General features: G+C 50.2%; 14 protein-coding genes, 5 long non-coding RNA genes, 1 other non-coding gene and 1 pseudogene across 78 annotated transcripts in view; 10 read left to right on the top strand and 11 right to left on the bottom strand.

The window, feature by feature from the left end:
* Positions 1–25,143, bottom strand: part of CACNA1C (calcium voltage-gated channel subunit alpha1 C) — a 360,468-nt gene extending 335,325 nt beyond the window's left edge. For 2 of the 3 annotated variants that reach the window (XM_072954552.1, XM_072954551.1), the window contains exon 1: positions 9,017–9,813. In XM_072954552.1, coding sequence (XP_072810653.1) covers positions 9,017–9,092 — 76 coding nt within the window. In that variant the 5' untranslated portion in view covers positions 9,093–9,813. Of the gene's footprint in view, positions 1–9,016; positions 9,814–24,602 lie in introns of those variants that run through there. The other variant, XM_072954550.1, reaches the window with a different exon arrangement.
* A 38,834-nt stretch (positions 25,144–63,977) lies between these two features.
* Positions 63,978–107,543, top strand: DCP1B (decapping mRNA 1B). 9 transcript variants are annotated; one of them, XM_072954612.1, is made up of 12 exons: positions 64,044–64,180; positions 67,334–67,460; positions 67,869–67,909; positions 71,303–71,430; positions 93,731–93,797; positions 95,695–95,830; positions 100,628–100,753; positions 102,246–102,944; positions 104,009–104,257; positions 104,949–105,065; positions 105,931–106,041; positions 106,349–107,543. In XM_072954612.1, exons 4-11 carry the CDS (start codon positions 71,334–71,336, stop codon positions 106,009–106,011), a joined length of 1,572 nt encoding a protein of 523 aa, XP_072810713.1. In that variant the 5' UTR covers positions 64,044–64,180; positions 67,334–67,460; positions 67,869–67,909; positions 71,303–71,333; the 3' UTR covers positions 106,012–106,041; positions 106,349–107,543. The 9 variants fall into 9 exon arrangements, with proteins under 9 accessions (XP_072810708.1, XP_072810709.1, XP_072810710.1 ...); XM_072954611.1 differs by lacking the exon at positions 64,044–64,180 and adding an exon at positions 64,208–65,953; XM_072954607.1 differs by lacking the exon at positions 67,334–67,460 and having other exon boundaries at positions 63,978–64,180.
* A 22,836-nt stretch (positions 107,544–130,379) lies between these two features.
* CACNA2D4 (calcium voltage-gated channel auxiliary subunit alpha2delta 4) lies at positions 130,380–203,096 on the top strand. Its single transcript, XM_072954442.1, has 37 exons — positions 130,380–130,473; positions 134,841–134,900; positions 136,413–136,575; positions 136,943–137,074; positions 140,980–141,040; positions 141,647–141,797; positions 142,524–142,598; positions 142,871–142,960; positions 143,054–143,167; positions 143,510–143,588; positions 144,556–144,689; positions 145,173–145,193; positions 145,707–145,769; positions 146,572–146,652; positions 147,266–147,340; positions 150,287–150,373; positions 150,857–150,928; positions 156,422–156,483; positions 157,449–157,516; positions 158,577–158,622; positions 158,702–158,799; positions 158,924–159,017; positions 165,693–165,788; positions 167,267–167,394; positions 170,569–170,649; positions 192,913–192,974; positions 193,807–193,851; positions 194,036–194,098; positions 197,537–197,607; positions 197,951–198,026; positions 198,375–198,427; positions 198,732–198,787; positions 199,074–199,094; positions 199,775–199,892; positions 201,257–201,369; positions 201,649–201,731; positions 202,410–203,096. The coding sequence occupies exons 1-37, from the start codon at positions 130,435–130,437 to the stop codon at positions 202,512–202,514; spliced, it is 3,036 nt and encodes a 1,011-aa protein (XP_072810543.1). The 5' UTR covers positions 130,380–130,434; the 3' UTR covers positions 202,515–203,096.
* LRTM2 (leucine rich repeats and transmembrane domains 2) lies at positions 173,288–181,291 on the bottom strand. Its single transcript, XM_031670805.2, has 4 exons — positions 181,233–181,291; positions 180,688–180,828; positions 178,154–178,744; positions 173,288–175,402 (listed from the first exon to the last, which is right to left on the bottom strand). The coding sequence occupies exons 2-4, from the start codon at positions 180,752–180,754 to the stop codon at positions 174,948–174,950; spliced, it is 1,113 nt and encodes a 370-aa protein (XP_031526665.1). The 5' UTR covers positions 180,755–180,828; positions 181,233–181,291; the 3' UTR covers positions 173,288–174,947.
* A 4,932-nt stretch (positions 203,097–208,028) lies between the features above and the next one.
* ADIPOR2 (adiponectin receptor 2) lies at positions 208,029–251,055 on the bottom strand. Of its 3 annotated transcripts, none has more exons than XM_072954605.1 (8): positions 250,726–251,055; positions 229,481–229,758; positions 218,279–218,398; positions 214,708–214,879; positions 212,274–212,460; positions 211,924–212,111; positions 210,158–210,351; positions 208,029–208,641 (listed from the first exon to the last, which is right to left on the bottom strand). In XM_072954605.1, exons 2-8 carry the CDS (start codon positions 229,670–229,672, stop codon positions 208,513–208,515), a joined length of 1,182 nt encoding a protein of 393 aa, XP_072810706.1. In that variant the 5' UTR covers positions 229,673–229,758; positions 250,726–251,055; the 3' UTR covers positions 208,029–208,512. The 3 variants fall into 3 exon arrangements, with proteins under 3 accessions (XP_072810706.1, XP_031526658.1, XP_031526663.1); XM_031670798.2 differs by lacking the exon at positions 250,726–251,055 and adding an exon at positions 249,073–249,374; XM_031670803.2 differs by lacking the exon at positions 250,726–251,055 and adding an exon at positions 249,073–249,371 and having other exon boundaries at positions 229,502–229,758.
* Positions 250,021–251,257, top strand: LOC140691303 (uncharacterized). The gene is made up of 2 exons (XR_012066906.1): positions 250,021–250,658; positions 250,994–251,257. It is a non-coding gene; the product is annotated as an uncharacterized lncRNA (long non-coding RNA).
* A 29,608-nt stretch (positions 251,258–280,865) lies between these two features.
* On the bottom strand, positions 280,866–361,724 carry WNT5B (Wnt family member 5B). Of its 3 annotated transcripts, none has more exons than XM_072954498.1 (5): positions 361,311–361,724; positions 295,718–295,865; positions 294,463–294,710; positions 289,686–289,978; positions 280,866–284,804 (listed from the first exon to the last, which is right to left on the bottom strand). In XM_072954498.1, exons 2-5 carry the CDS (start codon positions 295,795–295,797, stop codon positions 284,346–284,348), a joined length of 1,080 nt encoding a protein of 359 aa, XP_072810599.1. In that variant the 5' UTR covers positions 295,798–295,865; positions 361,311–361,724; the 3' UTR covers positions 280,866–284,345. The 3 variants fall into 3 exon arrangements, with proteins under 3 accessions (XP_072810599.1, XP_006210872.1, XP_072810598.1); XM_006210810.4 differs by lacking the exon at positions 361,311–361,724 and adding an exon at positions 320,092–320,501; XM_072954497.1 differs by lacking the exon at positions 361,311–361,724 and adding an exon at positions 297,398–297,500.
* LOC116276978 (U6 spliceosomal RNA) lies at positions 308,317–308,441 on the top strand (annotated as a pseudogene).
* On the top strand, positions 320,990–750,581 carry FBXL14 (F-box and leucine rich repeat protein 14). Of its 8 annotated transcripts, none has more exons than XR_012066878.1 (3): positions 320,990–323,074; positions 326,313–327,087; positions 327,496–331,150. XR_012066878.1 is itself a non-coding variant. In XM_072954484.1 (3 exons), the coding sequence occupies exons 2-3, from the start codon at positions 322,140–322,142 to the stop codon at positions 337,653–337,655; spliced, it is 1,062 nt and encodes a 353-aa protein (XP_072810585.1). In that variant the 5' UTR covers positions 320,990–321,965; positions 322,067–322,139; the 3' UTR covers positions 337,656–337,659. The 8 variants fall into 8 exon arrangements, 6 of the variants coding, with proteins under 6 accessions (XP_072810585.1, XP_072810580.1, XP_072810583.1 ...); XR_012066879.1 differs by having other exon boundaries at positions 326,313–327,736; positions 327,861–331,150; XM_072954484.1 differs by lacking the exons at positions 326,313–327,087; positions 327,496–331,150 and adding an exon at positions 337,524–337,659 and having other exon boundaries at positions 320,990–321,965; positions 322,067–323,069.
* ERC1 (ELKS/RAB6-interacting/CAST family member 1) lies at positions 378,920–673,748 on the bottom strand. 7 transcript variants are annotated; one of them, XM_072954473.1, is made up of 19 exons: positions 673,222–673,748; positions 643,576–644,392; positions 599,743–600,159; positions 589,351–589,425; positions 585,830–585,985; positions 584,496–584,579; positions 581,401–581,568; positions 568,449–568,616; positions 547,104–547,241; positions 545,717–545,857; positions 544,624–544,764; positions 538,750–538,943; positions 527,249–527,384; positions 513,526–513,657; positions 488,271–488,431; positions 440,508–440,652; positions 420,119–420,217; positions 401,055–401,243; positions 378,920–382,686 (listed from the first exon to the last, which is right to left on the bottom strand). In XM_072954473.1, the coding sequence occupies exons 2-19, from the start codon at positions 644,242–644,244 to the stop codon at positions 382,549–382,551; spliced, it is 3,351 nt and encodes a 1,116-aa protein (XP_072810574.1). In that variant the 5' UTR covers positions 644,245–644,392; positions 673,222–673,748; the 3' UTR covers positions 378,920–382,548. The 7 variants fall into 7 exon arrangements, with proteins under 7 accessions (XP_072810574.1, XP_072810573.1, XP_072810577.1 ...); XM_072954472.1 differs by lacking the exon at positions 673,222–673,748 and adding an exon at positions 667,193–667,301; XM_072954476.1 differs by lacking the exon at positions 673,222–673,748 and adding an exon at positions 667,038–667,258.
* Positions 667,574–701,953, top strand: RAD52 (RAD52 homolog, DNA repair protein). Of its 13 annotated transcripts, XM_072954491.1 has the most exons (14): positions 685,292–685,325; positions 686,637–686,707; positions 687,188–687,229; positions 688,528–688,626; positions 689,703–689,804; positions 690,185–690,278; positions 690,413–690,480; positions 691,826–691,944; positions 692,817–692,892; positions 698,790–698,986; positions 699,138–699,277; positions 700,295–700,378; positions 700,710–700,925; positions 701,358–701,953. In XM_072954491.1, the coding sequence occupies exons 4-14, from the start codon at positions 688,546–688,548 to the stop codon at positions 701,417–701,419; spliced, it is 1,239 nt and encodes a 412-aa protein (XP_072810592.1). In that variant the 5' UTR covers positions 685,292–685,325; positions 686,637–686,707; positions 687,188–687,229; positions 688,528–688,545; the 3' UTR covers positions 701,420–701,953. The 13 variants fall into 13 exon arrangements, 12 of the variants coding, with proteins under 12 accessions (XP_072810594.1, XP_072810590.1, XP_072810588.1 ...); XM_072954489.1 differs by lacking the exons at positions 685,292–685,325; positions 686,637–686,707; positions 687,188–687,229 and adding exons at positions 667,575–667,793; positions 678,857–678,922; XM_072954487.1 differs by lacking the exons at positions 685,292–685,325; positions 686,637–686,707; positions 687,188–687,229 and adding exons at positions 667,575–667,793; positions 678,857–678,944.
* On the bottom strand, positions 675,792–682,956 carry LOC140691287 (uncharacterized). 2 transcript variants are annotated; one of them, XR_012066882.1, is made up of 3 exons: positions 682,393–682,956; positions 676,684–676,994; positions 675,792–676,449 (listed from the first exon to the last, which is right to left on the bottom strand). It is a non-coding gene; the product is annotated as an uncharacterized lncRNA (long non-coding RNA). The 2 variants fall into 2 exon arrangements; XR_012066881.1 differs by having other exon boundaries at positions 675,792–676,994.
* WNK1 (WNK lysine deficient protein kinase 1) lies at positions 702,678–819,610 on the bottom strand. Of its 11 annotated transcripts, none has more exons than XM_072954462.1 (28): positions 818,185–819,610; positions 772,441–772,613; positions 763,201–763,421; positions 761,054–761,211; positions 749,114–749,202; positions 747,244–747,463; positions 745,680–746,013; positions 744,712–744,899; positions 736,662–736,745; positions 730,385–730,534; positions 728,769–729,224; positions 727,776–728,054; positions 726,991–727,088; positions 726,721–726,883; positions 726,206–726,322; positions 725,707–725,880; positions 725,483–725,540; positions 725,230–725,352; positions 723,329–724,752; positions 722,117–722,200; positions 720,490–720,567; positions 719,810–719,870; positions 716,684–716,760; positions 714,658–715,316; positions 713,817–714,016; positions 712,323–712,517; positions 705,901–706,088; positions 702,678–705,535 (listed from the first exon to the last, which is right to left on the bottom strand). In XM_072954462.1, the coding sequence occupies exons 1-28, from the start codon at positions 818,935–818,937 to the stop codon at positions 705,218–705,220; spliced, it is 7,122 nt and encodes a 2,373-aa protein (XP_072810563.1). In that variant the 5' UTR covers positions 818,938–819,610; the 3' UTR covers positions 702,678–705,217. The 11 variants fall into 11 exon arrangements, with proteins under 11 accessions (XP_072810563.1, XP_072810564.1, XP_072810565.1 ...); XM_072954463.1 differs by having other exon boundaries at positions 720,490–720,564; XM_072954464.1 differs by having other exon boundaries at positions 730,385–730,531.
* LOC140691288 (uncharacterized) lies at positions 716,755–718,362 on the top strand. The gene is made up of 3 exons (XR_012066883.1): positions 716,755–717,511; positions 717,664–717,799; positions 718,277–718,362. It is a non-coding gene; the product is annotated as an uncharacterized lncRNA (long non-coding RNA).
* A 998-nt stretch (positions 819,611–820,608) lies between the features above and the next one.
* LOC140691301 (uncharacterized) lies at positions 820,609–824,405 on the top strand. The gene is made up of 3 exons (XR_012066904.1): positions 820,609–820,884; positions 822,902–823,129; positions 824,070–824,405. It is a non-coding gene; the product is annotated as an uncharacterized lncRNA (long non-coding RNA).
* A 17,244-nt stretch (positions 824,406–841,649) lies between these two features.
* On the bottom strand, positions 841,650–911,210 carry LOC107034223 (uncharacterized). 4 transcript variants are annotated; one of them, XR_012066854.1, is made up of 10 exons: positions 911,038–911,210; positions 910,329–910,411; positions 906,358–906,409; positions 866,165–866,310; positions 854,721–854,825; positions 852,973–853,137; positions 852,681–852,776; positions 848,148–848,318; positions 847,002–847,627; positions 841,650–842,575 (listed from the first exon to the last, which is right to left on the bottom strand). It is a non-coding gene; the product is annotated as an uncharacterized lncRNA (long non-coding RNA). The 4 variants fall into 4 exon arrangements; XR_012066855.1 differs by having other exon boundaries at positions 847,475–847,627; XR_012066856.1 differs by having other exon boundaries at positions 847,538–847,627.
* A 3,996-nt stretch (positions 911,211–915,206) lies between these two features.
* Positions 915,207–994,398, bottom strand: B4GALNT3 (beta-1,4-N-acetyl-galactosaminyltransferase 3). 2 transcript variants are annotated; one of them, XM_072954849.1, is made up of 20 exons: positions 994,008–994,398; positions 935,111–935,214; positions 933,166–933,243; positions 928,320–928,415; positions 927,827–927,917; positions 927,372–927,472; positions 926,957–927,024; positions 926,029–926,107; positions 925,842–925,908; positions 923,724–923,867; positions 922,899–923,008; positions 921,983–922,083; positions 921,677–921,738; positions 920,253–921,036; positions 918,856–919,175; positions 917,999–918,152; positions 917,677–917,749; positions 917,163–917,316; positions 916,493–916,619; positions 915,207–915,718 (listed from the first exon to the last, which is right to left on the bottom strand). In XM_072954849.1, exons 1-20 carry the CDS (start codon positions 994,174–994,176, stop codon positions 915,610–915,612), a joined length of 2,991 nt encoding a protein of 996 aa, XP_072810950.1. In that variant the 5' UTR covers positions 994,177–994,398; the 3' UTR covers positions 915,207–915,609. The 2 variants fall into 2 exon arrangements, with proteins under 2 accessions (XP_072810950.1, XP_072810951.1); XM_072954850.1 differs by having other exon boundaries at positions 920,253–921,033.
* TRNAV-AAC (transfer RNA valine (anticodon AAC)) lies at positions 971,616–971,688 on the bottom strand. The gene has a single exon. It is a non-coding gene; the product is annotated as a tRNA-Val (tRNA).
* A 12,052-nt stretch (positions 994,399–1,006,450) lies between the features above and the next one.
* CCDC77 (coiled-coil domain containing 77) lies at positions 1,006,451–1,025,864 on the bottom strand. 2 transcript variants are annotated; one of them, XM_072954667.1, is made up of 13 exons: positions 1,025,784–1,025,837; positions 1,023,637–1,023,703; positions 1,023,102–1,023,157; positions 1,021,269–1,021,512; positions 1,018,734–1,018,876; positions 1,015,775–1,015,871; positions 1,014,845–1,014,917; positions 1,012,994–1,013,085; positions 1,011,942–1,012,090; positions 1,009,473–1,009,689; positions 1,008,258–1,008,383; positions 1,008,022–1,008,174; positions 1,006,451–1,007,325 (listed from the first exon to the last, which is right to left on the bottom strand). In XM_072954667.1, the coding sequence occupies exons 3-13, from the start codon at positions 1,023,137–1,023,139 to the stop codon at positions 1,007,179–1,007,181; spliced, it is 1,479 nt and encodes a 492-aa protein (XP_072810768.1). In that variant the 5' UTR covers positions 1,023,140–1,023,157; positions 1,023,637–1,023,703; positions 1,025,784–1,025,837; the 3' UTR covers positions 1,006,451–1,007,178. The 2 variants fall into 2 exon arrangements, with proteins under 2 accessions (XP_072810768.1, XP_006210882.1); XM_006210820.4 differs by lacking the exon at positions 1,023,637–1,023,703 and having other exon boundaries at positions 1,025,784–1,025,864.
* An 8,180-nt stretch (positions 1,025,865–1,034,044) lies between these two features.
* On the top strand, positions 1,034,045–1,100,093 carry KDM5A (lysine demethylase 5A). 3 transcript variants are annotated; one of them, XM_072954665.1, is made up of 28 exons: positions 1,034,045–1,034,604; positions 1,037,003–1,037,080; positions 1,038,205–1,038,327; positions 1,041,956–1,042,126; positions 1,044,115–1,044,249; positions 1,047,993–1,048,098; positions 1,049,300–1,049,391; positions 1,049,983–1,050,141; positions 1,051,190–1,051,309; positions 1,051,981–1,052,139; positions 1,055,150–1,055,331; positions 1,056,696–1,056,858; positions 1,058,558–1,058,677; positions 1,061,091–1,061,285; positions 1,065,701–1,065,882; positions 1,066,242–1,066,366; positions 1,066,798–1,066,948; positions 1,068,246–1,068,360; positions 1,071,018–1,071,373; positions 1,075,042–1,075,180; positions 1,077,487–1,077,666; positions 1,078,305–1,078,466; positions 1,079,970–1,080,521; positions 1,080,883–1,081,026; positions 1,086,257–1,086,416; positions 1,087,272–1,087,492; positions 1,089,320–1,089,730; positions 1,095,366–1,095,880. In XM_072954665.1, exons 1-28 carry the CDS (start codon positions 1,034,440–1,034,442, stop codon positions 1,095,408–1,095,410), a joined length of 4,911 nt encoding a protein of 1,636 aa, XP_072810766.1. In that variant the 5' UTR covers positions 1,034,045–1,034,439; the 3' UTR covers positions 1,095,411–1,095,880. The 3 variants fall into 3 exon arrangements, with proteins under 3 accessions (XP_072810766.1, XP_006210883.1, XP_072810767.1); XM_006210821.4 differs by lacking the exon at positions 1,095,366–1,095,880 and adding an exon at positions 1,095,903–1,100,093 and having other exon boundaries at positions 1,034,046–1,034,604; XM_072954666.1 differs by lacking the exons at positions 1,047,993–1,048,098; positions 1,049,300–1,049,391; positions 1,095,366–1,095,880 and adding an exon at positions 1,095,903–1,100,093 and having other exon boundaries at positions 1,034,046–1,034,604.
* A 9,800-nt stretch (positions 1,100,094–1,109,893) lies between these two features.
* On the top strand, positions 1,109,894–1,140,958 carry SLC6A13 (solute carrier family 6 member 13). Of its 2 annotated transcripts, XM_072954370.1 has the most exons (15): positions 1,109,930–1,110,019; positions 1,110,052–1,110,100; positions 1,121,105–1,121,239; positions 1,123,283–1,123,423; positions 1,126,538–1,126,622; positions 1,127,232–1,127,364; positions 1,128,134–1,128,268; positions 1,134,139–1,134,242; positions 1,135,210–1,135,334; positions 1,136,953–1,137,065; positions 1,137,363–1,137,500; positions 1,138,296–1,138,398; positions 1,138,851–1,138,951; positions 1,140,265–1,140,435; positions 1,140,735–1,140,958. In XM_072954370.1, exons 1-15 carry the CDS (start codon positions 1,109,930–1,109,932, stop codon positions 1,140,855–1,140,857), a joined length of 1,746 nt encoding a protein of 581 aa, XP_072810471.1. In that variant the 3' UTR covers positions 1,140,858–1,140,958. The 2 variants fall into 2 exon arrangements, with proteins under 2 accessions (XP_072810470.1, XP_072810471.1); XM_072954369.1 differs by having other exon boundaries at positions 1,109,894–1,110,100.
* Positions 1,140,959–1,143,111: the final 2,153 nt, after the last annotated feature.

Genomic DNA, 1,143,111 nt, shown 5'->3' with positions numbered 1-1,143,111 from the left:
TACATCGCCCGTGCGGAAGGTGCACGGGTGGCTCGGTAGCTGGCTGATGCACAGAGGCCTTGCTGCCTGCACAGATGTCTGGAGCGCCGACTCACAGACGCGCTCAAGCTAGGAAGGTCTCTACTGACGTGACCCTGGGCTCTGTCTTTGGCTCCAGATTTTTAAACACTGAATTAAAAATATGGACAAAGACAAATTTGTCAGTCGTGCTGCTGACACGAATCTGGGCGGAATTGCTGGCGAGCTAGAAGGCTGAACCAGGATTCGAATGACCTTAATCCACTGAAACTACGGGAACTTGTTTGGAGACCTGTCCACACTGACAGGATGAAACACAATATGAATGACTATTATAAAGTATGGTGCTTACATGAGAGAACGTCACTGCCTCGACAGAAGGCGGGGGCGGGGGGCTGGCTCATCAGCAGTTTATACGCCGAAGACCCTCGGGGCTGAGCAGGCTGTAACTCAACGTGAGTCTGCAGCGAGCACAGCTGCCAAGGAAAAGCAACCTTCCTCCTTCATCTGCACTCGGAGCCCAGCGTGAGGGGGCAGCAGGCTGAGCCCTCGGCTGAAGCCTGTGTCCCTCTGGGCAACAGACTCCACGAAGGACACCGGCAGAGTGCAGATGACCAGAAGAAGGGGAAGGGCGACGACAAACCACAGGAGAAATGGGAGAAGAAAGTAGGGCCAGAATCTCGGAAAACATGCTTAGAAGGAAGGAACACGGGCAGAAATCCAGGCGGCAAAACAACAGCAAATGCACCTCGTCCGCTCCAGGTGGGAGAGTCGGGGGCACAGCCGAGTCACAGGGCGGCAGGTTTCAACTCCACCTTTATCTCAGAGGATGAAGGCTATTCAAAACTGGAATGACTGCTTTGCAAGTCCGTGAGGCCCCCCTTCCTGGAATCACCAGGACAGAAATTAGATGCCCACCTGCTCAGGAGAGAGAGAGAGATGCCTGCAGTGGGCGGGCGGCTGGGCTCGATCGGTGGTGGTTCCTAAGCTTCTGGACTGCAAGGACCAGTGATGCCTTCTTAAAATTCGCTGTCTGAGCCATTTTCCAAAAATCAGCCACCATCTACTATCACCATCATTTCGTAAAAGAAAAGACAGAAGAAAAGAAAAAAAAAGGAGACACTAATGAACTCATCTACAAAACAGAAACAGACTCATAGATGTAAACAAACTTATGGTAATCGGGGGAAAGGGGGTGGGAACAGATAAACTGGGAGTTCGAGATGTGCAAATACTGCTGTACATAAAACAGGTAAAAAACAAGTTTCTGCTGCGCAGCACAGGGAGCTATATTCAATACCTTGCAGGAACTATAATGAAACAGAATCTATGTGCGTATATGCGTGACTGAGACACTTTGCTGTAGTGCACCGGACGCCGGCACATTGTAACTGACTATACTTCAATTAAAAATACAGTCATTTACTCCCCAAGAGCAGGGCTGATATTGTCTCAGCATGAAGGACAGTCTTTTACACGGAATAAACTTAAGTGTCCGGAAGACACACCTTGTTTTTCTCACTGTGGGAGGGCCAGAGGGACCCCCTTGGTCACGACGCCGCTGGCCGGTTCGCTGGCAGCCCAGCGCTCGGCGCCCGACGAGCACCTGCCGGCTGAGGGGCAGGGTGAGCGCGTGCATTTATGACACAGCCCGGCCCCCACGGCGGCCCGAGAGCGTCTCCGCCTCATCGTCAGTCAGCGCGCACTGACAGCTCTCGTGGCTCCTGGCACTGAAACGCGGGGCAGCAAGCGCCCCTGCCTGCCCCGTCCACTCTCCAAGCACCGAGAGTAGCAGTGCCCGATAGCCACGCTGGGCTTTAAGGTTTCAGAACAGTTTCCCGTGCTGTCACCTCACTCAGTTCTCCTGACAACGTGGAGACTGCTGCCCTGAATCTACAGCTGGAGAAACTGAGGACTCGGGCTGTCCCGCAGCCACCTCTGAGATGCGAGAGGGAGAACAGGGGCCCAGCTGGCCACCCCGCAAGGAGATGGGGCACCCGCCTGCCTCCAGCCAGCACCCTCGGGAAGGGTAACCTGCCCCCGCCGCCCTGGTGAAATCGAGACACTCTGTCTGAGCCACAGAATCACAGGACGTGGCTCAGCACCACAGCTGCCCCGGAACCCACGGCCAGGGTCTCCTGGGGGGAGCAGAGGGCTGGGAGGGTCCCTGGCTTCCATCGGCAGCAAGCACGAGGCTGTCTGCCTCCAGGGCACCATCCGTCCCCCAGGCCCGCGAGCAGGGCAGTGCAGGCCCCCCGGAGAGGGAGACGGATTGGATCTCAGGTCCACCCAGACGCACCAGAACAAAACCCTCACAAGGATGACGCAGTGAGTGAGACACCAGAAGCAGGGACCTAATGCACATCACACAGACACTAACCTAACGTGACCCAGGGCCCCCGTCCTTCCGTGAGCAAGCCGGGCGGCGTGCCGCAGCTGAGGGGCTGTCACGGCCTCAGAGCAACCGGCGATCTGGGGAACCAAACAGCAAGCCCACGATCTGAACCAGCCTAAGGGGCAAAACGCAACAGCAACTCCCTCCACAGAGACAAGCAGTTAACTTGGTATGCACAAGCAGAGGCGGGGGGGGGGGGGGCTCATGCAGACCTGAGAAGACGGAGCCGCTCCCCTCGAGGGCAGACACCAGGACTCCGAGAACAAGGGCATCCCGGCACCCTTCTGGAGCCTGTCGCTGGAACAGGGCCCCGGGGGCCGGTTTTCCGGCTGCCACCTCCCCGGGAAAGAGGCCTGAGCTCCGAGACCACAGAGCAGCAGGCGGGGCAGCTGGGCAGGCGGGTCCGGGCTCAGGAGCAGGCGCAGTGGCCGGTGGTGGGCATCCCACGCAGGTGGCTGGGCGGGCGTGCTGGGGCGGGCGCTCTGAATGCCACCATCCTCACAGCACATCTGGCAGCACAGGGCCAGGACGCCGTCCAGGCAAACGCTGGGGCAAGACTGCGCCCCGGCTGGAGAAACCAAGACGGAGAGCCGGGACTCTGCCGGCCTGCGGCCCGCGGTGAAAACACGGGCCGGGCATCAGGCCTGCAGGGCGCCTGCCACCGGGAGACCAGAGATTGTGACGGGGCCAACAGGTGCCCATTTACAGGAAGTGCAGCAAGTCACCTGCCCGGGGAGGCAACCAACCAGGGAAGGGCCCTGCGGGAGGCGGGGGCCGAAGTGAGAGGATCCAGGTGGCGCCGGCCCGATGCCGCGACGTGGGCCGGCTGTTGACCTCGGCAGGGTCGGCTGGGGCACGTTCACCCACCACAGCCTGGTGCCGGACGCTCCTTTGAGGGGATGGGGGTCCGAGGGTGACCACAGCCCGGCCTCCTCCCCTCACAGAACGGGAGGCCATCCCCACCCCCGGGAACCGCTCCCCCGCGGCTGCCGCGAGCTCAAGAACTCAGTGCACGGAACGTTGTTCTAGCCGCCGGGATGGGTGTCCAGAGTCAACGTCTGCACATCTCTCTTTCTGTTTTGCATTATGAAGGATTTCAAAAGGGAGTTCATCATGCCTCTGAGCAATAACAACACCTTAGAAGGCGTTCAGGCCTGGTCTCTGCACCTGCCCCACCTGCCGCTGATCTTCCACCGCAGTGCTGGTCGGTGCTTAGAGCCACCTCGTCCTCAAATCGCCCTAAACCTCAGTCTTCTTTTAAAGACAAGAAACAGCGAATGCTTCTTTATTAAGCGTGCGTCTTGGTGGCTCTCTCCGCCGCGATCACTTTAGAGGTAACAGCCCTCAGTCTTTGTCTGCAGGGAAAATGTCTCTTCATCCCGACTGCCGAATGCTAACGAGCCTGGCACAGGAGTCTCGCTGGGGAGCACCGAGCGCTCTGAAGCTACCACTTCATTGTCTCCCGAACGCGATGGTGGTGCAGATGACGTGCGCTGTCATCTGTCTTTCCCCACTGCTTGCTTTCAGGATTTTCTCACCTTCTTCGACTTTCCAGCAGTTTTCCACACTGAGCACCCCGGATGGGCTGCAAATCACCGTAGCGCACACTCACCACGCGGCTGCAACCCAGGAGCCAGAACCTTCCTTCCGTTTTAGGACGTTCTCGGCATTGTCTTCCAAAATGGCGCCTTCTCACCGTTCCCTGCTGTCCCCCAGCCGCTCAGACACACGTCGAGCCTTTTCCTCCTGTCTCCCGGCTTTCAGCTGCTCTTCACGCATTCGATCCTTTCTCTCTCAGAGCTGAACTCGGCCCGCTGCCCGGGGCCTAACTTCCGGTCAGAGGTTGCATCTCCCGCGCCGTCTGTGCTGGCACGCCGCCCGCTCCACGGAGCTCTACTTCGACGGCTGCTCCTTAGCTCCCCAAGCACTCCCGGGCCCTCTCCTCAAGCCTTCCCTGTTCTCATAGAGACCTGCTCTTTCATCAGATCTCCTTCTTCTTTTATCTCTTCGACTATTATAAACAGATTTGCTGTCGGGTCCCCCAGCCATCCTGTGAATATCCGAGACCTGGTTCTGTGTGTGGTAACAACACAACACACCCAATGTACACGGTAACCACTGTTACACGTACGGTTCGGGACTGTTAACTACACGCACGCTGCCGTGAGCCCAGGGCTTTCTCATCCTGCGAAAAGGACATCCTGTCCCGAGCAAACCCCACCCCCTCTTACCTTCTCCCCGCCGCCCTGGGCAGACACCGCGCCGGTTTGTTTCTGAGCCTTTGACCATGTTAGACCCCTCGTTTAAGTGGCGTCACACAGTCTTTGTCGTTTGTGTCTGGTTTATTTCACTCAGCATAAAGCCCTCAAGACTCACCCGTGTTGTAACTCATGACAGGGCTTCCCTCTTTCTTGAGGCTGAGTGACACCCAGCGCTCGGGCCTGAGCCTGCTCGGCTCTCATGACCAGATACAGCAGCCTGAGTGGCTTAAGCAGCGGGCTGCGTTTGCCCCCAGTTCTGGAGGCTGGAAACCCAAGACCAGGGTGACCGGCCCGTGGCGAGGGCCCCCCTCCTGGCCTGGAGACGGCCCCCTCCTCTGAGCCCTCAGAAGCGCGGAGAGAACAGGACCAGCCCTCTGGGCCTCCTCTTACGAGGGCACTGGCCCCACCACGGGGCTCCACCCCCGGCCCACCTAACCGCGGCCACCCCCGCAGGCTCCACCCCCAGACGCCGCCACAGGGAGGTTAAGGCTTCAACGCACGAACCTGGGTTGGGGGTGACAATTTAGTCCCAGCAGCGTGTACACATCATGGCTTCTTAATCCATTCAGCCACCAATGTCCCAGACAGTTTTCACGTCCACGTTTTAATCCTAACATTCCCGTAGTGAGCAAGCCGCATAGATTCAGACTCCATCCTGTGCGTGGTGCAGGGCAGTCCCTCTTCCTCACGGGTGGCAGAGGAACCCCCAGGACAGACTGCAGACGAGTTCCTCTCGTCTCCCCTTGCTGAACAGGAAGCTCCTGTAGGTTCTGGGCCTTACAGCAGGGCTCCCCTCCTGCTCCCGGCCAAACCGCCCAGGCCAGAGGCCACGCCCGGGGCCTCTCCTCGGACGCCGCGCTCCACGCCTGCTCCAGCTGGTGCCGAGCGCACGGCCCCGGCCCCGCGAACCTCCTCCCGCCGCGGCCAGTCAGAACACGCGCACCGACGGCACAGGGTGGTTTGAGGCTTAAACTACACCACTCCCGGGAAGTTCCTGATTCACGCTTGGCACTCCCTGCAGACTCCACAAACCGTGGCTACGTTTATTTCTAAACTCAGCTCAGCCCGACCAAGCCCAAACCACTGAACTTTCTCTTAAAAAAACTAGTAAAAATTAAAAAGCTGTAATATATAAGCTGGTGTACTTTGAACCGCCCATAAATATCTCTCCATCCTCTTGAAAAAGACAAGAGGAGAAAAAGTGAAACAGAAGAATCATCTAGAACCCAGCGCAAAGTCTGAACCCCAGTACCATTCACACAGGACCCGTCCCCCAGCGTGAGACGCTGCCTGGGGAATCAGCTACTGTCTGATGCACACAGACTGCACGGACCTCTCACCAACCTACGACACACAGAGAGCGCTCGGCCGTCCCCAGATCAGACTCCCCACTGACCGTACAGACACGAGTGTCATTTGTCCCTCCAGTGGGCAACGTGTTGGTGTTATGGTGAACATTGTTCAGCCTCACAGCTGAACGCGACTCTTCAGATGGTTCACAGGACATATACCCCCCCCCGCCCCGGCCGGTGCTGCTGGGTTCCACGGTGGACGGTCCACGCCTCACGTCTCAGTTTCGCTCTCAGTGGACAGAACTGCAGAGCAGAACCCGGGTGCTTCCAACACAGCCTCCTGCACCAAGGCCTTCCCGCCGGGCGGCCCACTTAAGAAGACCTGTTACATAAAGCAGGCCGCGTCTGAACTGAGTCATCCCATGGAAGTCAGCAACAGCCCAGCACTGGTGTGTCTGACTCCAGGATAAATGGGGATCAAACTGGGAAGAAAAGCCAGAGACAAAGCATTTTATGACGGCAAAGTGTCTGGTGCGAGAGATGTAATCACTGCACCGTCCACGTCCCGCGGAAAACCGTTTTGTCTAATGAATGGAAAACACACTTGGAGGGAGGGAGGGAGGGAGGGGGAAAGACATGCGGTCTGTCCCCCAGAGCAGCTGCTGCCACATGAGGTGCGCGGCCGAGAGGGAGCTAAGTGCACCCCTTCACTTACTATGTCCTCCTGGAGCGCATTCAAAGCCGGAACATGAAGGACGTGTAATATCCAGAAGTGAAAACAGCCCCTCTCAAGGCTGCCTGCGAGGCTCTGCCCTAAACTAGGCGGTGGAGCAGGAGGCCACGTCTGCGGCGGGCGGGCTGGGGGGGGCGGGACGCGAGGCGGCCGGGTGGCGGTGCTTCTTCAAATCAGGAGAGGCAGATCCAGGCTGGTCCCGTCTGGCTGCAGCGCAGACAGTGACGATTCCAGCCCGACAAGAGAAGACCCCAGAATAGGTGCTTACAGAGCAGGCCGCCCCGTGTCCCCGGGAAAGGGCCATCGTGTCACCGGATGTCAACCCCAGCGCTTCTGACCGACCCCCTCCCCGACTTTCATCTCTGAGCTAGCAGACAGACACAGACCAGAGCCCTTGGAGATTATTTCTACATATGCCCACCTCTGTCTACGCCGGAGTGGACGCCCTGCCCGCCAGCACTGCACGGCACAGGCAGACCCCTGCGCAGGCCCGCGCACACCCACTCCCCGGGGGACCTGGGCGGAGCACAGCCCAGCCCCTCGGACCCTGGGTCCTGCCGTCCGGAATCTGAGGTCTGGATGAGGCCTTCGCGCTGACGCACGGCCCAGGTGACAGTCTCCTCCTGCTGGGGTGGTCTGGGCAGACCCACGAGCATAAGCTACCAAGAAGACTCTCAAAGCCCAACAACAAACTCTCCAGAATAGAAGAGAAGCAACACGATCACAGCCCAGCTTTCCCAGAGCAAGGGCTCAGAATTCCAGCTCCTCCACCTACTGGCTGTGTGGCCTTAGGCCAATGCCTTAAGCCCTCTGAGCCTCTGTTTTCTCTCCTGTTATATGGGGATGAGCGGAGTTCCTATGTCACGAGCTGGAGGTGAGGAGTCCATGAGACAGTGCATGGGACGCACTCCGCCGCGAGCCACAGGGAGCGAGGGAGAGACCCCTGGCTGTAGAAACGAGGCCTGGAGGCCCGGGCTGGAGGGGGGCAGGGAGAGAAGACATCGGCCATCATGACGCTGAACTGTTTACAGCCGAAGGAATGCACAGCCAGGAGCTGATTTATGTTAAGTCACGGCCTCATGTCCCTGGATGTCTCCATGCCAGCTCCCCCCACCGCCTGCCATTTAAACACACAGCTCGATCTGGGTCCCCCCTTGGGTGTTGGCAGGTTGAAAGGCACTTCCAAAGCCAACCAGCTCGAGAAAGCCAAATACGGCCAAGCTCAGGCCACTGTAGGTGGACCAGGAGGCCGGCGGGCGCCGGGAGGTGGTGAGGGGTGACTCAGACACCAGCTGACGACTCCAGGGTGCGGGTGCCTGTGCGCTGTGTTCCCTTCCAGACAAAACTTTCCAGCCTATAACCCCGAATATTTTCTCGAAGCAGTGGGGTCTAATGCAGCGGCCTGTGGGCACAGGCAGCCTCTCCTGCCAGCGTGGACACTATCCTGAGTCTCGCACCGGCTCCCAGGCTCCGGCCCCCGAGGGAGCAGAGCAACGGGAATCGACTGGATGCAAGTCTCCTCCAGACCCAGAGGAGACTCAGAAAGTCCACGGAACAAAGGAAGGTGCTGGGGACGGGGCCAAGCCCTCGCCCGCTCGGGACGACCAGTCAGACCACCTCTGCCCGGGGATCGAGTGAGAACAAAACGAGGCATGAGGTGTGAAACGTTTCGAAAAACATTTAGAAAGACGGTAAAATGAAAACATGAAGTACCTCCTAGTGACCCCACGAGGAAAGTCAGACCGGAGGTCACAAGCTCTCGGGTGTGACCCACCTTTTAAAGCGTACCCGTGACTTACCAGCCTAGCTGAACAAACGTGAAAATCAGAATTTATAAAATGGGTACTTTTTTTCCCCTTTTTTCCCCTACATTATACCAAACACAAACTTCAACTGATTGTTTTTCACTGAACTGGCTTTGTTTGACAGAACTGACTGGATCACCCGGCTGTATTAACTAGGCCTGACCACCTGTCTGTCTCTCCCAGGCGTGGCCAAGATAGTAGGTGTGCCACACACCTTCCCTCCAGCCCGAGCCCGGGGCAGACATCACCAGTCAGTCCCCGCACTCTGCCCTGCGCTCAGGCTGCAGCCCTGCAGGCGCCACACACGACCTCAGACCTACTTGTCACCTTCGGCTGGACCATCCTTTGCCTGATTTAAAGGGAAGCCACAGGCTCAACGATTTTAGTCTTACTAATTCCTCCTGAACTTGCTGATGCCTGGAATTCCTGGAAAGAAAGACACAGCCTTTCACTTTGCAATGAGACAAAAGGCTGATCAGCAAAGACGTCAGAGAGAACACAAAATGACTTACATTTACACAGAAGTGCAAAGAGTTGATTCCAGCCTCCCTCCGAGCAGGGTCCTCCCGTGGGAGGTCTTCGCCGCATCTCTGAAGGAACCTTCTCCGCGCCCTCGAGACTCCCGGCCTCCGGGGCAGCAGCCCTCACCTCTCTGCCCCACGACTGCCAGCTGGTGTGGGGACTGCGCTGCCCAACCCTGCGGGATCCTGGGCACGACTTACAAGGGAGGGGAGCGCTGAGTCTGGGTAGGTCCCACAGCCGGCAGGAGCACGGGGGGAAGATGGCCGGCAGAGAGGAGCCCAGTGACCAGACACAGCGACTCAGCGCCCGCGTCTTCGTTCACACCGGTTTGCCCCCATCCCCGGGCCGCTCCACTCCCGGCCCAGCTTCTGTTCAAGGAGGTCCTCAACGGGGCCGGCGCGCCGTCCGCACGGTGGGGCTCTGGGGAAGCTGAGCGAGACGTCCAGAGTCCAGGGAGCCTGCTCCCTCCTCGAGCGAGTGTGCGGCCGCCGCTGAGCAGGCCCAGGTGACTCGGCCAGAGGCCCCCCGGAGCCCCGGGCAGGGTGGACAGCCATCCTCGCCGCCGCTTCCTCCCTGGGCCTCTGGGACCCAGCGGACGCGTGGCACTCGGCTCTCGGTGTCCGTTCTGTGTTTGTGCTGCCGTCAGGCGGCTGCCACGGCGCCAGCGCACGGAGGCACTCACCACACACTGACTGACTGATTGACTGACAGTCCGTCCCTCAGAGAAGACAGAACAGCAAGCCACCATGACTCACCTGGTCTGTGCCTCACGTACCTGCTGTACCTAACAGACACCGAATGCACAGGTACACGTTGTAACGCTCACCCAGCACAGCCTGTCTACCTGTGACCTCAAAACAAAGGAACCTCGCTAACATCCTGCAAGTTTAAAACACTCTGAACAAGCAAATCCCGGAGGACAGACTGGCGACCCTCCGGTGACAGTTAAAGGAGGGAAACCCTCCAGCCTCATCACGTCACACGGGGCCCTGAGAGTCTCCCCTCAGAAGTACAGTTTTACTAAACGAGCAGCTCCAGGGAGAATTATTTCACAAGTGGGGCAGGGGTATGTTTATAATAAGCCCTTCCGTGTACGTGTGATAATGAAATAACGGACATGAAAGAGCATTTAAGAGAAAGGGTAAAATGAGAAAGATGGATACATGTTTTAGTAGGAGTTTCAGAAGAATAAAACAGCACGACTGGGGGAAGAGCAATATTCGAAAATGACTGAGGATTTCCTAGAACTTGCGATGAAATGAATCCTCAGACTGAAGTACCCACCAAGTCACAAGCGAGGTTTTTTTTAAAAGTCAGGGCATTAACACAACACTGTGGAACTGCCCAAGACTGAAGATGAAGTGGGTGTGTTTCAAAAGTCAGAGCTACGAGCAGGGCTTACAGCAGGCTTCTCGCCAGCACCGGCGAAGGCCAGAAAACAGCGGGGTATCTTCAAATTGCCGAAGGACGGGGAGGGCCCGCCACAGACTGCGGCCCCCCACCACAAACACGTGCTCCTGTGCTAAGGAAAGAAATCCCGAGGGAAGGGAAGGGATGCAGGACGCCATAACCGTTCTTCACAAAAAGTTTCCTAGACGGGGGTGTGTCTTCTCAGTCACACACACTGCGTGGAAGACAGAGCACCCCAGTCCGAGCCCCCCATCACTCGCACACCGGCTAAGGAGATGCAGGGCGCCCCCAGGCCTTGAACACCCAGAGCCTCTTCACTGCTTTTTTTAAAATCACAGGGCAGGGCTGTTCCACACTCCCTGCCCTCCCCCAGGACATTCCTTCCGGCGGAAAGCTGAGGTCAGACCGGCTTCTTAAGCGCTGGCGTCTACACCGCCATCTCCCCGTGCACTGACCGTACACACAGGTTTCTCCTGCTGTCTTTCGAGTAATTCCCTTGCAATATTCAAGTTGTGGTCACTGACAAATGGGTTGAAAAGGATAAATAGATTCTTAATCGGGGGATGGGAGAACTGGACACAGGTCCTCGGACAAGGGGAAGGTGAGTGATTCAACAAAATGCCAGAGCAAGAGGCAGAGGTCACCTACGCACGGGTCACCCGGCGCCCGGACGCCTGCAGCCGGCCGGCCCGCCATCTGCCAGGGGTCTCAGGGAACGTCCACCACTCCCTCTGCTGCCTGCTGCTTCTCACGTACACGAGTGCACACCACAGGCAGAGCCTTGTCAGGGAACTTGTAAGCATTCGGCCCCGAGTGGCAAAGGAACCCCTCCCTAAGTGTCTCTGGTTTAGTTTCTGTTCGGTTACTTCTGGGCCTGCACACACGAGCAGAGACCTTTACTGCCATTCTGTCCTCTGCCATTTGATCATTTTATCCTTTCAAACAGACCACGACGCAACTGTAACCACGCAGGAGGCAAGGCCTGGCCCATCCACGGCCAGGTGCGCGTGAAGGAGGCTCCATGCCGGGGTGTCTGTGCCTGTCCCGAGAAGAGCCGTGTCCGTCTCTCGGGATGCAGGCCCGCTCCGTCCCTTCCCCCACCTCAAGGGCACTTGGTTCTGGTCATTTTCTCTTGGAGAGTTTCCTCCCTCCTCCTCCACTCTACCACAGCCAAGTCAAGCTCCAAAGGTCCGTGCCTGGGCCCCGTCATCTGGAGAGACACAGCTGACACTCTGCCCAGGTCTCCCTGGAGTTGGGGGTGGGAACCAGAGCACCCCACCGGCCAGACCTGGCAAGATACCGGGTGGAGGTCAGCAGTGCCCTCCAGGCTCCGGGGAATAAGGCCAAGCTCTGCAGGCAGAAATCCAGATGGGGCCACCCCAGGTGTCATGGAGCCAGTCCCCAGGGGCCATCGCAGAACGTCACTTCTGGGCAGGCCGACAGCACCTGGGCTGTTTCTCCAGCCAAAAACGGCAACAAAAGTGGCTTCCAGGCAAAGGCCTCGCCTTCCCCGAGTTATCCCACCCAAAAGTCAGGTCCATCTGAAGTGGAAGAGGTGGCGGGTGGGTACAGCAGCTGGAGAAGAGACTCCGGACTTGGGGCCTGGGTCTGTCTTCGCATTTCACCCGATGGGCAAGCAGGGACAGTTGGGCTGAAGTGCAGGGGCCCAGCCTCCCCGGCTCTGCAACCCCACCCCTCCTGCCTCCAGGAAAGGCCTTCCAGCCCATGCCCCTGCCCTCACAACCAGAGTCCCAGCACGCAGGACAGGGCCGGGGCAAGCCGAGGGGCACCTCCTGGTCCTTAACTCCTCCTGGACCAGCAGTAAACTCAGTGCCACCAGCAGGGGATGTTCTCACAGCACTCAAAGAGGGTGGCTGTCTTTTCATTAAACATTCAGGGTATTTGTCTCAATTGCAGGGAAATCCAGGCATGGCAAAGCTCAAATGGGATCAGACGTGAGACTTCCCAGTGATTGGTCACATTTCTGTCGTGGGGTTACAAGGGAGGGGAAGATATTTTAAAAATCAAAATGCTCTGTTCTCAGAAACGTGATATTCTGACATAATTATAAGGCTGTAGAATCACAGGGCTTAACACTTCGGGAAGGCTGGCCAGTTCTGCAGAGAGCCCACATCCCAGGCTGGGAAGCTCTGCTCGCGGGGTCGGAGCGTGAGGGATGGGGCGGGAACACCAGAGGCAGGTCTCTCCTCCCTGAGGCCCCGAATACCTCAGTATCTGGTCTTTGCCTCACGCCCCACCCCCTCAGTACCACCCAAGGCTCTTCATCCTCACTCACCTGCTCAGGTCTGTTTCTGGGGACAGAACCCCACTCCTCAGCTAGGGGTCACCCTTCCCCTCCTGTCCCGATCCCCAGCCTGCTGCCTTCATCCAGGTCTTCATCAATAGGGCCCCTTCATTTCCAGTCTTTCCCCTGCCGACAAATCCATCTCCTCTGTTTTCACTCACAGTCAAAATTCCTGGAAGAGCAGTCCACCCTGCACGCTCAGCAGTCACCCGAACCGTCCCGCAAGGTCCCCGATGAACCACGCCGTCAAATCCAGGGGGCTGCGCCCAGGCCCCGTCTCCCCTCCCACCACCCCATCCGATGGTGCTGACAGCGAGGACCCCGGCGCTCCAGGACCTTGCAGCAGTAAGGCCCTCCTCCACCTCCCTGACCCCTTGGCTCTGTCTGCTGTTTCACCTGCTTCCTGACCTTTAAACACGAGGCTCCTTCCTCAGTCCTACGTCATCCCCCTCCCCTCTGTTCTCTCTCCCAAGTAATTCCATCCATTTCCACAGCTTCAAATATCACCTTAAATGCACTCTAATTCTGTGTGTATGCTGAGTAACCTCCATCAGCTCTCCAAATCCGCCCCCTACCCTTCCTCCCAGACAGCCCCACCCACCCAGACAGCCCTCCCCACCCAGACAGCCCCGCCCACCCAGACAGCCCTCCCCACCCAGACAGCCCCGCCCACCCAGACAGTCCTCCCCACCCAGACAGCCCCACCCACCCAGACAGTCCTCCCCACCCAGACAGCCCCGCCCACCTAGACAGCGGGCTTCCTTGCCTTCTAGCTTTTGTTGAGAAGTCCTTCCCTCTCCCGCCTGGACTGTGATGGCAGCACCGGAAGTGCCCCCGCCTGTCGCCTTAGCGCCCCCGTTCAACCTGACCTTCTGGAAGAGTGGCTGCGGTCACACCATTCCGTTGCTCGAACACTCCAGCCAGCATCCTGCTGCCAACGGAACACGATGCGAACACCTGCTCCCCTTTCCTGCCTTGTCTCCACTTCTCCCGCGCGACCTGTGCGCTAGTCAGACTCAACTCGCTACCCTCTAAAATCCAGTGCACACGCCTGTCAGTCCATCATTTCTACTGGGGATGCGCCCCTCCTCCTCGACCTCAGTCCAGCCGGCCGTCACATAGCCTGTCTCCATTTGCTCGCCTGACCACATCGCCTCCTTCTTCAACCTGCAGCCTTTCATCTTCCCTCCTTGTAACATCAGGTGCGTTCTGCCCGTTGCCACCGTCATGGGTGTCCGTGTGTCCATCTGAGCCCCTGCTAGACTGCACGCTCCCCAAAGGGAGGGATAACTCAGGGGCTGTAACGCAGAAGGCCTCCTGGAGTCCAGAGACCTTGTGAGCAGCCCGCCTCACAGGCAGATGCTCATAGCATGGTGAGGGTGAGCGTCGTCCCCATTCTGGGAGGGGAGGACCAGCTTAGGGTTGTTTTCATCACAACTGGCATGAGTGTCCCCATTTTCAGGGCATTTCACAGTCAATTTATCCTGAAAAAAGGCTCCGTACCTCCTGGTCTTTCAGACAGCTGGGCACAGGTCAAAATGTTTGCCTTTTAAATAACTGAAAAAGAGTCACAGGATCTCATCCACTGCAGACCAAACATGACATCTGAGCCACTGTAATCCCCTCTGGAGTGCAGCCTGGATCCCCGGGAGGTCTGGGCAGCCCAGCGTGGTGACAGAGGCTCGACCTTGGAGAGACGCAGGGCAACGCTGCAGCTCTGGACAGACGCCCAGACACACCTGTGAGCAGGACCAGGGAGGGGACGGGAAGGCGGAGCCCAAGAGAGGGGCTTTACTAGCAGTTGGATTGAACTAAATGTGTCGGCAGGAAGGTGAGGACTGAACTTGGAGGACTGAAGGTGGAGACCTTCAGTATCTTTGGAGCAGAGGCTGCATCAGCCACTGCTCATCAGACGGCAGCTGCTGGGTTGTTAAACACCTGATTAGAGTTAAAATTCAGATACAGGCACCAGGAGCTCAGAGAAGACCTCATTACTGCCACCATGGATTTTCCTAACACCATATCCCCATCCACACCGGATTCCAACGCAAGGCAAGGGGCTCTCATAACTAAAAAACCAGCAATTCCACGCCTAGGAATACACCCTAAAGAACAGGAAACAAGGGCTCAAACAGACACCCATGTGCTAATATCCACAGGAGCATTATTCCCAGCAGCCAAAAGGTGGAAACAGCCCACGTGTCCATCAGTCGATGGACAGATAAGCAGAATGTGGTTGGTTCACACAATGGAATATTATTCAACAACGAAAAAGAATGAAGTTCTGACACCCATGACACAACACAGAGGAAACCTGAAAACACTGTGCAAAGCGAAACAAGCCAGACACAGAAGGACAAATACTGTATGATTCTACTTATATGAAGCACCTAGAATGGGCAAACTCAGAGACGGAAAGTAGATTAGGTGTTACTGGAAGCTGGGGAGAGGGAGGAATGGGGAGTCATTACTTTGAGGTTGCAGAGTTTCTGTTTGGAGTAAAGAAAGAGGTCTGGAAATAGTGCGGTGGTGGTTGGTCAACACTGTGAATATACTTAATGCCACTGAATTGTATACTTAAGAATGGTTAAAATGGAAAATTTCGTGACAGCATTTTATAATAAAAGTTTTTAAAAAGGTAATAATTGAAGAAGATAAAGAAGATATGGTATATATACATACAATGGTATATATGTGGGATGGAATATTACTCCGCCATAAAAAAGAATGAAATAATGCCATTTACAGCAACATGGATGGAGCTAGAGATTGTCACGCAAAGCGAAGTAAGTCAGACAAAGACAATTATCATATGATATCACTTATACATGGAATCAAAAAAAGATACAAATGAACTTATTTACAAAGTAGAAATAGACTCACTGATGTAGGGAAAAAACTGTGGTTACGGAAGGGGAAAGGAGAGGGAGGGGTAAAGCAGGAGTTTGGGATTAGCAGGTACAAACTACTATAGATAAAATAAACAAGGTCTTCTGTCGAGCGCAGGGAACTACATTCAATACCTTGTAATAACCTGTAATGGAGAAGAACATATACACACACAGACCTGACGGAATCACTGTACTGCGCCCCTGAAGCTAACACAACGCTGCCAATCAACCATACTTCAATTTAAAAAAGAGTCATAGCTCACATCTTCAGCTGTCCGTAGGTGTGGCTTACAGACTTAGCTTCAGGGAGAGACGGTGAGAGGAAATAAACCTTAAAACCACTTTTCACGTAACTGAAAGCACTTGATCTCACCTCCAAACGACACCCGGGTCCCTGACCAACCTCATGGGCTTCCCTTCAGCTGCATCCTGTACCACGTGGGCCACTGGTCCTGTGGACCACTGGTCACATGGGCCACTGGTCATGTGGATCGTCATGACAAGCCTTGATCTGAATGCAGGGGATGTGCAGCCCACAGGGGACGACACGGGTGCGCCCAATGACGAAACTACCCTCACCGTCAAGGACACCTGAGAATCCACAGTCAGATGTGGCTGCAGGGGCCGGAGGGGCAGTGGACTGCCAGTGAGGGGGGATGACTGTGTGCAGGCACCGGACAGCGGTGATGGTGGCACAACCCTACAAACACGCTGAAAATCACCGAACTGTGCACTTGAAAGGTATGGCAAGGTATCTTTTCCAGTAAGTGGATAACGTCTCCACAGAGACGTTCTCTAAAGATAAGCAAGTGCAGTCCAGGGGCTCAGCTGTCCCCAGACGCGTCAGAGTCTTGCAGGGCTGAGAGCGCCCATTCTCCCGGAGGAGGTTACGGGGCAGACTCTCCAAGAACGTGGTGGGGCCGGCCACGCCCCGACACGGTCATCTCCAAGGCAAGACTGGACAGATTGAGGTCCCCCTTGAAGGTCTGCACAGGGATCAGAAGGCCCAGGCAGGAACCTCGGGAACAAACCAACAAACAGCTCGGGAAGCGGACGGCGAGGGACAGGTGTGGAGCCACCACAGAGCCACCCAAGCCGGTCCCGCGAGGCTGGCTCGAGGTCGCTCTCCCTCGGCACCACGCAGAGAGAGGACACCAAGAACACATGCTCGGAAAGTCTGACCGACCTGCGTGTAATTCCCGCTCCAGCGCCGTCCAGGTGACCTTGGCCATGTTCCTCAAGCCCTCGGGTCCTACGTTTCCTCATGTGAAAAATGTCATTAATGCCCACCCCCAGGATGGGTGTCAGGACGAAACGACACCAAGTGGGTGACGTCCCACTCGATAAGTGGCGCTCTGATCCTGCCCCGTTCCACAAACAGCAGACGGCGGGTGTTCCGCTGCAATACAGGTTATTTTTACAGCTAAAGCTGAGCACATGGATGGCCCCGCAGATCACAGGACCAGAGGCGGGGGTGCAGGTGGGGTGGGGGAAGCAAGGCGCCAACTGAACCTCTCCTCTCCCAGCACCCTTTCTGAGGACGAGATTAGTTTTGCTTTGGGAAGCTAAAGGCTAGCCTGTCACTTAAGATGTGACATTCAAGCCCTCTCCTATTTTGAGAAGTGTCTCCAGACTCTGTACGGAACCGCTCCTTCCATCTACAAACCTCCAGCACTTTTGCTATATATATATATTTTTTAAATGAGTTTATTTTCTGAAGCCGAGGTTTACACTGAAGCAAAGTTTTCATTGCCAGGCAGTCTGTCCTCCTGTACCGAGGAGCGCTGTTTAGGTTTGGGGAATTCGTGTTGGAAAGAGAAGACATGTTTTTCTGTCCAGGCAGTAACCTTCCTGCTCTCCGTGGCCCTATCTTTAAATATTGGGACCCTCAGAGGACTCCTGGCCGGGCTGGAAGGCAGAACCGTGGAGCGTGGGCGGCAGGCAGGAGCCCGGTGCCGTGGCTGTGGGACTGTGGTCATGGCAGGTGGGCCGCCGCCAGGCTGGGGAAGCCCCGCCCCCCAGGTCCAGACGGTCCCACCATCCCGGGATCCCACTGGCTCGGGGTGGTCGACGCTTATCAAGGAAAATCAAAACACCAGGCCTCTCCCGACAGGTTTTCCTTCTTCTGATTACTCAGTATCAGCCAAACCCACTCTGTCTCTCTCCACTTCACATCCCCATCCCTGGAATTTTGAATAATGCCATCTATCCATCGCCACCTACAAAACTGTCTGGATGCTTTGGAAGTTGTTTCGGAGCATAACTTTCCCAAACTCCGGCATCTTGTCCTCCACTAAGAAAGCTGCCGTCCTCACGCACGGTGACGTCCCGTCCCCCTGCTCGGAGCCTCAGGCTGCCCAATGAGGCCAATGGCCTGAGGGCTACTGTCTCCGTCTTACAGATGAAACCATCAGAGCTGACGCCGTCAGGACTCAGAGAAAGACCCCGAGTCAAAGGGTGTGGCCCACGTCACTTTCTGGGGGCAGCCTTCCTTACTTGTGTTTTTCTCTTTCTTCTCCTTTTGCTAACTGACATCTCTGCAAGGTTTTAGCCCAACATGGATGATTTTGGAAGGAAAAAATATATATAAATGACTGAACATGACACAATGGTTACAAAGTAAGTAGAGCTTAATTGAGTAATCAAGTCAACATTTCTCAACATTCCTGCCCACAGGCAAAGCAGAGAGGAACATTCATTTACTGTCTGGGCTTTGGCTCGCTTCTCCAAAGGACAGGAGACAGGATTATTCTATTTTCCTTTCAGTGAGGTTCTAGCGGGCGGCACCAGGCATGGCCGAGTGAATGAAAGGAAACCCCTGTTGGCAAATGCGAGCTTGAATATTTCATGAAATTACAGCAACACTGTGCTCTGAGATGGTGGCTTCCTCCGGGGACCTCAGAGGCCACACTTCTGAGGGTGAGTCGGGCTCATTCCTGGTCTGTAAGCTAGAGACCAGGTCAGCCCAAAGGCCTTCCGGGTTCTGGGAGCCTCACGCCAGACCACGACGGCCCTGGGGGTGGTGGAAAAGTCAGAGGCAGGCCCGAGGGGATGCCCTCCCGTGCGGAGTTTAACCTCTCCTAACTTAAATGTCTCCCGGGAAGAGCGGGGGTCCTAGGGCTGCATCCCCAACCGGGAAGCAGGGGCCCTGACCTCCAGCTCAGTGGGCTCCAGCAGCGGCAGCCTGCCCGCCACAGCTCCCACCCTGCCCTGTGGTTCCGGCCTGTGCCTCTCGCCAGGCCGGCCGGCCGGCAGCCAAGCCGGCCAGTCCACAAACGAGCCCCAAGCCCTCACCAAGGGACCCCGACAGCACAGCCTGGCCTCCGCCCCAGGGCGCAGCAAGGAAGCCAGCAAATGAAGAGGCTTGGAGGTGCGTCCGTCTGCGGACGGACCAGGGATCTGAGTTTTGTGGGAGTTTCTTGCGGACACGTATGAACTTTGACTCTGAGGACTAAGAAATGTCTAAGCCTTTCCAGTGAGAGAGCCCCCAGACCCTGTCTCCAAATCGAGTGTCTCAGAAATAGCTTGTACCTGAGGTTCCTTCACCCACAAAACGTTCTGATCCTAGAAAGTGAGCTCCCAAAGAGACGTGCGTTTATCCTGTCTGCCTGACAGCCCTCAGAGGGCGTGGTCTAGGGCCGCCCCCCCCCCCCGCACACTCACTCACACACGCGCGCGCACACACACACACATGCGCGGTACGGCACCAGAGGCTGTCGTGAGGCGGCCGTGTTGCGGAGAGCTGGCCGGGCTCTGGGGGAAGGGCTGTGGGTCTGGGGTTCTGGCCGCAGCCCCTGCGTTGCCTCTGTTCAAACCAGATCAACTGTCCCCTTGGCTCCCTGGGGGTCTGGGAGGCGAGGCCTCTTCAACGTGTTTGCCTCCTGAGCTGCAGGCCCAACTGCGCTGCTTCTGACCCTCAGACCCCCACTTCAATCAGTTCAGGTCCACGAGCAGTAACTATGCCCCAGATCCTCCCCCAGACACCCCCCGGGAGCTGGGCTCTCCTGCGGCCCCCAGAGGCCCGGCCCCCGCACAGCTCTGCCCTCCCGGGTCCGGCCCCACAGTGCCCACACCTAGAACGCAGAGAGGCCCCAAGGTCCCCAGGCTCCTGGCACCCTCAGCCCCTTCCTGCCCAAAGCAGCTGCCTCAGAGAAGGCGGTGGAGGGGAGGGACCGGGGCTGGCGGGGTGTATGCAGGCGGCCGTGTTTGCCCGGGTCCAGGTCCGGCTCTGAGCCCCGACACCACCCCTGGGACCCGAGCCCTGGACCCGCCTCCTTCAGTTTGTCCCACGATGGCCTTGGGGCAGGGTGGGGCGGGGTGTCCCAGCACCCGGCCTTGGAACTGCGCTGCGAGCACTCCGTCGTCCCAGAGGGACCCGGTCACTTCAACTTGCTTTGCACGGTATCTGACCCCGAGGTTCCGGTAAACAGGTGTTTACCGAATTATCTCAATAATGACAGCCATGGCTGGAGTGCTGTTTCATTATCAGGATGTTTGGCACTTACGTCACTGAACACTTAGCACCTGGTACTTGGCAGAGCCGTTCCCGCGCCCTCCTCCTCAGAGCCCACCCTCAGCTGAGGCGACAGTGAGGACGGGTCCAGAAACAGACTGAACCAGCGTGACTCTCTCGCTCATGAGTCTTGTTCATCTCCAGGTGTTTCCCCGAACAATCTATCAGCTCCGTCTGGTCCAGATTGGAAAATAAAATTGTCTCCTGATTTCGAGTGTCAGGCACTGATTCCAGAGTCCCTGTGAGGAACAGGGGGCCCCACCGGTGGACAGGTCACCTCTGTGTGACAGACAGCTGGACACAGCAGGAAGGGCCTGCAGCAGCTCCCCACCACCCTCAGCGTGGCAGCCAGGGTCCTCAGACCCCCGGGAACTCATCCCAGCGACGGAGAGCCCCGAGCAAAGAGAGGACAGAAAACACCGGGAGCTGGGAAACCACCGAAACTCAGAACAAACCTCAGCTCCCTCCCACCCACCTGGGTCTCCCGCGCGCTTCTGCCGCGACCCGGCCGCCAGCCAGGCTCGTCAGCAGAGACCGGCTGTGACGTGCGCCCAGCTGCTCTGTGCTCTCCCCCCAATAAAGTTAGGGACACGTCCTCTCGCCTCTGAGATGACGAGGTCTGCCACGTGACAGACCAGGCTTCCAGCCCCCGCGCTTCAGGCCAGCCCCACCCTGGCCTGGGACCTCCGGCCCCTCGGGTCACCAGACACGGTGGTCGCCAGGGAGGAACGGCCGTCACAAGTGCAGCTGGGCGGGACGCTGCCCGCACTGCAGGACAGCGGAGGGCCGGGGTGAGGGGGGGCAGTCCAAGGTGGGTGCACTACTGGAGAGAGGGCTGGCGGTGGCCGGGACCCCCAGGCATGTGTGTGCGGGGTGCTCAGGTCTGTGGGGGTCTCTGCCCTGGGACAGGCACACGGAAGAGTCCCAGCAGCAAGACGTGCCCTCCAGAGCCCCTGTCCCCTCCCCGCCAGGGCCCGTCCTGACTCCCAGGCCCTGGGGTGCCACCTCCTGGAGGAGGCAGGAACCACACCTGCTCTGGTCTGGGGGCTGCGCTGACCCTGGGCCAGGGCCCTGGGGACAGCAGAGCCAGTGCTGGGTGGTGGGAAAATAGGTCAGCAGGGTCTCAGACCCCCACCCAGGCTGCTCCTGGGTCTCCTTCCACATTCGTCCTACACCCAGAAAAACCCACCTGGGGCAGCTTTAAGGCACAGAGGAAACTGAAGGAAGGGTCCCAAGTCATCACCGAGACCCAGGGGCCAGCAGCTCGCCACCTCCTCGCAAAGCCCTGTGCCCGCAGCACCGACCTGTGGAGAACCATTCACCCAGCGCGAGGCACTGACGGGGTCCAGAAGCCTCCGGGGGCACCACCAGGGCTCCTGTCTGCTGCCACCGGGTCCCCAAAGGGCACGGGGCTCTGTGTAATCTATTTAAAATAGCTTTCCCTTATTCGGGGGGGTGTGTGCACATTTAAATACTGTTAGCGTGTGCTCCCTGGAAATGATGAATAATTGATTCTTGTAATGCATTCTATTGTGTAGTGTCCTGACCCACTGGAAAGTACCTGAACAGCGCTAGGAATGGCATCTGGAACCTCGGGAGCCCTCTTCCTCTGGCCTCCTCCACGCGGAGTCCAAGAAAGAGGGGCCAGTGTCACACTCCCTCCAGCCCGCACCAGCGAGGTGCACGCAGCCGTGTCCTCTGACCACTGATCGTCACTACCATTACTTTATTACGCTGATTGCGGCTCTGCTGTGTTGCTGGTAGTGCTTTGAAAAGAAAAGCACAGTGTGTCTTCCAGTCTGGGAACATGTTTCCCCCTCTGCCTTGTCTCCAGCAGATAAGGGACATTCTGATGTTTTATTTGTTAAATGGTTGACTATTAAGAAACTCATTTGCTAGCTGGAGCCTGCAATGGAAAATCAGCCCCGAAAAGTGGGAGGCTGGCGTGGGACCAGAGCAGACCGGGTGCTGGAGGTGAGGAGAGGCTGGAGAGGCCAGAGAGTCGCTCCCAGCCTGAACCCGAGGTCAGGAGCCAGCCCTCGGGAACCTGTGGGCTGCTCCAACCGGCCAACCCCCGGTCTCCATGCCCTGACCCTACACACACACACACACACACAAAACACACACGCCCCACGAAAAAGCTGGGGGGAAAGGGCCGAGGCATGAATGCCTCAGAGTCTGTCTGGAGAAGAATGTAACCCCCGCCGTCGCCACCTTCTTCCCCTCTCTGCTCTCGTCCGCACCATCCAAGCTGCTCACTGGCTCCTCGCCCCCCGCTGTCCCTGAAACCCTGACCCCCAGCTAGGTTTCCTCACCCCTTTAGTTATGGAGGCCCAGCAGCCCCTTCCTGGTACATGTTCCCGCTCTTCTAGGTCCTCCCTTCCCCACCTCCATCCCCCTCCTCCCCTCCCGCCCCCAGAACGCCCACGGGGGGGGGGGGGCGGAGACGGGATCCTGGTGCTCCTTCACCGAAAAATGCATCCAGGAAAGGAGGCAAAACTGCTCCCGTGAATTATATAATCACTGCAGCTCAAAGAAGGGAGAGAGCTGGAATTCAGGTTGCCATAGCGTTTGCTGGCGTGCCGCGGGGAAGGCAGGCAGAGCTCCCGGCCGCGCTCACTCTCTGCCTTTCCCTCCATCTTCCTCACAGACTCGCCAGGGCCCGCCAAGGCTCCTACTCTGAACGTAGCCTGCTCCCTGCGTTCACGTGTGGGGAGGGGGTGCTGGGGTACAAAGGGGCCAAAGGAGGGAAGGAAGGAGTGAAGAAGGGTTTGTCCTGCATGGAGAGGCCTTGTGGACTGTCTGAAATTATCACCATGTGAACAATGATTGTGACCACCGTCCACGGCCATCATCAGTGGCAGTGAGGACGCAGCCCCCGGGGGTTCCTCTTCAAGGCTGCCTGAACTGAGCCGAGAGCCAGGAGGGGAGAGACCCACCCCCTCTTCACAGACATCAGCCTTTCTTTTGTGTCTCCTTGCCTCCCTCCTGATCCATCCACTACTCCAGCAGGAGGGGTACAGGGAGCAGGTGAGGGGTGGGGCACAGGGTGGAGAAATCCTGAGACAGAAGCTGCCCCCGTGACTCCAAAGCCCCGACTCACTCTAGAACCCACGACCCTTGACACAATTCTTTCCTCCAAAAGAGGCCAAAATCCCCTCACTGCCACCCAGGCTGGAAATCAGTTTCAGGACGGATGGAGACCAGGCAGGGAGGCTGCCTGGCGGCCTCTGGCTCTAAAGGGTAGGAGCTTGTCTGCTAACGGTGGGGATGGGGGCAAAGGAAGTAGGAGGCTGGAGAGAAGAGGCAGGGGGCTGCCCCTCCGCCAGGCCGGTCCTCCCAGGAGCACTGGAGTGCCCAGGAAGCAGCAGGACCCACAGCGACAGGTATTGAGAAGGAAGAGGTGAGAAGGAGGAGTGTAAACAGGGAGGCCTGGGAAACTGGAGGGAGAAAAGGAAGCGCCAGAGACAGAGAAAGCCATGGGGGAAGCAGAGACCAAGCCGGAGGCAGCCACACTCCAGCAGGACTGTCCCTCCACACTCCATCCTGACCGTAATTGCCCAGCAGTGCCGAAAAATAATAACTTGTTAATATGGGGGGGGGCGGGGGCGGTGAGGGAGAAAGTTTCCAGGAAGTGGGGAGTTGCCGGAAAGCCTTTTCCCCTCGCAGGGGGAGCTGCAGACACTTGATGCCAAGGATGGAGGTGCTGGGAAAACACTGGGCGACACTGTGAGCTGCGTGAGCTCGGCACACCCTTTTATTATTGCCTGAAAACCTGAAAAAGCAGAGCCCACACACCGCCCGAATCCTAACCGCTGACAACCTCAGGTGCTAGCCCACATGTGGGTGCGAATAGGAACACACGGGGCGTGGGCGCGCTGGGGGTCAGTGGCAGCGGAGAGGTGGGTGGGTGTAGAGAGCCGGGGGAGAGGGGCACAGAGAGAGAGAGATGGGGGGACGGCCACGGGGAGAGGGCGAGAGGCAGAGGGGAAAGGAGAGGCGCCCAGACTCTCGGCGGCACGCCGGCCGCCACCCGCCACCTGGAGCGCGCGGCCCGGGCAGGGGCGCCAAGCAGGGGCGCCGGCCGTCCTGGTGCGGGTGCGCGCGCGCGCTCCCAGCCGCGCCCCGGGCGAGGCGAGGACCCCGGCCCGCCGGGCCGGGGCGCCGCTGGCCGGGCCGCTGGGCTCTCCCGGCAAGCGCGAGCAAGCGAGGCCGGAGCAGGCACTTGGGAACTTTTCCCCTCGCCTGGCATTTCTCCGGACGCACGGCTCGGGGGCCGCGGGCGCGGGCGGGGGAGGGGCGGGGATTTTCCGCTCGGGCTCCGCGCGGTTCGGCCCGGGTCCCGCGGGCTCCCGGCTGCTCGGGGAGAAGGACGCGCGGCGGGGACCAGCCGGGGCCGCGGGGCGCGCGGGCGAGCCGGTGAGGCTGGCAGGCGCGGCGGCAGGGTCCAGCCTTACCTTGGTGGTTTTCCTCTGGGATGTACATCCTCGTGTTCTCATTGACCATGGAGCAAGAATTGTTTTAGGAGGAGACGAAGCCAACAAAGAGGAATGTCAAACACCCCCAGGCGGGTCTGCGCTAATCCCTCCTCCGAGGCCGGCGGCTTCCGTGCAAAATTCGAGGGAGCCGTGGATCTGCAGTATCTCTTCCTCCCTTCTGATGATTACCTGATTCCCATTATGGCATCAAACACCCAAAACTGATCCTTTCCACTACTGCCTCCTTCAGAGAAATTGTAATGCATCCTCAGCACATCCGGGCCCCTTCCAAGAATTCAGCACCGCACCTCTGGCGGCCACAGCATTTGAAAAAATAAATGGAGAGGCTGAGCGGGAGGCGGGAGGGGGAGAGGGGAGCACCGACCCCAGGACGGGAGGAGCCCGCCGGCCGCCGGCCCGAACCGTCTCCGCCCGCTCTCGGCGCGTCCTCCCCGGCCCTGCTCCGCGTTTTCTGCCCAAAGGTCCAGCGAGTCCCGAGGGCGAGGAGGCAGGAAGGCGCCGCCGCTCCGGGCCGCGCCGCGCGCCGCTCTGGCAGGAGCTGTTTCTGCAGAGGCGGCGAGAGGGAGCCGCGGGCAGGAGCGCGGAGCGCGGCGCTCACCCCGCGGCCCGCCGCCCCGCCCGCCCGCCCGGCGCGCCCCAGGCGGACGCGCTGAACGCTTCCAGATGTGGCGGCGGCGCGCGGGGCCGGGCGCACGGCGCGGGGCGCGCGGCGCCGACTTGGGCCTGGCCTGGGCCCCCACTCGCCCCGCCGCCCGCGCCTCGGCCCACATGCCGCCCAGACACACCCCTCGCGCCCCGCCCCGGCCCCCACGGCGGCCGGCGAGGCCTCGGGCGCGCAATGCCAGGAGGGGCTCCGATCCGCCCACCTAGAGTGTCTGCAGCTCGGGCCGCCGAGCAAAACGGCAGGACGAGCCGTGCCCCCGCGCCTGGGTCTGATCGATCCATGACTATCGGAGCGGCTGCACGAGTGGCGTGGAGAGGCGAGGGTGGGCAGGGGCGAGGGCAGAGAGAGAGGGCCCGAGAGGCGGAGCCTCGTGGCAAGGCAGTGGTGCCCAGATGTCTGAGCAGATTAATAGACCCGGGGCTTCTTAATTCCTCGGAGGCAGCCGAGCACGTGTGCTGCTAGGTTATCCTTACCTTCCCTTAATTATTCCTGCCACTCCGGCGGGAATCTATTGAGCGCCGCTCCTTCCCGGAGCGGCGAGCCTTTCTCCCCATCACTCGGGCCGCCGATGAAGGTCCATGGCACCCCCTGCAGGCCCGGGCTCCTGACAGCGGGGCTGCCTGAGCCCTGGCAGGGGCCCTTGCAGCTCCTCCACCTTCCTGCCCGCAGAGCCCCAGCACCGGCCCCTGCACCCACGCCCTGGGCGAGCCCGTCCATCCCCTCGGCAGTGGGCAACTGCCCACACCAGATTCGTGTCTCCAGCGCAGACCTCCCTTCTCCATCGCCAGGCTGCGCAGCCAACTCAGCCTGCACCCTGGGCTTGCAGGGACATCTCACACCTGCCAGGCCCAAACGCCAGGTTCCTCATTTTCTGTGCAAAACCTGCTCCTCGGTAGCCTCCCCATCTCAGCTGGTGGGGCCAAAAGCCTGGGTCGTTCACGACTCCTTTCTCTCGTGTTCACCGCTGGGCCTTTGGGAAACCCGGAAAAAACTTGGAAGTGACCACTGCTCAGCTCCCCTCCTGCCCCCTGCCCCAGGCCTGAGCCAGCAGCATCTTCGGCTGGGTTTCCACAGAGGCTGGCATCCCCGGTCCCCCTCCCCTCCTTTAATTGATCTCCATACAACTGTCAGACGACCCACCTGAAGGATAACGTCACAGCAGCCCCACAGGGCTCCCCAGTTCACGCAGTAAAAGCTGGGGCCTCTGAGCAGCCTCCAGGGACCCACGCAAATGGCATGTGCAGCTCTCCTTGGGTCCTCTCCACTCTCCCCCGCTTGCTCCAGTCACACCAGCTCCATGCTGGCCCCAGGCTCTCCAGTACCCCCCCAACACTGGAGCCCTTCGCTCTGACTGTCCCCACTGCCTGCGACATTCTTCCCTCAGACAGGCACCTAGTGAACTCCCTCACTTTCCTCAAGACTTTGCTCAAACCTCACTTTCTCAGTGAGGTTCACCCTGACCACCATACTTGGTACCGTCGGCCCTCAGGATCTGCGGGTTGTGAAATCGCAGGTGGATCCCCAGTTGGTTGAATCCGCGGATGCGGAACGGCAGATACAGGGGCCAACAAAGTGACACCATTTTATAAAGGGACTTGAGCATCCAAGGATTTTGGTGTGCGCAGAGGTCCTGCAACCAACCCCCATGAGCATCGAGGGGCAGCTACTCCTGAACCCGCCCGGCTGCACCCCACCGCCCTCAGCCTCCCTTCCCTTCTTTTGCCCTGTTATTAACCCCTGCCTAGCGTGCCATGTAGTCTGCTTACTCATTGATTGTACCGTTCATGGCCTGTGTCGCCCATTGAGATGTAAATCCCATGAGGGCAGGGATGGCTGGCCGTTTTTTGCTCGTCCGTGTACCTCAAGTGTACAGAACAACGTCTGGCAGAGGGTACTCAATAAACAGGAGTGGAGCGAATGGATGAATGAACACGCACCTGAGATGGTTTCAGGAGCCCCGCAACTCACTGCATCGAAACGCCTCCGCAGCCCCTGGTTGATGTCTAGAACTCACGGCTCCAGCTCCATCGTCTCAGCCAAAACGCAGAAGCCCTGCGAGGGGCATTAAGCCTAAGCGTCATCTTCGTTCTGCTGTGAGCAGTGGTCTAGATGCTGTTGGTTACAGGAGAAACGTAGCCTCTGCGCCGTTTTGGTGTGCTCGCACTCGATTTTCAAGCTGACAGAGAACATCAGGGTGGCGCAAACCCAGATACCTGCTCCGTTTCGCGTTTGGGCCCACAGGCCTGTGCTCCAGAGCCCTGGGCGCCTGAGCGTCCACACTCACGCTGCACCTGGCCTGGCGCCCCTTCACCCACAGGATGAACAGCGGCTAACGCCGCTGAGGGGGCCGCGCTGGGGCGGGTGTCTGACCGCGTTGCCTCACGGAATCCTCGTCGCAAGGAGGGGCTGGCGTTACTGTTGATTATCACCCCCACTTCACAGACGCGGAAACTGGTGCTTGGGGATTTAATTTACACGTCCAGACTCATCCACTGGTAAACGGTGGAGCCTGGACTTAGCCCAGGAGGGTCTGACTCCACACACGTCGGCCGGCACCGTGACCCTGCCCGCGGAGAGGGCGGGCTTGGGGAGGGCCGGAGTAGAGCCGTGTAGGACGGTGAAGCGGTTGCGGAGAGCGCCTTGGGGAATTCACTGGGCTTCGGATTCCGGAGAGTGGAGTGCACGTGTGCTGGGGGCTCGTGCGGGGTTTACAGGCAGGCTTTTCTAAAGGTAGGCGCTGTGTAAACCTAGCAAGTAAATATTACCTTCATGCCTCTGTAGTTCCATTTTTCACTTCTCTTTTCAGCTGTGAAATGTGTTCTTTCCCTTCCAGAAAAAGGTATTTCCTAAATATTTGGTCTTGCAACGTGCACCCATATCTCGGCTTCTGACTTTGGAACTCAGCCCTCGGTGCACCCTTTCCAGGTGGCAGGTTCTCAGCACGACAAACAGAAACCACCCTGAATTCTGCTCTGGGGATTCGGGAGACGGTGGGGGCCGAGGAGGGAGCCTCTCTGTCTCTTGCCCACCGTGATTCGACTCTGGTGAAGCTGCCATCTCCTCTGCCTCCCGTAGCTCCGCCTGTGCCCCCTTCCCGCCCGTGTGACGCCTTTCCTCCCCGCCCCCCCCACTACGTCCTCAGGGTCTGCGGAGAGAGAACCGTGTTCGTTTTTCTTCCTGCGCAGCGTAATGCTTTGTGTATTGGGACACTCAGTGTATGTTCAGTGCATGATTCACTCTGGAAAAGATTCTTTAATGTGACCACAAATATTTCCTTTGGAAGCAATTAAGAGCACACTGAATGCGCTACTTTGGTAAGAGTGAAAAACTTGGGAACAATCTATCCAATCAGAGAAAAGATCGGTTAAATAATAACATTAAGAGATCATTACAGTCATTTGCTCCTCACAACAGCCCTATGACACCCCCTCCCCCAGCTCTTCCTCCTCTGAGTCCTGAGCTAAGTGCACGCCTGGGTCTGAGGTCAAGGGCATGGCCGCCAAGTCAAGGTTAAAGAGGAGAGACAGCAGCAACACCACTGGCCCTCGGTCTCGCGTGTCCTCGGGCGCTCCTGGGTCACACCCTGCGCGCTTTGCCTCCGGACGCTGGCCCTGCTGATCCCCGGACAGCAAGGCACGGCCTCCGCAGACGAGCCACCCTGTCACAAGGCCAAGGTCAAAGGCCTACCACCGGCCCCGCCCCCAAAGCTCACGGTGAGCTGCTGCCTGGGTGGAACCTAAGGACGTGTCCCACCTTCTGCCCGGCCACCTGCTTAGGTGTTTTCCTGAGTCAGTGGTCAGTGCCCGGCACAGAGCACGTATTTGTCGAACTCATGCTAATGACCATCACTTAATAACATCTGCAGCTAAGAGCCTGGTCTTCGGAGACAGGCCAGGCCCAGAAGCAGGCTCTCCCCTCTGCGAGCTGCGGGGGCTCGGACGCCCGACTTCACTTCCCAAGGCCCCGTTTCCACACAGTGGAGCCAACAGTGGTTCCTCCTTCCGCGGGGTGGTGGTGAGAATTAAATCAGATAAGCCAGGGGAGGCACGTGGAACACGCATCCGGAACACGCATCCCAGCTATCACCATCCTCGTCCCCACAAGAAAGACGAGTTGAGTGGACTCTGCGGGCCCTCTCCTCACTCCAGCCCTGCCAAAAAGCCCGACCGCCCCCCACCACACTTCACGGGTGTAAAACGCCAGCTAAGTGGTCGGCTTTCTCCCCAAGCTTGCCAGGTCAGTAGTGACAGAGCTGGGACCTGAGCCCAAGGCTGTGAAAATCTAGAGGCCAGGAGCCGTTCCACGGGCCACCCGAGACATTTCAGCCCCGAAACTGAAATGGGGAGAGAAAGGCCTCGGAAAACTGCCCCAGCTCACAAGTCAGAGAGCGGAGCTGCGAGGGCGGGCCCTGCCCTGCGCCACTCGGCTCTCTCCTCAGCACCCGCTTGTCTGGAGCCCCCGGGACACGCGAGATCCCTGCAAGCCCCATCTCCCTCCCAAGGGGAGGCGAGGTGTCTGGGGTAAGGGGACTCCAGCCTTCATCCTGCCGTCTCCTCAGACTGCAGGGGTGAGCACAGGTGGGGACAGGTCCACCCTGTGATTTCCAGCCACTTGACTGCCGGAGCCCGGAAGCAAGGCGGTGGCCGGCCTGCCCCTGGCGACAGCCCTGCCCCCAGCGACGGCTCTGCCCCCGGGGCTGCTTGAGCCCCAGTTGTGGCTGTCTCTGCCTCCCGAGACCCCGGTCAGTCCAGGCTGAGTCCCACAGCAGCCGGGCCCCTCATCTGCCCAGCCAGGCCCCGGGGCCGCATGGCCGGCAGCCCTTTGCAAAGAAGCCAACGGAAGAAAAGAGCCAAACGGTTAAGATGATTTTCTTAACTACTCGCCAAGGCCCTGGGGAAGGCGGTTTTGGTTTTGTAGGGGTGACCTGCTGACCCCAAAAGGAACCCCTTCAACCCAATACTGCACCCACTTTGGAGGGGCTCAGAGGCCACCAAGAGCAAAGGCTGTTCCTACTGTGTTTGTGTCCTGGGTGTCAAAAATGACCACGCGCTGGGAGGGCTCAGACACCAGACATCTTTTGTCTCTCAGTTTCGGAGGCTAAAGGTTGAAAATCAGGCGGGGTCCCTTCAGGGGTCCCAGGAGGTCCAGGGTCCATATCCCTCTTCCACCTCCGGGTGGCTGCGGACACCCCTTGGCTTGTGACCACATCCCCCCCACTCTGTCCCTCCAGTCCCGTGGCCGCCGCCTCCTCTCCTGCCCCGTCTCACAGGGACACTTGTCAGGGCTCCTGGATAATGCAAGGTGACATCTTCCTCTCAAGACCCTTCAGGTGACTGAATGTGGTCACAGCCCCAGGTGCTGGGGATTAGGGTGGGGACACACATTCTGAGGGGCCACCACTCAGCCACCATCCCGCCTTAACTCACCACCCGCGTCTGAATCTCAAGTCCAACCTTCACCGGTTACGGAAACTCGGCGACCTCCCTCCTGCTCTCTCTCCCTGAGTCTTGGCTGCTTTGTTGGTAAACTGGAGATGGCGGGCATGTGCTAAGACGTCAGTGAGTGGTGAGTAAATCCAGCGGAGGCACCCCTTCCCCCCAGGGTTCAGCCTCACGTTCACAACAACTCTGTGGGGTAAACATCACTCCAGTTCTTAAACTAGAGGAACTGAACACCCGGAGGTTAAGTAACTGGACCACACAGCTCAGCGGCTGGGACTGGACCTGACTTGAGACCCTGGGGTCCACCCTGCTCCCAGCCTGCCTGACCCCTTCACCTTCTAACTGCTGCAGGCTGGAGAGAAGCTGTGTTCTCAGGTGAACTGGGCGGTGCCCCCTTGGGTAGGGCCTCCAGAGCGTTCCCCCTCTAACCAGCCTTGCGAATGTCCTGTCCTCTCCTCTTCCCCTTCCGGAGGCATCTGAGTTCACCATGGTCCTGAGAGTAAAGCCCTTTCTCCGGCCTACAGGAGTCAGATGTCAACGCTCCTGTGCAACCCACAGCCCCCCCGGTAGCACAACTCCTGCTCACGCCACCTCCCCGTCGATCTTTCAGCCGCTTCCCGCCTGTGCTGTCGCCTCTCTGAGCCCCAGTTCTTGTCCCACCTGCCCTCGGGTGAGCGACAGACGATGGCCCAGCCCGTGTTTACGTTCCGGAAGATTCCTTCCTGAGGGTCACTGTGCATCTGTCCCTCTTAGGAGTCCACGGCATCAACCTCCCGCCTGCCTTCCTACCATGTCAGGAATCACGGTCGACAAGGGGCAATGCCTGGTTCCTAAGCTGACGTAGGTCGGGGGACCCCTTGCCTGATATAATTTAGGGCAAGAGCAACTTAGTAAACACAAAAGGGTATTTAGTCCCTAAGATTCCCTTGTAACGATGGCGCTCCGTTCTGATTGTAATTTGAGGGTCTCCTCCGGGGACACCCTTGGGTCGGCCCACAGCAGTCCTCTCCTCGTGTGAAATCTAAAGCGTTCTGACACAGGCCACACGGGGAGGACTAATCCCAAACACCTACGTCCTCATAAGGGAAACCAGGTGCCCTCCCCTAAGCACACGTGGTGCTCGAGCTCCTGGTCACACGGCCTTCCGAGCTGCTGGAAGGCCGTCCTCCAAGTCCCGGGGAGGAGGAGTTACCCTCGTGACCACCGCCCTTGCAGTGAGTTCAGTGCCTCGTAACACATCTGGGTGCCAACTCAGACAAAGCCACCTCCCGGGACGTGCATGGCCCACAGAAAAGATGACGCCGGGGTGGTGACCACCACTAACCGGCCAAATGGCTTCCGTTCAACAGCCGAGCGGAGCCTGGCGGAACCAAGAATGTGGTGGTCTGCAAGCATGCCAGAACACTCCCGACTGTCTTTCCATATGACCCTGCAGAACTAGCTCTGTCCCCAGAGAGGTCTTAGGTCAAGGTCATACTTGAAGACAAGTGTCGTTCTTTCAAAGAGTTTACCGGCTCTGCCATGCTCCACACCAGGGTCAAATTTTTTGCCCTTCCGTTCAGTCCGACTTCTATGATCGTTGTTTGCAATGATATGACCTCATTATTTTACCATTAATCACCAGACCTTGGTGATCATCTTTTTCCAAACTGACGAGGGCTGCTCATAAAGTGAGACCTACAGGAACGTCTACTGCAGCCCCTCCCGGGGAGCGGTGAGCCAGCTGTCCTGACTGCGGCGGTGGCTTCGTGGGTGTGCACAGCTGTCACAGTTCAGCCAAGTGTACGTCTGAAATACGTGCAGTTCACTGTGCAAGAGTCACACCACAACAGAGGCGTTAAAAAATAAAGAAAGAAATTCTCCCTGTAAAGGGTTCGTATGATGGAGGTCCTCATGCCCAGTACCCCCGAACGTGACTGCACTTGCAGACAGGGCGCGTCAAAGACAACAAGAGGAAGTACTAGAGTAGACCCTGACCAGTGTGCCTGGTGCCCTCCTAAGAAGAGGAAGTCAGGACAGAGACAGTCACAGAGGGACGACCACCTGAGGACACAGAGGGAAGGTCTGCCAGCCAAGGAGAGGGGCCGCAGAGGAAACAGCACTGCTGGCACCTTGAATGCGCACGTCTAGCCTCGGGAGTGGTGAAAAAATACACTTCTGTTGTTTGAAAAGAAGACAAAACAAAACCAAAAAACTTCTATTGCAATTCAGTTCCAAGAATATTGTGATTTTTTTCTCCTCTGGGCACATGGGAGCATACGCTTCTCAGCCTGTGCGTGGACACACTGTTGGGCTGGTTCTGACCAATGACACATGTCGCTTCCAGGTGGAGACAAGGAGAGGCCCTGTGTGATGCTCCTGTCTCTGTCCTGCCACGTCACCTGGAGGGAGCAGCTGGGAGACAGAGGGACCCGCCGGCCTGGACCCCTGAGTGGCTTCGTGATGCAGAACCTCTCCCCTTGACCCCACCTGGACATGTGGTATGAGCCAGACACAAACTTGTAATTGAGCCCCAAGAATCTGGAAGTCATTGGCAACACGCACCATCGCCTGTCCTGACACACAGGCTGAATGAACTCCGCGTGTGACCCGCCTGTGACTGGGGGTTTGCCAAGTTCTGAGGCGTTGAACTGGCTTCCATACCCACCAGCACGGAGTCCGTCAGCGATCCTCATTCACGAGAGAGAAGGCTGCAGCCGTAAGGATCTTGTCGTGGGGGAATCGCAAGAGCATTTATCATCTATGTAGCACAAGATTGTTTTTATTTGTTCCGGATAAATCAATGACAGTATCCATTTCAACTGATTTTACAGATGAAATGCCCCAGAACACATCTCCTCCTTTAAACCTGCTGAGTGGAGAGGTGGATGTACGTCTTTGTTTGTACTGAGCAGCTTACGCAAACCAGCCTTGTGTGGGCGAATCAAAACCGGTGAACAGCTTCTCACGGGGGCTTGGAATGTGTTCGGAGCAGCTTATGGCGTCTGCAGACTGTTGTACGAGCACCCCGTGTGGAGCAGGGGTGGTTTCTAATGGAATCCGTCTCCAGAGCGTCTAGTTCCACACGCACTCGATCTTGACCCGACCGGAGGGTGACCTGGGGAGAGACTGTCCTCTCTCTTCTGGTCTTCCTCAGCCATCGTTCTCCCACACCTGTCACCCACCCCCACTCCCCATCCTCCCATGGTCCGTTTCCCGGTGACGGGAGCCCCTCCAGGGAACCAAGGAGAGAGGCATTTGAAACACTGGCGTCTAGAAAGCCTCCTCCCTTCGGGCCCCACACCCTCCAATCGTCCATCTCTTTAAGAGACGGATTTCTAATACCATTTAAAGTTTATATGAATAATCACTCTGAAAGCTCATAATGTAATTACGTTTTGCTCAGCTGTACATGAACAGTGTTTGTGGTGCTAGTTCAACCAGAAGAAATCTGTAGCACCAAGCTTTGTAGTCGCAGGAACTTTTTTTCTTTCAAATTTCTGTTTGTACGTCTCTTCTGGTTGCAGTGCAATAATGTGATCAATGGAAGACTTTCAAGCATAAAAATACGTTGTACAAGGTAAAATTTTATGGAGGAAATGGAATGGAAACACGTTTCTGAGAAGAAAAAGAAATGATGCAAAATCTTTGTTTAAAAAAAAGAGCTTTTATCTATTTCTGAATGGATAATAGAAGGTTTCAGATACCTCGGGGTTTATATTTCATTGGAAACTTTTTAAAGAGTGATGCAACAATTTTATTTTACTTTAAACTATCAAGAGCTACAAAGCACCAGAAATTGCATCATTTACAACCACTTAAACTTATCAGGAAAACTTGGGGATGTCAGCTGGGAACGCACAAGGAGGCACCTACTTTTTCAAGGCTCTTGTTGGGGGAACTCAAGCACAGGGGTGCAGAGGCCCGGGTCCAGCACAGCCCAGGCCCCCGGAGGCCCCAGCTGGCCCGGCCCAGCCTGCGTTTGTGCCGAATGGGGTGGGGGGCTCCTGGCAACAGGCGCATGCCCTGTAAGAACGTGTTTGTGCAGCAGATGTTCAGCCTGCTTCCCATGCTCACTGTCTTCCATCCCCAACAGGGTCCTGAACAATTTGCCTCCCTTCTCAAGGTTCCTACCCTGAGATCCTTGGAGAAGGAAATGCAGTGGCCGGTGGTCCCTTCACTCCGGGGGACGGACGCAGAGGATGCCTCGGGGGTGGCACTGCAAACACTGCAGAGATTGTGTTTTATTCCACGAGAGACCCGCGCAATTGTCAAGTATGGTTTTAATCGGTTAAGGCCGAACGGAGCCGGTGCTGGGACTTCACTGCCTGTGATTTGAGATTGAATTTTCTGAGCCTCAGAAGCACTGCTCCCCATCCTGCCCCCAGGTGGGTTCATCTGGCAGATCCGAACCTGCCGTGTTTTGGTTTACCGTCCAGAAGCCGCAAGGGTAAGGTGTTGGGATGAACTCTGGCTTCCAAGCTTGTGTCTGCCACCCCCAGCTGCGTATGTTCAGCCCTTGGGGCGTCGGTTCCCTCAGCCATCAACTGGGGAAGCCCCAGGGGAGGGCTCAGGTGCAGGATAAGGCACTGGGAGCAAAGGGTGTGGCGGGGAGAGCAGGCCTCGCCCCCGGGCAGGCGCAGGCTCACAGCACCTTTGACAGCCTGCGGGAGCGCCCGGGAGTCATGCCTGGTCCAGCCTAAGCACCATTAGCCATAATTCGAGCCCTTTTCTTCTTCCGTTGTCCCTCTTCGGAAACGGAGAACAGCACCCAGTCTCTACGGGCCTCACACGCGCTCTGTCTCCACGTTACTCAGCCTACGCCAGACCTCGATAACCAAGTTCCGCCAAATTTCTCACGAAAGGCAACTAAATTTCAACAATTCTATTCAGGTGGATGCTTTCTGCTGGAAAATCTCCCTCACAGCCCCGAGAGCAGACCCTGCCAGGGGAGGAGTGGGACTCACTAAGTCACTTCTGTCGAGTCCCTGCATCGAGCTGAGGCCCCGCCAGCAGGGACCCTTGGCAGCCGGGGCAGAACCCCCTCCCTTTCCCCAGCCTCAGCAAGGTCACCTGCGTGGGGACAGCGTGGGGCTAAAACATTTCCTGTACACAATGACCTCATTTGGGGCATCTTCAATAGTTTTTTAAATGCCCGAATTACGAATGTTTGAAAAAAAAAAACAGATGGAGTTTTACTGTCCAGCCTCAAAAATCTGCTGGCTAACTGTCTCACGGCCGAGGCCGTGGGGCGAGCCCCGCTGAGGAGGAAGAAAGGTGAGTGGAGAGGGGACGACTTGAAGGAAAAATCTGGTGCTGTCATGCCTTCAACAATGTGGCCGAGCCGCCAGCTGGTGTCTGCCATCCTTCCTCCTGCTCGTGGCACAAGCCCTGCCCTGCATCTCCAGAAGCACCCCGACACACACGCATCCGACACCTACAGGGCGTCCCGGGAACCCAAGGCCTGTACCCCCTGCCCTGGCACAGGGATGCTCTCTCCTGCCCATAGGCCCCGGGGTCCAGAACCACCCCTCATTTCTTCCCTCCCACATCCGGGGTGCCAGCCCCCACCCTTGGCCCCTGTCTGGCCTCCTTGGCATCCTGTACGTCTCAGCTCCAGCCACGTCCCAAGGCCACCTGCCCAGGTGGGTGAGGCTCCCCACGCCCACCCAGCCCCCCGAGAGCCCGGTGGTTATCCGCGTCGGAGCACTCGTTACAGTGTTTATTGTATCCGTGTATCTGTGTAACTGTTTGCCTCCTGTCTCTTCAACTAGACTGAGCATCTCAGGGGCGAGAACCGTGTTCCACTCGCCTCTACATGTCCTATCCCAGGGGCAGTGTTTGGCTCCCATTGAGAAACATGTGACAGATGGATGATATTCTGCGATCCCTGAAGGCGGTCAAGGGTTAACCCGAAGGAACACATCGCTGACGGCGCAGCTGCACGTGTGCTGCAGGCCGGCGGACGAGAGAGCTGGGGGCCGGGAGACCGGCCCTACATCCCTCGGTCATCTCACCGAAGAGCGTACAGGAAAGGCTGGACCTGAGCCGGTGCCTTGGCTCCTGGAAGCCCTCCTCTCTGACGGGTTAGCCCGGGAGATGCCTTTACAGGCGGGTCGCTTCCTTTGCCCTCTCGTCCGTATTCGCTGGGCTGCCTCGCTAAAAAGACCCTCTTCGGGGGGGCTGGGACATTCGTGAAAGTTTGGCTCTTCTTTCTCCCGTAAGAGGCCAACATGATGTGCGCTCACTGCATCTGCCTTCTGCAGATTCCGACCTATGAAAGCTGTGTTTACTGACAAAACATTCGTGATCCTTGCACTTGCCACTTCCCCGTCCGTAACGCCTGGGTTTATCCATGCCCTCTTCCCAGCATCTGGCTCTCACAAGCTCTTGTTGACAAAATTCACGTTTAGGGACTTCACCTCTCAAAGCACCTGGAACCAGGACAGTCCGGGAGTGGCTGTGCTGTTGGATCGGATCTCGGGGAAGTAACTGAATGAGAGAAAAATCAGGTCGAGCAACGAAAAGGGGAAAGTCTATGCAGGTCAGGTCTGTTCCCACAATAACTGGAAAGAAAAAGACCACTTGAAGATGTATGGCACTTGAAGTTCTCACCCGTCAAGGCACCATCCGCCTGTTGAGCACGGGCCTGAGTATCTCCAGCCACAGCTCCGGAATCGTGTCTCAGGGGGGCCCTTCTCTGGTGTGTCTCTGGCTTATCAAAAACCCTCCAAAATCCATTGCTTATTTTTAAATCTGGACTTTGTGTCTTAAGTGGCCAGGAGTTCCGAAATAACACAGATAAGAAAAAAGTCTCTGTGATGCGGCGCTGGGAGTTCAGTGTCGGTGACAGTGATGAGGACTGACGGCTGCCGGGCCATCAGGGGCGTCCTTGCAGGAAGGCCAGCCGCCATGGCATCAGGTTGGTGCTCACTCGCACAGTGTGAGCGGAGTGCTTGAGGAAGTCCCCCTACCCCCAGCCAGCGACGGTCTCCATCCGAGTGCCACGCTGGCTCAACTCCTACCAACAGAAATGTAAGCTTTGGGTGAGGCGGTGAGCCCCTGAGGGCCCTGTTGTAGAGTGTGGGGTCCCTGTGAGAAAGAACTGCCGGCTTCCAAGTCACTGAAAGGCAACAGGAATGATTTTCTTCCCGTCTCTGTTTCCCTGCCTGTGAAGTGCACAGTCCTTGCTACTGTCTGTCTGTCTGTCTGTCTCGGGTATTTTTCCAGAGGCGGGGGTGGGGGGCGCACACAGTACAGGGGATGAGAGTGGAAGGCAGTGGGGGCGAAGGGCGCTTGGATGAGAGGGAAGAGCACCTGCAAGCAGCGAGTGCTCCCCAAGACGGGCCAGGCCGGCGGCTCCGGTCTGCGCAGAGCCTGCCCCCAGAGTCCCCTGGGGGGACCCGGCTCTCCAGGGGGCGGGCCCAGGGCGCCTCAGTCCTGAATGTGCATTCAGACCGCTTAAGGGTCTTGTTAAGACACAGGCTCTGAATTCGCAGACCTGGGGTGCAGCCTGAGGCCCTGCATTTCTCCTACAAGCTCCCAGGTGAGGCGGATGCCGCCCGTCCCCAAACTTCAGGAAGTGGGAGGCTCTGGAGGGCTCGAGAATCTTCCCGAGGGGGCTCAGCGCACCCGGCGGGGCCTGGCCAGAGCCCAGGGCGAGCTTTGCTCCGGACTGGTGCCCAGTGAGAGCAGCCCCCGCCCGCCACCTGCGAGAAACAGGGGCAGCGCCCCTCCCCGGAGACCCCAACGGGGGACCCACTCTGCCCTTTCTCTCCCCTCAGAGGCCCAAGGCAACTTTTTGTTGTTTCCTTTTGCTTTGCTTTATTTAATTTAATTTATTTTATTTTTTGGGTGGGGGGGGGCAGTAGGTAATTAGGTTGGTTTGTTTGTTTAATGGAGGGACTGGGGATTGAACCCAGGACCTCGTGCTTGCTAAGCATGAGCTTTACCCCGGAGCTATACCCTCGCCCATATATATATATATATATATATATATATATATATATATATATATATATTTTAAGACTTTGCTTTTTGGAACAGTTTTAGGTTCACAGTAGAATTGAGAGGAAACAGCAGAGATTTCCAATCTACTCCCCCCGCACTGGTGCACAGCCTCCCCCACTGTTAACATCCGTCACCCGAGTGGTGCATGTTTTAACAAGGATAAACCTATATTGACACATCATAATCACTCGAAGTCCATGGTTTACCTAAGAGCTCATCTCAGGGCTGTGCGTTCAGTGGGTTTGGGCAAATGTGTAATAACATGTATCCATCATTCCAGTATCAGTATAGTATAGCAGAGTACTTTTACTGCCCTAAAAACCTCTGTTCCATCTCCCCCTCCACCTTGCCCCCAGTCAACCACTGATCTTTTCACTGTCTCCAGAGTTTTGCCTTTTCCAGAGTGCTATATAATCAGAATCATACAGTGTGTAGCCTTCTTAGGACCCTTCAATTTTAACAACTTCAAGAGTGAGTTGAGTCCTTAATATGCTGTAACTCTCAGCTAACTCTGGTATAATAATTCAAGAATAAAGAGAAATGAGGAAAAAGATTGCCTGGAGACTACACAACATACTACTACAAAACCAGTGGGTCAGTGATGAAATCAAAGAGGAAAATTTAACATGCCTTGAGACAAATGACAATAAAAACCACACAAAATCTACAGGATGCAGCGAAAGCAGTCCTAGGAGGGAGCTTCACAGCAACACAGGCCTTCTCAGAAAATGAGGAGAGTCTCAAACAACCTAACCTACCACCGAGAAGAATTAGAAAACAAAGAACAAGCAAAACTTAGAGTCAGCACAGAGAAAGGAATCATAAAGGTCAGAGAGGAAATAAATAGAGATTAAGAAAACAATAGAAAAAAATCAATAAAAACCAAGAGCTGGTTTTTTGGAAGGGTGAACAAAACCGACAAAGCCCTGGTGAGGCTCACCAAGAAGGAAAGCAAGAGGAGCCAAAGACACAAAATGAGAACTGAAAGAGGAGAAATAACAACTGGTAACCCAGATATACCAAAAAAACCCATAAGACAATACTATGAACAATTACATGCCAACAAATTGGACAACCAAGAAGAAATGGACAGGTTTCTAGAAACATCCAGTCCACAGACCCATCACTAGAAGTGAAAGAAGGTCTATTATTAAAAAAAACAAAAACAAAAACAAAAAACTCCCTGCAAACAAAAGGTTTTTGCAAGACCAGATGGCTTCACTGGGGAATTCTACCAAACATACAAAGAACTTATACTGATCCTTCTCAAACTCTTCCAAAAGATTGAAGAGGAGGTGACACCCCCAAATTCATTCTATGAAGCCACCATCACCCTGATACCAAAACCAGACAAAGACACCACCAAAAAGGAAAATTACAGGCCAATATCTTTGATGAATATAGATGAAAAAATTATCAACAAAATATTAGCAAACCGAATCCAACAATACATAAAAAAGATCATACACCATGATCAACTTGGATTCATCCCAGGGTCAGAAGGAGGATTCAACATATGCAAATCAATCAACGTGATACACTATACACTAAAGAAAGGACAAAAAGTGCATGATCACCTCAATAGATGCAGAAAAGCATCTGATAAAATTCAACACACATTCATGATTAAAAAAGAAAACCCTCACCACATTGGGTGTAGAGGAAACATATCTCAACATAATAAAAGCTATTTACAACAAACCTTCAGCCAATGGAATACTCAGTGGTGAAAAGCTGGAAGCCTTCTGCTGAAATCTGGAGCAAGACACGGCTGCCACGCTCACCACTTCTATTCAGCACAGCACAGGAAGTCCCAGCCGCAGCAATCAGGCAAGAAAAAGGAATGAAAGGGATCCAAACTGGAAGAGGAGAGGCAGGACTGTCGCCATATGCAGATGACATGATACTATGTGTGGAAAACCCTGAAGACTCCACACAAAAGTCACTAGAGCTGATGGACGAATTCAGCAAGATAGCAGGATACAAGATTAACATACAGAAATGTGTTGCATTTCTTTACACTAACAATAAAATGTCAGCAAAGGAAAGTAAAAAACCAATTCCTCTTGAAATCACATCCAAAAAATACTTAGGAACGTACCTGAGCAAGGAAGTGAGAGACTTATAAGCGGAGAACTGTCAAACACTGACAAAGGAAACTGAAGATGACTCAAAGAAATGCAAAGATTTCCCATGCTCTTGGACTGGAAGAATCCATATTGTTAAAATGGCCACACTGCCCAAAGCAATCTACAGATTTAACGTGATCTCTATCAAATTACCCATGACGTTTTTCACAGAACTAGAACAAATAATCCTAGAATTTATATGGAACCACAAAAGGCCCAGAACTGCCAAAGCAATGCTGAAGGAAAAGAGCAAAGCTGGAGGCATAAGCCCCCCAGACTTCAGACAGCACTACAGAGCTACAGTCATCAAAGCAGTGTGGTCCTGGCACAAAAACAGACCTATCGATCAATGAAACAGAATAGAGAGCCCAGAAATAAACCCACAGACTTACAGTCAATTAATCTTCGACAAAGGAGGCAAGAATATACTATGGAGAAAAGACAATCTCTTCAGCAAGTGGTGCTGGGAAAGCTGGACAGCAGCATGCAAATCAGTGAAGCTAGAACACTCCCTCACTCCATACACAAAAATAAACTCAGAATGGCTTAAAGACTTTAGTACAAGACACCATAAATCTCCTAGAGGAGAACATAGGCAAAACATTCTCTGACATAAATTGTAGCAAAGTTATCTTAGGCCAGGCTCCCAAGGCAATAGAAATAAAAGCAAAAATAAACAAATGGGACCTAATCAAACTTAAACGCTTTTGCACAGCAAAGGAAACCATAAACAAATGAAAAGACAACATACGGACTGGGAGAAAATATTTGCAAATGATGCAACTGACAAGGGCTTAATTTTCAAAATATACAAAAAGCTGATACAACTTAATAACAAAAAAGCAAAAACCCAATCAAAAAATGGGCAGAAGACCTAAATAGACATCTCTCCCAAAAAGGCATCCAAATGGCCAACAGGCACATGAAAAGATGCTTAAAATTGATAATTATCAGAGAAATGCAAATCAAAACTACAATGAGGCATCATCTCACACCAGTCAGAATGGCCATCATTAAAAAGTTCACAAACCATAAATGCTGGAGAGGGTGTGGAGAAAAGGGACCCCTCCTACACTGCTGGTGGGAATGTAATTTGGTGCAGCCACTGTGAAAAACAGTATGGAGATTCCCCAAAAAACTAAAAAAACAGAGTTACCCTATAATCCAGCAATCCCACTCCTGGACATGTATCCAGAAGGAACTCTAATTCAAAAAGACACCTGCACCCCAATGTTCATAGCAGCACCATTTACAATCGCCAAGATATGGAAACAACCCAAATGTCCATTGACAGACCACTGGATAAAGAAGTTGTGGTATATTTATACGATGGAATACTACTCAGCCATAAAAAAGAACGAAATAATGCCATTTGTAGCAACATGGATGGACCCAGAGATAATCATATTAAATAAAATCAGACAGAGAAAGATAACTATCATTTGATATCACTTATATGTGGAGTCTAAAAAGAATGATACAGAGGAACTTACTTACAAAACAGAAAGAGACTCAGACATAGAAAACAAACTTACGGTAACTGGGGGGAAAGGAAGCGGGAGGGATAAATTAGGAGTTTGGTGTTAGCAGATACACACTGCTATATATAAAACAGATTAACAACAAGGTTCTGCTCTACAGCACAGGGAACTATATTTGATAACTTATAATAACCTATCATGAAAAAGTGTATATATATATATATATATATATGTAACTGATCACTTTGCTGCACACCAGAAACTAACCAAATATTATAAATCAGCCATCTACAACCAGCTCCATAAAAGAAGAATGCCGGTCAGCAGACAGCAGGCCCCCCCGCAATGCCTGATGATCCGAGTGACAAAAGCAAGGGAAGCGCTGCAGGCGCGCATCCACCTGCGCGGAGGATTAAGATTCCTCGCGTGCCTAGCCAACAACGCACGCTTTCTCTCTGGCTCCTGAGAGCTGGAGGAGGCGCGGGTATCGAGTGAGCGGCAGGGTAACCTGTCCCGCGACGGGGCCCAGGCACTGGCCGAGCCGCGCGCAGACCAGGCCGGGCCCGGGGGGCGGAGCTGAGCGGCCCGGGGCTGCCCCCACCCCAGAGGCCGCGGGGAACCCGCCCCCGAGGGAGGTGACTCACGGCGCGGCTGGCTCCGACGCACGCATTCCAAAGGCAGCAGATGAGAGTGTTTTTTCAAAACTGAAGAAGCAGCGAACTCTGTCTCCAGCATCCTCTCGCTTCCTGTGGGGGCCTTTGTCTCTGCTCCGGGCAGACTCCGCTCCTGGGACCCCGCGTCCTCGCCGCACACCGTCCTGTCTGGAGAGGCTTCCCCCTCGGGTCACTGAGGAGTGGCCTGGAAGTGGCCTGAGGCAGTCCCCTTCCTGGGGGCCCGCCCTTAACGTAGCAAAGGGTGGGGTGCCCAGTGGGCTAGGGCCCTCCAACGGCGGCAGCACCCACAGACGGGACCGTCCCTGCTCTGCAGCGGCTCCAAAAGGCGCAGCTTTGAGTGGCCACAGCCCCCCAGCTGCCCCCTCCTCCCCAGGCCCCGCCCTGGGTCACCCGGGAAAGAGGCCTCCTGGGCTGGGTCTGTGGGCAGCTCTGCAGACCTCAGCGACAAGCTTGCCACCCAGCAGAGCACTGTCGTTCCCAGAGTACTGAGCTGCAAGGGACACCCGGGCAGCACTTTTTTAAACTCTTTGTAAAATGTATTTTATTTTACTTTTTCATTTGGGGGGTAGTTAGGGTTACTGACTTGTTTATTATTGAACTCGGGACCTTGTGCAGGCCGAGCACGCGCTCTGCCGCCTGAGCTACACCCTCCCCCGGCGGCGCTCTCAGCTTGAGAAGCCCTGGCTTTCAGGGCTGGAGTCGTCCTTGGGAACCATCCTTCACTCAACCCCCGTGTTTACCCATGGGGAAAATAAACCCCAGAGAAGGGTGTTGAGACAAAATCGGTGATTCCCAAGGCAGCACAAGTAGGACCAGAACCCGCCCACCCCCCACCCCCAAGCAGAAGACCCAGGACGGCTACCCACAAGGAGCGAGGCCTCAATCACAACCACAGAGCTTCAGAGGCGGCGGGAAGAACTCGCTGCTAATGAAGATGATTAAATACTGGAGCAGACAGCCACGGGGATTGTGAAATCGTCCTCCCTGGAGATCTTTTAAAATAGGACAGCTAACCATCTGTCTGAGATGCTTTAAGTACAGTCCTGCCTCGGAGGTAGGACAGCCATGGACAATCCCCCCCCCCCGCCGCCACATCTCGGGGTTCTGCGATCACACCTGATGTAGGTGCACCGCGGGGCCCCCAGGCGGGTCTGGGCTGCCTCCCCCGCTGGGACTCAGCCGCCAGGGCTGCTGAGAGGGTGGGAGGCCACCGAGCTCTGCTTGGACAGGGGTGGGACGGGTCGGCACCCGCACGGAGCAAAGGTGTCTGCTTCCCAGGGTGCCCTCCCCACCCCGCACCTCCCTGCCTCGGGAGCCCAGGGCACTGCAGCCCATGCCAGCAGGACCAGGGGACTCCAAGAAACGCAGAGTCACAGCAGCAAGTGACAAAGTGCAACCCCGCCCTCAGAAGAGAGAACTGTCCCCTGTTTCTTCTCAAACATTCACAGCAGCTCCAGTCTTGTGAGATTGCAGCTCCCTTCCAGGACCTCGGGGCGGGGGGGGTGTTGGGAGCATCCAGACACATTGCCCTGGGAGACAGGAGCCTCCGGGCAGAGGACACACCACCCGCGGGGCCAGGGCCGGGGGCCCCCACCCCACAGAGGTGCCCAGACCTTCCTGTGCCAGCGGGCAGCCCTGGTGCCCAGAGGCCCGACTGGGCAGCTGGGGGGCCTCTGACTGGCACCCCCAGGGCTTTTCCTCAGGCTGTCCCCCTCCTGGGGGCCCTGTCCTTCTCCCAGTTCTCACCCCCTCTCCACGAAGCTGGACTGGCTGTCCCCCGGCACCATGTCTCCCTAATAATTCTTACGCGGAGAATTAAAACCACCTGTTAACACGTTGCTCGGCCTTGCAGGTCCACAGACTCCTTGAGGGCAGGAGGGTCACTTCCCAGTGTCTACCCAGGGCCCGCTCAGAGCAGGCAGCCAGGAGGGTGCCGGCTGAGTGAGAGAGTGAGCGGGGCCTGCAGGCTAAAGTCACGCTGGACGGCGCAGCACGCCCTGGAGTGCTTCTGAAGGGATGGGATGTGGGCCCACTGCTTCCTCTGACTTCCTCCCAGCTTGTGTGTGGGGGTTCACTCTGCATCGAGCAGTGACACAGGGAGCTCCCTGGGGGCATCTGGTGGCCCCTCTTGTCACAGTGAACAACCCCACGGCACCCCCAACCTCGGCACCTGGGCCTGGAGGCCGCTGAGGGGCGGGACCCTGGCCAGGAGCCAGGTCTCCGTCGTGCTGAGGTCAGGCTGCTCCCTCGATGTCTCCCTGTGGTTCCAACCCAGTCCTGCGGCTTCACACGGCGGATGCGCACCCTCTCCCAGGTTCCGGGGAGACGCAGGGGAGGGAGTGTGGCCCGTGGACCTGGAAGGACTGGTATGTGAGTCTTCGCTGGGCCATTTGCTAAGTGTGAGTTTGGGGGTGTCACTTAACCTCTCCAGGCTTCAGTTTTGCCATCTGTGTAATGGGAGTGAGGACCCCCACCCGCCGGGGCTGTTGGGAGGACCATGGTGAGCTGGTAAACTTCCAATGTCTGAGACGCAACAGGTAGTCGAGGAGAGATGCTGCCATTATTAAAGAAACGTTATTAAAATTATACACTTGAAGTCCTCCTCCCGCTCCCTGCGTCTCTTCCTCTCCAGACCAGAACACGAGCTACCTTCCCACCCTCTGCCACCCCCGCTCACTCCCTGCCCAGGTTCCTCTCAGGACGCGCTACCAGCACTGGCCTGCCGCCCAGGCTGCTGTGACCAGCTCAGTGCCACGTCACCACCTTTGTTTCGGACACTCTACCTCCGTTGACGGAGCCCCAGGTGGTGCCAGCCTGAGCGGCAGCGGCCTCTGCCGTGGGTCCCGGGCAGCGCGGCCTGGTCCTCTCATCTCCGTGGTGAGAGGGACGCTGGAGAGTCGACGCTGGGGTGGCTCTGTGAGGAGGCGCTGGGCCTCGGTGCCATTTTTCTCATTGTTTTTGTGCGAGATTCCCAGAAGACCTTTGCCCTCACGATTACAGTAGGAGTCATACTGAGGGCCCTGAAGACAGTGTCCCCATCCCCACAAGGGCAGTGTGAGACCCTGGGAGACATGCAGCACGGGAGGATGAGGGTGAAGCCCGTCTTCTAGGAGAGAAGACAGAGTTAGAAGTTTGTGTTCTGAAGATGTGAGAGCAGCCTGGTCTGGAGGGGAAGGGCCGGTGCCTGAGCCCCCGTGCACTGCCCCAGGGTGGGTTTGCAGCCCGGAATGCTGCACCTGGGAACGGGCCCAGGACCCCTGGGACGGGCGTCACGTGGCAGCTGGTCGCGAGCCAGAAAGAGGGGCCAGCCGGAGGCGGCGATGCGGCTCCGCGCGGCGGGGGAGGCTCTGCCCACCCGTCCCCAGGGTTCCCAGGAAGTCAAGGACGGGGGAGCCCACGCACCCCTCCAGGCCAGCAGGACACCCCAGGGATGCCTCGGCTGCATCTGCCGGTGCATTCTCCTCCAGCAACCCCTCCTCAGCTCCAAGCCCTCTTGGTCAGCTTGGCAAGCCCCTCGTGTTCCACAAAGCCGGCCCCCATAAGCCAGCACTGTGGAGGAGCTCATGGGGAGGAAGCTTCTCTCTCTCCTGATTCGTGTTATTATTTCCAGCGCGAGGGCTTCAGCAGTTGTGAAATCCGAACCTAGTTCTATAAATACCTCTGATTTGAAAAACCACATTCCTTTTCTCGATTTCAAAATCTAAGCCTGAGACGCAGCAGCATCTCGTGGGCACGGACACGGAGAACACACGGCACGGCTGTCGGCACCGCCCCAGTGCTCGGTCCGGGATGCAGAGGACGACGAAGGCCACTAACAAGCTCCGCTGAACTGGGTCTCCTTTCACGCGTTCGGCATAAAGACATCGCGGCCGCAGTGAACAGCAAGCACGCGTAAGGACTGGTCTGGTTCACATCCGAACAGCCACACACGCGGCCGCCCTAACGACACGGCTGTTTCCAGCGGGCTTCGGTGCCCGTCACCTGTTCTGAAACGTCAGCCGTCCCCGCTCTGGCTGCCGTTACAGTCAAGATGCATCAGTAGGTTTAGTTGGTAAAGGAAGGAAAACAAGATGCTAACTCCGTTCTTTAAAATTCCCTTCCAGAGCAGCAGCGCCCGTCCTCAGCGCGTGCCTCCCAGAAGCACGGCTGGGCCCCAGGGCTGGGGGCGCCCCGAAACATGCCCGGTGACGGGTTGGCGTTCTTGCTGGGAACTGTCTGTGACCCTAGGAAGACAGGGTCATGGCGACAGCACCACTCGGACAAAACCTAAACCTGGGAAAGAACTCGGGGTGGGGGTGGGGCACAGGAGTGTTCAAGCTGTGCCCCAGAGCATGTCCTCCGTCTCCAGGCGCATGGACGCCAGAGGCAGTGCCCCCCACTCACGTCCATGTCAACCCTGCAGCGCAGGGGGCTCAGACGGGAGCTTGGGGCCACCCCCTTCTGGCCCCCAAACACACGCGCGCACACACTTACGCAGAAGGAGCAAGCGTTTGCCTTCGGGATGGAAGGTGACACTCACAGTAAGATGGGCAGAGAGCCTCCTCCCCCGGGCCTGTCATTGTTCAGGACGTCCCAGGAAGGGCTGAGCAGGACTCGAAGCTCTTCAGGGAAACAGAAACGAAAGGCCCCAAGAACCACTGAGCTCTCCCTGTGCTCTGAGAAAACGCAAGGCAGTGTGAGAACTGCGCGCCGCAGGGACAGGTCCGCCTCCGTGGTCCCCGGGGCCCCGGGGGGCAGGAGAGGACACCAGGTCAGCGGCACTTTGATGGGGAAACTGACACTGAGACGGAAGAGAAACCAGCTCAAGTTTATTCCAACACGAAGGCCATGTGAAACCAGACAGTAACCGTCCTCAGCAGGCCCCGTGATGGGCAGCTGCTATTTGGTTAAACCTCTGCCCCTCCTCACCCTGGACAGGGACGCGGGAGCGGGGCAGTGTCCGACCCCAGCCGGCTGGAGTGCAGCCTCAGATACAGAGCTGACTCTGCCCCGGGCCTGGGTTCCTGCAACCTCAGTCAGGAAGGGGGGCAGGGGGCCGGCACCTGCCGAGGCTGGTCCATTGCCGTTGAGTTTCGCAAGGGCAGAGGTCCTGACCCGGGCTGCGCGGCGGGAGCTTAACCGTGGGTGCACAGGACCCGCCCCAGAGGTGCTGACCCAGCCAGCTGGGCGCACAGCCCAGCATCGGGGTCTTGTCTCCCCCATGGGTTCCCGTGCATCCAGAACCGTGGCTGTGGAAGAAGGCGAGGCAGGCGAGGGAGAGGCAGAGGCCCTAGCAGACCGACGTTCGGACCTCACTTCCATAGGAAATAGGGTGGGAATGAAAAAGAAACTTTCTCTAGGGCTTGACAGGGCACCCGGCAGGGGAGGGGACAGGGAGACTGTGTGCTGAGCCCCCTCCTCATACGGCCCCCGCCCCGCGCCCAGGGGCCTGGCCCCGCTCTGTGCAACCCAAACCCACCTGCACACCAGGGGCTCAGGGCAGGAGCAGCACCAGCTCCTGGGTTTCCTGGACCGAGACCACCCTGGTGAGGAAGATGGAGTCCAGGCTGGACCCCAGGACGGGGGAGCATCTGACCCTTTGGCTAGTCCAATTCTGAGGGTGAAGAGAGGGTCTCTTTGGTGGGGGAGGACGAAGGATGGCCGCGGGCGGGTCAGCCGCAGGGCTCTAGACGCCTGTGTCACAGCAGAACAAGATCCCCTGTGAGCAGCTCACCTTAGGTGACCTCCAAAAGGTCTGTGCCTCCGTCCCTCCCTAACGAGGGATGGGATGCACCTCAGAGACCCACTTGCCTTCCAGCAGCGAGCACAGACCTGCGGATCCTTGCCTAACACAGGGGCCCACAGGGAAGGTCAAAGAGGCCAGCACAGAGCTTGCCTCCGCCTCGGGACCTGGAGTCCCGGGCAGTGTCCCCACCCTGCTGTCCTCTGCTGCTGGTCCAGCTGCTACTGACCTCACGGCTCATACAAAGCGCCTCGTCTCGCCCTTCCTGCCGTGGCTATGCTCGTTCAGGCTCATGGTGCCTGGACATCCAGCACTGCCTGCCCACAGCTTCGGCCTTGCGGAATGTGCCGGACGCCTGCTCCCGTTAGACCGCCGGCTGCCTGCCCGGCCCGGCCCTCGCCCCGTCCAGGCAGCACTGCCGCCGCCGCCCAGGCCCGCGCCCTGGGAAGATGAGCACAGATAACCTCACCGCACAGCCTGACCCGCACCGTGGGAACCAGGACGCGGGCCCCTGCGTGTGGCCAAGACGCAGACCCCCGGGCACGCCCGGGAGCCAGGGGGAGCCAGAGCTTACAACCAACCACGCGGCGTCAGGGAGGGAAGACGCCGCTGTCCTCGCCACAGCCCAAATAAAGACGGAACCCGTAAATTTGGCTCTAAAAATACGTTTTTGGCAAAATAATCTGTGGAGCTCTTGGTTTGTGAGAGTAAGGAAATTTTTTTTAATCTATGTTGGGCAAGATTTTATCTTGACAATGTTCCTTTAACTGATGTGAAATGTGGAGAAATTGACTGTAATTGATTCCAAGGAAGGATGCCAGAGACTCCCCAGCACCAGATCCAAGCTTAGAGCAGGACTCACTGGGCCTGATGCGTGTGAGGATGGCACTTTTCCTAATCTGCCCTCCACGTCTCAGACGTTCGTTCTCGCAGACCAGGAGCTCTCCCGTTAACAACCGGGTCACCCCAGCGTCGTGCCCTGATTTGACTCAGCGGCCCCGTAACCTGCCAGGTGAGGGTGTGGCCAGGACCTGCCAGCAAGGGCGGGTGACGCCGAGGGGCAGAGGCGGCGCTGGCGCAGGTGAGACTCTCCACTACCAGGTGGGCCTGTGCAAAACCCGGGGCCACCCAGGGGCTGAACTGTCCCCTCCCTTCGCCTGCTGTGGCTGTCAGCCCAGCGCCCCGCGTTCACTGAGGCCCGGGCACCAGCAGGGGCCCGTTGGGCTGGGCTCCCCCTACCCTTGGTCTCCTGTCCCGAGAAGCTGGGGGCAGGTGTGTCGCAAGGAAAGGGCCACAGCAGTGCCAGTTATCCCTGACCCACGTGTGGAGGGGAAGGAGACAGAAAGCTCTGTGACGGTCAGTTGGCCCCAGTTCAGGGGGGGCAGGGAGCCAGGGAAGCAAGGGATGGATTCTTTAACCGAAAGGCAACATAAAGATCATGAAAAGAACCAAAGAGCTGGTCTGAGCTGCAGTGTGGGTGGACACAGTGCTCAGCGAACAAGCCAGACACAGAAGTTCTCCCACCGAAGGGTCTGCTGTGTGAAAAGTCCAGAAGAGGTCAGGGTGGTGGCTGATGGGGGTGGAGAGGGGCTGCTGCGGGCACAGGGTCTCCTCCAGGAGGGGCCAGAGTGCCTTGGGTCTGCAGAGAAGTGACAGGCACACAGTGCGGTGAGTGTCCTTAGTGCCGCAGAACCGGACGCTGAAACCGGCTGATTTCATGTCAAGGGAATCTCACTTCAGTGAAGAAATGCTTCAAAGGCGACATGAACCAGAAGTGGTTTCGGGATGGACTGTGGCCCCGCGGGGCTGTGGGAGGCGTGTCGGATTCCCACTCTCCATTTGGAAAATCCGCTAAGGCTGAGCAGGGCATCCCCCAGCTCGGGGACATAAGGCAACGGCCTGGGACCCTGCCCCTCCCACCACACGGTAACCGCTTTACCAGACACGGGGTCGGCCTCAGCCGCCGTTTACAGAACCCACAGGCTACAGTGCGTCCAAGGGCGAGTCCCAGAGAGCCAGGCTGTGGAACGCCTGACAATACACTTTTATTTTCATTTATGTATGTACGCATTTTTTGTTTGCGGTGTGGCGGGTTTATAGCGTGTCAGTCTCTGTCGCACAGCAGCGGGACTCAGCCCGGCATGCGTATTCTCTTCCATCCATTCTAGGTCACTGCGAGGTACCGCATCCAGCTCCCTGTGCTGTGCAGCAGGAGTACGCGTGTGTTGTTTATGCATTTTACATGTGGCAGTGCCTGCAAATCCCCAGCTCCTGGTTTACCCCCCACCCCTTCATCTCCCCCGGTAACCACAAGTTTGTTTTCTGTCTGTGACTCCGTCTGTCTGTCTGATACGAACTTTTACACACAGGACAGTGCTTACTGCGTGTTTACCTCTGGCCACACCCGAAGTGGGAAGTCAGGAAAGCAGCCCTTCCGGAACTTCCTCCCAACGCGCCCCCGCTTGCCTGGGCAGGCTCCGTGCACTCGGGCAGCAGCGTCACCGTGGAGTGAAGACCTCAGAAAACACCTCTTCGTTGATCGAAGCCTGTGCACCTCAGGCCGAGAGAAGGAGACTCGAGCTCCAGACCAGCCTGTTCCTCGGCGTGACACCTTGTGCCGTCCCTGGGCTGGACACGCAGTGAGTACTTGGAGATCCCGCTCCAGGGGAGAGGAAACCCCTGGAAAGCCAGCTTCCCGCCTCTCAGTCCTGTCCTCCTTCCGAGACGCCTCACCACCCCTCCGAGAGACGATTCGGTGTAAATGGAGACCAGCGAGCAGGGAAACGCCAGGTCAGGCCGCCGAGGTCACGGGAGGGGCTGGGGAGCCGGGTCACTTCACGTGGTTTGGCCTTTTTCATCGCTGGCGCCCTGGGCTGGGCCACGTCCACTCAGAAGGGAGCATCTGCATTCAGCTGGCTTTCCTGAGGGACCGAACGCGGGCATCAGGGGAGCATGCATGCCCGCTCCCAGCTGGCCCCTCCGGGGACAGGCCGGAGCCCCGCTGCAGCTCTGGGGCCCGCCCTCAGCCCCCACCCGCCCGCATCTGGCCGCATCTGCCCACCTCCTCCTGCATCTGCCGCGGGCTGGGACGAGGAGAGCGAGGCAGCTCCGGAGGAAGCTCTCGCTCAGCAGGTGGAAGAAGTCCCTCCGGGGACTCCCGGAGGCTCGTTGTCCCTGTCAACTGCTATCATGTGCCCATAAATTTCATCTGACAGCAAGCACAGTGTCAAAGGAGCAGAGTAACAAAAATCAGAAATGCACGAGCCTCCCTGCCAGGCCTCGGCGCGCGCTCCGCGGGTCACAGCGCGGATGCCGGGAAGGAAGGGCGCCCCACTCAGCCCCGACACCCGCTGGGCTTCCCAGGGGGTGAGATCCAGAGCCACCGACAGGGAGCAGCTTCTCCAGGTCACCCCCAAACACACGAACCGTCAGACGCACAGCGCACTGCACGCCCTGCGCCAACAAAACAGACGGGTCATTTGCCAGCTGGGTTGTTTGTTTTCAACGCCAGACCCGGAACGGGTTACTGAAGTTCGGGGCTCAGTGTGAGACGGACACACGGGCTCCCTGCTCAAAATGTGTTGAGAATTTCAAGACGGGGGCAGCAGAGCATTAAACCGGGCTCAGAGCCCTTCCAGGCGGGGGCTGTCCTCGAAGCCAGCCCCACGCGGGCCCCACCCTCTGTTGCGTCCTCCTCTTCACCACGCAGAGCATCCTGTTTGTTAGGTCCTCTGGCTCTGGGTCCACAATACCTGCATGCAAATCCCCAATGCCTCTGGCCGGAGCCTGGGTGACCCTGAGCAAGGGGTCGAGCTCCCGGCCCCAGGTCCCCAGCCGTGAGCCAGAAAGCATGACACAGGAAGTGGTGCACGCGGAGCTCCTGGTAGGTAGTGAGCCCCCGATCGGCTATTATTATTGCTGCCTGGCAGGAAGCCCGAAGATCACGGATGCGCGGAGCGGTGGCTGGTGATCCGGTGATATGGGGACATCCTTCTCTGAGTGCAGCGTGTGGCTCTTTCTGCGCTCACTCGAGGCGCTGTCCTGCGAGAGACTTGGGTATGGCCCTGAGAGGTCAGATCCCAGTGGGCAAACACAGGTCTCGCAGGAGGAAAAACTTCCCAAGACACCGTCTGTTGAGACGGCCTCACGGGTCCTCCACCTTCCCGGGCACCCAAGGAGGCTGCGCCTCGTGCAGGTGAAGCGCCGACTTGTGTTGTAGGCAGATGGCCCCCAGGGGCCCTTCCACCCTCGGGTGTTGTGGATCCGAGGGGTTTCGCTGTCTCTCCTGCAGCCACAGGGCCTAATTCCACTCCCTCCACGGCTCCCACCAGAGCAGCCCCTCGTCGCACTGAAAACGAAGTCATCTGAGAGCAGTCAAGCAGCGGTGAGTGGTGTCCCCTCACGCAGAGGCCACCCCGTCCTGCCTCCGTCCCCAGCAGCTCCCCTCTGCTTCTCCCCTGCCCCTCCCTCACCCCCCGACCCCTCCATTCCGCACCGGCCCAGGGACACTGCAGACAGACACAGTCTGGAGCCACAGCAGTGACCCAGCGAGTCACAGCCTGGCCTTGGCTGTTTTCCCTTCAGGAGCATCCGCGGAAGTCAGGGACCCCGCCTCTCAGGAGAAGGGGGTGGATCTCACTCCCCCCTTAGGCGATGGTTAAGGGAGGGTTCGTGTTTTTTAAAATTAGGAACTTGGGGCGGCTGCTTGCATGCTCCTCAGAGAGCCAGGTTAGGCAGAGCCCCAGCGTGGCGGGGAGGGCCGGCTCCCCCGGCGTTTTACCTGGCGGCTCTGCTCACGGGTGGGTTTGAGCGCCGTGTGTTTCAAACCAGCCCCTGCCAGGTGTTGGTCAAACTGAACTGAATTTTCTTCCCAAGTCAGCTGAGTCACACTCGTTAAGATAAAGGGCCCCATTCACTCTGCAGCATCACCGCTCTCTGTGCAACGCCTGGCGGGGCTCCGGCCCGAGTGCGGGGGCAGGTGTTTGCCCGCAGCCTCGAAGGCCATCGTTCCCGGCCCTTGCTTTGACCCCAACTGCCCCCAGCACCTCCACTCCCCTTTTCCTAGAAGAGGTGTGCAGGGCCGCTGGAGCCAGCTCTCAGAGGAGCCTGTTACACTTTCAGAAATTGTGCAACCGATTGTCAAACAGAGCCAGCAGTAAAGCTGAATTTTATGTCCGCTTACAATGACACAGAGGACGTTAAGCACAAAGGGAAGAAGTACTCAAAAGTTGACCACTTCCTGACTATCCTACTGCGTCTGGCCGTGCTCTTTCTTCTGGAAGTTATTCACGTCCGTCATCTGTGTGATGGAAGCAGCCCCCACGCCTCGGGGTCCCTCTGCCGCCCCTCCCAGCCCCAGCCAGCAGTGCCAGGGCTGCGGTCCGAAATCAAGTCACAGGAGGGTACTGACAGCAGGACGTCAGCGCATGCGGCTCACCGGCCCTCAGCGCGGTGTTCTGTTACTTGTTGAGACTAGGGGTCTGCGGATTCCGGCCAGTGGTAGGCGCTTGAGCAAAGAATGGTGTTCATATTGTAAAGGGCCGTGAAAGCGTTCCGAACCTCACTTTGGTGGAGCCGTGAATGTCATGGCAGCTTGAACGGTGACCGATGGCTTGTCTCACCTGTGGTGCTGAGCCTCCACCAGCGTGCACGCCTCCGCCGTCCGCCCCTGGCTGAGAGTGACAGTCAGCAGGAGGACTCGAGGGACAACGACTTGGATGGCCCGCAGGCAGATGGACTCCATCGTCTGCCACCAGAGCCGTGTCAGCCCCACACACCCAACGGCAGTAAAATTATGTTTTGATTACAAGGAGCATCAGAGAAGGGAAAAAAAGACAAAAACAGCACCCATCTTCGCATCTCAGTGCTAAGTGGACACCTGGCAGTTATCCAGGTCACCAGACCCAGGGAGCCAGCCACACCGCCCCAGCCCTCCCCGCCCTCTGAAAGTCTGCTTGGAGCCTCACACGCTGCCTTGCCAAAATTGACCGAGTAATTACAAAATCTAACTGTGGCCTTTTATTTTTCTAAGGGCGCTAATTCATCTTGTGTCATCCTGAAAGCCACAAATGCTTGAGAGCCTTGAAGGCGCTGCCCTCATTTAAAGGCCAGCCCAGTAAGTATCAACCAACTTCTGTAGATGTTTGCAAAGAAGGCAGTAATTACGTCTCCGAGAAGCGAGCATCTCGGCTGCTCCGACCCCTCTTCCCCTCCTACCCACAGCGTGCCCCACGTTTCTGAAAACACAAGCGCCAGAGTCCCAGCCCCGGCCAGGCCTTCATATCGCCTCCTCCCCTCACAATTACTCAGTCTCCAGCCCTACCCAGTTTCCACACTGCAGCCAGAATCGTCTTTCTGACAATCTTCTGAAACTCAGATGTCGCTTCTCCTTTAAAAACCCTCCAGCTCAGCCCCTTGCCTGGAGAACAGACTCGAAATCCCAAAGTCCAAGCCGGGTCCGGGCAGCCTCCCCAGCACCGGGCTCCAGTCTGTCTTTCCCGAGTTCCATCCTCGACAAGCAGGCAGTATCTAAGTCAGCGGCTCCCACACTTTGAAGTCACCGGGGAGCCTGAAAAATCCTCGCGCCCAGGTCACGTCCCGTATCAAGTCGACCAGAGTCCCGGGGTGAAGCCAGCGTCTGGCCCCTTAGTTAACACCAAAACTGTGATAATTTTTTCGGTCATCCAGATTGCCTGGAGAACTAGGAACGGTTCTTAGAGCCATTTTCCTTTCACAAACCTATTGTCATAATAAACCCACGGGACAATAGCTTGTTTCAGTGCATCTCCTCCGTAAGCTTTATGCTCCTGGAAGACAGGGTCTGTGTTTAAAGTTTCTGTCTTATGGGTGATATTTAGACAGTATTTGGCAGCTCATGGACATCTGTGAATGAAAATTACCACTGGCCTTATCACTAAACAAAGGACCCTGCAGCCACCGAGTCATCAGCCACTCCCGCCCCCACCCCTGCCCCCGCCCCCTGGCCACGGCAGTGAGGGGAGGGAACTCAGGACGCAGACAAGCAGGCAGCCCAGCCTCTGCTGCCACCCCCAGCAGTGCCCTAGAGGGGACTCAGGACAAGGAAGAAAAGGACGCTGGCCCTGGAGAGCTCAGGTGCACATCGAAGGGTGATTTCAATGAGCCCAGACTCTTGCAGCTTCCCGTGTATAGAAAAGCACCAATTTCCTTAACTTGAGATGCCCGGCTTTCTTTAATTCATGGTAATCTTTAGGTGTTCCAACCACCTGGTCTTTGTTGCAAAAACCCCAGTATATCCCGGCTCCTCCCCCAGAGCCGTCTGAGGGGCCGCCCCCCAGGCTTGAAGTCCGCAGAAAGTCCGCCAAACAAAACATCATTTTCAACTTTCAGATGGTGCATTTTTTTCAGTCGACACACCCAACGGATGTTTGTCAAATGAAAGAAGAAATGAATGAGCAGATGAATGAATGAACGATACCACGCAGGAGACCCTGAGGTAGGATGACGTTTGGGAGGTCTTCAAGCTCAGGAGTGAGGACCAAGGCCGCAGGTGTCATCTCAAAGCACAAGGCACCCTTCACACCGACGGGGTCACCGTGGGCCTCGACAAATGACCACGCTGGGCAGAGCATCGCCCGGAAGTCGGGACCCCGGAGGCCCGTCCCGCTCCGCTGTTCACAAATCTCCGTCTCAGTCATTCATTTTCATTAAGTACTCGACACGTCTCAGGTGCTTTACCTGCATTTTTTCGTTGCTGTTTGGTTCTCAGTAAGAATCCTACAAAGTCACTGTCGTTAATAACCTCATTTCACAGGGAAGGAGACTGAGGTCTATGCGGGGTAAGCAGATTGGCCAAGGGGAGCCAGGTTTGAACCCAGGAGGCTCGTTCTTGGTACAAAGGTCGCCGCCAGGCTGCAGTCAGAATCACCCTGAGAGCCCCCGGCCCAGCCCCTCACCTGGGGGAGGCTCCTGTTTAAGGGCCCCCAGCGCTCTGCCGTGGCCAGGCGGAGGACCACCGCCCTGGGCTCTCCACTCCCGGCGGAGGGCCGTTTCCAGGGAGGCTGCACGCCCAGAGGGCACGCAGGCCTGTCTTGTTCTCTGCGGTGTTCGGCGCCTGTCCGGCTACAGAGCGTAGCGAATGTTCATCGAGTGAACGAGCGATTACAGGCTCCCTGACTGACGAATGCAGCGTACTTGCCGCCCGTTCCTCCTCGGGGACAGGGGACATGAGCCGCTCCGTGTTCTGCAAGAGCTCCCCCAGCTTAGGCTAAACGCGGCTTGTCTGGGCTAAATGAGGTGTTTGCCGCTGTTTTCTTACAGGCCCCTGTAATTCTTAACAAGAAAGCCAGACGCCGACTTCCGTGTTTGTGGGTCTTTAAAAAAGTATGAATTCCAGCGGAGCCAGAGGCAGCCACCCACCCCGAGGCACCTCCGGCGGGCGGGCAGGGTCACGGTCACGCCCCCCGGGTCTTCACAGCAGCAGCAAAGGTGGAGCTCCAAGAGGCCACTTGTCACCCACAGGCAGTGCGGACAGCACCCTGCCCTTTAGCCTTCGAACTAGCTCCAGGGGAACGGGCTGCCGTCAGGCTTTGTCCACAGAGGAAGCCGACCGCCTCTGGACGCCCAGACCCCGGCTGAAACCTCCTGTTCTACCGCCACCTCGAAGCTCAGTGCTTCAGAGAGCTCGCTCAGCAACACTCACGAGGGCCGCAAACCTGAGTGCCGCCACCTCCGCGTGACGGGTGAGGAAGGCTGGTCTGCCTTCAGCTCGATTCGCCCACAGTCACGGGAATGCAGCATGGCCCTTCCGTAAGCAGGCTGCCCTCCCGCCGCCCACCTGCCCTCCGGGGGGACCGGGTACAGACCCTGGGATCGCCGTGGTTCCTGCAGTGTGGACCTGAGTCCCGGGCCCGAGATTCCAAGGCAGCACAGAAATGAGTCAGGGGCCTGGCAGTGGTAATACCGTGGAAAATTAAGAATCGCAACCATCAGTGAGCTAATTCTGCACCTTGCGTTACCACGCTTTGTCCTGTGCCCGGGGTGTTTTCATGAACGATAAAGCACCACGTTTGCTCTAGAAGTGAGTACGGCGCCCCCAACCAGGATGCAAACCCTGCTGTTGCCAAGGGCTGCGTCACGGGCGGATCACCGTAGTCTCAGCCCTTCACACAACCCGTGCTCGGTTCTCACGACCCCCCAAGAGGCCGACCCGACCATCGCTCCTACTCTGTAGATGAGGACAGTGAGGGCCGAAGTGTCACAGGGCCCCCGAGGCGCCATCGCGAGGAGGAGGCTACAGACCCGGGCCTCTGACTCCAAAGCTCACGCTCTTGCTCATGACACGGCATTTGTCTCCAAAAAAGAAAGACGTTAAACCACTGGGACTAGAGTAAATTCTCTGTAGTTTAGGGAGATTGAAGGAACCCCAAATCCCAGAAAAAGCAGTCAGCTAAGGTGCTCAGAAAGATTTCTGGCCACGAAGGGTTCCCCTAAGCACTAGGCCAGGAATCCCGGTGACAAACGACGGTGACAACAACGCGAGTGGAGACACAGGTCAGATCCAGCCACGTAAATCCTGAGGGAGCATCGCAGCTCTCCCCTGTCCTGGAAGTTTATCTCGTTAAGAATGTCTCTCCAGCTGCTGGAGTGCCCACTGACGCTCCCTCGTCTGCACACCGCGATTTAACCCTTGACCAAATGTTACCTTTTATCGTCACTGTTTTCCACAGATACCGCTCTGCCTCCTTGACCAGATGGCAGTAATGTGGCTTCATCCTTTGTAGCCCTTTCCAATCTAACGTGTAGCTTACGGCGCACACACACGGGTGCCTACTGAGCACGCGGGAGGCTCTTGATGCAAGTTATGTGCTGATTTGTTAGACAGTACAGGCCGGGGATCAGCCAGCTTGGTCTGTCAAGGACCGGAGAGCAACCATTCCAGGCTTCGAAGCTGTCTGGTTCTGCCGCAGCCCCTGACGTCTGCTGCCGCAGGGTGAAGGCAGCCATCAACAACGCCACGGTGTGGCTGTGCCCCCATGAAACTTCATGGACAAAGCTGGCAGAGGGCCCTGGGCCCTGGCCCAGCAGAGACCAGCTCTGACTGGCCTGCGGGACGAGTCTGGGAACACCCTCAAGTCTCAGCACCACGGCAGCAGGTCCTGTGCCCCCTCAGGCCTCCAGCCCCTTTCCAGGGTCCCAGCTCCTGACCAAGCCGAGTGTTCTTCCAAAGCCGCTCACCTTGGACTTTACACAATATGTTCCTCTGGGGCTTCAGACATCAGTTTAGAAAAAGAAAAATCAATCACAAAGTGAAGATCGACCCAGTAGGGTGCAACAATAATAAATAATTAGAAAATTCTTCAACTGCCTTCCACCCGGGAACCTGACACTTTTCCAGACTGCTTCTCACTGAGCCCCGTGGAAGTCATCATGGACAGTTTCACCGGGATTAAAAATCTGATCGCCCTGCAGGAGGCCGTCTGAAGGACAGCAGGGATAAACAGCCCTCCCTCCCGACAGCGCTCGCCTTCCTCTGAGAAGAGAGACACAGCCAGGGAAAGGAGGAAACCCTTTCTCTTTCCTGCTGAAAGAATTCAGCCCTCAGCTTTGAGATAGCATCTAAAAGTCCTCAACCGGCTGCTGCCTTGACCTAATTTCAGTACACATTCAGACTGTTCAGGACTGTTTCTGGGCTGCTCTGCATGTTCGTAAAGATCGCAGCACCTGACGTGGCTGGAGGTGGCCGAACACGGCTCCACAAACCTGGAGCTGGGAGGCATCCTTCCAGCTGGCTCCCTCAGGACCCCACACGCCTACTTAATGTGAGAGGCAGCCCCAGATTCCAGCAGGCAATGCACTGACAATGCCTGCAGCCCTCCCGGCCCCAGGACAAGCCTCCGCAAGGTGAATCGGCCACATTAATTAATAGCACCCTCCGTCCCAGGACACGGAGGTGCGTGTGTTCCCAGACACACGGCAGGCGGGCCCTGCAGTGTCCTCGTCCCTCCCGCGGGGCAGTCAGGAATCGGAGGCTTGTCTTCTGCCGCTGACCCTCCCTCCCCCACCACCCCAATCCCAGGCCCTCGCTGTCACCAGGGGCTGGGCTCATACACATCGCAGTCCGGTCTCTGTGTCTCCTGCCTGTCATCACTTCGTTTGGAATCAAAGGCTCTTCCTCGTGTCGGAGCATGCTCTGGGCAGAACTGAAAAGATGTGATTGTTGAGCATAAAAGGAAGAGATTTTATGGGATTTTATGGGCAGAGAGAGACAAAGAGCGATGAGGAGAGAGTGTCCAAGGATTGTCGCCACTGAGAAGAGCTCTGGCCTCCCCAGGCCCTCACCCGGCCAGGTGAGCAGAGGCGTAGCCCAGAGCTGCGGGGCCCAGACTGAGGAAGTCCTGCCCTTCCTCCAGGCCACATCCTGCTCTGCAAAGCCCTGCCCATCAGGCCCTTTCCCTCCCCACATCTGCCCCTTCCCATTCCGCTCAGAGTTTCTCTGATGATTGCTTCAAATCTTAACCCCTTTGCCAACCCATGTAACACTGGGCTGTATCTCCTACGTTATTCCTTCCTCTGTTTGTGGACCTCCTGATAAACATGTCTTAGCCCACATCCTCTATCAAGTAACAATATTGGGAATGCAGTGCTCACAGCAGCACAAGTTACAGCAGCCAAGACATGGAAGCAACCTAAACATCCACGGACAGATGACTGGATAAAGAAGAGGTGGGCGGTGTGTGTGTGTGTGTATATATATATATATATATATATATATACATTTTATATATATATAAAATGCAATACTACTCAGCCATAAAAAGAATGAAATAATGTCATTTGCAGCCACATTGTTGGACCTGGAGATTGTCATACTGAGTCAAGTACATCAGACAGAGAAAGACAAATATCATATAATATCACTTATATGTGGAATCTTAAAAAAACAATACAAGTGAACATATTTACAAACCCGAAATAGACTCATAGACATAGAAAACAAAGTATGGCTACCAAAGTGGAAAGCTGAGGGGTGGGGGGATAAATTAGGAGTTTGGGGTTAACATATACACACTAGTATATATAAAATAGATAAACAACAAGGACCTGCTGTACAGCACAGGGAACTATATTCAATGTCTTGTAATAACCTGTAATGGAAAAGAAGCCAAAAAAGGATGTGTACGTGTATATGTATGTATGTAACTGAATCACTCTCTGTGCACCTGAACCTAACACAACATAGTAAGTTAACGATACTTCAATAAATTACAAAATATATGTATAAAGAATGAACTGCCTTGAGATCTAACCTGCTCCTTGTCACTTAAGCAGAAATCTGTTGTGATGATTTGAACACGGACGAGGTAATTAGTCAGTGGGCTTCTGTTGGAAATGATAAGGATGATGCTGGTAATTATAACAGTAACAGCCTTCTCACTTGCAGAACACTTTACACGTCGCAGAGCCTTCCCGGGTACATTCTCTTCTCACGTGAGCTCATGTACCCTACAAGAGGTGATATTATTATCCCCAAGTCGCAGGTGAGGTCACACAGATAAAAATAAGTTAAACTAGTTTTCCTTTCCAGGGAGCTGCCCTTTCTGCTGGGCTCTGCAGCTTAAAAAAGAAATGAAGCACGCCGAAAACTGATAACGCATAGCGGCGAGCCGTCCCCTCCCCTGGGAGGCAGAGGGCACCAGCGCCTCACCTGTGTCACCCCTCGGCATAAAACTCTGAGGATGAAGGACAGTTTATACAGGCAGCACAAACAAGGCATCAGAGGCTGCCTACGTCACTTTGGAGGCACAAACTCTTAGGGGCATCCTGGAAGCTCCTCTTTCCCCTTCATTTCAATACATCCTACTACTGGACAAATGCAAAATTTGGAAGGAACTTACACAGTAAAGAAATGAGTACTAATATAACTACTAGATATAAAATAGATAAACAACAAGTTTGTACTGCACAGCACAGGTGACTATGTTGAACATCTTGTAGTAGCTTATGGTGAAAAAGAATATGAAAATGAGTATGTGCATGTTCATGTATGACTGAAGCACTGTGCTGTGCACCAGAAATTGACTCAACATTGTAAACTGACTCTACTTCAACGAAAAAATACATATTTTAAAAAAAGAAAAGACTGCTAATAAAACAGACTGTGCAACTATGTTTCTAGACTTTTATGCCCTAAAAAAAGTCAGTTTATATTTGCATATCAACATCCATACATGGCCACAAAACCAAACATTTTTCAGTTATACCCCTATTTCCAAACAATGTGAACATCCTGTGTTCTTACAATTACCTTAAGTGGTGAATTTTATCTTAGTCATTCAACAGTATAAAAATCCTAGACCCAGATATTTTTTAATCATACTATAACTTTTAAATTCGAAGTGGTATACAACTTTATGCTACCAAGTGTTCGCATATATTTTATTTTATAATGAGAACTATAAAATAATCATGAAACCGCGAAGTCCCCAATATTTGTTCAAGGTGTCATGATGCAGCTTCTGGAAACCCAGTGTAAGCATGACCGCACTGGGAAAGCCAGTGGCAGTTGGAGTTTAGTGGATTTTAAAGACATTTGCCTATTTTAAATGGACTTTTACTAATACAGAGACTGCAACTTAGTATATTTGGATAAGTGATGATGGTGGCCTGATTTTACAAACACAGTCTTCAAGTGGAAATCAGGCAGAAGTCTGTCTTCAACCTAGAAGGTTAGCTCTTTAAGAATGGGGGTGGGGGGAGAATTTTAAAAGAACAAAGCTCTAGGGCCAGGACAGGAACAACATTGCAATGTTGAAGCTATTATGTATCTTCTTTTTCTGAGTGTGATGGCTAATCTTCAAGGGGTTTCCCCCTTTCTTTCTTGTTTTTCTTTGTAACAGGGAAAATTAAACAAATCTTTCCATTTTTTTCTACCTTCCTTAGAAGGTTAACTCCGAAAGATCAGGACTCGATACTGTGTGCCCTTTTACACCAACCTGGATCTCAGTAGTCTCTAAATTGTGAGCTTTAAAAAAAAAAAAAAGCTGACATTTAATGTGTAAATTCAACTAACTCGTGGTTGAGCTCAGCAGAATCAGCATTTACAAATCTCTATTCAGGACAAGGCATCCGGCCAAGAACTAGGGAGACCACGAGGGTGTATTACGCTCTCTGAAATTATCAAAAGGTAGACTTTGCCCCTAGACTCCAAGACTCAAAGATAAATTCCTTTATAAAGGAAATGTTAAATCTCTATTGAAATATTTTTAACAAAAATGTACATCCAGTTATGCGTATACCAGAGTGATAAACATTCACCTTTCTCCCAGGGTCTAACCAGCAAATCCCTCATCGCAGGCTTTCCAAATGCCCAGAGTCTCCTGAGGAAAGACTTTAAGAAGCTGTCAAGCTAACGGCAGTGGATACACATTTTGTAAACTTCTTATTCTCAATTTAAAGCTCAAGAACAATCACTGGCAACAATAATTACCCCTTGTTTTCCTGGAAGTGACAGGTGCATGTTACTTGTTTTCTAAAAAATGTCTGTCAAATGCCTGTCTGAATAACCAGTTTGTCCATCTTTCTTTCAAGTAAAAATAGGGTTCTGTGGAAATAGAAATAGAAACATTAATTCAGCTTGCATCTCAAGCACCCAAGTGTCTTCCTGGAGGCAAATAGGGCACCTCAGAATTCAGCACACGTGCTTTATGCATTCCTCCTGTTTTTCACACGGAATTTTAAAAGTGTACCTAGGGTTGAAATGTAATAAGATTAGTCATTTGTCTGCCTTCACGGACACTGTCCAGTGACACTGGCCTGTACAGCGTGGTGCTCGCCTGGATGCATGCTAAGACACCTGCACTTCCTCCCACCTGGTTTTTGCAGCTTCCGTGCAAAAGTCAGCACGGTGCACGAATCAGGTGCGTCTTAGGGCTGCCATGAAAACGGTTCTGACCCGGAAGACCCCCTGAAACGGAATCGGAGCCCCAGGGCGTGGAGGACAGCACTTCGAGAACCACCGGGTGTCCGCGCTCCGGAAATCGCAGTCCCCTCCCTGGCCGGTGCGCACGCTTGAAGCGTGTTCGTGATTACCGTTATCAGTTACGCGCGCCCGGCGTCCAGCGAGGCTCGGGGCCGCGGGACGCTCGCGCTCCGCGCGGCCCCGGGCGCCGCAGGACCGCGCGGGCGCCGGCGTGCGGTTGCCGTAGCAACGATCGCGGGGGCGCGGCGCGGCCGTCGACCAGCGACGCCTGCGCGCTCTGCGCTCTGCCCGGAGGGCTGCCGCGCCCCGCGGGCCGACGGGAAGATGGCGGCGGCGGCGGCGGCGGGCGGCCAGGCGGGGAAGGGGCGCGACATCAGCCTGGCGGCCCTCCGGCGCCACGACCCCTACATCAGCCGCATCGTGGACGTGGCCAGCCAGGTGGCCCTGTACACCTTCGGCCACCGGGCCAACGAGTGGGTGCGTGCGGGCGAGCGTGCGGGCGGGGCCGGGCCGGGGCGCGGGGACCCTCCCCCGCGTCCCCTGAGTCCCCGCGGCGCCGGCCCGCCCGCTTCGGGCCGCGCTTCCGCGGAGAGCTCGGCCCCGGGGGGCGGCGCCAGGCGCTCGGGCTCGCGCACCGCCGGCGCCGCCGCCGGGAGGCTTCCGGCCGGACGCGCTCGCGCGCCGCTCAGCCCGCCGCCCCCCGGCCCTCACGCGGCCGCGGGCGCCCTGCAGGCAGTGGCGCCCCCCCGGGGCCCTCCCGACAGTGACGACGCCGGGCAGCGGCCCCCGCGGCGGGAGGGAGGAGGGCGGTTTCGGCCCCAGGCGGCAACTGAGGAAGTTCCCGGGAGGTTTTACCCAAACGGGGCAGGGCCTGGAGGCCGACGAAGCAAGACGGGGCGAGGGGGCCGCGTCTCCCTGGTTTCCGGGGGAGCTTGTCGCCCGGGTTTTTGACTGCGGGACGTGGAGCGACGCCGTGGTGGAACTTAAAACGGTGCCGAGCTCCTCTGCGCGTGGCCGTTACGCTGCTCAGCAGAAATACGCCAAAGGCTTAGAGTCCCGACTCATGGAGGAAACCCTGTAGTAGAGTCGAGGGCCCGCGGTGCGTGGTTCTCTGAGCTCACTTGACCCCCGAGAGTCTGGGGGAGGCTGAGAAGTTGCCACGCCCAGGAGCGCGTTGCTCTCGAGCAACAAACAGTTGTTCCCTCTAGACTCTGGATGGGATCCACGAGACGCGCGCGTTAGAGTAGCTGCAGGTTATCAGACGCCCGGCCAAGCCCTCCCGCTCCAGCCGCAGCAGAAGGCACCAGTGTCGCAGGTCCTTGTTTACAGGAGTTAAGCCTTCCTGCTTCCTGGACTTGCTGCCTTCAGACAGCGCATAATTCACTCAGTAAAAGGTCATTCTTTCAAAGTGCTAATCTTCAAGGCTGTGGTAGCCCGAAGAAAAGAGAGAGAGAGCCCTAGTTTGGCTGCAGAGCAGTTGCTCGGGGAAAACAAGTTGTCACCCCATCTCCATGTGCCACCAGTCAGGAGCTGTTGAACACAGACCTAGTAGAAGTATCCAGGACATTCTTGAGGGCAGAGGAGAAACGCAGCCGATGGGACCCGAAGGAGGGGAGTTCTCATTGCACTGAAATAGATGAAGGCCTCATCAGGGAGCAATCAGGGGTGGACAGAGAATGAACTGTTTAAAGGAAGGATTAAGAAAGACGATGTCAGGACTGGAGTAGGAATTTTGGAACGAGACCTACATCCCACTGAGGGGAAGCCCACTCCCCCCCACAGTGCCTGTGTGTCAGCTGCAGGGTCTCACCCTGGCGTTACTCTCGCCTCGCAGCCCCCAGTGCAGGAGTTCTCAGCTGGAGTTGATTTTGCCCGGGGGCGACATTGGCAGGGTCTGGGGAGCATTTTTGGTTGTCACTCTGAGAGGGAGCATGTTACGGGCGGCCGGAGGTGGAGGCCAGGGTTGCTGCTAAGTGTCCTGTGATGCCTGGGACAGGCCCCCGCCACCAAGGTTCGCCTGGCCCGAATGTCAGAACTGCTGAGCTTGAGGAACTGCCCTGGAGTGACTAGTGTCCCGCTGTTTCTAGCTAGTGGTGTGAGCTCTGTGCGTCAAGATCATCTGGAGTTTTAAAAAGCACGGCCCACCAAGTGAGAGTCTCTGGATACGAGGCCCAAGCGTTTGATTTTGTTGAATGCTTCTTAGGTGACTCAGGTGCTACATCCGTGATCCTGGAGAGACAGACTTAGAGGGTAAATGGAGATTTACTTTTTCACTATTTTAACAGGATACTCAGATACAGATTATGTTGTTTCAAAAGTGTCAAATAGTGTGCCAAGTCTCAGTAATTTGCAAACTAGCACTATTTTCCATTCCACTGTTTTAAATTTTGAACTACTTAGTTTTTTAGCACTTGTTAGATTTTATAATAGAGTATAATATTAAGTCACTGAATTGTACTTTTAAGATTTAAGCTGAAATCCCCCAGAACTGTGAACTACTGCTTTAATATGAAAGTCTTCTTTAGTTGGAGGGCCTAAGGAGGATCTAATAAAATTTAGCTTTAACTATTCCCTAGACCCCCAAACCTGGGCTTTGCCCAGATGGAAAAAAACCTGCTTACCCTTTGGTAACTATGGAGGGACAGAGAAAATGAATGAGTTTGAGCTGTTTCAGCCCTAATAAATCACAAATTTACATTTCCAAAGCCCTTTTTATCTAGGTGTCATAGAGCCTTTGATGAAAAGTACATTTTTCATCAAAAGATCTGATTGGTGTAAGCTGGTTAACTCTTCAGTAGAGAAGCTGAGATGTGGAATAGTAAACTAAGAATTGCTTATTTTGAGTTAGAGGATAATTTCAGGAGACGCATGATGCCTTCCTTTCACAATTCTGATTCTAGATTTTTCAAAACTAAAATTGGGCATTAAAGTCTTTTTTTTTTTCCCTGAAGGAGAAGGTAATTTCTATTCCTGCTTCATTAAGGAAGAAGGGAAACAGGCCAGAAGCGACTCCCTTTCTGTGTGCTGATCTCTGAACGCCCTGGTTTGGATCTCTGGGGTGATCAGTGCAGGGTCAAATGCTGGAAGACAGGGAAGTGCTTTGTCTTCGTAGAAGTGATCACTTTACTTACTAGTAAATCCAGTTTAAGGACAATGGATTACTCGGGCCTAGAAAGGAAGGAGCAGGCTTCCAATGTTTCATGTGCCTTTTCAGAATTATCATTTTAATTTCACACTTTTGCTTCTGCAAAAGAGTATTTTTCACCAAAATTACAGAGTACTTAAATTTTGAATAACTTTGGTAATGGATGTGTAAATAACAAAATATTAAGAGGTTAAATAAAATGCTGAAATTAAACCATGTGAAGAGCAAAAATACATTTTAAACCCTGAGTTACAGTAATTTGATTACTAGTTAATCAGACAAATGGGTACTTAGATTTTTTTTTAGTATCTGAACATTTTCATCAGGGCCTGGGCTCCAGCCTTGGTAGAGCCTTTCCCAGTGAAGCGATAGTTTATCGTTTTAGCCTTACACCTTTCCCAGTTTCTCTCAGGCAGATTTCTTGAGTCTGAGCTTAGTAACTTTATTTCAAAGATCAGACTTGACTCTAAATATTCTGCACGCAGGAGGTGATTCATTTGTCAGAAAACGACGGTATCGTTGCACCCTGTGTGTCGTCAAAGAGTTACCGGCAGAGCCTCTGCCCTCCGGGTGACAGGATGGACAGGAGAAAGTGAAACCAGAGATGAAGAGGCGGGTGAGGGGCAGACACCAGTGGTTTCTGCAGGTCAGGGGTGGAGGGAAAGACAGCACATTCGCTGTGATTCTTTCCAGTGAAATCCCTGGGGCATATTCACTTTCTTATTGTTCAGCCAGAGGTGTGCTGCTGTCCCTGTGTTTGGTAAAGGGAGATAGTGATGGTTTCCTTTGTAAACGGTGACAGGAGAGGGTCCCTGCTGCCTGCTCAGCAGGGCCACACCTGGCGGGAAAGCTGCGTTCCTCCTTCCTTCCCCTGAGGGTTGCCCTCCTGTTGCAGAGACTGGGCCCACTGAAGCCGGACGGAATTCCTGTCCTCTGAGAAGTTTATGTTCTCTCCTGCAAATGCTTCCTATCGAAGAGAATAGACATATTTTGCTCTTTGTTTTGTTTTTATTTTTCTAGGAAAAGACTGATGTAGAAGGAACCTTATTTGTTTACACAAGGTAAGAGTGTTTTAGTTTTATAAAGAAATGGACAGTCTTCGAAATACTGTCTTAGCTCTGTTGTGTCACCCATCTTCAAGCGCAGTTTTATTTCGGAGGAGTGAAGTAATGGGATCTTAGTTTGAAGTTATCAGCAGACATAAGGAAGGGAGTGCTGGATAGTGTCATCTGTATAGTGTGATGAATACTAATTTCAGAATACAGTTTAACCTTCAGTATAAGTGAACTTAAATCTTTGTGTTCTTTTAAAATCAGTATTAAGTATTCTTTAATTCAAATGAATGTTACAGAGTGTTTGCATACAGTGCATTGGCAAGGATCTTGAAGCACATTATTAAGAATACTGGGTTATTTAATCAGTATTTGGAAGGGAGTTTTATTGGTCACGCCCACCCCTTGCCTCGTTAAAGAAGTATGAACTGAAAGATGTCTGAGGCCTCCATTTATAGTTAATGGAAGATGTTTCAGGATAGGGTTAATAAATTCATGTTTTGGGGTAATTTTTATCAGAAATTGTTAGTATCACACGTGCACAGAGATCTGTAGTGTGTGTATTGTCTTAACAGCCAAACCTTTTATACATCTGAGGTGTCGCAGCTAAAGCCCACTGCTGTCCATGGGTTACCGAGACGAGATACAGAGGCCTGGTACTCGCCTTCCCGAGGCCAGTGGCTTCACTGAGGAGACAGGAAGGGTGCCCGCACACACACAGCCCTGTCCACCTTCTGAGATAAGCCACAGTGTGGACTCTGGTGCAGGGTTTATACTGGTTGAAAGGAGTTAGAGGTTGACAGTGAGGGAGGAGAGGTGTTGTGACTTGGACTAGCAGACTGAGGATTCTGCACTCTGTCTTCTCAGCACTGGGGAGTCTGGGAGGTCTCCTAGTCGGGGGTTCGTGGCGTGGTGGCAGGACGTATGGGGAGAGGCAGGGTGCTGGCGTCACCAGGACACTGGGAAGATGGAGCAGGTAAGAGATGCTGAGAACGTGGAGCAGAATGACAGAGGCGGAGGTGGAAGGGTTGATGGAAAGACTGCAGGTGGAGGAAATGGTGACATTCGCAGCGGCGCTGAGATTTTGGACTGGAGAACTGAGAATGACAGAGTCACCGGCGGAGCAGAAAGACAGGAGGTTGAGGATCTGCTTTGAGGATCAGTTTAGTTTTAGTTTGAAATAATGATTTTGGAGTGACTGTGGGGCATTGAGATGAAGGCACGCAGGCCCCTGGGACTGGGCAGGGACAGAGAGGTGTGGAGTCATCTGCATTTATTTGGTCTTTGGAACCAGGAGAGAAGTGTTCTTTGAAGGAGAGGACGCTGATGGGGGTAAAGGTTGGGTTTTAGGGCCAGCAAGGATGCAGAGAGGAATCGGCCCCAGAGATACAGGCAGAGCTAGAGCAGCTCAGAGAGACCCGCTGCGGGCCCGGGGCAGGGACAGTGGGGCCTCAGGTGGGCGGAGGGGAAGCAGTGGGTGAATGAGGCCCGGGGGCAGGAGCTGCCCGAGGAGCTTGGCTTCCTCACAAGATGGCGGGAGTGCCCTGGAGCCAGCGGATGAGTAGTTTACAGTCTGTTCCAGAACATCCAGAGGCACGGGACATGCACTCCAAGAGCATCCTCAGTGGAGTGTGCACTGCTCTTGGGGTTCTGGGGAGTGGGAGGGAAGCCAGGCACAGGGTGTGCCTTCTCATTTGCTTCCCACAAGCGTCGCTCTTCTGAGAGGTGAGGGAGAAGGTGTGTTATTACTGCACATTGCTGACTTACTGCAGGGGTTAGTGGGGCTGAGTGGGGAAGACAAGCAGGGTATGCAGGTACCTTCTCTTTTGTACTGAAACAAACGTAGGTTTGCATGTTCAAGTGCTTCTGAGTATACTCTTGAGTCCCTGCTGGAGCTGTCGGGTACACAGACCTTTAAACCGAGAAGCAAGTCCTTCCCTAGTCCCTTAATCGCTTCCCCAAACTACCTGTGTAGGAATAAGAGGCCCCCCGCCCCCACCACCACCATCCAGTACCGGGCCTGGTGTGTGAGACTTTAGCTGGGTGGGGGGTGGCAGAAGCCTGTGGGAGTCGGGAGGGGGTTTGGGTGCAGATAATGGGGCTGCCGGGGTGCATTCTGACTTGTCGGTGCTGCTTTAGAAGAGCTGGCACATGTGTCCCCCAGCCGGCTCTGTGCACTGTGAGATGGAGAGCAGCCCCACCATCAGGGAGACCCCACCATCGGTCCTGTTGTGATAATGAAGCCCTGGAAGAATCAGACTGATTCGGTGTGAAAACACCTAATCCCATTTTAAAATTACGAGTTTCCTGTGTCTCCTCCCGTGTCTGTCTTTCTGTAATGCGATTAAGCCACTGGTGATTTCCAGAGGACCGTCCGTAAGAAAGCAGCCTTCTTCTCCCCCAGAATTTCAGTTGACATGATTGGCATGGTTATTCTGGTATTGGTTACATGGCCGCCGCCTGCCTTCTTAGTAAAGCAAAGTCGGCAAGGATCGCCTGCCGTCAGGGTTTAAATCGCAGGCCTCAGAAGAAGCCTGCGGGTGGTAATGTAGCTGCATTTTACTTCTTTATCGCATCAAATGGTTAGAGGTGAAATACGAGTGAGGCATAACCCCCTTTCCTTCCTGCGGAGCCCTGCGTTTCTGTGGGGTGGCCACCCTGAGCCCCAGCCCGAGTCACGGTCCTGCCGGCTTGTCCCGCCTGTGAGCCCGTGCGCTCCTGTGCCAGCAGAGGCCCACGGCTGGCAGCTGGCTGGCTCCCGGCGGTAGACAGGCGCACCTAGGCTTGCTCGCTTCTGTGCAGCCTGGGCTCTGCCTGCCGGAGGAGGCACTGAAAGGTTCTTGAATGAAATGAAAAATGAAAAGTCACTAAATGTCCCATTTTTATGGATGGAAGCTTTTATAGTAGTTTATCTGTGAAGCTGTTTGCTTTATATGGAAGAAAACTAAATATCTGCTCTTTGCTCTAAGTTGTGTAAACTTTTACTTACATCTCCTCCAAGTTCACTGACCAGAGTGAAATCGTTTCTCTAAGAAATTGGGCAGCTTTCAATTTCAGACCAACACTAACGTTCTCTATGGAAAAGTTCTTTACGTAGTTGTGATGAACGCTGTATTAACTGTCAGGAGTCTTTAAAAGTGTCTGTCAGTAATTTTGTACAAGATAGTTACCATCCCTGCCTTAAAGGCGCTTATGGCCTAGGTAGGGGGCAGGCGGTGCGCACACAGCCAAAGAAGTGGGGCTTGGTTTTACCAGAGCATCGGTGGTGGCCGCACGCCCGCATCCCACTCCCTGGCGTAGCCTGGGAGACAGGTGGCCGTGGGGACGGGGTGGCTGCGTGCAGCTGCCCTGAGACGCTCTGCCCTGACAGCTTGTCTCTGTCCCCGCCCTGGCGGGCGCTAGGTCAGCTTCTCCCAAGCACGGCTTCACCATCATGAACAGGCTGAGCATGGAGAACAGGACGGAGCCCATCACGAAAGACCTGGATTTCCTGCTCCAGGACCCCTTCCTCCTCTACAGAAACGCCAGATGTGAGTCTGTCTGAGCGCGGCTGGGGACCGTGTGTGACTGTCGCTGTCTATGTCTGTGACTGGTGGCATGGGGGGCACTGGTTAGCTGGGAAAAGCATACCTCGGGAGGGCTAGCTTCTTCCCTGGGGGTCTGCGTGGAGACGGTGTGCCTGTGCTGGTGGGACTCAACCACCGTGTGCTGGCACCTGAGCGGGGCTGGGGGGCTGGGGGGGGGCGAGCCTCCGGCCTGGCGGTACCACAGGTCCTGGGTCAGCGCTTCGGCCCGTGTGTCCCTTCTGACTGAGCGTGCGCTGAGAGGCTGGAGGGAGCGGCCTGTCTTCACAGCTACCGTCTTGTGGATACGTAGTAAAAGGAAAATCAAATCCAGAGAGTCTTGGTCACTGAGTTTAAGTCCTATCAGGCAGCAGCATGGTCCTTGTCGAGACTGGCGGGCGGCCCACAGACGGTGGGTGAGGGCGCGGGTGCTGAGCCCTGTGCCAGGCCGACTCCCAGAAAGACCCACGCCGAGAGCGTTTCCGTGCCCCTCCCCGCCGGAGCTCAGGGCACAGAGCCTGCCTGCTGCGTGCCGTTCAGTGCTGCCTCAGCAGTGAGCGTGATGCAGGTGATGTTCAAGGGTTCAGGCCCTTGGACTGTTGCGAAGTAGCTGTGGGGCCTCATTTTCATGCGCGCCTGCCACTCTACTCACACGTGACCAGGTTGTCGTGATAGGTGTCACCTATTTAGAGAATACAGTTACCTTTTTTACGAGAAAAAAATGAAAGCTGTTGAAACTATAGCATGACTTTGCTATGAAGTGAAAGGCGTAGTAACAGAGATTCTGATTCTGTTCCTGTTTCTCAGCTGGAAGGTGCAGTTTGGTCACTTGTAGGTCGTGGTGGTTTGGATTTTTTGTGTGCTTGTTGTTACGTCAGGGTATTTGTTCTGTTTTTAAGATTACTAGATTCTATGTCAGATTAATACATAATGCAAATCCTAAGAAAAACAAAATAGCCACAAAAATAAGCATTAAATAGATGAATATTAGTGGTTACAATAATTTCTGGTCGCTCTTACTTTGGATGCTCAGTCTGGCCAGTACGGATGTTTAAAATTCTTCCTGCAGTGCTACCTGTTAAGTGTCACACCAGGTGGTGTGGAGACACACACTCTTCAGTGTGGCTGATTTAACACTAACTTTCCCGAGGCCCTCGGGCTCTGTCTGCCCGGCTCTGCAGGCGGTGCTTGCCCCGCGGGGGCCCAGACTGCGGGCCTGGGTGGCAGCACGGCGGGTGCGGCCGTGGAGCACGCGGCGCGGCTGGGCTGGGCTGGGTTGGGTTGTGAGTGTCAGAGACCCACCGACTGTCACAGACTTGGTACAAAAAAAGTGTGAAAAATTTCTATAGTTTTCTATTAATTTACCAGGTGAAATGTAATATTTTGAATATATTGATTTAAATAAAATGTATTATTAAAATTAATTTCACCTGCATTTTTCTACTTTTGATTTGAAACTGCACATGTGGCTCCCGTTTGCGGTTCCCGTCTGTTTCTGTCGGACGACGCTGTTACGGGCCCTTCCCTTTACTTCACTGCATTTCACCGTCACAGCCTCGGAGGGCGGTCTCCCTGCTGGTCTGCACGTGAGGAGGCCGGGTCTCAGGGAGGCGGCAGCCCTGGTGGAGACCCGCTGCCCTGACTGCAGGCCCCCCTGTTTTCCCTCCACCAGCTGTGCCCTGCCCCCTTTCAGTGCAGGTGCAGGTTGAGGCGTGCTTCTGACGGACTTCCATGAGCAAGAAATGAAATCAGTTGAACAGCAAAGAGTGGAAGAGAATAGATCTGAAGCTTCCTGAGTTTATTTTGCTTTCTTTCCGCTTTGACAACTGGCGTGGCTTGACTTTGCAGTCGTTTGGTCTTAGTTGAGTGTATTTACAAAAGCCTTTTCAGTCTCTGACATCACAGGTTCCTAGAAGGTTTTACCCCAGGTGTTTTCAGAGCATCAGATACCTCTCAGATATTTCTAAATAATCCTGATTCTTTATGTAATAATTGCACGCGGTTTACATATTCTCTGAGGCTGCGTAAATTCATTCGTCACCCTTTGGACAGTGACCCCAGCTTCATTCAGGACTGGCTTTTAAGACCCTGCACCCTGAGATCTGTAGAGTCAAGGTCTCTGTGTGGGCCTGACGTTTCACTTTGGCCAGTATGTCCTAGGCCAGATTTGGACATTTCAGGAGGCAGAGTGGACATAGGCTTGTGGTGAGTGTTTTGTATTCACTGTGTTAGCATTAGTACCTACAGGGATAACTATCTCTTTCTAGACCTGGATGGGTTTATAAGAGCAAAATAAAGAGGTGAGAGCCTCAGACTTCCTTCATTTAATGAAAAAAGGTGTTTAATAAATAAGTAACTTTGAGTTTTGCCCAAACACAAAACGTGTGGTTTTATAATCTTTACATTAAAGGGCTTGTAGGGTTTAGGTTTTAAACCTGGTTGTCATAGAATTTGACCTGTTTGAGCTTTAGAAGTAGATGAGGTAGCTGTTAAATGAGGACAGAATTTTTTTTTGTTCCGTGAGCGTTTACTGTCTGCCGGGCACCGTCAAGGCTTTACGTGAGTTATTTAATTCTTAAACCTTTTTCCTGGAAACCCTGTTGTTCTTGTTCTAGAACTGAGACACCTGAGGTTAAAGGGATTACACAGTTTATGAGTGTCCATGACTGTTTTGAGATGGAAACAGCATCTGAACTGCACGTTTCTTTTTTCAAGCTGAGACTCTACTGTATCTCTGTTATTAGAAAGAGGAGTATCGAATAAAAACTAATGCAACAAAAAGCTGGATCTGACCGTTTCTTGTATAGTTTTACCCTCTAGTGACTGCTTGCTGTGTTTGCCGTTTCAAAACTAAGTAAGGTTTTGGTATGTGAGATGCGTCTTAGCAGTGTGTCCCCAGGTGTACCATAGCACTGAGGATAAGTTACAGGCAGCAGCCATCGTTTCGGAGCTGGGCCCCTGTGTTGATTGTATTATTGTCTGTGGTCACAGGACTAAAATGAAATTCCTTTGAGCTGCTTGATTTCGTTGCAAACACAAGCTTGGAGCTTAGAGCAAATCAGAAAAGGCAAAAATCAAGATAGTTAGGATCAAAGCTGTCTTAGAAAACTCAATTTTAAAGTGAATTTACCTTACTGGGCGGTTTTGTATTCATAAAGAAATACAGTTTAAATCCTCTATTGACATTTGTAGGACCTAGAAAAACTGCTATAAACAATGGAAAATGGTACACTGGATGAGAATGATAATTACTCGTCTTTGAAGTAGACGCTGTCCTAGAATTTCCCTTTTAAAGCAATTGGTTGGTAGACTTTTGGCTCAACGTGACAGATGGAACATACTTAAATGATAGTAAAGAGATAAAAAAAGATATAAACCCACAAGGGTGGAGGACAGAGTTCATAAAAAGATGAAGGACTGAACCAGAAGGAAGAAGACACGCTGTGACAGCTTTGGTCTCACGGTTACTGCCCTTGCCTCCCCGCGGAGGACGGCGTCTCTGCCCTGCTGACGTCGGACTGGACCATGTGACTCGGCTCCTCCCCCGCACTGACCCCGCCGGGGGTGGCACACAGTCACCCTCTGGACTCGGGTGTGGGTGTGTGGATTGCTCTGGCCAGTGGATGTGGGTGGGAGTGATGGGTGTCACTTCTGAGCAGACGCTGGAAGAGCAAGCTTGCGATTGGCCATGTCTCTCTTCCTTCTGCTGTGATGACTAACGGTGTGTAGGCGGAGGCTGCTCCTCCAGCCTGGGTCCTGGAATGAAGATGACGTGGCACAGAGGTGACCCCTGACAGACAGGTAATGTGTGTGAGAAACAAACCTTTGTCCGTGTAGGCCACTGAGGTGTGGGGCTCGTGTGCTACTGAGCATGACTTGGGCTGTTAAGGCTGGTACACAGGCCTTCCAGGAAAAGGGGGTCCCAGCACAGGTTGGAGGTGAGGGACCTTGGAGAGCAGTGGTGAAGAGCAGTCCCAGCGTGACCCCTGTGCAACTCAGCTAAAGAGGAATCTGTCGGAATTGAAGTCGAAAGGTGCGGGGCTTCGGGAAGCACATCCAAGGAAAGATTTACAGCTGATGGTAGCGGATTGCTTGACTCCACTGGGACATTACAGGCCCTTTTTAAGTGAGTTTGGTGATGATATAAGAACATTAAAAACTGAGAGGGGGAGAGAAGGAGGCAATTCTTAATTCCTGGGAATTAATGTTGTTCAAGAAGGGAAATAGGATCATAGTACTCGATGTGGCTCTGCCAATCCTAATTCAGTGATGGACACTGAACGTGAAATGACCTGCCCTGGAAGGATGGGGTGACCTGTGTGTCTGAATGTGAGCGTGAGAGCTCAGCCCTCCTTGGTGGATTTTTTTTGAAAGTCAAGAAGCAGTGTATACGTGATATATAGAGAAAGAGAAGTATGTGCCAGAAGGAAAGCTGGGTGGGAAGTGAGTGGAGGGCAGAAGTAGCTCGTGGACGGAGGCTGCTGTGGGGAGCAGTGATGAGGACTGTCCCGTCTGGGGGGTGGTCCTGCTGTTTGTTGTAAAACCTGGCCATACTTGATATTTAAAATGATAAGTTTTACTTTGATAAAAGTATAAATTTAGAAATATAATTGCGTATGAGAACACACTCATAAAAACAGTATTCCGTTGGTGGCTGGGTTTCTGAGTCGGCTAAAACCAGCGCACGAACACCACAGCGGTGTCCGGGTGAAACACAGCGCTGCTTCTGCAGGAAAGTTAACGCGAGAGCGCAGCTTGCTGCAGCCCTCACAGCGTCATCAGAGTGTCCAGGGTACAAGTGACTGACCGCACAGAGAACCAGGAGACTCTCACCGGCTCTCAGGAAAGGTCTGCCAGCAGATGGCCGCCCCGAGAGGCCCTGCGGGCTGGGGTTGGTGGTGGCTTTCGGACAGTGACTGTTGCTGTGCTCTGTGAGGGGGAGCTGAGTACTCAGCCGTAAGTGGGAGCGTGGAAATCCTCAGCAGAGAAGTGATATGAAAAAACCAATGGAGAACAAGGACCTACGGTACAGCACGGGGAACTGTATTCAGTATCTTGTGTTAACCCTTAATGGAAAAGAATCTGAAAAGAAGGATCTGTAGCTGAATCACTTTGCTGTATGTCTGAAACACTGTAAGTCAACTATGCTTCAGCTTTTAAAAGGAGGAAAAACTGTAACTGAATAATGCGGTGTTCAGGGAATGGCCTCAGTAGCACAGTGGAGACGCCAGAGGAAGGCGGACCCGGGAAGCGTGAAGTGACATCGGCAGACATTATCCAACCTGAGAATGTACAGGAAAAGACTTAAAAAAACAAAATCAGGGACTCAGAAACCTGTGGGGCGGCATCAGAAGGTCTGGATTTGTGTCATTGGAGTCCCATAAAAGGAGAAAAAGACTGGTGTGGAAAAAATGAAAAACTAATGGCTGAAAACTTTCAAAATTTGGCGAGACACAAGTGGATTCAAGAAACTCAGTAAACCCCAAACAGGGTGAACCCAAAGAAAACCATGCCCATAAACATCGGAACAACAGATTTAAAACAAAACAAAACTTAAATAACCTTGAAAGCGATCAGAGGAAAGGAATACCTCACACACGGGAGGCTGCTGTTCTGAACAACTGCAGATTTCTCTTAAGAAGCCGTGGCGTCTGGAAGGCAGTGCTGAACTGAAAGAACTGTCAACCTAGAGTTCTCTCTCCAGTGAAAATGCTTCTCAGGAATGAAGGTAAAATAAAGACAATAAAGGAAAATTTAAGGTATTTTTTCGTTGGCATAGCTGCTCTAAAATAAACGCTTAAAGTTCTTCAGACTGAAAGGAAGTGACACCAGAGACAAGGTCGAGCTGCAGGACGAAGGAGGAGCAACAGAAATAGTACACACTCGGGTAAATAGAGCAGACTTACTCATTTTCTACCCTCAGATGCTTTAAAATACAGACAGCGCTCGAAGGCAGAAGTCACAGCGTTGTCAGGAGGGGGTCCAGTGTTTGCAGGTGTGACGTGTGTGACAACTAGCGTTAAGGGCGGGGGAGAGCTGTAAACCTTTACATTTTGCCGGAAGTGATAAAGGAAAACCTGTAGTACTGTGATTCCCAGGGCAACCACTTCAAAAACTACAGGGACAGAACCAGTCGATAAGTTAAAATTGAATAACAAAAAAATTCCAGATCATCCGAAAGAAGGCAAGAAAGGAGGTTCCAACAAAGCAAAAACCTGGGAGGCGTGCCATGCAGATGCTAATTAGAGGGAAACCAGAGTGGCAGCGTTACTGTCAGACAAGGTGGACGACAGAACAAGGAAGTTACCGGGGGTGAAGAGGTGTGTCCCATAGTCGTAAAAGGATCGGTTCGCTCAGAATGCGTAACGGTCACCAGTGTATTTGCACCCAGCAGCAGAACTGCAACATGTGTGACGCAAAAAGTGGTAGAACCGAAAAGGAAATTAAAAATCTGCGATTGCACCTGGAGACTTCGGCACTCCACTTTCCTGTAATTGGTGGAATAAATAGAAAACAGCAAGGATACGGAAGACTTGAACAACACCGTCGGGTAACTTGGCATAATTGACGTTTATCCAACATTCCACGCAACAGCAGCGGAATACATGCTCTTCTGAAGGGCTTACGGAACAGTCCCAGCGCAAACTTTATCCCGCGTCATAAAACAAACCTCAGGGTTTTAAAGAACTTGAAATCATACCACGTATGCTCTCTGACCGCAGAGTAGTTGATCTAGAGATCAGTAACAGAAAGATGTCGGGAACATTCCCGAGTATTGTGACATTAAGCGACCGATTTCTAAATAACCCACGTGTCAAAGAGGGGGGGAAATTAGAGAACGCTTGAGCCGAATAGAGGTGGAAATACAGGTCAGATGCAGCTGAAACTGGGCTTAGAGGGGAATTTATAGCATCAAATCCTTATATTAGGAAAGAAGAAAGGTCTCGAGTTCAGGTTCCATCTTAAGACACTAGAAAGAGAAGAGCAAATTAAACCCGAAACAGGCAGAAGGGAAGGAATAAGGTCAGAAGTCAACGAAGTGAAAACAAAAACAACAGAGAAAGATCAGTGAAGCACAAAACCGGCTCTTTGGAAAGAGGCAGGAAAGCTGATAAACCCCTGGCCAGACTGATCGAGGGAGGAGGGGAGAGGGCACAAGGCAGCAGTGCTGGGAACGAGGGCCAGGCCTGTGCAGACACTGAGAGGACGGGGACCACTGAGCTCCTCCGCGCCCGCACGGTGACAGCTTGGAGGGGATGGACCAGTTCCCTGAAGAACACGAATCACTGAGCGGTGCCCAAGAGTGAGTCACCCAAGTAGTCCCATGTCTGTTAAAGAACCTGCGTTTGTAGTTAGACGCTTTCTAACAAAGCTAGCTCCAGACCCAGGGAGTCTCCCTAGTGAATTCTGCCAGACGCTCAGGGAAGAAATAATCCCAGTTTTACATACTCTCACGCAGAAAACAGAGGAGGGACAAATACTTCCCAACTCATTCTGATGCCAAGACGAGGCAAAGATGGTACAAAAACGGAAGTTAAATACCGATATCCCTCCTGAGTGTGGATTTAAAAAGTCCTCAGCAAAGTGCTAGCAAAATGACGTTTGTAGCAGCATTGTTCACAAGAGCCGACAGGTGGGGACAACCCACATGTCCACCAGCGGATGACTGGACAAAGAAAGCATGGCGTGTGCATACCCTGGAATACTACTCAGCCCTAGAGAGGAAGGAGACTCTGACACAGGCTGCAGCACAGATGAACTTGCAAGACACTATGCTCGGTGAAGTAACCCACTCCGGAAAGGACAGGCGTGGTGTGGTGCACTTAGCCAAGCTGCCAAAGCTAGGACAGTCAGATTCACAGACGGAAAGGAAAACAGTGATTACCAGGGGCTGAGGGAGGACGGAACGGGGAGCGTTTAAGGCAGACGGGGTTTCAGTCTGGGAAGATGAAAAGGTTCTGGGGACGGATGGCGGTGATGGTTGTGCGACGTTCTGAATATTCTCCATGTCACTGAAATGTACGCTTAAAAATAGTTAAAATGGCAGCTGTCACGTTACTTACATTTTATCACAATAAAAAAATGTTAACAAATCGACCCTTATCATTTGCATCTGGCTCGTTCCCTCCATGCAAACCCGCCGCTAGGTTTAGCTTCCTGGAGCACAAGTCTGATTGTCGTCGTCCTTCTCCGAACCTTAAATGCCTGCCACGCACCTCCCCATGTGCAGCTCGCTGTGGCCGGGCCACAGCTGAGCTGGGCGGCGGGTCTGCCGTTGCCTGGTGCACCTGCCCTCCCGCCTTCTGACCCGACACGAGTGTGTGCTTTCCCAGGACACTCTACCTTTTATCTCCATGCTTGTTTCTTCTTTTCTTCCCCTTGAATTCTTTTCCTTCCCCTCACCAACCTCTACCTGGTAAATTTTGCTCGTGTTTCAAAAGCAACCAAGACTCGACGTCCCCCCAGTGTTTTTGCCGCCCTCTCTCCAGTCGCGGTTTCTCGCTGCAGCTCGCCCCCCCGTGTTGGCTTTGCTGAGCGTTTGCGGAGCGCTTGCCTGTTGACACTGACTGCTGGGCTCGGGGAGCTCAGTGATGAGCAGGACCCAGCCCTTTCCTCTTAGCGCTTGCTCTCCTGGCACAAAGGCAGGTTCATAAACACATACGTTCAGGATAGCGTGCTAGGTGCTGGCCTGGAACCGCACAGCAGGCGCTTCCTAGTGCCTCTGTGTTCCCTTACGTGTGAGACTTTCCTAGTTTCTCTGTCTGAGCGCTCGCTCCTTCGAGGTAAGGTATCCCTCTCCTTCCCTTCAGCACTTAATGCCTTGCATTAAGTGTGTGCAATTAATATTTGCAGTGCATTGTTTTTTATTAGGCAGCCAGTAAGCTTAGCTTTATTCAAGGCGGCCAACAACGCTTAACCCAGACGGGCACGGCCATGCCTTCAGTTATCTTCGGAGCATTAGCCAACAGACAATGAGCAGACCTTCAGTGTAGGTGGCTCCTGCGTAGAGGTCAAAATACCAGATAGTGTTAGCCGCTTACATAGGAGTTACTCGGCTCCTCCAGGCTGATTTTATGTAGATACTAGTTGCATTTACCTAAAAGTTCTAGAAGTACCTGCAGGTTGTGAGAGTAGCGCACATCCTCATCTTGAGAAATTCAGTAGTTCTAGGAAGAGATACAGACCGTGGGAAGACACTGATTTTCATCCGTGTGAATGTTCTTTATCAAGCTGTAAGTTCTGCAGAACGTTTTCTAGAGTATTGCTTTCAACATGTTACCAAGCCATTATGCTTGATGTTTAAGCAGCTCGTTCACTACTCCAAAGCTGGTGCTTTACTTTTGATACACAGAAAGAAGTCATGTCCCTGTCGTGCAGTGGCCCTGCTAAACAGGGCTGTGCGACTTAAACAGTAAGGCTTCTGCTATAGTTACTTTATCTGAGACTTAAACAAGAAATCCTTTTTTTTTTCATTTTTGTAGAAGCAACTAAACTGTAACTATTAAATTAACTATTATTAAAAATGATTAAAAGCAGGTGTTATCACCAACAGTAGACTTAAATAGAATCTTGTGAGCATTTGCCATAAAAGAAAAAGTGATCAATTTTACCCCATCAAAAGTAAACTTCTGCTAAATTAAAAACTTCTCTTCCTCTGTTATACACGTAAACATGTGTTACCTTTAGGAAAATTAAAAGGCAAGCCACAGCCTGGGAAAAATGTTCCCTGTACACGCGCGTGCACACACACATAGGCACCTGATGTAGCACTTATATCCAGAATACATAAATAATGCTCCAACTCAGTCATGGGTAGACAAACGGTCCAGCTTAAAAATTGGCAAAATATTTAAGACACTTTACAAAAGAAGACACGTGAACAGCCAACAAAGAGATGCTCAGCACTGATCCCTGAGCACTTGCGAGTCATGTCCCGCAGTCGCCTCCCCCCTGCGTTGCTGCGCGGTGTGCCGCAGCATCAGCGCGTTGTAGTCTGCTCGTCCACTCTCCACTGATGGGATCTGAGTCACCTCTGGGCTTGAACCATCAGGAGTCAAGTTGCCATGAACATTCTGGCTCGTGTCCTTAGAGGGGCGTAGGACTCACTTGTTTAGGGTTTATACCAGCCCCCCATGTGTTGCAGGGGTTTGTTTAGCTTTGTGGATTCCTCTGGAAGTTGTGCCCATTCATCCTCCCTCCAGTGACGTATGAGAATCCACTGTTCCACGTCCTTGTCAACACGTGACATAATGTTGCTCCTTTTAATTTGAGCTGTTCTAGGAGTTCTGAAGAAAGATCTCGTTGTGGTTTTAATTTACACTTTGCTGTAACTGTGTTGGGCACTTTTTATGTCTGTTGGACGTCAGGTGGGTATGTGAATTGAAACAAGCGTGAAAATACCACATCATTTACTACAATGGCTGAAATTAAAAAGACTGACATTACCAAGTGTTAACAAGGATGTGGAGCAACTGAAACTCATACATTACTGATGGGAGAGAAATGTGGTACAGCTGCTTCAGAGAATTGCTTGGCAATTTCTTACACATATAAACATAGAATTATCATATGACCCAGCAGGTTCCACTGGTGGGTATCTGCTTAAGAGAAGTGAGAACATATGTTCACACAAAGACTTTTACACAAATCTTCATAGTAGTTTTATTCACAGTAGCAAAAATCAGTATCTACAAGTCAGTGTGATATGCCACACTAACAAACTGGAGAATAAAAACTGTGTGTTCATCTCAGTAGATGCAGGAAAAGCTTTTGACAAAATTCAACATCCGTTTATGATAAAAGCTCCCCAGATAGTGGGTGTAGAGGAGACACACCTCGACATGGTGCAGGCTGTGTGTGGCACGCCCACGGCTGACATCGCGCGCAGCAGTGGAAGGCTGAAAGCGTTTTCCCTAAGATTAGGAGCAAGACACGGGTGTCCACTCTTTCCATTTTTATCCCACATAGTTTGAAAGCACTAGTAGCCACAGCAGTCTGACAAGAAAAGGCAGTAAGAGGGATCCAGATTGGAAAGGAAGAAGTCAAACTGTCTCTGTTTGCAGATGACATGATGCTACATACAGAACGTCCTAAAGATGCCACCGAGAAAACTGCTTGAGCTCATCAATGGATTCGGTAAATTTGCAGGGTACAAAATTAATATACAGAAACCTATTGCTTTCCTATGCACGTTGGTATGAAATATCAGAAAGAGAAATATGGAATGAATCCTATTTATCATCACATCAGAAAGAAAATACCTGGGAATGAACCTGCCTAAGGAGGAAGAAGAGCTGTACCCCAAAACTGCAAGACGATGATGAGAGACGTTGAAGATGACGCAGAGAGAAAGATACACTGTGTTCTTGGGTGGGAAGAACTAATATTGTTAAAATGACCATGCGACCCAAGGCAATGCAATCCCTATCAAATTACCAATGGCATTTTTCACAGAACTAGAACAAAAAATTTTAAAATTTGTGTGGAAACACAGAAGACCCCACACAGCTGAAACAATCTTGAGAAGGAAGAATGGAGCCGGGGGAATCACACTGCCTGACTTCAGACCACACCACCAAGCCAGTCAGCAGAACAGCGTGGTCCTGGCACAGAAACAGACGCAGGCATCAGTGAAACAGGACAGAAAGCCCAGAAGTAGCCCCGCATACTGACAGTCAGTTAATCTGCAGCAAAGGCGGCGAGGACGTACAATGGAGAGAAGACAGCCTCCTCAGTAAGCGGTGCTGGGAAACGGGACAGCGTCTCATGAAAGAATGGAATTAGAACACTCTCTAACACCGTATGTAAAATAAACTCAGAATTAAAGACTTACGTGTAAGACCAAATACTACAAAACTCCTAGAGGAAAACATAAGCCAGGGAACACCCTTTGACATAAACTGTAGCAACATTTTTTTGGATCTGTTTCCTAAGGCAAAGGAAACGGAAACAAAAACAAAAAAATAAGCAAATGGGACCTAGTTTGACTTAAAAGCTTTTGCACATCAGCACAATAAAAAGGCAACCTACTGAATGGAAGAAAATATTGGCAAATGATGTGGCCAATAAGGGGTTAACAGCCAAAACACATAAACAGCTCACACAGTTCAACATCAAGAAAACAAGCAACTAGATAAAAAATGAGAAGACCTGAACAGACGTTTTCCCAAAGTCATGCAGATGACCGACAGGCAAGTGAAAAGGTGCCCAGCATCCTTAATCATCAGAGAAATGCAAGTCCGAACTGCTGTGAGGTGTCCCGCACACCAGTCAGAACAGCCAGCATCCGACGTCTGCAAACAGGAAATGCTGGTGGGGATGCAGAGGGGAGGGAGCCCCTACAGTACTGGCAGGATGTGAATCGCTGCAGCCACTGTGGAACAGTGTGGCGGTTCCTCAGAAAACTGAGAACAGAACTACCATGTGATCCAGCAGTCCCACTCCTGGGTATATATCCAAAGGAAACGAATGCACTAATTTGAAAAGATACGTGCCCCCCAGAGTTCATGGCAGCGCTGTGTACAGTAGCCAGGACGCGGAGGCAGCCTCGGTGTTCGTCGGCAGGTGGCTGGGTGAGGAAGATGCGGTGCAGGTGCGCAACGCAACGCTGCTCAGCCACAGAAAGGAGCGGAAGTTTGCCATTTGCACCAACGTGGGTGGACCTGGAGGCTACTACGCTTAGCAAACTAAGTCAGAGAGAGACAAATACTGTATGTTATCGTTTACACGTGGAGTCTGAAAAATAAACCAGTGAGTATACAAAACAGAAACAAACTCACGGAGAGCAAACCAGTGGTTACTGGGGGCAGGGAAGCAGGAGGGGCGGTACCGGGCGGGAGATGAAGAGGCACGGGCTGCTCCGTGTAAAACAGAGCAACTGCAGGGATCACCGCACAGCTCGGGGAGGTGCCGGTGCTTCATAACAACTGTACACGGACTGTAAGCTTTAAAAGTCCTGAACCGTGATTCTTACGTGTGCTCAAGAAACGTATATAACACTGTAAGTGAGCTCTGTCTCGGTTTAAAACAGTGAAACCGCCTGGTAAGTGCTCGTGTCTGGTCTTTCACTTAGCGTGACAGCCTGGAGAGTCACTCATGTTGCAGTTTGAGTCGATAGTTCATTCCTTTTTATTAATGAGCAAATTTCGTGGTGGTTATTCACCCACCTGTTGCTGGCATTTTGTGTTGTTTCCAGCTTGGAGCTAGTATAAATAGAGCTGATCTAAACATTTTAAAAGGGTGGTAACATTCCAAATGTCCACAGTAAGTAAGTGGATAAACAAATTTGGCAGATCCATACAGTGGAATAAACACTCCTTAGCAACAAGAAGGAACGAGCTACTGGTATGTCCAGCAACATGGACGGACCTCAGGAACATCATGGCAAGAAAAAGCAGCCACGCACAGAAGCGGGGTGCACTGACTGATCCCGTTAGCGTGAAGCCTGCGAACGGGCAAAACGACGTCGCGGGGGAGGGCAGACAGTGGCCGCGTCGCCTGGGCTGGTGGTGGAGGCGGCGCCGTTGTCAACTGGAGAGGGTGAAGGAAGCGTTTTCTGCCTTGTTCTGGTTGGTTGGTGACATGAGGGTATATTGTCAAAACTCGCTGAACAGAACACTTTATGTTCTGGTAAATACAACATACTTTATCTGTTATTTAAGCAACAGTGTATAGATTACTTCTCAGTGGAGACAACTGAGCCTCATAAGAGGAGACTTCAAAGAAATCAGTACTTAAGTACAGTCCTGTTACCCCCCTGCCCCGTTTTATCCTGGCATCTGTTAACTACTTTTCGTCCAACCCTGCTCTGCTCTCCTGAGTTGATTAGATGTTAATGCTAACTCTTCCCCGGTTTGTATCTTGGCTTCCTCAGACCGGAAATACGACTGTCATTAAAATGCGTCTTCAGGGCTGTAAACTGACATTCCGAAGCCTGCCGTGTGGCGTGACCTCAGCTGAACGTTCTGAGTGATTTGAGGGGATGGAAACGTTTGCTTTGCTTATCTCGCTTCCAGATCACTAGAAGGGCCCTGCCCGTCTCGTCTGGCTTGGGACGTCTGCTCTCTCCACGTGGTTCAGAGAGGAAGGGTGTCCTTTTGCTGCAGATATGAAAACCTGTACAACTTAATCTTTTCCTGAATAAAAGGTGTAGACTTTCCACCTTTTTTCCTGAGAGTCAGTTTCTTTAAAGTCAGTTTTCTAGCAGAGAGAAGTCTCAGCGCCTGTTCTGCAGTCCTGGCCCTAGAACAAGGTACGTGGTGGACGGTGTGATTTTAAAATGTAATGAGGTCTTTTCTCGATGGCTCTTCTAGCACATACTATGAGGTGTGCGCTTTAATTTCTTCCCAAACTCCCATTGAAGAGTACCTGTCTACACCCGCAGTAAATGACAGCAGTGAGGAAGTCACATTTGCAAACAAGGACAGGCCACAGCTTGGAAGCAGCACTGCTCACTAAGAATGCATCCTGTGAGACGCTGCTCGCCCGCCACACCGCCGTGAACTGGCTGGTTATCGATCACCTGGACTGCGGGGAGGCAGTGGCGAGAGCAGTAACCTGCAGGCCCTGTGGGCAGAGGCCTCGTGCTGTGTTTTGCTTGTATCCTGCGGATCCCAGTAAACAGAGGAAATGAACGGATGTGGACGAGGACTGGGTGGGTGCAGTGTGCTGAACGTAATTCCCAAGAGTCTCATGCTAATCCCGAGCTGTTCCGTGCGCACATGCCTGATGTTTCTGTCCAGCTTTGGGGATGTTCTGCTTGGTGTGACTGGGAGAGAGCCACCGAGCTGCCCAGCTTCCAAAATTCCTCCCTCCTCCCGACACCATGACGAGATGGAGCCCGTGCCCGCAGGAGCCGAGGCGGAGCTGCGCGGCCGAGGGCGCTCAGGTCTGCCTGTGCTGGGGGGCCCCTCCTGGAACCCTGCACCAGGAGCGGCCAGGGGCCCGCCAGCCCAGCAGAGTCCAGGACCTTGCAAGTTTATCATCTGTTTCCTTAACCTTGGAATCAGTTCAGGCAGTTATTACAAAAGCAATTTGAAAGGTTAAAAGTGAACCCTGTGTAAATTTATTACTAAGAAAATGAAAGCTGCGTTATCTGCCCACAGATAATTGAGTGTTTGTTTTTCCAGTTTGAGACATTTACTGGTATGCTGATAGCCTCAAATAGTCGCTCTTAACCTTCAGGGTCACAATCCCCTTTGAGCATCTGATGGATGACGTCCTGCCTGCGCGCACGCCCCCTCCCCCTCCCCGATGGTCTGTGTGCCCGGCCTTGTCCTGGGGGCCTGTGCTCCCCGCCTCCAGAACCGCCTGCGTCTGTACACTGCATTCGCATTCAGTCTCAGGGATGGTGTGTCCAACTCCTGGAGCCCCCTAGAGTCAAAACCCCCTGCCCAGCACGGCTGCTGGGCCCCTGCGACTGTGGGTGTGGCATGGAGGCTGCTGTGTGGCACCTTTTGTTTTGGGAGCCCAGTCTGACACAGAAGTCTACGTCTGGCAGAGGAGCACTGGATTCCAGAACATTTTCTGAGGCGCATAGAGCAGAGCGCCTTCCAGCTTTCTCTAGGGCTGTGTGCGTGGAAGCCTCAGTAGGTCTGCATAGGGTTCGTGTCTGTTCTCTTACAGTCTGCTTTTCTATCACTGGTTTTCATCCCCAAATCACTCAGAAGGTAGTTTCATGTAACCCATTTGGAACTATTGGGTTATTACTTAGCACACAGAAGGAAAAGTTACCGTGTTGTCATGTTCTCGTGGATTTGGGGGAAGAAAACAGGTTTGAGCAAGAACTGGTGTTAGCGTTTTCCTACAGACACCCCTGGGGCTCCTATTTAGTAACAGGACCAAACCGTGAGTCGACCACTTACAGCAGAAGGGGTTTGGGGAGAGTGGTGCCTGCTGTGCCCACCGCTGTGGATGCAGGTGGGAACGGAGAAAGTGCGGAAACTCCGACTCGCTTTCCTTCGGTCAGGAAGTAGCGCTGGGCTCTGCTTGCTCAGCCACTGCTGTGTGAGGCTTTTTTCAGTGATCGTGTGTTTTTATAGTGAGGGTGTTTCAACGAAGCTCTTCCTAATATTAGTAAACACTTGATTAAGTGATCTGATTGAAATATGAGAAGGTCTGTTTTTCATTGGAACAAGTTTTTGACCTGTAGAAATGTTGTTTTAAACATGTATTTCTCACAGAACTGCAGTTACATGAGACAAGACATACTTTGCTATATTGAGATTCATTTCACATGACACATTTTCAGTGTGTTGCTGGAAAAATTGACATTGCGTCTCAATCTTCTGTTTCAAGATAGTCGAGGGGCTTGTGAGTGTGACCCTCAGAGCGCTGTCAGCAGGCGTGATGGAATCAAAGTACTGGTAGTTACGCTCTGAAGAGGTGTGTGTGGTTTTGCAGATTGATTGCATTCTCTGAGCTCTGAGTTCCTGGTGCCTGACAGGTCGTCCGTCAGGCTGGCCTGTGGCAGAACTTCGTCAAAGTAAATACACGTGAAATGAGCGCGTGGTCTACACCCACGCAGTCCTGGACCAGTGGGACACCCGGCCCCGGGGAGCTGGTGACAGGGTCCCTTCAACAGAGCGTGTGCCCAAGACCCCCAGACGTCTGAGGCGGAGTAACTGTGAGTGAGGCCAGGAGGGCGCGGGAGGACGCGGGGAGAGCCCGGGCCGTGAGCCCCGGGGAGGGCGGGCGCAGGTGGTGGGCAGGACAGCGTGCCTGTGGACTGCGCTGTTTCACCAGGTCAGAGCAGCGGTGACGCTGGTGGAAGGTGGGACAGACCCCGATGCCGTAGATTCAGTTCAGCGCAGCGAGGGACTGTCAGCTGTGCCGCGTGCTGGGCCTTGCGCTCTCAGGCCGCCTCCAGGGCTTAGGGCCCTTGTGGGAGCGGTCGTGTGAACTTAATCACGGCACATGCTGTGTTTTCCAGTCCAGGGATGTACAGAAACCTTGGCAGCGGAGGAACAGGTGAGACTGCTTCACCTGGAGGACTCGGAGAGGGAAGACACCTCAGGAGTCCACGCTTTTATTTGTGGCCAGGGAGATTCGGGGATTAACCCGCAAGGTTATGGACCAAATGAAAATATGAAGTTAAGTGGCCAACAAAACAGAGCACGTTTTTCCTATTTAGATGTATTATTACTACCTATGACTTTTCTTCTTCCTAATTTTTTTAATGTTTATTTACTGTTGAATCTCCTAAAGAACATCCCCCTAAAATGAGCAAGACTAGGAAGTTAGTAAATAATGGAGAAGATGCCACGTGACCTTCTGTGAACCCGTGGGCAGTGCCAGACCCCGGGACCCCACTTCGGGGGCTGAAGACTCTGAAGGCTTGGAAGCTCTGATGACAACGTGCATTTGTTACAAATGGAAACTTTGTAAAAGAGAAATCCCTCTTTTTCTCTGAAGATCGTGAATTCTCATTTATAGCTGGACACACGCGTTAATTAAATCCACGTTAGTGTGATGCTTCCGCCGAGAGGCTGTTCTGCTGTTGTTTGTGGCATCACCTTTGGAATGAAGTTAGTTTATTTAGAAGGAGGGAGGTTGTTTTTACTTCGTAGTATTTGATTTTCTACTGTTTCCCCCAAAATGCGCATGAGGATTAGTCACCCATAGAGGAGAACCGACCTCTCACCTACTGTGAACCTTGCAGTGCTTGGAGACCACGGGACCCCTGATTGGTGAGGTGCCGCCAAGCTGTCATGTGAGGAGAGCCAGGCCAGGGCCAGAGATAACAGTGCTCTGTGGACTGTCAGGGCCAGTGAGGGTTTTGTTTTACAAGATTGCGTCCGTATCTGGCCAGTAAAGCGAAGGCAGAAGGTGCATGAGGGAACATTACTTTGAAGACATTACAGAACACACGGAGGGAACGCGTTTCTAGTGCAAAGCTTTCCAAATGGGGTGGAAGTACCGACTCGGCCTGGAGCGGCCAAGCACAGCCTGCTTCCCTTTGGCTGTGGGGCCAGAGCCTGCCCTCGCCCTGCCTTCGCCCTGCCAGGCCAGGCCAGGCCAGGCTGGAACCCGCTTCCACACTCTCCTCTCCGCTTCCTCCTTCCCTCGCCCCCACCTCCATCCATCCTTCCTTGTGTCCTTCTGAGAGTTCCCGTGAACCTTAGTTTAAACAACACAGATTCCCATCTCTTACAACCAAGCCTGCAAATCAAACAGGAAAACTGTTCTGGCACTCGACGTGTTTCACGTGTGTGGCGGGGAGGGGTTGAACCGGGTGAGGCACCTTTACGGGCGGACGAGGCCGTTGACCTGCATGGCTGGGCCGACCTCCAGCTCCACCATTTCATGGCTCTCGCCGTCCGGTTTTTTCACTCTCTTGTGATCTTTCGGAAGGGTAGTAGCCGAGTGCAGGCTCCCTACCAGATGCCGGCCGCTGGGCACCGCCAGTGAGCCAAGCCGTGAAGGCCTGCACTGGGTGAGGGGTACAGTCAGCCAAGGAATTCTGTGTTCGAGCACAGCCTCAAAAAACGAGTGTTTACACCAAATGTACGATTTGATGTTCTTGGTCCTTCCCCTGGGATTGTTATCGCACTCATCTGAGAAAGACTCTTGAAGGAAATGGGGTTTGAGGGGTTTTTAAATTTGGGGTTTATCCCTAAGTGCCCAGAAGAGGTTTGTGTAGTTCCCTCTGCTGGGTTTCCACGGCTTTCCTCGCGCACAGAGAGAACTTAAATGCCTTCTTTGCTGCCTACTGACTGAAAAATACGTATTTCCAATTTCTTCAGGAGAAATGGGTGAGATTATTTTTAAAGAGAGTGAGAGAGCGCGGAGGGCAGGGGAGGGGGCGTTACCAAGTCAGACACCTGACCCCCCCCACTTCAGCCTCACGGGTAGCAGTCGAGTGTCACCACTGACCACCCGTGTGCACATACGCCTTGTGCTCTGATGCTGCTCGGGTGTTAGCACGAACCCTTGTTAAGACATCACAAGCCACCTTCATGATTTGGAGTTGAAAGGTATCGGGTCAAATGTGGAACAAATGATAAATGTCATAAAACAACAGATTTATAGAAACATTGGGTTGGGACATAAACTAGACGACGTACATCCCCGAGGAACTTCCAGAATGGACTCAAGCACCGTGCTCGTAAGGATCAAGGGCTTTCCATGTATGTGTGTTTAAAGACATTTGATAGTCCCTCTGTGGCCTCTCAACTGGCCTCTTAAACTTTGATCAGCTTTAGAGTTTTCCGCTGGAGAGGTTTACAAAGAAGAAAATGCATTATGCGGCTCCCTCAGCTTGCTCTCGCTTGACTGTTGGACCGACAGTATTCAGACACGAAATCTAACACGGCGATTCCACTGCCCTGGTCGCCCCTGCCCTAGTCTCCCCACAGAATCAACAGGAGAGCGGCAGGTGTGCAGCAGGTGGTGTGACCTCCCCTGCGGCCTCAAAGGCTGCTTTTTCGATCGAGAATTTCCAAAGCGTGGCATGACCAGGGAAGTGCAATTTCAGGACATGGAGAAGATGGCCAAGAAGCTGTGTTCTTGGCGTGGGGAGCCACGTTCTCGCGTCACTAGACTGCTCTAGCGTAAATCTCAACCTGCTCTCCCTGTTTGCCACTCCGCGTTCGGGTTTCTTACCTCCAGGATGGATGTAGGAGCAGCTGAGCTGAGCCTCGTGCACCAGGGTCCCCGGGGAGGCCACCTCGGGGGCGGCCGAGCGGCTGGGCAGCGGCCGGTAGGCGGGTGTGGCGGGTGGGATGAAGGCTCGCAGCATGGCTGGGTCCCCGGGCTCCTGGCTGCTATCCCGGGAGCCTTTTCAGACCCCGACACCGTCCCCGCAGTGACGTCGAGCTCCCCACGAGTCTGCACCCCGGATCCCAGGCACAAGTGTCGGGTACAGTGATGGCTTCAAGCTTCAGAAGCCCAGAGCCACACTTCTTCTTCGGCTCTTTTCAACCTGGTCTTTTCCCTTCCTCCTGCAGCGCCTGCTGCCGGCACAGGCTGGCCTCACCCCGCGGCTTCCCAGGGCGCTGGGAGTGAGATGTGATGCTTTCTGTCAGCCCGTCAGCTCGTCACCTCCCAGACGGGCTCTGGTCTTCGTAGGTCACCACCCGCTGCTTGTGCACAAGTGATGGGTCTGTCAGGGCTGGAAGCGGGGCCCGAGAGCAGGACCTGCCATCGGAACGCACAGCTCTCTGCCCCTTCCCTGTGGAATGTGGCTCACGTTGTAAAACTATTTTAAGGAGGAAAAAGTTAGGCCAGTTCTGTGGTTTATCTTGGTGCTGCCTTTCAGTAGCCGGGACTGTTGGTAAATGTGTTTCACCCCCCTGGCTATTTAAATTTGACAAACTGCACTAACTGGGGTGAATAGAGCTGTTTCAAAATGAGCCATTTTAGTCTGGAGGTTATGCTGCTCTAGGGGTCAGTGGGCAGGCCCTGAGGAACTCCCTCAGCGCCTCGGACGCCCACCCCACACCCAGCCTTCCGTCCACCCACGCCGGCATCCGAGGGGTCTGTGCGGCGGGCTTCCTCCTCATGTCCGCGGCGACCCTGGCACCCTGTCCTTGCAAGAACCTAGCTCCTTGTGTCAAATGCCACAAATGCGCCGGGTGCCCCAGAACGGCACCCAAGGTACTTCTCCTTCCGCGTTGCGCTGACGAGGCTCAGGCGGCTGCTTTCCCTGCGAGCTGCTTCGTTACGTGGTTTCTTCCCGGCTGCCACTTTTCTCCTGGGATAGTTTTGGAAAATTCAGTCTCCAAGGAAAGGAAGTTTTCAGCGTAGCCAGATTTTGGTTTTGTAACGAGGATTAAAGCCTCCAAAACACACAACATATTCAGGTCTCTTAGTGGCTCAGTGTCAGCCATCGGTCTACTCTCACTCGGGAGGACGCAGGGCGGGTGCCTGGGGGGCAGCCAGTGCGGGAACCAGCATCGAGGGACCTGGGACAGCCCTGACCCAGTTCTGAGATGCTCGCTTAGCGATCTTGGAAAGAGAGAATTTCTTGTTGACAGTGAGGCTCTCAGCACACAGGCTTCAGAGCTCAGACGCTGTTTTCTCATGAGTGTCAGTGACTCAAAGAGTGACTCAAAAGACGCTGTTTTCTCATGAGTGACTCAGTGACTTCCAGGAGGACGCAGTAGTGCCCCCGGGAGAAAGCTGGGCTGTTGTCCCACTGGCCCCCGCACGTGGGTAAGATAAAGATTCTTGGTGCACTGATGACACAGAGTTACACCCGTGGCCACCTTTTGGCAGTTGGTGATCCAGACGTGTAGGACCCTTCCAAAGACGCCTGCTTGAAACAGCACTGAAACGACATCTCCTGCTCCTTTTGCTCTGAGTCTTCACTGACAAGAAGCAGAAACGCCACGTGGAGCCGCTGGTCCGGTGAGCAGGGGGAAAGGCTGTCAGAGTATCGCAGCTGTTTTAATGACCGAGTAATTTCATATAATTAAATACTTCGAAACTTTAAGTTTTTTCTGCCTTTTAAAAATCCGTCTTGCTGGCTTTCATGGCCCCGTCCATAGATTTTAAAGGTGTGTGTGTGGTTTCTGTGTCGTTTACGTGATTGATGCCGCCAGCTCCTCTCCCCGGTACCTGTGCGCGCGTGCTGGGACTGTTCGGCCTTTGCGGTAGAAGTGACGCGGACGGGCACGCGCTGACGCACACAGTTTGTTTGAAAATTGCTAAATGAATAGTGGCAGCTGTATTTGGCCACATCGTTCTCTCGTCACTAAGTCATTAAGCCATAGTCACAGTTAATCTGTCAACAGTTGCAAATACTCTGTGAGACGTTCTGAAGTGAGATTTATTACCGAGCTGCATCTTTCCCGCAGCCCGCTCCGACTCGGGGCTGGGAAGGCCAGCCTTTCAGTCGGCGCCTTCCTGGGAGAAGGGGGAGAGGGTTCTCGGCCTGATTGGTGTGTCAGGCTTCCGGATCCTGGAAAACGCAGTTGGAAGTGCGTGTGAGTGTGCAGGGGGTGGGGGCAGCGACGTCTCCGACCGCGGGTTAGAGCCCGATGCACGCTCAGCCTGCGTGCGCTCGCGCGGGAAGCGCCCGCCAGGTGCCTGTTGTGCTCGGGTGCTGTGTTTCCCGGGACAGCGTACTCTCGTGCGTGCGCACATGATGCCTCCACAGATTTCTTTCTCTGTGGGCCTAGAAAACTCCGGAGTTGGGTTTTCAAGCTTTAACTCTAAAGACTGGCTTCATTTATTCAGAAAGTATTTCCTTCAAGACAGAGAGGGAATTTCTTTCCATTTTGTGATTTTGAAGACGCTCATGACTTGTTCGGTGTGTTCTTTGCAGCGTCCATCTGCGGGATTTGGTTCTATGACACGGAGGAGTGCCAAAGGATCGCAGAACTAATGAAAAAGTAAGTGCAGCGGCTCGGGACTGGGCGGGCCCCATGCCCCGTGTGTCGGAGCGCACGTGCCACCCTGCGACCCTGCAGAGCACGTCCCGCCTCTTCACAGTGGCCGGGAACACGTCCGCTGTCCCTTAGTAAATGAAAAATAAACACAAATGACACCTTCTTACGTTCTGCGAGGTAAGATTTGTCCTGTGAATGGCTCACCTCACTTTTCCTGCGGGGGTGAGGAGTCGGCCGTGGGCACTTCCCAGAGGGCAGCGTTACCCTCACTTGTGAATCAGCCGTGTTACAGTCTGTCAGCGGATAGGACATTCGATGGCTGCTCCGGACTCTCTGGGGTCTCCCGCGCCCTCCCTGCCCTGGGGCTCCGCGGACCGTGCTCCCTGCCGGAGCTCACGGTGTCCTCCCATCACAGGCCCCGCGGGGCTCAGGACAGCCTTCTTTTCCGTTTCTTCGGAAATATCCGCGCCAGCGCTGGCTTGGTGCTCAGTAGACAGGCTCTGTCATGTGCCTCTTTTTCCATCACTCCTGTGATGCCTTGCGATTTGCCCATCTGTGCTCTGGACAGCGCCGCCCGCCCCTCTTGGCCCCAGCGTGGCCAGAGCGCGGCCCGCGTGAGCACCGTCTCCGGGATGGCCAGCTCTGGAGCCCTGGGAGGCCGCTGCTTCCTGCGGCGGCGTGGAGCCTCGGGACGGAATGCTGCCCTGTGCCTGCTGCAGCCGTCGTCCGCCTGCTGCCCACACGGGTTTGGCAGAGCAGGCCCGCCTGCAGAAGGGCCAGTGCTCCACTTTAGACCCCAGGTCAGTGGGGTGACGGCAGAGTGACCAGTGGGGCCTGCGGGAGCGCTTCCCACAAGTAAGGTTGGTTCCTGAGGACCTGCTTGTGCAGCTGACTTCGGGTAACTAGCTCCAGCTGCGGGTGGTGATCAAGAGATTCAGACTGGTGCTCGCCTCCACGACAGCCCGTCCGCGGGACACGCGTGTTGCTGTGAACTGCGATGGCAGCAGCAGCAGGGTTTTGTGGAGACTGACTGCACCCTGCGGCGGGGCTGAGTCAGGCGGCAGCCTCCTGCGGTGGGCGCCTCCCAGCGGGGGCGGGAGAGCGGCTGGTGGCCGGCTTGGAACCTGGTTTGCGTGGATTCCGAGCCCGTCTCGGTCAGAAGGACGCCCCCGGTAGGTTTGCAGACCTTTCACCATCAGCTTGGTGGCCGGGGTGACGGGCCGGGGCTGCAGTCGGCGCTCAGAGGAGGAGTGTTCTCTCAGCGTCCCTGCGGCAGCCTCCGCCCCCTCCCGGGCCTTCAGGAGGACAGCAGACACGCCCGCCGCTGTGCCGTCAGCCCCTCCCCTGAGGGGGTGTCGCGGCTGTGTTTCTAAGCTGCCAGGACCCACCTGGCTGTGACTCCCAGGCACTTGGGACGAGGGGCAGGGTCCCGACTGGCCGCGCAGGTGGCTCTGTGTTCCAGGACCCTTCACTGGGTTCCGCAGCAGTTTGTGAGCCCTCTCAGATGTTCTAAGTGCGGGGTGGGCAGGCTTTTTCTGGAAAAGCGCAGAGTCGGCTCTGTGGGGCCACAGGGCCTCCGTCCCCACGAGCCAGCTCCGTCCTGACTGCGTGACAGCTGCCAAGACGATGTGCGCACTTGTGCTCAGGACGTCGTTAACCTTCTGTGCCAAACGGGGCAGGGCGGGCAGACGGCCCCGCCAGCCCAACCCGCTCTGGCCTTGTGCGTGGGCTCAGCGCACTCAGGACCTCAACTCCCGTTTTTCCTCTTCAGTCCCTAAGCGGTCTGATCTCTGTTGTGACTGTAACGAGACAGAAACGCCTGGGTGAGAATTGGATGGTTTGAAAGGTGAGTGGTGTTGAACTGGCTTTTCTTGTGTGGCTTTCCCTTCTGTTTTTCTAGCCTGACTCAGTACGAACAGTTGAAAGCCCACCACGGAGCTGGAGCAGGAACCCCGCCAATGACCCTCAGTTCCAGAGAGGAAAAGGAAGTGGACATCGTACGGATGCTCGCCAGAGCCAAAGACGAGTACACGAAGGTGAGCGCTGTCCTGCCGGTGAGCCGCGCGGAAGTCCCTCCGGGGGGTCCGCCCACGGAGACGCCTCCGCTCTGCCTCCCGCCACACAGAGAGGTGTGGAAGACAGAACCTCCGCTTGCTTTTAGTGGCTCAAGCCTGTTTGCTTTTAAGTGGATTAAAAGGCAGCCCAAGAAATCAGAAGCCCTTGTACACAAATAGTCTCCCGTCAGCAAACGTACTAGACAACCCCATTTACAGTGACAACAAATCCATAGAAAATTCTTTGCGATCAAATCACCAAGAAGTGATTGTATGGTGAGTAATTATTGGCTGTCCTTGGAGGTCCTAAGACACTAGGAGTAGGAAGGAGGTCTGGCCCCTTCCTCGGAAAACTGGTGGTCAGTGGGAAGGAATTAAGCATTCGTGCTGCCTGGCCAGAGGAACCAGACTATCTGGGGATTCAGGATGAGGGACGGTCTTCTCTACCAGAGAAGCCAGCTTTAAATGTAGACGGGATGGCAGCCCTGGCCCCCGGTGCAGCCGCTGATGCAGGCAAGGGCCCTCAGTAATGTTAGTGGTGAGAAGGTGGGTGGAGACCTGACCAGGGAAGAATGGGGCCACTACCCTGGACCACTGTGCACCCTGCAGCAGCGTGACGCCAAGGACGCAGCACCTTGAAACACTCCTGCGCCAGGGCTGAGCCTGGACCTGAGTCCTAAGCGCTGACTGCCCTTTGACAGACAGGGTGACAGGAGGGGGCAGTGGGGCGGGAGGAGAGAAATGAAACGGCAGCGGGAAGCGTGCAGCAACGTCAGGGCAGCTCCTGGCCTCTGCGGGGAGCCAGCCAGCGCTGGAGGCTGAGGGCCTCCGTGTGCCCCCCGGTCACCCTCAGAGCCCCAGTGCGTGCCTAGCCCACCAAGGGCTGTGTGCCTCCTGCCCGCAGCCAGCAGGCACTGTCGCCCAGAACCGTCAAGCTCTGGCCCAGTTTCTGTCGTGTGTAGCCCTTCAGAACCTTGGAACAATACCCCGGTGACCTCACTGGGCTTCCTGCCGTGCGACGCCAGACACAGGAAAGCGACATTTTTGCCCACGAGGACCTGGGTGCTGTGAAGACGGCGTAGCACGGCCAGCAGCCAAGTCACGCAGACACTGAGCAGTTACTGCTTCCTGTCTTCTCCCTCCCTCCTCTCCACACAGACACACATGCACAGAAACCATGTAATTGGTGGTGTTTTACCTTCTTAAAAACCTTCTGGCTGGGGGGGCGCTGCACCTCCTAGCCAGCCACTTCTCGGACACGGGGCGTAGGTCTGGGCGCAGCGGCTGGCACGGGGCCTCCCTCCAGCTGCCCCACGCCTCAGTCGTCTCGGGCCACTCCTGCACGTCGGAGCCCCCGGAAGTGTTCAGACCAGCCCACCCCCAGGTGCAGGTCCCCCAGCGCTGGCTGCAGCCTCGCATCCCTCCCTCCTGCTCACCGCCCGACCCTGACCCAGCATCCTCCCCGGGGCCCCCGCCCGGGCCTCTGCTCAGAACCCAGCTCACGGACGTGCACGCGGCCCCGGGGACCTGCTGGGGGCCTCACTTTGTGCCGCCCCCACCACACGCAGCGTTTGCCTCGTTTTGTTTGCCCTGCAGAGTCTGCACGTCCTTTGAAGCCCGCTTTGCCCAGGTCTCTTCACTCAGACTGATTATTCCCTCCCCGACTTACCGGTCTGTTGCTCTAGAACGCGCCGTTCCTCCTCCGCTGTCACGCGGCGTCGGCTTCTCCCACCTCACCGTGAACCTGTTCGTTCTGTTCATCACCATCCCGCAGACTGGAGGCAACAGTGCAGGAAGTGGAGTCAGTGTGTGCACCCTGCTATTCTGTAAAATCAGCACGTGTTCTGTGCGTAACGTGAGTGGCTGCGGCTGTGAGCTGAACACCGAAGAAACCCCCTTCTGCCTTCACCGGCCAGGTGGCGTCCCGCAGCCACCCAGGGGGCCTGGCCGCACCTGCGTCGTCACCTCCCCCGGCCCGTGTCCTCGGTCTCTCACTGCCGGGTCCCTGAACCCTGGCCTCCAGGCACCCCACAACGTGGCCTCAGATGGTCCTGCCAGCCTCGTGCCCTCTGCTGCCACTGCCCCTACAAGTGTTTGCAGCTCCTCCCAGGCAAAGTAGCAGTCCTGCCTGCTGAAGGTGCCCTCCACCTCCCCCGCTGGCCCCTGTTCCCCTTCACCTATCAACACGCGCTCAGTCTTTGGAGGCTCACGTCCCTTTTCTTTGCTCAACATGTCACTTCTGATCCACCCAGCGGGCGTCTGTGCCGCGAAGCCCCGCTGCCTTCTAGCTGCCGCACGCATGTGCCATCAGCTCCCCCGACGCAGGCGCGTCAGGATGTGGGGGCGGCTCCCAGGCCCAGGGAACGTGATTTCTCCTCGGAGCTCTTGCTGAGGAGCGGGTTTCCATGACCGGAAGTGTCAGGAGCCAGAGCGATGCACACTGGGGCTGTTCTTACAGAAAGACGTCGCGTCTCTGGATGAGGATTAAACTCACTGACCTCTGAGGCCCTCTCCTGCGCTGAGCTGCTTAAACTCACGAAGACCCCGAAATGCAGGAGGAGGACGCCTTCTGGGCCGGAGGGATGCGGTGTTGATAGCGTTCCCGGTACGACTTCTTACGTGAAGCTAATAAAGTAATTGGGAAACCTCGTTCTGGCCAGTATTTTACGTTTGCCCCCCAAAGAAATAGCCGTCTGTGAATCTGCTGTGGAGGAGCAGGGCCTCTGGGTGGCTGGCACCTGCCCCGCCTCCGGTGGACGCGCCCTGGGGCGTAGACGAGCCGCGGGGACCGAGGCCCGGGCGGCGGAGCAGCGGCGCCGCCAGTTTAGAGCTGCACCTCCAGAGGGGCTGCTTTGTACTGAAGACTGTTGTGTGTTTGTGGTTTAAGGCAAGAATGAAGAGCTGTTTTCTGGATACAGCTGTGACTTATTTGTGAAATTAGACAAATTACTGTCTTTTGATGTTCAGCGAGAAAATTCAAGAGTATAAGAAAGAAGGTAAAACTACCTGTGGCCCTGCCACCCAGAGACGTCTGCTTTCAGGGCGCTGCCCCCCCGACCTCCCCCCCGTCACGTGTGTTCACGTGACGCAGCAGGGGCGCGGGGCAGAGCTGGTCGTGCTCAGCTTCTCTGTGAAGAGTCCACGTGCGCTTTCCAACTCTGCGTGTCTTTCCAAGTATTTGAAAGTCGTTTGGCAAAAAAAAACCTCAATCCAAAAATGGGCAGAAGACCTAAACAAGCACTTCTGCAGTGAAGACATACAAATGGCCAATAGGCACATGAAAAAATGCTCAGTATCACTGATTTTCCGAGAAATGCAGATCAAAACTACAGTGCGGTATCACCTCACACCCATCAGAATGGCCATCATTCCAAAGTCCAGGAAGGATAAATGCTGGAGAGGCTGTGGAGAAAAGGGACCCCTCCTGCACTGTTGGTGGGAATGCAGTTTGGTGCAGCCACTGTGGAAAACAGTATGGAGATTCCTTAAAAAACTAAAAATAGACTTACCATATGATCCAGTAATCCCACTCCTGGGCATATATCCGGAGGGAACTCTAATTTGAAGAGATACATGCACCCCAATGTTCATAGCAGCACTATTTACAATAGCCAAGACATGGGAACAACCCAAATGTCCATGGACAGATGACTGGATAAAGAAGTTGTGGTGTCTACATACACGCATACAGTGGAATACTACTCAGCCATAAAAAGTAATAAAATAATGCCATTTGCAGCAACATGGATGGACCTGGAGATGAGTAAGCCAGAAGGAGAAAGAAAAATACCATGTGATATTATGTATGAAATCTAAAAGAAAAAAGACACTAATGAACTCATCTACAAAACAGAAACAGACTCACAGATGTAGTAAACAATCTTATGGTTACCGGGGGGAAAGGGGGTGGAAGGGATAAATTTGGGAGTTCAAGATTTGCAAATATTAACTGTAACTCAATAAAAAAAAGTTAAAAAAAGATTCACAGACATTAAGTACCATATGTAAAAATAGATTTAAAAAACAGATTTCTTCTGTAGAGCACAAGGAACTGTATTCAGTATCTTGTGATAATCTTTAATGCAAAAGAATGTGAAAATGAACACATGTACATGCATGACTGGGAAATTGTGCTGCACACCGGAGACTGACACACTGTAATGGACTATACTTCAGTTTTTAAGTCATTTTTAAAAAAAGAAAAGAAATGAATGCAGAGACCTAAAAAAAAAAAAAAAGATTTGGGTCTGGAGAGGCATAGACAGTTAAACAACTGAAAAATGAGCTACAGATTTCTGAGCTTATGGATGTTCAGTCCTGAGCAGTTTCTCCGTGGAGGTGAGTCTTCAGTGGTGGATGAACGGATGCAGTGACAGACCAAAAAGGCCTAGTCACCTGGATGACGCAGCTCCCCGGTGGTAAGCCAGGCCCCAGGGGCGTCTCCGGCACTGTCCGTCCCTGAGAACTGTTCCACTCTCTGAGTTTAAACTGCCGCTTCTCAAGCAGAACCTTGCAGCCTTTGGGCCTGAGGTCCTGCAGGCTGACTGACACTGGGGGTGATGTTTTAGGGCACTGAATTGTGCAACTAAGAAAAATTAAATTTGAATTTGATGTATACTCAAGTATAGCTCATATCAGAGGAGATGGATTTCCCTTTGCACACGAAAACCTATTTTTTTTAAAGTACCAACTAGGTAAAATAAAGAGCAAGGAGGTATGTTCTTTTAAGAGGATTAAAGCTGCTTTTACACCAAAGTGAGGTTCTTCTCTCCGTTTCAGTGTAAGACATGCTCCGAGCCCAAGCCGATCACCAGCTCACCTGCCGTCCGCCACAGCCCCAGCCTCATCAAGCCCGTCCCGCTGAAGCCCGGCGGCCGGCCGCAGCGCCTCCCTCGGCCCAGCCAGGTGCCAAGCCCCCTCTCCGCCGCCAGCGCCCGGGGCACGGGGAGGGCCCGGGGCTGTTCAGCCGCTCGGGGGTCAGCCCAGAGAAGACATTTTTTTCATTACTAATCATTTGCTCTTCCTAGAAAGGGGTTGGGGTTTGTTTTTTTTTTCTCGCTTTTGGCATTTCCCATATTCTGTACTAATCTCTTGTGGATTTGAACTCCTTAGAGCATAAAAAGGTATCTTAAAACGGCAATAACCTAGTAAGTATCACGTCAGAGCTGACGTAGCCTCCCGAGGCCGATGGCTGGTCTCCCAGGCCCTGGGAGAGCCTCAGCCCCCGCCCCAGGGCTGGGGCTGCCGGTGTGCGCGTGGGAGCCCTGGTCCGAGGACTGGCATCACAGCACCCTGCAGAGCCTGTGGCTTGTCGCTGGGTTTGCATCTGGGATGCAGACACGACCGCGCTTCCGTATGTGTGTGTGTTTTTCAGAGCAGTGCAGCCTTAGCAGACTCGCTGACCTGCCCGTCCCAGTGCTGAGTGCAGGGGCACGGTGGCTCTTTCTGTTTCTTACGGTTGTTCCTCATTAAAGGTTTTTCCTAAGCACTTGGTTTAAACCAATTTTGAGAATGAACATGGAGCCAAAAGACATGAAGGTGGGAGGTGGGGGGGGTGCTCAGAGGCGGGTACTAGATAACGTGGGCAGAAATAACCAGAGGAGGTCAGACTGATGCAAGTCTTACATTGAATTTTTTTAAAGAATAAGCCTTTTCTAATCGTCTTTTAGCTTTGATTTTAAGTTTGTATTCCATGGAAATTTTCTGTTTTCATAGAGAAGCCAGTATGTGTTGACTTGAGAATGAAGCTCATGTTTTCTTAGCCCAACAATAGACAGCAGCAGAAAGAGGCACGGGTGGCGGGGCGGGAAGAGGGCGGGAAGGGGGCGGGAAGGGGGCGGGGCGGTGACCGGGCTGGAGTCGCTCTCTGGCGGCGGTCGTTAAAGCTTCTCTTCCGTAGTTGAAACGATGGGATTAGACTCAATGGCATAGGTTTCTTTCCAGCCCTAAACTTCTATAATCCTGTGAAAAGCTACGAGGAATTCTGACATCCTCCTATTTCTCCGTATTCTCAGCATTGTCTTATACTTCGTAGGGTTAGATGGATGCCCTGTTGAAGAGATTCTTCGCCCTTTAGTGTCTGTGGTTTTGTGCCATGGTGGTCCCTAGTCTGTGACCCCCGGGCCCATCAAGGGCCGCATGCCTGTGCTATCAGTTGACAGTTACTAAAGTCAGCAGCTGCCTTGTGAGTGGTAGGGGGAAGAATGCTGTGAAAATGTGTGGCATTAAAAAGTTCTCAAAAAAAAAAGCTTTCAAATTTGTAAAGTTTATCATTAAGTGTTTTCATCCTCTCTGACCCTTTGTGAACAGAAGAAATCATCGGCTAGTGAGCTCCGCTTCGCTGCCCCCACCCCTGCCCCGCAGAACCAGACTGTGTGTGTGTCTTTATTTTTTCCAGACCCCAGACGCTGAGCCCCAGCACCTGTCCCTGTCGGCTCTCTTTGGGAAGCAGGACAGAGCTCCGTGTCACGAGCCGGCGGGGCCTCCACGGCACCCCCCGCCGCCACAGGAGAAGATCCCGGTGAGGCCGGGGGCCGTCTGCTCCCTGTCCCACGAGGAGGCCAGGAGACCCTCACCCTCGCTGGAGGAGCAGCTCTGCCCGGCCATCCAGAAGCTCCTGGTCCGGGGCACCGACCTCCACCCGCTGTCGGAGCTGCCAGAGCGCCGGCCCTGTGACCACAGAGGGGCCGTTGGGGCGCCCGCCCGGCCCGGCTCTCCCCACGGCCCTGGGTCCTCCTCCGGTGTGCACAGCGCTCCCAAGACACAGAACCTGCTAGAGAAGCTGCGAGGCAGCTCCCGCATCCCTGCACCTGCAGTCCCACCGCCGCTGGCACATCCCCTCCCGCTGCAGACGCCGGGGCCCCGGGCGCCCGGGAGGGAGCAGCCTGGCGGTCAGTCTGCGGGCCCCGGCCAGGCCGCCCCGCAGGAGCTGCTGCGGAGGCTTCAGACAGTGCCACAGGAGCCTCCGCTCACGCCCAGCCGCCCCGCCTTGGCCGCCAAGTTCCCCGTGGCCTCCCCCAGCGCCAGTGCGCCCACCCCACTGGAGCCCTGGAGGGACCGGCCCCCTGGCACGCAGACGCAGGCTCCTCTGCTTCAGGTAGGCTCTGCGGGGGGCGCGTGGCAGGGCAGGGGCGGCCTGGAGCGCTGAGAGCCAACCATGCTGTGCACTCCAGCTGATCCGGGTGTGCACCTTCTCCCTGGACGTCCAGGGGGTCTTTGCCTGGCAATCCCAGAGCCTCCCTCTGCTCAGAGATGCTTCGTTCCTGGAATTCAGTCTTCATCTTACAAGGTTTGAAGGCTTGACAGGGACGTGGACAGAAACCCATATCTTTGACTTTGGAAACTTAGGGTGCTTTCAAATCATTCTGAGGTGCCAGACGTCTGACCTCGTCTGGTTATTTCCGCCCACAGTCGGTTATCCTGTGTTCGTTATCCAGTACCCACTTCTGAGCACTCCCACCTGCCGAGCCTGCGCTGCACGTGGGAACGTGGCCATGAAGAGCTGGGGCCCGTCCCCCGCAGAAGCCGCAGCCTGGGTGCTTGGGGTCAACGGAGGAGCATTTCACTGACCCTGGAAGCGGGGGTCCCAGTGGTGCAGCTGACTGAAGTCAGGAGAGGGGAGGTGTGCCCTCTGACCCCATGGCATGCACGCTGATTGCCCGAGAGGGGATGCTGTCATCTTCAGAAGTGTCCTGTCCCCCGAGGAAGGCGGCGCTCTGGTCGCCAGTAGCTCAGAGCAGGGAGAACGCCGGCGCGTTCCCGTTTTCCACTGCCTGTGGGGACATCTAGGGACGGGTCTGATTTTTTTTCCGTTTGGATTGGTACAAATTCGTTGAAAATGCATTGGGTTTAAAATTAGAAATTTCTCTCTATTTATCACATCTATCCTCATTGGTCCTTCTGCTGTGTTTTGGCAAGTGGCTTTCAGCCGTTCCTCAGAAATCTTGCCTTTTTTGAAAACAAAGACCATAGGTGCAGAGCAGAGTCTGTGTGTACGTGAGACCGAGGGCAACAGAGTCGGTCCTCCGGGTAGCGGCCCCGCGCCTGCAGCTGCGAGCAGTTCGCGTCGGGACCGCCTGCATCCGCTCTGCTGCTCCTTTCACGTCCCCCGCACCCGTGTCTCTGTGCTTAGTAACCAGCCATCTCCGGGCTCCCCCGCAGGTCCTCTCACCCCAGCGCGTCCCAGCCGCAGCAGCCCCTTCTCTGCTCATGTCCCCGATGGTGTTCACCCAGCACGCCTGGGCCCCGCCGCAGGACAGGGCCAGCGGGCTCTTGCCCCTGAGAAGCCAAGACCCAGCTGCCACCCCCACCGGCCTCCTCCTGCCCCTGCAGCCCTCGGAGCCACCCGGGGTCACCGGCAGCCCCCTGACCAAGCTGCAGCTTCAGGAAGCCCTGCTGCACCTCGTCCAGGTAGGAGCCCCCCACCCCCGGCCGCCCCGCGAGGCGCCCCTCGCTGGTGTCTGCTGGGCCGCCCTCCCTGCACCCCACGGTGTCTGTGCACGGTTCCAGAGGAAATTCAGAAACTGGCTCTGAGTGTCTCAGCTCCGGGAGGGTTTTCTCACTTGGAGGACTGACTGAGTCCTCCGAGCTGCTACCTGTCAGAAGAGGAGGCTGCAGTGTGTGACCAGGCCACCACGGGAGGGTGCTGGGTGCTGTGGGCCCAGGCGGGTGTCAGCCACACGCCCCACCGCGCCATGAGCTGAGAGCGAGGGTGAGGCTTGTGCGGGGCCCCGAGCCAGGCGCTGTCTTCAGCGCTTTGCCAGTGGTGTGAGCCCTTACACAGCAGTCCGCTGCGGTTTTCTGTCTTAGAGACCAGGAGACTGAGGCGCAGTGACTGGCCTGAGGTCCCTCAGCCAACGCACGGCACAGCAGGGGCCGCGTGGGGGCAGGACGTCGTGCGGGCGGGGCCGGGGACAACGGAGCGGGCGAGCAGGGCTCACCCTGGGCCCGCGCGGGGCCTTGACGAGTGGGGGCTTCTGCGTCTCCTTGGTTTGCGCTTTTGGTGTCTGGTTGGTAGAGAGTCTTTAATAAGGTTTTTGTGGTTTTGTCGCTTGAGTGTCAGGTGACTGAGAGCGCGGCCAGCACACTTTCTCCTCAGCAGGACAGGAGTCTCCGTCTTTGCAAAGGGAACGTGTCTCAGAGAGAAGGAAGGGAACAGGGCCAGCAGTCTGCACCTGCGTGTGGGAGCAGAGCACAGGCCGCAGAGGGCCGACCACAGGTGGCCGCCCCGTGCTGTTTCACAAATAAATACGAAGGTCTTTTCCACCTTTTTTGAAGCCATTCGTGATAAGTTCATGAGGACTTAGGTGGGACATCTGTAAGCGTCTCTGAGCAGTAAACAAAAAAGCCTGAAATGTAAATTAAAAGTCCTGGATGTTTCGGGCTCATTCCACTTGTGTTGTTCAGAGATCTCTGTGCAGAGTCACGACTCTGACAGCCGGGAGCAGCCCCTGGACCTGGCGGTTAGAGGTCGTGTGTCCCCCTCCCTGGGCCCGTGTGCCCCCCCACCAGATGCCGCACCTTAGATGCCCTCTTCCCGGGCGGGGGGCGCTCTGCTCTCGTGTCTGCCTGCTCTTAGGACGCTGTCCCGTGCGCGGAGACCGCGGAGGGAGACCAGGGCAGCCCGGCTCCCTTTCCCTGCGTGAGGACGACGCCAGCCCCGGGTGGGGGACGCCCCGTGAGACCTGGGCGAACTGCCCGAGCGTTCAAGGGTTTGGGTGGGAGAGAGATGCCTCTAGCATCAGAAGCAAAACCTCTGACTGGACCCGTGATTCCCTCAGCCCCTAGTCAGGCAGGAGAGGCCAGAGACCGCCAGCCCAGCAGCTGCCCGTTTGCCAAGGCCAGGGCCACGGGCAGCCAGCACCTGCTGCCTCGCCCGCTGGCCGCCGAGAACCGGCAGCCGAGCGTGCGGCCGGCCTGCGGCCCCCTTGTGTTCTCATGTGCCCCTCCACAGCCCCGGCTGTAGCCCAGACGGCTGGAGGTGAGCACCTCGGGCTGAGATGCCCGTCCAGCTCCCAGGCAGGGAGCCTCTGTGCTGCCCACCAGCGCTCCTTCCCGGGGGCTCTTTTGATTTTGTTTTCCAGAATGATGACAGCTTCTTAAATATCATCTACGAAGCTTATCTCTTCAGCACGACGCAGATGGCCTTGAAGAAGACGCTGTGACAGCGGGGCATTTTTAAACTCGTCCTCAAGGTCCTCCAGCTCAAGTTTCTTTCACATCAAATGCTGTTCCCCAAAATGTTTCTGCCTTTTTAAAAAGTATATGTTATATGAAGTAAAACGTTTCAGACTTTTTTCATCAAGGATTTTTGTAAACAGTTTCATCCTTCGGTGCACCTGGGGCTAAGAATTGAGTGGGTGGGAAGAGCCCTTTGCTCGTGTCACACGGCGAACGCCAGGCTCAGGCTGCCGTCCCTCACGTGTGCCAGGCTGTGTCCAGACACTTTGCTCCCTGTGGGAAGGGCTGCTCTGGGAACTTGTCTGCTTTTTTTACCAACAGCTCCGGTTATTCCTGGAACTCGGAATGTGCCAGCCGCCAGGTGGCAGTGTCGCCTCGTGACCACTGACACGCCCCGCCGGCCTCCCCGGCCTCACCCACCTCGCAAGTAACAAGTGAAGCCGTTTCCCAACAGAGTAGACCTTTCATTTGTGAAAATCAGTCAGCGCGTTTTCCCTGGGCCTTTGAAGAAGGGAAATTATCTCCAAAGGTGTTTCCCGCCAGTTTCTGGAGGTAGATGTCCTGGGAGCCCACAGACGGCCCATGTTTCCTGTGACGCTCCGTCCATCACAGCCAGACTAGCTCCTCTGTGTCTTCTGGACCCAACCAGCCTCTGCTTCCAAATGAGCTTTTGGTCATTTTCAGCAGAGTATGCCGAGAGCAAGGCCACAGAGGATTTTAAAGCCAGTTCTTGGCCTCCGGGGAGAAGCCGTGCAAGTCAGGCACAAGGATCGGGACACGCAGGCCGTGGAGCTGACTGACCGCGCGCACGGAGACGGGCGTCATCTTGGGAGCGCGCAGAGGAGCCCTCGCTGAGCTGTCCTCCAGGGGGTCGACGTGGGCACCCATCCCTGCCGAGCGCTGGTGACACACTCTTCAGTTCTACGCCCCGCTCGTGCTAGGCCCATAATGAGGCCTCTGAAGCCGCATGGGAGACAGCTTCGTCCTCTCCGGGAGGGCAGGGACGAGGCGGGGAAGAAGGTTTCCTGACAGCTTCTGAGCCCGGATGTGCACTGGAAGCTCCGAGCTGACGCGGGCACTTCTGTCCTGAGGAGCAGAGCGGGGCGGGAAGGGGCCTGGCACCCGCCGGCCACAACATGGCCCGGGAGCCTGCTGTGACCTCCCGATTCCGAAGGGATGGCTTCCTCTCTTCCTCCAACGTCTCCTACAAGGTCCCGCCCATGATAGACCCAGCGGCACACTCTCCAGACACGCGACGCTCGTGACCGCAAACGCAGCGTTTGGGCATTGGCACGAGTGGGGCGCGGCAGATGCACGTGGACCTGCCCTCCCTGGTCGGTGACTGCTCACCCCTGGGCAACATCAGCGTCCTCCACTGCTGGCCACCCTTTAAAATTGAGGTATTTTGAGAATATATGTGTATTCTTGACCTTAATTACATGTGCAGAGTTGCTTCCCAAGTGGGGAGAAATGAATTCCATTCAAAATTTTTCTAATACATTTGTGGTAGCAAGTGGCCCGTTTCTGAAATGTTATTTTTTAACTTGTTTTGTATAAATAGAAAGAAATCTCAGTCGCAGCACCTGCTGTGAACAGACAGATGTGCGCTGGGGCCGGAGGGTCGCCCCCCTGCCCGGTGTGGTCAGACCCACACCGCAGGCTTCACTGGGCCTTTTTAGGGCAACACCACGGTGATCTGTTTTGAAAACGAATCCTCCGTCCTTTATTGGAATGAATCACCTTGAAAGTGACAGGCCCAATTCATTCAGACCAAAGACCGCGGCGCCCTTCAAAGTGCCCCTGGAGACGGGGTGCCGGCTCCTCCGCGGGACAGCAGGAGCACGTTGCCCTGTGCAGAGGCCTTCCTGGAGGGTCTGGGAAATGCAGCACCAGAGTGAGATGTCACATAGAAGCTGACTTTCCTCTTTCCTCCTCTGACCCAAATTCTGGGCAGCAGCCTGAACTTCCAGGTGGAAAGGAGGCCTGAGACGGTCCCCACAGACCCACTACCCCGGCACCACCTTCAGCCCTGGAGAGGTGACGCCCGTCCATCCCGCCTGGTGCGGGGCAGGACACATGGCCGTGGTCAGAGGGACTTGCCCTCTGTCCGGGACAAGGGAGCTTGTCTGCGGTGCTGTCTCCTCACTTGTAGAAGGAGAGTGACCCGCGCCTCATGGAGTCCTCATGGGGGTTAAACGGGGCGTCACAGGGGACCGGCTCCTCTAAGTAGAGCATGGCCCCTTCTCCCCGCCCCCCTTCGTCAGTGCCGCTCACCCCTTCCTCCCGGAGGAGGCGCCCTGGGCCCTTCAGACGGAGATGTAGCCCAGCTGGTGTCGCTGCTACCACCCTGTCTTGTTGCAAAGCCAGAGAAGGAGCTGCTGTTGGAACGTACGGTCCTGGGTGTCTCCCCATGCAGAGGCCAGCTTGGAGATGACTGCGGAGGGAGAGAAACCCTCGTCAGCATCTTCAAGAACCTCCGGGTGCCCCACGGACACCCTCCCACCAGCCTGCTTCCAGCCCTTTCCCAAGGCAGGCCCCAGGCAGAGACTCCAGGCTGGTCACCGCCCACGGGACCCTGGCCCGGGACAGGCAGGACTCTGACTTCTTCCTCTGGAAGGAGAAGCTCCTCACCGAGGACACCCCCCCCCCCGCTTAAGGCAGTTCCAGCTGCTGAGCGTCAGGGAGGAAGCCAACAGCTGACCCCACAAAGGCCCGTGTCCCTGGCGTGTGGCACCGGGGACAGGAGGTGCCACATCAGGTCCAGGTCTCTGAACACCAGGCTGCACGTGATCTGGCTGGACATCACATGGACACAGGGCGGGAGCGGGGCCCGGAGCTGACCTGCAAAGACTGTTGTTTGTCCGGCGGGCCGGGAGCCCCGGCTGCAGGTGACAGGGCTGCTCACTCCCACCCAGAAGGAGGCCGCCTGCCTCTCCGCCGAGCCTGCTCTGCCCGGACGCGTGCCTTCTCTCTTTGCAGAGGGATCGGCCTACTTCCCAGGCGTGGAGCACGGAGCCACCTTTGAAGTTAGGTTTGCTGTGTGCAGTGGCGGGTCGGAGCCGCTCTGCTTCGTGGGCAGCTGCCTGGCTGCAGACTGGTGGTCTCCCCGGCATTTTGCTTAATTTTCAGGTTTCAAACCGTCGGCATCCCCCTCCCTCCTCCGGTTTTGGGGGGAGGGGCGGTTACAAGCACACGGTATGTTTAACTCACCCTCAAGTGCCTACGCAGGGCTTCAGCAAACTGAGCCACGAGTAACGCTCTGCAGCAGCGTGGAGCCCAGAGAAGAGGGAGCAGATAAAACTGTGCCAGCTGTGGTCCTAAAATGCCGGGGGAGCTTGAGAGCTGAGCGCTGCCAGCCATGTTCTCCCAGGGCTGGCGGTGCTGGGAGGCACTGGGGCTCCGAGCAGCCGGCACAGCCCTGCCAGGCACAGCAGGGAGAAGTAGACAGTGTCCCGGGTGGGCAGGGAGGGTGGGAGACCTGACAGCTATGGGCCAGAGTCTACTTGGGAAGGCGTGGGGGAGCGTCTCCGAGATGGGCGGGCGCAGAACCAGGCCCCAGAGCGGTGGCGGGGCTTCCTGGCGCAGGGCGCTGGGGGCGGCGGTCAGACCCGGGTCTGGAAGCCTGGGTGTTCTCGACGTCCCATCCAGCCGTGTCCCGGGAGTCTGAAGGACGCAGCCCAGTGAGAGGAAGCTCTAGCTTCTCCAGGGGGGTTTCTCACTTCCTGCAGCCGGCCAGCCGTCAGGCGTCTCAGCGCAGTGAGAGCAGCGCTGTCCGTGGAGGGGCTGGGGGGCCAGGGTGGAGACCAGTGCCAGGGCCTCACCTGGCCTCCTGTGTCCTTCCTCCACCCAGCCAGCGCCGCTGAGAAGCCCTGTCCTGTGAGTCTGCCGTGGGAACGTAGATGTGTCTCTGGGCGGAGCCCCGGCTTCCAGGCGGCGTTTCTTGCTGGACCCTTCCGCCAGCGGCTGGGGTGGGGTCTCCCCGCTGATCCTGGTTGCCTCTGGGGCTCTGCGGGAATCTGTGCAGAACTGGCCCCGCCATGTTCTGCCCACAGCACTCCCAGGTGTATGAGCTCCCTCTTTGGTCCTCTACTGTGTACCTGTTAGTCCGCCCAGCCTGCCCAGAGACCAAGGAGCTGTGGCTCCACTGAAAATCCATCCACGTGCCTGGCCTAGAGCGGTGTCCATCACTGCCAGAGCCACCGTCCCCTCTGGGGGACCTCAGCCCCGGAGCTGGAGAAGCTTCGCCCTCAGTGCTTTCCTTCTCCTCCCACCCCCACCTCCCTCCACTGGGAGACGCCAGAGGCTGCACCACGTCCTGGGGGCAGATGTCGTCCTGTCCTTCGGAAATGAGCTGCTGTTTACCACGTGCCAAGTCTGCGTGACACACGTGTGCGGAGACGCGCAGTAAGTGAGACCTGGCCCTGCCCGAGGTCTCACAGCCCAGCTCAGGGGAGATGAACTGTAAGACGGCCCGGGAGAGGCAGGGATGGTATGGCACAGCCGGAGCAAACGGGGGCTTCGAGAAGGCTCCCAGCCGGAGGATGCCCGAGCTAGTTTTTAAAGGTAAGACAAAGCGGGGGTTGCAGGGGGTCACAGCAGATCAAAAGCGGCAGAGGAGGGGGAAGGTGTAGCTCATTGGTGGAGCGTGTGCTTAGCATGCACCAGGTCCTCGGTTCACTCCCCAGTACCTCCAGTAAAGTCAATGAATGACCCTAATTACCTCTCTCCAAAACAAAGACGGCAGGGAGGCAGAAGGGCGGTGGGGGTGTGAGCGTGTGTGTCTGTGCGTGTGTGTCGAAGAGGCAGGGGGTGGCAGGAGGCATACTGGACAAAGAACGGACACAGGGAGGCACCGGCAGACCCTCAGCCCCTACTCCCCACTGCAGCCGGGGTGGGGGCGGGGGAAGGCGGGCCGCGGAGGCTGGGCAGCCTGGCCCAAGGCAGCGGGAGCTGAGACTTCAGGAATGGTGACACTTAGGAAGCAAAGCCGGCAGGGCTTGGCTGTCGCTCATCTGGGGGCCTGTCATGAAGCGCACGTGGAGGGGGGGTGGTTTCCGGCGTGGCTGGGCTGCTGACAGTGAGGCTCGGGGAGGAGCGCGGCCAGAGTCAGCAGTAATCCGATGGCGCTGACAGCAGCAGGAGCACCAGCTGGGGCCTCGCGTGCCGGATACCGCTCTCCGCGCTCTGGGGTTGCCTCCCGGCGCGTCACCGACACCCAGCGAGGCTGCGTGGCCGAGGAGCCCGAGTTCCCTTCCTCCTGACTGTGCCCGTCGGGCAGCCCATTCAGAGACAAGGCTGTTCTCTCGGGAGAGGGGGGCCCACAGCCGTGCTTCCCAAAGCCCACTCCCATGTGGGAGATGCTGGCGGCAGCACGGGGCCGGTCTCACGAGTAAGGGGATCTGGGTCCCCTGGGCCCAGACGGACGACCTCAGGGTCTGATCCCGACCTTCCGAGAGCGTGTGGCCCCCGTGTCCCGACCATGTGTGGCTCTCAGCCAAGTCTCTCTTGGAAGCTCCCACGCCCTTGGGCAGAGGGGCCGTGTCTCTGCGTGTTTCCCAGCCCCGCTGTCACTCCTGAGGGAAGCAGCAGCCGCTTTGCTCCGGGACCCACGGGTATTCCCCGGGTTTGATAGGCTGGGGCGGCGGGGGGCCGGGGACTGCCCCCGCCCGCCGTGAGTGCCGGGAGCCAGGCCGGTGGAGGCGGCTCGCTGCAGAGGCTGAGCAGGGCCCAGGAGCCCGGGCTCCTGCGGGCGCTTTGCCGTCTCCGGACGTCAGGGTCCCTGGTGGTCAAGCGCAGTGGTCAGACTTGGTGACAGAAGCAAGGCCTCGCTGGGGGCTTTGCTTCTCCAGACCCGGCACCCCTGAGCCCGGGGCTGCTGGGGCCGTCCCTGCCCAGAGCCAGCCGGGCCCTGACGGGGGATGCAGGCCCGCTGGGTCGTGACCCTGCCGTGGGAACCGGAGCAGGCACGGCCACAATGTCTGTCAGGTGAAGGGTTTGAACTGAGCGTGGCCTCTTCCAGCCCCGGCAGCCAGCTCTCCTCTCCTCTGGGGCTCTTCCTTTTGGGTTAAGGTGTAAGTCCAGGGACGGTCACTGCCAAAGGTGGCTGTGGTGCTGGGTGTGAAGTGGCCACCCCTGTCTCTGCCTCCACGCCCTGAACAGGGTTCTCTGAGGGACCCCGGGGCTTTGCCATCCCACGTGGCCTCTGCGTTGGCGCAATCAGGGATGCCGAGCAAGCTGTGTGCCTTTCCCGCCCCTCGGGGAGCCCAGTGTCCCCACAGCCAGCTCACTGTCGCGCGCTCAGGCCAGCCACGTGGCCCCTGCCTGCTTCCCCCAAACGCCTTCGGAGCTGAGCCTGAGACCCCCCTGTGACCTTGGCCAAGGGCACTGATGGTCAAAGGGGAGGGTGAGGGAGGACCTATGAGGTCAGGATCCACCTTATTGTTTCACGGCGCAGACAGGCCCAGACCGGAGTCCTGACCGGCCCAGGACGGGGCACCTTGTTCACGGTGGACCAGGACCCCGGCCTCGGCCTCCCTCCCCAGCACAGCACAGCTCTCTCCCCCAAGGGGCTCAGCGCTCCAACCTTCAGAAGTCTGTTTATTTATAAAACTGCAGCTTCTCCCAGCATCGGAAAGCGTTTTACAGGCATTAATTAAGGAAGGTTCACGGCAAGCCTGGGAGGGGAGGGAGAAGGGAGGGGTCTGGGGTCATCAGAGGACCAGCTTCCCTGCTGCTGCCTCTCCTGTCTCTCCCCTTAGCGTCAGTCTGCTCAGGACACGCGCACGTGGGCACACACGTGCACACGCACTGGCATCACACATCAGTGCCCCTGCATCCTTCGTGACAGACCTCTGCTAACTCCACCGTGACGGCATCTCCTGCACCTCCCGGGGCCCCGTCCCCTGTGGTCTGACCCCCACCAGGGGTGCCCCACCGTCATCCCACACCCCCGCCAAAGTCCTCTCCTGGGTGTCGCGCACGCTTCAGCTCAAGTCGCCCCCCTGCGGGGGGAGACCATCCTTCACCTCCTCCTTCAGGGAGGAGGGCGTGGAGGAGGCGGCAGGACCCAGAGGACTGCTGTCCTGGCTGCCTGGGCCGGTGACACAGCGCCACAGGCTTGGACAGCAGGCACTGACCGCCACTCAGGCTGGAGGCCACAAGGCAGACCAAGACGCCCCGTGGAGTTGGTTACCCCGAGAGCTTGAGGACGGCTCTGTTTCAGGCCCCTCGCTTGCCTCGGGGTGCTTTCTGGCCGTCTGCATGCAGATGCAGCGCCCCATCACTGCCTTCACCCTCCCACAGTGTCCCGCCGTGGGCAGCTGTCTCCACATTTCTCTTCCATAAGGACACCTGTCGTGTCGCATTAGGGCCCGCCCTGCTCCAGTAAGGCCCAGATCAGGTCACGTGCACAGGTCCTGGTGTGAGGGCTTCAGTGTACAAATTTGGCGGTGGGGCGCAGTCTTCCAAACCACTGTGTTCCTGAAACTCCACAAATTGGGGGTCCCTCCCAGACCAGCAGTTGTCACCAGTGGCCTGAGTGACTCACCAAAGAAAGGTTCCTTCTCAGACAGCAGGGTGTGGGCCGCTGACCGGTGGCTGCGGCTTCTCAGCTGGAGAACCGGGTGGCCCCTTCCCTGGCTTGGGCGTGCGCGTGCACGTGCAGATCGCCAGGCGCGCCTCCCTGGGTGTGGGGAGCCCTAGCCCCACGGCCCAGAGCCGGGGCCTCTGTCTTGTGCTCTTTGTCACCGTCGTGGACTCCCTTCTTGGCGCTGGTCACCAGCTTGGCCACCAGCTGTGGCCCGAGGAAGGTGCGGGGCTGCCGCCAAGTCCACACCCGTCTCCAGCCTGTGCTCGGGGCCCCGACTCTGCCTCCGCTGTCTGGTGCCTCTATTTCCACGGTTCCTCTCAGTCTCTGTCCCTCGGTCTCGGGAGCGCACAGAACTGAATTGCTTGTTCTCCATGGTGTATGCAAACCCCAGTCCACTCCCTTCCCCTCCCACAACCCCAGCCCTTCTTCTGGGCCCACATGCACCTCGTTGGTATGTTCTCACGAAGCGTGTGTTGTTTGGTGTGTGTGAATTCATTTTCATTTTCGTAGAGGTGTGACACACACACATCGAGCAGGCAGAGTCTGGGTTGGACAAGTCAGTGGATTTTGTAAAACACACACGTGCGTGTCTGGGGGTGTGGGGCGACCCACCCCACGTTAAGCTACAGAACATTTCCTGCCCCCCAGAGGGTCTCACGCCCCTTCTCCGTCAAAACTCCCAGCCCTGGAGTCCCAGAGTTTCCAGGGTTCCGACTCCTGTCTTGGTAAACCCCTTTCTCCAATTTCACATAAGTGGGGTCTTGGTGGCCTCTTCCACCTGGCCTCTGGCACCCTCTGCACGCTCACCTTTTATCCATGGCTTCGGTCTCGAGAGCCTTTGAGCTGCTGGACCCGCAGAGGGGCCTCTGAGAGGGGTCTGGTCCGGCTGCCAGGAACTTGTCTGTACACAGCCCTTGGTGCACATCTGCTCTTGGTCTTCACCCAAGAGCAGAGGGGTCTTGGGGAAGCAGGCACCCCCAAAGGGCTGCGGGCCGTGCCCCCTGACACCCCCCCAGGAGCACCAGCAATTCTAACGGGTCCCCTCTGGCGGGATGTGCAGTGTCCGGTGTAACTGCATTTCCCGGGTAACTTCGGGTGTGGAGCCCGGATGCCACACGCGAGGTCCTGGCCGCTCACGGTGGCCTTGGGGACGTGCCTGAGCTCTTCGTGGCCCAGCTTTCAGTGGGGCCGCCTGTGTGTCCGCGGGGATCTGTCTCATCCGCTCTGTCCCTGCGGGAGTCGCCCGCTGGGTAGAGGTGCCGCTCGTTCTGCTGTGGCCGTTTCAACCTTTTAATGGCCTGCTCTGACACAGTTATAAATGCCCTTAACTTTACCGATGTCTCCGTTACTGGTGTTTTCTTACGATCAGGGCTTTCTGTGTTTTAAGGAGCCTCCGCCAAGCCCTCGGCGTGCATTTCCAGTCTACGTCAGCAGCGTCACGTCATCAATCTCCCGTTTTCCTATTGCTGCCGCTTTTACTGTTCACCCTGCGCCATCTGCACGTTGCGTCTGCTGCTTCTAATCGCTCGTGACCCTCCGCCAGGTGACCGGTGTCCACATGGCCGCTCGTCCCGCCCTCCCTGCGCGGTCACTCCTGGTCACGTGGGATGGGGCTGCGGGGCCGAAGGCGCTCGGTCCAGGGAAGCTTTGTCCTCGTAGCGGGTGGCTGTGCAGAGCGTTGGTCCCCGGGCTGCCCTCTCCCTTCTCTCCACTGAGCGTCTCGGCCTCTGTGCAGGATGGCCGTGGAGGGGCTCCCAGACCCAGGCCGCCGCAGAGACCTGGGCCACAGGTCTGGGGCCCGGCCTGGGAACCTGCATTTCCCAGAGCTCCCTGGGGGTTCTGACCCGCATCCAGGCTGCTTCTACTCGGGAAGCACTGACTGAGCACTCACTGTCTGCCAGGCGCTGGGATAGTGGGCAGAGGAGGAGCGGGTGGATGACCAGCAGGAGGGCAGGTGGATGACCAGCAGGAGGGCAGGTGGATGACGGAGGGAGACTCTAAGGTGGGAAGGAGGACACAGGCGCCCGGGGCTGCGCCTTGTGTTGGGGTCGAAGGAAGGTCTCGCTGGGGGAGAAGCACCTGCGTGAAGGCCTGGGGGCTGGGGAGGGTCCGCGTGGGCGCCGGGGAGGCGCAGGCCGGTGCATGCACGCGCTCCCCTCCCCCCGCCGACACTCTGCTGCCTCGTCGCATGGGGGCTTCACCCGGAGCATCACTTGCTGTGCCCAGACAGTCCTAAAACCTTGACGGGGACATTCACTAGCTGCAGGCGGGCCCACGGTCCCCCAAGATCACACCACTGCCATCCTCAGGTCTGGGGACCCTTTCTCCCACCATGTTCTCTGGGGAGCTGGGCCCAGCCCCAGCCAGGAGGGGACTGGTGATCTGTCTGACCGGCTCGTGGCTGAAGGTCCTGCAGACATGAGCACAGGGTGCTGCCTGGCCGCGGTGCTGGGTGATCTCTGCAGTGAGTGCCCCTCACAGCTGGGAGATCCACGGCCTTACCAGGCCTGGTGTAACGCCTGGAACAATGGCAGCCACCCTGTGACCATGAGGGGAGCTAACTTGAGGTCAACCCAAAATACTGACGATTCCAGGGAGAAAAAGATGGCGGAGCTCAGATCTTTGGTGACATCATTCAGCTGCCGCCTTAATCACCCTGGAGCCACCTAGACTTCCTTTGTGGGACACTGAATGGCCGTTATCTAAGTCAGCTGAGTAGAGGTTTTCTGTTACTTTCAGCCCAAAGCACTAGCTGATACCCATTCCACCCCCACACCCCTGGCGTATTTAGGACCCTCTTTCGACAGCTCCCTGAAGATGTGGGCCAGGAAGAATCCACTTCCTGCTCCTGGGCCTGAGGCCCGCGGTGCTGGGACACGCACTGTCAGCAGGGCAGAGCCGGGGCGCAGGCTCTTAGTCCCCACGCCACCCTGGGGGCGGAAGCTCCTCGTGTGTCTGCCTCTTGGGCAGCCTGTGGGCTCACCCCTCCCCCGGGGCAGGGAACCACCATATCCTGGCAGCTCAGAGCCCCTGGCCTGCCCAGAGCCGGTGCCTGGTGGGTGCTCAAGAAAGGTGTGCTGGGCCCTGGGAAGACACGAAGAGGCTGAGGACAGGGGAGAGGAAGGACGGGGAGGGGAGGGGCGGGCAGGGGTAGCAAGCTGGGGAGAGAGGGGAAGGTTCCGAGACAGCTCGCAGGGAAGGTGCCCGGGGTGGGGGAAATCTAGGCTGTGAGCCAGGATGGAGACCAGCGGGGCCCGAGGCCAGTGAGCATCAGAGGCCCCTCGGGCACCGGCCTCCAGCCCCCTGCCTCCTGCCTCCTGCTTCCACTCTCCCACCTCTGCTCACGGGGGAACCAGGACCCGGCTTAGGCTGAGAGGGACGGACCTCTGGCTGTGAGGCTCCACCGGGACCAGCAGCTGCCTTTTGCTCACTCACCTCCATCTCTGTGTCTCCGCTCTGGAGTAGCTGCTGACGCAGGCGGTGGGAGGGGGGCGCCTGCTCAGGTGCGCCGGGGCCGCTGCAGGCGCTTCCCAGCAGCTGCCCTCCCCCTCGCAGGCGACTGGCCCGCGGACGGCGGGTGAGGACCGTGGCAGGACGAGGAGAGGCGGGATGGCCATGGGACTGAGTGAATGAGCAGGCGGGTGCTGCCGGGTGCGGGCAGCGAGAAGGGTGCACCGCCTCCATCCCGCGCCCCCCGCCCCAGGGAGGCAGGCACCACGGCCTCATTCTGTCGGGAGGAACTGAGAGTGCAGGAAATCTCGTTTCCTGCCTGACCTCCTGCAGCTTTGTCCCCCGAGGTAGCCAGGAGCCCCTTCCCCAGTCTTCCGAGGGGCCCAGTGCTGTGGGTTGCAACACTAGCCCACCCAGGGCGAGACCTGGGCCGTCCGGCAGGAGGACAGCGGCCAGTGGAGTGAGCATCCAACCATCGGTGAGGCCGGGCACCATCCACCAGCGTGCATGCCTCAGTCCACTTCTCACCAGAGACAAGGCTCAGTCCTGCTGGGGGATCCCCCGCGGGGTGACGCGGAGGGAGCTTCCTGAGGTCAGTGGGTCCATTTTGACCACATCAGTGTGGTGATAAGGTTAAAAAGGCTTCAAGGACGCCTAGAAGGAGACCTGGCCCTGCCAGGGACATCGCCCTGGATGTCAGCTGCACGGGGGCCCCGGACGAGCCTTCTGCCTTCCCAGAGTGCCGTCCAGGGGTGCTCTGAGCCACATCTCTGAGCAAGCTGCCACCTGACCCAGGGTCCCCACGGGGCTGGTTCTCTGTCTCCTGATTACTGTCGCCCCTGCTCTCAGGTGCTGGGGCCTGGGGGCACTGCTCTGGCCCAGCTCCCACCTGGCTCCTGTTGACACTAACGTGGCTGGTCCTCACCGACAGGGCCGGGTGTTGAGAGCTGCCTCCCCAGGGTGCACTGACCAGTCTAAATCCCAGCTCCTGCCACTGTGCGGACGAGGCAGTGGCAGGTCCCATCTCAGGCCGGGCCAGCTGCTCGCTCGCGCCCGGAGCTCCCGGAGGATGCTGTGTGTGCAGGCTGTGGACTGCCCCGCCGCTTCTGGGGCTGCAGAGAGCAGCTCTGGGTGAAGTGGACGGCGGGTTTCTAGGGGACCCACTCCGATCTGCAGGGCACCAGAGTTCACCCCGCTTTCCCTCCTCGACTGGCCTCCCTGCACAGTCCCAGCCTCTTCCTGCCCTGAGAGAGGCGGGGTCACTGGACCCTCTGGCAATGTGGTCTCAGTGAGGGGCCACCTCTGGAGGACAGTGGGGACTTCCCAGGGGGTCGACTTGGTTTGCACTTATCCACACAGAGAGAGGACCCTGGAAACGCCTGCTGGCCTGGCACGGGGAGGGTCGCCAGGTCCCCGCATGTGGGCTCTGACCGCCGCCTCCCCATCCTCTCACCTGCATCACCTGCGCCCAGCTTGGCAGGGGGTTCGACGTGTTTAGCGCACAGGCCTCCCGTACAGGCGCTGCAGACGCGCGCTGGCACAGGCCTCGCGGGGGGGGCCCCCTGCGCCTCTGGGGTTGGCACCTGCTTCCTCCCACAGAGATGCTAATGTCTTGTATCCAGTGCAACATCGAGTTTTCCCTTCACCTTCCTGTGTGACCCTGTCGTGTGAGAATCATATGTGTATTGTGTGGAGGTGACAAAATTAAGAGGTCAAAGGCCTGGTCCTGCAGGTGACTAGTGTCAGGGCAGGGACAAACGGAGGCCAGGTCCTCTGACCCCAGCCAGGTGCGGCTCGTTCCAGGGCACCAAACCGCTAAGGCCAGGCACCAACTCCCAGGCTCCCAGGCCCTGGGCCGCGCTGGAGGCCTCCCCCTCCCTGCCCTTCCTGGTGCAGCTGTGGCTTCGCCTCTGAAGAGGCGCCTGCCTCCTCCCCAAAGATGTCCTGGGGGGAAGGGTTATTACCCATCAATCCTTGCACAGGAAGAGAACTTACATGTAAATAATAATGTAAATACTAACAGGGGCTTTTTTGAGTGCCAGGTCCACTCATTCAAATTTTGCATAAGGTGCTGAGAGCTTGTGTAGAATCTTGTCCACTACTCGAGGGCATGAGGCAGACACTCTGCTCACTAGTCCCCAGCCTCCTGCTCCTCCTTGGGAACAACGCCTAGCCCCGAGCAACACGCTGTGACTCGTTAGACCAGGTGGGATCGCCCCGCTCTCATCTCTCCAGCTACCTTGCAGCTCTTGGTGACTGTGTGGCTCACTTCTGGCCAGTAGGTCAGAGCTAAAGTCTGCCAGCAGAAGGGGCCAGTGAGATTCTGGGGGGCCTTCCTGCTAAAAAAAAAGAACAGAAGAATCTGGCAAGGCCCTTCTCCTTTAGCCTGCCTTGAACTCAGATGTGATGTCTGGAAGGGCAGCAGCTGTTTTGTGCCAATGAGGCAACAGGCACGAGGATGAATGCAGCATGCTAAGGAGGGAGGGATGGAGAGAGGGAGCACCCGCACCTCGAGAAACACAGCCTGACTACCAACTGCCGGCTCAGGCTCCTGGCTCTGTGCTGACAAGTCCTCACTTGTCAGCTGGGCTTCCTGTCACTTGCACTGAATCCCTTCCTGCCTGACACAGGGTGTTGTCCCTATTGCACAGATAGGAAAAGTGGGGTGCCCTGGATGGCAGGATAAGGAAGCAACGGTGCTAGAGTTCATGTTATGGAAACAACAGGCCAGCCAAGAAACAAGCACCACTTGGAGGGCTGGAGTACTCAGATGTATTACGCTGGCGGGCTCAGAGGGCCTTCTGCTCCGAAGCTCTGAGCACCTCCAAGACGTGCGCATGAGGTTTTATAGGGTTAATTACAAGCTGGGGGTATTCGGCCAATTGGCATGTAACAGCTTTAGCAGCATCATTATCACAAAAGTGGAGGCAGGGAGGCAGCAAACCAACATTTCAAGGCCAGATACGTGTCTCTGAAAATCCAGCTGGCTAGCAAAAAACACGAGCAGGGAATCAGCAAACTGACACTTGCTAACTTAGGTTTACGAGTAGGCCCAGCAGAACTCAGATCAGTGATCCGGCACCTGTTACGCTGAGATTTGCAAGTAGGCCCGGCCCGGCTTTTCCTCCTCATTCAGACCCAGAGCCCCGGACACCAGAGCCCGAGCTCTTACTGTCTGTAAAGTTTGTTAAACAGATTACTCATATAAATAAGATTGCAAGGAAAACGTTTATCCTACTGAAAGGGTGATCGCAGGCTGAGAACAGATGGGTCCTCCCTGTTAAATCCAGCGCAGCGGCCCCCGTTCTCAGGGCTGCTCGGTCCGTCCCCGGCCATGGTCACCAGGATGGCCCCTCACGGGAGGATCTGGGACTCCTCAGGTGCTAGGCCAGCACAGTGGGACAGGGGCTCAGGGCAGCCTGCCAGGATATCACCCAGCCGAGCCCGAGGCCTCCAGTCCGTGGAGGAGCTGGGGCCGGTGGGGAGCCTCTGCCTGGACTCCCACCTGCAGGCACAGGCAGGGGACCCACGCTGGCCCCTCCCCAGCTCCCCCCGGAGACCCCTCCCCGAACTGCCACTAGAGCCCACTCGCGGGGCCGTGAACGTGAGCGGGAGGGAGATGCAGAGAGGAGACTCGTTAAGTCCTTTACCACCGAGCCCCCAGCACCCCGGGGCCCCTGGGCCGCCGCTTCCTGCTCGGGATCCCCCACTGCCCTGTCCTCCCAAACACACACACACACTTCCTCTGGCAGCTGCCTTCGAGGTAGTTACAGACCCAGAAGATCCCCCAGGGGCCTCTCCAGGCGGCGCCACCTGCCTGGCCAGCCTCTCATTAGCCGGTTACCTCTGCCCTGGCTCTGGTGGGCCTGGACTTTCAGGCAGAAGTCGGGCCTGGTGGTGGAGCCTGGACACCAAACAGAAGGCCTGAGCAATGGGGAGAACACAGCTGCTGCCCAGGGGAGAAGGGGGTGGGGGGCGGCCATGGGCTGGGAGCGTGGGGCGGGCGGTTCTGGAGGTTCTCCTAAGGCAGAGTAGGCAGGTTTTGCTGATGGACTGGACTGAGCTGGCGAGAGAAAGAGTTGTCACAACACTGTGAGGATGGGGTGGCCACTGGAATAGCTTTCTTTTGACTTCTGCAAAAGCTTCTTTGGAAGAAAGGATTCAATTGCTGAAGAGCACGTTGGGACATCCCTGACGGGGTCGCCTAACCGTTTGCAGGACCTGCCCTGCGGACCTGCCCTCCTCGGCTCCTCGCTGTGCCCTGGGGCAGGAGGGGGAGGTAGTCAGAAGCCAGCAGGGATGGAGCCTGCCTTCTACCTTGTTGTAGAATTCAGCCTGGAGCTGGGATTCCGTCCACCTGTCAGTCCTTCCAGTTGCTGGAGCAGAAAGCCAGAGAGCTGTGGGCGGTCTCCCAGCTTTGCAGTGCGAGGAGGTGGGCTGCTGGGCTGGGAGCGGGGGTTCCTTCTCTCCAGCTCAGTGGCTCTAACGGGGGGGGGGGGGCAGGGGAGCAGCAGCAGGAGCCGCGGGGGCAGGACAGGGAGCAGGGCGTGGGCTTCTGCAGCGACTCCGGGTGGGCCACCACCAGCTGGTTGCATCCCGGGCCCTGTGCCTGTGGGACAGGCACCCCGTCCAGGCTCTCGGGCCCGGGACTTGGTTCCGCTGTCCCTGGCCCAGAGGCTGCAGTGCCTGCGGTTTCCCCAGGGCCCCCCCATGCTTCTGTAAGTAGCCCCTTTATTAAACTTTTCCCAAGTCTGTTCACATGTGCCACCCCTTCCAGCCGACAGGCCCTGATGTCAGTGGGGGAGCCAGCCACACTGGCAGGCGGGAAAGCCGAGCACGGAGTGGACAGCAGGCGGGCGGGCCCCCAGGTGGAGCGCTGTGGGCCCGGGAGTGAGGGCAGCTGGTAGGAGGGGGCAGGGAGGCAGACGAGCCCCTCGTGATGGGGTGATGGGGTGATGGGCCTGGGCTGGGCTGGAAACTTTGGCTTTTACTCTCAGCAAGACGGCCAGCCACTGGGGCTTCCGAGCAGAGTGACATGGTCTGACTTGCATTGTGAAAGGACCCTCAGTTGCTATGTTAAGATTAGACTGAAGGGGGGGCAGGTGCAGAATTGGGAGACCAGCTGTTAGAGGCCCTGCAGGAAGTAGGTGGGACACTCACTCATAACAGGGTAAGTGGCAGAAAGTTTCTTTTGAAAGTATGGATGTAGAGGAAGCAGTAGCCCTGCGCTGAGGAGCAGCTGGGCTGTACCCTGCTTCCCAGTCGCATCCCAGTCGCAGAAGGGAGGCAGTTACTGCTGGAGTCTGGAGGGGTGTGATGGTCAAGTCCATGTGTCAGCCTGACTGCCCAGATGTTTGGTCAAACACCATTTCTGTCTCTGGATGAGATTAAGATTTAAATGGCCAGAGCTGAGCACAGCAGATTGCGCTCCTCCGTGGGTGGGCCTCGTCCCATCAGTTGAGGGTCTCGGGGGCACAAAGCCCGATGCCTCCTCTGAGTGGGAGGGAACTGCTGCCAGACAGCCTTCCAGCTGGGGCATCACTTTTCCTTCCTTCAGACTTGAACTGAAACACTGGGGCTCTCCTGGGCCTCCAGCCTGCTGGTCTTTGGACTCAAACTACACCCCACCCACTCTCCCAGGTCCCGACTGAAATGAAAGACTGACCGAGGGAAAGCTGGAACACTGTCCCTCCTGGTCCTTAAGAACAGAGCCGCACGTAAGCCGCCTCCCTCCCGGAGTGAGCGAGGTGCCTCCCTGGCTGACCGCTGGGGGCTGAGCCCTGGGCTCCCCGCGTGATGATCCCCTGCACTCCCGCTCTGGTCCCTCCCTTCACTCACTCCTGCTACGAGACCCTTCTTCTGAAGGAGTCTGCGCTGAAGCCCTCTGCCTCCCCTGCGGCCCCGCACCCCCCCACCACCCCTGGGGGCTCACAGGGCGCTGCCGGGGTCAGGGCTGACACGCTAGGGTTGGCAAGTGGCCACGCGTACTAGTGAGACGCGTTTTCGAGCCGCTGGTGAGGTGTCTGTCCCTGCGCGGCTGGGGCAGCGCCTTGCCCTCACCCGCTGCCCTGAGACCAGTGTGTTTCTCTGCGAGGACTTTGAGGGCTTCCCAAGCGGGTCTGAGGGGCTGGGGCGCCCAGGCCGCCACCGTGTCTGTGAAATGAGTGGTGAGACGTGGACAGAGCTTTCTGGCTGCAACCAGGCCCTGCACATCCGAGGTGGCGGCGGCGGCGGTGGTGAGCGGGCCCTCGACTGCGGAGGGGCCGGCCGGGGGTCAGGGACTCCCGTGGCGTGGGAGTGGTCTTCCGTGACAGGCAGAATGCGGACGAGTCCAGAGGTCAGAATAAGAGCAAACGTTTATTTAGAACTGAAGAGTCACTCCAACGACAAATTTCAAGAAGTTGATGAATACCCTCAGAATCACAAAACCTAGAAAAACCACATGTTCTTTCTGTTCATTAATTGACCAGCACGCCTCTGTGGTCCTTTTCTAAATTTGTGTGATTCTTGATCCCAAAAAAGACGCAGAATTCATCAGAACCCGGCATCCCCTGGAAGAACACAAGGGCCCGTAGAGGTCTCTGCCGCGGGGCACACCCTCAACCCGCGACGGGGACTCCCCGCTGGACATGCACAGGCGTTCCGTCACTGAACACCTGTTTCTCCAGGCACTTCTGTGTCGGTGGCAGCCCGGCGGGCTGTTTGGCTGGAACCAGCAGGTTCTGTCAGAACCAGGGCACCAGGACACATGAAGGCGTGGACTGTGGCCTCACGTGGTACCACCACTGGTCTGGAGCCACAGACACGAGACTTTTGATCAGATTCTGTCCTGTGCAATCCCGTCAGGAGGGACGACAGCGTGTGGCGTGTTTATAATTATGGACATTCAGCATCAGCTGCTTCCTAGCAGGAGAGCTGTCCGGCCTGGCCAGGCGAGAACCACGCCCCCTGCCGGCAGCTTCGTCTGACATTTGGAAGACTCCTCCCCAGGCTGGTGATAAAGAAATGTTCACCTGCTGAGTTATACGGAAGCCATTCTGGCTTATGCAAGAATCAACCCGGATTCGACGCTGGCTAAAGCAGCCCCTCAGACATACACTGTGCGTCTGCTTTAATTATTAAAAAAAAAAAGAGCACACCGAACGGAAGTAAAGAGTGTCTGTGTTAAAAACAGAGATTAGATGCCTGCCTTCCCAGGACGCAGCGCTGGTCCGCCTCTGACGAGAACCCCCGTCCCAGGTGCCAGGGCCACGTTGACTCGCAGTGTATGTGCTGAGCTGTTCTTCTTTGTTTTTTCCTTCCAACTTGAAGAAATGTCTCCCTGGCTTGTTTAATGTTCTTTATTCTGACAAGATATACAATGGCAGGGCAACGTGGGGGGCGGGCTTCCGGGCTGGTCCTCAGCTTGGCTCAAATGCATCTCTTTCCTATTCTGATTATGTATTGTTTTTCTGCATTTATTGAGGCGATCATGCGATTTTTGTCCTGCCTTTCATGGATCTGGTGGATCTCGTCAGTTGATTTGCATATGTTGAACCATCCTTGCATCCTGGGATGAATCATGGTGTCTGGTCTTTTCTATGTGTTTCTGGATTCTGTTTGCCAATATTTTGCTGAGGATGATTATTGATTGTTTATGGGTTATTTTGTTGTTTTGCCCTCTCTTCCTGCATACTGCCAGCGGGGGTGCTGCGGGACAGCCATGCTGCTCCTGGGGGTCCTGGTGCAGGGCCCGCGTCGCTGCGGAGTCAGCGTTCCCAGGAGGTGTCCTGCACCGGGCTGGGAAGGGACTGTGGGCTGCACAGGCCAAACTCAGCGTCTGCCCACTCGACTTCCTCCTAGCTGGACCCCCAAATGCCCACAGCACCCCCGACGTCGCCCGGCTAGGGGGAAGCTAGAGGAGAAGCTGAAATGGAGAGAGCCCAGAGCCTCAACCAGCGCTGGTGGAACTGCCTTCCTTTCATGCGTATTAGGGACACGTTCTGTGCGGGGGTGGGGGGGGCCTGGAGCCTCACCAACTTCCCAGAAAATGGGTTCCCAGCCTAGAACCAGAGCAGGTGAGATGTGGGGACGTGGGGGCCACAGGTGTGGGCGTTACCTCTGACCTGGCCAAAGGCAGCAGCCTGGACACAGGAGCCAGGGCCGAGCCCTCCCGCCCCACCTATCCCCTAGCCTCCCCGTGCAGTCTGGGATGACGACCTCGGCCGCCAGGATCACTCTTGAGGTTTAAGGGAGGGTGCGTGCCCGCTCGTGGTAAGCAGGGCACTGGGCCTGCGTCCGGGGCCAGGGCCACTTTGCTGTCCTCCACTTGGGCCTGGAAGGGTGCTCTCCAGGGCAGGTCTGCCTCTTTAAAGCAGGAGGGGTGCTGTGACCCTAGCGGAGCGAGCCAGCCCGGCCTTCTGAAATCAGGGTAATCCCGCTGAGGTCGCCTGCCCCTCCTCCTGCCGTCAGGCGGGGATTAGAGAAGAGGCCAGTGGATTAACCAGCTCATTTTGTCACAACTTCCCCGATGGCCCCTCTCCTGGAAGCCTGCTGCTCAGGTGGGGCGACCTCTCTGCAGGGCTGAGAGCAAAGCCCCGCCCCACCAGGCGTTGCTGCCGGGACCCACTGGAAGCCGAGGACCCCAGGCTTGCCGGACCCGGGAGGCAGAAGGCCTGGGGACGCGCCAAGGGTCTGGGTGGACGGAGCTCCTGGACTGAGGCTGCGCCTTCCTCCCCCCAGCCCGACCACAGCTCGGGCAGCATGCCCGGACCCCCCAGCGTCCACCTGGACCCCAGCCCTCAGCCCCCCAGCAGGATGTCCTCCCGCCAGTGGCCAGTGGCCTGGGCCTCCCTGCAGAAGACAGCGGTCCTCCTGTTCCTCCTGTGCAGCGCGTCCCTGCCCCCGACGCGGGGCCAGGCCCAGATTCCTCTGGAAACGTAAGCTTCAAAGGCAGCCCTGCCCACGAGCCCCTCTCCTCCCCCGCCCCTCCCTGTGACCTTGGTCTTCTGCCTCCCCTGCCCTCAGCCTGCCCTGGGGCTTCCCTGCCCGCTCACCCTTACTTGCCGTGAGACCTTTTCTTCACCAGCCTCTTCTCTTCCCCAAATCTCTGCCCTTTCGGAGCCCCACCCGCCCCTCCCAGACACCTGATGGTCTCAGAACCAATCATGGGCCACACTCCCGGGACAGGGTGGGCATGGGCCCCAGCACCTGCAGGGTGAGTAGGCGGCTGGAGTGGGAACTGTGCTGGCTCCAAGGGACCACTGCGGCTCCCCCAAGAATTTGGTAGGAAGTTCCCGTCTGAGATTCTGAAAGGGTAGAACGGTTCTAAACCGACCAACAGCTCCTGCACGCAGGAGCAGATGGAGCTGCGCTGGGGGGTGTCTCTGCTCCCCTTCCAGGCCCCAGCCCTACTTCCTGCCTCCAAGACCAGCTCCACGGAAGAGCCTGCTATCAGTCATTCACACTTCCGTATAAATTTAAATCACTGTGTGCCTCTCTGGTGGTTCCACTAAGGAAATCTGCAGTCTGTGTCAGGGCAGAGCACCCTGGGCCAGAGGGGCTCCCTGCTCAGCACGCCTGAGCCAGGCAGGCGAGTCAGGCCTCTGTCAACTTGCGCCTTAACAGAAGGGGAACCACAAGCCCCCCAGACGCCAGGGGTCTGTGAGGAGCTGTGCTGAGCACGAGGTTTGAGTGGCTTCTCTCCATCTAGTGGTCCCACCCCTGCTTTTTACATGCCTGGTGCTGCTGGGGCTGCGCTGGTGACCGCACAGCCACACAGTGAGGTGGGAAACCAGCCCAGAGAGGTCAGGTGGCCGCCCCAGTACATGGCAGCGCTGGACTGAACTCGAGTTGGCCTGGCCAGTGCCTCCCCTCCACACCGACTGCCCAGCGTGAACGCTGTCGTGGAGGGAGGTGTTGAGAGTCACCTTCACCCGAGCACACGCCAACTAATAGTAGGAGGCGAGCTCCCAGAGCGTGAAGATGGCCAGAGGCCAGGTCTGCACAGAGGGGACCAGCTGCACAGGGGCCCCGAGCGTCGGCCCCGGTGGAGGCCCACGTGCCCACGGCCTTGGAGCCAGGCCCCCTCCGGGCCCCTGACCAGCCCTCCTGCTGAATCCTTCCCAGTCCTCCTCCCAGACCTGCATCTCCCCACGCCTTCCCCTCCCTCTCAGTGCTCGGCCTCCACCGCCTGCCCGGCATCTCCTGCCCTCCAGATCTGTTCCCGCCGAGTCCCCAGAGAGCTCCTGGCCCAACCTGGCACACATCCCTGGCTGTGTGCCTCCCCGGCACTCCTGTTCTGGGCACCAGCCTCTCCCTACTCTGAATTGAAATTCTCTCCCCGGTCTGGGTGGTGCCTATGTTAACCCTGTCTTCCCCAGATGCCCCGTTCCCTCTGTCTGCCCCGGGATGGCTGGTGTCCCTGGGGTTTGCCGTCCATTCACAGACCTCGTGCAGAACACCCTCCCTGTGGGCCCACCTCCCCTCAGAATTTCAGCTCCCACCCACGTAGCGGTGCCTCTCCCTGCTACACCCACGTGCCATTGCCACGGACAGCTCTTCCCGAACATCACAGGAGAGTTTAGATTCACGTGTGTGTCTCTCAAGACGCAACGTGACTCGTGCCTTCTAGTGTTGGGCAGTTTGCAACCTGCCCGATGGCACCCGGCAGCCCTGCGGCGGGGACCTCACCTTACGTCTCCCAAGCTGCAGGCATCAAATTCCACCCTCCCCAACCTGTTCCTCTGGTCGTCTTGATATTATTCTTAATTTTATTCAGTAACACCACCATCAGCCCAACCACCCAAGCTCGAGACCCAGAAGTCATTTTGTCACCGAGCCCAAGCTCACACTGCTCACCGCATGACAGGCCAGTAAATCGGGAGACGAGGTGTTGGGGCAAGGACTAGCAACTTTATCGGGAAAGCCAGCAGTTCGAGGAGACGGTGGACTAGTGACCCAGAGAACCATCTTCCCAGAGTTAGAATTCAGGCTCCTTTTATACTAAAAAAGGGGAGGGTGTGGTTGGTTGGTGCAAACTTCTTGGTGTTGGAATCCTGTGTTCTTGCAGCTGTCCAAGTAGGTCAGGCCATGGCGTTCCCATAAACCTCCAGCAGGACAAGTGTCATTCTCTGTTCTGCAACTTCTTGATCTCTATGTGAATGGAAAAGTGTTACACTCATAAAGGCCAGAGCCTGGAGAGTGGGCCCTCCTGTCTATTTTGGGCCATAAGCAACATTCTTAACTTGTAGCAAAAGAAATAGATACAAAGGTTAAAGTACAAGAAACACCCAGTGCAGTGGGACTGGTTCTTCCCTGTTACAGTCTGACTCCTCTGTGCTCTTCGGGACTCCACCCAGCATTCTCTTCCAAACCTCTGCACCGAAATCCAGGGCTCCAGTCTGCTCACAGTCCTGGCACACAGTAGGGCTTCTGTAATCACTGGCTGAGGGTTGAGCAGATGCTGATCTTGCTGGAGAGGCTCAGACAGGGGCCTGCGCGCCCTCCAGAGGGCGGGGTCTTGGTGCACTTCTGGGGATGGGTCTCTCTGTACAGCTGCCCACCTGCCCTCCCTGGCCTCGCAGACGAGGCTCAGAGCCATCCCCTCTGCCCCCTTGCCTCGCGCTCCTGCAGAGGCTTCAGCAGAGAGTCCTCGGCCCACAGTGATCCTGCACAGGGCCACGGGGGGACTGGCCGTCAAGCTGCTGCGGCTGTGCCCGCCCTCTGGGTCCCCCCCTGCCTGGGAGGGACGGTAGCTGCTTGTGTGTTTCCTGGGTGTACGTCAGTGTGTGTGAGCTTGTGTGTGTGCACGTGTGCACGGCGTCCGTGTATATGTGTGTGTCTCTGTGTTGTGTGCACGTGTGTGTGTGTGTGTGTGTGTGTGCGCGCGCATCAGTGGGTGTACCCTGCGGGGAGACACTTGCTTCCTACAGGCATGTGTGTGTGCATGTGTGCACACGTGCTCTCCCACCGTCTGTCCGGCAGAGTGAAGCTATGGGCGGACACCTTCGGTGCGGACCTGTATGACACTGTCACCAAATACTCGGGCTCTCTTCTGCTACAGAAGGTCAGTGCCTTCCGGGGCGGGGGGGCCGTCGGCCAGGGGCTCTGTCGGGCGGCGTGTGCCTGCCATGGTGGCTCTCGGGGATTGCCCAGTCCAGTCCCCATTTCAGGCAGGGAACTGAGGCCCAGCACAGAGCACGTTGGTGGGGGTGGCATGGTCCGGGGACAACCGAGAGCAGCCTCAGCTCAGGTGCTGGGAAGCCAACACCAAGATGCAATTAGAGGGCAAGAGACTGTGTGGGGTGGGGGGAGAATAAAGGGGAGCGGGGCGGGGGGGCGGACCTCACACAGGCCTGATACTGGGAGCGGGAGCTCCCAGGCGCTGGAGAACCACCGAGGCCCCACCCTGCCCCTGGGCCGGAAGCTGGGCTCTGTCCCCTTATTAATGAACTGCTCTGTGCACAGACTGACAATCCCCTGTCCTCCCTCTCGCTTACAGCCACCTCTTGGCCCCCTGACATTACAGCTCCTGGGCCAGCACTGAGGATGGCTCTGCTGTCCCCTCACTGCCCTCCGGGTCCAGAGCCCTTTTCCCCGTCTGATTCCCTGCACGGCTGCTGGCGCCGTGTTCTAACTGCGCCTGGAAGAGAGCCTCAGGCTTTTCTAGCCACGCTGGTCCCCTCCCCAGGCTGGGTGCCCGCTGTCTTGGCCCCGGGGCCGTGGTGGCCATGCCAGCCCCGCCTGCCCCCCTCCCACGCCTGCTCCAACTTTCTTCTTTGCGCCCTCCGATCCAGGAAGGGGCTGGGGCCACAATTATGTGGCTTTAGAGGGTAAAAGCCATACGCATGGTGCATCTTACAGTTTTGGGAACTGGGTCACTCACGGCCAGACGGCACTCAGGGCTCGTGGTGAGAGAGTGCCTCTGTGGCCCCAGAGGGCACCTGCACCAGCCCCCCGGCCGAGATGGGGAAGTGTCCACACCTGCCCCTCTGAGAATGTGAGGGGCACAGATGCCACGGGAGTCGGGGAGAGACAAGCTCAAGCTTCACGGCCCCTGAGAGCAGCCCCGGGGGCGGGGTGGGGGGCAGCACATGGAGCCCCAGGCCCTGGGCGTTGGCAGTGTGACCTCGGTGGAGTTCACGACATCTCTGGCCTCAGCACCCGCCCTCTGAAGGCTGTGAACCAGCGGACATCTGATGAACTGACGAGCGGCATCGCCTGTTGTCCAGGGAGGTCGCGTGGGGAGGGAGGGAGGCACCTGCACAGGGCCCGAGTCCCAGGACGACGGTGCGTCATGTCCCCTGGACAGAAATACAAGGACGTGGAGCCCAGTCTGAAGATCAAGGAGGTGGACGGCTTGGAGCTGGTGAGGAAGTTCTCGGAGGACATGGAGACCATGCTCCGCAGGAAGGTGGAGGCCGTCAAGGTGCTCAGGCTGTGTGCAGGGGTCCTCGCCCCGAGGCCTGGGCGTGCCCCCTGAACCCTCCCCCACACCACGCCCCCCTGCCCGGCCGTCCCTGAGCCACAGACCCTGTAAAGAAGAGGTGCTGGGGCGGGGGGGGGGGCTGGAGCACGCGCCCTGCCTTGGGCAGCAGCGTCTGGGGCTGTGGGTGTGACCCGCAGTGTCAAGGACTCTGCATCACGACCTCAGGCTCAGGGATGGGGCAGAGCGAGTGGAAGAGGGCTCTGGAGTCACCGCTGAGTGGGTGGCGGGCGGAGGGTGGCGGACGGGCCGTAGGGTGAGAGCAGGCGAGGTGAGCTCCCTCCCTCCTCCTCCACCCCTCCCCCTCCTCTCCTCCCTCCCCTCCCCCTCCTCCTCCCCTCCCCCCTCCTCCACCCCTCCCCCTCCTCCTCACCGCCCCCTCCCCTCCTGCCACAGGGACTGGTCCTTCAAGGCACCCAGGTGCTGCAGTGATGGCGGCCCAGCCCAGGGGATTTCGTCACTGCACATCCCCCTGGCGTGGCCTGGGAGGGACGGGATTCCCTGGCATGAGGTGCCCGCCCTGACACCTGGGGGGCCTGGCTGGTGTAAGCCGCAGGTACAGTGTGGCTGGAGAGGCAGGTCCCTGTCTCCACCCAGACAGGAATCCGGCCACCCCAGACCAGCGCTGTCCTTTCGGGGGGCCAGGAGAACCAGAAGAGAGGAGGTGGGGCAGGGATGGGGGAGGTGCAGGGGAGGCGGGGGCAGCGCCGAGGGCCAGTGAGCCTGCCTGTGTCTCCCAACAAAACTCGGCGTCTGGGGGGAACCCAGTGTCATGGCTGCTGGGGCTTTCTTTTCCACCAGTTACAAATTGCAGCCTTTGTTCTCCAGGCTTAGGGCAGGGGCTCTTAGCATCAGGAGCCAGTGAGGAGATACCTGAGGGTTGCCCACAGCAGGGGGACGCTGACCCACACAGAGCTCTGCCCAGCGGGGCTGCCTGCCCCCTTCCATCTGCCGCTCTGGGCAGAGCGCAGACACTGGGGCACAGGGACGCACCCCTTCAGGGCTGGCCCTCCGGGGGCCAGAGCACAAGCAGTCTTGGGACACCTCCAGAGGCCAGGGCTCTGGGCCCTGGGGGGGGCGTGTCCTTCCTGTGGCCTCAACGCGGAAAACCAACCAAGTGGGCCTTTCTTCTGCAGTCCCTCCCCCAGCATGAACCCCAGCTCCCTGCTGGGGCCCACGGCCCATAGCCCCGGGCCCGTCTGTGGGGGGCCTGTGGGGAAATTTCTTGCAAAGCAGTGCCAAACTAATCTTTGCCAAGTGGAACTTCTCCATCATATCCTCAGAGTTGGGGGTGGGGTAGGGAGGCCCGGGTTGTCCTACCCAGTTCACAGGTGGATAAACAGAGCCCCGGAGGGTGGAGTGTTTCCCCCAACAAAGCTGAGAGGGGAGCTTGGTCTCCTTTCTCCCCCCACCCCCAGGTTTACTGAGGTATAACTGACAATCAAAAGTTGCGTGTATTTAAGGGGTAAAACTTGATCATCCGACATTCGTGTGCACTGTGCAGTACGCACCCACCCAGCCAGTCTCTGCGACCATCACCTCACAGTGACTATTTCCCCTCCTTCCCCCGCCCCCCAGGCTCGCTTTCTTTTTGTGCCAGAGGAGTGGGGAGCACACCCTCTTAGCAAAGGTCGAGTACGCCGTGCAACACTGTCACCTCGGTCGCAGGCTGTGCGTCGGTTCTCCACAATTTCTTCATCTGCGTAACTGAAGCTGTTCCCCAGACCAGTCCCCGCCCCCGCCCCCGCCATCTCCATCCTCCTGTGAGTTGCTGTGGTCTGACTGGATTCCACGTGTGAGTGACGTTCTGCAACATTTGTCTTCCTGCATCACGCTGGTTTCACCTGCATAGTTTTCCAGTTTCATCCGGGTTGTTGCAAAGAAGCAATTCCTTTTTTAAGGCTGAATAATATTCCATCATACATTTTGCACATTTTCTTTATTCAGTCAACTGTCCGCGAACAATTAAGCCGTTTCCACACCTCGGCTGTTGTGAGTAACGCGTCGAGGAACACGGGGTGCGGGTGTCTCTTGGAGATCCTGTTTAACGACCTTTGGATGTACACTCAGGAGTGGCACTACTGGGTCGTATGGCAGTTCTGGTCTTAATTTTTGAGGAACCGCCATACTGTTTTCCATAGTGGCTGCACCAATTCACGTTCCCACCAACGGTGCCCGAGGGCTCCCTGTTCTCCACACCCTCGCCAGCGCTTGTCATCTCTTCTCTTGCCCGTTCTGACAGGTGAGAGGTGGGCCTCACTGTGGTTCTGACTTGCATGTGCCTGATGATCTGCGAAGCTGAGCACCTGTCCCTCTACCTGTTGGTCATTTGTATGGCTTCACAGAAATGTCTGTTCGCGTTCCTTGACCATTTTAAAATTGGATTATTTGGTTTCTACTATTGAGCTGTAGGAGTTTCCTGTACCTTTTAGATATTACGCTCTTGCCCAGTACACAGTCCGCAGGCATGCTCTCCCGTTCTGTGGCCTGTCTTGTCGCTCTGTTGCTCCCTCGCTGTGCAGATCCTTTTAGTTGGATGCAGACCCACTGCTGTTTTTGCTGTTGGGGCCTGCGTGTTTTGTTCCCCAAACGAGAGACCAGTGTTGAGAAGACTTGCCCCTGTGTTTTCTTCTCGTGATTTCACGGATTCGGGTCCACACTGAAGGCGTTAGTCCACTTTAAGCTGATTTTCATGTGATGGGAGATGAGGGTCTCTTCTCATTCGTCGGCAGGTGGAGACCCGGTTTCCCGAACACCGCTTATTGAAGAGGCATTTTCTCATCATCGTGTGTACCTAGTACCCTCAAAGGCAGTTAGCCGTAGATGCAGGGGTTCATTTCTGGGCTCCCTATTCTGTTCCGTTCGTCTAAGTGTCTGTTTTTGTGCCAGGACCAACTGTTTTGATGACTGCAGCGTTGTGACAGAGTGTGATGCCTCCAGCTCTGTTCTTCTTGCCCGAGACGCTTTGACTATTCAGGGTCTTCTGTGGTTCCATGTAATGTTAGGACTGTTTTTTCTATTTCTGTAAAGAATGACCTCGGGGCTTGGGTAGGGACTGCACTGAACGTGGAGGCCACTCTGGGTAGACGGACATTTCAACGATATCCTTCCAGCCCGTGAGCGTGAGGCGCCTTTCCACCATCTGTGTTTCGTTAATTTTCTTTCTTCCCTTACGCTCTGTGATGCTGGCCTTTTTTTTTATTTAATTTGTGGTAAATACACAGAAAAGTTACCATTTTAAAGCGTTTTAAAGTGTTCAGGTCAGTGATATTAAGTATATTCACGGCGTTGTGCGGCTGCCATCCCTGTCTGGTTCTGCACTTTTCATCGCCCCAAACGGAAACCCCGTGAAACCCGAACCCACTGAGAGCCTCGTGCCCCGGCTCCTGGGGACCACTAGGCCGCTTTCTTTCTGCCAACGGACTCTCCTGTTCTGGAGATTTCATGTAAAGGGAATCGTCCAGTTTGACCTTTTGTATCTGGAGTCTCACTTCGCATCACGTTCTCAGGGTTCGTCTGTGTTTTCACAGCTGTCAGCGCTTCATTTCTTTTAATTTCTGAATAATATTCCATTGTGTGGATAGCCCACATTTTATCTGTTTATCCGTTGTCGGACATTTGGGCTGCTTCCACCTCTGACTACTGACTATACGCAGCTTGAATATCGCTACAGAAACACATACACACATTTTAACAGACTTTATTTTTTAAAGCAGTTTTAGGCTCACAGCTAAACTGTGAGGAGAGCAGGGAGAGTTCCCATTACCCCCGATCCCACGAACACAGCCTCCCTCACCATCGACCCCCCCGCCAGGCGGTACCTTTGTACAAATGATGAACCGCATCTTAGCCACCAGCGTGCACAGCTGACCCTGGGTTCACTCCCGGTGATGCACAGCCTGGGGTGGACAAAGGTACAGAGACACCTGTCCGCCGCTCTAGGTGGTACAGCGGAGTTTCACTGCCCTGAAAGATCCCGTTTTCCACCTGTCCGCCCCTCCCTCCCCACAGACCCCAGGCACCCACTGAGCTTTCTGCCATTGTCCCCAAGTTGTGTCTTTCCCAGGACGTCGTGTAGTTGGAATCCCGCAGCGTGTAGCCTTTTCAGACCGGCTTCCTGTCCCCAGTAAATGCATCTACCTTTTGAAAAGCTCCTGTGACTCCCGCTGCTGTGAACATGCGGGCGCGGGTTCTGGTCTGAGGGTCTCTTCCCAGTTCCCGCGGAGGCAGCCCTAGGAGTGGACCTGGCTGTGGGGGGGCCCTGGCCTTGTTCCCGCGGTCATGCTCCCCTTCACGTTCCCATCCCTCAGAATCTGGTGGAGGCTGCAGAGGAGGCCGACCTGAACCACGAATTCAACGAGTCTCTGGTGGTGAGTCCTCCGGCCTCCACAGCTCTGGGAGGGCATCGTAGCCACTGTCCCAGCCGCCCGAGGGCCAGGGCCGTCCCAGTGCAGGTTGTGGGGGGAGCGGGGCAGGAGGCCCTGTGCTCTTTTAACCCTCGCAGGTCTGTATGAACCTACAATGGTCTGATTGTGAAACACTCTTGAGTCTTTGAGAAGGGATTTGGGGGCCGGCTGGAAGCCAGGCTGCAGGCTGCCTCTGCAGGAGGGAAGCCTTGCCTGCAGGGACCCATGTTCTGGGGGGCCACCTGCAAGAGGGGGTGGTGCTGGTGAGGCGCCCCTCCCGGAATCTGGCCGCCTCAACACACGCCAGACTCTGGGGAGACGGAAGCAGACAATCTGGTGTAATCTAGACAATTTACACCAAACCCCGGGAGATTCCACCAGTTATCGGAAGGAAATGCGTTTGCCCCGAATCAGATGCTTGGGGGAGCCCTCCAGTGGTGCGGCCGCGCTCAGCCTGTCTGACGCCCCGCATCTGCCCCTCTGCCCGCCCCCTAACCCCGCAGTTTGACCGCAACTCCGCCCCCTCCCGGTCCCCCCGCGCAGTTTCACTGCAACCCCGCCCCCTCCCCGTCCCCCACCCGCAGTTTGACCGCAACTCCGCCCCCTCCTCGTCCCCCCCCCGCAGTTTGACCGCAACTCCGCCCCCTCCCCGTCCCCCCCCAGTTTGACTACAACTCCGCCCCCTCCCCGTCCCCCCCAGTTTGACTACAACTCCGCCCCCTCCCCATCCCCCCCGCAGTTTGACCGCAACCCCGCCCCCTCCCCGTCCCCCCCAGTTTGACTACAACTCCGCCCCCTCCCCATCCCCCCCGCAGTCTGACCGCAACTCCGCCCCCTCCCCGTCCCCCCCCAGTTTGACTACAACTCCGCCCCCTCCCCATCCCCCCCGCAGTCTGACCGCAACTCCGCCCCCTCCCCGTCCCCCCCAGTTTGACTACAACTCCGCCCCCTCCCCATCCCCCCCGCAGTCTGACCGCAACTCCGCCCCCTCCCCGTCCCCCCCCAGTTTGACTACAACTCCGCCCCTCCCCATCCCCCCCGCAGTCTGACCGCAACTCCGCCCCCTCCCCGTCCCCCCCCAGTTTGACTACAACTCCGCCCCCTCCCCATCCCCCCCGCAGTCTGACCGCAACTCCGCCCCCTCCCCGTCCCCCCCCAGTTTGACTACAACTCCGCCCCCTCCCCATCCCCCCCGCAGTCTGACCGCAACTCCGCCCCCTCCCCGTCCCCCCCCAGTTTGACTACAACTCCGCCCCCTCCCCATCCCCCCCGCAGTCTGACCGCAACTCCGCCCCCTCCCCGTCCCCCCCCAGTTTGACTACAACTCCGCCCCCTCCCCATCCCCCCCGCAGTCTGACCGCAACTCCGCCCCCTCCCCGTCCCCCCCCCAGTTTGACTACAACTCCGCCCCCTCCCCGTCCCCTCCCGCAGTTTGACCGCAACTCCGCCCCCTCCCCGTCCCCCCCACCCCCGCAGTTTGACTACTACAACTCCGTTCTCATCAACGAGAAGGACGCGAGCGGCGCGTACGTGGAGCTGGGCGCCGAGTTCGTCCTCGAGTCCAACGCGCACTTCAGCAACCTGATGGTGAACACGTCGCTCAGCAGCGTGCAGCTGCCCACCAACGTGTACAACAAAGGTGCCGCCGGACTGCCGGACCGGACCGGGGCGAGGGGCAGGGGTGGTGGGAGACGGCCGGTCCGGTCCGGTCCGGTCCGCACGAGCTGGTTTGGGAGGAAACTCGGCCGGGGCGGAGGGGCCAGCGGAGGAGGGGAGGCTGTGCGGGCCTCCCTGCAGGCCGTGCACGCAGTGTGTGTGCGTGCACACGTGCCTGCGCGCGCGCATGTCCGGGGCACGTGTGTGCACGTGTCTGTGTGCATGTGCGCGTGCACATGTGCGTGCGCGTGTCCGCGTGCGTGTGGTCAGCAGCGGAGGACTGGCTCACGGCGGCCGCGCAGCCTGATTCTGTTTTCCCCCGCGCTTCCTTCTACGCGCTCTCGCTCTAGACCCCGAGATCTTGAACGGGATCTACATGTCTGAAGCCTTGAACCCCGTTTTCGTGGAGAACTTCCAGAGAGACCCGACGCTAACCTGGCAGTATTTTGGCAGCGCAACCGGATTCTTCCGGATCTATCCAGGTGAGGACGCTGGGAGCATCCCCACGGTGCTCTGGGCCCCTTCTCTGGGGATAAGGCCACGGGGCCACTGCAGCCGGACCCTGGCGCGCAGACCCAGAGAGTGGGGGGCCCTCCCTTCCACAAGCACCTCTGCCCCCCACTTCCACCCCATTCACAACTGGTTAGTTAGCACTTTCAGTAAATAGCTGATGAACGAACAAAGAAACCATCAGATGCCTGGTAACCAGCCGGGAAGTGCCCTGCCTGGAGCTCTTGTCCTGTGAGACGTGGAGGATGGACGGGGGAGGGGGCTAAAACAATTCTGGAACTTGAGAAGGCCGCATCCTTACTGGAGAAACGCGGCAAACTCACCCACGTGCTCAACAGCAGGGGAGGAGATGTCGCAGGTCAGCCGCCAACCTAAGAGTGTGGGGAAGGCCCCTGGTCTCCAGTAAACAGAAGACAGAAGCGCCTCCCGAAGTTCCCAAGGGTTCTGCCTGGTTTCACTTCTACAATAATTCAGCCATGTCTCACTGCCAGCTGGCTTCATGTTCCAGCACCCTGGCCGGGACGTCTTAGCTGCCCTGCCCTCTGAGACAGCAGCCAGGCCGGTCCTGGAGGTGCCACGCCTCCCTCCGTACGAGCACAGAGCCCCCCCAGGGCTCACGGCAGCTCCAAGCCCACAACCAGCCTCGGTGAAGGAGTCCGCCCTCCTCCACGCAGCAGCCCTTCTAGTGCCTGAGGGCGACTCCCACGCCCCCCACGTCTTCCCCTGGGGGGGTTCCTGCCACTTCAGGGCTTCCAGGACCCTCAGCTTGTGTGCGGACACGCAGCCTGCCCGTTTGTGGATTGGGCCGTTGGCCGTTGCATGGTGCGAGCTCTCTGCGTGTTGTGGGTCCCCCCCTTCCGAGGGACACTGTTGGCTGTGTCCTAGGATACACAGCAGTTACTGCTTGTGTTTTTTGGTGTCATCGCAGTGTTTTCATTATTGTTTGCTTCTAAGTATTTTTAAATTCCCCTGTGATTTCTTTGATCTTCTGAGTTTTCTAAAAGTGTGTTTTCTTAATTTGCAAATGCAATAGGGATCTTGTACTCACCTTTTAATTATGAGTTTCCAGTTCAGTTGCTTTGCAGCCGGAGAACGTGGTGCATGTGGCATGGATTATATGACACTGGCTGGGATTTAGTTTAACAGCCTCGTGAGTCGGCAAGTTTGTAAACATTCCACGTGTGCTCCTGTAGAATGTGTGTGCTTTAACTGTGGGAAGAAAAATTCTGCTCGTGTCATCAGGTCAAGTTTGTTAGTCGTATGGTTTAGATTCTCTGCAGGTTTCTGCAGATTTTCTGCCTGCTTGGCCCTTGGTAGCTCTTGTGACGTTTTATACTGTTTGGTCTGATGTTCGTAGTGACACCAGTGTGCTCTTGGTTGGGGTTTGCCTGATGTATTTTTCCCGTCCTGTCACTTCTGGTCTTCTGTGTGGTTTTGCTCCGGCCATAGCTCTTTTTTGGGGGGGTAATTAGGTTTATGTATTTATTTATTTTTTGGAGGAGGTGCTGGGGGTTGAACCCAGGACCTCGTGCATGCCAGGCATGCGCTCCACAGCGTGAGCTGTGCCCTGCCCCGCTGTCCTAGCTGTATGCGTTGAACACAGTGTGTAGTTTTTAATCTTTTATCTGAACTGACCATGTCTCTTCCCACCCTCGGCACGCCAGGCGCGTTTCCATGCGCTGTTTTCACGCATTTGAATGTGCCTCTGCCTTATTGTTAACATTTCTACTTGTCCCTGTATCTTTATGTCCTTTTTCCTCTTTTTTATTTTGTCTTTTTTAGTGATTAACCTTTTCCGATAAGTCTCCCCCTCCGCCCTTGCTTCTCTTCTCGTCTGTCGGTTTGGAACGTATTCCCCTGTGTCTGTCCCTTAGTCACTAGCCCTGCTGTTCTGTCAGTCGTGTTTAACAGGCGATGTTACAGTTAAGTGATATTTTTACCCTCCTCCCAGTCAAAAAAGCACGTTAGAGCCCCCGCTCACACCCCGGGCCCTGACTTCCACTCCCTCCTCGTCTGACGCGCCCCTGTCTTTATCCCACAAGTGAGATGTGCTGGCTGTCATTTGGCACAAGCATTGCTTGTTCATGCCTGCAGGCCCTCTCCAGATTCTTGGACAGCAAGACCGGAGAGATGAACGTGGCTCCCACAGGCTCTGAGGCAAGAGAGCTTCTGCTGACAGCGGAGCTTGTGCACAAGGGAGAGGAGTTGAGAGGGTGTCCGCTCCCTGAGGGCTTCAGGGAAGGAAGGCGTTTTCAAGGCAGTGAGAGGCAGGGGACCGCAGGGGGCCCGATCAGCCTGGGCTCAGTCCTCAGGTTAGTTGGCATCAGGGTGAAATTTCTAGGACCATCAACCTTCTGGTTTCAGCCAGTCAGGGGTCTAGGTGCTGGCGGTTAGCAGTCTCCATCTGGGGGGTCTGCTTCCTGCAAGAACAACCTAAGACCATGTGCCAGGGACCTGGGAGCGCAGGGGTTCTGCTCTGGGCAGATTTGTATTCCCGCTTTTGTCCTCGGGAACCAGGTACGCACATCAGCGGAACAGAGGGCTCGCCTTTCACTCCTGCGGCTCTTTGGTTACCATATCAGAAGCCCCAGCTTCAGGTGCTCTGTCTTTGGCGGTCTGTCGAGCCCACGTGCTCGAGGCCGTCCCTCGGTCCTTTTCCACAACGGCTGTGCTCACGTCCTGTCTCCCAGCACCTGTGGGCCCCGGGGAAACACGCCGGGCCTGTTTCTAATGTGCTTGTGGGGCCTGACTTAGGAGAGTGTCCCCTCCAGGGGGCTGACTGCTCCCTGCCTGGCATTGAGGGCGCCCCGCCCAGGACCACCAAGGCCCCCGCGCAGGTTCTGGTCCAGAGCCAGGAACCTCACAGTCAGCGTCTCCTCCTCGGCGCTGTTCTAAGGATCAAATCCCCCCTCCCCCAACACCAGGTGCGGTGGGACAGTGACCCCCGTCACAGCCCCGCTGCTTGAGCTCCCGCCATGCTGGCGCTGCTCCCGCCTCCCCTTGGGACTCTGCTCCGTTTGTTTGTCTGGGGGCACAATCCCTGACAGCCCCTCCTGCCTTTGCAAGACCAGCCACGCCTCAGATTGCATCTAGGCTGAAGTTAGGGCCGTGGACCAGGAGGCCAAGAGCCTTCAGGCCTCCGTGACGCTGCCAAATGCAGCATGATACAGCCTCGCCCCCTGCTTTTAATCTCCTCGTTTTGAACCCACTGTTCCCCGCCTGAGAGTCTTTTCAGCTAGAAACCCTGTTGTGAATCACACGGGTCTTACCGGCACCGGGGGCGCATTCTGGATCAGAGGGCCGGGACAGAGCCTGCTCCAGCACCGCCCGCGGGTGGGTGGCTCCCTCGTCTGCGTGGCACCAGCTGCTGTCAGACCCTGCGGGTCCCAGGAGCCCATGACCTCAAGGAGCCCACGGTCCTATAGCCAGATCACCTCTCCCCGCAGCCAACAGGAGGGACGTGGCACTGACCGCCGATCCTGACTGGAGGCTGGCGGCTGGAACTCGGAGCCCTGTCCCTGTCCCACTCTGTCCTCGCGCTGCCAGACGGCAGTGATGTTAAATCAGAGTCACACCCCTGAAGCTTCCCCTTCCACACTTGCTGTGAAGTTTAGCCTCCCAGGAGCGCCAGGAGCCACGTAGGGGGTGGGGTCCCACCTGTGAAATTAGCCCAGCTCGGGACCTGGGCAGGTCAGCTGGGAGATGAGTGCCCCTCCGTATACCGGCCTGCCCCCTTGCCCGCTGCCTCCGTGTGCGGACTGTGATCTGCCGGTCCCACGCGCACTGCCTCGTCCGCAGCCAGCCCTGCCCTGGGGGTCCTGGCCATCCTGGGTGTCCGCCCCCAGCCGGGCCTCTGGAGCAGCCTCTGTTTCCCCAGGCATCAAGTGGACGCCAGACGAGAACGGAGTCATTGCTTTTGACTGTCGGAATCGCGGCTGGTAAGCGCTCCCGGCGGGGCCCCTGGTGCCGGCCTCTCTTCACAGCCTTTGCATTTTGCCTGGTTGTCCTCCAGTCCCTGCCCCGCGCCCACCCAAGGGCCAGAAGTGTGTAGCATTAACCCGAAGCAAGAGGAGAGGTGTGGCTGGCTGCACCCATCCACCCCCGCCTCCCTAGCGCTGCCTCCACTCAGGACTCCTCCCGTGTCTTCCTGCCCCAGCTCCTTCCAGACCCTGAGCTGGCCCCACATCACCCTCGGCCAGCCCTCCCCTCCCTGCAGATCTGTAACCAAGTTGGAGGGGGAGTTCGACTCCCTCGCTCCCTGCAGCCAGCCTCTGGGACCTGGGCTGGCCCGGAACAAGGAGGACAAGGGTCAGAACTTGACCTTTCCCCCACCTGACACGCCCACTCAGTGGGCACAGTCCCGATGGTTGCCCCCGAATCAGCTTCAGAACCACCGAGTCGTCACGGGACATGAGAAAACTGGGCCCCAACCTGTGCTCTGCGCACCCCGGGGCCGGAGCCAGAACTGGGGTCGCGGGAGACCGGGTCAAGGCGGTCTGGTGGCGGCTCTCCCACCGTCTGCTGTCCCTCCCTTCCTGCTGAAGGTACATCCAGGCGGCCACCTCCCCCAAGGACATGGTGATCCTGGTGGACACGAGCGGCAGCATGAAGGGGCTGCGGCTGACCATCGCCAAGCACACGGTCTCGACCATCCTGGACACTCTGGGGGAGAATGACTTCGTGAACATCATCGCGGTAAACACTCTGGACAGACGTTCATCCTCCCGCACCAGCAGGGCCTGTCCTTGCGGCCACTGATGCTTCGTGCCTTGGACGCCTCTCCCTCCTCTGAGGCTGGGCCCCACTAGGGTGGGCTTCCTGGGATCCCCAAAGATTCTGAAATGATGGAATGTGGAATGTGTCACGTCCACTTTCCTGAGTCAGTTTGTCCGCTGAGTCTGGGCTCTGAGGAAGGTGAAGGTGCGTCTGAGCAGATCCCGAGCTCGGCCCCATCCACATGCCCGTGCCCCCTGGAGGGGCCTCTCTCTTCCCCCTCCCCAAACTCAGACACGTTGTGGGTGGGGGGCAGCAGACCCCAGTCCTGCTTTCACAGCAACTCTCCGTCGGGACTATCCCACCCGCCCCAGACAGGTGACAAAGTGCAGGGATAAACAGAAAAGGACGGGAGAGGCAGGTTCAGGGACATCTGGTCTCTGAGCTCCAGGAGGTGGATGCCCTCAGCCAGCACCTGGGAAAATGCTCAGGGCCAGGATTTGAGGGAGAATTTTTAGAGTTAAGGCCCTGCTGTGCCCTCTACTCCCTTCTCTCTGCTCAAAAAAATTACCAAAATCATAGGGCCCCCCAAGAGCATTACCCAGGTTCCAGGTGGCCCCACCCCTGACCCCTGTGAGCTGTGAGCTTTGTCCCTGGGCCCTGACCTTCCACACTGACCCCGTGTGCTCTGCCCTCTGCCCTCTGCAGTACAATGACTACATCCACTACATCGAGCCTTGTTTTAAAGGGATCCTGGTCCAGGCAGATCGAGACAACCGGGAGGTGGGTGAGCTCGGTGCCAGTGGGCATCTCCTTGCAGGGGCACAGAAGGCCTCGCACCCGGCCACCCGCACCCTCTCAGCTGGTCCTGGGGGCCCTGGAGAAACATGAGCGGTGGGGGCCAGCCGGGAACTTAGGGGCTCGTGGAGGGATGGGTCCTGCAACCCTGCTCTTCTGGGCGAATGGCTCCAACAGCCCCTGAAAGCAGGACTGAAGATGCAGGTTCCCTGGCCCACGGACCAGCTGACCCTCCTCTCGCTTCTCGCCCATGCTAGCACTTCAAACAACTGGTGGATGAGCTGATGGTCAAAGGTGTGGGGGTCGTGGACCAAGCCCTCAGTGAAGCCTTCCAGATCCTGAAGCAGGTACTGCGCCTGACGGCGCCGGGAGCGCAGTGGTGGGAGGCCGGGTGCAGGTGGGCGGGTCACTGCACTGTGCCCCCCCCATTCCCCGCGCAGTTCCAAGACGCCAGGCAAGGAAGCCTGTGCAACCAGGCCATCATGCTGATCACCGACGGGGCCGTGGAGGACTACGAGCCCGTGTTCGAGAAATACAATTGGCCAGACCGCAAGGTTCCTCCCCCGGGGAGGGCGGGGCGGGGGCCGAGGGAGGGCTCTCCTCCTGCCCGGAGGCCGGGCTGCCCCATCCACGCACTCTGCCCGTGAGGTCCAAGCTGACACTCGTACATCGCAGTGACCCGAGGGGCCCCGTGCGAGGGGCCAGGAGAGAGCGCAGAGTCTGGTGGAGACAGGAGTTCGGGAATGCGGGCTGTGAGCCCCGCTGCACCTGGGCCCTGGGTCCTCTCTGATGGGAGGGGGTGAGGTCGCAGAACCCCAAGACCCGACTCCAGACTTCGGGATGGTCAGGCCCCTCGTGGCCTGGACTCCGGCTGAGCCCACCGTCCTCATCCCCAGGTCCGAGTCTTCACCTACCTGATTGGGAGGGAAGTGAGTTTTGCTGACCGCTTGAAGTGGATCGCATGCAACAACAAAGGTGAGGCAGGCCCCTGGCACCTCACCTGAGCGCAGGTGGGACGGTGTTGCCCAGGCCCCGCGGGACACATGAGGCAGACATAGTTGCCCCCAGAGCCTGAGAGATGCCCACCTGGCACCGCTGACTTGGGCCCCTCGATCTAAGCAGAGTGTGTTGAGCTCGCAGTGGGTGGGCAGACTCTCCCGGCCCCGAGAATCCACGTGGACAGGACGGTCCAGCAGGGGAGACTCCCAAGGGAGGCGTCATGACGGTACTGTCTGAAATGCGCTGCAGGGGGTGGGGGCACAGACCAGGCTGGGTGAGGGGCGTGTCCTCCTTGATGTGGGGTGTCAGGGAGGACTTCCTGAAGGAAGGGGATCTCAGGTGAGACATAAAGAAATGGTGGGAGTGAGTCAGATGCAGAAGGCAGGGAAGGGTGTTCAGGCCGAGGGAACAGCATGTTCAAAGGGTCTGAGACAAGAGATACTCTGGGAACGAAAGCCGCCCCATCCTCTGGAGCTGGAGTGAGTGTGTTGTGGGCGGGGAGAGCAGGCACCTGCTGAATAATTCACAGGATTAAATCCTTGTGAGGTGTTCACTCTTCTAAATACCACCTCAGCTGCAGCAAGGAGGGGACAGCCCCTCCCCACAACTGAGGACGGGAGTCAGAGGAAGGAGGGGCAGGGTGCTCGGAGACAGACCTGGGAGACAGAGCTGCGTGCGGGAGGGAGCGCCCCTGGAAGGCAGCCCTATGGGAAGCCGGGGGGGCAGGTGCTGCACCCCCGTTGAGGCGGTGCTGCTCCTGGGGTGGCTCCGGAGCTGGGAGGGCCCCTTGGGTTTCTCCCAAGTCCAGGCAGGGCTAGGCCTTCTTGTCCCCGCAGGGTGAGGGTGACCTTGTGGGGAGTGGTGCCTGGAGCCCAGGCTGGCGGCGGCAGTGGGGGAGTGGGGGCCCACAGTCCTCAGCCACGCGCCCGCACCCTCCCCCCAGGCTACTACACGCAGATCTCCACGCTGGCCGACGCCCAGGAGAACGTGATGGAGTACCTGCACGTGCTCAGCCGCCCCATGGTCATCAACCACCACCACGACGTCACCTGGACGGAAGCCTACATGGACAGCAAGGTGGGGCCCGCACCCCAGAGCGGGGGTCGGGAGAGGGGTAAGCTGGCCCTCCTCGGGGACGCTGCAGAGGGATGACATTCGGCCTGGAGCCCGCCCGCCCAGGGCCGCCCTCCAGGGACAGAGCTGTCTGCTCCAGACTCATCGCTTCTCCTCCCCGTGGTCCCCACCTCCCTCACTGTCCCCCCCCATCCCCGTCCTGGGAAGGAAGGAACCGACCAGGGGTTCAAGATACTCCAGTAACCAGGCGTCCTCCCTCCCGGGCTGAGTTTTCAAAGAGACTGCCTGTAGGCCTCACGCGGGAACAGACGTTGAGGGGAGACAGTCGGAGGCGATGCAGGGGGACGGGGCCTGCCTGGCTCTGCTCAGATCTCATCCCAGACGCAGACCCCGCTTCACGATGCTGTGTCAGCCAGGGTTGAGAGAGACCTGGAAACGGTGGATTCTGTGAGAGAGGAGGGTGCTTCTCCGCACATGAAAGCCCAGAGGTGGCTGATCAGCTCCCAGGCCACCGGGGACCCAGGCCCCTTCCACTGTCCCTCCCATCCCTCGGGTCGGCCTAGTCCAAGCAGCCAGTGGAGCCCTGGACACGGCAGCGGGTTCCAAGCTTCAGGTGGCGGAGGGGAGGGGCGCACCCCACCTTTGAGGGAAGCTTCCTGGGAGTCCAACCTGACGTCTCAGTGACCAGAGCTTAGTGCCCGGGTGACTCCTGGCTGTGTCCTGCTGCTGTCTGGGACGGCCCTTCCCTGCCGTGCGCTCGCCCTTGGCGTGGCCGGGACAGGAGGCTGGGTGAGCGTGCTTGGGAGCTGGGCTGTGGCCTCGGGGACTCTGAGACCCGCCCTGGCGACGTCAGCCTGGCCCTCTCCCCTCCAGCACCCCCGCGGCTCCCTCTGTGCAGGGAAGGGAACCTCCTTTGGGGGTTCTCCCGTGGGGAGGCTGACATTGTGGCGTGGGTGCCACCTGTGGCCTCTGCCCTCTGCCCTTCCCTGCTGATAGCCGCCCCCCCCCCCGCCCCTGCAGGCACAGAGCTTGAGCCTCCTCACCACCGTGGCCGTGCCGGTCTTCAGCAAGAAGAACGAGACCGTGAGTGGCCGCTTCCCGGGGAGCTGTGGTGTCTGCAGTCCAGTGGTCCTGACAGGCGCCAGAACACCCCAGAGGGTTCAGTGCAGATCCCAGGCCCTGTGCCCCAGTAGCAACCGCAGAGTCCCTTGGTCAGGAGGGTGGGTGCTGGACCCTCACTTCCCGAGGCTCCCCGGGGCTTCTGCTCAGCCGGCCTGGGGTTGTCCCCCTGCTCTGTTCCCGGGACCCTGGGCTCAGTGGGTCACCTGCCAGATGCCTAGCAGTCTGGGCTGGCTCCAACCTGTTTGTAAAGGCTCTGCTGGGGGAGTTCCAGGTTTTCCACCCTCTGCCTGGTCAGGAGAGTGCTCCTCGGAGGCCCCGGGCTTCAGAGCCCCCACGGGTCGGGGCCCCCGGATCCCAGTGCTTCGGCCTCTGCTGTGAGGATCAACGCTTTGTCCAACTTTGTGCTGCATCTAAATAACACAGCCTAACACTGGGCATTAACCCTCCCAGCAGCGGGGGTGGCTCCTGGGGCCTCTTCAGGTGGTTCCAGACTTCCATTCCAAGGAGCTCGGCCTCAAACCTGACGGCAGGGGGCAGAGTGCAGCTCACTGGTGGGGCACGTCCCGAGCACGCATGAGGCCCTGGGTTCAATCCCCGGTGCCTCCGCTGAAAATAAAGTAATTTAAAAACCGGTAATAACACTCAGAGGAAGGATCACGCAAGGTCCAAGTGGCCTCCCCTCGTGGGCTCTGGAGAGGCCGCGGGCCCAGTCTCGCCGCGCACGCGGGCCGCAGGGCCCCTGACGCTGACGGCTTCCTTCCAGCGATCGCACGGCATTCTCCTGGGTGTGGTGGGCTCTGACGTGGCCCTGAGGGAGCTGATGAAGCTGGCCCCCCGGTACAAGGTGAGCCTGGCCAGGCCCCCCAGGGGCTGCCCCAGCAGGCTCAGGAGCCTCCCTGCAGGCAGCGCGGCCAAGCCCACAGCTGGGTCGGGGCCTGCATCCCCCCCAGACACCCTGCTCCCCAGCATCCCGCCCCTGGATATCCTGCTCCCAGACATCCCCCACCCCCATCCCCTCCCCGACAGACACCGAGCACAGGAAAGCGGTGGGGGCCCCCGGGACCTGGGTTGCCGCAGTTAGGACATGCTCTGGGACCTTCAGCAGTTCTTTCCCGTGCTGGTGCCTCGGTTTCCCAGTCTGTTCCTCCCACCAGCAGCCCCGTTTTGGGAAGAATGAGATATTTGAGGTGCTCACAGTGCCAAGAGCACATGGCAGGCAGGAGCGAGAGGTGATGTGCATTGTCGCGGTTGCTCAGACCATAGTTTTGGGGGAGTTCAGACTGAGCGGAGAAGCACCGCCCTGGCTTAATCATGTTCTTGCTTGAGAAACTCGGTGCTGTGAGGAGCAGCCGCCCTCCCGCCCACGGCCCAGACCCCCCAGCTGCTGCCCTCCCGCTTGCGGCCCAGAGCCCCCAGCACAGAGGCCGTCTGATGCCCCGCCATCCCTGTCTCCGTAGCTTGGGGTGCATGGATACGCCTTCCTGAACACTAACAACGGCTACATCCTCTCGCATCCTGACCTCCGACCCCTGGTAGGTACCGATCTTGCCTTGAGATCTTAAGTATATGGGATTTGAGGGTAGCTCATAAAAACAGGTCAAACAGTGAATACACGTTTGGCTCCATTCAAGGACCCAGTGTAACGAGGGAAAAATTTGAGTCATGGTCCCTGTTTTTACATTGTTTATGATCCACCCGGAGAGACAAGGTGTCGAGCAGCCTCCAGGGAGCAGGAACGAGTGCGCAGTTTTGCCCGTGGGATGGCCGCTTCCGCTGCCGTCACCGCCTCAGCAGCCCCCGGGCTCCCTCTTGGAGTCTGCGTGGCTCCAGGAGCCCGGGGGCCGCCCCAGGGCTGCGAGCGCTGCGGTGCCCTGGGAGCGGCAGGGAGGGGCCTCCCGAGGGGGGAGCAGGGCTGAGGCTGCCCTGAGGTGGTCCTGGGACGTGTCCCTGAGACGCCCCCCTCCGCGCTCCCTCCATCCCGACGTGGGGTTCGGAGCATTTCCACCTGAGTTCAGCTGAGCGACTGAGGCCAGGAGAGGAGGCTGCATCCTTCCGCCCAAAGTTCTGCCTCCAGGACCCTGGCCCTGGCCTTGGCCGCTACCCACGCCAGCAACGGCCGCACCTCTCAGACGGCTCGGGGAGCAGGGTGCGGAGTTGAGGTCTTAGTGGCATCTTGGCCCTTCCCCTGCACCTCCTGTCCTGAATCGAGGTTGGCGTCAGGACAACAGCAGGGCACCTCTCCTGGCACTCCCCAGTGCTCACCCGCCCAGGTGTCACTGGAGAGACTGTTCTAGGCGCCACGCCTTTCTGTTCGGGTCGGATAGACAGAGTGACCAAAAGCCCCAGCTGAGCTCTTTAAGTCAAACTCTAGAGGTTTGGAACGGAGAGATCAGAGCAGCCTGGAAGCCACCCCGTCTTCCCAGTTCAGACTCTGCTGAGCCAGCGTCTGAACCCTTAATGGGGCACCGGCCTGGGTGGGGGTGCTGTGGGAGCGGCCCCAGAGCCCACAGAGGGACTCACCAGGGAGACAGCAGCAGCGCTGACCCTGAGCAGGGTGGGGGTTTAGCTCAGCCATAGGGCACGAGCTCAGCGTGTGAGAGGTCCTGGGTTCAAGCCCCGGTCCCTCCGTTAAAAAAAAAAAGCTGATTCTGGAGCCGACCCACAGGACGAAGGGGTCGAAAGGCATCGTCCCCACCTGTGTGATGTCGATGTTAGAGGACTTCAGCCAGTCCATTCACACTGTGGTCCCGCTGTGTGCCCGACCCTGCCATGCTCCGAGAAGGCTAGAAACAGACACTTACAGTCTAACTGAGGAAGCAGATCACAAAGACGAAGCAGAGTAACACCGCTGAAACGCGATCACATGGCAGCAGGGATGGTAAAGCCAGCAGGGCGAGGTTCCCACGGAAGGCGCGGTCCGTTCATGGTAGGTGTCGAGGAGGACAATTGTTGAGTTTAAAAATAACCATAGCAGAGGATTTGCCTGGTATTAACGCAGAAGATGGTCACAAGCCAGGCCTTTGGCCTGAAGTCTACATCAGTGCCTGGATGCGAGTAATTTGAGCAGAATCGTGACTTTCATGGGAGGAGCTAAAGATGACCATCCACTCCGTCAGGGTCAGGAAGTGACGGTGAAAAGGGTGTCGCTCCTCACTCAGCAGCGGCAGGTCCTGTGCGCCAGACGGCAGGACCGTGCCGTTGGCCTGAGTGTGGACTCGCAATGAGCCTGGGAAGGACTCGCCGCCCAGGCCAGGGTGGGAGGAGAGGCACAGGGAGGTGCCGGGTGGCAGGGGTGCTGCAGGTCTCCGGGCAGGTGAGACACCGGGTGACGCTTTCTTGAAAAGAGAGAAGACTGACCAAAGCAAGATCCACAGTGAAGGGGACTGTGGGGCCTTGTTCTGCGAAAAAGAGACCCTCTGGTTACCCCTTCGTTACCCTGGGGACGAACTGTCCTCTTTCCTTTTTCGCTCTGTCACTGAACTAAGCCGGGGAAGAGCTGCAGACTGAACAGCAGATGACGACAGTATCAGAGAGAGAGAGGGAGAAGTCAGGGCCGGGAATCGACAACCTTCAGGGGGTGGTGTTAGCAGTTCTGTGTCCAGCTGGAGGAGGTCTGCACTGGGCTCCGCGGAGTCTGTCTGTCCTTGGCTCCGTCCCATTCAAACTTCTGTCAGCAATATGGAAACAGAAGGCAGATGCCACGAAGGCTGGAAGCCGGGGCTAATACCCGAAGCGAGGAAGCGCGTGTTCAGAAGCCTTTCCTCTAAAGCCACGGGCGCAGGCGAGCAGGGCGGAATGTACGAGGGACGCGTGGAGCTGCCCGCGGGGCACTCGGTGCTCGAGCACGGGGCTGCGGGGCTGGAATGTGACGGGGCTTCACGGGGAAGGTCGAGGGCATTTAATCGGCTGCAAACCCGGTTTGAGCCGTCCAGGAAGGTGGCGGAGGCCGAGGCAGGGCCACACAGGTCACACACTGGGCAGACCCCATCTGACATACTGACTTGTCCTGGGCACTCCCTTTAGAGAGTGACGTGGACAGAGCAGAGCGTGTTCAAAGGGGGCTGCGGCCCCTGCGAACGGGGAACGTGTAGCTCGGAGAAGGGAAGTCCCGGGAGTGACAAGCTCCTTCGACAGTCTCCAGGGTTACCGGGTGGGAGATGTCTGGGCGGCTCGCGGGAGAGAACTAGGACCCTTGGGTGCAGGTCACGGGGAGACGGAGTCCAGCTCTGGACGAGGAAGAGCTCTTTCCTGGTCATGCTGTCCAGACCAGGGACAAGCCCCTCGAAGGCCAGGAGACCCTCTGTCACGAATGTCAGCCGGGATGCTCTGCCTTGGGTGGAAAGGGGCCCAGACTCCGCTGAGCAGTCGCCCAGATTCCCTGGCTTTACGAGCTTCCCCGACAGGCTTCAGGGAAGGGCTGGGACCTGGGCGGGGCCTCATGTTGGCCCTGTGTTTCTCCTCCGGGCCGGCGCCCTCAGTACAGGGAGGGGAAGAAACTGAAGCCCAAACCCAACTACAACAGCGTGGATCTCTCGGAGGTGGAGTGGGAGGACCGGGCCGGGACGGTGAGTGGGCGGTGGCGGGGGGGCTGGGCCGGGCGGTGGGCCCCGGGGCCGCAGGCTGTGAGGTCCCCCGACCGCCCAGCGGAGCCTCTGCAAGCCCGGAGCAGGAGCAGGGCTCTGGCGGGAGGTTCTCCCAGCGGGTGTGAAGGGATGACAGTGTCTTCCTTGGAGGCCGAAGGGGCTCACGTCTGCGCCACGGACTGTGAGTTCCAGCCGCGTTTCAGGCGCTCGCGGCTCAGGAGCTCAGCCAGGAGGACGTGATGTCTCAGGGGAGCGCTCTCCTGTGTCAGCCCCCTGGGAGCAATAGCTCGGCGAATTCCAGAACTCCAGCTAAAGGGAAGCTGGGGTCAGATCAGCTTCCCCTCAGTGCTCTACTCCGAGGAGCTGGAGGAGAACCGAGAGAGTTCCCGGGTCACCCCAGTCCGGGGCGCGGGCCTCCGCCGCCCCGTGCGCGAGGGACTGGTGGTGTTGTCTTTCCTCCTGCAGCTGAGAACAGCCATGATCAACAGGGAAACGGGCTCCCTCTCCATGGACGTGAAGGTTCCGCTGGACAGAGGGGTAAGGCGCTCACCGAAAGGATCTGGGGTCTGGTCCCAGGAAGCAGCATCGTGGTCAGCCGAGGCGTGGCGTGGCGTAGTGACGAGGGGCTGGGCGGAATTAGAGCTTGCGACCTGAGTGCTGGCTGGAGCCCGGGGGGCCTGAGAGGGGGCGCGGCTCCCGGGTGTCAGCCCCAGAGGGACGCCGGCCGGAGGGGCTGTCCTCGCCAACGCCGGGCTCTCAGGGCCGCTGCGCGAGGCAGCCGGACACCCCAGTCTTGACAGCTCTCCGTTCTCCCGGAGGCTGCCTTGCTGCTTGGCCCTGTGTGGTTTATGGGGAAAAGGGAGTCAGCTTTGCAAACTGTTAGCAGCTTCTGTAAAACGCGTTGTGTAGGAAGAGTCTGAAAACAACTGCTGCTCCTTGCGGCTGACTTTCACCCGCGGGAACCACAGATACCCAGGCACGGGTGCGCCCTCCGGCGCCATGCTGTCTCCCCAGACCCCCCGCCGTTGAGAAAAGCGTTTCCTCTTCTCTGAAAGGCTCCACTGCGTCTGCACTGACTCTGCATTGTCCTTGAAATATTTACAGATGTCACCTCCGCCCTCACAGTCACCCCCACCGCCCCCTCCCGCTGCCCGTCTGCAGCCATCTGTCGGCATCAACCAGACCCAGGTTCCTCCACAGACACAGCCCTCCGTGGAGGCCAAGCAAGAAGGCCCTGGGAAGGAAAGGCTGGTTCTCAGTGGGACCTGACTCCTTTCTGAGGCGTCCGCCTGCTTGCCGCAAGCTCTGGGCCGAGAGGGGCCTCCGTCAGGCGGGTGCGCAGCATCAGTGATGTCAGGCCCCTGGTCCCAGCTGTTCCTTCTCATCCTCCAAAAGAGCAGAGGTTTCTTCCACGTGTCTCTGCCTTTATCCCAATTGGATAAATGCCCCTCACATGCCCCGGGAAGCTCTCATCTGGCCCCGAGCTGCCAGGCTGTGATGGAAGTGCCACACACTGGGCGGAGGGCAGCTCCAGGGCAGACCCAGTGCTGCCGGGACCTCACCCAGCCAGCTCTTGAGGGGTGTGGCTGGTCGTCCCTCCTTCCCTCCCAGTCCGTGTTCTCCCACTGCTGTCACCTTCTCCGAGCCACCAAGGGATGGTGCTAACCAGAGCCAGGCAGTCTGAACTGAAACAGGATTATGTTTCCTTTCTTGACACACAGTTAAGAGAAACAGCAGTCTTATAAATGATCTAGAGATGACCTAGCTGTTGGGTAGAAGAAAGGCTTTAAAGTGGACTTGATAAACATGCACAGAGGACTAAAGGAGAAGATGGTCATCATAAATGAACAGATGGGGGATCTCAGCAGAGAAACAGGGTTTGATCAAAGACGTAGAACCACAACAAGTGATGTGAATAGAGCTTTAATCCAAGCGGGGAGACCTAATGAAGTAGTGGGAGCTGGTGAAGAATTCTTTGGAAGGAGAAGGGACGAAACAGAGGGACGTATTCGAAAAACAATGCCCCAAATGTCCAGAATTTAGTGAAAAACAAAACCCAGTAGACGCAAGATTCTCAGCAAACCCAAGCAGGATGAAAAACAAAGCCTGCGCTTAAGCTCGCCGTGGTCCACCTGCTGTGAACCGGAGTTAAGGGACAATCTTTCTAAAAAGCAAAAGCAATAGTGGAAGGAAACAGTAATAAGAATGATGGCCGAGTTCTCGTCAAAGCCAAGAACATGATCATTTTCAAATGCCGGAAGAGAAAAATTGTCAACGCAAATGAAGAGAGAAAGTACAAAGAGAGAAGCTGTCCTTCCCCAAAGAGGCGAAATGAAGACAGTTTAAGATGAAACAGAGCAGAGCTTGTCACTGCGAGAAATGCTCAAGGAAGTTCGCCAGGCAGCAGAGAAATGACACAGATGGGAACCCAGAGCAACGCAAGGAAATGAACAGCGCTGGAAATGGTAAACATGTGGGTTGAGATAAAACCTTATTCATTTAACTTCTCAAAAAGACAGCCGAGTATTTAAGCAACAATGTTGACGCTGGATGGTGGGGGTTGCCCTGTGGGAGGTGGGAGGCACGGGGCAGCCACACGTGGGGTCAGTTATCCCGTTACGTGGACAGATGAAGGCAGAACGCCACGTGGTCGTCCCGACAGATGCGGAAGAGCGTTTGACGAGACGTAACCGGGAACAGAGGGAACTTCCTCGGCCTGACAGAAGGCACGTAGGAAAAGGCTCACTTTCAATGGTGAAATATCCAGCACTTTCTCCTAAGACTGTGGGCAAGGTAGGGGGTCTGGTTCTGTCACAGCTGTTCACCACGGCACTGGACCTCGCAAGGACCCACCTTTGCCGTAAGGCAAGGAAGCAAAATAAAAGGCACAAAAATTAGGAAGGAAGAAGCAAGACTGTCTTCATTCACAGCAAGATGACTGTTTACATAGGAAAATCTCAAGAATCAGCAAAACAGCTGCTAGAACCAACGAGCGAAGGTGGCAGGTTCACGGAGCGCACAGTCAGCGTTACAAAGGTCAGCTTCGGGGGAGGGCACAGCTCAGGGGTAGAGCATGTGTCTAACACGCTCGAGGCCCTGGGTTCAATCCCCGGTACCTCCATTTAAAAAAAAAATCAATCGTGTTTTTATATACAGGAGCAAACATTTGGAAAATAAAAATATTTTCAAGTTCCGATTTCAATAGCATGAAGCAATATAAAATATTTAGGAGTAAATTTAACAAAGACATACAAGACCTCTGCACTGAAACTACATAACGCTGCAGAAAGAGCGTCAAAGAAAAAACTTGAATGGAAAGATATAGCCGTGTTTATAGGTCATAAGATCGACATTCTAAGTGGTCCGTTCTCCCCAGATTGATCTACGGATCCAGCACTGTCCCAAGCAGAACTTGCGCAGACTTCTTCTAGACATAGAAGAAGGTGGTTCTAAAATTTATATGAATATGCAAAGGACCTAAAATGGCCAAAACTATCTTGAAAAAGAAAAACCAACCTGGAAGATTCACACTGCCTGATTTCAAACCTTACTGCGAGGCTGCAGTGACCAAGCAGGGTGATACCGACATACAGACGCGCAGATGGGTCACTGGCGGGGAACAGAGGAGCCGGAAGCAAGCTCCGCGTCCGTGGGCTCTTCGTAAAGACAGCCGGGCAAACCAGTGGAGAAAGGAGAGTCTTTTCAGCAAGTGGTGCTCGAACAGCTGAAGGAATGAGTGAAAAAATGAACATTAAGCCATATCTCACACCATACACGAAAATTAATTTCAGAGTTACCATAGCTCCCAAGGTGAAAGCTAAAACTGTTGGCTTCTACAAGATGTAGGTGAAAATCTTCACAACCTGAGGTTGCGCCAAGATTTCTTAGACCAAACACCAAAAGCACTAAACATAAAATAGAATTTGATAAATTGAACTTCATCAAAAGGAAACAGTTCTGCTCATCAAAAGCCACAATTAAGAAGATGGACAAGCAGGGCGTAGACCTGTCCAGAATGTAAAGAACGTCTGCAAGTCATTAGCAAAGAGGCCAACAACCCGATGACAAACGGGCAAAATGCCTGCGCAGACGCATCGCAAGCGAAGAAACAGACACGACCAACAAGCACAGGAAGCGGCGCCCAGCAGCCTTAGTCACCAAGGAAATGCAGACGAAACCTGCACCAGCTTCCACTTCCCACCGCCAGCCGCGGCTGAAAAGACCGGTAGCACCAGGTTCTGGCGCGGACGTGGAGAAACTGGAACTCATGTTGCTGGAAGTAAAATAAAATAACTTGGGGGCATCGGCAGTGACTTGTACAGGCAAACACAGTTACCCGCATGGCCCCACAGACCGGTCCCAGGTTCTTGCCGAGAGAGATGAAAGCTCACATCCACGGGAAGAATGTTGACAGCAGTTTATTCATAAAAGCCCCAAACTGGGAGGTGCCTGCCCCCGGGGAGCGTGCCCGCAAACCGCGGCGCGTCCGCCCGGGTGCTTACTGCCCGGCCGTGGAAAGGAACACTCTCCTCACGCGCTCAGCCGCGCGGACGGGTCTCAGAGATGTGACGTGCAGCGGAAGAATCCAGAAACAAAGGGGCACGCGCTGTGGGAACAGGCACCCTCGTCTGCTGGCGAGTTCAGAACCGAGCGCCCACAGGAGGCCAGGGGGCTCATCCGGAGGGTGCGATCATCCGTCTCCGCGGCGGAGGGGCAGCTCCACGGCTGCACACGCACATCAGACCCACGTGTAATTTGTCACCGTACACTTACCCAAACTGATGGAATGATACAGTTAGATGTGTGCATTTCGCTTTTTTCTTCAATTAAAAAAGAGAGAGAAAGAAAAATTTCAAAGATGCTCTGTAGTTCCAAACTCAAGCCAGCCCCACCTGGAGCACAGGGCTCCCCAGCCCGTCCCTGCCCGTGCTGGCCCCCGGCCGCCCCCCAGAGGCTCCCAGGGCCGAGACGGAGGATCTGCCTGAAGCAGAGGGGGCGGGAGGGCACCCGGGGGTGCAGCCCTGCTGGGGGCTGTTGTTTCTGGTTTGGACCACACCTGGTTTCCAATAGAAACAAACCTTTTTTGCCAGCCCCTCCCCCTGCGTCCTGCTTAGCATCTTATTCCACTTTCCAAAGTGAAGAAGGAAAGTCAGAAAAGAAATGAAGGGGATGAGACAGCTCCCGAGCCAAGTGCAACGCCTGGCTTTCTTTCCCAAAGGCGGCCACCGCGTCTGGGGACAGCACAGCCCACAGGACGCCAGAGCCCAGAGCAAACCCTGCTCTTCCCGTGGGCACCCACCCGCTAAAACACACTCCCGCCACCAGCAACCCGTGCGGGGATGTGCTTGTTACTCCCGACGTGCAGACAAGAGCTGCGATGCCCAGGAGGGTGGAGCCACGTACCCAAGAGCATGCAGCCTGGAAGTGGCCGGCGGGGCCTCGACCCAGGTCTGTCTGTGCGTGTGCACTTGGCCACTGAGCGCAGCCCTGGCTGCCCTGACTGGTGTGAATCCAACTGAAACCTGAAAATTCACGGCAGCTTTGAAAGGAAACAGATGTCGTAACGGGCAGGTGGCCCTGCAGGGGTCTGTGCTCCAGAGCGAGGGAGGGGAAGGTGGGTTGTGCAGGTGTGCGCTCCAGCGGCAGTCTCCCGCGGGCCCACCTGGACCTCAGTCACGGCCCGCACCTCGCTGCCCGGCACTGTGGCCATCAGCCACCCAGACTCTCTAGATTTCAGTCTCTGTTAACTGCCATTAACTAAAACTTGAAACTTCCGTTCCTGAGTCACACGTCAGAGGCTGGTGGCCCCGAATGGGACGGCGTGGGTCTGGGGCGTGGCCTTTCAGTCGGGCAACCCCAAGGGCTGCTGTGTGCTGGCGGGTGGTGGCTCTGCCTGGGGCGTCACCGAGAGGAGGCGTGTGGGCGGCAGGTGGTGGGTAAGGGGGGAGCGCACCAGGTGTCAGATGGGGAGGGAGGTGATGGTTGGAGACCCTCTCCCCAGCAGGCACCCTTTCCTGGTGTCTCTTTCAGAAGCGAGTCCTTTTCCTGACCAACGACTACTTCTTCACGGACATCAGTGACACGCCTTTCAGGTGAGGGGCCCAGGCCTCACCTTCGGGGGAGGTGAGGATGGAACGGGAATGTCAGCAGTGCAGGTGGGACTTTCACGTCTGGGGGATTGACTCTTAGGCAGTTGGCAATTTTGTGGTAACAGAAAAAGACTCAGGTTTGCATTCAGGAAACTTGAGGTCTGCACCGGCTTTGCCAGTGTAGCCTGATGTTCAGTGTGGCCTAGTGTGCTGGGTCTGAAGCTAAACTAACTGGGTTGGAATCTTAACTCTACCACTTCCAGGCTGTGTGACCTTAGGCAAGTTACTTAACCTCTCTGTGCCTTACGGTCCTCATCTGTAAAATGGGCGTCATAATGGCTGCTTCTTGGCGCTATTGGGAGGGTGAAATGACATATTCTACTCAGAGATTTTAAAGCCATGCATTGTAAGATGGAAGATCTAACATGAAGATCTCTCAGGTCCCCTCTGACTTACAAATACTCAGCTTCAGCAGCCTGCAAACTGGGGGCAAATGGCCCTTCTCTCTGAAGCTCCTCATTTCTCAGTGAAGGGCGGCTCCCTGCCCTGACTGCTGACTGGAGCGCCTGCAGGTCACTGTAGAACTCCTGGCCCCAGGCCCTTGTTGGGGGTCACTCAGGACCCTGGAGAGGCGCCCAGGCACCAGTGCCTTCAGCGCGCCCTCGGTGTTGCCCACATCCAGCCAAGGGGTTGGCAGCCACATTCTTCCCGGAGGGAGAGAGCTTTCCCTTCCCTAGGGCCCTGAGAGGTCCAGGGCGAATCTGACTATGCCGGAAGCGGAGGGGGTTGGCCTGTGGCTTCCTTCTCAGGAAGAAGGCCCGTGACAAGACGCGGTGCTGTGTCAGCTTGGAAGGGACCCTGGGAGCAGGCGGGAGGGCCGGGGCGCACTGCCCTGGGCACGGGGAGGAAGCGGCCGGCAGCGGCGGGCAGGCGCTGCTGGTGAGAGCCGCCCCCTGCTCTGCCCGCAGTCTGGGAGTGGTGCTGTCCCGCGGCCACGGGGAGTACATTCTCCTGGGAAACACGTCTGTGGAAGAAGGTGGGTCAGCTGGTGGGCAGCTGGGGAAACTGGGTTCCCCTGGGACACTGGGTGGGCCGGTCGGACAGACTCCCGGGGCAGGGCACACGGCCCGCAGGGGTCTGTGTGCCCCGGGTACCCAGGGCCTGCAGCACCTGCTGGTCAGTGGAGGCTGAGACCTGCCAGCTGGTCCTCCTTGCTCTCACCTTCTGTGGAGGGATCTTTCTGGAAATCCTCACTGCGCCTTCCATGGCCTCCCACACCTCCTCCTTGTCCTGGCACTCAGCGTCAGGGTCTGCCCCGTGCATGCTCCCCCTGGAAATGCTCACCTCTGCTGCCCAGCCCAGTCCATCTGGATGCATCTGAGGGAGCCCCGTCTCCCTGGCGGCCTGCTCCCGCGTGGCCCTGCCTTCACCCCCCATGCCCCATGTCCATGCTGCCGGAGCGCTGCCCTCCATTGCCCCAGCAGCTGAGCTCCCTGGGCCTCCTCCTTCCTGTGCGTTTTCTCCCCTTCCCAGTTGTGCCCGGGCGCCACCACCGCAGGGGCAGGGGGCCTCCCTAACCCTCCTCCAGGTGAGGCCCACCTGTGGTCCAGGGGCTCAGGACCCCGGACTCGCCGGGCTTCCTGAGGGGAAGGGGCGCCCTCTGAGCTACCTGCCTGAGTCTCTGTGCATCCAGCACCACGTGCGGTGCCTCCACGCGGCCTTGGCACTCCCAGCCCCCTTTCCTCCAATTGTCAAACCTTAATTGAGCACCTGCTTATCTTTGAGTCCTGATGGGTGCGCAGGAGGGCGTTTGTTCACGCAGTCGACAAACACGTGCTGAGCACGTGGCTGTGGAGCTTACACAGCTGCGCGTGGCCCTGTGGTCAGTGGGTACGATGAAGCCAGTGAGGCCAAAGTCTCTGCTGAGGCCGGTCCTGGCTGGTGGGGCTCAGACCTCAGATGCGGGCAGCAGGAAGGGAGGCGCTCCAGGAGACACCCACCTGTGGCTTGAGCTCCTGCTCTGACTCAGGACCACGGCTCGGGGGCCCATCTTCAGCAGTGGGTGAGCACTGACCGAGCATGGACTCTGGTTTCAGGCCTGCACGACCTGCTCCACCCGGACCTGAGCCTGGCGGGTGACTGGTGAGCGGGGCAGGGCGCTGGCGGGGCGGGGAGCGGCCGGGGGTGATACTCTGAGTGATGGGGCTCCGCTGGGTTCCAGGATCTACTGCGTCACGGACATCGACCCCGACCACCGGAAGCTCAGCCAGCTGGAGGCTGTGGTCCGCTTCCTGACCGGGCAGGACCTGGCCCTGGAGTGTGAGTTTCCCTCCGGGCCTGAGCTCGGAACTTGCGGGGGCAGGGGCTGGGCGGGGGTGGGGGGTCCTGTCTGTGGAACTCAGATGGCTCAGGGAGGACAGCCGGCCTCCACGTCTTGCCCCAGGTGATGAGGAGCTGCTGCAGGAGGTGCTGTTTGATGCGGTGGTGACAGCGCCCATGGAGGCCTACTGGACGGCGCTGGCCCTCAACATCTCTGAGTACGTCCCGCCCGGGGGCCCCTCCCACCGCCGGGCCGCGTCCTCTGGCTTGAGATGAGGGTGGGAAGATGTGGGGGTGACGGCGACCTTCATGGCCCCAGCAGGCAAGGGCTTGGCACAGCGTCCACCGGGCACAGGTCCAAATTCCCCACCCCACACCGCAGCAGCTGTTCCAAGAACCCCTCTGGGTGGCTCCAGCTGTGACAGCCCGTTAGCCAAAGTGCCCTGGAGAGAGCGGTGCAGCAGAGGAGGGCCCGTTTCCAGCAGGTGAGGTCGAGGCCCCGTGACGGACAGGCTTGACCTCAGCGAATCCTAGCCCTCAGGGTTTCCTCTCTCCCTCCGCTCACCTGCAGCTGGTGCTCTGGCGTCTGGTGGGAAGGTAGGAGGAAGAGGTGGGGGATGTGAGCGTGCGTGTGTGTGCATGAGTGTGTGCACACGCACGTCGGGAGGGTGTCGATTAAGATGTTAATGAGGTGAACACAGCAATGAGATTCAGTTTCTGACTGACGAGGCCGGCAGAACTCTCCTGGACGCTCGGGAAATTGATGACTGCTGGCCCAGTGAAGACACCAGAACTTTATAGGAACCAGCACCTACTGAGAAAGCAGCGTGCAGAACGCAGCGCGCAGGTGCCACCGTTTCTGTTGAAGGGGGCTCACGTGTGAGTGCGTGGGTGCGTGTGTGTGTTCTATCTATGGAAGGCTCTGTGGGAGACAGTTCTCGTTGGTTGCTTCTGGTTAGAAAAAAATGGGTAACTGAAACGGAGGGAGGGGCACTTTTCACTGTCTATGTTTTGGGTACAATTTTGAACCATGTGAATGTGTTACGGATGCAAAATTAGATAAAACTAAAGAACGAAAAAGAACGCAGGGGGCCAGGCGCTGCCCCAGGCGCTCCGTGCGCTTTAGGCCAGGCGTCCTGACGGCGGCCCTGCAGCGCAGCTGCTGTCATCATCCGCGTGAGGTGAGGCAACCAGGGCAGAGCGAGAGGGACAGCCGGCCCGTCGGTGCCGAGCGGGACTCAGAGCCGGGCAGCCCGGTTCCCGGGTCCAGGCCCTCACGCCCGTGCTGCCCCGCCCGCTGGGTCGCCAGGTGTGGAGAGGAGGCCCGCGGTCTTTGTCTTCCCAAGTTCACAAGTTGGCTGATGCCTTTCATGTTGGGAAACATCGAGGAGCAAGTATTCTTATCCGGGGACCGATCGAGACGGCGCGGCACCGGCAGGAAAACAGACGCAGAGGTGGATGGAACTGACTGAGAGCACAGAAATAAATCCATGGGTACATGACAGCAGATACTTGAAAAAGGAGCGAAAAGCACGGAGTGGAGAAAGCGCAGCGAGACGTCGCTGAGGCTGGGATCACGGGGCCTACTGCCTGTGTTTTCTCCCAGGAGTTTTGTTTTTAAACCTTGTTTCATTTTTTCACGGAGGCACCAGGGATGGAAGCCAGGACCTCGTGCATGCTCAGCATGTGCTCTACCGCTGAGCTATGCCCTTCCCCCCAAAGCTGATAACCTTTATCTGTGCAAACCAAAGCAAGATAAAAGACATTATGTGAGAAGGCATATTTAGGCAAGCAAAAAAAAGTGTGACAACACACCTAGGCATGAAGCACGAGAGGTTCCCCACGCGTGCGCAGGAGACTCGTGGGACACTCCTGAAAGACACAGAAGCAGACTCGAGCAAACGGGAGACGCTCGGTGTTTTCGGTCAGGGAGACTCTGCGCTGCGGAGAGAGCGCCTCCCTGAGGAAACCTGTAAATTCACAGCGGTCCCCGTGCAAACGCCACCAGGGTTTTTCTGGATCCAGAGAAACTGATTATGAAGTTCATTTGGAAGACCAGGCGAGAACAGCCAGGAAAACACTGGGAAGACAGGAAGGCTGGTCCCACCGAGAGAGTGACCTGTGTTACAGAAGCTCTGCGGTTGTGAGGTGTGCTGCCGACCCGGGAGTGGGTGGGCAGGCCAGGGCGATGGGAAGGAAGATCCAGAAATTCATCTGGGTGCCGTGGACGCGGCACAGACACGCCATGTCAGCCCATCGAGGGAGGGGTGGACGTCGAGCACCGGCTGGCCCGCGAGCCACGTGGGGAGCGATGGCATCGTACGCATGCCCGGAGGACGTCCAGACGGGTCCAATCTCAGCGTGAGAAGTGAAGCCGTACAGGCCCCCAGAGAAGACAAGAGCCAGCTGCTCTGAAACCGAGGCGTGGGGGGCCTCTCCCCACGGCGACCCAGGATTCAGAAGCTTTAAGGGGACGGCTGATAAACTTAGCAACGTGAAGCGTTTATGTGGCAGAAAGTAAGAGCGTGAGCAAGGTGAGCAGAGAAATGACAAACTGGAAAGGTGCAGCCGCTTACAAACGAAGAAAGGGCAACTGTCCCTAAATCACACATTCGTGATGGACAAAGAGCCTCAAAACTAAGAAGCAAAGGACCGACCACGTGCATGGAAAGGACCAGGAGACGCGCTGCTTCACGGGGTGCCTGCAGCTGGCCCTGGACTGCAGGAAGAGTGCTTGGTCCAGCTCGTCGTGAGAGGGCTGCAAATCGGAACTGGACCGAGGTGGTCCTTGTCACTTAGACCGACCACCACCTACATCGGTCGACGGGCACCGTTACCCGGCTGCGGGGGGCCAGGCCCTTCGTGGACTGGGAGTCGGTGGGAATATGAAATGTTTCACAGCCTCTGGAGGGGCATCTGACAACCTAACAAGATGGCACATGCATCTCCACTTTGAGCAGCAGCCCCGCTCCTGGAACACATCCCAGAGACGTCACATGCCCTAATCAGCATGGCACCGTTTATAACAGGAACAGTTTGGGAGTAACCTGAATGTCCATCAGTAGGAGCCTGGGCGATGCACCTAAGGGAATACCACGTAGCCGTGAAAAGTGAGGACTCTCCCTCCTGCTACGGAAGAGCTCAGCTACAGAGAGAAGTATGTGTAACAGTCCACAGTTTTGTCTGAAGGAGGAAATGCAAATGTATCTTCACACACGTGCATAAACTTACACGTATGTGTGTGCGTGTGAACGTGTACAAGTCTTTAACCAAGTAATAAACCAGCAAACAAAAAAGTTACTTTCAGGAAGAGTGAAGGAGCAGGATGGAGACAGACGGACTTCGGGATACACCGTAGTTTGCATGTTTGACTTTGGAACCCTGTAAGTGCTTTACATTGTTATGTAAAGCGGGGGTGGGGGGGAGGGCATAGCTCAAGTGGCCGAGCGCGTGCCTAGCGCGCCCAGGGTCCTGGGTCCGGTCCCAGTGCTCCCTCCAAACGTGGGCAAATAAATGAACCTATTTCCCCCCAAATAAAAAACAAAATAAAAAGTAAAACTTTGAAAGCAAGTGAAGCAAAAAAACCTGGTGTGTCTCAAGTCCGTGCAGCAACCACACACACGGGGACTCCGTTCAAGGACCTGGAAACAGAACCTAAGCCCTCAGCAAAGAAAACAACCTGCATTCAGTCAGCCCCCCACTGGAAACTGAGTTTGCTGGCTATTCTCAGACTGCACGGTTCAGAGCAAACAGTCGTGTGTTAAAGTCAACGGGAGCAAGACTTCAGCCAACAAGAGGAGAAGGAAGGCTTCTAATTACAAATCAGAGAGGTTAAGTTTAGACTTAATGCGAAGTACGGATCGGAAACATCAGTGAACTCGTGACGTATTCTCCCTGAAAGAAGCAGAAGGGGGATCCTCATCGCTGAGAGGCCCACCTCAGGGCACCCCAGACCCAGGGCGGGGCTTCCAATGTCCACTTTACGAAACCCTCGTTAAAACGAGCCTGTGACCCCTGGAGTGCAGGACTGGGGCAGGTCCGGGGCGAAGACTGACCCGGGGGCATCCTTTGATCCCAGGGGCGAGTCACTAAGGACTAGTGAGATCGTGCCACTGGAGGAGGCCCTCGCCGGCCCGCCGTGGGGCAGTCAGAGCAGCAAAAGTGGTCGTGGCCACGCTGGATCAAAGCACAGGAAACGTGTTAAAATCCTGGGCTCACGGTGATACGGAAAAAAAGCTTACCGGTCAACCCTGGAAGATGGTAGGGAACCAGCTCACAGTTGTACAAACCGGTAAATAAATAGACACGACTCTTCACGCCGTGTCTCCTGTGCAAACTGAGCCTCAGGGTGACCGGACATTGAAGAGGGGGAGCTTTTCTCAAGTAAAATGAAATAAGAAGAAACCAAGGAATAGCCCTGCTCGGGCGGGCAGTGCCTCTTGACGAACACTTAGCGATACATTTCACCAAGGAGGTGAAAGATTCGTACACTGGAAACTATAAGGCATGTAAAAACCTGTTGAATGCCTGTGGACTGGAAGAATAAGTATTGTTAAAAGGTCGACACTGTACGGGTTCCAGGCAATCGCTGTCAAAATTCCAGTGGCATTTTCCATAGAAATAGAAAAAAACGGTTCTAAAGCTCGTGTGGAACCACAGAAGACCCTGAATAGCCTAAACAGCCTTGAGAAAAAGAGCAAAGCTGTAGGCATCATGTGCCTCGATTTCAAAGCATGTTCCAAAAGCTACAATAATCAAAATAGTATGTTCCTGGAAAAGCAAGCACACAGATCAGTGGAACAGAACAGAGTCCAGAATGAAACCCCATATATGGTTAATTAATTTACAACAGAGGAGCCAAGAATATACACTGGGGGGAAGGACAGTTTCTTCAGGAAATGGTGTTGGGGAAGCTGGGCCACTATCTGACGCCGCAATCGGAAATCAGCTCAAAGTGGATTAAAGACGTGAATGCAAGACTTGAAACACAGAACTGCTGGAAGAAAACGAAGGTGGTTAGCTCCTTGACGTTGACCATCTGTTGGATTTGACACCCAAAGCAAAAATGAGCAAGTGGGACTACATCAAGCTATGAAAGTTCCGCACGGCAAAGGGCACAAGATGAAAAGACACCGTGCGGAAGGGGAGAAAGTCTGTGCAAACTGTGTCTCGGGGGCTGATACCCAGGACATGTAAAGGATTCACACAACTCGTTAACAAAACGATCTGACTTTTTTTTTAAAAAAAAGGGCAGAGGAGCTAAGTCGACGTTCTTCTCAGAGGAGACCTACAAATAGCCAACAGAGGCGCGAAAGATGTTTGGCAGCAGCGGTCAGGGAAGCGTGGATCCAAACCGCAGTGAGAGACCGCCTCGCACCTGCCAGGCGGTAGCAAGTGCGCGTGGGGGCGGGAGTGTCAACTGACGGTCACGTAGGCTCCTCGGGCCGTCCGCTTCTGGGTGTTTATCCAGAGGGAAGGAAGGCAGGCACTTGAAGCGGAGTGCCTGTGCCCTGCAGCGTGGCTCACTGTAACCAGGACAAGGGAGCCTCCTGAGGGAGCACTGACGGCTGGAAGGGTGAGGAGGATGCGGTGTGTGTACTCGACGGAATGATACCCAGGCTTTAAAAAGAAGGAAGGCTTTGTTTTTTAGGGGGAGAGGTAACTAGGTTTATTTTTTGAGTGGAGGCGCTGGGGATTGGACCCAGGACCTTGTGCGTGCTGGGCAGGCACTACCACTGAGCTACCTCCTCTCCCTAAAAAGGGGGAAATCTTGCCACGTGCAACTAAATGGATGAACCCGGAGGGCGCTATGCGAAGTGAAAGAAGCCAGGTAGAGACAAGCACTGCAGGCGTCACTTGTACGAAGAATCTTAAAAAAACCAGTGTAATCGTAGAAACAGAATAGAGAAGTGGTTGGTGGGGGCGGGGAGAGTCGAGGTGCTGGGGCGGGAAGAGACGGGGTGCCGGGGCTGGGAGAGACGGGGTGCCGGGGCGGGGAGAGACGGGGTGCCGGGGCGGGGAGAGACGGGGTGCCAGGGCGGAGAGATGGGGTGCCGGGGCGGAGAGACGGGGTGCCGGGGCTGGGAGAGACGGGGTGCCAGGGCAGAGAGACGGGGTGCCGGGGCTGGGAGAGACAGGGTGCCGGGGCGGGGAGAGACGGGGTGCCGGGCGGGGAGAGACGGGGTGCCGGGGCTGGGAGAGACGGGGTGCTGGGGCTGGAAGAGACAGGGTGCCGGGGCGGGGAGAGATGAGGTGCTAGAAGGGGCACAGGCTCTCAGCGGTGAGGTGAGGGGGTCGGGGGCTCTCTGTAAAACATGGTGGTTCTGGTTGGAACGCTGGGCTGTGTGGTTAGGACTTCCCGTGAGAGCAGAACGTAAGTGTTCTCAGCAAACACAAGAAAGAAAGGCCCCTTTCACAACATGCCCGCGAGTCAAGCCACCGCGATGGACGCTTGAGCTACCACGGTGTGTGTCGGCTCTGCCTCAGTAAAGCTGGAGTTTTAAAAAGATGAGGGCCCCCACGTGGGGCGCAGGCCTCACGGTGCTCGGTGCTCCACGCTCCGCGGGGGCTTCCCCAGGCTCCTGGACCCCGCTGGCAGAGTTGTGAAGTCCGATGAGGGCAGCCTGCTCCTGTCACATTTCAGGGGCAAGGCGAGTGTGTGAAAGGCTGTAAACTGTGCTGCTCATGAAGGGCAACTTCTCTGCTTCCATGACAAACCTCTCCCTCAGTTCCTCCTGCCCTCCAGAGCCAACCCCCCCCCAGAGCTGAGTAAATGCAGAGGGGCCGAGGCCCAGGGATGCTCACAGCGGAAGAGACGGGGGACCCGCAGGTCCTCCCGGCCCCCCGTGCCCTCCCTGGACCCGCGGTGACGCCGCCTGCCTGTGTGCCTGCAGGGAGTCCGAGCGCGTGGTGGACATGGCCTTCCTGGGCACACGGGCCGGCCTCCTCAGAAGCAGCCTGTTCGTGGGCTCCGAGAAGGTCTCCGACAAGTGAGTCCCGCTGGGAGCCAGGGGACGGGGTCCCTCGGGTATCCCTGTGCTTTGTGGACAGACAGACCCTGGGCTCTAGGGGTGCAGGGGAGGAAGGGTTGGGGTTCACAGGCCGGGAGAGGCAGAGAAGTGCTCCCGGGCCTGGGCGCATCCTGGACGTGTCCCCCAGGGGAGGAGGGAGCAAGCTGGGGGTGGGGGGCAGAGCGCCTGCCTCTCTGCAAAGGAGGTGGGGTGGCTGGGCACCTGGGGGAGAACCGCCGGGCTCCCAGGCAGACTTGTCCCCTCAGCCCTGTGTCCCACCCACTGTCTGCCCCTTCTGGTAAATCCAAGCACTCAGCTGCGGCGCCATCCGGAGCGTCTTCTGAGACTCTGGGGCAGACCCACACTTGCTAGGAAGCAGAGGGTTCTGAGGAAGAGGAATTAAGTGGATCTCCCGCCTTCCCCGAGGAAGCATTCCTTCCAGGGCCCGTTACGGGTGCGGCAAGCGACTCAGATGGGAACCTGCAGGTTCACCCAGAGGTCTTGAACCACGAGGAATTTTCCTCCCCAGGCTCACCATTCCCAGTCCTTCCCCATCCCCTTGAACTCCCCCAGTCAGAAAATCACAGGTTCATGTCTTTGTGTGGCCGAGGTCGGATGGTGGACCACACCCAGCAGTGTGAGGGGAGAGTCTCGCGTTCCCTGCATCCCCTCCAAAAGGCTTCGGACAGACCTCCCCGAGTCATGAACCCAGCTGCCCCGAATGCACACCTCCAGGGGGCTCCCCTGCCGGACCCTGGCCTGGCTGGCAGCCCGGGCAGTGCAGCCCAGGCAGTGCAGCCGGGCAGTGCAGCCCACGCAGTGCAGGCCGGCAGTGCAGCCGGGCCAGTCGGCCTCTGCGACGCGGGTGCCCAGCCTCCCCAGAATCCACCCGCAGCTCTCCCCCACCGCGGGTTATTTACAGTCACTGATAGCCGGCCACCCACTCCGCTCCTGGGCCGTCTCCCTCCTGCAGGCTGCCGAGCGCCGGGGCCCGAGCCATAATTAGCAAGGTAGAACCACTCCGGAAAAGAAAGCCCGCACTGCCTGTCAAGGCGAGAGCCTGCGTTTCGGGGGAACTCGTGCCCCTCTCTGACTGTGCAGCCTCCTCCTCCAGACACGCCGCTTAGCCTGACAGGCAGAAATTAGGCTTTATCCGAAAGAAAGAAATCCTGCAGGCAGAGGCGTTCGCAGAAAATGGAAAGCTCTTCTGTAAGGCGGGCTCTACCGCTTCCTGTGGCAGCGTGCCCTCAGACGCACCTGCATGAGATTCTGGAAAGGGCGGGGTTGCTGGGGCGCGTGGCGGGGGCAGCACCAGCTTACAGGCTGACCTTTTCTCCTGGCAGCTCCTCCAAGGCAGAGGCGAGGGGCTCTGGGGCCCAGCCTAGATGACCTTGTCAGAACGAGGAGGAGACCGTGCTCCCGGATCTGGGGGACGTGCCAGACCTTTCTCCTTGCAGGGGGTTCCTGACTCCCGCGGACGAGGCCAGCATGTTCACCCTGGACCACTTCCCATTGTGGTACCGCCAGGCGGCCGAGCAGCCCCCAGGCAGCATGGTCTTCAACCTCCGCTCGGCGGAGGGCCCAGGTAATCCGCGCCCTGAGCTGCGGGCCGGGGGATGCGGCCTCCCTCCTCCCGCTGCACGTGGATGGGAGACAGGATGGGGACACCGGACAGAACGTCCAGGCCTTGGGGCCCTGCCTCCCCTCCTCACGCCTCAGCTCGCACCTTACCCTGCACTCCAGCGGGGAATTTCACTCTCTGGCCAGCGAAAGGAGATGGGGGCAGAGGGATAAATTAGGAGTTTGGGATTAGCAGATACACTCTGTATAAGATAGATCAACAAGGTCCCGCTGGGTGGCACAGGGAACTGCACTTACTGTCTGTAGTGAAAAATAACCTGAAGAAGAACATATGTATGCATAACTGAATGGCTGCTGCACACCAGAAACCAACACAGCACTGTAAATCAGCTACACTTCAGTTAAAAAAAATTGAAGAAAATCCAGCTGGAGCTAAGGGAAGAGGCTTGCCCCAGAAGTCAGGAGAGCTGGGCTCCAACCCCAGCTCCACCCAGGAGCGTGCTGGAAGCCGACCGCCGAGTCCGCTGTTTCTGAGCATCTGAGCATCTCTGAGAGCTGCTTAAAGCAGCCGGCTGAGAGGGGCGGCTTCACCCACGCGGGCACTGGGCTGTCCGAGTCCACTGCCTGCTACCGGCTCTTCCCCGGCGCTCCCTCCCCCGGGGTCTCCCAGGAGCGGCAGCGCTGAGCCCCGTCTGCTCCCCCAGCTCCCCTGATAGCGGGGCGCCTCCTGGCTGCCAGGCTGTGGGGGCAGGAAGGGGGTGAGGAGGGCGGCCTGGGTTGGGCGCCGAGGCCCCAAGCCAGCGCATTCCTGCTGTCCATGGGCCAGGGCCTTTCAGAGCTGCAGCTCCCACTATGAAAAATGGCCGAAACAAGAAAAGTTAGGTAGCTTTACCAGAGCACCAAGAAGATGGCAAGATGTTTAGGACGGGAAGGAGCTTAGAGGGCACATGGTCCCGACTCACACTTGCAGCGGCTGCAGCCCACGGAGGCCCCAAGAGTCCCCTCTGGGGGTCCTGAGCCGGAAAGTGAGCGGAGGTGGGGGCACGAGGGGAGAGGCCGGAAGGAGGGCGGCTGAGTGCACGTCGGATGCAGGGCCCCTCCACCCACACGCCCGCCCCACCGCCACTGGAGCCATCCCCGGGCTTCCGACCACGCCCCAGCTGACAGCTGGGGAGGCCCTGCCCCGGCCCCTCAGTGGCCACGGGCAGCACGTGCCCCCTGGAGGGAGGCCGCCTGCCCTGTCCTCCACCCACAGTGTCACTGCCCCCTTGACGACGCATTGCCCACAAGTAGCCCATCCAGCCTGCCAGCCTGTAAGACGGTCCTTCCCTCTCCCCACACAGGGAGAGTCTGAGGATCCGCCGGGGCCCCAGGGTCGGCTGGCCCTGCGGGTGGGGGGCTCACGTGACTGAGGCGGGAGGAGGGAGGGCCACGAGAGGCCCCTTCCCACACTGGACCCTTGGGAGCAGGAGGGGCCCACGGGGTCCTGGGAGGTTCTGTGGTGACGGGCTCCCTCCCGCCCAGGGATGCGCCTGGGAGCTTTTTGTGGCGGGAGGAGGCGGCCGGCGGGTGGGAACGTGGAGGCAGGGGGAGGAGAAGGAGGAGCCCAGGAAGGGACCCCGCACACTCCCATCTCCCCTGAAGAGAGAAAACAGCTTCATTTAATGGGGGCCCCGAGGAGGCAGAGGGGGCGCTGCGGGGTGAGGGGCCGGTGCCCCTCCCCAGGCTGACTCTGTGGCCCTCTGCCCACGTGGAGCTGCCTTTTGCAGTCGGTGCTGAGAAACCGGCCGGCACAGAGCAGAGTCTCCCCCGAGCCCCAGCGCCTCAGGCCTGTCCCCCCGTGTCCACAGCCCGCCCCTCCACCCCCGGTAGCCCGCTCGTCCACCCAGGCGCTGGGCCCGGTGGCCTCCGGGTCTCACTGGTGCTGAGATCCCCGATGTCCCCAGAGACCGCGTGACTAGGGCCCCACCCCTTCACTCCGGTGTTTCCTCCAAGCCTGTGCCTTTCTGTCTGGAAAGCAGCCAGCCTGCGGCCGGGGACAGCACAAGGCCACCCCATCAGTACCTCCTGGACACTCCCAGAAGCACCTGGGGAAGCCGGCTTCTGTGTACTGTGGTACCTGTGTCTTCATCATGGCAAGCTCCTAGAGTCAAGGACAACTTTTCACAGTGTCAGTTCCCAGAACCAGAGTCGTTTTCGGTCTCGGAGGTTCCTGGTTACGGCAAGGTGTGACGGGTAACCTTGCCAAAACCTTGGGTACGAGAAATGAGTGATCGATTTAAGTTCCGTGACGTCGGACAGCGTGAGGTTCTTGCGACCTGTCTGTTCGATGTGAAGACAAAGCACAGGAAAAACCGTGCCCCTTTCGTGGAGTTCTCAGTGATGAACGGGACCCGTAGACAAGGGTGCTTTGAAAAGCTAGTCCGGGCTGTACAGTTAATCAGCAGAGGACACATGCCGGCCGGCGCCCCTCAGAGCCACGAAGCCGTGTGACTGCAAGCGGAACTGCTGCCTCGACTCTGCCCCACGGCCTGACTCCCTCAGAAGGGGCGGGAAAGGCGACTCCAGGCAGGCTCGTGGAGCCGGGCGATGCCCCAGGAGTGCAGTGACCAGCCGTCAGCAAGGAAAGGCTCGGTGGGACCGCGGCGTGGGGGCTGCCAGGACTGTGGGCGCCTCGGACGCCAGCTCGACTGCAGGACGCAGCCCTGGTGTCGGGCCTCCCTGTGGGGCCGCCACGGTCGCCCTGACTCTTGACTCTTGTGGCTGAGGAAGGTCAGCCCAGGGTCAGCCATCCCCGCGTCCTGGAATGCAGCCTGCCCCCTGCTCGAAAGGGCCACTTGATGTCACACGAGCCTTCTGGGTGGGTCCCAGCAGGGCTCCCGAGCTGTAGCAGGCAGGTTTGCTGCCCTGGGCAGAGCAAACCCTCAGTGTCACAGTGACCTGGCTGTGACACTGTCCAGGCGGCCTGGTGGCTTCTGAGCTGCATGGAGAGTTGGGGGCCCCCAGCATGCAGGAGGCCCTCGGCAAAGACCAGCGGTCGCGGGCAATGGACAGGTTCCCGGGCGGCCCCTGACTGGCTCGAGGAGCGTCCTGACCTGGTCCTCACCTGTCCTCTCGGCCCTCCCCAGCCACAGCCCTGCAGGCGTTGAGAAAGTGACCCGGCCATTTCCTTCCCCAGAGAGCCCGGGCCAGCCTGTGGTGGTGACGGTGAGCACCGCTGTGGCCGTGACGGTGGACGGGAGGACGGCCATCGCAGCAGGTAGGCGCTGCCCCGGGGCCGTGAGGCCGGGCAGCTGTGAGTCTGGGTGGAGAACGAGGCGCAGGTGATGCAGGCGGCCCTGGGCGGGGCTGGGGCCACAGCCCTCTGGCTGTGCATCTTCCCTGGTGAAGCATGGGGCCAGAGGGCAGAGTCCTCCAAGCCATTTTGTTATAAAACCATGAAACCTTAACTCTAACGGAGTTCATGGTGTAAAGTGGAGCCCAGAGAGGTTAAGAGATCTGCTCAAGGTCACACAGGATCCAGGCTGCTCCCCAGGCTGCCTTCCCACCCTCTGCACGTCGCTTCCGCCTCCGTCGCTTCCGCCTCCGTCGCCTTGGGCCCCCGGATCCCACTGAAGGGGGCTGGGACTGGTGACTAGACCCCGGAGCCAGAGCCCCGGCGCCGGTCCAGCGTTTCCGTGCATGTGCTCAGCTAGCCTTCGGGTGATCTGGTTTGGCTCCATTTTACCGAGGACAAACTGAGACCCAGAAACGGCTAAGTTGATAAAGCTGGAATTAGAGTTCCACGGCTAAGTTGATAAAGCTGGAATTAGAGTTCAGGTCGCCTCTTTTGAAGGCCCCAGTTCGTGGCCCTGTGTTGCGATTGGGCCACAAAAGCCAAGAAGGGGCCCAGTGAGCCTCGCATGCTGCCCCGACTTTGTGAGGTCTGTGTGAGGAAGCCACCTCCTCCAGCCTCCACCTCATGTCTCTGACCCTGCCGTGTTTAGAACTTGCAAGATCCTCGGACCCTCAGTCAGCGTGGGTGCTGGGACCGGGCGCCTGTGTTGTGCGGGGCCACCGCCGCTGCAGGGGTGGGGGGACAGGACCCCCAACTCCCCCCCAGCCTGAGTGAAGGACTTGGGAGGAGCAGGCCGGCCAGGCGGGCTGCCACCTCGGGCTGCCATCCATGGGGCGAAGGCAGGAGTGGGTAACTCGGTCGGATTGCTTGGCACCCTCATGCACTTGTCACTGGAGTCCACAGGCTGCACTGCTGGGCACTTGGGAGGGGCCCACACCATCCGCCGCCTTTCTGTCCTCACCCTGGCCTGCTGACCCCAGGCCCCAAAGACCGTTCCGTGGCCTGGTTGAGCCTGTCCCCGACCTGCTCCCTCCACGACTGGCCGCCTCAGCACCGCGCACCTGGGGGGCCAGGGGAGAGGAGCATGCGGGGTCAGGCTGCCTCTGCGCTCTCCTGCACTCTCCAATTATTCGATATCATTTTAACTCAGCTCGAATTAGAGCCGGGAGGGGTTGCCATGGAAACCGTGTCCTGGTGCTGCCGCTTTAACTCTCTGCAGACAAAGGCTCTGATGCTCCGGGCGATGCGGCTGTGCTAGGAAAGGGATGAGGCGCAGGACACCTTTCTGCTTGGATTGTTTTCCAGTCTCCTCTGGCAATTTCCTCTTCCTGGCCTGTGGCTCAGCCTCCCTGACCCTGGGCCAGCTGGGCCCGCGGCTCGAGGAGGGGCTGGCGGCTCTGGCAGGCCGTCCCTGTGTGCACATGAACTTGCTGTGTGGCAGGCAGGCTGGGCGCACATCCGTGTTGTGCAGGGGTGGGGCCGAGGAGGGGTGGCAGGGCAGCTGCGGGGCCAGCGAGCGAGCGACGAAGGAGGACAGATCGGTCAACCTCTCAGCAGGTGACTTAGCAACAGTTTCCACAACCTTTCTAGGAACCTGCTGTTTTGATCTGGATCCGCCTCCAGTTCTCTGTGCCGACCAGGCCCGGGTTGGGGAATGTGGCCAAGCATGACAGTGGTGCCACCACCGTCTGCACGTGTTTCCCTGGCTCAGAGGCCCTGTGTGGCGGGGCTGCTGTCGGGCTGCCTGATGGCCCCTCTCCCCGGAGTTCCGCCTGCGTGCACACAGCCCAGCATTGGACCCTGGAGCGCGTTCCCCGGCCGTGCAGGCTGTGGCTGACCTCCAGCTCTGCTGTCCCTGCGGGACCACGGGAGGACCCTCTCCCCAGCTACCCCACCAGGAACGGGGGTAGGGACGGGGAGCTGAATGGGACCCCTTCCCCCTGGGGTTTGCTCCTGGCTCTCTGGGGTGTCACCAAAGCAGGGCTCCTGGGCAGGAGAGAGTTCCGTCTTGGTCTCTGAAGACATGACCCACGTAGCCAGACCGGGTCAGCCAGACGCCGGTCTGGCAAGGAGGGTCACTTGGGTGTCAGGTGGACAAGCAGCCCAGAGCCCTTGCCCTCTCGGTCACCTCCTCTCCTGGCCTCCATCCCCAGACCTTGGGTCTGTAATTCTGATTCTGCACCCCTTAGGAGGGGTCATATTTATGAACCCAGAGTGCTGTGGGCCTGTCCCTAGAGTCCGTCTGGAAAGTGCAAAGCGTTAAGCGGGTCCCTCCTGCACGTCTGCCAACCCCGGCGGCCTCCCTGAGGCAGGTGAGACCTAGTCGCCTCCACTGTGCTCAGGGAGCCCGCTGGCCTCCCATCAGGCCAGGGTCACCGGGCAAAGGCAAGCCCTCCACGCCGCCACTGCAGGGCGCCCCTCTGGCCGCGGGGCAGGGAGCAGGAAGGGGCCTCCCACCTCCCTCCTCTGCCCGCGGCCAGCTCTGTGCTCAGCCGCAGAGCCCTCCCAACCAGCCTTCGGCCCCCACTGGCCGCCCCCCAAGGAAAGCAGGATGCACATAGGAAAATACAGTCTTTATTGGTCTTCTGAAACAACAAGCCAGAAATATAGTTTTGCCTTTAAAAATCTCTGTCTCAGGCTGGAGACACCACCGTTGACAATGCCCAGCCTTCCCCAGCTCCCTTCAGACAATACCCAGATCTGGTGTCAGCCAGTGCCCCAAGAGAAGGGGGACTATGGGCCAGCCTGGTGGGCAGCCTGTGCCCAGCTCCCCCTCCCTGTCCTGCCTCAGACGCGTGTTCTGGTGGCCTCCCCCTGGCCGCCACCTCAAGACCTCCGTCCCAGAGCCAGAAACCAGCCTGATGCCCCCGACCCTCTGTCAGCCAGGGGGAAATCTGTGTCCCTGGCAGGTGTCCCCTGCAGAGGGAGCCCAGGGCTCACTCGAGGTCACACTCACCAGAAGGGGCAGAGCTAGGAAAGGACACTAGTGACCGCCCCCCACTGCATAGCTCACCCGCCCCCTAGCCCTGCAAGCACGTATCTCTGCCCCTTTAGTGTGGGTTGCAGGTAAAGGGCAGATGGGCCCCCGGCCTATGCTCTGGTTTGGGCTCCAGTCCAGGTGTCACGAAGGATTCTGGGAAGCCAGGCTGAGCTGACAAAGCGCTGAGAAAGGGACCCAGTTACTGATGCGTCTGAGCAGAAGTCGAGGTCCTTCCCCTGCTCCCGGGGCCCGCTTGGGACAGGTCGGCAGGCAGTGAGCTTCCGCTAGGGTGCCACCAGTCACAGAGCACGACCCAGTCCCTGCACGAGGTCGCAGGCTCAGGGATGTGGGGTTGGAGTAGGGGGCGGTTCTGGGGCTGCAGGCTACAGGCGTGGTATGTGGTGGGCCCTTGGGAGGCTGCTGTCCACATACACTGCAGCCTCGAGGCCCCTGGGCCAGTGTCCCTGGAAATCCAAGCAGGAGACGTGTGAGCGGGTTACCATGGTGACGGCAGCCTCCTCCAGCGGCACCCCGGGGCCTCTTGAGAGGCTCTGAAAGGAATTCTTGTGCTGTGGGTTCGGGCTCCTCCCCGTTGGCTGGAGAAGATTCACAAGCCAGCAGGAGGCTGTGTGGTCTGAGGGCTGGACAGAGACCCAGGGGGTGCCTGGCTCTGCTCCATGAGGCCCCAGACCTCTGTCCCCTTGTGGTTGTGTGTGTGGTGAGCTGAGTTTGTGTGAGGGTGATCAGTGGTCCCGGAGCCATGTGGTCGGGGATCCGGACAGACGGCTTTGGCGAGGGAGTGTTTCCAAGTGCTGGGTCCAGATGGCAGGGCTGGTCTGACTGCACGTGAGTACCAGCAGATGGAGGCTGGACCCAACGTCTTTCTTAGGAGAGAGTTACAGAAGTGGCCCAACCTCCACGCCACTCCATCCCCACCCCCTAAATGCAGACAGGGTGGGTAGGGCCACAGGTCAGAGCGTCCAGGCGTGATCACACCCGGGGCCAGAGGGGCATGGGGGCGCTGGGTCCAGGAGCCTCTGCTCACACACACATCCTTTCTGCCCTGTGGTCCAGTGCTTCGGTGGCCCCGAGAGGGGTGTGAGCCCAGTGGTGGCTCCCAAAGACTCGGGAGGTCACGGAGACAGGCGTGGCCCGTGTGCCAGCAGGCTGGGAGGAAAGCGGAAAGGGAGGGAGGCGGAGGGAGGGCTGGCCTGCTCCCCTGCCCCTCCTGCCAGGGCGCTCAGGCCACAGAGGACACCTGCTTCTGGTCCTCGTGCTCGCCCTCCGGGTCGCCCATCAGGGGCTGGCGCTTCTTGAGCTCCCGGTGGTACTTGGCCATGAGGGAGGCATAGATGCAGCCGTAGGCGGCGGCCACTACCATCATGATGCAGACGATGCCGCAGACCACCCCCGCAATGATCACTGTGCCAACCGCCCGCCGCACGCTCACCGGCCGCGGCCTCTGCTTCTGTGGGCAGGCGGTGCTGGGCTCCGGCTCGGGCTCAGGGCCCGGCTTGGGCTTGGCAGGCTCTGGGCTGGCCTTGGTGCAGGGCGGCCCCGGGACGTCCAGCCCGGCCGAGCTGCTCTGGTCCTCCAGCTGGGAGCAGTAGTCGAACATCTCCACGGGGACCACGCGCATGTCCCTCCCCCGCAGCTCCTTGGGCAGGGTGCAGGCCAGCTGGTCCAGGCGCCCCCCTGCATCCGGGAGAGAGTAAAGGGGGCTGGCCAGGTATCGGGAACCAGCACTCCCTCCCCAAGGCCAGGTCCTGACCGGAGGGCCCAGAAGGGCTAGTTTCCGTCGGCAGCGCCGTCAGTCCTGGAGTCGCGTCCACGGGAGGGGAAGGGAGGGGAGACTAGCAGTTATCAGGGCAAGGGCCGCGGAAAGGAGGGACGCACATCAGGTCATTACCCCGTGCGGACGTTGCATAGGGTGGACAGTGTCCCTGTTTCCACTTTACAGAGCAGCACAAACAATTCTGTCTCACCTGTTCCCCAGAGTCAAAAGCCCCAGGTGCCCTACCCGGCCCGCAGTGCCCGGTGCTCCTTGCCCCAAATTCCTGCTGACCCTGCTGTGACAGCACAGTGTCCTGACCCCCTGAGCTCTTCCCGCTCACACAGAGGACAGAAGTCAGGGCCTCTGCTCCTCCACGCAGGACCTTTGGTTGCCTAAGGTGCCTCCTCGGAGGACAGAGAGTAGCTGCCTCTTTAAGAGCAGGGCCGGACCCCATCAGCGGACACCCCTCCCCAGCACCTGGAGGGCAGAGGCCTCTTTGGAGGGAAGGTGAAGACCCCCACGGGTGGAGGAGGGGCCAGTGCCAACAGCACAGGCTCACCTCCAGGCCAAGCCGGACACCACCTGGTGGGGCAGGTGCAGAGCGAGCACAGGTGGGGGGGAGAAGAGCTGCCCAGACCCCCTGGAGGTCACAATTCTGGCCTCTTCCAGCAGCAGGCGCCAGCCCCCCGCTGAAGGGACGGCTCCTGCCACTTGTCACTGCCTGCGCTGCTCCCAGCCCGGCTGCCGCAGCTCCTCACACAAAGGACATCAATCTTTCCTGGGTGTTGGGGAAAACAGCCTTGGGTTTTGGTTTTGGTTTGTTCTTCTCCAAGGAGTGCGTTGAAAATAACTCTGCTAGTGAAAACTTCCTAAAACTTACACTCCCCTCCATGCCCCTTAGTCCCTGTGACCACGTGGAAGGCCAAGGACGTCCCCTGCGGATGACACACGGGCCTGGCCCTCCAGGACCCTGTGTCGCCCACTGCCTGCCGCACGGCTTATGCCGGTGAAGTGTGTGTAGGGCCCCTGTACCTGCCGGAGCTGGGTGCCGAGATGGGAAGGGCCCTTACCTTCCTGCTCCCAAAACCTGCGGTGGCTCCCGACTGCATCGCCTTGTGCAAACTACCTGACTCATTTAACTTCTTGGCCATGCGAGTGGCCCCTCAGGCAGCTGCTCTGAGGGTTCACCCAGGCTGTGCTGTGCAGAGGGGGCTGTGGCCTGGGAGCTACACCTGCACTCACCATCGCCTCCTCACTCACAGAAATGCGCACTCACCACGGAGACGAGCGCTTTACAGCGCTTCCCAGCGCCTGCTCGTTTGTAAAGTGTTTTCCATTAACTCACACATGAGACTGTCCTGCAAGTAATTAGATGGGAAACCACACGAAGCTGAAGAAGCTGGGGGCTCTGCTGAGAGCACTGGCGTCCTTTTCACATCGATCCATTCGTTCAGCAAATACTCAGGGAATGCCTGCTTGGGGCTGGGCACCAAATGATGTCTAATTAAGCCCGGTTGGTGTCATGAGGACAGCCCGCAAGCAAGCGTGCATGTCGGTTTTACCGGGGGCTGACTTCATGCTGAGTACCTTTCCGGACACTTGCCGTGCATAACCAACTTATCTGCATGATAATTCTCTGAGATACTCTTTTTCGCCCCATTTCACAGATGAGGGCACAGCCACAGAGAGGCTGATTGACTTCTCAAGATCACACAGCTAGTAAGTGGCAGAGCCACGAGGCCAAGCCAGATGTGGTGCTTTTGCCCCATGGGCTCACTCCTTGCCCTCCTTGTCCGTTTCACGGAATCATTTCAGGGGTCATCTTAGGACTCTCCCGGGTTAATGAAAGGAGGAAGGGAAAGAAATGGAAGCCACAGGCATTTGGCTTCTCAGTAAAAGCTTTGATAACAATGCTTCTTGGCAGAAGGAATTGAGATCATCAAAATCTGGTTTCACCTGTGGATTTCAATTCTGTCCCCCACCGCCCGAGACTGGGTATGTTGGGGGCTACGTTATTCAGAGGGCAGGGGTGGTCTTATTGCTCCTCCTCCAGTGCCAGGGAAGCCCAGAGGTGGAGGAAAGTTCGTTTCTGTGTGGTCACTGTGTGTTCAGGTCCATCATGAGACCTACGACAGCGAGATGGAGTTACCTGGAGGGAGTCTGAGGAGAAGGGAGGCTGGGAGCGTAGGGGCCAGGAAGGAAGCGGGCAGCGGGAGGAGGAGGGAGAGGATCACCAGCCCCTTTGCCCGAGGCTCCAGCTCAGGTGGAGAGGCTGGTGGAGAGGTAGGGCCACCTTCCCCAGCCGGCCCTGAGTCCTGGCAGCCCCAGGACCCTGCTGGGCGGGGCGACTCCCCGCCCCTCCCCTGCTGGGCGGGGCGACCTCCCGCTCCTCCCCTGCTGGGCGGGGTGACCTCCCGCCCCTCCCCTGCTGGGCGGGGCGACCCTCCTGCCCCTCCCCCTGATGGGCGGGGTGACCTGCTCCTCCCCTGTTGGGCGGGGCGACCTCCCGCCCCTCCCCTGCTGGGCGGGGCGATCCTCCCGCTCTTCCCCCTGCTGGGCGGGGTGACCTCCCGCCCCTCCCCTGCTGGGCGGGGCGATCCTCCCGCTCTTCCCCCTGCTGGGCGGGGCGGCCCTCCTGCCCCTCCCCGGCAGGGCCGGCTGGCCGTGCTCACCTCGGTAGGAGAACCACTCCAGCCAGTGCTTGAAGTCCCTCAAGTTGCAGTCACACTCCCAGGGGTTGTCCCCCACCTGCAGCAGCTGCAGGCTGGCCAGGGGCTCGAAGGTCAGCCGGTCCAGGCTCTGCAGGCGGTTGGCGCGCAGCGATAGGGAGCGCAGGGCCGGGAGCCCGTCGAAGAGGCCGGGGGGCAGCTGGGCCAGGCCGTTGATGGACAGGTCGAGGTGGCGCAGCCGCGGCGAGTGCTGCAGCAGGTCCCGGTCCAGCGCCCGGATGCTGTTGTTGCGCAGCTGCAACTCCGTCAGGTTCGCCAGGTCCCCGAACACCGAGCGCGGCAGCTGGTCCAGGAAGTTGTTGGATAGGTCCAGCCGCTGCAGGCTGGACAGGTTGGCGAAGGCCCAGCTGGGCAGGGAGCTCAGCCTGTTGTTCAGGAGCAGGAGGGTCCGGGTGGCGGCGGGCACGTCTGGGGGCACGGTGGTGAGGCCCAGGCCGCTGCAGTCCACCTCCAGGCTGCGGCCGTCGCAGGTGCAGGAGAAAGGGCAGGCGGGGAGGGCCTCCGCCGCGCACAGGGCAGCCCAGCAGGTGAGCCCTAAAGGGGACAGGTGGGGGAAGGAAAGCCACCGTGGGGTCACGCGTCCTGCAGCCGCCCCTGCTGGCTGGGTCACATCATGGCGGCCTCCAGCTAAGCCACCCGACGCACAAGTGCTTCCCGGCCACGCGGGAACATAACTGGCTGCCCTGCGGCTCTGCCACGTGAGCAGCAGATCTCCCCGGCCACCACCAATGTACACAACCGTGTCTGGGGCTGTCAGAGGAGCCTCCCAACATTCGGCTCCCGGGGTCGCTGCCACGGGGTGGAGTCCTTTCCAGAGAAAATGGCTCTGCTTCCCTCCCCACTGCTCCCCCACCTGGAGCTGCCCTGGGCTGATGGCCGGGCGTGGGACAGGGCCGTGCGGCTGGCCAAAAGGGCACACAACCCCGACCTTACAGCCTCCCAGTCCCACCCACCACAACTCAGGGTGAGGTGGGAGGCGAGGCCCACCCACGCCTCACCCAAGAGACCGCTGTGGAAATGGCGAGGGGGAGGTGCCGGAGGTGCCCAGCTCCGCTTCCACGTGGAGAACACGGAGACACAAGCCACACGAGTCGTGGCTGGGGACAAGCCCCATATCTGTTCTCACTCTGAACCTGCCCTGCCCCTTGGACTGGGCTCCCGTTCCCACTTCCTGCAGGACTGGCCTGTTTTGTCCCATGGGACCCCTCTGAGGAGCAAGCCTGGGGCTGCAGTGGGCGAGCGAGGAGGCGCTCAGAGAGCAGTCCCCGCAGAGGAGCTCGCCTCGTGGTCCACCCCTTCTCAGAGACCACAGAGCGCCCGTGGCTGTCCTGGTGTCACTGTGGAAGGGGAGGGAGGAGCCCACCCATCCCAGAGGAAGCTCGGGCCACTTGGCTCCACCCAGAGGGGCAGGTGCCTGGAAGGGACAGCCCTGGGTCTGTCCGGCATGGGGTCTGGTGTCTGGTTCCCAAAGGACAGGGCCTGGAGGAACAGCTGGGACCGCGTCCCCTTCCTGGAGGACTGGTGACACCTGAGAGGCACCCCGCAAGGCTGACACCTGAGCTCCTTTGTTCTCAAGGGGAAATGAGCACAGGGGTGGCTGTGGATGCCAACTGGAGGCCCTTCCGGCTTCCGGCCACCTGGGGTCACCTGCTGGACCGCTGACCCTCTTACCCCCTAAGCTGTCTGGGCCAGGTCAACCTGCTTGCACAACCTCTGCCCTGCGACCCCCGCGCCATTCACAAGTCAACATTCTTCAGACCTCACTTTCCCCAGAAAGACATTCAACCCATTCAGCCTCCCTATCAAAAGGATTGAGGTAACTAGAGGCCACTGTCCCCTCACTTCCCCCGAGGATCGCGGGTTGGCGTAAACGCTCTGGTGACAAGAAAGCATAACTGTTCTGTGAGGCTTTCAGTGATGCTAGGGGCAGGTTGAAAGGGGAGCCAGGTGGCCGGGGACCAGCTGCTCCACACGGTGAATAATTCAGGCAGCCGACCAGGCTAGGGGAGAGGTCAGGTGGAGGAACGTCCCTCGGGAGTGTCCCTCCCTCTCATCATGTGGCCCCAGGCAGACCTTGGCCCCTCCACTTTGTATTTTGTGAGACATCTCGGGGCTCCCTTCACCCAGACGACTTGCAGGAAGTGGACATCCTCTGTCTCCCCATGTGCATGGGGAGGGGTTGGACCCGATCGGTCCCTGGGGTCCCTTCCAGCACTGCGTCCCCAAGCCCACGCGGTCCCTCTGTCTCAGAGTGGGGGAGACTGATCCATGAGGGGCAGGACGTGCTGGGGCTGCAGGGCAGGAGCAGACCTACCTGGGGACACAGAGCTGCCTGTGGGGCCTCTGGCTCCCGGCCTGCCCCTTCCCCAGGTACCACCTGCAGGACTGCTGGGGCTCAGCCCTGCTTCCCAGAACCAGGCCATGGACACCAGGAGCATCACCCCCGCTTGCCCCGCCGCCCAACCCGCCGCACTCACAGGAGATCTGCCTCCACTGCAGGGCGAGCCGGGTCCTCCGCTCAGGGCCGCTGCCCGGGGCCAGCATGGTGGCTGCAGGCTCGCAGGCTCGCAGGCCCCGCACCTCTGGGGACAGGAGCCCCTCGGACCGATGGGTCAGTCCTGGGAGAGAGGGAGAGACAGCTGAGCAGAAGCAGGCGTCCAAGGCCCAGTCCAGCTCAGGCTCAGGGCGGGGGCCTGGTGTCTCTTTACAGCCCTCTCCGGTTCTTCTCAGCTATGATTCCCTGGGTGCGGGGAGAAGGGGAGGAGGGGGCCGAGAAGCCAGGGACCCGCGGTGTCCCTCAGTGACTGGGGATGCATGGAGGTAAGCGGGCATCCCAGGAGCCCTCAGGCAGGACAGGGCACTGAGCTCTGGGCTGGGCAATGCAGTCACTGTCCCCCCCAGCCTTTCTCTGCCTCTTCTTGTCTCCCTGGTCCATCTCTTAAGTGTGTCTGGTCTTCCCCCACGTCCCAGGTGCGGAAATTGAGGGCCATCTCTGCAGGCTCCCAGCCCACTGTTCCCTTACCATGGCCCCCGAGGAGGAGTCAGAGACCAGGCCGTGCATGGGGGCAGCCGTCGGGGGGCAGGTGAGGCCCAGGTCCTGCTCTGGCCTCCGGGCGGCCCCCTGCGTCCCCACCACGGTTCCCTGGGAGGTGAGCAGTCGAGCTCCGTCTTCCACCTGCAGATCTGTGAACCGCATCAGCTCAGGGGAGCCTGCAGAGTCTGCCCATGGCATGAGGGAGGGGGGCAGAGCAGAGCATGAGGACGCAGGGCAGGACTGGGGAGGTCGGGGTGCACAAGGCGGTTCCTCTCCCTGCGGGGACAGGGGAGCTCCCCCTTCTCAGGTGACCTGCCCCCCAGCCCAGTGGCACAAGTCCTCCCCTGATGGCCAAGGGCCCCATCACAGGGGTGGGAATGGGGACCGCGGGCTGCCCTGCCACTGGCCCAGGGCCCAGTGGGGAAAGGACAGAGTGGGATGGAGGGGCAGCCATGGTGGCCCCTCCTGCTTCTAAGGGCACAGCAGCCTCCCTTCCTTAGCTGCCACATTGGTCCCTGGCATCTCCTGGTTGCAGCCAGCCCCCTCCCCGCTCCCCCTCCCACAGCCGGTTTAATTCTGGGAGCCCAGGAGCCAATGGCAGAGCAGAGCGGATGCTGAGGAGGTGGGAGGAGCTGCTGGGGGCTCCGAGCTCAGCCTGGACTCTCAGCATCCAGCAGGGTTTCCCTCGGGCATGGAGGGGCCTCTCCTGTCTCCCGCCTCCACGCCCCCGCCCCTGCTTACAGCTGCTGCTGCCTCCCAGGGCTGCAGCCACCCTGCGGGCCCTCAGCTGTGCGAGCAAGGCTGCCTGCTCAGGGTGGGGGCGGTTAGGGAGGGGCTCCGCTGGGGGGCGCGCCGGGGAGGGGCTGTCTGTTGCTCTGGGCTTCACCCCTGCCCCTTTGGGGAGGCTCAGAGCCTTGAGGGGGCTGCAGAGCGAGTTGTACTGGCCACAGCGGGTAGGTGAGGGGAGCACCCAGTTCCACACGCTTTTAGGGGCGGAGGAGCCGCCCAGAGCAGCCCAGGGGCCTTCTCTACCTGCCCCCAGGGTAAGGCCCCCGCAGCCTCCTGGCTGAGACGCCCAGGTCGGGGTGGGCTCTGGGCTCGAATCCCCGCCGGCTGCCCCTGCCTGTGCAACCTTCACAAATGCCGTGAAAGCTCTGGGCCTCAGTGTCCTGGTCAGTCTCTACAAGTGATGACCGTGACACCCTGTCCTCCGTGAGATCAGTCTAATCAGGGAAGAGTAACAGTTGCCGAATTCAGGACGCCACCTTGGAAGACAGTCTAGGTCACTGCTCCAAGCCTGGGCTTGAGCCCCAGGGAGACGCAAGGAGATGGCAGTGCCCGTCCTCTGCAGGGAGGGGCAGCAGGCTGCAGCGTGACTGGGAGCCTCTCTCCTAGCCCAGCCTCACACCTCGGTCTGTCTCTGTTCCTGATCATGGGGTGCTCACACACAGCTTCAGAGACCCCCATCCCCAGGACAGCGTCCACCCTCCATGCCCTCAACCCTCCCTTCAGCAGGGACCCGCGTGTCAGGGGCTCACAGCACCCACCCGGCACCAGGCCAGTCTGCAGCCCCCAAGGCTCAGAGATGGAGACCAGCTGCCGGGGCCACACGACCGGGCAGGGACGTGACCCACTCCCTGGTGACTATCCCCCAGCAGTGTCCCCCGGGGGGGACACATATGTGCGCCGAGCAGGATGCACACACTGGCTCCCGACATAGCACGTGGTGCAGACACCCCCCCCACCTCAGGGAGCTGTGCAGCCAGGCACGTGCTGGTGCACACGCATGCGCGCATGCGTGCGCACACACACGCTGGCAGCCCTCCAGCGCTCCTTAGATGCCGCCACTCAGGCAGTTCCTGAGAGGCCCCAGCAGACGGTGCACGGGGACACCTCCAGTCCAGAAGCGGGGTCTAGAGAAGCCCCTCGGGGGCCACCCCTGACCCAGGACCCTTTCCACACTCAGACCTGCTTGGGGCTGCACATGCAGCCCAGGCCTCTCTGCCAGCCCCTTTTCCACCCGAGCTCTCCCCACCTCTGCGTGGGCTCCCCTTCCTGCCCCCCAACCTTCCCCTGTCCTCAGTGTCACCCCCAGAGTGAGCATCAGTCTGTGGAGGAGGTGGCCTTGAGTGTGGGTCCTGGCACCCCACCCCCAGCCTCAAATGATGTCACCTGCACAAAACCAGCCAGGCCCAGAGGCATCATCTGGAGGGGGTAGCCCTGGGGTCTCTGGAGAAACATGATGAAAACAAGGCCCCCCAGGTCTGTGCTCTCTGGTCACCACGGAAGTGCCCCTTGGGGGATACGGGGCCCAGCACGTCCTAGCTCCTGGGCCCTCTGCCTCCCAGCCCACCTCCGACCCAAAGACCCCTTCCTGCCCCCAGAAGCATCGAGCCTCACTGGGAGAAGGGTGACCTACATTAGGAGGCCAGGAGAGCAGCTGCTGGCAGGCGCTGGAATAAATTAACACCGTCTGGGAGGGAAGTCCCCACTGAGGGTGGAGAATGGGGGACAGAAAAGAGTTGAGGTGGGGGGTCTGCGGTCTCTAGGCCCCACAGCCTTGAGGGCACTCCTGTCGTGTTCCCGGGGGGCAGGGACACAGAAGGACAGACCCAGTGGGTCCCCAGCCTCCACTGCTGGGCTGAGTTGGGTCAGGAGGCTGTGGAACTAAAGGGAGCTGGGTGCCCCCCAGGACAGACGGGTGGGCGCCGTGCTCCAGCCCACCTAGGAAGTTCCTGCACCCAGGCCTGGCCGACTGGACGCGACTCTGCTTCTTACAAGATCCCAGGCCGTTCATGTCCACAGTCAAGTTGGAGAAGCCCTGGCTGGGCCACTTCTCTCCCGTAGACCCTGGCACCTCCCGAGAGGCCAAGCCAGGGAGTGGTGGAGCCCTGGGCGGCGTGGGTAGGGGCGGATGCTGACCACATCACCTCCTGCAAGAAGACTCTGGGGAGAAACCGTTACCGTAGCCACGAACACCTGTGTCTGCCTATGGTTTTCAGTCTCCCTAAGGCCTCTCCTGGGTCACAAGTGCTATTAACACCATTTTGCAGATGGGGAAACTGAGGCTTGGGAAATTCATTAACTTGCCTCATGTCAGGCAAGGGCAGAGTGCAGCCTTGGGCCTGAGTGGCCTGGTGACTAACTCAGCTGCACTTACAGGCCTCTAGGCGCACCCTGCCCGGTCTTGCTCACATGTAGAGGCTCCTGTGCAGGGGGGTGGGGGCTGCACCCTTCCGACTGTCCGTCCATCCGTCCGTCCAGTGCTTTGCAGGCCCCCAGCGTTTCCTGGTCCACTTTCTCACTGCAGCTCGTCCCTCCCACCGACAGGCCAGGCCCCATCCAAGCCGCCACCCTCTCCAGTGATGTCACAGATGCAGTCGGGGGTCTCCCCGGGGTGTAGGGAGGGGGTTTGTGTGCTGAGGGGAGGAGGTGGGCTGGGAGCACCAGGGAAGCCAGGGGCTTGGGAGGCAGCGGTGGGAGCAGAAGCGCCCACGAGCTCCTGCCAGTGTGAGTGGGGGTGCAGCACCCTGGAGACTCGGGGGTGGGGGCTGCTTCCTGCTGAGCGCCTGGCCTGGCCCTGCAGAGGCCCAGGTTAGGGTGGGGGCCCTGACCTCTGCATGCTTCTCCCCCACAACTCCTCCTCCAAGCAGGCTTGGCTCAGTTTCCAGCCAGAAACCTGCAGCAAAGCCACAAGGGCCTGTTGTCCCTGCCCATCCTCTGGTACTGCTGTCATGTCCACCCCTCCAAGTCGGTGTCTGAGCCTCAGCCATTAACGTCCCCTGCGCCTTGACCTGGGGCTCCTGACTCCTGGGACAGGGCGCTGGCCGGCTGCGTGCACCCTCCCCTGGAATCTCCTGCTGGTCAAGGGTCCCTGACCCAGGACAAGGCCAGCACCCCTTCACTCTGCAGAGAGGGGAAGGTCTCCGGCTGGTGAGAGGCAGGGCTGGGGTGGAGCCACTGCCTGGGACTTCAGGGGCGCTGTCTTCCCTCCACCCCAGCAGGGCCCAGAGGTACCGCTGAGCCCTGGGTCGGGGGACGGGGCAGGGGGGCAGGTGGGGCTGGAGTGGGTCCTGGCTGCTTCCTCCACCTGCTGCCCGACCCTGGCCTCCCATCTCTTCTCCGCTGACGCCCCCACAGCACGCTGCCCAGGCAGCACAGAGCAGGCTTTTAAAGCTCTGTATTTGTACTTGGAGCAGGCGAACCTCCTGGTTCAGTTTTAAACGCATGCCCCATCCTCGTCCCTGGCTTCCTGCAGCCTGGTTTCCTTGTCAGATGCTCCCGATGCCAGTCAGACCCCTGGGAGGCAGGACAGAAGAGCCCCTGGAGGCCCCAGGAGGGGTGCAGAGAGGCCTGGGCCCGAACTCCTCCCTCCCCTCCCCACCCCGGGGCAGCCCAGGCACCCCTGCGACCCCTCCCCGGGCCTCTCGGCGTCGGGGCCTGAAGTGCGGGCAGGGCTTGCTCATCCTGGCCCCAGATGCTGCTTCCAGACAAACCCCAAAGGAACCAGATCTGTCGCTCAAGAAACCTCCCCCCCACTCCCACCCCCGCCTTCTGCCACCCCCGGCTGGCTTCCCTGGTCTCCCTCTCTTGGCAGAGTGGAGCCTGTGCCGGTGGGGAGGGGGATGCGGCTGCGGGTTTCCCTCCCGGCTGGCTCCCCCGCCATCTCCACGTGCTCCGCCTGCCCCCCCCCAAGCCCATGGAGTTACCTAAGCTGCCGGGTGTCAATCTGAATCAGACCAGGCGATGCCCAACGCACCCTGACAGCCAGGTGCAGCGTCCCACCACCCACCCCAGACAGCGGACAGCGCACAGCGCAGCTCAGGGAGAGGACAGAGGGCTCCCTGGGAGCGAGCAGGGAGGTCCAGACTCCCGGTCAGACCACCTGGGTCCTGCGGTGTCCTGCTCCAGCCTGGGGGGCCGAGCCAGCACGGCCGCTGTATACCACCCACCCCTAAGCTAAGTGCACCACCCCAAGGCTTCCTGACCCCTCTGTAGGGAGAGGGGGTGTGCAGCTGGGGGACCCCCAGCCCTGGCCTGGCTCCCCACCCCCACCGGGCCTGGGCGGGCCGGGGGCCTCAGGGAAGGGCGGCAGGAAGGGCTGCGCGCCGCCTCGCCCTGGTCCGCTCCCAGCCACGCCCCTCCCAGAGGCTCCATCCCGGCCAGAGGGACTCGGGTCCAGCTGGGGAGGGCTTCTCTGCACCCCTGTCCAAGGACAGCCTCCTGAAGGCCATTACCCCAAGCTGAGGGTGTCCTGTAGCGAGGTCAGCACCCCAAGGGCCGTGCCCGCGCCTCAGACGCCAGTCCTCCAGCCTGCCACCCCCATCCCGCCGGGTCCTCTGTGCCAGCCTGTCACCAGCACCCGAGGTCCCGGGGCTGTCTGTGCCGAGCCGGGCGAGCAGGCGGCACAGGGCTCTTGGCTGGTGCTCCCCTTGCTGCAGGGACTGGTTTCCATGCCGCCGGGCTGTCATCTGGCACTGGCACTGCCTCCCCCCGCCCTTCCTCGGCAGAATCCCAGCTCCCGTCCCCAGCACCGGGAGGGCAGAGTTCGCCGTGTCCTGTGGCTGCCCAGATGTCCAGTCCTGAGCTCTGCCCCGGCCCTGGCAGTCGCCCCCGGGCAGGAGGCAACAGCAGTTGCCCGTGCAGGTGGAGAACCCAGTAAAGATGGGCCCGGTCCCCGAGCCCCCGCTCCCAGCGCCCCCCCGCCGAGCGCATAGCACTCACCTTCATCCAAACAAGCTCCTAGAATCCAGTCGCTCTGAGCCGTCCACTGAGCCCCTCCCGGGACTCCTGGAGAAAGCAGGCAGCTCCGTGAGCAGAGCGCGGCGGGTGGCACCGCGTCCCCGATCGCCTGCCCCCCGAGCAGGACCTGGCACGCAGCGTACCGGCGGCAGCGAGAGGAACGCCTGCGGCCGCCTCCGCCAAGGGGACGGGGCTGCTGGGTCAATGACACGCTGGGGAGGAGAGGGAGGGACGAGGGAGCCGCGGAGAGGGGAAGGCGGGGAGGGGGAGCGCGTGTGCGGAGCAGAGAGCAGGGGAGTGACAGCGGGGGAACATCCTGATGACAGCGACAGGCGCGCACACAGGGAGGCGGGCGCACACGGCTGCGCACACACCGGAGCCGCTCTCCCGCTTCTGGGGGGAAGCACCCCTGAACTCGGGGTGGGGGAGTTGTTTACCAGGTCCCTGTGTCTGCCGTCCCCACCTCCGAAGGCTCCCCCTGCCCCTCGCTGCCGCCCTCCTCTGCTCTCTTCCTCCCCTTCCCTGTGGGGACAGAGGCCCTTGGAAACTGGGTCTGAGTCCTGTTCAGAGATGGGGTGGAGTGTCTGCCACCCCTTCTGTACCAGGGGAGAGCTGAACCCTGCCCTCGCCAAAGGGGGACTTATTCCAGACAGGGTACCTGGAAGGGCCCTGGGGGCCCATCTGCCTGGCAGTTCTCTGGAAGCCCCCCACCATCACACAGAGCCAGTGTCACATGGTCACGCAGAGGTCACCGAGCCTCAGTGACCTAGACCGGGGCTGCTGGGGAGGGAAATGCAGGGGCTGCGATGGGGCCTGTGGGCGGAGGGCCCTGGGTGAGCAGACGCAGCCACTCCTCCCTGGGCCGGCTTCTCCGCTCTAGTCTGGATGGGTAGCCGGGGAGGGGAGAGACAGGTATGAAGAGCTAGGAGGCCTCCTTACCAGCCAATCAGGACGAAAGAGCTGGAGAAATCGATATTCCAAGGGGAGGCCAGTGTTTATCTGAAGGAGAGGAAGCCAGGGACCAAGCGAGGGGAGGCGCGCCGGAGCTGGGCCCTGGGCGGCCTTGCCGGCACCTCTTCACGCCTGCCCGGAGCGGGCTCGGGGCCGGTCTGCTGGGGGTGCCCCAGTGCCCCTCTTCCACGTCGCCTGCTTCCCGAGGGGTCTGCCTCTGTCGCCAGCACCGGGGGTGGGCTGGGAAACGCCACTGACTCGGGGCATCCCGCCTTCTCCTTCCATCTGCTCCGCCGGGTGCGCAGCGCCGCAGGGGGCTGGGGGAGAGCGTCTCTACCTCCCGCGATTCCCCGCCTCCTGCCCAGCACCCAGGTCACCCGCAGCCCTCCTGCCGCCAAACACAAGGCCTCTCCCCCAGCTGCAGGAAGGGTGCCTTCCCTGTGCCGGGAGCCCTCTCCTCGCCCGGGGGCCTCCTGCTCCCTAAAAGCGCAACCAGCAGGCGGGGCCTGTGCACGCTGCCTCTGGCCAGTGTGCAGCGGGCTGTCTTCTCTGACCCCGGCCACACTGAGGCTCTGACCAGAGGACGTGTGGCAGCTTTCTGCGGGTGGTTCGCCCCCCTCCCCACAGTGGGGACTCCTCCTCCCTTGGCTGCGTGGGGAGTGGGCCCAGAGGCTGGACGGCTGCTCGCTGCCCAGCCAGTAGCCGGTTGGTGGCTCCAGCCCGGGCTGCCCTGTAAGGAGGAGGCAGGCTGGCTGGGGTCTCTGGCGCCCTGAGCAGCAGCCTGCCGTCCACAGCTCGTGCCCCAGGGACGGGCCCCTGCTGCCCCGCAGCCCTCCACCCAGGTCAGCCCAGTCGGTGGCTGGGTGTCGAGGACAGAGCCCACAGGAGAGTTGCTGGGGGAGGACAGAGCATCCGACTCCGTGGGCTCGGCCCCCACAGGGAGGGAGGGCGTCTGTGTGCGCAGGCGCAGCTGTTCTGTCTTGCCGTCTGTGACGACACAGTGACAGCCAGGACGCGAGCACAGAGGTGCATCTTGATAAGCCGGCGGCCGCCGTGGCCCTACCAGCGCACCTTGTTAGCTTGTCTGCCAGCCCAGCAGACCTTGAAGAAAAGCTGCTTTGCAGGAAGCAGGCAGAGGGAAGGCAGGAGGCGGCCCAGGGAGGGGGGACAGGCTAGGGCAGGAGGAGGGGGTCTGGTGGCTTCTCCTCCTGCCAGGTGGTGCAGGTCGGCTGGGGACTCAGGTCAGGCCCTAACACAAGGACCCACCAAGCCCGGGCGTGGGGGACGGCAGCCTGGAGGGACAGAGGGCCTTGCCTGCCTGACACGACTCTGTCTTCACCATGAGCTCTGTCCTGTCTGCAAACCCAGTCCCAAGGGTTGTTCACTCCTGCACGCAGCAGGCTTCCAGGAGGTGCCAGAGCCAGTGGAATGGGGACCGGGGGCGCCCTGGCGGGTCTCCCAGGAGAGGTCTGGGGTGGAAAAGCACGATCTGGGTTGCGAGGCAGGCGTTGAACAGAACGATTTGAAATTACCTAAGCCCCGAGGCACAGCCGCCGGGGAGGGCAGGCCCAGTGATTGGCGAGGATTCCCGGCGCTCCCCTGCCCGCCCCCCCCACCCCGCTCCATTCCTCCACTGTGTTCCATTCCGCGCTGTCAGCATCTCACTGGTCTTGCTGGAGGAAGTTCTTTGTGTCTCACTTGAATCAGTTGTTGGGGGGGGGGTCCCTCCTGGGTCTTCAAGGGCACCGGAGCACAGCCAGCGCTCGAGGGTCCAGCCAGGCCTCTGCAGGAGGGCAGGCCTCCACGTGGAGGAAGAGCTGCGCCTGGGCCACACCCCGAAGCTCAGGGCATCGGCTTCCCAGTCAAGTGGCTGACTCAGTGGAAGCCATGAGTATTTATGTATTTAGCTCAGAAAGTATTCATTGAGCCCTGCCGCATGCTAGGTGCCATTCTGGGTGCTGGGATCTGAACTCAACCCCGTCTGCTGTAAGCCCCCATTCTAAGAGGCAAGACAGACCCTACCCGGGAATAAAATGAATGAGTCTTGCCACTTAGGAAACAAGGAGAGAGGTGACGGAGAGGATGGAGGCCCAGGGGGAGATCTGGCTGTCCGGGGAGGTCGGGCGCCACTCCGGGAGGCCGTGGCTGGGCTGAGATCTGATCACGAGAAAGCCGCCACGGAAGGTTCTAGGGGAGAGCACTCCAGGGAGCGAGGACAGCTGGTGCAAGGGCCCTGGGGTGGGAACAGCGGTGTGTTTGAGGGAGAAATCAGAGAGACTGGGGCCGGGGGGGGGCCGGCTCCCATGGGGTCTTGGAGGACAGATTGCAAAGGAGTTTAGATCTTGTTCTAAGAGCAGCGGGAGGGAGAGACGTGGTTTGATCTTCAGGGAGATCGCTCTTGTGTGGTGAACGATCACTTGGGGGTGGGAGGTGTGTCTGTGGCAGTAACACAAGTGACAGAGGTGTTGGCTTGGCCCCAGGGGTAGCGGTGGGGGTGGAGGGAGTAGAGAGTCGCAGCGGAACTTGGGTGGGGTGCGGGAAAATGATGACGGGTGAAGATGTGTCCCCGCCCCGGGTTAAGGGGGTCTCCGGAGGGTCAGGTTTGGGGAGGAAAACCCAGTTAGGTCTGAACACATGAAGTGTGAAATGCCTACAGGTGACCCAGGTGGGATGTCAGTCCGATGGCCTAAGTCCCGCAAGGACCCGCCGTGCCTGGAGCAGCTGGTGGCCCCGCAATGAGGTGGAGCCTGGTTTGGCAACATCCGCTTGGGGCCTCGCCATTTCCATTTCTCCCCAAGAACCTTACAAACCTGTCTCATCTGGGAAGCCTTAACCCCGCCCTCCCAGTACTCCTTGGGTTAGAATCAGAATTTCTTCCAGCTCAGAAGTGCCGACTCCAGGAGCCGTGGTGCTGGGCTGGTGCGTGGAGGGCAGAGTCCGCTGTGCCGAGGGCCAAGGACGGGGTGACCAGAGAGTCGCACACTCCAAGCCCCTGTGGGCGCCCCACCCCCGACAGTTGTTAGCCGGTTCCTCCTCTTTTGTGCAGCCTTTTTCTGCAGATGAGAGAAATCTGTGTGGAGTTCGAATCGAGGGTGGTCTTCACAGGAAGCACACGGGGAGCGCCGAGGGGCCTCCTGCGGCCTTAGAGAGAAGTGGGGGAGGGGAGGTGCCCCTCCCGCTGCGCACGCCTCACGGGCTGCACCGGGGCCTGTTGTCATCGTCCTGAAGGGAGAAGTGGGCCTGCCTGTCCCCTTCCTGCCACTCCTTTCACCCGCCTCTGACCCTGGAAGCCGCAAAGCCCCCGGAGCTCAGGGGTTCCTGCATCCCGGGGCCAGCCCAGGCCGGCCAGCCCCAGCCCCAGAGCTGCCGGGAGGCGCCAGGCGTCCTCATCCGTGAGCTCAGGGCAGCTCCGGGACTGCGCTGTCCGAGGGCGGCCAGCAGTATTTACATTTTCATTAATTAAAAATAAATTTTAAAATCAAGCCCAGCCTCATTTCAAGGACTCAGTAGCAATACGGGGCTCGAGGCTGCTGCGTGGGGCAGGTCAGAGCGGCCCGTCCGCTCACAAGGTCCAGTCAGACAGGGACGCTTGACACCTGTGCTTACAGCCCGGCCGGGAACACAGCGCCCCCGGCGGCACTTTAGGCCCCAGCCCAGCCCCGCTGAACGAGAAACCCTGGGGCCGGGTCTTCAGCAAGCTTCAGACGACTGGTGCGCGCTGCTGCCGGGGACCAGGGCCCCCGTGGTTCTGGAAACGTCTCCCGCACGCTCTCACTCGCGCCTCGGCAGCCTCTCGCTCGTCTGCCTCGCAGGTGTGGGTGTCCTCATGACCCTTCTCAGCTGCGTGAGCCCGGGGCCGTGCTCTGGCCCCTTGACCCTTCCCTGGTCTCCCTCCTTCTCCCTCAGATTTCCCTAGGATTATTCCATGTGCCGGGCTGGACCCCAGGCTGCAGCCCGCCCCGGGAAGTCGGAGTGATTGTGCTGGGGCGTCGGGCTGGCCGTAGGGTGTCCCGCAGATGAGGGGAACAGAGCCCTGATGGGGGCCTGGCCCGGGCCTGTCGGCCCCTTCCCCGCGGGGCCTCGGGGGCTGGAGGCCGGCCAGAGGAGAATCAGGTGCGTTAGAGACAACGAGGGGGTGGGGCTGCTTCTGTATTTAGGGGCCAGGTGCGGGCGAGGTTTCCTCGCTGTGAGGCGCAGTGAGACCGGGGCTGGTCTGCGTGTGCAGGACGCAGGCTCTCCGACCTGGGGTGCCTGGCCCTCAGCACCGTTTCGGTGTTACTGTCCCAGACGGTAGGAAGCCGGCCCTGTTTCTTTGTTCTGCTGCTTTCATTGTCACCTGGCTTGCTTTCTGTTCTTGGCCCCAGATTTTCTTAGCATCTGAGCTCCGGCTTGCTTTCCCCAAGCCTGTTGGGGCCCAGGGGGGCATGGCGGCGTCCGAGCGCGGCTCTCAGGGCTGGGGGCGTCTCCGGTTTCCTGGAGCCTCCGTGCGAGCCTGGTCAACCTAGTCCCCACCTGCAGCGGGGAAGGCGCCTCCTTACCGTGTGGGGACCCCGCGCAGGGACCGGGCGGAGAGTTTGCTGTGTGAGGCCTGAAGCTTTGGAAGCCCCCGCCCACCACCACCGCCACCACCACGGCCCTGAATTCCAGCCTCAGCCCACAGTCTGGTCATGTGACCTTGAACAACAGGCCGGTCTCTGCGGGAACGGGGAGAACGGTCTTCCCAGTGGACAAACGCTGGGCTCGCTGACCTCATCTTGCCCTGGGGCCCTTTCTGGAGACACAGCCACGGGCACCCCCCCACCGCCAGGAACCTCAGTTCACAAGCTGCCTGGTGCCACCTCCCCCCACCACACACCTGCTGATGCGCCTCTGATTGAATCTCTAATGGTTTCTCTCACCGTCTCTTCCCCCCCACGACCAACCCCTCCCCAAAACACACGCGTGGCCTTGCCCTCCCCCCTCCCGCTTCCTGCAGCCGTGGGCGTCCAGCTGAGGGTGGACTTCCTGCAGCGCACGTTCTGGGCGGCCACGCGGCAGGTGCGTATGAAGTCGGGTGGGGTCCCCAACATCTCCGCCTGAAGGGGGCTGGCACCTTCAGACCCGCTTCTCCAGCTGCCTGGCTTTCCGCCCCCTCCTGGGCCCTGGTCGGCTCCCTCCTCGCCCCTGCCTCCCTGCGCCCCTGCCCTCCTCGCCCCAGGGCTCCCACTGCCCAGACCCTGGCAAAGCTCCGGGCCCGGCCTGCCGCTCACTCCACCTCTGCTGCCCTCGCAGCCCCACTGGGCAGAGGAAGGCGCGCCCTCCCCACGGTCCCTGTCCCTCCACCACAGTCCAAGCCTTGACCATCGTCCCCCCGGGCATCCTGCTCTCCCTCCTCCCTTCCTGCTGCTCCTGCAGAGCCCTCGGCCTCCAGGGTGTCCTCACTGAGCCCCACCGGCTGCGCCAGCCCCGCGCTTGCCCCACAGCACTAAGTCTCACCACGAGTGTGGTCGGGTAGGGGGGCCGGGAGGGCGAGGAGGGCGCACCAGCCCAGACCCCAGTTCAGCCACCACGTCACCAGGACGACCAAGAACAGGAGCCCCACTTGGCTTCCAGCCACGTGGCCGACCTCTGCCCTCGCCCAGGCTGCAGGCCTGGCTTCCCCAGAGGACGCTGGGCTGTGTGCTCGGGCTGAGGTCACTAGCAAGGTCCTGCCTGCATCTCTGCCCTGACCCCCCAGCGCACAGCCCTTGAGCACATGCACGCACACATGACAGGTGCATGCTCTGCATGCCCACACGTCATACCACACACCGTGCACACACCACAGGGGTACCGCGAAACCCCCCGCCCCCCTCAACGATGCACAACCTGCCGCCCTCTCTTCCTCCAGTGTGGCGCTGCAGAGGGGCCGTGCCTGGAGAGCTGCCAGGACAGTGTAAGATCCTCCCTGGCGGGAAGCGGGGCAGCGGGCTGGGGCCCCACCGTGTCCCCACGGGCAGCCTCCTTCCTTCCCTGTGGGCTGGGCTCCACACAGGACGCCCCCTAGACGGGCAGCCGGGCGGGGACGGGGCACTGTGGTGGGGCCTGGTCTTGATCCCCCACCCCGGGCACCTCCGCAGGACCTGGACTGCTTCGTCGTGGATAACAACGGCTTCATCCTGATCTCGGAGAGGCCCCAGGAGGTGAGGGGGACGGGGGTGGGTCGCCCAGGGCCTCAACAGTCAGAGGAAGGCTGGAGGCAGCCCTGGCCCAGAGCCAGTCAGAGTAAGAGGCCTGACGAGAACGGAGCCTCTTCCTGAAGCCAGAGCCAGCCCCGCGTGGCCAGAGTCCAGGCTTTGAGACTCAGGTGCCCGGAGGGGACGTTGGTCTCTGTTTTGTCTCCTTCCACAGTTGGTAGAGACTAGCCCGCACCTTGAGGCCTGGGTTGTCTGTCTGCGGTCTGGCCCTGGGGGGCCTCCCCTGGAGTCCTGAGCCCCTTCCGCCCACCACAGACCCGCCCTTGCCTCCCGTCCTCAGGCCACTGTAACGAGGTCTGTGAGCCGAGGCAGCTCGTGGACCACAGGGATGGGCATCTCACTGTCCTGGAGGCCGGCGGGCCGAGACCCTGGCGCAGGCAGCTGGGGGCCCGCTGGGCCCTCCTGCGCGGAAGGGACAGGGACCCCTTGGTCCCTTTTCTGAGGCACCAGTCCCATTGTCCGGACTCTGCTCCCATGGCCTCATCACCTCCCAGAGGAGGGGCAGGTTCCAGCACGTGAACTCGGGGACTCAGGCCACAGCGCTGACCCCTGCTACCTCTGTGGGGCCGGGGACCGGGCCTTTCCGCTGTGTGCGCTCTCCCCGACTGGACTCCCTTGTGGAAACCGAGGGAGCAGAGGTCCAGAGATGCTCCCAACGCACAGCCTGGCCGCGCGCCCAGGCCTCCGCGGGAGGCAGCGTCCCCCCGGCCCACAAGGAGAAGGTACAGCCGCAGCTTTGTGTCTGCGGAGCCCCGAGGCGGGCCCTGTGTTTACGTAGCCGGAATCACAGCTTTGAAAAGGAGCCTGTCCAACCCTCAAGCGCCTCCTTGGACGAGCCAGGAGCGCGAGGCACGTGGCCCGGCGAGCTTTGCCCGCGGATCAGATGTGTGGTTTGGTTGCCTGGGCCTCTGTTTCCCCTCAGACTAAGGGCCTGGGTGCCAGGTGTGGGCTGAGGCCGAGGTCGGGGCTCTGGGCGGGCAGCAGGGCGGGAACCTGGCGTCGGGGGAGGGCAGCCGGGAGCGGGCAGCGGTGCTGGGGGCCTGGGGCGGGGCGCGGTGCCCGTGCGGGGGCTGTCCAGGCAGCAGGGGTGAAGGCAAGGTGGGCTCGCCTGCTTCCTCTGGGTGGGTGTCATGAAATATTATTAATCTCTTTTCCCCAGTCGCTTGAAAATAAGTACTCTTGGCTGGAGGACCGGCGTTGAGTAGGTGAGCCGGCTCGGCCGTGGGCCCAGCGCTGACCCTGCCGGGAGGGGCCGCCCCAGGAGCGCCAGGCAGGCACCCCAGGGTCAGGCAGCGCCCACCCCCACCCAGGCCCCCGGGTCACCCCAGGCCCCCCGGTCCTAGTCCACCCCGACCACACCTGTCTGTGGTCCTGAGCCCTGACGCCCCTGGGCGCAGCTGGCTGATTCCTGGTAGCAGAGGAACTGGGAGAGTGTTTTTCAGAAAGTCGCTTTATGCTTAGCGAACTTACTCTGATTTTCTCTACTGTTACTGTGTCTTGTTACATTTTATGTGGTTTTAAAAGTCGTCTCATCCTTTGTTAAACGGGGCGTGAGTGAAATGACATTTGGCTTTCATAGTCAGGCTGGGACCTGCTGGAGCCCCCACGTGTCCTGTCGCCCTCACCCGCAGCAGAGCCCGCTGCGCCCTCCCCACCCACCTCGGGGCCCAGCAGACGCGGGCCCCCCCCCACCTCTGGTGACGCTATTGGCCCCACTTTGCAGCAGAGAAGGAAACAGGCCCTGCGAGTTAAGGTTATTAACCGGAAAGCTCACGGCTGTGGGAGAGCCAGGCTCTGAACCCAGAGATGCAAGAGCAGTGGCTGGGGGAGGGGAGGCCCTGGAAGAGGCCTCCTGGGGGGAAGCCAAGCTCTGGTTGGGGTGCACTCCGGTGTGGGGAGGGCGGGGCTGGTGGCCCGGCTGCGTCAGGTAGACCCTTGATGCTGCTGTGAGGCCTGGACTGCAGGCCAGCGCAGGACGGAGAGGGGCGCCGGGCACGGACGCTGCGGCCACCGTCCGCCGTCCTGCTTTTAACTCGTCCATTCCACGGCAGCTACCTGCTTCGTAACCAGTCACCCCAAACCGGAGTGCTCAAAGCCCAAGACCCGTCGTGCCACGGCCTCCGTGGTGAGGGGGGGGGCCGGGCTCGGGCTCTCACGACGTCGGGGGCCTGAGCCGCGAAGGGGCCTCCTCCACTCGCCCGAGGGGGTGTCGGCCCGGTCTCACTGCCCCGTGGCTTCCCCGTGGCAGCTCCCTCACCTGGGTGTGAGCAGTGTGAGGTCACGGTCCCCCGGGACTGGCTCTCAGGTGACACCGCTGCTTCAGCCACGTCCTGTCTGCTAGAAGCAGGTTGCGGGGTCCAGCCTCCACCCAGGGGCACCAGCCTACAAAGGGGGTGAGGACAGGAGGCCGGGCTGCTGTGGCCTGCCCAGACTCGTCCCATCGCAAACTCCCCTCCCCAAACACACCAGAGGGCTGTGGCCTGGCCCCTCCCACCCCGTTCCTCCCCCTTCATCCCCGGCCTCCAGGTGTGGTGGGGGACCAGCAGCATCTGGAGGCTGGATGGAAATGCGAGTTCTCGGGCCCCACCCCAGGCCAAGAGGTGTGAGGTGGGCCCACCGCGTGTGCTGCAAGCCCTCCCTGTGCCCCGGCGGTGGTGATAGGTCGGGGACCACGTCAAGGCCTCTGCCGGCGGCTGCTGGTCTGACTGCCCTTTCCCACCTGGGCTCATGGGCCGTGGCAGGGCAGATAGTGTCTGCCAGGTGGTCTGTCCTGGAGGTCATGCTGTAGAGGGGGTGGCCCTCTCCAGCGTCCAGGAGCTCGTGCCTCCCCAGAGTCAGGTGTCTGGACAGCGGGGTGTTGGCGAAGAAGCCTGAAGCCAGGTCGGAGCTGGGGGCAGGCTTGTGAGGACGCCCTCTCCCAGGGCGAAGGCTCAGATGCTCCTCTCCCCCTGGTCCGTCCACTCACGGTCCTTCAGCAAATATGCAGACGATCGCCGTGAACTAGTCAGTCACTGCGTGGTCTATAGGGAGCCAGGAGGTAGACATCTGCCCGCCAGGGCCTCACTGTCTGGTAACGCGCATGCACGTGCGCACGCGTGCACACACGGTGTACACGACAAATCAAGTCTCACCTCGCCAGCGATTCACGGGGAGCGTTCAAGGGAATTCTGTACCTTTTAAAGAAACGCAAATTCCGACGGCAACACCGAGATTGATTTCACAGCAACTTGGAGCTGAAAAGCGTGGAGAGCCTATGGCAGGAGCCGTCCGGGAGAGGCAGCCCGAGGGCCGCAGCCCAGGCGCCTGCGGGGGAGACCCAAACCCAGGCGAAGCCTGGCGCTGGGGCCGGGGCCTCATCCGCGGTCCCCGCTCTCGCCCTCGCAGATGGGAAGATTCCTGGGGGAGGTGGACGGCGCCCTCGTGACGCAGCTGCTCGGCATGGGGGTGTTCAGCCAGTAAGTGGGCAGCCCCCCTGGGCTGAGTACACCCAGAAGAGGCAAGATGGGATGCTCAGGGGTCCAGGCCGACCTTGGATCCTGACCTCAGACCCACAGTGAGCCCCAAACGGCTCCAAAAGCAGCCTTTCTGCGGCCTGGAACTTCCCTGGGGTGGGAGGGGGGCTGAGGTCATGTGACCCCTAAAAGGGAAACAAGTTGCTCGCTCTTGGCCATTTCTGCACCTGGACTGCTGGTCACGTGGCCTCACAGATCCGGGTGAACGAGGCCCTGTGCAGAGTCCCCTGGGGAGGACAGGCTGTGGGGAGCGGGTCTGGCCTCCAAGCCCCGTGTCTGGTTTCAGGGTGACCATGTATGACTACCAGGCCATGTGCAGGCCCACGAGTCACCACCACAGCGCCTCCCAGCCCCTGGTCAGCGTGAGTGTCGCCCCAGACCGTCCCCACCGACACAAGCCCTCGGTCCCTGTTCTCTCGCCGGGCTCGCTCTGTCCTCTCCCCCCGCATCCACACTTGGCCGGCTCCCACCCCAGGGGCCTGGTCTTGGGAGCTTCGGGACAGTTTCTCTGGCATGGAAAGCGGGCTGTGGCCCCTTTCTGGCTTCGCCCCCTCATCCCCTGGTCCACAGATACCAGCAACCCCGGAGACATCACCCTGTGTGGTGATGGGCGTGGCCTGCCCCTGCAGTGGGAATTTGATGCCTCTACCGCTGGAAAGGGGTCCCCAGGAGCCCAGGCCTGGGGTTAACACTGTCTCCTCTCCTGCCAGCCCCTCTCTGCCCTCCTGACCGCTGCCAGGTGGCTGGTGAATGAGCTGCTGCTGTGAGTGAGCGGCTGGGGAACTCCTGCGGGGCTGGCTTAGGAGGGAGCCCTTTGAGGGGAGCTGCCCGAGGTCCCTGCGACCCGGGAGGAGGAGGGCGAGGTCCTTGGGTGGAACTGGCCAGGCGTGCGGGTGCACCCTCCCTACACGTGACGACACGGGGGGCCTCTCTGCTCACCAGGGCCTCCAGCAGCAACAGGGGTGTCCTGAGAGAGGGGTGGGCAGCGTAGGTTCCAGCTGCTCTGGGCCCAGTGCGGGGATGGGGGAGGGGGCCAGCTGGTCTCTGAGCTCCGTTCTATCTGACAGGTTCCTGCTGGAGTGGAGCGCCTGGGGCTCCTGGCGGGCAGATAGCGGAGCCGAGGGTGAGTGCCTACCCTGTGTGGGGGGGATGGTTCCGGGGGGCCCACTGCTCACATCCACCCTGCCGGCCTTCTCTCGTCACCTTTCCCTCGCCTCTGGGACACCACGCCATCTGGGACATGTCTGCCCTCTGACATCTTGTGTGACCTCGTCCGCCCCTGTGACATCATCTTGTGTGATATTGTTCACCCCACGTCATCCTGACCCCGTGTGACATCACAACCCCATGCCATCCTGACCCCGTGTGACATCACGCCCACCCCGTGCCTGGCCGCGGGTCCTGGGCAGCCAAGACCGTCTTCCATCACGGTAAGTAGGGTGGCGGGGCGGCCCCGGGGGTGGGCCGGCCGCTGTCCCAGGAGCGCATCCAAGGAGGCGAGCTTGCTCCGTCTCAGGACGCTCCTGACTCAGAAGGCCCCTCCCAGCTTAAAGCTCGTTCCCAGGGGGTGGGCACGTCACCCAGATCTTGTCCCACACAAGTGCAGTCCTTGCTCTCCTTGGGTAAGGGCCCTCAAGGCCTGAGGAGGACGGGGTGGTGGGGTCCAGAGGCCGTGGCCCCCAGGTCTCCTTAAGGAGCAGGAGACAGTGGGCCCCCAGCTCAGGTGCCCACCGTGCCCCCCAGGTGCTCAGTCGGGGGCAGCAGGTAGAGGCCCCGTGACCTGGAGGCTGAGGCCAGCGTCCTCCAAAGACCTGACATAAATTGAAAAAACGTCCTCCCTGCCAGCAGCTGGGACACTGGGGGAAACCGATCCCCTCCACCCGGGGCCTGGGGCGCCCCTCCCGCCCTGGACTCCCCCCACCTCCCACGGGCTCCCGCGCTCTGCAGCTGCCTGGCTGTGGCCTGGCCCAGCGTTTCTGCTCCCCTGCCCCCAAGTCCTGACTCTGACCGGGGAGCCACGTGCCAGTGGACCGGGCCGCTTCACTCAGGCATAGTGACCGCACTGCCCGAGGGGCCCTCCCCAACGCACGGCCCTGCCGCCTCCCCGCAGCCCACAAGCACAAGAAGCAGGGCGTGCTGCAGCCGTGCGACACCGCCTACCCCGTGTTCGTGCACCAGACGGCCATCCGGGAGGCCAACGGCATCGTCGAGTGCGGGGCCTGCCAGAAGTGAGTGGGGGCGGGGGGGGTCCGCACGGGGAGGACGGGGAGAGGGGGGTCCGCACGGGGAGGGCGGGGAGAGGGGGGTCCGCACGGGGAGGGCGGGGAGAGGGGCATCCGCACTGGGAGGGCCGGCTCCAGGGCCTTGGTCCCAGGGAGGAGTTGCAAGCTGAGGCTGAGGCTGGGAAGCGGGGACAGGGTCGGTGTGATGTCTGGGGGGCGGGAGCGGGGGTCCGGAAGCAGAGGCAGACTTGAGAAAGGAGAGTCACTCCCTCAGACGTCTGTCCTTGCAGAGGGGCGGGAGGGCCCGAGGCTTTCCCAGGTGCTGCTAGGACACCTGACACCTCCCAGGGGAGGACTCTGGTCCCCCTGCTCTGCCAGGGAGGCCAGGAGGCCTGGTTGAAACTTCTGTCCTGTGGACGCCCACTCTGCCCTCGGGCTGCCCCACACCGGGAGGTCCTGGGCCCGGAGGAAACGGCCTCCTCCAGGCTGTCCCCTGGGCTAGCGTGCCACCCACCAGGGTGTCCCAGAGACCCCAGATGGCAAGCAAACTAGCACACCTGAGACTTTGGCATCAGAGCCCGGCTCTGTCTGGCGCTGGTGTCTCCCCCACCACTCGGGTCTCACCGTGCACTCGCCTCGGAGGCTGGGAGTGCAGATGAGAAATGGTGTCGGGAGAGCCAAGGCCTTAGAGCAGACAGGCTGGAGGTAAGACGTGGTTCCACTGCTTCCCAGCCGTGCGACCTCAGGCACGCGGCTCCCCCTCTTCAGCCTCTGTTTTCCCTTCTGCAAAATGGGGATAATAGCCACCTCAGATGGTGTGGTGAAGGTTAAATCTATACACGTGTGTGCACGTGTTCTGCATGTGTGTGCGTGCGTGTTGTATGTGTGCATGTGCACCAAGTCCTCCACCCTGTAGGGAATACCGGGCAGTGGCTGTCCCCTAGTGCACCAGGCGGTGTGACTGCTCGGGCTCCCACCCGCCCCTCTCTCCCGGACAGCATGCGGGCCTGCGGTGCCACCTTGTGGCCAAGCCTAGCACTGCGCCTCCCCGGGCCTGCCCTCTCCGTGCCTGCCCAGAGCGGGGGTGGCCGCCTTGCTCGGAGGCTCCTGATTCATGGTTGTTGCCCCTGCATGTGTCAATAGCAACTCCTTTCACTCTCAAAACTGTCCCCTGTCCCAGATATTGGGGCTTCCTCATCTCCGGTCGGCTAGGAGGGCAGCTGTGCAGCTGCAAAGGCTTGTGGGTAAAGTGAGCCCAGCGGCCGCCACGGGCCGACCGGGCCCCCGGCTCCACGCCGCACCTGCCCTTCCTGCCAGCCCCGTGCCAGGCTGCATGGAGGGCGTCCGCCTCCCGCCGCTCTTCGCTGCAGGGCGTTCGTGCTGCAGCAGATTCCCCTCAGCAACCTCCTCCTCCTGGTGACGGACCCCACCTGCGCCTGCAGCGTCTTCCCACCCGTCTTGCAGGAGGCCACAGAAGTCAAATATATCCTCCCAGCCTCGGGGACACGGGAGCACAGGAGGGCAGAGGGGTGGGACACGTCGCCAAGGGGCCAGCCTCCCTTGCCACCAACTCCCCGCTCTCCCCACCCAGCAGGGTTGTCGTCTGCTCCCCGATCCGCCTGGGCCCTGGCGCTGCCTCCTGCCCAGACGCTGCTTAGCGAGGCAGCCGGTCCCACCAGGGGTCAGGTCTTCAGCCTGGGTCCCCCAGAGCCTCCAGAATCGGTTCCATCAAGTGTGTTCACCTTAACAGTGAACTCTGCACATAACGCCTCTGTCAAGTGTGAGAGGATGCGCTCCCAGAAGCTCCGCCGGCGCCCGGATACCTGCCACGCCTTCCATCCAGAGGTGGGGGCCGGGGTGGCTTCCACCCCCACACCCTCAGCCCTGAGCCTGTGCCCTTCAGGCACACGGATGGGTGCAGGTGTCTGGGGCATCTCCGTGGGTGACTCCGTGGTGTCATCCACCCGTGTGCACTCACATTGGGCTCCGTGTCATGCATGCAGTAAGTCGGCAGGACCCAAGGGTGCTTGTATAAGGGGAGCCACGTCTCCCAGGGTCCCGGCCCTCAGTGAGTTAAAATGCAGCTTCCCCACTGTCCTCACTGCACTTGGGCCCGAGCAAGGAAGAAACCATCACACGCGTGATACTGCTGGTGACCAGCCCTACGTACCCACCGCGTAGCTGGGTGCCGCCTCCGTGATGCGTCCTCGCTGGACGCGGCTGCCACACTTCACACTCATGCGAGATGCTCTGAGTCCAGAGCTTCCCAGAAGTCTTACTAAGACAAGCGCCCACAGCCACTCCAGGGCTGCAGGCCCGCGGACGAGGCTCGAGCCCAGCTCCGGGCTGAGTGGCCTCTACGCTCCCCTGGACAGCAGGGATCTAAGGTTGCAGGGTTTCCTCCACCTGTGGGAACTCCCCTCTCTCCCAGGTCTTGGCCCCTGTGTGTCCCAGAGACCCCCTCCCTACTGTCCTCCTCCTGCCTGGGGCGGTCACCTCATCTGGAATGTTCTGGGTTCGCAGGAGAATGCCCAGGACTGCGGCGGCACCTCAGACATCTCGGCCTCGCCCTCCCTGCTCCTGCTGCCTCTGTGTGCCTGGCTGCTGCCGCCCCAGCTGCTGCGGTGACAACTGCCCGGTCTGACCCGTTGTGACAAGGTGGTCCTTTCAGAGACATTCTAAAGAGTCAGCAGGTGTGGGCTCCAGCTCTCGGCAGTTGGGTTCTCGCCAGTCATTGCTCATCCCAGTCTTGGGCTGATGGTCCCTGCCTCCTGGGATTGCTGGACAGAACTGGACATCACTTCCCACAGACCTTCCAGGGTGTCTGGTCCATCACCCCAAGTCTCAATGGGCATCCTGCCCTGTGTCCTGCCTCCTCTTTGGGAGCCTGCCACGAACTCACCTTGGACCGAGACGAAAAGGTTTAGTTGCATCCATTTGGCACTTAAGCTCCAGAAGCCCAGGCCTGGCCGAAGGACGCTGCAGCTGTTTCTAATGAATCTGGTTCGTTAGAGTAGACCTGAGTAGACTCCAGGACTTCAAGGTTCTGAGACGGAGCAGCAGAGTGAAGCCACCAGCAGAGAGGGCAGGAGGGGAGAAGTGCCCACTGGAAGCCGTTTCCCCAGAGGGAGGTGTGCGGGGCGGGGGCAGCTCAGTCTCCTAGCTGCAGGTCAGAAAAGTGTGTGTGTGTGTGAGTGAGAGAGGTAGAAAAGGCAGGGTCTTTTGTATTAAAGTGGTTGCATATGATGTCCACAAACTGTTGCTATTAAAAAAAAATTGAAGAACATCTTTGCAAAGCCCTAACCTAAGGGAATGTTGCATTGTAGAAAGCCCGTAGGGTGAGATGCAGGCTGCCTTCGATTGGAAGAGGGTGTGGTTTCTGGGGCGGCGGTGGGAGCGGCTGCAGCCCCTCAGCAAGGCCCTGGGAAGGAGCAGGCAGGCCTTCGGGGCTCCTGAGGGCTGGCTCCAGACCCCTCCCCTGGAGGCCCAGGCCCCACGGTGGGGTTGGGGGGAGGTGCCGCCTTCTGGCTGTTCGTCTGCAGGAGAGACCACCTGACTCTCCCTGGGGCCACGGGGAAGGGAGCTGCGCCGGCACTCCTCCCCCAGGGTCTCGGCCGCAGCGCCCTCTGCCCGACCCCGCAGACCTGGCTCCTGAGAGGCTGCAGCCTCGGGGCAGAGCAACGTGAGAAGCAGAACTGCAGAAACGCTTGGTGGCCTCTGAGCTCTGAGTTGAGCTAACCTCCCAGGAGGAGGTCCAGCCTGGCCCCACGAGGGGCATGGCCAGCACAAGGCCTCGGGGGCCTCCCCACCTCCTTAGAACACGTCGCGATCTTTGTCATGAGCCTTCCGTGTCCAGGTCAGGGTTACTTTCATTGCTTTCCTGTCTGTGAGGAACCCCGTTCACAGCTGAACCCAAGCCTCGGGGAGAAGAGCAGGCCCGGGGCCCACTGGGCCAGTGGAAGGGGCAGGATGACGCCGGCAGGAGCTCAGTGTGACACGGAGACAACAGGCACGTTGCGAAGCCCTCTGGAGCAGGTGCGCTGTCAGCCCCGTGGCACAGACCAGGAGACCAAAGCGTGGGGTTAAACTGGCTCCGGGTGGGTGGATGAGCATCGTGAGGTTCGAAGGTGACGCTCGTGTCGCGAGCCTACAGCTGCCCAGCTGCGAGCTGCAGGCACTGACCACACTGCCGTCTGTCCCAGCGCCCATCCTCTGGAGGAGGGGACGGAGGAGCCCGTTTGGATGCCAGAGAGCAGGCAGAGGTCACAGGGCCCCCACGCACCGGGAGCCTTTCTCCCGCCCCCTGGCTGTGGCCGCTGCCCTGCCCCTCGCTGCTGGGCCCACGCCACCCCGCGCTTCTGGGGCATCATTGTCCAGATGGCGACTGCTGGTCTCCTTGGGACAGCAGCCCAGTCCCCCACCCAAGAAGGGAGCGCGTCTCCAAGTTCTCAGCTGTCACGGCCCCGTAACTGAACCACCAAGCTTGGAAAGTGCCGAGGCAGCCCCCAGCCTCTCCCTCTGCGGGGCCGGGAGGGGGCTGAGGCTGGACTCCCTCTCAGAGCCAGGGAGGGAGGCAGCTTCTGGTGAACTGCTCTCACCTGGGAGAACAGGGCGTGCTGGGCTTTGCCTTCGGAGTCAGGACCGGCTCCCTCTTCCTACTTCGGGGGAAAGACAGCAGGTGGCAGCCTGGCCCCAGCAGGAGAGCCGTGACCTTGACTGCAGAGACACCGTGGAGTCAAGGGGACCAGAGTCCCGAAGCCCCTTCTGTAAACACTGTCGCCTTTGGACGACCGAGAACACCCGGCACAGAACAGAGGACTGCTGAGCCCGCTGCCTGGCCACCTGGGTGTTTTAGCGGCAGCACCGTCAGGTAGACGTCCACGCGGGGCTGTGGTTCCCAGGGCAGAGGGTAGAGGTGGGGAGGGAGGGAGGGAGGGAGCAGAGCCGGGGGCTGGGCCTGTCTGAGGAAGGTGACCTGCCAGCCACAGCGTCTCCCTGAAGGAGGCTGAGGGTGTTTTCTGGTGGGGGGGGCTGGGTCACGAGTGCCTCTCGCCCGCATCCCCTGCCCCTGGCAGGCCTGGGCACTGTCCCCCGGCCAGGGCAGCAGTGAGGGGCTCGCCTTCCCCTCGCCTCGCTGGCAGGACCCGGTGGTGTGGGTGGCCTGCGCTCTGACTGGGCAGGATGTGCTGGGGACCACAAATTCTTCTCAGGGGATTCCAAAGCCAGGCCCGGGTTCAAACTCGCCCTTGTCTGCTTCCCTCCCAACATCCAAGGACATCCCGTGAGAAGGGGGCACAGAGACCACCAGGCAGAGACCAGGGAAACCACGGAAGGCGAGCCGGGGCCCATCCCCAGGTAACACGCAAAGCCCACAGTTGTGTGTAAAATGAGCAAGCTACAAGCCGGAAATTTCCCTGCAAAAACTAGGCCACCTGTGGCAAGGGCTGGGGCTGCCTCCTCTTCACTGACATGGAAGGGTCCACACCCCTCCCAGAACCTTCCAGTCAGTACGCGGAGCCCACCCAATCTGAATCTTTGTCTCAAGGATGCAGTGCCGCGCAGGGTGCCCACCTCCCGGGCTGTCTCCTCCCCTAGGAAACAGCAGTAGCACAGGTCCAGCCCTGGGGCGCCCGCCACAGGGCCCGAGGCAGCAGGAGCCTGGACGTGCCCCCGTGTGACCAGCTGTGACTTCTGTGGCCGTCAGCGCTGCCCCTTACAGCTGCACCCCCCTCCCCGTTCTGCACCTGGGACCCCGGTTATGATGGGAGCAGGAAGCTGGGGGAAGGTGAGGTGGGCGTGAGCACTGACTTAACTGCCCATCTTCATGCATTCTCCTGCCAGCCCTTAAAACTCATCAGGAAGATTAAACAGAAGCGCAAAGTAGACAAACGGTTAAGACTATCTTACTAGATGATCTTACCAATCAAAAGTGTCAGAACACACTTTCAACCAAGAGTACACGAGAGGCCTTTCAACAACCTGGCAGCCCGGAGCCCCCACTGCCCCCAAGGGTCCGCAGATAGCTGGTTCAGTATAGAAACAAGCCCAGTGCCCAGAGCGCTGGCTCTGGGAGCAACTCCCCAGGTCTTCACCTGTCAGTCCATGGAGAGCTTTTACAGAGCGGCCTCCACACTCACACTGGATGTTTCCAAGCAGCTCAAGCTTCAGCGTCTACATTAAAGCTGCAGCGAGGAAAGCTGAGGCAGGACAGAAACACACAGGCTCGTGTTCCGCTGGGGTCTTTTTATTAGACGTTGAGAACACAGCAGGCGGGAACGCCCACGGCGCGTGGGACCGTCACACAAACGCCTTCCTGGAACCCCAACCTTCAGTGACCCCCAAAGGGTGCTTTGTGGCTTTAACCATTTATAAAGGGGGAGGGGGAATACTGAAAAGGCCACTCCTCAAGGGTGAAGGGAGGCAGCTGCAGAGGTCCTAACCAGCCGAGGGCCCAGGAAGAAAACTAACTGCAGAGCACGCAGGCCCCGCTGCTGAGAGTAAGGCATCCAGGCGCCGGCCTGGGGGTCCTCAGCGGGCACGGCGGGGCGCGGGCGTGCGGCAACGCCACACACACTCCCCGGGGGAGCTGGTCACTGGTTACGTCTCGGGGTCAATTCCATGTTTCTAAGGGTTTGTGCTGTGTTGAACCAGGTCAGCTCCTGCTTGGGGGTGTGGGGCGACCGGCTTGGCAGCGGCACAGACGTCAGAGGGCGGCTCGTCATGTACCCTGTGTCCCAGACCGAGACTCGAGAGCGAGCCTGGCTTCGGATGTGTGCTGCTGCGCCCGCGGAACGTCCTTCCACGTGGCCACCATCCTGCTGGACCGTTTCCCGCAAAGGGTTGCAGTAATACTGTTCTCTCTCCTGGGCAGGGCACCAGCTCGCCCACGAAGCCTCTCACTGGGCCCACCCAGCACCCAGGGCGGTGACCGTCTTCAGGGCTAAACATGCTGGACCTCCTCCCAAGTTCTACAACGGGTTCTTTCTTCCTGGCTCCCAGCTTTTGATTTGAACTTGGAAGGGGCTAGAAAGGAGAAATACCGCCCAGGAAAACCCCACACCGAACCATCAGACCCTTCTCGTGTCCCCAAACAGCCATCTGAGGACGCCGCCCGCCACGCTCAGGGCCTCAGTGCTTCCGTCTCGCACCCACCACCCCGGGCTGTGGCTCGGTCGCCTGGAGTCGTGGCTGAGTGAGTGACCTGATCGGGCGATTCTGGCGGTCCACCTGTGAGCGGTAAGAGTTCCGTGAACCAGGGCCTCCCCTGCCACTCTGACCTCTTAACAGGGTGCCTCTGAGCCACGAGCAGTGTTTTCTTACTTCGATCCGCTCTTAAGAGACGCACCTTCACGGGTCCTACCAGACTCCCAGGCAGTAACACAGCATCTCCTCTTAAAACTTCCCACCACACTGTCTAGGGCTGAAAATGGGGACCTGGGCGTGCTGGTGACTCCAGGGTGGGTGCTGGGCTCGTTTCTAAGGATGGAGTGCCGAGGCACCGGCTGTCACCCAGGTTCTCCCCGCCCACGTAAGCGAGTCGGGAAGCACCTGGGCCTGTCACAACCCCTCCTGTGACTGGCTCCCTGCTGGGAACCATGATGCCAAGGAAAGGTCCATTTTTATTTCCAGGAGGCACAAGGGGAGCTGGGCAGTGACGTGAACAAAGGGAAACCGAGAGGGTGTTCTAGAGCTCCACAGCAAAGATACGGAAAGCCCTCGCCCCCGCCCGCCCCCTGCAGCCAAACAAAGTCAACACAAAGTTGAAGAGGACGCCAGGAGGGAACGAGGTGGGCCCATGCCGACAGCCCCACACTCCTTCCTCCGCTGGCCCCAACACCCTCTGCCGGCACGAGTGAGTTTCCTAAGCAGGTGGCTCTGCTCCTCAGAAAGGGCCACAGAGTAGAAAGCAGGCCAGGCTCTCTGACACAGGGTGAGCGGCCCCGTGAGCGCCGGGCTGCGCGCCCTGCCCCACCAGGGCCCAAGGCCTGCCGGCCTTCGGAAGGCACCTTGGTGCACGAGGTGTACATTCTGGGGCTGTCACCTGACCACCTTACAGTCACTTGTGCAAAATGGAAACAGTGTGTGGTACTTGCATGTTTCATTCTATACAAAAATTCTCCCTCCCTCCCCTACCCCTATGTCTTACACATTTATATAAATTTTTATTTGAACAGTAAGTTAGAAATCTTATTTACATTAATTTCTTAGTTCCCCCAAAAGAACGTCTAAAATCACAGTCCCACCCCTTAACAGAATATAAATGTTCACCGAAACTGGTCTGTATCATTGTCTGAAGGTGGGAGGGGAGAATGGACCTCCAGCCACGCCGTCCACAAAGAGCAGGCTGCGGCTCCGAAGCCAGCGAGCCCGGTCCGGCAGCGCCCCGGAGCGGCAGGCCCCAAGAACAAGTCAGGGCTGGGCCGTCTCTCCTCTTCTCCACCCTGTGAGGGATTTATTTTTGTTTTCTCTTCCCAGTCGCGGCCCACGCGGAGCCCTGGGGCGTCCCAAAGCCCACGATGCGGCTGAGTCGGCGCTCCTCTGGCTCTGGCGCCAAAGGCCGGGGAGGGAGACCTCCAGGCGCCGCCGGCACTGGTTCAGGGTCACAGTCCCTGGCCACTGGCAGGTGTCACAGTGCGTCCTCATCACTGCAGCCTCCGCCAATCATGAAACGGAACTCCTGGAGGTTTGAGACACCGTGGAAGTGAACAAAAGCGCCAGCAACCACGAAGATATGAAACAGCTGATGAGAGTGAAACTGGAGGGAAAAAAGGGGGGTGAGGACACAGACATTACTAAAGGTCGGCTGAAGACTCCAAGCGGTTCATGCTGAGCAGGGGGCACAAGCGGATGTGACGGAGCTCAAACACGAGGCACCCGCAGATCATGGAACATCTGTTAGGCATATCCCATACTGCTGTCCCCTCAGAAACCATGCTGTGGCTGGAAGCCTGAGACATGAGCATGTGCACACGGGATGCTGGAGGACCCAGCGGAGCGGGGCCGGCGCAACCCACAGCCCGGAACCCCAAGGACCCATGATGCCTGCAGGGGTGACAGACACAGGGCGTCTCCTCTCGGCCGTCGTGGACCAGAGCACTAGGACCACCCACGTCACGGACACACCGCTCTCCTAGGGGGGAGCAGAGGGGTCCCCAGGATGGCTGGAGGGTCAAGACATCGGGCAGCTAGTTTCCTTCGCTCCAAGGCACAGCGTTCCATAAACAAGACACGCCGTCAGGAGGGCAGGACAGCAGGGCCTCTGCTTCCTCCTCGAGTCAGAGGCCGGCCGACACACGTGGCCAACAGGGGTGCGTGTGGTGCTTCCGAACCGACTCGTTCTGCTGAGCACCAGGGCTCAGTGCACCAAACGGCTCTTCAGCCCTCCCCTTACAGCCTCCAAATGGAAAAGCACGGTGGCAGAACCACTCGGGGCAAGACTGACTTTAAAAGTGTGAACGAGAGGGATCCATAGTCACATCCCAAGAGAGACTTCCTTGGAGAACAAAGGGGATTTATTTTCCCAAAAAAAGGGGGGGGTGAGAGAAATTTCTCCTTATCAATGTCAAAATTGATGAGGCAATCTCAGAAGATAAATGGGACTGTCTGCAGTTTCAAAGATGGCCCGAGTGTTCTCTTTACTTCAAGTAGCCAGACTAATCAGCTTAATCTGTAAGCGGCAGTAACTGTCTGAGGACCGGAGGCCAGGACAGGCCCCGTCGCAAACCACACTGCACGTGTCCAGCCGTCTGCAGGTACAGGACGTCTGTGTCCTGGTCCTGAGGATTATCCTCCCTGCCTCACCATGAGCCACCATCTAGCTCTCCCACCAAACACAGGGAGAAGTCTCTCATTATATCACTGAATTTCGGTGTTAAAAGGACCTTGGTAAAAATCTGCTGCCTTCAGCTCCTCCACGAGGAAGCCCAGACAGAAGGACTAGCTGTGTGAGCACAGGACGGGGGCCCAGACTCTGAAATTCCACTCCTGCCACCACCCGCTGGGACGTGGGCACTGCATCTTCCCGAGAATGGGAAACCCCGAGAGCAGTGGCTTAGGTGACCCATGCAAGGTGCCCCCTCAGCCTGCCAGGCACTGGTGAGGTCAGCCACTACTGCACTGAGCGGCTGGAGACACATTCAGGAGGAGGAGGGAGGCTGGGATACAGATCTCGTGATGTTGAGTCTAAACAGTTTTGATGGTTTCACCTTCCAGTCTGCCAGTGACCCACTAAGAGAAGGCCAGACGCACAGAAAGCGCCCGACCACACTCACCCAGATGTCACACTTGCCGGGAAAGAAGCGCTCGGGGATGCGGGCAGCGTACAGGGCCGCCCCCGTGATGTACAGGCCGGCCATGAGCATCAGCCAGCCGATCTGCCCGATGGTAGCAGCCTTCAGGACCCCCTCTGCAATGACGTAGTGCAAGGTAGGGATGACTCCGCTCAGGCCAAGGCCCAGAAACACTCCTGCGGATCATCAGAGAAGAGCGCAGTGAAGACGCAGAAGAGAGAGGAGGGACCGCAGCCCCGCACCAGTGCCTGTGAACTCAGTATACTGCAACAGCAGCTTCCTGTCTGGAAGGACAAAGACGGTTCCGGCTCTGGGATTCTGCCCTGCAGACAGTACAGCGAGGCCCTAAAAGAGACCTGGTGACAAACGCACAGCGCCTCCTGCTGAGAAAGGCTGTCTCACAGGGCAGCGGTCTGCACGGGGGTGGTGTCTGGAATCACGTGGCTGAGCCTTTAGGAATCAGCTCTAGGAGTTTGCTTCAGTCACTCCTAAATGCTGCTTCCTCAGACAACGAACGTGTAAAAGGGCTCTGAATGCAATCCTCCCCTTGACACCACTGGCATTTGGGGGGTGGGAGGATGGGAAGTGCTACTGGAAGTTCCTATGGCCTGCAGAGAGGGACCTGGCGTGGCTTTCCCACCTCCCACGGCCCCCCATGTGTTCCCACCTCCTCCTCTTATCCCGTCCGTCCCAACGAGAGGGATCTGGGTGCGGGCTTCCGGCCTCCCACACGGCCCGGCGTCAGGGGACTGACTGCGCTGCGCTTGGGCCAGCGGACCCAGTCTGGCTCCGTAACACTGGGAGCCACCCCTGCCCACTGCTCACGGGCTCACAGAAAGGGGAGAGGAGAGTCACAACAGTGTCGCGGACATGAAGTTAATTCTAACTTCTAGGTAACCGCAGATTAACCATGGCTTGGGTTTTAGTACAAAACGGTTCAAAACAAAAAGGCTGAAAGGAGAAGTACTCCTTTTAATACTTCCTGTTCAACCTCAGCGAACACTAGGTTTGACACTGGGCAGAAAACTGAAGACACAGCCCTGGCTCCAAGTAGCCAGTCCCCAGTCCAGGTGCTCACTCAGAAAGGACTCAGCCAGGAGGGCCCAGCCAAGGCACCGGGGGCTTTTCACTTTCCACTGATCGCCTCTCAACAGGCATTAATCACCCCGAATATGAAAAGCCTCTTTATGCCTACACGGTGCCCGTCGGTCTGGAACACGGTCAGGTGGCACTGCAGTCCTCTCCACACACTTTAACATGAAAACACGTAACAGAACAAAAAATGACAACAACAAAAGAACTGATCGCTACAGAAAGTATACACAAGCTGAGAAGGACTCATCATTTTCCAAAGATTTCGGAGCCGCAGCCACGTGGACAGCATGTGGCCCTAGCCTCAGTCAGCATGAGCCCCCCAGCCCGGAGCCCCTCCGCCGGAAGGCTGTGAGCTGACGCGGGGGCACTACGACCACGTCAAAGCCCCACGACAACAGAAACGACTTTTTTTTAACTGTTGAAACGGGAGGTAATTAAGTTTTATTTTCAATTTTTAATGGAGGTACCGGGAATTGAACCCAGGACCCTGTGCATGCTAAACACACACTCTCGCCACTGAGCGATACCCTCCCCCAACCCCGACTTCATTTTTGCATCACGGGTACCTGGCGTGATGCTTGGCAAGCGGTGCACCTTTCATGAAGACTGGCCGGGGAGTGAGAGTCCAGCAGAACGCCCGGTCCTGCTCTTACCTGCTCTGACTCCCCGATACTGAGGGGTGGCGAACATGTCCCACTGGGAGACGATGATGGCTGCGATGCCCAGCACGCAGATGACGATCAAGTAGATGAAGCAAGGTTGCGGGTTACAGTAGAAAGAGTAATAAAGCCAAGGGACAAAGCTGCCCATGATCAGGAGGGCGATGCCGGAGTAATCCAGTCTAGGGCAGGAAAAAGAACCCCTCACGTTAAAAGGCCTGCCCGCCCGCACAGGGCCCCCCGGAGTCCCCGGCAGGCAGCACCCAGGACGGCCAGCCGCGCCGGGCGTTCGGCCCCGGCCCACGGGCTCGGCCAGGCCAGTGAGCGACGTCACAGGTACTTACTTAGAGAAGAGCCGCGAGACCCCTTCTGAGTGGCAGTAGACTGTGTGGAACAGCCACGAAAAGGAGAGGCAGAGGATGGCGCCCAAGAAGAATAATCCGAAGACCACCTTCTCCTGCAGCGGGGCCACGAAGGAGATGTTCGGGCGGAACATATAGAAGACCCCCAGGCACAGGAAGAGCACGCAACCTGGGGGCGGGGCGGGGAGGGAGAGGGGACGGCGTCACACACTGGTCATGCTTTCAGTCCTTCACAACCACAGCGACGCCTGAAGGAACTGAAGCTTATCCAAAGTGTTGGTCTACTTCAAACCTTGTCGGTACCACGTACTCCGCAGCCTCACAGGCCGAGTGCACAGAGTAGCATGTATCCGAGAGCAGAACCCAGAAAGGAAACGGACAGCGCTGCTGCCTCCCAGCAGACTGAACAAGCCCACTTCTGCCTCTAGGCCCAGGGGAAACGCCGTCTCTACAGCTTTTGGCATCTTGTGCTGTAGCCCAGGTCTCAAAGGCCCGCCCTGCATCTTCTTCGGCAGAGAGTGCTGGCTCTCTGCGGAAGACGACGGCTCTCCCCCACCCACAGCTGCCCAGGAGCACCGTGCTTCTCGGGGCCTCGCCAGGTGGCCCGGCAGAGCCAAGAGTTAAGAACGGTGAAACGCCTGTTTGGGCTGCTTCAGAACCGGTTCTTGGGTGTCCTTCACAGTAAGATTCCATGTTCTTACTGCTCAGGGGAAGCCTGATTAACGTACGACAGGCACAGAAACTAAGATGCTGAACACTGACTAAGTGATGCCGTCTGGTCCATTTAGTAAAACACGTGCCCCTGAGCTAGAAGTCAGCAGTGGAGCTCGTCTCAGTCTGCAGCCTCCTCCCACTCCGTCAGCAGGCAGGGACTCGGAGCACGAGTGGAAATCAAACGTGTGATGAGAACCCTACGTCAAGTGGGGGGAGGCCAGACACGATGCGGTATGTTCACAAGACTGTGCAACCATCACCACTGCTTAACTCCAGGACACTTTCATCAGCCCCAGAAGAAGCCTTCCCCTGTTCAGCCATCTCCCACTGCCCCCCGATGACCACTCGTCCAGCCTCTGCCTCTCTGGACTGCCCCACGGGGGCGCCCGTGTGCGCCGATCCCACGATGCGTGGCCTGTGTCTGGCTCCTCCCATCCCGGCTCATGTTTTCAAGGCTGACCCATGCTGTAGCACGTTACCAGCAGCTCGCCCCTTTATGCTCATCTATGTTCCGCTGTGTGGATGGATCACACTTTGTGTACCCTCAGCTGGTAAGATACTCAGGTTGTTTCCACCTTTAGCATTATTAGGAAAAATTCATGTACACATTTTTGTGTGACAATGTTTTCAGTTCTCCTGGTACAGACCTAGGATTAAACTCGGTTTAACTTTCTGAGGAACTGCCCAACCACTTCCTGTGGGGGCTGCACCGTTTCATAACCACCAGCACCGCGTGGGCGCGCCCATCCTCCCACACCCCGGCGGAGGAGCCATTCTGGTGGGCGCTCGGGGGTCTCTCGCTGTCCTTCCTGAAACAGCCCACGATGGTGAGTGACTTTTCACGTGCTCACTGGCCATTTGTGTGTCTATTCCAGTGCCTGCCTCAGTTTTAAATCTGAATTGTCTTTTTACTGTTTAGTTTTAAGAGTGCTTTACTAGTTAACCCTCACCAGGTAAGTGATTTGCAAATATGTTCTCCCCCATTCTGTCAGTTATCTTCCTATTTCCTTGTTAATGTCCTCTGACGCTCAAAAGGTTTTAATTTTGATAGAGGTTAATTTAGTTTTCCTTTGGCTGCTCGTGCCTTGGGTGCAAATTCCAAGTGTCACCTACTCTAGGGTCACAGAGATCTACACCCGTGTTCTTTCCTAGCGAGTCTATAGTTTGAGCTCTTGTGTTTAGGTCTCTGGTCCACCTTGAGTTAATTTTTCTACGTGGTGCAAATTAGGGCCCAACTTCATTCTTCTGCATGGGTGACTCGGTTGTCCCCAACCCCACCTATTGAAAAGACTCTCCTCTCTCCCACTGTGCTGTCTCTTCAATGAGCAGTCATGATCACTTTCTACTTTATGACAAACTTAATTGTGAAAATTCTGAGTAATGACTTTAGAAAACCAGCTTAGTTCTGTTAAGTAACTACCTTCCTCTCCATGCTCGTTAAAATATGCTACCTCCTTTTGTATGGTGCCTTTTCTTTGGCACCTGTTTTAAAGACATGTCTGAAAATCCAATAGAGAAACATACAACTTGGCTATAATTAAAATCACTGCATAAACCACGACGACCACAGAGTCAACCAGAGAAACCACATCATTAGAATCTAGAAAACAAAACCGGCAGATCCAAAATAAGTTCTCTCCTCACCCTCACCCATCGCCGGGGGAGCAAGGGTGAGCCACGTCACACCACTGCCCTTACATACCTAAGAGATGCGTCCAGATGTTACCCGTCTCTGTGTGAATTCGGAAAATGCTCCTGAAGCAGGCCCGGAAGGACGGCATGGGGGGCCGGTGTCCGTGCAAAAGGAAGTCGTTGTCCTTGAGCCAGTCTGGGAGCACGTCGTGAGGGATGACTCGCCATCGCCCTTCCCAGACCTGGGAGAGCATTAATTCAAACGTGCATTTGTCAGTGCTACAACGCTGACAACTGCCTCTTACCACATTGTTTCATAATGAGAAAAATGACTTACTTTTAGAAAGACAAATACATTCAAAAGGTATCATGTCCTATATTCTGAGTTTTTAAAAAAGACTGAGGGAAAAAAATATCGGGGCGGGGTTGGGGGTATTCTTAGGAAAAGCAAAGAGTAAATAAACTTAGAGAAAACACCCAGAAGAGTGATTTCAAGCTTTGTTCCAGTCTGGCTGGAGGGAGGGTGGGAGCCAAAGTCCCACCCACACAGATGCCCACCCTCGCCCCCACGACAGACCGCAGCTCTCCTGCTCCATGTTCCCTCGGCAGGGAAGGGACACAGCGTCACTCGTGTGCCCTGCTCTCCTCCCCCTCGACTGGCCTCCTGCCACAGCCAATACAAATGCATAGAGAAGACAGCGCAGGAGTCAGAAAATCTTGGATCCCTGCCATTAACTAGTTGCATGAGCTGTAAGTACAAATCTCAAGCCTCAGTTTCCTCATTTGGTAAGATGAGGACAAAAGCGCTTCAATCACTCCACTGAGCAGGTGTGAGGCTCAAAGCCCGTCAGGGAGCGAGCAGGCCCCAGCAGCCACCTGTCCGCTCTCCTGAGAGTTCACGGCCAACACTTGGGAGACTGCCCTTCAGCCCCCTCCCTGCCAGACTCTGAAGAACAGGGACCAGGGGTCCGCAAGCCCTCCCGAGAGCCTGCCAGCCTCCTGGCCCTGCTCCTGCCGATGTCTCTCTGCCCACAGGACACACTCCACAAGGGTCACATAGGCCAAAACTTGCAACTTGCTTCTGGGAGTGAGAGCGGAGGGAGATCTAAGGAGCCGGGTGGGTCTGCAGGCTCCACCGGGGAAATGACCGTCCCTGCCCCGGCTGTGACAGACACCGCTGGACCGCACCTGCCTCCGCTCCGCACTGCTGTCCTGCCCTGCTCCCCCTTGGCGCCTCCGTCATGGACATTTCAGAGAACGGACCCTCTGCAGGGCTCCAAAGTGAGGACTAGCAATTGAAGAACAGAAGTGACCTGTGACCCTCTTACAAGTCTCACCCTCCCCACTTCCCCTCTCACTTTCCAACCCGAATCCTCAGGCCTGTGCTAAGCCGGCCATTCCCTGCTTGTTCCTAACTCACAACAAAACAGATTGATGCCAAAAGACTACTGTAGCTTTTCCATGTCTACAGCTAACAGATCTACCACTTTCAACAGCGGCTGTTTAAGATCCTCCAAAGGACTTTCTGGAGAGAAAAAGTCACACCAAGACACTGAATTTGTAAACCTACTTTGAACCTGAGTTACTGCGGAGATGAGCTCTACAAGATGCCACTACTGTTGCACTCTGGGAGAATTTTCTTTTCTAAGAGGGAAGGAAAGACGGAACTCAGTCCTTACTCCCTCAAGCAAAGCACAACATGCGCACAGCTCTGCTGTGAGCCTGTGAAAGGCACTACTGTGCTATCACAGCCAGAACAGTCAAAAAGAACGCTGCGCCTCACTAGTTGCGTACGCATACAAGGCTGGAGCGGTCTTCCCCGTTATTCTGAACAAGCATTCCACCCCTTTAAAGACCCAGCGCGGAGCTGTGCTTTCAGAACTACTCTGCAAGCGCGTCCTCGCCGACACCACCCCCACACGGTCAACCTGCAAGCCAGGCCTGGACAGGTCTTCTCCTTCCCGGGGGGAAGGACAGGGTCACAGCGTAGTCAAAGATGTGCCTGTTTGTAAGCCTGACAAGGACAATGCCTAAATCAAACACCTTAGCGATGGTCCACTGGGCTTGTGTTGGACCACAGAATTTAATGCAAAAACCCACTCCCTACAGCACACCCCCTCCCCCACATGGCCTGACTGCTGGCGGAACAGCAGCAGCTGAAGGCTGGGGGAGGGGCTGAGGCCACTCCTGGGCAAGCGACAGCGCCTAAGTGATTTACTCCCCCTAGTCCGTGAGAAAAGCTTTTCCAAAGGGGATGCACACCAGCAAAGTGGCGGGATACACCATTTACACTGTCCGTTTACTTGCTTCCCGTCCAAGAAACAAGCTCCCGTGCCGTCAGGTGGAGCAGGCGCCAGGGCGGGCCGGCCCAGGAGCTTCCTTCTGCTCGCAAGCTGCCCAGGGAGGGTTACGGGAATCGCAATAATTTTTGTGACCCACTCATTTTTCTTCAGTAAATTACAGTCTGTAGCAAACAAATACCGTATTTATTCTCCCGTTAGCTGTTACATTAGAAAGTTTTATTTGCTTTATTCTCTGTTTTAGTTTAGAAGGGAGAAAAGACAGTCGGATCAGACACAGGACCCACTGGTCCATAAACATAAAAGCCCCTAATGGTCAGTCACTAAATATTCAACTTTGGGAGATTTAACACCAAGCTTGCTTTTTGAAAAACAAAGTGTATCTTTTTTATCCCTCTGTGCTAATTCTCCTGAGACAGTGATTACCAGAATGGGTCTACTGTTTTGCTTGGCTTTGCCTTCACCAATTTTCAAACACTGATTAAAACTTCCTGGGCCCCAAGTAGACCCATAAATGTTTAGATCCCTCCCCACCCACCCATCTCTTTGTCTCAGAAGGGATGCCTGTATTCAGACTGTAACACTCTCTTACGAGTTCTGGTCCCAAGTACAGTACTCTAAGGCACCTGGCCTCAGTTACTTCCAGCACCATCGTGAATGTAGGAAAACCTAAACTGACTTTTCAGGAACTAAGACCACATGCATAAAATGTCTTGGTGTCATAACACCCATAAAAAAGCTAAGTGCCACAAAACATTTTTCTCCAAATGATCAAGAGTTCTTCAGAAATACTCAGTAAGTGCATCTGTACACACAGACTGACTGACGCTGACTTTAGATCATGCCTGCCAGGGCTCCTGCGGCTCAGATGAATCAAGTGACCTGTACCAGTGTCCCTGGCCACACGCAGCCCCAGCTCCAGCTACCAGACCCCCGCAGAGGTCCTAACAAATCAGAGAGTGCACCAGCTGCGGTGTGCACTAGACTTGCGTGCGGCCTGACAACCTGGGGACCCCTACCTGAAGGCCCCTCGCTCTCACCGTCGAGCAGATTCAAGGGACCTGCGGATGGCACGTTAGGACCTCCAGGCATCAGACTCCCCCAGTTTTGTTTCACTGTGTCTTGTCTAAGTGGTCAGCAAGGCCTGTCAGCACGTCATCATGGCTGCTGCAGGCACACAATGTCCCGTGCCTGCAACAGGGCTTCAGTCTCGACACGGCTTCTGTCTCCGCTTCACCACACGCTGTCCCCTCCCCAGAGCACGCCAAGGGCGAAGGTACGCCCGGTCTCCTTAAAGGTTTCTGTCTGGGAAGGGCTGAATGCACAGGGTGGGCACCTTACCTTACAAACAAACTCCTCCATCCTCTCCATCGCGTGGTGGGCTTGCAGGAGGGGGGACATGCCCATGAACCCCTCGTCCTCCTGGGACGCCTCATCTCTGCACTCCTGCTCCTCCAGGCTCTGCAAGGCAATCACAGAAACCATCAGGGTTGGGACCAGGAGCCAACGGAGGCCAACAACACACTCTCCCTGAGGAACTGTAACGAAATTCTCTGAAGGTCAGAACAAGAACTCAGATGAGTAACAACACAGGAAGTAAGGTCAGTTTATCAGACAAGCATGAGCGCTGAAAATGAACGAGGGCCGCTTGATTCTTCTCTGACAGACAGATGGACTGTGACAACAGTTCGCCTCTGTTTTCAGTTATATTCACAGGCCACACAATACTATTACACGTATAAAGGTGACAGGTTACTGGGCGGGGGGAGTCTCCAATAATCCAGCGTTTCTCAACCTTTGTTTCACGAGGGTTCCACCTTCCCTCCTCGCCCCTGCCCCTCGAGCACGTTTCAGACTGCTTCCCCATCCCCATGAACTTTCAATTAACAGATGTAGTGTTTGTCTGTGTGCACTGCGGCCCTGTGGAGGGCTACAAACCGCTGTAATAGTTAAGAGCGTTTCACTTCCTGCAACCAAGCCACTGTCACCAGAGAATGCGCCCCCGCCCACAGCAAGTCCACCTCCTCCGACTCCCTTCAGCCCTTGGTCTGGGCTGCTCACCTGACAAGCCGCGCACAGCTCCCGTCCCACTGACTGATCTTGTTTACTTCATGTTTACAGAACTTCACGTTTTAGTGTGTCACTTCCTAAACTAGATTCAGTGTGTGTCTCTCCTTCCCCACGGCTCCCAGGACAGCTCTGGGCCAATATTTTATATACTTAGAAAGTGGCTGGGTTCATTAATGCTTTAAAAGCTTAAACAAATATTTACAGGGATAGTGTCTTATTAAATATAAAACTAAAATAAAAATTCCATTAAAACATCAATTACACAAAAACAAAACAGCATGAAATTAGACTGATTTTAAATTATTAAACATAAACATATATATATATAAAACAGCTCAAATATTTATGCATGTTTAACAGGTACTCAATTCTGAGAACACAGAGGAACAGAAACAAGGATTCAATCTTGATTCCCAGACAAATAAGTCACACCAGCAGTATCCATAAAACTACACGTAAGCACAGGGAACCACAGTTAAGTGCGTCCTGTACTATCCGAAGTGAACCTGACCGAGCTGCAGACAGTCTGAAACACCGACGTGGTTACTGATAGCCAGTTCGCGTGGAGAGCGAGACTACGTGCCCTTGGGTCGGTGGAGGACCGCTGACAGGGCCAGGCAGCCAGCCTCACTGGTGACCCTGCAGACCCAGGGAAGGAAAGCAAGGACGGGGTGCTCCCGGGGCAGGCACCCCCATCCCCACGTCTACAGGGAAGAGCAATGAATGGCAGGGCGCGGGGCAGGGGAGAAGGGGGCAGCTGTGTCTCAGCAGTGCTAATCCATGCTTACAAAAAGGAAACGTCCGGTTCAGAACCTAAGAGGTGTGGTCTCATCTGCATGTCAAACAGAGAACAGGAAACAAGCTGGCTTGCCATAATGGACTGAGTGAGTGAAGCCAGATAAAACCTGATTACTGATAAACTCTGTAATCTTTGACAAAATTACATACAATCTCTCTGAGCATCCGTCTCCTCGTGTGTAAAATGATTTTCTCGATACTGAGTCTACACTGCAGATCTGTTTTAAGGATCAAGGATAATGGACAGGAAGCTCTCTCAGGGCCTAGGACTCAGAAGGCCATCTTAAGTGGTGCCCTTTATTACGACGATGCGCAAGGTGCTGGGGACACTGGAGCAGGTGCCACAACCCAGTGGAGAAGACACACCCCTAAGCAAGGAACCACCTCAATGAACTGGTCAACGGAATGGAAAGGGTCTGATGACGCAAACAGAAAAGAGAAAAGTGAACTCCGGCACTGCTGGGAGGTTTAACAGAAAGGTAATATCCGAAAACGTGTTTCGAATTCACCAGTCAGACATGACAGGGGAAGCTAAGAGCTCGCATCCAAAAACACAGCGCTTAGCACAGCAGCGGCAAAAGTCAACGTGATGGGAGGCAAACAGGTCAGCATGGACACAATCCAAGTCCGAGTGCCTATGGACAGAGGAAGGACATGGGACGTGGCAGAGCCAGCAACAGAGTATCACTCAGTCACAAGAGCGCAGTCGTGGCTAAGCCCGAGAACAGCGCGCTCAGTGAAACGGGCCACACACAGCAACGCCTTCCGTGAAATACGTGGAGCAGCCGAACCACGGGCACAGAAAGTGAGCATGAGGTGGCCATGCACTGGGCTGAGGGAGGAGGGAATTAAGAGTCGCTCCTCAGCTCCTCTTGGGGCGATGAGAAGTCCTGGAAGTGATGGTAACGGCTGCACAGCACTGTGAATATAGCTAGCGGCACCAAATCGTGCATTTTAAAGAGGTCAGAATGGAAAATTTCACGTTATACATTTTGCTACAATCCGTTTTTAAGAAGCTCAAGGGGTCCACAGCGGCTTTATTCATAATGTCAAAACCTAGAAAAAACTCAAGTATCTATCAGGAAAAAACTGGATAAACAAGTGTGATATTTACATAATCGAATACTTCACTCCTCACTTAAAAATAAGGAACTACACAAAATCACACGGGTGAGTAGCAGAAACACGCCAAGTCAAAGAAGCCGACTGTGAAGAGACTGTGTCACTCAGATCTGTTCCCGCCAAGGCCAGCAATGAGCACAGACCCGAGCCGAGCTCCGCGTGAGGGCGCTTCCAGGGGAGGCGGGTAGAGGAGGGGTGCTGCCGGGAAGGGGCGGAAGGGAAGTTCCGAATGACGGAGACAATCCGAATCCTGACCTGCACAGTTGTCACACACACGTCCCTGTGCTACAGAGTTATGATTCGAGTTACTTTATTTTACTGTGTTTAAATTACCCCTCAATACAATGTTTGTGGAAATCATTCAATAAAATGTTTTTAAAAAAAAAACAAGAGCGAGGAATGGAGGCAGCTTCGGATACTGAGGGGCTTCAGACTTTGTCCTGCAGGCAAAGCTGAGCGTTTAGAGGACACGACGTGCGGCAAGCTGCGTGTTCCCAGATTTGCATTTGGAAACTATCTGGCAACAGAGGGACGGTCAGACTGAAGAAGGGAAGCAAAAAAGGAAAGAAAGAAATTAAGAAAATACTTTAAAAGTCTAAAGCAGTTTGGTGTCAACTAGGGGTAATTTTACCCCCACGCCCTTCCAGTGGACATCTGGCAATATTATCTGGGTTCATTCTGACTTGTGACAAGTGGTGGGAATGCTACTGGCATGTGGCAGGAAGGTGCCAAGATGCTGTTAAACATCCTACAAGGACAGCTCCTCTCAACAAAGAACTATGGGCCGGAGTATCACTAAGGGTTGAGAAGCTCGGATCTAAAGACATGAGGGGGGGGTCTGTACACCTGAAGCTGTACATGCCACAGCATATTTTACCTCTGAAAAAGAGAACCAGTGTGATAAAGATGAAAGGCCTTGAAGATCAGTCTAACATGAAAATAATTCATCAATCTGTTGGGCGTTTATCTGCTCTAGCCCAACTCAGTTCAACAGAGCACTTAAGTTTAACAAATACTTATAAAAGGGATTTTTTAAAGGTAAGTAAAATACAGTCTCTGTCTTGCATGAGCTTATCATCTTAACAGGGGGCTGAATGAGCCCCGTAAATGACCATAATAGAAATATTAATAGTTCCTTAATAGAAATAAGGAACATTCAGTTTTAAGACAGAGAGCATGGGGCCCAGGAAAGGCTGCATGAGGAACAGAATCCTGTAAAGATGAAATAAAAGAGGGAAAAGCAAAAAAATTCCATTTTGAGGAAAAGACCAGCTCAGTTCAGCCAAAACTTAGGATGCACTGAAGAGCACCATTGCTCTTAGACACAAATTACATACTTAAGCACTAGCTGAAGTCAGCAGACAAAGAGCCACAGAGATCCACATTCGTAGTACCACCCACAATTAGAAGTCAAAAGTCAAGGAATGGCAGGCTACCCAGGGCTGGACGGTCGGCCCGCCCGCACTCACACACGAGGACGGAGGTCTGGGGCCCCTACGTTAGCGCGACTTCATCACACACTCAGGAAGCTCCTGCCCAGGAAGGTAAGGATACAAACCAGTAGATATCTTTATCATCAGCTTTCGGAACTTCTCAAAAATTCACTCAGGTTGAGACTGCTCCATCAGCTCCTCGGTATAATAACTTGCTGAATTAGGCAAACCTGCTCACTCATCAAACAAATATTTGCTCACCAAGAGTCGCTTCACCAGCCCTGAACTATCACAGCACTAACTGCCCAAGGCCAACGTGCTCTCTGCATTGGAAGGGCTGCCTTGGACCACCGAAAGCCAGACCCCACACCCTGCAAACAGCCACCCACAGCCTCTCCTTTCTAAAACACCAGGCCTCTGCAGGGTGGGGCTCACTCTTCCTGCAGGAAGTGGCACACCTGGCTTAGTCCGATCAGCAGGGTATTCTGATGGTCTTTCTGGAAAGCTGACAGGTTGAATCCAGCCTTAAGTTTAGAAATCTGAAATGTGAAGTAAGGGTATTAGAACGCTGACTTCACTAACAACGTAACAGGTTAGTGGAAATCAAGAGTTCCACAAAAGACGGCAGCCGAGGGAGTGAGCACCACTGAGTGTGTCTCCGGGACTGCCCAAGAGTGAGTGCAGCGTCGGGTCTGCAGGAACATTCATCCTGGCCAGCCTAGAAATACGTGCGCTCTCGGCCTGCGAAGACTAGTCACCTCCATCAAAGCTTGATGGAAAAGAGCTTTAAAATCACCCAACTTTTTTTCTTTTTCTTGCAAAGCATCTCTGTCTGATCACAACTACATTTCCTAAGCAGACCTCCTCAGGAAAACGAAGTTAACAGGCAGACAGGAGCCTATTTACAAGTTAGCTTTCTTAGGATAAATACACAGCGGCTTTCTTGTAAGTTTGGTGAAAGCAGTTCAGTTCGAGAGAGTAACTCCTGGGCTGAATGAAGAAAAGTTGGCTCCTAATCCCCATTTATGAAGAATCTGGAGCAGAGAGGAAGAGGAGGACAACCATGAAGGCTGCTCTCTTTTTTTCAACTTAATACACCTTGAAAATTCACAGATATGAAACGAAGCCATAAAACTAAAGACTGGGGTAGCCTGGTTTGAAGCGGCTTTTTTGTGTTTTTGTCTGTGGAAACTTAACAAAACACAAACTAAAAACTTCAGCCAATACAGCGAAAAGAGCCAAGGCTCAGAGTCAGAGGCCCAGAAGTAACGCTCCGGCCACTCCCGGCACCATACAACAGCACACATTTCAAAAAGGACTTTGGATGGTGGAAGGACACTGGACAGGGATTCTAAAGGTCTGGATCTTTGGCCCCGCTAGTCGGGGCTTCCTTGCTAACAGACCTCTGACTCCTCACACCCTTCGCCCTTCACTCCAGCTGCAACGAACGTCCTGTGGCTCCCTCACCAGTGCACACCAGTGAGACTCCGCGCACGTCAGCTATTGTTACTACTGTTTCCTAAAAGAACCACGCTACTCTATCTTCGTGGGGGGAAGTAATTACGTTTATTTATCTATTTATCTTAATGGAGGTGCTGGGGACTGAACAGGAGCGCGTGGATGCTAAGCACACGCCCTACACTGAGCTGTACTCTGCCCCCCCCCCAATGCTGTTCTTACTTCTGGGTCTTCACATCTGCTGTTCCCTTTGCCTGGAAGGCCCTTCGGTCCTCTCAGCTAACCCTGCAACCCAAGTTCTCCCTCCCAGGTGCCCAGCTGCAGGCAGTGCTGCTCCCACAGTGCCCTGTGCATACCATCACACCGCACGGAGCACAAATGCACTGACTTACTGTTTCTCTAGCTAGACTATAATAAGCCGCTTTAGGGCAGAAACCATGTTTTGTCTCTATTCCCAGAGTGCCACCGCGTGGTAAAGAAACTAAAAGCATCTCTAGAAAGAATAAATGCATACATACATCTACTAAACAACTCTTGGTTTTCCTTGCACTATCACATTCTAGGAATCAAGTCTGGGTACTTGAAAGAAAATCTGTATTATTTATTAGAAATTAGGAAGTCAGAAGGAAAAGCTGGTGAGGGAGGAAACAGGCTAAATCAGTTCAATGTGGAACAGTTAAAGGTCCAATAAAGAGGTCAGTATTTAGATGACAGATTTAGAGATCACCTTTGTGAAAAGGCTGTTGCAGTCAAGGATGGCTGAGGCAGATGGGTAAGTTCAATATGTTTATCAGGATTTACTGCAGTCACATCAGGCAAGTACAAAGCAAGGTCAAGGTAACAGAACTACTGCCCACTGCACACTAACCCCACGCCACACACTGCGCTAAGTGCTGCACGCAGGGATCACACCCTCGTAACCACCTTCGGAGGAGCACTCCTATTTCCACTTGTTAATGTGGAGACCCAGGGCAAGCATGGTGAATTTAGAAACGGAAGCCAGGGCAAACTGCACGGCTCTAGGTAATACTTTGATTCCCGACCGAACGACATTCTCTCATGTGTAACGCTGTAGTGACTTAACACACATTCACTTAAGGTGACTTAATTCATAGTCAATATCTATCATCTATCTTTTCAAACTAATACTAAAAACACAACTGTTATGAAGGGGGTGTGTTAAATACTTGTGATATTTAAAGGAGGAGAGGGGTGACTGCCTGAACCGCGCTTCCCACCCCCAGGTGCACAGCTAACAGAAACACACCTGTATTCAGCAGAAGACAAGCCCCAGAATATTCAGAGATTCTATTTTTACAGCCCCAAACGAGACCGCCTTCAGTAGAATGAATAAATAAAATGCGGTATAGTCAAAGAAATACCAGAGAGCAATAAAAATTACTGCTACACCAAGTAAATACAAATGGACTTTCACAAACACGATGCTGAGTGAGAGAAGCCAGTCACAAGAGTAAATACTGAATGGTTCTAATGAATGAAGCACAAAAACAAGCAGAATTATCTACACCATTAGAAGTCAAGATAACACCACCTGTGCGGGAGGGGAGCAGGCAGACTGGGCCGGGTCGGGGGTGAGGAGAGCACTGCGGGTGCCTCTGGGAGTGCTGGTGGCACAGATGTGTCCAGAAGTTTATCCCACTACCCACTTACAATGTACACACTTTTCTACATGCACATACTTCAGCAAGGTTGTCATTGTTTTTTCTTTTAAGGACCCTCCCACTCAAAAACAGTGGGAAATAATTCTGTAGAAGAGAGCAAGGATTCAAATCCAGTCTCTCTGAACCCAAAACCTTGCTTTTTTTCTTTTACCAAACTGCTTCCTTGGAGATTATCTACCGGACAGAAGTGGCTTTGCCAGATAAAAGCAAACATGGTACAAGTGATAAAAGTAGCCATTAAATAGGGCCGCTTAAGCAAAGGCACCAAACTGGATGAATCACTACCACGCACCACGGGGTCTCCTTCCACAGCTGTGACCATCTATGGACACAGTCTTTTAAAATGTATTAAAGGCAAATAACCATTCAAATTACCAAATCACACTTCTGACAATAAATCAATGAAAAGAAAATCCAGCCCCCATGAAGGAAAAAAATGCATGATCCTCCAACAGAAGTCCCAGCATGTAACTCACATAAAGTCAATGGGGTCTCCATGTCCTGGCCTGTAAAACAAAGATGCAGCTGATACCCACTCCAGAAGGCTACTCTGGAAGGAATGAGATGGAACCCGCAAAACTGCTTAGAAAACTGCCTTGCACGGCACAAGGGCTCAGTAAGTGTGAGCTGTCGTTGCCCCTCTGATAAATGACACAGCGCATCGAGTCTATCTGGATTACATACATGAGTTAAGTTTCCCGGAACACCAGAATAGTACACCCCATATTCTCCGTACCTTTATTTATGAAAGCTGCCTGAGACAATTCTGACAAAGAACTCTGAACTGGCTACTTATAAGTTCATTCAACAACCATATGTTACATACTCACCAAGAATCAAAAACTGGGCAAGAATCTGAGGATGGGGCAAACAAAAGGCAAGATTCTTTCCACCATGGAACATACAGTCTACAAGCAAAAATAAGAACTAAACCATCTAATCACACACACGGAGAGAGGTACGTACTGTGGGGGAACATGAAGGCAGGATTAAAGACAGCAGTGCACCAGGACACAGTGGAGACAGAGATCTGAGAAGGGCTTCTCTGAGGAAGGGATACTTAACCTGAGCACCGAGGAGCAGCAGTAGCAGCAGCAGCCACAGGTATGGACGTGAGAACACCCAGGCCAGGGAAAGAGCCACGCGTGAAGGCTCTGCAGCTGGACACAGCCCAGCCCACTTAACGAAGTGAAGTGAGGCCAGGGTGGCTGCAGCTTGTGAACAAGGCAGAGAACGTTCAGCTCGCTTCCTCTTCCCCCAGGTCTCTGCGCGGCTGGTTCCTCATCATTCAGGCCTCACTCATCTCACGTGCTCCCCCGAGAGGCTTCCTTCTACCACTCTATCTAAAGAATCAGGGAGGGGACAGGGCACGGATAGGGGAGCACAGAGGGTTTCTAGAGCAGTGATGCCATACGGATGGACACACACCATTATACACTCGTCCAGACCCCTAGGATGAGCAGCACCCAGGGTGAACCCCAGCGTAAACCCTGCACTCTGACTGATCATGATGTGCCAATACAGGTTCAGTCACAGCAAACGTACCACTGTGGTGGGGATGCTGATCGTGGGGGAGGCGAGGCAAGTGCGAGGACTGGGCGTATGTGCAAAATCTCGTACATTCCCGACTTTGCTGGGAACCTAAAAAAATGCTCCTCTAAAAAAAGGTCTTAAAAATAAAAATTTCGGAATATGACACCAACAGCACTAGACAAATCACTAGACAAGTAGGACTGCGTCACACTGCAAAGCTCCTGCACAGCAAAAACAACTGACAGTGACAGGGTAGCCTGTGGGACAGGAGAGGACATCTGCAAACCACACATCCGACAAGGGGTAAACATCCAAAATATATAAACTCCTATAACTCAACACATACACACACAAAAAAGCCTTAAAAATGTGCAAAGGACTTAAACAGACATTTCTCCAAAAGCCACACAAATGGCCGGCAGGTGTATGAGTGGGAAGCTCAACCTTTACTAATCATCGGGGAAATGCAAATCACAACGGCAGTGAAATGCCCGGGTCACACCTGCCAGGACAGCCATCATCAGAAGGGCGAACAGTGCAGGCGCTGATGAGGACGTGCGGAAATCAGCACCTCGCACGCTGCGGGTGGGAATGTAAAATGCTGCGGCCGCCATGGAAAGCAGTATGGGAGCTCCTCAAAGAACTAAAGTAGAACCACCATAACCCGGTCATCCCACTTCTGGGTATTCATCCCAAAGAACTACAGCATGTTATCTGAAGAGAAATCTCGAGCAGGATTCGCAACAGCCAAGAGGTGGAAACCACCTAGACAACCATCCGTGGACGGACATACACGAATCAGTCAACTACTCTTCAGCCTTCAAAAAGAAGCCCTGTCACCTGGTACAGCACAGAACGAACCTGAGGACACTGCGCAGTGAGAGAAGCCGTCGCAGGAGGACAAACACTGCGTGATTCCACCTGTGCGAGGCACCTACAGCTGCCAGCTCACAGAAGCAGAAAGCAGGACGGTGGCTGCCCAGGGCCGGGAGGTGCGGAAAACGGGGACAGGGCTTCGGCCGTCAAGCTGAAGAGGTTCGAGGGTCTGCGGCACAGCAACGTGCACACAGCCAGCAATGACGGGCTGGACACACCGACATTCAGGGCAGGCGATTTCACGCGGCGTGTTCACTGCAGTGAAGAGAAAAGGGAACCCCAGCGGTAGTGCTTGCTGGCTGAGCAACTGCCCTGGCCTTGGGAGCACCTGAGGGAGACTCAAGCCGCTCGGCCTGGAGGGGGACGCGTCAGCTGCTACAACACAACGTTGTAAAAGGTCAACAAGAAAGCAAAGCCTTAATGCGGAAGGAAGTCCTTGCCCCAAGTATCTGTGAAACTTCTTTTAAAACAGTGATGCCAGTACGAAGGCCAAATCACACTAAACTTACTGTAAGCAAACCTTTTTTTAATCCTCTAAGTTAGGAATCTGTTCTGTGCAAGCAGGGACACACGTACACACAAGGACACAAGTCATCTTTCAATGTAGCACCATCTAGCCAAGAGTATAACGTTAGCTTACAGAGTGTTACCAAGAATACAAGAAGAAATACTCCGTTATTTCTACAGTGCTCTTGTGAAATTCTTACTAAAGACCTGGAAAGACAAGACTACCCTCTGGAGTTCAAACCAACACCCCTACTACCCACCCAGTGAGCTTATCTCTTAGGACGGTAGATGCAGTTCCAAGTAGAGGCTTTCAGTGCTTTTGACTACAAGCCTCAGTAAGAAATGTATGTAGTATTCATATCTAAAAACACATGCTTATCTACACAAAACTAAACAATTTCATCAAAGCACATAGTTTAAACGTATGTTACATGCGCCTCAATTTCTTTACCCTCTCTGCTGTCTAATTAGCACTGCTCTAGCACCAAAATACAGCTCACACAGTACCAATGGGCTCACCAGTCTGAGAAACACTGCTTTGGAAACACAACACAACATGCTACATTAACTGCAAGGCTCCGAAGCACAGGGCAAAATGACGCTCACACTGCGCTCCAGGTACAGCTGCCTGAGGAAGTGAGAAGCTGCTCTCTTCTGCGGGGAGTGAAAGACTAAAACCTGCCTTCTTTCCCCACAATTCTACTGACTCCCAAGGTATGCACTGGAGATAAACTCTATCTGTAGTTCCAGAAAGCAATTATTTTCTCCAAAAATAGAAGTGATAATGCCATCACCAAAGCGTTATAAGGGTCATACGGTAGCTACAAAAGCCCCATTTCCTGTTGTAAACAGGACAGGGCAGAGTAAGTACAGTTTTAAGTGTCAACAGAAGAGGTGTGACTAACACCTAGCTAATTCAAGAGTAAGAGACTTCAAACTATCCTGAACAAAACTCACAAACGTGCTCAAGGCTGCTTTTCAGGCCAGCCTCATTTTAGCAAAGTCCCCACACTTCTTTCAATATCCTCCCTCCAGCCACATTCCCACAAACTTGTTTTACTTACCATCCTTTTGCTTGCACTTACTTTCTTATGAGAGGAAGAAAGGGCAGCTGCCTCTACCACAGGCCCCAGGTCTGCGTGGCAGGCGCCATCCTCATCACTCCTGCTGCCATCAAGCTGGTGCCCCTTCCTGAGCCTTATGTCTGGCTCTGGAGTCCTGCTGTACCCCAGTCGGTGTTCTGCTGTCTCGTTCATGGGATACCCAAGCCTTTCTTACAAAGAGGTCTTTCTTTCTGTCCCTTCTTCTTGGGAGGATGGACTTTTAGGATAGTGAGGTGACCCTAAGGAGAGAAAGCTTTGAATTAATATATTTGACTGAGTGCTGGGAGAAGACACAGGTTGTATTACTATACATTAAAACTTGAATTTTCTATAATCATTAAGAACAATAAAATAATCATGTATTTTTTAAAAACCCTGTATTTGTTTTTTTTTTAAACCCTGTATTTGTTTACAGGAAGGATTGCCAGAATCTATTTTTAAATGAAAAAAGCAGAATACAAAAGACATGTTTAACATCTGCCCATTCATATTATAAAAATATTTAACTGCAAGTAAGTATACATGTACACAGAATAACTACTTAGATACTCAAAACTGTGTTCTTGGTACAGAAGCACACAGGGACGAATCTAGGAGTGAGAAGGCTTAGTTTTCATTTTGTTCTGCCTGTATTTTTTTTTTTACAATATGCCATACTTTCTCAATTAAAAAACATACCTAACTGCAGAAAGAAATGTATTGCAACTACGTTTTACATACCCAGTTTCATTTAAATCATCACAATGAACCATCCTGTTGTTTTTATTTCTACTTCACAGGTGAGGAAACCAAAATTCACCATATTTCTACGAAATAAATAAGACGACGTCTCTGACTGAAGTGGCATATATTATTGGTAACGTTTTGATCTAAGTTGCTTGATGTCTGAAACGCCAATATTTTTTACCTGCTTTGAACTCTGACTAGACTGCCCTGGAAGGCAGTACTCAGGCCTTTCACACCCCTGTGAGTCGCAAAAAGCACGATGCACCTAAATGTTTAATGAATACGACAGATGACATTCAAATGTTAAGTAGCAAAAAACACTTCCAGAAACCATCGCTATTTCTCTAAACTGGATTGCAGTAAGTTTCCTGGGAGCTTAATAATTAAATTAATAAAAATCCTTCGCCCTCTACCTCCTAACTCACAGTAAAAAAGCTTAAAATTTCAGAGATTTAAGTTACATATCCAAATAAGGTGATTATCACAGCCAATCCAACTGGAAAGACTAAAACAGGAAGAGGCCAGGGGACATGCTATGCACATAAATCCCATGAGATTCAAAATTCTTACTGGGGGAGAGAAGGAGCAGGGCAAAGTGGGAGGGCCTGGATGCCATTAAAAAACGGCAAAAGGTTAACATCTGCCAATCTCAAAACTCCCAAACTTAACCCCCCACCCCCGCCACCACAAGGCTGTTTACTCTGCCTGCAAGTCTTTGTTTTGCAGATGAGTTCATTAGTAGTGTTCTCTTTCCTCCTTTTTCGTTTTTGGATCCCTCATGAGTGATATCACACGGTACTTTTCTTTCTCTTTTTGTGACACATTGTAACTGACTATACTTCAATTTAAAAAAAAAAAAGGTAAAGGAGTGTCCATATATATGGGTACGTGAGACTGAGAATTAGCTCAAGAGTTCGAATTAGAGTAAGAATTAGCCAACTGTTAGTTTCATAAATCACTTTAGTTCACTGTGGATTTCTCCAGAGTCCTCTAAAGTTTTCAGAACAAGAACAAACACAAATCTTTAAGGATAAGCAAACCTGGGTATGTGCCTGTCACATAAGGGCCCAAGCAAGCACTCAGATCATAAACTATGCTATCAATACCCAATTCTGAAGGAGGAAACAATGCTAGTGATTTATATTTACTTATTTATTTACAGCTCACAAAGCTGTTTCACACCCACTTCATTGTGTTTCAGGGGAGAAAGAAGGACCTAACATTTATTGCAGATATACAGAGCTAAATTCTGTACAAAGAATTTACACGTAGTTTCTCACATAATTCTTACATTTAGTCGTCTGAGGTGTTCTACCCCCCCATCTGAGAGATGTGGAAACTGAGGCTCAGAGATTAGGTAACGTGATCAAGGCCGTTAGCCTCTAAGAGCAGCTGGAAAAATAAACTGTTCAGCTGTACACAGATAAGTGACTGTCTTGCTATGAAGAGTAAAAATTAGGGAAAGTGGAGCTAGGCTTTAATTCGCTCTAAGATTCTTAACAGTAAAAAGGAGTGAGGTGAGAGATGGAAAGTAAGATTCCAGAGTACCATCATGTGTTATCAGAAGAGTTCATCTCTTCCTCAGAAAATTCTCACTGGTCAAGATTCTATGACCACTATGTGGTATTACACAGAGCTGCGGCAGGGCGGGGCGAGGAACCCAACATGAACAGAAAGCAGCTGGCAGGAAGGACGAGTGGCTGAGGGGTACTCAGTCTATGAGCAGATGCGGAAATCCTACGCATCCCGACCCCTGCACCTTCAGCAAGGTGCAGATCTAAGGTCGTAAATTAAAATCTCTGGGAGGCCAGGAAGTGGTGATGAGGAAAGAAAGACAATACTACGGTAAGTTTTTCAAATTCCTGCACTGCCAACCACTTTCCTTGCCAGTTAATGAATGTGACAGAGGTCTTCCTTCCAGCATGGTTCTCTAAAGACTCGCCATCTGCCATGGATTTTTAAGGTTGTTTAAAAATTAGGATATCGAGTCTTCAAATTCTAAGGGCCAGTGGAGTAACGTCCCTTTGTACTAGCTGGGACAGAGCGAGTGGGGTGCAGCATTCTGCCTGGTGGTAGCACTTTCTAGCTCTATAATTAGATTACTCAGCAGTAGAGGACAGGCTACAAAATATGTCCCATGGTTTGTCCTCTGAAGGGAAAGTAGCCAACCTCAAGGTGACCTGAAAGTTGCACACTGAGATGATCCCAGTGTGGCCTGCCACTCCACGCTGAGGTATGCGTCTGAAGTTGGTGCACGCTACTGAGATTTCTGGTGTCAAGTTCACGCTCTCGCCTGACGGAACCGGAACCGCGTGCGGTGCAAGATGTTCTACATGGAAGCGTGGCTATGCTGCCCCTTGTCACCTCCGCTTTCAGACTCCACTGTGACGTCAACACAGTGGATGCAAATCTGAACTACTAACAGTGAAATGAGATTATTTTTTAGGACGGTAAAGTTTATTTCAACAATGAGACCAGCAGGGTTATTAAAGGTACCAGGTTTTCTTCTGAGCAGTAGCTATTTTTTCTCTTTTTAAATCACTATTAAAAATAAGTACTAGATGTGTTACCCTGACTGGCTTAAGTCTTTAGAGAAACCTGCTGGAAAATTTCTGTCACACTAACTGGCAAGGAAAGGGGTTGGACCTCTTAAAATTAACACTTAAAAATCTTTACTACAAATGACCGACAGACACATGAAAAAATGCTCAGTATCACTAATTATCAGAGAAATGCAAGACAAAACTACAATAAGGTATCACCTCACACCAGTCAGAATGGCCATCATTCAAAAGTCCACAAATGATAAATGCTGGGGAGGGTGTGGAGAAAAGGGAACCCTCCTACACTGTTGGTGGGAATGCAGTCTGTTGTAGCCATTGCGGAAAACATCACGGAGATTCCTCAAAAGACTTACCATATGACCCAGCAATCCCACTCCTGGGCATATATCCAGAGGGAACCTTAATTCAAAAAGACACCTGCACCCCAATGTTCACAGCAACACTATATACAACAGCCAAGACATGGAAACAACCTAAATGTCCATCGACAGATGACTGGATAAAGAAGTTGTGGTATATTCATACAAAGGAATACTATTTGGCCATAAAAAATGATAAAATAACGCCATTTGCAGCAACATGGATGTCCCTGGAGAAGGTCATTCTAAGTGAAGTAAGACAGAAAGAGAAAAATACCATGTATCACTCATATGCAGAATCTTAAAAAAAAAAAACAGACAAATGAACTTACATATAAAACAGTAACAGATTCACAGACATAGAATACAGATTTGTGGTTGCCAGGGTGGAGGTGGGAGGTAAGGGATAAACTGGGAGTTTGAGATTTGCAGATATTGACTGCAAATACATGAAGTAGATAAACAAGTTTCTACTGCACAGCACAGGGAACTATACTCAATATCTTGTAGTAACCGATGGTGAAAAAGAATATGAAAATAAATACATGTACATTCATGTATGACGGAAGCACTGTGCAGTACGCTGGAAATTGAGACAACATTGTAAACTGACTATACCTCAATAAAAAACTAAATAAATGAGTTAAGTTTTACAGTGATGGGGGAGAGGGGGGTCTTCAAAACAGCCCGCATCTATTTCTCTCCACTCCCACTTCCTGGTTCAAGGTGACGCCATCTCTCACCTGTCTGAGCTTGTATCCCACCCCCCTCCCCTCCGACCCAGCCCTCACACAGCCACAGCAGGCACAGTGGTCCTGACCAAAAGGCACGCCCTTGCTGGGGGCCCTCCAATGGCTTTCCTTTACACCTAGGAAACCTCCTGCCCGGCTTATAAAACCCTAACTGACTTAGCCCCTCTCTCTGGCCTCCTTCTGAGCCACGTGGCCCTCACCAACTACATTTCAGCCACGAGGACCGCCGCAGCTCTGAGGGCCCCGCGCAGCCTGGATGCCAAGGCCTGGGGAGCCCATGGCCCAGCTCTTCCCTGGGCTGGCCCCATTCCCACATGCCGATCCCAACGTAAAGGTCACCTCCTCAAAGAATCCTCCTCTGACCACATATCTCAGTCACTCTTGATCGCCTCACCTGTCCCTCTCCGTCACAGTCTGTCCCTGACACTTACATTTCTTTGCTTGCTAACGGTCCTCTCCCACGGGGCTGGAGACTGCTGAGAGAAGAGGCAGTATGCATCTCTACTCCTGCACGCCCAGCACCTGGAGCAGCCACTGGCGGACAGCAGGCGTACCCAGAAAACACGTGCCACGTAAGTAAGGAGCGGATTACCACCCCCACTTCAGAGTAATTTCATGGGCAGACACCAAGTTCCCTGACTTCCCCCATCTCCTGACACAACCCCTTTACTCTTCTCATTCATTAACTCTACTTCAGCACCTGTTTAGTTTCTGTTACAGTGCCCGTCAGAATTTATTCCACGTGCTTGTTCACGTGCCTGTCTTCCCTCCTGAACAGAAAACTTCTCATGGTCAGAGGGCCCTTTTTCGGAATCCATTTTTGTATCCTTCTGCAGGATACACAGAAGGATTTTAAAAATCCTTGCTGGATGGGGGGTGGGATGGGCAGTGACAAGAAAAGCCAACATGCAGTGAGCGTCAACTTCATGCAAAGAGCATTTCCCACAGATTCTCTCTTTAAACCCTTACAACAACCCTGGAAGATGGGTGCAAGCATTTCCTCCGTTTTGGAAATGACAACATGCCCAGAGAGGTTATAAATAACTGGCCTGAGGTAAGTGGCAGCCTGATCTATCTAATCAATCCAGTCTGCCTAACACCCCGTTAATGCTCTTAGCCACCACCTCCTACACCACCACGAACAAGCTGTTCTTGAATAATTGCATGACAGCACTTAGGTGACAAAACCAGGAGTTAACACTGACCGGACTCTGTGCTTTACAACAATATTGAAAATACTAAGAAACAGTCAAGAAATGGGGAGGAGCATGTAGCCTTGCTACATACCAAAAGCAATAAAATGACTGATTAAAAGTGAAATTCTACCCACCCAGAACATATCTGAATAGAAAACTGTCAATCAAAAAAACCTGGTAATTAGGAAAAGAATAACTGATTAAATGGGAAAAGTTCCCAACATATGTTACTAACTGACACAGTCCTTAAAAAATGGCATAGCTGACAAGTGAGAAGCAGCAACACCGATTTTTAACACAGGCACTATCATGCTTTCAGGTTCATAAAATCTTAACTGCTGTTAGCACAAGGAACATTTCCAATCAAACAACAGTTTTTGAAGATTATTCTGAAGTTGTAAAGACAGGCAACCTGCTGTGTCATTGACACTGCTTTCTTTCCTAGCATTAAGTAGGGCAACTTTCAAGTAAAATCACCAGGAACCTCTTCTAATTTCTAACTATCCCACGCACAGAAACCAGGCAAATCTTACCTTGCAAAGTAGAATGGGGGAAAGCCAGGGAGAGCCTGCCACACCGGTTCTTTCTGTGCTCGTGGAAAAGGCCCAACTTGAACCTTCCGATAAAGACTTCCAAAGTGATGAAAAGATATGAAGGGCTATCTGCTGAGCTGCTACGCTGGCCTTTCCACTGGATATCAAGTCCACTTTAGCCATTTAAAATCCTTCAGCAACGTTTGTCAAAATTCATAGAATTGCACATATGAGAAACGGCAAATTTACTAAGTGTAAACTATAGCTTAACAAATTTGACCTTTCAAAAACCTGACAATTACCATAAATGTGACCAGAACAATTGTTTCAATCTTCAGTTAAAAAATATATAAGTAGACTGTTTTGTCACGTCCCAAAAAGTACAAAGTCAAGTTCTAAGATATTGAAAAAAAACAAAGAGTCGGTCGGAGGCAGACGCTGAACTTCCTCTGAGTTTCTTGAGTCTTAGGACTCCAAGTTCAAACGCGTGATGTGGCCACCTCAAGAACAACAGACTTGCTTTTCAAGAACATGAAGTAGCTTAACTGCACTAAGCTGTCGCTCCACACCATCACGAAGCACCATTATGAAAGAGCTGCATGTCACATGGCAGTTTAGAACTCAAAGCAGATTGAAATAAATCTACACTTTCTCATTCAACATCAAATGCTCCAAATTTAAACCACATGAGCTACAAATCAACCCCCTGAAAAGCAGGTGTACAAGCAAAAGGACCCTACTATTATATTGAAGTAAGTAAACACTTCTTAAAACTTATAGTCCATAAATTAACTACATTTCTAATTTTTGCTAAAAAAAAAAAACTATAAAGGCAGTTTCAAGCACCATAAGGTAAAAAAACGAAGCTTTTCATTTAACAAATATTTATGTATAGTTTCTGTGTTGGGCACCCTTCTAGGGACTGATGATAGCTCAGCAATGAACTCATCAATATAAACATGTATTTCTAATATAAACACAATAATCTAATAATAAAGCTTACACAGTCAAATTAGTTCCCTAGTACCTTCAGAGACTAAGTGAAATTTTAACCAAACTCGGACCTATCTCCTGAGCAATATAACCTAAGCAGGGTCAACCACTAAAATGAAGGCATGTATTTTAAGGGATAAAAAGTCAATATTCCTCCAAATTCAGGCAGCCTAGAAAATGAAAAAGTGACTCAAAAATTTTAAAGACTTTAAGCAGTTCAAAAACTCCAAAGTGAACAACTACAAGAAAACAATGCTTTTCTTTCCATTCAAGTATTTATCAACTTAGGACAGTAAAAAAAATCCCAAGTCTTACAACCACCGGCTAGGCAGATGATCACCAAGTTGACTCGTCTCAAATTAAAATTTTACCTTATTTTCCAGTAGCAGGGCTTATGTTTAAGTAATTGTACCCATATTTAGAATGCTATCACCTCATCAGCTCATGCTGCCTGCTTACTTAAGGTCTGCTTACTGCATTTGGTTAGGAGCACTTTCTCCATCTATCCTCTATTAAGAAAGAGACTTCTAGCCTTCTCCCATTTGGCAGACAATCAAGTAAGTTCACCACTTACACTAGCTAGGTGAATACAATTTGTAGCAAAAGCACATACGCAAATAATGAAAAAGGTTACAAGAAAAACTGCTGAGACATTAAAGAAAATTATTCTTTAGGAAGCAAAGACTTGATAAATATCAACAGTGTCCAGTACTGCGTTTGGCCAAGCGAGATTCATCTTTTAGATGTATCGACCCCGTAACATTTAGAAGTACTGAAAGTGTTAAGAAAAAATTTTAAAGTAGAGTAATATTCTAAACTTGAATTTTCAAAGTTGTTCTGAAATGTAGTTCTAATATAACTGTAATATTTTTATTCATAGCTTTTTCGTCAGGAATGCCACATTAGGAAGAATCAAAGTTTAAACCTAAACATATTAACAACCCATACACAATGACTAACAGCAATAATAGTATTAATTCTTTCCCATGCCAAACTGAAACAGCTCCAGTCACCTGTCACATTAACAGCTATAAACATTCTTAGTTTATCTTTAGTTTTCGTAAATTCAAAGAATGATGCAAAGGGCAATAAGCCAAACATCAATTTCATCCCACTTTAACTGACACATGCCATCAACCACCATAGCCAACATGACACAAGTACACAGTCAAGTCCAATTCTCCTCATTGCCGCACAAGAGAAAACGGTGAGTACACAGATCAACTTCTGGGCAGGCTGAGCAGAAACCAAGAGCACAGTCTGAAAGAGGACATCTGTGCTTAGAGACAGGTATCGGGCTTGGCTAGGAAACGGTAAATCATCTGACGATACACAAAGTAAAACAGACATGCTGGTAGGTCAAAATATACTCAATAAAAACAAGATTCTTTTTATTTATACTAGTCAAGTGGTTTCCACTGTCTTCTACCTAAAAAGATACACTGAATATTTAGCATTATTTTTAACATTTTAAACTTCTCAACTCTACATGTCTTTCCACAACTATAAGCAGATACGGCAGGAGACCCCAGGAGAAAGAGAACCAGGCATGGCTTTCTTGACAGAAGAGAAGTCATTTTTAGCCTAAGCCATTTTGTGATCTAAGTCTGGCTACAGTGCTAGCCCTGGAACAAGTTTCAGTAATCAGTGATCTCTTACCAGGAGAGAGAAGTAAAAATAGCGAAGATAACGTATCAGTTGTAGACTCTCCCAGTTCTCTTTCGAAGGTAAAGGTTAGCCTGAAGCACTCAAAACACCAGATCAACTGGAACCTAAGGGATGGTGATGCTGGCCTTCTCTGACCCTGGTGACTTCAGTCAACTAAAGTGTGGACTCTGTGGACAACCCAAGCCCCTTCATGGATATGTAGGCTCCCTTAGCTTAAAACTTCCCCAGTTTTACTATGGGGTTGACACTGCTCTGGAAAAGATGCCCTGTGTTCTCCTTACGTGCTGCAAGTTACGTTAACAACTCCTCCTCTCAATCTTTGGCTTAACTGTGTCTTTTGGCTCAACACCTACCAAGAGGTGAAGCCAGCTGTTCGAGTAACACAACTATCCCGTCTCATTTGCTGGACAATCTCTACAGTAATCTCTGTGTATTCATTATTGTGCATTTTCCCATTAAATTCAAATGTACTTTTATGCTTCAAATTTAGAGTCGTCCAAACTTGTAACCCATCAGAGATAATTTTTTCTTACTCTATATGGTTTTTCCTCCAGAAATTTAGATGAGAATAAATTAAATTCCATCTGACTACTTATTAAAGAATTTCTGCATGCTCAACATCCAATCAATTTTAATTCTACACACTAGCAACAACTGAAAAGAAAACAGAAATATTCCCTCATTTACTGCAGCCCTTAAAATTAGGAGCAAGTCTAACGAATACACCCAACATTTCTATGCTGAAAACTACAAAACACTGCTGAAAGAAATTAAAGAACATCTAAATAAACATAAAGATATACCATTTTATTGGACTGGAAGACTCAATATTGTTAAGGTGGCAATTCTTCCCCAAAAGATCTATATACTCAATATAATGTCAAAAATTCCAGCAGGCTTTTCGGTGGAAACTGACACCAATACTAAAATTTACGAAAATGCAAAGGATCTAGAATAACCAAAACTTACAACAGAGCTACAGTAATCAAGGAAGTATAGTACTGGCATTAGGACTGGAGTAAGGACAGACAGACATCAATGTAACAGTACAGAAAAAGATTCTCATTCATTCATGGACAGTTTATCTTCAACAAAGGTGCCAAGGTAATTCAATGAGCAAAGAATAGTCTAGAACAACTGGATAGCCATACGGGGAGGGGGGGGCTGTACCACAAAATAAAATTGAAACAAATCATAGACCTAAGTATAACATCTAAGACTATAGGTCTTCCAAAAGGAAACACGGCGGCAAATCTTCACTGCTTTGGAGTAAATAAATAGTTCATAGGATACAAAAAAGCACTAACCATAAGAAAAAAGTGATAAAATCAGCTCATTAAAAAATTCAAATATCTGCTCTTAAAAGGTTCTGTTAAAAAAATGAAAGACAAGTCACAGAATAAAAGAATATATTCAAAACACACACACCTGACAAAGTACTTGTACTCAGAATATAAAGAACTTTTGCAACTCAATAAAAGGAAAAACAATTTTTTAAATAAATGTAAAGGGGGTGTCAGGGTAAAGCTCAGGGGTAGAGCACATGCTTAGCATGCACAAGGTCCTGGGTTCAGTCCCTAGTACCTGCATTAAAAAAATATAAACTTAACTGCCCTCTCCTAAAAAACAACCACCAGATACCACTTCAGTGAAAGAATGGCTACTTAAGAACACAACTAGGTCTCAGTATTCATGAGACCTAGTACACTGCTGATGGGAGAATAGCCCGATAAAAATACTATGAAATATTTTTAACAAAAAAACTGCCAAACACACACCACACAACTAAATTATGCTACTCCTAAGAATTTACCCGGGAACATTATACTGTACACCAGAGACTGACACATTGTAACTGACTATACTTCAACTGAAAAAAAAAAAGGATTTACCCAAGAGAAATAAAAACATCATGTCCAAAAGGCTTGTACATGAATGTTCGTAGCAGTTTTAATTATAATAGCCAAAAACTGGAAACCCAAATATCAAGGTAAATGAATTAACAAACTGCAGTGCAGCAATACTATGATGAATACCACCCCGCAATTAAAAAAGGAACAAACTACCGGCACACAGCAACACAGCTGAATCTCAAAAGCGTCCTAACGCTGTGGGGGGGGGGGCACAGCTCAAAGAGTAGAGCGTAAATCCAGTGCCTCCTCTATAAATAAATAAATAAGCCTAATCACCCCCTTAAAAAAAAACTACGCTGAGTGAAAGAAGCCAGACACTAAAGAATACATATGATTCCACTTACACAAAACTCTAAGAGACAAAATTAATCCACGCAGATCAGAGGTTTCCTTGGGCCAGATGTGGGTGGTTGGGGTGAGTGGACCACCTGCAAAGGGGCGCGAGGGAGACGACAGAAATTCTACATTTTGACCTGGGTGATGATTATCTGGGCATGTAAACTGTCAAGACTCATCTAACTGAATACTTAAAGTGAGTATATTTTATTGTGTGTAACTCATACTTCAGTAAAGTTCATTTTAAATGCTAAAACAATTGACACCGTTGAAGTTCATGTACGTAAGTGTAGATTACTAGGGAACGCACAGGTCTGTACAAGCTAAGCAACACAACATCATCTTACCAAGTAACATTAACTTCCTAAAGAGTCTTCCTTCAGTAAACATTCCCTAATTGTGATTCCCTCAAAGCGAAGTTAAACACAAACTAATTCATAACCATTCTGGCTTCTACAACCAAAAGCCTTCTCAAGTCCTACTTGAGAAGCACAGCACTGCCTATCACTACAAAATGTAGACGCTAACTTAGAGGCTATCAGGTGCCAGGTGAGGCGAGCTTTCATATACACTCTCATTTAACCCTGCCTGTTACACAGTGTTCCCCACTTACAAACGAGAGGGCTGAGGGTGAGACTGTTCAAGACTACACAGGTTACAAAACAGACAAGCAGAACCGCCCAGGTTAGGCCCTCCCCATCACACAACACTGCCTCCCACAGAGCTAAGTGGTTCCATTCTTCCTGGCCATGGGGCTATCTCATTAAAGGCAGGTGAACTGTTGCTTAATACTTACTGGAACCAATTCTGTACCAGGCTAAGTAGCTGGCCTTTTACCCATCATCTCATTTACTCCTCTAGCATCTTTATGAAATGGGGTCCCATTTTATGGATGACGAAACTCAGACTAAAGGAGATCAAGTCACAATGTTGTCACAATCAAGTCACGTCAGGGACAGAAACTTAAATTCAAATCTGTATCTGTCTACCTCCAAAGACCATGCCTTACCACTGTCCTACAGGGCTTCACTAAAGACACAAATAGCACATTACAGCCACTGGTCATAGTAAGTTTGAAGTGAAGTTCTCTGGTGTAAATATAAGAAATTTCAGCCAATATTGGCTTGAAACTTTAATGTATCATTTTCACCTTTTTTAATCTGGGCCTCTAGCAAAAAAAAGGGGGGAGCGGAGCTTTTATGTAATGCCCAATTTAAACAGTTCCTTAAAGTTTGTCAAGGGAAGATTTATCCCTGGAAAACTGGTCTTGTTCCTCCTTCCAGTTCAATATTACATATTTTACCATATTCCCATTTTTAACTCTGCTGCCAAGCAAATTCAAATCCAAATTTTACTCTTAGTCATTCAGTTATGTTGCCACCTGGGAACAGAATATATGCTTCCTCCTTTTCCTCATTTTTCTTTTATATATATTTATATATGTATATATAAAATTATACTTCTCAATCTTTTAAGTTACAGAAATTCTTTCTGAAATAAAATAAAATATAAATAAATTCCAAGAAAATAAAAATAACCCTTCTGTTCCACCACACCAAGGCGTCTGCACTGCCACCACTCTTCCCTGACCAAAGGAATGAGTGGGCAGTTACAACTAGGCATACATGTGCGCTAAACTAAAATTTCAGAACCTATACGATTAAGGTAAATATGCTACCAGAGAAAAACAACAGTTAGTATACCTAATATACTAACCAAAAAATGCCTACAAAAGAAAATGAGAAAATGCAAAGTTGGCCAAAATTCAACAATTAATTTTGTGTTTTCACACTCATTATACTTTGTATGCTTTGTTTTCTAGCACATGGATGTTGTGGAAAATAGAGAAGCGCAATAAGAATATGTGACATTATAAGTCAGATATGAAGAAAACTTTATATACTTGTTGTGAACTTTTGTTAAAACACATGAAATGTGCTTTCCCACAGGTGTTTTCGCCAGGCCTGAAGATATCCTGGCAGTTTCATGAACGTAGCTGCCCGCCTCGAGTCTGGACACCGACAACATCTAACTCAGCCAAGCGCAGGACCTCGCCAGCACACACCCCTGACACATGGTATGTATGCCCCAACAGAAAATGCAAAGCCATGGGCTACAGAAACGAATCCCCTAATCAATCCATTTCTTAACTTCCAGAACTGAAGACCAAATCACTCAGCAAATAGGGCAGGTTAGTCACTGCTAACAAACAGGTCCTGAGATAGTCTTGTCTCGTTTTAGAAATAAAGGATAACACAGAGAACACACACCAAGATGACAATTTCATGCTGCAATTTTTCCAATTTACATCTCAAAAAGACTTTGAAAAGGTTATTCTTAACAAAGTCAAAGCGCTTCACTAAGCAGTAGGTCCGAAAGAACACAATCCAACTTAGGTTTTAGAAAGAACATTTATTTGCTCGCCACCAGAACTGCTACAGACATGAAGAAAGCTGTGCACTCCCTACCCTCAGGAAACAGTCCTCTAGGCAGTCACCCGGATTCTTTCCACAGGGGTGGCAAAAATCACACTGCCTTCAAGGCCCAGGTAGGGAATCTAAATATGTGAGTGGCTCTATCTAATGGAGTAAGGACTAGAAAGAATAACTATAGAATTTACGTCCTACCTAAAGAGCAATTCTAAACCAACTTCAAAAGAAGGCTATCCAAAAACGCAAGAAATGTTTAACTGTTAATCAGGTAAAGATTGGGAAAAAAAAGAAAAGCTCACAATGGCATGGAGAAGCTAGACCTCCACATTTCTGGTGAGAGCTTATACTGCAGTGACCTTTCTGGATGGCAGTCTGGTAACATACACACATCAAAATGAAAAACATGCATCTCCTCCCACCCAGTGATTAATTAGACTCTTAGAAAGTTACCCCAAAGAGTCATCAATGGGCAACAACTGTACATACAACGCACATGTACAATATACAATAAATTTAAGCAATCTTAATATCCAGCAATAGGAATACCACTAAATTACGGTGCGCAAAGTCGATAAAAGAAGAAGAAACTATTAAAAGAACAGAGTGGATGCAAATGTATTGACCTGGAAAGCCACCCGTGAATGCTGATTCTTACAGCACACAACTATGAGCCAAGATGGCGCCATCTGCCACGTTCCCAAGTGCTATTTCTGGTTATACCTGGAAGCAAGATTCCAAGCCACAGCCTGAGAAGGGTTGGCTGGTGTCAGTGGTGCGGGTCTTCTGAGAACTGCTCATTGAGAGCCAGCTGCACCCAACATGTCCAGTAGAAATAAACACTAGCTGTCCAGCAGCGTGCAGCAGTTACAGAATAAAGTGGACCCAGGGTGGGGAGGGGGCACGGGTAAGAGCTCAGTGGTAGAGTGCATATCTAACACGCAAGAGGTCCTGGATTCAATCCCCAGTACCTCCACTAAAAAAAAGAATTAAAAAAATTAAGTGGACCCTCTGGCCTACACCGAGGAGTTTCCACAAAAGTAGAACATTCACCACAAATCCAATGTGGAGATTTTCAAATTGCAACCAAATAACCCAGCAAGGAACTGGCAAAGCTGATGATGTCTGCGGCACAGACTGGTCATGGCCACCCAGAACATCTAGATAACTTTCCTCAAGAACTGAAAGATCTGTTCTCCCACAGTTTCACCATCTTGAGTGCAAAGCTTCCAATAACATCTTCAGATGCTTCGATCTCATTGAGAAGAGGCTTCTTCAATCAAGGCCGCTAGAGCTCTCCTTTGAACCTTTACACTGCCATATAAGCTTCTAAGACTTGATGTACTCATTTTGTGGCTGATGAGAATAAAAGTACAAAAAAACAAGAATAAACTGAACACAGTATTGCAGACCTTCAGACACATGTTAAGGGATAGCAAAGAAACTGCAGCCAAGATATCGCTGGAAGTGATGACTGAGCGCTGTAGAAGAACACCTGAACTGATGCCAAGGCTGTCGATGATACCACGACTGCATGCTTCTCTGAGGTCACCAAAGTGCTAGCTGCTGCCCTGACATTCTTCCAAGGAAAGAGAAAACAAGCGGAACGGCTCAGGGACCCAGAACGCTGATGAGTGCACCACGGCGCAGGGGCTCCAGACACACGAAGGCTATGGAAGTACTGCAGAAGCAAAAGCAGAAAAAAGTCAGAAGTGTGTCACTTCCCAGCTATCCATTTGATTCATGAGCCCCAGGATTTCAGAAGAACTACTAAAGCAGCTGAAGAGCTATAAAGGAGACATCTGAAGTAAGGATGGTACTCATGAACCTTGTCTCCAGACTGGCAGGAATGCATGAAGCTATTTCTCCCTAACTTCTAGCCCCTGGTGCAAAGGTTTCCGCAGCAGCACCAAAAATAAGTAACAAGATCATTCCGCTGCACTGTGCACATTTCACACCACCTGGCAGTCCCAGAGACCATTCAGTCATTGCTCATGACCACGGCCACCCATTTTGTTACAACAAGAACTCTGGGGAAGTCATGACAGTAGGAAGCAATACTCTGGAAGAGATAAAAGCTCGATGACTGACAAACTTCCTCAAAACCTTGCCCAGTAAAACACACAAAGAATGGGATGATGTGAGGAATTCCAGGGTAATACCACAGAGGCTTCAATAAAATCAAGGGTGTAAGAGTATGAAGAATTAGATGCCAAACACTGCATTCCAGGAACAGACGTTCTGGAAGGTGAGGAAGAGAATGCTGAGAACGATTAAAAATGAAAAACAAAAAAACATGTGAGGCAATAACAGCCGTAGTGAGGAGGCAGCTGTCGGTAAGCGGGTTGACATGCACCACTCTTCTGATGAAGAACAGTAAGAAGTCTCCAAGAAGCTGAAGGCTTCCTGGAGGAGCCAGAATGTCCAGTCAAAAAATGTTTCACTTCAAAGACATTATTACTAAATGAAAGAGGCCAGTCTGAAAAAGTTACAAACTGTATGATTCCAACCAAATGATGTTCTGGAAAAGGCAAAGCTACAGAAACAATAAAAAGATCATGGTTTCCAGGGGTTTGGGGGGAGGGAGGAAAAGATGGAGCACAAGGGATTTTTAGGGTAATGAAATTATTCTATATAATACTATAGTGGTGACTACATGTCATTATACAGTTGTCAAAACCCATAGAATGTACAACATCAAGAGTGAACCCTAATGTAAACCATGGACTTTGGTTGATAATAATGTGTCCATGTTGGTTCATAGACTGTAACAAACATGCCACACTGATAAAGGATGTTGAGGGTAGGGGAGTGTATATGTGTAGGTGGGGAGGGCTATATGCAAAACTCTCTATATTTTCTGCTCAATTCTGCTGTGAACTTGAAACTGCTCTAAAAAATAAAGTCTATTAAAAATAATAATAAGTGTTTCATGGGTGGAAGATATAGCTCAGTGGTAGAGGGCACGCTAGGCGGGCACAAGGTCCTAGGTTCACTGTCGCAAGTGCCTCCGTTAGAGGGGAAAAGGTGTTCTTCAGAGAAAAGCACCGGTGCTACAAGATAAACTTCTGAAAAAAAGAAAAATAACTAAGAAACTTCCAAGCAAGTCTTCCATTCCAAAAAAAAATGCTAAATTTGTGTCATTAATCTGAATGTTAGTGAATTAAGACTGTTTATTTGCATTAAAAAGTCCAGAAGCACTGTATTTTTAAAACCACCCCAAAAAAGCACACTGCTGAACAATGATCGGTTTGATCCCACTTTAAAAGCTCTGCAACGACAAAAAAAAAAAAAGCCCTAACATGTAGATTTTAATTTGCAATGTAAAAATATTGGTTTAGCAATTGTAACAAATATGCCATGTAATGCAAGGTATTATTAATAAGGGAAAATGAAGGGTGGGTTAGATATGGGAACTTTCTGTACTAACCACACAAATTTCTGTAAATCTAAAACTGCTGTAAAAAATAAAGTCTATCAATTTTTTTAAAAAACCTGCATGTGTAGACAGATTTGCAAATAAACATTTATTTTGCAAATAAACATTTGCAAATAAACAGACAAAGAGAGCGAGAAAGCTGTATTTCCAACTATTATCAGTGTTTTTTTTCTACAGAGTGAGGCTGGGAAGAGCACAGGAAGAAATTTTACATTATATACCTCAGGACAGCCTAAGAACTTTCCACACTGAGCTGCACTCTAAGAGGCTCTGTAGCACACTGAGAGCCTAAGTCCTGGAACCATCCTGCATGGATTCTAATTCCAGCCCCGCCATTACCTAGCCGACAAACTTGGGCAGTTAATCTCTCTGTGCCTCAGTTTTCTCATGTGCAACTAGGGATAATGGTATGGTTACTCCTGGAGCTGCTGCAGGTATTAAATGACTTTACTACATGTAAAGGACTAGAAAGCTACCTAGGACGTAGTAAGCGATCAATAAGTAATGCTCATCACCGCTACCACCACCAAGCATCTATTATCCCTATAATCTTTTTAATGTTGACTGTAAGACAAATCAAGAAAACCTGGTTCATCAAGCCCCTTTCTAGTGAGATCTTCAATGCAAAAGTTACAATTTATTCAATAGCCAAATAAAAATAATCTGAGGGTTTTTAACAGATTACAAACCAAAACTTAGCAATATCATCATCCCACTTACATAAAACAATCACTAACAGATTCTGTAAGGACAATCACGAAAACAAATGCCTCTAGGTGCTGTCATCCTGGACAATTTTTACTTTCTCTTTTATACTTTTCTAATTCATTTAAATTTTCTATACTGCCTCTGCGTCATTCTTAATAAAGTAAAGTCTGCAAACTTTTTCTATTAAAGGCCAGACAGTAAATATTTTAGGTTTTACAATCCATAGGGGTCTCTGTCCCAACTCCTCAACTCCACTGTTCACCACAAAAGCAACCACAGACAATATACAAACGAAAGCATGTGTCTATGTCCCACTAAAAACAATTTACAAGAAAGAAACAAACAGGCAGCTGGCAGGGCGGGAAGCTATAAAGTTTGCCAACCCCTAAAATAAGAAACAAAATTGTTTTCTTTTTGGAAAACAAAATGTGATTTATACCAAAGAAAGTACATCAGCTAAACCGACACTATAGATGGAGGGAAAAAAATCTATTATTTATGAATAATGCAAGTCTAGGGACAGAAAAATACAAACCCTTATATACAGGCTGTGGAAATCCTCCTCTCATCTTTAGTGCCCCAGTAAGAGCAAATTTGCTTTTAAGGAGCCTAAAGTCTAGATAGGAGCATACACTGCTGTGTAGGCAATTATAAATAGAAGCCAGAAGAAATATGACTTTCATATTTAAACCAATCTGGAATTTCTTCAACTTTCATAACAATTCACCACCAAGTAGCTGCCACCAGCTACTATGTTTAAGTCCCAACTACTGATGAAATGATATTAGTTTCAGATCATCAGTCAGCACTCTTGACAAATTTGTGGGAAGAGATGAAACCATCTATGGACAACTAACAGCATTAGAAGTGAAATTTCTATGAAGTAAAATTAATGAAAAATCAATGTATGAAATTCTAACAGAATTAGGGTCAGAAAGTGGCGAGAGAAGGCATGCACGCGGCCTTTCATATGAGGACACTTCCAAATTCAAAACTGACAAAGTTTCTCATCTCCGTCCCCAAAATAAAGCTTTTGAGTTGGAAGAAATTATTTTTAACATTTCATTGGGAAGAGGTCAGATGACTTGAAATGTTTGTTATGACAGATTTCTTGGCGTTTTCAATGGTTTCTCTGGAGAAGGGGGAAGGGCTATTTTGGGCAGAGACTTGGGAACAACCTAAGGCTGAGAAACTCAGAATCTAAATATAAGGACATTAAAAGACCATTTAACCAAAAAAAAAAAAAAAGTGCCTGCAACCTGCAACGAAGTCAGCACAAGCGCAGCTGGACATCTGACTCCTCCTGCTGAGCGACCTCACAAGTTGTCAAAGCCCAGAGGCGGACGTAAACAAGGTCCACAGCCAGAGGGAAAGGCACCTACCCGTGCCCAGGGCGGGCTCTCCGTAGAAGCCCAGACCCGCTGAGGCCGGCGAGCAGCAGCCTCCAGAGGCGAACACCCACACACGCAGCCCAGAGCGGTCCCAGAAACCCGGCCCAGGACGCGGGCAACGGCCGGAGAGGGGCGTCCCCGCCGAACGTGCTGGGCCGGGGCCGGGGCCCGAGCGGAGCCCACCCCGCAGTGCGGCCGGAGAGAAGCGCGGAGGGGCGCTGCGGAGAGCCGGGAGACCCGGGAGACCCGGGACTGAGGGGAGCGGGGGCCGGAGGGGAGCTGGGGTTGGCGGGACCTGGAGCCGGGAGACCCGGGACTTACGGGAGCCGCGGGCGAGCCAGGCGGTGGGCGCCGGCCCGGGGGTCAGGAGGGCCGACTAGGGGACGGACACGCGCGCTCCCCGCCCGCGGCGCTGCCGGGACACCCGCCCTCAGCCCTCAGCCCTCAGCCCCCAGCCCCCAGCCCCCAGCCCTCGCCCCCGCCGGCCCGCCCGCCTTCCCTGCCTCCCTCCCTCCCCAAGGCGTCGCCGTCACTCCGGAGCCTCACCAGAGCTCGCCACGCGTCTCGGGATCCTCGGAACCGTGGCCGTCAGGAGCTGAGGGGAGCAGGGGGCCGCCCGCTGCCGCCGCCGCCGCCACTGCCGCGACCCAGCGTCCCGGAGTCTATTTGCGCCGCCGCCGCCGTGACGCGAATCGCACGAGGCGGCTTTAGCCAATGAGCGCGCTCCTCTTGCGCAGCCGCGCTGGCCCAAGCCGGAAGCGTCCGGCCCTCCGCTCCCGGGCCTGGTGCAAGTTGGGAGCCGCGGGTGGGTCCGGAACCCGAACGAGCGGCGCCCCGCGCCCCGGGACACGGAAGTCCTTTCGCCTCCCTCACACCGGAAGCGGGAACCGGTGCATCGGAAGAGGCGGGGCCTCCCGGCTCAGGGACGCTTCCCGGTCTCTATGGATACGGTTTACACGCCTCAGCGTCGCGGGTGGAGTCTTCGGACCGAAATCCCGAGCGTCACCCCGCTCTTGCCCGAGACTGTGATCTGTGCCCCACGACTCCCCAAAACGAGTGTGAGCCCGCTGCTCTGTAACTCAGGGCGACTTTTGAAGTGGTTCAGTGGAGCAGCAGAAACGAATTCAGCGATAAATCCTGCGTCCACCTACCCAGACCAGCGACCTTCTCCTTGCGACGTTCGGTTGAGCTCTCACCCCTTAGAAACTAGGGTCGGGTTTGATTGCATACTTACCGTATGAGAGAGCAGTCGGGTCGGCCGGTGTGGGAAGTGCTGTCTTCGCCTTCGGCTCTGAGAGGGACTGACCGCGCTCGGCCAGGCCAAACTCTGGTCATAGTGGCCAAAGGAAACCCGCGAGCTTTCGAGGACGCCTACGCCCCAGGCTTGCGCCTCCCTTGGACCGCAGCAGGAGGGAAAGAGGAGGCCGGAAAGCGTCACATACCACATAACGAAAGACCTGGGGGTGGGGGGCACGGGGGCACGAGGTCCTGGGTTTAATCCCCGGTGCCTGTGGGGGTGGGGGTCACTAAAATCGGAAAGCGCATGAGTAAGATGGTCTTAATACTGGTATCTTAGAACTAACTCCACCCAATTAGGCTCGAAAGAGATGAGATCAAGGCGGACAACCACACACGTCTGCAGCACGTCAGAAACAACACGAGCGTGTGTGCACAGCGACCTGACCCAGGACACCAAGTCACACAGGGCAAAGATGAGCACAGGGCCCACAGGCTGAATAAGAGGTCCAGTGAAGACACCAGGGATGCATAAACACAGCCTGTTCAAAGATCTCAAACCTTTTCTGCAGCCTTTCGGTGAAGGTTGACAAAAGCTTTGACAAAGTGCTGTACTCCTGGACGCTTCCCCTGAAACAGTCCTTTGGGGGCTAAAATACGTGTGAAAGAATCCTTTTCCCACCGAGATTTCACCTCCCACTCCCTGTCATCCAAACCCATCCCCACATCACTACCACCAGTTCCTCGTGCTCCCGATGGAGAAACAAGCCACGTCACTTCCTCAGAATGCTCACACCTTCTCAGCTAATGAAGACGATGCCACCACCCCAGGCCTGAGGGACAGTTCCCTGAGTGTCACATCCGTGGATGGCTTCACCTATCTCTCTTACCCTAAGGTCACCATTAAATGTTCCAAAGCAGATTTTTCAGGCCTCTCTCCCCAGCTGTACTTCAGTTACTGACCTTTATATGTTGTCTTCTGACTAGCCGTCCAACAACCAAGGGAGGGCAATTCAGTAAAATTCTGCATCCTCAGTATCAGCTTGGAGGTTTAAAATCTTTGTTCTCCCTATTCCGAGGATGTCACACTTCTCCACAGGAGGGTGGAGTACTTCCTCTCCAACAGCACCCAGAAAAGGGTCCTGTCCAACACTACTCCCCAGACTAGTCACCACCAACAGTGGCCTGTGGCACAGCCAGTCTTATGTGGTCATCTCTACAATTATCACAGGTTGTTGACAAGAAACTCATCCCTGGGTGACGAATCTTCATAACTCAGTTGGGGCCATCCCAGAATGAGGCGTCAGTGATGCTGCAGTATGTACCTGAGATGGTGATGCTGGACTTGCTCTGGGGACAGACTCAGCCTGCATTGTGATGTTACGTCAACAGCCAATGGGAACTGAAGAGGTATCCCCAGCGACAAGGAAGCAAAGGTGCAGCTTTCAAATTCTAAACAGTAAAGAAAGGCCTCTAGGCCCCATTGTGAATTTAAGCTCGAGGTCACAATTGGTTTTGTTGCTTCTCCTGTAACGAAAAGAGAAGTTATTTCATTTATTATTTTTCTTTCTTTTTAAATTTTTTCCTTGGATAGTCTTTTTTGAGATGAATTTTATTTTTTATTTAATTATGTGTGGGAAGAGGTAATTAGACTTTTTTTTAAATGGAGGTGCTGGGGATTGAACCCATGACCTCAGGTATACTAAGCACACAGTCTGTCACTGAGCTATACCCGCCCCCATTTATTGTTTTTCTAATCAGAGCAGTTTCTATTTTTACAATGAAAAAAAGACAAATTATTCTGTCTACAGCTGTTCAAAAAAAAATTACAAAGGGAAATTAACATCTTCATTATTACAAAATGCTTAAAACCAACCTAAACTCTTTTCTCTGCCAATATCTATAAGCTTTTGAAATATAAACATTAGAACCAAGGGGGGAAATCTGGGCAAAGTGGAAGATTAACTGTAAAAAAAGATAAGCCTAGAGAAAAAGAGCAAGGAATATTAAATCAGTCCCTGTGTTCGTCTCATATGTATGTTGTAGGGGAGAAAAAATTTCTTTCTACCCTCTTAGGTTCTGTGGCTGGCCTAAGCATTAAGCTGACATTGTTACAGAAATGACAGGCCAGTCAAGAAACAAGCACCACTCAGAGGGTTGGAGTACTCAGATGTATTACGCCGGCGGGCTCAGAGGGGCTTCTGCTCCGAAGCTCTGAGCACTTTCAAGATGTGCACAGGAGGTTTTATAGGGTAAAGTACAAGCTTGGGGTATTCGGCCAATAGGCATGGAACAGCTTTAGCAGCATTATCATCACAAAAGTGGAGGCAGGGAGGCAGCAAACCAACATTCCAAAGCCAGATATGTATCTTTGAAAACCCAGCTGGCTAGCAAAAAAACATGAACAGCAAACCAACGCTAATTAACCTAGATTTACAAGTTAGTCTAGCAGAACTCAGATCAGTATTCCAATACTTAGATTTGTGAGTTATCTTGTTAGCCCAGCCCAGCCTCTCCTTCACATTCCTAGACTTGTTAGACCAGCCCCGCTTTTCCTTCACAACAAAAGACATTAACAAGAGAAAAGCTTACAAATATATATAATGTTTTTACAGGCACACAGGAGTGAACAAGCCCTGAAGAAGCCATTAGAGCCAAGCGCTTATATATCTTTTTACACAAAGGACAAAAAATTGTGGGTGTGTGACAAGACAAAGGGGTTGTACTGTCAGCAGTAAACTGGAGGACCTATGGGTGAAACTAGCAGAAGGGTGGGCGTCCTTTAGTAGGTCTGGTCCATTGGGTTCTGATTGTTACGGAAACGACAGGCCAACCAAGAAACAAGCACCACTTGGAGGGCTGGAGTACTCAGATTTATTACACTGGCGGGCTCAGAGGGGCTTCTGCTCCGAAGCTCTGAGCACCTCCAAGACGTGCGTATGAGGTTTTATGGGGTTAATTACAAGCTGGGGGTATTTGGCCAATTGGCATGGAACAGCTTTAGCAGCATCATTATCACAGAAGTAGAGGCAGGGAGGCAGCAGACCAACATTTCAAGCCCAGATACTATGTCTCTCTGAAAATTCAGCTGGCTAGCAAAAAACACGAGCAGGGAATCAGCAAATCGATACTTATTAACTTCGATTTACAAGTTAGCCCAGCCCGGCTTTTCCTTCACATGATCAACTCCCAGCCTCTGATGCTAAGAATGTTCTACCAAATCATCATGTTGTACACCTTAAATTTATACAACGTTCAATGTCAGTTATATCTCAGTAAAGTGGGGAGGGGGAAAAAAAAGAATGTTCTCTTCCTGGTACAAGGAGTTACCTTTTCCGTGGGAAGTATTATGACCTGCTTTTAGGTAGAAAGGAGGAGGACAGAGAGCCCTTCCTGTATCTGCTGTTCCCAAGTGCCCTCGGCTCAAAATAATCCAGATGCCAAAGTGGCATATTTGGGGTTGTGTGATCTGAATCCTTTCAGTGTAAAACAGATAGTCAAATGAAGCCAGCTAATTGGACTCTGAAGCATTGGGACTGGATGGGCATTAGCTGCTTTGAAACTAATCTAGTCATCTCTACAGCAAAATTAGAGGGGCTTACATAAATGTCTGTATCCTGGCTTAACTGCATTGAAACTGATATCAAATTGCTATACTGATTTTTAAAAATCACATTAATCTTGTATTGGAAAGTTTCCATGGAGTTCAGTTTAAACAGTTAGAGAAACATCACAACACACTAAATTCCCATCTGTCTCGTGTTGTGGGACAAAGAACTCAGGACAAAGTAGTGCCAAGCTTCTTGTAACTGCGTAAATTACACTGGCAACTCCTCCGATGCCGGGGAGGTAACGCGGCCCTGGGGAATGAGCCTGAGAGCTTCCTGCCCAGCTGTGCTGCTGACTCAGGTCCAACTGCGGTCCGCGCGTTAGCCCTCACCGGCTCAGGCGTCTTCATCAATGAAGTGAAGATGCCCGTCCATGCATTTTTGAAATGGACAGAAAGGAAACACCCTGCCCGTGGGAAGGGGTAGAAAGGAGGTCTGGGAACTAAGAAGACGTCATCCCGATCAGTAATATGTTCATTCCGTCTGTAAGAGAAAACATAAAGCAAATGACAAAATGCTAAACTTGTATTAATCCTGGGCGATGTGGACCTGGACGTGTGTGAGCGTTTTTTCTAAACAGCTTTGCAGTTCATAAAGATAGGCTTCGTTGACGTTTACATGCAATAAGATGCACCCGTTTTTTGTGTATAAACGAATTCCTCCCATCAAGTTAATTAACATATCCACACCTCTGTATTAACTTTTTTTTTTTTTGGTGAGAAAATTTAAGTTCTACTCTCCTAGCAAATTTCACTTATGCAATCCAATGTTATCAACCATAGTCACCACGTTTCACATTAGATCCTCACACTTACTCCTCTTACAGCTGAACGTCTGTGCCCTTTCACCACTCTCTCCCTACATCCCCACCCCGAGCCCCTGGAACCCAGTCTCCTATGGCCTTTATTAGGCTGAAGTGTATTTCCCCCATACCAAGTTTGTTGAGAGTTTTTATCACGAAAGGATGCTGAATTTTGTTCGTTGCTGCTTCTGCATCTATTGAGATGATCATATGGTTTTTACCCTTCATTCTGTCAATGTGGTCTATCACATTGGTTAATCTGTGAATGTTGAGCCATCCTTGCCTCGTTGGAATAAATAACTCTTTTAATGTACAGCTGAATTTGGTTTGCTTGTATTTTGTTGAGGATTTTTGCATCTATGTTCATTCTGGATACTGGCTTATAATTTTCCCCTGCAGTGTCCTTGTCTGGCTTTGGTATCAGGGTGATGCTGGCTTTGCAAAATGAGCTTGGAAGTGTTCCCTCTTCTTCTGTTTCTTCGGAAGAGTTTAAAAAGGACCGGTACTAATTCTTCTTTAAATGTTAGAATGATCCAGTGAAACCATCTAGTTTGTTGAGAGGTTTTGATTACTCATTCAGTCTCCTTGCTAATAATCGGTGTGTTCAGATTTTCGTATTTCTTCATGATTCAGTCTTGGCAGGCTGTACGTTTCTAGGAATTTATCCACTTCTTCCAGGTTGTCCCATAAGTTGTTGTATAATTGTTCGTAGAAGTCTCATGAGCCTTTGTATTTGTGTGGAATCAGTAGAAACGTCTCCTCTTTAATTTATAATTTTGAGTCCACTCTCTTTTTTTTTGGAAAGTCTGCCTAAAACTTGTCTATTTTGTTTATCTTTTCAAAAAACCAGTGCTTAGTTTCACTGATCTTTTCTGCTGACTTTTAGTCTTTATGTCACTTATTTTCACGCTGATCTTTCCTATTTTCTTCCTTCTGCTAACTTGGGGCTTCGTTTGTTCTTTTTCCAGCTCCCTCAGGTGGAAAGCTAGGTTGCTTAATTCGAATTCTATTTTCTTAATGTAGGTGTTTATCGCTATAAACGTCCCTCTTGGAACTGCTTTTGCTGCACTGTGTAAGTTTTGGTATGTTTTGTTTCCATTTTCATTTGTCTCAAGATATTTTTTAATTTCTGATTTCTTCTTTGACCCCTTGGCTGCTCATTAGCATGTTGTTTAATGTACCCAGAAAGGTTTGGATTTGCCATGTTGTGTGCTGTTTCTAGATGTTTTGTAATTTCTTTGTTGTTTTCCAGATGTTTTGTAATTTCTTTGTTCCTCTCCTGTCTCCTCCTTTGTGATCCGATAACTTTCTCTGGTGGTATGTTTTGATTTAGTTTCTCTTTCTCTTGTTTATTAATTGAAGTACTGTTGATTTACAATGTTGTGGTAATTTCCAGTGTACAGCATAGTGATTCAGTTACACGTATATATTCTTTTTCATTATAAGTTATTTCTCTTTATCTTTTGTGTGTCTACTATAGGTTTTTGTTTTGTGGTTACCATGTGGCTTACATAAAACTTCTATAACCTGCTGTTTTAAGCTGATAACAACTTAGCTTCAAACATATAAAAACTCTGCACTTTTACTTCTCCTTATATTTCATATGATTGATATCAAAATTTACATCTAAATATGTGTAGATGCGAAGCCTTACCCTCAGGTAAGCAGCAGCTTCAAAGTGTGCGAATGGACCCCTTTCAGGGAAAGACTGGGAGACACCGGCTTCCTCTGCTCTAGGCCCTGGGGGAGAACCAGGCAATGACTGCTTCTGTGTTTGCCAAAATCTTGTGGGTCTTGTGGGTGGAAGCCTTACCGCTTTCAGAGCTAGGTGTTTCAGGGCCTCATCCCTTGAAAGGGAGGCTTAAAAGGTGGGTACTAAATGTCAGGCTTTGTTCCTCAGAGAGAAGCTGGGAATTCAGGGTTCGCTCCCACTGCAGGCGCTGTGCTGGGGGTGGGGCTCATGGTGACAGTGAGACAGGAGGGAAGGGGGCAGGGCAGAGCCACTCAAGGAAGCACAGCAATTTCACACCAAAATGGCAGATTCAACTCCCAGTTGGCCTTGAGGATTAAGAGGTTTAACTTCTAGCATAGCTTCAGCTTCGTTATATAGCTCACTGTAACAGCGTGATAAACAACATGCCTGCAGGCCCCGCGACAGCCCCAGGGCTGACCGCGAAAGGCCAAAGAACGGGCTTGGCCCAGTCCCTGGGAATGCCAGCCCCTTCCCCAGGGCGGTTGGATTGATCCCACCTGTAGGCGTGTGAAGCTACTGAGCCCAGAAGAACTGGCTACACCGCGCCTAGTGGCCTTTCTCGCTCCGTCCCCTTCGGAGACGCCCGCACTCTTCTGTGTGTCTCTGCGGCGTGAGCGCCTGCTTTCACTCTGACCTGAGCACCCAGCCCCCACACCTCTTTCCTGGCCTTTCTCTTGCCTTACACTCTATGCAGCGCGTCTTTCTCTAAACAAATCTACCTTAACTCAACGGTGGCCTGCACTTGAATTCTTTCCTGTGCGAAGCCAAGGACCCACACCCGGCGGGGCACGTCCCAGGGGCTCAGCCGAGACCTGGGACTTGGCCCTCCTCACGCCCCACACCCGTTTTCCTGCATCAGCAGTGTGTCTCAGCCTTTCCTGCCCATTTGAGTGTGTTTTCTCGTTGGCCTGAAGTGCAGTCTCTGGACCTCCTTAAGAGGTAACCTTCCTTCTTAATCTTGTAAGGGGTCACAGGTGACCCATGACCCACTACTTGCCTGTACTTGTAGATGTGGATTTTATAAACTGTCAATAATACATCATTTGACATGGCCAAGGCAGGGGTCTTTTGGCACTCCAAAACTAATTTTTGCGCACACAGAGAGAGCCAGCAGAAGGTAAGTCCTTACTACGTCAGTCAGACTCCTGGGTCCCTGAACAAGAGTGGTAAGAGTTTTTCTCTTTTCTAAAATTAGACTAGCAGGAGAAAATATTTATAGGGCTAGCTCCATGGATCCTTTGGCTTGGAAATACTTCTAAATTGTTCAAATTTCAGAGCACCCTCATCTTGATACTACTGTGCCTTTTACAGTCGGTATGCAGAAGGCCCAAAAGTCTTCAAAACTCCCAGACAGGCTCAGAGAAGGGTGTGCTGCAGAGGCGAATGAAAGACTGATGACGTAGAAGGTCCCTGAAACCACTGACGGTTGTCCGCCTTCGAGTCCTCATTCTCGTCACCCTCTGTCTGAATTTCCTTTCCACTCTGAGGACACTAGTCAATGGTTCCCTTTAGAAGTGGGGCCACTGGAGGCTGTAGGTGAGTGTCTTTAGATCCAAGGCCAAGAATCTCTTAAATCCAGGGATGGATTACCAAAATGGGGGGGGGAGGCACTCGTCTGGCTAAACTGGCTATAGCTGGTATTCAGAGCCTGATGGTAATTTGGGGGGGCCTTCTCCCCTAAGCTAAAGAAGGGACGTGAAACACTCCAGCAGAGTGAATGGGGTGTGTCGCTTCTTTACCATTAAGGCGGCCACCCAGCTCTTTGAGGAACTACAAAGGGCTGCCCTTGTTTTACAAATCTAGTCTTTCCAGGACCAGGGGTGTGGCTTCGGAAACGATTCAAAGCCCACCAACCCTTTTACCACTGTTGAGCCCTCCCCTATTTATCCTGCAAGGTTTCTAAAAAAATTCTGGCCTCAGGGGACCGCAGTTTCTCCTGGGGGGAGGTGCGTTTCTCCTCCTGTGCCTTTGAGATGCAAATACTCTATCTGGTCTTCTGGAAGTCTTAAGTCAGGCCATCTTTCAAAATGTTCCTTTTAGGTAAGGCTTATCTAAAGGGGAAAACAAAAGGGGGATAGTAAGTAACCTGGAGCTTGACGAAAGGGTCAGACAGAAGGACTTAGCCATCTAGACGGGTGACCCTGGCGTGCTCCACCTGCCAGAAGCCCAGTTTGAATCCAATCTCCTTTGTAACTGATGGGTTTTACCTTCCGCTACTTGATTCATGGCTGAAAGTTTGGAACGCAGTCTCCGCCCCTGTGTCTGTGTCTACGCGTGTGTGTTGTAGCTGCACGGCACTGCCACCATTCGCTTGCGAAAGAGCCCTGTTTAGTTGAGTTAAAGAAAATGAAGTGCTGATATGAACACTCAGCGACAATAAGAAACCATCCCAAGTGGGTTTCAGGTTCACGCGTTCTAGGGTTAACTAATGAACGAAAACAAGTGTCAGTTTGCTGGTTTCACGGATGCAGGCCTGTCTTTAGAGTCACCTACGTTAAACACAAGACTTCCGCTGTGCCTACGATCGGCAGGAATCAGGCTGAGAGAGCAGAAGCTCACTAACAAAATGGCTCCCCTGGTGCTAAGGCCGTTTTGCTGTCGGCTGATTCACGCTGGCACGCCTTGTGTTTCTTTCCGTTTACTTGCTCAACCGCTTTGCTAGATCAGCCCCCAACCTTCCCTATACATTCTTTACCCAGAGGCTGTGTTTCGGGAAGGTCACGGGCTGATGACCTCAGGAGAACAGACAGACCCTAGGTTTTCCATGACGCAGGATGGACTTATCAAGATTAAGAACACAGCACCCACAAGCCGCCCCGATTCTTATCGCTTTTCTGTTCCATCCAGTTTTTCTATTAAACCTCAAGATCTCAACCCCAAGATGGATTCAGAGTCTCTAAGCTGTTAGCCTGCTGGGACTCCCCTTTGCCTGGCAAAGCAATAAATCTGCTCTTGTCTGATTCTCCCAAAACTCTGTCTCCAAGTCTGAATTCATTTTGGGGGGCACAGAGGCCAGTATTTTTGGCACCAAAACTAGATCTTATTCCTGTTACAAAATTTGCCAGCAAGAAAAATGACATGTGGTGATGAAGCTGTTAGATAAATAAAATAGAACTAAATGAGACAAGAGCTTTTAGGTAAATTCTTAGGAATAATTATGTTTTGGGAACATCTGTCTAAAACAGTCTCTCCAGATCTTGGTAACTTGAACTTTGGAGTTTTGCTAAATTAAGTTAAATGACGAGAATTCATTGAGAACTTGTGTCCTGGGCTACTGTCCTCTGTAAGACACTGGGTAAACCCTCCTCACGGGCCTTACCCCGTGCATCTTCCCCTAGTCCCCAGTTAGTGAAGCCCAGCAGGACCCTGTGGGGTCCTCTCTGGTACGTACCCTTTCCATGGCCCCCATTTCTTGTCTGTAGGAAATAGGCTCCATTCAGCCTCCCGGATCTTCCCTGAGCTCCAAAGGGCGGATTCAAACAGTTGCTAATTAGGGAAAGGAGGGAATGCAGAAAGAAAGGAGGGGCAGTCAAGAAACCATAAAGCAGGGTCCTGCTCCCCCCTCAAGGGACACACATAACAATATATCTTTGAGTTCTTCCACAGGAACTAAGATCTCCAGGTGGAGGGCCTCCCTGTTACCTCACCACCGACTAATCAGAGAAAGTCTGCACACAGTGGACGAGAAGGAAGACTGATACCCTCCCCGAAATGCATTTCCCTTTAAAAACTTCCACGGTCCAGCAGACTCTTCAGAGGTGCTTCTTGGACATGAGTCTGCCTTCTCCCCAGGCTTCTGGACTCCTGAAAAAAGCAAACTTTCCTTTCCAACCAACACTTGTCTCTTGGCTTTTTGAGTATTGGCTTTTGAGGAGCCAGCAGCTAAACCTGAGTTCAGTAACATTAGTATCATCTCTGTGTAGTTTTAATCTGCCTTTTCCTGATGACAAATGATGTTGAAACTTCCATTTGCTTATTGGCTATTCTTTTCTTTTGTGACGTGTCTGTTCAAATGTTGCCCATTCAAAGGAAAAAAAGAAAACAAGGATTGTTTCCCTTCCTATCACTGGGTTGTAAAAGTTCTTTGCCTACAAGCCTTTTGCCCAAATAAGAAACAAGCAGAAAATATTTTTCCAGGTTACATAATATTTCAAAGTTACAACGGTTTGTCTCCATTTAGTCTCCCATTTGCTGTGGGGATGGAAACAGAAACACAAACATTTTCTTTACTTTAAAAACAGAGTAATAAAGCTTTGTGTTAGAAGGGACAAATACTGAGAAAAAAAAAGGGAAATAGAGGTGAAAATCAAGGAAAAAATAGTTTCATAAGTAATTTAGAAGCACCTGTGAGTTAAAAAATCTGCTCTTTATTAAAGAAAAATTCAAGACAGCATCTGCTCTGCTCAGCGACCACGTACGCGGTCACCCACACACAAAAACAGTGAACCAGAAAAAAAATTTTGTTGTGCTAAACTTTAAAGTTAATAATACAAAGAAGTTTATTAACCTATAACTATCTTGATGTACAGCTGAATCCAGAACTTACCACTAGGTGCTTAGTCAGGATGATTGGGTAAGAATTCTCCCATCAGGTTCCCTGGGAGGAGTCCTGAACCCGGGGACTTGTTTGCAGAAACAAGCTCCAAGAGCAGGCATTGGCTTGGAGGGGCGGGGAGTACAGCTCAGCGGTAGAGCGAGTGCTTAGCAGGCAGGAGGTCCTGGGGCCAATCCCCATACCTCCATTAACCAAAAACAAACAAACAAAAAACCCCAAAACTGGCATTTACTGTGGCGAGCATAGGATTGATCTGGAACTGAGTTCCGATGAATGCGACCCAGCAGTCACTGAGGACGGGGCTGTGGGCGGGGTGGCTCTCCTGGAATGTCTGCCCCCTCCCGGCCGCCTTCTCTATTTAATGCCCCATCAGGCAAGGTTAGCCCAGCCCGGGGTGCCTGTGACAGGCCCTGAGCCGGAGGAGCCTAGGAGAGGAGGGGGAGAAAGAACAAGAGAGTGGGCGCGGCAGGGCAGCCGGGGGCCCGGGGGCGCGGGGGCCGCCCCACGCTCACTGGGAACAGACGGACCCCTGTTTCTTCTCCCCGAGCATATGAGCAAGACAGTCAGAGCTTTCCACTCTCTCGTGGCAAAATCAACACCTGGACGGCTTGTTAAGGGTGTTGATTCTCAGACACTGTCCCCCCTTCACAGGGTCCTGTCCTCAAAAGGACCCACACTTGGCTCAGAATTTCAGGAGGACATCAAACCAAGCGTGGGTCCATTGGATTTGAAGGCGGGCGGACTGCCAGCCTCTGAATAAAGTCACTTGGCGCAGTATCTACTTGGCACTCTGAGAGCAGGGTTTCCCCGAGGGTGGGTGTTTCCAGAGGCAGAGCCCAGGGAGAGATGCAGCTGTCCTCACAAAGCAGATTCCTGGGGGCAGCGGCTGCGGGGACTGGTAATTACTTGTGCAAGGGGAGGGGTACAGAGAAAACTAGCGACCTCAAAAATAATACGTGGGGAAGACGTCACTCTCAGGTGTTTGAGGGAGGGGGTTGGGGGAGGGCAGAGCTCCGCGGTAGAGCGCACGCTTAGCATGCACAAGGCCCTGGGTTCAATCCCCAGTACCTCCATTAAAAAAATAATAATAAATAAATAAATAAATAAATAAACCTAATTACCCCCTCCCCCAAAAACCATTTAAAAAATAAAAAGGGGAATAGGTAACTGTGAAATTCAATTCTGTAAAGAAAGCTTTGCGCTCACACAGGGACCTCTTGTCTGTGTGGCCCACTGTTGTCTACGACAGTGTACCGCTAATAAACTAAAAAAAGAAAAGAAAAGAAAAGAAAACTCTGGTCCTTGAAAGCTGGAAAAAGTTAAAGACTTTTGGAATAAATTCTAATCTAATCTCCTTCGACTAACCCTTTCAGCAGTGGCTGTCAGCAGGTGGAGACGTGGGCTTAAAGTGTTTTCTCGGGCTGTTGGAGTATTTTGCAGGAGAGCTGGGAGACAGGAGCTTTAGAACCACAAATCAAAAGCCCCATTTCTGTGGGGAGGGTACAGCTCAAGTGGTAGAGTGAATGCTTAGTGTGGATGGGGTCCTGGGTTCAATCCCCAATGCCTCCATTATAGTAAATAGACAAATAGACCTAATGCCCTCCCCCACACCAAAAAACAGCATCTCGTTGTTTTGTTTTTTGGGGCAGAAGTAATTAGGCGCATATATTTAATGGAGGTGCTGGGGCTTGAACCCTGTGCATGCCGAGCATATGCTCTACCACTGAGCTGCGCCCTCCCCTGTCACCCGTTGTTTATCTCCAGAGGAGCCTCAACAGTGCACGTTCCACGGGGTCAAAAGCAGACCCATGTTCCTCAACAGATGTGGAGAGAGAGGCAGGAAGGAGAGGAGGAGGGCAGCTGTCTCGATGCCTTTAAGCCATGAGCTCAATATGATCGCAGAAGTAATCATCCAGCTTCTTTTTCACGGCATCCACTCACTCATTCACTTATTTCACAAGATTTGTGGAGTTTTTACTCTGGGACAGCAACTCTGCCACGGCCTCCAGGGCATGAGCTTAAAAGTGACGCTGGAACAAACACCCCAAACGTGAACTATGAGGAAGACCAGCTGTCACCTGGCGAACAAAAACAGCTCTTAGAGACGCAGGCGAAGAACAGAGAGAGGTTAAAGGAAAACCCATACAGATGTTGCAAATTTGGGGAGGCAGCGGCAGGCAAACTTCGCCTTCCTGTCCCGAATGACTCCCTCAGCCCTGCCCACGCTGTAGTCACTGGCTCTCAGGTCAAGTTGTTCGAGTTCTTCAACAAACTCCCTAGCTTCCTGGTCCTATTGCTGCTGAGTTTACTCATCAATTAACATGAAACGTGCATCTCCAACAGGCTGCTGTTCAGTTCAGTTCAGCCACGTAGGAACTAAGTTATAATCCAATCCACAGCAGTTTGGGGAAGGGAGTCTCACACACGGGACGTGGATGAGAATAACCTTAGAACACGCCAGGGCGACGTGAAGACAAGCGCAAACCCAGTGGGTCGCTGCTGCGCCGATCAGACGCATGACCCAGGAGGGACGGGCGACTGAACTGGCCCTCTAAAACCCGGAGGTGGGAAGCTCAGAGCAGTGATTTTAGAAGATGTTGGTAACCGCAAAAGGAAACAACGGGACATCACCGAAGCGGTGCCGCTGCCAAGAGCAGCTGTTTCTGCTCCGTCGAGCTGTGCACCTCCCTGTTTTAAAACCATTTGCCAAACCACACTGATGCGTGCTTTTCAAGCCTGGGTGCAATCACAGGAGAGTGCCGGCTGGCCCCGCGGCTGATGAGCAGACCTCGGAAACAGCAAGCCGAAGAATCCAGAATGTTGCGGAAAACGCAGCCTCTGTCCCCGATAGTGGAAGTGGGAGTCAGAGTCTGCGGAGGATGGAACAGAACAGCAGGTAGAGGGAGTCACGCAGGCTAAGGCCTTAAAAGACTGAGTCCATCTTGGGGTCGGGGGCTTGAGGTTTCCTAGAAAAAGACTGGATGGAACAGAAGAGGTGACAGCAGGCAGGGCGTTGCACGGCGTGTTGCATTCTCGTCATCTTGACAAGAACTTGCTGTTGTCGTGGGGGAACTTGGGGGCGCCTGCCCGTTTTCTTGAGGTTCAGTCCAGGACCTTCTTTCAAGCCCTCTAGGATAAAAGGATAAGGTATTCTAAGAAAAGAGTGCCCAGCGAGGGGCGCAGGTTAGTCATAAGTTCCGTTTGGCCGGAGGTGCAGGCCTGAGCAACTCAGCAGCCGTCTTGTTGGTTTTCTTTCAGGAACGCCGCTCCGTTGGAAAGCAGCGTAGCTCCAGAGGGTGCTGTCGGTGTCCCCGTGGGCCCCAGTCTGGTTAGTAATACGGCCACGCGTGGCCATTTCAGCAGCTCTGAGCCTTTGTCAGGCTCTACCCCCCGTTACGGGGACCTTCTTCTTGGGCTACTGCAGTAAGTTCCTCCTTAAGCCCCCTGCCATCAACCTCACCGCTCTCCACACTATTCGGGAAACTGCCGCCGAGACTAACCTTCCAAACGAATGAAAGAGAAATGACCTACCGATAATGCCACAACGTGGGTGAACCTTGAAAACTTCACGCCGAGGGAAAGAAGCCAGACATAAGGCCACATGTGATACAATTTCATTGGTAGGCAACGGCCAGTATAGGTAAATCCGTGGAGGCAGAAAGCAGGAAAGTGGGTGCCCGGGCTGGGGAAAGGAGGGCTGGAGAGTGACAGGTAAGGGGTGTGGCATTCCTTCTGGGGCAATGAACACGTTCCAGAATTAGATGGTGATGATGGTTGCACAACGTCGCGAATATACTAAGGACACCTGAACCGTCCACCTTAAACTGGTAAATTACATGCCTATAAATTACATCTCAATGAAAAACAGAAACAGCAAAAATTAAAAAAAGTCTTACCATGTACAGGCAGGGAGGGATCTTAAATATCACCTGGTCCAACTGGGTTGTTTTAGAGAGAAGGAAACTGAGGTCTAGGGGGAAGAAGAGACTTGTCAAAAGTGACTCACAGCTGGAAGCTTCGGGGAGAGCACGGCAGAGGCGGCGGGCAGGGCCTCTGATGCCAGGGCAGTGCCTCTTCTTTTTTCTCAGTTCTTTAACATGGACAAAAATCCTCAATCGTGAACAGAAATAGAGCAAACCCTGCCAGCTCCCTGTGTCCGTAACCCAGTTTTGTTCTGTTTTTAACTGAAGCACAGTCAGTTACAGTATGTCGATTTCCGGTGCACAGCACTACGTCCCAGTCATGCACACACATAAGTGCACTCGTTTTCATATACTCATAGCCCAGTTTTCGTTATAATCAGTACACAACCAGCTTTATTTCACCCGAGTCCTCATCCACTTCCTCGCCTCCCAGATTATTTTGACGGGTACCTCAGTCATCATATTGGTCATACATAAATACTGTAATAGGTGCGTGTTCTCATATATTTTACTTACATGATGTATTGCTCACACACACATATATGCACATGCCCACAAATAGAAAGATAGAAGAAATAGCAAAGACATAGGTAAAACTTCAGATAAATCTAAATATGCATTCACTGTATACACATATAGTATGTTGATAACGAATATATATAAAGAAAGTGGAACTGAGGTACCTCAGAAAATAGCAGGTAGGACAGGGCAGTGTGTATACATCCAAGGGTGCTAAGTCTCTTGTGTTTTTCAGGAGGAGATGAGGGGTGCTGAGGAACGTGATGAGCTCCTGCACAGCAACTAGAACACACGTACAGCAATGTTCACGGACCATCCTCTGCAACGGCAGGAGACCTGGCAACAGCCTAAGTATCATCAGGAGAGGAATGGATATAAAACATGGCAGCACTGTATATACAATAGCCAAGACCCAGAAGCAACCTCAGGGTCCATCGACAGACGACTGGATAGAGAAGCTGTGGTATATTTATACAATGGAATACTACTCAGCCATGAAAAAGAATAAAATAATGCCATTTGCAGCAACACAGATGGACCTGGAGATCATCAGTCTAAGTGAAGTAAGTCAGGAGGAGAAAGAAAAATACCATATGCTATCACTTATATGTGGAATCTAAAAAAAGAGAAAAGAGGACACTAATGAACTCATCTACAACAGAAACAGACTCAGACATAGTAAACAATCTCATGGTTAACTGGGGGAAAGGGGTGGGAAGGGATAAATTTGGCAGTTCAAGATTTGCACACATTAACTACTACATATAAAAACAGATAAAAAACAAATTTCTTCTGTATAGCACTGGGAACTATGTGCAATGTCTTGTAATAAGCATTAATGAAAAAGAATATGAAAATGAATATATGTATGTATATGCATGACTGGGACATAACGCTCTACACCAGAAATTGACACATTGCAACTGACTATACCTCAATAAAAAAAATTAAAAAATAAAATAAAATACGGTATGCACACACAGTGCAACACTGCGCATCATTAAAAGGAATAAACTGGATCCATGCAGAGTGACGTGCACAGATGTCAAAACACGTGACTAACACCAAGTTGCAAGACGACATAGTTGGCGGGGCATAACTCAGCAGCAGAGCGCGTGCTCAGCTCCAGGTCCCGGGTTCAATTTCCAGCACCTCCACTAAAAAAAGAAAAAGACGCAAACGAACTTAAAAACAAACAAATGACCTGAAGGGTAAAATGGCACTGATTTGAATTAAAAAGAAAACCTCGCAGGCTCCGAGGATGGAGGGAGGGAAGAGGACTAAGCCCGCTGGTGAAAGGGGTGTTTGGCTACGTTCATGCCATTTTATTCATGACGTTATATTTCTTCGGGGGGAAAAAAGGCGAAGTACCCGTGACAAAAGCGTAGCAGTTACAGACCTGGGGCTGGGGCGGGGGGCGGGGAAGGGGCTGCTGTGCTGCGTGTTTCCTGCGTTATCGTCTGTGCTTGATTTTTTAAAATATCTTACATACTTTTGAAGATGATACACAGATGTCTTTTTTAAAGAAGAATGAGAGAGTCTGAAGAGCAAGCTAACACGTTGGCCTAATGTCACCTACGTTGTGTAAACGGTCGCGCTAAGACGTGGGCTCCACGGGGAGCACTGCCATGCTCGCTCCCTGTTCCCCCAGGGTTAGATTCTGGCAAAGCTGACCCACGTTTTCTGATTTTCCATCCTCACGAATTCTACTCCAGAACAGAACTCAGGGTGAGTTGGAAAGGAGCGTTCTGTCTGAAGTAACGTCAAAGATTATATTACGAGTTAAGGAGAAATGTTTCTCTCGCATTCATTTTTTTTTTGATATTTACCGCATTCACAGTGTCGTCGGAGGCACAGCTTCTGTTTGAGATAACCCTGCCTTTGTGGGCAAGGGTGCAGCCAAACGCCAAGTGGACCTTTCCCCAGGCGCCCAGTGGGGTGGCCTGAGTGGCCTCATGCCTCAGAACCCCGTACTCAGCATCCTCCGATAACACACCGACCTCATACTGGTTCATCAACCAACATGGGTGTTGGCTCAACAACACATCAACCTTTGCACAAAAAAGTGTGACACAGTTGAAGTGAGAAACTTACACTTTAATGAGTAAATGCTTTTCAAATGAGATATCTCTTAACTTAATGTCATGAAGTCTAAACTTTTAGTGATTTTTAAATTATAGAGGGGAGGGTATAGCTCAGGGGTAGAGTGCGTGCTTAGCATGCATGAGGTCCTGGGTTCAATCCCCAGTGCCTCCACTTAAAAAAAAAATGATATGCTCAGAATACACACGGTGAATCAATGAATAAATTGCTGGGGTTCCCCCCCCTTGGCCAGTCTGGTGAAAGATGTGAACCGCTACTTGTGAGGAAGGAAGGGTGAACCCAGAGGAGAGCGAGTGGGGTGGGGGGAGGGCGCCAGCCTGCAGGGCTGTGGAGACAGCTGCCGCAGTGAGGACGGGCTGGCAGGCACCCAGAGCTGAAAGCCGGCGGGGACATGGGGTGTGCAGTGAAGACCCCTTGGCCTCCGAGCGAGGGCCAAGGAGAGCCGTCAAGGGGGCCACGCACCCCTTCTGTCCTGTTTTACCCCGGCCCCTCGGGGGGCTGGTCTCCTCCAGCCCCGATTCTCAGCCCTCAGAGAGGGATGTGCTGTTAGCACCTGCCTTTCCTCGTTCTTCCAGAAAGAGGGTCAGACTGAGGGTGGACGAAGTTAAGTGTCACTCCCAGCCTGAGCTTTGGAGAGAATGTCACCCTGGAAAGAGCCCTGCTTTTCCACCTTGAAGGGTCCTTGGTTCTGGGAAAGAGCAGAATCCCAGCAAAAGCCTGGGCCGTTTCTGACAGGCTGTCAGAGACCATCTGAGGGTAATACCAAAAAAACCCAAAGAACCCCTCAACGTTTCGAGGGTTCGAAGCGTACCCACTTGCCCTCACAGCCTCCTGTCCCCAGCTCCTACTGGGCAGCCAAACACACTGCAAGCGCAGTGAAAGGTCTTTGGAGGAAAGGCCCAGCCTGCTGAGCTGTTTTTGCTGTTTTGCCATCAGTCTCAGTGTTTGCATCCCTCGCGGCTCTGCGTCCGCTGCAGGGACCTTTACCCGCCATCAGGCCCGGGCTGGTCCCATGGCACGGAGTGGGAGGCTGTGGGTTCAGGGGACAGGCCTCTGTGGCACGCCGAGGGCCCTCCCATTGGTTGAGGCGGTGTGGGGTGATGGCCACAGCCACCTTGGCTCTTGCTCAGATGCTGATTTCAAAAGCAAGGACATCCGGGCCAGCAGATTGGGCCATCACAACAAGTTACAAAACAGCGCTGGGCTGGCGTCAGGCGACGGCAGTATCTCTTCCAGATACCAGGCACCCTCTGCCCCAGTTCCGCTCCGCGTCCAGGGATCAGGGCATGCCCTGACGCAGAGCTGGAAGAGATCTTGAAGGGCACTGGGGGAAAGATCAAAGAGCAGGCCTGCCAGCCACCTGTCCCTGCGCCAGAGGGACTTTGTGCAGAGGGCACGAGGGGGAAGGGTGTCCGCTGCGGCGCTCCTCCCTGGGCCCCGAAAGCAGACGTGGGCTTCCTGAGTGTTTCCGCCCGGAGTGCAGAGCTCTGAGACCCACTGCCCTCGCCACCTGAGCCTTGTTTTCAGTTCGGTTTTGTTGTTTTGTTAGTTTCCCGTGTATGTGTTGTAATGTCATGTTATATATATGTTATAGTAAGGTGTACTTGCGTGTGCATGTGCGTGTATGTATGTAAATGTCAAAGTGGCATTTCACTTCTGTCAGGAAACTTAGAGGAAAAAATATACCAGAGGGTTTGGTTAAGACCATGAGGCAAGGGAGGGAGGGCACAGCTCAGTGGTAGAGCGTATGCCTGGCAGGCACGAGGTCCTGGGTTCAATCCCCAGCACCTCCAGTAAAAAAAAATTAAAATAAAATAAAAAATACATAAATAGATTTAATTACCTTCCCCCTTAAACAAACAAGCAAACATTTTAAATAATAATGAACAATAATAATAGGTCTGCCTCCGCCTCTCAAGCTGCCTCCTGGTGCCCTCTCTGTCCTTCCAGCGACGGGTCACAGGCAGCAAGCACGTTGGGTGCCTCTTCACAAAAAAGACTTCGCCTCTTGTCCACTGACCTCGATCGCGGTTTTTGGAGAAAAAAAATACAGAAAAGTAAGCATGTCGTATCAGAAGTCCCCACCACCCAGAGCTGATAAGAATTGGTCAGAGCTGTTCCTTTTCCTCCTCACACGGAAGAAGTAAAATGTTACAGAAAACGTTGAAACACTCTGTGACCTTCACAGACCATGCTAGTCCCGTCCCCTCCCCAGAGCGCAGCGCCGTCATGAATTTGTCATCCCTTTCAGTAACTGTGCACACGTTCACGTGCACACCGCGTGCGTCTGGGAGCAACACATAGTGCCCTCTCGTGTGATTGCTCAGTGCACATCAAAACCAGGGTTAACACCCATCCCCTCTGCGGACAGGCGCTTAGATTCTTTCAGACTTTTACTCCCCAATAAAACTGCAGGACATTTCTCACGTACATCTTTGTGCACGCGTGTGAGCGGAAGCCTAGGATAATTTTGTAGAAGTGGGTCCGTTGGGCAAAAGGATGCACGCAGTTTAGATGCTGACAGACCAGGAAGTGACCCTAATTGTTACTCCCAACAACAACGCTGGGTTCCTTTTTCTCCACATCCTCTCCCCCAGCAGTTCATCAGAACTGCTCCTCTTTTCCTCTCTATTAGGTGAAAAAATGTCCCTCTGAGAGTTGGAACTTATATTTCACTTGCTATAAAGGCTTAAAGGAATGAACACCACGCGTAGGTCTTGGTTTCTATGGATTGTGACACCCGTTGCCCATCGTTTTGGTTGATGCTCTTCTTGACTTCTAAGTGTACTTCACCTGCACCCTGAAAATTAGCTCTTGGTGCTGCAAATATTTTCCCAGTTTATTGTGTATCTTGTGATTGGCCTGAGCTAATTCTGCCACATGGAAATGTTAAGTTTTTATGTAGCCAACTTCATGCCTCCTTACAGAGGCGCCAAAGTGATGCGGGTGTTCCTCTTCCCTCCTCTCCCAGCTTCGCGTTTCCCCACAGGATACCAAAATTAATCTCCTCTCTCTCTAACCTGAATCACCCCTCACGTGCCTGGGTGCAGGGTCAGAGCAACAGCTGGAGTTCACCCGGGGTGGATCCAGGTGAACCCTGGAAGTTCAACACGACCATGGAGGCTCCAGGTGGCCTTGAGTCAACTTTGTCCCGGTGTGTGTTCATGGGCTGTCCTAAGCACGGACACTTCTGGGGCTTTGTACAACCCAGGGCTGCCCGCAGCCAAGCTGATCTGCTCAGAGCCCCGGGACCTAGTCTGGCCTACACCCTGGAGGCATCACACTGGAGGCGCGGTGGACCTGGGACCATGTGACCTTTGGCTTCTTTCTCGTTCTTCTCACCTCCTTAAAGGCTCCCCAGTGGAGTCCAGCATCTCACTGGCAGAGGAAGGGGGGGGACAGGAATGAACTTCACGGTGTTGGGTCGGAGCTGGGATGCGGTGACCAGTGAGCCCGCACGACTCCCAGTATCGAGGAGGACAGAGCGAGGGACGGGGTGTGCGTCACAGGGCGGTAAGCTCGACTCCTCTGCGCATCCTTCAAAGGCCTCCCGTGCGCAGCCTGCCCCCTGCCCCCTGAGGCTGTCTCACCCGCTGTTTCCAGTGCTTCCTTCACGTCTCTCCCACCACAGATAAAGGCCTGCACAAAGCACCATTGCTGATGCATCAGGGACTTAAAAACGAGCCCGAAGATACACAAGACAGAGCAGGATCCTTGTCGTCACGGCCGAGTGGCTCACTCCCCCAACCTCCCCGCCGTCTGCACCTGCCGTGGCCCTCACGCCCTCCCTGGGAACCTCTGAGCCCTAAGCTCCATCCTCCGTGCTCCCCTCACCCCTCTGGCAGACTTCACTGAGCCCAGAGGTGTGTCAGCTCTGGGCTCTGACCTCTCTGCGAAGTGGTGCTGCTCCGACAGACACACGCAGGGATGGCAGCCCTTCCCGGGGCTGGGCCCTCACCAGAACGGGGCCATGAGCCGGTCCCAACTGCCGCCTCTAGGAAAGCGCTCCTCTCTCCCTCTGGAGGAGACAGCTTCCAGGTACCGCGATGCCCGAGCTTCTGCCACCTCCGTGGAAATGGAGATTTTGTGGTTGCACATGCCTCATGCCGCATGCACCGGCCATCTGACCTTCACTGGGGGAGGGAAGGTGTCCTGATCTGCTCACAATGAGGTAGGGGCTTGTGAGCGTCCCGCTGGCACTGGTGGGAAGAGAGCCTCTCAGGGCAGGTGCCACCCGTCGTTTGCAGCTTCAGAGTCTCCCCGGGTCTCCGGACTCCTGTGCTGCTTTCCCAGACAAGGGACCGGGCAGGCGGGGCCCCCGCTCCCGACAGTGACCAGACTGGCACCTAATGCATTTCTTCCACACCGCACACCGCCCTCTTCTGTACTTTGCCTTCTTTTCTTTAACTGAAACACAGTCGGCTTGCAATGCTGCATCAGTTCCCGGCGCACAGCACAGCAGTTCAGTCATGCAAGGACATGCTCTTGCTCTGCTTCACGGTAGGCCATTACACGGCACTGAGCGTGGTTCCCTGTGCCGCACAGTGCGGCCTTGTTGATCGATCTGATGCAGAGCAGTGTGCATGCACTTCGCTTTCCCAGCTTCAGGGATTCGTCTCGTTCTTTGTACTCCTCGGAGGGCTCAAGGGGACACGCACCAGTGGGGCAGCCGCTGCCCGCAGACGGCCTGGGGAGCAGCCACACATGATGGACGGGGAGGCAGACGCAGTGCCCGCCGTGAGGAGCTGCTGGCCTGAGAGGCTAAGCAGGGATGCGACGCCGCTCCGCTGGGAGGGGCTGGGCGGCGGGGGCCCCAGGCCCTGTCGGTGGCAGAGCAAAGAGGGGCCTAGCGACCGCCGTGGGGAGGGTTGTCTGTCTGGACAACCGTGGAGGAGGTCTGTCTGGAGGCCTTGCTGAGCAAGGTCTATAACTGTGTAGTGGGGAGGACCCCCCACCACACACACAGAGCCCACGACCTGGGGGCCTGGGGGAAAGAAGGGCCTTTTTACCCCAGAGGGTTCTAACCCAAATGGCTTCGTCAGGGAAAATGCAGAATTCAGTTAAGGTAAGAAGGAGTGAGAAAGTTTTAGGAAGAGTCGCTTAAAGCTCTGAAAGGCTGCGTTCCCCTGGCATCTTCTAGATGCTTCCCGAGGACCAGAGTTGGGTATTCCATGAAGTGAATGAAACTTAACCTCCAGGCCTCTTCCCTGCCCTGCAAGGCCCTGTTCATTAATTCTGTGTTTGTGATTTCCAAACTGCTCCCTGCCGACTGTCTGAGCTTCAGGCCACACAAAGGCTTACTCTGCCTCTGCCAAGAGCCCCGCAAGGTGGTGGGACGTTGTGCGCATAAGCCTCGGGGTGAGACGCTCAGGGGAGGGAGGGCTGTGGCTACCTCTGCCGTACGGGACATCTGAGCATCCTCTTCACAAGGAGGAAAACTTCTATTTTTAATCTCTACGAGGTGATGGGTTAAACTGAACTTGTTGTGGTTGTCATCTCAAAGTGTGGAAGTCAGCTCATCACGCTGTGTGTCTGTCACACTGCAAAAAACTGAGAGAAACACACATAAAACACTCCTTTACGTGCAACGCGCAAAACAAACAAACAAAAAGCAGACGAGGAACTATATTCAACACCTTGCAGTAACTGCTAATGAAAAAGAATGTGAGAAAGAATACACGTGTGCACGTGGGTGCCTGAAACACGACGCTGTGCACCAGAGACTGACACAATGCTGTAAACTGACTCTACTTCGATTAAAAAATAAGTAAAATTAATTATTCAAAAAAGGCACAAATGAACCAACAGAAACAGACACACAGACGTGGAAAACAAACTTATGGCTACCAGCGGGGAAGGGGATGGGAAGGGATAAACTGGGAGTTCAGGATTTGCAGATACTAACTACTGTATAGGAAACAGATAAATGACAAGTTTCTACTGTGCAGCACGGGGAACTATATTCAATATCTTGTAGTGACGTATAATGAAAAAGAATATGAAAACAAATATGTGTACGTGTGTGGAAACTTAATGCTGTGCACCAGAAATTGACACAGCATTAGCAAAAGCATGCAAAAAAAAAGAAACAGATAAGGAGAAACAGTAAGTGTTCTACGTGGCAGTGAAGTCCCTTCCTAGCACGCTGTCCTGGGCAGTATCTGAAGTTGTGTACTGTGACCTGAGCAGAGGGCACAGTTACTCAATGTTCTTCAGCTCAGAGTGGGTTAGGTGGCACGTTGGCAGGACACGTGACTGTCACACACACAGGGTGTGTTCCTCTCGGCAGGTTCGGACCAGCCGCCCCTCTGGCTCATCTTCCTGACAAACACGTGGGCTTAGGTTTCCAAGCACAGCCTGCTGTGCAGTGGTGACCCCGCCCGTCTCCCTGTCCCAGAGCTGTGACTGCCCAGCCAGCAGTCACCCGTACGGCATGTCCCCATGCCATGAAGGGGCATTGTTCTCAGAAAGAGAATCACTAAGTCAGTTGTTCAGAACTGGAAGGCTTTTCCCCGATAAGCAAGGGTCTGCGTGGTCTTCAGTATTCAGATCGGCCCCACGGGACTTCTTGTGTCCCTGAAATCAAGGACAGGATCGTGTGGCAGCAACCCTGCCCAGGGAAGCCACACTTCTCAGAAAACGCCTTCCAGCCTGTGCCCTGAGGTCCTGGCCCTTCATCACGGACCCTCTGCTCGGCTCCCAGCCCTTGTGGCCTGGGCTGCAGGCCAGTGAGGAGAGGACCTGGGGCGGGGAGGGGGGGCGGCCGGACCCAGCGGAGGGCGGAGTGAATCCCGGGACTCCTTTCAGAACCCGGTCCCTGTCCTCCACGTCTGCTGGGGGCCAGGCAGAGGCCTGCTTCCCTTCTGCTGCTGGTCTAGGTTTCTTGGCCCTTTGGAAGTTTCCTGAGGTCTTTGTAGCCTAGAAACAATGGAAAGCAGACTTCAAAACGGCTTCTCTGGGAGGGGCAGAGTGGTCACCTTCTCAGGAAAGACTGCGGCTGGCCCAGGGATTCCTGGGTCCACAGGAGGCCGAACAAACCCGGTCTGAGCCCTTGCCTTTGTGGTCGGCTTTGACTAAGGGACGATTCCAAGTCATAACCAGGTACTTGCTAAAAGAGCCTGCTTCCTTTGACCTCGCCCGCACACAAGCTGAGGAAGCAATGTCTCAATCTTCAAAAAGACTTTATATTTTACCGAAGGCTCTCACGCCTGTTGTTTTATCTGAGGGAGAGACACTGTTCTCCGCGTCTTATTGCTAAGGAGCCTGCCCAAGATAACTCGGCCGGAAGCCCGGGCCGTCTGTGCCAAGTCCGCGCCTCGTGGACGTGCGTGAGCGGTCGGTGAATGCCCCAGCGGGGCGCGGACGCCCGGTCCTGGGGCTGAGCCGCGTCTCCGGAGGCTCCGCCTTCTCTCTGTCTCCAGACTCTGCTGAGGTGTCCTGAACATCTAAGTGCCTCTTATGTGTTCACCTTCCCCCGGGAATGAGGCCTGCACCTCTCAGGTACCCGTCCTGCTGACAAAGAGCCTTTTTCTGCTTGGAAAGATTGCCTTTATTTCCATGTCGGTCCTTTTCGTTACCAAACAAAGTCTCTTTGGCAGAGAGGGAGTGGGTTTTTTGGTTTGTTTTTTACCGCTTTGTTGGGAAAATACAATCAGGGGCTCAGGAAACAAGGGACTGGCCCATGATGCCCACAGCCGACCTGACACAATAGCTCACGCAAGAGAGGGGTTGCGAACGTCGTCCAAAGCGCTTGCCCCCCTCTCGGGGCTCCCACACATGTCAGCAGAGCGGGGCAGGAATCCTGGTCTCTGGCCCTGAGGTTAAAGGGCGAGTCTCTGCCTCCATCAGAAAGTCACGCGGACTTGATAGCTTTATTTGGGTGAGCTCTCAATTTGTGCCCAAGCCCAAACGCAGCCCCGCTGAAGGCAGAAGCAGAGGTGAGCCCCGGGGACTTCCCTTAGAGAGAACTGAAGCCACGGCGGGCTCAAGCCAGCCGGTCCCGGGGCAGCGCCAGCGGAGGGCGAGCAGTGGCCGCCCCTGCCAGAGAAGACAGGACAAAGGCCAAGCTCAGGGCTCAGGTTTGTCTCCAAAATACATCCCTCCTCCTAGGAGCCTATAACGTGGTACCAGTGACCACAGAGGTTAGAGACAGGTCCAGGGAGCCATGTTCCCACGTCTTATATGGAGGAGGGTTTGGGACAGACTGTACTGATTTTAGTCTCTTGGGGAGACTCTAGTTTAGGACAGCCACCTTCCCCTCTCCCAGCTGCAATCTCGAGTGTGTAGACTCAGAGCTCCCTCTAACAGTCCTGCACATGCTTCCTCTAACCCACTCTTCTGCAAGCAGCCGTCTCACTGCTGGAAGGCCTGGGGTCGTCAGACCGAACAACCTGCCAGCAATCCCCAGACTCACTGCTGAGCAGAGAGCACAGACTCCCAGACCCCACCCCAGATTCACTCACTCAGCGTCTCCAGGACTGGGTCATGGAGTCTGAACTCTTAAATCTCCCCAGATTTTAACAGCCGGATGGAGGACAAGCCCTTAGGAAGGCCGTGAACTCTTTCCGTCCCGGCACCACCCAAAGCGGGAAAAATCACTCCTCGCACTGGGTCAGACTCGGCGCAGCCATCATCCAGGCTCTGCTCAGCGCCCAGTTCAAGTGTCTCCCATGAGGCACAGACACCATCTTGCTTGGTCCCGGGCGCCCTTCTCTCTGAGCAGATAGAGAGGATGGGGACCCAGAAGCGCTGGCGAGAGCTCTGAGTTTGCAGCCGGAAGCGGCCGACACCCCCCTGGGAAGAGCTGCCCCCTCTCACTTGGAATCGGAAGATCTCCCTCTGTCTCCTCCCTCCTCTCCCCAGGTGCCTCTGCCGCCCGGCTTTTTCAGAGCAAGTCTGAATTTTAAAGAGCACCACTGTTTCAAATCTCAGGCTCCTCAGACCTGGGGCAGGCAGTGGGGAGTATAAATTCGGGGAAGCGCCTGATGGAGAATGTCTGTTTCTCCACTGTGACGTCAGGCCTCCCGCCCCAGAGGGCCGCACGTCCCCACACTCCTGGTGCAGCCGGGCAGCAGGACAGACAGACCTTGCTGCTCCGAGACACAGGGTAGTCCCAGCAGCCGGGCCAGGAGGGCGTGAGAGCCGGCACTCCGGTCCTGTGAGCTCGGACAGCTCACAATGAAGAGACGCGCTCTGGGGCAGAAGGCCAAGCCCAGGGTCTGACTCAGGGACCCAGGGGATGTGCAACCCCTTCTTCCCAGCCTCATGCCCCCACCAGCTTCATTCCACTCTTTTCCTCTTGAGCTCAGATCCTGTAGGTCCAGGGAGGGGGGCACCCTTCTCTAATCCCTGACCCCTACAACCTTCACGGTCATCCCGCAGCTCAGGCCTCTCCTCCCAGGAGTCCATCCTCCTGCCTCCTGCCGGGGCCCTTCTCCAAGGGCCACAAGTCTCGTCTGGCCTGAGGGCTTACGTCCTTATGCTGTGTTAGTTACATTGCCAGAACAAATTAAAAATTTCAGACAATCAAAAACAAAAGCTATTATGGAAAACACTATGGAGATTCCTCAAAAAACTAAAAATAGACTTACCATATGATCCAGCAATTCCCCTCCTGGGCATATATCCAGAGGGAACTCTAATTCCAAAAGACATATGCACCCCAATGTTCACAGCAGCACTATTTACAACAGCCAAGACATGGGAACAACCTAAGTGTCCATCCACAGATGACTGGATAAAGAAGTTGTGGTATGTTTATGCAGTGGAATACTACTCAGCCATAAAAAGAATAAAACCCACCATTTTGCAGCCTTATGGATGGACCTGGAGATCATCATTCTAAGTGAAGTAAGTCAGAGGTGGGAAGAAAAATACCGTATACTGTAACTCATAAGCGAAATCTAAAAAAAGAAAAAAGAAGACACTAATGAACTCATCTACAAAACAGAAACAGACTCACAGACATAGTAAACAAACTTACGTTGATGGGGGCATGGGGTGGGAAAGGATAAATTTGGGAGTTTGAAATTTGCAAATGTTAACCATTATATATAAAAATAGATTAAAAAACAAATTTCTACAGTATAGCACAGGGAATTATATTCAATATCCCGTAATGACCTTTAACAAAAAAGAATATGAAAATGAATATATATGTATGTATATATATATATATATATATATATACACACACACACACACACACACACACACACGACTGGAGCATTTTGCTGTACACCAGAAACTGACACACTGTAACTGACTATAGTAAAAAAACAAAACAAAAACAAAAAACCCCAAATGTCTTGTGCAAAATGAACCCAACATGAGGCAGCTCTGTAGTTGACATGGAACGCGAGTTACCTGGTTCATCCTGCGGTCCTCAGCATGCCGCCCCGAGCTCAGCTCTCTGCCATCCTCTTTGCTTCAACATGCACGTCCACACCTGCTTTCATCCTGTGCAGATTCTCTGTGTCCTTAGCCCTACTCACCTCGTCCTCTTACTTTAGGTTCAGGATGGCCAAGTTCCCTTGACCATGTGCCCCATCAGAAGAAATTTCCCCACTCATCCCTCTCCTGCAAAATTCATGGTGGGAAGATGGGAAGATTATTGTACACCTGAGACTTAGAAGGAGATGGGCACCTCTCATTTCAGGTGACTAAATCCTGGGATTACCCAGAATCCACTGAGGAACCGGAAAATGCTCTGGAGTCAGGCAGCAGCAGTTAGCAGCTGTGTGAGTCAGATGAGGTTACTCAACTTCTCTGAGCCTTAGTTTTCCCATCGGTAATATGTGGATCATAAAGCCAGCCTTGCAGAGGTACTGGGAGAATTACATATGATACATGCAAAGCAGCTGGTATGCAGTGAGCACTCTATAAATGGTAGCTGTAATTATTACCTGCCTTTACAATGACGACATTTAAGCATGCAAGGTGTCTGTATCTGCTGTCTGAAAATGACTTGGGTGCAGGGAATAAACTGCGGTTAACACATGACACCCTCCAGGCCGAGCTCCTCTCTCATCTGGATGTCGCTATGGCCCATCTGAGCCAGGCTAGGCACTGCCATCTTCCTTTCTCACTCAGTCTTCAAAAACAGAGCTACCCTATGATCCACAATCCCACTCCTGGGCATGTATCCAGAGGGAACTCTAATTCCAAAAGACACCTGCACCCTAGTGTTCACAGCAGCACTGTTTACAATAGCCAAGATGTGGAAACAACCTAAGTGCCCATAGGCAGATGACTGGATAAAGAACCTGTGGTATATTTATATAATGGAATACTACTTAGCCACGAAAAGAATAAAATAATGCCATTTGCAGCAACATGGATGGACCTGGAGATCGTCATTCTAAGTGAAGTAAGCCAGAAAGAGAAAAAAAAAGACCACATGATATCACTTATATGTGGAATCTCAAAAAAGACACAAATGTACTTACAAAACAGAAACAGACTCACAGACATACACAGAAGACAAATTTGTGGTTATGGGGTGGGGGGAAGGGGTGGGAAGGGATAAATTGGGAGTTCAGGATTTGCAGATGCTAACTACTGTATATAAAACAGATAAACAACAAGTTTTTACTGTACAGCACAGGGAACCATATTCAGTATTTTGTAGTGATCTGTAATGAAAAAGAATATGAAAAGGAACACATGTACACACATGTCTGTCTGAATCACTATGCTTGCTACACTTTAGAAACGGACAGAACTCTGTAAACTGACTATACTTCAATTAAAAAAATAAAAAAAGTAAAGTCACACTGACCTAATCCTTCCAAAGGGAAAGTCTAAACCTCAGCCCTGCTGCTGTGCGGAGTCTTTTTCCGCCCTCGACCCGCAAGGACCAACTTTGGAACCACGGCGGGAGCCGCAGACCCCTGGCCGGAGCTGACAGAGCAGCGACACCGCGTGGCCGGACGCGAGAGCAGCCCGCCTGAGCGGGGCGGCCGGAGCCCCGCCCGGCCCAGGGGCGGAGACGCAGAAGGCGAAGGAGGCAGGAAGCGCGGCTCCTCACACGTGCGGGCGGGCCACTTCCGGCTCTGCGGGCGCTCCTTCCGGCCACAGCCCGAGGATTGAAGGCAGGATGGCGGGTGCTCTCGGATCCAGAGGGACGAAGGCAGGCGGGCCACAGGGCGTCTGTAGTTTGGTGCTTGCCGCCGCTGCCGCGCCCGGAGCCGGAGAGGACTCACGGAGACGTCTTGCGGCCCTCGGCCCTCGGGTGTTTCTTCTCGGCGGCGAGGACGGGACCTCGCAGAGCTGGGGAAGGGATGGAGGGCGCAGGGCTGCTGCCGTCGCGACTGTCAACGGGGAGGCGCTCGAAGTCGTTAGCGGGAGTGCCCGGCCCTTCACATCCCGCTCCGTGGGGAAAGCTACGGCTGCCGCGGGGCGGCGCGTCCGTGGGCGTGGCCCCGAGTCCAGCCTGGTGGCTGACCTCGGAGCTGCTTCCCTCCGCAGCCCCGTTACACAGAGGGCGGTCTCGTCTCATCCGCAGAGGGGGCGGGGGCGGGAGCCTGTTCCTCACACTCGCTCAGGTTTTCACCTCTTTGAGAAAAGTCTCAGGATTTGTCCCCCAATTCTGCGCTGTCGCGGAGAAGGGACTCCTCGAGCATGTCCAGGTAAGCACTTAGGGCTCGCCCGCAAGGAACTGGGACATGCGTCCTCCCACCCAGCGGTCAGCAGGGAAGCCCCGCCCCGCCTCCACGAATCCCTAACTTCCACCGAGGTCCTGGGGCGGTGGGAGAGCCAGGGCCACTTCCCGCGGCTGTAAGCTCGGTGCTGCCGTGACCCCCGCCACGAGGAGCTGGGTGCAGGGCAGAGTCAGAGGGCCCGGTGGGTCCTGGGACCCAGAGTTGACGGGACCCTCCTGAACCCCGATGTCACCTCTCTCCTTTAAGCTGGCTCTAGTCGATTTCTGTCACTTGCAACTTTGAGAGAACAAACTATACAGCGTGCCGGACAATCTCCTTTCCACTTGGTTTCCTCACCTGCTCAGTGAGAAGTATCATTCATCCTGCAGGTATCTACCGAATGCTTTCTCTGCTAGGCACCGGTTCAGGTTCTGGGAGACGTCGCTGGGGAACCAAAGGGCTTTTTAAAAAGTCCTTCCTTTGAGGCGGGGTACAGCTCAGTGGTAGAGTACGTGCCTAGCATGCTTGAGGTCCTGGGTTCAATCCCCAGTCCCTGCATTAAATGAATGAATAAATAAATAGATGGATAAATAAATAAAGCCTTCCTTTAGGAAACATTTCTTTCCCCAGAACGTCTCTGGAAATCCCATAAACCTATAGGAGAAGACAGACCAGCTGAAGGGCTGGTTGACCCAACAGAGCACAGCCCCCAGGCTTAGAAAGCGTACCGGAGCGCCCGGTCCCGCGAAACAATCTATCTCCCTTTTGGCTTTAAAATAAAATTAGGCTAAAGGGTTCAGCTTTCTGGGGTGTCTTTTCCGTCCTGGAGCAGCCGCTCTGACGGTCTGCCCCCACCCCCAGCCCCACTCCCGGCAAGCTCTCTCCACGCTGCCTTCCCTATCTGCTCTGGCTGGGGCAGCTTGCAGACCATTTCCAGTTACCGTGGGGAGCAGCAGAGAATACACATAAGTGACAAATTTTAAATTCGCAGCCAGTTAAAAACCTAATTCTAGCTGTCCCTTCTCCCAGGCCCTCGTTTATCAGAAGCCCCAGGTTCTAACTTCTGTTGCCGCCTGGGGCAGAGTTGCAAATGGACAGAGTGACGGCGGAAAGGCAGGCAGTGGGGGAGAAGCAAAGAGTGGGGACAGTCTCCCGAGGAGCACCTGGCGGCTCACGACCCAAGTGTGTGGGGTGTCCTGTCTTCCACGATGCCTGCCATCCGACCCCCACACCTGGGCCCCAACCTTCTCACCTTTGGGCAAGTTACCCGCAGTTCGTGTGGAAAACCAGGTGGTAAAGCGCCTTTACTTACTGTTTGGCGTCGTTGCAGGGCGGATTCTGACCGAACAAAGGCCTCACAAGACTCAGCGACCGTGGCCTTCTCAGCCCCCGACATTCCCTCCAGACACGAAGCTTGTCATTCCAACCGGAGCGCAGGGGCTTCCGGTAGACGGGCCCTGTGCTGCAGCGTCTCAGCCGGACGTGGTGACAGTTGCTTTTTCTTTCACATACCCCACGCCTCCAGCGCCTCTCCATCTCCTCCCCCAAATTAATGAAAACGTTCTTCCCTGTGTGCGTGGTGGCTGCGGGTGGGCGTGAGCGCACACACACGCGCGCGGCACACGCACTGAGGTCCCCAAATACACACGACCGGGGCCCGTGGGGCCTGGCAATGAGTCCGAGCTTGTTTCCGGACGGAAATGACCCCTTTCCCCACCTTCTTGGGATCCTGCAGCTCTCTGCCCACAAAACAGGCCTCTTCCCTGATAAGTCACTGCAGCTGTGACATCTCCGTCTGGTTGGAGCAACTTCGGCCACAGAGCCCTCGCTGGTGCCTGGAACTCCAGGGGACAGCAAAGCTTCAAGAAAGTAACAATGAGTTAAGGGAGGAAGCAGAGGAGAATTTCAGGACCAATCTAACTCAAGTAGCAAGTTTTGTTTCTCACCTCAAAAGACAGCGCGGCTGCCGACTGAGCGAGTCCTCCGATTAGACTTGGAATCCAGGTTTTGAGACGCTTGTCAGAAAGCCGTTAGGAACAGGGCCTGTCCTCGGCTCAACCCCGGCAGGGGCTGTCTTCCCGCCCTCCCATCTGCTTTACAGGGAGGCGGTCAGGCATGCCCTTCTCCGCACTGTATCTTGAAGACAAGGTGAATGCGTGCAGGTGGACGGAGCTCAAAAAATACTGCCTGATCTTAATCATAATGAATCTGTCGGCTTCCCTCCGCAGCCCTAGGGGGGACATTCCAGGGCAAGTCAGCTCTGCTCTGCGCCAGCATCCTCCCCCATCAAAAAGCCTCCCTGGGGCCTAGAACCACTCGGTCCGGGCGGGACATCAGTTCAATGAGATTGCACGTTCATACGTTTCATGTGCCAGGGATTCTGGGCTGGGTCGGGAATTAGGACCCGGCTGCCCGCCTCCCTGTGGGTCCTGGGTTAGCTCTCAACGACTGGGGGCCCCGTGGGGTCTCTGGACCACCAGCACAGAACCCTTTGGTGTTCTTGCTGAGGGTGCAGTGGTCCCGGCTCCACGGCAGACCTACACTCTCTGGAGCTGGCGGTCTAGGACTCAGAATTTCTGCATCATGCGAAGGTCTGGGGCCTGCTCAAGGTCTGGAGGGCCTTATCTGGGGCCCGGGGGCTGGAGGTCTGACTGCCACACTTGCTTCCTGCCCAAGCATGCCGTGGTCCTGAGCAGAAGCTCACTGGGGGCCGGTCTCCACGTTGCCGGCCACGTTCGCCCAGCATCGCCGGTCACCTCACAGACAGCTGCCCACTCACCAGGCTTCAACGAGCCCGTGACAACAACTCTAACTTCACCCCAACCTCTTCCAAGTCAGATAATTCTGAGACCTGTCAGTGCCCGCGACAACCACACAGGTGTCTGAATGTACAACCTGCTCCCCACGTTAGAAAGAAAACCTTGATTATCTGCCCCATGCCCTTGCCACAGCTCTGCAGGGGCCCTCGACGTGACGGGGGATCCATCTCCCGCCATGAGCAGGGGCATCACTGTTTGATTTTGCGGACAAGTCACTCTTGGCTAATTTCCTGAAGTGTCTGAGAATGAACTGGATCTCAGCTCTTAAAACACTTTGAGCAGCAGACAGAGGGTACCTCCCGGTCTCTAGACCACGGAGGTAGGAGGGGCAACAGTGATGCCAACCAGGTCTCAAAACCCTTAGAGGCTCCTCTGTAGATACTAAAGACTCAGCAGGACTTCCTTTACAATGTTCTGCAATATCGTTTGCTCGTTATAATCAGGTTAATTCTGTAATCTCATCTCTTCCCCAGACACAAACTTTTCCAAGATAAAACTGTTGTCTTTAGTGGCTATGGGTCACCCCCAGGCAGCGTGGCTCCACGTCTCTCCCAGAAACTCCTTCCTCCCTTCCTAGGATGCTTCTCCCTTCCTGGACCCCTGCTGTCCCAGATGCTCCAAAACTGGACATGGAAGACACAGAGGCCCGCAGAGGGCATCCCCGTGGACTGTGCGTAACCAAGAGCCGGGGAAGCAACTTGGAAGGAGGAAAAATGGGGCAGACGGGGGAGAGGAGGGAAACCTGGGGTTTAAGCTTCAATCTCTGAGTTCTTTTGCTCATTAACAGCTACCCTTGAACTCTGCGCTGCTCTCAGGGACGGGGCTTCTGCGCGTCACCTCGTTGATGCTCACGATGCCCCCCCTCCACCGCCGCCACCACCGGCACCAAACTAGAGCTCTAAAGAGCCTTGCTCCCCCACCCTCCTCCATTCGCGCGCCGTGTAGCAGGGCTCCAAGGATCAGATCGAAAATAGAAGGAGACCCAGGAAAGAGCTGTGTGTCCAAATAAGGACAGAGAGCAACTTCAGCGGAAGGCGTTTAATGTCAGAGGGAAACTACACCTGGGGCTGAGACTCAGCAGCCCCAGCCTGACCCAGCCTCCCTCGACGACGGGGCGGGACGGCACGGGGCCGGGGAGGCGGCAGCAGCTTCCCGGGTCGCTGCTCCCCGCGCTGGAGCTCAGTGCGACCTGCCCTCCGCCTGCACCTCCTGCTTTCTGCAGCTGGGGCCCAGACATTCAGTCTCTGTCTTTCCGGACGCGGCAGGTCAAACGACCCCTCCCTCTCGGTGTCAGGGAGCCAGAGGACGGCGAGGAAGAGCAGTTCCCGCCACAGCAACCGGCCCCAGGGCTGGCGGGGCGCTGGTCCCCCTGGGGTTCCCAGGTCAGAGACGACACGGGGCCTGCAAGCACGCATACGAAGGAACACGCCAGGCAGCACTGGGCCTCTTCCAGGACCAGTCGGCCTGCTGGACCAGACCCTGAAAACGTCCGGGCGAAGCTGCGCTCTGGCCGCCTTCCCCAGGACAGTCATCCACCCGACAGACTCCGGACACAATCATCTTCTCCATCCGGCTGCCACCTCTCCCCCCAAGGCCGGGGTGGGGGGACCGGCATGGTGGGCGTCCTCGCCAGAGGTGGGGAAGGACCCCTCCCCCCACGGGGAGGGGATCAGCAAGCCCGACCCTCAGGGACCCCCAGCACCTCTTAAATAAGCTTTTCCTTTCCATTCTCTTCTTTTAATGATTTACCATCCATCCCTTTATTTATACAAATATAAAATAGATTTATATAGACTTCTATAATATAAACTTCTGTGAGGCGGAGCGGAGGCGAGGCCAGGGACGAACGGGCCCCCGGAGCTACTTGCAGACGAACTGGTCCACGGTCTGCGCGCACTTCCTGCACCTGACGAAGCAGCACCAGTGGAACCTGCAGTGGCAGCGCTCCACCCGCACGCTCTTGAACTGGTCGTAGCCGCGGCCGCAGCACATGAGCGCACAGCCGTCCATGCCCTCTGACGTCTTGTTGCACAGCCGGCCCTGCGTGCCCAGCGAGCCGGTGGTGTCGTTGCGCAGGCAGTAGTCGGGGCTGGGGTCCACGTAGACCAGGTCCTCGGGTGTGGGCGGGTTGAAGCGGCTGTTGACCAGCTCCAGCTTGCCCCGCCGGGTGACGCGCACGGCCGCCGCGCTGTCGTATTTCTCCTTCAGCTGGTCCCCCACCTTGCGGAACTCGGCCAGCTGCAGCCAGCAGGTCTTGAGGCTGCAGGACCCCGAGACGCCGTGGCACTTGCAGGCTACGTCTGCCATCTTATACACAGCCTGTGGGGAGGAGGGAGACGGCGTGAGAAGGGGCATCCCCGAGGGAAGACGCCGGAGGGCGTCTGGGGTCGCCCCCGCCACGTGCCGGCGAGGGCTGGTGGAGCGTGCGGGCGCAGGGGCAGCTTCCCGACTGTATCCAAAGGTCTTTCCAGAAGAGCAGCAGCACATGGGAACACGCTGGGAGGTGACATCTGTGTCTGATCAGCCACCAGGGAGGCACCTGCCCTTCCTATGTCACCCATTTCTTATTCCTGGAAATTTGTTAGATGTGTCATCTTTACCATCAGAGAAAAAGGATACTTCCATCTTGACCAAAGTCCCAAACAAGGGAAGAGGGTTCAGCTCAGCTGGAGAGCACGTGCTTTGTGTGCCCAGGGTCCTGGATTCAGTCCCCAGTGCCTCTGTTAAGGGGGAAAAACATCTCAGACAAACAAAAACCAACAAGATGACTCCAGCTTTTACATGGTACAGAGCCCAAGTCAGGAAAAAGAGCCCAGACCATGAGCCTGAAACAGAGACCACTGTGCAGCACAGGGAAACATATATAGAACCTTGTGGTGGCTCACAGTGGAAGGGGATGTGACAATGAACGCATGCGTGTTCATGTATAACTGAAAAACTGCGCTCTACACTGGAATTTGACACAACATTGTAAAATGACTGCAACTCAATAAAAAAAAGTTTAAAAAAATACAAGGGATAAAAAAAAAACCCACAGAAACCACTGGCAGGGCCCCACTTAGCCGAAACTCTCCCAGTCCTGCCAAGCCCCCTAGGAACTGGAGGGCCCCTTGTTCTGTGTTAACAGCCGGCTATTAGCTCCGCATTCCCGCCAGGAGCCTCGCCATAAACCACATTTGTGACAAGGCCTCCCACCGGGAGAGGCTGTGACGCAGGGGAGGTGGGGGCCCCCTGAGATGGAAGAGCTGGTTGATAGGTCCACCTCAGGGGTGACTCCTGGGAAAGCAAATCCACCCGGACGTCACTGGACCCAGCAAGGGGAGTGGACCGGACCTGGGCTGTCCCAGGTCCAAGGGTAAAAGCAGGCGTGGACCCGCACGCCGCTCACCAAGCGCTCTTCGGCGACAGCCCATGGCCGCGCTGTGTCCAGTCCCTGGCAGCGGGCCCAGCCGTGCAGATGGCAGGACACAGACACAGGCCCCCGCAGGCCCCTCTCTAATGCCACAGCCATTGTCACCCACGGAGGCAGGACTCATTTGTCAGGGGTTTCTCTCGGATTTCTTTCCCAGAGTTCCCAGGCTGTGGCTGTGGAGGCCGCTGCAGGTGCAAGGAACAGCTTCGCTTGCACCAGCTTGCGTCACTACTGTCGAAAGTCGTCCTGGTTTTCCCCTGGGGTGGAGCTTCCCCCCTACTTTAGGGTGGAGAAACTGCCCCTCTGCAGAGGCTTAATGACCTGCACAGGGCCACCCAGGAGGGAGTCAGGAAGACCTTCGCTTCTGGCTCCAACCTTGGGGCTTAAAAAGGGATTAGGGCGGAGAGGGCAGGCCGGCCCCCACCCAGGGTTAGAGGCACCAGCCCTTGGCAGCAGCTCCAGGCTCCAGGCCCCAGGCGCCGAGGAACCTACCGCCCGTCCCAGCAGGCACTTCAAAGACGGGCCTGCAGTCACCCTCCCGGCACAAATCCCCTGGGACTGAGCCGGAGCCTGAGATTCCTTGGAAGTGGTCCTGGGCTTAGAGGCGGAAGTCAGGCATCTGGCGCTGCTGGGAGGAGGAAACATTAAGGGCCTAAAATTGAGAACCGCTAAGTGGCTGGGGGCGGATAGGCACCTCCCCCGGGAGCAGACACTTCGGGAGATTTGGGGAGGAAGTGAGGCCCCCGAGGAAGGACAGGAATTTCAGTAAAACCAACCCAGCAGGGAGAGCCTCACTGGACCTCGCTATTCAGACGTTCCTTCCACCCTCCCTCTGGGAAGACAGCCGTCATGCACACAGGAAGGCCTGTGTTCTAAGCATTTCACTGTGGCCAACATGGACACGCTCCTCCCGCAAGAGAAGGGGGAAACCCCAGCTTGGGGCCCTTCCTGTTCACTGCAAAAGCAACAGAATGTGTTGCCATTTTTCTCAGTTCTTGCCCCCAGCACAGCCCCCCCCGACCCGGCCCTCTCATGTCTCTCTGATGGTGTGACGGGCTTGGGACGGGCAGGAATGTCAGCTTTATCTGGAAGATGTTTGGCGGCCCTTGAGGGACAAGGCAGTGTCACCCCCCTGCTCCTGCCCTGAATATGCAAAATGGGGTCACTGGAGACCCTCAAAGGCCAAGAGAAATTCTTGCAAAGGACCCCGAAGATTTACTCTGCGGTCAGGATGTCAGATCCTAGATATTTCACTTAAAAAAAAGGATCAGGCTGTAAAACAGTAATCCAGGGAACGTTCATTCCCTGCCAGCACCGAGGGACTGTCTGTGAGGGTGTGAGGGCTGGGAGGTGGCGGGTTGGGGGCGCCTGCTCCCTGGCGAGGGTAAGAAACAGAGGGACAGAATTCTGCACCTGGAGCAGACGGAGGCTGGGGAAGACAAGGGGCTGTGAGGAGGTGCAGGGACAGGGAAGACGCAGAGGGGTGCGGGGAGGACCGGCCAGATAAGGGCTGGAAAAAGCAAACAGACAAGGGCGGCGCCATGAGGAGCCAGCAGAAGTGGGGTCAAGACGGGGCTGACCTGGCCCCTCTCCGAGAATGCCCAGTCCCCTCCGCGTCTGCCACGGTGCCCCCAGGACAGCAGAGACAGGCAAGCCCCCTGAATTTGACCTCTTGAAAGCAGGCCTCCCGGACTTGTCTCTGCACAGTCAGGTGCGCCCACCCCTGTGGAACGCACAGCAGGGGTCCGACAGCACCCCTGTCCTCGGGGACTGCAGCCATGGGGGGGACGATGCCTCAGAGAAAGTCTAAAACACCACACTGCACGTGAGACGCAGAGAAACCATGACCACAGGGGACAGGAAAGACCTCAGGAGCGGGTGGTATTTGAACTGAGATCTTGAAAAATAGGTGGGATTTGGGCATCCTGGAAATAAAATGGAGACTTCAACCCCCTTTTTTTAAAAAAACAGTCTCTTTCATGGTTACACACCCAGCCTGGCAGACAGAAGGAGGAAGTCCTGGGAGACTGAGGCGCCTCCACCGACACCCCAAGAGCGGAAGGTGATCCGAGGGCTCTGGGCTCTCTGCCTTGTTTACACACGAAGCCACAGATCAGAGCCACAGCCTGTACTCCCGACACCACTGCAGACGATTCCCACGGCTGGCCAGACAAAACCGGCCTCTGACGGCGGCTCTGGAAGGAAGACGCTGGCACCGCCTGATTCTAATTTCGACGCTGTCGCCCTGGTGATGGCGCTAAGTTTACACGCGGGCACCACGTTTTGCCAGCACCACAGGGTCCCCAGTCAGAGAAAAGGCATTTCTAGCTCCCTTTGTTTGCTGTGTGTTCCCACAAAACATGGGTTAAATTTTCTAAAAATAATATATAAACACTTTTTTAAAAAGTGTATCTATATCCTGTTGCTAAATCACCAATGAACCGTTAAATTTCTGAATTTAAAGAAAAAGAAATTGAACGAACAACAAAAAAAAGAAAATTAAAAAATAAAAAAGGAGAAATGAACAAAAACAAAAAAACAAAGAAATAAAAAGAATTTAAAAAAAAGAAAGCAAAAGAAAATTTCTGAATTTACTTTTGTTCCTCCAGGAACGGCTTTTCCGGTTTTTGAGTTAGCTCATCTTTGGCTTCACCACAGAATCTTGCTGGGGCCCAAGCCCGGCTTGACGCAGCTCTGAGTGTGAACGGCAGGCTCCCAGAGGAGGGCTGTGTGGTTTCCCGAGAAGTGTGTGGACTGTGCCAGGAGGGCCTCCGGCCACCCAGCTCTCAGGCCGCAGACCTCTCCAGGGAGCCCTGGACGCACATGTGCACTGGAGACCTGAACAGCCGAGGCAGAGCATCCCACGGTGTGAGCCCTCTGCTCCGGGGCCAGAGGCAGACTCTGCTGAGCAGCCTGGGAGAGAGGGGGCCTCCCGAGCAAGGCGCCGGTGGAGACGGCACCAGCTCTCCAGCACACGTGCAGGGAGCCCGGAGCCCCTGCCCAGGCGAGAAACACAGCTCCCCCAAAACCACACTTCAGTTTCCACTGAACTGGAGGCTCAGAAGACCGTGGCATCTTACATGAGATTGGTCGGACTGAGCCTTCGAAGTATGGGCACTTTCCACACTTCTGCTCATGCTTAAAGCCTGCGGGTGCATTTGCCACCAAGACCGACGCAGGCTTCTGGGGACGGGTGAGAGCAGCTCTCAGAGGTCAGCTCCGCCCTAGACTAGGTCTGGGGGCCTTAAGCTCCCAGTCGCCCCAGCTTCAAATCACAGAGGAAGGGGAATCAAGACAAGAACGCCTCTTCGTGTGCCTGGGACTGATGACAAGACGGCACCTGGCGGGGAGGGTAGAGCTCTGTGGTAGAGCATGTGCTCAGCATGCACGAGGTCCTGGGTTCAATCCCCAGTGCCTCCTCTAAAAATAAATAAGTAAACCTAATTACCTCCCCCCGGTAAATTAAAAAAAAAAAAAAAAAAGACTGCACCTAAATCCTACAGGGACAGACGGAAAAGTAAACGAGGTGAAGACAGGTGACAGCTGTGTGTGCCCTTTGGGAAATGGAACCTTTTGGAATCAGGGTCCCCGTCAGCAGCCTGGGTGAGAATCTCTGTGGTGGGACCCACCGCCTTCCTGGACCCCACCCCAGTCGCTGTGCAGCCCCAGCCCAGGAAGAGCCAGTGGGCCAGGTGTGCGTGTGTGGTGGGGGAGGGAGGCAGAGGCTGCCATCCGGGTGTGTGCTTGTGGGCAGGGTCTGCCATGCAGGTGTGGGGGGGTCCGCTTACCCTTCGGCCCGCCTCGTTGTTCTGCAGGTTCATGAGCACGCGGCCCTGCTCCTCCGACCCCTTGGCGAAGTTCTTCTCCCGCTCGCGGGCGTCCACGAACTCCTTGGCGAAGCGGTAGCCATACTCCACGTTGTCCCCGCAGCCCCCCCACAGCCAGTCCCGGGGCAGGTCCTTGGGCCGCGCCGTCCGGCTGCAGCCGCACGTGGACAGCTCACCCTCGCGGCAGGCCCGGCTGATGGCGTTGACCACCCCGGCCGCGCTCACGGCGTAGGTGAAGGCGGTCTCCCGGCTCCCTGCGGACAAGGAGACAGGCTGCAGGCCCTTCCCTCCTGCTGTGCCCGGGGGGCCTGGCGCTGCCGTGGCCTGAAGACCGCCAGGGAGGGGGCGATGCCAGGAGGGAGCACCTTTCACCTCCATGGGAGGCTCTCCTGGTTACAATCTGCCCTGGACCAGGAGCCCCTCCAGCCCTGACCTGTTGCAGCATTCATTCCGGAGAAGTTTACACACCAGTGGCTTCCTGGGGGGCAGACCTGAGCAGACGGGGGGTGGGCTTAACACACTTCTGGGACGGGTGGGACGGACAGAACGAGACAGGAGAAACAGGCCCAACAGTGCGATCTGTCCCGGCAAACACTTCTCCCTCGCAGACGCCAGGTCCTCACCCTCCGTGAGTCACACGCCTGTCCTTTGTACGGCTGTCATGACCTAGCTTGCCGGCGGCGGAGACCAGGAGTGGAAATGAACTAGAATTATGACTTCCGGAATCGTCCGAGCCCTCTCCCTCTTCCGTGGTCCACACAGCCTCAAACGCCACAGCCCTGGGGAGCCAAGTCCACGGGACGGTCGGCACGGTCTCTCTACACATCCAGATCGTTTACTTCCAGTGGAAAATCCAAACTGTGCACTTCTCTGTCGCCGTGGCCAACCACATAAAAACTCACAATCAGTGGGGAGGGCGTAGCTCACGTGGTAGAGCGCATGCTTAGCATGGAGAGGTCCTGGGTTCAACCCCCAGTACCTCCTCTAAAAATGAAGAAGCAAATAAACCTAATTACACCCCCCCAAAAACCTAAATAAATAAATAAATCACTCTTCCAAAAACATAAAAAAAAACCCACTCACATGATAGAACTTCTACTTCAATAAAAACTTTCATAAAAAGTAATACTCAAAAAAAAAAAACCTCAGCCACCAGGGAAATGCAAATCAAAATCACGAGACGCTATGAAAAAGAACATGAAAATGAACATACGGCTGTGCACGTACGACTGAAGCATGATGCTGCGCACCAGCAGCTGACACAGCACTGTAAACTGACTGCACCGCGATTACAAAAGAACCACGAGACACCACACCCACAGGGTGGCTCGAATCCAAGAGGCAACGGGTGACGAGCTGATGAGAGCACGGAAGACCGGAGCCCTCCGGTGCTGCCGGTGGCAACGCTGAGCGGGGCGGCTGCTTTGGAAGAGTCTGGCAGCCCCTCAGAAGGTTAAACATAGAATTACCAGCAATTCTACTCCCAAGAATATATCCGAGATAAGCAAAAACATATGTCCACACAAAAACTTGTCCGTGAACGTTCACTGCACCATCATTTGTAACAGCCCCCAAGTGAAAACAAGCCGGACTGCCCACCAGCAGGCGAACAGGCACCCGAGAGGCGGCAGTGCCCGTGCAGTGGGACGTCGTTCAGCCCGAAGGGTCCTGCGGTGCTGGGACGTGCACGACGTGGGTGACCCTGGAGTTACTGTGCTAAGTGACCACTCTGCACTTCGTACTGAACGGGCCACATGCTGTACGATCCCATTTATATGAAGTGTCCACAACAGGAAGATTCGTAGGGACAGAAAGGTGAGTGGTTGCCTCGGGCTCAGGAGGAGGGGGGAGAGACGGAGAGTGCCCACGAAGGGTATGCAGTTTCTTTGTAGGGCTGCGAAAGCGTGCTAGAATGAGAGAGCGGTGTCGCAGTCCTGTGAGTACACACGGAGCCGGGCCCTTCAGGGTGCTGAGCTGTGTGGCCTGTGAGTTACAGCCCGTAAAGCTGTAAGTGCTCAGATGGACTCGAGTACAGGGGAGGGGCCCTCAGCAGGGAACTGAGATTCAGTCCTGATCTCAGCGGTTAGACCAGGCAGAACCTCTGTCCCCACCTCCCCCTCTTCCGAGCCTGCACGGCCCGAGGTGGACACTCCACGGTCTGCAGTCACGGATGGGTCTAGGACGACCTCCCACCTGGCCCCACTGCTTGACTGTCTAGGTGCCACACGGCAAAGTTTGCAGCCAGAACAGACTGGCAGGTCAGCTTTTCTCCGTGAACCAGGGGTCAGCTTCTGGCAGGACGTGGAGGGGGAACAGCACGAGAGCAAGCGGGTGGTGCAGGAAGTCACGCTCAGGATCGAGCCATCGGGACTGACGCCTGCGCCAGTGTGAGCCATGTCCAGAGTCGGGTCCAGGGAGTCAGACGGGGGTACGACGGCCAAGGGGTCTTAGGGAGGAGGGCCCGGCCCCTCTTTGAGGGAGATATGCCTGAGAAGCCATCCCACAGTGGGGCCTCAACACCCCGACCTGGCATCCTGGGCAGGCAGGAGCCTCTGAGGCTGGGCCCACACCCACTTTCCAACCGCGGTGAGAGCTGCTTTTACAGCATCCCCAAGGCCACCCACTCCATCTCTTCTAAACGGCTCTAATCAGCAGAATGTTCTTTCTTAGAGTAAGCTGAAACACGCCTCTCTGTAAGCTCCCCCTGCCAGAGCGAGTCCCCCCACTTGACAGCCTGCAGCGTTCGAGAACAGCCAACATGCCTCTGCTGTTTCCCCCTTTCCGAGCTGCTCACGTCTGACTCCTTCCACTGCCCTTCAGCAAGCCTGCTCCTCCGAGCGGAGTCACCGCTCTCGGAACTGCCTTTTAAAAAAACGTTTCCGCAGCACTGGGCGTGATACTGCTCACCCTCTGGCTCTGAGGGTCCCAGGGCCGTGGGGCTGGACCCCAGTGGGTCCTGGGGGAAGCGGGGCCACTCCGTCTGCCTCCTTGGGTGGGGGGCATCCTCAGCCCCCAGGGCAGGCAGCTCTGCCTTCCTGTGGCAGCTCGTGTGTCTCTGGAGACAGAGGGGCAGACCTCGCGCTGCTCCCAGCAAGCAGGAGGGAACTGGGGCTTCCGAGTGGATAAGCAGCATGGGGGCATCTCTGTATGTGAACCAATCCGGAGAGGAGAAAGGCTAATAAAGCAAGCAGCCACGGGGCCACTGAGAGATCTTGCTTCTTCCCCGACAAGGAGACCGCAGGACAGCATCACGCCCTCTGTTCCACGGCGGCCCAGCCACCAGGTCCGTGCCTTCCGCCTCCGGGGCCACCAGGTGAGGGGCCTACCGCGCTCTGGGCCGCTCTGCTGCCCCCTGGTGGGGGATGCCTGCGGTGGCTCAAAGCGGGGAGGAGTCTTCCACTACGATGGGACTCCAGCGCCCCTGGGCCCAGCGGGAGGCGGAAGGACAGCTTCCTGTGCAGCACCGGCCTGCGCAGAAGCCGCAAAAGGGGGCAGTGCACAGAAGGCAAGCCGAAGGGCTCCCCTGCTAACAGAACAGGGCACGGAGGCACACCCCACCATGCAAACCTGCACCCCGTGTTTCTGCTCCTGACATCCCTCCTGCCCTAGAGTTCACCCCATTGCTTGGCCTTCACAGCAAGATAACACGTGAGGAGGATGTGGCCGACGTCTGGCAGACACTCGGTCCCAAGGAAAGGGCTCGGCGGCTGCCTCACTCCACACCGGGGCCACCCGAGGTCCCTCCCCGAAGACGCAGCAGGAAGAGCTGCTGACCAGGACTCCTCCCGGGGAGGGGGGCAGATGCCGCGTATTTGGGAAGGGCTGATGAATTCTGAGAGTCCCTCTGGGGCCCCAAGCCCATCGTTGTGGGACAGGCGCCCAGTCGCACTGTTGCAGGAACTCGAGAGCCTTCCTTTCACCGGCCTTGAGTTGATGCTGAAGGAAGACGAGAGAAGCCGGGTCCGAGTGTACCTTCCCGGGACCTTCCTTCCCAGCGTGGGGCAGGAGGGGGAGGGGCCTCCACACCAGGGGAGCAGAACCCTAGCTCCCCTGCTCCCTGCTGCTGGACCCACTCTTCGGGCAGAGCTCAGCCCCAGGGGACTCCAGAATGCCGCCTTTTGGGAGGGAGCTGTCCTGGGAGAACGTGAGCCCGGGAGGGTCGGGTCGCTGGGTTCTAACACCTCCCTTTTATGGCCCTGGGACAAGACCCCCGTCAAATAGGCCCGGATTTCTCAATTTCTTGCCAGAGAGGGGAGGATTGCATTTCAAAAGGACCCAAAACAATTAGACCCCAGCTCACACCTCCATGGAAGCAACAGGGTAGCCGAAGGAAGAATCCTCTCGCCGCTTTCAAATGAAAAGGCCGGGACTGGATCTGGGACTGGATCTGGGTCGGGTTAATGACACCACCACCACCAATTTGGCCCGAAGTTTCTATCTCTCTCAGGGTCCAGGTAGAAGAGGCAAAAATCTGGGGACACTCAGGGCTATGATTTTCAGTTCTCTGCCCACAGCCCAGGAGGAGGCCCCAGTGCTGAGACCGGGGGGCAGTGGTTGGTGTGGTGGGCCTCCGAATCCACCCTAACTTGACTCGGACCCTGTCCCCTGCCCAGAGAGAGCACAGGCGGGCAGGGAAGCCGGGGCCAGCGTGCTATTTGAGCTGCCCCTCCTTGCACACCTGCCCCTGTCCCCGGAGTGCTGGGGACCCAGCCCAGGAGAGCATAGTGGCTCGGCTTACCTATCTGCATGACCCTCCCGAAGACGGAGGTGTTGTCCACGGTGCTGCAGTTCCACCGCCGCTGCCGGAACTGGTGCTGGCACTCCCGGATGCCCGTCTTGGCCCCCTCCCCGATGTAGGCCATGTGCTCCTGGTACAGCTGGCACAGCTTCCTCTGGCCAGGGGAGAGCCCCGGCAGCTGGCTGCACACCGGCTGGGCACCGATGATGAACATCTCAGGTCTCTGCACCGGGTTCATGGCCAAGGACCTACAGTGGCGACGCAGAGAAGGCACAGAAGGGCCAGGAATGAGCACAGCCCGTGGGCAGCAGCAGGTCGCTCAGCAAGGTCACGGGGGCGCTCTCCACATGCAGGCCCTGAACACAGAGTCCCTGACTTCAGAGGGAAACTGAGGCATGAACACAGATGACACCAGAGATGTGGAGCAGGGAGACAAAACTGAGCATCTGGGACCAGCCAGGGGAGAGCGCTCAGAGCTGGGAGAGGCTTCCAGAAGGAGAAGCCAGAGTGGGGCTGGGCCTGCGGGGTGGGCGCGGGCGGGCGAAGCCACACCTCTGCAGGAGAACCAGCGGCTTCCCGGAGGAGGAGTGACCAGAGCAGGACTGGAGAGCAATAAATTCCTCTGAAGAGAGCTCCCCTGATGCCTCGAAAACCGAGGCCCATTTACATACACGACAGCATATTCTAAAATTGTCACTTCCCCGTCACCCGCTGGCCCCTGACCTGACCCCACTGTGGCAGTCAGGGCTCTCCCTTCGCCTCCCCCACCCACCAGGTAGAATCAAGTGTGAAGCTGGAGGTGGCTGCAGATTTGTCATCTGAACAAAAAAATGGGAGCAGAGCACAGACCACGCCCAGCGGGGGTTGGGGGGCAGTGGGGCACATGCCTGGCAATGACGGCAGCCTCAGAAAGACAAAGGAAAGCCACGCATGGTCCCGCAAACCCCTCATCTGGTCTTCAGGCTCGTAAACCAGGAATTCTCGCCCCCACCGCCAACAACAAAAAATCAATACCCTTATTGATCCAACAGCAACAGAAGAGCTATTTCTAACAACCCCCAGAGACGGAGGGAGGGCCACAGAAAGGGGCCGTGGACAGGATCAGAGAAAAGACCAAATGCCTGTCGGGGGGCCTTTGCATAACTCGGGGGGCTTGGGTGAGGAACAGAGCTGTCCCGGGCCTCCCGGGGCTGCTGGTAGAGGACCGTCCCTTCTCCGCCCTCCCACCCGCCTGGCAGGCGCGGCCCGCACTCACCACCAGGAGCCAGCTTCGGTCGGAAGCGGAGCCCAGCTGGCGAGCAGGGCAGCGGTGAGCAGGGCCAGCAGGCTGGGCATGGTCCACCTCTGCCCTCCCCAGGGCCCGGGGGAGACCCCGGGACTGACGGCTTCCGAGACGGGGCTCCCTGGAGAGGACAGACACAAGGGAGAGTCAGGGTGGGGGCACCGGGAGAGCCGGCTCCCCGGGAAGGCCAGCCTGTCTCCAACCTCCCCTCCTCCCTCCCTTCCTCGCCCCAACCTGGGGCCCCTGCTCAGACCCACTGCCAAAAGGAACAGGGAGCTGAGGGACCAGAAGAGGGAGGACACGAGTCCTTCGGCGGGCACAGTGTGGCCCGGGCAGCGCTCCGGGAGATGCTCTGGCTGCTGCCACGCACACCGCCCTCCTTCCAGAAGGCCCGCCCGCCCCTCTCAGGGGTGTACCTGTCTGACCGTCCTCGCCCACGTGGCTTGGTTTACAGGCTTCCCTCTCAATCTGCACCCTTCTCGCGCGAGACGCCTTCTCCCAGCCCCAGCCCACGTTCCCCAGGAGTGACAGCAGGAGACGGCGAGGACTGGTCACCTTCTCAAGGCCCCCCCCCTGAGAAACGCGAAGGCCGCCCCCAGAGCTAGGCCGGCGGGGCCCTCTCTGCGCCCTCCAGGGCCCCCGGCAGCGGTGGGCCCGCCACCCTCGAACCAGGCCGGCTGTGCCCAGGACAGCTTTCCCAGGGCCCTTGAAGGCCCGGTCTTCAAGGAGTGAGTCCCTGGAAGCGCGCCCCCTGCCCCCTGGGCCCCCCGCCAGGGCACGACCCGCACCCCAGAGCCCCTTCTTCCCGCGGCCCCTCGGCACCCCAACCTTCCCGGAACACGGGCTCCACGCTCCAAGAGCCCCCAGCTCACCGCGCAGTGCAGGGTCTCCTGGCTCTCCGGGAGGGGCGGCCAGAGCTCCGGGGCATCAGCCCAGATGTCGCGGTCCCGGGGCCACCAGGGGAGGAAGGTGGCCGAGCAGGGCCAGGGGAGCTGGGCCACCGTTGTCCCCACCCCCTCTGGCTTTTCTTCGGAAGGGAGGTCTCGGTGGGGGCGGGGGCACTAGCAGGCAGGTGTGTGGGGCCGGCAGGGGGCAGATCAAAGGGGGACTCACTCCTGCCCCTTTGTCATGCAGAGCCCGCTCGGAAATGAGCCGCCTCGCCGCCGACAACAGCTCCCACACCCTGCTCTCCCAACAGACCTCTTCTCCTCTAAGGAGGCCCCCACCCCCATAAATCCTCCCCGTCCCTCGGGGCAGGAGGTCTGTGAATGCACCGACTGGGACCAGAGATGGGGCAGAGATAGGGCTGGCACCAGAAGCTAATGGCTTTATGGAGGGGAGGGGGCCAGGGCCAGAGCCGGGAGGACACGAGAAAAGCTTCAAAGACTTTCCTTGTCCAAACATCCTCAACTCCACGACCAGCCCTTCTTGGGGACCGAAGGGGCCGAGCCACCCTCCTCCCTTGGTCTTCTCCCTCCCACACTCGCTCCCCAACAGGCCGGCCCCCACCACCCGGCCTCCCGCACCCCCCCTCCCGCCAAGTGGGTCCTAGTGTCTCCCGCCAGCGGACCGAGTTCTCTCTCCCAGGGGTGACGCTTCTGATCCCTGTGAGTCCCCCCCCCCCGACCCCGGCGTCTCTCGCCTGTGTCCCACCGTCTCATCAGGCTCTGTGAATCCCAGGTTCACCCGAGGCCACGCTGGGGACAGGAGTCACCACAGGGGATGGGCTGACAGAGCTGAGGCCAAACCTGCCCAGAGCCGCTAATCCGGCCCTCGTAAACATGAGCGGAGGCGGGCGTCTCCCCGGCAGATGTCCCCACCGCCGGGTGCTTTCCAGCAAACTCAGCTCATTCAAAAGACGTCGTTCAAAAACTAAGAAAAGAAGAAAAAGACCCAGGCCTGTGCGGTGGGGTCTTTCTCTGCCTCCCAGATGTACGGCCCCCTAAGGTGAACGTTTTCCCCCCAAAACACAACCCTCGGGAGACACTCTCTCCCCAGATGCAACCCCCCAGCCCCAGCCGTCCCAGCACCGAGCAAGCGGGCAGCCCTCAGCCTCCCTTGCTCCCTCTGCTTTCCTGGGCAGGGCTGGAGGGGAAGGGAAGCGTCAGCAGCTGGTCTCATGGGCCTGGGCTGAACGGCTGGGGAAGAGGGAAGCTGGGTCAGCTGAGGGTTTGACCTAATGAGCGCAGAACATGGCAGGAGGGGTCCAGGTCTCTCCTTGGCCGAGGGGGGCGTGCGACTTTGTCAGTCAGGACCCCTCCAGAGGGCCAGAGCTCTGCCCTACTGCCTCATGTATGCATGCATTCATTCATTTATTCAAAGCAGTCATTCATCAGATGTGCACTGGGGGCCGGTGTGTGCCACTCAGGGCTCGCAGCACCAGCGAGGGACAAGTAAGCACAAAGCAGGTCAGGTCCAGTGAACTGCGGGGAAACCCAAGTAGGGTCAAGGGTGAGGGTGATGCTCACCTTACTTAGGGCCCCTGGAGGAGCGTCTCCCCAGACCACTGGGCAGGATGGGGAGGTAGCAGGGCCACCAGAGCGTGGCCCTGCTGCTCATCGGACCCCCGTGCACACCCGGGGTCCTCACTGAGAGCACTGTGCCGTCACAACCAAAGGGCCGCACATTTGGAAGTGGGACTTCTCCTGGCTGGACTCAGCCACCAAGTTTCATTCCCTTAAGAGATGCAGTGAGGAGACCAGAAGAGGCACTCGGGCGAGTGCAGCCACCCCAGCAGCTCTGTCCCTGAAGTCGCATGTGCCGTCCTCACCCGGAGCAGTGATGCCGTGGAAACCCCGACCCACGGCACAAGCGCTCGTCAAGCTCGCTGGCCGCCCGCAGAACCAGCCCTGGGCGCTCAGGACTGGCCTTGCCAGAGTCGAGCCCCCAGGAAGTGGTGTCACCTCCCACACCTGCCCCCGGCCCCAGACAGGCAGCCCCACACCTAGAACCCTCCCCGCACCTAGAACCCTCCCTGCAAGCACAGGCTGTGTGGAGACTTCTTCCTCTGTGCCCCGAGGAGCAGCCGCGGCGTGTGGTCCAGAGACCGTCTGCCGTACGTTAGCGATGCTGCCACAGCGAAGCCGACGGCCGCAGCCACTCGGGAGGGGCCGTGTCCCCGTGTGAACTCCTAGGCGCTGTCCACGTGCCGCCCTTGGCGCGAGGATTTCTGTGGGTGGGGGTGGGGGGAGGGGTACCAGAGCCGCAGTCCCGAGCCCTCCCTCCCCTGGGCCACTCCGTGTCCTCCGTGGAGAAGGCTTGTCCTGGAGCTCAGAGCACCTGTCGGCATCTCCTGCGATGCGGTCCAGTCCCTTCCTCCTTGCCCACTTCCCAGTGAGCCCCCCTGTGGTCTAGCCCGTGGGGCCCCAGCACCGGTCTTCCCACGGCGCTGACCACACGCCAGAATATCCCCCGTTTGAGAACTCCCAGAGCTTCCCAGCCCCCGAGCCCCCACAACACCCACCCTGGCCTCTTCCTGCCGCCCATTCCCTTCCCGAATCTCCCACCACGGGGTCGCTCTTCCAATCTCCTCCTGCTCCCACAGCAAGGCCTGCCTCCCCCGCAAGACCACACTCTGATCCTCTTCCGGGGACGCGCTCTCCTGTCCAGTGACCCAACCCCAGGCTCCTCTCAAGTCCACACTCAAGGTCCACGTCCTCCAAAAAGCCGTTTTTGACTAATCCGACGCCAGGAGGCTCCTTCTCTGATGCGGCGTTACAGCACTTAGAGGACAGGCATCGGGTCTGCACCGCCACACGCGCTGCCTTGGAACCGAGCAGCTTCTGGCTTCTCCAGGAGACCCAGAGTGTCCCGAAGGCACAGACGTGCCCCACTTTGGGCCTGGCTGCCTTCTGGATGGGCCGCGCCTCTCCCTGCGCAGGGCAGGCCCCTTCGTCCTTGAGGGCGCACCTACAAAGAAGCCTTCGCTGACCACGCTCTCCAAAGGAGGCCCCCATCACCCTCTTTCCAGCTTCCTGCGTGGTCCTGCCACCGCAGTCACGTGACACGGGATGATCTGGCACGCTCCTCAGCTGCTCACGTAAGGTGTTGCTGATGGAGGTGCCCGGGGCCAGCGCGGGCACGTGAGAAAGCTCCCCGAAAGGCAGGACGGAGCTGTCCGAGGGACCGGCCACATCAGGATGGAGGGCTGGAGAGACGGGAGGGGCAGAGCGGGAAGAACACCTGAGGGTGTGGTTTGGTCAGAGAGAAAACCTCAGGTGCTTTCGGAAGAGTCGGAGAGATACTGGAATAAAGGAGGACTTCGGTAATTTCCAACGTTCTCAGAGCCATTCTTGTTCGTTAAGTTTACGGGTCCTTCTGAAGTCTGATCCTGAGCCCCTGCTGGGCATCCAGCACCCGTGGTCCAGGGAAAGCCGCATGACCAAACGCTTCTAGCTTCTTGGGGACCAGTCACCTCTGGACCATGAAATGATGGTTGAGTAAATCTTCCTGGAGAGCCGAGAAGCACAGGCGCTAAGATGCTGGTCGGCTAAGCCCTTTCTTGCAGTCCCGCCTGCTCGCTGTCCTCCAGGTCCCTCCGGACTCCGGGCCTGAAATCCCCATGTCCTTTTGACTCCTTCTCACCTTTACCCTTTGTGTCAAATCAACTGTCAAGGCCTCTGGGTCATGGCTCCATGATATGTCTTATACTTACCCCTCACTCTCCCCCCATTGTCACCGCCAGGCTCTGAGCTACTAAAAGAACCCGCTAACCGCCCCCTTTCCCACCAACAAACTGGGGCTCACACCCCATCTCATCTGTTAGGGGATGCAGTGAGCCCCTTCCTCACACAGCTGCTCAGTTTCCAAGGTAACAGCAGCTACAGGCTTCTCAAGTACGGTCCCCCTGCCAACAGTGCTGGAGTCATCTAGAAACCCACCAGGCACGTGGTCATCAGGCCCCGCCCAGGCCCACCGACTCTGGGGCCCTGAGGGTGCGGCCTCGCAGCCTGTTCTAGTAGGCCCTCCGGGGGCCCCTGATGCCCGTGAAAATGTGAGCGCCACGGTCACAGACCCACCCGGAGTAACGGGCAGTGGGTTAAAGCCCGAAGTTCTTCAAGTAACACCTCTACGTGTCTGTCTGTCTGTCTTTAATGGCAGATTTCCACATGCAAGGCCTAACACAGGCGGCTCCGCACCTGAGGGCTAAAGGCCCCCGGGCGCCACAGGACCTCAGCACGTGAAGACAGGCACCGTCTCAGATGGATAAATCCGGCCCTCACGCCGACGGTCCGTGAGCATGTAGGCCCTTGTAATTAATAACCTAAGAGTCACTTCAACGTGTTACTGACGGTTGTGGCGACGGTGCCTAACCCTAGGAATACATTAAAACCACTGAATTACACGCTTTGAATGGGCGACGTACATGGTAGGTGAATTATAGCTCAATAAACCTGTTACATTTTTTTAAGTGTTCCTGGCCGCGCAGCAATCTCCTGGAGGAATCCGCCCACGTGTGCACGGGGACGCGTCAGGAACGTGACAGCCTCAGACTGGAGGTCACACGTGTCCCGTCAACCACGTCTGGACCAACTCGTTGCAACGTGCTAGCGCCGCGCGGTGTCAGGCAATGACGAGGACGGACGGACCGCGGTCACGGGCAACAGCGTCCGCGCAGCTTCCAGGCGGGGCGCAGGGGCGCGGCAAGTCACGCAGGAGCGCGGAAACCGCGACTCCGTTCCCGGTGACACGGCCGTGTTCAGGCACCCGCACAGCAGGGCGTACCCCGGAGGAAGTGGCTGCTACAAGCGTCAGGACAGGAGCTTCCCTCGCAGGGAGGGAGGGGCACACGGGCTCCCGGGTGCCGGCGAGGCCCGACCCGCCTGGGCAGCGCGGCGCACTTGGCAGGGCACTTCACGGCGACGTGGAAGCTGTGGCCGCGGGCGTCTCTGCACAGGTGACGTCACACAACAAGAGCCATTGCTAAGTGGGAAGAACGCCCAGCGGCTGTGGGGCCTCGGTATACCATCTCCACGGAAATACAGCTGTCCTCTCGGGGGCACGCGGCATGCTCTTCTCGTTTCTCGTTTTTTGCTTATAAAGGGGTCCTCACACTCAGAGAGAGATCTCTGCGCAAAACGAATGCTGGAGATCTCAGGTGCAGAGACAGCCACGTGGGACGCCTGTCCGCGGGCGGGTGGGGTCAGGGCTTCTGCGCCAGCCACGCGGGCCCCGTGCTCGCGCGTGAGGCCTGGCCCAGCCACGCGGGAAGCGCAGGGAGCCGGGCAGCCGTTCGTCCCTTCCCCGCTCACGCCGGGAAGCCGGGACCCGGTAAAACCTCCTTCTGTCTCAATAATTACTATTTAGTCCTGCTTCTCCGGCACAGATTTCTTTTCATAGGTATTTTCCTCTTTAAAATATTTTTTAAGGGGAGACCACAGATCCGTGCTCGGATGTAGCCAAGGCTTCGTCAGAAAGCTCCACAGCCTCTGACAGACGCCCCAGGTGCCGTTTTCCTTCCCAGCTGAACTGCTGCAGCTTCTATAAATGTATTTTTTTTGTAAGGGGATCCCCAGTTCCATCACATCGCTTTTTATAGCCCTTGGGAAGTCTTGCCTCCCAGACACCCCGTGTCCTTTCCCATTGTGTCTCCGGCCTACAGGGGAAATCACGCCTTGGGGATGAGACGAGGTGGGTAGAGGGCGGGTAGGAGTGATGAGACCTTAATCCTGGCTTTTAGAGAAATGCCAAATTGCCCTTCCCCAGACACGCGTCTGTCATTCACAGTGATAAGTTTATCACGGTGACAAACTTGCCACCATTTGGGAAGCACAGAACAAGACCGCCCTCAACGAGGCGCAGGGCAGCTGCACACGGGGACAGATCCTCAGGCCACCCGGCCAAAGCCCGCCCCTCGACACTTCAGAGAAATGCGACTCCCCAGCCCCCGCGTGGCTCCCGGAGGGGCAGACCCCCGCGGACTCCGCATCTCACTTGGGAGAGCAGAGTTTTCTCCCCAAGCAAACGTCCACTGGAAGGTAAGAACGAGGAAGTTTTCCTTCTCTGGAACCCTGAGACGTCAGAAGCAGTTAAGAAGATGCTCTGAAGGTGCCCAGCTTTCTTCTCAAGGGAGCTGGGGAGCTGTCAGACGCTCCCTGCTTCCTCCACGTCCTCATTCTCACTGGGTCTGTGACTCTGGGTAAAGCCACTGACCTGGGCAAATGCCACCCACTTCTGCAAAGTCCTTGGTCTGGACAGAGTGGAGGACGCAGGTAAATGGAGTTCCAGACCCCCCTCTCGGGCAGGCCCCCGTCCAGGCCACGAACCAGTTAGAGTTGAAGTGTTTGTCTCATGCTGCCGAGTAAAGGTGCTCCTCTTTTTGCAAAATGAAGCGTATTTTAAAAGGACCTGGGAAAATTTACTATTTGAAAAAGCAGGAATCACCAACTGGCAGGTAACCAAATCTCTCTGGCTCACATGATATTTTTACATTTTTGGAAGACGCTTCCCTTGTGGTGGGGGAGGGGGTACACGGGGACTCGAATTTTCCACACTCCCCACTGGTCTCTATCGCATCTCTGCTGGCTGCCTCACACATCTGTTTAGCTTGTCAGGTTTGCAAAGCCTTCTAAGTGTGCCCCTCCGTTATTTAAAGAAATCTTATAGATCATATTTATATTATGTGTCTGTTACACATAGCAGTCATTTCAGCATATGAATAATCACTCTGAGCCCTTTACAAGTCTGGATTTGCACATACGGGGTCTTCTGAAAGCAGTTACACATACTGGTCCTTCTTTTTCTAAAAAATTCTGTCATTCCATCCCAGAAAGAGAGATTTTGCATAAATTATTGCCTCACATTACTCTAGTCTTTCTTTTTTTCCCCTTTTTTTTGTTAATGGAGGTACTGGGGATCGAACCCAGGACCTCGTGCGTGCTAAGCATACACTCTACCCCTGAGCTACACCCTCCCCACCCCCTGCCTCTAGTCTTCCTGCTCTCTTGGAGTCTGACTGAAGCTGCCAACCTTCTGCTCCCCAAATTGGCAATTTCCATTCAGAAAAACAGGATAGTGATTTCATTTTTATGAACAAGTGGGAGGTGCCTATCGCAGTGAGAAGGACATCACGGAAGAAACAGCGTGGATCCACCGGGCTTGACGGGGAGTGCCAGGCGCGGGGGACACGCCGAGGGTGGGCTGGCCGAAGGGGACCCTGCGGGGACGAGGCCCCGAGCAGCTTTCTAATGAAAACCAGGGGCAGAGAGCGCTCACCCCTGGCAGGAGCCCCCACCTCCTTCCTCACAGGGAGACATTCACAGCCAGGCAGCCTCTCCTCCCCTCGCTGGCCCGACACCCACAAAGTTTCCTTTCCCAGAACTAGGGCCTCCAGGTCAGGTTTCTGGGTCCCGCAGGTTCTGATCTGGGGGGTTCAACGACCTTTGCGGCCACCTCCGGAAAAAAGGTGGATCACCAAATCCGAGCCCAGGCAGGTGGAGGGGCTCCCAGTTCACTGCGGAGGTCCTTTCGTTTCTTTTTGGCTCCACCAGGCCTCTTCCTCGGGGCTCCCAGCCCTCCTGCTGAGTTGCTCCCCTGCTGCCTGCTACCCAGTGAAGGTCGCAGGGACAGAGGCCGGGCCGTGTGGTCCACGCGGCATCGTCGGGGCTGCAGAGTGAGGCGACACACAGACGCCCAGCCAGCTCCCAGCACTCTCCAGCCACCTGGGGAAATGTTAAGCATTCACCACATGACAGATGCCTATTGTGGGCCCACTGTGCGCCCAGCAGCGCGCAGGAAGGGACAATGAACACGGAAGCTGTCACTGTCCCAGGAGCTCAGCACCGCTGCCCTGTCCGCCACGGTAGCTGCCAGTCACTTGTCGCTAGTTAAGGTTAGAAGGACTTGACTTTAAACGCTCCTGTCTCAGCAGCGGCAGACACGCGCCAGGCGCTCGGTACCCACACGTGGCTCGGGGCCCCTGTCGGGGACAGGTCACAAAACATCTCCATCATCACCGGGAGTTTACGGACAGAGCTGGTCTGGAGAGGAAAGCAGGCAAGAAAACAAAGCATCGCCACCATCAGCAAAGCCACACGCACCACGTGAAACCTGTGAGTTGTGTCCAGTGTAGTAAGGGCTGTAACAGGGCTGGCACGCAAGAGGCCACGGGCGCCTCGGCGAGGACAGCGGCCGCAGCACCCAGCCTGGGGTCAGCACCCTCAGCTTCCTGCTCCAGCGCAGCCTCTGCTTCTCAGCCTTCCAGGTGATCACCGTAGGGGCATCGGGAGTAATGGCCCTTCGTCAGAACTCAGTGACTGGCTATTCTGTATCTGCTACTCACTGCAGAAAAAGCTCCTTCCCAGTGAAGACGCCAGAAAGTAATTCAGATGGAGATCTTCGTGTGACGCCAGCGCAGACCAGTGCGCCTTACTGAGCACGCTCAGCCCCGACCCAAAGCCGAGCGGGAGACACGTGCGTGCTCCTGCGGGGCGGGCAGACTCGGCCAGATCGCAGCGGCTAGCAGAGCGCCGCGTTAGGAAGGAGGCAGCAACGGCTCTCTGGCTCTTATCCTAGTAACTGCACCCAGTCATTCGTCCCAAGAAAGACAGATTCCTTCCTAAGGACGGGGTGCTTCACAATGGAGGCGGTACCTGAACTTGTCCCTCAGAGGACGGGCGGGACTCCCGCAGGTGGAGACGGGAGGGTGAGGCCCTCCCGCTGGGCAGAGGCGCAGAGAGGCCTGAAAACCCCTAACAGAGCTGGAGAATGACAAGAACACCGTTACAACAGTTTCATGTCCAAAATCCAACTGCTGCCAACAGAGAGAGGCAGGGAGGGCGCCAAAATTCAAAGGAAAACAGAAGTCATTCATTCCTGGTGAGGCAGGCGCTTCCTCCTGCCCCCCCCCCCCCACGGAAGAGCCTGGGCCCCCCTGCCCCAGCACTGGGGCCTCCTTCTGCGTCTGCAGGACACCCGAGGCGCTCGGCCAGGAGAGAAGCAGCGTCAGATGGGACTCGGAAACCTGGCCACCGTCTGCAGGTAGTACCACGGGTGGGTGAGGGAGGGAGGGCTGGAGGCTGGGAGCCGGGCTGCTGGTGGCAGGCGGACCCGGCAGAGACAGGATAAGGAGACCAGATAAGAGGGTGTGTCAGCCTGAGCGGGAGGACGGAGGGAGGCGGGGTCCCTGCGTCGTTGGCCACAAGGGTGACAAATGTCCGGGGCGGCACCAACCATCAGCATGGGCCTCCCAACCACCGGCCTCGGTCACGGCCAAACTGGATAAAGAATTCCGATGGCAGCGCGTCCGCGTGCGGCTCTGGGGAGAGCTCACCACCTTTACGCTCGTCCCCGAGGCGACACTGGGTGGTTGGCACAGGTTTGATCCGGGGGATCTGGTTCCCTCGCAAACACAGCATCAATTCGAAAGAATCGCCACTTGACTGAAGAAGCCACTGAGCGCGAAGGCGTGTGCACGTGGGATGAGTCAGCAGAAACGCCTTCACTACGATTAACAGAAGTTACAGTTCAGAGTGGAAACAGCTATGAACAACTCCCGCATTCCTGGGCATCTCTGTACTTGCTGAGATGGGCCGTCGCCCGTGACACCCACCCCCGCGCCCTCAGAGCTGCTGGCGGCAGAGCTGACGTGCTGGTCCCACGGCCCGATTACGTTTTCCAGCCTCTGCGGCTCTGGGATGCCATCAGATGGTCACGCGACTGGGTCCAGGCAACTTCCAGGCCTGGCCCTTCACGGGACCTCCGACAAGCAGTCCTCCGTGCTCTTTCTGGCAAGCACGGTGGCTTTCAAGTGAGGACTAAAGCCAGAGTCAGGAGACAACGACCCCACGGTCCCCGTGTTGCCAGCTGGGGAGTCGCCCGCCAACAGGGAACACGCACCTTGGTGTCCACGTGGGTTAGTAATGCACCCATGGCTTTAGAGCCAGCTTACACCTGGCGTTTGTCCGTTACAGGAGCTGTTGTTAACTTAGCGAACACAAACTCTTCCAGCCCTATGCTGCTTAGTAACAGACTCATCCACGCACTTGAAAAAATCCCCTTTTGGACGATAAACACCCTATGTGTGTTTGTACTTGCTCACGTGGTTTCCAAGTCTATGGAAGGGACTGCGACTGTGGATGGACGGCAACCGTCATTAAGATGGCAGAGAGGCGTTGCAGTGCACCTGAAACCAACACCGTAAGTCGACTACACTTCAATAAAAACATAAGAATTAAGACAAAAAAATTCAGAGAGGCGTCCAGCCACACAAGGACAGACAGCAAGCGGGGAGACGCCGCCTGATTTCAGCTCTGTGAGGTCGACGACATTTTTTCTGTCTGGGGAGACAGTGAAGCACATCACCACAGAGGGTTTTAAAAAGAAAAAAAGGCTGAATCCTGTCTTAAGCCATTCACCGGCCACAAGACCGAATGAACAGCAATCGCGTTTTGCTAGGGCAGGTCCAGCCCTTGGTGGCTGTGTGACCCAGACAAGCAGTGCACCTGCCCCGTACCCCGACTCCCCCCGGCGAGGATGAAGCCTTGACCCACATGAGCCCTAACGCCCCTCCAGCCCTGACACCCCTGGCAGCCGCTGACCCGTCAACCAATCCGGTTAACTTGGCTCATTAAGTCCATTGGGCAATTTAGTATGCTGTCCAAAGAAATTGTTTAAAAAATGTCCACCCTTTCATGAAGGGAAAGCCTGATGGAACACTGAGGGAGTTTTGGTTTTGAAAAACAAAGTGAGTTAAGATGTTAGGACAGTACCCTTAAACAAAAACCTTCCTTTGTGATGGGTAGGAAATACTATCTCATTTTGCACCCCGTTTCTTTGGTTATCAGCAAGGGTGTGACTTTCGGATGGCTATCAGCCATTTGTGCTTCCTCGTTCACAGGTCATTTCGTTTCAAGAGTAGAGCACTTGAGGCAGGACTGAAGTGGGGAGCGGGGGTATCAGTGCCCGAGCCTTCCAGCCAGCGGCCAGAGGATCTTGTCCAGGGCGGTCACCAGCTCCCCCGCCGGCAATGTGTGGCAATGTAGGTTCGCGCTGGGCCTCCCAGAGCACACCTGCCTCCCATTATGTGCTGAACCAGTGGAAGCAGAGCATCGTGGGCTCCATGTCTTCTCTCTTCCTGAGACAGCCCCACCCAGTGTCAAAAGGGTTACAAATTCCACCCAGGATCCGGAGAGCCCCTTCCGACTTGTCCAGGAGCAAAGATTCTACGGAGGAGCCCTAAACAGACACTGCCTGTGATGACGTGGGGGGCAGACGGGCCGGGGAGACCCTGGCTCTGCCCGGCTAATGCTAGCTCAAAGACGTGTTTTGGCCGAAGACAGCCTGTAACCCTGTAACTCGATGTGCGCTGCCATCACACAGAGGGTGGAGGTGTAGATCAGGAGGCGTTTTTTTGGCTCTGCGGTCTCCCCAGAGCCAACCCTGCCCCACGCTCACAGCCTCGCCCCGACGTCACCCTCTGCATCCAGGTGATGTCTGCACGTGCAGTGGTTCAGATGGTGGGAGAAAAGCCACTCTCTGCTGCCATCTGGGTTCCATCAGCAAAGCAGAACAACACTGTGGGTTTCCAAAGCAGTCAGAACCTTAGTTTACAGTAACAGATCTAAGCACTCCTGCAGCTTTTCCAGCCGTAAAACTGGAAGGATGCAGAGAAGGTCTGCGTCTTCTGCACGTGTCTTGGAGACCAGCACGGCCTCTGTGCAAGGATGACACGCAAATTCACGATAAGGCCTCTCTTTTATGTGCTCGTTATACTTCAACAAAAAAGTAGATTTTAAAAACTGACAGAGGGAAATTCTAATGAGGACCCTCTGCAAAAAATGCCGAGTAGCCAGTGCCCCCGGGTTCAAATCAAGGACACATTAGCAGGAGCGAGAACAAGGAGGAGTGTACCTGATCCTCTGCACAGGGCCCCAGCCTGGGGACGCCACCACCTGGGGCGGCAGTAACAGGCAAGACGGCGCGATCCGATGCTCTGATGCGCCACCAGCGGATGTAGGTGGTGGCTGGGAGCCCTGCCTGGGCGTCCATGCCCTCCTGGCGGCACAGGAGAGGCTGCCCCCGCCGCCCCACGGAGAGGCCTGTGCTTCTCACCCGTGGCTGAAACGAGTGAAAATGGCAGTGCATCCCCATGGCGACTTCCAGCTGAAAGTGACCGGACCCCTCGGGAAATCTCAGCGGGAAAAGGCGCTCGTGTTCATGTCGAGAGAAACCACACACACACCCTTAGAAGCCGACATCAGTGACCAAAAAGTCCACGGAAAACCGCACAGCAGAGCCCAGCGAGCGCGAGGGCCTGCCCGGCTCAGCGGGGAGAGGTGTGGAGCGCTGCGCAGAGGCAGCAGCGGGACGTCTGGCGTCCTGCCCGTCCCGGCTGCTCCCGACACACAGACCCACCGGTCTCGTCTTTAAAAGACAGCCTCCTTCTCCCTCTCTCTCCTCCAATGCATAGTAACCAAAGGAAAATCAGACTGAAAGTCAGCATTTATCCAGTGCCAACTGCATACGCTGCACCAGGGGCCACAGGGCGCGGGCGAGCAGATGCCCGCAGGTGACGCGGAACCAGAGGGTCCCGCCCCGGCTCAGGGAGCCCCGCGGACCAGCCAGGCGCAGGGAGGGCGAGGCCGGCCCAGGTGAGGGGGCGCCCGGGCCGGGGCCCCCGCAATGCCGGGCAGGGCTGCGGCAGGACCCCCACCTGTTTGGTTAGTCAGTTGAACAAACAGGATTTGGGATAATCTACTCACGGAAGTAAAGTCCCCTTGACCTGTTAAGCCCCCTCTGACTTAAACACCTTAAAAAAGAAGGAAACAAAATATACACAGAGTAACACATGCAAGACTTAAGTACACAGCTTGAGGAATTTTACACTTGTGTACATCCACGAATCCACCCCCGGATCCGGGTCCATGAACCTCAAAGCAGACCAGGCTGACAGGCTGCAGAAGGTGGCAGAGCAGAGCCCGGCTGGGCCTCTAACAGGCCTTTCTAGAAGCTGTTTTGTTGCTTTAGTTGGTGTTATTTTGATGTTGAGAGATAGTTTGCCCAGTTAGCGGAGGGGTTGGGTGGGGGTGGGGTGGTCCCCTAGAGAAGGAACTAGGAGACGTTCTGAACAGGACCAGGAGACGGTCACTCAGGACAGAACATTCTGCTTGCCCAGTCTTTCAGGATCCCCAACATCTAAGAAATGTTTAAGAAAACACTCAGGCTGCAACCTTTTACACTTTTTTGGGGGGGGGACTATTTTTTTCCTGGTAGAACAGCAATGGTGAACAATGTTATTTTCAGGTCTTCAACGCTCCCTTTTCCAGCTTTGTCTTAGAATTTGAATGATCAGAATTTAAAGAAAACACGATTTTTTTTTAAAGAAAGACAAAACAGCAAAGAAACAAACATTGGAACACGATCCATGTATCAAAATTGAATAACCAGCTCTTCCAGAGCCCTGGATAATTTTAAGATGTCCTGATGCTAAAAAAGGCAATTTTTTAAAAATTATAGTTGATCTACAACATTGTCTTAGTTTCAGGTGTACAGCATAGTGGTTGAGTATTTCTGCAGATTATACTCTATCACAGGCTATTACAGACAATGGCTGTAATTCCCCGTGCTATAAAGTATCCTCTCGTGCTCATCCATTTTGTAGCAGTTTGTATCTGTTAACCCCACACCCCTAATGTGTCCTTCTGCCCTTCAACCATGGGATTCTTTATGCTGGTGAAGGATTAAGAAGTGCTCAAATCTTATGCACTTCCTGTGTTACACTATGTAACACAGAAAAGCATTAGTTACATATTAATTTATATTGTGTCATAGCTTTCTATTGGTTTATGTCACCTTAAAAGTGTTTTTAATAAATGCTAAGTTTATAGTGAAAATTATGATGGTCAGATCTTAGCTGTAGCCTAAGGAAGCAGAAGCTCCATGTCTTTTTTGTTATTTGTTTTTAATTGAAGTATAGTCGATTTACAATATTGTGTTAGTCTCTGATGTGCAGCATAGTGATTCAGTTATACACACACACACACACACACACACACACACATATTCTTTCTCAGATTCTTTCCCACTATAGGTTATTACAAGAATGTATTGCCCTGTGCTGTACAGCAGGACCTTGTTGTTTATCTATTTTATATACAGTAGGGTGTATCTGCAAATCCCAAACTCCTAATTTATTCTCCCATCTTTTCCCCCATTGGAACCATAAGTTTGTTTTCTATGTCAGTGAGTCTGTTTCTGTTTTGTAAATAAGTTCATTTGTGTCATTTTTTAAGATTCCAAATATAAGTGATATCATATGGTATTCATCTTTGTCTGGCTTATTTCACTTAGAATGACAATTTTCAGGTCCATCCATGTTGCTGCAAATGGCATGATCTCATTCTTTTTTATGACAGAGTAGTATTCCACTGTGTATATATACACTACATCTTTTTTATCCTTTCATCTGATGACAAACATTTAGGTTGCTATGTTTTGGCTATTGTAAATAGTGTTGTTATGAAAATTGGGGTGCATGTATCTTTTCAAACTGGAGTTTTCTCTGGATATATGCCCAGGAGTGGGACTGCTGGATCATATGGTAAATCTTAGTTTTTTTGAGGAATCTCCGTACTGTTTTCTACAGTGGATGCACCAAATTACAATCCCACCAACAGTGGGATTTTCTCCACACCCTCTCCAGCATTTCCTGTTTGTGGACTTTTGAATGATGGCCATTCTGACTGGTGTGAGGTGATACCTCATTTTAGTTTTGATTTGCTTCTCTGATAATTAGTGATACTGAGCATTTTTTCACGTGTCTGTTGGCCACCTGTACGTCTTCTTTGGAGAGATGTCTGTTTAGGTCTTCTGCTCATTTTCGGATTGGGTTGTCTGCTTTTTTGTTGTTGTTGTTGTTGTTAATGTGTATGAGCTGTTTATATATTCTGGAAATTAAATCTTTGTCAGCCACATCATTTGCAAATATTTTCTCCCATTCTGTGTGTTGTCATTTTGTTTTGCTTATGGTTTCCTTTGCTGTGCAAAAGCTTGTAAGTTTAATTAGGTCCCATTTGTTTATTTTCACTGTTATTTCCATCACCTGGGTAGACGGCCCTAGGAGAACATTGCTGAGATTTATGTCAGATAATGTTTTGCCTGTGTTTTCTTCTAGGAGGTTTATAGTGTCCTGTCTTATATTTAAGTCTTTAAGCCATTTTGAGTTTATTTTTGTGTATGGAGTGAGGGAGTGTTAACTAACTTCATTGATTTACGTGCTGCTGTACAGTTTTCCCAACACCACTTGCAGAAGAGGCTGTCTTTTCTCCATTGTATAATCTTGCCTCCTTTGTCGAAGATTGACCATAGGCGTGTGGGTTTAATTCCGGGCTCTCTCTTCTGTTCTGTTGATCCATATGCCTGTTTTTGTGCCAGTACCACGCAGTTTTGATGACTGTAGGTCTGCAGCAGTGTCTGAAGTCTGGGAGAGTTACTCCTCCCAGTTACGCTCTAGGGAGGCGTAAGACCCAGGCTGCCGAGGTCCCGATGGGGCTCACTCACCTTCCGCTTTGCCTGCTAGGACAACTTCTTAGCTTATGTATTATTTCTCAAAGCACGTCAAACTTTTTTTTATTGAGTTATAGTCATTTTACAATGTCGTGTCAAATTCATGTCAAACTTCTAACACTTACAGGCATACGATCAGAGGACTGGGGAGCCAGGCTTCAGGAGGATCCCGAAGTCAGTGGTCTCCACTTCCCCGCAGCACTTCTGCAGCCACTCACGTGGTCCCTCTGCTTAGAACGTCTGATTTCCCTCCTCCGCTGTGGTTCCATCAGTTAGCACCCTCACCGCTCAGGGGCAGTGATCAGTCACACTCCTATGGGCTTCTGCCCACATCTGACTGTCCTTCCAAAGGCAGAGCGCTTCCCTGAAACCCGGGGTGCAAGGGGCTCCGAGAGGCTCTGTGGCCCCAGGGAGACCCCGGGACCCCAAGAAAGCCACTTCTGCACCTTACTTCTCCATCTGTAAAACCAAGCACTGTCCCTGCACGTCCACGCGGCGCCCTCGGAGCTCTAGAGGGAAGCGTGTGCCACCCCTGGGCTTCCTTCTCTCGCCCAAGTGTGCCCAGCTCGGGCTGGGTCCCCTCAAGCGGCCAAACCAAGGAATCCTTGACGGTCCAGCGGGCACAGGTGACTCAAGTCAGGTACTTGAACTTTTTGGCCTTAGCCGGTACATGAAGCTTAAAACTAAACAGTAAACCACAGACAAAGAACCTCGCTGAACTCTAGGTCTCAGGACTGAGACAAGTTGTTGTAGGAGAAACCTGGACAGGGTTTTGTGCGGTTTTCACGCCCTGACACGGGAAGTGTGGGGCAGGGAGGCCACGCTTGGTGTGCGACCTCTTGGGGAACAGCTGGCACTCAGGAAAGCAGCGTCTCGCAGGACAGACGTGGCTGTGATCTCCAGCTCCAGCCACCTTTTCTGGGGCGTGAAGAGTTAACACCAGCGAGGCTGGATTGTGGTTTTTTACCCCTTGAGATGGTGGCTGTTTTTTTTTTAACCTTTAACCCTATCCTCTTGGCAGAAAAGGGTCCTGGCTGTGAACTCGGGGCCCAACCCGAGTGCTCCTCCTCGGGGTCTGACCTCGGGTAAGAAATGTAAATGCTCCAAATGGGGCCTTCTGGCAAAGCCCGGCCGTTCCGGAGGGGAGAACCTTCACCCACCGGCTCCTCAGGTGGCGGACGGCAGAGTCCCAGGCCTGGAGTTACAGCCAGTCCTGAGCAAGATGGTCTCAGGCCCTCCTTGCCTTTGAAATATTTATCAAGACACGACAGACCCATGAGGATCCTGACAAAAATGACCTTTACTGGCGGAGAGGGCACAGCCCTCGGGCTCTGGGGAAGCAGTGAAGCCCGCGGCCCCCACGGGGAGGGTTTGGGACTGAGTCAGCCCTTGTGAGTCCCACGGCCTCTGCCCACTTCCCTTGGAAAAGAGACTTAAGCTGGTTACAAACAGTCCTTCTCCACCCCTGGGGCCTTCTGCACCGAAGGTCTGGAGAGGGCCGGGCGCGCAGGAGCGCCTCCGCTCTCCAGCTGCTCTGCCTCCCCCCCTGCCCAGCCCGTCCTCTCTGCAGGGGAGGGCTAGCCCTGCTCCCCTGCTCATCCTGCCTCTCTCCCCTGCCAGCCCGAGGGTCTGCTCCCCCGGAGGTCACAACACCAAGAGGGGGCTGTTCCGTGGAGAAAGGGCTAATACGGAAGTGACCACTAGAGGGTGACATGATCACACACAAGCACATTCCTCAAGGACCACGCAGGGCCACAGCCAGCCAGCCAGGCATCCAGCTGGAGCAGCTGACCACCCCCGGGCACCAGCACACACACCCGCAGTGAGCACACGCACACCCTCTGTCTGTCTGTCTGTCTCTCTCACACACATGCACACACACACACACACACAGACCTACCCTGGGTAATCCACTAGGGCCTCAGGCTTCCTGCAGGAAAGCCACCCCTCACCACTGCTCATGGAGGAGTCAGCATCTCATTCCCTGGCAACCACTGCTTTCATGGACCCTGCGTATCTGGTGTCACACAGAAACCGCATCCCACCATGGTGGGATGACACACTGACGTCGTTAGGGCAGCGGAGCCTAGCAGTTTGGAAAGGGGTCGCTGGGTCTAGACCTCGGAGCTCAAGTTCCAGTGCTGCTGGCTGTCTGGTCCTGAGCAAGTGACCCCTCTGGGTCGTGGCTTCCTGACCTATAAATGGAGGTGACGATGGAACCCACTTCATAGTCGTGCAGGTGAGCTGTTGTGAGGAGCTGATAAGTTTATACACGGAAAGACCGTTAAAGAACGGCCCCCACACAAGAAAAGCTCAATAAACGCCAGCCGCCTTCATGGCAGGAGCTGCTCTAAGAGGTCACCTCCACTCGATCCTCGCAAACTCCCACATACAGACACCACTAGTCCCATTTTACAGACAAGAAAGCCGAGGCTCCGAGTGGTTACACAGCTTGTCCACAGTCACAGAGCTGGAAGGAGGGGACAGCTCAGCAGTAGAGCACATGCCTAGTGTACATGAGGACCTGGGTTCAGTCCCCAGTATCCCCAGTTCCTCCATTAAAAAATAAATAAATACACCTAATTACTGCCCCCAACCAAAGGCGAGGGACACAAAGTCACAGAGCTAATAAGTGACAAAATCAAGGTTTTAACCCAGAATCCGTCTGACTGAGACCCCGTGGTCCTTGACTACATCACGGGGAAAACTTCGGACTGAGAGGCAAAACATGGTGGTTGGGAACACGGGCTTTTCTTTCCCCCTATGTTATCTTAACTTCACTACAAAGGGAGAGCCTTCAAGAATTATAATTATATAAATTACATAAGTTAACGAAAGTTTTAAAGCAGAAGAAGGAAAGCCGGGAGGTTCTTCCAGCAGCACCCCTGGGAACCCGCTGGAAATGCAACTCCTCGGGCCCCCCAGCCCTTCGGACCAGACGCCTGCCAGGCTGCTCTGACGCAGACTCAAGCTTGAGAACCACTGCTCCGAGCAAAGGAAAGCGTGCGAGCTGGTGGTGGAAGCCGAGGTCGGGGCCAGGGGACACACGTCCATCCGGGACCCTGTCTTGGGGACTGAACGGAACACGTGCCCTCCCTGACTCAGGAGGAGACCGAGGGCTCGCGCTCCGTGAAGCACCGTCTCACGATGCTCCCGTGTTGCTGTTTCCTCGCCTTTAACCTGCACGTTTCTTAAAAACAGGAAACAGCATTAAAAAAATGCTTAACTGTCAGCAAGTATGTATCTGTACAATTTGGGGGCACATCTGTGTGGCGCTTTTTTTGGATGGTATATTTATAGAAGAAAAACCAGAAGCAGCGTGGATGAGGTCCCTGCTAGGGGCCGGGCTCTGCGCCAGGACCCTCCTGCCCCGTGCGCGGGTTTTCTCAGCGAATTCTCCCAACAGCGCAGTGACTGGGAACTACTTTTCCTATCTCTAAAATGGGGAGACTGAAGCTCAGAGCATTTCAGTCACTTTGCCAGAGGTCACGCAAGGATCATGGGAGAGCCCGGATTCCAGTGCAGGACGTCGGAGGGCAAGTCTGCTGGAAACTTGGCTCCCCCGCACTGCCGCCTGGGGAGCCGTGATGTGCTCAGGGGCCTCGGGTCACAGGCACATCAGGGAAGCCCCCCTCGGGCCAGGGCCTCCCTGGGGGCAGGCAATCTCTGCATGGCTCCCCCCCGTTCCATCCCCCCCGGGGGTGTGCAGCACCAGGCTCTATTGTTGGGGGGGGAATGAGGAGAAAGCCAGCTGATTTAAAAACAACTATTTTCAAGGCAATCTCTGCTATGAAAACAGTAGCAAACCATGAATGAAAAATCTATTTATTTATTTTCTTAATGGAGGTGCTGGGGCCTGAGCCCAGGACCTCATGCACACCAGGCACGCGCTCTACCACTAAGCTGGTTCCCTCCCCCAGAGCCCAAAATTTCTACCTTCAGATGCCAAATTCCAGTTCCAGACACACAAGAGTTAAAATGAAGGCTTCTTATTCTTGAAAGAGAATTGTTTAAAAAGAAAAAAGTTAAGAATTCCTTGAAAAGGTGATTTTAAAAATTGACCGGATGCTTCAATACTGAGGAACCAAAACAATGTATGTCACTGTATGTTTGCTACGAGAGCGTTATTTCCCCCTAAACCAGTAAAGAAAACCCAGCCGGTTCTCTGCGTAAGGTGCCACCCCACGCAGTGGCCTTCCTCCCACCGACACCTGTTCAAATTCGAGGCGTCTCTGCAGTGGTCTTCGAAACTGAAAACACTATTTACCACCGTTACTCCGTGGGCACGTACACCCCTGACAAACAGGGTCACTGTTTTCTAGCGCATCCCTGGGTCCCGAGGCCTTAGAGGCAGAAACACCCTCTGCACCTTCGTTCACTCCAGGACACACAGTGGTGGTGCGCACCAGCTGTGTGACCACCTCCCGAACGATCGGGAAGAGGAAACCCACGCCGCCAAGCGCTGTGTGCTTGGAGACGGCTGGCTTTTAGTTTAGGGTTGTCGTATCTGCCTGTTTCGTAACAAGCACCTAGCAGCTTGTGAACATGAACAAATCACTGCTGATCTGTGGGGCTATTGGGCCAACGGCTCTGCAAGCCTTTGGTCCGGTGCCTGTGTATGAAAACATACATCAAACTCAACAGCTGCAAATTACACGTTTCACATGGCAACCCCATTTGCAGAGGAGGAGGAGAGAGTGTCCACTCACCTGGGGGTGATTATCAATAGCACCCCATTTCTCTTGCATGAGTTTTTCCAGCTTGGCACAAACTGGACTGTGACTCCAGCTACCCAGATTCAAGCCCGCATTTGCATTGGGGTGGATAAAGCCCTTGTCTAAGGGACACAGCAAACAAACAACTCGGGAGAGAGCGCACAAACATTTCAGGGTGTTCCTGGCAAGGTGCTGATGTGAGAACAATCGTCACCCACCTTTCCTATTTACTTACATCTTTATTTCAGGATGTTTGGTCTCTTTAAAATCTTTTCGTTTTTAATTGTGGCAAAAACACGTATAACATAAGACTTAACCATCCTAATCGTTACAGTGTACGATTCAGTAGTGTTACGTATATTGTGCAACAAATTTCCCAAATTGTTCATCTTGCAAAACTGAAACCCTATTTCCATAAACAACTGTCCCTCCCCCAGCCTTTGGCAACCACCCTTCTACTTTCTGTTTCTGTGATTTTGACTACTCTTCATACTTCACGTAAGTGAAATGACACAGTATCTGTCCTTTTGTGTCTGGCCTGTTTCACTTGGCATAATGTCCTCAAGTTTCCTCCATGTTGTAGTAGCCTGTGTCAGGACTTCCTTCCTCTTCAGGGCTGAATAATATTCCACCGTGTGCACAGTGTCCACATTTTGTTTATCCATCATCCATCAACAGGCACTCAGGTTACTCCCATTTTTTAGCTGCTGCCAATAATTCTGTGAACTTGTTATACAGATGTAGACATTCTTCACGACTCTGTTTTATTTTCTTTTGATATACACCCAGAAGTGGAGTTGCTGGCTCATAGGGCAGTTCTATTTTTAAGTTTTTGAGGAGAAGCCATACTGCTTCCCCAAGCAGCTGTGCCATTCTGCATTCCCACTAGCAGCACACCAGGCTTCCAGCCCTCAGCCTCCTCAACACTCGCCATCTTCTGTTTTATCAGCAGCAGCCACGCTCGTGGGTGTGAGGTGCGTCTTGCTGCGGTCTCGATGACTGTCTCCGTAGTGACCAGCGAGGCTGAGCACCTCTTCCTGTGCTTGCTGGCCACCTGTGTGTCTTCTTCGGAGAAACGTCTGTCCAGACCCTTTGCCCTTTACTCAGCCAGGTTATTTTGCTGTTGCTTCTAGTTAAGGCTTCTATTTGCAGCCACTCTCCCTCCCTGAGCCGTGCCCCAGGATACTCTCCTGCTTAGAACGTCTTAGGAATAGAATGTATGCTGTTCTCGAGAAATCTTGAAGTTGCAAAGTAGCTGGAAAGGCACCCTCTTATAGACCTCAGACGTCCACTGCTGTTGGTGGCCCAGAACTCCTGGAGACTTTCATCAAGATACTGTATTATTGTTTCTGCTCTCGCACACCACACAGCAGGCACTGTGCCGTGGGTACATTAGAGTTAAGATGAAACACACGCAACATATTTTAACGCCTTTGATCCAACACCCGCCAGCTAGACTCTGGGTCACTGTTTTTGGACACATATGTTCTTTTTTTTTTTTTTTGCTTGACACGTTTATTGTGGTCTGGTTCCTGTACAGTAAACTACACATATTTCAGATGTACAATTGGCTGAACTCTGATAGACGTATACACCCGTGAAACCACGACCACAATCAAGACAGCAATTTTCGGACTCCCAATTTATCCCTTCCCACCCCCTCTACCTCCTGGTAACCATGTTTGTTCTCTATGTCTGTGAGTCTGTTTCTGTTTTGTAGATGAGTTCATTTGTGGACACATACACTTTTGTTGTGGGGGGTGGTGGTGAGTGTTAGGTTTATTTATTTATTTATTTTTAGAGGAGGGGACTGAACCCAGGACCTCATGCCTGCTAAGCACGCGCTCTACCACTGAGCTGTACCCTCCCCCTCGCGGACATTAATGTTCTTGAATGAGGAGTTGAAAAGTGACAGGTCCCTTCGGATCTTCCCTGCCAGATCTTCCCTCTCTGTGAGGACGTCTGCAACCTTAAGTCAGACTGACCTTTGGGTTGGGCCTCTCAATTTTCCCAAGCCCCACTGAGATGAAAAACAAACCCTATTTGAAAAACAAGTGTTTTCAAGGCTCTTGGTAAAGCTTTGGTGCCTCTCCACACAGAACTACGTCCTCTGCTTCCGCAGTTCTGTGCTCATTCAGAAAACAACTCCACCTTGGCTACAGCTTGCTGAAGCACACAGGAAAACCTCAACGCACACTCACAACGAGCAGCTCCCCAAAGGTCTTCCAGGTCGAGATCCATCTTTTCCAGACAATCAGACTCTGGTCTACGATTTCTGTCCCAAATCACAGCCAAAACCAAAACCCCCAAGAAGCCAGTGCGTGCGGAACCATCCCTACTGTCGGGCCTGCATTTGAACAATGAGCATCTGAGGACACGGCGGGACTCAGAGAGGCTCCTGGTTTCACAGGGACTTGCTGTGGCAAGGATCCCTGCGGACTGTCCAGTCCGTCTGCCCCGTGTAACAGGAGGAAACTGAGACCAGAAAGGGGAGGTACTCCCTTGGTGCCCCGAGATGGCTCACCTGCTGCTTCTCGGCGTTTCCTATTTACTGAACATGAAAAACTCATATTGCTGAGAATCCTCGCAGTGTATGTTTGATGGCCTTCAGCAAAAGGCCCTGTATGAGTAAAATTCTAGAGTTCGACTGAAAAAAAGTTTTGCTAGAACGAGGAGCAGGGGGTCAGCTTCTAGGGAAAGTGCTTCCAGGAACTTCCGCAGGACTTCTCAGGAGAGCAGTGGCCTGTCTGGAGCAGGAGCAGGCCAGCTAAGCTCCTTCTCTCGCCTCAGCCCTCCTTTACACAGCCCCCCGCCGGCCCCCGGCATGCGGCAGAACACTGTTCCGTGCTAGGTAGGATTAAGGTGTTTTGGATTAAGACCTTGAGATCAACACAAACACATCCACAGAACAACAGGAAAAGCCACTTTCTCGAAGCGCTGAAGGCAAAAATTTAGGCAGCAGTGATGGGGAGACCCATGGCATAGCACAGATCCGCCCCAGGGGAGGAGTGCCAACCCACATGTGCCCCGGAACTGTGACCCTCATTGCCACAGCACGTGCGGAACCCGCGAGTGACCAACACAACCCTACATGATTTCAGGCGGTATGAAACTCTCTGGGCCTCTCACCATGTGCCACGTGGGAGAAGAACTTTGCTCCTTCATTTCCTGATCTAGGAACAGGAGAGGTGGGTGGATACGCTCAGTGAGTCTGGGCTCACTCGGTTCAGTACTGGTCTCTTGGGCAAAAGAGAAGTGGCCGAAAGTTGACCTCATCTACTGCATACGGCACCCACTGGTCACCTTGTTCAGGTCCTCAAAGAATCAATGACGCCATCTTCCGTTTCTGAATGCGGAATCAGGTTGTCTTGAATCCACAAATTCATTAAAAAGACAGCGAGCCATTTTCTGACTCAAAAATTCCTGGTTTGGGGGCAGTTAAAAGGAAGCTCTGAAATCCCGTTCTCTGGGCATTTAAGACCCGGGAGTCACATCCTAGAACGGAGCCTCCGTGGTCCCACAGAACACAGTTCGCAGGCCGACATACATCCCTGGAGCACCTTAAACCAGGTCCAGTCGCCATTCTGTTTTATCAGAAGGTAGGTCTGCAGTGGCGCGCACACACACCGGCCACAGCCCGCACATCGCCCGAGAGGCTGACGAGCCAGCGGGGCGTGCAGGGCTCCGGCGCGGCGGCCTCCCCGGGCGCGAGGCAGGCGGAGAGCCGCGGGGCAGCCGCCGGCGCGCGGCCAAGTGCGGAAGCGGAGGAAGCGCTGATGCAGGAGCCGCGGGGCGCGCACGGGCAGCGGCGTCTGGAAACACCCGGAACATGCTAGAAGGAAGTGGTCACGGCCAGCGCCAGAGCGAGGGCTGGGGGGGCCCGCGTCCGGCTGTGGGACGGGCGGGCCGAGCCGCGTCTCTCCGCCGTTCAGGGCACAAGCCCGCAGGGCGCGGAGCCGTGGGAAGCCGCCCGCGGAGGAGGACCGGGGTGGGGCCCGGCGCCGCGGGGCAACGGGGGGCGCGGGGCGGACGCCGAGCGGCGGCCGCAGCAGGAGGGTCTTGCGGGGGGAGAAAGGGAGCGGGGTGGGAGGCTGGGCCGGGGGCCGGGCCCGCGCGGAGGGGTCCAGGACCCGGCGGCCCGGGGCCCAGACGCGGCCCGGGCGTGGCCGCCGGCTCCCTGTGGGCGGCGGCGGCGGCGGAAGCGGCGGCCCGGCCCGGCCGGCGCCCCGACGGCGCGCACAGGGTTAACCCGCGGCGGGCCGGCGCTCGGTTTCCAGGGCAACGCCGGCAGTTCCGGCGCGCAGGCTCGTACCATCGCGCGCGCGCGGGGGAGCGCGGGGGGCGGGGGCGCGGAGGCGCGGAGAGCAGCGGGTCCGGCCCGGACGCCCCCGGCGCGGCCGCCGCTCGCCCCGGGTCGGCTCCGCGCGCGCGCTCCGTGCCGGCCGGCGCTGCCCCGCGCGCGGACGCGGGGGCCGAGCGCGCGCCGGCCCGAGGTCCCCCCGCCGGGGCCGCCGAGTGCGGGCGGCCCGCTGGCAGCTTTGAAAAGCGGGCGAGGACAAAGGCGGCCGCAGCCTCCCGGCGCCCAGCCCGAGCGCGCAGCCCGGCCCGCGCGGCGCCGGAGGATGCGGCCGGGGGCGCGGCGGCGGCGGCGGGGCGGCGCGGGCCGGGCGCGGCGGGGCTAAGCCCAGCGGGGGCCGGGCCGCGGGGGCGCCCGCCCGGGATGTGAGCGCCGAGCGCGCCGGGCGGGGAGGGCGGGCAGGGCGCCAGGAAGGACGCGCGGACGGGAGGAGGAGCGGCGCCGAGCCGGAAGGCGGGAGGCGCGTCCGTTGGGCCCGCGGCGCGGCCGGTCAGCCGCCTCGTCGCTCGGGCAGGAGCGCGGCCCGCGCCTCCTCCCCGGCGCCGCGGGGAGGAAGATGGAGACGCACATCTCGTGTCTGTTCCCCGAGCTGCTGGCCATGATCTTCGGCTACCTGGACGTGCGCGACAAGGGGCGCGCGGCGCAGGTGTGCACGGCCTGGCGGGACGCCGCCTACCACAAGTCGGTGTGGCGGGGGGTGGAGGCCAAGCTGCACCTGCGCCGGGCCAACCCGTCGCTGTTCCCCAGCCTGCAGGCCCGGGGCATCCGCCGGGTGCAGATCCTGAGCCTGCGCCGCAGCCTCAGCTACGTGATCCAGGGCATGGCCAACATCGAGAGCCTCAACCTCAGCGGCTGCTACAACCTCACCGACAACGGGCTGGGCCACGCGTTCGTGCAGGAGATCGGCTCGCTGCGCGCGCTCAACCTGAGTCTCTGCAAGCAGATCACCGACAGCAGCCTGGGCCGCATAGCCCAGTACCTCAAGGGCCTGGAGGTGCTGGAGCTGGGCGGCTGCAGCAACGTCACCAACACCGGCCTGCTGCTCATCGCCTGGGGCCTGCAGCGCCTCAAGAGCCTGAACCTCCGCAGCTGCCGCCACCTCTCGGACGTGGGCATCGGGCACCTGGCCGGCATGACGCGCAGCGCGGCCGAGGGCTGCCTGGGCCTGGAGCAGCTCACGCTGCAGGACTGCCAGAAGCTCACGGACCTCTCCCTGAAGCACATCTCCCGGGGGCTGGCGGGCCTGCGGCTCCTCAACCTCAGCTTCTGCGGGGGCATCTCGGACGCGGGCCTGCTGCACCTGTCGCACATGGGCAGCCTGCGCAGCCTCAACCTGCGCTCCTGCGACAACATCAGTGACACGGGCATCATGCACCTGGCCATGGGCAGCCTGCGCCTCTCGGGGCTGGACGTGTCTTTCTGTGACAAGGTGGGGGACCAGAGCCTGGCTTACATCGCGCAGGGGCTGGACGGCCTCAAGTCCCTGTCCCTCTGCTCCTGCCACATCAGCGACGACGGCATCAACCGCATGGTGCGGCAGATGCACGGGCTGCGCACGCTCAACATCGGCCAGTGCGTGCGCATCACGGACAAGGGCCTGGAGCTGATCGCCGAGCACCTGAGCCAGCTCACCGGCATAGACCTGTACGGCTGCACCCGCATCACCAAGCGCGGCCTGGAGCGCATCACGCAGCTGCCCTGCCTCAAGGTGCTCAACCTGGGCCTCTGGCAGATGACGGACAGTGAGAAGGTCAGGTGAGGGCGGCAGGCCCACTCCCCTCGTCCCGCCCTGCTCGTCCTGCGCCCCGCGCTCCCTCCACACTTACACGCAAACCCAGGTCACTGCGGCGGGCGCGGTGAGGACGGTGACCCGCAGCCCCGGGCTCATCCCCGCCTCCCCAGCCCTCCCCGCCTCCTCGTTGCGTCCGGGGCCCCTCTGCTGCCCCCGCTCTCCCCCTTTCCCTGAGGATGCAGTGATGGACTCGCTGCCCACCGCCCACTCCGCCCTGCAGGGGTCTGAAGGGCGGAGGAGCCGCTGTCTCCCCGCAGCGCCGCATTTGGAAATGGAGGTGGGGCGGGTGGGGGCGGGGAGTGACCAGTCCTTTCAGCCCCGGGGAGTTGAGGAAAATGTCTGCCTTCACTTAAGCTTTCATTTCAATACTGTGATCTGGTTTTTACTTTGCAATGTATAAAAGCAAGCCCGACTACAACGGCCTTGTCACCCTTCGTCCGCTTTGTAGCTAATCCCAGGCTCTCTGGTCACTCTCTCTTACGCTCCTCACTCAGCCCATTTGCATTGTCTTTTTTTGGTTTTTGAAGAAATTTGACATCATGGCCCCCCTTTTTTTCTGCTGAATATATTCTATATATTATATATATATAAATTATATATATATATACATATTTGTCTGGCTACCTCGTTTTAGTTTACTTTCTTCTCTGAAGCCCTGGAATTCTACGAGAGAGATATTTTGAGACTGAAACATTTGTGTGCCTGGACTGGAAAGATGCCCATTGGGTTTGTCCGTCTTTTTTGTTTTGGCTTCTTCCCAAACCCCATCCATCCATTGTACCCTCTGCCCATTCTGGCCATGATTTTCTTTTTTCTCCTTGTCCATAGGGATGTGAGGGCCCAGCGGTGTTCCTAAATCTTGACTTAATTTATAGCACAAATGTGTGGGAGACGTGAGAGTTGAACTGGGTTTTTGGTTTGGTTTTTTATTTTTTTGGTCTGTTTGAGATGCAGATTGTGTATTGAAAATGATGATTATATATGCAAATTCTGCCCCACCCCCACCCTCTTCCAAGTTTCCCCACGAGAAGGTCACAGCAGTGAGGCTTCCTGTCGGAGCAGAGGGGCAGACTTGACTTCGCCCCTGGGGGTGTACTGTGGAGGGGAGCAGACGGAAGTCCACGTCTTCTCTCTGTTCTGTTCATAAAAATGGGAGTTTGTGGGTTTTTGAAAATTGTTTCTAAATGGAGGAGTAAACGACGCTCTTTAGTTTGGTGGGGGTTGGGACTTGTGGCTTTTTAAAAAAATCACTTTTCAGTAGGATGTATATTTCTGTTGGATTTTTTTGTTTATTTTTTTAGAATCCTCCAGAGCAACATGCGAGACCATGGAGTTAAAGAAACCCAGAGACCTTTATCAATTAATTGTACTGTTTGTGAATTTGTATAAATAATAACAAAGATCCTCTTAAAACGTTTATATTCTTACAGTAAAAGGTTAAACTGATATTTATATAATAAAAGAGGAAATATGAAGTATGTTTTTGAAAAAAAACAAAAACAAAAAAACAGAAGCCTTGTATCTGTGAATTATTTTTAAGGCTGTGTGTTTGGGTCCATGCCAAAGTAGGAGGTGTGTTTGTGTCTCTGAAAGTGTAAGGCGTAGAGTCCGGTGCATCCTGTGTGGTGTGAGTAAAGCTCGTGGTTAAAAATTTATCCTGTATAAGGTTTACTGCTGACATCTAGATGTTCTGTTTCTAGAATGTGATTAGAATGGAGATATATATCATTTTTCGTTCTAAACTGTCAACATGGAAATTTAAAGAAACTGAACAAAATGAAACTTTTCTTCAACCAGATTTGTAAGAGTCACAATTTCACCAGGGTGGCCAGTCTTTCTCTGTGTGGACATGAGATCTAGGGGGGGTGTTCGAGAAATGGGTCATGAATGTGGAAGTGGGAAGAGAGCTGGGTTTCTGGGCCCTCGAGTGGGCGTAGGGGGGTGTGAATGGGGCTGGGGTGTGGTAGGGCTGCGGCCATTGTTGGGAAAGTTCAGGGCACTCAGCCATGCAGATGACTCTCCCAGTGTGTGTGGGGGGGTCCCGGTGAGGGGAGGAGGCCCCGGCCTCTTTAGCATTCTCCGCCAGGCCAGCCCCGCTTATTGGACCACTTTCCCGGGGGCGGGGAGGCCACCCGAGTTCTTGCACATTTGCATTTTAAGCATGTGCAGTGCTAAGGCTGAGATCCACTCCGGTGAGGGCTCTTTGACTGAATTCGGGGCAGACAGATGAATGCCAACAATTCCAGCAAAGAGTAAGAGCAGTCTGACAGCCGCGCTGGGGCTGCGGAAGCCGAGGAGTGAGAACGCCCAGACAGTGGGGTCATAGTCTTGGTTTCACGCAGGTCTGCCTCCACTGTTGCCGAGATTTTTTTTTTTTCAATACTGATCTCAGGAGGAGCTGATAAGAGTCGCATAAAACTTCTCCTGGATCGACACCTCTTTCCAGGAAGAGAGCTCAGACCAGGTTTCTCTCTGGCAAGGTTGTTTTGTCACATTTCCAAACTTGCAGCTCGGGGTTGTCACAAAAGCCACATTGTTCCTTCTTGGAGAGACATCACAGTGGGTCTAATGGAGCCTGACGCTAGATCCATCTTCCTTTTCTTTGGGGACGGTCCGGATCCCTTTCCTCCCTCTTAGGTTACAGAGCTTATGGCCTGGCCTGGGGGGAAGAAATGCGTGAAGGGACCTTGAATTAGGGTCAGCTTTCTCACTGAGCGGTCGCCGCTACCGCACGCGAAGGAGCTCTGAGACTGTTTCCTTCCAAGAGACTGTGGCTGTGCAGAGCCAGTCAGTGAAAATCTGGGCATCTCCCGTGTCAGGCTCTGCGCTCGCATGCTTTAATGTGAAAAAGTAATCCTGCCAGCTGTCACCAGAGGGTTCTCTGCTTTTCTGCTGTTTTGGTTTTTACTTGAAAGGTGACATACAAGCTTGACTAGAGGCTGGTAAATTCGAGTTCGGAAGTTAAAATCGTGGGTCCAGTGTCCTCATCCTGAACTGGACACACTTAAGAATGTATGTGGAGGGTCTCTGGGAAAGATGGATAATCCTCTCACCTTCATCTGTCAAGGCTGACTGCTGATCCCTCAACCTTTCTGGATGGAAAGAAGGGAATCTGGGTTGACAACCTATGGTGTGCTTTGCCTGGTACTTGTGAAACTCTCAAAGCAACCTGCTGCAAAGGTACCTTCTTTTCCAGGTCAGAATACTGCTTGCCGTAAGTCAGCCGCTCACCGAGGGGAGCCAGGACTCCAGTCCAGCTCCCTTCTGCTCCAGGAGAAGGCTCACTTACTGATTGCACCTTGGCTTCCAGGAAGGCGACCTCACGGAAGCAAGTGGTGGCAGTCTGAACACCATACGGACACGCTTATGCCAAGGACATCATTTAAAAGGGAATAAAAATGGATTCACCCTCACCATACCTACAAGAATGGAAGGAAATGCTTCTGAGGAGTAGAAGCACTGAGAATGTGCATGGATGCGCACTTTGCGGGAGGTGTGCACGTTAAAAGGCACTTGAGCGCAAAACCTGGTGCAGGGATTTGCAGAAACGTCAGGACTGAAAAGCCCGAAATGGGACTCGGCGTGGATGTTCTCGTCTAGAAGCGGGAAACCTCGACAGGAGCCTCTGCGTGGTCGTTGAGAAAGGGCTCCCGGGCCTGCCGAAGTGTCACGGGCGAGAGCCCTGCGAGGTCGCCGTGAAGACGCTGAGCCTAAGTGCGCTGCGGCCTTCGGGCCGTTTCTGCAGCCCCCCACCCCCGGCCCCGGCGGGCCTCCAGCTGAGGGTGCTGGGCGTCGCTGTGCGATTCTTCCCACAGGGGACAGCCTCCTGCACAGTCCCGCCCACTCCATCCAGCCCATGTTGGGCGGCCGTGCTGAGGAGCCGGCCTAACTTAACAACCTTACATAGTGAAGATTTGCGTCAACGACAAAGATCTGGAAAAGCAAGTGTCCCTTTTGTTGCCATTTCTTTTCAAAGGTGAGAGCTTCCTCTTGAACAGGGACGCATGACGCACGTAGACTGAGGCACGCCAGCCCCCACCCAGGTGTTTCCTGCCGCGGTTGCTTAGATCGCCGGCCTTGGAGTACAAGTCAACCCTTCACTTTTGACTGAGAGAACTTGAACCCAAGTTTTCAAAGGAGGAAGGGTGACCCCAGGGACCACGATGTTTCCAAAGACTAGGACCCCCTTGATTAAGAGATCGGATTTGTACAATGAAACTGACACCTCATGCCACTCCTGTCGGCCTCTGCCCCGTCCCTCTGCTCCAGGGCCCTGCTGGGGCGAAGGGGCCACAGTGAGTGACCGGGCGTCCCCTCTCTGCTGCCCTTTTCCCCTGCATCAGACATCACCCCCTTTAAACCATGAATTCTGGTCCTTTCATAGAGGCAAGACCTGAACGTGTGCACTGTGTCCCCCGAGGAGTCGGCGTGAGGCTTCTGGTGAAATAACGCACAGTCCTGGAGATCGGAAGGCCTCGGCCAGCCCTCAGCTGACGCGGGGCCACGCCGTTCCGTCAGGTGCTTGTTCAGACCGCAGCAGCTAGTTACATCTGTCGGGAAGCGAATGTTGTCAGGGGAGACGCCGTGCTTGGGTCGGTGCCGACGAGGGACAAGTTAGAAGTGAGGTCAGTGCGCAGCTGGAGTTAAGAGCCCGCACGCAGGCCTCGGGCAGAACAGCGGGTGTTTCCAGACAACTGGTAACGTCAGGTTTCCGCGGTCGGTCAGTTTCAGCCTTTTCCTCTTTCCCAGGGGTCGCCCTGCCACCGCCTGGTGGGGCGGCCTGTCCCACCCAGAGCACCTGCACGTGTGCAAAACCATGGCTTCCAGTGTCGGTTCCAGAGAAGGTCGGCCTGAGGTCAGCCCTCGAGGGCGCACGTCAGCATGCCCCCAGCAAGACAGCAGAAGTGGGATTCCCCTGCCCGCCCGGTGCTACCCAGAGAAGGGCGCACGTCCTCTTTGAAGACTAACACCTTCACGATCTCAGTCGTCTTCCATTTTGATCCTGTAAAGGACAAATGCCCCAGGCCCTTGTCCTCCGCTCTCACTGGTGAGCGGGGCAGCGTCCTGGCCATTCAGGAGGGGCATGACCAGCGAGCCGGGCGGGGACGTGGACAGGCTGGGCGGAAGTGCTGTCCCTTCCTCGGAAACCTGGTGGATACGGGACATTCAACTTTATCAACAGGGAAGAGGCTGTGCCCCGGTGACGCGGGGGGTGGGTGTCGGAGCAGCTGCCCCAGACCTTACCCACCACCTGGGCTGGTCCCGAAGCTGGAGGGGCTGGGGGCCTGTCCCGGGGCCAACACCTGCCCCCGCTGCTGAAGGGAGCTGAGCAAGAGCACGTCGTTTTCATTCGGAGTGAAAAACCCAAATGTTGAGTTACTATTTAACAAGCATTACAGGTTTTTCAAGGAGCCACAGAGCTCGTGTGAGGAGCTGGTTAATGGGCCTGGGGCCCAGGGTGGCCTGAAGGTAGGGTCCAATCGTCTCCTGTTGTCCTCGGCACCAGAGCTAGTGCCTCAGCACCACTCTGTCACAGACGGTGACACTCAGTGCAGACCCACCCATTGGTGCCTGCACGGCCTCCACCCTGAGACCCGCACGTCCAGAAACCACCAGGTGCCACCTCACGGGAACATGGGCTGTTTTGTCTTCACTCAGTGGTAAAATGTCTGGACTTCGCAGATGTGTTAGGGACAAATTCCTCTTGTCCAGAAAGAATTAAAGGGCCTCGTGTGTCATTTTACATGACCTTGCCCTCCGCAGGGTCCTGCCTGTTCACAGTGACCCCGCATGGATCCGGGTCCGAGTCACTGGAAATGGACTATGGGGAACTAGTTGAGGCCAGATTAATTTTTCATAAATTGTGTGGAATTACTCCAAAGGGCTTGCAAAGCATAGTTCTTCCTCCTCTAAAAAGATGATGAAAGGATTTACTACAAAGGTCTGTGATGAGGTTCCTCCTTAGGAAATCTTTACCCCAAACTCACATCTTCATGAATGCACGTGTACACTTGTGTAGCAACAGCTACCAGCTTCCATTCTGCTCTCTGGTTTCTAAATGGGGAGGAACCCCCCAAATTAGTCCTGATATTCCTTAGAATCTTTAGTAAATTGGACAGGTGGGCAAAGTAAAGGAGGAGTTGCCACAGTTAAACCCCTCAAATTCCTAGCGTTCTTAGATGGAAGATGGCGTTTTGGAGAGCTGTGTTTCTCCTGCCATGTTTAAACTGTAGCTTCAGCACTGAGAGCCCACTGCTATAAGCTCCTACAAAAAAAAAAAGAAGAAGAAGAAGAAGAAAGCAAGAAAAGAAGGAAGAAAGGCCAGTGGGTGTGCCTTGAGCAAACCCGATGAAAACACAAAATTAAAGTGACAATGTTTAGCTCTAGTTTGTTTCAAATGCACATTTAGACAGTCTCTGCGGAATCTACGAAAGCAGCACGGCCAGGTTCTGTGTTCCAGGTTTTGTGAAGCTCGCAGCTTGCTGCTGTAGGACGCAGAGAAGGTCCTGGGTTGTCTAAGCCTGGACTAGACGGCTGGCTGGCTTTTCCAGCCCTCCCTGACCCCCGTCCGTGCACTTGAGCCAGAAGCCGGGCCACCGTGCTCGGAGTCCACCAGCGGCAGTCAGCACAGGGTGACCCACAGGCAGGCAGCTGGCCTGTCTTCCCCCACAGAGCCCCAGAGGCACGGCGGAAACTCCCTACAGCAAGCCGGCACCAGATTCAGCGGCAAACACCCTCGTCGCGCTTGCCCCAGACGTGGAAATGACCGTGCAAGTGAGGGGACAGAGGTCAAGCACCGCGCTTCCCTGAGAGGCAGCGGTGGGATGTCGCTCCTGCCTCCTCCTGGGCGGTTCCTCGACCTCCCCATCCCCGCCGAGCCCCCTCCCACCCACGCACACGCCACTGACCCTCCCCCTGGGATGCAGCCGGGGTCACGTCCACCTGATGTCAGGGCTGGGAGTCCGGCTTTGCGCTTTTCTTTACCCCAAGTTTACTAGGAAGATTTCAGGACCCACTCTAAGGCGGAAAAGTAAAGGTAACGCAAAACGCTACGTATTTGTCTTCCACGTGCAAGAGGCAGTTTCTCCATCCACAGAGCCTGCGGGCCCTGCGTTCTGTCAGCAGGTGGCAGCATTGCCCGCGAGCTGGCAGCCCCGTGGGCGCCACGACCTGCCCTGACGGGTGCCCTCCGGTCGCCTCCCCACAAAGAAAGTCCCAGCATCAGCGCTGGCGAGAGGGGGCGCTCACGTGGCCGACGGGGGACGCAGCGCTTTTAAGTGTCAGTGGAGTCACCCAGGGAGCCCGGTGGGGGCACCTGGCTTGGGAGCAGGTGACAGATGCATCTCGTGCCGGACAGGACTCAAACCCCAACTTCTGGGGGTAGGTGAGGGTGCAGTGTGCACGCGGTCCTGGGTTCAATCCCCGGCCTCTCCACTGAAAAAAAAGTAAGTGACTAAATGAAACCTAATGCCCCCCACCCCCCAGAAGCGCTTACACAACTGGATGCCACCCTTCGGTCCCGGTTCGCGCTGCGCCTCTGTGCTTACGCCTCTCTGGGTCCGCAGTTCACCAACGTCAGCTTCTAGCTTTTCTTTAAGACCATCTCATACAAACCCTGTTAGATCGCCGGGTTGGGGGAGTTTGGGTAAACAAACGGGGGGACAGTTCACAGTCAGACACGGATACACCCATTTTAACAAGGAGGAGCAAGCGCGCTGGCTTTTTAAATTACAAAAGCACAAAGTGGACTGTTTGTGATGAAAACTCTAGAATCCTCTGAGGAAGAATGAAAATATTTAAGCATTGTTAGGAGTATTTACTTTTAGTTGTTTTTATGATCAAAATGAGTAACTTCATGGAACCTGCAGGAGTCTGTGAAAGGGAAAGGGCTAAGAGCCCCGATGAAGAGGCAAGGCTGCTGGAGCACCCGATCCCTCCCGCGGCAAAGAGACCTTAGGAGACGGTGGCAGAGATCAAGGCAAAGGGAGAGAACTTCTGGGCCAATTCGGCCAGATTCCATTAAATGCCACAACAAGGGACAGGCTGGTCTTGCCATCTTGGCCTTGATGGTCCGGCCTCAGAGAGTCAAAGGGCAGAGGGTGCAGGTGTGGAGGGAACGTGCGGGGAGTGGGGGTGGACGTGCCCGTGGCTGCTCCTGCCACGCCGTGTCATCAAGTAGGATGCAGACACCAGCACGGTGACATAGCTCATCTGTGGTTAGAAAATGGGAGGAGAGGAGGGAGAAGCTTCTGGAACTCAGGGCCCAGGCAGGAAGCCGACCCCGTTCCTGCCAGCATCCAGGAAGGTGGTATCAAAGCAGAAAACGTCCCAGGCTGAAAAATGCCGCTGTCAGTGACACACGGAACTAATACAGGCTCGGGGAAACGGCCTGAAGAAAGAAAAGAGGTGGCAGAGGAAAGAACAGTATCGCTCGGGCCAAGCCGTGGGGTCCAGGCGGGGAAGGCAGAGACACAGGGTGAGGAGGGGGCAGCACAACCGGCCTGGTCCCTGAGGAGCCAGAGCCATTTGGAGGCGGTTCTTTGATCTGCTGTCCCCAAAAGCAGCCTTCCTGGGCCCTTTTCTCCAGTTGTGTGACTCGGATGGGAGACAGAAATCCCAGCTGATGGGCCCCCAGGCTGGTGCTCGGAGCTGGCTGTAGGGCGGCGTGCCCCACTCCCAGACTGTGGCTGTTACTGCCCCACCCTCCGGGCCATCACTGTCAGGAGGAACCTCTGTGCTCCCCACTTCCCTCTCTGCAGGGAAAGCCAGCTGGCAGGCCAGCATCATGGGGAGACAGAGCTCAGGGTTCCCGGGGCTCTGGTGTGAGGCCCCTCACAGGGGCCCTTTAGGCGGCAGGTGGCCCCTGCCCTGGACCCTGCACCTCAACCCCCAGAGTCAGGCCTCTTGGCTCTGTCCTGACCCAGAAGTTCTGGCCAGCGCCCCAGTTGTCCCAAGAAGACAGCTTTTGTCCCAGGGCATTGCCCTGGAGGCCCCAGCCAGGTGGCCACAGACACAGGTGCAGGCCCCTCACCTTTCTCTGTCCTCTCAGTCCCCCCACAAAAGCACAGGGTCCGAGTGGCCAGCAGTGGTCCTTGCATGGAATCTGGCCTGGCCATGCCCTGGTCCCTGAGTCTATGGAGTTGGGGAAGAGGGCACAGACAGGTCTGTGGTGGGGGCCGGGATGCGGTGGCCACGACACGGAAGGAAGCAGGCCCAGGGCCTCCCCCCGCCCCGCTTTCTGCTGATGCCCCAGAGGGAAAGCCCCCAGGCCACCCCGAGGCCCGTGAGCCCCGACTCCCACGTCCCTTCCTGCTGCTGCACCTGCCAGGAACTCCCAGCATCCGAGCAAGGCCGCCAACACTTCCCCCCCACAGCCCTCCCCCGGGCGCCCACGCTGGCGCTAATCCACCCGCAGCGGCCCGCGGCTCCTCTCCCCTAAGCCCCTGATAACGGTTTTACTAAAATCCTCTTTGGATGGAAAAAAACCCCAGCTGGACATTTCAGGCCTCGCACAATGTACAAGCCCGCAGGTCCTGTACCCACCTCACAAAGGCCTCTAATCAAGTGGAAAATGTGCTGGAGGCCAGAGGTTGGGTCTGCAATTATTTTTTAAGGGATTATGGAGAAGAATAGGGGCGGCGAGGCCCTCCCCCGCTTTGTTTTCCATTCGGTCCAGTTCCGAGACACACAGGGCCGGTCACAGTTGCCCGGATCGCCCCGCACAAGGGCCTCACCGCTCCCTTCCCTGGTGGAAAGGTGTCATCTTTGAACACCGCAGCTTCAGGAAGATTTAGAGGGTTTGGAGGCAATCTGAAGGCCCTGTTCTGACCCCGTTTAAGCCCCTATTTATAAAACCACTGTGGAGCAGGCTCCCGTGTGTGGGGAGAGCCCTCACTCATTAACCTCTAACCCCGCTCTGAATGCAGAGGGGAGGGTCCCCACGCTGCTGGGATTCAGGGCATTCACGAGGGCTTCCCAGGCTTTGGAGGGCAAGAGGTCGTGTTCCCAATCTTGCCAGATAGCCTCCTCTTTATTTATACACATTGACCCTTCCCTCCCATGGAGCACATAGCCAGGAAACTCCTAATGCAAAACGTGGATTAAAAACACAAAACGAGAGCCATTTTTATCAGCCTATTTGGAGCTGCCGTTTAAAAGCGCACACCGCGGCGGGAGTTTGTCCTCCCCAGACACTGCGAAGGAACTTTGCTGAGGTCGTTCACGCCCGAACGTTCACGGAGGATTAACTGCTAAGGAAGAATGTTTCAGGCTGGCCTGAAGTCTTCATCCTTCTGTTTCAGCCCAGAGAAACTGCTCACCCCTCCAAACCGAGCTGGCCAGTGATGTATGCAGATACCCAGTTCAAAGGAAATGACCACAGATTCCTAATCTCATTCTGGGATGATCAAGGATTAGGCTGTTTGGATCTGAAAGTCAGAAGTCTGCGTATATTTCAAAATAAATACCAGGCTGAGTGATCATTTCCAGGTCCTTCCTTCAAAGTCCCTAAAATGCCTTTGGTCAAAAATAAAAACTGCAAAAAGCAAAACAATAACTCTGGTCTGTTTTCGTCGGTACTGACGCCTTCCTGACATCTTGCCTCACTGGGTTTCTAGCTCTCCCTCAGAAGAACTCTGAACAGTCCAGAAGCAGATGGAGAGAAACATGATTATTACATTTAATACGCTGCGCTCAGCCCTTGATGCACATGTCATACTGCCATTTTAAGTTGGTCTTCCCAGCTCCCTTGGTGGGTCTTACAGGAGGAAGGGACCATTTAGTTTCCCTAAAGAAAGCAAGTGAGGGTGGGCCCGCTGGGGTCCTCTCCCCAGATCGTGGCAGAGCAGTGGGTTATCGGAACGAGACAGCTTTCTCCAGGAATGAATCATCCTCACCCTGCTTTACATGAAGATGAGCATCTTCAGAAAGTTGAAGTGAGGCGTTCAAAGCACACCCGGACCATCTCTAAATTAGAGCCTGAGGGCTTCACTTCCAAGCTTCCTCCCGGAACACACTCCCTGAACCCCCCGACTCAGAAGGCCCCTTAGCTTCTGGCCCGGGCTCATCACCTTGTTCTGGTCTTACCATTATTCATACACTTCTCCATCCTCTTTTTTTTTTTTTTCCAATTGAAACACAGTCAGTTACAACGTGTCGCTTTCTGGTGTCCAGCGCAGTGTCCCAGTCATGCATACGTGTACATGTATTTGTTTTCATATTCTTTTTCATTAAAAGTTATTACAAGATATTGAACATAGTTCCCTGTGCTGTACAGAAGAAACTTTTTACTTCTCCACCCTCTTACACACTAGACTGAACAAAGTATCGGTTGTTCTCAAAGTCACTTCCTACCAAAGCCAGCTTGGGAGAAAGTAAAACAGCAACTTGGAAACAATAATGTGACAAAACAGTGACAACAGTGCACCTCGGAGTTTTCAGGGCAGAGGGAAATCTCAGTACTTCGGAATGGAAACATCTTTTAGATTCTTTAGATCACAAAGGTATCTGAAAACCAACTCTTAATTTTCCCATTCAAAAAACAAGATGAACATAATTGGAATTAAGAAGCAGAAAGTACAGGCTTTCAAGTTAATTAAGAGGAAAAAAATTTCAAGGTCTAAAAAGAGAAGGAAATTTTATCTTGAGGTTGAAATGTTATCGGTCCAGGAATGAATAATCCTCACCGTGCTTTAAATGAAGATAAACTTCTTCAGAAAGGTGAAGTGAGACGTTCAAGGGCATCGGAGACCATGGACCATCCCTATCACGAAGGAGGCATGAAACATTACGTCCCCAGGCCCCACCGGGGGGGAACCTGCAGGAGAAGCGAGCCTCCCTTCCCTACAGTATTTTCTCGCTCCTCCCCCCCATGCTCCCGGTCCCCCAGTCTGCACCTAACTCCTGCTCAAACCATCTCCGCAGTGCGGCTTCGTACTTCTGAAATTCTCCCATTCACTCGTTTTCCAGCATTACGGGCGCACTTATGTTCTGGTTCACCGAACTCTCTAAACCGCCATCTCCGCACCCAACGATCTCAGTTCCTATCCACAGACCCCACTGGGGCCCACGGCAGTCCGGACCCAGGCTCCCTGCTTCCCTGCCCTTCCCTCCAAGTCCGTCCCCGCTCCTCCCAACAGCCACGGGGGGTCCCTGAAACATGCAAACTGTGGTGTCCAGAGAGTGACACCCACATTCCCACAGCGGACTGGCAGCCTCACACCGAAGCTTTCAGATATAATTTTTAGTAAAACAGTCCTGCCTATTTGAGGCTGTTCTTAAAAACGATATATGAATTCTTATTTCAAAAATCCTTATTTTAAAGGAAAAGAAGAAATTAAAAAAAGAGAAAAAACTTTCTTATTTTAGTGGGGAGGGTACAGCTCAGGGGTGGAGCACATGCTTGGTACGCACGAGGCCCTGGTTTCAATCCCCAGTGCCTCTATCAAAGAAATAAACCTAATGACTCTCCCAATAAAAAATTTTTTAAAAAAACCCAAAAATCTTTATGCTAAAAAACTGTCCAGAATAGGAAAGTTTGGATGGCAAAGCTGCCCTCCATCCCTCCCTCCCTGGAGGTCCAGTGGCCGAGTCGGCTGTGTCCTTTGGACCCAACCCCAGCCTTCACAGCGGTGACTGCCCCCAGCCTGGGGCGGATCGCCTTCCCCTCCGCCCGTATAAGGTCCTGACACGCGGCGCCCGGCAGCCCGGTCAGGCCCCCGAAGGGGCCGCGGTCCCCAGGCAGCTTGGACTGCTGCTCCCTCGGTCTCCTGCTTCAGAACCCCGTCCAGCCCCTCTCTGGGAACCATCAGCGCGTTATCTACGTGGTGCTGACAGTCAAGCGGCAGGGCTGGGAGCCCTGAGCCCGCTGTTATCAGTTACGGAGCTAAAACGACGTTAAGAGCCCATAAAAACGCTAGCAAGTGCTCCTCCTGACCAGCCCATCGGGAGTCGGTTCACAGTCACAAGAGCCTGCTGGTTTACTGGGGTTAATTGCTAATTAAGAGTCAAAGTGCTAGAGCTTATGAACGATTTTTTTAAAATACGAATGAGGAGGGGCTGCAGGCTATCTCTCGCTTGGTGAACGTTTGTTTGGCAGTGAGCCTGGGGGGCCCCCAGGCAGGGAGACAGCCCCACCTCCCGCTCCCTGTAGGAGCCCTGCTCCCTCAGGTGCGAGGGAAAGAGGAGGACTTGCACCGGGAAGGGCTCCCAGCCCACAGCCTGGCTGGTCTGAGCCGCGGCCCGGAACCTGCACGTGCCCGTGCGAGCATCTCCTGTGTGTTTTTTAGGAAAAAAGTTGGGGGTCTGTCACTGCCTGGAGTTCCCAGTGCGGGAGGCCTGGTCGGCCGGGACCAGGAGGCAGAGCCGAGGTTTACATCGTCCAAGATGAAGTTCCCTCCAGCCCCGGCCCCCGCTCGGGTCCGCCGGGCGGCCTGGACTTTGTCAGCCCCATGCAAGCTGAAAGGACTCCGGGAGGTCAAGCCAGCCCAGGTCCTCGACTTGGATGATGATCTGCGTTGTCCTGGCTTCACCTCAGTCGCTCTGTTTTATTAGAGGGAAGGTTTGCGAGAAGGAAAGGAGTGGTGCGAAGGTTCCTCCTGCTGTTGGAGGCCCGTGCGGGCTGTGCTGAGGGTGGGCCACCTCCGTGTGCATCTCCGCGGGGACCCGACTCCTGAGTGGGGAGTCCCCTGAGCTGCTTCATGGAGATGGGGCCGGGACCCCATCCCCCAAGACCCCACAGAGGGAGACGGTTCAGAGCTCGTACCCAGCCTGCACATCGGGCTGGGGGGAGTTCCAGGGGCCAAGTTCGGACAGTCCCCTAAAGACGCTGCCCTGAGGACCACGCCCGGCCCCCGGCCTCCTCCACGTGCATGTGAAAATCTAGCAGACACGCCGTCACTGTCACTGCTCCTCCCTGGAGGCCCCAGCAGCCTTCGCGGGCTTACAGTGCTGCCAGCTCCGATACGCACGCGTATTTCTGGCTTTCTGGCTCTGGCAGTGGGAGCCTGGAGACCAAGGAGGAGGAGGAGGAAGACTTGGTCCCAGGGTCCCTGAGTGGAGCTGTTAGTGTTTGGTCAGAGGGCCACTAACCCCAGCCCTGCACCGAGACCTGTGCTGCGGCTGGAGTACTCAGGGCCGGAGAGAGGCAGGCAGGCGGAGAGGCAGGCAGGCAGGCAGACAGACTGACTTTCTTTTGGTCCAACTCTTATTCAGCATCTCCTGAGAAACTGAATTGCTTTTATCTCGAAGTGGAATGACGGACCCGAGCGAGCACGGGAGGAGAAAGCTGCGGGAATCTTAATTTTTACTTTAATGAAAGTTTTTCCTCCCTCGGGGTTTTGCTTCTCTGTCCATATGAGTCCATAGAAAGTATTTTTCTTAGAGTCCACAGTCTGTCCACGTTTGTTTGTACAGATTTTTAACGGCAAACGAGAGACAAGCAGGGAGACGTGGACGCTGACTGTCGTGCTCAGATGGTGCCTCAGATCTTTCCCGTCTGGCTCAGGAGCAATGTGTTCATCGGGACTGACCGCAGAGGACGTTTGAAATACACTCTCCAGTTCATCAAAGACGGAGCCTCGCTCCTCCCCTCCCCGCGGCCCGCGCCAGGTGCTCAGGGCGAGTGCGCTGCTCATCGGAGCCCCGGGGCTGGGACCGGCGGGTCCCCGGGCGCCCCCTCAGCCCCTGGCCGAGGCAGGACAGCAAGCTTCGCAGGGTTTAGTACCACGGAGGTCCCGGCTTCGGATTCCTCAGAGGAAGGGTGTGGCGACGCCCCCGGCCCGCCGGCAGGGTGGCCCTCCGGGGCGTGTGACTGTCCCTGCTCTGCCACCAGCCTGCGTGCACCCCGCCTCTGTGCACACGCTGCTTCCCCAGGTGTGGTCTTTGGACAAGGATCACCTGGGTGCCGGCCAAAAATGCATTTCTCAGGGGAAGGTTCACAGCCTTTCTACGCTATCCCCAGGGAGTTCTTCTAAAAATGTAACCAGATCACATTGCTGTCCTGGTTAAAAACCACCACCAGCCTCCTGCCCGGTGACAAACAGAGCCCCAGCTCCTCACCGCGGGACTGTGAGTATCAGAGCCCCAGGTGCTCCCAGAGCGCCCCGCCGCCAGCCCCCACCCTCCCGAACGCCAGCCTCTCATCCTAGCGTCACCTCTGTGCCAGGCACAGCCTGTGCCCCAGGCCCAGAGTGCTCTTCCGTCCGCCTGCCTCCGAGGCCGGGCTCACGTGACCTTTATGAGCCTCCTGTCTCTCCCCCGTGTCCCCCACGCTGTCTGAGGCCCCAGTATCCGCACCCCCGGCTCCCACCGTAACGTCCCCCTCGCCCTGGAAGGTTCTCCCAGTCGCGGCGGCCCGGGGGCGTTGGACTGACAAGGATGAAAGTGTGTATCATGTTTCTCCCAGGTGCCCGGCTCCGTGCCAGGGGCTGTGGGTTCACTGCCGAGCGAAGCTTGTTCCAGTCTCAGAAAGCTGACAGCCTCGTGGGAAGAGAAACAATTAGAAATTACCAGACTCTGTGATGAATGTGGTCACTGGGAAAGTCCCTGGGGCAGTTCGGGGTGAGGAACCCCTGTCAAGGGGCCCTGACCCAGCCTGGGGCCCAGAGAATGCCTCCCAGACCACGCCAGGGCCGACCTCGCCTCCTGGGCCTGCGGCGCACACAAGGGGAGGTTCTGGGCGACATTTATCAACTGAAGAGTCACCTCACTGGGGATGAACCTCAGTGCTCCGCCCAGACCTTGGACCCACAGGCCCAGTTATTAGCCGTCTCTATGCACGCGCGCCCCAGGCAGCTCGACCTAACCCTCTGAAAACTCAGCAGCACCCCCTCCCAAACCTCTCTGCCTGCCCGGACAGTCTACAGCCTCCGGAAGAGACACCTCGGCTGGGCCGAACAGGAGCCTGGACTTCCGTGTGGTCCCTCCCTCGCTCGTGGCAGACCCCGTGCCTGGCCAGGGCATCCCAGCCCGTCACCCTGCTTCACCCTGTCTCTGTCCGCACTACCTCGGCCCCAGCCCATCCTCGTCTCTTGGAACTCTGACCCAGCTCCCAAGAGTGATTTTTCTGATGCACAAGCCTGATTCTGTCACTTCCTCGCTCACACTTCTCCAGTGGCTCCTTCTTGCCCATAGGTTAAAACCTGAGCTCTGCCACACACCGTCTGCGGCCCTGGGTGATCTGGCCCAAAGCTTCCCTCCACGGCTGCTGTCCCACCGGCGCGCGCCCGTGGCGCTGAGTCCGGCAGTCCTGTTCTCGCAACACGCCACGGCCTCCCACGCCCGGCCGGCGCGCACCATGCTCTCCTCTGGGACCCGGGCAGGACCCCTGGACCAGCACAAGGGACCTCCTAAAGCACCAGCTGGGCTGAGACCTGAGAAAATGGAGGGTGCTGGGTGCATCTTACCGGTAACCCAAAAAGCTCAAAGTGTAACGAGCAGTGTCTTGATCAGATCAGAATGTTCCTATGTTGAAAGAGGCACATTGTTTGCATTAAAATATTCCCTGCACCTACGAGGAACTAACACGACATTGTAAACTGACTATATTTCGATTAAAAAAATGTATCAAACACTCCCTGCCCCCGATTACAAAGGTGCAGGAGGACACTTTCGAGGGTGAAGCAAAGTTCTGTGTCTTGATTATGGTGGTGACTCCACGGGGGATGCACACCTGTCAAAACTCGCGACACTGCAGACTTCAAATGAGAGCGATCTACTGAACATAAATTACGTCTGCATAAGGTTGCTATGAAAAACGTCCCCTCCCTCAGACCAACCACGGCCGGAGCTGTCCTGTCTCCCCTAATACACTCCATCCCTGCCCACCGGCCTGCCTTTCCTGACCTCCCCAGACAAACACGGGCGCCTTCTCTTGTCCCCTCAGTTCTAGTCACTCCGTCCCAACCTTGCTGGTGGGCCTCTGAAGTCCCCTTGGTGGAGGAATCTGCAGTCACAGAACTTAAGACCCCACAGAAATACGAGGCTGGGGGTGGCGAGGTCCCAAGTGGCTGGAGCACAGGACTGCGTGTGTCCTGGTAACCCCTGCTCTTAGCAGCGAATGTACTCAGGGCACAGCAGGTGTCCCACAGACGCCCGAGGAGCAAGCGGAGGACAGACACGCTCCTGGCCCACGGGCTCAGGCAACTCTCGCCCGAGGAAGACCGACGGAGCTGTCGGAACGACCACGGCGGGGCCAGTCCTGCACTGATCTCGCTCCCGAGGAACCTAAGAAAAGTCCAGGTTTATTAAAAAGTCACACGTTACTGTATATAAAGTAAACAACACGGACCTGCTGCAGAGCACAGGCAACTATATTCAGTATCTTTTTGTAACATAAAATGGAAAAGAATCTGAGAAGAAAACGTATATACGTACGTGTATGTGTAACTGAATCACTTCGCTGTGCGCCTGAAACTAACATTGCAAATCAACTACACTTCAGTAAAAAAATTGTTTTAAGTCACTTTTGAGAACCGCTGGGCCCCATGCAGCTATTTCAAAGTCAAGGAACCGACACACACGATGAGACTATTTCAAGAATCTTTTTAAAAGTGTTACTTGGGTTTATACGACTGATGAGCTACGTTCCCTGAACGTTGCTGGTTTAAGAAGCCAGTGTCACAGTGACAGCCAAACGTGGACGTGCTTTTAGAGGCAAAGACAAGGAGATCTGACATCTAAGTTACGCCCAAGCTTCTCAAGCAGTCCCCCGCCGGACGGTCATAGCAACGCGGGGCTGTCAGTGACAAACAAGAGCCAGGCAGGGTGGGGACAGCTGACCGGGTCGGCGGACGGGAGCTGCCGCGGTCGGGCAGGGACTCCCACCCCAGACGCAGCAGACAGGGGCGAGAGGAGCCGGGCCATGCGGCAGCCCGTCCTTTGGCCACCGTTCCCACAGCCACTCGGGAGACCTCCAAGGGGCTAAATGTCAAGGGAGGCCGAGGAGAGTTAATACCATGCTGTCCCCACGATCACATCGTCGAAGACTTACTGAGTGTTTAGAGTATTCCTGGACTGAAACGGGCAAAAAGTGGTGCAGAAACTTGGGCTTGGCTGCCTCGCTCATTCCATCCGCAGCTCAGCCCAGATGGCCCCCTCAGGCCTCATGGTCTTCACTTGTGAAACCAGACAAAATACTAGACGCTGCCTGTGCCACCAGGCCAGGAGGGGCGACAGGGCATCGCGAAGAGTGAAGCAACCTCGCCTCCGCGAGCACGTCCTGCAGGTGCCCCCAGCCCCGCACGCCCGGGCAAAGAGGCCCACCTTGCAACTGCCAGCTCCTGGGCAGGGCCCTCGCCGCCCACCAGAGTAGGAATGAATGCTCCCTGGGACGGCCCCCAGCCTGCGGCCACTCCAGCCCCCAGGGGCGTGTGTCCCGTCCAGGCTGAGCTCCCAGCGGCCTCCACCCCACCTGCCCCAGGGAACTGGCCGGGCCGCCCACCCTCCCTTGTCGCACTCTCCCACCCCTGACCTCACAAATCATTTCCCAAACACCACCACCTTCCCTCACCTTGGAAAGGAAAGAAAAATGAAAAGGGGGGAAAGATACGGCAAGAGGAAGATGGGATGAACTCAGGCTGCCCCGAATGGGGCCTTGGACTTACGTACACGGTCTCCATCAACACACACACGAGAGGAGAAGGCAGCACGGATCATGTGAGCTCGTACAGAGGTGAAGAGGCAGCCGTCTTTTCCTTTCAGCTCTTGAGAATTTCTGTGTATTCTTCACTCCCCACCCTTAGGAAAACGCTTTTAAATGATTATGGTTATATTATTAAAGGTAACTCCTCTAGATTGTTCTTAATGTCTCAGGACGACACTTCGTGCTGTCGGCCCAAAGTGACCTCCAGGAAGCACACTCTCGTTATGCACATATGTATGTGCGTGCGTGTGTGTATGTACACGTGTGTTATGCATGCATGTCCACAGATACATAAAATGATGGTCCGTATACTAATGGTACAGGTTTCTTTCTTTTTTTTAGTTTTTTTGTGGGTAATTAGGTTTATTTATTCATTGTTAGAGGCGGTACTGGGGATTGAACCCAGGACCTCGTGCACACTAAGCACATGCTCCACCACTTGAACTGTACCCTCCCCCAAGGGTACAGATTTCTGAGAAAGCAAATGGCGGTCACTCCGCGATAGCTGGCCTCGAAGACACCCACACTCCCCAAAGGAAGCGCGGTGGGAGGCCTGGCAGTCCCCCTCTGGGACACAGCCTGTCTCCGTGTTTCATTTGCCCGTCCTTCCCCGAAGCACTGTCAACCCCTTGACAAATCATCCTTCGTTACTGTTCCTGAGAGCCCCAATGGGGGAGAAATTCACTGCGTGTCTCACAGAGGCAACTCCTCTCCCGGCGGGCTTTTCACGTCCACGGAAGCCATTTAGAATTTATCCCGGCTTCCTTTTGCCCCGTCTGTTTGGTGTTTGTTGTCGCTTCTTGTTTTGTCTTTCTCTCTCCCTGGTTTTATAAACCAAGTGGGATCATTTTGCCCCATGAGTGAGGGGAATGCTTCTGAAAGAATAAAGATTGAAAGAGGACTGGGGTAGGAGACAGAAGGAGGCTGAGGAGAAGCAAACTGAGCCGGCTGGGCAGGGACGGCCGCCCTCCCGACGTGGAGGGCACGGGTGGGGGTCACCTTACGCAGGGACCACGAAGGACCACAGGGGACAGAAACAGCCCACATTAAGAGCAGGTCAAGCCAGTGACAAGCAAATGCCTTCCCAACATCCCGGCTCTCACGGCTCTGCGTTCCCTCGGTCCGCCCGTCCCAGCCGTGGGGACGGGACTCCGCGGCACCCAGCGGAGGCGCCCCCAGCTGCAAAGTTCTCCACTGCCCTCTTCCAGTGCTGTCTACCAGCCCCACCTGAGTCCGGATCTGACAGCCAACAGGTTGGAGAACTTGTCTCTCTCTCTTTTTTTAAAACTGAAGTAGAGCCAGCCACAATGTATCAACTGCTGTGTCGACTGCTGTGCACAGTGTATACGCAGCATCATTCCCAGCCATGCACATGCGCACATACAGTCATTTTCATGTTCTTTTCCATTAGATAACCTCGTCTCTTTTGCTGCTGTCTGCGCCCAGTCTGAGGACACTGCTCAGGACGCTCCCCCGCTGCCCCGTGGGCCTGCTGGTCCGGATCCAGAATTAGGGTCCCAGGGCATGAGCCTCCCTGCACGTGAGCCTGGCCGGCTCAGACCTGCAGTCTAGGGAGCCTGTCTGAAAACATGAGGCGCCGTCCAGGGTGTGGGCCCTTTGTTGGGAGACCTTACACTGAATGACAAAGGGTTAGAGGCAGTGACTGTCTAGTCCTGTGGCTTTAAACTTACTACTTTTTTTTAGGAAATAAAAGTGCTTTCCTACTAAAATCGTAAATTAAAGCAAAAGAAATAAAAACGTGTGTAGTTGAAACTCAGGGAGGGAAGGGGACCTCCTGACTGGCCCCTAAGGAACAACTGTCTCGAAAGCCGCTTGCTAGCACAGATCCCTCCACTCCACAGACAAGGGGGTGGGTGCACAGGCAGGGGAGTCAGCGGCCCAGGCCACAGGGCCCGGCCAAGCCGGCTTCCCGACGTTCAGTCCTCTGTCTAGTGTAACGCCCTGTCTCTGGGACTCTGTTCTGAGCCACGTGGAATTCCACTTGGCCCTATTAAGCCACGAAAATGCCTGACTCGGTGCTTTAATTAAAGACTCTCTCCTGTCCGCTTCCTGCCAGTGAGAAGCTGTTATAGTTCTTCGTACCACGTTAACTCCGACTGGTAATTCTGAGCTCCTCTTGGCAGAGTAATATGGGTCAGATTCCATTAAACACATATCACTACAATAAAAATTGTTTCTCAGATCCACCACGTGGTCCACAGACTCCAGTAAAATTTAATCAGCGAGAATTTAGTACTAAACTACAGAAGAATTTGGACAGCGTTTTGAATTTCGTTGTAAAAAGATTTGCCTAAATTGTATACATTGGCCTTGTGTTGGAAGATTTGATCCTTCAGACGGCAGTGGGCTTCCAAGTCCTTCACCATAAAAGTGGCTGCATGCTGTGGAATCTGACGCTGGGACGCTGCTGCCAGGACCCCCAGGATTACCCCCACCCCACTCACGCCCCAGGCAGTCAGATGTGACACGCAGTTGGCCGGCCTGGTGCAGAGAGAAGACCCGCCAGCCCTCCCCAGGCCCCCCAGGCCGCCCAGGCCTCAGCGGGGCCCCGGGGAGTGCACTCTGGGAGCCCAGCTTCGTCAGTAAGGAGTTGGGGCATTTACAAGACTGGAGAACTCACTAAAGCAATGATGTTCAAGGCAGTTTAAAACAGGGAAGACAAGTGGGAACTTGGAAGAAACCGGGGGGCTGGGGGGCTGGCAGCTCTGTGACCCAGCCTGTGTGTGCCCAGGGCGGGGGGCCCAGAGGCCGCGGGGAGGGGGTGATGCTCCAGCTTCTGGAAGGATCGGGCGCAGAAGCGACAGCAGGGGAAAGGAGGCCGCGAGGAACGAGGAAGTTGTCTGCACGGAGTATAAATTCAAGGCTGAGGTCCAAGCAAAACATAACATTGGGACGAAAAAAAATAAGAGAAACATTTCAGATGACAAAGCTGGAAGTCTGTCTCTGAGATGTGGCTTCTCAGATCTGCCTCTCACGCCTGGCGGCCAGAACCAGAGCCCTGTCATCTCTAGACACCGAGTCCCCGACGGGCGAGGCCCCCGGGGCAGATGGAGCCCGCCCACCGCGCCCGGGTCCTGGGTGGGGGATGACGGGTGTGGGGCCAACACGTACCCCGACCCAGGCTGCTCAGCCCTGAGCTTGGACCTGAAACCTGGTGCTGGAGCAGGTCACGCTGGGACACTCCCTGAACTCCTGCCCCGTTCCTGGCACTTCTTGCCTTGCAAAGGGAGGGGAACGCTAGCAGCACTGAAAGCACAGGGGGAAGATGAAGCCTTGGCTGACGTCGACTCACACTCGTCAGTGCGCGTGGCAGGAGGGCGCATGTTCCACAGGACGTGCCGCCCGGGCCGCAGGCTAACGGAGGCCGAGAACCAGGCTGAGGCTTAAACTTTGGGGCTTTTAAATACTTTGCCTCACACGTTGTTTTGCAGGGACCTACAGCCTTCTAGGAGGGTGGGGTGCTGACAACACGCAAATTCTGCAGCACAGCTGGAAGGGCGCTGGGGTTTAAAACTCACTTGTGCCAACTGTTTGCTGCAGGACCTTGAGCAAGTTCGCTCCCTCCTGGCCCTCAGGTCCCTCATCTGTAAAATGGGACTATTAAGACCTACTTCCTAGGGTTATGGTTGCAATAAATGAAATGAGGTGATGGCTGCTCCGGTGCCTGGTACCCAGAACTGACCAGGCAGCCTCCCGTGTGGGGGCCCCGAGCTGGGGCTGAGGAGTCAGAGATGGGCAGTGACCTGTCCCCTTGCAGCTCCCAGTGTGGCTGCTGGTCCGGTCCCCAAGCAGCAGCGCTCTCTGTGAATTGCTGTCTCAGTGGGGGTGGGCGGCGGTACCACGCAGGTTATGGAGACGAGGGAGGCCAGACTCTGTCCCTCAGCTGCTCACGCCTGATTGAAAAGGTAAAAGAGCCACATCACCGGATGGCTCTGGCCAACCACGTGACCCTGGGGACGGTAACACAGAGCCCCACTTCTGCGCGAGGAGAACCCGGAGGCTGGGTGGGACTCGTGCCTCGCGAGCCTGGCTGGGCCTCAGATCTCTCGGAGCTTTCCAAGGTGCAGCGTGCGTGCAGCCCCAGGACACGGACGCACAGCCGGGCGAGGGGACCGTCAGAGGTGGTGGAGCAGGGCCTGGACTGCTCGTCCTCAGGGCTGCAGGGTTAACCAGCTGGGGTGTACCCAGGGGTGCCTGGACCCCCCTCTTTACTCCTAAATACTCACTGAGTAATCAACGAGGTGTTGGGGGAAGAGGCAAAAAGAGGGACTCCTGGGGACAGGGGTGGGGTGACGTGGGAGGAAACGTATGCTCAGCCCCAGACGCACGAACTTCTCAGGGAGAGGCCCCCAGGGGCAGCTGGGACGCAGAAGGGACGCTCGGGAGAGAAGTCTGGGTGAAGACGTGTCGGGAAGTCCACCCAGAGATGATAGACCGGATGCAGTTAGAAAAGGTTACGTAGGAAAAGAAAACAGAGCTAAAGGCAGACCTGCTGTGATTTAGGGTCTCGGGAAAGAACAGAGGAGAGGAGGTGGACAAGAGGGTGACCCGGGAGGCGGGGAGGGGGGTCCAAGGAGGAGGACATGGCTGCAGGACACAGACGGGGACGGGACGCAGGTGTGACATGCTTCCTTCTTCCCTTCCTTCCTTCCTTTCTTTTTTTAAACATAAATCCATGACAAGTCTTGAATGGTTGGAAATAGAGTGGCTTTTGAATTTCTTAAATTCACAAAAAGGTTTTTTTTGTGGGGAAAAAAATGTGTTACCGTCTCTGTTAAATCATCTGGTGGCAGATTCTGCCTCCCTCACGTCGCAGCGGAGAGCGCTCGGGGAGGGACAGGTCTGCCGCTGTTTCACCCAGAAGATCAGGTCCAGGTGAAGAGCCGGGCTCTGATTCAGGCAGATATTCAAGTCAAAGCGCCAGACGGTTTACCCGTTTATTCATTCCTTCGACACAGGACAGACCACCTGGCACTGCCCATGAAGCACAGAGATAGTAAGTAAAGCCATTAAGGAGCTGGCGTCAAGCAAGGAAGACAGACACACTGACAGGCAGTTCGAAAAAATGCTCAAGACTTAACAAGAGAACCTTAAACAGCAGGAGTGCTCCACGGATGGACGCCCGGGGGAACCCAGCGCGAGCGGCCCGCAGTGAGCCTGAGGGCGGTGTGCGCAGCGACATGAGCCAGGTGCGGGAGGACGAACCGCCCCCGCCCCGATCCCACGGCGCCAAGGCCCCCAGAACAGGCAGGTCCACACCGATGGGAAGCGGAGAGCGGCTGCCAGCGGCTGGGGGAGGGTGGGGAGTCAGAGCTCAACAGGGTCAGGGGTTCAGTTTGGGAAGATGAGGAAGTTCTTGAAACGGATGGTGACGGGGGTTGCATGACAACGTGAATGCACTTATAGCCACAGCTCCGTGCACTTAAAGACGGTTGCAGCAGTAAAGGCTACGTTCTGTACACTGTCCCACAGTAAAACCCCACAGTAACGCGTGTGAAGCCATCAGGTAGTTGAATGCGCTGAAGGTCTTTTCCCAGGAGCCCCTGTCGGGGGGACGGCTACGTTCTCAGCTTCTCTGCCGGGCAGAAGACAGCCCAGTTTCTGTGCCCCAATTTGAGATCGAGCAGCCGCCCACGGAGCGAGCCCCGCGGAGGCCTTTCTGACGGTGACTCACGGGGACCGAGCTCTCACCCTGCACAATCAGGCGGCAGGCAAAGCCGACACAGCGCTCCGTCCCCAGGAGGGAGGGCCCCCGCGGCGGGACCTCTCCGCAGGAGACCGGCGCCCACCACAAGCAGGTGCGTGGTCCTTTCACTGAAGCTGCGCGTCCCCACCGACGCTAACGATTAACACCGGTCAAACAACTGAGCTCGGAACCGCCTTCTAATCCTGAGAGAAGGTGAGACTTCGGACCAAAGTCATGGAGCGAGACCGGTCCGAGCCGCTATGCCGCACGCTACGGATCTGCTAGTTTTTACCGCAGTTAATCAGCGTTTGCCTCTTTGAAAGTAAACTTTGGGTTCTACTTGACTCCACGCTCCCCTTCAGGAGTGTAAGAAGGTAGGAGCAAGAAATGGGGGGAGGAGCACTAAGAAGTCTACCACCCGAGAGAACTGCGACGAGCACGTTGCCACTGCAACTGGAACCTGTCCCCCGCTCGGCTTGCTAGAGTTCAGCCCCGGCGTGGGGCTGAGCACGCTCCCCAGTTACAGACGGCAGAGTGGGATCCGGAGGGAAGGGGCGGGCCTCTCCCGGCGCCGCACCATCTGTCTGCAGGGAAGGCAGAACTCAGCTCGGCTTGGCTGTCCGGGCGTCTCCGCCACTCCAGGAGCTCTCTGGACAACGAGAGCCGTCGCCTACTGCAGCCAGAGCCCCTGGCTGAAAACGCAGCCTCCTCTGAGATGGTTTCCGTTGTTCAGATGTTTGAGAGACAGCCAGAGCCTGGCCGGGGCACCGAGCGAACATCTGGGTGACGGGTTGGCCAGAGAACCACCCAGCAGCTGGAGGCCACGTGGGCGCTGAGCCCGCCAGCCCGCAGGGCCTCCCCGCGCCCCTCCACCTCCCTGCATCTCCCTGCACGTCTCCACCTTTAAGGCCTCCCAGCCCCTCCTCTGCCAGCTCACAGCCTCGCAGGGGCAGGTCATCCCTTTCACAGATGCCCCAGGGCGGCTCTGGTGCCCCAGGCACAGCCACCCACGGAAAGAGGCCTCTGCCCTCCAGGGCCGAGTCTCGTGTGGGACAAACTCAGCCAAGCGGTTGAAGGAAGGTGGCGTCTTGGGCGTAGGGTTCCCGTGTGCGAGTGTCCCTGGGGGCTTGGAGGAGAAGGCAGGGCTGCGGGGAGGCGTGGAGGCGCCCGGTGTGAGGCGGGCAGTGGATGAGAGTCAGCAGGGCCACGGGCCAGGGGCTCCCCCGGGGCTCGCCGGGCTTGCGTGTCCCTAGTGAGGTGGCTTCAGCAGGCTCCCAGCCCACTGGACCCTGCACTGACTCCTGCGTCCGGCTGGGACGCTCAAAGGGGCGGCCCTTGGCCTGCTCGGGGCAGAGCTGAGGCCACTGCCCAGTGTGCTGTCAAAGGCGCACAGGCATCTCCGAGGTGTCACCACGTGTGGATGCCCGGTCCCTGCTCATTGCCCCCGCCCCGCCATGGCACCGCCCAGACCCTGCGCTGCTCCGACTGGCTCCACAGGCAGGCGGGCTGGGACTCCCTTCTGGGGGCTCACCCTGCCTCTGAACGCGGCCCAGTTCTGGGCTGCAGAAAAAAGTCTTTAATTTGGTTGAAACAAGCATTTCTCCACCGTATTTGATCACACAATGCTTCTTCCTCCAAATACCTATTAACCTGGAGGGAGGAACACATGTAGGAAACACGTGCAGGCTTAGGCCACGTTCAGCCAACCTGCAGCCCTGAAAGCCACCACTCAGTGGGCGGGGACAGCCACCCGGCCGTCACAATCCTTCACAAGTATCCAGTCCCAGGAAGCCACCATCCGCCACTAAAGGCGACACTCCAGCATGCCTTCTACCACAGCTGAACAACTCGGAGAGCCTCTGCAAATTTCAGTGCTGCCAGACAAACACACACAGTGACGTAGCTGTCACTGCCTCTGAAGGAGAGCGCCTGGTCACAGTCACTCATACTGCTGTCACTGAGTAATGTCCCCAGCTGGTTCTGCACACACGGAGTTTAACTGCCACTTGAAATGCCTCCAAAAGAATGATTCAGACTTGAAACAGTTATTGGTACACAGAGAGGCACGGAAATCAAGCAACAGAAAGTATGTTGTATATTTGTAAATCAAATGCTTGTCCCTGAAGGAATGACCAAAATTCTGCATTTGATTGCGAACTGATAACCAAAAGCTTCACGGGACCTAAGAAAGGAAGATATCCAGGTGACGATGGGTCACTTTTTGCTAAGATGCTTATCACAGGCCAAGCAAGGCACCCGGGGCAAGGGCAAGGGACGGCTACCTCGGAGGAGACGGGAAAAACTGCCAAGCAAGAGGCCAGCGGCAAGTTCAGTGGTCCCTGGGACCCTCTGAAAGGCGGTGTCCTAGGTAATGGGCAGTGGTTTTTTCTTCTTTGCAACATAGAAAATAAAAGCACAGCATAAAACCACAGTTGTCAAGCGCGGCATCTCAGTAACTCTCGGTGTCCCCAGGCCACAACCAACACCTGCAGTTCCATTTAGTCAGTCATTAAGTCTGAACAACACGACAAGCATTTGTGCTCCAACAACGCAGAAGTCATTCGAGAAGATGAAACACGTTCACTTGAAGAAAACTATGTTTGCATCATTGTTCAACAGTCTCACAATAACCCCTCAAGCTGAGGCTCACAGCCCCTTTGGGGATGAGGAAGTTGAGGGTCAGAGAAGCCCAGCGCCATCTCCAAGGTGCCAGAGCTAACCGACATGCCTGCCGCGCAACGCGCGTCGCTGGGTTTCTCTTCTCCTGGAGAACAGTGTCCCTCTGGCACAGGACTGCCTCCGTCCCGTCTGCTTTGGCAGACCCTGGCATGGCATCCTGCCACAGGACAGAACCAACGCCTCCTGAATTCAGTTATCTCTCCCAAAGAACCCCTCTGTTTGGCACATTAGAGAGGATGGGGAGAAACAGGTGCCAAAGCAGGTGAATGAAAACGGTTGGTTGTAGACCCTGGACAGAGGTGGCCACGGGTCAGTGAGCGGAGACCCTCGCATGCCCTCTGCATCCCAAGCCTGAGCGCGGGAGGGGCGACAGAAACTGTCCCCAGGGCGTGTGGCAAGGAGAAATCCGCGAGGACTTGTGGATGGAGCACGCGAGATACGCCCACAGCCCCCGCGGCTCTGAGGGGACAGCAAGCAGGGGAGCAGGGTCAGAGGTCCCCTGAGACCACGGACTCATCCGTGGGGGACATGGGGGGACGGAAAGCTCATGAAACAGGACTGAGCGGAAACACTCTGGGGCCACCGACGGGCCGTCCAGAGACCTTGCAGAAGGTCCTGGTCCTGCTCCTGCTCCTGGGGCCATGGGTCTCCTACTGCCCATTCCAACGTGGGCAGTCGGGATAAAACAAAGGCCCCTACGGCGCCGGCCACGACGCTGGCATCTGTGCGCATGGGCGCTCCCTCTCGGCGGGGCCCAGCCGGCCGGCTCTCCCATCCAGACCTGCCAAGCCAGGACTCACCCACCTCATCCTCAACCCTCAGAGCACTCTCACCCCACACTGAGGGGCACACGGCACAGGGAGCCATGTGCCCGGGGTCTCTCACACACACACCACCTGCCCTCGGGACACGCGTCCCGCAAGCCGCAGGGCTGCCGGCAGACGGAGAGGCCAGCCCGGCACGGAGGCCCGCCTCCCTGCCGACCGTCGCGCCCCTGGGGCCCTGGAAACACGTTTCGGGATATTTAACAAGATGGTGCTATCCAGTTCAAACTTCGTGTTACCTCAGACCCGCCCCAGCCACCTCACAGGGGCACCGTGAGGCAGAACTACGTTAGCTCCAGTCCACGTGCACTTAAAAGGTGCCCCCGGGGGCCTCTGGGGAGAAGGGGGGAGGGGTGTCCACGACACACAAAGGTGAACGTTTCGATTCCAAAAGGGGCTCTTTTAATGTCAGAGGACTTTCACCTCAACCTTCTAAACCTGTACAAAGACACTGAGGGCACAGAGCTCAGGTGACTGTGGCATTTGAATGTCCCGAAGGGCCCGAATGCTGACCACCGGCGCCTCACTCGGCAGCACTCCCCGTCCACAAGCCAACTGCCCCCAAGGGAAGCCCCTAGGCTTCTGCGAGCCTGCAGCCCTAATGACACCTGCCGGTGACAGTCACAGGCTTTCCTACTCACTGCACAAGAACACGTTAAGTACTCAAATAATAAGACAGTTTATACGCTGCCAACCTATCGAGGCTGGGCTGGATTTTCTAACCACGCCCAGGTCACTTCCTCTGTTGACACCCAGTGCAGGATGTCTCAGAGACCTGCATCACCTCCTCGACACGTCTCAAACTTTCCCCTTCGGTGGCAGAAGCAATGCGTCCAGAAGTAAGGAACCCCCAAAACCCGAGAAGGTATTTGCAAAGCACTTATCTGATAAGATACTATGTATTAATAACTCTTACAACTCAGTAATTAAGAGATAAATAATCCAATTTTTTAAATGGGCAAAGGACCTGAATAGACATTTCTCCAAAACAGATACACAAGTGGCCACTAAGCATGAGACAGCAACGCCACTAGGCATCAGGGAAACGCGAATCAAAACTGCGGTGCGCCAACGCACAGAACAGGAGATGCAACACTGCAACGGCCACCGCAATGAAACACTCCGTGCCTGCCTAAGCCTGCCGTGACGAACACCACCGCTGCGGCCACAACCACAGAGACGTGTTTGCTCACAGTCTGGAGGCCGGGCGTCGGAGAGCAGGGTGCAGACACCGCCGAGGGCTGGGGAAGGCTCTCTGCCGGGCTTGCAGGCAGCCGCCTTCCTGCTGGGTCCTCGCAGGCAGAGGGAGAAGAGAAATACGCTCTGGCATCTTTTCTTACAAGAGCACTAATCACATCATGGTGGCTGCACCCTCATGACCATGGCTAACCCTGATTAACTCCAAAATGCTCCACCTGCAAACACCGCCACGTTGGGAGCTAGGGCTTCAACACATGAATTTGAGGGGAAATGATTCAGTCCACAGCATCACCCGCCAGGACGGCTACGACAGAAAACACAGACGATAACAAGCAGTGACAAGATGTGGAGACTGGAACCGCACACTGCTGGTGGCTCTGTGAAGTGGCACAGCCACTTTGAGAAATGGCCTGCCGCCTCCTCCCTAGGTTAAATGCAGGGTTACCAATGACCCAAATTCAAAACCAAAGATGAAACAGAAATGTGCAAGTAAATGAAGGCGGACTGAATTCGTTATCCACAGGCCTGCGGTATAGGAAATGCAGACGGGTCTCCATCAGGCTGGAAACTTGAGTCTCCAGGAAAGAATGAAGAGCATCGGAAATGGTAAATAAGAGTGTAAGAATAAAAGTGTTTTCTTTCTTCTCATAATTCACTTAAGGGACAACTGACTCCGCAAAGCAAAAGTAAGAACTCTCTAAGGAGGGGTCTATAACACATATAAAGCTAAAAGGTGTGACAGTTGGAATGATGCTCTTGTAAGTTGATCACTGTGCAGAGTACGGACTGTGGGCAGGGACTCAAAACAGACCTGACTGGTGAAGGATGCTGCAGTTCGCCCCAGGGCAACCACACACACACACACACAAACACACACACACGTCAGGGAGGGTATGAATGGAAAACAAATATCAACACGGCAACTTTAACCAAACTATATCAAAAATTGCATTAAATGATCCACAGCTGACATCACCATGGTAAGGAATGCTGACGTTAACCCCCCCAACCCCGAAGGAAACACTGACAGAGCATCACGCCTGCAACATTCCTGCCCAAAGCGCACAGTCACGACCCGCTCGTGAGAAAACACCAGACACCCTGGACTGAGGGACGGACATTCCACAAAGGTGCACATTCGGGTGTCGAGGTCAAGGAGGACAAGACAAACCCCGGGGCAGTGTCACGGATTGCAGGAGACTGAGAGAACAGGACAACTAAATTTCACGTGAGACTCAGGACTGGACTGGACTTGGGGCCACAAAAAGACATCAGGGAAAAGCCGGTGAAGCCGGAAGGGCATCTGGGAAGCACATGATCACACAGGAGCGAAGTGAACTTCCTGGGCTTGGTGACTGCGCTGCGGTTACGTAAAATGTTACCACTTGGGGAAAAGGAGCTGTTTTTGCAACGTTTCTGTTAGTCGGAGAGGATTTCAGAATGAACAGGTGAAAGATGGCATTAAATGTAAGCAGACTAAACAGGGCAATTAAAAGACAGAGACAGTCATATTAGCCAAAATCTAGAGAAACCCAAATGTCCACCCAAAGTGAATTCAGTGGTACAGACTCGGTTAAAAGGAACGAAGTAGTAGTACCTCAAACAGCAAAAGGGAAAATCTCACGCACTCTGCTGAGCAAAACAGTCCGACACCAAAAAGCTTGAAGGAAACGCCCCTGAGAATTCCGGCATCATTCTGTCCATGTGAAATTCTGGAGCGGGCGGAACTAACCCGGAATGATGCCGGTCACGTCTGGGTTTGCGAGTGGTGCTGGCCCGGGCAGGCCGGGCGGGGGGCCGGGGGTCCGGGCAGGCCGGGCGGGGGGCCGGGGGCCCGGGCAGGCTGGTCGGGGGGCCGGGGGTCTAGGCAGGCCGGGCGGGGGGCTGGGGGCCGGGGGTCTAGGCAGGCCGGGCGGGGGCCGGGGGCCTTCCCGGGGAGAGGAAACACCCTGCCCGGGGGGGTTGGGGGGCGCTGCCTGCGCTTGTCCGGACTTGTTGAACCGTACGCTTGACAACGTGTGGATTTATCGAACGCAATTTGTAGGTCAATCAAGTCGACTGAAAGGAAGAAGGAAGTTGCCGTCTCCCCAGCGCGGCTGTGGGAATCCGGGGCAGCACACGGAGCGGCGGAAGCGCAGCGTGGGAAGCATGAGTTCGCAATCGGGGCGAGGAAGCGCGGGGCCGGCGGCTGCCCGGAGGCGCGTCCTCCGTGCGCTTCGACCGCCTCACTGCGGAGAAGCGGTTTCGAAGCCGTCGGGCAGGGCTTCGAGCACGGTGATTCTGCAGAAACAGCGCGTCTGGAACCGCGAGGTCGCTGAGGTCAGACTCCCGCGGCAGCGCCCCCCCGCCCCCCAGGACCGAGCTCGCGCTGGGCTGCCCGGCGCCGCACGGCAGCGCCCCCCGTGGGCGCGGAGAAGCGCGGGCGGCGCACGGCCTCTGCGGGCGGGGGCCTGCTCGGCGCCTCCCGCGTGCCCGCTTGTTTAACCCTCACAACAGCCTCGAAGGCTCTGAACGGACGAGGACGCAGAGGGCCAGGGCGCTCGGGTCTCCCGCGCGGCGGCCGCCCTGCCGGGGCGCCTCGGCCGGGCCCCCGCGCTCCCTGCGCCGCAGGGCCGCCGTCTCAAGCAGCGCGCGCCGGGTTAGACTCGCTCTTTTGCGATAAGGACGCTCGCGTTCCTGCGAATGATCTTTTTTTGACGTGCTTCCCAACGCCAAGGCAGGGAGACAGCAAAACATAAAATGGAAACAAAAACAAACCCAAAAAGCCCTGTGCTCTGGTTATAGGACGTCACTTCTTTTCGATCCTTGGGGATAGGATTTCGCCTCGTGAGACAAGCTGCCGCAAAGTTTTCAAAGATTCTCTCCTAGAAACTGAGAACTAGGAAGACAGGTGCCAGCTGTGGATCTCTGTCGAGTCACCTGGGGCTGTGTTTTGTCAGTGGATTAACAAAGCCCTGGGTCACCTTTCCACTCCGCACACCCTGCAGGTGTGAGCGGTGACTTCCGCACACACTGTCGCTCGTAACCCTGCAGCAGCTCTGAGACAGGCGAGGGGGTGGGCGTGGAGGTTACACTGCGAATCCACCTATGAATGAGGAGAGGGAGCCTTGTCCACGGTCCTTAGGAGCACGGGGCAGACCCTGGACTTCACTTCGCAGGGGACCGCAGGGAGGCTGAGCACCCTTAAACATCAGGGTCCGTGGGACAGCTGGGCTTCGCCTAGAACTTCCGACCTCATTTCTAACTCTGTCCATGGATGTTCAACACGAGGTGACATGCGAAACACCCTCCCTACCGAGACAACAGATGCACGTTTCCCAGGGGACAGCCAGGCAGGCCCAGGAAGTGACAACGGGTCACCTCAGTAAACAGTGGCCTGTGACATTACCATATTTCGCCAAACCTAAGGAGCTACTGAAGCTGAAACGTATCAGCCACACCACTAAGAAGTCACGTGCTCCCAGTTAAACTGTGACACGTCGACTTGAAGACGCAGCCTGACCTCAGATACATTAAAACGCGTCTCGGTGTCGATGAAGTGCGGAAATTCAAGGCCAGTTTCTTCCAACTGGGGTCATAACCTTGTCAGGAGTCACTGGCCCATTAACTTATCAACACTGTTGAGCAGTAACGGCGCTGACCATGGGACCGCCGGTGGGAAGGGAGGAACAAGGTAGAGGAAGGTATCGCCTGCCTTCCAGGAACCCCCTCTCAGACTGGGTCCTTCAAGGAAAATTCCAGAAGCCTTGTAAAAGCAGCCGTCACAAAAGGAGACGAGAACATACAATGGAATAAAGACAGTCTCTTCAGCAAGTGGTGCTGGGAAAACTGGACAGCAGCATGCAAATCTGCGAATCTAGAACACCCCCTCACACCACACACAAACATGAACTCAAACTGGCTCAGAGACTTAAACGTAAGACACGACACTATAAAGCTTACTTTGGATTTGATTTCACAGAGGTGACCTTTTTAAGAACAAGAAAACACAACACGCCAAGGTTCTGAGTGGCTTCAAACACGGGGGTGGTCTAGGCGTCTGCTTAGTGCAGGCCACAGACTTGTTTGGGGTGCCGTCAGGGACACCCCTCCTTCTCTGCCAGGGCCATGCTCAGCCCCCAGCCTACGGGCCCCGTCAGAATCTCCCTACTGCCAGCACCCACTTCTTCCATCACAGCAGCCAGCCCTGAACACCTGTCCTCACCATCAGTGGTCATTCATGAGCTGGGACCCTCCCTTCCCAATGAGGTCACACTTCAGGGGACACAGTCCATGTCCACCTCCTTCCAGGACTGGTGAGCACATGTGGACACAGGTTGGGGTTCTGCTGAGGCCCCACGGGGAGCAGCCGCTGTGTCTGCAGGTGCGAAGCAGTGGGGCGGGACCGGGGCCCAGGTTCTAACAGCCCCCGCCCCTGCTCCCGCCTGTCCCGGGCCTGGGGCCAGAGGTTTGCACATGCCGACCCTCACCACGACTGCCCTCCTCGCAGCGGCCACAGGAGAGGGTATAAAGTTATGCTCCCGTTTACACGTGGGGGACCTGAGGCAGAGAGAAGCCCACCACGAGCTTCTACGTGCTGGTCACAGCCGCCAGTCCCACTCCGAGGCCCAGCCTCCACCGCTTTCTACAGCCTGTGGGCTCCGGGCAAACCTGCCAGTATCACCCAGAACCACCCCTCACCCCATCACCAGCTCCTGGTCCTCAGCACATGCGACATTTCCAGTCCTACACCTAAATACAAAATCTCTCTCTCTTTTTTCCCCCCTAATTTCCTTTTCCTTTCTTTCTTCTTTTTTTTTTCAGCGGAGGTGCTGGGGATGGAACCCAGGACCTCATGCATGCTAAGCACGTGCTCTACCCCCGAGCTGTGCCCTCCCCCCAATACAAAATCTCTTTGAAGGTTTAATGACTTTGATTGCAGGCCTTGTACCCCAGACAAGACTGGAATGAAGTATTTAGTAATTCGTTACTCAGAGTTTCCCAGGAGAAACTTCCTGATACGGGCGAGGCGTATAATCTTAGAGATGAGTTCACCGAGGGGGCCCTAACCTCCCTCAGCGGCGGGAATCCCATCGTCTGGGGGAGTCTGCTGGGAAGAGAGATGGTGGGGGCACGAGTGCTCAGCAGCCCAGCAACAGGAGCAGCGCCCAGAGCTCAGGGCTGCTTTGTGCCCCCCCAGCCCCCCTCCGGAGTCCCCTCTTGGAGAGGTGTGCAGAGTGAGACCCAGCAGTGGGCAGTCCCTGGGCTCGTGTCAGAAAAGCTTTGTTCTCATGGCTTTTGCTCCCCTAGCAGGGCTCAGGGCAAAGCTGCTGATCGGATGCCCAGATCACGCTGAAGTGACCTTCAGGGGCTCAAGTGTGTAAACCAAGAACCTACTGCCTGCAGCCCAGGCCTCGGGGAATCCAGCCCTAGCCCTTTATCAGCTGGTCAGACGGGAGTGACCTTGGAGAAGTTCCATTTTGGGGGTCCAAGGAAGCTGCAGAGGAGAGACGACACAGGGGCCCCCCAGGAACTCAGGCCCTGGCCCTCAAGTCCCGCAGCTGGAGACAGCTCACACCGGCCCAGGGGTGCTGACTAACCACAGGGGCCCCCAGGCAGAGCCCAAAGCCGGGAGCCCAGCCTGAGCCTGTGGCCGGACCATAGGCCCCGGTGCAGGACCGCGGCGTGTGAAACAGTGACTGTGAAAGCAGCCGCTGCCCCACGGGTGTGGACGGACCCCCGTGACTGGCTGGCCCCCTACCCCCGGGCCTGTCCACAGCAGAGGCGTTTCTCACACGGAACTGCTCAAGCTGCTGGAAACAATGTCGCATTAGAGCTGGCAGGGGCCTCTCGCGCGACCCAGTCGACACCCCTGCAACAGGAGAGACAGCCCGGAAGAGACGGTGCAGGGCACTCCTCCCACCCCCGAAATAAGCCCCCCCCATGCTCACAAGAGAGCAGGGCATGCAGGAGGGCGGGGTTCTCTGGGGTTTGCAGGGTTGGGGTGCAAAGAGAAATTCTGGGAAAATACCCCTGTGTCTTCGGGCCTGTAGTTGTTCAAAGGGTACCCTGAGGCCTGGGCTGGGCTGGTGACAACGGCAGTCAGCAGGGGGTCTTGGTGGCAAGGACTGAACTGCGGTTTCCTGAAGCCTCTGCGCCTGATATGTGGAGGGGTCTGGGGGAGGGCCTCCCGCCAGCACCAACCAGCCTCCAAGCCACCCAGGAGGGAAAGACTCGGAGGAAGCCGCGCGGGCAGAAGCAGGGAGGAGAGGGACCAACTCTGGAAAGTCTAGAAGAGAATTCAGGCAGTGCAGCTAGAAAAGATCCGACTGCAGCCACGGGGGCCCAGCGGCCAGCAGGGCGAGAGGGAGAGCCAGCAGGTCAAACTGGGATCAGGGGCTGGAGGCTTAAATTTAGCCAGGTGAGCAGAGCCGGGGGTGCTGGGAGGAGCAGCCATCACCTGCCCAGGCCGGTCAGCCTGTCCCCAACAGCAGGTCCACTTTCTGGGCACCGCCAACCTGCTGCCTGGGGGAGCCGACAGCCCGCCCCTTGGAGACTGGCAGGAGGCTGCTTCTGCGAAAGGCGGTTCAGTTAAAAGTTATACAGGTCCTTTCCTCGTCATCGCAGCCTCCGTTCCCAGCCCCTCTGCTGCGTTTCTCTGGACTCCGGATGCAGTTGGAAGACACTTAATAGAAACCAACCAGGGATGCCCTGGGTGACAGTGAGGGCCTTCTGAACTCTCCCCACCAGGGACTTCTAGATCTGTTGCTGCTGTGAGTCTTGAGAGACTTGAAGGGGCTACACAGCACCAACCAACGAGCACTGAAAACCCTGAGGACTGTGCTCAGGTGTGGGGATGGCGCACAGGTGGCGTCTGTTTAGAGGGTGTAGGGGATAAATGGCAGGCAGTCTGGGAAGGAGCTGGGGAGGATGGCCCCGGGGGCGGCGGCGGGCAGGACGGCTTTGCGGACACACTGGTGTTTATTTCAGCGAGGGCAAGGCCTAGCGCTTCACATGAAAACCTCCTCCCTGCTGGGGTTGCCGGCCATGGCGATCCAGAACCCACAGGACCACCCTAGGAGTGAACGTTAGAACACGGCAGCCTGGTCTCCTGACCTTCTTGGAGAAGAGCAAGCAAACCAACAGAACCTTTCAGCCGCCACCGGGGGAGACCCACAGGTGAATACAGCCCCAGACGTTTCCTTTTCACAGCATATGGCTCCCAGCAGTGTGGCTTAAGCTTTGGAGGTAGGCAACTTTTCAGAAAAGGGTTGTTTCAAGCAGATAAGACACCCTTGGAGACATGAGCACCACCAAAGGACTGAAGAGGGAGTGGTGTCAGACATGCTGAGCAAACGCTGACTCGCCCACTCATACTGGAGCATGTGAGGAGTCAGCACCCGGGAAAGTGGGCTGGTTCCTGACCCCTCACCCCCACCGCCCGCAGGTAGACCCCCAGGCTTCCCACCCCCGCGGCTTGTTTCCTCTAGGAAAGGGAGGGGAGCTGCCCTTGCCATCTCTGCAGGTCCCTTGCTCCCCGAACCCCCACCCCACCCCTTCGGATGCGGAGACCAGGCGCAAGTCTGCCTCTCTCCTTGGGCTTTGGACTGGACCTCAGCCCAGAGAGCCGGGCCGCCTCACCCTCCTCGCCAGCATGCGCAGGGCTCTGAGCACTGCCTGTGTTCCCAGCAGACACACCTCCTTCCTCCTGCTATTTATGACCACAAATCTGTGTTTCTGAAGATAGAAAAGATGCTATTTTGAGATAGAGGAGACCACCGCTCAGCTTTCCACCTCTCACAGGTTGTCAGGTCTGTGGGGACAGGCATGTGGGCGCGAGCTCGGGGCCCGGCACCCACTCATCCACACCTGAGACTGGGGCCGCGCCTTTGATGAGCAGACGCCACACCTGGACCAGACAGCAGCAGAGGGGCAGGATTCGGGAAAGGGTCCCCACTGTCCGAGGGCGTGGCCACTGCTCCCCAGCCCCTGTGTTGCCGTAGGGCCAGCCACAGAAGGGGGTCACCGTAGGCTTCCACCCCTGTGCCTGCGTGGGTGCTGGTATCTGACCAGGAGCGTGACGCTGCCCTGCTGACCCAGAGTTTGCTGCACCCAACTGACGGGTGGCACGGCCATCCCACCACAGCTCTGCCAGATGGGCACCTCCTTGGCCGCCTGAGCAGTTCCGGGCACTGGTAACAGAATCCCAGCCTTTCTCCTCCAAGCACCAGGCTGAAACTCTGCCCAGGGTGGCAGTGGCTAAAAGCTGCTACCAAGTGGCCGGGTGGCAACGCAGTGAAGATTAGGCCCCGCGGAAAGTGGAGAGCAAACTCGCCATCCCGGCTGGCAGCCACCTCGACTTCCCTCTCTGCTCGGAGCAACCGCTTCTCACTCACAAACTGCACGACCTCCCACAGCGACCTGCAGGATGAAACATCTGGAAACGTGGCCCTGACGGGGGTGCGTGGCCAAATATCCCCCGCGGCTCCACGAGAAGACGGGGAGAGGCCATCCGCGCTTCTCCCGGGCCCCGCGGGCTGGGGTGGAGACGCAGGGGGAGCGGGGGTTCAATGAAAGAAAACAGAGAACTCGGAAGACCGGCCGAAGACCGGCTCGAGCTTAGGCAGGAATTCAGGCACCAAACTAGCACGGCTCGCGGGGGTTAAAAGAATCCAGATGCAGCCCTCGCCACAGTCTGGCGGGTGCGGACCCCAGCTGGGGCCGAGCGAGCCAGGAAAAGCGCGCGGGAAGCCCGGGGGCTCGCGGCGCGGGGCCGGGGCCGAGCCTGCGCGCCTGGGGGCGGCTCCCGAGCTCCGCGGTCGCCCTCCCGGGGACCGAAAGCGGCGACGCCCGCCCGCCGGGAGGGCGGGGACCCTCCCTACCTGCCCGCTGGGGGCGGCCTGGGCGCGGCGAGAGCCCGAGGCCCCAGCTTTGTTCGGCGGCGGGGACCCCTTCCCTTGCGCGCTCCCCGACCCCGCCGCCCTCCCCCCGCCCCGGCCCTGCAGACCCGCCGCGGGCAGGGCTCGTCGTCCCCGGGGGTGGGTGGAGGTGGGGCCCCTCCCGGACCGCGCCTCCCCGCTCCGGACCTGGGCGCCCCGACCGGCCCGCGGGCGCGGGGAAGTTGGGCGGCGGGGCGCGGGCTCCCGTTCTCCGGCCGCCGCCGGGCTTACCTGCGCGTCCGCAGCTTGTCAGGCCCGCGGGCTCCGGCTCGCTCTCCGCCCGGCCCGGCCCTTCCAGCGCCCGCGGGGCCGAGGCGGCCGGGGACGCCGACTCTCTGCGCTGCGCTCCGGTCCCGCCGAGCGTCCGCCGGGCCCCGGGGGTCGGCCGGTCGCCCCCGCGGAGCCCGCGCGCCCTGCCCCGAGGGCTCCCGCGCGGCGCCCGGCCCGAGCGCGGCGTGGGGAGGCGGGGCGCGGGCGGCGGCGGAGCGGAGGAGGCCGGGCCCTGGCGCCGGGCTCGGGCCGCCGGCTGCGCGCTCCTCTCCGCCGCGGCCGGGAACTTGGGCCCGAGTTGGCTGCGGCGGTGGCGGCCGCGGCTCCGAGTGCAGGGCCGGCGCCGGCCAGCGGGTCCCGGGCCCCGCGCTCCGCCCCGCGCCTCCTCCCCGCCCCCGCTGCGCCGCGCCAACCCGCCCCCGGGGCTCCTCCCGGGCGGGACCCGGCCTCGCACCTGCCTCCGCCGCCCCGCGCGCCCTCTTCTCCTCCGGCCCCGACTCCCGGGCGCGCGTGGGGCTGCCCCCCCCGCCCCGGAGCCCCGACGCCCGCCCCTGGCCCCGGCCCCCTTTTTCGGAACTCGACCCCGTCCTCCGGGAGCACCTGGGGACTCGCCTGCGCCCCTGCCCGGAGCCCCCAACTCGGGGGCTGTGGGGCTGGAGGGTCTGGGAGCGGACTCGCTTATATCAAACCCTCCACACGCTCTCTCCTCCCCTGAACGCCCCCAAGGAGTGGAGCGATCTGTTACTCCTGCCTCGTAAACCCACCGTCCCCTCCTGGTCCCGGGCCGCTTTCCGACAGCGCCCAGCGGAGCAGTCCCTGGGACGCGGAACGCTGGTGCGGCGGGGACACAGTGGAAACGCGGTCCCAAGTGGGAGCTGTGCGTTCCCGCTGCTTCTGGGAGCGCAGGAGGGCTGCATGAGTCCCCAGTCACTGGAGGGAGTAAGTGCCTGAAAAGACACTAGCGCCGCAGCTCAGACGGACGCTCAAACATTTTTACTGAGGTCCCCAAGTCTGGGGCGTAAGCTGCCACCCGCACTGCTGCCAGATGGAGTAGCGAGGTCCCACGGAGGCAGAGTTCAAAGTCCAGCCCTGGCCCTGTTCCAGACCCGAGTTACAGGGCACCAACTGAGAGGGCCAGCATGGTTGAGGCCTGCCCCCCAACTGCCTTTTATTTTTCTTTTTAGGTTCTGAAACCCCCTTCTCTCCCCTGAATAGGAGGTCACCCTGCTTAAAAAATTGCCTTTGCATTCAGTGCAGTGAGAAAAAACAAAACAAAACATAACAAAAAACAGTAACAATAGTTGAAGGCTTGGCCTTTTCTTAATCAGTAACCAAACAGGGTGCCAGCCTTCTGCCTTCAGTGGGGAAGGGGACCAGGACCCTAGCGCACTGGGCTGGCCGTAAGGAGCCACTGTCCTCTGGGTTTTACAGTAAGGAGAGTGGGAGCTGTTCTAGCAAAGACGAGACTAACTGGAGGACAGTCTTCCTCAGAATTGTGCCGGCCTGGCCGGAGGCTCCCTGTGGTCTTCTCACCTCCTAGTGAACGGGGCTCATGAGACCAGGCCCAGTAACCTTCAACGAACGAACGGCCTATAATTCCACGGGGGGCCACCTTTACCAAGGGGAGCTAGTTCAAGGCTTTATCTCTAGGGACAGATGGGACGGGAGGGGAGCTGGTCAAATGCAGGCATAAAAGCTTTGAATCCACGTTGTCAGATTACAAATACGCTCCGTTCCTCTCCTCCCCAGAGTAAAGCATCAGTTCTGGGGTTAGGGTCTTTGTGGGAGGTCAAGGGAAGGACTTCTCCAGACGGTCATTCCAGAATGTGACCTGGGAGAATCTGGGAACTCACTTCATGCTCACATTCATTGAGCTCTCAGCACACAGAGATGGCTGAGACCGGGTCCCAGCCCCAGGAAGTTTAACGTCTAAAGGAATGAACACAGAAAGCGCCACTGGGCTTGACCCCAGCTGACTCTCAGGGGGAGAGCCAGCGACAGGTGACAGCAACGCCGCTGAATGTCCCTTGCGTGGTCCTGTACCTCCTACCCAGTCTGGGTCCAAGATGAGTCAGCACTAGGGGCCAGCGGGAGATGCTACCGCGCCCCCAGGAAAGGGGCTTGTGGCCGAGTAGCTGGGAAAGCCCTGGAAGGAGGGGCCCCAGCCCTGGGCCAGGTTCCCAGGGGAAGTGGTGAGCCCCACTGCCTGAGTCACTGACCAGCCGACTGCCCGGGAGTCTGGAGCCAGCCCTGCCGGCGAGCGCGGTGGGCCTGCGGACCCGTCTCACCCGTGTTTTGTCTGTGATGGCCTGGTAGGGTCTCCCGCCTACTCCCGCAGATAAAATACATCCTGACTTGGCATTTGTGGCTTAAACAAAGAAAGAAGCGGCAAAGATTGGGAACTATGGAAATCAGAGATGATTCCTGCTCTGTTTTTTTGGAGACACTGTTCCTCCCTCCTACTCATGCCCTCAGAGGCCACTGGCCACACTCAGAGGCCCCTTCTGAGCCAGGATGGTTGGAAAGTCATGAGGAGTCAGCCTCCTCCATTTCCTCAGCTCTCTCGGGCTCACCTGTCCTTCTGCGGGTCCATCTAGGGCTGACTCACCTAGGGAGGGGCTGTGGGTGCAGAGGGCAAGCCATTCCCTTCCCCAGACCAGTACCAGGAGGCAGAGTCCGGGCGGCATGGCCACTCCAGCTGGAGGAGGAAGAAACACCCTGATGGGGGAAGCGCCCCCCCCACCCAGCCTGCTTCTCTGAGCCCTTTCTAAGGTTTTTTGGGGGATGCACAGAAAATTCCTTGGGGGTGCCTGCCTGATGAGCTTTCAAAGCCAGAACAAGGTGAAGAGGCAAAGCAGGTAGCCTTCCCCCAGCAGCTGTCCCACCGGCACGCTGTCTGCTGTTCAGGGTTCATCTTGTGCGTGTTATCTCGATGCGCCTTGGGAAAAAAAGCCCCAAAGAGCCAGACACCGTCCACAGATCACCCCCAGATTCACGGTAGCCGAGACAATCCGGGGCGTCTGGGCCGGGGAATTCTGAGCGCTGAAGGCAGCAGGGCTGGCAAGAAGAAAACTTCAGCTGTCAGCGTGAGTCTGGCTCTGCACTTCGCTTGGAGGGAAAACGTTCCTGTGAGAGGCCAGCCGTGGAAGGACCCTGTGTGCGGCCGCCGGCGGCTGAAGCACGGACAACGCCTGCTGTGTGCAGGTAGGTTTCCTCTCGTTTGCTTCCTGTCAGATGGCAACAGCCGCACTCACCTGACTTGAGGGCTGTCCCGTGACCAGTTCTCCCCAAAGAGGGGCCGGGACCGTCCAGCCAGGGGCTCTCTTGAGGGAGCCAAGCCGGGGCTGCATGTCAGATTCACCGCCTGCGTGATCCTGGGCCTGACGCCGCCGTCTCTCGGCCCCATCTCCTCATCTGAACGGGAGTGGCGGTGCGACGGCCCCAGGGGAGCGAAGTCGGGTAACACAGACACGGGAACCGAGGGCCATGTCTTGCAGGTGCCGCAAGGTCGGTGACGTTAATGCAGTGTTGTTTCTCTGAAGTTGGCAGGACCTGACTTCCCACTTGGACAGTCGGATGGTGCTCAGACCCTGAACTCCTGGATCTGAATCCCCACTCTTTCTCCTACGGGAAGATAAACAGAATCCTAAACTGTCCCTTGAGTGAGTCACTGTGTCACAAATATCTCGAATGAGGCAGCTGAAGGTGTCACTAAACTGGCACCATCCAGAGACCCCAGCTGATGGGGATGGGGGAGTTAAGACCAAGAACCTGAGAGCGACAGAGCGCTGGAGGTCAGGGCGCCGGGCATGCTGCCCCAGGGCTCGGCGCGGAGTGAGGTGCTGCTTGGAGTCACCTGGACACAGAATGCCACGTTCCTTTTTGAGACGCCAGCATCCCCGTGTCCCTCTGGTTCCCCCTTCTTGGCTTTGACTGAGGTCCTTTTGTGTTCTGTATGGACGGACGTGAGGAGGAGGTGGGGACATGGCGCCCACCCCAAAGGGCTCTGCTGTCACGGGGGGACCAGGGGCCAGCAAAGGGGCATCCACTGGGGTCAGATGCCCCGGCCATAGGGCCCGGGTAGGTCACACCCCACCTCGGGGCCTCTGTATCCTGGCTGAGAGACTCCACGGTGCAGTCACAGGAGGGAGGGAGACGGTGCAGGTGGGAGACAGGAACGTGACCTCACAGACATCCCGTTGTGAGGGGCAGTGGGGGCGTTCAAGTGTTGACAGCAAGAAAGAGCAAGCTGGAGGGAGGTTAGAGGTCAGGGTAGCCGGAGACGCTCTTCCAGCAAAGTCCACTGATACACATGAAAGCCACACGGTGAGGGTCAAGGCGCAAGGAGGGGGAGCCCTGGGGTCAGCCTACAAGTTTAACTGGGAAGTGGTGGGGCTGGGAGGGTCACTTGGGTCAAGTGAGGTGGCCTTCACAGTAAGGGAGCCGTGGGCCCGCTGGAAGGCAGAGGGAAGAGCGAGGAGGGGAAGACATTCGGGGTGTTGGAACGGGGAGGGGCCGCTGGAGCCAGAGGAGAGGGGCTTGGAGCCCCGACGGGTGAGCAGGCCAGGCCTGGAGGAACCTTCTCCCCTTTTCTCCGGGGGCTGTGGGGGCGACACCAGAGAAGGAGGGAGGGGAGACGCCTTCCTGGAGGGTCTCTGGAGTGGCCCCATGGGAGACGCAGCTGAGCCTTGTGCCCAGGTGCTTCCTAGGGCCCTGACCTGCTGGATGTGGGTTTACCAGCATCTCCCGGGGAAGCCCGGTAAAGCACACAGACGCCTGGGCTGCACCCCAGGCCTTCTGAATAGGTGAGGTTGCCGTCTGTGACTCTAAAATCCCACGGGTGACTCTGGCCCCAACCCAGTTTGAGACTGGGCCCCTGGATCCAAAGGTCCACACCCAGGGAGGTCCCTCCCCGCTGAGCCCTGGGAAGTTCATCAATGTCCTCTCAGGCCCACTGCAGGGGAGGCGGGGGGAAGGGGGGGAGTCCACCTGCTTCCCCCCAGCCCGGCTCCTTCCCACCGTGGTGAGGCATCAGCCTGATGGAGGCTGGGTTCCGGTTCCACCAGGGTCACCGTGTTTGAGTGTTAACTTTTGCTAAACGCTGCTATTAGGGCTGATAATGGAAATCTGCAGGCAATCCAAACAGCTCAGGGGCAGTGATGGTTTGCCTCCTGACCTGTGACCTCCTGAATTCCGCCCTGTGAGCTGGGATGTGCTGCTGGCACTTTCCTGGCTGAAGCATTTGTTTGGTCTGAGAAAAAACAGTTGCAGCGCGGGAGCTGCCAGGGACACGTGGAAGCACAGAGCCGTGGTGGACCTCGCTGCCCAGTCGGGAGGCTGGACGTAAAGCACCCAGCCCCACGCCACCCCGCTCCCTGACCTTTCTCACTCTAGTGACACCACCTCTGGGTCCTAGTGACTAAATTCAGCGCCCAAGTTAACCCTGGGTGTTCGTCAACATGCCAATCAGTAAACTCACAGGAAGCAGCAAGGGCCGCCCGCCGCTGACACGGCTCTGAGGCCCGCCTCCCTGGCGTCCTCCTCGGCTCCACGCGGGGCCTGGCCGCAGAGGCCGAGGCAGCGGAGCCACAGAGCGGCTGAGACGACACCAGCGGTTCCCTCCCTGTCAAATTTCAAATGCGGGCCTTAAACACGTCCGATTCCGAGCGGAGAAACAGGTAAACGCTTTGACAGGCTGGGTGGGGGCTGGAGGGCGGCCTGCGCTTCCCAGACCTGAGGGGGTGGGAGGGGACCAGACTGGGGGGCCAGCGGGCTGGAGGGAGGGAGGCGCTGCTGGCGACCTCACCCGGCCTCTCTGACTCCTCCCCTTCTCATTTCCTTTCTGCCTTTCCCGGAGCCTGGCAACCACACCTATGTCCCGCCTGCCTCTTTCATCCGTGGGCTGCCATCTGTGGTGCATTGTAAGCCGGAATTTCTGGAAACGGGAAAGCTACCAGATCCACGGCGGAGGGACTCCACTCCAGATGGAATTTCAGGCGCCGCGCCATCTGAACGGACGAGATCCTTTGGGGCCCCGGGGTGGGTGGGGGCCCTGGGGACCTTCCAGCACCTTTCGGTCTTACCACCCAGGCGGCCGCCAGCCTCCAGGCCGCTCCCCAAGGCACTGTCCCTGCTCCCCCTCCCAGCGGTGGCAAGTGGCCAGGAGCCGTTTGCTCAGCTTTTAGGTTGAACTGAGGGACAGGACAGGGTCTCCAGAAGCTGAGCGAGGAGGCCCAGGTTACTGGAACCCCTGCCAGGCACCCAGGGCCCTCGGGGCTTCTACTGGCTGGGAGGGTTTTGAGTGTGTGATTCAAAGACACTTTCATTCTAACAATTACAGGGTCAGAAGGAATCCGGTCACAATCAGTCCTTTAAGACCTTCTCCCTTTGCACTTGGAGAACTCCGGGCATAGGCGGCTGAAGACAGCGACCCAGACGGGCAGAGGACAGTCACTTGCTTGGAACCCAGAGCACGTACACACTGACTTAGGTCCAAGCGGCGGCCCGAGAGCCTTTGATGTGGGGGAGAGAGGAATGAACAGGCGGGTTGGCAGCTGGGCCAGAGAGAGCGGGGACAGGGCACCTCTCTCTGGGGAGCAGCTGTCTCAGAGCTGCCAGAAGCGGGGGGAGCTGAGGACCTGAATAGGGACGTCCCGGGAGGGGCAAGGGCCCGAGCGGCCACGGCCTAGTCCACGCTGTTTGAAACAAAGGGTGTAGTCTCAGCCTTGTCCTCTGGGGGCCGGGGGCCAGTCGGCTGGAGGGGAGAGAGCAACCCCAGGGAGGGAGGAGCACAGGGAGGCCCCTCAGCTGCCGGGACCGGGCTCCAGGGTCCGTGAGGCCGGCTGTGCCAGAGATGGTGCGTCCTGCGCCCCTGCCCCCCCCCCCCAGGCTGAGACCCAGGTTTAGCTGCAGACCCCCACTCTGACTTTCTCCCCAGTTTCTGGGCTCAGGAGTGGCTGGCGGGCTGGTAGCAATAGAGGCTGATTTAAGCAGCTGAAGCCACAGGCGTACCAGGGCCGAGGTGGAGAGAGAGGCTGCCCCAACGCCCCGGCTCTCCACCCTACCCCACTGTCACCCAGGGACCGGAATCCAGGCCGGTCCCAACTCCGCAGACAATGGCAGAGGGGAGCTGGGCTGGAGACCGCGGGGGGTTCAGTGCTTTTGTGTGCAATCCGGGCAAGCTTCCAGGGAGGCAGGACCCCAACTACCCCAACTAAGAGCCGAAGGAGGGCAGGTGCCTCCCCCCAGGGGCTGGAGAAGGCATGCTTTTAGTAAAGCAATTCTGGGGCGGGGCCTGGAGCTCAGGGAACAAGCCCCTGAAGTGGGCTCAGGCCCCGAGAAGCAGGGGTGTGTGTGTGTGTGTGTGTGTGCTGTTTCCTCCTCTCTGGCCTCCACCCGCCAGAGGCTGCAAAGAAAGCAAAGACCCACCAAATCCCAGGGTGGGGGGCTCCCCCTAGTGGCCCCACAGACCCACTGGCTGACCCCTGGGGTCTTGACGGGAGGGAAGCAAGCAGGTGTTTGAACAAATCGAGTCTGGAGTGAGAGAGAACGGTCCCCTCCTGGACACGAGCCCACTGACCTGAGAAGACGCATCGGCGCCATGAGATCATAGCAGCGGTGCTCGCAGGGGCCGGGGGTCAGGGGGGTACAGCTCAAACGTCCACTGACGGACGGATGGATAAACAAAACGCGGTCGAAACACACAGCGGAACACTACTCAGTCTTAAAAAGGAAAGAAAATTTGACTCGAGCTGCAGCATGGATGAAGCTTGAAGACACTGTGCCCAGTGAAATAAGCCAGACACAAAAGGACAAACCTTGTGTAACTCCACTTGTCTGAGGGGCTGAGGGTAGTTAAATACAGACAGAAAGTACAGCAGTGGTGACCAGGGGCAGGGGAGGCTGTGTAATGGGGGCGGCTTCAGCGGACGAAGATGAAAACGTCCTGGGGACGTGACTGCACGGCCATGTGAACCTGCCCGACACCACCGAACTGGAGGTGGTTACAGTGGTGAGTTTTATCTTACATTTTACCATAATAAGAAAAAAAAACAGGAAAAAAGAAGGAACACTTCATCCATCCTCGTGGGCATAAGCACACCTTTTCCCAGAGTCCTAAACAGTTTCCCTAATCATCCGATTTGTGTTGAAATTTCCTGTGCTGGTCTCGGCCTAGAATGAGCTCGAGGGGCACTGCGGTCATAAAACCCACTCAGTCTGGAAGGATAAAGTGGGAGGAATTGCTGTGCTTGATGTGAAAACTTACAGTCCAGCTGGGGAAGCAAGACGGCAAGGTCTCAGGGGAGGGACGGACAGACCAGCTGAACCGAGTAGGGGGCCCGGGGACGGACTCGCAGGAAAACTCCCGAATGCCGTTGGCAAAGCAGCCAAGGGTAGTTTTTTCAACCCACAGACTAAAAATACGAGCCTTAACCTCAACCTCACACGTCATGCAAAAGTTCCCGTGCCCATCGCCAGCCACCAGGGACGTGCCAGCGACGTGCACAGTGCGCACCACTCAGCACCCACAGAACCTCTAAAGCGCACGTGGTGACACCGCCGCCCGCTGGCGAGGACGCAGGAAGCCGGATCTCTCGCGTGTCACCAGTGGGATGGAGAGTGGGGCAGCCCCCCCGGGAGAGACGGGCAGTTCCTTGAAGAACTAAACATACACTTCCGTACCACCCAGCAGCCGCACACCTGGGCGTTTATCCCAGAGAGGTGAAGACGGACGCTCGCACACAGCCCGCTCGTGGACGTTCAGAGCAGCTCCGTCCGCAGCAGCCCGAACTGGAGACAGCCCGCAGGTCCTTCAGCAGGTCAGCGCGTCCCGTCCACACTGAGCACGCTACGGAAAGGAACCAACGCTGACCCGCGTGACAGTCCGGGTGGATCTCAAAGGCGTTCTGCCGAGAACAGCCAATCTCCGTCTATTTGACAGTCTCGGAATTATAAAGGTGGAGAACAGACTCGGGGGTGTCAGGGGTTCAGGAGGTGGGCGGCAGGAGGGGGGCGAGAGAGAGAGAGATCTTTGTGGTGGTGGAAACAGTCCGTGTCTTGACTGACAGTCCGCACGTGATAAAACGGCCAGAACCACACACGCGCGTGCGCGTGCGCGTCCGCGTGCACACGCAGCCCGGGTAAGCTGCGAAGCCTGCATTAGCTCTGCGCGTTGCACCACCGGTGTCCTGGCTTTGATCTGCTCTGTGACATGTGGCCATGGGCAAAAACTGGGTGAAGAGGACAGGGGACTTTCTGTACCATTTTTCTAACTTCTTGCACATCTATTATCACTTTTTTTTGAAGATTAGGGGAAAACCCACTCAGCTCTTCAAGGGACAAGAGGGAAAGGGAAGGGCGTGCCGTGAGGCACTCACCCCGAGCAGGGCGCCCCACCTGCGGTGTCACCCAGCCCTCCTCGTGGTCCTGGAAGGACGTCTCCCCCCACTTCAGAGGCGGGAGACCAAGGCCCAGAGGGGAGGACTGTGTTTCCACCAAGTCTGTCACCTGGAAGCCCGCTGTCTTCAGGAGCAGGAGCACCAGTGAGGCCCGAGCCGGAAGAGGAGCAGTTACCGTCGTCCTGGATACAGGCTCCCCTGCGGCCTGAGTGGCTCGTCTGCCTGGGGTCCGGCTCCACGTCGCCAGGGGCAGCCCCCGTTGCCTCGCGAAGGCGCGTGTCCTCCAAACACCACGTTCGCCGCCTCGCTCTCCAGCCGCGAGCCCAGGGGCCACTGACTGAAGGCTGACCCTTGGCCTGGAGCTCAGGCTCACGAGCCCGCCCAGCTGCCCCCTTAGGAAACGTCCCCACGCCCTCCCTCCGCTCCCCTCATCGGGCTGGAGCCCCACAGCCAGGCCCACGGTCTTCAGCCCCACCAAGACCCAGCTAGACTCTGTCCTCCTCACAGACCACCCCCAACACCCAGGGCACCAGCCCTTCACCCCCAAGAACAGGGGTCTCCCTGGCACAGAGCAGGTGCCTGGGGCAGGCTTGTCCAATGAGTGACAGTGAGCTTGTCATGATGGCCTTGTGCCAACGTCCACTGTGTGTTCATAGGTCAGCTGTACCTGCCTCTCCAGCCTGGAGTCAGGGGCGCCCGGCTCACCCCCTCCGCTGGACGCCCACCCTCGGGACCTGCGCTGCTGTGTGGCGGGGGCTTGGGGACCAGCCGCCCCAGGTGGCTTCCGGCTTCTCTTCTCCGTGGAGAAGCGGAGTCCCGGTGAGCATGGCCTCTGCCGAAGCCCATCCGCCCACGTCTTTCCCATGGTCGATCCTCGGGTGACTATAACCCCCTGCGGTCGTGGTCGTGGTCGTGTGCCGCCACCTCGGGACGAGCAGATGCAGAGGGGCCTCGGGAAGCGTGAGGCTGGAGACACATTTGCGCGGCTGGTCGACCTCCCTGCCTCCCCTGGCCTCGAGAGCAGGCTGAGGCCAGGAGGGAGACCCGGGGACTGGGGACGAGCTTGGGTGGACACAGCGAGTCGGGAAGCACCTGTCCGGTCTGCTCTCGGCTCCGGGGCGCCTGCAGCCCTCCCAAGCCCGTCAAGGGGTCACCTGCCCGGGACCTGGCCGGCGGTTTCCGGCCCTTGCGCCCGCGCTCGGAGGCCTGGTGTCCGGACTCGCCGCCCAGGCCCCAGGCCCCGCAGAGCCCCCGGGAGACTCCTGCTCTCAGGCAGTAGTGGGTCCAGGTCACAGCTCCAGCGCCTGAAGTGGCCGGTAGGGGACGGAGGGCAGGGCAGGCCAGGCCGCGGCGGCGGAAGGGGTGGGTGAGCCCCCGGGAGCTGCGTCTCCCTTCCCTGCTCGCGGCTCTGCCGCTGGTCACACCCACCCCGGCACCAGCCCGGTGCCGACGCGCCAAGCACACAGAGCGAGCCTGTAAACCCCGGGAGCCCGAGCCACAGTCCAGAGTTGTGACTGGAGGAAAATTCGGGCATTTCCAGGCCACGGGGGGCAGACTACACCTTAGGGGCAGAATCCAGCCCACTGTCCGTTTTCGTATGACCCGCAGGCTAAGAATGGCTTCTACGTTTTTCAGTGATTGGAAAAAAAAAACTTTTAGAAAAGAATAGTATTACATGACACGTAAATATTAGACGAAATTAGAATTTCAGCTTCTCAAATAGAGTTTCACCAGGAGACACACAGCAGAGCAGAGACTGCGCATACAGCCTGCAAAGCCTGCCGTCAAGGCCTCCTGCAAGATGGAAGCGCAGGGCCCCTGCCTTAAGGAAATTTGTTAGGAGCGCCGCGATGGTCAGAGTGGAGCTCGGAGCAACAGTGGTGTCCCCTCGAAACCCAGGGTCCTGTGCGACAGCCGAGAGCTGGCCTGGCTAAACGTTCGCCACCAGCCTTGTCACAGAGCAGCTTGACCAGCATCTGCTCCAGGGGCTCGAACACCAACCGTTTTTAAAGGAAAAAAAAAAACCACTTCATGTTAATCTTCAGCAAAACATTTAGAAGAAGTTATTAAGGTATATCTGGACACATTTTGAAAAGAAATTATTAAATACGAGGACCCACTATGGCTCTTTCCTTTTCTGATGGGGTTGTCTGTGGGGGTGGGAGAGTCCTGGATGTGGGGGGGCCCCAGCCCTTCAGGCCAGCCTGTCGCCCCCACTCACACCCAAGTATCAGGGGAAGCTGTGACACTCGTCTCCTTCGTGCCTGAAGGCAAAATTTTGAAGTGTAAGTATCTTTGAGTTGTCTTATTTCTCAAGACACGACGGCTCCTTTGAAAGTCTGCACCATAAGCCTCATGGTTGGGTTGGGAAGTTATTTTTGAAAATTACTCCGCGATTATTTGGGCTTCTTCTCAAGCCATTTCAGAGGCCGGGCAGGAGGCTGAGTGCATATGGCGCTTTAATCAGATATGGTGACTAAACTGGGGGCCAAGCTCGGCAGGAGATGCAGTTTACGGGTGGCCCCCCGCATAACCCACAGGCTCCCACCTGTGCCTGCGGCTGCAGGGATCTGAGGGCCCCAGTGAGGTCACCGTTTGGAAGCGTCTTCTGCCATCTCCACTGGGTGACACCGGCCTTTTCACTAACATGTGAGGTGCAGCCTCCCCAGGAGGTGCCAGTGGGGTGTCCATAACTGGCTGGAGTAAACAGCCTGGATCTTTGCCATTTCCGGGACCTCAGGTTTCTCCCTGCGGAGGCTGAAGGGCCCGTGCCTGGCCTCCGGTTGCCCAGCTCCTGCGTGGACCCTGGGGGGAGACGTGCCCTTCCCTGCCTGTGGAGGGGGAGCTCCCCGAGCAGGGGGCACACGCTGGGGCCAGGAAAGACTGTAGTTGGTGTGTGATTCAGGTGGGGCCCCTGCACAGAGGGGCCCTGGGGCTGCCACCAAGTGGCCGTGGGACCAGGACCACAAAGCTTGGTGTTTCCAGACTGCCTTTTGTTTAAAGTGGGGGATTATCTGTGGGGTAGGAGAGAGCCCTGGATGTACAGCTCCGTGGTAGAGCACGTGTTTGTTGTGCAGGAGGTCCAGGGTTCAATCCCCTGTGCCTCCGTTAAGGGGGGAAAGGCAAAGTGAAGAGACCCTTTCCAGCTCTAATCACCTGTAAGTCTAGAAGGAAGAATTCTCTAACTGCCTCCGCGGTCGGATGCCTGCTCGCACCCTTGCGACGGCCTCCTCTGATTCCTTCTGGATTAGCTCAGTGCAGCCTTGCCCCCAGGACTGTCCGAGTTGGCAGTACTCGCACGTTGGGCCGTTCGGCTTTTCATAAACTTTATGATTTAAATCTTGTGCTCTTAACACCTTCTTTGCGAGCCTCAGAGGGGAACAAGAATGTGGAAGTTGTTTACTCATTTCCTTCGTGGCGGGGAGACCCTCACACTTGGCCAAAGCCTGTGTATACGTGTGTGAACAGAGTTGGGCTGTGTGGCTGTAAGTGTGTGTGCGTGCGCTCGCACACACACGCACACACTCAGAGGAAGAGGGGGAAGCTTTGGAAAAACTGGCTACATCTCAGTCCCCAGCAAGTACCCAGAACATCAAAGGAGCCCTTGAGCATAAAGACTTCCCCCCTTCTTTCCGAAGAACCAACACCTGCCTTAGACCCTGAGTCTCTGGCCCCACCGAGGTCGGAGAGGTAAGGAGGAAGCCTCGTCACCCTTCCTGGGAGCCACTGGAGGAAAGTCCGAAGACAGCCAAGGACCCGATCCTGGGGGAGCAGACGGTACGGCCACAGGGAGACTGCGGCCAGGCTCCCAGGCTCCAGGGGCAGGCCCCGGCGGCCCCCTCCCAGCCCTGCGCCCGGAGCCGCAGTGAGGCCGGGCTGCACCTCGCCCCGGCCTGGAAACGAACGTGACAGCAGGCGACCCGGTCTGGCCCGCAGGGGAGGTCACTTCCTAAACGGCGTCCGTGCTAGATCACGCCCGGCGACGGCAGCCGGCCAAACCGGGCAGAGTCAGAGCTCGCGGAGAGGACACAGCCGCTCCAGGCACGGGGCAACTCCCGCGGGGCACGAGGACGCGCCGCTGCCCGTGGGGACCCGAGGAGGGCAGGCGCAGCCCGTCCACGGGGGCCTTCCAGCCGCAGGCGGTGGAGGGAGTCCGCGCGTGCTCCCTCTTGTGGGCTGGATGGGGACCCTGCCCCCGGCAGGTTCCAGCCCACGCTGGGGGGCTGTGGCTGGACCCCAGTACATGACATCCCGGCTAAGGAATCTGGAGGCGGGCTCGTCTCCCGGGGCTCACGTCACAGTGACTAACAGGCAGGGGGCGGGGGGCGGGTGGACAAAGCCCACATTCAAGAGCCTGTCCCCGTAGGAGGGTAACGCGGCCCGGCTGACGGGCAGGCGCTCTGGCGTCTGGGGCTTTCCTGTGACGCAGACGCACCACGACGGCTGCTGCCTGACTGCCCGTGGAGGCGCTGCATCCAGGCTACGGCCAGACCCCCACGGAGAGTGTGCAGGGGGCAGGTGAAGAGGTTGGCGTCCCCCGGGAAGGCCTCCCCTTTCAGGCCTTGTCTTCCCATCTGTGGCAGTGGGCATTCTTATTTCTACTTTAAAAACGAGGACACTTAAGACCAGAGAAGCCAAGTGCGTTCTCCAAGGCCACGCACCCGACACGTGGCAGACAGGACTGGCCCGTCTGCCAGCTCCGGGCCCACTCGCCTTCCCGTTCAAGGCCGAGGTCCCCACAGGCCAAGCCCTACTTTGCCCTGGTTCCCTGCCTGTCCCCCCTGCCGGCCCTACAGAGGCCACCGTGGGGAGGGGCCGGGCAGCCCGGAGACGCAGTCCACTAGGCCCCACAGAACGCCCTGCGACAGCCCCGCTGACAGGAGGGCTGCGTGGTGGCTTGAGTTTTCTTTTCCCCTAAGGAGTCAGGTGACTCCTAACAGCTGCACGCTCACCCTGGCGTCCGTCCACACCATGATGCCCATCAGAGAGGAGCCGGACAGGAGGCCTCCAGCCGCCCGGCGCGCCGGAGCCGCCCCGGGTGCCGCCCCGCCCGCCCACAGCTCTGGGTGGAGGTCGCGGCAGCTTCCTTTGGAATAAAGTCATAGTAAGAGGAGACTGGGGTCTGAAAGACCCAGCAGAAGCCACCCGGGGTATGGAATCCACCACAGGCCGCGGCTGGGCCGCAGGTCCGTGTGGGTCGCGCTCCTGGGCATCGTGGGCCCTTCGTCCCCAGCCCTGCAGCCCTGCCCCCGCCGGGCTCGGGAGCCGAGCGGCCTGGCCTGATGGACATGGACCGCTTGCGTCCCAACATGTGTCCTTCCCGCCTCTGCGCCCTCGCCGGGGCCACCCTCTGCCCCCCACCTCGGACACCCCTGCTGGCCAGTTTGTCCCTCAGGGTCAAACGTGAAGGCCCGGGAAGAGCACGGCGCCTCCTCTGCCCCCACGGCACCTGTGGGGGCGCCTCCCCCGTCCCCGGAGAAGCGGCTGCAGGGCTGGGAGGCAGAGCGGGGCTGCAACTCCAGCTCGGCCGCTGACAGGACTCGGCCGTGGGAAGGCTGCCAGCTGCTGTGGGCTCTTCTGTGAAGTGGGGACGGCACGAGTGTGCAGCGGGACGGAACACGCGGCGTGCTGAGCCCTGAGCTGGCACCCGGACCCCGGAGGACAGTCCGCGTGTGCTCCCCAGAAGCGCGGCTGAAGGCGTGAGCACTGGACGTGGGAAATTCCAAGCACACGCAGCAGACAGAACAGGGCGAGGCGCCTGGTACCCCACACCCGGCCAGTCTCCCGCGTCCACGTCGGCTCCTCGCCGCCTCCCCAGCACACGTGCGGGCGGTTTCAAAGCAAACTGCAGGGGGAGGGTGTAGCTCAGCGGTAGAGTGCCTGCCTAGCATGCACAAGGTCCTGGGTTCAATCCCCAGCGCCTCCATTAAAATAAATGAATAAATAAACCTAAAAAAGCCACAGCAAGCTGCAGATGTGAAGAAAGCACCTTTACGCTTTATACCCTTAAAGGAGCAGCATAATCACCTGTTGTCCTCGTTACCAGTCACGACCTAGAGAAGGCTGAGGGCGGGGCGCGGCCAGGGCTCCAGGCTGCGCCTCCAGGGCCCCCACCCTGGACGTCTGGGGAAGCCTGTGGGTCCCACGCCAGCTCCCTCAGGACACGCCCTCACCCCAGGGCCCAGCCAGCACTTACCCGTCTTTGGGCCAGCCCGCGATGCTCCAAATAATTGTCATCTTCTCCCAACCCAGAGAAAAAACCACCTTATTGGATGGAGTTCTCTACATCACGTAGTCTCCCTGAACCGTGTGGTCTCTGCGTCCATCTGTCAGCGACTGAGTGAGGCAGCCCCCAGGGTGACAACAGACGGTGAAACAAGGATGGAAAGCCCTGGGAGCGGCTGCCCGGCGCCACGGACGGCTGGCTGCGGACGCCGCTGCTCGTGCCTGCGACTTCACACCGTGCAGTGGAACGCACGTCCTGCCAGGGCCACCGCCCCTGCTTCACGAAGGGGCAACGAGCAGCACCAGTCTTTGACCCCATGCCGGTGCCGTCCCCCAGGCTGGAGGGAGCGAACCGGGGCAGAACCCGGTGCGGGCAGAGCCTGTGGGGAGGGTGGGGTCCCCACGCGGCAGAGGGAGGGACCACGGCAGGCAGGCCACCCCTTCTCGGGGGAGACAGAAATGAAGCAGAAAACCAATTCTCATCAAAAAGCCCCCAGGAGAATTTCTTCCTGAGCATCGGGCCCAAGACAAACGCCCAAGCCGGACGTTTCCTGAGCAGACTCTCAGCCTTGTGCTCCCGGCCGATGCAGCTCGCACCCCCCAGAGCCCTGTCGTCCGCACACACCCAGCAATGCTCCGACCCCACCCTGAACAAACCCCTCAGGCCGTGCCCCGTGGGCGCCTGCTCTAAGCTCTGGACCACAGTTAGAGCTGAGACCCTGGCTCAGGCCTCGGGACTCGGGGCTGGGGGCTGTCAACCCCAAGTCCGCGTGGGAACCCGCGGGGCACACCCTCTGCGAGGTCACCCACCAGGCGCGTGAGGGCCAGGGGTGCTGCCCGCCTGTCCGCCCTCCCCTCACCCGGGCATCCTTGCTTCCCGGGTGCCCACCAGGGAGGCTGGCCCAGCTCACCTGGATTATCAGACTGGATGAGGCTCAAAGAAAAACACGGCACACAATTTTTAAATAACTTTATAATTTCCTGATGGATTTAGTTTGTGAATAAAAAAGAAAAAGATGAACAAAGTGTTTACAATAATTATCAAGGCCAAGTCAACTAACACAATTGCTCTGTGACGTCAGGGCCCGTCCGTGACGCGACTCAGGCCCGCACGCGCACACGGCGGGAGGCGGCGGTGCCTCAGCGGCACAGACACCACCGTCATGGCTGCTGCTGTCACCAGAAGGAACTCAAGCTACAAGGAGTCAGGCCCGGCGCTCCCCCCTGCAGCGTGGCTCTCCCTCCTGACGCGGGAGTCCCAGGAGCCCCGAGGCCGCCACCGGGCAGACGGGCGGCAGGGGCGGGGCTGCCCGTGGGGTCTGCTGCCCGGGGGACTACAACACTGCTGCGGTCGGGAGGGGCTGCTCCGGCCCCGGTGGGCCTGGCTTCGGCGGGGTCACTTCCCTTCCTGAACCCGGGCCTGCTGGGGCCCAGACAGCCCAGGAGACCCAGGCTCTAAAAAGCGAACAGCGAAAGAATGTAGGGGCTGAAGCCAGAAGGAACCGGGACCTGAGGCGGACTCCCTCACCTGGATTGCAGGCTCCAGGCCGGCCAGGGCTCGGTCCAGCGTGGACGGGTCACCGGATGGTATAGCACCAAGTGGGCAGGAGGAGGGGCTGCGGCCGTCCAGGGCTGCTGCCAGGCGTGGGGCTCCGGCGCCAAGACCGGGCGGCCGCGCGGTATCAGGCACACTGAGCTGGGACCAATGTGGGGCGAGGGGGGTTCTGGGCTCACAAATTTGGGAACCTCTAGCAGAGATCCTGAGGACGTATGGGCAAACTCTGGCACAGTCGGGACTCGGGGCCCCAGGTTCCTCCTCCTCTTCCTCAGCGGCCACCGCCTTCACCAGGCAGTCCACCAGCCTGACTGCGGCCCCGCGGCCTCCAGCAGCTGGCCTGGCTGCCCGCCCAGCCAACAAGGGAGGAGGGGAGGAGTCCGGCTGCCCCGCAGCTTGAATTCCTTTATTAACATGATGTTGGCTTGCATTTTTCAAAACACAGCTCTTTAATTTTTCAGCTCTACAACTACTTTTTAATATCTTAATAATCTCAACAACAGACACAGTGTAACTGCCCCGATTCTCGGAACCACACGGCAACACCGACAGGCAGAGAAACGGGAGGAGGTGCGAGGGGTCAGAAACCCGCTCCCTAAACCGCCCCTCCCCCGAGAGCCAGGAGGAGAAACACCCACAAGAGGGTCACAGACTCGCCAAACACGTTGGAAAAAACCAGGAGACGCTTGGTTAGTTTTGACACTAAAAAGTTTGGAAAGTTTTTGCTTAAAAAGAGTTAAGACAGCCATTTTGTTCAGAAGGATTTCCCTGTACGTGTTTTTCTTGCCCAAATATTCCCTTAGTCCACATGGTGCGGGGGGGAGTGCCAGATTCCTCTTAAAACGCTCGTCTGGTCTGAGTCGCTGCCCGAGAAGCCCAGGCTGGCAGTGATGGGCGGCCCCCGGGCCCTGCTCCTCTCCGGCTCTGAACCTCGCGGGCGGGGAGGCCGCAGGGAACAGGCCCACTGTTGCTGACGCGGGGTCCGGGGACTCAGGCAGTGCCCCGGGAGGGGCTTCGACGTGGTGACGTCCCCTCCATCTGCGCTCCCCTCTAGACCCCGGGTCAAGCGGTGGGGCTCCAGGTCAAATGCAAACGCCAATGCTGACTGTCAACAGTCGCCCGGAACTGGGTAGCGACTCCCTCTGCCCTCACTCGGTGGAGGGGCTGAGCTGATGAGCTGCTCCTGGAAAACCAAGCGGATTCCACCGACACAAGGCGCCAGCCCTGTTGCCACTATTGACGCCGGAGGGTGGTGGGTCCCACCTGCCTTCCTGGCTCTCAGTCTGCCACAGCCCACCTTTCCCACTTCAAACAGCATCGGAGCCCTCGTGAGTCTCAACCCAGAGACGTCATGAAGAACTCAGTGGGGACCCGGGATGGGGGGGTGACCCCCCCGAGAAGGTCGTGTTGCTTTTCTTAGTCGGGAGGCCCAGGTGGGAGTCCTCTCGCTCCCGTTATGACGACTGATTTGGGGCACAGAGCTCCTGGTGCTGAGGGGCAGTGGGACCAGCCGACGGGGTGGACGCATCTGGGGACACGGCAGGCAGCCTGCGTGAGTCAAGATTGCACGTCTTCCGTAGCAGCCACGAGGCTGTGTGAAACCATGAAGAGGTCGCAGACGGCAAACCTTGTGTGAGGGGAGCCGTGCGCTTAGCAATGTCGGCCCCATGAATGATCCAAACTGGGCAAGGCCCTCAAGTGCCAGAAACGCTGTCAACTCTGCCCCGGAGCGTGCAGGCGCGTCGCTGTTCACGTAAACTTCAGCCAGAGCCTCGCTCACCTGGGACCACACGGGCCCCAGAACCACTGAGATGCCAGGAGGGGCACGAGGAAGCACCGCAGAGGCTCCACCGAAGTCGGGGACCAGACAGAAGGAGTCGCCCAGACTGTCCTTCTCAGAGGCATGTGTCCAGAGGAACCCTGACCGGCTCTGGAGGGGGCATCAGGAAGGGCCGAGATGAAACGGAGCAGGAAGGAGGCGAGGGGAGCCCCGGCCCAGTGGGCAGGCGGCGGGGTCAGGATAGGATCTGACGGTACAGGGGTGTCAGCGGGACCGGGACCTGCCTGGGGCCACAGGTCGGCCGGCGGGGCCAGGCTGCCGTCTCTGTTCCGCTGTGGTCCTGCAAGGGTGGCGCCGTCTGTCCATCTCCACGTCGTGGTGGGTCACAGGGGACTCCACGACTCCAGCCCTGGCACCAAGGGCCTCCTACCTGATATGTGGGCAGCACAGCAAATACGTGGAATGGAGGTATCTGACCACGAATGGCCACCGCCTCCTGCCTCCCCGCTGCTGCACCCCTCCTCCAGCCAGCCTGCCTAAGAGGAGGCATCTCAGTCCGAATTTACAAGCTGAGTCCACCGGACCCTTCGAGGAGCACTCGACAGCTTCTTGCAGCGAGAGGCCGTTCCACACAGGGAAGCAGGGCAGCGGAAGGCCTGACCATGTAAGTTAGCGGGACAGTCATGGGCTGCCGGTGGGAAGCTGGGCCTGACGGCTGTGGTGACTGGACGGGCAGCACAGACTCTCTGGGCAACCAGGGAAGCAGAAAGGAGACCACGCAAGACGGAAGCATTTAGGCCGGCAACTCTTATCAGAGGACGAGTGTCTGCTGGGGGCCTGGCCGCAGGGGTGGTCAAAGGCCTAGATGTGGGGTAAGTGGTCTACTTCTTGGTGCCTGGTGACTTCTGAAGGCCACCGCCGTGCGTGGGGAAAATGCCAACACCTTCAGCCGGATTTGCAACTTTGGGGTCAATTTTCTGCTTTGCAACACGGAGCTGGCCGTGTTCCACGAGGTGCGCACAGCTGTGCAAAGAAAACACTGCCCACGACCGTGGCACTGTGAACGGCACACTGTTCAGGGTAACACAGCCCCCAGATCCTGAGTCACCAGATGGGATGCTGGAGGCAGTGAGTGACTCAGCCGCCTGCCCCCAAGCCCATAAATTCCACCATAATGAGAAATGCTGATCTGTGGAAGGCTCTTCTGGAAAAGACACCATCTATGAAGATGGGGGAGGGGAGGGGCGTGCCTTTTCCTGCTGACTCCACCAGGTGTGTCTCGCCGAGTCCCTGACCCCCCCCCACCACCAAGAGGCTTTCTGCACGGATGGGTGCCCGACGGTGACCTGCACACAGTAGGCACTTCGTAAGTATGAGCCAAATGAAAGAACGGAGGAAGGAAAGCGTGCGGGGTGAGAAACAGTCATCTGGACTAGAAGCAGCTTCCGGCAGAGCCTGAGGCTCTGGTTCTGCGGTGCTGATGAGGGAGACGTTTGGGAGAAACCAGCCTGACCCCAGGGAATCTTCTGAGAAGCAGAGCTGCGGGCGGGGATGACCAAGCCTGCTTCTCTTCCACGAGAGACAGGATCAGACAAACCCACTCAAAGGTCTTCACGGAGAGGGACTGCCCCGCCTCCTGTAAGCCAAGTGAGGAGAAGCGGGAGGGCCAGGGAGGCGGGGAGGGGGCGGGGGAGACACCAGCCTGGGCTCGGCGGCCCCAGGCCACCCCGCCCACCCACACGCCCCGCAGGAGCGGCACACGTGGAGAGCAGACAGGAGAGAACGGAAGTCACCTTTCTCTCTGTCTCTCTTCCCTCTTCTCTCTGCTCTCTGTTTTAATACTCATTTGGAGATTTTTTTTTTACCCTTTTAGGAGAAAGCACCTGTCGTGCGATTAGAACACTCAGCCCTCTGGTCCCTGGGGAAGCACTCTCTCCGTCTGAGTGGATTCCAGATCGAGTCCTTGGTCAAGGACAGAGGGAAGCGGGCTCCCCCTCTAGTCCCTCTGCAAAGGCAGGGCCGCCAGCTTCCACGGAGACCCAGCCACTCACCAGCCTGGACGTCGGGGGAACGAGTGCAGACGCGGCGGCGGGAGGAGAAAGGCGGAGACGGACTGGAGGGCCTAGCGAGGCGGGACAGATCTGCGGTGCGTGTCTGGTGCCCAGCAGCCTCTGTGCCTCCGTTCCTGGCTCCCGGCGTTGCTCGATGGGGCTGCGGGACCGGCCACCCCCATGAAGGGGGTCAGGACGACTCTTCCAGCGCGTTGACCACCTGCTCCAGGATGTCGGGGCAGTGGTCTGCGATCTGCTGCAGGACGGCGTTGGCGAACTCCTGCAGCTCTGCGTTGTCCCGCTCGCCCTTCTCCAGCTCGTCCTGAAGCTGGAGGAGAGATGGGTTCAGATACAGTGAAACAGCCCTCCGTGTGCTGGGTTAAGAAATACTGCTCACCAATAAAGAAACGGCATTCGTGCTGACGTGGACGGACGTGGAGGGCACTGTGCTGCGTGAAGCACATGCTGCAGGTACCACTGACACGTGGGGTCTGGGGAAAGTCAAGCCAAACCCATAGATACAAGTGAGCCTCTGTCTCAAGGGGCGAGAATGCTTGTTTATCGGGTTGGTTTAATGATTCGGTGAGATATCCACGTGCAGTGTAGTCACAATGCCTGGTCCACAGAAAACGCTTGGTGGGGGTTAGATGTTATAATTATCATGACCGTTGGTTTTATTAAACAGGTAAGATCACCCAGAAAGCTCATGTAGATTAAAATGCAAAAAGAAACAAATTTCAATTTTACTGTTGATAGAATCTAGGCGCTGGGCCAAGAAGCAGCACGCTGCTTTTTCAAATACATTGGCGAGCTGGGAAGAGGTCTAGCCATCTTCTTTCTACTGTGTGCTGATGAGAGACCAACACATGTGTGGGCCAGGCTTAGACGACATGGAGGCTGGGGGCACCTCAAGCCCTGGCTGCACCCTGTGAATATGAGTCTCTGAAACAGGGAAGCCAGGGAGGTCAGGGCCTGTGAACAGGTGCCTGTGAACAAAGCCGCACAGACTGTAACCCAGCAGTGCTGCTGGCTGAGACGGCTGCGACTCTCAAGTCCCTTCAACCGTGCAAAGTAAGTGGGGAGGTTACGAGGTGGTACTGCTCGAGTTTCTTGCCTTTCCTCTTTCCCAGGAATATTCTGGACAACTTTGGTTTATATCCTGAGCCAGAAACCTACACGTCACAAGTCACATATTTATTTCCGTAAAATATTTTTTATTCTAATTTGGCTTCTGTTAAATAGATAATCATTAAACTACCAACAAATACCATATAGTGTAATAACATTTTTTCCGGGTGTTTCATTTTTCTGATTTAAAAAGTATTACACATGCATCATAGACAATTTAGAAAAGCACCAAAAACTCACCTGTACTACGAGCGTTAGGAGACAACCACTGCTACGTGTTTTGTCACATATTCTTTGAGATTTTGTTTTCTTATACATACATGTAATTTTAGAAACAAAATGGCAATGATATTATACAGATTATTTATAAACTGATTTTGTTTTCACCTAAAAGTATACTGTAAGTCCATTTCCAAACCAAATCTCAAAGGCTCTGTTTGAAACCTGGTAATTGATTCTAAAATTTATCCTGAAGTGTAAATATACAGAAAGAGCCAAGGAGGTATTTCAAAGGCGGCTAAATGATGTGAGACTCTCTCTACCAGATTATAAAACACAGTATAAAAGCACACTAATTAGCAGAGTACTGTATTGATAAAGTCAAAGCAGTGGGGTTTAGAATATGAGCAAGAGGCATTTGAAGTCAATGAACTGTATTAGGTAAACTGGGCTCAGCCGTGGCTGGACTCCTACCCATGCCACACATAAACATAAATGTAAAACTGGCTAAAGATCTAAACATAAAAATCATACTGTGAATACACATTCTTCCCAAAGCACACATGAAACATTCTCCAGAACAGATCGCATGTTTGGCACAAAACAAGTCATAATAAATTTAAGAAGACTGAAACCACATCAGGGACCTTTTCTCCCCACAGGGGTGTGACACCAGAAACAAACTACAAGAGGAAAACCAGAAAATTCACAGATATGTAAAAATGAAGTAACAAGCAAATAAAAGCCAGTTGGTCAAATAAGAAATCAAAAGAGAAATTAAAAAAATACCTGGAGACAAATGAAAATGGAAACACAATATACCAAACTCATGGGATGCAGCTAAAGCAGCTCTAAGAGGGACGTTCATAGAAATTAATGCCTGCAATGAGAAACAGAAAAGACCTCAACTATACAACCTAACTTCACACCTCAAGGAACCAGGGAAAGAAGAGCAAATGGAGCCCAAAGTAAGTAGAAGCAAGAAAGAAATGAAACAGTCTAAAAAGACAATACAAAAGATCAACGACATTACGAGCTGTTTTTTTAAACAATAAACAAAATAGGCAAACCTTTAGCTGGACTTACCAAGAGAAAAGAGAACGCAGATAAATAAAATCAGAAATGAAAGAGGAGACATTACAACTGACACCACAGAAATACAAAGGATCGTGAGACTACTATGAACAATTACATGCCAACAAACTGGACAACCTAGAAGCAACGGATGAATTCCTAGCCAGGCTGCATCACGAAGAAACAGGAAATCTGAACACACCAATTACTAGTAAGGAAACTGAATCAGGACTCCAAGCCCTCCCAGCAAGGAACAGCTGGGGACCAGACGGCTTCACCAATGGGCTCCATGAAATATTCACAGAAGAATTAACACCAGTCTTTCTCAAACTCTTCCAAAAAACAGAAGAGGAAGGAACACTTCCAAACTTATTCTACGAGGCCAGAATAACCGATACCGAAACTAGACAAGGGCACCAGAAGAAAGGAAAATAGCAGCCCAGCGTCCCTGAGGAACGTAGACGCACAAACTCTCCACAAAATACTAGCAAAATGAACTTGACAATACATTCCCAGGCTCACACACCATAATCAAGTGGGATTAATCCCAAGGACACGAGGGCAGTTCAACGCCTGCAAGTCAATCAATGTGACACACCTCACTAACAAAACAAAGGATAAAAACCATATGATCTCAGTAGATGCGGGAAAAGCACTTGATAAAATCTGGCATCTATTTATGATGAAAACTCTCAACAAAGTGGGCACAGAGAGAACACACCTCAGCATAATAAAGGCCAGACATGACAAATCCTCAGCTAACATCACACTCAATGGCGAAAAGCTGAAAGCACTTCCTCTAAGATCAAGAACAAGACAAGGATGCCCACTCTGACCATTTTTATTCAACATGGAACTGGAAGTCCTGGCCAGAGTAATCAGACAAGAAAAGGAAATAAAGGGCAGCCAGATAGAAACAGAAGACGTAAAACTGTCAGTATTTGCAGACATGATATTATATATAGAAAATCCTAAAGACACCACCAAAGCAAAACAGAACTGGTAGAACCAGTAAACAAATTCAATAAAGTTGTAGGATACAAAATAAATAGACAAAAAGTCTGCTGTGTTATTATACATTAATAAGGAACTCAAAAGAGAGATTAAGAAAACAATTCCATTTACAACTGCACCAAAAAGAACAAAATACCTAGGAATAAATTTAGTCAAGGAGGTGACAGACTTCTACACCGAAGACTACAAGACACTGATGAAAGAAGCGGCAGACACTCTGTGTCCATGGGCTGGAAGAATTGATATTGTTAAGATGTCTAGACTACCCAAAGCAATCTACAGATCAATGCAGTCTCTATCAAAGTTTCAACAGTGTTTTCCACAGAAATAGAAAGTCTTAAAATTTATGAAGCCACAGAAGATCCTAAACAGCCAAAGCACTCTTGAGAAAGAAAAAAGCAGGAGGTACTACAATTTCTAATTTCAAATTGTATTACTAAGCTACAGTAATCAAAGCAGTTTGGTATTGGAATAAAAATAGACACACAGATCAGTGAACACAAAAGAGAGCCCATAAATAAATCCTCACACACATGATTGATTAATTCACGACAAAGGAGTCAAGAATATATAACAGAGTAAGGACAATCTCTTCAATAAGTGACGTTACAAAAACTGGACAGTCACACGTGAGAGAACGAAACTTCTATGCAACTGTGGCCAGAGCCTTACACCACACACACAAATTAACCCAGCATGCATTAAAGACTGGAATGTGAGACCTGAAACCATAAAGCCCCTAGAAGAAAACATAGGTAGCAAGTTCTTTGATTTCAGTCTTGGTGATGATTTTTTGGAGTGGATGCTAAAAGCAAAGGCAACAAGAGCCAAAATGAAGAAGGGGGACGACACCAAACTAAAGCTTCTGCACAGCAAAGGGAATCATCAAGGACACGGAAACGCAACCCACCACGTGGGAGGGAATACTTGCAAATCATACATCTGATAAAATGTTAATATCAAAAACATACGAAGAACTCATACAACTCAACAGTAAAAAAGCAAACAATCTAATTAAAAAACGGGCACAGGATCTGAACAGACACTTTCCCCGGAGAAGACACAGAGACGGACAACAGACGCTGGGCGACGAGAAGACACCCAGCGTCAGTGATCACCAGGAAAATGCAAATGAAAACCAGTGAGACGCCACTCACACCTGCCAGGCGGCTGTCATCAGAACGACAGGGGACAAATAGATAAACAAGATTATACTGTGTAGCACAGGGAAATATATACAAGATCCTGTGGTAGCTCACAGAGAAAAAAATGTGGCAATGAATATCTGTGTGTTCATGTGTAACTGAAAAATTGTGCTCTACACTGGAATTTGACACAACATTGTAAAATGACTATAAATCAATAAAAAATGTTAAAAAAAAAACCAAAAGCGACAGGAGACAAGCGCTGGTGCAGGTGTGGAGAAAAGGGAGCCCTTGTGCACTGTTGGCGCGAACATACACTGATGCAGCCACTATGGAAAACAGCACAGAAGTTCCTCAAAAGATTAAAACTAGGTCCATGTGATTCTGCAGTCCCACTGCTGGGTGTTTAGCTGAAGAAAATAAAAACACTAGCTCGAAAAGACACACGCAGCCCCATGTTCACTGCAGCATTATTTATAAAAGCAAGACGCAGAGGCAGCCACGTGAAGTGTCCAGCAGGGGATGAAAGGATGCAGACGTGGCGGGCGCACACAGCGGGCACCGCTCAGCCACGCGGAAGGGCGTGCGGCCACCTGCAGCATCACAGACGGGACTTAATGGCACTGCGCTATGTGGAGTAAGTCAGAGGAAGACAAGTGCTGGGGGGGGTCTCACTTACATCTAAGAAATCCCCCAGACAAGAGAACAAACTGAAACTGTAAATACAAAGAACTGACTGCTAGTTGCCAGGGGTGCGGTGTGGGCAGCGTGGGTGACAGGGGTCAGAAGGCATGAACCCCCGGTTGTAAGATTAATAAGCCCTGGGCATGCGATGTGCAGCACGGCGACTACAGTTACCACTACCGTGCTGTGCATCTGAAAGTCCCTAAGAGAGCAGATCTTAAAAATTCTCACCATAGGGTAAAAAAAACCTTGTAACTGTGTGGTGATGGGCGTTAAGCACACTTACTGTGGTCATCTCTTCGCAATATAAACAAACACGGAGTCACTCTGTTGTACACCTGAAAGGAGTGTGTTATCTGTCGATTATCTCTCAAAAAGTTATCAAATGATTATACGGAAAGCCACAGACTCTCACTGATGGGAATGCAGATTGGTGGGCAATTTGGGCTCTTCAACCAAATTTAATTTTATTTGTTCTTACCCCCAATAATTCCACTTTTAAGAGTGTATTCTACAGAAACAGCAGTAAGAAATTCAAGAATGTGTGCACAAGTGTGCTTACCAAGGAGATTCATAGTAAGAGCAGAGACTGAGTAGCAGCCTCAGTGTCAAACAAGAGGCGAGAGAGGTCTTTGGAAAACGTACGGGAAAGAAGCCCCAAACTACTGAGTGCGCGGAAGGGCTTTCTGTTTCATTCTACATACTGTTTGATTTAATACCGTAAGCGACATCAGCTTTACAATAAGAAAAAAAATGAATAAAATATTCAATATAATACAAATATTCACAGCCGCCTGTGCTTTTTAAACGTGTAATTGTTATATTCTAAGACAAAGAGAAGAGACAGACAGAGATGTATAAAACACTCGTTCAGAACGTGCAGGGCGGGAGGGCATAGCGCAAGTGGTAGAGCGCGTGCCTAGCACGTAGGAGGTGCTGGGTTCAAGCCCCAGCACCTCCTCCATAAATAAATAAACCTGATTACCCGCCCCTCCACCAAAATGAAATCATTAAACAATACAACAATGAATAAAATATTTTTTAAGAAGTACTGATTGGCCAGTGAAGAGGAATGAAGTTCTGATACACATCACAACGCGGGCCGTGAAACACTACGCTCGGGAGGGGCGGGCGCAGCTCGGGGCGTGGCAGTGCTCAGCTCGAGCGAGGCCCGGGCTGCAGCCCCAGCTCCTCCGCTAGGAAGACAGAGAGAAGAGCCGCCGAGCGACCGCAGCCCGTCAGAGCGCGCTGCACGCCTCCGCCCGGAGGCAGCTCCCGAGTGGGAGGCAGACGTGGCCGCGCGGGACAGGGCGCGACCGCGGAGCCGGGAGGGACGACCAGCTGCCGCGGAGGGACGCAGACGGCTGAAGGCCGGCCGCGGGGGCGCGCACGAAGCCCGCTGAGTCTTCCTTCCCAGCGGGTGAACTGTACGATGGGGGAATCACTGTGAGAGCGCAGCGACGGGCCCTCCGCGCAGAGCCCGCAGAGCCCGCGCCCCGGAGGGGTGACGCGCCGCCGCCTGCAGCTCAGGCGTGAAGAGCGCGGGGCACAGAGAAGAGGGGCGCTCCGAACGGCGGGCGCGGTGGGCTGCCAAGGCGCGGAGGCGGAGGCGCACCGGGCTGGGCCCGGAGGGCAGGGAGGCGGGAACGCCTGGGCCTCGACAGAAGCACCACCAGCTCTTCCCTGGGGCGGGCCAGGCTCGGCCTGGACCCCCAGGCACCCCCCCAGACCCCCCCACCCCGCCCCAGTGAAGCCACACTGGGCACCGCGCCGACTGCGGCACCTCGTTACCCGAGAAGCGGGGACAAGCTGGAGTAAGTTAAAAGAGAAACGGCAGGCGAGACTGCGAAGCTGGAAGGGTCACTTTCCGAGGCAGGATCGTTACGCAGCAGTGGACCCGAGCTGGCTGAGACTGAGACACGGAGTGTGATGATCACCTACAAACGTCCGGGCTGTGACAGGAGCGGGAGGAGTGACGGGTCCCGGGGGGGGGAGCAGAGCTAGAAGTGACGGGGGGTGGGGGTGGGGGGGGATCAGAGGGCGACCAGAAGGCTGTGCTTTTTCCGGCGTCTAATGAATCGTTTGCCCTTGGAAAGAAAGGTGTTTAAAATCGAGAGGATCAGAGGAATCAAAGCGCTGAGAGAAGGAAGTGTTCCTTCACCAGCGGGAGTTGCTCTCGGCCTGGCAGCCTTTCTCCGTCTCCAGGGGTCACGCGAGGTTTGCATTTCACCTGAAAGCGGCAGTGGGTGTGGGCTTGGGGAGCAGGGAGAGATTGCACCGGCTCCTGATCCACGATGTGCTAAAACTTCCTGTCTCGAAAAGAAACTCAAAGATCCACCTTCCTTGTGAGACTGGAATTACTTTTTAAAGGAGGGTTCTTGTTCTGACCTTGAACTGCAAAGCTTCCATCATCCTGAAGTCCGAGGAGGGCGTCTGGGAATGTGCCATGAGAAGTCTCGACGGGTTAGGGAGGAAAAACTGAAGACAGGTGTGCTTCACAGCACAGGTGTGAAAACAAGTCTCCGGAAGGATTAGTACCTCGTTAGTTTAAAATACTTCATTAGCATATCACACGTGGAAAAGGAGTTTTCTGCATGGTTTCAGTACGTGGCGGGTCCCATGGACGAACCAGGGAGGGTGTACCCAGCTTCCGACACTTGGTTTGCCAGACCTCACACAAGATACTCCTGTCTCCTTCTCCTGCGTCCCTTCTCCCACCAGCCTGTCCATCTCTCACCTCCTCCCCAGCGAAAGGCCCCTTTAGACTTCACACCAGAAAAGAATTTCCCAAAAGTACTAATATGTAATATTTGGGATTTGATGAAAATCTCATTACACCCTCGCTGCAATGAATCAAATCCTTCTCTCCCGCTTCCCTTCCTTGTTATAGGTACAAACCCAAGCTCGGCGGAGGTGAAACTGAGCCATCCGCCCGGATCGCCCGCCTCCTCACCTCGGCCAGCCGGTTCCACGCGGCGAGCTCTGCACGGACAGGCGCTGTCTCCTTGTTCACTGTCTCACAAACACTGTAAGTGCAGGGAGCACACAGGTTTACACAAACCCCCGCTACACAGATGCAGCTTTCTGTGCACATATTGAAGGCTTTGCATCCCAAGGCAAACAACAAGAACCCTACAAACATGTCCAAGGAAGTTCATTTCCACTAAACTGCAAGACAGACTTGTTCCCATGAATCCTGCAGACTCCTCCTGTCGCGTAAGCACTGAGGCTTGTAACTCAGCATCTTCGTTTCCTCCATGTAGAAAACGTCTAACACAGCCTTCCTCAAGCACCTCGGGCCTCTTTCTACTCAGCCTTAGCTGAACTGACGTGTCCCGGAGGGAGGGGCTCCTGAAGTAACAGACGCACAGGATCGCGCCTCCGGTCAGAAAACACAGCAGGAGAGACTCTGCTGAGAGAAGCGGGGGCGAGAGAGCCTGCAGCAGCAGGACCGCGAGGACCGCGTCCTGCGCGGGGGCTGCCGCCCTCAGACGCACCGGGATGGCCCAGGACCCTCGAGCCGGGCGGGCCGTCACTAGGGCGACGCAGGCAGGAGACACGCACCTCTGCAGGGCCCGTGGCGCTCCTGTTCTTCCACGCCGCCATGACTCGTTTTTTAAAATCCCTGGGTCAAAGGGTATACACTTTTTTAAAGCTTCTAATGTGTAAACAAACTGCTGAGAGTAGTTGTACTAACTTTCAGCCCCCAGGCAACAAATAAGGGTGACCATTCATTCCCCTGCCTCCCGGCCCCCTGGGGCCCCACCCTCCCTGCCCCCCCCCCCCCGCCCCTGCCAAGACGACAGCTCATCTGCAGTTCCTCATGGCTCTCTTCATTGGTAGTGAAGCCAAAAACAGAGGCAAAGCATTGAAAGATACATTTATTGGCCATTTCTTCTGTGAAACTCCTGGTAGCGCCCTTTCCAGGCTGCTTCTCTTGGCTGAGTCCGTTCCTCGCTGACCTGGTCGCAACCCGGATACAAGTGCTCACGTCTCTGCATCTGTTTCCTGCAGTAGCTTCCAAGCACTTCAGCCCTGGTTTGTGGGCACCATCCTTCCAAAACAGGTTGGATCAGGTTCGCTCCGCCCCTTCTCACGTCTTAGACAATTTCCTACCTAAAAATGGAGCCCAGACTCTTCGGCAGGGCGGCCGCCGTCCGGCCCCATCCCACCTCCCAGTTTCGTGTCCTGGCACATCCGAGCCACACCCCAACTTTGCCCTCCACTTTGATGCGGCTTTCTGGTCCTGGGCTGTGGACGATCTCTTCCCATCTCACCGTCCCTCCTGGCTGAGACCAGCCTCCCCTTTCGTCCGCGGACACTTCCCTTTGCAGAAGTGAATACTGCCAAAGTATGACTTCTGTCTCGTGTTTCGAGAGTTGGCTATATGTTTAATTCCCCACTCTTCGGCCAACTCCTCGGTGAATTCTTTTCACATACCAAGGCCGCCTAGCAAAACAGCCTGCACAGAGCAGACATCAAAAAACAACTGGAGAACGAACTAAAGGAACACATGCTAATCCTGGGGGAAACACTGATAACTTCCCAAAGAGCTTTTTAAGATAAATCCGAAGCATCTCCAAATCAAGACAGTGTGATGACGCAGACCTCAGGGCAGGGCACGTCAGCCTCGCACCGCAACACCCACGCTGCTGACAGTTCCCGAAAGACGGGCTACGGGACAAGTATCGGGTACGAAGGTGGCCTCCGGCAGGAATTCTCCGGCTTTGTCTGCTGAATGTTATTGTAATGTGTTCTGTTCTTAGTAGCTATTCCAGCCCTCACTGAACTCGGGGTAGTAATATGATTTCTAGAGGGACTCGAGCCAAGAATCACAGTGTAACAGCAACTCAATCTGGATGCTCAAAGCCACACACTGGAAGGGTGAGCCTCAGAGGTCGGGGTGCGGACTCCAGCCTCCGCGCTGCTCAGGGGAGAAGAGGAGCCCAACCTCACACCGACACAAACACGGCCATGAAAGATTGGCTGGGAGGGGAGCCGCTCGGGCGCCCTTCCTGCTCTCCACGGCGGGACGACCGTCCGAGAGCAGAGCTGGCGGCGTGCAGGAGGCTAAGGAGCGGGGCTGGGCGGGCGGAGGACCAGAAGCACAGCTGAGGAAGGGCTGCCTGACCGCTCGGCACAGGTCAGGACGTCAGAACCGGCGCGGCATCTCTCCAGAGCCACGGAAAGGCAGCAGGGGGGCTAGCACAAGTCCACGGAATAAGTGGGCCTCAAGAGAGAAAATTTCAAATTTTCAAATTACTTCCTTCAAAGTAGCCACTCTCTACTGACAGACACAAGGATGAGTTGAAAGCGGAGGACGTCTGGATGGGTTTAGAGAAGGGATGGTGACAAGGGACGTCGCTGAACGAATTCAGCCGTAGCTGGCAGTGACTCGGATTAACTCGTTTCTGTGGATGGTCTAGTGGTGAGCAGGAGGTTTGACAGAGATGCTCGGTGTGGTTTAAGCAGACGAGAATCTGCCCCTGAGGTTTCTAACAGTTAGACTCCGAGGTGTGAGCCGTGCAGGGGTCGACTGCAGCCTTCAGGGTGGACGGCCCAGCAGAAGTGGTCCTCAGGCCCGGCCCGGCCTGGGCTCCAGCCCAACCCCACTTACCCAAGAGGTGTGAGGACGTGACAGAAGCCGAGTGCGGATTTGTGAACAACTGGAATAAACTGCAGCCTATCTTGCCATGATATCCAACGAATAAAACATGAAACTTCAGTGGCCAGGTGGCCTGTGGGCACGGCGGGCGCTTCACGCCCATTCACTCTCCCACAGGAATTGGTCACTTTTCCACTTTGCAGAATCCCTCCAGCGTTTAGCAACAGGGAACGTCAAAGTGGCCTTTGAAGACTCTGCCTCACGGGCACTTCCCACACGTTACGGTGAGCTCCCAAGGGCCCTCTTCCCTGATGCTCAGGGCTGAGCCTGCAGCCTGAATTTCCGGTTTTCTTCCTGAAGTCTCCCCGGACCCCAGCTGCCCCCTGCTAGCGCCCGAAGCCACGGCCACCCTGGCCCCGGACTCCGTAGGCTGACGGGAAGTGGCCGTGACCGTGAGGTTCCTGCTGGGCTTCCCCACCCCCTTCCCGACCTTGCAACCGACTCCTGGCCGGCAATGCCTGGATTTGTTCTCACGAGGAGAGGCTGTGGCCGCTTAGACAGAAAGTAAGGAGATGACACTGCTCCTCCGTGACTGACCGCGAACGAAATGGCACAATAAAAAATTCTGTACACACACGATCCGCAGTCAAGGCTCCACTGCTGACTACACGCTCCTGCGCAGGGACTTCCTCAAGATCCACTGGAGATAAAGGAACGTCCTGCTCTCCTCCCCTCGCCACAGGCGGCCAGGCAGGAGGGACCCCCAGTGCTCAGGCCTCTCAAGGCAGGAAGATTTCAGTGGCACCCCGTTACTGTCAAGGGCGGCGCCCGGCACGTGGGAGGCGCTCCCTCAACAGTTGCTGCGTGGGTGCGCGCCGTGTGCCTTCGGGGACTCAGGTTTTTCAAAAGTTAAAAACAAAGCAAAAATAAAAACAAATCAAGAGCCTCCCGGCTTCCCGGCCACGGCGCCCACAACCCTGCGGTGACCCTGTGCTGACACAAGGCACCCAGGTCAGGTTTCCGCACCAGCCCCGCCCCCAGGGAGACGCGGGGCCTGGGGGCGGGCAGTTCCTCCAGCCTGGAAGGAGCCGCGGGAGCCCCCGGCCGCTCCCGGCCCTCACAGGCGGGAAAGTGAGGCCTGAGGGGCCGACGCGGCTCGGGCGGATGGAGCTGGAGCTTCAGGACAAGGCACGGGACATCCTTCAAGCCCCACCGGCGAGTGGGGGGCCCAAACCCCACTGTCTGCAGACGCACAGCTGCTCCGCAGAGAAAGAGAGGAGGCCCCCTGCCTCAGAGGAGGCTTCCCAGGGACCTGGTCTGGCTCCTAACCGCCAGACCTCCGAGGAGCGGCCAATCACTGTCACTCATCGGCTTTTGAAGGTCAGTGGCAGGCAAGGATTTGTGAAGGTCAACAACCGACAGCCGAGTGACCCTGGTGGATTGGGGTCAACGGTCTCCAGGACCAAGACACAGGCTGCTGGCACCTGTCACTCCAAAGGAACCTCCTTGGACACAGCAGGAGCTGGACCCAGGCACGTACAGGGACGTAAGGTCCAGTTTTGGACAGATATCTGCAGAGAAACCAGCACGAGCTTTTGCCGTCTGATCATTCTCGTTTGTACCTGCAGATGTTACAAACGCACTAACACCTCAATTTCTAAGAACCCACCTCAGTCTAGGCACTTTCAAGATGCTGGCTGCTCTCCTGCTAAAGCCTTCTTCCCCGGCTGAGATCACTGGAGTTCTACGTGACCTTCAGCCTCCCGGGTTACTCTCTTTCTTGAAAGGCTGTATCTTGATGCGGGAGTTACACCTTCCCTGAGCGAGAAGGGGAAGAGAGTGGGTGGAGGAGGAGACAGAAGACACGCCCAAAGAAGATGAACCGGGGACTAGAACAGGTTTACACCGGTCTGACTGGCGCCCTACACACTGTTTCAAGAGCCAAAGGAGTGGGGACTCCTGTCTCATGGAAAAATGTTCCAGAACACCAAAGGAATTTGATGCAGCAGCCATTCAAAGAACAAGCCAGTTGCGACTACAGTTGGTTACACTGATTTGCAGAATTGAAATTTGCTAAGAGTGCAGAACTTTAACAAAGGTAAGTACTGTGAGGTGATGACAGTGCTGGTTAGCCTGCTGGGGGCCCTGTCACGCTGTCCACTTCACACACCTGACAGTGTGGGGTCAACTGCACCCCAGTAAAGCCGAAAAGAAGGACCAAAGCAAGCACTTGTGGGGAGCTTCACGCAGCCCCCTGTGGAGAAGGTGCACCAGGTCTCGCTGTACTGGCCAGAATGGGGGGTGGGCTCCACCCTCAGAAGCGGCGGGGTGGGACAGGACGCCCGCCTGAGCAAGAGAAGATGGGGGAGTCGGGGGACCATCCGACCCGAGGCAGCTCCTGTGGGGGGTTCTCTCCATCGTGGGGGGCCCTCTCCATCACGGGGGGCCCTCTCCATCACAGGGGGCTCTCTCCATCATGGGGGGCTCTCTCCATCACGGGGGGGCTCTCTCCATCACAGGGGGGCCCTCTCCATCGTCGGGGGCCCTCTCCATCACGGGGGGCTCTCTCCATCATGGGGGGGCTCTCTCCATCACAGGGGGGCCCTCTCCATCGTCGGGGGCTCTCTCCGTCATGGGGGGCTCTCTCCATCACGGGGGGGCTCTCTCCATCACAGGGGGGCCCTCTCCATCGTCGGGGGCCCTCTCCATCACGGGGGGCTCTCTTCATCACGAGGGGGCTCTCTCCATCACGGGGGGCTCTCTCCATCATGGGGGGCTCTCTCCATCACGGAGGCTCTCTCCACCACAGGGGGGCTCTCTCCATACGGGGGCCTCTCTCCATCATTGCTCCATCAGCCCCAGGCCGGCTGCCCATGGTCCCCAGACAGGGCTTAGGAGTGAACTGCGTGGGTTCAGCCAACTGTGCCAGGGCAGGACAGGTGTTGGCAAAGCACAGCCCCGAGGGAGGATAAAGAGCCCCTGCAGAGACATTTTAAATTATCTGCTATTCACTCTCCTCCCCCCGAGGCAGCGGCAGTGCTGGGTCGGCACACTAGGCCTGGAACATTCAGGCAGCCGTCTCTCTCCTTGGGCTGGAAGGCAGCTGCAGGGGCACAGGGGCTTCGTGGAGGTGATCCTCTCCTGGGGCTGCAGGGGAGCAGGTCTGAGCTGGAAGGAGCCGTCCAGGCCCTATCGGGCCACTCAGTGTGCCTCATGCAAGAAGAAGGGGGATGTGGTGATGTCTGCCTGCTCTCCCGTGGTGACGCTCAGGAGTGAGCACAGCCCCTCCAGGCAGAACAAAGTGAGGCTGCAGCCCAGCTGCGCGCCCGAGCAGAGGGACGAGGAAGGCTGAGCCAGGGATGCGGTCTTCCCAGCACCCACACCTGCAAACACCCGGAGCACCCCACCCCGCGGCATCTAGGAACTGACACGAAGCCTGTGCTCAGTATAACCTTCTAAAAACACACACGACGTTTACGGCAAATGCAGTGTTAGCCCCCCCAAACTCACCAGGACCCAGTCATTGAGCTCTATGAAAATAACTAAGTTAAGAAATTTAAAATCTCAGACTGCCTGTGTATTTACTGAAGGGAGAGCCATGTGTCTGCAAAGTGTCAGTGGGAAATTTCCCACCACTGTCACAGCTCTGAGGCAGGTGACCTCGGAACTGCGGCTCTGCTCCTCGAGCGGCCGTCAGCTCTGTGTGAGCCGGTGCCAGGGCCGCAGTCGTGGAGACTGATGAGGTCGCCTGCCCAGCAGCTGGCAAGGGACTCGGGAAGGAGGCGGAGCTGCCTTCTGCAGGAGGCATGGTGTGGGAAACGGGGCCTGGAATTTCAGTTATGAGCTGGGATTCTGGAAGATGACGGACCGCGGTCAAGCGTGGGCTGCCCTAGAACACACAGCGACGCCTGAGTCTGCCGTCCTCAGTGCAGCCTCTCTGTGCCGTCACAGCATCCTACTCTGACACCACCTCCATCTGCTTTTTAAAAGAAAGCCCCTCTGGGGCTCCAGAGCCACACGTAAAACGGTGTAAGATTTACACTTATCTGAAAAATTACGGCCACGTCTCTCTTCCGATACCAAGTGAGTGGGGGCACGGGTTCAGTACACGGTGATGAACGGAAAGACAGCCCGTGTAGTCTGATACCGTTTATTTCAACTTTGTATCACACTGAACAACACTGCACCTCGTCTGTGGAAACAAACATGTACGCCAGAAGGTGGAAACGAGGCCTGTAGAGCTGCACACCGGTTTAGGGCAGTGGTGGCCACTGCAGGTGAAAACAGAAAAATGGAACTGGGCACAGAGAGGACTTAACTACATTTACCATTTAGAAAGTCTGAAGCAGAACAAAGCAATACTCGTTAATTCTGAGTACCAAGGTGATGCTACACTCATCCCCACACGTTTTCTGAATGCTTGGAAAAGTTCACGAACGATAACTTGGTACATGTAGCCACACGCAAGAAAGGGAGGAGCGTGGGGGCCGAGATCGGAGCTCAACGCATATGACGGAAAACGTGGCCACTGTAGGTCTTCACAGAGGAAACACTCTTCTGGAATCGTCTGCAAAAGAATGTTTGTGACCCAAAGTGTATATTTAACACTGTTCTCCTGGGTCACAACGTGGGTCTAGAGCGACAAGAAGACTGAAATTAAGAAACCCAGATACGACTGAGAAGCAGGGTCGGAAGTCCCACACTCAAGACCCCAGAACAAGGGACGGTTCCAAGGTGGCCGTGGGGCGCATCAGACTGGTTTTTAGTAAAACAGCAACTGGAAACGACGCTGCTGACCTCAGCAAGTTCCGCCCACGAGCGCTGATTCTCACAGCGCCCCGCCCACGGAGAGATGAGGCCGGGGTGGAGGAGTCAGGGAAACGAAGGCCAGAGAGACGGGCCGGAGCGGGGAGCAGGCGGGTCCCAGGCGCCTGGAGCTGAGGCGCGGGCCCTTCACGCCCGAGCCGCATGGACGCAGGAGAGGAAGCCCCGCCCCCGCCTGCGCCCCGAGTCTTGCTCTGAAACAGCCACACTGGGAGAAGGACAAGGGCCTGGGCGGCTCCTACACCGACAGTCAGAGCATCCAAAGCTACTGAGTGGCCCAGGGGAACCCGTCTTGAGTCAGCAGATAAATAATCAGCGAGGCGTGTGCTAAGCACTCCTTCCACACGTGGTTTGTGGCTTTAGAAGACAGACATGGGTCTGGCAGTGAAGAAACTCATCTAACTGGAGAATAAGAACCATAATTACGAAATACAAAACAATGGACTAGAATTCACTCACTCACTAAGTTACTGAGCAAGCACCAACCACCTACTGTGGTGCTGGTTTTTAAGATGAAAAGGACCCGATTCCTGCCTGCCGCAGGCAGGCTGCCTAGAACGGGAGGACAGACATGAAAACCAGTAAAACCCGAGCGCCACGGGCGCTCCAGGCGCCCCGAGGGGGCCGCACATCGGGCCAGGGTGTCAGGAAGAATCAGAGAAGAAATGAGGTCCGAGCTGAGTTTTAACAAGCTCAGAGTCCCATCCAGGGGCTCCCCAGGGAGACCGAGGGAGGGCAGCGCAGGCAGAAGGACCATCGTGAGCAACAGGGCAGGAGTGTGAGAACGGCACGCAGCCGAGCGGTCTAAGGGCTGCACATCGAGGAGAGGGCGAGACGAGGTGTGCGTGCAGCACCAAGGCCAAGGACCGTGACAACCGGTGCGCACCGAGCCCACCTGCCGCCTCCCCCGCCCCCCCATTCCTTCAACAAGTCTTCATGGAGCAGGCGCTGCATGCCAGGCAGCATTCTCCGTACAGGGGACACAGTGTTGAAAAGGTGGACGAGGCTCTGGTCCTGTCCTCACGGGGTGCCAGCGAGGGGGGCGTGTGGCGGTGAGGCACACGGGACGCACAGAGCTGAACGGCACAACGACGGGTGCGGGAGGCCGCAGCCCCAAAGAAGACACCCGTGGAACAGACCAGCGCGCATACTCAGCCGCGGTCAGCGTCTCATATCCTGGGCTCCAAAACCTGCAGTCCAGCCCCGACCACAGGAGGCAGGTCACTGTATTGCTACAGGTCACCTTTCTCAGGAGCCTGCATCGCTCCCTTAAGCTCCTACTTGGTGGCAGAAAATTGGTTGGTTTCCCCGCCGATCTTGAGCAGCTTCGGAGAAGCTTCCGGAAGGTGTGCTTAGCTACCGTGCTCCCTGACAGGTGACCCCTGGCACCGGCTCCCCAGGCGGCCCGGGTGCTGCTGAAGACGCAGCCTCTCATGCCTCCTGCAACACCGCAGGCAGCGGAAGCGCGTCTTCAGTCAGGCAGAGACGCGGCGACACTGGCGCGACCCTGGCACGGGAGCGGAACTGTCCTGGTGACTGTGGTAGCTGGACTGCAACGTCCCGGGCAGTGGCATGTCCACTGAAAAATTCTTGGTTTGAAATTTTCTATCTTGGTCTCACCCTGAAGATACATTTTTTTTCCTGAGAAAAGACTAAGTCTGTTCAGGCATATTTGAGAAACAGGACGGAGCCAAAACACTTTTTTCATTTCGAAGACAAGCTGTTTCACAAAGAAGTAATTTAATGCCAGTTAAGCTTCGGTGCACCTCTGTGTCAGGGTTCTAAGATGTGCTGCCTCGCTCCAAGATCCTGAAGCTTCTAAAGCTAACCAGCCATGTGCCTTTCAGTTGCATTTTTCCTATGTGGCTGTTAGTATCAAAAGGAGCTACCAGAAATCCATGTAATTCTGTCCTTTAAGTTTTTCCTTCTTTCAAGAAGAAAGAAGTGAAAATTTCTACGGAACGTGCGAATCTGAGAGGGAGGCCTTACCTTTCCCATCACGTAAGTAAGAATGGTAACTGGCAGGCTGTCGTTAACTGGGGCAGTTACGAGGCCGCGTCCACACCGCGGGGCAGTCAGTCCGGCCCTGACCCCGGAGTGCACGTCTCCACCTGCGGGCTGGCACTGCCACCTGTAACCCCGCCCCACGGGAGGTGTCCTATTCAGCACAGTCTTCCTTCACGCATTATGTGTAAACAAACAGGAAGCACTTGGCTGGAAAACGGCACAGCTTCACCATTCTGATGAAGAGTTTCAGCAAATTTGCACCCCCTGTGTCTCCTGGTTGGGGTGAGCAGTCTACGAGGGGCTGGGGAACCCCCCCGCTACCCCCCAGCTGCAGCTAGGAACAAAAGCGGCCTGAGATTAATGTTTTAAGACGGCTCTGTTTCTTTTCCTACTTTAATTTCTCAACGTTTACCCAGTTTTTCTTTCCTTCGCTTCCCACGTCTGCTTTCTCTCTCTCCTCATCCTGTTTCCTCCTTGTTTCTTTTGTTCGTGGTTTTGTCTCCAGCCTAGCCTTCTCGTTTCTTTACTGAACTAAACAAATCACAAATTGACAAAAAAGAGAACCGGTGGACTTCAGACAGCAGTAAACAGAAAATGCAGCCCAAGAGCGTAACCCAGACCAGCTCACCTCACAGGACTTGGTAGATTGTGACCCTCAGTTCCCCAGAGACAACTGGAGATTCGTCAAGGATCCAGACATCCCCACCCAGACTCCCCCGCAAGGGCACCTTCATTAGTGGCTGTCACTTCCGTGGACAGATTCTCCTGAGCCCCCTCCCTTCTAAACCAGCCCTTCCTGACTCTCGAGCAAGTCACGCAGAAGCAGGAGTAAAGCGGGACCTGCTTCCAATGCGAACTCCTAACGTCTGCTGAAAGACCAAGCATCGCTCAGAGCCTGGACTCTGCGCACCGGCCCCTCCGAGGTGGCGCCCCCCACAGTGGCCTGAGCAGCTGCCGGCTCTGCCAGGACGCTGCCCCGCCAGGCGCGAGGCCCACCTGTTCCCGGGTCATCTTCTGCAGCTCGCTCTCCCACGCGGCCTGGTCGTCGTCCAGGTTGTAGGAAGCTGGCGGAGTGAGTCCTCGAAGGATCAGGGGGTCTCGGTCGTGGCAGAGGGCTGTCAGGTGTCCGATGTACAGCTTTAGTTTGCTTCTATTTTGGTCAAGTTCTAAGAGGGGCTGGATGATCTGAGGTGAAAAAAAAGAGCCAAGGTCAGCCTAAAGCGTGAAGCTGGAATCTCTTTATCAAGTTCAAGTCCCCACATCAAAGACAACTGAACGAGACTAAAGCCCTGTAACCACCGCTCCTGCGATCTCGGGGGCGAGAGGCCGCGGCAGCCCCACACGGCTGCACGGTGACTGTCGCCCCCGGGTGCCGCTCCGGGAGCCGGGGGGGGGGCACAGGCACGCACACCGATGTGAGAGGCGGCTCCGCGCCCAGGTGGGAGGTGACGCACGGGCCGGCTCATTCTCACAGAGGTGGCATCCCTGACACAGAGGGACTCCAGGCACCGACGATTTCCCTCCCACCGGCCCGCGAGCAGGGTGCAGAAGACGGCTCGTGAACCGTGCTCCTCCCAAAGCCCGACACCACACACTGAGTGTGCTCCCGCCTCCCGGAAGGGAAGGAAGGTTCTGTCTGTGGAGAAGGTGCATGTTTTTCTTGGCCACGAGACGTGATGAGTGAACTCGTTACTGAATCTGCCTCGTCCTGGCTTAAGCTCCCTTGTTCGCTTCCCAGACACCACCTGAGGCTCATTTTAAAACCGTGGCTGATCGATCCTTACGCAACACCAAACACCTGCCCCTGGGCCAGGAGTGCGGTGAGGTCCTGTCCCTGCAGCCCTGGTTCTGTTTTTCTTGCACAGCGGCCTCTGCTACCTTTGTTTTGTGTTCTCTTTACCCTGGGTGAGTAACTGTCACCGTGGCTCCCTTTGAAAGCACAGTCAGTGACAGATGACTTCATCTGACGGCTCGCGTGACAATGCTCTGGCCCCGGTAGCCGGCGCCCAGCACCGATCAGGCCCGGGGAGGCTGGCAGAGCCAGGCCAGACCTCGCATCTCAGAGCGGCTGGACACACAGAGCCGGGGGAGCGGGCGCACCGCCATGACGCCGGCAGGTCCCCACCGCTCCTGGGGCGCCCCCGGTAGGGTCTGCACCTGCCGCGTTTCTCGCCAAAGGGACACTCTGACCCACACAGTGAGCATGGAGCTCACGGTCTGCAGTCAACAGACCGAGGCCCTGCGGTTACTTTCAACAGCGATGCTGATTTCCTCCTGGCCTGCTGGGATGACGCTCCTGCTGTTCCCCTTTGAAGAGTTTTTAAAATAAGTAAAGTTTTATGTTTTTTATTAGGAAATCAATACATATTTTACTCTGAAAAATATGGCGGGAAATATAAAAGAAATAATAAACAGCCCGCAGGTACTCTGTCAAGAACACTGCCTGCAATGTCTCGGGGATGTTCTCCCGAGCCTTTTTATAAACTTGCATAAACCAGCTCCGGGCAGAGCCCTGCTCATACCCCGTTTACCCCTGAACGTCCTGTTGTGAGTGCCACTCGTGACACGACGTATTCCTGGAAAAAATGATTTTTTAATGGTTGCCTTATAAATATATCACATTTCCTCTGCTTCTAATCCTATTTCCATGAAAAAATTAAGAGAGGGGAGAGCCAGGGCCAGGGCTTAGTGCTTCAAACAATCTTTAACCTACTTGAGAGACCAGAGTTCAGAGTTCAGGCCTATACGGTGCAATACAATACAGAAGCCGGAGCCTGGCTAGACAAGTCAGAGAGAGCGACTCAATTTAGCATTATTATTGTTTTTCAAACACACACACACAGTTCTCTAAGATTAAAGGTTAAGCACTCGGTGCGGGCGTGGGAGGCTCTGGGCTCTGCCGGGACCCCTCCTGGGCAGGCTCGTGGTACGAGTCCTGTGCTATGTATGGAAGGCACATGGACACCACCAGTCACAGAAGGGAGAGGCTGTTTCAATAAAGCAGAGGATGTGGCGAGTGGGGAAGTTGGGGAGCCTTTCACAAACAACACTAATCTCTCAAAAAAAGAACTGCATTTTATTTCCGGCCACGGATGCATATTCACACTGTAGAAAATGTAGAAAGGGTTCCAAAGCACAATCCTTCAAGGCAATTTCAAGGCAGTATTTCTCTCAATGCACGCAGACTTCACACGTCAGGAGCTAAACTGTCCAGTCCTGGTTCCCGCCGCCGCAGCCCTCAGGCTTCCGAGCAACGCAGCCCCATTTCATTTGCCATGTTTTTAAAGCTTGGCCTCCTCTAAGCTGCTTTCTGCACACAATGATTTAAAAAACCACTTTTGGGATTTTCACTGGCTTTGTGCAGCTTATTCCCATTCTGTGTGTGTGTGTGTGTGGGGGGGAGAGGGTAATTGCCGTGTGAGCTGGAAAACTGGCACAGAAAAGCACGACCGCTGAGGAAGACGACGACGTGATGAATGGTGGTAACGCGGCCGTCAAATTTCTTACATAAAATAGAATTTGGAAAGATCCTAGCTCACTGCTGTATGACTGGGAATGGAAAAATGGACTTTTCAAGCCCCTGTTCTTAATCAAAGATGAGTTTCAAATTGACTTAAATGTATTTCAGGCTGAGGTGCTATTGATGACAAAACGTAAGAGTGTTTTACACACCATGACTTTTCAAAGTCCAATCGGAAAGTTGGAAAGTCTTTTCCAGGATAAAACTTCATTCTATGCAACGGCCAAGATGCCCTTTCTTCTCATGTTGAAGGCAATAGCTTTTTTTTTTCAGTTGAAGCAGAGTCGGTTTACAAAGTTGTGTTGATTTCCGGTGCACAGCACAGTGATTCGGTCTCACACACACACACACACACACACACACACACACACACACACTCCTTTTCCTATTCTTTTTCACGATAGGCTGTTACAAGGCGTTGACTGTAGTTCCGTGTGCTGCACCGCAGGACCTTGGGAATGGCTTTTCTAGAACAAAGAGCGAGACAGTGTCCTAGGTGAGCGTATCTGACGCTGCCCAACTAGCACAGCTTCCAAATCTCTCCAAGAAAAACACTCACTCTGGCCCCTGGGACACATTGCACCAGCCAGTCACGTGGGACACGTCCTTATCTCTTCGTTCCTGCTATCCAGCTCGGCAGGCCGCTCGGGAGGGAACGTGCGTTTCCCACAAGGCAGAGCTGCCGCTGCATCATCCCGAGCGGGAAGCGGGACCCTCGCCAGGAGGAAGAGGACCCCTGATGAGACCCATCAGGGAGTGTCTCCCGTCTGCGTTCAAGCTCGGGACACTGGCGAGAAGTCTCCCCGAGCCCGTCACAGTGAGGCCAGGCCGCGCTGCTCCTGCAGCTGTGCACAAGCATAGCTCTGGGTCTCTTTTTGGCAAAAAGGAGTTGAAAGATGAACTTGTCACGATAACCTCTGCCTTTAGCCAACATCATGCCCCGAACGGCATTACTCCCCCAAACCTACGTTCACCGAGCTGCCAAGGGAAACAGTTTAAATTACAAAAAGGGATGCGAGGCTTCCGGCTGACGTCCTGGAAGCTTTATCTCTTCTCGCAAGGATTTATCTGCTTATGCGTCAGATCCTCAAACTGGCTTCAGAGGCCAGCATCTGATGACATGTGGTGACAGAGGACAGGGACCTCCTGGCATGTTTATTCTAACCTCCCTTCCACTTAAGCGAGGGTAGATGGCTGAAGGGCTTCTGGAAGACAGATGAGGTGCCCCTGTGTTGTTTGCTACGAGTTGTAACTGGCCATTCCACAGTATCCCACTTCTGCAACCCACTTACCTAAGAGATGTGAGCACATTTCCTGGGGCCAGGACGGGACACGCAATGAAAGGCCCTACCCGGTCAGTTCCAGGGCCTGCCTGTCTCCCCCAGCCCGCGGCTCCGCAGCAGACGTCCCCGCCGAGCGCAGGCTCCGGTCGCGGCACCTCGAGGTCACTTTGAGAGGAACGGTCCGCCCCGTACGGAACCTGACTTGGGACTTCAGGCCTTTGCCGTTGGGGCACAAACGTTCTACCGTTTGGAAAATGCCACTGTGTGTTAAGCTAACACTCATTGTTCACCGTGTTCCTGGCAAATTATTCTCCTATTTACTACGACGCCTCTGTGGCTACGCAGCGGTTCTGTGGTTATTCGCACCTGCTGGGGCCCCCGGGGCCGGGCGTGGCCGCCGTGCGTCAAGCGTACAAATGCCGGCAGAGCTCCGACTCCTCACTGGGCTACCGTCGCCGCCGTCCGCAACACCGGCACATCCAGAGTGTCTCGGGACAACTGACGCGCCAACTTCCCAGAGACGCCACTCCCTTCCTGACACCCTCGTCCCCAGGCCCGCAGAGAGCTAAACTCGGAAAAGCACACGAGGAGCCGAGGGAGTAAAACCCACTCGCCCCGCCTCAGAGGCTGCCTTCTCTCAAGGGCCGAGTCTGTCTCCTTGGTCACAATGTACTTCGGGGCCAGGAAGCCCAAGGACAGCGCCCAGGCTCTTCACAAAGGTTTGGCGCCTGGCGTTGCGGCCTCACGTAAATGCAGCTGCTTCGTGAAGGGCTGGGGCTCTCTGACGGGAGAGAGTGACTGCCATGCTGTCCCTGCTACGTGGATCGGGGGCCCTGCCCAGCAAGGCGCACGCAGAAGCGAGAGCACCTGGATCCTTCCCCCAGCACAGCGAGGGCGGGGCCCAGGCCGCAGCCGGCTGCAGCCGGCAGGGGTGTTAACCGATGACATGCATCCTACTCCGCACTGAAGAAAACCACGAAACAATCGAACTAACGTGTTGAGTGTATGTAAGAATCAAAACACATCCATTCAGGATTTATCTTTGTTCGGACTTTGGTTCTGGAGTTCACTTCGGGCAAGTCCTTGACTTGTTAAATAAACCTCTTTGCCTTGACTTGAGGCTGATTTTGACTCAGCCTTCACATATAAGGTTATAAAACTCAGCGATTTTTTTATTCTGAGTGGTCTCTTTTTCACGCCCTTCTGGAGCACAAACAGGGCTAAATGTTGGATTCCCTAAATGATGTTGGTGTTATGGTCCTTACTCACTTTTAATCCTAACAGATAGAAAACAAACGTGTATTCGAGACTAGCCCTCTGTTTTATGCTTCTGCCAGAGAGACAAACACACGCCTCGCAGCAGGTCTGCGCCCTTACGGCAACGATGAAGCCACCAGACTTCAGAAGGCTTTGTAGCATAAACCTGTGTGATCTTCACCAAAAACAAACCTTATCGTTCACTATGAGAATCTGGAAAGTTTCAGTAGCTTTAGGCTGACTTTGTACTTAGCTGGATGGCCACAGTCACTGGAAAAAAAAAATCTCTTTTGGGGGAAGTCAATAAACTTCTAAAATTTCATGAAAAGTTAAAAGGTAACCTTTTATGTTAAAGGCAAGAAAGTTCGGAGCCCCAAATCCCAACCCCTACTTCATCACCATTTTTCACGTGTGTCTATTTGACTCCCTGAACACACTGTGTAGAATGTGACAGTCTTACATTTTATTTATCTTCCAAAACAGAAAGTTGTGACAAACGCAGAACCCAGAATGACATCACTTACACCGTAAACAACCACGAAGCACTGCGAGCACCAGTTCTACGCCGAGCGGGGCGCCTTCCGCAGCTTCCCCTGCAGCCGACCGACCACCACCTGAGCAGACGGTGAAATATCTGGGTCGGGCAGTCACTTAGGCTCCGTTAATGTTCCCATTCCCCTCACCTGTCCCCTGGGGACCAAGCTCCTTTTTGACCACGTGGTCAGGCTCCTCTGGCTTCTCCACCGGCCCTGGCTTTTGGGTGTTCACGCTCGTCTCGACATTGTCCAGTTCTCTCAAGAATTCTGCCAAGTTGGTTTACCAAGAGTCTCCCATCCTCAGTATCTGATGGGGCGCCTCACCCTCCGCAGCCCCAGGCGATGTCTCCCTGCTCTGGCCTTAAGCGAGAGCCCACAGTTCTGCCGGGGTAGCCAGAACCTCCCTTCCCCCGACAGTTCCTCTTAGCAAGTGTCCACAGACCCCCCACTGCTCCCTGGCTGTCAGTCCCCACTTTTCCTTGTATTCAGAGCTGAGCAGTCTCTCCCCACTGCAGTGGCCCCCAGACTTGCCATGACGGCCCTGAGTGAGGCCTGCCTTGCTGCTCTGTAACAAGTGAGGGGACAATTTTCTTTAACTCTGGGTCAGTGAGAGGCACAGTGGGTACCACGGGGAGTCATTACACAAACACCTGGTGCTGGGACGGAGGCCACAGCTCGGGGGCAGGGCGCGTGCTCAGCGTGCACGAGGTCCTGGGTTCCATCCCCAGTCCCTCCAGTAACAAAAACCAAAACAAATGAAAAAGAAACACTTGGTTCTAAAAGTAAAACCGCTCTCCAAAGGTCTCCAGTTTAAAGGGCTTTATGGCCTGTTAAGGTGCCAGTGTGTCTCTGAAAACTGCCAAAGGTTAGAGGTTTGAAATATGCAAAAAAGTGGGACTCATTTTTAAGAATAACATGTAATAACCTCCCCTCAGTCTCACAGCTCAGAAATCTGCTGTCAACTTGCCTTTATGCCTACAGCATCACTCTGGCAAAACAAAGGGAAAAATCCCCTATTCTTGATCCAGATGTGGAGACAAAAAATTCTTTTCTCGGAGTTGCAGGCAGCCAGGTAACAGTTTAGACTAAAATGCATCTTGAAACCTGGGCTACACAGCTGCTCCCTGCATTGTGCCTAATTTACTCTTTATTCGTTAAAACCTGAATCGTACCTTAATCAGTACAAGAAACGCCACTCAGACAGAAAGCAGAGTGTTGGGGGCCAAGCGAGGGGGAAGCCTCCTGCTGAGCCCACCTGTTCCTGGCCAGGAGGGCGGGTGCAGGCTGCGGGCATTTCAAGTACTTGCTTTAATAGTTGGAAACTGGTAAAATACATGAAAATAAGGTCGTTCCCTAATAAATGGGAAACTATGGGGGGTAAAGTCTGGGCACAGGAAAAAAATAAGGCAAAAGGAGAAGAGAGGCTCACACTTTCTGAGCAGGAAAGCCAACTGAAGGCTGACGCTGAATTTAAAGGAAAAGCAAGGCAGGCAGTTGGCCACAGGCCGACGTGGGGCCTCCCGCTCCCCAGGGCCCACGCACTGGCCCCAGCGCTGACGCCGACAGCCCCCATTCTGACCCTCTGAGGTCTGGGCCCAGCAGCACTCCTGCTGCAGCATCAGGGCACTCGGTGCCATCGCTTCCCGCCCACAAGCCAGCCGGATGGTCTGAAAAGCAGCCCCGCGCCGTGGCCTGCCGGGTGAAACACAGGGGCAGCCTCATCACGACATTTCACCTTCTTCTGGATAAGGCACTGGGAGTGGAGGGGAGGCCAGGTGGAGCTGGGCGGGTGCACAGAGGGGACCTCCCGACCTTGCAGGCATCTCAAGAAGTAACAAAGGACGTGACCTGAGATGATAGGGAGCAGGTCCACTGGCTCCTTCTCATGGCTACAGGAAGACAGGACAGAAAGGAGACAAGGGTGATTATCAGACAACCAGCTTTGACAGCTTATCTGCACCCCGAGTGAGGCCAGTCTCTGGAGGACACTCTTCTGTGATTAGCAGTTATTTCCAGGTCGGGTTGAAGGGCTGTGTGTGCGCACGCGCGTGTGTGATAACCCGGGGCAGGCCAAGCCTTTGGTGGATTTGTAACCCCACCTTTGGAAGACAGGCCCCTGTGCCCTGACTCCCTCTGATCCAACACAGGGCTCACGAATCTGACTGAGGGCAGGTCTGACGTGGGGGGCAGTGGAGCAGGCCCGCGGGGACGCGAGGGGCAGAACGGTCAGGAGGAGGAAACCCGGCCGGCGTTCCGGGGGCGCCGACAGGGCGTCGGGGAGGAAGAGCAGAGTCCTCACAGGTGGAGAGAAGGGGTGCAGGCCGGCCCGGGGGGGTCCCGAGGAACCAGCGACGGGGGCACAGCCAGACGGAGACGCGTGAGGCTGCGGGATCCAGCCAAGAGTAAGCAGCACCCGGTACGGCTGAAAAGCGACCTGCTGGGGATAAAGCTAAGTTTGTGCAGAATCTCCGTGTTCAATTTACCCACCAGGCTCTGGCCTCACCTTCTCACGCTCATAAAAAAACTGCCACACACGTCGACCCACATCACAATCTTACTGCAATTTTAAAATTTATTTATTATAGTTTTTTTTGTGGGGGGGAGGTAATTAGGTTAATTAATTCATTATTATTACTTATTAAATGGAGGGACTGGGGACTGAACCCAGGACCTGGTGCATGCTGAGCACACGCTCCACCACTGGGCTGTCCCCTCCCTCTTGCAGCAGTTTTAGTGAGGAAACACGAAGGGTGGAGACCATGCTTCTGAAACGGAGCACCTAACGCATTATGGTGTTTAGAACAGGAGAGAACGAAAGGGTGACACGGAGTGCCCCAACTCTAGAAATCAAGCGAGAGGGACGGGAGGAGGCAGAGGCTCGGCCTCCCCTCCCCACGTTACCCTGCTCGCAGTGCTAGGGCCTTCCCCGGTCCCCTCCGGGGAGCACACTTCCGTGTCGTGGACGTTAACAGCAACAGACAGGAGGGCGGCTGTCCAGGCTTTGTGCGCGCTGCCCAGACACACGCAGCACAGCCTGGGGGGCTCCTCCCAGGCAGGTGCCCTGCGGCTCCTGCAGCTGCAGCCTGCTCATAGGTGAGCTGCTCCCGCTGACAAGACAGGAAGCCTTTCTCGGGTCACCCACGTGAGCAGAGTCTCCGCCACCTTACCCACCTATGCAGAACGCCCATGCCACTCGGCCTGAACGTTTCTGTCGCTTGTCTGCTAATGAACCACCCACACAGCATTTCCCAGAGTGTGTTTCAGACGATCTGGTGAGACCCGGGCTGTGGTTCTACGCACCGGGAGGTTTCGGCGTTTCCTGACCTCACTACCACGCCTGTCTCCAGGAGCAGATATTTCTGGGCCCGAGAATAAAGCAACACTCATGTGCTACATGAAACACTGGAACGTGTGTACATGCACATCCACACACCCACACAGAATGCGGTCCGGCGGGCAGGGACCAGGCTCCGCTGAACGGGATCTCCTGCACCCGAGCACCTCTCGGAGTGATGACGACCGGTACCTTCCAGGAAAGCACAGCTGTTTCCTGGCTGCCGCCCCATCTGCGTTAGGTCGGTTACTTCTCTCAAGAGACTCTTTGCTAGTCAGCCCCGGGGCGAACTTGGTGTCCTCCGCATCTTATGCTCTCAGCTAAGAACTTCACCTCCCTGAGCGTCTGTCTGGCAGGAGCAGCTGCGACGTCCAGCACCTTGCACCCCTGCAGCTGCGCTTCAGGCAGACCCAGGAGGGACGCTCGTCAGCGCCAGGGAAGGCGAGGCGACTGGCCGCGGCCATGGCCATAAACACGCCATCAAACACCTGCCACAGGTGGGAGGGCCCTTGGCTGGTACTTACATTAGCTACTGGGCATCCAGTCTCAGAGATCGTGGTAAAAAAGGCTTTTTCAGCCAGAGGTTGTCCTTATTGGAGATGTATGCCATGTGCTATGAAATCTCTGCACTGCATCGATGACTGAGGTGCTGCAAAGCGACAGAGCAAATTACTCCGGGGACAGTAATCCACGTGTCCGTCACACGGTAAGCTTCTTCAGTGCTCGCTCGCTGTTATTTCCAATAACCTGTTCTACCACCCGAAAAACGGGAGTAATACTGCTCGGCCGCGTGAGGATGTGAGTACTGGTAAAATATGAGTTATTTCTGACACTTAGATGCAAACGCCAATGACAAGACGGTCACACACGGCACAGGAAGGGGAGGCACGCAGAGAAGAGCCAGACAAGCGCCACCGCGGGCCCGAGGTCGGAACCGCACAGTCCCTGGACCCAGCCCAGCACCACTGCCTGTTTCTCTAAGTCCAGCAGCGGAGAACGGCTTTTCAAATGGTTGGGAAAAATCAAAAGAGCATTTGGTGACACGTGTAACTTGTATGAAAGTCCCATTTCATTGTCTGTAAACAGAGCTCCGTCAGACTGCAGGTGTGACCACTCATTACAGTTTGTCCGCGGCCGCGTCCCCACTGCAACAGCAGCGCTGAATGGCTCCGACAGCGTGTATGGCGCCCGAAGTATAAACTATTTTCCGTCGGGGCCTGTACAAGGATGCGCGCCAACCTCCGTGAAGACCTATTTCAGGTAACAGGGCAACTGTGATAGTAGAGAGGAGATTCTTCTAATTGTCTCCCAGATTAGTCAGGAAATAGTGTTTTTAAAAAATCCAATTCATAATGAGTATTACTTGTGTCAATAATAATATCAACATAAACAAACCGCTGGCGAAGCAGGAAACCGGACGGGCAACGGGCACAGGGACAACCCCGCACGCAGTCGCAGGAGGCTCTAACTAGGAACTTCGATCAGGACAAAATCCCTGACTGAGAAATACGATCATTATAAAATTTAAATATGGAAAATAACAGAAACTAAAATGATTCAGTAAAATAAGAATATTGAAAATGTTGGACATTTCCAACCACACGTATGGGAACGTGATAAAAAAATGAAACTGAATGGAGTTGCTGGCAGCTCAGCACATGCTCAGCGACGCCGGCAGAACCTGACTTGGATGCCCGTGGACAGAGCAAGGGCTTCTACTGGGTCAGGCGTCCTCCAGGGTGAACCCGTGTGAAGCCCGATCCGGCTCGCTCTGAGCACAGAGAAAGCGACCGCCTGGGCCGTCTCTGCTGCTCCTCGCCCGCCTTCTGACCTGCACGCTCGAGGCCGGGAGAGGCGGCCGGGCTGCGAGCCCCCGCCCGGCGTCACGGGCCGTGCGGCTGCGCCTCACCTCGCAGCTCCCTGAACTATGACTGGGCTCTCAGACCGCGTCCTCTGCCTTCTAAACCAAAGACGACTGGAGACAGTTTGGGACACTGCTGAGAATGAAAGCGTCTTGGTACCGAATACGTTCCCACGTCTCCACCGCTCCCATCACTGCACACTCAGGCCTCAGCACCTCCCCCCAGGACAAAGGAAGATGCTCTTAACTGGCCGCTGGCGTCCAACACAGTTCCCCCCTGCCCACCCTGCACAGACCGCACACAGAGGGCATCGCGATCTACCTGCTGCTGACCGCGCCAGCCTCGGCGCTTGCCACCCCGACTCCCGCCCTGATGCCTGCAGAGGTTTAAAAATAAGTCCACAGATGCTCTGACGTTCTTCCCCCGAACAGCACAGCCTGAGACACTCTGCCCGGAAAGGGCAGGACGGCCCTGGCGGCTCACTCTGACGGAGCAGCAGGTGGCAGGGGCGGTGGCGTGTGGCTTCCCGTTCCAGGTTAGAAAGACACCGCGGCTTCCTCCTCATTCCTTTCCCTGAAACCATTCATTTTGGGTCCGTGTGGTGAGGAACTGAAGGTTCCAGACAACAGCCGGTGTGAACCGCGGGTGAGCCACCCTGGGACGGGACGCTCCAACCCTGGGCAAGCTCTCGGGCAACCACGGCCCCGCCGACGTCTCGGCTGCAGCCCCAGCAGGGGCGCGAGTGAGGGTCACCCAGCCGCGCTGCCCCTGGGCTTGTGGGCCGCAGAAGCCACCGAGGCAGCGGAGGCATGCTACTCCTTCATGCTGCTGGGTTTGGCCAGATGTCTGGGACAGAGGAGTCCAGGAGTTCTCAGGTTGTGAAAACACGAGGTCAGGGGTAAACGCGTTGGCTCCCCTTCCGGAAGGCACAGCCGTGGGAGCACTAGACTGTAAACAGTCACCTTCTGACGAAATGACCGTGAGGATCTAGACATTCAAGACATTTCCATGTAACACCCAGAACGCCGGAAGGAAAATCTGAGTAACTTATTTCACATTCACAGGGACAGGAACCCAACAGTGTAAGAGTCTCCTGGGCTCGCCAACTCCCTCCCCGTGCAGAAAGGCTGTGAGTCTAGTCTCGAAACCGAGGAAGAAAGAGTGGTATGTATTCAGGGCTGACCACCTTTTGATGAAAAGAAATGAAGTCTTGCTAACAAGTGGTTTGCCTTAAAACCTGAATTTTCACCAAAAAGAGCCGGCCATCTGTTCTGAATATTTTAAAGGCTAAGCCTCCAGTTGTGCTCTGCTTTGATCTCCTGGGACAACAGGAAGACAGTGATACAGTCCAGCTACACCTCAATCAAGAGCGCTCATTTAATTTATCCCAGAAACGTGGACCGCCAGGCCCAGCTGGAAGCTCCAGCCTCGTCATCCCAGGATCAGGAGGGAGGAGGCAGACACATCAAGGGAGAAGAGCTGCTTTGTTTTGGACGATGATGTGTTTTTGTGTCTAAGAAAACATTCCTTTAACCCAAAACAGACAGTAACCCTAAAGGCAGAGAGAACGTGTCGAAAAACAACACATTAGTGAGCAGCTGAGGACAAGTTAATGAAAGAAACAGTGCAGGACCCATCGTAACCAAGACCGCTGTTTACCAGTTGGATAAATGTGGGTCCAGTCACATCCTCCAGAACATAACTCCCTAAAATAAAAACGTGACATAATAGGCAGGAGTGGGGCCTGGCCTCCAAACACTGGTACGAGAGGGGGCCCCTGGTACGTTAACTGAGGGGTGGGTAGTGAACTTGACGGTGTGTTCTCGAAGGCCCACTAAGCCCCGGCCGGGAAACCGATACACAGGAGCGGCGTCCGACTACAGGACAGCCTGTCCGGCTGCAGAGTAAGTTAAAGATTAAAAGTATCTCCTATGGATGCACAAAGCTTAAAAAAACACATGCAGCCTTTCTTCCAGGTAAAAACTTACCAGCTTTTCTTTCAGAGAGGATTTTTTGAGCTCTGCAGGGTCCCCGCATTCTCAGAGGCCTGTGCAAAGCAACTAGAGGGTGGAGAGCTTCGCTTGCACAAAGTGCAGGGGCATTTTTGTCGTCCAGGAAGAAGGTCCAAGTCACAAACACCACAAAGCGGAGGCGGCGGCGCTTCCTCGCGAGCCAGATGCTCAGTCACTGAGGCAAGAACCCTGGGAGTGAGCGCCAGGGACGCCTCACACCTGTGACTCAGTCTGAGAAATAAATCGGGGGGGGGGCACAGGACACCGCCACCTTAAGTCACTGGCAGGAACGGCACACACGCGGGCTGGACCTGTGGAGTGCTATAAATCGCGCCTCACACGAGCGCTGAGGAGGGTCTCACTCACGTGGCCAAGGGGCCTGGCCCTGCTGAGCTCACGTGACCACCCAGCCTGCCAAGCGCGGCTCGGAGCCACGAGGTGCTGGCTTCCGCTTCCCTCTGTCGCCTGAGAATCAGCCCAGGTCAGAAAGCTTCAGGAGAAACAGTCACCTGCCACCACGGATGCTTCCTGAAGGCGGCCGACTCCCACACGCTGGCCCTGGGGAGGGGTCTCTCTTGTTGCCCGGGTGGTGCCGGTCACAGCATCGGCAATGCCAGGAGAGGTTCAGAGAAGAAGACGAACTTCTTCTGCCGCAGGAAGACGGAGTTACTGGGACTGTGGGTTACTCGTGCAGCGAGAGGAAGGTCGCTGCGTTCAGGGAGGGGCGAGTCCTGCAACCGGGAGCGTCTCAGGATCCCGCGAATATTCCAGGACTGTAGCACAACCCTCCCAGCATCACCGACGCTGTCCTTCCTAAACACTGCTTTTTACTTATCGGTTTCCACAATCACTTCAAGAGCTGGGGGCTGGTGGAGAAAAGCAGGAACCTCAGCTAGCAGCATTTTGGGAAGAAAGGTTTCTGTTTTAACATCTTAAGTCTGTTTTGAAAGGGACGACTCCAGGTGTGCGCCAGTGGGAGGACGGTAGCCTGGGGAAGCTGCGGGGGGCCCACTCAGGCAGGACACCTTACATGGTTGGTTAAGGGTGCACATTTGTTTTTGTTTTTAAAATTAAAAAAAATTTTTTTGTGGGGGAGAGGTAATTAGGTTTATTTTATTTTTCATTTATTTTTAATGGAGGTTCTGGGGATTGAACCCAGGACCTCGTGCATGCTGAGCACGTGCTCTATCCCTGAGCTGCACCCTCTGCCACTGCCCTTCACTGAACACACCCGCGTGCCAGGCAGGGGGCCAACAGCACTGAATGCGTTATTCCATTTAACCCTCACAAGAACCTTTGCTGTGGGCTTTATTACTGCCATCTACCAAACAAGGACCCCGACGCGTCAGGAGAGGTTAAGTGACTCGTGGGAAGCTACACAGCCGCCAGGCTGGATTCAAATCGGGTCTTAAGGCAAAGCATGTTACTCACCCCCAAACTAAAGGCCATAGAACAGTGCGACTGCCGTACAGGGGACACAGGAGAAGACGTCTTGTCAGTCTCCCAGGTGGGACGTAGTATTACATGGTGAGGAAGGCGGCAGCCAGCAGGCACGGACGGGCACAGACGTGAAGGTGGAGCCCCGCACCAGCAAGGCACGGCCCCGGACTGGGTCACAGAATAACGTCACCCGCACCGCGCCAGCAGGGCGGCATCATGGGAACTTTTACCACTTCTATTTAGCAAACCTGTAAACTTACTTATTTTCCGTTCAGATTAAAATAAGAATCAGATGTCCTATCCAACCTCTGCTTCCTCCTTTTATCCTGGGAGCTCAATCCTTGGCAGTTCATACAGAGTTCATACAGTCTTGACTTACAAAATACAAAAATAAACATTCAGAAAGCCCTTTTAAAAAAAAAACAAACCAGAGACACGTGGAGCGGCAGGGATGCGCTGCACAAGGCGTCGCGCCGCCCGGGGACACGGGGCTCTGTCTCTTCTTCCAAGCGCAGGTGGCCATTTGCTCCACTCTGTCTTACAAGGGCCGCTTGACTAAATCCTTTCAAAGGAAGTTTCAATGACTCAATTGCTTTGACAGGGAATTCTTGATAAAATTCGAGGTGTTTTTCTCAGGAAAAATTCCTCAACATATAGGAGACTAAACTTTTGGGGACAAAAAGGCAGAACGCTCAGGGATGTAGCCTGCATCTCTCTTTCGCTGTTGGTTACAGTCTTTCCGGGCCACAGAAATACCTGGGGACTTCAACGTCACAGCTCCAAATGCTCTTTCTGGACCGTTATCCGCGCACTGCACTAGACGCTAATAACAGCAACGAGCAGTTATCGAGCGCGTGCAATTCCCGGGAGTAACGGAGTCAACGTAACAAGGACAAGGGGACAGCAAAGGCCGTAACAGCACGGAGGACTCGCTGGAGGGGGCTCTGCACGAAGCATTTCACGTACACTAGCTTATTAATCCTTCCAACGGCCTGTGAAGTAGGCACTGCTAATAAACCCACTTTTATAAAGAAACTGGGGCTCAGAGACTGTCACCTTCCCAAGGCCACGGTGGGTGGAGGAAGCCAGAGTCCAAATCTGCCCCCGACAGCCCGTGAAGAAAAGGAAGCGCAGAGACTAAGTGCCCGCCGGCCCCAGGTCCCGGCAGCCCCTAGATGCTGGTGTCGGGTCTGCTCCCAAGCCCACGCCCGTAACCGGGAGGCGCCACCACTTCTCAGGAAGCGGCCCGGCCCCACCCGGCTCCGCACGTCCATGCTCCTCTTCCCATCTGAGGCCTGACGGCGTCTTGTTTACTTATTTATTTTTTAACTTTACTTCTTAATGGCGGTATGAGGGACTGAACCCGGGACCTGGTGCGTGCTCAGCACGCGCTCCACTACTGAGCTGTCCCCTCCCCCGTGACTGCATCTCGAAGGCTCATTCCTAGCCTGCGTGTGTGGTGTCTTACAGAAGTTTTACACACAAAACATTATTTACATTCTTAACTTTGAGGAGGTAAATCAATCATCAATTCCGAAAGTTTGAAATTTTGTTAAGGAAACGTGTTCTCTGTGGAATTAGCAAGGAAATTGGGCAGCAAGTCAAGAAGAGCAATGTTTCGGGGTCACGCATGCATTTCTTTAGGTAAAACCCTTATAAGGATATTTACAGCACATTTTAGAAGATTTGAAATTGTATCACAGAAACTCCAGCTGTGGCGAGCTCCCGCAATTACACCTTGTTAAACCAATGACTGCCAGTATTTTAGCACAATAACGGAAAAAATCAATACTGTGACAGCTGAAAAGAACAAAACCAGCCGCATGTGCACACCTGCCAGGAGTGGCTCTCCTGTGGAAGACGAGAAAGGAGAGCAGAGACTGGGGAGCCGGTCCGTGTGGAGTCCTGCTCCTTCCTCAGCCTCCTGGCGGCGTCACCGTGGGGCTCGTCTGCTGTGACACCCGCGGGTTCCCTCCGACAGGCTGGGGAAAGGGTGCCCCACCCAAGCGAACCCTGTTCCTTGTGTGCGGGCGGCGGGGCCTCCTGCTGGGGTGCGACGAGAGGCTGTGTTCTCCCCGCACAGAAAAGGCAGCTTGTTTCAGGGGAGACTGGTGAGCGCCACTCCACCAGCGAGTGGCCGCCCAGGCCCCACGATGACGGGTGACGCCCCTCGGAGGGTGCAGGGCAGATGAAGAGAACGGGCACACGGGCCTTCCCAGCTTGAGCTCTGCCTGGCACGCAACACTCCGACCCACGGAGCTTCCGAGCTGGCACTGTGTCTCTCGACTTCTTTCGCGCCCTCAGGAGACAGTCACGTGGGAGGCTTCCTGCCGTCAGTGTCCACGCCTTCCCACAACTTACCTCGTCCTCCCTCCTGGCTGTGTGCGCCAGTGAGAGGTCTACACAGCACTCTGAGGAGGGTTAGCACCAAGACACAGGCTTCTCAGGGACACAGGCGGTGAGTCCAGGGGGCGCGAGGCCACGGGTACGTGTGCACCGAGTGATCATCATTATCACTCTGCCTGGGGAGAGGGCCTCCTCGGTCAGACCTCCAGGGCATCAGATCAAAGGGTGACACTGACACAGCTGGGCTGTGTTTTCCAGCCAACTGGTCTGGAAAGGAGGGTCCAGACAGTGTCCTGGCAAGTGTTTAACACAGCAGCGCTCCATAAACGAGCGGAAAAGGATTCTTCAGGCCAACCTGCAGGAAAGGCTTCTTCGCCTTCTTCACTTCTCTTTACTTCCAGGTCAGTGTGGGCGCAACGTCCAAGCCCTGGGGGAGGCCCAGGGAGGCCCCGGGGAAATGTGCCTGACCCTGAGAGTTCAGAGCATTCTTCTAAAGACAGAGACTGAAGGATTCAGTCCACAATACAGGTTTTTTTTTTTTAATTTTAAGACTGTGTATTATTAATTATCATAAAAGTACATCCCCAAACCTACTGGCAGAGTATCTGATTTTTCTCTTTCCAGTTTGATGCAAGTCACTGTGAACCTCACCAGGACACTGTAAAATCATGCTGGATAGGGTAGTTTATAAATAAAGTAACAACAGGAGAAACTCAGCTGTATGCCCTGGAAGTCCTCCCAGCGGTGCATAAAGGTGACTATTAGCGCAGAACAGGAAACAAGCACAAAGGCATGAAACCGAACCCCGCCACGGCAGAAGCACCGCACACACGGGCGTCAGCGGGAACGAGAAAGCAGAGGGCACACGGCAGGGTTTAATGGGTTACAGAGACACAAGACGTGAGGATGACCGTGGGAAGGAAAGAAGTGAAGGCAAGCAGAGAACACGTGTGTGTGGTTAAGGAAAGCTGTTTCTCACCGTTCTGAACAAAATGGCTGAACTAAGCACATCTGGCTGGCTATGCCCATATACCCTCCTCCTCATCCTAGGGAGGCATGGCCACGGGCCCCAGGGCAGCATGGGAACGAAAAAGAGCCGGTTAGTATTCGGAACAGACAGGAGCATCACGCGGCAGCAGAAGACGCGCCCCCCACCCCCAGCCCGCCTCACACCCGGTCCCGATTGGCCGCCGGCCGGCCGCTGCCCCCCCGCCCCGCGCCCTCCAGGACGCTGGCTCTGCCCAGGGCTGGAGCTGGGCACCAGGGTCACCTCGGAGGCTCTTCTCTATCGTCTGCCTTTGCCTCAACCTCCCCCACTTCTGCTTGCCTCCCACGACTCCCAGGCATCCGATTCCTCGCATTCATTAACAAAATCCGTTCCGAGGGAGAGACCCAGTACTTGACCTGCGTACCCTGGCACACGTTTAATTCCAGGTACAAAGAGGCAGGCCGAGAAAGCAAAACGCCTTCCTGGCAGGGGAAGCTGCTGACCCCGGCCGACAGCTCTCCCTCTGGCCGGCATTAGCGCTTGCGCTGTTGCCCCTCTAATGGAAGGCTCAGCAAATGTCATCACACCGCGACATCCCTTCTGAATCCTAGAGAATACTGCATTTCTGGTCGTACTGCTGCTTCCATCTGCAGTACTTCTCCTCCTCCTCCTCAGACACAGCCACGCTGTCACTTAGAGGAGACGCGGCGGGGGGGCTCCCCTGGACTCTTCAGTCATATGGATGCAATTACTTAACTATGATTCTTCTCTCTCAGCTCTACATTTTAAGGTTGAGCGTGATGGAGATGTTGAAATCTGATTTTTGACAATGGGACATGAGGTAATCTGTTCACCACTCCCCCTCATCCATCATATTCAAGATCTTGGGAGCGTTCCCTTCTTCCAAAAAACTGGAGTTGAAAACGGTTCCCTTTGGGCATCAGTGCCTCTTTGGCACTGATGAGACGCTGAAGGCAACAATTTAACAATGACCCAACCTGGAGGGAACCACCAAGGAAATGGAACGAAGAGACTAAGTTCCAGTCTCCACGTTTCACAGGTGATGAGCAGAGATGTTTAAATTTGCGATTAAACAGCAGGAACCTCTACGCTGAGGTGCGTGTGCCTCGCGGAGCTCACGAGGGAAGCTCTGCTCTCTACTAAGGCACTGTTCCTTCAGTAAGAGAAGCAGGACTGTCACAAACTCAGTATCTCTGAGAAGATTAAACTTTTTCTCATCTCAATTCAAGGATTCTTTATCGACCTCAAATCTTTCGAGTATTTCCTCTTAAAATACTCAGAATCATCCACTACCTTCCTATATAGGAACTGATTCTGTGTTTAGAAAATAACAGAAGAGTTTTCAGAAGCTGATCATTTTCATTTTTCTAACTTACGCCCCAGAAGCTGTAACATGCTAGTACAAAATACACGTAAATAAAAGCACACTGGTTTTCACGAAACGCTCAAGAGCAGTCTTACCTGGTCCGGGGAGGGTTTATGGTTGGCTTGGCTGGAAGGGGAGGGCTTGAAGTGGTCGTCCTCGTAACTGTCGGCCATCAGCTTCATGCGATTTTGTGTCTAGGAGGAAACGATTCGTAAGGTTAAATTTTGATAAAATCACTACGATGTGCTGTAAAGCAACAAGCGCCTTAGGGACGTCATAACAGATGAAGTGAATCCTGCCTGAAATAAATTAAACGTCGAATTTCTGAGGATACTGGGGGGAAAAGTTTAGGCACTGTTGGGGACTGAACTGTGTCCCCTCAAAATTCCTGTGGAAGCCCTAACCCCAATGTGACTGTCTCTGGAGATGGTCTTCAGGAGATTCAAGGTGAAGAGAGGTCTCAAGGACGTGGCCTCGTAAGACGCGGGAGAGGGAGGTCACTCTCTGTCTGCCGGGGGAGGACACAGTAAGGAGGAGGCTTCTGCAAGCACAGAAGAAGGCTCTCACCAGGAACCGAATCAGCCGGCGCCTTGACCGTGCACTTCCCAGCCCTGTAACGGTGAGAAACAAAGGTCTGCGTGGAAGCCACTCAGTCCGTGGTCATTCTGCTACAACAGCCCAAGACAGGCTGAGGCAGGCACCTCGACTGGTATGGGGATTTTGGAGGGGGATGGAATCCCCCCAAACTGAGCACTTTATGTAGTTTGTTTTTATTTTTTAAAATAAAGACTGGATCATACCACACACAGGTTAGAACTCTGTTAACTCTGTTTATCCACTTCATGATACAGGGGCCCCATTTTTCCATGTCAGCAAAAGAATTACTCATCCTTTTAACCAACTATTCCATTCTGGGGGGATGTTATACAATATACAGACTATAAATATTGGGGGGATAGTTAGCATTATCTGTAAATGGAATGATTAGCTACCTAGAAAATTCGAGAGAACCAACTGGAAAACTGTTCTAACTTAACAGTCAAGTTCAGGAAGGTGATCAGGGAGAGGCGACACATGAACATTCAACAGCCTTTCTTTACACCGTCAATAAACGATTCGGGTTTTGAAAAGGAGTCGGAGACTCTGAAATCCTGCTCTTCAACCCAAGACCAGAAGAGGATTAGCATCCTGTTGCTTCTTCTCCATGTTCACCAAAACGGAGGACTGGGCGGTGATTCTGTGCAGCTGGCTAATCAGAGCCCCAGATGAATGTGACACAGACACCGACAACACATTCTAGAGCGTTCACTTTGCAGAGCAAGCACTTCAGAAAATGCAGGGTACGCTACGCATAGAACCAAACAGCGACACTGTTCAACTCTGCAGTTCTAAAAGCACTAAAAATACATTTGCTATTATATGACCCGAGAAACGTTCACTGTAGCTAATCTAAAAGACACAAAGAAAAAAAGGAAAATCACTGCAAATGCGTCCCACCAGCGGGAATCACTGTTAACATTCAGCTGCACCTGTTCAGCCTCCTCCCCTATGAACACAAAAAGCAGCATGCTTCTCCGACTTCTTCTCTAACGCTTCTCTATTTCTGCTGCAACAGGCATCCCGAAACTGCTCCAGCTCACAGCACATTGTAGACCTGGTAGGGCATGTCGTCTCTTTCTGCCAGCTCTGCTCCGTCAGAATTTGATTGGGTATCTTTGATGCATTTTCTTCTTGAGATGAATTTTCCATGTTTTGTCTAGCTCCATAAAAAGTTTATAGAGACTTTTCTTTGGTGGTCCCCCCCCGCCCCCACAATGATGCCCAAGCAAGGGCTTTGCAGCCAAGCTGCCTGGACCCGGATTCCGGTGCTGGTAGACGTGAGCATCTAAGCTGGGCAAGCGGCTCAAGCGCTCCGAGTCTGTTTCCTCACCTTTAAACTAAGCGTAGCAATACCTCCTCCCCGTAAGGCTGCGGTGAGGTTAACCCGCTGAGTTAATACGAGGTGTGTCTTAGAATAAGTGCCCGGCGTGAAATCAGTACCCAGCAAAGCTGAGCTGTCACCACCGCTGTGAGCCTCTCTTCTCATGTCATTACGTATTATTCTAAAACCTAATTTTAATTGGCTGCCTGGTATCCAGCCGAATGGGTGTTTGACGAGCCCTGCACTGTTGGGCATCTGGGCTCCTTACATTTTTACCTGATACCCCACACACATTTCTAAGCAAATTCTTCCCTCGAGTGTGTAACCACAGCAAAGTAAGTATTTATCAACAAATTGTTTCTGATATCAAACTTCTCTTTTCTGAGATGACTTACAGCGACCTTGAAAACAGCTGTAGGGCAGTGTTTCTCACGTCACGCGGTACCGCGTGACCAGTGAGAGTCTTCTGCAAAGCAGCTCTTGGGAAGGGGGAAGGAGAGGGCAAAGGGGTGCACCCAGGAAGCCAGCAGCACCCTGCACGTCAGAGCAGCATCCTCGCCGCCGACCGTAGCAGGACCACGCGGCAGAGGTCCACGTGGACAGTCCTCACCTTGGAGCGTGACACACAGCCGCAACACCCGATGCCCAGGGCGAGTTTAAACCTTATAAAGAGGCCCAATAAAGCACCGCAAGTCCACTTGCAAGGCAGAATGTATCTCCAGTATTTCTCAGGAATGAGAATGAAAATCTCGCAGAAGAACTGATCACAGGAGACAGGTAAGACCCACGGTTACTTATCGGACCCACGGAAGTGAACGAAGAAACAGTCGTAACAACTTACTTCACCGTTTCCAAAAGACAAGAGGCTTATCAGTGTTTAGTTAGGGTTCCCGGGCCTGACGTTCAGAGATCTGGTGCGAAGGCAGCTCCCTGCAGAGCCGAGAGATCGAGCGCTGAGTCCCTGACAGCGCACAGGGCGTTCGACGGACGTTCTCCAGACCCTGCAACCGCGCTCTGCTCCCGAGGAGCTCCTGTTCTAAGCTCTTCCAGGACGAGGCCAGCAGGCAGAAGGAGCAAGCCCTTCACGTCTCACTGACATGGAAGGCACCTTATATCCAAATGTGTTCCCTCTCGGACCACGCCATGTGCAGAGAGCTCAGCTCCCTCGGTCCCATGACAAAGAGTAAGAGCGTTCGAAGAAAGGAGGGAGGAAAAAAAAGACAGGAAGAAACTTGCTGAAGTGAACGTTCTTAGCTGTAAGCGTGCATCTGTATCTACAGGGACACGTACCGTCCCAGAAGCAAAGGAGTTTGCCCTTTATTCCGCTCATCTTTTCTTCTCAGACTGAGATGTCGATGGCCAGACAACGTGGTACACAGACTACATTTCACAGAAAAACGCTTAGTCAAGCTAAGACACAGTGTGTGTTGGTTATCCGAACCCAGGTATTACAAGAAAAGGTTTTAATTCTGATCAGAGGTATCTGGTGGTTCACTCATCTTCACTTTTCGGTTTGGGATAACACTATTAGCCTCTCTAGAGAAGCTTCAGAAATAATGATACTTAGAAATATTCTGAGATGTTTTAGAAAACATCATAAATAAACCTTAACCTTACTAATTAGGGTTATTTCATTACTAATTATCTTTAAGAGAGCATTAAGATGATTTCTGCCTCCATTTGTTAGACCTTGGAAATAACTTTATTACAGTGAATACTAACTAAACTTTAATTTGCTGTATTGGCATTGGATAAACAAAATAGCATTATCTCTAATTAATCCAGGTTGGGGGGGGGGTCAGATTCAGTGCTGGTGATGAATTGAACCAAATTTCAAGAAATTACTTTGAGCTTTATTCTAAACTTCATTTCATGAAAAAAAAATCAATTGGCCATTAATTTCTCTTGAGTTGTTCATGTTACACACACTTGACTGCCGAGCATCTTTCCTGCTGGGGAAGTGCGTTTCCCGCCGCCCAGGCAGCTCTGGGAAGGGCTGACGGGAGCCGCGCAGGAGGAAGCGGACGGAAACAGGACCAGAACGAATAACCGAATGAGCCCCAGCGCGGTCGCGTCAGACCCCCCTCACCTCCTGCTCTATCTTCTCAACTTTTATCTCTGTTGTGTGTGCAAGACCCACAACAGAAACGTTTGTTTTCAACGGACTTTGTTTCGATTTTTAAATAGACGAGTTGGGTGGTTTAATTTCAGTCCTGATCAGGACTAAAACGTGGAGGGAACAGCCATCCCGTGCACCCTTAACGTGGTAGCAGACTCTGCGTCCTTCTGACACGGCGCTGCTCTCAGGGTCTGGCAAATAAGCACTAAGCTCATCTTGCACGTTTCCTGCCTCAGGTCCGGAAGTGGCCACTTCACCAAGGAGCTCACTCATTCAGGGGAGCCCAGCGGGCGCTGGGTGCTGGGTGCTGGGTGCTGCTAGAGTATTACTACTTCCTGGCTGTTTCAGTTGCAGGCTGGGAAAACTTTTTTTTTTAAAGAGGGAGAAGAATTAAGAATAAACGGTAATATTTTCAATTTAGATTTAAGATTTTAGATCTGAATCTTAAAGTTTTCATTTAACTCTTCGATTTTATACTTTATGTCTTTTTTCTATTATGCTGAAAAACCTAGGTTCCTAATAATGATGACATACTTACTTTTTATTTGCTTTATCCATTAACATAATTCTTTAAAAATACCAGTATCATATAGTTACCATTAATAGCTTTCGGGATAAACTTTATCATCTCTTTGCATTATTTTTTCTTCTCGTCGGCGTGTATCTTGCTGAGAACGTACAGAGAAACACCTGTACTATACGAGACATCAGCTGAAATGATCCCCTGCTCTGCGTGGCCACCTCAACAATTTAATAAGTAACTAGATTCGTTTGTTTCGGTTTGTTTTCAAAATTCAAGAACTGCTTCCCCCATTTCTGGTCTACTTTTAGTTTTGATTACGTAAAACATCCATATAATTCTAGAGTCAAACTATGTAACTAGCTACTTTCAGAGAAGACTTGCTTCCAAGCCTGTCTTCTCCATCCTACTCCCTTCCTCTTTTCACAGGAAATTTCTGGGATCAATGTCTAACTTACCTTTAAACTGGTCTTTATGTGACTGTAAGCAAACATGTGCTCTCACAACAATTCACGCCTTTACCCACTTTTCTTACCTACAAGTACAGGATTAAATACACTACTCTGCAGGCTGCTTTTTCATTTAACAATGTATTCTCGGAACTACAGTCAATATCTTGCAGTAATCTTTAACGAAAACGATTATGAAAATGAATATATGTGTGCATATGTATGACTGAAACCCTATGCTGTACGCCAGAAATTGACACACTGTTAACTGACTGTACTTCAATAAAAAATGACGAAACTCTCAAAAAACCCCAACATATTCGAGAAGTCACTCCGTGTCAGTGGAGATGGTTCTCGCGCCTTCGTGCGGCTGCACAGCGCTCCGCTGTGGATGGACGGCAACTGCTTGAACCCGTGCGTGTGCCCCTGTCGGACGGCGGGGTTTTCTCTAAGCTACTGCGACAACAAACACTGTCATAAACACTACAGTAGCCCACGCTGAAGTAACTTGTATATGTGTTATTTTGAAATTCTGAAGATGTATCTTTGGGACAGATTCCTAGAAGTGAAGCTTCTGGGTCAAAAGGTGAAAACACAGATAAACAGTTTTGCCAGACGCTGCCGAAGCCCCCCCACAGGAGGTGTGCACTTTGCACTCCCGCCAGGACGGTGCCGAGTGCGGGAAGCGTGCAGCCCTGCCCCCTGAGCACGCTGCTGAACTCCTGCTTTTGGCCGAAGGGCACCTCCGTTTGCCTGTATCTCAGTCTGAGTGAGGCTGAGAGTCTGCTCACGTTTAAAGACCGTCCACACGTCTTCCCTGTGATCTTCTGTTCACACCTTTCAGCCGCCCTCCACCCCCCGTGACGCTGTTTGCTTCTCAAATCTTAGGAACGCTCTTTTTCAGGGATATTTATTCGCCCTCTGTGACATGAGCTGCAATTCTCTTCTGTAGTCTGGCCTCGCCTTAACTTCCAGAGCCCACGCTCTCAACGACGGCTCTAACCTGCATCCACTGTCCTGCCTTAACCTTTATACTTTCTCTCTTTAGTTATTTTAAAATCTTTGAAGAAACATATTGCTTCTCCAGGATCTCAAGTCTTCAGAGAAGTAGGTTACATCTTCCTCTCGGCGGGCTGACTGTGAGCACGTCTTCGGGGGACTTCTGTCTCTCCACGGGAATACTGCGTGTCGGGGTTGCTGAAGGACCCCAGGGGAGACACTGCGACTGCCTCTTCTGGGCTCGAATGGCGCATCGATTCTTACACTACTGCTTCAGGCGGGAGCTTCCCACGTCAGGTGGTAGCACGCCCTTCTACTCAAAACCTGCTGGAGGGGCAGGCTCCTGAGTTCTGACATCTCCCAGGGGACGCGGGTCCTTCCCCGGGCCGCGTTCTTGCTCACGTACCAGCGGTAAAGGTTTGGCTGAGTCATCCGTCTTGCTGTCCCTCGTGTGGCACTCGTCTGACTGCCCTGTCCCACGGCAGGGGTTCAGTTCCCCTCCCCGGTTCACGTCATCCTACGGTCCCAGCTCCCTTCCCTGTGCAGACACTAAAACCCAGCCTGAGTCTAACTGGTCCTGACTGGTGATAATGCCCAGGGCAGCTGCTGCATCTCTGCCTTCCAGTCCCTCTTCGCTTTCGACACCCGCCGATCCTCCTCCCTCTCAGTGAGCGCCGTCTCGCACCGTGAACTCTGAGAGGCGGTCAAAGCTGATCTAGTACCTTAGGTTTGGAACAAAAGCATTGCGGTGCCATCGGGACCCTCCGTCAGACTCTAATAATGTGTCTCCATATCTTTTCTTCCCATGGATGGAGAGCCCGTGCGGCTGGGAACAGAAACTCACTCGCCCACGTGTTAACGCAGTTCCCGTAAAACCGCGGCGTGTGAGGTCCTTCACATACGCCTGTCAAATTCAAGAACCCAGTCTCCTCGGCTGGTTCATTTGGGACTGTACTGTATTGTTTTTCTAGCAATGAGCTTCGTATTTTGCAAGACTTTTCTACGAAATGACCTTTATTTAAATAATGTACTTTTCCACTTGTATTAATTAAAAATAGATACACTTACCAAACAGAGTTGCTCATAACGGTGAGAAAGCCAGCGTGACCACAATGAGCTAACCTCAGCCAAAAGGAAAGAAAACGGACCTTCCAGCTAAACAGCGGAGTCTTATCTCAAATAAAAACAACTGCTATTGTTACATCAGCTTCGAAAAGGACCCTGGGATCCAGGAGCTCTGGTTGACAAGCATTTATTAAGTTTTTTCCTTTGATTTCCTCACATGAGAAAGAGAAACTTTGATTGTAGATGTTCAGGTATTTATTTTGGTGCCCAGTGGGTTTTCTTTTTTTCTTAAAGCTTCATGTAATTTTCTTCTCTTATCTCAAGGGTACAGTGGACACACCACCATTTATGGTATTAAACTTACAGGGTATCTGCTCTTTCAACATTTTCTGTATTTCCTACCCAAACTCTACTTTTCTTCCCTCTTTTGGTGGAAAGCAAAGAAACACACCCCCCACACCGCCCCCAAAGTTTCAGTTTGCCTTTTTTTTTTCAAAGGAGCCTAGGTTTCTCCGTCTCATTATGATCATTCCTTAATTCTTAGCGAGGTCTGTGTGGGATTCCCAGCTTCTCTGACACAGACACACGATACAGCCGAGGGATTTTCCAGCAGAGGCCATGGATTTCCCTGAGCTGCAGACGGCCCTTCCAGCTGCCAGAAGGCACGTATCAGCCTCACCAGGTACCCTGATGTTCACGTACGACTAACACTTTCTGGGTGCCACGCAGGCTTTAACTCTGAACTTGGGAGGAGAGCAGCCTGCATTCTCTCTCTCTTCCTACAAATATTAACGTGAGGATGAAAATATATGCAGCGTTTAAAACAGAAAATACTTGATAAGAATTTCTATGCTATTCCTAAGTCTTGAGAGCGGTCCTGTTCCTGGCAAAGCCGTGGTGTGTGAACTCGGACCCAGAACCACAAAGCCACCAAGCTCTGGGAATGCAGTGTCTTGTAGGCCAACCTGCTCACGCTGACCCAGACCAACGCCTGACATGAGGCTGCGTGAGACCAGCTGTGCTGGACACTCAGCTCCTGACCACGGCCTGACTTCCAGCACGTACGCCTCACCCTCGCAGTAAACCGAAAGTAACCCTGTTCAGTTCTAATGCTGTAAAGATCACTTCTGCCAGCTGCATCTGCCCTCGAAGGAAACAGAAGTCCTACATTCTGCAAAAGAGGCAGAATGTTTCAGGACTATTAGCCGGATCCAGGGAGACCCATAATCACGGCTAAGGAAATAGGGAAGCACAGATGTTTGCTGTTGTTCTAGAAGCCAGTGAGCAGGCCGGGGTCCGAGAGCGTCTGCCAGCATTCAGGCTGTGGATTACACTCTCTGGGTGGCTAGTACACAGTAATTTTACAGATACAGAGGCCATGAAAGAGAGAAGTGACACTAAATGCCTTTACAAGTGACAGAAAAGACAGACCCCCCCCCTTCTTTTTTAAATCTCAGATGGTACAATTATTAATGGTGTTGGATATCTTTTTTGTTTGCTTACCTGCCGTATGTATCTTCTTTTGTGAACTGTCTGTTCAAACATTTTGCCCATTTTTAATTGGGTCGTTTACTTCTTTTACTGTTGGGTTGTATTCAAGTCTTATAAAGACACGCAATTTACATTTCAAAAAAACTCTTGGATAGTGTTAACCACAAGTTAACAAAATCATTTGCTTAAGGACCGGGCACAGACTACAGGTGCCAGTTACAGCGCATCCAGACCCAGCAACTTAGTGCTGCAAAGCAGGAAAGTTTAGTCTTCTGCCTTTAAATAAAATACCCCTTCCCTGGTAAAGGCAGATACCAACTTAAAGTTATTTAATGCTTTTTACAGAGAAAAAATCTTCCCTCTGTTTGAGGAAGAGCTAAGCAAGCAACGAGGGTAATCTTCAAGAATTCTAAGCACTTTCAACACACACGGAAAGAAGATACACTTCAGATAACAAGGATCAAAATTCTCAAAGGAAGAAGTTTTGAGGGACTTTTATGCTTTCTTTTTACAAAATCATGGTCCACGTGCGGAAAAGGAATGACTGGAATTGACTCAAGATACAAGTTAACTATGAACTGTACACCCGCGTGCACGAGCCCTGAAGTATCTTTAACCAACCCAGGGATGCGAGGCTGAGCTGGGGGCCACCACCCTCCTCCCTGTCCTGGGGGCCCACATCATAAAAGGATCTCTCTGTCCGCACGCGCGCTCACAGACTCACACGTGGCTGAAGGGTTAAAATCAGGACATAACGACATTGTCTCTATTTTCCAAAGTTACTTCTTTTCTTTTTTTTTTTTTGGTCATGAAACTGAGCGAAAATAGCTTTTAGTCTTTTGTGTAAAGGGGAAGAAAAAAGAAAACTGACATTTATTAAAATCAGGTCTTTCTTAAAAAAAAGCTTAAATGGTAAAAAAAAAAAGTATCTCAAATGATCTCATATACTTCTGGTTGTGGAAATTCTCCAGTTGTCATTTTAATACACTCAAGTATTTGAAAACCTTCGCTTTCCAGAAATAAACAAGAGGCATCAGGCCCAGACAGATCTTCGCCAGGAACGAATACCCACCCACTGAGGGTCATTTCAGGGGAACTGGTGGCTGAGTAAATTAGTGAAATGGGACAGCGAAGCTCATCTGCTGCGAGAGGTGTCATCTTCTAACACACGTCGGTACGTGACCGGGCAGTCGGGTGGCGATGACTGCGATTCCTAAAGAATCGAGTCATCTGAGTCCGGGCCCTGAAGTTCAGCTTCTGCCGGTCACTCAGACGTCTACCCTCAGGACGGAACCGCCGTCTGAGTAAGCAGAGGAGGCAGTTCTGCGCAAGCCTTCCTTCAGAAACAGGCGCTCGCCCTGACTCGCGCCTGCGGAGCCGGGGCGGACGCGCTTTCCCCACCCCCGCCAGCGAGGGCAGAAGCAACACGGACACTGCCTACACGCTAGACGCGCGTGTACAGCCACTCCCACACCAGCATCCCCTTAAGCCTCTTCTTTTCTCGGCCTCGATGATTTCCGTCGTCCTCCTGTTCTCAGGTGCACCGCCTCTTCCTTCTGCTGCTCAAAGTTGCCTTTGAATCCGGCTGAGTAAATTTCATTTTGGTTCTTGTACTTTTCAGCTTCAGAATCTCTCTTCGGTTTCTTTTTAGATTTTCTGTCTGTTTATCGATATTTCCATTTATTCACACATCATTTTCTTGATTTTTCCACATCTTCCTTTAGTTCTTTGAGCATCTTTAAGACAGTTTTTAAAAGGTCTTTCTCTGTTACATCTGCCATTACGTCTTTTTCAGGGATAATTTCTGTTGATTTATTTTTTCCTTTGAAAGGGACATACTTTCCTATTTCTTTGTATGTCTTGTGATTTATTTTTTTTGTTGAGTCCTGAACATTTGAATCTAATAATGTGGTATCTTGGAAATCAGATCTTTCCCCTTCCCCAAGGTTTGCAGTTTTTTAAATTTTTGTTTACTGTTATTATTATGATTATGATTATGATTATGATTATTTTGATCGTTGTAGGCTGTCTCCGTGCTGAGGATCAGCCTGGGGTGTGACCTTAAGGTCTTCTCGGGTCTTTTCTTAGCTTTCCCCTGGGCATGCATGGTCACTCTCCAATTTTCCTTACATACTCAGCTGTTTTGGAATGTCTTAGTCTTTCATGTCTGCCTCCCGAAACAGGAAAAAGCAAATAATGAAGGAGGCAAGAAAGGGCGCCAGGTCACCATTCAGCCAGAGGGGGGCCCTGCAACAGTGGCGGAGGGGCAACAATGATGGCGCCCGCCTCGGGTGTGCACCCTGGGGTCAGAACACACACCCCCAGTGTCTGGAGGACAGCGGCCTTGCTGCCCACCCTGGCTCCCGCAAAGTGTGCAAGCCCTGTTTATACTGCGTACCTGCCTGCCTCGTGGCTGGGGTGGGGGACGGGTGAGATTCTGGGTATGGATCCAACCTGCGGCAAAACTTCTTCCCATCTGTGGACACGTGACACTAGAAAACAAGGTACCAGTTTCTGAAGTACAACGGTAGGACAGGTAGGGACAGGGCAGGCGCACCCACTCCAAATACAAGCGGAGTCAAAGATGGCAGGCAGCTGGGCGAGAACCGGCCTGGAAAGCTGCCTGCCTGTCCTGCAGAGCCCCGCCTGGCTGGTTTCCTAAGTAGTAAGGCACACAGGGAGGCAAATGAGGAAAGCGGTTACAAAGATAACTTGACCTTAAGGGTCCTCCACTCAGCAGAGACTGCAGTGAAGGGATGCTGAACACAGCAGACGAGAGGGGTGACCCTGCTGCGTCCTGTCACTGGACTCAGGCCGACGACCGAGAGCCAGCCGGGCTCGCCCACGCGTCTAGGGGGGTCTTACCAGGCGGCGCGGCAGCGTGTCGGCTCTGCAGTCCGGGCACGTTTGTGAAGAACACACGGAGACTGCGACACAGCCCGGTCACTGCGTGTTTCTGATGAACTGGCTAGTTAAGAGCTACAGAGGCCTGAAACATGCACGTTCAAAACTGCTTTCAGAGATCCCATACTTTTAGGTTTGACCATTAGCAGGCTGCAATTTTATACAAGTCCGGGAAAAACATACCCAATTCAGAATGCCCTGTTCAGGAACGTGACTGGCCATACAATAAACTGAGCATTCTCTGCCTTGAAAACCAGCTGCCACAAATGTTATTCTAGTACCAAGCTCAACGACGTATTTAGTTAATTAAGCTCTTATATCGTATAAAGCCTGTGAAATACAGGGGGAGCCCTGAACCTCAGGTGTAACAGACATCCATTCTCTGCCCGTCAGAATTTTCTAGGAGCTTTTCAGTCTCGGTTTGCTCTTCTCGAGAAGGCGAACTGACTGATTCTTCAACGATTCTGCCATTCAAAGGGCATCTTAAACACTATGTAACAGTTTGGGGCCAGACTTCCATATGTCTGTCCGTGCATATATATAAGATCACAACAGTATTTTAATACCGGAATTACTTGTGACGGTTACTTAGTATTATCAGCACACAGGTTTTCAAACCTGGCTGCTTACAAATCGGTCTGATTTCAGCTACTCTAAGTTCCCAGTCAACACTCTCTACCTCTCATTAATTCAGACAACTATTTCTAAGAAAACTGTTGAAATGCGAAGGTGTCTTTTGATATCAGGTGGGGAAGAGACTCTGGCCTGTCAAAACTCTTGAGTTCTTAAAATTGAGCACAGCCCTTTACGGTACTTTATATATTTTCACTGTAAGTTAAAAATAAGGGCTTATTAAAGTTCTATTTATCCCAACAGAGAGTCACGGGGTCATTAATCATACGGCCAAAGGCTACCGAAATCTCTAACCAAAAACACATAATGCTGGCAACACACTTTGGTGTCGTGATCTGCAGTGACAGTGGAGTGACGGGATCTGTTCTGGACCCTGGCCCAGTCACTTGCTAGCTGTGTGACCCCAGGCAAACCACGCAGTGTCTCTCTCAGCATCTCCTCTGCACAACACTGGTGACCCCACGTCACAGGGCTGCTGTGAAGACTGAATGGGTCAGTTCACGTGACGCACCCAAAAGAAGGCTTAGGTCAATAAATACTATGATCTGTGAGCACTGTTTTCAAGAAAGCCAGGCCGCAGGACGGATGATGTAACTCGGCCATGCAAACGGCATTCCGGGACGGGTAACGCAGTTTATCTGACATCACGCCTCTCGTCCTTGAAGACGCGTATCATTAATTCCACATTCACTTCTAATAAGTATCCACGTTAGTTCAACAGAGACCAGCAGAGGCAGCAGGGACCGATTCTGCGGCGTACACTGGTCTGAAGTGATCCCTTCTAAGAGGAGTTTGGGGGAGAAAGGGGAACCACCCCTACACCAAGCCTCCTCGCGTTACTCATGCTTAACGAGATCCTCAGACCAAGGTCAAGGAGCACCGAAACGCAGCCACAAATCTCACCACCAGACAGGCCTGGGAGGAGGAGGAGGGGCGGGGAGGGGCGGGGCTCGCGGCAGGGAGCCCAGGCCGATCTACTCGCAGTCAGGCGATTCCAGAGGGCCCAGGAGACTCAGAGGATTCATACATTCCCGGTGGCATCATGAAAGGCGGCAGCCTGACACCAGGAGGGCCAGCGAGATCTGATGCTGGAAACGACGGGAAGGGAGAGTCTTACCAAGCTTTTGTGAGGAATGCTCCTGCATCTGGAACTGACGATAACGAAGATGGAACAGATGGAAGGAAGGAGGCTGGGAGGGACGTTCCCCACACCTCCCAGCCTCTGGGCCGCACCCAGCTCCAAGCAAGCAGGACTCATCAAAACATCACCTACCTCTTTGTGGGGAACAGCAAAGGTTTCGCGGGACAGTGAGCAACCAGGATTTTTTTTCCCGACTTTGAAATGCAATGCTTACGACTTTCATAAAATAAGCAAATTTCTACCGACAGAGCTAAAGAGTCCTTACATGTGTGCTTTCTTACGCTTCGCAACTGCTTCTTGAAAGACTCTTCCTAATGTCAGCAATTAGCAGACACTGCAGGTTCAGGTAAATGCACTGACTGGTCAAAACACGGGAAACACAGCACTCGCAGCTTCCAAGTTAATTTTCTCTGTCACCCAATAGACGAGGAGGGTAAAACCCAGGGAGGCGAGTTAGGGAGCCCGCGGCCTGATTCACTAAAAAGCAAACAAAGCAAAACGAAAAACAGGAAGTTAGCTGCCAACACTTGGGCATCAGGAGCCTTGTCAAAAGTACAAACTTTCAGCTGTGAGACAAGTCGGCCCCGGGGAGGTGGTGCGCAGCACGGCGGCCGCGGTCAACAGCTCTGCACTGTGCATGTGGAGGCCGCTGGAGAGTGAGGATCTTGGAAGGTTTCACCGTAGGAAAAAAAAATTGTAACTATGTGGTGATGGACGTACAGTGAACTCAACGTGGTGATCACTCCACATAGGTACACGCATCAAATCATTACGTTGCACACCTGAAGCGACTCTAACGTTACACGCCAATCATCTCTCACTAAACAAAGACTTATTTATATGGATTCTCTGGGGGGAAGAACAGACCTTGGGTAACACGGGGCTCCCGTGCTGCATGGCCACGAGGAGCTGGGGTGAAGAGTGGCTGCCTCTGCAGGCAGAGCACGCGGCCCCCCGTCCACGCAGGCCCCTCCCCAGTCTTCACACCCTCCTCACGCTCACTCCCGACGCCTGCCGGGCCCGCGCGGCCCTCGGGCACGGGGCTCTGAGGTATCTGACCAGCATTCTGGCAGCTGGGAAGCACTGCACACAGGCCGATGAAGATTCCACACTTAGTTTAACCGCAGTCAGAGCTGGAGCAGCAGGTACAGAAGGCAATCCCCACACCGAGGACCCGCCACGCCAGTGAGAGCAGCGCGGCCGAGAGAGAGCGAATCGCCAGCTGCCGGACAGCGGGTGGACATCCGTTCCCCCCATCACATTCAGCTCATGTCCAGTGGGCGATGAACGTGTGGATGAAAAAAGCCGAGGATGGCTTTGCTAAGACAAAGGGGAGAGAAAAAACAACTGATTGAGGGCTAGGAGGTTCCAAACTGCAGAGATGAGTATGGAGGTGAAGATGCAAGTTGAGACTCAGCCGGGGAAGCGGGAGGCAACTCTAGAAGGGGGGACAGTGAGCGGAGCTGGTCCTAACGTCCGTGATGGGTTACAGGGAGAGGCACGAACACGGAATACTTAACACACAAACCATCGGACTGAAGGGAGACAGGGAAAATGCTCACCTCCTGCTAATTATCCTACGTCAACAAGGGCTGCTGAACCATTAAACAGCGCCTGAGCCGTGACCTCCTACCCGTCACCTCTGGGGGTTGTGCGCCCTACCGAGACAGGCGGCTTCCACTCTCTCCGACCACAAAACAATGGTCACCATCAGGAGATGAAGCCCTACGGGACAGCGGGCGCTGACGCGAGGCTGCAGCAGACCCAGGAGAGAGCAGCTGGGCCGAGCACAGCACACAGATGGCGGCTGGTACCCTGGGTGCACGGTGGCCTGGTGCGCGAATGCGCCCAAGGCTGGTCTCCAGATCCGGACCGAGAGCCCTTAGAGACACGGACAGACGCCTGCTGCGGGACAGACGCCTGCTGCACCCTGCCTGTGCCCCGCAGCTTCCGCAGTGCTCACCCCGCCGCCACTCAGGCTGCGTACCTTTCCCTCTGTCCCCCAGCAACTCAGGGGCTCTCTGCAGCTGTCCTCCAGCACTGCTCTCCTTTTATAGGATGTAGAATAGTTTATGGTTCCCTCCCCAGCGCTGGATGTCACTTTCAAGCTAGTTTTAATGCTGAGATGAATGGCTTTTTCCAGTCGCTCCAGAACTGGCCCTTCCTGCAGACAACGCCCCACGAGCCCCTGGCGCGTCACCCCGCCCTGCCCACTGCGCCCCCTTCTCCAGATCTCCTTCTCCCTGGACACGCTGCGCGGCCCTCAGGCCCTCCCGGGAGTGGGGAGCACACCCTCTGCAGCCGGGGGAGTGCAGGGGGGACACAGAGCGCCGAGCTTCCCACGTCCAGTGAACAAGTACGCGCTATTTCCCAGCCTCGGGCCTTGCTCCCAAGCATAACGGAAACCGAGAGTTGTTCAGACAACATGGAATAACAACCATTTAAATCAGTTAGTTACAGCTCTTAAAATGAGACAGACTGAGCAACGGGAGACTCAGTGATAAACCACTGATCATTTTTGTTCAGTTTTCCTGGGTGACATCAAAGAAGTGTATCTTTTTTTGTCAAACCAGAAAATGCTTATGTGACAATTCCTAGAAATGCTGGATAAAGTGGTTGAACCTGCAATGAAAGGCGGTCCCTCTGCCCGCGCGGCTGTCACCGGCACCCAGGAGAGGGCGGAAAGTCCGCGGTGAGTCCCAGCCCTTTCGGGTGATCCTCTTCACCCCACGTGAGGGCCAAACAGGCCGGCCACGCAGGGTGGCTGCTGGCTTGGACCGCCTCCTCCCACCCACACGTCGGGGGCGGGGGATGAAGCCCCCTCCACTATCACTCTGGACTTGAAGTCCCCACACACTCAGGGTGCTCACAGCTTCGGGGGCTCCGGGCGGGGCTCGCAGGAGCGGCTGGCAGACCCGGAGGCCTTCCGGTCAGAGCCCCGGGGCCTGCGTCTCTAAGACACAAGAGCCACGCTACACTCCGCTGTTACTTTGTATTTTGTTATTTTGTAGCTTCGAGTTTGTGTCGTTTCTCCTAGTAATTCCTAAAACAAGGACAGATCACACTGTTTTTTTTTGTTTGTTTCAAGCTCTTCACAAGCAGATCGAGAGGGGAGCGGGCGGAGCATAAGTACGTACTTTCCCCGCGGCGCCGGGGCACAGACGCGCCCGTCGTGAAAACGGGACAGCACTGCGCGTGTTGCTCTAATTGCTAAATGACTTTTCTAACTACTGGCCCCCTGGGATTTCCACATAAGATGATGGTAAGGCTGAAAAGATAATTGGTTCTAATCCTGGCTCTGCCCCTCAGTCCTGATGGGAATTTAGCTGAGAAACGCAGTCTTTGGAGTTTCTGGGCTTCACGATACGGTGAGGGCGGCGAAGCAGCTGTGCCCAGCGTGTCACAGGCCACTGAGAAGTCGTAGCCGTTTTTATAGTTACTCTTCCTCTCACCTAATTCTGAGGTCAGACTAGCGCTGGACACGAGGAAGAGGCGTGAACGCAAAGGGGAAGCCACAGAACCGGAAAGGAAGTGCACGGAGCGCGTGCCGGAGTCACCACGTTCCCAGCACTGACCCTTCGCGCAGGTGGGCATTTAACGCCGCTCTTCAATGAGGAAAATGCAAGATTCAGGTCACCAGTTCGACAGAAAAGCTGGATTTCTTTCACATTACGCAAGAAAACACTCATTTCTCCCAGCTGCCCTGAGAAAGACGCCCTCCTCAGAGGAGCAGAGCAGTGGAGTGAACGCGGCCGCCGTCCTGAGCGGAGAGCGAGGACCACAGGTCCCGAGCCCCTTCGCTGCGTCCCCAGCGTGCGCGGTTCCGCTGGGGAACAGAAGTGGATCCAAATGCTCGGGGCTGCGATCTTACTTAAATTCACACTAACCCTGTGAGGGCATATAAAATGTGACGCAAATTTTGTAGATGAGGAGCGTGAGCCTCAGAGACCCACTCACCATCTGTGTCACTGGTGAACGGACCAGCCAGAGTCACAGCCGAGCCGATGAGCTCTGGATGGGGCCGCTCCTGGGAAGAAAGACGTTCGCCTTCCCTTCAGAGTGTCTGACATGCTGCACGCACCTGACGCATCTGAGACAAATGGGCGGACACAGTGGGTGATGGACACAGGGACGCGTGCTGAGGCTGCGGCGGGAGGGACGGCAAGGCCAGGGACCCCCTGCAGGGTGGTCTGGACAATCAGAACAACTGGTTAGACTCCAAATGTCTTTAAGGCAAGAAAAGTCCACACTGTCGGACATTAACCCTAATGCAGAGGATCACAAAATTGCAGCTGTAAATGAGTTTGTCTAGATTTAAACCAAATCCCTTCAACCTGCACTCAAAACACTTTAAAATGAAAAGCGACAAAGAAACCCCCTGGCCTGTCCTGAACAGGGGCAGCGCCTGACCTCCCGCTGACGGCAGCTGCGTCAGGGAAGCCCTAAGTTCTCGGGGTGGCAGGAAGGAAAAGGGGCTGAGACCAGGGCCGGCTGGCGGCCCAGAGACCCCCCGGGGCTGGTGCGCTGGCACCCACCAGCGGGGTGCCTGGTGGTGACAGCCGGGCCGCCTCACCACGTACAGTGGGAGTGCGGGCACCAGCACAGCGCCTGGACCTGGTCAGACCGCCGTTCCTCTTCCTTCTGTCCCTCGGGCCCGGCACCTTTCTCTGATGCGGCCTCTCCCAGGGCTGCTTTCCCATGACTGAGTCCTGAAGGCCCGTTACCCTGGGAGTCGGGGAGCAAACCAGGACCCGCCTACAGGTGACCCTCTAGTCTGTAACTCCCTTGTGCTTCACCTCCTTCCGAACTCAGAATCGCACACAAAGACCAAGGCCCCACCGGGCTGCGGCAGCCCCGTTTTAGGGGCGGGTCTGGTCAGCGCTGCCTGCTTCCTTGTTGGGAGATGGCCTTAGACTCAGGCGCATTCTTGCAACTCGACGGCTACAGCTTCAAGTTAAAATGACAGCGATGCCACGTCCTCTTTCCCAAAGCCACCCCTCGTCCAGAGGCTAGTGTGCACACTCAGAGAAGTTAAAGACTCAAAATGCCCAGTTCCCACTTGCACGGCGTCCCAGACTCATGCTGCGAGGGCGTGCAGCGCAGCGCTCCGGGGACGGGGCTCCGGGGGAGGCCACCGCTGTCCTCCTGCACGGCTTACCCCACCACAGGACGCCCAGGGCACACGGCCACGCGCAAAGGTACTCGGGACTTTCTGACCGCTCCTTTCTAAGGTTATAATTAACATCTTTACCTTTCACCTAAGAAAACACATGGTTTTGACAGCCAAGTAACCAGAAGCCGCTGTGAATGAGACACAGCGCTGGAGCTGCCAGGCTCAAGTTCTATCCTACGTGGTGTCCTAAGGAGGAAGGACCTCAATCACGTGTCTGTGGATGCAGGCCTAGCTGCTTAGGAGAACCGCTACCGCCCAATACGCGCACTCACAAACCAGGAAACGCCTTTCCTCAACACCCTCCAGCTTCACGTTACCAGCTTTTCTCCCTGACAAACATAAACTGCATATACATTCACTGCACGTCTGTCAGGGGTACAGTGTGACGCTTTAGTATGTGAGTACGTTGTGAAGTGATCACAGTGAAGCCAATGGACACGTTCATCACCTCGTGTAGTTACCTTTTATTCTATTTTATTTTTTTTGTGAGAACACTTAAGAACTACTCTCTTAGTAAATTCCAAGTGCACGACACAGTATTGCCACGCTGTACGCTAGGCCGCCCGGGCGGTCCTGCAGAACTGAAGCTGTACACTTGGCCTCCACCTCCCCACGCAGGGGGCAGAAATCTCCCCACTTCCCGCACCCCGGCCCCGAAACTACAACTCTATTCACGTTATCTGCGGCGATGAGCCAACCTCAGTGTGGACTGAGGGGCAGATGCCTCCAGTAATGAGCACGTTCTCCCCGTCTGACTCAGCAGGCACCCCGACACTGGCGGCGTCCTCCTCCTGCGACACGCATTTTAGACGCTGGCAAGGGTTTCTCTCACTTGCAGACGAGCAGCGAGCTGTCTCCTCTGCGCACCTGTCCATCCTGCACAAGGGCACCCCTTCTGGTACTTTCTCAGCGAAGTCAGGCTGACGATATTATTTATGTAATGACGTCTATTTCTAGGCAGCTGTGATGGTCCACAGAGGAAATACCTTTGCTCTGTAAATACTGATTCTTGCTAATCTGAACATTAACTGTCATGCTGTCGGTTGTGACTGATCCCCTCAAGCAGGAAAAGAGAAACTCCTTCACTTGAAAGACTCTTTCCTGGTCGGATCGCTTCCAGCCCAAGAGCAAATCTAAACGGCCAAGCTGCACAGAGCACGTGCGGGGGCAGGAAGGGGGCACCACAGAGGGCGCACGGCGCCACTGAGGGAAGAGCAGTGGAGAGGAGGAAGCGGCCTCAGACGCTGAAAGCCAGCTTTCTCCTATTCTAAAAGGGGGACGTTTTCTCCCCCCGCTTTAAAAATTGTGGTAAAATACACAAAACGTAAATTTTACCATTTTAACCGCCTTAACGTGTACGGTTCTGTCCAGTAAGTGCATTTCCAGCGTTGTGCAACCACCATCAAAGGGGAGATTTCCAGCTTTCACTTCACAGATGAAAGGCCTTGCGTAGCAGCGCGCATTACATTTGTGCAGGGTTTTAAGTGGAAAAGAGAAGGGCAAACCTTGCTCTCACCTTCAGAGTGCACCCGGCCCCAAATAACAGGAAGTCATTTAAATGAAAACAGACGTGGTGCCTTCGGTAGGAGGAATCTGACTGGATGTGAAAAACAAGCCTTTGCACCAGCGGGCGGCAGGTACCCCACACCCCTGCCGCCTCCTGGGCATGAGCCTCTGGACCCGGAGGTGCCACTAAAGGCCCCAAGAGCCCCTGCAGACACCCCAGAGCACTTCCAGGTACCACATGGGTGTGGGCGCTGTGGACCCCTGTGGCCTGACTCTCCTGAGAGACATCATCAAAAAACAAAAGCCTTTTTCATTTCAAATGGGCAGAATTTCACGCCGTCGTTGCAGAAGTTAAAAAACGTTCTCCTGAGATGTGTGCCATCTTCCAAACCAGTCCTCCTACCGAGAATTCTCCAGAGACTGTGAGGACTGAAGCCTCTGCCGGCGAGGGTGACCGAGACGAGGTGGGACGGGTAACCTGAGACCGCGACCTGAAGGCACAGGCCGGCGGGGACGCGGGGACGTGGGGACGTGGGGACCCGGGCGCCCGGCCCAAGGCATACCTGCTGCTTGAGCTGCTGCACAAGCCGGTCCTTCTCCCGCTTCAGGGCGGCCACCTCCTCCTGGGTCTTTTTCTTTGAGGACGAAAGCTCCAGGAGTGCGATGTTGGCGTCTTTCTCACTGATGGCGGCCAGAAGGGCTTCCTGCCTGCAAGAGAGAGAGAACGCCCAGACCCTGGTGAGGTGCGCACAGCCGTCCTCTGCAGTCACTGTCCCTGCCGCCCCCCCTTTGTGTGGGACGAAGCCAATGGTCCGTGTGGGCAGGAATCCCATTCGGGCCTCCCTGACGCTAAGCTTCTTCAGCAGGGGGTTCCACCAACCCCTTTACAGAGAGTTCCCACGTACGGCTGCAGTTAACTCGGAAAGTAAACAAAGCTCGTGACTTTTTTTTTTTAAGTAAGAATTAACCTGTCATTTATACATCTTACCCATGTGACTCATTCTTTTGATAAGTATTCTGCGGCTTCCAGGTAAACTGAGGCACCACGAGACCTGAAAACATTTTTATGTCCAGAACGTCCAGCAAACCGTAAATGTAAGGAACCAGGAGTGAGGACACCAGCCAGCCGCTCCCGGGGCCTGCGGGACGCCTACGAGGCCTTGTATCTCAACAGTGCAAACGAGTTTCCAGTCGAGGCTTTATTTGGCAATGACCTGCACACTTCTGAAGCAACAATTTAAACTTTACAGATTCCTTGTGGTTTCGCTACTTGTTGGTTCGCATCCAGAAGGAAAAGAAGGTGGGATTTGTCGGGGGGAGTGTTGAACATGAGAAACGTACAAGACACTCAGAATGCGCTTGGCGAACAACCTTACGGTCCAAACGCACCCCCCACCAACAGCTCACCTTTTCTGTACGTCATCTGGAAGGAGACGGGTCTGATTAACAGGAACTGTGTAAGCGGCCTGAGCTTTTGACCTGAGGAAATGCTGACTCTCACTGAGAAGGCACGTTAACCTTGCTTCTGTCTCTTGTTAAGATAATCGGGCTTCGACAGCAGGCATATGGAAGAGCTTGAGCTCAGCCACAAACTCGAAGCCTGTCTTCTAAGTATTCTGACGGGCAGATCCGGGGAACTCTGAGCACTAACAAACGGAGGATGTAGGTCCGTTTACATCACGGAAATGAGACCTGCTTAACGGGTCTCTGCTGCTGGAAGCGAAGATTCTCAGTGACCCCCGTGACTTCCCACTGTCCCCACTCCAGATGATTCTAAGGAATGGCAGATGGCTTGTCCCAGGAAGCTCTCGTCAGCACCAAAGGGATGGCGACGGTCTAAATGCATCCTCCGACCACTTGAGAAAGTATGTTAAGTGGAGAAGTGAGCTTGAGAGGGAAGAGGTTCAAGCTGGTCTCACCCTGCAGTTTCCTGCTGACATCTGCTCCCTTTGGGGAAGCCCGGAGACTGACACACGGGAAGGAGAAACGCGCTTTCTCAACCAACGGGCTGCACTCTGTGCGCCAACACTCAGAACCACATGTTCAGCAGCAGGCAAGTAACAGAAGATGAATGAGAAATAGTTACTCTGTCCAATTAGACGAAGTCACGAGAACTTTCGCTGAGTGCAAGATAAAAGGTGAGAGGATCTGAGTTCCAGTCTGTGCTTAAGGAAAGTGTCATCATATGAAAGAGTAAGAATTATTCTGCATTGTCAAAGCATCTCGACCAAATCCCAAATTCTTCTGTAAGCGACATGCCTGGCCAGCTAGTGTGGTACTGTTAATCTCTGGGGTAAAACATCACACTCCCAAAACGCAATACAGCAGGTGACAATTCAGATCCTGAATTTTAAGATAAAGTCTGAGCCACTGGAATAGTGCCTTTTCAATAAGACATATATTTTGAAGTTTTTTCTTTTTTCTATGCAATTCAAATAAAAATTTTATTTTGTGGGGGAGGGCAGAGCATGTGCTCAGCACGCACAAGGTCCTGGGTTCGATCCCTGGCACCTCCATCGATGCTATCTATTTTTATTGAGTGTTGGTGACATACTATGAACTGAACAGAAGCAAAGTTTCTCTCCCGTCTCCAAGGCTCTCACCCTCTAAAAAATGCCCTAACAGATGAACATGCCGCGGTCCTTTCCATTTTAAAACTGTCCTCGCGATACTGACTTCTGCACGTCTGCGTGCCTAGAAAGCGCAAATCGCAGTCAAGAAAGTAGAACGCCGCGCCTGCACGTTGTCCCTGTGACCGCAGAGGCCCCGGGTAACGTCAGGATCCTCTGTGGGCTCATCAGCTTCAGGTTTCTCTTTTGTTTCTGGAAAGGGACGGGGCTAGCACTGTTCTTTTGTCTACAAATTTGATAAATTTGAAATGGACACCATGGGGGAGAACAAACTCTTGAAAAAATGTGGAGGGTAGGCACAAATACTAAAGCTAATGAACGGGAACAGCCATCTGACTTTTCGGGAATAAGAAAAATCCTTGGTCCCTCAGTGTGTGTGACAGCAAAGAGTATGTGGTGTAGCTGAACTCGGGGGCTCAGCTTTACAGAGAGCACTCAGAAGTGTCTAAAGTCCAACATTTTTAAATAGCCTGCTTTTCAGAGGGAATGGAATTTAAAGTGAAAAAAAAGCAAACAAGAATTTTATTTTAGTGCCCACCTAGTAATGTAACTGCTTCTTTGAGAAAAAGATACTTTGTTTGCTTGGGGGGAGGGGGAGGTAATTAGGTTTCTTTGTGTATTTTTAAATTAATCTTTATTTTATTTTTATTTTTCGGTGGAGGCACTGGGGATTGAACCCAGGACCTTGTGCCTGCCGAGCACGCCCTCTGCCGCTGAGCCATACCCGCCTCCCCGAAAAAAAGATGCTTTCTGATAACAAAGTAATAACCCTTCATTGGAGAAAAGCTGAAAGATATAGAAAACTATAAAGGAGAAAATAAAAATACCAGAAATAGTTCCTTTCTAGCCAGAGCCAATTACTGAGACTGAAAGTCAGCTGTTCTAATACCAATACGGCCACTTCGGAGGCAACGCGCGTTGGTAGGGATTAGCGAGTGGCTTTGGAAGCTGTGCTGAGGCCTCTCCGAAGCAGAGGAACGCGCGCGGGCGGGACCCTTCTGACTCCATCTCCGCGAGTCCTGAGCCCAGAGGGAGAAACGCAAGCACACGGATGCGAAAGGGGGTACGTGTGCCCCAAGCCCGGGGCAAGACGCTCTTGCTGCCAATCACTCCCCTGGTCTGCGAGTGACTCCCCTCAGTTAAAGAAAAGGAAGAAAGAGGTGAGGGGACAGAACCTTTCAAAGTGACTAGAACCCCCTACTGCATGCTGACAGGCCCCCCGACTGCAGAGTGAGCAGGCAGTAAGAGAAATCCAGCTTTCAGCCACCGGTCTACCCCTCCATCCCTGGTGCTGTAAACTAACAGGTAAGAGCATAGGTAAGCCTGCCCTTTGACCTGCAAATTCTAACAGAATCAAGATGTCTCTAGAAGTACTCTGCGGTGGCATCTGAGCTTCGAGAAACAGGAAGGACCCCCCCCCCGTCCCCTCCCTCCTTCTAGCAAAATTCAGAAACAGGAGGCAGACATTCAAGGCAAATGGGACTCAAAATCCGCTGGTAATTCCTGGATGGTTGGGAACAGCGCGTCAGCCCTCTCTTCCCTGCACACGAGAGACACAACCAGTGTTGGAATGACGGTGGTTAACATTTAAGACGGAGTCCTCGGTAAGCGTGCATGTTTAACAGAAGCGCAAGACGGGGAGGAGTGTTCTGTCCCGGCCTGTGCCGCGTCTCCACCATCCGCATCTCTGGTCTCAGCACCACTCTCGCTGCCCCTGTCACTTTCATCGGTTTCCTTCCACATCAAAGGCTTTGTTTGGTCTTGTATGTGACCAGCTACCATTTCCCACCCACTTCTTCCTTGCTGTCCTCGAGGACCCTGTGTGACCGAGTCGCCCCCGTTTTCACTCAGGCTTACGCCACGCGCTCCACCCGGAACCCTGGAGCGCTCTCGCCTTCAGGATCCGGCTCCTCGCCGCCTGCAAGCTGCCCTGTTCAGCGTCTCCTTTCAGCCCCGTCACAGTTCCGACCCCACTGGCAGCACCCGCTCCGTCCAAGCCCTGCAGAACTTCGCACGGCCGCGGCGGCCGCTCCGACCGTATCATGTGGCGGGCTGACGTCTTTAAAACTTTCTTTCAATGTTTCTGAGTCTACTATTCTTTCAATTTATTGGGCTGCTAATTTTTGAAACTTTTAACTTTTTTCTTTTTTATTGTGGTAAAATACAGGTAACATAAAATTCACCACCTCAGCCGCTTTGAAGGGCACGGTTCGGGGGCGAGTGCACTCCCCATGCCTGCACCGGCTCCTGACCCTCCTCTCGCAAAACTCAAACTGCATGTGCTGAACACTCTCTGCTCCCCTTCCCCATGGTCCCAGCTCCACCCTCGACTTCTCGTCTCTGTGAGTCAGGCTCCTCTGGGCGCCTCACGTAAAGGGAACCGTGAAGCGTTTGTCCTTTGTGACCAGCTTATGTCACTTAACACACGGTCCTCAAGGTTCATCCCTGTGGCTGTGGGGGTGGGTGGTCAGAACCGCCCTCTTTTTCAAAGCTGAACAATGTCCACTGTATGCAGACATCACACTTTGTCCGTTCACCAGCCGATGGACATCTGGGCTGCTCCCACCTGCTGACTGCTGTGAATGCCCCTATCTTTAATTTCTAAAATACATTATTTTCCTTTCAGAGTCTTGGTGCATGACTGTGAACACCAGAAGCGCACAAATACGGTTAAGTTTCTGCATCGCATGTGCCTACACTGTTCACATTTTTTTTCTTTCCCTGCAGTGACTCTCCAGACTCCGACGTTACCTGCCAGTCTTCCTATTTGCCTGAGGCCTTCTTAGTTGCCGCTGGGGCACAGGCTCCATGAAGGCAGGGTCTCTGTCTGTCAAGCTCACTGTGCAGCCCAGGTGCCAAGGACAGTCCCTGCCGCGAGTGGGCAGTGCACAAACGCACCCTCCCTCTGGGGCCCCCGTCACCTGCGGCAGTGGTTCCCAAAAGCCCCAGTGTTGTCCCGTATTCTGAGCTGTGGGAACAAGCCCTGCCTTTGGTGATACAAGATCTACGTTATGCCACAGTGTAATAAACAAAGAGACAACGGACAAGGAAATTCTCGGCACGTGAAAGTCAGTCCTAAGTGCCTACCGAGGGGGGCGTCTGTGAGGGGGAAGGAGGCTGACTTGCAGAGCCCGGGAAGAGTTCAAGAATGAGTAAGTCCGTGGCTGCGGACGGGTGTGCAACTCACAAAAGTGTATCAGACTTGCTGGACAAACAGCGGTTCTCAAACACGACAGAAATGATTGCAAGTGGAAGTCTGTGCTCAGCTCCTGACCAGCCGCATCTGAACTTCAGAGGATGTCCAGCTATACTTTTAAGAAGCTTTCGGGGACGGGGGGGATAAATCAGGAATTTGGGGTTAACAGTAACAAGGACCTACTGTACAGCACAGGGAACTATATTCATTATCTTATAATAAACTATAATGGAAAAGAATCTAAAAAAGTTACATATTATGTGTGTGTGTGTATACATGTACATATATAACTGAATATATATACACACAAAAACTGAATCACTTTACCATCAATCAACTATACTCTAATTTTAAAAATAAATTGAAAAAAAAAGAAGCTTTCTAGGTAATTTCGAGACCTGCTACTTCACAGAAAGATGAACTAATTTAAAAGACCAGCAGTAAGGCGTTAGGTTTCCCTGATTCCCCACATCTTTGCCAAGACTGAGTTTTTAATATTTGTATTTACTTTTCCAAGTTCTTAAGTATATACAGACCCTTCCAATTCCACTGTAAAAGTGATCAGCTATACCAAACTCCTAAATTCTGAGGACAGTGCACATGCTCACAGTTGGTCATCGCTGGGCTTAGCGATGTCACGCACAGAGACCGCCGTGGCACGGCCCGGCCCAGCACAGAGACCCCCGTGGCACGGCCCCGCCCAGCACTGTCTGAAAGGCGAGCATTTTGTGACGTATCCACAGGCAAATCTCCGCCTATCTTCACTGCGAGGGCCGTCACAAGACAGACAGGTGAATCAGATCTTCAGCTTCTAAATCTCTGCCTTTAAAACTAGCTGTCAAGCCAAGGGAGTTTGTTGGGGATTTACTCAAATCCTATCAAAATCCCTCGTGAGTTATGTCCTAAACCCCGTGATTTGTGTTGGAAGTTGGGGGTGGGGGGGAGGAGGAATAGCTTTGCATGAGCCGCGACAGATAAAGTTAAGTGGTGGGTTCGCAGTAACACCTGGGGATGCTGTGCACAGAAGATTTGACGGCCTTTTCTTTCATTTTGTCTTTGCTATTTCATAACAGCATGTCCTTCGCCTCATGTTTGATGGTATAACATGAACAGCCATTTCAGAACATGAATCTCCCTCGTAAAGATACAGTCGCTTCAGAGCACGGCCCGCTGGATTCCGCTGTACTCACGCTTCGGGCTGTATCATTTACTGTGTCCTTTTTCCTTAGGAGGTTTCTGTTTCCAAAGGAAAATAACATCTTCTTACATTGCTTCTCTGAACCCAAACACCAGAACCCCCCCCATATTCAGACGTCTGTTCTGAGAATCACTGAAGGCTTTAAGCAGTTAATCCCTGCACTCTGTCACTGTCCCACTGTTTACTCAAACTTCTCCAGCCGTAGACGGATAACACGTCCCCACCAGCTGTCCACATGGGGCTACCGTGGGGGCCGCCTGCCTTTTCGTCAGCCTGCCCTGCACGCCAAGTCTGTCTGCTCTGACACTTGCTAGAACACTGCCAGTGGGATCATGGCCCTCGGTTCTCCACCTTCTCAGCACAACCGAGAACGAAGCGCGTCTTGATTTCACAAAAAAGCCAACATTACACAGAACAGCTAATGTTTGGATCTGGGGTACACTGACTGAAAAAAGTACGAACAGTTTCAGTGAGTAAATATCCAAACTCTTCAAGCCGTCTGTGAAGCATATGAAAGCTGCAAGGACACACGTGAGTGACTGCTGGAGCCACCGAGAGAGGACCGGAGATGTGGAGCCACTGAGAGAGGACCAGAGATGATGGGGCCACCGAGAGAGGACCAGAGATGCTGGGGCCGCCAAGAGAGGACCAGGGATGTGGGAGCTGCCGAGAGAGGACAAGAGATGTGGGGGGCCGCCGAGAGAGGACCAGAGATGCGGGGGCCGCCGAGAGAGGACCAGAGATGCGGGGGCCGCCGAGAGAGGACCAGAGATATGGGGCTGCCGAGAGAGGACCAGAGATGCCTGGGCTGCTGAGAGAGGACCAGAGATGTGGGGGCTGCTGAGAGAGGACCAGAGATGCCTGGCTGCTGAGATCATGAAGGTCACCAAGGCACTTTCTGGCCAGAACAGATGAAAACAAACTCTGTAACTTACTACCTTCCTGTGGTAATGATTCCACAATTCAATCATTCTTCTGCTATCAGTTTGTTGGCAAAAAACTGTAAGAACAACTCCTTTCCTGTGCATGTCTGGAAAGAAACATCTGGTGGGGAAATCCTGCAGGAGCAGGCGGCGACTATGCGTGCATCTGGGGGATGGACGTTACTACCGCCGGCAGAGCTGGTCTCGTCTTCCCTGTGTCTTCCCTTAGGCTCCAGGCACCTGTCAGCTGCCAGGCTCACCCTAGGAGGCACGGGCACTACACCTGCCTTTCCATCTTACACACAAGGGCGCATGGCCACAGGGGCACCGGGGGGGGGTGTAGACTCTTCTGATAAAAGTGTTTTTTTTAAGTTCTGCAGTTTTTCTGCATTAGTAACATTATTTTTAAAGGAAAGATACGTTCAAGAACAGCACAGCAGCCACCATCACTGCCTACCGAGCCACACATCTCCTTCCCAAAGACACAGGGAAGCGACAACTGAACATACTGCTTCAAAACAAGCTTTAGAATTCACGTGAACTAAAAGCGGGTTTAAAATTTTAACTACTTATTTTAACAACAGTCATAAAGATTTAAAACCCACAGAAAATGGTAGCTCTTCCTGTATGGTGACCTGGCCTCGGACCTCCCGCCCCTCTGAGGGGACCTCTGTCTGCCTTATGTTACAGCAGCGTCCACATCGTTCCCGTTTCGGAAACCTCATCAGTGGCATGAACCTCGTCACGTCCACCTTCAACTCAGCCGATTCCGATGCAGTGGTCGTGCTCGCCTGGTGCCTTGCTTACAGGGGAAATTCCGTTTTCCCAAGTGTCATTCACCCTGCGACTAGTTAGCCTGGCTGATCAGAGCAAGTGTAATAAGGACAAAATACATTCTCTGATTTCCAGTCTGTTTCACAGCAAAATTTTTACCTGTAGACACAGTTATTCTCTAGATCAGCATCTGTCAAAGTGTATTCCCCAGAAGCGAGGTGAGAGACACTAAAAAACATCCCGTGAAGAAAAATTCCCGTGGCCAGATAACTAGGAGGAACACTGAGCCCAACAGGATGCTGGCACAGAACTTCTAAGAGCTTCTTACGGTGGGAGCTACGCACCTTTAACAAGAGTGTGTTTTGGGGTGGGGGCTGCCCGGGTGCCGCCCGCAGGCCAAGTCTGTCCGCCCAGTATTTACGTTCAGTCCATGAGCAAAGAATGGCTTTTACATTTTTATGTGGTTAAAAAATTAAAGAAAAGAATAATATTTTTGTGACATAATATAAAATAATATTTTGCGAAAATGTGAAATTTAAATTCCAGTGTCTATAAGTGAAGTTTTTACGGAACACAAACATGCTCATTTGTTTATGTGTTTTCTACGGCTGCTCGAGCCCCAGAACAGGAAACTTAAGTGGTGTGACAGAGCCCAAAGGCCCACAAAACCCAACGTATCTGCTACCTGGCACTTTGCAGCAGAAGTGTGCCAACCCTGTTACAAACCACTTCCAAACTCGCTCGAATGGAACCCTACTTCCTTGTTTTCCGAGTGGAACACCCAGTTAATACCTTGAGACACACAGTATCCCAAGAAAACAGTCTGGAGAGTGGTGACTTAAGGATAAGCCAGTGGCTCTTCAAGAGACTGAATGAAAGAGTCTTAATGAGCAAAAGGGTAAAAGCCTGCCGTGACCATCATGCCGCCGGGATCACCCCACAGCCAGATGCTCCGCTCAGCACTTCACACGGATTAGCGATTAATCCCGACAAGCACCCGGGAGCCTGGGGAGGAGACCTCGAGCAGGCTGCTGCACCGACGGGCAGGAGTGAGAGCGGGTGCGGCAGCGCTCTGCCTCGAAGGTGCTGGAGGTAATGCGCGAGACCGGCGAGAGCGGGGCGGGGGGTGCGGGAGCGCTGGTGGAAGGAAAGTCTGCAAAGGGCTGACGGCAGTGGTCTGAGAGGCAGAAGAGAACAAGGAGTGCATGGGTGTGTCTTGGAAGCCAAAGAAAGTTTCAAGAAATAAGAAGTGATCAAATACTTCGAAGTGTTTACAGACACGTCCAGACAAAGACTGCGAAATTCCCCTTGGACTTAGCTCTTCGAACGTCACTAGTAGGTCAGTGCTGGGGCGGAAGCCACGCTGGGAAGGGCTGAGGAGTACACAGCCGTGAAGAAGTGGAAAGAGGCATAAATCAGTCCTTCAGGATGACAGAGAGCAAAACTAGAAGCCCCGGCTCTCAGGGCAGCAAAAGGCCTTACAGACCATCAGATCCACCCGCGAAAATCACGGCTCGGTTTCGTTCCGTTACATTCCTGTCGCGTGGCCCTTCCGTTCATGCCGAAGCCCATCCGAAGCCACGGAACTCCAGCCGCCCAGAGCCACCTCCGCGGGCTCTGACCCCTCCCCCTGAGAAGCCACTTTGTAAAGCCAATCCCGCAGGCTCCTCTTCGTGACTTCCTTAGTTTCATCCCTTTAGGCCACATTAGACATTTAGTCACTCTTCCCACATAACTGTTTTTAAAATACCTAGAAATGCTGGCCTTTCTCCTTAGTGCTAAGTGATTACTTGCCAAGCGTTTGTGACCACGGCGCCGTGGCTTCGTTCTTCCCCAAGCCCACGGACCCTGAAGAGAAGTCGCGTGGAGCCAGACCTGTAAGAACTGGCATTTCGTGGGCTGATTGGCGGATGGATTTCCGAGACAAGCAATTGTGTCCAGAGTTTTCATTTAAAGCAACCTGCAGGCTGTATCACGTGTAAAGTCCATCCTCTAAATCTCAGTTAAGTAGCGCCAATACGTGTTGAGCCTCCCGCCTTGATTATCTTGGAGGACAAAGTAAGACTTAAGAAATTAGTATGAAGGGTACTAACAAAATGTGGGTCTTCAATGGCTCTTTCATGATTAGACTGATATTAAGGCATTTTACTGGAATTAAAGTATAGCATCATCGAGGGCTGTTCCTGCTTGAGTCACACGAGACGTGATGCCACGACCCCGAGGACGGCATTATTGCTGACAAAGGGGCTTTCGTCTCCTGACTGGCTCGGAGCTCAGGGGTCTTTTCTGCCTGGCTTCTGGGGCAATCTCTGCAGAACAGGGGCCCTTAACACACCATCTGTCTGCTGCTGCCCTGGGAAGTAAGAGAAGAGAAAGCCTTTTGTGAAGGGAAAAAGAAAAAAAACATTGTATCTTAGTTTATAAGGTTCGCTACTTGATCTGCCCAAAGGCACCTCTGGGCAAGACTTAACTGCTTCTCTAACCTGAGAGTTTCGTCACCGGCAGAACTCAGAGACCGGACTGAGCACACACGCTTACACGGCATGAGCCTACACTTCAAAAAGAGAAACAGGTACTTCGAACAACATAGTCCTGTCTAGAGTAAACACACGTTGTCTCGCGCAGGGGATCATGAACACAGGAAGTTTTATGTGCATGCACTTTGAAAGAAACTGAAAGTAAAAGTAAAACCGTTACGGTCTCCGCCCCCATCGTCTCTCACCATGCGTGTTATTTAATTCTTGCAAATTCCTGTGACCACCGCGTTGCGCGCGCTTCCGGAGACCTGCTCGAAGAGGTGTGGGGGTGGGCTGAAGGGGTCGCAGAATGGGAGGTGATTTGGGGACCCACTGACAGGTCCAATTTGGTGTTTTCTGGATTAAGAAGGTGAATTTGAAGAACATTCTCGCCACAAAAAGCCACGGCTCTACGTCAAAGATAATTATACAAATTCACAAGCTGCACGTGATGACAGTCAGGCCAGCCGCCGTGTGGCGCCCAGCCAGCGCTCCCAGCCTGATGCTTCAGTCACCTGGAAATTTCTGATTTCCTTTCTTAGTGCCTTTTTAATCCTTTTCACTTAAAATGCTGTCTTCTAATCCTCTTGCCTCCGCTGCTTCAGCTCAGTTCAGCGCACACTTACTAAACGTCTTCTTTGTGACAAGGGTGACACTAACCACTGAGCCAAGACAAGCAGTCTTACAACGTCATCCTGAGAAATGGTCCGGGTGGGAGGAGCCGGGTGGCGGGCTGGGGTCTCGAGGTGGGCGGAGCCCCGGGGGGGCCACGAGGCGGGCACAGCCTCGGGCCCCCGGCAGCCCTGGGGAGAGCAGGGAACTTCCGCATGTCGCGTCGTGTCGGATGGAAACACGGCCGAGCGGGTCTCTGGGCCTCACAGGCGGTGCACGCCAGGCGCTGATTTACTTATCAACCAAGAAGGAACGGTTGCTTCCTTCTGAAAAGTTACTTGTAAAACTGGAACATAAACCCTCTCCAATCTGCCTGGTTAACCACTTACGTCTAGAAAGTACTTCCCCCTGCACTTCATTAATAATGTCTCTCCACTAAAATAAGAGAATCTTAAATTGTTTAAGCATATAAATCTTTGTGTTCTGGATACTTCCGCTGAAAAACAAGCATGTGTAATTATTTTATAAAATACATGCGTTTAAAAATTTCAAATAATAAGAGACTGAGAAGACCAGTCACAAACTGGGAGAAAATATGCAAACGACACATCTGATAAAGGACTGTTACCCAAAATACACAAAGAACTCCTAGAACTCAACGATAAGAACCTGATGAGAAACAGGCAGAGGCCCAGACGCCACACGTGAAAGCAGCTCCACGGCACCGGGCAGACGCGCCCGGACGCGGAGCGGTCCCACTGCACGCCTAGGGCACAGCCACCACCCGGGCCCCGACAGCGCCCAGTGCTGGCGCCCGTGGGGAGCAGCGTGGACCCTCACGCGCTGCTGGCGGAAGTGCAGACGCACGGCCCCCGTGGAAGACAGCGCGGGAGGCTCTCGCTCGGAAAACCAGACCTGTGCTGACCGCAGGGTCCAGCAGCCACAGTCCTCGGCGTTCACCCAGACGGCCGAAAACTTGTTTCACACAAAAGGCCAGGGCAGGGACATTTACAGCAGCCTTATTCACAACTGCCGAAACTTGGAAAACACCTTCAGTAGGTGAGTGGTAAACTGTGGCACACCCAGACGAGAAAATATTATTTGGCGCCAAGAGGCAGAGAGCTATAAAGCCGTGAAAAGCTGTGGAAGAAACTTTAATTCATATTACCAGTGGAAGAAGCCACTCGGCAGGTTTACGTACTACACACTCCAACTACACGACGTTTTGGAAAAGGCAAATTGTGGAGGCAGCAAAAAGCCTAGTGTTGCCAGGGGCTGGGGGAGGCGGGTGGAGCGCAGAGGACTCCCCGGCAGTGAGAACCCTCTGTGCGACACCGCCGTGGTGGGTACGTGTCAGCGCACATCTGCCAAAACCCACAGAACTGCAGAAGCACGAGCGGACCCCACGTGAAGCGCGGACTTTGGGTGACAAGGATGTACCAGTGCAGGCTCACTGGTGATGATCAACGTGCCTGCAGACGTCCCCGAGGGAGACGGTGCAGGGATGGGGATGGGGCAGAAAGGAGAACCCCAAGTGTACATACACGTGGTTTTGTGTTTCTCTCCAACTGTATCTCTCAGCCTTTAGTCAAGAGTCAAACAGACGCGAGCTTTATTTCCCAGGGTTCGTGTGGCTAAGGACTGTGAGCTCGGTTACAAGACGATGGCGAAAACGCACCATGAGGGGTTTTCACAGCATAAACTCTCAAGCTGTCCCGGAGTTTTCCCTTTCTCCCTCCTGAGAAATCACCGTCTTCCTGGCTCAACGCAGAGAGAATCTCATGTTTAAAGTGTATTAAAAATACCCTTCCTTCCGCTGAAATTTTGACAGAATCTACTGAGTTCTGAGAGCAAAGGTCAGGATTAGCTAGGAGACCACCACCACGAAACTGAGTCAGTTATCTCAAACAGACAGAACAAAATGAAATAAAAGCTGCTCCCCCAAACTGGGCAATCCCCGCCTCAGCCCCCAAGACAATGTTAACATAGTTAGATGTCTTATTATAAGCAAAGGTGAAGACGTTTTTACAGTTAACGTATGAAATCCAGGATGTAAAAGACGAGGCTCAGACCCGGTTCACATCACCACATGCACACGTGGTTCGCATGCCCGGCACTCATCAGGGCGCCTCCCCTGAGAGAAAAGCACCCGACACTAGAGTCGGGAGGGAGACCGTGAGGAAGGTTCGTGACACAGGTGCTCAGAGAGGATGGAGGGATGAGCCAGTAACAGCTACATAACTTCCCTTAAAAAATGAGTCAACATCAACAGCCGACTGGATAAAGAAGATGTGGTATATTTATACAATGGAATACTACGCAGCCATAAAACGACAACATAATGTCATTTGCAGCAACATGGATGTCCCTGGAGAATGTCATTCCAAGTGAAGTAAGCCAGAAAGAGAAAGAAAAATACCATATGAGATCGTTCATATGTGGAATCTAAAGAAAGAAAGAACATAAATACAAAATAGAAACAGACTCACAGACACAGAATACAAACTTGTGGTTGCCAAGGGGACAGGGGGTGGGAAGGGACAGACCGGGAGTTCAAAATTTGTAGATCCTGGCAGGCATATGCAGAACAGACAAACAAGATTATACTGTGTAGCACAGGGAAACATATACAAGATCTTTTGGTAGCTCACAGCAAAAAAAAAGTGACAATCAACAGATGTATGTTCATGTATAACTGAAAAACTGTGCTCTACACTGGAATTGGACACAATATTGTAAAATGACTGCAACTCAATAAAAAATGTAAAAAAAAAAAAGACTCAACATCAATACCAACATAACCAAAGTCTGAAATTACAACACAATTGGCTTCAAGGAAGAGCAGACAAGTAGTTTTAAAATCAACATTTATTTGTTCCTCTGAAGAAGAACAGCAAAAACAGAGGTGGAATGAAGTGGCAGTACACTTCTTAGGGCTAAAATGTAGGAGCCGGGAAACACTGCATCCTTAGCAAAAGGGGACCAGAGACAGGCGTTCGCGGCATATCACTCAGTGGAATGTTATGATACCATTTAAAATAATGATATAAATCAACATCAACTGATTTATAAAGATTTTCATACTTACTGCTAAGTGGCAAAAATCTTTATGTGAAGATACAAACAGAATGAAGTCTGAACAGTCATACAACAAACAATTGGCTAACTCTAGGGGAGAGAGAAACGGCCAGAGAACAAACGCTTCCGAGCTTCAGCAAAGACATGGACACACCCCCAAGTCCAGGAGTCTTCAGATTCAAAGAATCTTCACTTACAGTCAAGGTATTTCAGTAAATTCGTACTTCGAGGCCCCGTGTCCATAGCCATGGCAAACAAAGAGTGGTCTGGAAAGCCACCGCGGGGCTCAAACACAATTTAAACATACGTGTGGACCAGAAACGGAGAAGCACCAAGAGGTCCTAGGGCCGCAGCCACAGCCTGCCGGGAGTCCAGACCAGCCAGAGGCCGGGGTGGCGCGACTCTGATTCTCACAGGGGCACTAAACGCGCTTCACAGCAGACACAGGCTCACCACTCACACTAGGAGCTAAGATCCCCTGCCTCTCACGCATCCCCACGGGCGCTTGCTCTCTAGTTAGGACACAGAAACGCAAGGAGACGGCCTCAAGAACAGAAGCAGAAGCAAAACGTTTGCCGGCTCTGTGACTGCGTCTCTGTGAAGGCGTCACTGTCGCCCGGGTCAGAAAGCGGTACTGCAGCGGACATGCTTACGGTGCCACTGTTTTCAGGTGGCCCAGACAAAGTCACCTGTCTCTAGCAACACTGAATAAATTATCAGGCAGATAATTGCTAGACAAGTAAGTGGTACAGTTACACGACACAGGATGAGAGGGCATGAGACTGAAAGAACTAGTTACTACATCCTTAACCGGGCACATAACTAGGACTGCGAGCTCTGGACAGAGTGGAGGAGGAAGAGCATTAGAAGTGACAACTGCCGCTAATTTTCTGAAACACGAGAAAAAGCTGAGTCTTTGCCTTTACAGCACTGCTGTATGTCTCGAATGAAATGAATGAAAATGAAAGTTCCACTGTCGGAATTTAGGAGCTGAAGGCTGGAAGAGGAGGGGGGCAGAGGCCCTGGGCACCGCGTGGTGAGCCTCTGGTCGGAGTGCCCGAGAGATGCGGACAGAACAGAAATCAGAGCTTGAGGCGCACGGCTTACAGTCGCAGGGTGACAAAGGAGAATGGAGGTCGTGCGGCACCAGCCCACAGACCGGGAGGGCGAGGGAAGGCAGGCAGCAGGCTGAGGGCGCCACACCCGCGCTTCTGCAGAGTCAGGAGCCAACAAGAAGCACCAGGATGGGCCTGAAGTCCAGAGTGACAGAAAAATCCTCCAAAAACCTCGAAAAGAAAAAATAACTGACTCTAGGAGGTGGGACTCGGGGCAGAAGAGGCAGTTTTGATGCTTTTCTTACAAGTTCGTCTGTTACTTGATTTTTCACATGGCCGTGCATTATGTAAATTATACACCTTGCGAAAGAAAATAATGGAAAATGTCTGTCCTGTGAAAGGTGAAGCTGTTGTTCTCAGCCACAAAACAGAGGATACTGGTTTTCAGTCTTAGAACAAAGGCCCCCGCTTCAGACCCCAGCGCCGAGCCCACTGCTGCTGGCTCTGGGAGTTAAAACCCCCATCACAGCCCTTACAGTTTGCTCCCACTGGGAACCGCTAAGCTCCACTCCAGAAGCGGCTCGAGGAGGAGCCAAGAACCCTACAGACCTGCGGTCAGGAGTCGTGGGAGCTTCCGGCTGAAGTCCCCCTTGATCGCCCCTTTCCTTCAAACCCCACGCATCCTCCTCCTTAATCCGTCCTTCTTCCACCTCCTCAAACCCCCCGCACCCCCACCGCGGACACGCCCCCAACTCAGTATTTCCTGCCTGAACTTCTTTACCGCATCCTTTCCCAGTACCTTAATTATTCGCACATTTCCCCTGCTCCTCAGCTGGGGAGGTAGGAAGCAGCCTCAGGTGGCAAAGGGAGACCAAGGCGTTAGCTCTGTCCCTTCCCATTTACGGGCACAAGTGGCGAAGTGGCCCACCGTCTACTGGCCTTGGTTTCCCCAGACCTGTAACAAGTGCGCCCTCACCCAGCAGCTCTCCCAGAAACCAGCTCAGCACAGTGCGCGCCTGCAAAATGGGAAACAATGCAACAACTTGTTATTACTACTGCAGTACTGATTACATCTTTCTGTATACCAAATAGGATCTCGTAATAGAGAGCTACTATTAAACATTTGTGACGTGTGGTCAATTTGGTTTAGGCTATTATAAAATTATCTTTCAGATATTAAATGCAATTTTAAATACAACTTTTTTTCTTAGATTGAAAAAAGAAAGCCCAGCATTCATGGGCCCCTACAGATGAGGTAACATGCTAGGTGCTGTACATTCATCACCACGAGACACTTCTGTCCTGGCCGACTACAGGGCAGCTTACAGCATCTCGTCCACAGACTTGTGAAATGGTTTTTCCAAGAAACAGTACAGGAAAAGATTACGTAAAATGGAGCCTAGAGTAATGAGATTGTGCCACACTCTCCATTCTGGAGAGAGACACGTAGAAACAGAAAGTTCTACTTTCTGCTGGCCGTCTCTAACCTTTCCAAGAGGCAGAAATAATGAATTTTAAATAACCGTACAAAATTACCCTAATGAACTATTCATCAACAGGAAACAACCAAAAACACTCAGTTTTGTTGTTGTTTTAAAACATCTGTCCTTATAAACAGTTCCTATTAAACCTGAAGGGAGGGCTTTTTCTTTACGTTTAAAGACCACCTTTCAAACACAAAGACTTGAGGCACCTTGTGTCTCGTATTAAGAAAGACAGAAGAGACACTACACTCGTGCAAGACGTGCTGAGCGGTAACCCTTAGATTATTCCTTCATGAATATACACGTTGACTTACTCATGTTTGTTCCCACAAGAAAGAGGAATGAGTGATCGGTATGGTCGATGGTAAGAATTACACTGCTTAAAAATCTAATCTGAAAAGCAGATAGAATTAAAAGAAAGTTGAAGTGTATATAATATTCCCTTTACTGAACTGTCTTCCCCAACTTCTGCCCCTCTACTGCTAAACTTACAGGACTTTATGAAACATGCCCTCATTTATCTGCTTAACAATAAATTCAGTTGCCTTAGCTTCTGAGGGGTGTTCTCCTACAGCAGAGAGAGTGCTGGTTCAACAGAGCAAGAAACAAAGCCGAACTCGGCGGTCCCTGGCCAAGGTCCGCCCATTGGCGCAGCCTCTGGACCCATAATCACTTGGCATCGTTCAGCCTCTAGTCTAGTTACAAACAGCACACCCGGGGCTCCCCGAGTTTATCAAGGGAAGCTCTGCAGGAAAGGCCCCGAGAGCGGGGCAACGCACATCGATGCAGAACATCGACACAAACTGCTTTTATTTGTAAAGTTGTCTTTTTTAAAATGTGCTGTTGCGTTTTTTCCCTTGGCAAGTCTCCCAAAATGCTGGACCACGAGTGCAGATTAAAGACAGAAGGGAACGCTGAAGGGGACAATAAAGTGATTTCTAAAAATCCCCCAAAGTTCACGTTCTGCCTAAAACCGAAAAAGGGAGGCCTGAGAGCCTCCCTACGAACATCAGAAAGGCAGGCGCTTCACCAGATGGCAGCGAGCTGGTCTAGCGTGTATTTCTCGAGGTCAGCGGGCCAGCTTCTAGCCGCTCATCAGCCTTCGGATCACTGTGACTACAGTGCCTGACAACGGTGACGGTTTAATTTAAATCTCACAACAACCCAAAGAGTAGGTGTTACGTCATTTTCATTTCAGAGATGGGACAGACACAGTTAAATTAATTAACTTCTTCGAATTCACACGGCTAAAAGATGGCCAAGGTTTTTTTTTGCTTGCTCAAGTCTCACTTCCTTCTTTTTTATTTATTTATTTTTTATTGAGTAAATGGCCAAGATTTTTAACCCTAACTCTGACCTCCATCACCACATATCAACACTACCAGAAGGGATACGATTATTGGAAACAAGTTAACCTGACAAACTTGTAAGTATAAGAATCGGTTTGTTTAAAAAAACACTAGTCGTGGAAGAGTATGGTGCATGTCTCCACAGTCATGAGATTAGCAAAACCAGAACGCAGGGCTGCAAACTTGGTTTTTTCAGCTAATATACTGAAAGGGGTAAAAGAGATGCAGGGGAACTTAAAGCAGACTTTAGGGACACAGAAACCAGCCGCAACACATGGACTGACTTGGATGCTACATTCGACAAACTACACATAATCAAAGTACAAATCTTTTAAGAAACAACCTGGCAAATGTTAACACTAACTTTGATGAAAATAAAGAATTACTGTTACATTTTTTCAGCTGTGCTAATGGTACTGCTGCCATGCTTTTAAAAAGAACTCTCATCTTTTAGAAATAAATCCTGAATGATTCAGGATAAAATGATTTGCTTCAAAATAAAACAGAATGGGGAAGTGAGAACACAGATAAAATAGCCTTAGTCATAAACTGATCACTGTTGACGATGAGTTAACAGGCAAATACAGAAGGTCACTGGCTGCCTGCTCTCCTTTCGGAGATGCTTAAGGTTTCAGAAGGCGAAGGCAGGTCGCGCTGAGCAAGCCCCACCATGGTCCTCAGCCCTGGTTCTCTTTGCGCACATGCTCCTCTGTTCCAAAATAAAGTGAGTGTGGATGTTTAAAAAAAAAAGTAAAATAAAATAAACATTTCTATAATAAAAGAAAACCATGTCTTGCATACTGGAATCACACTAAACATTATTACTTGAATTATACTATCAGAAATTTTAATACTATCTTATACGTTCATCTGACTGACTTATTAAAAAAGAAAAATCACAGGAACAAAAAAACAAGTTGCCAAAGCAAAGGAAGAGAGACATACGGCTCTTCCCATCTAGGAGGAGGTGACAGTCCAACTCCCCTGTATGAAGCTTTCCTTTTCAGAAGTAAAGATTTTTGGCTACAAGAGTGTTTACAGAAGGAACAAGGAGCAACAGAGGATATCATACGTTACAAAATCAATATTTAAATTTTTACTACATATGACTATTGCCTTTAAGTTTCAGAGATTTTCAAAGCCCACCGTTATTCCATGTTTAGTAAATGTCCAGTAATTAACCAAAAATGTTCTGCACATTCACACGAAGCTGCCTGCTGCGTGGGCTACAGGGTGTGTCTCAGGCGCTGGCGCTGGTGGAGGTGGAGGATGCGAAGTGCGGATGGATGGACGGATGAAAAAGTAAGTACCTCACTGTTGTCAAACCCGGAAAAAATGGTCAGCAGAAGCAAAAAATGGATTTGGAGGAATGAGAGACTCACCAGCATTCGTAACTGGAAACAAAACTGGAAGATTTACTTTAAGTCCTGGTACTGTTTTCAGTGGAGTCTGGGATGGTTAGAAGCCGTTTCCAGAAATCCAACAGATAGGAGTAGCTAATAACTCTGGAATGTCTAATCTGGCACACTACATACAGTATCAGATAATTTTTTAGTACATGTATCACCCCCATTCCTGCCCTGGGTGAAATGTGGCCACAGCTCATTCTCTGGAAGTAATTCTCCCTCTCACGCATGCACACACGCACACACGTGCCCCAGCTGTGCACCGAGCCCGACATGCAACGCTTCCTCCCTGCCTGGATGACCCCAGCGACTGGACTCAGCCCTCCGACGTGTGTCTCCGCTGGTGTCCTAAGTGCCGAGCTGCACTGACAGGTATCCAGGGGCGTCTACATGCTGACCTGCTTGAAATGTACTCTGTTAAGAAGTATAAGTCTTGGCAGGCTCCAGAGTGAGGCGGGCCCACTGTCTGGGTTTCCTTCCTGCTCAGCCAGTAGGGCAGACTCGTGGGGTCATTAGCACCTCATCAGTATGTCCGTCAGCTGCCAATGCGGAGAGAAGACCAAGCCATTTACGAAGCCCTGGACTTTCTGACTTCTTTAAAGTAAAAGCAAATCCCTAACACATGGACATGTTTAAACCTACTACACCCACTTATCCATTTTAACTTATTGGATCAATTAGCTCAGCTCAGAATAGGAAATGACTTTGCCATTACATGGGCAGCATTCAAATACCCTGTTTCCAGGACTAAGAGCAGGACCGTCCACGTGGGAGCTGGGGGAGGGAGCTTGAAGCCCTGACTCGCGTCTGATAAATGCTAATAACTGGGGTTCAGATCTGACACAGGCTCAGAGCTTAAACTGTAGAACAGGAGAAGTGAAATCCTGGTAGAAAGAGTGACGTTAGGAGGTAGAAACGGCTAACGATGTCCTCGAGGTAAGAAGCAGTTTCATGTTGCACATTTAAAATAAGAAACAAATTGGAGTTTTGTTTATCTTGTCTTTCTGGAGAAGACAGAAACAAAAAGCAATCATCCCTTCTAAACAAAAGATTTTCCCAGTGTCTTCTCTATTTTGGAATGTGGGTTTAAGACTGTAATTTTTCTCTGGGTAAAACGTGGCCACACGATTTCTCTGCAACCACTGCACTATTCTTTCTGTCCACAACCGAACTTCGAAATGAGAATTACTCAGGTTTCAGACACTACACACTTACGCCCAACACTATGTCAAGGGTTGAACGTACACATTCCTTGAAAAAAATGTATCATACACCAACTTGGGCCCTCTTTTTTAAGGTAAAAGGTTACTCTACAAATGTAATTTTCTCATTGTGATGCTGAAGAAGCAGTAAGAAGGGAGAGGGAAGAAATAAGAGGCTTCTTAATTCCTCGGCTAGAAATCTCTTTATCAGTCCACTGCTGAGGCATGTAAACTCTCAACTTCTAATCAGCAGAAGTAAGGAACGCGAGACGTGGAACAAGAAGTCAGAGATCCTTGAACTGATCCAGCAAAACCAAGGATAGTTTGTCTTGGTTGCAATGAACAGGCAGAGGTTGGCAAACTGGAAGACCAAGTCGGAAACGGAGGTGTAGACAACGTTAAGCACGCTGAAATGGGAAAGCGACTGCGGGGCAAGTCACAGCGACCGGCCACGAGGACAGAGGCTGAGGACTGGAAGCTTGTGTCCGCTGGGAAGGTGCGAACCTCAAAGCCACCGCCGAGAGCTGTGGAATCACCACGGTGGGGTGTTTAAGCTGCATCTCGACACCCACCTTTCTGGGACGGGGTCAGTGTAGTGAATGCTTGATCCTCGGCGATCTCTGTACGCACCAGATCTTACCAAGCTGGAATAAAAACATGGACCAACAGGTTTTATTTTTTCTCACTGAAAACCCTACGCATGAGAACAAATGGATACAGCTGTTTCCTGGAATCGTGGGAGGGATCCAGTGGCACTCACGGCGGGTCCGGGCCCAGCTCTGGGGCGAAGCTGGCCTTCTGCCTGGGCACGAGTCGCTCCGCCACTGCGGATGCCAGGTTCCGGGAACGCGAACTACGAGGACAGAGAGGGCGGGAGGGAAGCGGCGCGCGCCGAGCCTTCGCGGGCCGGAACGGTGCGCTTTGCGCCTGCAGCATCCTGGCGGCTTTCCAGGGTGATGGAAGTTGGTTCGAGGGCACTCACCGGCCCGCGCCGCACCCACAGAGCGGGCGGCAGAGCGGGGCTGGCGTCCAGCTCTACCGGACTCCGGAGTCCGCAACTCGAAGAGTCCTGCGCTGGCTCACTGCCACTGCAGGCCCCGTTTCCAGCCAGACAGAGCAGGTGGCGGAGCCCGGAGGCCGGAGGCCATGCTGTCGGCTGGGGTGTTTGTGCGTCCGGGGCGGGGTGGGGGGAGGAGCTAGGAGAGCGCAGGGCTGGGCGGCGGGCCTCGCGGGGAGCGGAGACCCGGCTCGCGGCCGGAGACGGGGCTCCAGGGCTGGGAGGCCGCTGTGCGCAGCGCGCGCTGAGCGGGAGGCCGCCGCCCGCGCGGGGGGGAGGGCGCACAGCCGCGTGGCCCGCTCGTCGGCGCCTCCCCACGGGCGGGGGCTGCCGGCCACGGACACGAAGGGACGGAAGACGAGGCGTGGGCACCGCGGGCCACGAACAGCGGACACACGAGGCCGCGAGCAGGAGCCGGGAGGCGAGGAAACGCGCGGAAAGCGCCCTTCTTTGGGAAGTCGCCCTCTCCTGGGCCCGACACTCGGTTATTCCCGGGGGGGCGCCCCCCGGAAACCCTCCTTCGCGGCTGCAGGGCGCGGGGTGACGCGGCGAGCTCTGGCCGGCAGCCTGGCGAGGCCGCTGCCTGGCGCCGCCGCCCGCGGACACCAGGCCTCCCCGCGCGCAGGGCTGCCCAGGCCCGCAGCCCAGCCCGGGGGCGCCGGCAGCGCCCCTCGCAGCCCTCCACGGGCTGGCCTGCGGCTCCCCGTACGTACCGCGCCGGTTTCTCTTGGCTGCAGAGGCAGCCTTACCTGCAGGGCTCCATTTTTCCGTTTGACACCTTGGAGCTGATTTTCCTGCGACTACAAAAGAGCCCTCTCCGGGGCCTCTCGCACAATTACACAAGCACTCCGTTGTAACTCAGAAGAGGATTAATGACTGGGTTTGATTTGATTGTAGTTTTGATGAAGCCTGACTTTGTTTAATTTGTGACCTCTGCTGGAATCCCCAGGGCTGGGAGTTGGAAAATGCACACTGACCTACTGTACGCCCAGCAGCCTGCGCTTGCCAACTTACTTCATGCCTCATTAGCCACAAAAGCTATGAAATTTTAGTCCAAAAACAGCTTCGGTATGGGTACAAAATTCTGTATGAGCCTTTCTTTCTGATTTAAATATAGTAAGCCGATAACTGAGTCTACCCTGGTTATGCTCATGGGTCTGAACTGCAGTGGGCAGTTATCTCAGTAAATCATCAGACCCAGGCAAGTGACACCGTGATGCAGCCGCCCTGAATTCCTGAGGGTCGTAATTAGTGTTTGTGAAAGGCTGGGAAAAAAAGTCCAACTTTTTAGACTGCAAAAAATTACAGTATTCGTATATTCTTTAATGAATTTGTCTTTGGAATTAAAACCAAACGTACATGAATAAATTTATCCTAGTTTGTGTTAAATCTTGAAGATACCACCTCATGGAAAAGCGGCTGTAGTTTTAAGTTATTTACTGTTTGAGGATCAGCTGTTTATAATGTTTTTATGAGTAATTTATGATCCACAACATCCTACATGAGAGTTGTGCTTTCGGAGCTCCCGGGAAAAACAGATTATTTACACGAAACTGTAGAAGACACTCTTTGCTGTGACACTCAGTTCTGCTAGTGGATTAACTGAAAGCAGCTCATTAAAGAATGGAAAAATGATACACACAAGTGCACGCTGCTTCGCCAACATTCGATGCAGGCAAAGTCCGAAGCGCCTTGTAACCCAGTGACTGCATTCTGCATCGTCCTTTTTGGACCCTCTCAAATTCCAGTTCTGTTAAAGTGGGGCTAGTACTTAAAGACACTAGAAAGTAGCTTCTGTTTAAAACACTTTTAGATTAAAAACAATTCCCCTCCATATTCAATAATTATCTCACTTTTACCTAATTAAATAATTTTTAAACGACTTTTAACTTTTATCCTCTTTCCAAATTGTTCAAACTTTAGTTTCACAGAAATATTTTTTCTTACGAGCATGTCATTGGTTTCATATAAAATAAAAGCACATAATTACAATATCCTGAAGAACGGGAATAAACAGGCGTGGAAACAATCGTAAGTAGCTTCCAGGTATTGCTCAGCATGTCCGCTGAGCCGTGCAGGGTGCCCGGGGTGTTTGGGGTTCTCTGCCAGCTGTTCCAGCACGCTGTTAATCAGCCCCTTCCCCTATGTTTGTTACCAGTGGTTTTACCTTCTGGGCCTTACGTTTAAGTCTTTAAACCATTTCAAGTTAATTTTTGTGAGTAGTGTAGGACAGAAGTGCAATTTCACCCTTTTGCATGTGAATATCCAGTTTTCCCAACACTGTTTACTGCACAGACGTCCCTTGTTCCTGGTCCTAGCAGGAACCTTCACGCTTTCCCACTGAATATGATGTCAGCTGTGGTCTGGCATATGTGGCCTTTATTATGTTGAGGTACATTCTTTTCACCCCCAATATGTTGAGAGTTTTTATCATGAAAGGGTGTTGAATTTTGTCAAATGCCTTGCCGTTTCTTCGTCTTTTGAGACAATCACATGGTCTTTACCTTTCATTATTACCAGTGCTGTGTATGACATTTATTGATATGCATATGTTGAACCAACCTTACTTACATCCTAAGGATGAATTCCACTTGACCCGTCTAATGTGTTGTTGAATTTGGTTTGCTGATACTTTGTGGAGGATTTTGCATCCATGTTCATCAGGGATACGGGACAGTAATTTTCTTCTGCTACCCTTATCTGCCTCTGACATGAGAGGATGCTGGCTTTGTCAAATGAGCTGAAGAGTGTTCCCTCCTCTTCAGTAATTTTGGGTACATTTCAGAAGGAGGTTTAATGTTCATTCTTCTTTAACTGTTTGTAGAATTCACCAGTGAAACCAGCTGGCCTGCAGCTTTTCTTCATTGGGAGGTTTTTGATGACTGACTCAATCGCCATACTTGGGTTTTTGTTTTTGTTTTTTGGTTTTTTTGGTGGGGAAGGAGGTGGTTAGGTTTATTTACTTGTTTTTAGAGGAGGTACTGGGGACTGAACCCAGGACCTCGTGCATGCTAGGCCTGCGCTCTACCACTGAGCTGTCCCTCTCCCCAGTCACCATGCTTGTTCTTGGTGTGGTGAAGTTTCCCATTGCTTCATTCAGTACCGGCAGGCTGTATGTTCCTAGAAATTTATTCTAGATCAAGCAATTTGTAGGCATTTAACTGTTCACAGCAGTCCGTTATGACTCTTTGTATTGCTGTAATGTTGGCTGTCACGTCTCCTCTCTTACTTCAGATTTTGAGTCTTCTTTACTTCTTAGTCTAGTTAAAGGGCGTCTCAATTTTATCTTTTCGAAAGAACAGCTCTTAGTTTTGTTGATCTTTTCTACAGTTTCTCTGGTCCCTACTTCATTTATTTCTGCTCTGATCTTTGTGATTTCCTTACTTCTGCTAAGTTTTGACTTTGCTCTTCTTTTTCTAGCTCCTTAAGGTTTTGTAAAGTTAGGTTATTCATTGGGATCTTTGTCTTTTTCTAAATGCCGGCATTTACCTACATACCTATAATGCAGGTATGGAATCCTTTCAGCATTTCATGTAAGGCAGGTCTAGGGTGATAAACTCCCTCAGCTCTTGTTGGTTTGGAAAAGTATTTACACCGCCTCCAGTTCTGAAAGACACCTCTGCAGGATAAAGCATGCTCCGTGGGCAGCACTTTTCCTTCAGCAATTTGAATATATCATCCCATTCTCTCTGGCCTGCGAAGCATCTGCTGAGAAAGCCACTGACAGCCTCTGAGGGTTCCCCGTATGCGAGAAGTATTTACCTCTGCTGTTTTAAAAATTCTTTGTCTTTGATTTTAGTTTTATTGTTAATGTCTTGGAGATCCTTGTGGGTTGAAATTTTGTGCCAACCGATTCGATTCATGATCGTGGATGTCCAAGTACCGCCCCAGATTCCAGGAGTTCTCAGCCATCACACCCTTAAATAAGCCTCTGCTGCTCTCTCCCGCTCCTCTCCTGCTGGGACTCCAGCAACGCACACCTTGTTTCTTTGAACGGGATCTCGTAACTCACGTGGGCTGTCTTCACTTCTTTTTATTCTCTCTGCTTCTTCTGACTGGATGACCTCAAATCGCCTCGTGTTCTAGTTCTCCAGTTCTGTCTTCTGCTTGGCCAGGTCTGCTGCCGGAGCTCCCTAGGGAATTCTTCGGTTCAATCAACATATCCTTCAACCACAGGATTTATGGTTGATTTTCTTCGGTGCTTTGTTTCTCTGCGGAACTTCTCAGTTGTTCATGCATTGTTTTCTCAATTTCACTTAGATGTCCAGCTGTGTTTTCTCGTAGTTCACGGAATCTCTACGACGGCGATTGTTCTAAGCTCCCTCTCAGACAATTCACAGACCTCCACGTCTTCAGGGTCAGTCACTGGAGTCGTATTCGTTTCCTTTGGTGGGATCATGTTTCCTTGATTATTCATGACTTCCGTGGCCTGGCTTTGGAGTCGTGCAGCTCAGAAGGCAGCACTTCTTCCAAGTTCTACAAACCGGCTTCAGCAGGCAAAGCCCTCCATCAGCCCGCGCAGCCGGAGGTTCTGGGTGGGCGTCGGGCAGTGTCTGCAGCTGGCTGGCTGATGGAGGCCTCGGACAAACAGACCGGGCGCCTGTTCAGGGGTGATGAGCCTGGTGCTTGAGTCTGTGACGATGGGCGGGGACCCATGTTTGCATGGGATGACATGGAGCCTAGGTCCAACAGGGCCCACCAGGCACCAGAGACCACTGGGGTGGACCTGGTATTCGGGTCTGCAGGAGCCAAGCCAGTCCTGGGAAGAGCCAGCAGTCTTGTTTCAGAGGAGCCAACCTGAAAGCTGGGGCCAGAGGGGCTGGCGTATAGATTGGGTCTTCAGGGGACAGTCTGGGAGCCTGGATCTGTGGGAACTGGCCTCAAAGATGGGGCGGCTGGGATAGCACGGGAGCTGTGTGGTCCTGGCATGAGCTGTGAACCTGTGTCTGCAGGAGCTGGTCTGGAGCCTAGATCCACAGAGACCAGCCTGCCACTGGGGTAGCTGGGGGTCTGGAGCTTCGGGAGCTGGCTGAGTGCTGGGGGGGGGTCAAAAGCATGGGTCAGTGGTAGCTGGCCTGGCACTAGGTCCAGCTAGGAGTCTGGGCATGCAGGTGCCCACCTGGAACCCAGGTTCAAGGGGGCTGACTGTAAGCCTGGGGCCACAGGAGCCACCCCGGGCTTCAGGAGCAAGCTGGTGCTGGGATGTGCGGGGAGCCCAGGTTCACTGGAGCCCAGCGGGAGCCTGGGGCCACAGGGGGTGCCTGGAGGTACTGGGGCCTGGGTCTGCGGAAACACACAGGGAGCCCCTGAGGCTGCAGGAGTTAGCCTGCTGCTGGGGCGACCCAACTCTGGGGGCCCCGATGTAAAGCTGGGTGGTCACTTCACTCTCCTTGTCCCCCGGGGCGGGTGTCGTCGCACCAGGCTGCCTGGGCTTGGGGGAAAGGTGGTGGGGGTGGTGTCAACCTGTCTTCCCCGCCCTCCCCCGTGCATCTTTATTTCTGTGCTCCATGCGAGGCTGCAATCCCTCACATGATCCGTGGCTCTTGCGGAGGTATTTTTGTGCAGGGACAGTTGCTCACACTGATGCTTCTGGCAGGGGCAGGAGAGCCAGCAAGCCCTATGCCAGCACTTTGCTAACATCACTGTCATTGCTCAGGGAAGACCACTGCAGATCAGCTCAGGCTCCTCACCATAAATCTGACACCGTACACTTTGTTAATTACGTAACAGTTACAACTAAATTATGGTTTGCTTAACACGTCCTCTCACCACCAGAGTACAGGCAAAGGGGCTGAATAGCTCTTGTTGAAAATTATATTAGTGTCCAGTGCGGATCCTGAAGCACAGGTATTATTACAGACATTTACTAGAAGACAGGAAAAAGACACAAAGAACAGGGAGGAAGGAGAGAGGGAGGAAGGGAGAAGTGGGAAGCAACTCGAACACCTCCTGGGAAAGCTTCTCCGCCGTGAGCCTGTCTCCTAGAAACAAACCAACGCTAGCCCACCCCTTTTTGACATGAAAAGGGTGGGGTGTACACACACTAACACAGCGTAACTTAAGAGCCTGATGGAGTGCTGTGTCTCTGCTGGCTACCCCTTCACAGAGACGACCGACCGCCAGCCAACGGGGGGACGGCCTGGTGGAAACGTGCTGCTAGAAACCACTGCTGGTCAGCCACGCGCGGCCTCGTGCCCCTGACTCCACTGCACTTTGATAGAAGCAAATATGAGCAAACATACTAGTGCATCGCTGGGGCAGGAGGAGAAATCAGTGGTCCGTTTTCCTGGGGCTCAGTCACATGTGTGTTGGGTTTCCCTGAAACTCTAAGCTGCCCACGCAAGCGTGGCCAGTGAGACGGGCAGGGTCAGCTCCCGGTAGTTCGTTCCAGAAAGGACACCTGTGGGCAGAACGTCATGAGACCAGAACTTGACGATGGGCCTCCAGCCTCCCTGTGAAACGTTCCTATGCCTAGGGTAGCAGTTCTCACTCCGCAGTTCTATGCCTCCGTCCCCAGGCCCACGCCCTTGAGGGTTATCTGACTGGCAAGATCTGAAGAAAGAGGTACACGGGCTCATTTCAGTGCCCCTGCTCCCCTGTCTCGGGATCTGTCTGTCTGTGCAGAACATACACCCTGTCCTGCTCGCCGTCTGCATGCCGTGAATGCCGTGCTCACCCGGCTCTGCTCCAGTTCCCCCGTGAAATACCAGGGAGGCTGCCCGGCGGCACGTGTACAGTCACGTGCTGTAATCAGCTTTATAAAGATGTGAAGATAGTAAGACTGCAGCTCCCTTCTTCTGACTCCTCTGCTTAGCCCTCAGCTGGATCCAAACCCAGAAGGATAACTGTAGAAAATCCTTGGCAAGGACACAAAATTCAGCTGCTCAGGAGTGAAAATCCAGAAATCCGTCCTTTTCACCACGCACAGCACCGCTTTTAGAGGCTGAGACTGCTGTCTCTCCAATGTCCTAACCTCTGAGCATCCACTGAGATGCCAGTGAAAAGTGACACAGCAGTCGCTAACAGCCAAGGCCTGTGTAAGTGTTGCCCTCGTATTAACTCATTCATCCCCCTCAGCATCCTCTGTCAACATTAGTCCCCATGTGACAGATGAGGAAACCGAGTAACCGAGAGGCTAAACATCTAGCCTGCGGCCACACAGACAGGAAGTGGTGACGGCTGTTTTAAACTGAAGCTGGGCCCCGGAGTCTCTGCCCTGAACTAGTCTTCCTCAGTGTGGTGTGTCTTGAGGAGCAAGATTTAAAAAACAAAGTGAACGAGAATTAAAAAGAACAGGAAGTATCAAGGCGGGGAGGGTGTAGCTCAGTGGTGGCGCACGCTTACCACATACAAGGTCATGGGTTCAAGCCCCAGTGTCTCCGTTAAAATAAGTAAATAAATAAAAACTTAATTACCTCCCCCTTAAAAATTAAAAAAAATTTTTTTAAATAGAAAAAAACATAAAAAAGAAAATATCAGTGCACAAAAACCAGAGGTACTGTTCGGTTAAATGCTTGTTCCAGTTACGTGTGCGTGCACATGCGGGTGTGTGAGAGAGTCGAAGAGACAGAGAGGAGCAGGGAAGGGGGGGCGGGGAGAGAGAGAGAACAGGAGCAGGGAGAGATGTAAAAAGTTTTCCTACAGGCTCAGTCAGAATGTCTGAAAGCCACTGCTCTGAACCAACGTGCCGACGGTCTCCCCGTTGGTAGGAGAAGCGTCGCGGCTGCCCCAGGAACAGCCTCCCCGCCGCCCCTAGAGTCGGGCAGAGGCCCCATCCGCCCTGAACCAAGGTGCCATCAGTTCTCATCAGCTAACCTTAGTCTCTGCAGTACGACCGACTGTGCTTCCCAAATCGCTGAGGGCGCTCGCAGGGCGCCGAAGGATGCTGTAATTTCGGGGAGAAAAACGGTGACACCTGCCAGACCACAGACAAATCAGCTCGAGGCAGTTTAGGTTTCAACGCTGCATCAGACACACAACGCACGTCAGGACGGCCTTTCTTTGTGAAACTGAGCTCTGCTGGCTGCTGGGATGGAGAGCCCAGCAGAGCGACGACAGAAATCAGCGGAGAGCAAAACACGAAGGTGGCCGCGGCCAGTCTCCCCTCGAGACGTGCGACCCGCGCAGCGCCCAGCACACATGCATCCCACTAGCAAGTCACCGTGGTGATTCGGGGTGAAAAGAAAATGTCTCTTCTTTCAGTTTACGTACACTGTTATTTTTGAAGTGATGAGTAAATTGTTGGAACATAAATATTTAAACAGCCTAACTACTATTAGGAACTGTTACGGATTCATTTTGGCCTAGAGGTCATAAAAAAATTGCTGACTGTACTGGAACCAAGAAAGTCTGGGGACCTCTGCCCTGTGATGAATAAACACCACCTTCAAGGCGGCTACAAGACCAAGTCTAGCATGTAAGTTTGAAGAAAGTTTAAGTGCTCCTTCACTGTGTGCGTGTGGAGCAACAGGAATGGCTTTTATTTTTCATTAAAAACTCCTCATTTAATAGAACTGAATATAAGCTCTCTTCTCTTTATCTCAGGCCTTTACGTGCTTCTAATCTGCTGCAATCCTCTGGGATCCAAGGGGAAATTGCCTATGAAGATATTACTGCTATTCATGCAAGAAACTTCTTGCTTAAAAAAAAAAATTTCAACTGCAGAAATGTAACACTTGAGCAGCCGCTCACCTGCCATCTTGCCTCCGCTGGTCAGAGCCCGGGACGCCGCCTGACGCTACAAGCAGTACTGCCATCTTTCAACGATGACATAAGGTCTACGTATGCACAAGGAGCTTTCCCACAAATGTGAGCTTCGGGGTTCAACCCCTGATGTTTTCCGTCATGTTGTCAGTATTGAAGTGGGGTTTACAACGGAGCAGAGTGACCGCTGTCCCCACTGCATTACATCCACAAGGATGCAACAAGATGCCCCGACATTCATCTGAAACTTCTGATCAGCCTACAGTTCCGTTCGCTTCCAGGCCACGAGGTGCACGGTGCTTCCTGAGATGAAGGCCTCCATCGGCAGGACGCCCTCAGGAGGCCGAGCTGGAGGAACAGCACAGAGGATGCGATTCTCTAGCCTAAAGAGCTCGAGCTGAAGTAAAAACTCTTGGATGGCATGAAGGAATCATCAGCTTAACTGAACAGTGACTGGCGCCCACAGGACTGCTCCAGTATTAGCTTAAAATAAGAACAAAGCTCAGCGCTGGAATCTCCTCTTGCTTAAAAAGTGAAAACAAAGATGTGGCAGGGAGCCCCCGAGGCTGGACAGTGGCGGGCGGGGCAAGAAGTGGCCGCGACAGAGACTCCCTCCCACTAAGGGCTCCGCAGGGCTGACAGGAAAGGGCAGAGCCAGGTCGTTCAAACCTAACGTGCAAATTCTGCTCAATCCCAACTCTGAAAACCAACCAACAGCCAACCTAACGTGATTCCAGGGCCTGGAGACTCACTGAAGTGTCCTGTTCAAAACCACAAAGCAGGGGGTGCGGAGGTGGGGGTGGGGTGGGGAGGGCTGGCGTCTTGTTTTATGCACCACTTATTAAACTGGACTATTCCTCTTTTATTTATTGGCCCCCAAAATAAGTGGCCTGATTAACCAGCTGCAGGGGAAGAAAGAAATTTCGCGCATCTTTATTTTCAACACAGAGAACACGACGACGGCTGCCATTTGCTGGGACAGCTCATCTTCGTGACAAGAGAGCCAGGCACTCCTGAGCACTGGCGGGTACCAAGCAGGTTGTGACCCGGGCCGTGAGACGGCTGCTCCTGCTCCGGGGCCCATCAGCACTCCCCAGGATGGTGCCTGGGAAGGAGGGATTCGCCTGCTATCCCCAGACGAACCCTCCCCGGAACCACCACGCCCAAGGACTTCTATTGTTTGCACGGGATGGACACACCAGTGTGCGTGTGTGTTGTGCAATTATTTGGATGCTTTCTAACAGATGGAAAAGCAATAAAATGAGAGGAAAGCACTCGCTTAATTAGCACTGGCCCAGCTACCGTATGTACATGTACACGTGTCCCGGGAAAGCATCCCCCTGACTGGGCCCTCTTCCACATCTGAAACCACTGACAGCTCTGAACCAGACCACTCATCACAGGACGGCTTCGTCCCTCGAAAGAAGAGCTGGGGGTACACTTAACAACTCAATCCCGGGGTCTGAGAATTTTAGTACTGAGGGATTCACATTAAGCCTGCCTCCAAAATAAAAATAAAACAAATTTTAAAAATCAGACCTAGAAGTGAAATGAATGTCCTCCAGCACAGCCTTCCAGGGAGAAATGGAGACACACAAGCGCAGCGTGACTGTCTTATCTCTCCAGGAATTTGGAGCCAAAAGGCTTGATTCCGCCCGTTTCGACCTCGATGCGGAGGGGCTCGGCAACGGCCACGCGGACCAGGCCCCTTGAATGCCGCCTGGTCTACTTCCCGGCAGTGACCTCCACCCCCAGGCTTGGCACGGCTCATTTGGACAGCACACTGAGCTTCCTCTGTGAGCCGGCCCCCAGGGCTCACAGAGTTCAAGATATAATGAGATACGAAGGTGTTTATCACAAGGCGGAGTGGGACTCTGGGCCGGAGCAACAGGAGCTGGACATCGCGGGCAGGCTGGGGACAGAAAGGGTTGTTTTTTCTTTAGAGTATGCTGGAAAAATAAACTATTCCAGAAGACACACAAAGTTTCGGGAAAGACGACAATTTTTAAGCGCAAGTAAGCCTCCAACTTGCAGAAACTTAAGAGAACGAAACGGCATTTCAGAGGCAGAGACGGGGAGGGGGCAGCACACCTTTCTTTCATCACTGCCTCTTGCTACCTGTGCACGTAAAATTCTGGTTCGAGAGCCCTGTAATCGACCCCGTTCTATAGGAAATGGCAAACATCTTACACGGATGTTCTGTCTGAAAAGCAGCAATCAAAACCCTTGTTATGAATTCTGAAGGCTTCATGAAGGGAAAGCACGTACGTAAAAGTAGAGGCCCCCCAAAAACTTAGGACAGGAGAGAAGGGAAAAACCCTAACATTCTGAAAACAAGTTCGGCTTAAACTGGAACTTACACTTCTGACAAATACTATGAACTAAGCCAGCGTAAACGGACTCTTCCCTCTTGCTCCAAACTCACGAAAACTGCATGAAATAGGTTCGAACTGACAGCGCGACAGGAGGGCGAGCTGAAGTAGCCCCCCCCCCCCCGTGCCAGCACGAGGAGGGGCGGCGGGAGCGCCCCCGGGAGGAAGCCCGCGCGGGGCTGGGCAACTGGGCGGCGGAGGGCGAGGCGGGGCGCCTCCGGCTCCAAACCAGGCGAGGCCCCAGGCCCGGGGCGGGGACGGGTCGCCAGGAGGAGTGGCCGGCGGGCGCGCGGAGACTCGCAGGAAGGCTGGCCCAGAGCCAGCGACACTCGCCGCGCCACGGACTCAGCTGCCCTGAGGGAGCAAGGCTCCCGAGACCGCGGCCCCGGAGGCGGAGCCTGCACCCGAGGGCCGCGCCGCCTGGAGACAGGCCCGCGCGCGCGCGCGGGTGAGGGGCCGCGACGGGAGGCTGCCCGCAGCAGCGGGGGTGCGCGGGCCGCGCCGGGGAGCATCGCAGCGGCGGGAGCAGGCGCTCCGCCAGCGGGCCCCCTCGGCGGCGCGCTGGAACCCGGCCGCTAGGAGGCGGCGGGGGGCGGGGGGAGCCGCCCCGGGCTGCGCAGCCGGCGCCCCCCCCGCCCCCGGACGGCCTTCTTCATGCAGCCGTCCGGCTGCAGCCTGGCCCCGGGTGGGCGCCCTCGGGCCGGGCCTCGGGGGTGGGTACTGATGAGAGCGAGACGAGGAAAGTGGGCCGTCTTCCCTCCCAGACGTGGCGTGTGACTCCGCCTGGCCGACGGAAGACGAAGGGAGGTCCCCTGTGGAAGGAGGCAGTGGAGGACTTCCCAGAACGAGACCCAGCACTACGTGGAAGTGGTGACATCACCGCGAAGCAGGCTGAGGACAAAGGCAACGCACTGTCTGATGCCAGGGCCCTGGTCAGCGGGCGGTTTCACACCCGTCCACCGCAGCTGCACGGAGGCGTCCTCTGCTCACGGCTTGCAGACTGCTCTTTTCTCCCCACGATGCAGTGGTGCTGTGCACGCAGCACTGAGCGCTCCGCCCTGATTCCGTGGGATTCAATCGCCACACCCTGGATGGAACACAGACTAAGGGGGGAAAGCTCGCGAGCCCAGCAGACTTTACTAAACGCAAGGAGAAATTTCTACAGATAAAAATTTGGATATAGCTAAGGGAGGCTTAGAGAAAAAAATCACAGGCTTCTATAATAACTAAAAGTATTCAAGTCACTTGGAAAAAAATAAACATGGTAAATGTAAGGAAAACAGAAGGAAATCAGAACAGAACAGAAACTAGCAGCATAAAAACAAACATAAGCAAAGGTGAGCAAACTTCAATGTGGCTCCTGAAAAAGAAATACAAAACAGACGAACTTCTAGTAACACCGAAGAGAAAAAGGACACCATTCTCAGTGAAGCGAGCCAGGAAAAGAAAGAGCAATACCACACGATACTGCTTCCGTGTGGAATCTTAAAAAAGGACGCAAATGAACTCATCTACAAAACAGAAATAGACTCAGACACAGAGGGCAAACTCATGGCTACCAGGGAGGAGAGGGGTGGAGAGGGACGAGCCAGGAATCTGACAAGTGCATCTCCTGGGGGGTGAAGGGAACGTTAGCTGTCCTGATCGTGGTGGTGGCTTCACCGGTGTGTACCTCTTCCAAAATTCATCAGATTGTACATCTGAAGTATGTGTAGTGTACTGTGCAGGAGTCATGAAAGGTGTTAAACAGGTCATGCCAAGGATTCTGAAAATGGAAAAAAAGAGAGAAAGAAAGAAAAGAAAAAAAGGATAAAACTCACAAGGCATATGAATAAGAACAGGGCATAAACACAGCATAGACTTTAAAAGCACCCGCCAGTCAGCAATAGATTAAAGAATTCAAGGGAAAAAAGATACCATTCATGACAGCAGCCACTGAGGAATCAGGAACAAATCTAGCAGACGTGTAAGGTGTGCTGAGAAAGTGCACAAGATACTGAAGAAGGTCATGAAAGAAAAATAAATGGATAAACAGGCTACGTTAGCGGATGGCTAGACTCACTGTTACAAAAATACCCAGCTCTGCCTAAACTGGGCTATAAAATCAATGCAAATTCTTACCATGGTCCTGAGAGGGTTTTTTTTTTTTTTAAGGACTAGTCGGTGTCATCATAAGATTCCTATGAAAGACTAAAAGTTCCAGACAATCCTGAGTGCAGAATGCTGCGGAGACTTCTGGTCTACCAAAGCCAGCACTTAGAGCAGTGCCTGCAGCAGCAGTGAACCAGCACGGCCACGACAGACAGGCAACTGGTAATAACATACATTCTCTCCTCCAGGTCGTTCTGGCAAACGAAGCACCCCGCACATGGCCGTTCCCGTTCACCTTCACCCGCGGAACCCCACGCTTCACGCCGCACAAAGCAGTGCGTGTCTCAGTTCTGAGCTCTGTGACGCTGGGAAGAACACATCGTCTCAGCGACTTTTATCCACAGTGCTCAGCACCGTGTTGGAACATTTAGTAAGTCTAGAAACAAGGCATAAATAGTGTCAAATGCTCTAAAACAAAGCGCAAAGCGACAGGGGCGCTTGTGTCGACTGAGAAGATTTCAGGTTTCCTTCCAGCCACCGTGATCCGGTGTCAGCTGTGAGAAGGGGTAGAACCTAAGAGCAGAACCACGGAGAAAGCACTGAAGACAAGAACGGTTGTAACAGGGAGAATGCAGGTTTGAACAGTTTCTGGAGAACAAGAACTAGAGAGGGAAATAAAGCCAGAAACAGATCCAGGGACAAATGATGGAGAGCTGATTGCAACATGGAGCTTCTGAAGGTTTCTAAACGTAAGTCCAGCGTTACCAGATGTATGTCCCCGGTGAAAGTAGGAAATTCTTATTTCCACTGAGCAATTGGTTAGGAAAAAATGTTCTGAATAAACACCAGTACGTCAGAAAGGCCACGACAGTACTTTTACCCAGTTCAGATTCAATTCAGTGATGTGAATTATACCACACACCCCCAAAGATTAAAAAATAAAATAAAATAAAAGCTAATGAAAATGGTAACATGAGACTTTATCATATTAACCATGAGTATTTCTACTCTCTGCCTTTCAACAACAAAAAAGACAGTGAATAGAGATCTCGATTTTTTTCAAAAAGTTAATAAATATCCATACACATCTCTGAATCAATCACCCCCAATGTATAGCCTTTATTTTATCTAACTCTAAGAGTAATTCATGCTCATTATGAAAAATTAGAAAATTCAACAAGTATGAGAAAGAAAAAATCCCCCCATATTTCCAGCATTCAAAGAGATAAGTACTTTGAGCATTGGGTGATTATTCTTCCCAGCTTTTGTTTTTTGTTAAAAAATGTATCCATACACGCACAGAAAAATCAGTTTTATGCTGCGTGGGGGTCAGTCCTGCTTTTTTTTTTTAACATTATATCATGTTTCCCCAATTTGTTAGATATTCTTTGAATGAATCGATCACACTTTCATGAAAGAGAACTATCCTATTTTCACTGTCTCTTTTTATAACATTAACCCTCTGCTCCAGATTTTGAACACTGACTGGATAAAGGCAATTTGACACATCTGAGGATTACAAATATATTACAAATGAGCTAAGATGATGCAAACACAAAGAAAATACACACAAGCAAGACCGTAAGATAAAAACAAGAAATGATGAAAGAAAAGGAGGTTACGCAGGATTGATGTGGCCGAGGACAAAGGGACAATGACAGCATGACTGCCTGTCTGGTACCACGAGCCTGAGAGACAACCCCAAGGTGACCCCAAGACCCCAGCAGGCAGGTGTGTTCTGGTAGGATCACTCCCATGCGTACGCTGCCCCCTGTGAAACGAAGCTTAATTTCAAGATCAAACTGCTGGCCACCTCTGCTAGTTAGTAACCACCCTGCTCGAAAAAGCAACAGTATCTCTACCAGAAATGCATGGTCACAAACACAGTGAGAAGAAACAACCTAATTCCTGGTGGGAAACTGTACCAATGGCCATGGGGAGCTGAAAGTATGTCATTACACGGAAGAAAAGGCGATGAAGAAAAAGAACGAATCCAGCCGTAACCACTTTCATACGCACAGCGAAGAAGCCCTCTGCTCAAGGCAGGGGTTCATCTGATTCTCCTGTGACAGCGACTTACGTGTAAGACTGACATGTACATCACAGGTATTTCCCTTAGGACCTGTTCCCAGCCAGGTGATTCCCCATAACATTAAACCAGAGAGAAAAGATGAGCTCTGGAACTCAACAACGTTCAGTCCACCTGGAAGATCTAACTTGTAACAACAAACACTACTAAAGGCTGTTTAAAACAACCAGGAATTTGGTTATGTATCCTCTTCGAACATAATTTGAGAAAAATTTGGTACAATTCAAAAAATATTTACTTCATGCCAATACACTGGGTACTGTGCATGTTTCTCAGGATTCAAGATGAACAACACTTTCAAAGTCGAGAGTCTAGAGGAAGACAATAAAGCTTGCAAATAAACGGCTGTAAGACAATGGGGTAAATTCTTCAGAGACACAGACGTGGCAGAAATGTCACTATCACCTGCAAAGCTGCATACAGAACCCTATTCATGTAAATACCTTTTACCTGAATCATTCGAGTATTTTCATTTTCTTAATGGTGTCTTTTGAAGAACACCTTTTAATTTTGATGAAGTACAACTTACCAATTTCTTCCTTATGATTAGTATATTTTCTGTACTAAGAAATCTTTGCTTACTCCAAAGTTTCCTATTTTCTCCCAGAAGTTTATGGCTTTTCCTTTTATGTTGAGGTCTGGAATCCATTTTGAATTAACTTTTGCATGTGGTATGAGGGCCTTAGCTCATTTTACCCTACAGATATCCCGCTGTATCTGCATCATCCATTATAAAGATGAGTGTTTCCACACTGAATTGTATCAGTGCCTTTGACCACATATACGTGGGTCCATCTCTGCCCCCTTCACTCTGCACACCAGCCTTCGTGCCTGCAGCGTACCTCTTCATTACTGCCGCTTTATACCAAGACTACAGAGCAGGCGGTGCAAGTCATCTGCTTCCGTTCTCCTTCAAAACTGGGGTAGCCCTGCAAGAGCCACTGCAATTCGATATAAATTTAAGACTCTGACTGGAAGTTTCTACAAAAATCCTCCTGTGATTCTGGTTGGGATTGTGCTGCAAATAAATGTGGGGAGAATGAGCCGCTTAAAGTCTGAACAGTTCAAATCATGAACTAGATCCATCCCTGTATCTGTTTAGATATTTTAAAATTTTCTCTCAGTAATGTTCTGTGGTTTTCAATGTAGACATCTTGCACAAGTCTTGTTAAATTTACTCAGAAGTACTTGACGCATTTTGATGTCATCGTAAACAGTATTTTCTAAAATTTCAGTTTCCGTTTGCTCATTGCGAATGTACAGAAATACAACGGATTTTTACGTATTGCCCTGCTTAGACAGTCGTATTGTCTGTGAATAAAGACAACCCTTCTACTTCCTTTTGAACTTTACTGTTTCTTGACGTCCTGCACAACCCGGATCTCCGACACAATAACGAGCAAGGGACGGACGTGGATGTCTTTATGTCCTTTGCAACCTCTGGGGAAAGTGCCCATCATTTAGTGAAGTTTCATACACGCCCTTTATTGAGCTAAAGAAACTGCCTCCTGTTCTTGTACGTAAGTATGTTAAAAAACCTTCTGAACATCTGAGATAATTTAAGATTTTTTTCTGTACTGTTAATGTAGTGAACTTAGCTAACTTATTTTAGAATAGTGAACAAACCTTGCTTTCCAGAAATCAGCCTAACTTGGTTGTGACTCACTAGCTTTCTTCTTTAGATTAGACTCAATTTGCTAAGAACTTGCTGGGGAATTTTATGGCAGTGTTCATAAGAGAGACGGATCTATAATTTTCTTTATGTAATGTGTTTTTCAGGTTTAAGTGTGAGGGCAATTCTAGTCTCATAAAACGAATTACGAAGTATTTCCTTATTCCCTATTTTCAGAAAGAATTTCAGTAAGACTTGCACTACTTCTTACTTAGATGTTTAGTAGAAGTCACCAGTGAGCTAACCTGGGCCTGGAGCTTGCTTTATGGAAATATTTTTTATTACAAATTAAATTCCTTTGATAGGTACAGGCCTTGCTCAATGTTCTATTCCTTTTTGAGCCAGCTTTAATAAACCACGTTTTTCAAGAATTTTGTCTATTATACCTAAGTTATCAAATTTACAGACACAAAGCTGTTCAAAATACCCTCTTCTCAAATTCCCCTAGACCTGCGCGGGAAATGCTCTCTTACCCTCTTTCATCATGAATGTCGGTGATTCGTACGTCTGTGTTTTCCCCTTGGTTCCCCTAGGAAGGGGCTTCCCAACTTCATTAACTCTCTGAAGAACCGCTTTGTGGATTTTGTGTTGTCGGTTTGCTGTTTCCTTGGTTTCTGCTCTGACCCTTATTGTTTCCTTCATTCTATTTACTTTCATTTCCGTTGCTCTTCTTTTTTCTAGTTTCTTAGTGTGGAAACTCAGATCACTGAATTTAAACTTTCTTATTTTGCAAAATAAGCATTTAAAGGCACAGACTTCACCGTAAGCATCACTTGAGCTGTGCAACACAGAATGTCACTCATTCGGTTCAAAGCGACTTCTCAGATTCCTTATGACTGCTCTGAGCCATGGTATTTAGAATTGTGTAACTTAATTTCCAAACATTTGGGGGATTTTCCAGAAGTCGTATTATTAACTTCTAACTTAATTCCATTGTGGTCAGAAAACAATTCTGACATATTTCAGTCTTTGGAAATTTACTCAGATTTATTTTTATGGCTCAGCATATGGTCCTCACTGGTGAACATTCCATACATATTGGAAAAACATAAATATTCTTCAGTTATTGGGTGCACTACTCTATAAATATTGAACAGGTCAAGCTGACGCTCTTCAGAGCTTCTATATTTTTACTGCTTATTTCCTGTCCACTTATTCTATCAGTTTCTGAGAAACAGGGGTTGTAATCTCCAGCAGTGAATAATGAGTGTGGGTTTGTCAGCTGGCCCTTCCTGAGTTTTGAGGCTCCGTTACCAGGTGCATGCACGTGAAGGACTGTGATGTCTTCCTGATGATCCGTCCCCGTCGTCATTATGATGCGTCCTTCTTTATCCCCAGGGATGTTCTTCATAACAGGGATGTCATCTGAGATTAATAAAGCCAGGCCAGGTTTCTTATGATCACTGTTTACGAGGAACATCGCTGTCCACTCTTTGATTTCAGCCTGTTTGTGTTCATTGTACTCTATGTCCTGCAGACAGCACTGCCTTGTTCCAGTCCACCCCAGTACTCTCCCATACTCTCTGTTCATTAACAGGAGTGTTTAGTCCGTGTGACTGGGACACAACACTGGTATTTACACCTGATTTACATCCATCATCCACTTGCCCCTTCTCGGCTTCACTCCTCTGCTGTTCCCTTGCTGTCCTTTCTCTTCTGGGTAAATGAAGTAATTTTTAGTGTGTTTTGTTTCTTCTATTGGATTTTAAGCTTTTTGGTTTTTGGTTTTTGTTTTTGGAGGTTGCTCTACAGATAACATTACGCACCTTTAACTTACCAAAGTCTGCTCAGATTTAGAAACTGTAAGACTTCAACACGGATACTCTGTATTTCTCACCTCTCGACGTCCACAGCCTTACGACCACGAGTTCCGCCCGCGTATCTTCGGTGCTCTGGCTGTCCTACCTTTCACCCTTATGTGTACTGTAAACTCCACCTTGCACGGCTATTCTCTTTGCTTTAAACGGCCCGTTGTCTTTTACGGGAAATATGAGAGGAAAGAAGTCTTCTGTATGTATCTGCTTACTTACCACGTCTGGTGTCCCCACTCCTTCCTTGTGGGTTCACGCTCCCATCTGCTTTCATTTCCTTTCAGCTGGAAGAACGCTCATTAGCATTTCTTACAGAATGTGTTTTCTAGAGATAAGTTCTTTTCATATTTATCTATCTGGAAATGCCTGTATTTAACTCTACCTTTTAAGACTGTTTTTATTCGGCCGTAGAATTCTAGGCTGACAATTCCTCTTTCTGTACTTTGAAAGAAGTTTTAAATCATTCTGTTCCGCTCTCCAGTGTCTCTGACATGAACTCGGCTGTCCCAGTTTCCCTTTGCATGCTGTCTTTTTTTCTGCTTTTGCTTTTTTCTCTTTATACTTTGTTTCCAGCAATTAACTTACAACATTTACAGGTGTGGATTTCTTTGCATTTGCCCTGCTTGGTTTCACAGGTTTCTAGCATCTGTAAATACGTGTGCGTTTTAAAAAGACTTCCATTTTTTAGAGCTCCTTTAGATGAACAAAAACCTTGAGAGGGAGGCACAGAGATTTCCCATACACCTCCTTAAATCAATGTATTTTAAGTCAAATTAAAAAAATATTCCAGCCATTATCTTCACAAATCTTTCTTTCTACTCCCTTCTCACTCTTCTACCCTCTGCAGTGCCAGCTACGCGCACGCTGGCCCGCCTGATACTGTCCAACACGTCACGGAAACCCTGTTCATTCTGTAAAAATTCCTTTTCTCCCCGTTTCTCAGACCGGATAATTTCAGTTGATCTATTTTAAAATTTATGGTTTCTTTCTTTTGACGGCTCTAATCTGTCATTAAGACCATCCAGTGAATTAGTTAATTTTCAGGTTTAGAATTTCCATTTTTCTAACGGTTTTCCTTTCTCAGATGAGACCTCCTGCTGCTGTTTCACTGACGTTACATTTTCTTTTAAGTCTTTAAAGCGTGCTGGTCACTCTCAAATCCAGTACCTAGGCCTTCTCTGAGCTGCCTTCTGCTGCACGCCTTTTTCACTCTGGGCCATGTGTTACTGCCTGTCTGAACGTCCGGCGGTATTTTTCAGTCGAATGCAGGCTGCTGTAGATGACGCAGCATAAAGACGCTGGGCTCTGTCACTTTCTTCTGAAAGCAACGGTCTTTATTCCAGTAGATGATTCAGTTACTGCCTGGGCTCCTGGAACGTGTGTAGGCTTGGGTTTACGCTTTGTCGGGCTGATGTGTTGAAAGCCCAGGGTATTTCCCAGACCTCTCTGTCTTGATGGGATTCATCCTCCAAATTCTATCAACTTTCCTGGAGCTTTCAGTTTTGTTAAACTGCATCTTCAGTTCACGTAGCGCAGGTCACGATCTCTACTCCTAAAACCTGGGCTTTCTGTTATCTCAGAAAGATGCCTGAAGTTTTAATGTGAATTTTGCCACTTGGACTGGCTCGGAACTCCAGATTCCCCAGCACTGCTGTTCCACCTCTGAGTCACAATCCCACTTCCATCCCCACAGCAGCTCATCTCGGGTATGCCGCGGGCAGTCTCAGGCAGTGAACGTGCAGCTTGGCCCGCAGCCAAGGACCTACGGACATCTGACCCCCAGCTTCTGCTCAGTATACTGTTTATGTATAAATTACTTCTCTGGTTTACTCAGAGCATATACAGCCACAGAATCAAGGGATGTCAGAAGGTCACCTAGTCAGATAACCGCGTGATTTTTTAGACCACAGGAATCTCAGGGATGTAGGAGACCCTTTCATTTCAGAATGAGAAAACCACCAATCTGAAAAGTTAAGTGCAAACTGGATTTCCAGTTGTGAGCATCCTACTTTGCAAATATTCAGCCTGACCAATTTCAGAGTGTTTTTATTACTTTATCTTATTTAATCCTTGCAACAACCTCATGAGCTGGGTCTAAATATTATTACCCCAGTTTACAGGTAAGAAAACTGGCTCAAAATGTAAACACAGTCTTTGCTAGAAAGAGCACCTTACAGTACTCTTTCACTCAGAATCCTCAGGCAGGAAGGGCTTATGATTAAATAAATGAATTATTATTTCTACATGCAGAGCTTGAAGGAAGCTTTACCCATTTACAGAACGAGCAAATTCCTTGTATGGTACTTTCTGAGGGACACTGAGAAGGAAGGTCCTGAAAGGAAAAAATTTTTTAGGAAATCTCAAAGCAAAACAAACAAACAAACCCCTCATACTGGTATATTACATAAAAAAAAATTCTTAAAATGAGCACTGCAATTTAGGTTAAGGCAGTAGATTATCCACCTGCAACAGTTAACCCTTTAACTGTTTCATTTGTATTAAACAGAGGGACTGGGGTTGATCCCAGGCCTCCAGGAGAGGAAACAGTGAAAGGGTAGGAAAGAAGTGAGATAGCCATCCCCCTCCTTCACCCTCTGGGAGAAAGAGGAGGACCCATCTGCTTCCCTTCACCCTGCACGAGGGAGGACATTCCTGCACACAGACCGTACGCTGACGGGGCAGAGAAAGACTTCTAAACGCTGGAGAAGAGAGGGGCCTGGGGGGCCTTTGTCCGGAAAGCTCCGTTCGTGACTTGGTACTTAGAGATTACTCCAGTCATTCAAGACTTTTTATATGAAAAGATGATTAGGAAGCGTGAGTTTTTAAAGAATGTGGTTTCCTCTGTTTGGAAGTTACACCTGACCCTAAACGGTTAAAAAGTGGGATGGATTTAGGCTTAAGGGAGAAGAAAGGCAAGGGATGTTTAGAGTTTTTTATAACAGATTTCAATTCAGGTTACAAGAAAACAGAACCATTTCAGAAAGCCGCTTGTCCTACTTCTGCATCATCTGGTGAGAAGCTGAGCATCACGGTCAAAAGCGCAGGAACAGGGAGAGGCAGGGCACTCCAGTAATCACCACACGTATCGAACCCACCTCCACCCCTGACCTACAGCATCTCAGAGCCCCAGCTGCACTCCCAGCTCTGGTGAAGAAGGATGTCGGAAGAGCTGCTATCACACGTTCTGTGAAGTAGGCAGCACGAGGGCTGGATGCCAGGGTAGAAGCAGAGGGGGCAGAATTAAAGAGCTGAGCACGCCGAGGGAGCAAGCCCCCAGGCACGGGACAGCTGACTGTGGGCAGAGACTCCGCTCTGTGCTTCAGTTAGGACCAGTCCCACCGGTGTTACTTGTTTATCGCCGCACTGTACAGCATACTTTGTTTTCTTTTGCAACTCAAGCGCAGGAAATTTCCATAACAATTTATTTGATTTCCTACACAATAATGTAAACCTTGGCATTTTAGGTCACTGTGAAAAATGCCTCCAGTTCCACGAGGAGCCCTTCATCATATGTCCAATGACTCAAATAAATGCATTTGGTGGAAGTTTAAACAAGCGTGACTTTGCAAAGAGAATACATGTTCCAATTCTTTTGTAACTTAAAATACATTTCAATTTGTGGCCAGGATATGATGTGCATAACTGTTATCAACTTTGTGGTTAATCTGGAAGACTGCCAGAAACCCCCAAATGGGATTTTTTTAAATGTCAGCAACTCTGCAATAAATTTTAAAATGAAATCCTACAGAATATCAGGGGATAAAATAACTTAAAATACAGTCTCATTTTAATGATTCGAAGTATAATCGATTGATCACCAAACTACACTAACCCAAAGTAGCCTGGCCTCCCCCAGGAACCGTTTTCTACAGCTTTCTTAATTCTAAGCATAGTCTACTTTCCGCTCTGAAATTAAAAGGCAAAGGTTTTTTAAATGCCAAAATTCAGATTATACTACTGGACTCTTCATAGGCTCATATGAAAATTTATTTTCTGTTTGTGGGGAGTTAGGGCTTTCTTGAGCCAAAAGGCATCTCATGAGTGTATAACGTAGCTCACAGAGGCCTGGATTTCTCCAGCAACGTTACTAACAGTATGGATGATAAAGTATTTATTACTCATCAAACAGCTGCAGATTCTCAAAGAAACAAAAGAGCTATGCCACCACCTCCCAAAACAAACCAGTCCTCAGAGTAGTCCATCTACAGTCTGATAACAATTTTACTCAAAGTGGAAAATGAGTCTCGCGGGCTTTTTTCGTGACGCCAGCACAGGGTGAGCCTGCAGAAGGACCCTGAAGGCAGGGCGGTGGAGGATGAATTAGCTCACCGGGAAATCTTGGTAGTAAAGCTCATACCCTGAACTGATACTTCACGTTTCCTATGGCTGTTATTTTTATTATTTTCCCCCTTCCCCATTCATCCTTCCTTTATTAGGCAAAGAGGCTAACATAAAAGTGGAATAAAAAGTAACAGCTAACAAAACCACAGCATGAGGAGAAGCAGCGCCAACGTGGGATCTGCCAATAAAAATGTTCCTTCTCCTCAGGGCTGGCCCGCCAGCGCGCCTGCTGAATCGCTGGCAGCCTACCAGCTGAGCCGTTCCACATCTCCCAAAGCTCACGGCCGCCATTCATCTGCAGCAGACACTCAGAATTTACAATCATAAACACTAGGGACAGACAAGGACCATCAGGACATTCCTCTGGGTTTGACCAGGTCAGGGTTAGTCCAGGAAACCAGACGACTCGGTGCTTTGCTGAAGAGCTGTCCCACACACGGGCCAGCCGCCTCTTCCTCGGGAAGACTCCTCTTCCTCCAGATTCAGGCACACATGGCTTGCTTCAGGCCCTTCTGCACGCTGCGTTCCCTTCACGCTTCGCCCACATTTCAAGTTCCCGGGTCATAGCGAACAAGCCCTCTCACTTGTTCAATTACCAACAACTGAACAACGTGCACATTTAAAAACCGGTGGGTCCCGCCATGATTACAGAAGGGAGAACCTCGTCGTCACTGCCGACAGCCACAGGCAGGACGCTGCCTTCCTTCTTTTAAATTTTGCTCAAATAACTTTGTTTTCCTGCAAATCATCACCAGGAAATACGCGCAGCAAGCTAATAACACCCAGCATTAAGTGCTTCCGGTGCTGCACACTGCTCTCAGTTACATGTATTAGTAACTTCTCATCCTGTTGTCATGAAAACGCAGAGAGGCAGGAGCAACTATTCCTGCCAGTTTACAAGCGAGGAGACTTGGCGTGGGACGCTCAGGAACCTGCGGAAGTCGCAGGGCTAGTGAGCGGCAGAGTCGGAACGCAGACTCAGGCCCCTTCGCTCCGTCCGGGAGGCGCGCTCCGTCCACGTGCCGTGAACAGTCGCACGCACACAGCACGCGGGACTCCTTGGGGGCGTAAACACCTTACCAACTGGCAACAGAATGAAGTAAATTCTGATCAAAGTTACAGACTCTCAGACACTCCCAACCCAGGACAGGTGATTAGCAGAAACTGTTCAGCATTTGGAAAGGAGTCCAGAATACAGCAGAAAAACGTGTATTCCCTTGGTCAGCTGTGCAGTGGAAAGGAATCAAAAGTGCACTGTATCCGACCCCACACCGTGTTACTCGTGGTGTTCTGTGTGTGCATACCTAAGCTTAGGGCCGGTTTCTGCTGAGGCGTTATCACAGCCGACAGCCTGTTCTCCCCCACGTCACACCCACGCTTCTTCTGTTCTCTTACCGCCACTGACAAAACCAGGCCCAGGACCTCTTCCACGAACGTGCTCCCAAGAAGCAAACTGACTTGTAAGCCTCATTCTCGTCACGCTGCTTACTCAGAACCGTGACTTCTCCCCCTCCTCCAGCGTCTCGACCAGTTTCTGGCTGCAGGACTCACCGCTTCCAAGAGCGCGTCACCTGCAACGCTGTTCTAAAGGGTCCCTAACCCTGGCACTGCGGCCTGACGACCTGTGAGCACAGGTGACACCCCAACACTTGTCTCTTCAACTCCAGGGCCACTGTCATGACATCACAATACTCAGGCCTCACGAGAACGCACGCCGAGGAACCAGAGCAAGAGCCTCAGCTGCGGCGTAACCTGGTGTCGCCCCTCCCCAAAAGCTCCAGGCAGAGGAGAGGCGCTGCCAGCGGGGAGCGCTAGCCGGGCTCAGACGGGCCTGTTAGCCCAGGGCAGAGGCCGCGCATCTACCAGGGAAGGACAGCCGACAGACAGACAGCAAGATCACACGGCAGAAAACTAACAGAGAAAGACTGCAGAGGAGGGACCAGGGCTTCGCCCCGAGACAGAAGCAAGAAGCTGGCCTGACGAGGGGGAGGAGGAGCCCCCTTGAGCCAGAAGAAAAGACAACAAAACACATGCTGCCCTGAGATGACAAGGCAACCGGGGGCGCCCAGGGCAGACTTGGTGTCAGCAAAATCCGAGTAAGGATTACCTGGGGGTAGGGGTGGGGGGGGGGAATGGAGAACACGCCATGGGACCTAAAAAAGAGACACCTCTAAAGGGAAGGACACCAGAGCTTCTCAAAGCCGCAGAGAAGCAGCAGCAGCAGACGCGTGGCACACAGCGGGTGCACGCGTGCCTCACAACAGACCACCTCAGGGGAGCCCCAGGATGTGGGGCGGGAGGAAACTGAGGGGAGGCGAGGTTTTGCTGGAAGTGGCAGTGCGTGAAGACCCCTGGCGAGCGCGCGTGTTGGTGGTGGAATGTGGAGATGGGCACTGCGCTCTCGATGTCTGTGCACCTCCGGAAATGTTTATTGTAAGAGAGGGGTTTTAAAACCTGCCTAGCCACCCTGTGACCCCAGAAGCCACAGTCACCTTCCTCAGTGAGCGCAAACACTTGCCTGACTTTCCAGAAGGCTCTGGGGACTTCAGAGACACCAGCTGACACAGATACATGCACTAAAGTCAGTGAAGAGGAGGCAGACCACTTCTGCCGGACCAGGGTTTGTCTCAGACCCGTTCTAAGGCGTGAGAAACACACGTGGGATGAAAGCGAGGCTAAGGGGCAATGAACGGGGCCGGAAGGTGAGAGCAGCGAGGACGCGTCTCTCCCCGACTCGCGGGCCTGAGGGCGGCGCCACCAAACTTACTTCATCTCCAGGACCTCCTCTAAGTGCTTCCTCCTCTCGGCCCGGAGGTTGGTCAGATGAGTTTCCTTCTCCGCCAGGGACTGCTGAGTCGAGGACAGCTTCGCCTTCATGGACTCCAGCTCCTGCTTCACCTTCTCCATGGCCATCAGTAACTCCTCCACCTGCGACAGACATGGGAAAGGGGAAAGCTGAACATCCGGCCCGGGCACGGTCAGAGGGGCTGGGCAACGGGCAGCACCAGGGTCCCCGACACTGAAGACACACCCCCAAATATCCTGCACTGTCCCTGGTCAGACAGACAGAGCAGGTCAAGAAACACAGCTCTCATCTTCCCTTCACTGTAATTCCTCAGTGCAGGTCAGAAAGAACCTCATTTTTTTTTTTTTGATAAACTCAAGGTTTAAGAAGTAACACTCTGTCATAGTCCCTTTTAAGGAATTTATTTGGAAATGGTCTAGAAACCTACATGGAAATAACAATATACTGGAGATAAAAATATAAGGTACAAAATCACAATAAATACCTCTAGAAGGGTTTTAGGAAATAAAAGCCATAAACTTGACTCATAACAGATGCAGGGTGAACATAAACGAGTCACTTTTATTTGCGCAAACTAAGATTCTTCTGCCTCACCAGGACGAAGAATTCCTTTTTAAAGAAAGAGCTAGGATTAATCAGATAATTTCCTGCTCTAAAGCCAGGCAGGAAGGGCTTTTTCAAGGAAGGCAAGAAGAAAAAAAGAAAAATACATGAGCAGATAGAGACGAGACAAGATGCTTTAAAAACACCCACAAACACAGCAGAGAGAAAGGAGACAGACACTAAAACACCAGACACTAAGAGGGCAGGCCGTTTCCCTGTGCTCTGGGTGGTTCCAAAACCAGAATTTACACAAACACACTCATCTTAAGTCAGAAGCAAAAAATACATGACAAAAGTATCTGTTATTACCTAAAAGCGACCTCGACCAGATAATCAGCCGGCCAAGCACACCCATCAGAAGCCCTGATGTCAGGCCGCTGCTGGACAAGAGGTCACCTTGGTTACAGTCCTTTCCAGATGTAGAGGAGGGCGCAAGCGGACTGACTGGTAACAGCCGTTAAACACGGAGGGTAAACACGTACATTCAGCTCTTCGGTGCTTGAGTTATTGTACTTTGCGTATCTTCTCAGAAGTGATCGAGCTAACGTGCAGCTAGCAGCACCCGACAGCCCCAGTCGCTGGGAGAGTTCAGACAGTGAGCAGAGCTCCCTGGACGTGTGTTCACGTAGCTGCAAGCTTTACACGGACACAGATCACTGCCTGCCCCTTTGAAAACTGTCAGCGAGGATGACGCCATATTATCAGTTTAATTCATATAAAATCTCATCTACAACTAGATTGAAGCGGTGCCCCACGGTATGTTCTTTCAGCACAAAGTCAGTCATCAACGGCACACGTACAGCAGCGCTAATAAACAGAGCGTGCGATGTGTCCGTCTTCTACGAACTTAAACACATCTCACAAGATCTCCCTCCCATCCCGCCTTCCACCGCTCCTGGCACACTGTCCCTTCAGGCTCCTACGTAACTTGAAAGGATATTTTATACACACAAAAGCGAGCAGGCATAAGCAGACTAGTCCTCCTACTTCTAGACAAAAGGAGGTCTCCTCTACACACGCTCTCATGCATCTAAAATTTTTTGGTGAACATTTTACTGAAATGCAACATAAATATGGAAAAATACACAAATAACAAATGTACAACCTGAAGAATCCTAAGTGAACACGCTCACGTAAAGAGCACACAGACCAACAATGGAACCTCATCAGCACCCCGAGCCCCTCACACCCCTTTCCAGATGAAGAGTAACCGCTTCTCTCAAACTCTAGATGAGTTGCACCTATTGTTCTAACTTCATACAAACAGAATGACATAGTATGTAACTTTAAGCACAGATTTCTTCACCCGGTGCTGTGCCTGTGAGATCTGCCCACCCCGCTGGGCAGAGCCGCAGTCCTGCACTTCTCCTAATCGTGCGGTAGTCCACTGTGTGGAAACAGCAAAATCCGCTGAAGGCACTTCCGATAAACAGTGTTAAGTTTTAATGGAGTTTAATAAGTTTTTTTTTCCTTTATACATGTTCATGTTCAGAGCTTTCTGTATAATGAATAAGACAGTGTTGTCTATCTCAAGGTCACGATGGTCTTCTAAATCCTGCTGGACTACGTTCACATTTAAGTATACAACATACATGCAACTGACTTTTCTTAACATGGTTTAATGGTCAGATCCCCCCTTATCGACATGGACATCCAGCAAACAGCACTGCAACAGCAGAAGGACGGGACAGTCATGGCAGGAAGGTACTCCGGGCCCACTTGGCAGAAGATCAGAAATTACTTAAGGACCACTTATAACTGACGGGAAAACTGACTTAACAATGCTTTATATTGCCCATCACCACCTCTAGATTTCATAAGTGAGCAATGTGAAATGTCATATGCATTTTTGTAAGGTATTTGTATACATTCCAGAGCCAAGAGCAAAATACACATTTATACACACTCAGCACCAGGAGCTCTGCAAGGGCAGCTGCTACCTGTTCCCTCGGACTCCCCTGGGATAGGAAGTCACTATTCTTAACTTGGGGTACTTATTTCGTGCCTTCTTTATTTATACCTCTGATGCATACGTTCCAACATAAATCATTACTCAGTTTTATCAGTTTATGGACATTGTACAAATGGAATCTACCGACTTTCTTATTTCATCCCAAACTGTGTTTACTCACATATACAAAAAGAGGGCCCACCATGTATGTATAACCCAGAACCAAGAGCGAACCACACCCACACACTACCCCCTCCACAGTTAGAGGCCACAACCACCAACAGCACTGAACACCATGGCACCAAGATCACGGCTTCCCACTGAGCTGAATGGCCTCCCTGGAGAAACCGTGCTCTGAGGGCAGAAATGCACCAAGATGAACTCTGCACATCTTATGCCAAAAAGTGAGAGAAACAGGGATCATGACACAGAAACCCTGACACAACCATAAAAAACGCAGCATAAGGAAAAAAAGGGAGAAAACTATAGAGGAATACCCTTATGAACATAGATGCAAGAAGTACCAAACCCAGCAAGATGTAAAAATTGAGATTTATACCAAGAATGCAAGGTCGGTTTACCACATAAAATAAATGTAATAAATCATATTAAAATATAGGACAAAAACCGCATGATCACTTCAAAAGATGTAGAAAAGCATTTGACAACTTTCAGAACCTTTCCATGATGAAAATGCAGCAGACCAGCAATAGAGGGGGACCTCCTCAACTCAACACATGGCGTCTGCGACAAGCCCGCAGCCAGCACGGTCCTCTGTGAAGAGAGACTGAATGCTCCCCCTCTGAGGCCAGGACAAGAACCAGACCAGATGTCTGTTATCAGAACTTCTGTTTAATACTGAACTAGAGATGATAGCCAGTAAAAATCAGGCAACAAAAATTTAAAGCATCCATGTGGGAAAGGAAGAGATACAACTTTCTCGGGTTGAAGATGACACGATCTTACACAGGGGAAAATCCTGAGGAATCCACTTAAAAAAATTAACAAGCCCACAAAGGCTGCAGGATATAAGATCGATATACAAAAATCAACTGTGCGTCCACACAGGCCATGGGCAGTCCGAAAACGGAACTGAGGAAACCATCCCAATTGACACGGCATCAACGAGAAGGAAATGCCCGGGCGTAAGTCTAACAGAAGAAAGGTGAGACACGCTGAGAGTCACGAAGGCTGCCGAAAGGAAGTAAAGAACATGTAAAGAAATGCAAAGAAGACATGCTCGTGGACCGAAAGACTTACCACTGCTACAATGGCCCTTCTCTCCAAACTGACCCAGAGGTTCAGGCAAGTCCCTATGAAAGCTCCGTGGGTTTTTTTGTTTGTTTGTTTTTGTTTTTTTGCAGAAACTGACAAGCTAATCCTGAAACTCATATGGAAATGAAAGAGAGCCAAAAAAAGAAGAGCCATTGGAAAGAAGAAAAATCAAGTTGGAGGACTCACACTTCTTGACTTCAAAACTTACTGTGAGTTTCGGGACGGCACTGGCGGCAGGATGGACAGAAGACCAGCGGGAAAGAACTCAGATCCAGAGGTGAACCCTGACTTTTACGGTCAGCTGGTTTTTGACAAGTGCGTCGAGGTAGTTTGGGATCGTTCTGCCTTTCTGACAGCAGTGCTCCATAGGGAAGGTGTGCACTCACTACATCACACAGAGACACACGGTGATTGTCTCACTTTTAGCGATAATGCCGATCAGTCAGTTCAGGCTTTCTCATGGTTACTTTCTCAGTTTCACCAGGTTCTTTGGTCACTTCAACAACGATCGGCGAGGTTAAACATTCCATTTGTTTATGCAGCATTGGTGCTGCTCCCGTGAAACTCTCAGTCAGACCTCTGCCCGCCTCCCCCAGCTTGTCCTCCTCCTCCTTCTTGGTCCGGAGGTGCCTCAAACACACGAGTGAACAAACATTCTAGACATCTTTCATCAGTTTCATGCACAGAAAACTTCCTCCAGCAGGTGGTTTATGTGTTACTTTCATCGTGGTGTCTTTTGATGATCAGAAATATGTTAATGTAACTGACTTTACTACACCTTTATGTCAGGATTTATAACTTTTACATCCTGGTTAAGAAGTCTCTTCCTGCACCCAAGTCATACGGTATCTCCTACTTCTATACGGCTGCCAGGGGCAGACTGAGCTGGTGGTGACAGCTGCTCCCCTGCAGTTACGGCCTCTATTATCCACCCACACCCTCGCCGTGGCCTCGCGGTGGGCAGAGCACACTTCTCTGACCCTTGATTTTGGCCTGGCTATGTGACTTGCTTGGGCAACGGGATGCTAGCAGACCAGACGCAAACTGGGGCTTCCAGCCCGTGTGGTTAGGGGCATTTCCACCACCGCCAAGGAAACCACGCTCTGAGTGGCTGCTGCCGCTCAGCTGGGTCCACGAATGAGCCAGTGAGACAAGACACCTCCGTCAACAGCTAAAGCAGAGCTGACCGCACTAACCTCCAGTCGGTGTGACCGAGAAACAGTGCTGCTTGCTGTGTGTGCGTCAGTCAGGGCTGTCCGGGGGAGCAGAGCCGGCAGCACACGCACAGAGTGGAGCACACACACACGCACACACTGCTGTCAGTAAACACCCTGATGAACAAAACACATTAATTAAAATAGAATAAATAAACATACCACAACGATACTATAGTACTACGCTATATTAAACATACTATAAAATATATATTTACAAGGAATTATGTGCGACACATGTTTTATAAGGAACGGGCTCAGGTGGTTGTGGAAGCTGCCAAGCGCCAAGGTCTGAGAGGGAGCAGACAGCTGGGGACTCTGAGAGCAGACAGAGGCCGGCAGGCTCGAAACCACGGAGAGCCAGGGTTTCAGTCCGAGCCCCAGGCAGGCAAAAGCCGAAGTCTCAGCTCCAATCACTCAGGCAGAGTTCACTTCTCTCCGGGGAGATCTCTGCTGTGCTAGTCCAGCCTTAAACTGACTGGGGGGCTTAACAGAGCAGGATGTGTCCACCCTGCCCATGACGGGGGGCAATCGGCTTTGCTCGTCTGTTGACTTAAATGCTAATCTCATCCAAAAACACCCAGAATAAAGCCTGGACAGACACCTGCGCACCTCGTGGCCCAGGCAGGCTGACGTACAGAATGAACCGTCACAATCTGCTCCTGTTCCTCTGCGGCTGTCACACAACCCCTGACTGAGAAGCTTTCCAAGAGTTTTAAAGCGCTGCATGCATTTCACATTTTGTCTTTAATCCACCTGGAACGGATTTCTTTTGTACGATGTGAGGTAGGGGTCTAATTTTATTTTTTTTCCCCATAGGGAAATCCAATGTCTCAGCACCATTTATTGAAAAATCCATTCTATCTTCACCTCTGACAATCATCGTGTGTCCCCAGAAGCGTGGGCATGTTTCTGTGCTTTCTGTTATGATCCGCTGGTCTGCCCGTTCCTACACCAGACCCACGTTGTCTTAATTATTATAGCTTTACAAGGCTTGATGTCTAAGAGCACGTCAGCTACTCTGGAATTCCTGCAAAGAGTATCGCGTCTACCACAGCCCAGGCACCGTTGTAGAACAGTTCATGAGAGAGAGACATGTTAGGAGTTCAGTATCTTTCAAACAAGTTTTATAATTTTCCCCATAAAGATCTCAAACGTTCTAATATTTATTCTCTGGCACTTTATACTTTTTCAATGTTAGGTTAAACAGTATCCTTTTAAAAATGTAATTTTCACTTTGATGCAGGCTATAAAAATGCAACTCATTTCCGTACATTGACATTGTATCCAGCAGTTGATTCAGACACTCTTTCTGGATTTTTCACTTGCTATGTAGACAACCGTGTCATAACTTAATGACAGTGCTCTCTCTTATCTCACGATCCTTACTTGCCGCGCTGCACAGTCTGGAAAGCCTACAGAAGTGATGACAGCACGCGTTCTGTCTCATTCTTGGTCATAAAGGGAACGCCTTCTAAGTTTTATCCGTAAGTAAGTAGTGTAATGTTTAGTCGCTGTCCTCTAGCAGGAAATTCCCATCTACTGCTAGCCAGTTAAGGACTTTTTTAAATGACAAATCAATGTCAAGTTTCTATGCTTTCCGAGGTGCTCATTTGCATTTCCTCCTACCGTATTTTCACGTGCTGACTACTGTAATTAGGCTCCTGATGATACCAGTCTTGAACTCCTGGAATAAACCTAACCTCTTCAAGCATTTCTTTCTCTTTCACATCCACTAATTTTGAACTGGCAACATTTTGTGCAGGAAGTTTTGCATTTACACTCATGGCCGAGACAGGTCATCCCTGTGTGTGCCTTGTCAGGTTTTGGTGTGAAGTTACGCGAGCCTTACAAAGTACGTCCCTTTAAAAGTTCTCTGGAATTGTTTCTGCAAGGCTGAAATTGTTTGTTCCTTGTATGTCTAATAAAAATCACTAATATAACTTTCTGGCCTTGAAACTTGTGGGAAAAAGTTTTATTACTAACTCTTTTTTCCAAGGCTTTTTTTTTTCACATTCAGCTAGTTTCGCTAAGTTCCGTTTTTCTTGGCATTTGCTCATGTAGTCTAAGTTTCCAAGTGTCCTGGCAAAGATATCCCGTATCTTTGTCACCCTTGCAGGACTTGGGTTTATGGGCCTTTTATCATCCAGAAGTTGTTTGCTGTACTTTCTTTTCCTCATTTAGTCTCACCAAAGCCAGCCGACCTGGGGCGTATGGACCCTTTTTATACAAAGCGGGGAGGGCTGGCTGTCTGCTGGACTCTCCGCCTCGGGCTGCCATGGGCCTCTGACCAAAACCAGCGTCCACCAGCACACAGAGTGCTTGCCGGTGAATTCCCTTTCTATTCATCCCGACCTGAGAGTCTTCCCCTTTCCTGCCCACTTATGAACACGTACTTCATCAGCCGTCTTCCGTGGCTCCTGTGGAGGTTGTCTTCCAGCCTCTGACCTGCCAGGGTTACAGACATGGCTCACCTTTCATCCCAAACTCACACGTACTGAGTTTTCTTGTCGGTAAAGCATAACTTTCTTCAAGATTGCTGAATTTTCCCATCCATTTGAGTGCCAGACCCTCAGGGCATTTCTACCTCAGGTCATATATGTATCTAAATACATTTTTACAGCATTTTCGCATTTAACCCAAGAGCGGTGCCATAAACCAGGATTTCCGACGAATCACCTGGTCCGTGCTCTGGCTGCAAGCCTGGGGAACAGTTTCAAAGCCAAACTGAAATGCTCCCCTTTCTGCGACTTTTCCACCATCCCAGGGAGCACATTCAGCTGCCGCCACCCGGACACCCACCCCACGGCGTGCCCACCTCTCGCAGCTGTGGCTGACTCTGGGCGCGGTCACTGAGAAGGGAGGTGATGAAGCTGAAGGGGAGGAAAGAGGAGCCGCGTCACACCGAACAACGCAGGCAGTCGCTACAACTTTAAAATGTGCTCTGGTCCCCGTCTGATTTCCAGAAGCGTATGTTTTAAGACATTAAAAAAAAAAAAAAAAGACCTGGGACTCAAGTACATAACTTAACCGCGTCCACTAACGTATCAAGGAGAAAGCACAGGGCTTGACCGTGTGCGGTGCCAGCAGGACCAGACGGTCTGCTGAAATCACCAGCTAATAGACTTTTACTCAGAGTAAGAAGGGAACCAGCTCCGGCTTCCCCGCGGACCCGCTTCCCTAAGACAGCAAGGCAGCTGGGGGCCGCAGGTGCTGGCACGGACCGCACCTCTGGTTTCCCTCCTTCTGTTCCACAACCCAGGGCAAACGCTCTCCGTGGCCTCCAAGACGCTGACGGAGGGTCTTGTTACCGTTCCACGGGAAGGTAAGAGGTGTAAGTCTCCACAGGCAAAAAAAGAAGAAAAAAGGGGTGGCGGAGCACCTGGGGGGGAGCATTCATCCTGTACGCCAGATTTCCATGTAAGTCCACTAGTTTTCCTGTTTCCGATGAAGTTCTAGAACAAGATCCACTCTGCTATACAGTTGCAAAAAAAAAGGTCTCCTAGCTCCGGAGCGGAGAAGCACGTCTGAAGCATGAGTGGGAACTTGCGTCCACACAGCCGGCTGTTCAGGTGTCGCACAACCACTACTACCGAGAAGCCGAATTCACAGAATTCCCAACACACGTGTGCCAGCATCTCTACTAGGAGTCTTCTCTCTATCCCAACACATCCTTCTGCCCAGTGGGTGGAGGTGCCCTGACGAGCCACACGCCAGCAGCACGGCACTTCACAGCCAGGGGCCGGGTCGCCATCACGGGGGAGGAACGCGCCGCGGCTGGGACGCTCGGAGGCGCTCTGCGCGCGTCACGCGTCGTCTCATTAAACCCTCACGACGACCCTGTGACGCAGGTCCGTGCGATCGTCACCGTCCTCGCCTTCACGGGGGAGGAAACAGGCTTGGTGGGCCGACGGGCCTTACTCCGCCAGAGGCGGCAGAGCGAGGACCCAGCCTATGCGCACCCCACCGCATCCAGTTACCGCTGCTCTGCCGCAACGGGTCAGTGTCCACCAGGTCCCGACACAGGTTTCCACAGTTACAGCCAGCCACTCGCTCTGGGGGCTGCTCCCAGGCCCACTTCTGCATCTTTCATCCTTCCTCTTCTCTCTCTCCTCTCCCACCCCCAAGTACTGAACTCCCAGCACGTGCGCGGTACTGTGTGTGTGACAGCACGTGCGCGGTACTGTGTGTGTGACACCACGAGGGCAGGATAGAAACATGTTTCCCTACTGCTCTCAAGCTTAGAGTCCACACAGAGATACGGTCATGAGTTAATAACATTCATAAACGTACACTCACGAGCCGTGAATAGTTTTATTTAAGGAAGTACAGGATGCCACGAGGATAAGTAACCTGAGGCCTTGACCTACGTTTTGGGGACCTAGAGAAAGGTTCCCCAGGAAAGTCACGGAGGAGGTGAGGAGCAGACAGCTTTCCAGCTCCAGGGCCCAGGAAGCTGAGCAGCCCTGAAGGGGGAAGGCACACACCCATGGGAGAAGGCACACAGGACCCGAGTATCCCCGAGAAGCCCTGGGAACAAGGGGAAGGAGGCGCAAATATGGCAGGAAAGGAAGGAAGAGGCAGAAGGGTTTTGGCTTTTATCCCCAAAGCAACAAGAAGGTAGCAAAGGACGTGACTACATGGAGGAGCAAGAAAATTTAGAAAGTTCGAATCAGAAAGGCTAAAACAGGGCCCCAAGGAGTCCAAGCTGAACAGAGAGGGAAGCAAAGACAGGGCCAGGGGTCAGGATAAAGCAGAAAGAGGCACCGGAGCTCAAGTGACGCAGAAGGATGGCTGCGGTGGGAATACTTGAACCAGAAAAGGAAAAGGACAGGAAACTGAGGTCCGGGAGAAGATGCTGTGATGAGCGGGTCCAGAGGTGGACCAGGTGACCGAGTTCCAGGAGGCCGCACCCGGAATGAAGGCAGGCAGTGGAGGCGGCGAGCTCTCAGGCGGGGACCCCGAGAGACAGACACAAGGGTTACCCACGCAGACTCTGAGCTCAGTGAGGGAACGGAAGTCTCCCCCGAGAACCCCAGAGCCCGCAGCCAGCCAGCATGAGCCTCGAAGATTCTTGTAAGAGTGTGACTGAACAGCGGCCTGAAGGTGCAACAGGAAACAGGAAGGGCGAGGGGCCCACCTCCAACCCCCAGGTTCAGGAGGAACATGTGTTTATCACAGAGCGGCCACCGGGGTCCGCGGGAGACCCCAGACCACACTTCAGTCAAAGGCGGTGGAAACGGCTCCAGGAGGAAACTGAGGACGTCCGTGCCGGGCCTTGCACGGAGAAGACGCGCGGTGACCGTCTGTCGAATGGGTGAATGAATGAAGACACGTGAACCCGTGACTGGGTGGGAAACAGAAAAAGGACGAGGAGAGCTACAGAGCTGGGCTGTGGCGGGCAAGCCCCGAGCAACACGGGGAAGGCAGACCTCGCTCCCGGCTTCTCCGAAGAGGGCGGGCACTTCCGACTAAAGCAAAACAAATCCAATGCCACTAAGATAAGAAGGTAAATTTTCTATATTTTTATTTTTAATTTTATTTTTTAGTCCCCATTTAAATGCATGTGACTTACATGTTAGTGTTGATTATGACTTCCTATTGTTTACTGAAAATAAAAAATAGTTTTTGAGGTAACCTAATGGTAACGGATCCCAGGGAATTCAGCAATACGTAAAACTGAGGGATGTCAAATACTCCCAGTATCTTCTATTCCTGACTTTATGAAGAACCCAAACATGAGGGGAAGTCACAGACAGAGCTGAAGAAGAGACAACAGAGAGCGTATTTCCACAGCTCAACTCGGGGGGTTCCTAGGTGCCTTGACTTTTCAGATACTGCGGCAGCTCTCCAGTAAGTCAGCACTGCAAGGTGACACCTTAGATAATTCACGTGCTGCTGGATGAGGCGCTTACAGAATGTTCTCATCGTCCCTCAGAATGTGCGTCCCCTCCCCCCAGGACACCTACTGACACGTGTGGCTGGCAGGTGCCCACCGTGAGGGCTGGCCTGCGCAGGGGCTACGTTACCACCGACCCCGCCGTCCCTCACTGGCAACTGCCTGGAAGTTTCCAGCAGTATCATGCTGTGGCAACAAACCCTCAACTGAAGATAAATTTAAAAAGAAAGGAAACAAAACCATATGAAAGAAATGCTTGTTTTTCAAGCCATCTCAATTTTCCATTTTAAAAAAAAATTCGTTTCAGAGAGGGCGTGGGCAGATAAACCCTGTAATAAGCACCCTCACTCCTAAGCGGAGCCTTTCAGGACAGGCATCGGTGACACGTGGGCGCACGTCTTCAGAGCGAGCACTGTCCCCCTGCTGTGGGACTCTTGGCGTCCGAGTCTTGGAGGCTGGAGGGAGGCGTCAGGAAGGGCCAGGGTCCCCTACCATTCTATTGAGACTTTCTGGTAACACAGCATCAAAACTGAAAGCTAAACAAACAAACAAACAAAAGCCCTAAAAGCTACAAATCTGAGTTGAGCACTGAAAACTATTTCTGGCAGAAGACTGTTACTTGATTAATGTCCCCCATAATTTGCTTATTTTAGCAACAAGTAGGCTGTAGCAGAACCAAGGAAAATGTAAAATCAGTGACTCCCTGGTGCACATTAACTCCTTGGCTCCACTTCTACTCCTGTAAGAAAGGAGGACAGAAACCATCTCAGTAACATGCCTTTTTCTTTCTCTAGCAGCGGAACCAGGGAAGCCAGGGCACTGTACACTCTCCTGCATCTGGAGAGCAGCTCGGGAGAAGAGACACAAAGAGAAGGAGGGCAAGACTTTCCCCTGAACTTCAAGCGCTGGTAAGTTCTCTCCTGAAAAAAACAAAAGCTTCTGCGTCACCAGGAAGTCAAGGTAACAGGGTCAAGCGTGTGCTGGAGGGCTGTGTAAGTTGTCCAGATTCGGGGAAGAAACTTCCTCCTTAGCTGAAATCATCTGGTTATTTCAGATGGAGAAAACTCCAATTCTACTTTATTACAGAAAACAGCCATCCCCTCACGAGCTTAACGTCACCAGCAGGGAACAGAGCATCTTCCTCTAAGGTCAAGTGAACAGTGGAGTAAAACAACCTCACACTGTTTCCCTACGTTTTCAACAACAAAAACAAGAATTTACTGGCATTTTAACCCCTCTCACTTGTGGTGCTGAAAAACAAAAATCAAACAGCTACCAAGAAGTAAAGAGAGTGATGGTTCAGTAATTAGAGACACATTTTCCGAAGAAAACGTATTATTTCAATATAACACCTGGAAAATGGTTACAAATATTGACAGACAGCTGTTTGACCTTATCAAATGTTTATTATTAGCCAGAGGAGGAAAGTAGGTCTGAGATTTAATGTCTGGCAACCAAGGATACCAAGCGGGAGCTCCTATCACGTGGGCGTGTGTGTGTGTGTGTGTGTGTGTTCGTACGTACACGCGCGCACACACACACACACACAGGATTATTCTGGCTGAAAGAATAGGACTCAACATTTGAATACTGCCTTTATCGGCTACAAAACACGTATGGGGGTAATCCTTCACTCCACACAGGTGAGAGCTGAGGCTTAAAAGATTACTGGACTTGCCCGAAATCACAGCTAATAAATAGAAGAAGAAACCAAATCCACATCGCTTGGCTTCCGGCTCCATGCACTTGACACAAACACCCCCCCATTCATTCTTTAATAATGGAGATGAGAGACGGGACAGTGAGCGCCAACCCAGAGCTGGGGCCACGCCGCGTACAAACATGGCCTGTGGTGCAGGGTATGCCCTGCTGTGCGGATTTCTTCAGGAAAAACATCCAGGAAGGTGCAGCCAAGGAGAATACAGACTGCATATGACGATCAGTGGGAAGGCATCTGGAGCTTACGCCTTCACCTTCAGCCTGACCTTGGAGGGGCGCCCCCATCGCCAGTAACTCGGCTTATCAAACTTCTCAGCAGGTGGTAACAGAATAAGGGCCAAACACCCCAAGAACTCACTACAAGCAAACTAAGTATGGTCTGTTACAGATCTGCCACAAAGCCTCCAAAAGCACTTCCCGCTGCAGGCGCGCACGGCTCAGACGGCAGGACCAAAACACACCTGCTCTGAAACCCTGGGTCCACAGACGCGGGCCCTCAGCTCCGTGGCTCATTATAGGGGGTGCCCAGGTTTCATCTCTTTTCTGCTGCAGTTAATTCTTTCATTTGATTTTAACTTATGAAAACATAGATGTGGTTCTTATTGTTGAATAAAAAGGGGGAAAAAATCAAGCTGGAATTCAGAGACATAGATATTTCCTGAACTTCTAGAATAACAGAATCATGTACTAGTTCATCAAAAGATTTTCAAGAGGAAGAAACCATGATAACAAAAAAGACAACCACGAGCGTATTATTCTAAGAGTTACTTTACGAACTACTGATACATACAGAGATTGTTTTTTTGGTCACAACCATCGCATGTGGTATTTCCTGGGGGCTCCAGTTTTCCTTCAGAATTTCTTCAGTTGTTGTCTACTGACCCCATCTGGCAAAATCACAGAGGAAGTCAGAGGGGCTCCAGTTTCTGGCAAGTCTAACTTTTTTATTTTATGTGAGGAGGAAATAAGAAAACAGAAGTTCAGAGTGAAGGGACTTAGGGATTTTAGCTTTACCCTTCTGTAACATACAGGACAGAGGGAAACCGTGCAATTAAGAAAAAGCCATTCGAGCGGAAAGAATTCATGTTTCTCTCTTTTCCTTGTTGTTCTTCAAGATGCTTGCTAGTATTCTGATCTAATGAAAATTTCATTAAAACTCTGGGTCTCTGTTTGCTTGTTCATTTAATACAAAGATGAAGTAATTATCTCAAAACTGTATCTAGCATAATTGGGTAAGATTTTTTAAAGTACAAGGTAGTTCAAAATTTTAAGTACAGAGTTACTAAAAAATAGAGAAATGCCAGCTTAAACCACGCAAATCGGCCCTGAGATGACAGGTTTCAGTTGCCCATCATTCTTACTGTCGACATTCAGAATCTAATTCTACTAAAGGGGTAAAAATTCAAAGGAGAAACTAAAGGAGAGTTTTTAAAATACACCAAGAGTTTCACTTTTTTTTTTAACTTTAGTTTTATTGTTTGTTTTTTGTTGTTCTGGGGTGTGCAATTAGATTTATTTCATTATTATTATTATTTTTTAAATGCAGGTACTGGGGATTGAACCCAGGACCTCATGCATGCTAAGCAGGCACTCTACCACGGAGCTACCCCCTCCCTGCCGAGAGTTTCATTTTAATTCACCATCTGACTTACTATTCCACTCTTGTACAGGTGGCCACAACACTAATACAGAGTTTCAACTCTTCTTTTAACGCTTCCCTGTCTGAAACACTGGAGTTTCCAGACTTGCTGTTATTTGAACATATTTGGGTAACTTCCCTTAATAAGTGGGACTGAAACGCAGAATAACGCTGGGCTGCCATTACTGCAGACCGCATCATTCCTTTAACTTAAAGCCCACTGCATACATCGCTCTGAGATCAGAAGAAGGAAAAGTCTAAACACGGAGATTTCTGCCACGGCAGGGTACAGCCATTTAACTTCTTTCAACAAGCCAGAGATGGCAGAATTCTCTTTGAAGTGGCAGCCCTGTTGGCCTTTGAAGTCCCCTGTCAACTGCAGAATGGCTCTGGTGGGGTTTGTTTTGTAGCCAGCTGTCACCATGAAGGCAGACATGACGTATTTCCAGCAGTCTCACTTCAGGGTCTGTCAAGTGGCTGATTTCACAACCAGTCACCATAACAAAGGAGACGCAAACTCACTGACATCAGAGCAAGAGTCTACGGCGGAACTTACTAGGTTCCTCTGGACAGAGCCTGATCTGAACACAGAAATGACCACACAATGGCAAAGAGATAACGGTCACATCTCCTCAGATCCCTGAACATGAAAAACATACTTTCCATGTTTGTCAGTAAAATGTTTCATAACAGCAGTGTCTCCAGTCTGGGCATTGATGAAAACGATGACTTCTGCAGGAGCCAGGGAACTGCTTCAAAAGCACAGCTGACACTGCTAACTTACAACTGAACCTTCCTGCATAAGTTCTGCGAAACACCTTTGTATTTGTGATGCTTTTAGGCTGCTCCACTACTGGCTTCAAAAATCCCCGTCATTCCTGACACAGAAATCAGTTTAAGACATAAAGGGGTAAGTAAAGAAAAAGAATCTAAGATGTCTTAAGAAACCTCTGACTCTATAAATGTAGCCCACGGTAGCATCACATAACAGGAAACAATCTCAACAACATCATGAATCTGTTTTTAAGGTGGGGAGAGACGACACCAACCGAATGAAGCCCCAAATGTCAGATTTACGACGACGGTCACAAGTGTCAGGAAGGACACAAGGTGGGGTCGCACCAGTCTGACCGCTGTCTCCATCTGCTACACGGAATGTCTTGAGTCTTCACGTGGCTTCATGACCGTGGCCTGCTGCTGTTTCAGACACGCAGCTAGCTCCCGGGGGCTGACAGGCCAGTCCCAGGACACACAAGCCCCCACTCCCCGCTGAAGGACAGGTCACGGACAGCGATGGCTTCTAATTTTACTTTTCCATTCTGGCTACCGTGCTTTCAAATGAAGCACTGAAAAAAGTAAGCTGTGCTCAGATAATAACATCTATTCTGAGTCCTTACAATTCTGAACTCCTTCGAGTTTTTCTGATCAGAGGACAAAGTGCGTCACCAAATCCTGTGGAAGGGAACTGCAGCAAAGAATAAAAACATGTATTTCTTTTAAGAAATGTTGGTAATGTCTGTAAAAATCATAAAATTATCATGAAACTTTAAATTGTTCAGTAAATAAATGTTGCTGTTACTAGGCGTACAAACATTCAGGTGGTCGGAATTAAAGTTCACTCATTCACTCGATAAATGTGCAGTGAACGCCACGCACCAGACACGGGGGCAGGCACCCAGGGCACGAGAGTGGGCCAGACGCGGCCTGGCCCTCGCCGAGCTTCACTCCACTAGAGAAGGCAGCACCTCTCGACAAACATTAATTGAATGAATAATGGAATAAATGAAGTAAATGACGTATCTAAAGCCACTAACTTTTAACAACGCTGGGAGGCACAGCCTCACGGTGGACAGATGTCTCTTTCTCACTCATGTAACTGCTCTACCCGTTTCCTCTCCCAGCTCCACTGCTCACACTGTAAGTCGAAGTTATGTGGATATGGGGTAACACACACAATTATGCCATCTCATGTTTTCCCATTCTTTCTTTTTTCCCCATTATTTCTTAAATGAAAAATTACTTTTGACAAACATGTTTTAAGACCATGGGTGATTTTCCAAAAATGAAATTGAAAAAGGACCAGCGACAAGCAGAAGTGCATGTGCTTGTGTACTTCAGTACTTGCTGCAACTCAGTCCGACTCCGGAGAAAAACCAAGTACAGCTGCTGTAGGCGTGCGTCTGTGTAGGTGGCTACCCATCCCCGCAACACGCAGAGGGCCCCGCTGTCCCCCACACTGGCCACTAGACAGACGTGGCCGTTAAGTGTAATTAAAGTTAAATCAATGGGAAAACTGGGTTCTCCTGGTGCTCCAGCCACGTTTCAGGAATTTAATAGAAACGTCTTGGCCAGAAGAAACAAAACCTCCCCGCCATCTCCACGTTGTGCTGGACAGGGGTGCTGCAAAGGCTACGGAGGCTTCAGGAATGACCAAGCGCCTGGGAAGAAAAATGCACCTTCACAGAATTTATGTCAAAAGTGAGAAAGGAACTTGTTTAGAATTCAAATCCTTCTAATGGAGAATGGTATTCAGAGACCACATGTGAGCACTAGGAGTGTACACTGCTACTGGGGAAAAAAAACATGTTTTCTAGGTATTTTTGGTCCGTAGGAAATATGTGTGTGTGTGTGTGTGTGAGCGTGCGCACACACCTGTGTTCTTAAGGGGAAAAAGGTCATAAATATTCAAACAGATATTTCCAATTCTAATTTAAAGTTATGAGGATCAGACACAATTTTTTTCATCCTAAACATGCTGTTATCTCCTTACTTCTAGGAATAAGGTCTAAGCATGATGTATATTATGTATGTATGTAAAATGTGTATTTATTATGTAAATGTAAAATATGATGTAAAATGTATATTTTGTTTTAAACGGTGCTGAAAAGGTTTTTTTTTTCTTTCCCTTTTTCCTTCCTACAGGAAACCAAAGAACACATGACTCTGTAAAGGGGAAAACAGCCCGAGGACACCTTTCTGGTCATTCACTACAGCTTTCCAAACGATCTCTGTGAGGAAACCCTAGAAGGAAACTGGAAGGTAGTGGACAGACTCAGATCCCGCACTGACCTAAGACACACTCTCAGGGAGTGAGTAACCCAGTGACAAAAACAGTGCCCATGTGACCAACCTGACAGCCGGCTGCAGCATGCTCGGGTGACGCTACAAATTCTAGGCGAGGCAACGGAGGGGGCAAGGACTTCCTCAGGTCACAAGGATTAAACTTGCTGTGTGCACAGGGGAATTTTCAATGCTCAGCATGTCATCGCTGGCACAGCACGACCAGGCAGGGCCTGGAGATACTGAGTTTCTCTGGGGCCTCAGGCTGGTCGGCCAGCCCTCCCCCGGGAGCTGCCGGGGGCAGAGGCAGTGACAACAGCAGCGTCAGCGTGGCTACAGCTTGCTACTACGAGCGAGCGAGCGCCACACCCGCGGCCCCTCTCCGAGGACGCCGGCACCCCGCAGCGCTGCCCTCAGCACCTCCTCCGCAGCTCAGGGGCGGGCACAGCAGACGCGCTGGAGACCACGAGTCCCGAGCGAGGGAACCGCAATTCCACCGAGGCGTCTCACTTGAGAAGGCGCTGCTTAGCTGCCGCGCAAGCAGCTGCTATGTGACAGGTCCCGGGGTGGCTCTCGGAACTGGAGCATCAGAGTATAAATCCTCTGCCCCTAACCTGTCGCCTCTGCCCTGACTGGACTTGACTGTCCCAGCACTGACCACGCCGAACCTGAGCTCTTAGGACAAGAGCGTTTTCTCAGAAGAGATGAAAAGGCTGCTTGGAGGGCAGAAGCCACGAGCTCTGAATTTGGACGGTTTCAGGCGGAGCTGTCAAGGAGGTACTGAAGTCAAGACACGAAGCAGACAGTCTGGACCTCAGGAGGGAGAACTGGGCTGGAAACACCGACCTGACGTGGGACTTCCTCCCACCGCTCCTGACAGAGCTAACGGCCTTCAGCACAATTTCCTGACTGTCACCCTCGAACGAGACCTTGAACAGGACGGGTCATTCAGACCTTCTCACCTCACAACATGGAACCACAGTTGACCTGCCAGAAGCCAGAAGATCATTTCTGTTTTCTCTTTCACCGTTACTCACACATCCAATTCATCCAATCTTTTAAGCTCCATTTCTAAAAGGCATGCTAAATCCACCACCTTTCCCCATTTCCACCAGGATGTGATCTGCTCAGCCTGATCTGCCCAGCCTCTCCTGGACCGGGGTCTTCTACGTGATTGTGTTTGCATACCTATTACAGAGTTTATATAGCTAAGATTTTAGCTTGATATCTAATTTTTTAAAATCATAAGTTAAAGAATTGCAAAGAATATAATGTTATTTTTTAAATTGTTTTTTAAAAATAAAGCACCACTCCTTTTTAAAATAGAAAATATCCAACGAAATATAAATGTCATTGTGACTTGACATCCACTCCAATCTATTTAGGACTGTAAGGACAAACTGTGCTTCAGTGATTAAAAGTTTTACATTTTACTTTTGCTCTTTGACCTTGTATTTCTGTGCTACCTCTCCTTAAAGTCTTACACTCACAAAATTTATTTTGTGCTAGATTTTTTGTATAGAACCTCTCTCATACTTTTCTGCAACAAAAAGATGTATAAAAATCTAAATTTGGTATTCACAAAATTTCCTGTGGCCATAACTCTGTTAAGAAATTCTTTCGGATTGCGTAATCATTACAGTTAACTAGTAACACATGACCAATCAAAACTAAGATGAAGATCAGGTATTTTGAGAGAGTAGCTATTAAACATGAAGAGTGTGAAACCTCATCAACAATATGTCTTGTCCTTAAACATCTTTATCTTAATGAGATCAGTGGAACTTTCACGTTTGTTAGTTGAGATGTCTCTGGCTGAACATTACTGATCGCTGGGGAGACCTAGGATTCTGTATCAGGTCTAGAATGGGTTTCATTCCCACAGGCGTAAGCAGTAGCACGTTTTCATGAGAATAAACAGGAATGGGAGTTCGGCTAGGGCAGTGCTACTCGGCGTCCCGCGGCCTTGGGACCTACGTGCCCCAAGCTGCATAGCGGCCCGTCATCAAAAATCACTCCCAGTATCCATCCACTGGCTGCCCTTCGATTCTGCTGAAAACAGAGAACTGCAAACTGTCTGGCTCTTGTCGCCCACTGTCTCTACACTAGCCCTTGGAATTACCCCTTGGTTGTGGTTTAAGAGGTTTCCCTCCCCAGGGGAATGCAGAACAGTGAGACCGAGGGGAGGGAGGCACCCATCGCAGGGTGAGGGGCGCATGACTGCACAAGGGGAAGTGAAAAAAGAGAATGTGCACACCTTAGATGCCTTCCCAGGCGGAGCAATTTGAGGAAAAAGCACGCTCAGCCGCAGAGAAGCTGTGCCCACGGACCCTTGGGGGAAACGTTCGTGCATTTCCAGGTGGATGGGTACCTCGCTTTGAAGACCCGTGGCCTAGGCGACTCTAATCCCCCATCTGACCTCCCTGCTTCCACTCTCAGCTCTGCTGAATCCACGTTCCTGCAGCCAGAATGGTCCTTTTATTTTTTTTTAAATTGAAGTATAGTCAGTTCACAATGCTGTGTCAGTTTCTGGCGTACAGCATCATGTTTCAGTCATACATGTGTTCCTTTCCACACAGAATGGTCTTTTAAAAACACAAACTCGACGTCATGCCCTGCTCAGACCTCTGCCATGGCTTCCAATGCTCTCAGGAACACACACCTGTTGGCACCGCTGCCACACTTTCGCCACCGTGCGGTGCCCCTGGGGGTCGTCCTTGTGCACATCAGCTGGCCCCTCCTCCTGCCGCCGCCCCCTCCCCACGCTTCCTGCACAGGCTTCCCGCCCTCAGGCCCCAGGCTGAACCCACTCTGCACACTCAATCAAAAATAGGTCCTAACCTCTCCAACCCCACCGAATTACTGTCTATTCCGGAAATCCTGTTCTTATCCTTTACAGCACTTGGTGATGACTTGTAATTAAGTGCCAATTGTCAGGTTGGTGTCTGTGTCCCTCTGCGGACTGTAAGCTCTCTTGGGAGGGGAGACCACTGCAGCTTTGGCACCGCAGAGCCACCGGACATGCAATAAGGATCTGCCGAATGAACGAAAGAGCAAGCAGTCTCACAAATCAGTATCGTTCTCTGCTTAAAAAGCTTCCATGGTTCTGCACTGCCTCGACTATAAAATCAAAGCTGCAGAGTCCACGACTAAATGTGCTTCTGTACCACCGCATGCACTGCCCTCCTCCTCCCGCAGGTCTGGCCATTCGTATCAACCCCGAACCGCAGCTACTAAACACTCCCTGAGGTTCCCCAGATGCCACCAGCTCGCACCTACGCTGGCCCGCCCACACGGAGAACACTGACTGTCACCCCCCTGTGCCTCACTCTTTCTCTAAGACTGGCTCATGCATAAGCCGTCTCCTCCAGGAAGCCTTCCAGGATGCCTCTAATATGTATTACTCAGCTGCTCTTCCTCTCCTATTCTAAGGCTCTCTTCTCAGACCACTGCTGCTGGGACTCACCAAACTGAACCAGAATTATACGTCAGTCCTCAGTCTTGCCCAGTGAACGTGAACCCCCGCAGGCGGAGGCTGTATCTACCACTGTTTTACTTCCGGTGCTTAGTACAGCATCTGGAAAACTACATGGGATTCAACAAATGTTTAGAGAAAAGGTAGCGCACGTAAAGTATTTTCTGAGCATTACTGCCACTTAATGAAAAATGAGGAAAATGTAATTTATTATAAAATCTCAGATGAGTACAGGATGCTGTTCATGAGACCAAACCAGCAGCTGTCCACCTTGCGAACAGGTGAAAGTCAGAAGGCCGTGGGAAGGACGGGTGGCACAGCCATGCTCCGTTACCGCACAGCGCGTCCACGGGCCACCCCGTCACCCGCGCTGCCACGGTGGCGGGCACCACGGAGGTAACTGCCGCGTGACCGGCTGGGCCAGAGCAGCTAATGAATCCGCACGAGTAAAGACAGGCAGCACACGTGGCAGTGGCCACCGTGCAGCCTGGACTCGCTCTCGGCGTCCAGCCCCACTTCCTGTGCGACCGCAGCTGACACAGCAGCCCGGCTGAGACGGGGACAGGTGGGGACATGCCGCCTCCGGAGGAGCACTCAGGCAGGACAAGCAAGCGGGCCCAGTGCCAGGGGGCGGGCGCTGCCCACACGCACCGCACGTTCCGCAAAAAGAGGCCGCGTCAAGTTCAGATGACTGCGCTGCCCAAGGTCAGGTCAAAGAACCAAAACCACCGGCGAGGCGGTGCGCCGCGGGGGAGGAAGGGGATGGGCAGCCCTGCGGCGGGGCCGCCGTGAAATCGAGGGGAACACCAGGCTGCCCAAGGCGTCCTGCAGGCTGGAAACGCACCTTAATCAAGTGTCATTTTGTTGTTGTTGTTCAAATGATTTTAATCACTGGAGTGTACAATTTTTAATATGCAAATAAAAAGTTTTAAAACTGGAATCAAAAAAAGAATTAAAAAGATGTAAATGCTCACTCATCGATAACCATCTTGCAAATCACTGGTAAAATGTTTTGGTCTTCTAGGTCAAGGATTTACACCTGGGGGAGAACACAGCTCAGTGTTAGAGTGTGTGCTTAGTATGCCTGAGGTCCTGGGTTCAATCCCCAGTACTTCCATTAAAATAAATAAATAAACGTAATTACCTCCCCCTACAAAATAAAGCCAAAAAAAAAAAGAGCTTTGAAAATAAAACTCAGAACTCATGTGCAAATGTTAGTCTGAGAGGATGTATCTTTCTCATTGCTCAAAACACTAAAAAATACACTGTAGGAAGAAGTAACAATCCAGTTTACCGAGCTACAAGAAAAAGTCTTAGTACTTTACAGCGATTTTAAAAACATTTAGTTAGCTATCTATTTGCAAATAGCTCCTTCAAAAATTAAATTTACTCTTAAATAATACCAGTAAAGATATTTAAAACATTCTTTTCACGTGCAACCCCCTCCCCAAAACCCAATGTATTAGGTGGCAGGTATGAGGGACACGGAGAATGAAGGGGAAGCTGTACGAACACAGGAAGAGCATCAAAAATTTCCTCTGAGAGTTCTTCCTGCTCAAACTGCAGAAGGCTCTGCATTTGATTTTAATAAGACAGCGGTTCCCACACAACTGCATGTTGCTCCATGAGAAACTCAGGGACGCAGACACCCTCCTCCAACCAGACAGAGGCCCTTCTTCTCAGAGGCTAAATTTAGGGAAGAGACAGATAAATCTGGGGCCGAGGAAGAGAAAGAGAATAGTGTCCCTTGCCAAAAAAAGCCTCCCTCATTTAAGATATTCCAAACGAGTATTTGTAGGTTGCCTTGGTGCAGACAATTAATATGTACAAGGAAAATTAACAGTGGGGTTAGAAAGCTTGGAAAAGATAAAAAAGAAAAGAAAAGAACAGCAGACGAGAGCTGGAGAGGACACGGCCTCAGAAGCACAAACACTAGAGCAGCGTCTCATGTTTTCCGCCACTGAAAGCCCCAAGCGCTGGCTCGTGCAGGGTCTCACTCAGCAGCCCCAGACAGGCCGTGAGGGGCGGAGCGGTGGGAGAAGGGTAAGCAGGGAAGAGGAAGAAAAAGGCATGCAATTAAAAGGGAATTATTTACAGCCACTTGAGAAGATATTTTCAGTTTCTTATAAAGCTCAATACAGTCTTACGCATAATCTAGCAATCATATTTCCAGACGTTCACCTAGACGAGCTGTAGATTCATGTCTATGCAAAAACCTGCACATGAATGTTTATAGCAGCTTTATTCTTAATTACCAAAAAACTGGAAGCAATCAAGGTGTTCTTCCATAAGTGAATAAACACCGTGTGGGCACACCCACGCAGAGGAACGCTATTCAGAGACAAAACAAAACAAGCTCTCAGGCCACAAAGAGACACGAGATAAGCTTACATGCAGAGGGCTAAAGGGAAAAAGCCAGTCTGAAAAGGCAGCAGGACAAAGGCCAGGAACCAGGAGACGGGGCGGGAGGGCGAGGCGGAGCATCGAGAACTTGCAGGGACTGAAACTACTCGGTGTGACACAGCAGTGGTGGATGCGTGCCATCCTACAGCTAGTAAAACCCATGAAGTGTTCAACACAAAGAGTAAACCAAAACGCGAACTACAGACCAGGCAGCAGCGCGTCAGTGCTGGCTCATGACCCATAACAACCGTCTCTCTCGTATCTGTCACACCAGCACAAGATGCTAACAGGGGAACCGAGGTGAAGGAAGGCGTACGCGGACACTCTGTGCTTGCTGCTCAAGTTTCCTGTAAACCTAAAAACTGATCTAAAACAAAGTCTAGAGGGGAGGGCATAGCTCAGTGGTAGAGCATGTGCTTAGCTTGCACGAGGTCTGGGTTCAACCCCCAGCACCCCCACTGAAACACATACATACATACCTATGTACGCTCCCAAAACAAATAAAGTAAAACAATTTTTAAATAAAACAAAATCTATTAATTATCAGTTAATCAATCTCTCAGCCCCAGAAAGCAAATTATAACCAGTTCACACAACAACAGCTTAAAAAAGAACACGTAACAGCAGCCTATGTACTGTGACATGATTTATCATTGACGGCCAAAATGTCCACATGATCTCTGAATGTAAGGCTTGTCATTAGATAATGATCCCAAAGCAGAAAAAAAAACTTTACAGAAAGAAAAAATGGGGAACATTTTGAAAATAAAGGAAAGGATGCAAAAAAGGTAAAATCAAGATAAAAGAAAATCTCTCCTGATCCTGCAACGGCAGCTGAAGCCACCCCTTCCCTGACAGGCCCCACCTCCCGAGCTCTGCTTACTGTACATTAATAAACACTCAAGCAGAAAGTGGACCACGGTGTTCATCTAAGAACGGGGCGCTGAAAGACACGCATTCTGGAATGATCAGTTTCCCTTTGGCCGTGCTAATAAACGTCAGTTTGTCTTTCTTCTACACCTGACGCTGAAGAACCCACCCTGGTACCTAGTTACCAAGGGCTCCCGGGTGGTGCACACCACGGCACGTCTGCTCTGGAAGGTACCCGTCTTCCTTGCTCTGGACCTACCCTAGCTCACAGGCGCTCTGGCGGTCTGATCAAAGGGCTCCCCAAAGATCCCTGTTACCCTCTCCCTGAACACTTTTTATCTCTTTAGCACTTATATTTCTCCAACAGAAAGATGGAAACACCACAGAAGAAATGAACTGACATGGCGTGGATCTGTGTGTAAGGTAGACTCAGAACCTCAAAGCACAGTCTCATGATGGGAGCGAGATTAGAGCCCTCACTGCTGAAAACTATTTCTTCATTCACTTCTCCCATCTTTAGTCACTCTTCTTACTAAAAAGTTAAAAGCAAGGGTATGAGGATCTAAAAAGATGCATAAAAACGTATAAAACAAACAGCGACAGCAGGATTCTTTAACAAGTCACCTCCAGGCAGAGACACGCTGATCTGGACTCCCAGGCCACGACGTCTGGCCCTTCACGCCTGCTGTCACCCTTACCTCGTCACAGCTTTAAGTGCTCTGGTGAACGAGACAGGGCATCACGTGCAGAAGCTCTGCGCTACTCAGGCTCACATGCCTGACTCGGAACGTCCGCTCTCCCGTTCGCGGTGCAGGCAGGGCTGCGCCTGGTCCTGCTGCGCACAGGCCGGTTCCAGCGCGTCTCCTCGGCCGGCCCGGCTCGCGCCCCGGCCCCAGTCGGCCCAGGGTGCTCAGCGCAGAGACGCTGCACTGCCTCAGTCGGCTCCCACACAACCACATTTCAGCGCTCATTTAAGCCTGGATACTTACATCAGTGGTTTTGAAACTCCACAAGCACACGGTACGGACAGTTTCCCTAAACTATACTGGTTGGGTTTTACCTTCTGTTTAACCAGCAGCACTGCCAGTAACTGAACAGAATCGCAGACCTGTCTCTCAGCACTGGTCCTGGCTGACTCCTCCTGGGCGAGCACCATCTCTCGCTCCGCAGTGATCTGCACACTTTCTCTTAGTGCTTCTTCCAGCTCTTCAATCCTGTCATCCTTCTTACGGAGACTGTCCTGGAAAACGACGGAAGACGAGGTGAAGCAGATGAATTTCTTAACCTAAGGGGAGCCTATTTGTCAAGAAAGGGCTGTTTGCTTATTAAAGGCTCTTCCCTTCAGAAGTAAATCTAAGCCCCAAAGACTGGAACACAGAGGAAAGAATAAAACAAGGGAAGAGAGAAGTAAAGGGGGGTGAAGAAGCAAGCTGTTAAGAGCAGGGGGCCACGTTAGTCAGGCAGCAGAGCCCGCAACGGCTTTTCTCCACAACAGAGGGAATAACGCCGTCTGTGCGAGGCAGACAGGTCGCAAAGGCTTGATTACTTAAAAACTCAAAGCTGTTTGTGAACCACTCTCCAAACTGGGCTTCCAGCCGGCTCTGAGGAGACCTAAGTCACAAGACTCAATGCCAAGGCTTTCTCTCCCACAAGGTCGAGCCCAGATGGGAAAGTTAAGTAAGCAGCATCATCGCTCAGATTATATTCTCCAGGTAGACAACTGCTGGCAAACTAAGTCAAAAAAGGAAATAAAAGAGAGGGAGATTTTTCCAAATCAATTCAAGAGAGCAAGGTTTTCTCTTAATCTCATACAAGAAAACTAAACGTGACAACTGGATACAAGTGACCAGTCTGGCTAAGGACGAACAGTTTGGTTAGCCAACCGAAACGCACCAGCCCTGACATTCCATGCAAGTTGAAGAAGCAAGTTTTGGGGACGTAAACGTGGGTTCCTATCAGAAAGACAAATACAGTCCTGCAGGACTTTAAGGTCACGGACAACAGGAGACTGTAAAATAAGAAGAAACCAAACAGTGTTCAAGTAGGATAAAGAACTGGATTCACCACATTCTAAGCATTCCCTCTTTAAATTCTTGTAGGACCAGAAGACTAAGAGTAAAGTGCTGCCTTTCATTAATCCATAAAACAAAGAGTAAGATTTGCTCATCCATTCTCCAGCTTTCTGAATACTCATACCAGCAAAAGATACCAAAGGGTTTTTGTCTTCGGTCCAGGCAACCCTTAGCTGATCGTAGTGCAGCTCACATTTTGTACGTGCAAAGTGCAAGAAAGTCCTTTTTGACACTTTGTCTTCAGAAACCTAGAACCTGAAATCCGTCAAAGGCAAGTCAGATTTTCCTCCCACCCGTGAGGCAACGGCACCTATCGCTTAACATCCTTCCTAATAAAAAGCTGGCATATCTGTTGCTCTCATTTTCCTCTATTAAAAAAAAGAGATTTAGACATGAGTATTCACATTTCCAGGATGTACGTTACATTCTTTTTTCTTAAGGTTCCATTCTTCTCAGAGATAACACTGTAAAATACTCTGACTGAGTCCCGTAAGTGAGGTTCTGTTTCACGCAGGGCAGTCTGGCTGCACCAAAGAACGCTCTCTGATGAAATGCAAACCCTCCCGTCCGCGCGCCGCACAGGGCGGGCTGCTGCAGCGCCGCCAAGCTGGGAGAGGCACGCGGTGACGCCAGTGACGACAACGCCCCGCGTGGTTCCTCTTGACTCAAAAGATGAAACGTAACAGAAGGATTCAGCGGAAAGGAAGGGTGCGTCGATCAGTCCCGTGCTCTCTGGAGTATCTACACCTGTAGCAACAGGGACTCGAATCACACTCCGCTGTGAGCCGAAAGAAACAGGAACGCTTCCCGTGACCAAGCTGCCATGCATACTCGGTAGCGTGTTTGTGTCCAGCCCCCTACATCCTTCACTCTTACACTGTCTTTTGGAGACCTCCTGAAAGCCATGTGCCATCCTAACCTAAACTGAGGCTGAAAAAGTTACTCCAAATAACTTCCCGGGAACCAATTTCAAGCAAACAGATTTTAAGGAAAATCTGAGAATCAGAGTCCAGTTGGTCTCCACTGAGGAAAGCCCTCTTTTAACTCCTGATCCCTCATGAATTTTCACTAGAATTGATTCTACTCTTTTGTCAGAAACAAGAGTCCAAGTTAAAACTACAAATAGAGGACTTATATGTACTGTTTGAAGTGAATCAATTTTCTGCCGCTGAGAACTTGGAAGAAAAATATTGAACTGGCGGCCGGGGGTGGTGGGGAGACTACGTAGGGAAGGAGACTTCCGTTTCATGCACCTGCTCTAACCTGGACTTCTCAGTCGGCTGAGCCGACTCAGGCAACTCAGAATTGAGACACGTACTGGCTGCCACAGACAGCTCTCTTAGACAGCTACCCAGAGGCAGCAAAGGAACATGTTTCACATTCCCAAGGGCTCCTGTCACTTAAAATGAAAGCAGTCTCTTTAGAATTTTTCTTCAACTGCTATAAATCACGTTTGCACTCATCAAAACTAACACAGCCCAGTTTTCTCACCGCTGGATTAGGTGCTGGAGCCCACCTGTTACACCAACTCTGCTTATTAACCGAGGTCAAGTGAGACCACCTCATTCACAGAGCACAGGGTCCAAAGCAGGAGTCCGTGTGTTAGCTTCGGGGACACAGCGGAGGGGAAAGGGAGGCACCAGGCGGCTATCAAAGAATTCCTCGTATCCTTAAATCAGAAGACTCTACACTCAAAGGAGATGAGGGCAAAAGCTGTGACAGCTGTGACTTCACCCAGGCACTGGACCCTCAGGACAGCCCACGACACCCCCCCAGTACACACCCCTGAACTCTGCCTCCCGCCCTCAGCTCCGCCGGCACCAGCGATAACCACTGCGTGCGACACTCCAGTCCCCACCGCCCTCCTTTCAAATCCAACGTTCAACACGGAAAAGGGAAAGAAAAGAAAAACAGCAATTAAAAATTAATTTCTTGTTCTCTTCAGACGTCTGCCTCAAAGTTAAAAGAAAAAGAAAAAGAAAAAGAAAAAGAAAAGAAATCACTTGGCAAGGACAGAAGGACACGTGTCGGTTAGCGTCTCCCTTCCCGCGGCAGCAGGGAGGTGGCTGCAGGTTCCCTGCAGATTCTCCCAGGTAACAGCCTCCCAGGTCCCCTGTCCCTCCCGCCTGGGCCCTGCCACGCTGTGGGCATCATGCACTTGGGTTAACATCAAGAGCCACTTCCTCTGCAGTAAACACCACTTACCAGAGACTAAGACGCTCTGAGAGTTACGACCGTGAACCACTACCCGTTATCCTTAATGTGAAGAGACGATGCTTCTTCAGCCCCTCCACCCCTGCCTCCTCTTCCTCCCTCTCCCCGTCCCCCAAGCATAAACACACACACAGAGGGTTTCATTAAAATCATTCAACATGTCAGAATTCAATTACCAACCGCTCAGATGCTTAGTAGGGGAAAAAATTGAAGCCAGATGCATTGATGGAGACAATTTTAAGAAAGCTGGTCTAACACAGAGATAGAATTCTGTTATACACCAACTACTTTTTATTTTAAGGAAATGCTTTGGGTTAAAATTGAGAGATACTTTCTTCCCCCTTCACTTTAAAGTCCCTCAAATATCTCCCATCAAAACGAACTCTGTTGTAACCTCAGTTGTTACCAAGTCAAAAACAAAGGCAGGTGCATTTCATTGCAGAAATGGAAACACATACATACAAAGTGATGCTTTATGTAAATAACTCTCACAGAGCATCTAGCACACATGTCCCATACAGACCAGCCAGGTTCTCATCCGGGAAAATTCTGGGAGCTGTGTGACAGAAGCTTAGGCAGGGACACAGGGTTTACTTAACCGCGGGCTCTGTCTCCTCTGATCAGTGACGTTTATAAAGAGAACAAGCACACATTTTCAAACTCTTTACCAAAAATCCTAAAGGCAATCTTCTACTTAATATAACAAACAACTGAAGAGGTCAGAAGAGGGTGTCTCCTGTCTCTGAGGTCTCGGCAAAGGGGCGACACACACACCTGCTTCTGCTCTCTCTTAAAAATAAAAGGAATCTCACTAGAGACTTCACTTTCCAAATATGAAGGAGCGGTTTCCACAATAACACAAAGGAAAGGACTCAACCCTTCATCGCACTGAGGTGAGGATGCAGCACATGTAAGAGTTCTAGTACCAGATGTCAGTTCAGCCTCTCGTCGTTTCACGGGCCGCGTGCCTGGGATCAGCTCACATGCGGTGGCTGTAAGTTCCCACGGAACGAGGGCTCAGCTGAACCGCGGGGAACAGCCTCGCAGGCGGCACCGTCACACTACCCACGACACTCCGTCAGCAGCCTTCACTGACTATCAGTGGAACTGAATTTGGGTCAGAGGGGAAAGCATCTAGACGGTACCTTTCAAACACAGCAGAATTTCTTAAAATAATTTTAAGACTTGCTTGGCTTTTTTACTAAGTGGTAAAAAGTGGCACAGCTTGAGCAAAAAGCTTTAAAAAGCTGCACCCACGCCAACAACTTGAGCAGGGGCTTCACCTGCAAGAAAACACAGCTTTCAAGCTACCTTCAGCAACCATCCACACACTTGCAAAAACAGGTGCTGGCTTGTATGCACACTTTTCCAGCGTAATCCCTAGTTCCATTTAATATAAAAACCCACCTGTGCTCATACTCTAGATGGAAAAAGCCCTAAGAAAAAAGTTAACTAAAAAGAGAGAAATGATATAAAATTAATTTTAAATAGGTCACAGAGAAGGTTCTGTTAAGAAGAAACCAAAATTTGAGGGGAGGGTACGGCTCGGTGGACCACGTGCCAAGCATGCACGAGGTCTGGGTTCAATCCCCAGTCCCTCCATTAAAATAAATAAACCTAATTACCTACCCCCCTCCAAAAAAAAGATAGGAAGAAGCCAAAATTTAATTTTACAAAAACAAGAAGAACATTAATACATTAGCGGTATCTGGCACAGGACACACACACACACTGTTTCAAGAGATGGCAGACAATCTTCATTTTTAAAAAAGTTTTCTTAAATAACTATCCCGATGGCCAGTCTTCATTTCAAGAAGCAAGAAACAATCTCTTGCCAAAACGAAGGAAATTTTTTTTGGAGGTACAGCAATCACATAAATTTTAAAGAAAAACACAAACGTTTCCCCGATGCTGCATCTCAGAGGAAAACACGCCCAAACACGCGTAGAGCTGCTTCCCCCTCCAGTTCTACCGTCTCCACGGTCTTTGAGCTTCATTTTCACTGCTCACTGGCCCCGGGCGAGCTGGCTCACAGGAGCCACGAGGCCACGCAGCAGCCCCACCGCTCTCCCCGACAGTTCTCTCTCTCTCTCAGGGTTAAAGTCAGATGCTTATCTTCGCTATAAATAAAAACAAAGCACCAAACCGCCACCGCCAGGCACCCCCCACCCCCAGTTCAGTCGATTCTGCCGTATAAAAATGTAGCTGAAACGAGCGGTTATGTCAAAAGATAAAGCAGGTGTCACTGCTGAAAGAACAGAAATATATAAAGAAAACATTCTGAACCAAGGGAAGGCGGCATTTCCTTTGTTACAACATGTGAGGCCCTCAAAGAGTAACCTGTGAAATTTAAAGGATGTCAGGATGCTAAACGTAATACCACTATACACATTTTTTTAATTTTAAAAATTTGTACTAGATTTATTTTAATTTGCATTATTTGTAACAATAATTGTAGCTATAATTAATGAACCACTACCTATGCAGAACATTAAGAAAGGCTAAAAACAATTTTTAAAAATAGCCCTTAACCAAAGGCAGATGTAACCTAGCGGCAGGAGGGGGGGTGTGATTTAATCACAGAGGCCAATTGTGAGGAAGTGTACTGAGAAATTTAAAACAACGAAATGTAATTAAACATACAGGCTGAGGAACAAAAGATAAGCCACTAACAAGAACAGGGTAGAGTCCATCAACGGAAGTTAATTTTAAGCCAGAACCTTTAGGTGCTGAAACTGGAGCCCTACAGGGGAAAGATTCCACGTCAGCAGAAGAGCATGGTTTAGGAACCCATGAGCCATCTCTAAGGAGGCCCGACCCAGCCTGCGCAGAGCAGAGCGGCCACGCCTGTGAGTGCCTCACCTGAAAAGGAGGTTGGAAACACGGGATCTGGCTGACGGGAAGCCCCAAAGGCCAGGCTAAGGCGCCCGGAGGGAGTTCTCGACGTCTGTTTATGCAGCTGAAATCAGTGAACACTTCTACAGAGAACCAAGTCTGTGCAAAGTACCAAGACAGGGTCCCCAGGCTCAAATATCTGGGGGAAATGACACACAAACTACCAGCGTTTGGTACAAAGCGAGAGAAAATAAGCCCTGAAATCAAAGCAGAAACCAGCTGTACTGGAATCGCAGAACAGGGTGCGATTAACTCCAAGGGTGGGGAGCAGGCAAGCTCTGCAAGGGAGGCACGTGTGATTTGAGCCCTACAAGATGGGCAGGCGTTCAGTGCAAAGCTTCCCTGATCCCCAACGACCATCAGTCAAACGAGCTAAGATCATGCTCCCAAGTAATGCTCACCTGGGAGGCCCTCGTTGCTGGGATCTACCCAGTTCCAGTCTCCACACAGCAACCACTCATGAACTGCACTCTAACATGCCTTTCACATACCCAGCCCACACACACACACGTTTTAATAAGCATATCTACCGTTCACAGGGAGGAAAAAATTTCCTTCTTTATCTCTATATCCTCAGGGCACTCAGCCGAATGACAGCTCCGCAAAGGACACTCAATAAACGTTTACTGAAGACAACTACAGATTATTCTGAAACCTGATTTAGCCAGTTACAGCGAAATATGGCTCAGAGGAGATGTTAGTGAAATAACTCAGAAGTGAATTTACCCGATACAGAGCTAAATTCTTGAGTAAGGGAAACAGGCAGTTTGGCAAAATTCAATGCAGAATGTCAACAGGCGCTTAAATAAAAAAAAAAAAAAAAAACGTGACAGGAGGAAAGGCTGGTCACCAGGACGTGCCCCGTTGTGTCTATCACGCACGCCCCGTGTTTGAGCACCGGCTGGAACTGTGAAGGAGCTCAGATGCTAGTGCGTACAGACCATGCCAGAAACACTTGAAACACTGTCACATAATCGCGTCTTAGAAGAGTCACGTGTGAACCTAAGAAAATATTCCAAAGATCTCACGAGGGGCAGTGATTTTTGGTGAGTGTGCGACAGAAAAACTGTCCAAGGCAAGTGTCTCCCACCTCCAAGGTCAGTAAGACAGAATGGGAGGCCCCCACCCTCCCCCTGACCGTGCTGGATACACCCCATCAGACCACGCACAGGTGCTGACCTCTCCCTCAGCCTCTGAGCAGCATTAACAGCCTTCTCGTGCCTGCAGGGAGGCCAAAATCTCCTTTTTCTCTCCCACCTCGACTGGCCTTTTCATTTCAGGTTCCTGCCAAGCCCCGCCCTCTCCTACTTGGTTGCCCCAACCCGCCACCCCTGCTCTATACGGCGAGTGTCCAAGAACTCAGGGAGTGAGGGCCCTGACTCCACGTTCTTCCACAGATGTTTTATTTCCAGATGGTATCACTGGGCCTTGTGAATTTCATTATGACTTTTATGCTCAAGTCTCCAGAATTAATTTAACTACAACAGACTTCTCTAAACTCCGAATCGGCACATCGACTGCTGGCTCGACCTCTCCATCAGGACATGTCCCAGACAGACACCGCCACACAGTGAAAGCGGACTTGTTCTTTTTGCCTGGCAAGCCTGCTTACCTCGCCGTCAGGGCTCCCCCATCTTCTCACTGAGCGTCAGCCACGCTGAGGACCCAGGACCCATACCCGGTCCCTTCCTCCCCCTTAGTGTCCCCTCCAATCCATGAGAAATTCTGACCATTCTGCCTGACGGGACATCTCAAATCCATCCTCTTGTCTTTTTTCCCTTCTGAGCCTCCAGAAACCTTTACCGTCGACGCTCACCTTCATAAGGGCCTCTTGCTGTGACCCGAGCTCCTTCAGAGGAGGGAGCCCGTCTGTCTTCCACCATCACTATTCACACAAAGCAGGTGTGCCACACATATTTAGTGAGACATACTTTCTTCATAACCACTCTCATCCCATTCTAATCCACGGTCCAAACTATGCAAGAAACAGTATTCTCCAAATGCACATCAAATCCTGACCATCTTTAAACTGCTTCACCACCTGTCAGACTTAAACTTGACACCAGCGCCTCCACGGTCGGCAGGACCAACACGCACCAGTGCCCGTTTCCCACCTTCCTCGCCACACTCACCCTCCGGCATGCCACGCTTCCCCCTCAACGGACGGGTTCCCTCCACTTGAAACACTTCTCACCCGGCTTTTTCAGATCTTAATGTCACGCCGTCAGGAAGGACGTCTCCAGTGCGCTGCCCGAGTCTGCTGCCCAGCGTCCTGCCCTCCCCCGTGATCGTTCTCATGCCCGGTTTATTTCCCTATGGCACTCACCATAGTTCCTATTTAGCTGTTCCCGTGGGTTTATCATTGCTTTCTCCCCCATGAGACAATGTGCTCAGAGGGCAGGGAGCATGTCTTTTCACGGCTGCATAAACTAAGTTTAGCAACAGAGCACTACACTTAGAAAGCATCCAACAAACTTATATTGAATAAAATTGGTTGAGAATAATGCGCCCATGCTGGTTCATCGACTGTACCAAATATGCCACCCTGCTGAGGGGTGTTGAGGGTAGAGGACGAGTGCATATGTGTGAGCGGGGAGGGCTATGTGCAAAACTCTGTGTATTTTCCGCTCAATTCTGTTGTGAACCTGAAACTGCTCTAAAAGAATAAAGTTTGTTTTAAAAAAAAAGAATACAAATGCAAGATACCAAGCATGTCCAAAGAAAATGAGTAAAAGTACACCCAGTACCCTGGAAGGACACAGACTAGTCAAGGCACATCAACTCTGGTGACACCAGCCATACCCTCAGCAGCATCACGGCTTCTCAATCTGGGTCAAACCTTCAGAACAATCAACACGCTCAACTCAATTCTAAAACACACAGTGGCTTCAGGCTGTCAAACCACACGGAGGACACACAGTACCCGCATCGCAAATGCAGAGATGGCCCGTGGGAACCCAGGACGCCCATCCTGTATCACTGCATTCGGTGGTGAGACGCAAGGTGTTTTGACCCGACTGCACGCACACTCAACACCGTGAGTTCACACTAGTACCTGAGTCCCGTCTAGCGCCACAGGGTTCATTTAAGCCTCCCCACTTCACTCCTCTGCAACTTCCTTCTCGAATAGTGAAAACCTCAGCCTTCATGACCTCCGATGCATTTCTTTCATGTAGGCACTGTTCTTCGGACTTCCGCTTTGCTGTACTCAAGCAAGTGGCCTCTGAAGCTTCCCAGGTCAGTCCCCGCTTCTCCACCCCCTTGAGGGTGGCTGTGCCACTCATCGATAAAACAGGCTCACCTGTTAGTGTTCGTACTCCTTTTGGGGTCCCCCCGCCCCACATCTTGACTGGTTTAGTTTATTTAGTTTTAGAGCATGTGAAGGACACAGGAAACACTACACCGGTTCTAAGAGTCAGAGATATGACTCAGATATGCTCAGAGAAGTGTCACTTTCTCCTCGAACCCACAACCCCGTCAGCTTCCCCTTCTTCCTACTGCTCCTCTCCCCACGGCTCCCTGAGACCACTGGTCTCGTTAGTTTCTAGCTGATCGCTCCTGTTTTCTTTCCCAAAAAGATCAGACATGTGTGTATTTTCTTCTATCAAGAGTAGCAAACTACAGAGAGCCTTCCTTCTGTGCTCCCCGCCCGCCCCCACCCCCAGCAGGATGTCCTGGAGATTAGTCCCCGACCAGCGCAGCAGACGTCGTCCTCGTCCTGTTAGGGCGGCCCGGCTCCACGTGGATGAGCCACAGTGGATCTGAGTAATAAGCAAGCAGGTTGTCTCCAATATTTTGCAATTAGCACAATACTGCAAACAACCTTGGCACATCTGAGCCCTGAACAACGGGGGTTAAGCCAAGCACAGTCAGTCAGCCCTCCACACCCAAGGCTCCTCCGCGCTCACGGACTCCAGCTACCACGGACCGGGGACGGTTACAGTACTTACTGCCGGAAAATGTCCGCATACAAGTGCACCCTCGACTTCAAACCTGTGCGTTCGAGGGTCAATGCTGCATGTATTTTTACACTGTTGGAGACGTAGCTTCGCATCCATCTGGGCACTGAAGAGCTGAGGCGGCCAGCCGCTGCATGTGCACACGAGGACTAGGACCCACATAAGCAGTCGCTCCGGGGGCTTTACAAGTTACCGAGAGTACAAAAGGGCTTCTAAAACCGAAAGGCCTGAGACTGGTTAAGACAGACCATAGTAATAACTGTTCAAAACACAGAAGTACAAACAGGATGCAGTCGAGTGGCAAAGTGACACCTGAAGAAGGGGCCTCCGTAACCGAGGCCAAGATAAACAGCAGCTTGCAGAGCGCTGAGGTCCCCCCATCCCCGCCACCACTTCCATCTCCCAGGGAAGGAATCTGCTTACTCTCCTCAGGACACTTTCCAGGCTGCGAGCTAAGGACAAACAGCAAAGTCACAGCTTATTCCCAAACTCACTTCATGCCAAAAAGAAGTACTTTTACTCTTACCTAAAGTATTTAAAAAAATGGAAAATGGAAATGAAATGAAGCTATCTTTTCAGAACAGTTTCCAAATAAAACATGGAATTTTGAATCAAAGAAGAAACGCTCAGCACAGCAAGGACAACAAACGCACAGACGCTCCGCTCAGCTGTCAGGAGGACACCCCACACGCGGCCCCGGACAGAGGAGCCACGGGGAGCCAGCACGGTGACGCCACCGACACGGAGTAAACGCGTGCAGAATGGGCCCGGACTTTTAAAAACACACACACAGGGCCTAAAGAACAGGAAGGAAGAGCACAAGGCACAACAGTGAAAGAAGGGAAGAGATGCTGACCGGGAAGGAGCGCGCACCCAGCTTCTGGACACCGGCGGTTTTCTAACTCCTGAGACGAACACTTTACATGGACTACTCACACTGCGTGAGTGTGTGCGTGTGTTTTACGTACTTCTTCAACGTATGTTAGTTCTCAGGATAAAGAAAAGAAAATTAAAAAGTAGAACTACCACTGTGTGGTGAACTGTGACCAGAAAGAGTGAGGCCACCAGTGAGCGTAGCACCGCAGCCGGCAGGCAGTGCGCAACAGAGGCCAGACCGGACCCTCTGGTCCAGACCAACTTTCACTCTTCACTAACAAGAAAACAAAATACACTATGTGTTTACTAACACGATCAGCAGAATTAATCTTCGGAAGTTACGGTGGCATCTGATAAAGATTGAATATTCATTATTCATCAAAGTTCAAAACATTAATTACAAAGTATTTCTTTTTAACATGGTCAAGATTTTTTAACCCTAGAATTACTATTGTGCAAATAGTGGAAATACTAAAGTAATTCCTCCCTTCCGCTTCACCTGCTTCATGAAAACATCAGCCGACGGACCCACATGTATACCCAGAAATTTAAAGCAAAGCCAAATCCAGGTAATAAGATCTTTTTTAATGCACATCCTCAGTCAGCTGCTTGTCTTTGCTCCTAATCCCCAAGGACGCTACGGTGAGCCACCTCTCCAAGAACCCCCACTTCTTTCAGAGGGACTCGCCCTCAGAGACCACCATCCGGGCACCAGGGAGACCCGCCACCACTGGCCGTCATCTGCAATGACACTGGTAAGAAATAAGCAGCGAGGCTGTTGAGTAAAAGAGCCGAGATCAGACCCAAAGCGCCCCATTTGTAGCACGTGCCGGTCCACAGGCGTGAATCCCACGTGCGTCCTGTTATGTCCCATCAGGATCACCTTCCTGACCCCACTACCTGACTCACTGAGACACCCGGGAAAGGGGCTCATCACCCTCACAGTTTTCTCCGTACATAACGTGTAAACAGTCTGACTCACTTGTCTATCGGGTTATACGGAGAGGAAACACGAGGCGACCCCCGAAAGCACTTCTGGTGTCACTGTAACCAACTGACAGAACATTAAAAGGGCACCTTCCGGCTTACGGAGTCACAAAACATTAAACGGGGGTGAAGAGGGGAGAACAGGACACATGAAGCAGGGAAAGGGCTGATGTAAAGAAGGGCTTGTCTTATAAAACAAATAAATATTTTCTTTCCTTAAAACCAATGGGATCCTAGTCCAGAAACAAGGTTGAATTGAAATCCTAGAAACAGCCGAATTATTAAATCATGTCATAAAATATAAGATGCCAATTCAAACGCATGAGCAGTGAGATAATTTCCTAAATAGTTTAGTGAAATTGTTAGCAATGAAAAAAAAAGACCCTCACTACACAAAATACTGTAGAATTATTTATTAAAAAGTAAAGATAAAAAAAAATGAAAGCCCCAAACAACTTAAAAATATTTATAGGTAAATATTTATGCATTCTCAAAATGGGGATAAACTAAGCAAGAAATTCATGGGGGAAAAGCCGCCGTAGGAGAGAGAGAGAGATTTTAATTACATTAGTAAACAAATGAAAATTTAAGACATGAAAAACACTCAGCCTCACTGGTAATCAGAGAAATAAAAATTAAAACAAAAATTAAATATTTTCCACCTATCAGATTGGCACTAAAAATGAAAAAGGAGGAAGAAAACGCATAGGAACAAGTGTTACTGGCAAGAGTGAGGAAAAACATATTGATCTGCTTTTTTCAAAAGTTGGTGCATTTTAGGAAATTTATACTGTTTCTATAATCAGTAAAAGTTATATAAAAGAGAAATTAAAAAAGGAATTAAAAGGATTTTCATGTCTAAAATGAATCTGTTATAAAGCCGAAACATAGCTTCTACGTAGCCAACAACAGCTCCTCCACCTCTGCCCAGGAGGGACGCGCGGCCCTGCAGCGCGGCGGACACGCCCTGTCAGGCCAGCCAGAGTTGCAGCGGGAGAAAGACAATCTGGAGGTGGCTAGTGGTCTCAGCAGGAGTTTTAAAAGATTTCCACCAAACCTATGGAACCCGCTAAACCTTAAACCTCCATCCTGACAGACCAGAGATCCTGGAAGTCCTGGTGAAAATCACGGCCGAGCCGCTCAGAAAGCTGTGTGCACTCGGGTGACAACCCGACGTCCCCGAGACGGGTTCCACACCCTCTGCCCCACCGCCGAGGGACGGCGAGCAACGAGGGGTGACGGGCCCAGGCTCGGGCACTCCTCGGTCACTGCGCCACTGTTACTGAGCCTGGCTGAGCCTCACCTTGGCAGTACCTGGGTTTAAACACCAATTCTTTCCCCAGTGAAGTGAAACAGTGTGTTTCATACATCCTGTATGACTGTGGATCCATCCTCTAAACGGAATTTTTAAAAGGTAAGAAAGAGGAGGGAGGGGGAAGGTGAGACAGGCGGGGGAGAATGGGAAAGGAAGAAGGAAGAAAGAAGGCAGGTAGACATCAGCCGAGCCCAGCAAAGCACCTGAAGGAAGGGAGGCGGCACACAGTCACACTCGGCCCCTGCGGCTCCCGGACCCCGCTCGCGGCGGGAACAGGGGACTCACCGACCGTGTGTGACCGCCACGGGGCAAGGCCGACTCTCTCCTGTGCTGGGGCTTCCTCACAGGCTACGGGGTAAACTTGCCTTTTCTACGCAAAGCCATGCCTTCACTGCTAGAGTGCTGGGCTGAGAGGAGGGCGGCACGCAGGGTAGGAAGAGAGAACAGAGGACGAGGCTGAAGAGGGGGAGCAGAGCGCCGGCCGGCCGCCCAGCCTCGGGCGCGGCCGCTCACCTGCAGCTGCTGGGAGCTGTCGGTGAGGTTGTCCTCCCGGCGCCGGGCCTCCTCCAGCATCTGCGCGCTCTTCTTCTTCTCCACCTGCTCCTTGTGCTTCAGGTTCGCTACCTTCTTATTCTGGTCCTTCACTTGCCTGTGGGAGGGGAGGAGAATCAAGCTCTTCATACACACACAGGGGAAAGCATGTGTTTATTCACAACTTGCACCTCTGACACCAAAGAACAGCAGCAAACCAACAGGCTTCTGGCTGCAGGACCCCTCCAACGCCGCCCAGGGCCTCCCTACCAGTGGCAGCAAACTGGTGACAAGGATGCTTCAGGAACACGTGGCTAAGCATGTGCTTTATGAAGCACAAGGAAACCATAAAACACAGGCAGGCACAGTGTGAAACGGCAGAGAAAGGAAACCAACACAGAGATTTTTGCTGGAAATGTGGAAAGTCTCTTGACATCAATGCTAGGAAACTGCAGAATGACCAAGGAAGGTGTGTAACACAGCTCCAACTTAGTGTTACTAAGTAATTCAAACTTCCGAAAGGCTGTAAATAACACAGGTGTACACAAAACGTGACACAAAGATGGAGGGAGCCAGCGTAAGCAACAGAACGCTCTCCCTAATTCTCAGCTCACTGCCCAGCCCCCCCTCTCCACACTAAGATAACTGACACCCCGAATTCTGCGTTTAAGGTCCCCTTGTCCCTATCACCGTCACGCTGCTCATGTGGATTCTCCATTTAGTTTGCGTGTGTTTGAAACTTGTGACGTTTATCAACTTTTTTCTCTTCAGTCTATGTCTTGAGACTCATTAATAAGTGTGATGTAGCTTTTCTATCCCCTCCATTTTCGCTGCAGCATGAAGTAACACATGGGAACGGTGTCCCCCCCTTTCCCAAGGTGATGGACGACTGGGTTGCTTTCATTTTTCTTGATATTACAAACAATATTACGCTCTGCTATTCCTGGCCAAGAGATTCTGTAAGGTCTGGGCCTCGAAACTGAATTGCGTGTTCACTAGTTATTTCTCAAGTAATTGTATTCACTCACATTTTTGCTAGTAATGTGCTAAGAGCACCTGTTACACGTCTACACATTCACTAACGCCTGGTCCTACTCAGCTTGCTGAATTTTACCAGGCTGGCAGACACAGACAACACCCCGCTGCAGCCGTAGCACATACGATCCTCGCGACTGTGAGAGCGAGGGGCCTCCCCTAGCCTGCCTCTGGCCTGACGTGCGCCCACCCTGCTCACCTCTGTGCCTCGACAGGGACCAGAAGGGGTCACCTGAGGTACACTCTGAAACACAATCCTGTGGTGGCATCTGTTTTCACTGCTGGTGTCTAAGAGTGTGTGATAAACCAAGAATGCTGAAAAGAACAAACACGCCCCTGACTACTGAGGCCGAACTCCTTTTCAAATGGTAACGGGCCATTTCTGTGAAACAGCTATTACGTGTTTTGCCCATTTTTCAACTAGGATATCTTCCTCTCAATGAACTGTAAGTTTACTTATATATTCTGGGTAACAGTCCTTTACTCTTACATGTTATGCAAATATTCTCTTCCAACCTACGAATTATTTTCTGATTGCTTTATGGCATGTTTTCATTTACAAAATTCAAAAATTTTAATCGTTTCAGATGCACTCAGCTTCTCCTTTATGGTTTATAATTTTGTGACTTTTTCACAAAATCTTCCCCAACCCAAGTTCGTAAAACTAGTCCCCTAAAAATTCTGTAACTGTGTCTTTCACACTGAAGTCACTCATCCACCTGGAAGTGACGGCGTGTAGGGTATGAGGTACATACAGAACTTCATTTGGGGGGTATGTGCGTGGTAAGAATAAAATCTCGTTCTATATAGACACACACACACACTGCTGACCGACTGCCCCAGCAGCATTTACACACGAAGTCCCTCTGTGCCTGGTGTCTTTCCATATTTCTGTGCCGCCACGTGAACGGCTACGTCTTTCTAAGAAGCCTGAATATGCATCAAATAAGGAAGGCCGTGCTCTCCAGCACTGTCCCGGCTCTTCCTGGCCCTTTGTAGCCCTCAAATAAACGTCATTTGAAACAGTCTGTGAAACACGGAATTTCCTTCTCTTAGAAACAGATCAATATGCCGTTTGATTTAAAGTCAAGTTCTCAAAAAGACCCAAACTTGTTAGTAAATCTGTATTTTAAGATGCTACCAGAAAGTAAAAGATTTAATGGCTTTGTAGAGATTTTTTAGCTTCCTTAAACTGTTGTTGTACCTGAATCAACTGAGTTGAATTATAATAACTGAGTTAAATCCAAAGTCAACTTACACCTTTTATTACTCTTCAAGCAAAAAAAGAGAAGCAATAAAAGAAATTCATAAACGAATAAATCCTTTAAAATCAGATTCTCTACTGAAGATTTCCCATCATTGTTACTACAGTGAACAATGAAATTTTGCTCTCCCCTGGTTCACTTCACAAGTGTGCTTTCTTCTGCAATGAATATGGTTTATTCAAAATAGGAATTGCATGAAAATGTTGAAAAACACAAAATAAAACTGAGTCTTTGTTGGTAACAAGTCAGGCGGCCAATAATGTAGATGAAAAAGGAACTTTTTAAAAGAACACGAGAAATGCCAAGACTGAAGAAACACGTAAAAGAAGAAAAAGACAGGCTAAAAACCGTCAGCGAGGCCGAGGGCTGGCAGGGAGGGTCACGTCAACTGCAAAGCAAGAGCTTCTAGGAAGGCGGGGGGCAACCATCCACCACCCCGGAGAGGCCGGGAGGCCCAGGACCAACACGGCCACCGAACATGGCAACGCGTCCACCACCGAAGCAGTCCTCGCAGAGCAGTGAGAGAAGAACCCAAACTACACTGGTTTGAACAGTAAACAGGAAGTGTGAACGTGGATGCAGCTGGCAGAAATGGTTCTTTCAAACACCGTACAAATGAACAGAAAAGATCAAATAAAAGTGAGATTCTGTAGTGAACTGAAGCCAAGGGAACCACACCGGGAAGGGCTGCTCACGTGTCTTGTTGAGGATGGGGAAGCTCGGATAGGTTTCATGTTTGGGAGAGTTGGTGGAAAGGACGAGGACAGAAGAGGGGAACCAAGGAGAAGCAGGGTTCAGTCTACGGACAAGGTTCTGAGAGCTGCTCAGAGGGAAGGAGTGAACAGGCAGTGGGGCCTCGGGTCGGAGCTGGGACATCAGGCCCAGTGGCAAAAGCAGGTAAAGGGAGAGGACACACCGGTGAGACGGCGGACCCGCAGGGAGACGGAAGCGCACAGTGTGAATCTGCCTGAAGACCCTTGACGAATCAGACTACCCTGAATGATCAGGAAGCAAAGGTTTTATCTTATTTTATTTTTAACATACTTACACTCCATACAAATTGCTTCAAGAGAGTCAAAGGTAAGGGGATTTTTTCAGAAATATCATTAAGCATTGAGAAGAAATATCAGCGGGTAGAAATGGGAAAGAGAATCTTCTTCAAAAAAAAGCCTCAACTTCACCTTTCTACCCAAAATAGAGATTTTAGCTCCTGAACAGTAGAGTCGGAAAACACCATTACAGAAGAAACACGTCTTCTCTTCTTCTCCACGCACACAGCTCTGCACTGGGACCCGCTCTGCACCCGCTGTGACTACAGCTAGGAGTCACGGAACGGTGTGGTGTCTCAAAGAGCCTGAGACGGAGGGCACCAAGTATGACGTCTTGGGTCAAACAGGACCCCAGGGCCGAGGCAGCTCCGGCTCCCGACAGCTACCCTGGGCCAGGCACTCTTCTAGGCGCTCTCTGTATCAACTCTTCGGATGTTTACAACGACCCTTCGGATTAGATACCCATCCCGGTGCCCCAGATGGGAAACTACAGACGAGAGATCCACCTAAGAAAGTCGGGGTGACCCGGGACTCCAAGGCTCGCACTCGGATCCCAGGCTTGAGAGCGTGCAACGTAGAGCCCTGAGGCTGAAGTGAGGACATCTGGCTTCACATCTAAGCACATCAATTCCCAGCTAGCAGACCCGAGAGAAATCACGCTACCTGACCTCAGATCCTCATCCGAACAGTAATCTGTCCTGTGTAGCCCGTGCGCCGGCTGTGAGACTCAGACAGCGGGTGCTCTCACAACAGGAAGTATACACGATGTCACTGTTACTAGAAGACAGCTAAGTAAAACGCACACGGTATCACCAGGATCACTCTGTGAACCGTATCAGAACTCCTCATGCCCTGATTTCCACTGCCACGACTCGTACGCAAAATGAGTAACTCTCAAATGCAGGCTTCTGATGGTTTTCTGCCAGCCTGTCTTCCTAACTTACTTACTAGTGAGGATGGACAAGCTACTGAATGGGCTCTTACGTGTGTTACTCACCTAAGAGTGGACGTGACAGACCTCTCCGCGTACCTGCTGGGAGGCTCACCTGAAACAGAGCACGTGGAGTCCCCTCCGTGGAGCCTCGGACACACCGACAGCACTGCGGCTTGCTGCCTTGGTTACCACCTTCTGCCACCAGCGGACTCTCAAAACAAGCCCCCAGTTGAAAGGGTACGTGTGGGTTTGCGTACGTGAAAGAATTCGAAGGTTCTTACACAAACCCCAAGACTCGTGGCAACTTCCCCTCCCGCACTCACGCTGCCCTTTACCTGCTGCTAGACGGTAACAGCCAGAATGTCTCTGATGGAATGTGACTAAGTTACCTGCTCGGCCTCACACGTGCCTCCTGACTACTCTCTTTTGAACTTTGAATCCACTCTTCCGGTAAATCTAAGACTCATGACATTTTCCGCGCTCGTACACGAGTTTCTCGACACCTCGTTCCTGGGACGAGCGCCGTCACTGCGGCTGCTCACGAGAGCAGACGGCGCGTGCGTGCACAGTGCTCTGCTACACGGCTTTGCTGTAGGACAAGCATACTGACCTTGAGGTGAGACTGAAGAAAACAGCAAATCCAGGAAGAAAATGCGAAAGAGAAAGTTAGAGAGAATTAATAAGGGCAACATTCAGAACAATATTATTCACAGACACAGACAACACACAGAGCACAGAACCAGAGAAGGGAAAAGTCACAAACTGCACAGGCACTAAAAACCAGTAATTTCAGATTTTCAACAAGTGTATTTTCCTGTTAGATTGCACCACTGTACCTTGATGGACTTTTCTAAAGGAACAGACTTTGTCTAAAATTTACCACCTCCTGGGGTGAGGAAAAACATAATTTCTTAAACACAAAGGAAAAGAAGAGGTCAGCTCTCTGCTTCTCGCTTAAGTAGACAACGGTGATGTCACAGAGTTAGCCGGCTTAGCCTTATACGCACCCACGGCAGAACTGACCGCTCCTTTACCCACCCGGCCCGTTTCTTAGACCCATGTCATCCACGCGCAAAACAGAAAAACACTGACAGCATCAGTTACTCTAGAACACAGAACTATAGTTCATCTAGGACGAATTTGAAACAGTTTTCTCAAATGTGAAGGTAGTGTTTTCCTAATTACAACCAATATCTCTCCTTCCAAATCTATCAAAATCTACTCCAAGTGGTGCAATCTAAAAGCAATAATGAAATGGAAGACACGGCTCTACAAACGCGGATTCATCCTAGCACGGCTCGGCGTACGGGGTGCGCCCGCCCAGCACACAGCCCCGTGCTTCATTATTGCTCTTCCCAGGGACAGGCCGTTTTCCCTCTTAAAAAATTAATCAATTTCACTGAAATTAGCATTATCCTCCAGACACTCAGACGTCTAACAGCCACTGCCATCCGGTTTGTCTTCAGGATCTAAACTTTACCTCAAGAGGTTCATTTCTTGAATTCAAGAACCATTTCAGTTTGCACTTTAATGTTTTCTAATGTTTCAGTGCTAAAATGAGTTTTTAAAAGCCATAGTCAGAATAATGAAGGGTAAGGATCACAAGATTTATCATCCCCATTATAAATAAAACAGATGAAAAGCAGAGCAAACAAAATGACAAGCAAAACGCCTCACAATTGCCCAGTGGGCACACAGCAGACCCAGGATAGGACCCGAGGCTTCCTGACACATCTCCTGGACACACGCTGTACGTCCAGTGATGCTGACAGGTTCCTGAAGGGATCTATAAACTTCCACGGGTCTTTGACTTTTGGGAAACAACACAGAACGCAGACAATGTTCACGGTCAATGAGAGGCCAGTCTCTGAACGACTGTTTTCTTTTATTTGTTGTTGGTTAGGACACCTTTTAAGCTAGAATAATTTTAGATCAACATGGACACTCCCTGAAATCTCATGTAGAGGCAAGGCTTCATATGAGACTCGGGGAAGTCCTCGGGGGAAAAAGGTAAGCGTATTCCTGTCAGGAGTGAGCCACCTTAAGCATCGTTCCACCTGTTTTATTGTTCAGGAGTCATATGCCACTTGGGCATCAAACCTTAGCTCTTGGGAAATAAATTGAGGAGCAAAAAAATCTGCATGTAGAATAACTGTATATAATTCTAATGTTTATACTTTAAAGTAAAAACTTAAAGTAACCACTAAACAGAAATTTCTCTTAAGACTGTAGTAAACTATAAGGTGCTGTGCCCACAAGAAACTTTGGGAAGACAGCCCAACAGAACTGACCGTGTAATTTATTCTTCTTTTAAATGAGATCAGTGAAATTCATTGAGGAGGAAGAAGAAAGAGACAAGTGGCTTCCCCAAACAGCAAGCTGAAGCGAGCGGATCAGATAAAGAACCAGTCGTCCTCCGTCACAGACTCGCAGCATCTTTCTTCTCCTTTTTCTTTTCGTCTTTTTAGCGCACAGCCCACTCTCCCTCGCAGGAACACACAACCACCACGGTCATTTCTCCCCTGTTCCAACTGTGTCAAGACCACTTCCTCCAACCCTGTACTTCACCGATCAAAGACACATGACCGTAAACTTCAGGAAACTCTTTAAAGAATCATTTTCCTCATGATTGTATACCAGTTTATGTCAAAGCTACATACAGCTTTATATTAATTTCTGTATGGGAGATCTCTGAAGACAGCAAGCTGAATTATCAACTCAGCACTTCCTTACAGAAACTTATTTACAAATATGAAGGCTAAATATGTAGGTTTATATTTCCAGGTCATACTGTGCCACAGATGCCTGGATACACTGAGATATCAACATAAAATCACAAACATAAAACCCATTTTCCTAAAGAAAATGTTAAAAAAAAAGTAGGTCAATTCAAATAAATAATCTTTCAGGATGCAGTTAAAACAGTCAAACACCTAATTATAGGAGTAAACACAGTCATCTGGTTACACACATTTAAAATGGAATACATGAGAAAATAATGTTCCCTCGGAAATGCTCTCCTACACCCCCACATTCCCTGAGACGATTTTATTCACTCTGCATGCATCTTCAGTATCAATTCACCAAAGACAGAAGATGCACCATTAGTTTATGTGTTAGAAAGAAATTTAAAATACATACATAGCAGTTAAATTATGCCATTACTCATGCATCCCAGTTTCAGAGGTGTTAACAAGTAAATATAAAAGAACTGTGACAAAGAGGAAAGAGGTTATCTATTACTTTTGCTTAACCTACGGATAGAAAAGTAATCTCCTTGAATTGTATTAAATAAGAATACTTAATGCATGTGAATTTACTTATATTTTTACAGAAAGTGTATGTGCATTGGTAAACACATTACAAATAAAAAAGAGAACTAAATATAAAAATATTTCCAGTTTAACCAACAAGTGTATAAGGGACTGTTAAATCGCTGTCTGTCTGAGGAAAGGTCTGGACACACGGGTGATGGGAGATCAGCGGGAAGGGACGGGGGTGATGAGACAGGCAAACGAGGGAGGACCTCTGTCTCTGTTGTAACGTGTACTTTTTGGGCTCACAACAACGTACAGTCACAGGACAGACACTGTAAGAAAAGCACAAAAAAAGGAGAGAGAAATTACCACCTAAGGGAGGTCAGTAAAGGTTTTTCCCCCTCAAGAAAGATGACATTTAAAAGGGTTCGGATTCCACAGATGAGTAAGGGCAAAGGAAATCTTTGTCAAGGACGAACTGCTGAGGAGAAGCAGGTAACGAAAGGGGCTCCTCTCCTGATCCTGGGGTCCATGTCTAAAGGAAACAAAGAGTTAAACCTACTGGTACCAAACCGGAAGCTGGAAATGCCATCCTGCAAAGTAGCTCAAGCTTGCCGACACATTTTAAAAGATTTATAAAAAATAAAACAGCTCCATTTTCATTACACAAAATTTCAGATACTAATAAGCTTTAATAGCAAATACAAAACTCAAAAGGCCACATCCTGAAGCCACGAGGTTTAGGCCTAGCATCCATCTTAGAGTTTTAACTTCTCCAAGTTCCTCCTCTTACACACGCACACACGTGCAAACAACACCCCAGATTAAATCTCCCTCCTGGCACGACAGGAAAAAGCTTCCTCATTTATAACTACTTACAAGACTGGCCCAAGACATAAATGAACAACCACACAGACCCCAGTTCTCCTGCCCTCCTCAGGGTAGTTACCGCAGCAGGACAGGGCCCCGGCTCCCGCTCCAGTTCACGTCTCTCCCTGCGCTAGAGCTCTAGGACCTGAAATCAGCTGTCCGGGGTCCCAGATAACTGACCATCTTCCATCCAAACGACCTCTCAAGCCACTGCCTTTTAACATTGGTCTCACCAATTAAAAGGCCAAACTGAAGAGTCCGAAGTTCAGCAAGAAGCCCCTCAAAGACCACAAGGGTAAGTCTGGGAATTCTTCACGATTTAATCTGAAACTTTTAATACTGGAGATTCTTACATAAGCGCCTCTTCAAGAAGTCTTAAAAGAATACTAAGAATTTTATTTAGTTCAATGACTGTAAAAGTCTGCTTTCATTTTTGCCCTAGAAGGTTGCTGAACACTAAAAATGCATTCTACGGGGGAGGGCATAGCTCAGTGGTAGAGCGTGTGCCCAGCATGCACAAGGTCCCGAGTTCAATCCCCAGCACCTCCGTTAAAATCATAAATAAATAAACTTAATTACCGCCACCCCAGCCCCCGCAAATGCACTCCGCTTCCTGGGCTGGGATGGGACTACAGCTCACTGGTTCAGAGGCCACCACTTAAAGGGCAGCTCCGCGTAAGGACAATCACATACAAGATGGGCTAGAAACCCAAGACAGTTATAACCCACGGTATCAGGATCTTACCAGAGAAAGCACACACTTCATCCACCAGCAACGGCCCTACGAGGTACCAGTCAGCGTGACACGTAACTGGCTGGTCTTTAATTCTGATCAAGCAAAACCCCCAGCAGGCCCCAGCAAGAGCGGCAGCCGCAACTCCGTCCGGCCCAGAACTGCGGCCTGGCGTAACACTCACTTTCCCAGGAAGTCCCACACAAACCCCCCTGACGGCGTGGGGACAGAAGCCTGGCGTGGAAGGTACAGGCTGAGGGAGCCTGGCTTTCTGAGAAACAGCGTGGCCAAGAGGGGTGTGGACACAGGGAGACACGGGACCAAAACCCCAATGGAATAGGACCGTGACAGGACAAATCAAAAGGAGGGTGAAGATACTCAAATGATAAGTGACAGGGAGACAGACGCCCACACATGGGAAACAGCGGGATGGCCACACAAGAAGCAAACGGTTAGTAAGACCAGAGCAGCTCACGTGCGCCTCCTCCCAGCCCGGGGCGGGAGCTCAGTGACGAGTTACAAACCAGCAGCAGCTGAGTTTCAAAGCTGTTTCTTTTCTTGGTAGCCAAGAAACTTTGTGTCAAACCCTAAAACAAAACTACTGTGCTACACAAACAAAGAATAAAACTCTCCATACTTTTTCAAATTTGTAAGCTACGTTCTATGGAAAGAGTAGGTCATTTACAACTCTTCCCCCAGATGTGAGAAACACAGGGGTGGACAAAGGCTATCTGGTGTGCTCTGGACGTCAGCTATAGAGTTAATCCTATTTCTTACTGTCGTTCAAATCACGTCCATCTCCCAAAATCAGTATTGGGTCCACAAATGAACTGAAATGTTTTCCAAGCAAGTGGCCTGGAAAAGCAAGCAATCATTTCAATGAAGAATTCTAATACCAAACAAACAAACAAACCAAAAAGTAAACCTTTATCAAAGACTTTCTTTTCTGAAATATTGAAATATATTTAGTGAGAAGTCACTAATCCATCAAAAGCACGTTATCTTTGACACGCAGGACTGCTGTTGATTCAGGCTGACCCAAAAGCAGAGAGGTGTGTACTCATGTAAGTATGTGAGGGGCACACGTGTGCTGTGTGCGCGTTTTGTACGTGTGTTGTGTGTGGTGCATGTGTGTGCATGTTTGTGTGTGGTGTATGTGCGTGCATGTGTGTCTGCTGAGGGTAAAGGTGCGGTGCAGACGTGGAGAAGACACACAAAACACACAGGATCTAATTCCGAGACTGATGCTTTGTTAATTCTGACTTAAAGAATTTTATCCTTCATCTCCTCCAGAATGAGACCAGAAAACACGATAGACTTAGTATCAAAACCAGAGGAAACAAGTGAGTGGGAGATCAGCCGTGTCGTGCGCTTCAGTTTAGTGAGAAGAATCCTGAGGACTAGACTTTATTGTTTAAGTTTCTTGAAAATCAAAATTCAGGAGGAAAAAAATAACTTCTGGGGGGGAAGTATCAAGTCTACCGGTAACCTGAAAACATAAAACTTAATAAACCATCTAGGGAAGCAGTCTACTGCCGCTCAGCATGTAAGAACACAGAAACAAAATATTTCTATGAATGAGGCTCAAACGGGCACACGGAGGAGTGACCTCCCTGTTACTGTCCGTCTCTCTGACTGTTCACACACCGTGATGAATGCAGTCCTCCTGAAGAACTGCTTCCAGGCCCTTGTGAATTTATGTTAACTACGTGGTGTAAAAGAAGAGGCCAAGAGGCCTATTTTCATCTTTAGTGCAAAATACCCTATCAAGAAAAAAAAGGACAAAATTCAAAGAGAGCTATCTGGCTGGTTCTATTCAAACTAAGCTCATGTTGAAGAATTCAAAGTCTAAATTGCCTTCAAAGTGCTCCTCCTTCTTCTAAATTTGACCTATGTGACGTAATAGCTTGCTTCTCCACAATACAAAGTCTAAAAATTCATAGCCCAGAGGAGCATCAGCTCAACAAAAAAGGTCTAAACCAGTGGAAAAAGTTAAGTCCTTGAACTTGGGGCTCCTTTGCTCCTTTAACAGATAAACGGGGAGCACGCGGCTACCTGCGCTCTGGACTAGCCAGCGGACGCCAGCTTCTTACTCAGTGAATACTTTCTCTCTCCAGTCGATGGTGTCGAAGTCCACAGCTTCCCAGTTTACTCCCGTTCTGTGTGGCCTTAGGGACTACAACAGCGAACTCACACTGAGTCAGGACAAAGAGGAGATAACATCGTAACACCAGGCACTCAAGAACCTAACTTCAGAGAAGCAGGTCTACTGGAAAAGCACGTCCCCCGAAGTGCACGGTCTTAAAACCCTGCTTCAGCCTTGCAGCTCCCCCTCCTTACCTCTCCAGCTCAGCAATCTTCTTATCTTTGTCATTCTTCTCATTTTCCACCTCCTTCAAGATTTCCAAGAGGCGGTCAACTTCCGCCTGGGCCTTGCCAGACTCATCTTGGTACCTGGCAACCTCTCTCTCCAGCTGCTGTATCCGCTCACTCATCTCTGGACTGGCTCTGGCTTCCAACGTTGCCTCGTGTGCCTGCAAAGAAAAGTGTCCAAATTCCGTCAGATAGTCGTACAGTGGCGGTGGGAAGACCGTGTCCCAAAAAACCACCTATACTCCAAACGAAATAGGGTGTTATCAAACATCAAACAGCTGCCCTCAATTTATAAGGTTTTCTCTGCTTAAATATTACAGAGGCAAAACATTAGCAATAAATGTGAAAACAATTCTTAGATTTCAAACAAATTCGTTTTAAAAACAACAGACCTCTGAATACTTATTCTGAGGCCAAAAGCCATGCTAAGCCGAGAGCTGCCTCAGAGTCTAGCGAGACGTGCTAACCAGCCGCCAGGCGACTCCGGCCCCTCCAGAACGACGTCAAAAGCTGATCTTCCTACAGCCAGTGCCCACGCTGAGAAGTCCCACAGGCCCTCCCCGCCACATACCGACCGCTGTACCGAGCACGCACGGACCACACGGCCTGAGCACCTAGAGCCACACAGGTCCTGCGGAGGCGGTGGCCCAAGAACGGAGTGAGATTACGGAAGTCGCTCTCCCCACACGTGGACCTTGTAATGCGAGGGCTCAGGATTTTACAAGGTAACAAGACAAATAAATTAACAACCACGTTAAGAACCTAGAAAGGCCGTTTTTTTTAAATTCAGAATCCTGTTGTAAACGGTAACTATACCTCCATGCGCTCTGAAATACAAAGAAGTTTCAGTAATTAAAAACTTTCAAGTCTTCAGTTTTCCTCCTGAACCTCTAAAGCCATGCGTGTATGATGCACTTAACGAGAGTAAAGGGTAAGATGTCTTATTTTTCCTTATTCAATAGAGAACAAAACATACTTAGTCCCTTAAAATAATTTTAAAAAATGTTATCGGGGGAAACATCCATTCTTGTTAAATCTTCAGAAAACGCTGATGCAAAACATCCTGAGTGAGAGAGAAACATTTCTAAAACTTGGGCTAAATGTCTTGCCCAAGCGACAGCTGTGCTTTGAGGAGTAAGTCCTTTACTGATACCTTCTGTTACAGGTTTAGTCAGTTGTGAAAAGACACAGTTACTAACAATAGCCTTTAAAGGAGACTGTGTTGGCAGATGTGTATTTTAATGTTTTAGCAAAATTTTACCCTAAAACTTGTGTGATTAAAAGCTACAACAAAATAAGAGCAAGGGAAAGAGAGGCAGGCCTGAACGAGCCGCCTCACCAAGAGGGAAACGGAGCGCAAGCAGCACCGACGCCCCCCCCAGCCGGGGGTTCTGTCTCACGGGGACTTTCCACTCCGTGTTCGCCTCAGAAAGCAGCACAGACACACCCTCCCCAAGTTCGGGGGGGAATTCTGGTCTCACGGGGACTTTCTACTTCGTGTTCACCTCGGTGCACTTTACAAAGAAGTCATTTTTTTTTAAAAATCTAGAGTTCCTTCTTGAGGAGAGGAGAAATGAGAGGGTCAGTGCATTCACCCTTCCACGCGGTCGTAAAACGCTCGTGCAAAACACAGGGAAACGCCAGGCAGGCCCCCGCGGCCCCTGCCGGCTCACTCACTGGCTCGGATGGCTGGCCTGGCACCTAGCACTGTCTCAGGGTGCTGAGGGGAGGCCGTCAGCAGAAGAGAAGAAAGAAACGTGAAAGGAAACGGTACAGGAATGGAACAAGCAAGGACAGAAAGTCAGCGGTTAAAAACCTGAACAAAGACATTCAGAGTCTACTGGATACTTCTCTCCAGAGGAGGGGGAATAATTAAGCATTTTAAAAAATGTTGATAGTTCAAAAGTCACATTTCAAGGCTTTCTTTAACAATTCCGAGGTTATTACCTTAAAATTAAGACACAAAATATCAAACTTCAGGTACAGGGTATAAACTCTTGAGCTATAAACAGGTCAAAATGACTTCAAGTTATCATCATCTCAAGACTAGTCATTCCCTGCTGCAAACAAAACAGGGAAGAGGTTTTCTTTGAAAATTCCATGATAAGCACAGTTTTCTGAATTAATATACATTAGAGCACAAACCTCACACCAGATATGGTTTTCAGCCAGAAGAAAGTACGCCAACATCACTTCATGTAAACCTACAGACAGGCTACACAGTGACACAGACTCTAACACAGAGGACCGAGGCGCAAAGCCTCAATCCACTAATACAGAGGACCGAGGTGCAGAGCCTCGATCCACTAGCACAGAGGACCGAGGCGCAGAGCCTCGATCCAATAAGCTACTGAGAAAAATTAAAACCAGCAAATAAGAAACCACCTGACAATACTTTCTCTGCCTTTTTTCTACTTTTTTGCTTTTTACCAAGATATAACTGACATACACATTATATTACTTCTAGAGGTATAACATAATGACTCAATTTATGTACATATTGGGAAATGATCACTACAGTAAGTCCATTTAACACCCATCACTACACAGTTGTATACATATATACAAATATAACAGGAAATTCGTACCCCTTGACCACCTTCACCCATTACACACACACACATCACCCCCTTTTCTGGCAACCACCAATCTGGTCTTCGTATCTATCCGTTCAGTTTTTGCTGTTGTTGTTGTTTACATTCCACATACAAGTGAGGTCACACAGTATTTGTCTTTCGCTTATTTCACTGTCCTGCTTTTAAAATGCAATGATGCGAGGGACGCACACCTATCAGAGAACAGGGGTCACAGGACAAGTTTCCCCTCCAAAATCAAGAGACAAGGCAAATCCACAGAGTGGCAGTTGAGATCTGCTCACTCGAAGCGGAAGCTGTCCGCAGAAGCACTTACACGGCCTCTCTGAGGAACTGCTGCAGGCCGAGTGTGGACAGACCAGGGAAGAGTGAGAAAGTCCCAGGGGCTGCAGTTTTGGGGAGCTCCCCCAAAGTTCACGGGCTTTACCTCCAGGAACCACCCAGGGTCTCAGTGAAGAGTGGACAAAGACCCCACTGGTTCTGGCGCGTGGGGGGAGAGTAACCAAGGTGAAGTGTGCCCCAGGCGCCCCCATCCAAAGACAGACTCCCCAGGAGTGACGATTTTTACAGAGCTTTGTCCCACCTGGGGGAAAGGCATTTCTCCCACTCGAGCCCCTGCCAGCTAAAAACCAGACTCAGACATTGACACAGAGGTTGGAATTATCAGACAGGGAATTTAAAATAACTAGGATTAACAGATAAAGGATGGAACAGGAAAAGGAAACAAGATCCAGGAACAGACGGGCAATATACGCAGAGAAACGGACACTCTCAGAATCAAAAGGAAATGCTACATACAAAAAGCACAAAGACCTCGCTTATAATGTGGAATCTGAATTCATGGAAGCAGAGGGTAGAAGGGTGGCTGCTGTGGGCCCAGGGAGGGGCAAACAGGGAGATGCTGGCCAAAGTGCACAACTTTCAGTTGTGAGGTAGGTCAGTCCTGGGGCTCTAACGTACAAGATGCTGACTGTGGTTAACAAGGCTGCACTGCATACCAGAAACCTGCTAAGAGAACAGGTCTTAAACAGTGTTCTCAACAACCTATGTGTCCGTCAATGGATGAACGGACGAAGAAAACACGGCATGTATGTATGTATGTATGTATGCACATGTACACACACAGGAACATTATTCGGCCATAAATAAGGGGAAATCTTGCCATTTGCGACAACATGGATGGGACTTGAGGGCATCATGCTAAGTGAAGTAAGTCAGACAGAGAAAGACAGATACAGATGACTGCGCTCATATGTGGAGTCCAAAAACAACACGACCAAAGACCGAGCTCACAGACACAGGGAGGGGACTGCTGGCTGCCAGAAGCAGGGAGTCAGACGCAGGACAAATGGGTGAAGGTGACGAAAAGGAACAAATTTCCAGTCACAAAACAGTTAAGTTCTAGGGATATAACACACAGCGTGGTGACTACAAATAGGTGTTGCATATCTGAGAGTTGCTCAGAGAATAAATCTTAAAAGTTCTCATTACAAGAAAAAAATTTTGTAACTATGTATATTGATGCATGTTCACTAGACTCTTGTGATCATTTTATAACATATAGAAATACTGAAGCATTATGTTGTACACCAGAAACTAACACAACACTATATGTCATTTTTACTCCAATTTAAAAAAGTGTTTCCACCACGAAAACTAAAAGGTGACGAATGTGCTAATTAGCCTGACTGCAGTAATCGTTCCACAGCGTACACCAAGGCTGAGTCATCGTGCTGCACACCTTAAATATATACAGTTTTGTCAACTGAAAAAGCTGAGGGGAAAAAAGTCAAAATGCATACTGCAAACTCCAGGGTAACAATTTTAAAAATTTTTAAGAAATATAGTAAATATTCTAAGAGGAGAGGGAAAATGGAATCATACAAAACAGAGCAGAAAAGGCAGAAAAGAGGTAATAAAAAGAAATGAAAAATAAACAAAACAAACAGAAAACCAAAGTGACCATCTCCTTCCGGAGGAGGGCACCACGGAAGCAGGTTGATGGGAAAACATCAGTAATTTGATCAAAATGAGAAGTTACAACTGTCCAGAGTAAAACACGGAAAAACACGAGGAGAAGAACACGATGGGCAGGAAAATGACAGGAAGCCAGGACCGCCTCCACCCAAAGGCCGCTTCGCTTTTCCTCACGATCCTAAATACGAGGTGTGAGAGACCAGACAAACGACCAGCGGTAGAAGGATCAGCATTACAAGAGGGTTAAAAACAACAAACAGAAGATGCAGGGCTGCCATCAACAGGGAGCTGGGAATAGTAGTGAACACCTTTTACTACTCTCGACAGGTGCCGCTCGGCTTCACAGCCCTAAGTGCGTCTAGCGGCTTCACCTCCAACATTCCACTGTTCAACAGAAAACTGTCTCCACTTACTCAGTGAGAGGGGAGAGCCAACTATCAAATCTCCATTAGTTAATCTCGAAAAAAGTCTCTTCCTACTTATCCAAAAACGTATTCAAAAGTAACTTTAAGCTACCGGATTTCCTTCTTTCCTTAGCTTAAGAACATAGCTTCATTTTTGGCATAACCTAAATAATGATCCATTAAGAGGGGTTCATGTGGAGCACACAGGAGCTGACTGAGAACAGCACCTGCAGTCTCAAGACTGGACTGCACCCCTTTTATCATTAGTAAACGTATGACCGGGACCCAGTTCATCAGAGCTGACAGCTCCAGGATGTACATGGAAGTGCCCTGAAAACCACAGACTGCCAGATAAGCCCTGGACAGCCAGACGTCAACGAAGCGGACGGTAAATGTCCGCATCGCGTCCATGAAAGTGCCCTGACAACTACAGACTGCCAGATAAGCCCTGGACAGCCGGACGTCATTGAAGCGGACAGTAAATGTCCGCACCGCGTCCTCACACCCACGGGTACGGGGGTCAAACTGTCTGTTACATCATCTCCTCCTAGGAGAGCCTAACGCTAGTGGAAGAAAAACAGCCGATCACAGAGACTGTTACATTGTGGTCTTTCTACATTTCCTCTAAAAGGAGCTGCATATTTTAATCTTCCTCTGAACTGTCAATTTTCTGTTAGTCTGGGGACTCTCGGGAGTCAAGTAAAACTGGGGTAAGAATGCCAAGAATGCTAATCAAGGTATAAATAGCACTTCGAGCTTTAGGAGACGGTTACTCCACGGGTAAGTTACTCCACATGAGCACTGTGGAGCTTCCTCCCACGTTCTTATCCACAGCAAAGCAAGAACACGGGAGAGTTTTCTCTAACCTTTTTCAATTGTGATTCCATCTTCAGACACTCCTCCTTCTTCTGCTCCAAAGCAATTTCTAGTGTCTTGAGCCGCGAGTCCTTCTTCAGGCCCGAGGAAGCCAGGGAAGAAGCGTGCTCCTTCAGATCCAAGAGCGAAGCCTGCAAGAAGCAACGCCAGAACGCACGGAGAATAAATACCACTTGCTAACACAGCGGACGTTTAAATTCCTCAGCTGACCTTGCCGGGGGCTTGTAGCTCCTGGCCACCCCTACACACCGACGTGCTTCCATTTCAAGGACATGAAGTATAGAACGACGGTGTGAATGCTGGCTTTCAAGCTCTGACTAAAATAAATGAATTCCCAGTGGAATAGTGACTGGCAGAGCTCCATCACCACATGTCCCTTCCCACAGAATAAGCAGCAGTAGACCCAGCTCCGTGAACAAAAGCGGTCAGCCTCAGGAGCCACAGCGACCTACACGGGGAGTGCCTTTCCGTTGTGGAAGAATTCTGCTGGAAACTGAAATTTCCATAAATTTTCCTGATGGCGTCACAAAGAGAACCCTGAGAACGTCCCTAAAGCTCAGGATTATCGGATTACAAGGCAGCAGGCATTTCTGCTGTTTAGGTGAAATCATGAGATTCCCTAAAAGTAAGGTCACAGTACACCGTCACCTAATGACCGGTCAACAATCATTGAAGATTCTCTGCCAACGAGGAGGTGATCTTCCAAGAGCCGTGGCAGACAGCCAGCCCTCCTTTCGTGTATTCCTTCTGTCCATCCCCCTTACCATTAGCACACGATTTCTCCAAATGTAACTGGAGAAATCTCGTTATTTTAGGATCTATAAAATGTCTTTAGCGAGTAAGAAACCAACTCATAACAGCTGAAAGAAGTAAGAGGTAAGACTCAGGAAATAAAGGATTCAGTCTACTCTATCTCTGTAAGGTCCCGAAATAGCCCTTAAGGTCTTCCCACGAGCCCAGCTGTAAGGGTATTTTCAAAATCTTCGATCAGATACTTTCTATACGCATCACGTGAACACCAACAGTATGTACACACAATGCACTGACAAGCAAACCACGTCATCCCATTTTGGTGATCTCTACCTCTTTCTCTGCGAGGTCGCCTTGCAAGAGGCTGACTTTTTCCTTCAAGTCTTTAAGATCCTTCTTGTAGTTATCAATTTCCTCCTGCTTTTCCCGCTCATCTCGGTCCCGCTGCTCTTTTAAGCGTTCGATTGTCCGCTCCTGGTAAGACAGCACATCAGTACGTGAGAGCACTCGTTCCATCACCCGCGTCAGTACGTGAGAGCGCTCCTTCCACCCTTCCCACCCCGCGTAAGGCAGCTTTTAGCTGAGAAAACTTCACGCCTCCATCCTCCACTCAAGACAGTGACAAGCTGCTAATAATTCACATTTTGAAGAATTCATCCTTCCGCCCATCCTGCTGTAACAAACATCGGCTTTGTTCTTCTGATCGCCCTCAGTTTCTTTTCCTATAACCTTAGCCAGCATTAGATGTCCCGAAAGCATTCCTTTGGGATAATCTCATTTATTCAATTCCCAAGTAACAAAAAACCTATACATATGCCCTAAGGACAGTAAGTAGCAAATATTTCTTCTCTCTATGTAATTCACGTGTTGCCTACAGAGCAATGGAAACAATCCACAATTCACATACCAAAAATGGAGGAAGCTGGGGAGATTATAATTTGTTGAGCTTAAAGCATAAAGAAGGGTAAAGAAAAGAGAAACCATTAAAAGATACTCAGCAAGTCTGAAAGTTGAAGCAATTTAAGTATATTTCCGGGTATTATTTCTAAATATATTTGGGGATCAAGCCTTGGTCCCTGGCAGGCAGCCTGAAACATTCTGAGTCCAAGAGGCTTAAGGAACAGTGGTGACCCTATTTCTTAAAAAAAGAAAAAAAAAATCCAATTAAAATGCCCCACCAAGATTCTTTAAGCCTCCTTCCAAGACATTAACACTTGCCATCTGGGGCCCCTTCTTTATTTAGTCAGCCATTCCTGAAAAACTAGGTTTGCTCATACAGGGAAAAGGAAGTGGCACGGCCAAGGCCAGGAAGACAGCAAGCACCGGCATGAATAACTAAAGCCCGTGAACGTCCGAAGTGCCGTGCGGCCGAGGAAGAGCGCCAGTCCTGCCTCCTGACGGTGAAATGTCTGAGACCCCCACATCACCACGTTCCAGCTGAGCATATAAATAAAAAGAACGCTTCTTTGTCTTCAGAAGATAGTACATGGGGAGCAGGTGGCTGATTCTTTAGAAATTCTGGCCACTGCCCCGTTGTGTGGGATCCGCCCTCCCTCCCCCTCTTACACCAGGCATGTCAGCAGTAGCACAGGGGCTCTCCTCCTTTTTGCCAAAGCAACTTCTTCCGTCTTCTCTACCCAAGGCTCATCGCCAGACAAATCTCAGATCACTGAGGAAGCAGGAGAAACGTGTGGGCGAGGGGTCTGGGCCGGCCGCTCACCTTCTCGGCCAGGGCCTCCTCCAGCGTCGTCAAGGCGGTGTCGGTGTTGGTGGTGTCGGCCTGCAGCGACTTGACTCGCTCCTTCAAGCTACTCATCTGCTTTTCCTTATCTCTAAGTTGCTCTTGGAGATTTTCAATCTGAGTTGTGCACACACATTTAAGGGGGGGGAGAGGAAATTAAGAGAAATTACAAAGAATCACAATAAAACTCATTTTAAGTTGGAAACAGGTAGATTAGGGTTGTCTCTCAGTGTGTGTTCTATAGTAATAATTTAATCCTAAGGGTTTCAGAAATGTATGCAAAAATTTAAACGTAGAATTTACAGCCAGAAGAGAGAAAACACACACATGGGTATGGGCACAAGTGCATAGTCACAAATTTCTAAAGAAACAAGGAAAAGAGCCAGGGAGAAATAGACAAAAAACTGTTCTTATATGTCAGCGTTCAAGTTAGATTCTTATACTATCTTTTATCCAAACAGCAAGTATTTTCCATGAATCTCTTACTGTAGTTATTCATTCCTTCATACACATCTACACGCACTCACTGACTCAGAAAAAGTACTGACAAACCCTGTATTACATGCCAGGCACTCGCGATACAAAGAAAAATGAACAGACCCATGTTTATTACGTTACAAGATGCTACGAGAACTTTACGCAGCTGAACCCAAGCCGCAGCCGGGCTCCCGTGCCCTCCTGAAGCGCACACTCCACTCTGCACAGATGGGAACCACCAGGGACTCTAAGCAAGGAAAGGCTCTGGTCAGTTCTGCATTGAGACTGATGATTCTGACAGCTGTGGAGAAGAGATTTAAGGCGACGCACACAGACGTGAAAACAGTGATTAGGAGATCACACCAACTCAGGTAAGGTATTCTGGAAACTAAACAAGGTAAGAGAGATGGAAAAGAGGGGATGGGTTTGTGAAACAGCGTGGAAACATGTTACCAACAGGCAGATTCAAGTACACAGAAGGAAAAACAGGAAGCAAAAATATGAAGGAACTGTAGAGAGAGATTCTTGGTAAACCAAAGGCAATTATTTTAAAACTCACAAACTTCATTCTTTCATACAACACACATCTGAGCTCCTGCTGTGCTCCAGGCACTTTTCTAGGTGTTCAGGATAGAGAAGTAATCAAAACAGACAGAAATTCCTGCCCTCCAAGAACCTGCATCCTATACGGCAGACAGCGAATGAACGAACACAGGGGAGGATGGTGATGTGAGGCAGGAGGGTGTCAGCACAGTGCCCTCTCAAGCCAACACTACAACCAGCTGGCTTATTTTCCACGGCTTTCAAACAGCCACAGAAACGCTGCCTCCTTCAGGAAGTCTTTCTTGCTCTCACTCCATGACACTAAGATGATGACAGTCTATGCTCCGGCACAGGTGTACGCACACACCCCCCACCTCCATTCTTTCGCCTGCCCATATGTTCACCACGTTTATCTCCATTCTCCCATCCACCTGTACAGTAAAAACACGACCCCCAGCCATACTGTAATGATCTTAACACTCCTGGATCCTACTCCTCTCCCCAGTTCTGTGTCTTCCTGTCTGGCACACATCAGGTCTATAACAAATACTGGCTCATTAGTCAGTAGTAACATACAGCTTAGACTTTTATAAACTGTATTTAGGCATAAACTTCTGCCAAGAAAGGAACTACAAAAGACATTAGATCCAGACTTCAAGTGATTTCCTGCACCAATTTAACGTAAGCTCTCTAACGGCCTGCTTCATTCCACAGGGGAAGAAAAGAAAAGGTCCCTGTCTGGAGTCGCGAGAGCTGCACAGCAGAACAAACAAGCAAAGCAAAGTCACAACAGGAGGCCATGAACACTGCAAGGCTTGGGTTTTCACTGTCCAACAAAGAAACCATCCTACAGGTGAGCCACTGAAATCGGCTCGTCTTTTCAACAGCAATGAAGCCCAAAGCCTGTTGTGAGAGAAAAGACCATCACAGACGAGAAGCAGTGATTTCCTTCAGTTTAAGCAGACGCTACTTTTGGAATCTCTAATGGATCAATACTTAGGTAAACTCACACCACTGAAGAGACTTTGCCACCTAAACCCCAGTACTCCACGTACACCCGGAATGCCAGGCCCCGGGGCCTACACGTTCCACCAGCCGCGTAGGTCACTCTAACTGCTGAAGTGTAAACCTTCTACAAAAAAGGTAGGATCACGCTGTTGATTAGACTTTCTTACCAAGAAGGAGCAGTACAGGCATCTTTAAAAAATGAAACCAACCAAGTTTCAGACACAAGAAAACAGATCTGTTTCACGAGCCCACCCAATGTCGCAATGGCCCTTACACACACAATACGGAAAACACCCTTCCTCCTCCTTCACCAGCGTCAGCAGCTAAGAAAGCAATCAAGATGTTAACTGTTAACAGCTCCACTGCTATAATTTCCATGCAGTCAGACTATTAAAGGAGTCCACTATTCTTTGCCGGCAAAAACCCAAAGACACCTTTCCCCGATACTCGCCGGTGCAGGAGCTGCCGACCTAGGTAAGCTGGGTGAAGCCCCATTAACAAGTTCTCCCTCAGCTATGTTCTCCTTCAGGCACCCCGCTGTCTAAGCAGACTGCTGAGCTGGAGGGGAGGAAGAGGGTGGCTACTCTTGGATTCCTATCTACTTCTAAAGAGAAGAAACAAACATTCCAGGGTGAAAGGAACTGACAAAATGCAGAAAGGACAGTGGTCACTACAGCTGCCTCCTCTGGGCAAGCTGCCGTCAGTGAGCAGGACTCCAAACAGACACAGACACGCGCGAGCTGCACGAGCACTGAACAAACCCGAGAGAGGCTGTGCGCCGCCTGTGGGAGGGGGCGTGGGGAGGAAGCACGTCCCGTTTACCCAGCATCAGGATGACACGAGCTGAGCCTGCTCAGATCCCCCTTTCTACGTCCTCACTTTGGCTGTGATTCAAAACCGTGCTTTTGTGATCAAGGGTCTCTGGGTTCACACGTGTCGCTAACCAGGGGGTGATGAATGCTACCATATTATCTTGGCCATTATTCTCTTGTTTTTCACTGACCCAATATTGAGGCTGTGAAAACTGTTCACCTTCTTAGTCCCATATCATGTCACTTCAGTATTTATTATGCAGTTTCTATTAAAAAATCATCTATATAGTGGATATCCCACTCCATACTAAGTTCAATTACCCACAGGATCTAGAATATATTATTTATAAAAGTTTTGGATATAACAGCCAAGAGAAAAGACTGGATCAGTTATGCACATACGTGATTATTAATGATAAAGATGACTGTCTGGAATCATGCTAAGTGGAAATACACTCCTTTAAATATGCTCAAAGTAGCTACCAAAAAAAAAAAAAAACGACTTTCCATTTTGTAGAAACAGAAACCACAGAATCCCTAAAATAACAATATGATAAAAAAAACAACAAAAATAATAATAATGGTGGTGGTGGTGGTAGAGGCAGAGAAGGTCACAGTGATAAGAGGGACCCCCATGTATACAAGAAGTTGACACACTAACTGACTGTATGTACTTCAATTAAGAAAAGAGGGACCCCAACCCTTAGAAAGAGTGCAGTATGTCTGTGTCAGGTGCTGTTTTAACATCTCTGTAGGTAACAACCATTTAAGCATCCCCACAAGGTTACAACTATTAGGCAATCTAGCTCCAGAATTCTACCCTTAATCATTGTGCTATACACAGTATGTTCTATGATAAAACAAAAAAGATGAACACAAAGACGTCCCAAGCATCTTCCCATAAACTCTTCCTTATTATTACGCAGAGTTTATCCATAAACATAGTACACTACTGTTATGGTCACTTCTATTTAAACGTTCTCCCCAACTGAAGCAAAGGACGAAGCGTGGAGGTACCAAACCGCTGCCGGTGCAGAAGTCCGTCTTCCCGGTACTTCCATGGACACAAAGCCAAGCACAGAGCACTGAAGCTGGTGGGCAGAACCAAAGACGCCTGCTCTCAGGACTTCAGGGCTGTGATGTGACTAAAGCGGTCTGCTGGCCTGACCTTCCGGGGGCCGAAGGAGCTAGTTTCCTTACACACACGGACTAAGCAGCACTCAACAAAAGCCCAAACGCTTTCTTCCTCCGACTTTAATGATACTGAAAATTGTAAGAAGGACTGTTGCAGAAAGTGATGTATCTTATAATTCTATGGGCTTTTTTCCTACTTTATGCATACCCTATCTGTTACAGAAAGAAATCATTAAGCACCTAGTAGCGTGTATTCCGTTTCTGCATGAGTAGAATTACTTTGCAGAGGTCGAAGGAAGTGGCGTTTATTGTCTGTATCTGTGTCCCTGAAGATAAACAGCGGAGGGGGCTCAATCAGGCTTATACATAGAGTTTAGTCGTAGAGAAGACCTAACAGTGAAGGGTTCAGGAAGGAAACACTTTGCACAAAACTACTTAGAGAATCTAGCAGACATTTTCCTTCAAGTGACTCTCTAACTATAGCTCTGACAACTGGGCTGGAAAGAAAATAGAACAACATGATTATTGTATTACATAGAGCCTTTCTTCCCATACAACTTTTACAAAGAGAGAGAAAAACCGATGAAAGCAGGGAGCCTCACTCCGAATGCGCGCTACACGTGGATCCACCAGACCTGCACGCCAGTTCCACACTGGCACATTTTGTTGGCACCTTTTGTTCTGTTTCTTTATCAGCATTGCCAGTTGCCAGAAACTATCACGTTTCAACGTGGGTGATTCGTTCCTAGTCAGGTGGAACTGATCACTCCGCCTCTGAGGCCCTGATCACCGAGGAAAAGGAGAAGCGGCCGCCCACAGGATGTCGCGCTCACGACAAGGAACCCCAAACACTCCCTGCAGGCACCCGGCTGCCGTGAACATCAGTTACAGGGAAGAATTGTTCTGATGAGGCCCCCACACTTGTTCTAAGCAGCGTCAGCGTCAGATGTACCGTGTGAAGCAAGTTATTCGGAAAGGCTCTGACCCACACCTTCCCGGTTAGCAACACCTTTCAGTAGCGGTGGCAGCAGCACAGTGCGTGCTGGGTGAGCTGGGCAGCACCAGCTGGCAAAGCGGGTCCTACAGTGGTCAACAGGGTCTAAGAAGGAAAAATTCACTAGGTCCCCAGCTCCCAGGCAATTGTCTGTCTACCACCTTGCACTCCTGTGAAAGGTCCCGGCAAGCTACCGCTCTCATTTACCAAAGTGAGCAGGCTTTCCCAGACTATTTAGACTGGCCTCACATTTTACTTGTCCAGTTACGTGTTTCCAATGATTAGAAGATACAAGAGTAAGAAAGTCACGCAGAACTCTAAGCAGCGTTTCTAACGCATTGCAGGTGGTTCAAGCTCACATATCTGTGTTCTCAGTGCTGTCTAGGGTCTTCAGTGAGCCCCGCGAAGATTCTGGTTGACAACAGTTGTTTGGTTGAGTTTTCCTCTCAACTGCGCTATTCTCGCATCACATAAGTAATGGACTGGATTACCACGATGAATAAATAGCTGGCTATGCCCCAGTGGGCAAGTGACTTGATCTTTCTAATTACCTATATACATTAAAAAAAAAAACCCACTAATTCTCCCTTCAATTCAAAAATACAACTGTATTCTTATGACGGGAAAGGTGAGAACATTGAAAAAGCAATAAACGTCAACAGAGCACGACTGTATTTTATCTCAAAACTGTTCAAATTTAACTATTCAGGAAGTACAGGCATGGCCTTTAGGGAAATGCAGATGCAGTCAGACTCCACTGCTCCAGAGAAATCAGATTTTATTCACTGCTAGGAGGGGAAGTAAGTTCCTTGACAGACTTGCTCACGGTACAGACAATGGAAGCAGGGACCTGCTGAGTTAAAATAACTGGATAAAATGAGGCAGAAGCTGGTGAGACCAAAGGTCACAGCCAGTCAAGATCTGCTTTGGCAAACAATTACGGTAACGGCCCAACACTTCCTCTTCCATCTGGAAGGCATATATAAAACCCTGGCAGGTCCTCATACGCTGAAACTGCTCAGAAAACAAAGAAGATCCCCAGATGCACAGCAGCAACCCGTCCGAGACGGGGCAAGGACGGGACTGGACTCGGGACCTCAGCTCGCACCGTGAGCAGCGTCCCTTGAAGCTGTAGAGCAATGACTGTCTGAGAACAGTCTCAGATCTAATGGTTCAGCACATGTTAGTGATGGGAAAACCCCAGTATCTCTGAGTAACTAATCAGAGCAGACACACTAGGCTTAGTTTCCACTCCGCCTCCAGAAGGAAACACTATTCTTTGTGTTACTTATTAACAGTAAGTTGGGGGACGTCAAATATGTACCAATACAAGGCCAGCCAGATTCAACGACTGTCCCCTGGACGGACTACTGTGCCACCACTACAACTCACAGACTTGATTAACTACAGACATGGAAACTTGTTCATTATATACTAGTACACGAAGCAGAAAAGGTATCAAGATGTACAATACTGTCCCAATTTGAAGCAAGGGAAAGTTTATTTTTACACAGAATTTTCCTTGGTATAGCTTTTCCGTATTTTCCAAGTATTCAGAATGGACATATATCATCTCAATAAGGACAGAAGCAGTCATTTTCTAACTGTGAGCCAAGAAACCTTAGGATTTATGATAAGAAATATGATTAGGACTACGATAAGGGATTCTCTTCACATGCTCACTTAACAACACGGAAGATCTCCAGGGCTTTCTGTGGGACACGTGAGCAATTCCATTTAACCCACACCTTTCATAGGCTCGTACTCTGACCAAACAAATCAAGCTGTCAGACACCTGGGGGATTTTCTGCCAAAGACTGGGAGACAACAAATGAATCCAAAGAAACCAAGACTTTCAAAACCTACTTGAAATATAAGGTTCGAAGGAAACAGCAATGGGATGCTTCACATATTTTAAACCTAAATTCAAGTCCACCTCACTAAGTTTTTATTTTAGCCAGGCCTACTTTCATGGTCTGAAGTAAGCTAACCTGTACTAATTGTCAACACTAAGGTGACAAGGCTGGGTTTCCCAGGAAGCAGACCTTAAGACAGATTTCACTGTGCAAGAAGTTCACCTGAGGGCGCTCCTGGGACTGACCCCAGGGGAAGGAAGGGGGGCGGGCAGGATAGTGCAGGCGGAGAAATTCAGCTGCCACGAAGTCCCAAAGGATTCAGACAACCCCACGAAGGGCTCTTCATCTGGGATGACCTTTCAGAGCTGTCCCAAGTCAGGGCGATGGATTCAAGGCCGTGTGCCCTGCAGGGATCAATCACCGATGCCAAAGGGAAGAGGCATGCGCTTGCGCAAGTCAGGTCTCTTCAGGCAAAGCCGTCCCACGGGGGCTCATAACTAAGGGCTACGCAGGGCACTTCCAGCACCTGGGGCCCGTCCTTCCACCCTCGGGGGCTCTGAGTCGCTCATCACGGCGTCCGTTATTCCCAGCAGCTCTCCTCTTTCCAGTTAGACTACGTTTAATGGGAAATTGCAACTGCCCTCAGGTGTGCTGTATTTGAACCATATGCATAATTTTACAGCTTTGTAAAATCTTTGTAACTTGGTTGTTGAATTCACAGACGGGGGGCATTCCGAAGCAGGTGTTCAGGCATGGCCTTTAAGGTGTGTATGGCGTCCCAGTCCACACAAATGAGGCGTGTGCATTTTTACATGAAGAGAGCCCGCAGCTTTCATCAGATTGTCCAAAGGGGAGAAGTTAAAAATCATTCATCAGTGACGTTCTTTTCAAATAGCCATAATATTGTTTAAAATGAACAGCCACTTCACTCAAAACTGCTCGCTTAGCTGCTTGATAAAAGTACTGTCAGCAAACGAGCTGCATGTAAAACAGAGTCTGGCCTGGCTGGGACGCAGGGAGGGCAGATCCAAACAGCAGGCCCTCACCCTTGTGCAGTGGGGGCCCAAGAAGCCTAGCAGATTTAGTAACTTTTCCTCAGTCAACGTAAGTGACGTCTCTGATCTGAAAAAATCCTCTAGGGAGGAAAAAAAAGTGTCGAGAGAAGAAGGGAAGGAGGTCTGGCCACTGCAGGGAGATAAAGCAGATAAAGGGCGAAATACATTCTGACGCTGGAAGCGATTTCTGGTTAGGGTGTACGTGCCGGTGGGTCGGGGGGAAGGAAGAGCACAGAAAGCCACTTGGCCACAGTCTGATTTAGGCCACAGTCAGGCGGCTCATTACGTCAGCTTCTCAAGCAGAGCTGACGGGCAGCTGGGCGTCTCTCCAAAGGGGATTCCCGCAGGTGAGAACGCGCGCAAGTTAATTCACGTAGAATTATACGCAGTTCTAAGCAGAAGGAAATAGTCACTGTGCCTCAAAACTTTGATCAAGCTTCTTTTTTTTTTCCAGATCTTTTGTTCTTTGCCAGATACTTACCTATGTGTTTACACTCTGACAAGTTCCTGCTACCAGGTCTCCTGAGACGCCACTAAGAACCACCTTTGTCACAGGAGGGGTAGGACCCGCTCACACTGACTTGTTAATTACCATGTTTCAAGTTTAAAGTGTGTGTTCGGTCAAAACAGAAGTCAAGGCACTCAAACTCGGCTTGCGAGAGTCGGGGAATATTAAAATGGCCTAAGGTCGGGGGAGAACAGACATGTACGTAAATCCTCGAATTATTCACTAAGCCACTTAGAAGCCCAAAGAAATGATGTACCTCCATGTTGTACAAAGCCCTGCAGTGGGCCTGTGAGTGGTTCCTACTTCTCTCACGCCTTAGCACTTGAAAACAGAGAATTTACCCAAAGGCTATGTTCTCTCAGGTCCATGCCTATTGCCTCCATGGTGATGTTGGTAGAACAAGTTTCTACACTTCTCCAGGTGAGAAAGACAAGGCTCTTTAAAAACACATCCATCCTTATCCCAGGAATGCAAGGTTAATTCAACGTACAAAAATCAATTACATTATAAGGCACCATATTAATAAGGAACAGAAACCACATGATCATCTCAATAGCTACAGAAAAAGCATTTGACAAAATCCAACACCTTTTCATGATAAAAACACTCTATAAACTAGGCATAGATGGGAACTTCCTCAACCTGACAGAAAGCAACTATGGAAAACCCACAGTTAATGTCATACTTGATGGTGAAAAACGAAAGCCTCTCTCCTCAGATAAAGAACCAGGCAAGGATGTCCACTCTCGCCACCTCTGTCCGTCATTACACTGGACAATTAGGGAAGGGCAGTCAGGGAAGAAAAAGAACTAAAAGGCAGCCCGACTGGAAAGGAAAAGTACAGCCACTTCTATTTGCAGATGGTATAATCTTATACATTGGAAATACTGAAGAGTCCACTAAAACACCATTTGAGATAACAAACTAGTTTAGCCAAGTTGTAAAACCCAAGATCAATATGCAAAAATCAGTTGTGTATCTTTACAGTAAAAATGAGTAATCTGAAAATTAAATAAAGAAAATTCCATTTACAACAGCATCAAAAAGAAAAAAATACATAGGAATAAATTTAAAGAAGTGCAAGACTTGTAAACTGAAAACTACAAAACATCAATGAAGGAAACTAAAGACAATCTAAGTAAGCTGAAAGGTATCCAGTGTTCAGCAACTGAAAGACCTGTTCCTGGGTCTTTTTGACCCTGAAAAGCCAAAACAATCTTGAAAAGGAACACAGGGAGAAGGGTCACAGTTCCCATGATCAAAACCTACGACAAAGCCACAGTCCTCACGACGGTGTGACATGGCACGTGGGTAGACACACAAACTGATGGAGCAGAACTGGGAGTTCAGAAATGAACACGTGTCTACATACAACTACATACAACTGGCCTTAAGCAATGGTCTCAAGACCATTAGGAAAAATAAAGGAATAGTCTTTACAACAAATGGTACTGGGACAAGTGGATATCAACGTGCAAAATAATGAAGTTGGACCCCTACCTTACACCACATACAAAAATTTACTAGGAATGAACCAAAAATCTAGATGTAAAAGTCAAAACTATAAAACTCAAAGAGGAAAACATAGGAGGACATCTTTGTGACCTTCAGTTAGGCAGTGGTGCCTTAGACATAATGCCAAAAACAAGCAATTTAAAACTTTTGTGCATCAAAGGATGCTATCAAGATAGTGAAGACAGAACACACAGAATGGGAAAACTTTTTGCAAATCACAGATCTGATATGAATGGAATCTCCAAAACAAAGACTTTCTAGAAGTCAAATAACTCAATTTAAAAAGACAAAGGATTTATATAGACAATTCTCCAAAAATATACAGATATCCCCCAAGTACATGGAAAGACATTCAACATCATTAATCTAACTATGGAAATGCAAATCAAAATCACAGTAAGATACCACATATGCCCATCAGAATGGCTGTTTTAAAAAGAAAAATAACAAAGGCATTTTGCTGGCAACAGTGGCAGAAAGATAAAATCCTTCAGCCACTTTGAGAAACAGTTTGGAAGTCCTTCAAAAAGTTACACATGAATTTAACATCAATTCCATTCCAAGATACATACTCAAGAGAAATGAGGATGTATGCTCATAGAAAAACTTGTACATAGATGTTCACAGAATCATTATTCAGAATAGCCAAAAATAAGAAATAACCCAAATGTCCAGAAACTGATGAATGGATAACCCAAATGTGGTATATTCATCAAAATGGAATATTATTCAGCCATAAAAATGAACAAAGTACTGACATTTGCTACAGAAGTTACAGAAGCAAGACATAAAAAGCTGCACATTGTGTGATTACATTTATATGAAATGTCTGGAAGAGCCAGACTGCCAGAGACATAAAGAGGCAGTGGTTGCAGAGGAGAAGGGGCTGTGACTGCTAATAGGTATGGGTTTCTTTTGGGGGTCATGAAAATGTTCTGGAACTGAATAGAAGTGATGGCTGCACAACTTTGTAAATATACAAAAAAACAACCGAATTATACAGTTTAAATTAGTCAATTTTATGGTATGCACATTATACCTCAATTAGGGGGAAAAATTACCCATCGATCCAATTAACCCCATGGGCTGGATCAAAAGTCAAAGTTCCCAACACCCATCAGCAAAGTGTGACACTACTCTGGAGTGAGATTTATCCCCCAAATAATACAAAACTGTTTAGTCAAGTCTGTCAGCTCTTAATGGACTAAAAATTTCCTTTGCATCCAGCATGACCTCTGCGCACACTCAGGCTGTCATCCAGGTGGCCGTCTCTCCCACGTTAGATCACGAATACGCGGGTGTTTCCAACCACACAGATGTGCTTCTCACCGAAGGTGATCACTGAATTAAATACACAGCACTGATTCACCCTCTGCTGTCAGCCCGCCCTTTCCACACACCTCTGTACCTTTTCCTATCAATCATTTTCATATCCCCTGGTAATTTCTGTTATTGGAAAAAACAATTTTAAACTGTTGAGAATTCCTTCTGGTTTAAAGTGACTTCCATTGAGAGCAACGGATGATAGGAGAAGCCCTATGAATAAGACAGCAAAACACTGAGCAGGACACGGAAGTGGGAAAAAAGTCATAAAACAACAGAAAAGGGAGTGAGAGCTTTATTCCCACACCACACAAAATAGTCGCACCCTCATGGTCTCAATCCTTTATCAAACATTTTCACTCGACTGGAGCAGATATTCCCCAAAGATGGCCACACCACCACCTCCCGCGCGCTTCTGTAACGTGGCTTGGCGCTCCTCCACCAAGCAGTGGAGCCTTTTGCGTGGCCCTCCCACTGAATCAAGGTAGGTCCTGTGGCTACTGTGACCAAAAGGGTACAGCAGAAGGAATCCTCTGCCACTTTCAAGTCAACTCCTAGCATAACCCCGAGGGCCCGGCAGCTTTTACCTCTGCCACCCGTGACTGCGGAAGGAGGTGCCACGGAAGAAGTGTGACTGTGTCGTCACACGGTCAGGCACAGGGCACCTGCAGAAGCCCCGAGGAAAAGGGGGCCAGGGAAGACCTGGGCAGGATGGATGCAAGCGAGGAAGCCACGCTGGTGGAGGGTCACCCAACCGCAGGCACCCCCGCTGTCACCAAACAAACCAGGGGCCAACTATGAAGAGACCCCTTCCTGGGCTCCTGACTCACAAATGAAATGCTGTTAGAGCCCCTAAGCTTCAGAGATAGCTCAGGACGCAGCAGTCGGCTCCCCGCCACCTGCCTGCTGCAAGCAGGGCGACTGCTCTGGCGCGTTCGTCACCGTTGCCCAGCGCTGACCGTTTCTAGATGACCAGAGCGCAGGGATGAGGCTTGCTGTGTTCTGTTTGTTTGTTTTGGCTTTTGGGAGAGGGGTGTTCTGCAAGAGGAAGGGATGGTGAGGAGGAACACACATGATTAAAAGGTACACTATAACAGGGTAAACTAAGACCTCTTTCTTAGGGACTAATTCTTCAGTCATGGGTAAGACATCACTTGCACAACATCTGCATCGTCACTTAAACACAGTCATCTGTTGACAAACCGGAAGTTAAGGCAGACTTCGCAAGTTCAATTGTCCACCCTCCTAAGGTTTACCTGGAGATGTGAGGGCGGAAGGCAAACGAAGCAAAGCAAACCCACACGGAGCACATTCCTCAGCAGAAACGCCACTACCAGTTAGACTTCATTCACACGTGCTGTTTTCTCAGCCAAATGCTTCAGGAGTGTAGCTGTTCATGTTCTCCACTGACAAGAAACTTTTAATTAAACTGAGTACTGTTAAAACATAGTAAGTAAAAGAAACAAAAGGGAAAATTCGAATGCCTAAGTATATTAAGTTTCCAACTTAAAATCAATTGGGGCCTGACCTGCTCTTCTTTGTGATTTAAAAATGAGATTTAGAAAACACTGCAACTAGTCCTTACTAGAAATAAAAGAGCACAGATTTTAAATTTTAATTTTCTCAGAATAAATCTGTAAATATTGTGTTCAATGATAAAGCACTCTCCTTTGCATTTTATGATATGGAGAAAGTGAAAAAACTAACACTGCTTTAGTCAAGACTCCACAGAAGACAAAGAATATAGAAAGAATCCATTCTTTGTGACTTCCTACTCAAAACAAAGTAACAGGACTCTTAAAGAACCAGTCTAGGACCAAACAAAGGGGAAAACCCTTCTAATTCTGTAATACCAGTTAGCTTTCTGCTACCAAAAAACATCTAAACTCTATTAAATACCGAAACCTAAGAAACTGAAGGTGCGAGCAAGGCGGAACAGACAAGCTACAGACGCGCGGAGGGACCGACGGCAACACCTGCACCAGCGTTAAACTCCGGGCGATGCTATAGTGTATAATCAATCAGGCAAGAAGCTGCACAGTTTTAACACAGATTCTGAACGCTGCTCAGAGTCAAATGCTCAACTACATTTTCCAGGTCAGTGACTTACTATAAAGATGAGACATTTACTGTAACACAGGACTACTCTGCTCCGCAGGGGAGAAGCCTGGGAGGGCGGGGCCCATGCTAATCCCATTGTGCAGCACGCCTGGCCATCTGCTATTGTCCCACCTCATTCTCCGAGCCCAGGCGGCCCCAGCGCATACAAATACGTCCACTGCCCACAAAGCCAGGAGACTGCGGGCAGGCGGCCGCGGCCCAGAGCCCCAAATGGTCCAGAGTATGTGACTCCTAAGCTTTATCACAGCTGCTACTATTCTCAGAAGGTGATTTTTTTTAATGCATAGTTAATATGCCAAAAGTAATGCCAAAGTAATACACTGCTTCCCGGTGTTCTCCCTAAATGTTAGAGTAATTAAGTACTACTTAAATGTACAATTATAGATAATACTCTTGGGAAAATGACTAGAGGATGCGGATGCCAAAGGACAATAAAAGGATGAACGCGGAGTTACCATACCCCTCTTCTTTACGGAATGAGTGCTGTGTCAAAAAGAAGGTTGTGCAAAGTAAGACCTGCCTCCAGGAATATCCGAAGGTCTACTTGGAAGGCTACACTTCCATATCCCACCGCAGTAGACTTCCGAAGTTTCTGATGGAGACGCTTCAGGGCCAGAGGAGAGGAAGGCCGAGTTCCATTTATTAGTTTCCCAAGTGCACTAACTGGACAACACAGATGAGCACACTCTCCCTATGACGTGAGAAGGGGGGATAATTTCCCAGAGACCAGGAGGTGCAGAGTTCGCAGCAAGAAAGAAAAGGCGTTCACAGACAGAGCTCCAGCAGAAACTTTAAGGCTCCGTATTCAAAACACATGACGAGGAGAGGTGAGATTCCGGGGCGCGACCCTCTGGGAAAGACACGGCTCCGCTCTCTCGGCCTGGGCCCCCCCCCCCGTCTGCCTAGCAAACTTTCATGACCTTTCAACACCTTTCTTAGCATCCTTTCACACAGGCCAAACCTACACCCCCTGCCTGGTGCCCACTGTACACCACTCACATTGTAACTTCCCAACTGCCACAACACTGAGACTTTGAGAGCAGAAACCACATCTTGCCTTGTGCTCAGCACAGCACCAAGCGTGCAGCAGAAGGCACTATGCTGCCTGCGTGAATGAAGACCGCGCGGCAGACTGGGAGGACTGGGAAGCCCGCAGGAACACAAGGCGTGTGTGAAACTACAAATGCACTCGGAGTGGGGAGGCGGGTGGGAGAAGAGCCCGGGTCCGCCAGGGCGTACAAACACACACGCCAGGAACATGCGCGGGCTGCGTATCACCAGGATCCAGGCATCACCCCAAGAGGGACGCACACAGAGCGGTCTCTCCGGTGGGACTCGGGATTTTAAGAGATTTCTTTTGGATTAAGAACGGGGGGGAAAAGGACTTATAGAAAGATTAGACCTGCAAACAAACTGGGTTTACCAAAAAAAAAACCCTACAGACAACAGAAGGAGCTCTTAGAACGGCTTTGATGCATCGCATTCTGACAGAGGTGTCTCACGATACGCCACGCAAGTCCTTCCCAGGCCGAGGCAACATTTTACCTCTTACGTGAAGGTGTACAGAATACACTCATGTAGCTTGTAGTAACCTAAAGTGAAAAAATATGAAAATGAATATGTATATATGTATGACTGACCTATCACAGTGTGCACAGAAATGGACCCACCATTGTAAACTGACCACACTTCAGTTCAAAATACACATATACTCATAAAAAGGCAGAAGACGTAACGCTGAAGGAGATAAACAGACTAAATAAATCAAGATTCAAAACGATTCTCAAAGATTAGAGCAACTGGCTGAATTGGGCAGATAAAACTGAGAACAAACAATATTAACACCTTGCCTCCAGGGCACGTAACACTGCACAGGTTCCAAGGTGCCTTGATACACGTTACATCATTCAAGAAAAACCCCGAGGTAACTGCTGCATCCTGTCTACAGCTGAAGAAACAGAAGGTGAGTGAGCCTCAGCACATTTTCCCAGGATCAAATATCGGCCAGGGCCAAAAGCAGAACATTAATAACGTCCTAATCATCTATCTCTCAATTAGATCCAAAATTCCAACGGGTCAAGCAAAGTGTGCAGGAAAAATGAGTCTAGAAAAATAACTGCCATCAGAAAAATTAACCAGGACAAATAAGAGCAATGGGAGGAATTATTTCTGTTCCAGATCTGGGGCAGCCAAATGCAGGCTCCCGATTCTAGAGCATCACCCTGCTGAAGGGGGACCACACGGGGTCAGCACGGCCCCGGGTTAGTCTTCACCAGCAGGCGCTCTTAGCAGCCCAGCTCCAGTCCAGGTAACAATGGCCCAAACTGTCCAAGCCATCAATTCATCACAACTGGACATATCTGACCTTAGGCTTAGTAAATCCATCCGCCAGGCACTTTGCAGGGAATTGCAGGCAAACGAGCAGCTGGTCTTTATCAAACCCAGAGATGCTACATCCGCATCAGACGTTGTTTCAAAATATGCAAATAAAGCTTTAGAGAAAGGTGGTTCTAATTGTATGATTATAAAATTAGGAATAAATTGAAAATATAGGAAAAATTCTTTCTCACCAAGGACAGATACGTATAAGTAGAAGTTTTTTCTAAGCATTTTTATTATTAATATTCAAACAAAAAGAAACATATAAAGTATATAATAAGCACCCATGAACCAAGAATGCAAATCAAACAGAAGTTACTCTGCTTGAGGTATTTTTAATTGTATCACATAGTTAACATACACGTATGCGTCTGTGCACGTCGTGCAGCAGATGAACCCACGACCTCACAGGAATGAGAACATTACCTAGACTATTCAAGACACTCACACACCCCTCCTTACCCCAGCTCTCTTCCCTCCATGCCTCCAGAAGGAAGAGCTTCGCTGAATTTTCACCCTAAATATCCCCTTGCCTTAAAACAAAAAGAATAGTATGTTCCACTGTGTGGCTAAACCACAATTTACTAACTCATTCTTCTGTCAAAGAACATTTTGCATAGTGTTTCCTCAGTTTTGTTTTGGATTTTTTTTCTTAATCCAAACCAGGTTACTGCAAGCATTGCTACACACGTCCCGGAGTCCACCCTAAGCACACATACCTGGCAGGTACACTTACGTTTAATTTAATAAGATTAAGTACTTTCCAAAACAGTTGTGCCTACTTAGGAAATCCAGTCGCCATATTTACCTTGGAGAGAGTTAAGCGGTGGTGCCACAACGAATGGTAAATATTAAATTCATTTAAACACAGAAATAAAGACTAAACAACACAAACTATCATTATAGAAAGGACCTGTCCCCTCCACAAAAAGCATCACAATGTAAATCTGAGAAGTATTATGGACTCAGCAAAAGACAACAAAGCTTATCAACAAAATTGAGGGACAATAAATAAGCATTTGTCATAAGAAGTAGTCAGTAGACACTGCTCCACTTCAAAACCTGTGAAGTCGAGACAGAACATGAAACACTTTGCTTAAAGTGATGGAGAGACTGGGAAAACGAGGCACAAGTCACACTTCTGCTCCACGAGACGGCTGTCATCAGGTTAACGAGGACCCTCGTGTTAGTACCTGACAGAGCTGATCATACGCCCCCTTTGAAACTTCAGCTAAACTTCTGAGATACCACATTCCAACTAAAAGAGAAACAGATTATTTTATGAAGAGGAGAATCTGACAACATGGTACTACAGTTCATCTGGAGAAAGAAACAAGTGAGAAATGTCTGAAATGCCTCCAAAAAGTTTTAATAAAGCAGAACAGGTCTAGTAAATACTAGATGTACTAGGAAGGACTGTGGACACTGAGACAGTTAAGAGAAAGGAGAGGCAGCGGCAGGTAAACGGAACAGGCCAGAACCCAGAACCCAGCCCAGGTGTACGTGACAGCTTACCGTGGCATTCCAAACCAGAAGAAGAAAGGTAGATTATTTACTGTTACAATGACGACCGGCTGGCCACACAGAAGAACATAATGCTGAATCACTACAGCCAGTGTACAAATTCTATAAAACAATTTCCAGGTATAAATATTTAAAGAAAGAAACTCTGAAAGTACCAGAAGAAAGTATGTGTGAATTACTTAATAACCCTGGCAGGCAGAAGGACATTCTGAGCATGACCTAAAACCGAGAGGGCAGAGGAAGGGACTCCTAAATCTGACACACAAATTCTAAAACAAATACCAGAAAGAAAGTAAAGAAGAAAGTGACGAATAAGAGAATGTATTTGTAAATCACGAGGGAAGAGGCCATTCACTTACGAGGGAACCCCTACAAATGAGTAAAGGAGAAAAATAGAAAACTGTGGAGATGACATGAACGTGCAGCTTCCACAACAAAGAGACTCCTCTGAAAAGACGCCCAACTTTAAATAAATACTAAGCAAGAAAATAGATAGTTTTAAATTATCTGCCAGGTCAGTGGAAAATTGAAAAGGTTTGGCAACAAACCTTTGATGAAGCTATGAAGAAAGACATTTTTAATATAAACAAGCACAAACTTTTCAGAGCACAGGGGGGCACCCATCAGTCTTTTTAGAGGCACACACACAGTATCACATCAGGGCTGAGATGTTTATGTCGTCATCTGTTGTACCATTATAACAAATGCAAAAACAAGAAGAAAACCTACAAGCATCTGCTTGTAAAGCTATAGGACGTCATTAACTACGGTGTATGACGCCAAAAACCATGCAGACACTACAAAGAGTGAGATAAAGCTACACATAAGAAGACACACAAATTTGTTTATCTTGAAATGAATAAAAATTATGATTCCAGTGGGTTTTTTTAAAACCGTGTAACACATATATGCCTACAAGTAATTATACAAACACTGCGGTGCATCAGACAACAGAAAATTATTCAGGATAAAAAAGAAGTGAGCGATCAAGCCATAAAACGAAATGGAGGAATTTTAAATACACAAAGTAAAAGAAGCAAGTCTGAAAAGGGCACACACTGCATGACTCTAACTACAAGACCGTCTGGAAAAGGCAAAGCGGCAGACAGGAGAAGCGCCCCTGGAACCCTGGCAGGACCCCGCGTGACAGCTGGCCGCCTTCCGGCACCACGTGCACGTGCATCTCTGCGTCGCTGCTCTGAACGGGTACGTCCTGGGCCACCACCCACACCTGTAGGACAAGGAGAGCCAGAGACGCGGCCCCCACGGTCCCCTCACTTGGGCCACTGCACCTCCATCCGTCACTCTTCCCCCAGACCTCCCACGCGACCTGCCCCACGGTGGTGCCGTCTGCATCCCAACCGTGCTGCTCACCGGCTGCTCCGTGGCCTCTGTAAGTCAGCAGCATCTCACCCCAGCCCAGCTCACCACAGTTCACGCTGCTCCCTCAGCCCCGTCTCCGTGAAGGGCACCTGCATCCACCCCGCTCCCCTGTTGGTCAACCACACGGAAACCAAGCTTGCTAACAGTGCTGTGGAGCAAGAGGGTGTCTGCAGCTCAAGAAAGCAATTATAATCACAGCTCCCTTGAGAGCCTTAAACGGCCTCTAAGCTTACGGTGCCTTTTCCTTTATTTTACGTGGATCCAAAAGTTAAAGCTTATTTCTATTTTATCAGCAAACAATGGTCCAGGGACACATCACACATGTTGATTCTGATGATGTTAGTCTAGCAGCTTCCACAACAAAGTACAGACAGAACATAAAGGCTCTGAGGACTGAAAACGACAGGTGCAGAGGTAATTATTTTAAAAGACGCAGTAATAATCCAAACCAGTGACAGAAGCACCCGTGTCACCTATCTGATGACTGTTTTAAAGACAAGCCAAATCAAAGTCTGTAGCACGACAGATTAGTGAGGCAGTGTAACGTACTAAACAGAACACAATTACTGGCCTCCATGAGGAAAGCTCAAGACACCAACGGGGGAGGGGTAGCTCAGTGTGGAGCTCGTGCTCAGCATGCACCAGGCCCTGGGTTCAGTCCCCAGTCCTTCCATTCAAAAAAAAGAGAGGAGATGGACGAAGAACAATACACAGAACATGTGTGTGACGTTCTGCAGTACCGAAAAGCTTAAACACGTATTCTTGTCTCATCCTCCCAACAGGGGAGCTGTGACGGGGGAAGCTGCATTCTGGAAGAAATTTTTAAAAACAAATTTTTAGCTAAACCAATTTGTACAAATGAACCTCTCGTATCATTCAGTATGTCTGGAAATTTGTCTGTTTGGGGCTTATTCTCATTTGGGGGGTAGGAACAGGAAAACATGGGAGACTGGACACCAAGGTAGGAAAGTGTTTTGTTGGCGGGTACTGACATAACTTAATGGATCAGGACCAACATTTTTTATTTCCTTTACGAAAGGGGAGAAGATAGTTCAAAGTCTACTTCATGAAGTCAGGGTAAGTACACCCAGTGAAAATTTTGTTTCAGCTGTGTCCTCTAAGGATGTATACCACATGTACACAGAGATTAACACATACACTGTGTCACATGTGAAGTATGTTACATATTATGTATCACAGTCTAAAAATTCAGCCACTGATTACAATAGAGCCATCAGGATATGAAAGCCACCACCAAGAGGTTGCAAGGGTTAAACAAGGTTTCAGATACAAAGTGGCTGATAAACGTGGCCGTTCTATTTTTACAAACTATGATTATTCCAGGATAACGAGGTATTGATTCTAACTTCTAAACTCCAGGCACAGTTATTAAAACCTTTTAAAAAAATGTGTATCTAGACATGCATTACTTTCTAACAGTCTTTGGGTTCTAACCAATATACTTGTGACCTGCCAAAATCCACCGACATCACTAATGCATATCCTGTCACCCAGCAATTCTCTGTTCGGTAATTTACCCAGAAATACACTTCACATATGAATAAACTAAATACGCACAACACTGCAGACTGTAACATCATTTTACGTAAAAGCAAACGTTTTAAGCAAACTGTCCATCAGTGGAAACCTGGTAGGTAAACCGCAGCACATCCACCCATTGCAGCTGGCGGTAACGGTGAGGAGCCCCGGAAGGAGTTTCAAAATATGCTAATGGAAAAAAGGAAGGAAAAGGCAACGAGGAATGGTAAGTGTGTGTCGAAAGAAACTTCTGCTCTGTGTGGATTACACATAAAATGTTTCTGAAAGAACACAAGAAGGGGTAAAGAGAGAAAGAATACATACTCGCTCGTACGTGTGTAAACTGTGGCTAGAAGAACATGTAAGAAACAGGCAAGGGGAAGTGAGCAGTTGGGGGGAAGGTGAGAAGGACGTGCCTAGAACGTTTTAAAACAAATCAGCGTCCACTAACAGGACACCGTCGCCACCTGCTGTTCACAGGAATCGATTTTTTATGTTTACCTACAGAAAGCAAACGAAAACCAAACAAAGAAAATAGAGAACAAATACTGAACACGGGCCTCTGCGCATGAAAGAAAGGCTGAATCTGAGGTTCAGTGAAGAGAGCTTCATTCCTTGGCTATTGTTGGAGGTTAAAAATCAGCTGGGAAATGTCAGGTAGTCCTACCTCGTCACCTCAGTGGAGCCAGGGTCTCCTGTAGCACTCTTTACTTAAGCTCGAGGGTGGGGGGGACAGTTTCCAGTGCTTTCCTTATTTGCCGCAGAGTGAGCCTCCTTCCCGTGATGATGAAGGTGAAGAGGAAAGAAAGCCCTCCCTGATTCACGTTCATCACGTGTCCCTACAGCAGCATGCGTTGCTGTTCGGAATCGGAGTCGTACTGACCAGGCAGACGGAGCCGCAGCCACCCGAGCCCGTGCCCGACACTAGTCCCCACACGGGCACCAGATGCGGCCACTTGCGAGGCACTTCTCAGAAACAGGAGCACGGAAAACACTGCTGAAGACACTAAGTAGTGCTCACCTCGAAACTTTAAAACCTGCGTGTGCAGAGCAGTTTTAACAGCGTCTGCACTGCCTGCAGAACACACAGGGAGGGAGAGGGCAGCGGGGACAGCCCTGAGGCCCGGCCGGAGCGCCCGGCCCCTGCGCTCACCTTCTTCTGAAGCACGTTCACTTTCCGCTCCTTCACGTCCAGCATGTCCTTGAGGTCGTGGATCTCTCCAGCTTGGGTCCCCTTCTCCTCGGCCATGTCCTGGATTTGTTTCGTCTTCTTGTTCAGCATGGTTTCCTTCTCTTCCAAACGCAATCGCAGGGCGTCCACCTGAGGATGTAAGGTTTTCCACAGGATTAGCTGAAAAGAAAGGAACGTAACTCCTTCCAAACAGACGTGCACAGCTGCCCGAATGACACGTTTAGAGTAAACTTTCATTAGAATCAAACAAAATGCCACTCTAAACACAATCCGCAAAACTTAGAAATTAAACCCTAAAATTTTGTGAGCATTTTCATAAAAACATTTATAGCAGATCAATGCACAGTGGTATCAAGAAAAATAGATCTGAAAAAAAGGGGACAAACAGAATTATTACAAAGAGGTTGAGCTTTGCTACTTCTATGAAAGTATTATAATCTACTATGTTTCTCAACGTTTATGTGCGTTAGAATCATTGGAAGGGTTTAAACAATGCCAGGCCACCAGAGTCTCTAACTCAGCGAGGCTGGGGCTTAAGAATTAGTATTTTTAACAAGTACCCAAGTGATGCTCCATTGCTTCGGAATATCTAAAATTAAAAACAAACAAACAAACACACACAACCCGTAAGCATCACCAAACACGACACCTGCTGTATGAGGTAACACGATCCAGCTGCGGCTGACAAGCCCAGCACACACTCAGAGATCCGTAAGGCGCAGCTAAGCCTACTTTCAAATGCCAAGACGAGGCAGCTGACGTCTGGTATCCAGTACCTTTATCACCAAAGTTTAACAGCGTTCGTTAGGTGGTATGACTTTATAAATAATTAGAAATCTAACCGATAGTACTTATTTTCATGTTTCCTTCCAGTCTTGAGACATAACTGACACACGGCCCTGTATAAATTTAAGGTGCACAGCGCAATGATTTGACTCACGTACATCATGCAATGATTATCGCGGTAAGTTTCGTGAACACCCATCATTTCATACGGATACAAAATTAAAGAAATAGAAAACAATTTTTCCTTGTGATGAGAACTCTTGGGATTTGCTCTCTCAACAGCTTTTGTACCTGGCACACAGCAGCGTTAGTTACACTCATCACGTGGGACATGACATCCCTAGTCCTTCCTTATCTTACATCTGGGAAGCCTGTCCCTTTGACCACCTTCATCCGGCTTCCCCTCCCCCGACCTCCCATCTCCGGGACCACAAAGCCCCTCCCTTGACGCGTCTATTTAGTTACTAGGAGTTTGCGTCTCAATCTCCCTTGTCTATCTCTTTCCTCTCCCCACCCTCCTCACCTCTGGCAGCCACCTGTTTGTTCTCTGAATCTGTAACTCCGCTTCGGTTTGGTTATGTTTGTTCATTTGCTTTGTTTTGTAGGTTCCACATATAAGCGAAATCATGCAGAGTGTGGCTTATTTCCCTTAGCAGAATGTCCTCAAGGCCCACCCACGCTGTCACAAGAAGCAGGATTTCCTCCTTCCTTACGGCTGAATAGTAATCGCACCCCCACACTCTATCCACTCACCCACTGACGGGCACTGAGGGTGTTTCCGTATCTCGGCAACTGCAAACGACGCTGCAGTGAACAGGGGTGCATGTATCTTTTCTAAGCGGTGTTTTTGTTTTCCTCTGATAAATGCCTAGGAGTGCACTGCTGGGTCACACGGCGGTTTAATTTTTTAAGGAATCTCCATGCAGTTTTCTGCAGTGGCTGCACCAACTTACACTCCTACCGCCAGTGGGCAAGGGTTCCGTTTTCTCCAGACTCGCCAACACCATTATTTGCTGTCTTCTGGGCAACAGCCGCACTGACGTGTGAGCGGGGATACCTCACTGCACTTCTGATTTGCATTTTCCTGACGACTAGTGATGCTGAGCATCTTCTCATGTGCCTGTTGGCCATCTGTGTATCTTCTTGGGAAGAAGAGAGGGATTACAAACAGGTACACGGGAACTCTGGGGACAGTGGTCTTCATCTTGACTTGGTGTTGGTTTCAGAGGTGTATGTGTCAAAATTTAACAAATCGTACCTATTAAATATATGCAGTTTATCTGATGTCAATAAATTTGATTTTTTTAAATAAGCAAAATTAGAAAGCGTGGGACTGGAACAGGAAAAAACCAGCAGACGTTTCCCAGCAGAAACAGGAGCCCAGACACACACTCACCCACACACACACCCACACCCACACCCAGAGGGGACGCTGCGGTCAGTGAGGGAAGGGCAGGGATTCAATAGATTGTTTTTAGACAGCTGGCCGCCCACATGGAGGGAGGGAGGAAGATCCCTAACTCATATCACAGAGAAAAATGAATTCTGGGTGCACTAAAGATTTACGTGTGAAAAGCAAACCTTTAAAACTTTTAGAAAGAAAGCTACTTTTAGTATCTTCAAAGTATCTTTTAAGACACTGAGGCAAGGAAGAACTTTTTTAGAAGACCCAAAGAGGATACATCACAAAGAATAATGGTGAATCCAACTGTATTAAAATGTAAAATTTCTGGACATCATTATAGCATTTACAGTGTTTTAGTATTTCACCTGTATTTTTGTGAAGTCTAGTGTTCTTCCCACGAACACTGTACAGAATGGAAACTTGACACGTGTAAAGACAGCCAGCCTACTTAAAATTTTCCTCAAAGATGAGGAACAAGAAAAGATGACTCAGCAGCAATGAAGATGTGTTTTACGGACAAAACGGAACTACAGTAACTCAAGCCCAGCGAGTCTTAGGGTTGTTACATTAAAATTTCCAGCTTCGGTGCCTAAATTCGGCACAAAGAGCTCAGAGCGAGAATTAAAATCCAATGCAGAACAAAGACGAATTACACGACTGCCACTGAGCTCCCCAACCGTCCTTTCTGAAGTGCAAGATGACAAAATTCTTCAAGTTTCCCCTGGATTTCCTTCATCTGCCTATTAAAATCGGAAACACTCCACCATGCAGATAAGAAAAAAAAAGGTCCTGAAGAGAAGTATCAGAACAGACTGAATATTGATCCAACAGAGAGAAAAGAACTGTCACCACAGAGGGAAGGCCCTTGAGGAACAGGAAACTCAGCAACCAGGCATCTTGAGATGCCAGAGGGACCCACGGACCCCTGCCCTCTGGGCTTCGCTGAGGCTCAGGGCAAGCCGGCCTCCGTGGGTCTGGTCCTATTCGACAGCATCACACGTGGTTCCTGTCGGGGAACCCACACAGGGCGTCAGCAGGACCAGCCAACGGGGCGCTCGCTGCAGCCCTGGCCGGCTACAGTTCAGGAGGGCACGGTCTCAGGAGAGCACACACGCCAGAAACCTAAAAATAAGTAAATCACATACTCGTGTCCACCCCTTCCCTACACAACTTGTAGTTTGTATTCTGCAGGTTCCACCCCTAACACGGGTACTGTACAGTCCCCAAACCACAAGCATAAAAGCAACAACTCACCTAAAAGCCATTTTACCCAGTATCCCAAAATACAGTATTAAATTCTTATTATTAAGGCCAAAAGCCCAGACATTCAAAGCTGCAGGCAAGTCCTAACTGCCTTGTTCTCAGCATTAATTTCCAAAAAGAGAAAGGTTTCATCTGAGGGTCAGGAACCAGAAACACCCCTCTTCACCTCTACACACTTCTCATCCGAGGGGACCAGCATCTCACAGGGTAGGAACCGCGAGGCGTCACCCTGCTGCTTCTTCACCGCAGGTCCCCAGACGCAGGTCCCCGGCCGCACCTTTACATTAGCTCCGACTCCCTCACGTGACCTGGAAGTGAGCCTGCGGCAACCAGGCGCAAGCTCCTGCCTGCGTCGTGAGGGAACGCCAGACCCACAGGAATGGGTGACTGAGAAGGTAAAGAATGAAAACTCTTGTTACAGACGTCCAAACCTTTGGGGTAAGAGCAGCTGGAAATGCAGGCTTTGATATTAAAAATATTTCAAGTCAGGAATATTAGGCACAGAAACTACCCAAGTCCGCAGTCTAATTGCTAAACGCTCTTTTCTTTACTAAGTATTCAGTTCAAATCACCTGTGTACACTTTTTCTTGGTCTGCTTTTCCGTGCAATGCAGAACTTAAACGTGTGGGATCTGAGATAAAAACCACCACAGAAACCACTTTGCTCCTACGAGATTAATGGCTCCGAATTCTACGCTGCTCTTTTGGTTTGGAGTGAACTAAATCCACAGTATAATTTTGCGTGAGGTCCATATTTTGCAAACCACAAAAACATATCCAGGAAAACCCCTCAGAGACCAGCAGGACACACAGGCATCCCCCGCATGCCGCTCCTGGTGGGAGGAATAGGACCCCGTTTATTCACATGCACTGACCTGGAGGCCCGGCGTCCTCCCAGCTGGCCGAGCACCAGGGCTGCGGCACACAGGTTATGCCAACTTCAACAGAAAGAGTTGGTTTTTATCTAAAGACTTTCTCTTCCAATGGACTCTTACTTCTGTTTTGGCCTCTTACTTCTGATCACAAAACTATTCATTTTCTCGACCCGTCTTAACCTGCTTTTGTTTTGCATCAAAAAAACAGATCTAAGCGCGCACCTGCAGCCGTAACTGCGTGGGCGCAACGGCGTGCTTCCTACGCCTCCCCTCCTGGGATGACCCGACTCACTCCCTTTCTAACCCTGACCACAGCTAGCCTTCTCCACGGGATCCTCTGTCATCTCCCCGTCTTCACTCCTCACTCTGTACAACCTCCTCTGGAGAAGACAATTCAATCCTAAGGCTTCCCCCCACCTCCCATGACGACAGCTTCCTAATGTTTATTCCCATCCCCAACCAGTTTTAAAAACCTGAGATTCTAACAAAATTGTCTGCTTAAACCAAACCTGCCGTTGAATTTTGTTTAGAATGAGTTTTGCTTTTGTAAGCATCTTTTCTTTTAAGGGATCTTCAAAAATCACCTAACATGGCCGACATTAATGTAAGTTAAACGCGGGTGCTGCCTACTGTATTATTTTCTGCATTCTGCCTGTATTTGGCAGTCTTTCGTAAGTTTTCCAAAAATCAAATAATCTAATCCACTCCTAAGTTTAAAGCTGAGGGAATCAAAGCCCAACCTGAGTGACTCGCCCAAGATCACTAAGTATAGTTTCCTAACCCTTATCGCCCATCACTCCCTTCCGGAAGGGAGGCCGAATGAAGGGCACCGGGTCGCGAGACTGACAGCACACACGAACCAACCTTTCATAAAAGGCTGTTGCAACAAACCGCACAACAACAGTTCTGCTTGACACCTCATCCAACAAAAAGTGAGAGAGCTCAGAGAAACACGGGGAGGGCCAGGGCAGAGAGGAGGCAGTCCACAGTCCACCATCTGCCTGTACAAAGTCGGGGGTGGGGACAAATTTAAAATCTGGAAAAAAATGGCGATGTGGTCTCCACCCACTTTCTCCTGAAAATCCACGGCAGACACAGAAGACGGTGAACCTCGGTTTGCTTTCGCTTTGCTTTCTACTCTACTGACTTCTGACAGTATCCAGCCTGCTCCATCTCTGGATTTAACCCAGTTGCTTTTTTCCTAGTTTCCTGATTTGAATGTTTAGCACATTTGCGCGCTCTCGCTCGCTCGCGCTCTCTCATTTTCTGATAAGCACCTCAAACCTAGACAGCTTTCATGGTCCCTCACTTCTGAATTTTTCTATTTCTCCTTTAACCCAAGGCTCATTCAATAGTACATTTTCAGATTCCAAACTTATTTCGGTTTTGTGCTGTGATTCCTTCACAGTGATTTCTCATGTTGCTGCATCAGAGGTCAGAGAACATGTTCCATGTGACCTTCGTTTCTGGGGATTCTGAAGTTCCCTCTGTGACCTAATACATGGTTGATTCTTATGACTGTTCAATAAGTTCTTGACTATATTGCTTATTCTCTACTTGTTAAAGCAAGATTCTATATACATATCTATTACTTTGAGCTTAAATATTATTGAAGTTTTTTAAATTGCTGTTTACCTTTGATAAAATTCTGAAAGGCGTATATTCAAATGATCATTTGCAGTTATTGACTTAATGTTCACAATCATTCAATTTTCTAGATCTATAGTTTCTTTCATCAGTATGTAACACTGGTCTGTGTTCTTTGCAACTGCTTTAAAAGATAAATTAGTGTTAACATAAAACAGACTGTGGGGGACACTTCCCTGATATATATTTTATTTTACATTTAAATATTTTTCTGTCCTTTTATTTTTAATTTTGTTGTTTTTCTTTGTTTTATTTTTTTAAACATTTTTTATTGATTTATAATCATTTTACAATCTTATGTCAAATTCCAGTGTAGAGCACAATTTTTCAATTATACATGAACATATATATATTCATTGTCACATTTGTTTCTCTGTGAGCTACCATAAGATCTTGTATATATTTCCCTGTGCTATACAGTATAATCTTGTTTGTCTATTCTACAATTTTGAAATCCCAGTCTATCCCTTCCCACCCCTGACCCCTTGGCAACCACAAGTTTATATTCTATGTCTATGAGTCTATTTCTGTTTTGTGTTTATGCTTTGTTTGTTTTGTTTGTTTGTTTCTTTGTTTTTCAGATTCCACGTAAGAGCAATCTCACATGGTATTTTTCTTTCTCTTTCTGGCTTACTTCGCTTAGAATGGCATTCTCCAGGAGCATCCATGTTTCTGCAAATGGCGTTACATTGTTGGTTTTTATGACTGAATAGTATTCCATTGTACAAATATACCACATCTTTACCCAGTCATCTATTGATGGACATTTAGGCTGTTTTCATGTCTTGGCTATTGTAAATAGTGCTGCTATGAACACTGGGGTGCAGGTGTCATCCTGAAGGAGGGTTCCTTCTGGATATATGCCCAGGAGTGGGATTGCTGGGTCATATGGTAAGTCTATTCCTGGTCTTTTGCGGAATCTCCATACTGTTTTCCACTCTTTGTCTTATGTTTAATTCTTGTTGGCAATGCATATCTGTATCTTAATTTTTTAGCCTGAGGTTTGCATCTTGACCTAAGTTTAATTCATCTGCATTTGTTGCCCTTCCCCTCCTTCACTTACTTCAGTCAACTTCTTTCATGCGTCTACATGCCCCCCTCCAGCACCACTCTTTTCTGTTCTCCACCGGGTACGTTGGGTCTTAAACTGATCGTCTGAACGTACACACTGCGTTTTCACCTGCCTAGTGTACTGACAGCCACACTCAGACTCAGATGTTCCTGTCATTTTCTTAAGCTTATCCTTATCTACATCCTCCCCCAGAAGTCACTGCTCTATCACCACCTGGAGTGGGCGAAGTGGTGGTGGCAGGAAGCAAGGCCCTAGATCAGACAGCCCACTTGATAACCGGCACCTCTGCTCTGCCAAAGATCCTTTTCTAAAGCTCTCCTCCGGCGCAGGTATGGCAGGCATGCAGAGAGAGAGGAAGGGCAGTCAGGAGCTGGTCAGGCCCCTTCAAAAGCTGGCCTGAACAGCAACCCACGTCACCCTGCGGCGCCTGCCACCCTAGCGCTGAGCACGGCTCCCGTGCGACGGGGCAGTGGTCCACCTGCCACACCTGACAGACATGTCCCAACCATCCCACAGCACCCCGTCCACTTCTACTCTGAGCAGCTGCTTCTTTCTACATTACACACACCTGTCCCCATCATTCTGTACAATGTTATGCCTGTTTATCCCTCAGCTTCCCTCACTTCTGTCTTATCTCCGGGGTGGGACGTGGGAGACCCCCTGGCCCTTCTGTTTCACTCACCCCTGTCACCAGCACACGAAGAGTCCTTAGCAGGCAGCCACCAGTGACTGCTGAATGAAGGCCTCAGTCAGCGAACCTCGTCTTCTTCCACAACCTCACGTCACAAGGGCACGCCTCTCTCCTTCTGAGGCTGCACAGTCCCTAAATCCTCGGCTACGTCCTTCCTCATCTCTGCTGACGTGATCGTTTCCTTTCCTCCCAACCTACCCATCCAGCAAGAGTCATGGTCTCCTTGACTCATCCAAACTTGCAGAGTCAGAAAAGACGGGTTTTGGTCTCAAAACAGATGCCAAGCAGTCGCTGGGCCTCCAGCAAGTCACCTACCCTCCCCGTACCTCAGATTCCTCACAGGGAGGTATTACCACTTTATGATCAAGAGCAGAGATTTCGGAGTTTTAACTGATCAGGGCCTGAATCCCAGGTCACCAGGCATTAAGTCATGAGAACTCGAACCCTCTGAGCTTCCGCGTTCCGTGCGCCCCCTATGAAAAGTTAGTGCACCCCATTATGCTACGTTAATGTGCCCCGCTATGAAATGTTACAGCAATCCTTATTTCTTAGGTTACTGTGAGGACTAGCTGAGAAAATAAATGAAGTCTGTGTACCCTGCATGGCACACAGGAAGCATTCAACATTAGATACTATCGCCTATTTCAGTTAATTATGGGAAGACCAGATGAGCTCTGACACGTACGCTGGGCTAGGAGTACACCGCTAACTCTGAGCATGCCGAGGAAGTCAGCTTCAGCTTGACGGGGACAGCGTCTCGGGCACTGGGTGGGAAGGTGCGTGTCCAGCAATGTCTGAGCTCCAGCCAGCTCTCCACTCTGCACTGGCTGCTGATCCCCTGACTCAGCTCTGAAAGAAGAACCACGTCCTCTGTCACTGAGATATGGGTGATCATGTCCACCTATAATAAACAGAACGCCGAAACTCAGCATCCTGGGGAAGTAAGGAAAAAATGGTCCTACACCGAGGCTGTAAGGTTTCCATTATTTTAATTTACTGATAAAAACATACTTTATTTTTTTGCTCCATACACTGAGAACTCATCCAGAAAATAAATTCAATGAGAGGTCCACAGTCCGTCATCAAGATTTAGGAACAAGAAAGTGGGCATAAAAGTTTTAAATTCCTGAAAATACTGTAACCAACACTGAAAGTCACTAGTTACTAGTGAGACTGGCCTCTAGTGCCAATCAAAAGTAATGTGGTAATTAAAGTTTACGTAATTCTCAACATAAAAAGCAAGACCACAATATTTACCTTGCCTAACCCATACCATTATTCTGAGGATCAAATAAAACAACAGAGATCAAATGAAATAAAAGTGCTTATAAACTGTGAGGTATTTTTTTGTTAAATTTTAACCCACTGATATTTAATGCTTCCCTCCAAATTCGGATGAGAGCTTCATAAACAAACATCCATTCCAGCCTTGGCAAGTTGGTATATTAGCATCCTCACTGACATGAGAAAATGGCTCATCCAAGGTCACGTAACTAATAAATGTCGAAGGTTGAGTTTCAAGCCTACGTCTGACTCCAAAGCCCGTGTTTTGACCACCACGCTGCCAAATCCAGACCACCTCTGTGAAGGTCAGCAGATCAAAGGAGATGCTCATGAAGCAGCAGCAGCTCCACAGAGACTGGATGCAGAACGCCGCCCAGCACAGAAGGACCGCATCCCCTGGACTCTGGGCAGGAAGAATGTCAGGTCTTTTCCCACATCCTGTTCTCCCTTAAAGAACTTTAAAATTAAAAAAAAAAAAAACTCCTTGATTCATGTTCTTTTTCATGAGTCCTTAATTTAGTGTTTGAGAGACAGAGAAAAGTCTAGAAAAGCTGCAGAGAGGAGAAGAAGATCGATTAAGAGCAAATTAAAAGGGAGCCTCTTCCACTGCTGGTGGGGTTGTAGTCTGGTGCAGCCATTATAGAAAACAGTACAGAGATTCCTCAAAAACTAAAAATAGACTTACCGTATGATCCAGCGATCCCACTTCTGGGCATACATCCAAAGGGAACTCTAATTCGGAAAGATACATGCACCCCAATGTTCAGAGCAGCACTCTTGGCAATAGTTAAGACATGGAAACAACCTAAATGTCCATCGACAGATGACTGGATAAAGAATAAAACAATGCCATTTGTAGCAACATGGATGGACCTAGAGATCGTCATTCTAAGTGAAGTAAGCTAGAAAAATACTGTATGATATCACTCATATGTGGAATCCAGAAGAAGAAAAAAAAAGACACTAGTGAACTTATCTACAAAACAGAAACAGACTCACAGACATAGTAAACGATCTTACGGTTACCGGGGAAAGCACGTGGGAAGGGAGAAATTTGGGAGTTTGAGATTTACTAATGTTAGCCACTATCTATAAAAACAGATTTTTAAAAAGTTTCTTCTGTACAGCACAGGGAACTATGGTCAATATCTTGTAATAACCTTTAATGAAAAAAAAAATTAAAATGAATACACGTATGTACATGCATGACTGGGACATTGTGCTGCTGTACACCAGAAACTGACACATTGTAACTGACAGTACCTCAATAAAAAATAAAAAGAGCAAACTCTAGAAACAGGTGAGAATTTTTAAAGAGCTGGTTCAAGCTGCCTTTTATGGGCTCCAACAGGAGAAAGCTGCTTTGGGAAAAGTGACCCTTGCCAAGTGCCACCAGGGTAACTTAAGAAGAAAAGCAAATCCCAATGAGCATATTACATTCGTATAATCACCCCAAATTCAAAGGGAAGTTAGCTTTTCTACTGTCATCCTGTGGAATGAAACACTTACACTTGAGCGGTTGTCCTAAGAACTTACTGGGGTAACTGCCGGAACTCACTTACTCCCCAACGGCTGAAAACAAATATAAAGACTATCCAAGAACGACCTCAAACACACCCTGTGTTCTCTGAGCAGCTAGAACCACCGCGTGAGACCCAGCTCCAGGAACACTACCAAGGGGACAAAGTCGGCTACTCGGTGGTGACGGGCTTCTGAGCGTCTGCGTTGCCACTGACCAACTGCCTGGCTCTCTGGTTCGCACACCTGCCACCGCCACCCAAGACTATCCCAGCAAGAAAGTGGGCAGGAGGCTCACCCTTAAGGCACTGGCGCCCTCTCCTGACCCTTCTGTAGTACTGCATGCACGCCATTTATTGATGTGAAAAACACCAGTGAAGCCATAAATTAATTAAACTGCATTTTCCAGATAATTTTATATTTTCAACTCCTTGAATAAACCTTAATTTAGCTTAATAAAAATATTAAAGAGAAGAGCTTCTACATAAAATTTATGCTAATGAAAAGAGAAGCAACGATGTTCTCTTACCATTTTAATGGTTTACATGTATTAGCTGATTATATTACAAGAATTATGCTGATGCCAATAACTGAGGTGCAGAGACCTTACCATGTGCCAGGCACTCGGCACAAGCGGACTAGTTCAATGCTAACCACAACCCAACAGAAAGGGCACGCCTCTCCGTCTTACAGGCGCGTAAGTGAGGCGTAACGAGCTCAAGGGACAGGACCGCGGTCCTGCACCTGGTGTAGGCGGCAACACTGAAGTCCAACCTCAGCAGCTGTGACACCGGGGCCAGGGCCTGTTTACACCCAAACATCCCTGCAGGCTGGGGAGCTGACATCACGATGAAATGAAACATGATTAAAGTACAAGAAGTGCAAGTCGTAAGGAAAATTAGAGATGTTCTCCAAATCTCTTAATTTTCAACAGTCTCAGACTGTATAAAAATGAAGCAGTACATGAAATGTTTTGGTCATTTTCTCACTCCTCCTCACTAGAAGGTATGAACTTCTGGGTCTATGACATTTTTATGCCTTCTTTTTACTACTCATTCCTTTTTTTCATTAAACGGTGCCTTTATTTATCTATTATCTGGTCCTTCAAAAGAAAAGAATTATACTACATGCTTTTTTCCTTCCATAAAGCAGAACTGCTTACCCAGTCCTACCTAAACTCTCCATTCCATATGGGTCTTCAGAAAATATTTTCCTTAAGACAGTAAATCCAAATAGACTCCTTTCTTTCTCACTGCAGGTATGACAGACTCCCTTCTGTCTGCAGTTGTTCAGTGTGTCCTTACCTCAAATCAAGGCTGACAGATCAGTCTTCTAAGACTTCTAAAAAGGCTAACTTTATTTTCAGACAGGATAGGAAGGCATGTTATTGTCTAATGATCTACAGTTCAAGCGAGATTTACCTCGAACATCCTTAGATTCCAGTTTGCCTACGAAAAGCTATTCACAATATCAAAAAGTAAGGACACAGTCCACTGACAGAGGAATGGATAAAGAAGACACGGTGTGTATATGCATGAGTGTGTGTATGCGTGTGTGCACACATACACAATGGAATATTACTCAGCCATAAGAAAGAATGAAATCTATTTGTAGAAGCATGGCAGACCTAGAGATGATCACACTAAGTACATCAGACAGAGAAAGACAAACACCATATGATACCACTTATTTGCGGAATCTTAAAAAATGACACAAATGAACTTATTTACAAAGCAGAAACAGACTCATAGACATAGAAAATAATCTTATGGTCACCAAAGGGGAGAGGGAGGGGACAGATGAGGAGTCTGGGATTGATAGATACACACTACTAAATATAAAATAGATAAACAACAAGGTCCCACTATACGGCACAGGGAACTATGTTCAATATCCTGAAATAACATATAATGCAAAAGATTCTATTAAAAAATATATACACACACACATACATAAACTGAATCACTTTGTTCTATACCTGAAACTAACACACTGTAACTCAACTATACTTCAAATAAAAAATTAAATTAAAAAAATTAAGGACACTTAATAACCCAACACAGGCTGACCAAGCTCACGGCCGTCCAAGACCGCAAGATCTGCCACAGGTGAGAACAAACGCTTTTACACCTATCTTCTCACTTCATGATGTTAAAGTACACTTAGAAGTACAGGCTTCAAGCCTGAAGCGTCAAAAACACGCATACACCACACCAGCTTTAGTGTGTTTGATCCACGAACAGAAGAAACAAGACGGTGGTAGTTAGCCACATTATCCACAGACCCCACATCTCAGCGTGACAGAACGCGCGCAGGTAAAGCGCAGGAAGAGGCGTCAGGAACCCGCGCCCCGCCGGGCCGAGCGCTCGCACCTCTGTCTGCAGGATGGCGGCCCTCTGCTCCTTGGCGGTCAGCGACTCCTTCAGCACTTCGATGTGCTGCTTGCTGTCTGAGAACTGGTTCGTGAGCGTTTCCAGCTTTGTCTGCAGGGCCAGCAGCTCCGTGTCCTTCCGGGACAGCTCCTGCTTCACCTGGCCAATCTAGAGAGGAAACAGGAAAACAGCGTAAAGCCGCCACCTCCGGCCTGCGTCCCTGACGGAGCCGCCGCAAGATGCGCAGCATTCAGTTTTGGGCAGGACGTAATTCACCTTTCTGCATCATCTAATCTTAGACAACCACTCCTCCCCACGGCCCGCCACCCCTAAGAAAGCTTATTCGGCCAACAGCACAGTTTCCAGTGTTCACCTGTTGTGTCTCCTAGGCACTTTGAAATCCCTTAGGAAAGGAATGGAAGCAGAGAGACCCCAACGCACTTGAGATGACTATGAGCCAGCAGGAAGCACCTGGGCTGGAACACCTTCACCTTGTTAAGTCATAATAAACGTCACAACACAAAGCAGGATCAGAGGAGATGGAACAGAGAGAGAAGAAGAAACTTCCTGGATTGCTCTTTAAATTCAAAAGCTGCTGCTCTGCTTGTCTTTTCATTCTCAAATGAAAGCTTACGTGGAGTTTTCACTTTGAGAAGCCGTTTCAGTGTCACAAGGCAGTATAAACATGTGCTTTTAAAAAAATCCTCTAGTTCTGATGAGTTAGGGGTATTGACCTAAAAAAAGATTCCACCTCCAAAGTTTGTATTGTCTACAGCATGTCAGCTCAACTACTTGGATGAAAGTACACAACCTAAATAGAGACTGCGTAAAACCTGACTCTCTAGACTCCGCATGTGGACTCTTGACAGAGTGGGCCGTCAGTCAGCAGGTGCCGCCTGGTCCTCTATACATTCTTCTCACCTTCACTTAGAAAACACTTTATTTCAAACTTCTCCTTTTACATTTCTACTGTGTTTCTAAGAACTTTTAGTCTTTTACTCCGAATGTACGCCAGATCAGCAGAAATCAGATCAGCTTCCACACTGCAAGGTAGCTGTGCACTAAAGTAAAGGTTAATTATTCAAACTATGCATTTTACAAGAAGTCACTTTCAGGGCAAAAAATTTCTTTCAGTACCACTGATGAAGCAAAAAGTACTTTTTTTAAACTGAAAGTATCTAAAGTATTTTAACGGTAATCATCTAAGGCGTAAGGGACGAAGCTTTTGAGAACAGTTTCCCACGAGGAAGTATGAAATAAATTTTACTTTAATTAAAATCAGATGTTTAAGGAGCACTAAAAATAAAGCTCTAGCTTACTCTTTTGTCTCAGAAAGACGACAAGCACTTTTCTCACATGAATGAAATCTCTGTTTACAGATGTAATCACTCATTCCTTCAACAATTACTCCTGTGTGCTCCCTGCACTAAGAGCACCAGTGGATGGCAACTGTAAACAGCAGTCGTCTCCACCCTGCAATACAGCCACGCGCCCGGCAGAGACCGCAGACTCCAACGGTGCAGCGTCCTTCAGGGCACCCCTCCACCAGCAGAAAGCACACACTGTATTATTCCACCCCTAACACACGGGATGCACTAAAAGCGCACTTGTTGTGTGAATGAATATTCAGGAGAAACAAACGTTCAAAATGTTCTCACTTCATCAGCTAAAGAACACGGCTTAAAGATTCCTCACACTTCCAGCCACCTCTGATCATGTGATCCAACGCAAACATAAAGCCTCAGTTTCCCCACCACCTGCACCATTAAATAATCTTCAAATGACACTATGTTGATCATAAAGCCTGAGAGAGAGAAGAAAATGCTCTAAATGGGAAGCAGAGTTCAGAAGCGCAAATTTTCCTTAAAAGTTAGGAGCGTAACGCTTTGGAGTCAATCACTGTGAAGACGAGTGACTTCTGGAGTAACCACCTCTCTAAGCCTTGGCTTCCTAATCAGCCAGAGGGAGAAAGCAAAACCAGTGCCACTGTGCTGTGTGCAGACTGTTGTTTGACACAGAAAGAAATCAACAACCGTAGCGGAGAAAAGTTATAGAGCACCTTCTCCTCTGGAAAACACACGTGTACCACAAACCAAGCTGGACCCCTTCAGACAAAATATCTCACTCTTATCTACACTATAAAATGGGCCCATAAACAGCAAACACATCGAATCAGCACAAGGTTTTTTTTTCAAATGCTGCATTCCAGTCTTATCCCATCATTATTTTCAGAAGCAGTTTTTCCCGACACTGCGGGGGACTAACGTGTGCACGGCCCAGGGCAGGGCAGTGGAGTGGACAGCTTACCAGCACCAGTTCCGGAACCAGATGGCTTGTGTAAAAATCAAACTCTGCCTCTTACTAGCCATGCTTCCTGAGCGCTACTGTGTCGCCTCAGTTTCCCTGCCCATAAATTGGGTCAATACCATACCTACCCTGGGAGGTTACAGAAGTGTTAGCTATGTTATTATTATTTGATTACAGTGTGAAATGGAATTTCAAGTTCTTTAGACAACAGACTGAACTAGATTTGGAGGCTTCAAGATTCATGCTACTTCTAACTTACTAGATAACTCTGTATAAGCTAATCACTTTCTATACATCTGTCCTAAAGAAAGTAAAATGTGTTGCAGAATCACCTCTGGGGATTTAAAAATGATGTCTACCTATGAAGATGAAACACTTTACTCAAGAAATCAAATCCAAACAAACACTGGGTGGTGGACCTAGAACACCTGCGTATTCTTTGTACCTAAGAAGAAAGAGAGACCGTTCATATAAATCAACGAATATCCAGGAACAGGAAAGGAGTTGAGGAAGAAACCAGGCTTTGAAGGACCATCCACAGGGTGACAAGAGCGACAAGAAAGAACCAGGCACAGGGCTTCCAGAGCGTGAGGGCTCACTGCACACGAGGTGACACGCGGTCGAACCGGTGGACAGGGGTCGGTTAAAGAGCAGAGCAGGCCGGTTAGTGCGAGGGTGGGGCAAAGCTGCCAGCCACAGAGGATGGACGCGTGAGCCCCCAGAAGCAGCGCCAGCAGGGTCCCGCTGCGGGGTCGCTGCCCGCACAGAGCGCATCTTACGGCAGAGACCTCGGCCTGCAGACCAGCCGCTCTCTTTCTCAGCTCCTCCCCTTGAGCCTCTTTGGAACTTAGCTCCTCCTTCAGTTGCTCTACCTGCCACGACATTGTTATTCCTTTTCACTTATATGTCAGCTGAGGTCTTCTTATGACCTGCTTTTGAGCCAGAGCAGTAACTGGAAATAACAATAACACATCACACAGTCAGATCTGTTCCCCTGACGCCCTCTTCAAAGGCCCCTCGCGGTTTCTCTGTTTCACAGGGTTTTCTAAATGGACTGGAATGTGCTTATCAGCAAATGGGAAGCAGAGATTATATGCTACTTTGTTCTCAAATTAGAGTGAAAAATCAAAACTAACACTAAGTTGGATATGTGGATTTTTTTCCCTCTAAAAGTGACAAGAAATTGGCTGCAGTCACTGATAGCAGACCCCTAACCTCACAGAGGAGTATCCCACTGGCTTCCATGCAGCCGTGGGCGTCACAGCCAGAAGCCAGAAACCGGAGAGGGAGTCACCACTGGGGCGTTAAAGACACAGCGTCCACTTCGGAGAAGCCGGGGCACTGACACGGCTGGGACTGGGGCGGGGCGGGGGTGAGGGAACACTTATTTTCAAGCTAGTATTTTATAACTGAAACTATTATCTTTAATTAAAACACTACAAATTTGATAAACTGGTAACGGTAATAAACTAAATCCTTCAGTTTGCCTAAAACCGTCTACAGGATCAAGCTAAATGCCCCTGGATCTCAGGAGGGAATCCTGTGACTGCGGTCCTCAGTACAGACCGAACGTCTCAGCGGCGCCCCCTCCCTGCACAGACACCGAAGCGCACGTGGGCGACAACGAGCCCCACACAGGGACCTTCGCCAGGGGAGGGCGCGAAGGGCTTTCCTTTACAGAGCTGTGTTTGAAGGGAAAAGACAATTTTATTTACACTTCGGGGGATAAAAGGGAGGAGGCAGGTTCAGCCTCAGGATTCTGACTTCTAGAGTATTTCACTGGAGGTAGGGAACGTGACGTTTCATATAGTGAGAAAAACTCATCTGGACGGAATTCCACTGACGGCCTCAGCAGCACTGACAGGTATGAAATGTGCAGCTGTGACGGTGCGTATGGAAGCCTCATACAGGTAACTTGAAGTGAAATCTGAAACAACTATATAATACGAGTAATTCTAACTTTAATTCTGGGGACATTCTGTTCGGAAGAATTATATCACAAGAATTCCTCCCTGAAGCCTGATAAAAAACCAGGTGAAGTCCCTCATCACTAAGAAGCAGGGATATGCGTCAACCTTTCTTTCGAACCCCTTTTAAAAATTACGGCGTCAGACACCATTACCTTATTCTTCATGAATTTAGAATGGCTTCGATAGACCTCCATCTGCTTCATTTCCTCCTCCCGCTCTTCAGTACTCAGAGCCCCGTTCGATTTCAGCATCTGAATTTCCTCTTCCAAGTCTCGGAGCCCACGCTCCATAGAGGAAATTTTTGAATCCTGAGGACAATGGGAGATTGAGACGTTAACGTATTCTCAAAAAAGCAGAGCGGGTGAACGAGCCTGTCTCTATGGATATTAAACTTAATAAAGATAAGCAAATATGTGGAAAAACTGCAGCTGGAACCTTGCTTCTAACACACATCCTTCATGGCCATTTGGGTGAGAGGAGGAGGAGGACTCAGATCTACAACATGATTTTTCCTCTATCCCTTCCTCTGCACCTTTTGATGAAAGCTGAGCGTATTAACTAAAGCAGTAGAAGCGATGGAAAACTAGCTAAAGTTTCTCAGTACTTTATGGCCAACAAATTTCTAGTGAAAAATTTTGCATATTAACAGTAATAAAATCTTCTCTAGCTATAATATTTTAACACTTTACATGATGACTCTTAAAAGCTTTATTTCTGCCCCAAGAGGAGTGGGGAGCAGGGTAAGAGCATTTCAAAGACTTGCACAGTGATGTGCGTAACTGTACCGGCGGCAATAAAGCTCTGACAGCACCCGCCGCGGGAAAGCAAAGGCGTGAAGAATCACGTTGACGGTCACGGTTTATCCTTCAGTGGTCCTGCCTTATCTGCGGTTTTGCTGTCTGTGGTTTCAGTCACCCAACGTCAACTGAGGTCCAAAAATATCACAGGGAACATTCCAGAAATAAACAGCTCATGGGTTTTAAACTGCGCAACATGATGAAATCTCACCCCAGCCCACCCTGTCACACGCAGGACGTGAGTCACCCCTTTGTCCGGCACGTCCTGCCGCTGGTCACCTAGCAGCTGTCTCAGTTGTGAGAGGGACCATCCTGGCATCACAGCGCTGTGTTCAGGTGACCTCTGTGTTACTTAGCACTGTCCCCAACGCAAAGGAATGGTGACACTAGCAATACACATTTGCTGAGGAGAAGCCGCAAAGCGCTTCTTCTAAGGGAAAAGGCAAGAGCTCTCACTAAGGAAAGAAAAACAAGCACATGCTGGGGTCGCTGAGATCCACGGTCAGAACGGACCTTCCGTCAGTGAAACTGTGATGAGGGGAAAGGAAATTTGTTCTAGTTCGGCTCTTGCACCTCAAACTGCAGAAGTTAAGGCCACGGTGAATGGTAAGTGCTCAGTTAAGATGGGAAAGGCATTAGATTTGTACAATAAGATACTGAGAGAGAGAAAAAGAGATTCTTCACATAACTTTTATTACAGTATAGTGTTGTAACTGTTCTATTTTATTATTAATTATTGTAGTTAATCCCTTACACTGTGCCTGATTTATAAACTAAACCTTATCACAGGTATGTATGTAGAGGAAAACACACACACACACACACACACACACACACACACACACAGGGTTTGGTACTATCCGTGGTTTCAAGCATCCACCGAGGGTCTAGGAACGTATCCCCTGCAGACGAGGGGCAGTATGGGATTAGTCATCTTACTTGTTCACTACACTTCACCATGCCTTTGAAACATTTCACATTAATTTTTAAAAAGAAACATCACTGTCCTTGAAAGTCAGCATCACCACAAACACCACTCCTGGTGCACCCTTCTACACTCATCTTCTTGGCTTTGTCCATCACAGTGCCTAGCATATCCCCAGGTGACTTCAGATGTCATCAATTACAGAAAAGCTACACAGAATGGACACTTTCACACCCGCAGCTGTGTGTGCTTATTCACCTAAGAAATAGAGCCCTTAAAGGGCACAGATTAAGTACAGACTCATTTTATCTGGGATTCTAGAGACACCATCCCTTCGGGGAGAAAGTTTGAGCCTGACTTCCTCTCGTTCACTTGACCTCGAGGACGTCTTGACTGACGTTCCTTGCCAGCACAGTTCTGAGAGCACGCAGACAAGAGGGAAAGGGTTCACGCGAGACAATCACAACTGCTTTTAGGTTTGTGGGGGCGGGGCTGTACTCCTCTGACTTGCGTTGGCTTCGCTTTAAAAATAACACAGCAAAAAACTTCTTTTACAAATCTATTCAAATGAAATTTACATTTGGTTCGAAATTAAACACATTAAATTAATACAACCAGAGACATTCTAATCTAAACCAAGATTTTGACTTCCTCGTTTAAAATTATCCCGGCACATAAAGAATAAACAAACTACTTCAACGCACCGAGTGAAAATTCACTTTTAAGATTCCTATGAATCTCCCCGGAAATGTCAGGATGCGGAGCCAAACTTCTTAAGGGACATGAAGAGGTTAGAGAGAAACAGAGAGGGAGGGGGGAGCAGGGGCGGGGGTCCCTGTCTCCAAGTCTTCCAGCTTTTGTACGAAAGCACACGTTGTTAATAAAGCAGCAGCAGCAGGAGCAGCTACCGCTGCATGTTTCCTCCACGCCAGGTCCTGTTTAAGGGGTTCTACTTGTTTTAACTAATTGAAACCACAAACCAACCCACAGGATGGGTGCCATTTTTATCACCACTTCTCAGGAAAGAAACTGAGGCACCGAGAGGCTAGGTTCCTTGCTCTGTGCCGCACACCTGACTAAGTGAAGCCAGACTCTGAATCCGGGGGACTTAACTCAGAAGGCAAGCTCAACTCAGTCACCAACCGCCTTGGCTAACGTCCCTGCAGCCTAAAGATTTCTAACTGTTCAGTAACTGAAAGCAGAGGTTTTCAAAGTCTGGTCCATGGAACCCTGGGGGTGCCTCCTAGCTGTGCCGAGAAGTCAAAGCTATTTTCCTAACAGTCTGTGACTCTGTGTGCCTTTCCCACTGTGGTAACACTTGCACCAAAGGTACAAAAGGCAGGCAGAGGGGCTCGGGCCTTAGGGCGGCACCGACTGCACCAAGCGGCCGGCAGCCCCTGTGCTCTCCAGTGTCGGCCCACAGGAAAAACAAAGAAAAAGAAGGAAGAAAAATGTTAAAACACTGCTTCACCGAAGAATGTCGTTGGCGACTTTATCACTTTTGCTATGTGGCACCCTTGGGTACATGTTTTCAACACTGTGTGAGGGACCGGGAAGGCGCCAGGCGCCTCTCTGCGGCGGAGGTGGCCCTGCCCCCGGGACAGCACCTGGGGCGCCTCGAGCTGCCAGCTGCATCAGCACGTTTTTCATGGAGCCCGAGTCTTACTCGAGAGGAGGACTGGCGGACGGACTTAATATTTGGCAGGCATTTTCTTGAAAATAAATGAAATGAGTCACTTTAAGAGAATAGGGGGTCCTGAGATCAAAAGGTCTGAGGACATCTGATTTCGAGAAATGCGGGACAAAAGGAAATGAAACTGAAGTTCTTCCAACGCGTCATCTTCATTAAGTCTTCCTGCTGCTTCTCAGGCCACAGAAGGAGGGAACCCCCTTCTAAGACTCACACAAGAGGGTGCGACCACCTGAGAGCCTCCGTCAGGTTCCCACTCACCTTCATCTCGATAACCGTTTGCAGAGCCTTCGTTTTGGCAGAGTCGGGGGCGCTCTCAAATCTCCGATGCATCTCCTGCACAAGAGAAGCAGAAGGAGAGTAAGCGTCCTCCTTTTCACAAGGCAAGGGGAGTGGGCAGCAGCTGCGTGCAAAGGGTGATCACCCCAGCCCCGTGAGACCCGACCGCTTTCTGTCTCCCTGACCTTCCCGTGTGGATCCGGAAACCCACAGGCGGCACTCGGACCAAGGGGTGCGGGGGGAGGGGTCCCTGTCTCCGAACACCTAGTTACGTGCAAGGAGGCAGGCAGACGCCGCGGCCACCGCAGGGGAAGCTAGGCACACGCCCAGCCTGGCGCATCGCTCTTGCTGCGCTATGACTGGGAGACGGACAAGCAGAACCCCAGCAACCCAGAGGGGGGTCAGGCACAGCCCCTCTGTAGGAGGAGAAAGCACAGCAGCCACGGTCCGCACCGCGTGGAGCCGCGGAGAGCACCCTGCCCTCAGCTCCCGCCCGCGGCCCCCAGCACCTGGCTGCCCGGGAGGGAAGCTCTCTCCACAGGGGCTACGACGATCAGAATGAGAAAGAATGTAAGTTGAACGCGTTCCCTAAAGAGTCCGTGTTTAGCGAGTGTCAGAAAAACGTAGCTTTTTTTTATCCAAACGTCAGTCAGTTCAGGGTCAGGAAAATGAAGGAGACGGTAGAGCACACAGCCAGCGTCTTCGGGGGCCACCCGGAGTCACCAGACCCCCTCAGGCTATTCCCTCGTCAGATTCTGGGGGGTCTCTCGATCAGTCAGCGCTTCCACGGTCCCCGGTGACCGCAGAGCGCACAGACGGATACTCTCCCTCTGAGCAGCGCCCGACGCTTCCGTTACACCTGTCGCCTAATTTAGTCATTCTTGCCTGACCAGGAAAAATGGTTTGAGAGAAACAGAAAACAGAAGCACAAACTTCACTGAGTCCTCTTCCTGACATGATGTGACAAAAGTTCTAAATTAGAAACAGTCGACAGTTTAAATACCAGTCATGTCTGAGCATCCACGCTTCCCGTCTGAGCTGACACTGCGACACAAAGCACTGACTGCCCAGCGCCCCCTCCGCCACCTCCCTCCCCGACTCCAGCCTTAAACACTCCCCCCACCCCCCAGCCCGCATCCCACCCACACACTGTGTGTAATAAACACCTCAAACTCTGCCCACTCTGGGCTAAGCTCCTGGTGGGGCCCCCAAGCCTGCTCCATCCTCCCAGTAACTCCAGTCAAAAACCCACGAGAACCTCCAACGGAAAAGATGAAAAGGAACATACGTATGTACGTGTATGACTGAAACACGGTGCTGTGCGCCAGAAACTGACACAGCACTGTAAAATGGCTACACTTCAACTAGAAACAACAACAACAACAACAACAACAACAAAACAAAACAAAACAAAAAACTATGAACCTTCTTTCTCTTTCAAACTCCAGCCAACCAGTCGGGAAATCCAGTCAGTTCTACCTTCAGCACACATTCAAAATGCAAGAGCTTTTTACCACCTCCACGGCTACCACCTGGGGCGAGCCACTAACAAACAGGCACCTTTTGCCGCAACCGCCACCTCCTACCCAGGCCCTGCAGGCCCCAGCAGAACGCTCAGTGACCCTTTTAAACGCGAATCTGGCTGGCCTCACCACCCCCTGCTCCAACCCTGTCGTGGCTCCCCCAGTGACTCTGAGCCTGCCAGACCTCGTCTCTGCCACTCCGCCCTCTGTCCCCACGCGGCAGCCACACGGGGCTCCCTGCGGCCCAGCAGCCAGGCCCACAGCCTCCTCATTGCTCCAGATGCTCCTAAACGTTCTGCCTCAACGTCTGTCCCGTCAAGCCCTGGGTCCGACGTCTCTGACACCAGCAGGACCGGTAGCTGCGACCATGGCGCTGGTTATGCAGGAGGCCGTCCACCTGTTTCAGAGCTGCACACTAGAGCCTGCAAGTGTCACGTCTGTAAGTGACAGCGTGTCAGGGATGGGCTTTAAGATCTATGATGAAGAAAAGAAGTGTAAGTTTAAAGTTTTTCATAAAAAACAAAGTAATGTTTAATATTCTTAGTATGACCTACCCTACTTTACACCTGAAAACTGAAAGAATAAACAATCCACCTGCCCCTTCCCTTTACCTGCCTCTCCCATCCCTTCTCCCGCACATCTGTCCTCCGACATGTCCCACAGCCTGCTTACTTGTCACCTGTTCTGTTTATTTTCAATCTTCCTCAGTAAGCACACTCGTGCCACCAGGGCCAGGCCTTTGCTTCGTTCACCGATGGATCCAAAGTGCCCACAACAGTGGCTGGTACGCTGGTGAGTGCTTCACGGGCTTCGGAGAACTGGCTACAGAGGGAATCTTCTGAGCCCTCCTCTCGGGCGCTGTGGGACGTGCACCACCTCGTGTCGCCCCAGCAGCGCGCTGCACGGCCCACCTCTGGCACTCGCTGTGTTATATCCAGGGTAAGTTTCTTCTCTAACATGCCAGTCTGTGAAAACTGCCTTTCACTCCTCAGACACTGGTGGCTAGACGCACCCCCCCAACACTACAGTGACCAGGTGATCAGCCCTAAACCCTTTTCTCTTTTCCATCTAAACGCTCTCATCTGCTACGTTGCTCCCACACAAGATTCAAGTGAGATGCTGGCAGATGTCCACACCTGCTCTCTGCTCTGACTTCAAGACTCATACACCCAACTGCCCACGCGGCATCTCTGTTCAGGTGTCCACTAGGTAACTCAAACCTATTTTATCCAAAACAGAACTCCTGACTTTCTCTTCCCTGATCCAGCCCCTCCTGTGACGGTCGCTGAGTCTCCCCGTCTCCGTGAGCAGCACTAGCTCCCAGGGGCCCCAGCCAAACACCCGAGTGTCTCCTCTCATGCCTCCCAGATCTCCATCTCCCACCACCAATTCTACAGCAGGTCTTCACTGTTCTATCTCCAAAACGTTTCTTGAATTGATCATTTCAGCCCCTTTCCAGTCTAGTTCAAGCCTGGGTTACTACAAGGCCCTCTAGTCAAGCTTCTCCCGTTTCCTCTGTCCATTTTAAAGAAAGCAATGGGATGATCTTGATAAAGCGTCAACAAATCACGGCTGCAGTCTGTTTCACATTCTTCAGTGGGTTTCCCATTTACTTCTCACTCTCTACAAGGTCAACACAATCTGACATCACAGATGGAAGACTGGCCCTCCTGTCATAAACTATTTTAAAACTAGACAGAATGCAACTGTTTTCAGACGCCGGAACACAAGCAACATAGGACTAAGACCCTTGAGAGAAGACACACTAACAAGGTCATGGTCCAGACTTCTTATCCACTGTGTGATGCAGGGAGGGGAAGGTCAAACAGAAAAGAGCAGTCTTGCAGAGCTCGGTGGATAAGAGTCCTAAAGACAGTGGGAATGTGCGGAGCGGAACAGCGCAGAGCAGGAAGCTGGCCAGAAAAGCAGCAACGTCCAACCTGGCAGGGCCCCCTTGAGCCTCTGACCACACACTGAGTGTGTGTGCACAGGGCAAGACACCACGATGTCAGACAAAGAACAACCACCGGGCACAGGACCAGAGAGCGACGAGTTGAACAGGTACTGAACTGGCCTGGGGTGGGAAAAATTCAAGGCCCAAAACGCCCGAGTGGAGAGCACGTCCGAGGCACTGAGCAGAGACACCAGCCAGGCCAGGTCCTGGGGGCAGAGGGACTGCAGCCCCAGAGGGAAGGCTATCTAGACCTGCCCCACAGAGCCTAGAAGCAAGGCTCGTGAGCATCACGGTAACCCTCACAGTTAGCCCCGGCAAGACAAAACACTCCGCTAAGAAAGATGCTGCCACCTTACCACTGCCAGTGACGCAGACAGGCACCCCTGAGACACGCTAGCCAGAGTCAGCACTCCGGCCGGGGCCGGGGAGGGTGGCAGGACCTCTAACCTCAAACACTGCTGCACGTCCTCCCGGGACAGCAGTTGCACTAAACCAGGTCTGTCGACCGAAACGTTACAGAAACAAAAATTAGCATAAATTTAAATATTTTAAAACAGATCAGTATTTTGTTCATCATAATAGGATCTACACTTTTAAAAAGCTGGAGCACATGCAGTTCTGAAACGTATTATTTATTCAGCTTATAGACAATGCATGTGGACTGCAGATCCAAAAATTCCACAGCCAACCTGGGTATTTTCTGCCAACAGACTGAGAACCAAAACTTGGTATATACCCTGCAGCCAGTTCGCACTCCACTCGCCCCGGCCCCAGGCGCTGTCCTGGCTGTAGTTCAGTGCCTGTCCAGCAGGTGTCTTCCCTCTTCTGCCAGTCAAAGGCAAGGCACTGCAGTGAACAACGCGAAGGCTGACAGACAAGTCACGTAACAACATAACTTCAGCACAAACAGCAAAGACAGCGCTTAATTCACACTTCATGTTCTTCTTTGGCTTTTACTTCAGGGATCATTTACCTGCCATCTACAGAATCATGTTTACAAACAAAACGGAAAACTAATCGCAAAGGTTCTTGGATATAAATGCCATTTTTATGTCACTGTATTTCAAATCTAAGACACCACGGATGGTCACACAGTACCACTGTTTAATTTGTGGGCAAGAAAGAAGAACATGTCTCCAAATAAATCATAGCCCAAGCTTGTGTCATTCAGAATTTTCATTTTACACTGACTGCAAGACTCTCTTTTACTTATTTAACCATAGAGTTTTAATCATATATCATTTTGAACTGTTTTTATAACTTCCTCCGTACCAGTAACTTTTCGTTTCAATGCTGAGTCACAGCACAGTATTACTGAAGACACCCCGAACCACAATGAAGGGGACCATGAGAAACGTGCTCACAACACCCACTGAAGCGGTACACGGCGAGGCTTGGTGGCCACGGGTGCATGGGCGGCGATCAGCAGCACCGCTGCCCTGCTGCCCGACGCCGTCAGACGCCGTCAAGGCTAAGACTCAGTTTCGTACTGTTAAAATGGGGAAAACTATGAGCCTTGGACTTGATGAAATACCGATTTTGTAAAAGATGGTCAATAATCCAACAACAATAAAACCTACGGGCAGCCCGTGCTGCCAACTCGCAACTCTTTCTGCCGTTCTTGACGCACCAGTGACACAACGGACACGTCGCCATTCACCCAACCTAGATCAGAGCCGGCACGTTCTGTTACTAGACTTGCTCGTGCACTCTTGACTCTCTCCCCTGTTTATTTTCAACACGACCAGAGTCTGCTTTAAAAGCTAAACTAGATCTTATCACTCCCTTGATGAAACACTGGGACAGTTTTCTCTTGTAGTTTGAGTAACACTGTTGCATGATCTGCAAGGATCATGAAGGCAAGTGCTTTGCCTTCCAGAGGGCACGGACTTCTCCCTGTCCACCGCCACTTCCCCAGTGCTCTGCAGACAGGTTTGTGCCCAACACAACGTGTGACGAGTGGAATGAAGGAGTCCGCCCTGGCTACTACCCCTTCCCGCTCTCAGCTGCTCCACCTCCCCTTACACTGCGTGCTCTGCCCTGCGCTCCCCGCTAATTCCTCAAGACTCCTTCCCATTAGGCCTTTGGAACTGTCAGCCTTCTTCATGAGATGATTTTACCCAAATGTTCAGCAACACCATCCATCTCTCCTCAGCTCTCCCTTAAAGGGCCCCTCCTCAGAGACGCTTCCCTGTTACAGAAAGTCCCCCCCCCACGTCATCAGACTCAATTAACTTACTCTGTCTCACAGTCACCAGTTTACTGTCTCTCACCAGGTTTTCAAGTTCTCGGAGGGCACGGACCACGTGTTCTGGCACGACAAATGCACACCCAGCGCCCATCCCAGGACCAAATACGCATTAGAGGCTCAGTAGATAATTTCTTGGTAAACAAGAAAAGTGGTACCAAGTGCCTCTAGCATCTTATTATTTCAGAAACAATCTTTATGTAATAGTCTAGCCACATGTTACAAAGTTTTACCCTAAATTATCATTTTAACTTTTAATTGTATTTTCTAACATTTACAAATTTAATTATTCAAGGTTCTTGCTATGGTAACAAAAGAGTCTTTCCTATCTCAAGATTATATTAAAAGCTTTCAACTTACATTTTCTTCTAGTGTTTGCATTTTTTAAGAAGTAGCTCTTTATTTCAGCTGGAATTTAATTTGACGTAACGAGGGAACTGTCCTCCGAACAGATGGCCGTTATTCCAGAACATGCGCCACATACTCAAAACCGCACTGTTTCTGGGTTCCGCCCTGTTTCATTGATCTGTCTGTTCCTGGGCTAGTACCACACATTTTAACATCACTGAGTTTCAAATACCTGTATCAAGACCAGCTTAAGCATGGGCTCCTGCACTGTTCTTGCAAACTGCAACATCACCTGGGCACGTTTCAAGGAAACCTCCCCTGGGGTTACATCACAGTTACAGATCTGCGGGAGGGCAACATCTTGACGTTAACGTTCCCATCTACACTGTAATGAAAATCTAGCCCTGTCCTTCCCATTGCCATTCCTGTATTACCTATCCCACTTCCTTCTAACTGCACTGCCTCACACTTCCAGAACGATGCTGAATACTGACGAACACAGCTACCTCTGCCCTCCCCTGACTTTAATGGGTGTGTCTAGTATGTCACAGTGAGCATTACGGTGGCTATCAGTTTGAAATATGTTTATAACACACAATTATTGAGTGGTTTTTATTTAAATAATGCTATGAAAGTATCATTCAATTCTTATTTTTGGTTCATTTGGTTTAGTTTTCAAACTGTAACATTTTACCTAATGTCTTTGAGACAGCTGTCAAATACTACAAGGTTATCTTTTCCTTCTATCTATAATTTAATAACTGTGTATGATACATTGAGCCATTCCGGCATTCCCAGAATAAACTCCTTTTGGTGAGAATATCATCCTTTTATCATAATACTGATTTTATCTGCCAATGTCTTATTAATAATTTCTGTATTTAAACTCATAAGCAAAACTGGTTTTGAGTTTTAGTTTGTTTTCTAACCTTCATCAGGTTTTAGTATCCAGTCGTCACACAGGAAAAACAGAATTGGAAAAGCTATCCTTTCTTGTAAGCTCCAGGTTTAAATTTCTTTCCCTACATTTCATCTTACTCAACTAACATTTCTTGAGTACTCGCTGTGTGTTTGTGAGACACTGACAAGATTAATACCTATATACACACATATCCCTCCGTATCACAAAGAATTAAGTGCACAACGAAGAAACACACGTGTAAGTATACTCCAATATGACGGGTTCATCTGCAGATGTGCACAGAGCTGCACGAGGAAGACCTCACAGGAGGATGAAATTTGAGCTAAGTCTTCAATCTCGAAGGCAAGTAGGCAAAAGAGAAAGGAGAATAAGCATTCTAAACATCTGCCCTGCAGCAACCACTTCCATTGCTCTTAAACAAGCTCACCCCACAAAGCAGCGTTCGCTGCATGATGACGCCGCGTCACAAGTGGCGGCTGGAGTTGTGCACTGGCGTGACTGACAAGGCCTGTGTTTCTGTCCACGTGATGTTCAGAAGTGGGACCTGCTATCTCTGGAGCTTGTTATTTCAAAATTAGTCTTTAATTCATGCTTTCTTCCCACTACTTTTTCAAATGTGCCATATTTTGATTGCTCTCTGCCAGAATAACACGACGGCTTTTCACAGTCCTTAACTATTCACTACTTATTAACTCCAAAACTCAAAAATAAAGGGGCATAGGCTGAAATATCCAGGATGGAAGCAGTTAAAACGTAACATTTCAAGTTCATCGCGATGCTGGTGTGGTTTTCATGCTGCGTGCTCTCTGAGATCATCACCACTTCTCTACCGGTGTCCACGGCCAAGCTCCAGGCTTTCTCACTAGAATACATACTCTTTAACGTAAACTGAAAGAAACTCAGCGTGGTGGCTATAAATGGAGTAGCTGACAGAAAATTTTCTACAACAGTACGGTCTGGTCGATGGAAGAGTGAACCTACACAGCCACAGGATAACCCTAAGAACACAGTGGACACTGCGCGAGGACCAGGGGATCCAGTCGCTCTGGGACACAAGACTGATACTTGGAGTTCTGAAAATGTATACACCCTTTGACTGAGCAAGTCCATTTCTGGGAATTTATCCTAAGGATAAAAAGTAATGTACAGGGATGCATGGTTGGGGTACTCGGTGCAGCACAGTTTAGTAATAATGAAAATTTAATAGTGGTCTAAATGTTCAACAGTAAGAGACACAAGTAAATGCAAGGGAATATTATAACTTCAATTGAAATTGCAAAACTATACGTGTACTGACAAAGGAGGGCAGTTGAAACAAATTATTAAGAAAAGCAGGTGACTTTACGTTATACATAGCTGCAGTATCTAATACAGTATCCATTATGTAGAAATACTTAAATTTAATTAATTTAATTTAATTTTTTAAATTGAGGTATAGTCAGTTACAATGTGTCAATTTCTGGTAAGCAGTATCCCAGTCATGCATATACATGTACTCATTCATTAAAGGTTATTACAAGATATTCAACATAGTTCCCTATGCCATGCAGAAGAAATCTGTTTTTCTTTTAATCTATTTTTTTTAAACTCATTTTTTGGGGGGGAGATAATTATGTTTATTTATTTATTTATTTTTGGTGGAGGTACTAGGGGTTGAACCCAGGACCTTGTGCATGCTAAGCAGGCACTCTACCACTAAGCTATACCTCCCCCCTTAATCTGTTTTTATATATACTGGCTAACATTTACAAATCTCAGACTCCCAAATTTATCCCTTCCCACCGCCTTTTCCCCCAGTAACCATAAGATTGTTCACTATGTCTCCAGGTCTGTTTCTATTTTATAGATGAATTCATTAGTGTCCTTTTTTTTTTTTAGATTCCACATATAAATTTAATTTTAAATTAGCTATATTTAAATAAAATTTAAAATTCAGCTCCTTAGTCACACTAGCCACATTTCAACTGCTCAAGAGTCACACATGGCTGGTGGCTGCCATACTGAATAGCACAGATACAGAGCATTTCCATCCTCATGGAAAGTTGCTGTTTTGCTGCTTTTAACCTCTTTCCTCACATTTCATTTAAAAAGGGATTATTCAGACTGGCACTAAAGTAGTTCTGAGATTTTTTTTTTCCCCTAACCAAATGTGAAAGTTATCTGAAGTTTCTGACCTCATGTAGAGAATTACAGCTATCAATTTTTTTAATTCAGTGTAAGTTGGATTCTTTATTTATGCTTTCTTAAAATGAAACATTATCTAGAAAAGCGAAAAATTACCAAAAGCCACAGTGGTCAGCTATTATCTGAGTTTTCTCTCTAAAAAAAAAAAGTGACAATATGCCTCTATCATTCTTTCTAGCTGTGTCTCTGTGGCAGCAAGTGATTTTTATCACATATCTTTTACAGCAGGGCAACAGTTTCCACGGAAACCACAGGGCAAACATCCATTACTGCTCCCAAGGACTTTACAAGCACACATAGGCTGAGGCAGTCACTTCCTTTCAATTATCAATATTTTTAAATTGAGCAACAGTTAGCTACTCTGATTCTGGTTGTTGTGTGTCTCCATGAACAAGTCAAGAGATGAGTTACAAACCAAGGAAATTCTGTGTCCCTCCAGCAATAAAATGAGTCTACAGCAACCAGGAGGGGAAAAAAAAACCCTCAGAAAGTTATCAGGCCAGCACACACTCCAATGCCACATCACACAAGGTAGCAAATCAGAACAGAAATCCGGGCCGAACTTAAACGCCCAAGAAGAGGCCCCTCCCACCAGCGCAGGAGGGCGTGGGGCCCCTCCCACAGCGCAGGAGGGCGTGAGGCCCCTCCCACCAGCGCAGGGGGGCGTGGGGCCCCTCCCATCAGCGCAGGAGGCGTGAGCCCCCTCCCACCAGCGCAGGAGGGCGTGAGGCCCCTCCCACCAGCGCAGGAGGCGTGAGCCCCCTCCCACCAGAGCAGGAGGGCGTGAGGCCCCTCCCACCAGCGCAGGAGGGCGTGAGGCCCCTCCCACCAGCGCAGGAGGGCGTGGGGCCCCTCCCACAGCGCAGGAGGGCGTGGGGCCCCTCCCACCAGCGCAGGAGGCGTGAGCCCCCTCCCACCAGCGCAGGAGGCGTGGGGCCCCTCCCACCAGCGCAGGAGGGCGTGGGGCCCCTCCCACCAGCGCAGGAGGCGTGAGCCCCCTCCCACCAGCGCAGGAGGCGTGGGGCCCCTCCCACCAGCGCAGGAGGGCGTGGGGCCCCTCCCACCAGCGCAGGAGGGCGTGGAGCCCCTCCCACCAGCGCAGGAGGGCGTGCGCCTTCATCTAGGCCGAGGCACTGCCCCAGCAGGAGGAAAGGACAACCAGCAAGTCGTGAGCACCGAGAAAGCGGCCCCTCACCTCCCTCAGCAGGGCGTTCTCTTTCTCCTTCTGCTCCAGAAGGCTTTCGAGGTGGTGGACGTGCATCTCCGCCTCGGCCAGCCTCCTTGTCCTCTCGTGGTCCTCCTCGGTAGCCTTGGCAGAAAGTCCCTTGCTCTGCAGCATCTCCAGAAGCTTCTTGATGGATTCGTCGCGGGCATTCAGGGTCTGCTTCTGCGTCTCGATGCGCAGCTCCATCTCCTCCAGAGTCTTCCGGAGAAGGAAGAGTTCTTTGGCCTGGCGCTCGTGCTCGGCATGCAGCCTCTGGAAGTTCTCCTCCGTCAGCTCCGCCACGCACGGGTCCCCAGTCCGGCTGCTACTCTCCTGTTGAAACAGCTGGTTCAGGTCCCTCTGGATCCGCAGCTCATCCTGGAGAGCCTGGATTGTCATCTGCATGTGCTGGAGTCAAGACAGAGAGAGGGAACCCACATCAGCTTTCCTCCTCAAGGAGCAAAACGAAGCAGCTTTGGGGAGAGGGGGGTCGGTCAGAAAGTAGCTCCCTGGGTTCTCGGAACCTGCATCTAGCAAATTAGGATTCACGTTATTCTGCTCTACATTGTCTTTAAAAATGCTTGAGATAATCTGTAAAATGTCAGGAATTTAACTTGTGTTTATTCCCAACAGGAAACAAGGTACGTCTGGCAGCTCTTCACTCGGCCTAAACCACGACCAAATGAAGATCCTGTTCTCAATGAATGAAAGGTGTGACGCAGACCTGAAGGCGAGGAGAGAGGAAAGACGGGGGAGTCTACAGGAGTACAAACACATCTTCCAAAACGCTTCACCAAAAACAAAGGATGTCAAAATACAAAATGGCCTTTCAGTGCTTTACAGTTAAATCTGCACATTAAATAATAAACGTTTAATGAGCGCGTGCCAGACTGTGCCAAGCACTTTGTACGTGTTAATTCATTTACCCTCACGATGACACATGTACTAGTATTTCAGTTTTATTGGTGATGACAGCAGGCTTACAGAGACCTAACTTGCCCCACGATCACACAGTAGGAAGAGAGCTGGCATTCGAATTAAAGCCCTCTCCCAGCCCACTGAAGCTAGTACCACCCAAAGGTAATAAGGTAACTTGAAGCTTTAAAATCAGAAACAAAAAACAGACAAAACAAAAAACTGAGATTATGTGAGCTATCAATGCAGAAGAAGATAACAGAATGCTGAGTAATTAAATGAAGATGAAAGTGTTAATGAAGATAAACTACTAAAATGTTTGCGAGGGTATATCCAAGCCTGTATCCCTAAAGAAGGTATATGGACCATTAATTGAATGGATAAATTCTAGCACATTATACAAAGAACCTAAGAGGAAGTTACATCAAGAATCATGTTTTTAGAAATGAAGACGCAACAATAAAAAAAAAAATCGCTCTTTGTATGCAAGGTGTTCAAGGCCTGGCAGTGTGCCACAGTGGAAGGAAACTAGCCCACAGTCAGAGGATGCGAGTTTTAGTCCCAGCTCTCACACTAAACAGCTACATAATTTGGGACACACTCCACCTTTCTGGGTTTCAGAGTCCTCATATTTAAAATGAGGATGTAAATACCTGCGCCATCTCTCTACAGACTTGATAATATCATCAAAATCTTTCTGGTGTATATGTTAAAACATACGTTGTTTAGGGGCGGAGGGCATAGCTCAAGTGGCAGAGCGCATGCTTGCGTGCACAAGGTCCTGGGTTCAATCCCCCAGTACCTCCTCTAAAAAAGTAAGTAAGACTAGTTACCTCCATTCCCAGAAACAAAATAATAATAATACAGTAAGTAAAGTATTAAAAAAAAATGTTGTTTAAAATTTCTGGAAGACTGCAAAATACTGCAGTGTAGTAAATACCTCAAGGAAGTGACTTCACAAATGTGCAAGGGCGCTCACTGTAGTTTACAACAGTGACAAGATTAGAATAACCTAAATGGATGTTAATGTATGTCAATAAGTAATGAGTTAAGTAAGCGAAAAACCTCCACACAACTCAGTACCGCGCACCAGCGTTTTAAATGTAGATTTATATCTACTGATAAAACAGTATGTTGTGACCATAGTTTTTAAGTGCAAAAAAGCAGTTTACATAATAGCAAGTGTAGGATGATTTCAATTCTAACTTTTGAAACAGAGAAGTGTCTAAAAGGACATAAACAATAACCACGACCATCTCGGGTACGGGCAGGTTTTACATCTTTCCTGACACTTTTCTGTACTGTCTGAATCTCCTACAGGGCGCGTGTAATCAATAAAAAGAGGCATTTTTGCCTTTGAAAATAAGAGAAAAAGACTTCAGAGATGCCCACTTGGGTGCAGAACACTGTATTCAACTTGCTACCACTTTTGTTAAAAGGGAGAGAACAATAAATATTAACTTTTTTACTATAAATGAAAAAATTCATTAAAATAAAAATACTTCTGGAATGTTACAGAAGAAATAATTAATGGTTATTTTCGTAACAAAAAAAGAAAAAACTGGAATGTCTGAGGGACAACTTGTAAGAAAACTTCATTCTGCATAAAAATGTTTTTTACTGACATATAACTGAGATTGAAATTTTTTAGCAGTACCTTTACTGAGATGTAATTCCCATATACTATGAAGTACACCTGCTGAAAGTGTACAGTTCGGTGGTTTTCAGCATATTAAAAGTTGTACACTGATCACTACTATCTAATTCTAGAACACCTGAATTAACCATACGCATTCAAAGTCACTTTCCATCTTCCTCTCCTCCTAACCCTCCTCTTGAATTTGGACTAAGTGGATGTATTCTCCACTCAAAAATTAAATTTAAAAAAAATTTAATATTTTTCAGCCTTAAAAAGGAATGAAACTTGGCACGTGCTACAACATGAATCCTGAGGATACTGACATAAGCCAGTCTCAAATGACGAATATTATATGGTTCTACTCATATGAGGTATCCAGAGTAGTGAAATTCATAGAGACAGAAAGGAGAACAGTGGTTGCCACAGGGGATGAGAAGGCGAGGGGAGGCGGGAGATAGGGAGTTACTGCTTAATGGGAGCAGAGATTCAGTTCTGCAGGATGAAAGGGGCTCTGGACCTGGGTGTGGTGGTGATGGTTGCACAACAGTATGAATGCACCTTATGAACTGTACACCTGGAAACTGGGTAAGATGGCAAATTTAAGACGGTAAAATGTAAGGTACATTTTATAACAATTTTAAAAAATGGGGAAAAAATACGCCTGCCTTGAATGTATGGAGTTTAATTTACTTAACAGCTATTGTTAAATACGTAGTTTCATTTTCATGTTTCACTATTATCACAAGCATCTTCATATGTGTATCTCTGCGCATATATCCAACTTTTTCCTGGAGATAAATTCTGAAAGCGGGAATTGCTGGAATAGAAGGTATGCAGTTTATCTTTTTGATCCACATTACAAATTATCTCTAAAAGGGTCTGTACCGATTTAAACTTCCACCAAACAGTGTCTGGGCACGGCCACTTTCCCAAACCTTTGACAACTGGGTATTTTCTTTCTTCTCTTTTTTCTTTTTCTGGCATTTCTTTGATTACAAGTAAAAGCATCTCTCCACGTATCTGCTGGCACTCTGTGTTCCTCCCTTTGTGACTCATCTGTTCTCGCTCTTTGCCTGTTTTGTTTTGGGGACATTTAACTTTTCTCCTAGTCCAGTATAAGATTTCCTTACAGTTGCAAAATAACCTTTTCCCTGCTGTGTATCTTACAAATATATTTCCAAATCTGTCATTTTTTTTAGGGGGGTAGGTAATTAGGTCTAATTTTATTTATTTAGAGGAGGTACTGGGGATTGAACCCAAGACCTCAAGCATGCTAAGCATGTGCTCTACCACTTGAGCTATATATACCCCTCCCCCTCCAAATCTGCCATTTTTCTTTTAACATCGTTTAACATAGTTTATGTCAATTTTAAATAGAGAAGTTTTTAAATACAAAGAATCTTTTTTTTTTATAGTTTCTGGTTTGGGTATTATGCTGAGCAAGCAGTGAACTTTCAATTATAGTAGTCTTCAAACTCTTGAAAAACACTGGTTTTTCTTATAAAAATTAAATTGATAATAAAATCATCATGTATTTGAATTCATGAATATGAGTTTTTAAATACATTTAACTGCCAGCATCACACTGTAAGATTCTTAACAGTTGCTGGGGTTCAAAAATTCTTCATAAAGATATGTGTGAAAATGCTAATTTTCTGAAGTCTGTAATCAACCCCTAGCTCCATTCTTTACCTTTGGAAGTCCAACAATCCAGATAAATCCTGAGCAAAATTACCCCAAGGGAACTATCAGAAGTTAAATTCAACAATGAAACTGATTTCTAGGTACAACTGTTCTTTGTCTTCTGGACATTCATCACCAGATTCATTCAAGCCAGGAGAAGCAGGTGTTGACGAGGGCTAAGAGTCTCACTCACACTGCAGCACTCGGGGCTAAGCCAGGACAGCAGTGACGACTGTGGTCAAGAAGAACACAGCTAACTGCCGCACCTGCTCCTTCAGCTCTGCTCGCGCCCCGCAGCCAAGGAGGCTACACAGCAATCCTCCCCACTAAGGGTGGAGATCAACTACTCCAGGCTACATTCCAGCCAGCTGCACTGTGTCACAACTCCTGCCAGCTCCCCTGGAGAAGAGAGGCGCACCAAGCTAGGAGCCAGGCTGCTCTTTCTCGAGCATGTTCACACAGGAGGTGAAGTGAGCGTACTTGCACAGATCACAGACCTTTACCAGGATCAGCCAGAAAAGACACGCTGAATTTAGCAGGAAGATCTCAGATGTCAGATGTCAGGGAAGCTTCTATTTGGGAATTCCACTCAGGACACTCTCCAAAATGATCTCCCACTTCTCACGTCCCCGGTTCTCCACAGACGCTCACTAGGCCACTTCCCTTCACTCTAGCACTCAGCGTGAACTGGGAGACTGGGAAAGCCCCTGCTTCAAATCCACCCCCAGGACTGTGCTGCAATTACACCAAACTGTATGTCAATGAAATGGTAGGGTATTGTGAGCAACACTAATGAGAATTCTTAAATCTCTGGTAGGGATCATGACCTTTTCTAGAAAGACACATCTGCAAAAACAACAAAAGATCACAACAACACTTCAGATATTTCAAATAAACATCAAAAGCTCTTTTGAGGCAAAACCTCTATCATTAGTTTTTTCGAGCAAGAGAATGCTTTGACCCAGTTTACCCTGATTTCCAAGATGACAGAACCATGTAGTCCAGAGATAGTTTAGTCAGAGAAAGAGAATACTATGCAGACATGAAAATGGTCCTCATCACAGAGAACTCAGTGCACTATTTGTCAAGATGACCATTAGAAAAACATATCAGTAGAGCACCCTATTATACTAAATTGAGAACAATTTTTTTCTGAAACATGTAACTACATACATTGGTCAACTTAGTGCAAGATGCAAACAAGTTTATAATAATTCTTCCTAAAGACACTCAAGTCAGTCCTCAAGTTCTTCGCTGTTCTCATCTGTGTTATCAGATTTCTTAAGAGCATCACTTACCAGACTTGACTTGCAATTTCTTTCTTTGTATCTATCTTCAATAAAAACTTAGTGACTGTCATCTTTTCACTCTGGGGGACAGCACATGTTTGGCATAGTAAGTACTCAATGTATACCAGAAATTGACAGTGTAACTGACTATACTTCAATTAAAAAAAACTAACGGGGGTGACGGGGGCGGTGGGGAGGATAGCTCAGTGGTAGAGCACATGCCTAGCCTGCAAAAGGTCCTGGGTTCAATCCCCAGTAACTTCATTAAATAAATAAACCTAATTACCTCCCCCCTAAAGTTTTTTTCCAAAAAAAAAAGTACTCAATAAATTTTTGATGAGATTGACAAAAACAAATTTTGACAAGTAATTCTGAAAGCTAATGGCTACTGGATAGTAGATGCAAATGAAGTCCCTAGAAAGTTGTACCCTTCCCTATAGTACAGAGAACTGCTCTTACTCTGTAACAATTTAGTTTGTTACCAGCTAACACAAACAATTCCACCTTAAATACAAACGCCAAAATACAAAACACAATCCTAATAAAAATGTTAATTTTATACATTCTGGGTTTATTCATGTTTGATCTGAAGCAAAGAGAAACATTTTCAAATACTTAAGTCAAAAAGAATCTTTCATACTTTCAGTACTAAAGAAAGTATACAAGAAGTACAGGATAGAGTTTGAGTCCAAAAAGAAAGGTTGCAAAGTGGCAAAACACAATAGTTATCTACATATACTCACTCACCAGCACCATATCCTACTACAAATTTTATTTTATTTTATTTTTTCTTTTAAAAAGATTTTATTAAAGGTCTTTACAGAGCAACAACCAACTCCAAATCCAGCTGCTAAGAAGTCCCTCTTACGCTGTGGGCAGCGGCTGGGGCACAGCAGGTGGCTCTGGTGTCCCACCCTTCTGGGTGGAGATGGGGGCGGTGGACAGTATTTCATCTTTGGGTTCCACAGTGCTCACATGGACAGGCAGGGGCTTTTTATGGCCAATCTTACCAGCTGGGTCGCAAGGCAGCAAGATCTTTACCTTGATGCCCAACACACCTAGAAGATGTCAGTTAAGACCTAGCCATGTATGGTTCCACCGGCCCCCACTACACAACAGGATGGGGCAGAAGGAAGAAAACGGCCAGTTACTCAAGCACTCCTGGGTCTGGTCCCTTCTCGTGTAAGTTTTAAATTAAGAACAATATTCAAGAAAGAGAAATGGGACACATATAAAGTATTTACCACATATGTAATATATTCAAACAAAGTTTAGAACCTATAAGATCACTACGATTTGGATTCATGAATCTTTAATATGAAAAGAAAGTATTCCGATTTCTATCATTTTATTTTTCTCTCACTTTCCCTGAGGCTGCATTTTTGTTGTTGTTGTTTTTTAATTGAAGTATAGTTAGTTTATAATGTGGTGTTAGCTTCTGGTATACAGCATAGTGATTTAGTTATTTACATACATACATTCAGCTTTATATATATACACACACACACATTGTATATATATACACATATATATTCCTTTTCATCTTCTTTTTCACTATAGGTTATTACAAGATATTGATATAGTTCCCTGTGCTACAGCTGGACAGTGCTGTTAACTATTTTATATATGGTAGTTAGTATCTTCAAATCCCAAACTCTCAATTTATCTCTCCTGCCCTTTCCCCGCCAGTAACCGTAAGTTTATTTTCTATGTCTGAGTCTGTTTCTGTTTTGTAAATAAATTCAGTTGTGTCATTTTTTTTAGATTCCACATATAAGTGATCTCATATGGTATTTGTCCTGCTCTATCTGACTTACTTCACTTAGTATGATCATCTCTAGGACCATCCATGTTGCTGCATTACTTCCTTCTTTTTTGTGGCTGAGTAGTAGTCCACCACACACACACAACCCCCACATCTTCTTTATCCAGTCAACTGTTGATGGACACTTAGGTTGCTTCCATGTCTTGGCTACTGTAAATAGTGCTGCTATGAACATTAGGGTGCATGTATCTTTTAGAATTAGAATTTCCTCCAGATATATGCCCAGGAGTGAGACTGTTGGAGCATAGGGTAAGTCTATTTTTAGTTTTTTAAAGAATCTCCATATTGTTTTCCATAATGGCTACAAAATGGCTTAACGGCTACACCAAACTACATTCCAGCCAACAGTGTAGGAGGGCTCCCTTTTCTCCACAGCCTCTCCAGCATTTATCTTTTGTGGACTTTTTAATGACGGCCATTCTAACCCATGTGAGGTGATACCTCACTGTAGTTTTGATCTGCATTTCTCTGATAATTAGCGATACTGAGCATCTTTTCATGTGCCTATTGGCCATCTGTATGTGTTCACTGAGGAGATATCTGTTTATGTCTTCTGCTCATTTCTTGATTGGGATGTTTGGTTTTTTGTTATTGGTATTTTGCTATACTCTAGAAATTAAGCCCTTGTCAGTTGCATCATTTGCAAATATCTTCTCCCATTCCATGGGCTGTCTTTTTGTTTTGTTTATCATTTCCTTTGCTGTATAAAGCTTATAAATTTAAATAGGCCCCATTTGTTTATTTTTCCTTTTGTTTCTGTTGCCTGGGTAGACTGTCCTAGGACAACACTGCTATGATTTATATCAGAGAATGCTTTGCCTATGTTCTCTTCTAGGAGATTTATGTGTCTTGTCTTACGTTTAACTCTTTAAGCCATTTTGAGTTTATTTTTGTGTATGGAGTAAGGGAGTGTTAACTAACTTCATTGATTTACATGCATCTATCATTTTAGAAGAAACTCAAAGATTTTTAATGAGTCTGAACCTCAGAGGCTGAGACAAAGGAATAGCCTCTAATGCAATTCATTCCTTCTGATCATTAGTCTAGTATTCTTTCAGTTGACGACAAGGATTTATTTTCTCTGCAGCAAATCACACTATAAACTCTCACATATTAAACCAAAACCAAGTTCTCAGACTGATCTAAACCCAGCAAGAGACACACTACAAGCAAGAAACAACCCCACCAGGGATCAAAGGGCAGTTAAGCTGTTCACCATTCTCACCCTCTACTTCGAGCTTATTGTCCTCTAAAGGAGATGTCAGAGTCAAGAAAATGAACAAGCAGTCACGCTAGATTTCTAGCAGCCACTCTCTGCTACTGAGTTCAGGAAAAATAAGAACATCGGCCTATATGCTAACACAGCCCAGAACGGAAGTTAAAGAATAAATGAAAATACTATCAAAATGGGGGCTTCCTAAGGTAACAATACATCCCATTCCTGTGGGCTCATCAAGATAATCAGCAACTTAAGTGACAACAGTAAACTGCTTTCAGCGCAAGTTCTAGGAACTCCAAGTAGCTTTCAGTTACCAATAAATACAATCGTCACCATTATTTTCAAACAGACATTTTACTCCCACATCCGTATCTGCAGAAATTCTACTTACCACATTGCATTTGCTATGCGAATACTTAGGTCTATGACCACAAAATCTTTCACATCACTTCAGCGAACTGCATATTTTCAGGGGAAAGATTTTTGAGTATCTATCTATGTTAGAAAGCGCTACTGGTAAGGTTTAAATTGACCAACTGGACTTCATCAAAATCAAATTCTCCTGCTTATCCAAAGTGACCACTACAAATATAAACTGGTAAGCCACATACTGGGAGAAACTGGTAACTACCCAAGGACTTGTGTCCTGAATATGTAGATAACTCCTGCGACTCACAAATAAAAACAAACAACCCAGCGTTTCACAAGTAGGTGAAAGACTGGGAAGATACACAACTAGCCAAAAAGCAAGCGAAAAAGCGCCCAGACTCACTAGTGATTGGGGAAATGCAAATTAAAGCCCGAGTGGGCTCCCACTGTGTGCCCACGAAAGTTGCCAAAACGTAAACAACGGATAAAGCCAATTACCAGTAAGATGGAAAGCAACTAGGACATGAAAGTACACCGACACTCTGGAAGCCGGGCTGGTCTTCTCTCACAGAGGTAAACACGCACCTACCCCAGGACCCAGCCATTCCGCTCCTAGACACGTCCCCCGGAGAAAGGAAAACACATCCACAAACAAACTGCATAAAGACGTTTACAACAGCTTTATTCATAAAAACCAAAACTGGAAACAAGCCCGTCAACAGGAGAACGGATAAACTGATCATCCAATGGAAGCAACGAAAACTGCCAGTATTAGTAAGGATGACTACAGATGCACGCAACACCACGCATAAATGAAAAAAAAAAAACGCTGAGCAAAAGAAACCCAACACAACAGAGAACAGACTACACGGCTCCACTTACAGGAAGGTCTACAACAGGCCAACTAACCCGGGGTGGGGGGGGGTTACTAGAACACCACCTGTTGGGGGCAGGAAGGGCACAGCCCGGGAAGGGGCTCAGGGAACAGCATGCGCTTACAGGGATGCTCTGAATCCTGGCAAGATGGTGGAGTATGCTAGTACTGGTGTCTGTCCAGACTCATGGAACCATGACACTTAAGAGCCATGTATTTTGCTGTATGTAAACTACACACCACCAGAAAAATATATACATATCAAAAGAGAAAAAAGCAAAAGATACAGATTTGAAAAGAGAAAAGAAAAGTAAATAAATAATCACAATTTCTTAACAAGTAGGAATGACTTCACCTAAAGAAAGGAGGATTATTTAGCTGATTTTAAGAACACGTCCAGTTCTAACGTGTAATATGCTCTGTGTCCTAATTCAACTGCAGCCTTGCATGCACGCTTAACACTTACACGAGAGGTTCACAAAGGCGTATTTAATGACGTCAGTGAACCTAAAATATTTCCTATTTCAAATACAGACTTAATTAAGCAAAAGAAAACTTGAATTCCAACCTATAGATCAGTGCCACAAAAACCTGAAACCTACAGGAGCCTGAGAACAGTACGTCCTGCCAGGGGGAAAAGCTACCCCCCTAGTCTATTTCAAGACCAGAAAATGACAGATTCTGAGAGGACTGTGACCACCCTGGCTGGGAGTTTCTTCCATCAAGAACCAGTCCTTAATTAACATGAAAGAGTCCGTTTCAGACAGTTCTGCCCATAAGGGAGGCAGTGCTGTTGAAAAATAAACTTAATCAAACACTGAAGAACAGAGAAGAAAATACTAAAATATAATCCTCACTGGTGGAAGAAATAATTTTAGTAGCTACCACGCGACAGGCATTCTGCTCCCCGCCAGAGACACAGTGGCAGCGGATGTAATAAACATGTCTCCGTCCGTAGAGAGGTAGAGAAGACAGGTAATGGCAGGTAAGACAGTCATTAACCCCAACAACACAAAACACACAGAATTATAGCTGCAAACGGGGATAAAAACTGTAACTTCAAGGTAGTAAGAGGTAAGAGAATACATAACAAAAAGACCTGACCCATCTTGGGAAGTTCAGGGAAAGTTTATGAACGTGATCTGGAGGCTGAACGAGATCTGAAAAATGAGTTAATTATTTAATGATACAACACGTATTCTGCAAAGAGAAGACTCCTTAGGTGAAGACCCTGAAGGAGGGGGCATGGCACACTTGAGGAATTAAGGAGACGGAGCACCAAAGGGAGTGCGGCAAGTTTTAATGGGCTTTTAGGGCAACGGGAAGCCCTGAAGAAGTTTTGAGCAGAGTATGGTCATCATCATCATCACTAATATTTACCAAGTGCTGGCCACATGCCAGGCACATATATGTCATGTAATTCTTACAACAATCACATGAGGTAAGAATTATTGTAGCCATTTTACAGATGAAGAAACTAAGGTTTGGAAGACTTAGCAGCCTGCCGAGGTCACGTAACTAGTGAGTGGTGGAGCCAGGATTCAAACATCACATGTGCATTTTCAAAACCTCAAACTGGCTAAAGTGTGGCTGCATCTCAGGGGGAAGACAAAGCCTGGAGGAAACCAAGAGACTGCTGCAACGACCTCAGCCAGCACTGACCACAACCAAGCCAGGACCGTGGCTGCGGGCTGAGAAAATGAGTGGAGCAGAGCAATACTTCAGAGCAAAAAAATCACCAAGATTTGACTGGTAGGGTGGGAAAAGAGGAAGTGAGGCAACATAGCAGGATTCTGAAGTTTCTGACTTAACCACCACGGCAAGTTGGTGGTACCATAAACAAAAATGGGGGGGAAATTAGGAAGAACCAGAACTGAGGAGAGATCTTGGGCTGAATTTAAGGTGCCTCTGAGATGCTGAGAAAAGTTTTCAAGGAGCAACTAGGCATGTCGGTCTGGAGCTTGGAAGAATCACATGAGCTAAAGATATAAATGTGGAAGATCTGATACACAGATGTTCACTGAAGCCAAAACAGTGAACAAGTCTCCCCAGGAAAAGAAAACAGAGCAGGAGTGTAACAGAGCAGGATACCACAGGGCCTTCCAGGACACCACGGAGACCGCTCCCCGACGTCCTCTGCTGTAGCCCCTCTCTGAAATACCCAGATAATGGTCACTCATGTATATTTCCTGAGTTTTTCAGATGCTAAAAACTACCACCAAATGTAAGAAATTAACTACTTGTTGATCATGAGCACACGGCCCCTGTACCTTCTGGCGCCTAAGGGTTAACTACCATCAACCAATTAGAAATTGTGCACAGCTGATCACATACCCTGGGATGCCCTCCCCCCCGGCCCCCGCCCCCGCCCCTCAGCGGCCTTTAAAAAGGCTCAGCCAAAAACCTTTTTTTTGGGGGGAGTTGGAGGTTTTTCGGAGCAGGAGCTATGCCGTTCTCCTTGCCTGGCCCAGCAAAAACCCTTCCTGTGCTCCAAACACCAACATTTCAATATTTCCTGGCCTCGCTGTGTGTCGTGCACACAAACTGGGCTTCAGTTAAAAGTCTGGCAAAGCCAGCCTAGGAGTCTGTGCCCACAGCAAGCCGACCTCAGTCAGAGGTAGCCCCTTCCCTGGGTCCCCAGGAGCTGCGGGAGCTCACTTCACTCCAGGAACCACGAGGGTCTGTCCTGACAGGTGCCAGCCACCTCACAGCATGAGGTTGTTTGGAGCAGAGAAATGTCCACAGCTAGAGCCCACGTTCGGTGTCACTTGAGGGTGAGCTGCTCCACTTGAGCAGGCTGGGGTTCTCTGCACTCCACCCGAGACCATTCCCTTGAGGAAAGTAAGCCACTCTGGGTCCGTTCTCTTTCAACAGCTGGGCCAGTCTCTTTGGAGGCCTCCGTCTGGGAGTGGACGTGGAGTTTTTAAACACCTCCTCTGATTATCTGTGCTAACGTAGCTTATTTGTTTGTGGGTTTGTACCACTTTAGGGTGAGCCACTCCCAGCTCACGCAGGAACGGAGAATTCTACTCGCTCCATCTGGGCTCATTCCCTTCCAGGAAGTGAGCCATTCTGGGCTCACCGGGAGCCACGTCACTCTGGAAGCCTCCATCTGGGAGCGGAAGTGAAACTTTTGGGCTACACCTCGTATGGTCTTTTCTCTGTGGAGCCATGCTTGTTGTCTGTACTGTGTGTGTTGGCCTGTTGAGGCATCTTTGGGGAGCACTGGGACTCACAGGTGAGGACACCAGGGCATCCTCCCGGATTGCACTGGCTTCACCTCAAACTGAGGCACCGGACTTGGGGATTTGCCCTTTTAGAAAGGGAAAATGGTCATTCACTCAGCTTCATCTCTGATGGGACGCTGGTTGGGAATCCCCTTTTTGGGGCTAGGGACCTGTGCCCCTGAGAGGCAGTTTTGAATTGTTGTTTGCTTGGTATTTGATAACATCTGCCATAAATAATTAAGAATAGATGATCAGACCTCTATTCCACCTTACAGTCACCCCTAGGGTATATTTTGCAAAACTGGGAGATTTTCAGCTATGCTCCCATAAATGAAAGAAAATGGTTTTTTTTATTGTAACACTGTGTGGGCTCAGTACTCCCTGAGATCTGGAGAACAATGGTCCCTAATGGCTCTATTACATCGAAGTGGGCCTTTTTCCATTTGCCTTTTATCCTAGGGGGCAGCGGGGAGGGTTCCTGTGTGTGAGTGTCTCAGTATCTGAGTCCAGATCCTGTTCTCTCTGACGGGCTTGGCTGAAAGTGAGGCATGTCGATGTTAGTTAAATATATATATATATATATATAGTCTAACAAGCATTTGGGAACTGGAAAAAGAGAATCCCTGAAAATAGCCAAGATGGCTGAGTTCTGTAAAAGCGGAGGAGGAGTCTGCACTTCTCTTCCTGTACCTTTGAGATGTGAATGATCTACCTGGGCTCTCAAGGGGGAAAAAATAAAGGTCTTTTTAAAACTCAGGTGGAAAAAAACTGTGAGATCTCTGGTTCGGTCTTTCTGTAAAATAACTTGGAAATGAACTATAATTGCCTTAAAAATGCTTACAAATTAAACAGTTCTAAGTATAAAGGAAGCTAGACAGAACAAATTTGAAGTTCATGTGATCTAGGAAATAACATTGAACTGACCTGATATTACAGCTAGCTTAAGTTTGCTGGTATAATCAATTTGGAAGGTCAGTAGGTTCATGTTTCTGATGCAGTTTGTCAGAAAACATGGAAAAACTTGGTATGATACTCTTGGAAGTGAACTAAGCTTCTGGGTGAACTCTTCAGAAATAGTTGTTTTAGGAATGATCTCTCCGGGTATTTGGTGACTTGAAATTCTGGGGTTGTGCTGGACTGGGCTAAATGATGGAAGGCTACTGAACAGTTGGCTAGCTAGGTCATTTCCAAACAAAACAAGATACTGAAACATTCACTGGGAGTTGATATTCTGGGGAATTGGGGGTTCTAGTTTGGATGTGTAATTGAAGCTACTGAAAATAATGGGGGAAACATTTCAGAATACAGTAGGAAAGTTAGATATATATTTAGAGGGTTTGTTTTTTTTTTAAAGGTATGAGGAATGGAACTGTAGTTTGTTAAGGGAAAAGTGACTTGGTCCTACAGCTGGTTGTTTCTAGATGAGAAAAAATAAGGGACAAACATGGAAACAAAGTTGTAGAAAGTTAGTAGAAGGGGAGCCCTCCAAAAAGGAGTTCTGTGCATGGTCAGGCTGAGATTAGACTAGACTTAATTCGGTAAATGAACTTTGTTACCAAAGGGAGGCTGGTGCAGGACTAGGATTGGCTTCTCTCTGTTAAGAGAACAAGTTTAGTAAGAATGCTTCTGATAACAGATTGTGTGACACTTTTGGTATTTCTGACAAACTTCCTGTCAAATTCTAGTTAAAGTTCTTTTGACTTCAGCTGACTTTGGGACCCTACAGAGATGTCCCCTCAGAGGGCCCCGAGACATCCCAGAGAAGAATATTCAACTAGGATCGGCTGGTGTGTTAATTACATGCAAAGCACTGCCAGATGGATGACAAGCCCCCTCAGACTATATAGCATGGATAAACGTTACTGATATAGTCTAGAAATTATATAAAGTTTCTGACGCTTAGCAATGTCCTGGCACAATGCTGTCAGTCATTCTAGCTGTTGTCTTGGACTGCTGTAAGTTACAGCAACTTGATTAAGCTTCTTGTCAAAAACACTGTGATCAGCTCTTTACCTTGCCTTTTTGGTCTTTTGTCATTCACAGACAGCTAGGCTGATGCTTTGCAGAACTGCTTCACCTTCAAGAAGACTCATAAAGACTTTCTGAGAAGTACAGGTTTCCTTTAGATCATACTGCGGAGCTGGGTAAGATGTTTTAAAAGTCTAATGAAAACTCTGATTTCAAGGAACCATTCATCGGTAAGGGGGATTGATTACATGGGATTAAGTCAACTGGTGGTTGCAGTTTCTTGGCTTTGTCTCTTACTGGCTTCTGATCTGTTTTCTAATTGAACTGCTTACCAAATGCTTGTCTCCCTATCAATATTGCCCCCAACATTTAGGAGAAAAAGAGAATTCTTAAATGGAGTTGTCACAGAGTGTAACTACTCAACGATATATCACAATGCTTACTTTAAGTCTACTGCTAAATGCACATGTACGATGCTTATGTAACAACTGGGTACAAGTGATAAAATGTATAGTCTGTAAGGTGTTTCCCCATTAACATAACTTTGAGCCTGTTCACCATATCTGATTAGTCTTCTCCCAAGGAAAAAAAAAAAAAGGACGCCTGGCACCAAAGGACATGACCTAAACCTGGGGCAGGAGCCACCACCCCAGCATCGAGGGACAGGTATTTTGATCATCAATGCTTTCGACTGAAAGATCTGTAATCAAAAGGTGAAATGATGGAAAAATCTACGTATGTTGAGGTATGGGGAAGTCATTCTTGCTTTTGCCCGGTTTGATTTAAACTTTACTGACCAAAGCAGCCTGTTTTATGGCCTTCTGGACACGCACTGGACATCTGCTCTGGCCTTGAGGAGGGGGATGCATTTGAAAAGTCAAAATGGAGTAGCTGTGGTGCAGACATCCAAGGTAAAACTGAGTGGCCACTGGGACATGATTTCAGACACTTTCTTGTATTGTTGAGAACTCGAATTTTCTGAGCTGCGTCAGACTCAGGACGCCACCAGCCATTCTCAAAGCAGTGTCTGCTGGCAGATGGCAGTTGTAACCTCATGACCTCAAGGTCTCCTCCCGCAACTATTAAATTAGATGAAGTTGCTTTAGATCAGATGTGAGCAGTAAAAAAGGAGACGTGTGCAGTGGCCAACAGCTCTTGTTACATATATGTCAATAACACACCAAGAGTTAAAACCTCCTCAGATAAAAGTAGGCAACTGGCTTCAAGTCTCCGCCAAGGTGCCCGGTCCAGACCTGTTTTCAGGCTCATTCTCCTGAACGCCTCAGGGAATGAGATCTTAATCATATCAGACTCGGATCCAGGACTTGGAACTCGGGAATATTTCCAACTCAGCGTCCATTCTCCAAGTCCAGGTAAGACTATGCCCCGTTTCAGCAGGAAGCAGCCAGACTGGTGGTCACTCTGAAAGATTTAGGGAGGGAGGAAACAGTATTGGAGACTGAAACTGAGTTCCTCTGCCGACCCTACGATGAATCTCTCTGTCCAAGACGTTTTTCCCTTCTTGTCCAATATTTGTTCTCAAGACTGAGGAGCACCAAGAAAAGCGGGAACTGTAAGTGAGCAGGACTCTCGGGATGAACTTAGCCTGCGGGGTCACTGTAACTAGCACTGAGAGAGCACCTATCACACTGTGAATCACCAACAGATGGCAGCTGCTGCTGTTTGTAAAAGGTCTGGTCAGTGGCTTGTGGAACCAGGCCCTGAGGCGCCCGCGGGGTTCTACAGAACATCTTCAGGGAATGCCTGGCCGGGCACTACTGGGGCACCTGGGCTCCCCATTCCTGTCTAATCAGAAGAGCTCTGCCTTTTTTTCATTTTGCTTCTTAAAATAAGGTTTATTTCTATAGATGAATAATATTTACTTGAAAAGAGGTCTGCAGCTTAAAACTTTTCCCAAAAAGCACTGACTGGATTATCTCAACAGTCCCTTCAGTTCATGTGAATTACAGCTTATAATTTTTCACCAAAGTAAAATATGTGAGAAGAACAAAACAGCCCATTTGATAGCACAGTCTCCAACATGAGCCTTGTAGTTTATTACAATTATTATATTAGAATGGTGATTATAAATCAATTAGTTCTGTTTATCTACTGAAGATCGTACTTCACTGCTACAGAAGTACCACAGCCTTATCACTAGTGATTTTTTAAGACTGCAACTGTGTGAACAGTGAAGGAGAGTTAAGTGGCTTTAAAACCACAGGACACATTTTCCATGAAAAACGAAGCTGGTGTGCTGCTTTTTGACATGCCCTGTGAAAACGCTAAGTAAAGCATCAAAATCTCTCCAGCCTTTTTTCTCACTGAAATTAGTGCCTCTAAAATTTTTCTTTCAATATCCTTTCCTTATGCTGACTGTTTATAATTAATAAAATTCATCATCATGTATAATAAAATTAATCACTTTTCATGTCATCACTGAGTCTGGCCCTCTTGTGGTAATCACACCACAGACTCTTCAGTGTGGTCTGCGGAACAGCTGCCCCTCTGGTACCGGGACGCCTAGCTTGAAGCTTGATGGCACCGGCATCCTAACACTTCATCCTAAAATGGGGCAAAGGTTTTACAGAGCTTTGTGGACTTTTTGTCCAAGACACTGGCTGTTTTTTTTTCACCTAGGACATAATCAAAAATGTACTGTATAATATCCTTTACAACTCTGGAATTTACACTCTTAAGTCAGTTCTCTCAAATGACAGAATTTGCTAGTAGGAAGAATTTTCAATGGCAGATATGAAGACAGGCTGTATAAGGCTTTAACTATATCTTTTTATGTGTTTTAAAACTGCATACTTTTGGAATGCTCTTGGTTTTGTTATGACATAGTGTATAAGAAAGTTCTGAGCAATTAAACAGGAGCTGATGGTGGACCAACAGCTGGCTGCATTTAACAGCTCACCTAATAATGAGGAACAGGAGAAGTGGATGTGGAAGATTCAGAAGGAAACGACTTCTGAAAGGCTAACGTATTTACTTGTGCTCTTACTGGCACAGGTTGCCCGACTTTAGACAGGATGGTATGGGAAGGTCTCTTTGAAGAAGTACCAGTTAAGGTGATTCCTGAGGCAGTCAGCATATAAAAAGAGTGGGGTGAGAATGGGGAACATATATGTATTTGGACTTTTTTTTCAATGTCCAATCAGCCATTAACACAAATTATAAGCCTGTACTAATTAAACCAATGTAGAGCTAAAAAAACAGACCAATGCAACAACTCTCACAATAATTAAGCATTTCAGAAAGAAAAAGGAAATGACACAAACCAAAAGGAAACAGATTGATGACTGATCACAGTATTTAGAAAGCTTTTCAGTTATTAGGAAAACATCAAACTATGTTCCCCACACATAAAACTTTAAAATAAGTTCTAGGAAGGTTAAAGAACTGGGTATATGTATATGTCCATGAATGACTGAAAAATTGTGCTGAACACTGGAATTTGACACAACACTGTAAAATGATTATGAATCAATAAAAAATGTAAGAAAAAAAAAAGAACTGGATATAAAATGCAGATTAATTAGAAAATTTATAAAAATAGACATTAAATGATATTCAGATAGAGAAGAGCTTCCTAAACAAAAAAGTGTAAGAAATTACAAATACAAAAGTGTAGCACATTTTACCACTTAGAAATCTAAAACTCTGTACATCAAAAATCAAAAACTAGAACAAATGACACACATTAAAAATTATTTACAATAAATGTGACAAAGAACTGTATCCTTACTATTGAAAGAACCCATGTAAGGCAATGAAATACTAAGACCTTCCTGTCCCCAAGAGCAATTAACAGGAATACACAATTCACAGACAATATAATATGCAAATGGCCAGTAAACACATGAAAATATAAACAAAGATTTGCAAATTAAAACAAAACCTTTTAACCTACAGTCAAAAGGTTTTTTTTCCAGGCAAAAGATTTGTAAACATAGAAACAGATAAGGTGGCACATGCACTTTTCTTTTTAATTTAAGTAGAGCTGATTTACAATGCTGTTAGTTTCAGATGTACAGCAAAGGGATTCAGTTACACATTTATATACATCCTTTCTCAGATTCCTTTCCACTACAGGTTATTATAAAACTTTGAGTATAGTTCCCTGTGCTATACAGTAGGACCTTGTTGGTTATCTGTTTTGTATATGGTAGTGTGTTTATCTGTTAATCCCGAACTCCTAATTTATCCCTCCTGCCCTTTCCCCTTTGTAACCATAAATTTGTTTTCTATGTCTGTGAGCCTGTTTCTGTTTTGTAAATAAGTCCATTTGTATCATTTTTTTTTAGATTCCACATATAAGCAATATCATGTATTTGTCTCTGTCTGACTTAACTTAGTATGATAATCCCTAGGTCCATCCATGTTGCTGCAAATGACATTGTTTCATTCCGTATGGCTGAGCAGTGTTCCACTGTACAGATACACCACATCTTCTGAATCCAATCATTTGTCGATGGACACCGAAGTTGCTTCCAAACACATGCTTTCTTACACGCCTGCTGGTGATCATCTAAAGTGTCCAATCTTTCTGGAGAACAGTGTCGACAGGTATATTCATCTCTTTTATAAGCGCAGTTGTGTCATCCTTTGGACAGAGAGGCTTTCTTTTAGCAATGTTGCTTTTCTCTCCAAATACAGGGTAGATTATTTGTAGGTTCATTTTGTAACATTTTCTCATTACCAAGTAATAAACACGTATGTTAAACATTTTAAGAATACATAAAATTTACATAGGAAAAAACTCTCCTATAACTCCTTTGATCCTCTTTGATCAGCAGATTTGATTTTTTTAGCAACATATCATAGGAAAACAATCAGAAATGTGAAAATGTATTAATAAAGATGGCCATAACAGTAATACATATGACAAAACGTTTGAAAAGTCCTAAATGTCTTACAATAGAATGGTTAAAAATACGGCAATTTTATGTAGTCACTTAATGTTTCATAAGAATATTTACTAACATATGCTCACCTCATTAAATTTTAAAAAGTAATACAAAGAGTGTGGGTGTCTATTTGTACACACACAGACAAATATGATCCAAATTGGGTATGTCTATGACAAATGGAGTTACAAGTTTTTTTTCCTACATACATTTATGTATTCTTAAAATGTTTTACCATATGTATTTATTACTTGGTAATGAGAAAAAAATGTTCTAAAAATGACTCTACAAATTATTGTATTATCTACCCTGTGTTTGGAGAAGGAAGCAACATTGCTGAAGTACAATGCCTGCTTCCTGAAGACGACACAATTGTGCTTTATAAAATAAAACACTGAATTCTTAAAGAACGCACAGAACAATGTTCTTAACAGTACTAGTCTGATAATGGTTCCTTCCAAATACTCCAAAGTCAGTCTCTTAGGAGGAAAGTTAGTCTCAAGAAACCCTGATTACAACCACAGAAACATTTTTGGAGCTGTTTACTAGTTAGTACACTAAAATTATGAAATTCACTGACTCTTCAAATATACACCCATGAGAGACATTTAAAAGCTATTAGGCAACAGTCTTCTTGAAATTTGGCCTCTATGTAAAACCTGCCTCTGTGAAAATCACTTCCCCACCAAGTGTCAAGGTCCTAATCAAGTTCAAAGTTCACGTAAGTGTAAACTTTGGGCGGCAAATAAAATCAGTATGTAAAAGCTTTATTAGGCAATATGAATGCAATCTGAGACTCAAGAGAAACTCATTTAAGCAGTACACATGGTTTACAGACACACACAGTAACACTGTAAAATCATCTTCTGCCACAACAGAAGCAGTAAGAAGAGTTTATGCCTATCGTTCAGAAACTCTGAAGTCAGTGTCTGACACTTGGGCAAGACTATAATAGGATCTTTGAAATCAAAATGTCAAGCTGCCAAGACCAGCCATGGAAATTACTCTAAAAGGCAGCAGCTAACATGGAATACAGTGGAAAGCGGCAAACTCCGAAGGACACACACGAAGGCTGTTTTTGCTATAAAGTGTGTGCTGCTACTATGAATTAGCTCAGACAGGATCAGGGTAAACAGAGGACTATTGTTACACCACAGCTCTGTGGGTTCATCAGGAATTTTTCCAAGGCAAAGGAACAACAAAGGGCAGAAGCAGAACCATCCCCGTGGGCAGGACGAGAGAATGCCCCGGGCCTGGCTGCTGCACACACAGAAATCCCTTCAGCTTTGTATCAGTACAATTAGAAGTGCGCACGTGCAGCCAGGCGCCCTTCTCACAGGAGCGCACCCGGGCACTCACGGCTCTCAGTTCAGGGCAGGCCGCACCTGCTCCGGTGCTCAGAGGTCCACCACCCACCACTGTCTCAGCACGGCAAGCAAGCCTTTCTCCTCCATGCTTTACTTTATTGAATTACAGCTGATTACAATGTTGTTAGTCTCTGGTGTACAGCACAGTGATTCGGTTATACATATATTCTTTCTCAGATTCTTGTTCATTATAGGTTATTGCAACCTCCTGAACATCGTTCCCTGCGCTCTACGGTAGGACCTTGCTCTCTATTTTGCAGACAGCAGGTATCTACTCAAGTGTTTTTATGAGTTTTCAATATGCACTGGAGCAGCCTCCAGCCAAGATGACCTGCAGTCCCGGGGCTATCAGCTGTTAACTGCGCTGGTTACAAACTTGCATACATTTTGAGAAGTCTCCCCCAATCCCTAACTACTTTCCTATAGTTTCATAGACACTAGCAACTTTTCAAGCTGACTTAATATAAAATGAGTTGTAAAATCACTCTGGTGGTTGACAATTAACATGTTTTTCATTAAAACAATAAAATTTAAAATAACCTTTTTTTCAGTAAAACAGAATAAAATTTAAAATACCATAGAGAGAGGCAAATATTTTCTCAGGAAACTTATGTTTTGATTATTTAGGTATATATATTATATGGTTTCTTTTAAATAAAGAATATCAAACTTAAATACATAAGGCTGCAAACACACTTTTTCTATGGCAAAAAAAAAAGTCTTTTCAACTACAATACCAAAAACTGGAAGATAAAACAGAATTCAAAAAAAGTGCAAGTTCATAACCAGACACTTCAAGCTGGCAGTTTCCAAAGTATCAAATTAATACAACAAATCTAAATTTATGACTTCAGATGCTCTACACATAACTAGAGCAAGGTAAGAACAAGAGTGCTCCCTACTGGCCAGTCTTTGATTGGAATTCAAGAGTTCACTCTTAATATGATCGACAGACTAGATTAAAAGTTAGAATCTTAAACTGTCAAGATTTTTAAATTCCACTGACATGGGTTTCTTGTTGCTAATACCTAAAGATTATAATCAATATATGTGACGTCTCCAGCCCAAATACTCAACAAACGACAGTTACAATCATCTTCTTCATAGTGAACATGTCTTATTGATGGCTGTACATGGGCTTTTAAAAAAATAATTTGAGGTGAAATTCACATAAAATAAAATTAACCGCTTTAAAGTGAACAAGCCAGGACGGCATAGCTCAGTGGAAGAGTACGTGCTTAGCATGCGCAAGGCCCTGGGTTCAATCCCCACTACCTCCATTAAAAATAATAACAATAATAAAAATACTTAGTTACCTACCCCCCAAAAGTAATCGCAAGCAGCACTTAGTATATTCGCAATGTTGTGCAACCACCACCTTGATCTAGTTCCAAAATGTTTCCATCCCTCCAAAGTAAAACTCCCTACCCACCAAGCAGCTTCTCCCCACGTCTCCCCTCCCCCCAGCCCCAGTAACCACCAGCTGGTGGCCTCTCGCTGCAGGTTTATTTACTGCAGGTATTTCACATCAATGGAATCATACAGCACCATGGCTCCGTAGCTGGCTTTTCTCACTTGATACGATGTTTTGGAGTTACACCCACACACAATACATATCGGAACTTCATCCCTTCTTATGCTTGAGTAATATTCTCATGTGTATGTGTGTACGCACTCATTGTATTTATCCATTCAGCCACGATGGACATGTGAACTGTTCCCACCTTTCGGTTATCTGTGAATTATGCTGCTGTAAACACGCATATACATGTACTTGTTTGAGTGCTGGCTCTCAGTTCTTTGCAGTACATACCTAGGAGGGAAACTGCAAAGTCATGTGGTAATTCTATATTTAACTTTTCAAGAAACCGCCAGTTTTCCACAGTGGCTGAACCATCTTACATCTCCACCAGCAGCGTACCGGGGTCTCAGTTTCTCCACAGCCTCACCAACACTTGTTCTTTCCCGTCTTTTTCATCATTACAGCCCCCCTAGTGGGTGTGGAGCGGGACCTCAGTGCAGTTTGATCTGCATTTCCCCAACGACCAGTAACGCTGAACATCTTCTCATGTGCTAGTGCCCATAATCTTTCAAGAAGTCTTTCTACATGTGAATAACCCCCCCCACCACGAGTCCCGCTTTCCCCACGTAAGAGTGAAGACTCAAGTTCTCACGCCCCTGCAGACCGAGGCAGGTGACCCAGACTGCCAGCCGCATGTGTGCAGGTGAGGCTGACATGGAAGTAACAAGCGGAAAGAGGCTCTACCTCCCATTTTCACCAGCACAGATGGTGACAGATGAATCCAGCTCCAGGAGACGAGAACAGGGGTAGTTTCCCAGAGATTACAAGGTCAGCTCTTGGGCTCTTAAGTGGCATCAAGCATCGACTGAAGGGTTCAGTGAAGCAGCGGCAACAGTGGACATTCCTTCGTCAGCACAGCTGCAGAAACTTGTAAAAGCTGAGCCTCAAGCCTAATTCTCCAGCCCCGCAGCATCCATCTGGTAAACCCCTTTTCTACTATATATGTCATTATTCTGGAAGAAGCAGTAGATTTATTCCACCCAGCTCCAAACTGAAAACCTAAGATAAACGTCAAGTAGTTACACAGAGGTAGGTCTAATCTGACCTAAGAAACTGTCCTAACACTTAGATGCCTACCAAAATTAAAAAAAAAAAGAACACATTACCTTAAAATAAACAGCCAGTCACTGCAGATTTTACACTGACAGCACACCTGTCACAGACACTGTGAAGGAGGCGGATGGAGAGGTGATCGAGCCAGCCTCCCGGACCTTCCTCGTCTCTGCACTTCTACCACGTTTCCTCTACTGCACTGTGAGCAACTCAAGGATAAAACCACACCACTGCAGCCCACTGAGCATCGCTGAGCCACTCACTACTGTACTAGCAACCAATTCTAGCTTTTGTTCAACAATTCATACAAACATTCAGACTGAAGCTTATTCTTCATTATGTGTTACTTTATTATATAATAAATGCATGTCCATATAAGAAAAAAAGGAATTGCAGCTATACAGTAAGAGAAAATCCATAATCCTAATCCTACTTATCTAAGAAAAATTAGTGAAAATATTTTAATGGGTATCTTTCAAAACATTTTTTTAGATGTTGAGATTTACCTTTAAAGAAAAAAAAAGACTGTGAGGCTTACCACATGCCAGTCACTATTCTAAATGCACTCCAAAAAACTGATCACTGTACACCATTTATATTTCCCTAATATACTATGAATATCTTTCCACTTCAATAACTTTTTTAAAATCCTGAAACGGTGGGACATACAGTACACATTTTGATATACTGATTTTTAAAAAGCTATATATAAAAGACTAAATCTGAAGAAATCCTTAACATTAAACAATTCTCCGCTCTTATGAATAATTCAGTTCTTGCAGCTAGTCTAGGCGAAAAGACTCCAAGGCTCCACCCCCCTGAAAATTCCTCTTCATGAAACCCCAGGGCATATCTGTTTCACGACAACATGCTTAAACTCCTCAAATGCCTGCCACTGTTTCTCTCTTTCTCTTCCCTTCCTTTTCTTAAAAAAAAAATCCCTCAGAGCACCCAGCATACTACTGGGCATTCACAGAAGGCACTCAATAAACATTTATTGATAGACTGGCCAGACAATGCCATGTTGGAGCGCAGACCATGCAGAAACAAAGGTCATCTTGTGCGAGAGAATGCAGCTGGACCTCCTTTCTCTCATCAGGAAACCACACAGATCCCCACAAAGCATGCCACCCCAGAAAATGCACACTGACACACCAGAAACAGAGCTAACGCTACCACCCACTTTGCCTAAATGTTGAACTTTGCACCACCTAAGGCCAGTAAATCCACAAACAGCCAAGGTACAAACTAAGTGAATGTTTTAAAGTGAGGAGGGGCGAGAGTCTTAGTAACACGACGACAGGCAAAACCAAAAATCCCAGCCAACCGCACGTGCTCTGGGCTCTGTCATACCAGGAGTGCGCCCGGGGGCCAACCATGTGGCCTTAGAGCAGCCCTCTGCAGAGAAGGAAGACAGTGCCTGGTGAACCCTGGATTTCAAAGTCTGACTAATCCTCATGAATTGAGAATTGTAACAGTTCATACCTTGAATACAGGATTTTTGTAGTATGTAACATTTAAAGTAATTTTCTCATTGTGAATTTTCATATCCTTATCCATGAATACAGGCAATCAGTTTAAAAAAAATAATCTATATCTTCTTCGAAATCTAGAAGACCAGGACACTAGCAGTAACACGGGTAGTAAGCACACTTTCACATGCTGGCCCTAATTGTGGGGAACACCTGAACAGGAATACTTATCAGAAAGGCAGGGTAGCTCTAAGACAACACTCCCATTTGCAAGAAGAAAACGGGGGAGGGGGTGGTTTCCAGAGAGAAGAGACCAAACCCCCAGACTACAAAACCTGAAGCAAACACCTCAGTAACTTGCAGTCTTTGCTGCTGTCTCCTGCCACCTGTGTATATAATATGGCAGCTGCAAATACGTGCTGGCCTCCCTTTGAAAAGAAAAATGAAAAAGATTATTTTCCTAAGGTCTACTCTATGAGTGAAGACAAAGACTTCCAGCAAGAGGGAGCAAAGAGCCCAAGCAGGAAAGCAAACAGAAAGAGCCTGGGCAGAAAGGACAGAGAAACAAGTGTGTCGAGAAGATAATTACAGGAAAATGTGACACGAAGAATGAGCGGGCAGGTGGGCAGATGGGAAGGAGGAAGACCGACTGAAGCCACACCAAGATTTCCATCAGACAGTAAGTCCATACCCTCCAACATACGGATCCTCCCTTCAAGGAACAGTGAGGAGAACTCACAGAAGCTAGCAAGTGCAGGGAATCCTGTTATTAGCTCCAAGATGAAAAACTACATAGAGGGCATTAACAACGCCCTTCAGAAGAACATACAAACAGCATCACTTGGATCCCACAAAACTAACTTGGGCTCTCCACCAAAATGAGCCATCTACTTAAAGCACGACAAAAAGCAAAGCAAGACTCATCAGAACCACCTAACTGTTCCCGAGTCAAGCTGACGGCTCGGGGCATGAACTCAGTGTTGTGCAGTGTGTGTGTCCAGAACACCAGTTACAGTTAAGGAAGAACAAATGGTTTCAGAAGTGAACAAATGATACAGCTATCCCTTCAGGTTCTGCCACACTTTTTATGCCAGACATACAGTAGCTTACCCTTTCTCCTCCCAGGTTTCCAGACACACAAATAATTTTATTCATTAATTTGTTTATTATAAAATAATTATTAAAAATAAAATTTATTAATTCTTTGAACTATTCAAATAAACAAATTACTTAAACAGAAAACAGGATAAAATGATTACATCTGACAATTTCATTTTAAAAATATTTCTCAGATTGAATATATAATCTAGATTGTACTTTTTTTTCTGTCTTTATTTCACTTTGTTGCCTAAAGGCCTCATCAAACAAGTTAAAAGAACACAGTTACCTCTTCAAGATTATGGTAGTTTACCCCAAAGAGCACTGATCTCAAGCCCAGAGAAGTTGCCATATTTCACTCCCTATAAAATTGTGAAATAAACTGGAAAACTGTGAAATAAGACACAGCAGCCCAGTAGGACCAAAACAAGGGTATTAATTCATAAGGACTGTACTTCTCCACACAGCCCTAGTATTTGCTAATTCTCGGTGATGATACATGGTTTGTGCTTGTTTTATTATTTTTCAAGTTTTCTGGCTACACACAGAAAATAAATCCAAGTCTAATGATCTAGGTTTCTAGCTTGGTTGACTTGGTTGAGCAGATTAGCGTTTCTTCAAGTGTGACGCCTGGACCAGCAGCATAAGCACCACCTGGGAAATTGTTAAAAGCATAAATTCTTGGGCCCCATTCCAGGCCCACTCAATCAGAAATTCTGAGCGTTGGGCCTTGCAATCTGTGTTTTAACAAACCCTCTATATAATTCTGGTGCACAGTTAAGTCTGAGGACCATGTGACGAAATAAAAAATCTTACATTCACCTAGAAAAGAAAACAAGAGAAGCAGGCTGGGGCAGAGATGATGAGGATACATAAAGTGCTTTACCAATTCACCTTCTTTTCTCTCCTTCCTTGCCAGACCCCTAGGGGCCACTGTCTTCCTTCTACTTTTAACAGGTAAATTTACTTAGCACTCATGAATGTACACTTCTTAGTCTATTTACATTGTACTTTTTAAAAGTACCTAAATCTTCAGCGCAAACACATGCATTAGGATTACCTGGGAGAGTGTTTTAAAAGTACTGACGCCCACCCCTTCCACACACGAGGACAAGCGAAGAGGAGGAGGTAACCCAGAAGAGGGTCCTCACCAGAACTGACCCTGCCAAGTGGCACCCTGACCTCTGGCCACCAACCTCCAGCACTGTGAGAAGTAAATGTCTGTTGTTTATTTAAAAAAACAAACATAAAACTGATGCTCAGGTCCTATCTCACACCAATTAAATCAGATTTTCTGGGGCTGGAGACTGGCCAAAAGTTTTTAAAAGCTCCCCAGGCAATTCTAGTGTCCAATCAGCAGAAAACCATTCAGTCTAAATGAAAGTCTTTGTCTCTACTTCATGTATTTCCAAGTACCTGTATCAGAATCACCAGGGCCATATCTCTCAAAATGATATTTAAGATAATCTTCAGTGATACATGCATATGACCTTTTGAAAAATAGGTACGCATTTACTTTTACAGGTTTTTGGCAAGGATATGATTTCCATGTATGGAATTGAAAATTTCATTTTAAAGTAAGATTCCATTTTTTTTTTAAGTGTGCCACTTCTTTTAAAAAACTAAGAGAACAGAACAAGGGATAGGGCAACACTGCAAACATGCAAAGTGAACAAAAAAAGTGGTTAACCCTGACCAAGGTGCTTATTAAAGATACGGATTCCTGAGTCCTACCCCAGCAATCCTAAACCAGAAACTTGGGAGTGCGATCCAGAAATTTACATTTTTAACAAGTGCTCCCAGGTGACTCCTATTCACTACAGCTTAGAAATGCTCTAGTAAGAGGCATCTGAGCCCCCTGCCAGCAGGCAGAGAACAAGGCTGGATATGAAGGGGAAAGTTCATTCACCTGACCGCCACCACGCCCCGGCCTCACAGGAGGACAGGCCCCAGCTACACCTGCTGGGTGAGGAAGAAGCAGTTTCTCCTCCAAGACCCAGATCCCATCCTGACCTCCCACCCTGCCCCTTCCCTGCAGGCTTCTCAGCAGCCAGAGCTCATTCTAATTCTGCTCTCTTCTTTTCACCCTCTCATCCTCCTGACAACAGCCAGATGCCTTGAGTACTCCCCTGCCAGTCAGACCACCCCCCGTCCCGTGCTCATTCACCTTTCCAGCTACCCTGTGAAGCTAATTGTTTTAAAATGTCAAAATACTGACAATAATCCAATCACCCTGGGTTACACCTGTACTCAAATTCCAGTGATCAACATGCTCTATGCATTCAAACTGAACTTGTTTTTAACTATCTGTATACTGTGGCCTGGTTCTCAGTCACTTCGCTAGACAGAGAGGATGGAGAACACGTTCCAGTTCACCTGCCAACTCCTCTCCATCAGCAGCAGCCAGTGGGTCCCAACCGTGACAGCACACGGAACCGCCTGCACAGCGGTTTAAAATCCCCACCCGGAGGCCCCGTCCCAGCCCCAGCTCAGTCAGAATCTCTTAGGGTGAGGGTGAGGGCGAAACCAGGCATTATTTTTTCCTTAAGCTTCTCGGGTGATGTCAACATGCTGCCAAGACTGAGAACCGCTGAGCCAGGCTCAGCCAGAAGGATCCCCAAGACAGAGCTCGAGGCTGTCCGCCACGGTGGCAGCACTTCTGCCACTACGGCCCGAGATGCACTCACTCAGCCAGTACAGAGCAGCGACTCCTGAGGACCGAAGCTCCAAACTCCAGCACTCATGCGGGCAATACGCACATATTTGTTTGTATTTATCTTCTCTTTTTTTTGGTCAGGAAATACCTGGTATTTGTTTACTCTGACCTGGCAGGTGTTTTTTTAAACCCAAACACCATACCTCCAAACATGAACAGAATTTTTATAGAATTAAACTGGCTCAGATTTTTTTCATGCACAGTAAGATAATTTCAATTTCCAAAAAGTTATGTATTATTAAACAACTGAACCATCTTTCCTAATTTTATAAACATGTAAACGTCTCAGTTTAACACCCCAAAAGTTAAACAATATCTTTGTTACTATATAAAGATGAAGAAAACTAACATTTAACAGGCGCAGATTTAGACTTAACATTTTCTTCAGTGCCTTAGATGACGTCGATTATATCCACCAATGTGCAAGGGATACTGAGCAAGTTAAAATGGACAGACACTGCTGTCCGTACAGTGCATATTTAAATACAAGTTCGAAGTTCAATATCATACATCACAAACAACCTCAGTTATTGAATCTCTGTGATACAAACCCCTTTCATGATTACATTCATTCTACTCAGTAAAATTAGATCTGTTCATTTAATAGCCTGTACAGACTGTAGTCTAAAATACTACAAATCTTTTGAGCATGTGAAATTTAGATTTTAAAACCAATTTTGTAAGAAATATGCCACAAAAAATATTCATTGTACATCATCAAATGAAAAGTATATTCTCTACAAAGTCATAAAATTCACTTTACTCTTGGTACGACAAAGAAACCATGTTTAATTTTAGGAAGCTACAATTCCTCTAATAAATGAACACTTGGCAAAGAGAGCCACAGTTGTATCCACTTCCTGCCATAAATGCCAGCAGCAAGTACATCCAATTTCAAGTTCCTCTGAAGCCAATGAGTGGGCAGAAGAAAATCACAGCCAAAATGGGGAACACATGGCATTCATTCTTTGCAAAAAAAAAAATCCGCAGTGGATTACAACCAGAAGGGGAAGCCATCTGTCACAAGAAAGAGAGGTGGCAGTGGCTATCAAGAACTGTAACACGCCACCTCAACCTGGGCAGAGTCAAGCTTTAGATTTTAATTCCAGCTAACTCTTGTAATAAGCAACAGTTTTCAAAATTATTAGTGTCAAATTATGGATGGAATAGGTAAGAGGAAGAAAACCCACACTTCAACTCTACCAACACTGTTAACTCTTACCTTGCTATTAGGAACAGCAACCACGGCAGAGAACCCACACACATGCAAAAACTCAAACAAGTCAACACTTGGACAAACTCCACTCCCTCTAGTATAAAAAGCACTGCCAACTTTCTCTGCACCGTATTTCTAGCCTGTGAACATCTGCCCAGAATGAAGCAAGCAAGCAAGCAACTTCCCAAACATGACGGGAAGAGTCGACCACAAGTGAAAAGTCAACCTTCACCACCGCCCCACCCGTCACCTAACCCCCTCCACCACCCTAATCACACCACAGCCCCTGCTTCAGGACTCCACCCTTAGTAAGGTAAGCTCGCTGGCAATGCAAAAGATTTGAAAAGTAACCTTACCAAGTGTCAGCCCTGTCTTCTCTACGGTCCTAAACCCATTCAGATCCATTTCAGACACGTGTGTGTCCAGGCTCCAGAGGAACACAACGCTGAGTGTCAGTTTCTGTCATTTTAAAATCTCAAAATATAGATGATGTTTAATTCAGATGAAGTGTAGCCACCAGACGTCTATTTAGTCAAATCAGTATTCTACACTGTCATTAGAATGTATAAAAGGTGTCTTTGACGACAGTATTTGTGAAATTAGAATTGGTCACACTAATTCAGATTTAGCCACTTACTTGCTAATATTCCTTCCTTCATTCAAGCAGTTTTTGAAACCTCACTTCCTCCCCTCAGAGCCTTCTTCCAGAAACTAAAATAGTGATTTCCTCTAGAATAGATTCATCTAAATATCCAGCTACTGGTAATTCAATTTTTTTCAGACTTTGGCACACAAAGCCATATTTATTCTTAAAAAAAAAACTCTTCCATTTTTAATTAAAATATATCTGTATATCTCAATAAAAGTTTAGTTTTTAATTAAATCAATGACGTGGGAGGTATGCCTTCTGCTCCTTAAGAACATAATAAATACTGATTTACAATGGCGGTGAAGAACATAGTTACTCTCCACCACGTTAATAGTAGAATTTAGTATCTACTTATACCAAAAATCAGTCAATATGGACCAGAAATGGCATTCACTTGCTTAAAAGGTCAATAAGCAGGATGTCAATAAGCAGATCATCTCCATCAACAAACCTCTGGGAAAAATCCAGAGTCGAACAAAACACTCGTGAATCATGAAGCAGTTAACGCTGGCTTCTTCCTGCTCCTCCTCAGTCATGACGTTCTGAGCAACTACAGCGTGAGGCTGAAACAGTTAACGTGAATGTGACGAATGTATTCAGTGTCCGGAGGAGTCCTCCTCCTTTCTTTGCCCTGACCACCTAGTCCAGAGGGAAGGGGCAAAGACGTGGAGAACACTGCCTGCCGCTGAACAGCCGGTGACCGTGGGCTCTCAGTGAAACAAAAGTAACAGAACCTGTCCCCATCAGACCGTCTGGATGATTAAGACACAGGCAGAGCGCGTAACACAGGGCCTGCTCCTTAGCGAGCGCTACGCAAACTGTTACTACTCATTAGCAGTAGGAGCTGTTGCTGCTGTGCACTCTGCAGTCTGAACCAGATGTCAGCAGCCCTTCTCTGCGCAGGGCCAGATTAAAAGCTTCAGGTTCACAGAGCACATGCACTCTGTCACAGCCACTCGGCTGCCCCGCTGTTGTGGGAAGGCAGGCACAGACAATACACAAGGAAACAAGCGTGACTGTGTTCCAACCAGACTTTATTTATGGACACTGAAGGCTGGATTTCACACAAGTCACAAAATATACTCTTCTTTGGGTTGTTTTTTCAATCACTTAAAAATGTAAAACCCACTCTGGGCTTGTGGGGGGATGTACAAATCTTGTGGGCAGGATGTGCCCCACAAACTGTCGCATGAAACCCTTGCGGTAAATCAGTGCATCTTAAACAGCAGCCGATGACCAAGTTTCCACCAATCCCTAATAAAACTGTCACTGTAGTTTTTAACCACTTTATTGGAAAGAACTATCCTTTACTCTGTGATTATGCAAGTCCAACTCCTTTGGCATTACCATGTTTCCCCTCTTCTAAGAGGACAGTATGAGCAGGGAGTCATTTATCCTTTTTCAGTTGTCTCTATTGATCAATCTCACGCCAGGTCCACTCCCCTACTTTTTTTTGGCAAGAAGTGGGGGGGAGGTGGGTTGGTTGTTATTTTGCTGGCGCATGAAATCCAAGTCTAGGTAGGAACTGTTAATCTAAAGCTTTCTGCCTAATCAAAACAAGAAAAGTAATGATACATGTCACTGACACTTGCTGATATTTAAACGAATCAAATTACATCTCTACCATCCGCTCAGCTGGTCACCTCTCTCTCTTTTCTCGGTTCTTTCTCTTAATGTTAACTCCTTCCCAGGGGCCTCTGAATCCTACAATACTTCCATTCTTGTATTTCCTCCTCTAACTAAAACAGACAGGAATTTTAATGTAGTCTTTCACATTTAATAAGTGACTATATACATGTTAATTTTTCAATAAATACTTTAAACAAGTATCTACACTTTACCCAGCTGTTCTCAGTTGAAACTGCCACAATGACATTTTAGTTGGCTTTTAACCAGAGAAACCAAGACCTGTCACTTCCCAGATGTGAGATGTGAACAGGTTACTCTCTTGATTTCTACTTTTTTCATATATAAATGAGGATAATATCACTTCCCTATAGGATTAGATATAATATATGAAAGAACCTTGTATGGTATTTGAAAATGCTCTATAAAAGTAGCTGTTAACATGTTCCCTATAAGCGGTACTCAGATGTATTTGACAACAGAGTCACTGTAAGACTTCATTTTCATTGACAAATCTATTACACTTTCTAAAGGTACAACAGATGATATAAAAAAGCCAAAGAGAACATCAGACGTAATGTAACATTTTTAATATCAATGAAGTAATGATTAGTGACATACATTTATATAAAAATTTCAGCTAGGAAAAAAAGTAGCACAGCACACAAATAAATAGTTTCAAATAAACAGAATGAGTAAATATAAACATGCTATGTTGTACATTCTCAAGAAATCTACAGTTTTGTGAAGGTTAAATCTTCTTCACATAAAGGCACATAGTTTAAATTATTTACAGAGAGCTTTCAGTCCAACTAACCAGACAGAAACTCCTGACCACATAGAGAAAATAGAGCAGTAAAAAAATTATTTCCAGCAGTATTACATTCCTTTTGGGAAAGCACTCTATAATCCACAGATGAGTCACTGTGGAAATAAAAACGTTAAATAATGGACACGACTGTAACTGAAAATCCTGAGAGCTGAGTGCCCTGCTCAAAGCCCCTGGTGACTCCCTCAGGGGTGTTAAGGTCACACAGGTGGTGATTAGTTATCCAGATGAAACTTATTATCCACTGTGACCCACTTTCTAGAAAAACTGTAAAGGTCCCTTGTTACAGCTTCCCTTCTCTGAGCAGATTATAAGACACATTCCATACTTCAAAAAAGGTTCTACAAAAAATAAACAAACAAAAAAGGTTCTACAATATTCTTTGTATTTATGAAATATATGACTTGATTCTAATTAACATTTATTGCACTGTACACCTATTATGGTAAGTAGTCTTGTCCATAATTTTATACATATTATCTCCTTTACTCCCAGTTAACTATCACAAGAATCATAAAAACATTTTTTCTCCATGTGACAACTGATGAAACTCACATGAAAGCACTTTGCTGTTTACATGCACGCATTGATTTTGTGCTGCCTACCTTGGAAAGGACAGAATAGTCCAATATTCTCATTCCCAGAAGCAGCTAACTTGGATATGTGAATCAGCAGTCTTGAACTAGGGTATTAAAATCAAAATGAAGAGACTCTTAGAATTACTTTAGAATAACTGACAAAAATCAGATAATTTTAGAAGAATCTCTAGAGACCACCTTGTCCAACCTTCTGGGTTTTACAGATGAGAAAATGAGTCCAAAAAGATTATACAACGTACCGATGGTCACACACCTAGTTACTGACTGGCAGAGCCAGGATCAAAATGAGAATGCAAGTCTACTTTTTTAAAATCAGGGTCCTGTCCGCTACATCAGTGATTCTCAAGCTCATCAGACCCAATGCCAGCACCCCCATTTTTATAACAAATATTCTGTAGTGTGCCCTTTATTATCATAAAAGGAAATTCACAGATAATAAGCCCACTCTCCATGCAATAAAAAAACTTAATACAATGCTCTATGAAAGAAAGATAAAAGAGTTTTATGATGATAGAATACCTATGTTAACATGTGAGATGCTGCGACACAGCTTCTCCAAAAGACGTCCACGTGCAAACAGAGGCTGCTTGGTGGGTGCACTGGCCCACTATGCAATGCTGCTCCAGTCATCTTCTAAAATGATAAAAACTCTACATAAAGCTCCAAACAAAATGAAGTACAGTCTTACAATGACTTACACGACAGTCCCAATGCTAGCAAATTCAGTGTATACTGAAGCTACTCAAAAACCGCTAATGTGTTTATGCACGTTTACACAGTTAAGATCTGGGCTCAGGTCATTATAAACAGATTTTTCACCTACACAAATTTCTGGCAAGACATCTGGAAATCACATGGAATGAGGGAGAAGGCTTCAATGCAGGGCTATCCTACCCATTGCAGGGTATCTAGCAATCCTGGGCCCCCTCCACCCTAAATCCAAGAAATGCCTTCTGTCTCCAAATTATTCTAGCAGCCAGTATTTCCACAACTTTCCCACAATTGAGAACAAATACACTACTTTTGAAAACAAGTACCTACCACCAAAAGTACGAAGAGAAATTTAGCTACTACTATTTAAGTAGATTTTCTTTTACCTGCGCTATCTCTTGCAAATGCTCTGTACCATGGGTAACGTGTTTCACGTTAAACAAGAAATATATCCCATGAACTACAGGACAGGAAAGACTGGAACTCACTAAAGTATGCTTCTCTCCTAAGAACTTGGCACCTATTCTAAGTTCCTATACCATCTGGTAAGAATAAGCTACTAATTTCTCAGATTATCAAATCTATGAAAGATAGTCAAAACCAAGAAAACTTTCTGAATATATTCTTCTACTCTCTCAACTAGATTTAAAATACTAAACAGTTTTCACATAGCTCTCAAAAAACGTTTTTCTTTGAACTAAAGTGACTGTTGTAGGACATGAATAATGTAAAGAGTGCAACTGTGTAAAAAAATTAAAAATGCTATGCTTGAACAAAGATTTATCTGTGAACAGCCATCAAAGCAGTTTTGCTTTCATTTTAATACTGTTATCTCAGACCAGTAACAGGAATGATGCTGGTGTACAAAGAACAATATACATATAAATATCCGTCCAAAATTCTTTACCCAAACGGTTAAACTATAACATAACTTTATTTATATTTTTTGACAATGAAAATACCTTAATTACAGACACATAGCTCTTCCTAGATTTCATGAAACATAGAAAAATAACTCAATATAAATAATGAAGAAATTTAACCTGAAAAATATTTCCTTTAGTTATGCTTTTAAGATACTATGAAAATGAAGGACAAAGGTTTTTCATTACAAAATTTTACAGCATGTAGGAAGACTTAAGAGGTTAATAACTTGTCCTAATCCCTGCTCTCGGGCAAAAAATGTTATCTTGTGATAAACCGGCGACAGTTTCTCCTCATATCTTTGCTGGCAGTATCAGAAAATAAAAATACATATCTTCTTTTTTTTTTTTTTTAACCATTCAGAGAATTTAAAAACGAAATCAAAATGAAACAGAAAACAGCAGGCCTCCGTGTACACAGCAGAAGGCGCCCAGACCGTGGGCTCTACACTCAACAACAGCTCCCTACTTCAAGCTTACTGGGTATTATTTCTCCAGCATAAAGTAGGTAAAAAAAAGCTAAACAAAAATTTCCATGAGAGTGGCTTGATATGCGTTGCCTGGCAATATTTTTATTCTTTAAAACTGAGCTCTCCCTTTTTCCGGATTTTACAATGCTTTCTAATAGTTAAGCAACGGTCATACAGACAGGTTCCCACCGTCAAGAAATTCTTGATGATTTGCTCTCTTTCTCAGGGCAACAAATTATAATGTTCAAGCACTGCTCACAAGATAATCTTTAAAATATGCAGTGATTTTGAAGAACTTAAGTTCTCTTTCTTTAGGGTTAAGAATATTAAGTGACTCCGAGAGAGTGAACAAAATTGAAAATTAGTGTAGACAGAAATTACAACCAAAAATTCATCAATATGTCTTTTTCCTTTTTTAATTTCTTCACAGTAAAAACTGGGTAATTGATGAGACAAAGAGGAATCCTTACCACAGAACATTCAATAAGGAAACCATTCACTGGTTAGCGAATTGTAACTGCTGGCTAAGACAGCCACCCCAGGAACCTCTCTAAGGACAGAGAATTACATGCTGTCAACAAACGACAAGCAGCAACAGGATCTTCTGACCTTTTTCAACCTGTTGCTCTTTCTTTCACTGACCTTTCTACTAAGGGGTTGCTGTGTATTTCTAGAAGTCTATTATCCTCACATCCGTTTTACCCTACAAAGTAAGACACAGAGTGAAAAGAACAATCCTGGAGAAAATGTATGTATTCTTCACACAGATCCTCTAAATCACTAGGCACTTTAATGTTAATGTTAATTCAGGAGCCAAAAATTCAAGGAAGTGATTTACCATACCCTTATAAACTTTTCACATTGCTTCCAGCTTTACTTCCAGTTAGGGCAGTTCATCAGAAAAATACAATGGTACAAAGGAAGTGCTCAATATTAGTTAAATCAACAATGTTAAATATTAAACATGAAAACTGGTACTTAAAAATAGATGAACACTTTCATAGCTTGCCAAAAGGGGGGGGGGGATCTCTAATCCCAGTTAATATCTGGGAATGCACAACCAAAACCATTAACGATCGATCTCAAAGCAGGAATTTTTGTTCAATGCACATGGACAAACTCATTCCAAAACTCTGAAGTACTTTTCCGGCTTTCTAGAACAGCAACACTTTCTATTATTTAGTATTGTCTGAGATGAATTTTGACCTATTAGGCTTTACCCAGTCTCTTTCCATTACTCACTGCTACTGAAGAAACAGTATAATTTCCTAAACCATGGTGAAGAAGCAAAAGCCTTGCTGATGTCAAGCACCATGCTTTACTACTACAGTGAACAGGGAGGGATTTTACAGCTGAAGAACAAACTAGTCGAGACCCTTAGTAACAAACTCTTACCAGAGTCAGAAGACCCCAGTAAGCCCTTTAGACTTGTAGTCCCTTCTGCCTGGAACATTTTACCCTCAGAGTCCCATTAATCAGGCCTCTCTTTCCCAGCTGCCATCTGCAAAGAAACATACAGCACCTCTGCTGCAGACTGGAACACGCTGGGCGGTCTCAGTGAGCACCGTTTTCATTTAAAAGACTGAACTCACAACCAATGACTATTCAGTCTCAGGAATATGGCTGAATTTTTCTCAAAAATTAAGAGACCAACCTATCAACTCAAAGACAGTAATCGACAATACTTCTTGCCAGTGATAAAATTTGACATTTCAAGCAAAACTCAGCATCTCCAACTGGTGAGTTTAAGTTACCAATACTTAAAAAGACTTCTCTAAGGAGACAGGAAGCAGTACTAATGAATGAATCTGTTTAACGTGGTCTAATGAAATGTGTCAACATTTGGAAGACCTGTAGAACTCAATGAACCAATACTTTCCAAAAGACCGACACGCAGTGTTACAAAAGCAAGAGAAGGCGTACGTGTTACAGATGCACATCCTCCACAGGCAAAAGATCTGTTCCAAGTGCAAAACAGACCAGTTCATTTTAATGTAACAACATATGGAAGGCTCACTGATAGGATTTCAGATTCCACACTGCACTAACTTTTAAGAAACTACCACTCTCTGATGAAAGTGTTCTAACACTGGATTACGGTCACGATTGCACACCTCTCTGTAAATTTACTTTAAAAAAAATCACTGAATTGTACACTTTAGATGAGTATTATGGCATATAAACCATACCTCAATAAAGTGTTAAAAAAATACCACTTGTCAAATTTTGGTGTGGTTTCAAAAATATCCAATTATCTGAAAAGGCTTCTAAAATATTCCTGCCTTTTCCAATTACGTTAAATATTTATATGAGGCCTGATTTTCTTCATATACTTCAAACCAAACAACAAATTGCAACAGACTACTGAAAGCAAAAGCAGATGTGAGAGTCAGCTGTCTTCTATTATGCCAGACACTAGAGATTGGCAAAACTATATGTCATTTAAAATGTTCTTTAAGTTAACATTTAATGCATTTGTTATTATTTTGAAATATACTAATAAATATTTTTTAAATTTCTATTTTAGTCTTTAATATGGCAAATGTTGATAAACAAAAGCCACTTGAGGTTCCTTAAAAATTTTTACAAGTGTACGAGCATCCAGAGGCCAAAAAGCTTGAGAACTGCTGCTAAAAAGAATCATACCTGAGTGCCTGAGAGCTTGTCCAAAATCAGAACAGTTCTCCAGGAAGTCTGTATTCAAAGCAAAATAGATCCCTGCACATCACACACACTGGAATGAGCCACCAGCCACTGTTAAGGGATGGTACAGCACACACATCAAGGCTGAATTATTTCTCACTTTCACAGCCTACAAGGTCTCACAGTTGAAATTAAGCTAGACAGGTATCATTTCAACCAAGTATTCTCCACCAATTGTCAAAATACAACAGAACTTAACGATGAACCTATTAGGTAGGAAAGACTGCCAGAACAAAGAGAAAGGGAGGCAGTTTCAATAAGCATTATTGCTGATAATACGGAAAAATAAAAGGAGCAGATCTATGTTAAAGACTAACTTTTCAACTCCAGAAAAAAAAACAAGTATTCTGAGAGATGCACATGGCAGCACAGAAAATGAGAAAAATACAGTCCATAAAAGGTTTCTAATCTTGTCCATAAGGGAAGAACAGAACATTTTCAATACAAAGTTAATCATTTCCTTGCTGAAAGCACATTTTCGCAATATTTCCCTTTGATAAATTTACTCCAAATTCATCAAGCAGAGGTGCATGATCTGCAGTGAGTTTGTTATTAACCAAAACAAAACTGAGGACATCTATTAGGAGAAGTTCTTTTATCACAGGAATATAAGCATTTGTCTTTCTTAATGAATAGTGACTTTCACTAACCGAGAGAGTCACTCAAGTTGTGCCCTCAAGAAGAATCTGCCTTGAAAGAAAAATACCACAACAAAGATAGAAGACCAAAACACAAAAATAGCTGGGTGAGAAAACACATAGAAAGCATGTACCATTCAATGATCTCTCCCTTACTCCCACAAGCAGAGACATTGTGATAATAAATTAACGAGATCAATAAAGCTTCCAACATTAACAAACATACATACAGTAACAACCACGTGCAGGTATCTAGAGTCACAGTCTGCCGTTAGTCTCTTTTCAAAATGCTTAAGAAAAACTTCTGCTCAATTAAAACGAAATTCACCGTTTCTTACTCCAAATTTAGTTCTACTTTCTAATCTCTATTCATTTATCATCAATGGCAAAAACATTTCCTCAATTTCAACACCAGGGCTCATCGTAGACATCTCTATTGCCATCAGTCTACATCCAAATATTTCTTTGAAAATATCTCATGGATGTGCACCTTCCTCTCCATTCCTATTACCCACATAAATCCAGGCTTTCTGCAACAAACTCTTTTTTCCTGCCTGCCTACCTGCCTTCAATCCTCTCTGCTGATGAGCAACAAAAACTGCTCCTGAACAAATGTTTTTATGTCATTCACTTCCCTACTCCATAGGGCAACTTCCTGTTACTTTCTTCAAATTCTTCTTTGAATAAGTCAGATTAAGAAAGAAAAAGATCATACACTTTTAAAGGATGAATTAAATCATATCTCAATAAAACTGTCATAAAAGGAGAGAGGGAGGAAGCAAGGCAAGGAGCTATAGAAGAGGGAAGGAGGAGGGGTACTCAGTGCCCCCAGTTAAGTGCTCTCTCAGACCCTGCTTCACGCACCCTGGCGCTCAAAGACCCAGAGCCCTCCACCCGAGGCAGAGGCAGCCTGGCCTCCCAGGAACCAATTCTATGCCGTGAAACTGAGTCTTCATCAAACGGATACAGCTCTCTTAGGAAATACATTCCTCCAGCAGCCAGAATCTAAAACCTTAATATCTGTACTCGTTTTTCCATTACTGGCCTCCCAAAAAAGTACCAAAAAAAAGAAAGAAAGGGAAAAAACTTCCTTCTCCATGGCTGCCCACTGAAAACACAGAGTATAACTAAAACGTCACGAGTCTCTTCTTTACAGTTCCCCCAACCACTTGGTGTAAAGCACAGTTTCCAGGCCCCTCCAGCACTCTTCTGGGCAGAGCACCTGCAGCATGGTATCAAGTTCCAGGGGCGGCGTGACTTTAAAAAGGAATGACTTCCTTTGATCAGTATTGATGTAACTAAAAACTAAGTTCATTTTCTGGTTTCTTTTGCACAAGATAATAAAACATGGGCTTCCCAACTCATATTAAGCTGGCATCTGCAAAGTTTCTATAAATTAGCAAACCCATAAAACCAACTCTATCACTGCGATGAAATCCCACATTAGATTGCAATGCGAAATGCAAGAGAGGGGTGAAAAAAGGAGACTGCAATTCTCTGGCAAATTCTCTTATTTCCTCACAAATAAGCCCTGTCAGATCTTTGCGCAACATTTTTTATTAGATTCACTGGATCATTTTTCATAATACTCCACTACATTCCAGATAAGCAAACTCACCAGCTCCACAAAACGCCAACTTCCCATATCCATTTATGTACCTTCGCACACGACAAAATCTAATGAACGGGTTGCTTAAAGTTCTGTAAGCCACACAATGAACAAATTTTGCTTCTCAAAATGACTGTTAACTCCCCAAAAGGTGCATATCTATTTTATATTTGATTTAATTTTCTCAGGACACTCCACATAGCGCCTTTGACACATCCCATTTCTGGAACACCAAAAAAGATGAGATCTACATGGAAAACAGACTAGACTATCAAGTTATCCACAAGATTCTGAATAATCATTCATAATCCATCTCTGTGTTAAAATAGAATTATCAAAAAGAAGAGTTAAACAGTCCAAGACAGAAATCCCAGATTTTAAGATCAGACTTCACTGACAGTGAAACAATTAGCAATCTCATGACGTTTCTTTAAATTCAAATAATAACTTTTACCATGTGCCAAATCAAGGTACAACCTAAAATTATTAAAATGTTAACAGTTACCAGTGTCCAAACAGTGAGAATAAAGGGTAAAAACAAAGATTTACAGAGGATAGGTTTATCTTTTTGAATTTCTAAACTTGAAACTCTCTTGATCACTAAATAAATAGAATTAAAATCCCCAAATCAGAATCCTCAATAAAGTCAGACTCCAAAAAGAAAAAAATACACGAAGCAAAACATTAAATGCACTTGCCACACTACAGTATTAAAAAAAAAAAGTAATCTGATCACACAAAATTCCAATGAAAGTGGTTTAAATTAATTATTTTTAAAGTAAGCTTCCAATTAAACTCAACACATAGAAATACTACAAGGCATAATAATCAAAACTAAAAGTATGACAGTATCTTACTAGATGCGAGTTAGAATAATACAAAAAACATCAGGCATCCAAAGCCTAACTCTGCAATTCAACCAACCTCACAGCTGGATTTTCATTCTTCATCAAGTAAACATACACCAAAACCCTTCATTCTCAATTTCAAAAAAGGAAAAGAAAAGGCCTTTCCTGTTAAAACATACATCGTTCCATTTCTCCAACTATCAGTATTTGAAAATTTGGTAACAAAAGGAGCATGGACTATGAAAACAGCTGGATATTTATGTTAGAAACACGATCTTCTAAAAGGACTTCACAATAATGAGCCATACACATTAGGCAATTCTAAGCAAATGTGTTTTTACATTTGACAGGATTCTAGACTGAGATCTCTGTGGCCCAATCAGATCAAACATTTAGGATGCATCTAAATCCCCAATCTCAAACTGAAATGGGGAAATTTGTTTAATTACTGTAAATCCTATTAAACCAATCTTCTTTGTGAAGTAGAAAGCTCCAGCCTCTGAGGGCGTGGAGGGTGTAAGAACACACAGCTTAATTAGGGCCCACGGCTGGCTCACTGTAATCTGTTCATTAGCATTCTCCATTCTCTAGATCTCACTGCAGTATTTCACTTTACTTTAAAATTGTACCCTTCGCTTTTTGGACCAAAGTCATACAATTTTAGGATTGTGTGGTAATTACAGTGGGTGCAGGAAGACTGCATTCCTGCCAGCACTGGTGTTTAATTAGGGCAAGGGGTGGAATCTCGACATGGCAGCGCTCGCCCTCCTGCAGCACATATGGTTTTTCTGGCATCGCAGCTCTGGGGACTGTGTCACCTCCACTGGACTCAAGTGCTCAGTCCCCACCACAGACTTTTTGGAAGATTCAAATATTTGGTCTTTGGATGTAGCTTGATGATCAGAAAGATTACCGTCATCGCTTTTTATCCATACAGCTTTTAAAAGCATAGCCATAATTAGGCCTGAATTATTTGAAAATAAAGAAGTAAGCCAATAATTTTTTCCTAGTTAAAATGGACATTTCCAAGTTGCCTGATGACAAAAAACTTCTTGGTAATAGGCATATTTTCAGTATCACCAAAAAGGTACACTGGAGGCTTAATTCAGTGATAAATTCACTAACCTCAACTTAACACTCAACTTCTACCAAAACCCACTTTAAATTTTATACATACCAAGATGCCTTTCTTCCACCTTAAATCCTTAAATCTGAGGAATTAAACAACTTAAAAAAAAAAGCATCCTGAGGTTAAACTTTCATAAGTGTCAACACAAAGAACTGCTACTTATTGTTGGTACTTAATAAATTTTATATCATCAATATTAACTTTTTAAAATTAATTTCCATTCTGTACCGTCAGCATGTTGGCTTGCCTTGTGATTGTTTTCTTAAGATTGACTTTTTTACCATTTACTATGGTAAATCTTAATGCTACATCCCACACTTAAGTTACATAGCCTGAGTAATTCTGATAATGGATCTTAGAGCATGTGGCAAAATGATACACTCACAAGAATTAAACAAAGATAATACATGCTGAGAGAGAAGCCAGGGAAAAGAAAGAAGCTAGAACTGCGGGGAGCAAGCAGATACAGCAACCAGAATAAAAGGCACAAGACCAATCTGGAAAAGGCTGAGAAATGGAGGCCATAAGACGCTAAGAAAAACAGGAAAAAGGAAAATAAAGGAACAAGAAGAGAAGAAAAAGAATGGCTCACTTCACTCACATACACGAATTCAGTTTCACTGACACACAGAACACAGAGAGGCAAACACACACGTAACACCAACCTGGTTTTCCTCCTGCACGACTCTGTACTGCTCCTTCCACACAGTGATCTTGGAGGCTTCGTCTTTCCGCAGGGCTCGCTCCTTCTTCAGCTCTGGGCTCCAGAAGGTCTTGATGCTATTCATGGACGAACTCAGCTTGCTCTCCTTTACTTCCACGTCCTTTCGTAGGAGATCGTTTTCCCTTAACACTTCCTTCAGCTGTGTCTGCAGATCCATGATTGTGTTGTCCCTCGCCTGGCGAAGAGAGTGAGGAACAGTGGACGCCATGCTCACTGGGGGGAGGTGATGCTCCCCGAATGCTATGGTGTCACTGGCCACCCCACTGCTGGCTATGTTGGGGCTACTGCCCATCGCTGTCATCCTCACACCGTAAGGCAGACGTCCTCCAGAACGGCCAAGCGTCATGGTGCTTTTAGGTGTTTCTGAACCCACGTTTTCATGGTCACTCAGGTACATAGGGCCAGAAGTGGCATAGGCAGCATTTAAGGACTGGATATTCTCCATTGAAAGGGTCTTCCCACTGCCACCCCCGACACTGCTTCCAGAACTCCCTCCTGTACTGTTGGTTCGACGATGACCCAAGCGAGGGGAACGTGGAAGCCTAGGTGAGCGCCCAGGGCTCTGGTTGCTTGGTTCCACCTTCCCAACTGAGCGAGCACTTCCATACATGGTTGCAAGATGAATTTCAGCGCCAGGAAAGACAGAAAGCAGAATCTGGAACTCTGCGATTTTTCTACAGCTGTAAAGTCTGCTCAAGGCTAACGAGAAATAACAGGTCCTCAGCTGTCCAGTCGTGAAGAAATAGCTTACACCATATCTGTAATGGAAAGGTCACACGTTAACTCCTCCAGGAAGAAACACTTCCACTCTCAGACACTTTTTCATTGTCCCCACTCGAGGGAGAGCCCCTGCAGTTACATTTACTCAAGCATTTGTTTACAGCACAACTTATTTCTTAGTAAACATCATTCTAAAAATATTCAACATGTCTCAAAACTGAATACTGAAACCATACTAAGCAAATGGAAAAGAAAAAGAAATATATCAGATGTATAAAGATTGGCACGAAAAACACAAAACTCAGTGTTTGAATATATGATTTTCTAACTGGAAAATCCAGGATTATCAACTGACAAGTTATCAGAATAACAAAACTCAAAAAATTGGTTAGACACAGATCAATATATAAATATCATGTATTTACATGCAATACATTGTATATGTGCAGTCAAATTGCAATAATTCTACCTAGTAAAACTGAAAAATGAAAATAAATAAATATCAATACTTTCCTGCACATCAGTAATAACAATCTTAATGCATTTTTAAATGCATTTTAAAAAAATTCCCACTCACAACAGCAGCAAAACCATAAAAACACTTTGATATAAATCTAACAAAAATGTGCAAGAAGTTTTGGAGAAACTGTAAAACTTTCCTGAACAAAAGGAAAGTTATCCATGTTCATGGATGAGAAGACAGGCACTGCGAGGGTGTCAGTTCTTCCCCAACTACTCTACCTGCCAACGAAACTCTGTACAGGAATTCTTCACATAACTCAACAAGCTGACTCAAATTCAAATGGAAGAGTAAAGGCACAACCACCATCAAAGCAATCTGAAGTAGAAGAACAAAGGAAGACATCTGCTAAAAAGTAAGACAAATTACAGATCCATTAACTTTACTTGCGATACAAAAACATTTTTTAAGCCTCTGAGAATAAGGGTTTTTTTTTCTTATTAATTCATTTAGCAGCAAAACTCGACCTGATCTGAGGTCACTTACTGTTTATATGTATCTCACCTAGTGTGATTACTCATGCACTTTATTGGGAAAACAATGTGTATGATTACAGGAAACTGCCTAATGCCCACTGGGCATTATCGGGAAGAATCTAGACTCCAAAACCACATCTGACTCCTAGGATTTCTCATAATGACTCAGAGCCATTTAAAGCTATAGCAATTAAAACTGTAGAGTTCTGGCTCAGGGACAAACTCTAAATTATATATGAGTGAGTTTAGTATATGCTAAAAGTAACACTGTGTAACAGAGAGGAAAAGACAAATCATTCAATAAATGGAGTTTGAACTGGTGCTCTTGGAAAAAAATAAGTTACAGCCCTACTTCACACAGTACACAGAAATAAATTTCGTGTACATTAAAGATATAAATTTTAAAACTATTAGATGTACTATAAAATTCACGTAGGTGAATACCCTTGTGAACTTGAATTAAGGTAGGACTTCTTAAATAAAAAACAAGGGGGAGGGTATAGGTTGAGGGGAGGGTATAGTTCAAGAGGTAGAGCACATGTTTAACATGCTGACGGTCCTGAGTTCAATCCCCACTACCTCCTCTAAGAATAAATAAATAAACCTAATTACCCGACCACACACACAAAAAAGAGCAAAAACCATAAAGCAAAAAACAACTAATACATTATGTCAAAATGACAAAATACACCAAAAATTAAAAGAAAAACAAAAACCTAGGTGAAAAATGTATCTAACACATGTATAAAGATCTGTATGCAAAATATATAAAGAATTCCTACCTGGGAAATGCCAGATTTGAAACAGCAGTGGTTAGAGGGGAAGGGGATTTGCCTTCTAAGGCTGGGGGAAAATGCTTGTGGAGGCTTTAGCTTCATTTATAAAGATCTGTACTCAGAATACACAAAAACTTGAAATTTTTAAAAAGCAAATATGTTCATATTCTACAAGAAGAATAATTAAGACAAAATTTAAAAACACCAATCTACTTTCTACACTTCTCTCAAACATAAATCAATACAGATCTAAACTAGATCTCTGTGGTTTCCTAGTATCAGTCTACCAAAGAATTGCCTTAGGTCAAATACAGTTTTCACCATATTAAATAATACTTTCCAAAAAGCCACTGTTACATAGAGTTGATTCTTACAACTGTTTCTTCATTGAAAATGCAATCCAAGTAAATCACGTGGTCAAAACCAAGATTTTAAAGGGTCTTTATATTCTAGTCAAACTCGAACAGGTTAAAGATCTTCATAAATAGGAAGATACTGGCAGTCTCACCTCCACTTTGGTGATCCTGTAAAGATCTCCCTCAGGTAACAGGCAGGCCAGGAAATACACAGAGCCTGAACCTTCTGTCTCAGAAATAGCAACAGTACAGCAAGTTCGGAAATTGCAATACTCTGTGAGTAATATTAGGAAATTCCCTCCCACAACTAACTGAGCTCAGAAGTAAAAACTCCTTCCCACGATTAATCTGGACTGTAAAGTAGATGACAAGTAATAATCTACATACTACTTGTTCAAGTGAATTCTATTTCAAGATCAGAGGGTTGCAGAGTTTCTTATTTTAAGTAATCTGAATATTTCTTTAAATGAGAGAACTATTCATTACCCAGAATCCCCTGAATGATAACAAAGCTAACATAGTGTCGGCACTGCGCTAAGAATTTAATAAGATTTAATTTAATATTTATAAGCACCCTACAACATAGATGAAGAAAGTAAGACCTATAGGTGCTAAGTGACTTACCCAAAGTAAAACAGCTATTAAGTGGTAGGGTCAAGCTCTGAATTAGGGTACCTAATTCCAGAGCCCTGGAGGCTCTTAACTACTGTTTACCCACTGTCATCTGCTGACATTGACATCTCAGTTGTCCACAGGATATTAAAGCCTTCCACAATTTTAAGGCAGGGTGTCCTGTTAATCCAGCACCCTAAACTTAAAGTTTAAGGCACATCTTAGGTTTTCCTGGGTAAAGCTTAAACAATCACATTTATCTTTCTATTGAAGAGAAAGTCTTTCTTAAAAGATGGTGTGCAAAAGAACCAAATAAGTAAAACTAACAAAATAAAGAGTAATAATTCAGAGTCTCAGGAATCAGGCCATCTTTAAACTGCCACATTCAAGAAAAAAATTCCCAACTGTGTTTTTGTGCAAAACTACATTTTCATATAGTCAAGTAACAAAATCACACTAAACAGGCTAAGATCCAGTAACAAAACTCCACATCCAGTTTTCAGCATTAGCAGGTGCACACTACTGTTTGAGTCACTTTCAGACCCCACATGTCACTTGCACGTGGAGCCTTTGTTACTTTCAGAATTACATTCATTTCTACAACAAAAGAAGAAAACTCACCAGCTCTATCTGAAGCCCTCACACTAGCTTTTTCTAATAGCAACTTCAGGGAAGATAGTGTTTAAAGAAAATTAATTTCCTTAAAAAATTTCCCAGACCCACAAATACAATAATTCCTGCACTTTGAATAGCTGACAAAAAAGAATTTTGACAAAATAAAAAAAGTTAAGCTGTATGACTCCATTTATATAAAATTCTAAAAGAATCTATTATGACAGAAAGTCAATCAGTACGCGCCCAGGGTTGGGGCTGAGGGATGCATGGGTAATGAGGGGCTAAAAGGAAACCTGGGGTGACGAAAACGTTCACTGTCCTGACTGAGGTGAGGCTTCCTAGGCACATACAGGTCAGAACTTACCAAACTACAGTCATTTTTAAGTGTTCAGCTTATTGTACATAAACTATACCACAAAAGTTCAAAAAAATAATTTCACATTCCAAACTCCCCTGCCCCTGATTAATCCAAGGGAAACACTTTCACTGATTACATACCTGGAACCCGACTGCTGCTGGAAAACATCGTGCAGCGGCTCAGCTTGAGCCCATAATGTGGCCCGAGTCCCACATGTCCCTGAGTTAGCCCCTACCTAGCATCCATTGTGGTTATTTCAAACCTTCTCCCTCTGCTCATCAGACAGAACACATGACTGTCCTGGGTCAGAGACAAAGAACTTATTACTCACAGCACAGCCAGCAGTACGAGCAGCTTGTTACCCTCAAGTCCTACCAGGTGACACAACGGGGCCCAGACAGATGCTACACACGCAGTGGGTTTGCTGAGGAACACTGAGTTTAGGGAATTCGCCACTTCTGCAGAAAGCAATAAGTAAGTCTGACCTCTCCCAAAGCGAGACATTACCTCATCCCTCAAGGTGGCTTGCTGCAAACACAAACCTCAGAAATGGCCCAGGTTAACAGCAGTCAGGGCCTTGCATTTAGAGCATGCAGGCAATAAGAAATCCTAGAAGACTCACTCTCCTGACAAGCATCTGTTGTAGTTTCAAGGTACCTTTGTAAATCTTTGATACTCCCTCCCTTCAAGGGGGGAAGCAAAATTCCTCTTCCTCTGAATGTGCATGAGACTTCAATGATTTGCTTCTAATGATGTATCATTTCCAAGACTAACTCATAAAAGACACTGGGGCTTCTTTCTTGGTCATTATCTTGGATCACTCGCTTTGCGGGGAGCTGGCTACCATGTTGTAAAGGTAATCATGCTACCCTAGAGAGAGTGCCACACAGTGAGGAACTGAGGCCTCCTGCCAAGAGCCACGGGAGATGGCTCGGAAAGGATCCTCCAACCCCGGTCAAGCCTTCCAATGTCCGCAGACTCAGCTGACACCTTGACTGCAACCTCATGAAATACCCTGAGCCAGAACCACTCAGCTACACTCTTCTAAGAATTGTAAGACAGTGTCTGCTTTTTCAATCCAGTAAGTTTTGAGATAACTTCTTATACAAGAGATAACTAACACAGTATTGTTTCCTGAAACTTCTGTTTCAGGTGTGCATATGGCACACACGTGCATACTGGATCACAATTTAAAATGTGTCTTTTTGAAGGTTCTAAACAATTCTCAACACCACCGCCAGAATAATCTTCTAATATGACTCTCCAAGTGAGTCAAGCTCCCTGTTACCCCCAAGCTCCAAAGATGACACAGAGCGGTCTAAAGAGAACCCCTCAGGAGGCCCATGAGAGCAAAACTATTTTCACAATACTGTGACATTGGCTTTTTCACTGTACATTCTCACAATGTACAGTAGTGTTTTCCTGAGGCTACATGACATGAGGGATTATCCCACTGACAGCTAATGGAATGTGTACTTGTACTCACATGTTTTAAAAATCTCTTTTACTTTCTAATATGGTAAATAGTAGCAGACAGAGCCTACATAAACAAAAGCTATTTAGAATCTCCAGTAATTTGTAACAGTGTAAAGGGATACTGAAATAAAAAAAGTTGAAGAACCACTGCTCTAAAATTTAAACATGACATAATCACACACACCTACATACTTCCTTTGATGGCGTCCCAAAATAAGAATCTAAATTCCTTGGCAGTGCATGTAAGACTTTTCATGATTTGGGCCCTGCCTACCTCTCTAAAGACAGGTTTCTTCTTAGTCACTCTCCTTCTCCCTGTGACAACCATGATCAAGTGCCTGCAATTTTCTGAAATACCATGCTCTCTCTTGCTTCCATGACCTTCCTCCTCCCCATCAACTGGTTCACTACTCATTCTTCCAAACTCAGTTAGATAGTCACAATCCCTTAATTCCCTCGGTCCAATTTAGGTGCCCCTCTTATGGAAACAGGGGCTTTTAAAAATATACTTACTACATATTAGTTAAGTAACTATTTCCTTAAAGGCAAAGCAATGTCTTATCTCCAAAACCTAGTGTAGTGCCTGATACAAATCCATTATGCAATGTTTGCTGACTCCACAACTGAACCTAAATCTAAGTAAAACTCATTAAGATGGTTCTTATACACTCAGAAAGTGATGGTAATCTTGAAATTAGTTTATGAAAATGCAACTAAATGCAATTAAGACAAACATAATGAAATCCTTTTTATCATTTCCCTTATGTTAATAAACTCTATTTTTAAATTGCAACCGAATTCCATAAATTGACAACCTCCTTCCCTGTATGTATTTTTATCCTCTAATATTTTACCCTGAAAATCATAAAAGTAACCTACTGAATGAATGGTGAAGATATCAACTTTTAAAAAACAAATTGTTCTTCCTGCATGAATAAAACTAGGAAATTCTGTAGCTAAATCTTAATTCCAAGATAACAGCATAAGCTCAACAGGAACAGACTAAGGCCTCTCATCTTCTAAGAAAAGAACCTAACTCATACACATACAGAGCAATCCCATGCAGAAAGTATCATGCCTATAGGTACATACATGCTCTCAATACTGAAAAATCTCTATTAAATTAATCTGTCAAGTTAGCATCACAGCCAGAGACCTATCAAATATTTAAAATGAGTTGTTTTATCCTGTATTTTGATTTTTTTAATGCTTTAAAATACCAGCACATTTAAATTTCTGCAAGTTTGTCCAGATTTAGGTTTTAAAAAACTTCCTAAAATCTAATTCTGATAAGAACATTACCAGAAATCTAGTTTATCTTAAATTTGGTGTTTACTAACAACACAGTTCCAACATCAATTATTCATGTTTCCATACTTCCATAAAAATGTACAATTTTTAGAGCTCTTCAATTTAACCAAAGGAGCATTCTTAACTCAAAAACAGACTGAAAGCCTTAAAATGCTGGGTTTCCCTATCAAGAGAAGGCACAATGTTTCTCAAAAAAGTCAAGAAAACTAAAATTAATTCAGTTTCGGTGACATATAAGCAAAGTTTTTTTTAAAGATATACAGGACAATATTTAAAAGGACTAGGTTTATTGTTAAAACAATTAAGTCATTTTTTTAAAACTCCCCAAATGAAGAGGAATGGCAAAAGTTAAAAATACACTTACAAATCAAAAAGGAACAGTGCTCAGAACATATAGACACAGTAGTTTTTATATTATCCTAACTCTGTTGCCCCCTGTACTAGAGCGTATTAGTAACACTCTGCTCAAGTATGAAAACAAAAAATGTGACCTGAAATCTTCTCTACAGGTGTGTAAAAATGTGCAGAACAAAAATGCAACACACAGACCTTAAGCACATTTCATCCTAACCAGGCCCCTGTAAAGTAATTCTTACTGTGCTCCTGAGGCCGAGTTGTGTTGTAACTTCAAGGAAAAGCTTGGGCTGATTCAGCTCCACCACTTACACATATAGCTTTCAACAAATAAATAAATCTCTTTAAGCCTCAGTATCCTCATCCATGAGATGGGCTTATCTTCCTCAACAGATGGTTTAAAAGATCAAATCAGTGAGTAAGTAAAAAATATCTGCTTCCTGGTAGGTCTTCAATAAATGTCAGTTATCACATGTCTAGGAATTCATCTTACATGTGTTTTCACACAAGTGGGAAAACTGAGTAAGAATCAGCTGCAGAATTCTTTGAAATAACAAGACTCTGGTAATAGCCTATATAATTATGGGAATACTGTGCTGCTATTAAAAAGAATAAAGTTAAGTCTGTAAGTAGCAATAAGAAAAGAGATACAAGACACAGACACTTCTAAATTTATAAAAAGAGGAATACAAAAATTCATGGGGAAAGGTGGGTTTTCACATTTTTCTTTCCTGCACTGACTGAGATTTTAACACAAATATGAATTATTTTTATAATTATAAAGTAATTATAGACCAATACATATACAGATGGCTCATTTGTGACAGAAGTACAAAGGCGACACGGTGGAGAGAGTGAGGCAGTCACGCTCCCACAACAGCAGACCTGAACGGACATCTTCGTGCCTGCCGCAGCCACGCCTTGCACTGCAGTTACCTCCCCACAGGGGGACAGGACGCAGCTTCTCTAGGATTCGCACAGGCCTCTGCTCTTGAGGGGACCCAGAGGAGGAAGGCTACCAGAACAAACAGCCGCCGCCACTGGTCTCAAGGGCACAAATGGTACTCATCGTCCCCCTCCTGCACTGCTCTAAGCCGCAGCCATCCTCAGTTTGCAGGTCTTCGTGGCTTATCTGAAGGCAACCCACACATTTGGTCCTCAAGGGTCTGGGCCTAGCAAGCATGTTCACCTCAGGCCCGGGTTGCTGCACACGTCCATTCACAGTTCAGACAGGGCAAGGGGTACCAAAAGGTGCCCAGATGAGCCACCTACATTCTGCATGTGTTATCCCTGCCCCTATTACGTTCGTAATGGTGAAAAATTACAATCTAAGTGCCCAACAATCAGGCACTGGCTATGTAAGTTAAGGCACAAGTATAAAACACTATCTGCACAACATCTAAGAGGTGGAACAGTATCCCCCCAAAATTCACGTCCACTAAGAACCCCAGGAGGTAACCCTGTTTGGAAATCAAGTATTTGCAGATATAACCAAGTTGAGTTTATACTGAATTACGTTAGGCCCTAAATCCAATTACTGTTGTCTTTCTTTGAGGAAAGAGCGATTCAGTCGCTGAGACACATATTAAGATGACAAGAAAACGGAGGCAGAGATTGGAGTGATGCAGTTACAAGCTAAGGAATGCCAAGGACTGCCAGGAGACACCAGAAGCCAAGAAGAGGCAATGAAGGATTCTCTCTAGCTCTAGCCTCCAGAAAGGGCAAGGAGCTACCTACACTGATTTTGGACTTCTTGCCTCCAGAACTGTGAGAATAAATGTCTGTTCTTCTTTGTCATCAGGTCTGTGGTAATCTGGTACAGCAGATCTAGAAAACCAGCACACCATTTCATTACAAATGCTGCTGTGGCTCTATACTTAACAACAGAGAAAGGTACTTGTGATCTACTGCCAAACCGAAGAGAAAAAAGAGAAAGTTATGAACACAGATTCCACCTAAGTTTGTCTCTTTTTTAACATTACAACAGAATGTACCACTCTGGGTAGTGAGATCCTGGGTGGTGATCTCACTTCTTCTCCATATCGTAATCTTTTTCTATGAACACATACTATTTTTATAATCAGGACAAAACAATAAAACTATTTTGGGGAAGGGGGTATAAAAATACCCAACAGAAATGGTGTGAGGGCCTAAGCCAAGGCTCTAGATACTAAAAAACTCCCACCACCACTTCTAGAATCAAGCCAGGATGGTTTCCTTATAGCCAAATTCAGTGGATTCTCTTTACTTCTACTGCCGTTGACACTACTGGACACTTCTACCCTGAACTCTCGCCTGGGTCTGATACTCTCCTGGTACTCCGACTCTCTCTCCAAGACAACTCCTTCTTTGTACGTTTTATTGGTATTTTTCTTTCTCTTGCTTGCTGACTGCACTTAGTATGTCCATCTCGGGCCAGTGTCCGTCTGGGTCTCCTGCTGTGGGAGCGTGACTGCCTCTCCACTGTGTCCCCTCTGCACTTCTGTCACAAATGAGCTGACCGTATACATGCAAGCCTGGGGAGTGGAAGAAGGGCAGTGACTGCTTATAGGTTTTTAGGGTTCTTTCTGCAGTGATGAAAACAGTCTGCAATTAGGTATTTTGTGGTATGGTTGTACAACACTGTGAATATACTAAAAATTACCAAATTGTGCACCTTAAAACGGTGGATTTTGTGGTTTATGAATTGTGTATCAATTAAAGATGCTGAAACAAAAATGAAAAAGTGCGTAATATAGAGAAATTATCTTGATTCTCAGTGGAATGTGGAGGGAGAAAACAGAGGCTATTAGAATTAGGGGGTGTTATCAAATGAAAAATGACCCTCCAGCCTCATGTCCCCCACCCTCAATTTGAAAATATATATCAAAATGAACAGCTTTTATTGATGATGACAATGTGTCATGTCCCTTAAACATACTGCGGTTGAGAAAATTAAGGATCATCAACAGATTGAAAAGAGACAAGACTGACTAGGCAAGGAGGCTGTTTAGGAGACTGCTGTGATGGTACTGTCCACACAGGGTGAGTCTGCAGCTGTAGAGATGGAAATGAAATATATTAGGAAGGTAAGAATTGATGGTGCACAGTGACTGGTCAATGGAAGTTGAACAGAGGAGTGAAAAGGAGGAATCAAAATGAATTCTATCAGCATAGGGCACACAGGAGGAGAGGGACATATTTTAGGGCAAATATGTTTAGTTAGAGCCGTTGAGCTGCCTATGGGAAATCTTGGCAGATATGCACACTAAGTAGTTGGTCATATAAGTCTGCAGCCCAAGGGAGAAGGCAGAGTTGGGAATATTGATTGAGAAAACCTAAACGAAACTAAGTACCTATCGAAAATAGGCAGTAGCTGAAACCAGCTGTGAAACAATGGCTGTGGGTGGGGTTGCCCGTGGAAAGTAAAACAGGAGACAGGAACATGTTTGAGGCAGAGCTCTAAGGGATATACAGTGTTTTAAAGGCAGGCAGAGGAAGAGGAGCCAATAAGATGTATGAATAATCCTACCATAAACATTTGTGTGCAAGTTTGTGTATGGACAAATAAATGTTTGCAATTTTCTTGGGTATAGAGTGGAACTGTTTGGGCAATATAAAAACTTTGTAACTTTTCAAGGAAACATCAAACTGTTTTTCCAAAGCATCAGCAACATTACACATTCTTAGCAGCAACCCATGAGGGGCCCAGTTTTTCCACATCCTCACCAACACTTGTTACTGTACATCTTTTTTATTACAGCCATCCTAGTGGATATAAACTGTTATTTTACTTCATGTTATGACTCTTCATTTAAATAGTAATATTAAAAAATTATAAGCATATTTGGAACCATATATATTTAGTGTCCACTGCAATACTATGTGTTATTAATATATTTAACCTATGACACTTAATACTATTAAATGAGTAATATACGTATGTAGAAATAAAAATTCAAATGATAAAAAGTAAAAGTCTTTCTCCACTGAGTCCTCCTCCTTGGAGATAACTACTTTTGACCATTCTCCTTTTAATTCTAATGGTTACCTCCATAACTCTAAATTATTTAACTCCTAATCACTAAAATTAATCTCCATTAACTCTGAATTATTTCTTCATAACATTTACTACCATATAATATGCAATTTGTTTTACTCCTCTGTTCTGTTTATTGTCAGTGCCCTTTACTAGAATGAAGACCCCATGAGAACAGTAAATTTTCCCTTTTCTGTTCACTGCTGTACCTCAGCTCCTTAGAATGGGGCCTGGTACACAGAAAGCGTCAATAAATGTAAATTTATATAAGAATAAATATTTCTTTCTTGATTTACCTAAGTATTTTTTTTATTAAAGTATAGTTGATTTATAATGTTGGGTTAATTTCTGGTGTACAGCACAGTGACTCATTTATGTATATATACATTACAAGGTACTGAATATAGTTCCCTGCGCTATACAGTAGGATCTTGTTGTTTATCTACTTTATATATGGTAGTATCTACAAATCCTAAACTCCAAATTTATCCCTCCCTACTCCCTTTCCCCTCTGGTAACCATAAGTTTGTTTTCTACGTCTGTGAGTCTGTCTCTGTTTTGAAAATAAGTTCACTTATGGGTTTTTGTTTTTGTTTTTTTTTTTAGATTCCACATACAAGTGATATCATACGGTATTTTTCTTTCTCTTTCTGTCTTACTTCACTTAGTATGACGATCTCCAGGTCCATCCTTGTTGCTGCAAATGGCCTTATCTTATTCTCTTTCACGGCTGGGTAGTATTCAGTCTTCTTTATCCAGTCGCCTGTTAATGGGACATTTAGGTTGCTTCCATGTCTTGGCTACTGTAAATAGAGCTGCTATGAACACTGAGGTGCATGTATCTTGTTGAATTAAAGTTTCCTCCAGATATACATCCAGATTTATTTAAATCTTTAGGTATATTTTGAGTCTCTCTCCATAAAAGGTGAGAAATTTTGTTCATAAATCTCTTTTCTTCCCAATTTTATTGAGGTACAGTTTACTCTGATTTTTCTAATGGTTATCTTTATTAATTTAAACTAACTTACATTAACTTCTGGTTTTTTTCCCTCTGTAAAATGTAAACTTTTAACCTCCCACCACCTGTCTCAGTATACGATGAGGAATCTGAGTTCCAGCATTTCTGGCTACCTCACATTAATCCACCTTTGGCATTACTTTTATGTCCTACAGGTGTGTGACATTTATTTTCTGATCTACAACTGTCTCTTCTTTGTCTACAAATCAATTCTGAAAACAGAAAGTCAATAAACAGTTTACATTATGATGGTAATATAAGCAATACTCACTACAGAACCAGGTAGTAACGGAAGCTAAAGACAATCCATAATTTTGTTGGTTCCCATCCTAGGATTTACTACAATTTACAATTACTTTCTTTACATGTTGTGTCTGTGTTTCTCACTACACCATACTCTATGCAAATAGGATTTTTATACACTCACATCCCTTGCTCATTACTGTATCATACACAGCCCTAACTACTATACCTGGTATACAGTATGCACTCAATAAGTGTATGTTTATAAATAGATGAGTAGATCTGTGGAAGGAAGGGGAGGGAAGAAGAGACAAGGGAAGGTCAGGCCATCAAGGATATCGAAACCAATCTACTTTAGACACTGAGTATCTTTATATATCATCCATCTTCCAGCATCAACCTGAGACAGAGTTAAAACGGAAGGAAATGAATCTACATATCCTATGAGATCTATCAGTCAAGCAAATGTCAACGAAAGGTTAAGTTAGAATAAAAAAATGGTATCCTGTTTCTGTAACTATAAAATTTTTACAAATTCTATTGCTTTTAATAACCACATTTCTCCTATTTTTAAAACTCTTCTATACATGGGGGCGCTGGTGGGAGGGGGGTGGAATTTTGAGTTTTCCTCCCTTACAGTTCCTTCTGAAATACTTCCATCTTAACTGCTAAGCAGAAAAATGCTTTTTCTATCCCTTCACCAGAATATATAGATGGCCATAAAGAAGCAGTAATAGTGAGAGTAATCCACCTCAATGCCTCCAAAAGGAACCAGGGAAATAAATGCTGCTGAGACAAAACAGAAAAACATGGAAGGTGGAAGAGTAACTGTGGAGATCAAGTCTCTGTGATCCAAGATTTTTCTTGACAACCTAAATCCTACTTCTCATATTCATTACCATATCTCCATGAGTTCTTAAAATAAAACAGCAGTAACAAAGCTGAGTTCAGACCTGGCCACGACTACACAGTCACAGCACAAAGCTTGCCATCTAGGTCAGAAAACCATAAAGAGAAGAATACTAGAAAATTCCAGGATCATTTTTCCCTACAAGGAAGGCACTACTCCAAAAATCTACATACATAGTGAGAGAACAGCCCGGTCCCACCCCACAGACACCCACATATGCCCCCTCAGAATCCCGGAACATCCCCACGGGCTTAAATACAAAGACACTTCCACAATGACTGGATGTCAGCCTTTCATCCTCACTCTTCCCACAGAGCTTCAAGCATAACATGTAACTGCAAACAGCAGTCTCTCCCTCTTTCCTCACAGATTTGAAGGGTAATAACAGCCAAAGGAGCACCAAATATTCGTAAGTCAAAGGAAAACAGAAAATCCTTTAATAGCAACATAGTAACCTACTTCAAATTAATTACAACTGCAAAGGCTGACACAGATGTGCTATGAGATATTTATAAAGTGCACTAGAAAATACACATCGCCCATTAGCTATTTAAAGCTTTGTATGTGAAATTCTGACCTAAATCTCAAAATCACTAGCCCAACCTGCTGTGATGGGTTATACTATCACTAATTAGCATCAATTTTCGGCAAATGAGTTAAATATTTTTAAACACTGTATTTCAAGAATTTTAGGATTCTGTTCATTTTGTTAAAGGATTAAAAATGTCACTAGGGACAAGAAATGTGCTATCTTTAGCACTCTATGAAAGATTAACAATAGACCAAAATTTTAAAATCCAATTCAAGTACAATTTGGCGAAACTATCAAATAAATTTTACCCTATGACCCAGAAGTCTCACTTCTAAAATTATTCTCTGTAATCGGGGTGAGTATAGCTCAGTGGCAGAGTACATGCTTAGCATGCATGAGATTCTGGGTTCAATCCCCAGTATCTTCATTAAAATAAATAAATAAACCCAATTACCTCCCATCCACCCCCCAAATTATTCTCTATAAAAGATGTATTTCACAGGTTCAAGGATATATGTGCAATGATGTTCAATTACTGTATTACTTTGTACCAGCAAAAAGAGAGAACTTAAATTTCCACCAACAAGAGCTTGGTTAAGTAAATTACACCTCCAAACTATAAAATAAAATACTGCTGTTAAAATTTTTTTCTCAAGTAAATCTCTGTATGTGACAATTTCTATAAAGACATCTATGACATACTGTGAGGCGAGGAAAAAAGCAAATTACAGAAGAATTGTATAATACAGTCCCATCAACAGACAAAAATACAGACGTGTATTCGCACATACAAAGAAATGATTTGGACAGTAAGAAGCTGTTAAAAAAGGTCAGATGGAGCCACTTTTTCCTTTGTGCATGTACTTCTTTTTTCCTTTTCCATTTGTTTTAACAGTGAGCATGTACTACCTTTACTCACACAGTCTCACTACAAACTAAGGCCCTCAACCATTCAACACTATTATATAGCAATTAATGGGCAAGGCCCCACACTGACCAAGTCTCTGTGATTAGTAGGAGGTTAAAAACAACCGTACAAATTAAAGAAAGCAAGATGTCTGCTTCCACCCTCAGCATGTGACATATAGCAGTTTTGCTAACACCAGGCATCAGGCTGTATGACTTGATCTGATTCTCCTGGAGACCAAAAATTATAGAGCTGAGGCTAAAGCAGCACTGTTTTGGTGACATACCAGCCAGCCAGAGCACCTCTGCTAGGAGCAGCCATGACACTTAATACTGTCACAGCTGCCATTTAATTCTTTTTTATGAAGGGGTGAGAAGGCTGAGTAACTCAGCTACAATCAAGTTAACTGTGGTTTGTAATAATTCTTATCAATCAGTTAATCAAGTTAATTGTAAAGTCTATCAAAGTTCTCGCCACGACAAGGGTCTTGTCAAGCAGATACTTAGAGCAAACACAAGGTTATTAACCAGGGCTGTTCTCTCCTGGTATCAGCAGCCTGTGCCACTTGGTTCAAGAGTCACATCCCAGGTTGTGCAGCCTTCCCCAGTGGCTCCAGCCCTCACTGATACCTGGTTTCTTAAAAGACTAACATATTACATCGTGTGGATGGCAGTTACGTTATCTTCCATTTTATACCACATCTCATACTATGTTACGATCAGTGCAACAAATGCCACGCGACTGACTAAACTGAACAAACACACTGAACACGTTTACATCCGTGCACCTCAATTTCAGGAACATATGAAACCCCCCAATTTTGTAATTAATTTGGTGGCAAAATCACACCTCAACTGATACCGAAATACCAACGCGTCTGATGAAGGAATCGGAAGGTGTCCCCACCTTGCTTGGAAAGTCAGACAACATACAGTATACTCATTATGCCACCTTTCCAAAATCGCAGAAATCCTGCCCCAAAAGATCCTGGATATAGACCTGCATCACTGGGTAAGATTAAACATCCACATCATTGTTGGTAGAGACATTTATAATCAAGGAAAGCTAAGCAAAAAGATTTTTAATTCTATAATAATTTTATTTCTTAAACTAGGTTTTAAGTACACAGGTATTTATTAATTAGACAATTATACCCTTTTACATGTCTGAAACATTTCATAAATTTAAAAGTTTAAGTGAAAAATTATAAGTACCTAATGTTTTATTTTCTTCCTTATAATAATAAAAGCATTTGTATTCAAAGTGTTTGTTTTCGTCCTTAAAAAAATAAGAGCATTTGGGAAAAAGCAAGTTCAAAAATGGCTATGTTACAGGTCTTAAAAACATTCATACCTTTTGATCCAGTAATTCCAAAAAGAGGAAACCAATTTACTTAAATGATCCAAAATGTAGAGAAAACCAGCTACATTATGACTTATGATATACCAGCTTTATTAGTACTCACTCAGTTGGGAAATGTTTAAGTGAAATCTTTATGATTTAACATGCCATCTACAAAAAACACTTACAACCAATGTGTGACATAAAAAACGTTTATAATTTTTTAAGTAAGTGAAAGTGGATATACATTTGATGTACAGTATACTCTCAGTTTTGCAAATACAGTTGACTCTTGAACAACACAGGTTTGAACCGCATGGGTGCACTTATCCATGAATTTTTTTCAGTAGTAAGTACTACAATATTATGCAATATGTGGACAGCTCAATCGGCGGACACAGAGGAACCCCTGCCTAAATCTGAAGGGTCTGTTGTGTCTACACCTGTCAAATCAGTCAGGTGTAGGCCTTGCTGACTGGAAAGAGAGCCCAGAGAACAAGGAAGGAAAACAGAAACATGATCTCAAGATCTCAAAAGAAGTGAGAGTTCCACTAAGGAGGGAGTAAGGAGGAAGAGGTCAGCTGTGTCAAACATGCTACCTTGGGCAATCTTGAAAATGGCTCTGAATGATGTATTCTCTCGAGTATTCATGCTCGTGCGGGATCCTCCCATGCATGAGCTGGACCTAGTGACTCCCTTCTAATGAACAGCATACAGCAAAAGTGATGGAATACCACTTCCAAGGTTGGGTTAGAAAAAGACTCTGGCGAGTACCTCTCCTCCTCCTCCACAGCTCCACAGAGCTCTCAATCTAGAAGCAAGGAGCCATATTGCAAATAATCCTATGCAGAGACCCAAAATGCAAAGTGAGTAATTTCTCCATCAAACAGCCAACCAGGATCTCAGGCCTGCCAACAGCCACATAAGTGAGCTGGAAGCAGACCCTCCGCCAGTCGATAACCAGTCCTAGTCAACATTTGATTGCAGCCTTATGAGTGACCCTGGATCAGACACACCAAAGCCAGATGCCTGACCCAAAGAAACCATGAAACAATAAATGTCTGTCGCTTTAAGTTAAGTTTGGGTATAATCTGTTGAGTAGAAATGGACAACTGGTACAGCTGCTAAGAGGTTAAATAAAAGGATAGAAAAACAGCCAGTTTTTCTGAAAAAATTTATTTAAAGAAAGACACGAGCAATCCCAGTAAAACAGTTCCAGTGAAATTACGGAGACAGACACAAGATGGAAATAGACTGAGAAGAAAACTGCAGGTGAAGAAATGGAAATGTAAAGCAAATGTAGACAACTCTCTCAAAACAGTCTGGCTGTAAGGCAGAAAGCAACTTGCAGCAAGAGGCAGAAAAAGTATGAAGCTGGAGAAGAGTTTTTTGTTAAGATGAGAGAGACTTCTTTTAAATTTAAAGTTTAAATGATGAATCCAACTGGGTGGGGAAATATACTCTCAAGGAACTTCATTCCACTATCAAAAAACTCCTCTACAAGTTCTCACTACTTCTCCGCCTTCACTGAGAGCGGCTTTCCAGGGACACCCCTTCCCAGGTAGCCCTTTCAAGTGGAGGCTACAAAGTCTCTCACACGCCACACCCAATACTGGGAACGAGGATAGTATACCCTTCTTTCTCCCACTGCCACCTCCAGACCACTGCTCCTAGACCCTCATATGAAATCCCTGTTACTCCGCTTCTCATGCTATTCAGCAACACACTCTTCTACCTCCACCTCTTCACTATCAGCAGTGACCACTTGCACAAGCGCCACACTCAGTGAGGATGTGCTGGCAATTCATCCACATTGCCACTATCTTCTATGCCACTATTCCTGGATCATTTCAATACTATATCCAACTGCATAAGGCTTCTAACGTCAGGTCCTCAAACCCATCGTCTTCACTAAGCAACTCTTCACCCTCTGGGGATAGCCATTTACAGCCAGTTGTGACTTCACTAATTGTATCATTACCCATTCATTCATCAAATATTTACAACTATTATTTACTCTGTAGAGAACACATGTCCCTGTTCTCATGAAATCGAAGACATAATTTTTCATATTTCCCACAAAGACAGCATGAAAAGATCTATTTGACGTCTGGACAGATTACAAGTACTATATTTCCTTTATTTACCCATCTGGGAACCATGTCAATTCTATGGAAACTAGAGTTACTGTCTGATATGACCCAGAGAATCCATGCTGTATTCCAGTGAAGACGTTTCCCCAATAAGGCTTCTAAAACAACTTTTTAAATAAATTATTCAAAAATATTCCCAGAATTCAATGTTAGATATATCAATCTGTAACGTGCTGCCCAATACAGTAGCCACCAGTCACAGTGGCTATTTAAATTAATGAAATTAACAATTCAGTCACACGAGCCACATTTCAAGTGTTCGACAGGCCCATGTGACTAGCAGCTACTGTATTTCATGGTGAAGGTACAGAACATTTCTATCATCATAGAAAGTCCTACTGGACAGTGCTGGTCTGAAGTTTTTGGTATCCACTTCCTTTTTCCCAGGAAAAGGTTAAAATGACAGGTGTCATTTTCCAGTCTCCTGAGCACTCCCTGGGGCTCTGAAATACACTCAGGAAGTCCATACTTCAGGATCATCACCACCATCATTAACGCCACCACCAACAAAATCACCGCCCTCACCACCCTCACATTGTCACCAGCTGAGCACTGACTACATCCCAAGCACTTCACTAGAGCTTTGTGAGCATCATCTCATTTATTCTTCACAACGATCACATGAGGTAGGACTATTATTCTCATCTCATGGATGAGAAAATTAACTGAGTTTTAGTTAATAAAGTAACTCACTCAAAATTATACAGCTAGAAAGGGACAGCAATCCACAGACAATCTCAATTAACAATACAATCATTTCACCTTTTTAAGACAACATACTCTTCAACAGAAAGGAGAAGTGAGGCCATCACCTCGCACCAGCACCCAATGCTCCAGCACTTAACGCCCTAGCCAGACCAACCTATTTTCACATTACTCCTCTTGCCCCGCAGCTTTCTTGCCTTTGGGTCCCACACATTCTGTTCCCTGTTTGCATCCTTTTCCTCTGGCTAAATCCTACTTATCTGTGAGATATCATCTTAGATCTTCCTACAATCCAGTTTAGGGACCCATCCTATGAGCTGAGGCAGAGCCCTGTACGTCACCTGCTGAAGCACTTACCACAGCAGACCACAAACTCCTGTTAACTTCGCTTCTCCTCCTAGAATGAAACTCCTGAAAAATAGGGGACCCTGTCCTTTATGTACCATGGAATCCACTGGACACAGCCCAGGACTTGCTGGAACACAAAAGGCACTCAATAAATATTTGATAAATAAAGGAATAATAAAAACAAGACACTTAGATAATCAAATCGTTTCACAACTATTCATTCAACTAAATAAACCACTATCTAATTTGACCTTTACACAAACCTATGCTTCCATTCAATCAGGGAATAGTAAAAGTGAACACTAAATGGCTTCACTGTCAGTTAACTGGTAACAAAGTAATTCACATTTTCCCACAGAATATGCAAAAACAATACTTAAAAAACAAAGGTCAGGGGAATAACTATGGGCTTGGGGTTTCCTTCTGGGAGGATGAAAATGTTCTAAAATTGATCACGGTGAGGAATGCAAACCAAAAAACTGAACTGTACACTTACTGGATGAATTATCTCTCAATAAAGCTATTACTTAAAAAAACAGGTCTGCAGGTAGCCAGACTTAAATTATGAAAAAAAAATATTAAGCCTGCAAAAAAAAAAAAATGCCTACAAGATAAAATATGTTATATTTACGCAATTTTAAAATAGCGAAATGCCATATTGTTACACACAATTCCACTAATTAGGAAAAACAAACTGGAAACAGTAATGACTTCAGGAATAACTGGATGGGACAGAAGAGATTTTTCCCTGTGGACTCTTTTATACCTTCTGATGTGATACACGTGTTAGAAAAATAAATATACATCTGATTATTAAGAACAATGTTTTATCTCTCCTTAGTACAAGTATACACTGCCAGGCTGCCTATTTTGTTCTGACTAGAATTTTAAAAATATATACTTTAAATTCAATCTAGAGACATGAAAGACTGTAAGAGTCTCACATTTTCCTGCTCTCACACTAGAAAGCATTTCGTCATTCCTCTGTTACTAAACATTAGAATCAGGCAGAATTCTTTCTTACCCAACACTGACACATCTTTAAACAATGACACAGTTGATCACTCCCTCCTGTGAGAACTTCCTTTCCTTCATTTCTAGCACATCACACTCTCCTGGTTTTCCTCCTAACACAATGAACTCTTAACCTCCTTTGCTGAGTTCCTCTTCACTTACCCAGAAGGTGTCCTGAAGATAAGTTCCATGAAGGTGGGAATTTTTGTCAACTTTGTTCATTACTGTATCCGCAATGGCTAAAAAAGTACCCAGAACCATACTCAATAAATAACTGCTGAATAAATAAATGAATGAATCAGTGCCCCAAGGCTCAGATTTTGAAGAGCCATTGAAATAAATTATATTCCACATAACCTGTATACTAAATTTACTTTATTACATTTTATTTCTCTGAAAAACTATAATCAATATACTGTTTATTATTTTATTAACCAAGATACGTCATTCCCTGGTCTTTCTCCACCAATGTTTTTGATAAAGTATGTGCAAAACACACATTTAACAGCTCTTATACTACTTCAAAAAGCACAAACGTACCATAGAAAAAGAGCAGTTGCTGCTATAAGAAACTTCACTTTTGTTTCCAGTACTAATGCTGAATTCACAGACTGACATACTTATCTGACTTTAGCAATTAAAAAAAAGGAACACCCCAGTAGGCTCAACAAGAATATCACAGTAATGACTAGCAAGCGACATTTCTGGAAAACTAAAATGTACTGTTTTCTTCAGGCTTAAGAGATTCTAAAGAGAAATAGATCACTTCTATCCTACACTTTTCCCAAAATCATGATTGCATTCCTACAAGGAGAATCACATCCCACCGTCAATCATGCAAATGTCATTTTAGCAATACAATTTCACTCAATACCTTAGTTCACATTTGTCCTTGTGTGTACCCAATTAAATCAAAACATAATTTAAAAGCCAAAACTAGATATGTGAATTTTAATTTTTCCTTCCAAGAGACTAACCCGAAATCAAAACTATTCCTGTACTAACCTAAAATCTGATCTGGGTACAGTTAATTAAATCTTTTGCTTATAATTACAAATTGAACAAAACACCCTTTCTCACTTAATAGCGATTATCATCTGTTTCCTATAAGTCTCTTCAAGCAGAAGTATTTGCTGGAAGATAATAGTCTGCTCACTAAGTAGGCATGTTAAAAGAGGCAATGATTTGCAACTACTGACACTCACTCTGTATATTTCTCTCTTGGGTTACAGGAAAGCACTTCTCTGGCTAGGTTCCCAAGTAAATTGAGTAAGCCTTGAGAAAGTCACTGCTTAAATTCCATTTCATGACGGTTCCTCTTCCTCCATAAATGAATTATTGAGAGTCATGCCTACTTACATCCTTTACATAATACATGTCCATCACAGGATCTGTTTTCCGAGCAAGAAATAGCTTAAGTGACACTGAGAGGTAAGGCCAGTTAATACTGTAATCTAATAGGAAGTAGGAATCCAGAAAAGATTCTGATTTAATGTGCTAGGTTGCGAAACACTGATGCGAAGAACGTTGAACACTGTTTACTCTTAGTAACATCTCCCTACAGTGAGACACATGCCCCTAAATGTTATTAGAGTATTTAAAAAGCACTTGACTCCAAGAACATTTCTCAGAAATTGAGAGATTTACCAAAAAAAAATCCAATTCACTTATCAAATGTCCAATAAAGCCATGTACAACTGAGAAACAAAAATAATCTCCAATAACTGTTGAACACAAAGTAGCTAAATGTCAAGGTCTACTGAAAGATGAGTTATAAAAGACAGCTGTGCTTTAAAACATTTAAGCATTTTTCACACAATTAGCGCCAAGAGAACGGTTCAAACAGTGCATTTTATCCAGCCAAAGCAGCCAACCACAACCACCTGCAACTATTCCTCAGAAATGTGGCTTCCAAAGCAACCACCTGATCCTCGGGCCTTCTCTTAAGGGGCCAGGATAAACTCTAGGTGAAACATAGACCATTTAGGCAAAGAAAAAAGACTGGAAGATAACACCTTTAAGGAACTGAATGTAATGGGACCTCTTTCCTAATGTTGCTGCCAGAATGAAGTTGTCTTAACCCAAGATCTCGTTCTTCTTGAAGGATTTAAAAGTCTAAATCCATCCACGCTCACAATTTACCCACCCCGACCCAAAAGCAGAGGGTTCTCTTCCCTCCTCGACCCCCACCCATCCCGCCAGGAGGGAAAAATAAAAATAAACCCCCCAAATCCTAAAGTAGAAATGGGAGCCCCAGTGCAACAGCTTTTCCAACTGCCTCAAAGGCAACATCCACAGCTCATCCTCCTCCTGAAACCCACCCTTCACATCCCACCCAACCCCTCCACACAAGGGAAAAAGGCAAGAATCCCCATCTCTCCGAACGCGGTGCTGGAGCACCTGAACCCCAGACCCGCCCGACCGCACCCAGCCTTCTCGCGGCTCCCCGCGCGCGCCGCGCCCGCAACATCACGCCTCAGGAGCCGGCGCCCCGCGCTCCCCCGGCGCCGCAGCCCCCGCCCCGCTCCCCGCCGCCGCCGCGGCGCCGCCGCCCCCGGGCCCGCCGGGGTGGGGCCCGCCCTCCCGGACGTCCCCATCCCCCCGGCCGGCCGCGGAGGGGGAGGGGTCCCCACGCCTCACCTACGGCTCCGCCCTCCCCGGGGGCGCGCTGCCCTGCCCCAGCCAGGGCCGTGAGGAGGAGCAGGCGGAGGGGAGCGAAGGGGCCCGGCCCCGCGGCGGACGGGAAGCTCTAGATGACGCCCGGCCCCGAGCTGCCCCCACCGCGGCCGCCTCACCCTCCTCAGGGCTGCCGCTGCCGCTGCTTCCCGGGCGCCGCCGCCGCCGCCACAGCCACAGCTCGGCCCGGGGACCCGACGTCACCGCGCCCCGCCCCCTGCGCGAGACACCAGCCCCGCCCCGGCCTCGACGTCAGCGCGAGCCCCGCCCCTGCGCGAGGCACAGGCCCCGCCCCAGCCCGACGTCAGCGCGATCCCCGGCCGCGCCCGCTCGCCTTCCGCAGCCTCCTGGGAGCGCGACTCGGCCGCGCGCAGGCCTCGGGCGCCTTCCAGGGGCCGGCGGGCGGGCGGCTCAGGCTCCAGCGCGCACACCTCGCGCGGGGCCAGCGGCATCTGTCTCCTCCCGCTCGCCGTAGGGGCGGCGCGCGGCGCAGACCGTGGGCCGCCGCCTCCCCCACGGGCCTGTCACGAAGGGGCCGGGCCGGGCGGCCGTGGGGTTTCCGGCCCCCGGCCCCTGAGCCCTCGCGCCCGCGGCCGAGGGGCGGCCCCGGGCCCGGGCGGTGGCCGAAGCCGGGGAGGAGCGCGGCCAAGCCCGGGGCAGGCTCGGCCCCACCTCTCGGGCGCCGTCGGGAGCCATGCATCCGTTACAGAAAGGGTGTAGGTAAGCGGTCTCTGAACCGGGTCGGGGTGACGGGGACCGCGCGCATCCCCAGCCTCCGTGGTTCTGTCAGCCTTTTCGGTGCCCGCGAGAGCCGTGGAGCCGCCGTTTCGCGCGGGTAACCGGTGCGCACGCCCGCGCCTCCCCGCAGTCTCTCGTGCGTCCAGTCCCCGCGGCCCTGCACCGCCCAGGTCCCCGCCGGCTGCGCAGCCGCCCCTTGGCGCACTCCGCACCGGGCTGCCGCCTGCGGGCCGCCGCCGAGGACCCCGGAGACTGCCAGACAGGCGTCCTCAGGTGCTCCGTGTCCTCGGGCTTCGGACTGATTTTCGAGACCTTGCCCGGCTGACGGCTGATCCGCCCGACCTGCTCCTCCGCAGCGTCGGGGAGGTGGCAGCGGAGCGGAGCCATCCTGTCTTCTGCTTTCCTTTCTGCCACTCTCTTTGTGTGGCCTTGGGAAAGTCGCATGACTTCTGGGACCTGCTCTTCTCAGCCGGAAAATGGGGTGTGAACTAGACATCTCAGACGTAACCTACCTCAAAAATGTGTGCATCGCAAGCGTGCAGGACGCTGAGCATTAAGTTATACGTACACAGGAATACTGTCATATCCACACTCGGAATTTGGATTTGTTTGGGGTTTTTTTCTTTTGTCTTTTCACTTTTTTTCTCTTATTTTCTAGTCTGCCCAAATAGCTTTTCTTAAACCTACATTTAGGATTTTTTTTTTAATTTAAGCTGGCTAAGTACATGCATTCATTGCCTCTTCTTCCTGAGACCACATTAGAATTATTTTTTAAGTGAAAAATGATACAAATTCCCCCCGAAACAAAAAAAAAATGAGAAGGGAGCCGCCAAAAGATTTTTTTTTTAATTTTACACACAAACGGAGTGCAGTCTGATTAAACAAATGGAAGCAACACAATGTGGAATAGGTGTAAGGGCGCTGCAGCCAAGGAAGGGGTCTGCATTCCAGAAGTGATGTAGAGAAACTGAAATTCGGAGACCTCGACAAGACAGCAAGAGTGAGAAGCAGGGCCGAGAACAAGGAAACTAAATAAAGGTCGCTAGAACAGCAGAACCCTCCCCATACCCCACATACAACAGCTAGGCGTTTATCCCAGGCAAGAAGTCAAGCGTTCCCATAACCTCTGGGTTATGAGTTCAGTGACTCAGAGTAAAGCATTCTTTATTCTGGTACAATAGCCAGTTTCCTACCCACTCACCCTAGACTGAAGTTGTTCAAGTTGGCAAGACCTTTCCAAGTTCAAAAGATTCCTCATCAGTGTCCAACTCCCTCATCTCAAATGTGAACAGACAACCAACGACTCTTAGATGTTTAAGGGAAGTCTCAACTTGGGGCTGCAGGAAGGGAGGAGGATAAACAGAAAACGTGACTACAGAGGAAACAAGCTTAAGAGAACTTAAAGTAGTATGCTCGCAGACTTTTATTATACCCATGAAAAAAGCATTAATATACTCAGATAAATAGCAATCCAAGAATAAAAAGTAGATCTTGAAATTCAAAATAAGAAAATGCCAAGATGATAAATTCACTGAAGCGTTGAAAGATTAGAGTCCATGAAATTTTAAGGAAGCAGAAGTATGCAAAGAGATGGAAATTGCGAGGGAAAATATAAGAGAAATAAAGAGCCAATCTAACAGGACTAATACTACAAGAGGGAGAGAAAACAGAGTAGATGAAAGATAGAAATTACCTCAAAAATAATGGAAGAAAATTTCCCAGAGCTGAAAGCGTCCATTCATGGAGAGCAAAAACGAAAAACGACCTTGTGAAATGTTAGAACCCTAACGATAAAGAGAGAATACTGAACTTCCAAAGGAAAACAGTGATCCATAAAAGAATAAGCCTCAAACTGGCATTAGAATTCTTACCAGCAACGGTAAATACGAGAAGATAACAAAGACTTTCAAGTTTCCAAGGGAAACATTTCTTGAACTGCAAATCCTAAGAAACATTTTTTATGTTTAAACTCTATTCCTGGCTGAATTATCATTAAGTAAAACAGCAGAAATGAAAACACTTCAGATACAGAGGAACTCATAAAGTCAAACTCCCATGTAGGCTTTTTTTTTCCCCCCAATTACTTAAAGATGTGCTTGAGCAAGATGAGGTGGAAATGAGGCACCTGACAACATCACTATCCCTCAGGCATCATTCAGGAGAACAGTAAAGGGAAGTGTCAAGAGCTAGCCTAGCTTGGGATGGAAGGATAGGAGTTCTGGGAGAGAAACCTGAAAAGGAGAATTCAACTGAGTAATTAATTACTATGATAGGACGCTTAGAAAATGCCGTTCCCTGTTGTTCAACTTTTAGACCCAACCTACTAATAAGTTATCTTGCTATAGTTAAATCCTAGTTTATAGTTATGCCAATGTTGACAATATAAAGGTAAATATACAGCTGGCAGTTTAAGATGTGGAACACAGGAAGGGAAGGGAAAAAAGGTAAAAGCACTCCAGAGGTTATGTCTATGGTTGGCAGAATCCAAAATGACTGTTAAATGCACTGTAGAGGTAGGGAAAGTGACCAGCGGAGGAGCAGGAATTGTTAAGCGTATTGAGAGGGTAGGAAGACATGACATAAAGGGTTTATAATTAAGCTAAATCATCATCAAGAAATAATAGAAGATTTGATATTGTTAAAAATAGCAGTACTCCTCTAGTTCCACAGATTTTATGCAATCTTATCAAAAGTCCAAGCTGCCTTTCTTTTTTTTTTTAATTGACAAGCAGATCCTAAAATTCACATGAAAATGCAGGGAACTCAGAATAGCCAAAAGAATCTTGAAAAATAACAAAGCTGAAACACTCATTCTTCCTTATTTCAAAACTGACTACAAAATTACAATAAGATAGTGTCAACAAGTTCCTACTGTATAGCACAGGGACTTATATTCAGTACCTGGTAATAGCCTCTTATGAAAAAAGAATATGGGAAGGAGTATATGTGTAACTGAATCACTATGCTGGACACCAGAAAATAACACAGCATTGTAAACTGATTATACTTCAATACAAAAAAAAAAAGTGTGACACTGGAATACTGAGGCACATATATCTGGAAAAGAATTCAGAGTTCAGAAAACCCAGACACTTATGGGCAATTGATTCACTGGGAAAATAATAGTCTTTTTTAACAAAAGGTGCTGGGACAATTGTATGCCTATGTGCAAAAGAATGAAATTGGACCCCTACCTCGCATATACAAAAATTAATTCAAAGTGGATCACAGACCTAAAGATAAATGCTAAAACTAGAAAACCACTCAGAGAAAACAGGTACAAACCGTCATGATCTTGAATTAGGCAGTAGTTTCTTAGCTATGAAACCAAAACCACAAGTGACAAATTTTAAAAATTTGACTCCATCAAAATGGAAAACCTTTGTATATTCAATTTTTAAAAGGAAGGAAATTCTGACACATGCTACAACATGAACCTTGAAGACATTATGCCAAGTGAAATAATCCAGTCACAGAAGGACTGTGTGTTGTACCATTCCATTTATATGGGACACCTAGAGTAGTAAAAAGTCACAGAGCCAGAAAGCAGAAAGGTGGTTGCCAGGGACCAAGGGGATGGCAGATGGCCACCTGCAAGCCAACGAAACCTGCCAACACCTCGATCTTGGGTGTCCAGCCTCCAAAATCTGTGAGAAATAAATTTCTGTTGTCTAAGGGCCCAGTCTGTGATGTTTTCTTATGGCAGCCCTGCCAGACTCATACAGATTGTGGTGCTGAGAGGTTGGGTGCTGCTGTAACAAATACACTAAAAATGTGGAAGGGGCTTTGCAAGTGGGTGACAAGTAGAGGCTGGAAGATTTTTGAGGTGCATATCAGGAAAACCCTAGATTGCTTTGAAGAGAGACTGTTGGTAGAAATGTGAACGTTGAAAGGTGATTGGCAGATCCCAGAAATGAGGACGTTATCGGAAACTGGAGGAGAGGTGGCCCTTATTATAAAGTGGCAAAGAAGGTGGCTGAACAGTTTCCAAGTGTTCTGTGGAAGGTAGAGATGAAAAGTGATAAACTGCAATCTCTCTAACCGCAGAGATTTCTAAGCAGAGTGTTGGTGGTGCGGCCTGATTTCTTCTCGCTGCTGACCGGAATTTCATCTTACTACTGTAGTATGCAGGTGGCGAGAGATGAATTAAAGCAAAAAAGGAACCAGAACCTGAAGATTTGGAAAATTCTTACCTTATCTACACTATTGTAACTTGCAAGAAATACATATTGGTGATCATTTTGTGATATGTTTGAGCAGTGTCGCAGGCTCCCGGCTGGAGAGGAATTTTGCCTCACGGGGAATCATATCTCGTCCCACCCACACCTGATGATACTCAGATGAGACTTTGCACTTAGAGTTGATGCTGGAATGGGTTAAGACCTTGGGAGGGGTGAATGCATTTTGCATGTGAGAAGGACATGAATTTGGGGTGTCCCCAGGGCAGGGTGTTTGGGGCTGAAGTGTACTCTCCCAGAATATATGTGTGGAAGCCCTAACCCACACCGTGACTAGTTTTGGAGACAGGGTTTTCAAACAGGTGATGAGGGTTAGATGAGGTCACACACAGTCTGGCACCTTGTTACTGTGGCCCTGGCAGGCTGACTCAGACATCATCGGGGAGGAGACACAACAACACACAGAATGGGGGAAAATTCTGCAAACCACACATCTGGTATTATATCCAGAATACATAAATAACCTAAAACTCAACAATAAAAAGACAACCCATTGAGGGGGAGGGTGTAGCTCAAGTGGTAGAGCACATGCTTAGCATGCATGAGGTCCTAGGTTCAATCCTCATACCTCCCCTAAAGATAAATAAACCTAATTACCCATCCTGCCAAAATAAAAAATAGTAATAAAAAAAAGACAACCCATTAAAAAATGGGCACAGGACTTCAATAGATGTTTCTCCAAAGAAGATACATCAGTAGCCACTAAGCACATGAACAGGTGCTCGTCGTCATCAGTCATCAGGGAAATGCACAGCAAAGCCAGTGAGAAACCACTTCACACCCCCTGGGATGGCCGTAATCAAAAAGACACATAACAACAGTGAGGGCACAGAGCAATCAGACCCTCATACATACCTGGTGGGAAGGTACAATGGTGTAGTCACTTTGTACAACTGTCTGACACTTCCTTGAAATGTTAAACATAGACTTACGACGAGACCCAGCAATTCTATTTCTAGGTTTGTACCTAAGAGAATTTAAAATACCCACACAAAACCACAAAAATTTGTGTATGAATGTTATAGCAGCATTATTCATAGTAGCTGAACAGTGGAAACTAAATCATGAATACATCACCAAAAAGCATACTTTTTAATAAATTATTGGCCTACAAGAAAATAAAGAATTGTCCTCAAAGACTCAGTGGCTTATAAACAACAAATATTTCTTACTTAGCTGGAATTTGACAGCTGGAGGGAGGGGCAGTCAGCTGCTGTGCTGTGCGCTAAGTGCAGATCAGCTCCACGTGTCTCCATTTAAGGACCGAGACTGAAGGCTCCGCGGTCACCGGGTTGTCTTTTCCTCGCGGTGGAAGATGAGCGTACAGGAGGCCAAGCTGCAGAGATGCACGTGGAGCCCCTGCTCAGATGTGGCCTGTGTGTTCACACTTCATTAGCCAAAGCAAGTCACCTGGCCAGGTCCCACAAAATGGTGTGGGAAGTGCGCTGCTTTCAAGGAGTAGAGGGAGGGAAGAAAAAGGGAAGGAAAAGGCATGACTTCCCTCTTAAGAACACTGTCTGAAAAACCGCGCACACCACTTCTGTTTATCTCCCTCGGTAAAAGCTTAGTGCGTGGTCATTCCTTGCTGAAGGGCAAACTGGATATAATAGACGTTATTGTGGATGGTCATATACCCAGTTAAAATTAAGAAGTTCTATTACTAACGTAAGGAGAAAATGGCTAATGAGAGACAACTATCAACCTGCCACAAACTTCTACAACAGTTACTGAAATTTAAAAACTTCGTAGACACATTAGATGCATCTGAAGAACAGATGAAGTAGAGGATACAATGGAAGAAGCTGCTTAGAATGTGGCAGAAGAGACAAGGAGGCAAAAACATGACAAGTTAAAAGGGGAGGACAGGAAAGGCAGCCTCTTGCTTTAAGTCTACGTAGTCCCAGAAGGAGAACCTGGAGAATGGAGGTGAGCTCCTGCTCCTGTAACGGGCAGAGGACTTTCCAAACCAGCAAGGTCAGGAGTCACTGAGGATGCTGCGCAGGATAAGTACGAAGAAATCCAATCCAGATACACTGTAAGTGAAGCTGAGAACGTAGAGGACAACACATCTTAAATTCAGCTGTGTTCGTGTTCCGGGACTGCAGTAACCGAGTGCCACCAACTGAGTGCTTTCACACCACGGTTCTGGAGGCTGGAAATCCAAAATGCCCTCTCTGAACTGGAGGGGAGAATCCTTCCTGCCCCGTCCTAGTTTCTGTGATTTGCCGGCAGTCCTTGGCATTCCTTGGCTTGCGTCTGCAGCTCTTCAATCTTTGCCTCCACTGTCGCGTGGCATTCCTTTTTCGAGTCTGTGCCTCTGTGTCTCTTTCCCTTTTCTTGTAAGGAACCCAGTCATACTGAATAAAAGACCTCCTTTTCCAATATGACCTTATCTTAACTAACTGTGTCTGCAATGATCCTATTTCAGAATAAGGTCACATTCTTAGGCACTGGGAGTTAGGGCTTTAATCGATCATTTTGAGGAATACAGTTCACCCTGTATCATTAAGGCAAAAGATCAGCTTACTTACAAAGGAACAGTAATTAGACTGACAGAAGACTTATGAACACACAGAGGAAGCCGGAAGACAGTAGAGTATTATCTTCAAGTGCTGAGACGAAGTAACTGTCATCCCAATTAACTGTGTGATTAACAGTAATTTATAAGATCAAGGACAAAATAAAGACATTTTCAACTAAAAGCACATGCTTTATTACCAATTGATCTTCATTAAAGGAAAATCTAAATGATACTTCAAAGAAAAATAATCCTAGAAAAGGATTTGAAAGACAGGAAGACGGTGATCAGAGAAGTCAGTGAACATGTGGAAGAGGGGGTTATCTAAATTAACTGTTCGCAACTTCTCAAAACCAGCTGAAGAAGTAGTAAACCTGAAAGTTCTATAACAAAGAAATTTGATTGGTAGTAAAACTCATCCATTTGAAAAAAAAAAAAGTCCAGAGGTTTTACAGATCAGGTCTACAAAATACTCCAAGAACAACTCATTTTAAACTTATTCCAAGTCTTCTAGAGAATTTACCAAAAAATAGAAAATTCTGCCACCCCAGCTCACTTGGTGAGATCCAACTTTGCTTAGTGAACTTGTTAAATATTGATACAAAAGCCAGACACGGATAGTAATGAGAGCCTTAACCCAGTGATTAAACTTCACATCACCCATAACAAGTGCCTTCCCAGGAGATGCAATGGGAGGTACGTGACATCTGCTTAGAGCTGTTGACTAAAAAATTGTTTAATCTGAATTTAATCATGAGGAAACAACCAAAGGCATTGTCAAGAACTATGAAAGATCTGAGGTTTTACCCTACTCAGAAGGTAACAAATTAGTCTGGCAGTTCCATGATGCTGGCTGGAGAAACACAAATCTTGTGCAAAACACAATTTCTTGTGCATCAGAGACAAGGGACGGTTTATCGCTCACAGCAGCAGCGTTAGTCAAACTATGATTATCTCCTCGTGCCAGTTTCCCAAGCCCCAGTTCCCACGGGTGATACAGCAAAGCCAGGCGATGCCTGCACTTACTGCAGACTGAGTTACAGAAGAGGAATCCCAAGCTTCGGGAACCCGCAGTTTTAATAACAGGCTGCAAGCAGACATGCCTGACTTTTGCCTTAAAGACGTTACCTTTGTAACATCAGATAATAATAAACCTGTCCTGATGGGCTATGTCACCTCCAGCCTCCAAGAGTACTCTGTCCACTTCAAAAATAAGACAGCCAGTTATCTCACCAGCCAGGTGAGTTTATTTGGGAAGAGCCAGGGGAATTGCAATTCAGGAGTGCAGAACTGGGGGAGCTTGCTGTTCTAGAGAAACTGGGAGTCGGGGGCTGTTCTCAGTGGAAGTTCGCTGGAGGAAAGTAAGAGTTCAGGGTGGCGATGGCTCCTCGTGGGCTGAGCTGCGGCGTCCTCCATGGCAGGGCTGGCTGCTGGACGAGAAGAACCTGCTCTCCCTCCTGCTGGGGTGGTGGAGGCCCTTCCTGTCTGGGGTCTTGGACGAGGAGTCGTAGGGATGAGGGTTCCCTCTACAGGCCTTCCCGACTCAAATTTTAGTTGAGGTTTCCTTTATTAATTTTGACATCACTATTCAAGTATCTTTGAAAAGACAGTCCAGGGCAAAAGGACAGCGCGTGCACAATCATGAAGAAACACGAGACCTGTCTCCCAGGAACCAGTCAGTCTGTGGGTCATTCTGCGAAGCAAGTCTGGATTCACTGAAAACGTTGACGTCCTAGCAGGTGCTGCGGGTGTCCTGCCCGCGCGCCCTCGCCTCGCCCACGCCGTCCGCGTGCTCCCTTGGTGTCTCTCTCCCAGGTTTCGCATTTCTTTGCCTACGGCTTCTTCCCTGAGCTTCTGCCGCAGGCTGGTGGGGAATCGGCCCCTGCAGGAGCAGCCCTCGACCAATGACTGATCAGAGCAGCTCGTAACTACCCTGCGTTCCTCGCCTCCGGGCTCTGAGGCTCCCGTTCTAACAATTCCCTGAGTTCCCCCGCAGTAGAAAGAAGTTTCCCTCAGCGTGAGGACACATCCTCACTACCCGCCTCTTTCCCTGCCTCACTTCCCTGTGGCGCCCCTGGTGTCTCCCGAGATTACCTCCCAAGCAGGCTGCTTGTACCTGAATCCTCGTCCCAGAATCTGTTCTGGTGGAACCCAAAGTAAGACATGTCCACGTGGAAATGTCAAATACACAGTCAGACGTGAATCTGGAACTCAGAGGGGAGGTTCGTGCGGCTTGTGAGTCATCAGCAAAAAGATGTTCTTTCTCCTAGTTCTCTGTTGCAGCAAGAGAGATTACCCTAAAATTCAGAGGCTGGAAACCTCTTTTTTTTTTTTTTGGTAGCTCACAGTTTTGTCTCTGCTGGGCAATTCCTCTGTTCCACGTAGCATCACCTGAGGTCAGTCATTCCAGGTATTCACCATTTAAAGCTGTGAGCCAAGATAAGACACCACAGGAGTTAATGGGGAAGCCCAAGCCTTGGAACTCCCCGTGTTAGGAGACCAGCGCACAGAGACTGGGCACTGGGTCACATGCTGCCAGTAAATAAATCAGTACGACGCAGATTAAAAACTGACATTGGATTTAGTGATGTAAACATCTGTTGGGAGGCAGAGATACTAAATAATATCCTCCAAACTGAGAAGGAACTTGGAGACCAAAAAACAAAGCTGGCGATTCCAAAAAGTGCCATTAGGCAGTCTACTGTGGTAACACACAGAGGGTCCTGTGAGGACCGCCCAGAGGCATTCCCAGCTGCTCTGCGCCACCAGGGGTACAGGGGGCCTACAGAGGCCAAAGCTAAAGGTGGAGTCTGGCTAGGAAGCGGGAGGCACGTGGGCACTGATGGGGACCCAGGGTTTTCCTCCCCCGGGGGGCTTATGACCGTTAACCAACTGCATCAGCAGAAGGCATCCTTCCAGCTTCCATATCAGATGAAGGCAAGGGTCAAAGTTGACAGGGGCCATGTCTGACTTGGGCACATTCCCTGCAAGTAGCTAAAGCTCAGTCGTGCAGAGAGGGGAGGGGTGGCACTGTGGGCCGAAGACGGAGCCACAGAATGGAGTCAGTGTGTTTCAGACACTCGTCACTGGGGCCGAGTGTGCCACATGTCAGGTGGCTGCGTCAGAAGTTTGGTTAGTTGGCTCAGGGAGAACAGGATGGGTGGAAACGTAAGTTGTGAGTATTAGCCCTTCTTTAGAGAGTTTCTGTTATAAACACAAGTGGGGAAACACGAGGCGAACATTACTTTCCCCTGCACCTTCCTCCTGTTCCCCAGTCCCACCTGATGGCGCCCACTTCTGGTCACTTCTGCTTTGGGGCTTGTGAGTGGGGGGCATCCTGGCCGGGACGGGAGTTTGGGGTCCCCTTTATTACCTATTTTATCTGCATAATGAGGAGATAACGAAACTTGCTTTAAGTGTCTCCTGCAGCATTTTAACTCCAGAACTGCAGGGAACGGTTTTTAGTCACTGTTCCACCATACACAGTATTATCTAACGTTACCCACTGTTTGTGAAGGTTTTTCATACCTGATAAATGTCCATATTTATCTGTAGGTGAAAAGGAATTTGCCTAGCAAGGTTTACAGTTGCAGCGTATGTCAGGTCACACCTGCACGTACTAGGAGTACGGCAGAGTCGCGGGGAAGGGCTCGGGTTTGTGCTGTGGCTTAGCGTCTCGCTGCCCGCTTTCCTTGTCTGAAGCAGAGGCAGTAACAGGAACGGCCCCCTCACGATATTGCAAGGGTTAAATGAGAAAATTTAAACTTCCTAGCTTAGGTTAGTAAGCACTTAGCGTGTGCAAGTCCTTGATAAAGCCAGCCAGCGTCACTACCGAGCAGGGAGTCAGCTAGGAATGCTCCCAACTGTCCGTGAGGGGAGGCTGGCTTCACAGTAGTGAGGGTCTGTTTCTCTCACAGACCAACGCTCTCATGTGTTGTGAACCAGGGGGTGTATATGAGTAACATATACTGTGGGATTAACTCGATCATCTACATCTGAGTTAAGAGAAAGAAACAGAAAAAAAGGTAATTCCTACCGAGACAGCCTAAGTAACTTGGGAGGCAGCTATAGACGCATAACCAAAATCTCTTCTGCCCTTCTTCCTTCCTGCCAGCACCCGACTCGGTGCAGGGGGTAACACGCTTGGGTGAGAACACTCGCCTTCCCAGGTAGGGGCGTCCACGTGACGTTGTTTGGGCCACTGTGACCTAAGCGTAACACCTGATGAGGTTTCTACAAAAGCTTCTAAAAATTGTCAGACTCAGCTAACATGTCCTTTGTCTTTCTAGTGTCTAGGACGTGGGCGTGAGGCTGAGGTGGGACAGTCACACCACGGTCAGGAGGCACACGTGCAGGTGAGAGCCGCATGTCCGGATGGTGAGTGCAAAAGAGGGAAGGAGCCTGAAGCACGAGCGGCTCCTGGGGCCGCTGCACCCGCGTTAGGCTGGGCCTCGCGACTCCTAACTGTGCAAGAAAAATCCACTTCAATTGAGTTAAACCCCTTAATGAGGTTTCTGTGTACAAAAACAGTGCAATTCTAATTGCCATAAGAGCTCTAACATTCCAGTGACATAAATCAAGTCTGAAACCCTTACTTATGGCAGTATGATTAGCTAACACTGCCATCACATAATTATCTTTCTTTTTTGCGAAGTATCTTTTCATTGAACTATAGTTGATCATTTCTTTTTTATGATGAAAACATTGAAGATTGAGTCTTTGAGCAACTTTTAGGTACATGAGCGGTATTGTTAGCTCTCACACACTGCTGTGCATGAAGCCCCAGAACTCACTCGTCTTGTGGTTTCAGGTTTTACCCTTTGATCACATCTCCGAGGTTCCTCCAACCCCCCAGCCCTTGGGAACCAACATTCTACTCTGTTTCTACGAATTCTGGCTTTTTAGATTCCACGTGTAAGTGACATCATACAGTATTTGTCCTTGTCCCTCACTTAGCATAATGTCCTCGAGGTCCATCCTTGTTGTCCCAAATGGCAAGATTGCATTCTTTTTTTATGGCTGAATAATATGCAGTTGTGTATACACACCACATCTTCTTTATCCATTCATCCCTCCATGGACAGTTAGGTTGTTTCCGTATCTTGGCCACTGCAGTAAACATGGGATTGAAGGCATCTTGTTGATACCCTGTTTCCATTTCCTTTGGATATACATCTAGAAATGGAATTGCTGGATTGTGTGGTGGTTCTGTTTTTAATGTTTTGAGAAACCTTCATACTGTTTTCCACAGTGGCTGCACCAATTTGCATTCCCACCAGCAGTGCACAAGGGTTCCCTTTGCTCCACATCCTCGCCAACACTTTTTCTTTTTTCTCATTTTCTGGATAATAGCCAGTCTAACAGGTGTGACGAGACATCTCATTGTGGCTTTGATTTGCATTTCCCTGACAATTAGTGACATTGGTCATCTCTTCACATACCTGTTGGCTATTTGTATGTCTTTAGAAAAATTACTATTCAGTTCCTCTGCCCATTTTTTAATTATTGTTTTTTTTTCTTCTTCTATTGCGTTGTCTGACTTCTGTGTAAGTTTGACCACTAAGCCCTTATCAGATACATGGTGTGCAATATTTCCCTCCATTCTGTAGGTTGCCTTTCCTTTGCTGTTCAGAAGCTTTTAAGTTTGATGTAGTTCAGGAAAGGCTGGAGGAAAGAATTTGTGCATCAGCGGCAGATGGAAAAACGTAGGCAGCCCTGTTTAAGTTCTGAGGACTCTGGGCTTGGGGTCTGTATCACTGCAGTCTTTCTTGTTGACAGGTCCCCTTTCAGTGTAAGGCTTTCCCGGTGCTGTACTGTAATCTATCTGCTTCCTAAGACTGAATTCCTAGTGGGAATCTTGTGTGGTGCTAGGCCCTCAGTGCAGAGTCTGACAGAGAGCCCTCATAAATTGTCCTTTTAACGTCTTAGTCTTGGTTTCATTAGAAAACAATCAACTTCCAAAAGCACAAGCAATAAAAACGAAAATAAACAGGTGTTGGGCATCATGATTTTAATTTCAAAGAGTTTTCTTCAGCTAATACATTTTTATTTTTTCTTAGAGGCTACTACTTCATGGACAGAACACGTGTATCTTCTTACCTGAGAATATCATTTATGCTTGCTTTCTTTGCATCTTTTCTTTTTCTATCTGCAGTTTCTCTTGGCTCCCTTTTTCACTTGTTTTAATAATAGCTCTTATCACAAAGATATTCCTTGTGATCCTTTATGTCTTCATATTTAAGAACAAGATATTAATCAGTTCATTGGAAGCTTTCTGAAGAGTATGGAAGCTCTCTGATTTGCTTTGTTGTAGGCAAGCTTTTAAAAATTATTTAATTTTAATTTAAAAATTGGAAATTATGGTAAAATACACATAATAAAAGTTACCATCTTAACCATTTTCAAGGGTACATTTAAGTGCACAGATCAGCCATGTTAAGTACATTCACCTTGCACAGCCAGTCTCCAAACTCTTTTCCTTTTGCAAAACTGAAACTCAGTGTTCATGAAACAACAGCTCCTCACTTTCCTCCCCAGCCCTCGGCTCCTTCTGTCTTTGGGAGCTTGACGACTTTAGGTTCTCCTGTCAGTGGAAGTGTACGTGCTCATGTTTTCTGACAGGCTTCATTACTTAGCATGATGTCCTCAAGGCTCATGCATTTTGTCACGGTTCAGAATTTACTTGGGTTTTAAGGCTGGATTCTAGTCCACTGTATGCATCGCGTTTTGTTCATGCTTCATCTGTCAGTGGACACTGGGGTTGCTTCCACCTCTCGGCTGTTGTGAATAATGCAGCTATGGACATCCATGTGCGAGTATCTCTTGAAGATTCTGCCTTCAGTTCTTTGGGGTGCACACCTGGAAGTGGAGTTGCTGGGTCATATGGTAACTTGACTTTTAATTTGTTGAAGGACCACCATACTGTTTTCCATTGCATTTGTACCATCTTACCTTCCCATCAGGAGTGCACAGTGTTCCAATTTTTATATATCCTTGCCAACATTTGGCATTTTCTGTTTTTTTAAATAGTAGCTATTCTATTGAGTGTGGGCAAGCTGTCTTATGTATATAGTTTTGGACCCTGATTATTCCACAGAAAATGATCTTGAACATTTTTTCCATATCAACAGATATTTTTTAAAACATGATTTTTAATGGCTGTACTATTTAACAGATTCCATAAGGTGGCATTTTATTTGTTTCCACTAATTTTTCAGGGTATCAATAATGTTTGCAGAATATTCTTATAAAGAAACCTTAGTGTACATTCCTGACATTATCCTTGGTTGTTAAGGTCTTGGAGGTTGAATTCGTGGACCAGAGGGTATTTTTTTAAATATATACTGCCAGGTTGCGGTCCTGAAAGGTTGCATCAGTTTTCATTCCTACTAGCTGTGTGGAGGTGTCATCGGCACTGGATATTATCAGACAGTTATTTCAATGTATGACCATAAATACAAGGTCAGCAATAAGAGACATCGACGGATAACAGTGGTCAACTCTGAGAACAGTTCTGGCTTTGACGTATGCAAGGTCACGTAAAATGCTGGATTTATTTGTATTTGTATTTTTTGGTACTAATGTACTCATGTAACATTTATATAAATATTTTAACTTCCTAATTTAAAATAGAAATGGTTGAAGTTATATACTTACTTTAATATGTATGCTTTTTAGTTTCATTAAAGTTAAAACTTTTTCATGTTTATCTTTCTCCTTTTGTGAAATATCGACTCATTTGTCTATATTTCTTGATTTGTTAGTACTTACATGTGAACTTTACCAAATGTGTTAATAATAGTCCCCCTTTTTGTTTACTTCCTACCTGTAGTCTCCACCTGCCGTTTTCTTCTCATTTGTTTTTCTGTGATTGACTTCTAGTCTCACGGCACTGTGGTCAGCAAAGATGCTTAAAATAATCTATATCCTCAGACTTTTGTGGCTTCTTTTCTTTTCCCTTTTCTCTCGGTCTCTCTCGTTGTTGTTGTTGTCGTCAGGAGCTGGGGGGGGGGTACTGCTGATAGGATGGCGTTTCCTCCTGGGGTGACGGCATGTTCTAATACCGGCAGCCGTGATGACTGCGTTCAGTAAACATACTACCGGCCAGTGAATCGCACACTTTAAGGGGACGTGTGCAGTATGGCAACTACACCTCAAGAAAGCTGTTAACGACAACATCTACAACAGAATCTACGGGCGTGAACCCCCCGTCATTAAAGGCAACCCCACCCCGGGAGGCGCACACTGAGAGTATGAGACACGCACAAGCCAGCAACGCGCAGCCAGTCCAGATACACAGGCTGGGGAGGGTCCGCCCGGCTCCCGCACCCACCCGCCCGGCAGAAGCCGGGAGGACGCCGTGCTGTGTTGCAACGTCTACTGGAGACAAACTCCCACAGCAAAATAGAGGCCACGCGACCAAACAAATACAGAGCGAAAACACAAGCAGAAGACGCCTGGGGCAGGAGGGGGCTTTTCCAGCCTGCACCCGCGATGCTCGCACCGGAGCCGGGCTGAGAGCGCAGCTGCAGGGGAGGCTCGGCTCCCTCCGCCACCGCCGGCCCTCCCCGCGAGGCCGGGCTGCCGGCGCCGGCCGGACCTGCGCTGCGGGGAAGCGTCAACACGGGAAAGCGGGCGGGAGCGTGGGGCTGCCACGACGCGGAAGTCCAGCCGGAGGAGGGAGGGAGGACGGGGACGGGCGAGCTGCTGCGGGGCGCGGTGACCGGGTCCGAAGGAGGGAGGCTCCACGAGGCAGCGGGTGGACAGCGGCCCCGGCCACCCGGGACGAGGGGCACCTGACAGGCCCTGCCCCGCGCCCAGATGTGCTGTGCGCACAAGACACACACTGGATTTCAGAGACTTCACATGCCAAAAAAAAAAAAAAAAAAAAACCCAAAAACACCCTAAAATGGCTCTTTAGTAATTTTTAAAATTCCATGTTGAAACGGTAGTATTTTGGTTATATTCAGTCGCATAAAAAATGAAAATTTATCTCCTCCTTTGCGTAGCCCCCGGAGCTGCTGAAACCACGTGTGGCCCAGGCGCGGTGCCATCCTGCCTGTGAGCTCAGACGTGACCTGAGCCTGGGTCCCACGCCCAGGTCCACGGGTCACAGAAGCCAGCCTGCAGCAGAGCCGGGCCGGGCGGCCGTCCCTCCGGAGGAAGGGCACTTGTGTCCGCACAGGAGGACAGGAGAGCCGCTGTACGGCTCCAGGGTTGACAAGAAAATGGCAGCTGCTGGAATAAAACCTAGCCCCTCCATAACAGTGCAAGCTGCCCAGCCACCGAAGGAGCCTCCTCCAGCGTCGAGCGCCGGCGCAGGGGTCCAAACCTGAGGGGCGCCGGGACGGGGACACGATACCCAAGAGTTCACCAGCACAGCTTTCCCTGCCCTCATCAAAGCGCCTAATTGCCACAGACCCGTCCAGCCTGAGGCCGACGCCGGGGCTGCGGGGGGAAGCCCGAGGGCGCCAGCGGGAGGACGCGGCCCGCGCTCCGCGAGCACCGAGGCCTGGAGTCCGGCCAGCCGCGCTGAGCGCTCAGCGTCCTCCCCTCCAGCAGGGGCTCGCCGTCGGCACACCGGCCCAGCGGGGCCACCCACCCAGGATGAAGGCAGAGCAAGGCCTCTGCAGGGGCCCCTCCACACAGGGCGACATCACTTTGAGGCTTATTTTCTACTTTTAGGAGCTTAAAAAGTTTTATGTAGGTAGCTACGTACATCCCTCTTTTACCTTACGATTAATTTATCAGCTTTTACAGTTAGCTTTTCTGCATTCTGAGGTCCGATACTCATCTGCATTTTTAAACTTTTTTTTTAACGTGTACCTGCGTGTATTTAACTTTTCACCCTCGGATTCAGCTACAATTTATTTGGCGTATATTTTGATAAGGAACCCGACCCAAATCAGTAACCGTGACCCAGCTCTGTAAAAGCAAACGTCCCCTTATCTAGCGCGCTGGCCGGTCCGGGAGCTGCCTCCCCGGCGCATCACGCCCGGAGGTGGGGCCGCGCGCGCGGAGGGCTCGCCGGGCGCATCTGAAACGTCAGGGACTCACTCAGCCCGGGCTAGTGACGACAATTTCCAGCCTTGCTTTGCGCGTTTCCGTAGGATGGACGGCCCACCCCGCCGACCCCGGCCGCCAGGATCCATCCTGAGCACAAGGCCGCGCGCGGGGGGTCTCCTGTTGCGCGCCCCGGCCCTCCGGACGCGGGGAGGGGGCGTGTGCGGGGCGTTGCAGGCGGGGCCCGCGAGCGCGGCCGGGGTCTGCGCGGCGCTCCGGCGACCATCCTCAGCCGACCTCGGAAGCACGGTCTTCGCCCCGCCGCCGCCAGGGGGCAGTACGGGTCCCTGAAGCGCAGGGAGGTCGGCATCGCGAGGCCAGCTCGCTTTACGGCTCCCGCCTGAGGGCTCTGCTCCCCTCCGGCTTGACGTGCGGCTCCTGTTTCTTTCCCCCGCCGCGGTCTGGCGCGTTTTCGGTCGCACCTTCTTCTTTCCCAAAGCCCTTTGCGCGGCCACCCCCTGAGCCCCTTGCCACTCGCATTAAGGCCGCCCCAGACCGGCACGCTCTCGCTCGGACCTTCTTCCCGGCGTCCTGCGCGCGGCCATCCCCGAGGCCCTACGCGCGTTCGGCGGGGACGGAGCTCCGTGCGCGCTCTCGCTCGGACCTTCTTCCCGGCGTCCTGTGCGCGACCGTCCCCGAGGCCCTACGCGCGTTCGGCGGGGACGGAGCTCCGTGCGCGCCGCGCGGCCGAGGCGCGTGAGTGGGGTCTCGGCAGGGGTTGGAGGGCTCTCTCCGCGCTCCCGGCTCCGTGGTCCCGGGCCCAGAGGCGCGAGCACGCGGCAGCCCCTGGGTGGGCTGCGCGGGGCGGGGCGGGGCCAGGGGCGGGGAAGGAGGTCCGTTTTTCGAGTTTGACGCGCAGCTCAGCGCTTGGTCAGCTTTTCCAGCCTCTTTGAGGCGCCGCAGTTCACAAAGCGCTTGGACTCATCCCCGTAGAGCGAGCAGTCGGGCGGTTTCCCACCGGTTCCGGAAGGCTCTCCCCCCAGAGAAGAACCCCGAGCCCGCCCGGCCCCGTCTGCTCTCTGGCCCCGTGAGCTCGCGGTTCCGCGTGTTCGCATCAGTGGAGCCGCAGCGTGTGCCCTTCGTGTCCGGCTCCTGGCACCGGGCACCGCGTCCTCCAGGCTCACCCGTGTGGCACCTGTGCCGGCAGCCGCTCCTTTTTGCGGCCGAATGCTGGTATTTCATTGTACGGATAGGCTGCTCTTTGTTTCTCAATTAACGGGCATTTGGGTTTTTGCATTTTTTTGCTTCCGAGACCTTTTAAGGTCTATTCCTGCACAGAACTCGCACTCTGGGGCGCACACAGTTTACAACGAAGTTCTCATCCCGACGTTTTAGCTCTGGGGTTGGATCAGGTGTGCAGTCTTCCAGGAGAGTTTGTCAAGTCTCCTGTTGGCAGTCCAGCGCTTGCGAGCCCGCTGCCTGGGGGTAACAAGCAGTGTTTGTGTGCAGGTCCCCTCAGAGAGGGGCGGACGTGGAGGCCATGGAAACTGTCTCTGCGGGAGAGGTTTTACCCCAAAACGAGACCTACTCGATCTCCGTTACATGTGGGGTCTGTATTTGTGAACCCACCACTGGTTGAAACTTCTTTGCAGCCCCAGGGAAGTACTCGGGGTCTTTGCGGGATGCGGGCCGCGTGCGCCCCTCCCGCCGTTCCTCTGCTCGGGTCTCAGCGCGCGCTGCAGACCAGCGTCCTGGGGGTGCTGCACGGAGGGCCACGGTCTGCAGTTCATGCTTTTTGTTAGTGATTCCACTGTGTTTTTTTTTTTAACGAATTTTTGTTAATGGAAGGCAAGAGTTTAAATTCTGTAGTGTTTTACAATTTTCGTAAGTTTCACATGCATGATTTTACATAATCCAGTAATAGCCCTCCCCCCAATTTCTATCTTGCCCCTCGCCCCTTCCTTCTCCCCGCTGGTAACTGCTAGTTCACTCTCTGATCTGTGAGTCTGCTGCTTTTTTGTTTTAGTCACTAGTTTTATTTATTTATTTGTTTGTTTGTTTATTTAGATTTTATTGAGTTATACTCAGTTTACAATGTTGTGTCAGTTTCTGGTGTACAGCACAATTTTCAGTCATACGTGAGTACATATATTCATTTTCATATTCTTTCTCACCGTGAGCTACTACAAGATCTTGTATATATTTCCTTGTGCTATACAGTATAAACTTGTTTATCTATTCTATATGTAGCTGTCAGTATCTACAAATCTCCAACTCCAGTCTGTCCCTTCCCACCCCCCAACCCCCGGCAACCACAGAAATCTCTTCTGTTAGGCTATTCTTTCCTTTTTCTTTTTATTGTGGTAAAATAGACATAATGTAAAATTTATCAATTTAACCATTTTCACGCATGCAGTTCAGTGGTGTTAGTACATTCGCAATGTATACCCTTTGTTTTTTAACAAATAACCAGGCAGGCCGTCATTTGAGACTTTGTGAATGTCCTGTCCCCAACAGCTTTTTAGTATCCCCCATGACTGCTGCTGAATGGTGTTATTGTCAGTCAGTTTAATAGGAAAAGTTTATGAGGTTGATCTGTTAACATTCCCTTTTTCCAGATGAGGAAATTGGAGCGCAGAGAGGTTAACTAATCGCCCAATGTAAGTAATTGGTGGAGCTCAATACTGAACCACATCCGATCTAACGTTCACGGCTTGCTTTAAGTAACGGGCTGTGACACCGCGACCTGTGGGCCAAGTCTGCCCCTTTCTGTAGTAAAGTTTTACTGGGATGTGACCGTGCCCTTTCTTATTCCGTATTGTCCACAGCTGCTTTCAAACTAAATGTGGGCTGGTCGTGACAGAGGCCACGTAGCCTGCAAAATCTAACACCTTTACCCTCTGGCCCTTTTTGGAAAGTTTGCTGACTCCTGCTTTATGGAACGGGTATTTAAATTTTTTATTTTTATTAAAAGAATACATGCACTTATTTGGACAGGAGATCGTGCTGAAAGTTTCATTTGTGCAGAGGAGAGCCCCGCGCAGAGCTGTGCACCCCGGTGTTGACAGTTACATTCTGGCTACGTCCTTATTCCACTTTCTTGATTTCACAGCTGTGGACGCTGGTTTGGACACCAATTACCAACCTGGTGTAGGCCACTATCCTACTTTTTAGTGTAGGATTAATCTTACTATTAGCAGATAATCTGAAGATTTGTAATGTGCACGTTTGCTGAGGCCTGACTGAATCTGCGTGGTCTGGGGCCGGTGCAGCCATTGGGGTGCGGCTCCACCGGCTGCAGATGCTTTTTCTGAGGGCGGCTGTATTTCCTCGTGGACCACACATTAGCGCGGTCTCCATCTGTTGCATTGGCTCTCAAATCAAACTGGGGCGAATATCACAGTCCCTGTGGATGGGGTCAGGCACTGACTTGTGGGCCTCGCCTCTGCTTTCCGATTCGGGGGTGTGTGTCTCTGACAGGGGCCCAGGCGATATAGATGCTGCGGGGATGTCAGTGTCAATGCTGCGTCCATCCTGAACGCGGTCTCGCTATTACATCGTAGGTCTCCCACCCGCAGGTGTGTGAGCTCCAGGAAGCCGTGCACCTGCCAGGGCTTCTGATTCCTCTTCCACCCCGCAGAGGCCGGGGTCCTGCTGCTCACAAGCAGGTCGTCAGAAACTGGTTGTTTGCTTTTGTAGTTTTGATTTTTCAATTACAAACACTTTAATTACACCATATAATTATAATACATTCTTATGGTAAAAATCACTTTTAATACCACCACCAGGCTCACAAAAATTTGAGCAGGAAGTTAAGCAAAGCCTAGAGGACGTTCAGGGGCTCTTTGGGTGACCACGGCACCTGGAGGAGGCGCTTCGTCTGGGCGTTAGCAGAGGCTGTTGCTGTTTGTTTACTGTCAGCATCCTGTGAGATCCTTTTTATCTTCTGTTTATTTAGAAGTCAACCAGAATCAGCATGTTTGGGACTGAGGAGGCAATTTTCGGCAGCCGTGACAGCCACCCTGCCAGTGGCAGCTCCGTGCTGTGCTTTGGTCAGGTAACTGCTTGCTGCTTTCCTGGAAGGAAGGGGCTGAGGGAAGAAGGTGCAGGGCAGTGCCCTGTGCGTGGCAGCTGCTGCTGCTCTTCTCATTTAGGTGCATGACCTGAGAGTCTCCGATGAGCTCTGAGGGCATTCTGGAGCTTCAGCTTCAAAAGACTAATAAATGGCACTGGGGGTTACCTTTAGATTTAAATTTTATTTATTTTTGGATAGATTACATTTTCACGTGCTGTAACATTCAAAATGAAACGAAGACTAGATGTGAAAAGTCTCACTGTTCCCTGTCGCTCCTGTCCACGTTTCACCCACATCTCTCTTTTGGTGGCATCCCGAGTTTCTGGTGTTGTGTTCTTTGTGGACATACTCTCTGCATGCAAGGGGGATCGTTGCTTTGTCCACCCAAATGCTAACTTTGTCTTTGCCAGAGATCTGTGTGGGAGTGTTTATTCCATTTAGACAGGGCAAGGGGAAAACTACAAAGAGGACGAAACGCTAAGCAAGTAGCAGTGTGTTAACCGCTGTGCAGGATGGGGATGGCTCAGCTGGAGGAGAGGACAGAGGGAAGCAGTCTTCTCCCCTCCCCCTCCTCCCCCCTCCTCCTCCCCTCCGGCATTAACGTTGTGTATAGACTCTGAGGCAGGAAGTTTTCCTTTCCCAATTCTGGCTCGAGAGTTTTGTAAGGATGGTTAACATATTAGTAACATCTAGGGCACTGGGTCTCAACATGTGGTCCAGTGACCCCTGGGGTTTCAGAGTCTGTGAAATCAACATTACTTTCATAATGATACTAAAACACCCTATGCCTGCTGTACCCTCACCTTTCATGGGTGAGGGGGCAGCCTTCCCGAGGCTGCACAGCCCATGCTGATGTCACTGCTCTGGTGGTCACCGGAGTGTGTGCCCACCAGCTTTCGCAGGCTTAACTCCTGTCACTCACGGGAACAACTCACATAAGCAGAAGCTCAGGGGCCTCAGTACTTTTTAAGTGGAAGGAGGTCTGGAGACCAGCAGGTTGAGCCTCGCTGCCAGGAGAGGTGGCACTGCCAGTCTGATTTTCCCTTTCTGGACTGCAGTACCAGTACACAGCAGAAGAGTACCAGGCCATCCAGACCGCTCTGAGGCAGAGGCTGGGCCCAGAATACATCAGTAGCCGCATGGCTGGAGGAGGCCAGAAGGTAGGGGAGTCTACGTGCCTGAAGTGGGTGCCCCAGTGCAGACGACCCAGATGAACCTGCCAGCTCCCCTGTGGTCCTCAGGGGTCACAGCTTCTGGATGTTCCTTAGTGTCTTTGGGAGCGAGTGGGTTCCGGTCTTCATTGTCATCTGACTCGGCCCAGCATTGTCTGAGCCTCCCTGCCCCAACACAGAACACGGTTCTAAACTGGCTCCTTCTGGAAGATCTTTGAAATCAGTTCAGTGAGAATTTCCCTGGAATGCTTAAGGGCAGTTTTGCCAAAAAAAAGCTAGTAAGGAATAAATTAAGTAAAATTTGATCCACATTGAAGCACAGCCAAGGAATTTTAATAAGTGTTTTCTTTGCTTAACGTTTCCCCCAGGTGTGTTACATTGAGGGTCACAGGGTAATCAATCTGGCCAATGAGATGTTTGGCTACAATGGCTGGGCACACTCCGTCACGCAGCAGAACGTGGGTGAGTTCGCCTCTCCCCGGGCCCCGCCGGGCTCCGGCCGGCTTCTGACAGCAGCGGTGAGCGCGGGCACGCGGCCGGGGTCCGGGCAGGCACGGGTCGGCGTCCCTTCAGCTGGTTCTCCTTCCCACCCCTAGATTTTGTTGACCTTAACAATGGCAAGTTCTACGTGGGAGTCTGTGCGTTTGTGAGAGTCCAGCTGAAGGTGAGGGTGAGGGAGCAGACTGCTGCCCTCGAGCCCGGGGGGCGGGAGGGGAGCGCTGGCCGTGGGGAGTCCACAGAGCGGGGCCGGAGCTGGCCTAGGCGACGTCCAAACAGCCTTCCTCCCAGGCCCCGAAAGGAATTTTGAAAAACTGTTCTCTTGCACATTTTTAGGTAGACAACTTAAAGTTGTCACCATAAATACAAACAGTTGCAAAAGTATATTTTTTGGCATACTGTAAAATTGTACCTTCTACGATAAATGTGTTGTATCTTTGTAAACTGTGCTGATGGATTCTAAATCCCACAGAGGACTGAATGCTGGCATCCATTTAAAAGAACACAGCAGCAAGTTATTCTTTAATCATCAGAAATTTTACATTGTTTCCTCTTGAACACACATTTCCATTCCATTTTCCCCTTGGCTTTTACCCTCATATATATAATTGAAAATCTTTTATTAATAACCTTACACTTGTCTGTCTCTGTGCGTGTATACAAATTTGGGGGGTGGTAAATAGCCAGTGGGCTGAAGGCTCTATTAAAAAATGTCTTCTGGATTGATTAGTGTTATAGGCATTATTAACACACAATTGATGTGTCAATGTGTTTATGTTGAGACAACATAACTACATCTAAATATTTACACTTAATAAAAACACAGTTCTATAGAAAATGCATTCCTTAATAAGAAGGATAAAGCTGCTTTATTCTGTTCAGGTAGTTTATAGCTAGTTTATAGCCATAGTCAGTATTACTTACTTGTAGATTAGACATTTAGCATTAATTCTGTTCTGACTTATTTTTGTAAGTAGTGCTGAAAAGCCTCATTCACAGACCTAGACTGGGAGTGGAAGGAGTTTGTTGCAGTGCCATTCACCTGTCTGAACACCTTGAGCTGTGTGTCAGAAGTTGGCGCTGCCATCACAAGTTACACTCGGCTGTCTGTCAGCGACCAGCTCCACCAGGCCCACCGCCCCCTCTGGCGGGAGCCCGGGAACCCACAGCACCCGCCCCGGGGGAGGGCTTGTGTCCAGCCCTTGGAGTCTGTTGATAACGATATTCCAAACCTTCCTTTTGTTGGGTGTCCCAAAGGTCATTACACTGTGGGCTAATGCGTCTCAGCAAGACCGGGGTAGGTTAGGCACGCGCCTTTTGTATGCAGGGAGGAAAGCGGGGAGCAGAGCCCTCTGGACAGTTGGACCGCAGGCCCATTTCCAGGCAGAGCTGGTCCAGCGACACGCGGTGGAAATTGAGTGCTCCGGCCCTGCCGGTGCTGCAGGCCGGGGCGCTTTCCGCCCCGCTGGAGCACTGCTGCTCCCACACCCCTCCCTTCTCTTCTCCCCCAGGACGGCTCGTATCATGAAGACGTGGGCTACGGCGTGAGCGAGGGCCTCAAGTCCAAAGCCTTGTCCCTGGAGAAGGCGAGGAAGGAGGCTGTGACGGACGGGCTGAAGCGGGCGCTCAGGTAGGCAGATCCTGTGCATTTCAGCTCTGGTTCAGAGCCGAGCTTGATCCAGAGGATCCAGAGGAAACGCGTTCACATGTTCAAGGGTTGAAATAACCTGAGTGCCCCTACCCCATCCCTCTGCGGCCTCTTCCTGCCCTCCTCTGTGTCCCCAGGCCGCGTGCTGCCGAGGCCTCCCTCTCCGGGGAGGAAGTCGTGGGCCCCCTGTTGTCCCTTTCCTCCCGACTTGCACCCCAACTCCTCAACTCAGGAGTGCATCCCGGAGACCTTTCCACGTGGCCGCACAGATCGCTTCCTTAGCCTCTTTAGTACAACCACAGTTCTCCAGGCTACATAGAGCACGGGTTTTAACCTTTTTTGGCTCATAGATGCCTTTGAGAATTGAATCACCAAAAAAATAACTTTAGTGCATGTGTAAACACGCACTAAAAATTCGCAATACCATAACCTGTGGTGGGGGGGGGGGTCCCTGTGAGCCAAGCAAAGAACCTCAGCCCTGGAGCACAGTGCCCGAGTGTGCACTCACCGTTACTGGGGCCCTGGGGCGGTCCGTGCAAATAAACCTTGCTCTGGACTGTGTGCTGCACGCCAGGAGGTAGCTGGTGGGGTTCTGTGAAGGGTGTCCCAGTCTTGCAGACTCACTGCCTGCCCCCGAGGGTCGGGGTTTGTGACATGCTCACTGCTGTGGGCTCAGAGCCTCCTACGGGGCAGGCACAGGGCAGGGGCTTCACACACGCTTTTGAGTGTGCATCAGCGGCCATTTCCTCTGCTGCGGCGGAGGCGCAGTCTGCACGGAGCTTGTGACTCTGTTCTCTGGTGCTGACATTCACGGTTCTCAGCCCTGTTTCACGGTCTTCCTTTCTCACCCCCAGAAGTTTTGGGAATGCGCTTGGAAATTGTATTCTGGACAAAGACTATCTGAGGTCACTGAACAAGCTTCCACACCAGGTATGTTAGGAACGGGATGCAATGTGTTGCCGTGAAGGTGGAACCGCTGATTTGTGTCACGAGGTGTGTCTGGTGATGGAGGGAGACGACGGGAAGGAGCAGCGGTTGAGAGGGTCTGGAACGTGGCTCAGAGCGCCGTGCGCGGGAGACCAGCAGGAGCGGCCGCCCCGCCCGCGGTGGTGGAGCCTGGAGCGGCCGTGCCACTTGCCTCCTGGGGGTCTGTGAAGCCGGGGGGGGGGGGGGGGGGCACAGATCCGGCTCAGCAGCCCGTCCCGTCCTAGGAACACTCAGAGCCTCACCCCTCCACCTTGCGTCTCCTTCGCTCTGGCGTCTTTAAGGTTCTTGTCTCCCTTGTTTCTGTCGACGCCTGTCATGCGATCTGCACGTTGGCTTTTGGAGACGGACGGGCCTGGGGTTTAGCGTGACCGGCCGGTGTCACAGCGTTCCTGGGGCGGCTCCGCGGGCGTCCTGGGTCGGGGGCAGCCGTCCCTCTCCCCTCCTGAGGGATGCTTTTTCTCGTGCTGCCCCACAGAGATGTGTGTCAATTGGCAGCTGTCAAAACTCCATTTTCCCCCCTTTTTAAATCCTTTTGATACATTACCAATCTCAGTTTGCTCGTGTTTTATTAAGGACTTTTGCATGTGTTTACAAGGGATAGTGTAGCTTCTCTTTGCCGTAAAAAGCACAAACATGAAGTTTCCCGTTTTGGCCATTTTTAAGCGCACAGTTCAGCAGTGAAGCCCATCTCCAGAACTTACGTACCGAGGCTCTGCACCCGTAGCACGACGCCCTCGCGCCCCCGCCCCCGCCGGCCAGCGCGCCGCTGTCTGCGTGCCTGCGACTAGAGCCCGCACGTAAATGCAGGCACACGGGTTTGCCTTCCTGTGACCGGCTTTCTGCCACCTAGGATACCGTCCTCAAGGTTCATCTGTGCGGCGGCAGGCGTCAGAATTCCGCCCCTTCTAAGGCTGAGCACCGCGCCGCTGCCCGCCGCGTCTTCACGCCGTCACCCCGCGACGGGCACGCGGCCCTCCCGCGGGCGCTGCTTCTGGCTTCGGCGGACGCGGATCCGCAAGTAGGGCTTCTGGAGCGCGTGGGGGTGGCGCCTGTCAGCACTGTTCCTTGAGGCCCTCCTGCGCGGGTCTCTGTGACGCTGCCCTGTTCCGCAGCTCAGCCAGCTCGCCCCGGCTGCCGGCGTCCCCACGTCCTTGCCGGCGGGGGCTGTGGGTTTCCTTCAGCGCCGGGGAGCCCGCTGCGCTGCCGCTCTGCCGAGCGCTTTCGCACCAGCTTTCATCAGGGATGTTGGCCTGTAGTTTTCTTGTAGCGGTCTTTCCCCTTGTATTGTTTTTGTCTGGTTTTGGGATCAGAATAATGCTGGCCTCACAGAATGAGCTTGGAAGTGTTCCCTCCTCTTCAGTGTTCTGGAAGAGTCTGAGGGTCGGTGCTAACTCTTCAAGCGCCCGGTGGACGTCTCCCGTGAAGCCGTGCAGCCCGGGCCTCGTTGTTCCCGTCGGCAGGCTCTTGTTTACCCGAACGCTCGCTCCACCAGCTGCTGGTCTGGTTCTGTTTCTTCGTGAGTCAGTCTTGGCGGCTTGCATGCTGTGCAGACGTGTGTCTGACTTGCTGCTGTACAATTGTTCGTGGTATTCTCAATTTTTTATTTCTTTGGTGTCAACGGCAGTGTCCCTTCTTTCCTTTCTGATTTTAGTCATTTGAGTTCCCTTTTTACTTTATCTAGCTAAGAGTTTGTCAATTTTGTTAATCTTTTAAAAAAAAACAAAACTTAGTTTTGTTGATTTTTTTTCTGTTGTTTTCCTGTTGTTTCATGTATCTCTGCTCTAAGCTTTATTTCCGTTCTTCTGCCCGCGTGCGCCAGCTGTAAACTTCCCTCTAGCGTTGCTTTTGCTGCGTACAGTGCTAGTGTGTTGCATTTGCATTTGCATTTGTCTCAAGATACTTTCTAACCTCCTTTGAGTTGTTGCCCCACTGGGTTGTATTAAGGACGCGCTATTTAATTTCCACGTTTGTGAATTTTACAGTTTTCCTTCTGCCGTTGATTTCCGGTTCAATTTCATTGTAATTGGTGGATACTAGTATCCACCAATTTAGTTTGTGAAGTCTTGCCTTCCAGCCTGCCGTGCGGCCCGTGGGAGCGCGTCCACGCGCGTCTGAGGAGCAGCTGTGCCCCGCCGCTGCCGGGCGGCGGTGCCGGGCGGAGTGCCGGTCGCGCCCGCGCGGTCAGCTCCGCTGCTTCCTTGTTGGTTTTCTGCGCTTCTCCCCGGGATAGTGAAGTCTGCTGCTCTCGTTGTCTCGCTGTGTATTTCTCCTTTCACTTCGAAGCTTACTTTATATATTTAGGGGCTCTGGTGTTTGGTACGTATTTTTACGTGTTATGTCTTCATGGTGAATTGACCGTTTTCTCAATGTCCTTTTTGTCTCGGAACAGTTTTTGACTTGTCTGTTTTTTCTGACGTTGGTATAGCCCCCCCCCCCCGCCCTCTTTGGTCACCATTTACATGGAGTATCTTTTCCCACCTGTTTACCTACGACCTGTGTGTGTCTTTAGAGCTGAAGTTAAGCTGTTAAGTTCTACGTGTAAGTTGTATCTTGTTTTTTCATCCCCCAGCTAGTCTACAGCTTTTGGTTGGGGCTGGTTTGGTTAATCCATTTACACTTAGGTTAGTGTTGAGAGGGAAGGGCTCAGTATTGCCATTTTGTTAATTTTCCTCTGTATGTCTTGTAGCATAGCTTGGTTTTTTGTTTGTTTTTATCCGTCTTTCCTCTCTGCCGTTCTTTGTTTTATAGATTTTTTTAGTAGTGACATGATTTAACTCCCTCCTTTTCTTTTGTGTATATGCTGTAGATGTTTTCTTTGTGGTTACCATTGCAATTATAGAAAACACTTTAAAGTTATAACATTCCATTTTAAACTAATAAATTGCATGTAGAAACTGCAGTCCTTTACACCCCACCCCCTGTATGTTACTGATGCTGCTGCACGTTACACCTTCATGTATCGTATGTCCACTAACACAGGTCTATAGTTACAGAAGTTTTAATGGTTTAAAATTTTAATTTCTGTAGTCATTAGTATTAGTGGCTTTTTTCATTTAAATTCTGTGCACCCAGATCACAGTAATACAGGTCACTGTTTTGTCTGTGTATTTACCTTTTCTACAGAACTTTTCATTTTTGTGTGGCTTCATGTTGCTGCCTGGCATCCTTTCAGTTTGAGGACTCCCTGTAGCAGTTCTTGTAGGGCAGGTCTAGTGGTAAGGACCTCCCTCTGCTTCTGTTTATTTGAAAGTCTTAATTTCTCCATTTTTGAAGAATAGCTTTGCCGGATGGCTATTGTTGGCTAAGTTTTTTTCTTTCAGTACTTTGACTATATCATCCTCTCCTTTCTGGCCTATAACACTTCTACTGAGAATCTGATCATCTTAGGGGGGCACTTTGTTATGTGACATTTTGCTTTTCTCTTGCTGTTTGCAAGACTTCTGACTTTTTTAAAAACTTGAGATTTAACTGACAATGTTACAGGCAGACCACATTTTGTAGAGCTTCACTTTACTGCACTTCGCAGGTACTGCCTTTTTTTTTTTTTTCCCACAAATTAAAGGTTTGTGGCAACTCTGCGTTGTCAGGTGATAGCGTTTTTTAGCAATAAATTATTTTTTGGCCCGGTATGTGCATTTTTTTTGACATGCTGCTGCTGCACACAATATACTACAATGGAGTGTAAACAGAGCTCTTAGAGGCACTGAGACACGTAAGACTTGGTTGTGTGACTCGCCTTGTTGCTGCTTCTGCTTTATCGTGGGGGGTCTGGAACCAGACCTGCAAGACCTTGAGCTGTGCCTGCATGTTAGCGTCCAGTGTACAATGCAGTGAGATTCAGTGCTTTTACATACACAGCAAGTGTAGCTACATCCATCACCACACTTGTGTACAAACTTGTGTTTCTTGTGAGAACTTTCAAGATTGACTCTTTAAGCAACAATTATGTACACAACAGTGTTGTTAATTACCTGTAGTCACCAGGCTGCACATCACCTCCCCAGAACTTGTTTTTCATAACTGGAAGTTTGTCCTGGACCCACTTTGCCCCTGGCCACCACCAGTCTGTTCTTTGTACCTCTGAAGAACTCAGGTTTTGTATCTTTCAGCCCACATGTGAGTGAGATCATGTGGTATTTATTTTTCTTTGAGTTATTTCACTTGTTTAGCAAAGTGCCCTCAGGATCCATACATGTTGTTGCAAATGACAAGATTTTTCTTCTTTACGACCGAATAATATTCCATCGTCTGCATACTAGTTCTTCACCAGTGGAGATTTACTTGCTTCCCAGCACTCCAGGGCCCCATTTTGCTCCTGCCATTCACCACCCTGAATGTATCTTTTCAAAAGTAACTACTTTCCTGACTTCTTTATTCTGACTTTTAGTCTCAGGTTATTTTTTCCTATTTTTGAACTTTACATAAATGGAATTGCACTTTGTGCTCTATAAAAAGTATTAAAAAGGACATGTAGACAATGCACACATCATAAATGTTCAGCTGGATGAATTCTAAGAGCAAACACACCCACATAACCAGCATCTGAATCTGGGTGGACCTCCCAGGACCCCCAGAGGTCTCCAGCCCTTGCAGTTGCTGCCAGCCCTCCCGTTCGTCTCATCCCCGAGGAAAACCTCTCTGCGCAGCACAGGTCTGTCTGTACTGCGCTGCACGTCCGGGAACCAGACAGGATGAACTGCTGTGTGTCTGGCCTTCGTCCCGCACGTGCGAGGCTCGTTCTCACCACGTGTGGCGCTTTCGCTGCTGCTGACTCTTCTGCTGCTGGTCCTCCCCTTCCGATTTACTAGGCAGCGGAGATTTCCACAGGCTGTTTTGAGGAGGGCTGCTGTCAGCGTTGCCGTACGCGCCGTTTGGCGCGCACGCACCCACGTGTGTTGGCAGCTGTTGGGCCAGCGGGAGGAGAGTGGGTGCCAGGTTGCATGGTCTGGTGCGCTGGGCCACACCCCACAGACCCGTGTGTGAGGGCGCTGGCGGCAGTTTTGTCTTCTCCGCTCACTCCCCCCCCCCACAGGTTACCACCTTAGACATTAAGGGCGCAGCTCTGTGGCACCGGGTATGCTGGTGATGCCGAGCGCCCATCACTACCAGCCATCTCTGTGACTCTCTTCTGGTAAAACTGACGCTGTGTGCCCGCGGAGCAGGAACTCCCGCTCCCTCCTCCCACAGCCCCTGGCCCCACCGTGCTCCTGTGTCTGATTCTGACCACTCTGCCTCGTTATCAGTGGAGTCACTGTGTTTGTCCTCTGGTGACCGACCTGTTCCACTTAGCACCCTGTCCTCGGGGTCAACCCCGGTCAGAGCATGAGCTTGTTTCTTTTTAACTTACCTGCTTACTTTCCGATGTAGGTAAGAAACTTCACAGGCCCATTTTCATTTTCAGCTTATCTTTATCTTTCATCATTTCCAGGTTATCTCCACCCCTCGTATTCCATTGTTCTGTCAGCATCGGTATTATTGAGAGCGCTTCTCCCAGGTGAAAAATCCCTGGGTTTCTGTAGCGCGATTATTTCCAAACAGAAAATTAGACAGCGTCAGGTCCGGCTGCCCAGGGAGAGGCCCATTAGGCTTTGCAGAGCGTTTGCCCTGGTGAGAACTGAACTACGACTTCTTAGCAAAACCGCACTAACACAGGACGGTGTGAGACAGAAAATGAGGCTGTTTTACTCCTCATGTAATTAAAGCCACTCCTCGAGCTTGTGGGCCCCCGTCTCGGCCTCCCCGGACCAGCAGGCGTGCTGGGGAGCGGGCGGGGAGAGGCCGCTTCTCGGGGGGAAGGGCAGGTGGAGGAAGGTCTTTTCTCCCCTCTCTTCCCTTGTTAGTTGCCTCTTGAGGTGGATTTAACTAAAGCAAAGAGACAAGACTTTGAACCATCTGTGGAGCGAGCCAGATACAGCAGCTGCCGACAGAGCATGGCTCTGGGACCCCCAAAACCACCAGAGGTGCCCTCCCCTTGCAGACCAGACCACTCAGATGGCCCCCATGTTGTGACACTGGGGGACAAGGACAGCAGCTCCCGGTACGCACCCCCGCTGCCCCTTCCCGAGTGTCCCCCGTTACCTCCTCCTGCCCTTGCAGCAAGTGTGGGTGGCGCGCTCCCTCGGGGACTGCGTGCTGCTTCACCAGGTGGTCCAGGAACCCGCTCCCACCCTGCTGCTCTTCCGACACAGAAGCCTGACCTCCTCCGCCGCCGAGAGCGACGCCACACACCAGCGGAAGCTCCGGCAGAAGCAGCTGCAGCAGCAGTTCCGGGAGCAGATGGAGAGACAGCAGCACCTGTCTGCCCCGCCGGCCAGGAAGAGGGACCAGGGTGAGGGGCCGCAAGTGGGGCCGGCGGGGGCTCGGGGTGGGGGGCGTCGGCTCCAAACAGGACTCAGCAGGACTTCTCTCCAGGTGTGCGCAGGACAGACCAGGCCAAAGAATTCAGATCGTGACGTCCTGCCACGCATTTCCCCGCGACTAAAGACACTGACTTGGGGGGCAGGACACAGGCCTTGACGTAATCTGGACTAGACATCTCGGGGTACAGAACTTTTCTTCACCCTCTGTTACTTTGGCTACGTCTGCAGGAGAAAGCCTTCTGAGCTGTCTTTGAACGTAAAGCAAAGTTGGGTTTGAAGATAATGGGGGCTTTTGGCAGTCCTTTATCCATGGACTTCATTTTAGTGTCCACATTCACTGAGAGTGGTAGATAGACTTTTCCTTTTTTTGGAGTCTTTCCCAGAGAGTAGGGGAAAAAAAGGGGGCTTATCCAAGAGCAACTGGATTTTTGCCCAGCTTCTCCCTAAACATTATGAAGAAAGAGGGCTTGCTCTATGTTTAGTTTCTGGCATTGCCCTCAGCACTGACAGGCTGAAATTACTGCAGGACAGAACCCCAGGCCGCCTGTGCCGGGGGCGTTCTTAGTGAGCGTCGCAATGCGGGAGCCTCAGCGCGCGCCGCGGAGGCCCCGGGGGTGTTGGGTGGAGGGGGCGTCCGCCAGGGCTTCCCCCACCCCCAGTCAGACCGACAGCTGTTACGTTGGTTTTACATGTTGGTTTCTGCTTAAGATTCTGTTTGAGCAAGGGTTATAGCTTTAAAAAGTAAAAACCAGATGGGAAGGCTCATAATAACCCTTCTACTTCTGCTGGCAGAGGAGAAACCACCCCCCCGCCAGTACAGCGAGAAAAAGAAAACAGTATTAGCAACCCCATTTTACGCAGCTCTGTAGGCAGGCCTGGGACGCAGCATCTGGAGCCACCCTGGCCGCGCTGCGCCGGGGACGCCACACCGGCCCGCGGCCGCCTCCCCGCCGGCCATGGCTCTGAGCTCCGTCCTCTCTCTGCAGCGGCGCCGCTGGTGCCTCCTGCCGAGCACGGCGCCTCCGGAACTGCGGTCTCAGAGCCAGGAGCCCAGACAGACGTCCTCACAGGTCAGTGGGGCTGACGGAACGGCCTCGGTACTCATCAGTAAGCACCCATGAAGCCCTGGAGTCTTGGCATCACAGATACCTGACTTCCATCCGCTCTGTAGAGGGAGGGCCCAAGTGGACGGATGGCAGTTCTGACCGCCGCAACCGCACACACTCAGCTCCTCTCCTGTCCTAACCGCAGACACGCTCAGAGAACCCACTCTTCGGGGTTGGGGAAGAGCAATTCCAAACACCGCTGTGGGGCACTTGTGACGTGCAATTTCTTACGACCTGTTTTCTCCAGCACTTCCTGTGCAAAGGTTACATCCTCCTGTGTCCTCTGTCCTTGCAGACAGTCTTGAACTGTGGGACCTGGCTCCAGATGCAGGGGACAGTGTGGTCAAGCCCTCATCTAAACCACAACCACCGCAGACTCCTGCCACCTCAGTCCTGAAGAACCAGGTGGAGACCCAGAGCAGGACCCCACAAAGCCTTTGCCAACAGAATCCACCAGCAAAACCTGGACCCTGGCACCTCCAAACCTATAACCCAAACCAGCAACTAACAGGTAGCAAAGCGTTTTAGGAGCAGGGACTGAACGGAGAGCCTGGGCCTGATTCTGTGAGTTTTAGAGGAAGGATGACACTCTGTTTTAAGAAGCCGGAGGGACCCATGCCAGACAGCAGTGAGAGAGCAGGGCAGCTGGTTCAAGAGCTCCAAGCCTCCTCTGGGCCGCGACTCGGGGAGTAGCCCCCTGTGGTGGGGGGCGCTTAAGCGCTGCGTGAGGAGCCTTCCCGGTAGAGTCGGGCCCCTGTGGCTCCCAGCGCAGCTTGGTTTGGGGCTCGCCGCGCACTCGGTCTTGCTGGTGGCAGTTTTCACCCCCGCGCTTTTAGTCTGAAGCAGGATCGCTAGTTGATACAATTCGCAAAGTATTAGCTATCACTTCGTTCCTCATTTTAAAGTCACGGCAGCTACATTTAAATGACTTTCTCTCCCACAGGAGACTGTGACTCCTCTTGGAAGAACCAGGACATGAAGAAAAGGAAACTGGAGCCGTCTTAACCGAGGCACCTCACTGGACTGTCACGGGGGGATGGTCACAGACTTCGTGGGCGTGAAATGACTCGTCGTTCCTGGGGAATGAGCTTTACTTCCAGGCGTTTGCCTTGCTTCATTCTGAACCTGACCAGAGGCTGCGGCTCCTGGAACCTGCTGCAGACAGAGCCCGGCGGCCGGACACGAGCACTTCACAGAAGCGTCACACGTGCAGCGGGCAGCTCTGCCAAGACAAAACCCCTCTTCTTTGGTCCTTGAGGCTCCTCACTGTTGACTGCTGAGCTGTCACAGTGGTGAAGACAGGAATTCTAGGAGCCCCCGTGGCTCCTTGCTCCTGGGCACCAGCCTCAGCAGGACGCCGCCGATGAGCCGAGCTCCCGCCCCGGAGGGCGGCGCGCTCCTGATGCTGCCTCGTGCGGCTGCCGCCTTCTCCGACAGCCCCCAGTCTGCCGTTCGTGACGTCTCCTAGTCAAGGAAATAATCATCTAAGACCAAAGAAAAGGCATTTTAAGACAGCAAAATAAATCCTTTGTAACATAATGCAGGCATACCTCTCTTAATTGCACTTTGCAGATATCGTGGGGGTTTTTAAACAAATCGAAGGCTTCTGGCAGCCCTGTGTCAAGAATTTTCCCAACGGCATTTTAAAGTATATATTGTTTTAGATATAACACTATCACACACTTAACAGACTACAGCAGAGACATAATTTTTATGTGCAAAGGGAGCCCCACCCGTGACCTAAGTAGCTGTTCACATTCGCCTGTTGCAGATGTGAGCTAGAACCCACCTCGGCACAAATTGTTTATTCATAGTGTTGAGATGTTCATAACTGTTTCCTGCAAGTAATGAATGTGCAGTTTTACTTTCCAAGGACCCTTTTGGGCTGTGCTTTTAATCTTGAAATGGCGGCTCTCATTACTTGTTGGATCACAGACCCACTCGCAGGAAGCTGTGGCCCTGGACACATGGGGCCCCTGGGCCCCTGGTGTGCCTCCAGATGACAAAGAGGCTGGGGCTCTCCCTGCCTCCCTTGACCTTACCTGCTGTTCCACAGACTGGGTCATATATTCAGCTTTTAATTTCGATATCCTTGCACTGTCTTCAGAAAAAAAAAACTCCTTGTCTGCAGCATCTTAGTTCAGGGAGAAGTGCCGCTTAAGAAAGATCCTGGAATTAGGAATCCAGTTATAAACTGCACACAAGTCAAATCAGAGCTGCTGAGACCATGAAAAAGGCATTGCTGGAAATGAAACCCCACAGCTCAACAAAAGCAAGTCTGGTTTATTTGAAGGTCTCAAGTATGTCTACAAAGGTAACAAACCGAAGCAGGAAGCGCACCCCCCAGGTTAGTGCCAAACGCACAGGAATCCCCAAGGTTTCAGTTCAGTTTATTTGTTTTTTAAACAGTGTACATTGTTAAATAATGTAAGGAAAACATTTATAATTCAGAAAGTTGTTTTTTAATGTGGAAAAAGATGCTCAAAGTGTACTATTAACACAAAAAATAATTTAGACAGTTCAGTAGCACTAGTTCATTCCTCTAGGCCTCAGTTATTTCGTCCACAGGAGGGAAAAAAATCAACAGTAAATAAAACCAGTTCTTACTTTCCACATGTGAGTGAAGATCTCAGAATGATTAAACCAAAATAACAGTCACGTGCTGCACCTGGCTCCCTCATCCCTCTGGTACCAAGCACTGCCTCCTCCGTCTCAGGTGTCAGGGACCTTTTTCCTTGGCACCTTGTCCTGTCCTGACTCCTTCCATCTCCCTGAGGATCGGAAGCAGAGCTTGGAATGCCTGCCCTTCTCCCACCTTCCTAAACTCTTAATCTTTCACTTGCATCTTCGGGGCCTTGGTGATCTTAAGAAAATGGCCAGTGACAGACAGGACAGGACGGGATAGCCAACCAGGGTCCTCCTGCCATGGCGGCTCCTGGGATGAGCCACTGAGGTGGGTAAGAGGCTGGAAACATGTCAGTTTCCCAGCTCAAGAGTCAAGAGGAGAAGCACCCCAAGGATTAGGAGTCTTGGCTTATTTCCCCATCTTCCGAGAGAATAAAGATCTCAAGCACAGCCAATTAGGAGAGTATCTCCTGAAAGCTCTGAGAAGAACACAGCTGCCCATTACAAGCAGGCACAGCACTGAGTAACACTGGCTGGTTGCAGTTACTGCTCAAGGGGAGCATCTGTTTACGTGAAAGTGTGAGAACACCCGTTGTAAGTCTAAAGGTGGCACAAGAGGTTATGATCCTGCAACCACTCGGGCATCATACGGCAAACGGACAGGAATAAGCACTTTTTCTCACAATGCTTCCTTCAGACGCAGGTCCACTTTCCACAGACTGCAGTACCCAGGCTGAGAAACGCACAGTCCGTTTGCAACAAGAGGGGAGCAATCCAAATGACTTTTCTTAGAGCAACTTCCTCCACCTGTGACTTCTCACGATCACACCTCCCGTCCAGCCCTCATCTGCCCTTTTCATTCAGCCACTTCAGGTCTGGTCTGCTCGAGCCCAGCTCAAGGAGGGAAGGCTCGTGGCACCCAAAGGCCTTCAGGCAGGTTTGTCCTCCTGTTCTTTAGTCTTTGTTTCTTTCATCACTTACCACACGCCACCCTTAATCTTTTAAATCGCCCAGTTTTGTTACAATACCCCTCTCCTCACTTATCCTGAAACAGAGTTTTCTGCTTTTAACCACTGATGTCAACTTCTCACCTTGCTCATCTTACACCTGCTCTAGACAAAACTGCTTAATGACTTGGAGAAAAAACAAAAAAACAAAAACAAAAACCTCAGTTTCCTTATGGCAGAGTCCACAGCTGGGGTCGCGCAGACCCGAGACTTCCTTCCACATGCCCTTTGCTGATTGGGGTCAGATGAGAAGGTGATGCTAACGGCAGAAGCAATAGAAGAAGTCCAAGGCACTAAAACGTCCAGCGAGCAGTACTGGGAGAACATAAGTGTTCAAGTACAGTAATTTATACAATTTTACATTCACATTTATTTATTTATTTAATACAATGGAAATACAAAGGAGAAAGTTAAAAGTCTCAATAAGTAAAGGACAGAGCTAGCCTTTTTCAACTTTTTAAACCTTTCATACTTTACTCTTAAAACTACTGTTGTCCAACAACATTTATATAATATCACAGTGTTTCCACATCAAAACTGATGGCAAAGTTACATGTCCGCAGGGAACTTAAATTCTTTTCCTAATTGCTAATGCTGCAGTCAAAGCTGCGAATACCATTTGCTTAAAGCACTAATGACCTATCGTAAGGAAGGGCTGAGGCCTCAGTCCCCTGGTGTCCTCACTGGGCTCTGAAGAGCTGACCGGGGGGCGGGGGGGGGGGCGGTAGGAGAGAACCCAATCCTTTTTGGTTTGGTTTTGTTTTCTTTTGTCTTGTGATTTAGATTCTTGAGGGAATAAAGAATTTGGGGTGGGTACCAAAATTAAGAGCCCCACTGCTTGAAAACACAGCCTCAGCTCTCCTGCTGAGCTCTCTAGTGGCTTTCTGACAGAGAGGACTGCCTTTCCCAGCGCTCGCTGTTGGGTAAAGATAAACAACAAAGCATACACGAGAAAGCTGCTCTTCCCTTCTCATCCCACCGCAGAGAACAGTGACAGCAGAGGGACAGTCCCCACTCAGAGGGCTCTAAGCGGCATGGACACATTCCTGTCTGAAATAACCAGTTAAGTGCAGCACTAGTAGTTAGTATATAGGCTACTTTCCCACCCCACCCCCCACCCCCCACCGTTCCACCTCCTGCCCCCACACCTACTCGGCGGGTGTCTCTAGGTCTAAGTGGTCCGCAGGTTGGAACCTGGGGGGTTGCTGATGGACTTCTGCAAACTGCTGATGTTGAAATTCTGCAAAGACGCAGTTCCCACAGGCTGGAACTGGCTAAGCGGCTGTGGTGCTGGGCCACCCGTCCCGCTCCACTGCGTGCCAAAGGGGGGTGCTGGGAAGCCGTACTGCTGCGGGGGGCACATGGACTTGGTGAAGTGAGCCAGAGAGGTAGCTGATGCCGCAGCGATGGGGGCAGAGCTGCCCAGGTTTGAGGTCATGGAGACGCACAGCTGACCGGGCGCGGAGAACTTCCTCGCCATGCCAGGGCCCTGCGGACAGAACGGTGCCACGTGAGGTTCGGCGTGGGCGCGACAGGGCGGACCTGGGCAGAATTATAGACCTAGGCTGCGATGATCTTACAAGGACAGTGAAAACCAAGCCTTCCATGGTGACTGGCGGCTATGTGCTCACCAAGTACCGGAGCCGTGCATGTGCGCGTGCAGTTCAGGTGTTGAAGGAAAGGGAGGAAAAACGTTGACCGATGGGAGCGAGGGACTCAGGGAAAGAAAGCTCAAAGGGGATGTGGGTGCGCTGTCTTGTTTTGTGGACAGTGCTAAAGCTGGTGACCTACTGACAGAGGAGGCGGGCGTGACTCAGGTGTGTGCAGTGATGCTCTGATGTCAGGGAGACTCACCTCGTAGCTCGTGTGCCCTTTGCTCCCTCTCCTGCCTGAGAGACTCATGGCGTCCCGGGCCCAGTTGTCCACCAGCTTGTGCAGGTCGTCGGTGAAGGTGCCCTTCCTGCCGGACGCCATGGCAGGAGGCTGGGCCGGGGCGGCCTGGCTGTTCATGGCTCCCCCGACGGTGTTGGTGCTGCTGGTCCCTGGAGTCAGAAGAAGCCACAGAGGACAACCATTAAAAGGTGCTTGAGTTGTAACTTCAGGGGGAAGGACGGCCTCACAGGACGATGAATGGCAAGGCGCGGAATGGGGAGGATGAACTGGGAAGCCATGCGACAAAGGGGGGGCTCCGGTCTCGTTTAGCTAAATGTTTTGGTGTCACAGGGTAATGGGGACGGTGCGCCTCAGGAGTGACAGCCGAGGCTGAACAACTCAGGATGAGGGACGGCACCAAGGGCAGGGCCCTCCTTCTGCCCGTTCTCACAGCCTCAGGGAGGGCGGACACTCTCCGCCGGCCTCTGCTCTTGGCATCGCTTTGAGGAAGGCTGTGCGGAGTGGCCAGTGAGGCTGGCTGCTCTGGAATGTTGCAGAACAGGGCAAAAGAAGAGGATCCCTCGAGCACGGGGCAGGGGTCATGTCGCAGTTAAAGGAAAGCACAGACAGGCCGGGGGAAAGATGGGCTCCCAAACCATGGGGTACCGTCACGGTCCTCAGCCGCTCCTTCTCAGGAGGGCGATGAGAAAGGATGCTCTGGTCACACACTTTCCCCCCTGGACCCAGACACGAACTGCAGACATACACTTGGGAGAGCGAAGGCTTCAACCTCTCCCAACTTCCTGTGAGTAAAGAACCAGGAGGACTCACGAGGAAGTTCTGTGGTGTACCCGAGCCTTTCAACTCCAGGACCACATGGCTTCCTGGAGGTGACACTTCAGTTTCAACTGGTTCAAGGATTCTCACCTTTCCCCCTCTTCCCGGAAGAGCAAGCACCTCGGGTGGGCGCAGCAGGAATGCCCAGCTGAGGAGGGGGTGCACAGGGGAGGAGGAAGCTCTGGGGCTGTGATGAAGGAATTCTAGTTCTACGGTTTGACAAGAAAGAAAGGAGTCTGTGTCCTGCCTGATTTCGGCTCTGCTGGCGGGCACACTGAAGGAGGTTCGAAGAGGCGAGTTGGGGGAGAGGGAAAGAAGAGTCATGGGCTTGTTTCTCCCCTCATCCCCCCTGTCTTACCAGATCTCACATTTGCTGCAGAATAAACGAGAACTACCAGAGTGAGTCGTGAGCCCCAGGACTTGAGACAGCCACACAACGCTGGGGCGGGTACGGAAATGCAGCCGTCTTCCTGCTCTCCAGGCCAGAGCAGCTCCAGAGCCCAGCAGCACACCTGAAGCAGCCCTGCCACCCGAGAGCCCTCTGTCGCCCACCGCTGTCTCAAGGCGCCCGGGATGGCACACACCAGCGTATCTGTGCCAGAGCAGCACCCAGTTCTGGGGTGAAGCTGCGAAGTGAGGAGGTCACATGCTTCCACCACCAAGGCAAGACAGGGACCCACTGCCCCGTGTGCGTCAGCTCCCATCTCAGCGCCGGAGCCCCAGGGCCGCTACCGCCCCCGGTGGGAGCAGGAAACCCAGGTGAGAAGTGGACAAGCACAGGGAACAGCAGGAGGGATGCAGGACGGGTGGGGAGCACAGGCAGGGAGGAGAGCAGTCATGACCACGGGCACATCACATGCATGAGGACCACCCCGTCCGAATGACCACCGCCCGGTGAGCTGGATGGCGGGTGAGACAATTCAAACGACACACAAATAACCCCCAGTGAGCAGAGCCGTCAAAAGCCAAATACAGAAGCTGGCTGAGGTGAACCCCGCTGTTCACAACTGTTCACACTGGAGCCACACCTGCTAGACCCATGCTCGTCGCCTTTGATGCTGTGAGGCCCCTTTAAAGCCAAACTTCATTTTTCATTTTAGTCTGTGTTACACAACACTGGATTCTGAAAGTGGGGTTTATACCACGAGGCAGAGTCAGCCCTACAGGCAACCTGCTTATTCTGGCTGCTGAAAACAGGGTTTCCCACTAAAGGAGACAAATACATCCCTTTCTGACCAGAAGTGAACTCCCAGGAGAAGCTGACTTGGCTGATGAAACCTAGGAGAAGGGCTAGTGGGCTTGGTCCAGTGTCAGAGGGTAAGCAGACTGCTCAGAGCTTCCCACCGCGCTGCATGCCTTCCCGAGGGGCCAGCCCTCTAGCCCTCAAGCCCTTTTCAGTTCTGCTGAAAGGCTCCGAGAGCGATGCAGCTTTACTGGCAGGAAGGCCCTTTCTGACGCCCTCCAGCTGTAGCGCGACCCCCCCACCCCCACCCTCCGCCCCACGCCGCTGGGGCCTGGCAGCTACAGCCTCACAGTCACGCCCAGTCTCCCAGGCACCGCTTTCTGGCGGCGCCTCTCAGAGGCCTGCTGGGTGGTTGCACCGTCTGCACTTTCATGGGGAGCCACTCCTCCACAGGCGGCGTCCCCGCCTCAGCAGGCTACGTGAGGGCGGGGCCTCTCGCACGCCTTGACCCCTGCTGACTTTCCAGCAGCAAACAGTGTTTCTGACTTAAGGACTCTCTCCCTGAGGAGCCAGGCATCCCTGATCCTCTACGTGGATCCGTGGGCGTCCCCCACCCAAAACCGGCCCGGAGCCAGGTGCACTGGGCCATCACTGAGAGTGCTGACTAGGAGGTGACCTTGAATCTGTAAGGACGGCCAGTGGCAACAACTGAGCATGTTAAAAAGACACCAGAAAAGGGAGCAGGACTAGCCAGATGGGGGCTGGGAATCCGGGAGTCGTGAGGCTTCAGGGTTCAAAGAACTCAAGGGCAACAGGCTTGCAATCAAGGACCGGAAGTAACAGAAAGAAAAGATAATTACTACAGAGCTGGTTGCAAGGACAGACTTTTTTCACCATCTTCCCTGAAGCACAAAAAGAGAGCAATGTGTTAAAGATAAAGAAGCATCAGTTTAAATATTTAGAATCTCCAAACAGCACACCAAATCCCAGCAAGAGAAAGCAGAAGGGGAGACAGCCTGGACGGACCCGGGAGCCTGCCACAGACGCCGTGCTGCGGGATGGATCTCACGGGCTGCTGGCCTGAGCGTGGGGCCCTGTGGTACCTGGCTGACAGAGGCTGAGTTTCCACACCCAGTCTCTGTGCTGAAGAGAGCAATGCCCTGCACCGAGGTTCCGGGCCGGGGAGGAACCCTGCTCTCCCAGGTCTCACTGCTTGAACTTCAAACACCCAAGCAGCCCCGGCACCGTCCCCGTCCCACTTTCCGTTTCTCCCGCTGGGTTGTTACAAAGCACTCAGTTAAACCACAGGCGCTGACAGTACCACCGTTACAGTTTCACTTAAAATTGGCTAATGTATTTCCACATCCTGGGCAGACAGACTAACCCCTTCCCCTCTAGAGAGATCTTTAAAAGTATGTGGAAAACAAGCAACTTTTGAACATAAATAAAGCGTTAAGCCAAGCCGTGCTTCCAAACCATTATCTACTTTGAGAGCACAGTGATGCATCCCAAACTAGTGAAGACCCCGCGCCCGTGAGCTTGTTCTCTTCCCATCTTTGCTTGAAAGACACCTGCCCCTTGCGATTTGTTCACCAAGGATGATGTGACATGTCCTGACGGACGTGCCTTCAACAGAAGTAGGGCTCTCAGTTCAGACTTCGTACTTCTAACCACTTTCATGTGACCAACACCTACCTTTGAGAGTGATGAGAATTTACTGAGTCAACCTGAAGTCGTGGCACCTGCCACGTTCTACTTCCTTCAGAAAAAAGCCCTGGTTCTCTCCCTGTTAGATGTTTCAGACTGCGTTACCACAGGCCTGTCATGTCACCTTCTACTTCAAAACACCTGTTTCCTGCTCATGTCTTGTCATCTTTTGAGCTGGACATGTAAATTAAATGCTTACTGAAGCATCAAGGAGCTAATATTCTTCGTCCAGCCCACTGTAACCAGAAAAGCTATTGCTCTGAGTGCTCAACAATCTACCAAACTGGGTAATGCCTTCCACCTCCTTCTTTGTGGAACAGCCCTGGCCTAGTGCTCTGTGAGGCCCAAGGACCTCTGAGCCACACTCAGAAACAGCAATGGCCTTGCACATGCACTTAAAAAGCACTTCAATGACCACATCAGAAGTTTGAGGCCTTAACAGAGAAGAAAGATCTTGATCTAAACTCTTAACAAAGCAGTTTTCTACCTGAACCTTTTGTTGTAAAAATTTATTTTCACATGTGTGTGCTGACTACCTGCATGTGCCAAGTAGGCCCGGGCCAAGCAGAGGCAGCGTGTCTCCCCAGGGTCCTGCGCCTTGTGTGCAGGCGAGGTCTCATCTGGTGTGTGCAGGACCACTTGGTTCCCCATGAGGGGAGACGGGCTGGAGACACTGGCTGACCCGCTCTCATGCCTTGTTTTTGCCAAGAGGGCTGGGAACTCCCAGTGATTTTGTTGAAAAGCCCATTTTTGCGTGCAGATGCTGGGCTTCAGTCTTTTTTTTTTTCTCAGCACAATTTTTTAGTTATACATGAACATACATATATTCATTGTCACATTTTTTCTTTCGCTGTGAGCTACCACAAGATCTTGTATATGTATTTCCCTGTGCTGTACAGTATTATCTTATTTATCTATTCTACATTTTGAAATCCCAGTCTGTCCCTTCCCACCCCTCGCCCCCTTGACAACCATAAGTTTGTATTCTGTGTCTATGAGTCTGTTTCTGTTTTGTGTTTGTGTTTTTTTGTTCTTTTTTTAGATTCCACATATGAGCAATCTCATATGGTATTTTTCTTTCTCTTTCTGGCTTACTTCACTTAGAACGACATTCTCCAGGAGCATCCATGTTGCTGCAAATGTGGGCTTCAGTCTTTAATAAGCCTTATAAGAAGAATTACACTGAAGCCCTTTTTGAAATACTGATTTTACAGAGTTATAGGTTAGTGGTGGAGAAAGCATCCAAGAAAGAGATTCTAGCATCTTTTCAACTGGTAGACGTTTGCGCCTAATAGTGATAAAAAGATTCCAAACTACTCCGAAAAAGAACAGAAAAAGGGGGTAACTTTCACCTGCATCAGTGGTCGAGTGCTTTCTGTGACTTCTAACGCTGAGCAGGACCGTGAGCCCAGCCTCCTTGTGCTACCAGACCCGGCGGTTTCCATAGCCTGGACAGCACGTCTACCCTCTGTCCTGGGCCCATGAAGAGGCGATTCCACTAGAAAGTTATTCTGAAGTTTACAGAAACCCATTATCATTTCTACATCTTTTATCATAATTAACAGAGACCCAAACTTCTGAGGGTAACAGCAGAGCAGCCAAGCCACTGAGAAGATGACAGAGAGAGACAAATGAAAATGGCCGCGTGAAACGTCAGAACAAGCAGCAGAACACAAGGACGAGGAAGGAGTAAAGGTGTTACACACAAAGAGCCAAGCAGGGCGTACTCAGAAATCGGGTCCTCCTGCCACCAGGTTTGAACGTCACCTGCTCAGACGCACAGTTAAACTTCGCATAGCCTGTGAGAGGGGAAGAACAGGGAAGAACAGAGAGAGGAGACAGAACACGGCTGCGAGACGTCAGAGCCAGGGGCTGCGTGAGACGCTGGGTGGCACACACAGGAACGCGCTTCCAGGGAAGGGCCCGATGCGGGCGGGAGGGGCCGGGCCGCAAGCCCCTCCACCGGCCCAGGGGGGACAAGGCCAGATCGTGCCCCTACCGGCAGGGGCGCTCATCCTGCCAAGAGCCCATCTCCCCCCCTGGGGTCTGTGCACTGTGGCAAAAGCACCAAGTTCATTACCTATGTTTTCTCATACTCGTTTCCACCCAGACACCCAACTCCTTTCAATTCTTGTTCTCATGGGACTAGAAGCTCTCTCCTGTACGGGAATGTTCTAAGGGATCATTAATAAGCCCACATTTAGAAAGCAGATTATGGCTAAAAAGTTGAATTGTAAGGCTATTCATGTTAGTATGTTTCTCTCACACTTAGAAATTTTAAAAGTTTACACTGGCTAACAGACACATTAGCTTTCAGAAACGGCTAAAATGCCTTAGAATTTGGTCCAGGAAATTCGGTCCAGGTATTAAAGCGTAAGTTCCAAATCCAAAGGAGTCATTCCTTTGGTTGATGCCTCACGGAGGCGCAGACATCACTTCATGCTGTAATGCCTGGGAAAAAACCTATTTCCACCTGATGGGAGCAGTGATCCCACCTACTGTAATCGTTACCCATGCCCCGTCCAACCCAAAGAGCCACGAGGGCACCATGTGGCTGTTCCTGGTCAGCTGGTCCTCCAACCCACCTTAACAGGTTCCTCATCAGGCTTCGGTCCCAGATGCGGCACTATCTCCATTCTAGTGTTCTTGGCAGATGACGGCTACTTTGATTTCTTACCTTGGCCTGGAGCAGAAAGGCTTGGTACTGAAATGGCACCATCACTGGTGAAGGCTGAATAGAGGTGATCGCTGGAGGGAGAGGGCTTAAGGGGCTGTAACAGCTGATTCTGCCCGGGCTCTGGGATGTTGCCAGGAGCGGGGAGGGTCTGCTGGGGGTGCACGCCTGAAGCTGCACTCTGACCGGACAGGTTACCTGCCAAAAGATACAGTGGCATGAGGGGACATTCACAGCTTTCACCACACTTTCTAGGCTCTGCTCTTGCTCCTCCAATTTGTCCCACCGAGGAGATCAAAGCGCAAGGGCCTCCCTGACACGAAGGAGGAGTGAGCAAGGGGCTGTGGGACCCCATCCAGAAGAGGTTCAGCATTAGACAACCTGGGGGTTCCGAGGGCTAAGCCAGTAAGGGGACCAGAACATGAGCAGACACAAGGAAGTTCCCCTCTGCAACCTCACGACTGCTTTTTCATGCTGGCTTCAGACAGTCTCTGCTGCTTAGTCTTTCTGGTACATGCGTCAGATCAAGCACAAAAGAGGTATCAAAAAAATGATGTACGGATTACAGAGTAATACATATTTAGAATTATCCTTGGTCCGTGGCTTTCAATCACTAGCCAAGTGTCTTGGAATCAACTAACTTCTCTGTTCCCTAGTAACTGGTGGAACAGACGTCCCCTCAGAAAGTATGTCAAAACTGGGATCAGAATATGAATTAGCTGGTATCTCTTATGATCACATCTACTACTGAACTGGTTCTAATTGCTAGAGAAAAGGTTTAGGTCTGAAAATTTTCAGAGACTGGAAAGCTGTTAAGTTTGCAACTGCTCTGCAACATATTTGTATTACAACTGAAGAGCAAGTATGAGATAAAAACTTATTTCAGCCACTTCTACTTTTCGACTAGTTATCTGGTAATATTACCGTAAGTTCACCAAAGGGTAAAACTCTGTCATAATTAAAAATAGACGAACTATAATTCATTACAAGAGACTATGATTTAACTATTTCTTAACTGTAAACACTAGCAAGTTCTTTATTCCAATATGGATAAATAAAATGAAAACTTTAATCAAGGGAACTGTCACATAAGACACACTCAAATATCTATATGAAACTTAGCAGCCATCACAACTGCCGTTCATCCATAGAAGGAAGAATCGACCTGGGTTTCACTAAACAGAGAACAATGTACTTTCTTCCACCTGCCCAAGAGCTGGGTGAAGTGCGAGTTCTGTGAGTCAGCAGGCAACGCTAAGCATTTCAACCCTCAAGAACAACTATAAGTGAAGGCACCCAGCACCCAGCAGCATGGGTTACAAGGGATGTAACGCCACTGTGCCACCCAGCCTACTTCCAGAGATTCAAAGAGGTTCTGTAAATACGGGGAGTAGACAAGACAAGGAAGTAAGAATATCAGAAAAGCCAAACTCCTCTGAAGCAAAAATAACTGATGTTCAACAGGTTATATAACAGCTGGAGACAGCCATGGCTGACCTGGACCAGGGCTCTTACTCCCCAAGGAGCTGCTGCGACTAGATTTGCTGCCTTTACTTTTGGTGGGCCGCCTTCTTCTCCCCGCCAGGGGGGCAGCGGGGGGGATGATGACGGCAGGGAGAGCCTTGCCCAGTCTGGTGTACAAAGACTCAATTTCATGCTTCTGGCGGCTCTGCAGGTCTTGAATCTCTTTAAGATGTCTACGAGAGATGACCAAACATAGCTCAAAAATTTGATAACCACCTTCATTCAAATAAACATTGACATTATTTAACCTTCCTTCACATATTTACTCACTCACTGAGTCTTTCCCCCAAATACACTTAATCTGATTTCTACCACCGTGAGATTCTAGTTTGTTGACTCCCCTTGCTGGCTGGCCTCCATTACCCAGGTCAAATTCCAACTACCAGAAATGGGTGGTGTGTTAGGAGAAAGAGATTTCCTTACTGAGGATCTACATAGGAATACTGAATTTGAGACTAGAATCCAGCTTGTCGCATATGACCAAGGAAACCTGCTATCACAATCTATATCCCAGTGCCATTACTCATTACTCAGACTCATGCGGTAGAAGACCAGTAAACAGCAAAGACTGGGTTAGTAACAATAAAAAGTGCTGCTGGTCAAAATAACACGGTGACAGTAGTGCAGACGCTGACGCAGTGCTGGGACCCAGGAGCGCTGTGGGCCCCAACGAACACAGGAGACCCCGGAGAACTGCACTCAGGTGACTAGCCCTTGCATGAGTGCCCTCTTGAAAACAAGACTAACCGAGCACAGGGAGCTCGGCTTTACTACAATTCTGCCACCGTTCTTTCACGGGAGAGAACGTGCTTACTTTTCTCGAAGTCTTCGCAGCTCCAACTTTAAGTCTTCATCTTCAATATCTGACTCATTGTCACTGCTCATGTAAGAGGAGTTGAATGAGTTACTAAGGCTTTGACTTAGGTTCTGGATGGGAAGGCTCTTGCTCAGCTGATGGGGGGAGTGTGGACTACCTGAACCATCGTCCACATCCCTACTTAGGAAGGCGGCCTCCAGGTCAGAAGACGGCCCGTTCTGGTGTGACGGTCCTGAGAGTTCAGGCTTTTCTTTCTTTGGTATCACAGCAGGAAGAGCAGCATGTTCCAAATCCATAAAAGGGGGAGATGCCACTGGTCCCTCTTCCTTTGCCTCAGTTATCTTGTCTTCAGTTCTTGAAACCGAGAAACGGCCTACTTTGTTCGCTGTAGTTGTCACCTGAAAACGCCCAACCTTGGTAGGCTGCCCAGCTTCTGACTTTGCTTCTGAGGCGGGAGTTCTGCAGGCACCATCCGGCATATCTGAAGAGGTGCCACGGACAGCTATCCCACTGGGCTCTGGCTTCACCAGGGTGCTCTCGGGACTACTGCTTGACAGCACAGAGGATTCTGAAGTGCTGGACTCAAAATGAACAGACTTTGCATCTTCTGCCTTATTTCTACCTTCTTTCTGGGTGTCATCCACTGCAACTGAAACCTGATGGAAAGAAAACAAAGTGAGATTAAAACGAAACCCCCCAGTTTTAGAATGGACCAAAAACAAAAAGAAATCACTACTTCCCAGTCTGAGTAGGCCGATTATCTGCTCACACTGCCCCTCCCTCTCTGACTGTGAGAATAAACTGAACGCCATCATAGAGCATGACATATCTGTACTGAGATGCACAGATTAGATGTAGATGCTGAGTGCTGGTCAAGCTTAGTGTATGATTTACTTTCGTATCTCACACTGTGCATAGGAATCAGATTCACATCTTGGTGAAAATATAAATAACAGGTCATGGGATCCTGAAGGCTGCTGTGAATAAGAAAAACGACAAACACTAAACCCAACAAATGACACTGCCAGCTGAGCTTCAAGGATCGGCACAGCTGGCACTAACGGGAAGATCCAGGTCCCAGCTCACCCACAAGCCACAAACACAAACTCAGTGTGGTGATGGGCGCTCAGAACCTCAGCTTACAAATGAGAAGACTATCACCCGCTATCTCCAACTTTAAGTGCCACCACAATCATCATCAGAGAGTGGGTGTGAAGGTTGGGGGGGGGGGGGTCAGAGCTTGTGCGGCACTGTGCACTAAGCCAGGAAACGTTCACTTGTTGGTCCACCTGGGAAAACAACTACATGGTATCAGTAGATGCTGACACAGCATCTTCACTTTGTAAATGACTCCTAAGAAAACAACCCTAAATATGGAGAACGTTTTATACACAAAGATGTTTACTGTGACTTTACTTACTACGTTGGAAATGACTGGCAATAGGAGAATGGTGAGGAAAGCCTACTACGAGATGGGAAGAAGCCAAAGTAACATTCAGAGGAGAAACAGGGCCAATTTTAAATACACACACAGAGAAAAAGTAACAGAAGGAATACACCACCAAAGGTGATCCTAGGGGTACAGTGGGAGGATGGCCTACGACAACCTACTGCTTCTCTACTGTTCTAAGTATTCTTTCTTTAATTAGCATGAATTACTTTTTAAACTTTTAAAAACTGAAGTCAGTTTACAATGCTGTGTCAGTTTCTAGTGTACGGCATAATAGATCAGTCATACATATACATACACATATTCCTTTTCGTATCTTTTCATTATGGGTTACTACAAGATACTGAATATAGTTCCCTGTGCTCTACAGTATAAACGTGTTGTTTATCTATTTAGTATGCATTATTTTAAGAGGGGACAATAGTAAAGAGCTATAAAGTTCTCTAAAAGAGATACATCATTGATGGCAATTAAGTCCCAAAAGGCAGATAATAATTTTATTATATATACACTCCCCAAAAGTGGGAATCCCTTTTTATTATGTACACCATCCCCCGGAAGTGACTGTCTTACCTGAAATCGCCCCATCTTAAAAACGCCACCAGGGCCTGAAGTCGGTGCTAAGACAGGACCTTCTGTGACTTGAGGAACTGAAAGAAGTACATGGAGGAGGAAGATAACTTAAGTCAGCATCTCTTTTCAATTAGCTGCTTTTCCTTTTGGCCAGAAACACAGCAAAATGAAACTACATATCAGAAGAGGAAAGCTGTTAGAGGCAAGGCTGCTCAGATTCTGTCCAACAAGGGGTAACAGCTATTGTTTGGTTTCCTACGAGACACCTTCAGTGTGAAAGACTGTACTGCTTGTGAAACATGTAAATGATATAAATGATCGAGTCTGGAAATTTATTGTGAACCCTCTGTACATTCTGTTGGACACGTGTGCAGATGACATGGCATTGTTTGAAGGGAAAAAAGCTACATAGCAGCAAAACGGCTTCATGGCTTAATCCAGTGTGAAGAGACACTATAAAAACTGAGGCTAACAGAAAATTACACTACAGTTTCAACCTGCAACTCAAAGATACAAATAAACGAAGCAAACCATGAGATTATACTTAGGATACTAAAGACCTATTTTAAAAAGAAAACCAGCGATGGCAAATTGGTTTAGGCAACACTTAAGCAAAATCCTGGAACAGGACAGTGTAAATGGCAGAATCACTGATAAGCAATTCTGAGTGACTTTAAAGCCACCAAGGTCCTCCTAGTGACAATCACTTGTTGGGGTTTCTTTCTGGAGATAACGGAATATACACCACCATTTCCTTTATTTTATACAGCTGGCAGAATACTGACTTTGGTGTTCTCATTTAACGATGTAACTTAGAGATCTTCCCACGTAAGTGCCTCATTCTGTTTAATGGCTGCATTATGCGAATGTATGAAGTTTTGAAGCGTACCACGTTTTATCCAGGCTTCTACTGAAGGACATTAAAGTTACTCAGAACTTCTTGCTATCATAAAAGTGCTCTAATATGTATTTTCTTATAGGTATGTAGAATAAATACCTGAGAATGGAAGGACTGAATCATTTCCATTTATAACCGACAGACTTAAACTGATCTCCAAAAAGGCTGAACCAAGTCACCAGCGGCTGTTACACGTCTGAACTTATTAACAAGGACAGGTGAGAAGTAGGATCACTTTTAGTTTTACTCTACATTTCTGTTTCACAAAGGAAATTAAGTATTTTCATGTCCAATTTTCTTTTTTTCTGTATCTTTTGATTACTTTTTGGCTCATGCCAAATTTACAGGAACACTCTATATTAGCAAAACTAGTCCTTTTTATGATATGAGCACACAACACACACATTTCCCAGCTTTTCACTTATCTTTGGACCTAACAGCACTTTTTTTCCCCATGCAGAAATTTAAAATCTGTTAATGCTTCCGTGTTAGGTATTAAACGTAACAGTAACATCTTTCTCTACGTTAAGGATCAGCAGTCTCTGAACTGTGGACCAAATTTAGCCCACTGCCTGTTTTCATATGTAAACTTTACTGGACAGTCAAACTCGCTCATTCATGCATGTCTATTGCTTCTTCTGAGCTACAATATGTTGGATAGTTGAAGAGCAAAACCTAACATACTTCCTTTTCAGCCTTTTATAGAACAAGTTTGTCAACCGTGCTCTAGACAGTTGGAAGAAAAAAAGAAAAAGAAAAAGAAAAAGAAAAAGAAAAAGAAAGAAAAAGAAAAAGAAAAAGAAAAAGAAAAAGAAAAAGAAAAAGAAAAAGAAAAAGAAAAAGAAAAAGAAAAAGAAAAAGAAAAAGAAAAAGAAAAAGAAAAAGAAAAAGAAAAAGAAAAAGAAAGAAAAAGAAAAAGAAAAAGAAAAAGAAAAAGAAAAAGAAAAAGAAAAAGAAAAAGAAAAAGAAAAAGAAAAAGAAAAAGAAAAAGACTCCTTTTGTTTTCTTATAGTACTATTTTATGACATCATTTTTCACCTTTGATCCATTTGGAATTTATTTTGGCCTCGGCTAGCGATCGATCTTTGCTTTTTTCCAAGCCACTGTCCAGTTGTCCCAAACCATTTACTGAAACATTCCATCTTTTCTCACTGATTTGAAAGGCTACCTTCTCATATTCTACATTCCACTTTAGTTTCTACACTTTCTAGTCTGTTCCACTGATTTTCAAGGCACTTCCTTTAAAAAGAGAGCCAATTCAGACTCTGCTTGCCTTGAAAATAACTTAATTTAGAGAGGTTTTAAGTGTAAGCATGTAAGGAAGGCAGGAAGAGGTAAAAGTGTTCAGCTAATCTTAGTAACAGTTATACAGTGAATTACCCTTATGTCAGGGGGTGTTGAGGAGAATGGATATTATAAAAAGGAAAAATTAATTTTAAGCACGTGCTATATAAAATCACACTGAGTAAATATAGCTCACGTTCAATTATTTTGACTTTTGATTATGAACAATTCTTTAGGCAAAGGCAACAGAAAATAAATTTTAAACTTCCCAGGTTCTGTGGGACTGAGGGTGAGAAGAGATTGACAACAAAACTTTACAACAGTAGCAGTCAACATAAACTTATGACTGAGTATGTGGGGATAAAAGTTCTAATTAAACATTTAAATTGTTGGTCTGGATAATTTTCACAAAATTAAGTCAGAAATGTGCCTTTCTAAAGAGATTATATTTGTAAACATCCCAATTCTAAAGACTCCAGAAATAAAAATAATTAAAAAAATAAATGTTTAAATTGATTAATTGAAATCTTACATTTGTATTTCTACCATCCATGTTATTGAAGCTTATCTATATCTTTGTATTTCTAAAAAGCCAAAAGGTTGCCAATAAATTAACTTTCATAAATATGCCTGAACGTCCTTCTCTCTCTGAGCAAGGATCTGGCCTAGCTAGTAACAAAGGGCCTCACGTTAAGAGAAACTATTATTACCCCCTGGCACGCCACCCTTCAAAACACAAGAGTAGAAGATACACTGATTTGCTAAAATTGTCTGCTCTAGATACTGGTATTAATGCTCCTCAACCATGAAATACATTAAAACATTCTTTAAAATCGTCTCGCATACGCCTGCCAGCTCACGAGGCTGCGCCTCTGCAGCAGCAGCCTCTACAGTCAGTTACGGGCAGGAATGGAGGCGGCGACGCGGGGAGGGGCGGGTCTCACCGTCCTTCCGAGGCTGCGCTCCTGCTTCCACAGCTGCTGTGGGGGCCGCCACGGACGCCGGCTGCAAACACACACACAAACACAGCACCTTCAGCTGCAGGTGCGCTCAGACCCTCCCGGGCTGCCCTCCCTCGGGTCTTCATAAAGGGCAGAGAGACAGACAGCATGTGCGGAGAAGCACTGACGTCCGAGGGAATTTCCTGTCTCTTTTTTTATGGCCTAAAAGTAAGTCTCATGTAAAGAGAAGTATTTTAAAAGAAATCTTGAGTCTTAACCCTTCTAATTGCTTTCTTAACTTTTCTCATGGGTGCTTAACAGCGTAACCTGGGTATGTATAGAAAAGTAGTTTTAATAGAACATTACTGTGTCACAAGCCTAAAAGGAATGAGTTAAAACTTCACACTTTAAGTATAGCCTCCTCCAAATGCACAGGATTGATCTGCAGTATAATTCTACCCACAGGCAGGACAAAAAAGCATCTTTCAAATCAGACTTTTTCCATAGTTACACTGCGGGGTCAGTGTTCGTCTTTCATTAATCTCACTTCTGTTGACTAGAACAAGCGAAGACACTGAATAGGTGTTACAGGTATATTAAGAATGGTCTAGGTTACAGTCATATTCCAGGAATACAATACATTAGGGTTACTGGAAGATTTTAACAAGGGTTTCAAAACTTACACCAACTGCAGACGTCAGCACGACAGTCTCTGGACTAAGCGTTCTCCTCAGCTGAGCATCGAGATCCTCCAGGGGCTGCTGGGACGGACCACATGGCACAGTAAGCACTCCGGCACCGGCGGAGCCGGTTTACACAGAACACACTTCAGCTTCGTGCTTCAGATCGACACAACATCACATCTGCCCACTGAATATGAAACTCGATGACCTAAGTTAAACTTAGCTATATTCCTTGATTTACCAACCTCTTAAAATTTTATTGTCAAGTTCTTAAGCCACAGAGAAACTCAGTTACATCTAAGGTTTTACAGTTTTGAACCCTTCCTTATTACTTTCTATGTGTGATGTTACTTAAAGTGATAGGAAAGTTATCTATTTGTCCTCTCCTTAAAAATACGTTCTAAAAAAATGTCATCATGATGTGGGGGAGACTATATTGTTCCCTATTTTCTTTTTTGGCTTGGTGCCTCTGAGAGCCTGTCCTTAAGAATAGAAAAAGGACCTATTCTGCCACTGCGGTCAGGCTCTTCCTCCACATCAGCACCACCCTTCATCCTCATCCCCTACGTCCCATCTGCGGTTTCTCATCACACTTTGGGCCCTCTTAGGATCTGAAATACATGTTTTTAGTGCGAAAATAAGTCCAAAACTCGCAATTTATAGACTTTCACAATGCAATTGTTTTCAAAATTTAGCAGCTGATGGAGGAGATTCTCTGTTGGAGTTATTACTTTATTACGGCAAGTTCCTTTAATTATGTTTTACTGTTAAAGAAGCAGGGATAAATTCACACTTCAAGTTAGCAATTTGCCATATTTTTCTATATCTTATTCTAAAATAAATTCCTCATTTAGTTTCAGTGTTACTAGCTTGTCTCACATCAGAAGCTTTCTCATGGTTACGATGGATTCCTAACAAGTACTTACGGGAATTCAACACGTGTTGGGTGGAGGGTAGGGCGGTAAAGAAAATCATAGTCTAACTGCGGGCAATTCCGACTCCTAGTGAGCAGGACTGAAAGTGAGACAGCAGTCTCACGTCCACGTCACTGGCCTCAGTTCCTCTTTGAGTCATCTCATGTTAGCTGAGCTGTGTGGCTTTTGTATTGAAAGATATAATACTTGTTTTTCAAAAACATGACCCTTATTATACCCAATTACTTCATTAGGTGGTCACTGAAAGAAATGTCAAACATTCAAGAAAAAAACAGGCTGTGCTGAACCCACAGAAAAAGGGCATTGCCAGTTATCAGGGAGGTACCCTTCCCCAAGGAACTTACAAAGTTAACTTTGATCACATGTAATTTTTTTTTTTTTTACTTCCACAATGGTCTAATCTTTCACTGTTCTACAAAAGTATGAATGATAGAAGGAATTTTTCTGGCAAAATGTCAAGTCTGCTGTTTTCTTTTTTCGTAAGTTACAAAAAGTATTAATATCAAATGATCTCTATATGATATGATTCTCACTCTAAGTAGGGCCTGTATCATCAGCTATGGTGTTTTAAAAGAAAGTTCTTACTAAGTCAAAACCAAATAGGAGCCAGAAGGCAAGATCATGCAATGGAGAATTTAAACAAGCTTTGTGAAAGAAAGTAGGGGCACAAAATCTGCCAAGTCTTGGGGCACCTGAGTTAGTGAAGGTCCCGGAAAAGGCGGCAGCTGCTCGCTGGGTGGAGTACCAGCTGGAAGTTCAGTACCCACTGGCAGCACCTACAGACAGCGAAGGGAAATTCAAGTCCATGAGACACTAAGAGTAAAGACTGCATACTGGAGAGCAAACCAACTAATTCAAACGCAGAAGGATAAGAATAAAATATATCTAGTTAAGGTAAGCTTGTCACCTGAGTTATGCTCTGGTATCCATCTTACCTGAAGGGCATTATAACCATGATCCTATTACAGGGGTTACTATGACATGCCAATAAAATGGACAGGAATCTTTAGTAAAAGGTTACTCCGCAAGGAAAATACAGAAAAGAAAGGCTGCGTGGACACGTCAGGCGGTCTAGATACGCCTGAGCCACTCATCTGCTACTGTATTATCAGGCTTTTCTGAGAAACAAAATAGTTCAGAAATAACCGTGGGGGCAGGTCTGACAACAAAAGGCACCAGAAATCTACTATCGAGCAGTCTGTATTCTGAGTGAAGCCTCTGCGTCACCCCCTACCCGCCCCGTGAGAGGAATCCTGCATCGATGGCAACGCGGACAGACAGGGCAGGCACCCAGCGCAGAAGGAGAGACACGCCTGGTTACGCGGAGGGGCAGAGACCGGCGGGCAGAGTGAGAGGAAGCCACCGCAGCAGAACCAGGAAACTCGTGCCGCTCATTTTATTCCTAGATTCTTTTCTCCTCTGTGTATCATATTCATCACCAACTTCCAACTTTTTACAAACCCCAAACTGTATGTGTATGGAATCTAAGTGAAGCAGACAATTTGCTTCATTCTCACGCAAACAGACTGTGAACTGCTGTTACTGTGTGTAACTGCCAGCAAAAACACTTAGCTCCCCTTTGGGATGGATTTCTTCAGTCTGTACCAATCTGGTACAATGCCTGTACTTTAACTACTTATTAAATACTCCTAGAAAATTGTGCAGTATAATTAACCCCAAAATCTTGCCACATTTCAAAAGAAAAAAAATCTCATGGTTCAATGTACATATATCTTAAAATCACCTTCAATCAATTTATTTACTAAATACCACGTGTCTACTATAAGCCAGGCATCTTTATAACTACATTTCTAATCTGCAAGGCTGAATTTTTAAAAATGTACTTATTGAGAGGAAAAAAGAGTGATGATATTTTTCAAATTATTTCAGAACAAGAATCTTACTGGAGGTTTAGTTAACGGTGGCTTCACTGGAGCGGTTCCAGGTTTCACTCCTGGTGCAGTGCTGACTGGGGCGGAAACCTGCCCAGGTGTGACTCCTGCTGGACCCGACAAACCAGCTGGTCCTAGCGGCAAACTGGCTGGTGGCAGGCAAGTGCTCGTAGTGGAAGTCATGAGTCTGCCTGGTGCGACGGCAGTGGTCGGGACGCCTGGAGGGACAGTGGTCTCCACCACCAGTGACGTCTCCAGGGAGACGGGGGCGTGCTGAGCTCCAGAGGAGCTGTGCTCACTGAAGAGAGACCGCAGCTTCTCCTCTAAAGTCTTTATGTCATCGATCCCCGGAGCTTTGGGTTGTGTATCAGTGTCTACTTCAGGACAGTGAGCATGGGGCTGGCTGGGGAGCAAAGCTGGCTGGGGCTGGCCATGAATTAGTGTCTGCTGTACGGCAGGCACACTGGCCACAGGCTGTACCAAGGGTGGGATGCCAGGTACTTGGGGTAACAGAGGTGTAGAAGCAGGTCCTGCTTGGGAAGGGACAGGAGCAGAAGCTACAGCTGAGGTGACGGCTGAAGGATGAGCCGCACCAGGCTGAGAAACAGAACTAGATACCCCTGCCCCAGGGGAGGGAGAGGAAGATGAGGCCGGGAGGGACGAAGCCAAGCCTGCCGCACTGCCGTGAGACGTCTTATCTAGGGCGTGTGCACTGACCACCACCGTCTCGGCCAGGGCAGGAGCCGAGGCGCTGCTGCTGAGCGGGACAGACGGCTGTGAAGCCGTGCTCGGGGCCGGAGTGGTGGCAGAAACTGACGCTGACGTGGCTACCCCGGCAGTGCTAACTCCTGCCTGCTGAGATGGCCCGGGTGCAGGCTTAGTACCCAAGGCAGCAGCGCTGCTCCCTGCCGAGGCAGGAGTCACTGAAATGGGCACAGAGGGGGACGCATCCACACTAGAAGCGGCGCCCCCAGGGGCAGGAGCCTGAACTGACTTGGAAGCTGCTGACGCTGAGACAGCGGTGGGCGCCGTGATGCCTGAAACCACGCTGGAGAGCATCGGGGATTCAGATGCATCTAGACCGCTTGATGGTGTCACACCTGTACAGGTGGCAACCCCAGCAGTCCCTTTTTCAGGGGCCACTGTAATCTCAGACTGCATTACTGATGTGGAGATGTCAGTAAGAGGGCAGCTAGCTGCAGGGGCTGATACTGAAGGTGTGGCCGCTACTGTGGTTGCGGCTCCAGCAATGCTACTTGTGGAGGGAGGCACAACTGGAAATGTTGGTCCTGTATGACCAAAGTTGGGAGGTGCTGTGCTGGGCCCTTCTGTCATTTGGGCATATCTAAGTTCAGAAAAGGCCTGCTGTAGACTCAGGGATGAAGCAGAGTGAGACAAGTTCATTCCGGAGCCAGGAGATGTAGAAGCAGCAGCAACTGCAAAGGAAAATAAAAAATTCAAAATCAGTCCATTTTTAAAGAGTGAATTCAAAAGACTGTCTTAATAATCTGTTTTTGGAGTTAACCAACAATGCCACATACCAACAAGGTACAAAGCCTCTCCCAAGGAAATGACAGGCTTTAAACGAGCAAAGTGAAATAACTACTACTTCGATCAGAAGTTGTCAGTATGAATGTCTGCTTCTCGAAAGAACATGGAGTGCGCTCAAACCGTACACGGCAGTAGCTAATCCCATGGGCTGTACCTAGCACAGCCACCCTTTGTGCTCTTCTTCTCCTCTCCACCGTCTGTCTCCCTTCTCCATACGTTCGTCTGTTGGGTGTAGCCTCAATTTGCTACCCTTCCTCACTGTCTTGTGTCATCATTTGAACCGCGGTTTGATGACCAAGCTTCTGCTTGTAGGAGAGATGCTGCAGGACTTACACACACATGTGGTAGAAGTAATTCCTTACCTGTATCTGATATTTCACCAGCAAAAAGCTTTGACTCTCGTAATCGACTTTCCGGCACTGGACTGACTATAAACCGTCTTCCAGCAGAATGAACAACTTGAGTTAAAGAACTGGGAGGAATGCCTGGTTAAAAAGAAACAAACCACTTAATCACATTTTTACGTACACTGTCACTAACATGAAGCTTTGAGATTTTATTATTAACACACAGCTTCTCAGGTAAGAGCAAATGATGGAAAGAAAAGAAATTCACCTATTTGCTGTGGCATGGAAGACACAGGAGCTGGTTGTTTGAACTCTCCTTCCAATTTCTACAACAAACAAAAGTGATTAAATTCATTCTCAAATTCAGTGATTAGGCAAAGCAAATTGCCACATGCAAAGAGAACATGAGTGCTGACAGCCTTAGTTACAGGTGTAACATGGTACCACTGGATCTGAAACAAACAAAGCTTCACTACGGGATGGTGAGCCTACCTGAGACCCTGAAAAGCCATAGTCATCCTTTCCCTGCAGACGCTCCAACCCCTGGTCACCCTCTGGCTCCACACTGACATCCTCACTGAGCATCTCATCGGCTTTTTCAATAATTTCCCGCACCTGATCCACAAATGACTCTCTTTCTGTTGCCAGAATAAAGTCATTGTTCACCTGTAAAAGAAATGCGACATCAGCCTGATTCGTACAGTGTTCCTCAAGTCTTAGGTCATTCAATCCCCATTTTCATTCTTCTGCCCAGTCTGCATTCCATCTGTATTATTTATTTGATATGTAAGTTAGTTCTTTAATACCTAGATAGGCCCCAGACAAAAATATTTCTAAATCACCAGCTTGGTCTGCTAGTTATACTCACACTGAAACTGAAATAAATAGGTAACTGTCAAAACAGTTTACAAAATATTGCCTATTTGCCTAGGGTGGTGGATATGAAGATCAAGGACTAAGGAAAAATCTGGGACTCTAAACTCAGACATACCATAATTGTTGCTATCTCCTCAGGGTTGTCACCATCTAAGTCAAATTTGAATGTAACCATTTTCCGGTTGTGAGTCTCCAGTTGACATTCTACTACCCGGTCTCCTTTATTTGAAACCTAAAAAGAAAAAAGAAAAGTATTTCTAATCTCAGAAGACCATACTCAGCACTGTTACTGGATGTGAGAAAGTGATGTAGGTTATCACTTGAACTTCAGCGTAACGTTACCACTAGTCCTTGAAACACTGGTACTTTGCCTCTTAAACTGGTAGCAGGAAAACCTTAAGAAAGTATCAGGCTTTGAGCTACGTACTTATCTTCCACGAGGAGTTTGGAAGAAATGTAAAGCCTCTGTTGTGCAAATTAAACTCTCTACTGCCTTCTTACAGAAATACGGAATTCAACAGTATCATTTGGGTGATTAGAAGAGCCTAAACTTTCATCAATACACTCTAGCCTTAGAAATACTTAAATAATAAACTAACTATATAAAACCCAGAAGTCAGCAATACTTACATTCAAAATTCTCAATTTGGGGCGTGAAGTCTTTTCATGGCGAGAACGACTTCTCACAGATTTCCTGCAATGCCGCTTCGTGGTTCTCCCTTCATGCCTTCCGCTGGACGATGCGACAGTCTCATTGCCGTCACTCATTCCTGAAGCCACATCTGAATGTGCACTTTGGGGGGAAAAAGTTCAATTTACAATAGGAGATTTAAAGGTTTCACAGACTCAAGTTTCATGCCATCCTATCGACCCATCAAGACAGAAGTTGACTTTACACACCTGTCTATAGAAGAGACCAAGGCGGCAGGGTGGGCGGGCTGTGGCTGTGCCGCTGGAGCTGGCTCTGGAGGAGCGACCTGAGGGACTCCTCGAGTACTCTGTGAACAGAAAGGATAATTCAAACCTTGGCAGTCATATATTTTACTTATTACCGGCCATCCTCAATAAGCTACTCTTTTTTTTTTCTTATCCCTCCCCTAAGTCCTAGAAGCACTACATTTACTAGAAATTCTTAATATTCAGCATCTACAGAAAGTCCTCTTACAATTGCAAAGGGAGATTCTAAAGCTAGTCTCTGGTACAGGCTACATGGTATGTCATCAGCCACAGCTGTCGCTAGGTGGTGAGAAACTACAACCTGCCATGCAGCCAGCATCTCACCAGAACGTGCAGCAGGGCAGGCAGAGCAAAGTGCAGAGGCGGCTCAGCGCTCTCTGAGTGGGGCAAGAGCGATCACTGGGCGCACAGCAGGGTAAGGTGTTCTGGGAACCACCATGGCAAGAATTTGTGAAAGGACAAGAAAAACGGCTGAAGGGCTAGCTAGAGAAGTGAAGTGCTAACAGGATTAATCTTCTCCAAGGCACACTCACTTCCCAACAGAACAGCCAGTGGCAACAAGGCCCCCACACTGGCATTTCATTCTGCTGTAAGAAAAAGTCATTCAGAAGTTAGTTTAAAATAGTTTCCAAACGAACTCTAAACCAGGGGAACCTATGTTTCTCCTTTGTCACTTTTATCCCATTACACATATGTCTTAGCTATAAACATGCAGAAATTCCATTTACCTCCAGAGCTGCTTGCTGGGAGGATGTAGAGGGGGCTTGTGCTAAGCTCACTGCTGGCTGGGGCACTTGAACCTGTCCTCCTATACTGCCCACGGAAACCAAAAGATTTGATTCCACATAAGGCTGCACCACTGTAGGAAAGTAACCTGGGGCAGCCAGTGCTTCTGTCGGCAAGGGAGGGGACAGGACTGTAGAAGGGAGGCAAACAGAAGCCACGCTGGAAGAGGGAGCAATATTTGAATCTCCTGGGTACTGTGGTGGCAGTCGAGGTGGGAAGCCCTGTGACAGAAATGAGGAAGGGGAGTTAGTGTAGGCTGGGTCATCAAATGAGCAAAACAGCAGGACATGCACAGGAAAGCACGTAGCGAAGATGAACAGCACCCCAATCCCTCTCTAATAATTTAAAGAAGATTCTTCCTCGAAATTAAATGACAGACTGATTTCATTTAGGGGACAGGGCTGTATAGAAGTGTATTTTAAATTGCTATTTTCCCCTCTCCTGGAGACTATTTAAATAGGAGGAAGACACAGAATTCCTTCTAGAAAAATAGCTACTTTCTAGTCAGTCAAACAGGAGAATGCAAAACCTCTGAGGTATCCGTCATTCCAGTCAGGTAATGGCATGCTAACACTCTAAATCTAAACCCTGAAGTTTTTTAAGGATCCCATGTTGGCCACCGTATTTACTCTTCCTATAAAAACGTAGCCTGATATATTCTATTATTAGCTATATCTAGCATTCAATCAGCTTACACCGAGTATTGAGAGAACCACTTTCCCCAAAGAGGTGTCTTGGGAAAAATGGAAATGAACTGTCAGACATTACCCCCCATCCTTTCTCAGGAGTTTACTATTTTAGCGTCTATGGTTGAGATCAGGAACTCTGGTTACTGCTAGTTATTCCGATATTCCAGTATCAGGTTCTGAAGTCCTTGATGTTGTCATTACAGCCAAACCCTCTGGCGCCCTCCTTTTTGCCAGTCAACACAGTACCTGGTAGAGAGCATCTCCAGAGGGAAGTGGAGCCTCAGCAGTCTGTCCAAGGCTAGCGGGTATCCCTGTGGACTGGACTGCTGGCTGCAGGAGCTGTGGGTGAGCCTGACCCGGCAGCTGGGTCGCAGGCTGCAGGAGGGCTGGAAGCTGGCTAGGAAGCACAGCGGGTGCCCCTGGGCCTGCAGCTGCTGCAGCAGGTGAAGCCAAGGTGAGCAGAGGCTGGGCAAGGCCAGCTGCCATTGTGGCGGGAAGGGGTGAGAAACCCGGCTGAGCTGCAGAGGCGGGAGGCGCCGAGGAGATATGAGAGACAGGGAACTGAGGGAGTAAGGAAGGCGGGAGTGGCTGTCCCACAGGGAGGAAATGAGCACCAGAATGGACTGGAACAACTGAGGGCTGTGTCGCCACTGGGATCTGAGGTTCGCCTTGGATAGTTGGTACTGGCTGGGAAACTGGAAGCTGGGAAGGGAAAGAAAAACAAAACAGACCAACTTAAAGAAAAAAAAAAAAAAGAGCAAGGCTGCCAAAAGCAAGATGTATGTATTAGCCAAAAAAGAGAGAAAATTATAACAAACACCAAATCCCTGCATACATTAGTATGAGTTAATATGCCACATAGGAGCAGGGAGAGGTGCGCAGGAGACAAGGAGGCTGACAGAGCGGCCACTGTGCCCAGTCTGCTGTGACGAACTCCACTAATGTTTTATTGTTCAACAGCACAGAGACCCCTTCCACACGGAAGGCTGTTTTCTTTACAGCTTGACCGAGATGTGTCTCACGGACCATAGTCCCCTGGCACGTCTGCTGTCCCTAACCTATGGCTGCATCACCGCAGTCACTGAAGTTCAAAGGACTTCCTTTCCCAGCGGGGTCAGAGCTCATCCCTCCTGCTTCTACAATTCTCAAGTCTAACACAGACCTGTAAAAGGACGTATAGTTACCATCTTCCACTGGTTCTAGGAAGCAAGCACCCCTTCTCACCACGGGTAATTTTAACATTTATGAAGTTGAGATGTATCTTACAATTAATGATGTGTCAGTTCTCAGTGTTAAACATACCTTACAACTGACAGTCTCTCAGATGTGATGAAACATGGCAGACCACGCACTGAGCCACAACACAAGCACAAGCCCGATGTAAAGTTGAAAACAGCTCATTCGGAAGAGCCTATCTTCTACAGGGACACTTTTTTTTTTTTAAGGGATTAGGACAAACAACTTAGGAAAAACCCAAGCCGTATAAAGGGTTTTGTGACTTGCTGTCAGTAGGCAGAGGAAGGAGACAATGCATAAATCTACAAGAAAACACAGCGTGACTGCAAACCGAGAATACTAGGTGTAACTGACAACTCTAGACAACGTCCAGATTCAGCTACTAAAGCACCTTTATTAGGTCTGCACCTGTCAAACTAAGCGTTGGCTGATGCACCTAAAAGGTAAACATGTGGGATTATCACTGCTGCATGTAACCATTACATCAACCAATGCATAAGCACAAGAGGTAATTTTCACTTCATTTTTACAGTGAAATTAGCCAACTTCCATACTCCACCACTAGAGAAGGCAGAGGCCCCTCCACACAGCCACGCGGCACTCCCCTCCAAGAACTAAGCACGCACCTGTTTCCCCACTGACACGTGAGGCAACACCTGCAGGGGTGGAGGCTGGCTTGCTGGCTGTGCAGTCAGGGCCTCACTGGAGGCCGGTGCCTGTGGAAGGGAATACTGCACCGTCGGCTGAGAGGAGGCTGTCTGCTGGACTCCCTGCTGCTGAGAAGAAAATTCAATTTTATTTCAAGTCATTAACAGCATGTTTCTGAAGTATGCTTTAATTAGTCTGCTTAAAGAATAGCTCTGATAATAGCTACAAAATGTGAGGAAAGCACTGAACTGGGAACTTCAGCTTTACCCCTTACCAGCTGTGACACCTGAGAGGTGGCCCATCTTACTGCCAGAGCGAGGCTTCCTTCTTTGAAAACAAGGACACTACCACTCAAAGTAGGGCAAACGGAATCAACTATGTGCTAGACACCCTGGTATAACACACCTAAATTTAATGCATGGCACGTAACTGTACCCAAACAATAAATTATTAATAAATTAACGGCCCCCTCTAGCCTAACAAAAACCTGAACTTCATAGCTGACTTTCAGGACTCTCCAACACCTATAACTAGTTTAAATTTTAAATTTTTAAATAAAAGGCAATACCTGTTTGTAATAAAAACTTTAACCAATATATCAGATTAAGAGTCAAATGAAAATACCCAACCTCATTTCCTCAGAGGCAACCAGTTAGTGGTTTTGTGCGTCAACTTTATGGATTTTTTTCTATGCATAAGTGGTCACTCACACACAAGTACACCTGTCTTTGTTTTTAAAAGTAAAGCAAAAACACGCCTATTTTATAAATACTATTCTCTGACATGCCATTTTTATTTCATTATCAATGGAACCAATATCCTAATGATGAATACTTGAGTTTGATTTTTTTGTTACTTAAAATAACGCTATAGCCAATAGCCTTTTACACATGTCCTGGTCCATACCACTAACTGGTTACAGCTTGTATGAAGAGAAGCTGTGTGTGTGTGTGCACTGAAATGTAACTGACGTGTAGCATGATTTGACATATGTACATAGTGCAAAATGATCACCACACATAATTACAAATGTAGAAATACAGAAACCCCTCCTCCATTCAAATTCTTTACATGTAATACACCAGCGCTGTTACCTTCACTGGACCTATACTATGAATGATCCTGTTTTTCTGGAGCATAACTTTCCCTTTCAGTTGTGTCTTGAGGTAAAACCTACAGTGACAAGCTTCTGTTTGAATACATTAGAATAGTTGAATTTTTTTTCAATTGTCCTATAGGTGTATATTCATGTAATCTTTAAGTGGATTTTATGATTTTAATTTTTAAGTAGCAGCTTTATTGAGATGTAACTGACAAACAACTGCACACGTTTAGATCATACACTGTGGCAAGTTTTAGCGCGCACGTACACCGTGGAACTATCACCACAGTCAAGACAGTGCACACGGCCATCACCCTCAGGAACTTCCTCTGGTCTCTTTGTGATCTCTCAGTTCTACTTCTTCCCACCCCAGATCTTATCCTCTAGCAACCAACGGTCTGTTTGCTGTCACTGTAGATTAGTTTACATTTTCTAGAACCTTGTATTAACAGAAGCATACAGTATACAGTCTTTTCTGCTTAGACTACTTTCATTCATCATACTTGGAGATTCATCATATTGTTGCATCAACAGTTAATTCATTTTCATTGCTGAGAAATATTCCATTGTTTGGATATACCATAAGTTGCTTATCCATTCATCTGTTGGTAAATATTTAACTCATTTACAGTTCTGGCAACTAAAAATGAAGCTATGTTTTGAGTTTTTATATGGACATGCTTTCATTCCTCTTGGGTAAAAAAACATCTGCAAGTGGAATGGCTGTGTCCGGTGGTAGGTGTATAACTTGCATTTTAAGAAACTACTGAACTGTTTTCCAAAGTGACTGTATCATCCCACATTTTCACCGGCAGTGGATGAGAGCTCCAACTGCTCCACATCTTCGCCAACACTTAAGTTAGGTCAGGCTTTCTGACTTCAGGCGTTGTAATGAGTGGGTAAAGGTGATAGCTGATGATATCGAACACCTTTTCATGTGGTAATTTGCCATGTGTGTATCTTCTTTGGTGATTTAAGTGATCTTTAAAAAAGTTATTTACAATGACATACAGAACCTGGAATGGTGAAGCTGTCCCTCTAAGAATAAGGACCAAATCTATGTTCAATGTCCTGGCTTTTATTTTAAGACCAATTCTGTCAAATGTTGTCTATAAATGTTTCCAACTACATACACCATTTAAGGTCCTTACAGACACTTTCATTCTCAACAGTTTTACTTTACTCCATTAAACTTTTTTTGGTTATTGTTCAAAATAAGGGGCAGTGAGTAACATGTAATGTGGAAGTATGATAAAGGTTTGACTGCACGGTGACTTCCCTCTTTATTAAGGGGTAAATCTGAGGAAAGCCCACCTCATATCTGGGCACGCGGCTCCCTCCGTCGCCCGTCAACGCGGAGCCTTGCTCACATCCAGACTCAGTGTCTCCTGGAACCCACCCCTTCACTCACCTGTACTCCAGCTCAGCGGAACCCAGGCTGGATTGTTTGTGTCTCCCCTTCTACCTTGCTTACACGGCCCCCTCCCCAACTTTTCTTTGGGCCTAAAGCATTCTTTATTTATCCGAATTTAACTCAAATGCAGAGCCCAGTTCAAATGCTCCTTCATAAAGCCTACCTGACAGCCCGCCCCCTGCTCAGATGTAATCTCTCTCCTCTCACGACATAATCGGTCAACAGTTAAATGGTAAGTTACACAGTCAGACTACTTGGATTTAACTTCTGTCTCTCATTCAGCTGTGTAAGTTTGGGTAGAATAACTAGCTTCTCCAGATCTCACCTCAGCTCTCCCATCCGTACGACAGAAAGAATGATAGTACCTGTGCTTACAGGGTTTATATAAGCATAAAATAAAAATGTAAGTAGAATGCTTTGCACTTTGTATATGTTAGCTGTTACACTCACTTGTTTTGTAGGAACTGCCCACACGTCTACCAGGTGACTTGGGCTCCCTGAGAGGAGCCATGCACGATCCACTGCGGCAGCCCCTCAGTGCCTAGCCCATGGCCCTTCAGAGCATGAACTCAGTTAGAAAAAAAACTGTTTAATTACTTAGTTGGCGTGTATGTGGACTGTCAAAAATGAGCAGTCTGAGAGACATATACCATTACTCTTTGCTTAAAATAATGAGAGGCTGTTATCGCCAGCGACACCACAGAGCGCCCGGGGAGAAGAGGCACTGCTAGGTAGGCCAAGAGTACGTGCTTTCCTTTTTTTTAGCACAATCACACTGGCTAATAATCAACACTTTAGGCAAACCAGTACTGTTTAGCACAGCAGCTCAGCATCACGCTTCGCCTCCACCTGCCTCACGAAACCAGTTCAAACAGCCTACACTGACCGTGTGCTCTCTGGCGGACACAGGTGCTTGATGAAAGAAATGTTCACGAGCCTCAGGTGAACAGAAAGTATGAGAGAACCTGAAGACTCTACACGGACCCTATGGATGAAATTAAGTGGGTAGGGCAGCTCACGACCTTGCGTGTGGCAGCAAAATACCAAGTCTTCCAGTAGAAGAAAGCTATTTTTGTCACCTCTTTAAGACAAAGCAAACCACTGGAAGAGACTCTTGATAAAAACATGAAAGAAAGCAATCTTGTATTCATCACATTCCAGAAACACACGAGGTAAATTTTGATTAAAGTTCATTTCTTTCCTTACATTAATAAAACTAGAGATAGGTTTCCTGAGGTGGGGCTGCCACCTGCAGTATGTAAAACAAAAATCACATTTAAAAATAGACAGACTCTAACCACATACTACAGAAAGTTTATAACCTGTCTTTTCTATATATGGAACCCCAGAAGATAGAGCAAATAAAGCTTCTTGGGCACCTCTGCAGAATCATAAGTCCCTGTCGAACTTTAATATAGAAAAAAAGAACACTATTCTAGAAATTTTGGATTTTGATTTGTAATTTTTAATTCTATCCACTTACTGGCTATGTGACTAGGGGAAAATCAAATATTCTACACTGCATACATATAAATTGAGGGCTCAAGTTCATGATTCTATTTAACTCATGCTATATTTAAAATAAATCACAAAATGAATGTATCTTTAAAAAAAAAAGCATCACTGACACATGAATTAATTGTTGTCTGTACTGTAGAGACAGCCATTTCATCATATTTTTTCCCAGAAGAGTCAACTACCTAATTCTTTTAACCTGACATTGCAGACTTTTCTCACCATTGACTCAATGGCCTTTATCATTGTCTTCTTCATTTACATGCCCAAATATAAGACACCTGACAAATTCCCTTGGAAAAGGAAAAACAGAGCACACACTTAAATCTGCTCATTTTCTTGCTATTGGCCTGCATCCAAGGATAAGCAAAATAGGAGACAGGTACTCACAACAGTGCTTCTGTCCTCACCCAGATTTATTTTGTGTTCCTGTTAGGGGTTGTTGACATAATTAGACCTGTTAAGGTTGGCAAAAATGTGACTACCTGGACTTGACTATAATCATATACAGATTCAGATACTTATCTGGAAGAGAGGGCAAGAACAAGAAAAAACATAATCCTCGGCCCTTCAGTTCTATAAAACAGAGGTGTTGGTAACACAGAAATGTATATGCAAGCAGACCTCAGAGGGTACAGGTTTGGTTCCAGACCACTGCAATAAAGTGAGTACTGCAAGGAAGCCAGTCACATGAATGTTTTGGTTTCCCAGTGCATGTAAATTAAGTTCACACTCTACTGTAGTCTATCGAGTGTGAAACAACTACAGCTAAAAAAGCAAAGTACAAACTTAAATTTAAAAATACTTTATTGCTAAAAGATGCTAACCATCATCTGAGCCTTCAGCAAATCATAATCTTTTTGCAATAGTAACATCGAAGATCACTAATCACAGATCACCATAAAAAACTTAATAATAATGAAAAAGTTTGACATACTGTGGGAATTACCAAAATGTGACAGAGACATGAAGTGAACAAATGCTACTGGAAAAATGGAGACAACAGACTCCCTTGAAGCAGGGTTAACACAAATCTTCAATTTGTAAAAAATCTGCGAAGCACAATGAAACAAGCTCTGCCTGTATAACCAAACTAGTTTTGTACAAGGAAGATCTAATCTTAATTTAAGCCAGTATCAAATGACTACATGATTACATGTTAAACTGGAAGCAGGCCATTTGTAATGAGAATTTAAAATTTTGTTTCAAGATTTAATAGAAGCAAGCCAATTTAGAATTTGGTGGTTCAAAAATACACTTTATAGGGAACTATAAACAAAATAGTTCATCGGTAAGTTTTTATGACACAGGTAGTGACTACAAATTTTATCTGAAATGGATAGTAAATATTCAATTGTGCCCGAAAAGCACTATTTCCATGCAAATAATTACTGTTAACTGATATCGATGGTGAACTATTGGTATTTAATTTTAGAATTACCAGTTTTGCTGTTGAATACTTCAGCACTTTACTAATCCCTTGAGTTCTCTGAAGCTTTGGGAACAACTCCCCAAATCAGAAGTTAAAAGTATTTCTTAAAAGTTCCTGAAACCGCTGTCCTTAAGGCTTTCATTCATTAGCATAAAATCCGATACCCAGCCCACAGATCAGAAACAATCAAAACGGAGTGCAAAATTATGAGAATCAAGCACAATAAAAGCAATGGTAAAATGCTCACAAAAGGACAAATCATGAATATATATAGAAACAAAATATATTCTTTGTACAGGCAATCCTTGAACAACACTGGTTTAAACTGTGCAGGTTCACTTATATGTGAATTATTTCAATAAATACATACTACATGATCCGAGGTTGGCTGAATCCACGGATGTGTAACCAGACAGGGAGGGCACACTATAAAGCTACATGCAGATTTCTGACTGTGTAGAGGGCTCACATCCCTATCCCCGCTGCATTGTTCAAGGGTTAACTATACTGTTAAAATAGTGTAAAATCATCTGTTTAAGAAAGTGGAGAAATTGTGTCAGTAAAAATGATTCTTTTGAATTTCAATATACGTCTAATCTAGTAGGTTGCTCCCCGCCCCCACAAAAGAAATACATTAAACAAAAGAGAAGATTTTCTGAAATGTTACGCCTCTTGATTCTCCTCTCAAAAACTTAGCAAGCCATTTACACTCAGAGTCTCATTCATGAAAAGACATAGAACAGTGTTTCGGCGACTACTAATCCACAAAATGTAGCAACGAGTTGCTCTCACCTGCTGAGAATGTTGAACAGGTTGGGAAGCTGGAACCCCTGCTAAACTACTTGAAGACGGCTGACCCTGGCTCTGCCCCTGTGCCTGAAGGAAAGAAGTGAACACAAAAAATTAGAGGAGTTCAAAGGTAAGTCTATAGAGAGGTCAGGACTTTGCAATAAGTATGTGAGCTCCTGAGAATTTGCCTGAGCAAAATGAAACATTAGCTTGAGTAACCGTGTACGGGAGAGAGCACTGGGGCGTGTTTCTAAAGAAAAGGTTAGAGAAGAATCATATAGCAGAACATACTCTGATTCCACGCAGAAATCACTGTTAAAACCTAACCTACCCTGTGGCTCGGGCTATACTTTTTGCGAAAATAGTAAGATCCGTAATAAAATTGGTACTGAAAAGAATCAGGAAAAAGGTAGAAAGACTATCAATACGAAAAAACTATCTCAGCACCTAAAGAGAAAAGGTATCTGATAATGCTATTTTGGTTCCTTTTTGCTACTTCTTGTAGTTTCATGGTGACTTTTGTCAAAAATGTAAAAAAATTATCACCTCCACTGGGGGTGATCTGGACATCTGGCAATACCTGGAGGTATTTCTGGCTGTCACAACGGGGGAAGGTGACTGCTAATGGCGCCCAGCAGGTAGAGGCCAGGGATGCTGCCGCACATCCTGCAATACACAGGGCAGCCCCCACAACAGAGGTACCTAACCTAAAACAGCAAAGCGCTGAATCTGAGAAACCCTCACCCAAAGGGGTCTTAAGCAAAAACAAATGAGAACGTGAGACGAGTGCAGGGCTTGATATAGGCGAGTTAAGAAAACAAAACAGCCCACATTTGCTGTTTCATTTCAGTTTAGAGGGGCCTCTCTGAAGCTACCTGGATAGGACACCACATTCCATTGCATCTTAACCACTCTAAGTATTCATTCGTCCTGCAATTTTTCTATAAATTAACTACCTGATGTTTGAAATTTCATTTTGTGAAGTTTAAACGAGAATGGGTGGCCGTGCATTCAGTCACAGCAGGCCAGACACCAGTGTATTAACGTGAGCGTACCACACCGCATGTCCACGTGGGACAGTTCTCACATCTCTGGATCTTTTTGCTTCTTAGAACTACTCTAAGTATGTGACACTTGATGTAATATTTTCAGAGTAATTCATGCCCCTGGGGGAAGAACATAGGAAGAAAGTATAAAGAAGAATATATAGTACTTTATAAAGAGTGAGGTATTTAAAAGATCCAAATGGTATCTTGAATACATAATTGCAAAGTTTCCTATCTAATTAACTGCATGGTCTCCTACACAGATTTTCTAAGACTCATACATTTGACAAAATGTATCGAGAAATATATGGAATAGTTAATACTGACTCCACATCTTGACTTACATCCATTACTTTGTCTTTATTTCCAGGAGACTGCATATGCTCATACACATAAACAACAAAATTTAAGCTCGCTGAGGAAAACCTAAGGCCTGAGATATCTAATGCTCCTCACTGTGCAACATGTATCATACATTCTCAAAACGAAAAAAACCCACACTGGATCCTAACTTAGTTGCTAAAAACTAGAATCAGTCGATTCTATGGATTAACATTTAAAAAAAAATCTTTTAATGTTGGTACAGGGGATTGAACCTAGGATCTTGTGCACGCAAAGCATGTGTTCTATCCACCCCCATGAATTAATATTTTAACATTTAAAACATAGTGGCTTGTTTGACTATGCCATTTTAAAAAGGCATCTTCATTTGTTAAGACAAATTGCTACGATGTTTCCTGCCTTTTAAGATCCTTCCAAACTAATGAAAATTCTGTATATTCTTACTACTACTTCAGAAAAAAAAAAAGTTCTCTATTTTCCATTCTCTTCATTTGACAGGAAAAAAAAAAGTCCTCTTCTCTATTTTTTAAAAAGTAGCCACGTTTGTCTCTAGGGAGAAAGAAATACTTCACATTAACATTTGTAAATAATCAATGCTGAGCCAACTTTACAGACACTTGCACGTTCAAAACTAGCTGAAAACATTCTACATATGGAGAGAAGTACTGACTCTGACAAATGACTAAAACTCTAGTTTTCGTGTTCTTTTCCAAGGGTTTGCACACATTATAGTAAATCACTCAGCTTCTCTCTCACATTTTGTTCTTAAATACAAGTTGTTTAAAATACACCCCCTCCCCAGTGGAGAACCCTACGATAAAATGAGACAATATTCCTCCTGAATGGAAAGGAGAGATAGAAAACTTAAATGTAACGGTGCATAGCAGGGTAGTTTAATAGAACCGTGGAAGTTTTCCTGTAACCTGTGGATGGAGTGCAGATCCTCCTGAAGAAAATGAGGCAGATAAAACCTGCGGAGATGTGGTTCCTTGGGGGAAACAGAAGAAAAGTGGGGGTTCTTGTAACGCTGTCTGAGGCAGACGGATAAAGGGTAATGAGACGTCAGAGCCAAAAGGTGCTCCCCCTGTAGGGGGAGGTGATTGGAAATCACTGGGGTCTGAAGAAGTGATCTGTGAGGAATCACTGGAATATTCTGGGCTTCCTATTGGCCAGCTCTGTCCAACAGGCTCTGCCACAGAAACGGCCAAGTCTGGGGCCGGGTAGTTCTGCTGCTCCTCAGTCACAGGCTGCAGGCGGCCATGTGACCCAGCCAGCGGAGGGGCTGGTTCTTCCTGACTCAAGTCCACGGAGACCTGCCGACTTCGGTAAGCACGCGGAGGTAAAGCTCCCCCTCCTTCTCCTGAAGAGGAGCTCGGAGTATGAACGTGAAACTCAAACACACAAGTGCTTCTGCTCTCATTGTTATGAGTTAACACAGCAGGTGCAGAATGAGGAACAAAGACAGGGTGAAATTTCAGACGTGTAGCCTCTGTACTGATAGGTGCAGAAATGCTAGAGAGGGGAGATCCTGGACTCAGTCCAGAATCTAATCTCAAATTCTGAAGGTGTCCTACCAGGAAAGCCTGTCCAGGCGGAAATTCAAAGACAGAACTTGAGGTAGAGCCCCCTGGCACTGGCTTCTGTTCAGGTATCTGTTTCACAGGACTTGACAGCACGGGTGAGCTGTACGGAAAACCCTCAAACTGTTCTGCCACCTGGGTCTGGTAATGCACCCCAGCTAGATACACCGCTTCCTGAGGAACAAAGTAGTGAGCTTCTTCCGGCAGCACTAGTCCAGGTCTATAGTCCCCGTAAACTTGAGCTGGCTCAAACACAGGATGGACCTGCATCTCACACGGCTCTCCAGTCACTCTACTGGCTGTGGTGCCCAACATGACTACGGGCTCTGGTGTCCAGTTAGTTGGGCTTCCACCAGGTGGAAGAAGATTTTGGCCAACAGTCCTCAGCAGGGGTTGAAAGTGATGAGTTTGGGCTTCCAGGAAGGAGGTGCTCTTACGCCGCTGGGAAATGGCCACCTTCGGTGGACAGGTGGGAGGTGGTGAAAAAGAAACTGGACGTTCATGAATAGTTGGGAAAAATATCTGTGATTCTGGGTAAGTTGGGGTCCCCCCACGCGGATGCGCCATGGACTGAGGCTGTATCAACATGAATAAGACAAGTAATTCATACATTCATATGTGAAATTACATTAGACATGCACAACTGGGTAGCTCTGTGTAACCCTATGACGTGGTTACACCAAATTTATAATTCATCAAGAAATAACAATGCTTTTGGAAATTATGTGCATAGTAAAAATCCATTAAATACATCCAGGGTCGATAAAATTATTCTGTGGGACTCTTTGCATTAGGTAAGAGCTGCTTTTCCACAACTTCCCTCTCACAGGAAATGGAAGAATGTAAGTATCTAAGTGATTACTCTGTTTTTACCCACAATTATTATGTCCACTTATGACTAAATGTAAACTCCATCAGTGGAAACAGAGTTAAAGGAAGAATGAGATTGAACCAAGTCTTCCTGTTCTGACCGTCCTGTGCTGTGTGAGAGGCTCTAGGGTTTATTTCTGATCAACTAACAGTATGTCTTCTAACTAGAAATCAGAAGAGATTTTTGGTGGATAGTGAAAAACACAACTTGGCTAGTGACAGTACTGTCTTCTCCTGTCTATCCCAAACCAGAGCCAGTTAATTTTACTACAGAAAACATGTTACAGACACCAAATCACTGAATATCCACTTTTCTGATCCTGGATAATTTGGGGTTCAAGTCAGGTGAAAAGGATAATGTAAATAATTTCCAGCCATCTAACAGTAATTTTTGTCACAGAAGCAGTTCTAGACTTAAAACTTGAAATTTAGAACCCTACCTCGTCAAATGCAAACACGCACACTGTAACGTTCACTTCTATGAACTTTTTAAAAAAGGCAGTTTCATTCTTTCAATAGGAAGACCCCTATCAAATTAGCAAAATGGCTCCACTGTTACTTCTTCACAACAGCTAAAAGGAACTTTCTGTTTTGAATCAGAATGCTCCATTTTACTGTTGTTTATTCAAGGAGGATCCCAAACCCATGAAACAGTGTATTAGAGAACTAATCAATCTCCTAGGTAAAAAGCTAAAGATTTGGGGGTTGCTAGATCAGAATGCTAACATCATTCTCTATCTGGAAAAGCAGCAGCAAGGTCCCACAGTGTTTAGAATAAATTTACAAAACAGATCTTCCATAGACATGAATGGGCCAAACAAACCTGTGTGTACTACATGGATATCGGACGTTTTCATTAGAGTCAAAGCCCCACCTTACTCAATCTAAGGGAAAAAATGTCCAGGAAGGAACATTATGTGGTCTTTTAGTTTGCTGACGTATCATTTTAAACAGCTGACAAATTAAAACCAACTTTCACTCTTCAATTATTCTTTACTGACTATGGGGAAAAAATGGACTCATCCACCTTCATTAATGTCTCTTTAGAATAAAGTGAGGAAAAAACATGTTTGGGTAATGTTTGATAAAGAGAAAATTTGCTTTTGATTAAGCCAACAGTAAATTTAAAATTAAGTAATACACATATTCTTCACTAAGTTATGAAAATGCAAGGATATATACACACACTGGTGGGGGGTGGGGGAATTTAATAAAAGCTAAATTTATTGCACACAAACTGGTATGTGCCAAAGGTATCAGAAGCATTCTCTCTCATTACCTCCTTGCTTTTCTCCCCCTTAAAGCCTTGTAACAAAAAAACTTCCTACAGGAAAAACTGGTATCCTAGAAGCATAACACATTATGAAGTTTAGTGCTATTCTTTATTTTTTTGTTAAAATTCTTGATGCCTGGATGTATTCATTGGCAATATATTTTCACTTGTCAGGAAGTTTATGGTTACATACAGTACTGACAAAGAGGGAAGGCAGGCTGGAGCGTCGGTGCTTGCGCTGGAAGGCAGAGTGCATAGGCAGGACACTCTCCAATGCTTTAGAAAGCTTTTCGGCAAAAGTTTCCTCGGGGGCAGTCCGAAGGAGGGAAGGAGAAAGAGGTGCAGACAGCACTGGTGGTGGGGTGGAGGGAGCACTGGGAGAGATGCGGGACAGAGAGGGAACAGCAGAAAGATGGGGAACACAAACCGACATGCTACGGCCGCGACGAGGCTAAACAGAAAACAAACATACATGAAAATACAGCACTCTGAAAACAAAACAACCAAATGCACTGTGATAACAGAGGCACAGTTGACATGAACGTTCCATCCTCCCCCAACTCCACAAAGCACACCTGGCAGGCGACAGCTGTTCTCTCCACACTGTGGTCAGGAATGGGTGGTTTTCTATGAACAGCTGTGATAATGATCAAGTATCTCCCTAAATATTCTGCAATAACATTAATTGTTATGAGTGTATGAGTAAGAATGAGTGGCTGACTGAAGTAGCAGAAGAGACAGGAAAAAATGATGGTTACTGGCTTGTAGTTTCTGTAAACTTATTAAGATTAGACAAGAATAAATTCTATTAGTTTAACGTACATCGTAAGATAAGTAAGATTTTAAGACTGGATTGCTCTGCAGGAGCTCTGGAAACCCCAAAGATTTCTCAGTCTTATTTTAGAAGGCATTACACTAAAAAAAAGGTGTTGGCTCACAGTATTTTATTTCCCTTGCCTATCTTTATCTGTAAAGGTAAAAAGTCATTTCCTACTAGGAAAAGCATTAGCTTTCTATAGGTAACTCACAATAGATACAGGAAAGACTGTATTCTTACCAAAGTAGTCAATGGAAAGATATCTCAAATGTGACTCTCTAAAAAATAACTTTAAATTTTTTTCAAGCACATGAGAGGTTCAACTTTGGTTTACAAAGTTCTGAAAGTCTGAAGCACCTGAACATAAAGGTTTAACACAGCTACAAAGCAGCCCATCAAATGCTACAAGGCTGTCCTAGCAAGTCTGTTATTTCCTTTTAGACAGTAAACCATGTAACTAACTACATTTTCACTTTTCTCCACCCGTTCTTTTTCTTTTTATTCCACTTGTAAGTGATATACTACTGTAAGCCGCAGTAAATTCTTTCTGTAGTAAGAAAATAATTATAAAGTTTTTTCTTAAATCCTCAGTATTCAACAGCTTTTCATGATACCTTCATAGAGTATTGTCATTAAAAGGCAAGACTATCATTTCATTAACAGTCTGCTTTTAGAGCATCAATAAATGTAGCCTATTTGTGGCTCAAATATTTAACATCTTCATAAATGATCATTTCATTTCCTTTTCTAAAACAGAGATCTGAAATTCATAACCCTGTGATGAGGGAAGCCAAGAAATTTAAAACAGTTAAAAAAAAAAAGACAACTTGGAAGAAGTCAGTTAGCGCCACTGTCAGTTTCTAACTGACAAGAAATGCTGACAAATACTGTCAGATTACAGAAATATACCTGTACAGTCTGTAGAAAGCTCTTCTACTCTACCTACTTAAAGATCAGAGAGGTAGACTGTTAGAACATTAGTACACTGGGAGTTTTCTTTGTGTTACTATGGCCATTCATCTTGAGACCCGGCCAGCGCAGGACTGATCAACAGACCATGAAACAAGCAAACACCTTTTACTCCAAGCCGCAGGATAAGAGACCAGAAAAAGGAGAAGTGTTTCCTTACCAGAGAAAGAGAGATTTCATTCAGCAAAGAAAAACAGTTTCACAAAATCCAGATTAAAAGCTTTCTGAGAAGGATGGAAAATCTACCTGCTTAAAGATCTCACGAGACAAGAGCTGAACAGTGACCAGTTGTTCTCAGTTCCTTCCTGAGGCAGACAATGCATCTTATTTACCCTTGAAGACTTCATGGAGTGTTAGCAAAAGAAATGTGCTATTGTCTAATGGTCTATCTGAACATTCTTTAACTGAGAAGCAAGACTGGTTAATGCAAAGCATGGGTAATAACACGTGTGTGTGTGTATGTGTATACATTTGCATATATATAAATGTATGAAGTATTACAGGAAATAATTTCAATAAACTGATTCTGAAAATAAATCCATCATAAAACAGATACCAAATACAGGGAAAAAGCAAATGAACACGTACCAGGGAAGGAACTCGTGTCCAACACAGACTTTAAGGCAAGAACACGCATAGCAACTGATGATGAGCTCAACACAAGCGCTAAATTCAACGGTCATATACAAATACAGGGGTCCTCACTCCAGAGCACTCACATGCAGCATTCTGCAATGGTGTGAAGGTCTTACCTGTGTTTTATACAGTAAGACATCTTATAGAAAACACTTAGTAACTCTTTTAATAAGTAATTTCTGCAAAACTCTCCTTGGCCCCACCCCCAAACCATTTGTATGTCCAACTTATGCTGCTCTGAACAGTTTCAACTCATAAATGCTAAAGAGAGCATTATCTTTAATCAAATGCAGATTAGTTTAAATCTTGTAAATAGTTTCTTCACATATTAGCATACATCTCCCACCCTGCCTGAACTACTCCAATTACACCCTGTAATAAACTGACTTCCTTTAGCATCACCATTTGTATTTTTATACTTCAGATTCATGCTATTACTAGTTTAGCAGAAAAGTCTGAACCAAACACATTAGTTACTGATTCTCATTACAGGCTTACACTCTCTTATGTAGTCACTCACCATACTCGAGGGCGGATATACCCCATGAGGCTGAGCCTGTGCCGGGACAACAGACGCCGTGTGCCCCGGGAGTGCGCCAGTAGAATGTGCCTGCTCATGCTGGGAACCATAGGAGACTGTCTGTTGGCTGCTCACTCGAGATTCTGTGAAGACAGAAGATCCCTGACCACTGTCAACCGTCCCGTCAGCTGAAAGAGAAATAAATTGCCAAAAGAAAAGACAGAGAGACAAATCACAAAAAGGAGGTTCACATTTTCCCATCACAAACTCTTGATTTTAAGGTTAATGAGCTTTTTCTTTACACAGACCTGAACTAAATAAAAAATGAACACTAATTTTACTAAGTAGATTTGTATGTTTAAATGAGGGATCCATGTAGAAAAAAGCTCTGTCTTTAAAAAAAAATCCCTTGGCTAACACAGGATCTTACCACTGGAAGAACAAGGGAAATAAAATAGAATGTTGTTGGCCAGCCTGAAGTTTGACACAGCTTCCAAACTCTTAACTGTGGAGACCAGTGGTTTCTTAGTATCGAGAAGGTAGTTCAATTAATAACTAGCAGTCTCATTAGTTTCTAGTTTATACATTATTCAGTGTTGCTAAAGAAGCTAAACCAGATTAATGGGTTCAATAATAAGTAGCTAAGATAACCTTGTTAATTTTTCATTATGAATTATATTTTACTTTCAGGAATTGTGAAAAGTAGAAGTCTACAAATCAGAACTTCCAAGATGCTGGAGCCTGTAACATTATTTGACATCCTAATCACATTTCCTCACCATCCCATCCTTTTGCTCTATTAGCCATGGACGTAAGGACAGAAAGAAAAGGTAGACTTCTCAAACTTCTTATTTGTATGTTGGATTCATAATTCAAAACCAAGAGGCCAGCACAAAATGATGGTCAAGAAGATAAAAGGTCAATTGTGACTGTCATTAGCAAGCTTGTCCACTTCCGCAAACACTTACATAACACGGATACACTTGGTTGTTGGTACTGCAGCTGCTGATGCTGATCAGCCTCCGGCTCCTCCGGCTCCACTTGTGTAGACACAGAAGCTGAGGCGGCAGAGGCAGCAGGCAGGCCAGGGCAGGTGGAGGGGGGTGGCGGGACCCCCGCCTGGGGAGCGCCTGGCGGCGGCTCGGCCTGCTGCGTAAGCCTACTCTCCTCCTGCTTCCTCTTCTCCTGCTCCTCCCGCACCAGCTGCCGCTGCTCTCGTTTCCTCTTAATCAAGGACACTCTGTCTCTGATGGCTTTTGCCATGGTCTTGTGATCCCCTTCACAGACATACCCAGACTCTACCTACAGGAAAGCGGGGAATTAGGAAGCAGCAGATAACAAGCCAAACACAAAACTAAAAGGCCACCCTTGGAGAGAAAGGAGAGAAGAAGGGGAAGAAAGAACTGTCTGAGGACTGATCTTAATTAGCCAAACTGTGAAACACCTGGTCTGCATTATGTTTGTTTTTGTGGATATTCGTGGGGTGGCTGCCATTATTTTTGTAGAAACTCGTGGGTGGCTGTACCTTCACTAATTATAACAACAAAACAACGGGGAGCTTAAACATCCAAGTTTTTAAACCAAAAGGCTCATTCTATTGTATCTGTTCTAATTCCCCCTCATACGTAACCATCAATATTAACCTGCGTTGCAGGGAGGGTGTAGCTCAGTGGTAGAGTGGGTGCCTCGCATGCACAAAGTCCTGGGTTCAATCCCCAGTCTCTCTATGAAAAAGTCAATAAATAAACCTGCTACCCCTCCCCAAACAAACAAAAATTTTACAAACCATAGTAACTTGCGTTGCTTTTACTTCCTTTCACTAGACAACCACTTTCCCAGATAAATATATGAAGGTTAAAAAAAACCCAAACCTCAAACAGTGTAAAAAACTAACAAAAATAAGCACCTCTCTTATACCTGACCCCTTCTCAGAAGTAACTACTATTGAATGGTTCTTATAAGCTCTAGTAGAGGTAGTCTGTGAATACATTTGCACAGCAAATGCCTATTCAGGCACCTTGAGAAGCCTACGATTGGCAAAGTGTTTCCCTTTTGAAAAGTGATCTTTTAGACATACTTTAAAAATGATTTGCAAAAGGCCACTTACTAATAATTGACCTTGAGGTCAATTATTTTCCCTCCCTTTGAAGGAAAAACAATGCATGATCTATTTTTAGGATTTACCCAGATGACTGATCAAAGGCTATTGTATCAGAATTTAGAAGACATAACTTGTCAGTCTAACTAAACAGGTTTATACTAATTAGGAGTCGGTCAGTCAACTTTATGGACTCTGAAAATTACTTCAGAATGCATTCCAGTTCTACCTGTCTGTCTACCCATCCATCCCCATACATAAACGTGTCTATATATGTCTACTAAAACAAACATAACACCTGAGGCCACAGATCAAAACAGCTTTACATCAGTGGGATGTGCCATACACGGCTTCATAAACCGCTTTTTCGCTCGACAGTATCAATGTATACAAATCTGCATCAAATTTTAAATGGCTAATTAGTGTTAATTTACCATTTCCTGAGCAACATCTTCTGGCACATCTCTCTCCAGGTCAAAGGAAAACTCAATAGCTTCATTGTCTTTGTATTTCCCCTTCAACTTCTTAATGTCTTCAATACGTAGCCATAATTTAATGGCTATCTTTTCTCCATCATCTTCTTCTGCTAATTCTACCCGTACCCCTGTTTCCTCCTGGAAGAAGGCATGGTTCAAAAGGTCTTTGATAGAATATCTTCCAAAGAGAGGGAAAAAAACAAAAACAGAACAAAATGCCATTAGATTTAAGAGATACTTTTCAAGTATAGCTGATTGTTGTTATGTTTGGACTAATGAAAACAGACCGTGAAAAGAGAAAAGGGAAATTTTCTAAGTCATTCCTACATTGTTCCATTTCATAATGATTATAGTTTTACTCAGCTGACAGAACATCAGAACAATCTCATTTACAAATAAAAGCAGAAAGTGGTACTTTTAAATCTACTGAGCTAATCTTGTATTAGTTAACACTGTACTAGTAATAGCAATTAATACATACAGAATAACATAGCTTCAAAATACCATATAATTGTTTAAGTAGCAATTACAGTGAACAAAAATTCCTCCTATGTACAATCTCATCTGATCCTTGACCAACATCCAATGAGAAATCATTTCCTGATAATTAGGAAATGGATCCTCAGAGATTGACGATCTTGCTCATAGTTATAAAAGTCATAAATGGTGGAATCAAAACTCAAAAATAAATCTTTTTATTTCTAGTGCATTACCTTCTAATACAGCAAACTTTATTTACTCCAATAAAACCTCTCAATTCCTTGTTCAACAACTTGTATACTAGGCAAGAAGTCTGACTGTGGAACAATTTTCTCTAGATAAATGGTCTCAAAATACCAGTAATCTAGTAGACTGTTCCACCCAGAAAAGAAACAAGAGCAACATGTTCTAAGGCTGAAAACAAATATTCCTTTGTTTATAATAAAAAAAAAAGTTCTTAAAGAGACTAAGTACTCTCCTTTTCAATCAGTATACATAAAAATAGAAACCCATACTAAAAAAAACTAAAGATCATAATGTTAAGCTCTTCCAAATAACGAAGTTATAAAAAGAAAAATGAGACTGGAGAAGCGAGATATGGAATTCTTTAGTTTGGCTGATACACCTGATCACATGCATTCTTCAAGAGGTAGATTATGCTCAACTTACAATTTGTGTCTGTACTGGCTGGTCTACTTTTTCTTCTTTGTTGGGTGAGGGGGGGAAAGATTACTTTCCAAAAACAGACACTGGATCTTTGCCCTGCCTAACGGGTGGTGAATCAGCTATATGGCAGATCAGGTACTTGCCACTCTCTGAGAAAAGTCCTCTGTTAGCACAAACGACTAAGCCAGATCTCCTCCCAAGCTCTGGGCGAAGTCGTCTCTTTTTATTCAAAGGAGTTTCGACACTTTGCTCTTCTTCAATTCTGGCATAAAACTGCCTAGCTGAGCTGATTTTAAAGAGCCAATGTTTTGTCTCATCTTCAGAACTCAATGAACGGGTCAAGGACCAAGAGCAGATTTGCTGAATAAAGACAGAACCCTACTGAGTTTTACAGATTATTCTGATGCTACAACTAAGCAGTTCTTACTGAACGCACTATGTTTATGGTGGTTCTGGTTTACTTAAACTCAACAAAACCACATGTTTACAACATTTCAGTGTATCAAGTCTGAACACTGTCTTCAATGGGCAGAACTCTACTTTTAAAGATACTACGTGACGTAAACGGATAAACTGATCACACGTGAAGTATTAATACACTGTAGATTGAGTGTTTTATTTAGAGCACGTTACATTTTAAGTTTTTGTTTAAGCAAAACCCAGATCAAAAGAGGCAACTTACCTTTCATCTTTGTTTTGTCGTATGCATCCTTCAATAATTTCTTTCACTTCAGGAATTGCTACTTTGTCAAAACTGGCTGGCTTTACCCCCTAAAATTATAAAAATAGCGACACAAACACATTAATGAAGGCAGGGACTTTAAGCTCTGATTTTCACTTGCCTCCGACGGTTTTACCAGATTGCCTTCTTACCATTCCAGCTTTTTTCTGATTTGCCTGCAGGAGCTAGTCTACGCAGGGTCAGAGTTGGGTAGTGGCAATTTAGCCCCCACAAGATAACAGAGAATAATTAGACAGTAGAGTCACTTACTTCCATGGCCTCTATATACAGCTAGTGAGAAATTTAAGCTATTGTTAACATCTTCTGCTGTGTTTCAGAGAAAGGAAGTTATTGGCTAAAAGGTAGGCCAAATGTTCTAATTGGTTAAAAGATCTTCTGTTCAGCTTTGTTCCCCAACACATTAATCAACACAACACCTAACTCTTTTGAACAGTGAGTCCATGTGCGGGCATGAATGCACATGCTCATTTGGCAGGTATTCTATGATTGCAGTACTCTTGAACCAACTCAAGTACAGAAGGAGTTAGGAATTTGGCTTGGTGTGGCATGATAACTAAAGAGCAAACTGTCTTGTACACAGGAAACATAAAATGACAAGCAGTATTTCAGACCCATGTGAAAGACAACTCTTCCAATTAATTTCAAAAGAAAATTCAGTGTCACTATTATATGCACTACTAAACAGCATCACAGTAGTACTTCAGAATCTTCACGAAGTGTAAATTCTCTGCAAATAAAATTTAAGCAAAATGTGGGAAGTATGTATAAGATAGAAGACTAACAAAATACTCCTGTCTGAGAGGTGGTGTGAAGAAAGGCATCTCATTATTCTCACCCCATCTAAGTAACCACTCGAACAAGCAGCTACACTGACACACTGCCAAGCTGCACTCTAAGTCTATAATCACATAAAACACAGGGGAAGGGGACTAGAAAAGCTAGAATACGTATAAATTCTAAGCAACTACTGTTTCAGGGCAATATACATTAAAACACTATTAGTGACATAATTTGATAAATCACAGAAGTGTTTGTAATCTCTCACGGGTTACGGTAAAATACATCAAATGGCTTTGTTTCTGAGTAACGACCGCAAAGATCACTGTTTGTATTTTCTTCACTCTTCTTATTTTTCAAAGTCCAGCGAAGTTTTCCCAACTGGTCTTTGCCTTCACATAACCATTCTAATGAGAACAAGAAAGTAAATGCTGCTGAAGCAAAAAGCTGCTTTAAGTGAGCAAGCTGGTACAGTATTTTAAACTCAGGCTAAAAGAAAATAGGACCTGTTTTAAAGGGAAAAAAAGAATGATGCTTACTGAAAGTTTTCTGGTAGTAGAAACACTGGAGATTTTGTTTTATATGTTTTTAATTTTCTACAATAAACATGTAAAAGTGTATAAAAGCAAACTTCAAGATACTATTTATGAATACAACAGGAAGAACAATCCAAAATACTGTATATTAAGTTTAGAGAACATTCACTATCGGCAGAAAGTTATCTGAAAGACTGTTCTTTGGTAAAATAGAACACCAGTACATAACTGGCCTTTGCATGCAAAGACATTCCAAATACTACAGGTAAGTGGTTAAAGAGGCTATAGAATATGTTTAGAAAAAAATGTTCCTACTTCCATAAACACATACATTTTAGAGGAATGTAGTTTGGCCTTCTGGCAATAAAACTCTACATGTTAAGTTAATAAATCACACATATACTGATTATAAGACTCTTCTGCCTCAATTTAGCACAGGCATACTGAAAAGATGAAAGATTAAACAGGAGACTTGAATTCAGTGTGAACTGGACAAGGAGAAGCAGCTCTGAGCTTCAGATTCTCTGTCTAGAATGTGGCGATAGCTGTCTGTCCAACTATATGTACAGGAACTAGAATCAAATGTGGTCTCTAGGTTGAAAGCTCTTTAAATTATTTAGTTTGCTGACCTAAGGCCACCTTTGACTTCAAAGGCACTCACTAAAGATAATAAACAGAGTTAAAAGGAAGTGAAGAATTCTCTTGGAAAAATGTTCACCAAGATACACAGTCAATCTGCTTTCAAAGATGAAAGGTTATCTTTAAAAATAAAAAGTCCTCTTCTTAATATCCTCCCCATGCAAACATATATACATTTATAATTTTACAAACAAGAATTCCTTTTTATAAATAGAAATCTCAGTTGAACAAATGAGATACAAGGTCATGCAAGTGTAACACCTTGATTCTACTCGGTTCAGCTGCTTTCTCAAAGCACAGCCAAGATTTAGGCATAGAAAATTCTGTACCAACGCTATACAACATATTCAGATGCCACTGCTGCCTTAAAAAATGTGGCAGGTGCCAAGACAGCCAAGAGAATGGAGAAACACCTTACCAGTCCAGCAGCTGGTATTAAAAGATTACCCATTTAGATAAAAAAAAGTAGAAGGAATTTCAGCAACCATCAAGAAGCCGGGATTATCAAAATATCTCTCAGAGTTCTTATGAATCATTTGAGAAGCAAGAATGTATGGGGACTCTATGTTAAAAATGATCCAAAAAAGAAAGGAGAAATGAGTATGAAGGCTCACTGACTCTGAAAGTGACCTACAGAAAAGTCATCTGGGACACATGACACAAAGCTGCTTAAAATACATAAGTACAGGTTTTGATACACAGTACTCATCAAACTCGTAGGCTTCTTGGTCTTAAGAGGTAAGAGAACTTTATTTCATAACTGATACTTTTTTTTTAATTAGAAAGCTGGCTTAAGATTATTCTAAAACATGATTTTAAGCATCAGACAGAAGAAAGTAATGATGAGAAAATGTTTTAATGACAGTATTTCATCCTTTTTCCTTTTTAGTTCATGTATTTCAACAAAGATGATCAACTTAGAGCCTTAAAATCTTCCAAACATCACCTCTTTTCTATGCTCCCCTGATTCAGCCCCACGCAGTCCTATTCTAGTCCTGTTTCAACCAGCAGAAGCAAAGTTTTGTTCACCTGTTCTGAACGAGGTTCAAAAACACAAACAGAAAAGAGCACTAAGGAAGATAAATTGGGCTAATGTTTCACAAAGAAGAAAAATTAAGTCATAGGCACATACCCTCTCTCTCCATCCTTTCAGAGCGAGCAACCTACCAGCTCTAGGAACATTCTTGCTTAATTACCGCTGTAATTCACAGGGCTTCTCTTTAGGCAGCAGTGCCATATTATGCTTTTTGACATGGGACAGTAGCATGTTTCTCTGCATTAAACAAAAATACCTCCTGAACAGCTAATGTATATCCATGTAAGAAACTTTAGGGGTTACATAAACTTGTATCTATTCTCTTAAAACAAACAAAAAAAAGGCAACTTTTGTGCAATCTTAAATGGAGTACACAAAAAAACCCAAAACAAAAAACAAAACAAAAAACAACAACCCAACAATTGTGCCCTCCACCAATGGGCACATCAAAAGTTGGATATAAATATTTATAAAATGTTGCTTGATTTAAACTAAGAAAAACCAAAAACATACATGCATTTTATAGACTCAGTTCTTCTGCCAACTGTATATAACTTCTGGTTTGCCAACATAACCTGCTAGGGAAAAAAGTGACTCATAATAAAAACAAAAGTTGAGTCATAATATAGTATTCTCTGATTCAATCTTCTAGCTTTTAAAAATTGTCAGCACTTGCTTCTTGAAAGCTTAAGTTTCAAATGTGCTAGAGTAACATTTATACTTTCATAAAAGGAAAACTTTTCCTAACCCTTCAGAATTGAGAAGAGCCCCCTTCCTCCTCACACAAAATGCTGTATAAGTTAACCAAACTACAAAACTGAACTAAAATAGTTTAAAAAGCACTATGAAGAAAACAATCTCAATACTTTTAACTGGAACTTTCCACACCTATCACCAAATGGCTACAACATACTTTTTGCATATACTAGAAATTCTTACCTACCTCATTTACACAATCCTTTTGAGGGCAGCAGCAGCAATGAGAATTTATAATGACAAACACTGAGCAAAAATCTTTCTTTGTAAAATCCATCAGAAAAGGCAAAACAGACTTGTTACAGTTAGAGGAAAATGGGGAGAAATGGGTAAGATGTAAATTAGCCCACAGCACAAGCAAGGCGGACATCAAGAGCAGGCTGAAGTCTGGTTTCTTGTTTAACACTAGCCGTGCCTCCCCAACTCTCAGACATGGATTTGCTCTGCTCAGCCAGCAGTCTGCTTGTTCTAGATGGACCCTTTAAACAAAGCTACATGCTGAACAGCACGGAAACTATTCTGCTACTGTTCCTCCTGCTTCTCCTCCAGCAGCAATAGAGCCCTAGACAAGCAGGATGAGATTTTTACCTGCTCAAAGCTCCGCCCATGATGTCTACAGGTTCTGCCCCCTCGACATCAAAACTTGCACTAGAAATCTGTTCATCAAAACACTCCCTTCCCTTTAATCGTATTAAAACTACGCTTTTAAAAGAAAATGGGGACTGAATTCAATGACCAAAATGTAGAAAAACGATGGACAAGAAAATAGGACAACTGGGGCATTGTTTTTTAAAACATAAACTGCCAACCCTGGGGGGTAGGGGTGGGTGCCATGTAAGCTCAGAACACGTAGCCAAAAGAACACTGAACAAGGAAGTCTCAACACTAGAGCTGGGTTCCCAGTTCAACCTCTCATATACCAAGTCTGTGTGACCTGGACCATATTACTTAAATTTACTTGAAAAGTGAGTGTAACAGTTCCTCTGTTTACCTAATTTTAAAAGTGGTGACATTAAGGTAAACTGCCTTACCACTCCCTAGTAATACATTAAAAAAATTAAACAGCTGTGATTAGGTACACAGACGTGATAAGAACTTATTCTTCTCCCTTCCCTCCTATTATTAAAAGCCTCAATATGCATATCTAACTAAAGGCATTTCCATTTGCCAGGAGGATCTCATGGACCCAAATGACTACTGCTTTGATCTTAGTGATTAAGGAAGGGTTTTTCTTCATGACATTAACAAAGATGGTAGAAAAAGCACTGTTTACTGTACTGTTATGATGGATAACAGAACAAAGTGCTACCCCTTGTAATCTGCTAAGCCTGAATCCCCATCAAGACAGTGGGTATGAAGGCTTCAATTACTCAGTAACAGTAGCATAAGGTAAGGGCTTGGAAGCTGTTTGGTAGGGACACTTCTACTCTAAGGACCAGAGATGACTATTAATCCCAACAAGCTATCTCAGAGTAGTTGCCACTGATCTCTGGCTCAACACAGTTCATCACCACTAAGTAAGTAGTCTAGGATGCCAGGTATTGGTCAGAAATACAGCAATGTAGTCCACCATTACCTTTAACTTTGGTGTTTGAGCAAGCCTGCTTAGGACTATGCTTAGCTAAATGAAAACGAAAGAGCTAGACAACAGACACCATGTTCGCTGCCTCATGGGTTCATCAGATATAAATATATGAGTAGGTTTTTAAACTTTACTGTGCAACAAGCAAAACCAAAAATGACGTAGCTTTTTTTGGACAGAAGTATAATGTACGCACAATTATCTAGATCTATGAAGACCAAAATAATTTCCAATATATACAATAAAAATACCATTCACATACAGTAACAGTCGACATGTCTAACCTCTAATTCCTCTTCCTCTTAAAGTCAGTGCCTTTCTCTGGATTTCCTCCATTTCTTTCAATAGTACCATCATCACTTCCATGATCCAGATAGAAACAGCTGTCATTCTTGGATGCTGCTTCTCCCACAGCATTTAGTACTATTATTCTCTATGAGCTCTTTAAACAAAGAGAAATGTTTAAACAGCCAGTAAATAGTTCTGCTGCCAGTATTCCTACCGCCCCTCCAACAGCCAAAGATCTCTGGTCAGACAACGTAAGTTTTTTAAACTGGCTTCTTTGCTGCCTCTCAAAATCACTGCTTCTTCGGCATAACAATTGTGACCATCAAAGTCCAGGGTCCTCTTTAAGTGCAGACCAACTTAAGATGGACCTCACTGTTTCTGCTCTTTCCAATTTGTATTTTACACTGTGCCTGGCTCAATCATCTGGCTTCATCTAATCATCTGAAATTTAACCATTTCTAATCATCTGATATCATTTAACTTGTATCACATTGTGGTTAGTAGTTCTCCACATCTACAAGATGGCCGTAGGATCACAGATCTAGAAAGAATCTGAGTTAGAGTCCCAACTTGTTCAAATGAGACAACTATAGGCCAGAGAGATCAATGCCATGTCAAAGTTAGAATTATTTCAACTCACATCTCTGAGGCGTCTAGTCTAGTACCTATCAGACATCTGCTAGATAAACCGCATTATCTTCAGCACCTAGAATAAAAGAGTGCACATTCCAGTGGGTAAGGGCCTAGTCAACAGTAAAGCAAGAACTAGAATCCAGGTTCAACAATGTCTAGTTCAACGTTACTTCTGGTCCATGTTTCAGTGCTTTTTAATCTCCTTCCTCTGGGGTGAAAAGCCCTCACAGCCAAACTTCCACCTGCTTCTCTACTTCTATCTCCCTCAGACAACTCCAGTCAACTGGTTACTTGTTCACTGAACTCTCAGTGCACATTTTCACAAGAATACTCTTTCTACTGCCCCCATTTTCAGTCAGGTGAGTCCAAACACTTCTCTCAAGGTGTACTTCAAATCATCTATATTGAGAAGGCACCAATTACAAAATATCTGTCTGAATCTCCCAGCATATAAATTATTTACAAGGTATCAAGAAATGAAAGCTGCTATAATTTATTTAAATATAGTAGAAACCATCTCTCTATATACTGTCAGTTTTTATTCTGTAGTCTAATGTTTTGTGAGTTATAGATCAACGTTCATTTGGGATAAGCTTTTCTGAGAAATTCTAAAATAAAGATTTCACAATTTTTCTTTAGCACTTAAAACATTGAAAATGATACCCAGAACTGTCTGGTTTAAGACTGATGGCCTGATTAAGATTAAGAAACTTTGATATTAATCAAATCACAATAGAGTACTAGAATGACTTTGACAATCATGCAAAATGTCCCTAACACACCCTGGTGCACAAAGTTTTCTCTTACATGTATAATTCACATTCATTGGATGGAAAGAGAATAAAATTTATAAAGGAATCATTTCAGCTAACTGCAGTGAATTTAGAACTCTGGGATATCACAAAAAAATTCCAGCTGCTAAAGAAAAAAAATACAAAGTTTTCCTCAACTTTTCAAACCCTATCTAATCAGGAATCAGCTTCACTTGTTTCTGTAAAAAACTAGGGTGAATTGCAATCAGTTACATAAAAACCAAAAGGAATTTCACCCCAACTGCTTTAATTCTGTTTTTCCCAGACAGAATGTTCAAGCCTTGCAATCCAAAGGCTAAAGCAATCAGTGACAAAGTCAAATTACACAAACAAAGTAATTAAAAATCCCCATTATTTCTAACTTGGTTGTTATGAGGCTGGATTCAGCCAGATTCTTACTGGTATGAACCATTAGTTTACAGGAATTTGAACATACTTTATGACCCCATTGGAAAACAAGCCTCTTCAAACTTCCTACCAAATCCAACCAGCTCTGTCCAAGGAAATTAGCTGACCTCATTATTCTCCAAGGCTCATTACCCCCTGGATACAGGGGAGCCCGTGTACTGCTCCAGCCTCAAGTGCACTATCCTCCGCAGAACAGACTGACGTCACTGCTTACTGTGGTTTCTGTCCTTCTAATAGCAGACAAAAGTTGTGCTAAGTACACGAGGACTCTTATTTGGAACTTCTCATTACCAATGGCAGAAATTTTCAAGATAACTTAAGCTTTTCTCCTCTAAACAGGGATCACGAACCCTTTATAAAGGGGCTCAAACCTGTGATATGAGTCTTCAACTTATGCTACCCATGTACTCTAAATTCTTTACTCGCAGATTTGTTTCCCCTGGAGGTCTAGAGGAAAACAAGTTAAACAAAAACAAGCAGAGGGAAAAAAATTTAAGGTTTGTATTAGTGTTATGTTAGAGACATTTGATTTCTGATTTTATTATTATTATTATTTTTCCTTCATGTCCTTGAGCAAAATGCTTAACCTCTGAACCTATTTTCTCACCTGTGAAATGAAGATATTTACTTACCAGAATATAAAAGATTAAAATAAGATAGCATATGTAAAGCACTTTGCAAGGTGACTGGCAAGAAACAAGATTATAAATAAATGTTAGCTCATGCGTGCACATTTAAAACTTTCCTTTATTTTAAGTTCATTAAACACATTTTAATCACTGCTGATTGTTGAACATCACTAGATAGAAGAACAGAACAAGAGACAACTTATCTCACTACGAAGCATGCCATAATGACGTTAGTGTCAACAGTGGCAGTGCCTAGTAAGTACTGACTGCTCACTGCATGGTAGGCATGTTTCCCATGTGACCTCCGTAACAGTTTAGGCTCAGAGAAGTTAATTAACTTGCCCCAGGTACACAAGACAGGAAATGACAGCGCTGGGATTTGAACTCAAAGAGACCCAACTCCAGAGCCCATTTACTCCCCAGGCAACATAAAATTGTGTTTCACTCCCTACAGTTCTATGTTTATGTATTCATTTCACAAATACTGACTGAGTGCCTGTTACCTGCCAGTCTCCAAGCACTAGGAATACAGCCAAGAACAAGTCAGATAAAACGAACGACCCACAAAATTTATATTCTGATTGGGGCTTTAGATAAATACTGTAAAGCTGTGATAAAAGCCACGAAGGAAATAAAACCATAAGTAAGGGTGTGTGCACACTTAAGACTGTTTTAGATGGATGGGCGGGGAAGGCCTCTCTGAGCAAGGAACACTTAAAGTAGAGACCTGAAAGAAATACATGTACAGAACAATGACACACAACAGTTTATTATCAATGTACCAGAGAATGTAATCATTAAACCCATCTACATTTACCCCTCAGGACAGACTGACGCTGTAACAAACATTTATGGATTCAATATAGCATTCTGACATGAGCAGGGGGACCTGGGACCAGAATAAGAGAACAACAAATAACTCTTATGTAGCCACGGGCTGCCCATCCTGGGCTTCACACTACCTAGCTATGAAGTGTTGATAACAGTAACAGCAAACCGCCCCCTGCCAAAGCTGTTGGAAGAACTAAATTATGTATGAAACATGTGCAAAGTGTTTAATGCAGTGTCTGGCACACAGGGTGTACATTTGCTCATATTTACACCACTATCGCCTGCTATTTACATGGCAGTTGCACTACTGCAAGGCGCAGACATGTAGTAGTGAACTGATCTACAGAGGGGGAAGACACCTGTCCTCCAGAGGCTCAGTTCTACAGGCGCGGGGGGGGGGGGGGTTGACATCAGTATTACTATGAGAGGTTGAGTATGAGAAGAACACTGAAGAGGGAATAATACTGGCATGACTTTCTCCAAGAAACCGGGGGGTGGGATGGGAATTCTAGAATATTTCTGGTAGAGTGCCAGAAGACTGAGGCTACTTACTGGCTCATTCCTCACACAGATTTACTTAGCATCCCTGTCAAAGGTCAACTAAGTTCTCAGTCTAAACATACTTTCTCAGGAATACTGTCTTTGAAGCTCTCAAGGACATCAACATCCCCTACTTCATCATGTCTATAAAAATCCACGTGCTTTATTGTAATTACTACCTCAATGTTCCCCTCCCTGAAAGAACACTGAAGCATATATCTGGTTCGCTGCTGTAACCCTAAACTGGCACGTAGAAGATACTTAATTAATCACTGTTAAATAAGTGAATAATTGTTTAATTCAAAAGAAAACTAAGAACTAGAGCTCATGGTTCAACTGACTAGCGTTCTGTGACCTTCAGATCTAAAAAAGGTAATCCAGAGCTGTGACACACTCTTCTTTGTATCCCATTTCTAAGACAACGCCAAACCCACAGAAGGCCCTGCATGTTTAGGAGGGGGCGGTTCACTGACTACTAACACGGGATGTGCAGGTCTGGGTGGAGACCAGGAATCCGGAGTGGCAGAGGGCAGTCTGCATGAGGGAGTCTGATGATCGCCCCACCGCTCAATGGATACTCAAACATGCCTCCTTAATAAATGTGCAGTCATTTGGCAGACTAATGCTGACATATACTTTTAAAATACTAGTTAAATTTACAACCAAAGCAAACTTAAAAGAAAGCACTGTACTTCAGGGTGCGTTTCAATAGAGTCATCACTATTGCTTATATAATTACTAAATTATTGTATAATCTAGGTACTTACTTAAATCGCCCACACATTGGTCTCAGCACCCAAAACCTTAGAAAAATTAAAAGATTTAAAAAGGACACAGCCCTTTTCATTCTTCATTGGAAGCCAGAATATGGGGATGGACGTCAGTGAAATCAAGACAGCATTTCCCAAATATAATAATTGACAGGACAGAATAATGGATTGTAGACAATACAGAACTAAATTTTCACAGCTGAGAGAAAAAAATAAAGAGCAAGTGAGTGCCTGTGGTGCCCTTAGAAACCCAGGATTTTAATACAGTTCCCAATGAATTCACTCCTCAAGCTTTTTACTCCATATTTTCTATACCTTGACTTACTATTTTGCTTTTTTCAAAAACAACTCCTTGAGTAAGGCAGAAAAAATGCAGTAAAATAGGGCTAAATCTCTAAGTCACTTTGGTTACTTACATTGCTAGTAAAAAGGTTCCATAAATGATGGAAGGAAAATTTATCTAAATAATGTTTGGTGTTACATTACTTAGCCTACTTTTAATTTATTTAACCAAAAATAAGGCATATAGAACTGAAAGGGAGCTGAGGTGATCAGTGTTCCAGCTCCCCCTTCTTAAACTTCATGTACACGTGAATCATCTTTGGATCCTGCAAAATGCTGGTTTTGACTCAATCCGTCTGGGATGAGGTCAGAATTTTGCATTTTTAACAAGGTGTGCTAGGATGCCAACTCTGCTGGTTGTAGGGACTGCACTTTGCAAAGCAAAGATCCAAACAGTGATTTGAGAACTGATGGAAGAGCATGTGAACAAATGACTTTTCAAATGACTTTCTAGTCCTGGAATTTTGACTCTTTCTACTATTAAAGTTATTATTTTCTGTTCTATTTGTACCAGTTTTTCCTATCGTACAAAACGTATTGCATATGTACACATACAAAGTGTATCAGTTTCTACTTGCTACTATTCAATTTCATTTTAATATGATAATTTTTAGTATTTCAGAGGTGACCTTATTTTGCAGGGTAATTCAAGTCTCCCAAACTTACACAGTATTTAACTTATATTTGGGATTCCTTTAACTGAATCATTTATTCTTCAAAACATCACTGAGTGCCTACAATGTGCCATATACTGTGCTACAAACACAATACTGTAAACATGTAGTCAACGATCAGGCATCTGTTAAGCACTGTCCCAAGAATAACTGCTTTTATACCCTATGGTAACTAACTGTCCGGTTTACTTGTTTGTTCCCCTTTGTATAGTAATAAGCTCTTGAGACACAGAGGTTTGTTAATTAACAATACTATTTGATACCTAGGATCTAGGAAGAAGCCTGGAACATAACAGAGACTTAAATGTTTGTTGGGGGAACTCATGAACTGTTATGGGTTGAACTGTGTCCCCCCTCAAAAGATACGTCACAGTTCTAACTCTCGGCATCTCAGAATGGAACCTTATTTGGAAACAGGAACACTGCATGTATTATTCAGGATGAGGTCAACCTGGAGTGGCATGGACACTCAACGCAATCTGACCAGTGTTCTTATCAGAAGAGAGAGAGACACACACACAAGACAGATGAGAGGTGATGCCTTCTACCACTGTTTCCTTCTGCATGGTTTGATGTTGCCCAACTTCTTAGACATGACCTAAGATCACCAGTTAGGAGAAGACTTACACTTGTCACTCGACGGTAGATCTGGGCAGCATTTTGGCACTCTGAGTAAGGGTATTCAGACGTGGCCATCTCAAGCATGCACATCCCAAAAGCATAAACATCAACGGATTCATCATATTTCTCTTCATACATCTCAGGGGCCATGAACTCTGGGGTACCTTAAATTAAAAGAATGATTCAGACTCAACGCGAGAAGCTGCAGACATTACTCATCGGAAGGGAGGGAAGGTGGTTGGAGCAGAAGAGGAGTTGGCCTGTGAGAAGAAAGTGGGAGGAGGAAAAGAGGGAAGGAGGGGGGAGAGAGAGAGAGAGAGAGAGAGAAAATGGGAATGAAAGAAGAAAAGTAGGTAGGTGGTGGGGGGAGAGGAAAGAAATCTTAGTCTGTTCCATCAAATATGTTACAGATCTTTCACTGCAAGTCCTTTACGAAAAACTGGAACAGGGTCAAGTGTTATTATTTTTCAAATGGATTACTGTTATACAATGTCAAAACGGAGCCTTGCATAAAAGATAAACCAATATAACTCATGCTGAAAACGGATGGAAGGAAAAGGTAAGCAACTAGCAAGGAATAAAGCAGGTATAACAGTAACTACATGTGAGACAGGCCGAAGGGTTAAAAAAGATCAAAACCCTCGTCTGCCCCCTGCTGTTTGGCAGCTGTAAGGTTAACATTTGTAGCTAGTCTCTTGCCATTAAGGCACCATCTGATCAGTTTCACTTCTAAGGCGGCCTTGCAGTAAAAAGGCTGATGTTCTGTACAGGCCGCTCACCAGAGCCCGTCCCCTCACACACGTCCACCTGACCCGCAGTGCCCAGGCCGCCCAGAGACAAGAGTGCAGCAAGAGCAGCCTGCAGACACGCACACTCAGTTCACTGTGTGCTTGAGCTCCCAGACTGAACTATGGACAGGCTGTGTGCTCCTACACACGAGGTCCCACTGTTTCCAAAGGAATCAAGTCCAGACACCTCAAATGACAGGACATCGCTAAGAACAGGCTTGCACACTGCAGTTAAAACAAAAAAGAAAGAAGGGGGCAAAAAACTCTCTTGGGCTGGAGATTTTTTAAGATGCCAAAAAGACAACGAAATGTTTCTTGTAGGGAAGGCAAAATGGAAATTCAGCTTTAAATAACACTTTTCCCAAGGAGAACATCACTGTATAAGGATGTGCAAATTACTGGTGTTCTATGCTTTTCTTATTAAAACACAGGATTCTAGCTCACTTAAAAATGAATGGTTTTCTTGTTATTGTCCTTGTCACCTCTTGGGGAGAGTAGAGTGTTCGTGAAGATTTCAAGTTTTCAAACTGTCATACCCTCTTCAAGAGGGTTAGTCAAAGTAATAAGCATTAAATTATTTTTCAAGTTGCAACTCTCTAACTTACAGTTAAAGACTAGAAAGGACAGCCTTGTTCTGTAAACCAGAGATTCTCACCAGGGTGTGATTTGCCCCACAGGGGACATCTAGCAACGTCTAGAGACATTTTTGGTTGTAATAACTCAGGGGAAGTGAACAAGGGGTGTGCTACTGGTATCTGGTGAGGAGAGACCAGGGACACTGCTAGGTCATCTTACAATGAATGCACAAGCCAGTCCTTAAAGCAAAGAACTGTCCAACCCAAAGTGTAGAAATAGTAGTGAGGCTGAAAACTGTTTTAGATTTAACTTCTAAAGAACACGGGTAAGAAAAAAGTTGACAGTGTACTGTCTGTCATACTTTTACATTTAAAAATAAAGTTTTACAGGCAGATATTTTTGAATACACATATATCCAACAGACTTTTTAAGAAACAAAACTACATATAAATTCAATTTCTTCTATGGGGAAAGTAACACACTGCATCGGTTATGTAAGTAACTATATAATACTAAATATCAACAAAATGACCCAATAAGGTTGATAGTTATATAAGGTTTTGTCAACAAAGTTCACGTTACTTCTCTTCATATAACTTTTCAAAGCAATGCTAGTCTTCAAGGTGATTCTAAAGACACAAATATAGAGAACTCCACATCACTTTCTGGGTTCAAGCTATGAATTTTTGAAGGTTTATTTCAGGCAATAAAAGCTCTGACAGGGTCAGGTTTCTAAGTAAAAGGAATGTCAGAAAGCCAGTTAGATTGCAAGGTACATCTGAAACATACCTATCACACTCTTGGCAAAAGAAGCCCGCTTTAAGGTTGCCAGACCCAGGTCTCCGATCTTAACTGAGCCCGTAGGGCCAGTGATAAAGATATTGTCACACTTCAGATCCCGGTGAATAATAGGTGGAGTTCGAGTATGAAGAAACTGAAGTCCTTTAAGAATCTGACGGCACCAGCTTCTCAGAACTTTGATCTTCATCACTTTAAACCTTTTCAGGTACCTAGAAAAGGTGAAGTACACCAAACAGGTTATCAGTGATATGCATTTACTGCTTTGAAAAATTCCATTAAATTCTAGCATATCTGAGACAGGAATATCAAATTTAGAATATTAAGATTCAGTAACCTTAGGTTAGTGCTACTTTTAGTAAGGATAAAGGGGATAGGATACTAAGTGGTTGACAAGGCAAATTCTGATAATTAAGCACCAAAAATACATTCCTTAAAATTAGATCACTACTAAAATGATTTAACAGGGGTAGAGTTCAACTTCTGGTCAACGGTGGAGCAACTCTGTTTACAGATGCAGATGTAATTATAAACTCTAGTGAAAAACACACACACACACACACACATACACACACAAAACAACCACTTGAAGGCTCTGGAGAGCAATCAAAATCAGGCATGAACTGGAAGGGAGTGCACACCAGGGAAAAGGGAAAGCACTGGTCCGCGGTGAGGACTGAGAATGAGGACGGAGATTGAGACAACTGCAGCATGTAGGACAGCGCTGGCCAGCAGAACTTCCTACAGGGCCAGCCTATGCCACAGAACATCCAGAAGTGAACATTTGTATTTACAAGTGGATTAATTAAAATAAAAACTCATTTCCCAGTTGCACTAGTCACATTTCAAGTGCTCAACAACTGTATGTGGCAAGTAGCTACCATTTTGGACAGCACAGATTAGAGGACATTTTCATCGCTGCAGAAAGTTCTGTTGGACAGCAGAGACCTACAAAATAAAGGGGGTAATCCCAGAAAGGAGGTATAGAAGAGGAGCCCCAAATTCTGCATATTCACTCTGCCCACATCTCTGGTCGACCTCTTTAATATGTGTATGTGAAGCAGATTCCAAGCAGCCCAGCTAATGCTAAAAGAACAGAACAGAGACTTCTGATGCTATCCGCCGCAGGGAAGATGAAGTTTGGGAATTGAGTGCAGGTGCTACTTATAAAGTATATAAAATATAACAGATGATTGCCTATTAACCTTGTATCTTATGACCTTACTAAATTTGTTTAGAACCACTGGACTTTTCTATGTAAACAATTACTTAATCTGCAGACAGGGAGTTTCGTTTCTTCCTTTCCAATCTTTATGCCTTTTGCTAGTTTCCCCGCTTTGTGCAGTGGGTGGGCCCTCTAGAACAACACTGAACATAAGCAGGGATAGCAGGCATCTGGGTCCTAATCTTAGGGGAAGCCATTAAGTGTGACGTTAGCTATCAGTTTTTTCATGGATGCTTTTACCAGTTCGATGAAGTTTCCTACCATTCCTAGTTTGCTAAGAGTTTTTAGTAAGGAATACATGTTGAATTGTGAAATACTTTTTTCACATATATTGAAATGATCATATGGGTTTTTTTCTTTTATTCTCTTAATGTGGTGAACAACACTGATTCATTCTGTGTTAAACCAACTTTATGATCCTGGGATAAACCCTATTTGGTACTGATGTATTGTGACTGCTGGAATCCAAAAACAAACAAACAAACAAAAACAAAGCATAAATACAGGACAGAAATAGACTCATGGACAGAGAATACAGACTTGTGGTTACCAGGGGGGTGGAGGGTGGGAAGGGATAGACTAGGATTTCAAAATTGTAGAATAGATAAACAAGATTACACTGTATAGCACAGGGAAATATACACAAAATGTTATGATAAATCACAGAGAAAAAAATGAGACAATGAGTGTGCATATGTCCATGAATGACTGAAAAACTGTGCTGAACACTGGAATTTGACACAACATTGTAAAATGATTATAAATCAATAAAAATGTTAAAAAATTTGTTATTATTCTGTAAAGGATTTTTGCATCTATATTCATGAGGGACCTTGCTTTATTAATTTCTTTTGCTATAATATCTGAGATTTTGGTACTGGTGTTATGCTGGCTTCAAAAAATGAATTAGACACTGATTCTTCTCCTCTATTTTTTGAGAAAACTCAACACACTGGATTCCGCCCCCCTAACTAAAAAATTATGATAAAACACAAGAAATTTACCATGTTAAGTGGTATTAAGCACATTCATATTATTGTGCAATCATCACCATCATCCATCTCCAGAACTCTTATCATCTTATAAAACTGAAATTCTGTACCCATTAAAAACAATAACTCTCCATTTCCCCTTCCCCTCAGGCCCTGGAAACCACCATCTTACTTGCTGTCTCTATAAATCTGACAACTCTAAGTTCCTCATGTAAGTGGAAGCATAGAGTATTTATCCTTTTGTGACTGGCAGGCAGCATAACGTCCCTAAGGTTCATTCATGTTGTAGCATACGCCACAATTTCCTTCCCTTTTAGGGCAGAAAAATATTCCACTGTACATACATTATACTACATTTTGCTTATTTATTATTCCACTGATGAACACTTACATTGTGTCTACTTTTAGCTATTACGAATAATGCTGCTGCTATAAACATGGGTGTACAAATATCTCTTTAAGACTCTGCTTTCAATTCTTCTGGGTATACATCCAGAAGTGAAATTGTTGGACCATGCAGTAAATCTATTATTTTTTATTGAGATATAATTGACATATAACATTATATTAGTTTTAGGTATACAATATAATGATTCAAAATGTGTATATATTGTGAAATGGTCACTGTAAGTCTAGTTAACATCCACCATCACAAGGCTACAAATTCTTTTCTTATGATGAGAACTTTTAAGATCTACTCAATAAGCAACTTCCAAATATACAGCACAGTATTATTAACTATAGGCACCATATTGCATGTTACATTTTCAGGACTTAACTTATTTTACAAACTTCACCTATTTTGCAACACCCTGCCCCTGCCCCTGGCAATGACCAATCTGTTCTCTAGACCTCTGAGTTCAGCTTTTGTTAGTTGGTGGTGTTAGTTTGTTTTGGTTTTGTTTCTGTCTTTAGATTCCATACATAAGTGAGATCACATGATATTTATCTTTGTCCGACTTATTTCACTTAGTACAATGCCCTCAAGGATCCATCCATGGTTTTTTTTTTGCAAGATTTTCTTCTTTATGGCTGAATAATTCCAATGCAGATATATGCAGCACGTTTTCCTTATCCATCCATCCATCAATGGACGTTTAGGTTGCTTTCACATCTTGGCTATCGTAAACAGTGCTGCAATGAACATGGGGGCACGTATTATCTTTTCGAGTTTGTGTTTTTCTTTTCTTTGGATAAATACCTGCAAGTGAAATTGCTGGATCATACAGTAGTTCTATTTTTAATTTTTTGAGCAGCCCCCACACTGTTTTCCGTAGTGGCTATACCAATTCACATTCCCTTCAACAGTGCACAAGGGTTCCCTCTTCTCCGCAGCATTTATCTTTTGTCTTTTTGGCAACAGTCACTCTAAAAGGTGTAAGGTGGTGTCTCATTGTGGCTTTTGATTTATGTCTCCTTACTGACTAGTGATACTGAGCATCTTTTCATGTGTGTGTTGGTTATTTGTATATCTTCTCTGGAGAAATGTCTATTCAAGTCCTTCACCCATTTTGAATTATTTGCTTTTAATGTTGTTGAGTTTTGGAGTTCTCTCTGCTCTGAGGCGCAGAAAGTGAAACAGACAATGATGGGGAAAAAAGAACTTTAAACGTAAAAGAAAGTGCCTAAGAACTTGGATCACGTGCAGTCAGAGAGTAAATACACTGCATAGGGAGGGGAATGAGGAGTGTTCTCGTAAGGTGATGAAAATGTTTAGGAACTTGATAGATGTGGTTACACAAAACTGTAAATGTATTAAATGCCACTGAATTGTATACTTTAAAAAGGTTAATTTTGTTACATGAATCTCACTTCAATTTTTAAGAAAAATCTGACTTTATTTCTACCTGATGAACTGAATTTTCTACCTCATAACTTCCCATCTTATTTTCCAGACATGGATGTTTGTTTGTTCCAATTTAAGTATTTACAGACACGTGGAACAAAGGTAGAAACTCAAAAGGTCCAAAAAGCGTATATTCTGGAACTAACTCCCATCCCCTTTGCCCTGTTTGCCTCTCCACATGCTACCAAGTGTTTCTAATTGTTCTGTATTCTTCCAGGTATGAATACAATTTGTTTTAAATCTACTTGTTTAGGACCACACACACCCCGTCAGAGCCATCCTCTTCTCAAATACTGTCCTCGTTCTCTTGATTCTTTCCTTTCAGAATGATAATTAAATCTAATGTATTTTCCATGGCTCAACTTCTTTTTCATATTTTCCATCTTTTTTCCTTCTGATTTCTTCATGTTTATTTTTGTCAATTCAACCTAGGCTGCTGTTTAACTTAACCACTAAAGTTTTCATTTTAACAATTTACCCTTATTTCTAGAAGTTCGTTTAAGTTTTTTCTAATTATACCTGGACTGTTTTGATGGAGTTACATTCCTTCACTGTGGTTTCTAGCCCTTCTTTTCTCATGTTGTATGCTTATATACTTTAAAAATCATTCACACACTTTTATAGTCACATATTTTATAATCACTTTCACAATTACCTGTATTATCTTTCATTCCTGTAGTGCTTTTCCCAGTTGTATCTTTATTATTTACTGGTGTGATTTCTAATTTAATTGTGAGGTCACCTTCACTGGGGACTGTTTTGTCCATGGATACTGTGACCAAAGAAGTGTGAAAATGTCCCTGTGAGTTTTTGTTGGATTCTGGACCAATTACAATGTCCAATCCTTGCCTTAGGTTTCCTGCACCAAGCAGGTAGCATAAATTTACATTACAGAGCTATCTACATACGACCTCGGCTAAGATTTCTATTTTTCATAGGCTCTCCCCTCTCATCCTGGGCAGAAAGCAAAATTCCTGGTAGCTTTCACTGGCTGAGGTGCAGAGGTCTTCCTTTTCATGGAAAATTCAGTTTCTTTGACACAGACTAAGTTCTGGCTCCCTCTTCTACTGAGTTCTAAGGCTTTTTGTCCTGATAGGGACATTAAAACCTAGTATTCAATCCTCAAGCTCCACATGAAGTGTGAAATCCAAATAGATGCCAGAGCAATGTCTCTGGTTTTGGCTTTAGAAAACCTCTTCTTCACCTTCTATCTTGAGGTTATCCTTTCTTTCCTTCCTTTTTTTGAAGCTTGGATACAGAGTGTAAAAGCTTTTATTATATTCTACATTTTAGTTTGTTGGTGGGGGAGGCCCTTCCAAAGCCCCTCAATATACTTTTTAAAGGAAGTAAGCTATTGCAGGGTACTCTTACAGGGTATGCCTGACAGACTCGTGACAACCCACTAAGTATTCAAACCAGAAGAAGAATCTCCAGATGCAGATATACATACAACTACTACCAGACAATTTTCCTTAATTCATTCAAACATTTACTTGCTTCAGGCATAGTGCTAGGGAGCACAGTCTAGGGAAAGAAACAGACATGTGAATGACAAGAAGCCTGGATGACTAGGATAAAAGTGCTATCATAAATACTAGAAAGGTCAGGTGGGGAAATTAGAATTTGCAGGGTGGAAACAACCTGTTGCTTTTCAACATGTTAATTGTGAGCCTCCAAAAGCACACGCAAATGACTACATCTAGGAGGTAAAAGACTATGTTTCAAAGATTTGGGATTAATTAGTTCAGTAGCATTAACTAAAGAAAGTAATAAAGAATAAATATTACAGAGATAAAAAATTATCTCTAAATTAAAAATTAACTATCTAGTTCCTCCACAAGAAATTTACACCATATAATTTATACTAGTTTCCTCTCTGAGTACAGATACTCTGAGAGATACGGGACTCTGACTATAACTTAAACTGTTTAACTCTTACTTAAAACTCTTTGTTTTGGCTTCAATTTCTGATGCTGTGGGAAATGAAATTATCTAGCGATAAATGTCACAATACAATTTGCATTTAATCCAATATTTGCACAGATGTAGCAAAAACTGCCCAATACAAGGTAACAGAATAAATGGGTAACCTTCCTACAAATAAAAGTTCAGGTCCAGACAGCTTCACTGGGGAATTCTACCAAACATACAAAGAACTCATACCAGTCCTTCTCAAACTCTTCCAGAAGACTGAAAAGGAGGGAATACTCCCAAACTCACCTTATGAAGCCACCATCACCCTGATACCAAAACCAGGCAAAGACACCAACCAAAAAAGAATTACAGACCAATATCACTGATGCACATAGATGCAAAATCCTTACCAAAATATTAGCAAATAGAATCCAACAGCACATAAAAAAGATTATACATCATGATCAAATGGGGTTCATACCAGGGACACAAGGGTGGTTCAACATATGCAAATCAATCAATGTAATACATCACATCAACAAGAGAAAGAACAAAAACCACATGATCATCTCAATAGATGCAGAAAAAGCATTTGATAAAATTCAACACCCATTTATGATAAAAACTCTCACCAAAGTGGGTATAGAGGGAACATATCTCAACATAGTAAAAGCTATATATGACAAACCTACAGCCAGCATAGTACTCAATGGTGAAAAACTCAAAAGCTTCCCACTAAAATCTGGGACAAGACAAGGCTGCCCACTATCACCACTCCTATTCAACATAGTCTTGGAAGCCCTAGCCACAGCAATCAGGCAAGAGAGAGAAATAAAAGGGATCCATATTGGAAAAGAAGAGGTAAAAGTGTTACTATACGCAGAAAACCCTAAAAGGGCCACACAAAAACTACTAAAATAATCGAAGAATTCAGCAAGGTATATCAGGTTACAAGATTAACGTTCAAAAATCAGTTGCATTTCTTTACACTAACAATGAATCAACAGAAAAGTAAAGTAAAGAAACAATCCCCTTTAAAATAACACCCAAAGTAATAAAACACCTAGGAATAAATCTAACCAAGGAAGTGAAAGACTTATACACGGAAAACCATAAAACACTGATTAAGGAAATTAAAGAAGACTTAAAAAATGGAAAGATATCCCATGATCCTGGATTGGAAGAACCAATAATGTTAAAATGGTCACAATGCCCAAGGCAATCTACAGATTTAATTCAATCCCTATCAAACTACCCAAGACATATTTCACAAAACTGCAACAAATCATAATAAAATTTATATGGAACCACAAAAGACCTAGAATTGCCAAAGTATTACTGAAGAAAAAGAGGCTGGAGGAACAACTCTCCCAGACTTCAGACAATACTATAGAGCTACCATAATCAAAACAACATGGTATTGGTACAAAAACAGACACATGGACCAATGAAACAGAACAGAGAGCCCAGAAATGAACCCACAAACTTTTGGTCAACTAATCTTTGACAAAGGAGGCAAGAATATACGATGGAATAAAGACAGTCTCTTCAGCAAATGGTGTTGGGAAAACTGGACAGCAGCACGTAAAGCAATGAAGCTAGAACACTCCCTTATATCATACACAAAAATAAACTCAAGATGGATCAAAGACTTAAACATAACACAAGATACAATAAATCTCCTAGAAGAAAATATAGGCAAAACATTATCTGGCATACATCTCAAAAATGTTCTCCTAGGGCAGTGTACTCAAGCAATAGAAATAAAAGCAAGAATAAAAAAATGGGACCTAATTAAACTTACAAGCTTCTGCACAGCCAAGGAAACTGTAAGTAAAACAAAATGACAACCTATGGAATGGGAGAAAATTTTTGCAAATGAAATCGACAAAGGCTTGATCTCTAGAATATATAAGCAGCTCATTTGACTTAATAAGAAAAAAACAAACAACCCAATCCAAAAATGGGCACAAGACCTAAACAAGCAATTCTCCAAGGAAGAAATACAAATGATCCATAGGCACATGAAAAAACGCTCAATATCACTAATTATCAGAGAAATGCAAATCAAAACTACAATGAGGTATCACCTCATACCAGTCAGAATGGCCATCATTCAGAAGTCCCCAAATGACAAATGCTGGAGAGGCTCTGGAGAAAAGGGAACTCTCCTACACTGCTGGTGGGAATACAGTTTGGTGCAGCCACTGTGGAAAACAGTATGGAGATTCCTCAAAAGACTAGGAATAGACTTACCATATGACCCAGCAATCCCACTCCCGGGCATATACCCAGAAGGAACCCTACTGCAAAAAGACACCTGCACCCCAATGTTCATGGCAGCACTATTTACAATAGCCGAAACATGGAAACAGCCTAAATGTCCATCAACAGATGACTGGATAAAGAAGATGTGGTATATTTACACAATGGAATACTATTCAGCCATAAAAATTGACAACATAACGCCATTTGCAGTAATATGGATGTCCCTGGAGAATGTCATTCTAAGTGAAATAAGCCAGAAAGAGAAAGAAAAATACCACATGAGATCGCTCATAAATAAATAAACAAATACTACATACATACACACATACATACAAAACAGAAACAGACTCACAGACATAGAATAAAAACTTATGGTTGCCAAGGGGGAGGGGGATGGGAAGGGACAGACTGGGATTCCAAACTGTAGAATAGATAAGCAAGACTGTACTGTATAGCACAGAGAAATATATATAAGAACATATGGTAGCTCATAGCAGGAAAAAAGTGACAATTAATATATGCATGTTCATGTATAACTGAAAAAGTGTGCTCTGCACTGGAATTTGACACAACATTGTATATAATGTACATAATTTGACACATTGCCTATAACTCAATAAAAAATGTTTAAAAAAAAGAATAAATGGGTAAAGCTTGTCCATAAGCTTCAACTTCATTTTAACCACTAGAGGGCTACCTTGTCATTTAATTTTTGATCTCTTAGCCAGTTTTAGAAATGCCAATCACCAAGATTTAACTAGGTTTATTCTGCAATAACTTCTCATTTTTATACTTAACAATACATAATTCAAAACCATTTTATACACCAGAGGACTTTGTGGGGCAGGAAAATGTGCTAATATACTAACGTTTGGAGTGACTGTTCCCTCCTTAGTATGCTTATAGCAGAATGAATAACTGATAAATAAGAAAATTCAATTTCTCTCACACTTCTTGGTCAGATTTTGTAATACTGATGAACTCACGTTTTAAGTGTTCCAGACGTCATAAGTTCAGTCACCAAAACAATGCACTTCTTTCCCTTCACTGTGGATTCCCAGGAGTCGTAGAATCGAACAATATTGGGATGCTGAAGACCCTTTAACATTTCTGCCTCTTCTTTAAATCTCTGCCTCTCAGACTTTGTTAACTTTCGATCCTAAAATCAAAAAGCAAACAGAATTAGATTTGCATTTTTAAACAGGATGTGCTTTAAAATAATAAAGTAAGTCACACAGGTAAATTTAGATACTAAACATGTACCAAATTATAATGACTAACAGTGTGAAAATAAAACATCCTAACACTGAAGTTACTAATAACTTCATCAGCCTGTTATGAGGTGTGAGAACAGGCTAAAGTGTATTTAAGAAAACTCTCAATTATGCTTGAGATTATTTTAGTATCTTTACTGTTAACATGTACTTCAGATACAGACACATTTTATAGGGGCAGTTAATTTACCACTTCCAAAATAAGTCACCTAATGATAGAGATATGCAATTTAATAACATGAAACAAGTATGGGTGAAATCTAAATGTAAATTCCAGTTCTGTCTTTTTGCTCTGAGTAAAAATTCCTTCATGAATACAGTCAAGCCCTCTGTAACCATGAGTTCTGCATCTGTGGATTCAGCAAAGCACAAATCAAAAATAAGGGGGAGGTGGGATTCCAGAAAACTCCAAAAAGCAAAATTTGAAAGTCTGCCCACATGCTGGTCACTAGTTACTAGCATTTATATTGTATTAGGTATTATGAGTAATCTAGAGATGATTTAATGTATATGGGAGGATTGCAAATACTATGCCATTTTATAAAAGGGACTTGAACATCCTCAGATTTTGGAATCCACAGTAGTGGAGGGTGGGGTCCTGGAACCAATTTCCCCTACCCCCCAGTAATATTGAGGAATGAGTACATATACCTTCACCTGACAGGATTTTGTAGGAATTAAATTATCTACTAGGTATGTTTCTAGCACGTGTTTAAAGTGCCTGGCACTTCATAGGTTAATTCACTTCTTATCTGGGATGAACTGGAGAAAAGCACTTAATCTGTTCTTCCCTTGACAAGGTCCCATATATACAAACTGTACTGTCCTGCAAATTAAAATTGAAACTATCTGCCATATTAATATTCTATCAAAATACGTAACATATATTTTAACAAAATATTCCAGGCATACAATAACATAGTGTGTCTATGACACAGTTAATAATTGAACATTAAAGATATAATTTAAACCCTTCTATGTAACTAGATGGCCCTTCCCATCACTATTCCTCACCCTTGAATAACCACTACTACCCTGACTGGATATACCATTCCCATAGAGATTTTATATGAAATGTTAAGATTTCATAAAAAGGCATTAAAGAGCATGCACTATTTGGAAGCTGGCTTTTTTTCACTCAATATTGTTTGAAATCACTCATGATGGTACAAGGAGACATTAGAAGACATCTACCGTATTATTGTAACTCAGCTTCACTATCACTGTTATGCATATCACATGTCTGAATACATCACAATTTATATAAAATTTCCTACTGATCAATTTTCAAGCTGTTCTCCATTTTTTTACCACTACATTACGACAGTGGTGTTGCAATGTTAATCTCTAGGACACAGACTCTTAACTTGGGGCCTACAAATAGCCTTAAGGCAGGTTTGTGAATGTGTGTGATGACATACCTTTATTTTTCATTAACCTTGAACTGGAATTTAATATTTCCTTCAATTATGAATATATGCACCTAATAGCATTCAGCAGTACCTGTGATTTGTCACCAACAGACCTAGATCTTTTCCTATGACTTAATAATGGTTGCAGATTATTTCAAATTACCACACTAGTCATTACTTTGAAATTATGATAGCTCTTAGGCCCTCCAGTAGATCTTATTAATATACACCAATAATGCATACTAAATCACAAATTTAAAATGTTTTGACAACTATTTTAATATAATTTGTTTCCATCATTATTGGACTAAAACATTATTCTAGCCTTCACCAGTCTTCTCGGACACAAAAAATATAAAGTACACCTATTAGGACACATGCTAGCAGAATTGCTGGGTCACAGAGACTAGGCAACTTCAGTCATCACAAGTATCAACAAATTGCTTTTCAAAAGGGCAGTACCAATTTAAATTTCCCAATGGCCTTTTATGAAAGTTCCCACTGCTGCACGTGGTCACCAGTAACCGGTATTTTCAGACATTAACTTTTGTCAATTTGATGGGTGTAAAATCATATCCTGTTGCTTAGTGTACATTTTCAGAGTCAATAAAAAGTGTAAGAAACTGTTTTCTTTGCAGACTGCTTTAGATTCCTCCTCTGCAAGGAACTGTTGCTTTATTTATTTGTAGGAGTTTTTAATATATTCTACATACTAACCCCTTATTAGTTTTATGAGTTACAAATATCTTTTCTCTTGTAGTTTATATTTTCACCTTGTTCATGGTATCTTTTGAGTTACAGATGTTTTTACTTCACTGTAGTTCAATTCATGTATCTTTTCCTTTGTGATACGTGGGTTTATGTCTTCAGTAATTTTTCCAGACATTGAGACCACGTATTTTTCCTTTTTAAAACATAAATTTGTTTTGTTTGACACATTTGGGAATTTATTTGTTGTGGAATTTACTTCATTGGGTAAGAACAGCTGGCTGTTACTTCTGTTCTATATCAATCAAAGACCTGAACACCATTTGATGAACAGTCCATCCTTTCCACAGAGTGTAGCTCTATTTCTGGATTCTATATTCTATTCCAGTGGTCTGCCTATTCCTGCACTCACACCATACTTTAATTGGTATAGTTTTTTTAACACCTGTATTGTAGTATGATTCCTGTACAGTAAACTACACATATTTCATGTACACAACTTGATGAATTTTGATAGATGTAAACACCAATGAAACCACCACCACAATCAAGATAGCTAACATTTCCATCACTCCCCAAAAGGTGCAAATTTCGATTCTCAATTTATCCCTTCCCACCCCTTTTACCCCGTTTGTTCTCTATGTCTGTGAGTCTATTTCTATTTTGTGTAAGTTCATTTGTGTCCTTTTTCAAAGATTTCATTTATAAGTGATATCATATGGTATTTTTCTTTCTCTTTCTGACTTACTTCGCTCAGAATGACAATTTCCAGGTCTATCCATGTTGCTGTAAATGGCATTATTTTATTTTTTATGGCTGAGTAGTATTCCATTGTGTATATATACACATCTTCTTTATCCAGTCCTCTGTCAGTGGACATTTGGGTTATTTCCGTGTCTTGGATTTTGTAAACAGTGCTGCTGTGAACACTGGGGTGCATGTGTCTTTTCAAATTATATTTTTCTCTGGATATACACCCAGGAGTAGGATTCATATGGGTCATATGGTAAGTCTATTTTTAGCTTTTTGAGGAATCTTCATACTGTCCTCCATAGTGGCTGCACCAATTTACATTCCCACCAACAGTGTAGGAGGGTTCCCTTTTCTCCACACTCTCTCCAGCATTTATCATTTGTAGAGTTTTTAATGATGGCCATTCTGACTGGTGTGAGGTCGTATCTCATTGTAGCTTTGATCTGCATTTCTCTAACAATCAGTAATGTTGAGCATCTTTTCATGTGCCTGTTGGCCATCTTGATGTCTTCTTTGGAGAAATGTCTATTTAGGTTTTCTGCTCATTTTCTGACTGGGTTGCTTGTTAGCTACAGTTGTAAAATAATTCATACCTGGCAGGATCAGTTTCTGCAACATCTCCCCAATTTATGTTCTAAATTATTTTGGTTATTTGCTTCCAATGAGAAGACTTATTTTTATAATATAGAAATTGTAGCAAAAATCAACTAAAACTATCAGAATATTATCAAGAATTGTAATTAAAAGCATATTATGTGGAATGCCATTAAGACAGCATAGATATTCTTCTCTCCAACAGCCCTTTTTTCCAAGTAGCATATACTGATGTTTTAAACTGTGAGGTATAATTTGTATACCATTTATTAAAAAATCACTAATCTAATCACGCCTCCATCTTATACATTATTTTCCCTTATATTTTAGTTCCATCCTACTTATTACTCCTTAGTAGACACTATTATAATTATTAAACTGTATATGCTTACTTATATTTACTCACATATCTTTGTTTGCCATTCCATTTTGCTCCTTACTCCCTTCACTGGGTTAAATTTCCTTTTTTGAAATATATTTTTCACAGCTGTTTCAGTAAATGTCCATTAGTGGTATAATCCCAGGTTGTCTGAAATGTTTACTTCATCATGACTCCTGAACGATCGTTTAGATCGATGCAGAATTCTAGGTTGGTTTATTTTTCTTTCAGCACTTCCAATATACTGTTTCTTGGTGTTCTGGTGTCTACTGTAGCTATCAGTATAAATGTCCTCCTTTGCGGGTTACCTGTGTTCTCCCTGGTTGCTCTAAGGACTCTTTTAAAAAACTGTTCCTCACCCTTACTACCATGCACCTAAGTTTTATTTAGGCATAATGGGGCTAACTGTACTTTTGAAGCCGAAAGTTTTAGGTATTTGTCTTCATGTCAGGAAAATTCTCAACTGTTATCTCTTCGAATACTGCCTCTTCCCATTCTCCATTCTGTTCTGAGATTTTTCTAAGGGTGTGTGTAACCTTACTCTATCCTTCATATCTTTTAATTTCTCATTTTCCATTTCTTTCTCTCTGCTACCTCGTGGGCAATGTTCTCAGATCAACCTTCTGGTTCACTAATTCTCTTATCACAGTTATTATCACATCTAACCTGCTTATTACCTTAAAATTTTAATTAATCAAACTTAAATGTCTAAAGGAGATGGGGATGCAAAGGATATGTAGTAAGGTCTCAGCCCCTACTCCAGAAACAAGAGATGAACACAAACTAAACACTTCCAACTGACCATACAAGCCTTGGAGGGCTGAGTATACTGGTGAGTGGAACATGTATTTGAGTATCATAAAGAAAATAAATCGAAGTCAAGCAGTTCGTCTGTCACCAAATGTATCCACTGGATGGTTTGATAAGGGGAACTCAGTCACCACTTCCGTCCCTACTTCCCCAACTAGGATCATAAGCAAAGCTAGGTGGGAAACAAGAAAAAGGAAAAATAGCTAGGTGCTTACTAAAGGCTTCAGCGGGGAAGGAATTCTGCCATTTCACCAGGCCCAATACCTGAGGAGGAGATCTGTCCCCACTCCATGGTAACCCTACACATGGAGTTTTGAATAAAACATGGTAACTAGCAGCTCAGTTTGCAACAGTCTCCACCAACCTCCACCTCATCCCTGGTCCATGAACAGACGAGCTTCCTCAGGATCCTCCTTGGAATTTCCTCCCTCTCAGGGTTTGTCTCCAAAATTATTTCCATCTCCAAATTATCACTGCAAGATTGGCTTCTCTCAAAGCTCTCTAAGAGCAGGCTCTCACAGCCCTATACCACTCCCAAATTGAGGCTGCAAACATCCACAATGTCACATGCCCCGTCCACTGAGACTCAGGTCCACAGCAGCACAGCTATTTCATCATCCTGGGTTATCTTCCCAGAATGTTCCTTTCCCAGAGAACAGACAGCCAAAGGGCAAGTCAAAGTATCTGGGCTCAGATAACTGAGGAAAGTGGCACCTGTCATTTAGATTTTTGTTTTTTTTAAGTATAGTCAGTTATAATGTGTCAGTTTCTGGTATACAGCATAATGTTTTAGTCATACATAAACATACATATTTGTTTTCATATTCTTTTCCATTATACGTTACTACAAGATACTGAATATAGTTCCCTGTGCTATACAGTAGTAACTTGTTTATCTAGTTTATATGTAAGTAGTTAGTATCTGCAAATCTTGAACTCCCAATTTATCCCTTCCCACACCCTTTCTTGCCAGGTAACCATAAGTTTGTTTACTATGTCTGTAAGTCAGTTTCTGTTCTGTAGATAAGTTCACTAGTGTTTTCTTTTTTTTTTTTTTAGATTCCACATGAGTGATATAATATGGTATTTTTCTTTTCTCTTTCTGGCTTACTTCACCTAGAATGACAATCTCCAGGTCCATCCATGTTGCTGCAAATGGCATTGTTTTAGTCTTTTTATGGCTGAGTAGTATTCCATTGTATAAATATACCACAGCTTCTTTATCCAGTCATCTGTTGATGGACATTTAGGCTGTTTCCATGTCTTGGCTTTGTAAGTAGTGCTGCTATGAACATCAGGGTGCATGTATCTTTTGGAATTAGAGTTCGCTCCAGGTATATGCCCAGGAGTGGGATCACTGGATCATAGGGTAAGTCTATTTTTAGCTTTTTGAAGAATCTCCAAATTGTTTTCCATAATGGCTGCACCAAACTACATTCCCACCAACAGTGTAGGAGGGTTAGTTTTTAATTGCAAGGTCTTTTCATTTCTTGAAGCTCTTTTTGGGGTCTTTATCAAGTCAGTAATTCACTATACCCTCCAATACCATCTTAATGTTTTTGTTGTTTCAGTTTTTATTCCTTTGACTCTTTAAAAACAATGTGCTCTAGAGGCTCGACTCATCCCACTTTCATCTAAATGACTGGAGATCTAATTTTGCCTATTGTTTTGGCTGCTGACATCCATTCATATGAAGAAAAATCCACATGATTTATAATAGCAGATAACATGGTTACCTTAAACTGTTATTTGTCTGTTGGAACATCCTCAGCTGCAGGTGTATCGCTGTGGACAGTCTCTGAGTCTGTTCATGCCTAGTGCCCTAGGGATATTACTAGTTTTGCCCACGCCACCATGCAATCAGTTCAGATCTGAATCTCACACATGTGTGAGTACAGGTACCTGATGATGAATTCTCAAGGAAAACTTAAGAATGTCTTTTTCCTGATTCAGAAACTGAAATTTTCTCTAGTCTATCTTTTCATTAAAGGTTTTGTTCCCCTTCTAGGAACTTTATCGGATCTCAGTTCCAATCCCTGCTGGGGCTTGGGATTTCATCCACACTCAGGGAGATGGTAAAACCATGCCTCAGAGTTAACAAGACTGGCAACTATCCCAGAAAAGTCCTAGTGGCAATTCATACTTGTCCAACTCTGGTTTCTTTTCAATTTTTAGACTCAGGAGATTATCCTGACATTCTTATGAGGTCAGCTATGCATTTTAAAAGATAGCTCTTTGTCGTTCTCATCAAAATTTTCAAAATATCTGGTGTTTTACAGTGGGAAGAGTTTTCAGCTTGGTTAGTTTTTCTACTTATTGACAACAGGGTTTCACAACTACGTTTTTAAAAAAATACTGTTTACATTTCTTAAATGTTCCTCATTTAAGGAAAACTTATAACAAAAAAAGAAAAAATCTAGATAACTTGTTGACTCCCTTATACATTATACATTATTGAACCTTATTGCAGGTGAAGAAAACTTACTTTTTAAGAAATTGTGAAAAGTTACTCTACACTCAAAACAATTAAAAGACAGTAATCACATGAGCCAAGTGAATTATAATATTCTACCTATGACTAAGTGATACTTAATTTTTGTATTTTAATATATACTCTACCTACTTGACTGTCTTGATAACTACTCTTCTTTTCTGTGGCATACAACATTCATTTAGTTTCAGCAATTATTATATATCTTCATAAATGTTTAATTAAATTTTGACAAATACTTAAGTATCCTATGTAAGACAACAGGATATGATGAACATATAGACCTTACCGTGTAAGAGGCAGAGGCAATAATTTTATCAAGTATTATAAAGAAAAAAAAACTAAGTGTTTTGAAAACATATCAAAAAGGACTCAATTCCATGTGCACAAGCTAGTGTTAGCCCCCAAATCAGCAAGCTACTACCCTAAGGATTTTTTTTTTTTTACCCTAAGGGTTAAGTGAGATCATGGGTATAAAAGCACCCGCAGCTCTTGCTCTGCCACACTGTAAACGCTTAAGATCACAACAGTCTATAAAAAGTGCTGAAGGCAAGCTTGGAAATGTAGGATACAAGTTGGAGGTGAGAAGACTCAAAACTTTAACAACAGCGAGCTATGGAATTTAAATTTATTTATTTAAATTTGTTTATTCACATAGAGAATTTCTGGAAAATATATCACTTACAGTGGACCACTGTGGCTGAAACTTGGACCATACATTATAAAAGATATGGCAGTATATAGTACTTAAGAGTAATGGCTTAACTGTCAGTTATGTAAACATAATCACTGTTGTCCAAATAAGAAGTTAATATTAAGTCTGAATAATTGTCTGTATAGGGCTTTCACAAAATCCTTATATATTTTAAGACATGCCGAACCTTCAGCTGTGGAATGTTTTCTTCTCAAATGGTATATAACTTTAGCCAGAAAACTGTCACTAACCATCAACCAAGACTACAGGAAAATCATTGTAGACTGTTAGTTAATTTTTAATTATAATTTAAAATCTACTTAAAGATTGTTTCTATCATATCTACAATTTCAAATTTTCAAGTTTTAAAAGTGCACAAGGCTTGTAAATTCTTTCTGTGAACAACTCAACCCAAAGTAATTTACTCATGTCTTTCTCTGCTACATCACCCTAAATCAAGCCATCACGATCTCCTGTGGATTCCTGCGATAACCTACCAGTTGTTTACACACATCTAATCTTATCCTTGGACAATGTGCTTTCCACTTTGTCCAAATACAGCCAGAATACTTCAATGTCAATTTAATCAATTCTAAGGCATGCTTATGTCATTAATTGTTAGAAATACCATTTTCCGCATTTTTAACATCTCTGGAATTAGAGTGTATCATATAAATGGAGTTTTAGACTGAAAGAAGTATTGTTATGTCATAACCCTGTTTAAAACTCTTCAATACCTTCCTACGGTCTTTAGGATAAAGGTGGAAAATCACTGTGACCTACGAGGTCCCACACAATACAGTCCCTGCCCATTCTCCAAGCCTAACTTCTTGTCATTGTCATCTTTTCCATTCTCCAACACGTCATGCTTCTCCCTGGTCGGGTACTTCACACACTGTTCCCTCTATACAGGACATCCTTCCAGCAAACTTTTTTGCCTGGTTAATGCCCAGTCATCCTTCAAAGATCTGCCATTTCCTCAGAAACACCTTCCTTGACTGCCCCTCACTCTAGGTTAAATCATCCCTTCCTTCACATATATGTATAATTTTATGAACTATGCATATGCCTCTTTCAGAGCCCTTAATCACAAGTAATATACTGAAGCTTATTCTAGAAGCAGTGATGAAATGCTTTTTCAGTGTTATCTATCTTTATTCAGCATCTGACAACCTGGCATAATGACTTGTTCAACTGCCACGTGTTGAATGAATCCATGAATGCGCTTCCCCACCCCCAACCAAAAAAAGTGTGTGTACATTCTTCATAAGCAGTTAGCACTTCCCTGGGAATAAAAGAAATTCCTATGACTTAAAAGAAAGGTGAGGACTGATATTGGGCCTCTGAGACTCAGTAAGTTAACACAACTCAAACACTATGACCAATTTGCAAAGGTAAAAGCTGACATTATTTTGATTTTTAAAAATAATTTGTAAAAAGTCATTGTAAAAAAGGTTCCCAACTACTTATTCACAGCAAAGTATAAATGGGGGGAGGGGGACCAAACAGGGTCTTCCTCCTCACAAAAAATCTAGAATCAATTTTCTAGAGAATAAATACACTGGACAGTAATCTTAAAATTCTATGGGAATATTAACTTCTATGTAATTTTGCCTAGAATTCTCTGTACTGTAAGCAGAGGCTATTTCACATATCTGTCACAGATTTTTATCCTCCTTGAAAGTTACTGATGATTTATTTTAAGGGGTCTGAAATTTAAAGCTTTAAATTTTTAACATTAGAAATATGAGTACAGATTTTCAACTAAGTAGGGAAAAAATCTGGTGCTTCTTTCAATAATCTGTCAACTTGTTCTACTTATGAGTCTCTTTTTTTTTTTTTTAAATCCGGGAGCACTTCATAAGATATTTCAGAGAACTATGTTATTGTGGCACCCAAAAGATTTTGAAAAACAAAGCAAAACAGAGCAAAACTAACAAGAACATGCAGACCAGTAAGAACAGCTAGAGTTTTAAAAAATGGTATTTGTGAAGTGTCTGCAATTTACACTAACTGGTTGTTTTACTTCTGTTGTCATTCTCAGAAAATCCCTGTGAGATATTGAGTAATACTACTTTAACAAATGAACAGTCTCAGAAAAATTCAGTATCTTCCTCAAATTCATAAAGAAAAGCAGAACCATGATTTAAATGAAGATCTGACTCATAACTCACATTCCATTCACTATACTAGACAAAAATACATCCTAATTTTTATAAAGCTTCTAAAACATGTTTCTTCTTGGAAAAGCCATGTCAATATTTCTGTTATTAACTAGGAATCATTAAAAATAAGGCATTTCACTAAATTATAAATTACAGCTAAAGGTAAAATAAGAGGAATATGTATTGTTTAAATATATCAACTGTCAATCAAATTATTGTGAAGACAATGATAAAATTTTTAAATAAAGTATGAAGTGAGATTTAAAACAGACTGGCGTCACAGTTGCTTTTTAGTACCTCCTCTCCAGCATTTATCAAACTGGACGTTCCTGGGGGCTCGATACTCTCCCAAACGCAACATTCATTATCTTCAGTGTAAACTAGAGCTGATGCAGCTAACCCACTCTATTCATTTCATTCATTTCTTTCCACCTACATAAAATTGTTTTGACAGGCTAACTGAACAAAACCAAGGATCACTGTCACATGACCTCCCATAACATGCACAGTTCCAGGCAGCTAAGGGTGGAGGTGGGGAGCCCAGCAACAACTAAAACGATTGTTCTTCTTAGCACCGTCCAAGCAGCAGTGCTCAGCAGATGACTTGCTGATGCCGTCTCTTCCTGGGTGAGAAACACAGTGCTAGTATTTCGTACAATGGCCTTACAGCAACTTTACATCTTCAGCTCCTTGCTTTGCAAGAAGTTATTTTATTTTAAACATCTTCTAGAGGCATTTTTCTCTTTATTCCTAAATTTCAGTATTTCCTAAGGTAGCAATCCTATGCCTTCCTGTTGCTTATTTTATTGGCCCCAGATGCAAACCTTCCAAATTGTGCAACTAAAACAATGAGACTTATTTTCATCAAATTAAACCTGAAATATTCACTTTATTAGCTAACATCCTTACCCCCAGAAAATCTGTCCCTCAAGGTTAACACTTAAACTTCAGGGGCATTTTATTTTTACCAATATTCAAAGTTTTACTACTAAATTAAGACCACGTATAATAAGTCTACATATCAAAACATGGGTGGAGAGAAGTGTCTGGAATTCCTTGATTAGAATATTTTAGGCCAATATTGGAGTCCTCCCCTCCTTATCATTTTCTGCACCACACTGACTTAGCAAAGACTTGGGTACCTAGTCCATCTTTGAAAGTGATACTAGGTGTTGGGTGTTGGGATATGAAATAAAAACTTGTCTTCAGGCAGAGAGAACAACAGTAGTGTGAAACACTGCTTTCTAATGCAGCATGGGTTCCAGTCACCACTTAACCAAAAAAAGAATTAGTCTGTATTTTGAAAGAAAGGAATCACATAAATGATTACTCAAGTCTCTCATGATTATAGATTATAATCGTGAAAGAGAAGTGATTATATCTCTCTCATAGGCCTACAGGGTCTAATAATAGAGCTTTTAAGGTGTTTTGAAATACAATATGAAAAATTAAACCTGGATTTTATGTGACCAAATCTACACAGTAAACTCCTACTACAAATTTCATCATGACTTTCCAATCTGGTGCCCTTAGAGAGGACAAGGTCTATCCCATAGACCAGAGAGTCCATTTAAACTTTCCTCAATAGGTGAACAGATGTGACAATTATGGGAAAAGGGCAGGGAGCACATGGACATTTAAAAAACGACAGGGTCCCTTGCTTCTCCAAACAGTCTTCTAAGAACTACCCTGAAATAGTCCTAGTTTCATAAAGACAGGGATAAAAAATAAAAAGTCATCAAAAGAACAGTAAAAAAAAAAAAAAGAACCTGGCTGTTCTAACTCCTTCTCCATCAGTCTTCCTCTAGTGCATCTTCATTTGTGTTTCATTTACGAAAGGGTCTCTGTCTTCAAAGCAGCAATGAAAATATTTACATAGTCTACTTATACAAGAAAGACAAGTGTGCTTTCTCAAACCAGATATGTGCTAAATTATACAGTTCTACCATTAAGCATCCTCCACTTCACCCCCAAATCTGGGCCACAGATATGTGAAGCTAGGGCCAGAAGTTCTCTTCACCCTTTTCAGGGGCACAAAAGCCAAACAATTCAAAAATATCTAGAACCCGGCACATATAGAAAGCTTTATGTTAATGCTAAAAATATAGCAGATATCTGTTATAGCTGAACCACAAAAAAAGTAAATACATTTGATCCCATTAGAAAATAAACTATTTTCACAAAATGACTTACAATACCCATTGTATATAATATAGCAAAATTTAGAACACTACGTAGCCATTCTGATGAATTCGAAAGGTTTTATGAGATATTCCCATTCACTTGAATGCAAATTGAGAGGGCTAAATTCCAACTCTTATAGGTAGGGCCTTATACTACAACTTTCTTTAAAAAAAAAAAAAAAGCCAACAAAGGGACAAAAAGGGAAGTTAACTTGAATGTGGACATGGACCAAGACTGAAAAATTCTTGCTTATTATCAGAAAAATTATTGCTACACTTCAGAGACAAATGTTACTCTGCAATGAATACGAGAAAACAGTTTTCAAAGTTTCTTCAGTGGGGTAACAAAGGGTTGCCCAAGGGGAGACCAACAAAACAGAGCTTAGTTATTAGCACTGAAACTTGGTGGGTCAGCACCCTGTTAAGCACCCACCACAGAAAAGCAAATATGGTGGGTACCTCACAAAAAAAGCAAGAATCTCCCACAGAAAAGCAAATATGGTGGGTACCTCACAAAAAAAGCAAGAATCTCATCACAGAATTCAAAGCCTGATATCCAAAACTTGTTTTTGTTCAAGAAAGAAATTAATAAAATAAAGTCCAATATTTAAGAACACAGTGCATTAACTTTTCAGTGTGTATGACAAGGTATTAACCTAAGTAGACCAAAGCAAAAAAACCTTTTTTAATAAAAAAAAAAAAGAGGGAGGATGCTATAAGATATCCATTCATATGACCATTAAATACTTGTATATTATTATTTGTATAAATACTTAAATATCACCTTTTCTTCTACAACCCTCGCATAAGCTCAATCTTAACCTCCTTCTCTTTCCCGTACCCACTCGAGGGGCAGGGAATAACTACTACAGCTTTACAAGGAAGCCCAGAAGTGCAGAAAGCAGTAACATTTGAAGAGAAAGGAAAACACAAAAAAACCCAGAAAGCCCAGTTTGCACAAGTACATCCACCTTCATGGAGTTTTATACTGAGAATAAACACTTGACATCCGCATGCTTGGTGAAGTCAGACTATTTTAATGCAATGTTCTACTAATTCTGGAGTTCAAATTAGTATTTACAAACGTCTGCTGTACATTTTATGACCAAAGACTCAGTATATCTCCAACCCTACAAAGTTTCTTCCACAAATCAGCTTAACCACTTCATTTTCCTATTTCTGTCTTCCCAGGCAGTAAGGTTGGCATCTCTTTTAATCCCTGTAATTCCATCATTTCCCACATATTATTTACACTGCTGCAACCTAATGAAAGGCACAACTAACCTCCTATCAAAATAGCTATTGCCTAACTACTCCTTTCCCACTTGAATCTACCCTTTCGATGCAGCTATTCTCCAAAACACTTTAAATCACACCAAGTCCTCCATTCTAAAATAGTGTAAAATTAACAAACCAATATTGCCTAATTACAAGAATCTCCTAGGGCACTTGTTAACCAAGGATTCTAAGGCATTATCCTACCCCTGGTGAATCAATCACCAGGGGAAAGGACTTCTTATGACCAGTAAGTTTGGAAAATTCTCCACTACATCAAATTCAAATTCCAGTGCCACTCAGATCTACCTCCTTTTCAATACTTTTCAAAATAACCCACCACAGGTAGGAGGGAGTTCTACATCCTAAATGCCATGCTTAGCTCTTCTTTTGCACTTCTGTACCTAAAAGAACTGACAGGAGTTTCCTTGTAAAATGGAAACATCATCTTTCTTGCCTAGCTAAGAGTTATTTTGATGAGTCAAGATACTGCATGTAAGCACTCAAAACTGTGAAAATCAATACACAACATAATTTTTACAGTAAATACTTCACTCATAGTGATTTATTCCTCTATATGTATTCCTGAATATATTTACATTTCGCCATTTTTATACTGCAGGGAAACAGACTGCTGAGGAAGTCACCTGGAGAAGTTAGCAATTTCTTAACTTGGGACTACAATTTTACTGTATGTGCTGCCGAAGCGAGCACTTAAATTGGGACTACAGACATATCAGGAGTGGGTAAAAGATTCTGTGCTCTAACTCACAAAATTAATTACAAATTTATATATTTATATTCTGGCTCAATTAGCTGATCAAAAGATATCATGAGGTAGTTTGTTTTTTCAATTATATTAGCAACCAAATGATAACTCAAGTGGCAATTTATAAATTCAGTCTATTGTTAATTTTGTTAATAAGTTAATTTTGGCTACAAGTGTGGCATGCCCTAAAGTCAGCAAATTTCCCCATTATTTACTCTGAATTCCTTTACCAGTTAAGGATAACATTTCTGCAGTTATAATTCATAATTGAAAGAGACTTTCTCTTAAGAATAAATTATTTATAAAGGAAGACTGACTGCAATTAATTTGGTTTAGACTGGCAAGTAAACAATTTGATTTTAGTTGTTTTTAGTTTGCATTAAACCAGAAGTCTGTTTTGATTATAGCTGTATAAGATCTATAAAGCACAAGAGGTGTATATTTTGTTTTCTACTTACACATGTAATATTTTAATAATTTTAAGTCACACTAAGGGTCCATAATTATTTTCCTTTAAAACTTGTCTAAGAATGGCATACCACTTCAAACCCATTAGGAGGTTACTGTTAAAAACAAAAAACAAAACCCAAAAATGTAGAATCTAACAAATGTTAGCAAAGATACAGAGAAACTGAAACCCTTGTACATTACTAGTAGGAATGTAAAATATTAAAGCCACTGTGGAAAACAGTTTGGCATTTACTCAAAAAGTTAAACAGAGAATTACCGTATGATCCAGCAATTCCACTCCTAGGTTTATAGTCAAAAGAACTGAGGCAGAGACTCAAACAGATAACTTGCACACCAACGTGCCTAACAACAGTACTCATAGTAGCTAAAGGGAGGAAACAACCCAACGGAAAACAAAATGTGGTAAATATGTAAAATGGAATACTATTCTGCCTTTAAAAGTAAATTCTGATACACAGAACAACATGGATTGAACATGAGGACATTATGCTAAGTGAAATCCAGACACAAAAGGACAAATACTGTACGGTTCCATTTATATGAGGTTCCTAGAACAGGCAAATTCAAAGAGACAGAAAGTAGAAAAGAGGTCACCATAGGTTGGGGGGAAGAGAAAATGGTGAGTAAGTTTTAATATGATCAGTGTTTCAGTTTGGGAGGATGAAAAAGTTCTGGATATGGATGGTGGTGATGACTGCACAACACCATTAATGAACTTAATGCCACGGAATTCTGTGCACACTTACAAAATGGCACATTTTGGTAAACTGATGTTGTGTATATTCCTCCCCTCCCAAACAGTCTAAACGTTATCTGATTTTGCAGAACCCTGTTCTTGACACAATGAAATACAGAATTCCATTCAGGGTAGTGGAAGCAGGGAGATGCTATTGGGCAGAAGCACACTGAGAACTTCAAGAAGTATAGATAGTGTTCTACTTCCTACACTAGATAGTACTTGACGTGTATGTTGGAATACATGAGATATCATATATAATTCGTTTACACTTAAGAGAAAAATAATGTCTACTGATCAACCTTTACTGACTTCCTACATAAGAGAAAAATAAACTGTAAATTTCACATTTTCTTATTTTCAAGGCAGGTAAATGACTCTACCTCAGTACGGATCCCTTCATAAGTTTAACTAAGAACTAGACTAGTTTTTGCATTAATATTACCATTACAACCTAATCCAACTGTCATTTCACCCAATGAATAGGTTTCAATGTACCTCTTTAAAAAAAAAAAACTGTTAACATGATCAATGGGTATATGGGGAATTTAAATACTTTAAAATTTCACATGAACTCTGTTAAGCATATGGAAACATGGAGTATACAAACGCCTATGTATGCACCTTCTGTATTTGTCACATCTTAATATTTTGTCATATTTCCTTTAGATTATTTTGTAAGAAATAAAAATACCATTCTTCCTTCCCCTTCCTCATAGTTAGCCACTGTCTAGAATATGGCATTTATCTTGTCAGTGTGTATCTTTATATATAGTACACACTCATGAATCATATACTGCACTATTTTATATTCTGACTTTTATATAAATGCTGTTACTGAACCTTTTCTAAACCTTGCTTTTTTGCTTATGATCTTTTTTAATGAACTAATTTCCTATCCCAATAGAGTGTACCTGGCTAAATAAAACACATATCCTTTGTCAAATTGGAAGCAATAACTATGGATTTTCATAGTAACCATTATTTAACTATTGTTTGCACTACATAAAACTAACCTTTGAATCAGCATGCTTTTAGAAGCTGCTTGTCAATCTGGCAGAAAATCTACACATTTTCTTTTGGCTAAATCATGCTCATCATTTTCAAAATATGTATACTATGAAAGAAAGCTTTTATTGAACATATCCACCTAATTTTTATTAGCTATAACTGCATTTTATATCTGGCCTCGGGCTGACTGGAAAGTTTTTCTGACAAGAAGGAAATTAGTCGCTGCTTTAAAACTATCTTGTTTACTACATCTAGACAATGAAGTTTCAGTTTGTGTAGAACATAATACTTTCACTTAGAAACAAATATAATTTCTCAGTCTTAACCTTTAAAAGTCTGACATAAGAGATCAGTTCCAATCCCCTACACATCCAGACTTATATTCAAAGAGTAACTGAAAATTAAGTAAAAGGTTTTTACCATTGCCTTCTTTTTATTTCTAGAAGGGAAAAAAGATTCAAATCAAATCAGATTTATTTAGAATCACAGCTTTAGCAACACATCAAAGGCATCTGTATAATCAACCACAATGGAACTTTACTATCAATGAATATGTTATTCGTCCTAAGGTCAGCTCTGCAAACTTATTAATTACTGAAATTATATATAGCGTTATTCAGTGCCATGCTAATGCACAATCAACCCAAAGTATAAGACAGGTAGGCACCTGCACCTGAGAAACTCCAAGGCAGATGACAGTGTGGAGGCTCCAGGATTTTAAAAAAAAATTTTAAAAAAGCAAGAATGCAATTAACCATATTATAAGATTGAACCAAATAAAACTGTCATGTTTGTTGGCCATAATGGTTGAATGTAGGCCATGTAATATGACTCAACCTAACATATGACTGAATTATTTCCCTTTTCATTTTTTCCTCCCAGTAGTTTGGAAGATACCTTGTTTAATTCTGTAAGTGCTTACTTTGAAGTTGTCAAACAACATTCTTTAACTTATACCTAGTGTCAGGATCTTCAAAGTGCCTTACAATTGAGCTTAAAACATGTTTACCACCTTCCAAACCTGTTTCTTGTTAAAGTTATCTGGAGACTGATTATTACTCCCTTTTTTGACATCACAGGTTGTTGGTCATAAGTTCCCTTCATAGTCATGCTTACAATTTTAACCATTTCATATCTATTATCAGTCATTATAAAATGACTTCAATTCTTGATGCCTTAATTCTTGTTTCAATACTCTAAGTTCCTTGAGCTTCTGGCTTCTAATATTGGGAGTGAAGAGTCATTTCAGATCTCTGGTAAATAACACTATTTCTCTACATGGGTACTTACAGGATGCCCTTCCCCCATTCTTTAAAGTGCAATTATTTTGCTAGATTCTTTGTCTAAGATGTGGGTCTTTTCTTGATTTTTGACTAGAATGAATTTTTTTTGTCTGTATACTAAATTTTTTTAAACTGAGAAAAGTTTTCTTTTAGCCTTTTTAGCCTATTAATTATTAGTTCTTTATGAAAATATCTATTGTCCAAATAGTTTCTCTCTTCTCTGAACTCATTATTGCTATCATTTTTAATCTGCATCTGAAAGTAACCTCCTTATTCATTAATTTGATTTGCTGTAGCAGCAGCTGTTTTTTTTTTTTTAAACCAAGCTCAGTGTGGATTTAAATTCTGCTTTTTTTTTTTTTTTTAATGGAGGTACTGGGGATTGAACCCAGGACCTCATCTGCTATTGTTTTCTTGCAACTGCCTTCTCTATCCCTCCTTAAAATATTCTGGTATTCTTTCTCACATGCCAAAAGCCAAGTCTCCATGTATTTTACTGAATATGTTGGCATTTTCATTTATATTTTTGGATCCTGCATGATTCTTCTGGATTCTCTTCTTACATCCATGCTTTTTTCTTTTGGCTCCTTGTTGGACAAGGACAGATCTTCCAAACTCGGTGTTTATGGCCCCAAGGTATGCCACACATGTGGGAGTCAGGTAATTGAAATGGGAAAAAAAGTTGACAGCCATGCAGCAAGAAACCTTAATGCTAGAGCTAAATGATCTTATTATTTTCTCTATGTAAAATATCACAAAGTCATTGCCAAATGAAAAAGTGATCAAAAAAAAATGAAGCCAAAAAACACGGGGTGGGGGAGGATTTAGAACTATGTCAGTTAATAAATGTTTTTTCCCTGGATTTTGCGATATTTTTGGTATTCTTTTAAGTCTAATTTTTGTGATTTGTTCTCATTCTACATGAAAATTTATTCTCATAATTTCTTTAAAAAGCTATTTTTAGCGTATATTAAAAATACTGTGACTATAAAACAGTAACAGGAAATGATGGTGTGGGGGGACCATTAGTAACTCTTACAGATATGTTGACATAAAAAGTCAATGAAAGCCTTGCAAAAATAAATTCCAAATCAAAACGGCAGATGAGGGAGATGAGGGGTTGGTGGCACGGTGAGGGTGAGAGCGAAGTCATTACAGGTGTTTCAACATACACCCCAGAAAAAGAAAACAGGGAAAAACAGCAGTAGAAATGATAACATTCCCCAAAGCAGAAAAACATTTACTAGGGTCTGTTAACAATCCAACACAATGGATGGTGGAGAAAAATTTAAAACGAAACAAACAAGGAGGCCCATTCCTATAAGTTCACAAAACCAAAAAATATCCAGGAGATGGGGAGGAACATCAGCAGCACCATGGAGAAAAATGTATTAACAGAATCCTAAACAAACCCAGAATTCAAAGTTTACCATAATGCTTACTTTCTTATTAGCAAGATACAGACAAATTTTAAAGAGAGAGAGAGGAACACAAGGGATTCAGAAACAGATTCAATCCATTAAGGGGAGAGCATACACACTTGCGCAGCATATTTAGAGAACAGTAAGTCCAGAATAGGGATATAGAAAACTCTGAAAGAAGACTCAACATATTGGATGGGATGATGAAAAGAAGACTTCGAAAATGTATTAAGAGAAACACCAAGGCAACTGGAAACTGCAAGAACAACAACGTAGTACAAACTAGTACAAAAAGGAACTGTATCCATACTACATGGCTCAGAGGTAGATACGAACAGTCAAACGCTGATTTTAACTTTTAGACATTTTCAAAGCACAGAGGACAGGAAGTTAATATTAATCATCTTGATAGTTTAAAATACATATAATGAAGGTCAGACAGTAGAACTGAAGAGAAGATGTTAAGGGTGGTATTATCTTCATCTTACAAAATCTTTAGATGACCTGAAGTTGCAATGGAAACTAGTTAATCTCTGATCATTTCCATATCACCATTAGGACTGCTGTTGTATTATCATGATCTTCTTTTCTTTTAACGTAATGTTCCCTCAAAAATCCATCTTCTTATAAAACTTAAATTTATGGTTAAAATAAATCTTATATTAGAATTCTCAAAGCCACTCATCTGAGGTTTGCACACCCATTCAAGGCCAAAAGATACATAAAAACAAGTGTTGACAAAGACTGGAACCCTAATTCATTGCTAATGAGAATGTAAAATGGTGCAATCACTTTGCAAAAGAGAGAAGCAGTTCCTCAAAAGATTCAATACTGAGTTACTATACGAACTAGCAATTCCAATCTTCAGTATCAGCCCAAGAGAAACAAAAAGTATATATCCATACAAAAACTAGTGGTATTAAGGTTCAGAGCAGCATTACTCATAATAACCAAGAAAGTGGAAACACTAATGTCAACCAACTGATGAACAGATAAACAAATATGGTACATTTTGAAATACTACTCATTGTATGGATATTACATAAAAAAGAATGAAGTACTGATACATGCTACAACATGGATGAACCTTTAAAATACTCTAAGTGAAAGAAGCCAGTCACAAAAGGCCACATATTGTATTATTTCACTTATATAAAATGTCCAGAACAGGCAAATCTATAGACAGAAAGTAGGTTAGTGCCTGCCCTTAGCTGGAGAGGTTGGGGATAAAGGGTTTCTTCTGGGGGAGATGAAAATGTCCTAAAATTGATTGTTACGATGGTTGCACAACTCTGTGCATGTATTAAAAAACACTGAATTATATACTTTAAATGGGTGAATTTTATGGTATGTGAATTATCTCAATAAAGCTGTTTTTTAAAAACACAAATGGAAAGTTAATAAAATAGCACAAACCATCATCAAATGGATTTAACAACTGCCATATTTAGTCTAACCTACAGTCCCTCTAATCCAATGCTGATTCTGACAGTGTATACAAAGAAATGGTCTATTTCCTTTAGAAAAGATTACGGGGAGAGTCCTAAAGCCATAGTATAACTCAACATGAAACTGTTATCTAAATCCTTTTAAAAACTGTTAACAGTCTCTCTTCTTTTTACCTGGAATAATTAGTTCTAACTGAACAGAGAAACAGTATCCTTATTTCTGTCCTAAATTTACTATTTAGTTCTTTGTGGGTATCTCCTTATTTTAACAGACAACAGGAAGACCAATATGACTTCTCCTTTATAGTTTTATAGTCTTTTCAGGTCATCCACCTTCGGTAACTTCTGCTTTATAAAGTTCTTCCATAAACAGCTAACAATTTGGTTATCTCAATAGTTCTAAAAATGTCTAGACCCCATAAATATTTTATTCTCTAAATACAGTGGGCTGGCTGATTGTGCTCTACTGCTTCAAGTTTATTTCTTAGACAGGAAGATGATACAGTGTCCCAGCCTTGTTTCTTAATAATAGTAGCTACTATGTGTTAGTTTACCAAGAACTAGTTACCATGCTAAAGAGTCCATATTTAATATGACTCAGTCTCAGTTAATCTTTGTAATAGACCCTAGAAGGTAGACTCTATCATTAACCTCATTTTACAAATGAGGCTTTAGGTTTAGCTGGTATTTGATTCCAAATCATGTGTTGGAGTTCTACAGGACCTGATAAGACCTCCATGAATTAAAGTTAAGGATAAAGAAGCAAGTCACAGAATACTATGTTCATAATTTTTTTTAATGTGAATATGTATTTGTGTAAAGGCATGGAGAACTAGAAGCACACACAGATCTCTGAAATATATGGCTGCCTCTGGGCAAAGGAATGAAACCAGGAAGGCAGGGGCAAGAAGAAACTTCTAGGTTCTGTTGTAAACACTTATATATGTCTTTAACAATTAAACAGTTTAATGTATTCCTATTTGAATCCTTTTTTCCTTATAAAAGTAACAAAATTATAAAAATAGGAAAATACAGTTTTATTAGCCAGAACTAAGACTACTACAGTTCTGCGCCAAGCTCACTCACCTTTAGATCTTTGTTCCTCCTCAGGCTGTAACACACACATTTCCTCCCCCCCCCTTCATGTGGCTAATTTCTTCCTCCAGGAAACTTCCCTTCCTCTGGGGGAACTAGAGGTAGGAAGTAGCAATGTTTCAGTATTACCCAGATAATCAAGAAAGTTCCTTAGGCCTCGGGGGAGGTGGGGCAGGCAGTTTGGTGTAATGGGAAATCCTGTAATTCCTCTCCTCCGCTGTGGGCATTCCAGCTACAAAACCCGTGTAGAATAAAACTGCTATTCCCAACTGAAGCCTGGAGGTGGGAGTGAGACATTATGACATGTTTTAAACCTGGGCTAATAAATGACTCTTATATTGCCATTATGTATAAAAACACAAAGATTAAAAACAACAAACATTCTCTCAATTTAAGATTAGAAATGGAAAGGACGTCTCATATTAATAATTAATGTTATAAACAACAAACATTCTCTCAATTTAAGATTAGAAATGGAAAGGACGTCTCATATTAATAATTAATGTTATATACTTAAATACAACGTCCTAGGCTAAGCAAGCTACAAAAACAGACCATTTTATCCGCCCTCCTCAGTATCTTTTACAAAGTAAATCACTAATAAATACATGACAAACTAAAATGGCTCACCAAGTTAGGGTGGCAGGTTATGCATGAAATGTATCCCTTTTTAGAAAAAGGAAGCTCTCTCAGGCAAAGCATCTCTTGGTCAAGTATAAAGTTAAACCAGAAATTACAGAAAAGCACAGATCTAGATTCTAGGTAAGTTAAGAACTTTTTGTATAACACAGTCCTTATCACATAAGTGTTACAAAGAACAAATACTTGGAACAGCATTCTGGTATTGCTAAAATTTTGTGTATACTCATGAAGATTTCCAGGTGGGTGGGCTTCACTATTTATTACTGACATTTCTAGATTTATTTTCCAAATTTGCTAATTACTATATACTATGGTACTATCACATCTACAACATTTACAAGAATCCCCCAACCCTAACAAAAACAAGTTTATACCCTTTTTAAAAATATGAGACACTCTAGGGTTTAAAAAGATCATAAGACAATTGTCTCTAGCTCCTAATACAGCATATTTTCTTTAGTTTCCCAGTATAGCTTTAATTCATTTCCCTAAACAACCCCAGTTCTAAACCTAGCTCTACTAGCCAAATAATATCAAGCAAATCATTTTACCTATTTGGACTTTTATATCTTCATCTCTAAAATTAGAAGGACACGATCAGGCAAAGAGAACCAAAAGATGTACTTTAGTTCCATTTCAAAAAAGAGAGACAGGAAGAAAATGAAGAGAAGGGAAGAGAAGGAAGGAATGGAAGGGAATGAGGGAGGGAAAGAAGAAAGGAAGAGAGAAAATAAACTAAACAAAATAACACTTAGGCTGTAAACTCATATCTTCCAATAATAAAAAAAAAAGTTTACACTAAAGTATGGGGGAAAAATCTAACAGCAAAACAAAACACTAAAGTATGGGACATCAAAAGATTTCTGTTGTTTTAAACAGTGATCAGCAGTTTCCTATAAGGCCTGTATCTCACAAAACATATTTCATTCAACCAAACCAGTTGCTACACGTTCCTATGAAGTCCATGACACAGCTTTACACACACATACATGGAAAGTGAAGACAGATTCCTAGGGAAGTATGTTAAATATGTTAACTATTTTTAAAAAAGAAAAGATAAACAGCAATGAGGATGGCTTAGGGTAATGAAAAGTCTCCCTACTAATCTTCCTTTGTCCACAAAACTCAGCTAAGAAACCACTTTATTCAGAAAGTGGTTTCCTTTTACTCTGACTTTCTCCCCATCCCTGAAGACTGACACAAGGAGCAGGCATTGTCAGATGTCTACCAGCCATTCTCAAGCCCCCTTCTAACAACACTCACTTATTTGGTTCCAGTATCTATCTTGTGCTATAAGAAAAGTAGGCCCCATCTCCAGTTCAAGGGAGTGAATCACGACTGGCCTAAACCAATCACGGAGGTTCCCTATCAACACCTGATTTGGGCACGGGCATGAGACCACAACTCTGGCTAGTAAGACACGAGACAACGTGAAAGAAACCGTCTGTTCTACTGCTGAATGCTGTCCCCAACACATGTGTTGCTCGAGAATGCAACCATAAGGGGCAATGGTCCAAGAACTGCAAAGAGATGTTTGATGATATAACTGAACCAACCTATCTGGAAATGCCCTACCTCTTATGACAGATTGTGCATCTATTCACTAAAGCTGGCTTTTCTGCTACTTGCAGCCAGAAACATCCTGAAAGTTTTCAGTGCCTTCAGAAGACACTTTATAAAAGTAGAACTATCACTAAAAATACTATCACAGGACTTTTCACAGACTATTTGCAACTTAGAATGGCTTCTTGATCTTTGCACAATCCAAACTGAGAGTATATCCTCAGCACGTGCTTGTGAATGCCTGTGTTAGTGCCTGCGTGCAAGGCAGGAAGGAGATGAAGCTAAAAATGCTGGCTGGAGCAAAAACCTGACCAAACTAAGAAATTTAGACTTTATCTTGTAAAAGGCTAGGATTTCCCAAAATGGTGTCACACAGAACACTGTTCTGACATGTTACAAGATATACCAAGAAAGAGTACCAAATGCATTTGGAAAATGTTGATAAAACTAGGTTAAGCAGGTTTCTTCAATGCAGGACAGTTTATGAACAATATGCATACAATGTGCAACATGCACTCAACTCCCCAGTATGAGTCAACAAAAAGCAATTTTTGGCAATGGAAAGTAACGTGAAACGTCAAGTTAGTTTCATAAAAATGAGTCTGGCGGCAGCACAAAAACAAAAGATGTTTACGGATGACTGGGTGAGGTAGTACAGTGGGTACATGCAAGGGGTAATGCAGCTGGATGCCGAAAGTCAGATTATCATAACATCAGGCTGGAATAACGGCCTAAATTAAGGCAATGGAGATTGAAAAGAGAACAGAAAAGAGATTCTGAGATAGAATAGACAGGGTTTAATTAAGTGGGATAATACAGATAGTAGAATTGGGGACAAAAATCTAAATTTTATGACTAGTAGTATGACATTATTTATCACACAATACTACAGTGGTTAAAAGTTATGCTTTAATTTCAACAGTGAAACATTCTGATTTCTTAAAATTCTTTAATATTAACTATACATAGTACACTGTCATGCTTCCCAATAACTAGAATGAAAAACCACTGGGTGTTTGTGCTACAGCTTTTTCCAATTTATAATTTGTATTATATTATGTTTGGTGCCACAAAAAAAGGAAAAAAAAGACCCTCTCCCAAAATGATGGGCTGTCTATGAATTTTACCTCCTCCCCTCTCAAACTGTTTCTGTTTCAGTCCCTACCCTTTCCTTCACCCCTGGTTTCACTCAGGATCCTCTTTCATTATAATGCCTTAATTGAAGGGAGCATGCGGTCTTCCTATCTGAGCATTTACCTAGTAAGTACTCCCACAGAAAGTGTTATAAACAAAGGTTAAAGTCTAAACAACTATTAAAGTTACTGGCACCAAACAGATAAATGTGTAGCATTTAAAAGGTTTCTCTTCCACTTTTAAATAGGCTTCTCTTAAATACGTAACATATTTCAGACACTGTGGCTATCGGCTTTTGGTAGCTCTCCCAGGAACAATCATTTCTAGTACTGGCAATATAGGCCTTTTTCACTTACAAGTCAACAAATGACCCACAAACTTTTAGCATATGATCCATGTGTGCATAAGCTGATCTCATGTTAGCAGTGTGTAATTATAAATTTTATTTTACTAAATATCTCCATAATGTTTAATTTCCATGTATTACTACATACAGTAACTTTTTTAATTTTAAGAGGCTGATGGGCAAGGACAATCTCTCCTGAAACAGCAGGTCCATCTCTTTATAGTTTTATGCATCAACTTGGCTACAGTACCCACTTATTCAAACACTAATCTAGTTATTTTACTGTAAAGGTATTTCGTAGATGTGGTTAATATCTAAAATCTTTAAATAAAGGAAACTATCCTCAATAATGTAAGTGGGTCTCACCCAATCATTTGAAAGGTAGTAAGAGCAAAACTAAGGCTTCCTGAGGAAGAAGAAATTCTGCTTCAAGACTGCAGAATCAGGTCCTGAAAGAGTTTCCACTTACAGACACAGAAAACAAACTTATGGTTCCGGGGGGGAGGGTGGGGGTTTAAATTGGGAGTTCGAGATTTGCAATAACTAACTAATATATATAAAAGAGATAAACAACAGATTATACTGTATAGCACAGGGAATTATATTTGATATCTTGTAGTAGCTTACAGTGAAAAATATGAAAATGAATATATGTATGTTTACGTATGACTGAAGCATTATGCTGTACACCAGAAATTGAGACAACACTGTAAACTGACTATACTTCAATTAAAAAATTTTTTTAATTAAAAAAAAAGTTTCCAACCTGATGGCCTGCCTTGCCCTGTAGGTTCTGAACTTGCCAGCACCCAAAATCATATAAGACAATTCTCTGAAGTGAAATAAATCCATAATAGGTGACACTGTGATTCACAATGATACACATTTGATCTTTATCCCTATTCCTGGCACACAGACCCTAACGCCCTTGGAATTTCCAAAGTAACTTTTTAAATGTCTTTTGTTATATTAACATAACACATATATATGTATACGTATATGTATGTATATGTGTGTGTGTATATATATACATATATATATCTTTTATATTTTATATATATATAAAATATATATATATATAAAACAACAAGAGTTCCAGGAGGAGCAACAGAGGAAACTGAGGGTAAGGAATAAAGCCACACTGGGAACACTCTTGGAAATGATGGCCCATGAATTTCCAGACACAAAGACCCACATGGACCATTATCTACACTGAAGACTAAGCAACTGCCAAACTTTACATGTGCCTAACTTCAGCTGGTATGAAAAGTCATCATTTGTTCCTTCCTGGCTGAGAATGAACACTATGATCAGAGCTATTGCTATTACTGACACTGTTAACAAATAATGGCAAGAACCAAAATTCATAAGCCACTACATTGTCATTTTGTGTTAATATTTAGCAACTTGCTCCTTGATTTAACAAGTTAAAAAAAAAAGGACCCAACTTCAAATTTATACTCTGAATTTTTTTTCCAGAGTAAACTGTAAAGCACCTTTAAAAAAAATGAAATAGTATATATGTTCATGTATGACTGAAAAATTGTGCTCTACACCGGAATTTGACACAACATTGTAAAATGATTATAAATCAATAAAAAAAATTTCAAAAAAATGAAATAGAAAATATAACTCATCACTAGTAGGTATTCTGTGAAACTTTGAATGGGCGTATGTGCTGGGTCATAATGTAAATATATTTCTTGGAATGGGGCTAAGTTTAAAAGATTGGAAAGCCACTGCAAAGTAGTCTATCTATCGCAAATCTATGATACATTTAGTAACTGGAAGTGTGTTGGGGGAAATCAAACTGAATCAAAGTAAAAATCCTCCTTTTTGGTTGTTCAAGAGGTAAGAAGCATATTTAAGCAATAGCCTGAAGCAGAAAGAATCCTTAAACAAATCTACCACTCCCTTTACCAGTAAGACAACGCAGTAACCCAAGGTCATTCTTCTGTAGTTAGCATTAGAACCAAGTTTCCCATTCTAATTCTCTCTGCACTCAATTAGGCTGCAGAAAGCCACTTTAAAAAACGTTATTAGCATTTAAGTGCTAATTCTGAATTTCCTATTTCAGTTTCCAATAACCAAAAGAAACTGCAGTTTAACACATGCAACCATTTCCTCAAGTACTATTCTACTAGATTAATGACCACACCAGCTCTCCCATTAAAAGCTTTTTTCCAGCTAGTTACTTGGTACTTAGCTTTTATGGCACTTTTCTTTTCCCATTATGCTCAACAGTGCATGCAACACACTAACTTTAGGAATGCAACACACTACTTTTGAAAGTGCATGGCCGGGGCCATAATATAAGTGAAATTTCCCCGAACTTCTATATTCAGTCCAAATTTTAGAAGCATAGTGCTACAAAATCTAATTAAATCAGACCATATATTTTTTGTAATCTGTGTACCCCTCACTCAGCATGAAACATTGTAAATATTTTAAGGTCTCATTCAGAACAATAAAACCTGGGTGAATATGCAAAATACTTCACTCCCATCTCCTGACAAATCTTCACCAATAGCTGAGTCAGTAAGAAAAGAGAAGCATCATGTAAGGATTCAAAGTCTAAACAAAGTGATCTCTCTATGAAGAGCAAGAAAGATTAAACATTGCAAGTTGGGGGGCAGATTATCACCACTTCACACTACAAGTAAAGATTAATTTCCACACCCTCTCTCCTAATATCCATAATTAAGTCATAATGTTATTGGCAAAGAACCTCCAAAAAAGATGCCTCAAAATACTTCTATAAAGAACATTAACTGTTCATTCTTAAACAAGCCTGTTAATGATTACCAACAAAATATCAGATTTAAAAAATTGCTAAACACTGGGAATGGGAGAGATATAAAGTTACTTCTGAGCCTTATGCTAAGTAGTCAAACCAGTGCAGTACCATAGAAATTTCAAACGAATGCAGGGAGGAAGAAATGGAAGCTGACTGAGGTGGTGTCCTGCGCGCGCACACACACACACACACACACACACAACATCAAATGCCAGATTAACAATTGAAAAATTACTGATTTGATCTTTGGGTCACATAAACTATTCATTTTAGTGTTCATAACAAGGTAATTATAAAGTTCGAAGACTACAACATTGTAAATTAACTATATTTCAATTTTTTTTTAATGGTTAAAAAAAAGTTTGAAGACAAACATGCTGTCTTTTAAAACAAGAATGAAAAGGAAAAAAATAGAAAGAAACAAGAATGACCTGAGCTCAACTCCCACGACTATAATCTGCTAGTTGTGATCCGGGCAAATTATTTAATCTCAGCCTCTTCACCAGTGAAATAGTGACTGATCTCTATCTGTCACAAGACTTAAATGAGAATGTATGTAAAACACAGCGTCTGGTCCATAAATAGTACCAAACCCCTACCCCTCTCAAGTCCTTTAAACACAAACACACACTTTGAACTTTTCATCAAACTTCTCATTAGACCCTAGAAGGAGTCACTAATGAAAACACAACTTGTCGTAGTAAGACAGAAATTTAAAGCAATCTGAATTAAAAACCATTCTATGTTATAAGAAACAGTATTATTTCATGTGTCATTTACACCTCATCACATTAAGTAACGTCTTATTTACTCTCTAAATACTAATAAAGAAAATAGAAATGCAGGAATAACCACTAATGTAACTGCAAAAGTGAAATTTGTAACACTGATGAGGAATCATACATTTGTTAAAAATCTGTTTCTGTATATATGAAGTTACAATGTGAATCTTAATACTATAAAATAAATATACCCATAAAACAAACCAATTTTTTAATATCAAGACCAGAAAAATAAGAAATTAACTTATTAACTTTGGAGGGAAGACTCACTGTAATTAAAAAAACAAAAAAACCCAGAATCAGTGAGAATACAAAAGAACTAGAAAATAAGCCACAGATTACAAAAAAAAATTTGCAAAAGATAAACAAATTACCCAAAATATATGATCTCTTAAAATTCAACAGTAAGAAAAAATCTGATTTTAAAATAGGCCAAAGACTTAAGAGACACCTCACCAAAGAGGATATACAGCTGGTAAACAAGCATCAAAAAACCCCACGTACATCATCAGAGAAATGCAAATTAAAACAATAATGAGCTACCACTATACATCTATGGCCAAAATCTGGATCACCAACACCACCAAATGCTGCCAAGGATGTGGAGCAACAGAAACTCTCATTCATTACTAGTGGGAATGCAAAATGGTACAGCCACTTTGCAAGACAGCTTAGCAGTTTCTTATCAATACAGTCCAGCAATCATACTACCTGGTATTTACCCAAAGGAGTCGAAAACTTATGTCCACACGAAAAACAGCACAGAGGTGTTCAGCAGCTTATTCATAATCGCCAAAACTTGGAAGCAACTTAGATGCCCTTTAGAGGTGAATGGATAAATAAACTGGTATACACAAACAATGGAATATTATTAAGCACTAAAAAGAAATGAGCTATCAAACCATGAAAAGACATAGAGGAATCTTAAATGCTATTACTAAGTGAAAGAAGCCAATCTGAAAAGGTTATGTGTACTGCATGATTCCAACTACATGACTGTCTAGGAAAAGGAAAACTATGAAGACAATAAAAAGATTAGTGGTTATCAGGGCTAAAGATGGGAGAGAGATGAATAAGCAGAGCAGAGATTTTTAGGCAGTGAAAAAATGCTGTGTCATAATAATGGATATGCAAAAATACTTTTATCCAGGCCCATAGAATGTACAACACCAAGACTGAACCCTAAAGAAAACTATGGATTTGGGATGATTATGATGTGCAGGTTCATCCTTGGTTTAAAAAAAAGTGCCATTCTGGTGAGTGATGTTGCTAACAGGGGAGGCTATGCATGTGTGGGGGCAAGTGGTATAATGATAAATCTCTTTACCTCTCTTTCATTTTTGCAGTAAACCTAAAACTTCTCTAAAGAAAATTAAGTCTCACGAAGAAAAAAGAGTATTATACTGTTGACACTCAATTCCCAGCACTAAAAAAGATTTACTGAAAATACAGTAACAATTTGATTTGGAGAATTTATGAAAATTGACTGAAAAAAAGCACTTGGAAATAAGCAAAATGTATCAAAAGACAAAAGAGAAAATATAATTTGTTATCAAGCATATGGGGACAAGTTCTAAATAAAATATGAAGCAATGAGAAAGTTTAAAGATAATGCTATCGATAAATGTGCAGTGAAATAGTAACTCACTTGAGTCACCATCTCTTTTGGAAAACAACCTTACAATGTGCAGAAAGTATTTAAATGTTCCTATTCTTAGAACCAACAATCCCATTTCTGAATTTAATACTAAGAAAACAGTTTTAAACACTGAAATCTGAGGTATTAATTTGTGTTTTGTTCACAAGGCAATAGTTAAATTCCTTTCCCTATTCCAAGCCTTTGAAGTCTCTAGCCTCAAGGTCTTTTGTTATTTTAGAACCAGCAATTAGAAGACAATCCCTTCAGCTGGCTTCTGTTTGAGACAGCCCAGGCCCAAAGCGAGCAACCAGAGAGGGAGGGAGACAGGAAGAAGAGGGAGTCTCAAGAGGTGGAAACTAGAGGGAAAGAAGGGGATTCGAAGATTCACGCAGACCCTCAACCCCAACTAGGAGGCGAGCGGATGGAGAGACAACGATGGCAAGAACTTTGTTTTCGAAATTCTGTGGAAGATTCTAACTTGGCCTTCAAAAGAAGCTTCCAGGCTTACAGAAATGAGCTTGTCAACGACAAGCAGTGTAGGAAGAAGACTAAAAAGCCCATTCCTGATAAGGCTCTGGACTGTATGAAGCTATCCAAGGACTGAGGGGAGGAGGAGTCGTACAAGGGAATAATGACCAGCTAAACTGGGTGAGGACACAACAGAGTAAATTTTTGTAAAATAGGAATATGGTATTTCATAGGTGCAACCTTAAAGAATGAGGCTCATGCCTACCGTAGTTATAATAAAAATACCTAACAACACTGCTGGCAAAGTATGGTGTTTTCACATAAGGAACTGTTTTAAAAGAATTTATACTAATTCTTATGTTATAATGAATTACAAAATTATCATAGTATAAAATTATACATACACACATACCTATGATCCCAGCAGAACATAAGTTCCATGAGGGCAGAGTTTTTCTGTTTACCAATAAGACAATACCTGGCACACACAGATGATCAATAAATATTTGCTGAATAAATACAAAGCCCATCTTGAGGAGCAGCGAGAAACAAAAGGAAAATACTCCAAAAAATGGTGTATCAGCATTGTCTTAGTAACGGAACTTTAGTGTAGTTATTTTGGTTCTATTTTTCCCTGTCTTCTAGGATGTCTCTGAGTATATTTAACTTCTATAATGGAAGGGAAAAAAAAACAATTAGAAAGCAGTTCACTTTAAATGCATTAAGAATTTCCTATATTTATTTTCAAAGTTTCTCTGTAGAGCTCTACAGCTGCTCCAGAGGAGGCTAAATTGAAAGTTCAGATAAAGGAAGCAGATTTAAGTTATCTTGAGTGGGTAGGAAGTAGAAAAAAGCACACTAAGGCTTTTTCCCCTGTAGTTTAGTCAATATACAAAACTAAACTTCCTCAAACAACTTCAGTGTACTATTATTATAGTCCCAAACACTCAGCTTCTACAAACTTCTCAATCACAGTAATTGCTATAAAATCAAACTACTGATTTAAAATATTCTGACCATGCCCAAAATCATGAGAGGCAGTGAATGAACTTTCTGTAAATCTCTCAACAAAGTCCGAAAGTGCAAAACATAATCAGCTTTGCAAGGTATCAACCATGACTTCTAAACTTCTGTTCAGAGTGATCAAATGCATCAAAGATCAGATTTCAAGATTTAGTTGTATAACTAAATGCATTTGTGGGCCAAACATTTTAATTGATTTTCTCTTATTGAGAATTAAAAAGAAATAATACATACTCTAAAATAGGAATTCAAGTGATGTACATACTAACTTAAGATCAAAATGTCAGTGCTGAAACGCATGTCACAACTTCATGTGCAGTCGTATAGAGTATCAAAAACAATTATAACAGTGCACACATGCTATCTTTTATCTAAATACTTACCAGTTTTTTAAATCTAAAATTTCAAATTTTAACATGAGAAATGCTTTTTTTCTAGGAGGTAAATCAGGCAAATTATACCACCTTACAGCATAATCACCACTGTAGAAGCACACACACCAATTAGGACTATAAACAGTGTTTGTCGGTTTTGCTCTAAAAACCTCAAATTTTTAAATGGGAAAATGCTTTTGTTATTCAGTAAAATGGGGAAAACTGTACCACCATACTGTATCACACACACAGAAATTATACTGTCACAAATGGTAACAATGCTTATCTCTGGATGAAGAGATACATTCTAAGTATTTTTTTCCTTTTTTCCTCTAAATTCATTAATTCTTATAATGAGAATGTATTACTTTTATAAATTTTTCTCTTAAAAATCTGTGTGTGATTAAGGATGGTTATAAAAACTATGGTGGAAATAAAAGAAGCTTGTAACTCAGATAACAGTCAAAATCAAATTAACATGTAGCTCTAAAAGATGACTATGAACAGGTTTTTATATAAAAGGAAAGCAGGCTTCTGTGGTCATTAAATTACCAAACAGTTTGAAAAGCACTGTCTTGGCATTTCAAATATTTTATAAGTTTATTAAAATAATGCAGTTAACTATATTTTCAATAATCTTTTCATCCTTATTTACTGTACAGGAACAACTAGCCAAAGAATTAACTATTTTGGAAAAACAATGCAAAGGAGTAGCTGAACAATAGAATAATGCCTCTTTTATAAGCAAAAAGATACCAAAAATTAATGTAACTTATTTCTTAATATCATTAAAACAGGAATATGGGTACTAAATTGGGAGACAAGTTTAAAAATCCACAATGGCTAGCAATGACTAAAGAATATAAATAAAGCAGCAGTTTACACATTCAATATACATATCCAAACATGCACTAGTAATTTATTTGAAATAGACTAAAGTCTTTACACCAAATTATTTCAAGATGTGCAGAAAAACTGACTTCTAATATTCTCTAGGCAACAACTAAAGTACTCAAAGAACAAGGCCATAAGAAATATTTGTGATACAGACATGCTGGTAAATAACAAGACGAGATAAAATTTTAAAGGACTAGATGCCAATTTTCATAATAATCAAGTATTAAAAGCACCACAAATCAAAAAGAAAAGACTTTTAAAACCCAAGTTTATATGCTCATCAACAACCAAAGAATTATGATTTGTAAAGGGTGCTGCGGAAAGAAACCACAAAAAGGAATGTGCTAAGATATGTTTTAAAAGGAAGTAGTAAACTTAATTTACTGCAGCATCAGCTCTCTTATAACACTGTAACAGAACAGTCAGTGTCAGTAGCAGCTAACAGAAATATGTGAACTATACATGCACTTTTAAATTTTCAGGTAGCCACATTAGAAAAGTACAAAGAAACAGATGAAATTAATAATACATCTATTTACCCAGTATATCCAAACATTATCATTCCAACATTTTTAATTGGATTGTTTTAACCTTAAAAAAATACTACGACTTCAAAATCAAATGCATCTTGTATACACAGCATGTGTCGTCAATCTGGATGCTAAATTTTCACCAGAAAAATCTTAGAAAACACTACATACTGAATTTAATACTAAGATTCATAGAAGTTACCTTAATTTTTAGGGAATGATTTTGAATTTGTGTGAGGGAAACACTCTCCTGGATAACTGCATAAATGGATATTCATTTATCCATGGATAAAATTCATGGCAGTTCATGTTACCTGTTTTCCTGTATGCCAGAAAAAAAGCTGTATCATATTCCCAAAAGCAGCAGCAGAAAGAATAAGAGGACAGCCAGTAAATTAACTTTAAAAGAGAGGAAGATGTCAGAGAGAGAAGGGATGGTAGACCTGCTGAAGTGAGAGGAGTGCCTGAGGGGATACAAGTCCAGGGGAGCTCAGAGGTCGGTGACTATGAATGCTTTTACTCTCAACACTGATACCAACTGCATGGTGGTTTTTCACACCATGGACAAATTCTTCAGTTCTCTGGTCACCAACTGGGTGTCCTACTGATTCAATTCATTCCCGACACTAACCACCTGGAGTTATTAGCACAGACCCCACAGCTTAAGGGCTCAGTCCCACAATACTGCCCCCACTTCAGATGTTAGCTGCAAGTCCCAGGCTGCCGCCTACACGTCTGATCAACAAGCTATAAATCAGGGGTTCCCATGACCCACTCCTCAAGTTTGACAATTTGCTGGAGTTGCTCACTAAACTCAGAAACAGCCAAATGGAAGAGATGCATAGGGCAAGGTATGGGAGGAGGGCCACAGAGCTTCCATGCTCTCCTTCTCGGATGCACCACCCTCCTAGCACCTTGAAGTGTTCATGAACATGGAAGCTCTCCAAACTCTGTTGTTTATGGGTTTTTTATGGAGGTTTGATTACACAGGCATAGTTGATCAAACCTATGGCCATTAGTGATTAGTTCAATCTCCAGCTCCTCTGACGTTCCCCCAGAGGTGGGGATGGGAAGAGGGCTGAAAGCTCAAACCCTATAATCATGCCTAGGTCTTTCTGGTGACCAGCCCCTATCCTGAAGTATCTAGGGGCCAGTCAAGAGTCACTTCATTAGAACAAAAGATACTCCTATCACTCTGGAAATTCCAAGGCATTTAGGAGGCGTGTTTCAGGAAGCAGGAGCAAAGATCACATATATATTTCTAGATTATGCCACTCTGTACATAATTTGGGATGATGAGAACCAGATTTGACACTCTCAGAGAACCAAAGTATACATATGCAGAAAGGGGGAAGCTAGAATGACCTCTATGTTGAATTAGAACTGGATGTGATTCTATGATGAACTCATGGCTTTCAATAGACAGATACAGATGTACACACACCCAGAGGCAAAAACACACATGCATACATATAAACACTCCCTAACTCTTTACTAAAACAGCCCCGGGAGCCATGTGCATACTTAACACTGAGATCCAATTTTCTGAATTCTGTTTTGCAATAAAAGAAACCAGACTCTTGGAGAAATGGCTGGTCCACAGCTGGGGTAGGGAAAGAATTAGATGAACCTGAAACATATTGTACAAAAAGATTATTATCAAAAAAGTATAAGGCCATGTTAGTAAAAAAAGATACAGAAGGCAGCTTCTGGCCAGATCTGGGACAACTGTCATGTTTGGAAGTACCTCAGAGTAAAAAGTTTGTTTTTGTTTTTTTTTTTAAGTATTACTATATCTATGCATCCCATGAAGAGGGAAAAAAGAGTAATGGAAAATGGCCAAGATTCTCAGCACAGAAATCAAAGCCATGATTTAGCCATAAAATGCTAACCAGCAAACATCACTATTCCTCTCCTCTCCACTTACATCCAAGAAAAAAAAAAAATCTGTAGAGACACAAAGAAACTACCGATACAAATGCAACACAGACAGCTTGTCCAGAAGTAAAATCTAAACTAGCTCCTCTACACAGCAAGGTACCTGGTTAGGCAGAACCAACATTTAAATTGAGAGTCTACTATTTAAAGATTGCTGGTGGCTTTTTTCTGTCCAAGCAAAAAAAGAGTGATGCACCTTGGGAATCATCTTCTTTGCTCTGGGAAGGACCACTGGAGTGGACCTTTTGTTTTCAATTGAAGCAAATTCTCTTGCCCAAAACAAAGGGTACACAACAAGCTCTATTTCTGACTTGATAAAAGCTATCCCTACCAGTAATATTAACTGTCCTGAGCTAAGATACAGCGTGTGGAAGAACGGAAAAGAAGGCCAAAAAGTCTTCTGGTAAGCAACTGAGACTCCAAGGCCTCTCCTTTTCAGTTTACTGTTAACAGAAATTCTGATTGACTCAAATGGCCTTGAAAGAGGTCCACTGGCAGGAAAATTTCCCCCATCTTGAACACACACTAACACAACTTACCTTGAAAGGAGAATTAAAGTCTAAACCTATGCCTACACATGAAAGAGGGAGGTGTGATTTGCACAGTGTGTAGCTAAAGCTGAAAACCCCTATAAATCCAGCTACTCTGACCACAACAGGAATATTTTTAAAAATCTGCCATGTTTTGAGGCACACCTTGTGTGCCTCAACTATGGATTCCTGCTGGTGTAGCAGTATGGGACTGTCTGACTTCAAAGGAACATTTCAACCTAAAGAACATCCAGGACTCCAGGCCCATGGGATGACAAGCTTGTTAGACTGCTGGCCGATACGTACGCACCTACCACTAACCCGCACACGTTAGGAGTGTTATTAAACTGTTTATACCAAGTCCTGCTACCGGGAGAAGAAAACTTCAATTATCTGGACATCTTACTGGAGATGAGGTAGCATCTTATGCCCATAACAATGCTGAATAAATTAAACATTCCAGAAGATTTCAAAACAAAATTATGTAATTAAGTGAGATTTCTATTTGGTGTTCATACAAACAAGAGAGCCAAATCCTTCTCAGTAAGATATATCATATGTCAAAGTAAACAGTGTAGAGAAGGAAAAAAAAGATTAAGATTTGAAAAAAAAAATCATGGGAAAAAATGAATTCATACTGCCACTATCAACAACTAAAGCTAACAGACTATAACCTCAATCTCCAAAGTAAACAAAACTGAAGTCCTATGGAAATTACCCTTATTCTGCTTCCTGGTGAGTCAAAAAATAGCACTGATACCTAACAATTTTAGGAATTTGTAAGTCCAATTAATTCTTATTAACAATGTAAAACTTGAAAATGAACAATCTGTACACAAAGAAATCGTCTAAAGACCATTGACCAAAACCCTACTAACACTATAACCAATCTGTCTCTAGTAGATGGAAATTTGATACACATAGATCACTAGAAATAACATTCCCTCTCCTTGAAGACTTAAGTCTAAAAAGAACATTCTGTATCGTAACCAAATGTAGCATGAATGTCAGACTACAGGAGAGAATCGGCACATCACTCTCAATGACTGAATATTCTGGAAACTAGTTGATAAATGGCATACGAAGTATGAAAACTTATTTGGATTGCATGTAACCATCCACAAAGAATAACCAAAACTAAAACAGTAACTGGCTTAAAATAGACTCTTACTATAGAGACTTAGTAGATACTGATGCAGAGAAAGCAGACAAAATACTGTATTTCAATGTTTCAACTTTTAAAGACCCTTCCACGCTCACATACATGTCATCCTTGATCACACATTCTACTTAGCCAAACTTTCTTGCCCCATATTTGTTCAAATTTGTCTAAAGAAATGGCCTACTGTCTCTACTTCTTAACCTCCCTCAGCCATTTTTTAAACCCACTGCAAATTTTCTACTCTTCCACAACTGTAAGATCACCAGATATCCAGAGCAAGTGTGACATAATGTTAATCTTTAATTCTGCATGTATATGGTGAGTTTGTAATATCTTCTGTACATCTTTTCCAAAAAAGGAGACATTATTATAAATAGAGAACACATTTGTAAGCATATAACTTCAGTTATAAAAGCACCACTGTATATTTTTTGTGGTGTGAACTATATCTCAGTAAACCTATTAAAAAAAAAAAAAAAAGGCATAACTCAACCCACGATCTAGATACAGCATGCTCCATCAGAACTTTCTGCCATGATGGAAATGCTCTATATGTGCTATCCAACATAGGAGCCACACATGGCTCTTGACCACCTGAAATTTGGTCAGTGCAACTGAAGAAGTAAACTTTAAATTTATTTCATTTTAATTAATTTAAATTTAAATAGCCACATAACACTTTATGGATAGTGAACTTTATTGGAAAGTGAATAGTGCCTAAATGGAGGATATTATCACAGACTGACATCTACTTATATGCTCCTTACTCAACCTCCCCTTCTCACCTAAGTAATCCTGAATGTTGTCGTTAATGACTTAATAGCCAAATGCAATTAACAATTTCAACAGCCTAACCTCTACACTTCTTTTCCACTCCTTCTACAATTCATTCTCCACAGTTACTACTATGCAAATTGGACTTTTCTGCCATACTCCTGTCTGGAAAATTTTATTCCCTTGATTATTACCATTCTCCTAGTGTTTATTTAGTCTAACCCCTGGTCTTTCTTTTTCTTTTGCCTACCCAGTAATTATTCCTATTTTGCCCTAGGCCTTTATTCTCCCCTGTCTCTTCCTCTCTTTCTCTCTCCATATATATTCTCTCCTAAGATGATTTCATTTATTCCCATTATTTCATCTATGACTAATACAGACATTTGGGAATCATTGGCCTCTATTTCTACCTCAGACCTGTTCTCTGAGCTTCAGTAAACCTGCAGGTTTAACTAGTATCTCAAAACTCCACATGTCAAATTGAGAACATCAATACCTATTCCCCTCTTAAAAAAGCAAAACCCCTACTCTTTCTTACTCCCTCCCTCAGCTGATAGTACCATCATCTATCCCACCCTCTTAACTATGCTTCATTTTTCCTCCAAACTCCGCTCAGCACTAAACCCTGCATACTTTATACACTAAATATTTAAAGAATCCACTTCTCTATTACTGCCCTAGTTCAGGCCCTAGGAATCTCATATCCATACATAAACTAAACTCTACCATCTCTAGAACTCCTGAAATCCATTCTCCAGAATTTCTGCTATGCAAATCTAACCAATTAACTTCTTTGCTTAAAATTCTTTAGTTACTCTCCACTGCCTACAGCTATTAGTGGGTGAAGGGTGTGTGGAAAGTTCAAAGAGCATGTAAATATGATAATGATGTCTAGGAACTCTTCAGCATGTTAAAGAGGCGATCTGTTACATTTTCCAAATTTACCTTAATCCACAGTGATCTACCAGTCCGAGTAAAGAGAGTATTCACACAGAGATAAATATATAGTCATCCCTCAATGTCTAAGGGGAACTGGTTCCAGGCATGCTCCCCAACCCCCACTCCATGGATACCCAAATCCACAGCTGCTCAAGTCCTTTTTATAAAATGGTGTATTTGTATACAACCTATACACCCTCCTGTATACTTTAAATCATCTCTAGATTACTTATAATACCTAATACAATGTACATTCTATAAAATAGCTATAAACATGACATAAATGCTATGTACACAGTTGCTGCAAGTGTGGCAAATTCAACTTCTGCTTTTTGGAACTTTCTCGAATTTTTTTCCTGAATATTTCCCATCTACAGTTGGTTGAATCTTTGGATGCAAAATCTGCAGATATGGAGGGCTGTTTATCATGTTATTTAGCTCAAAACTATTAGCCATGAAGATGATCCTAACATTATCCCAAACAATCTTTTTCCTTCTATCAACTAATAGAGAAAATGTGCACATCAATAATAATTTGATTCACTAATTTGTTTTCTTTCTCACTGCTTGGTTTATGTATTAGTTTGTGCTTGATTAACACAAGACTATTCACCAGGCACATATTGACAAAAAAAAAAAAAAAAACAGATCACCTGTCTCAAAAACTGAATCCTGCCTGCCCAACAGGCATCTACAGAATGTCTCTTTTTTACCTAACCTGAATATGACGATTATACCAAGTAGATTTCCAAATACGCTTTCTTAAATTATTCCTAAAGTCTTAAATTTCTTAAAATTTCTTAAATTCCTGAGAAAACTGTGCTTGTGAGAATCTGATGATTCTTTTCTAAAAATCACTAAGCACATTAATTTAGCATGTCACATTTAATATGTCAATCTTGCAATGCCAAGACTCAAGTCACATCAAAAACTAAATTCTTTATGAAAGCCCACCTGAAAAATCTAAATTAATATAAATTAAGGTAGAGATATTATCCAATCAATTAAGTCAACCACAATATCAAGCAACCTAATGTTTCTCCTATCTTTTTAAAACTACATATAAAATTATGTCTGCCACCTGTCAAAGGCACAATCCTCTTTCAAATAAAAACACTCTTAAGAAAAGTTTCTGGCAATTTCTCTTCAATTGGAAAAGCTGCTCCCCTTTGTCTTAATATTTAATAAAATTCCTAAGTTGACAGAATAAAAAGCTCCTAAAACCCAACTTTAAGAAGTTTAAAACATTCAATTTATAACAAGTGATAACTTATGGACTTCAAAATAGAATTTTTTAAAAGCATCACTATCCTTTTTATTATATTGTATATAACACCACATTTTTCAAAGTACCTTCAGGTGCTATTTCGGTTGCTCCTCAGCAATCTTGTGAAGTCAGTAAGACAGCTCACTAATCAGTGTTACACTAATAAACCAGTGTTACAGATTAAGTTCCTTACTCGGGGTCAGATAAGTGGGTAACACAGAACCCAAGAGTTGTGCCTTAAAGCTCATTTCCGTTATATAGCATTGTATTATGCCATAGTGAACTCTGCAAATACAAGATTGGAGAATCTGCTGTGGACCAAAGAAAGGCAAGGAATATGGATGAAACGACCCTGAGATCTACAACTATTCCTAACTAACATAAAAACATTATTTATTGAAGTATATTGAGCATCTACTTATATCTTCAAAGAGCTCAAAGACTAATGGAGTAGACAAAGAATGTAAACGATTTTTAATCAATTTGAAGAAAACTGTAAGTATGATCCTAAGAGAATGATCCTAGCAAATTCTAGAAACTAGTCATTGAAAACAGTTGGCATTTGGGAAAGTAACAGGTCATGAAATTAAAAAGTTAGGCAGAGGACAGAAAAAGAATCTGAAAGCACTGATGACACCATTTCAACTCAACATTTCTTCTGTAAGAATGGTAGCAACAGTAAGAGTTTTACTACATTTTTCAAGCATAAATGTAAACAAATCAAAATCTTCATCAGTAGCCTAAAAAAGATGTTGCATTATCACAGTTAATATTTATTTGCCAGGTCCTGTCCTAAATGTTTTTTATATATACTTATTCATTTAATCATCACAACACCTCTGTAAAATAGATACTCTTACTGCATTTCATTTCACATATAAGAAACTAGCACAAAAGTTACCCAAGGTGACACAATCATTAGATGAGCCAGGATCTGAATTGAAAGGCAGGCATTTTAGTTCTTAATCACTGTGTTATACTGAAGAAAAATAGTGCCAATCTAAATTCAGGTCATGCGAAGTCTCACCTATTCCTGCACACTTGGTTGGTCCTTGAAAAGAAAAAAAAAAGCAAGATGCTATAAATAAGTAAATATAAAGAACTGGTACAGCAAAGCCTAATAACTAATTATTATCAATTTTTTCACACTACACTAACATTTTCAGAAATTATAATTTGAACATAATCACTGTTACTGCTTTTATAGCTTTATCTAAAAAATTTAGAAGCAACCAGAAAACATAAATAACAGGTTTGGGATGATTACTGAAAACGAGAGCCAGTTTTAGTTGAATGTTTCCACAGGCATTAACTAGGATGACTTTCAGATGACCAGGATCTTGCACTAGAAGATGAATGTCAAGAAATGAACTCAAGTCACCTGGCAACAATAGATTCCCAATTTGTTTTACACAAAAACAACCTCTTTCCAAGTTCTTACACTAGAAACAACTGTGATACTAAAGGTCAAAGAAAGGTAAATAAGAGAAAAGAAAAACATTTAAGACTAAGTAAGAGCTAATTATGTCATTAAAAATCAACCTAATTCTCAATTCCTGTACCACAAAGGTTACTTTTTAGAGAAATCTACATATATTTCAGCCGCTCTTCCCCCACCCCTTCCTCTGACATTAACAGAGGTGTTGGGGATTGAACCCAGAACTTCGTGCACACCAACCAAGTGCTCTACCACTGAGCTATACCCCAACCCTACATATATTTTAAATCAAATCTTACCTGGCCAAAAGTATCCTGTGTTTATGTCTAATCTGCCCTGTTTAGAAGGGACAAAGGATTATTTTAAACAAGACACCAATCATTCTTTAACTTGCACAGCAGCTACCCTTGACCCATACTCCAAATCAGTGACCCTGAGAATTTAAAAACAAACAGGAAAACTCTGAAGACTATTCCCTGAAATTTAGTTCCTGAGACTGAAAGTTACTGCAGATTCCTAAAAAACAAGGAATATGGCACAAATTTAAAAAGTAAAGATATATATATACAAAATAAACAAGGACCAACTGTATGGCACAAGGAACTATATAGTCAATATCTTATAATAACCTATAATGGAAAAATAATATATATGTATAATTGAGTCACTTTGCTGTGCACCTGAAACTAACATTGTAAATCAACTATACTTCAATAAAAGTAAATTTAAAAATGAAAAACCACACAAAAAAAAGTAAAGATAAAAAAAATCCACAATATTCAAGTAGGAAGATACAGTTCAATGACACATTTTAAGAACTACAGCAATGAAATAAATTATGGTTTCTTAATCACAGAACCACATCCAATTTCTTCAGCATTCATAAACTTTTCATATAACATTAGTATCATATACTCATGAAGAGACATGAGCTTTAACTTACTAAAAGTCAGAGAAAAGCAGGCTCTATTTTGGAGCTCAGACAAAATTTATGATTTGACCTCCCCTTTCAGGTAGATCTGGAAACAATCTCATCAATATATCAAATGAACTCAGTACTTGGATACAGCATGGGAAGAAAAGTGCTTAAAATAAATAAATCATTCTTGAAACTGTGTACAATTATATGTTTTCTTAAAGCAAGTTATACTATGTTTCTTTAAAAAAAAAAATCCCTCCCTAAAAAGGCAATGTGAACTCTTCAAAGCCCAGCAGTAACATTTTCTGACCAAGGAAATAGAGAAGTCAGATTAAGGCACATCACTTGCCCAATAAAACCAGATAAAAAAAAAAAATCTGCATTTTTTTAATTTTTTTTTATTGAGTTATAGTCAGTTTACAATGTGTCAATTTCTGGTGTACAGCACAATTCTTCAGTCATACACGAAAATACATATATTTATTTTCATATTCTTTTTCACCGTGAGCTACAAGATACTGAATATTATTTGCCTGTGCTATACAAGAAATCTGCATCTTAAAAACTCAGTTATCACTGAAAATCCTGTGCTATCAAAATATTACCTACATATTAAGAATCAATACTTATTTTAATAGATAACTATGCATATTGTGACTCTAAAAATAAGCCTAACGGAAACAAGTCTGACTTATGTACCACACTTACCCATTCTTCATCCCAAAAAGGTGAGGTGATAAAATCAATACCCAAATCAAGTCTGGAACTTGCCATGGCTACAGGATCGAATTTCTCCAGAAATACAACAGTAAATTCCGCACCAAAACAAACATTACATCCTGAGAAGTCTTAAACGTTAAATTATTGAAACTAACAAAATTAATCCATAAAGTGTTCAACATTTACTTGAGTCCAGGCTTAAGAGCATGGTAACTAATCAAGAAAAAAATGTTAAAAAGCACCTATTCAAATATGAAACTACAGCAGAATACAATCCAGCATCAGTAGCAATAGGCATCCTAGATACAAAAAAAAAAAGTCTGCCAGTAAACTAAGTTTGCCTGTAAACCAAAAGGAATCAGATCTAAGTTTTTGAGAATGAGCAATAGAAATAAAGTTAGTTTCACAATTTAAAAAGTCTGCCACCTTTCCAACTCTAAAACACTATAAAATTGAGTGGTTTTTATTTCACAGCACCTTAGACCTTCTCTATCACCAACTACAACTTGAGAAATTAAGTTCCTGGAGAAGGGTATAGCTCAAGTGGTAGACCACATGCTTAGCATGCACAAGGTCTTGGGTTCAATTCCCAGTACCACCACTAAAAATAAACCTCATTACCTACCCCCACTCCCTCAAAAAACCTATAAAATAAATTAATTTTTAAAAAGAAATTAAGTTCCTAAAAACTTGCCAGTTTTTATTTCCTTCCACATATTAATTTCCCTTCATTTGATATGGCCTTCATCATTTGGAAGGTGACATTCAAAGGGTTAACATGTTAGTTCACGGATAATAGATAAATTCCTAGATCATTCAGTTACTTTCATACCCTATTTCAGCTTGATCCATTTTCTTGGCAAGAAGAATATGGAAAACGGCATTTTTCATGTATAACGTAGGTGGCTTTTCCATTCACTGTAACTCTGCTTCTTCCAACAACCTATGCACGTTTACTTCCTGATGAGGAAAACATTCAATCAAGCAGCTACAGGTCAAGCAACAAGTAGCCCAAACCAGCTATTCAAACCTAGAATATGCTTGTCAACCAGAATGACACACCATTATTTACACCTAGAGAGGCTGAAAAGGAAGCCGTGACTCCTTTGGACTCTTGGGAAAGTTTAGCTTAAAAACCTTTTACAAGATTACAACAATGATAACGACATTACAACTGTCAAAGCACACATACAATTTTACATGGGTTCCTGTACTATTTACATCATTACTGAAAACATACTAGTTTCAATTAACAATGTTAAATCACTGCTAGTGACCAGAAGGCTTAAGCATCATTAGGTGAAACAATATCACTTACGGTGCCTTTCTAGTCCCAAAGTATTTATCCAAAGAAGCAAGCTTTTTTAAAAAGTTTATGAGCTACCTGTGCAACCACCAACTAAGACACATCCAAAGGAAGGTCGTCCATGCACAAAGTCGTTCCTAATTTAAAAGGACAGCCTGATTTCAGAGATGGGAACACTCACCCAAAGCACCTGCAGCTCATCACTGCAGACCCTCTGATGAGCACAAGGCAGGAAGACCCTACTTCCCCAACTCAAAAACTTCCCACTAATTCCAAGTTTCCTGCCAGACACTAAAACAACGAGTAGGCAATGCGTCTGTACCAGGATGACTTTCACCACTCCTTCCCTAGTAGCAAATCTCCCTGGCTGCCAATACTAACTCTTAATCCTATCCAAACACCTATGTGCAAGCCCCAAATTCTGGCTTGCATCTTTCAGAAGTTGGCCTCCCGCAACTCGGAAAGAACAGTTTAAGAAAAACACGTAAAGGGTGAACTCAGTAAACTGGCCGAAGCAAGCCAAATTTGGGATCCAAAGCACCGTGAAATAAAGAAGGAGGTGGGATATACCTGCAGTTCACACCAGGCGACCTCCACGGTGGTTTCGGTGTCCAGACCCTTGTAAACCGTCTTAAAGGAGCCCCTGCCGATTTCGATGTCAAACTTGAGGAAGCGGCCATCATTGGACATTCCCACGGCCTTGGTCTCCAGCTCCTCGATGTCATCCTGCTGCTGGCTCCGTTCCTCCTGGGGCTCCTTGGCGCTGCCGCCGCCGCTGCCACTTCTGGCCGACGGGGGCTCCTCCTTGCTCCCCGCGTGGCTGGGCTGGGCAACCTGGCGGTCTCTGCCGACGAGGCCGGGGGCCGAGGCGGCAGCCGGGCCCGCGGCGGCAGGTTCTCCGGGGACGGCGGCGGCGGGCGGCTGCCGGGCCACTGGGGCGACGGCGGCGGTCAGGGTCTCCTCGCGGTGCGGCTCTGGGGGGCTCCTCTGCGGGACCGCGGCGGCGGCGCTGGGCTGGGGGAGCGGGAGGGGGAGGCCGGGCAGCTCCAGCGCCGTGGCGTTGGAGTCGCAGATGACGCTGCGGCGGAAGAAGCGGTGCTCCGTGGTGGTGGTCGCGGCCGCCCCTCGGCTGTCCTTGTCCATGGTGTGGCGGCGACGCCGGTACTCCTCCGTCCTGCCGGCTCCGCCGTCCGCCGCCGCGGCGCCCAGTTTCTCCCCCACCGAGGAGTCCGAGCTGGAGCCATTCTTGGGGAGAGGCGCCGGCGGCGAGAGGAACACCGAGCCCGGGGCGCTGCTCTGCTGGTCGGCGGCGCCGCCAGACATGGTGGGAGCGGGAGCGAGGCGGGCGGCTCGATTCACGGAAGGAGGGGGCCGGCCCGGGGCGGCGAGGCTGCGGGCCGACGGCCCCTCACTCGGCACTGACGCGGCGGCCCGAGCGGGAGGCGGGACACCGGGCCCGGCTGCGGCGGCCGCTGCGGCTCTCGAGGCGGGCTGGTCGGGGGAGGCGGCGGGGCGGAGGCACAGGGGCTGGCGCCTCACGGCCCGCACCCATCGTGCGGCGAGCGGCGGCCGGGCGGGCTGCAGCGGCGGGGCCGCGCACTCATCGGGGCGGCGCGCAGCCGGCTCCGAGTCCGGGCGGGCTGGGCCCTGAGGGCGGCGGCGGTGGCGGCCCGCGGACCCCGAGCGGGGGCGGCTGAGGCGCAGAGGCAGGGGAGGCCGCGTCGGGGCTCGCGGCCAGGCGGGCGGCCGCTCCTCCTCCCCGCCCAGCTGGACGGCCTCACAGGCCGCCCATCGCCCGACGCGGAGGGAGGGCCCGAGCCCGCTGCTCCTCCGGGACGAGGAGGGCCGGAAGAAGGAAGGACAGTCACTCCGTCAGGCACCTTCTGTCACGGAGACCGGTGCGGAGAGGCTGAGGGAGAATAGCCGCGTCCGCCGAGGAAACTCCGCGCTAAATGGCGCCGGGCGTCTGAAGCCTCCACTCGGCGCGCTCGGGCCCCGCCCCCCGCCGCCGGAACGCCCCGCCCCCATCCCGCTCGCGGGGCTCTTGCGCAGGCGTGCCGGCCCCGAGGTCCCCTGGGACCTGTAGTTGACGCGGTGGGGAATGAAAGGAACGAGGGAGGCAAGCGCCTACGACTCCCGTGACGCCTTGCGGCGGCTCCGCCTGCCGCCTGACGGGAGCTGTAGTTCGCTTTGAAACCGCCCCTTCTGGAAGGCGGATGGGAGCGTCCCCCGTGGGTTGCTGAGCCCCATCCTTCAGTGGGCGCCAGCTAGGGCAAGCATGACTTAGGCATTAGTTGTGGAAGAGGGAAGAGAGAAGAAAAGGAGAGGGAGGCAGGGCGGCAGGAGAGGCTCCCATCATGCTCTGCTTAGGCGAGAGCGAGCTGGTCGGGTCGCCGAGGATGAAAAACGGGCTGCGGCGGTGCGAGCCGGGGCTGGGCGCGGGGCCGGGGAGCTGGACCCTCTCCTCGGGCGGGGGACTCTGCAGAAAGCTGGTTGGGGGCTGGGGCAGGCGGCTGTGCGCCTCCCTGCCAGAGCACTCGAGGACGAGCCGCCCTGCTGCAGTCGGGGTCACGCGAGCCCTGCGGGAAGCGCGGACGGTGCGGGGAGGCGTGGGTTCAAGGAAAGACGAGGTCTGCGTGTCTTTGTGTCTTTTACCGCAAACAGAGCTGAGCTCACTTGGGTGCAACTTAGTGTCCGCCTTTCTTCTGCCTGGGGCTTTAGTAAAACGGCCCCCTCTTCCCCTAGAGGGGCCTGAGGGTACGCCTGTAATTTACATCGCAGCTTCGGACCAGGAGGAAATCTGCAGACCTGCGGCTTTCTCGGAAGCATCCTTGGGCTCCCCGGACCCCTTCCTTGCTCCTCGCAGCTACTCAAGATGGTGCAAGTGACGAGCACCAGGGGGCACCCGACGGAGGAGGAAGCCAGACCCGGAGCCAGAGGGTAGTTGAAAGGCTAAGCCCAACGGTACGAGCGGGAAGGCTTAAACGTGCGCAACCGCACGGAGCGTGCTCGCCCCGGCCCCCGCCGGCGCCCGCTGCGGACCCGCTCGGGACCCGCTCCGGAGCGCCCGGCCCGCCCGGCCGCTCTGGGAGAGCAGCGGTTGGAAGCAGCGGGACCGAAGATTCGTTAGCGCATTTCTTTAGGAAATGCCCAAGCCTAGACGATGAGCTGCACTTGGTGAAGTCTGACTACAATCCATAGCAATCTATCTGATACGTAGAACAGTTGCACTATTTTTCACTATCTTGTTATCAAAAGCTACATTTTGAGGTATACAGAAAGTTTTTTTTTTTAAACCAACGGTTTTGGGGTTCCATGAAGCTAGCAGATTATGAACATTTTAAAATAGGAATTCAGAAGGGGCATCTGGAGTCCTAAATTATTAGTTCCATTGTTCTAGAAAATACACCCTTCACTTAACTTGCTGTGGTAATGGCAAATATCATTATGGTATATGCCATTAGTGGTTTGACTCCAACCATAAGGTTAATGAGAAGCAAGGGGAGAAATGACTAACGTATATTTGCATTGTACTTCTTGAGGCAGCTTCTTAGAACTTGGGCAATTGTTGCTTTGCTAGAAAAAATAGCCTACTTTTAAACATGAGCGAGGTCAGTTTAAAAAGTTTGGGCACCATAAAAAATGATACTTCTATGTTAACAGTCATTAAAAGCCTTTATTATTACCTATTCCTGCCTACCAGACCCTGAACCTTTGGCCACACTGCATTGAACACAAATCCCTTGACGACGACCATGACCTATTGACATGCGATTTCAGTCAGGAACAACTAAATTCATTGTAAATAATTTAATTAACTGTTGGCTTAAAACCACGTTTGCCCACATGACAGCTTTTCCTACCTGTGTAATGTTAGCTTCATTAGGAAAACAGGTACGACTCTGAGTGTAACCAGGTGTACAGTGTTTAGATTTAAAGATTAAACTGCTTGTGAATGTTTTACTACAGACACTTGTTCGGCTCTTTTTAATACTACTTTGAATTGATGATTGAAAATATCAATGCTATTTTCTATTAATTCATTACTATTCCATCTCTAATCCGTGTTTTCCTTTCTCTGCCATTTCAATGATCAAGAATTGACCTCTAACCTATATAAAACATCAAGTGATGTAAGGGGAAGTAACAAAGGACCCGGGACACAATGGATGCACTAGGCTCAGAGATTTGATTTCCTAATGGGTGGGTCCATGAGAAGAATACAAGTATTTAATTTTTTTGCACCATGTTCTTTATCCACTTTAGCCCCTGTTCATTTTTCACGTTGATTCATGTTTCTTTCTAGTTCCTATCTATCCACGTTTTATGTTTACACAGTCCTCACCATTGGTAACTGGCGAACCATGAAAGCCAGAGACAGCTTGGATTTAGACAGTGGCTGAACACACAGGATATATCTTATTTTGTATGTGGCATAATTCATAAGGTAGCTTCCTGAAGGGCAGAGAAAACAAAACCTATCTTGAGAGCATTTCTCTTTTTTTTTTTTGTCCCCTTCCCCGCATTTCTCCAAAACTAAGGCAAAATCCTTCTGAGGACTTTACGTACTGCCCCGTGAACCATAGGCTTTCCCGCCGGGCTGGTGGGAAGGCACTACTCAGGCTCTGTATGAGTTCTAGTGACCACTCCACGACATTTCCAGGCAGTTCCTTCCCTGCCCTTGAACAGTTCCCCCGGGTGCTGTGCTGGTGAGAGCTCCACTGGCCACATGAGGGGGCCCCTGAAGGGCTCTAGACTTCTGCTGCTGTTGTCCCCATCCTCTCTCTGCAGCTCTTTCCCGTCTGGAATCCTTCCTTGAGAACTCTAGGCGTCTTAGTCTCCCTGCTTCCTCTCCCCGCCTCAGGGACCCTGCCCGGCTCCACCCAGATGCCACCTTTCCAGGACACCCTCTGGAAATTCTCCCAAGGCAGTCGGCTGGCAAACAATACGACGTTACCTCATTTGTTTCCTGTCTGATCAGGCCTGATGTCCGATACCTGGAAAATGGTTATTTTAAAAAAGTATTCTGTCTAAATTGTTTTTAGTTATTTCTGGTGGGAGGGTAAATTTGGCCCTTTTACTCCATCTGGACAGGAAGTGCAAGCTCAAGGTAAGTTTAGCAAAAAAGTTAGAATTAATTGGTTCCCACAATCCAGCCACAGAAAGGAAGAACGTACACTGGCCTTCAAGTTGACTGGGTTTATTGACTCAAGTTACACCAGAATACTTTGTTTCTTCCTCTGTCTGTCCGTCTCATTTCTACTTCTGCCTTTTGGCCGAATTCTAGTGTTGGTCCGAGCCACTGTCAGATCTAGAGACCAGCCTCATAGCCAGCTTGCCAAGGTCGAAGAGAGAACTCCCTTTCCATCTCCAACTTAGATAACTCGGCGGAATCAGTGGCTTGACTTGGATATATCTCGTGTCCCTGTACCAACCACTAAGCCCTGGAGGGCACACTACAAAGACTGACCCAACAAACAACCCGAAATACATACCATCTACCGTGTTCACACAGGTTTGGATATTTGTGTTTCTTGGAATAGCTTCCTATAAATTGCTGTGTCAAAGGTTTAGACAAAGCCTTTTTCATACCGTCAACTTTTCCACCAAAAAGTTTATACCACTTCACCTTCCCACCAACAGTATGTATTTGGCATATTTCCCCTCAGCATTATCAACACCAGGTATTTTTTTTTTCACTGCTGCAAAGCTGGCAGGTGAAAATGGTATTTCACTGTTATTTTAATTTGCAATTCCTTGACTAGTCCTGACATCAGCTATTTTTCATAGACATTCATTCGTACAGTGGATATTTACTGAGTGCCAACTATGTAACAGGCACTAGTCTCAACACCGAAGGTTTATTAGCCTTTTGTATTTTTTATTTTGTGACTTTCCTATCATTTGGTCATTTTTTCTCCTGAGGCATTTGTCTTTTTCTTACTGATCTGTGAGAATTTCTTATATACAAGTGGCATTGACTCTGTCACATATGCAGCAGTATTTTAAAATTTAAGTCCTCCGTCTTTAATTTTGTCTTTTATAATATTTTGATGTACAACTTTCTAATATGTTTCTGTCAGGCTTTAGATTCCTGCCCTCAATACTTACACAGTTGTCTCACATTAAGCTGGTCCCATTTGGCACATGAGCCAGTTTCTGTTTGAGATTCACCGAGTCACCTGTAAAAATCAGCTCTGGGCACGTGCCTCTTCTGGAACATAATCTACTCTTACTTCTTGTAAGACTCCTGGGCCACAGGCAGAGATTCAACACACAGTTTCTCCCAAAAGACTAATTAAAAGAGGGCAGACTTCTGCGGTGTTTACCAAGTCCATCACAGGCTTGGGTAGCAAACAGATATTCTGGTTGATGATATCTGATTATCAACTGAAGAAAATCTGTGAATAAGGAGACTAATTAGTCAAATAACAACACGTTTGTTTTTCCTTTAGGACCTTTTAAATTTTGATTTGCTCTGATCTGACAGCTGACTCATTTCCTAGTGGTCCCAGGGAGAAAGGCAAGACAATGGCTCCCACAAGTGTAGACATGCAGGAGCTGCTTCTCTCACGCAGACTTGTTCATCTGGACCAAATACCCTGCGTACTCAGGAAAAGTGGCAGACCGAAGCATGAAGACTGTGGCTTCTCGGCTATGTTAGAAGGGGCCTTCTGGGCTTTGTGGGCAGTGTCCTAGCCCCAAAAAGAATTTTTTTATAATGTGTAAAATACACAAAACTTTCCTGCCATCTTTTGCTTGTCAAAAGTGTTGTCCAATAGAACTTTCTGCAATGATAGAAATGTTCTAGATCTGCTTTGTTCAAGGTGGTCGCTATTGTGTCGCTATTGAGCTCTTGAAATATGGCTAGTAAGGCTGAGAAGATATAGTTTTAAATTTCTATTAAATTTTTATTAATTTAAGTTTAGATAGCCACATGTGTAGGGTTACCAGATTTAGCAACTAAAACAAAAAGCCTTCCCACGGAATTTTTAATCTCAGATAAGCAACAGATAATTTTGTAGTTTAAATATATCCCAAATATTGCAAGGGACACATTTAAACTACAAATTTTTTCTTTTTTTTATCTGAAATTCAAACTTAACTGGGTGTCCTATATTTTATCTAGCAACCTTATTCATGTGGCTAGTGGCAACCATATTGGACAGCACAGATGTAAAAGGAGTATCCTATTTCTCACAAAGTTCTTCAGAGTTACTCAAAGACACCTGTAGGACTAAATCAAGGAGGAAGAATGGTCATGGTCATCTTTTGGCAAGAAAAAGTAGAAAGAAAGCCATTAGATGCCCAGGCCAGTTCCACCAAACCGATGAAATTCAATCCAGCAATTGTTTATTGTTTCTGTATGCAGAAAATGTGTTCAACTGTTTACACCGTATGGCCGTGCAAATTGCCCAGACCAGTGTTCATTTGATTTGGTTGGTTCCTGTGCTGCCCCGGGTGTTAACTATCTCGAATGGCATTTACAACCTGACAGAACAGCTGGCACCAACTTTAAAAACAAACAAACAAACCCAAAAAGCTCTTTAACATAAAGTAGATGCTAAGTGATACATACAAGGATAACCCTCTGGGAGTAAAAGAGGGAACCACTGGATGGGTGAGGGGGTGTGTGTGGTTGTTCTGTTTTGTTTTGCCAGTCTAATAAACTCTCATCTTAACTTTTCTTCCTAGGGCTTGACACATTTTACCAATAAGACTGTTAGACCCCTGTATGATTAAATCAAGATGGGCATATTTGTGCGTGTATACTGCAAAAAAATTTCACCTGCTTTCTGCAAAGAGAGCCAGTGGATCCCTCAGAAACTGCAAATGAGTGAAACGCAACTTAACTCAAAAAGACATTGGGGGGCGGGTAGCTCAGTGGTAGAGCACACACTTAGCATACATGAGGTCCTGCGTTCAACCCTCAGTCCCTCCATTAAAAAACAAAAACCAAAAAGACACTTGGTGAGTACCTTCTCTGATTCCAGGCTACTGGGTTAGGTTTCCAGGTGTAGGAGTCCATCATTCTACTTCCTTATTTCTGCCGTCAGAAAGAAATACACAGACTTTTCTATCCAGCCCAGACACAGCTGGCCTGTATTCACCTCAAGGGGGGCTAGTCTGGCCCATCTCCACTGCAGAAAGTTGCCAATCACACGACGGCCCTTTCTCCTCCCCTTTCCAAATCTCAGCTTCTCTCATTTTTTCCTCCCTTCCTACTCTCTAAAATCACAATTCAACTTTTCCCTTGGACTCTGACCTTTGCACGTGACTCACAGCTGCACAGCAGGTTATAATGGATGCCCTGTTTCTGCAGACACAGTGCCAGCTGTTGGTGGTTCACAGCTGAGCCCCTCCAAAGGGCCCTCAGTGAGGGAGCCGCCTTGCACAAGGTTCCACCCCTCCCTAGGCGGGTCACTGGGGGTGCAAAGGCCACACCTTGTTTTACTGGGAACAGCACTGCACTGTTACCCAGCCGTAGCTGGGCTCCCGGTGCAGCAGCACTGAAGCGCACCTTCTCCGTTCACCCAGTCCTGCTGCCCCTACGCTGCTCTCTACCCCCAAACCCCAGTAACAACCACAACAGCAGCACAACACCCTGCGTGCACATCTCCACCTTAGGAGTCTGTTTCTGGGGAGACTTCCTGAAGACATAGGTGGTTGAAATATCTCTTAAGTAAACTTCCAGATTCTTAGGACAAACTTCTAGCTTTGTTGAGACTGGCTCTCTCTATTGCTTGGGAAAAACACGGCCTTAACTGCCTTTTTCCAGAAAGATGGGCACATTTCACAGCGGCAGGAGACCGAGCAGCTTCTGGAATGTGAGAGGAATCTTCCAGGATTGGTTACAGGACATAGCGTGGCCCAGACTGGCAGGTGCCTGCAATTAACCTTCCTGTTCCTCATGAAATGCAGATGACCCAGTGAGACACAGATCACAAAACACCCCTGGGCTAATCCAGTCCTGGCCAACACAGTAGTCACTGATTACAGTGAAGGCATCCCAAGAACCATTCCCCCTCTGCTAGGGACAACTGCCTCCTTTTTCCTCCGGTAGCCCTCTTGCTTACCTCTTTCCTCACTAACTCTTCTTGCAAGACTGAAAGCTGCTGTTTGGAATCTTGGGAGTGGACCTTGCCACCTCTGACTCACAGCCACTTCATCCTGTGGAATTTGACCAACGTCTCCCTTATTGCCAGCTGCCACCCATTCATCTCTCCTCTGGCTTTGTGCCTCCTTTCAGCTTAGCTGCAAAGTGGGGAATGAGGGTGGAGTGGAGGGCAGGGCTCATATGTGTGGCGTTCCTCCTGTGTACCAAGCACTGTCCTGGGCACTTCGCACTATCTCATTAAGCCTCACAATAAACCTAGAAGATATGTGTATAGCTGCCCCTCCCCAGCCGCACCCCCAGCACACATGCCACACCAAGGCTGAAAGAGTTACAGGATTTAGTCCTTTGGGATGTGCAACCTCTCCTCTTTAGGAAGCTGTCTTAGGCTTCCGTACGATTGTGAAGCAGTGTCCTAGGTTAATTCTAATGTTACTTCCATCAGTACCAGTCGAACTTGGTTTGTTAGTGGTCTGGAAGCAGATCGAACCCTTCAATATCCCCCGATTTCATTCCTTTACAGTCTTAACCCTCCTAATGCTGTAGGTCAGAGGTGGTATCTGAACTTGGGAGGGTCTCCAAACAGCTGACCAACCTCCTTGTTGTATCACTGATTAACTAGCTGATTAATGAGCTCATTTAATAAGTATCCACTGCACTGTTACTGTCTGCATGTGTGGGAACCATGGGTGGGGATGCTGCGCCCAGAAGCGAAGAGCCTGGACTCCGAGGTCAGACTCCTTGAGTGCGAATCCAGGCTCCATCCCTTAGCGGCAGCGTGACCCACTGGAGACCTACTCACCAAACGCTAGCTATTCACCTGCTCTGCTAGGTGTTATCTGGTGAGGGGGTGTGTAGTTAGGTTTATTTTTATTTGTTGATTTTTTATTGGAGGTACTGGGGATTGAACCCAGCACCTTGTGCATGCTAAGCATGCACTCCACCACTGAGCTGTGCCCTCCCTCATATGCTAGATATTATTAACCTTTTGGGTCCTCAGGTTTTTCACTTGTGAAGTGAAGGTACAGCACCTGCTTCATAGCAGGGGGTAGGGGCGGGGAAGGGCGACTTCTGAGGTGTAAATAGGGTTGTCTGTGTAAAAAGAAGAACAGATCCTAACTCAGGAAACACACAGCCTGGGAGGGGAGGCCAGGTGTGTGCGCAGACAACTTAATGCAAGTTTAGAAAGCGCCTCGTGGTGTGGAGGGAGCAATCACGTGTGATGAAATTCAGAGGAAGGAAAGATTGCTTTGAGGTGAGGGAATCAGAGAAGGCTTCTTGCACAAAGGAACATTCGAGTTGGTGGCTGGCGCTCACACTCAGCAGTGTTAAACCTGTAAGTGGCAACCCTCTTGTTAACCGGTCAGCACTATCCGAAGTTTAACCACCACCAAATGCCGAGCCCTGGTGCGCAGCCCCGGACTGCAGCACCAGGAGGCTGGGTGCCCGCCGGCTGCGCGGCTGTGCCCGCGAGGTCAGCCCAGGGTGGCGCACGCCCGACTCCCGGTCCGGCTCCCCTGCCGGCTCCGCAAGGGCCACTGCGACGCAGGCCAGGCTTCCTCTAGCCCCGTGACCCGGTCAGGACGAGCTCTGGGAAGGACGCCAAATTCATGACGGCCGCCAAGAGTTTAACGGCTCACGGTGGTAAGCTGTACATATGACAGGATACCAAATAGCAAACAGGTGCGGACCGTGTAGCTCAGCGGGAGAGCGCGTGCCTACCGTGCACAAGGTCCCAAGTTCGATCCCCAGCCCGCCCCTCCGTTAAAAATAAATAAATGAGCCTAATTATCTCCCTTCCCCACCACGAAAAGAGAGAAAGAAAGATGTGACCTCTCCTTCATGGAGTTTATATAATTTAGCGAGGAAGATAACATTAACAAAGAAAATGGCTTTTCTAATATTTATTGTTCTCTCGCCTGTTTAGAAAAGCAATACAATTTCACTGTAGAAAATTCAGAAAATTAAATAAAAGAAAAGCAAAACCATCCCAAATCTCACTACCCAAGATTAACTATAAAGTTAAAAATTTGAAGTGTAAATTTTTCCTCGTCCCCTCTCCTTGTCCTCCACAGACAGGCGTACGCCCCCCTCCACCTGCTCCTGGGGGGAGGGTCTCAAGCAAGTGGATCATAAGTTCTCCCAACTCCTCTTTCCCTTTCGGAAATGTCTGCCTGGGAATGTGATTGGGCTTAAAGCAGAGAAGGGTTTTTTTTTTAAGCCACTTCTGGCTCTCAGTGTAGCCACCAATCAGTGGCAGCTCTGGGAAGGCTGATTCCCAGGCAGGTAGGCCTCCCATCAGGTGAGGGTGAAGGAGGCGGTTGAGACAAGTCTGCCCCGAAAGGGTGAGGCTGGCCCCACTTGGGTCAGTAAGCATCGTGTAGCCTACGGGAACATGGTTTCTCCCATAAGACAGCCCGAAAGTGTACTATATTGTAGAGTTATCATTGCTTGGATCTGTGTGATTCTGGATGACCAAGAAGAAACCCTAATTCTGCATCTCTCAATGGCAGTGAGAACTGGAAAGGACTCAGGCCCACTTTGGACTGATCTGCTGAAGGGCAGGCCCCTGTGGTGGAAGCCTAGACTGCGGGTCCTAAACTGGGAGTCCCATGCAGTGTCAGATTGCGTGGGGCTTACCATTTAAACTAGTGTCCAACGGGAGAAAGTAGCCCTTTGGGTGTCATTTTTTCCCCCGGTGTGTTGTCTTTTTAATTCGGGGGGTCTTTTAATCATTGCTGTTTTTGTTTTTATTTCTGTGCAGAACTTTTAAATTGTTATGCAGTCAAACTCATCAATGATTTCTTCTAAGGCCTCTGAATTTCATATCTTGCTTTGGAAGATTTAGTCACTGCAGGAGTCAGCTTGGGCAGCCCTAACAAGGGACCGTAGACAGGGCAGCTTAAACCACAGAAATGTGTTTCTTCTCGGTCTGGAGGCTGGAAATCCAAGGTCAAGGTGTCGTCAGGGCTGGTTCCTCCTGAGGCCTCTCTCCTCGACTTCTGACGCCTGCCTTCTCCCTTGTGTTTGTGTGGTCCTGCCTCTGTGCATGTCTGTGTCCTAATCTCCTTTCCCTTTGTGGACATCAGTCGTACTGGGTCAGGGCCAGCTGCTATGACTGTATTTTAACTTAATTACCTTCCCAACCTCCAAAAACAGCCACATTCTGACATACTAGGGGTTAGGACTTCAATGCCTGAATTTCGAGAGAACACAGTTCAGCCCATAACGTCACCCAAGATTATTTTCTTAAATTCTCCCCATGTTTTACCTTCATGGTTTTATTTTTAACACCTAAATATTTGATCCACCCAGAATTTGTTTTGGTATAAGGGCTGAGGTAGGCATCCGACTGGTTTTCTACATAGTGAGCCAAATGTTTCAGCTGTATTTGTCAATAATCTTTCCCCCCAAGTCTTGAAATTCTATGTTTATCTTATAGTCATTTCTCGTGTATAATTGGGCCTGTTTCCAGATACAATTTTATACCACGAATCTGTCTATTCCTGTGCCACTGACAAACTTAATTATGAAAATTTTATAATATATTTTAATCTTCTAGGGCTAATCTTACGTTATTTTTCTTTTTCAGAGTTTTGTCCCAATTTTTGCATATTTACTTTTCAGCATATACTAATTAGCATTGCTTTGTCTAGTTGTAGGTGAGTTCTGATGGCATTTTTATTGGGTCCAGACAAATACAGAGATGAATTTAGAAGGACCTGACACGTTTGTATTACTGAGACTCTGCATGTCTGTCCTTTCTAAGCATTGTTTACCTTCTTGCGCTGTTTGAATTTTTTAATCATTGTACACGTCCTATTTTTTATGACTGGGAAAAAATCCTTTTCCATTAACAAAAAAAAGTGAAAGAGTGCAGCAGAGGTAAACAATGATGAGCAGAGATAAATTTATCCAGAGGGGCCATTTTGGAACTCCTCAAATTCGAACCCCACAATTATATCTTCCCTCCTGTTTGTGGAGAAGCCTTGCTTTCTCACGGTTGGAGCGAAATAGATTCTGCGATAGCTTCTGACACAGTCTGCACGTTGCACTAGTGACACGTGTCGCCTCTCCCGGAGCTCTGCTCCGTCTCATTTCTGCAGTTTCACAAGGTACCTTCTCCCTGCAAGGTTGTCTAGGCCGAGAGACGCCGACTGTGAACTGAACTTGGCCGGTTTCCTCAACATTCCCTAGCTAAGGCCGTCATCATCTAACAGAAGCGAAAGGGGTCAGGTTCCCAGAGACCAAGGAGCTGCTTCGGGACCTCCTCCAGTCTCACCAGCGGCCAGTGGCTTTCTCCCCCGGGCTCGGGTCCTGCCTGCCCGTCTTGGAGAGCTGAGCGCCCAGGGGGAGAGCTGCGCGCCCCGGGGGAGAGCAGCGCGCCCGGGGGGAGAGCTGCACCGAGCAAGACAGGCCGCTTCGGTGGGTCCTCCTGCCCCCGGAGCGGCGAGAGGGCGACCCCGGAGCCACCCTTCTCCTTGAGAACTCGTGTCTAAGAGCTCGTGTCTAATGCTGTTCCTAGGTTGCCAGGTGAAGTGAAGACCTACTAGTTCTCCTGTTTTCTTTTTTTCCCCAAGTTATTTTTTTTTATGGTTTCTCCTATTTCCTTTCTTGTTCCCATTTTTTCACTCATTCATTCACATTCAGCACATACGTGGGAGTGATCATTCTAGTTTCTTTCCCCCCTTAACAGAGGCACCAGAGACTGAACCCAGGACCTCATGCACACCAAGCACGCGCGCTACCACTGAGCCCACTCCCCCCACCCCGGGGAGTGACCGTTGTGACATGTAAGTCAGAACCACTTCACAGGTCTGCCCCTAGCCCTCCACTGCCTTTTCACACTGCCCAGAGGAAGATCCCAAGTCGTCACAGGGGCCACCTCTGGCTCCCGGTGACCCGTCCACCGACCCCCGAAGTCTAGGACCTCATCTCCAGCTCCTCTCCCTGCCAGTCACCCTCCTCCAGCCACACTGGCCTCCTTGCCGTCCCCTTAATGCCTGGGGCTCTCTCACCTCCGAAAGCCACCAGGGTCACTGCCTCACCTCCTCCAGGTCTCTATGCAAACACCATCGTCTCAGCGAGGCCTTTCTGGTCACCTGACCTACAACTGTAAGCCCTGTGTGCCCTACCCCCTTCCTGGCTTTCTTTTCCACCTAGAAATGGCTGCCTCCTTGGCTTCTTACTTAGCCTTTAACTCCCCTCGTGAGAAGGCAGGTGGGGATGACTGTCCGGTAGGTTTGCTGTGGTGACCCCACTCCTAGGACAGTGCTGGCCGCTAAGGGGCTCACAGACACTGGCCGAGCAAATGAACCAATTCCTAGTCACTCTGCTGGCATCAAAGATACCCATTCACCTCCCAGGCCTCTTCCCGGGGCCACACAGGCTTTGGAGTCACTGGTTCCAGCCCACAGAAGTAAGAGTTTAACTTCTCTGGAGTCATTATATCAGGATTTGGAGACTCCTAGAGGCACTGGTCTCCTTCAGAGAACATTTTTCAAGGAAGTTGCCTTGTTTGCACAGAGAATACTTACGATCTCTTCAAAAAGGAAGACGAATAACATCTAGCTTTGCCTGTATTCACACCTTCCTTGGTTAGCAGGAAGGACTCTCTGCCCTCCAGGACATATTTATTTATTGTGCATTTACTGTAATTGAGACGCAAGACTTGATGGGCAAAGTCTGTGCTTTCGGTCCGCTGCAACCGATCAGCAAAGAGAGTGAGAAACGGGGGAAAAAGAGGCAGGTCTGCTTCTGGCATTAGCAGGGCCCAAGGCACAAATACAGACAAAGACACACACTATAGAGTTAATATTTAAAATGTATAATGTATGCGAACAAGCTGTTAAAATCGTACAGCCTTCCGCTTTGACAAACATACTTCCACACGCTGGCTAGGTTCAGGTTTAGAACTGTAGTTCTGGCTGGGGCGTGCCAGTGCGAGGGGGGCTGGCCTCCAGCCCGGCCTCTTCCCCCTCCTGGGGTGACAGAGCCGTAGCCTCAGAGGGACTGAAGGCAGGGGGAACAGAGAACTTCCACATCTCGTCCTTCAGCTGAGCCGGGCTTATGAGGACATCCTGGTTTTATCACCATGACAGGAACCATCAGGACAGTGTCCCTCAGTACTGGGGAGGGTGCAGCAGCGGTGGGGCCCAGGCTTACATCCCCGCCGGTGCCCTGCACACCACGGGGTTCAGCGGCCTGCCCCTTGAGGTCCCCTGCACCACCACCTGCCCAGCAGTACCAGCCTCTTTTGGGGAAGGGGGGCATGAAGACCAAATCAGAGGTACAGGGGGAGAACAGGTCCCAAGACGCTGTGTTTTCCCACTGCTCCGCAGCCGACGCAGCCTGTGTCCTGGACAAGGAGGGACAGGGTGCCCGCAGGTGAGTGAGCCCACAATGCTCGGAGGACGCTGTGATGAGGTCATGTTCACTGCTGTTCTGCATGGATGTCCAGGGTCTGCCCCCTAAGGAGGATAAGCTTCAGCCTGATGTCAGGCCACCACAGCCACCAGCAGGAAGTTTTCTTGACGTTGGCTTTGGCAGTAATTTGGAGCCTGACACCAAGAGCACAGGCAATAAAAGAACAAGGAAATAAACTGGACTTCGTAAGAATTAAAAACATTTCCCCATCAAAGAATACTATTAAGAGACTGAAAAGGCAACTTACAGAATGGGGAAAGTTACTTGCAAACCTTATATCACATAAGGAATTCGTGTCCAGAATATATGAAGATTTCCTACAATTCAGTAATAACAACAAAAAAAACCACTACTCAATACAAAAATGGCAAAAGACTTGAAGAGACATTTCTCCAAAGCAGATGCACAGATACATAAAAAGATGATCAACATCACTAGTCATTAGGGAAATACAAATCAAAACCATAATGAGATACGACTTCACACCATTAAGACGGCTATTATATATATTTTTTAAAAAACTAAAAAACCTTGAAGTAACAAATGTTGATAAGGATGTGGAGACACCGAAACCCTGTGCATTGCTGGTGGGAATGTAAACCAGGGCAGCTGTGGAACACAGTTTGACGGCTCCTCAAAAGCTAAACATAGTGTTGTCACAGGATCCAGCAATGCCACTTCTGGGTGTACACCCAAAGGAACTGAAAGCAAGAACTCAAACATTCTTTTACACCCATGTTCACAGCAGAATCATTCACAACAGTCAAAAGGTAGACACAACCATGTGTTCCACAGATGAACAAAGATGAACGGAGATAAACAAAGTGTGGTCCATCCATACAATGGAATATTATCCAGTCTGAAAAAGGAAGGAAACGCCGGTGCATGCTACAAGAGTGAACCTTGAAGAACATTATACTACGTGAACTAAGCCAGACACGAAAGAACTAATATTGTAAGATTTTGCTCATATGAGGTCCCTAGAATAGGCCTGTTCGTGGGGGCAGAAGGTAGGCCAGAGGGTACCAAGGCCCGGGGAGGGAGGGATGTGGGCACTGAGCAGCGGGCACAGAGCTTCTGTGTGGGCTCACAAAACAGGTTCGGAAATAGATATGGGTGATGATTGCACCACATTGTGAATGTAGTTAACGACACTGAATTGCATGCTTTAAAATGGTTAAAATGGTAAATTTTATGTTATATGTGTTTTGCCACCATAAAAAAAAAGTTTCAAAAGAAAGAAAGGAAGGAAGGAAGAGCATAATGTCGAAGGTTCTTCACAGGGCCTTCAGCAGTTTCCAGGGCAAACCGGGACCGTTGACATTAATAAAGCAATTTTTAGGAGCCTCTGGAAAGGACAAGGCCAATCGATGAGCAGGACAGGTAATTCCTGCCTGTGTGTCGAACGGGGCGCCTGGCACTGCGGTGGCAACACTCTGCGAGAAACAGCTTCAGGCTGGGTTGTTGGCTAGGGCCACGGTGAAATCGAGCCCCTGGAAGGTGAGCTTCCTCTTGACCTCTTAGTTTGGCTCATTCACTGCCATGAGCCAAGGCCACGGCAGATTCCCCACCAGGCAACCAGGATTCAAGAGCGGCTTGGAGGCTCTGTCGCTGCATCTCTCCTGCTTGGGCCTCGGGCTGGATGAATCCTCAGTCTGAACCTGACTACTGACCTGCTCTGTCATCTTTGCTCTCAGAATGTCAGTCTCTGAGCCCTTCTAGGCACCTTCCACCCCAGGTGCTGGATGGGCTTCCAGGACCGCGTTCCGGCTCTTCCTGTTTAGCACCTGCGATCGGATGGGCCTCTGAGACTCACAGCCAGTGCCCCCCACACCCCCAGCCTCCCTTGACTGTGGTGGACAGATGGCTCCAGCTGGTTTGTAGCCAGGACCCCAGGCGCCCTCTCCACCGTTCCTCCCTCTGCCTTCAGGCTGTCTATGTTGGACCCAATGCAGTGTCCGCAGCCACCGCACGTCCAGCCTCATGGCCCGCACTCCTGTATCGGGCACTACTCGCCCTGAGAATTTCCAGCTCGTTCTTTCCCGAGACTCTTCATGGCTTAGTCTCCCTGTTCGCATCCTTAGGGGAGAGTCACCTCTCTCCTTCAAAGGCTTACGCTAGGCAGGATCTCAGCTCTATGACCATTTTCAGAGAATTGTGTACATAGGAAAAAGTTTGAGAGACGTTCTCTTAAAATTTAATTTTGACATCTTGCTGCATAAACTTTTTAAAAATTGTGGTAAAAGTACATCAAACATAAAATGTAACCTCTTAAGCAATTTTAAGTGTGCAGTTCAGCAGTGCTAAGCACACTCACACCGGTGTGCAGCCAACCTCCAGCACTTCGTCCCGTAAAACTGAAAACTCCGTCCCCACTAAACAGAAGCTCCCCTTCCCGCCCCCCCACCCAGCCCCTGGCACCCCTGAGCTCCTTTCAGGATCTATGAATTTGACTGCTCTGTGTCTCATATAAGTGGAATCACACAGTTTTCTTTGTTTTGTGTCTGCCTTATTCCACTTAGCAGAATACTTTCCAGGTTCATCCATGTTGTAACCTGTGTAAGGATCTCCTTCCTTCCTCAGGCTGTGTCACATTCCGTTGCGCACATACACCACATTTTGCTTATCTATTCATTTTGTTGATGGATGTTGTGAATAATGGTGCTGTGAACACGGGTATATAAATATCTCTTTGCAATCCTGTTTTCACTTATTTTGGGTAGAAGCTGGATTGCTGGATCATATGGTAATTCTATTTTTAATTTTTTGAGGAACTGCTATACTGCTACATAAAAGTTTTGAGGACAACAAAATCACCCAGAAATGATGAATGGAAGAGACCGGATTAAAGTGATGCAAGATGGTAAGTCTGATAAAAATGATGGTAAAATTCATCATCAGTATCCTCATTGTCCCTGAATTCCCCTTAGACTCGTCTCTTCCCTTTCATCTCAGCCCACAGAGCGCAGACGGTACTCTTTTCCAAGCGCCCTGGGCTTCAGTTTATTGGAGAGTGCTTTGTGGTCCACAGTGGAGGAGGAAGCAGGACTGAGTTGATAGTCAGCCTTGGTTCTGCGACAGATTGAAGACCGGCAATGTGCGTACAGGTCGCAACCGTTTCCAAATAGAACACGAAGCCAAACAAAAGCCCAAAAATGAGAGCACCTTCATCCACTTAACTAACAATGATCTTTAATTGTTCTGACTGGACGAAGGTCCCGCCTCGCCATCCTGTCCACGCGAGCCGGACCTCTCCTCCCCAAATGTTTTAATCCTGCTCCGCTTGGGACCGGAGGACGCCTCAGAGCTAAGCCCACCCAAGCCTGTGAGGAGGGACGTCTCCTGGTTAAGCGTGGCCTGAGTTCCAGGCTGTTTATTTGCGTTCCTAGCGTGCGCGTGCTTCTGTGTTACACTGGATGGTGGATTTCTCTCCTGACTTCCCAGCATCACAGGGCTTCTTTGAAAAGTGGCTGAGCTCCTGACAAAGCTCAGGAATGAAAGGGGAGGACCAGGCAGGGCTGCTATGCTCCGAGCCCCTCTTCAGCCACTGAGCCAACAAGGGATACCACCCCCCACCCCGCCCCACTCCATCAGCAGGACCCATTGTTCTCTGGCTGCAAGGCCCGTGAGATAAACAGCAGCTGTGAGGCTCCTGCCCCTCCCCCTCAGAGGCCCCGTGCCCCATGTGAGACTCCTGGCCTTGGTACAGCCAGTTCCGACAGTTCTGGAAAGACACGAGTAGATGGAGAGGGGGACATCAGAGCCACTCTTTAAAAAAATCACTCTCCACAAAATGTCCTCCGCAAGGAAACCGCAGGAGGCGGCGGCGAAGTTACAGCAGCTGTTGTCACTAATGTCCCTATATTCTGCATGTGCAGGACCTAGAGAAACAGTCTGGTTTTGCAGACAGTTCATACGCATGTATTTGCATTTGCCAAGACTTATGTGGTCTCTGAGTCAGTGGTCAAGTTCTTCTCCTTTTTCCCTTTTCTTACCTTGACTCGTGTGGCCCCTGCCTGCACCTCCCCCCTCAGTTTCCGCATGATACACAGTCGGCTCGCGTTTCCCACGGTCGGTGTGTTCCGCGAAGCCACTGCAAACGCTCAGTTACGAAGGCTGGAGCGCAGCGGGTCAGGGTCCTGCAGGAGTGTAGTCGCAACGTTTTCGTCCCCTGGCCATCTCTGTGTGTTTCTGTTTAAAGACATCTGATTCAGCGTGTGTTGCCGACGCGCTGACACTGACCTTGCGGACGGCGGCAGTAGCTCGTGCGGACGCCGCGCGTTCTCGGTGGGGACAGCGCAGCCCGCCTGCCCTGGAGGGCGCCAGGGAGGCGGGGGCCGCTCTCAGCGGCAGAGTCACCAGCAGACAGTACGAAACCGTGAAAACAGGGCATGGAGTGGCCCTCGAGCAGGACACCTGTTTCCAGGAGGAGCTGAACCAGCGAGGCGGGGCCCGGCCTCCTCCCGCCGCTGGGAAGGCGCGTGCGCTGCGGGGAGCGCTGCCCGCACCACGCGGGTGGCAAATACATTGCAGAAAGTAGCCGAAGTCACAAGTGCAGAATCCTGTAAGTGTACGAGTTAGCGAGTGAGAATGTTTTGCTGCTGAAATCTTGGCGGAACCAGAAATCAAGAACGTGGTCCCATCAACTTTCAGAGCGTGGAGAATTCTGCTCCAAGCGCACTTTGGGACGTGCTGGCGAGTGGCGCTGCCGCGTTCCCTAACGCCACTCGTTAGACTGCGAACTGCGTCTCCGTTACTGGCCCTGGACTAGGTCGAAGCCGGCGGGTCTCCAGGAATGGCTCTGGACGGGCTGTTAGAAATGTATTCTCCCAGGCCCCACCCAAGACCTGCAGGATCAGAACCTCTGGGGACCCGTCCAGCAATCTGGTTTTAAAAAGCCTTCCAGGAACTCACAGACATAGTGAAGTCTTATGGTTACCGGGGGAAAGGGGGTGGGAAGGGATAAATTTGGGAGTTTGAGAATTGCAAAGGTTAACCACTATATATAAAAATAGATTAAAAAAACAAATTCTTCTGTATAGCCCAGGGAACTGTATTCAATATCTTGTAATAAACTTTAATGAAAAGGAGTATGAAAATGAATGTATGTATACATATGCATGACTTGGACATTGTGCTTACACCAGAAATCAACACATTATAACTGACTACACTTCAATAAAAAATAAATAAAAATAAAAAGCCCTCCAGGAGATTCTGCTGTGCCCGCAAGTTTGAGGACCCAGCTCTCAGCCATGCAACAACTCCTCTATCCCCCTGGTGGCTAGAGGCCTGTGGCGGGCCTGATTCCTTACCCTTCGGTGTGGAAAGAGCCAGGACTTGATAGTAAGAACTGGGGTCAGATCCCACTTCTGCTGTTTATAATGGGGAGGCCTTAAACTACTGAAACACCGTGACTCTCCGGTTTCCTCATCTGTGAAAGCGGGGAGCTTAAAAGAAATAGATGAGAAAGTGCTTAGCACACAGAAGGCCCTCAGTAAACGCTGGCGTTCTTTCCCTCCCTTTCATTGTTCATTCCTGAATGAGACATGAGGGATGAAGAAAGAGACAGTGTTCTTTCTTCAGAATAGAATAGAGCTTGGGGTTTATCTCAGAGGAAACAGTTACGGTTTTCATCACTCTCCCCACCCCTGCCCCCTCTCTGTAAGGAAAGCTTGTACTCTGGTCTCCGTGTGGCCAGAGAGGGAAAAACACAGCGAAGTCCTTTACGGAGAACTCAGACCGCGTGTACCTTCATCTACAGTTAGAGTCAGTCCCTGGACTCCTTACAGCCTCCCCATTCCCCTGCTGCCGTCCACCTCCACCCGGCAACTTCTCATTCTGCTCTCCTTCGGCCCAAGCAACTAGGAACTCCTTTCTGGTGGCTTGCTAGGATCCTTAAAGACTTCGCTTGAGTACGGGCTACTGCAAACCCTCCTCCCCCGCTTCCCCCCTCCCCCACTCCCATGTAGCCGAGGGAGAATCCGGGTCTCAACCTGCCAGCCCTGCTTTCTGAGTTGTGCAGTCACTAAAATCAGAATAGAGCCCAGCAAGGTGCTGTGTTCAGAGACCGCAGTTCTGTGCATTGGAAATTGCCTTTTTTGGTTCCCCCTAGGATTGTAGTTCATCTTTGGCTGCTGGCAGGGACACTGTCTTCATCGTACGTAAAGACCTGCCCCTGCTGCCAGTGTATAAAAAGACTGGCACAGTCTTGGCTCCTTGCCCCCCAGCACTGACAACATTCAGGAGGTTAATCAGCATTCCCAGTGAGGAAGGCAGGAGCACAGTCTTGGAATTTTACTGGTAAAAACCAATGGGAATTTAATGGTAAAAACCAACTACCCCGTTCTGAGCCAGGGAAATTCCTTACTACAGGTTTCAAGCTGTCTCCCCAGCCCTCCTCACCTTCATTTCTTTATACTTCCGCCCAGACTGCGCTCCTGCTGACAAACCTGGTGGCTACGTCCTTCCAGATACAGGTTTCTTCTCCGAGAAGCAGAGCTGGAGGAAGCTGAGGCCCAGAAAAGCGAGGCGGTTTATCCAGATCACAGTCAGGCCTAGGGCTTTTTCTCCAGCATCATCTCTCTTTCCCACTCCTGGGCCATTGTCCTAGGCCTTCCCTGCAATCCAAGCCTTGCTTCTTCCTTTCTACCAAAGCCTGTCCTCAAACCGTTCAAATCTCTCTTGAAAAGTCATCTTCTCTGAGAAATCAGAGCTTTCTGATCCTCATCTGACTCTGGTTTGTCTTCCAGGAGTAGAACCATAGACCGTAGGGCCATGGAGATTCCTGACCTAGAGGATTATCCCGGTCTTCAAGGGTAAGGACCCCGCCAAGCAGAGCCCTCGGACTGGGACCACTAAGCTGGTTAAGAACAAGGCCACATCAAGAACTCAAGTCTTTGAGCCCTTAGCTCAAGCTTTTGTTTTTACTACGTGGAAGTCTCTGTGCTTCTTCTCTGTCAAAATTCTCACGTCTTTACATGAGGTCCCTTCTGCTAATTTCCTTTGTCACCATCACCATCATCGTAATCATAATCGACATCACTGCTCAGCAGTCCCCCAGAGCTCCCTGCGCGGTGCCAGTGGGTCCCCCGTAACCATGACTGATGGCCCAGCTCCTTAACTCTTGTTCCTTGTGTCCAAGATGGTTCCAGCTTTATTGTCTGAGTGTCCCTCTCCCTCCAGCCTCAAGGACACCAGAGTTGGTTCAGTGAATGAAACTGCTGCAGGACATCTACCCTTTTTGTCTGAAACGCCAAGCATCAAACTACATCATGCTGAACTGACAGAGCGTGATGGGGGGGAGGGTGTAGCTCAGGGGCAGAGTGCATGCTTAGCATGCACACGGTCCTAGGTTCAGTCCCCACTGCCTCCACTAACAAAAGAAAAGAAAGGAAAGGAAAGGAAAAAAAAGAAAAAGTGAAGAAAGAGCAGGCTGGGTGGGGACCACAGGAACATAATGCAAGGAAGTGGTGGACCCAAGTCTTCTCTACTTGAATTTACAGGACCCGATACCAACTCGTGTGAAGACACTGGATTGCAGAAGAGCCCGTGTCACCCCGGCTGTGATGCACCGGCAGCAGCAAACTCCTGACTCAGCCTGGGCCAAGATGACTCTCTCGTGGCAATCCAGAATCGAGGCCTAAAACCCAGGTCCTCGTACTTGGGAGGCTAGAACTGTGCAGTGCGGTACACATGGCCAGGGAGACGGAGCTGTGCAAGAGAGGATGACAGAGTCTCAGAGGAGCAGAGGGAGACACTCCGAGAATCAGACACAGTCACCTCAGGTCTTGAGTCCGACTCCCGGTCCCAGCTCTTCGTGGTCTGCAGCAAACCCAGTAAACCCGCCAAACCCCTTCCACTCCTCCTTCTTCCTTGGTCTCCCTTGGTCTGAACTAGCTGAGTGGGCGTCTTTTGCAACTAAGAAGTCTGAACTAAGACCCTCCCCTCCCCCCAGGAGCTGGGCGGCTGCCCCTGCGGGGAGGTCAGGGAGAGGTTCGCCAAGGAGCCGAAGGCGTTGTTTCCTTCTCTGTGGGCGGCAGAGCTGGCCAGGCTGTGATTTTCTGGGAATCAGGGCTCACAATCATAGGTCTTTCCCTCTGCCCGCCCCCACCCCACCCAGGTAAACACAGCAGCCCTTGCCAGCCTCCAGCGCTCACACGGAGCTTCACTTCCTCCCTGCACTTCCTCCTGAAGCAGCGAGGGGACACTTTTGTTTGGTTGGGGGCAGCAACCTGAGCTGGTTGAATCCAGCTGGTCTCGACCTTTCGCCTCTAGTCTCTGCTGTGAAGCAGAGATTCTCCAGCTTCTGTCAGTAGCGCTGCTTTGATGGTCTTTGACACTTCCACATACCACCTGTACCATCACCTTCTTAATATTGAAAAATACGTATATTCTAATTTTTTGGTTTATCCTAACTTATACTGTTCATTAATGAAACCATGGGTTTGTAATACATATTATATTTTTTTCTAATAAACATTAAAATGCAAAATTGTTACAATAAAAACACATTTATTACCACGTAAGATCAGCTCGTGGGCACCACCTTAGGAAACACCAGTATAACATGGGTTTGGGAGTCAGACAGGCCTGGTTCAGGACTTAGCTCTGCCGTTTCATGGATGACCGTGGACAAGTCACTTCATCGCTCTAAACTCCAACTTTTGGCATAATCAGTGTGTCTTCCTCAGGATTTTGGTGAGGATCCAATGGGATGACGTTAGACACAGTGTGTTTCAGCTGCTCGGCATGCTGCCCAGCGCGTGGTAAGAGCTGCACAGATGTGAGCTGCTCCTGTTGTTAACCGCTACTGGAGCCTCCACTGCTTCACCTCGTCTGTTCCTCTTTATTTCCTTTCTTCTCTTCTCAATCGATGTTCGAAACAGGCGTCAGCACGAAATGGGTTTGCTTGCTGAAGTGTACGGAATGTGCACAGACCCCCGCGGAGACCAGGAGAGACGGCCGAGCGCGCGGCACCCGTGGGGCCGGGCCTGCCGCACCTCGCGAGTGGCGTATTACCCTCCCGGCGGACGCGGCTGAGACAACGACGCTGTTTCCAGGGACCCTGGTTCCTGAGGCGTTTGAAGCCCTGGTGGACATCCTCTAACTCATTCCTAGTAAATACGGACACGCGTCATCGTCCTCGTTTGTCAGGTGGGGGACCAAGACCCCACCAGGCCTGACCCGGTCACACAGCTGCACTGTGGCAGAGCCACACACAGGAGTCCCGGACCCCCGGCTCGGGGGCCCGGAGACTGCCTTAGTGCGACGCTCCCGGTGCTGATGGGGAAGGCCACGTGAGTCTTCCAGAAGTGACAGCGAGAGGGTTCCACACGCAGATAAAGCCTGAACACTGGATGAAACGCAGTTAAAACAGGTTTCTTTCCAATCCTCAGTATGCTAATATGCATCATGCTTCTGTAACACAGAGATAGAGAACACTTACTTTTGCAGATTTGACCACAGGCAATGTAACAGAGGAGCACAAATCTGACTCCATATTAGGTCTGTTCCTCTGGCTTTAACCCTTGGCTCTGTTTCCTGGGCTCAGTGGTGCTGGTTCTGCACCTTTTGTAAAAGAATGTTGCCTGTAGCCTGAAATATATAGGACAGCCTGTTCTCAAGACTCTGACCTTCAAGGGTATTAGCACTTTTCCATTCATTTGGAGACAAAAAGTTGCAGAATAGAAAAAAACACTTGTCTTGTTGGAGGTTTACAGGGACACAATGACCTGACGTAGGTGGACAGCTGCAAAAACAAAGGATTCCAACACCAAGAAGTTTGGAACAAACTCGCCCCCTCCCCTTTTCAGTATGAAGAGCCTGAATTCTGACTTGGGGAAGATGGTTCTCCACGACATTAGTCCCCCATCTTCTCAGTCTGCTGGCTTTCCAAATAAAGTAATTGCCTCAGTTCCTTGCCTCCATACCTCATCGCCTGATTTCTTGGTCTGTTGTGCAGCGAGCGGAATGAGTTTGGACTTGGTAACAGTAATACCTACTTAGCAATTCTTAAGATCGGTGTCCTCAGAGCACCAGCTTGGAAACAGGGCCTGAGTTGATGATACTGGCATGAATTCTATTCATCTAATTCCTTTCCATTATAAAATCAAGCTGCTCTTGGAGTGCGGAAAAATAACCACGTCTGAAGTTCTTCTACCCCCTTGTCCGTCTGGCCCCACCCTGGAGACTCAGACATCATTCCCGCATCACTAGTCATCATGGGAAGGAGCTGATCTCCTCCATGGCTCGTCGGGACCAAACGCTTGCTAATGTGCAATCCTTCCACTCTTTCTTTGGTCCTTTTTAAAATGAAAAAGGACTGGCTTTAAAATTTTTTTCTACACTTTTTTAAAGTTATTTTGAGAATTTAAAATATTACAAGAAAGCAATTATTTCTAATTTTTAAAATTAAAATATTGACAGAAAGTTAGAGAGACAAGATACCTCATTTTACATGGAAATGAAACTAAATCCTACAAGGCCAAATCACTCAGTGAGACAACAGGACTCCTAGAGACAGAAGTGAATTATCCTGTGTCCTGGCACAAGGCTGTTTTTCACAACTGAAGGGACTCCTTGGCTTAAATGTGCAGGTCAGGTGTATTACTGAGCCCTTTGAATTATCTTGACTCTGTTTCTCATTTGGATGTTTAGTATGAAATACTGTGTGGGGAGGGAAGGAAGAGACAGTCGTGGAAACGTCTGCTTTAGAAATTTAAGTAGACACAAAAGTATGTCTCCAGTGGGGGAGGGTATAGCTCAGGGTAGAGCGTGTGCTTAGCATGCGTGAGGTCCTGGGTTCAATCCCCAGGCCCTCCATTAAAATATAATAAATAAACCTAATTACCCCCCCTGAAAAAACCACCACCAACAAAATAGCTCCGAAGGGGAACCCCCTTGTTATACCAACATGGAAGGTCAGCACGAAGCCCGGTTACAGAGTCGCCTCAGTCACATCTGGCTTTTACTTAGCCCAGCGGCCAAGCTAGGGATGGCTGAGCAGGCCCTCCTGCAGCTGGGGCTCCCTTCCTGCAGGAGGAGCGAAGCACAGTCAACAGACAGAGCCTGAGGAGGACGTGGTGTGATGGAGGATTCATGCTCTACTCACTTTTGTTTTCTGAAGAGGTTTGAGCAGTTTAAAAAAGGACCTGTGCACAGTGAAGTGAGTATCAGCATTGTTGAAAGTAAGAGGAAGCAAACCAGGAGGGCCTCCGTACACACTGATTTGTCTCTGAGCTTCCTGGCAACCACAACAAAAAGGGAAACAAGTTATACAGAAAGGTGGATGCCTACCAATAATCCACAACAGAAACAGATTTTCCTGGAACTAAATTCTCTTTTTTAAAATTTTAATTTAATTTGTTTATTTTGGGGGTAGGGATTAGGTTTATTTATTTATTTTTTAATGGAGGGACTGGGGAGTGAACCCAGGACCTTGTGCATGCTAAGCATATGCTTTACCACTGAGCTACACCCTCCTCCCACCACAGAACTAAATTCTTTAAGTTTTTTTCCTTTTTCTCGCATAAGACCTTATTTTAGGGGCTACTGTGCAATATAATGGGCAGTGTCCTGGACAGCGGCTTGACAATAAATGCAGAAAACCTTCACAGGACTGTTTCCTGTAACAAGCTTGGGTGAGTCAGGATTATTATATCTGAGCTGAGTGGCTATGGCACCAGACTGGTCTTTGATGAAGAGCAGGACACTCACTACTTCTAGGCCCCAGTTTCCTGTCCTATAAAATCAGATTAGAGAAGAAGTAGGAAAGCTTATAAATTCATCTGGGAGGCTGTTCAAAATACACATGCCTTCTCCAGCACCCCTACCGCCTGCATATCAAAGGCTCCTCTCCTCTCAAAATGAACAACTGTTAATATTGAGTCAAATGTTCTTTAGACAGGAAAAGTAAAAAGAGGAATAAAACATTACACGTGAAGATTAAGCCCCTGTATCAGTTAGGATGGGCGAGCCTATGCTGCAGTAACCAACATACAGTCCCATACTTCAGTAGACAAAGGCCTACTTCTGGGTCATGCCTCATGCTCACTGGGGGCTTCTGGGGACTCTGTGGTGCATTGTCCTCACTCCAGGATCCAGGCTGATGCAGTAGCCTGAAATACTGATAGTCCCTACGACCAAAGGGAAAAGAACAAGGTAAATCGTGCAAGTGGTTTTTAATCTCCCACCCAGAAGGAACACCTCTACTGACATTTTCCCAGCCCGGGTGTCATACGGTCGTGCCTGCCTGCTGAGAATGTGAGGAAGTGCAGTCCTACCGAGACCTGGAGGAAACTCGGAATATTCGTGAACAGACCCCACGACCTTCACGTCCCCTGTGCTTCTCTCCCCAGGTGAGTTCCCTCTCCACTCAGACACAGCCACTCCCATGAACTAGGCACATGTCTAGATCCTACTTTATATTTTTACTGCAAATAAGCATTTATAAATAATACATAGTATCAGTTTGTGTCTTTTACAAAGCATCTGTTAATGATACCACACTTTTACACTGTCCTACAATTTTTTAAATCAACATTTTGTTTCAGGTTTTATTTATGCTGAGTCATACAGATCTGGCTGCTGCACAGAATTCCATACTACAAATAGACTATGATTTATTAATCCATTCCCCTACACATGAACAAACCATCTCTAACTTTTACTAATTACTGGTAGTATGTATTGTAAATATGTTTGCGGACATCCCCGGGCAGCTTTTCTCAATTGGGTTTAACAAGACAAATGTCAAGATGCAACCACTGCGTGTAATGAACTAACTTCTCTCCTAAGCACCTAGAATGATAGCAGACACGCACAATCCTTGGGAGAGCTGAGAAGAGTCACTCAAGTAACGGCCCGTGTCCCATGGTTAGGACGAAAGGCTGCTGGGAGTATAACTGAGAAGCAGATGGCAAGGTTTTAAAATATGGACTTTTTCAACTTTTCCAGATATTGCCAGATTATTCTCCAAAAATTGTAATTCCCATTAGATGTGCATGAGTTCTCTTTTTTCAACACCTTTACCAACACTTGCTATTGTCAGACAGTGTACTTTTGGCCAATCCCATGCATGGGAAATAGTATCTTGTTGTTTTAGGTTGTGGGTACCTGATTACCAGTGAAGTGAATATTTTTCATATTTAGCAACTGAATTTATTTTTCTGTGCATCACCTGCTCAAATTCTTTGCCAGTTTCTCTTCTGGGTTATGTTTTTCCTGTGCATTTGTAGCATCTCATGATACATTTTTAATCTAATGATTCATCTGTTACTATGTGGCCGTCTCTGGGGGATTCTGGTCATCCGCCTACATATCACCCACCACCACTAAAATCATTTCTTTCCTTCTTTCTTTTTTTCATAATTTTAATCCCTAGCATTTTATGTATCCATATCACGACTTGACACAAATATATACATACACCCAAACCTAGGAAAATTTAACCCATCTCCTAAATACATAGATGCCTTCTACATATGCCTTCCATCCCTAAGTAACCTCTTCCCTGAGCAGAGGACATATTCTGGATTTGCCTAAATTACAAAGAACTTTTGACAACTTTGTGTGTTAGGATCATGAAGTTTTTACAGTATTTTTTTTTCCTTTCCTCTCGTCTCCACATATTCTATAATAGGCTCATATTACATTAAGAATTCAAAAATCATAATGGGAACCAAAACCAAAATTTAACCCACTGTGATTACAAAGATTCTCGGTTTCTCAAGTAGGCATTCACCTCAAGTGGAGGTTGAAATCAAAGGCAGAAGAGTGTAAGGGTCTTTCCCATTTGTAAGTTTGTCAAAGTAAATTTGAAAGTGCTAGAAACCTGCAGGCTTACCCAGGATGGGAGAGGAAGTGGCCAAACGCTGTGACTGAGACGCTGTGATGGAGGGGAGGACCAGAATGGGGCCAGGAGGCCAAACTCAAGGGGGTCCTGGAGCAGAGTTTACGCCTGGCTGAGCAAGGCGGCAGGTACGGAGGACAGAAGGCCAGGAAACTTGGTGTCCGGAGCCTTGAGCGTGGGCCTGGGCTCTGGCTGACCTGATCGGGGGCTGGTTCCTCAGCCTTGAGTGAAATGAAGGTGACGCCAGGGTTGTCGTAAGCCCCAAATGCCACGATGTCCATGAAAGCGTTTGGCAAACACTGAAGTTCTGTTCAGTGATTCAGGTGAGTTATGATTAATGAGAAAAGGGCGCCGGGGCTACTGAAGAGCAGAGGGAACAAGAGGCGGGGGCAGGGATGGAGGGAGCACCTGGCGGAGGACGTGGGGTCCAGTCCAGGCTCGTCCCTGCTGTCTTCACTGTGACTAACCTGGGGCCACCCTCAGGACACAGCAATTCAGGGGAAGGAGCCTTGGTCAGGCATCGTGTTCACCTGAAGTCCGACGACGTTATTTCTCATTGAATCTCCTCGTACACACAGCACGGGGTGAAGAGTGCCTGCCAGCAAAGGGCACCGCACCATCTAGAAAGATGCATTTTGATAGGCAGAAACTGAATATCAAACGAGGAAGGGTTTTTCCTACCCCAACGCCCTGCACCCTCTGGGGGCAGGGAGGTGACCTCCAGATACTGTCAGTAAAGAAACTGGCCTCAGGCCGGTGTCCCTAACTCAGCCGCTGCAACTCCCCAGCGCTCAGCTGACTCCAGGCACAGACGAGTGCAACCACCTGTGTGTTCTTCCCCTCACACACCCTGAAGGCTGTGTCTTGCATTTTGTGAATTTTCTTTCCCCTAAAAGGTAGCTGTGCACTGTCTTCCTTTCAACAACGGTTCATCAGCCAAAAAAAAAAAAAAATTTGTGACACGTGGGAGGAAGTGTGTACAGTAACAAGCCCTACGCCTCCCCCAGCTCCTGATCCAGGGACCACAAATACGGCTGCAACTTTCATGGAGGAATTAAGGACTCCAAAGGAATTCTAATTTTAGCAGTGGCTTAAGCTCGGCTCTTGGCTGAGAAGTCCCTGGCTCGGGGAATGGCCTACCTATCAGGTCTCGTCCCCGTGACACCGTGGGAGGAGCTCTGACGGGCTCCACGTTCCAGATGTGGCCGTGGAGACTTAGAGCGATGACTCTCCCAGAGTCAGGAATGGCATGTCGTTAGGTTATCAACATGAGCTTCAGAACTGGCTCTTTTAGGACGTGAATGAACTCATCTACAAAACAGAAACAGACTCTCAGACACAGTAAGCAATCTTACGGTTTCTGGGGGGCAACGGGGTGGGAAGGGATAAATTTGGGAGTTTTAGATTTGCAAATGTTAACCACTATATATAAAAATAGATAAAAAACAAATTTCTTCTGTAGAGCCCAGGGAACCGTATTCATTATCTAATAACCTTCAATGAAAAAGAATATGAAAACGAATATATGCATGCATACACATGACTGGGAGACGGTGCTGTACACCAGAAACTGACACACTGTAACTGACGGTATTTCAATTACAAACATTTTTTTAATTAAAAAGAATTGTCTCTTTTTACACGTATCTCAGTGACTATCAAGGGGGATGGGGGAGGGCACACCCCCCACAGGGATATTTGAGCTTGTGCATGTATGTGTGTGTCTAAGGGGGAGGTTGAAATGATATGTTATATAATTATATAATATATAATTATATATTCAATATAGTAATTTTATGTGTAGTTGGAAAATAAACCCTATTGATTTCCTTTTGCAAACTGTAGAAAGAAAATTTTGACAAAAATCCTCTTGGCCATTGGGAATATGCAAAGATACCCCCCTTAGTGAGGAGGACTCAGAACAGGGGCCTGAGATGCTTACGGTCTCCTTCCCCGATGGGAGACACAGGCCCCCTCTCCTGAACTGGCCACGTGCTCCTGCTTTGACTCTGTTCGTGCTTTGTATTTAACATAATCTCGCAGTGGAGTTACTCTCCATGCTGCGTCATCTGGAACTTCCCTGTTTCTCACAAACAGCCACTATTTTTCTCTTATATTTAATGACATAGTCTATGGTCCAAATGTCTGTGTCCCATACCAAATTCCTATGTTGAAACTCTAACCCTCCAAGGTGACGTTAGCGGGTGGGGCCTTGGGTGATTAGTTCATGAGGATGGAACTCTTCTGAATGGGACTGGTGCCCTTCTAAAGGCACAAAGGCCCCTAGCCCCTTCCAGCCAGTGAGGTCACACAGAGAGGTCTGCAACCAGGAGGGCCCTCACCCAGCCCTGCTGGCACCCTGACCTTGGACTTCCAGCCTCCAGAACGCTGAGCAATACATTTCTGTCGTTCACAAATGACCCAAACTGTGGTATTTTCTTAAAGCTGCCAGACTGGATTAAGACACATATGGGGAATAAGTCCCTCATGATATAAAATGGAAAAGAATGCAATGTAAACTTTTGTATATAGTAAAATACCAATTTTATGAAATTTTTTTACTGATTTACAAGTTGGTAGAGAGGCACTGTGAGTGGTAGTTGAAGGAGGCATGGACCTGCAGTCAGAAAGATGGCGGGGAACATGGTCCCTGCTACTCACTAGCTGTCTAAACCCTCCAACCCCCCCGGCTGTCTTGTCTGCAAGATGGAGAGGGTGGGGAAAGAACTACATTTACTTTAGGGACGTTGAACTAAATTACAGCTAATTTAAGTTAAGCACTTGACACACAGAAAGCACTCAATAAATGATCTTATTATTTGGGGGAGGGAATATAGAGTCAACCCCGTGGGCACATGCCTGCGGCCACGGGCGGCCTCACACCAGGAAGGGCTGTGTGCTCGGCTTAGGGCTGCGCTGCGCCGTCTGAGCGCTCGTGATCGTCTCTCAGCAAGGGCTCCACGTTTTCATTCTACCCAGAGACCCGCAAATTCTGTAGCTGGCTCTGGGAAAACATACACACACACACACACACACACAGAACATACTGAAAAGTACTAAACCAAAATGTTAACAGTGTTCATGGTTGGGCGGTTTTAAGGGTGATTTTTATTTTATTGCTCATTCTTTTCTGTATATTTTACATTTTCCAAATTGAAAACATATTACTTTTTTAACCAGGGCAAAAAAGTGAATACACCATCCTTTATAAAACTGTCCTCTCCATCTTGCGGATGAGTGAGACCAGGGTAACAGATGGGAAATGACTCGCCTCAGGTCCCACTATGACAAACGTGCAGGAAACTGGACTTCTAGTTCCGCACCCTCACTTGGGTCTGAGCTCCCCAGTGCTGAGACGAGAATCTCTTTGGGAATTTGACACGGTTTGAGGGGCCCAGCCCCACACTCTGCAGAAGGGCCCCCTCAGGAGCCCGGGATCACCGCCCAGGGCTCCTCTGCTGGGGCCGACTGCTGGGGTTTGGCAAGCAGAAGCCGGGACCCAGGTCTCAAGGGTTGACGGACGCGCTGCGCACGAGGTGTTGTCGGACCCCGGGCAGGGGCTGGCTGCTGGAGGAGCAGCGGAGGGCAGCCCGCACAAGATCTTTTCAGCAGCGCTGCTGCTCACAGAGACAACAGGGGGCCCACTGCACTTCTGCTCCTTTTATCCCCTCCCTGAGCCCCAGCCCGGCCCGCTCCCTCCTGCGAAGGTGTCCAGGGGCGAGCAGGGTGGGGGGCAGGAGGTGAACGCGCAGGACGACTCCGCTCGTGTCTTCCATGTTCGCAGTAACGGGGTCTCTGTGACAACACCCCACTGAGGCGGCTCCTTTATTTCCCACTCCCAGGGGCCCGCGCGGCGGCCACCCCGCGCTCGGATTCTCCCTGCTGCTCTTTCTCTTCCCCTGGGGCTCCTCTCGGCAGGTATCCAGTCAGACCTCTGCTGTCCCCGACAGGCCAGGGACGCCCGCCGCTTTCTCCCCGCGCCATCCAACCCTTCCTCCTCCAAGGACCAAACCTCCTCTGGGCAGCACAGTGAATCTTCACATGGTATCTTCAGGCCCTGGAGAACTCGCCTCCGGCAGAATTCTCCAGGCTCTGACTCTGGGCTGAGAGACGGAGAGCAGGGGAGGACTCAGCGCGGCAAGCAGCCAGCTGGCGCAGGTGACATGCGCTGGGAGACGAACGCTGGCCCCTTCTGCGCAGTTCTCCTCACCCTGAGCCAGGCTGGCCGCTTGCTTTACACCGTGATCTGATTTACTTTAATCCTCACAATGATCTTTATAAATCCGGCACTACGGCCCTCATTTTCACAGGGGGGAAGGGCACAAGTAACCTGCTCCAGCCCAGCCGGTCAAAACCCACGGGACGCTCTCCGCCAAGAGCGAACCCTAATGCCCACCTCAGACTTTGGGGGATCGTGACACGTGACGTAGGGTCACTGACGATAACAGACGTTCCACTGTGGCGGCGGGGACGTGGTAGTGCAGGCTGTGCGTGGGGGAGGGGTGTCTATGGGAACTCTGCACTGTGTGCCCAATTTGGCTGTGAACCTAAAGCTGCTCTAAAATATAAAGTCTATTAAACACACACAAACACACACTAGTAAACAGCAGGCCCAGGAATCAAACCTAGATCCGTCTCCTTGGGTGATGGTGAGTTACTGCCTTCAAAAACCTACTGAGCTCCACTGCATGGGTAGCAATAACAAGTGTGTGTGTGTGTGTGTGTGTGTGAGAGAGAGAGAGAGAGAGAGACAGAGAGAGAGAGAGAGAGAGGGAGCCATCCTACTGTAGATCACACTGGCGTGTCTGTGTAGCAGCAACTGGGGATGGAGAAGAGAGAAAGAACTGGAAAGAAGACGTCTTAAGCTGCATCCTGCCTCCATCACCTGGCAGCTGCAGGGGCCTGGCTTGGTCTCTTTGGTTTTAGTTTCCTCACCTGTAAATTGCAACGAGGTCACTGGGAAGGTCAAGTGAAATAAAGTGTGTGCGGAGTACTCTGACATCATAAGCCACTCTCCCCACATCAGTTGTCCCCCCTCCACACACACACTCACACACACTCACATGTGCACGTCCATGGGATTAAAGGGGCAACCAGGAACCCTGCCCTCCAACTCTCGAATTCCACCTTCGCCCCTAAGCTGCCCGCTGTCTGTGAGATGAAGTGGTTGGACTGGCACTTCCATCTCAGTCTCTGAGCTCGGATTGCACACTCAGAGCTCCAGTCCAGCCCTTCCCCCGAGTCACGGGCTGAGCACGCAGCCCTCGTACCCCTTACATCTGTTCCCTATGGCCCCCCCGGCCTCCAACCTCCCCACACCCCACGCCGAGTCCTGGGTGCTCTTGGGAACCACTCAGATTCTGGGCAGGTGGTGTAGTTTACAAGCAGTAAAGGCCTCTGGACAATCACAAGTTATACAAAATGGTGTGGAGTTTTTCAAGTCTTGAAATGACATACTAGGGAAAAAAAATAGGAAGAAGAAGGTGTAAAAAGCAAAGTCAAAATTATGGGTACTTGCCAGTAGAAGGAGGGAGGCTGGTGCACAGAGCCTCTCTGCCCACAGAGTTCCCCAGTGAGTCTGAGTGTCACCGTCACAGGTCCCCACGGGACTGGAGACAGAGGGCAGGATGGGTAAGACAGGACCAGGGGGCTCCGGGGTCCTGCCAGCCTCACCTCCATCTGCTTTGTGGTAACTTCTGCACAGGATTCATTTGAGGAAAGGCTCCCTTGCCTTGGAAAGTCTGGAAACCACGGATCTCTCTCCTATTACTAAGAAGAGATCTGCTATTACTCTTCCTTAAGTCACCAAGGGAGTGCCAGGCACATTTTAATCACAGAGGTGAGAGGTGAGAAGTGTTTCATACCAACACGAGGAGGTCCTGGTATTACTCAGTCACTGAACAGTGAGTCACAGGTAAAATCCCCCTGCCCCGAATGCAAAAGAACACAGGGGAATTTTTCTCACCACAGCCAAGAGCATCCCCGGGCGGGCCTCGTGGGGAGTTCCCTTGACAGCTCTGCGCCCTGAGCACCTATTTATGTCACATCAGGCTTTGCCGTTGACCGTCCATCAGGAGGTGAGCGTCCAGGATGGGAACATCTAGTGTGTGATGGTCCCTGCCAAGCAAAGCTTTGAAAACATGAATTTCGATCTAAGATTCCGCTGTCCAGGATGGTAGCTATGGGCTAATTAAATGTAAATATATTAAGATCAAGTAAAATTTAAAATTCAGACTCTCAGTCCCACTAGCCACACTTCATGCTCAATTCCTACATGTGGCCGACAGTTGTGGCGCTGAACAGTGAAGATGGAACTGTTCTGTTGGGCAGCACCGGAGTCACGCAACCGAATTCTCAACTGTCCCTTTGCCCGGCCTGGGCCCCACATCTGACCCTGCCTGGTAGCTCTCTCCACAGACAGCCCCTCCCCTCAAAAAGCTTCCCTTTCCCACCCATCCCGGCCCTAAGATTCCTGGAGCAGTGAGTCCAGAAGTGGCAGAACTGATGTGTAAGTGAGCACAAATGAGGTTTGAGCACGCGCTGACGTCGGCCTTTGTTCTCACTTCTGTACCTTGTTTGTTGTTAAGCTGCCCTGCAGAGGTAACCAACAGGGGTGATTTTTCCTAAAAATCTTCTAATTACATCAACACTGCTTTAGGGATCCTTAACTTTTACATCCTAAAATTCAGACCTGGATCTGAGATCTGATACTGTTCCATGGGAAGTGTTTAAACTTCACCACAAGAAATGCAAGTTAAAGGCGGGAGGGGTCTTAGGGACCATCTCTGCTCTCAGCTCCACTTTCCACGGAGGAGAAGGCACGACCAGGTGGAGCGCAGAGAATGCCTAAGGACACACAGCGACTCGGCACGGGGATCGCAGGTCCCGGCGTTCACCCGAGGGCTCTTCTCACTATTCGGCATTAAGGGGTCTTCTTCCTGCTGGACCCTCCGCGGCCCTACACCTCTTTGCTCCTCCTGCACAGCAAGACACCCCTCAGGGCCTCACCGCAGGCCCCCATTCCACGACCACCTTCACACTTGTCCTGAGTGTTTACTGATCTGTTACGTTCAAGCATATTAAAAATATATATATATACTTCCCAAGAGGCGGTTTCCCCAAAAGTGCCCCTGGGCTTCCCCCTGCAGAAGTCACCCTCACAGGAAAGGGAAACAGGACTCTTTGCCATCTAGGCTGAAGAGCCCCCGCGACCTACAGTTTCAGTGTCACGGCCAAAGGTCAGAAGCACTCCTCACTGCAGCCCAGCTTTCCAGCGTGTGTCTCACAAGGACACACATTTTTATTTTATATCATGTGATCCTTGCAGTAGGGGCTCAGCTGTCACCTCTCAAGTGGGAGTAAAACTTCAGAGACCTGGCCTGGGAGCTTGGTCATGGTTGTGATAATGAGGACTCCAGATCCTCTTTCTGCTGAGAAACAGAAGTCGGTGGACTATGACCTGTGGGACCAAACCTGGTCCGTTATGTTTTTGTAAATAAAGTTTTATTGGAACATGGCCTCAGTCCTTTGTTTACGTATTACTGACAGCTGCTTTCAGGCTGCAACAGCAGAGCTGAGTAGTTGCCACAGGAGCTGCGTGGCCTACAAGGCTAAAAAATATTTACCCTCTGTCCCTTTACAGAGCAGGGTTGCTGAGCCCTGGTCCAGAGTCACAGCAGATAAACCACTTTCCATATCCCACTTGCTACTTACTTCCAAATGATGCTTACGAGGAAAGGTCCAAATCCAGGAAGATGCTGGCAAAGCGAAACCATCATCACAGCCAGTGACAGCTGCTTCCTTTTAAAACCAACGTGCCTGTGAGTAGGGATTTGGGGGGATACATTCAGGTGCTTTGCTCTTCTGCATTTCTTGTTCTGATTTCCCCTCTGCTCGGCCAGATGCATTCCTATTGTCTAAAGGATGATCGGGGCTGCCACAGAGACGCGAGCTGATATCTTGCTTCTGACATCCAAAATAAGGGTTTCCAACCAGACGGTATTTTTGATGGCCAAGTATTATCAAGAATGAGGATTTTTCTAAATTTGTTTCCTTTTTGAATTACTATCACTGAGTTCTACATAAGGCAAGTCCCAACCAAACAAAGAGAAAGAAGACAAAGCCCACCGTTTCTGACCCCAGATCATTCGAACTAGGGGAAGAGGGAAAGCGAGCGAGGAGAATGTGGGTATTTGGACGCAGCTGCCGTCTCTGAGCCAAAACCACGGATACGAGCACAACTCTGAACCCAGACGGCCTGGGTTCAAACCTTGGTTCCACCTTGGACAATTCAGCCTCTTTGTGCTTCTGCTTCGTCTGTAAACAGGGGCAACGGTATCACCTCCCTTGCAGAATTATGAGAACTGAGCGTTGAGGGGCTGAGGACACTGCTCGTCACTTAGCAGCATTGTTTTGGGAGGGAGGGTGTTACCGCAGATTTTGGAAGGACTGCTGAAAAGAGGGTGGGCTCTCTCTCATTCCCATCTTGGGGCCTGAAGGAGATCATCTGAAAGGCTGCCCCTGCACCAACCTGGAGCAGCCTCAAAGCAAATTCTGCACCAGAAGCGGGGTTAAGCTTGCCCTTCTCCAGAGACCAGGGCCGTGAGCCCAGTGCCTGGCGGGAGACATTCCGGAGGGGACCATCTTGGGGTGGGGGGACCACTGAGCTGGGACCACCAAGACAGGAGCACATGCAAGTCACAGTCACAGCAGGTCTCAGGGGGTCCAGTCACCACCAGAGCCCAGATGGGCAGAGTCAGAGAGAGAGCCCACTGGGTCCCTGAAAGCAGACAGAGGAGGACCATGAGTTATCCTGGCCACAGGCATCAGCCACCAATGCCAGCCTCTCTGAGCCACCAGTGTGGGGGCAGCCCCACCGCCCCCAGCATCTCCATCACAGAAACCAGCAGAACAAGAGGCCACAGGCTACATCAAAGAGCCACCACCAGCCCTGCAGCCAAGCATCTAGAAACCACACCCCTCTCCCGTGCACCCAGGTGCCGCACTCGGGGGAGAGGGGTGGACACTGGGAAGTTTACAGACTGACATCTAGCCCTCATCCCGTTGTCCACCCTCCCTCTTACCACCTGCCCAGCAGGGTGGGGATTTAGGACACGAGATCATTTAACAGAAGTAAATTGTCCTTTTATGGTTGCACCCCTGAGGGTGGTGAGAGTCAATATGGGACTCCGTTCCCCTCTGGAGTTGGATTATGCCCCTTTAACAGCGCCCCTCGCGCCCAGAGGCACTCCCACACTCCGATCCCCACCTGCACAAGCTAGTATCTAAAACCAGCTTCGGGGACGAGCCAGAGGCGGCTTCGGCTGAAAGGGAAACGAGAAGGAAAACCCTTCCAAGAAAGACTCACTCCCAGCAGCTTTATTTTAAACGCAGGGAAAATGCAACTCCTTGCGTAAACAGACTTGGAAGGTACGACTTTTTCCTGCTCCCTTTGTAGCTAATCAGGGGAGACACCGAGGGCGTCAAACAGCTCATCAATAAACATGTATTGTTCACACACTTTGTAGAATAAGGCTTATGCTTCGGGACTATTAAGTAAACTACTTTTTTTTCCTTAAGCTTTTAGGGCAGAGGGAACGAAGGGGAGAGGAGGAATCCCCAGGCCTCCGTCCTGGGAATGCGCTGGAGGCTACCCACCCTTGGTGACTGGGGACCCACTCAGCTCCAGCGGCGGGAAGTCAGACGGCGTTCGTCCTCATGCGGTTTCTAAACTTCCTAAGATAAATCCACCAGGTTTCTCTGCCAATAGTAAAGCTCTTGCTCAAAGCAGGCTGGGTGGCCTCAGATGGCTCCTCTGGGCTGGGGGGCGTTGGACTCACCAGGGTAAACGACGCTGTCACCACCAACTCGAAAGGCCACCTATCAACATGCCACGTGCCAGGCCTGGAGCGCGTGCGCACACACGCACGTGTGCACCCCTTCCCCCCAAGAGGCTGAGGCCAGGACGGCACCCACATCAGGTGGATGAAGAGCAGGTCCGTCCTGCCCACTGGGCGCCGTCTCCACCCACAGAGAGCGCAGAGACCAGACCCGGGCCTGGGCCACCAACGCTGGGAAGGTGCCCTGCGGCAGCAGGGCTGAAGCCAGAAGAGGGATCCTCGACCTTCGGGCGAGTTCTCTCTGTGGGGGGAGCGGGAGCAGAGGCCGGGTCGGGGGGAAGGAGGAATGTCTGGGTCACTGGATGGGCCCCCTCCCCTCCCACTCCTTTCTCTCCGTTTCCCTGTCTGGGTCTCCGCTGGTTTTGAACTTTGTGAGAAGCGGCTTGCTAGATGCCTCCCAGCCTCTGCTTCCTCTTGTCAGTCAGGAGCGAGTTACATCGTGTTACCAGAAAATGATTTCACGTTCCGAACAGGGTTCCCCCCCGACCCCAGCACCCATCTGAGAGCCGCAGCCCTAGTCCGGCCCAGGCACCGCGGGAGGAGACGGTGGGAGGCACTGGCCGGGCGAGTCGGGGTGCCGGGGCCGGTGCTCTGCGGCCCCGTGTCCCGAACAGTCAGCCTTGCGCGGGGATCACGGCGGCCGCGTGAGGAGCTTTCACAGGTAAACAGCTGAAGGCTGGAGAAGGGCTTCTGAGACGGAGAGGTTTTCATCATGGAATCTATTCTTCAAGCAAAATCATAAGCAGCACCCCGTATATGCTCCAGACCAAAGGGGGGCTGCTGTGTGTGCTGGGCAGGGTGGGGGGGCCTGGCGGAGCAGCCCCCCGGACCCTCAGCCCCTGGGACACAACCAGGGAGGGTCCCCAGTGGCTCAGTCCAAACCATGGCTCTAGTAGGACCGCATCTCAGTGCCCTTTTCCTCTCTGTCATCCAGCCCCAAGCGTGGCCCCAGCCGGGTCTGCCGGCCCCTCGGCTGGAACACTCTTCCCCTCGGCTGGCTCCTTCCGAGACACGCGGGCCTCGTCTGGAGTGTTACTGCCTCCGGGAGACCTTCCAGCCTCTGCGGGGAGCCCTCTCCCCACGGGTCTCCACCCCCCGCACCGCTCACCACCGCTGGCTGCGGAGTGCTGCCAGCTCACTCCCTCGAGCTGATCCCTTGCAGCAGAACATACACTCCTGAGGGCAGGACCGCCCTGTTCAGTCCCTGCCCGGTCCCCCAGGGCCAGGCCAGGCCCTGGTACACAGCGGTTCCTCAGAAAACACTCGTTAAGTGAGGGAGTTAAGGAAACCATGAACTGAGGGGGTCGATTACAGGCATCAGGTCACAAAAGGGTCAGGACTCCAGCCGGGGGACACTCACTTTTCACTTGATCGGGTTCAGGCCGCCCCTGGACCCTCAGCAGCAAAGGGAAAAGCCCTGCTCACTTCCAGTCTCTGAGGGATGTTTCCGACATGAGGACCATCCTGAGCTCAAATATCCTGAGCTACGGGCTCAGGGCTCGCATCTGAAAGGGGGTTCAGAAGGAAAGAGGCAGGCCTGAGGAGGAGCCACTGCCAGGCCTTGACAGACGTCTCTGACAGGCGCCTGCATGTCAAGGTTCCCGTCCCCCTTCACTAGAAGGGTTACTCTCTCTCTCCTAATACACTCTTGCTCTGGAATCTTATTCACACCCTCCTCTGGTCATTTATCTATGTGGTTGGTCAGAAGGTTATCCAGTAGTTTCCACAACTTCCTGTCCAGCTCTCTGGACCAAATTAAGTTCTGGACCTGGATCCTTTTTGTAAACGGAGACACTGTCATCTTCTGAGAAAGAGGTGAGCTTTGGTCAAGGACCTCGTGGCATGATCCCCCACTCTCCTCACGTGACAGCTGCCACAGGAAATCCAGCGGAAAGACATACAAAGACCCTAGAATATTATGTACTGAATACATATTCCTTCCTCCTCTGTCTGGGGGACGGTTTCCCCGAGGTGGGTCTACTCACTGCGGCACAGCCGTTTCATCCGGGCATCCGGCAAACGTCTGCAGGTCCCTAACCACACAGCTCGCCCCACGCGCACCGGGCGTGCAAAGGACACCGCACCTCCGGAGGTCAGTGCGGGGGTGGGTCTCCTGCACGAGCCAAGGAACGCTGCTCTGGGCCGCAGTCCAAAAACTAACTCTTAAACCTGTAAATGTGCTGTCTACATTTCCAACATAAACGTCCAAGAAGGACAGCCAGTAAGCAGATGAGTGGTCTATTGTGCTCCAACTGAACACCTTCACATCCCGGTCCACGTAGCGATGGCACAGTATTTAACCCAGGGCAACTCTCTTCGTCATAGAAATCCTGCTGTCCCCTTTGTAATCTTGACCTTGGGGACTGCTTTTATGTTCAGTACTAGATTAACACCTACTGACCAGTCCCCCGTCACCAAAACAAACCAAACCAAAGGAAGAACAAATATTTACTGAGCTTCAGCACTCAATAAAGTGCCAAAGGAACCATGAAACCTGACCTTACACAGTTCGTAATTAAGTGAAAGAGATATACACAATTACCTACACTATAAAGCACCCATTTGGTTGAAACAGTGTTTCAAAACACATGGTACAATCGCCACCAAGTAGCAAAGGTACTACCGATGGCTGATGACTTTTTACCATCATGATAATCTTTAGAATTTTAGGCTGATGACTTTTTACCATCATGATAATCTTTAGAATTTTAGTGTGTATTTACAAAAAATGTAACAAATCCATCAAACCTGCAACTTCAAAATTTTTACTGCTTAGGATGCAGCTAGAGTGAGTGAGTGCTAACACCTAAGGCAGACCTCGCGCACGACACGGGTGCACCCGACCGTGTCCATCACTGCACCTGTCTCAGCTGTGCAGCAGCGCGGCGCGCCGGACAGTGTGGATCGCACGCGTGTGTGTCTGGGCACACTGCTGCGTTCTTCCCACTAAAACACTGAAATCCTGAACAAGGTACAGCTGAAGTTTGGAAAACTCAGATCTAAAAAACTTTAATTTAAGCCTCTACAATCTGTGTTGCAGGTGTTTTCCGAGGTCAAACCCTGTGAGACTGGGATGGCTGGTGAGGGGACAGCTGTGTGTGAAAACAGGGCGCTCTGCTGGGCTCCCCCTACCCTGCCCAACAGACATAGCAGCCCGCCTTTAGCCTCCTTTATGCCAAGGAGCTGGCGGAACGGCCCTCCCTGCTACCAGCTGGGGCGTGGCCTCCCTCCCTCCCCAAGCAGGTGGAGCCCTGCCGGCCAAGGCTGCTCCCTCCCAGGCTCTGGACTTGACTCGCTCCCCATCCTCCCCCGGCTCCCAGAGGTGGGGTGTAGGAAGGGTTGAGGAAATCCCTTTCCTCCTCTTCAGCCCGTCTTGCACCCCTACCCTGAAGGCCGGGGTCCAGGCCTCTCTCCACGCTGCCTCCTGGACAGGGCTCTTCTCCTGCCGGGGGGGGGGGGCCCTAAACAGTCAGCCCTCTGCCCCCAGATGTGAAAGGAGACGGGAGATGGCCAGAGATGGTCTCCAGCAGGGGAGCTGGGACTTGTACATACCAGATGCAAATGCAGTGCAGAAGGGGTTAAGGACAGCGAGGGCCGGACAGGACGCACAGGGAGTGGAGGCAAAAGTGACTCATCAACAGGAGGGCTACAGAGAAAGTGCTCGGACGGATTCCAAATGGGAGTTCCAGAAAACGATTTGGTAGCACGCGTCAAGAGACTTGAAAACACCCAGTAACCTCACTTCTAGAATCGGTCTATGAAAATTATCAGACAGGTGCTCAGATACGTGAGGGTGTCCACTGAAATACTTACAACAAAAAATGGCGTGTCCAACAATGAAGGAACAGTGAAATAAATTTCAGTACATTGTGAATGGACATCAGGGAATTTTTTTTCAATATTTGGGAAGAATATTTAAAGGAATATCAAAATGCTAGCTATATCTTAAGTCAAAAAAGTGGTTTGTACAGAATGTTTATACAGAAGTGTGTAAACATGTATCCCAATTTCCTTTAAACATCATATAAATATGTACACAAAAACTACTCACAAGAAATACACCCAGGTGATATCTAGGTTATAAATATTTTCTTCTCTTACTTTTATTTTTACTTTTTATTTCCTTTACACATTTCCACCAACCCATATATTATATTTAGAATAGGAAAAAAAACCCTGTAGTTTAAAAGAGAAAATCAGAGAAGCAGATGAGCCTATATGCAAATAAACAGACCGTGAATATGGGCCCAGCAGACAGACACACACACACACACACACACACACACACACACACACACACACACATTTACTGCCTGCCTCTGACGACCGTGGGAACAACAGCTGACCAGTCCTCTGTGGAAGCAGGCTTCTCCTGTTAAGCGGCTGTCCCACTTCCAAGAAAACGTCTTACAGAGTATCTCAACTCTCGCTTTCGTATCTGCCTACGCTCCAAGAACAGACTTAGAAGCGTGGAATCCAGGGACAAACCTGCAGACCACCGAGTTTCTACACAGAGGGACAGTGTCAGACACAAGCTGGGGGGTTGCACCCCTGATTTAGAGCCTCCTGCTGACAACTTCAGCTACATGTCCTACAACCACCCGACGAACGATATAAAAATCATGTGCATCAAGTGGAGAAATACAGAGGTGACAGCTAACTGGACAGACAAGACAGATGACAGGAAGACCTGGCATGACTTCCTGGAGGAGGCGGTCGCTGGGGGAACTCTGAAGCATGAGCAGGACTCTGACTGGTGGAGGACACTCTAGTGGTGAGGACAGTGTGAACAGAGGCTGGAAGCAGGAAACCGTAGGGCGTATCTGGGCAAAGATGAGCAGCCCAGTTTGTACAGCCCAGCAGGAGCGCGCAGGGGGCGCGGGGAGAGAGACGGCTACAAAGGAAGGTTGGAACCAGGTCGTGATGCTCCTTGAAGGCCACGTGACTCTCCTCTGGGACGACCTGGCCAGTGACTGGAGGACGGTCTTTGCTCCATAGAAGCACCCAGGCTTCCAGATGGAGGTCCTGAAAAGGGGGTGGGCAAGGAATAAAAAGTGTGGCTGTGCCTCCCAAGACCGAACCCCTCTTTGAGCTGGGCTTTAAATGGGACCCGGTGGGGCCGCTAGTCTAGTAGACCAAAGGCCTTGTTTCATAGAGAAAACTGAGATCCAGAGACAGGTGACGTTTAACTGGGCCTTAGAATCCTCACACACGACCTGCCCAAATCAGCCACCACGCCGGGCAGAGCAGCCGAGGGACAGCGGACAAGCTCCTCAGTACATGCTGTATCCGCTAACCCACATGCTCAGCGTGTGCAGAGCGAGAGGGCCTTCCGACCACGGGAAGCCATGGTCCTCCCAGCCACCAGTGGCCATGACTCGGCCTCTCGCGGAGGGGAACTGAGGCTCAGGGAGGCCAAGCATGGTACCCAGGGCGGGGGCGGCGGCCTACAGCCTGCCGTCACCTGGGAGCTTGTCAGAAATGCAAATTCTCAGGCCCCACCTCAGAGCTACAGATCAGAGACTGTGGGGACGGGGCCCAGCAATCTGTATCTTGACATGTGTCTTGGTAATTCTGATGCAGAGAAAGTTTCAGAACCACTGCTTAGAGACACAGTTGATTGATGTGTGTTGGGGGCGGGGGGGGGGGGGAGGGTGTGAGGCTCCAAGACTGGTCTCCCCTCTCGCAAGTAACCCTGGAAAAGCCAAGCGGTAGCCCTTGCCCCAGAGCTGGAGGAAGGGGCCAGGCAGGGATGGTGGCCAGGCCGGTGGGCCTGGGCTGGGGCAGATGCCGGGGAGGAGCTGCCTGTGACCTTCCGAGAGCACAAAGGATCTAAGCCGCACGAATCCAAAGTTCTTGTTTGGATACGGGCACCTCTGTGCTGTCACTGCTGCTGCCTGCCGCATACTTGTGGGGATTTACACCCACTCTGACGAGAGGTGTTTTGGGGTTACTGCCTCCTGGGAAAGAGGAGTGTGAGACAGGCCCACCCCACTGGGGGAGATTAAGTGTGATGAGGGCACCGGTGAGGATGGATGTCTCTCTCTTGTCACCGGCCCCGCCTCCCCTGGGAGGGGGGCAACCACGGGCGAGAGTGGGACCTGCCCACAGGCACCCCACACAGCTGCCCACAGTGGGGGTGCCCGCTCCTTCTCTTGGAGGGGGAAGAGCTCAGGGTCTTGGGGACAGGAGGAGGGAGGGCAGGGGTCAGTGCTGAAACACCAGTGGCGGCCGGGGATGGGGGGTCCTGCAACCTGGAGCATCTCTGCAAAGAGCTGCGGGGTCCTGGGCAGGGAGCCCCGGGCTGGGAGCTGGCCTGGCCCTGCAGGAGAATGGAAAACTCCTGGGCCTCTCCGAAGTGAACCTGTTTCCACAGCCTCCATCCAGGAACCAGGGATGTTCACCCCCGTGTAAGGGTCAGGCTCTGGTCTTTGTTTTGTGTGCCTGCCCTGTGCACAGGCCCGGAGTCCAGGGACCTGGCCACTGCCCGGATACACATGTTCAATCCGTTTGCAGCTGGGCGGGTCTCATTCAGGCCACCGGGACCTCTCCCCTTCAGCAGCCGTTTCCTAGAAAAGCGGTCCCCAGCGTTGATTCCAGCCGAGCTCAGCCCCCCGGAGGGCAGGGCGGGTGGGGCTGGCAGAGCTGGACCTTGTGCCACGCCCTGTCTGTCTCTGCCGCCCTGGTTTTCCCAGCAATCTACGTGATCTCACGCTCATCCACACCCCTCGTTGTCAACAGCCTTCAAGCGGGTGAGGGGTGGGAGTAGGGAGCAGAACTCTTCCAAAACCCGTGACTGCTCTGGTTGCCACAGCAGAGGTTCTGTGAACCGGATTCAGGGCAGCTCCAGGCAATCGCTGGACGGCCAAGGCCTTCAGGGCCCCACGGGGCCTCCAGGCTGCAGGCTCCGTGCTCTCAGGCCCTCAAGGAGCCCCTGTAAAGGCTAAGATTTCCCTCCCGTTTCCTGGTGGTCGTGGGCGTAGCCTGAAGAGGAGGCAGGGTGGGACGGACGGAGCCAAGGGAAGACGAGCTTTCTGCTCAGCGTTGTCCCCGGACCCCAACAGTTCAGGAGCGCCTGTGCTGTCCCCACATGCATTTCATAGTAACAATGGTCAAAGGGGCCTGTCAGTGTAAGAGACGGGGGACAGAGAGGCAGAGAGACAGAGGAAAGCCCATTTCCATTCCCCAGGGGATCTGCAGTGTTTTCCCTCCGCCCTTGCCATCCTGATGTGACCTACTTATCTACTCCCTTTAAAGGGAGGGACCCTGGCAGGCATCCCAGCCCAGGGCAGTTCTGAGTCTCAGAGGCAAGCTCTTTAGCAAGAGAAATCCAGAAGCTGTAAAGTTGGGGACCCAGGCCATAGGGAGGTCGGGCGAGGCTGGGGAAGAAGGGAGGAGGAGGTGGTGGCGCCACGGGACAGAGCTCAGCGGTGTCAGGACTCGGTGGGGAAGAGGTTCTGGCCCCCGAGCAGTGGTGGGAGCAGCAGACACCGGCAGCTGGAGACAGGGCGCCAGCCCGAGCAGAAGCAAACACCCCAGCTCCTGCAGGTTCCCTCCCCACTTTCTGCCCCGCGGTCCCTGAGCTGAGGTAGCTCATCTCAGAGCCCCCGTTTCCTGACCTGCAAAGAGGGGATAATCATTTCTACCTCAGAAGACTGATGGAAAAATTAAATAACTGACCCCACTTTCTGCTCCCTCCTGAAGAAACCCTGAGGTCTCCGGGCAACGGCACACGACACGCTTAGGGAAAGAGCAACCACCTCTACCTATCTCGCAGGAGGGACTGGGGGTGTGGTTCAACCCACTTAATTCTGCGAGGAGTCCCAAAGGCCCAGCGAGGAATCTGCGGCGCAGAGAAGTCAACGCAGAGTCACGTGGCACGTAGCAGGGCCAAGGTTCACAACCACGGCTGTCTGCTCCAGGCGCGTGCCCCTCAGCACCTCCGGGACTGTAACGTCACTGGCCTTAGTGAGGAAAACTTGGCAAAACCCTTGTCCCCAGATCTTCAGTCAGTTTAGAATGCTGAGCCAGAGCGAGGTCGGAGGAATTGAAGTGCAACTGGGTTGTCTACGGCTGTCCTTTTCAGCTCCTCCTGGCACTGGGGAGAGGCTGTCTTGCAGCCTGAAGGCTGTAAATGCCTATCTGGTCTCGGGCCGCTCGGCGTCCAGTCTGGCCTCCCTCCAACCCATTCTCCTCACAGGAGTCACAGAGAACACGTTCCTGCTTTTATCAGTTGTTCGCAGCCGCCCTCGGGATTATATCCAAACCCAGTGTGGCCAGGGCCTTTCCAACCCTTAGCAGGCCCCAGGCTTGGGAGGTCCTACCCCATTTTTTTTCCCCCAAATGTACTAAGATACACCCAGATCATTCACTGCATATGAACTTTTCATGTAAAAAACGTGAAAGGATTTTTAACAATTTGAACATGGAGGTGATTCATTTAAATATTCAATTTTCATACGTAGGGGCCAATATATTTTTTTCAAGCCTCAAATATTTGGGGCCTTTGGAAAGCTCTTATGCACCAGGCACATGGTGCTTATGGATGAGACGGCCCACCGTGTAGGCGGTCCTCTGTGCAGACAGCCCCAGTCCACGTCCCCTGCCTGCTGGGCTGTTGGAACTACTGTCTCCTCCTTCTAGAATTTTGTTTCTCCTTCTGCAGCTCTAAGTGCTCACACCACTCTCCCCTCCCTCGCATCAGTGCCCTGCAGTTTATTCATCTTGACCTAAGTTCACAGACGCTTAACCTCTTCGTTTCTTTGTATGTAAAGTAGGAATAATAGTGATATCTACTTCAGAGGGTTTTTAAGAAGATAAGCTAATACACAGTGTATGATTCATGAACCATCACCTGCAAGCTTGTTAGAAAATGTAGAATCTCAGGCCCCACCCCAGATGTGTTGAGTCAGAATTAACAAGTTCCCATGTGATCCAAACGCACATTTACATTTCAGGGGCGCTGTGCTAAAGCTCTTACGGCCATGCTGTTACCTAAAACACGTGCAATAAATGACAGACATTTTGGTTACTGTCATAATCATCACTGAAGGTCATTAAGTCTTATTATTAAAGATCAAAGTTTTATAGTTGTCTCGTTTCTCCTCTTGACTTACTTAAAAAATTTTTTTTTAGTTTCTTTTTTTGTGGGGGAGGGAGGTAATCAAGTTTATTTACTTATTTATATATTTTTTAGAGGAAGTAATTGGGGAATTCAGGACCTCGTGAATATACTCTCCCCACCCCCTCTTGACTTACTTTTAACTTCCAAACTCTAGTTCAGTGGTTTTCCATTGGAGTTCCTAGGGAATGCTGGCATCCAGGGAGCTGGACCACAGCATTCCAGCTCAATGCCCAGGCTACTGTCAAGACGCCTTTTCTGCACTCAGGTAGCTTCCCTCTATCTGCAAAGGGAGAGAAGGAAAGGGGCGATTGCAGTAGGTGGTGTGATAAGGTCTACCAATAAAAGGATGTAGAGGTGCTAAGGAGGCAGCTGACCCAGGCTTCTGGGGTCAAGGAAAGTGCTAGCTAATTTACGAGTTGAAAGATGAGCTGGTCACTCAAAGTTCCCCCTCAAAAGTGGCAACGTGGTTCCAATTTTAAACAGTGAACTGACTGCTCCTGCAGTGTGAGAGGACCTGGCTGGGCCCTCAACTCTGCTCTAGGGAGCAATGATGTCCCAAGTAGACTTAAATCTATGGTCCTTGCTGTCTGCTCCCCACGGCAAACAAGGGGGCCATGGGGGTTTGAGTCTGAACCCTACTTGGTGTCCTGGTGTGAACCCCGTCACTTAGAGAAAGCTTAAAACTGTTACTCTGGGCACCTTGGTTCCTCGTTTGCAGGCCGTGAACATACGTCCCTACAGCGTTCTTGTGAGGATCAAGTCAGAGGCCGGAGGTCAAGTCCCAGGCACACAGCAGCGCAGACCAAGGGGTCCCCAGTTCTGGGCCGTGCAGCCGCACCTGGGCCCGCGGGCTGGACCTCTGAAGCGGCACACATTTCTTCCAGCACGTACTCGCGAAGCCCGCCCCCAGCGCGGGCTGCGGGGCTGGGGGGCTGCGACGCGCAGCAACTGCCCGTCGGAGGGCAGACAGGGTGGTCGCTGGGGTCGGCCGGGGTCGCTGGTTCTGGAGGGAGGAGAAGGCGCGCTGCTTCCCGGGCCGGGGCAGCCTCTGGGGGACGCTCTGAAGGCTCCAGAACAGACTCGGCCCAAGGCGGCCGCTGGAAGAGGCTCCCGTGGAGACGAGAACGTTCTTCACGCCGAAGTGTCGGCGAAAGCCGGCCTTTCCCTCCCCACGCGCCGTGAGAGGCCGGCGGGCGCCGGCCCAACACACCGCGCGCCGCGCTGCCGCCGATTGGCTGCGAGGAGGCCCCGCCACCGCCGATTGGCTGCGAGGAGGCCCCGCCACTGCCGATTGGCTGCGAGGAGGCCCCGCCACCGCCGATTGGCTGCGAGGAGGCCCCGCCACTGCCGATTGGCTGCGAGGAGGCCCCGCCACCGCCGATTGGCTGCGAGGAGTCCCGCCGGACCACTCCGGCGGGTCGGGACAGCGAAAGCGAGGTCAGCTGACTCGGCCGAGCGCGCGGAGAGGAAGCCGCGGGCCGGGGCTGGGCAGGCGGTGGGCTTGGCCTTGAGCTTTTGTTACGTGGCTTTATCGCTTCCTTCCCCCGCCAAAGGCCGAGGCCCGTTCTGCCCGTTGTAGCGCCGAACACCCCTTCCTCACCCGGGGGCTCGGCCGAGGGCAGAGGGGCGGAGCGGGCGCAGACCGTGGGCGGAGCCGCCCGAGTCCTTGGCTTCCTGCTGACTTTCCCCGGGCTTCCCTGGCGTGGCTATGGCCACAGACACCGCTCTTCGAGCCCTTCCTGTGCATCAGGCAGGCTTTGTGCATGGTTTGTTTTCCTGCTGTTTCAGGGCCACGCCGTGAGCATCACCAGCCCCCACTTAACAGATGAGAAAACATGCAGTTCGGGGAACTCAGTTTGCTGAATGTCCAGCTAGGGAGCGGTCCAGCTGGGATTGGCAGCAGACGGCTCCTGCTGTCTGACTCCCACGCTGTGCTCTCCTCCCCCTGCAGTGCCCTCCGGGTGAGGCAGCGCCGGGACCACGCCAGATTCTACCCTGGAGCCACGTTGTCTCCAAAGATATTTGGGGGGCCAGGCCAGGAAATAACCCCAGCTCTAGGGCATTATTAGAGAAGATTTTTCCCTAGAGCCTGTTTGTTTGGCACAGGGATGTAATCAAAGCTAGTGATCTAGAATTCCTTCCTGGCTTCTCCAGGAAGCATCCTGACTTGGGGCACATTCCTCGACTCATCCTTGAGCCCCTTCCCCACTCCTTGATCTTACAGAGAATGAAGGAGGCATTGCATTTCTCCGCAGCCTCTCCAATCGGAACTCACCTGCGAATCAGACATAAACATTATGAGTCTGAGAAAGGGAAAGTGAGACATAGGGAGCTTCAGTGCCATCAGCCTCCCGTGCTCAGAGGGCTTGCGAAGGACAACAGTCTCCCAGGTCCTATCCTGCGTGTCCCCACCGAACAGACACAGCTCACATCCCCGGAGAAACCTCTGCTTGGTGAGAGGGTAGGACTGTTTGAGAAAGTCTAAGTGGCAGGTTTGTAAAGTAGAGACATCCTAAGTGGAAGCCAGGGTTTTTGTTCTGATGAGACATCAATAAGGCAGTGGCTGGTTTTTATTATTTAAAAATAGTACAAGCAAACTGCCAAGTAACTCCACCTGTAAACAGTTACATACGAGAAAAGCCAGAAAATCACCTGGAGAACTCGTATCTTCAGGTCTCTAGACAAAGGGTATGCAAACAACTCACAAAGGTGTCTCCTACCCCATCTCCCACCTACCGCGCCCATTCATCCAGTACTGAAGTTAGGAGCTGTCTGCAGCATGGCGCCTCGGAGGGGGTGGGGTGGGAATGGTTCTCCTTTTCCATACAAGTAAACAATATGAACACAACATTTAAAAATTAAAAAAATACAGAGAAATGGAGAGGAGTAGAGGTTACCAGGCACCTGAGATGAATTGATGGCTGTAGTTAAAGGCCCTGAAGCCATGGAGGGGGAGGTCTGAGCAGCCCACAGTGATGTTCCTCCAGGTGTACTGTGTTAAAAACAACAACAAAAAAAACTGCACTTTCACTTTTCTCAGGCCAGAACCCTTTTTAAAGCCTCAGTCTCCACATTTGTAAAATAAAGACTTTGGTTAAGATGGTTCCTAAGCTGCCCTCCGGAGTTTGGAGCCTCCTGATTCTGCGTAGCCTGGGTATTTTCATTAAACGATGCTCAAGTCCGCCGTCTCAACAACGTGTTAATCGTCTGACCAACTGCTCAGCTTCCCTGCTTTATGAGGTCATCACCACCAGTTCCAAGTGCATTTGGCTGCCAGAGAGCAAGCATTCCATGTATGAACTGGGGGTACATGTTGTGATGATAGGGCTGGCAAATTTGAGGCGTGCTAGACAGCACTAAACACACTGCAGTCCTCAACACACTTTTTATTGGAGGCTTGGGCCTGGGGCAAAGCCTCCTGCCTCACTTTTACATAGCGTTGGTCTTCATGCCTCCGGACTTGGAGGAGCCAAGAATCAGAGTCCTAGAAATCTGACGCCTGCCTACGATCCTCAGAAAGTTATCAGGTCTACCCACCCCCCACCTGCCATCAGGTGGGGGTCTCTGTGCCTGGACCATCATCAGCCTTGTCTGTCAAGCTGACGTTCTACTCGGTAGGATCCACAGCCGGGGCTAAAACCGTCCTCAGGTGGAAAGTCTGCCGCAGAATCTATGTATATCACATGACTAAACACAGTCGTGGCGAATGTCATGATCTCTCGGTAACAACCCGCACATAGTTTCCGGAAGGCATCAGTAGCTCCTTATAGGTACCACAAACCTTCCAATCTACAGATAAAGCCATAGGTGAGGGAGGGAAACAGGATTCTTTTTTCTTTTCAGTTAATTGTCTCACAGGGTTCTGAGTGCCATCACAGAGGCATACGATGGAGAAGGAAGGAAAGGGTGGGGAGGGGCACATTGTGGGACACCTCCGGCATAGCGGTGAAGCATCCAGGCTCTGGAGCTCGGCTGCTTGGGCTTGAATCCTGGGTCTTCCATTTCCATGCTGTGCTAACTGGCACATTACTGAACCTCTCTGTGCCTCAGTTTCTTATAGGACTCTTCTGAGAGTGCAATGAACTAATTCATGTGAAGCACTAAGAAAAATGGATGCCCATGTAAGGGCCGTATGAGTCTGATTATTATTGTGGCAAGTCCTCTGCTGACTGCCTTACACATATTATTTACTTAACACTAACAACAAGTCCTTTTGGAAAGGAAAATACAGGAAATCACTGAGTTCTCCATGAGTTATAACAATGTCTGTGACTGGGGGTCTACCCCAGATATTCTGACAAAGCCCTTGTTTCTTCTGTTAGTCCTTTCTGCATACAGGGGTTCATACTCTGCCTGATTGCTTTTTTTTTTTTGACACAGTAATATGAACTGGAAATCTCTCCATGTCAGAATATGCGGACACATCTCATGCTTTTTTAAGCACTGCCCAGTATTACATAATAAGGACATACAATAGACTATTTACATGTCTCCATGTATTTACGGTGCACCCACTGTTTATTGTGTCCAACAGGATGTGGGGCAAAGCAGCACAGAATATGTTCCCCAAGGAGCTTGTAATTTTGTGGAGGGATTCAGGGCTTAGATGAAACAATCAGAGACCAAGACAAGAAGATATGTAATAAAATATTCAGTGGAATTTAAAACTAAGTGCCGATGCTACTGATTTAATAGGAATAACAGATTGTATATAGCAGTGGAGCCCAGGGCCTGCTTCCTGGAAGGCCTGGCTGGGATAGAGAGGAAATTTACCCGTAAGTTCTTCCCGCCTCACTGAAAAATTACTCAAGACAAGAAGGACAAGTCTGCGCTCCCTTGACAAGCTGCAACACAGCAGCACTGGTGCCCCAGCAGGAGGAGGAATGCAGCTGGCCTGGCTGTCTCCTGCAGCCTGGGAGGCATGGAGGCAGCGCCCCCTTCTCACCTCCATCTTCCCAGAGGGGCCTAGCTGCTCGGCCTGAATCCCAGGCGGTGCAGATCCCTCAAGGCCCAGCAACTCTGTTCCAGGAGCCAGAGTGAGAGCTGAGAACTCCCTTTTCTGAGGTCCTCAGCCCTTTGGCCCTGCTTCCTTGGGAAGAAGTCACTGGGCTGTGAGGGCACTTGCCCCGTCGGCCCAGCTGGGGACACTCCGTGGGGAGGCGCTCACAAGCTTCTGCCAAGGCCGTACTCCTTTGACCCCACCCCTGCGCGTGAATCACGACCTAAATCAGCAACACCTGGCTGCCTCCGCGAATTAGCTGGTGTCAAAGCCCACACTTGACATTCCTTCTGCAAGGCCCCTCCCAGTGGCACATGAATACCTCAGCTGGGGTAAATCTGCCTCAGCCTCGACCACTTACGCTCCTGCACGTGCCTCAGCGTTGGCACAGTCGACAGTCGACGCACAGAAGAACGTAGACTAGGCTCTTACTATGCCTCAGCTCTGCACGAGGCATGGGGGTGGCGATGCTGGGGAGGGTGGGTCTAAGAAAAGTGAGACACGGCCCTGCCTGAGGGGCTTAAGACCTTGATACGCACAGGAAGGCCACATGGCAGGGCCTCCAGTGGTGGAGGCAGGTGGCGTGGACGATACGTGCTGAGAGAGCCCAGAAGCAGCGGGAAGGGAGCGGAGGGCCCAGTAAGGAGCATCCATTCCCACCCCCAAAGAATGCACGTCAGCCCCACCGGGGAGTGAGTTCATTAAGACAGGATGACCTAGTGTAGTAAACAGACCCCACATTCCCCTCACGGATTCACAGAAAGTCAGTGTCTCCCTGGGCATTGGAGTGGCCCCATTTTCCCCTCTAACTTCTAACTTTCCAGTACAGAAAAGTGGAAAAGACTTTGTACAATGAACGTCCTTAAACTCTTCACCTACGTTCATCAGTGTTGCCATATTTAGTCTCTTTCTATAGACATACATTTCCCCCTTCACACGAAATTCCGCTGCAGATACCATCCCTGAGTACTTCAGCATAGATGCTCTGAAAAAAGTATTTTCCCAAAGAACCCAGTATCACGGGCACCCTGAAGACATTGAACACTGACACACAACTCATGTTCACTTTCCCCGACTGCCCGCACCGTGGCCTCTGTAGCTTTAATCTTTTTTGTTTCATTTATTTGTGAATTGAAGTACAGTCAGTTACAATGTGTCAATTTCTGGTGTACAGCATAATGTCCCAGTCATGCATGTATATACATATATTCGTCTCTTTGTTTTAAATTAAAATATAATCAAGGATTAGTCATGGCATTTGGGTGTCCTGTCTCTCAAGCCTCTTTTAATCTGGAACAGGACCCTACTCCCCTTTTTCCTTTTTCATCGTCCTGACAGTTTTGAAGAGTGCAGATAGTCATTCTGAGAATGACCCACAATTTGGATTTGTCTGATTGTTTCCTCATGACTGAATTTGGTTCTATTTCTTTTTCTTAAAACTTTGGTGGTAAAGTATCTGTACTACAAAACTCACCATTTTTTTTAACCATACCTAAGTGTCAATCCAGTGGCATGAAGTACGTTCATAATATGGTACAACCATCACCACTATCTATTTCCAGGATGTTTTCATCATCTCGAACAGAAATTCCACACCCGCTGAACAATCGCCTCCCGCTTCCCACACCCACAGCTCCTGACATCCACTAGTCTACTTCCTGCCTCTGTGAATTTGCTTGTTTTAGGTACCTCATTTAAGGAAAATCGTACAGTACCTGTCCTTTGTGACTGGCATTTCACTGGGCATAATGTTTTCAAGGTTCATCCCTGTTGTAGCATGGGTCAGGATTTCCTTCCTTTTTTAAGGCTGAATAATATTCCATTGCATGGATGGACTGCACTTTATCTGTTCATCTGTCACCAGATAACTTGGGTTGTCTCCACCTTTGGGCTGTGGTGAATACTGTTGCTGTGAACACTGGGTTACAAGTACCTGAGTCCCTGTTTTCATTTCTTCGGAGTGTACACCTGGCAGTGGGATTGCTGGACCATATGGTAACTCTGTTTAACTTTCTGAGGAACTGCTGGACTCTTTCACAGCAGCTGCATCATTTTATATTCTGACCAGCTTCTGATTCTCAGGGGGCTTCCAATTTTTCCAGTGCTTAAAAAAAATTTTTTTTTTTTTACTAATAGTCATCCTAATGGGAAAGAGGTGGTATCCCATTGTGGGTTTGATTTGTATTTCCTTAATGACTGATCACGTTGAGTATCTTTTTATGTGCTTATTGGCCATTTGTACATCTTCTTTGGAGAAGTATCTGTTGAAGTTGTTTGTCCACTTTTGAATCACGTTCTCTGTGTTTTGTTTTGCTTGTTTGTCTTCCTTTAAGGTGGAGGAGTTCTTTTCATATTCTAGGCATTGGTCCTTCATCAGAGGTAGAATTTTCTAGTATTTTCTCCCCTTCGGTGGGTTGTTCTTTCACTCTCTTCATAGTGTCCTTTCATGCAGAAAAGGTTTTAATTTTGATGAAGTCGAAATTACCTATTTTTCTTTTGTTTGTGCTTCTGTAGTCATACCTTAGAAATCACGGTCACAAAGATTTTCCTCTCTGCTTTCTTCGTTGACTTTTATAGTTTTAGCTCTTCAGTTTAGGTCTTTGATCCATTCCGAGTTAACTTTTGTATATGGTGTAAGATGAGGGTCCAGTTTCACTCCTTTGCATGTGGGGATATCCAGTTCTTCCAGTTTGTTGAAAAGACTGCCCTTTCCCCATTGACTGGTCTTGGCACCTTTGTCAAAAATCAGTGATTTCCAGGCTCTCTATTCCATTGGTCTATGTGCCTGCTTTGTTCCATTTTAAGAAGTATATGGTTTCCTCCAACCTCCTCCTCCTACTTGTACCCACAAAAAACTCACATTCATGGTGGCCTGCAGTGTAGCTGGAGAGGCAGAGTATGCATGTGCATATATGTGTGTGACTTGATAAGTACTTGGAGATGGGAGACATGAAAACTGAAGTCGTTGGCAAAATCTCCAAAGATAAAGCCTTTGGGGGATTGGTAAAGGGAAAGAGTACGCTAAGATTCAGGGTTGAAAGTGAAGACTCCTGGGTACTGAAACGCAAAGGCAGGGATGAGTGAGCTATCCGGGCACAGTGAGAAGGCCCGCAGGACCAGAGGAGCGGGCGTGTGTGGGAACGTGCTGGTGGAGAGCTGGGGTGGGGCTAAATGATGCAGGATTTCAAATAACCAGGCAAAGGAATGCGCACATGATTTATTAGACAGTAGGTCACCCTTAAAGTTTCTTAAATGATAGGATTAACTTTTTTAATAGAAGATGGAGCACTGCTCAGGTAGGGTGGTCCAGGAGGGGACGGGGGAGGATAATGAGAGAGGAGGGACTGACCAGTTCTCATGGGACCTCCCTGGAAAGAAAAGTGGTAGGTCTTTGCCCCAAGTCGAGCACGAGGCTGCGGTGCACACACAACCCTCCTCATTGAAATCTGCTTTTAGAAGATGCACTGGATCTAAGATCCTGTGAGATCTTGCCCATAGTCAACCCAGCCCACTAACCTTTTGTGTTACTGGCATAAAATCTCCCCTCTCAGTTCTGGTTTGATCTGGCGCTCTCCCCAGATTGCCTCATCGTGGTGCCATGGTTCCAAAGCTTCCAAGCTGCAGGCAAGGCTGTAGTTTTTGTTTCTTCATTTTTACAAAAGGTCAAGTTTCCTAAAGCTGTTAGTGGATCATCTGGAATTGGTCTTGTGTCGAGAAGGTGCATGAAAACTGGGGGACACGAAACTTGACCTCCAGAACCTTCGCCCCGCTTCTCCCCCCCGCCCCCCACCTCCACTCCCGAGATGCTAAGCCGCAGCGGGAGTTAATCCATCCTCCTCACCCCCACGCTGTCCCACCACAGCTGAAAACTACCTGTGACACACTCAGGGGTTCGAGCCACTCGGTCCCAGACAGGAGCGTTCAGCCTTGCCGGCTGACAAGAGAGGCTAAGCAGGAAGTGTCCTGCGGGCTGGAATCAGGGAGATGCAAGGACATCAGTGCACATTCCAGAGCCCAGTCTGGACGACGGCCCCTGAGGAACCATGAGGCTGACTTCCCCTGTGGTCAGAGGCTGGCTGCATTTTTTTTTACCCTCCCTTCTTTGCCTGAACACTCCCAACTCTGGAATTTCTTCAGATGGCTACCGTGTTTGGTTTTCAACCAGGACAAACAAAGAAAAGAGATTTGTTTTCCTGTCTGCTTTTGCTGAATGGAATCTCTGATTCTATTTACCGGTCATGCCTCAGACACCCTGGGGCTGCTGAGGACTTTAAACCCTGAGCACACACGACTCCGAGCTTCACTGAGTCCTTTTCCATGTCCCGAGCCTGGGACAGACTTCATCTTCCTCTTGCCCACAACATCTCTTCAGTCTGTGGTGAGTCTGCTAATATTTCACCCGAACTCCCCTCAGCTTGAGCATCCTTACCAAATACGTTGGGCTTCCGCACACTGTAATTATCTTCAAATCTGCATGCCTTTCTGGTATAATTGTGAAGTGGTGAAAAAGTCTCCGCAAATTCTGAAGGGGGCACAGCAGGCTCAGCCCCCTGCGGGGCGCTGCAGGAATCTGGGGTTCTCCCCTACTCACGCCTCACTGCCGCCCTCCAGGAGCTTCGGACAAAGTTTCCTAGAAACCTTTGTGTTTGGGAGTTATACTTTTTTCACGTCCTTTTCCCGCTAATTGAAAATGGGGCGAGGGGGCAGGAAAAGGGGCTGTGAATCCGAATGATGAAAAACAGCACACACAATGTGACAGGAGTCTTTACGCTTCGCACTCCTGCTCCCAGGGGTCAGGAGGCAAAGGCAACTGTCAGGTAAGTAAATCTGCAGGCGCCCACGCACGTCCAGAACATTCCCCAAGGTCATTAGAGACTGGCCGGCGGGGGCGCGGGGGCCAGCCTTCCGTCTGGGGTTCTTTCAGAACTTTTGTCCCGAGAGCATCCTGTTCTGTTACAGACGTCCCCACTGCCGCCTCCAAATTGCCAGGCTGAGCCCAACGACACTCAGGGGCCTGGCCTCGGCTGAGAAACAGAACCTGAGCGGCAAGGCCCGGTCCCAGGCCTGAGACGGGAGCTGTCGCCGAGCCCTCCCCACAAGCCTGGCCTCCCTCCTTGTCCTCCAGACCCCGAGCTTCACCCCTTCCTCATGCAACACTCGAAGGCATTTTAAAATGTTTTCCAATGCACCCCTGATCCCTGCACGTGTTTGAGAGGAGCTCTTTCCCATCCAGAGCATCAGGCGTGAAGCTGATCCCCTTCGCTCTCCCCTCCTCACAGGCTGCCGCCGGCCCCCCGGGTCTCTGGGATGGGAGCCCCCGCGCCAGCGCACGCCCTGAGCAAGGCAAGGTCAGCGTTTCCCCATATGTAGAACCAGCTTCCTGCTTGCAGGGGGCAAGTGGCCCGCTCTGGCTATAATTATGCCTGGAGAGTCACTCTCCTTCAGAAACTCTATTTTCACATGTTTACCATTTTTTTTTTAAAGTGGAACAAAACATTGCGTCTCAGGCAGGGGGCCCCCAGTGCACTCGGTCTCCTGGGGAAGGAGCCGTCTGGTCAGATTTCACTCTGCTGCCTTGACGTTACCCGAGGTTGGGCACCGAGGGCGTCCTGTAGCGACAGTGGGGACTAAAGGGTCTTATTTCCTTCCCCTCGACGTGTGGACGGGCCGGGAAGATAGGATTCCTGGCCTGCGTTCCTACGTCTCCCTTTTCAGCCCCTGCTGCCCGCATGCAGGCTCCACACCATCGCTGTGCTGCCCCTTAGCTCACATTGCCTCCTAGCGAACCCGGTTCTCTCCCCGGGCCCAGGCAGGCGAACAGCTCAGTCTTAGGAGGGCTTTTGTGATGTAGGCCCACAGGGAAAAGACCCAGAAGCTTTGGCTACTTCACATAAATGCTTGCCAGGACCGGGGAGACCCAAACAGTGCCCGGAACTGAGACTGTCCCGTCTCGAGGACAGACACCCATCCCCAGACTCCCCGGCCTCCAGCAGCCTCAGGGTTTCTCACCGTATCTGCCAAGTTAGAGCGACTATTTGTCTGAGAACAGGGAACACTTCAGGCAAGAAAATTCCCATGCTCATGCAAGGCGGGCCGAGTCTCTGAAGTTTAGTGAACATCTTGCTCACGTGCCATTACTCACCCATCACATCACCTATTTCCTTCCCATTCACTGATTCCCTGCTTCGTATAAGACGCTGCGAAGCACCAAGGACGCACACAAATCTGGTTTCCTGCCCTCCGTTTAATCAAGGAGACAGTTTGAGCGCTACACACACACACAGCCACAGGGGGCTGTGTGGTAACGGTGGTCACAGGAGCCCCCCACTGACTGCTCACCCCGTCCCTCTGTGCTAACTCGTGTTTTAACAGACTTTATCTCACTGAATCTTTACAACAAATCTGAACACAATTCTCCCCACCTCACACATGGTGGGCAGAGCTCTGAGAGGTTACCCTGTGGCAGAGCTACGATGCAAGCCGAGGTTTGTCGGACCTCGGAGTCTGCTGTTCCCTGGAGAGACCCTGATACTCAGCACCAGTGAAACCAGAGGCCAGGTGGCTTCCGGCCGCTGACCAGAGCAGCTTGGCGGGAAGGGCTCCTGCATAGTCTCCTCCAGATGAGTCTCCCCATGGCCGCCACCCAATCCTTCCTCTTCTTCTTTTTCTTTTCTTTTTTTTAAACCTTTTTCCCCCAAGCTAGCTTCCACAGAACTACCACATGAATCTAAGATACAGTCGTGATCATCATGAGCTCCTCTGCTCAGAAACCTTCAGTGATGTCCCTAAAAACCCCACACTGCTCTTAAGCTTGACATTTAAGGTCCTCCAGGGCCAAGCCCACCCTCGCTGTCCGGCTTCCTCTTTCTGCTCCCTTCCCAGTGTTCCTGCCAAACAGAGCTTGCTTCCTTTTTTGAATGGAGGTACCGGGGATTGAACCCAGGACCACTGAGCTTCAACCCCATCCTCGACCCAATAGAACTTACTGCCCTTCCACATGGGCCCCCACCACTGCTGCCAAGTCTCCTTTCAGCCCCTCCTTCCACCTAGAATGCCTTCCCTCCAGCGCTTACCCTCCCTTCAGTGTCCAGCTGAAACGTACATCACCCGCTATGTGACAGTCACTAAGCTAGATTATACATGTGTATATTTTTAAACCTCGTATTTATTTATGCATTTTATCTCCTCCAGGAGACAGCAAGTCCTTAGAAGGCAGAATTCAAATCTCACTGACTCATACTTCCCACATCCTAATACATCTCCACGTCCCCATGCCTGCCATACTCTTGTCATCCTAAGCTAATTAGGGCTCCATAAATATTTCCTGGATAAATTAATTTTTAAAACCAAAGAATAAAATAGTCAAGTGGGCAGACCATACTCTTGTCATCCTAAGCTAATTAGGGCTCCATAAATATTTCCTGGATAAATTAATTTTTAAAACCAAAGAATAAAATAGTCAAGTGGGCAGAGCTGAATGCATAGGGCCCTCCGCCGCCAGTCTGCCTTCGAGGTGTGCATACTGTTACACAGCTTGCACAGGTAACTTGCACAGGTGTCTACACAACCAGACGTCTGGGGTCCTGGAAAGCCGAGAGGGACGTGACCCCGGCAGGGCAGGACTGTGGAGGGCAACGCATCATTTGCACAGTTCATTGTGGAGGAAAAGGACAGGACCCAGAGTTCAGGGTAAGGGGAGAGGAAGGGCTGCTACAGCAGTGAATTTCACTCTCTGAAATATGCCCAACATGCTGGTATTTGGTGGGAGCTGTAGCTCCCTGGCCAGGCCTGGCAGCCCAGACTCGCCCCAGTGGACCTGCCGGTGTCCCTGGCTCCTCCAGAACTCCTGCCTTCTCAGTCGTCCCAGGGCACAGGATGCATATGAGCCGAGTCTAAGGATGGATGCCCTCGGGCCAGCTGAGCTCGAGCCCAAGCTGGGAAATGGCCACTGGGCTTTTCCATTCAGAGCGCTGTCTTGTGTGATGGGAAAAAACCCTCCCTGCTTTTGGCTGGTTCCTTCGGAGCCTCCCAGTACTGACTGAGCAGGCTGAGCGGGCTGTCCCAGCAGGCAGGAGAGCCCAGAGCAGCTGTCTTCACACAGGACCCAGAGGGGAGCGGACAGCTGCACTGGGAGGTGGGTGGGAGCTGGGGGTCCTTCCTAGCAATGAGACCTGCTTTTCACGTCAGGGACCACAGGGCTGCAGGCCCACAGGTTTTAAGATGGGGAGATTCTTGCCCCTCAGCTGGCTGCTCCCAAGCCCCTTTCTTGGCTCCACTCCCGTGGCACCAGCCGCCCAGAGAGCCTGGCCCCCAGGTGAGGGCGGCAGGTGTGAGGCTGCCCTTAGGGCCTGCAGCCTGGGTCGGAGCGGTCTTCCAAGCCTAGGGAGCCTATAGGGGCAGTTTGGGAAATGGGACACCTGGAGGTCCCATTCACAGCCCTGTGGGACTTCAGAGCTTAGAGCTGTGGAAAACAAAGAGAAGGTAAATCTAAACTTCTTTTTCTGTTGGGACTTTTTTCTTTTCTTTTTTCATTCTTTTTTTTTTTTTTTTGATTAGCTGATTTACAATGCTGTGTTAAATTTAAATTTACTGAAAGCAGCCCACAGGAGAGCAGGACTCCCCACGGGTCCCTGAAGGCCCAGGGAGGTCCACAGAGACCTCAGGGGGCGGTGGCCCCGCTGAAATAGTGTGTGGAAATCACACGTGTAGGTGTGGCTCCTTTTTTTTCTGGAACAAGAGTCTGTAACCTTTATCAGACTCTTAATGGGTCTGTGACCTCCCAAAAAGTTAAACAGAACAACACAAAGCATTTTCCTGGCGGATAAAGGTGGGGCCTGGGTGTCGGGGTCCCTAGGACATTCCAGCCCCGCCCACTGCCTACGTGTGGCAAGCGTGTGCGCCGCGGGAAACAATGGCAAACGCAGGGGAGTGACAGGTCACCGATTCCAGCAGGCCTGCACACGGGCGGAATCCTGAGCCCTTCCCAGGTTTTCCTACGAAAGCTGTCCTTCCTCAAGTAATACCCTTCTCACCTGTCCTCCCTGCCACTTCGTCTTCGCCGCCGCAGGAGAGCCCATCCCAGACTCTGCTCTCTGTCCCTGGGGACTGAGGCTGGGCGGCGAGGGGCTGCGTGGTCAGGATGGAGCAGGGGCCGGTCCAGGGAAGGCTGAGTGTGCCTCCCATCTGATCCCGCAGGGGCCAACTCTGCAAGCTTGTGCCTCTTTAAAACTTCAGAAACGCGTCTGGATTCCTCCAAGTCACCGTAACTATACCGTTAGCGTCTGTGAACGAAAAACTACACGCTGAGAGAAAGCTACATGCATTCAATAATCCTTTTTAAATGTATTTTTTTAATAACAGCAGTCACTTTAAATGTTAATTATAAAATTACAGCTGTGTGCTAGAGAAACAGCACAGCGCCTGCCCGTGAGGTGACTTCTTTATCTGGCCTAGAGGCAACGTCTAGCGCGCCTCTGGTTTTAAGGACCCCATGCTGTAACTGAGGACCCTCTGCCCTCCCGCAAAGTGGGAATCGCTGGTTGGATGTAAGCCTTTCACTTCACAAATGAGGAGGCTGTGGTCTAGAAAATGCAGCTCCTGGTGGGTGCTTCATCCCAGAACGCAGGTCGTCTCCCTCTGGGATCTTTGTAGGATGCTCTTGGGGCGTCCAGTCTCCCATTAGCGCCGGGACTGCCCCTCTCCCACACCCACACCCATCCTCTCTCTCACTATGGCGCCTCCAGAGGGCACCTGAAGGAAGGAATGACTTCATTATCACCTTCATTTTACACAGGAGGAGACTGCAGCTTGGAGAACTAATGCCAAGGCCACACAGTCACTAATGGCCTCAGAGAGAAGATTCACAGCCAAGCCTGAATCCATATCCCGAATCCATACCAGGAGGCCAGCTGGGCTCAGGACGCACGGGTCCACGTCAGGACGACGTTCTTCTGCTAGCCCTGCACGCTAGGGGTCCCCGTAAACCCAGGCACAGCCCGGCAGTTCGGGTTAGCAGGAGCCCGGGAGCATCTTTGCCACACCTTCCAGGGACAACACTCCGCCCGTGAGGGCAGGGACACTTGTCCCTTCAAACTGGATTCTAGCTCACAGCCTGAGTACCAAGGAGGCTGGAGAGGGTCAGCTCCTCTGCTCATTCCCTTCTCTGCTCAGCCGCTCTCCATCCTAACATGCTCCCGCCCCAACTCGCCTCCTAACCCAAGAGGACTCCCTTCAGGTAGGGCTCCCTTCTCCACACCGCCCTCCCCAACCCGGCGGTTCCACACGGACTCTCCATTCCTTCCAAGCATCTCTTCTGTGGCCTCAAGCACAGCTTCTGCCTTGTCTCTTCCAACTCCCACGTGGGAGTCGTACACCCCCAGCAAGCAGAGGCCAATGAATCTCAGATGCTGTTGGTCCCCACCACCCCAAGTGCCCAGCTCCAGGCTGGACTCGTCGTGGACCGTGAACAAGAACTTGTGAGTTAAATCCAAGGGTCCTGAGAACAGGTGTCCTCCCTCCAGAACGAAATGTCATTCTCCCTCCAAAGACATTGTTGGCCCCCCTCCACTCCCTACCTGGACCCCGGTGGGGCTCATGAACAAGCTGGGGTTTGCATTTGCCCCCTTGTTGGAAAGAAGCCTGACTTTTAGGAGGACCTTTGGTCCATGGGGCCCACGTGACTCCGCCCAGAAGACATGAGACCTGATTTTCTGCACCGAGCAGGGCTCTCTAAGAGCTTGGCAGCTTGGGAGTCTGGGCTCGAGGCAAGAGACGAGGAAGGCGCGTTCTTCTCCACCCTGTCACTTTCTCAAGGGCTCCCCTGAACCAAGCATGTTTGCCTTCTGCTCCCGGGAGGCTGAGAGCCTCTCTTCTCTGCAGACTGTGACGGAACGTCTGGGGTGAGAGGCAGTTCAGCTCCTGATCCAACACCACTGTCCCCCCAAAGCCCAGTGCTGTGACCGAGCAGGGCTTCAGGCCACAGTGCTGTCCCTCTGACTTTCTTGGGGTCAACCTAGACTGCGAACCCCAGCCTGCGGGAGTCTTGAGCAAGCCACACCCCGCCCTGAACCTCAGTTTCTCCGTCTGTAAGATGGAGGGGTTGGGCCCCACTGAGCACTAAATTCCTTCCTGCAGGAATATTCTAGAATCGGAGAATAGCACAGCCTTCTCAACACTTCCCACCACTACCCCCCCAACGCTACCCTCCGCCCCCACCGCGCCCCCGCTGCTGACTTCCCACGGGACTTGTAACCACGCTGCAAGTCGTTGCCCCGCAGGGACTTCCTATGCCCGGGACAGGCCTGCTGACAGCAGAGGGGTGCCGTCCTCCAGCACCTTAGAAAACTGTGAGGTGGCGGGGGATGGGGGCCTTTACTCAGCGCAACACTGAGTCAGTAAGTCAGATTCTCCCCAGTCACCTTTGGAAAATGCTTTATCCCTCAGGCTGCTGTTCACCGAATAATCTTAATAACATTACCATCTAGGGACGGGGGGCGCAGGTCAGTGGCAGAGCGTGTGCTCGGTGCGCACGAGGCGCGGGCTCACTCCCAAGCGCCTCTGTTAAGGGGAAAGAAAAAATAAACAGGAAATAAAAAATAGAAAGAAGTAACAGCTGAAACGTCCACCTCTTCCTCACAGTTTATGAAGTGCCTTTGTATCTACCATCTCAATTTTAAATCCTCGTGATAAGCCCGCGCAGAGGACGGGATTATTACTCCCATTTCACAAATCAGATCAATGGCAGGATTCACCTACACGACCCAGCCAGGATGACGGAGCTGAGAATGAATGTCCCAGATGGAAACCACGGAGACCTAGAAGCCGGGGGCAAAACACACCCCGTTTTTAGGATGCTTCTTCCCACTCAGTGGAGCTTTTGGAGGAACCGTCTCACTAATGTATAAATCATATGCAAATCATATGCAAGCGTGGCTCTGGAGGTTCTGAAACAAGGGCCTGGAGGCGTTTTGCCAAGGGAAGTGGTGGCTCCCACCCTGCTGCCTCTCACCCTACTCCCTCCCACAGGCCGGAGGCGGAGGCAGCAGAGGAGAGGTGTGAGAGAAGAGGATGTTGGCCATTTCTAGCAGCTTTGTTCTTTCTTCTGATAGTGGGAAAGGAGGGAGGTGGGAAGGGGGCAGGGATTTGGAAAAGAGAAGTGGGCTCCTTCCTTCTCTCATCCTGCAGCTCTGCCCTGAGCTGGGCAGGACGAGATAAAGGAGGAGGCCCAGCTCTGCATTTCCATCCCCGAGGACGGCAGTGAGGGAGGGAGGCTCAGGCCACAACCCCCGCCCCACCCCGCCCCAAGCCCAGTTTTCTGATGCACGTGGGTCACGCCTCCTGGCCAGAAAGTGGCAGTGTCTAATTCTGCTCTCCAGAAAGGAAAAGACCTTGAAGACGGTGACCAAGTTAAACTACCTAATCACTTAAACTGGGCAAAGGAAAAGAAAGTGGTCCTTAAGAAGGTGAGGCCAGACCTTCAGGCCCTCAGCAGTCCTGTCTGGAGAGGCAAATCAGGTGAACTCGGGGCACTTCTGCACCTTTATACCCTGTCCCCCAGGCCCAGGCAGGAAAGGCGCGGGCCTTGGCTATCGGAGGAAAACTCGCTGCCCGCCGTGCACAGGGTGAGCGCAGGGCTACAGTGGACACTGGCTCTCAGAAAAGAACCACGGTGCTCGCACCGACTGAAGGCTGGCCCTTTAGACGAACTACCTCATTTAATCCCTGCAGCATCTCTGCGAGGGAGGAACTGTTCTAGCCCTCGTTTTATTGGGGTAAAGGTCAAGGTCGCTGACCCAGCACAGCACTGCCTCCCCGTGGGAGGTCTGTGTGCAGGAGCCTCCTGACTGGCCATGCCCAGAGCTGAAGTGACCAGAGCCAGGGTAAGGCCGCGGTTGGTGGTGACCGAGCAGTGGCTGCAGATAAATTTGTGAAGCAGAAGCCCTTCCCTCGGCCCCGCGGCCCCACAGTAGTTGCCCAACCTCTGCGGCTCAACAGAGAGCCGAGATGAGGAAATCAGAACACCCTGGGGAGACAGCAGAGGACAGAGAACCCACCGGTGCCCCTGTGGCCGGGGACCCGGTGAGCCTCTGCCTGCAGCCGCCTCATTGGAGACTCAGGGAGCTGTGAGAAAAAGCACAGGGGCCAGACAGGTCCTTTCATCCCACGGAGCCTGAGAGCTTCACAGACAGCCCTTAACTACACACCCGGGGTTGGGTGGTGGGGGTGAACGGTGGTGCTTCGGCCGGGACACCCGCCCTGGCAGCTGTCGTGAAGACAGGGCTGACGCAGGGGGACTCTGGGCGGTGGGTGTGGAGAGGCAGTTGTTAGAGAGGGTTCCCCAGCTCGGGCTGGGGCTTTGACTTGGAAAGAAGGAGTCTGGGGAGCCTTTGCCAGGGACACGCCCGTCCCCAGCATCTTCGGACGCCACCTAGGCATGGACCAGTCTTCACGACAACCCTCCTAGGTTAGGGGGCCCAGGACAGCAGCAGGGCTGACCACACTCTTCGTGGAATGCAGGCAGTTTTAGCGCTGCAAGTGCCAGAGACATGCTGCATTTATTTTGGAAGGTAAGCATCCAGGGCTTTTTCATCCTTCATTGGCATGACTAGGGGTTCTTATCTCCACAAAGGGGTCACAGAAGAGGCTGCTGTAAGGGGGGTATCCATTCTGGACAAATCTCAAAGGTATGAGGGAGGAGGGTACCATGCAGTTTCCTTACACTGTCCAGAAGTCTTGCTTCTAATCGAGAAGTCAGGAGAAAGGCCCACATCACAGCCAAGAAGCCCCTGATCTCAGCACCTTGGCCTCCTTCCTATTTGGAGACAGGATGGGGGTGGGTTTCCTGGTGAAATCGTAGCCCTGTCGTTGTCACTGGCCCTGAGGCCAGAGCCTACATGGTCACCATCTGGAAGAGAGCATGCACACGGATGACTTTCTGGAGTTCCGTCCCTGAAAACTTGGTGCTGCTGCCACCCAAGGCTGCAGACACGGGTCCTCTCAAGGTCAAGCCCTTGAACCAACACACAGCTCTCTTCTCTTTTATGCAATCCATAATTAATCAGCAGAACACAAGGCATCTGGAGGGAGGCTAGTACTGCGCAGGCACACAGCCTGGTTGCTCAGTGCAGCCAGCAGAGCTGACCCCAGCCATCAGGGCATCGTCACTGCCCCTGTTTCCCGCTTCCCTCCAGCTTCAGTTCCCGGAGGAGTTCAAGTCTGTTCCCAGAGCTACTCTCTCTGGAGAACTTCATCTCCCATCCCGGCCGGGCAACCACTCAGAATGGCAGCATGTTTCGGGTTTCCACACCCAGAAAACCCCTTGAACCAGTCCTTTTCCTTCCTGAGACCTTCCTCTGCCCCCACGAAACCTCGTCAGCTTCTTCTAACCAGCCCACCTTTAGCCCATCCCCTGAAAAGAACTCTGCGGCCCTTCACCCTGGATACAGCCTGTGATGGACACCCGTCTCTTGGAGAGCCTGCCTCCCTTTCCAGTCCTTCCCCCAACACCACCTCCCAGCCCGCATGCACCGCCCGCCAGCGGATCCTGAAATGCGCAGAGGCGGTCAAGTAGGGCACGTTTTCTCTGCAGCCCGTGGGGTGTCCCCACGTGGCCCTCTGCAATACGCCACGGTACACGCTGTGCTGGCAGGTGAACCCGATGCTTCGGGGGGATTGAGAAAGAGGGATAAACTTAGCCCACGGGGCTGAGGAAGGCTTCCCAGTCGAGCTGAGCTTTGAAGGGTAAGAATTTCTTCAGGGAGAGTAAAGAACTGGAAACAGGTACAGCCTTTTCAAGGGTAGAGTCAGTCCTGTTACAACAAGATGCCTCTGGAGTGGGAGGTACAGACGAGTGGGCGTAAGACAGACTCAAGGAGGTACTTACTGCTTGACCCGGGGAAGACAGCCAGTGTTTTGTAATAACTGTAACTGGAAAGCAACCTTTCAAAATTGTATGAAAATTTTAAAAAAATTTAAATCATGCTTCTTTTGATAAATACACGTTTGCATTTATCACTTTGACCCCAGAGAGTCCGACATGCCTTCCTGGTCTCCTTTGAGAATCACTCGTTTATCAGAAGAGAGCGACAACCACAGATCATCATCTCTATTATCGCGATGAAACCAGAAAGGGCTGCTTCCTCCACGTGTGCGCGCGCGCGCACACACACACACACACACACACACACACACCACACACACAACCCCTGCTGCACAGCTGCTTACCCCTGACTCTTCAAAGAATCTCCCTGGAGCCCCTGCATGGCCCCGTGGCACCGTCAGGGAGTGTGTGCTGCACAGCAGAGGTCAAGGCCCCGGGCTCAGGACCGCAGCCTCCCCTAACCAGGCGGATTCCAGCCTTTGCAGGAGAGTGTTTGTTTTCCTGTGGGCGCTGACAGTGCCTGCCTCCCTCCCGCCGAGTGCCCAGCATGTGAAGACACAGTCCTACCCTCAGGCCGCTGGGAACCCGAGTGAGGGACACTCAGCTCTGGGTGAAAACTCAGCCCGAAAAGCAGGCAGGCTGGGCCCTGAGGTCTGAGGCCCGTTTCTTCCTCGGAGGAAGCAACGCGCTAACTCAAGGATTTCTCTGAAGAAGGCAGCCCTCGGGAGGGGTAAGCAAGATGCCCTCTGTTACGGATAAGAGGGAGGCAGGAATCCAGTCTGGGGTCCGGGCACTAAAGAAGCTCTGGGGGTGGAGGAGGACGCGTGGCCCCGCGCGAGGGGGAGGCAGGCCTGAGGGAGGAAAGGCGGGGCAGGACCTCGAGAGAAGAGTGCCACCTGCTGAGCTGAGCCTCCTGGGGCACCTCCCTCCTCACCGCCCTGGCCCACAGCGGGGCCCTGGAGCACGTGCCCTTGGAGAAGGCTGGGAAGTAAAGGCAAAAGATGGGGGGGTGGACTTCAGGAGGAGTACGATATGGCATCAGAGACCCGGGCTCTCCAGCCAGACTGGCGATGCCTGCCCTGGTCCCACCCTCACCACTCGTGCGTCTTGGGCCAGTTGCTGCTCGTCCCCAACCTCCCTTTCCTCTCCTGGAAAATGGGTTCTTGGAGGGTGTAAATGAGACAGCACCTTGGAAAGTGCCATGCGCCAAGCCTGGCACGCAGTGGAGGCTCACTCGCTCCCCCCTTCCGCAGAAGAAAAGCCATCTATGCTTTCAAATACAAGGTGAAATTACAAGTAGAGAGAGTGACCCGGAAACAAGAGAAGCGGGTCCATCTGCCTTTTTCTCGGAGCCGCAGAAACGGCAGGCTTGACACAGCTGTCGTGGGGCATTTGTTTGCCAGCAGGTGGGAGCTGCTCCTGGTGGCTCAGAGCACCCCAAATCAGGCCAGCCAGGGGTGGCAGGGGAGAGGCGGTGAGGAGGAACCCTGGGGGGCCCAGGCCAGGGCCAGGGTCCCGTCCGGGCTCTGCCACCGGACTGCGTGGTGCTGGGTGCGTCACTAACTTCCATGACCACCTTTCGTCTCTTCCGCCTCGATTCTGCAGTTCCGTGAGGCCTGCCTGGTAACTCTTGGAAAGCCCATGGATTGGTTTGCTAGCGATCAGTCTATCCATCCGTTCAGTTCACCTCTGATGCACCTATCATCACAGTGATGAAAGGACTGGGGGGCTGCATTGGCGCAGGTCCCCCCAGTTTATGAGGATGCACAGAGCTTTACAAGGATCAGAGGAGACTCAGCATTTTTGGTTACAGGTACAGAAATGAACCTTAAGCACCTAAGCCCAGCAGAGGGGATTTATTACAGGGTGGCAGGGTGGCTCCCAGCAGCCGTGGGCAGGGTGGTCAGGGAGCCCACACAAAGGCCGGAAGCGGGAACCAGGACGCCCGTGCCGACCCGGACAGCCCCCTGCCCTCTGCCTCTCCCGGGCCGCCTGGCCTGCCTCTCACGTCTGCTCCTGCCTGTGCGTCTTGGTTCCTGTAATCAGCATGGGCTGAAAAGCAACAGTGATCTCATTTCCAAAGCCAGGGGAGAGGGAATCTGATTGGTCCTGCCTGGATGGGATGCTGGCCCCGAGTCCGCTCAGCCACAGCCAGATGGGCTGGGCATCCTTAGGCCACTTGACAATCTCATAAATACAATCTCACTCACTTCCGGGGTGAGTGGAGCAGGGGGGAGGGGGATCTCGGAGAAGGGGAACCTGTGACTGCCCTGACAGCCCAGAGTCAGGCCGTGTGAGTTTGGCTGCTGTAACCAGACCTCAGAGAGTAAAGACTGAGGCAGGATGGTAGTTTCTCTCCACGTGTAGCAGTTTTGGTGCAAAGAGAGCAGGAGGGACATGGTGGCTCCTGCGTATTGGGGATCCAGGCTCTTTCGAGCTGCTGCTTCTCCCCAAGGATGCTGCCTTGTGCACGTGGTTAAAGATGACTCCTTACAATGTCTGCACTCCAGTCAAACGTGGAGTCAACAACTCCACCGCTCTGCAAGGCCAAGTAGATGTCAGGGGACAACGTCCTACATGGAGCCATGTGGCCTTGGTTCCTGAGGACTTACGGAGGTGTCTGTCTGTCTTGCCTGTGGCTTTGGAAGGTTATCACCAAGGAAGAGCTGTAGGGGGACGCGACGTGGGCACAGCTGAGGAAGACAGGCTGGGCCAGTTCACACCAGTGATAGCTGAAACCCCCTGCTCTCTGCCACCACATCCAGGAAGTGCCTCTTCCCCTCTCTGCACTTAGGGTGCAGAACAGGAAGTTCTTGAGACAGATTGCAGAAGTGAGCGTTATAACACCGAGTTCTTGAAAGGGGTGATTTTCAGGGCTGCGGTTCTTGGAGCCACAGTGCAGGCTGCCAAAGAAGGGAGCTGACGTCATTTCCTTTGGCGCTGGACCCACGTGTGCTCCTGCCTAGCAACCCCGGCCCGGGGAGCAGCTAATCCAGCTGCAGCCAGTGTGGAGCGCCGACTGCATGTGGCGCAGGAGCCCAGGACGGGCTGTGCTCACTGATCCCTCCTCTCTGCCACTGGCTTGACCTTATCTTCAGCCGCGGGCATCCTGCTCACCAGTAATTCCCTGCCAGTCAAGAGGCTTGGTTAGCGTCAGTGGATGGGGTAGTGAGTCACTGTGCAATGGCAGCTGTGGCTTTGCTGGAGGAGCACTCGCCACCGTCCCAGCACCATGCTTTGGGCAAGAAAGGAGCTGCCAGAGGGGCCGATGCCAGTCAATCAACAGCACTGACTCTGTGCCTTCCAGTGTCGGAATAGCGGAGGCAGGAGGGTGTGTAAAATGACCATGGGGAGTTAGAAACGCAAGGTGGACTTTGGAGCTGATGTCTAAGGTGAGCCAGGAGAGCTGGGAGCAGAAAGAGCTGAGCTTGGGGTCCACTGGGGCCTCAGACTCTTTGGCTACAACTGAACTGAGAGATCTTCCAGGTTCAAACAGCATTTCCCCCATTAAAAAAACAAAACAAAACAGGGTAATAGTGGCCTTGCTGAATTCTAAAGGGGACCGGGGACTCTATTGTGCAAATTATCAAAAGGCTGGGGTGCTTCTCTGATCACCTGCTGGGGCTGAGTGCAGCACTGCACAATTGCTGGACAAGAAAGCAATGACCAGTAACTCCACGGACGGACGGACCTGGGATGATGGTCTTCCATCTGCACACACGAGGGCTGAGATGGGACACTGGCTTTCTACGAGCACATCGCCTCTTCCTTTAAACTTCCTTAAAACCCCAGCTTTTACTCAAACTTGCTCAGCGTTGGAAAGTCAACGGAATCCCCCACACAAAGAAGGTGGCTGCAAGTCAAAAGGCCTGGAGCCAGGAAAACTGTGCGAGAGGCAGCCTCGCTCCTGCCAAGAGTGGGCTGCGATTTCCTACCCCGACCCCCGCAGGGGGCCCCCAGCCTCCTCCTGTTCCCATTCCCCTTCCGCTCCCCCCAACCCCCGGGTCCTATGGGCCACAGGTTCCTGTCTGAAAAAGCACTTAGGAGCTACTCTCTCGGGCCACTTCCTCCCGCCCTGCTTCCTGAGAGCTGGGGCGGGCGCCTGCTCTGCTGAAAAGGCAGTGTTAGCTCAGCACCCCCACCCCACGCCAGCGTCACCCCGGGTGCTGAGTGTCTGTCACTCACTCACAGCCAACTGCCACACCTGAGAGGTGCTTCTCTCCCGTTTCCCATGTCGACACCTGGGCTCACTGACCTGACAGGTTCTGGGAGGACAGCTGAAATCCGTTCCCCCGTATAAATGTGCTTTCCACCTTTTCCGCTGTGTGCCTATCTTTGCCGTTTGGTTCAGAGCCGCCATTTGCCACGATCCCAGGAACTCTTCCTGAGACCGTCATCCCAAAGTCCTCCCAGTTCCCCCCCATCACCACCACCAGCTACGGAGCACCCTACAGAGCACTCACTGTGGGCTCAGGGATTTTGCGCGTTGTCTTTGACCCACCCAGCGCCCAGCCTTGTGCGGCTCTCATGTCAGGACAGTGCATCCCGGACGCGAGTGTGCACATCCACCACCCGGGTTCTGGTTAAAATGCAGGTTCTGCTGCGTAGGTCTGGGCGGGGCCTGAGAGCCTGCATTTCTAGCAAACTCCCAGGTGTTCCTGATGCCGCTGGTTCTAACTGTTTGAGGAGTGAAGGTACCAGGAGGAACAATCGGGTTGCAAGTGACTGAAATCCAATGTGAACTGGTTAAGCAGGAAGAGGAACTGATCACAAGGATGTCGCACGTCTCACAAAGCCACTAAGAAACGGGCCTCAGGAGGAGTTAGAGCCAAGGAGGACCCTCCAGGTGTCTTGAGTGCTTCCTCCTGCGCCTGCGTCACTGCTTCATTTTTCCTGCATCCCTCCTGCTCTTACTGGTGCCAAGCAACTCTCCCCACGGCGCCGAGGACCCCGTGCCCTCTTCTTCCCCGCTCTACTCCTTGTTTTAGTCACACACATCTTCCAGGAACTTCCTAAGAAAGTGAGCAAAGCAAGCACAATTTCTGCTTCCTAAGGTAACTGAAAACGTCCTCACGCTTTGTTGACAGTTTGCCCGAGGATAGAATTGGAGCTTCCAGGGTGGCTGTTGTGCAGTCCAAGGCCATCTCAATCCTCTGTCCTGTGTATCCCACGTCTGAAGGTTTTCAGGTTCTTCTCTCTTTGACCTCCAGGGCTGTCAGAGTTCACAGTGATGCGCCCTGGAGCGGGGCTCTCTCCCCACTCATTATCCTGGGCCCTGGATGAGTCCTTCGGACCCAGAAACTTATACCCTTCTGCTCTAGAAAATAATTTCTTTGATTATTTATTCAGTTATTTCTCCTGATGAGACCCTTCAGTCTTCTTTTCTTCTGTATCCAATCTCCCATCTCCATCCCTTTGTTTTACTTTCTGTGAGAGTTCATAAACTTCTTTTTCTAACTTTTCAAGCTGAATTTTAAGTATTTACACATTTCTCTCCTAGGAGATTTGAACATGTGAAATAAGTTGGATTAAAAACCAAACACAACTCCTGAACTGTGATTGTGTGGGATTCAAACCCCTAAAGGTCAGTACGTTTTGAGACTATATTCCGTTAAGTCAAATTCCATGCTAACAACTCCTTTCTGACTCCTATCTTCCTTTTTAAAAAATTTTTTTATTTTTTATACAACTTTTAAAGAGGCAACATAGGGGTGGGGGTACAAACTATTGAATGTAAGGCAGGTTATAAGGATGTACTTTACAACACGGGGAATACAGCCAGTATTTTGTAATGACTGTAAATGCAGTGCAACCTTTAAAAATTATATAAAAAATTAAAAACCTTTAAATATTTATATCTTTATTTCGTATTTTATATTTCCAAACGTTCTCTTTTTTTTGCTTTTGGAATATTCCTTTTCATTTTTTACTTTATTTTATTTTATTCTTTTAAAGTGAAAGCAAGTATGTTTAAGAGACACATACTCCATAGGCAGAGTGTGGGCCACCTCAGGAAGGCGAGAGGGAGAGAGACGGAGAGGTGTAGGGTGTTTAGCTTAAAGTAAAAGCAGATACACACTCCACAGAGAGTGCAGGCCGTCTTAGAAGGCAAGAGAGCGAGCCACCAAGAGGTGGGAGCTGGTGGGTTTCACAGGCTGGGTAACTTCATATGCTAATGAGGAGGAGGATTACTCCAACTCCTTTGGGGAAGGGGCAGGAATTTCCAGGAAACACCACCCTCCTGCCTGCTTTTTGGCCTCCTATGGCCAGCCTGGGAGCCGTCATGGCGCCTGTGGGTGCGCCGCGCGGCTCAAGGTCTGCTGGAAGCCAACCTTCCGCCATCCTGGGATATGCCTTTTTAAAACAGGGTGCTGCTCCTCGTCGAAGTAACAGCTTCTCTTCTGTCTCCAGGGATGTTATTATTATTTTCCCTTTTTGAATTTTTTTGTCTCTACATTCTTTTCCCTTTTCCTGTGTTTCTGATTTCCTTTTCATGGTCTATGTAACTTTCTATTTGTATTAAAGAGTGAGGCGCTAACAGCTCACTGGGAGAGGAACTAGGTAGTGACAGACAGAGAAGCTCTTCGTTCTACCCTTTTGAATCTCATGGACTCTGAGTCACACTCGTGGGAAGCCTACTCGAAAGCCAAGAGTGTTTAAAGTTTATTTTAAGCTTGACGTGCACAGGTATATCTCGTCCACTGAAGATCTTCACTGTAGGGACACAGAGATGGGTACCAAGCAGCTTTGTCTAAGGGGGCTTCTAAATGTCAGTGTTTAAAAGTCTTCTCTCTGGGTTATCGAGTGTTTTCTGATGAGAATCTTCTAGACCCCTGCCTGGGGAAAAGTGTGGGGGAGGGCATACACCTAGCTGACAGTTTTCTTGAAGGAGGGTGGAAGGAAGGCTGGATATCCCACTGTTCAGAATGCAGATTTGCAGCCAGGGGCCTCCACCCTCTCCCAACTACACACACAACCGACCTGTCAGCCTCTAGAACATGCTTCTCAAATTATCTGTGCTGAAGGACCAGTTGTTAATCTTCCAATCGTCAGGACCCACACAGAGTTCTACCACACATGACAGTACACGTGACCCACCTCTCGTGACTCACGGTAGGAGGTCAAGCATCCAGACTGGCCCGTATCCTGTTCAGCAAGAAGAACCCACTGAGCTGCACCTGAATGCTGAGGCAATTTCCAGTTTCTCTAAAAATTCTGAACACTTGTTCTTTCTTCTTGTACCTCCTGTATCTTACTGGGGCTAGTAACAAAGCTTATCAACCTAAACCAGTTCACAAACCCCTTTAAAGGCACTGCCCTAGAAAAGAACAAATCTCTAGTCTCTTGCTTTAAGGAGGAGCTGCCACCAGGCTTTCAGGGGGTCAATCTGGAGGGTCAAACTGCTCTGTCAGTAGACTTTCAGCCCATCGCCCATCTCAGCTCTGCACCTCCCTCCCACTCTCCTTGGTACCCTGTGTTTCTAAATCCAGTGCCTTCCTGAACGGCTCACGCCCCATTATCAGGTCCTTTCTGCAGGCATCAGGACATAGTTTCTATCACTTGGCCAAGTCATGTACTCCTCCTTGTTCTACCTGTTTCTTCTCCCATCTCTCTATCCTTGCAGTTTATACCTTTAAAAGCACCTTTACTGTTGTTAAGATGGCAGTATGTCTCAAACTGATGAACAGATTTAGTGAAATGCCTATCAAAATCCCAGACTTCTTTGCAGAGGTGATCCTTAAATTCATATGGAATTTCAATGGGGCCCAGAAGAGTAAAACTGATCTTGAAAATGAAAAAGAACAAGTTTGGAGGACTCAAATCCCCCAATTTCAAAACTTTCCACAAAGCTACAGTAATCAAATAATCAAGTGTAATAATGGCATAAGGGTGGACATGGAGATGAGTGGAATATAACTGAGAGCTCAGAAATAAACCCTCAGATCTATGATCAACTGATCTTCAACAAGGGTGCAAAGATAGCTCAATGCAAGGGGCAGGGGGCAAGAAGAGTCTTTGCATCAAATGATGCTGGGACAACTGGATATCCACATGCAAAAGAATGATGCTGGACCCCTACCTCACACCATACACAAAACTTAACTCAAAATGGATTATAGACTTAAATGTAAGAGTTAAAATTTAAAAACTCTTAGAAGAAAATATAAGGGTAAAGCTTCATGAGGCAAAGCCTTCTTAGATATAACACCAAAAGCACAAGTAACAAGAGAAAAATAAATTGGGCTCATGAAAATTAAAAACTTTTGTTTATCAAATGACACCATCAAGAACATGAAAACAAAACCTACACATTGGGAGAAAATATATGCATATCATGTATTTGATATGAGACTTGTATCCAGAATATATATTAAAAAAACCTTTTACAATCTGTAATAAAAAGACACATTACTCAATATTTAAATGGGCAAAGGATCTAAATAGACATTTCTTTTTCCAAAGAAGATATACAACAAGCACATGAAAAGATGCTCGACATGACTAGCCGTCAGGGAACACAAATTTAAACCATAATGAGGCACCACTCCATATTCACCTGGAGGCTATTATCAAAAAGACAGACAGAAACAAGTGTTGTTAAGGATGTGGACAAACTGGGACCACACATACTATTGGTAGAATGTAAAATGGTGCAGCCACTTTGGAAAACAGTCTCATAGTTCCTCAAAAAGTTAAACATAGACCATATGACCCAGCAATTCCACATCTAGGCACATCCATTCACACAATATATCTGTGGGAGGAGGTGAGCTTTGGGTCCTTCTATTCCGCCATATTGAAGCCCCTCCTACATTCACACAATGAGACCGTCCAAAGCAAAGTTACTCATAATAACTAAAAGAAGTGGAAACAACTCAAATGTTCATCAACCTAAGAACGGATAAGCAAAATGTAGTATCGCCATACAGTGGACTATTATTCAATGATAAAAAAAGAAAGAAAGCAAGGATGCATGCTACAACATGAATTAATTTTGAAAACATTATGCCAAGCGGAAGTCACAATGGATCACTTTTGTATGAGTCCATTTATATAAAATGTCCAGAATAGGGAAATCTATACAGATAGAAAGCAGGTTAGTGGTTGCCTAGGCTGGGGCCTTGTGGGGAGGAAGAAATGGGTGTGGGGTTTCTTTAAGGGGTGACGAAAATGTTCTAAAATTGATTGTGGTGATGGCTGTCCAACTCTGCGAATATACTAAAAGCCACTGAATTGCACACTTTCAACAGGGGAATTGTATGGTATGTGAATTGCATCTCCACAAAGCTGACACAACGGAGTGTCTGGACTCGGCCCACCGTGTCTAACTGCAGGTCTCCAGTGCCGTCTGCCTGGACTGTGGGGAGGTCCAGCGTGCCTTGTGCACAGGGCTTCTCTCTTCTCACTGCATTGAGGGGTCGCATCCGAGGTCACACATTTGTTTGTAATCTAATGGCAACTTATGAGATTGCTATTGGCTTCATTAGGGGATGTACCTAAAAATAGTGTTTATTGAGTCAGACAGATGAATAAACTGTGCCTGACTTTACTCTCTTATTATACAGAAAATGGTTTCTTTTATTTTTAATCTCCTTTTAAAATTTTTAAAATTACATAAATATTAGAATAACACAAACAGAAATGGAAGAAAAAAAAATTTACAACAATTCTGAGAACGGCCCCTCTCCCCGCCCCAGCCAATCTAATTTCAAACCTTTTCTCTTCCAGTTTTAAAGCTTCTAGCTCCGCTTCCCCCAAAGCTCTGGCCACCTTCATTGCATGTCTCTCAGACGACCCAGTTCAGAGGACCTCCCAAGACTCACTTTGAGAAGTTCAGATCTGAGGCACTGAAGCCTGGTGGTAGCCAAGACCCCCGGGTGCTCAGAAGGCGGCGGGGGGGGGAGAGTAAAGGACTTAATGTAAATCCCAGTGACAGTTCTCCTCTGGGCAGACCCCTCGGGACTCAGAAACCAGGCAGCAGAGGCCACAGGACAGGTGGCGGGGCCCTGAGGGCCACCACGCAGCCCCCTCGGGTGGCACAGTGTTCCCAGCGCCCAGCTCTGCGGGGACAAGTGCCTGCCTCGCAGCAAGCTCGAGGGTGGGAGATGCGCTGGAAAGCCTGTTGCAGCCTCGGTTCTCAGGGAACAGCAGCCTGCTCTGTGTCTAGGACACCCACCCTGCTCTCAGGGGCTGTGACCTCCTCACTTTTCTAGGAGTTCGCGTTGTTACTCTCACCACTTGGTGGGTAGAATTTTTTTTTTAATCTTAAAAGGCTTATTTTATAATAGGACTACAAAGAAATACAAACTTATTACAGAATCTTGGAAGTTTTCAGAGAAACGACACAAAACCCAAGAAGTCTATAATCTGACCACTCAGAAATACCCACAGTTGACCCTTTCACGTAGAGGCTCCCAGACTTCTGTTCCATGTGCGTAGGATCACACGTATACACCTTTAGTGCCCTGCCTTGTGCCCCGATGAAATGACTTGAACGTTACCCATGTGATCGTAACTCTAATGTACTAGCATTTAAAATACTAATACCCACAGTGTGAGTACAGCACAATTATTTAACCAACCCAGCACCGTGAGTTACGCCCGGTTTTCAATGTTACAAGTAGTCCCATCGAGAACATGCCTAAAGCTAGATCCTTGCACGCATCTCTGATTATTTTTCCAGGATAAATTTCTCCAGTGGAGCGACCACCCCCGGCTTTGAAGACCCACTCACGAATTAACTGGGGAGGAAGTACTTTCAAGCTTGGGTTTTATCTATTTAATATTCTCTCTTCTTCTGCTTATAAAAGAAATACGTTCTTGTCAAAAAAATTCAAAAAATGTACAAATACACCAGAAATTGACACAACATTGGGAACCGACTATAGTTTGATAAAAAAGAATGCAAAAAATTTGTAGAAATATATGTTTTCAAGGATTTACATTTTCTCTTAATTCTACTGTCCAGGGATCATTGCTATTAACAACTTGTATACGTCAGGAGTTTCTCAAATGATGGCAAGTGGTTAGAGTCGATCGATGGCCATGTTTTAAACATCTCCCTCCTTTTCTCATTTCTCACAAGCCGAGGCTGTCACAAATGGGCTCCTTCTTTGAAGGTGGTCTGTGGCCAGGTCAGCACCATTCGCGTGCTCAGCACAGCCCAGGCTGGTAACATGGACCAGCTCCGGCAGCCACCACAGCCCCGCTCCGGAATCCACGGCCAGTCCTCTCCCGGGCAGAGGCAGAGACGGGGCACCAGAATGGAGCAGTGGGGAGAGCCACCGGGGACACGTGCCACTGAGCTATCCCCTCCCCACTAAAGTCCACATTTTTATCCATTACAGATTCATGGAAAAGCCACCAAGAATGCAAACAAGATATGCATTTGGCATGAGGGAGGGTACAGCTCAGAGGCAGAGCACGTGCTTAGCATGCACAAGGTCCTGGGTTCAATCCCCAGTCCCTCCATTAAAAATAAATACATAAAATAAATTAAATTAAAAATCAAAAGATAAGCATTTGGCTACAGCCTGGCCTAGGTTTAGACAGTTGGAGGGATGAACAGAGCAGGAGGGACGAGGGATGACTTGGTAACAATGGGGAGGGGTGCTCTCTCTCTGCTCGCACACCACACCTGCTGCTAGCAGGCCCACCCTTTCAGGGGGCTTTCCTGTAAAAATGGGGCCCAGAGCCTGCCCCCCCCCCGGGTTTCAGAGGCAGATCCCAGGAAGCTTGGCAGACCCCCAGCTCAGCCGCAGGATAAGATGAGACATGCAGAGGGACCTGGGGAAAGAAGCCAGCCTGGTGACGCCCAGCTGCTCCCCCAGTGACGTCGGTCCACAGCAGACACCATCCCTCCGGGCACTCGGCGCTCAGCCAGCAGCTCCGTGGAGCTCTGGTGGCACTGCCATTCCAGAGGCTTCTGCAGTCAGAACTGCCCCCACCTCCGGCCAAGGCAGCAGATGAGCTGACCTGCCATCCTGGGCAGGCGGTCTTAGCAGCAGTGGCTGCGAGCGCGAAGGGACCTTGCTCTGGGAGAGGCAGCACCCCGACTGCTGACGTGTGCGGGGCTGGCGCGCTGGGACCTCGGTGGAGGCTGGGCGCCGACAGCCTGCGGGACCTGAAGCTGCTTCACTGTTGGGTCACACGACCACGGGAGGGTGAGCGGCCCCGACAACCCTGACACCCAGACGAGAGCCAGAGAGCCTGGGACCCTCACAGCACCCCCTGCAATCCGGGTCGCGACGCGCTTGCCCCTTGCTCGGGAGTGGCGCTGCCCGGCTGCGGACTCTGGCCCCTGACAGGCCGCCGGGGCCCCGGCGCAGCGGCCCTACCCGACCGCGGTCATCGACGCCGGCAGGCAGGTGCGCGCGACGGCTGAGGGCCCGGCTCTGCGCGGAGCCCGTTCCTGGAGCGCGGTTCACGAGCTGGCTCCTACTGGGGCTGCAACGCCGAGGGCGGGATTCCAGGCTGAATTCCCAGGGGTTGCGGCCCAACCAGAAACACAAGGGCCTCCTTGCCCCCTCCCCCTCCCTCCACATGCACCACGCAGCAAGCCCCCAGATCCACTTCCTTCCCCTCTCTGTGGGGGTCCCACTTCCATCCCGCCTCCCCCACCGCGTCTCCCTGGACTCCTGACTCTCCCCCTCCAGTCCACCCTAGTGCAGCCTCCGGTGATCCTTCCAAAACGCTGCTGTCAGGGTGTCACTGCTCCCCAGGGCTCTCAGGATGAAGTCTAAGCACCTGACCGGACCCCTGATCTGCCCCACGCCCCACCTCTCCAGCCTCACCTCCAACCTGCCACCTTCCAGCCACGTCCAAGGACCCCTTCGGTCCTGAGCTCTGAGCCTACTGCGCTCTCTCTGGGAGTCTGTCCCAGCAGCCCCTCCTCCACCCCAGGAGACCTGAGCCCGAGCGGCTTCTCCCCTGCACCTTCCACGCCTAAGGCTCCCACCAGAAGCCACATGTGATTCCCCCGTTAGAGGAGAAGCTCCCTGAGGGCAGGAGCCATGTGTATCAGTCTCTGCAGCCCCCACACCTGGCCTCAGTGCCTGGGACTCAGCATTACGCTTACTGAGTAAACGAATGACTAGGCGAGGGTGTGGCTTTTCTAGTTATCATGTATTTCATTTAATCTTTAATGTGTTTTTCCTGATTATAAAAGGATGACATGCAGGTGTTCTTCCCCTTTTGTTGAGATGCTGTTGGAGGCTCTATCGTCAGGCAGAGAAGGAGCAAGTGAATTCACCCCATTGGTGGTGTGTTGTCTGCCAAGCACAAGCATTTACTGAGTGCCTGCTGTGTTCACGGCTTAGACCCTAAGCCAAGTGCTGGAGATAACATCTCTGATTTCACAGAACTCAGTTTCACTCGAACTTAAGTAGAAATGCAACAACGACTTACACTCTTGTTAAGATAGAATTTAGACAATTTAAATAAGATTCAGCCATCAACATCGGTTAAGCCCTTGTAGACACCCTGGGAATGGACAGTTTGCACTTCACATGCGGTACGCAGTCCTCAAGGGGTGAGGTTTTCCTGCTTTCCTGCTGTTGTCATGCCTGGGCCAGTCCTGTGCTGTGGCCTCCAAGCAGCGAGCCTATCATTTTCATCAACCACTTTTTATTCTGTAGCAAAACGCTGCCTTGCTTGGCTGTTACTTACTGCCTCTGTGCTCGTCTGAAACAAAGCATGGCCCAAAAAAGGCGTGAGTGGTCAAAAATTCAAGTTGGGAAAACACAGAGTTTAGAAAGGGAAAGTCCTCGTTGTGATATGAACTCCTTCCATATTTCTACCCTGCACTGAGATAACGCACAGGAACACAAAACAGACCCTCTAAACACTTCCAGTTTCTATGAACAGAGGGCCATAGCACGTTCATAATGGCTTTTCCCCTATGAAATGCATCTCATATTACATCGTATGTATCTTCCCACGTCTGTGCAGAGGAGCTACCTCGGTCTTTTAAAAGACACACATAGCATTTCATCGTGCGGATGTAGTCTGCTTTACTTAGGCAACGTGTCAGGGATCACAACTTGGGTCACTTCCAGTTTTCTGTATTCCCAACAATGACGCAGTGACTATCTTGGTTTTCTGCACTTTGGGGAGCATTTCCTGTGGGAGAAACTCCTTGGAGTGAACTTATTAGGTAAATGGATAAGAATATTTAAAATTTTAATAGATAATTGCCAGTGTCCTTCAGGAAAGACTGTAGTGGACCTGGGTGACTTGGTAGTCATTACACCCACCAAGTGTGTGAAAATGCTGGTTTATCCACCCCTTCACCAACACTGGGAATGATCAGTCTCTTAAATCTCTGCCAATCTAAAAGGACACGCCACACACACGCACACACGATGCACACGCATGCACACATGACGCACACATTACACACATGCCACACACGCACACACCACACACATGCGCACACACACGCACATACACACACTAGAGCCATTTGTGATGCTTATCAGTGCCTGTTTGTTCATATTTTCTGTTTTTCTACAGGGTTCACTTTGAAGACCTTCTACGCACATCAGAGAAATCTCTGTCCCATGTGTGCTGATTTTCCCTCATTTGTCTTTGTCTTCCGACATTTGCCGGCGTGTGGCCGTGCTGGGAGGGGCTGGCGCACAGAATCTGCAGACAGCCTGCTCGGTCACCCCGGTTCTGTCTGTAAGTGTCTAGCTCAATGACCAGAGTCCAGTTACTTAACCTCGGGGTCCTCACCTACAAACTGAGTGAGAGGAGCCCTATCTCATGGGGGGCTGTGAGAACCGGAATGAGTTCACGTACGTGAAGTGCTGGACACAGTACTTGGCGTGAAATGCGTGCTACGTGCTGTTGTGATTGCTATTATTATTTTGTATTCAAATAGTTTTTATTTTTACACAGTCAAATCGATCCTTTGTGACTTCTGGATTTCACGGCATGCTTGCAACGGCTCTCCTCAGTCTAAGATCAGAAAAATACTCACCAGGCGTGCCACCTAAAGGCGTCCGGGGGAGTCCATTTACAAGACAGGTCGCCGCAGCCGCTCCCTCCCACACTGCACTTCTTGTAAGTTAACCTGGCTTTTCACAAACCCGGGCTTTTCTTAAGGGGAGACCTGCCTGTGTTTACATCACATGTAAGGCTGTGAGGGCAGAGCGCCCTGGGGACTGCGTGATGCTAACTCGTCTCCCGTCTGAAGAGTGGGCCTGGGCAGGTCACCCCACAGCCCAACAAACCCCATCACTGACGCCTGGCTGTGAAGCAGTGGCCCCACGCCAGGTATCCAACCCTGAAGCAATTCGCAGTCCAGACGGAAGGTGTCGTTAAAGGCCTCAGGGGGAAAGCATTGCTGATGGAAGGGAGACTGACGAGTGGGTGAAGGGGAGGGGAACAGAGGACATTCCACACGCAGGGACGCAGGGACCCCGCCTCGACTCAGCCCACGGGCGCTGCGGCTGGAAGGAGGTGGGGCGGAGGCCAGAGCCAGAGCCTTGGAAGAAGACAGGAAAACCTGGCTTCTTGTCCTGTCCCAGGACTCAGCGGGTCAGACGTCTAAAGGAAGTGACATCACTCTTCTGCCTCACTTTGCTCATCCTTAAAATGCAGCCTCAGCCTCCGTCCTTGGGCAGCGGTGCAAATTCTACCCGATCACACGTGTGCAAACATTCTGTCCGAACGCAAACATCCAAAATCCTTAGGCACTTTCTGCCGCTAGTTGGTGTGGGACTGCCCCTGCCTCAGAGGCTTCACTGTGGGTTCGCCCCTCTCTGCCTTCCCTGGGGTCCCTGAGGCTGCTTTCGGAAGCGGGACAGCTTCCCGGGGACCCAGACCACCCATCCTGCTTCCCTGCGTTTTGAATCCTGGCTCTCCTAATCTTGTTGTTAACCCCGATGAGAACTCTACTCCGACCCCCTCCAACCCTGACAAAAACACCCCACGGGAAGCACGGAGCCTCTGCCCGAGAGGTTGTTAGTAGCAGGATTAGCAGTCGCCCCCAGGCTCCTGCTGCTTCCCTTCGGCCTTGTTTTTCCCAGACAAGGGTGTGGACCCCTCTCCATCCCAGTGAGCCCACCATCTGCTCCGATTCAGGGCTGAAGGCGGAGAAGCAGGGCAGCGAGCATCTTCCTGAGATCCAGTGGCTCTCCCACAGCCCAGGGAGCAGCGTCCTCCAGTGGGTGGCAGCGGCCTTCTCAGGCCAGCAGGGCTCTGGAGGTCTGGAGGCCACGGCACAGGGCAGCCCCACCCCCGTCCCCACAGCCCAGTGCAGAGGGCTTTATCAGGGAGAGGCGCTCGCTGGGAGCTGGGAAACCTGGGTTCTGGCTTCAGCACTGGCTAGCTGCGTGACCTGGGACGTCCCTTGCCGTCTCTTCTCAGTTTCCTCATTAGCCAAATGAGAGGGTTGGGTACTAAAACTGATGCCCTGCGGGCAGACAGAAGTGTGCACGGTTTGAGGCTAAACGCCTGTAAGCAAGGCGGGCACTTCCCGTGAGCAGCATTTCCTGCCATTGCCAGCACTGGAGCGTCTGAGTTTGCGTTCTCAGCTGCTCCCGGTCCTGGCACTTGGGAAAGGAGCCAAGAACCTCTGGCCTTTTTGGCATCATTATTTAAGAGACGCGGAATACTCCACTGGCCACCACCAGGAAGAGCCGAGTGCAGAACCAGATCTGGCCAGGCTTGCTCACCTCCCGAGGCCAACCTTAACCCGAGATGAGGCGCAGCGAAGCAGTCACTGTGGCCCTCTTGGCAACACAGGATCCTTAGTCCCTTCCCCTGCACTTACCAGCAGGCAGGGCTGGCTTCAAGGGCCTGCTCAGAGAGGCCCGCAGTGGGAAAGGCCCGGCTGGGTTTCACGCCCTCCATGACCACCTTGACGTTCTGAATGCATTTTGGCCCTCAGGCTCATCTTGTTCTGAGCCCTGCAAATCACTGTGGCCACATGAACTCCCACTTGGGACCCTTTCAGCAGTCTCTCCCACTAGGGTGCTGCTTCCCAAGGCAGAGACTCTGGACCTTAATTCTGACGGATTCTTCCTGTCCTTCAAGATCCAGCTGAGGCAGCATTAAAATCCACACGTCCTTCTCCAGACGGCCGCCTTCCCACCCCATCTGCCTCTCTCACGTGGCACCCACCCCTTCTGTAACTCTTCCCAACTCCCCGCCTGACTGGTCACCTCCAGCCGTGCCCTCTGCACTCTGACCTCCTCAAAAAAGACGGTGCTCGATGAAAGTCTGATGACCGACTGGAAAGCAAACAGAGCTATCGTCCCCGAACAGAGCGCAGAGTGGCGCACACAGGGGGCGCTCCATCCAGGCTGCTGACTCACGCACGGAGCAGCCGGGGCCTTACACCGCAGGGCCCTGCCCGGGCCCCAGCCACGGCAGCCCGCGGACGGGCCTTCCAAGCCTGTCCTACTGGCGAGGCGGGAGGGATGAGGTCCAGGGCGGCAGAGCTGATTTGCAGGCTTCCTCCCCACCCCTGCGGTTCCAGGTCCGAACTGCGCTGCGGGAAACCCTATCAAGACGCCGGACACCTGCAAAGCCCTGCAGTCTGCAAGCCGCTGTCACGAGCTTTCTTCTCAACTGTCAAGACAAATACTCGAATACTAACTGTGGGGTTGCTATGCTGACATTCTCTCTTTCCCTCGTAAACTCCTTGAGGGAAAATCAGGAAATACAGACAAAGCCAAAGGAATAAGGACACCTCAACTCCTAGGGCCCAGAGATGACGCTGCCAACATTTCAGTCTGTATCTCATTGGATTTACCTACGCACATAATCCATATTCTCACCAGCCTTTTTTCTTTCTGGTATCACGCAGGAAACAGTGTTAACTCCCCCAGACGCTCCACTGCACGTGCCCTGTCTGTGTTTATTCCTGCAATTAGTGAAGGAAAATCACACTAATTCTTTTTAATGGAGGGACTGGGGATTGAACCCATGACCCCATGCACACTAACCACCGAGCGACACCCTCCCCCCATAATATGTATCTTTCAAAGCAGGAAAACACGGTCACTGCTTTGTAATCTCATTACCCCCATGTTTATAGGCGGGCAACAGAGGTCGCAGGTCACACAGCTGCTGAGGGCAGTGCTGGGGCCTGACTCTGGGCGCCCTTACTGCGGGGCCAGGGTACATGTCCCTGAACCCCACTGCTGCTCAAATTCCAAGGGCGCTGACGGGACTGGTGGCTGTGGGAAGGAAGCCCTGGCAAGGAAGGGTTTGCTGGGACTGGACTTCGGGGAAAGGACCCCGAAACTGCCCGGGTGTCCCACAGTTCAGCACGGGCGGGGCCGGGCCAGGCTGGGATGAGTTCCCACCTCCATAAAACTGGACTTTGCCTTGCAGTAAACAGTCACAGGGTGGCGGCGGTCAGCTGTCAGGCAGGGGCCCGGAGGAAGCGGCTGCCAGGTGGCGGGACCGGGCTGCACAGGACTGACCCCAGGGAGCAACTGGACATCTGTTTGGTGGCCTTGGAGGGCTCTTCTCTTTGCATTTTTAGAAAAAGGAGTGAGGGCACAGCCGTAACCCAGCAGCTGCCTGGCTGCCCGGGGCACGGCCCTGGGTGGCAGAAAGTGCCTCCAGCCTGGGTCGGGGCCCCAGGCTGAGGACTGGACCAGCCTGCCTGCCCACCTCCTCCCTCCCTTCCCTCTCTCCCTCCTTCCTTCCTTCCTGAGCACACATTACTGGCCAGATGCTGTGTTAGGCACGAGAGGAAGGATTTCCTCAGAGCCCTGGCCTTCCACGAAGGTGGCAAAGGAACAGGAGCTGACCAGAGGCCTGCAGAACAGCGGTTAAGGGCTGGAGCTCTGGACTCACGCAGACCCGGGTTCAAATCTTGACTCCCCTGTCTAGCTGTGTGACCTCAGGCCAGTTACTCTACCTCTCTAAACCTACATGTCCTTTCTTAAGGTGCCTAGAAGTAAGATCAGGCACAAACACACTTAGGAGTGCCTGGAACATGGTAAGTGCTGGGTAAACGCAGCTGTCGAAAGAGAGGCATGTTCCGCATCCACAGGGGGTCTGGTTCCAGAGGACGCCTAGCGGTTCAGGTTAGAACAGTCCTGGGGCCTTCTCGGCGCTTTAGAGGAGGGTTTGGCAGAGTCTGGCAGCGGCTCCTCCCTCCCTTTAGCATGTATAGACCAGACCACACACCAGCTCCTCGCGACGAGGGAGGGGGCTGGCATCCTCTCGTTTTGACAAAGGGGAGGTGAGAAGCAGCGGGGGCACGTGAGCTGCCCGCGGTCACCGAGGGAAGAAACGGCAGCTGCTGGGTTCAGATCCCTTGACTCCAAGCTCGGAGCCACCCGCTCCCTAACCTTCCCTCCCCAGACCCCGGCCCACACACAACACCAGAGCCGCTACTTAGGGTTCAGGAGTGGGGGCTGGAATCCCAAAGCTGGAAGGGAGAGCCCGGCGGGATCTGCTGGGCCTGGCGGGGGAGCCAGTGACCCCCAGGGCTGGGGCGGCAGCAATTCTGGCCGGCGGGCTCTGGCCGAGGCCTCCTGGGACTGGCTGAAGCTAGCAGGGGCCATCTGTCTCAGGGCTGGCCGACCTTGAGGGCTATCTACATCCTGGCTCTGATCCCTGGGACCCAGTGTCCCCGGGGACACCTCACTATCTTGATCTCACCTGCCCTGGAGCGGCCCTGGGGCCTCTCCAGGTCAGAACAGCATCCTTCCTCTGCAGCCTGCCTGTCTACACAGGCCCCCGGCATGCCAACCCCCAGGACACAAATGCATGCAGGCACAAACTGTGTGCTGTACTGAGGGCCACACCAGGAGTGGAAGTGCCCAGGAAAGACAGTCATCTCCTGCACCCCCAGAGGGCTCCACGTAAGAGGCCCATGGAGCACAGCTCATGGTGGTCCTGCCTCCCCAGCCCCTTCTGAACGAACGTCCCAGTTCACTCACTCAGCACTCCAGGCTGGGTGCCAGGCTCTGGGATACGCAGTGAACAAGGCAAAGTCCTTGTTCCCATGAAGCTTATCTACAGGGTGGGACTGAAAAGGTCTTTTTATCTCCTATATGCTTTCCCTTTATGCACTTGATTCTCTGCTAAGCCTGTCACTGGAGGGGATTAGGGGATGTGGACGTGGGGAAGGCGGGGATCTCTACTGTATGGTAGATGCCCAGCTCACGATCGGAGCCGAACACACAGAGGATCCTGGCAGGCTCCCGGCTCGGCTGGGTGGGGTGGGAAATTCACCACCTTCCCTTTTCCCATCCCTGGGTCAGATACGCTCTACCGATGAGGTCTACGCGCCTGGACTCTTGCCAGGGACTGTGGGCACAACTTACTGCTTCTTACTCCCAGGGCCTGAAACTCCAAGGAAGTAATTCTCGCCTTCTCGCAGACGTGTAATTCAGGGGGACTTACTAAACTCACACACACCATTGTGTGGAATGTTGATGTTTTGCTTGACGATTAATTGAGTCATTTGCACTTACCTGCATCTAGGCCTCCCCTCTGGATTCCAGCTCCACCGCAAAGCCTAAGGTTCTGCAAAACCAAGAAAGGCTCAGTAAACGTCTGAGTGAAGCACGAAGAGGATCTAAGGATGGACGCATCAGACCCTGTACACAGACGCACGGCGGGCAGCTCCAGGCACTGGAGTGTGCCAGGTGCTGGTGCCAAACACAGGCTCTGATTTATTTGCTGCTCAGGGGGGCGCTCTGGATGGATCACCTCTGCATCCTTCAGACCAGTGTCCACCTCTGGGGGTCTCCTCCACCTGCCCCTCCAGGGACCACACGTGGTAGTGGTTAAGGACTCAGGCCCCAGAGCCTGGCTAGGTTCAAATACTGACTAATATTAATGGCGGGATGATCCTGGGCAAAGTAGTGAGCTGTTCTGAGCCTCGTCTGTCTCATCTGTAAAATAGGTGTGGCCAACAGAATTCAGTGATGGAAAGGGCCCAGCGCAGATCTGAGACAGTAAACGCCGGCAGCGTCCACCACGAGTAATCTGGCAGTGTGGTGCAGACCAAGGGCCCTCACATTTGCAGTGCCTCAGAACCCCCTGAGGGCTTGTTGAAGCGCACATTGCTGGGCTCCACCCCAAGTTTCTGAGTCAGCAGGTCTGGGGTGGAATCTGAGAATCTGCATTTCCAACAAGCCCCCAAGTTGCTGCTGCTTCAGGGACCACACTTTGAGAACCACCGGTACCCAGAGGAAAGAAGACGGGTGTAGGATTTGGACACTGGGACCATCCCTTAGTATCTGGTGACCCTGGGCCATTAATCTCTTTGTGCCTCAGTATTTTCACCTGTAAGAAGGGAGTCAACCCCCACTTCGCCGGGGCTGGGCCTGGCATGCAGCATTCTCAGTATTGAATTCTTACTGTTTAAATTTTGGCTCCATTTATCAGCCCTTGAAGGATGGGCAGGATTACAAAGAGCAGAGACGGGTCAGGCGGGCTTGGGGTTGCTGCAGAGAACCCCGAAGCCTGGAGCGAAGTGCCAAGCATTTGGAAGGCCCAGAGCAACGTGCTAATTCGGAAAGAACTCCTGTTCCAATTCTTTGTAAGTTTCTACGTGCCAAATCCATGATTAACTTTGGGCCCCGCCTGAGACTGACCGACAAGGTGACCTCCGGCAGAGGAGGTGGAAAATGCGTCCTAAAAAAGTCAGTCGTCCCCACGGGGTTCCTATCGCAGCCCCCATGCCTTCCTGTCCCTCCCTGCACCCTCTCCCCGCACCCCCACCCCCGTGTCTATAGAGAAACCCTGTCACCTGCTGGGCTCACGAAGGGATCAAGGAGCCTTCGGGCTCCGGGCCAGGCTGAGCGGCCCCAAGGCCGCCGCAGGGTCCTGGCGCCCCCTGGCGGACGAGGGGCGCCGCACGCCTGCGGGGCGGCCCCTCCACGCGCCCGGGCGTTGCGGGCCGCGCGCACCCGGGGGAGGGCCGGCGCCTGGCGGCCAGGCTGCGCCCGGGGCTCAGGGCGCGGAGGCCGTCTCCGGGCCAGCGGCGCGTTATTACGGGAACAGCACGCGGACGGCCCGCCCGCGCTGGATGAGAGGCTGTTGACTTTTCAGGGCGAGACCCACTGCTCCTGGCACCCGGAGGGCTGCCGGCGCAGCGCTGGCCCCAGACGCAGGCCTCGGGCCGGGCCTCTGCAGGCTTTGGCCTGAAGACCAGTGGCAGCGTCCAGCCTGAGTCATTCCTTCCCTGCGGCGCACACCAGGGAAGGAAGGGCTATCCCTGGGCCAGGGGCTTCTAGTTTAAAGGCACAGCTTCACTGTCCGAACACCATGCCCCTCACCCAGCCATCTTGGGCCTAGAATCTCACCCTGGGAGATCCGTTCTTTTGCCTTTGTCGAAAATACTCTTGGAAGTAACTCTCATTTGAAAAATTCAATGCTGTCTTCATCGAGCACGTAATGTGGGCAAGTCACTGAGCTGGGGACCATGGGGACCAGGAATATGGAAGATTCCCTGCAGGAAAGCAGGCACCTGGAGGGGCCACCTGGACAGGTCTGAACACAACCCAGGGTCTAGAAGGGAGGGCAGGCCTCCGGAGGCGGGGGGCACCGCGGAGAAAGGCCTTTAGTCCTGGAGGGGGCAGGAGTTGGCGGAAGGGTGGGGTGTGTTCAGGGAACAGTGAGTCACGTGCTGCAGCCCAGGGAGAAGGGTGAACTCTCTGCCCTTGAGTGGAGGCTGGAGGCAGGTGGAAGCCCGCTGGGGGGTCTGCACAGCAGAGATGGTGGGGGCCCGGGTAGGTGGGCTGGTCTGAGACTCTCCCTCCCTGAGAGATGGGCCTGGAGCACCTGGAAGGGAGCATCCCCGAGGGCGGGGAGGAGAGAGGTTCCCCACTGAGCAGGGAAGCATTTCAAAGACCAGGGGAGGCTGCTGAGAAGACACACAGGGCCCTTGAGAAACTTGGGGCTGGGTCAGAACCCAGTACTTACAACGCCTCTAGGCCCACAGGTGGGAGGGTGGTCCTGACTGGGAGAGACTTGTCTTTTATCTCATCCTCATTCTAAGACCTCATTACCAGCCCGACCACTTTTAACAGCCCTCTGTGCTAAGCAAGGTCTGCTGTTTCCAGTTCACGCACAGAGAGGCTAAGGCCTGGGCGAGAGGAAGTACACATTCTGCTTTCTATTAACCACTGGCCTTTTAGGGTGCATATTTGTTTCTGTTTAAAAAATTAAAAAAAAATTTTTTTTTAGATAGTTCAGACACTCACAGGGGTCAAAATTCAAAATGTCCGGATGAAAATCTCTCTTTGAGCCCTACTCTCTCAGCTGCCCAGATCACCTGTTACCAGTTTGAACTCAAGCCTTTTGACTATGGGTCCAGGGCCCTTTCTGCCATGGCCAGGCAGGGGCTCAGGGACACAGCACCTGGCAGATTCAGGAAAGCCCCAGGCCAGTGTCACCCGGCAGGGGTGTTACACCTCTTCTTAGCAAGTCTGCTGTCTTCTTTCATCTTAGGCATATAAGTTTATCTTTAGATCCCAAACTCCTTGGGGGCAGGGAGTATGTCTTCAACTTCCAGGAGGCAGCAGAGTAGGGGTTAAAATGATAGGCTACCATGCTGTGTGACCCTGAGCAAGTTCCTTAGGCTCTCTGAGCTTCCACTTTTCAACCAGATTAACAAGGCTCTCACCAACCGCACAGGGCTGTGTGGGGACTGGATGTCTTATGACTCACGTCCCGTGTTCAGCCCTGTGCCAGGGCAGGGCCTGACTCTGGAAGTGGGAACTGCTGTCACTCCCAGTGTCCTGAGGCCACTGTGTGTGTCCACAGCATGACAGACAGGGCACCCTTTTAAATGGAATCCTGAAGGAGGGTTAGGGGTCTCAGGCCCCTAATTAAAGGCAAATTGCCATAGTGGGTCACCCAAATCCATATATTTGAACAAACTGCTCTCCCTGGACTGGTTCCACCCTTCCCTTTTGTGAAACCAGCCCTTTCAAGGCCAGGCCATTCACTGTCCCCTCTTCAGGTGGTTTGTCTGGAGCACCGGGCATTTTGAGGCCAACAGAAGGGCTGATTTTGTCTGATGTGAGTCTGAGTGATACACAGGGAAAACACCACATGGCTTCTCCCAGGGTGGATAGGCTGAGTCACAGGATGGTCACCCCTGCCCTGGGGCTGCCTAGGGCAAGTGACTCATGGCCTCTGCCCCTGGCCTGGTCCCTAGCCGCCTGACCTCTGCCCCTCGGAGGGTACGTCCTCCACCCTGAGACTCTCCGCCAACCCTGGGTTGGAAGGGAGCCCAGCAGCAGGAATAGGCTCACCCGTCAGGGTTTGTACCTGGCTCCAGCGCCTTCCGCGGTTCCCTCCTGGCTGCCGCGGACGTCCCCTCCCAGCCTTCTAACAGGCCTACTCCCTCCCACGGGCCCTCCTGCCTTGGGCCCCAGGTGAATGCTCTGTGCGGTGGATTCCAAGGCTCTTCGATGGGACAGTTACTTACGCCTTCGAGAGAACATCTCTGTAATCCTGTTTCCATGAAAGGGCAGAATGATCTGGTGGAGCTGGTGGTCCCCATCCACCTTACTGTCAATAAACAATGTACAACTTTGTTTACTCTTCTGTTAAAAGAGGCATTCCTTCCCTCTCCAACTCAAGTTTTGTAAAGAGACAAAATATATAGGCCAGCAAGGATTACGGGGTAAATGACTGTCCGGCGGAACAATGGTGCAATCCCCGACGTCCAGGGATAGACTCGCACCACCAGCAAGAGAGCCAGGGAACAGGGAAGTCTGAGCTGGACCCAGCGCAGGGCGGGGAGGAGGGAGGGCGGTGCTTGCTGAGGGGCAGGCCCAGGCGCAGGGCAACCGGGGGACACTGGGAGGGCTCTGTGCTGTCCCCTCAGCCCCTGGGGTCGTCCCACCCCGATCTCCAGACCCACGTCCTCTTCTTGCCCAGAACCTCGAGCCCCAACTTCCTATCACCCAGAACCCTGCGTCTGCGGCTCGGCTGCCACTGGTTGGCAGGGTTGGGGGGCTGCCTTTCCCGGGTGCTCGCGTCGCAAACAGGGCCTCAGGCGTGGAGACCCGCTGTCCTGGGGTGGGGCGGGCTAAGACACGGGTGCCCAGGGACGGGGGTCACTGGGAGACAGACCTCGGGCTGGGAAACGGGGAGGCTCGGAGCCCTTTCCTGTGGGGGAGGGGCCGGCTCACCCCGTGTCCTCCCGCGCTGTGGAAACTGAGGCCCCAAGTGGGAAGCCCGGAGGAGCAGCCAGTCCGGAGCAAGGGGTCCCAGCCCCCAGCCCCCAGCCCCCGCTCGGAGGAGCCGGGCGACGGCAGGGGCCGAGGCAGGCCCGCGCGCCCCCCACTGCGCCGGCGCGCGCCCCTCCGCCGACCCCCGGGGGGCGGGCCCCGCAGAGCCCGGGGGGCGGGGCCGCGCGGAGAAGAGGTGACTCAGGCCGGTGCTCGCGGTCCGGCCCTTTGTTCCCGGCGCCGCCCGGCCTTAAAGGGCCAGCGCCCGAGGCAGGAGCGGGCGCCCCGCTGTCGCACATCCCGCCCGGACCCCTACCCCTTCTGGGGGTGCTCCTGGTCTCCGGGCTCTGGGCCAAATGGGGGCATCCTGCAGGATTTAGGGGTTCATCCAACCGAATTCTCAGGTCATTTCAACTACCCCGCTGTCTCTGGGCAGGGCTGAACCTCAACTGGCCCAGAGGGATTGAGAAAACCTGCTCTTTAAGGATGCTCCCACGGGGGACCCCTTTCAAGGCAACTTCTTCCAGGGTCTCACAGCCCTCTGCCTTCTAACTACAGTCCCCACCCTGCAGGTTGTGCTGGAGGGCCTCCCGGTGTGTCCCACCGCTCACCCTGGCCCCATGTCAGGACTGGTTTGTTTGAACCTCATTTGAACCCGTTTGGTGGGATTTTAGGTCAGCCTATGCAGACCCTTGAACAGGCTCTCGCTCTGGGCCTCCGTGGGGTCAGGGTTGCACTCCGATCCTGTCCAGTCAGTGGAGTCCTCCAGGAGAAACGTGACCCGCCAGCCCCCAGCCGCGCTCGGCCCGTACCAGTGACTCCCGCGGACCGTGCGCCACCACGTGGCCACTGGAGAACGTGCCCGCAGGGACTTGGAGGGGCCCCTGCAGACCTGCCCACCACCGGGACAGCTCTGAAAAGGCATTTTCAGTTACAAAGCAGCCCCGAATTGGCACAAATTAAAATAAAAGCAGGAAGAAAATTAGGGAAGAAAAGGGTGGGCCTGCCCAGTTCCTGTGCTGCCTGAGAACCCGCGTTCTCTGTAAAACCACGCCCTGAGATGGGCTTCGCAGCAGAAGTCCAGAGCTCTCCTAAAACTCGCAAACAGCAGTCTTTTCTTTGAGGCTCGGGGAGATCTGTGCCCCCATTACCCACCTCTTCTACCCCTGCTCCCCCCCCCCCACTGGTTGATGCTCAGAACACACCACTGGAGGTTTGGGTTCATGGTTTTGCCCACTGTTAACACGAAATTTTTCACAGAAGGGGGTCTCACCCTGAAGATTTCATAGTAACTTCACAGTTTATCAGACCTGGACTGAGAGCGGGGTTTGGAAGGAGAAAGAGCAAAGCTTGTTGCTTCGGAGCAATCGGGAGGGTAGGGTGGGGAACAGGGGGGTGGGCGTGGCCAAGGGGGAACTGAGGGCCAGGGAGTCTCAGCTCACAGTTGTGCCTGGGCAGAGGCACCTGGAGTGGGGAGAGAGCTGGGGGCAGCCCCAAGGACTCTCTGGCCTCATGAATGCTCTTTGTACCCAGGACAGAACTTTACCAGGTAAGCTAGGACCACAGGTTGCAGCCTTGGGGCGGACAGGGACTGTGTGGCCTTTGTGGGGTACTGGCCCTGGAGCTGCTTCCTCCTCTCTCCTCCCTGGTGTGCGGGCTGATGGGCACTTCCCACAGCCCCTGGGAGAGCCCCTGAAGGAGGGACGACGTAAGTGACCTCCTTCCCACCCTCAGCACCAGAATGAAGATGTGATATATCACCCAATTCATCTTGGTCTGGAGTCCTGAGCTCAGGCTGCTAACCTTTCTCTTAGCAGCCTCTCCTGCACCTAAGGCGCGTCTACCTGAGGCCGAGTCCACCCAGCTTAAGGACTGGTTCTGACTCCACCCCATTCCTTCCCTTTCTGTAGAATGGAATGATTTCTAACTCGAAAACTTTTTGCAGCTCCACTGTGAGTCCATCTTTATGTCTTGAGTTGTAAAGGCTGAAGCATCTGCGTCCTGGAAGGGGCTCAAAGAGCATCCCCCATGCCTGGAGGTAGAAAAGGCTTTTAAGTCACTCCCTCTCCTCTGGGTCCTGTTCTGAGTCCAGTCTCCTGGCCCCAGTGCCTTGGCCTATCACCATCTGCTGCCTCTGTGGTGGATTAGTCAGTTCTGGACTAACGTGTGTAGGCAGGATCCTTTAAGGACCTACTACAAGCTACTCCATCTTTCACAGTAGCACCTTCTCTTGGGCATGTGTTTAAGGAATACAAACTAATTTAATTTCAGTCTCTGCCTAGACCAAACGCGACTGAGACGGTGTATCTGTAAAGCAGCAACAGGGCACCTCCAGCTCAATCAGAAATGATTTTTAGATTGTCTGCTCGTTTACAATAAGCCACATCTCAGCTTCCCTCCACCGTTCACCAAACCATGCTGTGTCCACCAGCCTTTCTCAACTGAAACCAGCCTCCATGCATCTACTGCAAATGCTTCTCAGACAGGAACCACGTCAGCCCCTTCCTGAGTGAACCACAGCCCAGGAAAAGACGCCCCCCACAGCTGATGAAGGGTGGAGGGTGGTGCGGAGGGGCCCTGGCTTGTCTCTCTGAGGCCTGACACCTGCGGAAGCTGACATGAGCCCTGGGCCCTCAGCCCACCCCTCTTCCACCTTGAGGGGCCAAAGGAAAACACAAGAGCAGTTTGTTTTCTGAGAAGATGCTGTGTTGAATGCTTTCCCCCCAAACCCACACATTTCCCTACAGAGAAGGGGGCCATGCCAGGCCTTCCCAGTTAAGGCAGACGGTGTGGAGGTAACAAACATCAAACACAAGGCACTGGCTGGGGCAGAGCGGGTCGGGGGCCGGGCAGGGGAGGGGAGAAGGGGAGGAATGAAGCCTTCCGGGGCGATGCCCAGGGATGGGAGTGGCCCCAGGAAGAGACCTGGCATCGCAGCCAGCCAACGGCAGCCCTCTCTCCTCCCTACGGCCTCCCCAGCGCAGGGACCATGAGAAGCCATAGCCCGAGGGCAGGCATGGCATCCACGAGCCACGATCTATTAACTGAAAAGTCTGTGTCCTTCCTGATCCCGTAAGGAGGCACGGAGTCTCGTCAACCTCCAGAAGGTTCTCGAGGGGCTTCACTCTCCCATATGCCAAATCTATGCTCTTGGTGAACACAGGGCCCACCAGGTGACGTGCACCCTGTCACCACATGGAGCCCGGGCCCAGCCGCCTGGCCTCCTGGGCCCTGCTGCAGCCCCAGAAGCCCTTCGTCACAGCGGGGGCACGTGCTCCCCGCCCTCCACACACACTGGGGTTCAGGAGGCCGCGTCCACACGCTGCCGGTGAGTCAGCGGCAGCAGCAGAAGAAAAACTGCCAGCCGCAAAGGCACCTGGGGTTATTAGTGCAAGACAGGTGTGTGAGCATCAGCTGACAGAAAGGGTGCCCAGACCACTAAGGCCAAGGGCGAGGTTCCCTGAAATGACTTCACTTTTCAGCCCCCCGGCCCTGCTCCCCTCCACGTGGGGGAGGTGCCTCAGGCGATACCCTTACATCCCCAAACCTTCCTTCCTGGTCCCTGTTTCCCAGTTCATAGTGTGGTCCAGCCCCTTCTCTTCTTCCCTTCAGGGCAGGAGAGCTGGGCTGCGAGGACTCAAGCTTTCCTCTTCCCTTCCCATCCCCTCCTGCTGGGCCCCACTCTCCTCCCCTCCCCTCTGCTTCGTCTGGTCCCTGAGGCTGGGCTGACTCGCAGTTCTGCTCCGCCTACTTGCCCAGCCTGGGGACTGAGGAGCACCGCCCACCCCCTGGGGCACAGGAAGGGCTGCCAGTTGTGTGCTTCTGGTCTGGGCGGTCGGGTTTAGCACTGCCCGAAGGGTGAGGTTAATGCCCTGATTGGTGGTTGGGGGGCTTCCTGGGAGAGGTGTGCGTGTCCTGGAGGCATGGGCCTTGGGTGGAGCTAAGAACTACCCGATGGGGGGCCAGCTCCGGGGCTGTAAATCAGCTGCTCGGTCAGGGACTGGGGGAGACCCCTGTACCAGGGAGCAGGTTTGAGGTATGCAAGGGGGACCCTTCCTAAATGCACAACTCCACTCCCTCACAGTCAATGCTGGGTCTGGACAGTTTTGGTTTCTGTTAAAAAAAAATAAAACACAATAAAATATGTCCAATAGAAGAGTTTCCAGTCCATGGTCACTGCCCCAGAGGGGCACCGGGTGGATACTGGAATCCACCTCCCGATTCAGGTTGGTGTTGACCAAGCAGGTCTCTGCTTCCTTGACCTGGTTCGGCCACCCTTCCCGGGAGCCGTCCCATCTCTGTCCCATCTCCTGGCCTCCTCCCAAGGTCCTCCCTTCAGAGGCCCAGGGGTGGAGGGGCCTTGGCCTTGCCCCACGGAGGATGGCTGCTGGTGCGGGGTGTTGGCTCGGAGGCCCCGTGGGCCCCCCGCGGCTCCAGCTCCCCTCGCTCTCCTCCTGCCGCAGTGAGTGGGCGCAGCCGGGCCACCGCGGTCCAGGGGCGGGGAGTGGTTGGTCCAGTGGGCCACCCGTCGGATCACAGCATCTTCATCTGGCGGCGGTTCCACATGCCTCGCTTGGAATGGAAGTGATGGAAGAAATTCCGGAGGGAGAGACGTTCCACTTCCAGGCCTGCTTGGAGGATTCTGAAGCGGAGGGAGCAAGGTAAGCAGGAGCAGCGCCCCCCCCCTCCTCACCCTCCGGCCACTCCCCACGGGGCGGCGGAGGGGTGCAGGGCGGAGACAGCCAATAGCCTGGGCTGGAGGCCCAGCTCCGCACTGTGGGGCGCGCTTCCTCCCGAGCCTCTATCTCTAGAAAGGACGACAGTGAGATGGACACAGCGCAGGGAGGCGGGAGGGGCCAGGGATGATCCCTGCTGCGACCTCCTCTTCCCGTCCACTTGCCCGCCTGCCAGGCAGCTTGGCCGGTCTCTCCTCCTCCTACCACTGACCCTCTCCCCTGCCCCGACGGCCTTTCTCCTGGGCTTCTGGGAATCCAGGACCTCCTGAATACCTCGTTGTCCTTCAATGGTCCACACTGGCTCTTTTGCTGGACCCCAAATTCTCTCCTGACACTTTTCTGGGTCTCTTATCCACCCACCCAACCTCAGCCTCCTCCCCAGCTGTGTGCTCCTGGCTGAGAACATTACCATTCACACTGGCACAGCTCAGAGTCTGTGCTCTTATCCTGATGGTCTGCCAAGCACCCTCCACACCTGCCCAGCGACATGGGCAGAGGCAGCACCACCCCTCCAATGGCTGCGGACTCTGTCTCAGTGAGGGAAGTAACTTGACCCCCAGGAAGTGGCAGAGTCCAGTGTCAGACTAGGGGGCCTGGGCCTGGGGGATCAAGCCCTGCTCCAGCCCCCAGCCCCCCTGGGGAGGCCCCCAGGCGTCTCAGGCGCCCTCCCCCCCAGTCACCTGTCCAGCAGCTCCCAGTCCTCTCCGCCCCAGCGGTCTCGGAACTCCTTGGTGTTCATGCCCCCGATCCTGTCCAGGTCTGACTTGTAGATGCCGAGCAGCCCAAACCCGTTCACCTCCCAGTAGCCTGCGGATGGACAAGAAGCCCCAGAGGCGCTGAGCCAGGGCCAGGAGGGCACGTCCGCATCCCCAGGGCCTCTTCTGAGAGACAGAGGACAGGGCTGGCCGAGGCTGAGAACGCTCACCCGGAACAAGCCCCTTGCCGGTTGGCAGGGAGGCCCCCGTGAGCTAAGGCTCAGGGTCCAATGAAGGCAGCAGCCCCACCAGGGAGGGACCAAGGGCTGCGGACGGCCCACAGGAGGCTCTGACAGCAGCAGCCCGCAGGGCAGAGCCTGGCCCGTTCCCTCTCTAGGCCAGGGAAACCTCCTCCCAGCTCTGCGTCCTCACAGGGCAGACTGGCACACAGTAAGTGCTTAATAAATATCTGATGAGTGAATGAAGGAGGAGGCGAGGCGGGAAGTGCTCATCACTGCTGCGCAGCTGGGGGCCTGGGGCCGTCTCTGCAGTCTGCCCAGGTGAGCAGAGGAGTGGAAGGGAGGGTGGGGAGGGGAGCTGCCCTTGCCGACATGGCCGTTTCCAGCTCTGGGGTTAAGAGCCAAGGCAGGCTCACCCTCTGGCCACTGGGGGGTGGCCCCGCAGTGCAGCCTCATCACCATGGGGGCGAAGGCCATCTTGCCCTCCACACAGTGCTTCCGGATGGCATCGATGACTCCGTCTGGGAAGTGGATGTGGAGGTCACAGAGGAAGATGATGCTGTGTGGGTCCTGGGGACAGAGGTGGGAGGGTCAACAGACACTACAGCCTGGGGTGAGGGGCCAGGCCGCTCTCTGGGACCATCCTCAGGCTCTTTCCCATTCAGTGACTGAGAAACTTGCACGAAACAGTCAGACTGACTCCACGGTTCTGGGCATCGAGGCACAGTTCTCACGACCAGAGGGAGTTCTGACTCCTCCCCACTCTTCACGGACTCCGAGGACTCTGGACAAAAGTCCCACCGTCTTGTGCTGACTCCCACCCTGGCCCTGGCCCCCATGTCCTTGTCCCTTCCTCCCAAGGAGCCGGCCGTCTGAGCACCTCTCCACCCACCTGTAGTCGCGTCTCCCATGCCCTTCCCGGGCTGTTACCTTCACCAGGTCCACACCAGCCTGGAGTCCAGCCGAGCGCTCGAAGTTCCCACTTAGCTTCATGTACTGGTAGCTGCAGGGGGAGCAGAAAGGGGGGCTGAGCGCTGGGACCCGGCGGTGGCAGTCCCTGGAGGAAGCTGGCAGACAGACTAGACATGATGAGGGCTCCCGGGGTGGGACTACACGTGGTGAGCCCTCTGGGAAAAGCCAGAGACTGGGAATCAGGGAACTGGTGGGACTTCCGACTCTGCCCTGGGCTCAGCAGCCCTGAGACTTCAGGAAGGAGGCGGCTCAGGCTGTGCCTCGCCGGGAACACCCTCACCTCCTCAGCTTGGACCTTTTCAGGGCCATCTCGACATCCATGTCCTCACTGCTGAAGTCAGTGATGATGACGCTGAAGTGGGGGTCGCCCGTGACCCGGAACAGCGTCTCCATGTCTCTGATGAATTGCTGCACCCAGCGTGCCTGGTTCTTCACTGCCCGGCGGGGCAGGTGGGGAGGAAAAAGCAGAGGTAACGCAAGAGGGGCACCTCCACTCCCGGTTCCTGCGCGGTCAGGAGTCCCCTCAGACCCTTGCTTGGGGTAACGCAACATGGGAAAGGCCAGCAGAGCAGTAGGGGATGGAGGGCAGAGGGTGAGCTCAGTTGCTGGGCCTCTCTACCCACTCCCCGCACACACGGCCTCCCAGGCAGGAAGGCCTTGGGCTGCGGCCCGTCACCAGCCCCGCGTGGTCACCTTCCTGGGCTCTGACACTCTAACCCTCCAGCTGTGTGTCTCACCACGCCCTTCAGGCCCGTCTGACCCCACGGTCACACTCCCGTCTGTGGCGGGCTCCACTCTCTTGTTATGGACACCGCCCTGCGGGCCCCTCCCTGTCTCATGTCCCCAGGCCAGCTGTGGGGCGAATTCCAGCGCAGCAGCCCCCGCTGACCTTCACCCCCACCCCCCGAACACTTATCCAACAGGAAGGCGCTGGCCCTGTGTCAGCACTGTCCCTGCTCTGGCATCTACTGCCCCACCTCAGACCAGTTACTTTTCTCCTGTGAGCCTCAGTTTCCCCAGCTGCAAAGTGGCCTCTCTCACAGGCTCTCATGAGATCCAATCAGGACGCAGAGACCCGGGTGCTCACGATAATGCGAGGCCCCTGCTCCACGGACGCCGCCCGCCATGGAGGCTCACCGGGCACAACGAAGTGGACCACGGCTCGGTGATTCCAGGAGAAGCCCTGGGGCCAGCACAGCTTGGGCTCCGGGGCGCGGACGCTCAGGACGCGCCTCCGGCTGCTCTGCGGGCTCCCAGCGAGGCCCTGCGGGTTCTGGGCCTCGGCCTCCTCCCCGCCGGCCGCCTCCACGCCCTGCCAGCCTCGCGTGGACACGAACTCAGAGAGCCGCACCCGGCGCTGGCCCCGCTCCAGCAGCTCCAGCTCCAGGAGGTAGCGGCCCCCACGCAGGTGGTCCTGGCGCTTCTCCACGTTCACGATGCGCTGCAGCTGGTACCTCCTGTGGCAGAAAGGGCGGGGGCTGGGGTGACCCCGCCCCACATGGCGGGCGGCACGGGTGGCAGAAGCCGGCAAGGCCGGCTGTCGGGAGACCTCGGTCTCCACCCCAGCGTCGCCGTGGGTGAGATGCCACGCGATGCTCACCCGCTCCAGTGATCGCTGTTCTCCGTCTTTAAAAAGGTACCTACTGAGCTGGACAATGTCTAGTCTTTTAGCTCTAAGATCCTCAGTACATAAGGGGAACGAGGGAGTCGCAGAGAAGAGTTTCCGTCAGAGACTGGCCCTCAGTGCACGACTCCGTTCAGTCAACAGTGACCGAGACAGAGCGGATCATCAGGGGACACTGACTGGTCGGCACAACATCCCTGTTCACCCGGAAACGCAAAGCAAAGCCACCGTGCGGCCCCACTTCACACCCTTTGGGGTGGTGATGCCAAGAAAAGGGAAAATAACAGGATCTGAGGGAGATGTGGAGAAGCTGGGACCTTCCCACGCCTCTGAGGGGAATGGAAAATGGTGCAGACGGTTTGGAAGAGAGATTGGTAGCTCAAAAATGTGAAGCACAGGGGGAGGGTGCAGCTCAGTGGTAGTGGTAATTAAAAAAGTAAACCTACCTACCCCCTCAAAAAAAACCTGAAAAAAATATGAAAAAATTTTTTTGATTGGAAAAAAGTGATGAAAACATTCTGGGTTCAGATAGTGGTGATGACTGCACGACGTTACAAATATACTTAGAAACCACTAAGAATTAAATGGTATGTGCATTTTATCTCCATCAGAAGACGTAGGCGGGTTGAATGGACCCATGAAGAAACAAGAGCTCAGCCCTGCCTCCTGCCCGAGCCCTTCCACCCCACGGCCGGGTCTGTGTGTCGTTCCAGCCTCAGTGAGGCCCGCTCTGTCGGTATGCTAGCTCCTCCGCGGGGAGGCGACCGCCTCTGTGCAGCCTTCCCGTGCTCAGCATGTGTCCTGGGCCAGCCCTGGCCCCGGAGGACACTGTCTCCCCAGGCGCCCGTGGCCGGGGCCCCTGCAGCGCTCCTGCCCTCCCCGCCCGGCCCAGGAGAGCCCTTTACCTTACCCCCGGCTCCTCTGGTTGAGCTTCTTCAGGAAGACCCGCACGACCTCGAGAGCCTCCTGCTCTGGAAGCAGCAGGTTGCCAGACGTGTTACAGTTCAGGTCGATCCAGTCTGTCCGCAGGGCTTGGAAGTCGAGGTTGCGGGCACTGAAGGTCTGGTCCCAGTTCACCACCGGGTCAAACATGGACAGGTACTCCAACACCTCACTCACCTCCTCCTCCTCCCCCTCCTCCTCCTCCCCACCCTCGTCCTCTCCCTCCACCTGTCCTTCCTGGCCTGCAGCGGCTACCTCCTCCTCCATCCCTGGCCGACCCCTCCCGGGGCCCGGAGGCTCCATCCTGTCTCCCCTTCTCTGCTCTGCGATGTACGACTCGACCTGATTCAGCCACTGGGACTGTGCCAGCGTCCTCCTGGGGCTGTCCCCGGTGGGCCTGGGCCTCTTCACTTGAGGAGGGGGCCCCTTGTCAGGACGACGGGGATCCTGGCGGGGCTGGGGGCTGGGTTTCCTCGCTCTCTTCTCCGCCGGCTGGGCTGGCCTGTCGCTGGTCCTCGCCGGGAAGCGGGCTGTGGAGTTCCGCCTGGAAGAGGAGGCTGGCGGAGCGTCCCGAGGCTGAGCCAGCACTCTCCGCAGGCTTCGGAGGCTGCGGTTGGTGGTGGCCGGCCCAGGGGCGGTGGGTGGCCCCTGTTTCCCCTCTGGTGTCCTGTCCTGGTCCTCGGGGGCAGGGGTGTCCTCTGCCGCTTCTCCATACTGGGACTCTTCCAGGAGCCCTTCCTCGAAAGCTGCTGCTGATAACAACCGTGCCTCACGTCAGTGTTTTCCACCTCTCCCCAACAAGGCACACAGACGGCTGCTGACCGTGCGGGTGAGATGCTGGGGTCCCAGACTGGGCCCGCATCGGGCTTCGTCACTGACTGGCTGTGTGACCCAGGGCGAGTGACTCGACCTCAGCTAAGCCCAGGTCTCCGCTGGCGTAAAGGGAACAGCAGCCCATCTTCCACAGGGCTGTTGTGAAGACCGAGAAGCACGGAAAGTGCTGGCAGGAGCCTGGCTCCGGCAGCAACGCAACAGACGGCCCCAGCCAGGCCCTAAGCCCGCAAGGAGAGAGGCCACGGGAAGACTGCTTCTCAGGGCAGCCCTTCCCCAAGGGTGTGCGGGGCAGCAAGGACCTCCGGCAGCCCAGTAACGTCCTCCGGGGCCCTAATCTCCCCCCGCTGACCAGCAGGCCATGAGAAACAGTCCACGTGTGCCTTGAAAAGGAACGGATGCGGGGAGAGGGGCTGCTCCCCGCTCCCTTGGGCTTGCGGGGGCAGGGCTGTGGGGTTTGGATTCTAAGCTCCTCGGGGGCAGGCCTGGCACGGTCTAGACTTTCCCTAGAAACACCGTCATCCTGCAGCCTGGCCTGGACACTCAGCTGTCACTCCGTACCTGGCTGCTCCGGCCCCTGCTTCTCCGGCTGGTCAATCTTGATGTAGTCCTGGAAGCCGAACCTGCAGGAGGGACGAGGTGAGACTGGCATCCGAGCCCTGCAGGCCACGTGGGAAGCTCTGGAGCCTCGCCCAGCTGGGAGGGCAGGGAGGAGGCCGCGTGTGCACGTGTGCACGTGTGTGCGTGTGTGCGTGTATGAATCGCCCAGAAGAGCCAAGGCCCCTGGTGGCCCCTGCAGCCCGGGCAGCTCTCAGGGCTCCTGCAGGGCCTCCGTCAGGCCGTCATGCCCCACGTGGTGCCGCTCACCTGTCTGGGTAGTAGGTGTTCTCCTGGTAGAAGCACTTGTTCTGGGTCTCCATGTGGCTCAGACGGGTGTAGTCGTTGGGGTAGACAAAGGACAAGTGAACCTGGAGGTGGAAAAATAGGGGGTGGGGAGAGCAGGGCTGCTGCGGATCCGGGGCCACTCTCTACGCCTCCTCCCCGGGGCCCTGGACCCCACAGACCCCTGAGTCGAGCCCCCGGTGCACACACACGTCCCTCCTCTCCTGGCCTGGCTCATTCTCCGCAGCTGCGCCCCTCCTCTCCTGCCTACACTTTCCCCTCTCCTGCCACAGCCCACAGCCCCAGGACAACCCCTGTTACTCCTGCACTGCTTTTTGCCCCCTTCAGACAGAACACCACCACCAAAACCCTCCCAATCCTGCCCGCCCACTCCGACCCACGGCTGACTCCTGGCCTCTCTCCCACCTCCCACGCTGCCCGCAGCTCCCACTGTCATCCCTGGACTGGGTGCACGGTGTCACTCTGCCTCCCGTTTCCACATGGGCTCTAGGTTCTCTGAAGCTAGCCCCTCCACAGGTCACTTCCCCAGCACCTTGTCCGTAAGTTTAAGAAACACTGCAGCTGATCGTCTGGTAGGACTGACCCAGGTGGGACAGGGCCGGGGGCCCTCGGGGCAGGTGGCAGGAGGCCTCAGGCCAGCCCACCTCGCAGCAGCGCTGGGCAGGGCTGGTGTGGGACTTGCTACCGCGGGGCATGCTCAAGCTTTGCAGGGCAGTCCATCTGGGCCGAGGCACCGTAAAAGGCCAGTTCTCCCGGCCTAGGGACCCATGAGGCCATCCCGCCGGCTGGCGTGTGGCGTGGGGACCCCCTCAGCAACCCCCCAGCCACAGGCAGCAAGCCCTCCCTCACTCCAGCCCCCACTGCCCGGCCCGAGACTTACAAACCGGAGTCCCTGGTAGCGCTGCAGAGGGAGCCCATCCACCAGGTAGCTAGGTTTGTAGGGACAGTCCGGCAGGACGTGGCGGACGTGAGACTTGGGGATAAGAGTCTCTGGGGACAGAAGGGAAGCAGGATGAGGCGGGAGTGGGAGCCGGAAGGCTCACAGCCACGAAGGCTCCAGCGGAGAGGCGAGGGCTGGAGTCTGCTGCCCCCAAATCGCACATTTTCCTAGTCACTCGTGACAGCTGTGTCCACGTGCCGCAGCTGAGGCCACAAACCGAGATGGGGCCCCTCTTGGGGGTGGGGGTGGGATTCAGGGCACAGTGTGGCGCTGGGGTCGCCGCAGGGCCAGCCTCAAAACAGGTTTAGGAGCTTCCAGGCCACGAAGCCTCACCCTAGTGCAGGGCCACTAACTGAACTTCCTTCCAGTTGCCGGGGTGGGGGGGGGGGGACAGCACACTCTGTCATCCTGTAAGATGGAAACACTCCCAAGAGTTTCAGGCTCCAACGCCTTAGTGGGGACAGAATCCTCTCACTGGGTGACAAGAGCAGGAACCCAGTAAGAGCCGTGACGTCTGTGACTGCAGAGGGACGCACTGGGCACGTGCGGGCTCTAGTTCTATTTCTGCAATGGTTTGTACAATTGCAAAGTTGCGCATCTGTATTTGTGAACTCTTCTGTCCATGTTTACAGTTACACACGTAAGAGAAAAGAGCCTCCGACTTGGGGATGTCGTGGGAGAACAAGCCTCCCGAGTCGCCCCCGGCGTCCCTGGACCAGGCAGCGCCTCCCCCGGCAGGAGGGCGAGCTCCCGGCGGGGCCCTACCTCGGTACAGGGTGTCCCGAGGGTCAGGCCGCAGCATGTCGACGGCGGGCTGCTCCTCGCCGGGCACAGCGGCTGGGGAGCCTGCATGGCTGGCGGCTGTCTGCGGGATGTGGCCCACCTCGTCCATCCTTAGGACTGTCTCGTCTGGGCATGGAGGACAGGACAGAGGGCAGCCGTGACTCCCGGAGCAAACCTGGCCCGCGAGCAGTTCCCTGCCTCCTTGAGGAGCCAGGAAGGGGCCGAGTCAAGGCTCCTGTACGCCCTCCCCTGCCACAGATGTGCTTGTATATGAAAAATGTCACCTGTCGTATCAATAAACAAAGGATGCTGCAGCTCTCAGCCACTGCAGCCACCCTCAGTGGTGCCCCCGAGGGGACTCAGGACGGGACAGCACAGGACACTGGCCCTAGACAGCTGACGTGCACATCAAAGGGATGATTTCAACAAGCCCAGACTCTTGCATCCTGTACGTACAAAAGCGCTGAATTCGTTAGCTCGAGACGTCTGGTTTTCTCTAGTTAGCAGTCATCTTTTGATGTTCTGACTCCCTGGTCTTTGCTGCAAAAACTCCTATACATTCTGGCTCCTCCCTGACCTCTTTGGAGCGGTCCTTTAGAGCAACCTCAGAAGCTCCCTCCCCAGCTCGAGTCCTCAGAAAGCCCACTGAACGAAACGTAGCTCTCAGCTTTCAGGTTGTGCATTTTCTGTCGACGCGCTGGCTCCCTCTTGTCCCAGCCGCTCCCACAACTTGTGGCTTCAGCTCTTTATCTCCCTTGGTCCCCCTCCACCAGCCCCCCGACGAGCACACACACCCCAATTTTGTGTGAGGTGGAAAAAGACACCTCAAACTGCTTTTCTGCTACCTGCTGGGAATCTGCCGTGAGAAGCGTGCCTCACTCATGTAACAAGCATGCGTAGAGCACTTCCTGAACAATGAGCCAGGTGCCGTTCCCAGCATCTTCCCAGCATCAGCCCGTTTAATCCTCATAAGCACCGTGGCTTAGACACCATTGTCATCATTCCTATTTTACAGACAAGGGACGTGGGCAGAGAAAGGCTGAGTCGCGTGCCTGAGATCACAACCTACAGACAGCAAAGCTGCGTCTGAGGCGTCTCAGCGTCTCGGGCAGACACGTGCACGCCCATGGGGGCAGGGCGCCCCTCCCGCTCCGGCAGCCTCACCTCCAAGCCCGCCGCCCCTGCGTGTCTCATCTCACCAGCCCTGGGGCCAGCTGCTGGTCTTCGCCCTGCCCCTGGGCCCATCCCTCTCGGCTCCAGGTGGAGCTGGCCTTCTCCGCCTGAGGCCAGTGACTCCTGGTCTCCTGCCCGATCTGCTGCGGGCTCTTCCCTCGGCTCACACACAGTCTATACGTTCCAACTCTCCCTTCTTCTCGGCCAGCCGGGCAGCCCACACCTAGCCCTCCCACCCTGACCCTGCGGCCTCCTGCTTCGGTCACCAGCCGCTCCCCCAGCCCACCTTGCCCCTTCCTCCCTGCCACCCTCTCCTGTGAACCCAGACCCCCGACCGTGTTCACCCTGTGCTCCACACACACACCCACTTCCCGCGTCTCCCGTCCCCTCCAAGCTCGCCGTCCCTTCCTCCCACACCTGGGCCCACACGGCCCGCCTGCCAGTGGCGATTTCTCAGTGGGGCCTGAGACGGGGGTCTCGCTTAGAAAATCACAAGCGATGAGAAGGATCACAGGAGGGTTCACTGACTGCCGAAGGAGAGCAGGTGAGGACGGTTTCTCTCCTCTGGCCATGGCTACGAGGAGGAACCACGGCGCCTCATTGCAAAATAGGGGCCTGGCCTCCCGCAGAGGTTTCTCCTCTGGAGTGAGCCTCCTGGTCTCGGGAGCCCCTTGAAATGGTGCATAGGACACTGCGTGTGGGCAGACGGGGCATTTCTCCGAAGCCAGGGCTGGGAGAGTTTCCAGCAGGTTCTCATGGGGTCACTGGCCCCGAGAGCTAAGGCCCTCTGATCCTGATGTCCTTTAGGCCTTGCTCCTTGTTCCGGACCCCCCCCATCCTGGGACCAGCTCCCCAGTGGGCTGAGCCCCGCAGGCTTGCCCCTTGCCTGTCCGCAGTCCCCAAGATGGGGCAGGGCAGGACACTCACTTGTGAAGAGGGACAGGGATGTGGAGTCGATAATGGAGAACTTGGCTCCGGGGTAATTCCGCCGCCACTGGATGAGGAGAGAGGAGGGTGGTGGCGGGTTGGGGGTGGCTGGGTTTTGAACAGGGTTTGGGGGGGCGGGGGGGCCAGGCGGTGGGGTGGTGGCCAGAGGCGGGGTAGAGGGTCTCACCGCGACTTCCACATGGTCAGTGCCCTCGCCATTCTGCTTGTGCAGCACCTCGAAGTAGTACCTGCGGGCGGCCGACAGTCTGCGGGAGAGCAGGGGCGAGGCTGCCTTCATTACCGGGGCCCCATTCCCAGCACCACGCACTCCCGCCCCCCTCCCCCTGCCCGCGTCCTGGGCACCTGCCATCTGGTGTCCGGTCAGAATCCCCATTCAGCACTCACTGACAGGGCAGCCCCGGTTTTCCCTTCCGTGGGATGGGGATGGTACCAGCACTAACTTCCCGGGATACTCCGGAGAGTCAGGTGAAATAACGGTCACTAACCCTCGAGAGCCGTTCCTCTGCGTAGGCTCTGCTCCGCGCGCTTTTTACACACAGGCGCACTTAATTCCTGTCTTACTACCATCAACTTCAACACCGTGACCATCAAGCCAAGATGTTCTCACAATTGTGCGTGCGTGTGTGTGTGCGTGCGCACGCAGGCCAGCAGGTGGTGCTCTGAGGATGGGCTGGTTTCCCATTCCAGCCCCTGTGGCCTCCCCTCCAGCCCAACAAGGGATCCCCGCCATGCATGGCTCTCTGCAGCACAGGCAGAGCAGCGGGGGTCTGGGCTGTGCAGCGGAGGACCTCTCCAGGGATGGAGGAAGCGGGCAGGCCAGGATGGGGAGGAGGGGGACCTATTCTGTTTTCCAGTCCTAAGTGTCGCTGTATAGCTGTGTGGCCCTCATGGAGTCACAGCCCTCTCTGGGCTCCAGTTTCCTCACCTGTAAAGTGAGGACGGATGGGCCAGGCGGTGTCTACTCAAAGACTCCGTTTACCAGAACCCACGGGGCCCTCTGTGATGAGGGGGTGGGTGGCAGGGGCGCCGGGGCCCTGGCTCCGAGCTGGTCTCAGCTCCCGAGGGAGGCTGGGGTCATGCTGCTCCCTCCTTACCTCACTGGCTTGGAAATTTGGCTCCGAAATTTCCCGAACTCTCCAGGGGCAGTCCACTCTTTTCCAGTCTAGAGGTGTGGGGGAGGGGGAAGAGAAAGGAAGAGGAAAAGATAAAACACGGAGGGTGGGAGGCGGTGAGTGAGGAGACAAGGGCAGCCCCCTCCTTCGAAGGGCCCTCAGCACCAGGCCACGGACCAGGGCACCCAAGGCGGGCGTGGCCAGGTCACGAGTCCTCCGGGGTCTGCTCCCGCCCACACCCTGTCTGTCCCTCTGCCACCCAGGGGAGAACGTGCTTCTCACCCCTCTTCCCCAGCTGTCACGCGGAGATGCTAACGGTAACGAGGGTGACCTGACACAGGCAGGTGCCTCTTGCACAACCTGGCTCCTGGGGCAGTGGGAGGGCCGGGGGCTGTACCTTGCCCACACTGGCCAGCAGCTGCAGGCCTGAGACCTGGTCGTCACGGCTCAGCCAGAACTCGGCGTTGTCGTCGGCGGCGATGGCAAACTGGATCTCCCCTGGGCGAGGGGGCGTTTCCCGGTGAGAGCAGGAAGGGCCTTCACCCAGGGGCTGTCACGTCTCAGGGACTGACTTTCCTTCAGGGGCTTGGTGCTTTGACTTCCCTCTTTGCAGAGTGGGGGTCTCTACGCCCTGGAGACGGAGACTCACGGGGAGAGACAAGCTAGCTCCAGACTCTGCAGATCAGGGCACGGAGGCCTCCCCACGCCTGAACTCTCCTCTCTCCCGATGGTGGGTTAACAGGGCCCCGTCGGCCCAGTGCAGACCTATTTCTCAGCTCAGGTATGGTCGCTGGGCACCATAAGAACTCTGGGGCAGGAAGGAGAGGGGAGGGACATGGGGGCTGTCCTCACCGTCGGTGAAGGGGTGCAGGTAGCCAAAGATGCGGAGGCCATAATTGGTCCACTTGGGGGACACGGCCAGCTTCCTCAGGGTTGTGCGGATCTGTGGCAGGGAAGGAGACGGAAACTGTTACAGAAGGAAGAGGAAACTGAAGAGCCTGGCCCGCTCGGGGCTGCAGGGAAGACGAGGAGCGGGTGAGCTGGGTGCAGCACAGTGAAGTGAGTGCAGGCGAGACTTCCGCTCCCACTCGCTTCTTTGTCCAGGTGACCTTGTACAGTGCACAGCCGGCACAACTGTACGTAGTGGCCCCAGGTAAACCGTGTTGTGAGCCAACGAGATGGCAGGGAAATTGAAGGAATCCCTGGGAAGGGAACAAGGGAGTTCTGTGGGCAGAGGGAGAGGGTCCATGGGATAAAGGAAAGAAAATGAACCAGAGAAAAGGCAAGGGAAGAGGAGGAAGACAGAAGTTAGGGGGAGCAGAGACAGGAGGCGGCGTGCACTCACGTGGGGGTACAGCGGGAAGTGCAGGTTCCTCCGCAGCTGCTGGATGGAGCTGCCGCACCAGTCTTCAAACACATGCAGGTTGACGCGGCCCCGGAACTGCAGGGCCAGGGAAGCAAGCGTGCGTGTGAGCGTGAGCACCCTGCCCCGGCCCCGCGGTGCCGAGGCTCGATGAGCCCGGTGGGGACAAAGCCCCAGCCCAAGCTCCTCTTGCTGGCGAAGGTCACGGCCCACGTCCGCCCCATTCCCATCCTTGGCGCCCACAGCTGCTTTTGGGAACTTCATCCCCGTGGCCCGGCCTTGAGGCCTGGGTCTGTTTTTCTAGCCTTACTCGTGTTCAAACGTACACACATACACACACGCACCCACACACACTCCCGGCCCTTTTGGTGCAGGACGGAGGCTGGTCCGCACCCCCCCGGGCAAGGGGGAGTGAGAGCCATGACCTAGCAGCGGGGGTGACAGAGGGATGGAAGGAGGCGCCCGGCTGGGGTTTCAGCTGCACCCGATCTCCCCTCCCCTAACACCTAACAAGGGTGAGCAGCACAGGTGTCCACCCGTGGTGGTCGCCCCACCAGCTCCCTGCAGCTGGGAGAGCTAAAGGAGGCTGGGGGCCCACAGCAGAAGGGGAGCCCCAGAGCCTCTTGCTGACCAAGCCTCTCCTGGGATGACCACCAGGTACCTGTGGCTTCAGGGCAGCCCTGGGCAGGTCCCTCCCTCCCCTCCCGGCTGTGGTGCTGGTGGGCAGAGGCCCCCTTGGAGGAAGGGCAGGGAGTGGGAGAGGGGAGGGAAGCTCAGGGTACTGCCCCGAACTGTCCTGACCAAGAGGTTCAGATTACTGCACCCCAGCTCTCCCCCACCCCTCCCTGGAGCTTAACCTTCAGGAGGTGGGAGGTGGGCCTCCATCCGGCTGCACAGACAGGCCCTGCCTGTCCCGCTCTGGGGCCCCCCAGATAGCAAAGTCTGAGCCTCCCTAGGAAGACGGGAGGAAGGGACACTCAGGCTGGAAGCCTGGATAGAAAGTCTTCAGCAAGAGGTCTAGAGGGAGGGAGGTGGGGAGAGGAGAAGGTGCTGGGAGAGCTCCCCGACAGGAAGGCCCAGGTGAGACTGGCGGGGTGCCCCGGCCCCAGGCGGAGAGCCTGTCATCCCTGTCCCTTCGGCAAAATGGCACTTCCTGGCACACTGGCCTGTGGGGACTTGGGTCACGGCCATCATTCCCTGGAATATGAGTGGGGGCTGGGCTGGGTGGGAGAGAGAATGTGGGCTGGGTCTGTGGTGGGCAGCCTAAGGCTTCTTGGAAGGAAAGAATGGGGACATTGTGCCACTTCTGGGGAAATTCCTTAAGTCCCATTTACAAGACTCAGTTGTCTCCTCCACACGGCCTCCCCACTGCCGCTTCCCGGGAGACCTTCAGGTCCCTAGCAAACTGTGGGGGTGGGGGGACATGCCTCCAGAAGTCGGCTGTGTTCAGCCAGGAGGCCAGAGGCCCCAGGGGCTTGGGCAGGGGAAGGGGGGAAGGGGTCAGAAGCCCAGCCCGGGCGGTGAGCACGGCCCCTCCGCCGCCCCTCGCTGCTGCTCAGTCAGATTCACGCTTGCGGGACCAGCACGCCTGGCTGGACCACGTGAGCTCCACCCAGCAGGACCAAGAGGTCACCGGGTCCTGTGCAGTTTCTAGCCCTCGAGCGACTCTTGATTCCCTGCACACACCTGCCCTGTGTGGGACCCCCTGGATTCCCAGGGGGTCCCAGCTCCCTGAAGACAAGAGGTGCCTCTGGATTTTGAGGCAAGGGGCAGAGCCCATCTGCTAAAATCCTAATGGAAGAAACTATCCCCACTTGAACAGATGGCTCTCGGTGAACTGAGAAGCCACCTGCATCTCCCCTGGTGACCAGCCTGTGTGCCGACGGCAGCTCAGGGCTCTGGAAAAAGGGAAGTCTGATCCGCACAGAAACTCGGACACAGATGTTCACAGTGGCATTTCTCCCAAGAGCCAAAGAGCAGAAACAACCCAAATACCCATCTACTGAGGACAAGAAACTGCAATCCAACCACAGGGTGGAATATTATTCAGCCGGAAAAAAGGAACGACGCTCTGATACACATGCAGGCGCAAAAGGCCACAGAGGGTACGATTCCCTTTATCTGAAGTGTCCAGAGCAGGCAAGGCTAGAGACACAGAGGTCAGTGATCGCCCAGGGCTGGGGGCTTCAGGTAGTGAGGGTGATAGCTAACAGGTCAGGGGTTTCTCTTTGTGATGACGAAAATGTACTGAAGGTGTACAAACATGTACTAATAGTGATGGATGCACAGCTCTACGAATCTATTAAAAGCCGTCAAGTTGTATACTTTAAATGGGTGGATTATATGGTATATGAACTATATCTCAATAAAACCGTTAGTAAATTCTGGGGGGAGTGCCCTGCATGATAAACAGTGTTTGGGCAATGGTGTGTGCTGACTGGGAAGTGAATGGACAAGCACTGAGGTTTGTTAATTAGTGGGAGTTGCTAATCAGTGTCTTGTGATTTGGGCCGACAGGGATTAGCGTTTGAAGGCGGTGGTGACCCCATGAAGTCCAGCCCACCAGCCGTCCTCCACTCACGGTCTGACACACACAGCAGAATGCCTGGGCCTGACCTGTGGCTTCCGAGGCCCAGAGCTGCCGGCCAAAGGCTGGGGCAGGGAGACGTCCAGGAAGAGGCCATCAGCTTTCTCATATTCCATCCACGCTCACCCTCGGGGCAGCTGCACCAGCCATGCCACCTTGGGGGTGAGCGAGTTAACCCCTCCCTGAGCCATCGCCTGGAATGGGGCCCTGACAGCACAACCTAACAGCCCCTGACAGCTGGCAGATGCTGGATAAGTGACATATGTCATTAACCTGAGCATTTCCTGCTGAAACCGCATGTCAAAGGGCAGGAGAGGGGAACAGAGAGGTCCCCACAATGGGCGGGAGGAGGTGGTACCACTGCGCAGCTGGTGCCTGCATGTGGGTTACTTAAGCTCTCAGTCTTCTCACCCTTGTTGTTAAAAGAAGATTGGATCTTCAGTGATGCTCTGAAGATCCATGGAGACTGTAATGAGGACATTGTGAGCTACTTTTAATATTAAGGGAACAAAGTCTGTGGATACCGGGCATTTGCCACCAAAAGTCTGAACACACTTACCAAAAGAGCAACTATTTCTTTGAAAAGTTAATCCTATTTTAACCACTATGTGCTGTTTGGGTTCACGGTTTTCATTTCATATATGTATTTATCCTTGATTGGCCAAAAAAAGTGGAGAAATGAGTGATTAATAAATGCAAGATATTACATAGTTATAACCTTTCCAAATAATTGGTTCATTAAGAAAAACGATCCAAACTGTCCTCAAAGGAAAGAAGGCTGGATCACTGTGGGAGGGTGTAGCTCAGAGGTAGAGCACATGCTCAGCACACACGAGGTCCTGGGTTCAATCCCCAGTATCTCCATTAAAAATTCAAATAAATAAAATTCACAAACCTAGTTACCTCCCCCTCCAAAAAGGAAATCAGCATTATTTAAAAAAAAAAAAGAAGGCTGGATCACTGGACTGATGGTTTTGAAATCACCTGCTTTTCGAAATGCTGTCTGCAGGTGGGGTGGGGCCTAATTACCTGATGGTGTCACTCTGTACAGGTGTGCAGTGTGATCCGCCCTCTCTCAGGGGTTACGCAGAGACAATTTCACAAGGCGGGTAACCTAACGTGACACTTCGCATGAGACTGCCTCCTTCACTCCTGCCCCACAGCAAACGGGTGGGTTGGAAATCAGTGTGACAGGTGTGGATGAAGACCGTGGGCTGGCCAGCACCACCCGGCCAAGAGAGGCTTGGACAAGTTGTACAACATGAAACCCAAAGTTAAAGTTTTCGCCCCTAGAGCACCAGGCTGCTATGGAGTCTCGGTGCGAGCACTCACTCGAGGTAATCTTGTGCGTGTTAATTCACCTCCCCAGCCACAGTATCTTCACTAAAAGAAAAAGAATCGGTCAAATCCTATGTAAATAAAAGGTATGACGATGCTTATAACAATGTTTATTCACACGTTTAACCACTTCCTATAAACATTGTCAGAAGCAGAGCTTCCTCGTGTATGTTCCTTAGAACCCTGGTTTCATAGAGTGTTAACAGATGTTTCACAGGAAAAAAGGCAGTTCAGGAAGCAGTTTGAGGCACGCCGAGCTAAACCGAGCCAAACGGATCACCGCAGAACCAGAACCTCCCATGTGTACTTCCAAGCAGTGAATGGCCATAGATTTTAAACCCTACCTAACAATGGACTCCTTTCTGCCTGGAATATCTGACAGGACTGAACGGTCCGAGAAAGGCGGTTTGGGAAACTGAACTTTACGACTGGGGATTGGCATGGACATGAAAGTCCTGTAGCTTTCCTGAGCTTTGCTTTTCTCACCCATAAAATGGGGATACTGGGCCTTCCTGCAGGCTCATGAAGTGGGTTTGAGATGGTGCAGAACGCCTGGCACACAGTAGGCCCGCAGCAAACATTAACTCTTCCCTAAACGAAGAAAATCCAGTGAGCCTCGAACCCTTTCCTTTCTTTTCTTTAACTTGGGTGAAAAAAATACTTTTTAAATATTTATTTGTTATCGTATTACTTTACTATCTGGGGAGGGGTAACTAGGTCCATTTATTTTTAGAGGCGGGGTTAGGGGTTGAACCCAGGGCTTGTCATGCTAAGCATGTGCTCTACCGCTTGAGCTAGAACCTCCCCCTAAATTTGTAATAATAAGTGCCAGAAGGAGACTTTCTGTGGTCGCTGGAACTACCTGTACACAGTACTTCCTAACCCTTCGAAGAGCTGCCTCACCTCGGAGAGCCAGGGGACCGGCTTATTCCACGTCAGGTAGCTGCTGCCACCGCTCCCGCCTCGCGCAGACTCTTGGTCCTGGAGGAACAGCAGAGGAGGAACTTGGTGGGAGCGTCAGGGTGACAACAGGACTGGGGCTCCGTGAAAGTCCCTGTGGGTCAGGAGTCAGCCCTGCCATGTCAACTTAAGGGACACTCCATTTCTTCTTTTGTTTAAATTGACGTATAGTCGGTTTACAATGTTGTGTTAATTTCTGGTGTGCAGCGTGGTGATTCAATTACACATTCCTCTGCATATCCTTCTTCATTATAGGTTATTATAGGATATTGACTATAGTTCTCTGTGCTGTACAGCAGGACCTCGTTGATATATTTTACGTACAGTAGTTTGCATCTGCCAATCCCAAACTCCCAATTTATCCCTGCCTCGCCCCTTCCCCCACCCCAGGAACAGTAAGTTTGTTTCCTAGGTCTGTGAGTCCCTTTTTGTTTTGTAAACAAGCTCATTTGTATCATTTTTTAAGATTCCACATGTAAATGTTCTCATATGGTATTTGTCTTTCTCTGTCTGACTTCACTTAATATGATAATCTCTAGGTCTGTCCATGTTGTTGCAAATGGCATTATTTTATTCTTTTTTATTGCTGAGTAATACTCCACTGTGTGTGTGTGTGTGTGTGTGTGTGTGTGTGTGTGTGTGTTTTATATATACACACATACCACAACTTCTTTATCCAGCCATCTGCTGGTGGACATTTAGGTTGCTTCCATGTCTTAGCTACTGTAAACAGTTCTGCTGTGAACATTGGGGAGCATGTGTCTTTTCAAATTATTAGAGTTTCTCCAGATATATGCCCAGGATTGGGATTGCTGGATCATAGGGTAGCTCTATTGAGCATCCTTTCATGTGCCTCTTGGCCATCTTTGGAGAAATGTCTATTTAAGTCTTTTGCTCATTTTTTGATTGGGTTGTTTGGTTTCTGTTATTGAGTTATATCAGCTGTTTGCATATTCTGGAAATTAAGCCCTTGTCAGTCATATCATTTGCAGATATTTCCTCCAGGTCCACAGGTTGTCTTAGGGGCACCCCCATTTCTGATTCACACTATATCCCTCAGGAATATACCTCCTCACAGTTTCATCAATGCATACTCCTGAGATTCTCCTGCTTTCCTGAATTTTCTCAGTCTTCTCATACGGAAATTCTTTTCTAATTGGACCAGGCTCTCCTGAGGGCAGGGACCTTGCCTCCTTCTTCCTCTACATCCCCTCAAGGCTCTGCCCGGATTTGCCCCAACAATTAGGGAGTCCCTTGGGGACACCCCAACTCTTCTCTTCGAGCAGGTCCACGGGTTCAGTTTGGTTCCTGGTCCAGCCTCAGGGATCCGGGTCTGTTCTTGGCTCAGAGGCTCAGCCTTAGGGCTGCCAACTGAATTGGACCTCACGCTCCCTAATCCCCACCCAGGGCTGCTCCTGCCCTGCTTGGGAACATTAACCCAAGAAACTACAAGGAAAACGCTCCACTAAATCTGTCTCCCAGCTACCTGCCGGGAGAGGTGTCTACGCACCACATCATCTCTGACTCTTGGCAGCAAGCACCTGGGGTTGCCCCTCAAGTACCAGCCTAGCCCTCATGCCAGCAAGGGACAAGACGTGCTGGCCCTGCCTCCAGCCCTCTGCTGCTTTTGGGGATGGGGACCAGGTGCCTGGAGTGGATCAGAGAGGGGCATCTTGAGCTACGTGACAAAGGCTTTGAGGAGGGCAGGATGGACATCTCTCCCCAAGAAGCTGGGAGACCGGTGATGCCAGACTGCCCTCCAGGGGTTCTCTGTGCCCTGCGTCTCCCACCAGGACAGTGGAAGGTGCCCTTAAGGCTCCAAGGGCAGGGCCAGCGAGGACCCCTGGTGATGCACAGCAGGGAGGCTTGGGCTGACCCTGCCACGTACCTTGAGGCCCAGCTTCTGGGGAAGGAAGAACTGGAGATTTGGATCCACAGCCGGAATGTTCCTGCTGGCCAGAGCCTTGGCCAGTTCCCTCCAGCTGCCGTACCCTGTGGAAGGGGAAGAAGGGGAGGAACCAGGTCAACACAAGCTGAAGACCTCATCAGTCCATGCAGGCACAGAGGTAAGGGCCTTCCTCCCGCTGCTCCTCACCCTCCTCACGCGGTGGGCACGTGGGGGGGCTGGGGGCGCTGGGAGACAGTCACACCCTGGCCCAGGTCAACAGGGCAGAGAGAGGATGTGAGCTCATATCCCGTCAGGACTTGCTGTCTTTCCTAAATCAAGGAAGGAGCCAGGCCAGGTGAAATGGAGCCCTGTCCTGCCACTGGTGACCAACGCTCTAGGCCACTTCTCCCCCCGCTGCCTCAAGGCCTGTTTCTCCCAAAAGCTGCTGTGGGGAACCAACCGGTCGTGCAAGGCGGTGGAGCTAAGCTTTCCCCTCACAGCTTCCCTTCCTCCAAGCCAGGAGACAGCGGGGGGCCTGGCCGGGGAGGCCCTCCCACTGCCCACGGTTAGTCGCTGGGCTGCTGGACGGAACCAGGGCTGGGGCGGCAGGAAAGGGTGGGCCAGGACCTGGTGTTTGCCAATCAAATTTATAAACAGCAGGAGAGCACGCTCGAGGCCCCGCTCTTCCTGGGTCAACCTGCAGGCTGTGCACGGCGGCCGATGTCTGCACCCCGACGGCTCACACACAACTGGGAAGGCCAACAGCCGAACCACGGTGGGAGAGAGGGGGGCACATGTGCCATCAAAGCCACGCAAAGAGGCAAGGGGTGCACTGAGGTGGAGGGAGAACCAGAGCTCGGTGGTCGGCACTGCTGACCACGGGGGCCAGGGCTGCCCTCAGGTCAGGGGAATGCTTTGACGTGTGGAACCAGAAGCCAGAATCATGGGCCGTCAGGAGCTGGGAGGGGGTTTCAGGACCATCTAGTCCTCACTGCAGATGAGGAAAACGGAACCCGGCTGGCCAGTGACTGATCCAGGCTCACTTAGCAAACACAGTCGACCCCCTTGTCTGCTGGCACTGCATTCATGGCCCCCTGGGGATGCCTGAAACAGTGAGGGATTAACAACTAAAAATAAAATAGAACAATTGCAACAACATACTGCAATAGCAGTTTTGTGAATGAGTCTTCCTCAAAATATTTTAGTATACAAATCTAATGCCTTTTCCATCTTAACTGAGCACTTATCACACACCATGGCTGTAACTTTTGCAATTTGAGGAACAACAGCAAAACCAGCACGAATTTCTTTTCCCTTCTTCACAATTTCACGAATAGAAGATTCATTCTTGCCATAGATCTTAACAAGCTCCGCATACATTTTTTGGGGGGGTTTTCCTATTATGTTGAGAACTTTCACCTTTTCACTTTAAAAAAGTGCTCTGTGGCTTCTCCTTGGCGAATGTGAACAGCCAGCCTCACTGCTCTTGCGCTTTGGGGACAGTATTGTTTAAAATAAGGGTCACTTGAACACAGCACTTGCGATGCCAGAATGGTCCCTCTCATAACTGAGATGGCTGCAAAGTGACCAACACTGAGACGTGCCGGACAAAGGGGTGACTCACGTCCCGCGTGTGACAGTGTGGGCTGGTGCGAGATTTCACTACACTGATCAGAACAGCATGCAATTTAAAGCTTATGAATTGCTTATTTCTGGAATATTCCATTTTATATTTTCAGGCCGTGGTTGACCCTGGCTAATGGGAACCACAGAAAGAGAAACCACGAACAAGGCGGGATTCCTGTAGTGACAAGGCTGAGGCTGGAACCTCAGCCTCAGTGTCAGACCCACTGGGCTGCGAAGGTGCAGAAAACTCTGCGGCATCTTCATCACGATGCCCCCAGGAGTCTGCAGAGGGCACTGCACAGGAGTTAGACCCACATTGCTGGCCACTGGGAGTGTCTGAGGACCCCCGCATGAGCACCAGTAGAGACACAGAGGAAAGAGCACAGCCCATAGGCACGGGCCACGGAAGGTGGACGCCAGCACTTCGCACGAGGGGGTGTGTGGGTGGCTTTTCTTACCCAGCGACGTCCCATGTGGCCCTTCAGAGCACCCCCAGGCATGATCTCATCAGAGCCTGGCAGAATCTTGGGAGACGGGCCAGTCTGATTAGCCCCACTTTACAGATGGGAAAAAGGAGCCCAGAGCTGAAGACTGGTTTCAAAGCCAGGATCCGAACAGGGAGCCTCTCTGTCTCGCAAGCTGGTTTCCTCATCCCGCCTTCATTTTCTCCCATGGACGCTGTTCGGCGTGGACTTTGAGGAATCCTGGGGGCAGAGGCCTCCCCCGGAGATCTGTGCCTCTGGGTTTCTGTGCAGACATTCAACCCGACTCGTGTTATGTTTAGAGGGACTTCTGCATCAAGGTCTCTCCTGTCTCCATGGCTCTGGCCAACGTGGCTGATGTCAGAAACAGGTCAGACCAGTTCAGGGCAGAGGGCCGTCCTGGGGAAGCGGGGTCCTGGGGCCAGTGGCTGAGGTGAGGATGGGGAATGAGGCAGAAGGAGAATCAGTGTTCCCAGACCAATTCCTAGGTTCCTGGACGAGCTCCAGGGGAAGCCGCCTGCTCCTCCGTGAACCCAGCGCAGACACAGCCACGGGGCCCAGCCGCTCTCAAGCCCAAGGAGCTGCTGGTTAGCAGTGGGGGCGTGGGGGCCCGGGTGACAGGTGAGCCACACTGTGGGAGGGGCAGGCAGGCACTGCCTTGCTTCTGCCCGGAACCACTGGGTCCCCTCTTCCTTGACTTTGCTCTGCTACAGGTAAATTAACTGATACCAAACATGCTGACTGTCCTATCAGTGGGAGCTCTGGTGTGTCTCAGATGCACATTCTTCCCCTGTGGACTAGTGGTCACTTCCAGCCAAATTCTTGGACTCCTGGAAGCCACAGCTCACCTCAACGAACTCTCACCATGGGTCAAATGCGTGCTGGTCCTGGCATCGGCTGGGAGGTGACAGGGGACTCTCACCTTCACCAAACTCTAGACAGGCTCCTTTGAGCCCTCTTTTATTTTATTTTTATTTTTCAATTTTGGGGGGGGTGGAGGTAATTAAGTTAATTTATTTTTAAATTTATTCTAATGGAGGTCCTGGGGATTGAACCCAGGACCTCCTGCTTGCCAGGCACACTCTCTACCACTGAGCTATACCCCACCCCCCAGCCCTCTTTTCGAGGAGGCATTGTCCTGGGGCCCTGTCCTTGGCCTGCCTGGAGCAGGGACCCTGTTAGGCCAGTCTAGCAAGAATCCCCCTACCCTGATGTCTCTTCTGGTAACTTTCCATCCCGCTGACCACCCCCTGCCGTCTGTGCTCTTTGGAACTGCGCTCAGCTCCATATTGAAGTCTCTTTCCCACACTGCAATTGCACTGAATTACATCTATTCCCTGTAACTTGTGTCTGGCTCTGTTTCTCTTTAAAAGACGGTAAGAGGTGGCTTTCCCAGTGAACAAGGACAAACCCACTGCGGGGAGCGGGAGTCAGCGGTTAAACCTGACCAGGCCCTGCCCGGGTCCCAGGTGAGTCTGGGCAGCTTCGGAATACTTGGAGCAGGACAGCCCAGCCTCTAGCAACTCAAGGAGCAGGGAATGTCCTCTGCAGACTTCACGGTGTGGAAAAGACAAGCAAGGCTTTGGAGTCAGAAAGATCTACCTGGATCTCCATTCTCATAAACAGTGACGGCGTGAGCAAGTAATTTAACCTCTTTGGCCCTGGTTTCTTCCTCCAGGTGGAGGGGGATCAGGACTGTCATGAGGATTAAATGATGCACGTCAGACTCAGAGGGGGTCAGACACAGTGAGCGTCCCCTACAACGTCTCAGTTTGGGGTTCTGGACTCAGGACTCAGAAGATGTGAGTCCTGGCAAGTGGCCAGGAGCCGGCTCTCTCCTGACCATGCAGAAAAGCAAGCTTCGTGGCCCCAGCAGCCCAGCGGTGGGGTAACAGGTGGCACTGCCTCTCTGTTGCCAGGGATTGCCCTCTGCACCTCTGGGTCCTCCCGTTAACAGTCACTGAGCGCAGGTACCGAGCAGGGCTTCACGTTTCCTCTTACCCCGCTTTTCCTCTGTGACCCCCGCCCCACGCTGCCTGGGCCCTGCTCAGCCTCCCGGGGGAACGAGGAGGTAGGGATCGTGCTGACTGAACTGCTCTGCTGACGCCTGTCCCCTGCCCTCGGGTGGGTGAGCTGCTCCTGCTCCTGGCCAGGCCTCTCCTCCCAGCGTGCCAGCTGCCAGGGCCTGCTCCCCCGTAACAGGTGTCACATCTGTGCCAGGAGACAGACACCCCGATCTCAGGTGACAGACGAAGCACCGCCAGGGGTCTCACATTCCGCCCTCACAAGGCCGGGCTATCAAGTTCACCAGCGGCTGGAGCTCTGCCAACACCCCTCCTCGTGCGGTGCGGGCTCCTCAAGGGCCCGGGGTGGTCTAGTTGGCTGTTTGGTGAAAATACGCAGAGATCCCTTGGTGCTTTTTCTCAAAAATTCTCACCTATGTCACTGCCTCCTCCCCACCTCCCTGTGAACTACTGTCATCTTTAGAGATGAAGCAACACAGAAGTGAGGCCACCAGCCTAAGGTCACACAGGGAGCGAGGCAGTCCACGGAGAGGACTTAGTGCCCGGAACACGGTGAGGAACTCACACGCCGAGCCGACGACTTCACGATTAGCCACAGCGGTGCAGATCCGAAACCTGCATTTGTGTCTCCCGATCTCTCATCCGAGTTTCCTGCTATGTCACGTGGTCCATGGGGACAGTCACATGAGGGGACAGTCACACGGGGGAGAAAGGAAGCCCTGGTTGCTCAGATTTTTGGACAGATTTGAAGGTACAGCGGATGGACTGGACGGGGGAGAGGATGATTCATTCAAGGATCCAGATTCATTCCTGATTCAGTTTTGATTCTGGAGTGGCTGGAAGACTTCTGACCCTGCAGTCGGAAGGCTGGGGCTGCTGTCACCAGGATGAGGAGGGTGGGTATCGGGGGAGAGGTGCAGCTGAGGGAGATGCCTGAAAGGGAAGTGGAGGCGTGGGGCAGGGGGGCGGGTGGCATCTGGCAGGCGGGCCGTGGACGCTCCATCTGCAGCCTTGGGCAGGGCTCCACTGGAAGGGCTGCACCTTCCCTGAGCTTCAACACAATGTGCAGGATGGGAAGGCCTGAGTCCTCGAGGGAAGGTGGGGTTGAAGGAGGAGCCGGGCAGGGGGCGCACTGGTCCCACAGGCTCCGAGGATATAAAGGACCCAAAGATCCAGGGTGAATGCAGACGGTTCGCTGAGCAGCCCAGTGTCTGCAGAGGGAAAAGGTGATGAACCCAGAGGAGCTGGACAGAGATGGGCCCCTGCTCCACCAGAGGACAGTGAGCTGTCCAGGGGACAGGAGGCCATGGCACCCGGGCACGGTCCCAGCACTGCGTCTGGGGACGAGACGCAAGGCTGGGGCTGACCTTGGAGTGCACCTGAGGGCCGGTCACATGGCCGCCACAGAGCAAAGCTGCTGTGGCCAGACGCCAGCAGGGCCTGGACGCCACCAGGAACCTGAGGTGACGCAGACAGGCAGGGATGAGGCCAGGGGCTGGCACCTGGGATGGAGTCTCTAAGGCAAACCCAAATCTCTGACGGCAAAGACATGGCCTTTCTCTTCCAGCCGTGACACCCCAGGGAACCTGATGCAAGAGGAACTGTTATCAGCGTAACCTTGACACTTGACATTTGTGCGTCAGGCATACATACGTGTATTTATAGCAAATGAAATACAGATGACTTTCAGCACAACAATCCTACAGGAAAACAAGGCTTAGAGGGTCAAAATCTCACTGAAAGTCACAGAGAGGGCACCTGACAGAGGCCAGGATGTGAACCCAGTGTCCTCAGTTCCATTCCTGTCTATTGAATATACTCAGTGTTCTACTGAGGATCTGGCCCGCCTCTGCCGCCAGCACCGCAGCACCAGGTGCCAGGTGCTCACTGGTCACCGGCCTGCGCCTCCCTCCCCAGGTGCCTCCTGCTCACCCTCCCACCCACATACCCCACCGGTTATTTCCTTCCCCCTCTAATTTGGCCAGTAACCTCTCCACATAAGCCAAAGAAAGGCAAAAGGGAGTGTGGAGACACAAATATCCCAGAACAGCTGGAAAACCGGGCAGAAAGCGTCTGTGTGTAGGCCTGCTACCTCCTCCTGGTCTCTGCCTCTTCCTCTCAACACGAGGGCAGAGCAAGGGGCCGCGGGTCGCTGAGCAGGGTCGGCCCAGAGCGGGTCTGAGCGAGGGTTCAGCCTCCCCTCCCTCCTACCTTGGCACAGGTGTGTGGGTGGGGGCGAGGGTGGCTCAGGTAGGAGACAGGTGGGGCCCCGAGGTCTCCCCAGCCCCTCTGCGAACTGATGAGCAGAGAGACACGGGAAGGGCCCCCTTTTTCCCACTCCGCCCCCGAGATGCTCGGCTCAGAGCAGAACCAGACGAGCAGCCGGCTGCTCCCGGCTCCCAGCTCCCGGCCAGGTCCCACCCGAGCTGCGGTGAGGGTTGTGGCTGCCGGCAGGCCGAGGCTTGCCAGTGATACGCAAGGGACTGTACCCACCGCCCTGTGGGTGCCGCCCAAATGGGGCCCGAAAGGGGGCATCAGAGCTGTGCCAGGCCCTCCAGCCCTGCTGCCCACACGTCCTGCTCACCCAGACGTCCACAGCCAAGGATAAGACCTTAAGGGGGTGGACGGAGCAAGGAGATGGGGAGTGGGGCAGGCCCCTTTCTCTTCTGCAGCCACTGCTCCTGGAGTGCCCAGCCCGGGAACTTTCCACTCCCCGAGCCGCAGTGGTCCCAGAAGCATCCGCAGCGGTCCCAGAAGGTCTGGCCAGGCCCCAGGACACCTCCAGGGCACCGCCATCATCACCATCACCATGACAAAGAACAAAACAAAACCCACAACGTTTAAAGCCCCACGCGCCAGCAACAGGACAATCACAGCCACAAACACAGCTCTGTCCCAGGGCAATTCTGACGGGAGACCCTTGATGAAATGCCATGGTTTCAGGAAAATCTAGAGGTAACTGGGCCCAGGATCTCTAAAACTGGCCACGCCCACAGGAGGGGTGCTTTAATCCCCGAGTGGACTTAGACGAGGACCCTTAGGCCAGACTGTCCTGTCCAGTTGTCCCTCTGGCCCGGGACACGGACAAGTGTCTGAACGAGAAGCAACAGTGGGACCATCCTTTCCCTCTGGCATCTTTCATAGAGAGTTTAGTGGTGGTCAAGGGTGAGCTATTGGCAGGCTGGGAAGAGTGACTACGGGAATCAATGAACTGACCAATCCCCATGCATTTAGCGAGCGCCTGTTGCATACTGCAAGCTCTGCTAATGGATGTGATGGATGGAAAGGTACAGATAGAGACGCTCAGCTCCATCCACTCCCAGTGCCCTTGGGGTAGACGCCATGGCAAACGGAAGGACTGAAGTGTCTGTGGCCCCATGCACTTGCTCTGGACTCGCACCATGCCCCACGTAGGGCGTGCACAGGCCAGTCCTGCTTTAGGGAACCGGCTAGCGCACGTCAGGCAGCCGGGCTAACCGGACACGGACAGTGTGACGCTGTGATGATTCCTCCTGACATCCTTGCGGGAACCTCAGTTGAAGTGCTCTGCAAACGTCTCCGGGATCCCAGAGCTCAAGAGAAGCAACACAGACAGGAGGAGACCCTGGTCCTGGAAGACGGCACTGGAGTCGTGCCAGTGGGAGGGTCACCAGGCCCCACCTGAAGACCTGACGCTGCCCATGGAAGCTCGGAGGGTTTGCAGCCACAGCGGACAACGGCCAAGCAGCAGGCGAAAGCTGACGCCCTTTCTCCCCTTCTTTTCAGGTGGAAGGAGGGAGCAGGGGAGGCCGGAGACCCCAGAACTCCCTCCCGACAGGGTGGGGGTGGTGGGGGTGGGGCGCTTCTGGGGTTATAGTTCTTGGAAGACCTTCCGGGACAGAGGTGCTACAGAAAGACAGAGTGTGAACCAGGGGGAAAAACCGAACCCTGGAAACAAGACTGGAGGCGGGGAGAGGGGTCCAGGGAACGCGGCTTAAGAAGAGAGAGCATCGTCAGCCACTGAGAGACTCGGGACGGGGCGTGGGGAATGGGAGACGGACGCTCATCACGGAGACTGGGGGTGACCGCAGCCAAGTGCCAGGGAGGGGAATGGCGCTGTTTACAGAGCCCTCCTCCGTCCGTGCCCCGGCCCAGCGCACCGCAGGCTCGTCCTTGCGCGGGTGACAGGACGACCACAACAGCCAACACCCGTGCACCTGTCCAGGGCCATCAGTGCCACACACGTGACAGGCACTGTAGCCTCTAGTCTGCATGGTAATCCTTCCAGGGAGGTGTTAATATGATTCCCATTTTACAGGTGAGAAAACTGAGGCCCTGGGCAGTCAGGGTACAATCTGCCCCAGACCTCAAAGCCTTTAGAAAACAGCTGGGATTTTCAAATCCAGGGCAGCTGATTCATTAAAAAAAATGTGTATTTCTTAGCAAGTTGCTTATACAGACTCTCTTGTTTGCTGAGTGGAAAACACAATGGAAGCCAAAGGAGGTAGGAAGGGAGGAGCCCCGAGGCCAAGAAAGTTTTCTGGAGCCTCACTGGGACCAGGTTTGGGACCAGGAGCCGCCGCCTCCCAGGCCTCTCTCCCCTGAGGTTTCCTCTTAGAACAATGAACCCTTTCAAGCCTCCAGTTGAACCTCCTCTCTTCGACATCAGCCTTGCGGACAAGGAAGACGCGTGGTCTGACCTGAGGGCTGCGGCTGCGAGTCTGTGAGGTCTGACGGAGGAGACCTGCCAAAGCCGAGCCGAGGTTGTCGGGACGTGTTCTGGGAAGGAGGGTGACGAGTGGGGCGGGGGCACGCGCGGCAGGAGCTCTGGTCTCCAGCAGGAGCTGGGCCCTGCTCTCCTCCGCGCCCCAGGTTCTCACCCTAACGGACACTCACGGGTGGGACCACGCCAAGCACAGGGGCTGGGGTCGCATGTCAGCCCCCAGCCCTGAGTCCATCCCATCAGTCAGTGCATCCGAGGTGCTCATCAGAGCTCTCTCCTACACGTTCATCCCAAATCCCATGAGCCACGTCCACTTTGCTGATGGAGACACGGACATCCACAGATGAGTTAACGAACTTGTCTAACGTCAAAGGGGAGCGGGGTCAAGGCCAGGCTAGAGCCTGTGGCTCCCCTGTGGCTCCTGGACCCCGTCTGGGGCGGGTGTGGAGATTAGCGCCGCGCTGGCAGGAACTGGGTTGTCACAGCCCCACCGTACAAATCAGCTGGAATTAGAGCCACCACTCAACTTCCCGCCTCCGTGAATCTGACTTCTGGATGCTTCATACGAGCAGAGACTTTGTGTCTGGCTTCTTGCACTTTGTGTTTTCCAGGTTCATCTGTGGGGTAGCAGGCATCAGAGTTTCCTTCCTTTTTAAGGCTGAACCATATTCCACTGTGTGGAGGGACCACATTTTGTTTTTCCATTCATCAGCTAATGGACATTTTGGGTCACGTCTACCCTTGGTCACTGTGAATGATGCCATGACCATGGAGGTACACATGTCTGTTCAAATCCCTGCTTTCCTTTCTTCTGGTGGGCAGGGTGCTCTCTCTCCTTTAAACTGCTAAAAGCATCGTCCATTCTTCCAGAGACAGGCTGAGGAGCCAGGCTGCCACCTGCGTGGCAGAGACACGGTGGCAACCCTCGTGCTGGACTGAGACAGCAGGGAGTCTGGGGACAGCGGGTGGGCAGGGTGGAGCCCTCCACAGGGACAGTGGTGTCCTGGTCCACTAGCCCGTGTGGCATTAGTGGTGTCAACACACCCCAGCTTCAGACAGAGGCCAAGTTACCTGGGCCCCTAGAAACTCCAGCCCAGTGCCAATACCCGTCCACAAACTGTGGGTCACCCGTCCTCGAACAGGCAGGAAGAGAAACTTGGAGGAAGCGCTTGGAGCCTTTCCGTGCAACCTGACACTCCTGCAGCACTGACACGGGACAGCGCAGTGTGGGCCATTTGGACATCTTGATGGTGAGGCACAGGTGGTGTGAGGCGCACGCTGATAACGCGTAGTATGACCATGCTGGTGACAGGCTAGGAAACCAAAATCGAAAACTGGAAAAACCGGTCCTTCACTAAAGATAGTTTGTTCAGTTAGCATCAGGGGCCTGCCTGCCTGTCTTCCTTCCGAGCTCAGGTGGAGGACAATTTGGGGAAGGATGACAGAGTGGCTCAGAACCAGCCTGTATCACACAGCCGGGCTCCAGAAAGGCCAAGGCCCAGCGGCTGCTCCAAACACCTGGGTGTCTCTGCTCGGAGTTCAGATTCCCAGGGAAGAGTGGCCTTCACGTCACCAGGGGTCCCCGTGGCGGTGAGACCCCAGCAGCCCCGCCAGGAGAACAGGTAGAGGAGGGCGCATCTTATCCTGGGGACTTTCTGAATCTTCCACGTCAAGACAGCTTAACTCACTATGTGCTTGTTCTCCCGAAAATGCAAGTGGGCCTTGTCGGAGAGCCATTTTCTCTTCTACGCAAAGGCACGTACACTGCAGGTAGAGCTGAAAGTAGGAGAGACACCGGCACACGGAGTTGGTCCTCGAGGACTTAAAAGACTTCACAGAACATGTGGAAGATGGGAGAGCTGATTACTCAGCACATCCTCAGGAAAAGCAAGTTCCACCCTCACCCAGACAACGTTCAGAACACATCTTTTGGGAAGAGAGGTGAAACCATCAGCTGTCAGAGCCTTTGAAAGTGATACTCCATCCATTCATTTTAACCTCGGTTACAAAAAAAAAAAGAAAGAAAAGTAAGCGCTGCAGTGGAGAGGCGCTTGGGAACCATCCGTGCAGGCCCCACACTCCGTGTACAGAACACTGAAGGCCTGAAGTCCGAGGTCGCTGTCTGAGGTCACAAAGCGAGTTGGAGGCAGACCCAGGATGAGAACCCAGGTCTCCTCTCTTCGGGGTCTGGATCGCCAGTCCAGACCACAGGACTAACCTGCTCGTGTGTCCCCAGTTTGTGGGCCTGTGACATACGTGTGACGCCACAGGATATGGAGCAGTGACACAGCACGTGGCGTCTTTGGTCTTAGGACTGAGCACGGCCCCTCTCGTGGTCTCAGGCAGCCTGGAGAGCACATTTCTCTGGGCATTGAGAGCCTGCCCAGCCGGGTCCAGACTGGTTCTAAATGTAGACGCTGTGACTGTGGAAAGCAAAGCCATGGACCCCGCAGGAGCAGAGGCTGAGTCACATGAACCTCTGACCCTCTCCAGCCACGGCTTTAAATACAGAAGATGTTCAATAAACGACTAACGGATTTCACTGAGTCAATCAATTTCATGTGTTGTTTTTACTATATTTTGTTCTCTAAGCATCTTTATTCAAAAAAATCTAATCTACGAATCCAGAAATATCCACAAGCATGTTAAATACTCCTTCGCTATGCTATTAACATTCGACATGGGAGGAAAGAAAAACACCCTTTTCTCTGGGTTAACAACCACTTTTAAAAATAAATGAATGGGTGGGGAGGGTTTAGCTCAGTGATAGAGTGCATGCTTAGCATACACGAGGCCCTGGGTTCAACCCCCAGTTCTGCCACTAAAAAATAATTAAATAAATAAACTTAATTACTTCCCACCACCAAAAAGAAAAAAAAGCTTAAAAACTTTGTTAAATAAATAAATGAACGAATGTAAGGATCCTTGAGAACAGGGAGGAATTTAGACTCAGTGGAGAAGGAGTTAAGCAGGAGAACCAATGGTCGGTTTGGCTAATGTTATTTGATTTCTGCCTTCACAAATAAGGATCCACTCATCGGACTACAGTGTAACTGTTGAAATATCTACGTTAGCTCCAGAACTGCCGAGCTAAGTGCCATAAGATCATCTCGATTTGCAGATACTAACTAGTGTATATAAAACAGATAAACAACAAGGTCCTACTGCACAGCACAGGGAACTACATTCAATATCTCATAGTGATCTATAATGAAAAAGAATAAGAAAATGAACACATGTATGTGTATGGATGCCTGAAACATGCTGTACACCAGGAATTGACACAACATTGTAAACTGACTCTACTTCAATAAAAAAAAGTGGGAAAAAAAAACTCTACCGGTATGCTCTTTACAAATGCAAGAAAACATTGACCTCTAGGACGGCTGATTAAATTATTAGTATAAGGTTTTTATATCCCAAATGGTCAAAACACCAGCTCTGTATCTACAGGGAAAAGCTATAAATAGAAAAGCAAAAATCTGATAAAGTCAACTGGTCATCTGACATGTCAGTGACCATGTTTTCTGAATCCAGAGTCAGGCTATGTGGTCTAACCAAGGCAATAGAATGTCAGAAACAGTACATCTTTCCTGGAAACCCAGGCCAAAGAGTCACACTGTTTATTTGACACTAAATTATCGGTTTCACAAACCTCTGTTGCCCCTAGCCTCACCAAACTGGCTAAATGTGCTGGGGGGATGACAAGACAGGACTGAGCTGCACAACTCTATCTGGCCTATTTATAGCTGGGTCAACAGGATTGATGGCCCACGGGGTACAGCAGCTGGAGAGGATGAGCGTTCGCTCCTAGACCCTCTACCCCATGCCGTGCCCTTGGCCCCCGCGCCCCAGGGACTTCCTCCAGCACTCTTTCCCGTGAGCCACAGGCCAGCCTGGTCCGCCGCCATGCTGGACAGAAGGGACAGCTGGCCCAAGCCATGCCCAGAAGTGGGGGCAGCACAGAATCACTGCTGGCTCAGATTTATTTAAAAATTCCTCCATGGAGAGGACACGGGGAGAGGGTGTAAAGCTAAGAATGTGAAAGTCACTCACCTGGCAAATCAAAGAAGACCTTCAGGGTGAGCGCCCCTAGATCAGCCACGGGCAACAGTAAAGGTGCAGGGAGTCGTTCAACTCTACCCGCTTTTTGCTGAGACTGAGCTAGGAAGCACGGTCACTCCACCCAAATCTGTGTGCCTGATTTGTCTTTTTTTACTATTGTTTTATTTTGAACCAATTATAGATTCACAGTAAGTTTAAAAAGAGGCACAAAGAGGTCCCATGTACTCTTCACCCGGTTTCCCCCAATGGTAACGTCTCGGTAACTATAACAGAGCCAGGACGTTGACATTGGCACGATCCACCAGCCTTACTCAGATTTTGCCAGTTTCACGTGCACTTGTGTGCGTCTAAAGTTCTGTGCAATTTTATCACGTGTAGATTTGCACATCACCTCCACAATCAAGACCCAGACCTGCTCCATCACCACAAATACCGATTTGTCTCAAAGCACCTGAGAGAACCAACAAATCAATGAGGTCTGGCGGGAACCAAACAGGAACGCGTAGATTCCTGCCCAAAATCGGACAAACGACGCCGATCCTTTGCAAAAAAAGGAGAAAGTGAGACAGAGTGTTGTGGAGGGGCCAGCGCTACAAAAAAGTTCCAAAGACGAGGAGGGGGCGCCTTGTGCCCGCGGAGCCTCACCGCTCACAGTTGGAGATCTCAGCCTTTCCGTCCCTGCGTCCCTGCGACGCTCTTCCACCTGCTCGGTGCCTAAACAGCTCCTGGAGCGCTCCCCTCCTTGGAGGACTTGTGAAGGCAAGCGAGGCACAGAGAACTTGGATGATTTTTTGCCTTCCTGCACATGAACTTTGATATTTAATGACCCGCGCCAGCGTTCGGTACCCTAGTAATGCAGAAGACCTCTGGGAATCTAGTAGCTGGTTAGCGATCCCAGGTCTCAGGGGATATGCTTCCCGCCTTTCAAAGAGCCTGTTGTGGGCAATTTGAGGGGTAAGATGAAAATATCCCCTCGAGTGGGCTGAGCACCGAGCTGGGTTTCCCCGGAGCTCGCCGCGTACACAAACAGACGCGGGCTCCTCACAAAGGCTGCATAGTCTTGCTGTTTGTTTTGAGCTGGCTTCTTGGATCAGCTTCTTAGAGCTGTGACGGCTGCACTAAATGGCTTGTAGTGGGAAGGAAGCTTTAAAAGAGACCTGAGGGATGAACGCAGACGCTGCAGGGCGGTCCGTGAGCTGGATTCACTGAGCGTCCAGGACGTACATGCAGCCCCTCCGCCCGGCTCTGTGTTCAGAACCATTTGGGGAGCTGGGAAGATCTGGACTCCAACCCCAGCCCTGCCCCTTTCAGCTCTGTGACTTTTGGAAAGTTCCTTAACCTCTCAGGGTCTCAGCTGACTCTTCCCCCTCCCCACCATCATTCACTTAGGAAGGTGAATCAGGTCCGTGAGTGAATTACACCAACATCTGTCCCTCAGAGAGGGTAGCAGGCGGCTCCCGCAGCGTTCCCGGCACCGGCTGCTGCTTACTGACTGTTTGCCCCGCCAGGCGTTTGTCATCGGTTAATTTACAACGCTCACTAACCCCATAAGGTAAATATGTCTCTCCCCATTCTCCCAATAAAAAAACTGAGGTTTAAAGAATTTACACGGTTTGCTCAAGATCCTGTAAGTGGCCGAACTGGGATTCAAACTAGTCCTGTTTGATTCCAAAGTTCACAGTCGTCCCACCGCCACTGAGTCAATCCTTGAGGAAGCTGAGGCCTGTGTTATGGAGGCCCACGGACGAGAAGGAAATGTGAGAAGTCACAGGCGGTGCCGCTAACACACGGCTGGCTCCATTTCCACGCTCAGGTCTGATCCCAGCTCTGCTTCACACACACAGGGTGGGGTCAGTGCGCAACACAGCACCAAGTTAGGCCCCTGGAACTCAGAGAGGAGGATCCTGATGGTCAGGGAAGACCTCCTGGGGAAGGAGGTCTAGAGCAGGTGTTTGGGGAAGCAGGTGGAGTGGCTGGGCCCAGGAAGGGAAGTGAGCTCTTACAGGGCCCCCTGGCACGTTCGACCCTCCCCAACCCCCAGCCAGGCATCTGCTTTGGTGCCCTGCCTGGAACACAGAGCTTTTTACTAAAATGAAAGTAGTGCGTGCACAGCACCCTCCCTGGGTTTCAGAGGACAGAAACTCATGGAGCAGCAGTGGGGATCCCTGTACGCCCACTCCCCTCCCTCCCTCCGGGCCACCGCCCAGCCCTTCGGCTAATAACGCTCCTCACTGCTCCTACCTTGCAGCCGGATCGTCTGCTCCGGGCTCAGGCTGGGGTCCTCCCTGTCTGCCCTCCCGGGGGCTCTAACCTCATCTGCTCCTCGGGAAGACCTCTGCACTTCCCTGCCCACTCCCCGAGACCCACGTTTGTATTCCTAGTTCACGTGTCCACTCTTGGCTTGGAGATCTGCAAGGATGAGTCTGAAACCAAATGCCTGATTTGTCCTGCAAACCAGCTCCTCTCTGCCCTCCCCGTTTTAGAAACGGCAATTCCAGCCTCCCAACTGCCCAGTCAGAAATCTGTGAATCACTCCTGATTCCCCTTCCCACATCCACCCCATCAGCTAGTCCTGTCAGCTGTACCTTCAGAAGCCACCAAACCCGCCTTGTCCCAACTCCCCCACCTCATCCTGCCACCACCTCTCATCTGCTCTGTGCCCCCACCCTCACACCCTACTGTCCAGCGGCCGGAGTGACCCCACTAAGCACAAGTCAGGCTGCGGTGACCTCCTGCTTAAAACCCTCCTATGCCTCCCCTGCTCACTCAGAACGTGACCCGAGGTCCTTCGGGCCCTAAGAGTGGGCTTGCTGGGGGCAGATCCAGTTTACCCTGTTTGTCCCCGCAGCACCTGCTCTCCCCATCCAAAGCATCCCACAGGCGACGCGGTCACCCAGCTGAGGACGCCTTTTGGATGAAACCCCTGCCCAGCCTTGTCTCCTAACCCTGTGCCATCACCCGCTCCAGCCACGCTGGCTTCCACGCCATCCCCCCCCACCAGGCACACCGTACCTCGGGGTCTTTGCACGTCTCATATCTACATGCTGCGTCTTCCCTCAGAGCGCTTCCCCGGGCATCCTATCCACCAGCTGGCTCCGCCCCCAGCCATCACCCTCCTACCCTGCCTATTCTTCTTAATAGCACTTATCACCCAACATGATGGGCAGGTGTGTGAAGTCTGCCTTCTCCCACACGTTCTGCTCGTCATGCTCGGTACACAGTAGGCACCTGCTGCGTGGGCGACGTCGCTGTCACTCGTATCCATCCAGCTCCACACAAGGGCGAGGAGGAGCTCCAGTCAGGTGCTGTGCCACGTAGCTATGTGATCTTAGTCCCTAAGCCCTGGTTCCCTTCTCTGAAGGAATGACGTTGGTAGGATTTACCTTATGGGGTTATTGGTTATGAGGATCGAATGAGAGTGGCAGACAGTAAGTGACGGAGATGGTAATAGAAACAGTAAGAGTTAATACACTCAGCGTTTACTCCGTGCCAGGCCGTGTGCTGAACACTTCATAAACATGATCTCATCTGATTCTCCAAAAACACCCTTTGAGGTGGGTACAGTCATTATCTCCATTTGACAGATGAGGAAACTGAACTGCAGAGAGATTAAGAAACTTGCCTAAAGCCACACAGCTGGTAAGTGGCTGAGCCAGGATTTGAACCCGAGGTCTCTGGTCCCAGCATCTGTTCTTACCCACTTTTCTGCTTTGCTTACAAACGCTTCCTACGTGTGGTTCCTTTTGCTCCCTAAAAATTCCAGGTGTTCATCACAGCCAGACAACCAAGGCGAGCACACAGGTTTGAGCTGTGGGGGTCCACTTTTGTTCGATTTTTGTCCGTAGTAAATACTGCAGGGCTACATGATCTGCGGTTGGCTGAATCCGCGTACGTGGAAGCCGCGGATGCACGAAGAAGGAACCACAGGAAGGGGGAGAACAGACACAGAGACCGGCTGTAAGTCACACTCGGATCTTCGACTGTGTGGAGGGTCAGCGCCACAGCCCCTGCGTGGCTCCAGGGTCACCTGCATGTTTTCCTAAGTGTCTCTGCTCCTTCGATCTCTCCCCACTGTAACCAAAGTTAACGGCCAGGCAAACTTCCACACCTCTGCACCTGCTCACACACTAATGGAATCTCAGGTTTTTATTTTAAAAGACAGGTTCCTACTATATGTGTATTACTCTGGAACTTGCATTCCTCACTCACATCACGGACACTTCTCTAGGTCAAAACATAATCCATTTTTTAAAAACAGCTGCAGTAATATTTCATATATGGCTACAGCACAGCTTAGCAGGCAGTTTTCCTACTGACAAGACATTCAGTTATTTCCAAACGATACCCAGCTCGTGTGGCTGCCAGGATTTCTATAGATCAAGAGCCAAAGCAAGACTACGAGGTACAACGTATTTTTTAAACTTTAGTAATTGACATATTACTTGCCAAAATGGTTTGAAAACAATCCATGTTGTCACCAGCATTATTTTTTCTTAATTGAAGTTTAGCTGATTTACAATGTTGTGCTGGTTTCTGGTATACAACACAGTGATTCAATCATATGTATGTATACATTCTTCTTCAGATTCTTTTCCATTATAGGTTATTGTAAGACATTGAATGTAGTTCCCTGTGCTCTACAGTAGGACCTTGCTTATCCAACTTACAACCAGCGGTCTGCATCTGCCAATCTCAAACCCCTAGTTCACCCCTCCCCCCTCCCAGCAATCATACGTTTGTTTTCTATGTCTGTCTCTTTCTGTTTTGTAAATAAATTTATTTCTATCTTTTTTTTAGATTCTTGTAAGTGATATTATATATTCGTCTTTCTCTGGCTTAATTCCCTTAGTGTAATAATTTCTAGGTCCATCCATGTTGCTAAAAATGGCATCACTTCATTCTTTTTTATGGCTGAGTAGTATTCCATTGTGTGTGTGTGTGTGTGTGTGTGTGTGTGTGTGTGTGTGTGTGTATACCACAATTTTTTTAAAAAAATTTTTATTGAAGTGTAGTTGATTTATAACATTAGTTTCAGGTGTAATACCACAGCTTCTTTATCCAGTCATCTGTCAATGGACACTTAGGTTGCTTCCATGTCTTGACTGTTGTAAATAGTGCTGCTATGAACACTGGGGGCATGTATCTTTTTGAATTAGAGTTTTCTCCAGATATATGCCCAAGAGTGGGATTGCTGGATCATAGGGAAAGTCTATGTTTTAGTTTTTTAAGGAATCTCCATACTGCTTTCCATAGTGGCTGCACCAAACTGCATTCCCACCAGCAGTGTAAGAGGGCCCCTTTTCTCCACAGCCTCTCCAGCATTTATTATGTGTCAGCAGCATTATTTCAAAGTGTCTGTATCCAGGCAACTTCATCAGCACCGCACATTAATCTTTAAAAGTTCTGCCAGTCTGATGGGAGTGTGTATTCTTAACACACAGGTGGGCTTATTCTACACAAATTTTCCTGCAACTTGCCTTCTCCCTCAACAGTAAGTACCACGGACATCTCTTCTCACCTGGGACAGCTGCTCTATGAGTGAGAGGGAGATGACAATGCTGTCCTACCTTAGTTGGCAAGAGAAGGCAGAAATTGTTTTAAAGCAAGTACAGAATCACTTCACACCCACTGGGATAGCTGTCCTGACCTTGAGAAGTGCTGGCGAGGAGGCGGAAGAAACCGAAACCCTCGAACACTGCTGGTAAGAATGTAAAATGGTGCAGCCACTTTAGAAGTCAGCCTGGCAGTTCCTCGAAAGGTTCACCGTAGATACTATAACCCTGCTCCATGGTGTGCACCCAGGAGAAACGAAAACATCGTAGCAGCGTCAATTCAGAACCGCCAAAAAGTGGACACCACCCAAGAGCCCACCCGTGGTGAGTGGACCAACAAAACGCAGTCGTGAAGCCACGCTATGGGGTTATTATTCAGCAATAAAACGACATGCTGATCCCTGCTACCGTGTGAACGAGCCTTGAAAGCATGATGCTGTGTAAAAGCCAGACACAAAAGGCCACGTATTGTACGATCCCATTTCTACGCGATGTCCAGAAGAGGCAAATCCACGGGGACAGAAAGCAGATTGGAGGCTGCAGCGCTGGGAGTGAGGGCAACTGGGAGGGACTGCTAAACGGGTGTTGGGTTTCTTTTGAAAATGATGAAAATGCTCTGGAATAGTGTTGACTGGTTGCACAACTTTGTAAGTATAGAAAAGCACTGAATTGTGTACTTGAATGAGCAAACACGTCCACGTGCCCTCTGCTCCTCTCTCCACCCAACGTCTGGGGCTCCCGGCCTCCCTCCCCCTCCCCCTCCCTCCCTCCCCACGCATCTCTACCACCAGCTCAATGACCGACCCTGATCCCCAGAGGGCAGGCAACAGGTTTCTTTTCCAAGCTGCCCCTCCCCCTCCCTTCAGGCCCAACCCCCTCCCCTTTGTACCCAGATCGTTTACTTATTAAACCAATTAGATTAAATGACTCGCGCTGCACCCTTGGGCAGGAGGTGGGTAAACAGCTCACAAAGGAGTTTGTCTTGCTCTTGAAAGGGCTTGTTTCCCTCTCAGCCAAGACTCTCCTTACCAGCCCCTCCCTCTGCCAGCCACGCCCCGACAAAGCTCTCCGATGGCAGGGAGAAACCTGAGGGTCCAGGGGGAGCTGCTACCTCCTACCCACTGTGCTTTCTCACCCCCAAGGAATCCCACGCCAAGCCCTCAAAGAGCTGCCACGTCTCTTGTTTCCACTGCTTGTGAAGCCAGCAGGCGCCCAGCTCAGCATCTGGGCAAATGCAGGCAGAATTCTTGGTTCTTCAAGGGCTTGTCCTTGCACATCTCGGCTACCCTTTGCTGCCACATCTTAGCCCCACACAGGGCACCTGTCGTCCGGTGCTGTGTCCCTGTCAAACCTTGCTTGAGTTGGATGCCTTGGGGGAGACCTGCAGTTAACTCGCTGAAGCAAGCGTAACCCATCGCTCCTCTTACCTGAAAAACAAGGGTCAGGGCCTGGATGACTTCTCCAGGCTCTAAGCCTGGTGACTGTTCGGTTCCACAGACCCTGACTGAACTCAGCAGGTCCTGGACGGAACAGCCGTCACAAGGTCTGCATCCTCGCTAGCAGGGGAAGGGAGGGCTGACTCCTAAGGAGATGCTCTCAGGACACCGCAGAGGTGCTCTGGGAGCGTGGAGAAGAGCTGCCTGGGTCCCCTCTCCTCCCGGCTTCCACCACCCCACAGTGCCCTCCTCTGCCCTGCCGCCCAGGGCGCTGGTCGGGGACACTCATCGTGGAGGCCACCGTTGGAACCTCCCAGTTCCGCTCTCACCCTGTCGAAGGCACCCCTCCCGACAGCTTGGAGTCCAGGAGGGAGGTGTGATTTGAGTCAGATCCTGTCCTGGAATGGAACCACATCCTCTTGCCACCCCCGGTCCAGGCATTTCCGCCTTTGTGTATTTATAAGACTCTTAAAATAGGTCCCAGCAAACAGGAGCAGAGATCTGATTTGGGTTGAGAGTAAAGACTCCTGAGGACGACGCTGCTGCTCTTCCTCCCATTCCATACCCCGGTTCCAGCATCACCCAAATCTCCCGGGAAGGCTCCCCTCCTCCCTTCAGTGCTGCTCCCCAAGTTCCTCCTGCCCCGGGGGCTTCCCCCCTCCTGTCCTCTCAGTGCAGATGAGTTTCCTACAGCACCGGGCGGGGCCACCCTCTAATGCTCATTCATTATCAAGCAATTGCACTTTGCAAAGAACTTCTAGGCTGTCAGCCTTTTGCTCAGCAACCCCATCCATCCACACCTAAATGGGGTCTGAGCTCTACAGGGGGAGATCAACGGGAGGCCAGCAGGTGCAATGTCCTCGGCCCCCAGTGGCCTCAGGACAAGCTGTCCATCATCTGTCAAGGGCTGGAAAGTAGGCGGTGATGAGGAAAGCAGTGTTCCCCACCTCCCCATCCCAGCCTGGACCAAGTCTGCCTCGAACACCTGCTGGGACCTGGCAGAGGTTCCCCATCAGGTAAGAAAAACCAGTGTGGTCTCCACCTTTCCCGGTGGAGCGGCCCCACTGTTTCATTTTATTTATCTTTAATTTATATTTTATTTCATTTAGCAGAGACTGGTCCTCTGCCCTGCGTGGGTCATGCGCAGTCCTGTCAGCCTCCCTGGGCTGCGTGGGAGGGAAGGACCACCCCCACCTTCTGAGAAACGACTTATTCTGTTTCGCAGTGTGGGCAGCCGGCTGGGGGGCTTGGTGGAAGGAGACAAAGACGGTTGTCTGTTTCTTCCTTACTCGGGTTTAAGCCCCAAGCCGGAGAAGGTCAGCCCTAAAAGAAGTCCGTCTGTAATCCCTGGCTGGGGGCAGAACAGGGGCAGCTCTGCTACGGGGGCCTGTGAAGGGAAAGGTCATAGGTCAGAGGGAAAGGCCAGGGCTGAGGTGGTGAGCGTGGTGGTGCATGTTTAAGGGGATGGTTTAAGGCTGATCAGAGGCTGTGAAGTTTCACAGGCCATCCTCAGGGGAAGAAATCTCAGTGAAACAGGTGAAATCCCAAACAAAAGTTGTTTCAAAATACGTGCAGGCCCTTCCGAGGCGCCAGAGACCATGTGACAGATCTGGAAGCTTCCATCAACTAGTATGAACAGGACGTCCACCCGAGGTCCAGCCTGGGGCTGAGGGGAAGAGAGGCAAGGCCGACAGAGGAGACATTCTACCCCCACTGCTGGGACCTGGGCTACGTAATGTTTCGGCTCTTTTCCAGCAATCATTGATAATCACCAGAAATTCCTTTCACAGGTTAATACCAACCTTCCCCTCAAGCTCTCGGACGGGCGGCCACCAGGCTGCTGCTGGAAACACCCGGCGCGTGTGGTCCCCGCCCTCTCCTTCTGAAGGACCTCCCAGGGCAAGCCCAACCCTCACACAGGAACGTGCGGACCAGCGGTGCAGACCCTCACTCACACCCGAGGGCGGGGTGCCGGGGCACCGCAGACTCTGGGTTCCTTTCTCTGAGCCCCGTCAGTCCACTGACATCCTGGTCCTCCGCCTCCCGTGGTGTCCAGACTGCAAGGCGGCAGGAAGCGTCCGACTCATGAGACAGCCCGGAGGCCCTGACACTTCCAGGCGGGGCCGCCGACCCAGGGTGGTTTAGAAAGTGTGCAAGAGGGAGGGCATAGCTCAAGTGGGAGGGTGCATGCTTAGCGTGCATGGAGTGAAATAAGTAAAATAACAAACAATAAATATAAATAAATAAATAAACAAACCTAATCACCCCCCCCCAGCAATAACAAAGAAGGTGGAAGGCCTCACTCACAGACCCAAAAAGATGTTCCCATCAGAGTTGTGTGGGGGAAAGTTGCCACAAATACCACAAAAGTGCAGTGAGCAAAAAAGATATTTACATCTGTCACAGCCTAAGGAGACACGGTGACTAAAAGCCATGGGGTGATATGGACGGGACCCCGGAACAGAAAAGGGGCCTCGGAAAGGAAATCAGAATAAAGTATGCACTTCAGCTGGAATCATGATAATCAATAAGTAACAGGTTACTAATCATGACACACGTGCCCTCACAACTGACAGAGACGTTCGCCCTAGAGGGGGCCAGCTGTGAGCCACACGACAGCCCCTCACCCCACCTGTGCGATTTCTGGTAAATCTAAAACTATTCTAAAATAAAAGATTTTCTGAAAAGTGCACTTTTGTCTCTAAATACAGGGGTTCATCTAGGCACAGACAAAACTGAGAAGGCATGTCAGACTTCTGGGGTGGTTGCCTCTGGGGAGACACTGCATTCCATGCTTTTGAATTAAAAAAAATTTTTTTTTAAGCAGAAGAAAAGGGAAGGAAATTAAAAATAGAGCGGAATCAAAATTGGAAAACTGTGCCATTGCCCTGTGACGGGAAGGGCACTGGGGCAGTTGTCAGGAGGCTGGGGTGTGAGTCTTCCCACTCTGTGACCTCTCTGACCCTCAGTTTTCTTCTCTATCAAATGATGACATTTAAGGATGTTCCAAATGTTACCTCCTGTGATTTGATGATTAGCACACACAAATGGAAACTTCACGTTGCTGGCAGATCCATCATGGGGTCCTTTAAATAATAAAGCCCCCCACCCCTAAATAATATTTAAAATGCTTCATTGGCTAAAAATAAAAATTCCGAACTTAACAGAATTTTTCAGGGACACTGTACCTGGGCAGTTTTAGAGGCTAAAAAAATGAAAGGGAAATTGGGTTACAGTCTGATTTATGAGAAGAGGACTGGCTGGTGCTTAACTGGCTCAAATCTATACAAATGAAAGAAGACAACAAAAGGTGGACGGGGTTGCAAACGGCAGCCCTCCCACCAGGCACCGAAGGAGGGCTCTTCACAGGAGATGCTCCAGCTCCCCACCCACCTCCCCAGACTCCCGTCAACTCCACATGCCCGGGCGACTTGAGAGGCAGACCCATTCAACCCCTGTCTCTCTGAAGATAGCAGTCCTGGACCTGGTTAATGTGAAACACGGGTCTTCACGGTCCCGGCCCCCACGACAATGAAGCGGGGCGGGGGACAGGCTCTCCTCCAGGGAGGACGTTCTGAAAATGGGGCGAGACAGCATGAGAAAGGTCAGGCATGGCCAAAGCCCAACCCAAGGATGGGGACAAGTTTCTCCCCCGGGGAAATTTCAGCAAGAGCCGATGCTTAATCGATTTGGGGTTTATCCAAAGAAATTCTGCAATCCAAGAAGAATGCGGGTGAGAGGACACTGTAGGTGTGCCCTGCCGTCCCCGGCTGGGCTCTCGGGCTCCGAGGTTGGAGGCTGCAGCGGGAACAACGGGAAAGGACGCTGGTGCCACTGCTGGGCCCCTGGGGGAGGGCAGCGTGGGGTTGCCCGCCCTCCCCTCTATTCTCTCCCCGACGTTAATTTATTCTAGAAGAGTCAAAGCCGGGCTACCAGATACCCAGCTAGTTCACCGCTTACACAGCACAGAGCGTCTGCGAAACCCTGTGGTGAATACGAAGGGCAAAGATCAGTCTTTTCCAAAAGCACCAACAGATAAAAATTAATACAGTACCACCTGGCACGTCCTCCGTGGGCTCGGAACGTCGGAGCGGCCAGAACTGACCGGCGTCAACCCGCAGCGGCCCCTTGGAGGCGGTAAATCTAAGCCCAGCTACCCACGCCCACGCCGTGGCCGCGCCAGCCCTGGCGCTCAAGGCAGACAGAGTCTTGGATCTAGAAATCAGACCTAGATTTTCACCCCGGTTCTGGTGCTCACCCTTCAGCGGAGAGCCACTTTCTGTTTAAGTTTTGTGTTCTAGAGTAATAACTCCTGCCCTTTCCAGAACGTCACAAGAATCAATGAAAACAAAACAAAACCCATCAAATATATATATATATATATAAAACTCATGCTCTGAGGTCCACGGTGGGGGGGCAAAGGCGCCAAGATCAACTCACACCAGCCCTGCCTGCGAGTTCCCGACATGAAGTAAACGTGATTTCAGGCATAACCGAACGCAACAGCGGTCTTTGTTACAAGGTCTACGCTTCCTCGCGGCCCAAGCTCGTCGTTGCACGTGGTAATTCGGTCAATGACCCGCTGCCTGGCACAAAGCGGGGGACAGCCCAGAGCGGCCAGGACACCAGTTCTGCCCACGGTCTCAGCTGCTTCTCCCTTATCTGCACAGGGCGTCCCGTCCTGGGGCCCTCCCCGTCCTCGGCCCAGATTCTACAGCTGTGCCTGGACACCCCCTGCTTGCCTCCTTCTCCTCCTAGAACTCACGGCCTCCCGGCAGCTTTTGGATTTCAAGGCTCTGGGCAGCGTGGCCCGTTGTCTGTCTGCACTCCTGGCTTTCTTCCGCTCCTCTCCTTCCCAGCTCATCCCTTCTTCTCTAGTGGCCTTTCTCCAGCTTTCCTTCTCTCCCTGGGGCAGCACAGGACACTGAGCTGGGGGCCTGAAGGAGGGCGAGGATGGAGGGCAGTGCTGGGGGTGACGGCGTGGCCGCGTCCTTGTCTTCGGCTGCTGGGCGGCAGGTTCATCCTCCTGCACGCTGGGGGCAGGCAGGGATGCTAAAAGCTCACGATCTAAGGGCTGTGCGCCTGGCCTGAGGCTGTAAGGCCGCTGACAGTACAAGGCAGGCTTAGATGTCCCCTTGGCCGAGCATCCTGGGCCACAAAGCTCAGGCAGAGCAGAACCGAAAGAAGACTCCCAGGGGAGGCAACGAGCCGGGCCATGTGCTCTGAGCTGAGGACCACAGCGCATCAGTGGCCCATGAAGTCAAGTGAGTGGGACACAAACAAGGTCTTCAGAGTGACGACAAGTCAGGTGCCCCCGCGGCTGGAGGGAGTGCTGTGGGGTGAGCCTGTCCCCGTTGCGTCTAAAGGTAAGTGTGAGTCTGTACTGGCCACGCAACATGTGTCTTTTTTGAGGATCACGGTGAAAACAGTTTGAGTCCCTGACACAGAAGGATCGGCTAAGATCTGGGGAAAGGTGGCAGGCGATGTCAGACAGCTGCTCTGCATGGAACGTCCTGTCTGAATCTGTAAACGCTGGCCTGATGCTCACTCATCACCCTTCCCAAACCACCAGCCCCACCACCACACCCACTCCCCGAGCTCTCTTCCCTCTGACTCGCACTCAGCTCCACTGGGTGGGGCATGGCCACATCATCCCAGCCCAACCACAAGCTCTCCGTGGGCAGCGGGCAAACTCTCACCCCCTTCTTAGCAGCCGGCAGCCCAGGCCCTGCACTGGGGGAGCTCAGCCGCAGGGGGCAGGCCCAGATTTGTGGAGGAAGTAGGGCAAGAGGGTCTCTTTAGAATCTGACCCAGCAGTGTTTACTGAAGGCTCCCGGTGTGTGTGCCAGGCACTGGGCTGGCGCTGTCACAAGCACTGTACTTACTTTTCCCAGTTTTAAGGGTGAAGAAGTTGAGCTTTGCCCAACAGGGAAGCAGCAGCGATCCGAATGCGAGTCCACTTTCCTTATTATTAACTAAGTCGTTCCTGCCTCCATTTACTCTTCCAACAGATACCCAACAGAGGCCGGCCACAGGCTTGGCCTTGCGCCCAGCAGTGAAGACACACCGAGATGGGCAGTCCCTGACCTCGGGTGAGCGCGAACAGACACATAGTATGTGAATCCTGTAAATGCTCAGAGAAGGGCTGGAGACACGGGGGCTGGATTTGAGATGCGTCTCGTGATTATATGGGAGAGGCCAGAGGACTAGTGATTTTTATATTTTACTTAAATTCAAGTCTACAGTGTTGGGTTTTCTTTCTGTCGTTTCCTTTTTTTAAACAGTGAGCAGGTACACGTTACTTTCATCATTTTGAAAAGAAGGACGCAGGTGGCTGGCGGCACCAGATGCTGCGGAGGTGAGCAGGATGAGGCTGGAGAACAGGGGTCTGCGACCATCGGGGGCCGGTCGGTCTGCGTGGTAGGCGGTGAGGAAGGGGGCAGGGCTGCTGGGGGGCAGTGCACAGAAGCCGAGTCTGGCCAACCTTCCATCTGACAAGCTCCAAGCTCTTTACAGACGTTCATTCACGGCTCCGAGCAGCAAGGAGGAGTGAGCAGTGACCCGAGGCTCACTTTACAGATCAGAAATCTGAGACACAGGCAGGAAAACACTTTGTGCAAGAGCCAAGGAGGATCTGACCACCGACCACAGCGAAGTTCCGGCTCCCGGGGGGCAGTCGCAGGGAGGAGGTGGGGAGGCAGGGCGGAGGACGCTGAGATGGCGGGGTGTGCCCCTGGGTAGGCGGTGGTAGGTGTGTAGGGGAGAGAGCAAGGTGGGCCAGGCCACGGTCTGTGAGTCACCGCACACTCCCTCCAACCCCAGGATCTCACTGCTGGGAACCAGGCAAAGCCCAGACCGCCCCAGCACCTGCCTCGTTGAGTCACTGCCTCAGTTGAGGACTTGCTACTCAGGAACTTGTTTAAACAAAAAGGAAAGATGTCACCCCTCCTGAAATGATAGGAAGGACTGTCACACTCTCCATGTCTGGCTGGGAACACCCTTCACCTCTCCACCGCCTCCCTGGACTCGATCTCCCTCCCCGGCTCTGTCCCAGCCTCTCTTCCTGAGGCTTTTTGGTCACTTCCTCTCCTCCCACTGGTTTCTCCCCTTCCTGCTGACCCCTTGCACTCATGTCTTGGCCTCATACCCTGATGCCATCTTCCAAGTCACTGGGAGCAGAGCCCCAGGGCTGGGCCACCATGTCCTCCATGTGAGGGAGGCCCCGCACTGCAGCTCCGGGGCGTGAGGGTGGCTGCGGGCAGAGGGGCAGGACAGGGGCCCGCCAGCGACAGCTGCTGCGGCCAGAGCTCTGATGAGGACAGGGCAGGGGTGCTGGGGGCCCGCTCAGGACGCAGGCAGCCCCGTGGACAGGTGGCTCACACAGGGCAGGCCAGCTGGGCCCGTGCCCTGAGGGGATGTGATGGCCATAAACAGGTTCATCTGCCCGGACAGGATCTCCCCTCCTGGAAGGACACCCAAGCCTCACCCTGTGTGTCTGGTTTATCCTGAAACCCAACAAGATGCTCAGGTTCCTCCTCTCCTTGGCCTTTGCTCTCGGCCTCTGGGGAGGCCTCAGTCCCTCCTGGGGGTGGGACAAGGTGTATGACCGAGGCAGCAAGGAACCCCAGCCGGCTGAGGACTACTTGACGGCTCCCTCTGCCCTTGGTCAATCCTCACACCCACACAGTGTGCCTCTGCCCTGTGACCTGCTTCCTTGACTCAAGTCACCTGCTTGGACCTTAACTTTTTAGCCTCCCCACCCCTGAGCTAAACGTAAAAGGGTCAGAAAGACCACAGCCAGGCAGGCAACTCCCATGACGCCGGCCCCACCAACTCGAGCCTCCTGGAGGGAGAACACCAGTCCCAGCCCCCAAAACGTCCTGTCCTCAGATTTCACATTGTTGGGGTCTCGGGGCCCTGATCAGAGCACCCCTACCAGATTCTGCGTCTTCCCACCACATCAAAGCTCTGTTGCTGGGTCCCTGGATTCACTGACTTGCCATTTATTTGTGTCCCCAGCTCCGCTGTCCAGGGGACACCACTGCTGAGGTGCCGCACAGGCAGGGCAACACGCGCCCGGCCGTCCAGCGGCTGGGAGGGGCCTCTTCAAGGACGGACTTGGGAACATCCAGGCAGGGATAAGTGTTGCCTTATCAAGGCAAACCCCTACACTGCTGTTTGGGATCTTCTAACCTAGCCCCACACACCCGCCTCCCCTCGGTTTGTTATTTCAATCAGGAAATCTTCTTTTTCCATCAGTGCCACCGCAGCCACACCTGCCTCTCCATCCTACCCCGGCCTGCGGTCTCACACGTGTAGGGAACCTTGCTTCCTGAGAGCGCATCAAAAACCAGCAACAGGAGTGTGGACAAAACAAAAACAAAACACAAGGACTTGGGGGGAGGGCCTAGCTCAAGTGGTAGAGCTGCATGCTTAGCACGCACGAGGTCCATCCCCAGTGCCGCCTCTAAATATAACAAATAAATAATAAGCCTAATAACCTCCTCCCCCCAAAACACAGGGGCTGTATCAAGAACAAAATAAAGTCAGGAGGTCAGCGTTTAGAGGGCCACGGATGTAGCTATTAAAGTTCACCACGGCCCGAGTGCATGTGTGCCAGGGGCGCTGGCTTGGAGCCTCCAAGGCCAGCAGAGTGCGGCCTCGTAGTGACCTGCAGTCTGCAGTGTCTAGTCTTCGGGTGGCAGTTGGACTTGGGTGGAAAGGGCGGCTGGGGAGGACAGCGGCTCATTCAAACCCACCTGTCAGCGTGAGCAGCGTAATGGCCGGACCCAGAAGAGGCATCAAACAGGAGGAAAGGCGATCTCTCTCCGGGTCAGCTGAGGGGCACTGCCAAGGTGTTACCAAGCCCAGGAAGAAGCTCCGAGGACTCGGCCAGTGGCCGGGGCGGGGGGTGGGGGGCACGCACAACACTGGAGGAGGAGAGGCAGGCCTGTTCGTTGTTCGGTCGCTGCCCAGGAAACCTGGGGTGGGCGCCCAGGTGGAGGGGGCAGGCAGGAAGGGGCGAAGAAGCCTAGTGTGCACTGTACCCGGGGTGGTGGGGGGGCTGAGGATCACAGGGACTGGACGGTAGGAAGCGCTCAGGGCAGGAACCACAGACACTGCAGATGGCTGCCCTGCTGGGCCCGAGCGGAGCAACAGGGGATGCCGGGCAAGCTCTACCAAGAACAGCTCGGCAAGACACCGTTCTTGGGAACGCTCAAGATGAGAACAGGAAGAATAAAAGGTCTGCTTCCCAGTGTGGGGACCAGGGGAGATGTGAGGATGGAGGTGGGAGGCCAAGCATGGCAGGAAGAGGCCACCGCCGGGCTCTGGGCTCGAGGAGAATGAACAAACGCGGTTCCTCGAAAGAAAAGAGAGTTACCATGTGACCCAGCAATTCCACTCCCAGGCGTACAACCAAGAGAACTGGGAACAGGGGTCAAGACAAGTATTTCTGCCCCAACGTTCACAGCAGCACGGGAGACAACAGCCACAGGCGGATGCAGCCCAAGTGTGTCCACAGATGGACAGACAAACAACTCGTGGTCTGTCCCATAGGATGGAATATTGTTCAGCCACAGAAAGGAACAGAGCGCTGATAACACGCTACAATGTGGACGAGTCTTGAAACCGTTACGCTCAGTGAAACGAGCCAGTCGTAAAAGGTCACACAGTCCCTGAATCTGTTTATACAAACGATCCACAATAGGTAAATCCACTGAGACAGAAGCAGATTAGAGGCCAACAGGGCTGGGGGTAAGAGGAACAAAGGGTGACTGCCTGAGGGATGCAGAGCCTCCTTTGGGAGCAATGAATTGTTCTGGGATTGGATAGAGGTGATGGTTGCACAACACTGCGGATGTACTAAATGTCACTGAACTGTACATTTAAAAAGGTCAGTGTTATACGAATTCAACTCAATTAAAAGGAAAATGAATGAAGGCAGTCATGGAGTCTCAGGAACAAAGCCGAGAGACACCAGAAGAGAAGACAGGAACCAGAGGTGGGCAAGGGGCCGAGTTACCACTGTTTGCTTTCCGGGTCCACCGCCTGAGAGCCTTTTCTCTGCCACAGTCCTGGACAGGTGACGTGTGACATCCACGGGCACAGGAGCTCTCAAGGAGCCAACAAACTCCCACCTTTCCTCCGCACCTCAGGGAAGCGCACTGGAACACCAGCAAGGGAAAAGGCCACGATCCGGCTTTAACTTACAGGTACACATATAAACAAAGTGTACGCTGCCAGTCAAGTGTGACAATGTATTCATGATTTTAATATACACATCTTCATGAACACTGATATTTTTGTGATTCTTAGTAACCGAGCAGCCCCGGCTTCCATCATTTCATGGGAATACAACTCAGAAAAGATAAGGAAATTCCCCAAAGGCAAGACTTAGCCCCCAGCCGCTCTAGCAGTCAGGACCACCATTAGCCTACCCTGTGCCTTTGTGCCCTTCCTCCAGGCGTGCAGCTTGCTAAGCAGAGCTCATGCTAGATTTTGGTCTCCACTCACTCCCCGGAAGGGTAGCATTTGTGCAGTATACCACCTGCACAACTGTACACAAAAGCCCCGAGCACAGGCTGGAAATACAGTGCGTACTTCCCAGGGCTGACATTAGAGGTGATCACATGTCACCGAAGGCATGTTTGAGGTCTAGGTGACTCTTCAGTTCCTTATTTCAGCTGGTGCATTTGGGGAGGGTGCACCGGTCAACTGAACCAGGGTTAGCCATGAAAGTGAAGGTGATTAAGGGAAAGTCCCAGGAATTCGGGAGGAAATGAGGAACCCCAAAGAGGGCGGCTGGAAGCCTCCCCAGTAAGGTGAGCCCCTAAGCCAAAACCACTTCAGAAGAGCAGTATATTAAAGTAACTAGGAGCGCGGATCCTGAAGTCAGGCAGACTTGGATCCAAAGCCTGACTGTTACAGTCGGCCTGTGAACTCGGGGCAAGGCACTGAACCTTTCTGAACCTCAGTTTACTTATGTGTAAAAGAAAAATAATACCCACTTCACAAGGGGGCTTTCAAGATTTAAATGAGGGGAGGGTCAAGATAGGGGCAGGGGAGTAAGAGGTACAAACGTCTATGTATAAAATAAATCAGCCGCAAGTGTGTAGAGCACAGAGAGGGAACGGAGCCAATGCTTCATCTTAAGTATGAAAGGAGCATAAACTTTACAAATTGTGAATTACTATGTTGTACACCTGAAACATATAATATGGTACAGCAACTACACCTCAATTAAAAAAAAAAGTCTTAGACATCAAGAGACAAAAGACAGAACAATGGGGGGATGTTGTAAATGAGCTATTGCACAGAAAATGCTTCACAAACGGCATTTCCTGCCAGCCCTCCGGCACCGCGCTTCTGCCCGCGCCTGGAGCTAACACTCCAGGTCTCCCGTCCACCCCCGACCCCTAAGCCCGAACCAAAGGGGCCAGGGGGGCGCTTTCACAGTAGTCCCAAACTAAGTGGAGTCCGGGTCTACATCCTGTAAGTGCTCTGATTGACGACTCTCGCTTGTGGAGGAACAGACACCCCAGGCCGCCCAACACCAGGCTGCAGCCTCTCTTCCAGTTCAGTGTCCCACACCTGCCCTCAGGGGCCAGATGCAGCTTTCGGTGTTGGTGCCACTTGCTCATTGACGTGGCTGGTGACTGGGGACCGATTTGTGGCGCTTCCTTCCTCCCTGTCTTCCTGCCCCAGCTTCCAATACTACTCATGGGTTTCTGAGGCCAGGAAAGCCACAGCCCTCAAGCCGTCCAGGTCACACCGGCATGTTGGCCTCCGTGCCCTGAGCTGTGGTCCCTTCCAGTCCCGCACGGCTGCTATGGAGCAGCGGGAAATGGGAGGAGGGGAGATGCAGAGCCCAAGGACTCCTGAACCCCCGGCTCCCAAATTCAGGTTTAGGGCCAGGCAGGTAGAGTTCCCTTGAACGCAAAGGGCTGGCTGTTTGGAAGGCTGGAGCCGCCGTGTGAGCCCGCTGACTGACGATGCTAAGGTTCCTCCCGCTTTCAAGGAGGGACAGTAGGCCCTTTCCTAGAGATGACCCTGCCCACAGGCGGAGTGACCAGTGGAGAAGTGCAGTCCTGCTGTCCGACACGGGCGCTGCGGCAGTGGGGCCGGCAGTTCCCGGAGATGCAGAAGGCCCACCGCCCACCTCTACTGCCACTGCTACTCTTACTGTTTTTTAAACTTCTTCCAAATCTTGACGACTCAAGTTTTAAGAGATAGAAAATGCACCCGAGGCAATGTTAAAAGCTCAAAGAGAAAGGCAGGAAACACTAAGGAAAGTGGCTGAGATAATGACACAGTTTTTAAAGTCTTCACGGACAGAGTGGGGAATTACTGAAAGCTTTCCCTCCAGGATCAAAACAACATCACATCTCAACGTTGCACTGAAGGTCTTAGCAACCACAGTAAGTCAGGGAAAAAAAAAAAAACAGGCACAATGACAGGAAAGGAATGAATAAAACTGCCCGTATTCTTAATTCAAAGATTATGCCCTTAGAAAACCTAAAGCAATTGACAAGCCATTAGAATTAATGAATTAATGAGCAGGGCTGCAAGATACAGGGTCAAAATACAAAAATCAACCTTATTTTCTACATACTATCAATAAACAATAAGAAATTGAAAATAAAATTTAAAATAGCAATATTTACAGAGCATCATAAAACATCTAATATATTGGATTAAATTTAATGAAGTATGTACATGGACTTGACATTGAAAACCACAAACCACTGTTGAGAGAAATTAAAGAAGGCCTACACAACTGAGAGAAATATTCCATTTTTGTGACTTGGAAGACTCAGTAGGGGGGATGTCCATTCTCCCCAATTTCATTTCATTCAAAATCCCAGCAGATTTTTATAGAGCGTAATGAGCTAAAATGATTCTAAAAATGTTTGGAAGGTGAAAGGGCCGTAAATTGCCAGGACAATCACAGAGAAGAAGGGAGCTAGAAGGCTTGCTTACACTGTAAGATCTCATAATTCACAATAAAGCAACAGCAGCTAAGACAGCGTGATCTGGGCACCACATTTGGACTGCTTGAATAGTCCAGCAGAGAGTCTGGAAACACACACACACAACTGATCTTCAATAAAGACTCGATGCAATTCAACTGGGAAAGGGAAATAAGGAAATCCTTTCAACAGAGTTAGAACACGTAGATATTCGCATGGAAAAAATTAACCTTAATCCGTATCTCACACCATATAAAAACATTAATTCAAAATAGATCACAGACCTAAAGGGAAAAGCTAACTTTCTAGAAGAAAATATACCCAGAAGATTATTTCTCCATAACCTTGGGATAGGCAAAGACTTATTACCCGAGACATAAAGGGCACTACTGATAAAACAAAAACAATTAATCAGACCTCGTCAAAACTAAAAACTGCTCATTAAAACACAAGGAAAAAGCCTGACAGTGTGGGAAAAATGGGTTCGACAAAGGACTCATATCCAGAATGTAAAAACACTCCTACAAGTCAATAAGAAGACAACTCAATTTAAAAATGACCTAAGATTTAAGTAATTCATGAAGATATAGGAAGAGCCAACAAGCAAACAGCAAGCTCCTCACCTCACTGGCCACCCAGGAAATGCAAAATAAAAGCCTGAGACACCACCTCCTACCCACTTGAATTATTAAAATTAAAAGACTGGTAACACCAAATGTCGCAAGGATGCGGACCAACTGTGACGCTTACACCTTGGTAGTGAGAATATAAAACGACACAGGGGAGGGTGTAGCTCAGTGGTACAGTGTGTGCTTAGCATGCACGAGGCCCTGGGTTCAACCCCTGGTGCCTCTCTGCGTATAAAAATAAATCTAGCTACCTCTCCCCTCCCGCCCCGCACACCCCGCTGCCCTGGCCGAAGAAGTAAAATGATACAGATACTATGAAAAAGCTTGGCAGTTTCTTATAAAAGTTAAACACGTACCGACACTATGACTCAGCAATCTGCCCTTATATACCCAAGAGAAACGAAAGCCTATGTGTATACAAAGTGTTGTACAAGAAAGTTTATAGCAGTTTTACTCATAATAGGCTAAACTGGAAAGAACCCAAATTCCCATCAAGTGAAGAATGGATAAATAAGTTGCGGCTTAGCCAACATACAGAATACTACTCATCAATTAAAAGAAAACAAAAAACAAAAAACTCTGATGTAAGTGAACAAGTCTGAAAGCCATTTCTAGCAAAAGGTCCCAGACACAAGAGTCCATTACTGTATGACTCTATTCATATGCAGATCTTGATAAACCCGTGGTAAGTTGAAAATATCATAAATCAAAGACGCATTTAAACACCTGACCTACCACATATTATAGCTTAGCCTAGTCTACCTTAGACTCAGTGCTCAGAACACTTACATCAGCCTACAGTTGGGCAAAATCATCCACCACAAAGCCTATTTTTTAATAGTGTTGACTGTCTCATGCAATTTATTGGGGACTGTACTGACAGTGAGAAACAATGATCGTCTGGGTCCAGGATGGTTCTAAGTGTATCGGCTGTTCATCCTCGTTATCTCGGAGCTGCCCAGCATCACGAGAGAGGCTCAGAGCCTTGGAAAAGATCAAAATTCAAAGTATGGTTTCTACTGAATGTCTATCACTTTTGCACCATCATGAAGTCAAAAAATTAAGTCAAACCATCATAAGTCTGGAACATCTGCATGAAGTTCAAGGACAGGCAAAGCGCATCTGTTAGAGAAATCAGAAGAGTGGTTGCCTGGGAGGAACTGACTGAAAAGGGGCTTTATTCACCGCCCTAAAACTCCTCTGTGCTCTGCTTACTCATGCTTCCCTCTGCCCTAACCCCTGGCAATTACCGAATTGTTTTCTTTTACTGTCACAATTTCACCTTTTCCAGAATGTCAAATAGTTGGAATCATACAGCATGTGGCCTTTTCAGACTGGCTTCCTTCACTTAACAATTCACATTTAAGGTTCTGCCATGTCTTTCACAGCTTGACAGCTCACTGCTTCTTAGTACACTGCCTGGATGCACCAGTGTACTGACCTATTCACCTGCTGAAGGACATTTGATTGCTTCCAAGTTTTGGTAATTACAAATAAAGCTGCTATAAAAAGCTGTGTGCAGTTTTTGGTGTGGACACAATTTTTCAACTCCTTTGGGTAAATACCAAGGAGAAGGACTGCTGGAATAGGTAGTAAGAGTACGTTTAGTTTTGTAAGAAACAGCCAAACTGTCTTCCAAAGTGGCTCTTCTATTTTGCATTCCCACCAGCAATGAATGAGAGTTTCTGCTGCTCCACATGCTCACCAGCATTTGGTGTTCTCAGTGTTTGTGATTTTGGCTATTCTTACAGGTATGTAGTGGTATCTCACTGACGTGTTAACTTGCGATTCCCTAACAGCATATGATGTTGAACATATTTTTCATATGCTTACTTGTCGTCTGGATGTCTTCTTTGATGAGGTGTCTCTTTGGGTCTTTTGCCCATTTTTAATCAGGCTATTCTTTCTCTTACTGTTGATGAGTTACAGTCCAATGTCAGGTGTCTCTTGCAAACATCTCCCAGTCTGTGGCCTGTCTTCCCATTCTGTCGACCCCGATTTTTGCAGAGCAGAAGATTTCAACTGCACTGAAGTCCAGTTTATCAGTTCTTTCTGCCTCTGGTGTTACATCTGAAGCCGCCGCCGCGCCCACAGTGAGACGGTTTTCTCCTATGTTATGTCCCAGGAGGTTCACAGCTTTATGTTTTGGATTTTGTGATCCATGTTGAGCTGATTTCTGTTAAAGATGTAAGGTCTGTCCTAGATTTGTGGGTTTTTGGGTTTTTTGGTTTTTTTTTTTGCGCGTGGATGTCCAGTTGTTCCAGCACCATTTGCTGAAAAGACTATCTTTGCTCCATTGTGTGAGCTCTGCTCCTTTGTCAAAGACCAGTTGACTAAATGTGGTTCTGTTTCTGGGCTCTCTGTTCTCTTCTTTTGATTTATTTGGTGACTTCTTTATCGATACCACATTTTCTCGATTACTACTGTAGCCTGACAGTAAGTCTTGAAGTTGGGTAGTGTCAGTTCTCCAACTTTGCTCTTCTCCTTCAACACTGAGTTGACTATTACGAGTTTTTTGCTTCTCCATATAAACTTCATTTTTTTTTTGGTGGGGGGAGGTAATTAGGGTTATTTATTTATTTATTTTTAGAGGAGGTACCAGGGATTGAACACAGGACCTCGTGCATGCTAAGCATGCGCTCTACTCCTTGAGCTATACCCCCCGTCCCGCCTCTCCATATGAACTTTAGAATCTTATTAATTTCCATAAAATAACTTGCTGAGATTTTTCACTGGGATTGCACTGAATCTATACATCAAGTTGGGAAGAACTGACATCTTGACAGTCCTGAGCCTTTCTATCCATGAACTTGGAATCGCTCGCCATTTATTTAGTTCTTCTTTGATGTATTTCATCAGTTTTGCAGTTTCCCTCGTAATTCTTGCACATATTTTATTAGACACAAGTATTTCATTTGGGCGGAGTGTTCTAATGTAAATGGTAATGTGTTCTTACTTTCTTTTCTTTCTTTTTTTCTTTCTTAGCAGGGGGAGGTAATTAAGTTTATTTGTTTTCAGAGGAGGTACTGGGGATTGAACCCAGGACCTCGTGCATGTTAGGCAAGTGCTCTACCACTGAGCTATACCCTCCCCGCTATATGTTTTTAATTCCAAATTCCTTGTTCATTACTGGTATATGGGAAAGAGGCTGAACTTTTGTGTATTAATCTTGTACCCTGTAACGTTGCTATACTTGCTTGTTAGTTCCAGTTTTGGGGGATTTGTTCGTTTTTGTCGATTCTTTCACATTTTCTACATAGGTGGCCTTGTCACCTGTGAACAAAGATGGTTCTGTTTCTTTCTCCCCCACCTGTGTACCTTTTATTTCCTTTTCTTATCCTACTGCATTAGCTAGGACTTCCAGTATAACGTTATCTGTGAAACATAAGAGGTTTTATTTTACTTTCATGTATTCATTCTCCAGTGCTCTTCCTTTCTTTATATAGATCTGAGTTTCTGACCTATATAGTTTTCCTTCTCTCTGAAGAACTTCTTTTAACATTTTTTGCAAGTATACTGGTAATAAATTGTCTTAATTTTTGTTTGTCTGAGAAAGCTTTTCTTTCTTACTTTTGAAGGATAATTTCATAGGGTACAGAATTCTAGGTTGGTGATTTTATCCTCTAAACACTTTAAATACTTCACTCTCTTCTTACTGGCATGGTTTCTGAGATGTCAGATGTATTTCTTATCTTTGCTTCTCTGTAAGTGAGGTGTTTCCCACCCAGTCACCCCCAGCTTCTTTCAGGGTTTTTTCTTTAATTTTTTTAAGTTTAAATCTGATTGAGAGAAGGGGATTTATCTTGCTTGGTGTTGTCCAAGCTTCCTGGATCTTTAGTTTGATTTCTGACATTAATTTGGGGAAATTCTCAGTCATTATTGCTTCAAATATCTCTTCTGTTCCTTCCTCTCTTTACACATGTTATACCTTTTGCAGTTGTCCCACAATTTTGGGGTAGTCTGCTCTGGTTCCTCCCCTCCTCAGTCTTTCTCCTTTTTAATTTTCAGTTTTGGAGGTTTCTATCACCATCTCCTCAAGCTCAGAGATTCTTTCCTTGGCATGTCCAGGTTACTAACGAGCCCACCAAAGGCAGTCGTCATGTCTGTTGCTGTGGTTTTAATCTCCACCATTTTTTTAATTCTTATAATTTCCATCTCTCTCCTTACATTATCCATCTGTTTTTGCATGCTGTCTACTTTTTCCATTAAAGCTCTTAGCCTATTAATCATAGATTTAAAGTTTCCTGGTCTGGTAACTCCAACATTTCCACCATTGTCTGACTCTGGTTGTGATAGTCAGTCTTCTCCAACCGTGTTTTACGTCTAGTAAACTTTTACTGAAAGGCAGACAGGATATGCTGGGTAGACGTGCTGCACTGCAGTAAGCAGGTCTCTAGGGATGGGACGGTGAGGTGCGGGGGAGGGGAGTGTTCTCCAGTCCCACGATGAGGTCTCAGTCCACTGGTGAGCTGCTGCCCTGGGACCGTGCTTCTCACTCCCTGCCCTTTGGTGGACAGCATGGCTAGAGTGGGCTGGAGTTGGGTATCTCCCTTCCCCCAGGCTCTGGTAAAACAGCTCCTCCTAGGGCAGACCTTGTTAAGATGAACAGAGAGGGTACAGCTTAGCATGCATGAGGTCCTGGGTTCAATCCCCAGTACCACCATTTAAAAAAAAAATTACATATATATATATACACATATATATATAAATAAACCTATATATTTTAATATATATAGATTTGTATATATATAATTTTATATATATATTTTATATATATATAGGTTTATTTATATATATATACATATATATATATAATATAAATATATGTACCTAATTACTCACCCTCCCCCCAAAAAAGGACAAAATGCTCTGGCACATTTCAAAGTGAGTCCTTTCCCTTCCCCCTGCCAGAAGCATGAGGGAATTTTCCCCAGTATTCACTGTAGGCGAATGAGGACCTGGTAGAGCTCCAGGAGGTAAAAACTCACGGAAGTGTAAGGCTCCCCTCCATCCCACCCCCCCCATGACTGGGCCCCCTGAAGATTTTGGTTTTTTGTTTTGTTTTACTGAGATGTAATTGGCATAATTAAAGTCTACAGCATGTTGATCTGACGCATTTACGTAGTGCAATAGCATTACCACCATAGAGTTAGCCAACACCTCTACCACGTCACATAACTATCATTTCTTTTTTTGCGGTGGGAGCAATTATGATCTAGTCTCTCAACAACTTTGATGTTTATAACTCACTATTGTTGACCATAATCACGGCGCTACGCATCAGGACTCCCCCCTGAAGTTTTCAGCCCTCAGACGCGTCCACACCGAGCCTCACGGGTTACGTTGTTCCACCCTGATGCTGGTTCCCATGGAGGCTTCTGCTCCAGTGCGCTTTGTTTTCAAATGAACTCTATTTAAGTATAATTTATATACAATAAAATGGACCAATTTAAGTAAACAGTTCCATGAGTGCTGACAAAGGCATACGCTTGCATAACCTCCATCCTTTGCCTCCGTTATTAAGCTTCCTGGATGATCCAGCTTGAAGCCAGGGCTGGGAACCACTGCTCTGCTGTTCTCGGTTGCCAGCTGAGGCCTTTGGGACTGCCAGTTCTGAAGTTATTCACTCATTTCTGGGTCTTGGTTTCTTCACATCTCTTGTGCCTGGACAGAATAGCTGTGAACACCACCCCAACACAAGACTCCCAATTTGCTGATTCCTCATATTACAGAATCAGGCTCAAAGTGGAGACAGAAAATTTACTTAAATGGTCATTTCACCTACTCTTCACATACCTGTTGAGCAGCTACCCACTGCCCAGAGCTGGCTCCTCCCTCCCCGTCCCTCAACTTCAGCTGCCCTGGGACTGCAAGGACCTCTTTTCTCTCCTTGCCCCTCCCAGGGAAAGCAGCAGCTCCTCTTCCATCAGGGTGTGATGGACAGCCTGGCCGGGGCCTCTGTCTTCATCCTCCCTCCCCTCCACTCGTCTGAGTTCTCTGCATCATTTCAGTCCCAGTTCAAACCCCACCTCCACCACAAAGCCTTCCTCCCCCAGCTAGATTTCACCTCTCTTACTTCTCCCAGGCACCTGAGCACATGATCACGCTCCAGCTGCCCGGAGCACTCACCTTCCTCTAGTTGTTTCAAACAGTCGAACTCAATTAAATATGGAACCAGTTGAAGACTTTCTTTGAAGGAGGCACAGTGCTAGGCTGTGGGCAACAGCACCATGGTGACTAAGACACAAAGCACATGGTTCCTGCCCTCACGTGACAGACTCTAAACCAGTGTAACAAGCTTTACCCAAGGTGAGAGGGTTTCTGGGTGCTGGGGAGAACGTGTCAAGCGGAGGCACTATTTCTGTTGTGCACATCCACCTGTGCAAGAACACAGACATAGCCCTTGGAATGCCAACTGCATGAAGTCACACTGCCTTGTGTCCCCTGCATTTCCCCCTCACACAGCATGAGCAACTCTTCACTGGCTGAACCTGAACTCATAGAACAGGTACCACTGCACAGCTATGGGGCCATTACAGGGGCAATAATTTAGCATCCCCCAACACCAAGCTGCTTTTTTTTTTTTCATTTTCTCTCCTTTCCTGTTCCTTGTCCCATTTCCGGTCTTCCCTGGCCTAATCCTGGACTGGCCTGGGGCCCCGGGGCAGTCTGGTCCTTGCTCAGCTGTGGACTCCCTTTCCTCTTCACCACCCTTTGTTTCTTAGCTCATCCCGTCTGGAGAGAAAGGACAGACCTAAGGTGGCCTGCCTTGGCTACCTGTTGGAATCACCTGGGAAGCAGGCGGTTTCCCCGCCCCACAAATCTAGTTGATTGACTTGAAGCCAGGTCTTGGGATGGACAGCTCTTCAAGCTCCCCAGGTGATTCAGACGTGCAGCCAGATGGAAAACCACTGGGACAGACTAAGGATTTCAAAGCCTCCACCTTCTCAGCTGAGGGGGATGGTCCCCAGAGATAACCACCAGACCTGGCCTGGGGCCAACAGAATGGCATGGCTCGCGCTCGGGGTGGGCCAAGGATTGGGGCCTCCTATCTGTAGCATCTCGGCTCTGGAGTGGATGCCAGGACAAAGTTGAAGCCAGCCTCCTGGAGCAGGCGGGGAGACGAGAGGCTGGTTAACGAGGAAAGCTGAGAGCAAGGAGAGACTGCCGGTGAAACAGGGGGTTGCGCGCTCTCGGTGGGGTGGGGGGAAGATCAGGGGAGGCGCCAACCGACGCAGTGTTAGCTCTCAACAAGTGTCAGCTTTCACACTGACATGGTGCTTTCACACTCAAATCCGCTGCATGAAAAGGAGCAGCAAGTAAAAAGAGTTCCACTCTCCAGACTGGGAAGCAGAAGTTCGCAGAAGTTTAGCGAGATGAAGTGCCTTTCCTGCCCTCCACCCCCACCCCCCACCCCACGGGCCAGCTGCCTGTGCAATCAGCTCATGGAATGACAAGGATGTCCACACTCAGACTGACTGCAGAGGTGCTTCACCGCGAAACCCCGAACGAGGCAAGCAACCTCTTGAACTTCGGCTTTCTCACCTGCAAAGTGGAAACTATATAAAGGCTTCTACCCCCGACAGAGGCATTGTGAAGACGAAAGGAGCACGCTGCGAAGGATACACAGGGGGCTGTGATTACGGCGGCGGCCTTAGCACGTCTCACCTGTCACGGATAACCCATCTACTTGTCTCTCGCCTCCTTACCTACCAGCCCAGGCCATTTTCCTCTAGTTTGTAAACTCCCTGTATTTTTCAGTTACTTTTTAAAAGAACCAGATCATACATACACAGGAATATATGCAAATGGTTTAAAGACTAACACCTGTGCCCCATCCGTCAGCCCAAGGAGCAGGCACAACCAGCTCCTCTGAAGCCCTTTGTGCCTCCGTCCAGTCACCCTCCATTCCTCTCCCCAAATAACTGCTTCCTGAACTTTGTTTCCTTGATTTTCTTTTTATCAAAAACAGATGAGCCCTGGCAACTACTTTTTCATCTCTGTATCTTTGGAATAGTGAACTTTACAGGTAGCAACGGTTGGATAAATGAAGGAGTGACTGTCCCAGCAGGACTAGAACTGTTAACTCTTGGGCCAGTTTCTCTGGTCCTCAGTTTCCTCAATTGTAAAAGGAGGGACACACTCGATGGGTCCCCTTCCAGCACATCTACGGTTAACCCAGGAGGTTTCCCTGGGGGACTCGGCTGGGGAGCCAGATCGCAGCTGCCAACCAGCATGCCCTGGCCCACGAGTGGGCTTCACACGGTAACACAGGTGCCAAGTACCGACCCCTTGAGTTCCTGGGGCAGCAGAAACCTAGGGCTGGCTGCATCCAACCACAAATACACTTAACTCTTTACCCCCATAAGTGATGCAAATATCTTCTCTTGTTATTTTCTATGTGCGCCAACAGGAAAAAGGTTGGAGAAGCACTATATTCGACTATAAGCTTGGTGGCGAGTGGGAGCTGGACTTGGACCCAGGACAGTGTGGGGATTCTCTCTCCTCCCTGCCGCTCCGTTCAAAGGCCCACTGGCCCACTATCCAGGTGCCATATCAGTAGTTTCTGACATATAGGGCCACCTAGAGAGATGCAAGACTGAAACATCCTGAAGCAGGAGGAGAAAGGAAGGCTTGGAGGAAGTGGCGGCTTCGAGGCCCCACCCCTGTGCAGAGGGACCCCTGTCCCAGGTCCTCCCTGCAGCTGGGACAGAGGCAGGAATGTGTCCTGAGAGCAGACCTGCAGGGCCGGGGCCGGGGCTCCCCGCAGGCGGCCCAGCCCAGCTGCCGGGCCAGCCACAGCTGTTGGCAGGGAGTCTCCAGGTCTAAAATTAGCCTCCAGCTCTCCACCCAGGCAGTTCCACCGCGCACTCTGGCAGACAGCCCTGCGGTGAGGTAATGACTGGGCGCCTGTGTGCCTCAGGGCAACGGGGTAGAGGAGGCAGCACCCATGCGGGTCAGCCTGGGGCTGGGAACGGGGACAGAAGCAGGAGCTCGTGTGTGTGGAGCCTGCGTCCTGCTTTGCGTCTGTGTCCCATGGGGACACCCTGTCCTGCGCTCCAGGCACAGCGCGGAAAGGAACACAAACTTCTCCTGAGAACTTCAGACGTGCCAGGTTCTCAGTCCGCCACCACAGCCTCGTGGGGTCAGGAACATCACTCCCATCGCACAGAAGCCACGGGGATGCTCCCCAAGTCAGGGGCCCTGGGAGGGAATGCTTTCGGAGGGGCAGCCTCCCCCTGGAGGGGCAGCTCTGGAGGCAGAGCCCAAGCCCGTGACTCACTGACCCCCACCTCCAGATCCCTCCGCTTCTGATGGTCTGGTCAGGAAGCCAGTGGCCAGAGCTGCCAAAATAGGCGGCCAACCCCGTGGCCAACGCCGGGCAGAAGTCTCTCCTCCCCTGGGCTGAGCACACTGAGGTATTTATGTGAGGGCTGCCCACAGGCAGGGAGGGGCTGGGCGTGAGGCTCCAAGGTGGGGACTTGTCAGAAGTACAGTGGCGAGTCGGAGGGCTCCAGAAAGAGGAGCATGGTCACCAGGCCTGCAGAAGGGACCCCAAGGCCGCTCAGCCCCTCCGAGCCCATCTCCCCAAGGACCACGGCCCAGGGCTCATCCGACCTCACCCTCCCTCCCTGCCCCTGCCTGTGGAACCCATCCTCCCAGTCCCAGGTGAGGGGGAAGCGGACAATGAGAGACAGAACCCCAGCGCTGGTGCAAATACCGCTCTCTTTGGGAATAATGTCAGAGCCAGAGGGAAGCCCACGCCCCAAGGAGCCGAGATGTCTCCACTTGCAGAGGAGGAAAGTCAGGTCCAGAGCGCAGGACTGACTTGCTCAGTCTCAGAGCCAGTTCTTACCAGAACCAAGACCAGAACTCAGGTCCCCAACTCCAGCCCAGGGTTCTCACCCCTGAGGAAGTGCTTAAAAGGAAAGGCCACCCGAGTTCTCCTCTAGGCCTGGTTCTGTGACACGGCCTCCCCTCTCCTTCCGCTAAGACAGGTCTCAGTCCATCGCACAACAGATCATGCAAGCCACCAGTGACCTCCTGCTCCTCTGCCGGACGTGCCAGGTCTCACCTTCGGAACCTCTCATCTGCACCTGACACGCTGCTCCCCTTCTGCTTGTCAAGACCCCATAGCAGGCAGACCCCTCCCTGTATCTCCCTCACTGTTCATTCTGTCTCCCTCGCTGGCTGGTTCTAGGCGGCCCAAAGCCCCCTGCCCCCAGATGTATCCCCTTCTGGGGTGACTAGGCTCCACGTCTCGCTCCCCCACCCCAGCTCTGGCAGTCCAGGCAGCATCAGCTGGTCGAGGGGAGGGCTCTGGGCAGGACAGGACAGTGGCACCATCAAAGCACAGCCATGAAACCAAAGGCCCTGAGCAGGGGTTGCATTGCCCGGTGACAGTCTGGACCACACACCGCGGCCTCTGGGCTCCTGGACCACCCACATCTCTCACCTGTCCTGAGCATCAGAACTCTTCAGCGGGCCTCCCACCTCATCGGTGGGCTGCATGGGTTTGTCTGTGCCAGGCACCTCTTGCCTTCCTCTCTCCTCTAATACAGGAGCAGCAGGCCATACAGGCTGTCTTCCCCGTGTACTCCAGGATCCAGCCCCCCCGGCCCCGCCCCTGCCGGCCACAGCAGAGGACACCTTCCCAAGCAGGAGGAAAGGACAGACCCTCCTCCGGGAGAAGGAGCGCCTCTGACCCTAAAGTGCACCTGCCGCCCAGGCTGCTCCGAGCTCCGGCGGGGTGGGGGGGTCCCCTGTGGAACAGGGACCATTTTTCCGTCTGACCATCCACTCCCTCCCTCACATGACTGGCTCCTGGAGGCCCTGCCAGCTGGGGAAAGGGTTCACCATCCTGGAGCTTTCCAAACCTTCTCAGAGATCTGAAGGAGCAGAGTATAGAAAAACCACCCCTGGAGGATTTTCTTCCCTCCTTGGTTTTAGAAGAAACAGCTTTGGGGTTTTTCCCTGCCTCTCAGGCCTTCTAACATCTAAATATACCAAGCATAATCATTTCGAGCAAACCAAGTTATATATAATATATGTTTATCTTGCTTAACTAACAGAAAACTACTCTACGGGTGCTAAAAATATTTCATAATTGTTTTCCTAAAAATATTACAGTGCATTTTCATTTCCCAGAAATTGACTCCCCCACTTTTTGTATCAACGAGCACCTTAGGCCATTTATGCCCATTTCTTTTCCTCAAAGTGGTAAACATCAGCTTCCAACTGAATAGCTCTTGCTTCTGTAAACGCTCCCCCCATAACAGTCGGGTGGCTTTTCCTAAGGAATACAAGTAAAGCTTCAACATTGTAGAATGTTCCTATGCAAATATTTCTCCAATTTTCATGCATTGGAGCAAAGTTGAATTCTTATTTGCCCCGCTAAATCAAGCTTGAATATTATTATTTTTTCACCTCCTCTCTGAGCTCTTCCCCAAACATGTTCCGAACCCACTTGTTGCTACCTACCTGCAACTTTTCTTCAGTTTGTCATCCATTTCGTCTCTCACCCCCTCACAAAGAATTGCCAGTGATGGTCTTCCATAACCCAAGGGCTGGGGTTATGAAAATGCCCGCCCTCGACAGCTTGTACCTTTCCTCAGAGATGAGGATAAAGGAGAAGATGACATGTTTTCAAATTTTGTTTGTATTTTTCTGCCAAAGGGTTTCATGATTCACGTGATCCAGGATTCTTCTGATTTAAAATCAGCTTCATCTATTCCCATTCCCAGCCCTCCTCAACTCAAGGAGGTGAGAGGAAATCATAATTCCACTTGCTTTAGCAGAATGGGCTCTGTTCTGAGGGCGGAGGGTGCAGGGTGGGGGGTGCGAAGGGACCTGCCGGATGAGGAATGTCACGTCTTGACTGCCCTTTGCAATATAAGGATTCAACATCCACAAGGGCTTCCTTACAGGTGACCCTCAGATACCAGCACCAGCGCAGCGTATCGCCGGAGGATTTTGGAAAACCCACAGATCACCTCCAGCAGCAGCTGAGCTGGGCACATGGTCCACTCCCAGCTAAGCGGCAACAACTTCACCTAGTTCACTGGCAAGAAAAGATAAACAGATCTGAGCACCAGTCCTCTACACACTTGGCGCACACCAGGAGAAAACACTTCACAAAACTCACACATTAAAAGGAAGCTTCTCAGCAAACACAAAGGCACAGTGAGAGCACGCCCAGGGACCAGGAGTTCCGGCCCCAGCCCCGCTCCCGGGCGGCTTGCTTAAAACACTCTCAGCCTCAAATTCTTTACTGGTAAAATCAGAAGGCTGGGCAAACACTACGCTTTAAGAGGCAACTCCAATCAATCTGTAGTGACAGCCTGGCGAGCTGCGTTGAGAAAGACTGGGAGACTGTGCTGGGGCTCGGAGAAAGAATTTCCTCTTCTACTGGAGATGCCTGTCACCGACCCGGAAACAGAGGTGCAGGCATTTTCCATCTCAGAATTTAAAAATCCCTGTCCTGAGGTTCTTTGTGATATGTAAAAGAAAACATCCCAAAATTAATCAAAAGAGAGTCAAAGGAGCTTTCAAAGCTGACAAAGTGGTAATAAATAATCACAGCTAATGTTTATTCAACATTATGTGTCAGGAGCGGTTCTTGCTGCTGTCCATGTGTTATTTCACTTAACTGTCACAACCAAACCCGACGAGGGGAGTGACACTACTGCTAACATTCCCATTTTACAGATGAGGACCTGGGGCGCACCGAGGTTCAGTAATCTGCTCACAGAGGCACAGTTTACTAAGTATAGGAGCCGGGACCCAAACTCAGGCAGTCTGACTTCAGAGACCTGCTCTCAGTCAGACGCCAGGAAGGAAGGGAGAAAAGGAGGCGCACAGACACTGGCAGATGGTGGGCAGGACACCACGGCCACCTCAGAGGTCGAGGCAGAAACGGTGGTGGTGTCCACACGGGGGAAGCGTGGGCACGACCAAGGCCGTGTCGGCTGAATTCTCAGTTAACCACCTGCTCCTCCGAGCGCCGGTGCTCGTGCGGAGGGGGAAGCCAGTGCCGTGAGCAGGCTCTTCGGAGCCATCCCCAGCTTCTCCAGCAACCTCACTGGAGGGCCCAAAGCCAACCCAGACGGAGTGGGAACAGAAGGAAACGTCAGCTGGGAGTTTCAGACAACTGAAGCTCGACAGCAGCTCCAAAAAGGGTGAAGAAACAGAGGGAGGCTTCGGGGGAAGATGGACTGAAAGGGCGGGCAGCGGTGGGCGCGGCAGGCAGAAGGAAGACCTGCGAAGCAGCCCTGCGGAGTCCGAGAGAGGGCCCGCCCGAGGGAGAGGGGACCCCAACTCTGGTGCTTCAGGGCCAGAGGCCACACTCTCGGGATGCGGACCCCCAGACCTTACACACGCTCTCTGCATCTCCCAGCAATGGGACTGCTTCTTGGCTCTCTTTCTCCCCACTGACTTCTGTCCCTGCATCTAAAGAAAAGGATTTAATCAGGCGGAACCCGGTTAACTGTCCCCAAGTCAGCCAAACGCTGACAACCTACCACGTCCAGATATCGGGCAAAGCACTCAGCCAGAGTTCCCGACCAGGGATCCCCAGAGAGGTGTCAGGGGCCTGTGTACCCCGCCAAATAGCACACAAACTATGAGGGGGCAGCCAAATTTCTGGGGAGAGGGTCCTCAGTTTCTTCATCGGCTTTTACAAGTGTGTACAAGCCACAAAGGGTTAAGCGCATCTGCCAGGGAGACCAAGGGAAGGCGCCCAGGTCTGGTGCCCGAGAAATTCAGTCTCATGGGGGACGACAGACAGACAGAAATAACTCTGAGGCAAGACAGCCCCGATAAGCATGCTAGCCGAGGACAAAAGGTGGAGCGGGGGAAGGGAGCAGAGGTTCATTCCAGCAGGGGTGGGGGTGGGGGGCTGTTGATAGGACATCCTCCCCTCCTGACCCTGGTTTGGAATCCAAGTTGGCGAAGAGGAGAAACCCCAGGCCCAGAAAGAGCCCCCGCCAGCGCCCCTCGCCCACATTCCCCCAGCAGGAACCCAGAGTCGGAGGCTGCCTCCATGCCCACCGGGGAGCGGGGAGCAGGGACAGAGGACGCTGTCCCAGGACAAGGGCAGGTGGCAGGACGATGAAGGTGAGCACTGACCAGGTCTGCGCTTTCCCCCTCTGCCGGCTCCCGTCTTCCGGATTCCTGGGGTGCTTGTGACACTTGCCCCCGGGAGCCTCCCACTCTCCGGGCTTCTCTTCTCCCACCTCCATCCAGAAACTCTGTCCTCACCTGTTTCATTCTCTTCCAAGAACTCGTCGCCACCTGAAACTCTTCTCTCTTTGTCTGTGTGTTTATTATCTGTCTTTTCCTCTAGAAACATCAGCTCCAGGACAGCACAGCCTTTAAATGCCTGGTTCCCTCCCACGTCCCTAACATCTACAGCGCTGCCTGGCACATTTGGTAAACGAGCGTCTGTTCCCCGTCCCTTTGTGCGTGTTCTTCTGCAAGACTAGCACAGCGTCCAGGCCCCAGAGAGCAGAGTGTAAGAAGAAATGGAGGCACTTACTTCTCCTGAGACCACTGTTTGAGATGCTGTGTGTGCACGGCAGCCTTAAGTTAAAATGATCACAGGAGGAGGGTGTAGGTCAGTGGCTGAGTGCATGCTGAGCGCGCACGAAGTCCTGGGTTCAACCCCCAGTACCTCCATTAAAATAAATAACAAACCTGATTACCTCCCCCACCCAAAAAGAAAAAAGAAAAAAAAGATCACAGCAGAGTGTAGCCAGAGAACCATGTGTGCAACCCAGAACTCTCATATCTCCTACCACCTTCTGCGTCAACAGTACTGCCAAACTGTCACGTGTTTCTTTGACAAGTCGCAGCCTTCCCATCACCGTCCTCAGCCACAGGTCATCGCCCATACCCCACGTCACCACAGTGGCCACCTGAGTGGCCTCGGTCACCAAGATGTCCTGCAAACTTCTGGGAGCTTCATCTCCCAATACTCACTGCTCCTAGGACATGAAATGTGTTCCATAACTGTCTGAAGAACTAAAGCAAGAAGCAGTGGGTGAGAATAAGAAACACCGCCACCACCATATCCAGTCCCTGCTTTCAGAAATCTACGTCACTCTCGAGTCGAAACCCAGTGACCTGGCGCTCAGGACTGTGCCACCAGGTCACAACCACCTTTCCAGACTCGTCTCCTCCATCCCGTGGGAGCCTCTGCCCTCAGGATCAGCGCTGCCCACACTTTGACTCAGTCTGTGCCAGACTCCCCAGGTGGAAACAGCCACCTTTATCAGACTCGCTCAAACTCCAACAGCAACGAAAACCCCAACAGAGCTGGAAGAGGTCTTAAAGATTCAGGCCAAAGGACTTCCTTTTGAGAAATACAGCAAAATGCTAAGAAATGCTGCATAAAATGGGACAAACTTCTTACTTACATAGCTAAGCTCTCCATAAATCAGGGCAATCTCCAGCGGCCAGAGCATGAAGATGTGAGCTCTGGTGCACTCCCCTCTCAGTCTGGGGCAACCAACCACTTCAGATAAGAGATTAGGTAAAACAAATTCTGGAGTATTAAACACAGAGAACAGGGGAAGGACACAGCTCGGCGGTAGAGTGCGTGCCTAGCATGCACAGGGCCCTGGGTTCAATCCCCAGTACCTCTGTTAAAAAAAAAGAGAGAGAAAGAGAGAGACGAGAATATATCTTAAGACTCTGTCCTGGGTTCACGAGGAACCCTCAGCACCCTCATTCCCGCTGCCCATCTCCGACGCAGAGGTGGCGGTGAGCGGTCTGGGGACGAGCTGGTGGGTGAGGGGAGGGCGTGCATGTCCACTTGCCCACACACGTCCATTTGAACCCTGCTTGGCAGGAAGGGTGGAAAGGAGGGGATCAGAGGATTTGTAAGAAGATCTCAGCAGGGAGGCCTTTAATCTCTGAAGCAACTGCTTGCATGGGGACCATGTTGTCAAGGGTGACCTTGGAGGCCAAGGAGCCAGAGGCCCTAGCGAACTGCCACCTCTCATCAGGCAACGGAGTCCTGAAAGACCAGAGAGAAAGCCAAAGACTGACCCAGGAGAGGTTCCAAACCTGCCCCTGAAAGGAACACCCCAGTCCAGAGATTACGGAACTGAAGCCCTCAAAGGAAGAAAGGCTTGCCTGAGCACCCGCGGTAAGTCAGCTTCAAAGCTAGGATTTAAACAGAGATACGGCCCAGTGCTCCTGCCGGCCAGTCCCGGAAGTCCTCCCGAGTGTACTCGGGGCGGCGGGTGACGCTCCCCAACTGCTGAGCTTTGGTGCCAGGCACGTCCCCCAGACAGCTCTCGCTCTCAGCAAAACCCTTAACTTCCAACTTACCCCCCCATCGACGCGGATCTCTCCCCGGGTACACATGGAAAGACGGAGGCAGTGCTGAACATCATGGAAAAAAGAGTGGCTGAAGAATGTGCGTTCGGTGGCAGGTGTGGACACAGATGGCTGAGGGCCTGGGCACAGCTGTGTCACGGGCTGAGAAGCTGAAGGCAAAAGGGCCAGCTGAGGAATGTGTCCACACACTAGGAGGAGTCTCTCATTCCTACCAGATCATAAACTCTGCAGGGGAAGAGACGGGGGCCGACATTCTCTGAGCTCCTAACATGTGCTAGGCTTATGTTCAATCTAATTGGGCACCTAACATGTGCGAGGCTCACTAAATCTTACCTAATCAGAAGAAGAGCTCCACGGGGAGGTCACAGAACCCCAGTCCCCCGACGAAGCATCTGAGCCTTGAAAAGGAACACACACCTTACACAAGGTCCTGGAACTGCGGAGTCACAAGGCTTGGATTTGAACACCACCCTGCCTCCAAATTCCATAATTTTTTCCAGGAACCATCGATGCTTTTCATCTCACTCAGTCCCCCACAAAAAAAGTAAATACTCACTAAACATTTTACTTAAGTTTTAAAATGAATCACCTCTGCAGCCATTCAAGATTGGCAAAAAGAAGTCAAGACTGAAAACTGCACATCACTCAGTTTCCTGGGCATTTATACACGCAGACCTCACTTTTCTGCACAGATATTGCATTTTTTACAAATGGAAGATTTGTGGCAACCCTGCGTGGAGCAGGTCCACAGGCACCATTTTTCCAACAGCATTTGATCGCTTGGGGTCTCTGCCACATTTTGGTAATTCTTGCAATATTTCAAACCTTTTCATTATTATTCTGTTTGTTATGGTGATCTGCGGTCAGTGATCTTTGACATTACTATTACAAAAATACTGTGATTCACCGAAGACTCAGATGACTGTGAGCATTTTCTACCAATAAAGTATTTTTAATTAAGGTCTGTACGTTGTTTTAGACACCAGACTACTGCACACTTACTAGACTGCAGTGTAGTGTAAACGTAACTGTTATGTAACATCAGTCTGCCTCACTTTATTGCAATGTTCACTGTATGGCAGTGGTTGGAACTGAGCTCACGGGATCTCCGAGGTCTATCTGCGAAAATCCTTGGTCTGTCTGGACTGTCATTTCTCTGCTCCCACCCCCGCCCTTCTTTCTCCTTTTCCCATCTGTGGGCCCTCTTCTCAGGTCCTGGTGCCGTGAAGCACAATTCCACCAGCCAAGGAGCAGGGTACAGGCACAGCCCCTGCCTGGCACCACAGGAATGCAGCCTGGAAGAAAAGTGGGCGGGAGGCAGGCAGCACCTGTGCCCTGGGATTCCCTGCTTTCTCACCTATCAGTGAAAGGGCTGGACCTCTGATGTTCGTGACTTTATGCTCCTGGAAGCCACAGCTCTTCACACTTATGGTCCCTGCACTGGCCTGGGAGGGTGAGGAGCCCAAAGGACAAACCTGAGGTTCCTGGCCTCCCTGGCCAGCCCTCTCAGTTAATTAGTACTGTCGGGGGTCCCATGCGTCATTACATCTCCCTTATAGTTATGTCCTTGTTTTCAATGACAGTGCCTCAGACCCCAGCGTCTGTCAGTAAATTCCAAGTTTTTGATATTGCTTTCATACACAAGGAGGTGAGAATTTATTTTGGAATGTCATTCAATGTTTCAATACCTCAATATACTAAAAGAAATCAGGAAAATTATTTTTCAGCTTTTTAGAATTCCTGTTTAACGTATTCCAGGATCCACCTGGTTATCACAGCTAACACACTTTTTTTTCTTTTCGGTAATCTACAGGTCAGAGCAGTGAGGTTACAGGTGACTGTTAATTTCTTCTTCATACTTGTGAACCCACCACAGAACTTTTAGTGATTTCTCTGTGCCTTGACCTGATCCAGAAAAAAATCAAAGTGGCTTGCAAGCACCGCAGAACATAAAATGACATAAATTAGAAGTAGTCGTGGGTAAAAACGAAAAAGATACAGGCAAAAAACTGAAACCAAAATGCAGATCATAAAATCTTTTACACTTTTCCCCCAATGAATCAAAAACTGAATTCTAAAGCTTTCTAGGAACCAACACAAAGGGAGAAAGCAGAGTGGTTATACAATTCACGTGGCCGATAAAAATTAAAACGGACAGACTGCTCGGGAGAAGCACAACCAGTTCTAACGTCAGGGCAGAAGAAAGTTCTCATCACAAGGAGAAAAGATGCAATTACACCTAGCTTAGTTAACTAGACTTAACTAGTTAACTAGACTTACTGTGGTGATCATTCTGTAATACATACGTGTATCAAATCATTCTATTGTACACTTTCAACTAATATGCCAGTTGTCTCTCTAAAAGTGGGGGAAAAAAATAAAGGCCAGAAGAAGCATTTCTGGAGTGCTCTCGTACACAGAATAGGCAGTGGTCCCTAGTCCTCCCTTGGAGACTTTCGCAGGACTGCATCTCATGGCCCCTGGGGCCCTGGTCTTCCTAGGCCACTCCTTAAGTTACTGAGTCAGCTGTGCTGGGGTGTCTAAAGCACAGAAAGGGAGTTTTACGGGGGTGGGTGTGGTCCAGAGACACCGCCATTACCTGGTATAATGAACATGTGTTATTTTTATAATCACAAAGAAATACTGTTTTTAAAATAAATCACATACTGTGTGATTCCATCTACACAAAGTATAAACATAGACTAAATTAGTCTATGCGGATGGTAGTGACTGAAAGTGCCAGTAGTGTGTTCCTTCACTGGGCTGCTGGGTGCAAGGGTCTGCTCAGTTTGCGGGGATTCACCAGGCTGGACATCTGCACCTGCACCTTCCTGTGCCTGTAACATACTTCCATGAAAACTTAAAAAAAAAAAAGCCCACAAGGACAATTTGCATGCTTATTTTCTAAAATAAAAAAAGGCTGGTCCATAGTTCAGAAATTTTAAAATTTAGCATAAAAAATAGCAGGGAGGGTACAGCTCTGTGGCAGAGTGCGTGTCTAGCATGCACAAGGTCCTGGGTTCTATCCCCAGTATTTCCATTAAAAATAAGTAAATAGAAACCTAATTACCTCCCCCGGCAAAAAACAATTCAGTATAAAAAAAAGTTACATATTAAAATAGCACAGAGATAAAAAGAATATTCATTTCTGCTTAGCTCACGGACACGTCTACCGTGAAAGCAGCACTTGTTGGAACCTGAGTCTGTAAGAGTTTAAAGATCTGTCCATCATGCTTTGCTCACAATGCATAACTTACTCAGCCCGGCGCCCTTTATAACCCTTTCCGAATTAGCCTCGCGCCTTCCAGGAGCGCCATCTATTCTGGAAAACACAGAAATCCGTTCACTGTGGATCACAAGGTCAGAGGAGGACTGTCTGAAAGCTGGGACCGTGTGGCCGGCCTCGCTGAGACCTCCTCATCCTCAGACAGAAGGAAACGTGCTCTAGGAAATGGAAAGGGCAGGTCTGGGGTCCGGCGGAGCTCAGCGGCCAAGCAGACAGTGAGCGTGGCTCGGAGCAGCCTCCAGGCCCCCTCCCAGAGCAAGCTCGGCCCTGGTGGCGGCCGCTCCGCTCCATAAAGCCCAGCACCGGAGGGCGAGACCGGCTCCGAGGCCTGGAAAACTACCACAGGGCACGGCCGGCTGCTCCGAAAACCAGCATGGAAGGGGCTGCTCCAAAGACCTCGCGCCGCAGAGCAGTTAGGACCGTGTGGGTGTCTGAACAGCTCCCAGGCCCAGCAGGAGCCTGGGGCCTGGGCCCAGACCACAGCCCCGGGGTTCCAGGGTTCCGGGGTTCCGGGATTCCGGGATTCCGGGGTGGCGGCGGGATGGCTGTGGCTCTGCCAGCCGCGTCAGGGAGGCGCACAGACCAGGGAGGGAGAGGCCAGGGCTGGGTGAGGGGTCCTGTCCTCATACACTTTGGCCCAGTTGCAGACAACGCTGGTCCGGGGGCAACACACTTTTCGTTAAAAAACACAGATGGCTTAATTCTTACCCTTTGCCTTTGTGCTTAAAGGCTACTGTTGTTTACATGTATCATGGAACATGGAACAAGAATTCCTAGGTTCTATTCTTGGACCCGTCACTGATAAACAACGCATCTGCCAGTGGAAAATGTCAGGTGTTTGGAAATTCAGAGCTTACCATCTGAAACCAGAAGGTATTCAAGTGCCTCGTGTGTGCCGTGCATTGAACACTGATTCGAAGTTACACGCAGCAGCAGCCAGGCGACCAGAACAGCAGCATAAAGAGAGGCAAGGAGGACACAGGAAAAGGAGCCAGAGATTCGGTGGGAAAGTGGGGCAGCGTGGCCAGGGCGCACACGCTGGGGACCCAGCCACCAGGAGCACACGGAGCAGCTGTGCCTCCCTCCCTGGCCTCTGCCCCGGGTTTCGGCTCTAAGCCACCCCATCCCCTCTGCCCACACATCCGCCTCATCTGTTTCTCCCTCTCTCTCCCGCCGGAGTCTCAGATTACTGTTCTGCCCTGGGCTACCTGTTACCGGAGGGTTTGCATCCTTTCCAGGTCAGAATGGCTGTGGTGACCCTGGGAGCCGCGGGGCCACCTGACATCTGCAGGTGTGCCTCCTCCACCCACTCACAAGGGCCAACCAGAGAGAGACGTGTTACAGGTTTCAGGAGTCGAAGGCCACCTCATCCCGGAGCTTGAGAACACACTGGAGTTCAGCAGGCAGGCTGGGCACTTGCATGGGGACATTCCAGACCCAGGCCTGCAAGATCCAGAAAGAGGCTAGAGCACCTGCCCCGCAGCCCAGGCCCTGGGCCAGATATGCTGCCTCCGCTCCAGCACCAAGTTGGTCCCAGCAAATTGGTCAATTACAGAGCAAAGAACCTAGAAACCATTTTAGTCCAGACCTCTGCCCTCAGGCAGGTCGTAGCTAATCCAATCTGGACACATGGGTAGAGCTTGTTAAAACCGGCCAGAATAGAGTCTTTAACTTCTGATCGTAGTCTGTTCCCCAGGGCTGCTTTTAGCCAGTCCACACAAGTCAGTTATCTAAATGTTGGAATGATTAAATGAAGGCTTTGGTACACAGGGACTGCCCCAGGCCCTTTGAACATCCCACTAGAGCCCTGATCTGTCCCCAGGAGAGCTCCAGGACCCAGCAGCTAAAGGAATCTTCGACCTCCACCCCAGCACCCACATCCACACCACAGAACAGCCTTGTTAACCAGTCTTACTATTACCCTGGCTTCTAGGACACTACCCTTTTCTAAAACCTTCACCTGCTTTCTCTTACCTACTGAATAAATGTCCCTCTTTAGGGCTGTGATCCAAAGTCTTGCCTAATACAGCCCCATCCCACATTCTCCTTCACACTCTCTGCTTCACCAAATCCAGAGGCTCAACATTCCCAAACACGAACTCTCCCTTGACTCTGGGTCTTTGGGGCTCTGCTCTCTCTGCCTGGAATAGCCTTCTCTTTCTGTGCCATTAAAGTCTCACCAACTCCCCAAGAACTCCTGAAATGTCACCACTTCCATGAAATATTAGTTGAAAGAGCCATGTCCCCTTTCCAGAAGTGTCACAGCAGCGTGTAAGTTCTACATATATAAAACTTAATGGTTGTGGAGAAAACTCTAGTTCAAAAAGATACATGCACCCCAATGTTCACAGCAGCACTATATACAGTAGCCAAGACATGGAAGCAACCTAAGTGTCCATCGACAGATGACTGGATGAAGAAGATGTGGGGTGTGTGTGTCTGTGTGTGTGTGTACACACACACACAGACACACACACACAATGGAATGCTATTCAACTGTAAAAAAGAATGAAATAATGCCATCTGCAGCAATATGGATGGACCTAGAGATGATCATACTAAGTGAAGTAAGTCAGACAGAGAGACAAATACCATATGGTGTCACTCATATGTGGAATCTAAAAAAATGATACATAAAAAACAAACTTATGGTTACCCAAAGGGGAAAAGTGATGGAAGGATAAATCAGGAGTTTGGGATTAACAGACACACACTACGTATATAATAGATAAACAACAAGGACCTACTATACAGCACAGGGAACTATATTCGTTATCTTGTAATAACCTATAATGAAAAAGTATATGAAAAAATATACATACAAACACCTGAATCACTTTGCTGCACACCTGAAACGAACACAACCTTGTAAATCAACCATACTTCAATTTTTTTAAAAAATGGGGGAAAAAATGAAAAACACTTAATGGTTGTTTCATTTTGTGATGATTTTCATATATGCACCTGAACACCCCTCCTAGAGAGAAACCGTAACAGAGTCCTCATTCCAAGTGACCCAGCGCAACACCCTGCTCGAGGTATGTGCTGAGCAAATATTTGTTTAAATGAATGAGTGAACAGCTCTCATTTTTTTGTCCAAGGGACCCATTTTTCTATCCGTTAACGATTCTGGTGGCTTCTCTCTGAAGTTACTCCAACTGCAGTTGTATCTTTTTCTACATGTGGAACCCAAATTGCACATCCCCGGTATCAAACTACTGGGTTATTCCACGGAGGGAGGAGGTACGCTCCCCTGTCATTGCTTCGCCACCCTGGAGTTTGTAACTGCCCTCCCTCCATACACTTGTCCCAGCGCCAGATGAGTGCACCAGTCACACAGGGACAGCAAATGAACGGTTCTTGATGGCAGAGGCTGGCCTTACGGGTGACAGGAAGGCTGGCGGTGGAATGGGTTGGCAGGGACGGCTAGAGAGAGAGAGGCAGGGTGGCTCGCTGGGAAGCGGGGCCAAGAGGGGGCTCCAGCTGCTGCAGTCTCCAGGGAGTAGAGGAGGGAACGCTAGCAAGCCCCTCCCCAGCTCTAGTCTGGCTCCCCTGCTCCCCATCCTGAAAAAGAGCTGGGAGGAAGACTATAAGACAAGAGAGGACTCTGACGGGTGATGTCTACGCTTCTTAAAATCAAAGAAGGATGGGAGACGAGGATCCAGAAACCACAGCCACTGTCTAAATCTCACCGTGAAAGGAAATCAAGAGTGGAACACGACACGACAGCCCAGCACGAGGGGCCGCCTGACAGCAGGTGGGCTTCAGGGCTCTAGGAGGCTGAGAACAGGGTACCCGTGCTCCATCAGTGCCCAGGCTTGGACCCCCGTTACAAACGAGGCTCAGGGAAACAGAAATTCAATTCTGGAATGAGAAGCTGGGAACATTCTTCTGGAGAAGGGTCAGTTTGGAAAAGGAAACAAAGAATAATGAAACCCAGTCAGAGAATTAAGATTCATCTAGAAGAGAAAACAAACAGACCCAAGAACTGACGGCTAAGGACGAGACACCAACAGGAGCCAGAGGCCGGGAGCCAGGGTGCGGGGTTATGACTGCGGCAAGCTGGTTCCGGGCTCTGAGGGGAAAATGCTCGGAGGGAAAGGAAAGGAAAAGTACGTGCTGGGGCGGGAAGGAGGAAGGGGAGCCACTCATTTCAGGCTCACAAAGCAGCTGCTTTCGTCTGTTTTTAATCTGTGCAGAGGGTCCACTGGCTACCCATGAACAAGATGGCGGGTGTCCCAGCGGGGAGAGAAGGGAGACCCCCCAGGGCCTCCCGCCCACCACGTCCATCAGGGCTCGCCCGCTTGGCACTCTGAGTGGCCGTGGTATGGCAGAGTAGGTTCACGCGCTTTCAGAGGACAAACAAGACCGGGGACAGCAGGACCAGCTGTGGGAAAGCAGACTGGCCCTCAGAAGGCAGAGCCCTCCTCCTCAGAGCTGTGGGCTGACTGGGCAGAGCCTCTCTCTCGGCGTGCCGAGCTCTCCGACCCCGGAGATGCTCGGGCAGGGGAGACCACCAGTCTCCCTGCCCACGTTGAAGGGAACCTCGGAGATCATTTAGTCCAACCTCCTCCTTCCACCTGAGAAGCCGTCATTTCCCCCTGGACTCCCGGGCCAGTTAGCAGCAGACCCAGGAATGGAACCCCCGTCTCCTGACGCACAGCCAAAATGATTTCAACTGCCACAGCGTGAGCGGTTCCGCCATAAATAACTCTCTTCCCTGAACCAGCTGTTACTGACCCGAGTAACTCCCTGTCTTTGGCCACAAGAGGAGGCAGAGCGCCACACCCAGCCCTGGCAGGGCAGCTGACACAAGAACTTAGAGCATCTTCGCACCAGAGTCCTGTCAGGCACTCCTTCAGCGTCCTGAACGGGGAAGGTTTATTACACCAGACAACGTGCTGTAATTATAAAGCCCCACCTCCCAGGCTTGGGAAGGGCACCTGGTAGTTCTGGGAGCTTCCCCCACCCCCCAAATATTACAGTGACTGTCTACACAGTCCCTGACACTTCGGGAGTTCTCCTTGACTCCGTCAGTAGGAGACTGAAAATCACCTCAGGCAGCCATGCCTGCCGGAGCGAAGAAAGAGGCCACCCCCTCCAGTTCTCCCAGGAGGAAACTGAGGCACAGAAAAATCAAGCGGCTCTGGCTCAGTCGAAAAGACAAGTAGGAACCTCCCCACTCCTGGCCCACGGAGCTGCCCTCTGCCCTCTGAGAGGGTCTGGGGTTCAGCCCATTCCGCCGGCTTCCTGAGGGGGGCGGCAGACAACCTGGTGGGGCGGGGTGGGGGTGACCAGGGCCAGGAGAGGGGACCGCTCAGGGAGGAGGAGGGAGACTCGCAGGAAGAGGAAGGGGCGAGGAGGGGAGTGGCGTGTGGAAGAGGGGGAGGCGAGTGGCCCCCGGAGGTGCTGTTAAAATGAAGGACCCCAGAAAACGCAGCCAGGGAGCAGGAGCGAGCCGCGGGGAAGGCGGGGAGCAGTTCGGGCAGCGCGGCCCGGAGCGCGCGGCCCGGGTGGAGGCGGCCAAGGGCACCTCGGACACGGACCCCAGCCCGCGCGGACCGCGCTTCCCTTCCAGCGGGTCTGCGAGCCCAGCGCGGCCGGGGTGCCCAGGTCCCGGCCGGCGTGCCCCCAGCCCCACGCCGGCGCTCGGCTCCGCGGCTCCCTCGCCGTCCCTCGGGCGCGGGCGCCCGGCACCTGGAGCCCACGCGAGGCGAAGCGCGGGTCTCCGCTGGGGGGCGGTCCCCCGACGCGGCAGCCGCGGCCCGGGCGCTACTTACTCCGGTTCAGGGGGTTCCCGCCGACCTGGGCCGACGCCGCCAGCTCCAGATAGAGAGTCCAGAGCCCCAGGGACACCAGGGCGAGCAGCAGCAGCAGCCGGAAGCGCCTCCGCAGCAGCTTGAGCGGGCGCTGGAGCAGCAGGAGCCGCGCAGCCCGGGGGCCCCCCATGGCGCTGCGCCCCCGGCCCGGCCCCGCGCCCCGCCCGGCCCTCAGCGCCGCGCCCCGGCCGCCTCCCCCGGCCGCTCCGCCGCGGGGCGCCGGCTCATGCCCCGCGCAGGCCCCGGGCTCTCGGCGCAGCCCGGCGCCTCCCGAGGCCCCGCGCCTCTCGCGCCCACGGCCGGTGCAGGCTCGCCGCCGGCCGCCTCGCCGCCCGCTCTCGCGTCTGCCCACGAGGAGGCTCCCCAGGTGCGCCCGCCCCCTCCCCGCGCCTCCGCCCGCCTGCCCCGCCCCCGGCCCGGCCCCGCCCCCGGGCACAGGTGGGCCCCGCCCCCGGGCAGCCCTGGGATGGGGAGAGAACCGCGAAAGGTCACCCGCGCCTCCGCCGACTCGGGGTGCGTGGGGGGCAGGAGGGGCGAGTTCTGATCCGGACTCTGTGCCTGAGGGAGGCCGGGCCGCCGCCCAGGACTTGGCAGTGTTGCTCCCCACGCAGAAGTGAGGTCGAAGCTGGGTGGACGCGGGCGCGGGCGCGGGCGCGGGGCGGGGGTCGTGCTGGAGAGGCTTTGGCCTGGGGCCTTTCGTGGCCTGCAGCGACCCTACCCCTGCCTCAGACGAGCTGGGAAGCCATGGCCACTTAATTCAGCCAGTCTCCGCTTCCCAGTCGGATTTCAGGACCCTAACTTCCTAGCCATAACCACATGTCCGAGAGGCCCTGGGAGAGTTCTCCGGCCGCTGAAGTGAACCCCGAGTAGTTTATCCCCACAGCTGTTGTGAGAGCAGATGTTGGAGGGTTCTGAGGAAGAATTACCCCAAAAAAGGAGAAGGGCAAGGGGAAGGAACTCACTCCTAGAGGTAAAACGTTCATCAAGATATTCTGAATTCCAGTTCTGGGCCTTCAGGCGGGTAAAACATTACTGTCTGGTTTAAATGAGATAATTAAGGGCGTGGGGGGGGCGCGGTGGGCTGCCTAAGGGCCTACATCACGTAGTAGTACAGTTTTTTATTTTTCCATTTTTTCTCCTGGGACTATGGAGAAAGGGGAGGGTCAAAAGCATTCCCGCACTTTTTAAAACCAAATAAACAACATGCAAATAATGTTCAAAGACAGGAGTTCACATAATTGAGCGCCGCGTTTCCCTTCTCTCTGTGACCGCTGTAGCTGGATGTCTGACTGTCAGATAGTCTCTCCTGGGCCACTGTACCTTGTTCTAACCGGCCCCTTACTCCAGGCCCCCACCCACACCCTCCCCTACCACCCTTTCCCCTACCACCAGATCATCTTTAAAGCTGTTAACACATCCACACCCCTGCTCAAAACCGTTTACTGTCTCCCCAGTGCTTACTGATTAAAGTTCACACTGCAAATCTGGAATTCAAGGCCTTCTAAAACTTCTTCCAACTTTATGTGACAATGTGAAAGCTAAAATGAGTTTAATTCGCTGCCTCCAGCACATTGTCCTTTTCAGCTGGACAGGTCTGACCCCTCCTTCAAGGTCCATTTCAGGACTATGAAGCTTTCCTGGACCAGCCCAGTCTTGGAGCAACCCCATCCTCCTTGGCGCTGTCTTACAGCTGATGGTCCCCACCCCACTCCACCCCAGGACACCCTCAGGACGCAGCACAAGGTCCAGAGCACTCAGGACTGCTTGAGGGTGGTGGCAGAAGTAGAGCAAACATCCCCTAGGGCTCTCCGTGTGGTTCTTTAGCAAAAGGACAATTCTCTATGACAGCCCCAGGGAAATGTCTCTGTGAAGCCACAGATGTGTGCTCCTCTTACCAAAGACTGAGACAGGAATGGCCAGAATGTACAAGCTTGGCCAGGCGGGCGGGAGGTGACCAGGGTCCCTGTCCGTGGCATCTCTGGCTCTCACTGGGGGCAACCATGCTGGATGTTGAGCTGAGTCAGCTTTCAGGACTTTGTCATGGCAATAGGTGGCAGCCCCAGGATTCTTTGCTCAAGACTGGCCCTGCTCAGAAGTATGCAAACCGCTCCACTCAACCAGACCCTTGAATGTTTATTACGTGGGAACTGGGAGAGAGAGAAAACCAGGAGGGTGCTGTTTAGTTGAGGAAAAAAGATAGTCCAGTAAAAAAAGAAAGCTGACACTTCAAAGGCTGAGTTTCTGGTCCAAATAGTGAATTCCAAAGAAATTTAGAAAAGGAAAGACATCACTCTGCACCTCTCAATTCTGCCCCCACCTCTTCTCAGTGCTACTCTGTCCCTCACCTTGAGCAGATTGTTACGTTCTCTGCTTTGGTGAGCGGGTGCAGGCGTGGGGAGGGGCAAGGCCAGGAAGCCCCTCTTCTGTGCTCTCTCCTGGTGTGGCTGCCTCACACCCAGACCCTCATTCCGGACTCTTTGCTCCAGATCCCTTCTCCACTTCTGCTGACGTCACAGCAGGGGAGGATCTGGACTTGGAGACCCAAATTCCCCTCTCAATCAATGAGCTGGCTGTCATCCTCCCTCAGGTCCAGAGGGATTCCGGAGACCGGTTTCGCTGGCACACTGTTGCTGCCAGTGTCTGCTCATCGTCCTGTCGAGGTAACTGGATGCCCACCGGTTCTTCTGACGCTTTTCTGCATCCTCCACTCTCCCACCTCAGCCCCGGCACCTGGCCGGAATGGGTCATATCGCACAAACTGCCCCGAAAGGGAGAAAGAAGCCCCAGCATGCCACCTGTAATGCTGATGGGACAGGCTCCGGCCTTCGGTCTGGCGAGAACGTCAGGATCAAGTCAAAGCACAGAGGTTGTTCTCCCAAGTGACAGGCCTTGTGAGAGAAGTCAGCCTAAGCTTTTTCAAACGGGCCGAGGGTCGCACAGGAAGCAGAAAATCCTGATTTGTGGAAGGGAAGGGTGGCCAGTGACCAGGAGCTCTGTCAGCAGAACTCTTGTACCCAGAGCGGTTCTTATTCTAGACTGCAGGGACGTCAGAGCAGACCAGCTCCCACGGCCCCCGCTCCCCTCCCGTTTCCGAAGACCTGACGTCTACTTGGTGACGCAGCGCCTTTGAGCGTCCAGAGGAGTGTACGTCTACGACGTGTGTTTGATTTCTCGCCATCATGTGGGAACAGCAGGGGAGGCGTTCTCCTCTCTTTTACAGACAGACTTCACAAGCAAGCCTCAGTTTCTTGAAGGTGACCTGCACCCTGTGAGTGACGGACTCGGGACTAGTCTCAGCTCTTCAGCCTCCGGCCCTCTTCCACGGACCCGAGGCCTCCTCCTCCCGCCTGGCCGTCCGCACTCCTTGACGCCCGTGCAGACCCTCACTCTCCCCTTCTCTTTTATTTACTTCAGGAGCTTCCCTGCTATTCAAATGCCTTTCGTGGAGATAACTTCGTTGGAAATTCCGATGATAAATCAGTCCTCTGGATCCCTGGGCCATCACTAAAGCCAGTGCCTTGGACTGAGACACAGAGCTGTGAGTTCCTCTGAGAGAATTCCTAATGGAGAGAAGAGCGGTGCTAAGGCTCTATCCCCAGGGGCCACGGTCGACTCCTGTAAGTCACTCGTACCCAGAGCTGCAGGTTTCTCGGATTCCATTCTGCAGACAGGAAACCGGCTCAGAGACGAGAAATAACACTCAAGGTGATGTAGGTCTCAGGTGGGACTCAAACTCAGGCGTTCTACCTTCACACCCAGCACTTCTGTTTCCCCTTTGCATGTGTTGCTACCCTGGAAGTTCCCCTGGAGAAATACATTCACCCTGGAAACCATGAGCTCACTCTCAGCACATCCATAACTCACTGGCCACATGATCGTCCTTCTCACCCTCTCCTCCCCACCCTCGTCAGGGCTGCCAGACCACACTTTACTTTTTCCTGTCCCTTCCTTCCACGAGTCCATCTTTCAGAAACCGTCCTGCAGAGCTTGCTCCTGTGGAGAACAATCCCAGGAGAAGGTGGAAACCCTCACTGAGTGCTGCTTATTGGCGACTTCTCCTGATTTCCAACGCAGCTGAGCCCTTCTGTGTGGCCAACAGAAAGGACTGTATGGACCCTGGCCAAGCCCCACCCCTCAGCTCCTGCATCTGTGGTCCTGAATCACTCTGCCTGCTAGACTAGGGGAAGATGGATATTTACCATCCTGATAGAGGAATGTGTGCAAGACTACGTCTCGGAGACTTAAAGGAACCAGAGGAAGAGGGCTAAGACGCTGTGCTGAAGGGTCGGAACAAAGCGCACTGGCTGGGAAGATCCCAGGCAATTCACATGCTGAGAGCTTATGAGTCCATCTCCCTCCCAGTCCTCAAGCGTGATGTGTGACCCAGACCAGAAGGATGTGCTCTGAAGCTTGTCTGGCATCCATGGCAGAGCCTGGCTTCCCTCCCCAGCCTGCAGGGTGCTTGCCTCCAAATGACGCCAGGCTCCCCCAGCGTCCTGCCCCCGGGGAAGAGGATCCTCTAGCAAGTCAACAATTATCCACGCTGAAAAATCGGTTTTCAACTAAGTAAAACCCATTATTTCCCTCCACTCAGGTTTGCTTCGTGGCTGGGAAGCCTACAAGGAGAAAGGGTGTACGGCAGACTTGGTCGTTCAGGTGTTGGTGTAGAAACAGGGACTAAGTCAGCGCTCCCTGAAGCTCCACGCACCATCTCTTTGACGCAGAACTCCGCGGAGTCTACTGCGCCTTCCCTGGGAAGGCGCTCTCTGCCACCTGCTATGCCTGCTATGGCAGCACAGCTCAGGGCCCGGAGCACAGCCCACAGCCCTGACAACATGTTCACAGTCTCCAAGCTGCGTGGTTCACCACGGCCCCAGGCCCACGGTCCACGGCACTCAGGACTCCAAGTGACCTCTTCGTGCTTCCTTCTTTTCTCCCAAGGACACACCCCACGGGCTTGGTCCCCAGGAGCACACACCCCGGCTCTCTGGCGCTGCCCTCTGCAGCCCTGAGGGTGTTCTCAGCATTTGCCAAACAAGCTGTAGGTCTCCTGGCCTCTGAGTGAAGCTGGCTTTCCCGCCTCTACCCTTCCATTGGTGGAGAAATAAATTCCGCGTGCATCTCCTGCTCTGACTTCACTTCTCCCGCCCCTAACGGTGGGGTCGGCGACCTCATCTGCTGTACATTCCATAATCTGTGGTCCTTTGGCAGCACCCAGCCCAGAGGTCATAATACTCTAATAATGCACGTGGTTCTGACTCCGGTTCCGCAGGAGGTCTGCCTCTGCTGAAGCCCGTTCACGTGAGGATGCCTTCCTCTAATGAGGCAGACGCTACACCTGATCTTAGCCAAGAGGCCAAGAAGCGATCCGATGAAGCAGAAATGGAAGCATGGATGGTCCTGCCCATGCCTCGAATATGGCTGAATCCACTCATCCGCTGGGGACACTGCGGGTAGCCCAGGCAAGTGGCCAGCACGGCTGTATTAACCTACCTTATGGCTTTGCTGGGGAAGAACAATGATCCTCAAGGCAGGACATGTGCAGAGTGCCGCAAAACAGCTCAAGTGCTCGAGCCCCAGACAGACTTTCTGAAAACCTCCTTTGTTTAAGTTCACAGGGCCAGGCTGTGAACCCTGGTGTGAGCACCCCAGCCGTGCCACTTAGCACTCAATCACTGCGGCATCTCGATGGCCCGTCTCAGGTTCCCGACGACGGGGATGCTGGGCACCACCAGTGGGAGTCGGAGCTGCTGGTTTCAGGTTTCTCGGCTGTGTTATCTAAGAACCGGCTGCTTGGGATTTGATCGGGGCTGGATTGGGAGAGAGGCAGACGCCGTCTTTTCCCCAGAACAGACTACTCTTTGAGCTCTGCCGCCACCCGGACTGGGGATGGAAGAGAGAAAACACAAACCCCCACTGTATGTGGTTCTTCAGAATTTAGCTTGGCCAGGGAGAGGGAAAGTTAAAGAGCCACATGGCGCTTCCACTCCCCACGCCCTCTGCCGGCAGCAAACCCCATCCACTGAGGCTTGCCAGACTGGAAGGGGGTCAGGGTGGGGACCAGAAGCACTTCTGACCTCCTCAGCAGCAGCCCAGCCTCCCATCCCTTCCAGCTCAACCCGAGAGCGCTGGGGCAGGAGACTGATTTAAGTCCGTTTGCAGGGACCACCAACGTTCTCATCTGGCCAAGCTAGGAGAAAGGAGAGGAGCCAGTTTAGGGACCTGGAACAAGGACCAGCAGTGGAATGAATCAGGAGATGAGGCCTGCCTTCTGTTTTCCTGTGCCCTTGTGTCCTCGCGCGCCAGTGGCGGCGATGGAGGTCTGGGAGGCTCGGCATGAGGACGGGTCTTCTGGAGAAAGTGAAGGGCTGAATTCTTCCTAAGCTGTTAGAGCTGCTGGAAAACCCTTCTGCCTCAACAAAGCAGGCGTCTTGCCCTCGAAAAAGGGCCGTCAGTGCAGGGCAGCGAGAGACGTGTGTGGAGAACCTTTTCTTCTGTCACCTCAGGTCTTTTAGGGGACATGCCACACTCTCACTTGCCTTCGGAGTATTTAGAAGGCGACCACAGAGCTGTCCAGTCTCTGAACTGACTTTCGCACCTTGGCCAGCTAGCCTCCGCTCTGTATTTTCCAGTCCTGGTGTTGTCCTGGCTTTCTAGGTGGAATATGTTGCTTTCAGGTTGGTTTTCCCTTAGATTCTGTATTACTCCTGAGGGAGATCACCCCTGCGTTCAGACACCTCCAGAAAAGGAACCTCATGACACTCTTCCTGTTAGTGGCTGGAGTCGTGGGAAGGCAGCAGATCACGCGGAGGGATGGGGGACTGCGTGGAGAGCACCGGTCAGAACCCTGGGGACATGAGGAAGGGGAGTCAGAGACGGGGTGGGGGCGCCCGGGGGCAGAGAGGGCAGGGCGGTGCCAGTGCAGGTGGCAGGGGGCTCCCTCGATACCAGCGCTGGGAAGGTGAGGCTGGGGCACCCCTTTCGACGCACAAGGAGCCGGGAGAGTGGTGAGCTGGAGAGGGGCCCGGTCGGACTGCACGGAGGTGCAATTCAGAACCCCGAAGACATCAGAGGAGTTAAGCACAGAACATATAGAGAAAGAGGAGTTTTAGAAGGTTGTTGACGGGGATGGAGTTCATTCCTTTGACACAAAGCAAAAAAGAGATCAGGGCTATTGGCACACAGACCACAGAGCTATTTTCTGCAGAAGCTTATCAGGGTCAGGCTGGGCTCGGGGGTGACAGGGAGACTGCGGCAGGGACTCACTCTAGGAGGAGCCCCAGACAGATCACTGAAATCTGGACTCAGTGCTGAGCTGGGGGCCAAAGAAAACCCTAAGAAAGTCTGCACAGCAGCACGGCATTGGGCTGGCCCAGGTTTTAGGGCCCTCTGTTCAATATTTAATGGTCCTTTACAAATGTCCACGTTGCCAGGGAAGAGACCCTGGAACAGTCAACACAGTGACAGCAAAACTGTGCTGATTTAAAATTAGCGCTGAAAAAATTGTTTTAAAAATAAATAAAATTACACTGATATTGCTCAGTGCTAAGGCGCTCAGTGGATGTGAGACAACTGCGAGCCTAAAAGAGAAGAAAATATCACAAAACCAACACAAGGACGAGCGCCGTGGTCCAGTTCGGAGCAGCTGGGATGCCCGAGCTGCAGACGAGCGTGTCAAAGCGGAGCGGCTGACGGGGGAGGCTGGGCAAGACGCACACAGGGTCCCTCCGCTTTCCCTTACAGCCACGTACGCATCTACAAGGACCCAAAACGGGTAGACAGACAGGTGGGTAAGCAGATGGACAGAGGTGAGCTGACTTACCAAGCGGTGCAGCCCAGGAAGCAAAGAGGAAAAGAAGCTAAGAAGGGCAAACGGGAGTAACAGCCGCCCCTCCAAGGTCACGCGCCCAGAAGGCTGCAAGGGCGGGGGGGGGGGGCTGCTGGGGAGTCCTACTGCGCACACTCACACGCCACTGCAGACGTGAATATCAGCATCTGGTAGCTCCAAAAAAAGTGCATCATATCCAACATGAGGGACATCCCACACACAACGACATGGGTGTGCCACGTTGTCACCTTCCACGGGAGGTGATTAAGTGACTGCTCCCGACGCCCAGGCTGTGTTCACACCAGGCCTGCACTGAAACTGGGTTACCAGCCAGTCGGGAGTGGAAGACTTCACAGCTCAGAACCATGAAGCGCTATTTTCATGTAGAGACTTAAAAATACCCCTTTCCAAACACTTTCTTTGCAGTGCCTCTTCCTTCGCTTGGCAGACAAAGCCTCCAGCGCCACCTCTCCACCTGCCTTTTGTTCGGAGGCTCTGCCTACTCTGACCCCACTCCGACCATGTGGGGCTCGGCGCCCCCTCCCCGCCCCGACTTGGGAAGCCGGGAGGGCACGTGAAGCAGGCTGACTTGCTACAATCCGAGTCGGCTCCCCACTGGCAATGGGAGGTCCAGCCAACTCTGCATCTTTGCCAAGACCTACTCCCACCAGGTCTATCCCTTGCCCCCACCACCTCCTTCCATCCTCCGAAGCAGCCACTCTTCCCAGGGCCCCCAGCTCACATTCAGTAAATGGCTTCAACTTTAATTTCCGTATGAGTGAGGCACCCACCCCTTCCCAGTTACCTGCTTATCCGCTCTGATGCCTCCCCCCCACCCCAGGCCCTCCCGCATCTTGCTTCGTGAACACCCCGTCCCCGTCTCCAGTCTCGTCCTCTGGCTGTGTCCTTCAGTCTGTGAATGCGATTACATCTTCCCCGACCTGAAGTCACCAGAACTCCTTTCCTTGGACTTAACCACCTCTAAACCACTTCCCATCTTGCTCCCTGTCTCCCTCCTCAGCTGAGTACAAGCCGACTTCCATCTCCACTTCACTGGAACTGCTTTCAATCCACCTGCTACTAAATTGCCAAAGACAGTATCTCAATTCCCATTTACCTTACTTTTCTACAGCGTTTGACAGCACCGCCAGCCCAGGCTTCCAGACACGCTTTTCCTGTTATTCAGACCATCCCTTTGCCACCAGCTCTCTCCTCTGATCACCACGGTTTCCCCTCTGTGGCCTTTTCCTCTGATTCCCTACGCTCCCGCTCTGATCTCACCTGCGTCCATGGTTTGCATCCGCGGTGTGTTACCTTCTTTATGCCAACAAGTCTAAAGCTCTGTCTTTAATCCTAACTTCTCCCCTGACTTCCGTCTCCCTATCCTCAAACCTATCAGAAACCCACCGCTTCTCACAGATGCTAAGTCTCAGGTAAAGGTGTCACTAAACACACAGTTCCGAAGCCAGACACTCTGGAGTTAGAGAACTACCCAGAACGCTCCCCTAGCACTCACGTCTCACCCACCGCAGAGGCGACGTCCACCCTGCTCCTGAATGTTTCTCAAGTCTGTCCCTTCCTCTCTGCTCCTAATGTCTCCGCCACCTCCTTTCTCCCGCTCTTGTATGCAGTGAGTGGTGACAGTACAATCCGCTGTTCCAAGTGTTACTGTAAATCCTGGTGGCCAACCTAGTGTGGTGTGGGTGGAGAGGCAGTGGGGATCATAAGACTGGACAAAAATAACACAGCCAGAGGCTATTTCACGGTGTGAAAAATCACATACATTTCATGGATAAAAAAGTGATTTATTCCTAAGTGACTCTTAAACACCTAGGCTAAAAGAGAAATTTTAAAAGGCAAAGCAGGTGACACTGACGGCTCTTTCCTGAATACCCGAAGCCCGTCCTCTGCTTTGTGCCTGCAGACACTGCAGTAAACCCTGGCATGAAGGGACGTGCCTCACCCTGATGTGCAGCAAAAACCTTCCCAGAAATAAACATCTCAGATACTCACAATCACGCCATCCTTACTCCTTGCCCCTGATTTTTAAGAAGATGAGTTCGCGTATCAGATTCTTTCTTTGTGCATGAAGTGGTATCACTTCACTTCTGATTTTGGTTAATGGGGGTTCCCCCCCATTTTTAAGCAAAACCAAATGTTTTCAATCATTGCAAAAGATCTTGAAATATTTAACAGACTTACGTTACTGAAGTAAGTGAAATTGCACACCACTTCTTAGCCCCACATCCTGTGACTCTGTCTTCAGTAATGCATGTCTCCAAACGTTCCATTCTCACGTTGCCCCTCTACCTGGATGGCCCAGTTGTCTGACTCCGAACTCACCTGAGATTCGCCTCATTTAAGTCACCTTCTCTGCTTTGTCCTCTGCACCCACAGTGCACATCTGACCACCAATATCTGGAACACAAATGCTGTCTTTGTGTTCTCTATAAACTTAAGATCTAGCACCATTTCCAGGATGTACAGAGCATCTAAAACCAAAATGCTGAACTAAGGAATTAATGGTATTAAATACTTCCTGGAATCTGACTGACTATGGTGGGAAATTGACAAGAAGTTAACTGAAGTCAAAATACAGAAAATAGTGCAGAACTAAGCCGTTTCATAGACTTAAAAAAACTGATATATAATCCACATAAAATTCACCCTTTGAAAGTATCCAATTCAGCAGCTTTTAATATATCCAGTTTTTGTGGGGGGAGGGTATAGCTCAGTGGTAGAGCGTGTGCCCAGCATGCACGAGGTCCTGGGTTCAATCCCCAGGCCCTCCATCAAGAAAAAGTAAATAAATAAACCTAATTACCCCCCAAAAAATCCAGTTTTGCAAACCATCACCCCAAAAAGTACCTGCATGCCCATCAGCGGTCACCCCCATCCCTCCCTCTCCTCAGCCGCTGGCAACCACTCATCTGCTTTCCTTTTCTATGGATCTGCGTGTGGTGATGTTTCAGTGAACAATATGGATCATACAACACGCAACCTTTTGTGCGTGGCTCCTTCACAGAGTATCACGTTGTCCAGGCCCACCCCCACCGCAGCACAGATCCCAGGACCGCGTGCCTTTCTGTGGCTGAACAATATTCGGTTCTCGGGCGCGTGACATTCTGCCCGCCTGCTCACCAGGGGATGAACATCTGGGTCGTTTCTACTTCTGAGCGACTACGAATAATGCTGCTGTGGACATCCTCGTACAAGACTTCTCGTGGATGCGCATTTTCATTTCTCGCAAGTACATGTGCAAGGAGTGGCACTGCTGGATCACGTGGGAACTCCACGTCTAACTTTCCGAGGAGCCGCCAGGCTGTCTTCCTAAGAGGAAGCACCATTTTACATCCCCACCAGCGACGTGGGCGGGCCCCCCTCTCTCGTTCACCGCGGCCATCCCAGGGGGCGTGGAGCAGGGTCTCACTGCTGATTTCCACTTTAGTAACCAACACGGAGCATCTTTTCATGCGCTTGGTGGCCGTCTGTGCCTCTTCTCTGGAGGAAGCCCACTCAGCCCCCCGGCCACCTTGCGCGGCCTCTTATCTGTGAGCTGAGAAGCCCACTCAGCCCCCCGGCCGCCTCACGCGGCCTGTGTGTCCGGGAGCTCGAAGAGCTCTTCACGCGCTCTGGGTGCTAGGTTCTCTCTTCCTTAATCCTCAGTCACCCGGTGGAAGCAGGCATTGGTCTCTGTTTCACAGATAAACAGATACTAGAGCCTGGAGTGTCAGTGAGAGGCATGACTGAATCCACACCTGGCTCCCCAAAGCCCACGCTCTTTCTGCGTTTCTGTGTGGCTTCCTGCTGACAGGAGGGTGGCGACACCCGCGTGTGGGTTCGGTGAAGGTGACCGGCGCTGGAATTGAGGCCAGGGTGTCACAAACATCAGCTGACTGTGGAAGTCAACGGTGGCAGGCCTCAGAGCCACATATAAAATAAAAAAGGCTTATGTGAGATTCTTTCTTACTCTGAAAGCCTGTGATTCGATAAGCCTTTCTGTTTCACCTGCCCCGCATCAAACAGCAACAGGCAGGGACAGCCGATGCTTTAAGCGTCAGGACCAAAGGAACAGCCTCCCAGTGAGGTACATCCCTCTGAAGCCCAGGTCCAGTCTCCTCCAGGAATTTCTGTTTCAGTTTATTAGACACCTGATCTGCTATCACAGCCTTAAAAAAGAAGGTAGCCTCTCCCACTGGCAGTTCAGTCACCACTTTCCTTCACACAAATACGGAAACCTGGGTTCTTCCCTTTGTCGTGGGCAAATCAGAATGATCCCGCAACAAGCCAAGGCCGGCTGAATTCCCAGCGACCGTCCAGGCAGCTTCACAACCACCTCGCCCTACGTGCACAGCAGATCGCCTGAGAGAGGGAGATGGGAAAACGGATGTGGTTTTAGTGCCATCGTCCTGTACCACCTCTGCTGCCTCCAAACACGAGATGATTTCAAGGGGTGAGTTTAGGAAAACTGTCGTCCGTGCACAGCCCTGTGTGGTCTGTGGAACAGGCAAGAAGACTAAGTCATTAACAAAGTGGAAACATGGTTTTAACAAGAAACTACAGAAAACTCAAATAGAATATTTTCAATTACGTACTTTATTTAAAATATATACATCATTTTTAAAAAGACCCTGGTGGTGGTTACACACCGAACTGCTCACACGGGGACGGAGTCAGTCTCACTCGCTCTTACCAAGCGGCACTGTCACGTCCCAGGTGAACATTCTGCCCAAGAGCACGGTCTCTGGCGCCCTCTGGCGCCACTTCACAAGATTGCGCGTCCAGAAGGGAACTCGGGCCCTGCAGCTCGGGAGAGGCTGGCGGGTTAACTGAGTCACAGCCTCCTGGGCTGACAGGCCATGATCTGCAGCCTCTGCCCAGGAGGAGGGCAACCTCAGTGGGCGTCACTATCTCCTGGGAAAGGGTTTCTCCCACTGACACTCAGCCATGCTCACAGCAAAAATACTTTCTTCCTAAGCTGCCATTGTCTTCTTAAAAAAAAAAATTAAAAAAAAAAACCCTGTCATTATAAATGGGAGAGAGAATGTGGGAAAGTCTGTAAGTAATTCAGGTTATAATCCAGATCCAAAAAAAAAACCCACAGAGAAGGTCAACAGGACAGCAAAAATCATAAAGCCCGGAACGCAGAAAGAGCTCTTCCAGGGTCCCCGATCCTTCACCATCTCCTAACAACGGACACCAGTACTCGAGGCAGCTCTGGGCCGACAGCCCCTGGGAGAAGACGAGCTGCCCCCGCCGTGAGGAGGAGGCCTTGCTCCAGGCGGGGCCGTTCCTAAACGCGCATCAGCACAGCCTGAGATCCTTCTCCAGACCGAATACTTTGGACTTGAGGTTCCTCAGTTCTCCTTGGATCTTGTGTGCCCGTCGGTTGCTGTCTCGAACCTCACACAGAATGGCAAGATCCTGGTTGGCCCGGGTGTTAAGTGTTGCCTAGATATTTGGGAGAAAAAAAAAGAAAAGGAAGAACTGGTTACGGCACACGCCGGAGGACAGAGCTCAGCCCTCCAGATCGGGCTGTGACGCTCCTGCCCACGGGACTTGCGGGCACGGGACAGTCGGTCCTCAGTCTGCGCGGCGAGGAGCAGAGAAAGGACGTCGTCGAGCAGGGCGCAGCAGGAAGGGCTCGAGGCCCCTGTGCACCCTCCCGACTGTGAAGGAGCCGAGACATCGTGGCCGGTCAGCAGGGAACGACGCGCAAAAGGAAGAGACCAGCGTGAACGGTACTGGTAAACCTGCCCAAGAGAGAAAGCAAGCACCCCTCCGCTCTGCAGGTCCCCGCGTGGCCCCGCGGTCGTCCAGCACACGCGGGGGACCAGGCAGGTCTGACGGCAGTCCACATACAGACACGTCCGCCAGGGAGGAGGCCCTTTTTTTTAACTCGATTACTCGCCTTCCCCATGTGTAAAACAGACACAGTTCTCTGAATCCACTTCTGGGGGGGGTGTGTGTGAAAGTTTCTGCTTAGACGGAGTTGAGCTTAGATGAAGCCCAGGCTGCCTCAGTCAATGATTTCAGGCTACTTCTGTCCCGTCCTGGGCTGTGAAACGAGAGGAGGGCGAGGCGGCCCAGCCCTGGGCCCCTCACGTGGACCTCTGCTCTCCCTTCTGGTGATTCGGGGTCAGTCACCTTATAGAGCATCTGCTCCAGGTCCTTCAGTTTCTGCCGGAGAACCCTGATGTCTGTCTTGAAGCCTTCCACTTCCAAGGCACGCCGCTTCTCCAAGGCCTCGTAGCGTTTCGTCATGACCTGCAGGCGCCTCCCCATCTTGCTGGTGCGGTCCTGCACACGGGGACAGGAGGGCGCCTGCGGGGTGAGGCGCGCAGCCCCGAGCCCTGCGCTGCCCGTCCGCCGCCCTCTCATACCTTAAAGATCTCTCTCCTCGCTCCCTCCTCCTCGCGGATTCGGGCAAGTTCCTCCTCCAGGGAAACGCACTGCTCTCGGTACATGCCGGACAGCTGCTTCTCCTGCAGCAGCTTGTCCTTCAGGGACTGCAGGTCAAAATGGGGAGAAAACCGTTCACACTCTGCTCTGTAGTTCAGGGAACTCAAATCGCACTTAGCTAAAGACAGGAAGGGTTTCTAGAAATACACAGTGAGTCAAGGAACGACAGCAAGGAACTCGAGAGCACCTGAAACCTGCTTCTAGAGGGTTCTCTCAGCTTTTTTCCCAAAGTGTACACGGTAGAAATTCTTTCAAATAAAACAAGTATTTTTGGCTCTGGGAAGACTCAGATAATGGAGTTCAAAATTACATCAAGTAAGACATTAACATTACAATGTATGTTTTGGGACACATTTCTGAAGTTCTTCTTTGAAAAGAAAAAAACAGCAACAACACTTTACATGTTCCACTGAGCAGCCGGAATGATCCTGGAAAACCCCAATCAGGTGTCACTTCCTCACACACAATCCTTGAGACATGATGGTGTTTGGAGCGATGCTCTCAGCAGGACCGTGAAGGCTCTGTGAGGTGGCTGCTGCCCGCCCTCCACGCGCCACCTGCCCCGCGATCCCTCCTCCACGACCATGGTGATGGGGCCGGTGATGGGGCCGGGGCCGGCCTCCCCTAACCTGCCCTCCGCCTGCGGGGCTCCTCCTGCGTCCGCGCGGCCAGCTCAGCCCCAGGCGCCAGGTCGAGGCGAGCCCCAGACCTGCGCCTCTACAGAAGTGCGCATCCAGGGACGGCATGCCATCTCCACGTAATCCTTTCGGTTCCTCACTAGTACTTTTTTACAGCCCACCATTCTCTTGGGTATTTGCCCATGTTTCTGTTCTCTCTCACCCGTTAAAATGCAGGTGCCACGGGGGCAGGCCGTGCTCAGCGCGTTTACAGCCGCAGCCCCAGAGCCAGGCCTCACACAGTAGGGCTGCAGGAAGTATCTGTGGAATCACTCCACCAGTCGACACTGTAATTTCCTAAATCACCAAATGCTACCACTCCTTGAAACTCATTTCCCGAGGTTGCTGCTACAACAGCCCCTGTGCTGAGTGGGTCTTGCATGACAATCACGGGTTCTTGGAATTCTGAGCCCTTTCAGCTCTTCTAGAAAAATAAACAATTTCTCTGAGATAAATTACCTTAATATAGTCATTTTGGTTATGATGACTCTCGTAAACAGGCCAAACTTTGGCCATTTTGTCCTCTTTCTTCTTACACTGCACCCGGTACTGCTTCATCTTTGACATCAGATGATCCTTTTCAAGCATCCACGCCTTCTCTTTGTTTTGGTTTTCAAATCTGAGTTGCAGGAAGTCTTTGGTGCTCTCATACAGCAGCTCCTGGGTGTGATGGAGACTGAGAGAGAGAGAGCGCAAATGTGGCCACGAAGCGGCGTCTACAGCACGCTGACACACTTATTCCAAACAAAGCGACTACAAAGGTTCTGTAAAGACTGTGCCATACAGAGGGAGCGTGCACCAGGTGCTGGGTGCAATCCCCAGTCCCTCCTCTAAGGATAAATAAGTAAAGCTAATTACCTCCCCCACCAAAGCCTGTACAAAACATAAATTCTATAAAATACTATTTGCGGTTTTAAAAACACTTTTAGTCTGACCACTGGCGCCCTCACACACTTGACTGGACAGGGTGTAACGCACCCACACTGCTTCACACACTGGTCTCGGCAGATACCTTCCTGACCCCTCGTTTCAGGCCCCACCGTTAGCAGGACTACAGACACCTGCACACGGCCTGCGGAAGTCTGGGCTGCTCCAGGCCCGGGGCTCCGCGGCGAGGAACTAATCCTGGTGCTGTGACAGAGGGCCAGTGCAGGTCCTGAAACGTCAGGACAGCTCTGCTTTTGTCCGTGCTGTGCGCCACGTGGAAACCGCTCGGCATCAGATCCTGTCCTTTTTTTCAAGATCAACTTCCTCTCTGGAGTCACCGTAACAACTTCCGCCCACTTACCAGTTTCTCTGCCCTCTGAAGCTCCCTGCCACCTTAAGCCCGCGCCCCTGTTACAGCTCGGCGCTTGTGGAACTTTATTTATCACTTATTTCTGGCCCGCCACCACCAGGTCACCAAGGACAGCACCAACTACTGGACACACACAAGGGAGTAGGCAGATTCCCGCTGACCACTAAGATTCAGGAAGAGACAAACGATGCTTCTGTCTTCAACAGAGGACGTCTCTCAGAGTTAGCAACTCATCGGTTTAACATCAACACCTAGAAAAATACTGTATCAAATGATCAATCTGCTTGCAAAGGGAGAAATACCGTGAGGCAACCTCTGCAGTTTCCCACTGATTAGTTCTCTTCCTGAGTAACACGGCACACAGATAAGGGGAAGAGTGTGTGTGTGTGTGTGTAAAGAGGGAGACACTGAGGAGAGACGGAATTCCGCCAGGGGAACGCCTTCAGAGAAGGTGACACTGCACAGCGAGGTGCCTGCCACACGGCAAGTGTTCTGTGAACGACAGATGCCATCAGTCTGGCTGGAGGATGGGGGACCCACAGCAACAGAGGAGCAGCTGGGACGGGGGAGGGGGTGGAGTCCCTAACAATTCACGCTGATGGCCAAGTGCCAGGCTCCACCAGAAGACACGGGGAGGGCGGAGGAGCGGGAAGACCGGTGACAGGAGCAGTCAGTTGAGGGCACCAATCTGAACAAGGTCACAGCCCGACCCAGTGGGGTCGGAACCAGAGGGCAGAGGACGCCCGGGAGAGGCTTCCCGGGCTCACACCCGACAGGCCTGGGGTCAGGGAAGAAGGGAGCAGGGAGCCGGGCATCACTCTGAGGCTTCCAGCCCGGGAGACGAGGCGGCTGTGTGCGCATTAAACTAAAGGGGGAAAGAATGAAGTCACAGGTTTGAGATGGGGGTGGTGCCTATTGGGAAAGCCTGGTTTCAGCCACGGTAAACCTGGGGTGTTCAAACACACTCAACCACATATGTCCTTGCAGCACAGCTCTGGTCCCTGGGAGCAGAGAGCAGGCTGAGCAAGGCAGAAGGCCCGAGAGACACGGGCGCTGCAGGAATCGAGGGAGACGGACCCCAAAGCGGGGGCAGTCGCAGGTGCCCACATGCAGAAGGACACTAGTTACAGTGGGGACTGGGGAGAGCTAGGTGGTCCCAGAAATTAAGAAGTCAGCGATGACCCTGGACAGGGCCCACTTAGAAGCGTGGGGGACGGAAGCAGCCTGCAGAGAGGCGGGGAAGGCAGCAGGAACGGGAGTGCAGACCGTCTGCATCATTCTGTGCAGCTGCGTGGAGTCAAACAAAAGGAAGGCACGGTTACACTGAGGCAGATACAGCAGCAGTGGAGAAGAGGACACTTCTTAACACTAAGATCAGGCTGGAGCACTCAGATGGGCGAAAGGGAGCGGGCGGAACAGCCCCGGCTCTCCAGGAACAGCCGGGGTGGGGCTGCCCCTGCACAGAGGCAGAGGGTCTGAGCAAGACACCTTCTGCAGCCCCGGGACCTGCCCTGCCAAGGACATGAAAGCCAACTTAAGGGGATTTCTTTCCCCCGTCCTCCAGCCAGACTGATGGCATCTGTCTGGAAAGTATTTTAAACGCGTCATGTACCGTTTTCATGAACACTCACTTTTTGGTAAGCTCTTTGATTTTGTCCCGATTTCTCTGCTGATGCACCTGAATCTCCTCGATGCGGATCCGTCTGTCTTCCATGAGCCCTGCCACCTGTTCCCGGGAGAGCCTGGTCTGCTCCTCCAGCTGGGCCTGCAGTGCTTCCACCTGGACGGGCGGGAGGGCGCGGCGTCCACTCCCGCCTGCGCCCACTCAGCTCTCACCTCTAAGCGAGCCTCTCCAGGAAAATTTAAACACAAAACCAAACCCCACAGACAAAAAAACAAACAGAAGAAAAATCTCAACTGTACCCTCTTGAGTGTCCTGTGAGTGGGGTGAGGCTGCGTGAGACCAGACTGTCCACACTCACCAAAGCACCTACACCCTGTGGGAATGCGAGAAAACCCAGCTCCCCTGGCCCCGGGGGTCTCACCTTCCCACCAGCTCCCCTTCTGGTTTTAGGACGGTCTCCCTTTTAACACTGCCTAGTTACATAAAGAATACAGCTATTTTTTTTTTCATTTAAAAAGTAGAGCAAATTGAGTATGATGTAATTTCCCTCTCTGAGTCTGGCTGTCATGACCCTCAATGGAGATACTGGCCAAAGGCAGAAACTGTCATTTAAATCAACAGAACACCCCCCCCCATAACGACAGGAACTGAGTAACCAGGTGAAAAGTCATGGCTGCAAGTGACACCCAATCACCAGGGGGTCAGAGGGCGACGGGCTACTTTCCTAGACTTCAGAACACACGCACCAAACAAACGGACGTGTCCCCAGAGGTCAATCTACTGGGACCGACAACTGCGACTCTGGGCGTCCCTGGGCCGACAGCACAGGGAGTCCAGACTGTGGCGGCTCTGATGGGGGGCTCGGCGTGCAAGCTGCACGACCTGAAGGCTCAGAGCGGCACCCTGGGTGCGGAAGGCCGGATGAGGGCGTGAAGTACCAGCCCCGGGAGGTGGGGCACGGCCGGCCCTCAGCCACGCGGCGCCGCTGAGGCACAAGGGGGCGGGGCTGGGCAGCACCTGCCAACGAGGGCTGGGGGACAGAGCGGGCTCGGCCCTGACCTGCAGGACGAGGGACGAGACGTCTCTCTGCTGCTGCTCTGCGCTCTCCTCCTTCTCTCTCGTTGCTGGTTTTCTTCTCCTTCCTGTAGAATCTAAAACAGAAAAGTTAATGGAGACCTTTACTCAGCTTTGCTTTCTGCTGTTCAGGCACCAACACGACCTCTGGAGAGGAGTCTGGTCTCCTTTACCTGCAGGAGAAGGGAAGGAAGAAAGAGGACGACGCGCAGTAACTACAGCGCTTCACTGTGCCAGCAGGGCTCTCTCACGGGGCCCTGCCGGGACGTCACCCCGACGACAACGTGCATCTTTCTGAAGAATAAGCTCCTACATTTCCCTGTGCAGTTGCGACTATTTTCTTTTAAAATCTTATTTAGTCAGAAAGGGTAAGGAATATTGCACAGGAATTATAACACAATAAAGTTGTTTTTTTAAAAAAGGGAAAGGGATAAAAAACTAAATCTAAACATTCTATTATATATAACCCAGTTTTCAAAAAGTAAGGTTATTTTAAAAATAAGCAACCAGAAACTGACACATTGTAAACTGACTATACTCCAATAAATATATATATAAAACAAAAAACACAGAAATAAGCAACATTAAAATTTCACCGAAGATATTTTAATTCTTTGACTAAGTAGTTCATGCTAAGAAAGTAAATCTTTTTTTGTTTTCCTTTTTTTAATTGAAATATACTTGATTTATAATATTACTAGTTTCAGACATACAATGTACTGATTCAATGTTTTTATCGATTATACTCCCTTTATAGTCATTATAAATTATTGGCTATAATCCCTGTGCTGTACAACACATCCTTGTAGCTCACTGATTTTACACAGTAGTTTGTACGTCTTAATCCCCTCCCCCACCCTCCCCTTCTCGCTCGTGATCACCAGTTTGTTCTGTGTCTGTCTCTTTTTGCTCTATGTTCACTAGCTTACTCTATTTTTCAGATTCCACATATAAGTGATATCACATAGCATTTGTCTTTCTCTGATACTTCACTAAGCATGATGCCCTCTAAGTCCACCCACATGTTGTAAATGGCAAAATTTCTCTTTTTATGGCCGAGTAGTACTCCACTGCATGCACATCCCACGTCTCGTTTATCCAGTCGTCTGTTGATGGACATTTATCAGATACTTCCTTATCTGGGCTATTGTACATAACACTGCCATGAACACTGGGGTGCATGTGCCTTTTCGAATTAGTATTTTCACTTTCTTTGTAAGAGAGTAATCTTAAAAGTTCTCATCACAAGAGAAAAAAACTTGCAACTACATGTGTGGTGGTGGATGTTAACTAGACTTACTGTGGTGATCATTTTGCAATATATACAAATGTCAAATTATTATGTTGTACACCGGAACTGATACAATGGTATATGTTAATTATATATCAATTTAAAAAAAAGAGCGGAAGAGGGTAACAGCTCAGTGGTAGAGCGCACGCTTAGCATGCATGAGGTCCTGGGTTCTATTACTTCTCCTGCCCCGGCCAAAGAAAGAAAAGGGAAAAAAATAGAGATATCCATTAAAAAAGAGAAGGAAAAGGAGACTGAGGCTTAGAGAGGCTAATTAATAGTCTGTGATTCCAGAAGTTGTCCGAATCTGTTTGATGACTTATCACCATACATGTTAATTACATACCTTTTATTTTATTCATTAAAGCATAATGGAAAGATTTTTAAAAAAACAACCAAAAAAGGCAGCTCAGTAAGATCTCAGACCACCAGAGGCACCACTGTGAACATTTATTATCATTGTACAATAGGAAAAAATGTCTAATTGTTTGCACTGTGGTTTTGAATTCTGCATCAGTGAGAATCTCTAATGATGAGGTTGGTACCTGGTCTGGGAACTGAAGGCTCACTCTGCTCACAGACTTCCACAGCCTGGAGGGCCGTCTGGAAGACGCTGACCTGAAGGAGTGAAAACAAGGACAGAAGCAGCCCTCAGACAGACGTAACAGTGCACTTTTCAGACTTAGTTCTGCAGATCAAACACTTTGTAAGTGAAACTGGTCGAAACTGATATAATCATATCAGGATGTCATGCACATGAGACACTAAAGTGGACAAAGCAGCCAACTGGATAAAATGCAGTGTCCTGAATATAAACTGGATAAAACCAGTACTGGTGATAGAAATGAAAAAGGGTTCTCTGGCAATGTATGCTTAAAAAAAAAAAGTCTTTCATAAGGGCCCCAGGAAAGTAAGAGACACAGAGAGGCGTGCACATATGGGTATGTATAAAGACGGTCACTAAAGCGCTGCTTTGAGAAGTGAAAGAATGAAAACCACAAAAGCACATGTGAACATTGCTGCGTGAGTGGAAAAAGAGCTTTATCTCTGGGTGTGGAATTATGGGACACTGCCACGTAGATCCCTGAAATTTGTGTGTGTGTTTTAAAAGACCACACATTACTTCTGCAATCAGTACAAAGATTAAAAAAGAAAGTATTGAAACTTGTTCCCACACTCAGTCTGCTCCTGCTGCTCTCTCTAAACTCATCCAAAACACCTCCTCCTCTGCGCTTTCGGTTTCCAAGTGGAGAAATGGGGTAAACAGGGCTACTCCCCAAGGTTTTTGAAGAAAAAGAATAAAATCACAAAGCTCTTCACAATTACAGAAAACTCTCTGGAAACTGAGGTACACGTGAGCCCACAGCGGCTAATTCTCCTACCAGCTTCTTTAGCAAGCCCCGAAATTGTCTGGATGTGGCCCCCAGCCCGCATTTCACAAAAAAGCTTCCGAAGCCCCACCGGAGATTACTTACTTTGTTGGGAGGCTCCTTATGAAAATAGGTCACTTCTCCAGTGTCTGTTCCCACAAGAGCCAGGAGACTCTGGATCTTCTTCTTGTCCTCGAGCTCCCTGCCGTCCTCAGAGAACAAGTACACATTGCGTCCGGAGTAAGTAAATCTTCATTTAAAGGATCTCCCTTCTGACTTATTTATTTTTAAAGCAATGGTAACCTTACGTTAAAGTTATTAAAAGCAGGATTTATCTAGACCTTAGCTCTAATTTTTCAAACATCAGGTATTCATTTTCAGGACTTGACAGGAAAGTGGGCAGGAAGCCACTTCATAGCTGGCTCCCCATCTGCTGGCAGCACTGATGAAACTCTCTCCAGAGCTGCCCTCAGGCGAAGGGGACCGCCTTGCCCAGCTGTGTGTCCAAGGGGCAGCCTGCACCCAGGGCCTGGCTACCGAGGGGACACAAAAGCCAGTCTTCTTGCCTCAACTCAGGGAACTCTGAGGGGCCACCCCAGCTTCAGGGCACCAGGGGGTATCGACTGAGAACTGCTGTAACTGAATCCCAGCTCAGCTTCTGCCCAATCAGACTTTCCTCATTCCTGCGGAGGTGGTTTATTCCCAAAGTGTGCCTCAGTGGGTCTCCTGCCAGCAAATCCCTGTCACAGTCTGCTTTCCAGGAAACCCAGCCTGAGACAGTTGATACCAGAAATGGACCAAAAAGAATAAAATAAAATACTCAGGAATTAACTTAACAAAGGGAGGGAAAGATCTGTATCCTGAAAACTGTTGAAAGAAATTAAGGAAAACATAAATGGGAAGACATCCTGTGTCTATAGATTGGAAGACGTAATATTACATTACTTAGAGCAATCTATAGATACAGTGCAATTCCTATAAAACTCCCAACAACATTTTTTACAGAAATAGAAAAATCCACCCTAAAATTCATATGGAAACTCAAGGAACTCCAAATAGTCAAAACAAACTTGAAAAAGAACGAAGTTGGAGGACTCACACTTCTTGATTCTAAAACTTACAACAAAGCTACAGGAATCAAAACAGTGTGGCACTGGCACAATGGCAGACAAACAGGCCAACTGAGTACAGCAGCGCACCCAGGACTCAGTCCTACACAGACGGTCAAATGACTTACAACTTTTCCTTTTTTTTTGGAGTGGGTTGTAATTAGGTTTGTTTATTTTTAATGGAGGTACTGGGATTGAACACAGGACCTCGTGCATGATAAGCACATGCTCCACCACTTGAGCTATACCCCCCCCAACTTCTGACTTTTCATAGGGAAAAGACAGTCTTTTCAACAACCGATCCTGGCAAAACTGGATGTCCACATGCAAAAGAATGAAGTTGGACCCTTACCTAACACCATACACAAAAATTAACTCAAAATGGGTCAAAGGCATATGTAAGAGCTGAAACTATAAAACTCTTAGAAGAAAACATAGTGATATTGGATTTGGCAATGATTTCTTGGACATGACACCAAAAGCAGAAGCAACAAAAGGAAAAATACACAAACTGGACCGTATGAAAATTAAAAACTTCTGTGCATCGAAGAACATTATCAAAAGAGTAAAATGCCAACCTTAGGACTGGAGAAAAAGTCTGCAAACCCCTTGCCTGGTAAGAGACTCACACCCAGAATACAGAGACTCCTAAAACTGAACAACAGCAGAAAGCCTGATGCAAAAATGGGAGAAGGACCGAGACATCCCTGTAAGGAAACCATACAAATGACCAACAAGCACCGGACAAACTCAACTGCACTTGGCGTCAGCAACGCGAAGCAGAGACGAGCTACTACCCACCCCCGCCCGGACAGCTGTGGCTCAAAAAGAGAGCGCGAGGGCTGCTGTGCTTACGGAGAAACCAGAACCCTGCACGCTGCTGGTCGGAGTGCAAAACGGCGCAGCCACTGTGGAAAACAGTTCCTCAGAAAAATTAAACACAGAATTAGCATTTGATCCAGCAGCTCCCCTTCTGGGTACATGCACAGAAGACCTGAAAGCAGGAACCCGGATAGGATTTGTACACCCACATTCACAGTGGTGTGACTCACAGCAGCCTGAAGGTCAAAACAATGCAAACGTTCACAAACAGACGAATGAATACGCAAAATGTGGTATGTTTGTTATCATTTGGCCTTAAAAAGGAATAAAATTCTCACACGTATGTTGTATAACATGAATGGACCTTGAAAACATTACTAAGTGAAACACATCAGACACGAAAGGACAAACACCGTATGATTCCACTTACACGAGGCCTAGAATAGTCAAATTCATAGAGACAGAAAATAGAGCAGTGGTTACTAGGGGCTGAGGGGAGGGAGTTAGTGCTTAACGGGGCCAGACTCTCTGCAGGGGATGACGAGAAGGTTCTGGATGTGGACAGTGGTGCGGCTGCAGTCACGTGGCTGTACTTAAAGATGCTCAACTATACACTTAAAAATGATTCGAATGGTCAGTTTTAGGTTAAGTATCTTTTACCACAAAAAGAAGACATGCACTGGGGTGGATGCCATGAGCACTGCTCAGATGCCACCTTCGGGACCACGCTGCCCAGCCCCCAGGAGCTGGGTCCTTCTCCAGGCACTGAAGGGGGCTGCCTCCCCGAAGCTTACTTCCCCTCCCTGGTGGCAGCCTGCCTCCAACGACTGATCACTGGGGGCACAGAAGTCCGACGCCCCGCCTTGACAGATAGTCCCGGCCTGGCACTCCCTGTGGGGTTGGCTAAAGCCTGTTACTTCGGTGGGCTCTGCATCACAGCTCGAACTCTCCCTCAACCCAACTCTGCTCTTACTGTTCCTCCTAAGAGCCTTTCCACTAACCACCGTGCAGGCAAACCTCCATCTCAGAGCCGGCTTCCTGGGACTACAACTTAAGGAGGACCACAGAGAAACGTACCCTATTTAGTGTGACTCGGGAATAAAGGCCAGCATTTGCCTTCTCCCACTCGGTACCTGATTCTCAGTCGGTCGTTCTCCGAGTAGAGGCGTAAGACGTGCTCCCGTTCCTGGAAGAGGCAGACCTGCATGTCACTCAGAGCCTTCTGCAGCTCAGCGATCTCTTCCTCCCTCTGCTGCAAATCCCATTCCAGTTTATGCTGGAAGAAAAGAAAGGATGCTGGGCTTCACAAGAGTGTCTCTTATTAGACGCGGCAGTCAGCTCACGTAGAAAAAGCACAAAATGGATGGCTTCGGCAACACAGGATCCAAATGACAACACAGGCTGCCTAGAGAAGCGTTTCGAGCCACAGGTGAGCGTGACGTTTGCGTGTGACACCAGCGCCCTCTCATCTTTGACAGCCGACAGAACCCAGGATGCCACACGATCTACCTGTTCCAGTCACGCTTTCTTTAACACTTTCTATGTAATAAGCATTGTCGTGAAATTCTGGAAAACAAAGATGAAGAGGTATGATTCCTGCCTATACAGCTGAGGAATTGTGTGAGGAGACAGACACGCCAACAATTGAAGTGAAATAATTCTTTAACGGAGGAGCACGTGCGGTAAAAAGGCAGAGAGGAAAAGTGGGGCAGGAGGAAAGCGCTCGGAGCCTGTGTGGGAAGCCGGAGCCCTGCACCAGGAGGAGCCTAGCACCAGGAGAAGTGAGCCTCAGGAAGCTGGCCTCAAAAGGAAGGCTGCTAGGGACGGCTGCAAGCATTCCAGCCCCCGTGGAGGAAGAGTGAGCAGTGGGCAGAGGTGGGACTGGAGGCTGGGACGCGTGGCAGCTCAGGTGAAACATAACTGGGGTGTGTAGCCTGTCAGCAAAGTGATGGAGAGCTTGGGATGGACTGAGCGGCATTGAGGAAGCAGAATCGACAGGTCCCACAACACGATAGAATGCAGGAGCTCAGCAGAACTGCAGGCCACGCCGTTTACCCACCAAGACCCGGAAGAAAGAAACGGCTGGAAGGCGAGGAATGGGGGGCAGTGGTCTGTGCGTGCGCACAGTTGCGGCAGAAAAGGGGGATCAGTTCAGACAGACACACGAGCCTGGAGCTCAGGGAAAGTGAGTCAGTGTCAGGTTCCTGGATGCATCGCCCCCAGGGAGCAGCACCGCCGCACAGACATAACGCGATCATTCCGGTGGAGGCTGGGAGAACGCTGACTTAAGACTGAGGAAGGAGAGCTGTGAACAGAGGCTGAGACGAGTGGCTCAGAGGTAAGACAGATGCTGGGAAAGAAAAATGACGCCGAAATCAAGACAGGAGGAGGGTCTTCGGAAAGGAGATGCCAACGCACACCGCGAGGGGCACAGAGAGAAGAGGGACGTTTGGCACCAGGTCCTGGAGCCACGGGAGAGGCAGCTCCGACAGAGACTCAAGGAGCCGCTGAGCAGGTGATAAAGTCAAGCTGTCCCGGAAGGGTGGCTGAGAAGGAATGGCCTCCACCAGAGAGGGCAGCCAGGGCCGAGCGGGAGGGGCCTTCCTCTTTCGTAGTACGTACGCAGGAAAGACCAGAGTGTGTCCACACGCTGAGGAGAAAAAGCCAACGTCGAACAAGAGGCAGAAGCGGAAGACCGAGGCGAGAGGACACAGCAGCGTTTCTCAGGAGGGAAGGGGGGGCGGAGAAAGTGCTGGCGCAGGTCAGCCTGGCTCTGTCCCCGGAGCAGTGAGGAGGCAGTGCTGGATACAGACGCAGGTAACCGTGTGGATGGAGGGCAGGAAGCCGGTGCTTCCTCCGTGAACCAGGAAGCAAGGCTGCCGGATGGCAGAGAGGGGGGCCTGCAGGCGGGAGGGGCAGTGAAGGAGGGCACGGGGTGGAGGCCTGAGGAGCAGGACAGGGAACCCAGGGCAGTGGTAAGAAAACTGCTGTGTAGCAACTGAGGACACAGATGACTTGTTCACCATGAATTTACTCTGCAATCACCTGTGACCTTTCTAGGACAGCTGGGTGGGTTAGCCTGTGCGCCCCAGGAGAGATCTGGTGACAGCTTAGGGGTGGAGGTGCGGGTGGGAGCGTGCAGCGGGAATCCGGTGGGCAGGCACCAAGAACGCTGCTGCTGACCCTCCAGTGCCCAGGACGGCCCTCGCATCTGTGATGCTCCAGGAGACGGGGATGGAGGACGGGGCTCAGCCACAGGGAGGGCCCCAGCAGCACAGGTGGGGCAGAACGAGCCAGGGGTCACATGTGGGAAGGACAGCGATGACTGAAGTACAGCTAAGGGGGTTTGGGTAAGACAGGACACCGTGGCCGGAGGCTGACACACAGGACTCAGAACACTGAAAAGTCCAGGAGCTGTGGACGTGACACTGGAGTGAAGTCAGACATGAGGGGGAGAAAGAACCAGAGGGGTAAGAGAGACCAAGGTGCAGAACCAAGGTTTTAGACAGGGGCAGTTTGGGGCATCGCAATCCAATGAGGCCCCCACAAGGTGGTGACGAGGCCGGGGCAGAAGGGATCAGAAGAGAATGCTGTCACAGTGTCCTCGACACCAGCTGGCACCTGCAGGCTCGCCCAGAGGCCTTGAGGGCAGCATGGGTCCTGCTCACCTGCCCTTCACAGGCCTCTCTGCACTGTTCCAGCTTCTTCAGCAGGTCCTCATTCTCCGCCTCACACTCAGACATCTTCTTTTGATAATATTCCAGAAGCTCCTGGGAAGGGCAGAGGACAGCCAGGCGATCTTGGACGGAAGGCAAGGGAGTAGATTGCACTGAATCGGAGAAGGACACGCCCTTCCACCTAGTGGAACCACTAAAGCCACTGGCAGCCTCATGTTTGGAGGCAGCAGACAGCCTGCGTGAGATTAGAAAGGACATGTTCATTAAACTGTCTGAACGTTTATGAGACCTTATAACTTCTTAAATAAAAAAAAGGTTTATGTTCTTAAAGTGCTTATAATTCATATGCTCACAAACCTTGGAAGTTTAATATTACAGGTTTGTGAATAATCTCGTGAACTGCTTTCCAGGTATTAAAGGGTTAAAGCTGGATTCAAGTTAGAGAGTAAAAAAGTTCATTAAAAAACAAAAAACACGATGACAGGGATATGTACTAAGACCAGATAGTGACGGTTAGAAAGTCTGATACTGTGAGGCAAGCAGCAGCAGGAACACGCACAGGCCGCCGCCGCCGCAGTGTACCTGGTGAGACCACAGAGCGTAAACTGGCAGCATCAGTGAAACTGCGATTTCTCTCGTCCGCACACACATACCAGGTGACACACTCATAGTGACACTGTGACAATGCAAACGGTAAACCTTCCAAATGTCCATTTGACAGGAAAATGCATAGACTGTGGTATATGCAGATCATGGAGTATTCGTCAAAGCTATAGAAACTATGAATCAGGGACACGTGTATGAATATGAATGAATCACCCAAACAATATTAAATGGAAAAACGTATGTAGGTGAATATATGGAAAACATTACCATTTATTTAAAGCTAGAACTTGCAAAATGAAAGTTTATTTTTAGGGACAGTTAAATAAGTGGCAAAATTATTAAGGAAGGGAACAATAAATCCAACACTCGGGTAGAAAACAGCCTGGTTGTAACCACACAACCCACCGGATCCTAGTCTCCAGCATCAGAGACCTGAATCACACAGACCAAGACAAGCCAAGATCAAAGGCAAACCAAAGGTTGGACCAGAGAGGTTGTTGGTTTGCTTTTAGCAAACAAGAGGCTTAAGCTGAAACAATGAAAGTTAGACAACAAGTGATGCAGAAGTGGAGAAAGCCTCACGTGAGAACCCGTCCACTCTGGCTAACTGCCCGTAATTTACAGTGTAACAACTCAGGAGGAGACACTTCCCACCGGAAGCGCGGAGCTGCAGCTAACGCGGGTCGCGGGCAGCACTTCCCATAAGTGAGCGTGTATAGAAAAGGTACTAAAATTTACTTTCAGCCAGCAGGAGGAAGGGAAGTGTCTTCTCAGTCATTTAAAGCTCATGACAGGAATACTACCGTACTTTGCTTCACGTGTTGAAAGCGGGTTGCCTTATAGCAACTGTGGGAAACATGTTAAGACGAACAAAAGAACTACTCCTGTGATTCGGCAGACGGGCGTGGCCTGAGGGCCAGGGTGAGGTGTCAGGAGAGCTGTTCTGCGCGCTGGCTGTCTGTTCTGGAATCCAGGACCCACCGGCACTGGCCCAGGCCCACTCGAACTGTCTGGATCTCTGGTATTAACATGCACTATGGCCCAGTGTTTAATCTAAATTCCACATAATAAGAACAGAGAAATGAGGTCTAATACAGTCCAAATCCAGAGTCTGGAAGTGTGCTTCCCAAACCCTTCTAGCTCCTAAGTCAGCATGTACCCAGGTGACAAAGTCTGGGTTCTCTATATCAACAACACAAAAAGAAGCAAATTCCTTACTTTCTGCAGACAGGGGACTGCGTCGGGGTGAAGCTCATGCTGTCCTTTCAAAACACCTGTCAAAAGACACAAAAATTGAGAGTGAGGGGTCAGGAACAGAAAAAAACCCTACAGGACATACAGACTGGGTCCCCCCAACATCATCAGAATGCGGTGTTTCAGAAAACATTATTCTTTCAAGTAGTTGCAAGCCCTGAAATTCTACCAAGGCATTCTTCCTTATTATTTTCAGAGAAAATCAGAATGGCATTTAGTATTTGGATGGATAAGCACAGTCTTACTATGAAGGTTTCTGCCACAAATTTACATGCAGAACAAATCTGCAGTCTTTTTGTTGAAATTACAGGAGAGGGAGACACAGAATAGTTTCTAATAAGCAAGTGAATTAAGTGGAAATTAGGGTAGAGGCTCCATTATGCTACATTTAAGATAAAATACAAAGCCATTGATATTATGTTTATCTGGTATGCTGTGACTATTGTTTTATTTTGGGGAAAGAAAAAAATTACTTAAAAGCTTTAAAAGGTTCACTCACAATCTCCTCCCCAATTAATAACATAGGCCAATCTTGCCACAGAAATCTTCAGGATAAAGTTCACCGTCTGGGAAGGAATAAATACCTCATCACGTGAAGGAAAGAGGGAAGGGCGGGACAGAGAAGAGGAGAGGGGAGAGGAGGAGGGGGTGGGAAAAGGCAGAAGCTTTGTTTTAATTAGCTTTGGGCAGCGCTTTCTCATCAAGCTCACTGTCAGTCCATTCTGATCGTGAGCTAGTTGAGGTGACGTAATATCCCGTTCTTGTGTTTCTCTATCCAGTAAATGTCTGCTCACACCAATTTGTAACATATATTCTATCATTACTCCCGTTTTCTAATAAGTAACTGAGGTTTAGAGGTTCAGTAAAACTTGCCTGAGGCTGAGCACATGTCCACATACATAAGCACTCAATAAATTAAAGTATTATTGCTGTTTTTACTGAAAATTTTACTCTCTGGGTTCAAAAGCTTCTGTCTTCAACTCTCCCTACTACTTCCTCTACCCATTTCTTTGGGAACATCATTACTGCTTTTATGATTACCTCTATCACCTAAACCACCACCTGGCAAAGAGTAGCTAACTACTACTTGTTTAATGAATAAATGGCATCTCTTTCAATCCGTTGACTTGAATTTTCAATTATATAATGGACATTTTCACCTATATGTCCCATTGGAACTTGAAATGTTTAACTTAAAACAAAAAAATCCCAGGCTGAAGCAGCTCACTTCTGGGTCATGAACCCAGAGATGTGGTCAAAATTGAGCAGTAAAACTCTTTATTATAAAAAGAAATCATTCAAATCATGTATTTTTTTAGTACCTCAAAGCTAACACTTCCTAAACCAAATTCATCACCTTTATCATCCAAACATGCTCCTTCTGACGTTTCAATTTCAGTTACTAACTCAGCATCTTTCAAGCAACCTGGACTTGAAAATTTAAATTCATCGCTCCATTACTCCTCTTGACCCTCTCATCTAACCGTATGAAAATCCTGCACATTCTGACAAGGACCTGTTAATTCGGGAAACCCGCATCTCAAGCACCCTACTCCAATGCCTTAACTGTTCTCCCCGGACCACCTTCTCAGAAGGCAAAAAATTCGTCAGTCTAACGCACTAAATCAAACTCAGCCTAGACATCATGGCTTTTCACTTAAGGACCAGACCTCTCTCTCCTGCCTTATTTCCTCTACTCCTTGAGTGCACACGAGGTTTCCAGATAACTTTGTTTCCATGCGGTTTTTTCAGGAGGGCCCCTCCTGCTGGAACATAGTTCCCTCCACTCATAATTTTTTAAATTTATTTTTATTTATTTTTTGGAGAAGGAGGGAGGAGGTAATCAGGTTTGTTTGTTTATTTACTTATTGGTGGTGCTGGGGATTGAACCCAGAACCTTGTGATTCCTAGGCGTGCGCTCTACCACTGAGCAATACCATCCCCTCAACTCATAATTTCACTACATGACAATTTAAATACCACCTTCCTTTCTTCCCTGAGTCTCTCCATTAGGAATGCTCCAACTGCACAGGAACCGTATTTATAATTCAATGAAAGCTGACACAGTAGAGTTCGTTGTGGCCACCACCTCTCCCGCGAGGGTGTGTGTTCTCCGCAGATAAGAACATCCTTGTATCTTCCCAAAATGCGATGCCCTAGTTTACAGACGTACTGTTGGATTTCAGCTACCTTCCATCCCTCCATCTCTGTGACACTCTTGTTTAGGCACATATATGTTCATAGCTGGTCTGCTTTCAATTCACATCCGTTCAGAACTTCGACATTATTTCCTTTTCCCCACCACTCTGCGAAGTGCTTTTATCATCCCTCAACTTTACCGACGAGGAAGCTGATGCTGAGACCGGCGCGGGGTGAGGGAATCCGGGACCCACCTCCAGAACGCCCACCTGCCGCACCCCTTTCTCCATCTGGCCCCGACGTGATTCCGGGGGCTCAGCCCCCTAACCCCCAGCGCCCCGAAAGCCCTCCCGCAGACGCTAACTGTCCGCCCCCGGCCCCCACGAGCCTCCCTCAGGCTCCCGCCCCTCTCCCGAGCACTCTCCCGCACTCACTTCCCCCGCACCCGCCCTCTCTTCCCGAAGCCCCTTCCCCGACCCTCAGCCGGAAACCCGGAACTCCACTCACGCCGCACGGAGACGCGGACGCCGAAAACCCAACCGAAAAACAAGTCAAATCCCGGGCGTCGCGGCGCCACGGAGCGTGCACGAAGCCACCCAATCGCCGACAGGTTTACACGGCCCTCTGGACCGCGCGCCAATAGGAAAGCAATTCACACAGAGGCCCGCCCCTTCCCGCCCTCCCTCGCGCGCCTTGCCCCGAGGGGTCGCCGGGAAATGTAGTTTTACTTTTGCGCTCGGCTGCCTGGGTAGAGGAGGATGTGGCGGGGCTGCAAGACGGCGCATCCCAGCACAGGGGCTATGATGTTTCTGGTCAGATGCGCTAGTGCTGGCGCAGTTTAGATTTTTCTCAACTATTTGGTTTTCATGAAAAGTGATGCATAAATGCAGTGCACAGTCACAGGATTTTTATGAGTTATGATGTGCAAGCTTTTCTCAAGGAAGTGAAGAGTCTAGGAAGACAGTTTCTCCTTCCATGACCTGTGGCCTGGAGCCAAGACAGGACCTGTGGATCCGTTTCTCCAGTCAGAGGAGAATGTATGTAAATGCTATTTTTATCAGATAGCAGACACTACTTTTCCTGAGAGGTGTGAGAAACTGTCTTTAATCATATAAGTTAGTTCAAAACCCAGTAGCGATTTCATTTTTACAGAAGACAGAGGTGTTGGGGTGGGAAAGGCACTTTAGTCTCAGCGCTGCAGCTAATGAGACAGGCTGGGACGCGGGACCTGGGACGCTTTGCTGCAGCGTTTGCACCTGGACAAACATTTCCTGGAGCAACAGAATACAAAGAAACTATAAGAGACTAAAAATAACTGCACGCATTAGCAGTCGAGGCAAATCATGAACAGTAAGATACAAAAACGCCAAAACCCAACCGCCACCTACGAGGTGCCAGGAGCAAAAGCAGGGTACCAGGCATGATCTCTGCACATGGCACCACTAAGGGGGGTGCGGGCAGACCCCCTAAGGTATCCCTGGGCCTGACCCCCGGATCCTCCCCTACCCTTGCTTCATTTAAGGGAGCAGCTCAGCTCACGCCGCGTATTCCCCACCCTCCCTACCCCAGCCTGAGCAACAAGGGAACCTGTTACTTGTTTTGCTCCCTGGTGCTGCAGCACACGTGTCCCAATATACCGTTGCCTGAATCGCTCATCAGGCCTCTTACCGATTTCTGTTGATTAAAGGGTCCAAGGACCCTGGCTGGTAACACTACCACATGGAAAAGCTGGGACTCTTCACTGATCTAAGACGTAAGGACGTTTGAAAGGAACTTGCCATCTTCTAAACCTGCTTTTTTCCCTCTTGTGATTTTCCTCTGTTCGCTTCATCAAGATTTCCCCAGACTCCTTGCCGCAGTATTTTTGTCTCTCTTTTGGCCCCTGCTTTTTTTTTTTTTAACCATATCATGATGATCTTATGTTAATACTGGTTCTCAAATTTCTATCTTCCTATTTATTTCCCCTCCGGGTCTCATTCCCTTTAACTTGGACTACTTCAGTAGGTTTCTAACTGGCATTTTTGCATCAGGTTTTTTTTCCATCCCCAATCCATTCTATAAAAGGCGATTATTTTTTTAAAGCACACTTCTGGACATGTCCTACTCCTGCTCATAACTTGTGTTGACTCCACACGGAGTATACAATGAAGTCCGCGTGTCGTTCAAACACTGCCACAATCTGACCCCACTTATCTCTATTATAATAAATAACCAGTTATTTCCTGAATGTAACACGCACTTTCCAGCTCTGCTCACACTCATTGCTTTGTCTGCATTCACCTTTCCCTGAATCTCCACTCATAAAATTCCTACAAGGCCAACGCAAATACCATCTCCTTAATTGGAAGTAATTCCTTTTCTTGATAATTTATGCTGCAAGTTGTCATTGTATGTTTTATAGCATAGCTTCTATTCAAATGTCATCCATCTTTTTTTTTTAATTGAAGTATAGCTGGCTTACAATGTTTTGTTAGTTTCTGGTGTACAGCATAGTGATTCAGACATACATGTGTGTATATATATATACACACGCTCTTTTTCATACTCTTTTCCATTAGAGGTTATTAAAGATATTGAATATAATTCCCTGTGCTATACAGTAGGACCTTGTTGTTTATCAAATGTCATCAATCTTAAGCCCTTCTCTGACTACGTGTCCCCCTTAACACCCTCCCATGTCCTCCCGTCTCTACTTTTCAAAAGACTTTTTCACCACCTAGAATAGTTTATATTTACTTGCTAGTGCTTATGATTTTGTCTCCCCTCACAACTAGAAGGTAAGCTCTGTAAGGGGACATACTTTGTACTATTTTTTTTTGTTTGTTTTTGGAGGTGGCGGAGGTAATTAGGTTTATTTATTATGTTTTTAGAGAGGTACTGGGGACTGAACCCAGAACCTTGTGCATGCTAAGCATACGCTTTACTTGAGCTATACCCTCCCCCTCTTCTTCTTCTTGTCCGTTATCACGCATCCAGCATTTAGCAGAGTGCACACAGCGATGCTCAGTGACTTGCTGAATGCATGAGCGCACGTATAACATTCCTCCCCACGTGTGTGCCTCTCCTGTCACACTGCTCTTCTTGTGTTCCAGATCCCGCTTCATGTGTCATCCTCCCTTAAAATGCCAAAGGGTCATTCTCAACTCACCCCTCTCTCGCAACCACCCAATATCAGGTTGATAATTTTTAAAACATCACTCCTGCGGCAGAGGATCAACGAATAACCACCCTTGAAGATGTGGGAGGCTATAGTGACAATTCATATAATTTATATGAGTTGGGAAAGACCTAAAAGAAGGGTGGCATTGATGGAAATGTGAAGAGGGACATGGGAGATATTTAAAAGTTCCAACTGGCGGGACCCAGGACAGGGAAGCTAGCAGGAGTAGCTAACTTTAATCAGAGTGGGAAGTGCACGGGGAAGAACACGGGAGGCTGTGAGACGCAGCCCGAGGCGGGCAGTAACTCGATAAACCCTCTCGCTTCCCGCTCCGCCTAGTCCGGTGGCGCGTTCCTGCCATTCGCCTCACTTTGTCTTCGTCTTCGTCTTCCTGGCGTAACCGTGCTGAGGATCCGCACGCTTGAGGCTCCTTTTCCCGTCTGCCTTCTAAGTGTGGTGCGGGGGCATGTCTCACGTTCACAGGAAAAGCCGTCCCCGTAAGTTCACGGTCTGCAGCCTTCGGGACGCCCTCAGCAGCGAAGACCCACACTTCTCAGGGAGCGTTTGCTCCTCCTAATTTCCACAGGAGCCCTTTTACAGAGTCACCCTTCGCGGCAAGCCCCTAAGGCAGCCCTCTGGGTCCCTTCTTCTTTGCTTCTCAAAGAAAGGCGCCAACCACCTCAAACTCTTTCCTGCGCACCCACCTCCTCGTCCGCTGCGCGCGCCTGCCTCCTTCCCTGCGTGGGCGGGGGCGGTCCCTCCTCCTGCCACGCTCCCACTCCTCTTACCTCCTTAGGGACTGTGATTTTCCTCCTGTGTCTTCAACTCCCAGTCTCCGTCATCGCTTTCTTCCCGGCAGTCAGACTTACTCATCCCTCCCAGCTTGTGAACTCTCTCTTCAGTTCTCCTTTAGCAGCCTCCACCCTCCCCAACCCCACTTCTCACTCGGCAACCAGGAATCTTGAGTCTATGCTTGGCTCATTTCCCTCACATCCCACTCACTTCCCAACTCACTAGAAACTGCATTGGGATCCCCTAACTTTATAGAAACTGCTCTATGACCTACTAATTGCTAAATTTAATGACCACCTCTTGTCTAATCTCACATCATCTCTTTGTGGCATTTTATACTGTTGCCACCTTTTCCTCCAAGTTTTACTCACTTACCAACGCTATGAAAACACTCTCAAATCTCTCTCCCCATTCATTCTTAGCATCATGTGCTGGTTTTTCTTTTTCTAGTGCAAGTATTATTATCTTGCCAGAAAAAAATACCTTTGTGGGGAGAGTACAGCTCAAGTGGTAGAGAGCGCAAGCTTGGCACACGTGCGGTCCTGGGTTCAATCGCCAGTACCTCCTCCAAGAATAAATAAATAAATAAACCTAGTTACCTCCTCCCACCCAAACAAAATAATTAATTAATTAACTTTTAATTAGCTTAGGACAAATAACAGAAGAGTAAACTTCTCTTACTTGTGCAGATGTGAAATCATGGGCTTCATGACAATAATACAGCTCAGAATAAGAATCAATATAATTGTAGAAGCATGTATTTAGTATACGCCCCACCTTCACTTACTGCTGAATTTAAGAAATAAGAGCTCTTACCCTCTGAGAGATCACAGAAAAACAGAAAATAACATACAAACATATTAAAGGAAATATGCGTACTCAAAAAGGACACACCTGTTCATGGAGCCTACACCAAGAAACAAAGATAATTAGTACCTGCATTGTAATTTTGAAAAACCACTGGACAGAGAGAAGATAGACTAATGTTATCATCTCCTCGCCATTATTATTTTTATTATTTCTACTATCATTTCTAGGTTGGTACATAATAGAGAATGACCTCTGTGTTCACTGTCCTCTATGACACCGTCTGTGGTATAGAAAATTATCAATAAAATCCTTGAAATAAATTTGGGAAAATCCAAGCCAGTTATGAGAGAATACTTCACTCCGTTTTTACATTTAGAGGCTCTTGGTACATTGCTTTACAAATTATACAAATATTTTGGTAAACACAGATTTAGAGATTCAAATGACATGTTTTGCCTAAATTTTTTTTACAGTATGCTTTGAAAGTTCCACTAGTTATTCTAGGGAATAAATGCAATTTGTCATTTATACCCGTTTGGAACAGAGGATATCAAATTAAAATCCAGAACTAAATCATAATCCAGGAAAGACAGCAGAAGACCTTGTAAACTGAAATATATGTGATATTTTCCTGGAAGCAATAACAAGATGTTCTTTGATACATTCATGATCTATCTAACTGCTGAACACCACAATTCACAGTGCATCTAAATTCATTGATGATCTTGTGCTTTGCCTTACAACAATCCTTTATCTGCTCAGTAGAAAAGGATAGGTGATTAGAAAGCCACTCAAGGTCATATAAATGTAAATCATATTCAAGTAAATAATAGTAATATCTTGGGTGAAACATAACCTGTGGGCACTTTGAGGAAAGGTAGACATAGACAAAATATGAGCGTTCAAATAATCTGATCAGAAAGTAGTTGTTGATAATTTAATTAAAGGAGAACCGTAAAAAGTGATAATTTACAAGTAGTTTCTGTAGACCTCAATTTATTGAATTGAACTGTTGAACATAATTGAATTCAATCACAGACCACCAGATACAGAATAAACTATCATTATTTTGGTCTAAATGAATTTAAGAGTTTGTTAATTACACTTGATTTCTCCTAATGTTAAAGTATGTAAGAGAATCCGTTTTACTGAGGTTTAGAAGAACCTAGTGACATACACGATGCACAAATTTAAATGTTTAAATATTTAAATAAGCAAAGACCTCTTGGTGAGACTGTTGCTCTACTAGGTTGTTTACTTTTCCCCCTACTCTTTAGAGCAGGTCTCTTCCAGCCCTTCCTCCTTTATTATGTTCATTCAAATTATAGGATAAAGCATCAATTCTCAAAGTGTCGTCTATAGACCCTGGTTGGTTGCTAGACCCCTGTTGGTCCCTGGGATGCTGCTTTCTGAAGGTCTTAAGGTCAAAAGTATTTTCATACTAATAGCAAGATATAATTTTCCTTTTTCAAACCCTCGATAACATTTGCACCAATGGTGCAAAAGCAGTGATGCTGGTGACACTGCTGGTCCCTTAGCACACATCACAGGGGTGACACCACACCGTGGTAGTAGTCTTCATCACCCACACTCATGGTTGAAAAAACAAAAGGCCAGTTTTATTTAAGAATGCCCATTTTGAAGCAATAAAAATGACTCGTTTTAATAAACCTGGAGTCCTGAATACATGTCTTCTTAAAGTCTGTGTGAGAAAGTGGGAAGTCCACATGATGTGCTTCTGCTGCAGGAGGATTTTCTCAAGGGGACGCACTTACCAGCTAAACTAGCCACTTTTCTCATGGAACACCAGAAGGCCTAACAGACAAACGGTAGTTGTTCAGAGTGAGGTATTTGACATTTTTTGGGAAAATGAACAGTGTGAGCCCATCTCTTCAATGGAAACAATGGACAGTATTTGTTGATAATGAAAATTTGAGGTTTCAAGTGAAAGTTATTTTGAAAAATTTGTTTCTGTTACTATGAGTTTGACAGCTTCTCAACTTCCTGAAATGAAAAGTGCTATTTTTGTGATTTTTAAAAATAATATATAATTATATGCATCAACGTTTGGAAGATCTGTAGAACTTGGTGAACTAATATTGTCCAAATGATCAATGCATAACGTTTCAAAATCATGACTGTGTAAAAACCCCATTCAAGGACAAATGTTGACAACCATTTTAATGTAACAGAGTAAAAAAGTTTATTGAAAAAAATTATAGATTCCACATTACTAGGTTTTAAGAAATTACAATGGTCTGAAAAGGCTAAAATTTAAAAAAAATCCTCCCTTTTTCCCTTCACATCTGTGTCATGCTGGATTTTCTTCATATATTTTAACCCAAACAACGTATCACAACAGATTGAGTGTAGAAACAGATATGAGAATCCACCTTGATCCCATGAAGCTAAATATTAAAATCATTTTCAAAAAATGTAAACCAATGCCACTCTTTTAACTAAATTTCTTTTGGAAATATTGTTATTCATAAAATATATTTACATTAACCTGTGTTATGTCTAGTTTTATATGTTAACTTGGAGGTGCTTTTGGATGAGATTAACATCTAATCAATGAACTTTGAGTGAAGCAGGTTGCTCTCCATGAGTGGGTTTCATTCAGTCAGTCTAAAGCTTGAATAGAACTAAAAGTCAGCCTCCTCCAGCAAGATGAAATTCTCCTGAAGACTGCCTTCAAATTTCATCTGGTCCGTGAAGAACCAGTAGGAATTTAGTCAGAAAGGGCATAGAGGAAATGGGGTGGGGTCTGACAGGTAACATCTGTGAAGGCTTAAGTGACAGAAAACATGGTGCATTAAAGCCACCACAAAAATGTCTGTATGAGGGGAAACCTAGGAGTAGGTTAGCACATAATAAAGAAGGAGTTCGGAGTTGTTGAGTTTGGAGATGAAAATGACAGGAAGAATTCTGGACTTTAGACAAAGCAGTCTGACCAGCCAGTGGAGAGGGATTTGAAAGGGGGCAAGAACTGAGCTGTTAATCATAGCCCAGGTGGGAGAGAACATAAATTGGGATAGTGATAACTTGGATGGAGAGACATGGGTGGATTTAAGACTTTCACGTGATAGAATCTCCAAATTTGACACAGAACTGTATGCAGGTAGTGAGGGAGCAGGAGTTAAGGATTATTTTTCATTTTCTGGCTCAGGCAACTGAGTAGATGGATGAATTCATTCATGTAAACTGGAAACACTGAAAAAGCAGTGGGGAACTATGAGTTCAAGGAACCTTGAGTTGATCAAAGTGGAGTTGTCCAGTAGGTGGCTAGATGTACTGGCTTGTAGCTTAGGACAGGAGTCCAGACTGGAAGTACAGACTTGGGAGTCATCAGCCATAGTTGGCAGTTTAGATCCTTCGGGAAGCTGAGATTGCACAGGGAGTAGAACAAGCCCGAAGTCAGTCAGCCTTCCGGTAAGTATTTAATACGAGAACCACTCTTTCATGGCTTCTTCTTTAATCCTTTCTGCGTTACTCTCCGCAACCTGGAGGAAGTGGGGAAGTGGAGATGGACACCGGCATACAGATTTTTTGACAGGCAGGCCCAGGACAGCTGCCGCGGCTGAAACAGGCGACTGAGACGCTGACGGCGCAGGGCGGCGGGGAGAGTGACCGCTGCTGAGAAGACTCGGGGGTTGTCAACGGTTGGAAAAGCAAGGTCAAAGCAGTCGCTTCTCTGTGGACGAAATCATTTCCTGGTTGGATTCGGGGGGATGGGCTGGACCCGAACTTGTTGCCGTGGAGATGGGACGCCTTAAAGCGACTGGGCGAGATCATTCGAAAGGGGCAATACGAGTGAAAGGACTAAGAAGAGATGCTGGGGAGGGTGGTGATCTGGACAGAGACGGGCCGCGGCAGGACGGCGGGACCGGGCGGCTGGCGCCCCGTCTCACCTGCGCACAAAGCGGAACCGGGCGCTCCTCGCCGGAAGCAGAACCTCTGACCCCGGGGCGTTACGCAGCCTCCGCGCCGGAAGAGCGCCCCGCTCGGCCGGCTGCGCCCCTGCGCCCCTGTGGGAGGGGCCGCGGGGCCGTGCCGTGGGAGTAGTCAGCAGCGCGGAACTTCCGCGGACGAGTTGCCGAGGGGCGACCTGCGTTGCCGGGAAGGCGGCGGAGAAGGAAGGTCGCGCAACGGACGTCGCATAGCTGCGGAGGGATCCTGTTTCTGCGCGGCGGAGGGATTTGGCACACGGCGGCTTCCGGCGAGCCCGGCCCGGAGGAAAAGCCCCGAAGGAAACAATAACAAACGCCTGCGGGAGCGCGTCTGGAGTGGGTGTCGAGCGCTCTCGCCCGAGAAGATGGGCTTCGGCCCTTGTCCGGGCACGTGAGCGCGACCGGCGTCCCCGCCAGCCCTTCTGCACCTGCCCGCGGGCCCGGTGCCGCCATGGCTAGCGTGGGGCCGGGGGGCTACGCGGCGGAGTTCGTGCCGCCCCCGGAGTGTCCGGTGTTCGAGCCCAGCTGGGAGGAGTTCACGGACCCTCTCAGCTTCATCGGCCGCATCCGGCCCCTGGCGGAGAAAACCGGCATCTGCAAGATCCGACCGCCCAAGGTACCGGCGTCGGGTCGGGTCGGGTCGGGTTGGCGAGACTTCCCGGCCCCTCCGTTCTCTGGCGTTTACTCGCCCCGGTTTCTCGGCACCTGGACGCCAGGCTCCTGCCCTGGTTTCTCTCGGGTCTTCCGTGGGCGCGTCGGGACGCGGAAGATGGTGTCCCTGGGCCCTCTTCGCCTAAACTTGGGAGCCGGTACGAGGGGGACGGACGCTGGGCCTGTCTCGGCCCGTGAGGTGTGTCAGGTATCGTGACACGACTCGCGTAGCCCTCTCGTGCCGGTGCGGTGGTGAAGACTGCCGTTCCGCCGGCTGTTTCTTTATCCGAGCCTGTGGGGCTTGACGTCTTAAATATTTGCAGGCCTCATCTCAGGGCTAAGCTTTCTTAAGGGGTAATCTGAGTCCTGTTTATCCCCTCGGATGGTATCATCAGACAAGAACCCCAGACTGATGGCTGCTGCGACGAGAAAGCCTGCCTGGGGAGAAGGAGCAGCGTTTATTTTTTAAATTTAGGGGTTTAGAAAGAATTTGTCAGTAATGGAGGTGGAAGAAAACGTAGAAATTTTTTCATGTGAGGAACCATGAAGCAAAGATTTACGCATCGCAGATATTGCAAATAACTGGGTTTCCCTTGAGGTTAATTATAATCTCCTCTGTCTACGGTAAGGAAAGCAGACACTACCCCTTGTTTGGGGAGAATTACTGCCCCAAGAGGCCGAGGATTCGCTCAAGGTCAAAAGATTTTTTCTCTACCCCCTAGACCAGTGCTTTCCAGCTCATGTTCCCGGTCTACCTGCACCAGGGTCGGCCGGATGCTTGTTAATAAGCAGATCCCTAGGCCTGATTCCCAGATAGAATCAGTTTCTGGATATGGAAGTTCTAGAATCTCCTTTTCTAGCAAGTAGCTCATGGTTCTTAATGCACATTAAGGTTTGTGAACCGTTGCCTTCGTACTTCTTAAAGGGACACCTTGCTTTATGTTTTGTCTCCTAGTAATGAAAATAAAATACTGTCCTTTTACCTGTTTTTGCATTTTAAAAAGCCTTTGCATTCGCCACAAACTACCACAGTGGTGTGCAGCACAGTGAATAAAAAGAGCTCAGATAGGAGGGAGGAGGAAGAGCTGACTTAGCACTTACAGCTTGTTTCATTTAATGCTTTCTGAAGCCCCGGTAGGTAAATAAGGTCTCATTTTACAGTTGAGGCCAGTCTGGATGAGTTAAATAACTTACCAGATGTGTGATCTTGGGCAGTGGCAAAGGAGATGTCGAATCCAGATCAGTCTATTTGATTCTAAACCCAGACAGGCTACTCCATTATGCTCAGTGAATCTGAGTAAGATTACAGACTCTCAGTTGCAAGCAAAGGATTAACAAATAATTTCTATAATGTGTTACCATCCTCCAAAAGCTTCACTTAACTCTTTTTTCTATGAAGATTACCCAATATTGGCAAAACCTTAAGCACTTAAGTTATTCCTAAACCATATTTTCATCTACTCTATTGCCTTAATGAATTAGAAATTCTCTTCAAGGTTCCCTTTGGTTAAAAAAAGCATTTATAACTTTCTACTACTGAGAAAAAGTTGAAATAATATATTTGTTAACGTGTTTGTGTCACATTATTGTTGAAAGTAAATGTTGTTTACAAGCAGAATTTAGTTTCTGTATTGGTGGATTGCTTTAGTTTCCAAGGTAAGAAAAATTTTTGACTGCTTTTTGCATTTTAAAGAGATTTACTATTATTTGGGGCAAGTCAAACTGTGTTCTCTGAAACTCTACTTGAAATGTGCTCATTTCACTTATACTACATCTCCAATCTGGAAATCGTTATTGTTTTGTGGGTTTGCTTACTTTAAAAAAAAAAAAAATTTGGGTACCCGGAAGCTGGGCTTTGAGCAAAACATTTACATAACAGACTTTAAAGTGCTGTGTCTCATTACACGTGAGTGAAAAACACGTTACCCAGTTACATGAGTACTTTTTACAAGTTACTTTTTAGCCTTTAATTTTACCCTTTTTTGTTTTTTTCAAATTCTATTTTCTCTATAATTTGATAGACTTGGATGTTTGTTAGAGGCTGTATTGACATGTAAGCTTTTTGCATCCCACTTGAATTGGGGAAAGCATGATTGGGATGTAAATAATGGGACTTGTGAGGTTCAGAAGGAAGTAGATAAATAATTTTAATGTTAGAATACTAGAGGTAAGTAATTGGAGATAAGTAGTAATACATCCTTTTATCTAAAAAGATGGTGCTTTTTCTGTCTCTACAGTAATGACTTATAAGTTGATCTGTTGTCATGATTTGTACAACTCACAAATTAAGGGAATGAATAAATTAAGAGAATGAATAGTGCATTCCTTGCTTATTAACCAATGTTAAATTTTTTTCTACTTAGGATTGGCAGCCTCCGTTTGCATGTGAAGTAAAAAGCTTCCGTTTCACTCCCAGAGTCCAGCGCCTGAATGAACTTGAGGTGAGTGTTGTTGTATCACCGTTTCTGTCTCCTGATCCATTCTTTATGTGAGGGTTCCAGGCAGAGAACTTGGAGAAGCTCATGTTCATGGCTCAGAATTAATGTTAATTGGGACTGAATGGAAGGAAGTTTCTGATTTAAAAAATATTTTTGTTGAAAGTAGTTATTACAGTTTTTCTACTTAACTGGGATTATGGGAAACCATCTCCAGCCATGTTTTTCATAGTGGAAGTACCCAGTGGTTAGCTTGAGAGGCCTGGAATTCTTGAGTTTTGCCCTCTTGAGTGCTTATTATTCTACTAAAATTTTTTTACTAATGTTGGAAGATTCTATATCCTGTAGTCTTTGGAAAATAGTTTCAAAAATTCTTCTGCCAAGAAAAAAACCTAGTTTTCAAAGTTTTTTTCCTTTTCCTGGGCTCTAACTGAACTTTTCTAGGACTCTTAATCTGATTTATTAAGATCTCTATTTAAATATTACTGATCTCTTAAATTTTCTAAGTTGAGGCCTATTTAGATATTGCTGTTGTTCCTGCCTGCCAGACTTTGAGGAGATTCTTCAATGTAATCAAAAACTTTAAGAGTACAGGGGAGAAATCTTAGATTTTAATATGTCATGCTGAGTCGTTCTTTTTTCTCCCCTGATGTCCTAAGATATTTACTTTTTTGAGATTTCAATATCTATTTTTTTCCTTTAGTCCCTAAAGGAAAATACTTGTCCCTAAAATAAGATACTTGATGAAGGATCTTAGTATCAGTGAGGTGGAGAGTTGGTGTACCTGAAGTGTGCATGTTATCTACAGATGAAATGGCAGGCTTAGAATGTTTAGGAAGAGAATAATCTGATATCCTAAATTTTCTGATTAGCTTAATGTTAACTTTAAAAACAAATTGCTTTGGTTGATAAATATGAGAACCTTTCACATATTAAAATAACTTTTTTGGCTTAACAAAATTTAGTGGAAGTATTTTGTTTCTTTTTTATTGACTTATTACAAGATTGGACTCGGCAATAATGAAGCCTGAATTTCTTTAGAGAAATGACTACCTTTATTAAGTAAAACTCACTTATTTTCAGCCATAACTTAGTTCTTATTTCTGATTTGTTTATTTTAATAATCTTAGGCAATGACCAGAGTGAGACTGGACTTCTTGGATCAATTAGCAAAATTTTGGGAACTTCAGGGATCTACCCTGAAGATCCCTGTGGTGGAGAGAAAAATCCTGGATCTGTATGCTTTGAGCAAGGTGAGGCTTATGCTTAGTTTAGAAGTTGAAACAGAGACTAGTGAATTTATGAAATTCAGAATTTCAGATACACTTGATGGGAAACATTGCTTCCTAGGTAGGATTTGTTTGGCAGCGACGTGCAAGCATGAGTAAATGGAAATGGCAGATCTCTCACCTTATTTTTAAAACCTATTTCATAAATTTGTTGTGAGATTAATTTTTAGTGACTTAGATCAGTAGGCTGTATCTACACAGTACACAAAAGAAATGGCACCAACCCGCTAAGGCTACCTTGTGTTTGACGTATGATGTCCTGTGTTGAGCTTGCCGTCTTCTTTCCTACTTCTTGGTTGAAAACTTGGTGCATTAAGGAGGTTAGTGTTACTCAGCATCCTCACGTGTGGTACGTATCAGCCACGTTAATACCTGTGCCGCTCGTGTGCTGTGACTGGTTCCTCGTACCAGTTTTTGTTTTTCTTGGGGTTAATAGTCCCCCTTCCTTTTTTCATTTTTGAAGTTTTCATTGTGATCATCGTAAATTTATTTTCAGATTTTCCAGGCGAGTAAATCTCTCAGTATGCTTTCACCCTTCCCATAATCTGCTAGTTTCACTTTCTTCTAGGAGCCATTCCTCTGGAGTCTCAGTCCAGATTGATTCTTCTTAATGTCTGCTGTCAGCCTAGAACTTCTTTTGCTCTTAGCATTCTGGAAATTCCCTTTGCGTCTCTCTTTGTTTGGAAGGTCTTCCTACTATTTGGTTTACTCCTATTTTGGTGAAAATGTCTTCTGCTAGTTTGATGAGCAAGCATGTAAATGGGATGTAAACTTTGCTTATCTGAAAATATTCTCCTCTTCAACTTTATTCGTAGTTGGGTGGGTTTAGAAGTCCAAATTAAATTGTACATCATTTTGTTTTAGTACTTCCAAAGCTTTACTCCGTAATTTAGCTTCTGCTGTTGCTGTTGAGAAGAGTGGTGCTATGCTAATTCTGTTCCTCTGTGTGTGACCGATGTCTTGAAGGCACAGGGTCTATTCTTCGTTCCCAGTGCGTTGAGACTTCACAGTGATAGGCACTGGTATGTGTTAATTTTCATTGCACTTGATAACCCTTCTTATCTAAACTCAAGTCTTTGAGATCTTGTAACTTGTATTAATTCTTGGACAGTTTTCTCTCTTTTTGAACTCTTATATTAGTTGGATATTAGACTATTAGACTGATGCTCTAGTTTACGTACCTGTTTCTTTTGTAGGTTAGTGTTCCTTCTTTTCAGATTCTCCTGAGAGTAAACCTTCAGTCTTCTGCTGGGTTGGAGAGGGTTAGTCATCTGGCTGTGCTGACTGGAGGAGATCTGATTGCTTTTATACAGGTTTTCAGCCAATCCTGTTCTTTTAAAATTTAATTGTAAAGTTACTGCTGCTTCCATTTCTTGAGCCTCTCCAGCTTCTGTTGTTGCAAAAGCTTCTCCTTGGCTTTCTTCTGTTGCAAGGCCTGGGGCTTTGTTGTTTGTTTTTCTGTTTTTGCTTGCTGAGCTATCATTCATCCATTTGCTTTTTTCTCTTGGTCTGTTTGTTTTCTTGGGAGTATGTCTTTTTGTTCATTTACTGTCTTTTTAGTGGAGCTTTGAGAGTGAGTTTTCAAATAGAAGACTGCTACTACTTTCTGTTTATTAAAATTGTCTCTTACTAGCTGGACTGACTTTTTCATTGGAGTGAAATTTTGGCCTTGATTGATGTTACTCTTTCATTAAGTTTTAAGGGCTTGTCTTCATTGTGTTCAATTTTAGTGTACCATGTACCTTTTCATAGGGCATCAGTTATAGTGACATTTTTCTAATGACAGTGGTGTAATAAATTGCACGGCAGGTGTTTGGAATAAATGGTTTATATTTTGAAATTATGCATGATAATCCTTGAATCTCTCAGGTGAAGAAAAGCCAGTGTAAGGCTTGGTGTGTTTTTGTGGTATTGGTCCTGATTAGATTGTTAGAGTATTATAAACGTCTGAATCCCAAGTCCTGCTCCGATGTCCTTGTAAGAGACTTTTGTCTTATTCTTGTCTGTACCCTGACTGGGTCGTTTTCACAGCCGTGGGCCAGGAGTCATGAGAACTGGTGGGAGGCCCAGGATCCATGCAGCAGTGTCACTGCTGGTGGAGATTTGGCTTGAAGTGCTTTGAACACAAAGCGGATTGTTATGTAGGGGTGATGACTGTGCTGGATGATACAGATTAGTGAGAGGGCTTGTTTCCCCTCTGCCATTTGCTGCTCCTCCCCACTTGCTTCAGCCACACTGGTTTCCTTATGGCTTTGTCAACATGCCGGCATGCTCACACATGGGGCCTCGACACTGGCTGTCCCCCGCGTGTCTGCTTGGGAAACTGCTTCGCCTCCTTCAAGTCTTCGCTCAAATTCCAGCTTTGTAGTGAGGCCTTTTCTGGCTGCTTACTGCCTCAGTTTGCCCTCAGGCTCCTACTTGGGAGGCTTGTTAACAACTCTTAAATTTCTTCCACAGGATTTATCACTTCAAAATTGACATGTTATGCTTATTCTCCCACTAGAATGTAAGCCCCGATGGGGCAAAAATCTTCATTTTATTCACCAGTGTATTTCCAGCACCTGGAACAGGTGTAGAAACAGTGGGAAGCTGTTCACCCATTTACTTCCAGACAGCCCTCTGTCTAAACCGCCCTCAGTGTGTCTTCCTCTACACTACAGAATTTGAAAAATAAATTTTTCCTCCATGTAATTTTCCCCTGGTTGACCCTTAGTAACAGCAGGAGCTTCTCCGAGGTTGGGATAAGAGAGCCTGAAGAATTCAGCCCTGTGCACATGAGCGTGTGAGCTTCTACCAAGCTTTCAGGTGTTTCACTAGAGGAAGGCTGCTTTGGCTGTAGTTTCTGTCATCAGCGAAGCTAACAGCTGCCTGTATCTTAGTGTGTGAGAGATGAACAGTAGCAGTTTCTAGAAGATTGGGGCCCTGGTACATGTGTTTCCTGCTGTGCCTGGTTTGATGTGAGCGTTCAGCAGAAACTGGCCAGTTTATCCCATCACTTCCTACCCTCAGTCTGTGCTGCATTGTGATAAACCTGCTGTAATCCGATCTTTCCTCATCATTTCTTCCTCGTCTTCCATATAAAGCTTTTCTCTTTTTGAAAAATGATGGCCTCCTTTTCCAAAATACCTCTGAGCCATTGTTTGCCGTTTCTGTTAAATTCTGTGAGTTAGTTGATGTATTTTCCAGTATTAGGATTTATGTTCATTTTGTACTATGTAACATTTATTCTCATGTCTGTATTTGGTCTGTTTTTAATTCTTATTTACATTTTGAATTCCCTGTGAATGTGGAGTACATGTATGTGTTTAGTTTTCTCAAGGTACATAATATGCAAAGTGTAAATTCATTAAATCTTTTTGAATGAAGGTTCACTGAAGGTAGGCACAGTAACATTAATTGAACAATAGAATTTGAATGTCCAAAAATCATTGTCTATTCCATATTTTACATGTTGATGAGTTTCAGTTTTGTCAGATACTTTTTGAAATGAAATTTGTAATCTAGGCTAATTTTTCCGCTCAGTAGACAAGATGCAGAATCAGAATACATGAATCTCCCTCTTTCCCTGAATAACTACTTGCTTTCTTTTCAGATTGTTGCCAGCAAAGGTGGTTTTGAAATGGTCACCAAAGAGAAGAAATGGTCTAAAGTGGGTAGCCGCTTGGGATATCTGCCAGGAAAAGGAACTGGGTCTCTTTTGAAGTCACATTATGAGCGAATTCTCTACCCGTATGAGCTTTTCCAGTCTGGCGTCAGCCTTATGGTGAGATGCGCCATTTTTCTTAGGAGTGGGTAAATCCAGTCTCCAAACAGAAACTGTAGACTGTGTCCGCCGTAATAAGTTAGCAGTTGGCTTTGCATAGCAAGTTGAAAAAGATTTCTCCAGGTATGGGAATTTGGGAGGGGCAGGGGGTAGTTTAAAATCACAGCTATCTCTGCTGGTTTACAAGGTGAAGGCTAATGGGAATGAAGACTGTTTCCTTATTTATTTTAAAATGTTTAAGCTTAAACTTGAGTGAAGCTTTTTGAAAAGTTCCTTCTCTTGGTTTCATGTACTTTTTTTTAACAGCTTTATTGAGGTATGATTTACATACCAGAGAATTCACCCATTGTGGGTGCACAGTCAGTAAGGCTTAACAAGTTACACATTCATGCAGCAGTCACCACAGCCCAGCTTTAGAACACACTCGTCAGCCCAAAACGTTCCTTTGTGTTTGTTTCTAGTTGATTCTTGCTCCTATGCCCAAACCTGGACACCTCCTGATCTGCTTTCTGACTCTGTAGTTTTGCCTTTTCTAGAAATTTCACATAGATGGAATCGTACAATAATGATTTTGTATATAGCTCCTTTCACTTAGCCTAATGTTTTTAAGGTTCATCTATGTTCTAGTATTAGTACTTCATTCCTTTTTATGGCAGAATAATACTCTATTGTATGGATGTACCACATTTGTTTATTCGTTATCAGTTGATGGACAGTTGGATTGTTTCCAGTTTATGGCTGTTATGAATAATGCTATGAATATTCATGTACTAGTCTTTGTGTGGACATATGTTTTCATTTCTCTTGGGTAGATACCTAGGAGTGGAATTGCTGGGTTATATGGTAAGTTTATGTTTAACTTTTTAAGAAACTGCCGAACTGTTTTCCAAAGTGGCTGAACCATTTTACATTCCCACCAGTAATGTAGAGGTTTCCAGTTTCTCCACATCTTTGCCAACACTTGATACTGTCAGTTTTTTTGCTTACAGCCATTCTAGTGGGTGTGTAGTGGTATCTCATTGTGGTTTTAAGTTTTATTTCCCTAATAACTAATGGTGTTTGCATCTTTCCATGTGCATATTAGCCATTTGTATATTTTCCTTGATGAAGTGTCTGCAAATCTTTTTTTTTATTGGGTTCTTTGTCATCTTATACTTGCTTTAAGAGTTCGCTATATATTCTGGCTTTAAGTCCTTTATCAGATGTATGATTTATTAATATTTTCCCCAGTCTGTGATTTGTCTTTTCATTTTTATAGTGGTGTCTATTTGAAGAGTAATGTATGGCTTTCCCTCCCCCCTTTATGGACTGTGCTTCTGCTGTCATATCTAAGAAATTTTGTCCTAACTCAAGTCTACAAAGATTTTCTTGTTTTGTTTTCATCTAGAAGTTTTATAGTTTTAGCTTTTATGTTTAGGTCTGTGATCCATTTTAAGCTTTTTTTTTTTATATATATATATATAGTACAAAGTAAGCGTATAAGTTTGTTTTAGGGGCAGCAGAGAAGGGGCATATGAATATCCAGTTGTATCAGCACCATTTGTTTAAAAGACAGCCCTTTTTCCATTGATTTATCTTGGCACCTTTGTTGAAAATCAGTTAACGTAAACGTATGGGTTTATTTCTAGTCTGTTTTGTTCTTTGATCTGTACGTTGAACACCAGTACTGTGCTGTCTTGAGTACTGTAGCTTTATAGTAAGTTTTGATATTTGGTAGTGTCAGTCCTCTAACTTTGTTGTTTTTTCAAAATTTCCAAACAATTTGCATTTCCACATTGATTTTATGATCCACTTCTCAATTTCTACAACAAAAGCATGCTAAGATTTTGATAGGGATTATTTTGAATCTGTAGATCATTTTGGTGGGCGAATTGTCATCTGATTTCATGTAGTTTTAGGGATTTATTAGAAATTTATTTTTTTCTTACTTCTCAGATCCGATTTCTTATCAGTGAATCTGCTCTCTTCCTGTGCTCTTGATTCTCTAGGGTGTGCAGATGCCTAATTTAGATCTTAAGGAAAAAGTGGACTCTGAGGTTCTTGGCACTGATGTCCAGACTTCCCCAGAAGCGGGCACAAGAGTGAACATGCTGCCGAAGAGAACAAGACGTGTCAAGTCTCAGGTACCAGTTTCCATGGCTGTTCTCGACAGGAGTGTTCGGTGCACTGACTGTGTGGAACACACCTGGTCATGGGACATCATTCATGCACTGTTGTTCTGTAGAACCCGAAGAGACATATTTTTCATTTACCTTTGAGGCGAATGGGGAAGAAATCATAAAATTCAGTCTGATTTAATTTAGAGTGAGTTGATTTTGAACAGTTTTGACAGGGCTGACAAATCAGAGTGACTGTATACTTGAAGGCCAGTTTCATAGACACACTGATGAATTGTGGTACATTGCATTTTCATGGTTAGTGTAAGTGAGAAGAGTAGGAAAGAGTGGTTTTATTTTTCACTCATTCCTTTAAAAACCGGAGTATTCATTTCTTAGTGTCTGAACTGTTTCAAAGTAATTTCTATAGTGTTCTTGTAACCTAAAATAATTTTAATGCCTCAGAAGAAAAATGCCCCAACTTCTTTTTGTCTGCCCCTTTGACCCCCCGCCCCATTCCCATTTTTTTATGGTCCTCGAAGTTGTATTTTTAAAGGTTTTTGGTAAAGACAAGTCTGTAGGCTGGGACAGTGAGAACTCTTAAGATATTTAAACTAACACTTGGGTGGACCAGAAAAGCAGCTTAACTGGATCCTAAACACTGAGTTTAAGAATGGAAATGATTCACGTTGAAAGTGAGAATCAGAGAAGGAAGACAGTCACTGTTAACAAGAGCTAGTGGATCTAGGGTTATGAGGAGTTCTGTCACCAGAGAGGCAGGCTGCCTCTTTGACATGATGACTCAACTTTGAAGAGGCGCCCTAAGTGGCCCTGCCCATTTAATCAGTTGCCAGTGTGTGATGAAATCTCTTTTGATGTTCCTTCTGAAACCATGAAGAAGTCCCTCTTACTCCTGATTCTTTACGTAAGCGTAGGGACCATATAGAATGCTTTGCCCTCCGTGGTAATTGTCACTGTAGTCAGATTGGTTGATAAGATTAGAAACTAGAACAGTTTCAGGATTTGCATTTGAGAATTTCTTCAACTCATAGTTTGTCCTTGATTAATATTGACAGTCTGCCTTGCTCCTAGTCTTCAGTTGCAGAAGGAAAGTTGAAGCTTCCTGGTAGACCTTCACCTCCTCTCTCTCTCCCGCTCTCTCTCTCCCTCTCTCCCCCCCCCACTCCCTCCCCCCCCCCCCAGTACATGAAGCTATGTGGTGTTCGTTCTTAATCTCTAACCGTCTCTGGGCAAAATGCACCTTTCTCTCTAAGGGTAATCCTTCCTGTTCCATCCTTTCTGGCTCTGGAACAGAAGCTCCTTCCTAGATAGTACCTTACTCCTTGCCTCTTTTCACCAAGATATTCCTTGAAAATAACCTACGCTGTCTCAGTTTCCTCAGTATTTGTTCAGTTTTCATACTGTTTAGTCTGACTTTAAATAATTTCGTTGAAACTCCACTACTCAGGTTGCTACTGAGCTAATAATTGTGAAGTGCTGAGGACTCCTTTTCATTTCTTCTACTTCCTCTCTGATAACGTGTATGTTTGTTCTTCTTGAAATTTGATTAACTTGAGTTTCCTTTGGCTTCTGTGACAGCTCCCTTGTGGTTTTCCTCTTCACTCTGACCGCAGCTCAGTAGTCTTCGTTTTCTCTCTGCCCTTTACGTGGCACTTTGAGTCCTTCCCTGTCTTCGCTCCCCAGCTGTCTCATCTACCCTGTGATTTCGGTTACTGCCTGTCTCTCAGGACTCCTAAATATAGCTGGTCATCCATGCGCCTTTCCTGTTGGCCCGGGGCGGTGTGTGCCTGCAGGTGTGTGTGTGCGTCCTGGTGGCCCGAGCCCACTTGGCACATCTCAAACATCATCACCTTTTTCTAAATCTTTTTTTTTTTTTTTAAGTATTTTCTAGCTTGGTGACAGTGACAAGTACACCCATGGAATAGTCTCTCAAAGAAGAATCAGAAGCTGTGGAGGTTGTCCTGCCCCCTTCCTGTCTCTGTCACGTCACTTGCTCTGCTCCTCTTTAGCTGTGTTGTCATCTGTGACCTCACTAGAATGAGTTCCTTGAAAGTTGAGATTGCAGTTTGTTTATATCAAGGATTCCCAAACCCGTAACACATTTATACGTTAGGATGAAGCCTGTGGTGTGAGGATGTCCCATTGCTGATGGCACTAAGGTTGAGCCAGACTTCTCCAGCATAAAGAACTACTCTCTCTGTAACAAAGTAATCAGAGTAAACTGTAGGACAGTGGGAACAACCCGCTTTCCAGTTACTTTTTGCCCAGTGGTTTTAACATTCGTTGATGACCTTGCCTCAGTTAATTATGCTGGTGGTTGCAAACTGGGTAATTTTCTGGTTCTATCATTTCTTCTACATTTATTAGTTAGTTTGCATTTTTCTTGAAAGAACTTTTCTCTCACATTTTCTCTTGATGTATTTTTCACAGAATAAAATGTGAATATCTTAACTGTACAGTTTGATGAATTTTGATGAATGTATTTACCTGTGGAACCATGACTGGTTGTTATATTATTTCAGCTTTTGGGGACATTATTGTCTGTCTGAAAAGGTTGTTGTAAGGATTAATTGATTAAAATCCTTTGGTATGGCACATACTATACACTCAGTGTATGTCAGCTTTTGTTATTATGTACTTTGTTTTGATCGTGGTAAAGAACGTGCAGTGTTATGTGTATCATCGGACTAGCTGTAGAGGTTGGTTAACATCACCCAGTCAGTCTACTGCAATTGAAAGGTAAACTTTGAAATGCCCTTTTGGTTCTTTCATAATCTTTTAGTAGGTGTGAGCTGTTCCATAGCCATAGATTTATAGTCTGTATTTCATCCTGGTTTGTTTTTATTCTTATTGACTAAGTGTATTTTAAGTAGGTTTTGGTTTTTAGCCTGCATTCAGAGATTATCTAATTTCAAGTTGTAACGGTGGTGTCTGTTAGGAGGCTCTTGCCTTCAAGTACTAGAATGCCTTAAGCTTTGACAACACAGTTTTCCCACAAGGACGCATTTTCCACATTAGATTTTCAGAGATAAGTAGTTCTAGGATTGGTTGAGCAACTTCGCATTGTTGTCTTTCCATCTTTCTGCTTGGCTTTCTTTGATGTAAGGCTGTGCGTCTCCTCTTCGCTGCATGGTGGCTGCTGCAGAGTCCAGCACTCTGCTCTCTCCATACTTGAGTCTCCTCACAGTGGGGAAGGATGTTGGGGCAAAAGGGCTTACTTTTTGAGACCCTTTTTTCTTTTATTGGAAGATGAGAATCTTTCCCAGAATTTCCAGACCTTCCTTATGTCTCATTGGCTAGACTAGGATAACAGTCCCACCCCTAGCTAGGTCATCACCAATCAAGAAATGGCATTGGCGTGATTGTCTTAGGACAGTCATTACTCATCTCCTGGGATGGGACACCATCAAAGATGGGTGTCCATTAGCAGGAGTGGGAATTTCTACGGAGTTATTACCAGTATTATACCAGTAGTTAACCAGTAGTGTCTGTCTCTGGATAGAACCCAGTGGAGAGCTGTGCTTTTACGAAAGGTAGACTTTCTTTTGTGGAAAGGAATCTCAGGGTTGCATAGTGCTTTGGTGACCGTTCAACTGTTGCAAAGAAGCAGACAATGGATTTAGAGAGAATTCAAATAATTTTTTCCTTTATTTTGAATTTGATCTTGAAACTTCTCTTGAGTAAGAAAATAAGTTTGTGAATTAGTCAGTTAGACTAATGTGAGTTTTATTTATTTATTTATTTTTTAGTCGGAATCTGGAGAAGTGAATAGAAACACAGAACTGAAGAAACTTCGAATTTTTGGGGCTGGGCCTAAGGTTGTGGGCCTGGCAATGGGAGTAAAAGATAAAGAAGGTAAAATCTGCTATTTGGTCGTGAAAAGGAATGAGGTACAACAGTGTGGTTGTAACAAAATTCAGATAATGTTTTAATTGTAGTCTCCCCAGGGATGTTCTTAAGAGTTGTAGACTTGCAACAGTGGTTCCTAGACAAATCGCCTTTTTGAATGGCAGATAATCTTAAGGTGTGAGGAGTCATCTTATGTTGAATTTTTATATTTTGGAAGAGAGAAAATTTCCTCCTCCACGTCTGACATGTGACACAGAAATTACAGCTTCCAAAAGCTAGTTTATGAGACAATGATGAAATTAATGGTTCTCACCTGGTGATCTAAAGCTTATTATTTTTAAATTTGAAAAGAAACAGAGGATTCTCTCTGACCCTTAGTATCAAAATATACTGGAGACAGCTAATGACTTAAATTCTAACTCTAATTTTGATATTTTTCTATAATTGCCTGTGTATATTATGACAGTTCATTCAAATAAAGTGAAGAGTGTCTGGTACTATCAGCTTAGCATGTTGGAAGATTTTTGTCAGTCAGATTGCTAATGCAAAGATCAGATCTCACTATTCTATGTACCTGTTTTAAAACTCAGTTTAACAAAGATTGTGTTGGCTGTTTTTACTGTATAAGAACTTAACTGCTGTGAGCACAGGTTTTACTGTATAAGAATGTAATGGAATGCTGTAATCACAGTCATGTTGGTTATTGTGCATTTTATATGAGTAAGTCATGGTTCACATTGTGGACTGAACTCTGAGTGACGAGATAATGCTCTTCCATCACTCTCAAAACATGCAGTGTGATAGCACGCACTGGATGGATTATAATGTTTACCATTGTCCTTTCTAAAATTACACATTCTTACCTTTTTCATGCTTGTAATTGTATTGGCTGGCAGTGATCTTAAAACTAGTCTCAGCTCAGTCCCTGGTAAGAACTGCGTGTAGGCAGTGTGGAATTAGTAGTGAAGCTCTCTGGAGCTTGAGTGGCTGCACTGGGATCCCGCGTCTGCCACTGACTTGGGGCAAGTTACCTCGCTTCTCTGTGCTTCAGATTCTTTATCTTCAGTGGGGAGTAGTAGTTTATCTGCCTCCTAGTGTTGTGAGACTTGAACTAATTAAGTAATGAAAAGTAACTTTAAATAGTGTCTGGTCCATGGTAAGCTCTCAACATTAGTTTTTACTATTATATATAACTTTTTATTTCAAGATGAGGTCTCCCGAAGACGAAAAGTTACCAACAGGTCAGACGCATTTAACATGCAAATGAGACAACGGAAAGGAACTCTCTCTGTTAACTTTGTAAGTGTTCTGAGATGTGTCAGGAGGGAAAGGATTTATTTCTATTTTAGTTTTGCACTTTTTATCTTGCTATATCTTGGTATGCCATTTAGTTAGAAGACCTGATGGTGAATCTGAAGTTGCCGCTTTGGTTTATGTGATGTTAACCTTGCCTTGTCCCCTATACATGGACTGTTGCATAAGTCATACACTGTGAGAAAGTGAGACAGTAAGTTTCAATCTGTAAATCCTTAGCTGTATTAGACAGTGCTCAGTGTTTAATTCTCTGTCAAAGAGTATTTGTGTATAGGAAGGGTTACATGGTGTATTTTACTTATGTAAATGGATTTTCAAATACCGTAGATTTGTAGTCTTTCTTTATTCTAATACCTTGATATGCTTTTATTAACTTGCTTGTGAAGCTCTGAGAAAATTTAGGAAGTTTTATGCAAAGCTGTTTAAATACAGTTATTTAAAATAAATATTCAGGATTTAAGTTGTTTACTTTTTAGTGTACAGTAGTTTGCATATTTCAATTTGGGATTTCCTGGTAAAAATTTAATATTACTTATTAGAGGAAGTAGACTTTCATTTTATTTTGTTTTCTAACAGGTTGATCTCTATGTTTGTATGTTTTGTGGTCGGGGAAACAATGAAGATAAGTTGCTGTTGTGTGATGGATGTGATGACAGCTATCATACGTTCTGTCTAATTCCCCCACTGCCCGATGTGCCCAAAGGAGACTGGAGGTGTCCCAAATGTGTCGCTGAGGTACACACCTGACCTTACCTTTCTAAACTCAAAACAGTAGCACATGCACACGAATACAGCAGACACATCCCCAAGAGTTTCTTCTTTCTCCTTGTTTAAAATCTCCAGGGTTTTTAAAGAGGGTGGTGACTGGGAATGTAACAGTTCTGTTGTTGCAGTTGGGCTTTTAAAGGATCTTTTTCTGACTGTTGGTTAGATAATTCTGTTTATTGCTGCAGATGAATGATATGTTTCCTCAGAATATGCATATTCCTGAAGAGTCATAAAAATGCGAAAAGTCCGTAGGTTCTTTTCTTTTTTAATTAAAAAAAAAGTGAAAATCAGACGCAAAGCTCTAGAATTTAGGATTTATGCCTCCAGTTTTCATGCTTCCAGATAAATCCATGGTATCTATTAGCTTGTTTAAATTTTGACTTGGTTGTACTAAATTTTTATTGAAAGATTATAATGATGTCATTGCCATGAGATGCCTGGTCTCTTATTTTAACAAAATGTTGTGATAGGACGTTGAAAGGGAGGAGATGACTGGGTGTATCTAGGTGTATTTATGGCCTTTGGGTTATTTTTAATTTATTCACAGGGTTAAATGATTGAGAAGCATTTCTCCTCTCAGTGAGTATTTGTGTTAAGAAACATGGTGATTGATAGTGTGGAAAAATCATTCTTCTAGCTAGATACCCTAACAGCCCAGCGAATATCCCTTTGTCCATGAACGTGTATTTTCTGCAGTGGGGACGACAGACAGCCCTGACTGAGTCCAGGTTGATAGTCCTCCAGGCGTCTGTCTTGGTGCTGGAGCAAATGCCAGCTCCAAAGCCTAAGCTGTCTCATTACCACCTTCTTACTGGAAGGCTGTGCAAATGCACTTGGGGTTTTAGAACATGACTTCCTGATTCCATGTTGAAAGTAATTAATACACGTTTTGTGGTCTTGAGCTGATTGGATTTGCTTCATTTAGGGAAATGCTCAAAGAAGGTGGTACCTGAGAGCCTTAACACCTCCTTGGTTCAGTTCCAGTGAGTTAATGGTAGATACCTTTCCTCCCCAGGAATGTAATAAGCCCAGAGAGGCCTTTGGATTTGAACAAGCTGTTCGAGAGTATACCCTTCAGAGCTTTGGGGAGATGGCGGATAACTTCAAGTCTGACTATTTCAACATGCCAGTCCATGTGAGTACCTATGTCTCAGGTCGCTTTGGGGAGGTGTGAGGATTTATCTGAGTCTGAAGCTTCTGCTTCGCTTTTGGCATTCGCTGTTCTGTAGAGAACAGGGCAGCGTGGAAGAGGTGGTGGAGCACTGCGTTGGGCAGTGTGGGGCCCGGCTCCTGTGTCTGCCCCCTGTACTCTCCCTTGTGGTGGTGTGTGCTCTCCTGTTGAGAGCTTGACTTTGACCTTTGACTTGTTCATTAGCCCTCTGAGTGCCATCCTTACTACCAGCGTGAAGCGTGTGGTAGTTGCCCCTTCTGTTTAGTTATTTGTAACATGAGGTTTGCTGATTTCCCTGGGGGATCAGGGGCTTTTAACAGTCCGCCAAAGCTATTAAAATCCAGCCTCAACTTCTGTATTGTCTTTTTTTCCTTGCTGTCTTGGGTCATTTTTAACCTTCTTAGTAGGAAAGAAGCTTGCAGAAGAAAGCAGTTCAAGTTCACCATGTTTTCTGAACATGTTGTCTTAGCTTTTCCCCATCCTCAGTGCAAAGCGGGGACTAGTCTTTTCAGCTCTGGGAATTGAGAAGGTCTGTTTTTCCGTGGGTTTTTGTTTACTTGACCCTGTGTATTGTGTTCTAGTGGGTTATGGTTATAGTGAGTTCATAATCTGTAATCTTGATTTTCTCTGTGCAGATGGTTCCGACAGAACTAGTGGAGAAGGAGTTCTGGAGGCTGGTGAGCAGCATTGAAGAAGATGTTATTGTAGAGTATGGAGCTGATATCTCCTCAAAAGACTTTGGAAGTGGATTTCCTGTAAAGGATGGTCGGAGAAAGATGCTGCCGGAGGAAGAGGTGCAGAGCGCTTACTCTCCAGGCTTCTCCTTACTCCTGCCCTGACTCAGCCTTCGCATAGTAGAAAACTGCCTATCTTTAATCTTAAGGGGTCACATTCTTTTAAAGTATTAAATATGTAGGATTTAATAAGCTACAAATAAAAAGTACGTTTTTATTTTAAAAAATCTTCAGTTTTAAAAACAGTAAATTCAAAGTATCTTTAAAAATTATGTAACTTTGCATTTTAAAACCAGTTTAATTAGTTTAGAACTTCAACTCCACTTGAAAGATTTTGCTTAGCTCTTTCTGTTTGAAAAATCTATTAAGTGATTTGAGATTTAAAAAAAAAATTACATTTCACTGATAGGTCCACAATTAAGTTTCCTTCAACGCCTGGGCAGGTAGGTTTTCCAGTGTGCATTTGACCTGTAACATGTCATGAAGTGCCGTCACATAGGAGAGGACCTCTGTGTGAAGCTGAGTTAAGATGACCTTTTCTTTTTCTCTTTACTTTGGTCCTTTTCACTTTTTATTTATAATTGGCAGCAATTAAGAATTTTATCTCCTATTAAAACAGTTACACATAGTTGGGAAAAAAAAAATCACCTAGTGGAGAAGAATATACAGTTAAAAATATAGCCACTCCAGGTCTCTTAGGGTTACCATTGGCATGGTGTGTCTTTTTCTGTTCTTTTAATTTGAAGCTGTGTGTCTCTTGTAGGCACCATATGATTAGTTCTTGCTTTTTAAAAAAATCTAGCCTGACGGTTGCCTTTTGACTGGAGTGTTCAGTCAATTTAAAGTTGATGTGGTGGGTTTGTACCTGCCATCTTGCCGCTCTCTCTGTCTCATGTCCTTTTGTTCCTCTGTTTCTCCTTTACGGCCTTCTTTGAATGTTAAACATATTTTTCATCGTATCATTTTAATGGGTCTGGAATTTTCTTTCTTTCTTTTTTTCTTTTGCTGTACATTTTGAGTATTTAGTGGTTCTCTAAGAATTATATAATACGCACCTTTTTTAAAAAACACCATTATTGACAGTGTCCATCTTTAACTTACTGTGGTCTACTTCATGTTAACACGGACTTCATTCTGGTATACTAGCAACGTTCAAACAGCGTCTCTTCATTTCCTTCTCTCTTGTGTATTGTGTGTTACAGCTACACATTGTATGATACAACAACATGGCAGTGTAATTATTGCTTTAAACCATCTTTTTTAAGAAAAAAATGCGCATACGGTGTTGTACGTATTTACTCGCATATGTACCGTTTCTGGTAGTCTTCCTTCGTTCCTGAGGGTCCAGGTTACTGCTGGGGTCATTTTGTTTGAACATGGAGGACTGCTTTTATTTGCAGTGTAGGCCTGCTAGCTGTGAATTCTTGTCTTTGCTTATATGGGAATGTATCTCGCCTTCTTTTAGTTTTTCAAGACTAAATGCTTCTCAATTTTTTTGCCTGTGGTCGATTCCTAGTGCCTTGAAATGGTTGTTTTGATAGTTTTGTTCCGTTTAATCCTTCTTTTCTGTGGAGGGAATTTCCAGCCTCTTCACATCACCATTTCTGAAAGTCCTTCATAATAAAAGTCTCTTTCTTACCCAAATCTCCAGTCTGGCGAGGACCCCATTTCATCTTCTCTCGTGTCCTTCCAGATGTAGTGTGTGTATACAGGCGGGTCAACATCACGTGTACAGTTACATTTTAAAACAGGATCACGTTTTTAAACAGAATGGGAGGCTGCTACTTACACAGTTCTATGCCTGGCTTACCTTTTCTTGAGTCCTCTCGTGCCCTGTCCAGTCCACCCTGATTCCTTACAGCATCACCTGCCCGGCTTACTCGTGGTGCCTTCTCACTGTTTGTTATGCCTTCATCCACTGAGAGCTGTCTGAGTTCTTACCATGTGCTGAATGGGGTTTTCATTTTGTTTTGTTTTCTTTATGATCAAAAGTCATGCCTTTTGGCTTCTTACTTTAGCCTTATTACTGATTTTTCCCCTCCTGTCATAGTAGAGCACAGCTTAGGATAATCAGACTCGGATAATATTATTAGAGAATAGGCTTTGGGTTTTGTCAAGGGAGGAAGGATGATCACAGTGACCGGAGAACGTAGATGACAGAGATACTTGTTACAGGAAGAGTTCAGTGTTGAAATGTGTGTGTGTGTTCAGTGTCACTGAATTGGACCTGCTTTGTGTGAGTGTAAGGAAATGCTCAGTCTTCGTTTCTTCATACCGTTCCAGTGGCAAACGGCAGGTGATTATCTCATTATTGAGAAGAGGCTTCATTTTACAACTCAGTTATTTCTGAATTTTATTTTGGCTCTGAATTTTTAAGTTGTTCTTGAAAGGTAGTTAAATCTTCTAATCTTAAGAGATAAGGTCACGGTTTTTAAAGATTACTTTAACATCAACCCTAATAACTAATACTAATGATGGAGGTATTAATCCTTCTAAATTCTTAAATTCTGTATGACTATCTGCCTGTTTCTGCTTTTGCTCCATTCGCCTTCATGTGAGAATGTGGAGAAATTTGGGCTTCATACATGAAGTGTGAAGAGACAGGCATACAGCCTTTTTTTCTAGTCTGGGTCACTATTTGCTGTTTATTTCATAAACAGTAATGTTGTGCTCAGAATTCTGGCACCACTCTATGAATATAGTGATAAACATTTTGGAAAGTTACGCCACTGGGGATAAAGTAGAAATACATTAGCGACCTATTAAAATGAGTCTCACAGTATTTTACTGGTAAACTGTGGCAGGGTGGGGAGTAATAAAAAGCCTTATATGCTTCAGAGTAAACCAGCGGTTTCTGAAATCACTAAAGGGAAATCTCAGTATCACCTGGGCAGGAGATAGGAGTCAGTATTTAGGAATATGAATTACTGTAGAGAGCAAAGAGCATGGATTCTACGGATAAGGTTATTTTGAGTATTACAAAATGTTTACTTTCGTTTTTGAAGACTCCCTTGAGATTCCACTGGGCGCTTGTTTCTGATCTCTCAGTGACATTTGTTTTCTTCTATAGGAATATGCGCTTTCTGGTTGGAACTTGAATAACATGCCTGTTCTAGAGCAGTCTGTCCTTGCACATATCAACGTGGACATCTCTGGTATGAAGGTGCCGTGGCTTTATGTGGGAATGTGTTTCTCTTCCTTTTGCTGGCATATTGAAGATCACTGGAGCTACTCCATCAACTACTTGCACTGGTATGTACGGTCTTGTCAGCAGCTTCCATCCTGAGTAACCTTTTTAAAGGTGTAAGAATGTTAGGTGGTGTGTTAGGGAGAGCTGACTTTGAAGTATTTCCTTCCCAAAAGGAGGATAATGTACTCTTTAAGGGTCTGGGGTACAACATCTCTGACACTTCATCTGTTAAAGTATTTGCACACTGTGGGGACTTGAGAATCACTTTGGTATATATAGCTTTTGGTATGCAAGGTAGGGTATTTAAAGTTCATGTAATTAAAATCTGGCTAACCTTCAGTATTCGAAATTTTCAAAACGTTTTTTCCCTTTTAGTAACATTTTCCCTAAAGATGCCTAAGTTACATGTGTATCAGTTTTTTTGTTGGTTTTTTTTTTTGTGTCTCACCCACAGTTTTTGTTTACTTTCCCAGTTCCTTGTCCAGTATTCTGATCTTAACCAAATGATACTTTTCTCTCCATTTGAAAGGTAACTGCTCAGATCACACTACACTTTGGGAAACTAGTAATTTTCTTTCTCTGCTTCATTGCTATGCTGTGTAATACGATAGCTACTAGCTACCTGTAGCTATTTAAATTTGTTAAGATTAAGTAAAATTAAAATTTACTTCCTCAGTTGCACTGACCACATTTTAAGTGCTTTATCCTCACATGTGACTCTTCATTGGCCAGCATAGATATAGAACATTTTCAGTCATCACAATAAGTTTCTATTAGAGACAGCACTGTGAATTTTATTAGAATTAAGAAATTCAGCTATGATAAGAACAGCATGAAATCAAATCTATTTCCTAGAAGTAGACTTAGTGTTATAAATAAACTCTAGTCCACTGAAGTCTAGTGTATTAATGATGCCAAGTTTTTGTTCCTGAAGGTTTATAGATAGAACTGTATTCAGGCTTTGAGCAGTTTCTCGCCTTGCCTTACCTCCTTGGGTAGTAGACTTGAGCTCAGCGAAGTCACGTAAAAGTACTCTAAAGAGCACTGACTTCTACTTTGATCACTGTGGGGTAATTGGACTGTCTGGTGGGCCTGTGAGTCAGGGCGCATAGCAGTGTCTTTTGGAACAGAGCTGCCTTTTTATGTTTTGTCTTTCCAGTTAGGAGGTGCTGTTGACTCATCTACCTTAAAGAGTTCGTGTGCTTGGAATTGCTTGTCCGTAGTGATGAGTGTGTGTCTCTCCGTATACTCGTCTTACCTCCTGTTATGAACAGTAGCACAGATTTATGAGATGGTTGCTAGGATTCAGAGCATGCAGTCTGTGGCCATGGAGCAAGATACAATTACCTACAGTGGGTTTGAATCAGAGACCCTGGCCTTGTTGGCACCATGCTCTGCCAAGTTAAGCAGTTCTTTCTTTTGCTAGGGGGGAGCCAAAGACGTGGTATGGTGTGCCATCTCATGCTGCAGAGCAGCTGGAGGAGGTGATGCGGGAGCTGGCCCCTGAGTTATTCGAGTCCCAGCCTGACCTCCTGCACCAGCTAGTCACCATCATGAACCCCAATGTGCTGACGGAGCATGGTGTGCCTGTGAGTCTTTTTGGTCCCCCTTCAGTCTCTTCAGAGTACTGATTGGAGTCACAATATATGCTTTGTTTCTTAATAGGAAGTCGAAAATCATGTTATCTTTTAGACAAATTAGAGTTTATACTCTGAAGGAAAAATTTGATTAAGAAAGGGGTGTTGTAAGTATGAATCATACTTCATGTATAACAACCTATCAGAATAGCCTATTTTCAGCAAACCCTTATATCCTGATTTTAACAAAAATCTCATGTTCTTTCTTATCCCCATTTAACCAAAGTACAAGTATTTTAAGTGGTGATAATAACTAATCCCTTTGGAGATCATATTTCCATATTTCTTTTCTTTAAGTCTAGTGGGATGGGGAGGGTACAGCTCAGGTGGTAGAGCGTATGCTTAACATGCATGAGGTCCTGGGTTCAATCCCTGGTACCTCCTCGAAAAATAAATAAATAAATAAATCTAATCACCCCCCCCCCAAAAGAAAGAAACAGAAGAACTTAAAGAAAGAGAAAAAATACCGACGTATAGTCAGTTTACAATGTTGTGTTAGTTTCTGGTGTACAGCATAGTTCAGTTATACACATATATTTTCCTTTTTATATTTTTTTCAGTAAAGGCTTTGAATATTTGAAGCTATTGAATGTAGTTCCCTGTGCTATAGAGGAGGACCTTGTTATTTCTGTTTCCATATTTCATATAGTATTTTTAGGCTTTGGGGGGGGTAACTAGGTTTATTATATTTTTTCTTTATTTATTTTTAATGGAGGTACTGGGGACTGAACCCAGAACCTCGTGCATGCTAAGCATGCGCTCTACCACTGAGCTGTGCCCTCCCGCCTCGTGTAAAGGTTTCACAGCTTTTTTTTCACATGAGGTAATGAAGTAAAAATACACAGTGAATCCCTTTTATACTGTTAGGCTTAGTTTTGAAAATGATTATTAAATTGAAGCTAGTGGCACCTAATAAAGTATAAAGTTAATGTTTGCCGCATACAGTCAAATAGTCTTCATAGTTAATTAGAAAGTAATGAGAAAGTAGATAGATAGTAGTGTTACTTTGTCTTTATTTTGGGGGCGTAATTAGGTTTACTTATTTTTTATTATTATTTTATTACTTAATGGAGGTACTGGGTATTGAACCCAGGACCTCGTGCGTGCTAAGCATGCACTCTGCCAGTGAGCTGTGCCCTCCCTTCTTTGTTACTTTGTCTTTAAAAGAGTGAATTTATACAGAATCTGGGGCTTTTCAAAAGACATAGTATTATAAAACAGTGAGATTCAGGAAAGCTAACTTGGGGATCTTTCTTTCCGTAAGCCGTATTCGCTAATCAATTAGTTTCCAAAAATTTATCCGAAAGCAGGAAATCCCATCCTTCACCACTGTCTACAGCAGAAGAGTGAAAGGAATGAAACCTTTTGACTGTAAAATTTTAATTAAGTTAGGAAACTACTTTTTGAAAATTTCTTTTGGCTGTGAATTCTTGTCATGAATCACTGTAATTTGTCATCGCAACTGTTTTAAGCAGGTGAAACTCTTACTGCTTTTCAACCCCTGATACTATTTGCTGGTATGGATAGGTTAATGTTTTATTGTTCTCAGTTTTAGAAAATGCTTCTGAAACTAATAAAATCTGTCTCCCTTTTATGTGTCTTTATTTCGTTTTCTTTTGTTCCTGTATCCCTGTTCCCGATTTGCGTTTAGGTGTACAGGACCAATCAGTGTGCTGGCGAGTTCGTGGTGACGTTTCCTCGGGCCTACCACTCTGGATTTAATCAAGGCTACAACTTCGCTGAGGCTGTGAACTTCTGTACTGCTGACTGGGTCTGTTCTATAATGCGTGGCTGTTGTACGTCTGCTGACACCCGGGAGGAGGCATCTTAATTGCTAAATTAGCGTAGCGGGGGAGGGTGGGCTTCATGGATATTTCAGTAGAGCTTGGAATGTCTGCTGCAGTTCATAAAGTTCGGGTCGTTTTTATTTGGAAGATTTTGTGGTTCGTTCTTCTCATCCATTAGTCCCCCTGTTTTGTTTGAACTTTGAAAGGTAGTTGATACTTCTGAATCTTCCTTTTCTGAGAGAATGTGGTTCCTCTAGTCTGCTTTCTCTGAGCACTTCTGGATTTAATAAAGGCGACCAGATCTTTTCAAGAAATTAAATTGTATCATATTTATAAATGCCTAGCTCTGATTTTTACTTTAAAGTATCCCTTTATTATTTTTCCTTCTGGTAGACAATGAGGTGACTTTAGTCTTCCTACCATTTTATGTTTTCTGTATTCTTTTATAAAAATTTTATTTTAAAGAGTAGCTGTAATATTAAGATCTCTGTGGGTTATACTTTTGTGTGAATGATACTGCCAGTGATTGCTATTTTGCTTCTAGATGAAGGAGACGTATGAAAGTAATTAGTTGCTTTTACATCACGTTGGTGGGGAGAATACTGCAGATTTGTCACCCACTCTTTGACCTTATATTTCCTTTAGTGGTGCTGTTTTTTGGTCATCTCTCGTAACATTTTGGAGGATATTCTTCAGTACTGTTGGATCTTACATGTTTTCTGTGGGCACCTTAAAGTGTTAAATTTCATGATTAAGCGTAGTATTTCCTTGGCTAATAAGTGAACTTGTGTGATGAGCAGTCCTTCCTGACCGTAGGACAGTCTAAACTTCCTGTTAGGAAGCAGTAGGGGCAAGACCGAGCCTAGGACTCTGTTTTAAAGGCTCAGCTGACGTTTATTAAGTGTTGACTGACTGGTTCCTTGGCTAGGTGTAGGGTGGGAAATGGGGGTGATTCAGGGATGAGTTAGAAACGGTTTCTGCCGTTAATGTGCTCACTCTTACTGGTACTTCACCTTGGGCAGCTCTTCATTTCACTGGTCCCAAGTTTTTTACCCGCTGTATAAAGATGCTAAGATTCACTTGGCTGCTAACACTTGTCGAAGCCCTTGATTCTCTTCAGGAGGAAGGTGTGACGGAGATGAAAGACGGAAGCAGCGCGGTATCTGGGGTGGAGCGGTGCTGCTGCTTGTTATCAGCCACAGGGGGCAGCCAGTTCTGCTTTACGTGTTTTCCTTACGTATTGTGATAATAAGAAGCACAAACACCACAGTTTTGCTTTTTCCTTGCTCTTGTATCAAGGCTACATGAGAAATATTTAAAGGGTGAAGACCTGAGAATTAAGAAATGAAGGAATTACGTACTGTTAACCGACAAGATAGCTGCTACTCACAAAGTCAGTACACACATTTTCTTGGGAAAGGTTGTTGCTTTGGAAGAGCATGGAAGTGCTGTGCAGTTCAGAGGTAGGCTTGCTCTCTGGACCTCTGATTCTCGTGATCCCTTTCTTCCTCTCAGCATGGAGGTGAGCTCTAAAGGGTTCTTCAGGGTCCTTCCGTTTTCTAATTTTTTTCTCTGTTGTAATAGTTTTCAAATACTGTACAAAAAACCTTAGCCACCCAGGTTTTTCCACTTGAGTGTAGGAAAGAGTTGAAGAGAGAGAGAATGGGTGTGTGTGTGGTTTTGGTTCAGCTAGTATCATGATTTGGGTTGAAACGTGATAGAGAAATTTTCAGATGTTAAAGGAGTGTTCCTGTTGATTTATGAAAAGTGATCATTTAGTGATTTATTTCACTTAGGAAAATTGAAGTGTGTACTCTCATGATTTCACTTCTAATTCTTTTTAGGCCAGACTGATTGCTTTTAAAAATAATTTCTAGATTCTAAAATCTTAAGTTGTCTTTTGCTTTGGTCCTTATAAAAAACTAAAGTCAGTTCATGTGATCTGGTAGGTAGTGCTTCCCCCAACCCCTCCCTCCTAATCACAGCTTTTCTGTGGAAACAGCAATGCTGAAGATGTCCAGTTAGCCCTTTATTGCCTGAAAATTTTTTTCTTTTTCCAGTAAGGTCAGTGTTAATGTTAGACTGGTCCAAAAGAGTTTGCTGCCTCATTTATGTATCAAAGAACTCATCTTCTTAAGGTCCATAATAAGTAGAAAACCTGCAGCTTAGGCCAGAAGCTCAGCATCTCAAATTATTGGAATTTTCTGGGGGAAGGTCTTTGAAATTCTTTTTGCACCATAAAGGTTTAATATTTACAGTTACTTCTAATGTTCAAATGGATGTTCTTACTCTGTGTTCTTTATAGTACAGGAGAGGATCTGGAGGGCAAATAGTGGTTCTGTTCTGGAATGTGTGATAAGCAAGTAATTTACTCTGAGAATCTTGTCTTGTTTTCAGTTGCCCATTGGACGTCAGTGTGTCAATCATTACCGCCGGCTAAGGCGCCACTGTGTCTTCTCACACGAGGAGCTGATCTTCAAGATGGCAGCAGACCCAGAGTGCTTGGACGTGGGGCTGGCTGCCATGGTGTGCAAGGAGTTGACACTCCTGACGGAAGAGGAGACACGATTAAGGGAGTCTGTTGTGCAGATGGTGAGTTTGCTGAGCACAGTTCCTGCAGTGGGTACTCCTCATGGAACATACTGATAGTCGAACCTGTGCAGAGAATCCATTTTCACCACTGATCCCTCTAGAAGTTGAACACAAAAACTAATAGTTCGGAGAAGATTTCATACGTCTGTACTTGTCATTTTGGTTTCTTCAAGTTGAAAAAGTTTCGGGAATCTTGATGTCACCATCTCCAAATTTTTAAAAATGAAATTCTGTCGGGTAGAATTTCTTAAGTTTGTATTTTAAAAAATTTCTTACATATAATATTATTTCTTTAAACAAGAGAGTTCAAATCCTTTTCTCTCTCAGCTTTGTAATTGAATAAAAGTTACGTTTGTGGTGATTGAAGACTGTCAGAGTGAATTACTCTGCCTCCCCTCCACCCCACCAAATCTAAGTATTTTAATGAGTAAGAAGGACTGACAACCAAGTGTTAGATTTTGAATACTAGAATGAACTAAATATTTATCATATTGAAATGGAAAACAAGTGAGAAAATCTGAGTTTTCAGCCACTCTTGGCCCATTTTCCCTCACCCTCCCTATGTAGCTAGCCTCACTGGCTTTGTTTTCCTAGAAGCTTTGCTTTGATTATGTTTACTTATCAACCTTTTGTATTTTATTATTATTTTTTAAACAAGACTTTTTTACCTTTTTTTTTAGAAGAGTATTTTAAGTTTAAATTCCACTTGTTCATTGCTGGTATGTAGGAAGGGCATTGACTTTTGTGTGTTAAAATTACTTGTATCCTGTAACCTAACTATAATTGTTTCTTGTTAGAGTGTTTTTGTTGATTCTTTCAGATTTTCTACGTAGATAGTCTTGTACAGAGATGGTTTTGTTTCTTTCTTCCCAATCTGAATACCTTGTATTTACTTGTCTTGTCTTGTTGCTTAGCTGGGACTTCCAGTACGGCGTTAAAGAGTAGTGGGAGAGGACATCCTTGCGTGTGCCTGATCTCAGTGGGAACGCTTCTCATCATTAAGTAAAATGTTAACTCTAGGTTTTTTTTTTTAAAACAGATACTCTTTTTTAAGTTGAAGAAGATCCCCTCTATTCCTAGTTTATGAGAATTTTTATTAGGAACGGAAATTGGATTTTGTCAGGTATTTTTCTGCATCTCTTGATGTGATCGTGTGGTTTTTCTTCTTTAGTCTGTTGATATGATGGATTGTGTTAATTTCTGAATAGTGAACCCACATTGCTTACCTGGGATGAATCCCACTTGGTTGTGGTGTGTAATTAATTTTATACAGTGTTGGATTCAGTTTGCTTATATTTTGTTGATTTTTGCATCTGTGTTCATGAGCAATATTGGCCTGTAGTTTCCTTTTCTTGTGAAATCTTTGGTTTTGGTATTAGGGTAATGCTAGCCTCATAGAATGAGTTAGGAAGTATTCCTCCTTCTGTCCTCTGGTAGGTTATAGAGAGTTGGTATAATTTCTCCCATAAATCTTTGGTAGAATTCATCAGTGAACCTGTCTGGGTCCAGTGCTTTTGTATTGTTTGGTTTTCTTTCATAGATAAAGACCTATTCAGATTGTCTCTTTCTTCTTGTGTGAGTTTTGACGACTTGTGCCTTTCAAGGAGCTGGTGGACATGGTCTTCCGCAGTGCTCCTTTACTGCCCTTTAACTGACCATGGGCTCTGTGGAGATGCTCTTTTATTTCTGATCTTAGTAATTTGTGTTCTGTTTCTTTTTTCTTAGTTACCCTGGCTAGAGGCCTATCAGTTCATTGAGCTCCTCAAAGAACTAGCTATTGGTTTCATTAATTTTTCTCTGTTGACTTCTGCTCTAATTCTTTGTGTATATGTGTGTTTGGATTTAATTTGTCCTTTTTCTAGTTCCCTAAAGTGGAAACATATTACTTTTATATGTTTATTTAAAATGGAATTCCTTTCTTATTGCCTGGAGTCTGCCTTTTGAAGTTTGAAAGTTAAATACATTGGTGGAGACTCAGGAAGTAAATTTTTGTCGTCTGGTCTCATGTTTCAGATTTAACCTACGTCACTAGTGGGGCATTGTTTTCCCTTGTTCTACAGTGATTTGCACATGACATCTTCTGATCACCTTATTAGTGCTTTGACCAAATTCCCGTTTGGACTCTTTTCCTTTAAACTTACCTTCTTCTCGTGCCCTCGTTTCCAGGTCCTCTTCTCTGCCTTTCTTTGCATTATGCGCTTATCTTTTGAATCTTAAGAACAGTTTTCATTTTGTTTCTCCCTTGAAGAGCTCATTGAGTGGTTTTTCTGTGGTCAGTGTCCTCATTTCCTTGTTCTCCCTCGCTGTCCCTGTGGCGGCTTCGTGGCCAAATCCAGTTGTGTTTTTCCTTCTGTCCCGCGCTGGGCAGTCTGAGCACTGGCTGCTGTGCTTCTGGTCTCTCTCCACCCTTGCTCTGCTGTTCTCCAGCTTCTGAGAGCACCTGCTGGTCGCTTCTAGGTGTCGCTTTCCTCATCTTAAGCTCTCAGTGTTTGCAGGGTTCTGCCTTTGAGCTTTTGGTGTTTCTCTTTTGTGCTACTTCTCAGGGAATTCTTAGCCGTTCTTAAGACTTCAGAACTTTAGTTCTTTGAGCTCTGATCTTGTGGTTTCATTTCTCACCTCTTGACTTTGCCTCCTGTTAAATGCAGACACAGAAATTACTGTCACTTTGAAAGAGGCGGCATCTTCACTCGCCCGTTTGTAATCGCATCTCCATATGATTACTGTACATTCTTAGTTAGGTTTCTTTCGTCTTAGTTTTGGCATCTAAAACAGAGTACTACTTCCTCCCCTCTGCTCTTTCACAAACCGCTTTCCTCTCCTAATTGCCTGTCTCTGAGTTCCAGGATCATTATGTAGAAACCAATGTGATCTCTGACTCATCCGTCGCCTGCATTCTCATCTGTCAATCTGGTTTTAAGTTTTTCTTGTTTTAACATCTGTTGTCACCCCTCCCCCCTTCTCTGTATTGCTACCATTCTGTTCCGTTCCTTAGTTTTCTCACTATTTCAAATATCTCTTTAATTCGTATCCCTGACTTTTTTCTTCTCTCCATTCCATCCCAATAATTTATGGTTTTCCAAAGTGTATTTACAGGACTTAAGCTATATTATATGTTAGAAGGAATTACAAGGAAAAAGTGTTCTGTGACAGAAAAGCTTGGGAAATGGTGGATTAAGAAAAAATAAATGGGATTCTTTACTGTAGAACTTCTGTGACCCTTTAATATCCTGGTGTTTGTTAAACTTTTAAGTTGGGAGGGATGTAAGACACAGCATTTATCCCCCTTCCCAATTTACTTCTTAATTTTTTTGCAGAATACCTTCCAGGACCAGTGGTCCTTGGGAGTAGACTTTGAGAAATGATGTGGGATTTCTTAAAGCAGCCAGGAGTTGGTAGTTGACACATTAGCATCCTCTGTTTGCCAGCTGTTCTGAAGCTGTAAATTCTTGTAAACTAAGAAACACCTGCAGTGCATTATGGAACCATTTTTGCATAAAAGTAATTTTTGAAGAAAATATTAAATGCTAACATGAGAAAATGGAAAGACATGAGTGTAGTCAGGAGACACCTAGGTAAAAACAAAATGTTGAAAAAACTGGGTTGTGTCTGCCAGCAAACATGATTAGATCACCATCTTGTTCGAGTTGGAGGGGGTGGTTTGCTGTCGTAGTGGAATTAGGTTCTTACGCACCTTGCCTACTAAGTAAGTTGCAACTGTAAAGGGCACCCCTTTGTGCAGTAAATGGAAGTCTTTGTAAAATGTACTTCATATGCCCTTACTGTCTCAAGCTGGCATGCTGGATTTGATTAGCGTTCTCCTTGGTGCCTTGCTGAGGTAGGCTGTACTTCGGTTTGCGTAGTAGCCTAAGCAGTTCTGCACCCCTTGTCCTTGTGCGTGCGTGTACGTGTCAGTGTTATCTTCAGGTTGTGGATCACTAGTGCGTCTGCTTAAGGGCGTGTTGTCCCTGGGGAAGTACTTCTTCTTTTTGAAATTTTTCTTGTCTAGAAGACAAAACAACATAAAACGAATGTAGAGCTTCAGGAATTACCATATGGTAAACTTTGTTGTCATCACAATACGGTCAAGAGATAGAACTTCAGCCATCCTAAAAGTACCTCCCAATTACAGCTTCCTTCCCTCCCCTCAAAAAGTGATTTTAAATCTTTGTAATAATCATTTCCTGCATTTTAGAGATAGTTTCATCATGTGCATTCTTAGACACCATGGTTTAGTCTTGCCCATTAGAAAAATGAGTGATGATTGTGTTTGCAAAGTATCTTGGTGACGTGCCATTGCACCTCCCTCATTTATATCAGAGTCAGAGATTTACCTGTAGAAAAAAACTTTATAAGCTAAGTTCACTGATGCTTGAAAGACTGGAAAGACTTGATCTGGTGACGTAACTGTATTTCAGGGCGTCCTGATGTCAGAAGAAGAAGTGTTTGAGCTGGTTCCTGATGATGAGCGGCAGTGTGCAGCGTGCAGGACCACGTGCTTTCTCTCTGCCCTTACCTGCTCCTGCAGCCCCGATCGGCTTGTGTGCCTCTACCACCCAGCTGACCTGTGCGCCTGCCCCATGCAGAAGAAATGTCTTAGGTATCCGGGAGCTCCTTGTAAAACTTCTCTTACCTTCTCTTACAGTTAATGTTGTTCCTTGTAACCCCTTTCCTAGGGTTTGGACCCGTAACTTCTTATCTCTTTGCCTCCCTGCTTGAGGACCAGTCTGTCGAAGTTGGCCCTAAACTGAGATGAGTTTCAGTATCAGTTGGTCTCCCCCGTTCCTTGTCTTTCCCTGCGTTAGCGCTCTCTGGGCTTTGACTTTCTCTGTGTGCACCAAGACCCCATCCCCTGGCCATTGTACTTGCCTTAAACTGATTGTGTTTAAAATTTATTCTCAACTTGTTGGTTTTGGAAGCTTTTATTTGTGTATGTTTTGTTTTTTGGGGTTTTTTTAGGTACCGCTACCCATTAGAGGACCTCCCTTCTCTGCTGTATGGTGTGAAAGTCAGGGCACAGTCCTATGACACCTGGGTCAGCCGTGTCACAGAGGCTTTGTCTGCCAACTTCAGCCACAAGAAAGGTTAAGTTTCTTCCTATTTTATGTATACACTGAGGTGGTTGTCACTTTGAAAGAGGCCTTGTTTTCTGTTTTTCCTTCATTAAAGAAAAATCCTAGGCTTCATGTGAGATTTGAGACTAATGGGCTGGTTGGCTGTGGACTTGAATTTCTATTTGAGAATCTTTTTTAAGTGAAAAAGTTGATAACACAGTGGGACAGAAAGCTCACTTGCAGCAGATGCGTCACACATTCTGGGGAACCATTGTTACCAGCAGACTAACACTGAAGGCTTCCTGCGAAAGAGGACTTGGGTTAGGAACGAGCACCTGGTTATATAAGCTGCTGCTGCACTGGTGAGACTGTCGCAGCTGTGCTGCAATTCTGCTGATAGGTTGGTGAGGGCTTCTTCTTTTCTGTGGTCACCGTGTATAGCTTTTTATTTATTTTTACAGATTTGATTGAATTGCGAGTAATGCTGGAAGATGCCGAGGATAGGAAGTACCCAGAGAACGAGCTCTTTCGGAAACTCAGGGATGCCGTCAAAGAGGCTGAGACCTGTGCCTCTGTGGCTCAGCTGCTTCTGAGCAAAAAGCAGAAACACAGGTAAGTCTTAAGTGGTTTTCTGTTTGGTTTGGTTTGGTTTTTTCCACCAGAGTAGAGGCAGAAATCTTGCTGGCCTGTGAGGCCCTATGTCTTCCTCAAGGCCGTGTTTCTCCAGGCCCGGTGACACCCCATTCTTAGCTCCTCCCACCCCTTCTGTCCAGCTCCTCGCTGCATCCTTCACGCTCTCTGCGCACTGCTGCGTGGCGCCGGCACACTTGCTCTCTGCTCTGCTTGGAGTTGTCCCCTGACGTCCTGATGGCTTTCCCTCACTTCTTCCAAGTCTTTTTCAGATGTCGCATTCTTGGAGAGGCCTTCTCTGACGCCCCTCTGTAAAACTGCAGCTTTTTATTCTCTCCTGCTTTGTTCTTGTCGTGGCCCCGTCCCCTCCTGATACGCCAGCTTACTGTCTGTCTGTCTCCTTCCTCCCTCAGCCCTGTTTGGATGTTATGCTGGGGTAGAATGTTAGGGGTTTCTGTCCTTTTCCTCAGTGCTCTCTTTCCTGTGCTTTGAGGAGTGCCCGGCACACAGTAGGTGTGTGATAGGTATCTGTGAGTAGACGGTGCTGCAGGCTGGAGGCGGGCAGCAGCAAGGGTAGCCTGGATGGATGCAGGGAGGCTGCTGCTGAGCAGCCTGGGAGCCTGCGCTCCTGATTTTCTGCAGCTCGTCCAAGTCCAGTTCCCTGTGCTGCTGTTTTCATAGTGATCCCAGCACATTCTGAGGAGCGGCTTTTAGTCTAGCAGCTCATATTGCGTTTTTAATTACGTTGTAAATCTTTTTATCTTTCGTTTGATCAGAGAACTTTTAAAGGGACGTGGGTCAGTGACTCTTCACCTGTCATTAGGTCACTGACTCCCTTGGAGAGTGCGGCGAAAGCGTAGATGCCCTTTTCTTAGAAAAATGCACATGCTCAAATAATTTTGAACCAGTTTCAGAGGGTTCATTGTCTCCCAAGTCAGGTTAAATGCCCTTTTTCTACACCTTAGGTTCAGTTTCTTGAGGCAGAGGATTTAGTTTATCAGTGAACTTAACATCTTGCTGTGAGGAATTTCTTGAATGTTTGGAATGTTTAATACTTGTAAGACTGGAGGAACTGTAACTGGGAGAGTTGAAACTTGCCTCATGAGCTAAAGACCTAAAAACCTAACTCAGAAGTGAGCACCATCGCAGTGAAATTCCTTAGACGCTGGTATCTTGGGATTTCTTGGGTTAGCGTTTTAAAGAGCCCAGAGGCCCCTTCGATATCAGAGTGGCTGTGACGTTGTTTTCCTACTTCTTTCTCAATGTTATTTCACATCAGGCAGAGCCCAGACAGCGGGAGGACTCGGACCAGACTGGCCGTGGAAGAGCTGAAGGCCTTTGTGCAGCAGCTGTTCAGCCTCCCTTGTGTCATCAGCCAAGCTCGACAAGTAAAGGTGGAGTGTCTCGTTCTTTTTTGGGTAAAAGCCACGGCCTGCTGTTTGGGTAAACAGAATAGTGCGTCTGTAGTTTCTTGTTCTGTTTCTTTTCTCAGTGAAGTGCTGCCATGGAAGGTTTCTTAGTTGGCAGTAAGAATCTCTTGGATTCATTCTTAGTCTTTAATTCTTCCTTTAAAGTTCTGAAACTAAGGCTAGTTTAGAAGTTTTTCTCTTTATTGGTTTTAGGCCAGAACAGAACCCCCATTTAACATAGATGTAACTGAAATGCAAAAAATTAGTTAAAGGAATTTGAATGTATCAGTGAGTTATTAGTTTGTGAACTTTTAAAAATGCAGAACTCTGAAATTACTAGAGCCCCCACGGTTTGATGAATATGTAAAATCTTATAAGTATGTATCAAATACAGGAATCTGCATAGTGATCTCTTGATGGTTTGTGACGTGTTCTTGTGACTTGCCGTGGCCTGGTGTCTGGAGTGGTGTTTGTCAAGGTTCTCAGCCGTGACATCCAGTGTCAGTGGTGGTGGTGTCCTACCCCGTGTCCCTAGGGCGTTCTGTAGCTGCCCCTACCCCGTGTCCCTAGGGCGTTCTGTAGCTGGCCCTGCCCCGTGTCCCTAGGGCGTCCTGTAGCTGCCCCTGCCCCGTGTCCCTAGGGCGTCCTGTAGCTGGCCCTGCCCCGTGTCCCTAGGGCGTCCTGTAGCTGGCCCTGCCCCGTGTCCCTAGGGCGTCGTGTAGCTGGCCCTGCCCCGTGTCCCTAGGGCGTCCTGTAGCTGCCCCTGCCCCGTGTCCCTAGGGCGTCCTGTAGCTGGCCCTGCCCCGTGTCCCTAGGGCGTCCTGTAGCTGGCCCTGCCCCGTGCCCCTAGGGCGTCCTGTAGCTGGCCCTGCCGCGTGTCCCTAGGGCGTCCTGAAGCTGCCCCTGCCCCGTGTCCCTAGGGCGTCCTGTAGCTGGCCCTGCCCCGTGTCCCTAGGGCGTCCTGTAGCTGGCCCTGCCCCGTGTCCCTAGGGCGTCCTGTAGCTGCCCCTGCCCCGTGTCCCTAGGGCGTCCTGTAGCTGGCCCTGCCCCGTGTCCCTAGGGCGTCCTGTAGCTGCCCCTGCCCCGTGTCCCTAGGGCGTCCTGTAGCTGGCCCTGCCCCGTGTCCCTAGGGCGTCCTGTAGCTGGCCCTGCCCCGTGTCCCTAGGGCGTCCTGTAGCTGGCCCTGCCCCGTGTCCCTAGGGCGTCCTGTAGCTGGCCCTGCCGCGTGTCCCTAGGGCGTCCTGTAGCTGGCCCTGCCCCGTGTCCCTAGGGCGTCCTGTAGCTGGCCCTGCCGCGTGTCCTTAGGGCGTCCTGTAGCCACACCTGCCTTCCTGAGAGGCTTTCTTGCTGAGGCACCTGCGACGCCATGTACTTGGGCTTCCTTGGGTTCACAGCTCACAGCCCTTCTCATCTGGGGATCTGTTTGCTTTCTTCTCGGCCGGGCGTCTTGAGTGTTGGGGTTCTTAGGGGTCTCGTCCCTCTCTTTATTCCGGGTCCTGATCTCTCCTTCTGAGTCTGGTGACGTGAACATCACCTCTGTCCAGCTGGTTCCCAGCTCTGACTGTCCTCCTCCTTTTCTGCAGACTTGTATGTTCAGTTGCGCACTCTGCATTTCCCTTTGGTAGACTCAAAGGCATCTCAAAAGCCTTTTGATGAATCCGAAATCTTAACTCCTTCATTTCCCTTATGCACCACATTCAGTCTCTAAGTAAGCGCAGCTGTGATCTCCAGAAAGTATCCTGAAGTGGGCCATTACTCGTCGTCTCCATTACTTAAGTGACCCTCTGAACACGGGGATCCGTCCCTTAGGTCACCACAGCAGCTTCTTAACTGGTCTTCCTCTGTCTGCTCCTGTCCCTGAATGTTTCTAATTCAGTAGCCAGAGCAATTGTGTGAAACAAGGCGAATCACGTCACCTCCCTGTGGTTAAACTGCTCCAGGGGTTCCCCAAAGCCATTAGAATGGAATTGTAATGAATCCCAAACTCACTGTAATCAGTCTGCAAGACACTGTGTGACCTGACCTCTGCTTATTCCTTGCCTGCACTTCTCCCTCGTCCCTCTGGCCCCTTTGTCCACTTCGGGGCAGGACACAAGCTCGTTCCTCTTCAGAAGCTTTTGCAGTTAACGTTTGCTCTGCCTGAACTGCTCTTCCTCCAGGTCTTCGTGTGGCTTCCATCCCTGCCTCCTCATTTTAGTTTTGGTTCATTTGGCTTTTGTGGCCATCATTGCAAAGTAATATGCTTCCTGTCCCCTGGTCACTCTTTGTTGTATTGCCCTATTTAATTTACATAGCACTTAAACTGACTGAAACATTGGTGTCTTCAGTGTCTGGTCACCTATGTTAAAGTGTATGTTCCTTTGTATTTTTTGTTAAATGCTGTGTTCCTGGAATAGTGCTTGCATCTAAATCAGTAGTCATTAAATATTTTTCGAGTGAATCAATCACATTTAAAAGTAGGACTATGTAAGTAATTACGGAGAAGTGTATTTATGCCTTTATCACACCTGTTTGGTGCTATGGTGGTGAGATTATTAGAAGACAGTCCAGAATCTGGTAGTTTACCTGAACTATATATATATTCCATATTCACTTTGTATCTTTTGAGCTGTTTTTTACTTCCCTTCTTTGGACCTTTTCAGAATCTGCTGGACGATGTGGAGGAGTTTCATGAACGTGCTCAAGAGGCCATGATGGATGAAACCCCAGATTCCTCCAAACTCCAGACGCTGATAGACCTGGGCTCCAGTCTGTATGTGGAGCTGCCCGAACTGGCCCGGCTGAAGCAGGAGCTGCAGCAGGCTCGATGGCTGGATGAAGTGAGACTGACACTGTCAGACCCACAGCAGGTCACTCTGGATGTCCTGAAGAGACTGATAGACTCTGGGGTGGGCTTGGCGCCCCACCACGCGGTGGAGAAGGCGATGGCTGAGCTCCAGGAGCTCCTCACCGTCTCTGAGCGATGGGAAGAAAAGGCCAAGGTCTGCCTGCAGGCAAGGTGAATGCATATATTGGTGACTGTCGCCTCCAGTAACTAGGTCAGAGGGTAGGTGGGGTGGGATCGTAAGGGTCTCTGTCCTTAAATGTTTAATCAAGTGTCCGGTGTCTCCCCTGACTGGTCCCTCAGTTCTCAGATGTGTCTGCCTAGAGATAGTCTCTCATGTTGTGTGCACTGTGCAGAGTGCTTTGTTAGGCACTTTCGTAAGTGGTCCAGGTGGTACTTTGCTTGGAGCCCGAGCCCCTTTGTTGCCGGCACTGTAGTTGGGAGCCAGGAAGCACGAAGCTCTGCTGCGCTGTGGTGCTGGTGCTGGTGTAACTGAGCAGCACAGGAGGACACTGGAGGGATTCATTGCAGAGGCCCTGTTAGCGTGATGGTCAGGAGAGAAGCTTGAGAGGGAGGTGAGGACGTCCGTAGGGCCTTGAAGGGTGAGGAGGATCGAGGTGGAAGTGGGGAAGGTGGGCCAAGTTTAAGGAACATGCCGGGTGTGCTCGGGTGACAAAGCTGGATGTCTCTCCCTGAGTGGACGACGGATGCGGGCAAGTGCAGGGCGGTGGGAGTCAGGCAGGAGAGTGGGGAGTGTTGGCATCAGCACCCACTGGGTTGTGAGACTTGGGTGAACGTGCATCGGTTTGACTTTATGTGATGCCCTTCATGGAAGTTTCTTCAGCAGCTAAGATGAGTGTTTATGTAGTTTCTTTTGGGAGGACGAGGAAACTGGCACACTTACAGACATCACATAGTTGTTAAGTAACACAGCTCAGATTGAAAGCCTTTCCCGCTTTGTTCCAAGTCTCCATGGGCTTAATTACTTGGCCAGCCGCTTGCTTTGGATGCACTTGACAGGAAAGCCTTGGATGACTTAATTAGCACAGTTCTGTTCAGCCAGGAGAGGCTCCATGCATCCTGGATACTTTGCTCTCCAGATGCCATTGAGAATGCTTGATAAAATTTATAGTTTTTCCTGCCTGAAACATTCACATTATCCTGTGTCTTCAGATTCACGACTATACCAGGAGGTGGGAGCATATTAAATGGAAAAAGCTAAGTAACTCTGGAATGCAAGTATGATTTGGCATATCCGATGCGTCTGCCGTAGTCTGCTGAATGAAATTTTGGTGGTAGTAGTATTTGAAAACTTTTCCTTTTCCTGTTTTCCTACGTTGAATCAGTCACCAAGGTTTTGGTGATTTTACATCCAAAATGTCTTTTATATCGACCTTCTTTAACTCCATTGTCACTGACCTGGTTATAGAACTCTCCTGTTTTCCCTTGACCCTTGCAGCTCAGGGAGTATTTACAGAGTACCTGCTGTGTGCCGGGCCCTGTTCCTGAGTGCTGTGGGGGCAGCAGGGGGAAGGCACACAGGGTCCCGGCCCTCAAGCAGAGTCAGCATTTCAGTGGGGAGAGGCAAGTAAGTGAATGAATGAACGAGTGGCAGATGATCGCAGTCATGAAGAAGATAAACTTGGTAAAGAACAGAGTGGTGGGGCCGGTGGGGGTAGTGGGAGTCTGAGAACTTGCTTTTCCAGCCCTGGTGACCGCTGTCTTTCTGAAGACGTGGTATTCCTCGTCCCTTGGCGGTGCTCGGCTGCCCACCGCTCCTTTCTGGTTATCCTGCTACTTGGCCTTTGGCCGTCTGTCTGCTCCTTAGAGAGTGGCCTTCCTCAGGATTCTGGCCCAGCCAGTTCTCTTCCTGCTCTGGAAGAGAGCTCCTTGGAGGTTTTGTCTAATTTCTTATCTCCATTTACCATCTTTATACTGACTACCTCCAAGTTCTCATCTGTATATCATGTATGTTTTCCTCACAGGTGCCATCTGCCTGTTAGAGAATTCTGTTACATGTCCCATTGGTACCTCAGATTCCCCGTATCTGAAATTAGCCTCGTTAACTCCTTCCTGTACTCTCTTCCCTTGTTCCTTTCCTCTTTGAATTCTGCCGTCTTTCACTCATTTGAACAAGGCAGAACTTTGGAAATTAACTCTGACCCCTCCCTCCCGTTTCCTTCCCCTCAGACTCAGTTAGCTACCAAGTCTTGTTGGTTATGTTTCCTCCGTGTTTCGCACTTCCACGCTTCGTGCTGTTGTCACAGCTGCTCAGATAGATCAGAGCCACAGATTCTGTCTGTGACCTCACCCGTCTGTAATCTGTCTCCACACTGCAGCTAGTGTTTTCCTGAAATACCGGTGTGGCTGTTTGATTCCCTTGCTTAAAGCCTGTCGGTTTCCCGTTCCCCTTGGGGTGAAGTTCAGGCTCCTTAACCTGACCTGCAAGGCCACCTGTAGTCCAGCCCCTTACTTAAATATCCAGCCTCACCCCTTGCCATTCTTGCCCCGTGTTCTGCATTCTGTGATTCCTTCCCGCTGCCCCCAGCCTGGTTCCTCGGATACACCACAGAACTCTTCCCCTGCCGGCCCGGCCCCGCGGTGCGCCCCCACGAGCCCTACCCTTCTTCTAGTCCCAAGTCTCTGACTAGCTCCTGTTCACCAAGGGTAAGCAAGCTTAGAGGTCCCTTCTGGGAAGCCTTCCTTCGTTGCCGGGTCAGTCAGGTCCCCCTGCTGTGTGTTCTGCTAGCGCCTTCACTTGCTTCTGTCACTGCACTTACAGTGCATCATAGCTCTTTATTAATAATCACCTGCCCCCAGACTGAAAGGTGTCCAGAGGCGAGGACCCTGTCACTCTTGTGCATGAACAGTCTCTAGGACCTGGCACATAGAGGGATTCACGGATGATGAAACTGTCTCCACCCTCGGTAGCTTCCCATGACATAGTGAAATGCATGGCTCTCAAGACTTCATTTTAAAAAAAAAGTTAGGTTTTTTATTTTTATCTATTTTTTAATGGAGGCACTGGGGAATGAACCCAGGACCCTGTGCGTGCTCAGCACTGCTCTACTGCTGAGGTGGCCCCTCCCCCGAAGACCTCTTAACTTGCATCTTTCTTCCCAGCCAAGTTGCCCTGTTTCTTGCTGTTGCTCTCACCCTGCCTCTCATTTTCACCACCCCCATCGTACCCTGGTTTACCAGCTCATGTTTAAGTATTTCCCCGTGTCTGTCCGTCATGTTCCTGTTGTTTTTCCTTTGACCTTTCATTTGACCAGATCGCATTTCTTAAGGCCTCTCTCCGAACCCTTATCGGCTCTCCTCGGCAGAGTTGACCACCAGCCCCTGGAGTAGTGAGCCTGTACTGGTTTGTACTGAGTTCCCGGGACAAGTGTGATTCTCACCTTGCTCTGACTGGTGGACGAAAAGGCCTGTGTGAAACCAGGCGTTAGTGGGCGTGGCTGGAGTAAGTGGGCGTGATCGGCTGGTGACTTTCTGGACTGCTGTTCCCTGCTTGCTCTGTGTGTGCGCGTCTGACTGCCAGGGCAAGAACTAAAGCAGAAGTCATGGAGTGGAAGGAGCGCGGCATCTGTGGTTCCTCTGAGTCAGTGTTTCCTGACTCCATTGAATGTCTGAGGGAAACAGTTGATACTCTTTGAGTTAAACTTCTACTGTCTGTGAAGTGGCAGTAAAGGCCATAGCTGTTTGCTTCCCTTAGAGGACTACGGTAAGAATGAAATGAAGTCACACGTATGAAAGTTTTTCACACGTTTCCAAACGTTATTTAAGTGTTGGTGGTAGTCTGACTTTTCCTCATGCAGCCACCCTACTTCTGTGTTTTTAAGACCCCGGCACAGCGTAGCGAGTTTAGAAAGTATCGTCAATGAAGCTAAGAACATTCCAGCCTTTCTACCCAACGTGTTGTCCCTGAAGGAGGCCTTGCAGAAGGCTCGGGAGTGGACAGCTAAAGTGGAAGCTATTCAGGTAAAGAGCCTTTTGAATTGTCCTGCATTTCAGGTGATGAATCCTTTGAGCATTTAGTTCTTTAGAATAACTGTATTAAAATAATCGTGTGCTGAAGTTTACTTGTTCTTCCGTCTGATTTTGTAAAATGTGTGTTACCTGTTGAAACATTACATGTTTGTATTGACTCCCTGCTGTGAAAGATGACAGGATTAGCCATTAATTTAATGCTTGGTGGTAGAGAGTTATTTCCTGCTGTATTCTTGGTCTCTTTTGCCATGTGCACCAATTACTTTTAAAAGAAGAGGCAGAAGAAAAAATGAAATCAACGTTTACTGAACACAGTACCCCTGGTGCTGTTCCAGTGGTTTGGGAGCAGGAGTGTAAGGGATGGGTATGAAGATAGAACCTTGGACTTAAAATTGTGTGTTCCCTAGTTGGAGAGAAGCACGTTACACATCTGTAATTCAGACAATGAACTAAGTGTTAGGGATGAAAGTCTGCTTGAATGCATACTGTTTCTTCTAGATTATAAAAACCATCAACCAGCACTTCCAGTATTGAGTGTATAAATGCTCTCTGTTGTAAACCAACTCTTTTCTGCTAAACTGCTGCCCCTGGAAAGAGTATTCTAGGTGTCGGGTTCTGATGACTTCTCTTTTATTTTCTTTTCACTCGGCTTTTTCTGGGGCCTGCTTAGTTGCTGCTCTTCTTTCTGTTTTTTAAAATTGTCTGTTTGGAACAGGACAGCCTCTCTGTTTGTTTCGTCTTTGAACCGTTTCAGGCAGTTGGGTGTCTTTGGGACTGATCATCCCTGATCGGTAGCTGGCTGTTTACTTACTGTTGAAGGACCGAGCCGGCTCGGGAGGTAGCTGTCGTGCGTTTCCTGTGTCACTCTGAAGGACTTTCCGTCCACCAGGCCCTTCCCTTCAGCAGGAGGACTGACTTGACGGCTCTGAGAAAGTGGGCAGCCTCTGCTGGCAGGCAGGCGCTTGTCTAGGGCTGTGGCTCGAGTGCGGCTGTGTCTGGGCTTGGCAGGAGGAATCCTGCAGTCAGGTGGCTGTCACTGGGCACAAAGGGAGCAGTAGGAACCACGGCGATTCTTGAGCCTGTATCTGAGCTTTCTTTTCTCTTCCAGTGGCTGTCCCAGTGCCGAAGTGATTTAATGATATAATATCTCCTAATGCTGAGCCTTCTTACTATTCTTTTTAAAAAATTCACTTAGATTTCTTGTCTGTTTCTGTTTCAGTGCGACTTTTAAAATGAATTTGTTAGTGAATGAGTCAGTTAGTACATGGGAAATAACCTTGCTGGAATGTTGGCATTTAGCGCATGACACTGCTTTCCTTCGTATCCTCTGAATGATGATGAATGTTTTGGGGATAGATACAGTCCTGCTAGGAATGGTGTGTGTTCTGTTTGCTGGGAAGTTCATCCCATCTGAGCTGTCACTCGGAGTTACTGTCTGCAGGCGGCCAACCTGCTCCTTCTGGCGTTCCTGCCAAGTCCCTGGAATGGGTTACTTACTAATGCTCCCATTTCCTGTAATGATTCAGTTATTTGGTAAATTTAAAGCAGTATATAAGTTTTAAAAAAACAGTGATCACTTCATTATGTGAAAATGTTGAAACACTGTGACTTAGAAGAAAAGTAGCCATTCTCATCTGTGTTTGTAGAGCATAAAACGGAGATGGTTATCAGAACTAAAGCACTGCTTTGTAGTAGTCGGGAAAATTGTGGAAGACTTTGAAACAGCAGAAGAGATTGCTGGACGCCCTTTCAGTGGGTGGTGGACGTTGTCTGGGGAAGCATCCAGGACTGGCCGATTCAAGGAGTGTATTCCTTAGACTTCTCTTCGACCAAGCTATTCTGCAACTCTGTCAGTTACTTTAAAATGATAGTAAAATGAATGAATGATGTCCACTGAAAAGCAGCTAAATTTATAAGGAACAGTTGATTTTCAGTTGTAGGAAAGATGATTCCATTGACCTGTGTGATATTAAGCATCTGTTCTATCTGTTAGCAAATAACTTTCCTCAGTCCTGAATTGCATTTATATGTCTGTTCTTTGCCTTGTCTTTTGAACTGATTTTTCATCTTACTGGTTCCCTCATTAATTAAGAAATCAAAAATCTTTGACAACGTGAATTTACACAAACTTTTTTAAAAAGGACATTGGAAGGCTCTATTAATTCAAAACGTACAATTAGGTTTAAAGAATAATTAATAAAAGAATTCAACACTAAACCCTTTGTAAGGCCTGCTGACTGCATGTGGCCAGACTCCTGAGAGGCTGCGGTCGTGCGGGAACGTACGTTGTTTTTCAGAGCGGCAGCAGTTACGCTTACTTGGAGCAGCTGGAGAGCTTGTCTGCTAAAGGCCGTCCTATCCCTGTGCGTCTGGATGCGCTGCCCCAGGTGGAGTCACAGGTGGCAGCGGCGCGGGCCTGGAGAGAACGAACCGGGAGGACCTTTCTTAAGAAGAATTCCAGCCACACGTTGTTACAGGTGAGGAGGCGTTTGCTTCATGTGTTGGCCCTTCAGCACCCTCCTCGGAAGCTGATGATTAATAGCCGACGGCAGTGGCAGTGTTGGTGAGGGTGGCTCTCAGTTTATCTGGTCATGGTTACACAAGTGATTGCTGCTGGGTGATACCAGACGCTGACCAGAAATCGAGACCTCAGGCAGACTGGTTTCCAGCTCATCGTGTGCTGTGTCCAGAAAAAGCAGTCAGCTTGGATCTCCTCTCTGTCGTTTCAGCGGCTCTGTCACTGTGAGGTCTTATTTCTCAGAAGCACAGATTTAAGTACTCATTACTCTTTTCATGTTGAACAGTTGAACACAGCAGCTGAGAGCATGGGCTTTGGAATAAGATCGTTTCATGTTTGAGAACTGGCTCCCTGGTGCTAACCTTGCATCTGTGGGCAGCTTATCACCTTTCTGAACCTCGGTTCCCTCGTTTGTAAAGTGCGGATAATACTTCCTACTCAAAGGATTCTTGGGAGGTTTGAATTAGATAATGTGTGTAAAGTTCATAAGAACATGTCTAGGACATGATGAGTGGTCAGTAAATGGTTTCTTTTATTATTTTCAATTCTAAGTTTTTTTTAAAAACCAGACCTCAATATTTGGTTTTACTTTTGTAGGTGCTCAGTCCCCGGACTGACATTGGTATTTATGGGAGTGGAAAAAATAGAAGGAAAAAAGTAAAAGAACTAATAGAAAAAGAAAAGGAAAAGGATCTGGACCTTGAGCCTCTGAGCGATCTGGAGGAGGGGCTGGAGGAGACCAGAGACACCGCCATGGTGGTAAGGAGTAATGTCGTGCATCTTGAGTTTGGTGACTACGAAATTCTGTGACGGTCTTAAGATGCACGTTTTTTATGTTCTTAACTTTATTTTTGTGTACTTTATGGTTATACATATTTGACGTATTTTAAAATATTTATAATCAAAGTATATAAAAAGTTTACTATTTTCTCTCCCTAAAACTGTTTTTTCCATATCTGTCTTTATTGTGGTTTTAATAGTTGTCTAATATTCCATCAAATTGTTTACAATTTGCTGAACACTTTTCTGACATTGGCCATGTTTGTTGTTACTAAGTGTTCACTATTACGGATGATGACAAAGTGAACTTCTTTGTAAAGCGTTTTCTTTTTTTCAGATTATTTTCCTTCATTGACTCTTAGGATTGGGATTACTGGACTGGAAGTAATAGCATTTTGCGATGCTTAATGCTATGGTGTTTCTCAAAGGAATTGTACCAGCTTGCTGATACCAGCTACTGTTTAAAATACCTGCTTCCTCTTAGGAGCATTCAGTTGTATAGTGAGTGCGCAGTGACATGTTTGTAGCTAATTATGGGTTTTATTGGCGAGTAAGAGGAAGGTGGTAAGATTACGAGGAGCCTGAGGAGGAGGAGGGTAAAAGTGAGTTTGGTCGATTCGCGACAGCAGGGAATTGCATGTACTCAGTGGCTCGATAGGACTACTTCTGCCACAGGTGATCCTATTTTGAGGCTGACGGAAATGATTTCTTGTTAGAGAGCCTGCCTAATGCAGCAGTCTTGCCAGACAAATAACACTGGAAATTATTTCAGACTTGTTTCAGAGCTGCCAGAGTTTAAACAGAAAATGCCCTAACAGTGTGCATGATAATTAAGTTTTGTTTGGTTTTATATACTTTTTGAACTGAGTTACGTGAAACCTTGTTACGGTTAGTTGCCAGGCTCAATTATTCCTCTACACAAGCTGGAAAGTCCTAGAAGGAAATAAAAACTGATTTGTGTAGAACTTCCCTCCAGGGGATGAATTACCAGGTGGGGGCAGCTAATACTTACTGAACGTTTACCTTGCGCCAGGCACCAAGCTGGGCGCTTTCATGTGTTACCTTCTTTAATCTTTAAAACAACAAAATGAGGTTGGTGGTATCCTCACTTTTCAGAAAACTGAGACTCAGCAAACGTGCACCTTGGAGCAGGAGTCCGTGGTATGTACAGGACCAGGCTTCACGCCCGGGTGGCTTGGCTTCAGGGCATGCCATCTTCCTGCTGCACCCTGCAGAAGATGCAAGTACTGTACTGTCACAAATGGTGGCACTTTGCTCATTTCACAGAGGAAGAATGTTTGCACAGAAACCATCAGGCCTTCTCAAATTTTAGGGAATGACTGACAGCTGATTTTTTTTTTAAGAACAATGCTCTGTCACTATGAGACTGCACTGTGGAGAGGATCCCTTAGCCTTGAGGATTTGGTATTTTTGGAGTATTTTGCAGTGACTCCATTCAATGAAATGTTTTGTCATACACAGGTGGCAGTTTTCAAAGAACGGGAGCAAAAAGAGATTGAAGCCATGCATTCCCTCAGAGCAGCCAACCTAGCCAAGATGACTATGGTGGACCGCATAGAAGAAGTGAAATTTTGCATTTGCCGCAAGACAGCTAGTGGGTTTATGCTACAGTGTGAGCTCTGCAAAGACTGGTTTCATAACAGCTGTGTTCCTCTCCCTAAATCAGGGTCCCAGAAGAAAGGGTCTGGCTGGCAGGCTAAAGAAGTAAAATTCCTTTGCCCTCTGTGTATGCGGTCTCGAAGGCCAAGGCTGGAGACCATCCTGTCACTCCTGGTGTCCCTTCAGAAGCTGCCTGTACGGCTGCCTGAGGGCGAGGCCCTTCAGTGTCTGACAGAACGGGCCATGAGCTGGCAGGACAGAGCACGGCAGGCCCTGGCCACGGATGAGCTGTCCTCGGCCCTGGCCAAGCTGTCCGTGTTGAGCCAGCGCATGGTGGAGCAGGCGGCTCGAGAGAAGACGGAGAAGATCATCAGTGCGGAGCTCCAGAAAGCTGCTGCCAATCCAGACTTACAGGCACGTTGAGGGATTTTCCCCCCGGTTCATGGGATAACGTTTGTCAGTGTGTAAATAGTGACCCAAGTCTGTCTGACCGTTTGATTAGGAAAATAACAGTAAGTTGCCAGCAGCTCTATTATGCTTAGTGTCTTCTTTTTGCGTATGCCCGTAGGATTTTCTTTGGCTATAGACCCAGGTCGTTTTATTGAAATACTACCTGGAAATACCATTCAAGTGGACCTTGGCCTCATAATCAAATAATTTGACCTGCACTAACTGTTGAACTGTTAGCCACTTGGCAAGTTCATTATCAGTGGGTGGTAATCACTCATGTTTACTTAATGTCTCTCTGTTCGTCTTGGAATTGCTTGTTCTCTAGGGGCACTTACCCAGTTTCCAGCAGTCTGCATTCAACCGGGTGGTGAGCAGTGTGTCTTCTTCCCCTCGGCAAACAGCGGACTATGATGACGAAGAGACGGATTCTGATGAAGACGTCCGGGAGACGTACGGCTATGATGTGAAGGTACTGTGTGAGCAGGCTGCGTGGGTGCGTGCTCACCGCTGAGTTTGATAACAGTGGTGAACCCTGATGTTCAAGGCCTGCAGGTGGGGGAGAGAGCAAGTCGTCTGTCTATCCTGAGTTTATGGTGATAGCATTTTTTCAATGCTCAAAAAAAATACAGATTGATAAAACAACAGATTTTTTTTTTAAGATTGGAATTTTTAAAACTGTACTTATTTTCCTCACCTTGTAACTCCTTAGGGCTTACAGGGACTAGAAAAATTATACATTTAAGTTACTAAAAGCTCTCATGGCTGATGACAGTGTGTTTTCCTTTGGGTCGTTGACATGTGTAGCTGTGTTTGAAGCATCGCATTTGAGCTGTGCTTTGGGACTTGCGTCTCTCATGCTTCATCTGGATGGTGTTAGACTCCGTGTCCTGTTCAGGGATGTGTCGTACTTGGGCCTGTGGTTTGAATTTGTAGAGTTAAAGTCACAGTTAGAGCATAGTATTTGCCCTCAGTGTGATTGTTTTGATAATGACACCACGCTGGGTGATGAAAGAAAGGTTTTGGCAAGTTTTTATGTTGGAGCCTGTTGGCCTTTTATTGTTACTTCATGTTACACCCAAGACCTTTGTCTTTTGTGCAGTGGTAACGTCATGATCTAGGCAGAGACCCTGCCAGCTTATAATTAAACGTCATGATCTAGGCAGAGACCCTGCCAGCTTATAATTAATCCATTCGTATTGTTCTTTGTTGAGCTTATGTTTAGTATCTATGCCTGTAACCAGTTTGTACTCTGATATATAAAAAAACTAGAGTGCGTTCTTTTCCCTGCTTGTTCACTGTCTTTTCAGCAGGCGTATCAGGTAGGCATGCTCCTTCTTAGAGCATAAATACCATCAGTGTTAAAACTCCCAGGATATAAAATTAAAGCTATCCATCATAGATGCTTATAAATCATCTGCTGGAAAACAGTTTTTCCTCAGGGTAAAAATGGACCCAGGAGATTTTTTTTTTTTAATTGATGTGTAGTCAGTTACAATGTGTCAGTTTCTGGTGTGCAGCACAATGTCCCAGTCATGTGTATATATATATATATGTGTATTCATTTTCATTTTCTTTTTCATTAAAGGTTATTACAAGATACTAAATATAGTTCCCTGTGCTGTACAGAAGAATTTGTTTTTTGTCTGTTTTTATATAGTGATTAACATTTGCAACTCTCAAAAACTCCCAAATTTATCCTTTCCCACCCCCTTTCCCCCGGTAACCATAAGATTGCTTACTGTATCTGCAAGTCTGTTTTGTTCATTAGTGTCCTCTATTTTCTTTGGGGATGTTATAATGAGGGAATTTTTAGTTACATGAGTTAAAGAATTGAGAAAACTTGAAACTGCATTAGCTGTTAAAGTAAGGTTCCAGGCACCTTGTTATCCTTAAGTTAGTGACCACCTGTATTTATAAAGTTGTGTAGAATGACCGGGTGCAGCTGAAGGGGAGTGCATCCTATGCCACGTGTAAGAGGTCAGTTAGCTAATACTAGAGTTGACTGTCTGCCGTGGCTTAGAGGCCGTTGATACCTGGATTGTTATCTTTCTAGTACATTAAATATCAGCCACCACTCCAGAATTGCTAAGCAGGATGGACTTTGCTTGGAAGCAGATTGGCAACCTATGAAAACAAAATATCTCAAGTATTACATATTTCAGGGCTAGGGATCAAAACTGTGGCTCGATACGGCTGTACGGAGCAGTCCTTCTGCAGAAACTTTTATGGGGGTGTTATCCTGCAGTCTCTTCTGGTAGGAGGTATTGGCAGGGTGGAAAAATGAGATTATGAACTAGCAATATATTTGACAGCTTAGAAGAGTAAAAGAATGGTGGCAAGATTTATGGTAAGTCAAGGTCAAATTTACCTTGATGTTGGTATCTTTGCAATAAAAAATTTACACTCCTGAGTATTTTCCCATAGAGCAAGTGCTTATTGTGTAATGAAAATTTTATTTGCAGTCAGCGTGGTGATTTTTTTCCCTTTATATGATGTCCCCTGATCGTGACCACAGATTCATCCTTAAAATAGTTTGTTTAACATCTTTGCTAGAGGAAGATCCCCCGATGGTGTAGGAAGAAGAGTAGGTAGTTACAAAGAAAAACAGAGTTGGTCATTTGATTTTCGGTATCATAGCATTTAAATGTTTAAAACAGATGGCTTGTGCTTTGCATTGTTTGATAACTTCATTTTGTAGTAGTAACTCTGTGATCACCGCTGAAGAACTCCGAGCAGGAATTCAAGAAACTCACTAGTTTTTTGGGTTTTTTTTTAATTGAAGTATAGTCAATCATAGTGTGTCAGTTTCTGGTGTACAGCACAATGTCCCAGTCATGCATATACATGCATATATTTGTTTTCATATATTTTTAGGAAAATACATATTTAATGAAACAAAGTCTGCCACAGATCTTGTGTGATTGTGTCTGAGACAACCTTCTGTATATTCATAGATGATCTCCTTCTAAGGCGTATTGTTTCCCTTCACTGGAACTGTGCATCCATATTACAGTTATTTTTCAAATGCACACACAGTATGTGTAGAATTACCCATGAGTAAGGGGGTGTAAAACAGTGGTAGCTGTTTACCTCCTAGGAAGTTCTGTTTGTATCCCAGTAATTGCTTATTTTAGAATAAGGCCACTTAAGCACTTGGATTCTTTCTTTTTCTTTTCTGTATTATTAATACTTGGGTGGCTTGAGCTTTGGCGAAAATAGTGGATTTGTGTCTGAGACTTTAGTCCTGCCTAATGCAGATAAGATGAAGTGACAGATCCACATGTAAAACACATTTCTCACTGGGAGGCCATCCCTCCTTGCCTGCGTGTTTGCTGTTAGTGGGGCTGAGCTGTAAGTTTCCTTCTTAGGAAGAGTAACTGTTAAAAGCCTGCTGTTTATCAGTCATCTTTCCTGCAGCCTGTCTGTGTCTCTAAGATGCGTCTTTTACAGACAGTGCATGTCGTAGGGCCCTTGCCGATGTGTCATCCTTTGTGTGTGTGTGTATGTATTTGTGAAATGTATAGCTGTCTTGTTCCTGGCAGCACTGCAATCCCTTTTACTTGGAGGTGTTCAGTCAGTTTACATTGAACGTAATTGGTGACATGGTTGGATTTAAGTTGACCATCTTGCTGTTTATTTTTTGTTAACCCCTTTTGTTTTTTATTCTTTTCCTGTCTTCTTTTGGGTTAATTGAAAAAATTGTTAATGCTTCATTTTATTGGCTTCTTACCTATATCATTTATTTATACATTTACTTACTTTTTATTTTAATGGAGGGACTGGGGATTGAACCCAGGACCTTGTGCCTGCTAAGCACATGCTGTACTACTGAGCTGTACCCTCCTCACCTCAAAATTTATTTTTACCTAGCATTACCTTCCGTCATCATTTTCTGATCACTTTTCTTTCTATTTTGAAAGCGTAACAGAAAGTTTCCTGCATGAGTTAGAATGAAATGAGTCAAGTCAGAAAAGACAGTTCCAGGCAGTGAGATGACACATCGGGGACTAGAGGAGGCGACACTGAAGTACCCTCCCGTCTGTTGCTTTTTAGGACTTAAATCCTGAAGTAGGGAAGACTTACATGAGCTGCTGTTCCTAAATTCTCCGACAGTGGCATTGTCTTCCAGAATCTTCTTAGGAAACCTTTTACGAATCCTGTTGAATTAAGGGTGGTCTCATGGTAAGAGATCTTCCTCTCACTCACCCTGCAGAGACAGTCAGATGCTGTGGTAGCCATGAAGCTGTCGTCTCTCATTTCCTAACCCACGCTTTCCTGCTCCTCTTGGTGATGCTAGCGCTGGGGCTCTACCCCAGGGCTTGGTGAACTTTTTCTGTGAAGTTAGATACACACACACACACACACACAGAATTATATACAATATATAATGATACTATGTATGATGTATGGGAAATATATAATGCATAGTAAATACTTAGGCCTTGCAAGCCATGTATGGTCTCTGTTGCATCTTCTTTCTTTTTTTTAAACAACTCTTTAAAAATGTAAATAGTATTCTTAGCTCACGCTCTGAACAAAAAACAGGCAACCAACTCGGTAAAACTGGCCCAGTCCCCCAGGCCCTGCTCTGCACACGTACCTTTGCCAGCAGCCTCGCTTCCACCAGTGGAGGATGTCAGAGAAAGTCAGGAGGCCTGAGCAGCGAGAAGGCACTTGATCTTCCCTGCCTTATTCTCCATTGCTGTCTTCCCTGAGCTGCAGACATTTTCCCCTTTGTTTGTTGTTGTTGTATTTAGTTTTTTTACCCTGGCAGTGCCAGTTTCTAGCTGCTGTTGTCACCCCCAGGGCAGCCGCCTCATGTCCTGTTAGAGACAGCGGAACAGCCGGCTGGCGCCGCCTCCTCTGAGGCTGGGGACCCAGCCCTGCAGGCCCCTTCTCTGAGCTCCTGGGTTCTGCTCTGTTACCACAAGCCCTAGGGGTGGCAGCTCTTTCCTACAGTTACCTTGGTGTTACTTGCGTGTTTCTGTTTTGCCTTTTCAAGCCTTCAGTGTACATTTAACCAGTTCATTTAACCAGTGTGCGTTTAACCAGTTATTAAATTCTCCTTGTCGGAATACCTGTGGGTTGTCTTCCTGATTGCCCTGTGACCGTTACAGCTGTACACGTGCGGTTATGGAAACTAACTGTAGGGGAAGATCGTCTGAGACCTAATTAGGGTTGTCAGACTGTGTAACTTGGTTATTGTCAGTCAAGTAAGAGCAGCTGGTAAGTAAGAGCCGTTGGTCAGCTTGTAGATTTGAAAACCTTTAGAGAGGAGTAAATTTGTGTCCTTAAGATGTCACCTCTAAACCTTCCCTCGTCTCCTGATGAGCCCATTTTACTTTCCGTAGAGGGTTGAGGCTCCTTAACTTGCGGCACAGGAGTTCTTCTGAGTTACAGGCTGTAGGAAGTAGGTCACTTAGTTGTAATTCTCTTGTTGGTTCATTATCTCTGTGGATTATTTTTGAGCTTTACTCTCTACTTTTTTAGCTTGAGACTGTGGTGATTCCTGTCTTTCCCCCCAGTGGACATTTTCCATCTTAATACCATATACACTTAATTTTAAGGTTTGTTTGTTTTGTTTTGTTTTTTACTGTGTTGTATTAGAAGCTTTAACCTGAAAGCCTGTATTTGGATTCTCGTCACAGGATAAGTGAAGTGGTTCTAATTCTCAGTGTCTGTCTCTGTTTCTTCCTCAGGACACAGCCAGCGTGAAGTCCTCTAGCAGCCTGGAGCCCAACCTTTTTTGTGACGAGGAGATCCCCATCAAGTCTGAGGAGGTGGTCACTCACATGTGGACGGCGCCCTCGTTCTGTGCGGAGCACGCTTATTCTTCCGCTTCCAAGAGCTGTTCTCAAGGTATCACTTACCCTCGGGGCAGAGCGAAGAGCAGCTGAAACATGGCTGTGAAATGCCGATGGAATCTGAAAGCGCAGCTTTGGGAAAGCCAGTCTCTGTTTGCGTGTTCTGTCGTGAGGGATGACCTGAAGACTTCCAGAGAATTACTGAATCCTAGTTAGAAGAACATCAGAGGCCAGCTGGTCCCAGCTAGTCCCATTTTGTCTTGTAAAATCCCTGACGGTAGCTATTCATCCCCTCCTCTTTTGTTGCCAGTTGCTGAGGAACTTGCTGCTTTTCAAGGACACCCGTTCTGGCTCTGGAATGCTTTGTTAGTAGCTCTTTCCCTGGTAGATGATTTCCCTACTACGCTCGCTTTCTTTTTCCCCATTAAGAATAAGTTGCGCTACTTTAGGTCACACGTGGGAAAATTTTTTTTCTCTTCGGAGTAAAATTCAGGGTTTTATGGGACAGCATGTTGTCTGTTCACTAGGCAGATAATCGCTGAGTTATGTGGAGCAGGTACATGCCTGATCTTGTGGAATCCTCTAAAATGGTGCGAGCTTGGGTTAAGAGAGTCCCTCCCGTTTCCTTCCCCCTCCAATCACAAGAGGAAGGATCCGTACGGAACCAGTTTTTTTTTTTTTTTTCTCTGAGCCAGTTTTTTAGAGTGGTCATTAGAATTCTAGGTTTTTTTGTTCTGTATTTGTTTTTAATTTCATTTTTCATACTGATACAAATCTAAACATCTAACCATCTAAACATCTAAATTAAGTGTTGGTGAAGGAAGCACCATCCTCCTAAACCTTTACTTTGAAAACACTACGTTTTCCCAATAGTTCTCATTTTTTATTTCACCTTCTGTTGTGGGGATAGGCTCTAGCACCCCAAGGAAGCAACCTAGGAAGAGCCCGCTGGTGCCCCGCAGTTTGGAGCCTCCGGTGCTGGAGTTGTCGCCTGGAGCCAAAGCCCAGCTGGAAGAACTTATGATGGTTGGGGACCTGCTAGAGGTGTCTCTGGATGAGACGCAGCACATATGGCGGATTTTGCAGGCCACACACCCACCTTCTGAGGACAGGTTCCTGCATATCATGGAGGTATGGACTTAAAACTTACTATGCAGCGGTTTTAAAACCAGTCAGAATGTCCGAGTTCCTTGGGGCTACCGCAGGTTGCAGCAAGGAGGTGGCTGAGTGGGTGGTCCTCTGTCCTCCTCCGTCAGTAAGCTCAGTAAGCCAAGGGAGCTCTGCTTTATGGTTTTCTTTGTTGAGATTTTGTGTAATATTTGATTTTTTGAAAGGCCATTTCTGTTGAAAAGAAAGGGAGCTACTGAAAACAAGGTTAGAACGGCTTCCTTAGCCCAGACACATTATTGTGAGACCCGAAAGTTCAGCAGGGGAAATACAGTAGTTGAGGAAAAGAAGCAAGGGAATGGTTAGATAGAAGTGGTTGGGCTGGTGGGGGTCCACATGTGTATGTTACACTCGCATGGCAGTTGGTAATCTGTCCTGTGTCCCTCTTTCTGTCTGTGCTCTCACGCATCCTCACCACGGCCCTGAAGGGGGCAGTAAGAGTAGACAGGCAAGTATTCAGCCCACTGGACACAGGAAAAAGTAAGGATCAGAGACGTGGAGACTTGTGAAGACAGAGACTTGGATTCTAACTCTGACGTTTGACTCCAGTGTTCTTTTCATTACTCTTTTCCGTTACGTGTTTCCATGAAACGGAAGACCCAGTGACACCAGCTTAGCATACCATCTTTTGTCTTTGGTCTGGAAGTCAGGTTGCAGGTCGCGTAATCTAGACAGTGTTTTCCGTAGACAGAGCATTTTCTTCACATCCAGTATCTCATCTGACCTGCCTTATTTTACACACAAGGAAACACAAAGTATTGAGCAGTTCAGTGGCTTGCTCAAATGTGATAGCCTTAAGACGTTTACAGTCCGGTGTTCTTCATGACTGCAGATTCTTAAGTTCTTGTCAAAGATTTCCCAGCGTGAAAGCTGCAGGAAAGGAAATTCTCAGATGTTTTTCCTTAAATAATTATCAAGCTTATGTTTTTTTGGTATTTCTTTTTGTACTTCCCCCCTTGTTCTTTCTGTTACAAGGCATACTTTTATTACTAAAATCTTTGAATGTTTATTGGCACATATCTTGGCACATAATAGCAACAATATTAGAAAGTTGAAAAGAAAAATGACCAGTATTTTGGCTTTGTCACAACAACTATTTTCTGTCCTTTTCTGAAGTTACTACATACCTTTTGTACTGAGATCATGGATACAGTTTTACATGTTTTCCTGACATTTTTGATAACCACCAAGAATTTATTGAGTTAATAAAAAAACTTCAGCACTGGTAAACGGAGACCAAAAAAGTTACTACGTAAGTTAGTGTCCATGTAGCGCTGTGTGTGTTCATCTCCGTCACACACAGGTACTGCAGGCTGTGTTAATACGCGCTAGCAGTGTGTTCTTTTGCCTTTCCCCCCCGGTAAGCTAAAATTAAGTCAGATATTTTATTTAGGGCTTGCTGTTATTTTCTGCTGTTCTCTTCATTGAACATTATATTTGCCTTCTTAAGGTATCCTTGAAGTATTTATTAGGGTATGATGTACACAACATAAAATTTATCAATTTACCCCCTTTGAAGTATAAAATTTACTTGTTTTAATTACATTCATAATGTTATGTAACTGTTACCTCTGTCCATTTCCAGAACTTTTAAATTATTCCAAAGAGAAACTCTGTACCCATTAAACAGTAATTCCCATTTTTCCCCCTCCACCCCCACCCCAGCCCTGGCAACCTGAATTCTGTTTTCTGTCTCTATGAGTTTGCCCATTCAGGATACCTCATATAAAAGAATAAAACTATTTTTAAATGTCTTGCTTTAAAATTGTTTCTATTTTTATGTTTTGAAAGGATGACAGCATGGAAGAGAAACCATTAAAAATAAAAGGAAAGGATTCTTCAGAGAAGAAACGAAAACGGAAACTAGAAAAAGTAGAACAGCTCTTTGGAGAAGGAAAACAGAAGTCCAAGGAGTTAAAGAAAATGGAGAAACCAAAAAAGAAGAAACTAAAATTAAGTGCCGAAAAATCAAAGGAGCTGAATAAACTGGCCAAGAAGCTAGCAAAAGAGGAGGAGAGAAAGAAAAAGAAGGAGAAGGCTGCTGCCGCCAAAGCTGAGCTTGTGAAGGAGACGACCGAGCGGAAGAGGGAGAGGAAGGTGCTGGACATCCCATCCAAGTACGACTGGTCGGGGGCGGAGGAGTCGGACGACGAGAATGCCGTGTGCGCGGCGCAGAACTGCCAGCGGCCCTGCAAGGACAAGGTGAGTCTCGGGGACGGCCCTTCCAGCACCGCGTGTCCACGTGGTGCCCGCGAACGTTTTCAGCCGTGAGGCTCCGAGTCCCAGAAAGGTTGTGTGCCTGGTGAAGGTGGCGGGGTGGGGGGGCAGGGAGGAGCTGGTGACCGCGCAGGAGCGGGGCCTCGCGTCGCTGGGTCCACAGCAGGTTTCGGAACAGTCTTGGCCTCCCCGTAGGTGGCTCGGAGCCCTAGGTGCCCCGACTGTCAGCCTCGACCGCCTGAAACGGCCCTGGGCCCGGCTTCTAGGAGCAGTGGCAGACTGCACTGAGATTTGTCCTGAAGACCTAGAACGCAGGGCTCAGGTCTTCCCTTGTGCTCTGTGTCTTACCCACACCAAGCCCTGTGGGTGCTCTCCTAAACGGAGTACGGTTTTTTTCAGATCCTTTGCAAAAAATAATTAGGACCTTTAAAGGTGCTACTTAAAATTTTTCAGCCCTAAATTTTAAGTAAGTATGTATGTGTTGGTCATTGTTTAGGTAACACTGACATTAGGAATTTTTGAGAAAGATGGATGCACTTTATGAAAAATCCTAGTTCATTAAATGACTGGAGGTATCTTTCAGGGTGTTCCCATCAGGATTATTGGTAAATTCGTTGTTTTAACTTTATCGTCTCCTTATACCACCTGACATTTAGAATTCGGGGAGCTCCTCAGTTTGAATACAACAACAGAGTAAGTACAGCTGCGTTGCTGTCCCCACCGGCCCCTCAGTCAGATGCCCGATAGAGCCTAGGGAGGTTGCCTCGTGCAGCCTCTTCATCGTGCGGATGAGACCAGGGCCGAGTGAAGATGGATGTGACCAGTCTGAGAGCTGATTCGTGGCGGAACCAAAAGCAGAAGCCTCGTTCCCTGGCTGCCAGACCCAGTTCCCTCCCCTCCACTAATGTTCACCCTCCCCAGTAGTTGAGATGTAAGTGCAGGAACACATTCCAAAACTAAATGACGCACACACATTTCAGTTACACTTACTAAAGGCTTTCTGCTCATTTTTGGAAAATGGGTATGTAATAAAACACACATCCCTTCCGAGGACAACAGCTGTAAATATTTCAGCGTGTTTCCTTCTAGTCCTTTTTTCTGTACGGTTTGTTTTATATCATGTCATACTGTACACTGTTGTATCTTGCTTTGTTGAATTTCATAAGCATTTTTCTATATTATAAACATTTGAAAGCATTTTAGTAGATACATTATATGTGTGTGTATTATTTTTATCTTTCATTTGAATTAATTCTCATCAGTTTCTCAGACAGGCTGGTAGAAGGCTGTCTCTCTTTGGGTACTAAAGTGTTAGAAGCTTAGTATTGGCAGAACTTCTCCCGTTTCTTTCTCCCTTAATTTTGTGGCAGTTGCAGGACTGGCGGCAAAACATGGTGTTCCCTTTTCAAGCTTTCCTGTCATCCTTCCTACAGTGTTTACGTCCATCACAAACCTCCCTTTTTTTCTCCTTTTCCCTTAATCTGTCAGCTTTCTGCTCAGCATTTAAAATACGGTTCGTCTGTTATTCCTGTTGTCTTCCTGTGGCATGTAAACTCTAGACGCAGCTTTTTTTCTCATCTGCTATGAAATTGTTAAATTTGCACATTATCCCCTGTACTCTCAGGGTCAAGGACACAAGGTGAGATAATCTGTATGAAAGCAGTTGTTAACCAAAAATGCAGCATGAGTGTTAAGATGTGATCTTTGTTTTTAAATGAGCCTTGAGGTTTGCTCCTAATATTTTCAAGTATTTAAAAAATTTTTTTAAGAAGATTGTCTACATTTTGATGGAGCAAAAGGAGATTTAGCTAAATACTTAGGGAAAATGTCCGTTAGAACACACACACAGGTGAGCAGGTGCCTTAATCTGTCTGTAGCTCACATAGAAGAAGCTTAAATGAAGTATTTCTATACTGTGTTTAATTTTAAACAGAAATTACTTTAGATTATAAACACTTTGCCCATCGTTACTGTTTTGTAATTTTTATGGTTCTCCAAGTTTGTTTCTGACACCTGTCTTACTAAATAAAAGATGCTTTTCTTTAGAAACTTTGTAAAGAATTTTACAGTTTTCTCAATTTGCATAGTGTTTCTCTGAGAAAACAAATTAATGCATGGTACACATCTTCAGAACAAAAGCATGACAAGAAAAGAATGTTTTTAAGGAAATCTGTGTTCTCAAAATACCATACAGCAAAAAACCCCGCACCATTTTTAAGTTTCCTTCATATGTAGGTAAAGGTACATTTACCATTTTTCTAACCAGTGATTATATTAGTTTTACCTAAAAATGTACAGTTTGAGAAAACTTTGAAGGATTGCTGAAATGTACCTAGCCTCAATTTCAAGATGTTTTAGAAAGAGAAAAGAGAAATATTATCACAATAATGTAAAAGTTTTTTTTTAAATCTTTCTCTTCTATCATTATCAAATTAACCTCAAGTTGAAATTAATTTTAAAAATAATAATGAAGAACTGTTTTTAAAAAATTAGTTTTCAAGGTTCAGAATCCTTTTCTCCCTGAACTCTGCCACTTCATTCAGTCTTACTGGTACCAAGAGTTAAACAAGTTAACTTGAGCAAATTCTTTCAAGCTAATATTTAAGTAACTTTTTTCTGTATTAGAATAAATAGTCATCTTACTTAGGAAAATAGACCTTTTTTTCCCCTTTACCTTTCTTGCCTTCTTACTATGGGCTGTTTCCTTACCCACTTCCGTAAGAAGTCTGACAGGATGTAGAGAGAGATGACGTCTGTGAGCCTCACTCTCACTTACACTGTTGACCACTCTGATCTTAGAAGGTCTTCGTGGGGCATTGTCTCAGCAGAAGTGTTTGCATTGTTAGTGGCTTCTTGTTCATATCTCCTGCTGGCGAAGGTAATCAGAGGTTGGGTTACTACCTAAATGAGTGAGTGTCTCACACACAGACACAACACAGAGGTGATGTTAAGGTGGGGTAGCCAACTGTCCCAACTTGCCTGAGACTTTCCTGCGTTTAATGGTTTTATCCCTGTGTCTTGGGAAACGCTTTACCCTTGAGCAGACTGGGGAAGTTGGTTATTGTTGAGAGCACCAAAAACATACACAAGGATTCTAAACATACATTGTATTTGATGAAGTGAATTGTTTTAATTTTCAAATCTGGCTTTTGCAAGAAACCTTGGTGCAGAAGAGATGGAATGCCAAAATGCTGAAAGCTCGGTTGGGTGACTAAGCTAAGCATATCGCCAAGTCACCAGGCCTTCTTTTTCCCAGTGCAGTGATATGTGCTCAGTAAGAAAGGAACAGAATATAATATGCCAAGTATTTTTTCTTAAGTGTAATATGAAACCGTATAGCAAAACATGAAATGCCAAACTAACATTATTTCCTCTGGTCAGTATTTCTCAAAAAACAGACATTTCCCCCAATCCAAATCCAGTAACTTTTTTTTGCGATAACGTTAAATCTCTTATCAGTTAATATTTGAACAGCTCATAGCTGTGAAGTTTTTCAGTAATTACTTTTGTAATCTGATAAGTGTGTCTCCCAGAAATACTGAAAGGGGAAATGACTATTAGAACTTAACATGCTGTTAGCCAAATCTGGTGTCCTTACATATTCAGGCTGCTATGCAGCCGGCTGCCCCGGGTCAGAACCTTCTGTGGACTCGGTTGACATTCCAGGCTTAGGTTTGCCTTAGAACCTGTGGGCCATTTCAAACAGAAGTAGAGCTGGCGTTTGCTTAGTAGGGGAACATGATAAAAAGATACTGGGAAGAGGGCAGTTTTTTCCCTGCTAGATTATTAGGGCAAATTGTTATATAACCTGCAGGCTGAGGTAGACTCTCAAGAACAGTCACACACTTCTTTGGGATGGTGGAAGCGCTGGGCTTAGGCATGGACCTCTGGGCAAAGTCACAAACGCGAAAATGATGTCTTCCTTATCTGGAAGAGTAATAGATTTGATCTAGGGGAACCAGAAGCCAGTGAGTGCAGTGCAGAATTAGACTGAAGACATGGGGCCGCTTTTCTTGGCAGCAAATATGGATCCGTTGGTGACTTTCGTACCCTAGGGGGACTGGGTTAGGAGGACTGGAGGTGGTAATCTGGGATTCGGGGTGGCATTGTAGATAGGGGAGCATCTCAAATCTGGGCAGCCTGGAGAAACACAGTTCGTCTTCCCAGCCCCCGTTACCAGCTCCAGTGGCCAGGACACGCATCCTGAGCCCGCTACTGCCACGTTAGCGCTTCATAGATCTGCTTGTGGTGTCTGTGTCGCCGCCTGTTGCACAGAAGCCATCACCTCCCTTTTCTGTCTCCAGGAGTTGCCACAGTAGGAACATTTGATTGGTGGTTTTCTTTACTGCCCAGACTTTAGAAGCTAAATATTATACAAAACAATTACAGAACAAAAAAATTTGTTTTTCTTTTAGGAAGTAATTAAATTTCTCTGAACTTGATCACATGGTGCCAGTGATGATCAAGTTTAAAATATATAAGATTTACCTGGGAGCTGATTAAAAACCTAGGCTTCTGGTTTGTATCCCCAAGATACTCTGAGTCTGTAGGTTTGGGATGGGTCTCAGCTGTGCATTTGACAGACAGGACAGGTAATTCTGATGCTTTAAGTGGTCGACACATTTTTAGAAGCACTGCTGCAGGCAGTTATTTGAAGGTGCAGGATGTTTTGTGTGAAGTGGAGTAATGACTAGGGCCGTGAGGCTGTGAGCTTAAGAAAGTGCCTCCAGGCTCCCAGACTGTGGACGGGGTGTTTGCCGTACGTCATCCATACATTCGTTATCCTTAAGTTATGTCGTCCGATCCTCTAACTAGTCCTGGAAACCAGATGTTGTCTCCATTTTACAGGTGGAGAAATTGAGCCTTTGTGGGATTAAATGACTTGCCTCTCATTATACATCAGAACTCAGAACTTCTGAATGAAGTCAGTAACCTTAATGCTACACAACGTTGTCTCTTTAGGATCTAGGACTCTGGGAACAATGAAAGCAAAAAGATTATTTTGACAAATTATTTCCCCCACCTTTATTAGAAACCCCGAAGCTACTAACATAACTTTCATGATTTTGATAAGTTGTATAGAACATGGAAAGTGATTTTGAAAACCACTCACTTCCCCTGCAGCGTATGTACCTAGCCAGAGCCTCCCTTCTCTGTTCTTCATCTGGAGCTGCACTGAAGTCCTCAGTTAATCCCTGCACACTCCTTACTTTGTTCTGATTTCTGATAAAGCTCATTGTTGTAAGTGGCTTCTGACATTGCCAGTGAAATGGTCAAGTTTTGCACTGGGAACAGGAGGAGTAGCTCTTGTATCGTAAAGGTTCTCATCTGTCCTGGCATCAGGCGTGAAAACTAGCACAATCACCCGCCAGAGAGGGGCGCCAAAATCACCTCACTGTTAACCGTGTGCCCGGGGCCTGAGGTCACCCAGCGACAGCCCTTTTCTAGTCGCTTTGATGACGATACTCTCTGGAGGGTCGGAGTTCTCCTGGCAGCTGCCACTGACCTGCCAGCTGCCCAGACTTTTACACCTCAGAGTGATCTGTTGCCCTGTGTCTTTGACTGTTTTAATTGGTTAATTTGTAAGATGTGACCTCTGATATTTGCTAACTTTTTATAGGGAGTTGTATTTGTAACGGAAGAAGAGAAGAATAAAAAATATTAGTTTTAAAAGTGGCCTATGTGACTGCTTTTCTAAAAGGTATTTAATGCTCTTGGTACTTTGGCTTCTCTCTCTGAAACAATGCTAGTGCCTGGGACTGCCCCCACACCTGCGCTCTTCCTTTCCCGACTGGTAGCTGCCTCGGCTTAGAGCCTGGACACTGTTAATACCAGCTAAACCACTTGGCTGCTCTATTAGAAGTTCCTTTTTTGTCAAATCCTCTCAAATATGTTTCTGTCCCACAAGGAGCCCCAGGTGTTTAAGAGGCAATGGAGAACCTGAAAGGCCTAGTTCTGTGGACATATTATGGTGAAATTTGGGGGTGTTAGCTTCCCAGCTTCTTTCTTTAAAAAATAACCCCATAAGAAGTCATTGTCTATTTCTGGACATCCCAGTTACTTGCTATCATTTAAGCCAAGAAAGCTCTTGGGTTTGCTTGCACTCCGGACTCCATGTTTCTGTGACCTGAACATATCCCGGTCTTGTCTCCCGCAGGTGGACTGGGTGCAGTGTGACGGTGGCTGTGACGAGTGGTTTCACCAAGTCTGTGTGGGTGTGTCTCCAGAAATGGCTGAGAACGAAGATTACATCTGTCTAAACTGTGCAAAGAAGCAGGGGCCGGACAGCCCCGGCCCCGCACCCCCTCCTGCCTTCATAATGGGCTACAAACTTCCAGTGGAGGATCTGAAAGAGACCAGTTAGCAGGTGCTGGGTTAGTTTGGGACATGAGGGAATGTGGACCATGCCGAGAACTTAGTCATCAAGTAGAGTGGTTTCGACCCACTCGGAATGTTGCTTCCAAAGACGAAGGGCCTCCTGAGAACGTCCTCGGAGCTCACTTCCTCTTTGCATGGACGTGCGAGCCTTTCTGTCAGCGCATCTGTGCCGAGGGCATCCTCTGTGGTACGGCAGCCAGCGTTTCTGCTCATGTTTCCCCGAGATGGTTTGTCACGTTAAGGCCAGACATCTGATTGAGCTCCAGGTGGCCGGCTGGCATCAGTGCACCTGTGTGCTGGCGCGGCGTGTAGGACGGGACTTACTGCCGCTCGGTGTTAGTTAGAGGTTTACAACCGGGACAGTGCCGTGGAGGTGCTGCTGCTTTGGCTCTCCCCTTAGTTAGGACAGTTGGAGAGGAGTCAGTACCACTTTTCTTCCACGATAACCTGGCATTTGATGCCCCACAGGCAGAGCTAGGAGAGGGCAGGGCAACGTTACTCCTGTCAGGAGTCGTGAGCTGGCAGCACGGTGTGTAGACCTCAGCTCTGTGCACTTGTTTGTACCAGGAAGGCCCCAGATGAGAGGCGGGTGCCCTTGTCTTCCTGAGGAGGGTGCTGTGTAGTTCAGAAATCTGACTAGATCGGATTCGGGGAAGAAGAGCTTTCCTTATTTCGAGGCAGAGAGCTTGTTTTGGCTTTGAGATGTCTTGCTGCCTTGGGTCTGCATCTTAGAGAAGAGCAGGTATGTGGATCCAGACTTCTGTGAAAGAAGACACGCCGGAATGTTTTACTGAGCCACAGCGCCACATGCGTTTCCGGGAAGCCTTCCCTCAAGTATACCAGATGCCGCCGGGCTTCAGGCGTGGCCAAGAGCAAGACCAGCAAGTCCCAGCTTTAGCCTTGCAGCCCTGCCCCGCTGGCCGTGGTTTCCAGCGCTGGCCGTCTCTGACGATGGCCCACAGCAGCGCTGCCCAACAGCACCATGGCTTCATCAGAGGACGCGGGCTGATAGTACCTCTGGGTGACAAGTTGTTTTAGTAAATCCATTTTTAAAAAAAGAAAGAAAAAAGGACTTGTTTTTACTTTTTTCTAAATGTCTCTGACTACTGACTGTTCTATAAATAGAGTATTTTTCCTTTTTTGATATGCATATATGAATATATAAATACATACGTTTACTGTTACCAGCAGCATATGACAGTTTGAGCATCAGAAATCCATTTGGGGGCTTGCACTCTCTTCTTGCTTTTTAATAAAGAAGTCTCGTTCCTTCCTTGTAGTACAAGGAGTTAGCACTCCCTTCTCCATCCTCGCCTGACTGGGTGTTCTGCCTTGTTTTTGTTCAGATAGATAGTTAGCTCTCCCTCGCGTGTGGGGACTGGCCCCTGTCTGGGGAATGTGGTCTTACCGTGTCCGTGGAGGTGGTTCTGCTCTGTCCTGCGTGTGACCGTTTGAAACTATGGTGCTGTGTCCTCTTCTCTCCTGTTGTGTCTGTTCCTGCTACGGTGTTAGAGGTAGGCTGTGTGCAAACTGATCAGCAGGGGACTGCTGTTTTTTTTAAGGACAAAAACAAAACACCGAACAAACTAAAAACAGTAATGTTGTTTTCACTATCCTGTGTTCCTTTGTTTTGGTTTAAAAATCTGTGGTTTGACTTGAACTCATCAGGTTCCCTTTTCACGGTGGGTGGGCCCAGACAAGAGCTTGTGGTCTCTGCTTCCCTTCTTGCCCCGACCTCTTTTAAGAAATGTCTTCTAGTAACTAGAAGCGAAATGTACTGTCCAGTCACAGTCTGAGTGGGTATGAGATTTAACTCAAAGGCATCTTACTCAAGAAAAGCAAACCCTTCCCTATAAAACCCGGTTCCTGAAGTCACTTTCTCTGTAGTTCATACTGCCCATTTTTAGTCACTCTTCCTTTAACGTCATACAACATGTTAAGTGTTTTGACCTGTTAGGAGGTGCATAAGCATTGCTGTGCTGTCCTAAAATCTCATCTCAAATGTGTGTGTGATTTAAGACTTCAGTAGAAATTGCAAGTTTTCATTTTGCCAAACTATATGAAGATATTACTTAGTTAAGAATGTCATCTGGTTAATGTTACAAAAGAAAGCACAATGTTTTTTGCCTTTTGGTCTCTATAAAAATCTTCAAATGCTTGTTGGTTAAAGCGTGGTCTTAAGTGATGGCTGCCTGAAATACATTAAAAAATACTTAATTTTTCCTTCATTACTCAGCTACCAGTGGAGGGGCCTGAGGGTGCTGAGGGCGCCGGCTGAGGTGCTTTGTTTTTGGAGTGCGGCAGGTGGGTGCAGCTGGCTGTGCAGGGAGTCACTTACCGCCGTAGTACAGGGTCTGCCTGCGCGTCTGACCGAAGAGGAAAATGCGAGGCGGTCTCCGGCCAAGAACAGCTTCCTGCTCACCTTCTGACATCTTGAAACTTAAGTGTGTCGTTTCATTGATACTGTGGGGTTTTCTGTACTTATTTGAGAGTCACAGAGGATTTGGTCTGACTTGTGACCATTTAGACCAAGGCCGAGAAGAACACATAAGAGAAATTCATTTAAAAAAGAAAGAAAAGTTAACATACACAGTTGTACAGCTTTGGAATTAATGAGCAAAGATTCATCTGTTTAAAGAAACGCTGATGTTCTAATATAAAACAGTTTTTTTTTTTTGGTCAATCACTTAACTTACAACTGAACTCCATTCTGTGGTGTTGCATTTCATATTAAAATTTGATTTACGTTGTCTCTCCCTTTCCTGTCTCTTCAAAGTCACAGTTCTTCACCATCAGCATGTTAGTTCTTTCAAAGGTGTTCTCACTGCCTTCGTGGTGAAGTATTTTGGCAAAGGTTATGGGAAGAACAAGGAAGACTGGTAGGTCACGGAGCAGGTCATGGGAACCGCCCAGCCCCTGGCTGCAGGTGTGATGACAGCTTTCCTTGTCCCCGCCCGGGAGCCGGCGCCCCAGAGCCGCGTGGAGGTGCCTCGGTGGGACCGCAGCCGCCGCCTGAGGCGCCTCGGGGGGTTGAAGAGCAAAGCCGAGATCCGCAGTGGTCCGTGGCGCACGCCCACGCTCAGGCCCCGCGAGCGCCTCTGCCGCTGGCGTCGGCGTGCGTCCGGGAAGCATCGGTTTACGTGTTTCTCCTAGTGCTTAGGTCCCGGGCACGATTCGGTGCTACTTGTCAGCATCTTCATTCTGTAGTGTGTGTGTGTGACTGTCGCCAGCACTTAAGCAGGAGGCTGAAAGGAAACACTGAGGAAGCCCTTCTTTCAAAGGGTGGGATTAGCCACTGTTTAAAAGGAGTGGGATTTGAAAACTAAATTGTGGGGAAATGAAGGTGTTACAGCCCCACGTAACTGGCAGTTTCCGTAAAGGTTTACACACAAACTAGCTTCGTGTGTGTGTAGAAAGTTGCTTCAGCAGTAGGCCCTTGAGTATAAACTTTTAAAAGCAGGCAACCAACTTGCCTTTTCCTGTTTTTTTGAAATCCCACTTTTTTTTGTTAAACATGTCATTCATTTGGATCTGGATGTGCCGAGTGGCATTAGTATTTACGGCCTGAGAAGGAGAGCGGCTGTTGATCTGTTTGGACTGAAGTCTTCTCTGGGCCTGGACCGTACCCGGTCAGCACTATGCGACGCAGGCCACGCACGCGCTGGGCGAGGCTGTGGCGGGCCCTGACAGGTGTGTCCTGCGCATGCTGGCTGGCGGTGCTCCAAGGTGTCCGACCAGGAAGGGTCAGCCTCAGGCCCTAGTGGTTACTCCCCTATGTGTTTATTTACCTGTTAGTGAGACACTTAAATGTAACATGGGCTCGACTTTACCAGGGTTTTTGGTGGTGCCTTAAGAAAAGTATGACTTGATTTCTTGTTTTTTTGAGCATGTTTTGCATTTCTCGTTTTCTGAAAGAATGTTAGAGATGGTTATTTGCATTATATCTGAAAAATAAACATTTTTACATGTGCTCAGGTCCCCCCACTCTGTCATTTACGGTGTCAGTGCTATTGGCAACCAAGCAAAGGTAGACTCGGCATGGGTGTGGGCATGAGAGCCACTTTTAACCTTTGCAGAACAGTTTCTAATGTGCCTTTGCTCCCTACAAAATAAAGAGCTGGCCTCAAATGACTTCATCTCGGTGTGATTAGCCTAGTGTGTCCAGAAAGCGGTTCCTCGGGAATTCACCTGTCCTCTATGAGAGTCCAGTGTGACCACCAGGCCTTGCCCCACCTTTGGCTCTTGAGAGTCTACCCCTTTTCAGGGAACCGGCAATAATAGGGAAGATGAGGAAGTGCTTTCCTTTTTCTTCTGGCCTCCTGCTTCTTAAAATAACGCGTTCACACTGCGGCTTACTTCAGAGAAGTAAAGAGCACTTTCTTCCCGTCGCCGAGGTTCACAGGCCGTGCGGGCGTGAGGGACCGGCCACTGCTGACGGTGCCGGGGTTCTGTTTGCAATGGCACTGGCCTCTCGCACGGAGTGCCCTGTGCACGTGTGTGTTGGGGAGGAGGAGGGAAAATCTGCTTGAACCAGATCAAGAAAAAAGGCCTGAAGTTTCACAGGACTAACAAATCCTTTTCCTCTAAAAAACGATGTGAGATCTTCCCAGTTTGGACCCAGTCCTTCACGGGGCCTTTGCCTTGCAGTTGATACCAGAACCTTTACTGGGGAGCTGAGCCTTTACTGGGGAGCCTCACGTAGCGGGGTCGGGGGTGCGCCACACAAAGGGATGTGCTCCAGGGCTGTGCGTCTGGTGACTCAGCTCGGAGTGACCCCAGAATTTGACTTTTCTCCCCTACTTGCTCTTTGAAGTGGGTTTCTATTCTGCATTAGTAGGAAGAGAGATAATTTGATGTTTCCATGTAGGAAAGTCCCATGAAATCACTAGCTTGGATGTGTATCTGGTTAATTAAAAAAAAAAAAGGCACCACTCGACGCCTTGAAGATGGTTTTGGTGGTTCCGGCTGGTGGAGCTTGTATCAAGGAGCCCTGGTAAGTCGCCAGGGATGAGCACAGAGGCTTCGGTAGTTTTAAGAAACAAACCAGCAAACAAAAGCTTCCAAAGCCCAGATGATGATTCTTGGGTTACACAAGGTGAGGAATGCGGGATTTAGCAATGACGATCTGGGTTTGGGCTCTGTATGACCGCACGTTAGTTACTTAGCTTGTTTTGAGTCTCGATTTCCTACCATGTATGGGTTAGTCCGCGTGGGTGCAAAGACGTGTAGGTCACAGCCCCTCTCCTTAGGAGAGGGTAAGACAGATGGTTTTTAAGGATGTTTCTATGAAAACATTGACAGAATTTAGAGAGGAAGATAGAGGGGTTTGGGACACCCAGTCCAAATTCCCATTTAATGACAGAAAAGTTCCCTGAGGAGGGAACACGCTGCCTATCTGAGTGTCTGTTTTTAGAGGACCTGACTCCTGGTCACGGACACTCGTGTTGGAGCTTACCCGCAGCCTCCCCTGCACCTGGGCTGAATCCGCAGAGCGCGGCAAGCACTCCCGCGCGCGGCCCGGGCCCGCACCTGCACCTCGCGGCTCTGGGGCGGGAGAGAGGATCAGACGTGTCCTGATGGACCTGACCCAGCCCCCCCGCCTCGGTCCCTGGCCTGGGGGTAGTCTCTCCCCGCATCCAAAGCCCAGGCCCCTTCCCCCTCCAGACTGGGCTGCACCCGTCGGCCACCTGGCACCTCGGTCGTCTGGCTGAGCCCTGCCCCTTTCTCCTTGGTGGGGGCGCAGGACGGGTGACCACACTGTCCTCGGAACCCAGAGCGACTCACGCCCACCTGGTCTTGGCCAGTGCCCTTGGCGTTTGCTTATTTTGTCATGGAAACACCAGAGTCCCTGTTGGAACACTGAGGCTGGCGTGACTCGCATTGCTTCTCGTCCCAGAAGCAGCCCGTCCACCACGTCTCCTCCCTCAGCAGAGGCCCCCCGTAACAGGAGGCGGCGGAAGCCACAGGAGGGCTCTCAGGTTCCCTGTCACTGCACGTCCCCCTCCTCCTCTGTCCAGGAGAGGTGTGTCAGGCCAGCACCCATCAGTGAGTCCCAGCCCTTGTCCCCTCCTTGAGGCCTCGCAAACCTGTCCTCCCCTCCCTGGCTCAGCGCAGGAGCTTAGGGCCCGCCTCCAGCCCGCCTCCCTCCCCTGCCCTCTTCTTTCCTTCCTAGCCGAGCCCCACTTGTTCCTGCTGCTTCATTTTCAAGTCACCCCTCCGTCTGCCCTAACCCGGCTCTACTCGACGTCCTGCCCAGACTCCTCCCGCCCAGGTGGTAACTAGCCAGGTGCAGCGGGCCGGGCACTTCTCACCTGAGGAAGCCCACACGCCCGGGGAGGGGTCAGTGAGGGTGTGGGCACCAGGGGGCGGGGGTCACCCGAGAGTGTGTCGTGTGAGTGAAACGCTGCATCAGATTCCGCCGCCGCGCCTGGGAGAGGGGCCTGATGCCGCTCACTGTCCACACCCTCCTGTTCACGTCAGAGTGAGAAAGAAAAGGCTAATGGCTTTGTTTTTCCGACGTCCCTGAGAAGAAGAGCAGTAACTTTCCCACTTGAGCTGAATGTTTATAAGACTGCTGCAATTTGGAATAATTATAGCTGCCCTTGGGCCAGTCTCCCCCCCCCCCCCCCGCACTCAAGAGAACGAATCTTCCCTGCTGCCTAGAAGAACAGAAATCTCCAAACCCCGCCGAGTCTGCCTCTCGCGTTCCACGTCCCTCCACCCGGCTGGTGGTCTCCCCGGGACACACTCCAGATTGTTCACATCCTTTCTAATGTCCGTGCGAAGCCTTCTTTTAATGTTTAAATCACAATTCTGGATGAAGAAATCAGACTTCCTCGACTTTTTTTTTAATCCGTAAGATTCACAGCAGGCACAGTGAAGAATCTTTGCAATTTCGTTTCCTTCTGTACACTTTCCTCTTCCTTCTGTAGCTGCGAGCTCCTGGAGGCTGTCAGCAAAAAATGCCGTATTTTCCAGTCCTGGGCTCCATTCACAGATGCGGAAATGGGAGGATTCCCTCCTCATTGAAATTTCTCTCTCCTCTTTCCCGTGCATCCTGGGAGGGCCGTTTGTTCCCGGGCGCAGGGAAGTTGGCAGCTTAGTGAGCTGATTTCTTGATATGTGGTGAGAAAGGGTAAGCATGAGAGGAAGCTCGAAGCAGGATTCAGAGTTTTAACGTATCTCATCCAAGTCTGTAAACGAATAAATAATCATTCCTTTCCAAGGTCAGTTCCTGTAAATCCACTTGCCTGTGGCAAGTTCACTTCTTGGCAGGGCGTGGGTCAGATCTGTCAGTCCATAGACAGGTGTCCAGTACCTATAGATAGACAGAACCTAGTACAGATACTAGACATCTATAGATAGATGGATACACAGACAGTGGATCTCCTGAATCTTGTCTTAGAATTATAATCCTGAGATTTCCAGGCATCCTAATGTCAGCGTTTCCACACTTCTACTACCCAGTAGGATAGTATCCAAGCCTTCCCTCACAGATGGCTAATCTTTGCAGGGGCTGTGGCTCAGTGGTAGAGTGTGTGCTTAGCATGCGCGAGGTCCTGGGTTCAATCCCCAGTCCCTCCTAACTGTGCGTCTTGTAGGTTTGGAATCTTGGGCAGTTCAGTTCTCTTCTCAGAAGCTGTTTCTTCCCCGTAAATCAGGGGTGATGCCCAGATGATGTTTGGGTTGTCAATAAAGACTAAAGAGAGTGGGCTGAAGTGCCGGCACCGGGGCTGTGGGTGCGAACACGATGGCTTCCTGAGGTGCTGAGTGTCGGTAGGTGCCATCTTTGATGGAGAGGTGAACACCGGTGACTGTGATCGTTATTCAAAGCGCTAATTCTTGGAGACTGAGAAAAACGTCTTCAATTCATTCAAAGGTTTCAAGTATCTGCTGAGGGGCCGAGTGCTGTGAGGCCTCTGTGTTCAGGAGGGGGCGCTGTACTGTCTTAAGCTCCGTTCTCGGGGGACTGCATCTGGACTCGACTCTCTGCCATTGGAGCTGAGACAGAATAACTCTGGGGATGACTGGAGCTGCTGGGAGACCAGGCAGAAGGGGAGACAAGCCATCTCTTTTCTCTGTCGCAGCCTGAGGTCAGCTGTGGACGATTCGGAGCCAAAGGGAGACCCAGAGAAGACCCAGTCCTCCCCTCTTATGTCACGGATGAAAGCCGTCCGTCTGGAGAGGTGGGATGGCTCGCCCGAGGCCGTGTGGCACATCAGGGGCAGATCAGGGCTGGAGCTTTGGTGTCTGCCTGCCAGCTTACCCATTTTTTCCATCACACCAAATGTGCCTCATTTTGCGTTTATGCCCTGTCTTTTTACCTGCCTCTGCTCCGCCCTCATTGGTCCCCGTGCAGAACTCACTACCCTGTTCCCGCAGTCACCTCTTTAGGCTTCTGCCTGTTCGTCTGCTGGTGTGGACGCAGAGTTCCTCAAGTGCTGAAGTCTTGATTGGTGGAACCCCGGTCTGAGTCAGCAGTGCGGAGCCTCGGCTGGAGCCAGCACAACCCCAGGGCGTCAGTAGGCCCCGGCATGGAGGAGTCAGGAGGGCGTTCGGGCCGCTGCAGCCTGCCGGGGACGCTGAGCTGCAGAGTTGAGGGAACAGTGGGCGGGGCGGGAGAAGGGGCCCAGGAAAGATGAAAGGCTCTGAGATTATTTATCTTGGAGAGTAAAAAGCTGAGGGTGGCTTTCAAAAAGCGTTTCAAATGTAAGGCCAGCTGTAAAACATCTTCCCTGAGGACACAATGAGAAGTACATTAACAGCAGCCGGAGGACTCGGGCTACAGAGCTTTCTGGCTTCAGCCGCCCACTAGTCACCCAGGGAGTCATCCAGGGAGCCGGCATAGCTCAGGGGTAGAGCACATGCCTGGCATGCATGAGGTCCTGGGTTCAGTCCCCAGCACCGCCATTAAAATATAATAAATGAGCCTAATTAACACCCCCACAAAGAAGAATTTAAAAAGACCACCGCATGTCCAAGCTACACCCCAGAACAATTAATCCAGATCGTTAGGGTTGGGAGCTGAACACCAGTCATTTTTGAAGGTCTTCTGGTGATTTCAGTGGGCAGCCGAGGCTGGAGTGGAGGCTGAGGGTGAAGCTAAGACCCCTTCACTGCTGAGGATCCTGAGACGGGCGGGGACACTGCGTGGGGCGTGTGACCTGACCTTCCTCCCTGGACATGACGTAAGTACCTAACAGACTCGGGGGTGTTTCGGACAGAGCCTCAGTTAGAGACAGCTTTCAACACGGTCGCCTTCTTCAGATGCAGTGGTTTCCAAGCCTGCTTGTCCACCAGGTTCACCTCGTGGAGCTCAGCAAACACGGAGAAATCTGGGCCCCCCCGCCAGAGATGCTGGGTCAAAATCTCTTAGGCTGGGCCCAGACTGTAAGTTTATATAGAAGTTATATGAAGGCTCTGCACGGTTTGATGCATTTGGAAGCCAGATGCTGACCCGATGAGCAGACGTGTGGGCACCTACTGTGTGTTCAGACCTACTGTGTTCCTTGGGAATAGGGAACACAAATTTTTTTTCCCTTGAGAAGTTCACGAACTCCTGCCCTGGAACCAGTGAGAGAACACTGCAGGAAGGACTGAGCGCTGAGTTAAATGCACAGACGGCCACGGAAGGGCCACAGAGGGCACAGGTCAGCGGGGCAGAGTGACCAGTGAGAGCTGCGTGGGGAGCGTGGTACGGGAGTGGCTCTTGAAGACCCTGGAGGGGCTGGGGGAGGGCATGCACACGAGACGGGAGAGGCAGGATGTCTCTGGGGACATTGAAGAAACAGTTTGGCTGGAGAGGAGGCACTTGTTGGAAAACAGAGGGAGAGACAGTGGGTGGAGGTGGCTGGGGCTAGATTGTCCAGCGGCCCTGACTTAGGAAGTCTTGAAAGCAGGAAGTCTTGCAGAGGCGATGTTGCTGGAAAGGAGGCTGTCCTCCCCCTGCGGTTGATGCGAGGTCGCTAAAGCAAGGTGCGCGCCTGGCGCCCCATCAGTGCTCTGTGATTTCTGGGTCAGAAGAGTTTACATTTTAATCTCACGGAAGAATCACGAGGAAAGTGGCCCAAGGATGTCAATCTACTCCAGAAAAGTAATTTTTTTTTAATGGGGGGAGATGGAAGCTGCCTTGGAACCTCTGAGGTGGCCTCCCTTGACCTCCTCGGCCGTTTCCGCACATCTGTACCGTCCACAACCCACACAGTTGCCCGTCCCAGCCCCTGACTCGTTCCTACTGTCTGGCAGGGGCCAGCTTTGCTCAGGGCTCTCTCAGCCCTGTCCCTTCAGGAGCCGTCCCTGCTCTCCGTGAACCCGTCCTTCGGGGTAAATGAGGGCTTGCCACGTGTCAGGCCCTTTGCACACACTCGCGACCCTGCCAGGGAAGGAAGTCTCCCCTCTCGATAGATGAGAAATAGACGAGGACCTGGAAGTTGAACACCTTGCTCCCGCTGGCCGCAGGCTGGGAAGTGACAGGAGCGGCCCCAGACCAGGGACCGCCAGCCTCAGGGCCAGCAGCCCCGCCTTCACTCTGCGGCTCCGCCCTGGCGGGGCGGGGCTCCCCCAGCCCCACATCCAGGTGTGGGGCTTCGCTTTGCTGCCATTGGCACTTCTTTCCTGTGTTTAGACAATTATTTTTAAAAAATCAATTCTAGCACATTATTTGAATATTCAAACAATACTGAAGCTTAAAAAGCAGAAGTGAAAAATGTCTCTTGACTTCATCTCCCAACCCCAACCCTACTCTCCAAATGTAACCGCTAGTAACTGTTCAGTGAATATTTCTTCAGACCTTTCTATGTGCAGAGAAGCGTATGTGTGTGTTTGGGAAGTTGTCTGACAGCTCAGGGTTCTGTAATCTACATATATTTATACGAAATCACTGTCCATTCCAATCACAAGCTGCAAAAAGATAAGATAAATACATGTTTAGATTCAGCTACCCAGCACCTGCCCAAGAAGCCCCGACGCTGGCTGGGTTTGTAGCAGCACTTGGGCTGGAGAGAGGGGAGGAAGGCAGGGCCCCTCTGGAGAGACCCGAGGTCCCCAAGGAGGAGAGCGGGCTGCCGACCAGCTCACGTGGAAGCACAGCGCGAAGTCCTTCGCGTGTGCGTGTGCGTGTGCGTGTGTGTGTGTGTGTGTAAGTCTGCTGCCGACGGGAGGGGAGCAGGGGGCGGAGAGGCAGGAGGGCGGAATGTGGGCTGGGCCAAGTCTAGAATTACAAGGGCCGCAGAGGAGTGGGAACCACACTTTAAATAGCCAGCCCCTCCCCTCCCCACTAGATAATTCTCCCCTCTGACCGGACTTCTGGCAGCAACTACACGAAGGTTGGTGATATTTTCTTCTCTTTCTTTTTTTTCTGCTCCTAGGTCTCAGCCCGCAGGTGGGTGGGCTCCCTGGGACTCACAACCAGAGGGTTTTGGGGTCATTTATGTGTGATATGCAAACACTATTATTTTCTTGACTTTCTGGAGCTTCAGTGGCTGCTGACTTCAGGGCCAATGTGACTTGGAGAAAGAGAACCCTCGATGGAGAGGAAGAACTTTTGGGTTTACTTTTTTTTTTTTTACATTTTTTATTGATTTATAATCAGTTTGCAATGTTGTGTCACATTCTAGTGTAGAGCACAATTTGTCAGTTATGCATGAACATGTATATATTCATTGTCACACTTTTTCTCTGTGAGCTGCCATGAGATCTTGTGTATGTTCCCCTGTGCTATTGGGTTTACTTCTAAGAAAATGAAGGCTTTCTTCTCTGTGAAAGGAGACAAGGTTGAAAGTTGAAAGGACATGAACTTTTGAGAGGATTGAAAGAAAATAGAAATCTGAGTGTCTGTTACACTACGAAGCGCTTTCTTAGGTTCTTCATTGACTCCTCAGGGCTAAGTGTGCCCCGTCGTCCTCGCTTTTCCAGACGAGCAGACGGAGACTCAGGGTCACTGATTAACTTCCTTGAGGTCGGGTGGTGCTCTGGTGCAGAGCTGCGGTGTGAACCCGGCTCAACTGACCTTCGACTGCCCGATGCTGGCCCTGAGAACTGGTGGTACCCAGGATGGGGGGATGCAGCAGGTGTCCTATCACGGGAAGACAGCCCGCGGGCCCGGAACCTGCACAGGACAGGAAGCAATCTTCTGAGAGGGACAGAGGAAGCTCCTGGGGAGCCGCTGCTTGGGTTTCTCCTTCTCCGCTGACAGTCTTGGGAGCCCGTTCCCTAATTTGTCAAACAAGCAGCATGTCCCCGGCCTCCCTCTGACTTTTTGGATCCCTTGGGGCCGCCCTGCTGGGAGGAGGGTCTGCGGCCAGATGGGACCCCTGTGGAGAAAGCGCTGTTCACATGAATTTTTCTCAGGGCGTGGAAGGAAGTCTCCATGCCCACTTCTCCAGCAAAGGGGCCACAGGGTACGGCTGGTGGGGGTGGTCCCAAGAAGATGCTTGTGTTAGACCCGCTGATAAACCCAGGCAGCCAGCGTGATGGGCAGAGGTAACTGAACGGGCAGGGCGGAGTGGCTTCGGGTCCCGGCTGTGCTGTAAGGTGGTACCTAGGTCACCCAGCCTCTCTGAGCGCAGCGTCCTGTGTACAAAGCAGGGGAAGTGCTGCTCCCATCTCGGGGTTGGGTGGACTGAGCGAAATAAATGGACGTAAAGTGCTGAGTCAGCCTCCTCCCGTCCCCCTGAGAATCTAGACCAGGCAGGGAAGGCTGTGGCCGGGCAGCTCCGCGATCGTGTCTTGTTGTCTTCTCCGCTGCACAGGGTCCTACACGAGGCGCCACCGAGGCAGGAAAAGAGCCCACGATGCATCTTTCTCTGACGCTGCTGTCAGGGAGAGATGAAGGGCATCGCTGGGAAGGCCCCCTCATCCGATTCAGAGCTCCTGGTCCCACCCAACCTCTTCCATGCTCTTCAGGGATCTAGAAAAAACTGGCTTTTATGTTCATATTTCAAAATAAGACATGTTCCTTGGGGAAAATGTGGGCAATATGAATAGGGAAAACACCCCTGCATTGTATCCGCTGAGAGGGGAGCACGGGTGGCCACGCTAACCTTCACGCAGACAAATACTTACTATTTTTCCAGCATAATCAGGTCACGTGCTCTTTTGTAACCGTTCTCGCTTCCCATATTGTGAACGTCGTTTCATCTCATCGCACTCTCTTCTGCAGCACAATATTTAGTGATCACGGAGTAGTTCATCATGTGCGCCGTACTTTATTAACCTATTTACCGTTTCTGAACATTTATAGACTTCCCAACTTTTTGCTGTTCTAAGCAACGGCCAATCCTGATGCTGAATTGTTACCCACAGTCACAATTACTTCCTTAGGGTAGATTCCTGAATGGGAAATTGGTGGCTTCAAGGAGATATAAAAATCTCATCCTTTCAACTGTCCCAGGATCCGGGAGCGAGAGACAGGAGCCCATGTGAATGCAGATGGGCTGTCTGTCAGGTGCCCGGGAGGACTTAGACACCCCAGGGCGTGTGAACCCTTCCCAGGCCCCACAAGCCCTGCCCGCCCGAGGGAACCTTTGTGGGGGAAGCTGTGTCTCTGCCTCAGGGTGGATGCCTTCTGCCTGACACGGGGAAGGAACACACGTTCTCAGCACTGTTGTCCAGGCGTCACCGACGAGAGACGCTGAGGAGGGTGTGGTCTGCAGCCGGGACTAGGACCTCACTCTTCAGTGCGCCGTTCGCTGGGGAGTTTCCTGGTGAAGGAAGGGGTGGCTTCCCTGCCGGGGTTCCCGGCGGTCACGGGGCGCCCTGCTTGTTTTCCAGGTGGAATGGATAGCAGGGTCTCGGGCACAGCCAGCAATGGAGAAACAAAACCAGTGTGCCCGGGCGTGGAAAAGGTGGAGAAGGACGGCACCCTGGAGCGGGGGCACTGGACCAACAAGACGGAGTTTGTGCTGTCGGTGGCCGGGGAGATCATCGGGCTGGGCAACGTCTGGAGGTTCCCCTACCTCTGCTACAAAAACGGGGGCGGTGAGAGCCACGGCCCCTCCCGCCCCGCAAGGCTGTCTCCCTCCCTGGCACTTCCTGCCCCCTGGGGAGCCCCGTAGACGCAGAGGATGCTGGAGCTGGAAAGACCCTTAGAAGTCGTCCAGGACACTGCAGGAGAGAGACCCAGCCGGAGGGGCGACTCCCCAGGAGCCCCTCTTGTGGCATCACAGAAACAGGGATGTGGGCTGGGAGCCCAGGTAGATGGGAGCTTGGATTCTGGCTCTGCTGCCTCCTCTCCGTGGTCTCGGGCAAGCCCACGGAGCTGAGGCGACGCTACACATTGAGAGGGTTCTGCCTGTCCTTCCAGGTTGTTGGTAGGATTGGAGCTCACAACTGCAAAGGGCCTGAGAGGTGGTAGCTGTCCTGAAGGCGACGCTGGTGCCCAGCTCTCCCGTGGTCTGAGACTCAGTTGCTGTGGCTTCATGTGTTCCCCCTGCTCCGCCGGCCCCATGACATCCCCGCCGACCCCCACTGCGTATCACCTTGATACCAGTGCCTCTTCCTCTGAAGTTTCCCCACTGAAGATGTCTGTGGGGTGGGAAGGGGGAGCACGAATGCTAACTCTGTCCCGGGTCTCCACTGGCCTCTCATTCTTGTCCGTCCCGTGCCCTGCAGACCCTGCGCCGTCCCCACAGCAGCACTGGTCACTTTCCCACCATGGACTCTGCAGGAGGATCTTCCAGGCGCCGCAGGGCTCTGGCTGAGCAGTAGGCTCGGAAGATCTCCCCCTTGGGGGGGGTAAATCCTAGGGGGACTGGGCTCCCAGCTCTGGTTTTGAGTCTGGGCTGGAGGAGGGGAGACGCAGCGGGAGGTCCAGGGAAAGGCTGGGGGAGTGGGAGTTCCGTGGGCCGAGAGGATGGAGGAAGCCCTAATGTAACACCTACCTTTCCGTGGGGCCGTCGGAGCCTCCACGTGCATGAGCCCCGTCTTGGTGGCTCTGGGGAGAAAGCCCCCAGCGCGGCGTGGAGGAGGGAGGTCGGGGGACAACACACAGACGGCCTGAGTCCATGGTCTGGTTCTCAGGGTGGTGGCCCTGGGGACTGGCCTGGGGCTGGACGTTAACTTGTGCTTCCCAGAGGGTGGGATGGGCTGACGTGTCCTTTCTCCGCAAGGCTTTCTGGCCGGCAGCCTGAAACCACAGGACTTTGCTCAGTCTGTGCTGTGAGCGAAGGAGGGAGGTCCCGGCCTAGCCCCGGGCGCTCTGCTCGCTGGCCTGTTCAGACATCGAGGCCCGAGGGTTGAGGGATGAGGCTGGTCCAGGGAGGAGGAGGAGTCGGGGGCTAAGCTGGGCCTTGGGGCTCCGTGTCTGGAACCCAGTCACCAGCTTAGCTCCTCACGTGGCAGAAGATTAGGAGTGAGCAGCTTTCCCCAAGCCTCTCCGGAATTGGGGGAAGTTGGTTAGGAATTAGCAGGAGTGGCACGAAGGGGCAGGAGACGGGGCCCCAGGTCGGGTGCAGGCCGCTGGGCGGAGGAAGGCCAAGCGAAGGGGCGCAGGGTTGTGGGGAGTGCGGGTTCGCCCCGTCGAGGCCAGGCTTCTGGCGGGTTTGCATCTGATTTCCGCCTGGGGCCCCGTGTAAGTCTGTGCAGCCTGGGCGGGTGGCTGTCTCGGGGGAAATGCAGGCCAGGAGTGAGCGTGTGCACGGCCCTTGGTCTTGCATGTGGACGCCTGTGGGGGACGTGGAGGCAGGAGGGTGGCCGCCTCCCCGCTGAGCAGAGCCCGCCCTCCAGCACCTGGGGCCCTGTGGAGAGTGAGACAGGCGTTTCCCGGGTGCTGGTGCCCCTGCGTGAACCCTTGCACCCCCCGATGGGGTGCAGGCCTCAGGCCTCCTCCTCTCTCTCCCTGACGGACGACAGCAGCTGGAGGAAGGGCCTGAAGGGCTCGGGCGGCAGGCTGATGCCTGGCTGCTCTGAAGGGCGAGTCACCCTGGGCCGGGCTGGATGAGCGGAAGGCGCCTCTGGAGGGGACCCGGGCCGCGGGGTCTGCAGAGGGACCCGGACGGGCCTGCTTTTCTGGTTTCGGTGTTGCCGGCAGTTCAACCTTGCTGTCCCCATTCACCACCCCTCCCCTCCCTCCAGACTTCATTTTGACACCTCTCGTCTCTTTGTCAAGAAGGGGGCCTATGCCTCCTTAGGGCAGGGCCCTGTGCTGCCGGCGTGGGGAAGCGGGGTGAGGAGAAGGGAGACCATTTAGGTTGGGATGAATGTGTCCTCTTGGCTTACTGATTTTACTTAAGCCTGTGGCTCTCAGATTGAGGCTCGGGCTCCAGGGGGACGAGAGGGAAGTTCCCAGCAGGCTCTGGAGGAGGATGCTGGGTGATACCGGGAGAACCACGTTCGGGTACCGTATGCCATCACCTGCTTCTCGAACTTCATAGCTGTAAACGGCCATGTCCGTGCTTGGTGAGGAGGATAAACTGGGGACTTTATCATTATTAATATCTGCTCAGTGGTGAAGCCTGGGAGGAAAAAGTCCCCAGAGCATAATTTTAGCTCCAAACTAAAAATACAAGAGATGTCTTCTTTGGTTCCTTCCAGCTTTGACATCTGGTGGATCCGATCGGAAGTGAGTCTCAGAGCAGGGAGAGGGCTGAGGCCAGAACAGGACAGAGGGAAGGCACACAGGTAAACACTGTAGCTGGAAACCGGAGACGCTGAGACAGGGGTCTGAGGAAGCCCACCGCAAATCACCTTCGTCAGGAGGTGGGAGGGAGGGACGCCTGCCGCAGCCACCTCCGAGGTGGGCATCCTCCCTGCCGTCCAGGGCCTGTGGCCAGCACGCCCCGAGCACCTGCCTCACCCTGATGGCTTTCTAGGGTTGGGCCCGTCTGGCCACCCAATGACAGTTACTTAGTGAGAACCCACCACCTGCCAGGAATTACTCTGAGTTGTAGCGATACGTCTAAAACAGAGCAGACCACTTCCCTGCCCCTGCCGGGCCTGCATTCTGGAGGAGGAAGACAGACAACGAAGGACACACATAGTAAACGAGAAAATCACATGGTACACCAGAAGTCCCCGAGTGCCGTGGGAGGGACCCAGGGGTCAGGAGGGGGAGTCGGGGTGAGGGTGGCCACACTGAGAACATTTGAGCAAAGCTTTAGGGTGGGGGTGAGAGTGGCCACATGGATACTGGGGAGAAAGTGCTCCAGGCAGACGAAACAAAGGTTTTCCTGGCCCCAAAGCGGGAGGCTGGCTGGCTTGTCTGGGGAGCCGTGGGGGGAGTCACTGCAAGGGGGCAGGTCACGCAGGTGCTTGTCAGCCACAGCGAGACTCTGGCTTCTACTCTAGTGACGAGGGGTCAGGGCAGGGGTGGGCAGAGTGGCACGATCTTACGTTCTGATGTAAACTCTCTAGTCGCTTGTTGAGAACCGATTGCAGGGGAGCAAGGGTGGAAGCAGACCAAGTACAAACCTTGGGAGCTAAAAACCTTGGCGTCACCCTGGACTTCCTTCTTTCTCTTAGAACCCTTGGTTCTACCCCAATACCCAGGTCCTGGTTGCTTCAGAACCTGGGCCTTCAGCTGGACCCTCTCCAGCACCCTGGACCCCGCACGAGATATGCAGAACCGAACCCTTCTCATCACCCCCACTGCTGCCACCTGGTCTGAGCAAGCCCAGGATTTTAGCCTGAGCAGCTCAAAGGAAGGAGTTGCCATTTCCTGGGACGTGGACGGCCAGGGGGGGAGCAGGTGCTGAGAGGACGATGAGGAGTTGAGTGTTGGGCGTGCTGAGTTGAGACACCTGTTAGTCACCCCCGTGCACATGCAAAGGAGGCAGCAGTGTGTGTGGCTCTAGACCCTGGAGGGGACCGAGTCTGAGAGTCATTAGATTGCAGTGGTGTGAGGAGAGAGAGCAAGGACCTTACAAGACCTGGCGGAAGAGGAGGAACTAGCACAGCAGGGTGAGAACCAGGAGAATGAAGTGGTGGGAAGGTGACACAGCACTGACGTCGGGGGTAGGGCTGCAGACAGGGCAGGCCAGGCGAGGGGTGGGAACTGGCGGTTGGATTTAGCAGCATGGAAGTCGCTGGTGACGTATGAGAGCAGTTTCAGTGACACGCAGGGGCACAGCCTGGCACAGGCGGGTCAGATAATGAGGGAGAGAAGAACTGGAAATAGGAGATGTGGGTGATTTGGGCGAAACTCGGGAGCGGGTGAAGTTCCTCTCTTCCTTCCGTGTCGTCCCTCCTGGGTGGACAGGATGCTGCGCTGCTGGGACGGTGAGGCCGGTGGTCCAGCTGCCGTGGGGCCAGGGCTCCTGGCCGCTGAAGTTCCCAAAGAGGCTGCCCATTTCACTCACCTCCCCAAGCTCTCCACCCCTGACTCCCTGGAGGGAGAAGCAGACAGGATCCCCGAACAGGGCCTGCCCAGCTTAAGCTGTGGTCGCGGGGGTGAGGAGCCTCTGAGACCCTGAGGCAGGGTGTGGGGGAGGTGGCAGTGGCTTCAGCTCTGCTGGGAGCAAATCTAAATGACTTGGCGGCTGATCTCAGCCCAGGCAAAACCGGATCACCTACCAGCCATTTCATACCTCATTTCTAAGTCCGGGTTGCTGAAAGCCAGGCGGCGGTCACCGTGCCAAGAATCTTTGGGTTTTGCCCGTTGCAGAACCCCAGCCGGAGACCACCCTGTGTGAGGACAGGAGCGCCCTTCTCCCCTTGCGTCGCCCCCAGGTCCTCCCCGCTTCTGGTCTTCGGTCCCCAGACACCCCGGTTCTGGCTGCTTCAGAACCTGTCTTCAGCTGGAACCGCTCCAGCTCCCTGACCCCGGCTGCCGGCAGACTGAGTTCTTCAACACGCAGAATACCTGGGGCGGGAGACCCCGCGTGAGCCGAGCACAGTGGCCCACAGCGGGACCTCGCAGACAGCGGGATCTTAGAGGGGAAGGGCCGTGGGGGGAGGGTGGCGGCTGACTACACCCCAGCCCTAGACGTCAGGGCCAGCGCACAGGACGACAGGGAGGGCGCACAGGACGTCGGGGCGGGGACGCACAGGACATCAGGGGGGGCGCACAGGACGTCATGGGGAGCGCACAGGACTGGATGCCAGTGTGGAGGGGGTTAGACCACACCTGTCTGCCTTGAGGCTGTTTGTAGACACCACAGAACAAAGAGAAACAAGGAGCATTTTGGGTCACTAAGAGTAATGGTTACTTCATTAGTACTCGACAATTGGTTACTATTTTTAGGTAGTTACTCAGCGCCCCATATTGGTCAGGTTAGCGGTGATGACAGCATGGAACTGTCTGTGTATGCGCACTGCTGTCACTCGCGTGGGATACCGTCAGTTTATGTCTTAACAATGTCACCTGGAACATCACAGGTGGTGCTGTCCTGGAGTAAGGTGGCCAGCAGAGTGACTCCTTTCTAGGATGGGCATGAGGCCCCTCATCCCAGGGGGAAGATGCCAGGACATTTTGGAATTTGGGCAGGAGACTCACTATGGGGGTTTGAGGGAGCGGCTGACTGTGACTCCGTCCTCCTACTCCAGGGCCAGCTCCGTCTTTCATGGGTGGTGACTGGGGCTTGGGATGCGGAAAGAGGCAGACTGCCCCAGGACTCGCTGTGGGCACCTGGGTCCCTCCTGGGCCCTGTCCCTCCCCTCTCCCCACTTTAGGGTCTGGATGTGCCTGGCAGGTGTGTGGACCTTGTCCCTGCTGGCCGGGACAAGGAGGGGCTCCAGGAGGCGCGGAGGAGGGGAGCAGCCTGCCCACTGGATCCAGTGTGGTTAAACACTGGCTTGGTTTATTGGGAAAGAGCAGGCAGGCAGCACAAAGATGGGGTCTGAGCTGCGCTGCAAACCCTCTCCACCCCCAGCCCCCGCCGTCCTCTCTCTGCAGTGTTTCCCACTCTCAGCAGTGACTGTTCATATCAGCCACTGGGTTCTCTCTTCCCTAATTTCCCCTTCCTGCCCAGTAAGTCTTGGATTCATCTGTGTTCGTATTAGTTGGAACTGTTTACAATCTTTCTTTGCCCTCGTCATCCAGCGTTTCCCTCAGCGTCTGAATCAAGGCTGCGCGCGCTACAAACCTGAGACTTGGAAGGTGAAGTGGAGAGCTGCATTGCCCACTAACTGACCTTTGTTTTAACAGTTTTATTACGGTATAATTGGCTTACAATAAATTGCACATGTTGAAAGTGTACAACTTGATACGTTTCCAACATACACATTCACCCTTGAAACCACTGCCAGCCACTCTCGAGATAATGAGTGTACCCATCAGCCCCTTCCTCCCACCGTGACCTCTGCTTCCCCTCCCAGTGCAACCACAGGCCTGTCTGGTTTTTCAAACCTGTAGCTACTTTCCAATTTTACTGCAACAGTATTGATCTGTAAGTTTTAGGTGTACAATGTGATGATTTAATACACGTGTATGTTGTGAAATGATCACTACAGTTAGGTCAGTTAGCGCCTCCTTCATGCCTTCACATCATTACCTTTTTTGGGTGGTGATAACATCTAAGATCTCTTGGATGACTTTCAAGCATCCGACACGATATAGTTCACGGCAGTCGCCACGCTGTTCATTTCATCCCCAGAACTTAACTCATCTTATATCGGAGTTTGTACCCTTTGGCCAATGTCCCCCCATGTCTCCCGCCCCCAGGCTCTGGCAGCCACCATTCTATTCTCTATTTCCATGCGTCTGGTTTTTTTAGAGTTCACATTTAGATTCTCATAGAGAGAACAGTGCAGTGTTTACTTTTTCTGTCTGACTTATTTCACTTAGCGTAATGCCCTCAAGGTCCATTCATGTTGTTGCAAATCGTAGGAGTTCCTTTTCTTTTTAATGATTGAATAATATTTCATTATATATATAGCATTTTTGTAATCCATGCATCTGTTGATGGACACTTAGGTCACTTCCATGCATATATTCTGTCACTATACATTAATTCGCATTTCTTAGAATTTTATATAAATGGAATTATGCAGTGTGTACTTTCTGTATCTGGCTTCTTTCCACTCAGTGTAATTACTTTGAGAGCCATTCGTATTTTTCACATCTCAGGAGTTCCTTTCTTGTTGTTGGATGGTATTCCATTGTATGAATATACTATAATTTGTCTGTTCTCCTGTTGACAGACATTTGGGCGGTTTCCAGGGCTTGGCTATTACACGTGAAAGTACTAACAACATTTATGCACACGTCTTCATATAAACATATGCTTTCATTTCCCCTGAGTAAACACCTGAGGCTGCAATGACGCGGTTACGCAGCAGGTGCACTTCTAACTTGTTAAGAAACCACCAAACACTTTTCGAAAATGATCGTACCATTTTACACTCCTGCCAGCAGTGTGTGCAGGTGCCACCTTCTCCACGTCGTCACCAATACTTAGCCTTTTTAATTTTAACTTTTCTAATTGGTGTGAAATACCATCTCACTGTCATTTAAATTTATGTTGACTAATGATAGAGACCATTTTTCTCCTGTGCTTCTTTGCAACCCATATATCTCGTTTGGTGAAAACCTGTTCAAATCTTTTGACCATTAAAAAAAAAAATGGATTGTTTTCTGACTATTGAATTTTGAGACTTCTTTACATATTCTGGAAAAAAGTCCTTTACCAAATATGCATTTTTTTCTCATTCTGTCTTACATTTTTCCTTTTCTTAGCTATGTCTTCTGAAGAGCAGAAGTTTCAATTTTTGATGAAGTGCAGTTTATCAGTTTATTATTTACCATGGTTTTGGTGTCATGAAAAAAACTTTGCTTAACCCAAGGTCTCATAATTTCTTCTAGAAGTTTTATAATTTTAGGGTTTACATTTAGGTCTAGGATCCATTCTGGGCTAAGTTTTGTACATAATGAAAGTATGGATTAAAGTTCATTTTTTCATGTGTTTTGATATCCTCTTTTCCCAGCATTGTTATTGAAAAAACTATCTTTTCTCTAATGAATTGCTTTAAACCTTTGTCAAAAATCAGTTGTCCATATACGTGTGACCCTGTTGCTGGATTCTATTTTGTTCTGTTGATCTATTTGTTTATTTTTGACACCAAAACGACACTGCCTTAATTCCTGTAGCCTTATAATAATATGAAGATTGGCAGAGTTAGGCCTAACAGTTGTTCTTGTTTAAAGTTGTTTGGCTCTTTTAGGTTCCTTGCATTTTCATATGAATTTTAGAATCAGTTTGTCAGTTTCTCCAAAAATGCCTGCTGGGGTTCTGACTGGGTTGCAGTGAATCTGTAGACCAGTTTGGGAAGAACTGACATCTTACTAATATCGAGTCTTCTGACCCACGCCCCTCGCCATTTAACGAAGACTCCTTTAATTTCTCTCAGCGATGTTTTGGATGTATGTATCTTTCACATCTTTTCTCAGACTTACTCCTAGATATTTAATTTTTTTGGTGCTGTTATGAATGGCATTATTTCTTGGGGGCGGGTGTAGCTCAAGTGGCAGAGTGCATGCTTAGCACCGCATGAGGTCCTGGGTTCAATCCCCAGTACTTCCTCGAAGAATGAGTAATTACCTAATTATCTCCCCCAACTGAAAAAAAATTCCAGTGAATGGTATTATTTCTTAAATTGTAATTTATGATTGTTTGTTGCTAGTAAATAGGAAAACCAGTCTTACAATCTTTCCCTCTTATCTGGGATATTTAGACTTCTTACATTTAATGTGGCTTTCCATACAGTTAAGGTTAAATCTATCACCTCATTGTCTGTTTTCTCTTTGTCCTGTTGATTCTTTGTTCCCCTTTTCTTCTGCCTTCCTTTGGGTTAGTTGAATGTTTTTCATCACCACATTGTTGGCTTTCTTCCTTGCTGGCTTCTCAGCCATAGCTGTTTGTGGTGTCAGTTTAGGGACTACAGTGTATGTCTTTAACGCATCACAGTTGCCCTCATACCACTTTACACATACGAACCTTAATAATACGCTACCATTCCTCTGCCCCCAACCTTTGTGCTCTTGCCGTTAATTTCACTTTTTTACGTGTTATAAACTCCACATCACATTGTTATCATATTTGTTTAACCACTCAATTATCTTCCAAAGAGATTTGAATAATAAGGGAGAACTCTTATGTTTGCCTTTGTATGTAGTTAGCATTTCTAAGTTTTTTTATTCCTCTGTCTCGATTCATATTTCTTTCCAACACCATCATTGTCCTCTGCTCAGCAGGACTTTCTTCAACGGTTTCCATAGTGTGGATGTGGTGGGGATGGATGCTTACAGGTTTTACATGTCTTAAGAAGCATTTAGTTCACTTTCCTGTTCGAACAGTGTTTTTACTGGGTATAGAATTCCAGCTTGACAGTTTTCCTTCAGTGCTTCCCCAGTGTGCCCCCCACCACTGTCTTCTTACTTGCATTGTCTCCAGTGAGAAATCTGACGTCATCCTTATCTTTGTTCCTTTGCAGGTGTCTTCTCCCCCCACCCCGACTGAGTCTAAGGTGTCCTTTTAAAACTCTTAATCACGAGTTTAAATAATTTGACTGTGATGTGCTTGTTCTGTTTTTCCTTGAGCTTATTTTGGGACTTACTGAGCTTCTTGAATCTGTGGATTTATAGTTTCCATCAAATTTGGAAAAATTTCAGCCATTATTTCTTGAGTTTTTTTCCTGACCTCTCTTCCACTTTTGTCTCCTTCAGGGATTCCAATTACAAGTATGTTAGGCTGCTTGAAGTTGTCCCACTGACACCAGTTTTTGTCTGTCTGTTTAATTCTCTTTTCTCTGTGTGTTTTATTTTGGATAGCATCCACTTTTGTGGTTCAAGTTCACTAATCTTTTCTTCTGCTGTATCTAATCTGCCATTAGTCCCACCCAGTGTATTTTTCATGTCACACGTTATGGCTTTCATCTCTAGAAGTTTTTGATTTGGGTCTTTTTCAAATCTTTCACATCTCTGTCTAACTTTTTGAAATAAAATTGTAATGACTGCTTTAATGTCCTCGTCTGATTGTCCTGACGTCTGTGTAGGCTGTGCATTGGGTTCAGTTGATGTGTTGGGTTCAGTTGATTGTTTTGTTACTTATGAGTGATGTTTTCTTGCTTTTTTGTTTTCCTGGTTGTTTTCCATTGGATGCCAGGGCTGGTGATTTTTGTTTCATTGGTTGCTGAGTATTTTTGTATTTCTATAAATATTGTTGAAACTTTTTCTTGGGACCAGTGAAGTTATCTTATCCTTTTGGGTTTTGCCTTTAAGATTTGCCAGGTGGAGCCAGAGTCGTGCTCCTTCTAAAGCTAGCTATTCCCACACTGGGGAAATGCCTTTCTTCCCGATGCCCTGTGCATCCTGAGATTATCCAGCCTGGCTGGAGGGAGCAGGCTCTTTCCCCAGCCCCGTGTGAGCACCGTAATGCTCAGCCTTCCTGAGCGACGCTTTCCCTCGCCTTGGGTAGTTTCCTCGCACACGTGTGCTGACCAGCTCTCAGTCAGAATCTCACAGGGGACCCTCTGCACACACCCGGGTCTCTCTGTGTGCACCTCTCTCCTCTCTGGTACTGGATCCTGTGAACTCCCCTGTCCACTCTGCCAGCAGACAGAGGTCTGTGGTGGAGAAAACGTCATTTCTGCCATTAGGAGACTGGTCTCAGCCCGTGAATGTGAAAGCAGAAGCGGAATGAACCATCGAAGGGAAATCTGATTTCAGTCTGCTACAAATCCCTCTCTAACATCAACAGCCGTCATTTCCTTGAGAAAAATGATACTGTGGGCCGTGTGAGTGCTCCTGGATGGCTGTTACTCAGTGAGCTTCTTATGTTGCCATGAGTTCTGTGTTGTTCAGGCAGTAATTGATGTTGACAGGAGCAAACCTTGGTAGGTATAGATGGAAACTTCAGAGTGAGAAAAGGGACTGGCCAGGCCCTACATAACTTGGTGACTCTTCATCTCCGCTGTGGTTCCAGACATCTAGACAGACATCCCCTATCCTCAGTGTTCTGACTGGAAGTATGGGGTGGTGTTGGGAGGCGATGAATGTGGACCATGCGGAGGGTAGTGCCCGGTAATGGACAGCCTGTTTCCCACCCACAGGTGCCTTTTTCATCCCCTACCTCATCTTCCTCTTTACCTGTGGCATTCCTGTCTTCCTCTTGGAGACAGCCCTGGGCCAGTACACTAGCCAGGGAGGCGTCACAGCCTGGAGGAAGATCTGCCCCATCTTTGAGGGTAAGTAGCTCCGTGCCTGATTCCAGGGTGTCTGCACCAGTGGTTATAAACCTAATTTGAACAACTGGGTGGTCTATCAGCAGTGCTGATTGAGATGAGACTGTCTTTATGTTAAACCCTCCACTTGTAAGCCTGATACTGAGCTAATCACCCAGCCCATCAGAGAATGGAGAAGATGGGGCTGAGGATAGGGCAAAGGCTTTAATTAATAGGTAGAGCACAAAGCTATTTTAGCTATATATATTTTAAAATATATAAAAATGATTTTGTATTTTCCAAAACATGCTTAATCAATTCTAGAGCACTTAAAAGAGAATTTTAAATGAGAAAAAATTCATGAATAATTCTACCATCTTGACATAATAGCTATTTAAAACTTAGGGTGTTTTTTTCCAATATTTCTGTCTATGTGGGAGTAATTTTATCCCTTGTGTAGATTTGTGCAACCACCAGCACTGTGCCGTCACCAGAAAGGTCTCCATCATAATGCTCCTTCACAGTCCAACGTGCCCCTCCCCCTATCCCTAACCTCTGACAACCACTAACTTGTTCTCTGTCTCTACAGTTTTGTCACTTTGTGAATGTTGTATAACTGGAATCACACAGGTTGTGGCCTTTTGAGACTGGCTTCGCTCAGTGTGATGCCCTTGAAATCCATGTAGGTTGCCCTTGTATCAACAGCTAATTCTTTTTTCTTACTGAGCAGTATTCCATGGTATGGACGGATGTACTGTGGTACAGTTAACCATTTACCCACCGAAGAACATGTGGGTTGTTTCCAGTTTAGAGGGTTTTATCTCTTTATTTCTCTCTCTATATATAAATTTACATGTCTATTAATATGAAATATGCACAGTTTATGTTTCTATTTTCCATTTTCTACACAACAAGCCTTTGATTGCATAAATTTCCATCAAATGGATATGTCATAATTTATTTAACAGTTCTCTGTTTTGGGGCTTTTTGCTTATTTTCATTCACTTATTGTTATATTCTGCTAGCATGTATCTTTGTAGAGGTAGCCCTTTCCCCTCCTTTTTTGGAATTATTTCTTTGGGATAAATTCCCGGGACTAGGTTCACTGGATCAAATGGACAGCCAACTTGATGTCTCTTGAGCTGGCTTATTAAACTGTCCCATGGAAGTGCTCTACTGCTGTACAAGTCACTAGACTTGAGTGAGTGTCTTTCCCCGATACCTTCCACAACTCTGAGTTGTATCTGTGGCTCCCGAACTTGCCTGCACACTGAAATCACCCCAGGACCTTCAAAACATCCTGAGGCCTGTACCCTTCCCCTGAGATTATGATTTAATTGGTCCGAGGTCTGGACTGGGCTTTGAGATTTCTGATATATCTCCAGGTAATTCTAATACGTGGACAAGTTTGGAAATCCCTGAGCTGTGTCATTTGTAAACATTTTTACCAGTGCGGTAGGTGCAGAAGGGCACCTCATTGTTGTTTCGTTTTGTACACATACAGTTATTAGGGAGGACGAGTAGGTTTTGAGGATGTTTATTCACTATCTGTATTTGCTCCTGTGTGAATTGTCTGTTCCTGCTTTTAACTTTTTTTTTATTCGTTTGTTTGTTTTATTGAAGTATAGTCAGTTACGTTGTGTCAGTTTCTGGTGTACAGCATAATGCCCCAGTCATGCATATGTGTACATACAATCGTTTTTATATTCTTTTTCTAACACAAGTGTTTATGTTTCAGAAATAATTCAAACTAATTCCAGGGAACATTAGCTATTGGAATCTCGAAGTTAGCCTTACCCACCTGTAAAACAGCGTGGAATCAGTGAACTTGCAGAACCAATAAACATGAAAGTGCAGCAGGAGACGGGGAGGGAAGCCCCCCTGGCCTTGGGGGGTCGCCGGGGCGGGCTGCACACCCGGCCGCTGGGAGCGGGAGGAGAGCCGAGGCCCGCGCTCCTGGCCCTGGGACCCTGGCCAAGGAGCAAGCGGCTCCCCCGAGCAGGAGGGGGCGGGGCGTGGGGAATCCGCCCCACGCCCCGCCCCGCCCACCCCGGCGCCTCCCCCCAGGCATCGGCTACGCCTCGCAGGTGATCGTCATCCTGCTCAACGTCTACTACATCGTCGTCCTGGCCTGGGCCCTCTTCTACCTCTTCAGCAGCTTCACCGTCGACCTGCCCTGGGGGAGCTGCCGCCACGACTGGAACACAGGTGAGGTCGCCGCTTCCCCGGCTCCGCCTCGGGGACCAGGACAGGGCTTGTCCCCGCATCCCGGGACCGGCCCGCCCTTGAGTGGGGACGCACGCGGAGACCTGGCGTCCAAGACAAGGCGAGAGTTCAGCGGCGCCCCCGCCAAAGCGTCCCAGACGTTAAGACAAACTTACACGTTCCGTTAATGTACTGCGGATCCACGTGTTACGAAGACAGAACCGGCTCCCTTTTATGTAGTTTGTCCCTTCTCGTGTTACGATTTGAAACACGGTTACTTTGATATATGTATGTATTGCTTTTTCACTTACTGCTTTCTCATGTCTTCTTTCTGATACTATTTCAGGTCTTTTCAACTCCCAATTCTGGATTTAAGCAGGGACTAACTTTTTTGTGTATCATCTATACAACGTAGACGAGCAATTAATTTTCTCCTGTGACTCTTCTAAGACAAGAGCCCCTATGGCAATAGAACTCCTGAGTCTAATGAGTTGAAAGTAAACCCTACATTAAAAATAAAAATTAAAAAGACCCAGGGTAGTGCTGTCCAAAAGAGCTATCCTTGCACTCTCTGATATGGTAGCCACTAGCTCCACGTGGCTGTTGAGGATTTGAAATGTGGCTTGTGTGTGAGAGGACCTGACTTTAAAATTTTTTTTTAAATTTTAATTAATTTATATGTAAGTAGTCACCTGTGGATTGTGGCTACCCTGCTGGATGGCACAGGTGGGGGTATATTGGACCCTGTCCTGTTTCGAGCCTGAGCTCTGCCTCCATCTCCCACCATCCAAACATGGGCCTCACCTGTGCTGAGATGAACCTCTTGTCCAGATAAGCTACTCAGTTCTCAGCTGGAGTGGGAATCCCTGGCTTGCCAGCGAGGCACATTTTGCAGGGTCTGTCCCCGTGTTTAAGGCCCCCTCGCCCTCACACTATATGCTCTCTTCCCAGACATTCATTCCCTTGCCATCTCGGCCACCACCTCCGTCCCACTGCTTTTCAAGTGAAAAGTCCAGTCTTGGCAGTCCCTCCCCTGACACCCCGAGATTCACAAGGTTGGGTGTCAGCTGGTGTCTGCACTGGCCCCGGGCTTTACTGTGATACTCACCCCACTTCCCCAAGAGCTGCAAGATCTTGAGGGCAGAGAAGGTGTCTCCAGCTCTGAGCCTTTGTGCTCAGCACCGTGCCGGCTACGACGTCATGAGCTCTCAAAAAATAGTCGTGGAGTGAATCCAGTTTTGAAAATCTGTTTTACTCTAATGTTTTCTCTATTATGTGTTTTTTCTTCCTCCCCACCCCTCTCTTTCCTCCTCCCTCTTTCCCTTCCTTACTTCCTCCGTTTCTCCCTCTCTCCTTTTCTCTCTCTCTTTCTTTCTTTCCTCCCCTCTGTGCACTGAAGTCTGCCCTGACAACCGGCTCCTCAGACGGGGTTTTATCCAGATCTCAGTGCAGGTCCTCTTGCAGCAATTCTGTGCATTTGGGAGAGGGGGGCGTGTCTCAGACAATTCTAAGGCGAATTCAAAACCTGGGGCTGTGGCTTGGTGACATTTTGGGCACTTCTCCTGGTGAGTCTGGGTTTCCCCAGAGCCTGGCGTCTTGAGCAGTACAGGACTGTCTGGAAGAAACAGGTGTTTTCTGGGTGTGCTCAGGCTCCGAGGAAGGTGACTTGGTTTGGAGAAGGGTGTCCAGGCCGTCGTTCAGCAGATGTGCGTGGCCCTCCCTCCGGCTCTATGCCGGGCTCTGTTCCCAGCACTGGGGATGCTGCGACATGCAGAGACAGAGCTCCCTGCTGAGGAGCCTTTATTTTAGTGGCGGGAGTCAGACCGTAAACAAAACAAGTGCATCACGTGTTCCATGTGGGAAGAACTGCCATGGAGAAAAATAAACAAGAACCAGAGATTGGGAATTTTGTGGAGAGGGTTGTAATTTTAAATAGGGTCACCAGGGAAGGTCTCTTTGAGAAGGGGTCACTGGGTCCTGCGCGGAAGGAGGAGGGGGAGCGGGGAGGGGGCAGACACCAGTGCAGAGGCCCTGGGCTACGGCAGGTGGGTGGGGGGCAGTGGGAGATGAGGTGGGCGGTGACGAGGCGGGTTGAATGGGGCCTCGGAGGCGATGATGAGGTGTGGGCTTCTTTCTCCGAGGGGGACAAGAAACCTTCTAGAGGGTTTGAACTGGGACACGACACAGAGTCATGACGTGACTGAAATTTTAACAAAACTAGTCTGGTCGCTCAGGGAGCCCTGAGCCGTGGTGACCTGCCCAGGGTGGTGGTGATGCCCGGAACAGGAAGGAAGGGCCAGAGTCCGGATATTGTAAAGGTAGAACACACGCAGTTTGCTGTACTCGGCCACACGCAAGCTGTGACAGGCCGTGTCTGAGGAGATTCGCTTTCTCGCAAGCACAGTGGAGAGACACCACCTGTCTTAACACCGCCCAGGACTGCTGTCCTTCTGAAGTGGAAGCAGACTGCGATCACTCTTTGTGACCCCCCTAAGTCATGTCTGGATAATTCGGAGCCACTCTGTATGGAGGACTGTACAGTCCTGTGTTCATTTAACCCCCTTATCAGGCCCACTGGGGCTCTCCTTCTGCACGTCTTAGAGATGACAGAGGTGAGGCTTAGAGAGCCACACACTGACCTACGGGAGGGTCAGGATTCAAGCCAGAGGGTTCTGACCTTTCACCTGTGCGCTCAGCCCTTGGACACATCACTTCCTTGGAAGGCATCCTTATTAGGGGACCTCAAAGGTCATGACTTTATAAAGAACAATGGCCTAGGGATATTTGTATACTTTGAAGCAGATGGTGTGCAGAACATCTTTCAGGGTGCAATCAGATTGTGCTTTGATTAGGCTGCACTCCCCACCGTGGGCAGCCCCCTGTGGGAACATGGGAGCAGGTGGCGTGGGCTTGTCGGGGTCACTGGGCGTTTTGCTTTGTGCTTTATTCTGAGGATGTCTTGTACAGACAGCTTCAGCCCAGTTCCTTCCAGATACACTACTTGCCGGTCTCCGAAAACTTCACCCCCTTCCTGGTCATGCCGAATACAGGCCAGTGACCTTTCTCTTGCTTCTCCCCTCACCTCCCCACCACCCTGGCCCCGGGACCCACGGGCAGAGCACTGTGTGGAGTTCCAGAGGACCAACGGTTCCCTGAACGTGACCTCTGAGAATGCCACCTCTCCTGTCATCGAGTTCTGGGAGTAAGTGAGGCCTTTCCCATCCCAGTGTGTGCAGTGCGTCTGAAAGAAGGGGCGGGGATGGGTTCATCGGGGATGGCTCTGTGGACAGCAAAAGAGGAATTTCTGCTTCCTCTTTCGGGGGCCCTGTCACCTAAGTGGCTTTTCCTGCTGTCCCTGTGCCTGTGGTCAATGCAGGGCTGTTTCAGAGGCTCTTCTTGACCCCTGCTGCCTCCTCTCCCCCGTGTGCAGTCGTGCACCTGCATGCATGTCCACCCTCCTCTCTTCAGCTGCCTGAGTGTCGCCTCTATCTGCCCCTCCCCCAAATGGTGACATTCACCTGAGGCACGGCTCCTGATACCACAGCGTCCTAACTCTGGGGGAGGAAATGTGTTTTCGCGCCTTCTCGAGGTTAAGCTGGCGCTCGGCCTCCCAGAGCCCAGCTTACCCGGGGACAGTTTGTCTCGGCCTCACTTTCTGTCTACCTGCACCTCTGGGCCAAGGAAGCAGAGCCTTACAGATCAGAGCGGAGAAGCTGACAAGCCCTTGGAAAGAGCTGGCGCATGGCTCTGTTGCCCGAGCCCAAGCTGAGGCTGGCACCACGGTGGAGCCGGCTCAACCTTCTCTCCCCAGGAGGCGGGTCCTGAAGATCTCGGATGGCATCCAGCACCTGGGGGCCCTGCGCTGGGAGCTGGCCCTGTGCCTCCTGCTTGCCTGGGTCGCCTGCTACTTCTGCATCTGGAAGGGGGTCAAGTCCACAGGCAAGGTCTGTGTGGGGGAGCTCCCGGCCTCTCCCTTCCCAGGACCCCCTGCCCTTGTGGGGTCTCAGTCGCCCAGGGGTTCCCAGGGGGAAGGGCAGGGATGACCCCGCAGAGATTCCCTGTGGCTCCCTTCCTTGATTCTGTGCCTCTCCTGGATTCAGCCCTGTTTCCTGGTATTTGGGGCTTGACACCGCAGGAGGAATTTGATCTTGGGAGATCCTACGTGTGTGGGTACACTGCAGACCGAAACCCGGTTCCTGGCTCCCTATTTCACACAGCAGTTCTTTGGAAAAAGAATTCCATTAAGACTATTAATCTCAGCACGATTCTCAGCCAACCCCAGGGCCCGGGGAGACCCGTTGCCCGGGAGCGTGGGAGGTGCTGGCGGTCTGAGTTCTGGATTCCTGCCCCGGAGGCCCCTGACCAGGCCTCCTTCCTAATCTGGCTGCTTGGCTGTGCTAAGCGCCTAAGCCCTGTGAGGACACGTTCCCTACCTGACGACCCTTGCCACAGTTCTAAACACCCGTGTCATTCAGTCACTCCACAAATATTTGCTGGGTCTGCGTGGGGGGAGCTGGAGGGAGGAGTGGGGAGGGAGGCTGTGGCTGAAGGCGGAGGGCAGACTGAGCCGAACAGCTGCAGGGCGAGCGGGAGGGCGCAGGAGGGGAGCGCCCTTGACCTCCTCCCAGGTCAGCGGCTCCTGCCTCTGCTGCTGGGTCTCCAGGCCCCTCCTTCCTAACTCACAAGCTCCTTGTTTCATCCGCCCCTGGCCAGGTGGTGTACTTCACAGCCACGTTCCCTTACCTCATGCTGGTGGTCCTGTTAATCCGAGGGGTGACGCTGCCCGGGGCAGCCCAAGGAATTCAGTTTTACCTGTACCCAAACCTCACGCGTCTGTGGGATCCCCAGGTAAGAAACCACAGACCACGAGGGTCACGTGGTCCTGGAAGTGCCTGGGCTACAGGCCCTCCCTGTGCTCTGCTGGGCATCCCTGCTCCCGGCTGGCCAGCAGACGTCCGTGGTGGGCGGAGGTCTCAAGACATCTGTTAGCAGCTGTTTCTGGTCCCCCTCACTGGTTCACAACTGCCAGGAAACCCAGGGGGCCCTGAGGCCTTCGTAACGCTTCTCAGGGCTCTCAGGCTGGACCCTCTTCCCGCCACCTCCCATCCCCTCTCCTTTCATCCCAAGCTGCCTTTCTATTTCTCAGCCGTCCACCAGCCCCACTGGTTCCCTTCCTCTGCCCACATGGCCCACTCCTGGCCCCTGTTCCCAACCCCTCCCGGAGCCAGCTGGGCTGGTGTTGAGTTTCTCGTCGGTTGCCAAGAGGCCCCTGCCCCTGCCCTCCCCGGCCCTTCCTCCAGGGCCCACCCTCTGCAGGGGTGCTCCTCACTGACTGGGAGTTTAGACAACAGGCCCTGAAGGAAGAAGCCACTGCCTCCGACAGGTTCCCAACTCTAGTTGGGCAGCCATTTTGAAAACTGGCAAAGCCAGGAGGTGCCGAGGGTGCAGAGGCCATGGGTCAGGGCGGCCCAGAGCCCCACGTGGGCCCCTCTGCGCCCTGCCTCTGCCTGCCTGGCACAGGTGACCTCCTGGGGAGTGTGTACAACTTAGGGGGTCTCCCCTGGGCTGGGGAGCTGTGTCTGTGAAAGGGGCACCCGGCACGGGCCTGACCAACAATCCGACAGCTTTCCAAACATTTTAACAGCAAGGCAGCGGCACCTTCCCTGCTGGGGGACGAGAAGGGGCAGGAGAGGAGGGAACACCCCCACCCCCAGCTCCCTGTGAGGTGGGGCCTGTTCGCACAGGCAGAGGCTCCCCTTCTGAGGACTTTGGGGTGACTGCCTCCCAGCCTCTCAGCCCCCCCGGCAGAGCTCCTCCCTCCTCCCTCCTGAATCCTGCCATGGCTCCCAGAGCAGCCAGGCTCCTCGTGCCCAGAGCCTCTCAGCCTCGGTCCTGGGTCTCTGTCCATGACCTCTGGTGGGATGTGCACGTCCCCTCCCACCCTGTTTCTGAGACCCGGTAGAGACATGGATGTGGCCGCCGCGTCTCCACGTAGGCTCCACCTCGGGCCTGGAGCCCACCGGCAGGCCCGTAGCTGTTGAAGCTGGAGAAACCCAGGTGTCGTCTGTGCAAAGTCCTCATTGCACAGCAAGTAACACCAGGCCAGGGCCCAAGGGCTACGGAGGATAGCAGGCAGCAACCAGGAGGCTGCGGGGGCAGCAGAGCTGAGGGAGGCCCTGGAGCCTGGGGAGGCTGTCTTGGAGGGACCACTGTGGTTCTGGAGCGGAGGTGTGAACCGATGGCTAAGCCACAAGCCACCTTTGCATGAGGTCAGGCTGGGAGCGGAGGGAGACAGGCAGGTGGAATGAAAGAGAGGGGAGAGAGCGTCTGGACCTGACCTCTGGCTTCTGTGATGGAAGCCTCATGTGTCCTGGTCACTATCCGTAGCTGACCACAGCTGAGGGCCCACTGTGGCCCTGGCATCATTAACTGGTGCCCATGCATTCTTTCAGCTCATCCTCACAGCCGACCATTGAGGTATCCCCATGTCAGAGACAGGAAATTGAGGCCTAGAGAGCTCCAAGAACTTTCCGCCCAGGCACCTGCACCTGGAAGCCAGGTCTGCGTGAGGGCAAGTCCCACGGCTTTATAGGCTCTGGAAGGCAGAGTCCTGTCTGCCCACCTTTGTTTGGCGCACAGCTCGTTCATTCAGCAGGGTTTACTGAGCATCTCATCCGTCGGTGCCGGACGTGCTCCAGGGGCGGTGCTTGTTACACAACAGCTGCCAGCAAACATGCGGGCGGTGGGCCAGAGAGCCGTCCACCCTGAGAGTTAAAAGCATGCCCTTCTGTGTCTGGGTCACTGCAGGGAATGAACCCTCTTCCGGTCTTCTCTCCAGGACACCATCCTTCCCACCCCAGCTGGCTGCAGGCTGTGCAGGAGCCGTGCCCTCAGGGCCCTCTGAGGCCGTGGGAAGAAGGTGTTTCAAGAGCCCGGCTTCTGAGCAGCCTTTTTCACTGCCGGTCCTGGTCTCACGCTGAAGCTGGCATTCGTTGTCAGCGAGCAGCAGCACCTGCAGGGTGGGATGCCCCTGCCGGAGCCCTAATGGGATGTACTTGGCACTTGCCAGGAAGTGGACAACTCCAACCTGCACTTGCCTGGCACTCGAGAAAGCGGCAAAGTTCCTGCTAGTCAGCCCGGAGGCCAGAGCACCTCTCTCTGCCAAGCTCTCCATCTGGGAGCAGGAGCCAGGAGGAGGCATGGCTGGGTTTACCTGTCTGCCAGTGTGTTGGGCACGTTGCTGCCTCTCCTGGCCTCCCCAGGGCCGTCTCTTTCCCAGTGGGGAGTGGCCACGGGAGAGGAGACTCCCCTGGGGCCGTGCGTGCTGGCTTTTGGCCCTTTGCCTTCCCCTCGCCCTGACCCTTGCCGTCCCACGGCACTTTGGTGGATCAGTACGGGCATAGGTTCGGGCTCGGGGGTCCAGCGAGCCGTTGCTGAACACCTTTGACCTCTACGCTAAACTATTCTAAAGAAGGGTGTGTTTAAGGAGGAGGTTGGAACGCGTGATTAGAACGAGTCTTCTCATTTTGATACCATGCATTGAAATCTTTGAGACCTCACTATCCCCTGGAGGGTCAGTTGCTTTTCAAAAATAACAGCACCCACACATAGCCCCGAAGCTGACACGCTTGTTCGGGGCTTACTACTTGCCGGGCCCTTCCCTTAAGTGCAAGGCGCAGTTTAGTCCTCATACCAACCCCACAACTTAGGTGTCGCCCCATTTCACAGATGAAGAAACTGAAACTTAAAAATTTTCAGAAGTTTGCCCCAAATTGCCAAACTAGCATGGAGGAGGAGCTTGGGTTTCATCTCAAGTCATCTTTTGTGGTCTGCTGCCTTAACCACCACAATATACCTCTTCCAAAGCATACAAGTTATCTGAGTGTTTTAAGGGCTGCTTTTTACTTTCCCAGAATTATTCCAGAGGTGGGGCAGGGAATGAACATTTATTTTTGTGTTTGGCATTTTACACTCATTATTTTATTTAAATTTGTTATTTTACCCATTTTACTTGTTAATATGTCCATTTGTTATTTTACCTGTTATTACACACATTTTCCTGATGAGAAAAGTGAGGTTCAGAGAGGTTAAGTGACTAGCCTAAGATCACACAGCCAGTAATTAACAGAGTTAGGAACTGAACCCAGTTCAATTTGACTCCAAAGCCCAGGCTTTCTCCATTACATGCAGCTGTCTTCCTGAAAACAGTAAATACAGTCATCCTTGCAGTTGGACTCCGGCCTGAAAACATCTTTCCTGGATCTTCTATAAATCTCTTTCTTTCTCTGTCCCCTACAAAGACCTCTTTTTTTTTGCGTCTTTCACACTTATGTTCCTCGCCAGTCTTTTGCTCCAGGCAAAGACACATGTGAGCTTTGTTCCCAAAACCAGGGCTCCCGGACAGGCTGGCGGTGGGCTGCCCGGTGGGAACAGCACAGCTTGCTTTGCCTGTCCGTCCGCTGGCCCCTCCTCTGACCCCGCGGCTCTCCCATCCCAGCTGGTCAGGCGGCCGCTGCGCAGAGAGCTGGGCCTGCCAGCCTCCCAGCGAGGGGCTGCGGTCAGTCTGACCCTTGCACTCTGAGCTCTCAGCCCTCCTGCTGCGTTTTCCTCTGTTCTCATTAACTTATCCCCCCAACTCAGTCTTAGTCTGTCCCCTCAGGGCGAGGACAACTGTCAAGTCACAATTTCTCTGATTTCTTCTTCCCATGCCCAAGTGCGCAAAACTTCACAACTGCAGGATCAGCACACGGGCAGCCCCGGTGCATCTCTGAGGGGACCCGAGAGTTTCCCTCCATGGACCGCCGGTCAGTTGCAGCCTGGACCCCGGGAAGCACGGGGAGCAGACATCCAGGGCCCGCGGTTGGGAGGCTCTTGGGCCGCAAGCTGGGTGACCTGTCTGCAGAGAGCTCCCCAGCCCCTCTGTCTGAGCCCATGTGGATCCTTTCTGTCCGAGCCCCTTTGAGGCTGTAACAATAAATGAAATGGACAGTGACCTTCAGACCAGAGACCACGGGGTTTCCCTGCAAGGATGCTCCTCCCGGCATTTGGGGCAGTTTTAGAAGAGAAACGGGTTTGAGATGTCTTGAAGGAGCACACAGGCTCCCTGGGGCACGTCCTCAGTCCCTGGCATCCGTGGAGTCTTGTGTGCACCCCCGTCCCCAAGTTCTTTCTTCTTTCAGTCCTGCCCCTTCCTTCTCCAGCTTCTGAAATAAACCCCGGGGCCCACCCCCTCCCCGTTATACGTTATAATTTTCCCTCAAGTTTAAGGTAGACAGTCTGGTGTTTTGTACCTTGCCTGCTATCTCCTTGCTGGCCCTGCCCCCCTGGGGGCTTCCTCTGTGCTTCCTGACTCCCTGTCCCTGGTGGCAGCTCCTGCCCACAGACACCCTGGGGGTGGGGAGCCACAGCAGGCAGAAGGCACTGTCTGCCCCTTTCCTCCGCTTTCCCGCTCTGCCCCCGCCCCTGCAGAAGTGGAAGTAAGTGAGCAAAGTGCAGGCCCTGGGTGCGTCCTCGGGGGGGGGCAGGGGTTCCCACACCTGGCTGTTCATTAGGGTTACCCAGGAAGCTCTGAAATCACACCAGTTTCTGGGTTCTCTTCTAGGCCTAGAGATTCAGGGTCTCAACTGGGGATGCTGGCTGAGGAATCAGGGTGGTTCTGATGTAGTCAGGTGGCATGGGGTCCCTCGGACCCCCTGCAATGCCGAGGGAAGTGGGCACTTTGGTGGGGTGAGTGGTGGCGATGGCTAGGGCGGCGGGAGGGACAGGGAGGGGCTGAGGAGCTGCGGAGGGGGGCACCTGAGCCCATTTTTAGTGGAAGGAAAGCAGGAGCCTGTTTGGGGGCTACAGGCAGGGTGGGCAAGAGACCGGAAGGGGCACAGAAGTATGAGGACACCCCCGGTGACAAGTACCACCCCCTTCAGAAGTCTGTGGCCACGGCTTCGTGCTCACGTCCTCTGAAGGCAGGAGGTGCCTGGGGAGGGTCTGTGGCCCCAGGACCCCCCTGCCCCCGCGGATCTGCAGGGCTGCTGGGTCGGGTCCGCCTTGATCTTCTCTCTCTCTGGGATGTTGTTCCAGCTGTTAAATCTAGCCCCTCCCAGGCACGGGCCCGGCCAGCTGAGAAAACAATGGGAACCAACGCCCGGGCCCTGTGTTCAGCCCCAAAGAGTGCAAAGCCCTTGACGGGGGATTTCTGTTCCGCTTCTTGACTTTTTTTAAGCGGAGGACCACTCTTCCTGTCTCTCGGATGTAGGGTTTTGAGGCGTGAGGGGGCAAACTTCATGCCCGTGATGGCACTGACACTAAGGATCCACACCCCTAGAAAGAGTGCCTGTCCCTGGGGTCCTTCTAGACTGGACGCACTGCCAGGGGCCCTGGATGGGAGCGGCGGAGGCAGAGCCCCAGGCTTCGCTTCCATGATAGAAACCTGGTGCCAGGCCTCGCTGACTTAGTTCTAGGGCAGCGCCCATCAGCCTCCCTCGTGGGCCCTTTAGTTTTCTTCTCCCAACGCCCGGTGCCCGTGCCATCCTGATCGTGCCTGAGAAACTCCGTCCAGGGGCCCATTGGAATAGCGCGGTCGCGGGGAGCCTGCACGGCCGAGGGCCGGGTTCTCGCCGCCCCAGCCGTACCCGGCTCAGCCGTGGGCGCGTGGGGTCTCGTGGAGCCCAGACGGCCTGGCTTCCCGGGGGCAGCTCTCTTGCCTTTTCCCTGCCCCTGCGCAGGTGTGGATGGACGCGGGCACCCAGATCTTCTTCTCCTTTGCCATCTGCCTGGGGTGCCTGACGGCCCTGGGCAGCTACAACAAGTACCACAACAACTGCTACCGGTGAGGGGGGGCGCGGGGCGGGGGGCCTGGGGAGGAGGGGCCCGAGGAGGAGGGGCGCAGGGGTGCGGGGGGGGGGTGAGGGGCGGGGAACGGGGGAGGGGCGCCGTGAGGAGGGGCGCGTAGGGGGGCCCCTGCGGTGCGAGGGGCTCGGATGGGGGCTGGTGAGAGGGCGGGGCGGGGAGCCGGGAGGGGGGGCGCGGTGAGGAGGGGCGCGTGACGGTGGGGGGGCCTCGGGGAGGGGGGCGGGGCCCGAGCTACTGCCCCAGCAGCCAAGAGAGATCCGATAGATCCGGGAGATTTGGAGGGGCCCCAGCTGGTGGATTGCCTGCGCTCCCCTGCTGCCTTCACCCCGCTTTCTAACCCTTTGCTGAAAGGAGCCAGGATGGGCAGAGGGCTTGCTCGCGAAGGATGGCCAGTTGTGGTTGGCGGGGAAGCCGCAGCGGGGCCCGCGCCTCAGAGGGCGGGGGGCGCAGGCGCGAGAGCAGCGCGCGAGGGGGTCATGTCACACGGCGAAGCCGGCTCCGTGCCTGGGCCCCCCGAACACCGAATCCCTCCCTGCGGTTCCCTCGGCCCGCTTGGTTCATGTCAGAGAATTTAAGCCGATTTTAAACAGCTTAGACACATCATTTCAAAATCAAACTTAGGTGACTAAGATCATCTGTAGCTTGGGGTCACGCATGCCCATCTCCGCTCCGTTAACGGGCCAGACTGGGTTGTGTGAGAGGGACAGTGTCCCAGGAGGTGTGGTGGCCACACAGCGGACGCGGGGAGGCTGTGAGGCAGGGCGCATTTTTAGGGTTTCTGTTACTTCCGTAGAGCCTCATCTTTGTAGGATGACCTTGATTTAGTCCAAGTGTGAGCTGGTGGTGTTGGGGGACAGAACCAGCTCCTTGGCCGTGCCCTCTGACCCCCGGGGTTCCTGCTGGGCCGCCCCCTGACCCTCCTGACCCCACCCCGCCCCCCGCAGGGACTGCATCGCCCTCTGCTTCCTCAACAGCGGCACCAGCTTCGTGGCCGGGTTTGCCATCTTCTCCATCCTGGGCTTCATGTCCCAGGAGCAGGGGGTGCCCATCTCCGAGGTGGCTGAGTCAGGTGGGTGTTGTTGGCCGGGCGGTGGCCTGAGACAGCGGATCCTGTGAGCTTTGTGTGAACCTTCACCAACCCACCAGGATCTACAGGCATCTCTATTGTCACCTACACTGTGGGTGACCTCTCAGTGGCTGCGTCCTGGGAAGACGTGGTGTGGGATTAAACAGCGATTCCAACTTCAAAGGGTGCACAGGTGTGCAGAGAACAATTCCTTCCCACCCTGGCCTCCAGTTCTTCACCCAGCAGGCAACCAGTATTTCCAGATTCATATTTTCCCTTCCAGAAATAGTTTAGGCTTTCATGAGAAAAAAGGAGCCACACATGTCTATTCATACACATCCCTACCTGCATGCATAATGCTGTTTCTATTTCCTACACCTTTAACTACCAATGATAACATGTTGCATACACTGTCCTGCACCCTTCACCTGTCTTCTTCACTTTAAAGAGCATCTCAGAGATGAGTTCTCACTGGCCCGTGGAGGTTCCTCCTTTAAGCGCCTGACTTCCTACCACGCAGTGCTGTTGCTTTTGAATGAAATCAGATTGGTCCCCCACCTGGGTAAGCTGTCAGCGTCTCCCTCACTCACACGCCCCCATTCCCGTGGACCACCCCCTCGCACTCTGTAACAAGGCAGTGTTGATCGTGGGGTTCACAGGCACAGGGCTGTCACACAGAGTGCCAGCCGGTGCCAGGCAGCTGACATCACTGGTTCTTGCTAAGAACAGTCGGCAGAGGAGGGTGTAGCTCAGTGGTGCAGCGCATGCCTAGCGTGCACGAGGTCCATCCCCAGTACCTCCATCAAGTGAGTAATAAACCGAACTACCTTCTCGACAACAAAAGTAAAAAATAAATTAAAAGAAGAAGCAAGGATCGGATTTCACCGTGCCAACTGCTTGCCCGAGCCTCGCTATGAGTGCTGTGGGGCAGGTGCTAGCGTGGTCCCACATGGTCCTACACTTTCTTTCCAAGGAAGCGTCCTCTGCAGGAGCCCTGGCGGCTGCATCTGTTCCTGCCATTTGAGCCAGCTGAGGGGAGCATTATGTGTCTGAGAGGATGTGGCGGGGGGTTATTCTGGGATTCATGCAGGTCACTTGCTGTCGGGGTCCAGAGGTGGCCAACGGTGGCCCCAGCCCCAATCTAGTCTTGGAGATATTTTCTTTGGAACGTGGTAGAAACCACACAGCAGTTGCCTTAAGGGGGCACGATGGCTCCAGGTTCAGCAGGCCCCCTGCGTCCTCTGTTTGCCCTGGGCCAGCTTCACAAAGGTCCATGGCCTGCCTGGCCCTGAGCTCTTTTGAAGTCTGAAACCTCTGGTTTGGGGCAATGGGTCTGGAGAGTGAGCCCTAAGGATCTGGGGTAGAACTCACAGAAATGCAGGTGATACACCCCCTTCCTACTCCCCAAAGCCCTTTTAAACACCCACAGCCTTTAGGTTCTGTTCCTGCCAGTGAGAAAACTGGGCAGGGCCTTGGAGGTCTGGGCACCAGAGAGAGGTCTAGGGGGCTTCTCGGGGGCAAAGACAGTGGTAGGGAGCAGCTCTGGGGCTCCCGTTGTCCCGGGACCCCGTGCTGGGAAGCCTGGGGTGACACTGGGCCATCTCCCCGCCCCACGCCACAGGGCCCGGCCTGGCCTTCATCGCCTACCCCCGAGCTGTGGTCCTCCTGCCCTTCTCTCCGCTCTGGGCCTGCTGCTTCTTCTTCATGGTCGTCCTCCTGGGACTGGATAGCCAGGTACCAAGAGGTGTCCGCTTGGAGCCTGAGAGGTGGGTGGTGGGGAGCAGAGGGCACCAGGTTCGACCTGACGCCCGGAGGGACCTTAAATCATCTGGGGGCCGGGCGGGTGTCAGAAGTGGATGTCCTTCCCGGGACCGAGGGGAGTTTGGAGCAGGACCCAGACCCAAGCACACAGGGATGGCTCTGAGGCGTGAGACGGAGGCTGGCAGGGCTGCCTCGGGTCAGGGGGCCAGAGCTGGTGGAGGGGCTTCTCATGGGGGTGCCCGCCCTGCAATTCTTCGCCCGCCCATCCAGTTTGTGTGTGTGGAAAGCCTGGTGACAGCGCTGGTGGACATGTACCCCAGCGTGTTCCGCAAGAAGAACCGGAGGGAGGTGCTCATCCTTGGAGTGTCTGTCCTCTCCTTCCTCGTCGGGCTGGTCATGCTCACGGAGGTGAGGGCCTGCAGGTGGGGCCCCGGCGAGGAGGAGCCACAGTGGATGACTGCCACCTGGGAGGGGGAGCAGGGGAGCAGGGGAGTGGGCACTGGAGGGTGTGGTGGTGGGGGGGAGCAGGCTGCTGTGTTTCAGGCCCCCACCTTCCTGGCTTCAGGGCCGGGGGCTCTGTCCTTTCCTGCCCCAGGATGCACAGAGTAGGCACTTCCAGCCTGTGGCCCTTGGGCCTTGTCCCTAACCCTGGGACTCCTCCCTCCCCAACCTCAACCATCTGGGCACGGCTGAGGGATGATTTGGTTCCATGTAAGCTGAAAGGTATAGAAAGGATGGGTGGGACAGCTTGGATCCGGAGAAACTGCCTCTCCAGCAAGATCCCATGATTTCCCAGGCAGGGGACCCAAGTTCCAGGGACAGACTTCAAAGGCAGAAAGGGGGCCCTGGGGTGGGAGACATTCCGTGTGATGCCTCAAGGGAGAAGGAGGGAGCTGGGGCACACCAGCTGGACGGTACCAATGATGGCCCCTATCCTGGTCCTCCACCACAAATGCACCCGGTGTCTTAGGCCCCCAGGTCAACCCCTGCACGTTCTCAGGGATGAGCTAACAATGGCTGTCTTTCATCCACCTTCCTTCCAAAAACAGTAATCAAACATTGTTATTGTCTCATGTCTGCCCGGTGCTTTACAGCTTACAAACCACACTGTCTTTTAATCTCTTTCTCCTGGGTTCCTCCGGACCTCTGCTCTGTGCCCCGAGGGTGCTCTGGGTAAAGTTGTTCCTCTCTCCCCTGAGGCAGGGCGGTATGTACGTGTTCCAGCTCTTTGACTACTACGCAGCCAGCGGCATGTGCCTTCTGTTTGTGGCCATCTTTGAGTCCCTCTGTGTGGCTTGGGCCTATGGTGAGTGACTCTGCCCGTGGCCCCGACCCCAGCACTCACCTCTGCCCGGCTCTTAGACAAAAGAGAGACCTCACTGCTCACACCCACCTTCCCCGGGACTCCTCCCTCCCTAACCTCAACCATCTCAAGAATCCGACATGGCTACCATGGGACTAGCCCCCCAGAGGTGGCCTTGTCCCCCTCCTGGTTGTAGCTGTGCCCAGACCACGGCAGGTGGGCCCGTGTCCTGCCTATCGAAGCGTTTCAGCCTTTGACATCAGAAATCCCTGCCTTTGCCCACTGCTGTTTATACTGTGAATTCCGGGGGAGGTGCTGCTCCAGCAGAGACCCGAGAAGGCAACCAGGCTGTCTTCTGGTGGTCGGTCCTGCCCTTCCTGGTTGGCGTGGTCCCCCGTCCGGATGCTTTGGCTGCTAACTGATGCCCTTGCTCCCGCTTCTTCTCTTCCTGGTAGGAGCCGGGCGCTTCTACGACAACATTGAAGACATGATCGGGTACCGGCCGTGGCCCCTTATCAAGTACTGCTGGCTCTTCCTCACACCCGCTGTGTGCACAGTAAGACAGCCTTTGGGGGGAGAGCTGGACGAAGTGGGGACAGCAGTGCAGGAGGGTGGATGGGCCATCAGCGCTGGAAGCGACTTCTCCCTGGGGCCTGAGAACCATTTAACGTTTCATTCATCCTCCTGGTGGATTCTAGAAAATGCCAGCATTCCCAGAAATGCCGGCTCTTCCTTTCCGTTTCACACAAGGATAAACTGAGGTCCACGGCTGTTCCGACAGTCTGACCAACACCACGGTGTGAGTGCAGTGCCGCAGGCAGGTGCACGGCCGCCGGCAACAGTGCTGCCAAGCGCGGTGCCCTGTGCCACTGTGCAGATGCATCACAGGGTGTTGGACTGGTTACTCATTTCTTATTTTATCTTTGGGTTGTTTCCTAGGCAGTATTTTTAATAGCACAACAATCTTCAGTAAATAAATTTAGTAAATACATACGTATGAACATACATACACATACACGTACGTGTATACGTGTCCATACACACGTGGGTGTGCATAGAATTTACCTAACCGTGTAGAGTGCCTATAGCACACAATCTTCAAGGGAAGCCTTTTAAATTTTTGACAGAACAGCCCTCCCAGCACTGAAGTAACCCGTGTTGTCAGTGAAGTAGAGTGCTTATTTTCCCACCTCCTTATTAACACTGGATGTTATCAAGCTTTTAATTCTGTCTTCGTCCATGTGCTGGATTCAAATTGTCTTTCATTGTTTTAAAAATAATGACAACACTGATAAGCACAGCGGTGATGCTAGCGGCCGCTCCGGAGCGCTCGCTCGCTTGGTGCCGGGCCCAGAGGGCTTCACACGTGTGGCCCGTTCAGGGCTCGCAAGAACCCCAGGAAGTAAGAACCACCATCATATTCATTTTTTCAGGCGAAACGGAAGCGCAGGAGGTTAGGAGGTCTGCCCAGGCTGGAAAGTGGTCAGGAGCTAGGGTTCAAGCCCAGGCAGCTGGGCTCTGGGGTCTGGAGTCTAAGTGCTGCTTATCTGGTCTCACCTGAGTCCCAGCAGTTCCCCGGAGTGCCCGCTGTGCACAGCGGATGAATGAGCCGGGGGTGGGGACGTGACCTCCAGGGGCTCACAGCCAGGCACTTAACATGTCCCAGTGGAGGGTCAACCACGGGTAGAGATGCCAGGGGCATGGGGGCCCTGGAGGGACAGGGTGGGGGCCCTGGAAATATCTCCTGGAGGGTGTGGATTTTAAGCGGAATGTGGATGGAGTGTGTAGGCGGACTGGCCCAGACAAGCCCGGAGGCAAAGCTCTGCCCGCTGGTCCAGGGGGCTCGTGCTCTTCTGCTCTCACCCCCAGGCCACCTTCCTCTTCTCCCTGATCAAGTACAGCCCGCTGACCTACAATAAGAAGTACATGTACCCGTGGTGGGGTGATGCCCTGGGCTGGCTCCTGGCTTTCTCCTCCATGGTCTGCATTCCCGCCTGGAGCTTCTACAAACTCAGCACACTCAAGGGCTCTTTCAGAGAGGTAGGGGGCTAGTGGCGGGAAAGCAGGCAGATGAGCTGGGGTCCTCTTGTTGGTAGGTGGCTGCCTGCCTGGTAGAAGCTGGTACACAGGGGCGCCAGGGATCCTGGGGTGGGTATCGGGGAGGGACAGAGTGAGTGCTCAGAAGTCTTGGAAAGAGACAGGATGCCTCCAAGACCCTGGATGTGGCTATAGTGCAGGCACCTGGAGGGCACTTTTTGTATGGGATGCGCGATGAGGGACGCTGGCTGACCTGGCGCCTCGACTCCAGCTCGTGATGGTCACCCCTACTTTCCTTGCAGAGAATTCGCCAGCTCATGTGTCCAGCGGAGGACCTGCCCCAGTGGGACCGAGCAGGACCCTCTGCCCCGGCCACACCCAGGACTTCACTTCTCATACTCACAGAACCGGAGTCCCACTGCTAGGGGGCAGCCCTGGGATGGCCCAGTGAGCCTGGCTGTGGAGACAGTGGTAGAAGCAAAGGGTGGAAGCAGCCCCCTGTGCTGCTTCCTGTGCTGCTATGCGCCCCACCTGGGGCAGACAAGACAAGAGGGGACATTTTGGAATCCACCTTCTGAGGATGGCACACCCCCACCCTGACTCCCCTGCTCCAAGGGTGGCTGGATGGGTGTGAAGGGCCAGGATCTAAGCATCCCCTTTGAGAGGGGCCTTGGGATGGGAGGCTGGGGAAGCTGGGGAGTGGGGGTGAGAGCTCTGTTTGGCGTCCCTTCATTCTATTAAATCCACGTTCTTCCAACCAGCTGCTAGCAGTTCCGCCTGGTTTCTGTGCCCCCCACCCTTGCTGCCTTGACCACCTCCCCACCCCTTCCCACACTGAGTTCTCCTTGTGGATCCTGAGCAGAGGGGTAGTGATGGGAGAGGGGAGATGGGGCCCAGCCGAAGTCCTCCATCATCAGACCCTCGGCCAGAGGGGTCGGCTCACCTCTGTCCCTGCCTCCCCCCCCCCCCCCCAGTCCCTTGCCTCCTTCACTCTACGGAATAAGAAAGGCAATGGAGCAGGGAAAGAAGGAGGCACCCTGGTCCTCACTGGGGAAGGAGGAGGAAAGAGCGGTTGCGCTTCTTCCCGCCCGATTTCCCTTGCCGTGTCCTTGCCCGACCCCTCCTGCCCAAACCGTGTGCGCCCGGCCAGGGCCTGGCGTCAGGGGCGCAGGACAGGGACAGCAGTGACCGCAGGCCAGCGGCGGCAGGTCCGCGGAGCCCCGGCAGGCAGGGCACTACCCGGCTCGGCCACCAGAGGGAGCCCGCCTCCTCGAGACCACCGAGCTCGGAGGGGGACGGGCGGACGCGGCCCCGAGGGCTGGCCCCGCCGCGACCTCCGCTCCGACGCGGGGCCGGGAGCGCGCAGAGGCGCCGCAGGGAGGAGCCGGGTGGAAGGCAGGGCCCGTCCGACGTGGGGGGGTCAGCGGGCATGGCCTTGGCCCCGAGGCGCCCGCAGGTGTGTCTCCCCGCGCACCCAGGGCAGGTGTGCGCGCCGGGCCGCGTGTCTGCAGGGGAGGAGACGGCGCCTCGCGGCTGCGTTTCTCCCGCACGTGCGCAGGCTCCGCGTCCGCCTGGGTCCCCACCTCTGCTCAGATGGCTCCTCTACAGGGCTGCGCGCGGGGAGCACCTGGGATCCTTGGAGCTGCAGACTGAGGGGCACAGCGCTCCCCGGTGATTTTCTTACTTCCGAAAGACTCTGAGCGGGAAAACGCACTGAAGCCTTCAGGTTTTGATTCTTTGTTGTTGTTGTTGTTAAAATCAGTGACAGCGGCCCTGCTGTGTGTGGCGGCTCCTTCCTGGACACTGACCCGCTGGGCGCCCCCTGTGTGCCAGGCTCATCCCAGTCCTAAGATGGGAGGGAGGTCTGCTGGAGGAACATGCCAGAACTCCAGACACCACCACTGGCGTCTGCACCCGTCTGAGAACACTTCCAGACACCTGCTGGGCTCCGCTCAGGACACACAGGAGCAAATACAGACAGATCTTATGAAGGATGACTGATGACACGTGCTGTGGAAGAGAAGCAGAGTGTGTGGGACGGAGTAAGTGGGTGTGGGAAGGGCTTAGATGATCTGGGTTTGGGGGTCTGGGGAGGCCGCTCTGAGGGTGAGCTATGTCCCTCCCTCTGATCAAAACTGCAGGAACCTGCTGGGCCAAGGGAGGGTGGCAGGTGGTTGATCTGAGGGCTTACTGAATGCTGCCATAGAGGGAGAGAATTATCCGCTGGCCCCAGGATTGGGAGATGTGGGTTCTAGTCCTGACCTGCCTTGAACGTCTGTGTTTCTCTGTGGAATTCAGGTCTTCATTTTTTGCAGAAGGAGATAACACTGTGCACCCCGCCTACATACAGGCTTGTGGTGGGCCTCGCTGAGGTCACAGGAGTGAGGGCCCCATGGTGAGGTCATCAGACCAGTGGCAGAACTGGCTGAGGGGGAGGTGCTCTAAAAAGCCAGGGGTCAGGTCAGGGGAGGGAGCTGGAATCCCTGCACTTGGCCTTAGCCCCTCTGATGGGATGGTGGGGGCAGGGCCGCTTTGAGCCCCCTGTGCTTTCATTGCCTGGAAGGGCAAATTGGGAGCCTGCAGCTCCCAGAAGAAGGAGACGTGAGGGGAAGGGGAGCCGTTTGCCTAGAGGCCACACCTGTGAGAGAAGAAGATGGGCAGGCAGGGGTAGCTGGAAGG

The sequence above is a fragment of the Vicugna pacos genome, chromosome 34, assembly GCF_048564905.1.
Source record: "Vicugna pacos chromosome 34, VicPac4, whole genome shotgun sequence".
NCBI lineage: Eukaryota > Metazoa > Chordata > Mammalia > Artiodactyla > Camelidae > Vicugna > Vicugna pacos.
This window is presented reverse-complemented; position numbering and strand designations above follow the sequence as displayed.

Coding starts and splice junctions, on each gene's coding strand:
- DCP1B (XM_072954607.1), top strand. CDS start 64,028: ATGGCGGCGGCGGCGGCGGCGGGCGGCCAGGCGGGGAAGGGGCGCGAC. Junction 93,798..95,694: donor ATCGCAGAACTAATGAAAAA/GTAAGTGCAGCG, acceptor CTGTTTTTCTAG/CCTGACTCAGTACGAACAGT. Junction 105,066..105,930: donor CCGCAGAGGGCCGACCACAG/GTGGCCGCCCCG, acceptor TTTGTTTTCCAG/AATGATGACAGCTTCTTAAA.
- CACNA2D4 (XM_072954442.1), top strand. CDS start 130,435: ATGGAGACCATGCTCCGCAGGAAGGTGGAGGCCGTCAAG. Junction 134,901..136,412: donor AATTCAACGAGTCTCTGGTG/GTGAGTCCTCCG, acceptor CCACCCCCGCAG/TTTGACTACTACAACTCCGT. Junction 199,095..199,774: donor CAAGACCGTCTTCCATCACG/GTAAGTAGGGTG, acceptor GCCTCCCCGCAG/CCCACAAGCACAAGAAGCAG.
- LRTM2 (XM_031670805.2), bottom strand. CDS start 180,754: ATGCTGGCCCCGGGCAGCGGCCCTGAGCGGAGGACCCGGCTCGCCCTG. Junction 178,745..180,687: donor GCAGTGGAGGCAGATCTCCT/GTGAGTGCGGCG, acceptor TGTCCCCTTTAG/GGCTCACCTGCTGGGCTGCC. Junction 175,403..178,153: donor GGAGTGGTTCTCCTACCGAG/GTGAGCACGGCC, acceptor TCCCGGATGCAG/GGGGGCGCCTGGACCAGCTG.
- ADIPOR2 (XM_072954605.1), bottom strand. CDS start 229,672: ATGAACGAGACAGCAGAACACCGACTGGGGTACAGCAGGACTCCAGAG. Junction 212,461..214,707: donor CATCTGGACGCATCTCTTAG/GTATGTAAGGGC, acceptor CCCCGCCCCCAG/GTTGCGTGCTCTTCCTGTGC. Junction 208,642..210,157: donor CCGGCAAGTGTGACATCTGG/GTGAGTGTGGTC, acceptor TTTTCCCTCCAG/TTTCACTCTCATCAGCTGTT.
- WNT5B (XM_072954498.1), bottom strand. CDS start 295,797: ATGCCCAGCCTGCTGGCCCTGCTCACCGCTGCCCTGCTCGCCAGCTGG. Junction 289,979..294,462: donor CGGGAGGGTCATGCAGATAG/GTAAGCCGAGCC, acceptor CCTTGTCCGCAG/GGAGCCGGGAGACCGCCTTC. Junction 284,805..289,685: donor ACAACGAGGCGGGCCGAAGG/GTAAGCGGACCC, acceptor TCCTCCCCACAG/GCTGTGTATAAGATGGCAGA.
- FBXL14 (XM_072954479.1), top strand. CDS start 321,876: ATGGAGACGCACATCTCGTGTCTGTTCCCCGAGCTGCTGGCCATGATC. Junction 323,070..337,523: donor AGATGACGGACAGTGAGAAG/GTCAGGTGAGGG, acceptor TTGTTTGTACAG/ATTTTTAACGGCAAACGAGA.
- ERC1 (XM_072954473.1), bottom strand. CDS start 644,244: ATGTATGGAAGTGCTCGCTCAGTTGGGAAGGTGGAACCAAGCAACCAG. Junction 544,765..545,716: donor GCGACCTCGCAGAGAAAGAG/GTAGAGATCACC, acceptor TGCTTCTTGCAG/GCTTCGCTCTTGGATCTGAA. Junction 488,432..513,525: donor GGACCAGTGCTGAGAGACAG/GTCTGCGATTCT, acceptor TGTCTGTCGCAG/GTGGAGGAGTTACTGATGGC.
- RAD52 (XM_072954485.1), top strand. Junction 689,805..690,184: donor TGGCTGGAGGAGGCCAGAAG/GTAGGGGAGTCT, acceptor CGTTTCCCCCAG/GTGTGTTACATTGAGGGTCA. Junction 698,987..699,137: donor GACAAGGACAGCAGCTCCCG/GTACGCACCCCC, acceptor CTTCCGACACAG/AAGCCTGACCTCCTCCGCCG.
- WNK1 (XM_072954462.1), bottom strand. CDS start 818,937: ATGTCTGGCGGCGCCGCCGACCAGCAGAGCAGCGCCCCGGGCTCGGTG. Junction 719,871..720,489: donor TGCTGACGTCTGCAGTTGGT/GTAAGTTTTGAA, acceptor GTGTGTTTGCAG/CCGGCGTCCGTGGCGGCCCC. Junction 715,317..716,683: donor TTAAGATGGGGCGATTTCAG/GTAAGACAGTCA, acceptor TCTTTCCATCAG/GTTTCAGTTGCAGTGGATGA.
- B4GALNT3 (XM_072954849.1), bottom strand. CDS start 994,176: ATGGGGGGCCCCCGGGCTGCGCGGCTCCTGCTGCTCCAGCGCCCGCTC. Junction 927,473..927,826: donor CCTGCACCCCTTCACCGACG/GTGAGGACAGCC, acceptor CCCCTCGCCCAG/GGGAGATCCAGTTTGCCATC. Junction 917,317..917,676: donor CTGGTGTGGACCTGGTGAAG/GTAACAGCCCGG, acceptor CTCTGTCCCCAG/GACCCACACAGCATCATCTT.
- CCDC77 (XM_006210820.4), bottom strand. CDS start 1,023,139: ATGAGCTTCACCCCGACGCAGTCCCCTGTCTGCAGAAA. Junction 1,015,872..1,018,733: donor AACGACCGACTGAGAATCAG/GTACCGAGTGGG, acceptor TGAGGACGGCAG/GGAGCTCGAGGACAAGAAGA. Junction 1,008,175..1,008,257: donor CGAGGAGAGAGATCTTTAAG/GTATGAGAGGGC, acceptor CCCCGTGTGCAG/GACCGCACCAGCAAGATGGG.
- KDM5A (XM_006210821.4), top strand. CDS start 1,034,440: ATGGCTAGCGTGGGGCCGGGGGGCTACGCGGCGGAGTTCGTGCCGCCC. Junction 1,038,328..1,041,955: donor ATCTGTATGCTTTGAGCAAG/GTGAGGCTTATG, acceptor CTTTCTTTTCAG/ATTGTTGCCAGCAAAGGTGG. Junction 1,052,140..1,055,149: donor AGATGCTGCCGGAGGAAGAG/GTGCAGAGCGCT, acceptor TTTCTTCTATAG/GAATATGCGCTTTCTGGTTG.
- SLC6A13 (XM_072954369.1), top strand. CDS start 1,109,899: ATGGATAGCAGGGTCTCGGGCACAGCCAGCAATGGAGAAACAAAACCA. Junction 1,110,101..1,121,104: donor CTGCTACAAAAACGGGGGCG/GTGAGAGCCACG, acceptor TCCCACCCACAG/GTGCCTTTTTCATCCCCTAC. Junction 1,140,436..1,140,734: donor TCAAGGGCTCTTTCAGAGAG/GTAGGGGGCTAG, acceptor CTTTCCTTGCAG/AGAATTCGCCAGCTCATGTG.